Raw genomic sequence first — 827,235 nt, 5'->3', positions numbered from 1 at the left:
CATGCTGATCCATCACACCATTTATTCGGTATATGGGACCTACACCGTGGTATGAGAAGGAAGCCTATACCATAATGCTAGAGCCGCCATGTTTAACGGTTTTACGCGTATACCTAGGCACGTATTCAGCATTTGGTGGGCGTGTTTTGGTAATGTGTTTTTTTGTCAAAAGTGGAACTTTTCTGAGGCTTCTGGCGTTGAGATCATTTCTTCTTAAAATTCTTCTAAATGTTTCTACACTTGCATTCAAATTTAATTCTTTTTTTATCTCAGTAGCAGGCAAGTGGGGTAAGGCTTTCGAGCATCTTAGAGTTCTCCTTACCGATTTCGGAGATACAAAACTTTTTTCCTGCCGCGGGTTTCAGGTTTTTCTTTATAATTTTTTGCATTCGAAATCATTTTTGCCGAGATTTGAAGAGAGTTTTGGATTTCCGTATAAGTTTTTCCTTCAGAAAGAAGTTGGCGAATGATTCCGAAATGCAGTGTTTATTACGGCCCATATTGTAAGTGTATCTGAGTATAAATATGATAATATAATTAGGCATTGAAAGCTTACCTTGAAACTTGAGATAATTATAATTTAAATGTGCACAGGATAAAAAAAAAACAATATACAAATACCATAAGCTTGCTAAAACTGCTATTATTTTGACCGCTAAGATATACACTTTAAGAGCATTCGAGTAACATTTTGGAAAAAAACGTTATGTTATGGAATTTTTTTTTCCGGAAATAGAAGACAAAATGTTCTAGTACCAGCAAAGTAGTTAAGGAATGTAATTAATTGTTCATATATTGCATTGTACTAGAATATATTAATAGGCAGGTTACACTGCTATTATTTTGACTGGCACTGTATACATTTTCTTGAGAAGTCCTAGGACTAAAAAGCTAGTCTTAAATCAGATTAAAAAATGAAAGTGTGCTAGGTTAAGCGATTTTTAAAGCTTTGCATAATTTTATTTATATCAGTTTGGATCTGTTTATAAAATTGAATAAATGCGAAGAAGAAAAATATCCCAACCCGATAACAACACTTGGTCTATTTTAAATTTAAAAAACCTCAATTCCAAGTCAAACATAAATTGTATGTTTTTTGTATTACCTATTTTAGTACAAAAATAAAATCAGTATAGATCAAAGCTGTTATTTTTAAAATATTTCTTATTCTTAACCCACCCAGCTTAAATTTCAGTATTTTGTTCTATAAAATTAAATCTCATTTTAAAATTTTTAATTCTAAATCTATGCTTGTTAAACAATCTAAATGCATATCAGCTCATGTAAATAACATAAACTTACAAAAAAATAAAACTTTTCTTTAAAAGAAATAAAACTCCAATACTCAACGAAATCTTAAACTCATAACTAAAATGTATATTAAAAAAAAAACTAATATTTTAAAATTTTAAAAAATCAATCAACACATTAAGAACCTTCGTAATAATACTAAAAATATATATGAATTGTATAAATTAAAAAAAAAAAAAAAACAACACAAATATTTTCCTTAAAAATTCTATCTTCGAAAAATTCAAGTGATAAATGCTTTTTCTTTAAAAAATTTTGTCGTCAAAAAGAAAATACAAATCATGTGTAAAATATAGCAACTATATGTATGTATAAATATATTTTTTTACAAGACTTGAATAGAAATTAAAAACAAAATAAAATAATCATAAACAAAAGAAAAAAAACTTTAAATTTATTCACTCAAAAATTTTAAATAAAATAAATTCAAGAGATTTTTAGTAAAAATAAAATAAAAAAAACATTGGAATGAAGTCAATTATTAAAAAAAATAAAAACAAAAATAAAAATTAAACTTAATAAATAATTTAAAATATGTACTTTTCAACTGCAATATTAATTTTAAATTACTCTTAAAAGAAAAATTCTGAAATCACATTAAAACAAATGAAAAAAAAAGCTAAAACTGTGGTTTCATTGAGAATGCAATCACAGATTTCTTTTTAAATTTAAGTATTGGAAATTATGTATGAATTGAATTATTTGACAAGTTACATAAAAATCAATTCAAACAACGAACAAAACAATTTATTGCATATTTAAAGCCCCATAATGTGCAACAAATTGTTAAAAATGTTGTTTGAATTGATGGAATTATTCTTGCAAATTTAAATTATTTATTTTAAAAATAAATATAAAATTAATAAAAGTTTTTTTTTATAATAATATATAAAAATAAAATTGTATAGCAAATGACAATCCAATTCTCAAAGATATATTACTCGTAAATTGTAAATAAATATTTAATTCATATTAAATAACTTGATAAATAAAATGTAATAATATTATTGTTTTTTTTTTTTTTGTTTATTTATTGAAAACATCGAATAAATTGATTCGGGTAAGAGTACATTCTTTTTGATAAATTCATTAATAAAATCATTCTTACTTGAAAAATAAATAAATATTAAAATAAACTGTATCCTAATTCTTAAAGCAATTTAATATTTAAAATGACAAAAAGAAATAATTTTGAAGTAAAAAAACAAAACAAAAAACAATTAAAAAAGAATCTTAGATAGAAAAGTAATAAATAAATTCAATATTACTATTTGAAGATATGTAAACATCGGGTCCAAGGAAAACACCCAAACTAAGTATATTTTAAAATAATAAAAAAACAAACATTAATTTGAAATTACCTTAAAAATATAATAAACAAAAAAACAAGGTATTTCGGTGCGTCCCAATTTATATTAGATTTTATTATTAATTTTTATTTAAATTTGTACCCACATTTTTATTATAATTTCAATAATTAAAAATATAAGCAAATAAAATTCACTAAACAAACAAAATACACACATAAGTTTCTTTCTTCGTTTTATTTTCGTAAATAAATAAATAAAATAAAAATAAAAACAAAAAATCGAATTGAGAGTGTTTAATTTTCATTCTCATATAAAATTATAAACAAAAATTAATAAAACAACAAAAAATCTATACTGAAACGAAAGTCTTATGAATTTTAGCTATAAGTGTAAAGATCCAATGTAAATATTTATATCTTTTAATTACTTACTAATAAAATATTTATTAATAATAATAAAAGCATTATAAAAAAAAAGAAAAACTACGTATTTTTGTTTTTAAAATATAATCAAATTTTATTTCTTTATTTTTTTTCTTGTCAAATTAACTTTCTTCGTTCTTGAATTGTTTTCTTTCTTAATCAATTTAAGATTTTTTGGCCTCTTAATTTTTAAAGTTATGTTTTTTTTAGTTTGCCTATGGACTCATTTTTGACTTTAAAATTATAAAAGTAGAATTAAGTTTTTGAACAATTTTAAACAAAGTTTTAACTGATTTAGGAGACATGACAAGATTGATGTACATAATGTATGTAGGTATGAAATAGTATTTTATTTTTGGAAAGTGAAATTTCAAAACCTTTTCCAACTATTTATTTGTATGTTTGGGAAAACGAGACAATATTTTTGGAATTATTATTTTTTTTTCGTGGAAAATTTTAAATTCTCATCTCATTTTAATATTAAAGTAAGTATAAAAACCGAAATTTAAATAAGAAATATTATTTATTTCATACACCTAGTTGTCTTAATATATAGAAAACTGTAAATCAGGACAAGGCTAGTTTATTAATTTTGATTGTTCAATAAATGTCAAGAAATTGCCTCCATTTGATGACAGTTGATTAATCAAATTAGAAACTTGCCTTATTTTGAAGTCCATATTTTTAAAACGTTTTTATTTCGAAATTTCAAAGATTGAAAAATCCGCTATGTTCCTTAAAAATGATAAATTAAAAACTCATAAGCCCAAAGATTAAATTCTATTATGATACCTCTGATATCTTAATGGGCATTGGTCTACTTGTTTGGTATGTGACTGGATTCATCAAAAGTTTTACTCTTAAAAGAAGATAATCATTTTGACATTTCACAAGTTTGAATAAATGTTAAAATGGGTGCTTTACTTTTCTGTCTCTTTTTAATAATATCATTTGAAAAGAAAATACAACATCTATCTGATTCTGATCTTGATTCAAGTTCACAATTTTGAAAGAAAATTTGACAGTGGACTGAAAGCAGAACTTTTATAGGATTATGACATCTCAGAGACGGTGTGTACATTGGAATATTTAGAATCATTATAAAAATGAATGCCTCAATCTGCCATTCTGTTATAACCATGAAGTGGTAAGTGGCAAATTTTGACAGAAACCCTAAAAGTTTTAGATGACGACTAGCAAATATTATTTTTTTTAGAAGTCTGTGCCAGTCTAGTTCTTGGTACTCGAATCACCCAATCAACATGGGAACAATCATAATGTTCATCACTTGAAAACATATTTCCCGTTATTTTTTTTAATCATTTAATTTAATTCGCTTTTTATATTGTTTCTTAAAAGCTTCTTGCTTCTTCTTAATTTTTCTAAAAACTTAAAAACTATAATTCTCAACAATGAAATAAAAACTTTTAATCCTTCTATACAAAAGTAAACAATTTTTTTTTTGAAATGAAACAAAAACAATCTACTTAGTAATAAGTATACTTATAAAAGTCTGAATCTAGAAAAAAGAAAATAAAAACACTATTTTGTTAAGAAAAAACTAACTGTAAATACAAAGAAAAAAAACTAGTAATTTAAGGTTGGTAAGTTATAAAAATTAAAAAAGAATTATTTTATCAACGAAAAATGTCAAACTAAATAAAAATTTTGGAAAAATAATACATTTTTCTAACTTTCCCAAATAACCTTTAAGTGTAATTCTTTTTTAATGTTTTTTTGTTTTAATTTAATAAGATTTTAATATAAATTTATGAAAACAAAAATAATTCACCAATATTATAAAAATATAAATAAGACTATTAAATGCACTGCAAGCACTGAGGATTTGATTGAATTAAAATTAAAATTTAAAACAAAAACAAAAACAAAAACTAAAACAGAATTCACGAAAATATTACTTTTTAAACTTAAAAAAAAGGGTATTTGAAATGATTGATTTATCATTATTTCTTTTTTATCTTAAAAAACTATTTCAACTTTAACATGACCAAAAAAAACAAAATTTCAGCAAATTAAAATTCTTTGTTTTATGATTTTAAAATATTTTATTTTAGTCTTGTTTTATTAATAAAAAAATGTCTTTTGTATAGAAAAAAAAATAAATATGAAAATAAAATTTAATTTTTATAATTAAGCTTTTTGAATTGGAACTGAATAAAATTAAATATTTTATGTAAATATGAATAGAAAACATAATACTTTTTTTTGTAATAAAAATTATAATAATAGATTTAAGGTTTACTAAAAAACAATAAGATCAAGCAAACATTTTATCAACTTTCCTAAAATAATTAACAAAAAAAAAAAGAAATTAAGAGGTTAAAATAAAAGTCTTTAAATTTTAATCTACCATGAACGTGTTTTATTTAATAAAATAAATGCGTGAAAGTGGAGGACTTTTTTTCAGATAGTGATGCTGCTAACGTATTATAACTTTCAAAAGATTGCTCATCTTGATTTTTAATAATGAGAATTATCATTAACGCATGATTCAAAATTTTTTTTTTTTTTGCATAGTTAACTCTAAGGTCATCTTCACGAAATAAAAAACGTACTCTCAGTTGTCGTGATTGAGCCCATAAATTAATTCAGAACAAACGAAATGGGCACCTAATATGGTACGAAAAATATCACTCATAAACATAACTGAATACATTTTTCGTCTATTCACAAGTGATAATACCTAAAAGGTGACATCTGGTAGTACATGATGGAGTTTCGATGTTCAAACTTAATTTCCGAATTGCGAACCTACTAAATTTTTTTGAATCATTTCAATTCTGTTTAATTGAATGTTACAGAATGGATTCCAAATGACACAACAGTATTCTTATATTGATCTGACATAAATTGAATAGAGCGATTTAAGAGCAAAAGGGTAGTTGAAATCTTTACTATTGCGTTTAATAAAGCCTATCATGGAAATTGCTTTGGAAACACTGAACTCTATATGCTTAACAAAGTTTAATTTAGAGTCGAAAATTACGCCAAGATCTTTCTTTTCACAAACTTCATCAAGAACATTACTATTAATTTTATGTTTGAATAGAATTTGGGAAAAGTTGAGACAAAAAGAAAAACATTTGCACTAAGAGGCATTTAAATATAATTTACAGAGCACCATTCCGACAATTTACGAAGATCATTTTGCAAAGTCCGTAATGGACTTTATACATCTTAAAAACTTTAAGTCATCAGCAAGTAGAAGTTGAACAGATTTTTTGAAAATATCAGATAAGTTATTGATAAAAATAAGAAGAAGAAGTGGCCCAAGATGGCTACCTTGCGGAACACCTGAGGTTACCAAAGCTAGATTTGAAACCATTTTTTCAGTTCTAAGAAATTGAATACCATTCTAAAGGTACGAGTCCAACCATTTCAAAAGATTTGAATGGAAACCAAAAGAAATTAATTTTCTCAACAAAATCTGTGTAAATTAGATCAATTTGGTGAACTTTTTCGAGTTTATTTAAAATAAAATTGGAGACAATAGAAAGATTGGTGGTTGTTCTTTCACGTGGAAAGCTAACTTATATACACTCCGCTCCACTTAAATAGAAACAAACTTTTATTTACTATCAGTCCGTGCAGCGCTTTGGTAAATATATAAATTCACCTTTTTGTTTTAGTTCTTATAAGATGGATCTATTGCAAATAAAACTACATAGACTGAATAATTCAGGAAAATACCATTAGCTTATTTTAACCACTTTTCTAATTACTTTATTAAAAACACTGTTTTTTTTGCGCCACTTGAATAGAAACATTCGCTTAAATAAGGAAACAAATTGAAAAAAATGCAGTAAAGAGGGTATTTTTTATTTAAAATGATATTTTAATAATGTGTGCTGCCACCTTTATTTAAAATAACTTCAAAAACCCTGATGGGAAGTGAATCATACTTTCTATAATATTTAGGTCCGGGGAGTACGGTGGCCATTGAAGTTAAACATTTTCCTCGGCTATCTAACTTTTAATGATCCTTGCGTTGTGGCGCGTTGTCTTGTTAAAAAGTCCATGTTATTGGGCCAAATACATTGGTAACCTTAGGGAAAGCTTCTTGCAATATTTGCTTTTAGGAGTTTGCCGTCATTTTCAACGTGGGAAACTCCAGATCAACTGTTCAAAATCAGGAAATTGCCTCCCACACCATTAAACCGCTTCTCGGCTATGGTGGCGCTCCAAAAACCAAAACAGAAATTATACCCGTCCGGGCCATCTAAATTAATTTTTTTTGTCAGAAAATACCACTTTTGTACACTCTTCCTTGCAGGTCATATTCCTTTTGCAAAAATCTATTCTATTTTGTCGTCGTATTGGATTTAAAGGTGTTTTTTTCTTCAATTTAAGGTTAATGGTTTTCCGCGGCCATTTTTTTTTTTGATCGAACAATTGATGCTTTTAATCTAAATTTCTATTACTAAAATAAGATTTTTTGTCGTAACCGTAACCAATAGAAACAAAACGCACACTGTTTCTATTCAAGTAGCGCAAAAAAACAGTGTTTTTAATGAAGCAATTAGAAAAGTGGTAAAAAATAACCTAATTGTATTTTCCTGAATAGAATTCTCTTATAGGAACTAAAACAAAGAGGTGAATTTATAAATTTACCAAAGCGCTACACGTTCTGATAGTAAGAAAAAAGTTTGTTTCTATTCTAGTGGAGCGGAGTGTATATCAAACAGTTTTGGTATAAATGATAATTTACAAATTGGACGTGTTGATCAAAATCAAAACCCATTTTATCCACTTTTAGTGATTTCGAGTAAATCAAGAAAAACTTATATCTCCTAAACGAAACATTTTTTATAACTTTTTTGTTTGCAGGACTGTTCGAATTGGGATCCTCCACAGTTAATTTTTAGAAATCGTGATCTTAGGGTTTTAGTTTTCGAGTGGTACCAAAAAGAAATATGGATAAAATGGGTTTTGAAAATTACCTCTGGATTTCAATGTAAAATAAAAATTGTTGCAATTAAAAATTCAATTTTATGATGGTAAAACTTCACTTTTATTTTTTTATTTAAGTAACAATACTAAAAATACTGGTGAGAGGCAATGTGGGTTGGAATGCAAATATTAATAAAATTTTCAGACACGAATTTCGTCGAAAACTGGTTGAGGCTCACATAAAGGGTAGTAATTTTCCACTATGAGCCCTAAATCATTAACGTCTTCTATATTTTTATAGAACTTAAGCTCTTCGATGGACCTCCAGTCTTCTCCATAATGTTTAGTTAGCAAATTGAAGACATCTTTCAACTTTTCCGCTTTAATATTTACTCCCTTTTCTATAATCTGTGGCTCCATCCTTGAAATCTGTTTTTGTTTTTTTAAAACAGATCTCGGAGCTCCTATGTCGGATAAGTAGTATGGTTCACCGCGGACTAAAATGGCCCCACTATTGCTTTTAGTTAAAATGAATCTCTTAGATTCATTGAACTTGAAGTGCCAGGTACCAGTTGGGCGAATATAGTCCATCGTAGAACCTTTCCAGTCGAATACAGGACAGCTTTCATCTCCTAAATGAATAACCGTGGCGCACTCTTCATAAATTTTCTGGTATTCTTGTGGCGTAATGATTGTCTACTTATGTTTGACCTTAAAAAATTTACCAATTTCAAAAACATTAAAAAAAACACTAAAATATAAAATTACCTGCTTTTCAACAAGGGCAAAAGCCCGGTCAGGTGGAATATACGAATGTCCAGGTACAGGAAAAATTATTTCTAGGCTTTCTATATTTTGTGGAGCTTTTTTAAAAAGCCAATAAGAAGTCATACCAATCATGATAGAGTTTTTGTTTTGGCCACCGCATCCATCACAGACTAAGCGCACTGTCTTAGCGTGACTCACATAAAGGCTGCACAAACGGTTGAACACAGCGGAAGCTATCTGATTAGATCCTTTTGCAAACTCATTTTCGGTCCATGTGATGAAAAACACATTTTTTTTACTCATGGAAGCTTTGGAACTTCCGACAACAACACTAAAGTTGTAAATGTAAAATTGCCGAGAATAGTAAGCAGCTTGATCTGCTACCTTTGGCAAAACCATGTTTTTTTGGCAGTCAAATGACATGGTAACAAGGTCATCCCTTTCTTCCTTTAATAAAGTAAAGAAAGCTTTGGCTCTTCTCTTATGGATCAGCTTCTCAACCATGAGCTTTCTTTTTGTATTTTCATTCTTTTCGTGTTTGATTCGTTCTGTAAGCTCAATACATTTTGAGCATAGATCGCTTGAAGGAGCCTTAAAACCGATATTGAAGTTTTTATTAAAAGTGCTTCGAAAAAAACTGTGTTTTACTTTGAGTGAGTTCTGTGTGATCTGGGTACTGTACATTTTGTACATCTTGGCAATAGAAAGTTCAGTTGGTAAATATTGGCGCTTAGCTACAGTATTTCTGCAATAATGAAGTTCAAGTGTTTTGAATTTTTGAATGAATTCAATAACTGCGTTTTTTTTGGGTGCATACTGTTGGGAAAACCTGTCACCTCCTCTTGCTTCTAAAGGAGCACTTCCAGATTCTAAATGTCTTTTAGCAACCCCAATAACTCTATCCCGTTTTATGCCCAGGATTCCACAGAAAGCATTTTGACAAACTCGAACCATTTCTTGTTTAGTGTTTCTTACATGATATTCCACCATAATTTTTTTTATGTCAGATGCAACTCTTTTGCGTCTAGGAACAGATGCACAGTAGTTAGTAGGTACTTTATAAGAATAGAAAAAACAAAGGAAATGGAAAAATGTTTGTTGCCATTTATTTTATTTTCAATTCTAAACAAACTGGGTTATAATACAAAACAGACAACAAATTAATTCTAAGCAAAAAACTAATAAAACAAAAACAACTCCAATGTACTCAACTTTGCACCTGTGAGCTTTTCGGTAATGGGCAGCAAAAACATTAAAATTTACAGTTAGCTTTGGATTGTTTGTGACTTAAAGTTTTTGATGTGTTTAATTGCGTGAGGTAAGAACTCTTTACAAGAGAAATGCATCCTGCGATAATTTGGTTGCAGTTTTGTAAAATGCTTTTGCAAATCTCATTACATCAAAACTTCTTAATGTATTGCACTTGTACACACTGTTATGTGGTTGGTGTTTGCATGATGGTATTTTAGGTAGTTGCTTTCGTCGATAACTAGTAATAATAACGAAATATTTAAGATATTATTTAGTTTCTCTGTCAACTTGACTATTAATTAAAATATCTATAAAACTTACCGCTCAGTTTTTTCCAATTCAGATTTCCAATTGGTTTTGTTCTTTTGTCTTTTTCTGGCTTTCCCATCACCGACAAGAACTGCCGAATTTGAACTTTCCATACCACTTATTAACACTTTTCACAGAATTAAATAATAAAAACTTACTTACAAGAACAACCAACTTCTCGAATTTCTAAAATCAAATAGGTGTTTTATGACAATAAAAATGTATAAAACACGATAAAGGGGATTTCCCTCATAAAAAGCAGTTAAAAATGGGGATGGGTCACAAAGCCTGCTGTGTTAAAAGAATTTAAAAAAGCCTATTTCAGAATTTTTTTTTTCAATATTTCTTACAACTATTTGGATTTTCCATCTAACGTCTACCATGGATAAAAGGTTTTTTGAGTTGCTATCTGATAATTTAAAATATATTTTGAATGGATGTAATGGATTTTGATGCGAACAAAAAATAGGATATAATGGATTTTGAAACAAAAACTGAAGTGGATAAAATGGGTTTTGAAATTAACTACAGATTTTGTGGTCTGATTTCTATGGCAAAAAATGGGATTTGGGATTCAAACTTTGCCCCAACGTATGTGTTTGAATGATAGCAACAAAACCTCATACCTAAGTCATTTTTTTTCAAAAGTGGATATAATGGGTTTTGATTTTGATCAACACTTTGTATATTTGTTGCTTTGATCCAGATTTATGAATTGGAGTTAAAAATGATTTTTTAAGGATAATCGGTGGTATTTCATCTGGACCTAGATTTATGTCTTATTAAGCTCTATTTGGCCAATATTAACCTTACAATCTTGAAATAAGAATTTCCTATTACTTGAAGGAGCTTCGTCAGATCTGGTGTAATTTGATTGAAAATAATGAGCAAATGAATTACAAATAGATGAGAGATCTGAATGCTTTGAATCAAGTAACTTTTACTGTTTTTTTTAAGGTTTGATTCAATTGTTAAAATTTAGATCTAAACAGGAATTCGTTAAGAACATTTGTTCTCGTAGTAATCGTATATAAATACCTTTTAAATCATTATTATTTCCGTTTCTCGTTTTTAGGGCTTTTTTTTACATAAATTACAAAATCTTATATTAAACCAAGGAGGCTTCGAGTTATTTTTACTTGAACTATTGGTACATACGTATCAATTTCCGATTTCATATTATCAATAAAATAATCATAGAATTGCGATAAATTGAACAATTTAGAATGTTCGTGCCACGAAATATCGGACATTTAACTCACTATGCCTTCGAAATTACCTTTTGTATAATTCAATTTTACTTATTATAATTTGAAGAGTTTATGAGTACGTATAAACTGAGAAATGTATATCAAGAGCTATATGGTGGATTGAGTTAAGAAAAAATTGTATTTAATTATGTGTGTCATCGAGCCATAAACTCTCCAGTACTAAAAACTATTTGTTTAATTACTCTGGCAATACCGCGCCACAAGAATAGCTAAAACAAAGAAAAATGAAAAAAGGCTCGAGAATTTTCCTCGCCATGTACCTAACCTAAGTTTTAATGAGAAAAAGGTACAGTCGGATGGCGGCAGTTTAAAAATTAAGATATTCATACCTATGTAAGTTATTTTTTATAATTTCCCTTTTTCATTAATTTCAAAATTGTAACTTTTAGAAAATAAAAAAAAATTGAATTATTTTGGACAAACACGGTTTTTGTTTTGGAAGAAATTTGGTTAATTTTGCACCAGAGTCTGCGCGCCGACATATTTTTATTTTATAGGTATGAATATCTTAATTTTTAAACTGCCGCCATCCGACTGTACCTTTTTCTCATTAAAACTTAGATTAGGTACCGTCGGATTTTTATTTTATAGTTGGTGCTAATTAAAATTGCACCACGAAGACTCCAATTATGTTAACCGACATGGAACACAGCTGTGCTTCAACGAAGTGTGATTTGCCCGATGACGATGAGATGGTTTCGTGTGAAACATGCCGAAGGTGGTGGCATTACAAATGTGCGGATTTTAACCCTACTTTATTTGACACTGATACTCCTTGGTTTTGTCGTAGAGATGATTGCGATGAAATTGGAAGTCAAAGTAAGGAAGAGAATACACACACTGCAGGTGCCGCGGCAAGTAATACTCAAAATGATGTTTTAGCTGCTGTGGATGGATTGATTGAGGCGGCTAGGGTGGCCCAAACGATCGTTGACATGAGAGACCAGGAAATCGCTTCTCTGAAAGCAGAAATGGACACGCTGAAAGCGCAGTTGGTTGCAACATCATCAGTTGCAAGGCAAGAAGCGAGTTCTGTTCACTCTGCAGATTTGAAAAAGCTTGCTAGTGAGAGGCTCGAAGCGATTCGACAAATTGATTGCAGACACAAGCAAATGGTAGGTCCTGCTGCTGCACACTCAACTCCTCTGTCGGGGCAGAAAGATTGCAATGTTAAATTGCAAGATGCGTCAAAAGACAGTTCGTGCCATCAGTCAGATATGGCAAATTTATTGACGATCTTGAATCGCAGTCAAGTCCAGGAGTTGCCCTCTTTTTCGGGGCAGGATAGTAAAGAATGGCCGTATTTTGAATCGGTATTCATATCAACAACAGTTGAAGGCAACTACAGTGCCAAAGAAAATGTTGCTCGTCTAAGAAAGGCACTAAAAGGCGAAGCTTACAATCTGGTGAGCGATCGTCTAAGGTATTCTACTGATGCAAACGCCGTGATGGACTCATTACGTGCGATTTATGGGAGAGCAGATGTTTTAGTGCACAGTCTCACTACGAATCTGCTTAAGTTGCCGTCGTTGAGCTCACCGAGTGATACAAAACTGCGTCAATGGGCTGTGGTTCTGAATGGATTTGTTGCGGACATCAAGTCGATGGATTTAAGTAAGGAACTAGACAACAATTATATTCTGACAGATCTAGCAAGTAGGTTGTCTCCTGGACAATACCACGACTGGCAAAAACGAAAATCCAAGAAGACGCACTCGAATTTAGAAGATTTCGCAGTTTTTCTCACTGAGAAACTATACGACCTGCCACCAGAGTTATCCAAAGCAACAAAGCAGTTATCGTTAGACAAAGCAAGCGGCTCCAGTTCATCACGGAAGGTCCTAACTCACCAACCAGTTATACAGAGTGAAGAAAAATGTGTTAAATGTGAAAAAGCCAAACACACTTTAAGTGAATGTGAAGAATTTAAAGCTTTGTCTTTAGACGATAGGTTCACATTTGCTAAGAGCAAGGGTATTTGCTTTAGATGCTTAAAGTTATCACCACATAGATGGAAAAACTGTTCACAAAAGAAGTTGTGTGGTATCGAGGGCTGCTCGAAAAATCACCATCCGTTACTTCATCCGTCAACAACGAAGCCAACCTTGAATTCATCGGCACATCCTTTCGTTCCACCGTCGCAAATTCATTCGTCACATCTAGAACCTAAAGCTCCAGTTATGTTCAAAGTTGTTCCCGTTCGTTTATTTGGGAACAATAATAAATCTTTAGACACATTTGCCTTTTTGGACGATGGCTCATCCATTACGATGGTGGAAAAAGATGTTTTTGATCTTTTGGACTTGAGAGGTGAACCAGAGCAGCTTACACTCCAGTGGACAAAGGGCGTTTCCAGAACTGAGGACTCTTTGCGTACAAATTTACATGTTTCTGGCATAAATAAACGTAAACGACATTTGCTAAGGGACATTTATTCAGTGAAGAATCTGGAACTGCCACACCAGAGTGTTGACGTTGCCGCTTTAAAGCAAAAGTTCTTGCATCTAAGAGATTTGCCGTTACCGAATCTAAATGATGCAAGGCCGAAAATATTACTTGGGTTAGATCAAGCTAAGCTTCTTGTGGGCAGCCGTCAGCGATCTGGTAAAGATGATGAACCACATGCGATGAAGACTCTCCTAGGTTGGACCGTCTTTGGTACAACAAAGATGGAATCCAGCGTATCTTGTATTGGCCCTTCAAGAATAGCTTCGATTTCTTACTTTCATGGAATTAGCAAGCAAGATGAAGAACTTCATGATATAGTAAAACGTCATTTCTCAACCGAGGAGTTTGGGGTTCGGCCTCCTAGCGGAAATTTTGTTAGCCAACTTGACGCTCGGGCATTAGAGGTGATGAAGCGAACCCTGCGCTATGTTGACGATCACTACGAGATTGGTTTGCTATGGTCTTCCGATGACGTTAAACTTCCTGATAGCTACCCCATGGCTGAAAAAAGACTTATTAGTTTTGAGAAGTCTTTGTTGAAGAGACCTGAGCTGTTGAAGTGGATGAACCAATACATAAAAGATTTATTATCCAAAGGTTACGCTAGGATAGTTTCAGATGAAGAGCTGTGTCAAGAGCATCCAAGAGTTTGGTATACACCTACATTTGTGGTTGTGAATCAGAATAAACATCCACCGAAGCCAAGAGTTGTTGCTGACGTCGCTGCGAAGGTGAATGGAGTTTCATTGAACTCGCATTTATTGAAGGGTCCAGACAACTTGGTACCTCTCCACGCTGGGCTGTTCAAATTTCGCGAACGAAAAGTTGCTGTAAATGCGGATGTTCGAGAGATGTTCCACCGCATTAAGATTTGTGAAGCGGACCAGCATTGTCAGAGGTTTCTTTGGCGAGATGGCGATGTTTCTAGAAGGCCAGCAGTCTACATTATGCAGGTCATGATGTTTGGACCTTCCTGCTCTCCCACATCTGCACAATTTGTGAAAAATCATCATGCGAACCTCTATAAGCAGCAGTGTCCGAAGGCAGTTGATGGGCTTGTTAACCGAACGTATGTTGACGACTACTTTAATAGTCACGACACGGTTGAAGAAGCTGTTGCTGTTAGCAAAGATGCCATTGAAATCTGTAAGGCAATGAACTTCGAGCTGGTGGGATTTCAATCGAATAGTCGTGCGTTTTTGGACCAGATTCCTGAATCGAATATCAAAGCGAGCCTGGTGAGTATCGATCCTAATGAGTCCGAGAGTTACGTCACAAAGATTTTGGGAATGTTATGGCAGCCTTCCTCTGATTATCTGATTTATAAGCTCTACGATGAAGAGTTTTTAAAGAAGATGTCGGATTCAAATGCTAATATATCCAAACGAGAAATATTAAGAACGATTATGAGAATTTTCGACCCCCTTGGTCTTATTTCCTGTATCATCATCAGAGGGCGATATATTTTGCAAGAGATCTGGCGCGAAGGCTTCAATTGGGACGAGCAGATATCCTGTGTGTTGCGACAGCAGTGGCTGAATTTCATAAGAATCTTGCGACAAATAGAGGAAATCAAGATTCCTCGTGCGTATACTACATTGAAACCGGGTTACTCAAGGATCAGTTTGGTCGTTTTTGTGGATGCTTCGGAGAAGGCATTTGCTGCTGTATCATATTGGCGCTTCGAGCATAATGCAGCAGTCGAAGTGGCAATTGCCATGGCTAAGGCTAAGGTTGCTCCGGTAAAAAGACTGTCAGTACCTCGCTTAGAGTTACAGGCGGCTGTGCTTGGGGTGCGGATTGCGGAAATGTGAGAAGTTCTCACTCAATTCGAGCTGATGACATCATCTTTATCTCCGATTCTAAGACGGTGCTCTCATGGATTAGTTCTTCCACCTTCAAATTCCCAAGCTTCGTTGCTGTTCGTGTTGGAGAAATTTTAGAAACTACTAATCCGCATCAGTGGTGGTTCGTAAGATCTGCGGATAATGTTGCGGATGACGGAACCAGATGGTGCGACAATGCAGAAAGCTCTAATAACTCGAGATGGTTTGCAGGACCCGAATTTTTGAAGCTTCCCCAAGTTGATTGGCCAGTTACCCCAGGGAAAGTTATCGCTAATGCAAATAAGGTAAGCACAATTGATTTATCTAAATTCTCAGTAAATTTGCATAGACATCAACCAATATCATTTAAAATATTTGATGAGTTAAAACCAAGATTTCGAGCTAGATGGTTTTCGGCAGTCAGAGTAATGGCACTATTACTTCGTTTTAAAGACTTGTTGAGTAAAAAGGGAATTGAAACAGAGCCTTTCGCAACACCTTCAGAAATTGTAAGAGCTCAGGACTGGTTATTTCGGAAAATCCAGCAAGATGCCTTTTCGGATGAAATTACTTGTCTGCAAGCTAATCGAAGTTTAGGGACCACGAGTACCTTATTGAATCTGTGTCCGTTCATCGATGATGAGGGTACTATGCGACTAGGCTCGTGAATACAGAAAGCAAATATTTCATACGCAGCACGGAATCCTGCCATATTGCCGAAACACCATCCGCTAGTGGAGTTATTAGTTCAGCACCACCATGAAGCTAACAATCACGTTGCAACGGCCACGACGATTTCAGACATCAGGGAAAGAGCTTGGGTTATAAGCATTCGTTCGATAGTGGCACGAGTCCAATCAAAGTGTTTTATGTGCAAAAGACTCAAGGCTAAGGCAGTAACACCATTTATGGGTCAATTGCCTGAAGGTCGGTTAGCCTTTGAGTTGAGACCTTTTACCCATGTAGGGGTAGACTGTTTCGGTCCCATGCATGTTAAATATGGAAGAGGCACAGTTAAACGATTTGGGATGATTTTTACTTGTTTGAGTTTCCGTGCCGTCCACATTGAGGTGCTCAATGATCTCTCTATGGACCAGTGTTATATGGCTGTTCGTCGATTTCTCATCATTCGTGTAGTCACCAAATTCATCTATAGCGATAATGGCCTTAACTTAATCGGCACAAAGAACCGCCTAGATAAAGATGTAAAGGAGATGGAGGCTGCTCTCGGTGAGTACTGCGCCAAGTACGAGGGGATACTTTGGCGTTTCATACCTGCATATTCACCTTGGATGGGTGGAGCATGGGAGCGCCTTATTAAATCCATTAAATCCAGCATAGAATTTACCTTAAGGGGAGTGACACCTCGAGAAGATGTTCTTTTAAACGCGCTATATGAGGCACAGGGGCAGATTAATAGGAGGCCGCTAACTCATATACCCGTCGACCCGGAGGATCCTCGACCACTTACACCAAACTCTATACTTTTTGGAGATGCCGATCGGAATTTAACCGCACCTGGAGTGTTTACTGGCAAAGATCAATGGAGTAAGCTGTATAGCCGTCGAGCGCAACACCTAATGAGAGAATTAACAAGGCGTTGGTACACAGAGTATCTTCCTGAGCTGACGAGGCGTTCAAAATGGTACACAAAAACAAAGCCAGTAGAGATTGGAAGCATTGTTCTTGTTATTGAGCCGGGGGAAGTTCGATCTGCTTGGAGGCTTGGCAGAGTGACAAACGTTTTTCCTGGTCCTGATGGAGTTGTGCGGATAGCTGATGTTCGTCTGCCAAATGGAAACATTTTGGTGAAGAGGTCGGTTGGGAGGCTCGCTGTCTTGGATCTGGAGTCTTCAGATAGAGCTTTAGACGGGCCCCGGGATGTCATCGAGCCATAAACTCTCCAGTACTAAAAACTATTTGTTTAATTACTCTGGCAATACCGCGCCACAAGAATAGCTAAAACAAAGAAAAATGAAAAAAGGCTCGAGAATTTTCCTCGCCATGTACCTAACCTAAGTTTTAATGAGAAAAAGGTACAGTCGGATGGCGGCAGTTTAAAAATTAAGATATTCATACCTATGTAAGTTATTTTTTATAATTTCCCTTTTTCATTAATTTCAAAATTGTAACTTTTAGAAAATAAAAAAAAATTGAATTATTTTGGACAAACACGGTTTTTGTTTTGGAAGAAATTTGGTTAATTTTGCACCAGAGTCTGCGCGCCGACAATGTGTCTACAATTCTAGTAAATCCTTATCTACAAAAATAAGATGTAGAATACGATTTAAATCATTTTTGCAACAGTTAATTTAAAGTAAGTCATAACTTGTAAAAGAATCAATTAATTCGTTTATAAAATCAAAATTTACATTAAAAGGTAATAGATGAAGCTCTTCGGGATCAAAAACCCATTCTAACTTAGAGAGATTAAAATCGCCTAGAAATATGATATGTTCATGATTTTTAAGATGTGATCATTCAATACAAGAGTATAAAGAGTAAACCTAAGTAGGAATTAATTTCTGTTTTTTGAGCTTCTAATTAACGAATAAAGAATTTTGGGGACCCAAACGTTTTAAGTGTCACAATCAACCAGATGTCCTCCGAATTCGACAAAAATATCTGCGCTATTTACCCTCCTTAGTATTATACTGAGAACCCAGTAAGAAAAATAACTAACTGAATATCTCTCTATGAAAATCTTCAGACGCTTAATTTGAGGAAGTTGAGTAAACATTTTTTAGTTTTTTTTTCAAGGATATTTTAAAAATCTTTATGAATTGGGTGTTTACTGAAAAGTTACAGCAATAATTGGTTTCAGCATTGAAATTTTTGTGAAATCAGCTATAGCGATCATTGAAAATGTTCTCTATTAGGGATTGAATATGAAAAATTGTTGTTTTACAATTTGGAACATGTTAGAAGAGCCTTATTTTCAGCAAAGGCTTCTTTTCAAAATGTGAAATATATTTTTCAAAAAGAAAGAATTCATTTGATGCTTTATATATTTGTTTCAGAAATACATTGTTAAAATTTTAATAATGGAATTAGATTTTTTATGAACAGCTAACTTCAAAAATGGCGTTTTCCAATTTTTTACTGTTCCGATGGCATCAGAAAAAAATGATTGATAAGATCAACAGCAAAAGGAGGCGTGAAGCTATATGGTATTGAATGCCCTTAATTCAATGACGCAAATTTACTGAGCGCTAGAAACGCTCATCAGTAAAACATTTCATACAACTTTACTTTACTCACTTAAGGTGGCGCTGCAGTCTAGTGTAAACTAGGGCCTCACCCAACAAACTTCTCCATCTAGCTCGGTCCCTAGCTAGATGTCTCCAGTTTCGCTCTCCAAGTTGTGTGAAGTCACTTTCCACTTGTGCGCGCCACCTGATCCGCAGTCTTCCTCTACTGCGCTGTCTTGTGGGTGTGGATTCGAAGACTTTCCGTGACCCAGCCATCTTAGTCGTTTGACTTTTACCCTTCTGGCTAAGTCTACGTCGCTGCACAGCCCGTACAGCTCCTCGGTCCACCTTCTCCTCCACTCTCCTTCGATGCATACGGGACCGTAGATCACACGAAGAACTTTTCTTTCGAACCGACCCAAAGTGCTTTCATCCGCTTTTGTCATAGGCCATGCTTCTCCACCGTATAGCAGGACAGGGATGATAAGGATCTTATATAGCACCACCTTGGTCCCTCGAGAGAGGACTTTACCACTTAATTGCTTTCTTAGTCCAAAGGAACAGCGGTTAGCAAGAGTTATTCTGCGTTTGATCTCAGCGCTGGTGTTGTTTTCTACGTTTACAGCGGAGCTAAGGTAGACGAAGTCCTTGACTACCTTAAAGTTACATCTGTCGATGGTGACGTTTTGACCAAGCCGTTGGTGTTATAGGTCCTTTCTTGATGACAGCATGTACTTTGTTTTGGCCTGATTAACCGTTAAACCCATTTTTGGCGCCTATGCCTCAATACTCACAAAAGCCGCATTGACATCACGCTGAGTTCTTCCGATTATGTCAATGTCATCAGCATATGCTAGTAATTGAACTGACTTTTGAAAGATAGTGCCTCTAGTGTTGACGTGTGAGCTCTGCACTATTCTTTCAAGTACGATGTTAAAAAAAATCACATGACAGCGCATCACCTTGTCTAAAACCTTTTTTGACATCGAAAGGTTCTGTTAAGTTTTTTTCCAACCTTTATGGAGCAGCGTGAATTCAGCACAAACGGACAAGTATGGCAGGGATCCCAAAACTAGACATAGCTCTATAGTGCTCCTCCCTGTAGATGATGTCATATGCGGCCTTGAAATCGATGAAAAGATGGTGGGTGTCGATTTGGTGTTCTTGGTTTCTTTTTCCAGGATCTGCCGTAATGTGAATATTTGATTGACAGTTTACTTTCCTGGTCTAAAACTACACTGATAAGGACCTATCAGGTTGTTGACGATGGGCTTTAGACGTTCACATATTACGGCAGAGAAGATTTTGTAGGCGATGTTAAGTAGACTGATTCCTCTATAGTTGGTGCAGTTTAGAGGCTCTCCTTTTATCAGGATCGGGTAAACAATACTGAGGTTCCATACATCAGGCATGCTTTCTTCCGACCATATCTTACAGATAAGTTGGTGCATGCTCCTAACCAACTTATCTCCAGCTGCTTTAAAGATCTCGTCATTCAAGTCATTCGCTCAATCGGCTTTATTCGACTTCAGCATAGATATGGCAATCTTTACTCAGTGTAAGTCGGGAGGACGGGATTGTTGGCTTTCGTCGTCTATGTTGAACGGATCATCCTGCCTGACAGCGGAATTCAGTTCGTCGTCGCCGTTATACAGTCTGCAGAAGTAGTCCTTCCATATCCTCAGAATTGACTGCGGTTTCACTATGATGTTTCCACTTTCGTCCTTGCAGCCTTCGGTTCTAGGTTTATGTACCTGTGAATTTCGTTTCACCTGTTCATAAAACTTTCAAACTTCATTACTGCTTTTAAACCTCTCAACATCTTCCACCTCAAGCTTCTCATACCCTCTCTTTTTCCTTCTGGGAATTTGGCGTTCTTCTCGCCTCTTCTGCTCATAGAGCTCATTAGCAGCTCTCGTCCTTTTATGCAGCGCCGCTTTGTGTGCCTGTTGTTTGGCTGCATTTACCTGCCTACATTCCAAACCAGGGGTTCCTTGTTGGTGGCTGCTTGAAACCCAGCATTTCAGAGGTCGCTTCTCTGATTGCGTCTTGGCAATTTTGCCACTGGTTTTCGATACATTGTGCAGAGAACTTCGCGAGAGGTTACTTGTAACTCGGTGTTAAAAGGATTTGGCGATCTCTGGCTATTGTAGCCGTGCGACGTTGTACCTTTTGCCAGCACATCCCTGTTTTGCCTTGGGTCTGGAAACCCGAAGTGCTACCTTGACAACAACGAGGTAGTGGTCCGAGTCGATGTTAGCTCCTCGGAAATTTCGTACATCCTGGAAGCGTGTCTGGCGTCGATCGCAATATGGTCAATCTGGTGCATATGAACTGATAGATATAATCTACCCCATAATGGCCAAAAGTATAACGAATAGTTCCACTATTTTGTGTTTCAATTTTACACTATTCCAAGGACAGATTTTTTTCAGAAAAAAATGTACAATTGAGTTCAATCAGAAAACTTTCTACTAAGCCAAAATTGTTTTATATTAGCTATGAACGAGCTGTACAAAAGCCGATGAAAACAATTAACTGAAATTTTCTCTTATTGAACACAAAATTCCTGATTGGAATCAAGCACTTCCTAATAAGAATCAAGCATTTGACGTTAGAGTTGATCATTGAAAGAAAGGGGCCAGTTTTAGCTATCATTGAAATCGATGCGGAAAAATGTTTGAATCGATATTTGACGGTATTTTTCTTTGGTTAGTCATGACAATTATATACTGATCGTTTGGAAATCACACAAATAATTTTTTGAAGGAAAAAAAGTGTAATTGCGCATTTATTTTTGTCCAAAAATGTATTTTTCTATTTTCCGGACGGAAATTCATTTTCCTGAACAGCTGATACTTTTATGTTTAAAAGTGAAACGAATCGTTCCACTGATTTGTGTTTCAATTTCACACCATTCCAATGACAGATTTCTGTCAGTAAACATTTATCGGTGGCTTTCAATCAGGACATTTTTTTCAATGACATAAATTGTTTATGATAGCTATAAACAACCTGCCAAAAAAATGTCAATGTTTGTTTTTAATGATGAAAACCAATGATAGCTATAACTGGCGCCTAAGACTGACAGGTTGAATACAAAGAATATGAAACACTTTCAGTGAAACAGTTATGTTCCAAAATATGAGGAATTAAATGCATGTTATCACAATGAAGCTGACCATACGTTTCGTTTGACAATTGTAAGAAAAGAACGTAATGTTATTCAAAACGGAAGCTTTAATTCAAATTTCCTGAACATTTTCTTTGTCTGTAGCTCAAAAGCTTTAAAAAAGTCAACAAACGAAATACATTTGCTGGAGGGATTCCCATTGGTTATTAGAAAAAGTTAAGAAGTAAGTTATTGAAATATACATAGAATAACTGTACAGTTTTTTCTTGGAAACGTTTTATTTTTGTAGAACAGAAAATGAGTTTCGAAGAACTCCTCATAGATTGACGAACTCCGTAGATTAAGCTCCCGGACTCACCGACGTCTCTCAGTCTGCGCTCCTTCTTGCTCCATGAGCTGAACAGAACATACTCACGGTAGGCTGGATAAATTTATTTTTTTTTTGATTTCAAAATTCATATTTTTTACTGCACGAAAAATCGAAACAAACTTTAAAAAAAAGAGGCTGGGATGCAACCCACTGATAACTTCCCATCCCGTCTATCGATTTGTGTTGTTTAAAAGTTTGTTTATATGTACTCGTATCAATTTTTACCAAATTTGCGTAATATTTTTTGTAGATTCTATTTTTTTAATGAAAAATCGGATTGTTGGATTTTTATATAAAAATTACTATTTGAGTCGAAAATCAATTTTTACCAACTTTTGTTAATTTTTTTTAGGTTTTTAATTTTTTGTACAAAAACTGTCGATTCGATTTTTTTCAAAATTTTACTGAATGTTGAAAACAATATTTCTTATAAGATAAAATTAGTTTGAAGCCAATACTTACAATTTTTGAAAAGATATTTGAGTCGAAAATCAATTTTTACCAACTTTTATACATTTTTTTTTAGATTTTTATTTTTTGTAAAAAAAACTGTCAATTCGATTTTTCTCAAAATTTTATCAGGTGTCAAAAACATTATTCTTCGTTGCACAAAATTGTTCTGAAGATTAAATGATATTTTAGTCTTAAAATTTTGGAGGTGACAAATTTTTTGTTCAGTTTTTTGATTTATAAAAAAAAAAAATTAAATGGAATTTTTCCAACAAAATATACTTGTTTGGTATCACGTTACAGTTTATTATATAAAATTTAATTCAAGTCTCTAGAGTTTTTGGTTCGTAAGATATTTAGGGTTAACCAAAATGTTCACCTTTTTTCAAAGTGCCATGGTAAAAAAACCACCCACGAAATTTTCTTGAGAGCCCTTTCAGCATCTATCTGCCTTATTATCTGTACAACAAAATTTATTTGAAATCGATATCTCTTCCGGTTCTTGAGCTATGGACAACGAAAAAACGTCGCGAACGTACGGACGTACGAACGTACGTACACACGCACGCACAGAGACACCTTTCTAAAAATCTTTTATTTCAACTCTAGGGACCTTGAAACGTCGAGAAATGTCAAAATTTTCAATTTGACAAAACGGACCCATTACAATAACTTCCTATGGGAAGTTAAAAATACCGCTGCTGATGACAGAAGTGTCATTTAAGAAATGTTATATTAGAAATGTCATTCAAAAACCTCGAAGCAGGCCCATCGTAACGCAGACGAGGCCGAAGCTGAAGCGTGTTTGTGTTTCAGCCATGAAATCCACAATCGGCTTTTCATTGAAAATATTTTCATCATTGAGTAATTCAAAATTAATTAAAAGAAAATTTTTGTTTTTTTTTTTTTTGTTGAAAAAGTCTGCAACTACGACTCGCTTTTAAATCTTGAAACAAAATTTATGATGATGAAAACCAACGATAACTTCAATTGACCCCTTAAAAATTTATTATTGAAACCAAATTTCATTGTAGTAATTATGTTCTAAAATAAGGACCAATTATTATTATCATTATTTTTCATCATTGGATTTTTTATTGCGATTCTTTAAAAAATGTTTCATCATTGAAAAAAAAATGTATTCAAATCTATCTGAACATATTTTCTGACATCCATAAATATGTCATTGGAATTGTAAACATTGAAAAACAAATCATGCAATAATTTCTTTTATGTTTTACAAAATAAAATCATCATTTCAGGGAATTAAATTTCCATCAGCATAAAAGAAAAATTGATTTTTTACATAAGATAAACTGTTTTTTACCTAAAGAAAATTCTATGAATTATTTCCAATCGATTAGTTTTTATATAGGATTGTATTTATAATCAGAAAGTAAAAATCACTAATATGAAAAACTCGAAAACAAAAATCTAGAATGGAAAAAATTTCGAAAACAAAAATCTAGAAAATAAAATCTCGAAATGCCAAAATCTAGAAAAAAAAGAGGAAGGGATGCGTCCCACACTGATAACTTCCCATCCCGTCTGTCGATTTGTCTTAAAATCTTAAAAGTTTGTCTATATGTACTCGTATCAATTTTTACCAAATTTGCGTACTATTTTTTGTAGATTTTATTTTTTTATGAAAAAACGGACTGTTGGATTTTTATATAAAAATTACTGAATATCGAAAACAATATTTTCTGTGAAATAAAATAAGTTTGAAGCCAATATTTTAAATTTTTGAAAAGCTGTTTGATTCGAAAGTAAATCTTTACAAAGTTTTAGTATTGTTTTCTTTTTAGAATTTTAATTTTTTGTAAGAAAAACTGTCAATTCGATTTTTTTCAAAATTTTATAGAATGTTGAGAACAATATTTCTTATAAGATAAAAAACTGTCAATTCGATTTTTTTCAAAATGTTACTAATTGTTGACAATAATATTTGCCTCAAAAATTCAAACATGCATTCTGGATAACTTACTTCTCCTTAACAAACTTAAAGTTGATAAGTAAAGTTACCAATCATACAACTGCACATTGGTACACATCACTGTGGTTCCACCGAAGGCCAAAATTATAAAAAAAATTGCTGTAGCGATAATTGCATTAAACGGTTAAAATGAGCTGAGAACATTCCAAACTAAATAGAAATAGAAAAGGAAAAACCGTTACATTTTTATCTTCAGAGTAATTACATTGCAAATACATGACATTTGAGTTTTAATGCTCTAAGAGTAATTGCGACTGCATTTGTTTAATTAATTTTTTTTTGTATCTGTGCGTTATTTTTTTTTGTAATGGATATATTGGTGAAAAAAGAAATAAAACTAAAATAGCTTAATATTGTTTGTTTTAAACTTTTAACTGTTACGCCCCATTACGCCCCCACAAAGTTGTATATTACCAAAAAGGTAGTTTCATGTACTTTTTAATACGTTGACTTAGCTGCGATTACTTGCGAATTCACTTTTAATTAATTTTTGAGCCACCTAAAGTCTCATTTTTTGTATTTCAGGGCATTTAACTAAAGTCTCATTTACAAGAATGTTTGTGCTTCAGCATTGGTTAAATGCTAATGGAACCGAAAAAAATAAGTCCCATTCAATATTAAATATTATTTTCAAGTCCTTACATGACATTCCAAATGCAGATTATAAAGTATTGGAAACTGGAATCGTATATTTTTGTAAAAAACTTACGTATTTCTGGAAAAAAACTTGCCGAAAAGTTCTTGTTAAAATTTATTCAGGATATCTTAATACAAAAGAACTATGCATCATTTCTAAAAATAACAATTATTTGCCCTATTCAACTTCTGCGGGGCGACCTTCAACTTCTGCTGGGCAACCTTCAACTTCTGGGCGACCTTTCAAAGATTTTGCAGAGAGCAGTAAAAGATCAAAACGAAGAAGATTGGCTACCTTATCGGAAGTGGATTCCACTGCTGTTGATTATTTAATAAATAATTCAAATACACCTATAAAACGACCAGCTATCGAAGAAGTTCTTTCACTAATAACTGAAACCAAATTATCAAAAAATCAGTATGTATTTTCTATTGAGGGATTTTATTAATTTGTATGCGTCATCTGAATTTTTGCCTTCGTATCAAAAAATAATTCAAACCAAAAAATTATGTTATCTTAAAAATGAAAAAATAAGAGAAGTGTCTGCCGAAATCGAACTGCAAAGTTTACTTGACCATACAGCCAAGCGTATACTGAATATAATTGAATACTGGTACCTAGAGTTGTTTCTGCATTTAACTAACAGATTAAGGAACACTTAATGCCATTTATGTACAAAATAACTCATGCATCCTATAACAAGTACACATAATAAAGAAAAAAAATTATATTTAAATAAAACTATATTAAACCGATCTTCAACCCTTTACCGAACGTATCTCACGAAATAGTTTAAGACTGATTGCAGATTCGAAATCAGGGAGCTCAAAACATTTTAGGACCAATCGTTTTTAGATTTTATCGAGTGAGTTAGTAATTATGGCCGCCTTTGTTCGGGAGTGGAACCACTGTGCACATGCACCTTTCTTATTGTTTGCAACTATTTTTATAAATATTGGGTGAATTTATGTATTTGTGTTTTATTGAATTTTAACTGTTAAAAATACGAACAAAAAAATCTCGAAATTTTTAATTTTTTTCTAGATAGTCTTTCGAGATTTTGTGGATTCGAGATTTTTGCGTTCTAAAAATTTTTTTTTTATTTTCGGGATTTTCGGAATTCGAGATTTTTGACATTCTAGATTTCGTCATGATCTAGTGAATCTAAAATAAAATCGCCAATATTTTTTCCCGATACTATTTCGAGTACCATTTAGGTTCCTAATGCTTTATATTAAATATCAATACATTTGTCACAACATATGGACTTATGCCTTAAGTCCATACTTATAGAACTTCACATTGATAAATGGGATTATTTCCTATTTCTAAAATTCATCCATCAAAAATAAATGTTAGTGAAATTTTAGCAGTCGCAGCATCACTTTATATCAATACAATAAATTACACTAACACGATAAAAAATTGGAATCAATTTTGAATCAATCATTTCAATAAAATCTGAAACCAATTGTAAAACGACATGAGTTCCAAAACCCTTCACTTTCTTAATTACATAAGAAATTACTTGAAATTAGCTGCGATCTGCTGTTTACTCCAATAATTCTAAATTCGCTAAATTTTGAATATCTCCAAACAAAAATAAAGCTCTGAATTATCTGTTTTGGAAAACAAATGTCTTACAAGCTTTTCTTTGACACTTCAAGTTCGTTGATGGTTCTCAAATTCGATTCTTTTGGGGTGCTGTTTGGAACCTCATCTATTTCTTTATTTCTTTTTCACTTGACGATAAGACAATTTTTTAACATTTTTTTTAAATATTACTAAAAGGTAATTATAATATTTATATAAAATATCAAAAATCATATAAAATGTCTTTTTAAGTAAAATAATCCTAAAATATTTATGTACAAGTTCAAATATAGGGCGAAAAGATTGTATATAGTCAAATATGTTACCTGTTTGATTTCAGAATTATTGTTTTTATTTGCTTTTGAAGTGTTGACTAGGAAATTAAGTTTATAACGGTAACATAAAATGTCTCATAAGTGTCCCTTTATAACTTTTAAACCTTTCGAAACTAAAAAGAAAAGAAACTAAATCAGCTTTCACACGCGAATTGTTTCTTTTCGGTATATAAGACTTTACTGGTAATTTATTTAAAATTTAAGAGTAATTTACATTTAATTCTATTTTTAATAAATTTTGAAAGTTGCACTTTTTCACTAAAAAGTAAAACACATGCGATAATGGTTTACTTTGACTTCACATATCCTCCCTGTTTTCTGTTTTTTAGTGATGCCAGGCTAAACATTTTTTAGATCATTTTTGTAAAGTTTAGTTTTCTTATTAAAGCTGGATATACACGTCACAGCCAATTGGCTTAGACACAAATGGATAAGGTCTAAATTTTCCCAGCATTCACGAACGAGAAGCAGCCACTTTGACAGATTTATTAGTTGTATATTTTTTTTCAAGCACAAACAAATATGTATATAGTATGTGTATCAAATAAATAACAACTTTTCAGCCATATGTTAGACTAAAAGGGCCATATTCATATTCGTATTTAAAACCCGAGTCTATTGGAATCGGAGTTTAACACCTAGGTTAGACACAGCTGCTATTCATATAGAATTCAATAGCTTTCTTTGGTTAGAAACAGGTTTAAGGTATATTCTATTAGGCTAGGCACGCACATGCAACTTTTAGTTTCGAAACTGTTTGGTTTCTAAACTGAGCGCTATAGACTTATATATGAGCTCGCGCACATGCAGAAACCATTCAGTCACCCATTCGAGCAACTTTTTAGTTTGTGTTTGTACACAAATTAGACGATCATCTCGAACCAATTCCTTAGTTTGTGCCACAAGGAATTACAGGTAACTGCGCGGACATTCAACTAAATCGTTTAATAATTTTCTGTAAGTGCAAGAAAGAGAAAAAATTAGTCAAGGTGAATAAATGTTTCCTGTGTATTGGTTTATTTCGTTGATTACTTTTGGAGTTGCTTATGAGCACGATGTTTGGTCAACTAACTATGGAACTATTTAGTTTCGAAAAAGTTGCATGTACGCGTCTAGCCTTACAGTTCTGGTACAATTTCACTTAAACCTTTAAAAAAAACAGGGAAATAAAAAAAATTGCGTTAGTTGAAGAACCAAAATCTCTGAAATCCTTGAAATTATTCTGATTAAGTTAGTTGAGAAGTTGTATGCTAATCACCCGTTATAAAAACCATTTAAATTTATTATGGTAAAGATGCGTACTGTAGCAAACATATGTCATTTTTGGTGAATATACCGAGCGAAAAATCTTAGCGCTGACTTATTTTTGTCAAATCGATGCGTTTCATTTAATTTGTCGTCATCTATTTCAAAGGAGTCGATTCGGGTTAAGTAAAGATTTAGTTCTCCGTTGGTTGCTAGCATTACAACATCCAGCGTAATATCGAAATCTTAATCGATGCTTAATAGTGTTTTCATACCGAACATAAGACCCGGTTTTGTAAAAAAACCTACATCAGAAACTCAAGTTTTCCCATACATTTTTGGTAAACCACAAGTTTTCACAATCCTATTGACATTTTAAATTTTGTTTTTATATTTAAAAAAAAAATGTCTCGCAACGTAATTTTCTCAATTTGTTTTGATTGTTTTTGACGTTTTATACATTTAAAAACAGCTTAAATATAGGTTCTGTCTGGATTATTTTTAGACTCCAGGCTATCGTTTTCAAATTTGTTTTGAATTGTCTATGAATAAGATACTCTGGAGTTAAGTTAAGCAAACACAAAATCAGAACTATGAATACGGGCCAATATCTTTAAACTACGAAACTTAGAAGCAGAAAAACATGGCCGAAAATGGTAAGCCCACGTAGTAAAAGATAGCAATTGACACAGAAACAATAAAATGAAAAAAAAAGACATTAAGAATTTGTTACCTTGAATTTCTGTATGAGACAGGCTGAGATAGTAAGTTAGTTGTTAGTTGGAGATAAACAACACCGTTTAAATTTGCTCCGCATTAACGACCGTAGCTGCTTTGAAAGATTTATTATTTTAATCTCCAGCACAAGCAATATTAAAACTTGAAAAAATGTTTAAATAAAATAAATTTAAAAAAAATTCATTCAATTGTTCAGAAAAATATGTCAAAACTTACAAAACTTGTGAGCAAAAAACATATCCGAAAATGGAAAATAATAAAGAGACGTCATCAATTTTCTTCCTTAAATTATTGTATGAGATAGACTGCGAAAGTTAGATACCTTTTAGGTGACGTATAAGATTGTGTAAGCAGAATGAACTACTTGGCTCGTTGATTCCCCACACTTAACAGAGCAAAGCCTCGGCTCGTTGGCTCGAGCTCATTAATTTTTGCCTTGTTGAAAATCAAAAATCCACACATGGTGTATTTTGAATCGGCTCTGCTCTGGACATATTGTTGTTCAAAGAGAACGTGATTAAGTCCAGTGTACAAAAAAAATAGAGTACATTTTTAAATGTCAACTTAAACTTATGGGTTATTCTTGACAAGAAATTCAAGAAGAAGTTTTCAACTTCGCAAATTTGAAAGATACTTTCATTGTTTATTTAGAATGAAGTCTTTACTCGCAGCTATGAAAATACTTTTCTTAATCTTGTACTTCTACTGCTGCCCAATGTTCACCAACAATTTAAATTTTTCACCAAAATTCTGAAGTATTTATTTTGAACAGGAAGCTCCAATTGTTTGAATTCGCTCACTCCATTTTTTGAGCATTAAATTACAAAAGGAAACAAAATAGTTGCCTTTACATTTAAATTAAATTTTCCCTTTTTCATATTCGAATCAAAATTGCTTTTTCTCAATTAAGTTGTTGACGTTGGAGTCTCTCTGTCTATGGTGACTTTACTGCATAAACCGTTATTGGAGCAACATAGAAGCGAGCAAGCCATCCATTGCACACAAAACCCTAGTGAACCAGTTATAGCTTTCATTGAAATCAATCCAAAAACATTTTTGAAATTAAATTTTATTACGTTCTCTTTGATAAGAAATGATAATTGTATACTCATCGATCGCAAATCACACAAAAAACCTTTTTTAAGGGCTATCGAATATGAAAACCATAACAATTTTCGTACTTCAAAATTGTAACCATCTACTAATGAGACTCATACCTCAATGCCCATAAATTTCTTATAAAGCCCATAGGAGCGTAATCATAGAAGTTTGTTAAACTCTTACTAAGTTGGTATTAATTAAGTCCAGAGTTTAAGCTTTTTATAAATAAATTAAAACCTTAGTTTAGGGTTTAATCTGTGGTTTAACTATAAACATAGCAATTGCTGTGCTTAAATTGTTACTGTCAAATTTGATCTTTATTTTTGAATTGAAAAGCTGAAAAAGTAAATTACATATCAAATTAAAATGTCGGTTGATACCGCAATTGAAGAAGATATGGATTTCTTAGAAGGGTTTGGTGAACTGCAAAATATGCCACCAAGAAAAAGAAAAATATACAAAACACGGTTTAATTTATTTGAATTGAAAGTGAAAGGAATTATGAGGAATGATATTGTTTTGATAAAGAAGTTGTCACATTTTTTTGATATTGTTGTGATATTATGTGTACATCCAATTTGAGGAACGACAGCACAAAATAACAAGTTTGAAAATATAACAACATTTTTTCACTTGACCTGTCATTTGAAGTATAATTGTAGTAGAATACAACCTCAAACTGGGGTTTTACTAAACACATCATTGAAATTGACTATGAATAAGAGATGTGTTTATTTAATCAACAAGCCCTAAACTATCTATCAAGAAATCACGACGTTAGTAATTCTCTATGAATACGCCCAATAATCTTAAACACACTTCCAAAGGAATTAAGAAAAAAATCTTTTTCAATCGACAGCACTGCTTTTATATCTCCTCCAATTTTACCACTCAATACTTTTAACAGAAATTTGGTATCACTTTTTCCTGAAATAAAATAACGGATGTTTTGTCAGCGACATCTTCGTATTTCCCCATTTGCCTTCCTCTGTCTTATCTGTTATTTCTCTAACGACTTTCTTGTTTAAAATAAAATTTGTGTCTCAAAGTTAATTTGTTTCCCAGAAACATTCGTAAAATAAAATATTTATTGTGCTGTTTTCTTATTTAAAACTTCACCATGATGTACAATAATATGTTTTACTACCAAACAACCCCGCAAACTTCGTTTCAAAATCCACAAACTCCTATCCAGAACCATTTGTTGCAATTGGCTCTGCCACCACATCCAGAAGAACAACCTCCCATTCCAACCAATTCCTCTTCATTGCCAGTCACTTATCCTTATTCACCACCACCTCCGCCACCGGTTGTATATTCCCTAATTCAAACCAATGGCCGCAAGGTCTATGGTCCACCAGAAGACTGGGTTGGCCCACCTCCGAGCAGTGCCTGTGAGCTTTACATTCGGCGTATCCCAAAGACCATAAGTGAACAAAAGATCCTCGAGCCATTTCTTAAGTTCGGTAAGATCTACCAGTTCCGAGTGCCCATAGACTTTGTCCAAGGAATCCGAGGCTACGCCTATGTCAGATACACCAACGAAGAGGACGCCTGTTGTGCCATGGAAGTCCTCAATCATCACTTCATCGAACAAGGCAAAACCCTGGACATTGTTAATTCGTGTGAGAAATGCCGTCTCTTTGTTAGCAACATTCCAAAGCATTTAACTGAGGAAGAGATCGAGACGGAGCTGAGAACGATCTTCCCAGCAATGCAACGAATCCACTCGAAGGGGGCCGTAAGAGGCAAAGATAAGAACCAAGGCTACGTCTTTGTGAACTTCGCCACCCACAATGACGCTCTGGAGGCCAAGAAAAACACCTGTCCGGGAATTGTTCGTCTTTTTGGACACGACTTGAAGATCGTTTGGGCTAATTCTGAGTGTGTCGATAATACACTATCCGTAAGTGATACACAAACATTGTAAAGAGGTAAAGTTTAACTCGTTATTTTTCTTGTCCACAGAATAAAACCCTTTTCGTTCGGAATGTTGACCTCAAACTCAACAACAGAGACCTGATTGAGGTCATCGTCAATCATGTTCCAAGGACTACGGTGAGGAAAATCTCCAAAGTCCGAACAAATGCATTTGTGGACTTTACTTGCCGTCAAGCGGCCGAAACTATTATGCAGAAGTTACAAGGATCAAAAGTTGGCGAAAGCAAGTTTGTCATTGAATGGGCAAAGCCCTCAGCGCAGTAAGTAGCTTCAAATTTGACATTCTGGATATTCTGTATACTATTGGCCTAGTTCTGGCTCCATTCACATTCTTCTGCGTTGCCTACACTTGCTGCCATAAAAAGGCCTTTCTCTTTCAGACAATCCCTGCATCGCATGCGTAACTCCGACTTTGATGCTCTTCTGCGCCTCAAATGCATTGCAAATAATTGGAACATTCCAGTGATCATCTTTGGAACATATTTTGAGGAGGCTAACCTCCAATATGCTGCAGTCTTGCTTCGCAATGAGGAGTGTCCACTTCGCTTTATAATCGTCGTCTTATTCACAAAAGAGCTCGTCGACATCCATGCCCGTTTGTGTGAAGTTGTTGTCACATTAATCGATACTATCGGAGGATTTCCCGATTGTAATTATGTTTTCTGGGCTCAAAAGGACACAGCTCATTTACGTAAGTTTCTTTTTGGAATCTTTTTGGTTTGGTGTGAATTTTAGTGATGTTCTACTTTAGTTGGTGCGGTGAATCCTAATCCTCATATGACATTCATTGCTTCCCACCGAATTCCGAAAGAGTTCAAACTCGATTTGATAGAAGTCATCGATCTCAGTTGGGGCTGTGGCATGTTGGCCAAAGCCACAGAAAAACGACTCCTTCAGTTGTACAAACAAAGTTTCTTGGTCAATGAACAATTTACCTTCTTGAGTGATTTCATTTTCACCCAACGGATCTTCGGGACTATTATGCCCAAGTACAGAGGCAAACCACCATTGAAGTACAATTTGAATGACAGTCAGATCGTTTTGGCCCTGTGCTACCAAGCAACGGGGATTAATTGTTCGTTTGTTGGGCGAGAATACAAACCATGGGAGTTGACCGGCTTGGATTGTGGTCACAATGGTTTGCCATTCATGTCGATGACGCTTTTGCCACTTTCTCTGACTCAGTCGAGATTTGCATCGTCATTTGTACTGCATCAAGTTATATTTGGGGGGACGAATTATCATTCCCCGTCGCAGTGTAGTATGGTTCCACCTTTGTGGATCTCGGGTACCTCATATGCGGAGTCTCTGAAACAAGTTTCCACAATTCCACCACCGGTGCTGAGTGGTGTTTGTGATCAATGAGGAGATGGAGAAGTATTTCAAAAGTTACATATATTTATTTTGAATTGGATTGGATTTTTATTTTTGTTATGTTTTTTTATATATTTTATTTTTATTGTTTTTAATTTTATTAAGCTTATGTGGGAATTTGAAGTTTTTTTTTTAATTTTTTTTAAATGTTTGCTAATTTTATACTGAACACTTTTGTTTTATTTATTTCTTAAGCTTTTCTCTTAATTTATTGTTGCTTTCGAGATGGACTAGAAATTTGAAGTTCTTTTGTATTGCATTGCATCTGGCCATCCGTAGGTTTGAAATAACTTCTTTTTTGTATGCATCGAATATAATTTAAGCTACAAAACTTTGTCTACTCTTTTTTTTCTATTTTTTGTAATTAAAAGATGTTTAAAAAATAACCGAATTAGATTTTAAAATGCAACTTAAATTGCACGAAACTTTATTTAACACAAGAACAAAGCTAAGAAAGTGATATAATCATTTTATTTTATTTTATTACAAATCTGAATTATTAAAAAGAGATTTTCTTCCTTTTTTTTAATCACCAATTGAAGCACACAAATATATCTATACTTAAGCTACAAATCATTTGTTTAAGTTCAAAACTTCGTTATACTTATTTTGTATTAACTTATCATAATACTTAACAAATCTTATTTTATTCATATTGAAAACCAGTTACCAATAAAAATGTACTTAAACTTATGAATTTGTTCTTTATTCTTTATTTAATAATATTATATTTGACAGAATTAGTTTAAAGGATTAACATGCATGGCTTATAAGCCGTCTACAGAAAGAAATTTCACTAAACTTAAAATATAAACCTAATATCAACAAAAAAAAAAATTATATAATATTCATTAAAGCTTTGAGAATGATAAGGGCTTACTTACTTAAGGTGGCGCTACAGCCCTGGGGGGTTATTATGAAAAATGAAACTCGTTCAAAATAACGCTTATTAGTTGAATTGCGATTAGAAAAAACGATGGTAGTGGCACTAAATCGTCAAATTGCGATTAAGAAAAACTAGAGTCGTAAAAATGACGATACTCGTATTATTATTTACGAGTGCCTTCAGCTCTCGTTCAGCTTTCGTTTTGGGGGTAGATGTCAAATGTCATTTATTTTTTTGTTTGGTTGGTTTTTGTTTTGTTAAGTGCGCAAAAAAATGTGAGTAAATAATAAATAAAATTGTCAAAAACATACAAATAAGTTATTTCTAACCTTCAATTTCAATACATTTGGTATGTATGTAGATTTGATACTTGGAAGGTGAGGATCGATCTCTTCTAATACATATTTGAATGCGTCCTTGTTCAAACGATAAAGAAACTTGAATCTGGCAAATATTTAAGGAGTTTTTTTTTAATACTAGATGGAAAGGATTTCACTTTACTTATGTTGAACTTGGAAGGCTCATTGGGTTCGATGAATCTCTTTAAACTCTTCTTTTTATAGAACGCATTTCCTCTTCTTCGTTAGTTTGGGATTCATCTTCGCTTTCAAGAAAATAGTCGCAGTGAAAAAACATTTTATAGAATTTATGCAAATTACATTTATTTTTGAAACTTCCTCGACTTTATTTATATTTTGACATTTGTTAATAGGAGTGAAGTTAGTTGCTCCTTTAAAAAATTATCATTTTTCGTTTTTGCCTGGCAACTTTTTTTGCTTTCTATTTTCGTATCTTATAATCGCTCTTCACCATGACTTTCGTTTCTTCGATTTTCGTTTTTTCTGCCGTTCGTTTCGTAATTCATAATAAGGGCCCTGTGTGAACTAGGGCCTCACCCAACAATCAATAGCTCGGTCCCTAGCTAGATGTCTCTAGTTTCGCGCTCCAAGTTGGGTGAGGTCACTTTCCACTTGTGCGCGCGTGGCCTTCTTCTACTGCGCTGACTTTCCGGGCCGGAGCATTGGTTTCCATGAGCTCTACGTGACCCAGCCATCTTAGTCGTTGGACTTTTACCCTTCTGGCTAAGTCTACCCGTACAGCTCGTCGTTTCACCTTCTCCTCCACTCCTCTTCGATGCATACGGGACCGTAGATCACACGAAGAACTTTTCTCTCAAACCGTCCCAAGGCGCTTTTATCCGATTTTGTCATAGTCCATGCTTCTGTACCGTATAGCATAACGGGTATTATATAGCGACACCTTGGTCCTTCGAGAGAGGACTTTTCCACTCAGTTGCTTTTTTAGTCCATAGAAAGAGCGGTAAGCAAGAGTTATTTTTCGTTTTTTCTCTAGGTAGACGAAGCCCTTGACTACCTAAAAGTTACGTCTGTCGATGGTGACGTTTTGACCAAGACGTCGGTTTTTAAGGTCTTTTCTTGATGTACTCTGTTTTGCCCTCATTAACCGTTAAACCCATTTTTGGGTGTCTATGGTCCAAAGCGCTAACCACCATGCCACGGGTAGGACCGCTTAAACTCCGCCTTATAATTCTCTGCTCATCCCGTCGATTAATAATAAAAATAAGCACTGCACAAAATAAATAAACTTTTTTTTGTTAACTGCAAAATCAAATGTCAAAATCTTCGAAAACAATATTGGATTTTTTTTTTCATTTTCATGCTGGTAAAAGTTGTTGCATTCCTTGGGGAATAACCGATAGAAGGAATGCGTTCCCAGGAAGAACAAAACTCCGTGGGAAAAATATTTCCCCAGGAATTCCCGATAGGCCCAAATGTTCTCATACATCTATAGGTATGCGTGTGTAAATATCCATATACACATTTTTTTATTCATCTGCTCATGTTCAGTGCCTTAACCTACCTACATTTGTGTGCTCTTTTTATGGACGTCATTGTAAGTATCTTCGAGTTATTTGTAACGAGAATTTTAACTTAATTTCAGTTTTATTGTTGGAAAAAGTGATAGGTACAACATTGGTAATTCAAGCTACATATGTATGTATATTATAATAGAACTTTTTTTAATTTTAAATTGGAAGAATTAAATGCTATTCACTTCCTCGAACCAGACAAATAAAAAAGATCTAATTTTTCTGTAGATAAATCGTCATTTCATGTGCAGTAGTTAATTAAATGTCCATAGTAACTTAAAAAAAAGAGCCCACACTGCCCAGCGATGTGACGATAGCATTAGAGAAACAAACAAATTATGTGTGTGTATCCCATTTTAAGATATGAGTGGTTGTATAAGTCAACTAATGAAAAAAAAAATGGACAAAAAATGTAAAATTAATAATATTTAAGTTTGACAAATAAGTAATGAAACAAAATAAAAGCCATAAACACACAATATAGAAAATAATAAAATATATTTCAAATAAATCGGTTGACTACTTTCTGAGATCGTGCGTAACAAACTTTAAAATGGTAACGCTTTTATATAATAGTATAGATATTGTGCGCGCACTTAAGGGATTATAAATACTCTTATAATGTTTAACACAGTGCGAGCAATTAGGAAAGGAGGATACTATTAGAAAGGAGAAACGGATGCACATTGGTTTTAAATTTTGGCATAATTGTACTGAGTGGGAAATATTGAGACTGGTAAAGCATTACGCATTTGCGTAGTGCGGCTAAATAAAGGTACGTCCGAAATTGGGTAAACTGATGGGCATTCTCAGCAGTAGGGGTTTTACGGTTAAATTGTTTAAGGGGGAAAATGCAACTGGCTACTTCACTAGAACATTGTTTATAAACAAACAACGATAAAATAATGACAGGCATGGGACCTTAAAGCGGAGTTCAAGAGAAGCAAATGTCTGGTAAGAGAAAGATCTCCTATCATTTTTAGAGCTCTTTTTCAATTCTATCCAGAAGACTCAAGTACGTTATTGGGGCACCAGCAAACCTAAAAACGTATAATCGGATACTTCTTATCGCAAACCTATAGCTAGGTGGTAACCACTAATATTTCATATGTACTTTATCGAAAAGCCCAGATTTTTTTTTATAATAAGCGCACACTCAAAGGGATATATTACCCTTATTATGTAGACACAGTGTGAGCACTAGGAAAGGGAGAGAGGGGTTGAAAGGAGATGTCGGTGCACATTGGTTTTGAATTCCTGAATATTGCAATAGCTGGGAAAGACAGAGTGTGGCAAGGCATTCCACATTCGCATAGTACGACTAAAGGATGAATCTCTGTACTTGACAGTACGACCGAAGATGGGCTCGAGGTTATATTGATGAGCATTTCTAGAAGCGCGAGTATTACGGTTGAACTGTTTAAGGGGAGGAATGCAGCTGACTATTTCTCTAGATCATAAACCATTAAAATAACGATAAAAGAGGGTGAGACAAGAAACATTTCGACGATGTTCAAGTGAATTAAATGATCTTATGATCATAATATCACCAATCAATTTAAATGATCTACGTTCAATACTATCCAAGAGGCTAAAGTAAGTTGCAGGAGCACTAGTCCAGATATGGGAGTTATACTCAAGCTTTGGACGTATATAAGTCTTGTAGATAATAGCCAGATCAGAGGACGAGAAAAACTTCTTGCATCGCCTTAAAAAACCCAAACATCTTGCGGCATTTTTGGCGACATCGCGTATGTGATCGTTCCACAAAAGTTGGTTGGTGATACACATACCAAGAATATCGAGATGTTCAGTTTCCTCGATGCAAGTGCCATTAACGATACAAGACAGCATTGAGTTTTCGAAGCATTAAATTCCACTCTGTTTTTTATTCCCCATTGTACAATGCTGTTTAGGTCGGAATTTAATGAGCTTATCATATTTTGTCGTTGCAGTTCCACTTCCACATCCGAAGAAGAGGGGTGTGAATCTGAAAACGAATATGAAAAGCTAAGAGTAATGGCGTCAGCGAAACAATGTACCTATTGGACTAGATGTTGCAGACAGGAGATCATTAATAAAAATGAGAAAGAGTGTTGGAGATAAAGCATTTATTTTGTGGTTTTCAGACTTGAATCCATCCAATACAACTTGTATTGAACGATCCGAAAGGTAATTACTAATCCAAAGATTAGGGATTCATGAAAACCTAAAGCACGCATTTTCGATACGAGAGACTGATGCCAAACCCTATCAAATGCTTTTCAAATATCAAGTGCAATAATCTTACTTTCTCCAAAGCGATGTAAAGATTTGCTCCACTGTTCGGTGAGATGAACCATGAGATCACCAGTGGAAATATTGCTACGAAAGCCATACTGTCGGTTATTAAGAAGCTCCAGATCAAATAAAAAAACATATGAATTTTTACAAATCATGGCTTTAATTTCAATTAAAGTGAATTCGAAAAGTATTAGAAGTTATGAAATCGATCGAAAACAATTTCATTCCATGTTCAATTTAGATCGCGATTTTGGGAATCTATGTATATACCTGTATCTCTTTTTTAGTTTCTTTTGTCCTACAAGGAGATTGTATCGGAGAAATTCGAAAAATACTTGCGGTTATCTTTCAAACATTTAAAAAAAACTTGCAATTGCTCGCTTTTCAATGCATTTCGTCTGGGTGTTTTTTAAAAAGCCTGTGAAAAATTCTGAAATGTTTAGTTTTAGAATAAACAAAAATCCTCCAAAACATAAAATCGGAGAATCCGCAGCTCCAAACAGATACATCGCTATAGGGCCGATTATTTTATTTCTACAAATTAAAAGATATTTAACCCTAGAAAGATAATCTACGTCTGCGGGACGTATGGCGCATGAAAAAATTGTTATATCTTTTCAATTATAAGCCGTATTACATTAGTTTTTTATATTTGCTCAGGACTAGGTCAGAGCTTGCATGGTGCATCTTAAAATTCACGCTGAAGATGCATTAGGGCCAGTAATGACTATGTTATACGTCTGGGAGACGTATGATTATCTTTTATCAAACTTTTGTGCACTGAACAAAAGTATATGGGGAAAAAACTTTTTTTCTCAAAAATTACTAAAACTATTTTTTATAGTTAGCTTACCCCTCAATGAACTAATTTACCAAATATTAGGACTCAAAGTCAACTCAAAGGTTTCTTTAAAAAATAAAGAATTTTGTTCGTTCTGTTTTCAAAGGTGGTTCAGATTTTTTATAAATTTTGCTCAAATTTTACTTCTTTTGTACTTAATTATTAATTCATTTTACTTAAAACAACCCAAATAAAATGAATTAAAATACAAAATAATGATGAAAAATCAATTGTCATCTTTAAACGCGCTTAATAAGTGTTATACGTCTCTAAGACGTATGATTATCATTCACGCACTAAAAAATATGATTATCTTTCTAGGGTTAAAGATTTAAAAATGTCTGAAAATTGACATTACAAAATTTCAACTACAAATTAAAAAAAAAAGTCTGGTATGCGACCCACACTAACTACCGTGCCCGTCTATGGATTTTTAATGACATTTTGTTTGATTGAAGAACTGAAGTCAAAATATTTCTTTGTTTTATTTTGTACCCGACATTTTCAGTCGGAAAATTGTTTTTACCGATTTTGTTAGCAATGTTTAAAAAGTTTTTAATTCTTATAAAACAAAATACCGATTTAAAAAACACTTTATCTTATGTTAAGAACAAAATTTCGCATAAAATGGAATAATTTTAGAGCCAATGCCTTTAACTGTCAATTCGAACGTCCGTTTTTACCAATTTTGAGGAGTTTTTTTTTTTTTTAATATTGTTGTTAGATTTTTAAAAAATATTAAATAGATTTTAAAAGCAATATTTTTTTAAAAGATGCAATTACTTTAAATGCAATCAATATCTTGAATTGCAAAAATATTTGAGTCGAAAATAAATTCGTATTAACTTTTGTTTTTTCTTAAGTTTTTCTTTTTTTTTTTAATTTTACCAGAGATCAAAGGCGTTATTCTTCATTGCATACAATTATTTTGGAGGTAATGTCACTTTGTTTACTCGTAAAATATTTGAGGTGACAAATATTTTTTTCAGTTTTTGTTTTAATATGACACTTCTAAAACGACACTTCTGTCTTTAGCAGCTGTTATTTTTCTTAAAAGTTTGTTTTGATTTTTCATGCAGTAAAATATATGAATTTTTAAATTAAAAAAAATTGAATTTATCGCGGAAGTAGCTTACAGAGCCTATCGTGGGTACAAGCTTCAGCTTCAGTTTCGCCTGACGTTTACGAGTTCAGCCATAGGAATTCAATGCATGCTATCGCAATGAAGCTTGTACCTCACGTTTCATTTGACAGTCGTAAGGAAATAACGTAATGTGACGCTAAACGGAAGCTTTAGTTCAAATTTGCGTTGTCTGACAGCTCAACAGCTGTAAAAAAGTCAACAAACGAAATATATCTGCTTTTGGAGGGATTTCCATTTCTTTATTATAGGCTTTCTAAGCAACTTCCGCGATAAATTTAATTTTTTCGATTTCAAATCTCATATTTTTTTATTTAGAGAAAAAATAACAGCTGCTAATTACAGAAGTGCCATTTAGAAATGTCATATTGGAAGTGTAATTCAAAGCAACCTCGAAGCAGTCCCAACGTAACGCAGACGAAGCCGAAGCTGAAGCGTGTTTGTGTTTCAGCCATAACAAATGAAGCGGCCGTGCAGCCGTGGAAAAAAATAAATTTAACTAGAAATGAAAGACTTCAGATCGTTATTGAACATACAACACAAGACACGACTTCTTGGAATAAGGCGGAACTTATTTGTGCATTATTAGTTAACCATTTGACATAACACAATATTTGTTAAGATGGAGGAATGTGTGAAATATAAATTAAACATTTTCCCATAAGCACACTCGGGCCACTGTAAGGCATAACCTTAAGGAGAAATGGCAAAAAATAAGTCCTGAAGTATGTTAAAAGCTTGACTCTTCAATACATAGAAGCCTTTAGAAAGCGATTATGGAAGTACAACTAAGTACTAAATATAAAGTGTCCGAATATGTGTGTGGTGTTTAACTATAAAGTTCCGTTTGTTTTCAATATGAATTTACTGTTTAATGGCTTGAAGTGCAATTTTGGCTTATGAAAAATAAAAATGTGTTTTAATGTCGTATAAAATGGTTATAATGTTGTTGCTGTTGCTTGGAGAAAATGCATTGCGAAAATTTATATTTTATGTGTCCGATTAGACGTGGGAGCCACTGTACTTTCAATTTTGAATTTAAAAAATATTATCACCATTTGTTTAATTTTACTGATTTTATATTATATCACTTGTGAATGTTATACTTATGAGGTTCAATTGATTTTGGAAATCAAAACAATCTGATATGCGACCCACACTGATAATCATTCATGCTCCCAACATTACAAAGATGGAATATTTCAAGGGAATTGTTTTCGAGTCAAAAGTGACCATTTTCTAAAACAATATTTTTTTTTGCAGTATTGCCTCTTTCAAAAACCATCCCAAACAGTTTTCTATTTCAAAAACGTCTCCCGTTTACCAAAGTGTTCCGTTTGCTATATATTAGCACAGAACCAAAACAAACAACACAATTTAAATAATTTGTATAGTTTTCTGTTATGCTCATGCGATTCACGTTCACCGCTCTTTTTAATATTTTTGTTTTATTTCTTTTTTTGAATAACAAAAAATCAAAAAGTGTGTTTTTGTAAAACAGCTGGAAACCCAAAATACACGTTTGGTTAGGACGCTATTCTAAAATTAGCCAACAACCGATCATAGCCTCTCTCGAGAGCAAATTTTTAGCTCTCAAAAAGTCTCAGTTAACGAGAAAACGCGACCATAGGCAGAACATGTATTTTTCCGCAAATTTAAAATTTTTCTTTTCTAGTTTTTCATAAGTAGTATTTTTTCTTTTTGACCATTTGCATATAAAAATTTGACAAAAATTTCTTCCTTCTTTGGTCTCGGTGTGAGTGTTTTCGAAAAGATTTTTTTCTTTACCGTAAGAAAACGAATTTCGACAAATAGAAAAGTAGTTTTTAACTTCTAATACCGTTAAATACTGGAGTGTTTTGGTTTCTTTTATTATTTGTTCTTCTGAAGTTTGTACTGTCGCTGGCATTTCTCGAAATCAAAGATTTTGGTCGAAAATCGATGTTTACATCATCGAAAAAGTGCCTCTGTTTGGCGATTCTTGTAGTTCTGCTCGTTTGTCCACTTTTGTCGCATGGATTTGGTGCAAAAACCGACGATGACGATGACACAGATCCTAGGGAGGCGGTTAGAGCTGTTCGTGCGAAGGCTCCACGAAAATTCGAATTCCGGAAATTGGTGCGTGTAGCTCTGCCTGAAGAAGAGGACGAGGAGGAGGAAGAAGAAAATGGTGGTGGAGGAAGTGATGACGAGGAGGAAGATGACGATTCGGATGATGAGTTTAAATTCGAAAGAGCTCGTAAGCTAGATGGAACCAAAGTAAAACCCACTTCTCAGAGAGCAAGTGTAGACGAATATGGAGAGGACTATGTGAAAGAGAAGAAAACAAGTAGCAAGGATTCGGAAAAGGGATTCTTCTCTTCCCTGTTTGGTGGACTATTCGGAGGATGGTGGAATGATGCACCTGCTAAGGCTCCACCTCCACCTCCGCCACCGGCAGATAAATCAAATGGTATAATCGATTGGATTCAATCGTTTAGTAGAATGTTCAAAAAACCCGCCCCTGAACCAAAACCTGCTGATACTGGTATCGATTGGATGTCGTATTTGAATCGCTGGCCATTCAACTCACTCTTCCCCATTGGAAAACCCGAGAAGAAGATCTCGTTGCCTAGGAGTGAAGATTCTTCGCATCGTTATGCTTCTGGAGCAGAGCCAATGAGTCAGGATCACTTCGAATCGTTGCTGCACACTGTGCCAGGATTTGTTGTCAACGCGTCACATGTTAGTGATATTGAATGCAAGCAGCAGATGCAGATTTTTCATCGCCAATTACGCGGCAATAAGTTTTGGACACTACAAAGTGAGTGTTTTTCTGTTGTATGTTGCATAATGTATTTTTATATCCCATCCTCCTTCCTAGTGCTTGATTCAACGGGAAAAATCACATCGGGACTTTTACGAGGAAATATCAACCAACTTGGTGATTTCGAAATGTGCACCCATGCCAAAACTTTGGTCAAGGTCACTTCTGATATATCACTGCGGATTCGAGGAAAATATTGCTTAGCCCACATTGAAACCCAAGGGAAAGTCGACGAGCTCAAGGTTCCATTGCATTTGGCTCATGGTAGAGGTCTCTGGAGGAGTCATTTAGGAAACGTAATTTTTTCCAATCATTCAAATTAGTTAATTTATTTGAAGAATGTCATTTTTTTTCTAGCCAAGTCATTTTATTCCACGATATGCTATCGCTAATTGGGGTGTGTGTATTCCTAATGCCTGCTCGGCAAGTGTTGTCCAAGACATGATAGAAACAAATCTAAAGCCGTACAATAATACTGGCGTTGAATTTCGTGTGGAAGTTTCGGAAAACGATTGTTTTGTGAAGACCAGCAAACGTATAACCAAACTATTCAAGAAGGACGATAAGTTTGCCTTTGCTGTGTAAGTCCACATTCTTGAAGACTTCTTTCGGTGGTCATTTATATTCCTTCCTTTTCTTAGGTGCTACTTGGCTGCATTTTGGTTGATATCTGCTGCCGCTTATATTTCCGAAAATTGGCTAAAAGTCTCAACATATCTAAGTGGCCTTTTCAAATCATCAACAGACGAAACAGCAGAAGAAACCAAACCAGATGAAACAGAACCTACATCAGTGCTTGAACCAGAATCCGAAACACCTGCCGAACCCGTCACCGATGTCGAACAAGAAGCTGAACAAGACGAAACGTCCAATCCTGCGATTGCAAAGGAAATATTTCATTCCTTCTCCCCCAAACGATCACTGTGTGAGCTTTTGTCAGAAGAACGACTTGACATGCAATTTCCAATATTCCATCTCTTGAAAATCCTTTCGACTTTTATGCTCTATGTCTGCCTTAAATACATGATGATTGGTCATTTGCCAATAACAAATCGAGATAAATTGGTTCGAACAGTCGATCAGCCTTTTAGCGTGGTATTCCGATCACCAATGATCTATACCGATATACTTTTGATCATAAGTGGATTTCTGTCAGGCTATCAACTCTCCGAAGAAATGGAATGCAAAACCTACATTGGAGTTATCAAGAGAGTGCTAGCGAAGGTTTTAAGATATTTACCGACGATCTATGCTGTTCTGTTCTTTCAAACCTGGATACTTCCACATCTAGGTTCTGGTCCTTTATGGAATAAACTTATTGGACAGAATGCAAGACTATGTGAACACAATATGTGGAGGGTATTGTTTGGCACTCAAAATGCAATCGATTTTGAAGAGACTGTGAGTTGAAAAAGTCGATTAATGATTTATTAACATGATTTTCCATTTAAAACAGTGTTCTCCAATCACAATTCAATTGGCATTGGAGTTGCAACTTTATATGCTTGGACCTTTGATAGTCTGGCTATATTATACCGACGCTGATGCGGGATTCTTTGCCTATGGAGCCTTCCAAGCAATGTCAGTTGCTGCAAGATTTTCCAGAACCAATTTGGAACACCTATCGGCAATCATGTTCCATGGAATGAAGTGAGTAGGTGCTTGAATTGCCCAAGAGACTTTTCTTATATACTTTTTCTTTCACTTTTAACAGTGTCAGTAAATTCTATCGAACTGCCAATATCCTTTACTCATCACCCATTGCTCGTGCCACTCCGTATCTACTCGGAATCGGAGGTGGAATTTTACATCGTTTTACCGAAGGGAACCTTGAAATTCCACCCGGCCTAACGAACATTGGATGGCTGACTGCAGTTTTCAGCATTGGATGGTGTTTTTGGTATCCTTCATCTGGGATGCGTTCAGACTTTATTTATAATTCCTCTGAAGCTGCATCTTATGCTTCGTGGTCACCATTGATTCTGGGATTGGCGATTATATGGATAGTTTTCATGACACCCAAAGAGGGATTCGTAATTTCAACTTTTCTAACATCCAAACCGGTGCTGTTCCTGAGTCGAATCTCATTCCCTATGCAATTGGTTAGCTATACTGTAGTACTTTATACCGTTGCCGGAGTCAAAGATTCCAACAAATACCACATCAGTGATTTGGTAAAGTAAACTTCTTATGCTTCCTTAATTTAATTGTTATAACTCATCGTGTGTTCTCTTTAAGGTTAATGTCGCAGAATTGGCTACTATTGTTTTGTGTTCAACTTTTCTTGCGTTCCTAATTGACGTACCTTTTCAAAATGTACGATTGATCATTATAAAAAAATTATTCACCGAAAAACCGCTGCATGAATCAGATTCTCACGATGAAGTTGAATTAGATCAATCAGAGGAGATATCCGAGGCAGTAGTTGATATGAGCTCCGATGGTCCAAAACCAGAAGGAAATGAAACCCCTGAACCACCAGATGAAGATGATCATTGGAATACTGTTGATTCAGATGAGAAGGAGCACGAATATGTTGTTAGATTCAATTCACATTTGGTCAATGGATCTGGAGCAGTTGTCGAAACAAGCATAATGTAAGTTAAGTTTTTTTGAAATGGTATCTTTTTTTAATAACTTAGGAAGATTTTCAAAAAATAGTGCGTATACGCCACAGTTACCATTTTGAATTCTTAAGATTTCTTTATGTATTCTCTCTTTAGAAACTCCTCACCCGAACCTGAACCCGAAATAGAAGAAAAATCCGAACCAGAAGAAGAAATCGAAATTGAAGAAGAAGAAGACGAAGACGAAGAAGAAATCGCCGAAGAAGATGAAATAATTCGTAGACCCAATTCACCAGATACCGAATCAAACCCATCACCAACACCTTCTCCAACTCAATCACCACAACCACCAATTGAAACAAAAATTGAAACACCTTCCCCTACCGATGAGGGCTTTCGAAGACGACGACGTCCAACGACAAAAGATGATGAATAATTTTTTTCGCTAATCAATTAAAAATTAAAAAAAAGACATTAAAACCAATTCACTTTTAACACTTTTAATATAAAAATATTAATTCTATTATTGTATTTACAAAAGTTTAAAAAATGAGTAAAAATATAATAAAATAAAATAAAATAAAACAAGTTATGACTCACTCGCTCGTTCTTAACCTTAATCAAAAAAATAAATCTTAAATAAATATAATAATTAAGAACTTTGATTCAATTTTATAGAAAAATTACTCTTCAGACTCACACTCACAACAACAAGGCAAGGATCACAATAACTTATTAATTATGTAAACATCTTTTTTATCTTTTTGTTTTTTGAAGCAATTTCCTTATTTTTTGAATCAATCTCATAAGTTCCGTTCTTGGTTTCTCATGTTATCTTTTTTTGGGAATCTTGAATACTAGACTATTCGTAAAGTTATTATATCTATACATAGGACCAAAGAACTATCACCCGAATTTGTGTAAAAATCACCAAATTGCTTTTTCTTAATTTATAACTACTACGCTATCTGTTCTTCAGATGTGCTTGGTGATGAGGTGTTTCTCTTTGGTTGAGATGGTTTGTTGAATGTCTTCAAGAGTATCCTTTCCAAAGCATGAATAGGTGATTCGAAAAGTAAACATACAATAAGAGCCAGTAAAAAGGTATCTACAGAATGCATTGCAGCTTTGTGGAACTAAAAACGATAAGAGTTGTATTAATTGATTTTCAAAAAGTTTTTAAAAATTAAGCCTTACCATATCAATCCTGCTCAGATAATGAGGAAATCTTATATCACTTGCATGATAAAGCTCTACGATTCCATTGCACAAATAAGCGCAATATGTTAATCGACTGATTGGAGCGAAGACTCTACTACTGAGGAACTTCTGAAGATGTGCTGCATGTCCAGTTGTGACGGCAATTATCAACCATCCAATACTGAGACCCCAGCCAACTTTGTGAAATGCTGAATACAAGGAACTTTCAAGAACGGTGAAGGGGCTTGTGTAGAATCTTGTTATGGAAAACATTGAAATTGAGCCAATAACTATCGAGGACATCCAGAGTAGGCTCACATAGTGTTTGGGGATTCTTGTGCTGTAAATAATTTCAAGAAATTACAAATGGTGTCTTTTAATAACTGATTTACTGTGAATACTTCTTTTCTTGCATAAGATGGACAATAAATCCTGCGAGAATTCCCAGGACATAATCAGCTGCTCTCATATGAGTTTTGATATAGGTACCAGTATAGAATGAGTTGCTGGCGAAATCTCGTACCTCACTAAAAGTATACAAATTAATTCTTTTAATTCATGATTTCTATGATTTCATTATTTTTAGATTCTTACTCTGCGTAAACCATGAGGGTTGGATCAAGCTTGTTAATGTAAGTGATGGTAAATGGAATTGCCACTGAGATTGCCAACACAACAACAAGAAATTGGAATGCATATTTTCGAGATTTATGAAGAAAGTAAATTCCTATCGGAGCTAAGAAGAAGAGTTGGGTATCCACCGACAAGTACCAAGATTGGAACATACACTGAAAGAAAATACATATTCTTTTTTTATAAAAAATCCGAACTTAAGAAAATTTGCAGGTTCTAACCAATTTATCAGTTCCAACGTAATTATTTATGTACAAAATATTTAACCACCATGATTCCTTACATCTTTCTTGTTCCAAACCGATTTTTGATTGCCAAATTGGACCATCTCCCATGGCAGAAAACCAAGTCATATAAAAACCCAGCACAGCCATATAAGACGGTGTCAAACGAATATAACGTCCAACATAAAGAACCGCAACATTAATATTACCACGACGTCTTTCCAATTCGATGAGAAGAATTCGGCAGAAAAGAAAACCACTCAGAAATAAGAAGATATCAACGAAGAGTAAAGAATTTGTAAGAACTGCATTTTGAACTTGCAACAGATTCTGAAAAAGATAAGTGTTGTAAGTAAGTACTTGAAAAACATATTTGAAAACTTTATTTAATACTTCAGCCATGAATCCTGAATTGTACACTGGTCCACTGTATATGAAAGATAAAGCATGTCCACCTAGAATGAATATCATAGCAAGGGCTTTGATTCCGTTGATAGCATTTAAACCCATTTGCTCTTTGCCGTTTTGACCTAACTTTTTCAGATTTTCTAAAATTTCAACAAACAAAAAAACAACAATTAAATATTTAACAAAAAAGTAAATGATTTATGAGAATTACCTATAATTGAAAATGCTTTTAAGGCCACATCGATTCTTTGTCTTTTGTGTTCGTTTCTATTAGCATAGAGTTGATAGACATGATAAGTGGTACTAAAAATAGTCAGCGTTAAAAAGAACATCACCACGGATCTGTGAATGAAATGTTCAAAGAAAATAGTTTTTAATAATTTACTACAAGTTATTTAATATTTATTAGAACATTCATCAATTTAAAGTATTTAAACAGTTCTATTAAAAATGGGATAATCATATGAAGCTGTAGATCGTAATTGTTCGTCAAATTAAATGTTTCTTTAAGGTTTTAAATCTCTTGTGAATGTAATCTTTTATATCTTCAAAGGGGGGGGGGGGAGAGGTGTTTCCACTTAGACAGCTCTCCTCAGGCGGCAGCGGACGAATTCTCGAGATGGAATCAACGGTGGCGTCTACAGTTCCAGTAAGGTTGAACTACTTAGTGAACACCTTATAAGGCTTCTTCGACATATTCGGAGCCCAGGCCTGTAAGGAGCGGTTTATCTGGCTTCTCTTCCTTGGTGGTATACTAAGGATCTGGCCCTCCAGGTTGAGGGTTGTGCCGTCGGGGTGACTTCCTGGCCACGTAAAAACATCATAGTTTCGAAGCACCAACAAGCCTCGGATACGGACGGATTCACTGTTGACAACCCACGCAAACGAAATAAGGACAACGAACTTCGGATCTGTACATCGAATGTTAGATCCCTTAATAGACCACGTGCAGCCGAACAATTAGCGGAAACTCTAAACTGCTGCAAGGTAGATATTACCGCCATCCAAGAAGTGCGATGGAATGGAGCGGGCAAACGCAAACTAAAAGACTGCGATATATACTACAGCGACTGCTACCGAGAACAAAGACAGCTCTATTTGGGTGTGGATTTGTTGTTGGAACTAGACTCAGGCAAACTCAGTGTGAGCGAGCGCATCGCGACAATCCGCATCAAGGCTAAATTCGCCAACATAAGCCTAATATGCGCGCATTCCCCAACAGAGGAGAAAGATAAAGACACCAAAGGCATATTCTTCGAGCTCTTGGACAAGACATATGAGCAGTGCCCTGGCTATGACATTAAAATTGTCTTAGGAGATTTTAATGCCAAGCTAGGAAGAGAAGACATAATCGGGAGATACAGCCTGCACGACACCACCTCCGACAACGGATTCACGCTGGTGGATTTCACTGCGGGCGAGACGTTCTGGTAGCTAGTACGCAGTTCACACATCTCAATATCAATAAGGGATATGGAAATCTCCTGATAATTCAACCATCAACCAGATTGACCACATTGCAATCGACGAACGACACTTCTCCAGTATACATAATATCAGAACATTCCGAGAGGCCAAGATTGACTCGAACCATTACCTCGTTGTAGCCAAGGTACGTCTACGGATATCAAGATCCAAGCAAAAAATGCCGGCAAGCGCACGCAGCGAAACAAGAGGCATACAAAACGGCACAAAAGGACTAGAGCTGCTCGAGCTCTACGAGCAGAAGAGGAGAGAGGAACACCGGCTTCTTAGATGAAAAAAAGAGAGCATGAGAAGCGCGCGATCGAGCAGATAGAGGGATGTCACAACAGGAATGATGTTCGTAAATTTTACCAAAAGGTAAAAAAAACTCCCAAGGGTACCAGCCACGAACCGAAGCATGTAAAGACGATCAGGGGAACACCGTAGTAGAACCGCAGTCGATGCTGAGAATATAGAAAGATCACTTCTCCAAATTATATAACGGCGATGACGAACCGAATTCCGCTGTAAGGGAGATAGAACCACTCAACCTCGGCGACCCAGATCAACAATTACGCCTACCCGACCTTAACGAAGTGAAGATACCTATATCTAAACTTAAGTCAAACAAAGCTGCTGGAGCTGACGACATCGCTGCCGAACTATTCAAAGCAGCAGGCGATGACTTGGTACCGAGCATGCACCAACTCATCTGCAAAATATGGTCGGAAGAAAGCCCGATGAATGGAATCTTAGCATAGCATGCCCGATAAATATGAAAGGAGACCTTCTAAACTGCGCAAACTACAGAGGCATCAGTCTCCTTAATATTGCATATAAGATCCTCTCTGCAGTATTATGTGAACGTCTGAAGCCATTTGTTAACAACCTGATTGGTCCTTATCAGGGTGGCTTCAGACGAAGAAAGTCCACTATCGACCAAATATCCACACTACGGCAGATCTTTTAAAAAACCCAGGAGCTTCAATTCGATACCCACCATCTCTTTATCGATTTTAAAGCCGCGTATGACAGCATCTATAGGGAAGAGCTCTACCGAGCAATGTCTAGTTTTGGCATCCCTGTCAAACTTATCCGTTTGTGCAGAATGACGATGGAGAATGCACGCTGCTCTATCAAGGTCGGAAAAGATCTTACCGATGCATTTGATGTCAAAAAAGGTTTTAGATAAGGCGATGCATTGTCATGCGACTACTTCAACATCGTTCTGGAAGGTATTCGAATCCGATCCCGAGGGACGACGCTGTAGAGAAAGACCGCGACTCAGGTGGCGCACTCAGGGTGAAGACCTCAACCAACTTGGCGTGCGAAACTGGAGACAGCTAGCTAGGGACCGAGCTGGCTGGAGACGCTTGTTGATTGAGGCCCAGGTCCGCCCGGACTGTAGCACCACCTTAAGTAAGTAAGTAACTTTCCAGTCAAATTTCCAATAAAGTTGACTGGATTGGAATGCAGTTTTTCCTCAGCTGGCCAATCAGATACTAGAAACTTCTATAAACGTCTAAACCTGGCCATTGAAAGCTATTGACAGTTAACTAGAAAATTGATGAAAACTGTTATTTTCAATACGGATTTTTATATTTTAATAAAATTGATTAAAAAAATATCAATTTATTAGACAGCTGATGTAAGCAAAAAGCGTGATAGTTGATGAATTTTTAAGTTTGTAAGACAATTTTTAAGTATTTCGAAAATTCAAAAGCTCTAAATGGTTTTGTATGGCTTTGAAGTAAATACTTACGCATAAATCATCATTTCTTTGGTCACAATAATCTCGCTTTTTTCTATTTGGCACATTTTTTCATCAACAGTTACAGATTTTTGAAGATAATTTTCTAAAAATATTTGTACATCTTTGGCATTACACGAAGCTGGAATACATGTTCCCCAATGGACAATAGTTGAATTTTCAGTCTGTAAATAGAAAATTCATAAAATAGGTTCAATTAATAAAAAAAATTGTTGTTAAGTAGATTTAAGTTACCCGAATTTTTCTTGAGCCTAGTTTTTGTATCTTAAGACCATCCATTTTAACATCAGCTAAACAATATTTAGACCTGATTGGAATATTATAACCCAATTCAACTTCTACATGTTTATTGAGTTCAATGCATTGATCGTAATGTCCAAATTGATAAACCAAACCGTTTTCAACGCCTGATAATCCTTTGGCTGATGCATCATACACTGAAAAAAATGGAAACAAATGAATTGATTAAAATTAAGTCAATGTTTAAATAATGAAAATTGTTAAACCGCGATTATCACGAGTAAATACTTTAGAACCTATTTCACATTAACGGTTTGGTGCAAAGTTTAAAATCCGCGTCATTTCAAAGAACTTTGCCCATCCTTTTTATATGATTGTATGTTGATATGTTTATTCTGGCGTAAAACCCAGATTTATCAATTTGCATATTGATTAATATTTTCCGTTTGATTTGGTCGTGATAAATCAGTAGGCAATTTCAAAAAAAGGTATTAAAAATTTGCACAAAACTTTGGGCGGTAAATTCAAAATTCAAGAGTCACTCATATTATAATTCTTAATAGTCAGTATACACCAACCAACAAACCTATCACTCACTTATTCACTACCTCTACTTGTTCTAAGAAAGATTTCTGAACCTCGTCAGAATACTAATTAGGATTATGTTTAATAAAAAACTTAATATTTCGTTTGGAGATGTATGATTTGAGTTTAGTGTTTATGGTAAGTTTCAGCTGCTATTTGATATTCAAAGAAATATTTATGTATATAAATTTCTTGAGATACATAAAAGTAGTTTTTAAGAATAATAACAGCTCTTAGAAGAAAAATATAAAATATTTAGGTATGAAATAAAAATATAATAATTGGCATGCTGATAACGTTTATAAAGTTTCCAAAAAACTTCCATTGGGATAGAATTTTTGTTGCTCGTCATTTAAGTTTAATGACTTTTTTATAGTCCTACGTGATCCTAAGTGTTGATAAACAAGAACATTCTATATTTGTGTACTTAAATTGAACTTTGAATATTATCAATACGTACGATTTTAAATACGCGTCAAAGATTATACCGAAATGATATTATTTCTTTTTTAAGTCCCACGGTATGGATAAATCCTTGTTCTATTAAACTTAAATCAAAAAATTAGGCAACTTAAAATTCAATTGACAAGGTTTGCAAATACTTTCGTTAGAATCTATGTATGTGAATTCTGTACTATACATCATTCATTCTTGTGAAAAAGTATGAAGGATAGTAATTTTGTAAGTGCTTTTTTGGAATGATTCAAAAAAATTCCTTCGGAGGGTCAAAGTACATGTTTAAAAAATATTTCCTATATTTTATGATTACAAAATGTAAGCTCTTCATTTGGCTTGCGCCACACCATAATTCTTCCATTCGATCCAAAGAGGTTGTATTTACTCTCGTCAACAAATATTACATCATCCCACCAAGTTGATTCCTTATTTTTGTGTTACCTCGCAAATTTGATCCGAATTTGCCTGTTGCGCATATTGATAAATGGCTTTTTTCGCTCAACACGATTATTGTCTTTATGGTTCGGCGTACAGTTGATGCAGATATTTTCTTTTTGCATTCCATTAACACTTCTTGCACAAAATTTGGAGCACTTAAACGAGGATTTGCTTTCCTTCCTTCTTTTTTATACATCCGCACAATATCACCTACAGTATTTGGATTTATGTCTAAAATATCAGCAATTTTTTGTGTATGTTTCCCCCTTTATTATCGTAAAAATTAACAAGGTTCCTTTTTTCAAGGCTTGCGTTTTTTCCTTTCTGCCCTATGATTAACTTTTTAAATAAAACCATACGATCTTACACTAAATCGTTTTAAAAATGTAAGCAAATGTCTACTGAACATTTTATTTTAACGGTACTCGTGAAAAGACAAACTGTCAATCGGAGCAAATGTCAAACTCAGCAAAGAAAACAAAAAACTGAATATTAATGAAGCGCTTACATGTGTCCATTTTGCGTTGTTTATCGTATATCTTAATGCAGTTAAGTGATTGCAAACATTTTGTTAATGAAATATGTAGGGAATAATATACTTATTTATAAAATAACGAAATGAAAAAGCAACTAAAGTATTAATGACACTCAGAATAATTATGGTATGCAGTTATTTGGAAGTTATTAATATACGTTTTGCGTTTCAGTTTCTTAAAAAATTATGATTTTTAAAATCATAACAAAAAACAATGACATTTTTGATCATCAAAAGTCTTTAAGAAAAATTAAAAAAAAAGCCTATCGCGAATTGGCTCAAAACTTTAATTTCCAAATTTGGATTCAATCGAACCAATACTTTGGGCTGTAGAGACCAGCACATAAGAACAGACAGACGGAATCAGTTACCCACTTTTTTCGACTTCTCTACCATAGTAATGTAATGTTTGATTTAAATCTCAAGTTCGAGAATACAAAACTGGCCATATACGAGTATGTAGTTCCTAGTCGCAAGTAAGATGTGATTAAAGTTGCTACCGTTTACGAATTCATTACAAGTGTTTTTGTCCCAAAATTAACGCAAGATTTGAGTTTGCCGCCATTTGTGCAGTGAAGTGTTGGCAACCCTGAAAAAAAAGCAATTTGACAGCTAACAGTATGGGGTTATTAAAAATGGAGCGTTACACGATAGAACAACGAGTCTTCATTATTAAAGAATATTTCAAAAATAGTGAAAGCTTGGCGGCTGCAGTTCGAAAATTTCATACAAAATATGGTCGGAATAGTGTTTTAACTTCGTCAACTGTGAAGAGATTAATTGAAAAATTCATGGAGACTGGATCCGTTGGAGACGCCAAACACACTGGTCGTCCAAAAACAAGCCGTTCAAATGTGAATGTCGAAGCAGTGCGTGAGAGTGTTGCTGACAATCCAGGAACCACAATTCGACGTCGTGGACAAGAATTGGAAATTTCAAGAACCTCTCTACAGCGTATACTCACCAAAGATCTGTGTCTTCATGCTTACAAAATTCAAATAACACAACAATTGAAGCCTAATGACCATGGACAGAGAAGAGAGTTCGTTGGAGAAGAGAGTTCGTTGGATTATTGAACATCAACAAATGGACCCTGATTTTTCGAGCAAAATCATCCTAAGCGATGAAGCACATTTTCATCTTGATGGCTTTGTCAATCGCCAAAATAGTCGCATTTGGGGTTCGGAGAACCTACATGTGATTGTCGAAAAACAAATGTATCCACAACGCGTGACTGTATGGTGTGGATTTTGGGCTGGAGGCATAATTGGGCCATATTTTCAAAATGATGCTGGTCAAGCAGTGACTGTTCCTGGTGCTCGATATCGCACATGATTACACAGTTCTGCCAAAATTGGATGATATTGATATGTGGTTTCAACAAGACGGTGCCACATGTCATACAGCCCGTGAAACAATTCAATTACTGCATGAGACATTTCCAGGTCGTGTACTCTCTCGTTTCGGTGATCAAAATTGGCCTCCTAGATCGTGTGATTTAACACCATTAGACTTCTTTTTATGGGGTTATTTGAAATCACAAGTCTATGTCAATAAGCCCACAATAACCCGTGCATCAAAGGAGGAGGTTCAACGCTGCATCAATGAAATTCAGCCACATTAATGCAGAATGGTCATGGAAAATTTCAACAAAAGAGTGCGGAAAGCCGTGGAGGCCATTTGTCCGATGTGTTATTCCATACATAACCCTATCCTATGTACTTTACGAGTCAATAAAAATATAACTATCAAAAGACTAAAAACGGCGTTTTCTATTTAATTCAAATCTTGAGTTAATTTTGGGACACCCTTTTGTATAATAGAAAATTTCCAAGAAAACGCATCGGCAGTAGCCAGATTTTTATATTTAAAAATAGGTACAACTAAAAGAAGACCCGTCAGAATAATAATACAAAAAAAAAACACAAATAGAAGCATCTTTTGTGAAAATCAAAAGTTAAAATTAATTGTAGCAAAAAAAAACTAACTAAAACTAATAAAATGCACAATTTTCAAGAAGAAATGGTAAGAAAATATCTGCAAATTGAGATTCTATAAAAAAGTTAATTTAAAAATTGCTTCAAGGAAGGGGTTTGTTCGTAGACTAATACATTAACACGTGGTGTTGAAGTGAGCTTGAAGCTAGCCTCAATTTTGTATATATCAAAATTTGTGAAGAAAAACCTATGTGGAGGAGTTGGTTTTACAGAAAATGCATTAGGTCTGTTTATTTGCATGTTTGTGTACAAAAAATATAGTTTCGTTTTAAACAAATTTAAAAAAAATTGCACATGGAGAAGGTAGCATATTCTCATATGTAGCTGAACTATTTAGTTCTTCATTGTTTTACACGCATCAAACTATCTTACTTTTTTACTTGCGACATATAGGAACTATATGGCAAGTTTTGCATTCGTGCAAAATTTCGAACTCGAGATTTTAATCAAACATGATATTACGATGTTAGAGAAGTCGAAAAAAGTGGGTCCCGCGATTCCGTCCGGTCGGTTTCGTCTGTCTGTCCACGCTCCTACAGCCTAAACCATTGGGTCGATTGAGTTCAAACTTGGAAGTTAAGGTTTTGAGCAGATTCGCGTTAGGCGTTTTTTTCATTTTTTTTTAAGATCAAAACTAACAGTGGCACCCATACAATTTTTTTGGTCAAAAAACGAAATTTCGAATTTTCTCAAAAACAAACCGATAGATTTTTTTTTAATTTTCTCTAAAATTTTATTTTTTAACTTGGCTTCTTTCTATAAGAAAATCATATTTTTGTATTGCTCAGGAAAGGTACCGCTCATAGAACCGTTATTTTGTTTTTTAATTTTCTCAGCAACTTATGAACTGATTTTAATAATTTTTTTTCTGAATAAGCTCCTATATTGCCTTAATAATATTTGATTATCAAAAATGTAATTTTTAATTTTTTGAATTTTTAAAAAAATATTGAATTTTTATTTTTCAAAATTCTATATCTCAAAAACGGGTCAACAATTTTTTACGAAATTCAAATATATGACGTATATTTACAATCACTAAACAACTGCATTCCAAAAATATTTTTAGAACAAAATTGGAAAATTTTATATATAAAAAATTAATTTAAAAAAAAAAACGCTCTAACGATTATCAAAATAAAAATTTGAAAAATCAACTGTTTTTTGATTAATAAAATGACATTCAAATTTTTGAAGACAAACTTATTTTTCAGGTAAAATTTTGAATCTTAAAATATTTTTTTTTTAAATTATTAACTGTGCATGAGCCCCAAAGGGCGCATTATTTTGCCAAATTGTAAATACATTCCTATCTTTCATCCAAATTAATGCATTTGGTACACATTTATATGATATATTTAATCAACAATCTATTTTAAAGTGTCTATCAAGAAGTAATATCTTGGTCACTTTGTATATGTGATTTTAAAATATTATTCTTTACGAATAAGGTTCTTTCACACATATTTAACTTGCGTTAGTCTATATAAAAGAATAAATACTCAGTACAAGTTAAAGAAACGGGCCAGAAAGAGAATATGTATTTTCTATTAGAATCACTTTTTCAACGTAGGAACACATATTATACCTATTTTGAAAGGTATTACGTACAACTTCTACAACTGCTGCTCACGTGTCACTTCTTAACTAAAATCCAAAACGCACAAAAGCCTGACTGTAAACAACACATTAATACCAATTTCTTGTACCTGTTCGTATGCTTGTTATTTATTTAAACTTTAACAAAATAAATAAACTGAACGTAAAAACTCCATGTTTGCGCTGAACACTTGTAGTAATGAAGGAATGTAGTATCTACCTTCTAGCTACCAATAAAATTCCTTCGTTATCATAATAAACATGTCCTTATTCTATCTGCATAAAGCTAAGCTTTCCAATGAACTATTCTTTATTCGTTTTAGACATCTACCTGCTACCTAACCACACAACCAATAGGCGATCGCTTTACAATTTAAACATTCAAGGTCTGCCTCTTTCTTATCTTATTTGTTTTCCATCCTGGTTCTTTTAATATGAAATTACAATAAAGCTATCTAAACCTAAAGGAAAAAAGCTTTGAAGGAACAAGTTGAATCTATATGAATCGCATCGTAGCTTTATACATGATAGACACCATTTTTCATATACGAAGATCCTACCCGAGTAAAAGCAGACTTACGATTGTAAATAAAAACAAATATCGGTAAAAGATCCTAAACAGCTGACGTAAGCATGCAAAAGTTTGTTTCATCCCCTTATTAGATACAATATTAAGCCATTTTGTTTTTTATATAAAGCGCATTGATATAAATAAAACAAAAACAAATTCATGAACCTTCATATGGAAGCTCTTTATGTGAAAACATATACGAGGATAGACTCAAATAGGATGAAGGAAATTTTGTAGACTTTTTGGGTCGAAAATTAATTATCTCCCTTATTCTGCTGGCTGCTTATGTAAATAGAAATAATATTTTTCTCTCGCTCCCGCTGAATTTCTCCACTTTCGATACTAACGCCACCCCAACGACTCGGCATCTGGTCGCCCTAAAAGTTTCTGCTCGTGAGAGTGCTATGGTTTTCATATACAAAGATCGTGCGGTTTTTTGACAAATCAGATGGCATTAATATCTTTGAAGACAAACATATTTTAAAATTATATTTTTAAATCTTATATAAGTACTTTTTTAAACAGACTCTTAGCATACAGGAGCAAGTTCGTGCGACCCAGTCGTGCATTTTATTTTCATAAGAAACACCATTTGCACTTCAGAAAATCCTATCAAACTTAATAATTTTTAAATCTTCTTGTACGGTGGAAACACTTAAGAGATTTATTTAATCTAAACCTAGATAAATATTTGCTGGAAACATAGCAAAACTTAATTATCTTTTCTATTGTTTTCCCTAGCAAAATAAAAGCCCAGTTAGTCCATTTTCACTAACAAAACTAAATAATATCAACATTAATAGTTTGATTTTTTTTCCCCTATAGAAAACACATAATTTCAAATGCAGAACTACTCAACGAAGACAGCCATCGAGATACAAATGCAATATCAATGGTACCAACCGAAAGCTTCCCCCATGAGTGGAAGAAGGGAATTATCGTCAAGCTCCCGAAAAAAAGGAGATCTTAAAATTGCGAAAACTGGGAGGATTGTATTAGATTAACACCCTGCGGATCATTATTGAACAGTGCCTTGAATATCGATCACCAGCTTTTCATGAACTTTGAGACTTTGATAGCTTTAACAGGTAGTATATCTGGTTAGCTTTGCGGAGGAGAGGCATCCCAGAAAAACTAATTGCTATTCTTAAATCAGCATATGACGGATCCAAGTGTGACGTTCTGCACGATGGTAGGTTGTCAGATGATTTTCAAATCCGAAGCGGAGTCATACAGGGCTGTATTCTGTCCCAATATTGTTTTTGTTGCTGATAATCGATGTAATGCTCCCAGCTCTGTAAGGTAGCGGAGAGATTCAATGGGCTTTGACATCCTATTTAAAGCATTTGGATTACGAGTACGCTGTTTGCTTACTCTCTCATAGGATTATGGATCTCCATCAAATGCCAACAAGTGTGGAGAGAGAAGCAGAAGTTGTGGGGCTGAAAATTAATTCCGGCAAAAAAAAATGATCAGCCTCGGAACCCAAATAAAAATTTTCTCGCAACCGGTGGAAAAAGTGGAGAGCTTTCAATACCTTGGAAGCCTCGTTTTCATCGAAGGTGGAACCAAACAAGGCGTCATCATCGGCAAAGCAAAAGCGGCGTTCGGTATGCTGTCAAAAATTCACACAAATGTCGAATCTGTGCTTCTTTATGGGTGCAGCCCTTGGAAGGTTACTTTAGCCATAACAAGAAAGATGCCAACCTTCGTAAATTGATGTCTTCGTAACATCCTAGGGATTTTCTGCCCAAACCGTATTTCAAATAAGGTCCTTCATAGAAGGACAGGTCAGGAACCTATAGAATCTATACTACGAAGACTAAAATGGCAATGGATTGAACATATGCTTCGAAAAGGTAACGACTGCATTGCAGGCCAAGCAATGCAGTATAATCCGCTCACACAAGAAGGAATAAGAGCTGGACGACCGAGAAGCACATGGCGTCGGGCAGTCGATGCTGAATCAGCGTCACTAGGCATGAGTTGGAGGGAGGTGAAACACATCTCCGGAAACCGTACACAATGGCGCGTAGGCGTAGTAGAGGCCCTAGGCTCCTTAAGGGGTTCCCAACAGACTTAACAGGTCTGAGGACCTAAAGTAAGTATTTAACGTTTTAATATTTAAAATATTAAATAATGAAAATTGCATCTATTTTAGAATAAAAAGTTACTTAACAACTGTAAATTATATACACATTAGGTCAATTCAAGGTAACAACATTTCAAAATTTTAGTTAAACAAAACAACAACTTTAAAGTTGAACTTAAAAAGTTGAAACGGATTTTTTTTCTTTTTAACTGGAAACAAAATATTTTTCGATTCATTGAACTCTATGAAATTAACTTATTGTTAAAATCGGACTTCGAAAAGTTGTTTTGGTTCTGAAAATTGACCTAATATTTAATTTCAAGTAACCATACTGCTGGTATGAAAAAAATGCAAATGCGATTAAATATTCATTAACTTAAGGATAAGTTAATATTTTCAGTCTTTGATATACACTCAAAAAAAAAGTAAAAAAAATATTTATAGGATGTTAATTTGTTATACTTTTATTATACAATATTACACATCTGCAAAATTTATTTTAAATGTTAAGCCTGTGGTGAAAATTCTTCAAAATAACAAACTTAATTTTATAAGTCTTTCAAAAAAATATGTATTTCTTAAACTGTCTTCATTAAGATCTATCATAAACAATGTTATTTAATTGTCTAAAGAAGGATGTAAATAAGCATTAAGAATCAATTAAAATTGAAAAATGTCTGTTTTTAAAATTTTTCTCAGTGCGTTGCTCTTTTTATTTATTCAACTTTATTTTTTTTCTAATATAAATTCATTCAAATTTAAATTACTAAAGGTACATTGGTAATTTACAATTTTGATAAATTGATTTTTAATTCATTTGATTTCTTAAAAAACAACACTTATTTTTAAGCTTAGAGATTGGAAACAAAAGTTAGTACTTGTCTCAAGGCCAGACAATATCAATTTCGTACAACGATGCACCATCAGTCAATAAATTAACTTGAATCTGATTTCATCTCTAATGCATGTTAACTAATCTTTTATTAAAGTTGAAATTATTAAAGCTAAATGACAATTAACTTGTATTTATTTTAAATTTTACTTGCTGTACATACAATTTTAATTTTTAGAGCAATATGGATTTCTTAATTTTGAATTTTTACAAATGGGAGAAGTGTTAGCAAACCCTTACTCAATTTGACAACTAAAAGATTAGGAAGAGGCTGTGGTTAGTGGAAATGGAACGCATAAGGTCTGTTCGTGTATACTTTTCTGTGATAATTTGATACTGTCAAATTTAGTATTTCAACTTAATTTGAACAGAAAATTACAGAAATAAAAGCAAAAAAATTGACCGTTTCTTGAACAATATTTAAAAAATATTTAATATGGTTTTATTTAATTGTTTATTTGCTAATATAACTCATATTTTATAAAGCAAATATGTCCAACCAATTGATAATCTTAGTTATAACCAGAAATTGCAAATATTTGTTTATAAAAACAATAAACCGGTGTCGTTGTGTGACATATTATAAATTAATGCTGTATTTTTGTATAGTATCTAATTTTGTTAAATTAATGACTGTGCACAATTATTCATTCAATAGAAAACAGTTTAACAGAGTTAAAAAAGGTAAGTTTGTGTGACTCTGACTCATAACATTTAATGTTACTGAATCAAAACATAATTCTAATGCATTTATCTGTTAAGACACAATTATAAAAAAAAATCTCAAACAAAGATAAACTATCTTGGGAAATGATTGTTATGATCTTAAATAAGTAAGTAATATATACAAATTAATTATAAACAAAACCAGTTGTGATCATAAACAAATTCTTGTCCATTTTATGAAATAAATTCAAGAAATTTCTGGTAAATGATTTGAATCAAGATACACTTGCGCTAATTGCAACGTATATTTCAACTCAATTATACATGTAAACAGTTTCGGATTAGGTTTAAAGTTCGGGCCCATCAAGCACTCGGATTTTTTTTTTTGTAAAATTATGTTCTTACATCTTTTTATCGCTTAGGGTTGACGTTGCCTTATAATTATAAGTAAAAGCTTATTAACATTAAACATTTTTATAGATTGTTAAATTAAATGGCGTTTATTTCATAGAAGATGCGTATTTAACGTAGGCTAGGCCGGCATAAGAACCAGCAAACACTTCCTCTTAAATTAAGAGAATTAGTATTGGAGGTAGGTACCTACCTTAAAATTTTCTCAGCTGACGTGTTTTAGTTAATGTCAACACAAAATGAGTTCAACTATTCAAGCAACTTTTGAAATACTCTTGTAAATAAGACTGGGTAATCCACTAATTACGAAATTTTTGATTCACAAACAATTTAGGGATAACCCAGGTAATTCGCCAATTAAAAAACTTAACCAACTCAATTATGGGAACTTGTTTTCTTTCACAGAGGAAAGTTACAGCAAAAAGAATAATCATTGTTTTATAATTATAATTTATTCATTTATGTAGGTACTTCAGTATATTTTTCAAGGTCTTGAACAAAAGATAAACAATAATTTGTAGCATCTAATCAATACTTTTGGATAGGACTGACACGGCGACGTTCATCATATTATGGTTTGTATACAAATTATATTGCACTTCAAAGAATATAAATAACTTGATTCAATATAAATTTGTATGCAAATCAAATGCACATCAATCCGAGAATTGGCGCCCCATCTGCTTGTGAACGTTTTTAAAATCTCACAATACTTAATTGACGGAGGAAAAACTTCCGCTCTGCAAAAAGAGCTAATAATCTAGTACTTTTATTTTTATTTGATGCATTAAACGTCATCTTTGAATATGTACTTGAAATTTTCCCAGCCCCTGCATCAACATAATCTCTGTTCATTTCGTTGGCATTCCTCGTAATGAACTTGACATACAGAGAGACGAAGGGGATTTTTCTTTCCTAGTTGAAGTGAGAAGTTGACATTAATATACCAGATGATAAACAAAGGTGCTATTTCAATAATGTTCAATAGAGTTTATTTTTTAATTGACATTTATTTCTGATATTGGCGGCAAATATTATGTACATGGCATTCTCAGCTTCGTTGTAGCATGTCTAGAGTATGAATGCATATATTTAGTTAATTAAAACGTGATTTTATTGCAATGACGTCATTTCTAACTGTTTGGATAGGCATAAAATTGTTTGAATTAATCATTCTGACAACTAATTAATATGCCAGCCAGGCATTGAGATCGAAGGAATATGAGCATGCCAGAAACTATAAGTTCATCGATTGTTTACCATTGCTGTCAATAATGGTAAATCACATTTTTAAAATTGTTCTTATGTTAGAGTAATAGTTAATAACTGTATTCACATTGGATGATTTATTTTGACGTTTCATCAGTTTAACTGGATCCCAATCATTTTTATTTTTTAAATGTCAGTATCACTCTCATACTTTTTAACCATCTTAAATGAAGAAACGTCGGAACAAGTAGCCTAAAAAATGTGTCTAGTTTATGTGTTAAGTTTTTTAATTGTTTTATGATCTCGCCTGGAACATAACTACATACCCTTTAGATACTACTTAAGTGCATTTTAGTTTAACTTTGTCGCTATTTACACGTGGAAAGAAGTGTTTTTAAGATTTGGCGTTCTTTCACACGACGCAACACAAGTGAGAGATAAAAACAAAATCACTTAAAATCGTAGCCTAAAGCTTCTTTTCCACGTGTGAACTGACACTTACTACAAATAACTATTTAAGGTTTGTTCGATTACTATTGACTCACTTTTGTTTGAATGTGCGTTGTGTTCGATTAGTATTCCATCGATCAGCTTTTTTTATTGATTTCCCCAGTCTTGGCATGAAACTATGCTATAATTAAATAAGACACACGTCTCGTTTGTATTTTGTGTCAACAAAATGTTATTTTATCAAAATATTTTGGCAATTTTGAATATTGTAATGATTAGAATTTACATTTAGATCGAAGTGTATTCACAGCTTAATGTGAGGTCTTGTTTACAATTCGTGGACAAAATTCAGGAACGCGCGACTTAATGTTTCAAACGTTTTTTGAATTCATATTGAAAAATTATTTTAAATGTACGAGAGTTCACGTTTTGAAATTCAAAACAAACTATTTTATGATATACTAATAAAAATATCTACCAACATAGGTGGGTGTCATAATACTTGGAAATGGAAGTTCTTTTTCTTATCATTTTGAAATTTCCTATAGCGTAGAGCGGGAAAATTGACATTGACATTTTTAATTTAAATCATGTTGTCGCACCTCTTTCAAAAATGGCTTGCTATTGGAATTGTTTAAAATTGATTAAGATCATAGTCATTTTAAAACACTTCAATTTAAAGTCGTTCACATACGCAATCTAAGCAAAAAGTGGGTCGCAATGCAAAATTGAGCGATGAATGAGATGTGACTTGTTTAAATTAAGGTATTTAATAAAAATGCAAGTAATAAATTGCATATACGACATGATTGTTAATGGCAGAATTGCACCTTTTGCATGCTAATCTTTTTGAAGTTACAAACAAAAACAAAAATAAAGTGCTGGAGATGGTGATTTGTGATGCGCAGTTAACTTTGATGGCATTTTTTATTGACAAACCAGGAAATTTCCATGAAATATCTGTAGTATATTAAGCGGTAGAATATTTTATTGAAAAATAATTATGTCCATTAAATATACCATATTTGTTTGTACTGATCTAACAGAACTTTGTCTTCCGGTGGAAATATGTTTGACACATGGAAATTGTTCTTTTGAGGCAAGTTATCCAAGAAGTAAATATTATTTAAATATGTATTTGCAAATCACTTATCTTTTTAACGATAAACTGAAAGCAAGATAAAATGTTGACACATAAACATCAGTTTCCTAAAAAAGCCAATTGACAGGTTCACATAACATAAGACGCTTCATTTGCTGTCAACTGTATAATTTTCAGATTTCATTTGTTTAAGACTTGGAACTTTACTTCACTATCTTGTCGACCGTGCAGAAAGTACCAACAACATTATTATCAACAAAATACTTCCATAATAAGTTGTGTTGTGCATTGCAACGAAAAAGTCTAAGAAGTTCTTTAACACAAAACTTTACATAAAATTTTGCACATAATAAATAAATTACAGATCTATGAAGTTCGGCTTTCAGTTGAATAAAAGAATATGATCAGCTGAAATTTTGACATATGTAAGTAGACTTGACTTTAAAAAAAAAGGAAAAGGTTTATTGTCAACTTGCCAATAAAGTCCACTTAATGGTTGCGTTCAATCTCAGGCAGATAGGTTATCCGAATGCCTTTTTGTTAGTGTTTTAAGTGTAAAATAATAGATGATCAAAAACAGCTGAAATGTCAAAAAAGAAATCCAAAGGTAACCAAGAATTTTTGGGGTATGTAGATATCTCACATAGCTGATTCTACACATGGTTGAATTTCAAGAAACTTAAAAATTGATTTCAGCTTTTTGTATTTGTTGGCAAACAAAAAGATTCAAAATATTAGTTGAAGTTGTATTTGATAATGTTTTAAACATAATAGACGATGAAGAAGCTATTTGCCTCCGAATTGTAGAAGGTAATTATGATCTATTTTTTTAAACTTCAAAATTGTCTTATTTTGTTCTCGTTTTGTAGATGACCAATTTGCTAGGTCTTCCCTCCAGTCTAGTGTCCAGCATTCTGAAGTTGAAGAACGTCATTCTGTTCCAGAGGTAAAACAAAATACAGGTTAATAGATACTAATCTTGTGGAAATAAATAAATCTAACTTTTTTGTTTTTATGTATAAAAGCAGACAGAGACGGACAGCTTGTGGAACTACAAGCAAATAAAGTCGCTGAAAGGAAAGGTAAGTTATTCTTTCAGATGATTCAAAACCCCAAAAAAGAACCACTCTATTCCCTTTTTTAAGGTTCCGTCTTCTTAGGCGAGTGCAGAAAGAGAAAGGGCCAGCTCCGAGACCCAAAAAATGGCGAACAACACATTTTCAAGAAATTGCAGAAGTTCTTGAAGAACACAGGTCAATTTTTGATGAGAAGAAATTAGAAATAAAATTGGAGAATAAGCTTAAATGGTTCTCTGCCGAACAGCTGAAAGTTGTTTTTATTTTTTGACAGCTATTAAACTCGTTCAACAAGGTATCTAAAAATCCACATATCCAAGATACCCTATCCAACAGGAGATTGAACGCAGCCAATATAAGTCATTTTTTGGCGGCTGACCAAAAACCGCCTTTCCCCAAGTCTCTTATGTCACCTGAATCTGTCCAATATGAACACAATGTCACAAATGACATTAGGCATTACAAATATGTATTTATAAAAATTGTTCTATGTTGACATATTATTAAGGCACCGACACTGCAAATGTTGGATTATTAGTCTAACAACAAAAGAAATCACAATATCGTCAATTGTTTCTACAAGACAAGCCTAAAACATATCTTCAATTGCTTATCTTTGTTCCAAAACAATGCATTATTTAAAGATGGGATTATTATTTTTTTCAATCACAAAAATCACGATAAACTATAATTTTGAATTATTTTATGAGGTAAGTGACGCAGAACCAAAAAACAGTACTTTTTTGGCAACTCATGACTCCCAAACTTGAACACTGATTTTTCGTAGCCAAAATATTTGCATTTACATTCTTCTTGTTTACATTTGCATTTTCATCTGCAACTGACGTAATAAGTTAAAATTTGTCGGAGCTTTAAATTATTTATAAACTGTATGTCTTCGAAGAAATAATAAATTGAATGTACATTTGCATAAATTCGAAGTAGCTTTGCGGCCTAAAGTCCATCAAAAATTCTCACTACATGTATGTATATGTACATGTCTCTTAGACGTATGTCATAAAATTAATCAAGTTTCTTAAATTGTCAAAATAATCAATAAGTTATTTAATATTTTATTTTATTCATAATCTTTGGTACCTACCTACTTTAACATACATATACTGATAATCATTCGAAAACGATTAAGAATTTTATATTCAAAAATCTTATGCAACAATTTTAACGTTTGACGTTGTTCCTAATTCAACATATCCGGTAGATAATGATTGATTTTTTAAGTGGAAAATCTTGAACGTGCATCGTGCACAGTGCATAGTTACAATTAATAATTTTATATGAATTAACTTTAACACTCTTAACGCTGTTTTGAAATTTTAAGTTTCCAAAGCCTGAATAAATATTTTGATGTTAATAAGCACGAGTGCAGTTAGTGTGAAACCTAATTTCATATAGATGGTGGATACATTTTAGGGACCGGTGTTGAATGTGAACCACACCTAAAGGTCAAATTTTTCTTTCATTCATTTCATTTGACATATCTCAATTTCTGACTAATTCTGTTTGAACCATGGAAACATACATAATCGAGCAAAGCGTTAAAGATATTCAGGCTTATTATTGTAAAGATACTATACATTACAATAATAAGCCTGAAAAAAAACCTTTTGTCAGGGGGAACTTAAGTCCATAATTTTCTTCACTTAGGCTCTCCATTGAACATTTCCGATGACAGGACTATCGGCCTGTCATTAGATAATCCAATAGAGACCAACAATCCAACATTTAGTCCACGGTCCGGTCATCTAAGTTTGGATTTTTCGAGCGGATCAAAATCCTGTCATCAAATTTGACGTTTGTGTTGTATGTAGTGGTGAGCGTCCATTTTCCACACTCTTTTTGACATTTAAATTTCATTTCGTTTAAATTGTCGTTGTTTTAGTTTCTCCAGATTCTTTACCAGCATTAATTGTTTAAATTTAATTTTTGTTTAATGTTTACTTAAAGAAATTTTGTTTATATAATTTGTTTGAAATTTAATTATGTAAAAAAACAACAACTACCGACACAAAAGGTAAATCAACAAAAAAGTAAACAACCAGATTAACGATGTGTCAAATGTGACATTTGGGGTTGCTCATGGCAAGACATGATATGCCCAGTCAAAAAAAACACTGGATTGCGGATGAAATTGTGGAAGAAAAGTTGGATTGGATTTTACTCTTTTGGAGCCTCAGGGTCAGATTTATTGTTGATATAAAGACCTTATGTCAGAGGGACCTTAAGTACATCATCTTCCCTGAAGATGAGAAAAGGGATTATTGTAATTTTCGGCGGGTAAAAAAGACAGGCGCACGGAAAAGAAGAACTTAAGCTTCTTGACCATTTCAAGCGTCGTCAATTGTAAGAATGAAGCTAGTCAGACAGTTACTGTGAATGGTTTTCGATATAGTAAGATAAAAAATATTAAAAGAAAACAATTTGACAGCTGACAGTCAATGTGGATGCATTTAGCGCCTGAACGGAATTAATAACATTGATGTTTTTTTAGAAAAAGACAACACGAAAATGGCGAATATCGTTCTAAAGTATCAAGTTGGACTTACTGAACGATTTTGTCGCAGGCAACTTAATGTTGTTGCCAATAAGAGCGAGGAACTAAAGTTGCTTTCATCTGCCTACCAAGAAGATTGCAACTTTTGAAATTATTTTTATTTTTCAAACATACTTAAATAAATTTTTCAAATTTTGAAATATATACATGAATTAAAAGGTTTAATCTATTACTTTTTACACCCCGTACAAATTTATCTTGTGCATAATAAACTAACATACAGCTTTAAAATAATTCAGAACTTTTGAAGTAAACAAAATTCTTTGTTATGAAAGAGTAAGATCATACAATTTAACGTTTAGAATGTTGTTTATAATGAGCTATCGATGAATATCGTAAGTTGCAACTACTACTACAACTTATTTAGTTTTTAATTAGATTGTATAACTAAAACAATACATACAAACTGAATTAAGTAATCGTTAAGAATTATTCAAATGTATATACATAGTTAATTACTGTACAAAAAGGCATATCAATGCGTCCAATTAAACCGCGCACTTATTGCGCGAGACATAAATTATAGAAAGTTGAAACCAGTTTCAATCGTGAGGTGGTAATTTTATAGTTAACATCTAAATGAATGTTTATTTTTGTACACTTCCTCTGTCATTGACTTTACTAATCGAATAGAATTAGATTTATAAACAAAAAAACATTATAATTTTATAATATAGGTATTATTATAAAAACAATAAGTGTATCAAAGTTAACCAAGTTATTTTTAACAATCAAAAAATACTAGGTAATAGAATTTTATATTGATGTATGATCAATAGCTTTCAAAAGATAAAAAATACAACAGTTAAAAAGTATATCGGTTTTGGCTGAAAACCTACATCGAAAACTTAAGTTTTCCCATAAATTTTTGGTAAACCACAAGTTTTATATAAAACATCTCCAAAACTAGTAGGAATTTCAAGTTGAACTAAACAAACAAACCTTTCGAAACATTCAGCGCTCAAATTAATGTAAACAAAACAGCTGATGGCTGCTGTCAAAACAAATATTTCATTTTGAAATAAATTTGGCCGTGGTAAGTAATATTATTTATACAATTTCTTTAAAAAAAAATAAGAATTATTGCTTTTTGTTTTTTATTTACAGAATATGGACCTGTCAACGTCGAGAATAAAAGTCCCGGTGACTTTTTGTGGCACTGGCGGTTTTTTTATGATCCTCCAGAGTTTCAAACGCTCTTTGTTTAGCGAGGAACTGGGATTCACTATAGCTACGGACGAGGAAGACTTGCTCATAGTTCGTAATGACGTTTAAGAGGGATGCGTCTTCGAACTCTTCGCCACAAATATGTTCGACGCTTTCGCTTACTACCTGGAGAAAGACTTTCCGGTAACTCAATCACAAGGTTTCAAGGTTTTAGGAGAATTCAGCAAGGCGAAAATTTCATTTTTGGAGGAGAAAAAGTATGAAAGAAAATCTCTAGTGGGGGCTAATGGCCCAACTATAATAGACTTAACTGAGCTTAAGCCAGCTTAAGGGACCGAACCAATACGCAGTCTTATATGTCATTAACCATAATAGACGTTCTGCTCAGTTTCGTTAAATTTCGCTAACTTTCGCGCAATTACGCAAATATTCCTGAAAATCAACTTAATAAGTACCTCCATAAGGTAAAAGTTTGTATCTTGCATTTCCAGATCCTTTAGTTCATTGTAGAGTATAACGAAAGTTCTGCGGCTCGTTCTGAAATGTTGTTTGAAATACTCATCATCGTTCACTATCATTTCATAAATAATTTGAGAAGAACAAAACTTTTACTCACACATTTTTTCATCAATACAAAGTTTGATATTTAAATGTCAAATGAAAACGTGTAAATGTTCGGTGTGAACTATTTTCGGGTTTTCGAAAAAACTTTTTGCCGAAAACCCGGTTTTTGGTTTGGTGTGAAAAGGTAATAAAACTATTTAAGAATTATTATTAAGAACTACTCAACTTTTCAAACTTTCAACTAAACAAATCTTTCACCTATTGAACAAACCAAAGTTGAATGGTTGGAAGTTTGTGAAAAGAAAAGGGCTGTGAGTTTTAAAAGTCTAATACGCAAAATTATGAAAAATCACAAGTCAAAAAATTCGTATTGGTTAAAATGTTCAAGTCTTTTGAAATATGGTTTAGAAGTTTAAGGTTCAATAGCAAAAAATACGTAAATTTTTTTAAATCTCCAACCTTTTTAACTTAAGTTAAATTGAGCTGAAAGTTTTAAAAGTTGAATAGTCAAATGATTGATTGGTATGGCAAGTGATTATCGTTTATAATAATAGAACAACAACAACTCACAGAAGACAACAAAACTATTTGTTGTTGAACTTTTCCAACAACTTCTAAAAGTTTTTAAAATTTTCGAACCACTCTCAATCATTTGACTTTTCAACCTTTCCGAACTGTTTCAAGCTTGAAAAGTAAAAACTTTGAATGGTTAGGAGTGGTTTAAAAAATTGAATAGATAAATGTTTGGTTGCTTTCAAGTTTCCAAATTAAAACATTTTAGAAGTTTCAATAGTTGAACTTTCTTAACAAGTAAAAAGTCGAATGATTACATTGTAGGTATAATATAACAATTAAAGTCACCCATATCTGGCTGAATTAAACCTGGAATCAAGCTATAATTCGTGTTGTTACTTATCGAACAATATTGTTAAGTGATTGAAAAGTCGATTCATCGTCAAATTGATAAATTCATTTAATTCGTTGATAGTTTTAATAGATAAATGTAACTCTTTAACCTTTCGAACAATTAATTTTTCAACCATTAAACTAGTTTGAAAACCTTTCAATCGTATAATTTTTTACACTTTCGAGATTTGAGCTGATGGTTGTTGGTTGGTTAAAACTAGTTGAATACTTCTTGTCATCGATCCTTTTCAACTACTAATTGTTGTTGGAAACACAGAATAACTGATGGATGTTGATTATTTGAACTTTTCGAAATTAAAATACTCAAAAGATTCTTCTACGTTTCTAATCGTTAATGTAAAATTTAATAATTTATTGTTCGAAACTATTACAATGTTATTAATTGTTGAGATGATTTTAAAGTCCAGAATAACAATTGTTAAACAAAAACATTAATAACTGATGAACGATTATGAATCTTACAATTTTTAGAAAAAAATTATTCTAATTTAATCAATAAATTAATCAATTTATTATGAAAACGTATACAAAGTTGAACAATTAAACTGACAGTATGGTAAAAAAAAGTAAATAATTCTAAATTATGTAAGCAACATTTAACAAATGAAGTAACTTTTTTTATGAAATTGATGTTTTTAAAATGATTGATAGAAGATCATAGTACATCAAAAAAACTGTCAATAAAACAAAGTAGGCTTAAGAAATGGGTTATAAAGTTCATAAATTGTTTTTTATTAATTTTAAACATCCCATAGGAAGTTATTCTAATTGGTCCGATTAGTCGAATTAAAAATGTTGACATTTCTAGGCGTTTCAAGGTCCCTAGAGTCTTAATAAAAGATTTTTAGATAGATATTTGTGCGTGCTAGTCTTTTTCTAAATTTAACATATTGGCTTCAAGCTAAAAAATATTGTTTCTAATATTCAGTACAATTTTAAATAAGATTAAATTGACAGTTTTTTTTACAAAAAATAAAAACCTAAAAAAAAAACATTACTAGAAGTTGTTAATGTTGGTTAACCTTAAATATTTCACGAACCAATGACGCTAGAAACTTGAATTAAGTTTTATATTATATATTGTAACGTTGTACCAAACCAGTATATTTTTGGAAAAATCAGTTTTTTATTATAAATCAAATAAACTGAAAAAAAAAATTACGAATAAAAAGTGATTTCATCTCCAAAACAATTTTGTGCAACGAAAAATAAGGTTTTTAACATTTCATACAATTTTTAAAAAAATCAAATTGACAGTTTTTTTATTAAAGATAAAAGCTAAGAAAACATTACTCAAAGTTGGTAAAAATTGAATTTCGACTCAAATATCTTTTCAAAAACTTAAAATTATGCCTTCAAACTTATTTTACCTTATAAGAAATGTTGTTTTTAACATTCGGTAAAATTATGAAAAAAATCAAATTGACAGTTTTTTGTACAAAAAATAAAAACTTAAATGAAAATTTAAATAAAGTTGGTAAACATTGATTTTCGACTCAAGTATGTTATCAAAACTTTGAGACGATGGCTTCAAACTACTTTTATCTTAATCTTAAAAAAATAGTACGCAAATTTAGTAAAAATTGATGTTCGATTCTCGATATCTCTCAAATTAAATTTATTCATCCCATTTTTAAAAATTAAGGAAATGCTTATAAAATTGGTAAAAATTTGTATTCGATTAAAAATCTATTTAAAAAAACTAGATTCTCAAACTAAACTATTTCATTATATGAAAAATATTGTTGGTAATTTTAAAATTTTGAAGAATAATTCAACTAACAACTTTTTTAACAAACACGAAAACCTACAAACTTTTAAGCAAGACAAATCGACAGACGGGGTTTTAAGTTATCAGTGTGTGTCGCATCCAAGCCTCTTTTAACTTCCCATAGGAAGTTATTGTAATGGGTCCGATTGAAAATTTTGACATTTCTCGAAGTTTCAGTCGAAATAAAAGATTTTTAGGAAGATGTCTGTGCGTGTGTGTGTACGTACTTTCGTACGTACGTACGTTCACGACGTTTTTTTCGTCGTCCATAGCTCAAGAACCAGAAGAGATATCGACTTCAAATAAATTTTGTTCTACTGATAATATTGCAGAAATATGCAGAAAGGACTCTCAAGAAAATTGCGTGGGTGGTTTTTTTACTATAGCAGTTTGAAAAAATGGTGAAAATTTTGGTTAACCCTAAATATCGTACGAACCAAAAACGCTAGAGACTTGAATTAAATTTTATATAATATATTGTAACGTGGTACCAAACAGGTATATTTTTTGAAAAAAATCAATACAACGGTTTTTTTTTAAAATCAATAAAACTGGAAAAAAAAAATTTGTCACCTCCAAAATTTTACGACTGAAATATGATTTCATCTCTAAAACAATTTTGTGCAACGAAAAATAATGTTTTTGACATCTGATAAAATTTTGAGAAAAATCGAATTGACAGTTTTTTTATAAAAAATAAAAATCTAAAAAAAAACATTACTCAAAGTTGGTAAAAATTGAATATCGATTCAAATGTCTTTTCAAAAACATGAAATTTAGGGTTTAAACTTATTTTATCTTATAAGAAATATTGTTTTCGATATTCTTTTTTACAAAAAATAAAAACCTAAAAAAAAATAATAAAAGTTGGTAAAAATTGATTTTCGACTTAAATATCTTTTCAAAACTTTGAGATATTGGCTTTAATTTAATTTGATCTTTCAAAAAATATTGTTGTCAACATTCAGTAACATTTTGAAAAAAATCGAATTGACAGTTTAAAAAAAAAAAAAAAACTGAAAAAAATTAACAAAAGTTGGTAAAAAATGATTTTCGACTCAAATATCTTTTAAAAAATTTGAGATAATAGCTTCTAACTAATTTCAACTTATAAGAAATATTGTTTTAAACATAAGGACAAGTTTTGAGAAAAATCGAATTGACAGTTTTTTTTACAAACAATAAAAACCTTTAAAAAAATGTATAAAAGTTGGAAAAATTGATTTTCGACTAAATATCTAATCAAAAATTTACTAAACTAATTTTATCTTATAAGAAATATTGTTTTCAACAATCGATACAATTTTGAAAAAATCGATTGACAGTTTTTTTACAAAAAATAAAACTCTAAAAAAAACAATACTAAAACTTGGTAAAAATTTACTTTCGACTCAAATAGCTTTTCAAAAATTAAAAATATTGTCTTCAAACTTATTTATTTCACAGAAAATATTGTTTTCGATATTCACTAATTTTTATATAAAAATCCAACAGTCCGTTTTTTCATAAGAAAAATAAAATCTACAAAAAATAGTACGGAAATTTGGTAAAAATTGATACGAGTACATATAGACAAACTTTTAAGCAAGACAAATCGACAGACGGGATGGGAAGTTATCAGTGTGGGTCGCATCCAAGCCTCTTTTTATGTAATTGAAATTGAGGAGAGCATGTTAAGTCCCCAAAATAACTTTACTGTCTTTTTACCAAGAAGCAAAACAGTAGATATCTACTTTAACTTTAAAAGCTTTTGAAAAGCAATAGTGCTTATTTGAAGCTCTTATTTTGCAAGTAGCGCATCATGAGAAGATAAGTTATCTAACCATCGCCTTCCGGGCCAATACTCACCATTCATCGGTCATTAGTCTTAATAGATATTACCTGTGATATGAGTTATGGCATTAATTCATAATGACTAATTTAAATCTGATGATTGTTTATATTTTTGATACAACAACATATGGTAATAGTAATCTTGACTATACTCGTTGCTTAAAATCTTAATTGTAAGGTATTTCTTCAAAACAGTTACAAATAATTTGTTAAAAAAGAAGAATTTAATTGGCTATATTACAGGTCATACATATGTATAACGCAAGAATGGTAGTAATTACGTAGTCATAAGTTTAAACAAATATTTCGAGCATGCGTGAGTTTAAACTTCATCATAAACATGTTTATAAATTTATCACATCACAAAAGTATGACGACGAATCGTCATTATTTATTACGTGATCGTCAATTCATTTTATTTGATCACGACATGTGAATGTTTCACTCTTTTGGTAAGCTTGGTTGCGTTGAGCTGTAAACAAAAAAAAACAATCTTCGCACGCTTTTTTAGAGTCATTATTATGCTTAGTTTCAGATTTGGGTCTTAACAGTTGTTCAGCTCACTGTCAAGGTTATTAACTTTTTTATTGCAAACAATCTTAGCAAAGATAAACCAGCAAAAACACAGAAGATGACTATTACGCAGGTATCCTTATTACTTTATTTTGCAATAATTGTGTGATTCTGAAACAATAAATTGTCTTAAAAAAATATCATTAACGACTTTTTTTTAAATCTTATCTATGTATCTCAGCATTTAATTTTAATCATCCATTTCTTTATTTTTGTTGAATAAAAAAACATTTGATGAACATGCTATGTATGAAGACATAATTATTTGTTTAATGACACTGAAATTCCACATCAGATTGAAATTGAACCTTGAAATTAAACTTGTACCTGTAAGTAACTGTCGCAAACAATAATGATTTGAAGTGACAAAAAAAGCTTTCGAAAAAAATGCGGAGCAATTAATTCAACATGTTTTTATAACTTCTGCCGTTTAATTAGAACGTGTTTTTGAATAATGTTTATTTAAAATTCAACACGGACTATGGTCTTTAAAGTAAAAATTAACATATCCTTTAGAGTAACTTCTTTGTACCTGTTGTACTCAGAAGCTTAGACTTTTTTTGAAATAATTAAAAAAAAAAAAACGATTATAAGACAGAGATAAGGTTTTTTAAGCCTGAATTGAAAATTATAACAAATGTTTACAATTTAAGTGGTTTTTGAAAGTGTTCTGTTTTAAAAATTAATAATTTATTTTAATTACATCGTTTAAAACAAGTTTTTGTTAGTACTTTTTAAATTGTATGTTTTTTGGAGTTTGTGTTCATATTTACTTAATGAAGTCAGTTTTTTTTAGATATTGTGGATTGTAAGTCAAAATTACTACTGTTTTATGGTCAGTTTTAATGCTCTGAGTTGAGTTGTATGTATTGAAAAGAAACTCTATTCAGACTAACAAACAAACCATGAATACAAATTTCTTAGAGGTCTTTCGTTACTATTTTATGTACTCAATTTATTTTAATATTTTGGGTTAAACTAGCCAATTTGTAAATAACGAACAACTCAACATACAAATACGAACAAAATGAAATAGCCTCAACAAAATTATTCAAAGCATTTGTTACATAAAATAAGTCTTTCAAAAGTTCTACGCGAATATGTATTTTGAGCGTTTCTAACCGCAATTTTCATACTTGATCGAAATAAATTGATATTTTCCATCAACCATAAATATTATTCTTCCATAAGTAAGTTAAAATTAATAGAGACTTGATAACTTTATTCTTGTATGCAGTTTATGTTGTTTTTAAAATTCTTTAAGGCAATAGGATAACGGCCGTTGTAAAAAAGAGGCTTGGATACGACCCACACTTATAACTTTCCATCCCGTCTGTTGATTTGTCTTGTTTAAAAGTTTGTGGGTTTCCAGTTGGGTTAAAAAAGTTGTTAGTTGAATTATTCTTCAAAATTTTAAAATTACCGACAACATTTTTATGTTTACAAATTGGATGAATGAAACTAATTTGAGAAATATCAAGAACCGAACATCAATTTTTACCAAATTTGACTGTTGGATTAAAAAAAAACTTACTGAATATCGAAAACAATATTTTCTGTGAAATAAAAAGTTTGAAGACAATATTTTTAATTTTTGAGTCGATATAGTAAATTTTTACCAAATTTTAGTATTTTTTTTATTAGGTTTTTACTTTTTGTAAAAAAAAAACTGTAAATTAGATTATTCTCAAAATTTAACCGAATGTTGACAATTATATTTTTTAAAAGATAAAAGTAGCTTAAATCTCAAAGTTTTGAAAAAATATTTGAGCCGAAAATCGATTTTTACCAACTTTTATTAATCTTTTTTGTTCAGGTTTTTATTTTTTGTAAGAAAACTGTCAATTCGATATTTCTCAAAATTGCTCTGAATATTGACAACAATATTTCCTATAAGTTAAAATTATTTGGCAGCCATGATTTTAAATTTTTGAAAAGATATTTGAGTCGAAATTCAATTTTTACCAGCGTAATGTTTTTTTTTAGGATTTTATTTTTTATAAAAAAAACTGTCAATTCGATTTTGCTCATTATTTTACCAGATACGAAAATTGTTATTTTCGTTGCACAAAATTGTTTTGTGGAAAAAATCATTTTGTATTCGTAAAATTTACGAGGTGACAATTTTTGTTTTTGTTTTTTTTTTTTATTTATAAAAAAAACGTTAATTTGATTTTTTTCCAAAAATATATTTGTTTGGTATCACGTTACAATACATAATATAAAATTTAATTCAAGTCTCTAGCGTTTTTGGTTCGTAAGATATTTAGGGTTAACTAAAATGTTCGCCTTTTTTTAAACTGCTATGATAAAAAACCACCCACGTAATTTTCTTGAGAGACCTTTCTGCATCTTTGTGCATTATTATCTGTATAACAAAATCTATTTAAAGTCATGGTGAAGAGCGATTATAAGATACGAAAATAGAAAGCAAAAAAAGTTGCCAGGCAAAAACGAAAAATGATAATTTTTTAAAGAAGCAACTAACTTCACTCCTATTAACAAATGTCAAAATATAAATAAAGTCGAGGAAGTTTCAAAAATAAATGTAATTTGCATAAATTCTATAAAATGTTTTTTCACTGTGACTATTTCCTTGAAAGCGAAGATGAATCCCAAACTAACGAAGAAAAGGAAATGCGTATAAAAAGAAGAGTTTTAAGAGATTCATCGAACCCAATGAGCCTTCCAAGTTCAACGTAAGTAAAGTGAAATCCTTTCCATCTAGTATTAAAAAAAAACTCCTTAAATATTTGCCAGGTTCAAGCTTCTTTATCGTTTGAACAAGGACGCATTCAAATATGTATTAGAACAGATCGATCCTCACCTTCCAAGTTTCAAATCTACATACATACCAAATGTATTGAAATTAGCTGGAACACTTCGGTTTCTGGCCGAGGGTGGTTACCAAAGAGGAACCGGACAAGACTTCCTTGTTGGTATGGCACGACCAACTTTGTCGGTCACCCTCTCAAAAATATTGACAGTCATGGAAAATGTTCTTTGCCCAAAGTTTATATCCTTTTTATCGACGGAAGAAGAAAAGACTGCAAGCAAACAACATTTTTATGAAAAATTTGGTTTTCCTGGCTTCCAACTGCTTAGCATTAGTTGTAGGTCTAGAAGGTTAGAAATAACTTATTTGTATGTTTATGACAATTTTATTTATTATTTACTCCCATTTTTTTGCGCACTTAACAAAACAAAAACCAACCAAACAAAAACAAAAAAATAAATGACATTTGACATCTACCCCCAAAACGAAAGCTGAACGAGAGCTGAAGGCACTCGTAAATAAAAATACGAGTATCGTCATTTTTACGATTCTCGTTTTTCTTAATCGCAATTTGACGTTTTAGTGCCACTACAATCGTTTTTTCTAATCGCAATTTAACGAATAAGCGTTATTTTGAACGAGTTTCGTTTTTCATAATAACCCTCCTGGTTCTTGAGCTATGGACGACGAAAAAAACGTCACGATCGAACATACACGACCTTGAAACGTCGGGAAATGTCGAATTTTTAATTTGAAAAATCGGACCCATTACAATAACTTCCTATGGGAAGTTTATAAAACAGAACTGGATTAAGAATAAATTTGATACATTACATTACGTTACTACTTCAACAAAATTTAATATGGTCGGATTTGAAAGGAAATAAATGTGCATATTGGCCTAAAAGTTTTGAAAGGCTAAAAAAAGTCGGAGAAGAAAATTGGAGAAAGCGTTCCACATTCTTTAAGTGCTCCTGAAAAAAGATTCTTATACTTGAAAATACGTCTTAAACTCTTTCAAGGGTTAACTAATGGGCATTTCTGGAAGGTTGAGTATTATGACAGAATTGTTTGATTGGGGATGAATGCAACTGGATAGAACGACAGATAGATAACGAATTTGTAGATTCACTGGTCGTAACATTAAGTGTTTCTTCTGTAGCAGAAACAAAGGAATACTTTAATACACTTGGTGGAAGTGACCTTTTCCAAAGTGATGAGAATATTGATGACGGGCCTTAGGTCATTGAAAAAAAACGTCGTAACGATATAAATAATTGTTTTTTTTTTTTAATTGAGCTAAAGCCTGTCATCAATATTCTCACTACGATAAATATATCAACTGAATATTGGAAAAAGGGTTTATTGATTCAAAATACCATCACGAACTTTATTGAAAAAAGTTACTTCATGAATTTAGGTACCATCAAAAAGTATCATTTTTTTGCTTTTCGAATTTTAAAAAGTATTACCTCTAAAAGCCTCAAGTGATAGAGTAATTTTAAGTCAGATTTAAAATAAGACCATCAACCTTGTGGAATAATGCAATTTTAATGCCAGTAACAAAACCTTGTCCACCAGTGTTACAGCCATTCCAGAAGGCATGACAGATTTTTGTACATCGTCATAAAGATAAAAAAATGTATTAACTTTAAAATATTGATTTTATAGAAACCAATTCATTGGACCTTATTGAATTTCCTACAAAGATTCATTGTTTTTAGTCTTGATAATTTATATATAAACTTTGACGCAAAGTATTGATGAGAAAATAAGAAACTTGCTTAAGTATTTAAGCTAATTAATAACTACATAATAAAAGAATATCATTTACCTGAAGTAATCTACATTTTATGTATTTTTTATTTGTTTAGAAGTGAAACAACTCCTTCAAATTATTTTAACATACGTTTATTATTTAATATCTAATTATGAAATATAAAATAAAAATAGTTAGACTAGTTTGTTTATATTTGTAGTTTATTATATTCCCTTGCAAAACTTTTACTTTTAACCCTATTATAAGATTAAACAAGGTCTTTTTATTTACTGATATCCGTTTTAAAATGTGTTTTCTGCAAACAATGATGCTACTGTTGCATTAATAAAATATTAAATATTGTCACCGTCTGTCTATCTCAGTTCTGCCTTTTCCTAAAAATAGGGATAGGTCTAAGAAATTCACACGTTTTTGTTTAATCAATCAGTTTTCACTTTTCTTATAGATTTAAAATATTAGATGCAATATTAGAGAATTGACACAGAGTTTTTAGAATCTAATCTTAAAATATCGACTCAAAACAAATAATTGTCTTAGCTTGTATTCAAATAATTCTGATAAAAGTAAATAAAAATGAAGGTGACTAATTTTTTAGAATTTTCGGATGAACACCAAAATATATGCAATGAGAATATTGTAGTTTATGCATAGCTCAGTCAAATGGATACATAGATACACTGTGACAGGAGATGTTTTCCAGATCTAGTTAACTTCCCTTAGTAAGTTATTGTAATGGGTCCGATTTGTCAAATTCAAAATTTTGACATTTCTCGACGTTTTAAGGTCCCTAGAGTCGAAATAAAAGATTTTTAGAAAAATGTCTGTGCGTGCTTGTGTACGTGCGGGTTTTGGTCGTCCATAGCTCAAGAACCAGAAGAGATATCGACTTCAAATAAATGTTGTTATATAGATAATAATGCAGAAAGATGCAGAAACGACTCTGAAAAAAATTGCGTGGTTGTTTTTTTTACCATACTAAGGTGGAAATGTTGGTTAATCCTAAACACTAACTTAAGGTGGCGCTACAGTCCGGGGCGGACCTGGGCCTCAACCAACAAGCGTCTCCAGCCAGCTCGGTCCCTAGCTAGCTGTCTCCAGTTTCGCACGCCAAGTTGGTTGAGGTCCTCTCCCACCTGCGTGCGCCACCTGAGTCGCGGTCTTCCTCTACTGCGCCGTCTCTCGGGATTGGATTCGAAGACCTTCCGGGCTGGAGCGTTTACATTCTCCATCTATGCGTACGGGACCAAAAATCACCCGAAAAATTTTTCTCTCGAAGCATCCTAAGATGCTCTCATCTTTCTTTGACAGGGTCCAGGCCTCAGCACCATAAATGAGAACCGGGATGATGAGTGTCTTATAGATGGTGATTTTACATGCTCGAGAGAGGACTTTACTTCTCAATTGCCTTCTAAGTCCAAAGAAGCAGCGATTTGCAGGAGTTATTCTTCGTTTGATTTCAGCGCTGGTGTCGTTGTCTGTATTAATAGCGGTGCCTTGGTAGACAAAGTCCTTAACTACCTCAAAGTTATAGCTGTTCATGATGACGTTTTGCCCAAGACGTCGTCGTTCAGTCACCTTTTTTGATGACAGCATATACTTGGTCTTGCCCTCATTGACCACTAAACCCATATTCTTTGCTTCCGTCGCAATGCTCAAAAACGCTCCACTGACATCACGCTTTGATCTTCCAATTATGTCAATATCATCTGCGTATCCGAGTAATTGGATGGACCTTTGGAAGATTGTGCCTCTAGTCTTGACGGTTGAGTTTGCACAATTCTTTCCAGAACGATGTTGAAGAAGTCGCATGACAGTGCATCGCCTTGTCTAAAACCTTTTTTGACATCAAATGCATCTGTAAGATCTTATCCGAACTTGACAGAGCAGCATGCATTCTCCATCGTAATTCTGCACAAACGGATAAGTTTGACAGCGATGCCAAAACTAGACATTGCTCGGTAGAGCTCTTCCCTATAGATATGCTGTCATACGAGGCTTTAAAATCGATAAAGAGATGGTGGGTATCGATTTGAAGCTCCTGGGTTTTTTCCAAGATCTGCCGTAGTGTGAATATTTGGTCAATAGTGGACTTTCAGGTTGTTGACGAATGGCTTCAGACGTTCACATAATACGGCAGAGAGGATCTTATACGCAATGTTAAGGAGACTGATGCCTCTGTAGTTGATGTTCAAATGGTAGACATGTGCATTCAAGAGGACACAAGCGTCCACAGGTTTTTCTCAAAACCTTTAGTTTCGAAATATCAACAAGCCTCGGATACGGTTAATCCTAAATATCTCATTAAATTATATATATACATATAAATATAATAAATATTATGTATTGTAACGTGATACTAAACAAACATATTTTTGGAAAAAAAAACAATTAACGGTTTTTTAATAAATCAAAAAACTGGACAAAAATTTGTCACCTCAAAAATTTTACTACTAAAATATGATTTTATCTCCAAAATATTTTTTTGCAACGAAGAATAATGTTTTCGACATCTGATTAAATTTAAAAACAATCTAATTGACAGTTTTCTTATAAAAAATAAAAACTTAATAAAAACATTACTCAAAGTTGTCAAAAATTGAATTTCGACTCAAATATCTTTTCAAAACTTTAAAATTAAGGCTTCAAACTTATTTTATATTATAACAAATATTGTTTTCAACATTCTGAAAAACTTTGAGAGAAATCGAATTGACAGTTTTCTTACAAAAAATAAAAACCTAAACAAAAAAACTGATAGAAGTTGGTAAAAATTTAATTCCGAATCAAAAAGCTTTTCAAAAATTAAAAATATTGTCTTCAAACTTTTTTTATTCCCAGTAAATATTGTTTTCAATATTCAGTAGTTTTTTTTATAAAAATCAAACAGTCCGTTTTTTTTAACAAAACTAGATTTTCCAACCCTACAAACTTTTAAGCAAGACAAATTGATAGACAGGATGGGAAGTTATTAGCCTCTTTTTTTAAACAGTTTCAGACTGAAAGCTTAAATCATTTTTAGTTCGAAGTCGTTGCACACTTCAAAAGTTGTGGTTATTCTTACAAAAGAGAGCGCGCGCGAGAGAGTTAAAAATTTCTCCTTTTTTTGCCCAAAGCAATTCCTCAGGTGATTTCTGGGCTGGCTGTCAAATTTGATTTGACGTTCACACCAAGTAATGACGGAAGAAAAAAACTGTCAATGTTTATTGAAAATTGTAGTAATTTTTGGAAGAAAACATTCTTTAATTTAAGGAATAATTTTATTTGTATTTAAAATAAATATAAGTTCACTTCTGTTTAAATTTATTATATTGGATTCTTATTCATGATTAAGTTCTTAAATATGTACACATTAATGATCTTCGGTAACTCTGTTTGAGTATATTCTTTTTTGACGTTAAAAAAGTAGTCCAAATTTGTGCAAATTGGTGCTAAACCGTTTTGACAGTATGCTTTTTCTCTGAGAACATTTCATCCCCACTCCTCGAATTTGAAATTTGACCAACTTTTAGTGCGAATCTGATCTGATTTATAACTATTGTGGAAAACCAAACAAATGAAATTACTGAACAATCAGAATCAATATAAGACTAACCCCACAGTACAATTTTAAACTTCGGTTTTGGTTTAATCTTCAGTTCAACACTTCATTCGGTTTCACACTTTCGTTTAGACCTTGAACTGATTTCATTCTGTAGTTTAAGTTAAATGCCAGTATTCTGCCGTTTAACCTCAGTTCAACGTTTAGGCACTACAACAGTTGTCAGAATAGCTACCATTTTCATATTAAATATTAAATTAATTTATGATGTATTTATTTCCTGAGGACCACCACCAGTTTGGTAAAGCTTTCGCTTTTCGGAAGCAAAATTTTGTTTTGTTAATTTTTTTAAATGTTCATATCTTGTCTTCAACACATCCGATGATCGGTAATGGGAGCCACTCTTTGAATTAAATTCGTTTGCAATGGACTTCCACGTCGCTGTTTTTTCTGTCCAATGTACTTTATCAGTTTTTTTGTTTTCAATGATGTGTTTGTTTTTCATAATCAACTCCATCAGCAAATCTATATCTGCTGATGAAAAGTTGTTGCTTCTTTTTTTTTTGTTGCTATTAATTTTCACAATGTTTTTCCATTTTTATTTTTATTTTTTCGTTTAAGCTCACAGAAATCACAACTCACAACGGTACTTTAAAACAATAAAAATTTTCCTCGATTGTCAACAAAACACAAAATATTTGTTGCTGTTTCACGTGTTCCTCGCTTCAGAGAGAGAAAGATAAAACGATGAACAGCTACGTATTGCTTACATTACGTCACATGAGTTACAATGCTACCAAACTCTTTTTATAAAATTTAATTAAACTACGTTCAATTGAACTGAAATTCAGAGCACACTGTGAAACTAGAGGAGTAGAACTTCAAATTTAAACTTAAGCTCAACTTCACCTGATCTTAAGTTTAAAATTGGGCATAATAGTTACACTTTAACTTTATTAGTACAAATTAAATATTTTGTCCAATAAATTATAGAAATAGAAATAAATTTACCGAGAAATATATCAAATAGTGAAAGTGCCTATGTTAGTATGACTGCGTTAAGTGTTGTGATAGTACAATATTTTGTATTGCTTCTCATATTCCTTATATTGACATTTCTTAAACTATCTTAGCTTCTGATTCATAAATTATATTCTTAAAGAACAAAATACTTTCTCGAAATGTGAATGAAATGTTCTAAATCTTCTATGGAAAAAAATGGTATAAAATATCAATTAAAGAACAAAAATATGCTAAAAAATGTGGGTTACGATCAATTTACCCTCATAGCCAAATATAAAATCTAACTCTTGGTTTCGCAAAGTTGTTATTGTTTTATATGTAGGTCTTTTAATATAATCAATTCTAAATGGATTACAAATGTTAATTATATTGAAGCAGACTTAAAGCTTAGGTAGAAATCTACCAACAATTTTCAATTTATTTAAGAAACATACAAATACATTCAAAAGAAACAATTTGAAATTAAAGTATTTTGAGATGCAAAATCTAAAAATTAAAACTTTAATTCTAAAGTTTTTTGACCCAAATACCTATTTTGTTTGTTTTTATAATGTCTTCAGTTAAATTTAGGCTATTTTATAATCAAATCTGTTGAGTTTTTATATGATAGGAAAATAGACTATGCTTTTTAAAATGAAATGAAGCACTTACTCGTAGCATATAACCCTTTAACAATATTTATAAACATTTTCATGTATGGGAAATTCTTGTTTATTATCTTTTTTTTAAATACGCATGATATTCAATAATTTGTCGAATTTAATTTGTTGGATGGTTTATGTTATTAAAAAGTAAAATCAAGATAATTTGTGATTGCTGGATTTGGCGGTTAGGTTATCAGATAATATCTAAAAATATTTACACGTTAATTTGGAAGATACAAGAAATACATAAATATATTTCATACTTTCCCCATAGAAAGCTTCACAAATATTTATTTATTTATTTATCAAAAAATAACTTACAAAAATAAATTTATAAAATTATTTATATTGAAGACATCAGGGCGGCAAGACCATAGATGTCGTATTTAATTTGTTTTTTTTTTTTATGAAAAAATATTAGTATTTAATTTATGAAAAAAATTAACATCGAAAAGAAAAATATGATGTAATGTTATGTTATTTATTTACACAAAAAAAAATATAACTAATATTAAAGTTCAAATATCTTTAAATTTGTTGTGTAGGGTTGTTGCTGATTTTATGCGTTGATAAGTATTAAAGTCAGATGGGTTTAGTATTTCACCCATCTGTTTCTGCTTGTCTTCCAATGGGATGGTATTTTTGATTAGACGAGAAATCGGACATTCTGCAAAAATATGCCAGATTGAGAGAACTTCTTTACAACTTTCGCACTCCTCTGGGGGATCGTTTGTGAAGAAGTGGCGACTCGTAAACAAAGTTTTTCCAACTCTGATCCGAAATAGAGAAATACATTCTTCTCTGGTTAGGTTTTGGTTGTATGGAGTTCTAAGGTGTGTTGAGTGGTGTTTACGAAGAAAGTTCTCCTCTTTTAGCCAAGAGCTTTTGAGTTCTTCTTGCTCATCAGCCATGAACATTTTGCGGATAAGCTGAGATATAGGTAGCAGTTCTTTTAAATATGGATGGTTAGTGGCGTCTTTTGCTGCAGTATCTGCTAGCTCATTTCCTCTTATACCAGCGTGGCCTGGTATCCAAGCTAGGGTTATGTTGGTTTTGTCAAATAGGATGCTCCGGATGTAATTAAAAGTGGAGCAGTTGTTAGTTGCACTTTTGATTCCGGTAAGGATACTTAAGCTGTCAGTGAGTATCAATGTCCTTTCTGTCCATGTTTTTGCCACGGACAATGCTTTCAATATTGCTGTTAATTCTGCTAGATAGCTGCCAGCCGCGTCTGGAAGGAGTCCTTGAAAAGTGAGGATTTCTTCGTGGTTCGCTTTGAGCTCGATGACGGCGTATGTTGAGATTTTATTCCTATAGGATCCATCTGTGTACAAAATTCTCACTGGTTTGATGTTTTCGATCAGCTCACGGTGAAGCATAAGGAAGTGTTCATTTGGAGTGTTTTCTTTTCTGTGACTAGAGAGGCTGGTGTCGATTGGCAGTAAGTGTCTTTTCCATGGAGGGGGGGACGAATAGTTGAGCTTCAAAGACGTTTCTAAAGGCATACTTCCATGAGCTGAGACAAGGCTTAATATTTTACTAAGGGAAGATATTGAATTCTTCCTGTTTTGTTTTGGTCTGTGTTGAACTTCTTGTGAAGCAGAATAAAGAGGGTGATTTATGTCTGTAAGTGCTTTACTTATTAAATTAATTGCTCTTTTTTGTCCTAGCCTATTAATTGTTTTATAGCCAGCTTCTATTCTGAGAGCTTCAATTGGAGTTGTTTTAAGTGCTCCTGTAGCAGTTCGGTAGCACTCATTTATGGCTGTATCAATGCTTTCCAGGTTCTTTTTAGTTGTCCACATAAAAATAGTGAGTCCATGCTGGAGAGTTCCTTCAACTAAGGCTTTGGCTATTTTTAGGGCCGTTTCTAGATGTGGACCTTTCCGGCGGGAACATATCATTCTCAGAGCATTGTTTCGTTTCTTTAGTTGGTTGATGGTGTTTTTTATATGGAGATCCCATTTCAGATTACTATTGAAAGTAACTCCTAAGACTCTGAGTTCTTTTTTGATGTTGACTGTGGAGTTACGAATCGTAAGAGAAGTAATTGAACATTTTTTTTCCGACAAAGGTGAAGCGCTTCTGTTTTGCTAGGCGGAACTTTCGCACCGGTTTCTTGTGTCCAAGCATAGATTATAGAATCTGCAGATTTCAAAATTTCGTTAACCTTTGATGGATCACCAGAGGCTACTATGAAGATATTATCTACATATAGACCAACGAAATCTAGACCGTGTTTTGGTAGTGTAAGCTCTCTAATGAGTGCTTCAATATAGGCATTATATAGATACAAAGACAAGGGAGATCCTTGTGGAGTTCCGTTTTCCAATTTTAACTTTTTTGAAGTAAAGCCGTTGACATCAACACAAAAAGTTCTTCCAGATAAAAATGATATAATAACCTTTAACATTTGCTTGGGGACTCCCCATTTGTGTAATTGTTCGATGATGGGAAATGTGGTAACGCGGTCAAAAGCTTTCTCGAGGTCAGATGACATGAATACACTGTGCTTACAAGATGAGAGGTTATCTGATAGTTTATGTTCCATTAGGTGGATTAAGGATTGAACTCCTCTATTAGGTCTAAAAGCATGTTGTTCATTACTTACAGTTTCTTCCATAAACCAGCCTATTCTACGTCCAATAATTTTTTCAAAAATTTTTGAGAGAACAGGGAGAAGAGAAATCGGTCGATACCCTTCTATGTGGTGATAATTCTGGGAGCTCTTGGGAATCGGCTTGAGTATAGCTTTCTTCCAATCGTGAGGAAAGATACCAGTCCGAAGAATGTTTTAAGGTTATCGGCAGCTGATTTAACCATATTATATGTGATTTTATCATCTCCAGGAGAAGTTCCGTTAAGTGTTTGTAATGTCGTCTCAAACTCTATCCTGGAAATATCATCTGCGAGGTGTGAGTACAAGTTTTCTTGATGAGGGAGGTCATTTAAGTTAAATGTCAGTTTCTTCCTAATAACGTTGTCCGGGAAGGTTTTATTTTCACTATAGCTTGCCCATGTCTTTGAGAACGTATTGGCTATTTTTTAATTTAATATTAATTTTGTTAATTTTATGGTTTCGGTATAATTCACCTTTTTTTAGATTATTGCTATCACAAATGAGTATGGGTGAAATTCAAAAGTTTTGGCTTATGGCCCAATAGTTTAATAGTCTAAAAATTTAAAAAAAATCTTTACTACCTAAGGAAAATGGAATTTTTTACTCAAGACCATTAAACATCAACAAAATCGATGTTGAGCAAACAATAACAACAATTCATCGCTCTTCAAAATCGAGGCACTATTTTCATTCATTCATTGTGCAAGGAAATGATTTCAAATTTATCTGTTTGTAAAACTAGAATAGAACAATTTAACGTGAGCGCAATAAATTTCATGAGTTTTTGAACTTTTTGAATAGCTATAAAGTTGATCTTGTTCTAATAACAGAAACTTGGCTCGATCTTGATATAGGGCTCCCATCATCCGACTTCAAATGCTATCGTATCGATAGAATAGATCAAATGGTTGGTGGAGTTGCAATTCTTCAATTCAACATCCGCTTTTACTTGTATTTTCAACAAGACTTGTTGAAAATGTAGGTGTTATGATTAAATTAAAAAACCAAGACTGTAAGAATCTATCCTGTTTATTTCCCTGCAGGATCTTCATCGGATATAAAAATAAAGTGGTTAAAGCAAAACTTAAAAAAGTTATTCACAATGAATGGTGAATATCTATTAGGTGGCGATTTTAATTGCCGACACAGATATTGGGGGTATGTAAGAGCAAATGCTTTGGGCAATATACTGGCTGCTCTTTCATTGGTACTACTGGTTAATATTTTTTATCCACCTTGTCCAACTTATTTTCCCGCAGGTTCTCGTGACGTCCCTTCTCTCCTCGATTTGTTTGTATCAATTTTCCCAGGTCTTATATCAGAACCCGTTCCGTTTAATGCTCTAAGTTCAGACCATAATCCAGTTTTTTGCAATCTTTTTTGGTTAGGTGAATAACAAATTCAATATTTCCTAGACATACATAAAAAACAATAATTGGAAATCATTCAAATCAAAAATTAAAAGGAGCCTTTAAAATAGTACCACAAACCTTGAAAGCGTGACTTGTAAAAGTGATATAGATTTTATAATACAAAACTTTACGCAAGCTATCACTTCTTGTGTTGATGAAACTATTCCCAAAAAAAACTATTTAAAAAAACTTCCAACAGATATCTTGGAACTTATTAAAGTTAGAAATATTCATCGAAAAATTGGAAAAATTACCGTCAACCCTTCTCTCGATCAATGGTTTCCCATTTCAATAAACTCATTGCCGAACAGATACAAATCCATCGTAATAGAGAATGGAACACAAAACTGAGCGTTATGGATAAAAATGCAAAACCATTCTGGAACATAGTAAAATTAATTAAGAACAAAAACCGTAAAATACCATTTTTGAAGGATTCTTCTACAACTTTTGTTACAGGTTTTGAGATAGCAAATCTATTTTGAACAAGTTTTTCAAAAAATCACTTAGTTTCTCAGCATATGGGGGACTTTGTAACTACTGAACTTGTCAGTAAAACAATTCAAAGATTCGATACTACAAACGGAATAACTCTTTAATGCATTTGTAGAAGAAGATAATGTTAAAAATGTAATCAAAATGTTGCAAACTCGAAAAAAGGAGGTCTGGACAAAGTAAAAAAAAGTTATTTAAAACGACTGTCTTACGTTAGGAATAAGGAATTTAAAATTAATGCATGCCTTAAATTGCAATACTTCCCTCAATGTTGGAAAAAATCAATTGTTGCTTAAGGCTGGAAAAGCTCCAGGTAATCGTGAAAGCTACAGTTTACTTTGCAACATAAGTAAAGTTTTTGAAAAAATACTGAAACAACATATTTCAAAAGTTTATTCAGATAAAGACATTTTCCCCGATATACAATTTGGCTTCCGAAGTTCTCACAGCACATCTCACCAGATTAAAAGAATTTGCAATCATGTTCTAGACCATCGTTCACGTGGTCAATGTGATATTTTTAGACATCGAAAAGGCTTTTGAGTCCGTATATATAAAATGATACAATTCGACTTTCCTTTGTATTTGTGTAAAATTGTTCAGAGTTTCTTATCCGGTAGACGTTATCAAGTTCATGTCAATTGTGATGTTTCTAGGTTGTTATTTGTCGATTTCGGCGTCCCCCATGGCTCAGTACTTGGTCCGGCCTTGAACAATATTTACACTTCGGATTTTCCAAGTCTACTGCAATGTGAATTAGCCATTTTCGCTGCAGTATTTTCATCACATGAATTGTCTCTCAACATTAAGACAAATCTTAAACATGCGATCGAAGTTCTATATGGGTGTCCAGTATGGGGTAACGCTGCCAGATGTCATTTAAGAAGTTACAGGTATCACAAAACAAGGTTTTAAAAATGATGCTAAACCTTCTTTGGCATTACTCAACCTTAAGTCTCCATAGAAAAGCGAATGTTGAACTGATTTCTGACAGGTTTTGTAAGCTTACATACCATTTTAATATCAGCTGTGAAAGTTCTGAGAATTTTCTCATAACCCAACTTCTTCCATAATCAGTGACAAATTTTAAGTAAGACTAATGAGTTGTTTTTTTCTTTTCTTTTTTTGGTTTATGTTAATGGTTTTTTTTTTTTTTTGTTAATTTATTTATTTGTTTGATAATTTGTATGTTTATTTATTTATTTCTTGATTAATTTATTTGTTAATTTACTTATTTGTTAATTTATTTATGTGTTAGTTTATTTATAATTTTTTGTATGTATTTATTTATTTATTCTTAATTTATTTATGTATTAATTTCTATTATTATTATTATTATTTTTATTATTATTATTATTATTATTATTATTATTATTATTATTATTATTATTATTATTATTATTATTATTATTATTATTATTATTATTATTATTATTATTATTATTATTATTATTATTATTATTATTATTATTATTATTATTATTATTATTATTGTTATTTCCTCGGGGGTTTTGTAGTTTTTCCCCTAGAGGACGCGTCCACAGGTGGCGGATAGTGGAACGCTCAGCATTTCCTTGAAATGCAGGGTATGGGGGAATAAAATTCCACACGCGGACCAACAAAAACTACTATGTGAAGGAACACAGAACAAGAAACCAAATATGGAAAGAGAAGATAAGGAGAACAATTTCAAGGTGCAGAGAGTCGGATCCCCAGTACCGGCGTCTGTCGGGGGTGAGTACGCGGGCTCCGAGACGTCGATATACAGCGACCGCACAAAAACAAAAACAAAAACAATGAGAACTGATTCGATGGGAGTGAAAAGCTTGGCTTCTACGGATCAAAATGATACAAGCATTTTGCCCTTTTAAAAGAGCATCAAAAATACTTCGGACTCCCCCTCCGAAGAATGGTCCTCCTACAGGTCCTAAACTGCCTGAAGGGCCGAAGTCAGCAAGACGAGGGATTTTCCCGATTTCTCGAGCTGAAACGGAAAAAGCAGAAGAGGAAGCCAACACTAGTGCGCTGCCGACGGGAGTAATTAATGCTTCTGCCTCCAAAGAAACGGACGAGAGAAATTCAAATGACGTTTTTCTCATGGAGATGCAGAAATGCCTTAATACACTAAAGAAAATGAAGGCAGCGTGTCTGAGACAGAAAAATATCAGCATAGATATTAAAGACGGCATATTGTCATTGGAGGAGTCTCTTGACAAAATAAAATGGTCAAAAGGGGAAAAGGACAAGACCGATGTTTGCTGCTCAACACCGTCCACCACGAGCCAAGAACTCCCACAGCAGAGAGTGGAAGCCGGTCAAAAGAAAGTCCCTAAAAACCTTTCAGAATCGGGAACCACAAAAGACCTCCAACGAGTCCACTCCAAAAGGATTCAGAAAAGAAAACGAGAAAGATCTCACAAGTTGCGGAGACGGAGGACAGACAAGTTAACACACTAACCGACGAAGTCATCTCCGGGGTAGAGACCTAAGCCCAAGCAACCCTCAAAGGAAAGGTCACAGACGCTGCCAAGGGAACTCTACCTGCTAACACGAAAAAGAATATAGCAACCTTCCGAGAAAAGGACACAGAAGCCGCCAAGGGAACGTTACCTGATAAGACGAACAGGAATAAGAAGAGAAAGAAAAAGCCTATACGGATACAAAACCTGGGAGCTATTCTTATCAAGCCGATGGGCTAGGAAACCTACTTCGACATCTTGAGAGAAATCCGGAATAAGGCAAATCCAGACGCGACAGAAACAGTTGTCATAAAGATTCAAGAAACCAAAAAGGGAGAGGTCTTGGTAGAGCTCGGGGCGAAAACAAAAAAGAAGACAGCCTTTGGAAACTGCCTAAAAGAAATTCTGGGAGAAAAAGCCATCGTCAAAAATCTCCAACATATTATTTCACTCGAAATTAAGGACCTTGACGAACTAACCACGGTAGAAGAGGTCCAGGAAGCAATTCGCAAAAAATTTACCGACCTCATAACAGAGTTGGAAATAGGGATCACTAGATAGACTTTTTTGAAAATATTTTTTACGTAATAAGGAAACTAACTAAAAAGAACAATTCTTTTGCTCAGTATAATATTTTATTTTAAATCAAACGAGAAGTTTCAAAACATACATATTATCAAGTGATTTATACGAATTTAAACTCATCTTAAGCATAACTGACAAGCATATGTTACAAAGCAGAAAACATTTTTAAAAACATTAAATTATTGAAAATGGGAAGTGCGTTAATTTGTTGTGTTATTTCAGTTTCCCCAACATACATTTTCAAAATAAAAACTCAAACGTTTTCCTACGGAATCAAAATATCACAAATTTTGCCATACAAAAAAATCTCAAAATCTTCAATTATGATTATCAATAAACTTCACATTTTTATTGACTCAGCATTTAATTTTTATTTTATTTACAGTGTAACAAATTAAAGCTTTTTATGTTGACAAACACACTATTTGGCCAAATTAAATGAAATTTGTTCCCATGTCTTTTGCCTTGTCTATTGAATAAATATTTAAGTTGCGGAAAAAATTTAAGAGATAACCAGAAGAAATAAGGATAAAATAGCAATATTCGTGTATGAATATTTTTGATTGATCCTAAGAACAGATAGAAGTGTAAGTTTCATAGATATCGAATCATAGCTTTAAACAATCTTAGAATGAGTGGAGTATAATAGAAGTTGATGGTGGGAATGTTAAAATTTATGTCCTTTTTAGGGGAGCTCTGGGTCCTAATGAAATAACTCTCAATGAAAAAACACCTCTAACAACAAATGAATATCTTAAAAAATTAGCAAAAAGTCTAGCTGAATCTAAGAATTCAAAGACCTTTTGGAGAAATGTTCGGGAACTTGGTGGGCGTATTAAAAGTGTGTGAATACTCTCGAAGCTGAGCTTTTAACAGCTGACGAGAGTCCCCATACTTTTTCTTATGCTCTACCCAACTTTACCGTCAGTGAACTGGATAACCCAATATCTTTGTGTGAACTGGAAGCAACTCTGACAAAGATGAAAAATAACAAATCACCGGGAATTGATGGAATTCCAGTAGAATTCTACAAAAATGGTACTGATTATTTAAAAAATTATCTTGTGCTGTATTTCAATAGATTATATAATGAATCATATTTGCTAAACAACTTCAACAAAGCAGTTATTTTTGCCATACATAAGAGTGGAGACAAAACGCTGCCAGAAAATGCAGAGACATTTCTATGCTAAACACCTTAAGGAAGATTTGTACGTCTAATATTTATGGCAGGCTTACCAAATGGATCGAGGACAGAAATCTACTGAGCATGTTTCAAGCGGGATTCCGTCCGGGCTTCTTAACAATGAATCACATATTCGCTCTAACCAGTATTGCCAAGAAGTCAATTGAAAAAAAGAAGAAAATATACAGCTGTTTCGTAGACTTCAAAGCAGCTTTTAACAAGGTCAACAGACAGGCTTTGGTGTACAAGCTTTCAACGCTGGGAATTTCCCGAAAATTTGTGTTGATGTACTTTAATTTTCTTGTCTCACCTTGTGCATCGGTATGGGATGGGTCCGATCTTTCTAACTGGTTTGAAACAACGACAGGTGTTCCCCAAGGCTATATTTTAAGTCCAATTTTATTTGTTTTATATATTGATGACATTTGTGATATACTACCTGGAGGAATACTTTTTGCTGACATCCAAGTGAAAGTCCTGCTCTATGCTGACGACTTAGTCTTACTCGTTGACAACCCATTCACTCCCCCCCCCCCCCCCCGTTGCAAATCATCAAACTGAATGCCTTTTGCGAGAAGTGGGGCTTACTCTTCAATATAAGTAAAACAAAGTTATTATTTTTGAAGCAAATCAAAGAAGGAGGCGTCCCGAAGAAAGCTGGTCTCTTAATAATGTAGCCATTGCAGTTGTAAAAGAATTTAAGTACCTTGGAGTTTTAGTTACACATAACCTAAATTTTTCGAAACACGCAGAGCGAAAAAGTAGTGATGCTAAACTGGATTTGAGCGTAATGTGGCCCAAGTTCTTCGCTAACCAGGAAATCGATCTGGTGTCCAAATATCGAGTTTTAGAGACAACCGTAAACACATGTTTGTGCTACGGTGTGCAGTTGTTTGGATATTTATTCTTCGAGCCATTTGAAAAAATTCAAAGATATTTTTTTTAAGCGCTTATTCAGATTGCCACACTCAACCCCGAACTACGCCATCTATGTTGAATCTGGTATAGCTCCTCTATTCACTCAAAATCTTAAAGCCAACTATTAAAATCTTATTACAGTTATGAAAAGAAGTGGTAGAAATCTTCACAAATCTATTTTGATAAGATTATTACAAACCAATGCCTCCCCATTTAAGGATTGGAATGAGATGGCCCTATCACATGGATTTAATCTATCTATATCCAAACCAAATGTTGATGAATGGTGAGGATTGTTTGCAGAGCTCACGGCTAAAATAGTTGAAAAAACTTATAGTCAGTACCTAGGCAGAGCGGCTACAACAATAGGAATCTCGAGCACCAATTGACATCAGAAACAAACTATTTCAGCAACAAATTTTCGGTCGAAGTTATAAGCCATATATTTAAAGCCCGTGTTTAGGTCTTTAACTTAAACTCTAGGCCTCATCGAGCTGACCTGATACCTGATAGTTTATGCAATAGAAGAGAAAATGAAGATGTCTACTATTTCATCTCAATTCGTCCAATACCGCAGAAAATCCAGCGTTTATATTTCCAACAAAGTTTTCTTTCTTCAAGTCAGTTGTACGAAATTTTAAACGAAGTTCTAGGATGGAATACCTTATATAATTATTGCAAACATGCCCTAGCTTTTCCAAGCTCTTTTCTAACTTTAATTTTGATCGTTTAACCAGCTTTTACAGTTTAAAGAGTCATTATTATTTATTTATTTATTTTGGGTTTCAAGCTTTCATGTCACTTGAAAATTGATATTTATTAACTTCCCATAGGAAGTTATTGTAATGGGTCCGATTTGTCAAATTGAAAATTTTGAAATTTCTCGACGTTTCAAGGTCCCTAGAGTCAGAATAAAAGATTTTTAGAAAGATGTCTGTGCGTGCGTGTGTACGTACGTTCGTATACGTCCGTACATCCACGTCCGTACGTTCGCGACGTTTTTTTCGTCGTCCATAGCTCAAGAACCAGAAGAAATATCGATTTCAAATAAATTTTGTTGTACAGATATTAAAGCAGAAAGATGCAGAAAGGTTTTTTTACCATAGCAGTTTGAAAAAAAGGTTAACATTTTGGTTAACCCTAAATATCTTATGAGCCAAAAACGCTAGAGACTTTAAATTAAATTTTATATAATTTTATATAATAAATTGTGACGTGATACCAAACAAGTATATTTTTTGGAAAAATTCCATTTAACGGTTTTTTTTATAAATCAAAAAAAATGAAAAAAAAATAAGAATAAAATATGATTTCATCTCCAAAACAATTTTGTGCAACGAAAAATAATGTTTTTGACATCTGATAAAATTTTGAGAAAAATTGACATTTTTTTTTATAAAAAAATAAAAATCCAAATAAAAACATTACTCAAAGTTGGTAAAAATTGAATATCGATTCAAATATCTTTTCAAAAACTTGAAATTTGGGCTTCAATCTTGTTTTATCTTATAAGAAATATTGTTTTTAACATTCTGAAAAATGTTGAAAAAAAATCGAATTGACAGTTTTTTTTACAAAAAATAAAAACCTAAAAAAAACATAACTCAAAGTTGGTAAAAATTGATTTTCGACTCAAATATCTTTTCAAAACTTTGAAATATTGGCTTTAATTTACTTTTATCTTTCAAAAAATATTGTTGTCAACATTCAGTAACATTTTGAAAAAAATCGAATTGGCAGTTTTTTTACAAAAAATTAAAAACCGGAAAAAAATAACAAAATTGGTAAAAATGATTTTCGACTCAAATATCTTTTCAAACATTTGAGATAATAGCTTTAAACTTATGTATACTTATAAGAAATATTGTTTTCAATATTCTGAAAAATGTTGAGAAAAATCGAGTAGACAGTTTTTTTACAAAAAAATAAAAACCTAAAAAAAATTAATAAAAGTTGTTAAAAATTGATTTTCGACTCAAATATCTTTTCAAAACTTTGAGATATTGGCATCAGTTTACTTTTATCTTTCAAAAAATATTGTTTTCAACATTCAGTAACATTTTTAAAAAAATCAAATTGATATTTTTTTTTTTTTAAATTAAAAACCGGAAAAAAATTAACAAAATTGGTAAAAAATGATTTTCGACTCAAGCAACTTTTCATAAATTTGAGATAATAGCTTCTTACTAATTTTTACTTATAAGAAATATTGTTGTCAACATTAGGACAAATTTTGAGAAAAATCGAATTGGCAGTTTTTTTTTACAAAAAATAAAAACCTAAAAAAAAATGTATAAAAGTTGGTAAAAATTGATTTTCCACTCAAATATCTTTTTAAAAATTGTAGGTATTGGCTAATTTTGTCTTATAAGAAATATTGTTTTCAACATTCGATAAAGTTTTAAAAAAAATCGAATTGAAAGTTTTTTTTACAAAAAATAAAACTGTAAAAAAAAACAATACTACAACCTGGTAAAAATTTACTTTCGACTCAAATAGCTTATCAAAAATTAAAAATATTGGCTTCAAACTTATTTTATTTCACAGAAAATATTGTTTTCGATATTCACTAATTTTTATATAAAAATCCAACAGTCCGTTTTTTTATAAAAAATAAAATCTACAAAAAATAGTACGCAAATTTGGTAAAAATTGATACGAGTACATATAGACAAACTTTTAAGCAAGACAAATCGACAGACGGGATGGGAAGTTATCAGTGTGGGTCGCATCCCAGTCTCTTTTTTATTTATGCTTCAAATCATTTCAAAATTGCTACATTTTTATGTTTCAAATCATTTCAAAATTGCTACATTTTTGTGTTTGAAATCATTGTAAAATTGACATTCTTTTAATTGTTATGTTAAATCTCAACAAATATTGAAATTATAAACTTTTGAATTTAATTAATATATAAAAGTATTGGATTTAATATTGTACTGATAAACCAGTTACTTTTCTTTTTATTTTTTTTTTATTTGAAATAATTACTAAAATGAAATGTTGTTTCAGGCAGACGGCAGATAGACAGGTCCTTATTCTTAAGCAAATCCTTTTTTGTAAAGGATTTTTTTTTAATAAAATAGAGAATTGTAATAATTATAACAAATGTAATATTCCAATAAGTTATGTACTAAACAACTTCTACTCTAAAACTGTAATGAGTCCGAATATTTAGAAACTCCATTTATAAACTTTGATTTGCATTCTTTAATATGAGATTCTTGCATTTGCATAAGTTTCTATACAAAAATCAATACAATATCTTTATTGTAAACTAAAAAATCAATAAGCAATTAAAATACAATTACAATGCAAATGAGCATTTTTTTATATTATTATTAATATTATAAATTAAATATTAATTTTTCATGTCTTATTAAGGAAGGTATCAAAACAATTAAAAATTATAATTTTTAATAAACACTTTTTTTTTGATTTGGAATTAAGTATTTGAAAAAAAGTGCGCTTTAATATCAGCAAAAAACATGCAAGTATAATAAAACAATAATATATATTATTTTTATGCATCATTTGTAGTTATTCAAAAAATCATATTTCTTTAAATTCCAAAACTTCATTAATGAACACTGTGGCGTATACGTAATTTAAAATTATCGACAAATGTGAGTGGTTTTGTTTTATTTTATCGCGTATGCTTAGCACATTAACGGTGTTTTCTTTGTTCAAACATAATTGAATACTCACTAGAAACTGCCCATTGCTCCCCTCGAACTACTCCCCATAATGTTGCATTCAAATCCATCATACAACGTTCGTTTTGAACAAGCTTAACACTTTTAGAAAATCGTTCAAATTCATCATTGCGTAGAATTCGTCCATACAAATATGGAGAACTATCTGGAGGGCGCGAAATTTCATTATCAAGAACTTCACTTGCACTATTGTCTAATCCGGAAGATGTGCGTATGCTTGAGCTTGCTTGTGATACATTCACTGCAACGCACAATAACACACTTACCGCTAAACATATTTTCCGTATATGTTTTTGCATATTTTTATTATTATTCAATGTTAGAAACAAAGATCTTATTAATTAATTATTATTTTTATCTATAGAAAAAAATCAATCTCTAATTTATTACACAAGTATATTTATACGGTATGAGAATAATTTTTGTATCTTTTTTAAATTTTTCCTTGAACAAAATAATCAACAACTTTATTAACGAGAAAGATCTGCACTCGTTTAACTTGCCAATTTCGCGTTCAACCTATCAGTCGGGCTGTTCAAATTGAACTGATTGAAGTGATGATGCTAGTGATCTTGGCTAGAGGCCGGCTCGGCTGTTTAGAGTCAATGTTTTTGTTTGGCTTGCCACTTATAAGTCATTGTCTACAAAACCAGGTGGATGGTTGTATCTTATGGTTACCAATTCCGTAATTTCTACAAGATTTCAAGCTAAAGTTGATTTATTGTTTCTTCATTACTTTGTCGATTTTGCTTGGCTTAAACATATTTTTTGGATACAAAAATAGTCAAAGAATTATTAAATCTTTATTTCAAGGCAGGTATTTTGATTTGGAGAAGTTTCAAATGTTTTAGAATATAATTTGAATAATTTAGTTGATTTTTATATCGCCCTTTAAAAAATTTCAATAACGAAGATAAATATTGGTAACAAGAATCTAACTTACAATTGAGTTCCTGTCCACTGTTTTCTTAAGATTTCTATAGACATTGAGTTTGGCAACCATGGTTATGGCACCCACAGACTGGTGGTGACAAAAAGGCAAGTGCTTCCACGCATCCACGCTTTTCCTTATTCTACAATCTCCATATTTCAAATGGCTTAAACCAGGGTTAGTAAGAATGTAAAATTATGTTTCTGCAACATGTTGCTTAAAATCATTAATGAAATTTCATTTAAGTTTAATTTAAAGTGAAATAAAAACAAAAATTGCATATTGTTTACAAACAACAAATTTCTCAAGTATTGCAGAGTCAGCATAAAGTACCGTCTACATGTTAATTTTATTTTTTATTATAGTAGTTAGTTTTGCAAGTAAGAAACCTTGGCGTGATTTTCTTTTGCTTGAGGAAATGTTTTAAATTGTTTTTGTTATTTTTTTTTAAATTTTAGTTTAGGTTAAACGTGGAAAATAAAGTGAATTTGATGATGATGAAAGACTTCGTCTGTATAACACGTGATGAAATGTAAGCTTTTCATTTAGAATTTAATCGAAGAGTAGATTTAAGTTGCTTATTTATAGGTAAGCTCTTATTTTGTGACTCTATAGTAAGACATTGATTTAGTTCTCTAATTGTAATGACAAAAAGTATGACAATGAAATGAAAATGGCCTTGAATTTCCGAAGAAAATTGACTAACAGTAGGTACATAAGAAGGCATAAGGCATGTGGGTTTTTAATTATGATTCTTTTCTACGAATACGAGTTTATCACTTAAGATAATGTGAAATGAACTAATTGATTGAGAAATTAAATGTTCGCTTTCTGTCGGTTAGTTCTGAAAAAAAAAAAAACAGAATAGAGTATGTCACTTTTTCGAGGTGAAGATGTTTTATCGCGCAATAATTCGTCATAAAATTACAAACTAAACTATAATTTTTAACAAGTTGTTCGGAAATTATTTGGTAAAATCTGAATATAAATGCTACATCCGTTCTACGATCACTTCTAAGATATCATAGAATTTGGTTTTGCGGTTAATATCTATATGGTTTCTTAGGCACGCCATTTTGTTTTGGTGACATCTGTCAAATCTTTTGTTTATTATTCAGTTCTTTATGTCAAATCATCATGACATGTTTCACGATTGAACAGCACGTTCAAATGATAAAACTTTATTTTCAAAATGAGTGTTCGTTAAGGCAAACGTTGCACGCATTGAGCCCATTTTACGGCAGACGTGTGGTGGCCCTTCACAGTCTACTCTTCAACTTTTGGTGGCCAAATTTGAGATCAGTTCAGTAAACAATCGGCCAACATCCGTACGTATCGCCGCAGTCCGTAAAAGTGTGCAGCAAAACCCGAGGCAGTTTATTTCCACGACTTCAACTTGGCCAATTTCACGTCGGGAATTGGGCCTACATCCGTGGAAGATTCAATTGACCCAGTAGCTCAAAGTTCATGACCATTGACAACACCGTCTGTTTGCTGACTGGGCTCCGAATCGTTTGGAAGAGGACCCCGAATATGGCCGCAAAATCATCTTTAGTGACAAGGCGCATTTTTTAACGAATGGCTGTGTTAAGAAGCAAAATTACAGTATATGCGACGACACCAAGCCACGCGAGGTTCAACAGATGATTATGCATCCTCAAAAAGTTACCGTTTAGTGTGGAGTTTGGGCCGGCGCGGCGGCGGCGTAATTCGTCCGTACTTTTTTGAAAACCACGTTAGGTAGACGGTCAGCGTCAACAGCGAGTGCTAACTATTTTTTTATTGAACCATATGAACCTAGACGACATGTGGTTCCAGCGCTTCGTATCACACAGCAAACGCCACGACATGTCGACATCTACACACAATTTTTACCCGCCCTTATTGTAAAGCCCTTTAGATTCTAATTGAAAATATAAGCATTACCTCCAATGTAATTAAAACATTTTGTATTAGTTTTTCTAGAAGTTTAATAATGAACTATAAAAAATTCATACAAATAAAAGTATTTATTGTAATATTTACCTAAGAAATGTATCTATACACCTAAGAAATCGAACATGTTGATGTAGTTTTTTTTACCCCAAAATTTTCATGTGGTTCCATAGTGTAGCGGTTATCACGTCTGCTTTACACGCAGAAGGTCTCCAGTTCGATCCTGGATGGAACCAAGTCGAATATTTTTTTTATTTTCTATTTGAATTTTAAAGCCTATTGAATAAGCTCACATTCAACAAATAATCACATTCAGGTCTGTTTTTATTTACATAATTCCTGTAAATCATTATCATTTCTAAACTTTAAGGTTTTTACGACGTCATCACATCGTTCCTAAATTCATTGATGAAGTGTCAAATAGTTATGATTTATAACAATTCACAATTTTGAACGGTCAAAGGGAATGGTCGCATTCACAAAGCTAGTGGCTACGTAGTCAAAATTCAACTAGCTTTGTGAATGCAAAACTACACTACAAAGCTAGTCAATCTGAACTGTCATATTATTGATAAATGCAAATATATAAAATAAGAAACATTTTTGATTTGATAACTTTAACTCATCTTTTGTGTTTTTAAATTCAATAAAATCAAATTTAAGACACAATTTGAATGATTGATTTTTGTATTTAAATACTGGACGATTTATTTTATTTTGGATTCGTGTTTTTACCGAGCAGCTGATTGTGAAACGTCAAAATCATTCTCCACTAACTTTGTAGCCGAATTTTTTACACTACGTCGGAGGGGAAATTTCAACTACTTTTGTAGTTCGATTTAGCCAATCAGAATCCCTTGACTACGTAGCCACTAGCTTTGTGAATGCGACCAATGATTTCTGTACAAACAAGTAATTATTTAGGAGAAAACAATGAATTTAACTGGCCAATGTTTCTCAAGAAAGTGAAAAGCAGTTTCATCGTGTCTTTTGTCATTCATTTTACGATTAAAAGTTATAAAAACAAAGTTTTTTTCATTTTCGATATTTTTTGTTTGACAGTTCAACAATTTCTAACGATTTTCGTTCATTAATTATTCTAAGATATTAAAACAATTTGTAACAATACCTGCGTTTAATCTCGTATTGGATAGAATAAAATAAATAGGTGAACTTTTTGATATTTTATTGAACGAGTCTGCTACCTTAATTGAGGTAATTGGAAAAAAATAGAAACAACTTTCAGGTGCTCACAAAAAGCAGACAAACATTATAATTTCGAAGTCTAAAATTATTTGTTAACAAAGTTCGTAATGTATAAATTTTAAAAATTCATTGAATTTTTACCTAAAAAAACCTACGAATTAGTTGTTCTTCAAAAATACATATACCTTTGTATTCCATTTTTGACAAAGCAGCTGTTTTCGATCAGCTTTTCTTTAACACCTAACAAGAAGGTATCCAAAGATCTTATCTGCCTGGTTTCAAAGCAATAAGAGATTGGGCTCATTTACAAAGCTAGAGACTACGTAGTCAATATTCAACTAGTTTTGTGCATGCAAAATTGCTAGTCAATCCGAAACTGTCACATTAATGAAAAATACAAAATATAAAACAAGAAATGTTTGTGTTTTCAGAACTTTAAATAGTTTTTTTTTTCTTTTAAAATTCAATGAAGCCAAATTGAAGATATAATATGATTGATTTATATTTGTATTTAAATACTGAAAGATTCATTTCATTCCAGTGTCCATACCGATCAGCTGATTGCAAAACGTCAAAACCAGTGTGCACTACCATTGGCTGCGTTCAATCTCGTGTTGGATAGGGTATCTTGGATATATAGATTTTTAGATACCTTGTTGAACGAGTTGGATAGCTGTATTGAGATAGCTGTTAAAAAATAAAAACAACTTTCTGCTGTTCACATAAAGCAGAGAAACATTTAATCTTCAAAGTCAAAATTGTTGTAAGATAAATAAAATGCACGACTGGGTCGCACGAACTTGCTCCTGTATGCAAAGAGTCTGTTTAAAAAACTACCTATACTATAGATTAAAAAATATATTTTGTAAAATAAGTTTGTCTTCAAAGATATAAATGCCATTTGATTCGTCAAAAACCCCGCGCGATTCATGCCAAGACACAACTCATCTTAGGACAACTCATCCCAGAAATGAAAAATACTTGTAAGCATACTTAACGAAAACAATTGTTTGTGTATTCAATTAGTTCGTTCAAAGTTTTTTCCTTTGGATAGATTTATTTTAATTTCATATTGGAAGAACCAGGATGGAAAATAAATTATCTGAAGACAAGAAAGAGGCAGAACATGTATGTTTAAATTTTAAAGCTATCGCCTATTGGTTGTGGTAGGTGTCTAAAACGAATAGGGAATTGTTCTTTGGCGTCCTCAGCTTTATGCAGATAGATAGATAAAGACATGTTTATGATGATAATGAAAGAAGGTACTTACTACAATCCAATCAATCTTTCCTACAAGTTTTCAGCGCTAACATAGAGTTTTTACGTTCAGTTTATTATTTTCGTTAAAGTTTAAAAAAACAAGCATACGAACAGGTACTAGAAACTGCTGTTTATGTGTTGTTTACTCTTGTGCGTTTGGATTTGAGTTATGAAATGGAAAAACCTTTTATTCAAATTTTTTTTTTGAAAATCGTTAGAGCGGTTTTTTTTAATTTAATTTTGTATATATACAATTTCTGAATGTTGTTCTAAAAATAATTTTGGTATGCAGTTGTTTAGTGATTGTAAATATTAGCTCTACATTTGAATTTAGTAAAAAAATGTTGACCCGTTTTTGAGATATAGAATTTTGAAAAAAAGTTCAATATTTTTTTTTTAAATCCAAACAATAAGAAATTGCACTTTTAATAATTAAATATTGTTAAGGCAATAAAAGAGCTTATTCAAAAAAAATTATTAAAATCCGTTGATAAGTTGCTGAGAAAATTGAGAAACAAAATAACGGTTCTACGAGCGGTACCTTCCCTGAGCATTACAAAAATATATTTTTCTTGTTAAAAGAAACCAACTTAAAAATAAAGTTTGAGAGAAAATTAAAAAAAAAAATATATCGGTTTGTTTTTGCAAAAAAACTCGAATCTTCATTTTTTGACCAAAAAAATTGTATGGTGCCACTGTTAGGTTTGATCTTAAAAAAAAACGAAAAAATTGCCTAACGCGAATCTGCTCATAACCTACTTCCAAGTTTGAACTCTTTCGACCCAATGGTTTAGGCTAAATGCAAAAAGTACTTTGCATATACCCAAACTCGCACCTACCCCAAATCCTATAGTGATTCCTTACATACATAATTAGCTGTTAGTACGCCGCCGCCGGCCGTGCTATCAATTCAAACAAAATTGTTTTAGGCTCAAAAAATGAAATACAACAAAAATTAGGCTTAAGTCCGAAAAAGAAAATGTGACTTAAATGTGTCGTCTTAATATTTGAAATATATTCTATTGAGACCCCTACCTAACTGTAAAAACAAGATCAGAAGGAAATTTGTGCTGCGGTAATGGAAAGTCGCCCGAATATTATTTAAAAAACCAATAAAAACAAAATGATTTCTAATAAACTCTTTGTTGACAAAGATGAGGAGTAAAATGATCTTGTTTCTGTAGAACAGGCCATTCTGTTTTAGATTCATCCATACTCTGCGAATTTCGGTCTGGAACTTTGCATTAGTACAGATTTGAGTTCATATATTCACATATGGGTCAACAATATTTGTAATTGACAGTCACAACGCCATTTGATAAAATTGAATGAAAATCATCAATTTATTAGTTAAAAGTTGATCTTTGCAATATGGGTGAATAAGAAAACAAATGTTTTTTTTTGTCTGTTTCTTGAAGGAGCTTTTATGTTTTTAGATAAATTTTTGGTATTAACTTCTGTTGAAGAAAATTTAAAAATAATGGCCCTTTATTTGAAGTACGTCTAGACCTTTAGAGACAGCTTGAAATTTTCCCAAAAAGCAGGTTGGTTTAAGGAGGCACCCAAAACCAAAACCTTCACCTACCTTCTCCGTACCACCCATCTTTCGTAAGCCTGAAGAACACCATTGAAAAACAGAGATTCAAGTGTTTTTTGGTCATTAATCATTCATTACTAATCCATCACTCCTTAAACTAGTCTCAATGTTTATACGTTAATTGCAGATGAATCTTCTTTACAAGACTTTTTTAAGTATATTATGATAAGTTCATAGCGATATTTCTGCATCATTTTATCAACCAAATAATAAGTTTAAACGTAAATAACATAATTAAAAAATTAATATACAATTCGAAATAAAAGCATTTTATGTTTATTTTTCTGTTATATAATACGTTTATTGTAAATTACACAAAAAAAAAAACAACTTAATTCATTTAAATTTTATAACTATTGATTATATTTATATAATAATGTTTAAAAACTATTAACACAATTAATTTATTATTTTAAAATTATAAATGTAAAACTTAGCAGTCTATTTTGGGGGAAGAAAAAACAATATTTTTATTTTTTGTTTGTTGTTGTTGTTGTTTTTTTAGTTATCAAGTTTATTTTACACTAAAAACTTTGATGGTTTTATTTTATTTTCTTTTAACTATATTTTACTTTATTTATAATAATAATAATAATGTTGGTTGTGGCGTATTTATATTGTTTATTTTTATTTTTGTTTTTGTTTCGTTTTTTCTTTTATTTTATTTATTTACTTTTTTAATGTAGGTAATGAGTATACTTAAAGAAGAATAAATTATTATTATTTTATTTTGTATTTTTGTTTTCATTATTTTTTATTATTATTTGTTATGTATGTATGTAATTATAATTTGATAGATACAAAATTAAATTATTTATCAGATTTGTTTTGTTTTGTGTTATTCATGGTCGATGGTTTTGCATCATGAATGTAATTTATTTAAAAAATATATTATAATTAAAACAATTAGATATATTTTCTCGTATATCGTTGTCTTTTTTATTTTTTTTTATTTTCCGGAATAAATGTTTGACCGTTTTGTCGTTTTTCATGTATTTTATGGTTGTTTGTAATTTGTGATAATAAATAAATTAATAATAAAATGAGATTCGTAAAAAAAATAAAATCAAATATAAAAAAAAATTAAAAAAAAAACTTGGTATGTAATAAAAAGCGTGCTAGCATTCAGATTCTAATAAAAAACATGATTAAAATATCACACAGATTAAACATTTAAATAGAAACTCAGGGCCTTGTGATAAAAAATAGGACAAAGGCAATAACTTTTGAAAAACTTTAAAATTCATATTTTATTAATTTTGCCTACTACGATAAAGCCTGCATCTCTAGAAAATTTAAAGCAAAGAACAGATGAAAAGTTCTCGCATAAAATTATTTTGTTTAAATAAATGAAAGAAAATAATGCCGTTTTAATGATTTTGAACACAAATGGTGGTATTTCATGTGAAAATCTATTGTTTTGTTCATATTTACATGAAATAGATAAGTATTCAAATATTGTATAGAATATGTATGTTAACAGGTAATTGGTCAACGGAAACAATATTTATGTCGATAACATCAGTTGAGGACTTACTCAATCCCAAAAAGTTTATGTAAAATGTAAAAATTAGGGTACCAAGTGGTACTCCACAATAAGTCTGTTTCAGACATTTCTTGCACTAAAAGTTGGTCAAATGTCAAATTTAAAGAGTGGTGATGAAATGCTGTCAAAAAGTCTGAAACGGTTTTCGCACCAAGTGAAAGTATATTTATTTTAAATAAAAATAAAATTATTCCTTAAATTATGAAACTTAAATGATTTTTTTTCTCAAAAAATCACTACAATTTTCAATAAATATTGACAATTATTATTTTTCTTCTGTCATTACTTGCGTGAACGTCAAATCGAAATTGACAGCCAGCCCAGAAATCGCCAGAAGAAATTGGTCGCATTCAAGGGATTCTGATTGGCTAAGTCTAACTACAAAAATAGTTGAAATTACCCCTCCGACGCGACGTAGTGTTTTGTTGAATGATTTTGACGTTTCTCAATCAGCTGCTCTAAAAAGACACACGAATTCAAAATGAAAGAAATCATGCAGTATTTAAATACAAATACAAAGCATTCGACTTGTGTCTTAAATTTGATTTTACTGAATTTAAAAACACAAAAGATAAGTTAAAGTTATTAAATCAAAAATGTTTCTTATTTTATATATTTGTATTTGTCAATAATATGACAGTTCCAGATTGACTATTCTGATTCTGCATTCACAAAGCTAGTTGAATTTTGACAACGTAGCCACTAGCTTTGTGAATGCGACCATTCTTTCACTTCTGGCAAAAAGGGGAAATGTGCTCTCTTTTGTAAGAATAGGCACAACTTTTGAAGTGTCTGAGACTGTTTGAAACTAGGTCTGGAACACAGGTAATAACAGGAAATTATCGTATTTCTATGTGAAATGGAAACAAAATTCTTTCTTATCAATATTTTAAGATTGCAATTAAAAAATTGTGGTCTACGTAGTACAGACTTAACCAACCATTACTGTGTCCTTGAATTTTACAACAAATTATTTGAGATGCACTTAGGAAGGATTTGTTAATTACTCAAAGAGGCAGGTCCCATACAAAAAAAAAATATATTTATCGTAACTTCTTTTGTCCTCAAAAATTAGAAATGCTAAATCTCAATTTTTAAATACTTGAATATAATTTTAAATCTTTAAATTTAATGTTCAAGAAAAAAAAAATGAGGTGTGATACATGACATTTTTTTTTCATTTACACTCGGGACTTAACCACGCTTAAATACTCAAGTTTTCATTTTGTATAAATAAACTCAATATAACCAAAATTACATAAATTAAACAAAATATAAATATATGAAAATTATGAAAAGTAAGTGCGAGATGATGATATTTAAATTAATCAGTACTTAGAATACAACCAATGCATGAAGACAGTTAATGTTTTGAACTGTCTTATCTTTGATTTTTGTTTTTTTGTTGTATGAGAATAAAAAAAAAGCGTAACAAAATTGTGAGCTAGTAATAAATTCAAAAATATAATTCTGCTTGGCAAAAATCGTATTGCACTTTTCTTTTTAAATATATTTTTTGTTTGTAATTTAATTTAAATTTCAATTTGTATTCTTTTTTTGTTGTTGTTTTGTTTTGTGTTTTGTTATAAGCCATATTAAGGTCCTACAACAATAAAAATAATCGTTTTTCGTTTTATTTTATTTTTTTAAATAGTTTTTGTTTCTGTCATTCGCACACATTTTTTTTGTTGTTTTTTTAATTTTTAATCTTATGAAATTTAATGTCTTTGTAATTTGTTTAAATTTTAATTTAGATTCTAAATTTGACCATTGGAAATGGAAACAATTATTTTGCGCAGTAAGAAAAATTTTGTAACTTATTCTTATTTTTTTTCTTTCATTTTTTAACAAAAGGAGATCCTTTATCACAAAATAATTTTGAAAATAATAGTAAAAAAAGAAAATGAACGCGCAACTATTTTGTTTTTGTTTTTCTTTTTAAAAATACACACTTTTTTCCTTTTCTTTCTATTCTCTTTCGTTTTATTTTGCAATGTTTTTAGATATTATAATTTTTGTTTTCACTTCATGCTTCTTTTTCTTTTTTATAACATCGTGCGCTTGAATTTTGATCAAATTTTGTATTTTATTTTTTCAAATATATTCATATTTCTATTATAATATGTATATATATTGTTTATGGTGTATATATAATATTTGTTAATATTTAAGGTTGTTTTTTTTTGTTTTCTTTTTAATAAATATTATTTTTTTTCGTTTTGTTTATAATTTAAATACAATTAATTATTAACGTAATTTTTTTGTGTTTTTTTTGTTGTTTTTAATTTTATTTTTAATTTATAATTTATGTATAATATTTATAAATTTAGTTTGTTTCTTTTGTTCGCTTTATTTTAGCTTGAATTTGAATTTTGTTTTTGTTTGTTCTCATTAAAATTATTTATAACACATTTTTTTTGTTTTGTTTTATATTTTTCAAAAAGGCATGCTAAAATAAAGGCCCTCATCGGGGGCCACTCTCAAACTCTATAAATATCTGGGTGGTCCTGAATTATATGTCCCCTGCGGCGGTGCTGGCGATGGCTGACCTTGACGTAAAACATCGAATGGAGAATCTGAACGCTGCATAAAATGGTGGTAGTTGCTTGGCGGCAGCTGATGCTAAATAAATGAAAATAGTAGTTTATAAATATAAATTTTCCAAAATAATTTAACATCAAGGTCAATAATAGTTTACTAGGTATATTTTCTCTTTTAACTCACCTGCAGTCCCCGCAATCCAATTGGTCCAGCTGCGCCCATGATGTGACTTGGTCCATCACCTAAATCCAACTGCAAACTATCCGGCGGCTCTCCAGCCAAATGCAATTGCCCCAAAGAAGCCGTAGCCATGGCAACATCGGGCATCATATCCGACAAATGCCCTCCCTCACATCCGCCATTTGCTCCATCCACACCACCATCATTCATCGGTGCGAATTGCCGATAATCACCTTCGGTTATTAAGGCGGGCAAATCAACTCTGTGACCCGAGGAGTGTCTTGATCCATAGCTACTCCCACCGCCACCGAGACCAAGACCGAGACCTCCACCCCCTAAGCCTCCACCTCCTCCCATCCCTCCTCCTCCGATAGCACCTGAACCATGATGGGAGGGTCCACCAACACTCAAATGTTGTCGCGGAAATGTCATATTTCGACTGTAACATGGTAAATTGTTTTGTACTGAGTTGGCATCATTGCCGCCAGCCAACGCCGGCGATGGCGGTGGTGTCTGATCATCATCGTCGATGTCATCAGTCTGTGTCGTATTGTTGGCAGCAACATCGTCCTGTTGACCTTGACTGCTCAACGTGCTCTCAAGCAATTCAGACACAGGGTCAGGCAAATTGAACTCGCGCACCACTCGCAGTCGAATCTGGCGATTGATTTCGTGCTTGGAAGAGAGTGGAAGCAGCAGAGCCCTCTGGCACATGGGCGACTGACGTAATTTGTGCTCGCGTTTGAACATTGCGGTCATTGTCGGTCCGTCAGGTGGGGGAATGGCAGCTGCAGCTGCTAACATATCAATGTTGTCTGGCCCCGAGGGAGCACCTACACCACTACTTCCAGCGGCATTCATTCGAGACACCATGTACAAAGTGTCTGGAATATCGGGCAAGTGTCGTGAGCGTCGCATACGCAGAAGCTCGACGTGATGCGAAGCTGCCATTCGATCCTCGAGGAGGGCCTTTACCTCCTCAAAGTACGGCATGAAGAGTCGAGGTCGAACAAACAGTCCTTGATTCTTGCCACCCCGAATCCAAGCGTTCACACGTAGATTCTCGCGTTCGTCACCGATCATATGCGATGGTGGTGTGCTAACGAGACCTCTTCGTATGGCCTGGCAGAGAATATCACTATTTGGCGGGAGAACATGATCCATTCGCACCAGAGGCAGCAACTCCGACAAAATTTCCCTCAGCTCAACATCGCTTAGATCACGCTTCTTTACACCCTTCCGTGTAACGGAATGTGCGGTGTGACTTAAGAGATTCGGTTCACGGTCCTCCATGCGACGAATTAGTTCTTGTTCGCCCCACTTGAGGACAGCCTGAAGCACTTCCAGCTCCGATGCTTGCAGGAAGTTGCTCTGTAGAGCGCAGATCAACTGCGTCTTATCCAACTGATGCAACACTGGTGATGATATGACCGCCGAGAACTCTTCACGTAAATACTGACATGCTTGCCGAAATACCCATGCCGAGCCATGTGGCTGATTTCCCCATTTTAATACCGTGGGCAGTGTGTCCAGCGACAGCCATTCCAGTATCAGGTCTTCGCAACCTTGAGCTAGTATATCCAGCTCCAAGAATCGACCAATTTGATAAAGCTCCATTGCTTCTTCCAGTGGAGTGGGACGCGCCCGACCTGTGTGAGTGAGAGCGTGTACTTCTCCGAGGCTACCTGCGCTATTACCACTGCCAGCACCTCTCAGGATCAGGGACAAGTCAACAGTGTCCAAATAAATGGCATGTAACAGAACACGAGCATATCTCTTCGGAATCACAGTTTCGTCTAGCACGATGCGTGTTGGAACGTGCAGAGCCCGTTCCGTGTATTCATCGACATTTCGAGTCCGCCGTTGAATGAGATTTCGAAAGAACGGCGATCGAGCACTCAGAATGGCTTTGTGGCACGGCAGCTCCAGCTTCGGTCGAAAGCCATACTCCGAACTGCCTGAATCAGGCCGGTGATAGTCATTGCCTTCCGAGGTGAAGACCAGCGCTGCGTCAGCATAGTCTCCCGTCTCCAATAAATATCTCAGATCGTGTTCCAGGGGATTTGGAGTTCCAAAATCGTCGCCTAATTGCCGTAAAAGATTTATATCGATACTTGGGTCATGGGGACAAAGATCACCCGTATACAAGTAGCGCAGCAGTGATGAGAACATTTGTACGTCGATTGGCGAAGATGGCAGTTCAAGGCAGATACGTGCTCCGAAACCCGGACACCCTGCTAATAGATCACGAAAGTACGAACACCTTGACGAAAGAATCGATCTGTGCACGGGAAAGATAGTTCCTCGGAATACTAAATCACAATCGGTGCATGTTTTCATGTCAAATAAATTAGCCAGATCTTGCTTGAATGTGGTCGCCGGTGGTCGTGCCAACTCAGCCTGCACCGAGAGATCTTTGAGAGCAGCTAATGCTTCGTATTCCTCACACAGGGCTGCCAATTCTAGAGGACTCCAGTCCGATACAAAGTCTCGTAGTACTCTGGCATGGTCACAGGCTTTCGATGAGCGACGCCGGCGAATGAATTTTCGTTTGAGCGTTGCAAACCCAGTCACTCGTTTTCGCCTCTGTTCACGAAAATGCGGACCTCCACCGGGACCACCACTGCTGCCGCCAAGACCAGACGAAGTCGATTGCATTCCTGAGGTCGACGGCATTGCATAGTCCGAGGAGGTTGTGGCACCCATTTTGTTATAGTTTGTTTATTCGTGTTTTTATGTTCGATAAATTTGTGTGTTGAATTCAAAACAACACGTTTTTTATTAGTTTTAGGTTTGTCGTCAGCGGCGGTAAGAGATTCAGTTGCAGAATGGATTGTTGTGCTTTTGTGTGTCCAAACTTCTTCTGCAACCCCCTTCCGCCTGATTGATTAGCGAATAATGTTCATATCATCAAAAGATCACTGAAATTAGACAACAAAAAAGACGTTTATTTAAATATCTTGTTAGTGTAACAACCAATTCAAAAAAAGAAGAACTAAGTAACAAAATTTGTAAACATTTTGCAGAAAGAAAAACCATAATTTAAGCATTGCCTTGCGTTGTGGGAGTAACATGCATCTGTGGTCAAAATAGTAGCAATACAAATAGACAACGAAAATAATTGAATTTAATAAGCCTTTTTTTAAACTGATAAAACATAAACCGGAGTGGAATCGGCTGAGATGTTAATTATTGGTTTTCAATTTGTCAATAGTTGTTTTGGCTAATATCGAATTTATCGGACGATTGATTTTGTTATAAACGATACGGGTCCAAGTAGTGGCTTGGAGTAATGGAAAGTACAGGAAAATTGCAGAAAATTTAACAACTTCCTTAAGATATTTTTTTTGTAGTATTCGGTTGCAGGTCTTTTATTTCGCCTTAAAGAAGTTCAGTATGATATTTCGTCATTCCTTTCTAAAGACGCCTATTAAGATGCTTCTTTCTCTCTTATCTATTGGCAATGTGTTTTTTTTTGTTTAACTTAGAGCTTTTTCTTGGAGTTCTAGCATTTAGATCATTTATTTTCAATGTTCTTTTACAAGTTTCTACTCTTGCCTTTAAAGGAGGATGGGCACATTGGTCTACCTTTTGCCCACAATTGGGATATAATATCTCTAGAAAAATAAGTTCTAGAAAGTAACTTTTGTTATATATACACAGGGCTCTAAACCATGGGGTTTAGTCTGTGTATCGAAGCAAAGATTGGAATTAGAGTAAAAATGAATTGCAATAGTTTGGCGTTCAAATTAATTAAAAATTGTTCGTCTAGTGCTCACAATTGGGTCATGAAACGTTAACAACCCTAGTTCAAGATCATCAATTTTGTTTATGGACACAAAATTCTAATTAATGGGGCTTAAATGTCATAACATCAGATACGATAGCTTAAATTCATTCATATTCCGTAATAAATAAGATCTAGAATACTCATGCAGTATATATTTTGTATAGGACAATAAGATAGGAACAATGAGCAGGTTCAGGCAACACAATAACTTCATTTAGGGTCAACTTCATTCTATGAACGTTAATTAAGACCACAACATCTAGTAAGTTTTCTTAGTGTCATGAATTAAAAAAATCAGGACTTTACTTTGCAAACTTTAAATTCATAGTACAAAAAGTAAAAACAAAATGATTGTCTACAAAACACCCCTCAGACAACTCCATCACGATTTATATATTGTATTGTAAAGAAATATTTGTTATTTCTTTTCAAAATTGACAAGGAACCATTTTACAGAAAGCATTAAATTAAGTTGTGCAAAAAATAAATAATTCATAGAGCCATAAAGTTCAGCTATCAGTTGAATGGAAAACATGATAACCTGTCATTTTGACATGAGAAGACTTGACTTGATACTTAGGTATTTTTCTTGACTATCTTTCCAGTCGACTTTCCAAAAAAGTTGGAAGGCAACTTTTGGCAGCTGGCCAATCAGATGCTGGAAACTTGCCTTACCTTCAAGTCCCTTATGTCGCCTGAACCTGAATATATTTGCTTTCAGGAAATTCTGAGTTGTTGGGCGCTCATTTAAGCCAACTCCTATTCTTTAGGACTTACAAAATACTCTTAAGTTGCTATATTCAATGTTATCATTTTTATAGGTGTGATTTTTTTGAACAACATTTTTGCCTATTCTAATTTAATTGCTTTTTCAATGGGTGTGAGGCCATATAGCATCTCACAATCGACTTTGACAATTAACGAAAAGCTTGAATCCGGGGTTTCTCTTTAATCAGCCTTACCACTACTGCGAATGGCCGAAGACACTTTCGTAGTTTTAGTCGTAACAAAAATATTGACAATATGTATATTTTTGGTTCGGAGGAAAGCTATTAGAGTTTTGTTAAGCTTGTGAAAAAGTGAAATGTATGAAATAATTTTTGTGCTTTTAACAGACTCTTATAAGAAAAAAAGTACGTGTAGAAGACTATATATTTAAATTTTGTAGCCCGAAAGCTCATAAAGAATCAGGTCTAAGTGACTTAAAACTTAGACAAGAATTACTCTTGGAGGATCTGTCAGTTCCTCGGTACAGGCAGTACTTGTACAAAAAATTTGCAGGTGGTACACAACTCAACCCAAAATTTACACTACGGGTAATATCTTAAACATTTACAGGACGACTGTTGACGTATAGATAAGCAGGTTGTTGTGTTTGGATGATTGCATGTAGGTAACTCAGAGAGCGAAAGTTTATTAAGCTGTCTAGGCTACAATGTGGACTAGGCGTTAACCCACAAAAAACCGACCTCGTCCTCTTCACAAGGAAATACAAAGTCCCACTCACTGACCCTCCCCTCATAGACGGTGTACCACTTAAATTCTCTGAACAAGCAAAATACTTGGGTCTCATTTTGGATAAGAAATTAAGTTGGAAACCTAATATTCAAGAGAGAATAAACAAGGCCACAGTAGCCCTGTTCTCCTGTAAAAAGGCAATTGGTAATAAATGGGGCCTACAGCCCCGCATTACACACTGGCTATATATCTCGGTCATAAGGCCGATCCTTACTTATGGAGTAGCGGTATGGTGGACGGCGCTAGATATAGCGACAAATCGCGATAAACTCAGTAAAGTCCATACACAGCCTGCCTGTGTATGGGAGGAGCAATTCGCTCTACCCCCTCCACCTCACTTCATTTTTTGTTCCATCTAATACCGCTGGACAATTTCAGCAAGCAAACGGCCGCTAATACAGCCATACGGCTTCAAGCCTCCTCTCTGTGGATCAATAATGGAATTGGTCACTATTATGAACTCGTTCAGAACTATAAACAGTAATATTGACTACACCATACCCCATCCTCAGTTTAATAACTATAACTTCAAAGTGACTATACATCCCAGGTCTTCTTGGGAGAATACATCATTTTTAAACGATGATCCTAAAAACTTTTATACAGACGGATCAAAAACGGAGGATGGGGTTGGTAGAGGCGTATACTCAGATAGACTAAACTTAAGTCTCTCCTTTCGTCTACCCGATCATTGTAGCATGTTCCAAGCTGAAATCCTAGCTATAAAAGAAGTCCTATCCTGGCTTAGAGAAAACGTTATATCAACTAATGATATACGCATCTTCTCGGATAGCCAAGCTGCTTTAAAGTCCCTAGACTCTGTCTCCACTAACTCACTAACAGCCCTAAATTGTCGATCATCTCTTACGGAGATGGCTACACAGTTCAACATTCACCTTTTCTGGGTGCCGGGTCATAGAGACATTAAAGGAAATTGCAACGCTGACAAACTTGCAAAAAGCGGAACAACTTTACCACTGCTGGTTCACAATGCTAGCAAAGGTATCCCCATAGCTACATGTAAGCTCATGCTAAAGCAAGATACCATAGAGAAAACAAACTTCAGGTGGAATAACACCACCACCTGTTTATCGACAAAACGAATTTGGCCCAATCTTAGCGCCAGGCGCTCAAAACAATAAATCTCTCTGAGTAGATTGCACATTAGCTACGTTATAGGTGTCCTGACTGGGCACTGCTTAATAGAAGGCATGCTATTCGACTTGGAGCCCCTGCAAATGATTTTTGTAGGAGTTGCATGGACGAGGGACAGCAGGAGACAATCTCTCATCTTCTGTGCACATGCCCTGCCTTATCACAAAGACGTAGAATCCACCTTGGAGACTACTACTTCAACGATACCAGCGATTTAAAAAATCTGACATTATTTGTCTCCTACGCTTCAATCGGAACTCCAATTGGTTCGACGAACTGATCCATGTGGTATCACAACGGACCATACTTTGGGCTAAGTGTGTTGGACTTCCCAACCAACAGCCACTTTAACCTAACCTAACCTAGGCTACAATCAGAAATCCGTACAGCATTCAATTTCCGGGTAGTCACACAAGCTAGTTTACAAAAGATTTCACACCCATACAGCACAATTAGTAGTACAAGGGCTTTAGCAAGATGCAATTTAGTTTTGATCGGGATGAAATTTCGAGTGACTTGAAGAAGGCGAAGGCTTCCATAGACTTTACCAATGACACTAGTAAGGTGGTCATCCCAAAAGAGAGTGTTATTGAATACTACTCCTAGGTGTCTAGTAGTGCTTATATATTCAATGGGTTCGTTATCAAGTTTCAACGGGCTTAAACCCGATAGATCAAAGTTTTTGCGATAGATGGGGAGGGATGTTGATTTGACAGGATTAAGGCGGAGATCGTTCTTTTTTGACCACTGTGAAATGCGGAGCAGGTCCTCGTTTATTAAAGCTACGGCATCATTTATAGCCCGAAAAAGTCGACTTTTCAGGAGCTGCACATCATCAGCATAAAGATGAATATGTTTAGCAACTTGTGGTAACCCATTTATGTAAAGCGAAAAGAGGATTGGTCCAGGTGTAGATCCCTGTGGCACTCCACTCAAAACATTGAAAAAAGTGGACGAGTATGCATTAGCCACCATTCATTGTTGCCTTCCGCTGAGATACGAAAGAACAAGCTTACAGAACTCTAAAGAAAACCCAAAGTTAATTCGTAGCTTTTTACAAAGAATTGAGTGGTTAACAGTATCAAAAATCAAAATCAAATGGGGTGGCGCAACAGTCCGTTGTGAACCAGGGCCTAGTGACTTACAACTCTCAACCATTCCTGTGTGCGAGTACTGTTGTCAGGAATGGAAGGGACCTACAATTTTGGGCCGAATCCGAACGGCTAGTTTTGAGAAAGCACTTTTTCATGACAAGAATTACTCTTGAAGGATTTGTCAATTCCTCGCAAAAGGCAGTACCCGCGAAAATTATTACAATTAAGGTGGCACAGGCAGGGATTGAACCCAGACCCTTTGCATGACAGTCCAACGCACTAACCATCATGCTACGGGTACTACAGTATCAAAAGCCTTTAAATAATCTAACAGTGTTAGCAATGTTACATGATCACCGTCCAGTCCATTGCCATTCTTATTTCATCAGTTACAAAAAGTAAGGCAGATTTCAAGCTGCGCTTATGTCGAAAACCAGACTGACAGGTACTTACAAGGTTGTTGATTCTAAGATATTTTTGGATCTGCCCCAGAATAGTTTTATCAAACACCTTAGAAAGAAACGGAAGAATGCCAATCGGCCGAAATTCTGTAGCAGTACCTGTTTGCTTTTTTGGTATGGGAATAATCTTAGCCTTCTTCCATTCTAAAGGAAATTCGGAAGTTGTCAATATGCTGTTAAATATGTAGGTTATATAGCGCAGTATATATGGAAGCAGCAGTCTCAAGAACTTAGGGTTATCGATATTATTGGTTTAAACGCTTGGATTGCAACTGTAAGTTCATAGTTTGAAAAAAATGCAGACTAATGCCAAATCTTTCTGAATATCAGCTTTTCAAATAACGCACTAAGTTTAGTTTGAATGTTTGTTTTATAATAACATAGTTGGTAACCCCAAGCGAATAAGATCATAAGAGTTCTTTTATATGTTTTAAGTAACAAAACATCACCGCTACCTTAATGGAAATCGGACGAAGAATTATCCTTACGAACCGCTGCTACTTAGGTTCGACGAAATAAAAACCCATTTCTCGAAAAGTGCATTTTTTTACAAAACTCTAACCATACCAGTTCTACTCTAAGGCGCGAAAGCTTCGAGTGCTGTACAATAAATAAAATGGGGCAATTGATACTGGGCACATTTGCCGACTATATTTGCTCGAATACATCGAGGGAATGGACAACAACGGTCGGAGACCAGCCTCCATATTCGAGATGAGGAGGTAAGCCGTACCTCCGCTTCAGGGACCTGGCGGTTACTGATACAAGAGCGCTTGGTCTGAAACTGGAAACTGGAAGGAGCTTGCATATTTTAAGGTACTATCCTTCATGGATCGGAAACCAAACAAGTGAGTAAGTATATTCAATGTTGAGTAAATATGTTAAAAAATCAGAGAAAGGTTAAATTGGCTTGTTTTAGAAATTGACCAACATATGTAGCTGTTTTTTAACGAGCTTTTTTTCAACTGTTTTGAAAGTTTATGGACACGAAAAACGTGGATTGAATAGCTAAATTAAAAAGACCTGAAGCTTTGCTGTTACTAATCCGACTGCGGCAAATCTATAGCTACGAAACTTAATTGAATACTTGAAATTGGTCAACTTTGTTCGCCTAAGACTTGAAAAAGCTGATTTGACAGTGAACATGCAGACAACACAGTGGTACTCTTCCAGGACGAATTTAAGGTCGATTTAAAGTGGTAACAAATGATGTGGATAAGTAAAGAACGTATCATGCCGGAGACCTGATTCTTGTTGTTTTGGATGGGAATAACTTTGGCACACAAAACTGAGTTGGTATTTTGGATGCAGGATCACCAAAGAATCCTTATTAACCACAAAATCTCTGAACAAATGATAACAGAGGCTATAATGTATACAAATTTCTCTGTTATTCCATTTTTTTGTAAGCCTGAATAGTAATTGTAATGAGAACTAAAAAAATTCTAAAGGCTACTTTCTGACGATACCCTGTGTTAACTTTTAACTTTTAGACATGATCTTAAGTAGCGACTCAAACTAACTTTAAAAAGTGCTTTCATCGGCAATTAAAAGGTTATCAAATGATTTAGTCCTTTAGGTTAATTCAAAGAACCGAAACAGGAATGCAGATCTCTATAAGTTTATCTTTTCCCAATTAATTAAATCCATGGGACGATTAAAGAAAATAAAGGACACTATCTATAGTTCCCATCTATGAACTGCAAAAGCCATGCACTTTAACCTAAAATGACGTGACTATTTACTGTATAACTATTTTATAAGGTCTTGCTATAGATAAGTAAATACAGTGAGTACGTGTTTTACTTCAATAATTAAGCAATTTTTTTTGTACATATGTATTTCAAAAACCCCCAAACACCAATAACGAGATGGCAGCACCTTTTCATGTCACACAACAGCAACACACAGCGTGACCCTGAACTAAATAAAAAATTAATTCCACAGAAACAGAGAAACAGAACGAACGAATGAACGAACGCATCACACCATCACAATTTACACAACTCGCCATCGCCATCCGTTCCAAGGAAATTTAATGTAGGTAAACAATCATTTATTCCATTTATGCCGTTTCATGAGCGTAAGCTGCTGGTAAACTAGGCTAAACGTAAACTATTTGCTAATTGCTATACCTATTGCTATTTCTATTTGTCTCGAAAGCCTAGTTCTAGTTTTATAGTGTAATAGTGTGGCATCCGCGCTTCGAAAACAAAAGAAAAAAAAAAAAAAACAAATTAAAAATCCCATTCCTAAATTATTATTTATGAAATTCGTTTTCGGATTTACCACAAAACGATTACACACAAAACTGTTAGCAGCACCATCACCACCAGTAGAAACAGAAGCAGCAGGCACCAGCAGCAGCAGCAGCAGCGCATGCAAAAAACCATTAATTATGCATTTTTGCCACAAATAATGTAAAATTGACGAACTGCAGCAAGCAACAACAAAATAAAAAGAAAATTTACAAAACTACAGAAACAGAAGACGGAAACGAAAAAAAGGGGAGCTGCTTTGTGAAGGTGTTGTTGCTGTAATGAATGCTGCTGCTGTGGCTGTGGCAAGCAACCAGCAACGAGCTGATAGTTCGTCAAGGGCGGAGGGGTACAAGAAGGGCATGCACTGAAAAACTTTCTATCCAGCTTTCACATTACGACAACTGGCAACTGCTTTTGCTAAGCCAGAGCCAAAGCTAGAGCCCGAGCCAAGCGAGGAACAAGAAACGAAACTCAGACTCAGATCCAGCATCGACATCGAGATATGAGAAACGAGATGTTTTCAAAACTGGGCGACGACCACGACACAAGGCGAAGGCACAACGACAACCACGATCACCACATCAAAAGAAAGGAGCGAAGGTGGATCCACGAAACACAAAAGGAATAAAAAACCAAGACTACACGACTAGAGTTTTCGAAAGACAAGACAAATTTCTATCCGCAAAAACCAACACTCAACACTTAATTATACATTTTTTAACAACATTTTGTTTTTTTATCTATAAATTACCTCGAATGGTAAACATCTTGATAATTTTTTCAACTTTTTTATAATTGAAGACGACGACGAAGAGAAGAAATGAAAAAAAAAGGAAAATTAAAAATGAAATGGGGGAAAATTCTCACACAGGAAAATTTGTGTCTTATATTTTTATCAAATCATTTTTTCACACTCGCACTTGCACTGGGAACACTTGAAAACTATATTAAATTGTTTGGAAATTATTGGGGGTGTGATTTGTGTTAGTTTTAAATGGAAATTCACTCGTTTTTAATTAGTTTTCTTGCAAAAATTGCCAGAGAAAAAATATAAACACCCTCGAAAATTATGACAGAAACAGGTGTACATTATTTTTTCGAAATTGTAGTAGAAGCAAGGAGGGTATTTTCTTTTTATTATTTTTATAAGGGGATTTTTGTGCATTTCTCGATCTAGTACGAAAGTGAGTGTAAGTGGAAACTGGTAAATTGTGTCAAATAGGCGGTTTGCATGCGGGAGTGTCGATTAGTGTTAGACCCCTTTTACACGAAGAAAATAGAGGAAGTTTTCAACATCTGTATTTCCTTGTATTAGAAATGTAAAAGGCTATTATCTTAGATTTTTTGTATTGTTTTGAATATTTTGTGTTCGATTATGCAAATTAAATTAAGCTGTTTTAACTTTTCGTGACTAATTGTTTGCTTTAGAAACAACAAAATTGTAATTGTCAATTTGACTAATTTGTAAATTGTAAATTTTTGAAAGGAAATTTGACAGTTGCAGCAAAAGTTCTGCTAACAATTGGATATCAACACAATGATGAAAATAATGTATTACCAATTGCGTTTAGCAGGCAGAATATTTATTTAAAATATGGTTGTTTAAGGACGTGTTAACACTGTAATAGAAATATTGCATTTTTCTGCGTTTTTCTATGAAGTTAAGTCCGATGTGCTGACAATTTGTGAGTGACTGTACAGAACGCCAACTATTGGCTACGATAGCTTCTAGCTTCTACTCACTCTTTGACTTAACCTTTGCACATAAACTTCCAACGATAAATTGTACCTTCGGTAAAAGTGTAAAAATAGGCTCCATGATAATACTGTAGATTTATATACTTACTTACTTACTTAAGTTGGCGCTACTGTCCGGGGCGGACCTGTACCTCAACCAACATGCGTCTCCAGCCAGCTCAGTCCCTTGCCAGCTGTCTCCAATTTCGCACGCCAAGTTGGTTGAGGTCTTCACCACCTGAGTGCGCCACCTGAGCCGCGGTCTTCTTCTGCTGCGCCGTTCCTCGGGATTGGATTGGAAGACCTTCCGGGCTGGAGCGTTGATGTCCATTCGCTCTACATGACCCAGCCATCTAAAACAATCGACTTTAATTCTGCTCATTAGGTCAGTGTCGCTGTACAGCCCGTACAGTTCGTCCATCTTTGCCTCAGCCTCATAAATGAGAACCAGGATAATGATTGTCTTATAGATGGTGATTTTAAATGCTCGAGAGGACTTTACTTCTCTATTGCCTTCTATGTCCAAAGAAGCAGCGATTTGCAAGAGTTATTCTTCGTTTGATTTCAGTGCTGGTGTCGTTGTCTGTATTAATAGCGGTGCCTAGGTAGACAAAATCCTTATAACTACCTCAAAGTTATAGCTGTCCATGGTGACGTTTTGCCCAAGACGTCGTAGATTTTATATACAAACTTGAATTATCGAACTTTTTAAAGGATTTCTTTTAAGCTTAAGACTGTCATGCCAGAGGTTTTGGGTTCAATACCTGTCTGTGGTATCTAAAGTTTTTTTTCACGGGTATTGCTTCTTGCGAGGAATTAGAAAACCCTCTAAGATTAATTGTTGCCATTAAAATTTCATTTTAAAACCAGCCATTTGTGTTTGGCGTATAAACTGTAGGTCTCCTTTAATCCTGACATTACTCGCACACAGGAATCTCCGAGAGTTGTATGTTATTTCTCTAAGAACGTGACTATTTTATGTTTTATACTTTCATGTATTCTTTCTCTCTCACTCTTTTTTGATTGTTGAAAAGAAAAAGATATGTGTGGCAGACATTTTGATTCTTTTTTTTTAATTAACGAAGCAAGATATAAAAGGTGAAATGTCAAAATGTATCACATGAAATATTGACTTACTAGATATGGACTGCAATACCCGTGGCATGATGGTTAGTGCGTTGGACTGTCATGCAAGGGGTCTTGGGTTCAATCCATGCCTGTGCCAACTTAATTTTAAAAAAAAATTAATTTTCGCGGGTACTGCCTCTTGCGAGGAATTGACAAATCCTTCAAGAGTAATTCTTGTCATAAAAAATTGCTTTTTCAAATTAGCCGTTCGGATTCGACCTAAAATTGTAGGTCCCTTCCATTCCTGACAAGATTACTCGCACACTGGAATGGTTGAGAGTTGTAAGTCACTAGGCCCTGGTTCCCAACGGACTGTTGCGCCACTCAATTTATTTATTTATTTAGATATGGACTGCTAGTCCATACTTGTTCTCATACAAAATTTCGCTTACAAATGATTCCACCGTTTTAGCTATATTTGCCTTCTTGTAGGTTTTCAAACGCCACCTATTGTTTCTTCCCTTAAAAAAGAAATGTTTGCCAAAGAATTAGTTTCATTTTCAAATTAGAAAAATTCAAAAATTAAGTTCAAAAGTCTCTCCACATTTTTGCTGAACCTACAGAAAGGATATTAGAGTTAAGGAATCTACTAAGTCAATGATATGAATAAAGTCCAATGTAAACATTACTTAATGTCTTCGTTCCAGCACGATAAGATTGTGTGTTCACACCTCAATACTCCACACACTTTGAGTTCGAACTTTATTACCGACCAGTGTGTGTTTTTTTTTTATCCAATCTGTCACTCACCTATCAGCTGTCACTTGTGAAATTTGATCAAAATCTTTTCGAAGAATCGCTTAAAATTATATCAATCCTCTTGCCTTTCCAAGAGAAGTTTTCAAAATTGTTCTTTTCTATTACCAAACATAGTAACATTCCCAAATTGCGAATTATTCAAAATTTCTAAATCCTATTACATATTTCGGACGTTATCCATCCCCCGCAGAGCAATCGTCTAAGGTATCATCCTCAATGTTAGCATTTCAGCTGAGAAATGCGATCTATAATATTCGCTTTACCACTTCGGCAGCCCATAGACAGCAGAACTTCTCCCTAACATCGACACGATGGATATCATCTTTTCAACTGACACCCTATGATGTAAGTAATCCGCACTTCTGCGTGTCCTCTATATCTTTAATAACAATTCCTAGACCCAATGGCATTGTGCTTTGTTTTCCATGAAAATCATTCTTATTATTGTTGTGTTGCCGCTGCTGCTGACCCTCAACTAAGGTCAACATGATATTGCGCGAGAACGAATTCTCGCACATTTTCACCGATGGCGAAAATACACTCTTAGGCTACGAGTCAAATCAGTTGGCATCGAATAAACCTGTCGAGGATTCTCGGACCGAAGCTAGTTTCATTCATAAGAACGGTAAGCAGGTGCATAGATTTATAATCCTTATCTAATTCTGTTCTGTGATTAGCCTTTATTTGTGGTATCTTTGATGGCCACGCTGGTTCTGCATGCTCACAAGTTATCTCCAAAAGACTGTTGCGTTACATCGCCGCTGGTTTGGTGGATCGTAAAACGCTGCGTGAGGAGATAGCCAAAGGCTGCACTAGTCAATCATTTCTTAAGTGTCACAATGATTCGGTAAGTTCAAGAAAACGACCCTTTGGATTCCTCAGATGAACAAATAATTCTAAACTTCCAGGAAGACTTTGTGAAAGAAATTCAAAAAATATATGAGGAGAGCTTTTCACGATATGTGAACGATATCGCCAACACAGAAATGACTCCCGAAGAGGCTATGGACAAAGCGTGCCTGCAGCTGGACTCTGATATGTCCGATGAAGCCCTCAAACACAGTGACTTGCGGACAATCATGGCTGTGGCTATGTCAGGTAAGTCGATAACATCTATTTAGGCATGTAGGTAGGTAGGTACACATCGTTTTTCTTTCCATAGGTGCTGTTGCTTGTGTAGCCCACATTGAAGGACGTGACCTCAGTGTGGTCAGTACCGGAGATTGTGCTGCCGTCCTCGGCTACCAAAACGATACCGGTCAATGGATGTCAAAAAAACTCTCCTACGAACACAATACGGACAATGTGGCTGAAGTCAAACGAATCCTGTCCGAACATCCCCCCCAAGAAGCTGATACTGTGATCCGGAATGATCGTTTGCTCAGCCAATTGGCACCGCTACGTGCTTTTGGCGATTTCCGCTACAAATGGAGCAACGAAATTATGGAAAAATATGTCGTGTCCAACTATGGCGAGAACTATATGCCACCTAACTACTACACTCCACCCTATCTGACGGCAATGCCCGACATTATCCAACACCAGCTAACAGCCGATGATAAATTTCTGGTCATAGCTTCGGATGGACTTTGGGATTTCCTTTCGCCAAATGAGGTCATTACTTTGGTTGGTGAGCATTTATCGTCAAAGAAGTTCTTGGACCCACTTAAGCTGCCTGATGGTGATGTGACCTTGGGTCAAATATCAGCTATTCTTGCAAAAAGGAAGTAAGTAAAAAAGCTCAATGGAGTAATTTTTATTCCATTTTTGTTTTTATTTTCAGAGCTGGCCGTCAAAAAAAGCCACTTGATCAAAATTCTGCCACTCATCTAATACGACATGCCCTCGGAGGAACAGATTACGGCATCGAACACTCGAAGATCTCATACTACTTGACCCTGCCACAGGATGTAGTTCGCCTCTATCGAGATGACATAACAGTCACAGTCATTTACTTTAATTCAGATTACATCAAACAACTCTCGTAGATAAAGTGTTAATCATTGTAAAAATCATAACAAAAATAGATTTATACAAGTTCCCTCGACCCTCGACCCTTGACGAGATGTTGTTTTTGTTTTTTATAAAACAAATGAAATTTATGTGTTCCTGCTTGTTTTGTTTTGCCTTCAAAAGAATATATTTTTAATTTAGTATTTTTACGCATGCTTTTAACTTATTTTGAAAAAAGAATTATATTGTTATATTTAGAGATCATATAACCTAATCTTTTACATACATACGAAGTTTAATGTTTTGTGTTACCTCAACTTGAACGAAAAAAAAAATTTGTTCTATATTTTGATATTTTTATTCAAATTATTAGAATATTTTTTATGATTATTCGTCCATAAACAATGTGCAAATAATAATTATTAACAGAAAACAAGAAGAATTATAAAACGAAACAAATGATTGTGCTAAAACAAAAAAGTCAATTCAAAAAATAGTTTTTCTCACAAAAATAAAAGTTAATTTTATTACAAAAACAAAATAAATTATTTATTTCAGATGAACTTTTATTAAAATAAGACAAACAGTAAAGAAAGGAGACGATATTTTTACAAATACAATTGTTGCCATTTTCATGTGTTTTTGAAGAGTTTTTTTTTTGTTTGCTTATGAGATAAATGCAAAAACATCTAAATCTTTTTTATAGTACTGAACAGCTCCAAAAACAAGTTTGTGTGTATCAAATCATAGGGACGAATAATTTTTGTTGTGTGTTTGGTCCGCAGACTTGATTAAGATTTCATTTGCTTCAAGAAAAGCAGAAAAGTTTTTTAATGAAAGGTTTTTTTTGTATTCTTTTCGAAAAAAATCTACAGTGCCGCGAATATTGATCACAAAACTTGTGTTTTTCGTAATTCTTTGACCTTTGGCAAAAAGGACTTAAGTCAAAAATCAGCCACACAGACTCAATGAACTTTAATCGTTAATATCCAAACAAATATGCATTTGTTTGTCTTCATGCCTAAAGACTAAATTAATACTTAAATTTAAAAGTTGTTTTAGACTCACGTAAAACCAAATCAAAAACCTATAATGCACTTTTTTGACTCAAGACCTTTTAAAATACCGCCAAAGTCCTCGCAAAATCTGTTTAAACATTTTTCGATCTTCTCTGAAAACGAAAAGGAAAATTTTTAGGAACTGTCTTTCACGGACTTGCATAACAGAATTCTGTTTTTTCGTCTGAAATACGATTCGAAAACATTAAAAATAAATATTTTTTTTTCTAGATCTTATTTCAGGAGAAACTTTTGAAAGCTTTAAAATGTTCGAAGCGGATTCCGGATGAAATAATATTTGGTAGGTTGTCGACAGATCGGCCCTCTACCAAACCCACAGTAGGACAAAACAATAATTGAGCAACCAAGGCAAACAATTCAAGTGACTAAGCATTTTAAAGAAATAAATGACCGACTTACCGCAAGTTGATTACAACATTAAAATCAATTGTGAGTACCGTTAAAAAGTGTCCGAACAATTGTTCAATTGTTTGTTCAAATTTGTTTAATATATAGGACTTTTAGAATTAATAATGTTAAAAGTTTTTATTTTAGGAAAAGTGTTTAACATGTTTGCAGCTGAAAATAAAATTATATTTCGCTTAGAAGAAAAATAACTTGTTTTGCTCCTTTTATCGTCTTAATTTTAATTCAATTGAAGTAAATTAGTGTAAGGAAGGGTCTGCAAAAAAAGTGTTGGTCCTTCTTAGGCAACAAAATGTATTCTTAGCACGTAATAGTAAAATCAATTTTCCTTACAAAAAAACACCCTTTAACCTTCAATATCTGTATGGTTTCTTTAAATAAAATAAAATAAATTATATAGCGCAAAGGTCCGTAGAGTACCAAGGCTTAATGAATTACAGCTCTTAAACATTCCTGTGTGAGTTTCAGAGATGGAGGGACCTACAATTTTTATACCGAATTTTAGAAAGCACTTTTCATGACAAGAATTACTCTTGGAGGATTTGTCAATTTTTCACAAGAGGCAGTACCAAGACCACTAACATGACAGTCCAAAGCATTAACCATCTGACGGCTTAAGTTTTAGGTTGTTGTGAATAATCAAATTAAAATGTACCACTTTTTAAAGAGGATCTATGATAGATCTTGTATAGGTTCTTCTCTTTCCTATTTCACTACACGTTCCAAGTTCATTTTTTTACCTACTGTACTCGAAACAATATTTTAACTCCACAAATATGTTAAAGTTAATTTTTCTACCATTTTGATTTTGATATCATTGGACTAATTTTACGTCCCTAAAATAATGTCTCATATGCTTAAACTGCCTAACGCACTAATTGCGTTGGACTGTCATGCGAGAGGTCTTGGGTTCGATCCCTGTCTTAATATATTATAATATATTTCCTCTATGGACAAATCTTAGCTTTGGACCTATTAGAATCTCTTTAAAGGGCCTCAATCATTAAGCTCTCTGTTTGGAAAGAAAGAATCATGTGCGACTATGAACACATTTGGGGATTATTCACAATAATCTATTTTTATTTATTTGCTCCGAAAATTGTTTACGTGAAGTGTTGAAAAGTTTCGTTTGGAATCTATCAACAATTTCTCCCACGGAATTTTACTATTCACCGGTCGGGACTCTTGAGTTCCTCGCGGAATGCTTTTCCTTCTAAACAAGTTTTACCTTTGTATATGAAAACTTTTATATACAAAGGTTTTACCAACATAAAAATGTGAAAAAAATATTCAAACAACATTTAAATATTTTAAAATTTCATTTTAAAAAAATACAAAGAAGTTTATTAATTAATTAATAAAAATGTAAAGATTATCAGTGTTATTGTTATTAGAAGGAGAAGATCAAAGAAGGCGAAATGAAACGAGGGCCATTCGCCGTGGTGTAAGGGATCAATCAAAACCTTTGGAGTTACCACAAGCACTGTATGTCGAAATAGCTATTCGTTTGAATCATCACATTTTAATGAGTATATGCTTTGATCCACAGATTTCACAATTATTACAGAGTTAGGAAGCCGTTGTTTATATATTTGGTTGAAGGACATTCTAATTTCTTACCTCATGCAAAAAACCTAACGTTAATTCTTCTTTTATAAAAATAACTGCATGCTTGCGCTTCTTTGCCGAAGGAGGCTATCAGACCGGAATGGGGAAGCTTCATTTTTTTGCTTCTCTTCTACCCTTTGTATGGGCCGCCAACAGTCGCTTTTTTGTGTTTCATATTCTGGGAGGCTTTCTTCTTGATTTTCTTTTTTATCTTGGCAAACCTTAAAAAGTAACATTTTTTTATTCAATATCATCATTAAACGCTTACTTTTTTTCCACTCGACAATTTATTTGGCTTTATCGGGAATTTCTTGGGAAATATTTTTCCCACGAAATTTTGTTGTTCCCGGGAACTCATTCCTTCTATCGGGAATTCCCCACGGAATGCTTTTCACTAGGAACAACTTTTACCAACATGAAAACGAAAAAAAAATCGAATATTCAAAAAAGTTTATATATTTTGTGCAGTGCTTAAATTACAAACAAAGTGATAGAAAATACAAAGAGTATCATCTTTATTATTAATTGACGAGATAGAACAGAGAGGACGAAATGAGCAGAATTATAAGGCGGAGTTTAAGGGATCATTCAAATCCTTTAAGCGGTCCCTAGACTATCAATATTATTGTGCAATTTTTGATATTGTACAATATTATTGAGAGTCTAGGGCTCATATTGAAGGGTTGTGCAATATATTGTACGAAATCAAAATCCTTTTGATATTTATTGTGCAACCAAATTTATTGTATAGTCTGTGGATGTGTTTGCGCAATATTTTGTCATTTGTTTTGAATTTTATTAGTGAAAACATCTCCCTGAATTAAATGTCAAAATGGCAAACAATAATAATAAAAAAGAGGAACGCAAATTCATAGTGGAATTAATCGAAGTATATGAAACTTTGCCTGCTTTGTGGAATGTGAAGTGTAAAGAATATTCCAACAGAAATCTTAAAAGTGACCAATACGAAAAAAATGCTTGCAAAATACCGCGAAAGATATCCCGACGCTGATAAGGCTCAACTGATCCAAAAACTGAACTCTTTGCGAACTAATTACAGGAAAGAACTAAACAAAATTTCTGATTCGGAAAAAAGTGGTGATGGAGCCGACGAAGTTGTTGAACCAAGTTTGTGGTATTTTGATGCGCTTCATTTTTTAAGGACATTAGAGCAACCATGCTCTTCAAAGAGCAGCATGAACAACAAAGCAAATGATACAAATCCGGAAATGTCTCAGGTAAGAATTTTTTTATTTTTTATTTATTATGAAATACAAATTATATAAATTTATTTTGCCATGAAACTTGACCTTCATTATTAAAATAATGACAAAAGCTATCTCTGATAGATTTGGCGCTGGAAACTGAGTTTCTGCTGTGAGAATTTTGTAATGTAGTCAATTGACTACACGTTCTCCAATCGCCATCGATAATTTGTCCTGAGTCTAGGTTTTCAACATCTATGATGTTTCTTGTAAATTTTAAGTCTTCGAAAATATTTCCGATAGCAAGGAATCGAAATGTAATTGACAAACGCTGGGAAGGGGGAATAGCATCTCGCAATTTGGTATTTTTCTTTAGGCGTAATCATTTCAAGCAGTTCATTATAAAATCCATCGTCCATCCTCAGGAAATTTCTAAAATCATTGGGTTCGCTCAAAGCCAGCTCATTTAATAAATTTTGATGAGTAAACACGTTTCGTTTTTTTGTACCAGTCCTTCATCCATCTGCGTTTGTTTTTTTCTTTTTTTTTAATGAAATAGCAAGAGCAATTGCCACACAACAATAATCCGTATCATCGAGCATGATGTTGAAGCACAAATAAAGAACTCTCAAATGATTTATTGTGCGAAATATTGTTTAGTGTGGGGTACCAGTCAATAATGTTGTGCAATATATTGTTCAATAATATTGATAGTCTAGGGACCGCTTTAGAGTTACCAGAACCAATGTAAGTTAAAACATTTGATTGACTCATATATTTTTGATACCGTTTCTATCAACTGTTTCCAACTTTACCATAGAGCTAACAAGCCATTGTTTAAACATTTGATGGATACGCTGTCTGTTTTCTTGATAAGTACGTGTTTGCCTTTCATTGCAGAAGGTATCAGACAGGAGTGGAAAAAGACCATGAGGTTGGGTTGGCTCAATCTTCATTTTCAGAAGTACTTTCAAATGTATTAGATTTCTTTGAGAACAAGATTTGCCCGTTATGGATCAAAGTGCAAATGACTCAAGAAGAAAAAAGGAAAACAAGCTTGAAGATTTATGAAAAACATACAATTCCTGGAGTAATAGGATGCATAGACTCATGTGAAAATAATTGCTCCACCAACAAACAAACATTTGTATATTTTCCACTCGGCAACTGATTTTACTGGAGACCCAATGCAGTTGAGATCACTTTTAACATTTTTCCAAAATGTTTGAATATCTTCCTTCAGTCTATTTGTAGTAAATCCATTGGCGATATCTCGTTTTTTTTTCCATAAAATTAATTAAAACTTCTATTTGCTTCGAATTAAAAGAATTTGACCTTAAAAAAGTTTTTTTTTTAGTTTTATTAATTCTTTTTAGAGAATAACTTAAATCGGTATTTATTGTTTTGAATTCCTACGTACATAAAATGACGGAAAAATTCCGAGGGAAAAAGCCAAAGTTTTCCCATACAAAAATTTTTCACGATAGGTATTTTTTTCTCTCGGAATTTTTCCCTAGTTTCGAAAGATGTTCACGATACCTATTTTTCGAATATGGGAAAAAGTTTATGGGATACACAATTCCTTATAGCCCCAATTTAATTAAGTTAAGACCCAATTGAGTTAAGGTTTTGCTCTAGCTGTTTCCATTATTTGTGACAACACCATTTGCAATGTGCTGACTTTTTTCCATTAAGGAAATCAAATTTTCGATTTGTTTGGAATTTGAAGGATTAGACTTTAAAAAATCAATCATTTTATTTAGTTTTAATATATGTATACGTTTTTTTTTCAAGAGATATTTACATAGCTGATAACTTTTGGGATTCCTTTGCAAAATTGTAACGGAATATTCCATGAGAAAGAGAAGAAAATTTCCAAATATAAAAATAGTTCACGATAGGTAAATTGTTCCCTAATTTTAAAATTAGTTCACGATACCTATTTTTCGAAAAAGGGATCCTTTTTTTTGGGAAATTCGATTCACGATAGCCCTGAATATGTCCAAAGATTTCAGTTATATATGAGAAAAATGATGTCTATTATTAATTGGACCTTCAAATTATTAACGAATTCGCGGTGAATCGAAAAAAGTTTTTCCTATATTCCAGTGCTTTAACTTTTTCTTCCTATATTCCAGTGATTTGACAGCTTTCCAAACAAAATGTGTTTTGTTTTGTTTGAATTTGTGAAATTTGCGGTGATTTATGCTTTTTATGATTTTTATATAATTATAATCAAGAAAGAATCCACAAAATCGAACATTGAATAATAATGAACACTCTTTCGCCTGTGAATCCGACAAAAAATAGCTATCGGATTTCAGCTCGCAAACAAAAAATGATCACATTTCAAATTCGACTTCGAATTCGTTGATTGGTCGAATTTAAAACCAAGAAGGCGAAAGTAATAATTGAAAAATGACAAACTCGCTAGCAAAATGATTCGCTGCGAATCCCATAATCAGACCCGTGTTGTTTAAAAAAAAGTTTTGACCCGTATTTGTCAATGGGTTGGGAAGTGATTCCTAAAGAGGAGAGGTGCTACGATGGTGTCGACCCTGGGAAGTTGTGCCCACTCTTGTTTCCGGCAGCGTAAATAATTAAACTTTTTTTTATTTTTCTTAGATGACATCAAAAAATCTCAAGTATTTTATTGGAAAGTAAAAAAAGAATATAACGTAAACTTTTCATCTGACCTTGCGTGTACGTACATTTTATGAAATTAATATTTTGTTTTATTCAATCTTGTTTTTTTTTTTGTTGTCGATTAATAAAAATAATAATTATATATATACTCTAATTTGTAATTTTCATTCAATTCGAATAGTATTAAAAAATAAATAAAAAGCCATTTTACTTTTACGAGAAATATCAACATTAATTTTTTGTTTGTTTTATGATTAAAATGACTTAATAATTTACAAGGTTGAATTTAATGTTTGTTGTTTTTATTTATTTTAGCTTTTGTTTTTGTATTTGTTGCAGTTGTTGTTTTTGTCAGTACAATTTAAACATCAAGAATTAAGGGTATGTATCTGTATATTTTTGTTGTTTTGTTTTTTTTTTTAATTAATATTATTTTTAATTTTTTTAATTTTATATAAATTTAATATGTTTCGCTTTAGAGTAGTGCTTTGACATTAAAGGAATACTCTCCTCTTCAAATTAAATGTATTTTGAATGTTTAAAATATATATTTATTTTATTATTCTGTAGCAGCCATAGCTCTGGCTTGTGCTCGGACACGTTTCTCATATTCCAAGCGGTTTTGACTGTAAATTAAACAAAAAGAAAACAAGATTTAATTAAAAAAATATTTACAAAAAAAAATAATTAAACAAATAACTTACCAATAAATTGTATAAGCTTCAGCTTGCGCGGGATCCTTAATATTAGGCTCATTTAGTAGGTCTTGGATACCTAAAAGAATTTGTTTAATGGTAATTGCTGGACGCCAATCTTTTTCTTCGTCCAATAATGATAAGCAAACTGTACCGGATGGATACACATTTGGATGGAAAAGTGGCGGCTCAAATTTGCATTTTGGTGGACTTGTTGGGTAATCGTCTTTGAAAATCATACGAAGTTTATACAAACCTCCTTCCCACGGAGTCTAAAACAAAAATTAATAAAAGAAAAACTAAATAAGATATGTGTTATTTGAAAAAGAAAATTCGTCTATTTTTTTTTACATTAATATTTGGGAAACCTGCAACTAATTTAGTATTGAAAATGCACTGTGAAATGCACCGTTAGTTTTTATAGCAATTTTTTAATACTAGTTTCTGGTTAACTTATAAGCCTATTCTGCTATTCATCATGTTTGGAATAATATCCCCAGCCAGTACATAGAAAACCTTATGAACTCCATGGCGTATCGATGTGCTGCCGTCATAAAAAATAAAGGATATGCCACTAAATATTGAAATTTAAATAGTTTTAAAGATTGTGTTTGTGAAATGTGCTTTAGTTTTTTCCAATCGTTTTTCATAAAAATTCTAAATATTTTGTAATATTTTAAATATGTAAATAATTATAGCAAATCTTAACACTGTTAATTTAAAACAAAAATATTATTATTTAAAATAAATACAAAAAAAATAATTTTATATCTTAATTTTTAGTTTTATTTGACTTTTTCCAAAATGAAACGATTTCGTGCTTTAGTTTTGACCGACACTGTATATATAAGTCGATTCCCATCGACTAACCTTTCTCAATATCAAAAAACAAACTTCACGCAACATGTATATAAACAAATCATACAAAAGCAAAGCTTGTGACATCGACATTACTTTACAATAATTTAATCAACATGTATTTTCTTCCTTAAAGATATGCTGGGTTGTTAATTTGTTTCGCTGAATAGAACAAAATTTGTTTTCTCTCCCGTTTCCTCTTCTACTTCTCGATAGGCGCGTGCTTCTTAATTCATCCAACGCTTTCTTAAGCATAGAAATAACCCGATGTTCACCGACTTTCATGAAGTACACTGCCGGTCAAAAGTTTGAGACCACCTTCGAAGGGTTGCTTTATTTGTACCTCGCTCTTGGTGCATTGTTAACTTAGACCTTTCATAAAAGGTGCAAGTGAAAAAACCCCAGATATTAATCCTTTTCTGTAAATTATGAGGAATTTTGTGAAAAAAGTAAAAAAAAAAACCAGTATTGGGTTTTTAGCATCTATTTGGATTTCTCAAAGTTATTATTTTGTATGACTTTTTACATTCAATTTGGAATTTTTTTATGACTGGGGTAATATGAAAGGTTAAAAAAATGTAAAATTTGAATAGCTGCATATTCAGGATTTTGTATATAATGCTCGGTTTGATCCAATTTAAATTTATTTGAGACTGTGATCTTCTCCAGTAAACAAAGTTCGCATTATGGGAAAAGTTAAGGAATTAACTATTGACATTCGATCTGCGATTATGACACTTATTGAAGAAGGCTGTTCGCAAAGAGAAATCGCCACAAAACTGAAGATATCCAAAGGAGTAGTTCACAGGACCATAAAGCGTTACTCTAGTACCGGCGGTTTTAAGGATAAATCGAGGTCAGGACGACCTAGAGTTACGACGAAAACCGAAGATCTGCATATCATCACCATAAACAAGCGTTCTAGGAAGAAAACAGCACCAGAAATACGCGCCGAGATCAATGGAATCCGGGAAGAACCATTATCTGTATCAACGATACAACGAAGGCTAAGGCATGCTGGATTTTTTGGCCGCGTTGCAGTGCGGAAACCACTTCTACGATCCCAAAACAAGATCAAACGGTTGGAATGAGCCAAAACCCATAAGGATTGGACAGATGAAGACTTCAACAGAATCTTATGGACCGATGAGTCCAAGTTTGAGATATTTGGCTCAAATCGCAGAGTGTACGTCAGGCGCAGTGCTGAACAGAAGATGCTACCAGACTGTTTGGTCCCAAATGTAAAGCATGGAGGCGGTTTATTAATGGTGTAGAAAGTGTGATCGGAAGAATGGAAAGAAAGAAGTCTATAAAACTATATTGGAAGACCACGTTTTGGTATCAGGACTCCGATTAATCGGTGAAGGTTTTGTATTCCAGCAAGACAATGATCCAAAACACACTTCAAAACTTTGCCGGGGATACCTGAAACAAAAAGAAGATGAGGAAATTCTAAAAGTAATGGTATGGCCATCGCAGTCTCCAGATATTAACACCATAGAGCTCTTATGGGAAGAGCTTGACAGAAATGTCCGGAATCACCACATAACATCGGAATCTGCTCTTTGGGAAACTCTACAAAAATGCTGGAATAATATTCCACAAAAAAAAAAATACAAAACCTTGTAAGAAGATTGCCCAGAATTGTAAAAAAAATTATTGAATTTAAAGGAGGGTTTTTTGATGAAAACTCAATTTAGAGCTTTTATTGGTTTTTAAAATAAATAATTCATGTTTAAACTAACAAACAAAACTAGTTTATATTTTTCTATCATTTACAACTAGACATGCTCTTCACTTTTTTCACGTATTAACTTCAGTTTAGGGGTTAAAACTCGATATTTCTCAAATTTCAGAGGTGGTCTCAAACTTTTGACCGGTAGTGTATGTATCTGAAAATTCAGTTGCTTGTGCAAAAAACAAACAAGAGTGTTGGAAATGGAGAAATACGCATTGTGCATGTCAGGTTGAGCCTAAGCAAGGCAGTAAGTTGACGCACTACACTTGTTATTCATTTTCATAGAGCAAACAAAAATTCAACCATTCTGTATAGAAAAAAAGACAAACGTAACCCGTCTCCTATGGACTGATTGGATATTTTCCTTCATTCTCGGCGGATGAAGTTAGATTGCTGTTTGACAGATTTTCTGTTAGATGAAAATAATGACTTTGGGAAACTTAATTTCTATAAGAAAAAAAAAAGTTAAAGAAATAAGACGCTCTACCCCTCCTTTGAGCTTATCTATTACATTAGAAAGCAAAGATTTTTATTTTTTTCTCACAACTATCTCCGAAGTTTTTTCGAAAACAGGTGTTCTTTTCAATTTGATTCAAAATAAATAAACGGATGTTGAAATCGAAAAAAGAGAAATAGAATGTTTTGGGCCTTGGCTTGGCTCTGATTCATAGAGAAATTTGAAACGGTTGAACGGAGAACCGACACGAAAAAGATAATTACTTGAAACAGATTCAAAAACGCGCTATAAACGCTTTTTTATAGAAATTAAAGATAATATTATAGGTCAACTTAATATAAGATATAAATCTTTTATTTTAATTTGAGTAGATTGTTTTTAACTCTTCCGATAAGTGTTGCTTCAGTTGAGAGATCTTTTTCAGCAAGTAAATTTCTGATATTTTTTCTAGTCCCTCCACTGCTATGAGGTATTCTTCTATTCACGTGAAAGAATTCATTCTATACATTCAGATCCGCATACAAAATGCAGCGGATTTTTCATTTGATGTCTGGTTTGTTAATTTTTGTAAGCAAAATGAAAGTGAAAACTAATACATTGCTAAATTTAGAATATTTGTTTTATAAATAAAAGAATATTAACATTTTTAGGGGAAGGAAGACACTTTTTAACATTTCTCCAAAGGTCTCTGTTTGAGGATTCTCTTATTTCTCTGCTTACAATTCTAATAAAAATTGAAATACTGCTCATTTCGAAAAATTTATCTGTTTAGGTGGATTGTTTAAACTTAATTTTTCTATGAATTAAAACAATTTATCCAACATTCCCAAGATTTTTACATAAACAGCTGTTTATTTGATTGTCAAATTGGTTTGGGATAATGTAGTTCACCCGATGGATAGCAGAATGCAAAGGCAGTATGAAAGGGAATCGAATATATGATCCACGTGAATAGCAGAATAGGGCTGTTAGATTTGATCTCAAGAGTTGTCGCAGCTGTTGCGCAAGTGTTTAAAGGATTTAAGTAGCAAAATTGTAAAAATCAACAATATGCAGGAAGGAGCATAAACGTTAGGAATGTGAGATAAACTAAAAGTTAGTTACACACCGTTTAGAAGAGTATTGTCATACAAACAAATTTTGTAGTAGGATGAAAAATTGTTTCATAGTTTAGTTTTTATACAGTGAAACATTTTGATGATTCTTAGTTTTTTAAAAGTATGCTCAGCAAAAAAGCACACAGAAAAGTTCGTAAAGAAAAAAATCGTCACATTTCAGGGCTGAACAAAAAAAACATGAGTTTGTTTTTGATTTAACAATTTTTGTAGGCACCTGAAAAATTATATTAAATGTAAATTAATTGCAAAACGAAGGGAACGACACATCAAGCATCAATCAAAAAGTTATAACATTTAATTGAGAGAGTTGTTTTGAGGTGGTGATGGATGCAGTTGTGCTGTTGGCAGCGGTAGCGGAAGAGGGGCGGTGGTGTTGATGATGGCGGCGACGGTTGTGATGACGGTAAAGTTGTCACCTAGGTTTGATTTTGACGAGTTAGATGCGTTAGGAGGTGGTGTGTGCAACTGAAGAGAATTTATTTGGAGTAGTACGAGATACAGATCCCCACCTCTTTGTAGTACAACTAGGACATCTCCAGCTTGCTCTGGAATTTTAAATAAAATCAAGATCGTTTGCAGTGATTTTTGCACATTTTCCATGAGATTATTTAGAACAGTTACTACACCTGACTTTAAGGTCGTTTCTTTCTACCTTTTTTTTAATGCACACCACATTCTCGGTATTTTAGAATGTAGAAATATAAATACAACAATTAGGGAAATTTAGTCAAAAAAAAACCTTCCGATAATGAGTGTACCCCTGAAAACGTCACAAAGAGAGAGCCTTAGAGACTGATGGTTTTCCATCCCTGACAACAGTTTTCGCACACAGGAATGGTTGGAAGTTGTCAGTCACCAGGCCCAAGTTCTCAAACGGACTGTTGAGCCACCCAATTTATTTTTTTGATGGTTTTCATGAAAACCGCTAAAAACAAGTCCTCAAAACACTCATACTGATCGTTGCTCAGCTGATAACGATGTGATGCTGATTTAAGCTGGCCATAGACGATGAACATGTTGGTGTTGGGCTTAAAATTATTCGTGTATGGGCATGTTGGCCAACAAATCGACGGTTTATGAAATATTTTGTAAACCGGGAAGTTGTGGCTAAGATGAAGCCATAAAATGGAAAAATAAATAAATTATAATTTATTATATTATCGCACATCTTGACTTGACGACGTCACACGAAAAATGAAGTTTTTAAACATGTTGGGCCGTGTATGGCGAACAGCTGCCCAACAAATCACACCAACATCTTCATCGTCTGTGGCTAGGCTTTACAAAAAGTTTTACGTTTAAAACCAACTTTTGCTTTATGATGGATGTAACACTAATTAAAACTTTAATGAAGCGTTGTTCTTTTTTAAGCGTAAAGAAAAAGGTACAAAATTTAAAGTGACCGGCACAGTTAAGGCTGGAATACCATATCCTTTTCATGACAAATTCATACATTTGCGATTATATGTCCGATACAATAATTTCAAGATTTCCATCTGTAATGACTTAAATCAATGATGGATTATTGAATCAGACCTTCTTTTTTACGTGACGCAAAAGAAAGTGTAAGGTGTCAAATCACAAAACTTCGTCGACCAATTGTGTTCACCTTTTCAAGAAATAACACCCTAGTTGTTCAAAATTTTCAACATATTTGTAGCTAATTCAATTTTAAAGAGTGTATAGTTCAATTTTTAGTAATAAATTCGCTTGTCAAAAACTCGGCATATTCAAAATTAAACCTGTTATTGGAAAACTCTTTACATACCGAAATACGAGTAAAACAACTTTAGTGTAAAAAAGATGTGAAACTTATTATTTGTTATAATTAGCGCACACAGGATTTTTGTTACTTTCGTTATCTCAAAAAGTGCGAGCATGTGGAAAGGGAGAGGATGTTAAAGGCGATTTGAGTGTACTTTGTTTGTTTTGAGATCGTGAATATTGCAATGACTGGGAAAAACAATGCTCTTAGGTATTACAAATTCGCGGAGTATGGCTATAGAACGAATCTTATTACTTGAAAGTACGACAGAAGTTGGGCTCGAAGGTATATTGATGAGCAAGGTGATGAATAAAACCGGCTATCTCGCAGGTCTGTTATAAAAACGTTAAACAAGGATGAGACTAGAGAAAATAAAGGACGGTGTTCAAGCAACGCAAATTAATCACCGATGTTTTAAACCCCAATTTATTGCAATACTGTTCGACTTTCAAATTATTTGTTTTTGAATCTGAAAAAAAAAAACTTTTTTTTTTGTTGTATTTATTTTAAACTAGTTTTAAAGTTGCGAACTTTGAATGCCGAAATATTTAGCAATAATATTTATCTATGCAAATATCTGAGACTCGCAATTTTTCCATAAACTAGTTTTGCTTTATTTTGGAATGCAACGATGTGAAACGCAATTTCTTTTTTATGGATGCTGCTAGCCTTAAAATGTAAAAACACAACAAAGAATAGGTTGCAAAAAATACAAAACACTTTAGAATCTAGTTTCTACTTTTTTTTAAATTATATAGATACATAGTTAGTTTTTTTTATAAATTTTTAAAGACTGTTTCCGTTCGACCAAAATGTATCGTGATGCTTCTTTCATCGATATCGATTCGATCTTGAAGATACAAACAAAACTTCAAGTTCAAAAAATACATACATATTTACACATGCATAACTTGAATTCATGTTTATACTCGATCCCTGAGTAATTCTTTATTCAAGGTCAGGAATTTGAATCAATTAAAGGGCTTACAACAAAACAAAAAAAAAAGAAGATAAAAACACTGCACGTACCAAGCGCCACGCATCTACCCTCAGCACGCCTGCACACAATCAACCATACAAGGCTGGAAAATTGGAAAGCTTAACTCAATCAAAAATATGATGCTTTTTTATTACAAAACGTAGACTAAAAAATTAATCAAAGACAAGTTTAACAAGTAGCCTCTCGCGTCAAAAAGAAGACTGCAAAGTTTTAACATTTTTTTTTTCGTATTTTGATCTTCATTTTCTACTAAAGTTAAACGAACAAATAATTAACGGATAAAAAAAAGTATATAAAACTTACCCCCTTCTTTCCGGGAATAGCACATTCCCAGATCATTAAATTTAATGTTCCATCGGGATTTTTTGTTGGTCTAGCTACGAAGCCCTAAATATTTCACCAAAAGAAAAATTAAATGTTTTTTTTATTGTATTAGTAACAGAACAACAAATTCACAAACTAGATTTTGGAAAAAGAATAACTCACGAATGGATGATCCTTACGCCACGCTTTCCTTTCCTCACCGAGTCGAGCCACAGCAATGCCTGACATTTTTCTTTTATCTTATATTCTTTTTCTTTGTTGAATTAGTGGGGGCTTCTTTATTTTGTTTGAATTAAGTGCAATTAAAACTTCCGCAGGCAATTGAATACTTGCGGAAATATATTTAAATTTTATAGTTTAACACTAGAATGTGATTAATGATTAATAATACTTTGATTTGATGAGCTAAATTAAAAAAAATTGCGAACACGGCTTTTCACGGTTTCTGCAGTTTGCTCATAGCAGCTGTCAAAGAATATGGCGTCAGAAAAATGGCGGGTATAAAATGCATACAGTTGTCCTATTCTTTTCGCTGAGTTTGAAAAAATAGTCGGACATCTAGTGGGAAATAGGTGAAACATTGGTTGAATTAGTGTTTAAGTCAGAGCTTACAGTTTCACAGCGAAAAATAAAATGCTTAAGGGTTAACTACATTCAGAATATTTTCTTAAAGATATAACAACTATATATATAATGGACATTGGCCTACTAGACATGGACCTTAGTAGCCAATTTCGCGTCGGTGGTAATTTATTCCTTTCTCCATGATTTCACTGAACCTACATAAATGGTCAGCGGAAATATGGAGTAATTTTTGAACTGGATTTGTGTGTTTTGTTTATTTTGTCCTTAGTTTCTTAATAAAATGAGATTGTTCAGTTCAAGGAACAAAAAGTTGCGTTTTAAAGATAGTTAAAGTACAAACCTGGATCTTCACGTTGTTAATACTTTATCTTGGCTCAACTTTTCATTACCACAGCATGAATTTCGACTCGCGTTTTTTTATTCGATAGATATGTACAAATAAATAATATCCATAGCAATTTTAGAGCGAGGAAACATTTATTTCTATTTTAAATTAATTTTCACAGTTCACTTTTTACATACCAAACACGGAAAAATGGTTGATTTTGACATTTCTTCCCTGCTTTTTGCTCAGTGTTGCCATACTTGTTTTTTTTCTTAGTGATCTTTTATTTTAGTGCTTAAATGAAAAAGTACTTTGCATATACCCGAACTCGCACCCACACCAAATCCTATAGTGATCCCAAGAAGGGGTGGTCAATTCAAAAGAACTTGTTTTAGACTCAAAAAATGAAACACAAAAAGTAGGGTTAAGTCCGAAAAAGAAAATATTTTTCTCTATGACTTTAAGGTGTTTCCTCGCCTTAATATTTAAAACATGTTCTATTGAGAGCCCTACCTAACTGTAAACAAAAATCAAATCAAACAAAGGAAATTCGAGCTGCGGAAATATAAAACCGCCAAATTATCTTTGTTTCAAAAATAACATACTTGTGCTAATATGGTATATAAATTTTTTCAGACAAAAATAATTTGTCAACCTACTTTGAAAAATGTATAGCAAGTTGTAGTTTCATCATTGTACTCTGCAGAGGTTCATCCAGATTGTTTAACACCGGCTGTCAAATTTTGTATTGATGAAAAAATTTGTGAGTAAAAAGTTTTGTTCTTCTCAAATTATTTGTGAAAACGAAATGAATTTTAACCAATTCAAATTGATGTTAACGTAACACTAGCTCGTCTAGAAAAAGAGTTTCAACTGAAGTTATGCGGGCGGGTGGAATGGGCTCAGAACTCCTCTTTGTTCACTTCCGAATAATTCACTAAAATAAAAATTTATTTTATTTAAAACATTTTCTTCTTCTTTAACAACAAATTCAACCCAAAATACTGAGCTTATGACTATTGATTCTGTTGGCTAAATGTGCCTTCAGAATCGCCATATATTGTACAAGCAACTTAAATGCGGGGTTGCGAAGATTCTGAACGATTTCGTGTGGGTCCTTATAGCCGGAGCAGAAAGGGTCAATTCAAAGTTCCAGATTCGTACCAAAATCACACTCATCCAAAGCTATCACTGAAACTGTTATGATGGGCTGCAATTTCTCCATGATTATCTCTTTGGCTTCTTCCTTTGAGGACTCGCCTGGTTTGTCTAATGCAGTGAATTATCGCCTTTCTCATACCTCCCAAATCCTTGTGATTGAACAGAGTTACCGGAAAGTCTTTCTCCAGGTAGTAAGCGAAAGCGTCGAAGTTCGATGACACATCCCTTGGAAACGTCATTACGAACTAAGAGCAAGTCTTCCTCGTCCTAAAGAACCGCCAGTGCCGCAAATAGTTACCGGGGATTTTATTCTCGACGTTAGAAAATTTGCCCTCAATTTTTTCTGTTGCCACGCAGCACCCCCAAAGTTTTGTTTTTTTTTCTCTTCCATGTTCTGTAAATAAAAAACAAAGAGAAATAATTCTTATTAACTTCCCATAGGAAGTTATTGTAATGGGTCCGATTTGTCAAATTGAAAATTTTGACATTTCTCGACGTTTCAAGGTCAATAGAGTCGAAATAAAAGATTTTTAGAAAGATGTCTGTGCGTGCGTGTGTACGTACGTTCGTACGTCCGTACGTCCGTACGTTCGCGACGTTTTTTTCGTTGTCCATAGCTCAAGAACCAGAAGAGATATCGACTCCAAATAAATTTTGTTATACAGATAATAAGGCAGAAAGATGCAGAAAGGGCTCTCAAGAAAATTGCGTGGGTGGTTTTTTTACCATAGCAGTTTAAAAAAAAGGTGAAAATTTTGGTTAACCCTAAATATCTTACGAACCAAAAACGTTAGAGACTTGAATTAAATTTTATATAATAAACTTTAACGTGATCTCAGAGACGTATATTTTTTGAAAAAAAAAACTATCTAACGGTTTTTTTTATAAATCAAAAAAACTGAAAAAAAAAATGTGTCACCTCCAAAATTTAACGACTAAAATATAATTTCATCTCCAAAACAATTTTGAGCAACGGAGAACAATGTTTTTGAAATCTGAAAAAATTTTGAGAAAAATCGAATTGACAGTTTTTTTATAAAAAATAAAAATCTAAAAAAAACATTACTCAAAGTTGGTAAAAATTGAATATCGATACAAATATCTTTTCAAAAACTTGAAATTTAGGCTTCAAACTTATGTCATCTTATAACAAATATTGTTTTCAACATTCGCTAAAATTTTGAAAAAAATCGAATTGACAGTTTTTTTACAAAAAAATAAAAAACCTAAAAAAAAATTAATAAAAGTTGGTAAAAATTCATTTCCGACTCAAATATCTTTTCAAAACTTTGAGATATTGGCTTAAATTCACTTTTATCTTTCAAAAAATATTGTTGTCAACATTCAGTAAAATTTTGAATAAAATCGAATTGACAGTTTTTTTACAAAAAATTAAAAACCGAAAAAAAATTATTAAAAGTTGGTAAAAATTGATTTTCGACTTAAATATCTTTTCAAAACTTTTAAATATTGGCTTCAAACTAATTTTATCTTATAAGAAATATTGTTTTCAACATTCGGTAAAATTTTGAGAAAAATCGAATTGACAGGTTTTTTTACAAAAAAATAAAAACCTAAAAAAAAATGTATAAAAGTTGGTAAAAATTGACTTTTGACTCAAATATCTCTTCAAAAATTTTAAATATTGGCTTCAAACTAATTTTATCTTATAAGAAATATTATTTTCAACATTTGGTAAAATGTTTGAAAAATTCAAATTGACAGTTTTTTTTACAAAAAATAAAACTCTAAAAAAAAACAATACTAAAACTTGGTAAAAATTTACTTTCGGTTCAAATAGCTTTTCAAAAATTAAAAATATTGGCTTCAAACTTATTTTATTTCGTAGAAAATATTGTTTTTAATGTTCAGTAATTTTCATAAAGTTTTTTCATAAAAAAATAAAATCTACAAAAAATAGTACGCAAATTTGGTAAAATTGATACGAGTACATATAGACAAACATTTAAGCAAGACAAATCGACAGACGGGATGGGAAGTTATCAGTGTGGGTCGCATCCCAGCCTCTTTTTTTGTAAAGAAATTGTACAAATAATATTACTTACCACGATCAAATGTATGTATTTCAAAATGAAATAATTGTTTTGACATCAGCCATCAGCTGTTGTTTTTACATTAATTTGAGCGCTGAATGTTTCAAAAAGGTTTGTTTGTTTAGTTCAACTTAAATTCCTACTATTTTTAGAGAGGTTTTATATAAAACTTGTTGTTTACGAAAACTTGTAGTTTACCAAAAATGTATGGGAAAACTTAAGTTTTCGATGTAGATTTTCGGCGAAAACCGGGTTTTAGAATTGGAACTATAATAGGCATAAGCTAGCATATGCGCGCATAAGTAAACGTGCGAATGCAAAGAATCTCAATACGAGTGAACATAATGGATTCTAGCTCCGTTTCGTTCAATTTTTCTCAGGTTCGTTAACTTTAGCAAGAGCAATCCCAGTCGCATAAGTAAAATCTCACATGTAGATACGTGAGCAAAATTGCATTATGGCTATCCGCAGTAATTTCACAAACTTAAGTGAATATTCGTTTTGTTTTTGACATAAGCTTATGACTATTATAGTTGGGCCTTTATATGTCACTAACCATAATAGACGTTCTGTTCAGTTTCGTTAAATTTCGCTAACTTTCGTGCAATTACGCAAGTGCCATTTTAATGGCTCGAGCTTAAGCAAATGTCAAATTTGTTTAAGTTACTTGAATCCATCATTGTTACTTTTTGTTTAAGGATAACTTCTAATAACTTTGCGTTCAGTTTTGACATTAGCTTACTTTCGGTTAAGTCTATTATAGTTGGGCCATAAGTAAGCATCTGTCAACATTACCCCTGTTCTTTAGGATTCAATATTATATTGCAATGAGAAATTGCAAGCAAATCGTTCAAAAATTTTTCTTAGCCCTTCCAGTTGCTCGTTTGAGCCACAGTTTAATCCACGCGTTAAATCCCATGTATAAAGTTTGTTGGCTATGAAGAGTTTGTCGTCTTTCAGCTGGATTTTTACTCGGGGGAACTTTGCACGCAGAAACTTGGCAATTGGTAACAGCTTAGTTTTCCTACGACGTGTATTGTAGGGAAGGTCCTTATGCACATGGATCTGCTAGCCTTTTAAGTTTTTTGTGTTTCTCAGTATTTTCCAAGCAGCAGTACGAGAATTAAGTTTAACTATAATCATTGCAGTTCAACTTGTAGTAGCAGATACCGAATGAGCATATTCAACAACAGAGCTTGTGTCCGCAATGCCCAACAACCCAGCACAGTCCGACTTAGCTTTTTCGTTCATATCTGTGTTGGCTTCCAAAGGCATGTGAACTACAACGTTTGACTCCAGACTTTTTTGCAGCAAATGATCAATACGATCCTCCTATTCGTTGTTTCGCTGCTCCAGGCAAATGGTTTTGGCTGAAATATCGTCATATTTTGTTTTCAAGCCAGAGAGTTTAGCGTGTAAAATTTGAAAATCAGCCTTGAATGGGAGTTCGTTGATTAGCTGTTTGTTGCTTTCGTAAAGGATTTGCTTTAATGTATCGATTGTTATTGCTGTGGTACTCATTTTCGACTTTAAAGGTTCAGTTGCTGATAGAGGTGGATTTAAAATAAATAATCTACGCTTTTCCTCTCTATATTGTTCAGGTGAGATTTCAAATATACTCTTCTTATTTATTAGTTGAGGTTATAAATTTAATATGTAAACTAACCCGATTTAATTTTTCTTAATTTCTAAGACTTACGAGAAGGATTAGTTTTTTTGCAGAAATATTTGAACTTGCAACTTTTTGGTCAAATTTGTAAAATTTTGTGTGCACTTTTTCTTTAGTTTTTTTAGGAGCTTTTTCTCAAACAAATTACCACTTTGACAGATCAAATGTCAAATGTGTTTAGTTTGTTGCACACTACTCTACGATCACAGCAAACAAGTGTCAAACGTATCAACATCTAAAGGGCCCTACACACTATCATAAGTGATTCTTCTGCTGACAAAAATTAAATTGTCAAAATTGTGAAGGAATTTTAAGAGACTGGATTATTTATAAACATAAAAAGGTTTGTGCATCATCGTAAGTGAAAGTGTTGCCGAAGACCCGAATGTGGCGATTCCTGGTCGTTCTCAAGAATTAAGACTGTCTTATCGCACAATATGGCGTATTTTGCATTTGAATCTACAACTACATCCATAAGAAGTCCAGCTCACCCAACAACTGTTGCCAGCTGACCATTCACAACGTCGTAGATATGTCGAATGGTTACTTAACAACAGGCGGTGGACGGCGATTTTTCGAACAAAATTTTCTTCAGGGACGAAGCACATTTCTCACTATGTGCATATTTTAATAAACAAAATTGTAGTATTGGGGGTTCTGAGAATCCTCAAGTAATTAAAGAGAGGCCATACTCACTTAATCACTGTTTGGTGTACGTTTTAGCCCGGAGGTGTGATTGGACCTTTATGTTATGTTAGGTTAAAGTGGTTATCCAAGATGGAAATGGACACACTTAGGCCAGTTTAATGGCTCATTGTGATACCACATGAATCTTGATGCTTCCTCCTAAGCTCAATGGAACCAGTTTGAGTCCCTTACGAAACGTGTGAGAGGCTGATTATGCTGATGTGATTTAGAGCGCAGTTATTTACAAAATCAAAGAAAGAAAGAATTTCCTTTAACTGGGCAAATAGAACGCCGTAAGCTGACAGCGTTCTGTTTAACTTATAAGAATGCGGTGGGAAGTGGCTCGTTTTGGAGGTCCCTCCAGACCACGTTCTGTTTGACCAGGTTATGTACTTCAAAAGATTCCTTTTTGCTTTGAAACTGTTTGATTTATATGCATCTCTTTTTTGGCAGTTTCCTCAACTCGTAAACCCAGTAAAACAACCTAGATCCTAGTTCACGAAAACATCAAGGACCTTATTCCGGAAGCTTTAGTTGTATGTTCTAACGATTTTACAGTGTAGACAGAAAATTAAAGAACTCAAATAGACAAAGTTTGCATGCAAGAACTTTTGAGCTTTGTGAACAAACATAGTGTTTTGTCAAATCACATTAATTTGCATCCTCTTAATATCCACTAAATTGAAATTTGTTAAGCTTGAACTTTTCCTTATTGTGTTTATTTATTATTTCCGTTACTAACTCATTTTTGATTTAATTTTAAAGATACAAAATTACCATCACATTTTTCAAAAATTAGTTTGACAGCTACTTTGAAAATGACCCTTCTTTACTTTCTTTTATTTGTCTAACTGTTTTTATTTTTCAAAGAAACAAAAAAAGGCAATCTTTTTTGGCACTACAACTTTATTTTCTGTTCTTTTATTAATAATTTTTTCTTAGTTTAAGTTATTAAATTATTTTTATTTTTCAATAATTTGTTTGCATTGTTTCTCATTATTATTATTGTTTTAATAAAAGAAAACCATTTAAAAATTATATAATCCGTTACAAATTAGAAATAAAAAAATAAATTTTTGTTAAATATTTATTTAAAATTAAAAATTCTTAAATAAATGAAAGTCTATTGATATAAATTTATTTAATTAAAAAAAAAAAACATAATCATACTATCATAATTTTTGATAAATTATTATTATGTATTAAGTTTTAATAAAATTTCTACAATATTAATTAAGAGAAATGGATTACATTGAAGTTTTAGGATCGTCAGATAGTTTTAACAATTGCTTAAAATTACGACTGATTATAAGAGAGAAACGAGATTATTGTAAATACATTACTAATTGTTGATAATAATAATATTTGTTAGGAATGGTGCTGAACGTTTTCATTATTAATTAGTCTAAGGTGTTGTTTACATTTTGTATTTATAGTTAGTCAGGGGGTTTTTGTTCAAATTTAGAGTAGGATGCGATTGTTTAATTGCTACGTTACATCAAAGGAAACAAAAAATGAAAACAATGTATGGCGATCGATGGGTCAAATAAGAAAAGAATAAAACGAAAATTAGATACTCAATCATTACAACAAGTAATCATTACAAAAATACAATACAAATGGCAAATAATTATGTTTTAAGATTTTTTGTTTTCTGTCAAACCCACAGAGCAACAGTGTCAAAGAATTATGTATGACAGATCCAAGCAAGTACAAACAAACTTTACGCACAAATTCCAAAAACGAAAACATGCCAATAATAATCACGAAAGGTATTTAAAAAAAAATCTATGAGACTTTTTCTTTGAATAACGGCTTTTGATTTTCATTTGCTAACAACGTCAAATGAAACTAAAGTCAGTAAATTTTGAATTCTTCTGTTTTCGGTTTGATTTTTGAATGCTTCCTTGAATCTTTTCAAAATAATTGCTCCCGCCTGTTCTGCTCCCATAGTTTTTACTTCCGTCGAACTTCAATGATAGTGGAGCCGCCAACATTGCCAAAGCTGCGACGTTTGTGTTCGTCGATGTACTTTGGCATTGGATCACTGCGGTATTGGTGACTCTTGGTCACACTCTGTCTTTCCGAAGACTGAATTGTCTCAACACCGCGACCGTCCTTTGCGGGAATGGTCTTCTTGGAGAAAGTTTGAACGGTGTCAGTGATCGAAGGTCGATTGGGATCATCGGATCGAGTCGAATACTTGTAGGTCTCCGAATAGTCTTCAGTGCTGGAGCTTCCTCGTCTAATAATTTCAACGGCTGGAGATCTGGAAGCACCTCCTGGTGGAGAGGCATTCGGATCCCTGCCAGTTAGATGGGAATACTTGAATATATTTCTGGACGGTGAACCCCGGTCGGTTTCGTCACCATGAAGCGTTTTGTAGAGGTCAGGCGCTTGATCCCGAAGTCCCTCGAGGAAGACATTGCGTTTGCTATCGTTGATAGGTGCCGACGACAATCGCCTCTCACCCAAATTGCTCGAATAGTGCCGATCCGTTTCGTCAATCCGTGTTAGATCCTTTTGACTTCGACTTATCAGATTGACTATGGACGGACTTTTCAAGCCACTTTGCAATGGCGCATTCTCAGGAATATAGAGGTGGGGATTTGACTTGTACATGTTGCTGCTGCCGCCAATCGCACTATTATTGGAGTAATTGTTTTTCGTTAACTTTTCTATGTAAATGGGACTAGGATCATTGGTGCCGTTCAAACCGTAAACATTGAAACTTTTGCTTCGGTTAAGGGTTTTATATGTTCGAGCTGGTTTGGCAGGACCTGTATTCTGGGCTGGCTTAAGTTGATTGACAATTGAAACATTGATTTTGGAAGAATGATGTTGGGGTGGTTGATTGGTGGTGGCGTTGGTTGTTGATGGGGTCGTACGATGGTTTTCCAATTTACGGGGAAGAGTATGGGCACTACGGTAGTCATAATTTAGATCTGGTGTCGAACCAATGCGATGGTTGTTCTTTTGATATCGGCCAAGTGTGTTTGAAGTGATGTTTCTGAAATTTATAAGGTTAAAATTAGTTTTATTTATTATTTTAGGATGTTATTAAAAAAAGATCTTGAAATGAAAAGCTTATATAGGTCCCAATGTGTTCACAGTTAGGGAAAGCAGATTAAGTAAATAAATGTCAAATAAAGGCGTTCGAAAAGTTAGCTTAATAAAATGTGAAACGTCACAGTTTTATCACTCTTGTTATTTTGTTTATTTATTGCAAACACAAATAAATAGACAAAAGTGTGATATTGTTTAAGAAGAAAATTTTCGATACAAAAATGACATGACGAAATCATAAAGGAGAAAAAAAAGAAACAGGCTTTGTTGGTCGAAGCCAGTGAAGCTATTTGGAAGTTGGACCATAGGTTTCACAAAAAAATGTAAGCCTCTGGAGTAATATAGCTGCAGAAATGAAAAAAAATGTTCTATCTGCTCAACAAAATGTTAATAAATAGAATTCTTTTTCACTCTTTTGTTTACCAGCAGCTGACTGTCAGAACTTGTCAATTGTTTTTGACAGCTGACAGAACTCTCCACAAATATTTTTTCGCTGTGGTTTTCGTTTTCATTTTGCTCTGCACTTGGAGACCGCCGAAAAAAATCGTTTCACTTCAGCTGCGTACTAGGCTTAAAGCGAAACCACTGTCATTTTTAATAAAATTCCTGCTTTTTTTATTTTCCATTTGGCTTAAATGTCACACAATTAGTTAAATAGTGTACATACATACATCCATACATGCAAACGAAAGTACACTTTTGAATTATAAATATTGAATTTATATTTGTTGAATAGATATAGAAGTCTATGAAAGTCAAAGATTTCCAAGAGTGAAGAAAATAAGTGAAGTACTATTTTCAAGCTTGTATTTATGTCAAAATTTAATGAAAAAGTAAACATGGGAATAGTGCACAACCCAACTTATCTCTAGACTTCCTAAATTGGGTTTTTTTTTTCTTTAAATTGTCAACAAAAAATTAAGTATGACTGCCGAAATCGCAATTGGGCTATTAGTAGCCCAAATCACAATTTTACTATAAGTAGCCCAAATCTAATTTGGCCCACATTTTTCATATCACACATAAATGATATCAACAGAATATTTTTTTTATAAAATTATTCATTTATAGTTTTTATACAATTATTTTCTATGCACCAGACTCGTCAGACTGAGCTATTTATCAGAAACTGGGCTATTTATCGAAATTGTGGTATTTTTTTTAAATTGTCGACAGAAACTTGACTATTTGTTTCTAAATTGGCTACAGCCAATTTGGAGATACCAGTTTTTATTTAAATTGAAATTGGGCTATTATTTGGGCTACTTTTTTGGCTCGGACTTTGGGCTCCGAATATTTCAAGAAAGTAGCCCAAATTACAATTTTGCTATAAGTAGCCCAAATCTAATTTGGCTCACATTTTTCATATTACACATAAATGATATCAACAGAATATTTTTTTATAAAATTATTCATTTATAGTTTTTATAAAATTATGTTCTCTACACCAGACTTGTCAGATTGAGCTATTCGTCGGAAAATTCGCTATTTATCGAAATTGGCTATTTTCTTTTTATTTTCGACAGAAACTGGGCTATTTGCTTTTAAATTGGCTACAAACAATCTAATATGATTAGGCTATACATTCTTATCCAAATTGAAGCTACCAGTTTTTTATTTAAATTAAAAATGGGCTATTATTTGGGCTACTTTTTTGGCTCCGACTTTGGGCTCCGAATATTTCAAGAAATGAATCATCACTCTCGATTTTTCTCCGTTGATATAAATGAAGTGCCACTTTCATTTAAGTGAGATGCACATTGCACAAAAGAAAACGCGTCTTCTGAAAGTAAATGACATTTTCCACGGAGCTGTACTCTCATATTGATAACGGATAAATAAGCTGTCTTCGTTATGTAAAAAGTATTGAATTGATGTCGACTTTAACGTTGGAAAATGGAAAACTATCAACTATCGAATTTTAATTTACTTGAGTGCATCTTTTTATCTTATTTCGGCATCTCTAAAACACGACTCAATAAATAAGTGCCTACATTATGATGACTCGTATAGATTGCAATTTTGCGGCTAGTTACTAAAAAATGCATTAAATTACTTAAATAAAACAATCCATAGGTACATTTAAATTCAAAACATTACAACTTAAACTAGCTTTACTCACACAACTCTCATAAAACCATTTTAAGTCTGAATCACACTTCACAATTTAATAAGCACTACAAAAAATGTGTCATCTAAATGGTCATTCACCGACATAATGTTCAAAAAGTTGTTTATCTAACTTGAGTGCTGACAACTTAGTGACAAAAAATGAAGTAAAATCTGTTGCAATCTAACGATCTTCAACATTTTGAAAAGTCTATTTTATACTTGTTAACAATTTGTAGCTAAATAACGTAGCTTCTGCGAGCTGATGCTGACTTTCAAATCTCGCAAATCTCGTACAAATGACCAACATAAGGCACACCTATTTTTCTAAATTAACTACATTGATCGAACATTCGTACATAGGTCGATCACCGCGATCAACGACGACGATCAGTCATCGAAAATCTATGTTAGCTTTAAGCTGTAACTACTGCTGCGCATCCAAAATAGTCAATAAAATTAATGCACCTGATGACCAAGCCAAGACCATTTCTGTAGGCTGTGTTCTGTGTGTGACGAAAATGTTCAAACTCGTTTACGATTACGATTACCTACGTCGTTCAATTAAAATGTCAACAATGTCTCCAAATGGCGCACGTCTCTGTTGTCGTTGTTGTCGCTGTTGACATTCGTCCCTTAGCCCCCGTGCCTAAATTAAACCACAATCACACGCACCGCGACACTAGCGTTGGAAAAAATGTAAATAGGTTTACCTAACTACGTTTCGAGCAAACATCCTATTAGCATACTCACTGACCTTCAAAACTTTTACCACAGCGCAGCGGGCTGGCTTGTGATCACACAACTCAAGCTGGCTATAACACTATTAGTTAAATGATATTTATTTTTGTTTGTGTTGTTGTAAGAACACAAAGGAATGTAATTAATTTATGGTTAAAATGGGTGCGAGAAGCCTCACCTTTGCACGTAGATTTCCCGGTTTTCATCGGAGGAGCCAGCACGTCGTGATCGATGGTATTGACTGGTTGACGGTGGGGGTGGGATGGTAGCTACTGCTACAGTCACTGGACCACTGTTATCGCCCCGTGTATAGTTGGAGTCTATTGTGTCTCGGGACTCTCGAGCTCTTCTTGCGGCTCCTGCATCGTATTTGTTCTCCTTTCCGAATAGACTCCCGGCATAGGGGTCTTCACCCAGGTAATATCGCTGTTTGGGATTTCCCATTACGTCCAAATCCGATGAACCACGTCTATTTTCTACCGAATTAGCGTATTGATTTCCATTAACCGTTTGACTTGGCCTGCTGTCTCGGCCAACTGCTGTCGAACTACTGACGACGCTCGACTCTCGATTGATGGGCGCTGAGTTGCGCTGCTGAAGCTGGCTGTGACTGTGATGTGTGTTCGATGGCTGTGTGGAGGAAGTTGTAGTCACAGTACTACTGCCTGCCTGTCCACCACCACCACCACCATTACCGCCTCCAATATGACTATCGATAACATTGTATTGCTGATAGGTGGACATATTTCCACCATTTGGCGATGGAGTTCCACCATTAATGGGAGACTTGTCGCGGCTTTTGCTTTTTGATTTCATTCGGAATTTTCGCTCAGCACTGGCCGAACGTATTTTGCCGACTAGCTTGCGAAAAGAGTTTCCAATGGCCTGGCCGACTTTAGTCGACGATTGTTTGTTGTTGGTACCGCCGGCAGATGGCATGGATGTCTGTGTGGTTTGGGTTGACATTGAGGGACGCATTTGTTGTTGGCTCGCCGATGATGACTCAGAAGCGAATCGTGTGCGTTGGTTTGATTTCCGTGACGAAACTCCGTTGGCAGTCGGTAGATTAGCTGGGCCGTTGTAGGGCGAAAGAGCTGGTGGCGGTGGTGCATTGTAACGGGTTTGTGCAGGAGACGCGGAACGGCTTTGTGGAGGTGGTGAATAATCTGGAGGTGGTTCATCTCGGTGGTGAAATGCTGGGGCTGCAATTGGCACAGAAGGTTGCTGTCGAACTTTTTTCTCTGTGCCCCGCCTTCGCTGTGGAACAGCTGGTCGCGACAAAGTTGAATCGTGGCCAACTATTTCAGGAGAACGAGATCCTAAAACGTGTTCTGGGGTCCTTGGAAGACGATTTTCATTGTAATAAGCCGGCGATGAAACATAGGCTGAGTCATCTTGTACCATAATTCCCGAGCGGTACTTCTCGGAAACAATCTTAACATCATCGTCCCCATCACATCGCAGATGTGAAGAGGTCACATCTTCACTAGAATCCTTTACATACCCTGAGTCTTCCCGCTTAAGGTAGCTAGCGTTTTTTGCGTTCTTTAAGTTTCTTATGTTTTCATCATTCGAGTCGGGTCTATGGTAGCGCACGTCAGTTCTCGACCCACTAAGATATCCAAGGTCCTCTTTTTGCGAACGAATATTCTTCATGTCGACCAGATCTTCCCGAGAGCTACTGCGGTAGCGTAAATCACTTCGGGAATTATACTGTCTTTTCTGCTGGAGGATATCTTCTCGGGTAACATAAGTCTCATTTCTCGATGCACTTTCCTTAGGATAGTAGGAAGAGAGATCTTCCCTTGAAGCACTTTGTCTAATACGATTCCGACTGTCTAAGGTTCCCTTCAGCTCATCGCGAAATGCTTTCGTCGCAAAATGCTTTGGCGTAGACTCTTTTCGATCAGCCCAATTAGAGATTCCTTGAAAATAAGTCTTGCCCTTTTCTAATGACGGGTCATGATCTGCAATTATGACTCTGGCAGGCTGGCCGGCAGTATGTACAAGACCAGGATTAACCGGGATAACGTTTGGCGGTGTAGTCGGATTGGATTTGATTGTCACATTGAAATAAGTCTTCTTGGTTGGCTCGATTTCCTGATAGTCATCACGAGAATCATTCGATGCTGTTGATTCACTGCCAAAATGAGACTCCAGCCATTTCATGGTCTCACCTTTGCGCGTCTCTTCTTCCCGATCAAAGTCTAAAGGTCGTTTCGTAAGTGCGTCCTTCCGATCAGATAGCAGAGCCGCCTCTGTAAGATCAAAGTTACAACAGGACGAGAATATAGGTTAGACATAGTTTTCGCTTTGAAGAAATAATGTTATAAATATTTAGAATTACCTTTTTGCTGTTGCAACAAAGTCTTTGGTGCTCGTCTAGCTTTTCGAATTCTCGCCGATAAACTATCCCAGTCACCAGGTCGATCAGGAGCACCATCACGCTCCATTTGTTCGGTTTCAGCAGCGTAACGCATTTCTTTGCTTACAACTTTACCATCGACTACAAATTCAACGTTTTGTTCATCACGTTGCTTTAAGAACCTTTGGGATGATTCCTGATAGCAAATTAAAAAAAAAACTCTTTAGTGAAAAACTTGTATTGAAAAATATCAAAGAATAAAGCTTACGGTGGTAAAAATCTTCTCCTTGCTTCCCGTAGAATTATCGTCCTTTTCGGGAAGTTCTTCGTCAAATATTTCCTCGTGTTCAGTTGTATTCTTTTTTTCCGTTACCAAAGTACCATCGGCTTGAGCTAAAGATCGTTGTTGGATGTCCTCTGTATCGATTGTTTTATGGCCTTTAGTTGATTGTTGGATAATTCGTGGCCCAGTTGGGACTAACTGTTTTTGACTTTCCGGAGAATAGAGGATGGTTTCGATATTTTCGGCACCACTATTGACGGCATTTACGTAGGCCTGTTAATTGAAAAAAAAAAGAATTTGGTTACGTCTTTAGTCTCATACAGTTTCGAAATGTATGACTTAGTATATAAAATAACTAAATTTAAGCCAAAAGATGGAGTTCAACCAAGGTTTAATATCGGTTAAATGTTTCAATATTTAAAAAAGGGTTTATCACCTAACTTTAACTCATAAATTTTGGTGGTTTAACATCTGGGATTAAAACATGGTTCAATGTTCGTTGGTGTAAAACAGATGTAACAAAGTCAATTTTATTATTCAACCTCGATTGAACCTCTCTTAATCCAATGAAAACGTTGAGTTTAATTTTCCAAACTATGGTTTAAATATGTAAGTAAGATTGTGGAAGTTGAAAGTGAAACTGATTTTAACCTAAGTTATCATGAAATCAGTTCTTTGAAACAAGCTTAACTACGAGTTAAATATTAAACCACGTTTGTAAAATTGTACCCCAAGCAGTTCAACCGATCTTAAACCTTGGTTGATCCCAAAAAACTCATGAATTTAAATTTGAAGTCATTGATCTCATATTAAACAACGTTTGTCGAAAATAAATTTGACTCGAAAACTTCTGAAATCCAAATATACGTGTTGCAAAATATGATCAAACTTTAACAGCATGACATTTTTAGTCGTAATCTAACTGCGTACATTATTATTTCTTAGAAAACACTTGACTATAAAGAAAATGTATATTTCCTGGGTTAAGCGGACATTCTTACAAAACCTAATCCCAACTGTAATCCATCAAGAAACAACATTGAGGTTAATCCGATTCAGTGTCAAAAATCAACAAAGGAAAATTCCTAACATCCAACTGTGCAACAAGTACCATCACTACCAGAGACCAGAGAACATCTATGCACATTTTACAAGTAGGAACATCCGTTCAAACAATCACCTGTTCCAAGGCACGATTTAAGGAGTGTAAGCCCACTTTAGTATTCCCTTCTTACCCATAAGCCTAAGAAAAAAACCCACTCACTGTGCCAACCAGAACCAATGATTGTATATGAGGAGAATGCGATGTGCAGCGTGTAGGTACCAGGTTTTTTGATTGTTCAAAAAGACGAGTCTTCATCTTCATCATGATCCTAGAAAAAGAGTATGACTTCACCTCTCATATTCATGCGGTTTATTTTTTAACTACTTGCAACTTCATCCACACACAACATCATATTATCACTTCGATCTTAAACCGCGAAATACATTTCAAGAATCAGGTTAACCTTCACCAGGAGCACTCTCTTACCCCTGTTATACGAGTATCTTCCCCTCTCTTTACAATGGGGGACACTATAAAAACATGTTTATACGACTGTAAGGCAGTGTAAGAGATAGAGTTTCCTAGAGTTGCCCCCGGGAAGAACAACTATTTTATAGTATAGCGCTGTATGCATAATCTCGCTTGGTGATGTCTTAGGGAAAAAAGACTGCAGCTCGTTGCACGCTGATGCTGACCGACCCTCGTCGAGCTGCCGATGAAGCCTTCTTGCTTCCAATATAGAGATGGAGAAGGAGATGCCTCTCTTATATTGGACTTGAACTATATACAAAGTTGTTAACCGGTCCGCGGACGCGCACATAGCTCATGCAATTAAAAACCGCACCCGTGCTAGGTATAGAAGAATGGGTTCACCTTCTTCAAAGCTTCCATTCCAAACAGAAACAACTGATTCTCTGATTCTCTCTAGAGCTCCATAGCATTGGTCGGCGGCGTGGATCGTGGTGGTGAAGAGTTCCACAAAGATTCACTATCAACTGAGTGAGCTCTTTTGCGGCAATCAATTACTCAATGAGGAAGTCATGATGATAATATTAATAGAAGGCGCGTGATCTCAGGCTAACGGTTAAGAGTTAGGTTAACATACACATACTCGTATACAGTATAAAGTCAAGCCATAGGAATTGTTGTTTTTGCGGTGAATCGATCCTATGGCGGTTTGTTTATTTTTTTTTATTTCTATATAATAATTGTACATTCAATATCCATGCCAATGAACCGCACATTATTACAATGGTTGTTCAAGGCCTGGATAACAAGATCGAAGCTTGATTTCTGATCTAGGTCCCTCTTGTGGATGGTTTTGTTTTTTTGTTCTTTCTCTCTTTCTCTCTTTATATATTTTTCTTGTTTTTGTTTCAATTCTTATTAAGAGGTCAGATTCCAATTTTTTGATTATTTGCAGTGTTTTCCTTTGTTTAAAGTCTCTCAAAGATAGAAGTCAATAATAAATTTGATTCTTAATTATGTATGGGGCTATACGTAGCGTGCAGAGGATATTGATGTTTTTTTTAGGACTTTTGTTTTATTTATGAAAGGTCGCTAGTTTAATGAACCAAACTAGTTCAATATAGAAACGCTGAAAAAAAAACAACTAAGTAATTAAGAGCATAAGGCTCCAAGATTTTTCATCCAGACTCCATAATTCTTTAAGAAAAGGGAGTCGACTTTTAGTTTGAGGCTTAAATATTTATGTAGATGTACAGTATAATCAAGTTAGTTTTATTTATAAAAAAATGCAATGTTTTTTAAATATTAATTTTGAAGAAAATATGGACTGAAATTTTCAGCATTCGGCGTAAAGGCCTCCTTCTACTGACGTATGAGCTAATAACTAGCTTTTGCAAACCTTTTCAATTTAGTTAGCTTCCCATGAGAAGTTATTGTAATGGGTCCGATTTGTCAAATTGAAAGTTTTGACATTTCTCGACGTTTCAAGATCCCTAGAGTCGAAATAAAAGATTTTAAGAAAGATGTCTGTGCGTGCGTGCAGGAGAGATATCGACTTCAAATGAATTTTGTTCTACACATAATAAAGCAGAAAGATGCAGAAAGGGCTCTCAAGAAAATTGCGTGGCTGGTTTTTTTACCATAGCAGTTTAAAAAATAGGTGAGCATTTTGGTTAACCCTAAATATCTAATGAGCCAAAAACGCAAGAGACTTGAATCTCCAAAACAATTTTGTTCAACCAAAAATAACGTTTTGAATAATAGGATTTTTGAGAAAAATCGAATTGACGGTTTTGTTTATAAAAAATAAAAACCTAAAAAAACATTACTCAAAGTTGGTAAAAATTGATTTTCGACTCAAATATCCTTTCAAAAATTTGAGATTATGGCTTCCAGCTAATTTTACCTTATCTATATATAAACATGAATCGCTGTTCGTTAATCTCACTAAAACTCCAGAACGGCTGAACGGATTTATCTTATCTAAGTCTTCAAATGTTCGTGGTGGTCTAGGGAAAGTTTAAAAGGCAAGAAAAAATCGAATAATTTCCGGGAAAACCTTAAAAAAAGCCTTTTTCTATTTCCCATACAAACGTTTTCTAGATGCAATTTTAACTTAATTGCTATTCAATATTCAATGATGCTATTTTAATGCTATTCAATGACAGCACCCAATCGTTTTATGCACGATGCATTAAACCACGAGTTGCAAAGGGAACAACAGTACGACATTGATGTATTGGCCGAAACATTTTGTACAAATTCCACAATTAAATCAACAACAATGAATTGTGTACCACACTTTATTGTGTACGAATTTATTTCCTGAATGACCCAGAGGAACCGGAAAAACGTTCTTAATTTCATTGCTTTGGCGAGAATCAGATCGCGAGATGAAGTTGATCTAGCGTTGGCTTTATCTGTAATAGCTGCGACTCTGCTAGAAGGCGGACGAACTGCGCATATTGCCTTGAAATTACCATTGAACAGCAAATCACCGAAACACCAATTTGCAACATCGCCAAAAATAGCGCAATGGCCGAGATCCTACAGGTATGCAAGTTAATTGTTTGAGATGAATGCACAATGGCCCTTAAGAGGTCACTGGAGGCGCTGGACAGAACATTGAAAGATCTTCGTGATTCTGTTGTCAGATGATTTTCGTCATACTTTTCCAGTTATTACCCAATCAACTGTTGCTGATGAACCAAATGCATGCCTAAAATCATCGAATTTGTGGCAGTAAGTAAAGCCACTCCACTTAACAACTAACATTCAAGTATTTTTGCATAATGATGGAACTGCAAATGTGTTTGCGAAGCAGTGGTTAAATATTGGAAATAATAAAGTTGCAATGGTCAACTCGACCGGATTCGTCCCATTACCCACAGATTTCTGTCACATCACAAATTCCAAAGAGGAGCTTATTCAGCTTTTTTCCCAGATATAGCGCAAAAGTTCAATAACCATAATTGGCTGGGTAAACGATCAATATTTGCAGCGAAAAATAAAGATGTCGAGGGGCTAAATGAGACCATTCACAATTTTCTTCCAGGACAGTTGGTTTCCTTAAAATCAGTCGACACCGTTTTGAACCAGGATGACGTTGTCAACTATCACACGGAGTTTTTAAATTTACAGGAATTGCCTGGATTATCACCTTAAGTAGGATCAGTTGTCATTATGCTCCTCGACTATGCAATGAAACAAGACTGGCTGTGAAAAAGCCGATGAATAACGTCACTGAGGTAACAATCATAAGTGCTAAATACAAAGGAGAGAATGTCTTGATCCCGCCATTACCGATGATTCCAACGGATCTACCATTCGATTTTAAACGCTTACGATTTTCTGGCCTTTGCGATGACAATAAATAAATTGCAAGGGCAGTCTTTAGAAGTTTGCGGAATCAACTTGGAGTTTCCCTGTTTCGCGCATGGACAATTATACGTCGCGAGTTCGTGTGTCGGAAAACAAAACAAAAAATATAGTTTAAGAGAAAGCTTTAATTTGTTTAACAAACTGTATCATAACAGTGTGTGTCTGTTAATACAAATTTAAACCTTATAAATAGCCCGTATTTAAAAAAAAAACTATTTTGTTTTAAGCAAGCAACAGGATGTGTCGAAAACAATAATAAAACTTCATGCTTCATTAAAAAAATGCTTTTTATTCAATACGGTTGTTTTAAAATTAATTTATACAAAAGTGTAGGTCTTTTATTTATCGATTGAGGCAGTACGAAGTCTGACGGGTCAGCTAGTAAGAAATATTGTTTTCAACATTCGTAAAATTTTGGGAAAAATCGAATTGACAGCTTTTTTTACAAAAAATAGAAACTTAAGCAACAAAATTAATAAAATTTCGTAAAAATTGATTTTCGACTCAAATATCTTTTCAAAATTTTAAATTAAGCCACTTTTATCTTTTAAATAAACTTTTATCTTTTAAATAATATTGTTGTCATTATTATCGATTAATATTAGATTAATAGAAACTGGAGTTCTAAGGCTTGTGAATTACCAATTCCTTGGGAGTAACACGTATTACCATTTCTTTTCTATATTCGAATAATGTCAGGAATAGAGGGGACCTATAATTGTATGCCAAATCTCATTGGATAGTTAAAAAAAGGAAACACTTTTCATAATCATATTAATATTCTGGATCCAAAAGTAATTACTACACTTGGAGGAATTGTCAAAGTCAGCTCTACACACTGTTTTAAAATTCAATTTTATCACGTCACGGATACTTCCAACAAAAAAATTGTAAAGGTTGTGCCTTGAAAAATGTTCAACTTTTAATTGCGACTATCGAAACACTATAGCTGGTTGAGCTAGGAATTTGCAGGATTTGTGAAATTGTCAGTTGCCATAAGTCACTGATAGTTAGCGCAGTGCACGTTTGCGGTGAACCTATATTTGAAGTGCGATTAATCCTTGTCAACTGCGCGTCGAGCTTTTTTAACTCATTTTAATATTAGACAACTAAGTGATGGGCCGGTCACGCAACTCATCTGGAACAATTTTATTAAGTAGTATTGGTGGCCCAACAACTCTAGAGAATGCCACCAAAAAGGTTAACATTGTTTACAAACGACGGTTTGGTGTGCCTTTTTAGCGAGCGCGGTATTTTTTTAATCTAAGTGGCACAGTTAAGGCACTGCTCCGGTGTATTGTCGTATGATGATGATGAGACCTTGTTCCTTGCGACTTACTTTTAGGGAGATATCTCAAATCAAAGGTTTAAAATAACAATCCTCGGATAATTTAAGCCCTGCAGAATCGTTGCGTAATCGCAAATGGAAGGGTCCAACTCCAAAATTGGATAGAAAAACAAACGTTCATCTGCATCGTTTGAATGAAATGGTTTTGAAAAATGAATTTCGCATTATTGTTCTACATTTAATTACATATGTATATAGATTTTTAAAATTGAAAATATTTCGCTGAAAATACGACGAAAATTAATCCTTTATTATTAAAAACCCAGAACTTGCATCTAAAAGTCTTGGGTTCGTTACTACGTTAGAGTTTAGAGAAACCATTTACCTCAATATTTTGACATTGACAGTTTAGTTGTTTAGTTAAGGGTGCGTTCGCAGTGAAAGTAAACATTTATTCATAAGACATTATCTACTATAGTTCAAAAGGAAAGTTTGCCAAATTAATTAATAAAGGAGGTCACTTTTTCCCATTAGAAATTTTTGGTAACAATATTATGTGCAAGAATTCCAAATGGTAGTAAAACTCAAAATTTACTGGACTTCAGAACCGAAGCTCCTCGTACTCTGTCTTTATTCCAAAAAAAAATAGCACTAAAGAAAATGATTCATAAATTTCTAATTCGCCAGAGAATCATTGATAAGTTGCCAATTCTGACAGGAACATACACCTCACGTAGTTAGGTAGCTAAATATGTACATAGATGTGTATGGATATAACAAAAATGACATGCAATATAATGTAATTCTATATCCATTCGATGGACGATGACAAGAGAATGAGTTGAGTATGTCCAATATGTCCATACTTCTTTAGGCCATTCCGAACATACAGACAAGACACTCTTCTCAAGTGGACACTTACAAGATCACTTTCATGACCTTAACTGGTGCTTATAGTTTTTTTTTTTTGTATAAGAAGTATATAAAATCGATGACGGCCTTCACTTATATTATGAGACATAACAAAGAAGTACGTGTACCTTACCTTACCTAAGTCTAAGTATAGTGCGAAATTACCTTGAGCACCTAACCATGTGGAGTGCTATATAGGAGTAGCCATAGTAGTTATGCTGGTCATTATAAGATTTATTATTGTTGTTGTTGTTATTTCAGTCTACCTCTATTCTTAATGATTAATTCTCATGAGTATTTGTTGTTATTAAATTGTTCGATGGCGAAAATAGATACTCGTAGATTGCGTCCGGAAGTGGTGAGACTTCTCCAAATATGGAAAAACTTGCTTGCTGGTATATAATGCACAATATTCAATGTATCTACTCTAATCTATCAAGTGCTATAGTATATTTGACAGTTAAGGTCTTCTAACAAAAAAAAATCCGCATTCTAGACGTCAACTATGCTAACAACAACTTAAGATACATTCCTTAAAAATAAAATACAAAAAATCAATAAGTAACTGGGAAAATAACGTTGGAAATTTGACACTGAAACACAATATTCGCATGACAATCACTTCACTTGTCAATGATGGTGATGGTGATGGCGACATAGTTCATTTTTTCAGGTGATTTTTTGCGAAAGTCCCCAACGTTCGGCCCCAGACAATATTCTGCGGTGGTTGTGGAATTTCTTAATAGGATGGAGGCAATGTTAAGGTATAAACAACATGCAGGGCTTAACCGCAAGTTTATTATTTTTAACTTGCATTTTTTTTTCTTTTATTTTGATCTGACTCTTTTTGGGTTATATGAATGGGGGCGCATGTTTTAGAAGGTGATTGCGAGACCAAAGTGTTATGCAAAAGACGTTGATGTGATTTTTTGAAGGGAAATTTCATAGATTTTAAGGTCTGTTAGAATGAACTATTATTTAAGGTAATGGCAAGCCTTTTTTAAGAGCTATTTAAGTCGAAATTTAGCTGTTACATAGTGTTCAAGTTACGCCCCTGCCCTTTCTGAAAAATGTTGAATTTCTAGTCTATCATTTCACCAGTTTACAGCAATCAAAATTTATACCACTAACTGATAGTGATTGTAGAAAGGAATCAGTGAAATTAACGCCCTATTGACTTTTAATAGCAATGGTGGGCGGATTTTGTTCAACAAAACAATAATTTTTTAAAGAATTAGAATTAGAATTAGATAGAAATACTAAAAACAACAAAGGCATAATTCCAAACATCTCTTAACAATAAAATTACAAGTAACCTCTCTAGAAGTTCTCTGCCGCCAACACAATGTATCGAAAACCAGTGGCAACAGTGCCAAGATGCAATCAGAGAAGCCGCCTCTGATGTGCTGGGTTTCAAACAGCCACCAACAAGGAACCCCTGGTTTGATGAGGATTGTCGGCAGGCAAATGCAGCCAAACAACAGGCACGCAAAGCGGCGCTGCATAAAAGGACGAGAGCTGCTCATGAGCTGTATGAGCAGAAGAGTCGAGAGAGGAACGCAGACTTCTCAGAAGGAAAAAAAGAGAGCATGAGAAGCGTGCGGTGGAAGATGTTGAGAGGTTTAAAAGCAGGAATGGAGTTCGAAAGTTATATAAACAGGTGAAACGAAATTCACAGGTACATAAACCTAGCACCGAAGGCTGCAAAGACGAAAGTGTAAACATCATAGTGGAACAGCAGTTAATGCTGAGGATATGGAAGGACCACTTCTGCAGATTTTATAACGACGACGACGAACCGAATTCCGCTGTCAGGCAGGATGATGATCCATTGAACATGGACGATGAAAGCCAACAATCCCATACTCCCGACTTAGACGAAGTAAAGATTTCCATGTCTAAGCTAAAATCTAATAAATCGCTAGAGCTTGAATGCCGAGCAGCTGGAGATAAGTTGGTTAGGAGCATGCACCAACTTATCTGTAAGATATGGTCGTAAGAAAGCAAGCCCGATGAATTAAACCTCAGTATTGTTTGCCCGATCCTAAAAAAAGGACACCCTCTAAACTGCACCAACTATAGAGAAATCAGTCTACTTAACATCGCCTATAAAATCTTCTCTGCCGTAATATGTGAACGTCTAAAGCATCGTCAACAACCTGATAGGTCCTTATCAGTGTGGTTTTAGACCAGGAAAGTCCACAGTTGATCAAATATTCACATTACTGCAGATCCTGGAAAAAACCCATGAACACCAAATCGACAGCCACCATCTTTTCATCGATTTCAAGGCCACATATGACAGCATCTACAGGGACGAGCTATATAAAGCCATGTCTAGTTTTGGCATCCCTGCCAAACTCGTCTGTTTGTGCAGGATGACCATGGAGAATTCACGCTGCTCCATAAAGGTTGGAAACAACTTAACAGAACCTTTCGATGTCAAAAAAGGTTTTAGACAAGGTGATGCGCTATCATGTGATTTTTTTAACATCGTGCTTGAAAGAATAGTGCAGAGCTCACACGTCAACACTAGAGGCACTATCTTTCAAAAGTCTATCCAATTACTGGCATATGCTGATGACATTGACATAATTGGAAGAACTCAGCGTGATGTCAATGGGGCTTTTGTGAGTATTGAGGCAGAGGCGGCAAAAATGGGTTTAATTGTTAATGAGGGCAAAACAAAGTACATGCTGTCGTCTAATAAGGACATACAACACCGACGTCTTGGTCAAAACGTCACAACCGACAGACGTAACTTTGAGGTAGTCAAGGACTTTGTCTACCTATGCTCCGTTGTAAACGCAGAAAACAACACCAGCGCTGAGATCAAACTTAGAATAACTCTTGCTAACCGCTGTTTTCAGTGGTAAAGTCCTCTCTCGAGGGACCAAAGTGTTGCTATATAAGACCCTTATCATCCCTGTCCTGCTATACGGTGCAGAAGCATGGACCATGACAAAAGCGGATGAAAGCACCTTGGGTCGCTTCGAGAGTAAAGTTCTTCGTGTGATCTACGGTCCCGTATGCATCGAAGGGGAGGTTAGGAGAAGATAGAACAACGAGCTGTACGGGCTGTATAGCGACGAAGACTTAGCCAGAAGGGTAAAAGTCCAACGACTAAGATGGCTGGGTCACGTAGAGCGCTTGGAAACCAATGCTCCGGCCCGGAAAGTCTTCGAATCCGCACCCACAGGACAGCGCAGTAGAGGAAGACCGCGGATCAGGTGACGCGCTCAAGTGGAAGGTGACCTCACCCAACTTGGAGCGCGAAACTGGAGACATCTAGCTACGGACCGAGCTAGAGGGTGAGGCCCTAGTTCGCACAGGACTGCAGTGCCACCTTAAGTAAGCAAGTCTTAACAATAAACTGTATGATGATTTTGAAAAGAACCAATATTTCGCTTTTAGATACTATTTAAAGCATTTTAGTATCTTACTTAGTTTCTGGAAATTTTCATTACTTACAAGTGTCATAAATGTATGTATATGAATTTTCGAGTAAAACTCGAATTTGATACCTTAATAGTTTCGGATAGTATTGGGTCTAATTTTAACTATTTGTTCAAGATTCCAAAATCAACGTTTTCATCATTAATTTTATATTTTTTAATATATTTCAAAAACTTGATGTAATAGAATTGCTTTGACAACAGATTCGTTACAAGAACAAAACTTACTTTTAAACCGTTTTGCCTTTTTCTGTTGAAAACCATTTTAGAAAAAAAGGTTTAGCGCTTTTGTAAAACAGATGAAATTTAACAACTTTTCAAGTTTTTTTCGAAAATTGTATGAAATAATATGAATATTTTAACTGATTTGAACAACCGTCATGAATTTTATTAGTACTTCATTAGTTTAGATAGTCTCAAAAAGCCTTATAAACGTGTTTTTTCGAATTTCAAAAAATCGAAGGATAGATAGATAGATAAATTCTTTATTTTTTAGATTCAATGTTGATACGATTATAATCTTAAGAATACGGACATGGCTATCTGCCGTCTGCCGGATATGACATTTATCATGAATAATGATACAAAAAAGCGATAACCCTAAAGTTTTTGCAATTTTAATGATTTGCCACATAAAATGTAATAATTTGAAGAAATATTAAGACAATACAATTATCAAAAACTATTCCGATAATCTAAAGCGCGTTTGCAAAATTTGTATAAATTAGACCAACCACGACCACCATTTAATAAATATTTCATTGAGTTATTGAGTGATATCAAACTTTCTTGAAAATACAAGCGCCGAATTTCTTGTGGTATAGGGTAAATGGCAATGAAGTGGTAAACATCATCACATTCTCAATCACAAGTCTGCTGAAGATCAGTTCTATGAGGGATGTAATTCAGATTAAGAATTTCTAATCTTGCTCTGAAAATGGTGCTTATAGCCTCAGACGAGTACTTAATGTTGAAATAGCTATTCTTAGTTAGAATTTGATGGTTAAGGTTATTGTAGAATAACCTCGAGGTTGAGCTCTGGTTAGGTGCTGATCATATATCCTTTCATCGGTCTTAGCAATAATCGATGTAAGTATATTGTGCCATTCGAAAACGTTCGCCTATGTTAATGACAGAGAAAGGTCATTGGACAGGGCCAACTGATGCCACTCCCTATGTAGATGGGTGGTAAGCCAGATTCCACGTGTATTGCATAGGTTGGTGCTGAATTCGGTAACCGAAATATTTGTTTGAAAAAAAATCTTTGAACAGCATCAAATTCTTCGAAGGGCGTAACACCAAAGGCTTGCACCCCATAGCACATGCAAGTGTTCACTGTAGCACTAAAAACTTGATATTTTGTTGAACGGTCAATTTTTTGGTTAGCAAAGAACCTTTTCTGCAAGATATTTAGCGCCAGCTTAACTTCAGTGCTTTTATCCTTTGCATGCTTGCCAAAGTTTAAGTTCAATGTAAATAAAACTCCAAGGTACCTGAATTCACGTATTATGTCAATCTGTCAATTATTGACCCTTCACCCTTCTATGTCGGCTCTCAAAAATCATAACTTTTATTTTTTGGACATTGATGTGGAGATCCCAAGTTTTACAGTATTCATCCAGACGATTAATTTGGAGTTGAAGAGTAAAGGAGTTGTCAGCTATTTGTAGATCAGCGTAGAGAAGAACTTTGATGAGAGTTCCAGCGAACATAACACCTCAAGGAAGCATTTCAGAGATATCATCGATAAAAAGCGCGAAAAAAGGGGGCTTAGAGTACATCCCTGAGGGACACATGCTGACGTCTCAAAACACTCTGACAAATTGTAACCATCCCAAACCGCTGCACTAGATGACGACAAGAAATTGTTATAAAGCATCAGAAACTTCCGAGACACTCCAAGCCTCTCCAGCTTATAAATCAGAGCCTGTCTGTTGACGGTATCAAATGCGGCTTTAAAACCAACAAAGCATACATATAGTCTCTTATTTTTCTCAGTATATTTTCTAGCAATGCAGGTTAAGGCAAAAATGTGATCCATTGTGGAAATTCTAGAACGAAATCCCGCTTGAAATATACTTAAACTGTTTGTTCTTTCTATCCAGTTCGAAAGTCTTCTATAAAGACTTCCCGCAAATAGCTTTTTTATAGAATCGAGTATTGAGATTCCTCTATAGTTTTCGGGCTGCATAACATCACCTTTTTTAAATATCGGGAATATGAGGGCTTTTTAAAAAGTCGTAGGCAAGTAAGCATTGTTGTAGAGAAGATTTAAAAAATTAACGATATACGTTTTAAGCTGGTCATTGCTGTTTTTGAGAAATTCAACTGGGATACCATCAATACCTTCAGCTTTGTTGTTTTTCATTCGCAAAAGAGTTGCCTCCAATTCTCCTAAAGATATCGGCGCGTCCAATTCAGACTCATAAAAGTCTTTCATTGCGTAGCTGAAGGTATGAAGATGCTCATCAGCCGACAATAGATAGAAATGTGCTGCTAAAGTCTGAGCTTCTACACCAATCTTCATACCTCGGTGCAATCCACTCAGTTTACGTACGCTAGACCAAAATTCCTTAAAGTTTTTACTCTGTTGTACCTGTACGGCCAGATTTTTCTAAAGCTCTTATTTTCAATGACTTCTTCTGAAATTTGTTGCCGTATAATGACAATAACAAGGTTAATGTTGTTTACAGATTATCGGCGTAGACTAGCTACATAAAACATTTAATAAACGTCAAATCTCACGTTAGTAAAATTGTGTCTACCAAACGTTTTCTTCAATAAATCAAATGTAGAACAAGCTGTGTAAAATGTTGCGCCGTCTTTTTAAAGTCGCAGCGAAAACGTCAGTGACCAACCCATAAAGCACACCAAAAAGCCAATTTTTGTGGATATAATGGTGTCTCAAAGTACAGTTTGGGATTGTCATTACTCCAAATAACGCCGTTTTGTTTATTGCCGTCTGCATTCAACTAAAAGTGAACTTCATCGCTAAACAAAGTTGATGCGTAACGTATTACGAACAGAACCAGAATTTTTAAAATGACAAAATGAATATCCACAGTTTGGAAGCTTTGTTCAGGCTTGAGTCTATTCGTGTTGAAATGTCAAAACAAAGTAAACATAAATCACTTGACAGCTGACAAAATAGCAGCCAGTTAAAGTAGTGTTGCCAACTTTAAAAACACATTTTTAAATTATTTAAAAACTTTTCTTTAAGTTTAAAACAAAAATATTTTAGGAAGTGTTTACTACCCAAACAGAGCAGAATTCAAAAATCTTTAGTAAATTGCAAATCCTTTTGACAACCAGTGTGAGAACTCACTTTTAAGCAGCTCTTGAACCTTAACCTTTCAACAAGCAACAATGGCCTTGAAAAAATTCTTAAAAATTTAAAACCCATTATCACTCAAATCACTCGCCATATTGCTTATAAGCAAAAATAACTTAAGTATTTTGGTCATGTTTATTACCATGTCTTGGAACATCGGTACTGCTTTAACATATTTTATTTTGAATGTACCTATAAAACCTGTAAAATTTATTGTTAACATTGTTATAAAGTATTTTTAGAACTTATCACAATTTCCATCTTTATTATTAAGCATACGTATGCACAACATTTGCTTATAAAAACCTTAACGAACCTTCCATCAAAAATACAAATCGGCTACTTTGTATATTCGAATCTACCCTTTTATGGTTTTTAATAACTCAATTTTATGGTATTTAAGTTGTAAGTTAGGTATTTCTATTCTTTTTGTTATTATACCTCTCAATTAGCATAATTAATATAAATTCTTAAGACTCCATTAGCTTATTGGCTTATTATAAAAATAAAAGAAGCAAACTCAGAAAAATACCAAGAATCTTTACCAAGCGTTGCTATCCAGCGAATTGAGCAACAAAATTTGGAATTTCAAACACGCGTGCATTGCATACTAAAAGGCTTTTTAAGCCACCGATTTCACAATCGTTTATTATATTGTTTTGTTTTCAAATTGAAAATGTGCCAAAGCGGCCTGAAATGAACACTCAGAACAGAAGTCGGAGGCTATAGCTAAAAAGATGATGATGGTTCCCGCTGCTGATGTCCACAGCTCAACGCAACGCAACGATGATGATATGGCGACGTCAAGGTAGTCGCCTATAAGAACGATGATGATGTATTCTTTATGTGCATCGTATCCTTTTTACTTGGAATAAAAATCGGTTGCGCGATAATATGGCAATAAAATTCCATAAATTTGCGACGTGAGAATCTTTAGTGGCACGTTTCGGTTAAGAAAACTCCGTTGCCGTTGTCGTTATATTGGTTTGCTTTTGCTTAGTTTAAGAGTGTCTACTACATTAGAGACATAGTCGTACAAACTACTAGAAACATTTATTCAAATTTATCACTTTTTTTCTACTATTTTATTCTTCAGTGTTTTGTTTTTAGATTTTCACTCGTTTCTTCTACGGAAATTCTTCATTGGTTTTTATAATCTTTATGGTGGACACATGAGGTGCACTCTTGAGATGTTCGAGAAAATTTATGGTTAGAAAAAACCATTCATATGGAAAGTTTAAGAAACAGGGCCGCACTTTGTGAATGTATAAGTCAGCGTTGCCGCCCCCTCTAAAAATATTGAATTCATTATATATCTAATTTTGTTAAGGTTGTCAAAATTCATGTCGTCAAAACGGATTTAAAATGCATGTCAAATTTAAATGTTCGTACCATTAACAAAAAAGAATCTGGGATGCGACCCACACTGATAGCTTCCCATTGCGTCTGTCGATTTATTTGTCTTGCTTAAAAGTTTGTAGGTTTTCGTGTTGGCTTAAAAGTTGTCAGTTGAATTATTCTTAAAAATTTCATATAATGAAATAGTTTAGTTTCGAAATCTAGTTTTATTAAATAAATGTTTAGTAGAAAACAAATTTTTACCAATTTTGGTATTTTTTATAAAAAAACCGGACTGTTGGATTTTTATAAAAAAAATGTTACTGAAACAACATTTTCTGTGAAATAAAATAAGTTTGAAGCCAATATTTTTAATTTTTGAAAAGCTATTTAAGTCAAAAGTAAATTTTTACCAAGTTTAAGTATTGTTTATTTTTAATGTTTTTATTTTTTGTAAAAAAAACTGTCAATTCGATTTTTCTCAATTTTTTTCAGAATGTTAAAAACAATATTTCTTCTAAGTTAAAATTAATTGGAAGCCACAATCTCAGGTTTTTGAAAAGATATTTGAGTCAAGAATACATTTTTAAAAACTTTTGTTATTTTTTTTTAGGTTTTTAATTTTTTGTAAGAAAACTGTCAATTCGATTTTTCTCAAAAGGTTACTGAATGTTGACAATAATATTTAAAAAAAAAAATAAATTAGTTTAAAGCCAATTTCTTAAACTTTTGAAAAATTATTTGAGTCGAAAATCAATTTTTACCAACTTTTATTAATTTCATTGTTTAGGTTTTATATTTTTTGTAAAAAAACCGTCAATTCGATTTTTCTCCAAATTTTTCCAAATATTCAAAACAATATTTTTTATATGTTTAGATAAGTTAGAAGCCATTAACTTAAATTTTTGAAAAGATATTTGGGTCGAAATTCAATTTTTACCAACTTTGAATACTGTTTTTTTTTAGGATTCTATTTTTTATAGAAAAACTGTCAATTTGATTTTTCTCAAAATTTTACCAGATGTTAAAAACGTTATTTTTCGTTGCACAAAATTGTTTTGGAGATGAAATCATTTCTTAATCGTTAAATTTTTGAGGTGACACATTTTTTTAACAAGTTTTTTTTTCGATTTATAAAAAAACTTAAAATATATTTGTTTTGTATTACAATATATAATATAGAATTTAATTGAAGTCTCTAGTGTCATTGGTTCGTGATATATTTAGGTTTAACCAAAATGTTTACCTTTTTTTAAACTGAGAGCCCTTCCTGCATCTTTCCGCAATATTATCCGTATTACAACATTTATTTGAAGTCAATAGCTCTGCTGGTTCTTGAGCTATGAACGACGAACAAACCGTCGCGAACATACGGACGTACGGACGTACGAACGTACATACACACGCAGGCACATTGCACAGACATCTTTCTAAAAATCTTTTATTTCGACTCTAGGGATCTTGAAACGTCGAGAAATGTCAAAATTTCATTTTACTAAATCCATCTTTAAAGTCATTAACCTTATCTTTTACGTGGCGAAAGAATAAAACATCTTAAGGTGTTAAGTCTCAAGAGTAAAACGTCTTAAGGAGTTAGGTCTCAAGGTATCGTCGGACAATTGTGATCACCTCTTCAAGAAATATCATGGTCTAAAAACTTTCATAGAAAAACTGCAAAATGTGCTAAATTTTCATCACTTTTTACATTGAGTTTTAATAATTTCATTGAGTTTCTGAAGAGTCTAATATTCAAGTATTTTTACTTCAAAATGAATAGCTGCCCAAATAGTGGTCTATCCAAAACTTAGCTTTTTATTGGAAACATAAAACATCTTCTACCTTAAAACTAACCTATTTATATTTTCTCTTTAGTACCTATTTAGATACGGCCCTGATCAACAACTAACCATGACGGTTAAGAATAAAGATTTAATGCCCTTTAGTAGTCTTTAAGTTCTACGCAAAGGTTGGTAATTTTATTATCTTATAACACTGACTCTGGTGCTATTTATAAAAGATAATATATCTTAATTTTTATGCGAACTTTAACACGATAAATATCATTAATTGAGGAAGTCGAAACATTTTACTCGTATTTTATAACAATTGATAAACATATTTTCGCGGAAGTAGAATTTGTACTTCAGATAATAATGATTATTCACATTTTCAAAGATAAATTATGATTATTTTTTATTGTTTAAGGGAAAAGTAAGTTTTAAAATATTTCAAAGAACAAGAAACAATGGTATGCCATTGAAATTTATACTTAAGGTTTCTAGAAGAATTCATAGTTTTATAATTTATCATCAATCTTCTATAAATGTAGAAATTTTACGAGGAAAGGAAAATGAAATATCCACACATCAAGCATATAAAATACCGGGATGGACGAATAAAGTAATTAAACCCTTTATCGATTATTGCTTCTTTTTATCGATTTTGTATCGAACACGTTAAAAAAACGCCTCTATTTTAAGAAAGCAATTAATTTTTATATTGAATTATGATCTCATGGAATTCCAAAAAAAAGAAGATCGATTTGATAAAGTAACATTAATGGAAAACTTAAGATGGGTAATGCGGATGGTATAGAAGATACCTTTATATTGATTAGATTTTAAACTTGTTAAAGGTAGAGCTAATTCATGCTGATAGTCAAAAAACAGGTAATACTACCTTATAAAATTTTAATCTTTTTTAATAACGAATAAAATTTACAAAAATGATTGAAAAAGAGATTAAATGAATTTTTCTGGGATTATACAAAACGAGAAACGAATAAAAGTTTTCTAGTCTTATGCCTTGCTTATATATAATTGTTGTAGCTTTGCTTGTAGAAAATTCTCAAAATGTTTCATTGTACATATTCAAATAGAAACCAATGTTTAAAATAAGTTTTAATAAAAGAAAATATTCTAAACCAACAAAACACTCGTTATATATTCGCAATCCACAAGAACCCAACACGTTCCACATGGAGGAGAGTGAAAACTAATTCTTTATAAAATATGTGAATTCGCATTTTTTTTAAATTGTTCAAAAAATCAACACAATTTTTTATATCTACAATAATATTATAAAGAGGAATGATTTGTATTTTTATATTCTCAAAATTTACTGGACCGATTTTAATAATTTTTTGTTTCATTAGAAAGCTACATTATCACTGAGTAACATAGGCTATATTTGGTATTAGATTACTAAAGAAATTTATAGAAGTTCCTATTAAAACCAACCGAAGGTGTACAAAATTTGGCATAAAATGTCTTTCATCGCAATTATAGAATATATGTATATATACACTGCCAATCACTAGGATGAGGCCACATATTTTTCAACCGATTTTCGTTCTTTATACCTGCTGGAAATTTCGTACCAATAAAAATTTACTACATTTGAGTAGGTAGATATTTTCTTTAAAAAAAGTAATAAAATTAAGGGGTTAAATAGAAAAAACAGTTGGAATTTCCCTACATTAATTAAAGAGCTACTTAAAAACAGTATGAAAAAGTGCGTCACTTGGATGAGGCCACATGAAAAATCTTATAAAATATCAAAAAAATGAAAGAAATGTTTACAATTGTTGGTTTTCAAACATTTATTTATTAAGTTTTTCTCAATTAATAATGAGTATGCCCCCATTTTTCGATATGACCTCTATTAGACGGTTTGGAATGGAATCATAAAGTTTTTTTAAATAGTCAAGTGAAATCTCGTCCCAGGCATCACGGATAGCTTCAATTAAGGAGTCCTTGTCTTCAAATTGTCTACCGCCTTCATAAACTTTTCGAGATAGCCATGCCCATACGTTTTCGATTATGTTCAAGTCCGGTGAATAGGGTGGCCATGGCAAAAGCTCTACGTTTTCTGATAAAATCCAGCTTTTGACAACCCTGGAAGTGTGGATGGGGGCATTATCTTGTTGGAAAATCCAAGGCAGAGTTCCAAAAATATTTTTCATCTTCGGAAATGAGCGTTCCAACAAGTATTTGTAGCTGTTTCCGTTCATTGTTAGAGAAAGAAACTCCAATTCGATTTTGCCATAGTAGGTGATAGCTCCCCACACCATAACACCTGATGTACGGCTGTGATGTCTTCCCAAAATTAGTTCCTCTTTTCTTAAATCATGGAAATAAAAGTTGTAACCATCGGGGCCGTCAAGGCTAAACTTTTTTTCATCCGAAAAGACGATGCGTTTCCATTGACTGCTGCAAGAGACATGTTCTGTTCCAAAATTCATTCGCAGCTCCTTGTGTACTTGCTTTAAAACAGGTTTCTTTTTGAGTTTTCTTCTCTGGATAGTACCATCTTTTCTTATTATCCTTCGGACTGTCGAAATACTGGCTGATACTCCGCTTTTGGACCTTATTTTAGTAGCTGATTGAGTAGAATTTGAAGCAATACGTAAAATTAACCGCTTTTCTCGGGATGTTGTTGCTTGGGCTGTGCGTCCTTTTTGGTTTTTTCCATAGTTTTGAGGATCAGCAAGATAGTTGTTTACAACTGTCTTACTTCTGTTCAGCTTCCTTGCTATTTCTCGGCTTGAGAGTCCCATTTCCTTGAAAGCATCGATTTGTCCTCTTTCTGCTACTGTCAACGTCTTTCAGGAACCCATTTGTAGTTGAAATTTAATAAAAATTGTTATTTGTAAAACGTTCTTAAATATTGTAACCCAAATTTTGAAAAAAAAATTGCTGATTTGAACTTCTACAACGAAATATTCGCAATGGCCTCATCCTAGTGACTCACTTTTTTATATCCTTTTTAGGTAGCTCATTCATTAATGTAGGGAAATTCCAACGGTCTTTTCTAATTAACCCTATAATTGTATCACTTTGTTTTAAGAAAATATGTACCTACTCTCATGTAGTAAAATTTTCCGGGTTAAACAAATTCCAACAGGTATCGGACCGAAAATCGGTTGAAAAATATGTGTCCTCATCCTAGTGATTGGCAGTGTATGTATAGAAAATGTGGAAAATAACAGTGGTCAACTATTTTACTTTGGAAGCGCCCGGTGGCACAGGTAAAACCTTTCTTGCCAATTTAGTATTGTCAAAAGGACGATTACCCGGAAGAAAAGCACTGACAGTGGCATCGTCAGGAATTGCTGCAACCCTATTAAATAATGGGAAAACGGCTAACTCTACGTTTAAATTGCCGTTGGCTGTTTCTTTACATCAACAGTCTGTATGTTCAATCTGTAAAAATTTTACAGGACACGTAACTGGTTATTTGGGATCAGTGCACCATGAGCCATTTAGCTCATGCAGAAGCAGTGGACCGCACATTAAAAGATATAAGAAACTCATGCAATATGATGGGTGGGACAACTTTAGTTTTCGATGGAGACTTTCGCTATACTCTACAAAAGGTACACGTGCCGACGTTATTAAAGCGTGCCTCAAATCATCACCTTTGTCGATATTAATTAAAACTCTCAATTTGCGCATGAATATGGGAGTATATTTATGCAATAACCGCGGTAGTAATTTCACAGAACTTACTTAAGGCGGCGCTACTGTCTTGTGTGAACTAGGGCCTCACACAACAAACTTCTCCATCTAGCTCGGTCCCTAGCTAGGTGTCTCCAGTTTCGCGCTCCAAGTTGAGTGAGGTCACCTTCCACTTGTGAGCGCAACCTGATCCGTGGTCTTCCTCTACTGCGCTGTCCTGTGGGTGCGGATTCGTAGACTTTCCGGCATTGGTTTCCATGCGCTCTACGTGACCCAGCCATCTTAGTCGTTGGACTTTTACCCTTCTGGCGAAGTCTACGTCACTTTACAGCCCCTACAGCTAGTCGTTCCATCTTCTCCTCCACTTCCCTTCGATGCATACGGGACCGTAGGTCACACGAAAAACTTTTCTCTCGAAGCGACCCAAGATGTTTTAATCCGCTTTTGTCATGGTCCATGCTTCTGTACCGTATAGCAGGACGGGGATGATAAGTGTCTTGTATAGCAACACTTTGGTCCCTCGAGAGAGGACTTTACCACTCAATTGCTTTCTTAGTCCAAAGAAACAGCGGTTAGCAAGAGTTATTCTGCGTTTGATCTCAGCGTTGGTGTTGTTTACTGCGTTTACAGCGGAGCTTAGGTAGACCAAGTCCTTGACTACCTCAAAGTTACGTCTGTCGATGGTGACGTTTTGACCAAGACGTCGGTGTTGTATGTCCTTTTTTGACGACAGCATGTACTTTGTTTTGCCCTCATTAACCGTTAAACGCATCTTTGCCGCTTCTGCCTCAATACTCACAAAAGCCCTATTGACATCACGCTGAGTTTTTCCGATTATGTCAATGTCATCAGCATGTGCTAGTGCTTGGACAGACTTTTGAAAGATAGTGCCTCTAGTGTTGACGTGTGAGCTCTGCACTATTCCTTCAAGCACGATGTTAAAAAAATCACATGACAGCGCATCACCTTGTCTAAAACCTTTTTTGATATCGAAAGGTTTTGTTAAGTTGTTTCCAACCTTTATGGAACAGCGTGAATTCTCAATGGTCACCCGGCACAAACGGACGAGTTTGGCAGGGATGCCAAAACTAGACATGGCTCTATACAGCTCGTCCCTGTATATGCTGTCATATGCGGCCTTGAAATCGATGAAAATATAATATAATTAAATAAGGAGACGGAAAATTTACTACTCCAATTGCAAACAGCTCCCAAGTTCTGTTGGATATTGAATCGGCTTAAACTGTTCACAACCTAGAAATTCTTGTAGACACAATCTATCCCGAATTCAACGATCTTACAGTAAGAAATTTCTATTGGTTCTGTTCGAGAGCGATATTGTCACATAGAAACAACTCAGTAAATGAGGTAAACAAAATTGTTATTAACAAAAAAACATTTTAACGACCTTGGAAACAACTTAACATCATTAACATATATTAATTTATAATATACACTGATAGAAAAACCTCGAAAGAAAGGTGTGCTGCCAGGTGATTTTAAATGTTACAAATCTGTTGACACCGTGTGCAACATCCAAAATACAGTGCACTACCCACAGACATTTTTAAATTCCCTCAATCCTGCTGGCTTGCCACCTCATGAGCTAAAATTAAAAATAAGTACGCCTGTTATGCTTTTAAGAAATTTAAGCCCTCCCAATACGTGTAATGGTACAAGACTATTGATCAAAAAATTGAGAGATAATGTGATTGTAGCAAGTATCATTCCGGGTCCCGCGGTCGGTCAGCTCGCACATGTTGCTCAGATCCCGATGATACCAACTGATTTTCCAATATCTGTTAAAAGGTTACAGCTCCCTTTAAATCCCAGTGACAAACTTTTTCCATAGTTCGTATCAACTTAAGAAAAGAGTGTTTTTCCCACTAACAATTGTATGTGGCACTTTCTCAAGTAGGATCTCCTGAAAATCAATACGTTTTGTTACCACCTACAAATACCACATCCAACGTAGTGTACATTGAGGCTTTAAGATAAGCATACAATTTTTTTTTATAATTTAGTGATTCGTGGTCGTTTTAATTAGCATGCTTATAACTTAAATATCTGTACCAATTTATGTCTACCCGTGCGAAGCTGGGACGGGCAGCTAGTTGTGATATAATTTCGAAAAATTCAACACTAAATTCGCAATAATACAGGTCTTACGACCAAAAAATCGGGCAGTTGTCACATTTGACATTTAACAATCTAAGATTACGCCATTAAGAAAAATAGACCGAAAAAAAGCTTAAACAAGACACTGAACGCAGTTGGTCACAGAAATCTTGTGGCGTAACTCATTTAGACGAGATAAAGTCAATATCTTTCTTTGTTCTTATAATATGAGAGTCGAAAATCTTTTCTTTTCAGTTTTTTTTTTGTGTTATGTAAAAAAAGTTGCCAATTGAATTTTTCTTAAAAATGTACTGAATATTGACAACAATATTTTTTTTAAAGATAACAGTAGTTTTAAGCCAATATCTCAAAGTTTTGAAAAGTTATTTGAGTCGAAAATCAATTTGTACCAGGTTAGGGTTAGGTTATAGTGGCTGTCCAAGATGGAAACGGACACACTTAGGCAAGTTAAATGGCCCATTGTGATACCACATGAATCTTGAGGCTTCCTCTTAAGCTCAATGGAACCAGCTTGAGTCCCTTACGAAACGTGAGAGGCTGATTATGCTGATATGATTTAGATCGTTAAAGAAGAATTCTCCTAGGTAATTTTTGATTTTTCGAGCCAGAGCAGGGCATGTGCAGAAAAGATGAAGAACTGTTTCCTGCTCTTCCTCGTCCATACAGCTTCTGCAAAAGTCATTTGAGAATACGCCTAGTCTCTTGGCGTGCTTTCCTATTAGATATTGTCCGGTTATGACACCTATTATCGGGCTTATGTGCGATCTGCTTAGAGAGAGCAAGTACCTTGACCGTTTTAAATCCAGTGTTGGCCAGAAGCTTTTTGTGACTTGAAACGTGGTGATGTTGTTTCACCTGGTGCCTGCCCTCCTCACAGCGTCTTGCATTAGCAACAGTTCACAGGTAGCGATTGGTATGCCAGAACGTGCCAAACGTGGTAGGATGGGCTGTATTGTTCCTGGCGAGTTCATCTGCCTTACAGTTACCTAAAATATCTCTATGCCCCGGAACCCAGCAAAGGTGAATATTAAATGGTTGTGCCATCTCCATTAGAGATGATCGACAGTTGTGAGTTTGTAGAGACAGAGTCCAGAGATTTGATAGCGGCCTGGCTATCTGAGAAAATACGGATATCAGATGTCAATATCACGTTTTCTTTAAGCCAAGACAAGACTTCCTTAATCGCCAAAAGTTCCGCCTGGAACACGCTACAATGATTGGAAACGCGGAATGAGAGACTTAATTTCAGTCGTTCAGAGTACACACCACCACCACCCCCTTCTTTGGTTTTTGAGCCATCTGTGTAAAAATGGATTGACTCATCCTCCAAGAATGTCCTATCCTCCCAAAAAGATCTGGTAGGTATAGAAATCTGGAAATTCCTGTCGAATTGTAGTTGGGGGATGGTGTAGTCTGTGTGCTTTGGAATTGATTCAAAGTACCTATAAATTACGGAGTGGCCCATGTTATTATTAGTCCACTGCGACGAAGCTTTGAGGCGAATAGCAGAGGTTGCAGCTATTTGTTTGGTAAATATGTCAAGAGGTGTTAGGTAGAGCAAGGTGTCGAGTACCGCATACGGGGTCGTGCGAAGCGATCCGCTTATACATAGGCAAGCTGAATGTTGGACTTTATTTAGCTTATAACTGTTTATACCTTTCCCTAAAGCAGCCCACCATACTGCCACACCGTACATTAAAATCGGTCTGATTAACGATGTGTATAAACAATGCGTGATTCTGGGTTGCCCATTTATTACCAATAACGTTTTTGCAAGAAAAGAGAGCTACAGTAGCTTTTTTGACTCTTTCCTGTAGGTTGCGTTTCCAATTTAGTTTTTTTATCTAAGACAACCCCTAGGTACTTAGCCTCGTCTAAAATTTTTAATTGGATTCCTTTAATATGGGGAGGGTTGACAAATGTAATTTTGAATCTTCTCAAAAATAAGACCAGATCGGTTTTGTGTGGGTTAACACCCAGTCCACACCGATCAGCCCAAAGTATTAGTCTGTTCAAGGCATTTTGTAAGAGTTCTTTTAGGGTGTTAAGATGCTTTCCTGAAACTGCTATAGCAACGTCGTCTGCATAGGCTATCACTCTGAAACCCTCCGCATCCAGACTAGTTAGGGCTTCATTCACCACTATGTTCCAGAGGAGGGGGGATAGAACACCACCTTGTGGTGTCTTACTACTAACGAATCGTCCGCCAGAAGAGTAGCCCAGTTTTAAGTTAATTATTCTGCTAGTAAGCATTAAATGAATTAACTCCCGAAGCGAACTCTCTACATTTAGAGATGTCAGTGCAGATGTGATGTGTCCACGTTGTTAAAGGTACCTTCGATGTCAAGGAAAGCAACCATAGTGAACTCTTTGCGATGGAGGGAATATTCGAAAGTGTGTAACGCTGTTTCCACCGATTTACCTTTACAGTAGGCATGTTGAGACGAAGACAGAAGTCTTGTATCAATACTTGCCCTTAAATGGATATCAATCAATCTTTCTAAGGTCTTAAGAAGGAATGATGATAGACTCATAGGTCGTAGAACTTTAGGATTGACTTGCGAGTATTTACCTGCTTTGAGTATAAAAAGAACTTTAACTTCTTTCCATGCCGAGGGAACATGGACCAGGTAAAGACAGCTGGTAAAAATTGCCTCAACGATTGGTGCAATTATGTCAGAAGTCTTTTGTAACTCGGCTGGTATTATTCCCTTGTGATAAGAAATTGTGGATATGTTGTTTTTGAACTTGAACGTACATATATAATTGTTGCAAGTTTCGGTAAGAACACTACCAGGAAAGTGAGTGTCCAATAGTAAGTTCAGCGATTCATTACTTGAATTTGTCCAGGAGCCGTCTGCATTTTTCAAGCAGCTTGGCAAAGCTGGACTATTATAACCTAGAGACTTCAGAAGTTTCTTATATCGTGTCACAGAAGGGTCGCCAAGAAGATTGTTTCCTTAGTGCTTTTTTGTAGATTCTTAGAGATTCTTTGTAAGTGTCCCAGTGAGAGGCTAGTCTTGCAGCTTTGGCCCGGTTGAAGAGTTTCCTGCATTCCTTCCTGAGCGAGTCAAGCTCTGAGGCCCACCATTGTGGTTTCCTCTTTCCTCTTATGTGTTTAAGTGGACAAGCAATTTCTAGCGATCTGTTAATAGCTGAGGTTAGGTCATTGACTTTGTTGTCAAGTTCATTAGCGTTAGAGAAGGACTAGATAGTCCAGGTTCTAGTAAACTCTGTAATGAGTTCATGTATGAAGCCCAGTCAGTTTTCCGATAGTTTTGAAAAGTCAATGGACTTGGGTTATCATCCACACTTATATTGAACTGGATATAAGTTGAAAGCCATAATCTCAAGTTTTTAAAAAGATATTACCAACTTCGAGTAAGTAATGTTTTTTTTTTTATTTTTTATAAAAAAAACTGTTAATTTGATTTTTCTCAAAATTTTTTATTAGATGTTAAAAACGTTATTCTTTGTTGCACAAAATTGTTTTGGATATGAAATCATTTCTTATTTGTAAAATTTTCGAGGTGACAAATTTGTTTTATTAGTTTTTTTCGATTTATAAAAAAAACGTTAATTGGATTTGAATATTAAGAATGAAACAACAACAACTTGTGTGTGCTACCACCAAGTTCAAAGTTAATTGGATTTGTTTTCAAAAAATATATTGGTATGGTATTACATTACAATTTATAATATACATTTTAATTCAAGTCTCTAGCGCCATTGGTTCGTGAGATATTTAGGGTTATCCAACATTTTCACCTTTTTTTTTTAAACTCAGAGCCCTTCCTGCATCTTTCTGCAATATTATCCGTGTAACAAAATTTATTTGAAGTCGATAGCTCTTCTGGTTCTTAAGCTATAGACGACGAAAAAACCACGCACAGACATCGTTCTAAAAATCTTTATTTCGACTTTAGGGACCGTGAAACGTCGAGAAATGTCAAAATTTTCAATTTGACAAATCGGACGCATTACAATAACTTCCTATGGGAAGTTAATTAAAACCCCTTAATAGAAAACCCTATGCTTTCTATTCTACCGACTCAAAAACAATTTTCACGGTTAAAAATGTGAATAAGTTCCATTTTATAATTGCCTTGTCTTTTTTAATTAAAAATTCAGTTATAGTGATTGTGATAAAAAAAAGTAGAAGCCACATTAAAAAGTTACGATAAATAATTATTTTTCCATAGGTACTAAAAGTTAAGATAAATTGGCATAGCATGTTTTCCTAGTCTTCATTCAATTCCCGGTTAACTGCTCATTCTTAACTTCTGATAGCAATCCAAAAAATATAAAAGAATCAATTTCTTTTAAGAAACTCTACAGAGGTCAAAACTCCCAATTTAACCATTTAAGCTTAAACCATTTGAAAACCACCAAGTTAATCAAACATAAGAGACTGTATAACGGCGACGAAGAAGTGAATCCCGCTGTCAGGCAGGATGACCCATTCGATATAGACGACGAAAGCCAACAATCCCGTCCTCCCGACTTAGACGAAGTAAAGATTGCCATATCTAAGTTGAAGTCTAATAAAGCCGCTGGAGCAGATGGCTTGAATGCCGAGCTCTTTAAAGCAGCTGGAGATAAGTTGGTTAGGAGCATGCACCAACTTATCTGTAAGATATGGTCGGAAGAAAACATGCCCGATGAATGGAACCTCAGTATTGTTTGCCCGATCCTGAAAAAAGGAGACCCTCTAAACTGCACCAACTATAGAGGAATAAGTCTACTTAACATCGCCTATAAAATCTTCTCTGCCATAATATGTGAACGTCTAAAGCCCATCGTCAACAACCTGATAGGTCCTTATCAGTGTGGTTTTAGACCAGGAAAGTCCACAGTTGATCAAATATTCACATTACGGCAGATCCTGGAAAAAACTCAAGAGCACCAAATCGACACCCACCATCTTTTCATCGATTTCAAGGCCGCATATGACAGCATCTACAGGGACGAGCTGTATAGAGCCATGTCTAGTTTTGGCATCCCTGCCAAACTCGTCCGTTTGTGCAGGATGACCATGGAGAATTCACGCTGCTCCATAAAGGTTGGAAACAACTTAACAGAACCTTTTGATGTCAAAAAAGGTTTAAGACAAGGTGATGCGCTGTCATGCGATTTTTTTAACATCGTGCTTGAAAGAATAGTGCAGAGCTCACACGTCAACACTAGAGGCACTATCTTTCAAAAGTCTGTCCAATTACTGGCATATGCTGATGACATTGACATAATCGGAAGAACTCAGCGTGATGTCAATGGGGCTTTTGTGAGTATTGAGGCAGAGGCGGCAAAAATGGGTTTAACGGTTAATGAGGGCAAAACAAAGTACATGCTGTCGTCTAGAAAGGACATACAACACCGACGTTTTGGTCAAAACGTCACAATCGACAGACGTACCTTTGAGGTAGTCAAGGACTTCGTCTACCTAGGCTCCGCTGTAAACGCAGAAAACAACACCAGCGCTGAGATCAAACGCAGAATAACTCTTGCTAACCGCTGTTTCTTTGGACTAAGAAAGCAATTGAGTAGTAATGTCCTCTCTCGAGGGACCAAAGTTTTGCTATATAAGACCCTTATCATCCCCGTCCTGCTATACGGTGCAGAAGCATGGACCATGACAAAAGCGGATGAAAGCACCTTGGGTCGCTTCGAGAGAAAAGTTCTTCGTGTGATCTACGGTCCCGTATGCATCGAAGGGGAGTGGAGGAGAAGATGGAACGACGAACTGTACGGGCTGTACAGCGACGTAGACTTAGCAAGAAGAGTAAAAGTCCAACGACTAAGATGGCTGGGTCACGTAGAGCGCATGGAAACCAATGCTCCGGCCCGGAAAGTCTTCGAATCCGCACCCACAGGACAGCGCAGTAGAGGAAGACCGCGGATCAGGTGGCGCGCACAAGTGGAAGGTGACCTCACCCAACTTGGAGCGCGAAACTGGAGACATCTAGCTAGGGACCGAGCTAGATGGAGAAGTTTGTTGGGTGAGGCCCTAGTTCACACAGGACTGTAGCGCCACCTTAAGTAAGTAAGTAATCAAACATAAGACAAACAAAAGGTACAAGTACATATTCCTTCTACTTAAATAATTGGCTATCATTAACCTAGTTTCATATAGCCGCTGTGCATTAACTAACAGAAGTTCGTCCATATATATAAAACTTTCATCTTCAATTATATCTAAATTGTTGTTTAATACCCTCCATTTGTGTACTCGTACAGCCATTAAAAACCAAGTGAATGCTTTGCCTATCGCAAATTGTAAATAAAAAAAACAAAAAAAGTTCAAGAAAAAAAACCTTTAAATTCCAATCTTTCTTGTAGTTTTGGCAAAAAGGTTCAAACCGAAAAAGAATGTAAATGTTTTGTCTTCAAGTCTTGGATTGTAGATATATTCATCACTATTTGATACGATCTTTGATATCTTTTTTTTTGAGAAAGTCAATTGTTACATTGAATCAGTTTTATTTATTGTTGTTTTGGATTTGTATCCATTCATCAACATTGCAACTTCAGCATCATCATCGTCAGGTTTATAATCCATTCCATCATATTCATCTGGTTTGACATTGTAACCATAGAGCCTTGCTTTCCAGAAAGTCATATCTGTTTATGACGGTAACGAACGATGATGATGATGGGGCTATGGTGGTGCACTCCAAAACAATAGCTAACCCATGGAAACACAATCCTCACATTTCACCAACTCTGAAACTGATGTTCTACGGGTATTAACAATCGAAAGCATGTTGCACCGTCACTTGCTGTAATTACACGACTTTTGTAATGAATATAAGCTTCATATACACGAGCTGGACAAAGGGTGATAATAATGTACAAAGATCTAGAGTAGGCCTTAACTATAATAACATAGAAACTAGCCAAGTCTTCGTCAAAACTTTCTTTCACACATCAGCCAATTAAATGACAAAGCAAAACGCAACTAATGTCAATCTGACAGCACTGTAATGCAGACATAGACTTTTTGTTTGTCTTTCGTGAATGTGAAGTCATTAATAGCTGTCAGTCGGCCATTATGGTTTTTATCTTTTTAACAAATACTTCATTTCCTTTCATTGAGATTGAGACAAAGTCAGAGAGATCTATTGTTGGCATTTGTTCTGTTTACGGTGTCTATAGACCCTTACACCTTGACTTGTCTACATATAGAGACTCGTGTCTCCATCGTATACAATTAGTTTCTGTTATTTGTCAGTGTCCATTTTGATTTTCATGGTCAGATTAATAAATTATTATTATTATCGAGTGTCTCACTTGAAATCAAAAGTTTTTAATAATTTTTTTGTTATTTGTTCATTTTTATGATCTCAATTAAGCTTGTTGAATATTTTAGGTTACGCAATATACTCGTACCTACCTACCTTTTTGAAGAGGCTTGGGTTTTCGTTTTCGTTTTCGTTTTCGTTTGATTGTTTGTTTTCTTTTGTGGCGACAAGCCTTTCAGAAAGTTGTCTCGTTAACTTTGCGAGGGTCAACTAATTAATTAAATTGTGTCTTTTGCATTCAATTTTTTTGTTTTCTGTTTTCTTTTCTTTTAAAGTTGTAATAATTTTATTTGATAAAAGTCATATCTGTCATTAGAGAAAGTTTCAAAGTGTTTTTTTCGCAGAACTTCTCATATCGTATACCTGGAGACTTGCTGCGCTTTGTGATAAAGTGAATCAAGTTCAAATGACATTTAATGATCTTGTTGACATTTTGATAATTCGAGGTGGGTAAAATGTTATATGATAACGGGGATTTTAATTCATTCGAAAACTGGATTTTAATATTATTCAAAATTGACGAACAGATATATTTTATTTGCATGCAGATATAGATACTTTGCTCTTTGACAACGTTTTGACAGTAAAATTTTCTGTATTTATCTTTTAGAGGTTTTCAGATCAAATCTTTTTTTAAGGGTTCTGAATTGAAATTGAATAATTTTCTTCCGCAAACTAGTCCTAACATGTTTATAGTTCAAAAAAGAACATATGCAGTCGTCTGTCTGTAAGTACTTCAAAAACTCCAAAGTTGAAAGTTTGCCAAAAAATAGATACATAATTTTGGATAAACATTACAAAATATTTGTTGGGCCAAAATATACCAGAAAAAAAGCATTTCGTTTATAAATGCACACTAAAAATAGTAAATGATCAAGTATTTCCAAAAAAAAGTAATATAGACCCTTTTGAAAAGGGTGTTTTAGAGGTATAGAAATTTGTATAAAAACAAAGATGATTTTTTTAGAATTGGCAAGAAATTTGCTTTATTTTAAAGATAATCTTCTGTCACTGTAATTTAAATATAAGCCTAATCCAGAGATCCAATTTTGAATGATTTTTTCTAACTTTTGTGTATGTGAATACATATATCCAAAAAAGACTCCAAGTCTTTCAAGTGGTCAATTATTTCGAGCTTATCCGAACCATGGCGGTTTGGTTGATGAAAGAATAGTCGAAATTTATGGCCTAATAGCGGTCGCCATTAACTGTTACTTTCTTGTCAGCATAGTTTTTAAAACGTACAAACCAATTATTCCGCCAACAACTAAAACATATTAAACAGTCAGTTTTTGTGGATGTCACAATGCAATATACACTTGACGTTGTTTGTCATGTTGTTTAAATGTCATACTAAAAATGTTGAAATGCAAAACCAAATTAAAAATAAATGACAGATAAGATGACAATTTGATAGATGACAAACGGCCGCCATTTAAATTAGTGTTGCCAACTTCAATTTCTACTGAATTAGATTTTTTCCAACTAAGCATAGCTAATTTCCAATTTTGGAAACAATAATTGATTCTAAAAAAGCCCGAAAAGTGAAGCCTTTTGCCTTAGCTTGTAACTGTTTTTCAATGCATTATTATAATGTATATATTATAAAATATTGTCAAATTTAATTTCAAAAAATTATCGATTTCTTCAATCAAATACCATAAACGAAAATCGATTGAATTATCAAGACAATAATACGACGACGTGATTGCAAATCAAAGTTTTAACACTCTAAATCTATCGATCATGCGATCACTCCTACTTCCATAATGCATGATCTCAAAAGTCAAAAGCATATTCAATGACACTGACACGACCACCATCTTTGTTTTAATATTAAACTTCATCTTCTCCGCAACACCTCATAAAATAACAAAAATAATAATTTATTTCAACGCACTCAAATATTTTTCCACTAAATAAAATCCACACAATTCACAAAGAATCGAAAGAATTTCTTGTGGGTTCTTGACGTGACTTCGCTGTGCTCTACGTATACAAAGAGCAAAAACCCTTGCACTGTCTTTATTTCGATTGAATGACAAGTTTTGCCAGCGCTGGGCATTCACTGCAGATGTAGACTTGTTCTAGGCCGTAAGCGTGGGTCTTATTGCATATCGAAGATATATATTTGTTTGCGTTTCTCCAGTCGAATACCCCGGCATGTTTTCCCCCTTCTTCTTTTAGCATCAGACATTTTTTTTTGCATAACTGTTTGCTACCATCAGGGCCATGGATGTGGGCTTATTGGGTTCTTTAAACTTCACTGCCTACATTCCTCTTACATCAAGCACTTTTCATATGTACATATGTACGAAGATTGACAGTTGAAATCATTGCAATGAGTGTGTAACTGATTTTTCGAAGTTAATCAAATCCGTTATATTCGATATCGATATGTCAAATAATGTTTTATACGATGTCACATGATAATTCCGAATTTATAAAAGATGCTCAACCTAACTGACACCCTGTACCGGAAAGAATTAATAAAACTTTTATATATTTCGTATATTAAGCAACTGAAAGACCTTAAACATCAATTTTGTTAAGCAAAAAGGAAAACATATTAACTCTTTATGGTACGTCATTTATGACAGATAAGATGACAATCAAGTTTAGCTTATTCTCATTTCGTATTTAGCAGACGATTAGTAAACATTTTGCTGCCCCGGAACCACCACCATTTGTATGTCTTCTGTATACATATGCATATGAATACTATGCCTGCCTTCAGTTTGGTACTGTTGAAATGGAAAGTCATAAAAGCGAGACATATCAGAGCCAGAGCCTTAGCCAAAGCCAAAGCTAAAAACGACCTTGACGTGTAGTGTAAATTTATCGAGCGTGACAGATTTTTGGAGTTGAGTCCATTAATTTAACGTTTTTCTTTTTTTTTGTTTGTATTTTTTGTATTCTCCTCCTAAGCGGATTTGGTGTAAAAGGAAATTTTATTGCCATTTAGGAGCTTGCCATGGTGCTATTGTATACATTTACAGTTACACAGCTATTCTTTTTTGGAAGCAATATCTAAAAACTGATTAATGGAGGGACTTGGCGAATTCGCGTGCTGGTCGCAATATAAAACACTAAATAAATAGCTGTGAAGAAACCGGAATGTAATACAGAATGGTAAGAAAAATATATAAATGTTTGCATATAAATAATTAAATTAGTCAAACATAAATCTTTAATTTGATTTGTTTAAATAAAACCAACAAAATTATGTTAAGTGCTAAAACAGGAACACACAATAAAGAATACAAAGTTTGACTACAAAAATAAAACACGTAGAACACAATAAAGGTGAAACCTTCGTCGAAGTGTATAAATAACTCACAATACCTAGATTGCATTTGAAATTGTATGATAGGAATTCGATTAGGTTATGTGGCGTTGAAGAAAGAAGATATTCGCGAATGATTCATTTGGGACAGTAACTCCCGATTAGAATCTTTTGATTAAAGGAATCAAGTGAAGGTGAAAAAACATTGTTTTTTACTGAACCACTGTAAAGGCACAGTGTGAGCACTACTAAAGGGGTGAGGGGTTGAAATCGGGTGTCGGTGCACATTGGTTTTCGATTCCCAAATATTGCTTTGGCTGGGAAAGACAGAGTGTGGTAAGGCCTTCCACATTCGCTTAGTACGGCTAAAGTAGATAACAATCAGATCCGAGGGGGTAAAAACGTCTTGCATCGCCTTAAAAAAAAACCCAAACATCTTGCGGCATTTATGTGCTCGTTCCACAAGAGGAAGTTGAATCATACCGAGAATATCGATATGTCCAGTTTCCTCGATGCAAGTTCCATACATGGATTATGATAAGAGGAGTTATATTTCGCTTTAAGGATACAGGACAGCATTAACCTTTCTTCAAGTAATGGTGAGTTCTTAGAGGAATGGAAATACTCTATAATAACTTCCCTTCATATAACAGGTACAAAAAGTTCGATTGAAAATTACAGACCGATCGCAAAACTAAGGTTTTCGAAGCTGTAGTAAAAAAAACAAATTGTGTAATCTTATTCACAATAACATTTCAGCTAAATAACATGGTTTTTTAAAAGGTAGATCCACTACTAAAAACTTGTCAATATTTTCAAATTTTTGTCTATCACAGATGGAAATGCGTTCTTATGTTGACACTATTTACATTGATTTTTCAAAGGCTTTCGACAGCGAGATATATGGATTTTACTTTCAGCTCCTAATGTGGAGAAAGAGCTATTTAGTAGGTAGAAAACAGGAGGGAAATAATAATTTTTTTGGGTGTTCCTTAAGGTAGTCACCTTGGACCACTTTTTTTATCATTTTTACTAACGACTCAAAATTACATCTTACTTTTTCTTAATGTATTCTATTTGCTGACGATTTGAAAATATTCAGTTCCATAAATTCACTTAAAAATTAAAATTGGGTGGCGCAACAGTCTGTTGGGAACTAGGGCCTAGTGACTTACAACTCTCAACCATTCCTGTGTGCGAGTAATCTTGTCAGGAATGGAGGGGACCTACAGTTTATATGCCGAATCCGAACGGCTAATTTTGAGAAAGCACTTTTTCATGACAAGAATTACTCTTGAAGGATTTGTCAATTCCTCGCAAGAGGCAGTACCCGCGAAAATTATTTTTTTTAAATTAAGGTGGCACAGGCAGGGATTGAACCCAAGACCCCTTGCATGACAGTCCAAAATATAACGATGCAAAAAAAAAGTTCAAATTGTGCAAACAGTGCATTATATTATAATTTTAAACTTGAAAACGACATTTTACAAAGACTTAATAGCTTTGAGGATCTAGGCGTAATCTTCGATTCTAAAATGAATTTCTCAAATCATATAGACCATGCGATCACAAAAGCAAACTCTATGGTAGGGTTTGTTTTTCGAAATTCTAAAGATTTCAAAGACCCCTATACATTAAAAGCTCTTCATTCTAATCTTGTCCGACCACATTTAGAATATTTTACTGTTATATGGAGTCCCTTTACAGTGTCTAGAATTTTTCGTACAGAAAAAGTTCAAAAAAGGTTCGCAAAGTTTGCCTTACGAAAAATATTTGGTTATTCAAATGTTCCATCTTATGAGACGAGGTGTATTTTAATTGATCTAAAACCTTTTGCTTAGAGAAGAAAATTTAACTCAATACTTTTTGCTTTTGATGTCTTGAATTTCAATATTGACTGTCGAATTTTGTTATCTATGTTTTTTAGTTATGCGCCTTCTAGAAACTTTCGCCCTCGTGGTCGTGACTGTGATTTTTTAAATGTCCCTTACCACAGAACTAGCTATGCTAAGTATAATCCTATCATGAGAGCTTGAATGGATTTGGGTATGTCTTACAACACCTTTTGCCGTAGCTGTAGTGATCAAAGAAAAAGTGAAACGATAATCCATTTCCTCTGCAAATGTCCTGCTTTGGCAAACACTAGAATGAAATACTTTGGAAAAGCATTCTTTCACGAACTTGATGAGCTATCTAAGACAAAGGTCAGAGACCCAATCTTTTTTCTCAATGCGACAAAATGTCTCTAATATAATCACTATGAAGCTTCTCTATAAATCTATACCTTTCAATCAAAGGTCAAACGAGTTTTTGGTATAAAAACGGCGCACTACAGCGCTAATTGGATCTTAGGCTAGGTTGCCTTGAGATCGCCATTTATACCTACCTACCTATAATTATTAGTCTAAATAGAGTGTGTAACTTTCAAGACGAAAAAATAAATAAATATTAAAAGTACTATCATCAGCCAACTAATGTATTGGCATAGAAGTTGCAGGCAGGAGATCAATTCAAAAAATTAGAAAGAGTGTTGGAGATAGAATAGATCCCTGGGGCACACCAGCGTTTATTTTGAGGTTTTGGACCTGACCCCATCCAATACTACTTGTATTGAACGATCCGGAGGGTAATTACTATTCCAATGAAAAAGGGATTCATGGAAATCGAAAACAAGCATTTTCGCTTATAGAGCCGAATGCCAAGCCCCATCAAATGCTTTTGAAACATCAAGTGCAATAATCTAACTTTTTCCAAATCGATGTAAAGACTTGCTCCACTGTTCGGTAAGATGGACTATAAGATTACCAGTGGACCTATTGCTGTGAAAACCGTACTGTCGGTCATTAAGAAACTTTCGATCTTTGAGATATTTCTTGAGCTGATAACTAATCAGCGTTTCCATGGCCTTGAAAAGAAGAGATGTAAATGCAATCGGTCTATACTTAGAGGGTGCGGAGGAATATCTCTTTAAAGGGATGGGTTAGACAAATGCTGTTTCCCATCCGCTCGGAATGAGACCTGAAGAGTAGGATGGTTTTCCAGAAATACTTATTTTATTAATTTCAAGTGTTTTATACCCAAACCTTGTAAACGTGTTTAAAAATTTAATTTAATACTGCCGATTTTTATTATTACACACTTGTGTTATCAAAATTGCAGAGATTTCAATTAACTAGGTGTTACTGTATGAATATACCGTGTGAAAAAGATCAGAGACTAGAGAATTTTTAAATGAATACAAATTAAGTTTAGACAAGATTTTGAATATTGATGTGCTGCTGACCAAATTTTTATTATCAATAAAAAACAAAAAAAAAAAAATACGTTGCTCTAAATGCAAAAAGAATTATAAACTTCTGAAACTATGTTATTAAATAAATGTCAACATTTGCGTTTAATTTAATGTTTTTGTTGAATGTCAATGCTATTTATAAATACATTTATACGAGTGAAGTTGAAAAAAAGAACTTTAGTTGTGGATTTTAAGAAAATTTTGTATTTTTAACAAGTTTAAACTTTGAGGGTTAGGTTAGATTTTTTTGACTTAATCAAATAATTATTTATACAAATTAAAATTTAAAATGCTATCAGAAACATTACGCTTTATCTTTATTGTGCAAAAATTTAATCAAACCAGGGCTGTAGGAGATTGGACTGCAATGACTGCCCGTATTACAGAATATATTGCTTGTGTTCGTGATAGTGTAATTGAAGAGCCGTCCACCTAAACTCGTCATCGTTCCTAACAATTGCACCTCTCACGCTCTTCGTTGATTAAAATTATGCACGTACAACTGATCCAAGAACTAAAATCTCTTGGCCATTTCAAGCGTCGTCAATGGTCAGAATGGTGGCAATAGTGGATCATCAATTTTCAAAGAGAATCATGTTCAGTGATGAGGCACATTTCTATCTCAGTGGATTAGTCATTAAGCCGAATTTCCGCATTTGGGCGGATAATAATAATCCAAGAGTGTTTATCAAAAAACCAATACACCCACGAAGAATGAACGTTTGGTGAGGTTTAAGGGCTGGCAGCATCATCGGGCATCATCCGATATCATCCATCTGTGCAGAATGACGATGTAGAATGCACGCTGCTCTATCAAGGTCGGAAAAGATCTTACCGATGCATTTGATGTCAAAAAAGGTTTTAGACAAGGCGATGCACTGTCATGCAACTTCTTCAACATCGTTCTGGAAAGAATTGTGCAAAACTCAGCCGTCAACACCAAGAACCATCCAATTACTCGGATACGCAGATGATATTGACATAATTGGAAGATCAAAGCGTGATGTCAGTGGAGCGTTTTTGAGCATTGCGACGGAAGCGAAGAAGATGGGTTTAGTGGTCAATGAGGGCAAGACCAAGTATATGCTGTCATCAAAAAAGGACACTGAACGACGAACTCTTGGACAAAACGTCAACATGGACAGCTATAACTTCGAGGTAGTTAAGGACTTTGTCTACTTAGGCCCGGCAATTAACACAGACAACGACACCAGCGCTGAAATCAAACAAAGAATAACTCTTGCAAATAGCTGCTTCTTTGGACTTAGTTGTCAATTGAGTAGTAAAGTCCACCTTCGAGCAGCTAAAGTCACCCTCTATAAGACGCTCGACATCCCGGTCCTCATTTATGGCGCTGAGGACTGGACCATGTCAAGGAAAGATAAGAACGTCTTAGGATGCTTCGAGAGAAAAATTCTTCGGGTGATTTTTGGTCCCGTACGCATAGATGGAGAATGGAGGAATGGCTGTACAGCGAAACTGACCTAGTTAGCAGAATTAAAGTCCAACGGCTTAGATGGCTAGGTCATGCATGGAGAAACCTAGCTAGGGACCGAGCTAGCCGCAGACGCATATTGGTTGAGGCCCAGGTCCACCCTGGACTTCAGTGACACCTTAAGTAAGTAAGTAAGTAAGCATCATCGGTCTGTATTTTAACAAGATGCACGCTGTCAGGCAGATACTGTGAATGTTGTTTGCTATTGTGAGATGATAACGAACTTTTTATGTTCCGAGCGCTTTTACGTCTAAACTGCTGAACAGATTTAAATGAAATTTGTTGAGTAGATAGTTTTAGCCTTAAGAAAGGACATGAATTACTTTTGACCTCGGGAAAACAACGAAATTCTAATGCAAATCGAGGGAATCTGATCGCTTTCACTCCTAAATTACCAAAGATTTGAATAATATTTCGATAAAATTGGTATTACGGAAAATTGTAGAAGACCACGTTCTAAATTTTACAGGGAAAGATTTGTCTGAATTCCGGATGACCAGACCACAGAGAATTGGGGAAGTCAGTAGTGATTTAGTTCTAGAAATAAATTAAGATACTGTTGCTTTTGAGCAGACAATAACAGAGGATGTTCCACTTTTAAATTCGAACAAAAAATAAATTTTGACACAGTTATATACAAATTTCCAGCGGAGAAGGTGGTTTGCTGTTTTTAGTTGCTCCAGGAGCTGCAGGCAAAGCTTTTCTTTTGAATGTATTGATTCCAATTCGAAAAAACAATTGAGTTGCTTTAGAAGTAGCTTCCTCAGGAATACTAGCTACGCTGCTTAGTGGTGGACGGACAGCGCACCCGGTTCTGAAACTGCCGTTGAACTTAGCTCACGAGGAAGCGCCAGTATATAATATCAACAAAAAAAGTGAGCGTGGAAGTATATTGCAGCAATGTAAATTGTTGGCTTGGGATGAGTGTATAATGTCCCACAAAAAAGCAGCTGAAGCACTAGATCATACACTAAAAGACATCAAGAACAACCGGGCTATCATTGGAGGGGTGGTGGTTCTTTTAGCTGGCGACTTTAGAAAGACCCTGTCGTTTATTACTAGAGGTACACCGGCAGTTGAAATAAACGCATGTTTGAAAGAATCTGTGTTATGGGTACATGTAAAAAAGTTTTGTCTCACTACACAATGATTCTCAAGCAGGACAATATGCCGCTGCTCTTCTAAAAAAAGTACCTCTCAGTAGACAACGTTATGGACACGGAGCAAGTAACATCATACCCCATAAAGTTTCTTAATTCTAAGGAATTATCAGGGGTGCCTTTTCATAAGTTGAGATTGAAGGTTGGTGTTCCAGTCCTGTTAATGAGAAATCTTGACGCACCAAAGTTATGTATTGGTAAACGGCTAAAGATTACTCACCTAGGACGAAATATTATAAAAGCTATAATCATGACTGAAATAGCAAAAGAAAAAAATATTTTAATCCTCCGTTTAAAAGAGTGCAGTTTCTTCTGAAAACAGCATTTGCAATAACAATAAATAAAGCTCAGGGACAATCGCTGAAAGTTGCAGGTGTAAATTTGGAAAAAAACTGTCTTTCCCATGGACAATTATATGTAGTTCACACGAGTCTCAAACCCAAAAAATCTTTACGTTCTGGCCAAGGAAGGAAAAACGAAACACGTCGTCGTCTTAAAATGTATTTACCTAACCTAACCTATGACAATCACACTTAGTATAGCCTCATCCCATCTCGGCACAATTCAAACATGCGTACAAAAAAGTACAGTTCATGTTTTTCATACTACTATTAAAAAAAAAACTGTCTAATGCGGAAGAAGTCGCGGGTAAAAGCTAGTATATATTATAAAGCGATACACTGGGCGTATACGCACTTTTTAATTAAATTCTTTTTTTCAATTTCTGTTTCTCAAAGTTATCTTAGCTTATGCCATCTTATTTTAAGTTATTGAACGGTTCTAGAGCACATTTTTATTTTTTCCAACAATTAATTTAGTGCTTTGGAATAAAATTTTAAAATTTCGCAAGCCTGTTGCAAGATTCTCGAGCAACTTTAAATCTCGTATTAAAGAACAAAAATAACAGATAATATTTTGGAATTTGAAATAATTCAAATTTACCATGAAATATTATATTTAAGGAAGAATGTGACCATTTCCAAACAAATTAAGGAATTTATATTAAGTATCAACAAAACTTTAACAATTTTGTAAGATACTGCACTTTAGAATTAAACATAATTTAGCATCTATCGTGCTAATAACAAACTAACTTAAAATTATTATTTATAATTTAAAAAAAGAAAGAAATTACCTCAAAGCCATAACACATGTGTGTGACATGTGACTAATCAGCTTCGTATTAAAGGAGAAAGGAATAAACTTAAACTCCTATGAATAATAAATAAGAAACTTGATTATGACTCAAGTAAAAAGTTGAACTAAAACATGTCCACTTTTTAAACCACACATAATACGAACAACATATTTATACCTACATAAATGCGTCCTATATCACCGGTTTATACAAACATACATCAACTGGTAATAATGCCCACTAGCAGCACCTGGTCAACAACATTTTAATATATTTTGACAATAATTATTCGAAAGACAACAAAAAACAAAAGTAACCAACAAACTAAATATTAACTCTCAAGTCCTTGCGGCTAGTCTCCTACTTGTTTTTTTATTATTATGTAGTTGGCACATATCCAGTCCATATGTCCACCCAAAGTAACTACCTATAAAGATACATTTCCAATTTATATTAAAAAACAATAACAGCTGCAAAAATATTATATGTTATCCTAAAAATAAAACTATAAGATTTTAATCCCACTTGGTTTGGTTTTATTTGAACTAGTTCCAACTTTTTTATATGGAATTGTTTAGTCCTGTTTTAGCCACTTTAACTTTTTTTACCACAATATTGTTTCAACTTCAAATGGAGTAGATTTTTGTATTATTTTCCTATAGCAGTTCAATTAAATTTAAGTCAGAGATTCAAATTAAATTAAGTTCAAATTAAATCCTAGACACTACCGTCTGTATGACAGTAACATTATGACCAACTGTGCAGGGACGTAGATAATTGGGTGTAAGAGAAGGTTGAATAATTTAAGGAACATTTTTACTAAATAAAAGGTGATTTTTTAGGTATTATCTTTTTGGCAACACTGGTTTAAAGAGCTGACGTATGTTTCGTGTTTTTTTTTTTCACTGTCAAACATCTTCAGTTTGGTCTAAAATTTAACCGTGAATCGTCTTACAAACGAACAACGCTTCCAAATTATTGAAGTTTATTATCAAAATGCGTGCTCCTTTAGGAAAGTTCATCGCTCCCTTCTTTACCGAAATATTGTGTTCAGTGAAAAAGCTCTTTTTTGGCTCAATGGGTACGTAAATAAGCAGAATTGTTGATTTTGGAGTGAATATCAGCCAGAAGCATTGCAAGAGCTACAAATTCATCCAAAAAAAGTCACAGTTTGGTGTGGTTTATGGGCTCGTCGCATCATTGGACCGTAGTTTTTCGAAGATTGTGTGAATCGTAACGTAACTGTGAATGATGAGAGCTGCCGTGAGATGATATCCAACTTTTGTTTGCCCAAAATGCAAAAACTTGACTTGCATGACATGTGGTTTCAACAAGACGGTACCACGTGCCACACAGCACGCGCAACAATGGACTTATTAAGAGGCGAGTTTGGTGAACATTTTATTTCATGTTCGGGAAAGGTCAGTTGGCCGCCTAGATCGTGCGGTTTAACGCCTTTAGACGGTTTTTTGTGGGGCAATGTTAAAATTAAAGAACGTATGTAAATACAAATGTCGTAATTAAATAGTTTTCTGCAAAATTTTGACAGCTTAAATGTCAGAATAACAAGATGACGCTAAAGTTTTCAAAAGCAACGAATACTTCAGAAAAACATTGTTTAGGAGGAAGCGATAAGTTTTAATTTTTTAACTTGCCAAAGGAAGTTATTGAAATGGGTCCGATTTGTCAGATTGAAAATTTTGACAATATTCGACGTTTCAAGGTCCGTAGAGTCAAAATGAAATATTTGTAGAAAGATGTCTGTGCGTGCGGGTGTCCGTATGTCTGTACGTGCTCGACGTTTTTTTCGTCATCCATATCTCAAGAACCAGAAGAGATATCGACTTCAAATAAATTTTGTTCTACTGATAATATTGCAGAAAGATGCAGAAAGGGCTCTCAAGAAAATTGCGTTGTCTGTTTTTTTACCATAGCAGTTTAAAAAAAAAGTTAAAAATTTTGATTAACCCTAAATATCTTACGACCAAAAAACGCTAAGGACTTGAATTAAATTTTTTATAATATATGAATTGTAACTTGATACCAAGCAAATATATTTTTTGGAAAAAATCCAATCAACGGTTTTTTTTATAAATCAAAAAGAATGGAAAAAAAAATTTGTCACCTCGAAAATTTTTACGAATACAAAATAATTTTATCTCCAAAATAATTTTGTGCCACGAAAAATAGGGTTTTTAACATCTGGTGAAATTTTGAAAAAAAAATCGAATTGACAGTTTTTTATTTATAAAAAATAAAAACCTAAAAAAATATTACTCAAAGTTGGTAAAAATTGAATTTCGCCTCAAATGTCTTTTCAAAAATTTAAGATTTTGGCTTTAAACTACTTTCATCTATTAAAAAATATTATTGTCAAAATTTTGTAAAATTTCGTGAAAAATCGAATTGACAGTTTTCTTTAAAAAAAATAAAAACTTGAAAATAAATATAACAAAAGTTGTTAAAATTGATTTACGACTCAAATAACTTTTAAAAAATTGAGATTATGGCTTCCAACTAATTCTTACATATAAGAAATATTGTTTTCAACATTTGGAAAAAAGTTGAGAAAAATCGAATTGACAGTTTTTTTACAAAAAATAAAACCTAAACAAAGAAATTAATAAAAGTTGGTAAAAATTCCAATATCTTTTCAAAACTTTGAGATACATATTAGCTTTTAACTTCTTTTATATTTTACAAAATATTGTTTTCAGCATTCAGTAAAATTTTTAGAAAAATCTAATTGACTGTTTTTTTTTATAAGAAAAAAAAAACCTAACAAAACTATATAAAAACTTGGTAAAAATTTACTTCGAAATTTAAAAATATTGTGTTCGAAATTTTTTTATTTTACAGATAAGAACAATAATTCAACAAACAACTTTTTTAACCCAACACGAAAACCTACAAACTTTTAAGCAAGACAAATAGACAGACGGGATGGAAAGTTATCAATTTGGGTCGCATAATAGCCTCTTTTTTTAACTTCAAACAAAACTTCAAGCTAAATCTGCCATGTGTCAAAATTTTCAATAATCTTTCTGACTTTACACCGAATTCTTACATTTTTGTTAAATTTTGCACTTTAGAATATCACAATCAAAAGAAAATGACATATCTGATGGCTCTTCAAATTTCATATTCCAACATTTATGTTTCTTGTTTGATAATTGTCACTTTTTGTTATAAGGCCTGACACCCAATGAGCAACTTAGCTTTCGGCAGGATAAAGTTGCTAGATGTTTCTTTAAATTGCCTCCAACCGCAATCAACTTAGTTGCTTTCCACCATTGTCCAATAGGCGACTTAAGGAAACTGTTCATTGTGTTTTTTATATGTTTTAAGTCAAATTAAGTCAAGCTATTTTGACATCTGCCTGCGTTCTTGATATGTAAAACGCCAAATTCCTTAAGTTCCTTTGTTTTATCATCACTTTAATTTTCTTATTTAAAATTTGACGGTAGTAAACTGCTTCTGGGGAGGGCGGACAATTAATAGGTAAGCAAAGTTCCTTGAGCAGTACTCGTGGCATGATGGTTAGTGCGTTGGACTGTCATGTGAGTGATCTTGGGTTCGATCCCTGCATATGCCATGTGAAGTTTTTTTCACGGGTACTTGCGAGGAATTGCCAAATTCTCCAAGAGTAATTCTTGCCATGAAATTTGCTTTCTCAAATTTTCCATTCGGATTCGGCTTAGAACTGTAGGTCCCTTCAATCCCTGACAGCAGTACTCGTGTACAGGAATGGTTGAGAATTGTCAGTCACTAGGCCATAGTTCTCGAACGGACTGCTGTGCCACCCAATTTTATTTTTATAAAGTTCCTGAGCACCTTTAAGTAACTTTTAACAACATTAAATTTCATGTAACTTATGTATTAAACTCCTTACGTCCGTGTTATTCAGTTCAATAAGTCTTTCGTCAGAACTAAATTTAAAGTGGTTTTGAGCTTTAAATTTTTTAAGAAATTGATTTAGATGGCAAGCAACTGAACAAATTCTTTGAATCATAAAAATTTTATTGATAGTTACTCTAAATTTCTAAAAGTTCAAACCAATTTAAAACAGATTTGCCATTAAACTGGTTTTAAAGAAACATAAAAATACAAAAATGAAATGTTGACATTTTTTTAAGTCTCCAATTTATTTTTAATAAATCGTGAAGCGATATGAAAAATTCTTTAGCTAATAACTTAAAACTATAAAAAGACGGAGGTTTAATGAACCCCTTCGAACAATTATTCTCAAAAGTCACGTACCTGCTACAAAATAAAAAATTCTATGTCTATGCTGTTAAAGCTGTTGGACTTGTTATACCCGCATGTTTATTTTTGTAATTTTATATATTTTTAGTCCAAGTGTCATTATTAGAGCGCAATGCAGTTGCAAAATTACTATATATTGCCTTTCAATATAATGTAAGTATGTCTTAGATAAATGTGTTGACTTTAACAACCTAACAGCAACAAAAAACCAAAACAAAATAAAACCCAAAAACACCTCTCTCGCAAGACCGAAAACCCAACGACCGAAGCACCGTGAGGTGACGGACCAATATTGCAAAGATTTAATTTTACCAAAAGGTGGTCAACAACTTTTGAAGTTGAGATATTGTTATTCCATTTGTAAGAGAGTCGCGTCTTGGTTTTTTTTTAAATTTAAGTTAGTATTGCTGAAACACTACCGAAACGACTACTTTAGGGAAAAGATACAGATAGTAGTGTGCAAAAAATAAATATATACTCTATGGCAAAAGTTGAAGTCAGGAAAGCACATTAGGTATGCATTTCACAGTTCAGCGATCAATCTATGTTATAATCCGAGTTGAGGGTATAATCACACTAAGCCATACTAAAAAAGTCCATCGCATCGAATGGATAGAGGACGGATGGACAGAAGGACGGACGCTGACGGTCTTCGTCGACGTTGTCGTCATTGGTCGTTCGGTTGGTTGGTCGAATAGACACGGGCAAGGCAAAACGGGATAAAGTCGAAGTCTTTGTGATGGTGATGGTGATGATGATGATGATGATGATGATGATGATGATGATGATGATGAAAGTCAAGTCACTGGAAAATAGTGGAAAACCAAACGCCCTTTCCTGGGATTCTGCAAAAGGCAGAAGAAAAACATTAAATTTCAAGTCAAGCCATTCAATGATTCATTTCCTAGTTAAAGTGCTGGATTTATTGAATATCAAACTAAGTCCGATAGGTAAGGGCACTTGAACAGCTCAAAGTTCAAACAAATTATTGATGGGTAACCAAGTTTATTTAAGAATCTTTAAGCGAAGGGCACATTTTTTTTCATGACGGTCATTTCATCCTGGCTTAATGGTTTAATCTAAGTTGAATAATAAACTTGGAATTGACCTCGTTTCTATAAGAAACAGAATATAATTATTCGTTTCCTTAAAGCTGATCCCTGACTAAAAGATTGTTTCTGAGTTAACATTTAACAGAGAGAAAGGCCAATTGAAAAAACATTTTAACTTCTATTCTTGAGTTAAACTTACCACTTAAAACATATAAAAATATGGAGGTTCAACTATGGTTCAAAGCTTATTTAAAGGGGTAAAGATATCAGATTGATTTATCAACCCTGATTATTGAGACATAGCTGTTCCTCTAAATTCATTTGATTCAAAACAAAAGATCTTAAGATCTTATTTTGCTCCGAAAAAAATTCTAAACCAAAACCAAAGCAACCAATAAATTGAAAAAAGCAAATTCCAAGCCCTGTTTAAGGTTTTAATTGAAATCTTTCAGTAAATAAATTAAGGTTCAACAAAAGTTGGGAGTTTCAAAATAAATTGCGTTAAGCTGTTGAAATGAGTGGATTGAAATGCTAATCCGTGGTAAGTTTAAAATTGCAAATAATTACGCTACCGATACGATATAGTTCACAGAAATTTGGGGGTAAAAGTCTTGAGCAAAAGATCCAATTGATTTTACCCCTTGTAAGTTTGTTTCAAAATCCAAGTTAACTCGATAAATGTGTGTCAAAAATCTTGTCGAATAGAATATTGTAAATCCATAAAAAAGGGAGGAAAAAAATAGAATTTTAAGCAGCTATTGATTTGTGAGTTAATATTTTTGTTAACTCATTGATTTTATCGGTTCAACAAGGGTTTAGCGAATTTTTGCTCAACCACTCATAAATCTCGAAACATCGATAATATGTTGAAAATGGTAGACTTAAATCTTTGTATGCATTATGGCTGAAACACAAACACGCTTCAGCTTCGGCTTCACTTTACATTTACAAGTTCAGAAATATGAATTCAATGCATGCTATGACAATGGAGTTTTTACCTCACGTTTCGTTTGACAATCGTAAGGAAAAGAACGTAATGTTAAGTAAAGTGACTCCAAACGGAAGCTCTAGTTCAAATTTGCTAAACACTTGCTTTGCCTGACAGCTCAACAGCGCTGTAAAAAAAGTCAACAAACTAAATACATTTTCTTTTGGAGGAATTCCCATTGATTATTATAAGCTGTGTAAACTACTTCCGCGATAAATTTAATTTTTTTCGATTTTAAAATTCATATTTTTTACGAAATATACGAAAAATCAAAACAAATTTTTGAGAAAAAATAACAGCTCGTAAGACAAAAAGGCCATTTTAGAAATGTCATATTAGATATGTCATTCATACCTCGAAGGCCCCTCGTAACGCAGACGAAGCTAAAGCTAAAGCGTGTTTGTGTTTCAGCCATTAAGTGTAAAAATAGAAGTAAGTAAATGCGTATACCTGGTTGAATTTTAGAACTATTGTTAAACTACAATCTTAGAACTTCGGTAGCCTAGATGAAAAGTCAAATTTGGGGTAGTTTTCAAATGTAAAGACTTCTGAAAACACGTTTTAAGAATCAAAAACAAATTGAACTTTAATGATTAGAAAGTTTCATTCACATTTATGAAGAGTTAGTATTGAATTCTGCCGGTAGGGCCTTAGTGGTATAAAGTAACAAGAAGTCCAAACTCAATCCGGCTCTGCTTCGACACAGTTCTTTTCCTTATTTTATTATTTATTTCAATTGCATAATACATTTTATGTGTACGTATTTATTTAAAGAAAACAAAAATTTTAATATAAGGTATAGGTAAGGTATATTTTATTTGTTTACGGAGGTATCCATTTCATTTCTTCGACGTAATGCGATACATTTCTCGCAATGGTTTATTAGGGATGTTTTTGTTATTGTTGTTATTTCTTTATGTTTCATAACACTCCTTCTTGGTGTTTTTTTTACTATATATACAAAAATAAGCAACAATTTTTTGTCGTAATATGTATTATAATAAAATATTAAGTTTGCAACAGATATACGGCTACGCACTTTTTTATTGCATCATCATTTTTAATTATGATTATTATTTTATTATATGATTGATGATGAAGAATACCATTTAATAAAAGAATCACTCAAGGAAATAGTAGGTTAGGTGTATCTACGTGAAGGTAAAGAAAGCCTAAGAAGCTTGTATATCAAACATATGATATGCCATGACAACTTGCAGAAAATGTGGATCAGTAAAGTGTGACAAATATAATAATTGCAGTTATAATTATCTTTATTTTTTTTGTAATTATATTTTCTGCAAAGAAGAGAAAAAGATGAAGAAAAAGAAAAGTGTGAGAGTGATGTGGAAATCAAAACAATGTAGAGGAAAGTAGATATAAGTTTGTTTTCCTTTTTCTTTTTGTAATGGAAAGGGAAGGTGACTTATGAGATGTTTTAATATGAAATTGTGACTTAAGTTCTTAAAAACAATAAAGTGGTAGCTTCACAACCCCAAAACAGGATACAATTATTTATTGCCCACAATTAAGATACATGTCACAGGAAAGCATTGACAGTAAGCTGTAAGCCATGAGGCTTAGGGAGTATATGGCAGCAAAGATTGCAACTTAAGCAAATACCAATTGCAATAGTGTGTCATTTAAATGACATCATTGGTTACTTGCGATGAACTGAATAGACCTCCAAATAAATAAAACATCGTTATGAAAATTTAATTTTTCTTGATTTGGTTTATTGGATTGAATGAATAGAAATAATTGTGTGTGCAAACAATGTTGATACGGATATCAAAAACATTTTCAAATCCGTTTATACAAGAAAGATTTGAGAAAGCTCGGACAAGTATAAAATAGGTATAATCAAACAGGAACTGATGATGAATTTAGGACGTTTACTATAATAAAACAACTTTTCACTGACTACTCTTACATCCTATATGATGACTAAAAATAATCCTGATAGTTTTTGGAAATTCGTTAATCGTAAGAAGAAAACATTTGGGGACCCTAACTAAATGACTGATTCGACATCAAATAGTAATGAGCCAAGAATAATTGCGAACATGTTTGCAAACTACTTTAAAGATGCTTTTGTAGATTATAATACTATTAGTTTTCCTAGCACATCTGCCATTGTTATAAATGTTCCCTCACTTAAATTCTATCAATTTCGTTATAAGTGAAGATACTGTTATTAATAGTATCCTACAACTTGACGAATGTTTTAGTCCTGGTCCCGACGGTGTACCATCATCCCTTTATGTGTTCTTTTCAACACGTCTTTAAGTAACTCGCAGTTTCATTTTATATTGAGAGCTTCTTCATAATACCAGTACACAAAAAAGGTCCTAAAAACGAAATAATGAACTACCGAGCTATTGCTAAACTATCTATCATACTTAAACTGTTTAAGTCAATCGTATTTAGCGTCTTTTCTTTGTAGTGTAGTTCAATTATCTGTGATAACCAGTATGGTTTTGTTAAAAAGCGTTCAACTGTTACCAATCTTTTTCACTTTGCGTCCTTTTGTTTAGATGTTTTTGAAAAACGTGAACAAGTAGATTGCATATTTCCTGATTTCACAAAGTCTTTGACAAATTGTGTCATAAAACATTACTTTTAAAACTATTACAGCAAGGTTTAAGCTACTGTTTCATAAACTGGATCTCCTCATATTTGCAAGATAGACGTTATAGTTCAAGTTAATTTGTTGTGAATTCTGGTGTCCCCCAGGGTAGTCACCTTGGTCCTATTCTATTTGTTTTATTTATATATGACTTGGTTTTGTTCATACAAAATTCGTCTGTCAAAATATATGATGATGACATTAAAATTAAAAAAAAAAGAGGCTGAGATGCGACCCACACTGATAACTTCCCATCCCGTCTGTCGATTTGTCTTGCTTAAAAGTTTTTCTATATGTACTCGTATCGATTTTTACCAAATTTGGGCACTATTTTTTGTAGCTTCTATTTTTTATGAAAAAACGGACAGTTGGATTTTTATATAAAAATTACTGAATATCGAAAACAATATTTTCTGTGAAATAAAATAAGTTTGAAGCCAATATTTTTAATTTTTGAAAAGCTACTTGAGTCGAAAGTAAATTTTTACCAAGTATCAGTATTGTTTTTTTTTTGTTTGAGTTTTATTTTTTGTAAAAAACTGTCAATTCGATTTTTTCAAAATTGTATCGAATGTGGAAAACAATATTTTTTATAAGAATAAATTAGTTTGAAGCCAATATTTCAAATTTTTGAAAATATATGTGAGTCAAAAATCAATTTTTACCAACTTTTGTTAATTTTTTTTTAGGTTTTTAATTTTTTGTACAAAAACTGTCAATTCAATTTTTTTCAACATTTTACTGAATGTTGAAAACAATATTTTTTGAAAGACAAAAGTAGTTTAAAGCGAATATCTATAATTTTTGAAAAGATATTTGAGTCGAAAATCAATTTTTACCAACTTTTATACATTTTTGTTTAATTTTTTATATTTTGTAAACCTGTCAATTCGATTTTTCTTAAAATTTGTTCAAATGTAGAAAACAATATTTCTTATAAGTAAAAATCAGGTAGAAGCTATTATCTCAAATTTTTTGAAAAGATATTTGAGTCGAAAATCATTTTTCCAACTTTTGTCAATTTTTGTTCGGTTTTTAATTTTTTGTAAAAAAAACTGTCAATTCGATTTTTCTCAACATTTTTCAGAATGTTGAAAACAATATTTCTTATAAGATAAAATAAGTTTGAGGCCTTAATTTCAAGATTTAGAATCGATATTCAATTTTTGCCAACTTTGAGTAATGTTTTTTTAGATTTTTATTTTTAATAAAAAAAACTGTCAATTCGATTTTTCTCAAAATTTTACCAGATGTCAAAAACATTGTTCTTCGTTGCACAAAAATTTTGGAGATGAAATTATATTTTAGTCGTAAAATTTTAGAGGTGTCAAGTTTTTTTTTTCAGTTTTTTTGATTTATAAAAAAAAACCGTTAAATGGATTCTTTTCAAAAAATATACTTCTTTGATATCACTTTACAATATATTATATGAAATTTAGTTCAATTCTCTAGCGTTTTTGGTTCGTAAGATATTTATTTTCACCTTTTTTTCAAACTGCTATGGTAAAAAACCACCCACGAAATTTTGTTGAGAGCCCTTTCTGCCTTATTGTCAGTATAACAAAATTTATTTAAAGTCGATATCCCTTCTGGTTCTGAGGTATGGACGACAAAAAAAACGTCGCGAACCTACGGACGTACGAACGAAGGTATCCATTTCACAGGCACGCACAGACATCTTTCTAAAAATCTTTTATTTCGACTCTTGGGACCTTGAAACGTCAAGAAATGTCAAAATTTTCAATTTGACAAATCGGACCCATTACAATAATAAATAAACAAGCAATATTTAAATGAAATAATCATCGGCATATAAAATTTTATTTTTAAATAATTTTGAAAAATGCTTTAAAATTAAAATTTTGTAGAATGATTTCTTAATAATCACTCTAATGTTCCTTAAGTTAGGTTTAAATGTATGTCTAAGAAATGAATGAGACTTCTACGACTTCTACAACCATCAAACTACTTTGACTTATAAAAATGATCTTAAACAACAGTTTTAATTGTACATTTATAGCTACAACACATTTGTCATTTATTTATTATAAGAGAATGATATTTATTCATGTTTTGTTTAATTACATTGCACATTTAAAATATAACTCCATATAAAACACTTTATCTATCTCGAAACAAAAAACAATTAAATTAGAATTATTAAGACCATAATAATTAGTTCTTAAAATATATAATTTAAGTTTTTAAAGTTTAATTTATATATGTAATCACCTTGAAGTATATGAAAAATAGAATTTTTTTAATAAAATGGTCCATTTGAGAGACATTAATTTCGTAAAAAATGGGCGTCATATCTTTTTATTCAACTCTTAGAATTCTTCAACAAAATTTTAAAATTCGTTAAGTGCTTTGTCAAAAACTGAAGAAGGTTTAAATTTGTTTTCTCACTTTTTGACAGTGAAAATTTGACAAAATTTGTTTTTGCTTATAAAATATTTTCTACTAAAGGGGTTTCATTTTGAATAGTCCGCTATTTGGTCAAAAGTCAGCCTTGAAGCTATTACCTTTTATAATTGACAAAAAAACAACGTAATTACTAAAAGTGGAACCATTTTCACTTAAACAAAATTTTAATTGTGTAAATTCACTATAAAAATGTTGAACATGACAAATTAACACCTCGTAAAGCTAAATTACTTTTCGGCATATATGAATAATTTCCTCGCCAGGAAATGGCAAACTTAGAACTTTGTGGAATAATTTGAGATGTTGGGACAAATTAGTGACGTAAGGAAGTTAAATAAGGTGCGTAGCTCCAGAACAACTGACATCGTTGCACTTGCACTGCTTTGTTAATGAATTCTCAAATTTGTTAATTCTTCTCCGAATCAGGTATACAAAAAAACTTCGTTTAAAAATATTTTGCATGGAGACTTATGGCTGAATCATAAACACGCTTCAGCTTCGGCTTCACCTGACGTTTACGAGTTTAGCCATAGGAATACAATGCATGCAACCTCGAAGCAGGCTCATTGTAACGCAGACGAAGCCGAATCTGAAGCGTGTTTGTGATTCAGCCATTAGTTCTTTAGGCTTTTAAATATCAGTTAACATATGAATTCAAGCCTGTGCGGTGGATCATCAATATACTAATATCTTCCTTGAAATACTACAAAATAATCCGGATGTTGGCCAAAAAATCATCTTCAGACGGATTGTCACTTATTTTGATCGGAAGATCCAAGAATGATAATGGAAAACCCTTTTCATGATGTTCTGATTGTACCTTTCTTGTTCGAAAATGAGGATGGTGATACTGATACGGTTCATGGATTGTTTATTGAATTTTGTATGGAATTGGCAAGAAATTATACAATCTTAAATTTGCAGGAAATATTTCCTGACCCCGGTAATTCTCGAAGAGATGATAGTGACTCGATATCAAAATCTTCTTATTTAACATCTTTACTGTTTTTTCCATGGGGCCACGTAAAAGAAAAGGTGAAAGCTCCAAAATTGATTCAAGACCCCTAAGATTTAACTCGTGAAGTTATAGAAGAAAACAGCCGCAAAAATGCGAATTGTTATTGAACAATTTTATGGAAAGAATATGTAACCATGGACTTGGCAGCCATTTAGGTAATATCGTTTTTAATGGTAATGATAAAAAACTATAACATTTCTAATAAACATCAATTGATTTCTTCCAAAAAAATAATGTTTCATTTGTATATCAAAAAGAAACCTCTTATTGGAATATTCTCTATTAGCAGGATTTGAATTACATGAACACTTCCTCGGTTAGATTCTTTAAACTTAAACAGCTTTATAATAGTTGATGGATTGTTAAATATAATTAAGGGTTGGCATTGCTCAAATGCTCAATTTACATTTCTCTTGATAAAAGCCATAATTTAGAAGAAATCAAAGTTGATTTATGTAACTACGTCAACGAAGAATGTCTAATTGAGTTTTTGAAAATTATATTTTTATGTTAACACTTTATTTATTTATTAAAGTAACAATTCGAAAATTTCAAACCTATGTACATAATTTATCACCCTCTAGCTGACTTGAGTTTAATAAATTGAGGGAATTCCCAAATACCATATTTAAGTTAATATATTAGCTTTCTCTTAAAATTTTCCTAACTTTGATAACCGATCTTTACCGATTGCAAGATTTTTATATTTACTGTCGCTAAATTACGACATTGCTATGTCAGCTAAAAAATATAAAAATGCATATTTCATAAATTCTCATCATAAATTAAATTCTAAAAAAAGCTTTAATCCATCAATCAAGAATATAGTTTGAAATCATGAATAAATTAAAATAATTAAAAACAAAAATCAAATCAAAAACTTAGATTAGTCAATGTTCCCATCAGTAAACTTAAATATTTTTTATTTTTTTTTTTTTCAAAAAAAAAAAGGTTAAAGATCTTTTCATTGGATTTAGGTAAATATTGTTTTTCTTTTTATTGTTTTATGAAAAAATTAATTTCAACTGACAAGACCACAAGGAAATGATTAATGTAGTTATGAATATAGAATGAATAAGAAAAATATAGACAAACTTTCCAGCAAATCAACATTAGAAAGGTTTGCATTCAATCTTTGTACTTCTCGAATGTTACTTAGAAAAAATTGGATTTTTTCTTTAAAATTTTCACTTCAAAGAAAACAAATCGAAAAGAAAAAAAAAACTATTCGCAAGCATAAGCTTAAAAGATATTAACCAAAAAGTTCTCCGTCAAACTTTTTAATATTCGTTTCTTAAGAAAGAGCCCCATTAAACTTGTGGCAACAAATTAAAAATAAATGTCAGCTATTCTTTTTTTGCTGTTTTCTTGAGCAAAATAGAATAAATTTCCGATGTCGCACATAGCCAGAGAGGTCATCAAAGCACAACACCACATAACACAAGACTTATTATAAGTTAAGTCTCGAAGTAATCTCTTTGGAAATATACAAGTAAACTTTCCATATTTTTTTACAAGAGATGAGGCATAAAACTCGTTGCCTAACTTTCTTTTCAAACTACCAATTCAAATGAATTCATACTCAAAATAATAAACGAAGAAGAAGAAATACGCAATATTTTCTTTAAGAAAAAGTCTATAATAGGATGATGGTCATCTTCTGTGATAAAGATGAAGATGAAGATGGTGAATGGTGATGAAATTTTATCGTTATTAAGAGTATTATAAAGACCAAAACATAAAATCCATAAAACACGACCGACCCGACGACCATTTTGCCCCTAAAGTTCACAAACCCTAAACTATGATGAAAACATGCGCTCACGGCACAATTAGAACAAATTATAAGAAAAAAAATAACAACAAGAAACAAAAGGTACAAGAAGATTAGTTTCTTCATTTTTTTTTTAACCCGTGAAGAAGAACTATAAAGTTCCATCATCATCATCAAAAAATAATAAAAAATACAAAAAAAAAAACAGAAAACAATTACGAATCTCAGAGGACTATAAACCTCAGCTCTTTCCTTCCATCATCATCATCTCCCATCCCATGACAAGAAGCCTTAAATTTTATATTTTTTGTTTTGTTTTATTCTCCCCCCAATAATGATGAAAGATTTCCTGTTAAAAAACACCTTACAAAAGTCTGTATTTAAACTGTAGACAAAGTAAAGAAGGAAGAGGAACAAGATACAAAAAAAGCATCATCATTACAAAGAATCTTCTATGTTTCAAGTTTACCTTCACAGAGAATCGCACTATTGCACCGCATTGATATCCATTGGAGCTTAAGGAGAAGCTGAAGCTAAAGTTGGAACTGTAGAGAACTGGTCATCACTTCTGGTTGTTGAGCATGTAAAAGTGTTAATGTAATTAGATACTATAATAGTACACTTGTCGAAACAATTCCACTGACTTAATTTACTTTTTACTTTTTTTATTTTTTATTTGCACCACAAAAACCACAACACTCGAATTAAGGTTAGGTATAAAATTTTCAAAATAAATTGATATAATTTTCACTTTTTTCCTCACAGTTATCGGGAAGGTATAATATTTGATATTATTTTCAAACCACAAAAGAAACGGTAAGTTGTTACTAAATTTAGCCCAATAACCTTTTTAAGGAGGAGGATTTGATATTCTCTCGGATTAATTTTCAGTACAATTGCAAATTTTTATTGCATGAAAAAAAAACAATACGATCCACATACAATCCACTCGATGCAACTAAACGACCTTAAGATTTAAGTAGTTGTATTTTTGTGAGAAATGATCAGTTATGAATTTCTGTACTAAAGGTAAACCACTTATTTTCAATATCCACATAGGTTCCACACAATACACGGCTATATTTAAGATGATGATTTTCCTCTTCTTTATGACAAGCACCCTCTCCTTTTATTTTTGTTGTTAAGTATAGTGCGAGTGAATGTCTTTTAGTATGCTGTGCAATTATTATAAACAAGAAATTTCACTCATTTATTACAATTGAAAGTTTAATTTTTTTATGAAACAAAATAAACAAAAACAGAAGAAGGCACCGAAAGTTAACACTCTGCCGAACAAGTTATCGTCAAGTTAAACAGACACAGGCACACAAAATAAAATACATTCTCTACTGCAGACGACAAAACGATAAAACAACAAACTTCGAAAACGGTGCAAGAAAAGTTGACTTGCAAAAAAAATACCCGACAATAAACAAAAAAAAATTATGCATAAATAAATAAAACAACAATTTTTTTTTCAAGACACGATCATAAAAAAAACAGCACTAACATTAGACATTCTACGTGTACTCTATGACATCGTATCTAAAACCGAAAAACTTTATCTATAACTTAGCATATACAAATAAACAGACAGATCAGAGCAGTAGAAAAGTCGGACAAAAATCCATCCAGTCAGGTGGCACGCTTAAGCCCAACTAAAGCCAAAGAATTTGAAAATCTTAAACAACCATAGCCAACAGCAGAGACTCTTTTAGCTCTAATGCTGCACTCATAATGTTGACTTCTGTCGTGTTGGAGATGTGGTTGTTTTTTTTTTTGTTTATAACCAAACCACCATCACCATCTACACAAAAAGTCTGGCTTATAGAGCTAAAGCTGATGATGGAGAAGTATGCCTACTTGAAAAGATATTGGTAAGAAGTCCGCATCAGAGCCGGCAGTAATAGCATAGCACAGCACAGCTCATACTTGTACACTCTATGCCTTTTACTTTGAATTCTTTTTATGATAGTTTGATTTTTGTGGTGTGCTGTGGGTTGTGGAGGAAACCACACTTCTTTATAGTTTGGAACATGAAGTTGGAGCGTAAGCTTTGGTGTTAAGGATTGTTAAAGAAACTGAATTAAGTTTGGAAGATATGTGTTTTAAGTGTAACAATTCGTCCACCAGAAGGCTTTAAGCTTGTAAGATATTGCACTGATAACAATAATAACCACTTTGATCCACACACGTTCCACAAAAAATAAATGAAGCGCATTAAAACTGGGACAATTTATATATATCCCATAAATTACCAGATAAGGTAAGAAAGATGGTATGATTCCAATAATTTCCAATTATATCTTCGTTCCACATACAATCCACACGACATAACTCCAAGGTCCCTAAGCTTGTATTTACAGAAATGAGTTTTTTGGGAAGCTCTTATCTCTATTTTCCAACTCCAGATAGTTTGTATTATGAAGACCACGAAAAACATAAGATTTTATGATTGAAGATAAAAGTAAAAATTCAAAAACTAAAAAAACCTATTTCTGTCACAATGCTTGTAGCGTTGGAAAAAAAGCATACAATTTTGATACAAATACGTTCCACAAAATATTATTTAATGTCATAAAGATATGTGACAATTTATTTATCATATAAATTACCAGCTAAGCTAACACAGATGGTATATTTGAAGTAATTTGCAAAAAATCCCATTGCGATCCACATACAATCCACACGACATAACTTTAGTATTCTTAAACGTATGTTTGCAAAACAAAGTGTCCTGAAAAGATCATTTTTCTAACTTCATCAACTTTTTAGTGGGAAGACCATAAATAACTCGAGATTAAATCATTTAAGGTCGAAGAAAAAAAGTTCAACACACAAAAAGACAACGCTATCTTCAAGACTATAAAGTCAAAGTATTGTATTAAGTTTTTATTCTTTTTTTTGTATGTTTTGTTTTTGTAATCAATTGTTAATTTCTGGTTTCTGTAGGCTTTATAAAACTCGAAATGAGCGTATATAGTTTTTGTTGGATGCGATCGTAAAGTGCAACAAGGTGGTGCTCTTTAAGTTCTCTTCATACTCGTATAGTGCTGATTGTTAAATAAAGATTGGCAACGAAGAACCGGCTTTTGCCAATGAAGGATTTCAATTTAAACTCTAGCTAAGATGCTCTTCTTGGACACAGAGAGTGGGATAGAAAGAGAGAGAGAGAGCGAGTGAGTAGAGAGTGCGAGATAGAGAAGGATGTTTAAAGTTGAATAGTGCTAATGCTAGGCTGATGGGCATTTTTGCAAACCAAAAATAAAACAACAAAATCTGGTCAATTGGTAGTTTTAGTTTTTTTTTGTATTAGGTTGAAAACTGGGTGTATTTAGACGGGAAAATTTGCTTATTTTTTGTGTAGCTGCTTTGTAAACCTTGTAGACGAGGCCCACCTGAAAAAAATTATTATTATCTTCTTTTTTTGGCGTTGTTGTTGGTGATTCGGGTTGTATGTCTAATAACCTGTGAGGATTCGTGGTATGTAAATGAGATGTTATGGTATAGTGGAGAAAGATATGTGAATTGTGTTGAAAGTAACGCATTACCCACCAGCAAGTACATTATGAGGCACGATGTACAATTATTTTGCTAGATCTGATTTTATGAAAGTATAGATATGTTTGCATAGATATGAAGATATAAAGTCATACAATTTTTTTTGTAAGTTTAAAACTTACGAAACCTTCTTTACAACATTTTTAATTGACAGGTTAGCTTTTTTTTAAGTTGATATCGGAGTAAGTTACGCACATAATTGTTAACTGTTGCGTAGGCGTAAAGGAGCTGAAGCTAAATATAATAACTAAACTAGTATAGTTTATGTTACTTTATTTAGAAAAATGAAAGGTAATCTAGATTTATAAGGAACAGTTTCAGTTGTTATTTTTTAATCAGTGTTTTTAGTGAAAGGTTTAAAGGAACGCAAGCGTTAGATAAAATTTGATGCAGCTAAAAAAGTTTATTTTTGAATGAAGTTTCAAGATGTTGCCAGTATACAACAAACACTAAGTGGACACTACTTAATGATGTTAAAAACAGGAAATATATACAAGCTGATGTGGTACTTACTGGATTCACCAGGCCAGTTGTATAGCCTTGACTGCTTGGCCTAGAAATTAAACTTTGTAAAGTTTAACCAAAACACTTATCATTATTATTATTGAAGATAGTACTTATTGATAATTTTTGATTTACACTGATTTTATTTAAACGATTCACATTAAAAAGTTCAATAAAGTTCATACAACTTTTGTATGTGATTTCAATGTCGACATTTTGACCACTTCTACAGAATTTGGAGGACTATATTGGATCTAATGAACTCTTAATTGTCTGATCTTAGATATTTTGAATTTCTTCCAAATATGGTTACGAAAACCCTTAAGAAAAATAAGATTTACTTTTATTAACTTTAGTTGTTTTAAAAAGCACTAAAAGCACTTGGGATGAGTAGGCTTTTATCTTTGAATTTAAGGTTATATCGTCATTTTGATCCACAAAGTTTTTGATTTCTAGGTACAAAAAGAGGAACTCAGAGACTTTTATTACTATTTATAATTGTTTGTTGACCTTTAGTTTAAACAAATTTCTGTAGAATAAAAAGACATCAAATATAATTCGATGATCACAAATTTCATGTGGCCTGAATTGGATATTATGGACCCTGAAGACATATGGAGTCAACAGGATGGCGCTACGATCCACATAGCTCAAGACATATGGCATGGTTAACTCGTTTAGAACTGATGTGAATTGGCAGCCACGATCATGTGTTTTGACACGATTTTTCAAAATGAAAATTTTGAAATTGCTCGACGTTTCAATGTCTCTAGAGTAAAATAAAAGATTTTAAGAAAGAAAGATGTTTGTGCGTGCGTGTGTGTACGTACGTTCGTACGTTCGAGACGTTTTTTTCGTCGTCCAAAGCTCAAGAACCAGGAAAGATGCAGAAAGGGCTCTCAAAAAGTTGAACATTTTGGTTAACCCTAAATATCTCATGAACCAAAAACTCTAAAGACTTGACTTAAATTGTATGTAATAAAAAATTGTAACGTGATACCAAACAAGTATTTTTTTTTTAAATCCAACCAACGGTTTTTTTTTTATAAATCAAAAAAATGAAAAAAAAATGTTGTCACCTCGAATTTTATCTCCAAAACAATTTCATGCAACGAAAAATCTAGTAAGATTTTGAGAAAAATCGAATTGACAGTTTTTTTTACAAAAAGTAAAAACCTAACAAACATTACTCAAAGTTGGTAAAAATTGATTCGATTCGACTCAAATATCTATTCAAACTTTTGAGATTATGGCTTTTAACTACTTTTATCTTTTAAGAAATATTGGTGTCAACATTCTGTAAAATTTAGAGAAAAATCTAATTGACAGTTTTTTACAGAAAATAAAAACCTAAACGAAAAAATTAATAAAAGTTGGTAAAAATGTATTTTCGACTCAAAAGCTTTTTAAAACTTAAAAATATTGTCTTCAAACTTTTTTATTTCACAGAAAATATTGTTTTCGGTGTTCAGTAGTTTTTTTTATAAAAATCCAACAGTCCGTTTTTTCAAAAAAAAAATAAAATCTACAAGAAATAGTACGCACAATTGGTAAAAATTGATGTTCGATTCTTGATATCTCTCAAACTAATTTTATTCATCCAATTTGTAAAAATATAAGAAATGCTACTAAAATTGGTAAAAAAAAATTTCAACTAAAAATCTATTTAACAAAACTAGATTTTCAAACTAAACTATTTCTATATAAAACTATTTCGTTTTAAACCCAACCCTACAAACTTTTAAGCAAGAAAAATCGATAGACGGGATGGGAAGTTATCAGTGTGGGTCGCATCCCAGCCTCTTTTTTTTAAAATGTTACCAATCTAGGCTCCAAAGTTGATGAAAACAAGACCTTTCGAATACGCGCTACCCAGCATAACCGCGGAGGCCATTTAAATGATTCTATGTTTCACCACCATACCACATGTTGCATTCAATTTTAAAATCAATCAGCTTTGAATAGAAAACCCTTTAAACGTTTTTTCTTAAAGCAAAATTTACATTACATTTAATACATTTAGAGAATAAAACTTAACATTTGGCAACACTATTTTAACTTGCGGCCATTTTGACAGCTGTCAAGTGATTTATTTTAAGTTCATTTTTGGCCATTTTCCTTCCATAAGCGAATTTTATTTGAATAGATAAGTCAATAAAAAAACTGCAGTATCTGAAATGTTAAACTTTGTGGGTGGGTGGACAATTCGGCTAATGGGGTGGCGCAACAGTCCGTTGTGAACCAGCGCCTAGTGACTTACAACTCTCAACCATTCCTGTGTGCGAGTACTGTTGTCAGGAATGGAAGGGACCTACAATTTAAGGCCGAATCCGAACGGCTAGTTTGAGAAAGCACTTTTTCATGACAAGAATTACTCTTGAAGGATTTGTCAATTCCTCGCAAGAGGCAGTACCCGCGAAAATTAATTTTTTAAATTAAGCTGTCACAGGCAGGGATTGAACCCAAGACCCCTTGCATGACAGTCCAACGCACTAACCATCATGCCACGGGTACTACCAATTCGGCTAATACTTTCTTGAAAAAGATTGTTGCCAGAACGTTACAGTCAATGATGAATGCTATAAAGTCATAATTATTGACTTTTTGTACATCAATTTAACAAGAAGAAGGAGCAATATGTCACACAGTTTGTCCCAGAATGGATTTATTGAAGAAAAAAATTGGTAAGAGGAGAGTTTCACGTTACGGATCTGTGAATTGGTCTCCAAGATTGTAGGATTTAACGTATCTTGACTATTTTGTGGGGGGATATTTGAAGTTTTTCTTACGGGTGCTGCCTCTTGGGGGGAATTGACAAATCTTTCAAAGGCAGTTCTTGTCATGGAAAGTGCTTACTCAAATTAACAGTTCGGAATCGGCTTAAAACTGTAGGTCCCCTTCATCCCTGACAACATTACGCACACGGAAATTGTTGAAAGTTGTTGAAAGTTGTTAGTCACTAGGCCCTAGTTTTCAAAGGACTGTTGCGTTAGGTAATTTATTTATTTTATTTTATGTTGCTTGTCTACGCCGCTAAGTCCGAAAAGATTGACCACTTGAGGAGGACAACATTTGCATCATTATTGCAGACATAGCTTTGGCTTAAAATCAACCTCCAGATAAGACTCCGTCTGATCCAACTTGGGCTTTCTTTTGCCATAAATCATCAAATTACAAAACCAGATGATTATTTTTCTAAAAAAGTAAATTTAAAGCCAACCTAAAAATTCATTCTATTTCATTCCATTTCCTCTTAGAAAAAACACCTTTTTTTAATCAGGACGGCAACATACATGAATAATTAATATTTTTGCCTTAATTTTATTAAATTAGTACAATATTGTAATTTTTCCAACTATTGTGTAATTCGCATAATTTATTAATTACTTCCCAGGAAGTAGTACTCAAATATTGTACTGTCAATAAAACCCGCCATCAACTCTAAATTATGCTCATTTCTATTTAAACTGAATGACTTACAAAATAGTCTTCAATGTTTTTCCCAAAACTATTACATTTTTTTTTAGCATACATTAACTTATTTGCTCTGTCACATTTTCGCGCACATATAACAATGCAACATATTGCAAATGTTTATAACCTTCATTCAAGAACAATTAATGTAACAGCTTGCATTTTTATATTTAAGTTTACGTAAAGAGTTCAAAGTCACACGCATGCGTAATACGGCTTCATGCCGCATGTTACCCACTGTACCCACTACTTAAACCTACCTAACGTTCGTACTTAAGGGGGATAGAGCTCGTTGCTTGTCTTAACTTCGATCATCATCATTTTTGCGTTGTGTCTTTGAATTTAAAATCATCCCACGAAACCTTTTCTCATACAAAAAAAAAAACAAACTAAAATAAAATCAACTTCAATCTTGGTCTGCTAAAAGACCGAATGTATAATAAATTTCGTTTTCGTAAAAACGTACTTTTTTCTTATCGTTGTTGTTTTTATTGAAGGTTTTGACTTGCTGAGATTTTCTTTTCACATTTGAAAGCGAAAGCCGAAAAAGGAACCAGAATTTATGAAAAACCTGATGTATCCAATTACCAAAAAAAATATATATATAAACTCTTTTTTCTTTTGGTTAAAACAAGTTGCGAAAATAAGAAAAAAATAAACTATAAATAAAAAGGGCTAACGACCGGCAAGGCAAAAGAATAGACATAAATCAAGAGTGCTGAAAGTGGCGGACTTTTTTGTTAAAGATACATTTTTTGTAAAATGTATTGAAGTTGGAGATTTTTGGATTTATAGTTTGTAATGAAAGCAGAGGCTTGTTGCTTTAATTTAGGCTATAAGTTCGTTTTGACAAAAGTCATGAAAAAGACGTGACAGACAAAGGAAATAGATACTTTTGTGTGTTTGGTGTTGTTTCTTAATCTTAAACAATTACAATCAACAAGACATCACATGAGCTGTAATGTACATTTAATTGGGTGATCAGGGAAGCACATGAGGATTTGAACTTAGAAGACCTTCCAAGCTTAACAAAGTTGAACAATCCCAGTAATTGAAATTAAATTTTGGATCATTATTTTTCTTTAGCATAACGAAAGAATTTTTAAAGAAAATTACAATTAACTATTAAATATTTTGGATATATTGCAAAAAAACACCGAAGTCTAAGTCTCTTTCAAAAGAAAAGTTTTTCAGAGAAGTGTTGAACTCATTTGTGACATTTGTGAGTAAGGACTAGTCCAGAAACGAAACAATTATGAACTATACTAGGCAATACGAAGCATGTCTTATGTTTAAAAATAGCATGAAATTTCGAGTTTTGGTTTTATTTTTTTTATTTAAGGCAATAAGTCAAAGTCACAGTGTGAAAAAGTCAAGACCTAGAAAAAAGGGTACATTGGTTTTGAATTCCTAAACATTGTTATAAGAGAAAAAGAAAAAGTGTTCTAAGGTATTGCACATTCGCGTAGTACGGCTGAGGAACGAATCTCTTTATTTCACACTTGTGAAGTAGCCCAAAGTTAAGTTTTAATTAATTATTGATGTAAATCAAAATACCTACTCGAAAACCTTGAAAAGCGTTTTTTTTTTAATTCAATCTTAAACCTATCTTAAAGCTAGAAAAAAATTCATAAAACTAGACAAAATAACCATAACTTACAACTAACTTAATGGTCCCATACGGACAATCTAAGTTAAACTATAACACTTAATACTAATGACTTTAGGCCACAAGATCTATTTTACTTCAATTTATATTTAATTTTTTTTATTTATTAGAAAATTTGAAAAAAAAAAACTACTATCGATATTCTTTTTTATTTTTACTTAAAAACTGATTAAAATAAGGTCCTTAATATAAAACTTAAAGCTAACTTAAACTACCTTTTCTACCTATAAACTACTTAAAACTAGAACAACCACAGCAGCAAATCTAACTATCTAACGTTTTTTGTTTTTGATATTTTGTGGTCTTTAATTTTTTTGTATATTTTTTGTATATTTTTGTATAGTTTTTTTATTTTTTTTTGTGCCACCACGCCTATTCTACTTAAAACTAAACCCTAAAACTATAAAACAAGTATGTAAGCCGGCCAAGGCTTAAAACCCCATCCCGACTACCCACTATCAAGTGCCGATTGAAGCCACCAAAACTGGTTCTCCTGCTTCACTCTATCAGTTCGGTCCCATTCGGATACAGCCCTACTGAACCGAAGGAGCTCTGCTCCGCCTTGTGCCATGACGTATCGATTGTACAGGAGTCGCCTATCCACGGTTCTTCGTCTGGCGTGGTAGATTAACGGAATTGCCAATCTATTCTGTATCAGACCGCATTTGTCTAAAAAGAGGAATGCCTCTGGTGGAATAAAGCCGCTCGAGCGTGCACTTTTAAAATACTCGTCGTTCGGATAGAAGGCCCCGATAATTAAATTGTTGGTCGAACACATAGACAATGTGACCTCGAACGAGTTTTATCACGAATGCACGTAAGAAGATTCGGCTGTTCGATATAAGCCGGTACAGCGTCGTAAGCACTGCCGCTCGAACACCCGAAACTTCTCCTTCTGGGAAGGGGCAACGTTGAACCACCCAGGACAACCATAAACGATAATCGGCCTTATGAGGGCCATGTAGCAAATTAACTTCACTCTGGGTACAAGCTGACAGCATTTATGTGTCTGTCGAAATATAAATACTGATCTAACCATATACCGAGGCCAACGGAGTCCGGAACAGAATTGTCTCCTACTTCTGGACATTTATTTTCAGTTTCCAGTCGTCGCAAGAGAATTCTAATAGCCTCAACCTTTCGGGCCGTTCTGTACGCAATTAGATCGTCGGCGTACGCAATTGCCTTTGCTTTTCTAAGACTACCTATCAGATCGCTGGTGTAAATGCTGAAGAGAATCGGCGAATTCACCGCTCCCTGTTGAAGACCATTTTTAATTGAGAATGTTGTGGTAGAAGTTACATTGCCACTTTTGACAACCAACTGTCTACCGTTAAGCATATCATAAAGAATATACAACAATGGTTTGCTTAACCCAAACATGCTTAGTTTTAGGTAAGGACCTCCTAACCATACGGTGTCAAAGGCCTTTTCCAAATCAACCAGAACAGCACCTGTGCATTGTAGTTTTGATTTATTCCATTGGATATCAGAAACGAGTTTAGACGCAGCATGAATTGTGTCATAACCCGTTTTGAACCCGCACTGTTTATCCGGAATTATTTTGTTGCCCGCAGCCTACTTAGTCAGAGCTCTTTTAATGATTTTTTCGAAGACTTTGCTGATGCTCGGAAGAAGACTTATCGACCGAAGATTTGACGGGTACCTTGAAAAGCGTAATCGTATAAGGATGACAATAGCTCATGGTAAGGAAAATGTGTAAGCTAATAATGATAAGAATAAATACCCGTGTTTTTTGGCATTCTATAAATAGTATAGTAGAAAATTCCTTAGAAAACCCATCGGCAGTAGCCAGATTTTTGTATTTAAAAATTGGTACAACTGAAAGAAGACCTGTCAAAGTAATAATTAAAAAAAAAAACACACAAATACAAAAAAGCTTCTAAAAATTAAATGTTAAAATTAACTTAGCAAAAAAAAACTAACTAAAACTAATAAAATGGACAATTTTTAAAAAGAAATGATAAGAAAACATTTGGAAATAGATATTCCATAAAAAAAAGTTAATTTAACAATTGCTTCAAGGAAGGCGTTTGTTCACATTAACATGTGGTGTTGAAGCGAGCTTGAAACTCGCCTTAATTCTGTATATAACTGAATCGAGTTGAAATGAACTTGATTCTACTCGATTTTGTATTTTAGAAAGTGCTGTCAAACTTTATAAACCTTTATTGGAAACATAGCAAAACTTAATTATCTTTTCTATTGTTTTCCCTTGCAAAATAAGCCCACTTAGTCTATTTTCATTAACAAAACTAAATAATATCAACAGTAACAGATTGAATTTTTCCCCAATGGAAAACACATAATTCCAAATGCACAACTACTCAACGAACACAGCCGTCGAGATACAAATGCAATATCATTAGTACCAACTTTTGAGAATGAAATCATATATGTCAAAAACCCATCCGTAGTAAGATTTTACTTAAACTTTCATCGGTAGTTTTCATACTGCAGATATTGTTTTTTTTATTCGTGTAAGATCTTACTAAATTTTCCAAAAAAAAACACGGGTAATGTAAACTGGTAAATAATAACAATCCCATAGTAAAATTAGATTCAATTTTCTCACAAACTTTGATGTAGTAGTTTGATTTCAATTTTTAATATTTAGCAAATTTTGTTCTTTTCAACAGAAAGGTAATTATCAAAAACTGTCAACACATGGTTTTTGACGTTTACATTTTTGAAAAAAATACCATAATATAGTTGGATATAAAACTTCTTTATATTTACATTTTATGTAACACAAAAATTCCCTAAAATAAAGAGTGGTTTAGAGACGTTTGGTTTTTAAGAAGAAATAGAACAAGAAGTGTGGTCCTTAAGAGAAACAAACATATAATTTAATGTTATGCCCAAGAATTATGTCTTTTTATAACGATAAAAATGTCATTATGTTTTACAAATGATTATGGACACAAAACTGCTGGGGCTCGAAAACATCGACCACTTTTTGCCTAATGGGGCCACTTTAACTCCGATTGTCGGAAATAACGCGCCATGTATTCTCTTTCAAGTAGTCAAGTGACTTTTGTCAAAAAGGTCAAGTTCGGGTTACAGTTGAGTTACTACCTAAAAAGACACCCTTTAATGCCATTCAAAATGTCTAAATGATATTTAAATATGTAATAAAAAAACTTCTTAAAGTATGAAATCGAAAATTTAATTAGTTGTTATTTAGCTTTTGTTGAGATATTCGAAACATTAAGTCAATTAAGTAGAAATTAATATGTAGTTTTTTGATATTTTGTCAGAAAAAAATTTGTATTTTAATATTTTTTTAAATGTTAATACAAAATATTTAATGTAATATGAAATAATTTGATTTTATCGAAAAATCTATTCTTATAAATTTTAAGCAATACTTTCTGTAAGTTTTATTTTTTTTGCAAACAAAAAATATTAATTCCGTTCGTATAAAATCTTTTAAGATGCAAAATATAACTAAGAGTAAATCGGTGGGACCATAAACTTAAAAGACTCTTGAGACTCCAATCGCAAGATTTACATTTGTTTAAAGGTGAAATAAGGCCACTTGCACTTTGACAAAGCTAAATAAGGCCAAATTATTTAAAGAAATAAGACCAACTTATTTTTACGTTAAGGTATGTAAGGCGGCCAGCAACCCTCTGCTTGAGCACACTATAGGATTTTGGGTAGGATGCTAATAGTATTTTGTATGTGTAAGACAAAAAATGTACATAAAGTCGACATTTTTACTGGTTGTTAAGATTTGAAGAACGAAAAAAAAATGTCTTTCAGGATGTTCAGATTAACAGACGTTTGGCTAAATGAATATGTGAACTTATGTACCCGCAAATATCCCAATAAAAACTACAGATTTAAATTCTAGTGGCCATGAAAAATCAAGAAATGTCGAAATTTGCAATTTTTTAAATTTTCAAGGTTAATAGTTCGTCAAAAATAGGTGTATTTTTAAAACTAAAAACAATTTTAAAAAAGTGCTTATAAGCAGTTTTAGGTTTTATAGAGTCAAAAATTAAATGAATAAAAATGTTCATCAAAGATTGCAATAAAAGCTACATTCCAAAAACAATTTGGTCAAAAGCCTTTGAATCAATTTTGGAAACATTTACTTTGACATAAAACCACCAAAATATTAAGAAAACGTTTTGGTACGTTCGATGTTTATGTTTATAAAGGTTGATTTTTTATCTATCATCTTTTTGGCAACACTGGTTTAAACAACTGACAAACATTTCGTGCTTGGTTTCACTGTCCAACATCTTCAGTTTGGTTTATAATTTAACCATGGTTTATAATTTAACCATGAATCGTCTTACAAACGAGCTACCTACGCCTGCAAATTATTAAATTTTGTAATCAAGATTCGTGCTCTGTTAAAAAAATTCATCGGGCGCTTCTTCCATTTTATTGTATTCAGCGACGAAGCTCATTTTTGGCTCATTTGGGTACGTAAATTAGAAGAATTGTCGATTTTGGGGTTAATATCAACCAGAAGCATTGCAAGAGCTACAAATTCATCCAGAAAAACTCACAGTTTGGTGTGGTTTATGAGCTGTTGGCATCATTGGACCGTACTTCTTCAAAGAAGATGCGAATCGTAAAGTAACTGTAAATAATGAGCGCTACCGTAAGACGATATCCAACTTTTTTTGCCCAAAATGCAAGAGCCTGACTTGAATGACATTTCCTTTCAACAAGACGGTGCCACATGCCACACAGCACGCGGAACAAAGGACTTATCGAGAGGCGAGTTCGATAAACATTTTATTTCACGTTCGGGACCGGTCCGATTATTTTTTGTGAGACTATGTTAAAGCTCATGTCTATATAGATAAGTCCACTTCAAATGACGGATTGGAAAACAATATTGAAGCATATATTCGTGAGATACCGAAATGTTGGAAAGAGTATGCCAAAATTGGACAAAGCGGATTGACCATTTGAGGCGTAGTCAAGGTCGGTTTTTGCATGAAATAATCTTCAAGCCAAACTATCGATTCAAATAAACATTTCAAGTATTTTTCTGAATTGTATGTGTTTTTTTTTTAACTTTAATAAAGATTGCAAAAAATCACCCTTTTTATGTATTCATAATCTTATTTATAAGACAGTCAATATTTCTTGATCACTATATTGAATGTTAAAAAATAAGAACTTCCGTGTTTTTTTTTGTCTTGGGATAACCGTATTATTGATGTTTCTTAAGAACCTTTCAAATTACGAAAAAATATCGCGATTGCATAAGTTCTAAATTATAGACCATTCAATTCCAAAACGGAAATATCTTATCTTCACGCCTATACTGCTATGCCAGTGAACCATCATCTTACCCTTCTATTAGTTTATATATGATAAGTTCAAGTTATAAGATCTACTAACTAAAGTATCTTGGCGGTCCAATAGATCTTTATCTATATAAGACCATCATCATAATCATCATCATCGTTTGTATCTCTATATAGTTCTTCTAACAATCGTTTTGAAATCAAGTCTATACAAAATAAAATCTATATTGAAACTAACTACATACAAAGATATAGATAAAGTCAAAGTCTATTCCAGCAATGACTCAAAGTAATTTGTAATAACTACACTCTACGGAGGCAATCCCCTTTGAGACTTGAGAGTTCCTACTTCTATTTCTTTTACTGTGCATATACTCGTATTTTTTTTAAGACTTGGACACCGAATCTTTTAGCCATGAATTCCGGCACTTGAGCCATCCGGCAATGCTTTGAATCGAAGAAAAGCAACAACAAAAAATACCACAAAATATATTCTTTGAATTAATACTTGCAATCATGAAGGTTTGGTAGTCTTAAGGTTCTTTATGGATTTGAGAAAAATACTCCAAGAAAATAAAACAATATTTTCAATAAAAACAAATATTTTGTTTAAGTTTTGATACTTATATTCTCAATGGAAACATTTTTGATCTTCTAGCCTTTCTTAGTCAACAAAACTTCTATACGAGCAAGAAAGTTCGACAGAGGTTCTTAGCTTAACTCTGTCTATTGTTCACGTTTTGTTAGGTATTTGTTTTTTATTTTTCTATTATTTTGCAATTTTTTAGCATTGAACCATCGCATCGGTCGACAGCAGCAGGCGAGGCGAGGCAAGGCGATGTGGCATGGTGGGCGGTAGGCGGTGAACGGTGTGTTCAAAAACCCCAATCTTAGTGTACATTAACCGGGTTCCATCATTAAGTATCTTTATTTTTTGAGTATTTTTTATAATATTCAAACGGAAAGCGAGATATTATTGGAGTTTCGTGAAAATACACCAAGCCCATTCATCTCGGCTAAAATGTCGGATCAAGGAATGGAATATATAGGTATGCACATAGCGAAGATGGAGACCTATAAGCCAATCGTTAAACTAAATGAAAACAAAACAAAATAAAAGTCTTAAAAAGATGTTGCTCTAATAATGGCAGCATCACCGCCGCCGGCCACTGCGCTGCTGGCTGCCTAGGGCGTAATTAGAGTAGATGCCCTCATCAATTTTTCATATCTCTTGATGTATGGCGTTTACTTTGCGGGCTTTTGTAGCTTTTCCTTCTAACCTAGCTTATTACTTTTATATCTACTTTGTTTTGGATTTGTTTTAAGTTTCTTTTTTCTTTTAGTTCTGTTTAAGCCACGCGTATTGCAGGGAATAAAACAGATTTTTTTTTAATTTTGTGCTTTTGGTAGCAAGTGGAACATTATTTTACTGAGGATACGGATTACAAAGTTAATGAGAACATCTGGGCTTACGAAATTGTGGTTTTATACGCGAACTATGTACGAGTATATAATATAGGATGAATGTTACTTTTGGCCTTTCATGTTGAAGTGCCTTTCATAGTTTTGATTGAATTCTAGGGTTTTATTGGAGTACGGGTCTTTAACGATCCTTTTTAGATACCGCAGTAGTGGTCTATTTCTCAAATGGAATCTTTTAGTAAAGTGGATAGCTTCTGATAACATAATTATTGCTCGGCTAATGAAGTCAGAGAGGTAATTTGTACAAAATTCTGTTACAAAAATGTGTTAGTTTGATATCCCCTAGAGCGTTTACCTTCAAATTTTGAACATTAGTTTGAAGTTTATGTTTTAAGAGCTGCCAACACTCCTTTTTTATATATAGACAAACGAAAATTACTTAAACACTTACCTCATCGGAAAAATCTCCCAAATGTCTCACATCTTCTGTTTCCAAACGATCTTTGATTTCCTCCCGTGAAACAACTCGCTTTTCATTGATTTCACGTACTAAACCATCAGCAGGACGCGGTACAAATTTTTGTATCACAGTTCCACCAAAATTTTCAATTTGACCATCATTTGATGTTGTGACCAATTGATTTCCTGTCCCATTATCAACTTCATCTTTGCTAGCTTCAATTGGTAATGGATTCGGACTTCCTAAGTCACGTCGCTAGAAAATTTTAAAATTTGTTAAACATTAAATAAAATATTTATAAAGAATTTAAAATTTTACCTCAGTTGTTTCAGTTTCTTGCTTATCAGTATCTTCGGTTGTATTTGTTGATACAATTGGTCCTGAATCTTCAATAACTTTGCCATCTTCAAGCACCACTTGTCGTTTTACTCTAGTTTCTATTTGTCGTGTTGTTGTTAGTTCGGTTTTCTTTTTCGTAATCCATTCTTCTGTTAAATGAAAAAGGAGAAATCAATATTAGTCTAATTGTTAAAAATTGGTTAACTTATGATTTTGAAAAGTAAAACATTAGTTGATTTTGAACAAAAGTTGAATAATTTTATAATGGGAAAAATTTAAATCCATTTCAACTTTAAGTTAGTCAATCATTCTAGGAATGCTCATAAGTTTACCTCTTAACCGAATTTCGGCTGTATTTTGAAGTACAGAGGTGTGTTCTTTGGCCGTACTTTGTGTACGTGTAAAACCTAACCATGTTTCGGTTTTCCCCGACATTGCAATGTACTTTTCACCTACTTTTGAACACATCCCTTTTTTCTTAATGCTCTCACTCCATTTCAGGCATATTTTGGGGATATAAAAAATGTTTAGTGTGTGGTAAATATGAACAAAACTTAAGGGTCTATGCTCTCGTAGAATCTTGATTCAAAATTTAGGCCATGTTTCCATTAATTTTATCTCACGGACTTTCGCAGTCTAACTGAGGTTTTGCTACTCATATTAACTATAAGCACGTACCAACCCCTGTTTAAAATAACTTAAATAAATAAATTAGGTGGCGCAACAGTTAGTGACTTACAACTCCCAACCATTAATGTGTGTTAGTAATATTTAATATTCTCAGAGATAGAGGAGACCTGCAGTTTTAAGCCGAATCCGATCGGCTAAACAAACAAATTTTCATGACAAGATTTACTCTAGGAGAATTTGTCAATTCCTCGCAAGAGGCAATGCCAATACAAACAAAAACTAGCGTGACAGTCCAACGCACTCATAATGACGCCTCGGGTACTACTTTAGGAACCGAAATTAGGGGATCAACATTGCTGAGCCGAGTATTAAACATTGAACCAGAATCGTGCAACTGACCCTTAAACCTACAAATAAGACTAACAATAACCGTGTTTTGTTTTAAAATCTATCAATAGTATAGTAAGATTTTACACGAATAGCAAAAACAATATCCGCAGTAAGAATGCTACCGATAAAAGTTAAAGTAGAATCTTACTACGAATGGGGTTTTGACAATTATACGAGTCTTAAATGGATCTTATGTGATTTCGTTCTCAAATGTTGGTACTATTGATATTGCATTTGTATCTCGATGGCTGTGTTCGTTGAGTAGTTGGGCATTTGGAATTCTGTGTTTTCCATTGGGGGAAAAATTCAATCTGTTACTGTTGATAAAAATTAGTTTTGTTAATGAAAATAGACTAAGTGGGCTTGTTTTGCAAGAGAAAACAATAGAAAAGATAATTCAGTTTTGCTATGTTTCCATCAAAGGTTTATCTCAGTTTAGATTAAATAAATCTTTTTGGTGTTTCCACCGCACAAGAAGATCTAAAAACGATTAAGTTTGAAAGCACTTTCTAAAATACAAAAGGTGTTTCGATGTTTCTTATGAAGTGTAAGTGAGATAGTTTGATTCGTGTTAAATAATAAAGAACTGATTAGTTATGCACAATTTTATATTTTTGATTTGATTAAAACAAAACTATATTTTTTGTACACAAACATGCAAATACTCGTAAACAGACCATAATACATTATATGTAAAACCAACTCCTCTCCAAAGGTTTTTCTTCATAAATTTTGGTTCAATTCCGATCCCCGACCGGAATCGAGTGGAATCAAGCACATTTCAACTCGATTTAGGTATATAAAGAATTGAGGCGAGTTTCAAGCTCGCTTCAATAATACATGTTAATATAGTAGTCTACGAACAAAACCCGTTCTTGAAGCAATTGTTAAATGATTTTTTTTATAGAATATCAATTTCCAAATGTTTTCTTATGATTTCTTCTTAAAAATTGTCCATTTCATTAGTTTTAGTTAGTTTGTTTTTGCTGAAGTAAACTTTAACTTTTGATTTTCACAAAACTTTCTTGTATTTGTGTTTTTTTTTTGTTATTATTCTGACAGGTCTTCTTTCAGTTGTACCAATTTTTAAATACAAAAATCTAGCAACTGCTGATGGATTTTCTTGGGAATTTCCTACTATACTATTTATAGAATGCCGAAAAAAACACTAGTAATAACTGTAAATCTACAAACTACAGTTGTCTTAAAACTGCTGACATTGAAATGTTTCCTAGAGGATACTACTCTGTTCTCTATATACTACCGGAGCTGTAAAAAATTAAGAAGAAGGTGGTAAAATCTTCTAAGCAAACTTAGCTTTGATATTAAAAACAAAAACTAGGGTGAATTCTTAGGAAGAGCTGAGTTATTTAAACTTACAAAAACATAAATAAATAAATTGGGTGGCGCAACAGTCCGTTTGAGAACTAGGGCCTTGTGACTGACAACGCTCAGGGATGGACGAGACCTACAGTTCTAAGTCGAATCCGAACGGAACATTTGAAAAAGCACTTTTTATGACAAGAATTACTCTTGGAGAATTTGTCAATTCCTCGCAAGGGGCAGTACCCGTAAAAAAAACTTTAGGTGACATAGGCAGGGATCGAACCCAAGACCTTTAGCATGACAGTCCATCGCACTAACCATCATGCCACGGGTACTACAAAAACATACAATCTCTATAAAGAAATGTCAAGCATCTATTATTGGAATTTTTTCGACAGTAACATTCGTTGAAAATGTTTGTTATTAGACACAAATTTCCTGATTGGAATCACGGATTTCTTGATTGGGTTCAAGAATTTGAGATTTAAGTTAGGCGCCAGTTATAGCTATCATTGAAATCAATGTTTTATGGTGTTTCCCTTTGATTAGGAATGAAAATTATATACTGATCGATCGAAATTCAGACAAACATTTTTTTTTTGAAAAAAAAAGTGTAATTACCAATTTATTTTTCTCTAAAAATGTATTTTTTTGGACGGAAATTTATTTTCCTGAACAACTGATACTTTTATGATCAAAAGTGAAACAAATCGTTTCACTGACTTGTGTTCCAATTTCACACAACTACAATGACCGATTTCTGTCAGTAAACATTTTTCGGTGGATTTCAATCAGGAAATTGTGTTCAATGACAGAAATTTTTAATGACAGCTATAAACGACCTGTCAAAAATTCCAATACTTGTTTGAATGATGAAAACCAATGTTAGCTGGCTACTTAACCATTTAAAATTAAAGTGACAGGTAGAAATTCAAAGAAAATGGAACGGTTTCAGTTTCAAATTGAAAATTTTGACATTTCTCGACGTTTAAAGGTCCCTAGAGTCGATATAAAAGATTTTTAGAAAGATGACTGTGCGTGCGTGTACGTACGTTCGTACGCCCGTACGTTCGCGACGTTTTTTCGTCTTCCATAGCTCAAGAACCAGAAGTGATATCTATTTCAAATAAATTTTGTTACACAGAAAATAAGGCAGAAAGATGCAGAAAGGGCTCTCAAGAGAATTGCGTGGCTGGTTTTTTTTACCATACCAGCTTAAAAAAAAGGTGAACCAATGACGCTAGAGACTTGAATTAAATTTTATATTATATATTGTAACGTGATACCAAATCAGTATATTTTTGGAAAAAAAATCCAATTAATGTTTTTTTATAAATCAAAAAAAAACTAAAACAAAAATTTGTCACTTTGAAAATTTTACGAATATTAAATGATGTTATCTCCAAAACAGTTTTGTGCATTGACAAACAAAAAAAAACGTTTTTAACATCTTTTAACATTTGGAGAAAAATCGAATTGACAGTATTTTTTATAGAAAATAAAAACCTAAAAATAACATTATTCAAAGTTGGTAAAAATGTAATTTCAACTTAAATATCTTTTCCAAAGTTATAAGCTTCCAACTAATTTCAACTTATAAGAAATATTGTTTTCAACATTCAGAACAATTTTGAAAAGAATCAAATTGACAGTTTTTTTTACAAAAAATAAAAACCCAACAAAAAACCAATACTAAAACTTGGTAAAATTTTACTTGTGACTCAAATAGCTTTTCAAAAATTAAAAATATTGTTTTCAAACTTATTTTTTTATTTCACAGAAAATATTGTTTTCGATATTCAGTAGTTTTTTTTATAAAAATCCGACAGTCCGTTAAAATCTACAGAAAATAGTACGCAAATTTGGTAAAAATTGATGTTCGGTTCTTGACATCTAAATTTTTTTTTATAATTTAAAATTTTTAAGAATAATTCAACTGACAACTTTTTTTAACCTACACGAAAACCTACAAACTTTTAAGCAAGACAAATCGACAGACGGGATGGGATACAAAAAACTCTACAACACATCAGCATCATTTCGACACCAAACATAACAAATTTAACTCTTTTACTCGCCTTTAAGTCTTGAAACAAAATTTTCAATGATGAAAACCAATGAAAGCTATAAATGCCCTTTAACTCGGGGTTAAAAATGTATTGAAAAATATGCAAATATTAGACCTGTTCCGTATTTGTCTGAATTAAACAAGAATTTATAAATTCTGCAAATAAATGTAACCATAAATTCGTTCTGTAATTCACTTAAGCACAACTTAAATCAAAGGTATTAAAACATGTACATAGACATATGTGAAGCCTCTTTGGTTGTTAGCTCTGCAAATAAACTAAATACTTCAAAATACTTAAATACTCACTTCTTCAAATTATACTTAAACACTTTGAATGACAGATATAAACTATTGTTTAATTTCCTCTTAAAACTTTTTGACACAATTAATTTTCCAGTATTTATTTGTTTGAGTTGTTTCCCTAAATTCAATTTGAGCTCAGACTAGTTGTTTTCAAAAAATATATCTAAGCATACTTTCAGGCGATTCAAATGGTGAAGCTTTCAAGCTGTACTTAAAAAAAGCTTAGTTTGTTTTACAGTTGAGCTAAACAAACAACGAACCTAAGAAGAATTCAAAAAACCCAGTTTACGATGATTCATCTATACAAAACTGTTTTATGTTTAAAAGCTTTTTTTTCGAAATGAAAATTGTCATTTGAAATCACGATCTTATGTATTCCAAGATTATATTAAAGCCATCTGAATCCATTCTCTTAAATGAAGCTTAAAAGTTTGTTTAAAACTCTTCTTTTTTTTGGGATCTCTTAATTTTTATAAAAATGCCTATGCCACCAACGGATCTCCTACATAATTACTCATACTCACTAAAATGCACCTGAGTCCACGATCAAACTGAACGAGTTTAAGGTTTATTTACACTAGGTTGAGAAGAAGTAGATGAACATTTTAGACTAGGGGAGAAGGGCAATTAAACCAGTTGTTGAACTCTCAGATTGAGTTTAATTCACAGCACGGCGCGGCGCGGCGCGGCACACTGTTCTAGCTGTCGGAGTTTGGAGTCGTGCCTTGGCCACTATCGGTCGTGCTACTTGTAGGCATTTTTTTGTTAAAATTGTTTGTGTAGGGGGTGTGTACACAGGCGCAATAATATAGGGAGGCAGAGTATAAGTAAGGTAAGCCACACGATAAAGTCAAAAGATGGAGGAGACGTCAAAGACGGTTGATTGTTGATTGCGGTAATCGTGTGTTACGCAACATGTAAGCCGACCTGCCGTCGTCGTCGTTGTCGTTAACGTTACCGTTCGTAGTCGTTTTGGCGGTGTGGGAATGGGAATGTTCGAAGATAAAGACGCAGGTATTTAAGACTTGGTAGGTTAGTTAGGTAGGTACGAGTACTTGTAGGTGTCTTAATTTTGCAATCTAACCGTACAAAAGGCTCTAGATGCTCTGCTTCCATTAAATGAGTGTATCTTACTGGTCAGTAATAAAGCTACTGTAACAATCTCAAATTACAGTAAAACAGAGTTGATACTTAGCCAAATTGTTTAGGTAAGGTACTCGTACCTTTGATGGTGATGAAGGTACGTGTTTTTTGTTTGTTTGGTTTTTTCTTCTCACAGAATCAGTCGTGTGTGGTTCGGTGGAGTGTGGAAACTATGTATAAAGCATGCGATGCTTGATGCACTCACTGTGTAAATTAATTGGAATAATTGAGACAGGTAAACAGAGTTCGGGGTCAAATTGAATTATTTATGCACACAACACCGTGCAAGTGCATCAGTACAACACCTGATGACAGGTCGCTGACATTATTCGCATTATTCCACTTCGCTGGCACGTGCCAAATAAAACGACAACATGACATCATCAGCAAGAGAAAGAGATAGATAGAGACCCAGCCCCATAACGCCGACGACGACGCGATGCGAGTGTGAAACACAACGACCGTCGACTTTACGACGATGACGACGCACGGTGTACAAAAGGATGTTGATGTAAAGTGACATAAAATTTGTTATTTTCGTGGCTCTGGCTGCTGATGGCTGTTGTATGGAGTACAAGTACTTTCGTTTGTGGGTGTATAGCTCTGCTTCAGCTTCAGCAGCTTATTACCATAATCCACGAACGTGTTAAGCACCCAACAAAACGTATACTCGTATACAGTGAGGGGAGTAGAGAAGTGGTTTTAATAGTTTTTTGTTTGCGTTTTCGGATGGATGCCAGGAGAAGGAGGGTTCAGGACGGATATACTGAATATTATTATATTATATTGCTCTTGGCCTGATGGTAATGACAAAGTGATGTTGAAGTTCAAGGAGAAAGAGTGTTTTTATTAATACAATTTTGTCACTAAATAAAGATTTTTCCCAACGTAAATTTGTTTGTTTGTTTTTATTTATTTTGGTCGTTTAATATGTTAGAAGTTATGGTTGTTTAAAAGTGAATAAGTGACGTTGATGTGGATGAGTTAACGAGTGTTTGTAAAATATTGATGAAGCTTTTTGAGTGGCGTGCGTATAAAGTGTTTGGAACTTTGTATCTATAATTTATAGCGCTGGAGTTAAACGTTTCAATATTATAATTTTATGAACATTTTAGATCCAGCTTCCTTCTACTCGAATAGCTACTAACTGAGCAACATTAACGTTACTGATGATGGAGGTACTTTGCATATTAATTTATATCCCTGTTTTCTGATCCCTAAGATTTTGGGAAGAAACTCATAAATTTGTAAAATTTGTTTGAAAAATTACTGTATTCTGAAGTTGTTAAGAATACTGACATTTATAGCTAAACGGTGAATTCTATCAGAAGAACATCAATGACACAAGAATTTATATTCTCTAAGCTTATAATCTTTTGTGAAAAACTATAAAATTTTCGGGTTGCAGGGTTTATTAGAAATTGAACAGATGTTTATTAGAATTTGAACAATGTTTCTTGAGTTAGGGCTTACATACATAGATGTTTTATTGTAAAGAATAAACTATGCCATTAACCGATATAAACAAACGGCGTCCAAGGCTACTGATGATTTGCGATAACTTCTTGAAATGATCTTTAAGGGTTTGAATCAACACAGATTTAATCTTTCACGTAAAAAATGTAAAGGCTTTAAATTACACCATCTCGGTGGCCAATTGTGATCACTTGAACTTGTAACAAAGCGTCTAGTTTTTTGGAAAATTTAAGAGCCTCTTAGTCTTGTTAAAAAATGAAAGTCATCCACATTAACATCTCTTGATTTCGGCCACATGAAAAAATTAATCATAGCTAAGTAGAACCCATATTCACGAATAAGCTAGGTTCTTTAAAATTCTTAAGACCTAAGGCATATGCAAAATATATGTTTTTCCCAAAAAACGACCAGGGTTTTGGTGAACACTTAGTGCTTTTACAGGTTATGATTTACCAGATTAATAACATGTCCCAACTGTTTAAATTTTTCCACTAGGTAGAGGGAGGCCTGTGCTTTAATTTTGCTAACTATGGTAGCAATATTTTCACAATTTTTGGAGTGAATTTTTACTATTACAAGGCATTATTTAAGCGTTTATCTTTTTATTATTAAGAAGCTGACACCTTCGAAAGTCACAGCCGCCAAAATAGCGGGCTTTTCAAAATGGAACATCTTGTAGGAAAAATATGTTATAGGTTTTAAGGGTTTTAGTTCAAAGTCCCGTTATTAACAATCATTTTGAACCACGGTAAAGGAGGTGTTTTTAAGAGGGGTTTAGGAGGTTTTAAGACGAGATGCCGCAGGTGCAATGTCTTTAAAGTTTTGAATATCAAAATTAGAGGGGAACAGAGTTGGGTAAAGCATTCCACATTCTCTATGTGCGGTTAAAAAAAGAATCTTTATACTTGGAAGCAGTGCTCGAGTGATGTAATTATTACGGTTATAGGTCAATTGTCTATCATAATTCAAACCTCTTTTTTAATTCCTACTCAAAAGACTTCAACTTGTTCTGGGGGCACCTGTACAAATTCAAATTTTGGAGGAATGAAGGCTTTCTGAACTACAGCCATATCAGAAGGAGTATAACATTTCTTGCACTGTCGTTGGAGAAATTCTAAGCACCTACAAGCATTTTTGTCAATGAAAATCTGTCATCGTTCCATGGGAGGTGATCTGTGCCACTCAAAAAGAGTACTGAAAGTTGATTAGTTTTCTGGATTCAAGTGCATGTTAATGGATATTGTCTTCGGGGGTGGGTAATGTTCTAATGCCAGGAGATAACGTTGTGCTTTTGAAGCATTAATATGACAATGCTCTCGAAATCGGAATTTGATGAGCTAATCATGCGCTGCCGTTGTAGTTCCACATCCAATGAAGAAGGATGTGAATCTAGAAACGAATGTGAAAATCTGAAGATATTTTCGGCAGCAAACCAGTTTAATGGATTTTTTTGTATATTATTTGTTTATCTACGAGCGATTTGCTTAACAGATGCAATTACAAATATTTTTACTTATTTATTTAAAATATAAATTTATACAATAATTGAATTTTAAATTTATCTCGAGATAAATGAAAATCAAAAATAACACACTTCATTGAACGAAGAAATTGCTCCTGATATTGGTTCATTTTTTCCACCATTTGTTCTATGCAGTTTTTCAAAAGGGGAACAACTTGTTCTAAACAGTGTAGATGGTACATAAATGGAAATCTGAGAAAGCAAAAACGGACTTTTTATATGATAGCAAAGTATATCTCTCAAAAACATTACATCATGAATTTTTCTTCTAGATTCTAGTGATTTTATCCCGAGCAATTGGCACCTAGCTTTTTAGTCTGGACTAAAATTCCAACGCATTTTACGAAACACAAATTTAGTAAACCGCCTTTGGACCTATTCAATTCTATCAAAATGAATTCTATAGCATGGGTTCCAAATCACATCAGAATATTCGATTGTTGACCTAACTAGTGAGGTATAAAGGGTTAGTAAAACATAAGAATCCATAAAATCCTTGCTATTCCTTTTAATGAAACCAACTAGGGTATTCGCCTTAGCCACAATGAAATCTATATGTTTTTTTGGAGACAAAGTATTATCAAAAATAACGCTTAGATCTTTGATATTGTTAACTTTAGTCAAAAGATTCCATTCGATTTTATATGGAAAACTAAGAGCTAATGCAGATTTAGAAAATGATATAGCTTTGCATTTTCTAATATTAAGTTTCAAACTGTTCAAAGAACACCACGAAGAAATATGGTCCAAATCTTGTTGAACTCTTACACAATCATCAATGGTTTTAATTTTAAAGTACAATTTTAAATCATCAGCATATAGTAGATAATTACAATTTTGTATTCTGTCAACTATATAATTAATATATATCAGGAAAAGTAAAGGGCCAATATGACTCCCTTGCGGAACGCCGGAGGTACATTTTATACTTCTCGAAACTTTGTGGTCAATAATTACTCGTTGCGTTTCTAAATACGAAGAGATCCATTGAAGCATCTCAGAATGAAAACCAAAATATTGAAGCTTTTTCAGTAAAATACTTGACATTTATTCTCCATTGCATTTAGGACATAGAAGAGAAAACAACCAAATTAGTCACAGTAGACCGACCTGATACGAAGCCATGTTGTGACTCAGATAAGCATTCCTTTATCATTAATTCTATCGAAAAGTTTGGGGATGGCTGAGAGCTTGCAGATTCCTCTATAATTTTCTACTAGATTTTTAGAACCTGCCTTTAATATAGGAACAAGAAATGCTTCTTTCCATTCTGGTAAAAAGAACCCCATAGTGCGAACAGCAATTATTATGCCACCACCACGTTCAAGTGAAGTTTTGCACCGATCAATACGAAAAACATTGTAAAAGTGACAGTCAAATATTTCTGTGGATAAAGATTAGAAGTAAAGGGTGTCCCAAATTAACGCAAGAATTGAATTTGCCGCCATTTGTGCAGTGAAGTGTTGGCAACCCTGAAAAAAAAGCAATTTGACAGCTAACAGTATAGGAGCGTTACACGATAGAACAACGTGTCTTCATTATTAAAGAATATTTCAAAAATAGTGAAAGCTTGGCGGCTGCAGTTCGAAAGTATATGGTCGGAATAGTGTTTTAACTTCGTCAACTGTGAAGAGATTAATTGAAAAATTCATGGAGACTGGATCCGTTGGAGACGCCAAACACACTGGTCGTCCAAAAACAAGCCGTTCAAATGTGATGGTCGAAGCAGTGCGTGAGAGTGTTGCTGACAATCCAGGAACCTCAATTCGACGTCGTGGACAAGAATTGCAAATTTCAAGAACCTCTCTACCAAATATCTGTGTCTTCATGCTTACAAAATTCAATTAACACAACTATTGAAGCTTAATGACCATGGGCAGAGAAGAGAGTTCGTTGAATGGATTATTGAACATCAACAAATGGACCCTGATTTTTCGAGCAAAATCATCCTAAGCGATAAAGCACATTTTCATCTTGATGGCTTTGTCAATCGCCAAAATTGCCGCATTTGGGGTTCGGAGAACCCACATGTGCTTGTCGAAAAACAAATGCATCCACAACGCGTGACTGTATGGTGTGGATTTTGGGCTGGAGGCATAATTGGGCCATATTTTTTTGAAAATGATGCTGGTCAAGTAGTGAATGTTACTGGTGCTCGATATCGCGACATGATTACACAGTTCTTTCTGCCAAAATTGGATGATATTGATGTGTCCAATTTGTGGTTTCAACAAGACGGTGCCACATGTCATACAACCCGTGAAACAATTCAATTACTGCATGAGACATTTCCAGGTCGTGTACTCTCTCGTTTCGGTGATCATAATTGGCCTCCTAGATCGTGTGATTTAACACCATTAGACTTCTTTTTATGGGGTTATTTGAAATCACAAGTCTATGTCAACAAGCCCACAACCACCCGTGCATTAAAGGAGGAGATTTAACGCTGCATCAACGAAATTCAGCCACATTTATGCAGAATGGTCATGGAAAATTTCAACAAAAGAGTGCGCATGTGCATGCAAAGCCGTGGAGGCCATTTGTCCGATGTGTTATTCCATACAGAACCCTATCCTATGTACTTTACGAGTCAATAAAAATATAACTATCAAAAGACTAAAAACGGCGTTTTCTATTTAATTCAAATCTTGCGTTAATTTTGGGACACCCTTTAGTAGACAATATATGTATGGAAGAATATAAAGAAGAGAGTTGGAGACAAAACGGAGCCCTGCGGCACACCAGCTTGGAAAATGGTGTTTCCCATCTACTCGAAAAGAGATGTTAAGAATAGGGTAGATGAAAAGCTTTTGCAGTGGTTCTGCCAGTGCGGACGAACATTTTTCAGAACAATAGGAACGTTGCGATCCGGTTGAGCGGATTTGTGGATGTATAAGGTCTTTCAGTACTCTTGCAACTTGCAACAAGTGCGAAAGGAGATTTCTCTCATAAAATCATTTTCGTTCTCAAGTATAGAAGGACTCATGACAATTTTTCGTAGCGTCTAAATATCAGCAAAACTGTGCTACAAACTTTGATCAAGGGAAATTAAATGAGCCTTTTTTCTCTTTTCGAAACATCGAAGACTTATTGGATTTAAATTCTTTGGATTTTCAATGATCTGAAAATCAATTTGTGAGAAAACTATTTCCAAAGGCAAAAAAGTAGGTTAAGTTCAAAAACTTCACCAGTCGAATCCTAAATAGTTCTTGTGTTGAGTGAGTCAATAAAGTAAGGAACAAAAATAAATCTGATTCTCTGATTCGTTTTTTTCACACGAAAACGTGACGGGAAACTATAAAAACATGGTCCACATCCCAAATGGAACTTATCAATATTGAAAGACATGTAGTGTGTTATTTAGACACGTGTTTATAAACAGCTTTCGTATGTACTCGTACATCAACACCTATCCATGTACATTGGGTATGTTCAAATATACTGAGACTTAATTCAAAAGTCCGACCTAACTATCCGATTTCAATCAAAACCATGCTAAACAAGGTTATAGCATAAAATAAACTTAATCACAAATAAACAATCTAAATTTAATCACGTACTCGTCGTCGTCGTCGGTCGGCGCTGTAGTCGGTCGGTCGGCAAGTCGCAATTAATATGCAACAGTTATCCTAAAAGCTAAAGCTAAACTCTGTTAATACAGCAAGCTACATTTTTTCGATCGATAAAAAGGAACACACAAAATATAATCGTACAACAAACCGCCCTATGGCTACTCAACTCATATTCAGCAAGACTCAGACTCACTCATTCAACCACCACACTTGTCTTCATAAAATCGCTTCCCCCAGCCGCGCCAGCTGCTCGTTGCTGGCCCGTTGAACTAATTATTCTCTTCTACCATTTAAGCCGAAACACTGCCTCCCTAAAATGTAGATATAGAAACTCCTAATATAACTCCTAGCCTAAACTCTTATACACCCAATTTGAGTTCGAAAGCCCAACATTGTACAAAGTACCGGATAATACTGCCAAGTGTACCCGGAAACTGTTGTCTGTTGTGTGTTGTATATTGTGTTGGAGGGGGCTATTAGGGGTATTACTGTTTTTGTGTTACTGGCTTATTTACTGGTGCGTTGTTGTTGCTGTCTTGCGTTCACAGCAATTAACTTCTTACATCACAAAATGGCAAACATTATTGTAATTACAACGAACCATAATTATGAATTGAACTTTATTCGTCTGTCTGTCTGAATGCTGCCATGGTTCAGTGCTGCCAGCAATCAGTTTTTTTTTTGTTCTAGTTGATATTGTTGTTATTCTAATCACCTTGCAATCAAAACAGATTAAAACTTTTTGAACTTGAATCGGGAAGGTGAATTAAGGTGCTTTAACAATTTACATTATTGATCTGATTAAGTGAGAGAGCGTTGTTTAAAGGCTATAATAATTTTTAAATGGATTTTAATAGAAAAACAAAAACAAAGTAATGAAAACTCACCTTCTTTGGTAATTGCTTCGGTATCGCAGCTGTCGTCATCATCGTTCCCATAATCCACCTGTAAACAATCAACATCGTAAAAATTAACACGGGTCACGTGACGGACATAGTCTTTTGTGTTAGTAACGGTGTTAGAATTAAGTAATGGATGTTCCAGCAGGGATGATGTCGATGGTAGCGCAGGATTATACTGTCGTTCAGCCGAAGCCGCTGTATTGCGATGATGTTTACGACGAGGTGGCTTTGGCAGAGCATTGATTGCTGTTGCTGATGTTGACGCTGACGCTGATGCTGACGGATGAACGCAGGGCTGTATATTTGGTGGTAGACTTTTTGGCAGTGGTGGTGGTGGTGGTTGTGGTTGTGGCGATGGGAATAATGGCAGATGATGTGATGAAGGATGACGGTGGTGATTAGCCAAAAAACTTGGCCCTTGCTCCTCCTCAGAATCGTGTCTGTGTCTGTGGCAGGATTTGTCCAAATCAAAGGTGACTTTGTAGGGTTTTTTATGAGTTGTTGTTGTTTGAATTTGAGGTGAGACAACTCCATTATTGGGGAAATATCGCGTGGGGGCTCTTTGACTTTCAGCCGGATATTGATGATAATTATGAAGATGATGATGGTGGAGTTGACTAGATGATGCGGATTGCTGTTGATTGTGTTGTTGGTGCTCTTGTTGGAGTAGTTGATGATTATTATAATAATCCTGTTGTTGTTGCTGTTGTTGGTAAGCTCTATAGGCAGCCGTTGGTATTGCGGTAACACCGGTAGATGTTGTTGATGTGCTTTCATTTGATCCTCCATCACAGCCATTTGTTGTCGATCGTGTCAATAATAAAATCACCACCATTCGATCATTTGAAAAGGAATTTTAATTTTTCTTTCTTCTTTATATAATTATGATTTATTAATTAATAGATACTTAATGATGATTGCAAAATCTTTCTGTGTCGGCTTCCGTTTGAAATGCAAAACTATTTGTATGAACTTAAACGATTTTGAAAACACACATAATTACACCCACATTTTTGTATAGTTCTCAAAGTCAATCATTATAGGTACTTAGAGCTGAGAATAGTTTTTTTTATAATTTGTTTTATGTTCTTTAGCATTGTTGGTTGTAGGTATCTAATTTTTATTTATAGGTCTAAAATTCATATATATGAAAATATTTTATAAATTAAAGATTTTCTAATTGAATTTTCTCAAAAATCGCGTGTCACATGCAACATGCTGCAAATTCAACCATATATAGAAATATGACATGATATTTAATAGAATTTTCAAGGCTTTTGCAAAAAATACAGTTGCAAGTAAACATTTTGAAGCTTTTTTGTTATAATTTGTGTTTAAATATTAAAATTACATTTATTTATTATGCACCAACTGAACTATTTTTTTGTTTTTTCTTTAAATTAAAATAGAAGGGAATTATATTTGCATAGATGTCAGAAGACTTGAAACACTTGGCATAGGGCCAATTTGAACTGCAGTGTGTCGACATTAAAAGAAGAAAAACAAACCACCAAACACTTGTCTTTTAACACATTTTATTATTTGTAAACATGTAAATGTCATCAGATTTTGTGATTTTGTTTCAGAGTGATGTTTTTGTGTCATGCATGTGTCATTATTAGAAATACAATGCTGTCAATTTGTTTTGACATATTGACATGAAGATTGTGTTGGTACCACACAATTTGACACATACGCTTGCAACGCAAAATGTTGCGTATGCTGTGTTGTACTGAATACCGAGTAGTCTTCATTTTAAAAACATATTGTTGAAACACTTAATTATTGTGTGTTGTTAGACATTGACATATTTGTGTCTGACAGTTTTTGACGTATTTCCATAGCAACATGAAAAAACCTTATTCAACACTTCTTTTTTACTTTGACAGAAGATTTGTACATTTTGGAAATGAAAGGGCAAGGATGGAAGTTATAGTGAAATTTCGATTGCTCAATTCAAAAACATCCTTAATAAGGTCATAGCACCTATCAAATAAAAGATTTGCCCACTTGATGTCACGTGCTTTTCCGTGGAACTGAATATAGAGGTATTAAAGGCAATGAATTCACAGTCAAGTCAGAAATTGACTGCGATGACGGAGCGCTGTGAGTTCTAGGAATCCCAAATCGAAGTCATTTCCCGAAAAACAAACAACAATCAAAAAAGGTTGTGATGCACTTTCCTCTAGACAAAGAAACCAATGCAGTTGAAGAAGCAAAACAAACTTGCAAAGGGCTTCTCAGGTTAAAAGAAGGTGCAGATAATTACTTGAAAAAGCCACGAGAAGTTCACAACATGCACTTACACAGGGCAACTATATTCTTAGAATATGGCTCTGCAAAGGTCGTCTAAGAAAAAGTGTCCACCGCAAGCCATTTTAAAGGAACAGAGGTTGTTGTCTCGGTAAAAAAGACAAACGCTGTTCGAGTTTAAAAATTATCATCAAAGGAGATAAAATGCAAATAAATAATTTCTCAGTCGTTTATAAATTTGCGCGAAGTCTTGCAGAATTGTCATTTGTCAAAAAAATGTTTGGTGACAGTTCTCCAGAATTGTTTGACTGCATCGTTTATGTGATTCTAGCGCCAGCCGCATCATCTATCTCTCAACCGAGAACAGCGCCATATGAATTGATGCCAAACAAAGACAATAGGAAAACAGTGCCGCCTTCCAAAAAAAAGTACTAAAACTATCAATTTATCGATTTCGGTCTAAAATATTACAGTTTTACAAAATAAATTATTGAAACCTGATTTTTTCAATTATATTTCTAATTTTGATATTATTATTCTCATCGAAACTTTTTTAGAAGAAAAAAATTGAAAATGGTATAAGTCATGGCAGAGCGAGCGGAGGTATTTTGTGTGGGTTCGAAACTAAATATTAGTCTTTTGTTCCATTTGAAGTGATTGAAAATAGATTTTTTAAGAAGACCAACTAATTTTTGATGTAATGAGAAAATCTAAGGATGATACGCTTATCAGAAATGGCAGGTTGTTTGTTGACTTTTGCGCTTTTTATACTGAAAGGAGTTGCAAATGTAAGCGAGGCTAATGAGTAATCGACTATTGCCGAGCATCTGGAGAGTGGATAAATCACGTTTTGAAGTGCTCATATCCAACTTCTCAGCTCACTTATCAATCTTAGTGAAAGTACACTTTGACGAGGAGATGCAACAGAGGAACTCAAATACTCCATGAAAAGTCAAGTGGCTTGAGAACAAAACTACGCACTTAATATAACTTTAAGATTGCAACTTTAATACCCTTCCGGTTCAATTACCAACATATGATGAAGAATCAGCTCCACATGCATCATCAACTCTATAAGATGGGAGATTTTTGTACGAAAAGGTCTGTCTGTAGAGGCACTCCGCAAGGTGGTGTTCTGTCCCCACTCCTGTCGAACATAGTGGTTAACGAACTACTAATATCCTTTGAGAGGGAAGGCTACGGAGTGGTTGCATATGCCGATGATGTTGCTATCGCCGTCACAGGAGAACATCCTAATACACTGAGAGACCTCCTCCAAAACGCTCTTAATATGCTCATTCGATGGGCTGATCACTGCGGACTAAGTTTTAATCCTCAAAAAACAGGCCTCCTCCTTTTTACACGGAAATACAAGATTCCAGTAATTATACCTCCTTCAATAAAAGGTGTACCACTAATTTTTACCTTTGAAGCCAAATATCTTGGTCTGATTTTGAACAAAAAATTAAGTTGGAAATCTAATATACAGGAAAGAGTTAAAAAAGCTACAGCAGCTCTTTTCCTTTGCAACAAAGCTATAAGAAGCAAATGGGGCTTTCAACCTCGCATAACCTATTGGCTATACACATCGGTCATCCGACCAATACTTTTGTACGGGTTTGCAGTATGGTGGACTGCACTGCATGTCTCTACATAACCGGGGCATTGAGAACTACACTCTCAGCAGTGTTAGACACTCTCCTCTATCTGACACCCCTCGACACCTTAGGAAACAAGTGGCAGCGAGTACATCTATAAGACTCAACGCCTCATCTCAATGGACTAACAAAAATGTGGGTCACTCCATCATTTTGAACCTCTTTGGTTCTATACCAAAGTACACAGACTACACGATTCCTAAACCCCAATTTGGAAAAAACTTCCAGGTATCCATTCCATCCAGAGAAGAATGGGAAGACACAAATCTTCTGGATAACAAAAGCATCCATTTTTACACAGATCGATCCAAGGCAAATGAGGGAGTTGGTAGAGGTGTGTACTCACAGAAAAGTTTAATCTCATTCCGACTCCCTAATCATTGTAGCGTCTTCCAAGCGGAAATTTTAGAGATCAAAGAGGTTCTCTCCTTGCTCAGAGAAAACGTGATATCAACTTCTGATATCTGCATCTTCTCTGACAGTCAGGCTGCTATTAAATCTCTTGACGGCATCTCGACCAAATCTCAAACGGGCCACAGATACATCACGGGAAACTGTAGAACCGATGAACTCACTAAAAATGGAACCCTCATGCCTATTTCACCTGAAAGGGAGAAGATAGGTATACCAATACCTGCATGTAAACTTCTGCTAAAAGAAACAGCTTTTGAGATAGCAAACTCTAGGTGGCACAATTTACCAACATGCGCAGCCACAAAACTCATATGGCCTTCACTGTACCTAAAGCGATCTAAGGACTTGTTACTTCAAAGCAGACTTCATATTAGCTCTCTAATAGGTGTCCTTACGGAACACTGTCTTACACACGCAATACGACTTCTGCAGGAACTGTATGGACGAGGAAGAAGAGGAAACAATCTCTCACCTTCTCTGCACTTGCCCTGCTCTTTCACTAAAACGCAAACTTCATCTAGGAGACTACTCTTTTGATAATCCCAGTGAACTAGCTAAAAGGATATCAAATGTCTTCTTCGTTTAATAAAAAGCTCAAAATGGTTTGACTAGTAACAATTAATTCTCTAGATTCATTTGGTATCACAATGGGTCTATCCTTTTGGCCTAAGTGTGTGGATTCTGAACCCGCAGCCACTTTAACATAACCTTACCTAACCACATGCCAACAAAAACGCTACTCTTGCACCTAAATACCTTAGAAAACTTTCTTACAAATACGTGAAACTATTTGATTCACAAATGCGAGTTTTAAACGATAAGTTTAGGGTTATTTTTTTCACAACATTTTCAATTTTTAAATTTGCTAAATCCGCTCAAGAAACAAAAAATATAGTCTTTAACTATTGCCAGGTTTTCCGAAATGACGTTTCGTTTTGGCGAAAAGAGTTATATTGTTGCTGAAAGGAATGAATGCTTTTAAGAATGGAAAACAATAATAGCCAAATGGCCGTCACTGCTACTTAACTTTTTATGAAACTTTCCAGAACCATTTCGTACATTTCGGACTATATCTCTTCGATAATTGCACGAATACCAAATTTAAGCCTTGAATAGAATTTAGTGCATTTGCATTTGCCTTATATCTCAGATGGGTCCATTTTTAAAGTTTCAAATCATAACCTTATTCCTGTGTGATTTCTAAGTCTTTAGTGAACTCAATTTCATTACCAACCGTCAACATCTAATAAAGTTGATTGCTCTAAAGTTAGCGTCTTACTGTAGTCTTCCGAATCAGAAGACCTTTAATTTATCTTGGATATTATTTCAGAGCTCATTTGTTATTTTTCAACTGCATAAAATACATCTTCCAAGTCACATTCTTATCTTCATCTTTCTTAATTGATTTAAGGAGACATTTTCTAAAACATTACATGTTCTTTAAGTATAACAGCTGCTTCTTCCATATATTGCTTCGTTATCATTACACGGTGTACGCTGCTGTTCACACTGATGCCAAATTGACTTGGAGAGATCTTATGTAACCATCTTTGCATGCAAAATCTAGTAGTAATTTATTTGCAATGTGCTTTAATTGTTATTATTATTATCTTTCTCTTTTATTATAAATAAAAAACAAAAAACGTTCGTGTTGAATGCAGTTAGTTTCCTTGAATTTTGTTTTGTTTTTATGTTTTGTAAAAACAAAACTAACTTAATGAAAATAATCATTTCCATAAATTATCTACCATTGTGCGCCATCAACCAACCATCTGACTTTATATCTACCTTACCTATCAACTTTTAGTGGATCTGCAACAAATTCATTGTTAAACAGCAACAGCAGCAGAAACAACAACAACTATCACATCAGTGACTGTGACTATTTTTTAGTGAGTGAGAAACAATTAACACAGAAGATGAAGTTAGCATTACATCTTCTTTAAAATTACAAATAATAAGAAAGAAAGATAGCTGCAGCTATAAAGGTTTAGGCTACAGGTATAGACAAAGGCATAGGCAACCAAACAGCTGCCGCCATCTTCCAAAAGGGTGACGAAGCTAAACGCGATGACAACGATAGGTAAGGTAAGGTAAGGTAGTTTGGTATAGATATAATAAAACTCTCAGAGCGCAAAGAAAATAATGCATGCGAAAGAACCGTTACAATTGGCTTTTTGTCGCATTGTGGTAAAAAGATTTTTCTGCATCAGATTGTAATCTTTCAATTCCAACCATCCAGCACCATGTACCATGTCCCTATCTCTAACTGTGCTCGTGGAGAACTTTTTATTTAACGCTTAACAAACCTCAAGGCCATTACTGAGATTTTCTTTTACCATCAGTTTTGATAGATATCAAGTTTCTCTATATACGTATACGAGTCTAAGAACAACTCCACTCCTTTCTTGATCTCCGCACGATCACATATTTGTAGGTAAGGTAGGTAGGTAAGGTAGGTTAGGTGTGTGTTAGGCAAATGTATCGAAAACAGCTTAATTGAATTTAGTTCAACATTTACACGATCAATTTGAGTGCCAAATTGCGCGAAGGTGAAGTTTGCTTATTTTGGTTGTTTGATCTCGTATTCAATCGCACATCGAATAAAACTTCCATAAATTTTTAGTATCTTTACTCTTTATATGAGCAAGTGGGTACAATGTCTTGAGATACTTACTCTTAGGTATTTCTACAATGTATGTACATTCTCGCATAAAATAGACTTAAAGTTAGACTTCGACTTTGGTATGTTCGGAGTCAATTTATAGCGCAAAGGTGATAAGTTATGCTATTTTGTTGCGCAAATAAGATTCAAACAACATCCCATTAACATTTTATAAGACGACTCGACTATAGACGATTGTACTTTTGACTCGATGTATCTTAGACTCGTATTATAAGATCTCTAAGATCTGTAGGTTACATTACCAATTTTGTATGTTTTTTTTTTTCTTCAAAAAAATACCTACATACCTAACATGGCCGTGAGAATGATAATTGTGTGAATTAAGACTTTTTTTTCGTTAACAAGGTATAAATTATTTAATGTGGGCATACGTGTTTATTTGTTTTAATAAAAATGAGCTTGGACATTGTTAAGTGCGGTGATGGTCGATGGGTTCATGCAAATTCTTAATAGATTGTATTTTCACACCGCTGCGCTAGTTGTTCTAATGTTTAAGGTTATTGGGGGTTCCAACAATTGAACTTTTGCTTTCAAGGCAAATGGCTTATTTCAGATGAAATTTTTAATAATTATAATATGACTTTTGAATTGATCGCTGAAATCAATAGTTTGGTGTGATTTTCGTCTTATTTGTTAATTAGCAAGATACTAATAGTACTTAAGGTTGTATGGCGCCTTAAAAAAAGGTATAGTTGACAGTTCAAAATGTGTTGACGCTTTTTAACGGGGTTTAAGACCATACCTTAAATATATACGATTGCAGGATCTTTCAATATTAGAAGATTTTTCGCCAAAAAATTTAACCAACATTATCGGTCGAAAACGGCAGAATTTTAAAATAATTGGGATGATGCTTTTGGAAACAACATTTTCGAATTTTTAATTTGCAGAAAGTTTTTGAGCAGCAAAGCAAGAACAAAAATTTGAAAGATTTTGAAAGAATTCACAAACTACTAAAATGGAAGAAATATGAAGTAACCGTCTGGCAAAATAACAAAAAAGAAGTTGAAAAGAATTGGACTCATGAAGAAACTTTAAAATTTAACCAGCACATAGAGACCAAGCGATATTTGTGGGATGCAGGTTGCGGAGTATAAACCATTGAGATGGCCGTTAACAAATGTAAGGCCTTGTAGAAATGCTAGAAAAATCTGGCCAAATGACGAGCGACAATGTCTCAAACAATCATTCCTGCTTCCAACGTTGTACCCAATCTTTCGTCCAAAATTTGCGATTTCTCTCTGTGGCAACTAATTTTCCTCTTCACTTGTCTCCAATAAATAAACTGCACGACATATTTTTTTACTTTTTAAATAAACGTTAATATTCCCTGTCATCTGTCAAGAAAATAGTGATCATCCCGTGTAAATAGACAATAATTCTTAATTGGAGGACAAACATTTTTCGGCACTTGTCAGCCGATTTTTTACCAAAAAATTACCAATATTTGGAAAAATCCAAAAGACCGTATAAACGGAAAATTTTCAGTCGATAGAAAATTGGCACTTTGTCACCTAATTGGATGATATTGATATTCCGTGAATCTTAGCTTAGGACCACATTTTACGAATTAATAATTTTTCTTTAACCTTTGAGGTCGTTTTTAAGCGCAGTTCTTTAGATTTTTTGTTGATAACCGATTTAAAAGACTATACTTAGTTATTAAAAGTCTGATGACAATTTTCCAGCAATCTGCAAGCTTAATAGACATTCGGCGGAAACATAAAAATCAAAGAATATTGTAAAAGAAAAAGAGTATATAACATTAACCTTATCTTATAACGTTCAAAGTTAAAGTTGAAGTTAGATAAATGATACAATAATTACGTATTTCACATTTATTTCGTTACCCCAAAAAACCATAATGTTTCACAAAAAAAACGATTTTTCGATAGAACAAGTTGAGTACTGTGCATGACAAGTATTTTTAAAGAGGTTAAAAATTGTAACAAATTTTCTCCAGGATTGCTTGTATTTACCAATTAAAAATGATTCTAAGGAATAGAAAGAAAAATTTTTTTTGTCACAATTTATAAGTGGTTGATAGCTTACAAAATAAACAAAGCATAAATATTCAAATCTAAAACGCTGTAAGTCGTTGAATAATATATCAAATATTTTATTAATACTTTTAAATTCCAAGAACATTGATACGTTTGAAGTATTTGACTCAGAATAAGTATAAGGTAATTTCTTAAGTATTTTAATTTTTAATGTTCTAGTACAATTTTTAAAAACTTGTACTTTACTTGTACCAACTTTCCACTGCCCGAAATTCTTTTAAAGAACACACGCTGCTACCTAAGGTCGTTTGTTTTCAGCTCTTAGGTCAGTTGGATGTTGTACGGGTGCAGACCAAAATTTACAATTTTGTGGTTTGTGTCAGGCCACGTTCTTGTAATTGACTGCCTCAGATTCTGCAGCACATTTTGAACTAACAATGGCGAAGTTTCGGCCAGACACAGTGTGAGCACTAGGAAAGGGAGAGAGAGTTTGAAAGGAGGTGTCGGTGCACATTGGTTTTGAATTCCTGAATATTACAATGGCTGGGAAAGACAGAGTATGGTAAGGAATTCCACATTCGTGTAGTACAGCTAAAGAACGAATCTCTGTACTTGAAGGTACGACCGAAGTTGGGCTCGAGGGTATATTGATGAGCATTCCTAGAAGCGCGAGTATTATGGTTGAACTGTTTCAGCATAAACCGTTTAAATAACGGTAAAAGAGGGTGCCACAAGAAACTTTACGAAGATGTTCGACGTAAATGATTTTAAGATGATATTATCACCAATCAATCTAAATGCTCTACATTCAATACTACCCAAGAGGTTTAAGTAAGTTGTAGGATCACCAGACCACATATGGGAGTTATACTCAAGCTTTAGATGTATATAAGTCTTGTTAATAACAGCCAGATCAGAGGGGGAGAAAAACTTCTTGCATCGCCTTAGAAAAACCAAACATCTTGCGACATTTTTTGTCGACATCGCGTATGTGATCTTTTAACAAGGTGGTTGGTGATACACATACCGAGAATATCGAGATGTTAAGTCTCCTCGATGCAAGTGCCATCTATGGATCATGGCAGGCGGGGCATATCTCGCCTTAACGATGCAAGACAGCATTGGTTTTTCGAAGCATTAAATTCCACGCTGTTCCTTATTCCGCATTGTACAAAGCTGTTTTTATCAGAATTTAATGAACTTATCATATTTTGTCGGTGCAGTTCCACATTCGAAAGTGAGGGATGTGTTTCTGGAAACGAATATAAAAAGCTAATAGTACTATCGTCAGCGAAACAATGTATTGGATTAGAAGTTGCAGACAGGAGATCGTTAGTAAAAATAAGAAAGAGTGTTAGATAAAACGGAGCCCTGGGGCACACCAGCGTTTATTTTGTGGTTTCAGACTTGAATCCATCCAATACAACTTGTATTGAACTATTCGAAATGTAATTATTAATCCAATGAAGCAAGGATTCGTGGAAACCGAAAGCACGCATTTTAGATAAGAGAGCCTGATGCCAAACCCTATCAAATGCTTTTGAAATATCCACTGTTCGGTGAGATGAATTATGATCTATTTCTACGAAAACCGTATTGCCGGTCATTAAGAAATATTTGATCTTCTAGATATTTCTTGAGTTGATAATTAATCAGCGTTCCATGACCTTGGAAAGAAGGGATGTAAGTGCAATCGGTCGTTAATTAGACGGTGAAGAAGATTCGCCTTTTTTGGGAATAAGCTGAACAAATGCGGTTTTCCATGCGCTCGGAACGAGACCTGAGGAGTAGGACAGATGAAAAAGTTTACGCATAGGTTTTGAAAGCGTTGAAGAACACCTCTTCACAAAAATAGCGGGGATATCATCCGGAGCAGCGGATTAATGAATGTTAAGATCTTTAAGAACTCTTGCCACAGTATGAGTGCGAAAAAGATTGGTCCCATAGAATCACTAACTCCCTCTAGTACAGGCGGAGTCATAACACTCACTGACAGCGTTGAATTAGCGGTGAACTGCCTAGCAAAGAGATTAGCTTTCTTTAAAGAGCTTACAAATGGAGTGTCATTGACAAGGAACATAGGAACCGAGGAAGATGAAAAATTCCTCATAATTTTTATAAATGACCAAACATTTTGACTGCCTTTGGGACATTGCAGTGTTTTTTGCCGTAATTTTTGGTCATGTAACAATTTGGTCTGTCGATTATGGGCGTTGCAGGCCTTCCTGGCTTGCTTGAACTTATTCCGGTTTTCCTCAGTTGGATTTGCTTTAAAACAACGGAAACTCACCTTCTTAGCCCTAAAACCCTTCTTACAGCTCGCATCGAACCATGCGTTTTCCTTAGGTCTATTGCTTTTAACTAAAAGGTCTATTGCTTTTAACTAAAGGCTAAAAGTTCTCATTCTCAGGAGAATCAAACTTGTGATCATATCAGCGCTGGCGTCAACGACACTATCGAGGAAGCATAACGACCAGTTAAAGATCCTAAGATAATTGTTGAGTACTTCCCAAATGGCTTTCTCGTATTGCTAAATGGTTCTCTTAGGAGCTCTTTCTTTAACTGGTAAGTTTCTACACGAGAAATTTTGCTGATATGAAACAATGGTCAGATGTGCCTAGAGGAGAAAGAACACTAATAGTGTGCTTACCAGGGTCAGAGATAAGAAACAAGTCAAGAGTGATTTCAGCTCGAACTTCCACAACCGATATTCAAGTGGTCTCGTTGACCAGCTGAGTAAGGTGGTTCAACTCAGCGAAGATTTCTGCACACACTCCATCGGGTGTTGTCTGGCCCGAATGTTGTAGCCATGAAGAATTGTGTACATTGGAATCATCCCTAATAACGATTTCAGTGCGAGGATAGGACGAAACAATTCTTTGAATGGAGTCAGACAAAACATCAAATTCACGAGAAGTTGATACTCTGTCTAAATTTGGGCTTCGATAAAGGAAGCAATTGTGAATGATGAATGGAAAATTTAAACCAAATGAAATTAAAAACGAATTGGTGCAAGGACCATATTGAGGAATGAGCTGATAAGCAACATCATTCTTAATGTATATGGCAAGACCATAGCGGGAAAAGAATAAAGGCACCAAGCTATACCCATGAATAAAAAATTCAGCAGGATCGGACTCCTTACCTACATGGATTTCACTCAGGGCCAAAACAGCTGGCCTGTTCAAAACAGTATGGAAGTACGCAGAGAGAAAAAGCCACATAATTTGAATTTCGTTTTTTGACATATTTTCTGTTTTCAACTTAAAAAGAGGTTTTCCAATAAGAGTTTCCAATAAGAGTTTAATTGTCACTTTTGAAGCTGTTATTTTTTGAAATTTGACAGTTAAATTTCATTTAAAAAAGGTGGCAGTTTTTTCACGATAATTTTAATTTGTTATTTCGCAAACCATATTATACCGTATTTTGCGTAAAAACTTCGGTCTTATGGCTTTTATATTTCAGTTTGCCTAAGAACTTATACTGGCTAATCACTAGCAGCAATATTGATGTAAACTACATTCATTTTTAACAAAAGCACTAAGCAACACGCAAATAACGATAGAATGTCAATTTTTCAAGAAAAGTGTTTTTTTTTACCGTGTTATTTCTCAAAGAGGTGATTGTTATTTAACACTTTTATACTAATATTTATACCATTGAAAAATAAGGTCTATGCCAATGCTTCACAATTTCATAAAGATATTAATGACGTAATTGGAATTGGCCATGGAAAATTTCATAATTTCATATGGTTTTTTTATTAATTTTTAAAATGAATTGAACATCAATCGATTTCTTTTCAAATATCAAACTGAAACATCTTATTGGAAAACTCTGTATGTGAAATTATCGGTGCTAAATCTTATTCAAAAACATTGGGATAATATTTCCAAATCGATGTAACTGCTGTCCAATACCATTTATTATCTATTGGTGTACCTATTTACAAACAAAAATTCAAATCATTTCTCAAAACGCAATAATACGAAAATAAAATGATTACAAATAAACACATCAAACCATTCCCAAGCCATCTCCACCTCTCCTGTCCCCAGACAAGACAAGTTGTACGTATCTAATTACGCATTAGAAATACTAAGCATCATGAGATGCATCATCACTAAAATGACATGAATTATTGGTAAATTGATTTGCAAAGATACAAAAACGTGCTTGAATCTTTTTCTACTCTTGCCATTGTTGCTGTTGGCATACACTTAACTTCATTTTGTGTATAGAAGTGCAACATGTATAATGGCATTTAGATACTTTGAGCGTTGTCGAAAGAAGACTTAAAAACGAAAGAAGTAGAGAGAAAAAAAAGCATTTAAAGTTGATCATTGAGGCAAAAATGACCACCAGCAGATACAAAATACAATTCTTTACTTGATGTTGTCTGAAATGTCTGTCAGATGAAGTAAATGAACATCAAACGAAAATCACATTGCAAAACTGCGGTGGTCACATACAGTGGAACAAAAATCTTTAAAAATCGGTAAAAACTGACCAAAATAAAGACATTTTAACCTTAGGGTTTCATTTACTCGTATAACCAATAATTTACATGCTACCCTTTTTCGAAGTTGACAAAAATGCAAACATTCGAGGTTAAATCCAGCTCAATTTAATAAATAATAAAGGGTTTTTCAATAAGTGTTGAAATCGAATAAAACAAGCTGTTTGTGAGGTGTGGAATATGACATCACACAAATGCCCACCTCGGTTTCTTAAGGTGACACGGATCCGAGTGTTCCAATTTTCAATGACTCTTCATAGATCCGGATGAATTTGAGCTATGGCCTGTGTTATGTGCACTTAGGGCATCGTCGATTGTGGTTTATTTGCATAGACCTGCGACTTCAAGAAAATCCACAGGAAAAAGTCTAGCAGCAATTTATATCACCTCTACGAGAGATAACGTTACCTTCAAATCGTACATGCAAAATGTCAATCGTCGGGTTTGCTGTGTGGCACGAAACGCCGTCCTGCTGGAACCACTTGTCGTCTAGGCCCATATGTTTCAACTTGGGCCATGCGAAATTAGTTGACGCTGTTGAAGGTGACCGCCTAACTAACGCCGCTGGCCCTAAATCCACACTAAACCGTAACTTTTTAAGGAACTGGTGAACCTCACGTGGGGTGGTGTCGTCTCATATACGGAAATTTTGCTTGTTAACACAATTATTCATCCGAAAATGAACCTCGTCACTAAAGAGGAATATTCGGCCATAATTGAGGTCTTCTTCCAAACGATTCGAAGCATAGTCAATGAACAAACGGGGTTGTCTTGGTCATGAACTTTGCAAAATTCGCCAAGCTGAAGTCTGAACTTTACGGATCGTGGCGATATTTTCGGCCAATTCTTGCGTTAGTTGTATGTACGGATGTTGGCTGATTATTTACTGAGCCGGTTGTATCAAGTTTGGCCACCAAACGTTAAGGAGTCAACTGTGAAGGAGCATTACGTCGACCGTAAAATAGGCGCAATGCGCGTACCGTTTGCGTTAACGAACAGTCATTTTGATAATAAAGTTTTATCATTTGAACGTGCTATTCAATCGTGTTACTTGCCATGATGATTTGGCATAAGCAACTGAATAATGAACAAAAATTTGACAGATGTCACCAAAACAAAATGGCCGCTACGGGGCCCCAATATCAAATCTACCAGCGACAATTGAAAAACACTTTATATCTCAACTTGGTAAAAGGCTTTTGTAGTCACGATCAACGCTTGTGTCAGTGAAGGAATTGTTGTGCCAGAAGTAGTTTCAATGCAAACACAAGCCTTTTATATACATTTTTAAATTCTTGTTGAATTTGGTAAACATTCTGCCCCACTGTATGACTTCTATTTCTTGCAAATTTATACAAAAATTGTGAGATACGTCTAACAACAACAAAAAATAACACAACATAAAAAGCTCAAACAATGCATCATTGCATAATCACGCAATGGCCTCCGATCCGACACACAAACCGACTAACTTCGGATGGATGATTTTGCTCCCATGTCCTCTTTCTTCTTCTATGTTCAGCTGAGTATACACTTTTACCATCAGATTACTGGCGGTCAGCGGTAGCGTCCAGTCCAGTGCAGTGCAGTTCAGTCCATCAGTAAATATCTGGTCACTAGGCCGCAAATTTATTCCATTCCCATTCCCACTTTAACTCGAACTTCTTGATGAGCATGATGTATGGGTGGTGTTCCGTAAATGCATTTCGAGCTTCCGTTTTTATGCAAGCCATGCCATCAAGTCGGCCCGGCCGCAGAGCCATCCACCCCATGACGTTACAACAAACATCTTTTTTTTTCGGTTCGTGTTTTTTGAGGAGCATATTCTCTTTAGGTACGGCGACGCCACCAGTGGAGTATTTTTGTACGTGTGTTGTTTGCTTTAATCACTGCCCGCATTGAATAACAACGCTGCCACATCACTTGCGCTATAGGTGCTAATTGCCCGTCTAATTCATTCATAATCGTAAGTACGATGATGGGGAACCAGGAGGGCTATGGAATCATTGGTGTATGCAAACATTTGCCAGAAGCCAGACTTCAGACATTGTGGGAAACCACAGCTAAGGCGGGGACTACACGACCAACCTACCGAGCTAGCTACAACGACAACACCATGCTACGAGCGACGTGGAGTCTCTCCATGATGGGAAGAAGGAGGAGGAAAAACCATAATTGAACTTTTCCGAATCTTAATCCCGCAGTTGGAGAACTACATATATCTAAAGCTGACTACATTTATCTTTTGAAGCTTGGAGCTGGATTTTTTCAAATAAGTACGGCAACGGCGACAACACGATGACGCTTAGGCTATGAGGGCATACGCTCTCGATTTCGTTTTTACGATTTCACGGTGGTGATAGGAACAACAAAAAACAAAACAAAAAATATGTAAAACCACAATCGGCCTAGATCTCACGGTACTCATCAGGGCTTTCATATTATTATAATATCTACGGTCAGCCTTTGGAGAGGAGATAACTTATAGGTTGGTTAATGGTTGTTGATGTTATACCCTATGGTATACCTTGCCTATCTACAACTTGTCTTATATCTTACGGAACAGTGTGTATCGATTTTTGCATTTCATTTTTCATTCAAAGTGTTTTAAAGGTATAGGCAAGGTATGTAAGGTACCTTGATCTGGTTTTTGTGGAGGGAAGGATTGTTGGTTTTTGTTGCATCTACACTTTTGCTCAGTGACAAACAAAGTTCAACGCAAATTACGGTAATAAAAGTTTTCTCTTTTTTTTTTGTTTTTGTTTTATTTGTTGCTGATGTTAAGTTCAGTTTGAGTTTGAATTTTAGTTTTATAAAGTTGAGTCTTTTTATTATAACCAAACCATAGCCTCCGAGCCAGGAAGAGTTAAAGGTTTTATACTTGTTTATAATTACTTTTAAATGCTCTGCCATCCGATATAGTTGAGCGAATAGTTGCAGTGCAAAATAGTTCATGTGACTGATTTAAACTGATAGATATAATTGGTAGCATAGTTGGGTCTTAATTATGTCATTAGACTTTTAAATTGGTCTCTGCATTGTGCACATATGCATGAATGGATGTAGAATTAAAAGTGTTAAAATAGGTAAAAAAACATGCAAGTAGACATTATAAGATAGTTTCTTGATAATTGGTCTGAGGAATATACAAATTTGAAGGAAAGCTAAAAATACAATTATCTGCCTTTTTAGACCTGAATTTAATACACAGTTATTTGCATATGTACGTATTTTATGGGTAATTCAATTTAAAAACAAGTTTGAATTGGAGTGACAAAAGTTAGCGTAACATTTTTTGACAGCGATTATGCAGGTGCACAACTAATGTACTTTCATTTTAAATGTAACAATTCTAATGCTGGGAAGTATTTAAATACCAAATAGTTTTCGAAATAAACATTTGATATTATTCCTAAAAACGTCGACGTTTAAGTTCATAGAATTTGCCATCCGTAATGAATAAATATGTCAAATAAGGCAATAATAGAAACTATTAGATATGCCAGAAAAAGTAATTGCAGGGATTTTGGGGACCTATATATTATGTGCCGAATCCGAACGGCTAATTTGAGAAAGCACTTTTCATGAAAAGAATTTGTCAATTCCTCGCCAGAGGCAGTACCCGTGAAGAAAAATTTAGGTGCCACGGGCAGAGATCGAACCCAAGACCTCTCTAATGACAGTCCTACATCCTTTTTTTTTTATTCATTAAATCATCATTAAAGCTAGACAAAAATCCATAAGACCATAATTGACCATAACTTACAACGCACTTACTGGTCCCATACGGACACTCTTAGTTAAACAATAATACCTAATTCTAATGCCTTTCGGCCCTAAGATCTATTTAACTTGTGCCATGACGTCCCGATTGTACAGGAGTTGTCTTTCCACGGTCCGTCGTTTGACGTGGTAGATTAGCAGAACTGCAAATCTATCCTGTATCAGACCGCATCTCTCTAAAAAGAGGAATGCCTCTGGCGGAATAAAGCCCTTCAAGCGTGCACTCTAAAGATACTCGTTGTTCGGATAGAACGCTCGGAAAATTAAATTGTTGGTCGAAGACATAGCTCTTGCAATGCGACCTCGAACGAGCTTTATAACGAAATTGTCAATTCTGTTGATTCGAGCCCCGATGTATAGAAACACGTTGGAATAGTAATGCACATAAGAAGATTCGGCTGTTCGATATAAGCCGGTACAGCGTCCGTCAGAGCGAAGGCTCTTCTGGCCCTGGTCAGAGTAGCATTTTTATGTCTGTCGAAATATAAATACTGATCTAACCAGATACCGAGGTACTTCACAACACTTTTGCTTGCTAATGGCTGTCCATGAAGATCAACGATAACCATCTTGCGTCAATTGTTACACGTATCCCTCGTGAGCCCCAGCCAACGGAGACCGGAACAGAGTTGTCTCCGACTTCTGGACATTTATTTTCAGTTTCCAGTTGTCGCAATATCGCTGAATCTTGTCGAAATCACGCTCCCTTTCGGGCCGTTCTGTGCGCAATTAGATCGTCGGCGTACGTAATCGCCTTTGCAAGACTACCTATCAGATCGCTGGTGTAAATGCTGAAGATAATCGGCGAATTCACCGCTCCCTGTTCAAGACCATTTTCAATTGAGAATGTTGTGGTAGAAGTTACATTGTCTCTTTTGACAACAAACTATCTACCATTCAGTGTTTCATAAAGTATATACAACAATGGTTTGCTTATAATAAGCCTGCTTAGTTTTAGGTAAGGACCTTCTAACCATACGGTGTCAAAGGCCTTTCCCAAATCAAAACTGTGCCTTGTTGTTTTGATTTATTTTATTGGATATCAGAAACGAGTTTAGACGCAGCATGAATTGTGTCATGCTGCCTTGAACCTGAACTGTGTATCCGGAATTATTTTGTTTTCCGCATCCTACTTAGTCAGAGCCCTATTGATTATTGATGTTCGGAAGAAGACTTATCGACCGAAGTTCTGACGGGTTACAGTTTTCCTTTCCCTTTCCCAATATGCATTATTAAGTGCATTATTGAAGAGCGTGGTATAAATGTCAATTGCCTCAATCGGTAAATGTCTTAGTACAACGTTGGATGTACCATCGACACCTGCTGACTTTTTGTTTTTTATTGAATTGAAGATGATCTGAAGCTCAAACTTCGACACTAACCATCACGCCACGGTACTGTTCTCACCAATTTCAAATTAGTATTTACAGGATAATACAAAGTTAGCGACTGGGCTACGAGTTGTGGACTAGGAGTAAACCAAAGTAAAACTGAACTGTTGCTCTTTACCACCAAAACTATAGTACCGCCCTTCACGCTACCTCGACTCAACGGTCAAATCCTATCATTATCTCCAGTGCAAAATATTTGGGAGTTATACTCGACCCTAAACTAAACTGGAAACTAAATATTGAAGTACGGGTAAAGAAGGCCTGTGTTGCCTTCTACGCCTGCAGCAAAACTTTAGGCAAAAAGTGGGGACTTCAGTCGAAGATGATTTTATGGACGTACACATCCGTAATACGCCCAATCTTAACATATGGTTTGATTGTGTGGTGGCCTGCTCTTAGCAAAGCCTATAATATTAATAAGCTAAAGAAGGTTCAGAGAACAGCTTGCGTGGGCACCACAGGGGCCATGCGTACTTGCCCATCGGGCGCCTTAAACGTTATTTTGGATCTTCTACCAATCGACCTTTTTATTAAATACATAGTTTCCTGCAGCGCTATTAGGCTGAATTAATCAAATAGCTGGTTGTCAAAACCTTATGGTCACAGCAATACTACGAAATCGATTCCCTCAGATATTATCTCGGTAGACACTGACTACTGCACTCCTACTTTGAATCTAAGTAAGGGTTTTAAGGTTATTTTCCCATACAGAGAAGATTTGGAGGATGACATCGTGTCGATAGGTTTCGACACATCCATCTTTACTGACGGCTCAAAGATGGAGTGCGGAGTTGGTTCTGGGATCTTTTCTGAGTCACTAAATGTAGCTAAATCCCTTAGGCTTCCTGACTTTGCTAGCGTTTTTCAGGCTGAACTGCTGGCAATAAGGGAGGCATGTAACATACTTAAACAAAACCCAAACCAAAACCGAAATGTGGCTATCTTTACAGACAGTCAGGCAGCTGTCAAAGCCATTAATTCGGCCATATCCTCATCTAAATTGATCCAGCAATGTCGCGATGAGCTTGCGAGCCTGAATATTAACCTCAGTGTCGCCCTGATCTGGGTAACTAGCTAGCCAGGCAAGGATCGGCCCTTTATAACTCACTTGCGGAAATGATTAACATTTCTCTTAGTGCTATGAAGGGTAAAATCTTTTCTATCTACCAAACTGAATCAAACCGAAGGTGGAGCAATTTACCCAACTGAATTATATCTAGGAAGATATTTCCCACATATAACAAAACCCGTACAAACGATCTTCTATGCAGGCCAAGTCAAGACATAGCCAGGATTGTTGGGGTTTGAATTGGACATTGGCCTATAGGAGTTCAAGCAGAGAAGTTGGGTATCTCTTACAACACCTTTTGCCGTAGCTGTAGTGACCAAAGAGAAAGTGAAACGACAATCCATTTCCTCTGCAAATGTGAAATACTTTGGAAAAGCATTCTTTCAAGTACTTGATGAGCTATCAGAGACAAAGATTAAAGACCTAATCTTTTTTCTCAATGCGACAAAATGACTCTAACATAATCGCTATAAAGCTTCTCTATCTATCTATCCCTTTCAAACAAAGGTCAAACGAGTTTTTGGTATCAAAACGGCGCACTAGGTTGCCTTGAGATCGCCATTTCTACCTACCTACCTAGAAAAATACAATCTTTTCATTTCATACTATGGCAGGTTTTGTGGTTCTACAATTTTTGTATGTGTGATATTTGGACACCTTGTTATAATTTCAGGCCAATTCTAATCTGTCAAAGTTCAACTTAATTTGAGGATTTTCATTATCGACTCGTGACTTTGATTTTATTCACCAGAGTTGCCGTTTTCAAGTGGAAATTTTTAACTTAAGATTTAATCAACTTAAGATTTTTATCACTCTCAAAAGAAATGTAAGTTAAAAATCAAAGTTTTGACATTGAAATATTGATGATGTAAAAAGGAATAGCATTTTGTTTAAACATATCTGAAGTAAATTTGCAATTTTCTTTTTTTAATTGGTAAAAAATACGATCACGTAGACTTTTAAGCCTTCGGCGTAGTTGAACCGCGTATCCTTTTTATTCTTTTTTATTTTTCAATCACAAAATTAAGCCCCATTATCTTAGACACGATATTTAGCTTAATCTTCATAAAAAACGTTATATTCAACTTGTGTTCTAACTCTAGATTTATAATAAACTTTAAAGATGACCAATTTTTGCTTAATTTAAGCAATAATGAAATGAATCGCCCTTAAATAATTTTAATTGAGATTTTATTTACAAAAATAATTAAAAATAAAATTTGAAAGTTCAAACATATTTGTAGCAGAAATTTCAAAAATAATAATAAAAAAAAAACACACACAAAAAATCTTGAGTAGCTTTGGCTCAACGTTTCAAATACCCCGACAGAAAAAAACATCTAAAACTTTTATTTCTTCAGATAAGAATTGGGCGCATTATAAACAAAAATAAGGCGCATATTTCCAAAATCACCAGTTTAAGTTATCAGTGTGGGTCGCATCTAATTCTCTTTTTTTTAACAAATTATATTTCCAAAGAGCATTTTTGACCAACATAAAATATTTAACTTTATACACGTATAAAAATAGAAATAGGAAGTAAGATCACATGAATATGACTTGAACGTGACATTACTATTATGGTGATGGAAAAGTCCAAAAAAAGAGTAATTGCAAGAATGTTTTGAGTTTAGTGCAAAAGAAAACTAAAAATATCACAAATCCAGACAATCGTAAATTTCAACACGAAACTAATGCGATTGTTTTGCACGTACTTCCGTTTTTCACTCACGGAACTCTTATATTTTTTTTTGATAAAATCAGTTCATGCAGGTTATGTTTTTTAATATCAAATGATTGACACTTGTATTATGGTTTACGTTAAACACGAATGTACATCCAGGATTGCTAATTAGTAAAGGGTGGTTAAATTTTAAAGGCTGCTGTTGTGACCCACACAAATACCTAATTTTTTCTGCATTTCATTTGACATTGCTCAGTTTCGAACTAACTCAATTTCAGCCAAGGAAAGATACAAAATCAAACAAGGCTTTGAAGTTATTTAAGCTTATTATAAAAATGGCCGTAAAAATCAAAATGCACATGGTGCACCTTGTGGTTTTTCTTCAATTGTTTAACCCTCCAAATGTGAGTACAATCAGAAAAATCGTGCATGCTTGTACAGCTCTTACTGCAGAAAATATTGCTGTTGTTTCCAATGGTGTTACTGAAGAACCGGGCACATTAACTCTACATCATGCCTAACAATTGCAACTGTAACGCTTGTCGTTGTTGAACATTATGCATAAAGACTTCCATTTAAACACTAACAAGATGAAATTGACTCAAAATTGACATTTCAAGTGCTGTCAGAAGTCAGAATGGTGCCAAGAAATAGGAACAATGGATGATCAATTTTCGAAGAAAATCATCTTCAGTGATGAAGCCCATTTTTACCTCAGCGGATTTGTCCATAAGCAGAATAGCCACATTTGGGTAAATGATAATCTAAGAGTGATTGTCGGAAAACCAAGGCACCCACAAAGAGTGAATATGTTGTCCAGTTTATAGGCTGGCGGCATCATCGGGCCTCTTTTTCGCGACAAATTCAATGGCCATGTTATGTCACGTGGTGGCGATGTCCATTGGCCGCCAATATCATGTGACTTAACACCGCTGAAAATTCTGTCTTGGGGATTATTTGAAAGACAAGGCGTACGTCAATGAGCCAGCAACAATTCAAGAGCTGATAGATGAGATAATTCGGCACATTAACGGCATAGAACCTCAATTCCTTTTTTAATTATATGTGATTTAAATTCACCGTAAATAGGCAAATCATTCACCACTGCTTCCTTTATCGAAGCCCAAATTTAGACAGAGTATCAACTTCTCGTGATTTCAATGTACACAATTCTTCATGGCTTCAACATTCGGGCCAGTCAACACAAGAAGGTGAATGTACTGAAATTTTAGCTGAGTTCAACCACCTTACTCAGCTGGTCAACGAGCCCACCCGAAAATCGGACGTTGAAGGTCAAGCAAAAAACACTCTTGACTTGTTTCTTACCTCTGACCCTGACTCCTCTCGGAACATCTGACCATTGTGTCATATCAGCAAATTTCTCGTGTAAAAACTCTTAAGTTAAAGAAAGAGCTCCTAAGATAACCGTTTGGCAATACGAGAGAGCTAACTGGGACGGTCTAAATAATTACTTCAAGATCTTTAACTGGTCACTATGCTTCCTCGATGGTGACGTTGACGCCAGCGCTGATATGATCACAAGTTTGATTCTCCTGGGAATGAGTACTTTTATACCGAACAGGGTTAAAAGTCTCAGAGCCGAGGAAAACGCATGGGTTTATGCGAGCTGTAAGGAGGTTATTAGGGTCAAAGAGGTAAGTTTCCGTTGCTATAAAGCAAACCGTACTGAGGAAAACCGGAATAAGTTGAAGCAAGCCAGGAAGACCTGCAACGCCCATATTCGACGGAACAAATGTTTACATGACCAAAAATTACGGAAAAAAACACTGCAATGTCCCAAAGGCAGTTAAAATGTTTGGTCATTTTTAAAAAAATGAGGAATTCATCCTCTTCATTAGTTCCTACGCTTGTTGTCAATGACACTCCTTTCGTTAGCTCTTTAAAGAAAGCTTATCTCATTGCTAGGCATTTTGCCGCCAATTCTAAACTGCCAGTGAGTGTTATGACTCCGCCTGTACTTGAGCGAGTTAGTGAGTCTATGGGACTCGTACTGTGGCAAGAGTCCTAAGAGATCTAAACACACATAAATCCACTGGTCCGGATGGTATCCCCGCTGTTGTTCTGAAGAGGTGTTCTTCAACTCTGGCAAAGCCACTGCGTAAGCTTTTTTATCTGTCCTACTCCTCAGGTCTCGTTCCGAGAGGATGTAAAATTGCATTTGTCCAGCCCATACCCAAAAAGGACGAATCTTCTTCACCGTCTAGTTATCGACCAATTGCACTTACATCCCTTCTTTCCAAGGTCATGGAAACGCTGATTAATTATCAGCTCAAGAAATATCTCGAAGATCGAAAGCTTCTTAATGACCGACAATACGTCTTTCGTAGCAATAGGTCCACTGGTGATCTCATGGTTCATCTTACCGAACTGTTGAGCAAATCTTTACATCGCTTTGGAGAAAGTAAGATTATTGCACTTGATATTTGAAAAGCATTTGATAGGGTTTGGCATCAGGCTCTCTTATCGAAAATGCGTGCTTTCAGTTTTCACGAATCCCTGCTTCATTGGATTAGTAATTAACTTTCGAATCGTTCGATACAAGTTGTATTGGATGGATTCAAGTCTGAAAACCATACAATAAATGCTGGTGTGCCCCAGGGTTCTGTTTCTCCAACACTCTTTCTTATTTTTATTAATGATCTTCTGACTGAAACATCTAATCCAATACACTGTTTCGCTGACGATAGTACTCTTAGCTTTTCATATTCGTTTTCAGACTCACATCCCTCTTCTTCGGATGTGGAACTGCAACGACAAAATATGATGAGCTCATTAAATTCCGACCCTAACAGCATTGTTCAATGGGGATTAAAAAACTGCGTGGAACTTAATGCTTCGAAAACCCAATGCTGTCTTGTATCGTTAAAGCGAGATATACCACCATTGCCATTATACATGGATGGCAATTGCATCAATGAGACTGAACACCTTAATATTCTCGGTATGTGTATCACCAACCACCTCTTGCGGAATGATCACATACGCGATGTCGCCAAAAATGCCGCAAGGTTTCCTTAGGTGAGGCAAGAAATATTTCACCCTTTCTGATCTGGCTATTATCTACAAGACTTACATACGTCCAAAGCTTGAGTACAACTCCCATCTCTTGGCTGGTGCTCCTGCAACTTACTTAAGCCTCTTGGATAGTATTGAACGTAGAGCATTTAGATTGATAGATGATAATATCATCATAAGTTCATTTACTTCCCTTGAACATCGTCCTAAGGTCTCTTGTCTGACCGTTTTTACCGTTATTTTAACGGCCTATGCTCTAGTGAAATAGCAGGTTGCATTCCTCCCTTTAAACAGTTCAACCGTAGTACTCGCGCTTCTAGGAATGCTCATCAGTATACCCTCGAGAGATTCGTTCTTTAGCCGTACTACGCGAATGTGGAATGCCTTACCTCACTCTGTCTATCCTAGTCATTGCAAAGTTCAGGAATTCAAAACCAATGTGCACCGACATCTCCTTTTTAACCCTCTCTTCTCTTCCTAGTGCTCACACTGTGCCTCTGCATAATAAGGTTAGTAATATGCCCTTGAGTGTGTGTTTATTATAAAAAAAGAAACTACAAGAGCGTCATAGAAAATTTGGGTCATTGGATGTGCCACCGAGGTTGCGGCCATCATTTAACCGATATTTTGTTCCATACCAATATCATAACAAAAAATAGAAATGATAATAGTTCCTAAATAGTATGTGTTTTATTTAATATCAACATCGGCCCTTAAAATATAACCACCCTTTGTATTCATTAATTTCTAAGTGCAGCCATTTAAAACCAATACATCGGTATTTCCTTTTAAGTCCTAATCTAATTCCCTTATTCCTGGTATTGTGTTAAATATTATAAGGTTATTTTTAAGTTATTAACAAAAAAAGTGAAAACATTTCATTTAAAAAAAAATAGTTTTCGTAATCATATCTTACAAATCAGCTTATGGTTCCCAAAGTCAACTGTCAATTTGGAAAATGTCACTTCTTTTTTTCAAAAAACCAAATGCCTTAATTAAACAATCAAACAATGTTTGTGTGCCTTACTAAAATTTTGTAAATTTACTTCCATCATAATGCTTACATACGTCTGTTAGGGCTCTTCTGTTACGTAAGGTTATGTTGAACTTTTTTTTCCGACACTAATTATAGCATAGAAAATATTACACCGAAGGTAATTAGGAAGTGAAAAAGGTAATTAATTAAGTGTTATCTTAATGAACTTTGAAACAAAACTTTTCCATACACCGCCTATCCTGTTTTCAAAACAAAAATGAAACGCCCGTTAATTTGTCTGATACATTCATACACAGACGGACACACAAAAATGATTCAACTAAACCCCAATAGCTCCTATAAAGCTACAGACAACTCCCCCCTTTCAAACAAAAAACAAAAAAAAACTCATTAAAAAGTTCGACCGAAATTTGTCAATTAGCAGTCACGCAATATTATTGTCATCCATATACAGATAAATGCTTTCCAATTTACTGGACACAGTGAATTATTATTTTAATCATTGATTTACTCCGTCTGATACGTGATGACCGTCAAAAAAAACTTTAAATGATGACACAAACTTTAAAAAACAACAACACCGAAATCGTGGATCTTTTCATATTCAAATAAAATGCGACATCACCCACAATTTAATTTATAGGGTGGCAATTTTTAAACATACAAAAGGCCACATCAACCCTGGTTGTGATTTCGACTTGTGACTCAGTTTTTTGTTGGTTTGTTTCTGAAAATGTCCTCACACCCAAAACCCATTAACATTGCAAAATTACTTATATCAATCCCTGAGAAACACCGACATACTTGAAAAACTATATTACGTTGTCGCCTTTGTCGTATATAAGTCAAACACACAACACGAGAACTACAATACCAAATAGCACTTTATACCAACTGTCCATTGGCTGCAAGATTTAAAGCATGAACATGAACTCAATGTCGAGTCGTGACAATACAACTTTTGTGAGACTAAAAAATCAATCAGCTTAAAGAAAAAAAAGCTGAAAAATTGTAGAAACGAACAATAAAAGACGAACAAAACGAATCTTTCTTTTTTAACTACCCTAAGTCCCAACACACACCAACAAAAACCACACAATATGCACATTTTAAAATGAATTAAATAACAAAATAACTACTATTTTGTTGACATCATTGTTGTTATTCTTATCGTTCTCCCTGATGACGACCGACGACGACCGACGCTGGGCTGTGAGGGTGAAGCCGAGGACGATATTGTGGTGTTGGAAAAAATCGAAACACTAAAAGTTGAAATCGAACAAAAATATACAACAAAAACCCAAACTCCCGCCGATTATACTATACATTGAGCTATTATTTGTTTCATTTCATTTCATGATCTTCAATGCTCACGGATTCTATTATTTTATAGCTTTATCGACTTGCTTTTCGAAAACAGAGCCATCAGTGCCCGCGATGAATAGAGTGATGCACATCGCCAAACAACAAAACTTACATAACTTTCAAAGCTTCAATGGTGTTCTTTTTTTGCTTTTTTGTACAACTTTATTTTGATTTTTCGTTTTCTATTTTTTCTATTTACAGCCAGTTGCATGTGAGGAATTCAATTGGAGAATCTTCAATCAGTGTTGAAGTATTGATTTATAACGAGGAATTTCAATAAAAATTTTATACCAATAAGAAGTTCGAATTGGATTAAATGATTATTTCACCTTTAAGAATAGTTTTGATATTTTAAAACAATTTTCTACTCTTGAAACAAATTTTTTCTAGAGTTTTAACAAGCTTTTAAAGATTTATACCAATTGGATTTCAACCATAATATCTGGGATATTTTTTTCCAATTGAATTAAACTAATTTGAAATATTTTGTTATAGGGTTTTTCCAATGAAATGGTTCAATTTTCACTTTTTAACATTTTTATACCAATTACAAATACATTTTTTCAAATAAATGCAGGGCCGAATAAGTTATTTTTGACTTTAGTGGTGTATTTATATATTTCCGACGAAAATAAACGTATTTATTATAATTTGATAAGTGAAGTATTTTTTTGTATTATTTTCAAAGCGATGAACTCAGTTGTTAAATTATTTTCGACCATTTAATTTTCGAAAAATTAAAACTTATATGTTTTTGTTCTTTTTTTCCTTTTTTACGCAGTTTGTATACTTAACGGAGTAATGCATTAAATATTGACGATGATTTTTATACCAATTAAACATTTAGTATTGGTTTCTAATAATTTCACTTCACGTGTTTTGATTCATGTAAAATGTACACATTTTTTGTAATTTTAGGATATTTTTTAGAGTATCAAAAATGCTTTCGAAATAATTTAATGTTGTCAATAACAAAAAAATCGCTTAATTCAAAAGAAACCTATGTCAAACTTGGAAGTAAAAAAAACAACACTTTCAAATCATATAAAACATATTTATATTCTTTAGACGATTAAACTTATTTCAATTTATTGTAAAACTTTAAAATGAAGGTAACTTATGTATTATTTTTCTATCAGTAGCGAATATTTTTTGTCAGTCCGTTATTATTAGACCAATTATAAACAAATTTTTTGAGTTATTTTTAAAGACGCCGTAAATACAATTTTAGTCGTCGGTATTAGACCAATAAAGCTTACATTTTACTAATTATATTCACTTTGATTTAATTAAATTCAACATCACCAATTGTTGTTATTCTTTTATTATTCTTTCAATAAAAATTGAACTGCCAGTTTTGAACTTTTAAACCCCATTCAATAATTTGGTATAAATTCATATTATTTTCGACCAAATAAACTTTTGTTTTTTTAACACAAAAAAAGGAGTAAAATTAAATTGTGATTGATGAGGATTTTCAAAAAAAAATATATAGACCGAAAAGCCCGACGACGACGAAACGACTACGACTACGATAACGACGAGACGGCGTGATGCGCACGTTAACTCTTTAGAGCAGTTACACCTGAACTGGCTTTTTCAAGAAGAAAAATAATATTAAACTAACAACAAACAAAATCCCAAAAGAAAACACACATTTGTGTGCTTTTTGGCGCGGTGCGGCCGCGGCGTGGTGGTGTGACGGCAGCGCCAGCAGCAGCAGCTAAAGTCTCGGTGCGCTTTGGAATTTCTTCACTACACGAGTATATAACTACATAATATTATTATTATTTTATCAAGCTGCTGAACAGAAAACTGTTGCTGTTACTTTAGCTGCTGGTAAAAGATACAAATATAAACAAACAAAAAACTAACATACACATTAGTAAGTAAGTGGTATAAGAAAACTGCTCTTTTTCAGCTATATACCATTTTCGAGGGAAACGGAAAATGGCACGACGCATTAGATTATACCCATAGTATATCCATACCTAGCCCCTATCCAATTCACCCCAACTCCTCTTTGGTCATAGTGTATTTGAACAGTGCGAAGTGTTCACCTATTTCACTCTTTTTTAGTGTAGTATCTAAAAGCCTTGCAGAGCAGTAGCCATCGGCAATACTCAGGGAGGTAACGACGAAAGATACAAAAATATAGCAAAAAAGCAGAAGAAGACAATACCAACAACAAAAATAGTTAAATACACTAGATTGCAGTTTGGAGTGCAGTGCATTTGAAGTTTTCTATGAGAGTATCTAAAGTATCTAAATCCAGCAAGAGCCAGGCAAGGCACAGTCAGATCAGAGTGCCGTGTTGCCTCCTCTCAAAAAAAGCCTCAAAATGAAAGAATACCCAATAACAGACACACCACAAACTGACAGGGACGGATTTTATACCAATAAAATAATAAAATTTAAATTTTTCAACATTCAATACTCGCAACGAAAGAGGTTTTGGTAAAATATTGTTTTAGACCAATTAAATGACAAATTTTACTTGCAATCCACTTTTTAGTTGCCGTGATGTGTGAAACCTACATATTTTATTGAATTCAGTCTTTTGTATTTATACCAATGATTTCATAGACCGGTATAAATAATTCATTGATTGGTATAAACAACATTTAGGTTTAATTTTCCAGAGATACAGCGTGAGCATGGGGAAAAAGATCGGGGATATAACGGAAGTGTCGTTGTAGATGGGTTTTGAATTCTTGGAAAGATAGAGCGTGGTAAATAACAAATCCTTGAACTTCATAGGAGCGCGAGTATTATTATTAAACTGTTTAAGGGCACCTGCGCAATAGAGAATAGTCCCTTTAAATTAATGGTAAAAAAGGATGAGGCAAGAAACTTTACGACGATGTTCAAGGGACGTAATTGAATTAATGATGTTATTGTCAATAATAATTTTAAAGGCTTTTTGGTAAGTTCTTTTGAAGAGACTTAACTAGGTTTCTGGTGTTGTAGCCTATAGATGGGAGTTACTGTTGTAAATTGTTGCCAGATCAGTTGGAGGGTCAAAATTTTCACATCATTATTTGGCATTGCCATAATTTGTAGTCATGTTTGAATTTAAGAAATCCAACAAGGATGTTGCAACACTTCCTGATTTCTTGAATAGTTTCCGGGTTTCTTCAGTTCGGTACTTTAAAACAAAGGAAACCAAACAATCCATGCGCTTTCTAAGGTCTAATGCTATAGATCCCATGGTTTTGTGAGGAGAGCGATTGTGTTTTTCGGGAAGACAGCGATTCTCCCGATTGACATTTGAAAAGCAAAGATTATTTGACTGCATTAGCAGCAGATGATGGAGTATAGGTAGGGAACAATTGCTTCCCTACTGCACCAAAGCTCCAACTCTCAGTTCAAAGGCTATGAATCCAACTAAGCTGGAAATTATAAGGGAAATTCAAGCTAACCATCAGGCACTGTTGAGCAATACCCTGAAACAAAATGATCAACGTCCAAGTCAGTCTCCTCCTTTTCGAGAGCTTCCTGAAAAGGATTCAGAAGCTCGTATTAGTTCCATCCAAGATCCAGATATGGCAACGCTCCTTACGATTCTTAAACGTAACATCGTGCAAGAGTTACCATACTTCACAAAAGAGAATGCGCTATTTTGAGGAGGTATACAAGTCAACAACAATTGACAACCGTGTTCCGTGTCGTCAAACGATTTGTGCTGCAAGTGCAATAAAAACCAGCATACATTATTTCAATGTGAAAAGTTTTGGCGTTGACGCCGGTTCAAAGGTAAACGTGCTCAAGAGAGGTCTTTTTGTTTTACTTGTTTGGACCCGTCTCGACACCAGTAAAAAGCGTGTGCTAAAAACGTTCATGTGGTACAGGTGGTTGCATCGTCATCATCCCTTGTAGCACACGACAGAAAACACCAACAAGGTGGAATTGAATTCATCAGCAGTGCCGTTCGTGCCGCAACACATATTCACTCTTCTCACGTTGGGGCCGACGTCTCCATAATGTTTAAGATAGTTCCGATCCGGATCTATGGCAATGGAGACTTATGCCTTCTTCGATGGCGGGTCTTCGCTGTCTATGATTGATGAGGAATTGTTTAATGTACTTGGGTTGTATGGGCAATCTGAAAAACTAACATTGCAATGGACAAAAGATGTTTCTCGTGTCGGGGATTGCAAGAAAACTGCCTTTTCGGTTTCTGGAAAAAACACTTGCAACAGGTATTTCTTGCAGAACGTATACACTATCAAGAACTTATGTTTGGCTAGCCAGTCTGTCGATGTCAGGCATTTGAAAAGTTTGTACCCTCATCTCCGTGGTCTCCCACTCGTTAACTTGGTGGACGCTCGACCAAAAATCTTACTTGGTCTGGATCAGGCGAAATTTCTTTTAGGGCGTGGTCAACGGCATGGCAAGGATGAGGAACCACACGTGTTGAAGAAACTTTTAGGTTGGATAGTGTATGATAAATCAGCTCCTTCAATGAATGTGTCTTGCTTGGATCCGGCATCGAAACCCTCTGTGAAGCTAATGTACCACGAAGCCATTAAGGAAGAAATAGACCTGCACGAGCTCGTGCGACATCATTTCAACACGGAGGAATTTGGTGTTATGCCTCCAAAAGGTGAACTTGTTAGCCGAGAAGTAAGTCGTTACTTCGATATTATGGATCGGTCCCTAAAACTAGTGGGAAGACAATACGAGATGGGTGTGTTGTGGTCTTCAGATGATGTCAAACTTATCGGATTGCCAAATGATTCTATTAGGAGCTCTTTTTTAACAGATGAGTTTTGATAAAAGAAATTAGCAACTGATCTTTTTAACCATCTTAATATCTCACAGCAGCTGAATATGTAACGGTTCAATAATATTTATAGGTTATTTTTATTGGTTAAATCAAATACTGTATTGAAGTTTCAGTCATCAAATCACGTTCTAGACATTTGCAAGTTCTTTCGATCTTGCTGTTTCCAATAGAATATAAGCTTATGTTCAGAGTATGAAAACCTACAATAATTTAATTTGTTACTAGTTTAAAATTAAGATTTTATACCAATTAGGCCTTTTAAAATTTAATAAATAATTAGTCCGTAAAGAACTAGGACTAGTAACTTATAACTCTTGGAGAGGACTTACAGTTCATATTTCAAATCCGAAGGGCTTATTTGAGAAATCACTTTTCAGTACAAGAATTACTCTTGAAGTCTGTACCGCTAAAAAAAAAGAACTTTAGGTGAACTCAAGACCTGAGGGATGACAGTGCTATAAGCACTAACCATCAGACATTTAAACTGTTTTTAACTTTGATCCGCAACAAGCATAACACAAAAATATTCTTTGAAAAATGTATGCAATCCGCTCCTGGAGACAATACAAAATGGTAAAACTTTGCTAAGAGCTCTTTGAGTTTGAAACTTAGAAAACGTAGATACAAAATAGTCATCATGCTGACTGCTGAGTAATACTGACGACTTTTTTGAAGTTTTGTCTTCAGTTTCTTTTTTGTTTTTATTTTGTGTCTGTTTGACGCTTTTTCTTCTTCGTTTTCGAGTGCTGTTTAAGAGGGTTTTTCTTAACGGTAAAAAAAGGTTGAAACTCAAAGGAAAGGAAAATGCGGGAAAAATAAGCAACACACACAGTTTAAAGTAGGGAGGATGAAAATGCATTTGACGTCGTAGTTGTCGTCGTCGCGTCGTGCACAACGAGGGCACTGTAATGAGCATAAACAATTTACAATTATTGTCGTTGTTATTTTTATATTTTAAGTTGTTTATGGGCAAACCAAAAATTGCATATACATATCTAATATCTTTTAACTTGATGTTTGGCGGGAAATGTACGTTTATACGTATGTACCTATTTGGGATGCAACAAAAGAGACCCACCTATGACCCATATGCTTACTTACCTTCTTACCTACATGTTTATGTCATCATCATAGGCATACAAGTACAAGTATAGTGTAGACATCATGACGCACTCTAACTAGGTAAGCCACCCTTTTACTTTTACACCTATGGTAGGTAAGGCAGGTAAGTAAGTAACCGCTTTTTTTGCTTTTGTTGAAATAAAAAAATATAATAATAATTCTCAAGTCGGCTTGTGTTGAGAGCTTTTTTCCTCAATTTACGGTAGGGTAGAAGTGGCACGTCGCAATTGAAGGGTATCTTTTATGAAAGATATAAGACGTGGTGGTGGTTGTTTTATATACATAGTAAGTTGAGGTTCAGAAGTTGTGTCTTTTGTGTGATTTATAAGACTACAATATTACCTCCTATGATTTTAAATGACGTGAAAACGCTTGATTTGAATGAGTTAGAAGAGTTCTTGGTTCACAAAAGTTTAAATTTAAAAGAGTTAAGGCAAAAACGGTAAAAAAGACTACAAAAAATTGTCACAGATAAAAATATTTAACAAAATTTGAAGAAAGGCATAAGTATAGTTAAAGGACTACAGCACACATACAAATTGGTAAAATTTGGAATTTTAGGTGTTTTTGAAATGGCTGCCTGAAAAAACTGTTGCGCCACCCAATTTATTATTTATTTGTCTGAAAAAAATCTGATTTTTGAGAATTACTAAAGATTGTTTTGGTAAATTTAAAAAACAAACATGATGCGGTGTTTTAAGGCCTGTGATAAAACAAGACATACATTTTTAAGAGAAACCTTTTGTGACGAAAAAAAGGACAAATCTGTAACTTCTAGGTAAAATTTTAATCATTCATGTACTTTACTGAGTATTCAAAAATTGATTTTGGTGAATATTGATTTTGAAGAATATGTCTTAGAGTGGATTTTTGGTAATCATAAAACATCCGAACTCCGTTTTACACTTTTTTAACATTAGGTATTTTTATATTTTTTTAAATTAATGATTACACGTGTTTTGTTGGAAAATCTATCAAAAGTATAGTAGGATTTTATACAAATAACAAAAACAAATACCCGCCGATAAAAGTTAAAGTAGAATCTTACTACGGATGGGTTTTTGACATTTATACGAGTCTCGGATGGATCTTATGTGATCTCGTTCTCAAATGTTGGTACTATTGATATTGCAATTGTATCTCGATGGCTGTGTTCGTTGAGTAGTTGTGCATTTGGAATTATGTGTTTTCCATAGGGAAAAAAATCAATCTGTTACTGTTGACATTATTTAGTTTTGTTTATGAAAATGGACTTACTGGGCTAATTTTGCAAGGGAAAACAATAGAAAAGATACTTAAGTTTTGCTTTGTTTAAACCAAAGGCTTATCTCAGTTTAGATTAAATAAATGAAATAGTGTTTCCAACGCACAAGAAGATTTAAAAATTATTAAGTTTGACAGCACTTTCTAAAATGCAAATGGTTTTTCGATGTTTCTTATGAAGTTCAAGTGAGATAGTTTGATTCGTGTTAAACAATGAAAAACTGAATAGTTCAGCACCATATAAGATTATGCTACCTACTGCATGTGCAATTTTTTTTTGTACACAATTATGCCAATAAACAGACCATAAAACATTATCTGTAAAACCAACTCCTTCACACAGGTTTTTCTTCAAATTTTGACTCGACTCTAATCCCCGACGAGATTCGAGTCGAATCAAACTCATTTCAACACGATTCAGATAAATCAAGAATTTAGTAGTCTACGAACAAACCACCTTCTTGAGATTTTTATTTTATGTCAAATTGTTTGGTTTAAACTTTGAACTATCATACCACAAAGACGTATTTTCTTGATTTTGATAGGAAGTTATTGTAATGGGTCCGATTTGTCAAATTGAAAATTTTGACATATCTCGACGTTTCAAGGTCCCTAGAGTCGAAATAAAAGATTTTTAGAAAGATATCTGTGCGTGCGTGTGTACGTACTTTCGTAGCTCAAGAACCAGAAAAGATATCGACTTCAAATAAATTTTTTTTGTATAGATAATAAGGCAGAAAGATGCAGAAAGGGCTCTCGAGACAATTGCGTGGGGTGTTTTTTTTACCATAGCAGTTTGAAAAAAAGGTGAAAATTTTGGTTAACCCTAAATATCTTACGAACTAAAAACGCTAGAGACTTGAATTAAATTGTAAATAATTAACTGTAATCTGATACCAAACAAGTATATTTTTTGGAAAAATTCCATTTAACGATTTTTTTATAAATCGAAAAAACTGAAAAAAAAATTGTCATCGCTCCAAAATTTTACGACTAAAATATTATTTCATCTCTAAAACAATTTTGTGCAACGAAGAATAATTTTTTTGACATCTGATAAAATTTTGAGAAAAATCGAATTCACATGTTTTTTTTATAAAAAATAGAAATCTAAAAAAAACATTACTCAAAGTTGGTAAAAATTGAATATCGATTTAAATATCATTTCAAAAACTTGAAATTTAGGCTTCAAACTTATTTTATCTTATAAGAAATATTATTTTCAACATTCAGTAAAATTTTGAGAAAAATCAAATTGACAGTTTTTATACAAAAAATAAAAACCTAAAAAAATTAACAAAAGTTGGTAAAAAATGATTTTCGACTCAAATATCTTTTCAAAAATTTGAGATAATAGCTTCTAACTAATTTTTATTTATTAGAAATATTGGTTTTAACATTCGATCAAATTTAAAAAAAAAATCGAATTGAAAGTTCTTTTTACAAAAAATAAAACTCTAAAAAAATAATACTAAAACTTGGTAGAAATTTAAATTCGACTCAAATAGCTTTTAAAAAATTAAAAATATTGGCTTCAAACTTATTTGTGGGTCGCATCCCAGCCTCTTTTTTTTTAATTTTTTAATACATTTTTCTGGCAAATATTCAATTGTATATGAACTTTCAAATATTAGAACCGGACTAATGCGGATTTTTTTTTGGCAATTTCTCACTGTACTGCTTATGGGAACACCAAAAAAACACGGCTATTGTGATAAAATTTTAGCATATGAAGAAATACATTATTAGAACAAAAAGTATTTGGATACCGTTTTTCTATTTTTCTGTTAAAATGGTTGTAGCATAAAAGCGCTTCAGCGTTTCCTTAAGGTTTATGTAACACATGTGAAGACTAACAACTATGGAACATTTTTTAAAGAGTAAATAATAAACCGAAAATATTTTAACAAAGTGTCTAATATAAAGATTATTATCACCAATTGGATTGAAAAAAGATACAAAGCCTCAAAAAGACTTATATAAAGTTTTTTTCGATTTTTTTAAGGTTATATCTATAAAAACCAAAAGTGATATAATGATTTTAAAGCTGTATTCGATTTAAGTACAACCTTTGGCAAAGTAAAATTGAAAAGCTCGTTACAAGACCCCGTAATGCAAGAGCTCATTGATCAGTAAAATATATTTTATATTGAAGCCCAGTTTTCTAGTTCTATTTTAAATACTGGTATACCAAATGCAATTCTGAGGACTGGTAACTCAAGACAATTCGAGAAAACGATCGACTATCAGTTTAAAATTTTAAGATTCTGTCTTAAAAGTCGGAAAAAAATATTGTCATATGTGTCAAATCATTGATCAATAGCAACGAGCCTCACCTCAAAAGATTAAATTGATCATGTTCTCAAGAATAGTAGTCGAAAAAAGTGAGGTCCCTCAGTCAAATTTTACTTTTTCAATGAAAAACTAAAATATTTAACATTTTTCTTTAGAAATTCGATACCTCGAAAATGAGTCAATGTTTTTTCTACGAAACTAAAATGTAGACCGGATATTAATAATTTTAAAGTAACTACAAATGTTTTTAAGCTCATCTTAAAAAAATCTATATGTTAAAAATTAATTTAATAAAAATAAACCGCTCTAGTGATTTTCAAAAAAAAATATTGAAAAATTAACGTTTTTTTTTGATAATTCAAACTTTTTTTGCAGGTACGTTTTTAAATCTTAAAATACAAAATTTTTTTAAACAGACTCTTTGGATGCATAAGCAGGTTCGTGCATTGTTTTTTCCACATTTTTTGATTTGTATTTGTTGAATAGGTTTAGGTTTTTTGAGATTTTAAAGTTTTAGAATTAATAATTGATAAAATGAAGGTGTTATTTTCCCTCTAGTTTTTCTGTATTTATGATTTTTGGAACTTAATTTTCCCATTTATAGATTTCACTAGTTTTTGTAGTCAGGATTTTAGGTTTATTTGAATTAAAGTTTATTGGGTTCAGGGTCTCTGGATTTGAGATTTTTAAATTTTCAGATTTTAAGTTATTAAGATTTCGAGTTTTATTACCATATTGGATTTTCCGTTTATATTTTTGGTTTTTGAATTTCGGAAGTCAGAAAAATTTTAGTTGAAAATAATTTATAATATATATTTTTGTAAATTTTGTAAATGCTGCTCCAGGAATAGATGTTCATTTATGAAAATCCTGAGGGTGGTCAATCTTTAGCTACTGTTCAAATTGCGTTTAATAGAAAATACTTTGCGACGGTATTTCCAAAGCCTCCATTTCAAAATTATGGCAAAGATATCACGTTCTAACTTAAGTTCTATTTGTATCAAACTATTGGAAATTGTGTCACTTATTGAATTAGCTGAAATGTCGGAAATTACACGAAGATTTGCAGTGGGACTTTGTGTCCGTATAACTGCCTGGTGTAGAAGATTATGCATTTGACATGAGGTGCCCGTTCCTTTGTTCATGTCACCAAGATTGATATTTATGTTATCTGTGTGCTGACTCTTATTATAATTCGGATTTCTCTGCATCGAAATCGAACTAGAGGATACTTGTTTTCGTAAACCAACCAATTCCTTAAATTCTTTAAACGAAAATTAATCAGCCTTCTCCAGATTTCCAATTACTTTGCACTTTGATGAGAACACACCATTTTCGTCAACCGTTGTTTCTTCTGTACGTAATTCTTCCATTTCGAGTTTAATATTCGCTGAAGCCATTGTATTTGGCGTTAGCAATACATTATTGTGTAATTGCTTTTTATCATATTTAAACGATTCATCAGTCTTTAGTCTGGTCAAGTGTAGAAAAATTACTTCTTCGTTTTCTTCACAATTGATGGAAACATTTAATGTAGCCTCTGATACCAATTCGAATAGCGACTTTTCATCATTACTTGCGTTCGTATTCTGGTATTGGGGTTTAAGGGTATCCTGGTCTATAGTCTGAACTTTGTTTGCGCATTAACTTTGAGACCATCTGTGTTTGATTGTGTTGGACTGTGCGAAATTTTTAACTCTCTATTCTTCAAACCATATTTTAGTTTGGAAAGCTCTTCGAAATACTCTTCTAGCATTTCGTAGTATAAATCTCGCATTTCTATACTGTTATATTTGGAGATGATGTTATATTTTATGTTTTTTCCATCCGAAAACTAGTTGCAACAAATGTTTAAATGTAAATACTTAATAATTAAAAAAAACTGCAATTAATTAAGTTGAAAACAGAATCATTTGCTGTGATAAAAACCATCAAAATTTTTGTTCTGTTGAAATTTGTTCCTATTGAAGTAATACACTTTTAGGAAAAAAGTTCGAAGCAATAATATTTTTAAATATGCGTACACATAATAAGCGAAATGTAACTTATCATGTTAAAAAAATGTGTTTGAATCCAATTTTGTTAAATAATTGTTTCTACAGTTATAAAATAAAATCAAGTTCATGTTTTCTTATCAATTTCTTGCACAAATTATATATACAAACATGAATAAATTTTTTATAAGCAATTGAGACTTTCAAAAAAACGTGGAAATTAGTTTGGGAATTCGTGATTAAGTTGATTTATTATCGGTTGACTGAATTGCGACGCTTGTTTTGTTCGTTGCTAAAAACTCACAGCTGAAATCCGTTTAGCCAAATCCTAGATTTTATCTAATCAACATTGAATTCACGTAAACTTTGGAGGAATTTTCGTAAAATTGATAGTACTAAGGTAAGAAATATTGCTACTAACGATGTTGATGTTAACTTACTTCCAAAGTCATCTATCTCAGTCCCATCAACTTCGCCTTTGTCGAGTATATTTTGTTTAGGGAAGATTTAGATTACCCTAGTTTCAGTTTTCTGTGAATGTTTCTGATATTTTTGAAAGTTTTATTTCTGTAAAGTCAAGTGCTGTCGGTCTGGACAATATTAACCCAAAATTGTTCAGAATGATTTTTCCAATTTTGCTGCAAAAATAATACCACTTTAATAAAAAGGCTAAAGAAACTGAATATAGACCTTAGTCAATTCTACCCTACTTGTCTAAAGGCTTTAGCAGACACAAACCAACTCTTTGCTCACTACAAAACAATCTGGCTTCCGGAAAAAGTAGAGTTGTACAAAAGCACTCCTTTGCGATAAGGACGATGTAACTTTCTTAGTCTTACTTGATTTTCTAAGGTTTTTTACACTGTCAACCATGTTTAATTCTGTTTAATGTTTGATAAGCTTCGTCAAGCTTATATATTCTTATTTGACTAACGGAAAACAAGCAGTTCAAATTGGTGACTATTTGTCTAGACTTTTGCCTTCATCGTCCGGTGTTCCTCAAGGGTCGATATTTTGTCCTGTACTATTCTATATTTTTGTCAATGAACTTTCAAGTATCTTTTAGTAATATTGTTCGTTATTTTTTGGCCTACGAAGATGTGACAGTGTATCCAATTTTACTACTACCTAGATAGGTCCTTTGGTAATTACCTTAAACTTCGTAATTTGTTGCTACTCTCTTATGTACCTCTAGAAGATCTTACAGTTATTAACTATTACATTTATCAAGTATCAAGGAATAAAAAAATCAAATGAAATTATCAACCTTAATCATACTTTGAATATAAAATTAATTTTGCATGAATTATATTCCTGCTTTAAATAAAAGATTTTTGGGAAAATAAATCCGGCACATTTTTACCAGTTTACCCTAAATCAATACAAAAATCTATGAGAATTTACTTGAATGAATGTTGTTTTAGTTAATATCCGTACACATTAAGATATACAGATACAAATATCTTTTATGTACAAATGTAGATACATATGTAGATATTTTCCGATTAGTGACTCAAAACAAAACAAAAAAAAATCGTACAGGTTGATCTGAGGTAAACTGTCTACCTAAAGTATCTATCTATACCGAGTACCATTTTTATGTTGAGCAATATCCCCATATACGCCAAACGTCATACCATACGAGTTCCTATAACAAGTGCAAATATATGCAAATGCATATATTTTATAGTAAATTATACCAAGTTCTAAATTTGAATTTGAATTCAATTTTTTGATGGTGGGAATTTATATATAAAATTGTTGAAATTCTACTTAAGAAATAAAAATTAACGCACGACTTTTTTATTTGACTGACTTTTGCCTATGAAGTTAGATATGTTTATATAAAGTTTTAATATCTTGTGGATAGAATTTGTTTTGTTTTGCTTAAGTCTTAGTCGTGATTGAAAATGATATATGTATGGCAGGTGGTAGTTTAACGGTAGCTTGAGGCTACTTGAATTTATAGTCATCATCAGTGCGAGTGTGTATGACCCCAAAGATCAAAAGAGAATTGTGAAGGTGATTTAATTTAATCGAATGAAACAATCGACAAATTATCGGAGAATATGTTTTATTTTATTCATCTCATATAAGTATAGAATATCCGCCTGCGAAATTATGTGGAAGAACAAATTGATTTCTGCTTTGATTTTTCTTTTGTTTTAATGAATGAACAATAAGTAAGTTACGAATAGGGTGTTTTAAAAGATTTAACAAAGTTGTTTTAAGAAGAAAAAAGCTTTATTTTCTTTTAAGGCAACTTTGACGCACTATGAAGTACAGAGATTCATTCTTCAGCAGCACTACGCGAATGTGGAATGCTTTACCACGTTCAACCCACTCATGGAAATGTTCAAGAGTTCAAAACTAATGACATCTCTTTTCAAAAATGCTTTAAATAAGATAAAATTTAGTTTGAACATAATTGTTAGTTTGAACATAAAATGTTTTTAATAATTGTCAAGATATTCGACTCGAAAACCATTTCTAAGCAATTTCTTAAACAGGTCCTTGGGTTTTTATCTTTTTAAGAAAAAAACTGTCAATTCGATTCTTCTAAAAAGCTTAGCAAACGTCGAAAACGGTTTTAACCAAATTTTGACTACCTTTTTTAAGTAATATTTCTTTCTTTCTAAACTTTTCTTTTCAAAACCCTTGTTTAAGTTTCTAGGGTCCTTGAAACGTCGACAAATATAAATAAAATACAAAATAAGAAAATAAACTTATTTCAACAAATCAGTACCCGTTCCGTGGTGGTTAGTGTTAGAACTTAAACTGAGCTTAGAAGAAAACTATTTCATCTTTGCCGGTGATTCGAATGCAAAACATGAAGATTGGGAAATCCTAGAGGTAATCATATTTTTAATTTGATGAATCTTTACAGCCTTGAATAAGGCGTCGACCTGCTGGCCACTGAAAAGCCTTCGTATCCAAGAAGCGGCTCCTTTCTGGATCTTTTGCTGTACGACACCAGACTGACAGTTACAGACAAAGTGGGTAATAACCTTAGAAACTGCTTACAGACAGTGAAGTACGACAGTGATCACTGCGGACTGGGTGCTGTAAAGCAGATTCCGAACGAACGCGTGGAGTTGGGGGAATACGTTGCAACGTACTCTTACAATTGCAGTAAGATGCGTTGGCCTCATTTCACTAACGAACGCCCTAGCGTGAGAACTTCGTTCGAGTGACATAGCCCCACCAAACAACAGAAACCTGACAAATATAGAAATTGACCAACATTTACAACAGATGGACGAAACAATAAAACGAACAATACCAGAGTACAAAGAACGGGACCAAATGGACGCTTGCAGAAACGTGACTATTGACGCATTGCGTAGGCACAAGAGTGACCTACTGACAAAACTCAAAAACTTATAAAGATTGACATTTTTTATTGACACTGAAGTTGTCAATAAAAAATGTCAATCTGTTGATTAAGGAGAACTACAGGTTATCAATTAACAAGTACTTTGACTGCAAGATCCGGTCAGTTAATTCAAGTGACTCTAGTATGTTCCCTAAAATCAACAAGATATTCAGGTAACAAACGATAATGGCCTTCCAAGTCTGAAACTCCAAAGAAATGAAAAGAACAGAGACGTACTCAGGACAGTTCAAAAAGATCCAGAGCAGCCATCTTTGACGATAACTTTTACATAATTGAAGATCGGAAGGAAAAAGTGGAGCCGGTGGGAGCTGCTTTCCAGCAAGTGTACCACGACCTGGAAAGCAGAGCCCTACTTAATCACTTTTATCTTCGAAATGATATGACAAAATGGCGATCAGATGATCGCGGTTTGATGAGGTTCAATGACGATTCCTTACGGGACCAAGTCCCTTGTTAGTGACGAAGGCTGAGCTTCAGCTCATTTTCAATTCAATAAAAAACAAAAAGTCAGCAGGTATCGATGGTGTATCCAACGATGTACTAAGACATTTACGAATGGAGGCAATTGACATTTATGCCACTAATGCACTGAATAATGGATACTCCACGCCGCAATGCAAGGACGACTCCAACCCGTCAAATCTTCGGTCGATAAGTCTTCTTTCGAGCATCAGCAAAGTTTTCGACAAGATCATCAATAGAGCTCTGACGGGTTTAAGGCGCGTCATGACAAAATTCATGCTGCGTCTAATCTCGTTTCTGATATGGTTAGAGGGCCTTTACCTAAAACTGAGCAGGCTTGGCATAAGCAAGCCATATTGTTGTATATACTTTATGATATGCTTAACGGTAGAAAGTTTGTTGTCAAAAGTGGCAATGTAACTTTTACCTAAACGTTCTTAATTAAAAATGGTCTTCAACAGGGAGCGGTGAATTCGCCGATTCTCTTCAGCATTTACACCAGCGATCTTATAAGTAGTCTTACAAAGGTAATTGCGTACGCCGACGATCTAATTGCGTACAGAACGGCCCGAAAGGTTGAGGTTATTGAATTCTCTTGCAGCGTGATTTCGACAAGATTCAGCGATATTGCGACGACTAAAAACTGAAAATAAACGCCCAGTAGTCGGAGACATTTCTGTTTCGGACTCCGTTGGCTAGGGCCACAAGGGATATGTGCAAGAATTGGCGCAAGATGGTCATCGTTGATCTTCACGGGCAGCCATTAGCGAGCAAAAGTGTAGTGAAGTAACTCGGTATCTGGTTAGATCAGAATTTGTATTTCGACAGACATATAAATGCTGCTCTGACCAGGGCCAGAGGAGCCTTCGCTCTGACAAAATGGCTGTTTTTCAGCAGTCGGCTTGACCACAGAGTGAAGGTAATTTGCTACATGGCCCTCATATGGCCCATGATCGTTTATGGTTGTCATGTGTGGTTTAACGTTGCCCCTTCCCAGATGGAGAAGTTTCGGGTGTTCGATCTGCAGTGTTTACGACGCTGTACCGGCTTATACCGAACAGCCGAATCTTCTTATGTGCACTACTTCCAATGAGGTCCTAAACAACGGGGATTGGTTCAACAGAATTGAAAATTTCATGCATTTTAATGAATGACGAGTATCTTGAGAGTACACGCTTGAGCGGCATCATTCCACCAGAGTCATTTCTCTTTTTAGATAGATCTGATACAGGATAGATTGGCAGTTCCGCTAATCTACTACCTCAGACGGCAAACCGTGGATAGGCGGCTCCTGTACAATCGGGACATAATGGACAAGGCGGAGCAGAGTTCCTTCGGTTCAGTAGGCCTGCGTCCGAACGGGACCGAACTGATAGGGTGAAGCAGGAGAACCAGTTTTGGTGGCTCCGATCAACACTTGATAGTGGGTAGTCGGGATGGTGTTTTAAGCCTTGGCCGGCTTACATACTTGTTTTATAGTTTAAGGGTTTAGTTTTAAGTAGAATAGGCATGTTGCCACATACCTATTGCCCTTGCAAGGAATTGACAAATACTCTAACAGTAAATCTTGTCAAAACTGTAGGTCCCCTATATTCCTGACAACTTTACACGCACACAGAAATGGCACCACTCAATTTTTATTTAATTTCAACCAATCAGGCCGATTACAGTAAATCTTTGGTAAGTTACCAAAAATGAAAAGTAATTAAAAGACATAAAAACGTTTTTGTCAGCATCACAAACAAAAAGTTTTGCTTTTTAAACCAATAACGTTCACACAATTGTGTTTTATTTCGGCCAAGTTTTATTTTAATAAAATAATCAATTTTTAGAGATTCTGTGACTCAGCGATCTATTGCTTTCGTCTGTTGTTGAAATAAATAATCATATTTGTTTGCTTTATGAATCAAAAATGTTTTCATAAATTCTTTTTGATATTAATATTCAAAAAAGTGGTACATTCATACAAATTCTTGTTTTCCCACAATGAAACCTCCGATAAAATTTGTATCTAAATCTCATGCATGCTTATAGATGAACTTCTTCCAATTTAGCTGAACAACTTATAATTCAGATACATATCTACATCTCCTCTTCATACTCCTAATGTATACAAAGGAAACGATAACCATTTGTAATGAAATATTGAATCATTCCATCCGTCCACGTCCGTCCTCTCACAGATTATCTTAGTGGAAATCTGTGCTACGAGCAGTTTAGAAAATTTCAACCATGAGGCCAAGCCCATATGATTATTACATGTGCTATGCCAGTGCGATGCGAACTACACCCAAGCCCGCGATTATGGCAGATTCAATGACAGGTACCCATTCCCATAGTTTAACCCGCCCGCAATCGTATAGCCCCATGAGTCGATGTGAGTCGAGTGCAAATGCAAAGCCAAAGTGCGGCTTGTGCATGTGCTTTGGCGAGAAAACGTCAATAGCTTAGGTCACCGCGTGCAAAATTTCATTTTCCAACAACTTAAACTATAAATATTGCTCTGGCTCTCCCTCATCGATGGATATCGGCGATCGCTCAGCTCAGATTCAACAGATCACTTCAAGCTATCGGTTTATCGTACATCGACATTCAAGAAATCAATGAAAGACAACTATGTTTATAGACATGAGACTACTTTGACGCGACGCGACGCTTCCACCAACAACGACTGTGACTGCGACGTTGCAATTGTCGTCATCGTCATCCAATAATGAATGCATAAATCAGTTACAGTTAGCCTCCTTAAATGGCCGTTTTGTTTATGGTGACTCCCTTGTCATGGATGTGACTGTGAGCTGTGACTGTTGCTCAAAAAGTCGGTGAAGGTATTTTCCTCCGTCAGGCAATCTTGTTGACTCAGATCACGCCCTGAAGTTATTTTTTTTTGTCTGTTCTGTCTCACCTTTTTCGTTACGTCAGTTTGTGCGGTGCATGACCAAAAATACAAAAAAAGATAAACCAAAACATAAACGACTCTGCTTAAAGGGACGACGACCACGAACGAGACGACCGACGTATTGCAGAGTCCCGTACGTTATATTGTTTTGGTAAATGGGTAGTAATTCCGCTCCCGCATGATCAATCGAAGAGAGTGCGGTTATAAAAGTTTGATGAAACTGATGGATTTATAGCACCTTATTAACATCTTAATTTGGCTTCAAGGAATATGATTTTTGCAAAATGGTAAATTTTTGTTAACTTGTTTGGTATACTTGCTTGAAGTAAGGGTTAGGTAGATGACTAAAAACAAAAAATGAAGACCTTGTAGTAACAATTAAATCACTTTATCTTTGAACATAGCCCTTAAAATTCACCATTCGAAATTCACCTCTATAATGTCAAATATTCAAATTCAAAATAGAATTAAGGTGAATAATATTCACCTCACTTTTATACCTTTTCAAGTAAATTCTTCAAACCCGTTTGTCATCTTAACTCTTTAACTTCAAAGAAATAAAAAAAGGTAACTTAAAAATGACAGTTAAGTTGTTTTCCTTTGACAATGGCACACTATGATGTCAGCGAGGTATTAAGACATTTTTGTTGTTGTTTTTGTTTTCTTTTAAATTATACTTATACTTTATGGGCTATTGTGTTAAGGGAACATAAGTAAACTTAGACAAGAGTGAGGGCACCTACATTAAAGACAGAGGGTCATGTCGAATATAAGTGAGAAAAAAAAAGTGAAAGTGAAATATGACTGCGGGTCAACGTCAAAGAAAATGTTTGATACATAAACTTTTAGTGTAAATGTTTATAGAAGAGTAGTTCGAGGTGATTTAGGGCGATATACATTTTGTATGACGAAAAATACTTCTTCACTCTTAGTGAAATCAGTCTAGTTCATAAATTTTAATCTCGTTTCGAAGAGTTGTAATTTTGAAATACTCAATAAGAGTTTTTAGTGAATTTGGAAAATTTTAGAACACGAACTTTATCTTTTCTTTTAGGATCGTTAAATCTAGTTCTTCCCTAAAAATTTGAGAAGAATTTCATTGCTAAAATCAGATTTTTTAGAAATCGCAAAAATGGAGGACATTGTTTTAAGAGTGTTAACTTAAAAGAAAGATAATCAAACCTATAAAAACTCGAGATGGAATCAACGGTGGGGTCTACAGTTTCAGTAAGGTTGAACTACTTAGTGAATACCTTATAGGGCTTCTTCGACATATTCGGAGCCCAGGCCTGTAAGGAGCGGTTTATCCAGCTTCCCTTCCTTCGAGTTATACAAAGGATCTGGCCCTCCAGGTTGGGGGTTGTGCCGTCGGGGTGACTTTCTGGCCACGTAAACAATACCTTTAGTTGCGAAGCACCAACAAGCATCGGATACGGATGGATTCACTATTAACAACCCACGCAAACGAATTAAATACAACGAACTTCGGATATGTACGTGGAATGTTAGGTCCCTTAACAGACCACGTGTAGTCGAACAATTAGCGGAAGCCCTAAACTGCTGCAAGGCAGATATTACAGCCATCCAAGAAGTGCGATGGGATGGACCGGGCAAACGCAAACTAAAAGACTGCGACATCTACTACGGCGACGGCGACTGCTACCGAGAACAAAGATAGGGCCTATTTGGGTGTGGATTTGTTGTTGGAACTAGACTCAGGCAAACAGTCTTGAGTTTCTACTCTTTCTAGTCTGAGCGATCGTATCACAACAATCCGCATCAAACAAAATTCGCCAACATAAGCCTAATATACGCGCGTGCCCCAACAGAGGAGAAAGATGAAGACACCAAAGACATATTCTTCGAGCTCTTGGACAAGACATATGAGCAATGCCCTGGCTATGACATTAAAATTGTCTTAGGAGATTTTAATGCCAAGCTAGGAAGGGAAGACATCTTTGGTGACATAATCGGGAGATACAGCCTGCACGACACTACCTCCGACAACGGATTCAGGCTGATCGATTTCGCTGCGGGGCGAGACTTTCTGGTAGCTAGTACGCAGTTCACGCATCTTAATATCCACAAGGGGACATGGAAATCTCCTGATCAATCAACCGTCAACCAGATTGACCACATTGCGATCGACGCACGACACTTCTCCAGTATCCAAGATATCCGAACATTCCGAGAGGCCAACATTGACTTGGACCACTACCTCGTTGTAGCCAAGGTACGGTACGGATATACCGATCCAAGCCAAAACAAGGAAGTACTGTAAGAAGATTCGACGTTAGACGACTACAATCGCAAGGGACTTTCCTTTTGCGATCGAGTCTATAATAACCTTTTAAGGAGTCCTATGCTGTCTGCATTAAGCATTAAAAACCAATGGCAACATTGACCTGCAGTCATCAGAGATGCCGCCTCTGAAGTGTAAGGTTTCATACGGCCACCACAGCGAAACCCCTGGTTTGACGACCAATGGCGGCAAGCGCACGCATCGAAACAAGAGGCATACAAAACGGAACAGAGGAACACCGGCTTCTTAGATGAAAAAAAGAGAGCATGAGAAGCGCGCGATCGAGCAGATAGAGGGATGTCACAACAGGAATGAGGTTCGTAAATTTTACCAAAAGGTAAAAAAAAACTCCCAAGGGTACCAGCCACGAACCGAAGCCTGTAAAGCCCGTAACGGCGAAGACAAACCGAATTCCGCTGTAATGGAGATAGAACCACTCAACCTCGGCTACGCAGATCAACAATTCCGCCTACCTGACCTTGACGAAGTGAATATAGCTATATCTAAACTTAAGTCAAACAAAGCTGCTGGAGCAGACGGCATTGCTGCCGAACTATTCAAAGCAGCAGGCGATGACTTGGTAGGGAGCATGCACCAACTCATCAGCAAAATATCGTCGGAAGAAAGCACGCCCGATGAGTGGAATCTCATAGTGTGCCCGATACATAAGAAAGGAAACCCCTAAACTGCGCCAACTACAGAGGCATCAGTCTCCTTAACATAAGACAAGGTGATGCACTGTCATGCGACTTTTTCAACATCGTTCTGAAAAGAATTGTGCAAAACTCAACCATCAACACTAGAGGCACAGTCTTCCAAAGGTTTATCCAATTAATCGGATACGCAGATGATATTGACATATTTGGAAGATCAAAGCGTGATGTCAGTGGAGCGTTTTTGAGCATTGCGACGGAAGCGAAGAAGATGGGTTTAGTGGTCAATGAGGGCAAGACCAAGTATATGCTGTCATCAAAAAAGGATACTAAACGACGACGTCTTGGACAAAACGTCACCATTTACAGCTATATCTTTGAGGTAGTTAAGGACTTTGTCTACCTAGGCACCGCTATTAATACAGACAACGACACCAGCGCTGAAATCAAACGAAGATCAAATCACCATCTATAAGACACTCATCATCCCGATTCTCATTTATGGCACCGAGGCCTGGACCCTGTCAAAGAAAGATGAGAGCGTCTTAGGATGCTTCGAGAGAAAAATTCTTCGGGTGACCGAGCTGGCTGGAGACGCATGTTGGTAGAGGCCCAGGTCCGCCCCGGACTATAGCACCACCTCAATTCAGTAAGTTAGTATTTCTTGCTTAAAATATGTTGGATATGACAACAAAATCATATCTCTTTGTAAAATTTTGACATTTGGGATGACAAATTGACGTTTTGTCATAATAACTTCTAAGTTAGCAAAGAAACGGATACACTTCTAAAATACGTTATAAAGAATGTCACACAATCTAAACGGACTGTTGACGAATTCAAAATAATTTGTAATTGTTATACCTCTAAACACTCCATTTTTTTTATTTACGGTACATCTTCCAGTGTCAAACTTGTCAAAAATACAAACTAAGTATAAAAACAAGACAAATATACAAATTTAATGTAAAAAAAAACTTAAATGTCATTTTGCTTTCTAATGACAATCAATAATTATTGCAAAAATATAAAATGAAAAAGTCAATTAACGTCACAATTAAAAGAATGAAAAACATTTTGTAAATATCTGAACGAACCTAACAAAATTCTTTCTTATAACAAACTTCAAAGCCAATCTTGCATTTATGTACCTATGTATGTGTTTCTATACCTAAATATTATACTGCATTTGTATAATCCTCTAATTAATAGAAGAAATAATTATTTTTTATCAAAAATGGTCTGCATATCCAACTGTGCCCAACCATAAATCACTTTATCTTATACTATATAGAAACGTCAAACAACGACACACACGAACACACTGCATTTTCCTGTCATTCGGTTATGATATGTCATCGACATTTTATTCTCCATCATTTTTCAGATTAATTGGTGGTGAATTTAACGAAGCAAGGCAAAAGCATTCATTCATTCATCGTTCGTTGATTTGCTTGACCAAATCCAGATGATATGGCGACATTTGGGCGGCAAACTGTTGAAGTTGATGTTTATCAATACACAAAGCTCACATATGGTACATTATTATACGCTTCCATTTACCATTCACCAGAAAGCAGCAAATTGCTATATTGCTGCACTGACTGGTACTCGTAACTGCGGCTAAATGCATGCTGCACGTTTTGCAGCCTGCCCACATCATATGTTTTGTTGTCTGAACTCTGAAGAATGTTTCCTTTCCGAGAAGAAGCATTGTAGATATTGAATGTGTACGTGCATGTGCATACATTTGACAGCCACCCACAAAATGACATTTCGAAAGTGTGTGCCTGTGCATGTGAACACTTTCATTGACAGATCATTCGTACCTGCCTACAATAATAACTGTAAATGTGCAGCATCGAACAATATTTTCACTCATGTTTATTTACCCCCTCCCCCACACTCTGATCCCTTTTTTGTAAGTTAGGTGCAAACATACCATCAGGAGGGACTTCACCAAAGACGAGAGCCAAAACGATTCGCAGAATACGGTTATAAAGTAATACTGACCTTTGCCAACAGAGTTTTAGTTTTTCTTTTTGTTTTCTTTCTGCTTTGTTCTTTGTGTAATCGCCCCCCAAATGGGCATATTTAGTGGCTTAAATGTTAATTGGGTCAACATAGGGGGCCAACCAAAGCAACCAAATGAAACCGACGCGGGTTCATTTTGTAAGTTCGCTGGCTTTGCTACTTTTACGACTCATTGTGCTCATTGTGCTCCAACTCCTATATATTATTATATTTATTGCCTTGGGGCTTGTGTTACTCTTCGTTGTGTCGGTCTTTGGTCTTCGTCGTCGTCGGTGCTAATATCCAGTATACGTTAGGTCTATAGGTATACGGAGGTACACCTTTTATACTCTACTTAGGGAACATCTTATGGTGGATTTTTGTGTTTGGTAAATTTTTGTTGGATTTTGAAAAAGATTGTATTACGTACATTTTGTGCTTTTTGCTAATGGCGTGTTCTAATTTTCTTTTTCTTTTATCTCATTTGAACAAAGGATTTTATTATTATTATTAAATTTTAGTGATATTTGATTTTTGTGCGGTTAAGAATTTTACAATTAATTTTTGTTTGTTTGGAAAGGTGGCAGATTATTAAAGCAAAGCAATATTGTTTAAAGAAATCAGATAAACTTTAATAGAAGCTAATGTGGCAAATTCTAAAAATGGTCTTTAAAAGATGCTTAACTTCTTAAATGCGCTTAATGATAACGGAACTAAAAGTAAAACAAGTTAAAATGTCTAATTATAGAATTAACAGAAATGTTTATGACGTTTAAACTTTGATGTTTATTTGATTATTATCATTTGACCCAAACAACAATTGCAAACAAATTTAGTTTAAGTAAAATTGAAAATTGCAAACAAATTTACTTAAGTTAAAATTGAATATTAAAGGTTTAACATTAAAGATTGTTTACATTTGACATTTTATTAAGGCCATATTCTTGAAGTTACATCTGTCAAATTGGTTGTGGTTTGTTGTGTTATGCCTTGGCACAACAATCTGCTGTTCATTGATTTCTAAAAGGGCGTTATAGGCTTTTCACACCAAGTCCAAAACTAGGTTTTCGCGAAATTATAGGTTTTGACCAAAAACCTACATCGAAAACTCAAGTTTTCTTATACATTTTTGGTAAACCCCAAGTTTTATATAAAACCTCTTGAAAACTAGTAGCCATTCAAAGTTGAACTAAACAAACAAACCTTTTGAAACATTCAGCGCTCAAATTAATGTAAACAAAACAGCTGATGGCTGCTGTCAAAACAAATATTTCATTTCCTTACAATTTCAATTTCCTTACAAAATAAGAATTATTGCCTTTTGTTTTTTTTATTTACAGAATATGGAAGAGAAAAAAAGGAAACTTTTGGGAAAAAACGTCGTAAAAAAGCCCCGGTGACTATTTGCGACGCTGGCGGATCTTCCATAATTCTACAGATTTTCAAACGCTCTTTGTTAAGCGAGGAACCGGAATTCACTATGGCTACTGGCGTGACCACTCAAAGTACGAGGAAGACTTGTTCATAGTTCGTAATGACGTTTCCAAGGGAAGCATTTTCGAAGTCGTCGGCACAAATATGTTCGACGCTTTCGCTTACTGCCTGTAGAAAGACTTTGCGGTCACTCCGTTCAATCACAAGGGTTTGGGAGATAAGTTAATATGTGGAGGAGAATAAGTATGAAAGAAAATCTTTGGTGGAGGCTTCACACAATGTGGGAATCGTTGTTCCAGTGGACTATCGCCCTTGATGGCATTTCCAGATCCTTTAGATTATTGCAGTTTTGCGGCTCAATTTGAATTGGTTACAATTCATTTTATTTTCAAAATAAGTTGAGAAGAAGCAATAGTCATTACTTTTTATTACAAATTTTTTCATCAATACAAAATTTGACAGCCGCTGTTAAACAAATTTAAATGTCAAATGAAAACGTGTACATGTTCGGGGTGAACTATTTTCGGGTTTTCGAAAACTTTTTGCCTCGGTTCTGGGTTTGGTGTGAAAAGGATATTAGGCAGTGGAAAATAGAGAATTTATTTAGCTTGCTTTTACACAGAAGGGGCATTCTGGATAAATGGATTGCTATTATCATAATACTCGTATATATCTAATGGCTGAAACACAAATACGCTTCAGCTTCGGCTTCCCCTGACGTGCATGCTATCACAATGGAGCTTCGACTTCACGTTCTGTTTGACAATCGTAAGGAAAAGTACGTAATGTAACGTAATGTGATTTCAAACGGAAGCTCTAGTTCAATTATCTGAACATTTGCTTTGTTTGAAAGCTCAAAAGCTGTAAAAAATGTCAACAAGCAAAATATTTGCTCTTTGGAGGAATGAAATAAAAGAAATGTCATTCAAAGCAACCTTAAAGCAAGGCCACCGTAACGCAGACGAAGCCGAAGCTGAAGCGTGTTTGTAATTCAGCCATTAATGTCATGTATCAGAAAAGCAAAGGCTGCGTTCGGAATGCTGAATGAAAAGACATTTAAAAAATTAGTAAGTCAAGTTGTTTACACAAAAAGCACATTTTTGGTGATGACGCGGGTAGATTTTGGCGCCCCGTTGTGGCCATTTTGTTTTAGTGACGTCTGTCAAATCTTTTGTTTATTATTTAATTGTTTAATGCAAATCAACATTTCAAGTTACACGATTGAAAAGTATGTAAAACTGATAAAAGAACGTTTCGCGCATTGCGCCAATTTTACGGCAGGCGTGGTGGCCCTTACAGCGAAGCCTAGGTAGACGAAGTCCTTGACTACCTCAAAGTAATGTTTGTCGATGGTGACGTTTTGACTAAGACGTCGGTGTTGTATATCCTTTCTTGACGATAGCATGTACTTTGTTTTGCCCTCATTAACCGTTAAACCAATTTTTGCCGCCTCTGCCTCAATACTCACAAAAGCCCCATTGACATCACGCTGAGTTCTTCCGATTATGTCAATGTCATCAGCATATGCTAGTTATTGGACAGACTTTTGAAAGAAAGTGCCTCTAGTGTTGACGTGTGAGCTCTGCATTATTCTTTCAAGCACGATGTTAAGATACTGAGGTTACATTCATCGGGCTTGATTTCTTCCGACCATATCTTACAGATAAGTTGGTGCATGCTTCCAACCAACTTATCTCCAGCTGCTTTAAAGAGCTCGGCATTCAAGCCATCCACTACAGCGGCTTTATTAGACTTCAGCTTCGATATGGCAATCTTTACTTCGTCAAAGTCGAGAGGACGGGATTGTTGGCTTTCGTCGTCTATATCGAATGGGTCATCCTGCCTGACAGCGGAATTCAGTTCGTCGTCGCCGTTATACAGTCTGCAGAAGTGGTCTTTCCATATCCCCAGCATTGACTGCGGTTCCACTATGATGTTTCTACTTTCGTCTTTGCAGCCTTCGGTTCTAGGTTTATGTACCGGTGAATTTCGTTTCACCTGTGCATAAAACTTTCGAACTTCATTTCTGTTTTTAAACATCTTCGATCGCACGCTTCTCATGCCCTCTTTTTTTCCTTCTGAGAAGTCAGCGTTCCTCTCGCCTCTTCTGCTCATGAGCTGCTCTCGTCCTTTTGTGAAGCGCCGCTTTGCGTGCCTGTTGTTTGGCTGCATTTGCCTCCCGACATTCCTCATCAAACTAGGGGTTCCTGGTTGGTGGCTGTTAGCTCCTTGGAAAGTGCGGACATCCATGATGCTGGAAGCGTGTCTGGCGTCGATCGCAATATGGTCGATAGGGTTGACGGTAGATTGATCTGGAGAAGTCCAAGTTCTTTTGTGGATGTTGAGGTGTGGAAAACTCGTATTGGCTACCATGACGTTTTGCCCCGCAGCAAAATCTATGAGCCTGAATCAGTTGTCGTGCAGGCTGTTCTTCCCGATTATTCCAACAAAGATGTCTTCCCTTCCTAGCTTGGCTTTAAAATCGCCCAGAACTATTTTAATATTGTAACTAGGACACTGCTCATATGAGCTCGAAGAACATATCTTTGGTGTTGTCAATTTTCTCTTCTGTGGGGCGTCAGGCGCTCATTGATGCACCTATAGTTCAAGACTTCTTGCCTAAGTCTGGCTCCAATGATGAAGCCGCTTCCAAATAAGCACTATTGATTTTCGTGGTAGCAGTCACCATAGTAAATATTGCAGTTTTTCATCCTCTTTTTGCCCGGCTCAACCCATCGTATTTTGTGGATGACGGTGATGTCTGCTTTATAGCAATCTAGGGCCTCCGCTTATTCTTCGGCTGCATGTGGTCTGTTAAGTAACCAAAAATTCCACGTGCATATCCGAAATTCTTTGTCGTTAATTCGTAGGTTGTCAACAGTAAATTGGTCCGTATTCGAGACTTGTTGGTGCTTCGCAACTATGAAGCTTTTACGTGGCCAGGAAGTCACCCCGACGGCACAACCCCCAATCTGGTGGGCCAGATCCTAAGTATAACTCCAAGGATAGGGAGCCGGATAAAACCGCTCCTTATACACCTGGGCTCCGAATAAGTCGAAGAAGCCCTAGGAGGTGTTCATTAAGTAGTTCAACCTAACTGGAACTGTAGACACCACCGTTGATTCCATCTCGGGAATTCCTCCGCTGCCGACTAATGAGAGTGTTTTTGTACGATATAAAAACCAATAAAAGTGTCAAGACGATACATTGAGGGAGAAAATGTTGCAAAAAAAAATATTTCTTATAGAAATCTTAATTTAGGAAATATTACTGAAAAATTATTATAACTAAAGCTCTAACATAATACCTTCATAGCTATTATTCCTAACAACAAATAAAATGGAACGTCAATGTTGACCTTAAAAAAAATTCTTAACTAAACAAGAAGAATGCTTTAAGTCTAAAAATTCGCATATAAGCAAACGAACTTTCATAAGTATAAACAATAACTTAGATAACATAAATTAACTGTTTGTATGTCATAGAAACCCAAATTACCATGAACTCTAAGAACTTCTATTTTTAACCCAGAATACCAAAGAACCATGAAAATACCTATTTCCAACCACAGATCGCTCCTCCCACATTTCCCTAATGCATTTCACTATTTATATGTGATATGATCAAACTAATTTTCTTCTTTACCTGCCTAAGCATAGTTCACAAAAGTTCATAAAACTGATTCACCTCGTTTTCATGCACTTATTTCGAATCAGCGATTACACCGACTTTTATAATGCTTTGCAAACAAAACAAACTCCTAATCGGTGGTGGAACATCTCTCTCGCGCTCTTCGCTCGATGGCTTGATGAAATATTAAGCTGCAAAAAGAGTGATTCATTTCCGACCTTGTGGTGATGGTACATTCATTCCATACAACCGCATCAGTAAACCAAACGTAAAAGCAAAGCTAAGCCAAGTTAAAACCAACCAACACGTTTTATCGCAACATTGCATCATTCATAAATTGTATAGGCTATATAGACTCAGGCTCCGAATCTTACTAAGGCTCAGGCTCAGTGGATGTTGTTACACATTTTCCATCATCTCGTCTTAAAATAACGTCGACTGAACCTCCTCCTTGAAGTCTATTAACATCATCAGCAGCATAGCACCAGCACAAGTAACTCCCAGTCTCAATCCCAGTTCCAGTCATCAAGTCTTATAATCCCAACATATCACGGTTACGGTGCTGTGGTGGTGGTGGTCGTCGTCTATTGCTATTACCAACTCCAAAATAGACAAGTCTTCAAGTCTTGAACCATGTTTCTACACAATCGTACACCGGTGAAACAAAATCAGCGTTTAGATTTGCACGCAAGCGCTCTATAGTATACCATAGACGCGAGCGGCAAAAAATCGTGGGAACTCATAACCAGGTTTTCATTTCCAGAGCCTCAGCGCTCCAACAGGTATTGAAAGTATCTTTTATCTTTTATTTATATTTCTTGCAGTCGTCGTTCGTCTCCATCGTCAACGACGACGACGTTATTATTTCTACCTACATATCTGATATGGTGCGTGTTGAACGAGATCTTCTCAAAATGATACCCACCACCGCCGCCGCCGCCAATGCAACGGAGTCCTCGTAGTTCGTTCGCGCTGAACTCCAAGACCACGCGTGGCTCCATATAAAAAATCGGTCCACTGTGCGCCATACGGATAATGGAAAATGGCCATTTCGGCGCCGTCTACAGGCTTTATTTGGACGATACAATGCCCATAGGTTGTCTTTTTTTTTAATGCGGCCAGCGCGATTGTAAACTGGGATAAGCTTTAGATGGATGGGTTTTTCTTTCAGCACAGCACATCGCAGCGCCCAACAGCCAAAGTCGCATAAAATGTTTTAATTTTCAATTGAAAGTGAAGTGAATTTTCAATTCCAACTCGAAATCCACATCCACATAAGGCATCGAACACACCATCAATATTTATTTTCATTTTTACTTTTTCTTTATTTATTGTTTAAAAATTTGTTTTGCAAAATTTATTTGTTAGTTGGACAAGCTTTAATCCCTGATAATGGCCGCGTAAATGTTTACTTTTATTTGTTAGTGAAAAAATTAAAATAAATATTTATTTATATTGTATTTGTGTATGAATATACTCACCACATCCTTTGTTGGTGGCTCGAGTGGTAATCCTTGGAATTTTTGCACCGTCAATGGACTGATGTTGATGATGGGCGTTATGGCACGTTTTGTTGAATTTTTGGTGGTAGGAAGAGGCTGCACTGTGTCGGTCATGTTTATTGCGGCATATACAAATATAATGTGGGGTATATTCAGTATAATATCATTATCCAGTAAGGATTTTGTTTAATCTCTGCAAATGAAATGGTGGATTTATGTTGGCGTAATAAATTAACAACAAAATACAAAAAAAAAGATTAAATTAAAATTAATTGTAAATAAAATACAAATAACAAATTAACTAAAAGATAAAGATATCACCAGTGGATTTAATATGTGGCATTTGGTTGTTGGAACATTTTGTAAAAGGTTTTACATAAAAATTTTCGAAGTCAAACCGTAAAAACAGTGCAATCGAAGACTTCGTGCAACTTTTACCTGCACGTGTACTTGTCAAGTTTAAATATACATTGTTCCCCGTTTTTAAAATTTCACAACTCTGTAAATTAAGACAAATCAAATTTTATACTTAAAAAGTAAGTATACGCCATAGTGAACGTGTTACAATTCATCTGACTATAGAGTTTTCGGACCAAAAACTGTGTGTCATAAGAAACAAAAACCCTTCCTCAGAATTAAGGTGCCTGATGCATTTAATTCTTTTTTCTTATTTTCAAAATAGAGGATGTGGATACGGTATAAGTAATATTTGACCTGAATGAGATTTTTGAATATAACTTTGTGTAACCCTAAAAATATGTTTTAATTCCCAGTAGAGCTTAATGAGCTTTTTCTTGTTTGTCGAGCATAATTATTAAAATTGCATACTCTAAGGAATTTTCAGATACATTTACTCACTCTGCAACATTTCACGATCAAAATGTTGCTATACGATCTGAAATTTAAATGCACAACTTTTATTTACGATCTAATTAACTGACTGAGTAAAGCACTGTTCACATGAGCACGACCAACGAATGAACGAATATTCGCCGATTTTGACATTTCTTTCACATGAGAGTTTTTAACTCGTCGCGAATGAAGTTTGACTTTGGCCACCGAAACCAAACCAAGAATGATTTTTTGGTTAAGTACGCGCTATTATTAGCTTCCCGTAGGAAGTTATTGCAATGGGTCCGATTTGTCAAATTGAAAATTTTGACAATTCTCGACGTTTCAAAGTAACTAGAGTCGAAATAAAAGATTTTTAGAAAGATGTCTGTGCGTGCGTGTGTACGTACATTCGCGACGTTTTTTTCGTCGTCCATAGCTCAAGAACCAGAAGAGATATCTATTTCAAATAAATTTTGTTATACAGATAATAAGGCAGAAATATCCAGAAAGGGCTCTGGAAAAAATTGCGTGGGTGGTTTTTAAACCATAGCAGTTTGAAAAAAAAGGTGAAATTTTGGTTAACCCTAAATATCTTACGAACCAAAAACGCTAGAGACTTGAATTAAATTTTATATAATATATTGTAACGTGATATCAAAGAAATATATTAAAATCCATTTAACGATTTTTTTTATAAATCAAAAAAACTGAAAACAAAAGTTTGTCACCTCCAAAATTTTACGACTAAAATATGATTTCATCTCCAAAACAAAAAACAATTTTGTGCAACGAAAAATAATGTTTTTGACATCTGATAAAAAAACAAAAGTTTGTCACCTCCAAAATTTTACGACTAAAATATGATTTCATCTCCAAAACAATTTTGTGCAACGAAAAATAATGTTTTTGACATCTGATAAAATTTTGAGAAAAAATCAAATTGACAGTTTTTTTTTATAAAAAATAAACATCTAAAAAAACAAAAATTGAATATCGACTCAAATATCTTTTCAAAAACTTGAAATTTAGGCTTCGAACTTATTTTATATTATGAAAAATATTGTTTTCAACATTCTGAAAAACGTTAAGAAAAATCAAATGGACAGTTTTTTACAAAAAATAAAAACCTACAAAAAATTAATAAAAGTTGGTAAAAATTGATTTTCGACTCAAATATCTTTTCAAAACTTTGAGATATTGGCTTTAATTTACTTTTATCTTTCAAAAAATATTGTTGTCAACATTCAGTAAAATTTTGAAAAAAATCGAATGGACAGTTAAAAAAAAAATAAAAACCGAAAAAAAAATTAACAAAAGTTGGTAAGAAATAATTTTCGGCTCAAATATCTTTTCAAAAATTTGAGATAATAACTTTTTACTAATTTTTCTTCTAAAAAATATTGTTTTCAACATTAGGACAAATTTTGAGAAAAATCGAATTGACAGTTACTTTTTACAAAAAATAAAAACCTAAAAAAATTAACAAAAGTTGGTAAAAATTAATTTTCGACTTAAATATCTTTTTAAAACTTTGAGATATTGGCTTTGAACTACTTTTATATTATAAGAAATATTGTTGTTAACATTGATAAAATTTTGACAAAAATTCAATTGACAGTTTTCTTACAAAAAAAAAAACCAAAACCGAAAAAAATTAACAAAAGTTGGTAAAAATTTACTTTCGACTCAAATAGTTTTTCAAAAATTAAAACTATTGCCTTCAAACGTATTTCATTTCACAGAAAATATTGTTTTCGATATTCAGTAATTTTTATATAAAAATGCAACGAGATGGGAAGTAATCCGTGTGGGTCGCATCCCAGCCTCTTTTTTAATTCGTTGCTTGTGTGGCTAATGTGGAACACGAATACAGTTTGACAGTTCGTATCAACTTCAATTTTTTTCGCGGGAAATAAATTTGTTTTCTTTATATTTTCCAGTTTTCAACAAATTCTGTTGTTTTGTGCGTTCAGTGTGAAATAAGTAACATAAACGCTCTAAATTTTATTGATAAGTACCATCTATGAACCAGTTATGAGAGAGATACCAGCCTCGGATAACGAACTCCCTCTTATGGTAATCAGACCCGGAACGACAACGGACTACGCATTGATAGTTTGTACCTGGAATTTAAGAACCCTCTACACTCCAGGTGCAACTCAGAAACTTGAATCTGTCCTCTCGCAGTATAAGGCAGATATTACTGCGATCCAGGAAAGACGATGGATAGGATCAGGGACAATGAAGAGAAAGAATGGCGACATTTATTATAGCTGTCATCAAAGATTGCATGTATTTGGATGCGGATTCGTCGAAATCGGGAAATCGGCTTAGATCGAAAGTCGTGGATTTCAAACAAATAAGTGAACAGAATATCAGTATAATATGTGCCCACGCCCCTATCGATGATGCTAAGGAGTCTAGGAAGGAGGATTTCTACGACCTCCTGGATAGAGCCTACGAATCCTGTCCAGACGACGACGTCAAAATCGTACTCGGAGACTTCAATGCAAATATCGGAAAGGAAGACATCTTTGGCGGATTAGTTGGAAAACACAGCCTACACGAAGAAACAACAGATAACGGCTTCCGACTAATCGACTTTGCTGCAGCTCGTGATACGGTGATAATTAGCACTAGATTTCCAAGACGGAAGATCTACACAGCAACCTGGCGATCTCCGGATGGTCAAACCACCAACCAAATCGACAATGTGCTAATCGGCACAAGGCACGCATCCAACATCCTGAACGTGAGCATTTTCCGAGGAGCAAATATTGACTCTGACCACTTTCTGGTAGTGGCTAAGTTTAGAGCTCGAATATTAAACGACAAAAAAACACGTGCGGCCCAAAGAAAGAAGTTCAACATCGGTTGCCTTAGCACATTTGAGAATGCCAGAGAAAACAGCGAGCGCCTGAGCGAGCGACTCTCCGCCGCCGTCCTCCCAAATACTACAGACGTCAACACATTGTGGAACCAATATCGCGAAATAATAAAAAATGTAGCCCAAACCACCATAGGTTACCAGCGAACCCTTGGTATGATGATGAATGTTTGATATTGAAAAGAGAGACGGAAAATGCACGTGTGCAGATGATGCAACGGAAAACAAGAGCAGCAAGGGAAAAGTACCGCGCGGAAAGGAGAAATGAGAAAAAGACCCTCCGAAGGAAGAAAAGAGCATCCGCAATTTCTCAGCTCAAAGATCTATAGAAGTCTCGAGCCAAGAACCCGACGTTTCTTTAAAAGGTCGAAGCAATTAGCTTCTGGTTTCAGAACAGGGACACAAGTTCTTCGAAACAGTGAAGGAAACCTAGTCACCGAAGCACAGGGAATTGTAGATGTTTTCAAGCAGCACTTCCAACAGCTGCTGAATGCGCAAAATGTCGAGCAAGATAATGACGAAAGAGAAACAAGACCAGTCAATTAAGACCCAATCCCAGCCTCCGAGCAGAGAAGAGGTAGAGAGAGCCATCCGATGTTATGCAAAAACTACCGTGGCATATCCCTGCTTAATGTTGTATACAAAATCCTATCCAACGTACTGTGTGAGCGTCTTAAACCTTTCTGCAACACAAACATCAGCACGTACCAGTGTGGCTTTAGGCCATACAGAACAACGATAGACCAAATGTTCACACTAAGGCAGATCCTGGAAAAGACCAACGAATTTCAAGTCGAAACCCACCATCTTTTCATCGACTTTAAAGCTGCTTATGATAGCATCCACCGCCAAGAGCTTATGATGGCGATGTCTGAGTCCGGCATCCCGAACAAACTGATCCAGCTACGCCACATGACGCTAAACAACACGCAGTGCAGTGTGCAAATGGGTAAAGCTCATTCGAGTTATTCCAAACATGCGCAGGGTTTAGACAAGGATATGCGTTGTCATGTGACTTCTTCAACATAGTCCTGGAGTAGAAAGTGCGTAAGGCAGGTGTGAGCACGGAGGGCACTATCTTCAACAAATCCACCCAGCTCCACGGCTATGCGGACGACATAGACATATTCGGTCGATCCAAGAGAGATGTCCTTGAGGCCTTCACAGCGATTGAAGAACAGGCGAAACTAGTTGGTCTTGAAGTGAATGAGGACAAAACAAGTATATGTTATCAACAAACAAAGCAACATCTGTCCACCGCCAAGGACAGCACGTCAATGTTGGTAGCATCAATTTCGAGGTAGTTAAGGAGTTCCTTGGAACAAACATCAATCCCACGAACGACACGTTAGTAGAGATCCGAAGAAGAATTACTCTAGGGAACCTCTGCTGCTTCGATTTGGCCAAACAACTGGGCTCAAAACTCCTCACTCGAAAGACCGGTCCTACTCTACGTCGGCGCCGAGTGCTGGACGATAAGTACAAAGTGGAATTGATACTGGGCACTTTCGAAAGAAAAATTCTTCGACGGATTTTTGGTCCCGTATGCGAAGATGGCGAAAGGAGAAAAAGATACAACCGAGAACTGTACGAGCTGTACCAAGATGTGGATGTAGTCCAGAAGGCCAAGAAAAGACGACTACATTGACTCGGCCACATCAAGCGAATGGACGACAACGCTCCACCCAAGAAAGTCTTTTCAGCCCAGCCACAACACCGACGCGACGTCTTGGTCAAAACGTCATTATCGACAGACGTAACTTTGAGGTAGTCAAGGACTTCGTCTCCCTAGGCTCCGCCGTAAACGCAGAAAACAACACCAGCGCTGAGATCAAACTTAGAATAATTCTTGATAACCGCTGTTTCTTTTGACTAAGAAAGCAATTGAGTGGTAAGGTCCTCTCTCGAGGGACGAAAATGTTGCTATATAAGAATATGGAACGATTTAGCCCGAAGGGTAGAAGTCCAGCAACTAAGATGGCTGGGTCACGCAAAGTCTTCGAATCCACACCCACAGGACAGCGCAGTAGAGGAAGACCGCGGATCAGGTGGCGCGCACAAGTGAAAAGTGACCTCACCCAACTTATAGCGTGAAACTGGAGACACGCTATTCACAGGTGATACGACATTACCTGAAGAAATAAGGAGCTTGGATTCGACAGTACAATACATCTACAAGTAGTTGCTTACAGACAAAATGTTCAAATATATAGAACACGAAACAATCAGATACTCCTGTAAAAAATACTCCTCTCATAACAGCAATGGAACTTGATCAGTTTTTTGAAATATGCCTTTACGTGTCCATCGTACAGTTACCATCAACTAAGTTTTGTTGGAATGAAAGCCTAGGTTACCCTAAAAATAACTCTGTAATGGCATGTAACCTGTTCAAAGCAAGAAAAAGGTTCATACATTTCAACCCCAACTCGAGGAAAGTACCCAAAAGACAACCAGGAAATGATCCCCTTCATAAAATAAGACCATTCTTGGACTAAACAAGGCAGAGACTCCTTACTGTCCCTAGATAAGAATATATGGCAGTAGACAAACAAATTATAGCTGGGTTCAGCTACGATTTTGAACTTTATACTATAGCCCAAGGATGTGTACAGTTGTTAACCGATTTGACAAAGATTGGTACATCCCGTGATGTTGTTGTAGACTGGTGAGAACTATTTCCGACGAATTCAACTACAAATTATTCTTTGACAACTGGTACACGTCCTTACAGCTGTTGACTTATCTGGCAAAAAAAGCGATTTTACCGCTAGAAACGATATAGGCAAATCGGATTCCGGGTTATAAAGTTCCTACCGAAAAGGAATTGAAAAAAAGGAAATAGTTGCAACTGTGGAAAAACTGGCGACATTTGATAACCTGGATATTTCTGTGGTAACATGGTTTGACAACATAATTTTAAACTCTGCTTCCACATATTCTGTCAGCAAACCGTCTTCTGAAGTCCAACGCTTCACCAAAAAAGAAAAGAGCTACCAAACTGTATCATGTCCAAAGGCAGTCATGACACATAATCGGAATATGGGTGGAGTTGATCTGTTGGATTCTCAAACAAATTAAACCCCAGAATATTCTTCGATATGACAGCCGTGAATGCGTGATTATTGTACAGAAGAACGCTTGATGGTTCTGAGCCGTGGCTGCCACTAGCAGATTTCAAGTGCACGGTAGCCTAAGAAATACGGGATACGTTTATATGCAGATAAACCTTTAACTATTGAGCCCTTATAAATCAACATTGGTTTAAGTTATGGAATAATGATAATACGGTTTCTGACATCTGCTTCAAATTACCCATCTGACAGACACGAATGATTCCAATTTGATTGGAATTTTTTATTACGTAGATTTAGAAGAAGGTGAAAGCAAACATTTGTTTTCAAACTGATGTCAATCTGATATGCCTCAATTTAAAACGGATAAAGAACATAAGACGAAGTTAAATCAAACGGATCAATTTGATCAAAAAAAGAAGCCACAAAATAAATTTGACTATAAAATGAAGTTTCATGCTTAAAAATGTTTTGGCTGAATCACATACACGCTTCAGCTTCGGCTTCGCCTGACGTTTACGAGTTCAGCCATAGGAATTCAATGCATGCTATCACAATGTAGCTTCGACCTCACGTTTTGTTTGACAATCGTAAGGAAAAGAATGTAATGTAACGTAATGTGACTCCAAACGGAAGCTCTAGTTCAATTTTCTGAACATTTGCTTTGTCTGACAGCTCATCAGCAGTAAAAAAATGTCAACAAACAAAATATTTGCTCTTTGGAGGGATGAAATAATAGAAATGTCATTCAAAGCAACCTCGAAGCGGGCCTAACGTAACGGAGACGAAGTCGAAGCTGAAGCGTGTATGTGTTTCAGCCATTTAAGTTCCATTGATCATACCATTTTTATAAGCTTAAATGATTGATTACTGCCACAAGACTAACTTAGGACAGACAATACAGAAACAAAGAAAAGTCTACATTATTTCAACTTAATTCAACCTAGTCCCCATAACGACAAACCAAGCAAACAAACAGCTGTTTAAACAACTAAAAATCAAACAAAACTTCTCAAGATCATCAACCGAAAGTTTTTATCTGTCATTAGTACATAGGAAAAACTCTTAAGGCCACACCTCATTAGTGCATCAACCTATTAATAACTTCCTAAGTTCCGACGCGCAGCGGCAATATAAGTAATCTTAAACGTCAAGTCAATGTCATTGACTAAAAAGCTGCAAACGCAATTCCAGATTTTAAGAAAACTAATTTAAATGTCGGCTCACTCATAAACGTTTCTCGTTACATTGGATTTCCCTGCTTTTTTTATGTCTTGTATATAACACACATAACATATATGCAGAACTTAGGATAACACAAATAAACAAAACGCATACGCTTAGTTGTCTGTCAAAGTTATGAATGACAACTATCCCGTGCTAGTGGGTGATGACCTAATCGTCGGAAGGAACACCACAAAAAGAAAGAAAAAAAACTTGAATAGACGAGTACAAGCTTTGAAAATATAGTCTCTTATTGTCACTTTGGACCTTACCAACTAACATTCTTCATTTTGACTCATGCTTTTCAATATGCGAAGTGGGCATTGTGGTTTATATTTGTGTGTCTTTCTTGCTGTGTGGAAAATAACAAGGTCAAGTGAAGACAACCTGTCAGAAAGGTCAACAAAATGGAAATTCATTTCATTTTCTTTCCAAACGAGCTTTAAATTATGAGGCTTTTGACACCTACATAACCTACATATAACTCATATTTAATCATCAAATGGTCGTTTAGTAGTCTTCTTTTTTTTGACGTTTAATGAATCATCCATGATTAACAAAAGCAATTTGAATGCTCCACCCAGATGTTTATACATAATTGATTTTTATGTGACTTTTGAATTTGTTATTTCGAGATTATAATCAGTGCAAGGTGTTAAATAGTGTTAATGAGATTGAAACCAGTTTTGATAGCAGTTCCAGTTTGACGTTTAAATCCTCTTGCATACCAAATCAACGAGCGAAATCAGTGTTTGTGTGGTATCAATAATTTTGTGTAGCTGTCAAATTTGAATATATTAACAAAATTCATAAGTTCCTCACGCATAAAATATTGACCCACGCTCATATACAAACGTAGACCATAAATAATGTTTTTAAACACCCGCACCCCTGTTTTTTTTTTTAAATTATTAAATAAAGAAATTCAAGCATAAAGAGGGGACTGTTTGTGTAAGAAGTTAATCGACTCTCAAAAGACATTCGGAATGCTTCTTTCAATATACGAACAGTCCTACACATATTCAAGAGGAGGTCGTTAATTGATGACGATAATAATGGGTTTATGACTTTATAAGGCAAAGACAAGAAGTTTAAGAATAATAATAAAAAACTAAGCAAATAAACGTCGCCAAGTCTACTTCAACTTGTGGCTGCTGAAAGACATGAAGAGAACGACAACGACTCACTTACCTCTTCCCACACAAAATCTATACATTTATCTTCGATGCCAACTTTGCCTTTTGGTTTCTAAAAGCTCGATATGAAGTGGCCTTTAATATATGTATGGCTGGAAACGCAATGAGTTTTATTTCTTTTTTTATTCATATTTGTTTTTATACTATTGGAAAAAGCAAGCAAAGCTAATGTGTTTGAAATGGCTTCTAATGGTCGGTTGATTGGAAATCCATTTTTGGCACAGTACATAAGTGGTATGCAAAGATAACTTAAGGGGGAATATAGTATAATTTTATTTGACAATCGATTTAGTGGACGGATATATGCATAATGAAGTTGATTGGCATGATTTTAATCTGGTATTTTTTTTTTTTTAACTGTTGAAATGCAACTGTAAACGCATCGTCTGGAATGTAGGTCATTTAAAAGCAATATCCGTTTGATAAAATTAGTATCAATATAGAAAGACAGCTCGAAATCATATTGACTACCAAATCTCAAATTTGGTGGGGACCGATAATTGTATCCCAAATGTCAAAGCAATTTTTTAATAATATCAAATAACTTTTATAATTTCATATTGATATAAAAAAAAGTATTACTTATAAAAACAAATTGTTGGATAGTTATCTTATTGTAAAAATGAAGAAATGACATTTACAATGTGAAAATATGTCTTTTTAATAAACGCCTAAGTATTAAACTTTTGTTTCATAAAAAAGGTTTAAATATGTTTAATCACAAGATCACCCTTTAGATAAATAAATAACAAGGTCACAATGTTTCTCTCCAAAACTGGAAACTGTAAAATATAACAGTGCAAATTTTATTACCTCTGCAGTTGATTTTATCAATATAATTGTGTTGTTGAAGTGTATCGTTCAGTTTTTGGTAATTTTCTGCAGTCAAATCTGACAGCTCTCCAAATAAGAGGCTATTCACAATAATATGTCTTTTTGGAAAATATTGTACTAGGTGTTTTTTTAGATGTATACAACATTAAGTTGGCAATATCATTTTAACTGGCAGACATTTTGTCAGCTGTCAAGTAATTTTTTTAAGTTTGGTTTTGACATTTCAAAATGAACCGACTGATGTCTATCTAACTATCGCTGCCAAACTGTAAACATATGTTTTGAAAATTAAGATTCTTTTTAAAATGCGTTTCGCATCTATAATTTTATTAAGATTACTTCCTTTTTAACCGTAGTGGTCACATGCCAAAAATCATATTTTAGTTTTAACGCTTTCAAATAAGGTAAATTGTATGTAATTTTAAGTTTTAAAAAACCTCTAAATTTGGTAAAATTAAGAATATTAAATTTTCTACTTGACTTATAAAATTGGCAATTTATTAAAATTTGACAATTTGCATCTATCTCATCATCTCATCTCATGAAAATAAAATGTCATAACTCAAGAAAAATGGCAATTCACAATTAAGTGCATTGCACATGTGACGCGAACAGAGAAAGCGATTTAAATTCATAAAGCTGGATTAACTCACTGAACACAATATTGAAACTGAAGCTGAAGCTTGTGGTACTGTCAAAGTCGAAAACTACGAAAACAACACTCAAAACTAAAGGGTGTCCCAAAATTAACGCAAGATTTGAATTAAATAGAAAACGCCGTTTTTAGTCTTTTGATAGTTATATTTTTATTGACTCGTAAAGTACATAGGATAGGGTTATGTATGGAATAACACATCGGACAAATGGCCTCCACGGCTTTGCATGCACATGCGCACTCTTTTGTTGAAATTTTCCATGACCATTCTGAATAAATGTGGCTGAATTTTGTTGATGCAGCGTTGAATCTCCTCCTTTAATGCACGGGTGGTTGTGGGCTTGTTGACATAGACTTGTGATTTCAAATAACCCCATAAAAAGAAGTCTAATGATGTTAAATCACACGATATAGGAGGCCAATTTTGATCACCGAAACAAGAGAGTGCACGACCTGGAAATGTCTCATGCCGTAATTAAATTGTTTCACGGGCTGTATGACATGTGGCACCGTCTTGTTGAAACCACATATTGGACACATCAATATCATCCAATTTTGGCAGAAAGAACTGTGTAATCATGTCGCGATATCGAGCACCAGTAACAGTCACTGCTTGACCAGCATCATTTTCAAAAAAATATGGCCCAATTATGCCTCCAGCCCAAAATCAGCCGCCAAGCTTTCACTATTTTTGAAATATTCTTTAACAATGAATTGCTTTTTTTTTAGGGTTGCCAACACTTCACTGCGCAAATGGCGGCAAATTCAAATCTTGCGTTAGTTTTGGGACACCCTTTACAATGCAAGTTGAAGCTGAAGCTGAAGCGTAAGTTGTGTGAACTTTTAAGCATTATTCACATGAGCACGACCAACGAATGAACGAATATTCGTCGATTTTGACTTTTCTTTCACATGAGAGTTTTTAATTCGTCGCTAATAAAGTTTGACTTTGACCACCGCAACCAAAACAAGAATGGTTTTTTTAGGTTAAGTACGCGCGATTATTTTATTCGTTGGGAGTGTGGATAATGTGGAACGCCAATAAAGTTTGACAGTTCGTATCAACTACAATTTTTTTCGCGTCGAATAAATTTGTTTTATTAAATTTATAAATATATGATATTGAAAAGTAAAAGCATGCATTATAAATCAAATAGAATCTATATTGCTATCGTTTTGTTAAGAACTTGTGTGGAAATATGTCTTCAAACGTATATAAACTCACATTTTGTAAGTCATACGTCGTTCGTTGGTCGCGCTCATGTGAATGCTGCTTTACTTTTGACTTCATTCCGCAGAGCTTTTTGACATTTATATGGTTTATATGGATAGTTGAGGGATTAAGTTGAACATTTATGACTTGACGCTGCACAGATTCGATTCTTGTCTTGTTTTAATATTCTGGACGCCCTTTGATTCAAAATGAGTGCTTTTAATGGGAGCTTCTGCTTCAATCATTTTTTAAAATTCAAGCTTTACCCATTGTGTTCAGGCGGTAAATGTCAGTTTAATTGTGAATAAACTAAAAAAAATGTAAATATAGTATCAATCTGCCATTATGCACCTACAACGCTTGCAAATTTATTTCATTTAGCACATTTTACAGTACAATATTTTTAAAACACTAACTTATACCTTGCCAGCTGTCAAAAGTTAGTTCAAAATACATAACGGAAGAATGTATTTTGCAAATTATTTGATTATCAAAGTTGTAATAGGGACAATTCGTAGCTACCACCGAGCCTCTATTTTATTGAAGTGTCAAAATTCATGATTATTCGCAATGAACAGTTCACAATAACAATATCTATAACCGATGTGCAAGGCACTTTAATGTGGCATGTGTTATCGATAACAAAGACATTTTGTTCATCTATTTTAAGTAGTATTCACATGACCCCGACCAACGAACGACGAATGAATTACAAAATATGAGTTTATATATGTTTGAAGACATATTTCCACACAAATTCTTAACAAAACGATAGTAATATAGTTTCTATTTGATTTATGATGCATACTTTTACTTTTCAATATTATATATTAATAAATTTAAGAAAACAAATTTATTCGTCTTGAATGAAATTGTAGTTGATACGAACTGTCAAACTTTATTCCCGTTCCACATTATCCACACTAGCAACGAATAAAATAATCGCACGTACTGTGTGTTTGGCTGTGGCTCTTTGTCAAACTTTATTCGCGACGAATTTAAAACTCTCATGTGGAAGAAATGTCAAAATCGACGAATATTCGTTCATTTGTTGGTCGTGCTCATGTGAATAGTGCTTTAGTCTTGTGAACAAGCCGTATTGTTATGAATTTGTGTTTAATATCGACACAGTAAGGGAATTAAGCGTGAATTAAACTTAAACAATAAATAAACGTTATTAAAAATGTTCAATCACATTCAATTGAAATTTACCAATTAACCTAAATATTCGATTGAACTCAGCAAATACCTATCCATTCATATATCGTGATCTATTTCGTCTAATTTGATATTTTCTTTTCTTAAACCCATGCCATCAGCATTTTATCCACAATCTGTTACATTGTCATTTAAAACCATGGTAACACAACAAAGAAACAGAAGTATTTTCCATTTTATAGCTATACAACAAAAAAAAAAAAAAACCAGGTCTAAACCAACTGCCCTTAGGCATTTCACCTAAATCGCAGTGATTATTGTACCCACTAAGAAAAAAAATAACAAAACTAAAACAAAGGAAGACAATTTTCGGATACGTTAGTTGTCAGTATAAACAAATATAATTGTCATTTGGGTTAATAATCTTTAAATTTACGACAATTCGTGCTTCAAGTCTAAAAATTCAGTTAACGCGACAATAATGTGTATTATTTGCCTCAAAGTTTCACTTTATACCAGACAAAACAAAAGACGGGCCACCATGGTTGTTGAGAGCCTAAAGCCAGTATATGTATATGTATGCTTCTGTAGGACTTTTTGGACGACACTTAGTGCATACTGCGCCAGATGATATAGCCAAAGGGTTGATGGTATGGTATGCCATGAATATTTCCGTCATCTGCAACCACAAGATTCAAAACCGAAAAGCTCTATATTCAAACCGATTGAAACTTGAGGCCAGTTAAGTATAAAACAGCAGGTTCCATAATCTAACAATGGTATAACCACTTTCACAGTAGAAACACGATTATGTACAATGGGAACAAAATCAAGATATTCAAACATTGAATTGAATATTTTAAAACCCCCTAAAGCTCTCTTAACTTTGAAGAATCGATCCTCCATTAAACTTCATACTATGTTTTTAAAAATTGCAAATTCTTAAATATTTATTTTAATGGTAAAGTTTAATTTAATGGCAAGCAAATAAATTGGGATTGTATGATTCTCATGATAGCAAAAAAACCTTTTAATTCTATTCTTGATCTGGAATCAATTTTGACAGTTCTTTTTCTTTTTCGATGACATTACTAGGCATTTAAATAAATAATGTTTTCCATTGGTAAATTTTGATTTCACCAAGAATTTTTGTTTTCATTTTGAATGGAACACTATTTACAGCTAAATTACAAAATGATAAACTGTCACTTTGAAAAATTTCCAATAAAAATTTGATCATAGATTTATTTTTCCACTGGAATATAAGAATCTGCTCTGCAAAAACGAAAACCCCATACAAATATTGACAATTCGTTTTTATCTAAAAGATTCCTTCTATTAAAAATAATAATTTTTCATGACTTTTGACATTACTAACTATTGGGATTGGTGAACGCTACTGTCAGCTGATTGAAAAAATAAACATTTTGCAGCAGCTGAATGTGAGGAATTATTTTATGCTTTTAAATTTTGACATAACGAAGATTTTGACATAATGAAATTTTGATATATTTGAGGTTAAATTCGCTTAATTTTGGAAACCATTTTATATATTGGGGAAATTTAGCACCAACATTTCGGATTTTTGAAATGTTGTATTAATTCAATGGGTTTGTTTTGAATTGTCCATAGAATCTCTCCTACTGTGCTGTCAAACATTGTAGTTTGACTATTTGTAGATCGTGTATAAGATCTTCTGTGTACAAGTTTTTTTATTCATTGCTTTAACTATTTGGCTGCTATTAAGGAAGTCTTAAAGAAATAGAATAATTGTAGTGATTATACATTGTTAACTTAATGATTGTGACATATTTTGTTTTATCTAAAGCTATATGTACGACTATAGTAGCTTTAATTTTCATTTAGACTTTGATCTTTGAAATTTTCACTATCTCTTTGAAACTAAAGCAAAATTGTCTGTGGCGTTTGACGTTTAAAGTTAATTTACGTTAAGGTAGTTTTTTGTTAGTTTTTTTTTGTTTTCTTTATTTTCTTGCTGTGTCGAAACAAATGGGGTCAAAAGTATTTTTCAATTCGACCTTGCCACTTCTACGAGTAACCACAACGTTAACACAAAGCGTGGGTTATGAATTAACACTTCTCTATTGATGGTGTTATAACGAATGAAGAAAGGTTTTTTTTTATTTTAATTAAGTCTTACAACAGTGATAATCAGTAAAGAGAAGTGAAATTTGAAAATCTTTGATAACCATCTCTTTTGTATGGTTTTATTTATTTCGTAGTTATTTAATGTTATTGTTGATATTTGACACCTGTCAAACTCAGCTGTCATTTGAATTGTCATAATATTAGTTGAATTTTCGTAATTTACGGTAATTAATCGCTTATCAATCGAACAAAGCGTTAAAATTAATTATGTCTTACTGATTTGAACACAAAAAAAAAAATCACATGCTGAGAGTCCCAATGAAGTTTGAGTGATATTATTTTTCACACTTGATAAGGATTTGTCTTGCTTAAAAGGTTTGTAGGTTATTGAGCTTTCTTAAAAAGTCGTCAGTTAAATTGTTATACAAATATTTAAAATTACCAAAATATTTTGCATATGGTAAAAGAGTTTGATTTCAAAATCTATTTGGGTTAAGGAGATTTTTATTCGAAAACAAGTTCTCTATACAGCTCGTCCCTGTAGATGCTGTCATATGCGGCCTTGAAATTGATGAAAAGGTTGTGGGTGTCGATTTGGTGTTCTTGGGTTTTTTCCAGGATCTGCCCTAATGTGAATATTTGATCAACTGTGGACTTTCCTGGTCTAAAACCACCCTGATAAGGACCTATCAGGTTGTTGACGATGTGCTTTAGACGTTCACATATTACGGCAGAGAAGATTTTATAGGCGATGTTAAGTAGGCTTATTCCTCTATAGTTGGGCAGTTTAGAGGGTCTCCTTTTTTCAGGATCGTATCTTACAGATAAGTTGGTGCATGCTCCTAACCAACTTATCTCCAGCTGCTTTAAAGAGCTCGGCATTCAAGCCATCCGCTCCAGCGACTTTATTAGAATTCAGCTTCGATATGGCAATCTTTACTTCGTCTAAGTCGGGAGGACGGGTTTGTTGGCTTTCGTCGTCTATGTTCAAGGGATCATCATGCTGCCTGACAGCGGAATTCGGTTCGTCGTCGCCGTTATACAGTCTGCAGAAGTGGTCCTTCCATATCCTCAGCATTGACTGCGGTTCCACTATGATGTTTCTACTTTCGTCTTTGCAGCTTTCGGTAATAGGTTTATGTACCTGTGAATTTCGTTTCACCTATTCATAAAATTTTCGAACTTCATTCCTGATTTTAAACCTCTCAACATCTTCGACCGCACGTTTCTCATACCCTCTCTTTTTCCTTCTGAGAAGTTGGCGTTCTTCTCGCCAATTCTGCTCATAGAGCTCATGAGCAGCTCTCGTCCTTTTATGCAGCGCCGCTTTGCGTGCCTGTTGTTTGGCTGCATTTGGCTGCATTTGCCTGCCGACATTCCTCAAACCAGGGGTTTCTTGTTGGTGGCTGTTTGAAACCCAGCAGATCAGAGGCAGCTTCTCTGATTGCATCTTGCCAATGTTGGCACTGGTTTTCGATACATTGTGTTGGCGGCAGACAACTTCGAGATAGGTTACTTGTAACTCGGTTGGAAAAGGATTTGGGAATTTCTGGCGATTGTAGCCGTTGGACGTTGTATCTTCTCTCAGCACCTCCCTGTTTTGCTTTGGGTCTGGAAATCCGAAGTGCTATCTTGGCTACAACGAGGTAGTGGTCCGAGTCGATGTTAGCTTCTCGGTAAGTTCGTACATCCATGATGCTGGAAGCGTGTCTGGCGTCGATCGCAATATGGTTGACGGTAGATTGATTTGGAGAAGTCCAAGTTCCTTTGTGGATGTTGAGTTGTGGATAACGCGTACTGGCTACCATGTAGTTTCGCTCCGCAGCAAAATCTATGAGCCTGAATCCTTTGTCGGAAGTGTTGACGTGCAGGCTGTTCTTCCCGATTATTCCACCAAAGATGTCTTCCCTTCCTAGCTTGGCATTAAAATCGCCCAGGACAATTTTAATATCGTAGTGCTCATATGTTTTGTCTAGGAGCTCAAAGAACATAATCTTTGGTGTTGTCGTCTTTCTCTTCTGTGGGGCGTGCACGCATATCAAGCTAATGTCTCCGAATTTAGCCTTGATACGTATAGTCTTGAGGCGCTCATTGATGCACCTATAACTCAAGACTTCTTGCCTAAGTCTGGCTCCAATGACGAAGCCGCATCCAAATAAGCGCTGTTGGTTTTCGCACTTTTTCTACCGCTATTTCTTCAGCCGCACGTGGTCTGTTAAGGGACCTAACATTCCACGTGCATATTCGAAGTTCGTTGTCCTTAATTCAAGTAAATCCGTAAATCAGGAAGTCACCCTGACGGCACAACCCCCAACTTGGAGGGCCAGATCCTAAGTATAACACCAAGGATGGGGAGCCATATAAAACCGCTCTTTATAGGCCTCAGATCCGAATAAGTCGAAGAAGCCCTATAAGGTGTTCACTAAGTAGTTCAACCTAACTGGAACTGTAGACGCCACCGTTGATTCCATCTCGGGAATTCCTCCGCTGCCGTCTGGATAAGGAGAGGTGCCTTAGTGAAAACACCTCTCCCCCTCTCTCGTTTGCTGAACCCAACAACTTTCCACTGGGGTTGGAACCCAAACTCTAGTTGAGTAAGCACATTTGACCATACAATTTTTTCTTTATGCACTTTCACCTAGACAAACGCTTATCTTTTGACATTTGAACACTACTTATTTTGTTAAAGAGGATACAATTTAGCAGAAAGAAACAACAAAGAGCTCATCAATCTGACTAAAGCTTATGTAAGATCTTTTTCCACTCGATCATCTTATTCTTCTGCCGTACTTTCCAAAATTTAAATAATAAGGAGCTGAATTAGAAAATCAGAAAATTCTAATGCTTTAGTCGGTTGGGGGAATAATGGCTGAAACACAAACACGCTTCAGCTTCGGCTTCGCCTGACGTTTACGAGTTCAGCCATATGAATTCAATGCATATTATCACAATGAAGCTCGACCTCACGTTTCATTTGACAATCATAAGGAAATAACGTAATGTTACGTTATGTGCTTTGTCTGACAGCTAAACAGCTGTAAAAAGTCAACAAACAAAATACATTTGTTTTAGGAGGCTTTTCCGCGATAAATTTATTTTTTTTCGATTTCAAAACTTATATTTTTTTTTATTTTGAGAAAAAATAACAACTGCTAGTGACAGTAGTGCCATTTTAGAAATGTCATATTTAAAGGGTAATTCAAACGCGTAGCAGGCCCAACGTAACGCAGACGAAGCCGTGTGTTTCAGCCATAGAGAATTTGGTATTGAATGAATAAAAAAGAATCGTGGTAAGAACGGACCCTTGAGGAATGTCAGCAATTATTTTGTAAGAATAATACTTTTATAGCAACTTGTATCACCTATAATTGAAGTCATACAAACATTTCAAGCAAATGCTACAAAATTCGTATTGCCCTCGAATAATCGGACCGCTTTCTTAAAAGTTCAAACTGATTAAATAGGGAAATTACCCACATAAAGCAAAACTATTACTCAACCCTTAATATATGACTCAATATAATAAAAAGTATCGTTATAAAAAACTTAAAACTTTTATTGCAATTATTATCCTCGTTTGAATGCACAACAATAATTTTATCACCACTCCCATCCTCATTTCAACCTCTTACCCTAACCCTCAAAATTTCTCCCCACTCCCACTGGCACCCTATTTTATTATCACCCTGTTAAGCAAACAACTACTTATTTTCATCATAAATTCCCCAAAAAAAAACATTCCTGTGCTGCCCACACAAACACACATAACCTCAACAAACCTCCCTTTTTCGGTTTCAATAGCTGCAAAAGCTCAACCACACATTTATTGAATTTCATTTTCCCTACTTTTGCATTATTAAAAAAAAAAATACCAAATTAAAAAATTATAATGGCTTGCTGATGGTAGCACTAGAGACCCACAAGCCTTTTGCACATCAGGGGCCGACTCCGGGTCCGGGTGCATGTACTGAGTGCAAAGAGGGTTTTAATCGACTTATGGAAGTCATTTCATCAACCACCACTCATTCGCCATTCATAAGCAAAACCTCAATCAAAACCACTACAACGGAGAGCTTCGACGTCGGTCGTCGCTCGTCGTGTCGTCCACCACAGTGTTCCACTTGCCAAGCTAGTTCCCCTTTCCAGCCATCCAGCCAAGCCACCCGGAGCCACCTAACCAACCCACTTTACCCTCAACAAGTGCGAGAACATTGCACAACACTGCAATACCACTGCGCTAACGACAACGGCTCTGCGGAAAGCAAGCTACAAGTCAACAGGATGAGAAGGCGAAAGGGGGATGCTTCATATGCCAACGGAATAGTATACAACAGAGTCAGCAATTCAGCATGTCCGACTCGACTAGCCACCACACCGACACCACACGACTTCCTCCAGCTCGGTTGGTCGCCCGGCAATAAATAAAAACAAATAAATAAGCGATTAAGCCGCCATGGAAATCGCATCACGTCCACGTCCTTTTGTGAGATCGCGTCCCAGACCATGTATGGTCAAAGTGACGCATCTAGCCAGCTTCGCCGAGTTGTCACTTCGTTCGGTTGTACTAGATGTGGCACGACTGACGACTATAACGACTATGATGACGACAAACGGCTTCGTTGACTTGAAGCAGCCAGCATAAGCTATCGTCATGTCGGTCGTCTCTCGTCTCGTGTGTAGGTGATTTGTAAATTATGTACACCGAGAGGAAGATGGATGGTAGATGGAGCCACCGAGCTCGAGCGACGGACGGACGTTCGACTGAATGATTGCATTTATGGATTATTCTGACGTCTCTTGGGTTGGCAATGTCAATTGATTCAGAGGGGAATATATAGCAAAAGAACGACTACTGTGGGCATTGTGGCTGTGGGGAGAGATTATTATTATTTGTGTCGTCGCCAGCGGTCGTCGTCGACGGTAGACCGGATGATGGCAAGTAAAAAGAACGTAGGTAGGTGGAGAGAAACACAGCCCAACCAACGAACAAACGAACGGAGGCAATTACTATGGCACGAGTCTTGTGTTGTTCAACTTCTTCTTCAACACTATGACGGACTGTCAGATGGATGGCCTTAAGGTCGTCAGACTAGAGAAGTTGACAGGCTGGCATGCGACAACGAAGACGATACGATGACTTTGTCGACGACAACGACAGTGATGACGACCGTGACTTCTGGCAACTTTCAACTGACACACAGAAAGAATAAACTAGGTAGAGTTAAGGTAAGGTATGTAGGGACGTAGGTAGGTATAAGGTACTAGGAATGACTGGAGGAAATGTGGGGTGACAAAATGAGATACAGATCGTTATGTGATTAAAGATGACGAGTAATTGAGTGATGAGTTGATTTTAATATTAAAAAGACGCCTATAGAATGCGAAGGCTTAAAATTCGAAGACTATGACAAATTGGATTGGTGTCAAGACTAAATATATGTATTGTATGTGTCATCTTTGACTTTAGGTAATTCTTTTCATAAGATTTTGGTGGATAAAACTTTTATTAATGGGAAATGACGGGAAAATATTTACGTTTAGCTAGGGAAAGAATTTTTTTTTATATTTCCTGTAATCAAGACAGTCTGCGTCATAATTTGGACATGCATAAATAAATTATTAAGGGATTCAAAGTTTGAGTTCAGATTCGATTTATTTACTTCACTATGTATGAAGGGGATGTTTGGAGACCTTTTGTAATTAATCATTTAATTGATTGGAAGTAGTATCATTCATTCAAATGGAGATAAATTGTTAGATAAGTTTCCATAGCTGTCAAAGTCCCAAATGACGAGTGACCCACTTACAGTTTACATTTCTAAGATATTAGATATATGGTTAATAAAATGTCCCATATATACACATTTCTCACTTTTGCTGTCAGAAATTTGAGAACTTTGTCAATCTATCTAAGAAAATTTTAGAAACCTAAAGTGGCTAAATAACGCTCACCTCAGACAGTAACATAAACGAGCCAAGTAACCTATACTGGAACTTAAGCCACCAACCGAAAAATAATCGGTGAGAAGAAGACTGAAAAATTTCAATTAGCAGTTGTGTAAACCCAGCTAAATTCTTAATAGATTATTCTGACACAAGAACTAAAGCTGGACAAACATAAGGATTTCGGCAAGAAAATCTGCTTTCGGGATGACAAGCATAACTTTCACTGCTTGAAAAAATATAATCCACATTAATCTAATAAGCACCAACGCTTGAATACAAATTGACTTTATTATGCAGTTTACGTCATGGTGACATTATGAGAAATCAATCAGTTCAAGAAAATTGACATCTTTGACTTCTCATGAAAAGTGTCCATCTTTATTAAGCTCCTTTCACATTACATGTGGTCAGTGAATATAATTTCATATTTGAATTAGATTTTGGAAGGAATAAAAATGAATTATTTTATTCCTACTAAAGGCCCTTGCACATGTGAGCGAACAACGAATGAACGAATGGACAAACAAACGTGATTTTACACATTTCAAAAAGTCAATGTCAAACAAAAACACATTTAAATTATAAGAAACTAATTGACACTTATATTAGGATAATAAAATTTGCATTTTGTTCTCTAAAACAAGACAATTTTGTAAAAACAATTTGATAGTAACGAATTGCAATGTGGTTGCTACGAACTGTCAAACTTTATTCGCGTTCTACATACCATCCACACTGGAATGAATAAATTGTTGGCGCTCAACTTAACCTCAAAATTATACCACTCTTGTTTGGTTTGTTCAAAAGGGTAATTATAAATTGACAATTCGTTGCTGTCTGCGAATAGAAATAAATCTCATGTGAAAGAAAAGTCAAAATATGCAAACATCCACAGTTCGCAGTTCGTAGCTCATGTGCAAGATGCTTAACAACGTCAAATCTGTGAACTGTCAAATTTATTTTCGCAATTCAAACCAAAAAGGATGCGTTCCACAGTCTAGGAAATAAACAATTTAAAAAATTTAAACTATAGTTGTTGTTCTTTGTAAACTCGAAAGGAAAGCAGCAGAGCCTGGACAAGTTGAGTTCGTTTTGAGCAGTGTTTTGCGGTGTTTTCCGATTTATTTATGATAGAAACTGTAGAAGTAAACTGTAGAAAGTTTTAAAGTTTGACATCTGTCTCTATCGTAAAAATAGAAGTTAACAGATAAGTCATTTTATTCAGAGTTTATAAAGCGTGCTTCGATCTAACTCTGATTAAACTAGAAACACAATCTGAATGCTCTCCAAAATGTCTCCGGAAAAACATATCTTTTATGACAGCTGCTTTGAGTGTAATAAAAAAAAGCGATTGGATTTTTTTTATTGTATCAGTGTAACTTTGGTTTTGAGGTAACAAGTCTGATAGAGCTCTCAAGTTCTGAGCTAAACTTTTTAAAAAATTGTATTAGTATTGGTGCAAATCCAGATCTGATCTTAAATCAACAATATAGTATCATTTTTTTTTTGCCAATTCAAAAACAGGTTGAAATTTGTGTTTTGAGAGATCTAGATCAAGAATAAATTGGTTTGTTTTACCGATGGAAAACCCCATGTGCACTGCACTTAAAGTATGTTGTTTTTAGGTTTCACACAAACATATTTATGACGCTTTGATTGCTACTTCCAAAAAAAAAGAGCTGTCATTTTATGTGACTTAAAAAGCAATAAATAATGAAAATTTCACAGTAAATACCAACATTCCGTTAGTATATTTGTAAAAGTACTCCCAGCCTGGGAAAGTACAGGAATAAAACGTTTGGTAAACATATTTGTTTTTCAATTCCTGTCCACACAGCCAGCTCGTATGTTCACCAAAATTGAGACCAGCTTTTCTGTAAAATGTGTTTTAATTTTGTTTTAGGTCCAAGTCTTTATTTGTTGTTGATTTAATATTCACTTTAAACGTAGTACACCTAACCTACAAAATCAAAAATAAATCAATTTTTGAATAAATAAACTCTGAAATGCAAAACAAAATAAAATAAATATTATGAATGTAGGTTTGTATTGTTTTTAAATTCATTCACTAGATGGAGCGATGATGTTGTAAAGTTGAATATGCCAAAAATATACAAAACAAAGAGAAACAAACGAACGAACTTGATTTCAATATTACTTAAATGGTTATAAAGGGGGAAACAACAAACAAGAAACAAGTCAACAAGTATTTCCCTAAACCCCCACACACACTATTTATGAATGTTGTATATTCAATGATGACGCCAACAACGACCACAATTTTTATAAAGTCGTAATGGACAACGAATGGAACGAAGACGACGACAACGACAACGACAACGACGATGGACGACAAAAAGCAAATGGGTGATGACCATCAATGAGTTAAGTTTATAGAATAAGAGAGAAAAAAAATTCAAACGTGAGTGGGTCGCGTGAGTTTGGAATGAAATTATGTCCGCATTTAGATTAAAAATTATTCTAAACAATTTCATTATTTGTGTCTGCAACAGGCCCATTTAAAGAAGTTTTTCTTGCTATGATTTGAAAATGGTTTGTGTAGCACATAGACGGATTTTATTCAACTTAACAAAGACGAACTCAAAAGATGGGGCCCAAGGAACCTTCTGGCTAAAATGTTGGGAGGGCACCATAGGGTGTACGTTATACCTTTAGGGGAAGATCACATCTCACTCCAAACCAACTGAGAACTGATAAAACACGAAAAAAGAATAGATGTGTTTTTGACATTAGCAATATGACATTTAGCTTTCTGACACTCATGGAGTTTTACCGAACTGTCAACAAGACATAATTTTTTAAATTTTCGGTAATTGTTGTTTTTCACATATTTGATTTTTGTATACAAACTCAGACAAAATATTAATCTGAAGTTATTCAAAATTGACAGTTTTGGGATACTAACAAAAAAAGAAGAGAGATAGCACAGATTTAGAAGAGTAGAGAAAAATAAGAAGATGTTAAACGTAGAGTTGACAATGTAACTTAGAGTTAAAACATAAAACGCCGTTACTTTTAAATATTCTAAAGAAATAAAAGCCAAAGTAGGATTGGCTTCATAGCTTCAATAAAATAAATGTCTGTTATTTTGATTAACACGATCAGCTAAAAGTTCATTCAAATATATTGATGAAAATTCAATAATTTAAAAGATATATTATATTTTTTTGAATCAATCTTTACATAAAAATTGTATCTTGACTATTTAAGTCCGACATTTCAATTTATGTGTGCATGTGATAGATTATTAAACGAGCCTTAATTTAATTTTAAATCCGGGTCTGAAGTTTGGCAGTTTTATGTTTTTATATATTATTGTTAACTTATGTAGCTCAGAATTGTCTGTAAGAGATTATGTTATTATAAAAGTCTCTATGTCTATTTTTTAATGAATGGATATTACAAGGACGATTAGGTTATTTTTATGGAACGATTTGAAGAGGCGATGATAAAAATTAATTATTAAATTATGGACATGTAAAATATACTATATCGCATGAATACATAACGTAACAGATACTACTGTTATTTAGTTTGAAGTTTTATTTCTTTTAAGATACTTAATTTCATGTTCTTTACTGCGAAAAAGAGTTTAAAAATATTAACGGAATTTTTATATATTTAAAATGCTATCATAGAATATATTTATATAGCTATTCACATCTTTTATCCATTTGTTTGATAGGTTTGTATTAAATTTAATACCGTTTTTATTATTAAATTTGCAATAAGCATTGAAAAAAATTAAAATTTGTTTTTTTTTTTTGTCAATGATTTTCTGACAACCACACAAAACAAGTTCGTTCATTTAGGTGTATACGCACTTTTTTATTTCATTGATTTAGTTAGTGATTTTTAACTTCCACAGGAAGTTTTTGTAATGGGTCCGATTTGTCAAATTGAAAATTTTGAAATTTATGGACGTTTCAAGGTCGAAATAAAAAGAGATCTCAAAAAAATTGAGTGGGTGGTTTTTTTTACCATAGCAGTTTGAAAAAAAGGTGAAAATTTTGGTTAACCCTAAATATCTTACGAACCAAAAATGCTAGAGACTTGAATTAAATTGTATATAATATATTATAATATGATATTAAAGAAATATATTTTTTAGAAAAAAAACCATTTAACGATTTGTTTTTATAAATCAAAAAAAAACTGAAAAAAAGAAATTGTCACCTCCAAAATTTTACGACTTGAATATGATCTCCAAAACAATTTTGTGTAACGAAGAATAATGTTTTTGACCTCTGACAAAAAATTGAGAAAAATCGAATAGACAGTTTTTTTTATAAAAAATAAAAATCTAAAAAAAAGTGTATAAAAGTTGGTAAAAATTGAATATTTATTCAAATATCTTTTCAAAAACTTCAAATTTAGGCTTCAAACTTATTTTATCTTATAAGAAATACTGTTTTCAACATTCTGAAAAATGTTGATAAAATTCGAATTGACAATTTTCTTACAAAAAAAAAGAACCTTAAAAAAATTAATAAAAGTTAGTAAAAAATGGTTTTCGACTCAAATATCTTTTCAAAAATTTGAGATATTGGCTTCAAACTAATTTTTACTTATAAGAAATTTTGTTTTCAACATTAAGACAAATTTTGAGAAAAATCGAATTAACAGTTTTCTTACAAAAAATAAAAACCTAAAAAAAATGTATAAAAGTTGGTAAAAATTGATTTTCGACTCAAATATCTTTTCAAAAATTGTAGATATTAGCTTTAAACTACTTTTATCTTTAAAGAAATATTGTTGTTAACATTCAGTAAAATTTAAAAAAAAAAATTTGACGTTTTTGTACAAAAAATTGAAAACCTACAAAAATTAACAAAAGTTGGTAAAAAGTGAATGTCGAATCAAATATCCTTTCAAAAATTTCAAATATTGGCTTCAAAATAATTTTATCTGATAAGAAATATTGTTTGCAACATTCGATAAAGTTTTGAAAAAAATCGAACTGATAGTTTTCTTACAATAAATAAAACACTAAAAAAAAAAAAATACTAAAACTTGGTAAAAGTTTACTTTCGACTCAAATATCTTATTAAAAATTAAAAATTTTATCTGATAAGAAATATTTTTTTCAACATTCGATAAAATTTTGCAAAAAATCGAATTGACAGTTTTTTTACAAAAAATAAAACTCTAAAAAAGAACAATACTAAAACTTGGTAAAAATTTCCAATTGACTCAAATAGCTTTTCAGAATATTGGCTTCAAACTTATTTTATTTCACAGAAAATATTGTTTTCAATAATCAGTAATTTGTATATAAAAATCCAACAGTCCGTTTTTTCATAAAAAATAAAATCTACAAAAAATGGTACTCAAATTTGGTAAAAATTGATACGAGTACATATAGACAAACTTTTAAGCAAGACAACCGACAGACGGGATGGGAAGTTATCAGTGTGGGTCGCATCCAGCCTCTTTTTTTGTATCTACATTCATCATAAATAGGAAATCCTCTAAACTGCACCAACTATAGAGGAATCAGTCTACTTCACATCGCCTATAAAATCTTCTCTGCCGTAATATGTGAACGTCTAAAGCCCATCGTCAACAACCTGATAGGTCCTTATCAGTGTGGTCTTAGAGCAGGAAAGTCGATCAAATATTCACATTACGGCAGATCCTGGAAAAAACCCAAGAACACCAAAACGACACCCACCATCTTTTCATCGATTTCAAGGCCGCATATGACAGCATCTACAGGAACGAGTTGTATGGATCCATGTCTATTTTTGGCATCCCCCCCAAACTCGTCTGTTTGTGGTTGGAAACAACTTAACCAAACTTTTCGATGTCAAAAAAGGTTTTAAAGAAGGTGATGCGCTGTCATGTGATTTTTTTAATATCGTGCTTGAAGGAATAGTGCAGAGCTCACACGTCAACACTAGAGGCACTATCTTTCAAAAGTCTGTCCAATTACTAGCATATGCTGATGACATTGACATAATCGGAAGAACTCAGCGTGATGTCAAAACCTCACCATCGACAGACGTAACTTTTAGGTAGTCAAGGACTTCGTCTACCTAGGCTCCGCTTAAAACGCACAAAACAACACCAGCGCTGATATCAAACGCAGAATAACTCTTGCTAACCGCTGTTTTGAGTTTTAAAGCCCTCTATCGAGTGACCAAAGTGTTGCTATATAAGACCCTTATCATCCCCGTCCCGCTATACAGTGCAGAAGCATGGACTATGACAAAATCAGATGAAAGCACCTTGGGTCGGTTCGAGAGAAAAGTTCTTCGTGTGATCTACGGTCCCGTATGCATCGAAGGGGAGTGGACAAGAAGATGGAACGACGAGCTGTACGGACTGTACAGCGACGTAGTCTTAGCCAGAAGGGTAAAAAAGTCCAACGACTTAGATGGCTGGGTCACGTAGAGCGCATGGAAACGAATGCTCCGGCCCGGAAAGTCTACGAATCCACACCCAGAGGACAGCGCAGTAGAGGAAGGCCGCGGATCAGGTGGCGCGCACAAGGGGAAAATGAGACATCTAGCTAGGGACCGAGCTAGATGGAGAAGTTTGTTGGGTGATTGTATTGTAACTTTCGGATAGTTAGCTAAATTTGTACCATAAGTACTTATACCAATTACTAAATAAGTGTTTCTCTCTTTAGTCGTTGAAGATTCTTAGAAGACGAATCAATCCTTAAATTATTTTTAATAGATGGATGGATGTATACATGGGATTTTTTAATAAGGGCGGGTAGATGTTGAGTGTAGCGTTTGCTGTGTGGTACTTAACGCCGCACCGTCCTGCTGGAACCACATGTCTTCTAGGTCCATATGGTTCAACTAAGGCCATAACAAATTAGTTATCATCGGAATGTAGCGCCAGCTGTTGACGGTTACCGCCTAACTAATGTCGTTTTCAAAAAAGTACGAACCAATTACGGTAACTTTTTGAAGATGCAATATCACCAATTGGCAATTTTATTTGTTAACACCGCCATTCATTCAATAATGAACCTCGTCACTAAAGACATTTTTCGCCCAAAATTGGGGTCCTCTTCCAAACGGTTCAAAGCCCAGTCCGCAAACAAACAGCGTTGTCTATGGTCACCAAATTGAAGTCAACAAAAGGCCAAGTTTTTGTGCACGGCGAGGAATGAACAGCCCCGGGTTCTGATGTACACTTTAATGGACCGGGGTGATGTTCTCGGACGATCTTGCGTTCCTTGAACGTACGGGTGTTGGCAGATTGTTTACTGAAATTGTTGTCTCAAATTTGGCCACCAAACGTTGAAGAGTTAACGAACACTCTATTTGATAACAAAGTTTTATCATTTCAACGTGCCTTTCAATCGTATAACTTGCCATAAAGATTTGGTATACCTAAACAACTGAATAATAAACAAAAAATTTGACAGATGTCACCAAAACAAAATGGCTACCACGGTGAGCCAAAATCTACCCACGCCAAAAAAAACAACACTATAGATGTCAAATCTAAGATTTGTGTACAACTGATCTGGTTACGTTTGATAACATACAAAAGCACTGGTTCTGAAATTTAAGACAACAAATGTACTTTTAAAAACTAATATTTTTTGAAGTGAAACCCGATTAACTTTTTGGACGTTAGGTTTTCTTCGGAAACTACTAATACAGCCTGGGTCATTTTAATACAGGCACTGGTCTGGGTCTCGAGCAAGAACAACCTAAAATGTTGGCATACAAAAGACTTTCTTTCAAACCAGAAAGAGAAATTGTTCGTTTAACTTCTTTGCTAAGCAAATAATATGTGGATGAATTATCATTTGATTTATAAAGCATCACTTTTTCGATGTATTGAGCATCACTAGACAGAATATCACTTGGTTACATAAAATGTTGGTAGGACTGACTTCAAAACCATGATTTAAAAATAAACGTCTATATAAATACCACAGTCCTCTTTGTTAGATGAAACGCTTTGCTTTAACTGCTAGCGATAACAAGCTTCAATAGTTAACCTATTAATAAGTTTGTTAATATAAACAAATTTCAAGTAAGAACAATAACTCTGAACATGAACATGAATTAATTTTAAACATTTGTATGGCTATAAAAAAAAACTTTTTATTGGTGATAAGTTAAAACTTTTGTATACTCTTTTGTAATGTATTCCAAAAAAGCTGTTGTAAAATACACTTCACTGATATCTTCTATTAAACAAAGTAATGTTAGATACTGAAAAAATTAATTCAATACAAGTGTGCTAAATGTACTTACTATAGCTCAAAACCAATAAATTTGCATAACACGAACCTATCTCTTTCATATCGAATATATCGATTAGTTGCAAATTATGACTATTAATTGAATTCCCCCGCAATAAACTATCATTTCAACTTAATCTGTAGCTCAAATACCTTCGACTATTAATCATCTATCTAAATCACTTAATGCATCATCATGATTTCCTAGAAATTTCACTTTTTACAAATGGCCCTGGTTAATAACTTCCTCTGGAAAAAAATACACATTTACACACTTTTACTCTTTAGGAAAGCAATTTATGGTTTTGACTTAAGTTATCCAATTTCTCAGGAACAATCAAAAATATTTTAGATTGTGGAAAAAGTCTTCTCACTCAAAATTTTGTATTTATGTTTTTGTTTGAGTAATCCCGGATGTTTATTCCTCAGAAACTCAAAATAACCATTAAGCTAAGTGTTGTTTAATCCTCGTTTTAGCCGATTATTTTATTAAATATTTAAACAAACACCATATCATTTTAAATATAACTTACCATAAATATACACCCAACAAAACCAGTTAGCAAATTCGATGAGCTCAAACCATGTGGTCAAGAGGTCGGTCGTTTGGTTTGAATTCGAGTTATAATCCAAAAAACAAACAAGAAAAAATCAGTTGAGAATAAAAAACGCAGAAAAATACGAATTTTTTGACACTTCAACACATAAATCCGCACAATAAAAAAAATTAACTGGCGCCCAACAATTGAATTATTTTTTTTAATATAAAATAATTTCGTTGTTTTAAAATGCACGTCACACCACCGCGCAGGTCGTACCGCACAATGCAAACAAATAAATGACTGCTTAAAATTGGTTTGACATCAATACTTGGATTGGACTCCCCGATTAGGATGAATCCACTTGACCACTTTTATCGCATCTCCTCAGTACATGCAGCAGCAGCAGATGATGATGATGATGCACATTAATCAAATACGAAACCTCGTTTTCTGACTATACAAAAAAACGCTGACGCATAAGGCACTAGCGCGTAACACGCAAAAATGTAGAAATAAACTTAAAAACAAACTCAAAAACAACAAACAAAACAGTAGCACGAGTACAGACGAGATACACGATCAAATAGAAGTATCTTACAGATAGATCCAACAATTTGTAACAATTACACAGTTGATTGCGAAACAGCTGGTGTCGGTTTTGAGATATTTCCGATTAGCAGGTGAAGAATCTAAGGTAAGACCTTCACGGATTACAACGCAACCGTAACAAGCGACAACAAAGCTAAGTTCGATAATTCATAAAATTCGCATTTATCCCTCAATTCAATGTCATCTGAATCACAAATCGCACAATCAAATCAAAAAATCGAATTCAAAATATTTTGTATTTTTGCTGTTTTGTTCTGTTCGGAGAGCTGACGAATAACTCAAATCGTGTATAGACCGGGCAAAAATCGCGTCATGACTGATCTACCTGTGCTGATACAAACACTGAATATGGTCCACAAAACAGAGAAACAGCTCAGCGCGGTACGGTGGCGGTGTGGTGTGGCGCGGTGTGCGATCTCTAAATCCAATCCAGAGTCAAGTGCGAGCTCCCCGAATGGAACTTACATACAAAATATACAAACTATAGATACGGATTGTTGTATCTTTTGTTTATTTCCCGCGTCTCTTGCCTGATGTACCCGTTGCCCGCCTGATTGTCTGTCTGTTTGTACGACTTTGCAAAGACAAAAACATCGATCTTAAGCCAAGCGGGGTCGCGAATATTGAGACCCATAAAAATAACAAAATAAAATTAAAATTCTTACAACCCACAAAAATATCTTTAAAAAAAAAAACCAAAACAACAACAGATACATTCCACACACCAAATAACAAAATAATCAAAATCTCATCTTACAGATACATATTTTTTATTTCGGGGGAGCAGTAGCTGAGCTGGTGTAGTTGGACTTGGACTTGTGGACAACCAAGAGGCAAAACAAAGCTCAGCTTAACTCAATTTGCGTCTGATTTTTGTTTCTCTGTGAAGTTGTTGTTGTTGGAGTTGGAGTAACTCTCTGTTTTGGCGGCAGATCTGTTTAAATCGATTTTGCCAAACAAAAGTGAACTTATAGATGGGTATGGCAGCATCAGGGTTACCACTTTTTTTTTCAATATTATTTTAAATTTGTTCATATATATATTCTATGTTATTTGTAAGCTTTTTGTAATAGAAGAAATATCTTTCATTGATTAGTTAGTTTTTCAATAATTTATTCTTAACTAGTCCTAATGAACTTAGAAGGAGAATTCTAAATTTTGACATGCGATGTTTTCTATGTTATTTTTTGATAACTGTGTCTTTAAGTTGTTAACTAATACTTCTAAACTAAAAAGGACAATTCTATGGAGTCTGTTCAAAACGGCAAAGTCCATTTTACTTACTTAAGGTGGCGCTACAGTCCGGGTGGACCTGGGCCTCAACCAACATGCGTCTCCAGTCCCTCAGGATTGGATTCGAAGAGCTTCCGGGCTGGAGCGTTGATGTCCATCCGCTCTACATGACCTAGCCATCTAAGCCGTTGGACTTTAATTCTGCTAACTAGGTCAGTGTCGCCGTACAGCCCGTACAGTTCGTCGTTATATCTTCTCCTCCATTTTCCATCTATGCGTACGGGACCAAAAATCACCCGAAGAATTTTTCTCTCGAAGTATCCTAAGACGTTCTCATCTTTCTTTGACAGGGTCTAGGCTTCAGCGCCATAAATGAGAACCGGGATGATGTCTTATAGATAGTGATTTTAGATGCTCGAGGGAGGACTTCAAGAGTTATTCTTCGTTTGATTTCAGCGCTGGTGTCGTTGTCTGCATTAATAGCGGTGCCTAGGTAGACAAAGCCCTTACCTCAAAGTTATAGCTGTCCATGGTGACGTTTTGTCCAAGACGTTGTTATTCAGTGTCCTTTTTTGATGACAACATATACTTGGTCTTGCCCTCATTCACCACTAAACCCACCTTCTTCGCTTCCGTCGCAATGCTCAAAAACGCTCCACTGACATCACGATTTGATCTTCCAATTAAGTGAACATCATCTGTATCCGCGTAGTTGAATGGACCTTTGGAAGATTGTGCCTCTAGTGTTAACGGTTGAGTTTTGCACAATTCTTTCTAGAACGATGTTAAAGAAGTCGCATGACAGTGCATCGCCTTGTCTAAAACCTTTTCTGACATCAAATGCATCGGTGAGATTTTTCCGACCTTGATAGAGCAGCGTGCATTCTCCATCGTCATTCTGCACAAACGGATAAGTTTGACAGGGATGCCAAAACTAGACATTGCTCGGTAGAGCTCTTCCCTATAGATGCTGTCATACGCGGCTTTAAAATCGATAAAGAGATGGTGGGTATCGATTTGAAGTTGCTGTGTTTTTTCCAAGATCTGCTGTAGTGTGAATATTTGGTCGATAGTGGAGTTTCCTGGTCTGAAGCCACACTGAGAGATTCCACTCATCGGGCATGCTTTCTTCCGACCATATTTTGCAGATGCGTTGGTGCATGCTCCCTACCAAGCCATCGCCTGCTGCTTTGAATAGTTCGGCAGCGATGCCGTCAGCTCCAGCTGCTTTGTTTGATTTTAGTTTGGATATAGCTATATTCACTTCGTCAAGGTCGGGTAGGCGGAATTGTTGATCTGCGTCGCCTAGGTTGAATGGTTCTATCTCCCTTTAAGCAGAATTCGTTTCGTCATCGCTGTTATATAATTAGAAAAGTGGTCTTTCCATGTTCTCAGCATTGACTGCGGTTCTACTACGATGTTCCCCTGATCGTCTTAACAGGCTTCGGTTCGTGGCCGGTACCCTTGAGAGGTTTTTTTACCTTTTGGTAAAATTTACGAACCTCACTCCTGTTGTGACATCCCTCTATCTGCTTCTCATGCTCTCTTTTTTTCTATCGAAGAAGCCAGTGTTCCTCTCTCCTCTTCTGCTCGTAGGGCTCGCGAGCAGCTCTAGTCCTTTTGTGCAGCGCCGTTCTGTATGCCTCTTGTTTCGCTGCGTGCGCTTGCCGGCATTCGTCGTCAAACCAGGGGTTTTGCTGTGATGGCCGTGTGAAACATTGCTTTTTAGAGGCGGTATCTCTGATGGCTGCAAGGCAATGTTGCTGCTGGCTTTCAATGCTTAATGCAGGCAGCACAATACTCCTTAAAAGGTTATTAGAGACTTGAAAAGGGCATGGCAGTCTCTTGCGATTGTAGCTGTCTAACATCGAATCTTCTCACAGTACTTCCTTGTTTTGGCTTGGATCGGGGTATCCGTAGCCGTACCTTGGCTACAACGAGGAAGTGGTCCGAGTCTCTTAGCGAAATCGATCAGCCTGAATCCGTTGTCGGAGGTGGTGTCGTGCAGGCTGTTCTTCCCGATTATTCCACCAAAGATGTCTTCTCTTCCTAGCTTGGCATTAAAATCTCCTAAGAAAATTTTAATGTCATAGCCAGGGCACTGCTCATATGTCTTGTCCAAGAGCTCGAAGAATATGTCTTTGGTGTCTTCATCTTTCTCCTCTGTTGGGGCATGCGCGCATATTAGGCTTATGTTGGCGAATTTTGCCTTGACGCGGATGTCGTGATGCGCTCGCTCACACTGTTGAAACTCAAGACTTTTTGCCTGAGTCTAGTTCCAACAACAGATCCACACCCAAATAGACGCTGTCTTTGTTCTCGGTAGCAGTCGCCGTAGAATATATCGCAGTCTTTAAGTTTGCGTTTGCCCGGTCCATCCCATCACACTTCTTGTATGGCGGTAATATCTGCTTTGCAGCAGTTTAGGGCTTCCGCTAATTGTTCGGCTGCACGTGGTCTGTTAAGGGACCTAACATTCCACGTACATATCCGAAGTTCGTTGTCCTTATTTCGTTATCGTGGGTTGTCAACAGTGAATCCGTCCGTATCCGAGGTTTGTTGGTGCTTCGCAACTAAAGGTATTTTTTACGTTCCCAGAAAGTAACCCCAACAGCACAACCCCCAATCTGGAAGAACAGATCCTTAGTATAACTTCAAGGACGGGGATAAACCGCTCCTTACAGGCCTGGGCTCCGAATATGTCGAAGAAGCCTTATAAGGTGTTCACTAAGAAGTTCAACCTTACTGGAACTGTAGACGCCACCGTTGGTTCCATCTCGAGAATTCGTCCGCTGCCGTCTGGATAAGGAGAGGTGCCTTTGCTGCCCCCAACAACTTTCCACTGGGGTTGAAACCCAAACTCCAGTTGAGGTACTAGGCACCCGATGTTCACCGCGGGGAGGTGAGAGTAGGAGTTGATAGACAGAGGTGGGTTTTGAGAAAAACCTGTGGACGCTTGTGTCCTCTTGAATGCATATGTCTACCATTTCTAATTTACCTAAGAATTCCTATTTTATATTTGTTTAAACTATATTCAAGCTCTCTAACTACTTTGCTATTGTTTTTGCCATTATTTGTATTGCTGTGAAATAAATTTGTTTTTGCTTTAGAAAAAAAGTTTGAAATTTTAAATGCGTTTTTCTCAAAACTAAGATTTCGGACTTATGTTGTTTTGACGAGACTCCATAGAATTTGATATTTGACATGCAACGTTTTTTGATTACTGGGTCATATTTGTCAAATAAAAATATTGAGGAGTGTAAATATCCTTGAACTAGATTTGAATCTTAAAAGTCTTTAATTCAATATTCAACAGTTTGTTTAATCATTTAATAGTACATTTTCATTTGAAGTTATTGCTGAATTCTTTTAAAATCGGTAATAAAGTTTTGTATACTGTTTAATTGGTAACAAATTAGTCTGTTATTAGCTTTTGCAACTTCAATGTTTTTAATACATAACATTTTATCGTTCTATGTTTTCTATGTTTCTTTCTAAATTGTTTTTGATAGCTTTTGCTCAACATTGGGAAGCAGTCTCCTCAAAATGTAGAGAAAATGTTTATAATAATAATATCGCATTAATTCCTCCTGATCTTCGAATAATTTAATATTCGATGTTTTCTATGTTTTTGTTCTAGCTTTGTATCATCTTATCCCAGTAACATCTATAAAATCAGGGGAGACTGTATTGAATGGTCTTAAATCACTTTTGACAGGTTTATGGTTGATAATTCGTTGTTAACTACCTTCTAACAGCTAATTAATTGTGAAACATTTATATTTTGGTGTGCTATGTTTTCCATGTTTTTATTGGATTTCTTTCAGCGTTGAAAACATAGCACAACGAAATTAAATTGGTTATAACTAAGTATTGGCATATTATTCACAAAATAACAATTCAGTTTATTTGGTAAAGTGGGTTGTATCGATGTGTTGCTACCGATTCAAATACAAAACATAGAAACCATTTATCGATAAAATTCAACATGTCACACCTAATTATCCACTGCTTGTTGATCGGTGAGTCTAGTTTCATTAATTTATACACAAAGGTAATAATTTTTGTTGTAAATAATTAAAGTTCTGATCTTCGGATAATTCGACATGCGATGTTTTCTATGTATTTTTTCCCTAACTTTGTATTATTTTATCCCAGTAACATCTATAAAACGATTGGCAACACTGTTACTTTAGGCTTACCCGGCGATTTTTACTTTTATCATTTTATGATGTCACATCAGGTGAATTAACATAGTAGTGAGCTTTTCTTTTCTGATTGTAAGAAAAGCTTCAAATTACTTACAATCCACAAAACTTGGGCGGCAAATTAACATTCCATTTATACAACTTCAAGTTAATATATTATATTTCATGCGATATTTAAACATTTTATAAACAAATGTGACGTCCGACTTTGTCGCCTTCTCAATTGTCAATTCATAAGTTAATAAATATGAGAGAAGGATGGGAAGAGAGGGAGAGAGATAGAGAGTTAAAAATAAAATCAGGTAGGTAGGTTAGGTTAGACATCTTATATGGTACCCTTATATTATATTTTCCTAGTTGGGTATATTATAGAGCTGTGTGTGGTTGCTTCGGTATGGTGGCGGCGCGCGGCCGGTGGTAAGTCGGTGTTGAGATTGAGATCGTTAGATAGACAACTTTGGTAGAATTTCATCTACTATGTGTATTTCCTCTGATATGGCCGCAGGCGTGCTTTATTCAACTTCAAGCAGTTGGTTAGATGTTTTGAAATGGGATTTCTTATAACAATGGGTTTTTTTTCGATTTTAATCTTAATGCTAAATGAGTATTTTGTGTAATGAAGCATAGTCCAAAATTTTAATACTCGTATATTATGTATTATGCAGAAAATCAATATTGCAACTATGTGGGATCAATTTTCACATCGATTCTTCGTGGTTGGTCAACTTGAGGTGGTTTTTGATTTGAAGCAAGAAAATTAAAGGGTTAGTGACTTAAAGGTATTTCAAAACCGTTTTTTTTTTCAGAAAAATTAAGAGATGATAATTTCATTGTGAAAACTTAGGTTTTTCATTAACATATGCAAAACTTTATCCGCCTAATGGTCATCATGGCTAAGGTTGCAACACCGTATCCTATTCAAGAATTTTTCCAAGACAATTTGCACATTTGCGGCTGTAGGTTTTTGTTAACTTCACGAATACTATCATTTAAGTTTTGAATCGATTTTGGAGCATTGGCATAAACCTTATCTGTCACCACGTTGCATCAAAGGAAAATTATAAGTGTTTTAAATCAGAAGAACTCAGTGGGCCAAATGTGACAAGTTCTCCCAGCAATAAAATGGTCAGGTATTACTTTTCTTTTCTGTGACTATGTTTGTAGTGAATTTTAGCTATCCCAATGCGATGTTGAACCATATGTCGTTCCATTTTCAGTAATTCCATAGTTTTTAATTGGCAAATGTTAAAAAAGACAGCTTTTAAATTAATATGTGTCCCATTAGCTTGGTCATAAAAAGAAATCCTCTTTTTGGAAAACTTTTGAAATGCCTTTCTTCCCTACTTGTACTGGCATAAGTAATCTAAGGTTGTTAATGTTTGATGTTAGGTTAAGAACCTTTTTGGTGAAGTATGAAGCCTTTCTGTGCAGCTTAAGGAATTTGGGGTCTAAGGCTCATGGTCAATTCTGCTTATACTGTTAAGAACGGTATCGGTTTCGTAGAGCATGATCTTCACCTAATGCTTACAAATGTTTAACCCTAAACCATTTTTATATTTTGCACTAGCTCAAGGGGTTATAAATTCCATTTAAATGATTATGAAATAGTTGAATTGAATACCGATACATACTGCTTTGCATATGTCTGTTAGAAACATTAAGATTGGTAAAGCATTCCACATTCGTCTAGTGTGGCTAGGGAACATCTCAGTAAGTCTAAAATTGGGTCCAAGTATAATTTGATTAGCATTTTTAGAAGTACAGTCGAATTTTTTAAGGAGAGTTGTTTACTTTCACTAAAACATTTTTTTATTGGTGTTCAATCTTGACAGGACGAGGAGGAATTAGATGGACACTTACAACATACCTGAAACAACTAGACTACGCGAACTATGAATGCTTGCAAGCTTTCTTAGAGCTCTTGAACGATCAAAAGACTTGACCGTCAACACGGTGATCTCTATTAAATCCTTTATCGAAAGGATAGGTGGATCCTGGTTGATGCATTGATCCATTATCAACGGTAGCGAAAAAAACAACTTTCTTAAAATTGACCTTACTGACTTTGTCTTAATACAACGAGGACTTTGAATGGCTTTAGAATAAAGACCAGCAAAACGAGTGAAATACAACGACAAGATTTGTTAAAAGTAAAAAGACAGCGATTTCTCCTTAGGGCTGTACAATAAGAGTCCAAAAGATTTTATTTCGTTAACAGGTACAAAAATTCATGTAATTTCGAAAGAGAGATTACGTTACAATTTCAGTTAAAGTTTTAAGGCGAATTCATAAATATAAAAAGATGGTGATTGGTATAATGTGAGTGCCAGATTTGAATTTAAAAGTAAATTTTGACACTTACAAAATTTCAATTTAAATCCAAGATATTTAAGAATTATTTACAACATTTGAAAATAAAAGTCAATGGTAGTAATATTTTCTCCTTTAACAGCTCTTTATAGTAAGCTTATCTTTTTCCTAGGCAGTTCACCGCCTATTTAACGCCACTGAGTATTATGACTCCAACTGTCATCGAGCGCGTTAGTAATTCTATGGGGCCAATCTTTTTTCGCACTCGTACTCGTGAGGTGTTCTTCAACGCTGGCAAAACCACTGCGTAAGCTTTTTCGTCTGTACTACTCCTCAAGTCTAGTTCCGAGTAGATGGAAAACCTCATTTGTCCAGCCTATCCCCAAAAAAGGCGAATCTTCCTAACCCCCTTATTACCGACCGATTGCACTTACGTCCCTTCTTTCCAAGGTCATGGAAACGCTGATTAATAATCAACTCGGAAGAAATATCTAGAATATTGAAAGCTTTACGGCTTTCACAGCAATAGGTGGTGATCTTATTGTACATCGTATCGAACAGTGGAGCAAATCCTTACATCGTTTTGTAGAAATTAAGATTATTGCACTTGATATTTCAAAAGCATTTGATAGGGTTTTGCATCTTATCGAAAATGCGTGTTTTCGGTTTTCAAGAATCCTTCCTCTATTGTATTTATAATTACCTTTCGAATCATAATATTGGATGGGTTCAGATCTGAAAACAAAAAAGGAGGCTGGGATGCGACCCACACTGATAACTTCCCATCCCGTCTGTCGATTTTTCTTGCTTAAAAGTTTGTCTCTATGTACTCGTATCACTTTTTACCAAATTTGCGTACTATTTTTTGTAGATTTTATTTTCTATCAAAAAACGGACTGTTGGATTTTTATATAAAAATTACTGAATATCGAAAACAATATTTTCTGTGAAATAAAATAAGTTTGAAGCCAATATTTTTAATTTTTGAAAAGCCATTTGAGTCGAAAGTAAATTTTTACCAAGTTTTAGTATTGTTTTTTTTTTCGAGTTTTATTTTTTGTAAAAAAGCTGTCAATTCGATTTTTTTCTCAAAATTTTATAGAATATTGAAAACAATATTTCTTATAAGATAAAATTGGTTTGAAGCCAATATCTACAGTTTTTTAAAAGATATTTGAGTCGAAAATAAATGTTTACCAACATTTGTTAATTTTTTTTTTGGTTTTTAATTTTTTTTAAGAAAAACTGTCAATTCGATTTTTCTCAACATTTTTCAGAATGTTGAAAACAATATTTCTTATAAGATAAAATAAGTTTGAAGCCTAAGTTTTTGAAAAGATATTTCAATCGATATTCAATTTTTACCAACTTTGAGTTATGTTTTTTTTAGCTTTTTATTTTTTATTAAAAAAAAACTGTCAATCCGATTTTTCTCAAAATTAGATATTAGATGTCAAAAACATTATTTTTCGTTGCACAAAATTGTTTTCGAGATGAAATCATATTTTAGTTGTAAAATTTTAAAGGTGACAAATTTATTTTCCAGTTTTTTTGATTTATAAAAAATACCGTTATATGGATTTTTTTTCAAAAATATAGCTCTTTGATATCACGTTACAATATATTATATACAATTTAATTCAAATCTCTAGCGTTTTTGGTTCGTAAAATATTTAGGATTAACCAAGACGTCACGAAAAAAACGTCGCTAACGTACGGACGTACAGACATACGGACACACGGACGTACGGACGTAAGAACGTACGTACACACGCACGCAAAGACATCTTTCTAAAAATCTTTTATTTGGACTCTAGGGACCTTGAAAAGTCGAGAAATGTCAAAATTTTCAATTTGACAAATCGGACCCATTACAATAACTTCCTATGGGAAGTTAAAACTAAATGCTGGTGTGCCCCAGGGCTCTGTTCTATCTCCAACACTCTTTCTCATTTTTATTAATGATCTCCTGTCTTCAACTTTGTACCCGTGGCATGATGGTTAGTGCTTTGGACTATCATGCCAGAGGTCTTCAGTTCGATCCTTGCCTGTGCCATCTAGAGTTTTTATTCACCGGTACTGCCCCTTGCGAGGATTTGATAAATTCTCCAAGAATGATTCTTGTCATGAAAAAGTGCTTTCTCAAAAAAGCCGTTCGGATTCGGCATATAAACTGTAGGTCCCCTCCATCCCTGCAATTAATCGCATATAGGAATGGTTGAGATTTGTAAGTCACTTGGACCTGGTTTTCTACGACTGTTGAGGCACCTAATTTATTTATTTATTTAGTCTGCAACTTTTAATACATTTTTTCACTGACGATAGTATTTTTCATATTCGTTTTCAGAATAGTATTCCTCTTCTTGGGACGTAGAGTTGCAATGACAAAATATGATTAGCTCATGCCGGAAGATGTTTGGGTTTTCTAAGACGATGCAAGAAGTTTTTCTCCCCCTCTGATATGACTGTTATCTACAAGACTTAAGACCTATATACGTCTAAGGCTTGAGTATAACTCCCATATCTTGGCTGGTACTCCTGGAACTTATTACCGCCTCATGGACAGTATTGAACGTAGAGCATTTCGATTTATTGGTGAGAATACCATCATAGGATCAGGTACGTCGCTTGAACATCGTCGTAAAGTTTCTTGCCTCCCCGTCTTTGAACTGTTTATACTCTACAGCTACATTCCTCCCCTTAAAAAATTCAACCGTAATACTCGCGCTTCTAGGAATTCTCATCACTCATCAGTATATCCCCGAGCCCAACATCGGTCGTACTATCAAGTACAGAGATTCGTTCTTTAGCCGTACTAAGCGAATGTGGAATGCCTTATCACACTCTGTTTTTCCCAGCCATTGCAGTATTTAGGAATTCAAAACCAATGTGCACCGACTCCTCCTTTCAACCCCTCCTATCCTTTCTTAGTTCTCAAATTGCGTCTTTTCATAATAAGGGTAGTAATATCCCCTTGAGTGTGCGCTTATTACAACAAGGGTGGAAAGAAAAGCTAAAATTGTGGTTGTGACAATAAACGCGCAATGAACTAAGATTCTCACCCTTAAAATCTTCCAGATAAACATTTATGAATAACCAGCAGAAAAAGTTGAGGGTTTTCGGTATCTTCAAAGAATTGTCTCTACAGCGAAACCGATCAAATTATCACTAGCTGGATTCGGGATTGTGTCCAACGTTTGGATGAACAACAGTCTTAGCTTGAAGACCAAGCTACTACTGTTCCTCTGCAACGTCGAATCAGTATTATCATACGGTTGCAGCACCTAAAAATAAACAGCAGCGATTATAAGAAGACTTTAAACCTTATTTTATAGGCGTGTCTGAATCATCTTACAGATTGTGAAACTATATAGGATAATGGTTTTGGAAAAAGTTGGTAATGAATGCATTGCAGGGCAGCCAATACAGTAGACTCCACTGATTCAAGAAAGCAAAAGAGGAAAAGAAGAGAGGAGACAAAGTATTAGTCACAGAGGTAGGTAGGTATGAGCTGAAACATATCGTCTGAAACTGCATTGGATGGAGCAAAGAAGATTCGTTCAGGCCCTCTATATCCCGTTCGAAAAATAATCACAGACTTAATAAGACCTAGGACCTAAGTATAAGTGCATAAGTATTGTTAATAAAAATCACTATGTTGTTAGAGAAATATAATTTGTTCGTTACCTTGACCAAGCTGACTTCCACATTCTTCATCGGAAGTGGACCTGATGATTGTAGTCTATTTCTAAAACAAAGAGACGAAAAGTAAAAAAAATGGTAATATTAAAATTGTCACAGAATAATGTGAAATAATGTCCAAAAAATGTGGAATTATCCCAAAAATAATCCCATTTTATTGAAATCCTTTCCCATGAATTTCCAAATAAAGCTACCCTATTTGTCTTTATACCAATATCCACACCTTCCTTGACTTTAACGATATATAGAATTGAGCTTAATCTTGATCGTGATAATTAATTAATGGATCTCCCTCTGAAATTCCAAGAACTAATCTCTTTTCCAATCATCGTATACCTTATAATATTTTTTAACCTTATTCATATACTCAATGTTTCCACACCAAAAACGTGCTTAGAATTTAAGCCACCACCGCAAAATTATAACCAGCTTTACAACTCTATATACATAGGTTTGATCCAGTAGGTTTACCGTGTATACATATATATTTTTATATTCTGCAGTCAACAAAAATAAATTAGAAAATTCTTAGCCTCAATAAATTATGCTCTTATAGAAGCTTAAAAAACAGGCAAAGCACGGTTTCAAAATGAAAAAAAAAAAACAAAATCAGTCTTTGAACGACGACGACGACGAACGCCTACGCTTGTTTTTTAAACAAACTCCAACATCATCAGGATCATGATATTCATTTAGAATATCAAACAAATTGTAGGTCTTTTTGTAACTCGTAAAAGACCCAAAGTTGATTCGAAATCATGAATCAACAACATCAACCTGCCAATTTGTTTTATTATCTGTCAAAGATCGTTATTAGTTTTGGTATAGGTTTCATTTTTTTCATTTTTTATTGGCACATGTAATTATTCTTTTAGACCAAAGTTATCTCCTCAGGGTATTTGGGTTCCAAGAGTTTCTAGGTTTTATTTTTTGCTTTGACTTCGTGCATAGTGAAAGTGTACTTATTTGACCTATTTTTTTGAAGGAATTACAATTTTGTGAAGTCACACGAAACTTTTCGGAGTCGTGTCGACCTATTACTCATATTTTTTTGGCATTTCGTGACATCATGGTTAGTTCTTTGAAGTAACCATCGTCAGACTTACCTTATTTTTGGTATCTCTGCCTATGATCACAAGTGTTTATCTAGTTTGCAAGTTTTTTGACGCATTTTTTCGCAAGAGAAAAAAGTGCGTCATACTAAAAACGTTTGATAAACTGGAATATCTACTTCAAGATGGAGGAAACGAGATCGTAAATTAAGTTTTTTTTCTGCAGTCCAGACAGTCAATGATTTTATGGGTTTTCAGGTGACATCTATGTTGGCAGCAAAAATATATACTCATTCATATTTAATGTTATCCAATTAATTAACATGCTGTTTGACTAACAGGAACATGGTTTTGATAACAAGTACAGGGTATTTCAAATTTAAGGTAATATTTTAATTTTTGACTATTTATGAGGTGTTTGAATTTTTAAACTCCAACTGTCGTATTTAAATATTTTAGAAAACATTGACGTACAAATCATTTCATCAGGAACTCAAACAAAAACCTAGTTAACTTCCCATACGCCGTCCAACTTCACCAGTTTATCAATTAGTTAAACCAGGTCAGCATGTGACGCAACGCTTGATACAAATGGAAGAAAACTTATAGAAATGTGTTAGGAAGAAGAGATGAAACTGGTAGCTTTACCTTTTTCAGAGGAACTGCCAACTCCACAATAGACTATTGCCTTTTACGTGGAAAGAGGCTGGAGTACACACGAGACTTTACGGTGGAACAACTGGTATACTCAGACCATCTTCCCGTGGTAATTTCTTGTGAATTCACCAAAGACTCAGAACAACCCACCGAAAGTCTAAAACGGTTTATGCTATCATACCAAACAAACCTTGACACAAGTCATAGCCTTGTAAACAACGATCAAATTCAATAGATAAGTGATGTTGAGTTATTGGTTGCATGTGTCGAACAAGCCAACCAACCTTTCCAAGCAAAAGAACTGGAGGGACCCACCAGATGGAATATCAATATCAAAAAAGGCGACATAAACGAACCAACAAACTATCGTGGAACATCTTTTATGAACTTTGTCACGAAAATCTTTACACGCTTACGCTATGGGTTCAAAATATCCTAGATCATTCCTAACGTAAGGAAAGAAGTTCTACACTTTCTTTATTGACTTCAAGTCAGCTTTCAGCTACAAGCTAAAACGTCAACTTTCACGCACCATTATGTCTAATATCAATTCCCCACAACTAATGTCAATTCACCACCCTCTTAAGTCAATTCACCACGAAAATAAGGAAGAGTGATGAGAAATTATTTAGGGGAGGCACCTAGTGGTTACGGCAATATTAATTAATGCATTGTTTGGGAAGAGTACGATAACTCAGGTGACAAAGTTGGATGATGGAATTGTATAGAACAGTTAAAAACAAGTAGTACCCGTAGCATGATGGTTAGTGCGTTGGACTGTCATGCAAGAGGTCTTGGGTTCAATCCCTGCCTGTGCCACCTTAATTAAAAAAAATAATTATCGCGGGTACTGCCTCTTGCGAGGAATTGACAAATCCTTCAAGAGTAATTCTTGTCATGAAAAAGTACTTTCTCAAACTAGCCGTTCGGATTCGGCTTGAAACTGTAGGTCCCTTCCATTCCTGACAACAGTACTCGCATACAGGAATGGTTGAGAGTTGTAAGTCACTAGGCCCTGGTTCACAACGGACTGTTGCGCCACCCCATTTGATTTGAGTTAAAAACAAGCATTTTTTACTATGGGATGGGGTCTATTTCCCCCCTTTAGGAGGTAGGGGCAATTAAAAAAAAAAATGTTCGTTAAATGGAAAAATATAATGGTATTGCCAACACTTTTGTCTATTAGCTTGTTTTAAATCAATTCAAAACTATGCAAATTAAAATAGTCTGTTGAGATATTATATTTTTAAAAACTATTTATTAATCAGATCATCTCAGATGCCAACTAGCTAACATTGAAAAACATTTTTGCTGTAAACTGTCATCATACAGGTAAAATTATGCGTTCCAAAAATTATCTATTTTGAATCTTATAATAATTCTTTTTTTCTCGCATTTAAAAACGATGACTATTTCCTAAAGGTATTTTCATAATTACAAAACAGTGACTAAGTTTTAACAATTTAACTATAAGTTAAGTTTTTTTTAAATAAAACAAATGATAAAAGTGTGACATCACCTCAACATCACACATTTCACATCGAGGTGAGATTGAAAACGTCAACAAAAATTTTGATTATTTGAATTGTTTATTTCATCGAGGTAAGTTTGAAAACGTCAACAAAAATCAATTTGTCACACAACATCGTTGGATACTTTCACTATTTTGGATGCATAACAGCGGCATTAACCAATACTGAGGGATTCGTAAGGGGTTTGTTATTCACAACACTTTGTCGCAAGTTCATTTGGGTAAAAGATATTTTATCGTTTCAGGAACAACACCATCGTCATTCTCAATCCAGAAAATCACCTTCATGCAGTAAATTTGCTGCTTCATCTTCCTCTTCAGCTGGTCACAGCAATACAAGTCCAACATGATTTAAGTCAATCTGCGTAAGGATGCCGCTGGCAAAACAATCACCGACAATCACCTCATGCCACAAGGTGGATTCTTTGAGTTCGTTTCGTAGCTCATACGTTCTTTGAAGTTGCTATGTACATACGTGGCTATCTCTGGAGTAATTCCAGGCAGTATAGCACTTGAGCTTTGCCCACCAGGTTAAGTTGCAGGGAAATCATCGCTTGAGTATCTCTTTTTAACTTTGTTTGTATCGTTTGGAAACGCTTGGCTTACGCACAAATGGTACAGAGAGAATTTAAAGAACTATCCAAAGAGACGTAATTCCATATATCCATACATTCCTTAGACGTTACAAATTGGATATGGAACTTTTAAAACGGATAGTACATTCAATAATCTAATAATAATAATTAAGTGCAATAGTTTTTTTTTGAAAATGTTTAAAAATGCAAATATTGGAATTAATTTTGTCATTTGACAGCTAAAATCAAATCTAAAGTTCTCACCACAGCAATTGAATAAAAAAAACATCTGTCAAAACAAATAAATACACAGCATCAAATTGTTGTTGGATTTCACATTTCAAAATGGACGTAATGTCAAATAACAAATACAATAATGTAAACAAATGGGTGTTGGAGGGTAAAACATACGAAAGATTCCGGGGTTATCATTTGCGTAAACATAAATTAAAAAAAAAAAACTTATACGTCACAGTGTACAATTGATGAGTAAACATTCAATTAAGAGAATTTGAGACGTTTTTTTTTAAAAATTAATTTAATAAGTATTATTGTAGCCATTAAAAAACTGATTTCAAAAAAAAAGTTAGTTAAAAATGTAAGTCAGTAAAATAAAATCTTATAGTTTAAAATATTTGTATAACCTTTTATTAACGTTTAAAGTAAAAATAAAAGTTCACAATCACAAAATTTAATCATAAAAACTACGAAAATGAAATTGTATTATTACACACATTTCTCACTTCTTTAATGCACCAATTTCTTTTCACTCAAACGTGCTCCTTACCGTTAAAAGACGGCCTATCGGTGACAGACAAATTCAAGATTTTAAGTTTAATGGCTTTTTGAAATATTCACGTCCACATTTGCAATTGCATCTACTTCGATTTTTAAATTATTAGAAACAATTACACCTGCAGCCTTATATTTTTCCTAAGCACATTTAAACTGATGCTTCAAATCAAATATAAACAAACTTTTTTTTGAGAGTATTCACTGCTTTTCGACTTGAATGTTTTCATTCTTCTCGACATTCATCAGATATATTACCATATTCATTAGAATATGAATTTTCATTGCCTTTAGATAAATCCAGAGCGACAAGATCAGAATCTTCAAAAAATTTGCGTCAGTACGGATGCTGGGTTTAGTAGCTTTGATGTATCAGTTTCTGTTTCAGAAACTGCCTTCCTTTTTCATCTGGAAATTCCCAGTATTCCAATAGTTCGCTTCCCCTTTTTATATCCTTCTTTATTAAAAAATCTTTTCAAAATACCATGTCTGTAATTTTTAAATAATTTTATTTTATGAAAACGCCCATAACTTGTTGAAAAGGGCGGTTAAATTTTAAGGGCTGATGCTGATTTGAAGAAAACACAAGTTATTTAGAAATTTACTGTCATTTCTTTTTATTACGATAATATTGGTGAAGTTCAATTGTGTATGGAACAAAATATCGGCCAAATGACCGACACGTCCTCGGTGGTCTAAATCCGATGGTCTAAATGTTCGATGACGCTGAGGGATAATTGAGGTTCAATGCCATTAATGTACCCAATTACCTCAGCTTTCGAATTTTTCTGGCTTGCTGACATGATCTTGACGGCCAATTGACAACGTCACCTCGTGAGATAATACATCCACTGAATTTCTTGAGCAAAAGAGACATTGTTTCGTTGGCTGTCTGCTAAGTGGAATCGTCCTGTTGAAACCACATATCGTCCAATTCGGGCCATACCAAGTTCGTTATCATCCCATAATATAGCAAACACCACTTACATCAACCGGCTTCATTTTGGAAGAAATATGGCCCGATGATGCCGCAAACCCATAAACCGCACCAAACAGTCACTCTTTGTGGGTGCATTGGTTTCCCGACAATCACTCTTGGATTCTCATTTGCCTACATACCGCAATTCTGCTTATTGACGAATCCACTGATGAGAAAATGTGCCTCATCACTGAAGAAGATTCTTCATTGTACTGGTGTTTTTACATCTTCTACAAACCCGGTTTGCTTAAATGTTTGCCCGATTTAATTTTAACGCCCAATTTTATAATAAGGCGTTGCTCGATTATATATTTTTTAAAAGTTCAAATTGATTTGGTCTAAAATTGAAAAATGTCAAATGAAATGCAAAAAAAAATTGACGTTTAGGTGTGGTTCACATTCAACAATGGCCCCTAAAATCTAACCACCCTTTATATTGAATCGAAGTATGAATGAAAAATATATGTTAAATAAATATGTTTCAAAGTTAAAGTATATACAAACTTGATACTCGAACATGACTACATAAACATGAAATGTATCATATCAAAGTCTTAAATTCCAACTTGTTTAGATTTTAAGGGCATTGCCATTATGATCTTTCTTATTAACAATAAAATAAATTGGGTAACGCAACAGTCCTTTGAGAACTAGGGCCAAGTGACTTACAACTCTCAACTATTCTTTTGTGCGAGTACAGTTGTCAGTGATGGGGGGACCTACAGTTTTAAACCGAATCCGAACGGTTAATTTGAGAAAACACATTTCATGACAAGAATTACTCTTGGAGAATTTATCAATTTCTCGCCTTAAATGTCTTTCACTCGTGTAAATGACAACCTTATGTGACGTCATTGTCGGCAACAGCTAGATTATAATGTCTGAAACACAAACACGCTTCAGTTTTGGCTTCGTTTGCGTTACGTTGAGCTTGCTTTAAATGACACTTCTAATATGATATTTTTAAAATGGCACTACTGTCTTAGCAGCTGTTATTTTTTCTCAAAATAAATAAATATAATAATAAGTTTTGAAATCGAAAAATTAAATTTATCGCGGAAGTAGCTTACACAATGGGAATCTCTCCAAAAGCAAATGTATTTTGTTTGTTGACTTTTTTACAGCTGTTGAGCTATCAGACAAAGCAAATGTTCAGCAAATTTGAAGTAGAGCTTCCGTTTGGAGTCACATTACGTAACATTACGTTATTTCCTTACGATTGTCAAATGAAACGTCAGGTCGAAGTTTCATTGTGATAGCATGCATTGAATTCCTATGGCTGAACTCGTAACTGTCAGGCGAAGCTGGAGCTGAAGCTTGTTTGTGTTTCAGCCATAAGACTTTAGCACAAAATCTTCCAAAAGTGTGAACAGGTTATTTTGTATTCAAAGATCAATACAATATTGTATGGTTTAAAAATCGTCTATTAGCTTAATTAATATTCTTAAACAACAAGCTTAAGTGTACTTGTAGTTAAGAAAACTTCCGGAAGTTTTTTAAAACTCTCAAATTTTCAAATTATTTTGTTATCAAACATAGATTTCATATGTTTTCTTTGATCTATGCTGATTGTTATTTATGATTTCTTCCTTATTGTGACTTATTTTTTAATCATTAGTTCTTAACGACAAGTTACACTTAACACAAGCTTAACTACGCTAAATTAAAGCTTTCAATTTTTTTCAACAATTCGTATAATACCTTAACAACCTAAAACAACTTCCCATATAATAACAACTGGGTCCAAGGTCTTCATCATGTCATTAGCACATTTTTGATTTGATACTTCTTAACTGGTTACCCATACTTGATGGCGCGACGAAAACGCGGCGGCGTTAAGAATACAAGTTTCCAAATTGGTCTTAAATCATCAAGATTCCTTTCTCGAAAACACCCCAACAACTGTCATTAAAATAATACATATCTTCATAAGTATATCTCCCCATTGACAAAAATTTACGAGATTACAGTAGGTTGGTAGAATTACCAATAAAACAACATTGATGATGACATCACAAAATTATTCTTATGAACATTTCTTTGTCTCGCATTTAAACAAAAGCATTTTTCTTCTTGCCATTTTAATAATTCGTAATAATTGTTGTTATTGATCTTAAATTGATTTCCCACCATTGATGTGTGTAGATCGATTCCAAATCGAACTGCGACAGTAAAAAAAACGGAATGAAAATGCTGCGAAAAACGCCATTAAACCGCGGAGCATCTGGTTATGTCATTGCGTCAAGGTAAACCGCATTCGCAACATCATTGACTTGGTGAACATCAAATTTAATTATATGTACATACATAAAATGAGGATTGTAATCATATATGTATTTGTAAGAACACATGCATTAAGTAGGAAGGTAGCTTTACACTTTACAAAACCTATACAAACAAAATTGCTGTAAGCTGTCAATCAGTCCAATATGTGGGAGAAACGTGAATACAATTTACAATTAATTTATTTTAAACACATAAATTTGTTGTTTTATTCATATTTATTTATTTATATTTATATTGTTATTGTTATTTTTATTTTTATTTGTATTTCTTTTCATTTAATTTATATTCACAAGGTGAAAAATGAAGTTGAATATAGTTGGCGACGAGTAAGAAGACGACGAACGGCAAAAACTCCCGACGACAACGACGATCGACAATTATTGTATTATAACATTGACAAACGGACGCGCGGACGTGACTTTTAGTCTAGTTTTGCAGCATCAACGTGTGCAGCAATAAACATATGAGCATTTGAATGCTTAAATCGCTGCCATGTTAGAAATAATAGAATTAAATTCGCGACATAAGTTCCCACGCAAACAATGCAAAAACTATCGAGGACGAAGTAAAGCAAGTACGCCAAATAGATTGACATGCAATTAGATAAAATGGCCAGGAAGAGTTGGATTTTTGATGATAATGGTCCTTCAATGAAACCTGAAAAGAAAAATGTATTGAAAATTTTGTTTAAGAGTTTGGGTGCTTATAAGATAAAGTATAAAAAGAGGTGAATTTCTTCCTTCAAAGGTTAAAGTTACTAAAGCGTTTTCTAAGAAAAGGCTTAATTCTCAAATCCCACTATTTTGCAGATGTCAGTTTTTGACGTTTGACAAGTGAAATCTACAATATAACTATAAATCGCATGGAAATTGTTGAAATACATGCAGTCTATCATCGTAGTTTGGAAAACGAAAGTATTTTTGGAACGTCATTGATCACCTACTGATCTGTCAAAAGTGATGTCAGCTGTTGTGACAAATACCGTATGCGTCGTTCAAGGACAAGATAGTATTGATAGTATTGAAAACCTATGTTTAAATTAAAAAAAATTGGGTGGCACAACAGACAACTCTCAACCATTCCTGTGTGCGAGTACTGTTGTCAGCGATGGAATTGACCTACAGTTTTAAGCCGAATCCGAACGGCTAATTTGAGAAAGCACTTTTTCATGACAAGAGTACTCTTGGAGAATTTGTCAATTCCTCGCAAGGCAGTACCCGTGAAAAAAACTTTAAATGGCATAGGCACTAGGCAGGAATCGAACTTAAGACCTCTAGCATGACATAATGGTCCTTCAAAAAAACCATCATGTCACGGGTACTAGGAAAACCTATGTTTGCTCGTCGATAATTGAAATTAGAATTTTCACAAACAACACCGAGCCGGGATGATTAAGGTGTTGTAGAATGTCACCTTGGTACTTGGGATAGGGGTCTATTCCTCAATTGCTTACTTAGGAAAAGAAACAGCGATTAGCGATTACATTTGATTTCAGCGCTAATGTCATTTGCCGAGTTGACATCAGTTACCAGATAGATACATTCATTTACCACCTCGAAGATATACCTATCAATGGTCCCGTCCTGCCCGAGTGTACCATGGGAATCGACTCTATTGGATGACAGTAAATAATTCGTCTTATCCTCTTTACACAAGAACCATTCTGTTCGGTTCTGACTCGGTACCGGAAAAGACACCCATGACAGCTCGTTTGGTTCTTCCCATAATGTCGAATCCATCTGCATATCCAAGATATGTGTGGATTTTTAAAAGATGGTGACATTTGTGTTGACGTTGGTATTTTGCACCACTCTCTTAAGAAAAAGAACAGCTGCATGACAGCGCATCGCCTTGTCAAAGTCCGCTGGTGGTTCGAAGGTTTCGGTTGAGTCTTTACCAATTTTGAAGCAGAAACGAGAATTTTCCTACATTATCCTGATAAGTCGTATCAGTTTGGCAGGGATACTAAAACTCAACATGGCACGGTATAGCTCGTTTATGTTTACAATGTCATAGGCTGATTTGAAATTGTATAACAAATATCCCTTCAGTGATAAGGTCCTTGCTACGAAAGCTAAGATAATAAGTAAAATTGATGCATTTGAGACTCGGAAAATCTAAGTCCTAGAATGTTTGGTACAGTTTTTAAACAGCAGTGGTGTGATTTCAAACTTACTCATTCTTAAACGAAGCTTATGTAACTGTTACTGATGCTGTTATTTCTCCAGCAATTGGCCTTCAAAATGTTGTGATTTAAAACAACACCTTCAGACATTTTTTTCTTAAAGGTGGAATTCGTCAAGTTATCAAAGACATACAGACGCTAAAGTTTGAATTGTTAATGACATTTTTTGAAAAGGATACGGCGCTGTACTCTTAACAGTGGCGTCGATTCGGCTGATATTATACATCTTTAATTGCTACCTTCTTCTTTATAATAATATTACCCGTGTTTTTTTGGCATTCTATAAATAGTATAGTTGAAAATTCCCAAGAAACTGTCAAACTTAATCATTTTTCAATCTTCTTGTGTGGTGAAAACACCAAAAAGATTAATTTAATCTAAACTGAGATTAACCTTTAGAGGAAACATAGCAAAATTTAATTATCTTTTCTATTCTTGCAAAATAAGCCCAGTTAGTCTATTTTCATTAACAATCCTAAATAATAGCAACAGTAACAGATTGATTTATTTTCGCCAATGGAAAACAACGTGTTTAAAAATTCAAAACACTGCCATCGAGATACGAATGCAATATCAATCGTACCAACATTTGAGAACGAAATCACATAAGATCCATTCGAGACTCGTATAAATGTCAAAAACCCATCCGTTGTAAGATTCAACTTTAACTTTTATCGGTAGTATTCACACTGCGGATATTGTTTTTGTTATTAGTAAAAAATCCTACAATGGTTAGGTTAGGTTATAGTGGCTGTTCAAGATGGAAACGGACACACTTAGGCCAGTTTAATGGCCCATTGTGATACCATATGAATCTTGAGGCTTCCTCCTAAGCTCAATGGAACAAGCTTGAGTCCCTTGCGAAACGTGACAAGCTGATTATACAGATATGATTTAGAACGTTTAGATCGTTAAAGAAGAAATGTCCTAGGTAATTCTTGCGTTTCCGAGACAGAGCAGGTCATGTGCAGAGAAGATGAAGAACCGTTTCTTCCTCTTCCTCGTCCATTCAGCTTCTGCAAAAGTCATTTAAGAATACGCTTAGTCTCGTGGCGTGCTTTCCTATTAGACATGTCCGGTTATGACAAATATGACACCTATTATCGAGCTTATATGCGATCTGCTTAGAGAGAGCAAGCACCTTGAACATTTTAAATCCAGTGTTGGCCAGATGTTTTTTGTGACTTGACATGTGGTGATGTTGTTCCACCTGGTGCCTGCCCTTCTCACAGCGTCTTGCATTAGCAGTAGTTTACAAGTAGCGATTGATATGCCAGAACTTGCCAAACGTGGTATAATGGGTTGTACTGTTCCTGGCGAGCTCATATGCCTTACAGTTACCTGGAATGTCTCTATGGCCCGGCACCCAGCAAATGTGAATATTAAACGACAGTTATGGACTGTTATAGAGTTTTTAGAGACAGAGTCCAGAGATTTGATAGCGGCCTTGCTATCAAAGAAAATACGGATATCAGATGTTGATATCACGTTTTCCTTAAGACAGGACAAGACTTCCTTTATCGCTAAAAGTTCCGCCTGGAACACGCTACAATGATTGGGAAGGCGGAATGAGAGACTTGATTTCAGTCGTTCAGAGTACCTACACACCTTCACCAACCCCTTCTTTTGTTTTTGACCCATCTGTGTAAAAATGGATTGACTCATCCTCCAAGAATGTCCTATTCTCCCAAAAAGATCATGGAGGTAATCAGGAAATTTCTGTCGAATTGCAGTTGGGGGATGGTGTAGTCTGTGTGCTTTGGAATTGATTCCAAGTACCTTACAATTACGGAGTTGTCAATGTTGTTGTTAGTCCACTGCGACGAAGCTTTGATTCGAATAGCAGAGCTTGTAGCTATTTGTTTGCTAAATATTATGTCAAGAGGTGAGAGTAGTCCAGTGCCGCAGACGGTTCGTGAGAAGCGATCCGCTTATACAAAGGCAAGCTGAACGTTGGACTTTATTTAGCTTATCCCTGTTTATACCTTTCTCTTAAGCAGTCCACCATACTGCCACACCGTACATTAAAATCGGTCTGATGTGTTTATGTGTAGCCAATGTGTGATTCTGGGTTGTAAGCCCCATTTACTACCAATAGCTTTTTTGCAAGAAAAGAGAGTTACAGCAGCTTTTTTGACTCTTTCCTGTACTTTGCGTTTCCAATTTAGTTTTTAATTTAAGACAAGACCCAGGTATTTAGCCTCGTCTGAGAATTTTAATTGAATTCCTTTCATATAGGGAGGGTTAACAATTGTATTTCCTCGAAAATAAGACCAGATCGGTTTTGTGTGGGTTAACACCCAGTCCACACCGATCGGCCCAAAGTATTAGTCTGTCTAAGGCATTTTGTAAGAGTTCATTTAGGGTGCTAAGATACTTTCCTGAGACTGCTATAGCAACGTCGTCCGCATAGGCTATTACTCTGAAACCGTCCGCATCCAGACTAGTTAGGATTTCTGTCACCACTAGGTTCCAGAGGAGAGGGAATAAAACACCACCTTGCAGTGTCCCTCTACTAACGAATCGTCTACCAGAGTGTAGCCCAGTTTTGAGTAAATTATTGTGCTAGTAAGCATTAAATAAATTAACTCCCGAAGCGAACTCTCTACATTTAGAGATGTTAGATGATTGCAGATGTGTATACGTTGTTTAAGGTACCTTCGATGCCAAGGAAAGCAACCATAGTGAAGTATTTATGATGGAGGGTATATTCGACGGTGCGTACTTAAGTGTGTAACGCTGTTTTCACCGATTTACCTTTACAGTAGGCACGTTGAGACGAAGACAGAAGTCTTGTCAATCAATCTTTCCAAGGTCTTAAGAAGGAATGATAGACTTATAGGTCGTAGATCTTTAGGATTGACTTGAGAGCATTTACCTGCTTTGGGTATAAAAACAACTTTAACTTCTCTCCATGCCGAGGAAACATGGACCAGGTAAAGCCAGCTGGTAAAAATTGCCTTAAGGATTGGTGCAATTATGTCTGAAGTCTTTTGTAACTCGGCTGGTATTATTCCATCTGGTCCTGCAGATTTAAATGCTTTGAAACTGCTGAGATCCTATTGAGGCTTATCCCTTGTAATCAGACCTTGTGGATATGTTGTGTTTAAACTTGAACGTATATAATTGTTCCAAGTTTTGGTAAGAGAACTACCAGGAGAGTGTGTTTTCAATAGTAAGCTCAGCGATTCATTACTTGAATTTGTCCAGGAGCCGTCTGCATTTTTCAAGCAGCTTGGCATCGCTGGAATAGTTGAAAGAATTTTCCGTAGCCTAGAAGCTTCAGGAGTTTCTTCTATCGTGCCACAGAAGGATAGCGCTGTAGTGCGCCGTTTTGATACCAAAAACTCGTTAGATTTATAGAGAAGCTTCATAGCGATTATGTTAGAGCCTTGGCCTGCATAGAAGATCGTTTGTATGGGTTTTGTTATAGGTGGGCCATATCTTCCTAGATATAATGCAGTTGGGTAAATTGCTTCACCTTGGGTTTAATTCACTTTGGTAGATAGAAAAGATTTTACCCTTCATAGCACCAAGAGGAATGTTAGCCATTTCCTTAAGCTCGTCCTGGCTAACTCGTCAGCCCGTTCATTTCCCACGATAGCACTTTGGCCCGGAACCCAGATCAGGGTGACACCGAGGTTAGTATTCAGGTTCGCAAGCTCATCGCGACATTGCTGGACCAATTTAGATGAGGATATGGGCGAGTTATTGGCTTTGACAGCTGCCTGACTGTCTGTAAAGATAGCCGCATTTCGGTTTTGGTTTGGGCTTTGTTTAAGTATCTTACATGCCTCCCTTATTGCCAGCAGTTCAGCCTGAAAATGCTAGGAAAGTCAGGAAGCCTAAAGGATCAAGCTACATTTAGGGACTCAGAAAAAATCCCAGAACCAACTCGGCACTTCATCTTTGAGCCGTCAGTAAAGATGGTTGTGTCCAAACCTATCGACACGATGTCATCCTCCCAATTTTTTCTGGATGGGAAAATAACCTCAAAACCCTTACTAAGGCTCAAAGTAGGAGTGCAGTAGTCAGTGTCTACCGAGATAATATTTGGGGGAATCAATTTCGTTGTGTTGCTGTGACCATAAGGTTTTGACAACCAGCTGTTTGATTCCTTCAGCCTAATAGCGCTGCAGGAAACTATGTATTTAATAAAAAAGTCAATTGGTAGAAGATCCAAAATAACGTTTAAGGAGTCCGTTGGGCAAGTATCTACGCATAACCCCTGCGGTGCCCACGCAAGCTGTTCTCTGAACCTTCTTTAGCTTATCAATATTATAGGCTTTGCTAAGAGCAGTCCACCACACAATCGACCAATATGTTAAGATTGTATACGTCCATAAAATTTTCCTCGACTGAAGTCCCCACTTTTTGCCGAAATGTTTGCTACAGGCTTAGAAGGCAACACAGGCCTCCTTAACCCGTACTTCAATATTTAGTTTCCAGTTTAGTTTAGGGTCGAGTATAACTCCCAAATATTTTGCACTGCAAGACAATGATAGGATTTGACAGAAAGTGACCACCCTGGGGGGTGTTCCCCTACTCACGTGTTTTGTTGCGATTGTATTGCCTAGAGTGGCTCGAATCTTCGTACTACTGAGCATGGAAATAATCCATTCTCGAATGAAGTCTTCTACACCGAATTAAACAAGCGATTCTTCTATGGATTCGGTAAGGACGTTGTTAAAAGCACCTTCTAAGTCCAGGATGGTGGCAAGAGTAAATTCTTCATAATGGATTGTTTGTTCTACAGTACGCACTAAATCATGGAGGGCAGTCTCCGTAGATTTGCCCTTAAGATAAGCATGCTGAGAGCTTTCGAGAGGTCGTCCAACTAGGATTTCTCTAATATGGTAATCAAGAATGCGCTCCAAGGTTTAAGCACAAAAGATGTTAAGCTTATTGGTCTAAAATCCTTCGCGGATTCGTGACCTCCCCTACCCACTCTCGCAACCCGGAAAGTTCGTCTTCATCAGTAGCTCCAGAGATTCGGCTGGAGAGGATGTCCAGGTTCCATCAGGCTTTTTTAGAAATGAAGGATTACAATGTTTCTTCGATAAAACTTTGCTGAGCCTTGCGGAGTCCTTTATGTCTTCGATTAATTGATAATATTCTCTCCAGCCTTGTCTTTTGGCTGATGACTTGTAAATTTTAAGAGAGTCTTTATACGGTTGGTAAAACTTATGTTTGTGGCAGATATTGAAAATTGTCCTTGTCATTTTCCTAAGACTGGACAGTTCTTCATTCCACCAAGAAGGAAGGGTTTTATGTGTATAAGTGACAAAGCAATTTCTAGCGATCTGTTCATAGCTGAGGTAAGGTCATTGACTTTGTTGTCAAGTTCATTAGCTTTACTATACTTTTGATAGATTTTCCAAGAAAACACGGGTTGTTGTTGTTTCTTTTTTAATATCAAAACAATAGGAGGTCTATTAAAAAAAAAACGGTTCTACGTTGGTGTGGACATTATATTTCATTCCAAGAGCATTCCAAACATATCACCAACTGCTTAGAGCTTTTTTCATAAACATCTCAATTAGAGTAAATCTGAATTCTTTACAGAAAAGGAAATCAGGAATTTATTGAAGTATGGCCTATGGGCGACACATACAATTTAAATACCTAGACATTGTTCAATTAAAGTAATAACATTAAGTACCAACCACCATAAAAGGCAAATAGGTTCAAGGATGCATAACTTGTGGGTTCGTTCACAATGTAATTTCTTTTTAATTAAACAATAAAAGTATTTTTTTTTTTAAAGTAGTAGATGTTCGGGCATGAAAATTAAACCTATAATTATTTACAACATTCAACAAAATAACTCATAACTAATTTACTCACCACTCTGACTGTTGAATTGTGACAGATAGAAAACAAAGTAATTCCAATTTCAGCATTAAATTATTTAAAAGCTTTAATAAAAGACTTTGACAGCAGACTATACAACAACTAAGTATGCATTTTCTAACTCTATGTCATTAGAACGTTTAAAGGACGAAATGAATACTTGTTATTTTGTGAAAGACAATATTAGTCGTCTTTAGGGGGCAAACCTGGTGAGCAAACAATGTACTAGGGTATCCCTCCCTAACTTACAGTGAAAGACAAAAACGAATACTTTGTGATGTGTGGATAATAGAATGAAAGACAGAGAGCTGTAGTGTCAGAGTCACCAGCCCCCAACTGCCACATCCTTTTTGGAAGGATAATTTAGTTGTCTTTATTGATAGAGAGAATGTCTGTGGCTGGTGGCACTGCGACGAGTATAGACGCGACGACCGAGCGACGGCGACGCTGCAGGGGGTAGTGTGTAAGGTCGTATTTTTTTAAAAGCATGTTCACGTTCAGTACACATATATTCTATGTGTGTATGTATGCAACAACACATACACACTTTGTTGTCTCCTCTCAAGTCGAGTTATTTTAAGTTTGTTTTTCTGCTGTCAACAGCAACATGTGAAAATAGTCCTTGCCTTTTGAAGTTAAAGTGGGTGTGGAAATAGAAAAAACAAAGTGTATGGATGGATACATAGTTAAACAAAAGGATTTAATAACAAGGTAAGGTATATAATAGATACTCTCAACTTGAATTTTAGATATATAGGTAGGTATTGAGCTATAAGAATATATACACTTTTACACTTTGGGGACCATTAAATTAAGTTCTTTGTGAGAATTTAACAGCTGTCACGTTTAAGTACCTAAACTTATAAAGGATTTATTTTTACTTTTTGAACTTAAGGCTTTTCTTAGACAGTAAATTGTCATTTTGTTTTCAGTAACACATAGTAGGTAGGTTGGTAAAGGGTTTGACAAGGAATTTTATTAGTTTTAAACATGAAATTTTGAAATGAAAACTTATACCTTCTTTAAGAGTGGGAAGGTCTAAAAGAAAGTTTAGACTACTTCACAGTTGAGTTGTTTGATTAAGACACTAATTTTACAAAAATCCATACATACATACATACAAAGGTAGATATTATGTGAAGGTGAAATGTTTTTATTTTTGTAAGGCTCTGATTAATGATTCCAAACGAAAACGGAAACTATGTTTACAAAAGTATGCAGTATCATTGTTATATGGAAGTTTTTTTATGGAGCCGAACTTTTTCACTATCTACTTTTAGGCACATGTAAACATTTCAAGAAAAACAATAATAAATATTCGTTTTGTTGAGGAAGAGAACTTCTGCTACTTTTAACTAATTTTATTTTGAAAGTAAGTTTGATGTGTGGGGAAGAATGATTTACATAATGTTTTTTATTTGTTTGTTTTTAATATAAATGGTACACAATCTAGTGGTTCATTGTTGGAAAGTCATTTAAACACTTCAGGACCGTTTTCCTAATTATCGACTCCTAGTTTGGCCCTTGATTGCAAGGACTATTTTCATTTTTCATTTTCGCTGTAACGTTAAAAAACAAATTTGTCAAATCTGGATTTCGGACAACTCGCTTTTTTGTCGAAATGAAAGACGTAGATTTAGTCTACGGAATGACAGAATGCTGCGCTATTACTGTGTGACATGTCATGCCACAATCTATATTTTATTTTTTCACTGAAATCGCAAATTGTGTTATCAGCAGCGTTCTTGATGTTCATTATGCAAGCCTTGGAACAGCGATTTGAACACCGTGAATGATATTGTGCCAACAACCTTGAAATGATTTTTAGAAACAATTGTAACGAAGCGCTGCACTTGTCCCCTTTCCTCTGTCTTAACGACTTTTTCTTGGTGTAGGATGGACAAGGCTTATGCTAACCGATTATTCTCTAGTTTGATGCTAGGGACAGGGAACACAACCGATTATTCAGGAGTCAAACAAAAACTCGGACTAGCCTAGCACCGTAGCTAGTTCTCGTTAGGTTGAACTACTTCGTGAACACCTTATAGGGTTTCTTCGACTTATTCGCCCAGGCCTATAAGGAACGCTTTTATCCGGCTCCCTATCCTTGGAGTTATGCTTAGGATCTGGCCCTCCAGGTTGAGGGTTGTGCCGTCGCGTCGGGGTGACTTCCTGGCCACGTAAAAGTTTCATAGTTGCGAAGCACCAACAAGCCTCTGATACGGACGCATTTACTGTTGACAACCTAAGCAAACGAATTAAGGACAACGAACTTCGGATACGCACGTGGAATGTTAGGTCCCTTAACAGACCACGTGTGGCCGAAGAATTAGCGGAGGCCCTAGACCGCTATAAAGCATACATCACTGCCATCCAGGAAATACGATGGGATGGGCCGGGCAAAAAGAGGATTAAAAACTTTATTAACTTTATTATGGTGACTGCTACCACGAAAACCAACAGCGCTTATTTGGATGCGGCTTCGTCATTGGAGCCAGACTAAGGTAGACAACATTAGCCTGATATGCGCGCTAGCCCCCTCAGAAGAGGAAGTCGACAACACCAAAGATATGTTCTTAGAGCTCTCAGACAAACATATGAGCAGTCTTAGCTACGATATTAAAATAGTCCTGGGCGATTTTAATGCCAAGCTAGGAATGGAAGACATTTTTGGTGGAATAATCGGAAAAAACAGCCTACACGACAACACACCGACAGTGGATTCAGGCTCATAGAATTTGCTGCGGGGCGAAACGTCATGGTAGCCAGTACGCGTTTTTCACACCTCAACATCCACAAAGGATCTTGGACTTCTCCAGATCAATCTACAGTGAACCAGATTGACCATATTGCGATCGCCGCTAAAATCGACTCGGACCACTACCTCGTTGTAGCCAAGGTAGGATTTCTAGACCCAAGGCATAACAGGGAGGTGCTGGGAGAAGGTACAAAGTCGAACGGCTACAATCGCCAGAGATCGCCAAATCCTTTTCCGACCGAGTGACAAGTAACCTCTCTCAAATTACTCTGCCGCCAACACAATGTATCGAAAACCAGTGGCAACATTGCCAAGTTGCAATCATAGAAGCCGCCTCTGATGTGCTGCATTTCAAGCAGAAAACAAGGAACCCCTGGTTTGATGGGGAATGTCGGCAGGCAAGGCAGCCAAACAACAGGCACGCAAAGCGGCGCTGCATGAAAGGACAAGAGCTGCTCATGAGCTCTATGAGCAGAAGAGGCGAGAGAAACGCCGACTTCTCAGAAGAAGCAGGAACGAAGTTCGAAAGTTTTATGAACAGATGAAACGGAATTCACAGGTACAAAAACCTAGAACCGAAGGCTGCAAAGCCGAAAGTGGAAACATCATAGTGGAACCGCAGTCAATGCTGAGGATATGGAAGGACCACTTCTGCAGACTGTATAACGGCGATGACGAACTGAATTCCGCTGTCAGGCAGGATGAACTATTCAACATAGACGACGAAAGCCAACAATCCCGTCCTCCCGACTTAGACGAGTTAAAGATTGCCATATCTAAGCTGAAGTCTAGTAAGGCCGCTGGAGCGGATGGCTTGAATACCGAGCTCTTTAAAGCACCTGGAGATTAGTTGGTTAGGAGCATGCACCAACTTATCTGTAAGATATGGTCCGAAGAAAGCATGCCCAATGAATGGAACCCCAGTATTGTTTGCCCGATCCTTAAAAAAGGAGACCCTCTAAACTGCACAAACTATAGAGGAATCAGTCTACTTAACATTACCTATAAAATCTTCTCTGCCATAATATTTGAGCGTCTAAAGACCATCGTCAACAACCTGGTAGGTCCTTATCAGTGTGGTTTTAGACTAGCAAAGTCTACAGTTAATCAAATATTCACATTACGGCAGATCCTGGAAAAAATCCAAGAACACCAAATCGACACCCACCATCTTTTCATCGATTTTAAGACTGCATATGACAGCTTACACAGGGACGAGCTGTATAGAGCTATGTCTAGTTTTGGCATCCCTGCCAAACTCGTCCGTTTGTGCAGGATGACCATGGAGAATTCACGTTGCACCATAAAGATTGGAAACACAGAACCTTCGATGTCGAAAACGTTTTAGACAAGGTTATGCGCTGCCATGTGATTTTTTAACATCGTGCTTGAAAGAATAGTGCAGAGCTCAAACGTCAACACTAGAGGCACTATCTTTCAAAAGGTTGTCCAATTACTGGCATATGCTGAAATATGTTTAACGGTTAATGAGGGAAAAACAAAGTACATGCTGTCGTCAAGAAAGGACATACAACATCGACGCGACGTCTTGGTCAAAACGTCACCATCGATAGACGTAACTTTGAGGTAGTCAAACTTCGTCTACCTAGGCTCCGCTGTAAGCGCAGAAAACAACACCAGCGCTGAGATCAAACGCAGAATAACTCTTGCTAACCGATGAAAGATGGAACGACGAGATGTACGGGCTGTACAGCGACATAGACTTAGCCAGAAGGGTAAAAGTCCGACGACTAAGATGGCTGGGTCAAGTAGAGCGCATGGAAAACAAATCCTCCGTCCCGGAAAGGCTTCGAATCTACACCCACTGGACAATGCAGTAGAGGAAGACCGCGGATCAGGTGGCGCGCACAAGTGGAAGGTGACCTCACCCAACTTGGAGCGCGAAACTGGAGACATCTAGCTAGGGACCGAGCTAGATGGAAAAGTTTGATGGGTGAGGCCCTAGTTCACACAGGACTGTAGCGCCACCTTAAGTAAGTAAGTAAGTAAGAAGATGTTTGACAGTAAAACAAACAACCAGTGTTGCCAAATAGATAATGGCTAAAAAATCACCCTTAACGACAATAGCAGATTTTCACGCCATTTTAAACTCACGACAACTCATCAGTGCGAATACTCTGCAAAACCGCAAATAACTTTGCATCCTACACAAGTACCTACCTACCTTTACCTATCTAAAATACTCGAACCAGATAATTATTACTATCCCGTATAAGCAAATACCTCGTCATGAAGCCCTTAACAAAACCTTCTCTTTATAATATACCTCCCCATACCTACAGCTATATGTTGTAGGTATGTGTGTTTTATTTAGAAAAACCACATAATTACCATCATAGATAGACTATTAAATACTCACTCAAAATGCCAATTGCAATATAGAATACGATTCCAAGTTCACCATTAGGCGTGTTAAGCAGCGATTCTTCACCCAAAATCCAACCGATAATTCCGAAACCCTTGCCGTATCTACAAATAAACACACAAAACAAAAACAAACAATAAAGATAAACACATACATATAAATATATGTTGTCTATAGATAGATACAGCTATAACGGAAGTTAGAAGGGATGTATAAGGTTTCACATTGCTTGTTTATATTATTTAAGGGTACACCATCACGCACACACATCACAATCACAATCACAATCAAAATCCCAATGACATTACCGAAACACTTCCCAATAAATATCAATTAACTTTGGGGTTGCCTATTTATACGCTCTGGTTCGGTTTCTGTTCTCTATCTATTCTATAACCGACCTGACTGGCCTGGCCCTGACCCACTCTTCTGCTTTATATGGGCTCTCATTCCTAAGGCTAGCGTAGATAGGTATACGGTATACGGTATTCGTTCGCTGATGTGTGTTTTGTTCATATGGAGGTATATATCCTGTCAAACACAATAACTCCGAGGGTTGTTTTAGTGTCAGTGGAATTCAAACCGTTTCGATTTCACAGGATTAAAAACGCAAGGACAACCGAGTATAGAGTACAGAGTGCTGACACTGACAAACACACAAACCCTCACCCAAAGTCAACATCAGAACTCACAAAACGGACAAACACAAAAAAAATAGATAATAATCCATACACAAAAATCCTTTCAAAGGACATTCATACACACTACACACTAGACACTGCTGCTGTTTATGTTATGCGGGAAGACTGAATAGGTAGGTAGGTAGGTTTATAGGTACACCTGGATGCGAAAACGAATATGCAAACTCACCTGGATGCAAAGACTTTTGTACAGCTAATTTTTTCACTGATATCACACATAGCCTGATATTCATCATCCTTTTCCACTTGGATTTCAACATACGTCGCATATCCTGCCAGAGCTAATCCAATTAAGCAGGTTAATATCATTCCGATGGTGTTCGTTCTCGCTGGACTGATTGCCTTGATGCTGAAGCTCAATCTGAAGCTGGAGCTGATGCTGGAGTAGTTGTCTCTGCGTGTTGTTGGGGGTGGTTTTGAAAAGGACGAAAAAGATGGCGACACATGTCGATCGACGTTATCATCGTCACTGCATGTCATGGCTTTCGGTGTCGATGTTGATGTTGATGTCGGTGTCTCACTCTGCACAGCTCTTTTACTGCCCCCTACTTTCTCCGGATTTCCTGTCCCTTAGTTGGAACTATGTCTGTCTGTTTTGATGATGGCTGCCGTATGACCAATGCAGAGAGCTTAATCCAGAGATTGAACGCTGCCGACTGACGATGATGACGCTTCTACCCAGTTTTTAAGATAGATAGGTAAGGTAGTGTGAAGCTCTGCACAGTGCACAGTGAGACTTAGCCAAAACGTCAGCTAGTGACTGCGACGCACCAGGAGAACGGCAAACAACGGTAAGAGGATACAATCAGGTCTCACCTTTTGTTTATGGATACGATATGAGGAATATCCAATTTGTGTGAATCCTGCAAGAGGAATGAAAGATAACTGAACATACACCAAAATACATATACCAACTATAAAAGGACACCTTATGATAGTGTGTGTGTGTAGGATTTTGTATGCGAATGTATGCATATAGTGTAGTGCTTATAGTGCCTTTGCCTGTGCTGTGACATCGTCGTCGTAGTCGTTGTCGTTGTCCTTGTCATCGTGGGGACTCCGACTCGGGAATATTATCGATTGCCAACGAAGCACTTTGTAGGTAGATAAACAACTGGAGCACAGAGTTGTGGCATTTGCCCCCCAGGGGTCACAACAGGCTTACAGGTTTGAGGATGAAGAATGTGAATAGAGGAAGTGAGTAGGTGTATAAACTTGTGTATAGGAATATGAGAGTGAGGCGTTTTGTAGACATTTGACGCCCACGCCAGCGAACAAGAATAAATATAAATTGTGTATCTGTGTCTTTCTAAATGGCCGGGGTGATTGTTATGCAATGTGACTGCTTTCAAAGCTTTAGCTATTGGGTGTAATTGCTTTGACATTTCACGTCAATAGGTCGTCCTATAGTCATCGACAATCGTCATAATATCCTTTCCCTCAATAACTTATAGGTAGAAAGTTTAGATATATATATAAGCTTGATGCGGATTCATATGGATTCATATCGGATTATTATGATTATTAAGTGAATGTTATGTCACGCGTTATCGTTTTATGTCATCGCGCTCGCTGGGTGAATATAATTTGAATGCATGTACATTCATCTACATAGGTAAGGAAAGGTGCGATAAAATGTTTTGGTGTTTTTTGTATTTACGTGTAAAGAAGGGTCTCTTACTATAGGCAGCTAGCTAATATATTCATTCAATTTATTAAATTGTTGCATGCAATATGAAACACGGCAAAACACACTCACCTTTATACCTTTAGGTAGTTGTTATGAAAATTTAATTGAATAAATCATTTAATATGCAAAAGCTTATGACTACCTATGATCTGCATGCCTATACCTATAGCTACCTAAGTAGTTAGTAGTTCAGACATTTTGAATTTTAGAGAGTAATTTTAAAATTGACAGTTAATGAATAACGCCCAGGGGTATGCAATGTATAAATTATTATTCAATGAAACTCGTTGCTTATGAATTTTTTAATGAGTCGAGAAAGCGACAGGGAACAAACAAATTTAAAAAAACGTTTGTTTTTAAGAACATTTCGATTATTGATTCACACGAAAACATTTAAGCAAATAGAATGTATTTTTATAACGGTAAATATTTACACGACAATAATTGATTTTTTTCAATTATGCAGACTGGAAGTTTTCCTTTTTAAAGCTTAGGTGAAGTTCACATGTGTTCACATTATTTTGACATATCACCATTTCATCTAACTTTTTTTTTGCTTGAGGATTAAAAAGTGATAGAAAGTGGGGAAAGATATTTTTAGGTGTTTTTAATGATATGAGTGGAAGCTCATAATAGAATAACTACTTAGAGTTATATATATGTAAGCTACAAAGTTATATTATTTTTAAGTGATTTATCTAGCTTCAACACTTCCTCCATGAACACAAAACAAAATTGTATTGTATAAAATTATAATTAGTCGATACCTATTTTCTTTCGTAGTTTTTCAATAAATCTGCTAACTGGTCAACTCCTGCAATATGCTCCAATCTTAAATCACCTTCCAGGAAACGTTCACGAACATAAAAATGGCGAACCTCAATATGCTTCGTTCTTTTGTGAAACTCGAGATTCTTTTCTAGTTTTACACCACTTTCACTGTCGACACATAATATTGGTACCAGTTCTTTTTGTCCTGTTAAGTCGTGTAATAATACACGAATTTGTTCATAAACAGAATAGTCAAGGAATACCCCAGAACCCTTTTCGTCAAATTCGGACAAAGTGGAATCAACATCTGAGCAGCTTAAACAAATATTAGTCTACTACCAAAATGTAAATGGACTTCGGACATAAACTAATTTGGTCTATAAAAATGTAAACAACCTTCCCCACGATGTCATTATACTAACAGAAACTTGGCTCAACTTTTCTATTCTTGACTCGGAGCTTTTTGATGCATCTTATCAAATTTTCAGACGTGATCGACATGATGAAGAAGACTCTAATGTTGTCGGAGGAGGAATTCTTTTTGCGATCAAGACCTCACTTACGTGTTACCTGATAGATGACTTTCGAGCCACAGGTGTCGAAGCTCTATGTATCAAAATCAAGTTGAAATCTGGCCATTTATTTACTATCTCTGCGTATATTCCTCCAAGTTCAAACAATGAGGCTTATGAAAAGATTAATGACTGCATAGAAAATATTTATGTACTTATGGAACCCGAAGATGAAATTTTGATCGTAGGTGACTTTAATCTACCAAACCTTAACTGGACAAAAATTGATGACGACAACTTCCATGTTCCAATAAATGCGGCCAGCCTTAATGAACTAACATGTATAGATGGTATGTCATCGTGTGGTTTAAGTCAATTCAATGGAATGAGAAATCGTTTTGGAAAAATTCTTGACTTAGTGTTTTTCGTCGATACAATTAACAACGAAATTGCTGTTTTACCTGCTACTGTAAAACTAATAGACGAAGATCGACATCATCCTGCATTAGATACATATTTCACTAGGTTTAAACATGTCTTCTCCTTACAATAATAATAATAACAACAAACTTGAATTTGACTTTTCTAAATGTAATTTTGTAGATCTTTTTGATATGTTAATAACTGTAAATTGGAATCAATTATTTTGTAATAGTAATATTGAGGATATGTGTAATAATTTTTATAGAACTCTTTTTAACTGCTTTTACGAAACTATTCCTTTAAAAAGATCACGTTTTGCTTCAAATGCACCACCATGGTTTGATACGCGTATTAAAAACTTAAAAAATAAAAGGAACAAAGCTTGGGTAAAATATAACATAACTAGAACTGACGATGATTACAGAACTTTCTTAATTCTAAAACAACTCTTTTCTGATTATTCTAACATTCTATATGACGATTACATTTGTAAAATAGAACATGGTATTAAATCTAATCCAGATAGTTTCTGGAATTTCGTTAATAATAAAAGGAAAACATGTGGCTATCCGAATTCGATGTCAAATAATTCGTCAACTAGTCATGATCCAAAGATTATTGCAAACATGTTTGCTAATTAATTCAAAGTAGCATTTGAAGAATCAGACTTTAATAATTCCTCTTCTTTTTCTTCTTCTTCTGACAGCTTTACTCATTTAAACGCAATTAATTTTGAAATAAGTGAAGACACAGTTGCTCAACACATTTTAAAACTCGATGAGTGCTTTACTCCAGGCCCCGATGGTGTTCCATCTTATATATTAAAAAAATGTGCTTCTTATTTGTCATATGTGTTCTCTTCAATGCATCCTTAAAAAGTTCAATTTTTCCTGTTATCTGGAAAAGTTCATTTATTATTCCCATACACAAAAAAGGCCCAAAGAATGAAATAATGAACTATAGACCCATTGCGAAACTATCTGTGATACCTAAACTGTTTGAGTCAATTGTGAGTAATGTTCTTTCTTTTCATTGTAGTTCTCTTATTTGTGATAGCCAGCATGGCTTTGTCAAAAAGAGATCCACTGTAACTAATTTATTTAACTTCGTGTCCTTTTGTCTAGATGTATTTGAAAAACGCGGGCAAGTTGATTGCGTATTTACTGACTTTAGTAAAGCCTTTGACAAGTTATGTCACAATACACTAATTCTAAAATTATACCATCTAGGATTTAACAACAATTTTATAAATTGGATTTCTTCATACTTAAAAAATCGTCGTTATTCTGTCTTGTTTCGTAATGAAAGTTCAATTCAATTTGTTGTCAATTCTGGCGTCCCTCAGGGCAGCCACCTAGGTCCTATTTTATTTGTTTTATTTATTAACGACTTGGTTTCAAACTTAAAAAACTCGTCTGTCCTTATTTATGCTGATGACATTAAGCTTTTCAAAGGTATAAAATCCTCCTCAAAACTGTTTATTATTACAAGAAGACTTAACAATATTTAGGGAATGGTGCAATAAAAACCGACTTGTTTTAAATGTTGACAAATGTAAAACTATGAGTTTTACACGTAAAAAAATTCCGTTTTTGTACGACTATATGTTTGATCCTGTCCGTTATGTAAAGTTTCTATGTTTTCTGACTTAGGTATTATTCTAGATCCCAAATTATCATTTAATGATCATTTAAGTTATATAATTAAAAAAGCCAATAGGGTTCTTGGATTCATTAAAAGATTCGGTCGTGATTTTCGGGATCCTTATGTTCTTAAACTTCTATTTATTTCGTTTGTTAGACCAATTTTAGAATACGGCTGTGTGGTATGGTCACCTTATTACTCAATACATGTTTCAAGAATTGAAGCGATCCAAAAAAGGTTTATGCGTTTCTGTCTTCGGTCTCTTCCATGGGCAAGGGAAAATCTATTTCCTCCTTATTCTCAAAGACTAGCTTTGATCAGCCTCCCTTCTTTGACTAACCACAGAAAGTATTTACAATTTTGTTTTATTGTTGGGATTATTAATGGTTCGATATCATTACCATCAGTTCTAAGAAAATTAAATTTCAGTTTGAGTCGTGCAAGTTTAAGGCGACAGCAACCTATTATTCAAATATTTAGCAGATCAAACTATGGTGTATGTAGCCCTCTCAATCAGTTAATAACAATTTATAACGAATTTCATTTTTGTTTAGAATCTGTAAATGATAATATAAAATGTAAACAATTTAAACTTATGTTTTTCAACAATATTGTATAATAAATATAAATTATGATATTAGATATTATTAGATTATAAGAATTTTTTTAAATATTGTTAACGTTAGATTTTAACGAATTCAAATTAAATAAATAAATAAATAAAAGACGTTTAAGCCACATAGCTTAGTTCTTAGATCGCCGGCATAATCAGCATCACTGTAAATTACCAAATTATCTTTGCTTTTTCCTTGGTTTCTTAAAGAGAAGCCGGTAGTACCACGGAGATAACGAAGTTCATCTTCTTTATTTCCAAAAACTAGTCCATCGTCAACATAAATCGCTACATAGAGAACATTTTCACTATTACTTCGATCAAACAGACACGGATCAGCTGTGCTATTTTTCAGTCCTGCTTTCTTCATAAAGGCCAAAAATCGTTTTTGCCAAAATCGTGGAGCTTGTTTAAGACCATACAAACTACCTTTCAACCGGCATACTCACCCAGTTCCATCTTCAAATGCCTCAGGCTGCTCTAAGTACACTTCTTCATCAAGGGTACCAACTAAAAATGCTGTTTGATGTCAAAATATTGAATTTTCAGTGTTTTGGTAGGGTTAACAGCATGCGAACTGTGTCGTAACAAGCTACAGGACTAAGGCCCGTTTGCTGATACTCTTCTTAAATCTGTGCCATAACTAAGTACATCTTAAATTCTAATGTAACATAATTTATTTTTGGTTGTCAGAAAATTTGTATGTTCCACTTTACTAAGTTACACATAAAATGAAACGTAGCTAACTTCGCTTAGGTGTAAAATGTCAAAAAATTCGAATTTTACAAACGTATGTGTAATATTTCAAAAACGGTAAATTTATTAATAGATTGTAAGACGCTTTGTGTTTGTTCAAAAGTTATCAATAATGGTTGACAAAAAAAGGACAAGAAATCCCAATTTTTCTCTAAAAGAAAAGCGAACACTTTTAGAATGTGCTTATGAAGAAAAAGCAATAATTGAAAATAAAAAAACAGATGGAGTTACGTGGAAGGAAAGAAACAGCTTGGGAGAGAATAGCATCGAATTTTAATTCCCATTCGGATTCAGCATACTACAGGACCGTCGAAGCACTCAAAAGATTTTACCAAGGCTATAAAAAAGAAATTAGGAAGGTGGCTGCAGACGAAAAAATGTCCAGAATTTAGACTGGAGGTGGCAATTCCATAAATGTACGCGATGAAAACTTTGATCTTGCCATATCCATTATGAATCCAAAAACAATAACTGGTTATGAAAACTTTTTTGATGGTGATGGTGCAGATGAGTTGTTCGAAAATGAACCCGGAACCAGTACAAACATTGTAAAAGAATATTTTGTTGGTTTTTATTAACTTTATTATGTATGAATTTTTTTGAATTTACAGATTGAAGAAAGGCAGGATGATGAACCAATTAAGGATGGAAAATACAAACCTAGTCAATTGAGAAACCCGATACATCCAAAATTAAAGAGAAGTCATGAGAATATATCTGATGAGCAGGAAGTTATTTATGAAAATATTGATGACAATAGCCCAAAAATTAGCATTCTTATGTCCAAAGGATTTAAAAAGCAGTTTGACAATTCAACCACAAAAACAGAAAATAAAAGTAACTGGTGTGGAAGGCGCAGACCAGTTGCTTCAACATTACCTAGCAGCAAAATAACCAAGCAATATTCACAGCTATCGGACATACAAATTGAGCTTGCTAAGCTTCAATATGATACCCAAAAAGAGGAAGCGATTTAAAAAAAATATACAACCTCTATTGAACAAGAGTTAAGAAAACGTTCTTTGGATTTGGATATATGTAGAAATAAAGACAGAATTTCTTAAAAAAAATCAGAAGTGATTCGTTCAGAATGTGTGAGACATGTAGTATCCTTAAGGACTTGGGAAACCTTAATCCCAAATAATAAACATTTTAATACTACATTCTCAAAAAAAAAATCTTATACCTATGGATATGTAATTCCAAGGGTACATAATTCATATTTCTTTAATTTTTATTTTGTTTTAAAATGAAATTTATGTTTTTGTTTTTTGCAAGAATTGCATGTATTTTATTTTGTTTGTTATGCTTAAGTTACGTGTTAATAAAAATGAAGTTTGAATTAAATTATGTTCTTTCAAATTATCTCTACGATTTTACAACCTTCTGAAATAGTTGTTTATCAGGTCTTTGCGTTTTTGCATCCCGCCGTTCGATGAAGTTTGGTTATCGTTTCCATTCTGCGAAATATTAGTGCATGAGATCTCTCCTGAATTAATTGCGTTTTGAATGTCTTCTGGGTCAAAATCTATGCTTTCAGGAGGTTCTAATGACACACCATTATATCGAAGTATGTTGTATAAGGTCGTTCTAGATCCTTCTCGATTTGTTCTAATACATGGATAGCCATCTTTTTAGTCAAACGAAATCTTTTGTAGAAGGCCAATTCATCGAAACTAAAAAAGTACTCATTCCTATCGTAAACCTGACGGAGGACACCAACTTCAATCAATTAAAGGACCTCCACATCATCTTCCAGCAAATAGGCCAATTCAAAATTCATTGTTATTATTTTATTTTAGTTTGAACAAAGAACTGCTTTTTTGGCACTACAATTTACTGAAATGTTTCCTGCATTCTTCACTCGAAATACCCCATCGATTTTGGACTACTTTGACGTTTTTAGGTCGTTCAATAAGTTTCCATGCTCGATTTTCTTTAAGAAGCCATTGTGCTTTATCTGGTGACTTCAAGGCTTCGAAGTATGAACTCGGTTCTTGAATAAACCCACTTTCAACATAAGATACTCCCCACCTGTCATCCAACTTGGCTTTTTTCGTTCTCTTGTATTGATGTTCAATTCGTTTTCCATTAAATCTTCAGCATCGAAAAATGAAGCATTCTGAAAACTTGAACTTGATTCATTTATTTCTTAAGAACTTAAAGTTTCTTCGGTACATTTTTCACTATCTTCATTCTGAGAGCTAAACTCAACACATGTTTCTGCATTTTCTTGAGTATTTGCTTCCCCATTTACATTCTGAAAAACAAACTCAACACTGTTTCTAATAGGTACTTTCTTCAGCACCAGGAATGTCTTCATTAGATTTGATCTTCAGGTTTGGAAACCCCCCGCGAAATCCATCTGGTTGCTTCTGATTATTCTTAAAATTTCCTCTTGCAACAAAAGCAGCGCCATCACTTTGATATTTTGTTTCGTTTCTCTGGTTTCGATGGTGCATAACTTCTGGATCAATAAGTTAACGGTTTGTTTTTCGGCAGGAATCGTATCCCACAAGTCTCTAAAATTGTAAAATTCCTTACCAAGGGTTGACATGATCCTGCCATTTAGAATTCGTTCAGAGAGTGTATTTTCCTTACGCTTGGCTCTTATTATCATTGAGATCTACAAATAGCTTTTGCAATTTCGCAAAGTGTGCACTGATGTTCTCTTGTTCATCTTCTCTTGCTTGGAAGAAACTGTCTATGCCTTTGGATGCTGCTTCTTTCGAAACGAGTACTTAATTTATCCCGAATGTCCTTGGAATATTCACATGTTAAGACAAGGTTTGCGATCGGTGAGCTAAGCGATGCAGCAATCAAGCCAGCAGCTTTTTGTCAACCAATTAATTTACAGAAAATGTATGTTTTTCTTTTTTCAACCTTTTACCAATAGGGTTCCTTACAAATCTGTACTCGTTAAGATTGACAGACACCACTATGGAGAAGACAGATGTAGCCAAAAAAATTAATTGGCCAGTTTATAATTCTAAGATCTAGAGATCCCTGAATTCTCAGAAATATAAACATAGTATCTCACACAAGTTTATCATTTTTGCTGACAAAACCCTGAGAATATAGAAAGAACAAAAATGCAAAGCTAATTTGATAGCGAAAGGTAACAATCAAAGGTGACTTTCTTGTTATATTTCATTATAATTTCCTGTCATCAATAAGGCTGAGAAAATTCTCAGAAATCTTAGAAATCAATTACCGAAGTCGAGTCTTTTGCTTAAAATGAATGAAAGCATTATTTGATTTTTGTTTACAAAAAAATCTTCAAATAACTATTAACGGCCTTGCACATGAGATCGAACAACGAATGGACGAACAAACGTCATTTTACACATTTCAAAAAGTCAATTTCAAACAAAACCACATTTAAATTATAAGAGACTAATTGACACTTATGTTAGGATAATAAAATTTGCATTTTGTTCTCTAAAACAAGAAAATATTGTAAAAACTAATTGGAAGTAACGAATTGCATTGTGGTTGCTACGAAATGTCAAACTCTATTCGTGTTCCACATACCATCCAAACTGCAACAAATAAATTGTTCGCGCTCAACTTAACCACTCTTGTTTTTGTTGACAAGGGTAATTATAAATTGACAATTCTTCTCAGTTTGCGAATACAAATAAAAACTCATGTGAAAGAAAAGTCAAAATATGCGAACATCCACAGTTCGCAGTTCGTAGCTCATGTGTAAGATGCTTTAAGGACTATTTACTTTTGAGCAACCAACGAATGAACGAATATTCTTCATTTATGGCATTTCTTCCACATGCATTGTTTTTATTCGTCATTCTAAATGCGCACAAAAGACTAGAATTACATTTTATTTGTTGAAGTGTGGATTGCATCTGGAACGCGAATTGAGTTTGACAGTTCGTTGCAATCAGATTACGATTCGCAATAGTTTGCCTTAAAAGTCTATTATTTTCGCAATGAAAAAAAAAACGTATTGTATAACCTTAAAATGAACTTAAGCCAATATCGATTAAATTTGATGAAAATTCACAAAGGAATACAAATATATTTTTAACTGTCTTTAAAGTGAAGTAAACAAAAATTAGACGGCAACAAAAGTCCAAATTGAAAATTTTAGCGGAACACGTATAGATGACGTTATTATTGTCAGTTTATGGTAAAACTGTCATTTTCAAATATAAACTAACTTCTTTTGAAATATTGAATCAGAGTTCATGTAAACCAAGTATTACTCTCAGGCAAAATTGATAGGTTTGTTCGTGTACCCCTGACAGTTGGGTGTTTTTTTTTTACTGTCAAATCAAAAATTGAAAACAAATCGTTTCATTGATTTTTTTTTATGCTAAAGTTGCGTATTTTCACACTTTAAATAATAAAACCTACAATAAGTAGCTACCTTTGAAAAACTTTAGTGACGCGTTTACTTTTCTTGCTGTAATCATACCCTTAATTAGTTTTAGAATCGATTATTATGGCTCAAATTTGCCTAAACCCATGCGAATTTTATCCATCCAATCCCTTATGAATTACCTTCATGTCACTGAGGTACGTGGAAATATCCCTTTTTGGTTTTCCTTTTTATTGAAACGGTTTTACGCGTTATAAAAGGTTTTATCTAAGTGGCATTATAGTAATCTATTAGGAAGGTTGATTTTATTGATAAATTCACGAATATTCACATTTCATTTGTTGATTGATAAGGCTTTAATTCTTACATTTTCGAAATGAGAATTTATGGTGTAGTTCTCCCATGTTTAAGCTATCTTATAGTTTTTCTAATGACACATGTCATTATAAAGTCTGTGTTTGCGTTTTCCCATTAAGATTTTCCAGGAATAAGGAATATAATTTAATAGTACTGTTGGAAGAAATATTCCTTTCCCAGATGTTTTCCCTCACATCCTGTATCTAAAAGTTCTTGTTTGACATCTGTTTGAGTTTCCCCCTCCATCTTATCTGCTACCTAAGTTCGATTAAAAGACTTGAAGCCTGCTTGAACAGCTTTTTTCACCTTTAACAAGCTTAAAATCTTAAACTAGAAGTATAGATTATGTAAATTATTCAACAGTTATTTCTTGTAATATAATCTGATTTTCATTATTTGAATTGATAATGATAATAAGTTTTCATAAAAAGACGACCTAATGATTTCCTTTATTCCTTTTTATGCTTTTATGCAAAAAGAATAATGCTAAAAACGAATGTATCTCAATTAAATTCCATTTGCCGCTTAAATGAATTTCAAAATCCCATCTTTATAAAATCATCGCAGAGATTTTCTTTAAGATCATGAGCCATAGAGCCAATGCCAGAGCCTGTGAGCTCGTGTCAGACATGCGAGTTTCAAGCGCCTCCTGTTGTACAGCACCTACCAATATCTTCTTCTATGTTACCCCTCATCGTCTATAACATTTGTGTCCATGTCCATCTGCCTTAAAGGTATATACACACTGTAATACGTTACCTACCCTCTGTTCGAATTACTGCTGTTTGGATTCCTTGTTAAATAATATTTTTTTTTAATCCCCTATGCAAAATTTATGATAATTTATTCACTCAACGGTAATTTCATTTTTTTCTTCTTCTTATTCTGTTATTTTCTGTTTTTTTTTGCGTTATGAACCTTCTTTTGTTTTTTTTTGTTTTCCCTTTCGTTTGTATTTTGTCTCCCTGTTTAACATTTTATTGTACGGAGTCCCCTATATCCGCTAGTTACATTCAAGATATTCAAGATTGCCAGATGTTTCGAGTTGAAAAATGACATTTGAAGTGACGTTAGTAAATTATAATATAATACATCAATAACGGTGCTCAACTACTTAATTAGTAGTCTCTTTACTGTGGGAGTGAGATAGAATGACGAAACGTCAAAATGAGATGTCTGAAGTGACAAACGTCAACACTGTCAATAAACCAATTGTATTTCAACGACTGAATCTGGAAAGAACGCACTTCTGACACATTAAATTCTGATGAAGACGATGGCGGATGTGGTCTAACCGTTGCCTTATGTCAAATTCATATTTAAAAATGACATTTAAAACCATTAACAATTGAATGAACTTCTATTGGGTTTTTCAATTAGAGCGCTATAAAAGTTTTTTTTTTTAAATAAAACAAAAACGGTTTTGGATATCCTTTCTTTATTCGTATGAAAGAACTTTCGATGCCATTTTGTATGAAACTCGATTTTTTTGCATGGCCACTACGGGCACGCTAGCAGAAGTCCAGACGCTGAACCCAATTTTCGACGGTTTTCAAGCATAAATCGGGAGATACTGCTCCAATTTCACGTTCGATATTCGTACGAAGTTCATCAATCGTTGCTAAGCCCATAGACTTGATGTAGCCCCACAGGAAATAGTCTAACGGCGTCAAATCGCACCATCGAGCTGGCCAAGCGACTGGACCATTTCGTGAGATAACAAGTTCTTGATTGTGACATTCGTTATGTAGGTTGTGGCCGCCGTCCTGTTGGAACCACGTTTCCGCCGTCCTGTTGGAACCACGTTTCCTCCAAGTCTATATCATCGAAAAATATTTGCCTATCAAAGAACGGTAGCGATCCCCATTCACAGTAGCGTGCCGGTCTTGATCATCACGGAAGAAGTACTGCCCTGTATATCTTTCCATCATTGAATGGCAAATCTTACTGAAGAGACATGTCAAAAGAGCGGCAAGAAATATGGCGTCGTTCGGTGTCCCTGTCGCGTCCCTTTTAAAAATCCTGTAAATATGATTCATAATTTGGAATTCTGAAGTTCTAACGATTCTAAAAATAATCCTTGGTAACCCTTCCTTATGATGGCGACAGCAACGAACAAGACAAAACAACATCTCTTTCGAATCGTCGAAGCGACGGCAGGCAACTACGGAACGGAGGTCATCCCTAATGAAAGGTGCAATGAAAGAAAAATTGCGCAATGAATTATTAATGAAAACCGGAGAGATCTGAAGGAGGCATTTTGTCGGAGTCTGTTTTTAGACGGTGGTAGAGTAATGCTACTGCTGCCGGGGCAGTGCGGCACGGTGTGAAACGGCGCATTGAAAGTGGCAAGTACTCATGATACAGTGGCCGCTTCGGCTAAGGCTACGACTACATGGCTATCCCCCTTTAAGACTCTTCTTATGGTTTTATAGGAAGAGCCGAAAAATGTCCTTTGCACATACCTATTAAACTGAACTGAAAGCCGAACAAGTGGAAAGCGGTTCACCTCTCGTTTTTGATTGATTTATGTCCTTTTGATGATATACACCTCAAGTCCTTAAGTTATATAGAAGATTGTCAACGATGAAAAAGGGATGAGGCTTCAAGAGTACGCCAGGGAAGTTTAGAATGGGAAAATCCAATTTTATCGATTTTAGCCTGCTTACCTCTGCTTAACCATCATGGGTACACATTTACATACCTGCTTCTATAACATAACTTAGGATGGAGTGAGCCTGCCCATGAACTCCTGCGAACACCACCGTAGTCCCGTCGTCGTCGTCTTCGTTCTTCGTCGCCGCCACCAACAACATTTTTCGTGTGCGCTCGTTTGCTTTCGTGTTGAAGCTTAAGTAAAATTTTCTTTTTTATTTGTTTTTCCTTTTCCCCCGACCGACACCCGAAGAAATGGAATGGAATTTTTGTTTTCTTTTTTTTTTTAACAAACTGATTTATCTTCTTTGAGTGGAAATTAACTATTTTATGGGTATTTTGATATCAAAGATTGAACGGATGAATGCCTTATTAATGTGCACACGTTTTATGATGAAGAATTAAGCTATGGTATTCGATATGAATGCAGAAGGGAATTTATGATTGAGCTAAGGGATAATGATAGAATCTGTTTTCCTTTTTATTTTGATATTGTGGTGAAAATCTGAAATAAATAGGTAGGTATGTACATTTACTTAACCTACCAACATATTATGGGTTCTTTTCAGGGAATTCTTTTTTTAATGATTGAGAAATTAAGATGGGCGTAAAAGATAATTTATTAAGATAGTATTTTTATAATTTTATAAAAACATTTGCAAGACTTTTTTAATATTTCTTTCCTATGTGTAAAATAATCTGGAGTGCGTTAAATAAACTGTCAACGGAAACGTCAAAAATGACAGCCAAGGCTTTAGAGTGATGACAGATGTTGTAAATTTAAAGATTTAATTTTTAAGTTGCCTGTTGCATTAAATAAATCTTCTAAATGACTTTCTGATGTTCAAATAGTAGACATGTGCATTCAAGAGGACATAAGCGTCCACAGGTTTTTCTCAAAACCCACTTCTCTCTATCAACTCCTACTCTCACCTCCCCGTGGTGAACATCGGGTGCCTAGCACCTCAACTGGAGATTGGGTTCCAACCCCAGTGGAAAGTTGTTGGGGGCAACAAACGAGAAAGGGGGAAGAGAAGAGTTTCCACTAAGGCACCTCTCCTTATCCAGACGGCAGCGAAGGAATTCCCGAGATGGAATCAACGGTGGCGTCTACAGTTTCAGTAAGGTTGAACTAATACACCTTATAGGGCTTCTTCGACTTATTCGGAGCCCAAGCCTATAAGAAGCTGTTTTATCCGGCTCCCCATCCTTGAAGTTATACCTAGGATCTGGCCCTCAAGGTTGGAGGTTGTGCCGTCGGGGTGACTTCCTGACCACGTAAAAGCTTCATAGTTGCGAAGCACCAACAAGCCGCGGATACGGACGGATTTACTGTTGAAAACCAACGCAAACGAATTAAGGACAACGAACTTCGTATATGCACGTGGAATTTTAGGTCCCTTGACAGACCACGTGCGGGCGAAGAATTAGCGGAGGCCCTAGACCGCTATAAAGTATACATCACTGCCATCCAGAAAATACGATGTGATGGGCCAAGCAAAAAGAGGATGAAAAACTGCAATATTTACTATGTTGACTGCTACCACAAAAACCAACAGCGCTTATTTGGATGCGACTTCGTCATTGGAGCCAGACTTAGACAGACTTGAGCTATAGGTGCATCAATGAGCGTGTCATGACCATACGTATCAAGGCTAAATTCGGCAACATTAGCCTGATATGCGCGCACTCCCCCACAGAAGAGAAAGACGACAACACCAAAGATATGTCCTTCGAGTTCTTAGACAAAACATATGAGCAGTGTCCTAGCTACGATATTAAAATTGTCCTGGGCGATTTTAATGCCAAGATAGGAAGGGAAGACATCATTGGTGGAATAATCTTGAAGAACAGCCTGCACGACAACACTTCCGACAACGGATTCAGGCTCATAGATTTTGCTGCGGGGCGAAACGTAATGGTAGCCAGTACGCGTTTTCCACACCTCAACATCCACAAAGTAATTTGGACTTCTCCAGATCAATCTACCGTCAACCAGATTGACCATATTGCGATCGACGCTAGACACGCTTCCAGCATCATGGATGTCCGAACTTACCGTAGAGCTAACATCGACTCGGAGCACTACCTACCCAAGGCAAAACAAGGAGGTGCTGGGAGAAGGTACAACATAGAACGGCTACAATCGCCAAATCCTTTTCCGACCCAGTTACAAGTAACGTCTTTCAAAGTTCTCTGCCGCCAACACAATCGAAAATCAGTGGCAACATTGCCAAGATGCAATCAGAGAAGCCGCCTCTGATGTGCTGGGTTTCAAACGGCCACCAACAAGAACCCCTGATTTGATGAGTAACGTCGGCAGGCAAATGCAACCAAACAATAGGCATGCAAAGCGGTGCTGCATAAAAGGGAGAGAGTTGCTTATAAGCTTTATGAGCAGAAGAGGCGAGAAGAACGCCGATTTCTCAGAAGGAAAAAAAGAGGGCATGAGAAGCGTGCGGTCGAAGATGTTGAGAGGTTTAAAAGCAGGAATGAAGTTCGAAAGTTTTATCAACATGTGAAACGAAATTCACAGGTACATAAACCTAGAACCGAAGTCTGCAAAGACGAACGGTTCCACTACATCATAGTGGAACCGCAGTCAATGCTGAGGATATGGAAGGACCACTTCTGCAGACTGTATTACGGCGACGACGAACTGAATTTCGCTGTCAGGCAGGATGATCCATTCAATATAGACGACGAAAGCCAACAATCCCGTCCTCCTGACTTAGACGAAGTAAAGATTTCCATATCTAAGCTGAAGTCTTATAAAGCCGCTGGAGCGGATGGCTTGAATGCCGAGCTCTTTAAAGCAGCTGGAGATATGTTGGTTAGGAGCATGCACCAACTTATCTGTAAGGCATGGTCGGAAGGAAACATGCCCGATGAATGGAACCTCAGTATTGTTTGCCCGATCCTGAAAAAGGGAGACCCTCTAAACTGCACCAACTATAGAGGAATCAGTCTACTTAACATTACCTATAAAATCTTCTCTGCCATAATATTTGAGCGTCTAAAGACCATCGTCAACAACCTGGTAGGTCCTTATCAGTGTGGTTTTAGACTAGCAAAGTCTACAGTTAATCAAATGTTCACATTACGGCAGATCCTGGAAAAAACCCAAGAACACCAAATCGACACACACCATCTTTTCATGGATTTCAAGGCCGCATATGACAGCATCTACAGGGACGAGCTGTATAGAGCCATGTCTAGTTTTGGCATCCCTTTCAAACTCGTCCGTTTGTGCAGGATGACCATGGAGAATTCACACTGCTCCATAAAGGTTGGAAACAACTTAACAGAACCTTTCGATGTCAAAAAAGGTTTTAGACAAGGTGATGCGCTGTCATGTGATTTTTTTAACATCGTGCTTGAAAGAATAGTGCAGAGCTCAAACGTCAACACTAGAGGCACTATCTTTCAAAAGGCTGTCCGATTACTAGCATAAGCTGATGACATTGACATAATCGGAAGAACTTAGCGTGATGTCAATGGAGCTTTTGTAAGTATTGAGGCAGAGGCGGCAAAAATTATTTAAACGGTTAATGAGGGCAAAACAAAGTACATGCTGTCGTTTAGAAAGGACATACAACACCGACGTTTTGGTCAAAACGTCACCATCGACAGACGTAACTTTGAGGTAGTCAAGGACTTCGTCTACCTAGGCTCCACTGTAAACGCAGAAAACAACACCAGCGCCGAGATCAAACTTAGAATAACTCTTGCTAACCGCTGTTTCTTTGGACTAAGAAAGCAATTGAGTGGTAAAATCCTCTCTCGAGGGATCAAAGTGTTGCTATATAAGACCCTTATCATCCCAGCAGGACGGTGCAGAAGCATGGACTACGACAAAAGCAGATGAAAGCACCTTGGGTCGGTTCGAGAGAAAAGTTCTTCGTGTGATCTACGGTCCCGTATGCATCGAAGGGGAGTGGAGGAGAAGATGGAACGAGCTGTACGGGCTGTACAGCGACGTAGACTTAGCCAGAAGATGGCTGAGTCACGTAGAGCGCATGGAAACCAATGCTCCGGCCCCGAAAAGTCTTCGAATCCACACCCACAGGACCGCGGTTCAGTTGGCGCGCACTTCTTCAAAAACAAGCCATGATTACACACTTTTTCGTTCGCTCGTGCCACAAATGATTAATTGAAGGAAACGCTTAGTCTGCTATTACACGATGAATCTAGATGCATGCGACACTTCGAACAACATAAGTGCAAAAGAGAAAAAAAATTCGAAAACATGAGACGCAAGAAAATCGACCTGTGTCGCACGGGTAAAATTTTCCTTGCGACAATTTGACGTTTCTCTGTTCTCTTATTCGTATTTTTGCTATTCTCTTTCATATGGTTTCGTTGTTCGAGAAGCAAACTCCGACGGACAGTTCATTTTGTTTACATTTTATTTACTACGCATAATTGTTGTCAATATAAATCCTTTCTATATATAATAAAACTCATAAATTTTACAAAACAAAATGTTTTTATTGATTTTAAAGAATAACAAAATTTTCTTGATTAATTAAAGTAAATAGGCCAACAAACAAGTCGATGACGAAATAAAAATGAAAGAGAACTGTCAAAATAGATTCATGAATCTAGTTTCAACGTGTAATAGCACTTGAGAAACAGGATAGGATCACAAAGAAGAATTCGAAGATGTCGCATGCATCTAGATTCATCGTGTAATAGCAGACTTAGTAAACTCCTGGTTTGACGTTCCTGATCCGTGATTTGGCTTTGAATAAACCCGAAACTATAATACGTTCACAAATTTCGGAATATAAACGAAAATCTGATCTACAGATTAGACCACGTCTGAGCCAGCCTTGTCTTTGTTTTGTTTCATTTTAAAGTTATATGCCTACAAAAACCACCCTTTACAATAACATTTACCATTTGTTTCGAAAAATATATAACAAATACTTAAACTTTAACTCCTCCAAGTGTCAGTTCTATGACATTTGTGTGAAAAAGAAATGTCACTTGTCATTGCTGAAGTTATCAAGAGTGTATAAGCTGTTGATTGTTGCTAAAGTAATTCCAGAAAACTAAATTTTATAGTAAGACCGTAAGACGAGTTAGCAGTAGCAGAAAGTCATCTGTATTTTAAGTATGGTTGATTTCATTCATGCATATTCATCAATTCACCATACCTGTGTCAACACAATGAAGTATTTGTTGCTTCAGCCTGTAACACAGTCAAAGTTGAAGGATAGAATATGTATAGTGGCACATTGAAAAGCTGTTGTTGCAACAAAACCAAAATTATAGAAGCTTCAGTTGAATTAACGTCTAGTTTTTCACCATAAGCCCCAGCTATACATTTTGATATTTATGTCGGGCAATTTAACAATTAAATACGATACTTAATTAATAGAAACTAATTTTTTAAGGTTTTGCAGCAGCGAAGACTCCAAAACCTTCGTGGGTTTCACCCACCAATACGCATTTTGTTGAAATTGTCGCATTTTTAATGTAGAAAAAAGGGTCTTGAAGCCCACAAGAATTATTGGCATAGGACACAATCCTAGACAAGGTTTGATATACATATTCATAAACACTATTTTTAGTTTAAGAGCTTAAAATTCTCATTAAAAATTTGAAAGTTTGTCTAAATTATCGCTGTCAAACTGTATATATTTTTGGACATAGTTTACAGACGCTGCCGACACAGGACAGTAAATATTAATATGTACAGGACGGGAATTGCGCGGGCTTATGGAATGCGTTTTGTTATGTTATGACAGTTCATAGAAGTGTCACATTGACATTCGAAAATTCACGAATTGAAACGTTTTGGTCCCCAGTGACACCGGCTATCAAACAAATGAAATTTTGTATAATTTCCGTAACTTTAAGATGTCACAAAATGTCTGTCAAACATTGAACGAACAATTGTGTGACGTCATGTGATGAATCATGCCAGTGATCTGATTAAGGTAAGCCCACACTGCGAAACTGGGATTTTAGTCTGTGATCACTCATTTAATCTTTTAATGTCATGATATTTCAAAAAAATGTAAACAGTTTCTTAATTAATTTAAAAATCCTTTGTTATGTCACAATTTTTATCGAGTCATGAACGCTACACAATTGGCGTCCTGTTTTGTTTAAATGTTCTCAACTATATGGACCGTTATACCGTGGCTGGTGTTCTTGGAGAACTTCAAGAGGAATTTAAAATCGGCGATGATTACAGCGGATTGTTGCAAACGGCCTTCATTTTATCGTATACAATATTTGCTCCAATGTTTGGATATCTTGGCGATCGTTATTCTAGAAGAAACATCATGATAGTGAGTGTTCTTTTTTGGACTGCAGCAACTCTTGGAGGGTCATTCACAAAAACCTATGGACGGTTTTTTATCACGAGAGTATTTGTTGGAATAGGAGAAGCTTCATTTTGTGCACTTGCTCCGACAATAATTTACGATGTGACTTACAAAAAAATTCGCAAAGATGCCTTGGCATTGTTCTATATTGCGATCCCTATAGGTTCGGGACTTGGATTTGTTGTGGCAGCTAAGGCCGCCAGAATTGGCGGACATTGGTGCTGGGCCTTAAGAGTGACGCCGATTTTTGGTGTCATTGGAAGTTTGTTTTTGTGCCTGATTAAAGATCCAGTGAGGGGGGAACGAGAACGTTTGGAAATGGGAAAAACATTATTTGTACCCAGGAAAAGTTTTACGAACGCTATTCGAGGATTGTCACGAAACCCTTCGTATCTCCTGTCAACTTTTGGATTTACATCTGTGACATTTGTCACTGGAGCTATGGCATGGTGGGGACCGATATATTTACACTCTGGATTTCGATTGATTTCCGGTGAAGAAAGCATAAAACTAGAAGACGTAGCTCTTAATTTTGGCGCCGTTGCCGTTTGCACAGGTCTTATTGGAGTTCCACTGGGTGCGTTCATTTCTCGAAAACTCATACGAAAATACCCAGCTATCGATCCGATCATCTGTGGTGTTGGGCTAATTCTCAGCGACCCGCTCATTGTTCAAGCACTTTTCGCAGCAAACAAATCTATCATGGTCTCTTATATCTGTGTGTTCATGGGCGAGGTATTTATGAACGTCACATGGACAGTTGTCGCGGACATTTTACTTTCGGTGGTAGTTCCTGAAGCCCGGTCTACGGCCGAGGCTTTTCAAATTGCAATCAGTCATGCCTTCGGTGATGCTGGAAGTCCATATTTAGTTGGCCTGTTATCTGAAAAACTGAAAGCAAAATGGACGGAAAACCAGTCGTCGTCATCGCCTGTCAACATGGATGTAAAACACGTTCAACAATTTGAAGCCATGAGGTATGCTCTCCTGTCTATAGTTTTCGTGCAACTTATCGGGGGTATGCTATTTATTGTGAATGCATTTTATATTGTGGCCGACAGAGAGCTGGTTATTCAGACAATTGCGAACACCAGTAGTGCTGGACCTGGACAACAAACACCACCACCGGTACGGGCTGCTACGGAACGTAATCTGGTTATATGAATTTAAATTGTTTTCTGAAACCGAAATAAACCGAATATCTGAGGTGCACAAACTTAGATTTTGTATTTTTTATGTCCCCTGATTTCATTACTAAACGAACGCAAAAACTTGGTATGTTGGGATTGGAATATAGGGGTTGAAAGTATAACTTCAAAGCCTAACGGGGACAACATTGGCATCAGGCTGATGTGCCATAGATATGGTTTCGGTTTGGTTTGGTTACACAGGGATTAAGTCGCCTAGCAAACTTCATAGTATTCGTTTCGTACGCAGCAAAATGCCTCTGCTCTGCAAATGCTGCCTCATTGTTATGTAAATTTTATGGAATTTCCAATGAGGACCAATTTACTGCCTGCAGATATTGTTCCGTTTATACCATCAGTTTGGTTGGGATTGGGAGTTGGGACTTTGACGAAACTACACTCTGTCGGCTATGGGGTGTTGTTGGTAAATACTCGTAAAAAAAAAGAAAATGAAGAACAAAAAAGAAACAGATTGAATCTGAAAATGAAATTTACTCATAATGATGACAGCCATATCCTTGGCAACAAGTCTTGGTGTGGTGGTGTTTATATGCTCGTTTTCTTTTTATTCTTGTGCCTAATTTCATCATGAATATTGGATCGTAGTTATGTAATATGTATGTATGTAGGCAGCTAGGTTTACTTTGGGGTTATTTAGGACTTTTCTATTTTGTGTGCTGTAAAACTTACTTCATTGCAGATTGATTTTTGTAGGGCTTCATTGTTCTTTTGAAATCCTTGAGATTACTTTTTCTATTATAATTCTCAAAAAAAAAAACAGAGAAACAAAGACAAAATATCCTGGGAGGCTTTTAATTAATTTTTGTCTTCTTGTCGTGTTGCGTCTGTTAGGACTTTATTAGGGCTTAGTCACGTAATTTTAAAGTCGATGAAAAAAATGTGTGGTGTAGATGTTTCTGATGGGGGAAATTTTTTTTATTGAAAGAAGGAAATTTTTGTTGCAGAAAAATACCTCGCACATTCTTTTACTATTATAAAGTGCTTTTGACAGAAAATTGTTGGTCCTCTCTTCTTCTTGCTCACTTTTATGCAGATAACAAATACGTTTAGAAGCAGGAAGTTTCAATTTTTAATTGAGTTGCTTTCATAATGTGAACCGGAAATTAAGGTGTCAAGAAGTTAAGAAACTTAAAATTCATGAATCTTTAAGACATTTAGTATCTAGTACCCGTGTCACGATGGTTAGTGCGTTGGACTGTCATGCCAGAAGTCTTGTTTTCACGGTATTGCCTCTTGCGACACATTCTCCAAGAGTAATTCTTGTCATGAAAAATGATTTCTCAAATTAGCCGTTCAGATTCGGCTTAAAATTGTAGGTCCCCTCCATCCCTTAAAACAGCACTCGCACACAGGAATGGTTGAGAGTAAATCACTAGACCTTAGTTCTCAACGGACTGTTGCGCAACTCAATTTATTTTCGTATTAATTTATCTATCAGAAAAGCTTAAGGGAATAATTTATGATAAGTCAGAAAAATGTGTCAATTATTTGTTCATGGTTCATAACAGTTATAAAAGAGAGTAATAAAATTTGTTTGTACTTATATTGACAGTTCATAACCGATCTTAGAGCAGATGTCATAACAGAATTGTCACGTCAAATATCAAACAATTCAGAAAAGAATTTTTGACAGCTAATATGTTTAGGTGGTAATTTATAACAATGTCAGAATAACAAATATTGTCAAATGAACAATACGTTTCCTATTTTATAGATAAAATTATTTATACAATACAATAATTTTCGCAAACAACGTTGGAAGTCCATACGTTTGTAATGCTAAGAGCCTTGCACATGAAAGCGAACAACGAATGAACGAATGGACAAACAAACGTGATTTTAAACATTTCAAAACGTCAATTTCAAACAAAAACACATTTAAATTATAAGAAACCAATTGACAATTATGTTTGGATAATAAAATTTGCATTTTGTTCTCTATAATAAGAGAATTTTGTAAAAACAATTTGGTAGTAACGAATTGCAGTGTGTTTGCTACGAACTGTCAAACTTTATTCGCGTTCCACATACCATCCACACTGCAACGAATAAATTATTCGTGCTCAACTTAACCTCAAAATTATACCCCACTTGTTTTGTTTGTTGGAAAGGGAAATTATAAATGGACAGTTCGTTGCTGTCTGCGAATAGAAATAAAACTCATGTGAAAGAAAAGTCAGAATAAGCGAACATCCACAGTTCGCAGTTCGCAGTTCATAGCTCATGTGCAAGATGCTTAAGTATACACGATTGGAAGATCTTCCAATATTACCCGAACTGTCAAACATCCAATTAGGTGACAAGTGCCAAATTACTATGAATTGAAAATTGTCGTTGGTTAATGGTAGCCAATTTTGGAAGAAAATTGTATTACAGTTATCTTCCAATTCAAAATTGTTTGATTACACAGTTAGAAGACAACAAAAAATTGGAAGATAATTTTCTTGACAGATGACAGAAAGTATGAAAGTTTATTTTAGAAGGGAAAACAACAGGTTGTGCATAATTATTTATAAAAATGTAAGACATAAGAAAAGTGAAACGATAATGAAGCTGGCAATAACGACTTTCTTGACATTTTATTTGTTGGACACCAGTCAGTGAAGACGAAGATGATGCCGTCGACTTCTTTTTCGTTATTTTGTCACAAGGTGCGACTTCTTATTTCTTTTAATTTTCATAGTTCTTAACATCTTTCAAAATCCTGACAATTTTTTTTTTCTGTCACCTTTGACAGATAAAATTGGGGGCTTACAGGGTTGGATAAGATTTTTTTACGAAAAATCTGCTAAGTAACTTTTTCAAGCAATAATATTTTGATTTGACATTTTGATAGATTTGTTTGAGTTAACGATAATTTGATTGGATAGGTTTTGGTATAATCATAAGCAATTCATTTTTGTAAGCTTTTATATCATTGTCGTTCATTGAAAATCTGCTACGTGTAAGAAAATATGTAGTACATGTCAAATTTTACTAAGTTCTACGTTCCGTTGTTATTAAATTTTAATGAACAAACTCCCAAAGTTGAAATTTTAAATGGAAATACGTCACAAAAAATAAACGGACAAAATTATGGAACCGGGTCTTTAAATAGTTTTCAAACTGTTTTTAAATTGTCAAATTTTGTATATGCATACGTTAATCGATATAATTAACAAACTATTCGTTTGTTGTCTTAAATGATTTCGGCTCAACTTTCCATTACCGCAGCACGAATTTCGACTCGCGATTTTTTTTATTTGATAGATATGTGCTAATAAATAATAACTACAGCAATTTTAGAGCGAGAAAACAATTATTTCTATTTTTAATTAATTTTCAAAATTCCCTTTTTTACATACAAAACACACAAAAATGGTTGATTTTGACATTTCTTCCATGTTTTTTGTCAGTGTTGCCATACTTGTTTTATTTTTGTTGGGAATTTCTTTGATTTTAGTGCTCAAGTGCAAAAAGTAGTTTGCATATACCCTATAGTGATCCCAAGCAGGGGGTTGCAGGGGGCAACATGCCCCCCTTATATACCAAGCTGTTAGTACGCCGTGCTATCAATTAAAAAAACTTATTTTAGGCTCAAAAAAAGTAGGGTTAAGTCCGAAAAAGAAAATATTTTTTTCTATGACTTAAAGTTGTTTCCTCGCCCTAATATTTAAAACATGTTCTATTGAGACCCCTACCTAACTGTAAAAAAAATCAGAAGGAAATTCGTGCTGCGGTAATGGAAAGTCGCCCTATGATTTCGGGGAAAAAACGAACTTTAACCATTAAACATTTAATATAAAAAGAATATGTTTAAACAATTACCTACTTAAACATGATTTTATAAATATAGAAAAGGCATTCATGCGATTATATATTATATCAAAATCAAATAAAGAAGATACATTAAAAATTAAGTCCTTTACCTTGAATCTAGATCAAAATATAATAACCACAATAGCTCCATGCACATACACTTCACAATAGCAATGCCTTCCACATGCACTTCACATTTCACAATAAGAATAGCAAAAGGTAGCAAAAATAAAAAAAAAAAAAAAAACAATCAAACCCCAACAAAACCAATCCAACGAATAACAATCACAAAACAAACGAAAATGCAAAAAGCATGAATAAATATACCTACAACACAAAAAAAAATAAAAACAAATAAAAGAATGATGAACTCACACGAGAAGTCGAGAAGTGCACTCACCATCACCACACCACCCCACTTACGTTTCCAATTTTCATCATCAACATCATAGAAATTCTTCTTCGTTTCTTCTCCTTCTTCTTCTTATTCTATGTGGTGATGGTGACGCCCGTCATCCAAAATAAAAAAAAAATACAAAATTTCCTCAATTTACACACTGACTTCCATATCCATATCCATCCACATCCATTGTCATTTTTAATTCATTTTTATTTTGTGGCTATTGGCAGCACTTGCACGTTATACATCCAAGAAATGAAAAATTTTTCATCCCTCAAGGTTGTCAACTCTGCAATTGCGATGCAAATAATACACATATGAAAATTCCAAACGATAAAAAGAGATAGAATGATATATGACCAGCTGCTGCTTTGCCAACATTCACACACAAACTCATAATAAATTTGTTAGAACGAGACAATAGCCCACCAAGTGTAAGGAGCTAAACTCTATTCAATGCAGAAGGGAGGAAAATCATGAATTGAAAAAAAATCTTCTCTAGAGGAGAGAATTTACCACTGGAGTGTGATGTGTGTTCGTTAAATTCGCTCGTCGATTTTTCAATGTTTTCATCGGTAAAACACTCAAAAATTTACAAAAAACATAAAAAAGTGAATAAATTAATTAATAACGAATGCATTTGTGTTAAAACTAATTCAATTATAATTGAATTACTATAAAAGAATTGTGATTGAAAAAATTAAAAATTTTGTTCGTGTACAATTTTCAAGGAAAGGAAAAAAAACTCATTTTCGTTCGCCTTCGCCCGTTTCATTTTGGGTTTTGCTTTCTTCTTGTCTTGCTCTGCCTCTGCCTTTGCATCAGTGTGTTTCTGTTTCTCTTTTAATTTTCTCATTTGTCGTCGACTCGTCCGTCGTTTTGCGTTCTCGTACCGTAGCCTGTCGCGCTGAAGCTGCTAAAGTAGTAGAAGTTGAATGTGGTGATTTTTCCCTGTCTCATCCACCATCCACACACCATACCACACGGACACGGACAAACCAAAAACCGAAACCACCACCATTTTCATTGTCGCTGTTGTCGTCGTCTTCTTCTTCGTCGCCGTTGTCGCTGTCGTCGTCGTCGTTGTGTCGTGTGTTTCGTGTACATTCAACATTGCCGTCGCCGCCGCCGTATTCGTATTTCTGTTTCGCTTGTTCTGCATTTTCTCTATATGTTTTGTGTTTAAGTGAATGGGAGAGATATACATAGAGAAAAAGAGATCCCAAAAACCGTATATAACAAAAATATTACAAAAAATTGTTAAGTGAATTTCAATATTATTTCCATTCAAAATAATATAAAATTTTGTGGTGAATAAGAAAATTTGGTGTTTATTAATGTTTAATTAAAACAAGCTACGTCTAAAATCTTGACATAAGATTCACATTAGAGAAAAACTCAAGTGGTTCCAAAAAAAAAAAAAGTATATTCCCTATGCATTGGGGAGAGTAATCTATGTATCCACGAGATTGCAAAATACTACAAAATACACCAAACACTCACACATCCAAACACACTCGCTCATGTGTGTAGATTCAAATTCAACATACAAAAATTCAATTTCGGAAGCTTATAGAGAACTTATCTCCTTTGTGGATAAAAAAATAAAGCAGTTTTTAACGAAATTCGAGAATAAAAACATTTCGAACTCGAAATTCACATCAAAAATGTCAAAATCAATTTCGACTTTTTTTTAGACGTGATTGATGGACGATGGCAAAAAATTGATTTACCAAATAAAAAATCTAAAAAAAAACGAAAAGAAGTCTCTCTGGAAGTGTCTACCAACTAGAATATAAAGTGTGCAGCTAGAAAAGTGGTGATCATCATTATCATCCAGGAAAGAAATCATTATTATTCGTCTTCGACGTCTCTTCAGTAGTCACCATCTCTACCAGTCTGTGCGAAATCGAAAAATTAAATCTTTGCTAAATTCGATAAAATTGCAATTTGCATAATTTGACATTTCCACTTGACATTTTATTGTTCGTGAGGTGAAATACACATCCTTGAGAAGGATAGTCCCAATAAAAGAACAGAAGAAGGAAAAAAAAAACATTGTAACTAATAAATAAACAAAAAAAGTGAGAAAAAAAAACATACATATTTCCGTGAGTTTTTTTTTGTGTGTGCTTTTTCGTCATTCGTGTGGTGAGATTGTGTGTGTTAATTCGCGGTTAATAAACTCACGTCTTCTTCATCGTCCCTGTCGGTTTCTCCGTCGTCTTCGTCGTCGTTCTCGTTGTCGACGACGTTCTCGTTGTCGTTGCCGTTCTCCCCACACACACCGGTTCGGTGTTTCTCTTTGCCTAGCAAGTGTGTTGAATATATTATGATTTCCATGATAAAGATGATAAGTGTGTGGTAAAAAGTGCGTGAAATTAAAATTGAGTTGAAAATTAACAGAGTTTTGGCTAAAAATTATTACCAACAAATTTGTTGTTTTTAACTCTGGAATATTTTTATATTGTGATAGAAAAAATATAAAATATAAAAATTCAACACGAAAAGTTGAATTTCTTATAAAAGAAAATTTCATAAAAATTCAATTCAATTCAACTCCTGGCAATGTGCAGTGTGTGCGTGTTTGTTTAGGAAGAGCGAGAAAGATATATATATTCGTAAATTGTGTGAAATCTTCTGTGTCGTTTTGTCTACCTACATTCCCATCATCATACAACAACAAAAACAACAACAACAAAAAATCTTCATTGGAAAAAAAGGATAAAAATTCTCCAACACACACTGTGTTCATTCTCATCATCATCATCAATTAAACAAAAATAATAAGAAATAAAAAGAAAATAAATAAATATATAGATGTGTTATTCTAAAATTGAATTAAAGGAAATAGAAGTTTAATTAATTTACCACAGTGTGTGGTAAATATATAAAATTTTATCGAAACAAATTTGTACCCCACACAAGTGTGATTTTATTCGTTTATTATCTTAAAAAAATTCTTGGTGTCTTTTTAACATCTATCTATATATATTATATATATGTGGTTTATCGTTATCCTCGGAATGTGTCGTCGTAGTGAATAGAAAGAGCGAGTCCGTCGGGAAAAAAGGAAACGAGAATTCACAAAATAAAAGAAAAAAGAAAAAAAAAACATGTCGGTTCGTCTTCGTTTTCGGTGTCATCCTCATCGTTGTTGCGTTCTTGTCTATAGTTCGTAGTTTCTTCATCAGAAGAATTAAATTAAAGTGGATATAAAATTTTGTCCGTCTCGTCTCGATCTCGACGTCTTGACGTCTCTAAGAAGGAGCCAAAGCCAAACATCGCCCAGGATTAACACTTACTTGTTAATTGTAGTTTATTAGTTGGGAAATTATAACAAAAAATATTTAAACAAAAAAAAAACAGGGAAACAAAATTAAAATTTTCCCCGAGGAATATTGGAATAAAAGAACGAAAAGGAAGGAAGGAACGGCAGAAAAAAACTCCATCAAAAGGTGTGTGTATAAATATTGTAGCACATGCGCAATGTTGTGTTCAATTTCTATTTAATATTTTCTTTTTGTCTTTTGAGTTTTTGTGTGCGGAATCCAGAAGAATGGCATTCTAGAGAGTTTATAAATGGAGAAGAAAAATAAAAATTCAATCTAAAAATTCATGTAAAAATAAAACAGACTGTTGTAGTTAAGACTTTGCTAATCACTTTGTAAAAATTGCGCTGTCTTGTTAATGAATTTTTGGTTTTTGCCTTTACACAAATGGATTAGGTACCCTCTGTGTGTGTTGACCTCTTAAAATGGCTAATTATTATGATTTAAGTTAAAGTATTATTTGATTTGACATGATTTAAAGTGGGGGTGAAAGCAATATCAGAAATGACTACGATGTATACGAGGAACGATAGGATAGAGTCAATATTGTGTGCAGTTTTTCTATTTTATTTTCTTTTTCTACAAATTGTCCTTGAATTTCCCAACTGCGTCAAAAAATAATAAATTATTCATTAAAATTGCTTCTTTTTCTTTTTTGTGTTGTACCTATATTTCTTGTTTGTTTAAATTGACAAGCAACATACAATCATACATACGTACCTAAATATTATGAAAAAAAAGGGTTCAGACTTTGATGTCCTTAGTTTAACATGTAAAACACGTAGGTATGTTATTGAGCCAGTTGGAATTATGTATTTTACATTTTTTTATTCAAGTTTTTTCTTTCTGTATTATTTTTTATTCCTCTCTATGGATTGGATTGGCTGCTATTCTATTCTATTCCGCCATGTTGTTCGAATCCTTGCAATATATACCTACCTACCCACATGAGAAGATGGTTGGGGAGTGAGGGGGGGGGGTTCAAAGTTGGGTTGGTTGGTTGAGGATAACTTGTGGGGGTGATGATTGACTTTTTTTTCTTATTATTTTTCTGTTCTTTTGAAAATACAAATAACCCAAGAGGAGACAGCTGATTATGGATTAGAATAGAACTTTATTTATTAGTGGGTGCTTTAAAATTGACGCAGTTGAAATATATTTAACCTTTTAATGTCTGGTTTCTATACCTACCTATACCTAAGGAAATACCTTTATGATTTTCCTTAAGTTTTAAAGGTAAATAAACAGATGATACACAGATAGTTATACATGTTGTGACCTTCAAGAATGTTTTTACTTAAAAGGTATTTAAATAGGCTTTGATCTAAATGTAGGAAGCTGTGATATAAACCTACCAACTCAATTATATACCTATTTAGAAATAAATTTAATTGTTTCGTAATTTGTAAGACCTTGGCTCATAAAAAGCCCAATTAAATACCTCCCAATTTAACACTCTTAGCTTTTTCGCTCAAGAAGGTTTTATTTAATCAGCAAATACCTTATGTAGCCAAAACTTATTAGGTATGTAAACAACAAGATTTTTAAATGAATTTAGAACAGTGTAGTACTACCATGACTTACCTAACATTCTTATTTTCTAAGTATTGTTGTAAGTTTGCTAAAAACAACTTATCAATTCGTCCGAATGGCAAATAAAGGACATGCAAATTTTTAAATGAATTTCAAATACAAAACTAGTCTATTTCAAGATCCAACATCAGGCGACCATGTTGACAGCCCACAGCTATCTCCTTCACAAACCGATACCAGTGGTAAATTTATGTCAAGGTTTGGAATTCCCAAAGGATAGAAGTCTAGGATATTAGCAAGAGGAATTCGATGATTTTTTTTGAACGTGGATCCTCTAGACAAATAAAATATATGTCAATTAACTTTTTACGAGTTTAATAATAAATAAAAATAAAAATTCTTACCCTATAAAATTCTTTAACTTATAAAGCTGTTTGAATTCCGTGAAGAAATTCTACGAAAACTTATTTTCTTTTTTGATTTACCGAGAGAAGAAACAAAATTCTAAGAAATTATTTGCAGCACAAGATTTAAAGTTGCTAATAAGTATACAAAAAGTTCACCAAATCATAAATACCTGTAGTTGTATTTAGAATTTACTTAATTGTGGTACATATTTAGTTTTCATATACGTAGCTTATGATAGAGTATGTGGTAGGTAGTTAGGTTTTGTATGTTCAAGTGGTTATGAAATTCATAATGTCACAATGTTGTATAGGTATATAGCGGGAGCTGCAAATTGTGGACCAGCTGTGAAATTTAAGAAGTTTTTAAATTGTGTAGAGTATGATTTCAATCTGTAGCTATAACAAGAAATGTTGGTTATCTGTTCACATATTTATTTCTATCTACAAAAATGTTAAAGCGCTTTCACCGTATAGCAAACTTTGCTTAATTTTTCTAGAGTTCCTAGTAAATGTTATTCACATCTATAATAATTAATCAAAATCATGACCCTCCAATATTGTTTCATATTTGAAACAACAAAGGGCTTGGTTGTCACTTTTTCTTGAATGGTTTTATTACCAGGAGTCTTAACTTGGTTTTCTTCAAGGACTTCTGACAATATTCAAAGCAAAACGGAAGCTTGTCAGGTTTATATCTCTTTCTTTTTTAAGAACTGTTAAAATTAGCGTTCAGTAATAGTAAGCTTTCTACCTTTAAACATAGCTCGGTTATCAGTCATACTTGCTGCTCTTTGGATGAAGCTTGAAGCCGTAGATGAACAAGCAAAGCCGTTCGTTGCCAGCCATATCGGTACTTTAATCAAGTGACGTGTACTAAGTCCATTGTTATCCCTCCAGCTCTTCATGTCAGTCTTTCTCTGATGCACACTTAAAGACTTATTCTCCTTTTATTGCGTTGTCCAACTTGCCTTATTTATCGCAGTTATATTTTGAGTAGATTTAGATTGATGTATAAACCCTCTAGGTATAAAACACCCGAAGAATCTTCCTTTTAATAATTGTTAGCAAATTTGAACCTTAAGGCCTTCAGACCGATGCAATCTTTATGTAGGACGACTCTGATCTTTAGAATAAACCAGAATTGAGTTTTCTCGAGGATCAGAAGAATCCAAAATTCAAAAATAACTTACAGTTGTGTTCATAAAAATAGCATAAAAAATGCTTTTGATTTTATAATTAAGAAGGTTAAAAATTCCATTTTTTTTTTTGATTTTCGATAAGTAAATATTTTACTATTTAAAGTTTTAAGTATTTTTATAAAAAGTTAATAAATATTGGCTCGAAAATAAACAATGAGACGGTCAAGACACTGCACCGAAGAAATTCGAAAACTTATTCAAAAACTGCTTTGGAGGGAAAAACCTACCAAAATATTCCAGACATCTTAGGCTGCTCAGCAAAAATGGTCAGTAACGCCTTAGAATGGCAAAATAAACCGAAAACGCGAGTCCCAAAAAGGATGACTACTGAAAGAACTGACATAAAAATTGTTCAGTTAGCAAAACAGAACCCTTCCATAGGCTCTAGGAAAAAAATAAATAGACGTCAACTGTCTGTTAGCGCTGTCACAATACGAAGACGTCTTTTATAAGCGAAGCTACCAGCCCACGCAAGGTATCATTCTTGACGAAAAGGCATGTGGCAAAGATAATGGAGTTTGTTAAATCGCATAGAGATTGGGCAAAAGAGAAATATAAGAATGTTCTATGGAGTCGTCCTTTTTGGGTCCAAGGGTCGTCGAGGATATGTGAGAAGACCCTAAAATGCGGCATACTACCCACTATACACTATAAAAACAGTGAAGCATGGTGAAGGAAAAATTATGATATGGGCTTGCTCTTCATATTACGGGGTCGGGCCTATTTATCCCATGGGGTATAAAGCATCTTGCACATGAGCTACGAACTGCGAACTGTGGATGTTCGCATATTTTGACTTTCCTTTCATATTAGCTTGATATCTATTCGCAGACAGCGACGAATTGTCAATTTATAATTACCCTTTTCAACAAACAAAACAAGAGTGGTATAATTTTGAGGTTAAGTTGAACAATTTATTTGTTGTAGTGTGGATGGTATGTGGAACGCGAATAGAGTTTGACAGTTCGTAGCAAACACACTGCAATTCGTTACTACCAAATTGTTTTTACAAAATTCTCTTATTATAGAGAACAAAATGCAAATTTTATTATCCTAACAAAAGTTTGAATTGGTTTTCTATAAATAAAATGTGTTTTTGTTTGGAATTGACTTTTTGAAATGTATAAAATCACGTTTGTTCGTTGTTCGCTCTCATGTGCAAGGCTCTTAAGGGATGCAACCGAGCATGTGAAAATTCTCAAAGAAAAATGCTGAAGAAAGGTATACCAACAAGACTATGACCCAAAGCGTACGCCAAAAAAGGCAAAACCATGGTTTGCGCAGAAGAAGTTATCCGTTATGGAGTGGCCCGCTGAATCCCCCGACCTTAACCTAACCGAAAATTTGTGGGGGGATGTTAAGAACGCAGTTCATAAAGCGAAACCCAAGAATTCGAAAAAAAAATTGTGGACAGCAGTGCGTGATTCGTGGAACGCAATACCACTCGAGAGGTGTCATGTTTTAGTGGACTTGATGGAACGTAGATGCGAAGCATTATAAAAAACAATGTTTATGCAACAAAGTACTAATTGCAAGCTAACATTATTTGTAAACTTTCATATAACTTATTACAGTTATTCTTACGTAAAAGATCTTGTACTTTGTCATGCACTGCTATTTTCTGTGACAAAGCTAACGGTAAAAAATAGATAGTACTTATTTTCTGTTATTATGAATAAAATATTTTAGTTTATTGTTAGAAGTTTAATGAAATATATTATAACGTTGATATTGAAGGCCTTTTTGTTTTATTTGGAGAGCACTGCTATTTTTATGAACACAACTGTATAACATTTATAAACGTTGTAGTTATGTAATTTGTCATCCCAGAGGTCTTGGATGCAATCCACTGATGTCTGTACTGCCTCTTATAAGAAATTAACAAATCTTCCAAGAGTAATGCTTCTCTAATATAACCCCTTCGGATTCGGCATGTAGGACCCTGTACAGATGAATGGTTGAGATTTGTAAGTCTCTAGGCCCTGGTTCTCTTCCAGCTATAGCTGATTTTTTATAGTTGTGTAATTTTCTTTAGATTGTTTTGATTCCAATTGCATTTACATAAATTTAATCCATCCTTTTTTTGTTTGCTTTCAGATTCTAAATGCATTGGAATGTAGTCGATTCGTTGTTAAAAATCGCTTATCGTCAGCTGATTACAGTAACTTCATTCCATCGCATCGCCTAAGAAGCGGTGTGTAAGAAAATCTGCTGCTAATAACAGAAGACACAACAAACAAAAACAAAAAAAAAACAATCAGCCATGAGCTTCAATGGGATGATGATAATGTTCATTGATAAATAATCCCTCAGCGATGAAACCATCACCGAATCATACACAAACGCTGCAAATGCACCAGCAGCAACAACAACAACAACAGCAGCAGCAACAACAATTACAACAACAACTGCATCAACAACAGCAATCGCATGATCAATTAACTTTACCACCACCTGCCCCACATAATTCATCAGGCAGCATAGCAAACACTACAACCACAACATTCCCCTATCACTTACAATTGCCACCTCCATCGCCAACATCAACTATCACCGCCATCTCAAATAGTGTTGCCAATAACAATAATAACATCAACAATGCCAGCAATGATTTTGTTGATTCAGATCCTGAATTAACAAGCAGCACAGCTGATGGCAGCATACCGCCACATCATGCCGGCGGAGGTGCAACAAATGGCAATAGTTTAAACGCCAAACAGCAACGTCAACAAAAACGTCGACGTGAGCGAGCCCAACGAATGCAAGCGGAACGCGACAATCGCGTTTGCAGTGGCGGCGGAGGTGGTGGGGCGGGTAGTGTGGGCGAAGATAGCAACAATTCCAGTGGTAATCTCACAACAAGCAACAGTAATGGCAGCAGTGGTAGTAATTTAATTCCACCAACGGATAGTATTGCTTCGTTATTATTAAATCCACCAAATTCGCCTGAAGGGCATACGGGCCTAATGGCAGCACCTAGTGATTCAGAGGGTGAGAGTTTGGATGAGGATTTATTGTCGACGTCATCGTCGTCGACGTTATTATTGCCAAGAGATAAACCGCCGCCACGTCCACCACCGCCGGTGCGAAGGAAATTACCAAAATCACCGGTGCTCGAAGAGGAGATTATTGATGGATTTGCTATTCTTGAATTCAAGACTTATGAGGATTTAGAGGTGAGTTTTTCTTTCATATTTGTCTAAACAATCTTCTTTGAGAAGTGCATGAGTATTAAAAAAGGATCAAAAGAAGAAAGAAGTTATCAAGTTAAAATATCAGTTCTTCCAGCGTTAACGAATAGGATATCATAACAAATTCTTGGTATCAAAAAGTTGAGATACTTGATTGTGTATCACATTAGCTTATACCATTTCTGCTTATCACCCTATTTATTGGGGTTTCTTTGACGTAAAATGAATGTCCGGAAATACTTATCCAAATTACTGATAATTGATAATCTAGATCAATTAATTATTAACAAATTGTTTGAAATCATATCTTATCTTAATATATCTCGTTAGGTATAAAGTTTGATGTCATTCAAAACTATACAGATGTTTTTAGAGATTAGACTAGAATCATAAACTTAATGAATTAGTGAATCAAAAATATCATTGAGTCACGATTCCAAAAATTTCAAATATTTAAGGACTTTAAAAGAACAACAATTTAAAAGCCTACTTCAATACAATTTGACTTCAATGACACTAATTAATTAGTTTTGACAACGATGTTCTGATTCCTATGAACTTTCAGAGTCGAGATTGTTTTTTTGTGCATATTTTCTACTATCGTTATTCAAAATAATACAAAAACAAAACATCTGGCCCTTCTTCTATAAAAAGTTATTCCAAATAAGAACATCAAACAAAAACCAAGACTCAAACTTAAATAACTAAATACCAACCTTCCACCCAAGATAGCCTCACCGACCTACTTATCTCTATCCTCTAGTCGAACAAGAAACAAAGTATGTATATTATGTAGATTGTAGGTATATAATCACTTATTTTTGTGCAAAACCACATACTAGTAGGTTAGGTGGGTAGAGTAAGATGAGAAATCATCACTAATGGAAGTCCTACTACAATCAATTTTGTTTAATAATTCTTTTGAATAAAATGTATTCATATTTTAAGGTCAGGGTCGAGTCGAGTTTTTTCGTTCGTTCCACTTTGTTTGATTTGAAATTAAACTTTTAATCTTAATTGCAAACTGCGTTTATAGTTAAATTGCCTTATAATATGTACCTACGTCATATCTATAGACTTTTATACACCTAATTAAGTGGTTAAATTTGATAGTTTCGTGAAGAATAATTTATTTTGGGAATAATGGGAATTCATAAATTTATTTGTCGTATTCATGGGAAATTTATTTATATAATTTATGGATTTGAATTTACAAACAGAACCGTAATTATGTGGTTTTAACCTAAATTATTTAATTGCGTAACTTAAATTTTGTGCAATAGCTTGTTTACAGTTAAATACTTGAATCTATTTAGAGAAGATTTTTAAAAGCATTGTTTTTTCGCACTTTTATTATGAACTTTTAAAGTGTTTAAATGTTACAACAGCAATTTGTTCTAAGTTGAATATCAGAACTTTCTTTGTTGTGCTTGATTTTTACATTATTTACCTTACGTCTAAGATTGTAGACATTGTTGCATTGGAATCTTGAGGCCGATCAGTTTGACGTTTCATCTTTATGTTTTGTTTACACTCAATTTTTTGAAATTGAAGAATTCTTCTTCCAATTTTCTTCTCTTTATAAAGATTGAAAAGGTTAAATGGACGAGCCGTCAGATTGAGTTGTCTGAAATATCGTCACGAGTTTTCAAAATTGAATCTGTCATAATCTTAGTATAGTTCATCAAGTGACATCAAGTTGACAGCTAAAAAACTGCATGCAAAGGGCACCATTTCTGGCATTTTGTTGTCAAAATTGAATTTAGCAGAAACTTAGTATAGCTGTTCAAGTGACATCGAGTTGACAGCTAAAAAACTATATATCCAAAACTTCCTTTGACATTTTTCAAAATTGAAATCCGTTTTATGGCACTAACTTTAATTATATAGATCCGATGTCAATGATAAGTTTCTGAATATACGATTTTAATTTTTGACATCTTGTTTTTATCTTTACCTGCCCTCAAAAAGTGTGAATATGCAGTGAATGTGAACAAACCCAATGCGTTTATTATTAAATTTTTAGTAATGGCGTAGTTTTAACTTGTCAAATGTGAAATTATCTAAGAAGTGTGGTTTTCAATCTGGCAATACCTATTTTGAAGTTGGTCTTTTTGACAGATGTCACTTTATTTATATCCAGTTTGGTTTGCCTTTTTATGATGAATAGACTTACTCCTGAACAACGTAAATTTATTACCAAAATATTCTGTCGACCTGTAGCGTGGAATCCAAGGCCGCTTGTCTATGCTAAGATGCCGGAGACGGTTGACAACTTGAAAGGGAATGTTCAGCGCTGACATACGGCCCTAATTAATGCAAAAAGTGGTTGCAAATTGGGCCACCTGGCTGGAATTCATTCAAACCAGTCAGTCCCGAGAAAGCCACTTGTCCGAAATTATTTTTAATATATAATGGCATACCTCAATTTTTATAATGAAGCTTAATTTTTGTACATAACGTTTAATTATATGATTTTTATTTCTTCTTTTAAACCAAACAAATAAAAAACACCCTTTCTATCAGAAACACAAACACGCTTCAGCTTCGGCTTCACCTGACGTTTACGAGTTCAGCCATAGGAATTCAATGAAGCTTCGACTTTACGTTACGTTTGACAATCGTAAGGAAAAGAACGTAATGTGACTCCAGAATTTGCTTTGTCTGACAGCTCAACACATGTAAAAAAATGTCAATAAAATGTCTTTAGAGGGATGAAATAATAGAAATGTCATTCAAACCAACCTCGAAGCAAGGTCACCGTAACGCGGACGACGCCAAATATGAAGCGTGTTTGTGATTCAGCCATTACCCATTTTTGCATTTTGGCATCACTTGCATTTCTATGGAACTTTATTGACAACTCTTCGTTTATATATAAACAAAATTGAAACCAAATTCAACTCTTATAAACATGAATCTTTTGATCAGAGTAGTCTAAATTGGTTTGGTTTGAAATTATGGACTGTTTGTTGGCAATTTCTGTAAAAATACTTTACTTTTTTATTGTTCTCGATAATCATAATCACAACTCTTCGTTTATATAAACCATTGAAACCAAATTCAACTCTTATAAACATGACTCTTTTGATCGGAGTTGTCTAAATTAGTTTGGTTTGACAGTGCATGAATTATGGACTGTTTGTTGGAAATTTCTGTAAAAATACTTTACTTTTTTATTGTTGTCAATAATCATAATAATCATAATCACAACTCTTCGTTTATATAAACAATTGAAACCAAATTCAACTCTTATAAACATGAATCTTTTGATCGGAGTAGTCTAAATTGGTTTGGTTTGACAGTGCATGAATTATGGACTGTTTGTTGGCAATTTCTTCACACTTCACTTTTTTTATTGTTCTCAATAATCTCTGCTTCATTTCTAAACTTAACCTGCCAATAAAATACTTTATTCATGTTACGAAAAATCTGCTTCGAATCGCTATCAACCGTTAAAATCTATTTTCGAATTTATTTACTTAAAATGAAACACCTGACAAAAATTCAAACAAACAAAATTATGTTTACCTATCTCACTTATTGAATTGAATTTTTCAAATAATGTATGCTAAAGACTTGTTCAACTTATTCAAATATTAAGCCAATTTTCTTATCTATTTACATATGAACATTTAAGTAAAACCTTTACAAAATGTTAACACTTTTTCTTCAGAGGAGATTTTTATCAACCTATAGCAATTATAGAAAAAAAGAAATAGATAGTATTTCTGTTTATCAAAACTGACAGCTCAAACAGAAGTACATGTCAAAGGAGAAAGAACAACTATTCCAGTTGAAATGAGATGATGATGCACATTGCGAAAATAAGCAAATACGCAAAAACACGTAAATGCGATCGAAAATATTTATCTTTCTTCATCTTTCTTGCCTTCTGTTGCATACTGAAAAATTAACAAACAAATAAAACCAAAGTAAAAACAAAATGTTTTCTTTCTACCGGCAAAATGAAGGCACATCTCTCTCTCCTCTAGGTGTGTTTATTTTCATTGCACAAATCAAACACACCACACTAACACTCGCATACGTATGAATAAATGACAGATAAACTAAACAAATTCCACCTGTCAGTAGTTTTTAATATAATGTTAATTGTAGATATATAGATTTGGCAGCACTGTAAATAGTCAAAACTAAGTTAAAACAAAATCAAATAAAACTTTGACAGTAAACTAATTTCACCACACAAACACACAAACTATGTACTTAATTTTTGTTTAAGGGCCTACCACAATATCAAGAATTGTGTGCTTTACAGTAGAAATGTTGTTATTGTTTATTTTAAACGTTTTGCGTGTGATTTATAAGGTGTCATGATTTTTTTTAATGTTACTTTCTAGAAAACTGAAAAAACTCGTGACAAGGCTATAAAATGCCAAATAGCACCAACAAAACCCTCGCTTGTTCTCACATTTTAGCACTAATTTAGCAATTAGAACCTATTAGGGGCAGATTACACTCTCCTCTTAGGCGATAAATTTTGTCGACCTAGCAGCTTAGTTGTTCCGTCTCTTTCTTTTTCTCTCTCTCTATCTCTCTCTAGCTTCTAAAGCACATGTTTTAAATTTAAAAAAAAACATTTTTTTTTGTGTTAATTTTTGCCCTCGTGTAGCAATAAAACAATCGACTAACAACTGACTGACTTGATTATCTGCCGCGGTTAGTCATTAATGTATTCGATATGAATAAAAACAAATGAATACCTACCAGATAGACAGAGATAATAACAGACCCTTATCACTAATCCGAAAGAGAGGTAATTTCTAAACAGAATAATAATTGTACACATTAACGTTGAAAGGTTTGTTTTATATAAATCAATGCAATGTTTTTTTAAGTGCTATGTTAAGAGTTGATTTTATAAATTAAATAATTATATTTATTATTGTTATCTAGGAATGTATGGATGTATATTCATATCATTATGTGACAGTTTAGTAAGCAATCAGTGGTTGGGAATTACAGATGTGTTTTGATAGATTAGAATTATGTACATATGTGCGCGTGTAAATATGGGAAATAAAATTTACATATATAAATATACAGACATTAGAATTTTTTATTGATAAAACAATTATAATTATACGCCGTTTTTGATTGTTTTTTTTTTTAAATACATTTTGTCTGTCTGGTAATTTATATCGTCAAAAAATACCTTTTAAAGTTTTTGAGTGGTTTTTAAAGGGGAACAACACGATTGTTAAGAGATTGTAGAACATTTTACTTTTATGAAGGTTTAGTAAATATGTCTAGAAGATAAAAAATCTTTGTCTTTCAATCTTTGGAGTTCTAATAATTTATGTCAAGTTCGAATTTCGAATTCAAAGAATTTTCAAATAAAGAAAAGATCGATTTGGCAGCACTCATGAATTATGACAGATGAAATGACCGATACAAACTATTATCTTTCTGGAATATTTATATCGTCAACTTTAAATCACTTACGACACTAATTATCTTTTAAAATACGAATGGTAAAGTTGTTTTTTCAAATGAAACCAAATAGATCCGATTTGCCAATGGATGCGTTCAGAGCGGCATGGGTTAGTTCGATTTGTTAATGCAAATCTAACACGAATTGTATTTAGTTGAATGTAAATTGAAGTGTAAATCCTGTTTGAATCAGGTTTTATTGACCCTTAAAACGTGTTCTCAAGTAAACTGTCAAAAAACTTCTTCATGTGAATGGTTTCTTTAAATCTTGCTTTCTTGAATAGTTCTTAGTTTCAGTTTATTTATTATGATGAAACGGTATTTATGGAGAAAAGATGTCTGATTTTCTACAATTTGCACGACTTTTCCTCCCTTAAACACAACTTTAAATGTGACATTGACATTTTAAAAGCAAATTTCAAATGTCAATTTGAATAAGGAACTTTACATTTAAAATTTAAACGTCATTCACGTTGATATATCTTTATAAATAATAAATTTTTAAAACCAATACATTTTATAAAATGCGTGTGTACATAAAGTATTTAAATATGTAATTTTTTAGTGAAAACCTTGCAAATACAGAATTCATCAAAAATTCACCCCTTTGGGAGGATATAGACTCACATCAGTACAGGTATTTATGTGTGAGTATTTTACGAATGCCAAAATCAAATATTCACTCAACTGCATTTGTACAACATATTTCCCTTCTTATTGTATTTACGTAATGTAAATAAAAGTAAAATGGAGGGTAGTTACATAGAATGTAATAAAAAAAATGTTCTTTTTTTTTTTCTTATTTAAACATGAATAGGACTCTTTAGACGACTTGTTTTATTTTATTTTATTTTATTTTTTGTTTTTCTATCGAGATTATATCGCGCACACACAGCAGCCCAAGTAACATATGTATCGTGAATGTATAATTCACGAACAAAATATTGTGTCTGTTTTTGTTCTTGTTTTCGAATGTACAATATGGAATTGAAGTGAAATATAAAAACCAACATACAAATAAAAGAATACAATATTTTTTTTCTTTTTTTGTTTGACGATGTAGGTTTATTGTATCGATGTTCTATAAAAAATTTAAAATTTAAAATAAAAAACTATGAAAAAAGTAATTAGAGATAAGTATTCATATCACTGCTGTCACTTTGGTTAGAGGTATGTTTGTTTATTTAATCAAGCTGTCAGTTGGATCAAATTATATGGATAATAAAACGTTGCCAATATTTATTGGGAATTTTCGTTGGTAGAGGAAATGGAATGTTTGTTTGTGTTAGGTATTGGTGTGTATTTAAGCGGTTTTGTTAAATTATCTTTTTTGTATTGACAGCTGTCAATTGTTATTAAATGAGACGAATACAAATGTGCAAATGGATACTTTTCGTTAATACCTACATCTTGAATAAACAGGGTCCACCTATGAGCAAACTACAGGACATATCCCTCAACCATATGGCATGTTAGCAATCCAAATGACAAATCTACGATCCACATGACGTTGCATACAATCCACAGTTCACGTTAACCGTCCACTTTAATATGCCTTCTTTTTGACATTTCTGTCAATCAAATGAAATGCGTAGGCTTATATTCCATATGACATGTTTACTATTCACATAACTTGTTTACCATCCACATGTCATACATATGGCAGGTTAGCAATCCAAATGGCATGTCTACGATCCACATGACGTTGCATACAATCCACAGTTTATGCTTACCGTCTACTTTAATATAACGTCTTTTTGACATTTCTGTCAATCAAATGACATGCGTTGGCTTACATTCCATATGACATGTTTACTATCCACATGACTTGTTTACCATCCACATGACATACCTATCTTCTACTCGACTTAATGAATGCTAATTTGGAATTAACTGACACGATTGAAAAACAAAAACAAAATCAGTAATAAAAGTAAATGGTGTGTATTTAGAAGATTTATTTTACTTTTTTTTTTGACAGCTGTCATGTCTTATTAATTGGGACGAACACAGATATACAAAATTGAAACTTCGCGTTGCCTACATTTTGAATAAAAAGCGTCCTTTTGACAAGCCTACCAATCACATGGCATATCCGTCAACCATATGGCAGGTTGACAATCCAAATGGCATGTCTACGATCCACATGACGTTGCATACAATGCACAGTTAATGTTTACCGTCCACTTTAATATACTGTCTATTTGACATTTCTGTCAATCAAATGACATGCGTAGGCTCACATTCCATATGACATGTTTATCATCCACATGACTTGTTTACCATCCACATGTCATACATATCCTGTACTCGATTTAATGAATGTTTAATTGTTATTTATATCACATTAAAAAACAAAATAAAGTTTATGACTTGAACAATTAAAACTGTAAACATATTTTTTTTCTGTCGTCTGTCGTGTAAACTTGCCATAAGTCAGAGGAGAAATAGTATTTCTTCGATGTAAATCTTTTTACAGTCCTCATAAAACAATCAAGTACCCGCAATAAAATTAAGTGTAACTTCACTTAGCTGAGTTCATCCTTTTGCATGAAAATGGCTATCTTGCGATTCGTTTGTAAACAATTAGCACCTCTCGAAGCTTAAGTGCGCCAAAATAAAAATACCCAAAAGTAAAACGAAAAAAAAATGAAAAGAACTCCCTGTGGTGTTTCTTTCATTCATTTCGTTCAGATGTATACAATCATCTCCTTGGGATGTCCTCCTACAGCACTTCTTTTTTTATATATGAAGCTATGTAGGATACAGTTAATAATAACCATTCTCTTTTTTTATTTTTAACTTGAAAACTTTCCGGTTTTAACACGCTATAGTCATTTAATTGGCCACAAACATGAGATTCAACTCCTTAACTTAAGACCAACCACACACTACACAAAAAAACATACAACAATAAAAACCAAAAAAGAAAAACAATAATAACAAAAAAACGAGACAAAGAGATGAAATTACCCAATCACTTGAGTGACGTATGGCTAAAATTGTTTTCCTACAACAATATTTTTTTTTGACAATTGCGTGTTGTACTGTGTTGCAATTTACCACTCGAATCAGACTCAGCTCAAAGCAACTGTTCCATTACTTAATCAAATCTGACCAAACACTTAAGGTTTGTTAAAATATTCTTTGACAGATTGCAAGAAAGCAATTTAGTGAGGGCAATTCTTTTATTTCTTTTCTTATCTGTTAGTGTTTTTCTTCCTTTTTTATTGGCCTCTTATGCGCTCTGCCAAGCCAATATGTTTTCCATTTGTCCATCGTCGGTCGTCGTTGTCGTTGTCTCTTTACCTTTTCCTGACAGCTAGAGCCAGAGCTTCAAAAGGCATGAACAACGTCTTTTTTCGTTTTGGTTTCCTTTTTTTTTTCGTACATAAATGTAATTTCTTCTCGCTCTTTCTTTCATTCTAAATGTCAGTTTGGTCGCTGAATGACATTCAATGGCAGGTGGTACTGGCAGTGATGCATGTAATACAACCATCAAGTCGTATGTTTTATTCATCTTTTGACTAAGGAAGCTGTGCACACACATAATATAGTAGGCATACATACTCGTATGTCGTCTTCTTCGAGCGACGACGCTCGTACTCTGACGGCCTGGTGTAAGTACGTAGACAGATTGTAGAGCAAAGGACAAACTCTTAAGGGTACATCACATGCATGGATAGAACGCACAAACGATTGGATTATGTATTAGCTTACGTTACGTATCCAGAGATATTATGATGCTTAATGGTCGTCGCCGTTGTCGGCAGAGGCATTCTGTTAAAGTTGCTCTGAATGAATAATAAATTGATTTAAGAGTTTCTCTTCGAATGACAGAAAAATCAAAAAACAAATAAAAAAGAGGGGTTGAAATTACTTAATTTTGATCTATCATTTGCTTAAACATACATAAATACAAACGTCAAACACGTAACGGTGTTTAGAATTGTTTTTTTCTTTCTTTACAACAACGTAAACCCTTCTGCTTCCGCCCATAAATTAAGCTCCAAACACACTCTGATTTATTACACAAACTAGAAGGCAATCATAAGTCAAAATAGCCCATTATAATGACGTGCCTATTTGGTATTTACTTTTTGACGTATATTATTACGCCTATCAATACACATTATGATGTCCCTCTTTTTCACCTCTCTTGGGGAATTTTTCAACTTCACACGCAATAAAATCCGACAAAAATCTTTGGAAATATACCTTCCTAAAAAAAAAAAAAAAAAACAAGTAAAACCCTTTGCCACAAGCTACATCAGTAAGTTATGGTGATACCAAAAGGGTCATCGTGTATACAGCAATGAAATATTAAACGTGCTCGCATCTAAACAAGTTTATAACAAGCAACACACAAAAAAAAGCATGAAAACACAGAGCCTCCGGGTGGTCGATTTAGGAAACAATGCTGTAAAAGCTGTTTAACTACATTAAAGAAAAATAAAATAAAAGTTGAGCGAATTAACATGAATAACAAAATGATGATTCATTTTATTTAAATACAACAAAAAAAAAACAACATAAATAAATTCATTTTGGTTTGGTTGGGTGGCGTTGTGAAGGAAGAATTTGTCTAATCCACTTGACATTTGACATATTTGCGAGGTCGTTAATATAGCAAGCTTTTTACCATCACTAAAACGTCTTGTTGTTTCCCCTTATTTATTCAAATCAACAAAAAAAAATATATTATTTTCTTTTCTTCATTGACCTACTTATTTTTTGAAAGTAGATCAACAAGGGGGATGTTTATTTTTTTTAAATTTCTTTTTTTCTTATCTTGAATAATCAATTAAACAAGGCAGGGTGTAAGTACTGCCTAAAAAAAGCAAACGAAACGTACATGAATAATTTTAATTGGAGGCTTAACAGGCTAAGATGGACAAATTTGTATGGCTTGAATATTTTTAATTTGGCAATTAGCATAGTTGTCACACTGGAACTACTGTCAACATACATATAATCGTGGTCTTAACTTTTAAGACATGTCAAAATCGATTTGAGTAGTGAATATTTTAATTTGTCACTGAAATGTCAAACAATTCGGTGAAATATGATAATTTTGTTTGACATTTATGACAAAAATATAAACATTTGTAGGCGAAGTGTGGAATGTATAATTTTTGGTGACATAAATGTCAATTCAATAATATTTTATGACATTTTCAGAATCTGACAGTGAATATTACATTTCAGAGAACAGGCAGAGAATTTCCGGTTAAGTATGATTGACAATGTACCATCATTGTGGCCCCAGCTTAAACGAAATGTTATTCAACATAAACAATAAACATGACATTACAATTCGCGAAATAAATTTTTTTTTTAATTTAATGACAGGGAAATGTCAAAATAAATAAATTAAAATAGCAAAAAATGTCATAGTTTTCCTAATGTCAACGATATCGCATGACTTCTTTTCAAAATCTGGCACTGGATTTAAAATTACTAAAATATTTATTTATTTTTTAAATTAATGCTATAGGTATGACAGACAACGTACGACAAATGTCATCGCTTTTAAAATATTTCAAAATCTATTTAAGTGGTTAAAGGAATACTTTTGCAATGAAATTAATATCAGTTGATAACAAAACTTGACGAAAGATATTGAAAAATCAATATTGAATATTGTTTTATCAGTCATAGCTATTTCTGATGACACTTAGTTTGATAGCTGTCAACTGGTCGTCACAAAAATGTATGTAAAAATAAAGTTTTCACTAATTATAATAATAAAACAGAAATAAATTAGGTGGCACCTTTTCACAATCTGGCATTGGATTTAAAATTACTAAAATATTAATTTACTTTTTAAAATTATGGTAATGACAGACAACATACAACAAATGTCATCGCTTTTAAAATATGTCAAAATCTATTTAAGTGGTTAAAGGAATACTTTTGCAATGAAATTAATATCAGTTGATGACAAAACTTAATATTCAATATTGTTTTATCAGTCATAGCTATTTCTGATGACACTTAGTTTGACAGCTGTCAACTGATCATCACAAAAATGTGTGTAAAAATAAAGCTTTCACTAATTCAAATAACAAATAAATAAATTAGGTGGCGCCTTTTCAAAATCTAGCACTGGATTTAAAATTACTTAAATATTAATTTACTTTTTAAATTAATGGTATAAATATGACAGAAAACATACAACAAATGTCATCGCTTTTAAAATATGTCAAAATCTATTTAAGTGGTTAAAGGAATACTTTTGCAATGAAATTTATATCAGTTGATGACAAAACTTGTTGAAAAATCAATATTTAATATTGTTTTATCAGTCATAGCTATTTCTGATGACACTTAGTTTGACAGCTGTCAACTGATCATCACAAAAATGTGTGTAAAAATAAAGTTTTCACTAATTAAAATAACAAATAAAATAGGTGGCGCAACATTCCTTTGAGAACTAAGCCGATTACGAACGGCTAATTTGAGAAATTGGATTTGTCAATTTCTCGTATAGTACCCGTGAAAAAAACTAGATGGCATAACCTCTGACATGACAGTCCAACGCAACCTCTTCTTTAATTCGACTTCTAAATGATTTTTAAACAAGTTGTACCTATCACTAGTCAATAAAGCACACTTCCTTAAAATATCCCACAATCTGTCAAAAATTCCTTTCAAATACTTTTTTGACGTAAATTCCCACACACTTATGCATCATCATCTATAATCTTTTCTGAAGAAAATCCAAAATATCATAGGTAGTTGCTAAACCTACATTGCACATTGACACGACATTCATCTTCATTTTACACCATTTACCCATCATTATTTCACATTTTGACATCTTGTTTATGCGCATATGTCAAATTTGACAGGTGATATCTGTGTATTTTTGCAGGTACATACATATGTGTTGTGTTTTGTTTATCCAGTGCAGATTTAAACTATAAGGTTTGTGTAAAATCCTTTAACCAAAACTATTTGTCATGTGTGTGCTTTATGTTGTATATTGTTACATTAAGCCAAGATGATCCCCCAACCTAATCCATTCCAGTTCAAGTGCAAAATGTCGCTCCTCCATTATCCTATCAGCACTTTTGCATTCATGCACAACTTGCTACATCATCGTTGTGTCGTCCTTGTTGTTGTTGTTGTTGTTACTTTCGCTGTGTTATAGTCTTCCGTCGTCCGTCGTCGTCTCCGTATCTGTTTGATGGTTGTTGGCATGCAAGCGAGAAATATTTGAACTACCTTACCGTGTTTGGGTACACAAAACTTCCATCATGGAATAACACAAAAACAGTAACAAATAACAATAACCCCAGAGTTCTGCAGGTACATATACGGTAAGACCGACCGACGACGGCGGCGGGTATATCATGTGTGTATAGTCTTCGTCGTCGACCACCTCTGTCCTCGTGTAATCCACTTTTCCTTAAGCCATAGGTACCGCCCTCCGTCGTCGCCTCTTCCACCACTTCCACCGCTACTGACACCATCATCGCACCGGCACGGAAAAATCCCAGAAACACACAAAATAAAGTTAAAAAAATAAAAAGCAAACAAAATAAAAACGAAAGAAGGAAAGCGCCAGGAAAACATTATTATTTCATACACCACCATCCAGATTCTCGGATCCTATGAAGAACTCTCTCAGTTTGGAATGAAGATCCGGCACGGGGATGGCTGGTTGCTTGCGGAGCTTGGTGTTGTTCCGGGTCTTGGTTGGTGCGGAGGAGTGAAGCTACAAAAAAAAAGAAGAGCCAGATGATTTCGTCGACAAAATGCGATGTGCCAGAGATACATATCTATCTTGGTTTTGCAGTTGTTTGTTGGTTCTAAAGCCTCGATCGTCAGCGTGGAGATGACGACGACCGACGGTATAACGGTTCGTCGTCGTCGATATGGTGTGGTATGTGGTGTACAGGCAAATGGGTGCTATCTATTTGCTTGTGCTATGCCATGCCATAGGAAAGGTAAAAAGGACGAAAAGGATTTTCCAAATTTCTGTGTGTGTCTGCAGTAAATATTGTAGAACGCGCCACATACAAAGTACTCCACGTACCTACATTCATATGAATGTTGTATATGGATGGATGGCTGGCTGGCATTTTATGTGTCCTGTGTGGTTGTTGAGGGCAAACTTTTCTCATTTCTTGATTTTCCGTTTGTTCCGTGTGTCCTTCCTTCCGGTTTCCTTCCGTTTTCATATCCCCTTTAATATATATTCATTTTTTTTTCTTTTTTCTTCATTTTGTTTTCTCTCACCCTTCAAGTCGTCGTTGTTGGTTTCTTTTTGTTTTTGTTGTTTTTTTTTTTATTATTTTTATTTTGGTTTTTGTACGAAAATAAGTTTTGTTTTGGAATTTCATTTAATATCATCGATGGGGAGTGGTTTTGTTTTTTGTTGTTGTTTGAGTGGTTGCGTCTTTATTTCCTTAGTCTCCACTCGATTGTCTTGTTCAAATACCTATCTAATCCTCCTACCAACCAACCTTGCCAACTCCCTTTCACCCCCTTCATTCCCTCGCCCTTCATTCCCTCGTCCTTCATTCCCTCGTCCTTCTTAGGTATTTTCTTTTTATCCGGAAATTATTTTGACACAAAATTAAGGAGATTTTAAAGAATTTCAAAAAGTTTTACTTGTCATTTTCGGTTTATGTCTCTCGATATCCTTTTGATAAACGCACTCGTGTGCAAAGTTGCTTGAAAAAGTTTACTACAAACAAACACTTTCGATGAATGAGATGTAAGATGGCAGAGGTTGTGCCTATAGAAGAGGAGAGGAATATGTTTTAAGTATAAAGAGGTAAGAAATACTTGAAGAGTTTTTCTTTATTTTTATTTTTTTTTTCGTATATTCTAAAAATTTGCGGATTGCTAAATTCCTGTCACATTGTTCTTCAATTTTGTCTTTTCTTTTCTCTAACATTAAATTGGTCGGAGTGAGTGTTGTGTTGTGTCAAGAGGAAAAGTTTTCTATTTTTTTTGTTCTTCTTTTAGTTAAATGGATTTCCTTGACGACACGATGAAGACACCAAAACTTTTTATGTAGTTTTAAAATCTTGTTTAATGTACATACATATTTTTTTAACCGGTTGTATAGGCTTGAATTTTCTTCTTCTTTTTTTTTAAGCACATAGAAGTTTTTTTTTGAGTAGTGTCATTTATATTAATGGTATATCACATCATTTTGACATTCCAACGTCATTTTGATAGCAAAAACTACAGAACTCACTTCCATGGGATTTCATCTCCAAAACAATTTTGTGCAACGAAAAATAATGTTTTTGACATCTGATAAAATTTTGAGAAAAATCGAATTGACAGTTTTTTTTATAAAAAATAAAAATCTAAAACAAAAAATATTACTCAAAGTTGGCAAAAATTGAATATCGATTCAAATATCTTTTCAAAAACTGGAAATTTAGGCTTTAAACTTATTTTATCTTATAAGAAATCTTGTTTTCAACATTCTGAAAAATGTTGAGAAAAATTTAATTGACAGTTTTTGTACAAAAAATAAAAACCTAAAAAAAAATAATAAAAGTTGGTAAAAACTGATTTCGACTCAAATATCTTTTCAAAACTTTGAGATATTGACTTTAATTTACTTTTATCTTTCAAAAAATATCGTTGTCAACATTCAGTAAAATTTTGAAAAAAATCGAATTGACAGTTTTTGTACAAAAAATTTAAAACCAAAAACAAAATAACAAAAGTTGTTAAAAATTGATTTTCCACTCAAATATTTAAATAGTAGCTTCTAACTAATTTTTACTTATAAGAAATATTGTTTTCAGCATAAGGACAAATTTTGAGGAAAAAACGAATTGACAGTTTTTTTACAAAAACTAAAAACCTAAAAAAAAATCTATAAAAGTTGGTAAAAATTTATTTTCGACTCAAATATCTTTTCAAAAATTGTAGGTATTGGCTTTAAACTACTTTTATCTTTCAAAAAATATTGTTGTCAACAATCAGTAAAATTTTGCAAAAAATCAAATTGACAGTTTTTGTACAAAAAATTAAAAACCAAAAAAAATTAACAAAAGTTGGTAAAAATTGATTTTCGACTAAAATACCTTTTCAAAAATTTGAAATATTGGCTTCAAAATTATTTTATTTCACAGAAAATATTGTTTTCGATATTCAGTAATTTTTATATAAAAATCCAACAGTCCTTTTTTTTATAAAAAATAAAATCCACAAAAAATAGTACATAAATTTGGTAAAAACTGATACGAGTGCATATAGACAAACTTTTAAGCAAGACAAACTGACAGACGGGATGGGATGGAAAGTTATCAGTGTGGGTCGCATCCCAGCCTCTTTTTTAAAGATTGAGATTATAGATGTCACTTTAAGTCAGCCTTAGATAAGAAATTTCACGAAATAACATTATATTCCAAGATTCCAAAAAAAAAAACAATTAAATTGCCAAATTCTGAGCTAATAAATGTCAATAATTTTCTTTTTATATTCACAGTCTGATATATTCGTTGTCAATAAATCACAATCAGAACAAATAGTGTGATGTCACTTTTTTATAACGGGTGGTATGTTTAAGAGGCATAGAACTTTATGTTGGCATCACTGTTTTAACTGGCGGTCGGCCATTTTGCCAGCTGTCAAGTGATTTATTTAAAGTTTAATTTCTCATTTCAGCATGAATAGACTTACGCCTAAAAAAGGCTGTCAAATTGTGTAAATTTGTTTTGAAAATCATGGTTTTGTTCGAAATATTTATCCCCGGGAACTTTGTTTAGCGATAAAGGCCAATTTTGGTTGAATGGATATGTCAATAAACAAAAGTGATAAATTTGGAGTGATGATCATCCTTAAGTGTAAGTTACGACACTGTTATATCCACAGAAACTGGTTAGAAAGTTACAGTTAATAGTGCCCGCCGCTATTGAGCACCATGTCAAACAGCTCAAACGTTTGGTAACCACATAGTTTCAAGTTAAAGACCCGTGAATTGGCCGCCAAGGTCGTGCGATTTAACGCCGCTTCACTATTTTCTGCTGGGTTGTGTGAAGTTGCTGAGGTTCCAGCACGTAACTTGATACAACCGAGTTTAGTCGATACAATCGAGCATTGGCAGCACACATTTTGGTTCAATCGAGTGTCCTCGATTGTTTCACCAGATTTGGCAGCACACAAACTTTAAACTGACGTTTGAAACATAATTTACTCGACAGAAATAAGTTATAGTCGGCAGTGATTTTTGTATGAGAAAAATGGAAACACAAAACAATATGTCAATAAATAAAAAAAAAAAGACTGAGATTTTGACCAATTTTATGAGTTCTGACGTTTATTTTCCAAGAGACTCAACGTTCGGCGAAAGAAGTTGGAAATTGTTGTCTGTGCCATACTTAGCAACACATTCGCTTGGTAACTCCCACTGGCTAGGAGATTTAATGTTGCACAAAGCTGTAGAACTTGTGGAACTGATGTTCTTCTTCTGTCTTCTAGAAGATCTAACGAGTTGACTATCGTGTGAAAACATTCCTTGTTGACTCTAAACTCTGAATTTTCTTTTCTTTTTGAATATCTACTTATTTTCACTCAATTCGAATGGTTTGCTATTATCTCTCAAATATCTTCTTTTGATTGAAGCACAGGACATATCTTCGCCTTCACTTTCACTCTCCGAATCAAAGAAAAACTTTTCGAAAATAACTTAAAATTGATACTAGAATGAAATAATTTCAAAGAAAACTCCTATGGCATTTTTTTTTTTTAGTTCACAATGACTTTTTTAAGTAAAAGTCACAATGGTTCATGCACATGACAGTGTTGAATGCACCCACAAACATGATTGCACTTGAATGCAATATAAACGAAACAACATGCGATATGTGAACTATCACCGAGTCTCTCTCTCTCTCTCGTTTTTCGGCATATTCCCCTTTTCTTAAACTTAAAAACAATTAGTCATATTATTCTTTTTTCAACGCCATTGGCTGGAGGTCGCGACTGCATTTTCGTATTGAATAATTTATATTGTAAAAACTTATATTTTAAAGTAAAGTAATTAATAAAATTAAGAGTTTATAATTAAATAAATTTCCGTTTCTTCATTTATTAAAAGAGGCATCAAGAACGGAAAAAACTAGTCTCAAATTACGTGAAAGATGTTAAAAATCATAGACGTCAAAAAAAGAACTAGGAACAGTTACTAAATCAATCATGGATAGAAGAACCCCTTAAATAACTATAAAACGTTAGTAAATCACTTTGTCAGTTAGTAGACGCGACCAAATGTCAAAAACCAAGTTATAAGACTTCATTTAATCAATTTTCGGATATCAGACATGTGCGTCATTCACAATATGAAGTAGATGATGATTAAACATTAAACCACTTTCCTGCGACTGAAATTCCTGACAATAAAAATAAACAAAAAATAATGCATAACAAAGTAAACCTTGTGGCATACCGTATTCTCTCTTGCACCAAAGAAGTCAATATCAATTTCCATCGTGTTCCTTTTTTTTCTTATTGAAATAATCTTCTGTCAGATGTGACACTTCAAATTAAAATGCACTAGATTAGGAGAAAAAAACTCAAATTTTCTGTCATCCTCCTTCCTGTCATTAGATAAACTAAATATAAGAACTAACAACTTTCATCACAGCAAAACGGTACCTTCCAAAGAGACGCCTACATATGTATGTATGTATGTACGTATACTTTGATGTCGATTTCTCTATAAAGTAAAGCTATTTACTTCTAACCTATATTGCAATTCATATCTTCTTATAGAATAGAACATCAGCTGATATCAATATGTTAGATCTTATACTTACATGTCACCCTTTTGCTATGTATAATGTATACATATACATCAAACTGACATCGCAATAACATGGCAAACATGATATATCAATAAATGGCTGCTGTTTGGATTTACAGGCCAAATTAATTCAGGTTGCCACCACCCACCGCCCTTACGTCCGTCGTCGTCGTTCCTACTATACGTAATACCTCTCTATCTTCATACTTCCGTCGTCTTCACCATCTTCCTCGTCATGTCACACTATATACATATATTTGGATTCTATTCATTCGCTCGTCATGATGAAGTGAGTAAGATGAATTTTTTCTTGCCTTGTAGTTCACTGAACCTTCACCCACTCACTGATTTTTGTTGGCTTATTTTTATGCAATGGAATAGTTTTTTTCTGGGCTTTCTTTTTGGCTTTTGTTCCACTCCGTCCTTCTCCTCGATGCTGCTCAATAGAGGGAGTGCACTATCAATAGTTGACAAAACTGCTCTATGAAAATCAAGTATACCTCGTCCCTATTTCGTCGACACCCCTTCGCTCCGCTCCACCTTCCGAACATCCTCATCGTTTGTTTGTATTTTTTTTTTTTATAATTTTTTCTTCTTCTTTTCTGATCTCTTAAATATAAAAATCCTCTTTACAACCCTATGAATATGTGCCAGAAGAAGGATATAGAAAAGTATAGGACGAGGACGTGTATATATGGATGTGTATACATGTGCCTATGTATGAAAGTACGATGAGGCTTTCATAAAAACAGAAACAGGCACAAAAAAGGAACAGCAACAACAACAAACAAAAAACAAAACACATACAAAAATCAAGGGAAAGTCCTTCTATACAAAACTGAAATCTGGCACTAGAAAAAGCTTACCTAAGCACAAAATGAAAAAAAAAATATACATATGTATAAATATTGTATACCTATGATGTGTAGTATAGTCTCCTATCGAATGAACAGGGTGTTTTGTGCTCTTCAAAAGAAAACAATCATTGGTTAATATCCTTTTAATCAGGAGTTAACAATTCATCACTTTTACATGCAAGTGTTCTTATTTGACATAAGTCAGAACTCAGAAAATCAATCAAAAACACAGTTTCAAAATCACTTAATGAATTCTGGAGTGCCGCAGGGATCCTTTTTTTCTCCAATGCTCTTTCTAATATAGGGTTTTGCAAAAAGACTAAAGATCTTTCCCAATCAGAGAACGTACGATGCCTCAAATGGTCCATCGGCTTTAATTTTTGAGACAGCTTGATCTTATATACTTTATGAATTCTGGAGTGCCCCAGGGTTCGCTTTTCTCTCCAATGCTCTTTCTAATATAGTGTTTTGCAATGAAGACTTAACAACTTTCCCAATTGGAGAACGAACGATGCTTCAAATGGTCCTTCGACTTTAATTTTTGAGCCATCTTTATCTTATATGGCTGTAAACCAAGATTTTTGTAGGTGGCGCAACAATCCGTAGAGAACCAAGGCCTAGTGACTTGCAACTCTCAACCATTCCTGTGTGCGAGTAATTGCAGGGATGGAGGGGACCTACAGTTTATATGCCGAATCCGAACGGCTAATTTGATGAGAATTTTTACTTACTTACTTACGTAAGGTGGCGCTACAGTCCTGAGTGAACAAGGGCCTCACAACGAACTTCTCCATCTAGATGTCTCCAGTTTCGCGCTCCAACCTGATCCGCGGTCTTCCTCTACTGCGCTGTCCCTGGGTGTGGATTCAAAGACTTTCCGGGCCGGAGCATTGGTTTCCATGCGCTCTACGTGACCCAGCCATCTCAGTTGTTGGACTTTTACCCTTCTGGCTAAGTCTACGTCGCTGTACAGCCCGTACAGCTCGTCGTTCCATCTTCTCCTCCACTTCCCTTCGATGCATACCGGACCGTAGATCACACGAAGAACTTTTCTCTCGAAGCGACCAAAGGTGCTTTTATCCAATTTTGTCATATTCCATGCTTCTGCACCGTATAGCAGGACTGGGATGATAAGGGTCTTATATAGCAACACTTTGGTCCCTCGAGAGAGGATTTTACCACTCAATTGCTTTCTTAGTCCAAAGAAACAGCGGTTAGCAAGAGTTGGTATTGTTTTCTGCGTTTAAAGCGGAGCCTAGGTAGACGTAGTCCTTGACTACCTCAAAGTTACGTCTGCCGATGGTGGCGTTTTTGACCAAGACGTCGGTGTTGTGTGTCCTTTCTTGACGACAGCATATATTTTGTATTGCCCTCATTAACCGTTAAACCCATTTTTGCCGCCTCTGCCTCAATACTCACAAAAGCCCCATTGACATCACGCTGAGTTCTTCCGATTATATCAATGTCATCAGCATATGCAAGGAATTGGACAGACTTTTAAAAGATAGTGCCTCTAGTGTTGACGTGAGAGCTCTGCACTATTCGTTCAAGCACGATGTTAAAAAAATCGCATGACAGCGCATCACCTTGTCTAAAACCTTTTTTGACATCGAAAGGTTCTGTTAAGTTGTTTCCAACCTTTATGGAGCAACGTGAATTCTCCATGGTCATCCTGCACAAACGGACGAGTTTGGCAGGGATGCCAAAACTAGACATGGCTCTATACAGCTCGTCTCTGTAGATGCTGTCATATGCGGCCTTGAAATCGATGAAAAGATGGTGGGTGTCGATTTGGTGTTCTTGAGTTTTTTCCAGTATCTGCCGTAATGTGAATATTTGATCAACTGTGGTCTTTCCTGGTCTAAAAACACACTGTTAAGGACCTATCAGGTTGTTGACGATGGGCTTTAGACGTTCACATATTACAGCAGAGAAGATTTTTTAGGCGATGTTAAGTAGACTGATTCCTCTATAGTTGGTGTAGTTTAGAGGGTCTCCTTTTTTCAGGATAGGAATTTTTAGTTTATTTAATAAATTGACAATTTGATTTGATAAGGGAAATGGTGCGTTCGCAAATAGTCCCTAATGAAAACGCCCGATATTTATCATCTTCTGGAAATCTTTCATAAAATTAATTGTAATTTTTTTTGATTTACATCACTGATCATAAAATACTGACTCTTTGTATCTTTGCCCCGTTGACAGTTCTTAAATGTCAAAAACTTTCGAAAAGACATTCCAACTTGCCACCTAAAATTGACTTTAGTGAGCTAATGGGAAAACCTTAGCCAACATTAATTAAATTTAATAAATGTTTATATACACTACACATTTGTTGTTTAACTTGACATAAATCCTAAACGTCAAAATGACAGCGTTCATCGTAATCTGTATTTTCTATTTAGTACAATATAGTCGAAGTAAATAAAATTTACTAATTGTTATGGATGAGCAAATAAATTTCCCCGTGAAGTTTGATCGATATCACTGACAGTTCGTAAACGTCAAAATGACAGCCAATATCCCCGTGAAGTTGGATCGATATCACTGACAGTTCGTAAACGTCAAAATGGCAGCCAATGTCCCCGTGAAGTTGGATCTTTATCACTGACAGTTCGTAAACGTCAAAATGACAGCCATAATCACTCTGTATTCCATAAGACCTTCAAAACACACCCTATATCATGCCTTTGGTGAAAATGGGAATCTGCCTGACTGATTGTATGTTGTTGCTATTCTAGTGCTTCTGTTTTCTGCATCCCTGCTTACCTTCTTTTTTTTCTCTGTTGTGTTGTATTCTTGCCTAGTTTTTCTTCAATAGATTCTTTTTCAGCTTTTAGCCTGTTCTCAAATTGGATGTTCTATACTGTAGATAGGCTGGAGAGGAGGAATGGGTATATTCTGGAAAGGCGATGTGATGAATGTTGTAGGTACATATGTTTGTTTGTGGGGCACAACTCCTTAAGGATATAATCTCCCATTCTCTTTCTTTCGTTCGCTGACTCTTCTTCCTCCTTCCTTCATCACCTCAACCTCCACCTTCCCCTTACCGCATATCTATACATATATATTCATCTCACTAAATGACAATGATTTCATTATTATTTCGGATTGTCCTCGTTCTCATTTTTTAACGTTTTTGTGTGTGTTTTTTTTATTCGTCTTGTTTTGTCTTTTCATCTCCATTTACGTCTGCCCACCGCTGCTTCTGCTGTTCCTCGGTTCATTTTTATTTTTCTTCATAGTTTTTCTTTTTTTTTTTCTTTATTTTTATTTATGATTATGGCTTTCGTTTGGTATTTTTATGATTTTTGTTTTTGTGTTGCTTGTCCATTGTTCCTGCTTTTCATTCATTTCTTCAGTCTTTCCCTTGGTTGGGCTTGGGTCTCTCGTGTGGTATAGCGGAGGCAGTTTCCCACTTTCAAACTCTCTAACAACTACAATACATCAGCAGCAATATACCAACAACAATAACTACAACTACAACTATAACAACTATTCATGGGCTATTTAGAATGTGTTGTTTAGGGTCGGTTATTTGCGGTCTTTTTTAGTAAACCATTTTTGGGGCTTCGAGGCTAATTTGACAAGAGGTCTCTAAATATCTTTTTTTTTTCATTTCATTTTGGGTGTAAATGGCAACAATCTGGTGAGTGGAAGCAGAAGGATAATGTAGTTTAATGTTTTGTTAGAAATACGATACCTATCTAAAACTCTCTTTTTAACTCTCACTCGTCTTCGTCTTTGCCTTTGCGCCTTCGCCTGAAGATGGGTAAAAGGGTTTTTTTCATTTGCCAGTTAAATGTGTTAGACGATGGTGATGGTGATGATGATGATGATGGTGATGACGACGAACGACGATGATGGTGTGGCAGTGATGGTAATGGTGATGTTGCCTTTAGGGTGTTTTTGTATATAGATGAAAGTCTAGGTAGGAGGTATCTATTACTTTTTGATATTCATTTTAGCTTCTTAGACTTTGAAAAAGCCCCAAGGCAACATATATCGTTTACCGGGGGAGAAAATTAAATGTTCTCTCAACTTTCAGACAGACACTAATTGTTTAATGTTTTGCCAGGATTTAGCAATCAGTGTTTGGACTGGATTGAAAATGAAAACTACCTCTACCTAACAACAGTAACTGTAAGACCACACGCTGTTTTTGGCATTAACAGTTTAGCTTTTGGAAGAGTTTATACTTTTGCTTTGTTTTATGGTCTTATACGGCTTACGTCAATGACTCACGGTGAGATTATTGTAGTTATTAGTTAGAAAGTTAATTTATTTAATCCTTCAGCTTATGATAAATCAAAGGCTTTGAGTTTGGAAGAAAAAGTTCAACAGATCAGAGTTTCCCGCAGTGCATTACAGTTTTGGAGAAATGATTCTTAGATTTTTGGAGAGTTTCCAATTCTTTTTTTTTTCTCTTTTTTGTACAAGACAGATATAAGTAAGGCAGACATCTTTAAAAAGTTATTACCTGTCAAAGTAATTTGTTGACAAGCTATTAACTCTTAAAGTTATTGACTGTCAAAAGTTATGAGTTCCAAAGTTATAAACAGTAGGAGTTATTGTTTGTCAAAATTATTAGTTAGCTAAGTTATGTCAATTATATGAAATGTCAAAGTTATTCAGTGTCATTGCTATTCACTATCAAAGTTGTTAACTTTCTTTGATGTCTGCTGTCAAACTTTTGACTTATAAAGTTATAAAGTTCAAAAGTTATTGACTGTGTTTATATTCCTAAGACTTCTGGGAATTGTCTACGACAGATGGATAGAGCAGGAAAGCTTCCAATTGTGCGAAAGAGAATTCTTGATTCATACAAATTCTGTTTCCAGATTTTTGACAGCAAAAGTCAGAAATTGGTATGAGAAAATATGTTAATAATATTTCTGAAAAACGGAAACGGAAATTTCTGAGATTTTAGAATCATAAACTGGGCTATTGATTAATTGTCTAGGTAATTGATGAAAATGTATGAAATGTCAAATTATGAAATGTCAAAATTATTCAGTGTCATTACTACTGCCTATCAAAGTTGTTAACTTACTTTGTTGTCTGCTGTCAAACTTTTGACTTATAAAGCTCAAAAATTATTGACTGTCAAAATTGGAATATTTATATTCATAACATTTTTGAGAATTGTCTACGATATATTGATAGAGCAGGAAAGCTTTCAATTGTGCGAAAGGGAATTCTTCATTTATACAAATTCTGTTTTCAGATTTTTGACAGCAAAAGTCAGAAATTGGTATGAGAAATTGTGTTTATATTTCTGAAAAACGAAAATGGAAATTTCTGAGATTTTGGAATCATAAACTGGACAATTGATTAACTGTCTAGGTAATTGATAAAAATGTATGAAATGTCAAATTATTTAGTGTCATTACTACTGACTGAATTCTTGATTCATACAAATTCTGTTTCCACATTTTTGACAGCAAAAGTAAGAAATTGGTATGAGAAAATATGTTAATAAAATTTCTGAAAAACGGAAATGGAAATTTCTGAGATATTGGAATCATAAACTGGACAATTGATTAACTGTCTAGGTAATTGATAAAAATGTATGAAATGTCAAATTTATTCAATGTCATTACTACTGACTATCAAAGTTGTTAACTAACTTTGTTGTCTACTGTCAAACTTCAAATGTTTATATTCATAAGATTTCTGAGAATTGTCTACGAGAGATGGATAGAGCAGGAAAGCTTTGTACTTCTTTCTTTCCTTTTCCAATTGTGCGATAGAGAATTCTTGATTCATACAAATTCTGTTTCCATATTTTTGACAGCAAAAGTCAGAAATTGGTATGAGAAATTGGTTTTATAATATTTCTGAAAAACGGAAAAGGAAATTTCTGAGATTTTATAAACATAAACTGGAAAGTTGATTAACTGTCTAGATAATTGATAAAAATGTATGAAATGTCAAAGTTATTCAGTGTCATTACTACTGACTATCAAAGTTGTTAACTAACTTTGTTGTGTGCTGTCAAACTTCAAAAGTTATTCACTGTCAAAATTGGAATGTTTTTTTGAGAATTGACTACGACAGATTGAAAGAGCAGGAAAGCTTTGTACTTCTTTCTTACCTTTTCCGATTGTGCGAAAGGGAGTTCTTGATTCATACAAATTCTGTTTCCATATTTTTGACAGCAAAAGTCAGAAATTGGTATGAGAAATTGTATTTATATTTCTGAAAAACGGAAACAGAAATTTCTGAGATTTTAGAATCATAAACTGATTAATTGTCTAGGTAATTGATGAAAATGTATGAAATGTCAAAATTATTCAGTGTCATTACTACTGACTATCAAAGTTGATAACTTACTTTGTTGTCTGCTGTCAAACTTTTGACTTATAAAGCTCAAAAATTATTGACTGTCAAAATTGGAATATTTATATTCATAAGATTTCTGAGAATTGTCTACGACAGATGGATAAAGCAGGAAAGCTTCCAATTATGCGAAAGGGAATTCTTGATTCATAAAATTTTTGTTTACAGATTTTTGACAGCAAAAGTCAGAAATTGGTATGAGAGAAATTGTGTTTATATTTCTGAAAAACGGAAAAGGAAATTTCTGAGATTTTATAAACATAAACTGGCCAGTTGATTAACTGTATAGATAATTGATAAAAATGTATGAAATGTCAAATTTATTCAATGTCATTACTACTGACTATCAAAGTTGTTAACTAACTTTGTTGTCTACTGTCAAACTTCAAATGTTGTTAACTAACTTTGTTGTCTGCTGTCAAACTTCAAATTTTTACATTCATAAGATTTCTGAGAATTGTCTAAGAGAGATGGATAGAGCAGGAAAGCTTTGTACTTCTTTCTATCCTTTTCCAATTGTGCGATAGACAATTCTTGATTCATACAAATTCTAATTTGAAATTTTTGACAGCAAAAGTCAGAAATTGGTATGAGAAATTATGTTAATAATATTTCTGAAAAACGGAAATGTAAATTTCTGAGATTTTAAAATCATAAACTGGACAATTGATTAACTGTCTAGGTAATTGATAAAAATGTATGAAATGTCAAAGTTATTAGCTGACAAAATTGAATACAAAATAATTAAGGTGGCGCAACTGTCACATTAACTTATCTAAACATATAACATCTAAAAATAATACTTTAAAACAAATGTTGTGAGGAATGGAGGGTTCCTACAGTTTTAAGCCGAATCCGAACGGCTTATTTGAGAAAGCACTTTTCATGGCAAGAATTACTCTTGGAGAATTTGTCAATTCCTCGCAAGAGGCAGTACCCGTGAATAAAACTTTTGATGGCATAGGCAGGGATCGAACCCAAGACTTCTAACATGACAGTCCCACGCACTGAGCAAGATGCCACGGGTATAACATTGAACTAATTTCAATAATATTGACTCGCCTGTTTTGACCCGTCAAATTTATTGACTCTCAAAGTAATTTACGGTTACAGTTGTTTGGCTGTCAAAGCAATTTTACTCCCGACAGTTGTTTAATATCAGCTGTCAAAGTCATTGTCAAAATGATTGGCTATCAAAGTTACTGACTCAGAGTTATGCATTATAAAAGTCGTTGGCTCAAAATGACGGACTACAAATTGACTATTAACTCAAAGTTAGTGTCAGTGCACTGTTTTAACATCCCTGATCTGTCAAAGATTCTTGAAAAGTGTTTACTTCCATTTATTATCTGTCAAAAGTTATTGACTGCGGAAGTTATTGCATGTCAACGCCATCACTGTAGATAGTTGTGAAAATTATGTGATGTCACATTTATGAACTGTCACAATTGTTGATTGTTAAATTTTTAAAACTGTCAAATGTATTAATTGTCATGGTTACTAGCTGTCACTTTACTTATACTTTATTTTCGCATATTTTTATAAATTTTAAATATATTATCAAACGTTTTCCCTTTTTTGGTGATATTTTTTTTTTAAATAGAAAACTCACGATAAAATCTTTGGAATTCCAACAAAAAAGAATCTAACATTCCTTTAAATTGAATTTAAAAGAAACATTTTGTTTCACACTTAACCTTATTTTTTTATCGTTAATCAGCTTCTACAGAAGTACGAGTAGGTATATATTAAACATGAATAATTCTTCGTCACATTTCGATACACCGCAGATCTTATCGTTTGCCTAGCAGTTGTAATAATTAGAAGTGTGACATAGTTGATTATTATGTTTTATATTCTTCTTGCACCCCTATAACACTATGGTCTGTCATTATAATTGACAAACTATGTTTCATGTTAAAAGTTAAAGTGATACAGTTTTTAACGAGCAAGCAGTGGCGGGTGATTTTGATGTAGAACAATACTTGTACACTTACACACATGCCCTCCTGACTTTATGACGACTCACGATAAAACATAAGAAAAGAGTGAGAAGAGTTTGTTGTACCAATCTTGTATTTTTGTAAGTTAAAACTGTCAAAGGCATTAAAACGTTATATTATATAGGACACATTTGAAATCACCCTTGCTTTGCCATTCCCATTTCCATTTCCATTATTTACCCGCAATTAAGTAAATAGTTCGCGTCAAACGAAATGAAACCAAACGAGTCGAAGCGAGGCGTAATGAGACGACCGACTCTTGACACCCCAACAAACGCACGTTACCGGTCGGTATTGCGCTGCTCCGCTCCGCTCCGTTTCGCGACAGGCGGCGTTGGTGGCGCTAAGTGTTTTCGTTGTTGTTTGCCATCCAGAGTAAAGTGCTAATATCCACTCGGATTAAATTGAGATTAGGGACACAAAATGTGGTCTGTGTGTGCCCGTGCCCTCTGCTGTGTGTGTCATGTCAAAACATAATTCTCTACTTTTCCGCACTTGTTTTTTTTTTTATTATTCTGTTTCCTAGTGTAACAGAGACCTAGGAGTGAAGTAGAAGTAGAAATGAAGAAGTGTGGTGAATTTCTTTATTTCCCTAGTGTTATTATATTTTTTCGCACCCTTCACCACCACCTCCGCCATTAAAGCCACCGAGAACGACAACGACAACGATGACGATGAGAATGACACCTACAAGTTGTGGGCGCGTTAAAGACGAATGTGGTAAATGGTAATGGAGCAGCAACCGACACACGGACGGACATGCCGACAAGAATAAAAACAAATATACACAAAACCAGCAAAAATAAAAAGAAGAAGAAGAAGAAAGAAACACAACAACAACGAGAACAGAAATGAGATTTTTATCGGAGCACGATGAATGTGTCCAAGTCTCCACGTCTCTCGATTGTTGATTCTGTGCGCCATGGATTCTCGTAGTAGTTCGGTTGGACTCAGCAATGTTATGGTGGTGGTAGTAGAATACAGCCACAGCATAGAAATACACCATAGAGAAATGGAGATAGAGACTTCGGTTGGGTTTTGCTTGTGCTTGGATTACATTTGTGAGAGGGGGGGGGGGGGGGGGGGTGTTGCTTCTTCTCCCTTTGTACACTTTTTAGAGAGGTATGTTTGTTATTGTTTGTGTACTTTGTATGTTTTGAACATTGGTTTTGTTCATTGAGTTCATCTTTAATTTAATTTGGGGTAATTGTTTTGGGACCGACCAGACCATCAGACTGTGTCGCGCATTTTGTTTGTGCGTGGGAGTTGACACAAAGTTAATGATATTCAACTGGAGACTTAACTCTCTGACTGAGTGTCAAAGGAATTTAATTCAAGTTTTTGTTTTTTTTTCTTTTATTTATTGTTAAATGTGTACATAATTTTTTGGTCCCGGGGTGTTGATGGCATTTAAGGTATAGTTTATTTTACTTTTTAGGTTTTTTTGTTGTTGTTGTTAAGCTTTTCTGTCTTTATTTTCTTTTGATTCGATTATGGGGGAAAAAGTGTTAAATAGTGATTAAGTGGGTTGTTTGGGTTTTTTGACATCGCTGACTGAAAGTGGAAGTTCAGTGTTCATTGAAATGATATACTACTCAGAATTGTCACAAATCAAATTTCCAACCAGACTTGGCTTTGATGTTAGGTATTTATTTAAGTTTTCTTTGTTTTTTTTTTTGGTTTAAGGGGGATTTTGTTTAAAAGAATTATGTGTTGTTGGTTAAATAAGACTTTAACAAAAGAGGTGTTATTGAACTTCCGATAAATGTCACTAGAATGAATGACACATTTTCTTTTTTTTTTTTGACAGTACTTAAGTGACGCACATCCGAGTGAGTAAGAGAGGTCAACTTGAAGTTGGTTCTGGTTAGGGTATCTTTGAGTGATGGTCTGTAAATTTACCTTCAAGTTCTTTCTGATTAATAAATCAGCTAGTTTGTGATTCAGGGTTGAAGTCCTGTATAAGAACCAACTTCAGATAGATTTGTATGGATTAATTTGGTGGTTTAAAGTTGGTAGCACTGGCATATGACACCTATCAAATTTAGCTGTCATTTAAAGTGTCAAAATTAATTTGGAATGTTTGCTATTTGCCATAGTTTCAAAATTGACTAACTCGCAATTAATTTTGAAGAAATTCGAAGATTTACACTCTTTTTGTTACTGATTTCATAAGGCTTTCGGTCTTGAGTCGAAGTTCGAATTTATTGCTACCCAAAGAACAAATGTTGTTGATGACTGGAATTTATAGATTTTCCGGTGTTTGCAGCAATTGAAGGTGTCGATTATATACTTTATCGTCGACGATTGAAGATCATAGCTTCAACAATGTATGATTCCAACTAAACAAGAATGTACAACACACAACATGACATGAGATAGTTTTGTTGCGCGAGAAGTTTCCTGTTCGTCTAACTACACCTTTTTTGCGAGTTCAATTGGCAACCAAGGTCATGGAATTTGAAAACGTCAGATTTTTGTCAGATTTTGATTTTGTCTTTTGGGGTTTTAAAAAGGCGGTGTTTGCGCGAATAGTTAAAGAACTCTAAATGCTTTCAAAACCAACAATGCTCAAGCTATGGCCGACGGTCACGGTCACACAATCAGTTTCGATTGTGTGACCGCCTTAGACATAGTTGAAAGTTGCATAAGTAGAAAGTCCAATGCCATGATTTTAATCCAATTTTCATTAAAGCTATTCTTCCACTGCTTCTACCTTACTTTACACATGTAATAAAAACAAGCACTTTAACATCAAGTACCTTAAAATTAAGCTGTGATATAAATGTCTTTCTATTCTAGTTTAATAAGTTATTTTTTTTGCTTGTTTTATTTTATATTGTATTTGTTATTTATTTTAAATTTGTGTCAGTGCTGTCGGGAGGATGCAATACGGAGTTTTTAACAATTATAATGTGATTTAATACAAGTATTGAATAAAGAACAAAAAAATCCCCTGAAGAAGTAAGGAATTCTTACGAAACGTTGGGTAAAAGAATGGAATAGTTTTTTATTTATTCGCATTCCAAAAAACAAAAAGACCAAAAGAGCCTAATAAAACATAATAAAAAAAAACAATCCTTACCAATGGCATTGTCCCGCATCATTGGAAAAAAGCCAAAATAATTCCGATCCCCAAAAACTCGCTTTGTAAAGAATTTAGACTGATTTCAATACTTCCGAAAGTATGTGAAAGGATAATTCAAAAACAATTAAGCAGCTTCATCAGTCGCAATAACCTTTTAGTCGATGTTCAATCGGGTTTTCGTTCACAAAATAGCTGTATTACGGCACTAACTAAAAATAATCGAAGACATAAGAACTGAACTCGATATTGACAAAGTAACTTTCTTAGTCCTACTTGACTTTTCAAAAGCATTCGACATGGTGAATCACTCGATACTTCTGAATAAACTGCGCCACAAATTCGACAAATCTTTAGAAGCTATTAAACTGCTTTCTTCCTTTTTGAATGATAGAAAGCAAGTCGTTTTCTTAAATGAAAATCTCTTCGATTTTGTTCCGATTCAACAAGGAGTTCCCCAAGGATCAATTTTATCCCCTCTTGATGACATTCAAATTTACAAAAGCTGTCCTTTGGGTTTAATTGAAGACTGCGTTTTCATCCTGATTCAAGAACTAGAAAAGATATTTTACTTGCAACGGGTTGATTCTCAACGCAAGCAAATGCAAATGCCTGGTTATATCAAGAAAAGAATTAGATACTTTCTTTCCATAATTTTAAACGAGAACTCATTAGAATTCGTAAATTCCTGGACCTGGAATGATCACATCAACCAGTTGATAGGTTGGAACGCTTAGAACGCTGTAGACCGCCCAAAACATCACTCCATTTAAAACCAGACTAATGCTAGCAAGGACCCTAGTTATACCTGTTTTTACTCATAAATGCCAAATTTTTTACAACTGCGATTCCATCAGCAAAAATAAGGTACGACCATGTTTCACATTTGCAAAAAAATCTACTTAAATTCTACTGAAAACCTTTAAATGACTTCATGAAGCTTCGAACATTGATACTGTTTTTTAAAATCTTAAAAACACGTCAACCAGCCTATCTCTTTACAAAAATCAGAATTTCAACATCGAACAGATCGGCTTCGGTAATTTTGCCGCGCTTTTCGTGTTTGACCTCAGAAAGGCAATTTTTCATCGCTGCATATCGCCTCTGGAACTCACTTTCCAAAAAAGTATTAAAATCTTCTCTTCTAACCAAAGCAACTAACTTAACGTAGCATATCCTCTCTTCCTTACTCTTACTATCTTTTTCTCCTTTTTTCCTCTTCTAATTCTATTACTTCTTTGTTTTCAAGTAAAATAATATTTGATCGATAAGTTTTGTTTTTCCTTTTTCTTTCATTTTATTTTAATTTTATTTTATTTTATATAATTTGCTTTTGTATTTTGTATATAAGTTAAGAAGTATTGTTAAGTTAAGTCATAGACTCTCACAAATTTATAAGATATCTGTTATCATACTGTGTAAGCTTTAGAAATGAACTGAAACTGAAATGTCAAAAATTTAAATGACATTTACAAAAATTTTACCATTTTTTGTTAAAGTAATGACTTGCACCATTTCGTATGTGAAGTTTCAAGACCTTATAAAATGAAAAACAGGTAGGTTGTTATCATACAATTCAAGTTCTACGGTTTATCTATGCATGTAAATTCAAACTATCAATTTTCTTTTTTTTTAAACTAAATAAATATGATGAGCCCAACCATTACATCGGGACGAAACGCATATTTGAAAACCATGCTGGTTTATTTTTATATTTATTTTTCATGATTTTAAATCATATTTATTAAATTAAACGGTGTTCAGGAAAAAGCAAATCCACTGTTAACAGTCAAACATTTCATCTTCAAATGTCCCATAGCAAGGAAATAAAAATAGCTACAATTTATCTTCTCTGAAGACTTGTAGCAACCATATAATTCACAATAGCTCTATGTAGCTCATATTATATGGATTCTCGATTTATTAGAGAAAATATGCGTCAAGACAAGGTGTAATGGTCATCTTCTGATGAGCCCAACCATTACATCAAGGCGAAACGCATATTTCAACACTATGCTGGTTTATGTATTTCTATATTAATTTTTCATGATTTTAAATCATATTTATTAAATTAAACGGTGTTCATGCAATTCAAGTTCTACGGTTTATCTATGTATGTAAATTCAAACTATCAATTTTCTTTTTTTTAAATAAATAAATATGATGAGCCCAACCATTACATCGGGGCAAACGCGTACTTGAACACCATGCTGGTTTATTTTTATATTCATTTTTCATGATTTTAAATCATATTTATTAAATTAAACGGTGTTCAGGAAAAAACAAGTAGACTGTTAACAATCAAACATTTGATTATCAATTTTCCATTCAAAAATATCTTATTTTTATTCAGTTCCGTTCAGGTAACTTTTGTATGCTAATATTTAAATATTTTATGGTATAAACAAGTGTCACGCAGTCAAATACCTAAACCAATTTGCATAACCCATTTGGGTAAGACATTAAAATCCTACCTTGTGGTTTTATCGGTGTTTTTTTTTTTCTAATTTTGAAATTGTGTGCTAAACCTTATCCTCATCCATAAGAAAACTTATTTCCAATCTACTTTGAAGATAAATAGCTATGACCTTCAGCCAATTCTTCATTCACTTCGTCTTTACCTATTTAAGATAAAACCTGCCATCTTTTCAAATACCAACCAAAAAAGATTCAACGTAAATTAAAGTTACTATCTATAATGAGTTACTTACCTACCTGTACAAAATTATTCATACACAAGTAAATATTCTTATCAAATTTTTGCAATCATAACACTGAGTGCTATATAAGCCTTTCTCAAGAATATGCTTATAGGTGTATCTACATACCTACATTCTTATCTACACTTGAATATTATTTAACTCTATACTTACCTACTTGTCTCTCAAAGCAAAGTCCTTATCTTGATTATGATTAATTGGTAATTTATTAAAAGTCAATAAAAGAAATGAAAGAAAAAAAAAATAAACAATCCTCACACAAAATTTTAAGTGGCTACTGCTGTAGATAACAGCTCGCAACATTATTAACATTCCCCCTTTCTTGGGGGCAAACGACAAAATGTGTGTGACGTCACACACTTGCTACAGAAAAATGTACTTAAAGCAACACAAAAAAAAAGGAAACATGAAGAAATCGGAGCAAATAAAAAAAATATACATATACCTACCTATCTACCGTCTACCTTACCTTCCTATCTATCTAACAAGTGAAAAGAAAGATAAGATACAAAACATTCTGAAGATGTTCTTCTAACAAATTGAAGAAGAACAAAACTTCACAAGTAGCAGCAAATAAAAGAAATACAAAAAACAACATAAAATATAAAATAAAACGAAGCAAAAATACCTTCGACAAACATATTTTATTTTTATTTTTATTAAAATGAGAAAAGAAGATACATTTTGGTACCACCAACAAAACAAACAGACCCAACGGAGAACCAACGAACGAGAGATGTGCTATCTTGAAACTTCAAACTCCACTTCCACTCGCCATTTCACCACTTCACAATACTCCACTCTTCTACCACCACCAACATCACCATCATCGACACAAAATCAAATATTCTCGTCTCTGCTTTGGCTCCCCCTCTGAATTTCAATTTTCAATTCCACTTTTTTTTTCCTCTGTGTTTTTCTTACTTCTTCATAATGCAGTGATACCAACTTCGAGGATAGAAAATAAAATTGGACTACCAACTGCTACGAAACAAAAGCAAATAACGAGCAAGCGCACCACTGTACCAACATAATACGAATGTTATTGCCATCTCTTTCCATTATAAAATTTAATTCATGTTGTGTGGTAAAAAGAAAGAATATTTTCCATACATTTTTATCAATTTTCCTTAAACATTCATTTTCGTTGTAAAGGCAACCAGCAAGACAACCACTACCACCAGCTGAGCGATTTGGATGGAATGAAGGAAAAAGAGTAAAGAATCAAAGGAACTAAGGAACTAAGAAGAAGAGGAAAAAGGAAGGAAAAAGAAAAGGAACAAAAATGACGACAGTATGACTGTGTGTGAATTTATCCTTGTTTTATTTTTTTTTTTACTTTCTTCTCTAAAAGGAAACGGGATATCATAGAAAAAAAAGGATAAAAAACAAAAATCTAATCATGGGGGGATTTTCTAACAAAAAGGAACTTTGAAATAGAGAAAAAAAAAACGAGAAGAAAACAGTAACAATCACGTAAGACCGGTCATAGTCGAGACCGTTCATCGTTCGTAGTTCCTGGTCCGAGAGGAAACTGATATTGATACAGGAAATGTCAGATGAAAAGTTCTTTGTTGTTTAGTTCTTCTTTTTGTTGTTGCTTCTTTTTTGGGTTACCTTTTATTTAGATATCAAGAAAATAAAAGTAATGACCCCTTATGGTCATTGTTCTCCCTTTTTCTCCCTCCCCTTTACTATCTAATTTAAGAATGTGCCCCTAGGGAGAAATAAATAATTTCCCTCTTTATATATTAAGAAAGAAGAAAAAAAAAGAACTGTCAACATAACAAAACAGTTAAAATAACAAAAGCAATCTAAATACCTATGTATGTTTATAGCTATAGATTGGTAGGTACTTGTAGGCACTCTTATAATCAGGGGGAAATTAAATCAACATTTCGATGCTTACAATTTTTTTTATAGCAAAACAAATGTCAGTTGTATGGATTATGGCAGCAAGTACTCGTATGTTATTCTTTGCTATAATACCTGTCTCGTTTTTTATTTCTTTTCTTTTTATTTTGTTGGTCTAGAAAGAAGCCCACTCTAATTAGGCTAAATCACTTAATGTATTATTACTAACTTATATGGGTAGGTACCTATGGATAGAATAAGTTTGAAATAGAAAATTGATTGACCACTTAAAAGTGCTGTCTTAAGTGATTTAAGCGCACTTAAGTACCTATAAAGATTTAATGAATGACTGCACTTTGGTTACTATAAAATTAAAAAGTTTTTATTATTATTATTATTATTATTAAGTGAGGAACTTTACAATGGGATTAAGTTTTTCTTTTTTTGCTTTTTAATGGGCTGTTCGTACATGCATATGTATATCTGACAGGTAAACCTCTGATTCTGAAGGGCAAACGTCAGTCTACAATAAGAATATACCAAAATGACCGGTAGATGGAGTATAAAGATGATGTATAGATGGACATCAGCAGTGGTGCTTAAATCTTGTCTAAATAAAGACACAAGGAACAAAAATTGAAATCGGTTTGAAACGTCAATTTATTTGATTAATAAATCAAAGGACATCCAATTGTTTTGAACTTAGCTATAAATGGAGTTTGAATCAATTCCAAACCTGGCTTGGATTGACAGGTCACTACATAACCGGTTTAACTATGCGAGATAAATTGATGACAGCTGTTATGAAGAGAAGTAGAACTAGAAATTTGAAGTACAATTTGACAGATAACATTTTGACATATGATTAATTTAAATTTTAAAACGTCAATTTATTTGATTAATAAATCAAATGACATCCAATTGTTTCAACCTAAACTATAGAGGGAGTTTGAATCGAAGATAATCTATTAAATTCGTTTATATGAGTCCGGGTTGAATTCCAAACCTGGCTTGGATTGACAGGTCACTACATAACCGGTGATAAACTGTTTAAAATTATCCAACGCTGATATAGATAGAATGTAACGATTTACGATGACAGCTGTGATGAAGTGAAATAGAACTAGAAATTTGTAGTAAAATTTGACATTTAACATTTTGACATATGATTAATTTAAATTTTAAAACGTCAATTTATTTGATTAATAAATCAAAGGACATACAATTGTTTCAACCTAAACTATAGAGGGAGTTTGAATCGGAGAGAAAATATTAAATTCATTTATATGAGTCCGGATTGAATTCCAAACCTAGCTTGGATTGACAGGTGACTACCGGTTTAGCCATGCGAGATAAATTGATTCAAATTATCCAACATTCATCTAGATAAAATGTAATGATTCACGATGACAGCTTGATGAACGAAATAGAACTAGAAATTCGAAGTAAAATTTGACAGATAACATTTTGACATATGATTAATTTAAATGTTAAAACGTCAATTTATTTGATTAATAAATCAAAGGACTTACAATTGTTTTAACCTTAGCTATAAATGGAAATTGAATCGAAGAGAATCTATTAAATTCGTTTATATGAGTCCGGGTTAAATTCCAAACCTGGTTTGGATTGACAGGTCACTACATAACCGGTTTAACTATGTGGGATAAATTGTTCAAATTATCCAACATTCATCTAGATAGAATATTACGATTTACGATGACAGCTGTGATGAAGCGAAATAGAACTAGAAATTTGTAGTAAAATTTGACAGTTAACATTTTGACATATGCTTAATTTAAGTTTTAAAACGATTATTTCATTAATAAATCAAAGGACATCAAATTATTTAAACCTAAACTAGGGAGTTTGAATCGGAAAGAATCTTTTAAATTCGTTTATATGAGTCCGGATTCAATTCGAAACCTGGCTTGGATTGACAGGGGACTACATAACCGGTTTAACTATGCGAGATAAATTGATTAAAATGATCAATCATTGATCTAGATAGAATGTAATGATTTACGATGACAGCTGTGATGGAGCGAAATAGAACTAAAATTTTGAAGTAAAATTTGACAGCTAACATTTTGAAATATGATTAATTTAAATATTACTGTCACCAACTTGCCAAACTCTTATGATATTAAAACTAAGAAAAAAATATAAAACTTTTTAAAATGCATGCAAATGGCGTTAAATCCACGTCTGCTGTCAAATGCACGCCTGCTGTCAAAATATGGCTTTTAAAACGATGAGGAGTGATTTAAAAATATATATATTTTTTACTTATTTGTGAAACTCTTATAACATTTAAGTTTTCGAAAAAAAGTTTGAATCGCAAGCTTTTCAAAATGTGTTCAAATAGAACTAAATCCAAATCAGCTGTCAAAATATGTCCTGCATATAAAGTTGCACGAGCAAGCTCAACTTGTAATTTTTTAATCATTTGGCGTTTATAAACGTCAAATTTTTCTTTTGTTGTTCTAAGTTCTAGAAATGCTCAATTATGTTATGACAGTTGTGTATCAGATAAGTGACATGTATTTTTGTATCCAATCGTTTTCTCTCAATCGAACAAAATGGCGTCCAACTTAAATTCTATCATCATATTTGCCCAATATTTTAAGTTTGTTTCTTGTTTCTTCTCAATTTGTATGATTTTCTTTGTCCAAAGTTCTTTCAAGTCTTAAAAATTTAAAAATAAATTAACATACTTTTTGTTCTGACACATGTAAATATATTTTGGAGATAAGGATTTACAAAATCGGTTTAACACCTGTCAAATGTCAATGTCTTGTGCCAAATTTATATTTTAAGATAGTTATGATATTCACGCAATGATTTAAGAGACTGAATAAGTTTATCATTTGGTCTGTCAACTGTCAATTTTTTTTATGAAAAACGGTTTACACAATTTCGTTCAAACTTTCCCAGGATTTTGGTGGATAAACTTAAATAAGTCATTGTCACTTTTTTTTAAATACACAAGAAAATCATTATTTCCGAATATTTATAAAATTTTTATTTTTTTCATCTTTAAATATTAACATCATAAAATTTTGTTTGTGAACAAAAAATAGAATTTTTGATTTTAAATATTTGACGTTTAACGAACAGCTGACTAATTAAATAATTAAACGTCACAAGCATTAAACCAAATTAATTAAAATGGCGTTCACGGACATTTTTACACAATTTGTAAACCTACCTCGTTGGGTCAATACCATCAATGTCACATCCGTTATAAATGACACTGACATTTCAATTTTTCCTTTTATTTTTTAACCAATGCTAAATGTTCATATGAAATAATCCCATAAAAAGGAATATTAATAAGAAATTACCAATAATCTTTATAATTTATTTTTATATTCTATTAATAATGTGAAGTCCTCATAATTTGTCACACCTCGTAACAAGAACTTGTCACATGCGTAATAATTTTGTTTGATGGTTTTCAGTTTTGTATTTTAATTTATAAACTAACCCAAAGCAAAATAATATATGTCATTGTTAAATGTCAACAGTCATCACTCATCACCATAACACATTCAAAATGGATCCCATGGGCAAACAATTTAAGGCCTTGGGCAAACTAAAGCGATCTACGGTCGGTACGCATCGCGGTCGATTTGATTAATGTAAAAGAATAACACCATTCGTTTTGACGACTCGCTAAAAACTTGCCCAAGGCTTTAGGCAAATTAATTAAACGATTCGATGATAAATTAAAAAGTGTTGTGAAACTGTTTGACAGTTAAAGTTTTTCTGAATGAAGAAATTTTCCGCTAGGAAAAAATCGTTACTATCTGAAAGCAAGATCCTAAACGTATGCAAAGAGGCGTTAAATCCAAAAATTATTCAGGGATTATCGAACATGTGTTTGAATAGGTCCGATGAGAATATTCAAAATGACAATTTTTCAAATGGGAAGCAAAGTAAACCCAGCCGGACACTTCCTTTGAATTTCACACGATTTTTCATTTAGCATCGGCCATACTCGTTTTCCTCCGCAAAATATTTGGAAAACGCTCATAATCCTCTCCTTCCTCGCGTGTAGTTCGCCCTGGGAAGCGTTCCTAAAGTCAATAAATTATAAATTTTACTTTAGCTTAGGCTAGAAAATCTACTTACTTGTCAAATGACCAACCGGTATGACCTGTTAGATTAAATTGCTTTCAACGTCACAATGGGGTGCTATATTATAGAGAACCTCCCTTCTACATGGAGGCAGGCAGGCAAGCCGAGAAGATTGCTATCTTCTTGTATATAATATATGTATTTTCTTTTTTCGTTTTAATTGTACACTTAAATGCTTAAACAGTCATATGAATGGGTAGGCGCAGGCACATGGGCACATAACATTGTTATTAAGCTGTTCTTACACTCGAAGAAACATTAAAACAACTTAGGTATTTAAGGGGGTCTCACAATGTCATGCATGCGATGACGACGAAGACGGCTACGACGAAGACGATGATGATAATGATGATGATGGAAGAACCACGCGACACGCTTAACTTAAAAAATTAAAAATAAATGTTAAATTGTTGTTTTCTTTTTGCAAATTCGATTACTTCTTACTTACCTTCTGAAAAAAAGACAACAAATAAATCCCAGTGAAAAAGATGAGTTGAAAAATAAGTGAGGTGTATAGTGTAAGTCTGGAAGGCAAACATAAGTCTTAAAGAAGCCAAACTAAATCTTCTTGTGTCATTTTTTTCGTCTTTGGCTTCATGTTTTTTTTGGTAGCTCTTGGTCTGTTTGACGTTTTGAATGGTGGATGTTGGCTTCACGTTCGAAACATTGCCGCTCGCTGTCAGAAGTGTGTTGACTTTTGTTTTGCATTTTCGCACATACTTAAACGAAAGGGTTTAAGTTTCCACACAATTGACTGAGATGTGGCTTTGTGCTTAGCTTGTTGTGCTGCGGCTCGGCGCGGTGGCGATGGTGAAGCTTAAGGCTCAAAACTTGTTACATTTAAATAATATATCGCTGATGCAGACTTTTGGCATTACTTTCTCTGTCTTGTATTCTCCCCTTGGAGATTTAATTTTATTGACCGAAGATAATGGTTTTATGTGTTTTTATTTTAAACTTCATCTTTTCTGAATTTTTGAGATGAAGATTTTTCCTTCCTTCAAAAGAGATAAGGTAGGTATACAATCTTTCAATATGTAAGTATTATGGACGCGTGTGTGTCTTTTCGGTAGAGGTTGGGGTTTTATCTTCTTTTTGTTTGTGTTATATTTCTTTGTTTTGTGTTTTTGTGTCTTGGATGGATTAGATTTGCATAAAAATTGAAGAAGCACAAAATGCCAAATTTTAGGGAGCTAAAAAGGCAATTTATGTTGCTGCTTGTCATTGTTGTAGAGTAGATAGAATATTCTTTTGTTAGACGTTTATTTTTATGCATATTCTACTTATACGGTGGATGGATGGACCCTTTTTCTTTTTACGGATAACAACTTTTTGAATGACTTGTGATTTGCATTTCTATTGTTTTTTCTTTAAGTAACCGGAGAATCTTAAAATTCTTTAATGTTTATATGAGAATATACTTTGGTAGGTAGGTATACATTTTTTATTACAGATATTGTTGTGAGTGAGACTCATTATGACAAGTGTCAGATTTCATAGACCTACCTAAGGTTGGGATTACATTACAATACATAGTTAATGAATATGAAAAGATTTGTTTTTTATTAAAATTTCTTTTTTTAAATGAAATTAAATGAATGTAGGTAGATGAAAAGTAGCTTAGTTTTTGAGTCGTAAAATTTTGACATTTATTTTGGACATAAAATTAATCTTCAAGGTTTACATCAATAAATTTATATTTATTTTTATTTCCATCTAATATTTTTAATCGTCAACTTAAGACTTGAAACTTATTGCCTGTAGAAAATGTAAATGGTATTTTTGTAAAACGTGTGGCTTTCAAAAAAAAAAACACAACACAAAAAAAAAATAGTCCACGGCAAGAGACCAAGAGTCTTTTTATTAAATTTGCTTTTTCCTGTTTTGGTGAACAATTTGAAATGTTATTTGAAAGTAAGTTTTTTACAAAATGGCAAACAAAACATGAGTGACAGCTGTCAAAAATACCAGCTCTGAAAAAAGTATTACCATATTGAAAACCCTGCGTTCCTTGAGAACTACGATTTAGTGACTTACAACTCACAACCGTCATGTCAGAGATGAAGGGGACCTATAGTTTTATGCCCGTTAATTTGAGAAAGCACTTCTTATGACAAGATCATCTCGGGCTTATCTGCGTAGACAAGCGACTATGCATGTATATCACAACAAAAATAGTCCACGACGAGGGACCAAGAGTTTTTTTTACTTATATATTAATTTGGTGACCAATTAGCACGATTTAAAATGTTCTTTAAAAGTAAGTCTTGAAATAATGACAAACAAAACATGAGTGACAGCTGTCAAAAATACCAACTCCGAGAAAAGTATTACTAGATTGAAAACCATCCGGCCGATAAGAGCTAGTATAAGGCCTAGTGACTTAGTACTCACAACCATTCCTGTGTGTGAGTCATGTCAGGAATGAGGGGACCTAGAGTTTTATGCCGGTAAATTTGAGAAAGCACTTTTTTCACAAAATCATTTCGGGCTTATCTGCGTAGACAAGCGACTATGCATGCCTAACACAACAAAAATAGTCCACGACGAGAGACCAAGTGTCTTTTTATTTGTAAATTAATTTGGTGAACAATTTGCACTATTTGAAATGTTCTTTGAAAGTAAGTCTTTACAAAATAGCGAACAAACTATGAGTGACAGCTGTCAAAAATACCAGCTCTGAAAAAAGTATTACCATATTGAAAACCCTCCGTTCCTTGAGAACTAGGACCTAGTGACTTACAACTCACAACCGTCATGTCAGAGATGAAGGGGACCTAGAGTTTTATGCCGGTTAATTTGAGAAATCACTTCTTATGACAAGATCTTCTCGGGCTTATCTGCGTATACAAGCGACTAGGCATGTATAGCACAACAAAAATAGTCCACGACGAGGGACCAACAGTTTTTTTTCGACAAACAAAACATGAGTGACAGCTGTCAAAAATACCAACTCCGAGAAAAGTATAACTAAGATAAGAGCTAGTATAAGGCCTAGTGACTTAGAACTCACAACCATTCCTGTGTGTGAGTCATGTCAGGAATGAAGGGGACCTAGAGTTTTATGCCGGTAAATTTGAGGAAGTACTTTTTACGACACAAATTACTATTGGATAATTTGTCAATAGTAATACCAGTAAAAAAAACTTGTAAGTGGCATAGGAAGGGATTAAACTCAAGACCTCTAGCATGACAGTGCTAAGCTCTAGCCATCACATACATATACTACCATTCATCTAATAAAACACTACTTTCATACATAATGAAAACTGCACAGAGATTTCCAATAAGAAGTTTCATTTTGATATTAGAAGAAAACGAGTATTTTGTGAGAGAAATCAAAGGATTTTTATTTCACTGTTAAGAGAATTGTTTCCCAACAATGTTTTAAAAATGATATTTGTCGATCAGACGCCAAGATAAAGAATGTAGCCTTTTCTCGAAGAACTTACTGAATTCTAATTTTAAGGCCTTAATTGGATTGGGGCACATGAAGAAAAAAATCCAAAAGTGTTAAACAGCAAGATCTTTGTGAACACTTTTTTGAGAAATAACAGGAAAATTGAGAAATTAAGTTTGTAGCACCAATCTTTTTAAAAATATAAATCATTCAAATCAATATTTTCCAATTCCGACCATAGAAATCATTAATCATGTGTCGGTAACAAAATCCTTTCGCCAGTTATTTTGAGTAAATAAATTCCAATCCAGTGTGCCAGTCCAAAAACAACACAGAACAGGGACACGTTGAGGATTGAAAGGTTTTTCAACAACTATTTTCAGATTTTCCTAGCCTTCAATGCGACAATTCTGCTTGTTAACGTAGCTTTCGAAATTAAAATTCACCGTAGAACTTCTACGAGTCTTATTTTAAGTAAATCACACTGCCAGTCTAAAAACAACACAGAACATGGACACGTTGAGGATTGATAAGTTTTTTAACTACTAAATATTAAATAATTCAAATTCGCGTTATTACTGAAAATGATTTTTGGATAAACGAACTGAATTTTTTTAAAGCTTTAAGTCTCAAATCATTATACAAAATACAGTGTTTTTTTTTTCGTGGAATGCCTGATTTTAAAGATCGACAAACCTAGCACACGGTTTCTATTATTCTTTAAATTTGTTCATCAGTTCCACCATTGCTTCCCGAAATGATGATTCACGATGAATTTTTAAGTTTTGGAAACTGAATGCAAAATGTTCACTATTCTTTAGAAAATTTTAACAATTTCAGTGCGTTTTTGAAGCGCGTATCGTTTCAATTTTAGTAATGACGTAGTTCTTGCTTGATAAATGTCAAAAAGTGACAGCTTCAAAAGTAAAAGCTGATCAAAAGTTGTCCCATCAATCATATGGGAAAAGGTAGGAAAAAACCACCCTGGTGGACGTCTCCAAAAGAACTATTAAAGAAGCTGATTGGGGACATTATAAAACCAGTCAACATATTTTTAAGGTCGAAACACAACGAGCAAAACGTAGATGGCCTTCTGAGACGAAATAGACATTACAAATTTATCAGCAAGGTTCAGGAAAATTTTGACCAAGGATTCAGTCACTCTAGGATCTCTCAAAAACCTACAGGCAGCTGGACTGAATCCGGTGGCGAAACGCTTGAGCTCCTTGGAAAATATTACTCATTTTCCTGGCTGCGTAGCTGATATCCGTAGTCCAGAAACAGAGTTTCATACAGAAACCTCAGTACCATCGGATATTATAACGGAAGATCCCTGGTCTAGACGGAATCTTCCCTATGATGCTTCAGAAGAGCATAAACCTTATCATCCTACACCTAGCTAGCATCTTCAATAATAGCCTTAAATGAGGGTATGTTCCCTTATCGTGGCGTGAGGTAAACCTAGCCATACGGAGGCCAAAGACTATAGACCCATTAAACTTTTGAAAGGCTAATTGATATACACATCCGAAGCACCCTGGAACCGGACTGTATATCGGAATTTCAACATGCCTACATTAAAGGAAAAAGCGTTGAAACAGCTTTCCACAGTGTTGTCAGCTTCATAGAAAAATCACTGAATGACAAGGAATACAACCTTGCAACGTTCTTGGATATTTAGGGAGCCTTCAATAACGTGAAGAACTAAACAGGGAAGGAAGCCTTGGACGACCACAAAGTCGAAAAGGCAATAACACAGTGGATAATGTGTATGCTCAGAAAGAGACGAATTAACTCTGAGCTAGTGGAAGAAAGGGTGAGAGTAACCACATCCAGGGGCACTCCTTAGGGTGGAGTTCTCTCACCGCTACTTTGGGTTCTTGCCATGAACGGCATATTCTCTAAATTAAAATGAAGTGGAGTACGGATAATAGCCTTCGCTGATGATCTTGCATTACTAGCGACTGGCAAGTCCTTGCCCACTATCAGTGAACAAACCGAATACGCCCTCCCGTTGGTAAGCAAATGGACTAGGAACTGGGGGCTGACAGTCAATCCAGCTAAAACAGAATTGGTGCTATTTACTAACAGTCGCATTAACTTGATTTTCACAAACCATTCCAGGCTGCCATCCCAAGCAGAGAGGAATGGATAGATAATATACCATCTTCCAGTGAGTCGTCAATAGCTATCTATACCGCTGGCTCTAAAATGGACACTGGTGTAGTGGTAAGCTTCTATTCTGAAGCTCTCAAGTTAACCGCATAGCTTAGGCTTCCAAACTACATTAGCGTTTTCCAAGCGGAGGTCCTGTCAGTGACAACAGCTGCTATAAAGGTATCAATGATGGCGACACCACGAGCTGATATCACCTTTTACATTGATAGCCAAGCGGCAATAAAAGCGATTAATGCAACTGAGGTCAAATCAAAGCTTGTTTCATGCTGCCGCGAAGAGCTTAAGGTTCTTGGCGCACAGCACAACATTAGGCTCTGCTGGGTCCCAGGCCACAGCGAAATACTAGGCAACGAGAAAGCTGATGAATTAGTAAGATTAGGGTTAATGCTTGACGTAAGCCAAGCTCAGCTAATTAGCATCACTACCTGTTATTTAAAACAGGAAACCTCAAAAAGAATAACTATCAAGGCCGATGAAAGGTGGAACCTACATCTGCGGCACTACAAGAAAGATCTGGCCCTGTTTTAACAAAAGGATCACTTCGATCTCTTGTGAGCATAATCACCGGTCTTAACCTGTTAAGTTATCATATGAAAAAGATGAGAATAAGCTCAAATGATCTATGCAGAGGAACGGTGACGAGGAGGTGCATGAAGACACTCTGCACTTTCTGTGTCACTGTCCCGCACTCTCCCATCAAAGGAAAAAACTGCTTGGCAACTATTTCTTCGGGGACCTAGAAAACCTCTCTAGTACGTCAGGTACGAACATTCTGAACTTCGTCAAAGCCTCTAAATGGCTTGACTAACTGAAGACATAGGTTTTTCTTATTAGCTTGAGTAGCAATACTCCCGGGTATCACAATGGATCTGTATTGATCTAAGTGTGACGGTAAAAACATCAACTGTCAGCCCCTCAACCTCAAGGCAACCTAGCCTGAGATCCAATTAGCGCTGTAGCGCGCTGTTTTGATACCAAAAACTCGTTTGATCTGTGATTTATAGAGAAGCTTTATATCGATTATGTTAAAGCCATTTTGTCGCATTGGGAAAAAAAGATTAGGTCTCTAATCTTGGAGCTGCCACATCATGCAACTTTTGAAGCATAACTGGCAGTATGCCTGGGGATTTATATGGAGAAAAAGTATTGATGGCCCACAAAATATTTTCTCTGGTTATAACGGAATTGACTTGCTCCACATGAGCTACGTTTAGCTCTGTGGTTTGAAGCGGTTCGGGGTTATCACTCTCGCAACCCGGAAAGTTCGTCTTCATCAGTAGCTCAAGAGATTCGGCTGTTTAGGCTGTCCAGGTTCCATCATGCTTTTTTAGAAATGAAGGATTACAATGTTCCTTCGATAAAACTTTGCTGAGCCTTGCGGAGTCCTTTATGTCTTCGATTGATTGACAGTATTTTTTCCAGCCTTGTCTTTTGGCTGATGACAGGGCTTGCTTGTAAATTTTAAGAGAGTCTTTATCCTCGAGAGTCTTTGTCCTCGTCATTTTCCTAACACTGGACAGTTCTTCATTCCACCAAGAAGGAATGGTTTTACGGCTATATTTAACTGGGCAAGAGACTCTAAAAGTTTTACTTATAGAAGTTTCAAAGGTATTCACCTTTGATTCAAGGTCTCCTATCGATTCAGTGAGATTTGGTAAGTTCCTTAGTTTGGAATTAGCAATTTGACTGAATTACGTCCAGTCAGTTCTTTTGGGATTTCTATAAGGTGGAGGGTTTTCGGCTCGAAATTAATTTGAAAAAGAATCCACTTGTGATCCGAAAACGAATTCAAAGGGGAAACTCTCCAATTCTCCACTAATAAATTACACCCGACCTATCACAGTTATTGATCAATTTCTGACGTCAAACTATCCAAACACCTGGCATCTTAAACGTCATTCACTATGCTTATTCTTATCTACCACATGTGTTTCGGCATAGTTAGGCTACCTAACCACCAACTAATCACACAATTTTATTTCAACTGACATTAATTATTGACAAACCAAAAAAATAAATAAATATAAACAGTAATAAATTCATTTTCACGCTAATTGGAAGAATTTATTACTCTCTTATTGCGCACACTGTGCAACTGCTTGTCAAACAAATTCCTCAGACAAAATGCAGACAGCAAACCACAAATTTACGACGGAGTATGGATAAATCGAAAATTCACATGACATGAATGTGGATAAAAAATTCCTCAGAAAAAAAAAACACAAACAGAAAACATCTCAAGTTTCTAAAGGTAGATACGATACAATACGATACGATACGATAGGAATAAGTATCTATGAATGTATCTTAGCGTATGTTTACATGGTAGGTGACTACATTATATTTACACACTAACAACTATAACATCTCTGAGAATTCAACATAATATTTCGAGCAAAAAGATTACCCTTCATCATTCTTCCCGTTGTCGACGTTGTCGTAGTCGACTTCGTCGATGTTGTTGTTGTTTTAGCTACTCGTAGTTGTAGTTATAGTTATAGTTGTTGTTGTCCCCCCGAACTTCATCATAAGTGCCAGCATAGTGTAAACCACTTGATACCAAAATGTAACACCATCCAAATAATATACAAACTCCGAGTATACTCTACTTCGCCTTCTTGGTATTTCTCTTGCGATACCATAGCATCCGCCACCTCTTTCAGCATCTCTCCCCCACAATTTCCTTCTCCTTCGTCGTCATCATCATCGTCGTCGTCGTAGTCCGTCGTCTCTTTATATACCTTCCACCTTCCTTGGATCGACATCATCTTATAACGATGGCGACAACATAATGTGTACCTGGCTTCTCGCCACACAGTTGGAGCTTACACACTCTTGAACTATGCGCAGTCATATAATATTAACCCATTCCTTTCCCTTCTGTTGTTGATGTTTTTATACTTCGCCTTCTACTTCTCGTCCCCTTCACCCTGCATGCCCCCCTCCCCAAAAAAAAACAAGAGTCAAACTAAACTAAACCAAACCATACTGAATCGGAGGAACTGATTCCCCTTCTTTCGGGTTCAACAAGATAAAATTAATCGCTGTTGGATTACCTGTCAAACATAATACCGCACCGTAATTGTTTAAGTTGAGACTATGAGTATAAGATACGTCTAAATACATCAATGTATGATGAACGGAACGTATTGTACATTCTTATCGTATCTACCTATACTCCTTCATATGTATCTACACCTGAAGATATAAAGACATCAGCAAAGAGATATTATGCTCTAAAGCGAAATCCGACCATATAATAACGGTAATAATAATAATAATAATGTATCTTGTATCTCAAAAGAGTATAACAGAGATAAAGAAGATACTACACTACCAACAACAACAAAATCACAACATCATCAGAGAGTGGTAACATACGGTGGGACGAGAAGTGTGGATGTGGAATGGAAATGAAATTAAATTCGACAACGACAAATAAATCGAGAGGGTATTTAGATATGGTGCTGAGCTGAGATGGTGTACTTGACACATTTGTTTATTTGTTTTACACTTTGTTTTGCTTGTTTTTTGTTTTCTTTTCTTGATTTGTGATACTGTTTAAGATGCAGATTTGTATTGGGCTCTTTATAGACCCTCGGAGGCAAAAAGAGATGATCTTAAGAGGTTTTGTAAAAAAAAAAAAACAATTAATTTTGATAAGAATTCAGAAGTGGGATTACAGCTGTCAACAATCAGAGATCGCTTATTCCTAGAAATCTAGCTCTATTACAATTTCTTTAAGTCAACATGTCTTATCAACTGTTCGCAATTAATATGAAAACTTCGGTTCTTTGACAAATTTAGAAGGAATATCTCAAAATTTCGGAATATTTTTTTTACGAACTTACAAATAAACTGATAATACCAAGAAGTAGTTATTTTAGGTTGTAATTTTGTGAAAAAGTCATTCCAACACTTTTTGATTTATCAAACTTGTAAACTTTGCTGAGTTTAAACATCTTACTCAGCTTATCAATGAGCCTACTCGTATATCAGACGTTAAGGGCCGAGCAGAAAATACACTTGACTTGTTTCTTACTTCTGATCCTGATAAGTACACAATCAGTGTATTGACCACAGTGTCATATCTGCTAATTTCTCGTGTCAAATCCAGTTAAAGAAAGAATACCAAAGAGAACCGCCAACTGGGACGGTCTCAATAGTTTCTTCAGACTCCAGTACAAATATGATTTCTAGTATAATTCATCTAGGAATGGAAACGTTTATCCCGAAGAGTGTTAAAAGTATTAAACCCAAGGTTAAATCATGGTTCGGTATAAGGGGAAAGATTTGAGCTTCCGTTTAAGCAAGCCAGGAAGGCCTGCAACGCCTGTATGCGAAGGACCAAATTTTTACATGACCAAAAATTACGGCGAAAAATACTGCAATGTCCCAAAGGCAGTAAGAATTTTTGGTCTTTTGTAAAAAAAACATGAGGAATTCTTCCTCTTCCTCGGTTCCTACACTTGTTGTCAATGAAACTCCTTTAATAAGCCCTATTGATAAAGCCAACTTATTTGCAAGGCAGTTCGCTAAAAATTCCACCTTACCAGATAGTGTCATGATTCCCCCAGTTCCAAATCTCTTTTCGTACTTGAACTGTGGAGAGAGTTCTTCAAGATCTCAACATTCATAAATCCGCCGTCCCAGATGGTACCCCCGCTATTATTCTGAAGAGGTGTTCTTCCACGCTAGCAAAACCACTGCGTAAGCTTTTCCATCTATCCTATTCTTCTGGGCTCATTCCGAGTAGTTGGAAAACTGCATTTGTTTAGCCAATCCCAAAAAAGGCGAATCTTCTTCTCCCACAAATAACCGACCGATAGCACTAACTTCCCTTCTTTCTAGGGTCATGGAAACGCTGATTAATTATCAGCTTAAGAAATATCTTGAGGAACGGAAGCTTCTTAATGACCGACAGTATGGCTTTCGTAGCAATAAGTCCACTGGTGATCTCATGGTTCATCTCACCGAACAGTGGAGCAAATCTTTACATCGTTTTGAGAAAGTAAGATTATTGCACTTGATATTTCCAAGGCATTTGGCTTTCTTATCGAAAATGCGTGCTTTCGGTATCGACCAATCTTTTCTTCATTGGATTAGTAATTACCTTTCGAATCGTTCAATACAAGTTGTATTTGATGGATTCAAGTCTGAAAACCACTAAATAAATGCTGGAGTGCCCCAGGGCTCTGTTTTATCTCCAACACTCTTTCCCATTTTTATTAATGATCTTCTGTCTGCAACATCTAATCCAATATATTGTTTCGCTGACGATAGTACTCTTAGCTTTTCATATTCGTTTTCAGATTCACACTTTTCTTCTTCGGATGTGGAACTTCAACGGCAAAATATGATAAGCTCATTAAATTCCGACCTACACAGCATTGTACAATGGAGAATAGAAAATCGTGTGGAATTTAATGCTTTACAAGCTGTCTTCCATCGTTAAAGCGAGATAAACCCTATCTATGAGTGGCACTTGCATCAACGAAACGGAAAATCTTGACATCTTGAATGTGCATCAGCAACCACCTTTTGTGGAGCAATGTTGCCAAAAATGCCGCAAGATGTCTAGGTTTTTTGAGACGTTGCAAGAAATTTGTCTCTCCGTCTGATCTGGCTACAATCTACAAAACCTATATACGTCCGAAACTTTAATATAACTCTCATTTCTAAGGTGGTGCTCCAGTAACTTATTTAAGCCTCTTGGACAGTATTCAAAAAAGAGCTTTAAAAATGATTGGTGATATTAACATCATCACTTCGTTTTTATCACTCGAACATCGACGCAAGGTTTCTTGCCTCACCCTTTTTTACCGTTATTTTAACGGACTATGCTCTAGTGAAATAGCCAGTTGCATTCCTCCCCTTTAACAATTTAACCGTATACCCGCACTTCTAGGAATGTCCATCAGTTTACCCTTGAGCGCAACTTCGGCCGTACTATGAAGTACAGAGATTCTTTTTTTAGCCGTACTACGCGAATGTGGAACGCCTTGCCACGTTCTTTCTTTCAAAAATCATCAATTGTGGATTGTGATGATATATCGGCATTGCCAAAAATGCTGCTAAGTATTTAGAATTTCTACAACTTATCACTTTTGATCTGACTGTAATTTAAGAAGACTTCATTCGTCAAAAACTTGCGTTTTATTTGCACAAGTGCCCTTATGTTTTATCCAAACAAGAGGTGATAGATGATAGAAGATTGTACGCTTGAACAGCACTGCAATGTGTCTGGTCTTTCGTTTGTTTAAATACTCGTAGACAGTTTCCGTAAAACTCGAACGTCCAGGAATGGCCAACAGTTATGGCTGAAACACAAACACGTTTCAGATTCGACATCGCCTGACGTTTACGAGTTTAATGCATGCTATCACAATGAAGCTTCGACCTCACGTTTCATTTGACAAGCGTAAGTAAAAGAACGTAATGTTACGTAATTTGACTCCAAACTGAAGCTCTAGTTCAAATTTGCTGAACATTTACTTTTTCTGACAGCTCAACAGCTGTAAAAAAGTCAACAAACAAAATATAATCGTTACTATAGGCTATTTAAGCTACTTCCGCGATAAATTTAATTTTGTCTCATATTTTTTTTTATTTTGAGAAGAAATAACAGCTGCTTATGACAGAAGTGCCATTTTAAAAATGTCATATTGGAAGTGTCAATCAAAGCAACCTCGAAGCAGGCCCGACGTAACGCAGACGAAGCCGAAACTAGAGCGTGTTTGTGTTTCAGCTATTAACCCTTGAACTCGCTTTTGGATCTACTGTCGAGCATAGAGGTTTCTTTTTCAGCCGCACATTAAGAATGTTAAGTGCTATTATTATATAATATATAAAAAAACAGCAAACAATTTTCTATATGAACTGAAAAATTGTAATAACTCTCTTCCAAAATGTGTCAATATCGATATAAGACGTCAATATATCGCAGTTTAAAAAAAATACTATAGCGAAACATTTCTAAGATTATAAGGGACATTCCTGAAAACCTGAAGTAACAACAATAAATGAACTACCTAAATCGATATCAATAAAAAATGACAATTTTAAAGCAGTCTTATATTTTTTTTAAGTTAGGAGATATTAAAAAAACTTAGAATTACTTCTCGTACCAACTATTAAAAATTTGATGTACTACAATTTTTGATAAACTACAATAATTTCAACAATTTGAACTAATCAGTATTTATTTTTCTTTCTTTCTAGTTTGCTATTAAATTGGGCCAAAAACGAAAAGAAAAACGTTTATCAGCACTCGAAGAACTCACAAGCACATATTGTTTAGAAGATGTTAAACTACCGAAAATTATTGATACAGGTCAACCACATCCTGTACGAGGTATTACAAATTTAGTTGGAGCAGTTGCATTAAATTTACCTGGTATTGAAAAAGACTTGGTAGTGGCAAATAGTCGTGAACAACAACATTGGAACAACAACTATCAAAATAGTAATTTAGTACATAATAATAAAGTAAATCAAAATCAAAATCTAAACCTAAATCTAAATAATAATAACAATAGTAATAATAATAATAATAACAATAACAATAGTAATAGTAGCGAGAACAACAATAGTGCAAGTAATAATGTAAATTTAAATAATTTAAACAGTATAAACAATACTTTAAATATAAATAATAATAACAACAACAACAGCAGCAGTAACATCAGCAACAACAATAGTAGTAGTAATAGTAACAACATCAACAATACCAACAGTACTAATAGTACCAACACCACCACCAACATCAAAAACAACAATGGCAATAGTAATAGTAGTAGCAGTATTGGAAATGGCAGCAGTGGTGTTGCTATTGAAGAAACAATGACAACAGCAACACCAACAACAATTTCAACATCAATAACTCCCAGCACACCAATGGATACTTCAACGCCATCAGACTTGTTGGATAACATCAGTGACATTACTGCCGGTGGTAATGGTAATGATAACATCGTCAACAACACCAACACAAACAACAACAGCAACAATAACAACAATAGCAATATCAATAATGGTATTGTCGCTGCTAATGTTATTAGCAATGGCAACAGTGATGTTGTTGTTAACAATAGTAATAGTAGTAGTATTAGTAATAGTAGTGTGAACACAAACGTAACTGCAATGTCAGTGGATAGTTTAAGCAATAATATTGTGGCAATAGCTGAAGAAACATCAGTGAATTGCACAAATAATGTCACAGTGACAGCTAGTGGAACAGTAGCTGTCACAGTGGCAAGCTGCATCAACAACAGCAACACCAATAACAACAACATTAATACAATAAGTCAAATAAGTCATGCTGAAAGTGCTGCAAACACAAATATCGAAATGATAACCAGTCATGCAACACATGTGAGTATACATTTTCTTTTTCTAATTTATTTATGTATTTTAAGTGTAACGTGGGCATAATTTGATTGTGAGATCATTTCTTTATCTTTTATTGATTAAATTTTTTAAAATTAAGACAGATTTGACATAACCGTAGAGTCGTGGACCAAGAAATAATGTAAACAAGCTTAAGGTTGTTTTAATACAGTAAGAGAATTGACATGTAACATTTTTGACAGTTAACATAATATAAATTTAAAGAATGGGTGACAGATTAAACTGATTTAGTATTTTATTGAAAGTGAGAACAAATCTACGAGTTATTCTTGTTCTAGGTCAAAAAAGTGACAGATAATCTACATTATTATGACATTTCTGACAATACTCATGATTTTGTTGGGAAATCGCAATTTATGACATTTAACTTTACCTCAAGAACTTAGCTTTATACAACTTAATCAATAATCGTTCTCTGGCACAATTAATGTTAAAGACTTTAGTTTCATAAAAAAGACATCAAAAAGAAAATCACTTGTCAAATTTCAAATATTACTTCTGGCGCCTTAACGTCAAAATCACAAAATTTTTAGAGTTGATCATAATATGTTATTTCCCAGGCAATTAAGTATCATTATACATTTGGAGAGATTCTGATGATGCCGCATCAGCCAGCATATTTGAAATTACTTCTGTATAATATTTTAGTACTAACAGTTGACATAAAAAAAAAACGACACCCAAAGCTCTAGAAACTTACCTACTCCATCAGCACTTTATGCTGGTGCACTATATTTATGATGAGTTCTATGCGTTCTTTACCATCATCCACTTGAACCTCGTGCTCGTATTATATGTACTTATCAAATAAAGCAGCCGTTAAAAAGACCCTATACAAGAGAATACAGGCACACACAACAACAAATCCCACCACTTACAACTTGACGAACGACGACGCACAAATGTATAAGTGAGGTAAAAGGGTGGTAGGTTATAGTTAAGTACTTTTGTGGTGGTACTAGTTGAACCTACCGAATAGAGGACTTAATACAGAAGAACCGATCAAAAGATCCACACAAAAAAAACTTACCCAGAACAGTGGGGCTCTGTTGGGTACAAAAAAAATTAACACCTGTCAACTGACATTTTGAGGTGTTTTAAAACTTCAGAACTTTGTTTTTTTTTGACATTATGTGTGAAATAATTCAAACGAGAAACTTCACTAGGTGGCGCTTCAAACCAATTTGAGTTAAGAACTCAACAAATAAATGTACTCAATTGCGCATATTGTAGTAAAACATTACGTACTGACGTTTCAGTAGCTCAATTGTCCCAATAATCTAAGTCACCTCATTTCCAATGTCAAAATTTCGAAAAAAAACAGCTTTTGTGAACTTAAAAGACTAAATGTACTAAATGTCGCTTACGTCTCGGTGTCAAAAACCTTTCAATAGCACCTTTAGAAATAGAGTACTCATTGTTTTTTTTTCAGATATTTATCTGACATATGAAACCAGACGTCATTCTATACTTTCGTCAAAAAAGTTAATTTATTGTTGGTTGGTGATTGCGATGTCAGTCCACAACCTGTTTGTGGAACGCATTCTATTCTTTTCTATTAAATATATGTACATTCACGTTTGACATTTGACAGTTGGCTGTATAGATAACGTCGAAATATGATTTTTTCCCCTTTTCAAAGGAGGCTCATGCGTTTCACAAACCAATTCATAACATTCATTTTCCACTTTGCAGATTTTCGAACGCATCCTGTTGTGGATTGAAACAAACATTTTGGCAGTTGGCTGTATAGATAACGTCCTAATATGATTTTGTCCCCTTTTCAAAGAGCCACATGCGCTCCACAAACCAATTCATAAAATTCATTTTCCATTTTGCAGATTTTTGAACGCAACCTGTTGTGGATTTGAACAAACATTTTGATAATTGGAAGTATAGATAACGTCCAAATATGATTTTATGTCCCCTTTTCAAAGGAGGCACATGCGTTCCACCAACTAGTTCATAAAATTCATTTTCCACTTTGCAGATTTTCTAACGCATCCTGTTGTGGAATTAAACAAACATTTTGACAGTTGGAAGTGTAGATAACGTCCAAATATGATTTTCCCCCTTTTCAAAGGAGGCACATGCGTTCCACAAACCAATTCATAAAATTCATTTTCGACTTTGCAGATTTTTGAACGCATCCTGTTGTGGATTTAAACAAACATTTTGACAGTTGAAAGTACAGATAACGTCCAAATATGATTTCATGTCCCCTTTTCAAAGGAGGCACATGCGTTCCACCAACTAATTCATACAATTCAATTTCCACTTTACAAATTTTCGAACGCATCCTGTTGTGGATTTAAACATTTTGACAGTTGGCTGTATAGATAACGTCGAAATATGATTTTTTCCCCTTTTCAAAGGAGGCTCATGCGTTTCACAAACCAATTCATAAAACTCATTTTCCACTTTGCAGATTTTCGAACGCATCCTGTTGTGGATTTAAACAAAAATTTTGACAATTGGAAGCATAGATAACGTCCAAATATGATTTTTTTCCTTTTTTTAAAGAAGGCACATGCGTTCCACAAACCAATTCATAACATTTATTTTCCACTTTGCAGATTTTCGAACGCATCCTGTTGTGGATTGAAACAAATATTTTGACAGGTGGCAGTATAGATAACGTTCAAAATGATTGTTTCCCCTTTTCAAAGGAGGCACATGCGTTCCACAAACCAATGCATAAAATTCATTTTCCACTTTGCAGATTTTCGAACGCATCCTGTTGTGGATTTAAACAAACATTTTGACAGTTGGCTGTATAGATAACCTCCTAATATGATTCCTCCTAATATGATTTTGTCCCCTTTTCAAAAGAGCCACATGCGTTCCACAAACCAATTCCTAAAATTTGTATTCAAGTAAAATATTTTATTATGTATTTCGAACGATGATTAATTTCAAAGTTTGAAGAAAAGGGTGACGGATGTCAAGTGGTTTTCTGCTTCAACTGTCATTTTGAATTGTAAACAATTGTTTCTCAAGAACCACTCATCGTGCACACAAAAATTGTTCAAACCCTTTCATTTATTTACATAAAATTTCCTTATTAACATAATCTAAACTCTATAAGAGAAGGCAAAGTTTCAAAAGTTCACTCCTTCAAACATTTCATTCTTTATCTGAAAAGAAATTTGTTTTTTTTTCCCAAAATGGAAAATCAAAAGTACAATCAACTAATTTTACATATTTTGTGTTTTGAATTTCTGCCAACACTGCTGATAGGGGTGTCCCGCTGTGCGTTTGTCGTCATCGTCGTCATCGTCGTCGACAAAGTCGTTGTGCGGTATGTCGATGTTGAGGTGCAAACAAAAAAAAATAAAAATTCAAACTCATTCTCGAGTAATTGCAGGATATTTCTGCTAATGGGCGCTCTAATACACTCAGTGTTGATTTCGCACGACTCCTGTCATTTCGCAGAAGAATTCAGAGAGGCAGCATACTGCCAAGTTCTGCTGGCTCTAGCTGTGGCTGTGGCTGCTAACACTTTTGATTCTATGGATGGTTGTTTGGGGGTTTGGGGTATATACCAATTCCAAGTCTTGTGTACTTATTCACCGTTATACCCAACGACAACTACACCATCCATTGCTGCTCATGCAATAAAGTACTCGTAAAATTCCTCGTATTTTTCATTATGGCTCGGTGTTTAAAAATGTACAGCTTGGGAATTGGTGTAACGTCGTTGTCGAAGGGCGGCGGGCGGTAGGGCATGTGTAAAGGTTGCTGTCAAAGGCTTAATCGTCGGTGTGTTTGTGCTGCGGTACCATAAACAGCCCATAAGTATAGAAAGTTACAAAAATAGATGAACTTCAACCCCACACCTCCTAAAATTCACAGGGGTAGTTGTTAGTGGGGTGGCGGTACATTATTTGGGGGCATGACGCAAAAAAGTTCAAAAGAATGAGCAAGAACTACGAGTACTTATGTTTACTCAATGTCACATTCTGTGTCACATTATGACGTCTAAATGTCGTAAAAATGATTGAAAAAATAAGTAACAAAAAAGGAAGACAACAATTTTCCTGTACTTCTTGCTTCTCTTTCTTTCACACCAACCGAAAACAAAACACATGGTAATGCTAAACTCACTGCGAATATTGCTGTTGTAAGAAGATTTGTAAGATTCACACCTTAAAATTGTTTAAATGGAGTAAACTTACAAATCCTTTGGCAGTTACTTTAACCTTTTTTTTACTTTGCTATTACCGACTCTTTGGGGAATGAAAGATGGCAGAAAAATAATAAAAAAAAATGAAGAACAATGACAATAAGGTTGACGATGTTGGAGAAGCAGCACACTGTCATATCAAGGAAAGAAAATAAAAAGAAAAGAGGAAACCCTTTTTTTTTCTTTTTTTTGGTTGTGAAAAGATGGATGAAGTGATAAGTGTTTTGTAAGTGAGTGTGTGTGTGTTGTGTATATGATTATGATGTGTAAGTGGAATTGTATACGAGTTTGGATGACAGATGTTCAAGAGGCATTTATTACTCTCTTTAAGTACCTACAGGGGTTGATGTAATCGGGTTGAGAGATGAATTTATCCGTGTTCCAAAATGTATCTCGATTAAATCGATTAAAATATATTCATACTTTTCTTTTAAATTAATGGAAAACTCGGTGATGTTGGAGGGTTTGGATCTGTTAATTGGTGCAGGAAAATGAGTAATTGGTATATAAGTCCATATTGCATTTAGTTTCCTTCTTTTTTTTAATTTTAAACCAAAGTTTTTTTGTATAATGCAGTCTTTGAAAAAAAAAGAATACAATCTTTTGCGAATGCAATCTTCTGCGAATGCAATCTTTTGCGAATGCGATCTCTCGCGAATGCAATCTTTTGCGAATGCGATCTCTCGCCAATGCAATTTTTATGACTTTATTTTCAAGATAACATTTATTGAATTCATCCTAAGACTGGGAATTTAAATCCTCCAATCACCAATCTTTTGACCTATTATCGAGCTTATATGCGATCTGCTTAGAGATAGCAAGCACCTTGAACTTTTTAAATCCAGTGTTGGTCAGATGTTTTTTGTGACTTGACACGTGGTTATGTTGTTCCATCTGGTGCCTGCCCTCCTCACAGCGTCTTGCATTAGAAGCAGTTTACAAGTAGCGATTGATATGCCATGTGTGTATGAGTTCATCTGCCTTACAGTTGCCTAGAATGTCTCTATATACCGGCACCCAGCAACCTCAGCGACGACTTTCTCCAGGGTTTTTCCAGGGAGAGGGCCAAGGCGGTCATGCCCAAGATACGCCGACACCAGCCAGAAACTTCATTTGGTTGTTTCCAGCCTAGCTGCGGTGGTATCTTTTTGTCACTAAAACGATGGAGTAAAAATACATTAATGCTATGTTCGACTAGTATGCAAGATCTAGGTTCCCCTTTATCTGTCACACACAGTGTGTAGTACCCAGGAGTCCTGAGTCCTCGAACAACGGATCCCACAATCCATGGCTCTTGGATCAAGACAATGTCTTCCCCGTTTCTTGCCAGACGGAGAAGAAGTGAGGCCGAGGCCTTTATGGAGTGTTGGAGATTATCCTTACTAACTCCAGCATTTTGACCACAATTAGGCAAATCAACCTTCACCACGGTTTTGTTCTGATCCTCTGAGTCTGAGGATGAACCCAAGAGTTCGTCCTCACTCAGAAGGATCATGTTAAGGTCGTCCTCAGTCTCCATTAAGGATGGACTGTCTACGACTTTTGTAGAGGGTGGAATCGCGATTTGAGAGGACATGGGTGCATCGTCACCCTCTGTTAGGAGAGAAGACGACATCCCAGGCCCACCAACCCTTAGTTCTCCTTCGGTTGTTTTGGAGGCCCGCTTTCCGCGTTAACCTCATCTTTTTTATAGATTCGAATTTTAATGGATTCAAATTAATAGTTTATGGATCCCTCGTTTAGGGCTAGAGGAGCCAAGGATTCATTATTGAGTACCACAATGGCACTCCTATAAATACCCTTACTTCCCTTAGCTTGGCTATCTTCCAGTTATGCGTCGGAAGGGACGGGTTGCAAAGTCTGATCATCTCGAGAATGTCCTCGATACCAGCAGGTTCGATTGGTATCCAAATGCAGGCTCTAGGTCTGCTAGGAATGTCTTCCATAGCGACAACCTCGAGCTTCGCGCCTGGCCAAACTTCACCTAACCGGCTGACAGCAAGCTTGTATGGGTCACAAGACCTCTGGTTGCCACAAACCATGAGTTTGACGTGGCCTTGATGCCAACCCCATCGCTTATGGAAGGAAGTGGTCCTGAAGCTCCCTCAAAATGCTCAAAAAGCCAACCGAGAGCTTAACCTTGACCAACTGCCAACGATCAGCCGATATTGTGCCATCATCATCGCTCCTGTCAATGACCGCAACCACGACTTTGCCCTTCGAGACGTCACTGAAACTGGATTGTTTTTGATGGGATTGAGGGGAGGCTGGTGTTGTGCACCCGAAGCCGTTTTGATGTCGGTACGGCCCCCTCAAGAGACCTTTCTCTTATGGACGTAGAGTCCTTATTGGTCCTTGTTGTAGCAAGTATGCTTTTAGCCCATACGAAGCTAGCGGTTTGCTGCGTTGTCCTTTTAGCCTCCGATGATGCACCAGAGGCCTTTAAGCTTTTCGCCGCTTGCAGCCTTTGTCTATAAAGGCTTTTTGAGAGTTTTCCATTTCTGGAAGTACTCACATTAGTAGTAATAGGGCCATTTTTCACAACCCTGCCACTACTGAAATTAGGTATCGCTACCTTTATATTCTCGTTGCTACCAACAGCAGAGGAGGGTCCATGGTTAGCCACTACTCCCTTCTCTGTGTTGGCCGCAGGAGATACGGCAGCAGGATTTGACCATCGGCACTGGTCGTTTATCACCTTAGATCCAGCCGAATAAAGCTGAGAGGTGGTTGGGGAGGAAGAGAAAGGGTGAGGAGTCAGTTAATGTTAATTAATCATTCTGATGTGTAAGGAAATGATTGGGATTCGGTAACAGCAATTCAGCTAGGTTACCTAGAGTGAGAAGGAGCATAGGGGATAGGAGCGCTAGTAGCTTTTTCGCCATTACAACGTGGGAGGTGGGATGGGAGTTGGTGACATAAACGTAGGCTGGTATGCCTTGTTTATGTGGGAATGGATGATGATTCTGTGAAGGTAGAGGGAAAATAACGTCCTTTAGTTCCAGGACTCATCTGGAGAAAATTCTCAAGAATCATTAACCTTACTCAACTTTTACATATCGACAAGCTCGACGTTCAGACGTTGCACACTTAAATGCCACTAATTTTAAGCGTCAAAATAGAAATAATGTAATTATTTCCCGCCATCCTGCGCCATCTTTTGAGATTCGATTCGAAGACCTTCCGCTCTAAAACGTTGATGTCCATTTGCTCTACATGAACCATCCACCTAAGTCTTTAGAGTTTTATTTTTGACTAGATGAGTGTCGCTGCAGAGCCCGTACAGTTCATCGTTGTATCTTCTCCTCCACTCCCCATCTATGAAGACGGGACCAAAAATCACCAGAATTATTTTTCACTCTCGAACCATCTTAAGAAGCTCTCATCACTCTTTGACAGGGCTCAAGTCTCCGAGCCATAAATGAGAAACGGAATGATGAACGTCTTAAGGATGGTTACTTTCGATGCTCGAGAGATGACTTTACTAATCAATTGCATTATAAGCTTTAAAAAGCAGCGATTTGCGAAGAGTTATTCTAGCTAGTGTCGTTGTCAGAATTTATAACGCTGCCTAGGAAGACAAAGTCCTTAACTATCTTAACGTTATACCTGTCCATGTCCAAGACGTAGTTATTCAGTGTTCTTTCTTGATCACAGCATAAACTTGGTATTGCCCTAACTGACTACTAAACCCATCTTTACCCGCTTTTGCAATGTTCGAAAAGGCGCCACTTTATCATCGGCGTATCCAAGTAATTGGACAGAGCTTTGAAAGATTGCATCACGTCTAGTGTTGACGATTGAAATTTGCACAATTCTTTCCAGAAATATGTTAAAGAAGTCGCATGGCAGTGCATCGCCTTGTCATCATCATTCTGCACAAGCAGATAAGTTTAACAGGGATGCCAAAACTAGACATAGCTCTGCAAAGCTTGTCACTATAGAAACTGTTATGCGGGGATTTAAAACCAATGAATAGATTTTGGGTATCTATTTGAAGTTCTTAAGTTTTTTGACAACAGGTGTGTCTACTTCCCTTACATTGACTTGATGCCCCTAAGATAAAAGTTCAATAATAATCGCTTGAAGAAATACGCACCCCTTAGTGCCGATTGGAAACCTATTAATTTACCAATTAATTTGACACTGCCAATCAACCATCATCGACCAAAACAAAGAGAAAGAAAATAAATTGTCCACATTATCAACTTACACTTCTCGTAAATATAGCCACCATCCCTTTGACTCACTGTTTCTCTCTCCCTCTTTTTGCTTACCATTTTACACGGTGCAACGTGCATTGTGCATCATCATTATTTAAATTGATATTCTCGCATTCACGAACAAATTTAGGAACATTAACTCGTACTCTATCACATCGTGCCCAGAGTAAAGGTAATTTGGCGAAAACCGCTTAACTCCCTGATGGTTGTTGCAGTTGCACCGTTATATGCATGCATACATATGTATTATCACAATGCATATTTTCACCCATCATCAGATATCCGAGTATATAATGTATGCAAAAGCAAAAAGCCAAGTTCCTGAAACAAATAAATTCAATACGGCAACAAAAGTAAAGAGAAACAACAACAACAACAAAACAAAAACAACAACACCAAATAAAATGATTACTTTAACCTTTCGTATTTAATTTTTCATCAGTCATTGTTAAGCCCTTGGGGGTGCCTCCTATATTTATAGGTCCATAATATGTTGCACATACACAATACGTACACTACCGGTCAAAAGTTTGAGACCACCTCTGAAATTTGAGAAATATCGAGTTTTAACCCCTAAATTGAAGTTTTAGGAAAACAGTTAATACGTGAAAAAAGTGAAGAGCATGTCTAGTTAATGATAGAAAAATATAAACTAGTTTTGTAAACATAAATTATTTATTTAAAAAACCAATAAAAGCTCTAAATTCAGTTTTCATCAAAAAACCCTACTTTAAATTCAATAATTTTTTTTTCAATTTTGGGCAATCTTCTTACAAGGGTTTTGTATTTTTTGTTGTGGAATATTATTTCAGCAATTTTGTAGTTTCTCAAAGAGCATATTACGATGTTATGTGTTGATTCCGGACATTTCTGCCAAGCTCTTCCCATAAGAACTCAATGGGATTAATGTCTGGAGACTGCGGTGGCCATACCATTACTTTTAGAATTTCCTCATCTTCTTTTTGTTTCAGGTATCCCCGGAAAAGTTTTGAAGTCTGTTTCGGGTCATTGTCTTGGTGGAATACAAAACCTTCACCGATTAATCGGAGTCCAGATACCAAAACGTGGTCTTCCAATATCGTTTTATAGACTTCTTTATCCATTCTTCTGATCACCCGTTTTAGATCTAATACTCCATCGAAGGAAAAACATCCACACACCATTACTGAACCGCTTCCATGATTTACAGTTGGGACCAAACAGTCTGGTAGCATCTTCTGTTCAGCACTTCGCCTGACGTACACTCTGGGATTTGAGCCAAATATCTCAACCTTGGACTCATCGCTCCATAAGACAATGATGAAGTCTTCATCTGTCCAATCCTTATGGGTTTTGGCCCATTCCTACCGTTTGATCTTGTTTTGGGGTCGTAGAAGTGGTTTTCGCACTGAAACGCGCCCAAAAAGTCCAGCATGCCTTAGCCTTCGTTGTATCGTTGATACAGATAATGGTTCTTCCCGGATTTCATAAATCTCGGCGCGTATTTCTGGTGCTATTTTGTTCCTAGAACGCTTGCTTATGGTGATGATGTGCAGATCTTCGGTTTTCGTCGTAACTCTAGGTCGTCTTGACCTCGGTTTATCCTTAAAACCGCCGGTACTAGAGTAACGCTGTATGGCCCTGTGAACTGCTCCTTTGGATATCTTTAGTTTTGTGGTGATTTCTCTTTGCGAATAGCCGCAGATCGAGTTTCAATATTTAATTCCTTAACTTTTCCCATGTTGCGAACTTTGTTTACTGGAGAAGATCACGGTCTCAAATAAATTTAAATTGGATCAAACCGAGCATTATATACCAAATCCTGAATATGCAGGTATTCAAATTTTACATTTTTATACCCTTTAATATTACCGCAGTCATAAAATAATTCCAAGTTGAATGTAAAAAGTTATAAAAAATAAAAAACTATGGGAAATCCAAATAAAAGCCAAAAAACCAATACTGGTTTTTTTTTCCTCATAATTTACAGAAAAGGATTAATATCTCTTTTTTTTACTTGCTTATGAATTGTCTAAGTTAACAATGCAGATAAGAAAAACCTATATTCGTTCATAAACCCAAGCGCCAGGTACAAATAAAGCAACCCTTTGAAGGTGGTCACAAACTTTTGACCGATAGTGTACTTACCCTACATATGTATGTTTATACATTTTATATTGATCATGAGTGTGCACAGTGTTAGGAGCAAAATAAATGGCGTAATTTAAATGAACCATTTCATCAAAAAGCAGATGCATCATCATGCTTTAGGGTGACCGAATTAGTACAACAGAATACCGTTATGATGTTGGAATACAGCATTTTAAATCTCATAATACAAATTATTTGTCAAATAACCCCTTAAACATATGAATTCGTTCTTTCCAACTGTCAAACTAAGATAATTACAAACTGTTGTGACAGTTATGACATTTCTTTGTCACTTAAACGATACAAGCGCCACTTAACAGTTGCATTCATTTTCTTCCTTTCATTCTGCTTGAAAATCACTCGGGGAATTTTCAGAAATATAGATTTTCAATGTCTCAAAAAATGTATTTGATGATATGTTCAATTTAGTATCGTAACCGTGTTTCCCATAATTAGCAAAAGAATGACATTAAAACTAATTTTGTGCAACGTTTACACTATGAATTTTTATAGGTTTTTTAGTAGATGCATGCACACCACAATAAAACTTCTCAATGTCTTTCACAGTGTTGGTTGAAATAGTTAAATGTGTCTGAAATATGGGCATCATTTTGTTAAATTCATTCTTTTACTAGCGAAAGTCATATGTCTGGGCTTACACGACGATGTTAATTTTGTCCTTCATTTAATCACATTCACGTTTAAAATAAGAATCTGGCAACAATTTATGGATTTTAATGCGTTTCCAACCAAATTCCAAAATAATATAACTTTAATATTCTTGGTTTACACTAATGACAGTTCGTTTTCCAAGGAAAATGATGTTTGTTTGAAAATGAGGTTATTAATTCTGGGTTAACACAACTTATCAAATCCCTAGCTTTGTCATTTTTAAGACATTTACTAACGTAGAAAAGAATACAAATTGGAGAAATCAAATACGTACCTTAAGCTTTTTGCAGAAGGATTTTATGTGTTGTAACCCTGCGTTTACATAACAGGTAACGTTTTTTTTTGTTTTTATAAAATATTTGTCATCGATCGAAAATTATTGAAATGTGGTACAAAATTAAATTTTGCAATATACTTATGTAATATTATATCAATTTAATGTGGGTTTACACTACTGTCAATGAATCTTATAGTTGAGAAATAATAAATAATGATGCAGTTGGTCACCTAATTCCAAGCATCATTGCCATCGCCGCTGAATCGAAAATATATAGGTGATGGGTAACCTAACAGTAGACTTTAACCCCCGTATGCATACACCTCGTTTACACGTGCATCATCACCAAATAGCAGCCGATAAATAGGTTGTACGTACAGCACCCACAAAAACAAAAATATGTTCCTAGTGGTGTGTGTGTTGAGTGTGTGTGGGGGGAGGGAGAAGAAGGGGGATGGGAACGAGTTATTGAAGAATATATATATATATACGGAAACATTATTTTCGTGTAACCCTCTCGGTCGATAACAGGGTGGTACGACACAACATGACACACTTCACCCATAGGTACGACTCACCATTCACCATATTCACCAAACAAGGATGATGACGATGACGACGACAACGAATCCCAAAAACTCATGCTGGCATGTTAAATGTATTAGCCGTGCAGAAGCGCACAATAATATGCTAAAATGTGCATCCGAGAGAGATTCAGATGGATGATGGATGCATTCAGTGATGTGATGTGATGTGATATGGATACGGTCGGTATAGGAAGCTTAAAAACATCAGGGGTGAGTTTTAAAATGGCCCGAAACAGATTTTCCACATTTATATGAGAAAACGTGTTTCACGTAGCCTAACAGAAGCCGAAGCAGAAGCTGATGCAAAAGCTGAAGAAAAAGCAGAAGCACGTTCCATGTGTGATATATGGTGTGAAATGATGCCTAGAAGCGGTAAAGGCAGAAGCGGAGCGGCTATGACGACAGACAACGGATGAACGAGTGACTCCCAACGTTGACGACGACGATTTGTATGATGAAAAATGTGAGAAGTGATACAAAAGTATACCCTACGTCTATAGATATCACTCTGATTCTATTTGTATTTAGTGAATAAGCGGGATGTACACGACTTGAAGGGAAAATATGTCAACAGAAATGCCTACAAAATGGTTAGGCATCAGCATCATCATCCTCATGTTGTTAGAATGATTTTGTATCTTTTTACTCTTTATATCATCTCTACGTTGTTGTATCGTTGTTTTTTTTTTCTTTTTGAGGGGGGGATTTTCATCAGATGAATGAAAAAAGGTACATAATGCTTGTAGATGGAAGGTTTTAAATTTGATTTCTGTCTGTAGGTTCTCTGAGCAGGTTTAAGGATCAAAACACCTAGAGGCTTTACATTTATACCTACATATTTCACATCTTTATTTTATTTGTATTTTTTTTTTTCGTTTTCCTTTGTTGTTGTGTTGGAAGGGATTTAAAAAACTGAAACTTTTAAGCTTTGTGGAAAAAAAAGAGGAAAAGAGGAAAATCCATATCAAAAGTAGGTAGTAGAGAGGGATTTAAGATTTTGCTTCTTTTATTTTCTAAATGCCGGATAATATCGGGGGTGAACTGTTTTAAAAAGCTAAGAAGCAATTGAAATGGTTTTTTTTAAGAGATTAGATATTACTCATCGTATACCATAAATTCTTACTTTTGAGGTTAATCTGATTGTTACTTTAAAGACGTGTGTATGTTTAGGGTGATTTATTAAAAGCTATAGGAAAGTTTAAAAAAAAAACAACACATAAAGTTCAGAAAAATGCATGAAATCTTTATTTGAATCGCTCACCATTCACAGTTAAGTTACGATTCGCATCATCTTTGAAGAAGTACGGTCCAATGGTGCAACCACCCCATAAACCGCAAGAAACTGTGACCTTTTCTGGATGCATTGGTAGCTTCAAACAGCTGTTTAAACCAGAGTTGCCAAAAAGATAATAGCTGGAAAATCCCCCTATATTTAAGACTTAATTGAAATGGAGCAGAGAACTTCTTTAATCGAAAAGTAAGCACTTGCTGGGCTTATTTGGAGCATTTGCATTGAGTTCTTACTTTGTTTACGTCTTACTTTTTTTCACTTTTAAGCTTGTTCAATTTTGCCAAAAAGTGAGAAAAAAACAATATTTAATTCTAATCATTTTTTTTCAAAAAATTGCTAACTTTTATTTGAAAAAAAAAAAATTCTTTAGCAAGTGCTCATTTTTTTGGAGCACTTGCTCGGAGTTAAAGAAACAATGGAATCAGCCCAATTTTAAAGTCAAAACTACTTTTATTAGGGAATTTTTTTTTGACAGGAGGAAATCTTCAAAAGACACTTAGCAGTTTTCGACACCAAGTAGTGTGGGACTCTAAACCACTAAAACCACCTCTTCATCAGGACCAGTCTTGAAGGATCGACTTCCAATTTTTAACTTCCCATAGGAAGTTATTGTAATGGGTCCGATTTGTTAAATTAAAAATTTTGACATTTCTCGACGTTCCAAGGTCCCTAGAGTCAAAATAAAAGATTTTTAGAAAGATGTCTGTGCTTGCGTGTGTACGTACGTTCGCGACGTTTTTTTCGTCGTCCTTAGCTCAAGAACCAGAAGAGATATCGATTTTAAATAAATTTTGTTATACAGATAATAAGGCAGAAAGATGCAGAAAGGGCTCTCAAGAAAATTGCGTTGGTGGTTTTTTTTTACCATAGCAGTTTGAAAAAAATGTGAAAATTTTGGTTAACCCTAAATATCTTACGAACCAAAAACGCTAGAGACTTGAATTCAATTTTATGTAATATATTGTAACGTGATATCAAAGAAGTATATTTTTTGAAAAAAATCCATTTAACGGTTTTTTTTTAAAATCAAAAAAACTTTCAACCTCCAAAATTTTACGACTAAAATATGATTTCATCTCCAAAACAATTTTGTACAACGAAGAATAATGTTTTAGACATCTGATAAAATTTTGAGAAGAATCGAATTGAAAATTTTTTTTATAAAAAATAAAAATCTAAAAAAAAACATTACTCAAAGTTGGTAAAAATTGAATATCGATTCAAATATATTTTCAAAAACTTGAAATTTAGGCTTCAAACTTATTTTATCTTTTAAAAAATATTGTTTTCAACATAAGGACACATTTTGGGAAATATCGAATTGATATTTTTTTTACAAAAAATTAAAAACCTAAACAAAATTTGGTAAACATTAATTTTCGACTGAAATATCTTTTCAAAAATTTGAAACATTGGCTTCAACCTAATTTTATCTTATAAGAAATATTGTTTTCCACATTCCATAAAATTTTGAAAAAAATCGAATCGAAAAATAAAACTAAAAAAAATAAACAATACTAAAACTTAGTAAAAATTTATTTTCGACTCAAATAGCTTTTCAAAAATTAAAAATATTTGCTTTAAACTCATTTTATTTCAATGAAAATATTTTTTTCGATATTCAGTAATTTTTTTATAAAAATCCAACAGTCCGCTTTTTCATAAAAAATAAAATATACAAAAAATAGTACACAAATTTGGTAAAAATTGATACGAGTTCATATAGACAAACTTAAAAGCGAGACAAATCGACCAACGGGATGGGAAGTTATCAGCGTATGTCGCATTCCAGCCTCTTTTTCTTTCTTAACTTTGTACAATCACTTTGGGGGAAGTTAAAACTTTTAATACTTTCCCATGTTTTTTTAGACCATAAGCTCTGAGGCTTGGTTCTTCCTAATCTTCGTACATGGTTTCTTATATTCAAGACGGACTCCATTTCAGAATTAGTATGACTTTGCAGTCTCTGGTTGTGCGATACAGCGTATTTTTTTAACAACTTCTGTAACCATTTCTATTTGGAAGTCACGATGTAAATCGGTGTTTCTTATGTACCAAGATGCATTAACTATTCCACGAAGGACTTTGTTTTGGAATTTTTGGATGATTTCGGTATTTGTTTTCTTTGTACAGCCCCATAATTGGATTCCATAGGTTAAAACAGGCTTTAGTACTTGATTATACAGCATTATTCTGTTTTGGATTGATAAATCAGAGTTGTTACCAAGTAACCAGTACTCTTTCCACTTAAGCTTTGCATCCAAAGTCATTCCAAGGTATTTGGCCGTATTGGCGTACAGCTTGATTATAAAAGAATATTGTTTATCTTTTTATGTGTAAAGTTAATATGTGAAGATTTTGTTTCATTGAGTTTGATACGCCATTTTTCGGTCCAAGCACTCACTGTGTCGACAGCATTTTGTAGTTTTACTGCTGCCTTAGAGACACATTTGTCGGGTACCAAAATTGCGGTATCATCTGCAAAAGTATCCGTTATGGTGTGATTACCAACTGGAACATCCCTTGTGTATAGTTAATACAAGGTGGGACCTAGGACACTTCCTTGTGGTACACCGGCTTCTATTTTCTTCAATTACGAGTACTTTTGATCGTACCTTACTCTAAACAATCGATCAAAGATGTACGATTTAAATATTTCAAAGTACTGCCTGGGAAGATCCCTTTGCAGTTTGTATTCAAGTCCCTCGCCAAACCTTGTCATAAGCTTGAGCAACATCTAAGAAAATAGCTGAACATACTTGTTTTTCTTCTAATGCTTTTTCTATTACATCCGATATTCTATGAACTTGGTCTATCGTGGAATGTTTATTTCTAAAGCCAACCTGATTGTTTGGGATTAACCTTCTTTCTTCTATGATTTTTAAGTCTCTTCAGAAGCAGTTTTCAAAAACTTTTGCCATAATTGGTATAAGCGATATTGGTCTGTAAGCTGTCACTTCCTGCTTTGGTATGATAATTACTTCAGCAATTTTCCAATGGTGTGGGACATACCGGTGCTCGAGGCATGCATTTATTATGTATTGGAGTTTTATGAAGGCATTCAATGGCATTTCTTTCATAACCTGAGCAGTAATAAGTCTTACAATTGGTATTTCCCTTTCATCTATCTTATCAACAAACTGTAAGACGCGTTTGAGGAGCATGGCTTAAAAACATTCTTTCGGGTTACCGATCCATTTCCCATCTTGAGATTTCAAGGGCGAGTTTTGTAACTGCGGTCTTTTCAGGCGCTTGACTGCTTTCAATAGCGAAAAATCGGTTGAAGCATCAGTCGTTAAATTCCTTAGGAATGTACTGAGTGAATCATTTTTGATTTTGGAAATTTGTTTTTTAAGATTGTTGCTTATACGGTTAAACGTTGTTTTATCATCTAGAAGTCTAGTATTTTGGCATTTTCTCTTTCTCGAGCTCTTTTTTTCTCTATTATCAACTCTCTTATCTCGAAAGGATATTTTTTTATTTCGTATTGTCTTCTATTAGAAAATGTTGAAGTACTTTCTTCAGCGGCCTGTCGTGGTCAATTTGCTCGATTGTATCTACGGGAGATCTTAAATTTATAAAACTTAAAAGCCTTTCTCTAAAATCATTCCAGTTTGTTTTCTTATTTACAAGCTTTGGATTACTTTTTTCTAGTACTTTCGATTCACTTAGTGATAGAATCACTGGAGTATGATGATGACAGGTCATATTTACCTTCGACACTAATGTGAATTCGTTTGATTCGTTTCGCTACGAAAAAGTCAATAACGTCTGGTATTTTGTTAGTATCGGAAGTCCAGTAAGTTTCCGTCCTGGAAGAATAGAATTCGCAATTGTATTTACGGCCTGCTTGTAAAAGTCTTTGCCTTTTGTTGATATAAGTCTTGAACCCCAATGGGTGTGTTTCCCATTGAAGTCTTCACCAACAAGAAAGTTATGCCCAAGAAGATTAGGGAAGTGCGAGATTTTTTCTTAAAAATAAATGTTGTATTCATTTTTTTCAGTTGATTATTTTGTTTTAAGGATAGAATTTTTCTACCGTTAAGTTACTACCAATTTTAAATGCTTATTTTCATTTGGAAAAAATGATTGAGCACATGGTAAGCTTATTTGAAGAGCATGCTCACTGATTTGGAGTACTTGCTCTGAGCTCTTATTTGTTTTCTAATTTTGTATAGATCAACAAAGTGGAGAAGGTTCTAATGTCCTACAAACAATAGAATGAGCTTAATATTAAACTCAAACCCACTTTTTTGGAGGAAATGCCTGGTTTTATTTGGATACAATTTTTGAGCAAATGCTTAGCCTATATGGATCACTTAATAAGTTTCATATTTGCAGAATTTGCATTTGGTTCTTGTATGAATCAACAATGTGCGGAAGTTACTTATGATCCTTAATTGTTATTCAAACAGCCTAATCAGTCCAGTATTGAACTTAAAACTAATTTTTTGAAGCAAATGCTTGATTTTGTTTGAGAACAATTTTTGAGCACATGCTCAACTTATATGGAGCACTTGCTTACCTTTAATTCTAGCACAGCCTAAGCTTATCTGGAGCACTTGCTCTGAGCTTCTTCTTGGTTTATTTTTTCTTGCATTTCACTTTTTAAAATATAAAATTTGTCAATTGTATTAAAATTTTTGAATGAGACAAAAATGTGAAGCATTTACTCAAGTTCCAAAAATGCTATCTAAGTAAATGTAACAACGCAATAACAAATTTAAAACTACATTTTTTGGAAAGATGCTTCGTTTGAGATGAATTTCACTTTTGAGCACATGCTCAACTTTTATGAAGCACTTGCTCTGAGTACTTGCTTCAATTTTTTCCGTTTTTTTCACTTGGTTGCTAAATCAAAAGGAAAATTATTTGCGGTATAAAATTTCTTAGACTCAAAAAAGTGGAAGAACTTACTCATGCTTGATAATTACATATAACCCAAGCAACAGAACTAAGGCAATAAAAATAGTAAAACCAAAAACCACAAGCAACAGAGCACAATATGGAAGAAGAAAGAAGCTATATAACATACTTTATGTAGGTATGTATGCATAAGTTGTTAAATAATAATTTTCGACAAAACTTTTAATGATATAATCTTCTCATTTGGAAACTTTCTTGTAATCCACCCTTTTGCCAAAAAATAAGAACCATGAAGAAATATGCCAAAGTCAAAGCCAACAACGACAACAACTTCTGGGAATAAGGGAGTATATGTTCTATGTAGTTTACGTGTATAAAGTATTTCCTCTTAAAGGGTGTAGAATAGAAGTCACACAACCATACATACATAATATAAACTTCTTGGAAATGAAAAGGAAAATATTATGAAAATCATCTAACTATAACTTTAGGTGTACTTGTATATAATATAGTTATAAATATAGAGAACTCCGTTAAGCTTGAAAAACTTTTTTTTATTGTAGATTGTAGAGAAATCTGAGCAAAAAGGTTTTCTTCTTCTTTGGATGATGTTTAAAAAGCCCCAAAGGTATGAGAAATTAGGAAAACCTTTTTTTGATTGGAAATAAATTAATTAAAATAGTTTAATTTACTCTCTAGGGTTTTTGTTGTGCAGAGTTCAGTGGCAATGAAGCATTTGAAATTAGAAAAGATGATAGTTGTTAAGAAAGTTTATACGGCTTTGGAGAAGAATAAGAATATAAGGATGAGGAAGTGGATTGCGCTATTAATTTCATTAATTTTACAATTTGTGTGAAACTTAATGTAAATAAAATATCTTTTTATGTGTATCTGTGTGTGTTTAAAGTTTTGAAGTGTTAATAAAATATGGACAGTTTTTATGTTAGAAACTTTTTATTTTTGTGAAAAGGGAAAAAAAAGTCAAAGTTGGTTTCGAATTCTTTTCAAATTCCATCAAAAACTTGAAATATTTTGGAATGGGAAACTAACATTTTTGTTGTGACGGTTTGAATCGAATGCATTCTTTTGGGAATGCAAAACGAATGCCATCAAATGAATACATTCTTTTTATTCGTCTGAATTCTAAGCATTTAAAATAGAAGGTTTGATAAATATTTTCGTAAACGAAAGGAATATAAATAAATAATAAAATAATGCAGACAAATCAACGAATACTCAAAAGAATGCATTCGATTTTAAGGCAATCAATTGAATGCATTCTTTTGAGCAATCCTTTATTCGTCTTTGAATTTAAAAAATAAATGAAAACAGAACTGATTTCTTCAGCTTTAGGTATGCTTTGTTTTTGACAATCATATAAAAGGTTTTTTTTTTTGTAATTGACATGGAATTTACTTTATTCGAAAGATGGTCTCCTGGCATTATAATTTAAATTTGAAAGGAAGTCTATTTTGGTGGTCCATTTTTCAATGCCATTTGTGTTCGTACATCTGCACTAACGAAGCGAATGTTGTCCTTCAAATTGTCAATCGACTTTGCTCAGACATGATTATTCCACCATTGGAAATCATTCTGACAAGCTGTGTAAGGTTGAGATATATTCCCAAAGCCTGGAGAATGGCAAAAGTCTTTTTCATTCCCAAACTCCCCAAGGTGGAGTCCTTTCGCCTCTTTTATGGAACATGGTAGTAAACGACTTACTTACAGCATTGGAAGCAGAGGGTTTCAAGGTGATTGCCTATGCTGACGACGTTGCGATATCCGTATCTGGGAAGCACCCCCAAGTTCTCTCGGAACTCCTACAAAATGACCTAAACAGGCTAACTAAATAGGCTAAGCAATGTGGATTGGACGTCAACCCACACAAAACAGAATTAATGCTCTTTTCGAGAAGATATAAAATTCCTCAGATTAGCCCACCCAAGATTAGAGGAATACCATTAAGCTTTTCCGATCAAGCTAAATATTTGGGCCTCATTTTAGACAAAAAACTAAATTGGAAGGCAAATATTGATGAAAGAGTCAAAAAGGCTACTGTGGCGCTTTTTACTTGTAAAAAGGCCATAGGATCAAAATGGGGCTTCTCCACAAAAATAACCCACTGGCTATACACTTCGGTAATCAGGCCGATACTCATTTATGGAGCCGTCGTATGGTGGACCGCACCGGACAAGATCATAAATCTAAATAAGCTCATTAAAGTCCAACGGTCAGCAGGTATGTGCATCACAGGAGCACTTCGCATAACACCAACCGCAGCACTGGAAGTGCTTTTAAACCTAACACCACTTGACATCTTCTCTAAAAAGGTGGCTGCCAACTCATGTGTAAGGCTTAGAGCCACCTCTCAATGGACCAGTAACAATACTGGACATACTACTATTCTAGACAATTTCAGATCTATCCCAGATCGCTTAGACTATACCACCTCATAAATGGTATTTGGTAAAAGATTCCATGTGTCCATCCCTTCAAGATCCTCTTGGAAAGAAGAGGGACCCCTGGAAGACGATGCGGTACACTTCTATACTGACGGTTCAAAGACCGATCACGGAGTTGGAAGTGGTATCTTTTCAGAACAACTGAATCTCAGTCTATCCTATAGACTTCCCAATTAATGTAGTGTATTCCAGGCAGAAGTAATGGCAATTAAAGAAGCACTATCCTGGCTCAAAGAAAACGTTATATCTTGTAAGGATATACGAATCTTCTCAGACAGCCAAGCCGCTCTTAAATCTCTCGCGTCCGTCTCCACAAACTCTCGAACAGTCCACGATTGTCAATCATCTCTGAATGAGATGACGGAACAGTTTAACATTCACCTCATTTGGGTGCCGGGCCACAGAGACATTCCGGGAAATTGCAAAGCCGATGAGCTCGCCAAAAACGGAACACTTCTGCTTCTGCCTTATGTTAGACAAAAACATAACATAGGAACACCACTTTCTACATGCAAATATCTTCTCAAGCAATATGCTCTAGAAACAACAAATGCTAGATGGTCACAAAGTACCAGCTGCCTAGCAACCAAGCAAATATGGCCAAGTATTGACTTAAAACGGTCAAAAGGCTTGATATCACTGAGTAGACAAAGTATAAGCTCTATAATTGGAGTAATAACGGGACACTGCCTCATAGGAAGACATGCTCTAAGGCTAGGGGTCTACACAAATGACTTCTGTAGAAGCTGCATGGACGAGGAGGAAGAGGAAACAGTCCAACACCTTCTATGTACATGTCCAGCACTCTCCATTAGAAGAATTACTTTCTCGGTAATCCCTTCTTCGATAATACCAGTGAACTGGCAACGATTGACACAAAACGTCTCTCTAACTTTATTAAAAGTACAAAATGGTTTGTTTAAATTCATTACTCTCCCATGAGTAACCTCATTAGTGGTATAACAATGGACCCTTTAGGTCTACGTGTGTCAATGACATCTGGACAGCCACTCCAACCTAACCTAACCTCTAGAATATCGGCTTAGACTAGTGACTTCATATTTCAACACGAAAAATAGTAAAGCCGTGTTAATTCACACGATTTTTTTGGCCAGTTACAGGTCTGTAACGTGAGCAATTGAGCATATACGGGATAACAAACGTTTCCATCAATAAATCAGCTGTAACGCAACTGTTGAATTGATGAAGGGAGAATTCAGTTATCATGGTTCTGTCGCGTTCACCATTGCCTCTAATTTTCCGGGAAAAATTATTTTTAAAGAAATACTGACCAATTAAAACACCAATCCACAAATCACACTTCACACAGGAGTTTCGAATCGAAGATGGGAGTCAAGCAAGGATGCAATTTAAGCCCAAATCTTTTTGCTTTGTTCATAGAGGACCTGATTGATTTTCTTTCTGGTGGAATTGAAATATCGAGGACACTCATCAAAGATTTCATAACCGACGAAATGTGTATTGTCGGTTATGAAATCTGAAAGTCAGTTTGAGCAAATCAAAGGTGATGATATTCCGAAATGGTTCTGTTAGAACAGCTAGGAATGAGAAATGGCACTATGACAGAGAACCAATCGAGATTGTTAAAGCCTACAAATATCTAGAAGTTACCATAACCAGCAATCTTAATATGGAAACACACTTTAAAGAAAAGCTGATTAAATCTAATAGTGCATTATCAGCAACATGGAAGAAATGCTTCTCAAACCAGTCAATCTCACATAGTGTTAAATATAAGGTCTTTGTTGCAGTGCCGGAATCTATTATGATGTATGATGGGCATATATGGGGAGGGGAGAAGTTTGAAACGTTCGAAAAACTTCAGAGGTTCTTGATTATAAGAAACTTTCGTTTACCGAAAAGCACCCAAAACTATATGATCTCAATTGAGACAAGACTATCACCGCTCTTCATCAAAACTACTAAATGTCATGTTGATTATACCCAAAAGGTTTTTAATAGGTATGCCAGATGAAAGACTCCCAAAAATTCTGGCATTAAAAACAATTGAGAAGAAAAATCTGTTTAAGAATCTAGAAGACCATGCTGCCTACTGTAGAACGGACTTTCTAATAGTTGATGAAAATGGTAGAAACTGCGATGGCGACCTCCGGAATCTTATTGCAAATTTAGATGAAAGCCGACGCTATTAATGAAGCTACATCCTCGGTGCATAGATCTAAATCCTAATTCATGCGAACGTAACTACTTCGAATCCAGAACAAACAGAAGCTCATATCGGCATTTTTCAAAATGAGAGGAGAAATGATAAGTCTTAATTATATACCACATCGGGAGGAACTGGCTATCTACTGAGCCTTTGTACCTTAAGAGTAAGGGAAGATTTAATCCATTTGATAGGAAAGTTTCCGATTTTATGTGAAATGCGCAGGAATTTGGTCGACAGCAATGTGCAATAACATCGCCACGTGTCAGGTCACAGAAAACATCGGGCCTTCACTAGATTTAAAGTACCCAAGATGCTTGCTATTTCTAAGCAGGTCGCATATAAGCTCGATAGTCGGTGTCATAACAAATGACTTCTCCAAAAGCTGTATGGATGAGGGAAAGGAGGAGACAGTTCTTCTTCACCTCCTCTGTGTATGACCTGCTCAAGTTCAAGAATTACCTAGGAGAATTCTTCTACACGATCTCAATTATATTAACATCATCAGTCTTTTAAGTTTTGTAGAGAACTCAAATCGGATTCATTAAGCTTAGAAGAAAACCTCAAGATTCCATTAAACTGGCCTAAGTGTGTGCTACTCCATTACGGACAGCCACTTTAACCTAACCAAGGCTGTCTTGTGGCTTCAGTTCTTGAAATGTTAAACCAAATTACAAATAAATAATTTGAAAGTTGAATTCAAAAATTCCTCCAAAAAGTTTGGAGTCTGTTTATAACGATCTCTTCTTGGCATTAGACTATCTTATAAATTTGTCCAGCTCTGACACCAATATTTTACTCCTAGGTGATTTTAATTTACCACACATTAACTGGGATTCCATCCGAAGACGAATCCTGCCTTGAAGCCTCTCCTTCTTCTTCACAAATGGGACTCTCTCTTCTCGATAAAGTCCTTCTTACTGACTTACAGCAAACAAGCTGTATTAAAAACTCAAAAAATCCAATTCTCGATTTAGTCTTTTCTTCTGACGCTATTAGTACTCTTGTTCTAGAATCTAGTTCAGGAATTACTAATATTGATAAATATCACCCTCCCTTGGACATTTTTCTTAACTCAAGTAATCAACTTACGGATCACATTTGGACATTTTTCTTGACTCAAGTAATCAACTTACGGATCACAGTAATTCCTTTGATTGCTTATATAATTTTGATTTCAGAAGAGCCAATTTCTTGCAGTTGTCTGAAGATTTAACTATTTCTGGAATTGCTGATACACTAGCATTTTCTAACATTGACGAAGAAGTTTCAACTTTTTATAACATCTTAAAGTATTGTTTTGAAGAAGAAATACAAACTTTAGCCATCCTTGGTACACGAAAGAATTTCGTTTACTGCGTAACAAAAGAAATAAGGCATGGAAAACGTATCTCAAAACTTTGTCTCCAATCAACTTCTCTTTTAATGTTATACTCTTTAACTAATTTAAGGCTCTTTATAATTTTTTATATGCTTGTTATGTTACTGATATGGGCACCTCTTTGAACGAGAATCCTAAAAAAATTTGGAATTTTGTAAACTTAAAGAAAAAATCAGATGGCTTTCCGAGTAACTTCACTTACAAGAACCTTTCGTTAGATAAAACTGTTAAGATCTGTAACGCCTTCGCAACAAATGTCCGGGAGTCTTTTGTTAATAGCCCTGAAGAAGTTGATGAAGTATATTTTCATATCTTCACACCTTTTCGCAAACTAGCTGTAGTCACATACCTGTGCTACAAAGTACGGTCCTTAATCTTTTATCAGCGTTGAATGATGGCTGCTCAGCCGGTCCCGATGGTATTCCCCCGATAGTACTAAAAAAGTGTAGTAATGCTTTAGTTGAACCCCTTACGTTCTTATTTAAACTTTCCCTTAAAACAGACAAATTTCCCAGAATATGGAAGAAGGCATTTCTAACACCAATTTTCAAGAAAGGTAACAAGTCGGATATAAGCAACTAAAGCCCCATTGCAAAGCTTTCTTGCATTCCTAAAGTATTTGAACAGGTTTTGTGAATAAAAGATCAACCGTTTCTAATCTCCTCACATTCTCAAACATAGGTTCCAACGCTTTAGAACAAGGTTATGAAGTTGACTGTGTATACACTGACTTTTCTAAAGCTTTTGACCAACTTAGCCACGGAGTTATTTTATTTAAACTTAAGGCTCTTGGTTTTCCACCATTTTTCTTAGCTTGGAGTAAGTCATACCTTGAAAACAGATCCTACGAGGTAAATTTTTGAAATTGTCATTCTGAACCTTTTGTTGCTCAATCTGCTTACTACTTTCTGAAATTCTAATTTAATATAACTTTAAGGACTATAAAGTCAAAAGTCCCACCTTTGAGACAAATATCGAAATGAGTCCCAAAACAAACCCATAACATCAATCTTTATCCTTCCAAGGTTGCGCAAAAAAAAAAATGGAGAAAAACTCACCCATTTCGTCCAATACTTCTTTAATAACTTCATAAATAAAAATCGATTCCCTTATCATCACAGGTGATTCGGTGGATTAGGAATAGGAAAGAAGAGGGTGAGGGGAAGAAGGGTCGATAGATTGAAAACTATGTACATATTTATAACAACATCATCACATTGGCTTTAGATCGAAGTAATGTTTCCCGCGAGGAGGAAAGACACAAGCAACTACCAGCCTCCTCCCTTCGTTTCCCCACCCCTCTCTTTGCCATCATATCGTCCGCCATCGTAGTCATCATCATCATCATCATAAAAAACCGCACCAAAGTAGCTCTCCGAAGAGGAAAACATTTTTCCACTCCATTTAGCCATCTTTGGCATCAATCAATGATGACAGCCAAGGAAAATAGCCAGACAAATGGCGATAGACAGACCAAGACCAACATGAATTTTGTCCGCTCGTATACTTCGGCCCTCTCTCGCCGCAAAGATTTCAACGCTAGCGTCGTCGTTAGCTGAATGGCTAGCTGGTTGACTGGCTGTTGAGCTTAGAGCTAACCCTATGGATGGCGGCGAGAAAAATCTCGACAAAACTGCAAAGAAAAGCAGAGAAACATCATGAAAAATCACCACATTTAACGCTTCAAATCGCAGAGCTCCACAGAAAAGCCAAGTCCATCAGAAGAGGAGGGATATAAGGCAGCGGTGATGGTGGCGATGGTGGTGGCGGTGACAGTGTCCGTTGGACGATAGATGGCGGGTAAGTAGACGAATAGGAGTGTATAGTATGAATAAATCGCCGTATGTAGTTGGAGGTGGTGTGGGCGGGAAATTGCCATTAATATGCTTGTTTCTGTTTTGAACTGAATAATAAACAAACAACCGCAGCAAGCAACATAACCCCAGCTCCGCCGCCGCCGAGCCACAGCTACAACAACCACACAGCCCCCAGCCCTCAGCCACACAAGTCTATGAACCAAAAAATAATAAAAATAACAAACAAAGATACAAAAAAAAGTGTATCTTTGTGTTTTTTTATGACTCTGTTGGGGAAATCAAATTAAATGGGATTTTGTGTGGTGGATATATCGTGCGATACTTTATGGCGGGAAAATATTAGCCAATAACTTGCGCTACTTCTGATCTGCTGAATTCGAAGTCGAAGCCGACGAACGACTCGACGACGCGACGCGACGCTGAAGCTCTAAAGTGATGCTCATTCTGCTCTCCTACTGCTCCTAAAATCGAAGATGCTGAGGCTGAGGATGTTGTTATATTGATGTTGATGCTTCACAAAATGCTGCAATGCAATAACGTGCCCCACATCATCGAGAGGTTTATTTGACTTTCGTTTGAAGGAATTTTATTTGTTTAATACATTTTCTTTTGCTCTAAGTGTGTGTTTGTGTGGATGTGAATGTGGAATTGTGAATTAAGTTAATTTATTGATAGTTTTGTTTTATCCCGGAAAAGTAAATCGATTTAAGATTTACGACTTTCAAATAAATTTATCTTCACATACAGAAGATTTGAGAGATTGTTATTTTACATTTTATATTTTTGAGTGTACTATAAAAAACAGGATGATAGAAAAGGTGTGGATAGATTTGGATATTATTATTTCTTGTTTGATGTTTTACTAGATGTTATGAGGTTAAGTTGAGTTATGGGTTTTTGAGGGAGGAGGTAATAATTTAAATGATGTTTATGAAGTGCATAGTTTCCAACATATAAAATATCGTAAAATAAATAGTAGTACAATCTTTTTTTGATTTTATAGAAAAGAAAGACTCTTAAAATATTCGCTGACTGTGAAAATGTGTTCTACATCTTCTGGGATTAAAATTACAAAATTTGGGATATTTGGTATTTTCATTAATAAATCAATAATATACCATAAAAGTTTCTAAGAAATTGTTAAGTTTTTTCATGTAAACGTCTTACAAAATTATATTTCATTAGTGGGATATTCGAGAAAAAAGGGTTTATATAGTTTCAGATATCAAACATTCGTTATACAAATATCACTTAGTTTCATTTTTTGTGCAATTTATGGTAATACCAAATTTTTAGCGGCTTGTTAGTGGGATATTCACAAAAATGTTGTACCATTTGACAGATTTTGAAAAAAGACCAACTTTAAAATGATGAGTGAGTTCTAAATTTAGTTCTAATAAGTTTTGGTGTATTTTTGTACAGATCTATTATTTCTTTTGTGGGATATAAGAACCAGAACAAGTGTAAAGAGTTATTAAATCCATATAGAAGAGGTTAGTGGGATATTCACACAAATGTTGTACCATATGTCAGATTATGAGAACATATCAACTTTTAAATGATGAATGATTTCTAAACTTATATCTAATAAGTTGTGATATATTTTTGTACAGATCTATTATTTTTAAATCATGTCTTTTGTGGTATATTAAGAGTTATTTAATCCTTATAGAAGATTTTAGTGGGTTATTCACAAAAACGTTGTTGCATGTGACAGATTATGAAAAAATGTCAACTTTAAAATGATGAGTGAGTTCTACATTTAGTTTTAATAAGTTTTGGTGTATTTTTGTATAGATCAGTAATTTTAAAATCATATCTTTCGTGGGATATTCGAACTAGAACCATTGTTAAGCGTTATTTAATCCTTATAGAAGAGGTTAGTGGGATATTCACAAAAACGGTGTACTAAATGACAGATTATGAGAAAATGTCAACTTTAAAATGTTGAGTGAGTTCTACATTTAGTTCTTTATTTAATCTTTATAGAAGAGGTTGTTGGGATATTCACAAAAATGTTGTACCATATGACAGATTATGAGAAAAAAGAAGTTCTATTATTTTTAAATCATTTCCTTTGTGGGATATTCGAACCAGAACAATTGTAAAGAGTTTTTTTATTCCTTATAGAAGAGGGTTACAAGCATTATTGTCTTATTTGTCTAAAATATATTGTTTGTTGATCAATATCCCAAACAATTTAAAGTTATTAAAATTGTATTAAAACTTACGTACGTACACATAGTCCATAAAGTCTCCGTACAGCAGCTTTCTTTTTGTTGACAAAATATTTACTATAACAATATATTAAAAACAGGTTTTTGAAAATCTGAATCAAATTTATTTTTTAAATTTGATAAAAAGGTTAAAGTGGAAATCAACTTTTTTTCAATGTTACCACTTGGTTCTTACATTTATTCCTATTATTTTTTCTTTTTCAAAAAAGAAAACAAAAAAAACTGAGATTAGGCTGCTGTACGGAGACTTTTTGGCTTAAGTGTATGTACTAATGGAGGAAGTAAGAAGGAATTACCGAAATTTATTAAAATTCTATAATTATCAACTCAAAATATAACAAAATTAACCTATTATTTTCGAATATCCCCTCACTAAGCCTTTGAAATCGTACAATTTAGCGAATAACCCGGATAATGATGTAGACAAACGTTTTTTATAATCCAATTTTGTTGTGCCTGATAAGAATAAGAAACTAATTAACGATATATAACACATACCTAATGATTTTTTTGATATTATTTTGCGAATATCCCATTGAAAAAAAACATCACATTTGATTAAAAAACCATTGCGCGATAATGATTTTGTTTATTATTGTTGAATAGGGTATTAAAATAATATGAAATTATTGAATATCCCACCCATCAAATTAATATGAAGTATATGTATATCCCACCTTGTTAAACTTTGAAAAAAGTATTTTTTAAAAAATATTATATGCTTGTTTTGCGAATATCCCACAAATGAGATGCTTATGTATTTGGAAAACGTTTGTCAAAAAATATATTTTCATGATTAATGAAAAGAGGGAACTTTTTTAGAATTCAAATTTTTCGAATGTCCCACTTTAAGAGTTCTAAGTGTTAGTATGTAATATCCTTAATATATTTTATTACAAACCTATTTTGCGATAAAGATTTGTTAAGATTATTGAATGAGGTATCAAATTAATATTAATTCAATGTCCCACCTTTTAAATCTTTTTAAAGTCTTCTGACAATTTGTTGAACTTGAAATCAAGATATTATGTACCTTTTTGCGAATATCCCACAAATGAGATGTTCTGATTTTCAGAAACTTTTACTATTAAATAATTTGTTCTATAGATGGCATGAAAATAACGAATTTTTGTTGGAATTTGAATTTTTTACGAATATCCCACTTGTGGGGTTTTGAGTATTGTAGCCATATTTTGGAGCTTTTTTAATTACCATTGTATTTTTGGAGGAAGATCAACCAAATTGCGCCTACAGGCCTCGTTATTAAATTCGAAATTTCCACATAAATGCTGTTAATCCCTTTCTTGAGACAACTTTTGCTTATTCACCACTGCGAAAAAAAGTGGTGGATAGAACCATGAACCATTAAAATCTCTGATTCTAAATTTGTGGTGAATTTTCTATTTAGGTTTAAAAATTGGACCAAAATACTTTGACGATTTTTTTGGTTTCTTTTCATCAATTAAGTACTATTCCCACCCTGATATTTTACTCCCCAAAAAAAAAGGAAAAGAATACACAATTTTCATCAATCACTTCATTCTCATTTTATGTATGTATAGAATATGACGTGTACTTGATATTCCTTTGCTGACGATGGCAGCCAACATCTCAATTTATTTCAAATGATTTTCCATAAACAAAAATCAAAAACAAAAAAATAATCTAGAGGGTTAAACTTCCAAACAAGGTTATGTTCGATTTTTCTGTATTTTGTTTGTGTTTTTTAAATACAAAAATTTATATTTCTCGAGACTTGATTTTACCCAAATTGACTTATCACAATTCACAATGTGTCGCCTCGTCAAAAGCAATACTTCAATATGCCTGCCACTCAAGTGTGATATATTCACCATTGGCATACTAATGTTTTTTTTTTTGTATCGTTCGCGTCATTTAAAATGAGACAACCGACAATAATTACGATTACGTCGTCGCGTCGTCGTCAACGCTTTCTCATAAACAATTACAAACCAAAACGCGCCTGAATTAATAAACTTGTGACAAAAAAAAAATGTTTCAATTAATTCATGATATAACATCAAAGGAATTCTATTTGATTTAACTTATTAGAAAATTTGCAACAAGTCGATGACAGCTCGCTTATAGACCCCTTGCTTTTAATTGGGTGAGTTTTTGTTTTGTTTTTCAATCGCTATTTTGCATATTTTGAATTTTCAAATTCTCACCACACCAAGAATACTCGTATTTCAAAGCCAAAAAGATAGAAAAAAGAAAGATAAATAAAGTATTTCGGCGGCGGCAGCGGCGGCGGCGGATGTGTGTTATGCTGCCAAAAAAGAAGACTAATTTTATTACCTAGCATTTAGTGGTTGTAAATTTTAACGACTTAAAAAGTTTTACGAGTGTCTTGTGTTTTGAAATTTTTGTTTCTTCTGAGAACGACGATAGAGAGAGAACGTTATGTGGGCGAGGCAAAGCGTGAGTTAACTTTTAAACACAAAAACGTGTGTATCACTGTACCCGTTCAAATCCTCTGCAAAAATGGGAATGAATTAGTGGGTGATTTTTATAGAAGTCTCAAACATGCACTAAATGGATTTATTTAATTTAATGCGAGATAAGCAGTGATGGGATCATAAAAATATATATATATAAATGTACATAACTGTAGCTAGTTTCAGCCTCTCTTCTCTGCTACCCACCAACGCCATCATTATGCCAATTATGTTTCTGTGATAAGTTAGCGATTATTTATGTCTTGAATTTGCATTTTTCGTTTCTTGAATATGAAAATAAATCATCATCATTTGTATGGAGACTTCTTACAACGTGTCATTTAAACACTTTAGGACAATTGTTTATTTTTAGCAAATAAGTTATTATGAAAATATATGTCTCAAGTTATTTAAAAATGTATAGAAGGCGTGGTGAGTTACTGAATTTGTGACTTGAATATGAAATTGTTGCTTATTTGCGAAGGTTCTGAAATTTATGAAGGGAGTGGTGTTTGTTTGGTGTGTTTTGTTAACTGACAGGAAATAAAGTTGCCTTTAGTACTTTACTAGGCGTGGTGAATTTATATATCTAAAAATTGAAAACTTAGTAATTTTTTGTATTAAATTTCAAATGGTGGCTTTAAAAAGTTGTTCCCTAAAAAATCAAGCACATACTCAAGAGTTTTTCGTAATACTTTAAAGCAAGAGAAGGTTTGACAGGATATGTCACATTGGTTTTAATTTCCTGAGTATTTCAATTTTGCAATGACAATGACAGATGAATTATGGTAACATTAGCAAAGTACGGCAAAAGAACAAATCTCTGCTCAATAAAACTGAAATTTTACTCGAGGGCATTTTGATGAGCATTCTGAGAGACGCTAGTCATTGTAATTTTGGAATGACAAGGAAAGATAAATTGTGATAACATTTGCAAAGTACGGCAAAAGAACAAATCTCTTCTCAGTACAACCGAAATAGGACTCGAGGGTATGCTGACGAGCATTCTGAGAGACGCTAGTATGATGATTTAATTGTGCAAATAAAAAAAAAAGCAACTGGCTATCGTACCCTTGGCCTGATGGTGAGTGCGTTGGACTGTCATTCCAGTGCATTCTAAAATTAGCCGTTCGGATTCGGCATTAAAATTGTAGGTTCCCTTAATCCCTTACATTACTTCCACACAGGAATGGTTGATAGTTGTAAGGCACTAGGCTCGGTTCTCTAGGGACTTTTGCGCCAGCTAATTTATTTATTTCGCTAGGGCATACTTTCTTTGTAATAATGGTGGGTTCTTATGTTTTGCCCTAAAAACTCGAAGACTTGTCTTATATTTCCATCAGATAAGGTAATTTTTAGTTTGATACGTACAATTTTTAGAATCTGTATGTTTAGATAGGTTGATATGACAGTTTTTTTAACTTTAACTTTGTTTAATAATTAACGGATACTCAAGGTATAATACGAGTTACCGGCGCACTTTGGGCTAAAAGCTTTCAAAATGAGAGGGAAAAACAGAGTAAGTGTAAGTCATTCACATTCTCGATGTGCGGTTAAAAAAGGAATCTCTATGCTAGACAGTATTACGGTTGAATTGTTTGAAGGGGAGAATGCCCCTGGTTAATTTGGAAGAACCCCTTAATGACTTTTATAGAAAAATAATATAATAATGAAAATATTGGTGGAAAATAAGAAATTTGTAGAAATTAAGGGGCAATCATTTCTTTAGTTTGAATTGTTTGAGGGGGGGGGATGCAACAAGTTGTATCGACAGAAGCCCTTAATAATTTTTATAGGAAAATTATATAGTAAAGAACATTTTGGTGGAAAATAAGAAATTTGGAGAAAATTTAGAATCAATCATTTCTTTACTTTGATGGGGGGGGGGGATGTACTGGTTGAATCAACAGAAGCCCTTAATGACTTTTATAGAAAAATAATATAATACTGAACATTTTGGTGGAAAATAAGAAATTTGGAGAAAATTAAGGGTCAATAATTACTTTAGTTTGAATTGTTTGATGGGGGGGGGGGTGTACTGGTTGTATCGACAGAAGCCCTTAATGATTTTTATTTGAAAATTATATAATAAAGAACATTTTGGTGGAAAATAAGAAATTTGGAGAACATTTTAAATCAATCATATCTTTAGTTTGAATTGTTTGATGGGGGGGGGAATGTACTGGTTGAATCGACAGAAGCCCTTAATGACTTTTATAGAAAAATAATATAATAATGAACATTTTGGTGGAAAATAAGAAATTTGGAGAAAATTTAGGGCCAATCATTTATTTAGTTTGAATTGTTTGAGGGGGGGCGTATTGGTCGTATCAACAGAAGTATTTAATGATTTTTATTTGAAAATTATATAATGAAGAACATTTTGGTGGAAAATAAGAAATTTTGAGAACATTTTAAATCAATCATATCTTTAGTTTGAATTGTTTGATGGGGGGGGGGGGGGAATCTACTGGTTGAATCGACAGAAGCCCTTAATGACTTTTATAGAAAAATAATGTAATAACAAACATTTTGGTGGAAAATAAAAAAATTGGAGAAAATTTAGAATCAATAATTTCTTTAGTTTGAATTGTTTGGGGTTGGGGGGGGGGGGGTGAATAAATGTACTGCTTGTATTTATTTGGTTTGAAATAAGAAATTTTGAGAAAATTTAGGGTCAAGCATTTCTTTATTTAAAAATGTTTTATATTTTAATTGTTTCCGTGTTCAAAAATTCAAACTAAAAAATAAAAAAGTTATACCTTATGCCCCAAGCACTCATAAAATCGATAAACGACAGTTACTAACTCCTCGTAGTTTTAACTTATATTGAAAAAGAATATAAATATGCACGTATAATAATGTTTTGTTGTGGAATTATAACTAACGTCCTGTTTTTCTCAAAGTAACTAAAAAACTATTAATGTGCACTGAGGCGTATACGCACTTTTTTTTTAAATAAGTTTTCTTCATTGATTTTTGCCACAGTCAACGGATATTAATTCGTTAATATGAACACAGGCAGGGTAGAACTTTTGTTTAGAATGGTTTTAATTTTATTCAAGCCTTAGATAACAATCAACGGTAACGACATAGAAGAATTGTTGACGGGACGTCAATATTAACTTTTTGATTTCGAATTCACTGTAGCTTTGTGACCCAAGTGACACATAACAGAATATAATCAAGAAACCTTCTCCCTTAAACTTTTATATCTCCCCTATAATGAAGACTATTCCTGTAACGTAATTAGGTACTATTAGTTAATAGAAACAAACAAAGTGCAGAATTTCTTTTGAAACAGACTGTCATGACGAGCACTTTATGTATCTCAATCTTAAACATTTTATCTGAAGCATCTCAGAAGTTGCTTCTCAAAAATGAATTATTTTCTCACACAAGCTGCTAACGCACATTAAATTAAAGAAGAAGGTTTAAGTGAAGTTTGAAAAGAATATTTTTCAAATCGAATGTCATGTTAATCTTCGTGGATAAAACTTTAGTCCCAAATGTGATTCGAATCAACTGAACCGTTTAAAAAAAAAAAAAAAAACAACTTTTTAAACTTCAAAACATTTCTAAAAAACACAAACTTATTCCCATCTGAGCTTCAAGAAAAATCACCCATTCAATCCAACGACTATCTCAGAACTGAAAATGAAAACATAATCATGGTAAGAATAACAAGTTTCCACGATGCAAAAGGCTTTTTCTCTCTCCCAACAAAAACCCACCATAACCTAACCCAACTTTTTGAATACCTCATATAAAGTCTATATAAAAGTACATGAAAAACTTTCTGTCAAATAAAAAAGCTTTTAGTTGACGCGCCGCACCGTGTGAAGTTTAGCACAAAGATTGTGTTTTGTGTGCAACAAATCAGAGATGGCAGCAGTGTATCAGTAATATCAACAGCTCTCTTCTTTGTTTTTGTTGTTGTTGTTTTAAATGTCAACGGAGTCTGCGTCAGTTCGGTTTTGTTTTTCTTCTTGTGTCACTTATCTCCCGTCATCCTACGTTCTCTCTTTTTACTCTCTTGTTGAGCAAGCCAGACCAGACTATATTGATGATGGACCGGAGGGTGGGAGCAGAGCGAGAGAGAGAGGATTACCCATCATCTCTTGCTATGGGTCAATTCGGCCATTAAGATTTTGCAGTTCAGGCGTGCGCACTCCGAACACTCAAGCGATTCCCAAGTGGCATGACTTACAAAGTGATGGTGGAACTCTGCTCCTAGCAGGATGGTGGATGCCACGGGATGTTTCTTCTTCTTTTTATTTTTTTCTTCTGCCGCTGTCATCATCAACATCGTTTTGGAGGAAAGCTGTTCCTTTGCATGCCTCCAACTACATACTTGGAGCCTGCAGGAAGATATGCTATCTGGTTACATGGCATCGTCATCTTCAACTTCGACGACGACGAACGACAAGAACGACGCACGATATGATGGTGGCAACAGCATGCATGGCGACGACGCGACGACTACCAGGACGGTGTCGATGTCGGCACACGAAAAGTGCAGATGCTTTGATGCCGCCATTGATGCCGCTTTCGATCTTCTCTAATCAATTGGATTTGGTGTTCAACATGCTCCTTGGGAGCATGAACTTTCACAGTATGCTCCTTTTTTCGTCTTCTTCTGTATAGGGTTTAATGGGGTTGGAAGGAAGGGTGGAGCAGCAGAAGCAATAAGTAAGGAGCCAATAATTTGTCCTCCTGGTTGTTGTTATTATAAAAAATGCAGACAACGTGATTTCGAAGAAAGGACTTAAAAGTTTGCTGTGACGTTTATATTTTCCCTTTTACCACATTTAACCGTATTAAAGGTCATTCCCATGGTATAACATAGTAGGTACATTGAAGCAAAAGTAGCATCAACATCATCAACAGACGACCCTACCAGACCAGACCAGACGGTATACATTTATAGGCAGGCCATCATTTCCATTCCACTCCACTCCATTCTACTTAAGTTGATTCCATCCAAACAAGGCAAAGTCGAGCCGATCCGATCCGAACCAAGTCGAGCCGGCTCTCCCACACACATGACTTGATAAAGTTATGATTAAGCTCAGACGGATTAATGTGACGCGCACTTAGCCTTTTGATAAGTACATTATGTCAAGCTATTAAATTCCAGTGGTTGGCAGAAAGATACTTTTCCAGAAGAGCAGATTATGTGGCATTAAAACAAGTTTCCACCTGGTCAGATACGGATTATGGTACATACAACAACAAATATATGTACGAATAGGATGCTTCTTCGTTTTCGTCTTCGTCTTCGTTTACGTCTTCTTCTTGTTGTTGTAGTTCATTTTCAACGTCTCGTTGGGTCATAATGTTTATTGAATAAGGTTTCTTGCAACATCCTATCGTTTACCTACTCAATTCAATCCAATCCTTGCTTCATGTTTCCTCCTTGCTTCTCAGTCCTCTTCTCTGCTATCCTGGTCGTTGGTTTTGGGTTAATATGTTGTGTTTCTCGGATTGGATTTGTTACAAGCAGAGCAGGGATGCTGGTATTGGAACTGGCACTGATACTCACACTGGTGGTGCTGCTGCTAATGCTGCTTCTGGAGAGTTCGTGCAGCCGGATGTGCACGATTGGTTCAATTGTGGAATTCGTATTATTATTATTATTACCCATGTCGGAGTCAGAGTCACAGTCGTCGTCGTTGTTGGTCTTGGTCTCTTGTGTGATTGTTATTCTATTCACCCAAAGCACAAGGATATTTATTATTATTGTTCGTGTGTTCGTGTGTTGTGTACAGTACCAGTAGAGGTAGGTAAGATACATATGTACGTTCCTAGATACTTGGGAAAATTATTTCAATATGCGGAACTATGAGAGATTCTCTTGTGGCAATTTCTGTGTTGCGGCAAATGCATTATATTGTTAACAATTTCATTAAAGGAATTATTTGCCGATACAAATCTTCCCAAAAAAGGGGAGAGATACAAAATAGCGATAGAGTGTATATTATACTTATAACTATCTTCTTGCTACAATAATAACAACAACAACAACAATAACTATTTTATAGAACAATACCACGTAGAATACATTCATTAGTTAATGTGGAATTTCGGATCTGGTTTTTGTTTGATTAAAGGTTCACTTTATTTATTTAGGTAATGAAATAATGTAATTGGAAAATGGTTATCTTGTATATTATTTTATGAACAGTTGGTTAGATAGGATGATCTCTTCTTTAAATATAAGTATCTACATACCTATAGAAAGCAGGTCTTATTAGTTTGTGGTGTATTTTGTAATTGGGATTAAAATTTCAACATATTTGGAGTGTTTGAAACATGTGCTAGAACCGGTAGGGAATATAGAGTGAGGAAGGGGGCTTCTTACAGTCTATTAGATTTTAAATTAGACATAATGTAAAAAGTGTTCACTGGCATAGGTTCTGAAGGGTGCAATGAAGTTTTTCAGACCTTAAACATTTATTTCACACATGCTTACTATTGTTTTATTCAATCTTTTAAAACTGAACTGATTTGTTTGAGGTATTTTATTCTATTCAAACGTATGATAACATTATTTATTACATTCTTACGTTCCTCGATCCAATATTACGTAACTTATTCAGAAATTCCGGATGTAATTCCAATGATATGTTATACATATTGTTTTACAGCTCAAACGTAAATTGAACATTACGTGTCTTATATTAATGTTACGTAGTATTATTTTAAAGTTATGTAACTTCTTTCAATACTACTTAACTCATTGTAGTGTTAAGTAACTTATTTAAGTCTTACGTAATTTCTTTCAATGTAACGTTACTCAATTAAATGGTACGTAATTTAATTTCAATGTAACTCAACTAATTTTAATATACTACGTAACTTAATTTAATATTACGTTACTTATTTTAATATTACGTATCTTACTTTAATGTTGTGTAACTTATTTTACTTAATTCATTTCAACGTTATGTAACACTTTTTTACCTTGTTCAACATTACGTAACGTTACTCAATGTAACGTAACCAATATTAATATTACGTAACTTATTTTAATGTTGCGTAACTTATTTTAATGTAGCGTAACTTATTTTACTTTATTCATTTCAACGTTATGCAACATTTTTCTAAATAATTCAACATTACGTATTGTTATTAAATGTAACTTAAGCAATATTAATATTACGTAACTTATTTTAATATTACGTTACTTATTTTAATTTTGCGTAACTTATTGTAATGTAGAGTAACTTATTTTACTTTATTCATTTAAACGTTATGTAACATATTTCAACGTTAGTTAACATATTTCAACGTTACAAAAGTTCAACTTAACGTAACTGACTTAAACGTTACTAAAATTATTTTAATGTGATGTGATGTTGTCAATATGATGTCACCAATTTCAACGCAATATAACTTATTTAAATGTTAAGTAACTTATTTAAGTGTTACGTAATTTCTTTCAATGTAACGTTACTCAATTAAATGGTAGTTAATTTATTTCAATGTATCGTAACTAATTTTAATATTACGTACATTTTTTTAATATAAATAAATTTGGTGGCGCAACAGCCCGTTGTGAACCAGGGCCTAGTGACTTACAACTCTCAACCATTCCTGTGTGCGAGTACTGTTGTCAGGAATAGAACGGCTAATTTGAGAAAGCACTTTTTCATGACAAGAATTACTCTTGAAGGATTTGTTAATTACTCGCATGAGGCAGTACCCGCAAACATTATTTTTTTTTTAAATTAAGGTGACACAAGCAGGGATTGAACCCAAGACCCCTTGCATGACAGTCCAACACACTAACCATCATGGCACGGGTACTGCATTTTTTAATATAACGTAACTTATTTTAATGTTGCGTAACTTATTTTACTCTAGCGTTACTTATTTTACTTTATTCATTTCAACGTTACGTAACATATTTCTAGCTAGTTCAACATTACGTACGTTACTTATTCTAATGTTGCGTAACTTATTTTACTCTAGCGTAACTTATTTTACTCTATTTATTTCAAAGTTACGTAACATATTTCTAGCTAATTGAACTTTACGTAACGTTAATGAATGTAACTTAACTTATTTTGATATTACGTAACTTGTTTTAATGTTGCGTAACTCATTTAACTTTTTTCAACGTAATGTTACATATTTTTCTCCGTTACGTAACATATTTCAACGTTACGAAAGTTCAACTTTACGTAACTGACTAACACGTTCCTTAAATTATTTTAATGTGTATGATGTTGTCAATATGATGTCGCCAATTTCAACGCAATATAACTTATTTAAATGTTAAGTAACTTCATTCACATTTTCATTACGTATTTCATCGTTTCTTAGTTACGTATTTTGTTCTGATCCAACATCTCTTTCTGTCGGTTGTTGTTATTATGTAACTTTAGTTAATATTGCTTAACATAAGTTATTACATATTGCGTGACATATTAAAGTTTAAGTACTGGTAAGTTATTTAACCTTACGTATTACCGAACCTTCTGTAACGTAACACAACTTACTTCAACTATATCATTGTAATGTACATGGTCTTCTCTAGTAATGAGCTTTCAGCAGAAAATTAATTCTATATTATTTAAGTGACATAAATCTGTATCGGCTAATTGAAGCATCTATTGCATAGTTCCTTAGTTTTAGTCCTATTGACGTTAAGCTTAAATAATGACATCTAAAAACTGTCTTGTATCTTGTTTACAATTAAAACATAATTTGAGTCAATGCAAAAATTAAAAACCATGAAATGATCTCCCGCATTAAAAAGATTGAAAAAAAAATGTCCTTTATTAAATTTTATTGAAATCCTTTTTAATTTAATTTTAGAATTCAATTACACTCGCTCAAGATGCTGGTACGTCTGATGATAGTGGTAGAGCTTCGGAAAGATTAACAACATCTTCAGTTGCACCAAGGGATGCGGATAGCTCCAGAGATCGACTTAGTGATGTAAGTGAATTTCTTAACTTCCATTTTCTAGCTTTGCATTCAAAAATATCCTTGATTGATTTTTATTCCCTTTTTCTTTTTTTTATTTTCGACAGGCAAGCAGTAGATGCAGTTCCGGCAAAGGATATATCGTAAGTATCTTTATTTTCATTTTTCTTCTTTTATTTTTCCTTCTGTCGTTTGTTTAATTTTTTGTTTTTATTAAAACTCTCACAATCATTAAAAACAATAAAAAAAAAAACCAACAACAAAAGTGAAATGAAATGAAACTCATCAAAATGGCAGTCTCTTGTGAAAATGAAACTTTTCCCTTCTTTGAATATAAACCATTCACATTTGAATAAATGACCAATTGAATTTTTCCGGTCATTTTATTTGTGGCCCAAACCATAAGGTCGGTCTTTTATACTCGTACTACTGTCCTACTACTTCTATTGAGTTCTTTTCATGTTTCAGTCAACTATTAGTCGTTTTTTTGTTTTTTGGTTTCTTTCTTTATAACGACGTTTTATGCCCACTTTCGACCGACAACGGGTAACGATTGACGGCGATGTCAAAACTTATCCACTGAAAATGTATGGTTACCATATTGCTTTCTGTTCCTCGAAACATTTTTAATGATATTTTGAGAGAAAAAGAAATTTCTGACATTTCAAATTTCATTGAATTGACACTTCTTATGAAAATTTGTTTTGCTGAACGAGTTCATTCATCATCAATTTTTTTTTATCATTTTTAATGATATTTTGAGAGAAAAAGAAATTTCTTTGACATTTCAAGTTCATTGAATTGACACTTCATATGAAAATTTGTTTTGCTGAACGAGTTCATTCGTTAAACAAAAATGAACGAAACTGCTGCCTCCTGGTAGCTTGTTTTAAGATTTGTTTCTTTTATAAGATGTATTTAGACAGTTTTATGTTGTGTCAAATTGACTTCAAGTTTGAGTAAAATGTGTGTTCAAAGTAAGAGACACTGGTCACTCTGTCTTGCTGTCATACTCTATGCCTCCAGCTAAAGAGTCATGGATTTGGTATGTCTCTGATATAACGATTTGCCTCAGTTCGGTACTTAAATCAATCGTTTGCATTGTGAATGAGATTATCTGATGATGACGGCAATGGTCTCCCTGTCGTCCGTCGTCCATCGTCGTCGTCGGTGTTGTTGTCGAATAATATCGATATCGATGTTAAAATATCTATAGATATCGATATATCTATGTATAGAGACATAATACCATTTGCTATGATGCCATTATTTGTCCTCTCTCAGGCGTATCCTTTTAGTTTTTACGGTTACGGTTATGATTATGGTTATTACAATTGATTTTGCTTCATTTCTTACTTTCTGTTTTTTTTTTTTTTTTTTTTGTATTCTTTGTTTTTCTGTTTCTATGTTTTTGTTGTAACATTTGTTTTCTCTTATTTTGGTTTGTTCTTATTTTTTATTGAGAATGTGTCAACACTTATTCGAGTATTGGGCAAACTTATAAGATATTTCCGAGAGATCATAATCATCTGAACATAAAGAGGTTAAATCGAAATGTTTTTATGTGTGTATATAGTTTCCCTTCGTATTCTATGTCCTTACATATACATTTATAAAAAGGAAGAAAAAAGAATATAGATAAAGGCAATGAATATGTAGGTACTAGAAATAAATGTAGCAACTTATAACCTGAATATGACAGAGATGTCCTTGATGAAATCACATATAAACAACATTATTATGAGATTATGTCCTTTTTTGGAAATATGTGTTTCTGTTATTTTATATTATTATTATATCATTTTCATAAATATTATTACTTTATATAAATTGATTTTTTAAACATTTAATTAAAAACAAATCTTTTTGTTTTATATTTACAGTGTGATAGTGAAGGAGACGATGATAAGGTGAGTTTTATTTGTTTAAATAAAGACAAATTTTGAATTAATTTTATTGATGTGAAGTGCAAGTTATGGAAGGTCAAGATAACAAAAAAAAAGATAAATGGTAATCCTTAGAGCTACAATAAATAAACATATTTAATTAAAACAGGCAACATTAGGACTCTTTACTTTCTGTTAAGTGCAATTTTATTAAAATACTATTGTTTAGTCTTGTTCTCTACCTTTTTCAGTATACACTGTTCTTAAGAATAAATTATGAAGTTATATTATAGATGGCTTACGAAGCTGCAGCCTTGACAGAAATCGCTCATAAAATGAAACTACCAATTTCTTTCAAATCCTTAGACCAATCATCTAGTTATTTTAAAACGAATCAGAATATAAAATTCACGGTTTGATTCGAAAACTACCAAAACAATAATCAAATTTAAATTTTTCGACTGAGAATCAATTTAGTCTCTAGCTCAATATCTTTCAGCTTAGTTTGAGTTTATTTAGACCTTGCAAAGTTTTTTAGCTTTGACATCTTAGTGGAACTTATTTATTTCAAAAAATAGTAAAATGCAGGCTTAGAATTGAGTTCAAAGAAAAAAAATATTTGTCAAAGATCGACACCTCTTGGAACTCTGTCATTCGATGAGTAGAGATTTGATTTTTTTTTTGACAGGAGGAAATCTTCAAAAGACACTTGGCAGTATTCGACACCAAGTAGTGTGGGACTCTTAACCACTAAAACCACCTCTTTATCAGGACCAATCTTGAAGGATCGACTTCCGATTTTTCCGAATTTTGTACAGTCACTTTGGGGGAAGTTTAAACTTTTAATACTTTCCCATGTTTTTTTAGACCATAAGCTCATGAGGCTTGGTGCTTCTCAAACTCCGAACATGGTTTCTTATATTCAAGACGGACTCCATTTCAAAATTCGTATGAATTTGCAGCCTCTGGTTGTGCTATACAGCGTATTTTTTTTAACAACTTCTGTAACCATTTCTATTTGTAAGTCACGATGTACATCGGTATTTCTTATGTACCAAGGTGCATTAACTATTCCACGAAGGACTTTGTTTTGGAATTTTTGGATGATTTCGGTATTTGTTTTTTTTTTGTACAGCCCCATTATTGGATTCCATAGGTCCAAACAGGCTTTAGTACTTGATTATACAGCATTATTTTGTTTTGGATTGATAAATCAGAGTTGTTACCAAGTAACCAATACTCTTTCCACTTTAGCTTTGCATCCAAAGTCATTCCAAGGTAATTGGCCGTATTGGCGTAAGGTACAGCTTGATTTGTAATGATTATTGGAATATTGTTTATCTTTTTATTTGTAAAGTTTATATGTGAAGATTTTGTTTCATTGAGTTTGATACGCCTTTTTTCGGTCCAAGCGTCGACAGCATTTTGAATTTTAACGGCTGCCTTAGAGACACATTTGTCGGGTGCCAAAATTGCGGCATCATCTGCAAAAGTAGCCATTAGGGTGTGATTGCCAACTGGAATATCCCTTGTGTAAAGTAAATACAAGGTGGGACCTAGAACATTTCCTTGTGGTACACCGGCTTCTATTTTCTTCAATTCCGATTATTCTTAATCGTACCTTACTCTAAACAATCGGTCTGATATGTACGATTTTAATATTTCAAAGTACTGCCTGGGAAGATCCCTTTGCAGTTTGTACTCAAGTCCCTCATGCCAAACCTTGTCAAAATCTTGAGGAACATCTAAGAAAATAGCTGAACATAATTGTTTTTCTTCTAATACTTTTTCTATTACATCCGATATTCTATAAACTTGGTCTATCGTGGTATGTTTATTTCTAAAGCCAAACTCGTGGTACTCCATTTGTCACTATTGTAAAATAAGTTTAAGTTTGATTTCAAAACAAACATTATTTGTTGATGTTGTCCCAGAACACATTCTTATTGCTAAAATAATGCTAAACCATGTTTTCCAAGGACAATCCATACATGTCTCTGACGATAAATAAGTTGAAGCAAAAATAATTCTTAACAATAGTGGTCCAAGAATACTACCTTGAAGAATTTCATACATTTCTGTCCTTGAGTGACTTCAAATTTGATTTAAAAGCAGAAATGCAAAAAGATGTTGCTCCCAGAATACCACCCTGTGGAACTCTGCGAGCTTAATTGAACCAAAATCAATTCAAATAGATGTTGGTCCCAGAATACCACCCTGTGGAACTCTGCGAGCTTAATTAAACCAAAATCAATTCAAAAAGATGTTGTTCTAAAAGTATTACCTTCTATCTCTCCATATGTACATTTCGTTCAAGGAGTTGACGTTTAATTTGAAAGCAAAATTAAGGCAACTTCTTTGTAGAACTTCATAAATAATCATTCATAACTCTGTTTTGAAAGAAAAGCTTAATAAAACACGCACAACAAAACATTTTTGATGAAATTCAACTAGACGTTTTGGCAAGATTTGCAGCACGTGGTTTTTTGCGGAAATTTTAAACCACTTTTTCAGACAATTGCAGCTTTTAATGCATTTTTAGTATGGGGGTTCTTAGTATGAACCCTGTATTTTTCGTAGTAACGTTTTCCTTTCTCGTAACCCTAGAACCCTACCCATATTTGAAAGGGACATTTCCTACCCTGGGTGCCACGGCACACTGTTTTTTATTTCAACGTATTTTATTAAATAATAGTCCCTTTACATTTTTATTATTTATTTTATTTACTTTTATTAATATTTAAATAGAATATCAAAAAACTTTTATTAAGACTTCTATTTATCACATTTGGGGGCCTCGACAAATATTATCAATCAAATAAGGTACAGGGTTTAGGATTTAAGGGTCAAAATTTGTTCACAATTTAATCGCTATGTTTCAATGACTTATATCAGTAAGTTTTAATAATGAAAACTCGTTGTTTGACTGTTAAATAATCCACTATCTTATATGAAACTCATTAAACAAAAATCACACTCTTAAGTCTAAATACACGTAAAAATAGAGTTTGACAAATGAATGACCCTATATTAATATTGTAAAATGAGAGATGTGCTTAGCTTGAAAGCAAAAATAATGAAAACTGCTTTGTAGCACGCAATATAAATACACATGACTGTAATTGAGCAAATGTGTTTTTGAAACAAAAATAAAATGCACGACTGGGTCGCACGAACTTGCTCCTGTATGCAAAGAGTCTGTTTAAAAAAGTACCTGTATGAGATTTAAAAATATACCTGCAAAATAAGTTTGGCTTCAAAGATATAAATGCCATTTAAATTGTCAAAAAAACCGCACCATCTTTGTATATGAAAACCATAGTACTCTCATGAGCAGAAACTTTTAGGGCGACCAGATGCCGAGTCGTTGGCGTGGCGTTAGTATCGAAAGTAGTGAAATTCAGCGGGAGCGAGAGAAAAATATTATTTCCATTCCAGCCAGCAGAATAAGGGAGATAGTTAATTTTCGACCTAAAAGTCTACACAATTTCCTTCATTCTATTTGAGTCTATAATTGCATATGTTTTCACATAAAGAGCTTCCATATGAAAGTTGATGGAATTTGTTTTTGTTTTTGGAAAACAAGTAAAACAAAATGGCTTAATATTGTATCTAATAAGGGGATGAAAGATGCTTACGTCAGCTGTTTAGGATCTTTTACCGATATTTGTTTTTATTTACATTCATAAGTCTGCTTTTAATTGGGTACGATCTTTGTATATGAAAAATGGTTTCTATTATCTATAAAGCTACAATGCGATTCATATAGATTCAACTTGTTCCTTAAAAGCTTTTTTCCTTTAGATAGCTTTATTGTAATTTCATATTAGAAGAACTAGGATGGAAAATAAATAAGATAAGAAAGAGGCAGACCATGAATGTTTAAATTGTAAGGCGATCGCCTATTGGTTGTGTAGTTATAGGTAGCAGGTAGATGTCTAAAACGACCCTAGAATAGTTCACTTGGCGTGCTTAGCTTTATGCAGATAGATAGATAAGGACATGTTTATGATGATAATGAAGGAATGTTATTGGTAGCTAAAAGGTTCATACTACATTACTTCTTTACTATAAGTTTTCAGCGCTAACATGGAGTTTTTACGTTCAGTTTATTTATTTTGTTAAAGTTTAAAAAAATAACAAGCATACGAACAGGTACAAGAAATTGCTATTCATTTGTTGTTTACAGTCAGGCTTTTGTGCGCTTTGGATTTTAGTTTTGAAGTCACACGTAAGCAGTAGTTGTAGAAGTTGTACGTAATACCTTTATAAGTAGGTATAATGTGTATACGTTGAAAAAGTGATTCTAATAGAAAATACATATACTCTTTCTGGCCCGTTTCTTTAACTTGTACTAAGTATTTATTCTTTTATATAGGCGAAGCAAGTAAATCATGTGTGAAACAACCTTATTCGTAAAGAATAATATTTTAAAATCACATAAACAAAGTTACCAAGATATTACTTCTTGATAGACACTTTAAAATAGCTTGTTGATTAAATATAACATATCCGATACAGTTGCGCTACATGGGCGGCCATATCGTTTGTATTTACAATAATTTTAGTTATAAAAATACATAAATATGTGCCAAATGCACTAATTTAGATAAAAGCTAGGAATGTAATTACAATTTTGTTAAAGTAATGCGCTCTTTCGGGCTCATACACAGTTAAAATATTTAAAAAAAAAAACTATTTTAAGATTCAAAATTCCGCCCGAAAAATAAGTTTGTCTTCAAAAATTTAAATGCCATTTTATAAATAAAAAAAACGTTGATTTTTTAAATTATTTTTTTGAAAATCGTTAGAGCGGTTTTTTTTTAAATTAATTTTTTATATATAAAATTTTTCAATTTTGTTCTAAAAAAATGTTTGGTACGCAGTTGTATAGAGATTGTTAATATACGCTATACGTTTGAATTTCGTAAAAAAATTTGGCCCCGTTTTTGAGATATCGAATTTTGAAAAAATTAAATTCAATATTTTTTTAAAAATCCAAACAATAAAAAATTGCTTTTTTGATAATCAAATATTGTTAAAACAATGTAAGAGCTTATTCAGAAAAAAAAAATATTGAAATCGGTTCATAAGTTGCTGAGAAAATTAAAAAACAAAATAACGGTTCTATGAGCGGTACCTTTCCTGAGCAAAACAAAAATTTGTTTTTCTTATAAAAAGAAGCCAAGTTAAAAAATAAAATTTTAGAGAAAATTTAAAGAAAATCTATCGGTTTGTTTTTGAGAAAATTCGAATTTTCGTTTTTTGACCAAAAAAATTGTATGGTGGCCACTGTTAGTTTTGATCTTAAAAAAAAAAATGAAAAAAACGCCTAACGCGAATCTGCTCAAAACCTTAACTTCCAAGTTTGAACTCAATCGACCCAATGGTTTAGGCTGTAGGAGCGTGGACAGACAGACAAAACCGACCGGACGGAATCGCGGGACCCACTTTTTTCGACTTCTCTACCATCGTAATATCATGTTTGATTAAAATCTCGAGTTCGAAATTTTGCACGAATGCAAAACTTGCCATATAGTTCCTATATGTCGCAAGTAAAAATATCGAAAAGATATAGGTCCAACGATGCAATCTTCTGGCACTTCAAACATCTCTCTAGTTCTGTGAGATTAGATTTGATTTCAAAACAAAAGTAATACTAAAGATATTGGTCCAAAAATACCAGCTTCCGATTCTTCAGAATTTCTAATTTTTCAGTATTTTCTCACACTTTTCATACATTTTAAGATCTATTTCAATAAGATCAAATAAAATATTGAGTTTCTGATGGTTTTATTATTCTTTGGTTATACTCGCAAAAGCAGAGTTTGATAGATACAAAAATGCCACCACTACCAATTTGATAGCCCCAAATGAATTACCCTATATTTATATTGTGAAATGACATTGTTTTGACTTGAAAGGCAAAAATAATAAACACTACACTGTAAAATTCCATATATCGCTGTTGTTAAGTGAGCAAAGTGTTTTTTTGAAAGAAAAATGTATCGAAAACATAAAGGACAAAAAATACAACCTTCTGGCACTTCATACATCTCTGTAGTTAAGTGAGATTACATTTGATTTAAAAGGAAAAATGATGTAAAAGATGATGATTTCTAACTTTTTAGTATCTCCTGACACTATTCAAGCATTACGGCAGAGTTCTCTTATCAGAGATGCCTCTGCAGCTGAAAGTTCAACTTCTAATCTAGCCTATTCTATCTTTTTAACGTATTTATTTGTCAATATTGTTTTTTTACCATGTATTTAAAAATTTCCTTGTACTCCAATAAATTTAATACAGACTTTCGCATTCATTGTGTTCAAATTCTAAGGGAGTTGAAGTCTTTTAAATTCATAGCTTAAAAATTTTCAAAATTCACAAATTTTCAAATTACCCTACAGCAGTAATTCTTCCATACAAAAACCATTAGTCGCTCATGGGTTTTTGTCCTTTTTTGTCATGTTGTAACAAAAGAGGCTATACCTATAAACCGTAATGTCGTCTTATAAATCCTCCCTTTTCTCTATCCCTAGAACCCGTATATCGTTTCATTACCATTAAAAATGTTCATGAATGCACAAAAGGACATTTTATTTGCAGATATACCTATTCTCACTTTCATCGTCAATCCCCCTCTTTAATCAATGCAAATTGCTTCCCTTAAAAAAGTGATATATGTATGTATGCATATGCAAAGCTATACATTCCATTGACCAGACCTATAAGACCATACTATAGAAAATTACTTCTCGTCCTTCTAGAAAAAGTTGCAAGTGAGTAATAGACCAATGGCATACAATTGGACACATTGTTTTCTAATGCACTACCTATTTCTATTTCTATGAGCCAAAAAAAAAAAACAGTCATATGGGTATTTAAATAAGTCTCTGGCTTATGACCACTTCTGCAGTCATTCCACCCTCCTACCATCACCACAATCGTACCCTTATCCAATTCCGTCGTTATGTGTATTTTTTTTTTGTCAGAACTTTGTCATTTGTTTTCTATTTTTTATGTGTCTCAATACAAAACAGATTTCTTTTTAGACCTTGTAAAGTTTGTTATTTTTAAAGTTACCATGCCCTATTGCCTGTTGTCGTCCAGTTTGCCAACAGACTAAGATATACGATAGCCAAAGAAATTTATAGAGAGAGAGACTTTGTATATATCTCTCCAAGGAGTATTCAATATGAAAGAGTCCTTCTTCACTCACTATACAACATATTCTGCAAAAAAGATCGAAAAACATAAAAAGTTCATAGAATTGGGCATCAGCAGAAGTAGCATCGTGTAGCGTTGTCAATTTGTTACAATTTATTTTTATTTTCATATTTCCCCTTTTCGCAACCCCTCGGTCTTTCCACGTATAGAGCCACTCTAGTTGTTTTTTTTTGTCAGTGTCTTCGAAACACTAAAAACTCTCTTGTTGGTCCTCGTCGACAAAAGGACGAGGACAAGGATAAGGACGAGAACGTCGTTGTCTACAAAACCCCACAAATTTTGGACGGTCCTTGGTCCTTTGTGTCGAATTAGGAGTATGATAGCCGAAACAGCTTGCAAAAGCAATCGAAGTTTTTATATTATTTTTTTGTTGTATCCTGTGTATAACACATACATATAGACACATTCACGTATCCTGAAAATTGAGGGAGAGTATGGGAAAAAGAGAAGTCTAGAAAAACCCCATGATGGTCATTTCTGGAATACCCCAAAGGGGTCCAAGGGACAGTTTAACTTATTTTTTTTTCTTTTTTGAAGTTTCTCAATATTGGAAATGTCCTTTATGTATAGATGGCTCCTTGCTGGGCATATACGAGTCGACCAGAAAATATCTCGATAATCGCAAAATCGTTTGGCAAAGGATATTTTCATTTTTTTTATAACTTCCATTTATCCGTGTATATTCTGTATTGATATAGCCAACGCGATATTGGTGTAATAAAATCGTGGTGTTGTATCGATATTTGAGGGATATTTTATGGAGTTTTGTAATATGTTGTACGAGTTGAGAGATATTAAGAGAGAGGGGAAGAAATAGGGAACTCTCATAGCCAATTCAAGATTTATGACGAGTCTTATGGTTTGTTTTTTAGTGTGTGTTATTATGATGATGACATTGAGATGAGGGGATGGAACATCATTTTTTAGATTCTCAAGATACAAGTACATGGATAGAAAGATGGGGTGGAAAGAAAGATATGACATTCCTTGGACATAGTTTAAGGTTTTTTTTTTGTTCTTTCAATATTAAGGGTCAAGAATAAATTAAGTCGGGATTTGCCATAGAATTTTGTGGTTTTTAATGCCACTAAAAGTTGATGAGGTAAGTAACTGATATTTTGAATTGCTCAATTTTTATGTTCACTATGTTGAAATAATGGGGTTGACAGCTCATAAAGAACAAGAGGTCTAATCATTTAAGGGATTATTCGCATTCCATTGCTTTGATGGCTGACGTATGTGAAAAACAAATGGAATGGTATCAGAAGAGACTGATTGACAACAAACATATATGAACAAAAATTCTTAAACGTCAATTGAAATATTTCGTCTCGTGATGAAGTAAATTCACCATTTACTTTAAAGCTTCCATTGTATCAGTAAAGTCTTTGACGTATTCTGTGCTTCTCAAACCTTACACTCTGAGGCATCCTAATCATGATAGACGAGACATACAAATATTGTCAAAACCTGTGTTTATTTTTTACACCAATAACAAAAACAATATCCACAGTATGAATACTACCGATAAAAGCTGAAGTAGAATCTTACTACGGATAAGTTTTTGACATTCATACCAGTCTCAAATTGATCTTATGTGATTTTGTTCTCAAATGTTGGTACGATTGATATTGCATTTGTATCTCGATGGCTGTGTTCGTTGAGTAGTTGAGCATTTGAAATCATGTGTGTTTTCCATTGGGAAAAAAATCAATCTGTTACTGTTGATATTATTTAGTTTTGTTAATAGAAATGGATTAACTGGGCTTATTTTGCTATGTTTCCACCAAAGGTTTATCTCAGTTTAGATTAAATAAATCTTTTTGGTGTTTCCACCGCACAAGATTTAAAAATGATTAAGATTGACAGCACTTTCTAAAATACAAATGTTGTTGCGATGTTCCTTATGAAGTCCAAGTGAGATAGTTTGATTCGTGTTAAACAATGAAGAACTGAATGGTTCAGCACCATAGAATCAAATCAAGCTCATTTCAACTAGAATCAGGTATATAAAGCATTGAGGGGAGCTTGAAGCCCGCTTCAACACCACATGTTAATTTGGTAGTTTACGAACCAACCCCTTTCTTGAAGTTTTTATTTTATGTCAAATTGTTGGGTTAAAATTTGGAAATCGATCGCCAAATGTAAAGATGTTTTCTTACCATAAATTCTTCAGACTCATTTCCGCTGGCATCTTACTCGATCAATTCACGCAAAAGCTGCAATTTTTAAATTAACTTTTTTTAATAGGATCTCAATTTCCAAATAATTTCTTATAATAACAATTACTTCGTCAAAGTTAATTGGCTAAAGTTAACTTTAACTTTTGATTTTCACAAACACTTCTTCTATTTGTGTTTTTCTTTTGTTATTATTTTGACAGGTCTTCTTTTAGTTTTACCAATTTTTAAATACAAAAATCTGGCTACTGCCGATGGGTTTTCTTGGGATTTATTTACTATACTATTTATAGAATGCCAAATAATTCGTCAAACCAATGTAATTACTTCTGCACATGTTTTTGGGATGTATCAAGATTAAATTTAAAAGATTGTTTGAATATAAGGCAGCCTATGCGCTTTATCCGTCAGTCTTATGGGATTCGATTCAACAACGTATTTGGCGAAATCTATGGATCCCAGCTTTCACATACATTCAGAAGCTATCAAGGATAAGTTGAAGTGATTTAATGGATGTCAGATATTACATATGGAGAAGTCTAGAAGTCTACAATTTCCTATAGACTTTAGGCCTTTTTAAAACCAAATACGCCTTGAAGTTTTTAGACGTCAATTTATGATATAGAAAACATATACATTTCTTTTCGTCTATCTGCCTTATCTGTCAAGGTCAAGGAACCCGATACAAAAACTTTTTTTAACGGATTCAATGAATCCAATATTTTACATACTTTCAAGGGTATGATATAAAAAATGCGCACATTTCTTGCCACCTATTTGCTCATACGTCAAAGTTAATGAACCCGTTTAAAAGGCACGTTTGACCAAATGAATAAATAGAGGCGGTACCCCATTTTTGTTAAGGTTTTAAAGAAACCTGATGTGATCTGAAATGAAGGGAACTTTAAAGTTAAATGATGATAAATATGTAAGACAAACAAATATATTTCGTCAAATTTGTCCATTTTATCCGTCAACATCAGATTCTATGTCTTAGGGTAGTTACGCCAAAGCAGTCGCTCATTTGTTAGAGAAGCGGATGGAAAATGTGATTTGTCCAGCCTGTCCCTAAAAAAGACGAATCCTCCTCTCCCTCTAACTATCGTCCAATAGCACTCACGTCCCTTCTTTCCAAAGTCATGTAAACGCTGATTAATTATCAGCTCAAGAAATATCTCGAAGAACGGAAGCTTCTTAATGACCGACAGTATGGCTTTCGTAGCAATAGGTCCACTGGTCATCTCATGGTTCATCTCACCGAACAGTGGAACAAATCTTTACATCGTTTTGGAGAAAGTAAGATTATCGCAATTGATATTTCAAAAGCATTTGATAGAGTTTGGCACCAAGTTCTCTTATCGAAAATGCGTCCTTTTAGTGTTGATGAATCCCTTCTTCGTTGGATTAGAAATTAGCTTTCTAACCGTTTAATCCAAGTTGTATTGGATGGTTGCAAGTCTGAAAATCATAAAATAAATGGTGGTGTGCCCCAGGGCTCCGTTTTGTCTCCGACTCTCTTTCTTAAATTCATAAATGATCTCATGTCTGCCACTTTTAATCCATTGAACTGTTTCGCCGACGACAGTGCTCTCAGCTTTTCATACTCGTTTCTAGATTCACATCCTTGTCCTTCGGATGTGGAACTTAAACGGCAGCGTATGATAAGCTCATTATATTCTGATCTTGACAGTATTAAGCAAATGGGAATCAAAAACCGTGTAGAATTTAATGCTCGAAAACTCAATGCTGTCTCCTGTCGTTAAAGCGTAACACACCCCCGATGCCACTATCTATGAGTGGAACTTGCATCCAAGAAGCTCATGAACTGTCAATACTTGGTATGTGTATCACCTTTTATATTTGATATTGCCAAAAATGTTGCCAGGTGCTTAGGATTTCTTCGACGGTGCAAGAAATTTCTGAAGGGAAAAAATTAATTTTGTAATTCAATTAGATTCACAAAAAGAAGTATTTTACTATTTTACTTCGTCTATTTTCAATTGTTACTTATTCTTCTGCCTTAAGTACAAACGTTTCCTGAGTTAACTCTAAATTAAATTGCGGTTCCTGATCTGTCTCGAACCAAATCATCCCATAACTTGGAATCATCTTAGTATCACTTCCTCAGTACCTCCACCCGGTCCCTAAACCATTCATCAATTTTCGTCCTTTCTATTCTCACTTTGTCTCCATCGCATATTGTCGTGCCCATAGCACTTTCCGTTCTGCCCGAAATAAACGATGTATGAAAAATTGCTCTCGGATAAGTAAGAGATTTAATTTAACATTTATTGTATTAGGTTTTTTATGTGCCAAAGCTTAAACCCAAGCCAAACCACATCCATATACCCAAAGCCACTACTGGTTACATATTTCTGCTCCCGCAACTATTTGTCCTTGCACACTTCTATGTATCCTTGACGTGTCTATAAAATGTACGTTCGATGTACGGTAGGTACGTGCAAAAATCTACTATTTCTATATCCCGGATATAAATCTTATTTCGACGACAATGTCCACGACTATAGGGTATATCCAGAGAGCTAGATCTACATTGAGAAGTGTCGCACAACATAGCAAAGTAAAGCAAGGCAAGGCAAAGCTAAGCAAAAAAAGAATGAAGAAGTCTGTGTACTTTGGTTAAAGATGCGGTAGTAAATTCCTTTCTCGTCGTCGTCGAAGTCGTAGTCGTAGTCGTTGTCCTCGTCGTCGTCGTTTTCATCGTCTTGTGTACATAAACATGTCGCTCCTTGAAGTATTAGTTTTGTTACTTATATACTTCTTTATTTTTTCTTGTCTATCCACTTTGTTCGACAATTTATTTATGTTTTTTTTTTTTTTTTTGTTTTGTTCCACCAACTTTAACTATGCACATATTGTTCACTTTATTTCTTTTTCTTGGTGTGGACTTGGTATGTGTACTCTTTGTTTCCGGAAGGATACACATGTCTTATCTAAGCTTTTCATGCTTCGTAACTTCTTTCCAAAAAACTTGTGTACAAGAAGTTGCAAATAACAGTGTCATTTTCATGCCACACTGAAGAAAAAAATAAACAAATAAAATAACGTTAAAGCATCGCATTTCGTGATATGTTTTGTTTGTGTGTTTAATGTAAATTACCCAGAATAATGGGTAATTTGATTTTTTTTAATAGTACAATAATGGGTAATTATTTTGAGAGTTAGAAGTGAGAAATTAATAACTTAGATAATTTATTGTATATAAAACCTACACGAAGGAAAAATTTAACAGAAATATTAGAAACAAAATAAATAATGGGATGTTTTAATTCAAAATTAAATTCTCTAATATCTTATAACACATGCATAAGTGTGTATGTAATGAACATAAGATGTATGCTATATTATCTGAGAAGAAATTTATAATATAAACACAAAGTTTTGAATGAAGGAAGTTTTTCATTCCAAAAAATTCCCAAAATAATGGGAAATATTTTTTTTTGTAAATTATCTATGAAGTCCAAATTGCTAGGACAGCGAGTTTATTATGTTGAATAGTCAGTTTAATCACAATAATAATGAAAATAAACTCTAACGACAGATATTTCCCTAATAAAGGGAAATATTACTTACGAGCTTCAAATCTGTATTTCTAATGAGTTTCAATTTAAAACTTAGGGATGTAAGAGACTCTTCTTTTTGTGTTCTAAGGGTCCTTATGACTTATTTTAAAGTTGATATTTTGTACAAACTTTTAATATCAACCGAAGATTTGCTCAAGTGTAGCCATAGTCCCTGAATATGGAAGGTCTTCCTCAATCTTAAAGTCATTTTTGTGTTTCTCTAGATAGCGTTTCTATTGTCCTAACTTTGAACATTTTCGTTAGTTGTAAAAATTTGTCAAGAATATAAAATCGATAAATTCTCCTATCTTCGCTCCCCTCTCCTCCCACAGCACCACCCCTCATTTCCTCTTCGCATCACCTACCACGCATTAACCTTAAACTCTATGTAGCATTTAATTTTATTACTTTGTTAATTACAAGTTGAATTGTTTGTTGTAGATTGTTGTATAAATGTATTTATATATAATTTACCACACGCGGCGTTTAGAACCAAATTGTCGGCAGCCTTGTGGTCGACATCGACATCGGTGGCGGTGGTGGTCGCTATATCACTACCGCTGCCATCACCACCACACCGTGTGTCGGTCGTGAGTCGTCGTCATCTTCTACTGCCGCCAAAACACCATGCTGCCAGCCCAGCCACATCTCTGCATGCCTCGCACATTCAATAGATTTCCTACATACATACATAGTGAGGTATGAGTAGAGTATGTATCAAGTCTACTTAACTATGCAAGCTGTAAATTCTTGTTTAATCGTTCATTAAAATAAATTATCTATAGCATAGAAATAGTGATGGGCATTACAGTTTTTTTTGTGTATCTTCTTTATTATTCTTTTGAATTATTTAAGAATCTGTGCAGTGAGCAGAGTAATTTGTGGAAATTAATTGTATATAAAAGTTGCTTTTTGATTAGGGTTAGTTGAATATTGAAGAATCATATGGTTGCCATCCATGTGACTTATAGAAACATTGACTTAAAATTTCTAAGATAGCTTAAGTCTAGTACTTAGTTGAAAAATTCCCTTCTTGCCAAATACCTTTCATCTTTAATTCTGTACATAAATCCTAAAAAAAATATTTTAAGACTGCCTTAATTTTACCTTTTTACAAATTTGAGATATTTTCTTCAAAATTTACCAATTTACTTTATTTTCTACACTATTCAACACTATCTACAGAATTCCTTGTATTATCTTCGAATATTTGAGCAAACGTTTGAAATACCACAAGTTTGGAATACTCTCTCCATAATTTGGAATAATCTGCTCAAGACTCTGCATAATCTGTAACCTTTGATGTATTCGAAACATTTTAACAGTTATATTTTTGGAATATTTTGTCCAAAGTTGAAATGTTATGTAAAAAATTCAAAATATTTTGTTGTTTATTCGAAATATCATAATCAACATTTTTTCTTAATAATCATACAATTTTCACAATAAAATTTGATTACATAGAATATTTTGTCAGAAATTTGAATTATTCTATATACTTATTATTTGAAATATTCTGTCCAAATTTGGTATATCTTGCCTGAAATGTTATAATTGGTGTTAAGTATTCGTATACATGTTCAGTAAAAAATAGCAAATGTTCTGTGCTTAATTTTAAATATTTAAATTACAACTGGGAATGAGTTCAAAATTTGTTATATCAAACATTTGGACAATTTTATTTTGAATAGTAGTAAGTTTAAAATTTTGAATATTCTGTCAAAGAATTTGAGTAATGAAAAAATAGAGTCTACTGTTGAAGAAATGTTATATTCTGTACAAAATATAAATTATTTTGTTCTAAATTTGAAATATTCTTTTAGGTTAGGTTATAGTGGCTGTCCAAGATGGAAACGGACACACTTAGGCCAGTTTAATGGCCCATTGTGATACTTCCTAAGCTCAATAGAACCAGCTTGAGTCCCTTACGAAACGTGAGAGGCTGATTATACCGATATGATTTAGATCGTTTAGATCGTTAAAGAAAAATTCTCCTAGGTAATTCTTGCGTTTTTGAGCTAGAGAAGGGCATGTGCAGAGAAGATGAAGAACCGTTTCTTCCTCTTCCTCTTCCATACAGCTTCTGCAAAAGTCATTTGAGAATACGCCTAGTCTCGTGGAGTGCTTTCCTATTAGACAGTGTCCGGTTATGACACCTATTGTCGAGCTTATATGCGATCTGCTTAGAGAGAGCAAGCACCTTGAACGTTTTAAATCCAGTGTTGGCCAGATGTTTTTTGTGACTTGACACGTGGTGATGTTGTTCCACCTGGTGCCTGCCCACCTCACACCATCTTGCATTAGCAGCAGTTTACAAGTAGCGATTGGTATGCCAGTACTTGCCAAACGTGGTAGGATGGGCTGTACTGTACCGTTCCTGGCTAGTTCATCTTCCTTACAGTTACCTGGAATGTCTGTATGGCCCGGCACCCAGCAAAGGTGAATATTAAACTGTTGCGCCATATCCATTAGAGATGATCGACAGTTATGGACTGTTAAAGAGTTTGTAGAGACAGAGTCCAGAGATTTGATAGCGGCCTGGCTATCAGAGAAAATGCGGGTATCAGATGTTGATGTCACGTTTTCTTTAAGCCAGGACAAGACTTCCATTATCGCCAAAAGTTCCGCCTGGAACACGCTACAATGATTGGGAAGTCGGAATGAGGGACTTTATTTCAGTCGTTCAGAGTACACACCTCCACCAACCCCTTCTTTTGTTTTTGACCCATCTGTGTAAAAATGGATTGAATCATCCTCCAAGAATGTCCTATCCTCACAAAAAGATCTGGGAGGTATAAAAATCTGGAAGTTTCTGTCGAATTGCAGTTGGGGGATGGTGTAGTGATTCTAAATACCTTTAACCACATCGACGAAGCTTTGAGGCGAACAGCAGAGCTTGTAGCTATTTGTTTGCTAAATATGTGAAGAGGTGTAAAATATTCTTTTAACAATTGAAAATAATAGTTTTATGTACAGAATTTGAGGGTTGCTTGGGATTCGAATTATATTATAAAATTTGAAAAATCTATTCAGATTTTTAAATCATTTTGTAGAAAATTAAACATTGAAATTTTAGTATTTGGTATGTCATATTTTGAAATGTGTGAACATACTTTTGTATACATAAAATTTTTAGTTGTTGCAACAGAATTTGGAACAATACAATTTTATATTCAATTTTATTGTTGTTTGGATTTTGTTGAACTACAAAGCGTTATTTCTTAAATTGTAAACAGAAATTTTGCCTTCCCTAAGTTAGAAAATCTGCTTCCATATTCTTGAAGTTGAATATTTAGGAACAGAAAAACTTTTTATTAGAAAAAATAATAACAGAAAAGTTGAAACATTTTTAGCACAAAACTTAGGGCTTTTAATAATTTTAGATTAATACATTTTAGGTTGAACTTCAAAGTAGATACATCTTAAATTTACAATTCAAAAAAAAAATATCAATAAATTATAACTCTTATTTAAAACAAAGTTGGCAACCATGTTCGCAAAAAAAAAAACTAAAAGATGTGATAAATTTGTAAGCGAGCAACCACATAACCACAACAAGCCATATAGTTAATGTATCTTTTCGATAAAGTTTGTATTTAGATTCTATATCTATACCTACAGGTGTGTAGTTTATTGTTGTTGTTGTTAAGGTATATTGCAAGAAAGTGACACTCTAGGTGAATTTATGTTCCAAATACCTAAGCTAGTTGAATTCTTGGAATTAGTTTGCTAATTTATTATTTTGTCTCAATTTTTTGTTGTTGTTGTTTTTGTTGTTTGTCCCATAAGGAGACACAAGATATAATTTGCTAAGGTGAGGCTAGGCGAGAGGGTAGAGTGTTATTATAGAGCAATTTAAGGAGGTCTTATATTACGATTGGTGTCTGCTCTGCTCTCTAAGAAATCTGGTTAAGGTGACAATTAACTATATATTCAATGTGTTCTTTGGAAGTTTATTAAGAAGAGTTAATTGAGTTAATAACTAAAGATTATAATGTATGTAATTTATATAGGTTAGAATATTATTGTAAGAATGTTGACTTATTTAGAATTGGTTGATTGGATATAGACCTAAGGTTATAAGATTTATGGTGATGATAGTTGAGGAAGCGAATAAATTTTAGAACCATCATGTCTGGTGAACAGGTTTTTCAGATTAAAATGAATTAAAAAAAAATTTGAATGAGATATGTGAATTAATTTAGCTCACATGTTAATCAACTGTTGATTAAATCACTCCAGAAGAATTATGTCTTAAAGGCTTAAGAACCAGTGGCTTCGATAGGAATTAAGTGTTAAAATTCCAGAGTTTCTTTATTAAAAATAAAGACAAATATCATAGGTTTTCTAAACTGGTAACTAATTTTCTCATTCTTTGTCACTTTTAATAAAATTTTATCTTAGTTGTCATTTTACTTAAACGGATTCATCTAAATTTGACAAACATAGCCTTTTTTATAATAAGCGCACACTCAAAGGGATATATTACCCTTATTATGTAGACACAGTGTGAGCACTAGGAAAGGGAGAGAGGGGCTGAAAGGTGATGTCGGTTCACATTGGTTTTGAATTCCTGAATATTGCAATAGCTGTGGAAAGACAGAGTGTTTTAGGCATTCCACATTCGCATAGTACGGCTAAAGAACGAATCTCTGTACTTGACAGTACGACCGAAGTTGGGCTCGAGGGTATACTGATGAGCATTCCTAGAAGCGCGAGTATTACGGTTGAACTGTTTAAGGAGAGCAATGCAGCTGGCTATTTATCTAGAGCATAGGTAAACAATTAAAATACGGTAAAAGACGGTGAGAGAAGAAACATTTTGACGATGTTCAAGTGATGTAAATGACCTTAAGATGGTAACATCACCAATCAATCTAAATGCTCTACGTTAAATACTATCCAAGAGGCTTAAGTAAGTTGCAGGAGCACCAGCCCAGATATGAGAGTTATACTCAAGCTTTCTACGTATATAAGTCTTGTAAATAACAGTATCGCCTTAGAAAACCCAAACATCTTGCGGCATTTTTGGCGACATCGCGTATGTGATCGTTCCGCTAAAGGTGGTTGGTGAAACACATACCGAGAATATCGAGATGTTCAGTTTCCTCGATGCAAGTGCCATTTATCGATAATGGCAAGGAGGGTTTATTTCACTTTAACGATACAAGACAGCATTGCGTTTTCAAAGCATTAAATTCCACGCGGTTTCTTATTCCCCATTGTACAATGCTGTTATGAAAAGCTAAGAGTACTATCGTCAGCGAAACAATGTATTGGATTAGATGTTGCTGACAGGAGATCATTAATAAAAATGAGAAAAAGTGTTGGAGATAAAACATAGCCCTGGGGAACTCCAGCATTTATTTTGTGGTTTTCAGACTTGAATCCATCCAATACAACTTGTATTGAACGATTCGAAAGGTAATTACTAATCAAATGAAGCAGGAATTCATGAAAACCGAAAGCACTCATTTTCGATAAGAGAGCCTGATGCCAAACCCTATCAAATGTTTTTGAAATATCTAGTGCAATAATCTTACTTTCTCCAAAACGATGTAAAGATTTGTTCCACTGTTCGGTGAGATGAACAATGAGATCACCAGTGGACCTATTGCTACGGAAGCCGTATTGTCGGTTATTAAGCAGCTTTCGGTCGTCTAGATATTTCTTGAGCTGTTAATCAGCGTTTCCATGACCTTGGAAAGAAGGGATGTAAGTGCAATCGGTCGGTAATTAGACGGTGCAGAAGTTTCACCTTTTTTGGGAATAGGCTGCCGTTTTCTTCTGCTCGGAACGAGACCTGAGGAGTAGGACAGATGAAAAAGCTTACGCAGTGGTTTTGCCAGCGATGAAGAACACCTCTTCAGAACAATAGCGGGGATACAATCCGGACCATCGGGATTATGTGTGTTTAGATCTTTTAGGACTCTCGCTACAGTACGAGTGCGAAAAAAGATTGGTCCCATAGACTCATTAACTCGCTCAAGTACAGGCGGAGTCAGAACACTCACTGGCAGCGTTGAATTGGCGGCGAACTGCCTAGCAAAGAGATTTGCTTTCTCTAAAGAGCTAACAAATGGAGTGTCATTCACAACGAGCGTAGGAACCAAGGAAGAAGAAGAATTCCTCATATTTTTTACAAAAGACCAAAAATTTGTACTGCCTTTGGGACATTGCAGTATTTTTTGCCGTAATTTTTGGTCATGTAAAAATTTGGTCCTCATAGAATAAAGTACTCTTTAAAACTGCAACATTTTTTCTAATATGCATTGTTGTATAATGAAAGGGGGGAGAGGTTTGGTTTTAGGCTCAAACTTTGGCATATAATTTTTCGTGCTACCCTTGTACCCCCCCCCCTCTTCTTTATTTAATTTCAATCTTTAAAGTAAATCGGAAATCTTATTTTACTTCAAAATTCAAAGCATTAAGTTTATATGATTGATTGATTGTGATAAATTCCCATTAACAATCTCCCATCCCTTTATGTCCTATTTTTCAAAAGTCTAATGGTTAAAAGAGAAACTCTTTCACACTATATTTGTTCATTAGCCTTTTTGACCAATTTATTCCCCAAAAATATGCAGAATTAATAATATTAATAGTCCAATTGAAAAGTCTCCACTTTTTTCTCTGGCATGACCAGAGTTCTTGGGTTCAAACCCTGCCTGTTCCGTCGGCTTAAAATTGTAGGTCTCCTCTATCCCTCACAATATGACTCACACACAGGAATGGTGGAGGAGAGTTGTAAGTCACTAGGTCCTAGTTTTTAACGGACTTTTTTTTAACGTTAAGTTAAACTTTTTACGAGCTCTCCAAGCTCTCGTAAAAAAATCTCTTTCTTTTTTGGAGACCACACACAAAATTTAAACTAGAAATTGCGCAATTATTGAAATTCTGCTAGATCAAGGACTATTTCAATTTCTAATTGCAGCCCAACAAAGTTATTTAAAAATTGTGTAATCAGCTTGTCGTAAGTTTTAATAAGTATGACTTAAAATCATGAAAATGAAAATAAATATAAACTAGCATAAGTGTTCCAGTTCATATGTGCGTTTCGCCCCGATGTAATGGTTGGGCTCATCAAATATTTTTTCTTCAAAAGTCCCATAGCAAGGCAGTAAAAATAACTACAATTTATCTTCTTTGAAGACTTGTAGCAACTATATAATTCACAGAAGCTCTATATAGCTCGGATTATATGGAATGTCGATTTATTCGAGAAAATATGTGTCAAGACAAGGTGTAATGGTCATCTTCTGATGAGCCCAACCATTACATCGAGCGAAACGCATATATGAACACTTATGCTGGTTTATATTTATTTTCATTTTCATGATTTTAAATCATATTTATTAAAATAAACGGTGTTCAGAAAAAAACAATTCGACTGTTAACGGTCAAATATTTCTTGTTGTAAGTATTCTGTTGCCTTATTGGAAACTAGAAAAAAATAACGAATAGTTCCATAATTGAAAGTCTCCATCGATTTTACAAGTTCTCGTTATTATTGTATCGTCTTGTTAAATGTCATGAACAAAATAACGAATTTTACGATTAGCATTACTCTCCGTCAACTCTCCAAATCCTTGCTAATATTTTGTTTTCTTATTAAAGACCACCAGAAAAAAATTCAAATTGTGCAATAAGTGAATCTCTCCCAAAGTTCTCGCAACTATTTTTTCTGTCTCTTTGGAGACTGCTTAAAACTCCATGAAAGTTATAAATTCTTGAACTATTTCAATGTCTTTTGATGACCACAATCAAAATTTTATTTCTCTCCACTAACAGAATAAAAACTTTATTCCCTCCAAAAGAGCTTCATCCATCCAAAAAGTAAAATCCGTATCTGCCGTAAGGATGCAAGAAATTAAAATTTCAAAGTTTTTATAATTTTCCTCTTTTTTCATTTTAACCAGTTCGTTAGATTAAAACATTTCTAATTTCCATACTTTAATTTTAAATGCTTTCAAAGTACTTCTAACCGAATCACCTTCTCTATTTTTTTACTGGTATACCTTCCTAACCCTAAATGGCTTCATTAGCAAATTTTCAGGAATTCACTTGAAACAAACGAAAAAAAAAGCACAGAACAAGGTTTTTCTGTAGAGGGTTTTTATTTTCTACTACAGCCTTCTCCATCTACTCCATCTACCACCTATCCTTGAGGTATTTTTCGTTCTATCGTTTTTTGAACTTCAACCTACAAGTTTTTCGAATGAAACGAAATAATATACAATAAAAAAACAACCAACCAAAAACCTCAGCAACAGACTGTAATAATTAAGAAAAATTTACAGCTTTATGCATATTGGTTTGAGATATTTTTTTGTCGAAAGAACGTACACTTTTTGAACACATCCCTCCCCTTTGTTTAACAAAAAAGAAAAACGTTGTCAAAACCAATATAAAATCCAACAAATGAGGTGTCAAAACACAAACCTCGACCTTAAATCCGTTACAGTACCTTCGTCCTATACAAACTAACAGAATCAACCAACTACGTATACCTAGGTACCTTAAAAAAAAGATTGAACTAAACTTTTAAATATTCAAAGTGAAAACTTTCAACCTCAAAAGTGAAGGCCAGAAAGTTATTTTCTGTTTTTTTTTCTCTGTGTTGTCTGTTAAAGACTAAACCACCCTGTAAAGGTTGTATAAACAAATAAAAACTTTTTTATTGTTTTCTCTTTTTTGTTGCTGCTTTTGTAGAAATTTACTATCAAACTTTTTTGCCTCATTCCAACAACCGCAGATATTTGAAAACTTTTCAAAAATTGAAACAAAAAAAAAAGAAAACATAAAACCTACGATTATGTGTACAGCAAAACAATAGAAGCGCAGCGGCAGGAAAATGAGTCAAAAAAAAAAGAAGAATGTTGGTATAGAATTGAAAAAAAAACTCAAGCCACGACGACGACGGCGAAAAAGTATCTCAAATTACTTGAAGTTTACTTCCGTCTGTCGCGCGCGTATATACTCTTAGTATAGGTACGTCCTTAACTTTTCAAGCAACTGTCGCAAAGCAAATTTTCTTTTTTAAGACTCCCAAGGAGTCCTATCTTTCCACCACGACCAAGTTACGTACCCTACCTAGTTTACTGAAGAAATGTAAAAGATGAGACAAGTTATAGCAGCAAGGCTAAGAGTAAAAAAAGAATGTCCTATACCGTACCAAGAACCCTAAAGCATACTCTTGGAAAATGAACCGTTACGCTGTCATCTTCATCGTTGTTGTCGTTGTCCCCCGTTTTCCTCGCCATCACTGTGGAGAACGAACACAAAAAAAAACAAACTCAAAACCTCCAGGAAAAGAGCTTCTAGCTAGTAAAAACTTTTCAATTGCTTCAAAATACATGACGAGAAAAGTTTTTCAGTTTTCGCCAAGTTAAATATTTTTTTGTTCGTCCTTTTCATTTCGTCTCGTTCATCCTTTTAGCCAGGATAAAGACTATAGAGAAACCCCCACCCCTTAAGTTTTTCTGCACCATAAACTAACGGCAAGTAGCTGATGGTGGGATGAAAGCTGCAAAATGCAGTGATAACACAAAAACTACTGGCACGTTGACGATGACGACGACTATGAAGACGAAGTCGACGACAACACAAACACGAAGGTAAGGTGGTAGGAAAGGAACAGGAAGTTTACTCTTTCGCAGGACCAGCATAACGAAAAGACGCAACGCAAAAAAACAGCTTATCGGTCGGTGATGAAGGTATAGGAGTAGAAGTAGTGTAGTGAGTGCTGGCGGTGGTGGAGCTGCTTGAAAAGAGGAGACCTAGACATGTAAATCAGTTTATGGTCTCTGAAGGACTTGTGACAGTGCCAGAGCGCATTTCGCCAAAAGGAAGCAAGCAGAAGGATAATCCTCTTTTAGAGCGTTTGTTTTTAGTTTGCTGTTTATTCATGAATAAAATGCAAACTTAATACCGCTACCGCCCGCCATATAGTTAGAAAAAAAAAACAAAAGACAGAAAGAGAGAGATATAGAGACAACGAGCGAAGTCGTCGGGCAGCTTATAAAGAGATTTGTGCGATTTGCGATGGCGACTTGGACTTGGTTGGCTTTTTTGTTGTTTTTCGTTTTCGGTTTCTGTGTGTCTTTCCTTTTTGTTGGACGGTTGGTTCCATGGCTTACTAACTGGCTAGGATATAGAAAATTGCCCAACACTTATTGCCGACTTTCCTTATTGCCTGTTCCTGCTTTCCGCAACTTGGTTTTGGATTCTCATTAACTTCGATTTGAATTTCATTAAAGGTTCTTCAAGAGTGTGAGAGTAAGTAGTTTCGTTTGGGTTTGGTTTGAATGTGGATCCTAAAGGACTGGTCTGAAAGTTAGTTTTTTTTTTCATAGACGATGATGGCAATAAATCAGGACACATTACAAGGAAGTGAAAGGAGCGGATTTCGCTATTTATGGGAATATAAAAATAAAAAGAAGCCTGAAGAAACGAACAGGGTGGATAAAATAAATTGACACACGACAATGTGGAAATGAGTCCCAGAATCGAGGACGAGAATAAGTGTGAGAGAGAGAGAGGGAGAGTGAGAAAAGAAGGGTGCCCAGAAGGTCTTAAGATACATATGTATATGTATATGTGATTGTGTCGCGTGTTTAGAAGGCATAAATATCTAAAACGCGTTGTTGGGTGATTATTTCATATAAATATCTGTAACTTAATAAATATATCTACAAAGTTGTGCCTATCTTATAACCACTAGAAGGGAAGTCAAGGCTGTTGGTGCTGGCAGCAGATTGAAACGTATTTAGATATGTAGATAGATAGACATGAAAATGTATTTATGGTTATTTATTTTATTTTCATTTTATTTGTATTTTTCCTCGTTTCGGAAAAGTATGGATGAAATATGAAAAAAAAAAACAAGAATTGAAGACGTGCCATCAAAGATGGTTGTCTGGAATTTTAATGGGTAATTTGTAACTTCATTTGGAATTAAATTTGTGTGTCTTTCAATATCGTGTGCTGATTCCTCTTTATGATTATATTTGGTAGGTAGGTTTATATATTATATTAATCCTTGTACGATGACAAGTTCATATCGCCCAAAGCTAACCGCAAAAGAAAGGCACCACAACAAGAATGTTTTTTGAATAAATTTCGGTTTAAATTGAATTTGTCATGTGTTTATTTGTTTTATATTGTTTTTTTTTAGATTTTGTTTGGTGTGATTTATGGAGATATTTATTTATAACAGTGAAAATGATGAGATCGATTGTTTTGGAGTGGATATGAGAATTTTTTATTTAGGGGACCTGGAAACAGCAGTTAAGTTTCCTATTTTTACTTTACTTTCTTCTGAGTTTTAAGGTCTTAATGAATTGGACCTAAAACTCCTATTTGTTGGACTTAAGTGGAAATGATTTAGATAAGTCTTCAGAAAGTTTTTAGGACCAAATTTACACTTAAAAGTGATACTTATAATTCAGCTATTGTTGACTTAACTGTTATCAACCTACGGTAAGCTTTTATGAGCTTTTAGTGAGTTGTAAAGTCATTCCAATGACATTTTACTGCTTTGTAAAGACAAATTAAATGCCACTTATTTTGATCGTAATCAAGTTCTGTCTTATTTAAAGTGGCACTACAATTTTGTGTAAAATAGGGCTGCACCCAACAAAATCCTCCATATAGATCGGTCCCAAGCTAAATGTCCCCAGTTTTGACAGTACTTAATTGTACAATATTAGAAATATTGGAGACTTTAGTCTTAGCGATCAGAACGTCTCGCTCGATCATTCTGCATTCGTTGTTGGTGGTGGTGTCGTGCAGGCTGTTTCTCCCAATTGTGCTACCAAACATGTCTTCTCTTCCTAGCTTGGCGTTAAAATCTCCTAAGATAATTTTAATATCATATAGACAGAGCACTGCTCATAAGCCTTGTCCAAGAGCTCGAAGAATATGTCTTTGGTGTCTGCTTCTTTCTCCTCTGTTGGGCCATGCGCGCATATTAGTCTTATGTTAGTGAATTTAGCCTTGATGCGGATTGTAGTGATGCGCTCGTTTACACTGTCGAAACTCAAGACTTTTTGCCTGAGTTCTGTTTCAATAACGAATCCACATTGAAATAGACGCCTTAGTCCATCCCATCGCACTTCTTGGATTGCAGTAATATTTGCCTTGAAGCTGGTTAGGGTTTCCGCTAATAGTTCGGCTGCACGTAGTCTGTTAAGGGACCTCACATTCCACGTACAGAACCGAAGTTCGTTGTCCTTATTTCGTTTGCTTGGGTTACTTACTTACTTAAGGTGGCGCTACAGTCCTGTATGAACTAGTTTCTCACCCAACAAACTTCTCCATCTAGCTCGGTCCCTAGCTATATGTCTCCAGTTTCGCGCTCCAAGTTGGGTGAGGTCACCTTCCACTTGTTGGCGCCACCTGATCCGCGGTCTTCCCATACTGCGCTGTCCGGTGGGTGTGGATTCGAAGACTTTTCGGGCCGGAGCTTTGGTTTCCATGCGCTCTACGTGACCCAGCCATCTTAATCGTTGGACTTTTACCCTTCTGGCTAAGTCTACGTCGCTGTACAGCCCGTACAGCTCGTCGTTCCATCTTCTCCTCCACTCCCCTTCGATGCATACGGGACCGTAGATCACACGAAGAACTTTTCTCTCGAAGCGACCCAAGGTGCTTCATCCGCTTTTGACATAGTCCATGCTTCTGCACCGTATAGCAGGACGGGGATGATAAAGGTCTTTTATAGCAACACTTTGGTTCCTCGAGAGAGAACTTTACCACCCAATTGCTTGCTTAGTCCAAAGAAACAGCGGTTAGCAAGAGTTATTCTGCGTTTGATCTCAGCGCTGGTGTTAATTCCTGCGTTTACAGCGGGGCCTAGGTAGACGAAGTTCTTGACTACCTCAAAGTTACGTCTGTGGATGGTGACGTTTTGACCAAAACGTCGGTGTTGTATGTCCTTTCTAGACGACAGCATTTTTGCCGCCTCTGCCTCATTACTCACAAAAGCCCCATTGACATCACACTGAGTTCTTCCGATTATGTCAATGTCATCAGCATATGCCAGTAATTGGACAGACTTTTGAAAAATAGTGCCTCTAGTGTTGACGTGTGAGCTCTGCACTATTCTTTCAAGCACGATGTTAAAAAAATCGCATGACAGCGCATCACCTTGTCTAAAACCTTTTTTGACATCAAAAGGTTCTGTTAAGTTGTTTCGAAGCTTTATGGATCAGCGTGAATTCTCCAAGGTCATCCTGCACAAACGGACGAGTTTGGCAGGGATGCCAAAACTAGACATGGCTATATACAGCTTGTCCCTGTATATGGTGTCATATGCGTCCTTGAAATCGATGAAAAGATGGTGGGTGTCGATTTGGTGTTGTTGGGGTTTTTGCAGGAATATTTGATCAACTGTGGACTTTCCTGATCTAAAACTACACTAATAAGGACCTATCAGGTTGTTGACGATGGGCTTTAGACGATCAGATATTACGGCAGAGAAGATTTTATAGGCGATGTTAAGTAGACTGATTACTCTATAGTGGGTGCAGTTTAGAGGGTCTCCTTTTTTCAGGATCGGGCAAACAATACTGAGGTTCCATTCTTCGGGCATGCTTTCTTCCGACCATATCTTACAGATAAGTTGGTGCATGCTCCTAACCAACTTATCTCCAGCTGCTTTAAAGAGCTTGGCATTCAAGCCATCCGCTCCATCGGCTTTATTAGACTTCAGCTTAGATATGGCAATCTTTACTTCGTCTAAGTCGGGAGGAAGGGATTGTTGGTTTTCTTCGTCTATTTTGAATGGATTATCCTGCCTGAGAGCGGAATTCGTCGCCGTTATACAGTCTGCAGAAGTGGTCATTCCATATCCTCAGCATTGACTGCGGTTCGGTTCTAGGTTTATGTACCTGTGAATTTCGTTTCACCTCTTCCTAAAACTTTCGAACTTCATTCCTGCTTTTAAACCTCTCTTTTTCCTCTGAGAAGTCAGCGTTCCTCTCGCCTCTTCTGCTCATAGAGCTCATGAGCAGCTCTTGTCCTTTTGTGCAGTGCCGCTTTGCGTGCCTGTTGTTTGGCTGTATTTGACTGCCGACATTCCTCATCAAACCAGGGGTTCCTTGTTGGTGGCTGTTTGAAACCCAGCACATCAGAGGCGTCTTTTCTGATTGCATCTTGGCAAGGTTGCCACTGGTTTTCGATGCATTGTGTTGGTGGCAGAGAACTTCCAGAGAGGTTACTTGTAACTCGGTCGGAAAAGTATTTAGTAATCTCTAGCGATTGTAGCCGTTCGACGTTGTACCTTCTCCCAGCACCCCACTGTTTTGCCTTGGGTCTGAAAATCCGAAGTGCTACCTTGGCTACAACGAGGTAGTGGTCCGAGTCGATGTTAGCTCCTTGGAAATTTCACATCCATGATGCTGGAAGCGTGTTTGGCGTCGATCGCAATATGGTCGGTTGACGGTAGATTGATCTGGGGAAGTCTGAGTACCTTGGCTACCATGACGTTTCGCCCCGCAGCAAAATCTATGAGCCTGAATCCGTTGTCAGAAGTGTTGTCGTGCAGGCTGTTCTTCCCGATTATTCCACCAAAGATGTCTTCCCTTCCTAGCTTGTCATTAAAATCGCCCAGGACTATTTTAATAACTGCTCATATGTTTTGTCTAGGAGCTCGAAGAACATATCTTTGTTGTTGTCGTCTTTCTCGTCTGTGGGGGCGTTCGTGCATATCAGGCTAATGTTGCCGAATTTAGCCTTGATGCGTATGGTTATGAGGCACTCATTGATGCACCTATAGCTCAATACTTCTTGCCTAAGAAGTTTTCGTCGTAGCAGTCACCATGCCGGGCTTATCCCATCGTATTTCCTGGATGACGGTGATATTTGCTTTATAGCAGTTAAGGGCCTTCGCTAATTCTTCGGCCGCACGTGGTCTGTTAAGGGACCTAACATTCCACGTGCACATCGGAAGTTCGTTGTCCTTAATTCGTTTGCGTTGGTTGTCAACAGTTAATCCGTCCGTATCTGAAGCTTGTTGGTGCTTCGCAACTATGAAAGCTTTTACGTGGCCATTAAGTCACCCCGACGGCACAACCCCAACCTGGATGGCCAGATCCTAAGTATAACTCCAAGGATGGGAACCGGATAAAACCGCTCCTTCTAGGCCTGGGCTCCGAATAAGTCGAAGAAGCCCTATAAGTTGTTCACTAAATAGTTCAACCTTATGGCACGTTTACGTCTACTATTTTCTCCCTATTATTCGTGATCTGCAATAGTGTAAGTGCACTTTGGACACCACTTCGACTCAAACAAAAAAGCGAAACAGCTCATTAAGGCAGTCTAATGGTTGCAAATATCTGATAGTTTTGAGGTCTTGGATAAGATTTCGCATTGACATCTGCCTTCTGTCAACTAAATAACGAGAACCAGAACAGAATATGACGCTAGAATCTCAACTTTAGAGCAAATAAATAAAAGGAGACTCTAGTATTTCTTGAACTGTTCTGTGCTTTTGCAATTATTGAACATTTCTAATATTTCGAGTAAGAAATTATTTCGCTATTATCTATTGATCAATCAACAAAAAAAGTAATATTTCAAAAGTCACCAAATGGTTAGCTGACAAATAAGTCACTTTAGCTAGTTAAAGGCACTGTTTTTTATTATAATAAGCACATATTAAAGGGGATATTACTCCCCTTATTATGCATTGGCACAGTGTGAGCACTAGGAAGAGGAGAGAGGGTTTAAAAGGTGATGTCGGTGCACATTGGCTTTGAATTCCTGAATATTGAAATGAATAGGAAAGACTAGAGTGTGGTAAAGCATTCCACATTCTCGTTGTACGGCTAAAGAACGAATCTCTGTCTTTGACAGTACGGCCAAAGTTGGGCTCGAGGGTATACTGGCTATTTCACTAGTCTCTTATGCGTTAAAATAAGATGGAACTTGAGTTTTTTTAAGATGTCTAAATATTTGAGTACAGAAAATCAAATACAAGAAAAACCAATTGCTCATACAAATGGCTATAGAACTTCTGCTTCGGACCAATAAAAATCAGAAAGTTTGAAGTGAAGTTAACCAAAAGCCAATTATTTTAACCGGACTTACAAAATTCCAATTGTTTGTGATTATCTTTATAATTGAATCATTGTAACAATATCTACGAACGTTCTCCTAAACAATTTAAATTTTCAAAATCTCTTATCTCTTCTTGACTTATCCGCCAGTCTTCTTCTTGATCCTATTAACCATATTACTTTAAATACTTTTCCTTTAAAACTTATGGGATTATAAACAGAAAATGATATCCCACAGGGGACACCCGCTGCTCCTATATTGTTTACTTATACACAAATACATAGCTAAATCCAACGAATCCACTTAAAAGATTTCATCTCATTCCAATATTGTGAGCTAATCCAATTTACAATTTCGATTCTTCTTCCTTTTAGCCAAGTTAGTACTTTGCAGAGCCTCTCTCTTCATGTCTGCGCGTTTCCTCTGCCTCTGTTCAGTTTCACTCTCTTAATTAATAAAGTTCACTAATTAATGCAATCAATTCAATCCTCCCCCATTGGAATTTGCTAATAGAAAATTCATTTGTATCCTTTTTATTTTTCAAAAAGGATATCTGAAGAAGGGGGTGAATTGTATAAGTGTATAGTATACCTACCGAACGACCAAAACGATGACTGACTGACTTCTGTGTGTGGGTGTTTGTTGCTGTTGGTATGTATATTTTCTAGAGCTGCTTTGACATCCATATCCTGGATGGCTTCCGTGTACATACCGTTGTTGGTCGTTGCTGCCGCTGCATCAATCGTCCAGCATTTTCATTTTTAATTCAATCTGTGGGTTCTTTTGCCATCGAATTGAGTTTTTCTCAATTTTTTTTTTTTGTCGTCCGGCGCTGAATAAAATTTTTCATGTACACATTTTCGCGCGCCTGTTATTTTTTAAAAGCGGTCCTGTTGATTTTTTTTGTATTTTCATTTATATTTCTTTTCTTTTTTTGTCGTTTTTGTATTTCACGTTCGTCATCATTCTGCTACTCTGAGGTTCCATAGTCAGAACCACTCTCTGTCGCGTTTCTGTCAAAGGGTTTCACATTTTTGTTTTTGTGTGTTAATATTTCCCGACAATATTCATCTCGTGAATACCATTTTCCACTACGTTAGCTACGAATAAAAACAGGACGATAGGAAGGGGTTCGAAATGAAAGAATAATACAAAAAAAAAACATTCCCTCTCCGATACAAATTAATATTTGCTTTTTGAAAAATACAACAACAAAAAAGGAAACAATTTTTGTTCGTATTATTATTCCCGAATTGTTCGTTACGTAAAATATCAATGCTGCCGCCGCCGCTCCGCGCCTTGGGATGGACACAATAAAAAATTGAAAAAAAAAATGTAAACCTCGTCATATCGCCTCTATAATGAAAGTTTAAGCCAACAACAGCAGCAGAGGCAGAACCATAAGCACCATCAACAGAAGCAGCATCAAAAAAAGAGTAACAGTAGGGCAAGAGTATTGAAAAAGGAGGACAAAAAAAAACGATTAAAAAAATAAAAATCAACACAAGGACCTCCCCCCATTCCAGATGATTGAAAATTTTTAAGAGCGATGAAGGAACCTGAAAAGTCCTTCGCTTTTGCTTTTATACACTCTGAAAACATTTTGATTGTGATGTGTATAGTATAGGGGTTTTTTTTTTACTCTCCTGTAGCCAAAGTATATGCATGATTGATCCAGGAACGAAACGTAGTTTTTGTAGGTTTCGTTGTCGGTGCACTCTATGTCCCATTCCTGTTGCTCGTTTTTATGTTTTTTTATTGTTATTTTTGATAATTTCTTTCATATTTGGTTTTTGCATAAAAGCAAAGGACGAATGTCCATTCGTGTTATGAAATATGGACCTTCGTTATTTTTCACTATATGTGATTGTACGACTCCTGGCAACGACAACGGACGAATAGAATGAGACATGAGTTCCTCTAGCTACAGTCTTCCTTGTCCAATATTCATGTCCATGGGGTGGTGCATCAAGCTGGTGCTCTGCGCAAGTTGAAAGGCATATGCGAATTCCTTAGGAAAGTTCAAGAGTTCAAAGCCAAAAGGGGCTTATAGAGAGGTTTATGAAATACAAAGACCTCGACAAAAATTTAATTTCTGTACGAAATATTTTAAATGAAACGATGATTAAGGTTTTGAAAATAAAACAAACATATTGTTTCTATATCATTCATGTCTGTTAAAGTCGAGCTTGTACAAGGTTCTTACCACGCCCACTTTTCATACTGAATACACTACCGGTCAAAAGTTTGAGACCACCTTCAAAGGGTTGCTTTATTTGTACCTTCGCCACAAAACTGAAGATATCCAAAGGAGCAGTTCACAGGACCATACAGCGTTACTCTAGTACCGGCGGTTTTAAAAATAAACCGAGCACCAGAAATACTCTCCGAGATCAATGAAATCCGAAAAGAACCATTATCTGTATCAACGATACAACGAAAGCTAAGGCATGCTGGACTTTTTGGGCGCGTTGCAGTGCGAAAACCACTTCAAACGGTTGGAATGGGCCAAAACCAATAAGGATTGAACAGATGAAGACTTCAACAGAGCCTTATGGAGCGATGAGTCCAAGTTTGAGATATTTGGCTCAAATCGCAGAGTGTACTTCAGACCCAGTGCTGAACAGAAGATTCTACCAGACTGTTTGGTCCCAACTGTAAAGCATGGAAGCGGTTCAGTAATGGTGTGGGGATGTTTTCCCTTCAATGGAGAAGGAGATCCAACACGGGTGATCGGAAGAATGGATAAAGAAGTCTATAAAACGATATTGGAAGACCACGTTTTGGTATCTGGACTCGGATTAATCGGTGAAGGTTTTGTATTCCACCAAGCAATGACCCGAAACAGACTTCAAAACCTTGCCGGGGATACCTGAAACAAAAAGAAGATGAGGAAATTCTAAAAGTAATGGTATCGCCACCGCAGTCTCCAGATATTAACCCCATTGAGCTCTTATGGGAAGAGCTTGAGAGAAATGTCCGGAATCACCACATAACATCGTAATCTGCTCTTTGGAAAATTCTACAAAATTGCTGAAATAATATTCCACAAGAAAAAATACAAAACCTTGTAAGAAGATTGCCCAGAATTGTAAAAAAAATTATTGAATTTAAAGGAGGGTTTTTTGATGAAAACTCAATTTAGAAATTTTATTGGTTTTTTAAATAAATAATTTATGTTTAGTACAAAACTAATTTATATTTTTCTATCATTTACAACTAGACATGCTCTTCACTTTTTTCACGTATTAACTTGTTTCGTAAAACTTATGTTTAGGGGTTAAAACTCGATATTTCTCAAATTTCAGAGGTGGTATCAAACTTTTGACCGGTAGTGTATATTTATTATTATTATTTCCTCAAAGGGTTTTCCAATAAGAAGTTTCATTTTGATATTAAAGAAAACGAGTATTTGTTTTAATAAAAAATCGTTGCATTTTTATATCATTGAAAGGAGAAAGATGTGTCATTAAAATTGAAAAACTTTTTAAGTGAAATTTTCTCCAGCATCACATAATTTTTATGAAATGTTTGCACATTCGTGTCTTTGTTCTACATAACTTCACACAAATTATATCTTTTACCCTTTGTTCTTGAAAGTATCAATTACATTTTGCACAAACGGATTTAATTTTTGTCATTAAATCTATTCGGAACTTATCAGAAAAGTATCAATTTTGTGGCATAAAAGCGAAATCACTAGGAAACAAAGGTTTACAGCCTTGAATTGGATGCGAAGCATTGAAATAAACCTTATCTTTCACGTGACTCTATAGAAAAAGATTCTTATTCCGAAGATCTCGATGACAAATGGGAATAACATTTTTGAAAGTACCACAGCTACGCACTGTAAACGCCAAAAATTTCTTAAATTTTGCAGTGAATTTTAAAAATTTCAATTCATTGTTGTAGCGTGCATTGCTCCTATTTTAGTAATGACTTTGTTTTTCCACGCAAAATGTCAACAGATGACAGCTGTTCAAATTAAAATCTCTTATTGGAATACCCTTTACTAAGCATTCGTATCAAATTTAACCTCTGCAGCTTTTTTGTAGCTACTTTTAAGGGTGGAGTTCCCCAAGGCAGCCACTTAGGTCCTCTTCTTTTAAATTACATACAATTCTTTTAAAAAACATACAATTGAATCATTTGTGACGACGAAGTTACCAAGTTTTTTAAGATCAATTTGATGATTTATGCTTATGCATGGTTTACAGCCTTAGTTACATTTCTTAGTTAACCATTGGGAACGACTAACTTCCCAATTTGATCAGATTAGTGCCAAATCATCTAAGTTCAATGGTATCGATGGTAAAATAAAAATCTGTAGCGGTTACATGTAAATATTCAAAGGGTGTTCAACTTAACCAAGAGCACCATGGGCTTATGAGTTGCATGTCCTTAAAGTCCACGAAAACAACTCCTAAAAATCAAGTCTAATTTGCCTAATTTGAGGATCAACAATCATTATTAAAATTTGATGTAAATTCTATCCCATCATTTCCATATAAATAAGAAAAACGAAATAAAACAAAACTAATTATCCTCTAACCTTTATAGAAAAGATCCTTTTACCGCACTGATTCCTCCATATAAAGATTTCTTTTAATCTCTCGAAAATAAATCCCCAATCTTCCGGTCCGCTCCAGTCCAGTTTGGTTAAGGCAAACTTTAATTACTAAAAATCTAATCCTCGTTATAAACCAAAAAGTCAACCCTTTTCGCTTGCTACGGTTTCATGTGTGTTTCTACAATAAAAAATATTCACCACACACTCAACTTCATTCAACCTTTACTAATCTAAATCCTACCTAAAGGGTGAAAATATTTTTGGATAATTTTCATGTGAGAAGATTTGAAAAAAATATTGTTTAAATTTTCATATATTAGAGACCAAAAGTTAGCGGTGTGGTGAGGTGGACGATAAAAAAGTTTCATCTCATCTATTTCAACATCCCTCATGCGGATGTTGTCGAATGGGCTTGGCGCAACAATTCATTTTACACAAAACTACTTTTTTTACGACCATATAAACACATCCATCCCAATCCCAACCCCATTCCAAACCATCATCAACCCTAAAAACGTATGAAAATGATTGTGTTGTAATGAAGGGAGGCAACCCTACTTTAACTAACTAACCATCTAACCAACCAACCTAAAACTACGACCATGGGATATGTTGCTTGTATAGTGCTTCGGTGGTTTTGACGATAGTTTAGTTTAGACTTTAAGGAAAGAGGAGAGAGAGATTTTGGCCGTGAGGCTTAGGGTAAAAGGAAAACACTGTTTTAGGCGGCCACCCGTATTTTTGATTTACGTGCTAGATTCTCTTGTTCATACTCGACGTTGCGACGACGACTCGTTCAACAATACTCGTAGAGCACATGAAACGAATAAATCTCCAGCTAGCGTAATGCACAGAGCACAGCACAGCACATTCATATAATACACAGCCCGACAAACACACGTGTCGACAATAACGATGACAGCATCCAGAGAGATAAAAGTATATATATATATATATAAATCTGTATATTCTTTTTGTATATATATTTTCCAGATGAGAAAAGGAGGAGTTGGTGTCTTTTTTCCTTATTCCTTATTCTCTGTCATAAGGATGTGTGATTTAATGAAGAATTCTCGTGTATAAAGTGTGTGAGAAATGGGAAACGAATTTGTGTTGATGGCTTTAAAAACTTCTTTTGGGTTGATGTGACGTGTACTTTATATGACACTTGTTAAAAAGACGAGAAAAGATTTAACAACTTTTTTGTTGAAAGAGAATGAATATAAGGAAAGCATATGTCCTGGGCTTATGTAGATAGTATAGTTTTATGGAATGGATGATTTATAGTTTAAGTCTGGGTCGGTATCTTATGACAACGGAAGTTTTTGATGATGATACGGTTGACTTTGCAAAAGTTTGTTGTGTGAGAGATGCGGACAGGATTTTGTGTGTTTCCGTAGAAAAATTGTCAAAAGGACTTGAAATAGAAGGCGGTAATAGAATTATACACATACTTCAAAACAAAGTTACGGGTGATTAAGTGTGTCAAAAAGATTTAGAGAAGAGTCATTATTCTGAGACACTACGTCAAAGATATACTCGAATTCCATGAAAAAGAAAACAAAAGATTTACTATTGTCTCAATGTGTTAAATTTACGAATTTAAAAGTCTCCAATAACTCAAATTTATAATTAAAAAGAGAAGTATGTTTAACGCCTTCTTTGGTGCCGATATATCAACTCAAGTTTTAAGCCTTAGCATGTTTCATATTGACAAAAATGCACTTCTTTTTACCTCTGGAAGAGCAATGCTACAATATTCGTTTTCGATTTATTCAGTACAGCCCATTTCTAGCTACTTCCAACGGGGTTCCTTAAGGCTACCACTTAGGTCCTTCTCTTTTTATTCTTACCATAAGTGGTATTACAAAATAGTTATGCTATAAAGAAAGAAAAAGTGTAGGTATCGTCTCATTTTCTTAAGATAAATATTTATTCATTTCAATGTAAGACAAGCTTAAACCCGATTATGTAAAGGGTTTTTCAATAAGAGCGGGTAAATGTTGAAATGGAATAAAACAAGCTGTGTGTGAGGTATTAACAAAATTATTTTTCTATTTTAGAGGCGTCTGCTGCCATTCAAATGCCCTTTCAATGACTCTTTCGCATATATCCGGCTGAATTTGAGCGATGGCTGGTGTTATGTTCACCTTTAGGGCATCGGTCGATTGTGGTTTATTTTCATAGACCTGCGACTTTGAGAAACCCCAAAGGAAAAAATCTAGCGGGGTGAAATCGCATGACTTTGGTGGCCAATTCACATCATCCCTGTGAGATATAACCTTACCCTCGGATCGATCATACAAAATGCCAATCGTGGCGTTTGCTGTGTGGCACGTATCTCCGCCGTCCTGCTTTAACCACATGTCGTCTATGTCCACACGGTTCAATTTGGTCCATAAGAAATTAGTTATCATTGTTATGTAGAGGTCGCTGTTGACTGTGACGGCTTACTAACGTCGTTTTCGAAAGAGTACGGACCAATTACGCCGTAAGCCTAAAATCCACACCAAGCTGTAACTTTTTGAGGAGGTAAGTTAGTGTCGTGACATTCAATCACCTCGTTAATAAATATAATTTTTCGGCCAAAATTGGGGTCCTCTTCCAAACGCTTCGAACCCCAGTCAGCGAAAAAATGGTGTTGTGCATAGTCATTAACTTGTACGGGTGTACGCCCAAGTCCCGACACAAAATTCGCCAAGTTGAAGTCTACGAAAAGCAGAGTTCTTGTACACGGCGAGGAAAATACTGCCTCGGATATGGCTGTAGACTTTCACGGACCGCGGCAATGTTCTCGTTCGATCTTGAACGTAAGGGTGTTGGCCGACTGTCTCAAATTTGCCCACCAAACGTTGAAGAGTCGGCTGTGAAGAGAAACCACGCCTACCGTTTAATGGGCGCAATTCTCGCATCGTTTGCATTAACGAACACTTATGTTGATAATAAAGTTTCATCATTTCAACGTGCTGTTGTTCAATCGTGTAACTTGCCATGATGATTTGGCATTAACAACTAACAAATAAACACTAGATTTGACAGATGTCACCAAAACAAAATGGTCGCCAAGGGGGCCAAAATCTACACGCGACAAATGAAAAACCATTTATATCTAACCTTCTTATTAACCAATTTGTAAACCTTGCTTGAACTTGTCTTACATAAACTATATACTCGATTCAGTACCCGTGGCATGATGGTTAGTGTGTGGGACTTTCATGCGAGAGGTCTTGGGTTCGATCCATGCCTGTGCCACCTAAAGTTTTATTCACGGTTACTGACTCTTGCTAAAAATTGACAACTTCTTGCTATGAAAAACTGATTTCTCAAATTAGCCGTTCGGAATCAGATTATAAACTGTAGGTCCCCTCCATCCCTGCAATTACTCGCACACAGGAATGCTTGAGAGTTGTAAGTCACTAGGCCATGGTTCTCTGCGGACTGTTGCGCTACCTTATTTATTTATTTTGACATACTTGTTTCAAATTTAACTATTTTCGATGGTTTTCACAAGGCAGATATTAAGCCCCTCTTCTTTTTTACTTTTATCATTGAAAATATTGAATATAGAAGAAAATAGTTATGCTAGAAAGAAAAACATACAAGTACAAGAAATCGTCTTATTTTCGAAAGGTATAAGCACATTTTTGATCAGTTTATTCATCGGCCTTAACCTTATTTATATTTTAAATCTACCCTCTACACTCATTTCTACTTTTTTCTGATGGTGTTCCGCAAGACGGTCATTTAGGCCCTCTTCTTTTCATTCTTATAATAACTATATTGATTCTTTAATCAGATCTGCTGGTTTTTTAGTCTGGAGTCTTAACATTTCTACCTAGTTCTGATGGTGTTCCGCAAGACAGTCATTTAGGCCCTCTTCTTTTCATTCTTATTATAACGATATTGATTCTTTAACCAGATCTGTTGGTTTCTTAGTCTGGAGTCTTAACATTTCTACCTAGTTCTGATGGTGTTCCGCAAGGCAGTCATTTAGGCCCTCTTCTTTTCATTCTTATTATAACGATATTGATTCTTTAACCAGATCTGTTGGTTTCTTAGTCTGGAGTCTTAACATTTCTACCTAGTTCTGATGGTGTTCCGCAAGACAGTCATTTAGGCCCTCTTCTTTTCATTCTTATTATAACGATATTGATTCTTTAACCAGATCTGTTGGTTTCTTAGTCTGGAGTCTTAAAAAAAAGTACTTGAGTCTATTCTCGAGCTTGGCTTATTATGGGATCAAGAGTAAGACCAACTTCTAGCCTGAATTTAAAATCAAAGCTTTACTCGGTCTTCTCTTTCAAAGAAAACTGCTTACCTTTTTCCAACTGTCAAACGATTGATCCTAAATGTAATGATTTTTCTCTTCAATAAAAACTTAAGGTCTAAGCGTCTTCAGCTTATTATACTTAAGTTTAGTAGCTTCATGTTAGTCACATTAACATCCTAAATGGTTGTAAAACCATTCTATGAATAACATTTAATTTAGCAGAAATATGAAAAGCTTTTCTTGATTTCAGAAATATTCATCCCTAAGGTATTTTAAGAAAGTAGTATTATTTTAAAACCCGTGATTTCTGGTTTACCTTCTTCTTCTAATTACATATTCTGCCAACAAATTATGTTGGTACCAGTTTCTTCACTTTTTTTCGAAAATTTCAATTCCACTCTTACACTGTATAAGAATTGTTTTAGGAGAAGACGTGGTAACAGAATAGGACAGAACGGAAATAATCCGATTAGTGTAACATCTAAAAATATCTTCACTATTTTGAAGAAACACATTTTTCCAAAACTTCGAAAATGTTGCTTCCCAAAAAAGCTATCAATACTTTTTTGATATCTACTATTGTTAAAGATTTATTTTTACAGGAGTAAAATTCAAAATCCGTTCTTCAATTAGAAAGAAACATTGAAGAATTAAGAATTGGAGTTTCTGAGTTTCTTCCAAAAGTTTTCTTGGTGTTAGAAATATCATTAGATTGTTCTTCTTAAACTTTGAAACCTTTATAATTTGAGCTGTCTAATAAATGTTATTCATTGAAGATTCGCAGGAAATAAAGCCTTTCAAATATTTATTTTGGTCTATAAGCATTTAACGTATTTCATGGGCTTATATTTGCTTTTTTTCGAATTTTCCGAAAACTTTTGCAACCAACTATGATTCCGGCCAAATCCTATTATTCGAAAGCTAAAACATTCAAAACTAATGCGCACCTACGAGTATTTGTTTGTTTATTCAAATATCGGATTGGAATTACGAGTAATTCCTAGTAATTCCGAAAAACATATCCCTTGTTGTTTAGAACCTATCCTGCCTCCATCTATATGCAAACATTCATATATCATATTAGTATGATGATTTGCGCCTTTAGCTATACACCAGATAAATGCGCTCTTCTGAATCGATGATAATCTTCGAAAACATCATTCAAGCGGTGGTGGTCTCTTTTACGATGCGAATAACTCTCTCGTCCTCTGTCTCGATTATTATATCCCCATCACGTAATAGCTGATTTTGAAAATTCCCACAGGCATTCAAAGCATCAGCAGATACCTATGTACATAGCTAGGTAAAGTGCATCCTATCCTCGTGATCATTTATTGATAGGAAAGGAAGGGGAAGCTAAGGGAAGCCTAATCAATGTTTGGATTATATATAGAGAGAAAGAGAAGCCTTATAATGTTGCGTTGCTGCTGAATGCTTATGCTGCTTATGATCCTTAGGCATTATGTCCAACAGATTTGATAAATTCGAAGCATCCTACGCACAACCACATCATACCTTGCCTATGTATGTTCCTATGCCTCATAAGCATAACACGATGATACAACGTAATCACGAAAAGGTCGAAACTCCTGCTGGTAATGGTGGTATAATATATAAAACCTACATATAGATATATGAAGATGCTACCTTTTAGTGATAACCATAACTTAAAATTGCCGCATTCCCATAGTCAGAGAGTTTCCCTAAAGCTTATACTAATAAACTGTCGGGCGGAAAGGTATAGACCCCCTCTTGCTCTAAGTAGACTGATGCTGATGGGAGGTTGTGGAAAGGCACATCAGAGTATAGAAGACCTAAAATTCCTATCATCCGCAAATTGAGGTTTAACTTCTTGTTGTGTGTTCAGTTCAGTTCATCTTTCCCAAAACGTACTCGTATCTTTATGCTTCACTCAAGTATGCGAGACTATGGGTGAGCCTCGATTTCAATTTACCTCCTCCGATAAAGTCACGACTTCCTGAGGAGTCCCCTAAAATGCTTCATCCAGCAAATTATCATGGGTTGAAGAACAACGCCAAAAGCAACAACAACGAGAAGGAAGAAGTTTCCAACAGTGAAGAGAAGCCTTACTACAGAAGAAGATGAAGAAGACGAAGAAGAACAACAACAGAGCAACAGACATTGGTAATGGTAATCGATATTACATTGCGCACAATTACTCCCTAAACACAGTTCTTCCGAACTCGATTCACCTTCCCATCATCGAGACCGAGACCGGGACGGGGACCGGGACCGGGACCGTTTGTTGTATTGTGTTGGATGCTGGATTTTGGATTTCATCATCATTGGGGAATAGCTGGTGGCTTCATATCCGAATATCTAAACGTAATGGTTTGCGTTTGGTAACATGGTCCTTCTTCCTTTGTAATTTATTACCATACCTTTGGACTAATATAAAATTCCTGAAGGCCCATTTCGTCTGATGATGTTCCCTGGCGCTGCTGACGCTGCTGGTATACGGATGTACTCGTACTACTACGACTGCTGCTGGTTCTGCTGTTGCTGCTGTGTTTTACCTGTCTAAATGAAACGGGACTGGGCGGATGGAGGCTTAGGCAAAGAGCAAAGGCAGAATCTGATTCAGAGATGGAGACGGAGGAAGGAAAAGACTACACTGAGTTTTCGGTTTTCGTTTTGGGTTCGGGAATATTATCGCCTTTAGCATTCATTCCCATCGGTAGTAATCAAGTTTACTTTTAGATCTTTCTTGGGTTTGCTTCATTGTGGAACACTAACATCGTCCTCGGCAACGCTATCGCTATCGCCATCACCATCGTCGTCGTCGTCGTTGTTCGTCGTCATCATTGTTGTAGTCAGGTCCAGCCTTCTTTTGGCCAATTTAAAAGCAATGTGTGGTGTAATGAGGCTATGCTGGTTGGGTGGACGGTTGGGGGCATTTAGATTCAACCTTTTCGGCTTTTTTTTTTTTGTTGTATGCTTGTTTGCAAGAAAAGGCGTATCCAGTAGCTCAATCAGTGTCGGCAAACTAAATGGGAGGAAGTACTCTATTATTGTTAGGTATACTCGTAATATGAGGAGTAATTTGTTGAATGGAGGCTTCTCCTCAATTTTATCCGATTCGTTGGTTATTGCTCTTCCTTTGGTTTTTTCTTTTTGATTTTAAGACAAGTGAAAAAAGTTCGGAACATCTTAAAATATCAATTTTTATAGTTGTTATCTGTGGTCAAATTGAGAATTAAGACAAAGGAGGAGGGTAGAAGTGACCCTATTAAGAGATATTGACGCATTGAGACAGCTTGCAGATATTTGCTTATAAGGAACAGTTTCAGAATCTGCATTTATAAAAACCTTATCCCATTAGCAAATGTCTTCAATGCTTACAAAAAGAGTTTTCTGCTAATAACTTGTTGTACTATTTCACACCAATACGCGCTGAATGATACAAAATGGTTGCTGAATAACGCTGCGGTGCATAGTTTTTCTGACATAAGTGTACAGAAATGTAAATTTATACATTTAATACATGCTGAATGATACGTTTTATGTAAAGCACTTTGTTAAACAATTAATTTAACTTTATTTAACTTTGCTGAATAAAGTGAATACAACTTGGTTAAGTTAAATTCCCAAATAAATATTTTACTGTATTCAAACTTGTTTATTGAGCAAACAGTAGCTGAATGTATTGTTTTTATTCGCTGAATGACAAATTTTGTACCTAATTATCGTTGCTGAATTGTTTATTATCTAGAAAACAGGTGCTGATTTTTAAAAGTCAAATTTAATGATTTTTGAAGAATTTCATTACTTTTACATGCTAAATGACAAGTTTCAGGCATTCAACATTTAACTTTGCTGAATTGTTTACAAAACATTTGTGCTGAATTTATATTTAGGAATTAAATATTTAGTCTAATTATTTACCATTATCATTTGCCTTGTACATTAAACTTAATATATTTTTGTTTGCTGAATTGTTAAATACATGAACAATGTGTGCTAAATATTTTAAGGAAATAAGAAGAATATTTTAATGAAACATATAATTAAATTTTGCTGAATGGCTTGCAATGTTAAAGTCAGTTTTATGAGTTTAAAGAATAATTCGTAAATTATACTGTATTCAAACTTGTTTATTGAGCAAACAGCAGCTGAATGTATTGTTCTTATTCGCTGAATGACACATTTTGTACCTAATTATCTTTGCTGAATTGCTTATCATCTAGAAAACAGGTGCTGAATATAGTTTTATAATTCAAATTCAATGATTTTTGAAGAATTTAATTACTTTTACAAGCTAAATGACAAGTTTCATGCATTCAACATTTAACTTTGCTGAATTGTTTAATAAAGAAATTGTGCTGAATATATATTTAGGAGTAAAATATTTAGTCTAATTATTTACCATTATTATTTGCCTTGTACATTAAACTTTATTTATTTATATTTGCTGAATTGTTTAATACATGAACGATGTGTGCTTAATATTTTAAAGAAATAAGCAGAATATTTTAACGAAACTTATAATTAAATTTTGCTGAATGGCTTGCAATGTTAAAGTCAGTTTTATGAGTTTATAGAATATTTGATATAATAAGTTTTCTAAATAATATATAATATATTTTTGGAGTACACATTTTTAGAGTTGAGAAAGCTGATTGACAAATATCTTACATAATACTTAACATTGCTGAATTGTTAATTTTGTTACAATACAGTGGCTGAATGTACTTTATCGTTTCTAAAATTCTTCAAGAATCATTTTCTGAATCAACTTTGTTGGTTTACTTTGCTGAATGCTGAACTTTGCTGAATGGCTTGCAATGTTAAAATGGCTGCTGAATAATTTTGTTCTTAGTCAGTTCTAGGAGTTTATAGAAAATTTGATATTCTTATTATTTTGATATAACAAGTTTTTTAAATAATACATTATATATTTTTTTGAAGTACATATGTTAAGAGTTGAGAATGTTGATTGACAAATATCCAACATAATACTTAACATTGCTGAATTGTTTATTTTGTTACAATACAGAAGCTGAATGTACTTTATCGTTTCTAAAACTCTTCAAGAATCATTTTCTCAATAAACTTTGTTGGTTTACTTTGCTGAATGCCTTGCTGAATAAGCCTTGAACATTTCACAGGAAAAAGATGATGTTTTTCTTTTACTCCCTACTGTTAAATAACTTGTTCAAAACTAAATAGATGATAACTCAACTTAAAAAAGACATCCACAAAAAAAAAAAACTAAAAAAGAAACCTCACACTTATAATCCTCTTTCATGCATCCAGAAGCACATAAAACGCTCTGTTGGCCACAGATAAAGAAGCTCCACCATATTATACATCGCATTTAGCCATAGCAACAAAATGGCATTCAATTAGAATCGGGTAATTGCTGGATTTAACGCAGTGCTTATATACGTAGTTACGTATACGTACGAACCATACTTACAGAAGAAAAGACTCTTTGGATATTCGCCAGTAAGATGAAGTTCAAAAGAATCGTAAAATGAAGGTTGTTTTGATGTTAAGTGCAAGGCGAAGTGAGGGCGCGAGGTTAAAAAGAGGGAAGAAATTTAAGAGAAAGGTTAAGAAGAATATAAAATGCTTATAAAATCTACCCAAGCTCCTAACAAACAACTATGGTTCTGGGTCTATAGGTGGGACTTGTATATTTTTGAACCTCTGTATAGAAGGAAAAAAAACCATCAAAAACACCATAGCTCCTGTCCTGATGGTCATAAGATTAATCGTAAATGCAATGGAAGACGATATATCTCAGGGAAGTAGGGGTTCTGGTAGATTAAAAGGTGGGTACATAACTTACTAAAAGACTTACACTTTACCTTCTAATAGAGTTGTTCTTTGTTGTATATGTTCGTGTCGTTGTATATGTTTTCGAAGTTGTTGTGGATATACATACATAAATAGGGTTCCAGAGGGCAAATTAAAATGAATAACTTTTCTTCGTTATAGGAAGAGTTTTCTTGATTGCAACACACACCGCATGCAACGCACTATCGACTAATCGAAATAATTGACTTTTTGAGTTATGGTGACCATGCTTACTTCGTTTTTTAACTATAAAAGAGCTGTCAAAAAAATGTTAAGTTTTTCAAAAACGTCACTTTGGATTTGACTTGAAATGTCAAAGTTTGACAGAACTATTGTTTTTTCCTTCTATTGAAGATTTCAACAGAAATGTAAAGTTTTTGAGATCTGGAACTTCTGCCTTATCTTGAAATGTCAAAGTTTAACAGAACTGTCACGATGACTTCCATTGGGGTTATTTGACAGTCAACCTTTTCTATATTTTATTTTGTTTAAATTTTAAACTGTCAAATCCATAAATATACTTTTCATACAAACATTCTTTTACTGAGGGTAGGTAAACATTTACGCTTTTGTTTTACTGATTAGTTGAAATGTCAAAGTTTGACAAAACTGTCGTTTTTTCTTATAATAAAGTTGTCATAAGAAATGGTAAGTTTTTTAGGTTTGTCACTTCTACCTTGTCTTGAAATGTCAAAGTTTAACAGAACTGTCACGTGACTTCCATTGTGGTAATTTTCTATATTTTTTTGGTCAATGTTAAACTGTTAAATCCATAAATTATACTTTTCATACAACTCTCTTTTAATGAGGGTAGAGAAACACTTACGCTTTTGCTTTACTGATTGATTGAAATGTCAAAGTTTGTAAGAACTGTCTTTTATTATAATGTTTAAGTTGTCTCAAAAAAATATTAAGTTTTTTTAGATCTGTCACTTCTGCTTTGTCTTGAAATGTGAAAATTTGACAGAACTGTCATGTTTTCCCTTTGACACAGAAATGTTTTAATTAAGGGTAGGGACACATTAGCGGTTTTACATTCTAAACTTTGAACTCACTAGAAACAAATAGAAATCAGTGAATATTTTTGATTTTAAAATTTATGAGATGTCAAACTTCGAAAATGTTGTTTTGGTCAGCAAACAAAATCGAGAATATGATAAAAAATTGTAGCCTCGTAGATCTTAAACTAGTTTTATAAGTCCTAAAACATAAACACTAAATGTCAAATTAACTGTCAAACTTGTTTAACTCCTCTGAATTCTTTCCTTCCTAAATGACACAAAACTAAATTTATTTCAAAAGAAACAAAATAATATTAAAAACCACAAAACTGGCACTGGTGATAAATTAATTTCTTCACACCATAAAGTCAAATTATGTGTCAAACTTTTTGGAATTTAATTTTCTTGTTTTTTTTTTGTGTTGTTCTTTTTGTCTCTATTGCAACAAATACCGTGGTCACCGCAAATAATTCCCAAAACACTCACACACCCGGCTGCGCCATAACGCAACGAGTTTGTGTAAAAATTTTTAAAATGGTCATCGATCGAGATCGACAATCTGCGCGTGTTCCAAATATGGAAACCAACAACAACTGAAACAGCAGCAGTTACTCTCCAAAGGCAGTTACAGATTGTCACAATCCAATACCACAAGGAGTTGTTGGGTTAGTTTGTGGAGAAAGATAAATGGAGGCTGGGCCAGGCTGGTCAGGCCCAACCAAAGCAAGGCAAGGTATGGCAAGGCAGAAACCAGGCCAGCACAACTGGTGCCCGCTGGTCATTAAATTAATTAGTTTGCACAAGCGTGCTGGAAATTGACTTGCTGTGCAAGCAAGTAGTTGCAAGTAGTCCAATTCAGACCGACAGCGATGTTAGTATGTGCTGGCTAACAAATCGAGAAAGCCCCCAAGGGGTTTATTGTGTGGTTAAGTGGCTCCTATAAATGGGTTTGAGCTACAACGACGAAGACTCCAACAACGACGATGATCTCTTCTGCGCGCTCCACATGGATAGATATCTTTCCCGAAGTAAAGACATTCTGCTTACCAATATATCGAATACAACATTACGTACGTATCTAACTATCTGCAAGAGCTCTCTTTTCCGATGGTGTAAATTGAAATGTTAAACGGATTCCAAATGGCTTTAGAAACAGTAACGGTGAGCGGTGGAGGCGGCCGGCGGCGAGGGCGACGGCAACGACAACGACAACGGCGTTGGTGCTGGCAAAGATGTGTCTCTTGGTCTATGTTGATTGCCGAAGCAATGTTGCATAATACCACGTAAATTTCAAATTGCTTGCTCGCTTAGAAATGTGGTATTGGTCGGTATATGGCTTGACCTAAAATATTTTACACACTCAACTTGTCGTACCTTACCTATCGATACCTTACCTTCTATTGCCCTCGATGCAGAGCTCATTTACTTGAAATTCAGTTGTCCAAAGACAGAGTTCTCTTTCTCTCTATATTATTTGCTTGGTGTATGCCTTTCCCCTGCGCTGCGTGACTTATCTATAAACCCATATACACCTTTTAGCATAACTTAGCCATACTCTAGGTTTTAAATCTTATGCAGCACAATAATTATGTAAATTATTTGATGTTTATTATAAATGGATTATTATATTCATTGCATGCAAGTTCGATAATTGATTAGGGGGATATTTTAATGATGTTTATACTTTGGGTAAATATTTATTTTAAATCGTGTATAGATTGTAGCATAAACTCCGTGTCATTTGATTAGTATCACTTGGTTTTAACGTTGTTTTTTAAAAGAAATATCGTATTTGGTTTCATGAGAATTGATTGTTGGGCGCCACTATTTGTTTTTTTTTTTTATTCATGAGTTAAGTTTTAAAACAGTATTAAAGCTTTGATACAAATAAATGTGTTGAAACAACATACAATTTGGCGAACTCTTTGCCAAGCTTCGTAAATTGAATGTGTTAATTTTTCATTATATATTCTTGGAGTCAGTAAAATCTTCATACTACGACCTTTCAATTTTGTACACTTACCATAGATAGAGAGATAGATCGATAAATTCTTTATTTTAAAAGAAGATTTTACAATTTAATTTCCTAAGAATAAGGACATGACATTGACTGCCGTCTGCCTGAATTGACTTTTCATAAGTGATAAAGAAATATATAAATTAAAAGCGGTTAGCAAGAGTTATTCTGCGTTTGATCTCAGCGCTTGTGTTGTTTTCTGCGTTTACAGCGGAGCCTAGGTCGACGAAGTCCTTGACTACCTCAAAGTTTCGTCTGTCGATGGTGAGGTTTTGACCAAGACGTCGGTGTTGTATGTTCTTTCTTGACGACAGCATGTACTTTGTTTTGTCCTCATTAACAGTTTTACCCATTTTTGCCGCATCTGTCTCAATACTCACAAAAGCCCCATTGACATCACGCTGAGTTCTTCCGATTATGTCAATGTCATCAGCATATGCCAGTAATTGGACAGACTTTTGAAAGGTAGTGCCTCTTGTCTTGACGTGTGAGCTCTGCACTATTCTTTCAAGTACGATGTTAAAAAAATCACATGACAGTCTAAAGCCTTTTTTGACCTAGAAAGGTTCTGTTAATTTGTTTCCAGCCTTCATGGTCATCCTGCACAAACTAGACAGCTCGTCCCTGTAGACGCTGTCATATGCGGCCTTGAAGTTGATGAAAAGTTGGAATATTTGATCAACTGTGGACTTTCCTGGTCTGAAACCGCACTGATAAGGACCTCTCAGGTTGTTGACGATGGGCTTTAGACGTTCACATATTACGGCAGAGAAGATTTTATAGGCGATGTTAAGTAAACTGATTCGTCTATAGTTGATGCAGTTTAGAGGGTCTCCTTTTTTCAGGATCGGGCAAACAATACTGAGGTTCCATTCATAGGGCATGGTTTCTTCCGACCATATCTTACAGATAAGTTGGTGCATGCTCCTGACCAACTTATCTCCAGCTGCCTTAAAGAGCTCGGCATTCAAGCCATCCGCTCCAGCGGCTTTATTAGACTTCAGCTTAGATGTGGCAATCTTTACTTCGTCTAAGTCGGGAGGACGGGATTGTTGGCTTTCGTCGTCTATGTTGAATATATCATCATCCTCACAGCGAAATTCGGTTCGTCATTGCCTTTATTCAGTTTGCAGAAGTGGTCCTTTCATATCCTCAGCATTGACTGCGGTTCCACTATGATGTTTCGACTTTCGTCTTTGCAGCCTTCGGTTCTAGGTTTATGTACCTCTGAATTTCGTTTCACCTGTTGATAAAACTTTCGAACTTCATTCCTGCTTTTAAACCTTTCAACATCTTCGACCGCACGCTTCTCATGCCCTCTCTTTTTCCTTCTGAGAAGTCGGCGTTTCTCTCGCCTCTTCTGCTCATAGAGCTCATGAGCAGCTCTCTTCCTTTTATGCAGCGCCGCTTTGCGTGCCTGTTGTTTGGCTGCTTTGCCTGCCGACATTCCCCATCAAACCAGGGGTTCCTTGTTGGCTGCTTGAAATGCAGCACATCAGAAGCGGCTTCTCTGATTGCATCTTGCCACTGGTTTTAGATACATTGTGTTGGCGGCAGAGAACTTCGAGAGAGGTTACTTGTAACTCGGTCGGAAAAGGATTTGGCGACGTTGTACCTTCTCCCAGCACCTCCCTGTTTTGCCTTGAGTCTGGAAATCCGAAGTGCTCCCTTGGCTACAAGGAGGTAGTGGTCCGAGTCGATGTTAGCTCCTCCGAAAAATCGTACATCGATAATGCTGGAAGCGTGTCTGGCGTCGATCGCAATATGGTCAATCAGGTTGACGGTAGATTGATCTGAAGAACTCCAAGTTTCTTTGTGGATGTTGAGGTGTGGAAAACGCGTACTGGCTACCATGACGTTTCGCCCCGCAGCAAAATATATGAGCCTGAATCCGTTGTCGGAAGTGTTGTCGTGCAGGCTGTTCTTCCCGATTATTCCACCAAAGATGTCTTCCCTTCCTAGCTTGGCATTAAAATCGCCCAGGACTATTTTAATAATGTAGCTAGGACTGGTCATATGTTTTGTCTAGGAGCTCGAAGAACATATCTTTAGTGTTGTCGTCTTTCTTTTCTGTGGGGTCGTGCGCGAATATCAGTCTAATGTTGCCGAATTAAGCCTTGATGCGTTTGGTCTTGAGGCGCTCATTGATGCACCTATAGCTCAAGAGTTTGACAAAGCTGTTAACAAAAGAGACTCCACCAGGAAAATGATCACAAATATCATCAATAAAGAGAGAAAACAGTAAAGGGCTCAAAATACAACCTTGCGGCACACCGGATGTTGTTTCGAAACTATTCGAGAAATCATAACCATCCCATACCCTTCCATTTGACGCGAAAATTTAATTTTCGTACGGGACATTTTATAAATTAAAGCCTTTTTGTTGACTTTGTCAAAAAGCAGCTTTAAAATCAACAAAGCAAGTGTATAGTTTCTTCTTCCGTTCAATAAACTTTTTAGCCTGGCCGGAAACTGGCTTGAAAAATACTCTTAACGATTACTACTTTCAACCCATTTAATAAGTCTTCCATTCAGAATGGCTGAAAGAATTTTTCGATTTCTATTTAAAACCGAAATACCTCTATAATTTTCAGGCGTATTTGAATCACCTTTCTTAAAAATTGCAAAAATTAAGGGTTTCGGAGAGATAGTCGGAGCGATTGCGTTTTTGTACAATCTATTAAAGAATGTTACAAGGAAATGTTTAAATTCAAAAGTGGTGTTTTTGTAGAATTCCAGTGGTATACCGTCCGTACCTGGTGTTTTATTGTTTTTCATTTTTGAGAACGTAGCTTCCAATTCCACAAGCGAGATCTCAGAATCCAGCTCATTTACTACAGACTTATGTAGCGCGTAATCGAAGGTAAGAAGGTCTTCGTCAGCTGAAAGCAGAGTACACTTACGATATTTTGATTTTGTACAATTTATTTTGCAGTTTCAACGCTTTCAATTATTGAATTCCTACTCAATTCATCCGGATTGTAGAGGTCTTTTTTTTTTCTTTTTCGTTAAGATTAACCACACTTAAGATGAAAGGAACATAAAATGTTAAATTTACTCAAACACAAAAAAAAAATAAAGTTTATAATACCAACCAACAAGAAGAAAAAATAAACATTAAATGTCAATATAAATGAGTTCCATTCAATTAGACTTAAAGCGCGAAGTGCTAATAAAATTTTAGCACTTTAGTGTATATTTTATGAACAAATAAAATACTTTGGTGTAGATTTTTTATTATTTTCCTTTTCTTTTATTTATTTTTTTTTTATTATATTAATGGTGTGGTATTTTAAGTATCATTGGGTTATTTAAATTTTTATATACGATTTAGCTTTCTTCTTTTTTTTTGTTCTTCGTATTCACACTTTTGGTTGGTTGAATAATTTTTCTACTAATTAAATGGTTAATGTGTAGAATAAAACATGAAGGATGAAAAGAAGCATAAAAAGAGGAATTATAATTTACGACGAATTTAATGACCATAACAAGGACTTCTGTGCAGTGCCCAATGGTCTTTGAGTATATTCTATGAAAACATTTCTAATTTAAACAATTATTTGAACTCTTTGTTAATAGGAGGGTCAAGCACCCTTCAAAAGATACAATCAGTCTAGTGACGTTATTAGATACTAATTTGTTAAACGCGTTGTTGTTTCTTAAAAATTGTTGATGCTAACTAACCTTGACAACAATAAGACACTATTTCGGCAGATTGACAAGTTACGACATTTGGCCTGTTTTCTTGAATCCGTCTTGGGGTCGGGGTGTTATCAACTCCCTTCGAATAAACGACCGAAATAGCATTAGAGTTGCATAATTAATTTGTTTTAATCAATCCTTTCAACACCTCATGTTTTTGAAGGGGGGTCAAGCACCCCTTAGGGGATAAAATCAACAGATTAAAGTCATTTGCTAATTTTATTCTAGGTAAGGTTAGGTTAGGTTAAAGTGGCTGTTGGTTGGGAAGTCCAACACACATAGACCAAAGTATGGTCCGTTGTGGACCAGTTGATTAGCTTAACTCGTCGAACCAATTGGAGGTCAGAATGAAGCGTAGGAGACAAATAATGTCAGAATTTTTTAGATCACTGGTATTGTTGAAGTAGTAGTCTCCAAGGTGGATTCTACGTCTTTGTGATAAGGCTGGGCAAGTGCACAGAAGATGAGAGATTGTCTCCTCCTGCTCCTTGTCCACGCAACTCCTACACTAATCGTTTGCAGGGGTTCCAAGTCGAATAGAAATCCTTCCTATTAAGCAGTGCCAAGTCAAGACACCTATAACGTAGCTAATGTGAAATTTACTCAGAGAGATTAATTGTTTTGAGCGCCTGGCGCTAAGATTAGGCCAAATTAGTTTTGTCGCTGAACAGGTGGTGGTGTTTTTCCACCTGAAGTTTGTTTTCTCTATGGTATCTTGCTTTAGCATGAGTTTACATGTAGCTAAGGTAAAGTTGTTCCGCTTTTTGCAAGTTCATCAGCTTTGCAATTTCCTGGAATGTCTCTATGGCCCGGCACCCAGAAAAGGTGAATGTTGAACTGTGTAGCCATCTCGACATGATCGACAATTTAGGGCTGTTAGTGAGTTAGTGGAGACAGAGTCTAGGGACTTTAACGCAGCTTGGCTATTCGAGAAGATGCGTATATCATTAGTTGATATAACGTTTTCTCTAAGCCATGATAGGACTTCTTTTATAGCCAGGACTTCAGCTTGGAACACGCTACAATGATCGGGTAGACTAAAGGAGAGACTTACCATCTTCCGTTTTTGATCCGTCTGTATAAAAGTTTATAGGATCATCGTTCAAAAATGATGTAGGTATTATCCCAAGAAGACCTTGGAGGTACAGTCACTTTGAAGTTATAGTTATTAAACTGAGGATGGGGTATGGTGTAGTCAATATTACTGTTTATAGTTCTGGACGAGTTCAAAATGGTGGTGTGGCCAATTCCATTATTGATCCACAGAGAGGAGGCTTGAACGGTCGGTTTTTTGTGCGTTAACTCTTAGTCCACACTGATTTGCCCATTCTTTTAGTTTATTGGGATATTTACCCGTTACTGCAATAGCAACATCGTCTGCATAAGCAAACACTCTGTACCGCTCTTTCAAGAGTAATTAAAAAAATAAAAATAAATTGGGTGGCGCAACAGTCCATGAAGAACCAGGGCCTAGTGACTTACAACTCTCAACCATTCCTGTGTGCGAGTAATGTTGTCAGGAATGGAGGGGACCTACAGTTTAAATGCCGATTCCGAACGGCTAATTTGAGAAAGCACTTTTTCATGACAAGAGTTACTCTTGGAGAATTTGTCAATTCCTCGCAAGAGGCAGTACCCGTGAAGAGACTTTAGATGGCATAGGCAGGGATCGAACCCAAGACCATCTCTGGCATGACAGTCCAACGCAATAACCATCATGTCACGGGTTAGCCAAGAGTTCAAGAGTAATTAGTCATTCATTTATTACTAAGTTCCAGAGGAGAGGGGATAGGACACCACCTTGTGGCGTACCTCTGCTTACACCCCTTTGTGCAGTAAAAGGATGGACTTATCAATACTTGCCCTTAAGTGGATGTCGATCAAACGTTCACAAGTTTTGAGAAGGAATGATGATAAGCTGATAGGTCTTAGGTTTTTAGGGTTAGCGTGGCTGGATTTTCTAGCTTTTGAAATAAAAACGAAGACAAGCTCCAAGATATCGGGATGTATGCCAATTTGAAGCATCCCTTGAAGATGATTTCTAGGATGGGTATTAGAAAACTTGCATTTTCTTGCAGTTCCGCTGGAATCTGCCGATTTATATGGCTTAAAGCTGTTAATAGCCCATTTGAGTTTTTCCCTAGTGACTAGACTTTGTGGGGGATATAATGTATTGTCACAACTATTTGGTACAATGTTATCAATAATATTAGAGTTACCAGGAAAGTGAAGGTCTAGCAGCAGGTTGAGCGATTGTTCGCTTGAATTGGTCCAGATGCCAGAGGCGTTTTTCAAGCAGCTTGGCTTGATGGGATTTTTTGGAGAGGATTTTGCGCAACCTGGATGCTTCAGAGCAATCTTCCACGTTGCTACATAAGTTTCTCCAGGACGATCGTTTGGTTTTCCTCAGTTCTTTTTTATATATCTTCAGTGATTTTTTATATGAATCCCAGTCAGTCTTTCGCTCTGTTAAAGAGTTTTCTGCATTCTTCTCGAAGTGGAATTTCGTTCTAGCATTTCTTAGTCTTGTAATATTGTTGAAAATTGGTTTAGAAACTTTCATAAAGATTCGGCAAGTTACGACTTTTTTCCATATGCTTATTTCCTTTCTGTCAAATGTGATCTGATAGTTTCAAGAATCATGAAAGAGAAGAATGTTACAAACGATTTAGTTAAACGATTTGATAACTTTTATTAAGTTGTTTCTTTGGAATTCAGGGTCTTGAACTTATCAAGGAAAAGTTGCATAAAGTCATTATGTGGTTGATACTTGGAGACCAAAGAGATAGAATTTACATTTTAGGACTTTTGTTACTGCATTATTTCAAGGGTCATTGTTCTCAATTTATTTTAACATCAAGGGGTTTGAACTCGATGTATTTTGTGTAAAAAAAACGTACAAGAGTGTCTTGCTTGAAGTAATTTTAGAAAAGTGCACTGGGGCGTATGAGTGATTTTTTTCCCTTAAAATTGAGTATTCGACTTATAGATTAATTTCAACCTTTATTTCAAAGTTGCAAACCTCTTTCGTATAAAAAGAAAATTTTTTTGTCACCCTCAACTTGTTTCAAGACTTCATCGTTTTTCAAACAATATTCTCTTAAACAAAACAACAACAAAATTCCCACCAACTAATGAGAATTCCTTGATCTATTGAAATTCATCTAACTTAGTGTGGAAACATAACCTTTTTCTGATCTCGCGACCCGGAAGACACACGAATTAGGTGCAAAACTGATTAAGACGTTCACAATGTCGACGAGCTACACACAAGCGACAAACCAAAAAGTCTTTTGTTAAAAAGAAAAAAAAAAACAATTTTTGTTAAGTATTTTTTTTTTTGTTGTTGTTGAATAAAATAAAAAAAAATCTACATTTCCTGGCCATGGAATAAAAATCTCCACAGGAAGACCATTATTATACAAAAAGATCGTTTTGCTTTGGTTTTTTCTTATTTTTGTGGGGTACTTGGGGCATCGTGCATCTGCTGCTGAAGTAATACAAAATATTCCGCCATGTTACATCTATCGAGTGCAAAAGTTCAATACCGTGTCTTCGCGCGCGCTCATAGAGTTTCTATTGCTGGTTTGGCTGCTCCTACTGCAGCTCCTACAACTGCCTTTCGTCGTCGTCGTCATTGTTGGCTAAGTCGTCGATGCTGTCTGTGACTTGCTTTTGCTGTACATAAAAGCGCACATGGCTTCCATATGAAATTCAGACAAGAGACATGATTTTCGTGATTCTCTAACAAATTGGACTCGATTTGCATCTTTCTGGCTTTAGCTACAACGACGACGATGGAAAAATTCTCGTATAAAGACAACCAGGGACCGACCCATGGACCATTCCTTACTGTCGATAGCAAAAATACCAACAACAACAAAAACGACGACGACGATGATGTAGACCAAGTATGCATACGAAAAGCACCAATTCAAAAACCCGTCATCAATACAAGTGTGTAAAGCGTGTTCAAGCTTTGTATTTCTCTCTGTGTGTTTGTTTTTGTGGATGTTGCGTGTTGTTTTTCAAATTTGACAAATCAATAATCAATCAACACGCTTTCCTGTTTTTCTCTAATCAATTCCCATCTTTCCATTTTGATTTAAAGGTGCCACAATTTAAACATTCACAGCTTTTTAAAATATCGTCATTCTACGTTAAAGTTATAGCTTCGTTAAAAAAGCGAAATTAACGAAAGCAACTTGACAGATGTCATTTTTGACGTTTAATTTAACTTAACTACTAAATGTCAGTGTTGTATCGCTTTTGCAGAAGGTGGTTAATTTGTGTTAAGAAAGTGTGTTTAATAGGAGTTAAATTTTAATGGATAAGGAAAACGAAATTAAAAAAATCACATTATGCGCATGACGCAAAAACAGTTTGACAGATGTCATGTGCACCGAGTTCCAGCAACTTTTCTATATTTCATTCTTTTTGCGTTTTAATACAAAAAGGCGTGGTATTAGGAAGAACAAGGTGGACATTTTTTCTTGCATTAAGTTAAAAAAAAAGGAGGGCGTGTCAGTAGGTGGATTGTACTAAAACTCCCGTCACTGGTACCAACAAATATATATATTCAAATTTGCTATTCTAGTGGATTTTCTCCAATCAATTCCCATCTTACACCATCTTTCCATTTTTTTAAGTATTCACAGCTTTTCAAAATATCGTCATTCTACGTTCAACTTATAGCTTTGTTAAAAAAGCGAAATTAACGAAAGAATTTGACAGATGTCATGTTTGACGTTTATTTTAACTTAAGTACTAAATGTCAGTGTTGTATCGCTTTTGCAGAAGGTGGTTAATTTGTGTTAAGAAGGTGTGTTTAATAGCAGTTAAATTTTAATGGATAAGGAAAACGAAATTAAAAAAATCACATTATGCGCATGACGCAAAAACAGTTTGACAGATGTCATGTGCACCGAGTTCCAGCAACTTTTCTATATTTCATTCTTTTTGCGTTTTAATACAAAAAGGCGTGGTATTAGGAAGAACAAGGTGGACATTTTTTCTTGCATTAAGTTAAAAAAAAAGGAGGGCGTGTCAGTAGGTGGATTGTACTAAAACTCCCGTCACTGGTACCAACAAATATATATATTCAAATTTGCTATTCTAGTGGATTTTCTCCAATCAATTCCCATCTTACACCATCTTTTTATTTTTTTAAGTATTCACAGCTTTTCAAAATATCGTCATTCTACGTTCAACTTATAGCTTTGTTAAAAAAGCGAAATTAACGAAAGAATTTGACAGATGTCATGTTTGACGTTTATTTTAACTTAAGTACTAAATGTCAGTGTTGTATCGCTTTTGCAGAAGGTGGTTAATTTGTGTTAAGAAGGTGTGTTTAATAGCAGTTAAATTTTAATGGATAAGGAAAACGAAATTTAAAAAATCACATTATGGGCATGACGCAAAAACAGTTTGACAGATGTCATGTGCACCGAGTTCCAGCTAATTTTCTACATTTCATTCTTTTTGCGTACTAATACAAAAAGGCGTGGTATTAGGAAGAACAAGGTGGACATTTTTTCTTGCATTATGTTAAAAAAAAGGAGGGCGTGTCAGTAGGTGGATTACACTAAAACTCCCGTCACTGGTACCAACAAATATATATATTCAAATTTGCTATTCTAGTGGATTTTCTCCAATCAATTCCCATCTTTCCATTTTTATTTAAAGGTGACACACTTAAGCATTCACAGCTTTTGTTAAATATCGTCATTCTACGTTAAAGTTATAGTTTCGTTAAAAAAGCGAAATTAACGAAAGCAATTTGACAGATGTCATGTTTGACGTTTATTTTAACTTAACTACTAAATGTCAGTGTTGTATCGCTTTTCCAGAAGGGGGTTAATATGGTTTTAGAAGGTGTGTTTAATATCAGTTAAATTTTAATAGATAGAGAAAACGAAATTCAAAAAATAGAATGACGAGAAAACAGTTTGACAGATGTCATGTGCACCGAGTTTGAGTTAATTTTCTACATTTCAGTCTTCTAGCATTTTTTAAAAAATAGGCATTTTTGTAAAAATAGGCGTGGTATTAAGAAGCACAAGTTTGACAGATTTCTTGCATTGTGTAAAAATAAAGGGAAAAAAGGGCGTGTCAGTAGGTGGATTGTACTGAAACTTCTATCTTGATCTTCCCGTCACTGGTACCAACAAATATATATTCAAATTCGCTATTCTAGTGGAATCAAAAAGCAGGATTAGAAGACGAACAAATACCAATCCTTAAAGTCTTAATTAATTTAATTTGTACTTAAAGCCCAATCAAATAAATACGACCAGGTCGGTCTTAACTCACTTTTTGTTAATTTTTCCTCTGCTTATACAAAACCTACAAAACATTCAACATTCATGTCTTGTATTGCCTTGTCTTCATTTCTGTCCACTTACTTTGGCCATAAAAAATAAGTCAAAACTTAAATCGTATATCTGTTCTCATTTCAAGCCCCCTGTGTTTTTCTGTCTCTAGCCAAAATGCAATTAGCTAACAAAATATCATCCAGTGAAAATTCCTCAACGTTTCAATATTTTTTTTTTTTTGTCTTTATTTTATTGTTGGTGTTGTTTGGTTTGTGTTGTACATACAGAAAAGTTGTGGTATCGTTAACTTAGGGCCGATGTACAACATGGACGTGAATTGAATTTCAATTGGACGCGCGTATCCGTCGTCCATGTTGTTGTCCGTCCATCGTATGATTTTGTTTTTTTTTGTGCTGTGCTGAATGCATACGAAAAAATTGAATGAGAAACTGAGTTGAGTCTGAGCTGCGTTTGCAAAAGTTTTAATTCAACGCGTTACTTGTAAAGTAAAATCGCGTGCGTGTGCCTGAGCATGGTAATGGCAATTTATTGCGCAAAGCAGCACATTCATTGGAAATTGCAAAGTTATAGTTTGTATGGTTTTTATTTTTTCAGTAATTTAATTTTTGTTTGGTTAAAGAAAAATTTATAAGTTGATACTTGTTACACACACACACAATTTTATTTACAAATCAGTATTTTTTTTGTCTTACTATATCACGTCCCATACTAATGGAGTTTAAAAAATTGAAATGGACAATTATTTTAATTCGTGGCCATGTTATTTGCTTTTTTTTGATTTTTCAGACTCTGAAGTATTTGGTATCCTAAAAGCCGTTTTTCAGTGTGCGTGGGATTAAGTTTAACCTAAGATTGAAACTCCCAACTTTCCTAACTATGAATCTTAAGTTTTAACAGCCACCAGTTGAGTTAAATTAACATGTTCCAACCTTTAAAAAGTTGCTTAGTGATTTTTCTCTGCTACATGCTTTTCAAAATTATCAACAATCAATGGAATAGATATTTAACATACCAAAAAAGAGGCTGGGATGCGACCCACACTGATAACTTTCCATCCCGTCTGTCGCTTTGTCTTCCTTAAAAGTTTGTCTATATGTACTCGTGTCAATTTTTACCAAATTTGCGTACTATTTTTTGTAGATTTTTATATAAAAATTACTGAATATCGAAAACAATATTTTCCGTGAAATAAAATAAGTGTGAAGCCAATATTTTTAATTTTTGAAAAGATATTTGAGTCGAAAGTAAATTTTTACCAACTTTTGTTAATTTTTGTTCGGTTTTTAATTTTTTGTAAAACAACTGTCAATTCGATTTTTTTTTTTGATATACGAGTATAAAAAAACCCGTTAAATAGATTTTTTTTTAAAAAATATACTTCTTTGATATCAAGATACAATATATTATATAAAATTTAATTCAAGTCTATAGCGTTTTTGGTTCGTAGAATATTTAGGGTTAACCAAAATTTTCACCTTTTTTTTAAACTGCTATGGTAAAAAAAACCATCCACGCAATTGTCTTGAGAGCCCTTTCCGCATTATTATCTGTATAACAAAATTTATTTGAAATCGATATCTCTTCTGGTTCTTGAGCTATGGACGTAGAAAAAGACGTCGCGAACGTACTAACGTACGTACAAACGCGAGCACAGACATCTTTCTAAAAATCTTTATTTCGACTCTAGGGACCTTGAAACGTCGAGAAAAGTCAAAATTTTCAATTTGACAAATAGGACTTATTACAATAACTTCCTATTGGAAGTTGAAAATATGAATTTTAGGCAAAACCGTACATTTTTAGCAGTACCAGTACCAGTACCAGTACCAGTACCAGTACCAGTACCAGTACCAGTACCAGTACCAGTACCAGTACCAGTACCAGTACCAGTACCAGTACCAGTACCAGTACCAGTACCAGTACCAGTACCAGTACCAGTACCAGTACCAGTACCAGTACCAGTACCAGTACCAGTACCAGTACCAGTACCAGTACCAGTACCAGTACCAGTATCAGTACCAGTACCAGTATCAAACAAATTTTTGTAGATGATTGAAGACTTTTTTCGAAACCTGCTTGTCTACCATTAAGTTTAGCCTCTGTTCTATTTTGATTTACTGCTTCTTCGCTTTGAGTTAATAAATCAAGTTTGAAGTAGACTCTAGACGAATTAATATTGTTTATGATCTTAATTAGCATTAAAATTCATAAATAACTTCCAATTGGACAAAAGAGTCTCACTCAAGCACACACCTTGAGTGCTGATTCGACATAAATTTTATGTCGGCCTTTTGTGTATATGGATGTAGTATGTATGTAGGTACCCTTATTTGTTTCAACTGCAACAAATCTGTCCAATCTAATCCCACGCTTGAATGCTATTTTGTACCTTTAAAAAATTGTATTCTACCTCCAGTTGTTCCTTGTTGAATTTATTTATATCGTTCTCTGATGTTTTTATTTATTTTTTTTCGTTTTTGTGTAAAATCACATTTTATCCACCAACACACAATTTGTCTCGGAACAAATTTTCTCTCTCACTCATTTCTAAAACCCAACCAAACCAAACCAAAATCGAAATCCCGATTTGTATTCCTTTTACGTCTCCTAAAACAACCACAATCCTCCCACAATAAAAATAAAATTAAAAAAAAAAGAATCTTTAAAAAAAATTGAATGCCCACCAAGGAGTGGTGGTGCTGTTGTTATATGTTAGCTTTGATGTTAAACAAGAAAAATTTATATTTCTGCGGCTTTGGTTTTTTATTTTCGTATTATTTTTACTATCATGTCCCACAAAAGTTAACATGGGCATGAACAACACCAAAACACAACAACATAAAACGATGGAGGAGCAAAATACGTATGGAAAAACAAAACACGATCCTTTTTTTCCAAAAAACATAAACATGCCTTAAACCTGTACAAAACAAAAACGGAACCGAGATGGAGAGTAAGCGACGACGACGTGAACGCGACGACCGACGCTATGATGTTGTGTGGTTCACATGGACTTAGCATGTTAAATCGGTCTTTTGTTGTAGAGCTGAGTTTTTTTTTGTTAGCGAATTAACTTTTCGAGGGCTGGGATATGGGATTATGAAAGGGCAGAGTTGAGTCTCATTAAAAGCCGCCTGAAGATTAAAGGTTTTCTGATTTTTTTTTGTTCAATTCAATTCGTTCACACGCAACACTCATTATGTCCATCGAAGAGTCAAAGTCTCCAATTCGTTTGATATCAATGATTTCACTTATAAGAAGATTGTCAATTGATTTTTTGTATGGTAACTTGCTTCTGTCAAACTTCCTTCTGTCATCGAAAATTCCATCACTTCAAAATGATCCTTTTTAGTATTCCGATCGAGCTACCGCCTCATTGAATTTCATGGCACTAACTCTCGCAAACAATATTCTTTGGAATCACATAATTGCTTAAGAGTGGAATTGGCTCCCATTCCATCATCATCATCATCATCATCATCATCTGATTTGATCAACCTTCCATTTAGGGTCTCATTGTAAAGTGTTTGCTGTTGTTGTTCATTCATACTGCAACGCAATCCACAACCATAATTCTTGCATTGGTGACATTCTCAGCACATTATTTTAGAGATATAAACTTTTTTTTTGTTGATTACACATATAGAAGTCAAACATACCTCAAGGCAGGTATTTGTATATCTTAAGGTTGTATACTGCCTGTGCGCATTGCTGAAGTAGTTTAATGGAATTTGACGAATTGCAAGACCTCCACACAGATTAATGAGAAAATGTTGATGATTTCGACGCGTATTCAGTTTTCTGTCGGTCCTGTAATTTCTATTTCTTTTCCTTGGAATTTTATTACCATAAAAGCGGCACTTGTAAGTCAGAAATGGGATAAACAGGGACGGATTAGCGAGTATTGTATGAATTGATAACAAGTTCTCCTCTATATATTCACTTGTATTTTGACTCTGATATTTTCAATTCAGCCATTCAGCTTTATCGATTGCTTTTCATTCTTTAAAATTTGTGCCTGAAAGATGGAGAAATTGGGTGCTTTCATGTTTTGTGTTGTGTATTAATGACGTTTTGTCAATTCAGCAGCAGTAAAATACAATTCAGCACCTGTTAAAATCAATTCAGCAACAATTTAGTAATTTTGTAATGTATTCAGCTATTGATAAAATCAATTTAATCAATTCAGCTTAAATTTAAATTTATTCAGCTTTTAATAAATTCAAACCAATAATAAAATTCATTAAATTAATGCTTTGTATATAATTAAAATCAGTTGAGTTTGAAATATGATCTCAAAGTTAACTGAGATATTGTTACAACTAATTTATGTATCGCAAATTCACAAATTCACTCAAGCCCTAATTAGTTAAGATTAATGCAAATTGTAAATAATGCTAATTTAGAAACACACTGGAAATTTTATAATCTTTTCAGCTAGATATAAAAATGAATCATTATTTTAACAAACTTTAAGCAAGTCTTGTAACAATTCAGCGCAGAATTTAATCTATTCAGCTGTGTTTAAGTCAATTCATCTTTTGCTGAAACAAATTCAGCTGCAACAATCCAACATATTTTTAGTTCTTTTTAGCTTTGTTTTAGTCAATTAAGTTTTTTCTGAAACAAACTGTTAAAATTAATTCATCCTTCGTTGGTTCGTATTTTGACAATTTTTATTATCAATTCAGTTATTCAACTAAGTTTAAGCGAGTCTTGCAACAATTTAGCATAAGATTAAATCTATTCAGCATTGTTTCAGTCAATTCAGTTTTTTTCTGAAACAAATTCAGCAGTATATGAAAAGATTCGTGATCGGTATATTATGCAAATTTTAAAACGAAGTTTTAGAATTCAGCACATAATTTAATCTATTCAGCTGTGTTTAAGTCAATTCATGTTTTGCTGCAACAAATTCAGCTGCAAAAATTCAATCTATGATTAAATCTATTCAACTTTAGTCAATTAAGTGTTTGCTGAAACAAACTGTTAAAATTAATTTATCCTTCGTTATTAAACTAAAAGATTACTTCAACAAAGTTTAAGCGAGTCTTGCAACAATTTAGCATACGATTAAATCTATTCAGCTTTGTTTCAGCCAATTCAGCTTTTTTTCAGCCAATTCAGCTTTTTCTGATACAAATTCTGCAGCATATAAAAGGACGGTGTTAACATTATTTCATCCTACGTTGTTCTGTATGGTTACAAAAATTAACCATGACAGAAACAGAATTGAAAAATGTCTTTCATTAATTCAGCATAGATCAAATCTATTCAGCTTTGTTTAAACCAATTCAGCATTTGCTGAAATAAATTCAGCTACATTATAAAAGGAACTGCGATACATTTACAGGGCCTAGGTCCTATTCAAAAACTTCGAGCCTTGACTGTCAAATAAATTAACTCTTACAATATTGGCAAATCTATTCAGCTTTGTTTAAGCCAATTCAGCATTTGCTGAAATAAATTCAGCTACATTATAAAAGGAACTGCGATACATTTATAGGGCCTAGGCCCTATTCAAAAACTTCGAGTCTTGACTGGCAAATAAATTAGCCTTTATAATATTAGCAAATCTATTCAGCCTTGTTTAAGCCAATTCAGCAATTGCTGAAATAAATTCAGCTACATTATAAAAGGAACTGCGATACATTTTACTTCGTTTTAACTGGTAATTTATTAGCTGAATGTCAATATTGTAAGAAATAATACATTTGACAGTCAAGGCTCAAAGTTTTTGGATAGGCCTAGGCCCCTTAAATGTATAGACCACGGCCGTTTTCTCATTTGGCTGGTTTTGCAAATTATCTTGTTGCATATATGCCTTGTTGAACCTTCACTCTGTCTGTCGTTGTTTCTTTTTTCTTGTTGTCCTTTGTCGTCATATCGTCTTGTGTTGTTTTTTGTTTTTGGGAATCCGAAGAACAACCTCAAGGAAACCCGCAACGAACGAGGATAGCTTTTGCCTTATAGATGCATCCCAAGTAGTCCCTATCATGGTGCAAGATCACACAGCAGCAGCATCCGAAGCAACAGGCAAAGCCAAACCACCACTTGTCTTTTGGTGCAGAGCAACCACAGATATTCAGCAGCAACAACAACAACTAACAAACCAAAACCAAAAAAAAGAAGATAGGTACCACAAGAAGAAAAAGATAAAAACCTGCAAATTACTTAGGTGGCTGTACGATTACCAAATGCTATCATCATCAGACCTGCCGACCAACTAACAAACAACCATCATCTTGGAGCTATCCGTAAAGAGGAACTACTCGACTACGACTTCTTCAACTAACCTAACCACCGACCATGTTGAATGTGCCAAACTACCTTGTTCCCGTAAAAACCGACACAAAATGACAACCAAAAAAACCCAAAGACGGCCACGACAACGAAGACGACGACCAAGGAGTGAAAGATGTAGCCCTGCGTTAATATTATATACGCTGAAGCTTGAAAAAATGAAAATGAAAAAAAAAAATCTTCCAAGCACACAATTTTTCAGAAGACAGTCGGAGATCTTGATAAAATGATAAGGCAGGCCCGCACAAGGCACAAGTAATATATTCCATGCTTTGGTTAGGTCTCTAGTTTGAGATAGGTAAAGGAAGGCAAAACCTTTCCTACTACTGAGAAGCTGGCCTTTGTGGGCGCAAAAGTTGTGAGGGCTGCTGGCTGCTGCCTGCTGTGGCTGACGTTATTTGGCTTGCCTTAAAACCACACGAAGCTGCCAATAGGAACTGCTGGTGTTGCTTGGGCTGGAGTTTGGAACTTAGAGCTGGTGCACTGGGTTTGATGCAGTGTGAGAAGAAGTTCATTCGGTCCGGCCAGCCTGCACTGCTGACAATCGACGATGACGTTGGACGTTGGAAGTTCGAAAGTTGGCGATGGACGACGACGATGGACGCCGAAGGACGGACGAGAAAGGAGGCATAATATAGAGGAGTGTGGAGTAATCTTGTGGCAGCAAAGCGATTAATTGAGATTCCACAGAGCGATTATCACCACTAAACTTGATTACTGTAATTTTGCCTGCAATTTATTTGTTATTTTTATTTTATTCTTTTTTTTTTTGTGTGTGTTTTTTTTTTATCTATACCGCCGCCACTGCTGCTGACTTTGTCCTCCCATACCCCCTTCCTTTTTTTGTGCTTAATTCAATGGAGTCTTTGGTTCCTCGGTCCGTCGGCGTCGTCGTCGTTGCTTCGTTGTGTGCCATTCGAAGGGAGGTGTCGGACAAAACGGTGAAAGTTTAATTGATTATTGCCTTAAGAAGTAGTGGCAGTTGTTGTAAATTGGGTGCGGCAGAAGGGTTGGGTGTTAAAGGAGGTTAGGAGGAAGTAGTAGTATGGTAGGCATCATGTGCTGATTAATGATGGCGTATATTTGATAGTTGTTTAGAAGGAGATATCCATTCAAGCTAAAGGGGACAGTTGTTGTTTGTTACTTATGTACATATACATATGTAGTGTAGGAACCTTGTATAATGTTACTTTGTACATGTCTAGTGAGAGGATTTTTTTATTTTTTGTTATATTTATTTTGCCTAAGGAAACTTGTATAAGTAGTTCATTTATTATCACTTCGTTATTTAATCGTGATATTGTTAATTTATGGATTCAATTATAAAAAAAAAACAAAAACGAATTGAAATTTGATACAATGTGGTATTGAAAAGGTTATTTTGATTAACGGTTTTCGTTATGAAATCCATGGCTAAGTGGAAGCTTTAATGCTTTATTCCAAATCAGAGTAAGGAAGACATCCATGAATATGCTTTTAATCTGTTTTTTTGTATTTTAAAATCCAATTCAGCTATTGTTTCAATCAATTCAGCAACATCTTAACTCAATAAAATTATTGTTAAAAAGTGTAAAGTTATTGGTAATAATAATCATGTGCTCCAAAAGTTAATTCATATAACGTTGCGATGAATTCAGCACAAGTTTAATTCAGCAGTTAAAGTTTAAATCGCTTTATCTAACAAATACATTAATTTTGCTGTGAAGGTAATTAATCTTCGTAACTTTTTGTTAAAATCAATTCAGGAAATATTATCAGCAATATTTAAAATGAATTCAGCTATATCTAAATTAAATAAAAACATATTCAAACCTAATTCAGCGTGCTGAATCTGCTAAAAATTCCTTAAGGTTCATAACTAACATTAATTAAAATAATTTATTTTGGAACTGGATTTAGCAACAGCACAAGTTTAATCATTTCAGATTGTTAAATTCAGCAGTTAAAGTTGAAATCACCTTACCCAATAGTTAAATTGGCCTATTAAGTTGTATAATTAGCAATATAGTAGCATTTTTTTTAAATCAATTCAGCAAATGTCATAAGCAATATTTAAAATGAATTCACCATTCCGAATCTGCTCAAGTTAAGTTATTTTTTAACATCAGTTTTATTTATGGACAACAAATGGTTAAAAGTTCTACTCCATTCGGCTTAAAGGGTTCTAATTTCGGTATTAAATCTATTCAATTATCGTTTGAAACAATTTAGCTGTCAAAAATTCTTAAAAACTGTGGTTGTTAAATATTGTTTTAGATGCCAAAAATTTAGCTAGATGTTATTTAAATCAATTCAGCTTATGTTGTACTTCAGCTTGTTTTGTAAGCGATATACGAAATGAATTCAGCTATTGTCAACATGAATTAAAACGTAATTAAAACAAATTCAAGTCTAACGTGATTAAATAAATTTGGTAAATTAGTTTTATGAGCTATTAAACCTTAAATGTATTAGTGTTGATTTTGCTAAAAGCAATTCAGCTATTTGAAAATGTGCTGAAAACTGGTCAACAGACTTTGCAATTCTTATGTATTTGTTGCTTAAGCTCACCAACAAATTATTGTTTTGTTAAAATCACTTAATATGTTTTAATACATTTGGTTACTTATTGCTTAAATCAATTCAGCAATGTTTTGAAGTTCAGTTTATGTTGTTAGCAATAATTTAAATTAATTCAGCTATACTTAAAAAAAGAAATTTAACGTAGTTGCCACAAATTCAGCTTCAATGTTTTAATGTTAATAAGGATAATTAATGTTGTAATCACAAATTAGCCTGTGTCAAAACTTATTCAGCAAGCTATATTTTGTTCAATTAAGTTCTAACCTTGCATTGTGTCTAACTTACTAAGCTATTCAGCTTCGTCTTATAATAAATAAATATTTGAGAAATTCAGACTGCCACGGAAGAAATTCCAATGATGTGAAATTTTTTTCAAACTAATTGCCTTCTGTAAAGAAATTGGTATCTCGTGTCATGATGAAATGATTTGTATTCAATATAAAATTGTAGGTCGACTCCATTCTCGACTCCCCCCATCAAGTCTACAGTAAAATGATTGAGAGCACCGATTAACCACAAGCTGTCGTGCTATTAATTTAAAATTCTTACCGTAATTGCACTCACAAAAATGAATAATCACAATTTATAATCTTATGATAAATTAATTTAATAAACTTCATTCGTTCGATCTAATTCATTTTTATTTTCTCTTCCTCTATTTCCAGGTATGTTTAACATTGCATTTTATTCAATTAAAGGTAATTAATAATTTATAAAAAAAAAAAAACAAATACAAAATAGTTTGCAATTATTATTGTACATATTAAATGACTGATGATGAATATAACAGATTGAGAAAACAAAAACGGGTGCAGTAATGTGGTAAATTGTTTATGCATTTTATTTAATACTTAATTTATTTAACAACGAGTTATTAGATGTTTTTTGTTGCCTTCTTTTTTTTTAATTGTTCTTTTGAAGGAAACCAATTTAAAATTAAAGAAACAAACAATAAATTGGCGCACGTTAACACGATATTATATTGTTGAATTAATTAAAATGAGTTTTGTACGTGCTGTGCGGTACGGTGCGGTGTTCAGACCCCATAACGATTTTTTATTGGACTTAATTATATGCATGCAGGCATATTTAATATACTTTGTATAAAAAAAGACTTGTATTATCTTTTTTTTTTATATTTTGGAGAAACTAAGAGGTTGATTTTGTAAGGCCTCAAAAAGGAATAAAATTAAATAACATGCTTTCCGTTAAGAGGTTTCATTTTAATATTATCAACAAACTAATAAAATTTCACAAGAATTAATAGTTTTTTGTTGCATTCCAAAGAAGAAGTTATGCCATTAACATCGGAAAATGATATCAACCAAATGGCTTCTAAAGGTACAGTTGAAGCTAAATACCTCGGGTATTCATTTTTTGTATGACCACTTTACGCATTTGCTATTTTATGCACTCCATAACTTTACGAATTTCATCCTTAAGATCTGGAATCGAATATGGGACATTACTTACTTAGGTCCTCAGACCTGTTAAGTCCGTTAGGAACCCCTTAAGAGGCATAGGGACTCTACTACGCCTATGTTTCATCGTGTACGGTTTCCGGAGAATTGTTTCAGCATTCTCCAACTCTTGCCTAGTGACGCTGATTCCTCCTCGACTGTCCTGCGCCAAGTGCTTCTCGGTTGTCCAGCTTTTTTACCTGCTTGTGTGAGCGGATTCCACTGCATTGCTTGGCCAGCAATGCAGTTGTTACCTTTTCGAAGCGTATGTCCAATCCATTTCCACTTACGTCTTCGTATTATAGATTCTATAGGTTCCTGACCTGTCCTTTTATGAAGGACCTCATTTTTTATACGGTTTGGGCCAGAAAATCCTTAAGATGTTACGAAGACATCTATTCACGAAGGTGGAACATGAACTAAGACTTTATCTTTCAAGTGGCCCCTACGAAAAAAATCACAAGATTTCGGTGCCAATTGCAATCGACTCTTCAAGAAATATCATGGTCAAAATTTTGTTTTGTTTCTTTAATGACGCCGCCATCTTGTTGAAAATAAGAGCTTTCTATATCAATTTCTTCGAATTCCGGTTAAAAACATCAATTATCATAGTTCGGTAAAGCAATCTATTAACCGTATCAGTCGAATGAGTTAGACCTAATAACACCTCCAACTCAAAAACGGCACCAATCAGTGACACGTTGATGATTGAAAGGCTTCAACAATCTTTCATGGATATTTCAAGACAATTCAGCTTATTAACGTAGCTTCAGAGATGAAAATGTGTCCCATCACTGAAAGTAATGAGCAGATTCTTGGTGATCGACCGGCTTAAAATTTAGGTCTTCATCCTAAATACGCCCTAGAGACGTTTTTACAAGCAATAATTCCAAATATCAACGAGTAAATGACAAACCGACAAATTTATAGCAGTGATAATCTTTGTTCTATTTCAATCATCACTTAGATGTCAGAAAAGCTCCAATTTGTCGACTAGTGTCAATTTTTGCCAACGACCCTACCGGAAAGTGTCATGAGTCCTCCTGTTCTTGAGAGCGTAAATGATTCTATGGGACGAATCTTCTTTCGCACTCGTGCAGTTGCAAGAGTACTGAAAGACCTTGACATACACAAATCCGCTGGCCCGGATAGTATCTCCCCAATTGTTCTGAAGAGGTGTTCTTCATCGCTAGCAAAACCACTGCGTAAACTTTTCCATCTTTCCTACTCTACAGGTCTCTTTCCAAGTGGATGGAAAATAGCATCCTCATATCCTCATCCTCTCCCTCTAACTATCATCCAATAGGACCGAAGTCCTTTCTTTCAAAGGTCATGGAAACGCTGATTAATTATCAGCTCAAGAAATATCTCGAAGAACGGAAGCTTTTTAATGACCGACAGTATGGTTTTCGTAGCAATAGGTCCACTGGTGATCTCATGGTCCATCTCACCGAACAGTGGAACAAATCTTTACATAGTTTTGGAGAAAGTAAGATTATTGCACTTGATATTTCAAAAGCATTTGAAAGAGTTTGGCAACAAGTTCTCTTATAGAAAATGCGTGCTTTTGGTATTGATGAATCTCTTCTTCGTTGGATTAGAAATTACCTTTCTAAACGTTCAATAAAAGTTGTATTGAATGGTGTTCCCCAGGGCTCCGTTTTGTCTCCGACTCTTTTTCTTGTGTTCATAAATGATCCTATGTCTGCATTGAACTGTTTCGCCGACGACAGTACCCTCAGCTTCTCATACCCGTCCCAGATTTACATCCTTGTCCTTCAGATGTGGAACTTAAACTGCAGCTTATGATAAGCTCATAAAATTCTGATCTGGACAGCATTGTACAATGGAGAATCAAAAACCGTGTAGAATTTAATGCTTCGAAAACTCAATGCTGTCTCCTGTCGTTAAAGCCTAACACACCCCCGATGCCTCTATCCATGAGTGGCACTTGCATCCAAGAAGCAATCAACTGTCAGTACTTGGTATGTGTATCACAGATCAACTTTTATGGAACGATCATATATTTGATATTGCCAAAAATGCTTTTAGGTGCTTAGGATTTCTCCGATGGTGCAAGAAATTTTTCACCCCTTCTGATCTGGCTGTAATTTACAAAGCCTTCATCCGTCCAAAGTTTGAATATAATTCGCATATCTGGACACGTTCCTCTAAAACAAGTTTAAATCTCTTGGATAGAATACAGAAAAGGCCTTAAAAAATGATAGGCGATAGAACTATAATCGCTAGAACACCGCCGCAATGTTTCATGCCTTTCGTTGTTTTATCGATATTTTTACAAACAATGTTCTCTTGAACTAGCCAGTTGCATTCCACCCCTTAAACAATTCAGCCGTAATACTCGCACTTCCATGAATGCTCATCAGTTTACCCTTGAGCTCAACTTCGGGCGTACTGTCAAGTATAGAGATTCTTTCTTAAATCGCACATCGAGAATGTGGAGTGCTTTAGCCAACTCTGTTTTTCCCTCCCATTTTGATGTTCAGAACTTTAAGATCAATGTGCACCGGTATCTCCTTTTAAATCCTTCCCTATTTTTCTAATGCTGACACTGTGCTTAAATATAAACATATAGAGGGTACTAATAACCCCTTGACTGCCTGTAAATTGTAAACTTTCGATAACTGCAAAATTTTAACCATTTTACAAGTGAAATTTTTATAATTTCAAAACTTTCATTCTAAATAATTAGGTGGTTTACTTGTCAAATGTCAAAATATATCATTTTCAAAAGTCAAAACTTATTTAAGAAGCCTCTAAAACTGGTACCTGTGGCGTGATGGTTACTTCGTAGGACTGTCAAGCCAGAAGTCTGGGTTTCATTTCGCACCACCTTAGAGTTTTTTTTTTCACAGCTACTGCCGCTTGCTAAAAATTAAAGAGTCCTCTAAGAGGTATTCTCATCATAAAAAGTGCTGTCTTGAATTCGCCGTTCTAATTCGACATAAAAAACTCACAATTCTCGAACTCAGGAATGATTGCGACTTATAAGTCACTAAACCCTGATTCTTCACTAGCTGTTGCGTCATCAAATTTATGTTTATAATTTAACCTAGGTTTTTGACAGTTCCTCTCTATATGCATGTCAAAGTTTCGTTAAAATTCTGTCAGTAATTTACCTTGAGAAATTATTACTCTATTGACATCGTAACTTGAGATTGTTATACCTAAATCAAATATTAATACTTTGTTTTTTTTTCGCTATGGTATGATGAAAATCTAAAACACGTGCCAATTACCCTTAATATCCCTCATAATTCATTTTTTATATTATTATTATTGTAAAACAAAAAAGAACCTTGCGTTACAAATTTCGATTAATATCGCTAAAGTATTTGAACTCATGTCATCATTATACTAGAGTTAAGTTTTTTTTTTTTTTTTTGCTCAACACCATAAGCTCGGTTTCAATCTATCCGTATATACCTACCTACCTTCATCAAAAACGCCCAAGTTTATCAAAACAATCAGTTTTGTTATAACCCCTAATCATCTCATTCCATATATACGTATATACATATATACATTTATATACATTTCGACAAATTACCCTGCTGATGTGATAATTACACGCGATTATTCACGTCCCTCGTGATGTTGATGGCAATGATGTTGAACGGTATGGCTGCGCTATTTGCTATTTGCTATTTTGGCAACAAAAACATCCTTAACAACAAACTGGGAATGGATATCATCTTCCAAATAGGATTGCTCCTTAAAACCAAGAAAGCCACTTATGTGCTCAGCAGGGATAATAAAAATACTTCACCCAAACCATCCAACCACCCACTATAATATTTGTATTCAACACCATTACCTCAAACCTTTGTAGTCCTTTCTCATTGTCATTGTCGTTCATAGTCGTCGTCGTCGTCATCATAAGCAAATGGTCAGCGAGAATTGTCCATTGTACAATTGCCGTCGACGACGACTTTGTGGTCACCCCAAGCCCTTACAAAATGCCAAAGCAATTTGCATTTCAATTTGCAATGTTAAGTGTGCTTTTGTGCGATGATCAAATCTGGAGTGAAGCCCTTTGCACATCCAAAATCAAGTGGTCTTCCTTTTGAATTAAGTGTATATCTCTAGTTAAAAACCCTCCTTATACCCCGAACTTTCCTCATATTAATGTATATGTATGTATGTGGTGTAAATATAACTTTTCTTTATACTTCTCTCTGGGATTGCATGATTGCAGGAACCCGAAAGTCGAATAACCCACACTCGATTTGTTGTAGCATGTAAAGTGCCCCCTGTAGGGTTGTTTAATGGAGTATAGCGTCAGTGGCGTCATCATCATCATCATCATTATTGTCGTCGTCGTCGTTGTCATCTTTCGCAGCAGCAGCGCCCTCACTCATCCCACATTCACATACCCACTACTCCTGAGGTACACATATAATCATCAACATTTAATTTAATTTAATGCATTCCCCTGAGGGTCTTTTATAGAGTCTGTGTCATGCCAGGGAGGTGGAGGGCAAAAAGACCAAGAAGGACTTTTGTAAAACTCAGATAGGGTGTTTAAGAAGTTTCAAAATCAATATACCAATTTTTACAATTTGTTCATATCCCAAATCGATTCTGGGTAAAATTTCACAAACGTCAAAATTTAAATGACAGTTAGTCTGCTTTATCTTCGGAAATGTTATTCGGTCTTCTCTATTTCACCTGATCCAATCGAGAAAATTACTTCCATGAGTCAAATTATACTAAAATTTAATAAATGTATCATATACAAGTGTCAAAATGCATGAACTGATCAATCCAAAAATGTGCACTACTCTTAAAATCAGATAACATTCCAAATGTCAAATGCATCGCAACTGTCAAAATGCACTCATTGATCAATCAAATCATTTACACTACTCTTAAATTCACATTACACCCCAAATGTCAAATTTATCAAACTGTCAAAATCATAAATAGTCTTCCTGTTATATGTTATAATGATTTCCACTATGCTACACGTGTCAAATTATTTATCTTTCAAAAGATCAAATATCTTTGCATAGTATTATGGGTATCATGATTTTATACATATGTATGTACGTCGTCGTCGCATGTATTTGTATATGTATATCATGTCACATGACATTTAATACTAATAACATGAAGTGAAATTGTAAATTATTTAATAATCTAACCAAAAGAGTAGTTTCCTAATGAAATAAAAATAAATTAAGACCGATGCGATGTGTGTTAAGGGGTAAACAGGGTGCTCCTAAGTAGTTTTTTTTTTAAAGAACTGACATAAGTATATGACATTTGTGAGTGACAAGTGAAAATTGAACTGCATGTTCAAAAAACTTGTTTGCATCGTTCATTTACATAACTATTGTTTGATACAAACAACTGGAACTCAATTCAACTATCATTATATTGGTTTTCTTGCATTTAATTCCCATAGTTGAAATTGACAGATATTTAGTCGGGATCGAAGGCCTTTTATTAGTATTTTTTAACCTTTTTGACAACTAAAACACAGTTGAATTCTGTTATTTGTCTTTAAAATGGCTTAAAGTTGAATGCAGTTAATTCCCAAAGTTGAAACTGACAGATATTTAGGCGGGATCGAAAGCTGATTATTAGTATTTTTTTTGACAACTAAAACACAGTTGAATTCTGTTATTTGTCTTTAAAATGGCTTAAAGTTGAATGCAGTTAATTCCCAAAGTTGAAATTGACAGATATTTAGTTGGGATCGAAATCTTCTGATAAGTATTTTTTTTAACCTCTTTGACAACTAAAACACAGTTGAATTCTGTTATTTGTCTTTAAAATGTCTAAAAGTTGAATCCAGTTAACTCCCAAAGTTGAAATTGACAGATATTTAGTCGGGATCGAAAGCTTTTCCTTATTATTTTTTTGACAACTAAAACACAGATGAATTCTGTTATTTGTCTTTAAAATGACTAAAAGTTGAATGCAGTTAATTCCCAAAGTTGAAATTGACAGATATTTAGTCGGGATCGAAAGCTTTTGATAAGTATTTTTTTTAACCTTTTTGACAACTAAAACACAGTTGAATTCTGTTATTTGTCCTTAAAATGACTTAAAGTTGAATGCAGTTAATTTCCATAGTTGAAATTGACAGATATTTAGTCAGGATCGAAAGTTGATGATTAGTATTTTTTTTGACAACTGAAACACAGTTGAATTCTGTTATTTCTCTTAAAAATGACTAAAAGTTGGATGCAGTTGATTCCCAAAGTTGAAGTTGACAGATATTTAGTCGGGATCGAAAGCTTCTGATTAGTAATTTTTTTGACAACTAAACCACAGTTGAATTCTGTTATTTGTCTTTAAAATGACTAAAAGTTGAATGCAGTTAATTCCTAAAGTTGAAATTGACAGATATTTAGTCGGGATCGAAAGCTGATGATTAGTATTTTTTTGACAACTAAAACACAGTTGAATTCTGTTATTTATCTTTGAAATGACTAAAAGTTGAATGCAGTTAATTCCCAAAGTTGAAATTGACAGATATTTAGTCGGGATCGAAAGCTTCTGATAAGTTTTTTTTTTTTAACCTTTTTGTCAACTAAAACACAGTTGAATTCTGTTATTTGTCTTTAAAATGACTAAAAGTTGAATGCAGTTAATTCCCAAAGTTGAAATTGACAGATATTTAGTCGGAATCGAAAACTTCTCATCAGTATTTTTTTGACAACTAAAACACAGCTGAATTCTGTTATTTTTCTTCAAAATGACTAAAAGTTGAATGGAATATTATGTATTGACCCAATTAAAGGGTTACAAGTTGACTGACAAATAGAACTTGTCAATTTTGACAACTGCAACAAACTCAACTCAAATTATATTAATTTACGAACTGTGCTTAATTTTCAATATAGAACTCAACTCATATTCTAACTCTTACAACTAAAACTCAACTCAACTAGCTTCAATTTGTTGGTTAAGACAACGAAGTTTTTAATTCAGCGATAATTTATTTCTAGATAACAAGTAAATCGACAAATAAAGGTTATCTAATATGACAGCTGGCTGATTTAAATACTTTTGACAGTTGGAATTAACTCAACTTAACTAAATTTAGTTCTAGTTAGTCAATAGTTGACAGTGCTGATTTGTTTTCTCCAGGTTGATCGGTAATTGAGATTAGTTATTGTCATTAAAACTTCCAAAGTAAAACTTTTCTTTATAAATGTCAACTTGAACTTGAACTGAACTCAACTATGTGTAGATTCCAAAAAAAAAATGGCAAATGTCATTTTTTAGTTGGGTTCTGATTGACAACCTGTTAAAAACGCCATGAGCTATTGATGAATTTCAACTCAACTTCAAACCTTGTGGTTTCTAAGGCAATGGAAACATTTTCATGAACACCCTTTTTATTATCATATGTGTATAATAGATATATGAGAGAAGAAATGGGTGAAAGGGAAGTTTATAATTAATTCTATGGCTGATTTTGTCATCGCTCATAAAGCACAAACTATGAGAGAATGGATGATGATGATGATGATGTGTCGTCGTAGTCATCGTCGTCGGTCGTCGTGTATCCTCTTTCCACAATTCTGACACAAAGTTGTCCCCTTTAAGCACATTTGAGTATGTCATGAGCTCCGTGAAATTTAATTCTATTCACTCATACATACATATATACTTTGTATGACTATATATGTATGTGTATTTGTTTATTAAAGGTAATGACTGGCGGAAGGCCAGAGTTAAGCTTATTGTTTGTCAATTTGTTAGGACAACATAATAATTACGTGTGTGACAATATATCGCACTTAATAGTTGTTTTAGTTTGTTGTTCTGGGGAGGGAATGGAGGTTAGGTGGACAAAAGATGTACTACATATACCATCTATCTTTGTATCTGTAGGTGTTCAAATGTCTGTCTGATATCTTGTATCTTATAATATGCGTGTGCTAATGACAAAATGCTTTCGTCCTTATTATTAGTCGTAAAACAATCAGTATATGTACATATAGTCATCAAAGTCAATGATGTACAGTTGTCCTGTTGTGATGATAATAATGAATGGTATGGTTTTGACAGCTTAGGGAACGAAGGTCTAGTAATGTAGTTCTAGGCGAAAAGAAACAGTGACAAGCATAAAGGAAACTATCAAACCTATTTAACCAAGTTAAAGAAGTGACATTTAATGTCAACAAATTGGTCGAAATTAATGATAGTTTGGTTGGTTAAATGATAATTATTTGGCAGCATTGACCATAAATTTGACAGCTGATAGATATGTCACGCCGTTGACAGTAAGTTTGACAGCTACTCACTTATGACAGATATGCCACGCCGTTGACAGTAAATTTAACACCTAACACATGCGTCACATAATATCTCTGTCAATATTCATCACGAATTTTTTCTTTGATATTGAATCCCTCTTAAAACAAAACACCATTTTGTTTTTATTAATACTTCTTCCATTCATGAAATCCTAAATATCTGCAGTCATTAAATTTTTAAAAAGAAAAAACTCAGTCAATCGTATATTTTTCCAAATTCATTGTAAAATTGTCGAATTTAATTTTCCAAATAATTTCTTTCAAAAACATCCCCCGCATTTATACACGTGTCCTATTTTCATTTCCACAAAAAAGCACGAGAATAAAAAGTAAAAAATAAAATTTATATATTTGTTTATTATATTGATTTACATTGAAATGCCAATACATAAATTCCCATAACATTCTCCTGTCATCGCGATGAATCCCATTGCGCGCCCATCCTGCTGCTAGTGCTCCCGAACGAACACAGAAATTGTTCCACTATATATTTATACACAATATTGAAGCACCGCCAAACCAACTGAAAGTTAATCAAATAATATTTCAAGAATAAAACAACAAGCAACAATCCGGAACAACAGCTCTATCAAAACAATCGTAAATTTTCCTATTTACGATTTATCACTGAATAAACATTTATTCGAACACCACATCATTTCTATATAGAGAGGATATAGGGGGGGGGGGGGGGTGAGGTGCTGGGGGAAGGCAGCTGCCACCATTACCGCCATATGGACACTCAGTGTTACAATTTTTGCAGATAAATTGTTTTCGCCACAAAAATAATTCAAATATGTAAATCTGATGAATAAATAGAAGAAGAAATATCTTCAAAAAGGCAATCGACGAAGAAGAAAAGCGGAAAAATGAAGAATGCCACGCCAAGTCGGTTGAAGCATTTTACACGCCTGCCTGCTAGCCTGCCAGTAAGACAGCTAAATATTCAGGCCCGTTCCGTCGACGACGCACGGTGTCCGTCTTCTTCGTAAACGCTCTGCTCTGCTGCAGCTTTATACGTTTTGGCATTCAAATGATTTGTTGTGCAGCATTTTAATTATTCGAGATCTGCTCTCCCCCGGTCCCGTCCGTTCCGTGTGTGATTGTGAATACATTGCGTACTATGATCGCACGCATAGTTTTTGATGTTGTTCTTTTTAATGATTATTATTTCATTGAATTTCCCGCTCTGTGTTTGACTTCGAACCGCTCCTGTTGTTCTAGCAGGAGCGTTCATAGAGAGTAGGGTAGTTTCTTCACAAATAATTTCAAATCACTCGAATTGACTTCAACTTCAAATATGTTTTAACGCCTTCCAATAGCCTTTATAAATCCCGTCAATATTAATTTCAGTGACTTCGAATTATTTCAATAACTCTTAAAGATTCTTGAAAGCTTGAAGAATTCATATTGTTTCTAGTGACTTAAATTACTGACTTCTATTTACTCCCATAAATGTTTTTAAGTGAATGACAACAAATATTTTTAAGTGACTTCAATAATCCAAAAATTGATTTCAAATGGTTTTAAATTACTGAAAATCGATTGAAATTACTGTAAACTACTTCGAATAACTTTTAAAAACTTTCGGAGGGTCAGAAAATGTTCAAATGACTTCGACTCACTTTTTCAAAAAACTCTGAATGATTAAAAATTCTGTTAAATTCAACGCCAATTTTCTGAATTTCGATCGAAAGTGAATTGATTTCACTTCTCAGTTTCACTTGAAATGAAATTACACGTTCTTTAATTCGATCGATTTCGAAAACTTCGAACTGTCAGAATTGAACGATCATCCATTTTTATTTCGTTTCTGAAGTAAAATTTTTGCTGTTTTGAAGATGGATGCAATATTAGTATCAATTTCAAGTGAAAAAACGAAGCAGAATTCAAGAGAAAAAATAAGAAGACGATTCACAATAACGAATTGTGGAAGACCCAAGTTCACTTTCGCAAAGTGTGTTCCCAATAAGTGAAATGCAAAACATGGACAATGAAGTCAATTCTTGATTTTCTCTTTTAAGCATTCATTGTAATAATTTAAGATTAAGCGAAGACGTTTTTTATATATTCTAAGGGAAATAGAACCGTTTTTAATACCTTCATCGATTCCTTCAATTCAAAAACTTGCTGGAACCCTCCGATTCCTAGCAGAAGGAAGCTATTAAAGATAAATTCACAGAAATAAAAAATGTGATTTGAATGCGTTCAAAAAATGGAACAAAACGAATAACAGAACATCCATTTGCATGTTCGAAAATCCAATTCACAATGACGAATCGTGGAACACCCAAATAGACTTTTGCAAAGTGTGTTCACAATAAGTGAAATGCAAAACATGGGCATTAGTTTTAAGGTGAGTTCACATGCTATCAAATTGCTGCAATGAGATTCAAATGAATTTTTTCTAAAGAGTAAAATTTAAAAAAATTCAAAAATCAAGAAGTCAAAAATCTTTAACTTAATATAAATATTTTTAAAACTGCTTAAAATATTTCGAAAATGACTTCAGATGGCTTAAAATGACTTAAAGTGGCTTAGTATTTCTAAATCACCTATAAAACATCTTCAAATGAGCTGACTTAATTTTTTTTTAAATCCTTAAATAATCTTAAACGGTTCCAGATGACTTTTAAGTTATTTAATCGCCTCAAGTGACTTCCAATTGACTTCTTCAGATAACTTAAAATTACTTAAAACCGTTTTGACAAGCTCATTCAGTAGGTAAGGTTAGGTTATAGTGGCTGTCTAAGATGGAAACGGGCACACTTAGGCCAGTTTAATGGCCCATTGTGATACCACATGAATCTTGAGGCTTCCTCTTAAGTTCAATGGAACAGCTTGAGTCCCTTACGAAACGTGAGAGGCTGATTATAGTGATATGATTAATATCGTTTAGATCGTTAAAGAAGGATTCTCCTAGGTAATTCTTGCGTTTTCGGCCAGAGCAGGGCATGTGCAGAGAAGATGAAGAACCGTTTCTTCCTCTTCCTCGTCCATACAGCTTCTGCAAAAGTCATTTGAGAACACGTCTAGTCTCGTGGCGTGCTTTCCTATTAGACAGTGTCCGGTTATGACACCTATTATTGAGCTTATCTGCTTAGAGAGAGCAATCACCTTGAACGTTTTAAATCCAGTGTTGGCCAGAGGTTTTTCGTGACTTGACACGTGGTGATGTTGTTCCACCTGGTGCCTGCCCTCCTCACAGCGTCTTGCATTAGCAGCAGTTTACAAGTAGCGATTGGTATGCCAGTACTTGCAAAACGTGGTAAGATGGGCTCTATTGTACCGTTCCTGACGAGTTCATCTGCCTTACAGTTACCTGGAATGTCGCTATGGCCCGGCACCCAGCATAGGTGAATATTAAACTGTTGCGTCATCTCTATTAGAGGATCGACAGTTATGGATTGTTATAGAGTTTGTAGAGACAGAGTCAAGAGATTTGATAGCGGCCTGGCTATCAGAGAAAATACGGATATCAGATGTTATCAGATGATATCACGTTTTTTTAAGCCAGGACAAGACTTCCTTTATCGCCAAAAGTTCCAACTAGAACACACTACAATTATTGGGAAGGCGGAATGAGAGATTTAATTTTAGTCTTAGGATTTAATTCACCACTTAGTTGCAGAGGATAGGGGATACAACACCACCTTGCGGTGTCCCTCTACTAACGAATCGTCTGCTAGAAGGGTTGCCCAGTTTTGAGATAATTATTCTGCTAGTCAGCATTAAATTAATTAACTCCCGAAGCGAACTCTCTACATTTACAGATGTTAGTTCAGATGTAATTGCAGATGTGTCCACGTTGTTAAAGGCACCTTCGATGTCAAGGAAAGCAACCAGGGTGAATATTCGATGGTGCGTACTAAATTGTGTAACGCTGTTTTCACCGCTTTACCTTTACAGTAGGCATGTTGAGACGAAGACAGAAATCTTGTATTGATACTTGCCCTTAAATGGTTATCAATCAATCTTTCCAAGGTCTTAAGAAGGAATGATGATAGACTTATAGGTCGTAGATCTTTAGGATTGACTTGTGAACCAGGTAGGTTTGGGTATAAAAACAACTTTAACTTCTCTTCATGCCAAGGAAACATGGACCAGGTAAAGACAGCTGGTAAAAATTACCTCAAGGATTGGTGCAATTATGTCAGAAGTCTTTTGGAACTCGGCTGGTATTATTCCATCTGGTCCTGCAGATTTAAATGGTTTGAAGCTGTTGAGAGCCTATTGTAACTTATCCCTTGTGAGCAGACCTTGTGGATAGTTTTGGTAAGAGAACTACCAGGAAAGTGAGTGTCCAATAGTAAGTTCAGCGATTCATTACTTGAATTTGTCCAGGAGCCGTCTGCATTTTTGAAGCAGCTTCGCATCGCTGGACTAGTTGAAAGAATTTTTCGTACCTAGAGGCTTTAGAAGTTTCTTCTATCGTGCCACAGAAGGATCTCCAAGAAGATCGCTTAGATTTCCTTAGTGCCTTCTTGTAGATTCTTAGGGATTCTTTGTAAGAGTCGTTGAAAAGTTTCTCTTTCAGTAACTTCAAAAAGTTTAAAAAGTATTTAAATTACTTCTACAAAATGACTTCATGACTTGAAATGATTTGAAACACATTTCAAATAGTGTCAAATGGCTTCAAAATACTTAAATATTAAAAAAAAAAAAAACTAAATTGAAGTCTACTAGATTCAAGGGACTTCAAACAACTTCATACATTTTGTAATACTTCGGAGGTCTTCAAATTACCAAATATTTAAGCTACCTTAAATAATTTAAATAACTTTAATTTTTTTCAAATGAAAAACTTCAAATAATTTCAAAAACTTCTTAAATGAATACTGTCACTATATAACTTGACAACCTATCGTAAAAGATGTCTAATGAACTTATTTAAAATCTCTCCAATACCAGCCTCCTCGCTGTATCCGTTCCTGTGTCCTGAGATCGTGTCTATTGAAAACACTTAATAGCCTCACGCTGTTTTTATAAATGTACGTGCAATGCATTGCCTTAGTCACAGAACAGTTCGTTTTGATCGTAAAGGCTGATCAATGGCGATTAATCGGGCGGGTGGCTAACCGGCCGACAGTTTATTGCCTTAGCGTTTTGAATTGTTTTTTAAATAAACTTTTTCTCCTCGATTTCTTCCTCTCTTTTTATATTTGCCCGATGAAAGTGTTATTTTTATTACTTCACGAGCACCCTACATTTTCGACAGAGAGAAGCTATACCTCAATGTTTCTTTTTAAAAGGCCGACGACGAGCGACGGACGACGATAGGCAATTCGATTGAGAAAGATTTGAAGACGATCAGAATCTTGTTGAGTTTTTCTTCTTTTTTTAAAGTATAAAGAAGAAACACTCTGAATGAAGGTGCATAAATATTAGCTCAGATCAAAAGATCGTGTTTATATTGGGTTAATCAATCGCTGTCGAAAAAAAATATATATGTTAGGAAAATACGCTACAATTTCTGTTGTGTACGTACCTTTAAATGTATCTGATGATTTGAGGGAAGATGATGAGTTTTATTATTATTTTTATTTGAAATCGTATTTTGAACTTTTTTTCTTTATTTTATGGATGATGTGGGAAAAGATATAGTATTGATTTAGAACACTACACAAAATCAAATAAAATAAAAATTCCTTGAATTTAGAGAGGAGTCCAAAAATCTTTTAAAATAAAATGTGTTAAGGCAAATTTTAAAGAATATACTTTAATGTTTCGGAATTTGGCAATTATTGATCGGATTTTTGTATGTTTAACTAAATTTAGAAGCAAATAATCATTTTACATCATGTTAATTCAAACAGGATAAAAATAAAAACGTTTGATAATTGAATGAAAACTTTGCTTAGCATCGTCTGATATTTAAATACACTTATTCTCTTCTAAGCTTAAAATTTCATATTCTTTTTCGGTCTAGTTGTTTTTAAGCAGTTTCAATTTAATTAAAAGGCTTTCATGTTGATTTTACATGATCATAATGTTAATTTCAAAATCCTTGTTTTCAAAGTCGAAAAGAATACTTTCCGGGCCGGAGCATTGGTTTCCATGCGCTCTACGTGACCCAGCCCTCTTAGTCGTTGGACTTTTACCCTTCTGGGTAAGTCTACGTGGCTGTACAGCCCATACAGCTCGTCGATCCATCTTCTTCTCCACTCCCCTTCGATGCATACGGGACTGTAGATCACACGAAGAACTTTTCTCTCGAAGCGACCCAAGGTGCTTTCATCCGCTTTTGTCATAGTTCACGCTTCTGCACCGTATAGTAGGAATGGGATGATAAGGGTCTTATATAGCAACACTTTGTTCGCTCGAGAGTGCTTTCTAAGTCCAAAGAAACAGCGGTTAGCAAGAGTTATTCTGCGTTTGATCTCAGCGCTGGTGTTGTTTTCTGCGTTTGCAGCGGAGCCTAGGTTGACGAAGTGCTTGACTACCTCAAGGTTACGTCTGAAGATGGTGACGTTTTGACCAAGACGTCGTTGTTGTATGTCCTCTCTTGTAGACAGCATGTACTTTGTTTTGCCCTCATTAACCGTTAAACCCATTTTCGCCGCCTCTGCCTCAATACTCACAAAAGACCCATTGACATCACGCTGAGTTCTGCCGATTATGTCAATGTCTTGACTATTGAAAGATAGTGCCTCTAGTGTTGACGTGTGAGCTCTGCACTATTCTTTCAAGAACGATGTTAAAAAATCACATGACAGCGAATCAACTTGTCTAAAACCTTTTTTGATATCGAAAGGTTCTGTTAAGTTATTTCCAACCTTAATGGAGCAGCGTGAATTGTCCATGGTCATTCTGCACAAAGGGACGAGTTTGGCAGGGATGCTAAAACTAGACATGGCTCGATACAGCTCGTCCCTGTAGATGCTGTCATATGCGGCCTTGAAATCGATGAAAAGGTGCTGGGTGTCAATTTGGTGTTCTTCGGTTTTTTCCAGGGTCTGCCGTAATGTGAATATTTGATCAACTGTGGACTTACCTGGTCTGAAAGCACACTGATAAGGACCTATCAGGTTGTTGACGATGTTCTTTAGACGTTCACATATTACGGCAGATAAGATTTTATAGGCAATGTTAAGTAGACTGATTCCTCTATAAATGCTGCAGTTTAGAGGGTCTCCATTTTTCAGGATCGGGCAAACAATACTGAGGTTCCATTCATCTGGCATGCTTTCTTCCGACCATATCTTACAGATAAGTTGGTGCATGCTCTCCTAACCAACTTATCTCCAGCTGCTTTAAAGAACTCGGCATTCAAGCCATCCGCTCCATCAGCTTTATTAGACTTCAACTTAGATATGGCAATCTTTACTTCCTCTAAGTCAGGAGGACGGGATTGTTGGCTTTCGTCGACTTTGTTCAATGGATCATCCTGCCTGACACCGGAATTCAGTTCGTCGTCGCCGTTATACAATCTGCAGAAGTGGTCCTTCCATATCCTCAGCATTGACTGTGGTTCCACTATGATGTTTCCACTTTCGTCTTTGCAGCCTTCGGTTCTGGGTTTATGTACCTGTGAATTTCGTTTCACCTGTTCATAAAACTTTCGAACTTCATTCCTGCTTTTAAACCTCTCAACATCTTCGACCGCACGCTTCTCATGCCGTTTCTTTTTCCTTCTGAGAAGTTGGCGTTCCCCTCGCCTCTTCTGCTCATAGAGCTCACGAGCAGCTCTCGTCCTTTTATACAGCGCCGCTTTGCGTGCCTGTTGTTTGGCTGCATTTGCCTGCCGACATGCCTCATCAAACCAGGGATTCCTTGTTGGTGGCTGTTTGAAACCCAGCACCATTGTTTATTAGAAAAAGTTAAAAAAGAAAGTTGTAGCACAGAAAAAGAGAGTTTCAAAAAACTCCTCATAGATTAAAGAAAGATTGAGCTCCCGGACCCACCAAAATCAATTTTGTCCATTTCAAACTCTGATATCTTTTACTGCCCCAAAATCAAAACAAAATTTTGAGAATAAAAACAACTGCTAATGACAGAAGTGTCATTTAAGAAATGTAATATTAGAAGTGTCATTCAAAGCAACCACGAAGCACGCCCATCGTAACGCAAACGAAGCGGAAGCTGAAACGTATTTGTGTTTCAGCCATTAAGCTGCTCAATTTCATCCGCGACCAATACTTCTTAACTTACTGTTTGATATTTTGCAACACAAACGTTACTTTAAGAATATAAGTTGTCAGTATTTCCCATCTTTGTTTAAGAGCAATGCTGTTTCTTTCGTCTCGAGAAAGTATGAAACAAATGTCTGTCAAAATTTCGAGCGGTAAACAGCTGTCAGTTTCCATCCAAGAGCTGTCAGGATGGCCCATCCTGTGTTTTGGAAAATAAATTCACTATCAAAATAGCATGTCGCCTTTTTAACCTTAGTATTATAAGAGACCATAAAACTCCAAAAAAAAATGTATAGTTCCGATATTCTCGTTTCAAAACTAATATCATTCATTGAATGTGAAATTTTTAAGTGAAAGTGTCGTCTTCGATTGAAATGTATTGCAATTTTTTTTAAATAAACCCACCCCTTGGGTAAAATGTTTGTCTGTACCGCCTTCAAACACTTTCTCTCCCTATTCCTATAGACCCACCAACTATAAGTATGATGAGAAAAAAAAACCTCATTCAGCCTTAAAATAAACATAACTTTCTCATCTCGATTGTTTTTACCCTTCAGGGACTTTAAATAAATAAAATATTTATATTAAAAGTTAAAGCAAAAAATAAAGTTGAAAAAATAATAACACGGTTTGCAATCCAAACACATCACACACACCCAAAAAAAAGGGGGTGTATCTGCAGTTTGTTTATTTTTTCCTTTAACCATTTCGATGTGAATCTTTCCCTATCCCATGAGACCTGAAAACCATCACTCTCATTCTCATGGAGAACCCTCTTTTCCACCAGCATCATCATCATCATCATCATATGATCCATCCACATCGCATTGTTGAATCCGGTTTGCCTATGGTAAACATTCTCCAACAAAAAAAAAGATATAAAAGCAAATGCTAATAGTAGATACTAGTAGTTTATAGGTTTTGCTTTTAGTATCTGTTTATATTCCCATCACCATATATTTTCCTATAATAGCTATCACTATCAATTCAATATACAAAAATGGTCGAACAGAAGAATTACGCTAAACTCTACAACTTCTCTCTTATGGACTTTTTAAAGTCTAAACTCTAAATACCTAAGTAGGAACTTTAGATGCAGCTTCCAAAACGAAAAGTAGTAAAATAAGATTATCGTTGTCTATGGAAGCAAAAGAGACTTCGGAAATATGAGCTCTCTCTTTGAACTGTATCAGCATAAGTCTGGCAAAAAATATCTATCTATGTACTCATAGATACTTACAACAACAGCAATGAAAGCAACCAAAATCCAAGATGGATTCCGTGAAAATATAAAACTCTCAAGTTTGTTGACTTTCTTCTTTGGAGTTGTGTTTTTGTCTATTTTTCTTCTTCTTCTACTTCTTCTTATTTCTTTTTGGTGAGTACGAGTATTTTACTAGACTCGTGTTAGCCCTCTTCTCGTTGTGCGTCTCGTGCGTCGTCATGATGCTTTTGTTGCTTTGTTTGATATTCAAATTGCTTTGAAAACACTTACTTACGTGTGAGTCATGAGTACGAAATTAGCACTTGAAAAACATATCCAATAGATACTCGAAAACATCGTGTAGATACCTACTCCAAAAAAAGCGCATTTAAATAGGTACTCTGTAGATACATTATATTTAGTAGGTAGGTCTAGTATCTATAGGTATAAGTTCATACTTCAACACCGCTCAGCTCAGAAGAGACTAAAAGGGTGACGAATTGGCAACGTTGCGCAAAAATATCTGACTTTAAGTGTAGACTGTAGACCTATCTCTACAGATAAATAGATATGTACACAAATTAGTGTCCCACTCTATGCTGAAGAAGTTCGGGTGTTGTGTTGGCGCTCGAAATGGCACTGCATCAGCAAAAGTGTCAGTCCTCAAGCCTCGCACTCACATTATATATAAAAAGCCAATAAAGCAGTTCCATCAAAAGGCTCACGTTTAGCCTGTAGTGGATGTGTAGAGTATACCTATCTATCCTATTTTATACACTCTGTGGTAGTTATAAGTTATTTGGTGTGAGGACAGGGATGATAATTTAATTCATAGGGAGTAGATTTAACAAATTGAATACACTTGATTCTAAATGAAATGTGTCTGCTTAAACGTAATTTTAAAGCTGTCTTCACACGTGACAATGTTTATAATCAATTTATTTGATAACATTTTAAGCGCCAGAAGTTGACAATAAGTTCAAAGAATTTGTATGGGTGTGTTCAATAACCTTGAAACCTTCAAAGAGATTTTTCACGATGATAAAAATCGACCGTTTTGTCTGGCTAACTTTTTATATTCTGTTGCGAGGCAATCTTGCCTCGCAACAATTCGTAATATAAACATTATCAACAAAGGCAATGCAGCGGGATTGAAAGTGAAAGTCGCTAATTTTATACATTTTTAAAGTAATTTTTGAAAAAAAGGAACAAAATTGAAAGGGGTTTGAAATTTAAGATTTCATTTCACAGAACGCTTTATCGAAGTCAATTGACATTTGTTTATTAGACAAAATTCGATTTCTTGAATGTAGTTTGGATAAGTTCTACAACTTTCACCTTCCATTATAACTTATAATTTCACTTTTTTTCTTTTATAGCAGCACATTAAAACTCACGAACTAAGCTTTGAGTTAAGTGAAAGGAATGCTTCTGAAGCTCCACAAGAAATGTATTTTATTCTTATCAAATTCAAATGACATTAAATGTGAAAATTATTCGCTTCTACAACAAAGGCTAGATTAAATTTCACTCAGACATTAGTTCCGTATTTATTTTCACCAGAAGTTTTGGTAAAATGAAGTGAATAGTGCGTGGAAAAATAATTTGTCTGTGATACAAATGAAAAGATCACATTAGTTTTAGTGGGTTAAGTTTGTGGATCTTGAGTTTTTCTCTCACGAAGTCATATTGTATTTATAAGCATTTCACACCAGTTTAAGTGAAAAATGAGTTCCACAAAAAAAATAGCTTAAAAAACAAGTCTTTATGGAACAAATACTGAATATGAAACTTTGTTTCTAAAGATAAACAACCCAACCATGAATCCACGTACAGAATGAAGTGAAATTTAGTTAAATTCTCATTTTTAGAATGTAAGTATCACAATAAACTCACTTTGCCAGTTTTGAGTATGAATGAGTATTCATAAGAAGAGTAAAGTGACATCTAACTAAATATCATGTGAAAATATATGTTCCACAATACGTTAACCTTGCTGTTTTTTAAATACGAGCAACGTGAAGTGAAATTATATGCATTTCCCTTTTTTTATTGTAATTTCTGCAATGGATTCACTTTTATGCTCTTGAGTGAAATCTATTTTAATTTCCATTTGTGAAATTTTAGTTCCACTCTAAAAATTTATTTGCTGAATCTGAGTTTGAAAGTGCTCATAAGCAGAGTGAAGTGAAATCTATTTCATAGTTCCCATACATTTGTTGCTGATCTAAACTCTTAATGGTTTTAAAAAGTGAAAACTTATTCACAGTTGTATTATATTAATTCCATACGGGTGTCCGTAAAGAAAGTGAAGTGAAACCTTTTTCATTTCACAGTTGTATTACATTATTTCCATAACAATTTCATATAGCTTCTTTTAGGTATATGTCCGCAAGCAAAGTGAAGTGAACAATAAATTCACTTAGATCAAATTCCTAACATAATTGACAAGCTGACATTTGTTGGTGTAAAAAGATTGTAGAATAAATGTTTTCTTTTTGTAAACGTTCACCATATTTTGTGATTGTAGGTCTGTTCCACATCTAGTTTCAAACAGTTTTAGATTGAAAGCTGTAGTCATTTTAAGTCCCCAGTCCTTCCACACTTCAAAAGTTGTGCTAATTCTTACAAAAGAGAGTGCGTTTCCCCTTTTTGCCAGATTTAGTCCGAGAAATTTCTTCTGGCGATTTCTGGGCTGGCTGTCAAATTCGATTTGACGTTCACGTTCAATATTTATTGTAAATAAGTGTAAGCTTACTTATGTTGATATTTATTTTATTGGTTTCATATTCATAATTAAGCTCATTAAAATTTATCAATAATCTTCGGTAACTCTGCCCGAGTGTAATTTTTTGACGTTAAGAAAGTAGTGCAAACTCATGCAAATTGGTGCGAAAACCAGTCCAGACATTTTGACAGTTTCCCCACTCCTCAAATTTGACATTTGCCCAACTTTTAGTGCGAGAAATGTCTAGAACAGACCTTATATGAAGGTTACACAGCAAGTATCAAGCCATTGTTGCTGTCAAAAGTAAAATTAAAATTTCACAGTGAAATGTCAATTTTTCACCAAGATATTAATATTCATTTGTTGTGTATTTCTGAGCATTTTCAACCCTGTTTTCGAGTGTCTCCATGTTAAGCCATGTTCCTACTCCGGATTCCTAGAGATTATACTCTTTTGTCGGATAAATTTGCTTTCTGCCAATAATATAGGTACCTATGTGCTTGCACAAGAAGCTATCGTCCTCCTTTATAAGTTGATATATTCTCGGTGTCTCGATAGAACGCCGCTGCCGATACTAAACGAACTTTGTGTGATGGTGTGGCTCTTCTGTGTGCGCGCGGTGCAACTTTTGTGCCATGTCAGCGCGGGGTAAACGACACTTAGTCAAATGAAAATAAACAACAACAAAAATGTACCTATAGCAAAATAAAAACAGCAAACATGTGAAAAACTTGTTCACACAAAGAAGAGAGCCAACCGTCCCGTCCAACGTCACTTCGGTTCGCTGCCGCGCCGCCCGTTCATCGACGTCGGTCGTCTCTGTCATCCGTTTCCACTTGGTCTGTACTATCGTCGTGGTATTCGCCATCGTCCTTCGTTATAGGAGGTAGTCGAGTCGTCAGCCATAATGCCAGTTCGAGTTTCACACAAGAGGCTTTAGCGAGAAAAAATACTAAAGAGAAGTTGTTAAAAAAAAGAAGTAAAAACAAAATTATACAAAAACCAAGCAGTCATCAAAAAAGAAAAAAAAAACGACAACGACTTCTCTCCACTAAACGAACTAACCAACCAAACGACAACGTCGACTTCATCGTCGTCATCTACAAACGACGACGACGGACGCCTCTGGGGAATTAATTGAATTTTTACTACACCTGCTAATTTCATTATGTTAACAGCTTACTGTTTAATTGCTGCATAATTACTGTTTATTGCCGTAATTCCACGATATCATTGTGTGTTAGCTAGAATCGGTTTTCATCGTCATCATATTATTATCATTGCTTGGTCGTATAGTGTAGACTGTGGGGTATGTTCGTATGGTATGGCATTTGTATTCGTTTGTCGACTTGTTCCACCGTGTGGAATTCAAGTAAGCGTTAAAAAAATGCTTTGGAAAGTTTGTTGCATTAAAAGAGGAGTGAAGGGTTTTGTGTGTTGATTTTCTTTCACTACAATGAAGTTGGTATACAAGGTTTAGAAAAAAGATGGTTGAGTATTTTGCAATAGTAAAGAGACTTCTAAGAGAAATTTCGAGTTTGCTTATTACTCTGTAAACTTTTCAAGATACATTTGAAATTTATTTACGAATTTAACCTGTACTAACTGAACAGGGATGTCCGTGAGAGTTGCTAAATATTAACTTTAGTTAGTCTTAAAAGGAATATGTGTTGAATCTTCTGTTACTACTGAGACACTAAAACTCTCAGGGAATACTAAAGATCTGCGAAAAACTTAACATTTCTAATAACAATTTGTATTTTATAATAACAAATGGGATCATATGTTAGGATAAATCAATAGTTTCTTACATCAATGTAAATAGTTTAACGTTAAAAGCGCACTACTGGTGGCATGATGGTTGGTGTGTGGACTATCAGTATTCATATTTCGACAGACATATAAATGCTGCTCTGATCAGGGCCAGAGGAGCCTTCGCTCTGACGAAATAGTTGTTTTTTAAGCAGTCGGATTGACCCAGAGTGAAGCCCTCATACGGCTGATGATCGTTTATGGTTGTCCTGTTTGGTTCAACGTTGCCCCTTCCATGATGGAGAAGTTTCGGGTGTTCAAACGGCAGTGTTTACGACGCTGTACCGGCTTATATCGAACAACCGAATCTTCTTACGTGCAATACTTTTTCAACGAGGTCCTATACAACGGGGCTCGAATCAATAGAATTGACAATTTTATGATAAAACTCGTTCGAGGTCACATTGCAAGAGCTATGTCTTCGACCAGCAATTTAATTTTCGGCGCGTTCTATCCGAACGACGAGTATTTTGAAAGTGCACGCTTGAGCGGGTTTATTCCACCAGATGCATTCCTCTTTTTAGATAGATGCGGTCTGATACAGGATAGATTGGCAGTGCCGCTAATCTACCACGTCAGACGACGAACCGTGGATAGGCGACTCCTGTACAATTAGGGCGTCATGGCACAAGGCGGAGCAGAGCTCCTTCTGTTCAGTAGGGCTGTGTCCGAACGGGACCGAACTGATAAGGTGAAGCAGGAGAACCAGTTTTGGTGGCTTCAATCGGCACTTGATAGCGGGTAGCCGGGATGGGGTTTTAAGCCTTGGCTGGCTTACATACTTGTTTTATAGTTTTAGGGTTTAGTTATAAGTAGAATAGGCGCGGTGGCACAACAAAAAATACACAAAAAAAATACAAGAAAAATAACATGGAATAAAAAAATAAAAAGACAACAAAATCTGAAAAACAAAAAACGTTAGATAGTTAGATTTGCTGCTATGATTGTTCTAAGTAGTAGTTTTAAGTAGTTTATATGTAGAATAGGTAGTTTTAGTTAGGTTTAAGTTTTATATTATGAACCTTATTTTAAGTTGTTTTTAAGTTATAATAAAAAAAGATATTGATATTAGTTTTTTTTCTAAATTTTCTAATGAATAAAAAAATAAATATAATGAAATTGAAGTTCGATAGATTTTAGGGCCGAAGGCATTAGCATTAAGTATTATTGTTTAACTTAGAGTGTCCGTATGGGACCAGTAAGTAAGTTGTAAGTTATGGTTAATTAGGCTAGTTTTATGAATTTTCGTCTAGCTTTAAGATAGGTTTAAGATTGAAGTAATAAAAATGAAGTTGAAAAAAATAAAAAAACAAAAAAAAGTGTGTTGGACTGTCATGCAAGAGGTCTTGTGTTCAATCCCTACCTGCGCCATCAAAAGTTTTTTTTTCACAAATACTGCCTCTTGCGAGGAATTAAAAAATCCGCCACGAGTAATTCTTGTCATGAAAAGTGCTTTCTGAAATCAGCCGTTCGGATTCGGCTAAAACTGTAGGTCCCCTTCATCCCTAACAACATTACTGGCACAAAGGAATGGTTGAGAGTTGTAAGTCACTAGGCTCTAGTTCTTAACTGACTGTTGCGCTACCTATTTTATTTTTATTTTTAACGTTATAAATCAAATGGCCACTTAGGCTATGGTTCCAGTACTCTTAAATTGTCTCTTATTTCTTAAATTGTATAAGAAGCATCGGAATATACCTTTATCTTTTATGTGGTTCAAAGAAAAAAGTATTGAGGTGTTTAGTCACAAGCTCTCTGTGACGTGATCACTGGATCATCTCTTCGAAAAATAACATGGTCAGTTTATTTGCAAAACTGCGAACTATAACTGCAGATTTTTAACCAATTTTGTTGCATGCATCGTACCATTCTTAGTAATTGTATAAATATTTCTTGTCAAATGTGAAAAGATATCCGCTTTTAAAGTAATTTTTGTCTAAAAAGCGAACTATTCAAAATTAAACCTCTTCTTATACCCTTCAGAATTATGCATAAAATACATTTCTTTTCATATTATATTTTCAAAAAGTAACTGAATTTACCAACAAAATGTTTTTAAGGAAAAAATTTCCAATTATTTTTTAAATATTTACTTAGAATAATTTGTCTTTCAAGAGTAAAATGCAAAACTCTGTTTTTTTTTTTAATTTTAATTTAATTATTTATTAAAACATATCTTTTGAACTCTTAATTTAGAAAAAAAAGTTCAATTAACATAGAAAAATGTTTACACTTTCTTTCGTTAAAAACTTAAAGTTCCAGCATTTTGCGCTTGTTTGTAGATTCCTAATAAGGAAAAACATTTTTTGTTGAGAATTACATGGTATTTTGGGCTTTCAAAGATCATTTTTAATAGTTTAAAACCTATTATAGTTATATTTTAAAAACTAATACTTTTTTTATTAATATTGGACATCATTTGCTTCTTTGAAAGGTCCTATTTTTCTCTTTTATTCCTGTGCAATGAGAGAAATGTTCTATAAAGGTTATCAAACCAGATCAGAAATAATATTGAAATTACTGTACTAATTACTATGTAAATATTTCGTGTTTCAATAAAAATGAACATTAAACAAGAAATTCATAAAAGAAGACTACAACTTAAACAAAAGTCACACCCCAAAAATCGCTCAAGTCACACAAACAATGAAATGAACCCAACAAAAAAGAAAAATTATCTAACTTCAAATGACGATTAACCATAAGAATAACAAAATTCAACTTTTGAAACAAAAAAAATCTATGGTCAATGAATATAACTTCTTAACATGCTAATGATTTGAAACCAACAATTTCTTATATGAAAACTTTTTTATTGTTTTATAGTTCCCATTATACGCTTCGTAAATGCTTAATTAAAAATGTCATAAAATTTGTTTCGCTTTTTTTCCTCTTTCAATTCAATTCAAACCGAATAAAATGATAATTTTTTGTCAACGTGAATATACAGAACACAACTTTTGTATAATAAATCAATAATACAATTTTTTTCTTAAATCAACAAATAAAATTAACAGCAGCCTCATTATCATCAATCATTCATTTATAAAACAAAAATAAAAGACAAAAAAAATATAATTCTGTGTGTGAATCAAAAAAATATAAATATAAATTTTCAAAAAAAAGTCAAAAATCACTTCACGCATCATTATTCAATTCACATATATTTGAAGAACCAACACTCGACGAATTTAAAATTATATACATAAATACAAATTCAAGCGAATCAAATTAAATTTATTCAAATCTTTTAACATCCCTGTGATGATGTAACAAACAACAAAAAAGAAGAGAATAATTTTTGTTTCATTTGAAACTACCATGCGCGTCAAAGAGAAACGATAAACATCAACAGAGCCAACAACAACAAAAATGTAATTCCAACATTCCAAGTCCAACCAGACAAATGCTTAAGAGACAAAATTTTCTCTCTCCACTATGACAACACACCAACAACAACAAACATACTCATTCACTTCTCTACTCTACAACGAATGGCCGCCATTGAAATTTTATTCCCCTTCTCTTGATTTTATATTTTTATTCGACATTCGTTTTTCCCGTCATTCACTCACGTATGGTGAAGAATACGAATAATCCAACTGCATTCGAGTTCGAATTTGAGGTTCGAGTTCGAAATTCGAGTTTGTTTCGTCGTCTCGCCGTGTCGTCGTTGTTTTCGGTCGAAGAGAATTCCAAGAGCGCACAACAAACCAGACCGAGTAGAGCTATTGTTAACGTAGGGTCGTGTTTCGCGTCGTATTTCTGTGTATAAAAATATTCTCGGAAATTTAACAAAATATTTTCGGATTTACACGAGCAGGATAAAAATTACTCGTTTAAATACGCGTGAAGGTAAATGTCAAATCAACTCGCAAAATACAAAAGAGATTCTCTATTCAAAAATACAAACTGGCTAAATCATCGTCCGTACACCTACAGTTCCGAGTGTAGAGAAATTCATTATTTCCTTCCTTTTTCCGGTACTTAAAGGGGGAAACAAAATAATCAACGCCGCCCGTCCGGCCCTGGCCTCCCCCCCACACCAACAAAAAAAAATAATAAAAAAAAAACGCCTCTTACCACCTTTACACCATAATATAATCGTATTGGATTAATTAATCATCAAAAGGATTTAAGTGCTAATTACACCCGTTCTGTGTGTGCGGCGCTGTGTCTGTTTCTGTTTCATGTGTCAGCCATTTGTATATTTATAATTTCCGTGGCTAGTGCAATCACAGTGTTAATTTGAATACAAAACAACTAAGTGGTTAATTGTATTAAGAAATTATTAAGAGAGAAAAAAAGAAAAATAATGTCGTGTTCATAATTATTTTATCGTAATTAATTTACTTCCTGTGGCCATTTTTATAAAATAGTGGATATATACCTTTAAATCCAGTGCTGTCAGATGACCAATGCAATATTATTTATCTGTGTCCCCTCGATCTTATATGACATAAGCTTTCACTTATCGCGTGTCATAAGTTGTATGTTTTGTGTTTCTTAGTGCAAGAAGAAAAAAAATTAAGTTAAAAATACAAATAATTATTATTATGTATTCATAGTGCAACAAAAAGAATACAACACGTAATAAAAAATAAATAAGAAGAAAAGTGCAAACAAGTTTAAAAATTATTGTACAAATATGGTGACAGCTGCATTACCGCTGTTTACCAATTGAAGGATTAACACCCCGATTACACTTTGGAAAACATTGGAATATCAGTTACCCAAGGAGCACACACGTTGCGCCAAGCAAAAACGTCAATTGGATTATTTTTGTTTGTTTCATCGTCGCTCTATACACTTACATACGCCTGACTTGACTTGAAAAATTTATTTTGTTTTTCTGGTTCTCTTGTTTTGGAATAAAAATAATTGTAAGAGGATTAAAAAATTTGTTTGTAGGGCTGCAAAAAAAAACACACAAAACAAATCACAATGGTTTTTTTGACGCAATAAAGAAAATGCACGTAGCCGTCCGTTTCGCGTCGTTTTCGTACCTATGGTCTTTTAGGTGTCTTTGGTTTATTTTTCTTTTTCTTGTTAAGGTTTATTTTTTCTGGTGCCGAAAGAAAACAAAAAAGAAGAAAATTTGGTATTTAAATGAGGTCCATCTGGTTAGGGAAAATCGATAAAACCGTGTTGGCTGGTTTTATTTCGCTAGAGACACAACGGTTTCTTGTTCAGTCCACGTTCGCTAACGGGTGGTTTTGTAGTACATGATTCCCTTGAAATTATACTGCAATTTCGTTTACCATAAAAGGTGGTTAATACATATATACGCCGCACGGCTGAGCCGTTCCACGCCGGCACGTCATGTCAGCCCGGCGAGTATATTTAAGAAAGTCAGTAGACCGGAACACCCAATCTCAGCGGGGAGTTGTGTGTTTTGAGCTGGTTGATTTTAATTTGGGGACATTTTTGTGAGGTTTTATTTTGTATTTGGCGTTGTCGCATAGATTTTGCCGTCGGTTTTTCTACTTTGTTATATCCCGACGGCAGCAGTGGTGGCGGCGCCGGCGAGGCCGCTAGGCTTTGAGGGTTGGTTAATGGAGATTGTGTGTATAGAATGCCCACACACTCTAATTTTGACTTTTTTTAAGATACTGCTGAATAATGTGCCACTGTCACTTTTATGTAAATATTGTTTTTTTTTTTAAATCCCATATGTGTCAGAAACTTGTCTATTTGACATTATTTGTCGTTATAGGATATTTTTAAATCGATGGGAGACAACAAAAATCCTTTCACTTTCAAATTTTTGTATATTTCACATGTTTTTATCAAGAATTTGTCAAACAAGATTCTTTAGGGAATTCAATTAGGTATACATTTTTTTTCAACATCAAAAGTGACAGTTATTAGTTTGTTGAGTTTGACAGATGACAAATTTTTGTGTTTATATTTTGCCATTTAAAATATTTAAGATGCCTACACGATGATTTATTTTTAAAATGTCAGTATTTGCTTTCAAGGAAATGTCAGTTTCAACAAAGTATAAATATTTTGAGTGTTTTTTATTAATAGATTAGTCAGGGGACTAGTTATGAATGTGTTTGCGTCAAAAGTGATAAAAGTTAGTTTAATTTTGTTGACAGATAAAGAATTATAATAAAATAAAGCTGTTTTTAGTTAAAGAAGGAGCTTGCTAACTTACAAATAATGTCAGTTTCAACAAAGTGAGGATAGGTATTGAGTTTTTGTTGATAAAATAAAGGCTTAAACTTCAAATGTAACTGTATTTAGTTTGATAAAGTTAATATTTTGTATTTTTGTGATATTATAGAGTTTAAGAGTTATTAAAATTATATTTTGAATTGTTTGGAACGTACATAAAGTAACAAATAGATTTATTTAAATTCAAGAAGAATAACCTATGTCATTTTGACAAATTAAGCAGTTTCGGATTTCTTTTGTTAATGCATTAGCCAAAGAAGATTCTGTCAAATACACTAAAGAATGTGTCAGTTTCAAATGTGACGTTGATTTTAAGTTCCTTAGTTTTGACAGATAAAAACTTTTGCTTAAATGCAAGGTTTTTTGTTGTTTTCGAAGTTATTTATTTGTATATATTTAATGATTTTAAAAAAAAATTCTGTCAAATTCAATAAAGAATGTGTGTGTCAGTTTCAAATGTGACATTGATTTTAAGTTCCTTAGTTTTGACAGATAAAAACTTTTGCTTAAATGCAAGGTATTTTGTTGTTTTCGAAGTTGTTTGTTTGTATATATTTAACGATTTCGAAGAAAATTCTGTCAGATTCAATAAACAATGTGTCAGTTTCAAATGTGTCATTGATTTTAAGTTCCTTAGTTTTGACAAATGAAAACTTTTGCTTAAATGCAAGGTTTTCTTGTTGTTTTCGAAGGAGTTTGTTTGTGTATATTTAACGATTTCAAAGAAGATGCTGTCAAATTCAATGAAGAATGTGTCAATTTCAAATGTGACATTGATTTTAAGTTCCTTAGTTTTGACAGATAACAACTTTTGCTTAAATGCAAGGTTTTTTTTTTGTTTTCCAAGGAGTTTGTATGTATTTAACGGTTTTAGTGCATTCTATGTACCAAAATGAACATCTTCCTTTTCTACCAAATGTCAGTTCCACCAAAGTGAAGATTTTGAAGTTTTCTGTCACTTGATAAAGCGGTTTTTTTTGTGTTATCGATAAATCGCAATCAATTTAAGAATGAATTTATTATTTATTATAAATTTAAAGACTATTAAATGGCACGACTTCGAAAGATTATTACATTTCAAATGCTGCATATTTTTTAAAAGTTATTAAACTCAGGAAAAATCTGTGACTCCTTCCCACTGTTTATCACATAGTTTCAATCTCTAAGTCCACTTCCACCTATAAATCGGTACACTAATCCAAGATCCAATTTCTCTTATGTAAAACATTCAAAAACATGTACTTTTTAACATATATTGAATTTCAAGACTCATCCTGTGATGTTGTGTGAGGGGGGAGGGAGAGTATGAAACCTCCATTATATTATTATAACTACAAACAAACTTATCTGTTGATTTGTGCACTCAATTTAAAAATCATAGAAAGATATAATCCTATCGGAAAATCCACATCTTTTCGATTATTTCCACTTGCACGAAGCCAGCAGCATATTCTCCATATTACAGTTATCTCTCGAACTCTCTCCAAACCGAACCGTTTATTAATCCAGAGCACATCATAGCAGCATATAACCTTTGAACCGAACCGTATAGAGTTTTCTTTTTTTTTCAAAAAAAAAATAAGGAAAAAAACGGTCTAGCTAACAGACAACCTTCTTCCCACACTTTGTATACCTTTTTGTAGCATCCGTATCCTGGTTATACATTCAAACATATGTCTATAGAAAAGTGCAGATAGGAGTATGTTCATATAGTCTCATCGTTATCCAACATATCCCGGACTTTTCGAAACATACTCAGCAAAAATACAAAAAATAAAAGAAGAAGAAAATACTCGTAGCAAATTCGCCATCGAACAAATTTTGAGATTTTTTTTTATTTTTTTTCGTACCCTGTTCTTGTTGTCCATGTCCATTTAACTTTTTTCCATTTCAGTGGGTTGAGATGACGTTTCAGAGAGCTCAATCTCATCCTGCTCCTGCTCCTACTCCTTTAAGCTCGAATCACGAACGAACTATACCAGCATCACACCCACCCACGAATATTTTCGTTTATCATACAAAAAGAAAATAGAAGAATAAAAAACAAAACGAGTGATCAACGGTTTTTTCTCGCTGCCAAGGATATGCCAGGCATATACCTCGTATATCTTTATGTATATGGACATGTCCGTCCGTCTGTCCATTTTGTTCCGCTTTTTTAAATGATTTCCTTCTTTTTTACCGCTCCTTTTTTTTCAATTCAAACCTTCACCAGCAGGACCAGTAAAAGCAGCAGCAGCATATGTAGAGACAAAAGAAGGAATAAAGCTTCGTCGAACAAAACAACAAAAAACAAGAGGTCTTCATGTCCTTCTCCATGGAGGTTTTTCATCTTCTTCTTCTCCACCTCCAAGTTGAACAATATAAGGTACACACAAAAAGAAAAAAGGATGCGACTTGGACGGCAGCAGTACCTATAGTAGTGGTCTTCATGAACGCACTGAATTTCATTCATCCTGCGCCCATCTTGTTTCCTGATGGTTGGCGGATGGAATAGCATGGCATGGGTTGGGATTGAGATGGGATGAGAAGTTCCAGCAAACGAGTAAGGGTTTTTTTTTGTCCATTTCGTAAGCACTTCGTTGATTTTTTCAGACTCAATTGTGGGAGTAGTTTCAGGTTTTATTTTCCTTTTCTTTTGAAGTCTTTTTTTCCTTTTTGTTAATTTGAATTTTTATATATCTCAGCGCGGAAAGATCTGATTACAATGCCCTGCTGCTATATCCTTGCGTCCTTCTTTCTTTCTTCTTTTATTTTTTTTTTTTGTATTCGTTTTACTTCTTGTATTTATATCGATCTCCTGCTGTTGGAAATAAACTACATATCTCCAACTCTTGGGTCGGATTAATCTTATTTCGCTGAACCATTCATTGCAATTGAGAGAGAGGGGAGTCTAATGTGAATGGGGTATTGGATTTCCATTTACGAATATGTATGCTGCAAAATTGAACTTTAAAAAAATAAAAATTGGGATTATAGCCACAGAACTTGACTGCTGCATTGCAGAGAGACGACACACCAGAGGCTGGACGCTGGTATCACTGTGTATAATTTGCTTATTGCTCCTTGCTTCTGTTTGAAGGATAAATTTCCTTCTTTATTTTGAAATTTTTTATCCGGGCAACATTTTGGCAGTTCACACGGTCTCTTTTTTTTATATGTAATTGGATTCAAATAAGAAAAAGTAAATATCAAAAGTGAAGAAGGGTTTGACCATAATTGCTTTGCTTTCATTTGGGATTCTGAAATTAAAGTCCACTAAATTAAGTTAACGCAGATTTGTATAACAAGTCATCATTAAAAAATGTATCTAAAATCCATTGAGTTGTTTCTGAGATCATTAAGAAAGACTTTCCAGAAAACGAGTTCTTCAGTATTTTTTGGTCAACTGCATTTTCTTCCTTGCGTCAAACTCAAACCATCATAAAAGTATCAACCAAAAATAACCAAAATATCCCTTTTCAGTGCTAGAAATATGATAAAAACCTTCAAAAGCAAAAAATGTGTAACAAAACAAACCAATGAAATTACAAAAAAACTTACATCTCAAATGACACATTTGGATTACTAAAGCTGTCATTAAATAAAAAAAAAAAACAACAATATAAAAAAATTATTCAAAAAGTATATAATCTAAAATACAAAATTCAACAATTCAACACCTGGATCGTCAAAATACCACCTCCCTTCCTCCATTTTTTTTTTTAAATTAAATTTAATTAATTTTTTCGAGTTTTTGAGAGTAGTGTCCCTAATTTAGGGGACACATCTCAAATCAATAACCATAGCGATCATAGTACGTGTAGAGCCCTCCGGTAACCCGCAGGAAACTGCGGGACCACAGAGCCCAAAAAAACTGGTTACACCAACAACACAGCAACAGCAGCAGCAACAACAACAAAATAATAATACAGCTGCTGTTGGTGGTGTACAACAACAGTCACCGCTGTCAGTTAATAAGGTGAGTTTTTTTTATTTCTCAATTAAAATATTCATTTTCACACGAACAAAAATGAGGGTTTTTTTAACTGTCATAAATTCAGAAATACACGTGTTTTATGACAGATGAAAAGAAAAATTAACTGATCGTCAATTGCCACTAACTTCACTCTTTACGCAGAAAAACACATTTTTTTAAACTGTCAAATTTTTGGTGACGCGCGTTTTATGTAAAACATATGATTTGTAGGCTGAAAAGATAAACTAAATAATTTTCAATTGTCACTAACTTCACTTCTTGTACACAAAAAGCTGAGGCCGTTTTTAACTGTCATTGTTTTGGTGAGAATATCTGTAAATTCACAAACACGCGTGTTTCATATAAAACAACACTTTTGACGATTGAAAAATAAAATTAACTGATCGTCAGTTGCCACTAACTTCACCCTTTACAGAACAAAACAATTTTTTTTTAACTGTCACATTTTTGGTGAGAATATCTATAAATTCAGAAACACGCGCGTTTTATGTAAAACAACGGATTTGTACGCTGAAAAGGAAAATTAAGTAATCGTCAATTGTCACTAACTTCACTTCTTGTACACACAAATCTGGAGTCGTTTTTAACTGTCATTGTTTTGGTGAGAATATCTATAAATTCAGAAAAACGCGTATTTTATGACGGATAAGAAGGAAAGTGAACTAAACACATAAAACACTACATGTATTTTTAACTGTCACTTCTTTTGGGATAATATGTCTCTAAATTCAGAAACACGCGTGTTTTATGTAAAACAACTCATTTGACGGATGAAAATGATAATGAACTGATCGTCAATTGTCACCAATTTCACTTATTGTACACACAAAACTCTGAGGGTGTTTTTAGTTGTCATTTTGTTGATAAGAATATTCATAACTTCAGAAACATGCGCGTTTTATGTAAAATAAGTCATTTGACGGATGAAAATGATAAAGAACTGAACGTCAATTGTCACTAACTTCATTTCTTTCACACAAAAGTGTGAGGGTGTATTTAACTGTCATTTTGTGGATAAGAATGTCGATAAGAAACATGCGCGTTTTATTTAAAACAACACATTTGACGGATGAAAATGATAATGAACTGATCGTCAATTGTCACCAATTTCACTTCTTATACAAAAAAACACTGAGGTTGTTTTTAACTTTCATTTTTTTTAAGAATATCTGTAAATTCAGAAAAACGCAGATAAGAAGAAAAATTAACTTATCGTCAACTGGCACTAACTTTACTTCTTACACATACAACACTAAATGTATTTTTAACTGTCACTTCTTTTTTGAGAATATATCTCTAAATTCAGAAACACGCGCATTTTATGTGAAACAACTAATTTGACGGCTGAAACGAAAAATTAAATGATCATCAATTGTCACTTACTTCAATTTTTACACACACAAAATCTGAGGGTATTTTTAAGTGTCATTTTTGTAGAGAGAATATTTTTAGATTCAGAAACACGATTGTTTTATAAAAAACAAAACGTTTGACGGATAAAAAGAAAAATGGACTGATATTCAACTGTCACTAACTTCTCTTTTAATTTTAACGCAAAAAAACTGTAGTTATTTTTAACTGTATTTTTTTTGGTAATATTATTTATAGATTCAAAAACACGCGCGTTTTATGAAAAACAAAGCATTAGTCAATTGCCTGACTTCACATTTAACTTACACAAATCTTAGGGTAATTTTAAGTGTTTTATGAAAAACAACTCTTTTGACAGATGGAAAGGAAAATAAACTGATAGTCAATTGTTACTAACTTCACTTTTTACAAAAATAAATCTTGGCGTAGTGTTAACTGTCATTTTTGTAGTGAGATTATTTATAAATTCAGAAACATGAATGTTTTATTAAAAACAAAGCGTTTGACGGATAAAAAGAAAAATTAACTGTTATTCAACTGTCACTAGCTTCACTTCGGTAAAACTTCGTTTTATGAAAAACAAAGCATTAGTCAATTGCCTGACTTCACATTTAACTGTTTTATGAAAAACAACTCTTTTGACAGATGGAAAGAAAAATAAACTGTTAGTCAATTGTCACTAACTTCACTTTTAACACAAATAAATCTGGGCTTAATTTTAACTGTCATTATTTTGGTGAGTATGTCTATAGATTCAAAAACCCGTGCGTCGTATGAAAAACAACGCATTCGATGGGTGAAAAGGAAAATAAACTGTCAAATATCACTTACATACTTCACTTTTTGCACAAAAAAAAGCTGAGAGTATTTTTAACTGTCACTTCTTTCGGTAAGCTTTTTCATGAAAAACAAAGCTTTCAGCGGATGAAAACCAAAGTGAACTGAACCGTCATTCAATTGTCACTAAATCCACAGCGTCTTCAGTCAAGTACTTCTCTTACAACAAAATCCTACCTTAACAAGCTTCGAACAAACTATGACAACTCAACCGTTTTAAGAACCGTAAAGTTTGCCCATCAATAGGTCAAACAAATCTAAAGTTGTTTTGAGTTAAAGTAACCGGTTAATGTTTAAATAACAATACCCTTACAAAAAAAAACCCTTAAAAAACAATCAGCTAAGTCCAATTGAATTTGTTATAAGACCTCAAAACATTATACTACAAAAATAAGTATACAAGTTCCTTTTAGTGTTAAGTATTTTTGTGAGAGTTTACAATAGGGTACCTATGCATATGTATGTACTCTCATCCAACCAAACCACTATATGATAAATAATGTCCTCAAATCTCAATCTCAGTGACCCCTTTTTTTCGTTTTTATCAACAGATGCCATCCAATATATTTTTCTATTGTTAACCCTTCGTTTAGCCTTCAACATTACCAAATAACCTCCATCATATAGAAGGTATAACAATGACTTGACTATAATATACACAAAACATCGACTTGGACCAAAACTACTAAAAAATAAAAAATAAAGAAAAAAACAAAACAATAAAGCAAAAAAGTGCAATCCAAACAGGCACTTCGTTTCGCCTGATTTCACTCTCGGGCGACAAAACAAAAGCCCTGAATCCAATTTGCACCCTAGTTCTATTCTTCCCCCTTCGAACATCGTCGTTGTTCGGTTTTTAGCCCTGGCCTATTCATTTCGTTAACTACTTTTCTGCACCGAATTGGGTACATACGAGACGACGATGACGATGACGCGGACGCCGCCGATGAGTATACTATGCATCAATGGGACCCCACTTCACAGAAAATGATTCCCTAAAGAATTCAATGGAATACACCAAGTGCATCGGTGCTGTGGTTCAAAACCCAAACTACACCATGGTGCAATTTTATTTTAAAAAGGGGGAATTATTCAAAACACTATACGACACACCGCACCGAAACAATAGGTGAGAAGAACACACTGTTTTGTATTATGTCGATGCTGCGGTTTTTATAAATATGCCCAAGCCCTCATAGCTGCTTGCCCTAGGTATAAATTTATACCCTATTCAGTGCTAAGAGTCGTCGTTTTTGTATACCCTTATTCCCCTAGCGCGCTAATTTTACGTGTTTATCTGACATTTGCTGCTCCTGCTGCTTTAGCTGTTTCTGTTGCTTTTGCTCTTGAACGTGTACCCTACTCTATATGAGTATACCCATTCAATCCAATCCTATCCAGCAGCAATTCCATTCAACAAATTGATGTCTAATTTCTCTGTCAAACAATGTGTGTGCACGTTTCCGTGGAACAATTGAACATATAAATCCACACGCAATCCATCCATCCAGGTAGTTAGGGCGCCGGCCGGAACGCTGCTGCCTTTATCCCTGTCACTTTGGGTAGAGTAAGTTCCTAAATTATTCTACTGCTGCTGCATCCGTACAGTAAAAATAAGATATTCATTGAAATGTACGTTACGAGGGTTAAGAAACAAATAAAACGAAGGGACACAAGCAACAACAACAACAGCAAAAAAACGCTAGGGTATTAGATCCCAAAATGAACTAGAAGGGAAGTCAGTCAACGAGCAAAAGCAGGTTCTTCATCTAAAGTCAGCTCTACTGGGGTTGTTTAAAAACATTGCAGGGATTATAATTCTCTCTCTCTCACTCTCTTTCTATTTTACGTCAGATTGCATTAGGGGCGTGCAGTCATCTACAAATTTATCGGCAAGCCCCTTGGGATTTAATCAGCAAGATGTGTGCACAAATAAAATTGCTAAACTGATGAGGGCTAGCTAGCTACTGCGGAAATGGCAGCATATCAGCGTTGCCACCCTACGAGAATACATTTGACACTCGATCTGTCAAAAAAGTAAGGAAATGGGAATGTGTGACTGTGAATTTAATTCAAGTCATTAGAGTTTGTGTCAATAAGGGCCCCATCCTTCATACAGAGTGACATAAATTATTTTATTTTTCAATATAATAACCTAGCCATAATTGCGGTAAGGTGGCAACGCAAATATGAATTTATCTCTCTTCTTAGAGTGAGAGCCAGAGGAATTGCATCAGTTCAACATCAACCCCTCTTTGAGTGGTGTAATATGTCGTTTTTTGGTCACACGCGAGCTTCATCTACCCAAAAAACAATCTTCTATCTTTTACCTCACATCAACAGCAATATAGGGTCGGGTCGTATCTCTATATCTATTGCAAATCCTCTGATGAATTAAATTGAGATTTTCAAGTTATAAAAGAGCTCAAGGGAGTGTGTCCAATCTATCTTCTCTCTATAGGTATATGACAAATAAATAAATTAAACATGGATATTCGCAGGGGTCGCCTTTAAGACCCTTATTCTTAACTTTTCATTTTTCAAAACCCCGCGTAGCTAATAAATTATTCACAGACTCTTTAAACAAAAAAAAAACGAAAAAGATTTTTACCTTCTTCTCATGTTACAAAAAGTAAAAATGAAAACCTTTTTATAAAGGGGCGAATATTTTATTATTTATTTTTTTGTTTGGTTGGTGGTGGTGTTGTTGTTGTTGTTAAACATTTTCATGTCGTCGAGACTCATTGAAAATTCAATAATGCGTGCGTAATCGACTCCCATTTGTTGAATTATCGTTAAGATATTTAGATACAGTATCTCTGTAAAAAAAGAAATATGAACGTAGAGTAATATTTTTGTGTGAATATACGCATCAGGAAACAATAATTTAATGAATTTACAACCCAGAAGCTATTTTCAACTACTCTTTGGTTTTTTTTTTCTTCTTGGTTTTATTTTATTAGGTGTGAGAATTGAAATTTTGAAATCATTTATCTGACAAGGCGAAACGAATAAGCTAACATTTTATTTGGGTATTATTATGTTTTCTTTTGTTAATGTGAGAAATTTCGAGTTATAAGGGTAATGTCTTGAAAAAATTAAGAATATTTGGATTTGTATTGAGGACAATAACCAATTTGAATATTTTGGTTGTAAAGTCTTCAGGTTAGGGAAGGTTTAGTGATTTTTGGATTAGTAATTCAACTTTTTTCTGGAATTTTTACAGATCATCGGATGCAATAAATACATATTAAGTCCCAACTTTTTTGCAACTTCTTTTATTCTAAACTTATCATAAAATTAGAGAATTTCAAATAATTTCATATAAATATTAAACATTTTTCGAAAAACGAACTTTAATCTTTTTTAACTTATCTCAAGCTTCTTAGCTGAGCAATTCTTAAGTTTTTATCAAACTTAAACTTAAAAACCAAGTTGAGGATTGTGTTTCTTTGCTTGCATACTTCTCAATTCATGTTTTTTTTAATTAGAAAGTTGATCCACTTGAAGTTTTTAAAATATCTCTTGAATAATTTAAACTATACATTAGGATAATGTTGGTCCTAAGCACTTGAATCGTTCCCGGATTATTGGGCTTACACCGGTCCTTCACGTTTATTCACACAAAAAAGTCATAAATGGTCAAATCGCAACCCCAAGCCAATTGACATCGCCAAAGCAGCTAATAACACTATTTCAGAATTATTAGAAATCTTTGTGCAGAACATTTTTCATATAACAGCTAAATACTTCATTTTTTCCAAGACTTTCTTTTAAAAGTGTTTGGGCTGCACTACACTCACATTTGAAATAAGTTTACAATACTCTCCTAACAATACTCTCCTAACACAACGCAGATACTTTGGCCCCTGTCTTTTTTTAGTTTGCTATAATTCCATGATTATCGGAGTGTGTTTAATCTGTTATCATTAGTATCAACATGAGAAAAAGTGCTGGTGATAGAATACAGCCTTGTGTCGCTCCATATACCATATCTACTTAGAACGATTCGTTTTCAAGATAATCGTATTTCAAACAATAAAACATAATCTATCGGGGTTTCCAACAAGGACTTCACACATTTTTTTTTAAAATAATGCGTTCACCATTTGCGATATTTCAAAAACTTTTTCACTGGCTTAAAATGCAATCAAAACATTAATGAATGTGACTTGACTTTGTTTATATTGCAACTCGTTTGCAGCGGTAGATTAGTTGGATACTATTTTCGATAGCTCGGCCATACATATCGACCGAAATGTATGATAATTACGTTGAAAGTTGGTTGCTGACCTGAGGTCTTCCAACGTCTCTTATTTGTCTTGAATAACGTATCCCCAAACAATATATCTTAGAGGACGCGATTATCAAACTTGCTCTTGTAAGTTGTGGCATATTGAGACCACATTTCGATCAAGTCCATATCTTCTAATTTTGACCAAAAATAATCGGTTATCATGACGCGATAACGCTGGCCACTCGCAGTAACGTGACGATCGTTATCGTTACCAAAAACAAATATGGCCCAATATCCCCGCCGAAATGCAAATCGTACCAAAAATTTTATTTGTGTATGAAGTGGTGATCCATAAAGCAAGTTTGAATTACCCGACCAATATCATTTATCGACGAAACTAATAAACCATTGACACACGACGAGAATTACAACCAAAAATTGGAGTAAAAGCTCTTACAGATGCAGTCACCCACTCCTGATTTCGATAGAATTTTTTTTACAATTTGCAGACGTTGCTATGCTATTCTATTGGAATCAAAAACACTCTATTGAAGATATAAATTTGTTTTGGTTTGCAAATACAGTCAAACTTCTCTTGCACGGGCCCAGGAAATTATTTTGTTATAGAAAATTCGTTATACAGATTTTTTTTGTTTTTACTTTTATTTAAATAAGTCAGTGATGTTTTGTTTGGATAACATTCTTCCATTTACTTACTTACTTAAGGTGGCGCTACAGACCTGTGTGAACTAGGGCCTCACCCAACAAACTTCTCCATCTAGCTCGGTCCCTAGTTAGATGTCTCCAGTTTCGCGCTCCAAGTTGGGTCTTCCTCTTCCGCGGTCTTCCTGATCCGCGGTCTTCCTCTACTGCGCTGTCCTGCGGGTGTAGATTCGAAGATGATAAGGGTCTTATATAGCAACACTTTGGTCCCTCGAGAGAGGACTTTACCACTCAATTGCTTTCTTAGTCCAAAGTAACAGCGGTTAGCAAGAGTTATTCTGCGTTTGATCTCTGCGCTGGTGTTGTTGTTGTTGTTTAAAGCAGAGCCTAGGTAGACGAAGTCCTTGACTACCTCAAAGTTACGTCTGTCGATGGTGACGTTTTGACCAAGACGTCGATGCTGTATGTCCTTTCTTGACGACAGCATGTACATTATTTGGCCCTCATTAACCTTTAAACCCATTTTTGCCGCCGCTGTTTCAATACTCAGAAAAGCCCCATTGACATCACGCTGAGTTCTTCCGATTTTGTCAATGTCATCAGCATATGCTAGTAATTGGACAGACTTTTAAAAGATAGTGCCTCTAGTGTTGACGTGTGAGCTCTGCACTATTCTTTCAAGCACGATGTTAAAAAAATCACATGACAGCGCATCACCTTGTCTAAAACTTTTTTTGACATCGAAAGGTTCTGTTAAGTTGTTTTCAACCTTTATAGAGCAGCGTGAATTCTCCATGGTCATCCTGCTCAAACGGACGAGTTTGGCAGGGATGCCAAAACTAGACATGGCTCTATACAGCTCGTCCCTGTAGATGCTGTCATATGCGGCCTTGAAATCGATGAAAAGATGGTTTGGTGTTCTTGGGTTTTTTCCTCATTTCAATTTTTCTTTTTCAACAAAATCGTCTTATAAATTGATTCAAATAAATTAGTCGGTACGTCAATCTTCATCTCCAAAAAGTTTCGAAACACGCCAATAGCAACATCTGTAGTTTTAGTCAATCGTTCTTCAACTTTATATTAACACCTTTTTATCATTTTTCTTGAGAAAAAAGATGTATACTCAAAGTCAATTCGTAATAGAGAGCTTCGATATGTAGAAGTTCGTTATAGGGAAGTTTGACTGTTGCTGATGCATAAAGTGATTGAATGTGTGCGTGACAATTGCACACAAAACTCTAGTTAATTTTACATATTTGTGCGTGAAAACAAGCCATCTAATGGGTTTTAAAGGGTGACACGTACGAAGGATATATAGTGTATTTTATTGGAAAACTTTCTTTTATGTTCCTAGTTTTTAATATACCGCAAACATACTTCTCAAGTACCTATATTAGTCTTTAGTTCGAAAAGTATATGAATAGGCGATAAGTTTTTTTTTTAAGTAAGGCCGCAAAGAAGATGTTTTCTTTCCTTATCTCAAGAATCACAACCTTAATTACCCTCAAAAACCCATAAAACAGTCAAAACCAAAGGCGTGTGTTTCATAAACAAACAAAAATATAAAAACATAAAAAACATAATCGTGCCAAAAAGTTCCTATTGGAAAATTACCCCATAATAACATTCTCATAAACAACCCAAAATAAAAAAGATAGTTTTTTTTTCATTTTTATTCTTCCAGTAAAAGTTAAATATTTGTATATTTTTTTTATTGTGTTTATTATTAAATCTAATAACACTATAACCACATACGGATTAGGAGAATAAAACAACAGCAAAATAAAAGCAAGTCATTATTTTAATATTTGTTTGCCACCAAACAAACACAACATACACTATAACATAGAGCATAGATAAATATACAAATATTACAAATCACTATAAGAGTCGTAAAAAACAATCAAAAAAATAAAAACAAAAATGGAAGACATAAATAAAAATAAATTCTGTTAAGAGAGAGAGGGAGGAGGAGTGACAGGAGGAAGATGATATCCTTTTTTTCATACTCTCGTATACCACAAATCCCATTTCTTTGTGGCACTTGCCAAGGGAGAGTTCAGAATGGAAGTCCTATAGGACTACTATAGTCATAGTGGTAGTTTGTAGAGTTTTTTTTTGTTGAAGAACGAAGAAGGATAAGGCGCTGAAGGAGAAGCAGTTTCTTTTATGATCTCGCAAATAAAAATAAACATTTCTTTATTTTTATATTTTTACTCTTACCCTCGCTCGTTGCGCGATTTCTTTTTATCGTGATTTTCTTTCCTTTTTTTTGGCTTTTTATGGGTTTTTCGCGAGAGATATCATAAAAATCCCAGCTTTTTATAAGAACAACAATATCCCTTGAATACCAACAACAACAAAAAGAAAGAACGAACAAAAACTAAATAAAATGAGGAGGGTGGTAAAGTTAGGGTGAAAAAGAAGAACAAGAGAAGGAGTAGGAGGAGGAGGAAGAGGACATAACGACCGTGCTAAGATGGTGGATAATTTGTTTCTCATCTCAAGGCACTGCCAAAGGGGGATTTTATACTGTATATAGTCCCATAACGGCAGAAGCAGAGGTAGAGGAAGAGAAGTAGTAGGAATGAATATAGAAAGCAGCACGAACAAAAAAGCTGAGGGATTACGCAGCAAATCTGTTTTATCCACCCGAATAAGGGTGCCATAATCTTTCTGGCACTCCCATGTCGTGCCTTGAAGAGAAAACAAAAAGAAAAAAAAACAGACTATGGTTAGGTGTGGTGTGGAGTCGGTGCGGTAGATGGCGCATACAAAGTTAATGTAGTCCTTCTGGGGATTCTTTGTGTCGGCAGCGGCGATGGTGGTGGAATGGATTTGTTAAGAATTGGAGTTGGGGCACATTCGGGGGCACACGGACGCACAGCATAAATAAAATGTTTAACGTTCTTCGACACAATTCAATTACTGCGTTTTTTTTTTCTTGTATCTTTCTTAATTTTTTTTCTTTTTTTTTTCATTTCTGTCTCCCCTTCCCCCAAAGAAGATGAAAGAACCTACGTTATATATAATTTCGTGAAGATAGATACAAAGAGATACTTTTCCATGTTTAGCTGTTGGCTTGTGTATAGTATATGCCCTCTTCGTGACAGAAACAGAAGAAAAACGTATGCTCTGAATAGGGGGGGTGGGGGTGTGTTCGTATTCAATGGATGGGTAGAACGTTTATAAAAAAAGGAAAAGATGAAAAAACATTATCTAATCGCCTGCCAAGTATAAATCGCATTAGAAGTGAAGAATCGCTCGTAAAACAACAGATTTTTATTTTATTCTTTCATTTTCCCCCTTCCCTAAATTTCCTAGTACATAATTGTATGTTTCCGTGACGGGAAGAGCAGCAGGAGGATAAACTAGAGTATCTAAAAAAAAAAAAAACAGAAACAGAAACAAACCAAAGCTAAAACCATCATCAACCCACTTGAAAATGAAATGAATTGAATTGGCTTGTTATGGTTATTCAATAAGTTCTCTAAGTGGATATATAAATGTTGGTTCTTTAACACACAAATCTATCGATTACTTTATTTATATGTATACATAGATACTTTGGTATTATACAATCGATGATGATTGACAGTGATGATTGTTATAACCGTTTATACTTCTTACCATACCATACCACCCACATGTTGATAAGTATCATACAAAAATACATATATAAGTATATTTGACATTGATTTGAAGCTTATAGGTAATTATACACTTGTCAACATTGTTTTCGATTATTCTTATTATATCGATAGCTTTATAAATGAGCTTTAATGGAATGTTTTGTTTGTTGTTTGACATTAATATAAGTGCCTCCATCATCTCACGCCAACACTGTTTACCCCACATCTAAACAAGTTACATTATGACAAGATGAAAACATGTGGTGGAGGTGAATTTCTTACACAACTGTCAAATTGTTGTGTTTTACTTGGTAACACTTCCATAAGAATAAATTCTTTTCTGGAGTTGTATTAGAATTGTCAAATTTTGACAAATGAGACTTCAGAAAATTGAATTGCACAAGAATTTTTAGGCAACAAAATTTCCCACAAAAAATTTTGAGTGGTTGGTTTTCTATCATTAAATCACCAGATGTCAAGATAATAATACAAAAGGTTCACTATTATCTTAAATTGTTCCAATTAAAATATAGTTTTATAATGTATTAATTTTTAATTTCCTCTGATAATTTTGAAATAAGCTCTTTCTTTCCTTTTTCCCCATACTTTTTGATTTGCAATGATTTTTGACGTTCATCTGTCAGAAATAATTTATTCACCAAATTCAGTTGTGTTAGATCATTAAATAGCGATAAGTAAACTCACCAAATAGAGATTTTAATTTACTTACCAAAGTGTGTTTATTTTATTTATTGATTGACTTTGATTTTTGTGGAGTTTTGACATACATCTGTCAGAAAATATTTATTCACCAGATTGAGTTGGTTAAAATAACAAATTGAGGTGAAATTTCTCACCTAATTTGTGAATTTATATTTTTGCTTCCCATCTTACAGTTATTTTAATTATAAGTTCAAACTTAGCTTAACCAGAGGAATCGCCTTTTCCAATTTTTTTGGTGGATTGCGTCTGTCAGAAAGCATTTATTCACCAAATTTAGGTCACCATATCATCAAATCGAACCATCAAATTGAGTGTTAAACTAACTCAACAAATTGTATTTATTTATTAATCGGTATGTAAATTCGCTTAAAATTGTGTAAAAATTTAAATTTCGTTTAAATTTTAAAACTATTATTGTTTCAAACTGAAAACTAAACCTGAACATTGGATTTCCTCTTGATTTCTTCACTGCAAAAATGTAAAATAGCTGGGAAATTTACCTAATCTTCTATTGAGAGAAGTTAAATAGTGTAAAATCATGTGTCAAATTTGAGGTAACGAAAGAAGATATAAAGTATCGCAAATGATAAAAATATAAAAAGAAAAGGTCCCATGTGGCTACCTTGAGGGACCCCAGATATATCCAAAATTAACTTAAAAGTTTCCTAAGTAAGTTTGCATATTTGTTTGTAGAAAAAAAAAGAAAAGGACTCACGTGGAAGCCTTGAGGGACCCCAATTATTTCTAAGAAAAAGCGATATTTTTGTCTAGCAAATTTGTATAAAATTAAAATTTCATCTTACTTCAAAATTCCCTTTTTGATCCTAATATAATTTAAGGTTTCTTAATTCAATTATAATATTAAGTCATCAAACTCCACACTTCGTTTTGCATAACCTTAAAGTTAGACATACTGTTTATAAATTAAAAACACGGAAGAAGAAAAAAAGCTATTTTCCCCCTTAATTTTTCTTTTTGTTTTGAAACAGTTTTCCACTTTGAAAAGAATTACTGAATTGAAAAACTTTCTTTATTTTTTTGTTGTTTCTGGAAAATAAAGCACTTATTTTACAGGACATTAGATACCCACACGAAGAAATCTTTATATAAAAGTTTTCTACTTCAAAAAATAAAAAGAAAAAACTTTAAAACATTCGCTTTAAAAAAGTTTACCCTTAAAAAAGAAGAAGAAAAAGAAAAAATCTTTTGGTTTTCAGTTTTTTTTTGTCACCCCTAATGGTCTTGTCTCGTGTTAATCCTATCAAAAGTGACTTTTGAATTGATTGCTAAATCTGTGTGTCCTTCTTGTTTTGATTGAGAAAAGGGTTTAAAAAAAAAGTGTTCTATACCAAAAATACCCAAAAGATATTTAAACCTAATGGAGAAACCGAAAAAGAAGAGAAGAGGAGAGAGGAAGAAAAAGAATATTAAAATTAAATAAAAGTGTTGTAAAACTTAATCAATCAATCAATCAATAAAAATAAATTGCTAAGTAATTGATTTTGATGCACCCTGATGGCGGCATAAACTCATTGTTTGTAGCTACTTTTTGTTTGTTTTCAAAATGCCATTAAACATTGTGAAGGGGATACAAATGTTCGTCCTTACAAACTCCTATATAAGGGTAAATTCCCTTCCCACCGTTAAACTCGTATAAACTTCGCACTCGTGAGTCGATCGTCTCGTATCAAAAACCGAAATAAGAGATTTATTTTAAGTGCGCACGTGTTTATGCATAAGGAATATACAACTAATCCGATGTAATGATGCATTGCTGTTAAATGACGTATAACATTCATCCGTATTGTACATGTACAACGACTTCGAAGGACGACGCCGATAAAGTACATCCTTTTTTCCATATGAAGCATAATATCAACTTCCTGCTGCCATTTTTACACTCTGCATCATTTGATTTGATTTTTGTGTGTTCAATCTTCGGACCTACAACAAGGGTTATTTTTTCGTGTACGCCTGATGGTGTGTGTGTTCTCAAGCACATCACAAGGAGCAAACGGAAGGATGTGAAAAGTTAAGTTGAGTCCATCGTGTGTATAGGTCGATTGGTCGGGTCGTCCTTGTCAAATATATCGAGTTAAAAGAAGATGTATTTTATTAAATCGAACATAAAACTTCTTCTTCTCTTCCTTTTACTTGAAAAGTTGGACATTTTAAATAGTTTTTGTATTCCTGTTTTGTAGAGAATTTATAGATGGGATATTTGAAGTTTTAAAAGATAGGGGACATTGCCAAGTCGCATGTTTTCGCTATAGATCTAGGAATAATAGTTGAAAAATGTTAAAACTTCGTTCTTTTTGATTCTCACTTTCTGAACATCATCAAACTTCAAATAAATTGTGTTACTTGTCTTTAGGACTCCAATAGCAACTCTCAATTAAACAATTCCTTTTTTCTGCGACTTTTCCTTTTCATTGCTTATTCAAATTAAACTAAAAACCCTTTTATACTTACTTTGTATTTCAATACCTATGAAAGTTCCCTTAAAATCAAAAACAAAACACACAAGTTGGCAAAAAGGATTTCTACAAAATGATCTAATGATACATGAGTCGTTTTAGTAGTTTTATGAGGGTGATAAATTTATTTATTTTCTGTTGATGTCTGGTGCTCTGTTTGTAAAATACCCGTACTATACATATTCATAAAAAGGGTTGGTGTTCAATTGATTGTAATAGATCCAAAGTTGTAACTCTTGTAGCTATATCTATTATATGGGATGATGATGTAAGTTTTATAGAGTGCTGAAAACTTGAGATATATAACATTTTATCCCTTTCTTCTTTTCTTTCTTTTTTGTCTTTTTGTAAAGGAACATTTATCTGTTGTAGAAGAGATATAGATGAAAAAAAGGGTATTTTTTTTTTGCTGAAAACTTTTATTACATTCCATTGTTCGATGTTCAATCAAGTACAATATGTATCTTTATGGTTGAGATGTAGGACAGAGAGATTATCAGATTGTATTTTTTGATGGAGAGAAGGGAAAAGGGGGTCAAAGTAGTGGTTGTTTCGAAGCTAGAATCATATTGTTGATGTTTTTGGCAATTTATTTGAAATGAAATGACTCTTGAAAGAAGAAATTTATAGCAAAATAATTATCCATTTTAAATTTATCTCCTTTTGTTCGTAGGAATTACTTTTGTTATAAAATTTTAAGTACATTTTGCTTTAGCAGTGATTTTGTAATTCCTCGGACGGTTAATTCGATAAAGTTGTTATAACTCTTGTAATGATGATTTACTTTACATAGAAAGAATATTTGAATTTATGTATTGTTTTGAATTTTCAGAATTAATTATAGATAAAATGAATATTGATTTATTTTAATGCTAAATGTTGTATAACTTCAAGAATGTGATTTGGAATACGTTTTCAAGTTACATAACTTCCATAGAAAAAAAAATGAATCAATTAAAAATGACGTTCCTCTGTCTTTCTTCAGTGAAAGCATGCAATCATAAAATATATTGAAAATTACTAAGAAAATGTCAAAATAATACGAACATTAAATTCATATTAATCCAAAACCAAAAACTCTGGCATAAAATCCTAAAATGAAGCTCCAAAATGAAATTGCAAATACCAAAATTCCAAATCTCTGTTCTCGTTAAACTGAATTTTTTTTTTTTTAAATCAATTTTATCATAGAAATCTCGGAAAAAATATACAAAATCCCATCACAACTACCAGAAATTTCCATGGTTGAACCCCCAAATTGAATTTCGAAACATAAAATCCCAGGAAAAAAGTATACAAAATCCCATCACAACTACCAGAACATCCCATAGTTGAACATAGAGTCCCATAGAGTCAACAATGCAGCAGTAAGTTGGAAGGATTTTCAATGCATTTTAGTTATTTTAAAAGCTAAAGTTAAAGCATTGTATAATAGAAATTTCGGAATAAAATGCAAAACTCCCAAAGCAAAACCCATAACAATATTTCAAAACTAAAAACCAATTCACAAAATCATAAAATGCCTTCAAATCCCTTTTCTCCTTAAACTACAAATTTAAAAAAATTGATATTGTATAAGAAAGTTCGGGATAAAATATACAAAATCCCATCACAACTACCAGAACATCCCATAGTTGAACCCCCAAATTTAATTTCGAATACAAAAAAAAATCCAGTCAAAAATCCAGCCGTAAATTGGCAGAATTTTAATGCCTTTTAGTTTTTTTTTGTAAATTAATTTAAAAATCAAATAAACTTTATAATAGAAATTTCAGAATAAAATGTTAAACACCCAACAAAAAATCTAAAACCCAAACCTAAAAATCCATAAATAAAATAATAAAATGTTTTTAAAACAAAAATCCCAGCACCTCAATGTTAAATCCCTTTTCTCTTAAAATTAAAAAAATAATCGTTTTATAATAGAAATTTCAAAATAAAATACAAAAATCCCATCACAACTAACTAAAACCCGAATATCCCATTGCCCAGAAAACATTAAAACTCAGCAACGAAAATCCCATTGTTAAAAATCTTTAAACCTAGCCGTGAGTTGGGAAAAATATTAACTGCCTTTTAATGGGGTATATTTTATTTTTCCGCTGCTTTTGGGTTTTAGATTTTTTTAGTTTTGAATCAGTTGATTTTTTGGGGATTTTGTACTTGTATATTTTAAATTTCATTTATTATTAAATAATATGCAAAAGTTCTTATGATTTTTTGTTTTCGATTCTCAAAATCCTCACTTTTAGCCTTAAATCCCATTAAAAAAAGATAACTCAACATAACATAACATAATCTTCCATAATAGCAGTGTCTAGCTCGGAAAGACTTATAACAAAAGATTTGAAGAGGGGTTAAATACCCTAAGAAAAAATCCATTTAAGCCTACAGAATCAAAAATCCCATTACAAAATCAACGAAATTCTCATTTAATTTAAAATAAAATAGAAAATGTTCAATGAGCCTGAAAAACCCCTTGGGGATTTTTGAATGACACCTTGGGATATTTAATTAAATGAAGCGAGTGACAACAACGTAGTCAGCTATCTTTCATTTCTTTTATAGAAAATAAGAAATAAGTAATTATTTTCACTGAACTCCAAACATGAAAACGAAATCTTCAAATAAAAACGGATTAGACTTTAATCATCACTGATTGAAAAAACAATATTTCCTTTTTTTGATTCATAAAAGAATGTAATTATTTTGCAAACTCTTTTCGTCAAAGAAAATTTCGCTAAATTTATAAAAATGTTATTGGAAAAAAATAATATAACAATATTAACCCTAAAGTTTTGCGGTTTCTTTGTGACTTAAATTTTAAAAACCAAACAAAATCAAGTACCATCCATCAAAATATTTTTGAATAACCCACATCATATCTTTTTTGGGGGGCTTCAATTTGTGTTTGAAAACTTAGAAAATAATTTACGTTCCCATAGACACCGGAAAAAGAGGACAGGGAAGCAAAGGAGAGGTGGTATACTACACCTGTACATAACTTTTTTAGCCCGTGGAAAATTTAAAATTTTATTATCCGACAAAATTCTAAAACTATGTTTCACATACTCGTGTGTAGGTAGATGCAAAAAGCAACAAACAGAAACGAGGGTGCCATTGAAGCATTTTTCAACAAATTCACAATAAGCCATGTATTTTCACGTGAAAACAACAAGACTAAAAAAATGGAAAATAGATGATATCGTGCTCTCTTCGTTTATTTATGATTTTCGTTTTTTATTTTTGAGTGAGTGATTTTATTTTGTTGCAGATTTTAGTTATTCCTAACAACATCATGCAACCATGGAAAATTCATAATATGTACATTTTTCCCATGTACCTCTCTAGTTCTACACAATTTTCCCCTTTTTTCCATCTAAAAACTGTAAAGTGCAGATACGAGAGTATAGATGAAAATGGATCATAAAGTAAATTCCGAGTTGAAAAACCCAAAAATATTTTCAAATTCTATGAAACACCATCAAGGGCTAGAGAAACACGGGCTATACGAACAAAATGGAGAACAGAAACAGAATAGTTCAAAAAAAAAAAAGAAGAAAGAAATCAGAATAATAAAACGACTAAAACGAATGAAAAGCGAAAAGTTTATCTGTAATTTTTGGAAAAATTTCTTCGTACTCGTAGTTTTTCCCTTTTTGCTGTTTTTTAGTTTTAGTTTTGTGTTCGTAACGAAATTAAGTGAAGCTGAAAATAGTCTGTTTGGGAGTTTTTAGATGATGACGATGATGGAATGAATGAATTCGTGCAGAGGAATATGCTCCTCTAAAATATATATGGGGAGGTGTATAAAAATACTATCCCCTCTCTGTTTTCGGGAAATCGTGAATGCATGCATAGGGTTATGTTTTTTGTATAGGGGACAATGGAAGAAGGGGTTTAGGAAAAGTTATTTTTTTTTTGGTAGAAAATAAAGTGAAAAACTTTATCCATGACAGCGATTCGTTATGATGGGTTCTTTAGTTTTGTATGTTTTTTAGTTAAATTGGAATGAGTACACATCATGAAACTATAAGGAAAAACTAAATAAAAAGTTGTTTGATTGTTTTCGAGCAGCACAAAACAACAAATTTATATTGAGGATGAGCATAAAGTTTTGGTTGTATTTATTTTTGTATAAAGCAAAGTCTTCATAGGTTGAGAATGTTTCGTGTTTTTATATAATTTATAGAGTTTCTACGAAGGATATTTATATGGGTTTTGAATGAAGGTATTTTAAGGTTGGAAAATGTTTTAATTCTTAAATTGAGTTTGTTTCAATTTGTATACAGTTTGGTCAAATTCAGTTTTTGATATAGTACATATGATGTGGGTGGATAAGTTCTAAGTCGCAGAAATTAATCCTCAAGCTTTTTGTTACTTTATTCGTAACTTATATTTTTAGTGTAATTTCAAAAGTACTTGTTTTAATGAACTTAAAATTGTTCTTTGTTCATTTGACTTATTTTTGTACATTTTTTGTCAAAAAAATTGATAAAAATCCGACTAAGGGATCCTAATCCCAAATGTGGGATATTCGCTCAACAAAAAAAAAAACTAAATATCTTCTTAAAATGTAGTTATATTCTTAAAGAAAACATATTACAATAAAAGAAGATCAATAATTCAAGGTTTTTGAAGTTTAAGAATATTTTCAATACTTGATTTGTGGTATATTCAAAAAATGTTGAAATTTATGGCAAAGTATGTAATATCATAGATTTTCTCTATACATGTAATTATTGGATTTTGATATTGAAACGGATCGATCATGTCTAAAAAGGCTACGTCTTCCTAAAATTTTACTGCATGGTTTAAGATTTAATCTAGAAAACAAAATTAATCAGCCAAATCTCTCAGACATACAAAAAAACTGGTATATCCAAGTGGGATATTCGCTTTAATTCCATCGTATTTACATTTTTTAAAACGGAAATTGGATTGTATATTCTTAAAACTTCAAATACACGTATAGTTTTTTTGATGATATTCAGGAATATCACGAATTTCATCGTAATATGAAACTTTTACGAACCCCGAAAAAAAAAAACTATTACTAAAAACGTTCGTAGTAGAAAATCACATATAATTTTGGATTAGGAACGGATTTCCTGATAAGGTTTTTTTTAAAAATCAAAAATGGAATTCGTGATGATAATTACTCCTGTATTAGAATTCTCTACCTCATATATGGGATATTCGAAAAAACAATAAAGGGAATATTTTTTTTTTAATTTCTCAAGATCAAATACATTTCTGGCTATCATTGGGGATATTTGCTTTATTTCCATAGTATTTATTAAAATTTTATTAGACAGAAGCTATCTAAAAAATGTTTAAGACTTTCAATTTACATATAGTGTTTTTATCAATATTAATCTTTCTTGGAATCATTCTGCTTCATAGGTGGGACATTTAAAAAAAGGCAAGCTATTGGTTAAAAAATCTTAAAACCTTTAAATAAAGTTTCAAAGCTCATCATTTTTTCTTGCATATAATTAATGGGATATTAGGTCAAGTTTCATTGTTTTTGCATTGCTTTTGACAGAATTTGTCCTTAAAATAAAAAGAACATTTTCCTTAACTTATACGTATTCTTGAGTATTCTTGAATGTACTATTCCATTTTTTTATTCTATTGCCTAAAAAGTGGGATATTCCAAAAAATCATATCCTTAGAAAAATAAAGTTTCTTCAAGAATGTTGATCGATTCTAATTGTTAAAAATCAGTCAGATAATCACAATTAAAATCCCTAAAGATTAACAACTTGGCTTAAAAAAATTTACGGCTCCAATCAATCTTCAAGTTTGTAATTGGTCAAAGTTCTTCAAGATTAATGGGATATTCGCTCTTGTTTTTTTTTTTTTGCATTGTTTTGGACAGAATTTGCCCTTCAAATAACAAGAACACCTATCCCTAAGGTGCTTACGAGTATTCTTGAATGTATTATTCCATCTTTGCTATTTTATTAATTAAAAAGTGGGATATTCCAAAAAAATCATGTCCTTAGAAAAATAAAGTTTCTTCAAGAATGTAAATAGAGTCTAATTGTTGAAAATCAGTCAGATAATCGCAATTAACATCCCTAAAGATTATCTTCTTGGCTTAAAAATTTTACGGCTTCAATCAATCTTCAAATTTGTAATTGGTCAAAGTTCTTCAAGATTAATGGAATATTCGCTCTAGTTTCATTGCTTTTACATTGCTTTTGACAAAATTTGTCCTTAAAACAATAAAAACATCAATACTTAAGGTGCTTATGAGTATTCTTGAATGTATAATTCCATCTTTCCTATTCTATTACTTAAAAAGTGGGACATTCCAAAAAATCATGTCCTTAAAAAAATTATGTTTCTTAAAGAATGTAAATCGAGTCTAATTGTTGAAAATCAGTCAGGTGTTCGCAAATTAAATCCCTAAAGTTATCTTCTTGGCTTACAAAATTTTACGGCTTAAATCAATCTTCAAATTTGTAATTCGTCAAAGTTCTTCAAGATTAATGGGATATTCGCTCTAGTTTCATTGCTTTTGCATAACTTTGGACAGAATTTGTCCTTCAAATAATAAGAACACTTTTACCTAAGGTGCTTATGAGTATTCTTGAATGTATTATTCCATCTTTGCTATTCTATTGCCTAAAAAGTGGGACATTCCAAAAAATCGTGTCCTTAGAAAAATTAAGTTTCTTAAAGAATGTAGATCGATTCTAATTGTTAAAAAATCAGTCAGATAATCGCAATTAAAATCCCTAAAGATTATCTTCTTGGCTTAAAAAAAAATGTACGGCTTCAATCAATCTTCAAATTTGTAATTGGCCAAAGTTCTTCAAGATTAATGGGATATTCGCTCTAGTTTCATTGCTTTTGCATTGCTTTTGACAAAATTTGTCCTTAAAACATTAAGAACATCAATACTAAAGGTGCTTATGAGTATTCTTAAATGTATTATTCCATCTTTGCTATTCTATTACTTAAAAAGTGGGACATTCGAAAAAATCATGTCCTTAGAAAAATTAAGTTTCTTTAAGAACGTAAATCGATTCTAATTGTTGCAAATCATTCAGATATTCGCAATTAAAATCCCTAAAGTTATCTTCTTGGCTTAAAAAAATTGTACGGCTTCAATCAATTTTCAAGTTTGTAATTGGTCAAATTTCTTCAAGATTAATGGGATATTCGCTCTAGTTTCATTGCTTTTGACAAAATTTGTCCTTAAAACAATAAAAACATCAATACTTAAGGTGCTTATGAGTATTCTTGAATGTATAATTCCATCTTTGCTATTCTATTACTTAAAAAGTGGGACATTCCAAAAAATCATGTCCTTAAAAAAATTATGTTTCTTAAAGAATGTAAATCGAGTCTAATTGTTGAAAATCAGTCAGGTGTTCGCAATTAATATCCCTAAAGATTATCTTCTTGGCTTAAAAAATTGGACGGCTTCAATCAATCTTCAAATTTGTAATTGGTCAAAGTTCTTCAAGTTTAATAGGATATTCGCTCTAGTTTCATTGCTTTTGCATTGAATTGGACCGAATTCGCCCTTCAAATAATAAGAACACATATAATTAAGGTGCTTATGAGTATTCTTGAATATTTTTCCTTCTTTACTTCTATTACCCAAAAAGTGGGATATTCCAAAAAATCATGTCCTTAGAAAAATTAAGTTTCCTAAAGAATGTAAATCGATTCTAATTGTTAAAAATTAGTCCTATAATCGCAATTAAAATCCCTAAAATTATCTTCTTGGCTTAAAAAATTTTACGGCTGCAATCAATCTTCAAATTTGTAATTGGTCAAAGTTCTTCAAGATCAATTGAATTTCGTTTTTACCACTCGCTCTATAGCATTTTTTTTTAACAGAACTTGTCTTTTGAATATAAGATTTTATATCAACCAATTTTATTTCTAAATAGTAATCCTGCCTTTAAAACCCACTCTTTATAGGTGGGATATTCGAAAAATCTTTTAAGCATATAATAGTTCAATGAAAAATCGATTTTTGGTTTTGATAATCGGAAAAAAAAAATATAAACTTTACAAATAAGTTGTTTAAGTTCGAAAAAAAACCGAACTCTCATATATGTGGGATATTCGAAGAAAAACATGGGAAATTACATTAAGAGCTATACCAAATCCTTTTAAAATCAAATTGTTTGTTTTATGAATAACTAGTTGATCAAAAATCATCTCATCTAGATCATCTTAATCTTAAATATTGGTTGTACGGAGATATTAAATTTGGTTGACGAGATATTTCAGCTTCGTCATGATTTTAAAAGACTTTATCCAAAATTTCTTAACATAAAAAGCTTCTCTTTTGTCATAACGGTATCATGAGAATATAAACAATTTGAAATAAATAAATGTCTTCTATAATCTGGGAAGTATTAGTAGGTTAGGTTATTCCCACGATTAATTTTTATTTTATGTGTTTCAGCAACACTTTCTCTTTTTTTTTTGTTTTTTCCTCACATCACACGTGTTAACTTTTTTCCCAAAATAAATAAACAATAATATAAATCTTTACTACATCCAAAACAACATCTCCCGAGTGATTAAATTTAACCCAATAAACATTATTTAACTTAATTTTTGATGAAAATATTTGAACAACAAAAATAACGATAAAAACAAATTAACTCAACCGCCAACAAAAAAATAAAAAACAAATATCAAATTTATTTCCACATAAATAAACTCGTGCTTTGGGCTTTGTAAACAGATCTCTTTATTTTTCTTGCCTTTTTTATTTATATTTTTAGTTTTAATTTAATGTTTATATAATTACAAATCTATGTATATTTTTGAAACAAAAAAAATCAACTAAACAAACAAATATGCTAATTTGTCTTAATAAATTCTTTAATTTTATTTTTATTATCTCTCTTTTCAGGTATGTGTCGCATTGTTTTATTCTATTCTAAGACGGATTTGAATAAATTTGTTAAATTTATTTTTATATTTATAAATTCATGTAAGTTGTTTCTTAATATATTCTCTTTTGATTTTGTTTATTGTTATTTTAAATTCAATATTAATAAAAATAATTGTCTACTTTGATATTCTTTTGTTATGATAATAAGATGAAGCTCATAAGATTTTAGGATTTAATTGTTTAAAATTAAGATGATAATTTATATGATTGCCAAATAAATTGTGTGCGGGATGAGATTGTGATGATAATGTTAATGATAATGATAAATAAATATATAAAAATAGCATATTACGATCTTAAACAAAACAAAAATTTAAAGAAGATGAATATTTTAAGAGGCGGAATTGAATTGAGTGTTTTTGTTTTGTTACCGGATTAAAATATGTAAATATTATTTTTTTTTATTTGGCGATAAATAATTGGGTCGATTAAAAATTTATATTTATTGAGTTAAATTATTTCGTATCAAAAAAAACAGTCAATTCGAAATATTTATTGTCCATCCATTTATAATTATTGTATGCCTACATTCTCACCGATAAATTAAAACATACAAACAAAAAAATAAATAAATAAAACTATCAATGATATCCGATTTTTAAAATAACGAATAATTTGCATTAATACGATGAATTTTAATTAATATTGGTTTATCCATTTCGGAGTTTTTTTTATTTGGATTCTTCTGTTCTCGTTGTTATTTAATTTTTAATTAATTGTTGAGGTTTTTTTTTGTGTTTATTGTTGTGCTGTATTGTTTGTGTGTTTTTACATATTTTTTTTGGTATATTTTAATTTATTAATATACCCTACAATCTGCTAATGATGATAGTGCAATAAACGAGCCACATAACAATTCCAATAAAATCAGCAACAGAAAAAAAAAATTGTAAAATAATTATGAGTGTAAAAATGCAAATTCATAAAATATCACAGATACAAATAAAAGTAGAGAAAAAAATTGAAATTAAAAAAATATTATTAACATATATTTGTATCTATGTAAATTGAACATTGAACCGTTTTTTGAGTCAATAAAAAAAAAATATTGAAATTATGTTTTACATATATTGACACACAAGAGCAGAGAAATAAATACCAAATAAAAAACTTCATTCATTGATTTTTATTGTAATTATTTAATTTTTTTTCTCTTATTTGAGGTTATTGTTTATTTTTATTATTAAACAAAAAAAATGGTAGTGGTCATCGTGATATATTTACTTTTCGATAATAATTGTTTTTATTTGTTTTTTTTTTTTTGTATGTTTTATTTATTTGTTGATGTATTTTAATACTTCTGTAAATTCTTTTGCATATTCGTGTCTGCGATTTATTTATTAAATGTTTGATTTTTTTTTTATTTTAAGTAGAAAATTGATTGAGGGGTTGTAAGAGATTTGTTTGTTTCCTTTTTTATTGTTAAATTCAATATTTAACGAAGTTCTAGAGTTTTTTGAAGTGTGTTTTTGTATTCTTATTTATTACGAACCAGGAGTTGTTTTTTCTCGAAACCACACAAAATGTGTGCATATTTATTTTCATGAAATCCCATTCAGCTTAAAAATGCCAAAAAGTGTGTGTAACATTTTAAATTAAAAATACATTTGAAATTAAGATTTTGTGACGTAGGTGACACTAACTAATTTGAGATAACTGCACAACATCTCTTAATTGTTATGAAAATTAGGACTTCAGTAATTTAAACAAAAAAAAAGTTAATAATAATCTACGAGTACATGTATGAATCTCTTGTATAGTTTTGGTTGTGACACATTCTTTTTACGAAGGTTGTTTTATTAACTTCCATAGGAAGTTATTGTAATGTGTCCGATTTGTCAAACTGAAAATTTTGACATTTCTCGACGTTTCAAGGACCCTAGAGTCGAAATAAAAGATTTTTAGAAAGATGTTCGTACGTCCGTACGTTCGGGACGTTTTTTTCATCGTCCATAGCTCAAGAACCAGAAGAGATATCGATTTCAAATAAATTTTGTTATGCAGATAATAAGGCCGAAAGATGCACAAAGGGCTCTCAAGAAAATTGAGTGGTTGGTTTTTTTACCATAGCAGTTTGAGAAAAGGTTAACACTTGAATTAAATTTTATATAATATATTGTAACGTGATATCAAAGAAGTATATTTTTTGAAAAAAATCCATTTCACGGTTTTTTTTTTATTAATAAAAAAAAAAACTGGAAAAAAAATGTGTCACCTCCAAAATTTTACGACTAAAATTTGATTATGAATTTTGTGCAACGAAAAATAATGTTACTGACATCTGATAAAAATTTGAGAAAAAACAATTTTTTTGACAATTTTCTTATAAAAAATAAAAAATCTAAAAAAAACAATCAATGTTGGTAAAAATTGAATATCGATTCAAATATCTTTTCAAAACCTTGGAATTTAGGCTTCAAATTTATTTTATCTTATAAGAAATATTGTTTTCAACGTTCTGCAAAATGTTGAGAAAAATCGAATTGATAGTTTTTTTACAAAAAATAAAAACCTACAAAAAAAAATTAATAAAAGTTGGTAAAAATTGATTTTTGACTCAAATATCTTTTCAAAAATTTGACATATTGGGTTTAATTTACTGTTATCTTTTAAAAAATATTGTTGTCAACATTCAGTAAAATTTTGTAAAAAATCGAATTGACAGTTTTTTTTACAAAAAAATAAAAACCGAAAAAAAATTAACAAAACTTGGTAAAAATTGTTTTTCGATTCAAATATCTTTTCAAAACTTTGACATAATAGTTTCCTACTGATTTTTACTCATAAGAAATATTGTTTTCAACATTAGGATAAATTTTGAGAAAAATCGAATTGACAGTTTTTTTTTACAAAAAATAAAAACCTAACAAAAAATGTATGAAAGTTGGTAAAAATTGATTTCCGAATCAAATATCTTTTCGAAAATTGTAGATATTGGATTTAAACTACTTTTATCTTTCCAAAAATATTGCTGTTAACATTCAGTAAAATTTTGAAAAAAATCGAATTGACAGTTTTTGTAAAAAAAAAAAAATAAAAACCTAAAAAACTTTAACACAAGTTTGTAAAAATTGAATTTCGACTCAAATATCTTTTCAAAAATTTAAACTATTGACTTCAAACTAATTTTATCTTATAAGAAATATTGTTTTCAAAATTCGATTAAATTTTGAAAAAAATCGAATTGACAGTTTTTTTTACAAAAAATTAAAAACCGAAAAAAAAATTAACAAAAGTTGGTAAAAAATGATTTTCGACTCAAATATCTTTTCAAAAATTTGAAATATTGGCTGTAAACTTATTTTATTTCACAGAAAATATTGTTTTCGATATTCAGTAATTTTTATATAAACATCCAACAGTACGTTAAAGAGATGAGATTGTAAAAGTAAATCGATGATTTCAAGTCATTTAAGACTATTTCACCCAATTCACTAAATTTATAAACTTAAAAAAAACCTTGTTACAGGAGTGACATACAATTAAAGGTAACGATTCTGGTTCAGGTCAGGTTTTATTAAAGTTTTGTTCTGATAATTTATTACAATATTTTTTTTCGAATAATATAAAGTTGCAATTTTTAATATTATTTAAATTTGATTGACACTTTTTTGTTACGTATGTGACACAAATGACAAAAAAAGGTTATTTATTGATAGTAAATCTTTATCAAGTTAAATTACGTCTCATTTTCTTCGAATGAGTGGACAAATTAAATATTTATAAAATTTCTCTCCACGATCTTTTATTTCAAACAATTATGTGATCATGTTAAAATTTCTATCCTAATTCGTAACATTAAAAAATCACACGTTAACTTCATGACGAAATAATTGAAGACTCAAATCTAGTGTGTGCCGGAAGAACATTAAAAATCTCGCTTTTAAATAATATACACATCATATACAAACATTATGTTGGTAGCAGGTAATAAGCCTTCAATCTTCCTTCTACCTAACCTCACTTAATCTTAAAACTCTCACTAAGCCTTCTTAATCCAATTTTAATAACCCTTTCACATGAATGTATATGGATGGATATACACGAGTATTTATACCTATCTTCATGTGGCTTGATTACTCTTTGTTTAAAAATGTTTTTTAATGCTGTTTTATTTTTGGATTTTAATAACAAACAAGCAGTTTTATGAACCACAACAAACTACATTATACGTGTACCTCTATCTATATGTGTATGAGCTTGTTGATGGCTTGGTTTGAAGAAATGTGGCTCCCTCGGGGTACACTTTCAGTACCACCCATTTATTATAATATCGATGTTTACCGCCCATTTTTTTGTTACATTATTTTTAATCCTCATTTCTTATAACAGCGATACCGTCACAGACACAACCTCACTTACACAGGGTGGATCAAAAGTGACTCTTAAATTTATAGTGAAAATTGCTGAGCTAAATGTGGATCATAATATCTCTTAAATGAGCACAAACTTCAAGTTGAAAGAAACGGTCTCTTTCCAAAACGTTTTTCATAGCACTTCGTAGGACATCTGGGTTATACTCTCTGAAGCCCTTTGGCTTATGTTAAGCGGCCCATAGACACCACACTTGTGCGCACACCGGTGTACTGAAAATGCTGTGGCATTCCGCCACACTACACATCAAACATACACACATTAGTTGTGAAGGAGATTTCAATGAGAAAAGATCAGAATGAGTGACGTTGAAGCTTTCACGCTAATTGTAATAGCTTCTTGTTTAAATGAAAATAAAAAGAATTTGGTCGAATAATTGTTTTTTTATTTTTGCCAACTCCCCACATCTATTGTTCCCTGGCTTTCAAAGTCTTTATATTTTTTTAGCAAAATTTCCCAAGCTTTTTTTTCTGACAGATTTCTGGAAGTTCTCTATACAAATCTATAAAAGATCTCCAGAACTCACAATCATTTTATTAAAATAACTTGCGACGCACCACACTCAACAACGATTCACATGCAACTGAAAGGAAATGTGCGCGTGCATCCCCATACACATCACACTGATTGAGACACTGACTTACACTGAAAATCGGTGTCAACACCAGCCCACACACAGCACACATTTCCGCACACCGACACAAGTGTGCGCACAAGTGTGGTGTCTATGGGCCGCTTTAGTAAATTTCCTAAGTTTGTTTCATAAGAACCTTAAAACAAATTAAAAACATTAGAGTTATGATTTTTTTCTTTAGAAACTTTTGACACACCCTGTACCATATGGAAGAGTTATAAAATGTTATGCATAATCGGTTCGTACACATGCAATGCACATTTATTAACAACCCAGTCATCATAATAATAATCGTCCTCGTCTTTATCGTCTTTATCGTCTTCTACGTCGCCGTCGTCAACGTGTCGTCCTGGTTATGGTAGTCCTCCTTGAATGGTGGTCGTATATAGTTGTTGGTCGTTTTGTTAGGGACTGGGACTTAATGAAAACCAAGTGTGAGTTGTTAAGATATGACATGCGATTTTAACATTTCAATTAAAGTTTACTCCTTCTTTCTTCCTGCTCCTGCTCCTGCTTTGCTGCATCTGCTTCTGCATATATAGGTACGTCTTGTTTTAATATGGATTCTATCATCTCTCGCTTTTATGGAACTAGGAGGTGTACGAACACTGTACAGAGCTTAACTACACCTCCTATATGTACTTGAATGCCTCCACGCTCGTCCTAATCTTCATATTCTTCTTCTTGACTGTGGCTTTTTATGTTATTTCTGTGTAGTTAGAGTTTAATGAGGGTAATGTGTTTTCAAGTGATTAACACCGGAGGCAAAATTAGCATTTAACATGCCAGTGAGTGGAGTTGTATAGTTTTGTTGTTGTTTTTGTTTGCTGTGTTGCATGTGGATCATCCATTAGAAGACGAGAAAAGTTTTTGTTTGTTTTTAATTTTTTTTTTTTGTTTTTGCTTTCTTCAAACTCAACTCCCGGCATCAACGTCGTCGTCGTTGCCGTTGTCGTCGTCATCATCATCACCAGCACCACAATCATCACCATCACCACCATGATTACCACAACTCGAGTTGAGTCGACTCAACTCGTACTCGACTCAACTCTACACTACTTAGCTGTCAATTTTATTTAGCAACAGTTTTTGCTTAACGTCATTTTGGCATCCTCGCCACAATTTCAGACTGAAACTTATACAAACTGTATTTATACACAACATGTTCCATTGGGAAAGTTGAATGTTTTGTGAAGCTTAAGGGGGTATACCCATGAGGAGTGTGTGTGTTCTGTTTTCTTCTGATGTGATATGGGTTTACACGACGCGACGCGACGACACGAAGTATGTTATGTTAGGTTTTCCAGTTTTAGGTAGCTATATAAATTTGGATTTGTATATAGAGTGAAATTTGTTGCAGCAACATGCAAATTAGTATTAAGAAGGTGTTGAATTTGGCAGAAATCAATTTCGTGATTTTCTTTTTTTAGTTTGACACTTAGATATTTATTTTATGATGTTTGAATGAGTGAAATTTATTTGTTGTGAAAGTATCGTCATCGCACTTAAAAAAAAACTGTAAAAACTACTGATTTATTTATTTAAGATAAAATCTTCACTGCTTTTGATGACAAATCGTGGAGAGACTGCCTGTGATTTCCATTGGTACACTTTTACTCATGGTTGCTTTGAGACAAATGCATATTGGTTGTGCTAAATAAAAAGTAAAGTTTTCGATCAACGTTAACTCTAAGAGAAACGAAATAGTACATTTTTGTTTGCTGATTATATGTCACCACAGTGCGTTGACAGTTGTTCAAAAGAAAGTTAAAAATTTTGTACATGTAGCAGCTAAAAAAGATTGATTTTTTGTCGCAATGTTTTATGAATTTTCCTTCGAAAAATCATAGATTTTGTTTAATTGTTTCAGTGCGTTTTATTAGAACTTCTTCTTTTAGTAGTTTATGACAAAAATTGGTCAGATACCTTTTTTGACAATTAATGTTATTTGTGCAATTTATATGTTATTTCTTTCTAGAATTTATATTCAGAAACTTCAGAATTGAACTTAAAACTTAGCGAATTCGCTAATTTCGTATTAGGAATAGCGATTCGCTTTAAATGTCAACATTTTAACGAATTTAGTTATCGACGAATTACAAATAGCGAGAGTTCTCTAATTTAACCGCTCAAACTGTCAAATCCTATCGAATCAAAATATTTAGTGATAACGTTAATGAATTACAAATTGGCGTGTGTTTAAAAATTTCTATCGATAATTTGTTATTATTTGTTTTGCTTGTTTTAATTAAAAATGTGTTATACAAGAAAAAGGTAGTTTGTGAATTAATATGAAATGCTTTGGAAATATCAAAGCTTACAAGCATTGCGTTTAAGCTGTAAAAACCCTTTCGATTTAAGAAGTGATGTTGCAACTGATTTATACAAATAATTCCGATATGTGTTCCGTCCACACATCCAACCATACCAGGCAGCCTGGACCTTCTATAAAAGTAGATTCTCGCATCTTGTTTTTCCCTTTGTGACATTTCTATCTGTATCCAAGCTGGACAAAGTTTGGTTTCTAGCACTTGAAGAACTTCGTTCAAAACGATTGACACCGTTTGGTGTCATTACCAACACAGTTTTGGTAGCTTTCACTTCCAAGAAATCGCAGCATACAAGCTAGTTTTAAATAAGAGGTGGAATGGAACGTGTACTGGTTGATGTGAATGTATCACTTATTTCGTTAAGCACATATTTAAATGCATCCTTATTTAGGCGAAAATATAAAACAAACCTAACAAAACAAAGAACATTAATCTTTTTGTAGAAATAGATATTTTTTGAAAACTTACAAATGATCTGGGAGTTCTAAGGGATTGGATTTATCTCGAATGTTTCTCTTAATTCTAACCATCGTAATATTATCTTTCCTCGTACTTTCAGAATCAGTTTCTTCAAAAAACAAATCGACGTTGTTTAACATCATAATTAATTTTTAATAAACAAGTGGCAATTTATTGAAGAACGCTAATCACAATATGAGAAAACAAATTTAACAATAATTAAAGCAATTGACATTATTTGGCATTTAACATATGTTCTTTCAATGCAATTATTTTTGGAAGCTCGCTTACGATAATACCGATATTACCGAAGTTCGCTAAAACATTCGCTTTTAGTCGAACGTTTGGCCTATATTTGACATGGAGTGTTTATTGTTGATCGATATTTTTAAATTAATAATCGGTACCTACTTTGACGTATTGTGAATCGATTTTAAAGGACATTAAACATTTTTAATCCACTTCCGCTTATCGTCGAGAATTCCAAAAATTTTATCAGAATATTTATTTAACTTTTGCAGTTGTAAAGAGAATATATGACAAAATTGAGAAAAACTATATTAATTTTGATAATGGCAAATTGACAGCTGTCAAAGATGGAAACACCATTTTATTTAAAGCTTGATAGTTTTGTTTGGGTACTGTCAAAAAAAGGTTAGGCGGTAGAACTCTAACCGAAAATTTTCCATCACTTGAACACCGACAATTAGTGTTTCTTGTCTTTCGGTATTTAATCGATATTTCTATCGAAATAACTATAAAACTGGAACTTCTGGAAGCGTCACTTTGTTTATCCTTGAATTTAATTTCGATCATCAAGTACTGAGATATTTCTTACTACGGCACATGAAGAATGTGGAATGCTTGTTTATACCTAACATTCACCAAATTTTCAACATTGTTTATTTAAAGGTATCCGATTGGCTTCGGAAGGGGATACAGTATTTATTATAACTATAAGGCAACCCTGTTCTTGACTATAATGTTTGTTTGTTTTTTTTTTTCTTCAGAAACAAAACTCAAGGGCCACTCAGAAACAAACTTGAGAATTACTTATATCTTTTCTCTTTTTGGAATTGGAATTTCCAGAGTTATTAACACACAATAAAATAAAAAAAAAACAAACAACTAAATTGATATCAATCAAAGCACTCGAAAAAAAGCAATCGTATACCTATTATTATTTATTAACCCTGTTATAAGTGTCTATATTATATTCAATACACATCTGTGTATATATTCATTATATTTGTGGATATAAATCAACAAGTTGTGCTATTATAATAATTAAACACTTTTGCTGACATTAATTCCACTGATTAACAATGCTTTTTCATCAATTTTAACGAACTACAATTTTAATGACAAATTACTGAGTTGTTAGCAACAAACAAGTCAAGCCAAGCCAACCCATAAGCCAAGCCAACTCAAGCCAACAAGTCAAGTAACACAACAACCATACAATACATATACAACACACAACGAAACACCACCAGTTAATGACTTACACAGAAATCCATTAAAACGAGAGCTCGCTCTCTTGTTGCAATTATTCAATTGCTTGGCTGCTAATTGGCGTGGAATTGTATACAATTACCACCCTCTCCTTTTTGTGTTAAAAGCCATAAACACTATATTCTATCTTTCTGTATATACCTACTTCACATTGAAATAGAGAGAGAGATATATATTTAAACATTTACATAGTATAATATTACGGTATCTATGAAGTATACATTTATATTTTATATGCAACTCGTTATAACAATAATGTCAAACGTCACATTACACTTATAGGAGTTGATGTATCGTTTTTTCATATACATATGCATACATGCGACTTTACGACCTATACATAAAAGATCACCATCGTCAGTTTACATGTACAGTATAAAGTTGAAGTTTAAATGACATTGCGTGCACTATTTGTTTCATGCAAGATTTCAATTGACAGATATGAAGGTTTGAACAAACAACAGCGAAAAATAAAAACAAGAGATTAATGTCATAATAATGATTAACTTGCTGCTAGTTTTATTAATGATGGTTGTTTTGTTTTTTTTTTTTCTCCTTTTTCTTAATCAATGATGTGTTTTTATTCGTGTAATGTCATTTTATATATACAAAGTTTCATTAAATTATGAGTGCAATATGTTATTATTTCTTGTCCTAGATAACAACGAAAATGTAAAGAAAAATCGCGTGACCAATGTTAATAGAAAATGAAGTTGTATACCTAATAAAATTTGTTAAGGCTTTTCATGTGCACACGTGTACAGTACCTTGTAGGTAAGTATTTACACTTAGAGTCAACAAACTTCTACCTCTGAGAAAATTCTACAATTTGATGTTATGAAATGTCATAATTTGTTAAACACTAAAATGCAAACTGAGCCGCCTAAAAACTTAATTCCAAAAAAGATGGATAACAGTGCAGGAAACCAGCTTCAAAAAGTTGACGGTAGAAAAAGTTACTCAAGCTAAGTACAGACCTGTCACTAAAAAAATATCTGTCAGAAGATGGTTTTTTTATGTGACAACATTGGCAGAAACGTCACTTTCCGCCATTAAGAAACGACAACATAAGTGACGTTTAAAACTGACAGGACTCGTTATATCGGGGTTTCTTACAGGTAGTTGACAACTTTGAATTTAAAGTGTGAACACACCCTTTCACTAACAATTTAAATGTCACTGTCTATTTATTCAGTAAACTCAATATTTTCATCATATTTTGTAATGTTGTTGTGAGAAAACGGGTCAGTCTAACGGTCGAAAATATCACTGCCGTTCAGGCGTACTATCCAAATCAGTAATTTCTACGGCGCCGTTCTTAAAAATCGCTTAGGCGACATTATGACGTATTTCAAGTAAAAATCTTGGTTTACATCCATTCTCAATAATTTAAACCGATGGACCATATGAAGCGAGTGACTTACGTTATCCGTTTAGGCAAATTGTCAAGTCATTTTAAAAAACATGTAATATGTCTGTAGGCACTGAACAAAACGGTTAATAAGTGTTGCCCACTAGTATAACGATGTAATGAACTTTTTACACTGTCTTTTTCGCCCAAACATTTTTTTTCAAAAAACGTACTGTTTAGGCTACACAGCAATAGCATTAAATTTAAAAAAAGAGGCTAACTTCCCATCCCGTCTGTCGATTTGTCTTGCTTAAAAGTTTGGTACTCGTATCAATTTTTACCAAATTTGCGTACTATTTTTTTTAGATTTAATTTTTTATGAAAAAGCGGACTGTTGGATTTTTGTATAAAAATTACTGAATATCAAAAACAATATTTTCTGTTTAATAAAATAAGTTTGAAGCCAATATTTTTTATTTTTGAAAAGATATTTGAGTCGAAAGTAAATTTTTACCAACTTTTGTTAAATTAATTTAGCTTTTTAATTTTTTGTACAAAAACTGTCAATTCGATTTTTTCAAAATTTTATCGAATGTTGAAAACAATATTTCTTATAAGATAAAATTAGTTTGAAGCCAATATTTTTAATTTTTGAAAAGATATTTGAGTCGAAAATCAATTTTTACCAAGTTTTAGTATTTTTTTTTTAGTTTTATTTTTTGTAAAAAAAACTGTCAATTCGATTTTTCTCAAAATATGTCCTAATGTTGAAAACAACATTTCTTAGAAGATAAAATTAGTTTGGAGCCAATATTTCAAATTTTTGAAAAGATATTTGAGTCGAAAATCAATTTTTACCAACTTTTATAAAATTTTTTTTAGGTTTTTTATTTTTTGTAAAAAAAACTGTCAATTCGATTTTTCTCAAAATTTGTTCTAATGTTGAAAACAATATTTCTTATAAGTAAAATTAGTTAGTAGCTATCTGAAATTTTTGAAAAGATATTTGAGTCGAAAATCAATTTTTACCAACTTTTTTTTAAATATTTTTTCGGTTTTTAATTTTTGGTTAAAAGAAAAAACTGTCAATTCGATTTTTCTCAAAATTTTATCAGATGTTCAAAACATTATTCTTTGGAATTTTGGAGTTGACAATTTTTTTAAGTTTTTTTGATTTATAAAAAAACCCTTAAATGGATTTTTTTCAAAAAATATACTTCTTTGATATCACGATACAATATATTATGTACAATATAATTCAAGTCTCTAGCGTTTTTGGTTCGTAAGTTATTTAGGGTTAACCAAAATGTTCACCTTTTTTCAAACTACCCACGCAATTTTCTTGAGAGCCTGCATCTTTCTGCCTTATTATTTGTATAACAAAATTTATTTGAAATCGATATCTCTTCTGGTTCTTGAGCTATGGACGCCGAAAAAAACGTGGCGGACGTACGGAAATCTTTTATTTCGACTCCAGGTACCTTGAAACGTCGAGAAATGTCAAAATTTTCAATTTGACAAATCGGACCCATTACAATAACTTCCTATGGGAAGTTAAAAAGCTTTTAAAATTTCCCAAAATTTTTCAAGCGTAAAGCGACTCGTTACATTTCGCTGCTGTATAATTATCATTTTCTGTCAAAATTTCGAGTTTGAAACAACTGTCACTGTCAAAATAACAAATGATATAAAAAGAAATCAATAGATGGCTCTGTTTATATTAATTTTCTGCATAGGCGAAAAATTGAAGTATTTGACAATGAAATTGTAAAACAAGCTGTGAACAGACAATAATTCATTGAAAGGTTTTTCATTGTCGACTCATTGACAGCGAATGTCAAAAAATTATCAAAATCCTGACAAAAAACACTGCTGATCACTTATTCAAGAGTTCCCTCTTCAAACCTTTAAAATTCAGAGTGAAAACCACCTAGGAAATCAATAAAACAACTCACAAAATTATTACATCATCCACGTGATGTCTTTTTTCCTCAAAAGAGTTTTATTATACCACCACCGTGCCTCATAAGCCTTTTATAAACTCTTCTAATACCACAATCAATCAAAACTTCCATCAAGGATGCAATAAAATATACAATCTTATGTGTGTTTTACAATGTACAACAATATTCTATAAATTATCACTTAATCAGTCCTCGAAATCTAACTAAAGCTTTTCAAAAAAAAGACTTAAATTAAAATGTGTGATGTGATTTAATATTTTCATTCTGTTTTTTTTTGTTGTTAATTTATTAAATAACAACACAATATAAATTTTCAAGAAGTCCAATAAAATGTTTATATTATGGGAAAACCTCTAACAAATACTCCGCATAATAATGTACTTATCATCATAATCATATTATCTAAAATAAAATAAGAGCTTAAATTTGTTTATAGGGCAAAATAAATTACCCTGAAAACGCGCCCATTCCTATAATAAAACAAAAAAAAAATTATATATTAAATCAAAATACACAAAGTAAAACATTATTCATTATACCTAGAAATTAATTTACCACAAAACAAATTACAATTTATTAAATTGTTATTTGTGTTATCAGATCGGAAAGACAAGAATTAATAAAACAAAAAAAAATAATAGAAAAACAAATTAAAATAGAAATAAACTAATAATCAAATAATCACGGCAATCGCTGTTGTAATAAATTAATCAGAATCGCTTAACCTATGTTTGTAAATTGTATATTTATATATACAAAAGCTGTCTGGTCGTCGTCGGTCGTCCGTCGCGTCAATTTTGCTTGTTAGGTTAGCTAGTTTGACATTTGCCGCGTGAGTTATAATTTGTTTAATTCTCTCGCTCTGTTTAATGTTTAACCGCCTCCATTTCCATTTTTGTTGAACTTGATGAAGGCGACTCACTACACTAATGATAAATGGGAGGCCTTAAAAAAATCGACTGCCTGAAGGCGGCAAAACAACAATCACACCACTTCACATCAACCGCCATTATTATACTATATAAATTATATACATTACTCGTATAACAAAACTATAAGTTAAAATTTCCATGTTAATAAATTAACCAGCGCGCTTTAAACTTAATAAATAAATGTATTGTGGTCACTACTGTTTTATTAATGTCTGATTCGATTATATAAATGCACATTTATAAATCTATGACAGATAGACAACTTGGTTTACCAAACCACTACCGACACACTGTTGAAACAATGGGACAAAGTAACACAGAATTTGGAAAATTTATTTTATAGAAGAAAAAATAGGGTAAAATCATCAAACTTTCCTCTGAACTATAAATTTGAATTTTTCCATTCTTTTGTTTTTAAATAAAAACCGTCAATATTGTTGTCAAACTATTTAATCGATGGATTAAGAAGTAAATAATATTGTCAAACTATTTAATCGGTGGATTAAGAACTCAACTCGACTGAGTTTCAACCCAAGTTCACGATTCAATTTTTAAGTAGAAGCCTCCTATTAAATACCAGAATCTTGGCCTTACTTTATAGTATACCAAAATCCCAGTTCACATCATACAGAATCTCAAACGGGCTTCAATGTGAAAAGAAACTCTAAAGACGGTACAATTAACTCCAATGGCAGAACTCTGATAGATTTCTTCGAAAACTTTGGTTTCTTTGTTTTAAATGGGTTTCTTTGTTTTAAATGGAGTTTCCAAAGGAGATGATAAAGGCGAACTCACTCTCAGCGCTTATGTGCTGTGTCTGGTCTATGGATAGAAACCGCATTTGACTTCGAAGTGTTTGCAGCTCCATTTTCTGCTCATCTACCAATTGCAGTGAAATAATCAGTTTTGAAAATATAATACTTCAAAAACCCTCACTTAAGTTACGCAAATCAAAATGGATGTAGAACAGACGTGTACTTTATCAACATCGTCTTAATAGAAATATTAATATGCTCCCTTTAATACAATCATCAAGATCAATTGATAAAATCTCGGAAAGTATAATAGACGCAAAAAAACTTCAGCTTCATATTCACTCACCAAAACCCAAAAAGCTGCAATAGATTTGATAAATCCTTGTTGTTTTTAAAGCTTTTCAGATCAACCAACGTTGATTTCTTCAAAACTCAGTATCTGCCCTGTAACTCGCAACACAAAGAACTATGTACAACGAAAAAGATCGATTATCTGAAACTTGTTGCTCATAAACTTATCTTTTGTAAGGACTTGAAAGAATTTTGGAGCAATATAAGGGAACTAGGAGGACGCTCTCAAAAAATTGCAAACAATAACTTTATATGAGAAGACAGTCTTGCAAATCATTTTAGAAAGCTGTTAGCAACTAAAGATACTAGCCTAGAAACTAGACTGACCAATTTCACTGAACGAACTGCAAACAGTTTTGGATAAAATGAAAAATAACAAGGCACCTGGTGTCGACGGAATCCCTTCTGAATTTTATAAATTCGCCACTTTACAGTTCAAAAACTACCTGGTACCTCAGTTCCGACCTGTTTTAATAAAGCGATTATCTCCCTCTATGAAGAGGGAGACGATCGTTGCTGAGAGTTATCGGAGCGAAATTTTTTTAGCTCAATTCTCTATGAGAGGCTTATCAGATGAATTGAGTCAACAAACCGCTTAAGTATTTTTCAAGCAGGGTTTCGGTCAGGATTCTCTACTGTGGATCATATCTTCGCGCTGTCTAGTATTGCATCAAAGAATTTGGAGAATTCTAAAAGGCTCTACGTTTGCTTCGTAGATTTTAAAGCGGCCTTTGACACGGTAAATAGGCAAGGATTGATTTACAAGCTATCGTCTATATAGGTGCATCTAGAAAATGTCTCCTATTATACTCCAAATTCCTGGATTCAACAACATCGGCAGTTTAGAATGGAAGCAACTTATCGGAATGGTTTGAGACGTCTACCGGTGTTCCCCAAGGATGCATTCTCAGCCCAATTTTGTTTGCCCTTTATATCGATGCTATTACTGACATTCTTCCGGGAAGTGTATTTTTTGCGGGCTCCTTAGTCAAAGTCTTACTGTATGCTGATGACCTAGTGCTATTAGCTGATACACCATGTGCTCTGCAACTGCAAATCAACAGACTTTAAGACTATTGTTCAACTTGGAGCCTAAAACTCAATACAAGTAAAACTAAAAAGCTATGATTTTTGAATCTAGACACCGAAGAAGGCTACCGGAGGAGTCATGGACCATCAACAATGAGCGCATCGATGTAGTAAAGGAGTTAAAGTACCTGGGAGTGTTGATAACATCTAACCTTTACTGGATTAAACATACAAAGGAGAAAGGTTTTTCAGCAACAGCAACATTGATGTAGCATCGAAGTACCGAGTGTTCAAAGCAAAATCTTAAATCGCATGCCAAATATCTGACTACAGTAGTGAAAAGAGAAAACGGACAACATAAGTCAATTCTGCTTAGGCAACTTCGAAGAAAAGCAACACCTTTAAAAGAAGGAACCATAACGTTATTGAATGGCAGAATTTACTTGATGACCTGATTGCTAAAACTGATATTTCTATATATTTACGACATCTAGAAAGGGCATCCTCTTCAGAAAGTAGAAACATTTACAGGAACCTGAACCACCAATAGTCATCTGATATGAGTTATTTTTTTTGTAATACCAGTGGCATGATGGTTAGTGCGTTGGACTGTCATGCCAGAGGTCTTGGGTTCGATCCCTACCTATGCCATCTAAAGTGTTTTCACGGGTACTGCCTCTTGCGAGGAATTGACAAATTCTCTAAGAGTAACTCTTGTCATGAAAAAGTGCTTTCTCAAATTAGCCGTTCGGATTCGGCATATAAACTGTAGGTCCCCTGCATTCCTGACAACATTACTCGCACACAGGAATGGTTGAGACTTGTAAGTCACTAGGCCCTAGTTCTCAAACGGACTGTTGCGCCACCCAATTTATTTATTTATATGAGTTTTTTTTGCAAGGAACTGACTGCAGAAGATATCGGTATCATCTTTAGAGCTAGAGTCGAGATATTTAATCTAAACTTTGTGCCTTATACATAGATCCGATTTATCAAAAATCTCAGCTAGACTGCTGGAATATGTGCGTTATTTAAAATTTTAATCTCTGGATTAATTCAATTCTTTTAAGAAATAGAATCCACAGATTGAGTAACCCAACAACTTATCGATGGATCAACTGGATTTCAACCACAGTAAGCGTTGTTTAACTTCGGGCTAAATTTCTAAAATAATTCAAACTAAATTAAATCACTGGAAAAAATTAGTCTTAACACAATAAAAATGATTTTGTATCAACAAGAAAGCACATCTTTTCCCACTGTACTTTAGCTCTGACAGTCAGTCAGAGGAATTATGGCGGCGGCGGCAACAGCTCTGGCCGGTGAAAAACTGACAGGGTGGCGGCTATTAACACAGAAAAATAAAATTAACAAATAAAAATAAAAGAATAACACTATTGTATGTTAATTGTGTGATTTAATCGCGGGGCGAACAAATTTATTCTGTTTTTATTTTTTTTATTCTGTTGTTTTGTTGTATTTTATTATTGCGAGAAAAGGCAGAAAACTAATAACGCAATTAATTAGCTAGAATGTTTTTGATGGCAATGTTTATAAATATGTACATAAAATACAAATATATATATTTTTGTAGAGAGGTAGGTTTTTAGGTATAGAAATAAAAATTTATGATTACGAATGGATTTGAGAAGCTACAAAATTAAAAAAAAAAAAAACGAATAAATTCAAAGAGTCATTAAGGCTAAGCGAGTGGTAATCAAGCTGGGACAAGGTTAGCATGTTAAACTGTCCGACTTAATTAAGTTAACTGACTTAATGCGAAAAGATGTATATACATAATAATAATATACTTAATTATTCAAATGTGATAATATTATACTGTAGAGGTTTGTTGGTTGAATACCAAAAGAGCTTAAGTTTTTTTGTTTGTCAATGAAATTTATGATTGTCATAAAGTTTCATGGAGTTAGACTGAAATATTTTTAAAATACAAAATTAAGCCAATAAATTGAGATCAAGTAAATTTTTCCATAACATAAAAAAGTGGTAGGTATAAAATAGGTAAAAGTTTTGTTTGAACTTTGTCATCATCTCTTACCTTGACGCGACGTGAAGATAAATATAAACTATACCTTTACCTACCTGAGTGCTTTTTTAAGCCACATATTTAAAAGGGTAAATATAGTTTACCCGCCACTGATGTTTAACCGAAAATGTTTATCTTTACAGAATAAATACAAATTTATATCTTGGGTAAATTAAGTTTTAATGGAATTTTTTTTTTAGAAATTTAGTTGTCTTTCCACTTAATCCTATTTTAAAATGGGTTAACAAAGGCATTAAAAGTTTTCATTTTTGAATACCTCTTTCTTTGGTCAGTTGTCACTTTTGCAGCTGTCATCTTGTAACATTTGACATGTGAAAACAGCACCATTACTAATTGCATTGAACAATTCACCACACTTTCAAATCTTAAAATTCACCACAAAAATGGTGAGAATTTATTTTTATTGATTTTGTATGGCAGGAATTAAAAGTTATTAATGTTAACGGCTAAGCGTCACATAAGCAACGAATCAGTTGCAATTTTGTAGCTGTCATCTGGTAACATTTGACATGTAAAAACAATACACCACATTGAAATTGTTAAAATTCACCACAAAAATGGTGAGAATTTATTTGTAATGATTTTGTATGGCAGAAATTAAAAGATATTAATGTTAACGGCAAAGTGTCACTTAAGCAACGAATCAGTTGCAATTTTGTAGCTGTCATCTTCTAACATTTAACATGTAAAAACAATACACCACACTTTAAAAACTCATTGAAATTGTTAAAATTCACCACAAAAATGGTAAGAATTTATTTTTAATGATTTTGTAAAGCAGGAATAAAAAGTTATTAATGTTAACGCAATTTTGACGGAAAACTTCTTGAAAGTGGTTGCTTCTCGAAAATTTGATCACAATTGAACACCGAGATGTTCTGATTTAACACCTTTAGACTTTTTTCTTTTAGGCAACTTCTAAGATTAAAGTCTCTTAAAATCTCAAATTGTTATGTTATTGAAGGGAAGGGAGATAAAATTTAGCACATTTTTGTTTTACTTTTCACGTCAACATCGAAAAGTTTATTAATGCGTTCGAAAAAATATGATTTGCCAAGTCCTTCAAAATAAGCAAAATTGCCGACTTCGCCTGTTTATCTTCGGTTAATCTTTTTTAACAAAGTTCTTTCATCAGATTTTGAAATAAAATATAATCATAAGGGTTGTAGGTGAAACTCCAACAATTTCTGCAAGTTTTTTCTTCTTTAGTCGGGAATCTTCCAAAACAAAGCGGGGGTCTTCTTCTATGGGCTCTTTCAGCATCAGGTCCTCTAACCCCGTACGGGGCATAGGGCGTCAACAAAACGTCTCCATCCTTCTCGATCTGCAGCTAGATACCTTAAGAGTGGCCACGTCTTTCCCTGGGAGTTAGCTTCCGATAGCACTGTAGATTTCCATGTTGTTCTTGGTCTTCCAACCCGTCGAGACCCGTGAGGATTCATATCATCGTTTGGTTTCCTCAATGTGTGACCAATCCATTGCTATTTGCGCTTTCTGATGTCGATCTTCAAGCTCCTCTGACCTGTCCCACGCCACAATTATTGGTTATATATTGCTTTCTGGCCAGCGAATTTTAAGGATGTGACGCAGACAGCGGTTCACAAAAGCCTGCGATTTTCTCGACATGGTGGCCGAGACTTTCCATGTTTCACAAGCATATGATAGCACGGATTTCACATTGGATTCGAAGAATCTCAGTTGAGTGCGTAAGGAGACTTGACTGGAATTCCAAATTTGGGACAGAGCACCAAAGGCAACGTGAGCTTTATTTATTCTGCTTTTTATGTCCTGAGCCGTACCATCATTTGCTGATACAATACTTCCGAGGTAAATAAATTTTTCTACCTCTTCAACAGGAGTGTCATGCAGAGTAATACGATGTTGTGTTGGGGGGCCTGTTAGCATTATTTTTGTCTTTTTGCTATTTACTTTAAGACCGCACGATTCTCCTTGCACCCGTAAAGTTGGACACATTTCGTTCTGCCCACTGACGTTATTTGCCATGAGACATATATCGTCGGCATAGTCTAAATGGCTAAGCCTTTTAAACTTTATCCATTGAATACCTTGCCTCTCAGTTGTACCGAAGCTGGCCGTCAGAACATCATCTATCGCCAGCAGATCGGCATTTCTTATATTTCGGACATTACACATAGACTTCCTCCATCGCTGATGAATCATGATGTGACCAATTTGATTTTCGGTATGACCATCTGGATGCACCCAAGTGACTTTGTTGCACGTCTTATGTTTAAATACGGTCCCACCAATTACAAGACGATTTGCGTTACAAAAGTCGACCAACATGTGACCATTTTCATTACGTGACCCCAAGTCATTTTTTCCCATAACTGGTTCAAGACCGTAATTGTCTGCACCGACTTGAGCGTTGAGGTATCCCATGACGATTATAATATCGGCTCTCGGAACACTGCTGTAAACCGAGGTAAGATGAGTGTAGAACGCGGTTTTGTCTTCTTCGGTCGCTTCATTTGTGGGGGCATAACACTGAACGATTGTGATGTTGCGAATTTTTGAGCGAAACCTTGCAGTCATTATTCTTTTAGATATTGGCGCCCAGAAAATAAGACTGCGCCTAGCTACTTCGTTCAACATATTTTCAACATCATGCAGCCTTTGGCCACGCTCTCTTTCATCCTCTCCAGAATACAGCATTATCGTTTGTCCAGTGTCAGATCGGTATTCAACTCTTCCTCTCCATTTTGTTTCACTAATGCCCAGGATACTGATCTTAAGACGAAGCATTTCGCGCTCTAGCTGTTCGTATCTTCCTTCTCCATACAAGGATCGAACGTTCCAAGCTCCTATTTTTGTACGTATACCACAGCCAAAAGTATCCATTGCATTTCTTGAAAGACTTCTACTAATTTTTGACGATTCATTTATTATTATGGCGTCTTGATTGACGCTGTTGGCCTTCTTCAAAAGCTCATCCACCACCAGACTTCCATGCCGTTGACCGCAAACTGCAGTTCCTCCTCCTTAATGGAGATTTTCTTCAACCCAGGGACAAGTCAGTGCCCCGTACAGCAAAGCTGGGTTGGCTGCTTATTCCGGCAGTTGTTCAGTCCCCTTGTGCGTAAGTGTTACCTGCTCTCTACCGTGAGGAGGTGCACATAGGTATTTTCCTTTCATTGAGCCTAGGGCCACCGAAGTAGCGTTCCTTAGAGCTCTCCAGTACTTTAAAGAACAAATAATAGTTTTTTCAAGGTAAGAGTCCCCGTAAACAGCTGACATCTCTTTCAAAATGATTTGAGTCGGTTTACCCTCAAGGCTGCTGCAACTACTCCATTCCGCGAATTTTTTGACCCACCTTCGTAAATTATAACAACCAAAATTAATGCACAAAATAAAAATACCATCCCCGCTTTCACATGAACACAAATACACTCTTTAAGCAATGGCATGCCATCAGGTTCACGTTTAAGTCCCTTTTTCTTTTCTACACAATTTGATTATGAAAATTAGAGGGAAAAAACTCAGAAGCTTGTAAGTTCAAGTAATTAATTCTGTTCTCAAGCAATTCTACCAACTAGAATAAACTCACTCGTGAAAATTTTAGCGTCATTCAAAATCATAAGTGTGACAGCTGTCAAATATGCATTTTTGGATTTTGAAGTACAATCATTCTTCCTGTTGTTCACCATAATGCTGGGTATTTGTTCATTATTTATTAAAACTCAGTGAAATATGGACAAATGTTCAAAGCATTTTGTAATATATTTCTCAAGAAAACCATATTTACAGTGTAAACATTTAAGTTTTTACCTATAGAAAAAAATATACCAATTCATGTTCATTGAGCTATAAAAAAAGGACAGAGACGTGATACAATGACGTATACAAATCTTTCACGTTTTGTCGGTAGTTAGGTAAGGTAGTTTTACCTACTTACGATCAAGAACCACATAGAGCTTATATTAAACAAAACTTAACGCTATATATTATGTAGGTACTCAAATTTTCCTGTTGCAATTCAAAAGTCGTAAAAAAAATCAAAATCACCAGAGTCGTAAACCTTCATATGCTCCGATTTGGTAAAACTTCTTTGTTGTTCATTTTTTTACGACATACCTTAAAAAAAACAGTGGTCTTGAATAAAAAAAAAAAAACGTCGTAAAATTTTAATTTATTTATTCTACCTTCATAAATATCTATAGGTATTTACTACCCAACAAAAAAACAACAACTCTACAAGAGATTACATAACTCATAAAATAACAGAAAAAAAGATACAAACAGTTAACGACTTAATAAACTCCGAAAATGCAACAAAAAAAAATAATAATATTGCGATGAAGCAGAAGACGCCGAAGGTTTTGGTTGGATGATGATGATGGAACATGAGACCTCCAAAAAAAATATGCCAGGACACAGGATAAAAACCATACAGTAGCACTTTTATATATTTTATTCTTCATACATATATATGAAGCTTGAGGGTTTCTTTTCTTAAACTTTTTTTTTTCCTGACTTGTTTCAACAAAATACCAATAAAATTACATTCATTGCTCATGAATATTTGATAGACTACTCACTTGTATATCCATCGGCAGGAACAGCGGGGGCGCAACACAGTGGGGGTATGTTAACTTTCTTTTGTGTTCTTAGCTTCTTTTGTTAATACACTCCCAATTTCCTCTATTGCCAAATCGATTGAGCGTCTTTTAGTCTCTCTTAAACAGTAGTAACATACTCCATAAGAGGCACCAGTAGCAACGCACACAGCACACATCAATCAAAATTCAGAACACAGAAAAATTGTTTTTATATTTATTATTAATGGCAGCCAGTTAACGAAAAGACTTTTAGTATATATGAAATCAGGTCTGGAGGCTTATAAAAGGTTTGTTCTAAGGCTCTTGGTGCAAAAAGAACGACGCAAGTGGGGCTATAACACTCATGGAAGTAAATTCCTTTAATTTTTGAAATCTGTCTGAAATCATTTTTTCCCAACTTTTGTTAAATTTTGTTTAGGTTTTCAATTTTTTTTACAAAAACTGTCAATTCGATTTTTTCAAAATTTTACTGAATGTTACCAACAATATTTTTTCAAAAATAAAAGTAGTTTAAAGCCAATATCTCAAATTTTTGAAAAGATATTTGAGTCGAAAATCAATTTTTACCAACTTTTGTCAATTTATTTTTAGGTTTTTATTTTTTGTAAAAAAACTGACAATTCGATTTTTTTTCAAAATTTTACTGAATGTTGAAAACAATATTTTTTGAAAGCTAAAAGTAGTTTAAAGCCAATACCTCAAATTTTTGAAAAGATATTTGAGTCGAAAATCAATTTTTACCAACTTTTGTTAATTTTTTTTTTCGGTTTTTTAATTTTTGTGTAAAAAACTGTCAATTCGATTTTTTTCAAAACTCAACTGAATGTAAACAACAATATTTTTTGAAAGATAAAAGTAGTTTAAAGCCAATATCTACTATTTTTGAAAAGATATTTGAGTCGAAAATCAATTTTTACCAACTTTTGTTAATTTTTTTTTTCGGTTTTCAATTTTTTTTACAAAAATTGTCAATTCGATTTTTTTCAAAATTTTACTGAATGTTACCAACAATATTTTTTTCAAAAACAAAAGTAGTTTAAAGCCAATATCTACTATTTTTGAAAAGATATTTGAGTCGAAAATCAATTTTTACCAACTTTTGTTAATTTTTTTTTTCGGTTTTCAATTTTTTTTTACAAAAACTGTCAATTCGATATTTTTCAAAATTTTATCGAATGTTGAAAACAATATTTTTTGAAAGATAAAAGTAGTTTAAAGCCAATATCTACAATTTTTGAAAAGATATTTGAGTAGAAAATCAATTTTTACCAACTTTTATACATTTTTTTTAGGTTTTTAATTTTTTAGAAAACGTGTCAATTCGATTTTTCTCAAAATTTGTCCTAATATTGAAAACAATATTTCTTATAAGTTAAAAGTAGTTTAAAGCCAATATCTCAAATGTTTGAAAAGATATTTGAGTCGAAAATCAATTTTTACCAACTTTTGTTAATTTTTTTTTCGGTTTTTAATTTTTTGTAAAAAAACAGTCAATTCGATTTTTTTCAAAATTTTACTGCATGTTGACAACAATATTTTTTGAAAGATAAAAGTAAATTAAAGCCAATATCTACAATTTTTGAAAAGATATTTGAGTCGAAAATCATTTTTTACCAACTTTTGTTAATTTTTTTTTTAGGTTTTTAATTTTTTGTAAAAAAATAGTCAATTCGATTTTTTTTAAAATTTTACTGCATGTTGACAACAATATTTTTTGAAAGATAAAAGGTGTTTAAAGCCAATATCTCAAAGTTTTGAAAAAATATTTGAGTCGATATTCAATTTTTACCATTTTTGAGTGATGTTTTTTTTAGATTTTTATTTTTTATAAAAAAAACTGTCATTTCGATTTTTCTCAAAATTTTATCAGATGTCAAAAACATTATTCTTCGTAGCACAAAATTGTTTTGGAGATGAAATCAAAATTTAGTCGTAAAATTTTGGAGGTGACAAATTTTTTTTTTCAGTTTTTTTGATTTATAGAATTGCTTCTTTGATATCACGTTACAATATATTATATAAAATTTAATTCAAGTCTCTAGCGTTTTTGGTTCGAAATATATTTAGGGTTAACCAAAATTTTCACCTTTTTTCAAACTCCTATTGTAAAAAAAACCACCCACTCAATTTTCTTGAGAGCCCCTTTCTCCATCTTTCAAAATTTATTTCAAATCGATATCTCTTCTGGTTCTTGAGCTATAGACGACGAAAAAAACGTCGCAATTGTACGGACGTACCAACGTACGTACACACTCACGCACAGACATCTTTCTAAAAACTTTTATTTCGACTCTAGGGAGCTTGAAACGTCGAGAAATGTTAAAATTTTTAATTGGACAAATCGGATCCATTACAATAACATCTTATGGGAAGTTAAAAATGGGAAATAAAACCACCTTCAAAGTTTTTTACGGTCAAATGTAATAACTCCCACAGAAATAACTCTCTTAGTATTATGGTCAAAATATAGCGAAAACCCATACGTTGTTAATAAATCCCTCAACAAAAACCTGACGACCCCAAGTGAAATCCCACAACAAAATTTATTTAGAACAACAGTCCCTTTTAAAATTGGTATTAAAACCGCAGATTACTTACAAAATACTGATTTTGGGAAATAACATCCACTGGTCTTATTTTCTCCAAATTAAAAGGAATACTTGAGCAATTTGTTCCTTTTTAAGGTAGAAATAACACTCCATTAAGATTGATATTAATTTTATCCGTTTTTTTCTTTGGTCAATAGCATTTTCGGTCTTCCATCCCCGTGTATCGGGATTCCCCCTAAGTGAAAAAAATGTATTGAACTGTTGAGAGACCACTTTGGACATTTTTTCTTACAACATTCAATAATACAACATTAATATCATAAACTCTGTACATACAAAACGTCGCCAACGAAAAGTTTACAAAAATTGGCGCCCAATGCAAAACCCTTCTTTTCTTCAAATAACTCCTCAGAATGATTTTTAGTTAAGTGAATGTTTTTCAATCGCTCTCAACTTCTTAAAACTCACTTCCTTTAAACTAAATGCGCCCCTGTGTTGAAAGAACAATATAATCCTCCTTCCCAAATAAAAAAAAAAGAACTTAACGTAAGGAAAACGTTGATTTTCAATGACGAAAAAAGGAAATCTTTCTATTACAGCAACGCGCAAATAAAAAAGGAAGTTGCGGAGTGAGGTATAAAGCATGTAGAAGCAACGCGAATCAGAAACCGCCTAAGGCCCTACGAACGAAGACGCACGATAAGTATCTATATATCACGTCCCCGTCACCGTTTTTTTTGCTTTGCGTTGTGTCTTCTTTGCGTCGTCATTTCATAAAAATAAAAACAGACATGGAAGAAGCGGAAGGAAGTTCTAAAACGCAGCATACTATAATAATAAAAGCAGCATTTTATTTTCTATTCTTGATTCTCCCTCATTTTGTATGAAAAAGAAAACAGGAACAATCAATTGGCTTTAAGCCAGAGGGTAAAACAACCACGATCTTTTCCCCCTCCTCCCTGTCGGCAACAACTAACTCACAATAATAATAATTATTTAAAGCAGATTTCCTCATTTAAATTCAATCATCACATTTATTTAAACAAACAGCAAAAACAAAAATATTCAAAGAAAAAAGAAGACAAACAAGATTGACGGTTTTAGTGAGGCTTAAAATGGGGCGCTACATACAAAAACTTTAAATGAATTTTCATCATTTAAAAAAAATATAATTTTCTGTTTTTTGAAAATTTAACGACGATTTGCATAATTCATGTCTCGTGGTTTTGTGTAATTAGTTGCGTTAATTAGCTACAAAACTAATTTGTTTTTGGTTATTTATCATTTGACAAATTTACCCCATTCCCGTATTCTTAACCCCTTGGGGTATTTGCATATATCCGAATCTATATTAGTTTTTATGAGTTTTAATGAATTTAATAATTAATTTCAATACTTCCTGCCGAAAAAAAAAAAAACACATATAATACAAAACAGCAACACACAAAACACGCGTACTAAAAATAATATAAATAAATCAAACGAAGCGGAATGCTTCAATTTGTTTATATATTTATCTTCTTTTTTTTTGTTTGTTAATTTTAATTTTTATTTGATTTGATTTTCGTGTGTGTGTTTTTTTTTTCGTGTCCATTTTGTTTTAACAGTGAAATAATTAAATTTGAATTATGACCTCGTTGTATAAATTTTTGTGTGATGTGTGTTTTTTAAATATATTCTACAAATTATATTATAACTATAACACAAAATTGAAAGCAAAACAATCTGGATGGTAAACAAATAGGTTTAATAAAAAAAATGAATAAAAATTCGTTTTTTGATCATTTGATTAACAATTCAAAACAAATTGCCATTTAAATTACATTTGATTGCAGCTTGAAGGCAAAGTATGCCATGATGATGGTTATTTGAATTTATATTATTATAATTAAAACATATAAATATTATAGGAAAATGTTTTTTTTTTATTATTATTATTTGTTAAATGTTTATCGTATAATATATTATATTTTTGTTGGCTCACCCGGAGGTGGTTGAATAAACGAGATATTTTTTTGCTTTGGTTTTGGGTAATTGGATGAATGAGCATTAGTGTAGGTTGAATTAATTATACCTTCTCGATTGATATATGTTTGGATTAAGGGTATAAATTTTATGGGATGTATTTATTATGGAATATTCATAATGGGAGAAAGTTTATTGTATGATTAGTGGTTTGATTTGATTTTGAGAAGACAAAAGACATTCTTCAAAATACAAATGTAAAAGACGTGTTAAGCACCAATTAAAATTTGGAAAATAAAATTGGTTAAGAAGAAAGTGGAACCGCAGTCAATGCTGAGGATGATCCATTCAACATAGACGACGAAAGCCAACAATCCCGTCCTCCCAACTTAGACGAAGTAAAGATTGCCATATCTTAGCTGAAGTCTAATAAAGCCGCTGGAGCGGATGGCTTGAATGCCGAGCTCTTTAAAGCAGCTGGAGATAAGTTGGTTAGGAGCATGCATCAACTTATCTGTAAGATATGGTCGGAAGAAAGCATGCCCGATGAATGGAACCTCAGTATTGTTTGCCCGATCCTGAAAAATGGAGACCCTCTAAACTGCACCAACTATAGAGGAATCAGTCTACTTAACATCGCCTATAAAATCTTCTCTGCCGTAATATGTGAACGTCTACAGCCCATCGTCAACAACCTGATAGGTCCTTATCAGTGTGGTTTTAGACCAGGAAAGTCCACAGTTGATCAAATATTCACATTACCGCAGATCCTGGAAAAAACCCAAGAACACCAAATCGACACCCACCATCTTTTTTTCGACTTCAAGGCCGCGTATGACAGCGTCTACAGGGACGAGCTGTATACAGCCATGTCTAGTTGTGGCATCCCTGCCGAACTAGTCCATTTGTGCAGGATGACCATGGAGAATTCACGCTGCTCCATAAAGGTTGGAAACAACTTAACAGAACCTTTCGATGTCAAAAAAGGTTTTCGACAAGGTGACGCGCTGTCATGTGATTTTTTTAACATCGTGCTTGAAAGAATAGTGCACGGCTCACACGTCAACACTAGAGGCACTATCTTTCAGAAGTCTGTCCAATTACTAGCATATGCTGATGACATTGACATAATCGGAAGAACTCAGCGTGATGTCAATGGGGCTTTTGTGAGTATTGAGGCAGAGGCGGCAAAAATGGGTTTAACTGTTAATGAGGGCAAAACAAAGTACATGCTGTCGTCAAGAAAGGACATACAACACCGACGTCTTGGTCAAAACGTCACCATCGACAGACGTAACTTTGAGGTAGTCAAGGACTTCGTCTATCTAGGCTCCACTTTAAACCCAGAAAACAACACCTGCAGCGCTGAGATCAAACGCAGAATAATTCTTGCTAACCGCTGTTTCTATGCACTAAGAAATCAATTGAGTGGTAAAGTTTTCTTTCGAGGGACCAAAGTGTTGCTATATAAGACCCTTATCATCCCCGTCCTGCTATACGGTGCCGAAGCATGTACTATGACAAAAGCGGACGAAAGCACCTTGGGTCGGTTCGAGAGAAAAGTTCTTCGTGTGATTTCCGATCCCGTTTGCATCGAAGGGGAGTGGAGGAGAAGATGGAACGACGAGCTGTACGGGCTGTACATCGACGTAGACTTAGCCAGAAGGGTAAAAGTCCAACGACTAAGATGGCGGGGTCACGTAGAGCGCATGGAAACCAATGCTCCGGCCTGGAAAGTCTTCGAATCCACACTCCAGGGACAGCGCAGTAGAGGAAGACCGTGGCTCAGGTGGCGCGCACAAGTGGAAGGTGAGCTCACCCAACTTGGAGCGCGAAACTGGAGACATCTAGCTAGGGACCAAGCTAGATGGAGAAGTTTGTTGGGTGAAGCCCTAGTTCACACAGAACTGTAGCGCCTCCTTAAGTAAGTAAGTAAGAAGAAATTATTAAGCTGTCGAAATTGTTGATACATATTTTTGCTGGTAAAAATGTTTTTATAAAATGTTAAACAATTATAATTCAATTTTTAAGATTTTACTATTAAGCAGCTTTATAAGTGTTTAGAAAATTACTAAAAGGGTTTTCCATAGGTTAGGTTAGGTAAAGGTGGCTGCTGATTCAGAATCCAAACACTTAGGCCAAAAGAAAGGGCCCCTTGTGATACCGCATGAATCTAGAGAATTACCTTTAAATAGTCAAACCATTTTGAGCTTTTTATAAAGCGAAGAAGATATTTGATATGCTTTTTAGCTAGTTCACTGGGATTATCAAAAGAGTAGTCTCCCAGTTGAAGTTTGCGTCTTAGTGAAAGATCAGGGCAAGTGCAGAGAAGGTGAGAGATTGTTTTCTCTTCTTCTTCGTCCATACAGCTCTTGCAGAAGTCATTTGAGGCTACACCAAGTCGTATTGCATGTCTGCCTATAAGCAAGTGTCCTGTAAGGACACCTATTAGGGAGCTAATATGAAGTCTGCTAATGAGATAACAAGTCTTTAGAACGCTTTAGGACCATGTTGGTAAATTATTCCATTACGTAAGCATAAGTTTACATGGAGCTATCGGTATGTCTATCTCCTCCCTTTCAGGTGAAATAGGCATGACGGTTCCATTTTTAGCGAGTTCGTCAGCTCTACAATTTCCCATGATGTCTCTGTGGCCCGGCACCCAACATACAGGTGAATGTTAAATTGCTGCGCCATCTCCATAAGAGACGATCGACAATCGAGGGCCGTTTGAGATTCGGTTGAGAAACCGCCAAGAGATTTAATAGCAGCCTGACTGTCAGAGAAGATGCGGATATCAGAAGTTGATATCACGTTTTCTCTAAGCCAGGAGAGAACTTCTTTGATCGCTAAAATTTCCCCTTGAAAGACACTAGATTAGCTTAGATTAAGCTTTTCTGAGTACACACCACTACCAACTCCCTTCGTCTTGGATCCATCTGTATAAAGATGAATACTTTTGTTATCAAGGAGTTTTGTGTCTTCCCATTCATCTCTGGATGGAATGGATACCTTCAAGTTTTTTCCAAACTAGGGCTTAGGAATCGTGTAGTCTGTGTACTTTGGTATAGAACCAAAGAGGTTGTGTTGTTGGTCCATTGAGATGAGGCGTTGAGATTTTTTCTTTAGCCGCACTACGCGAATGTGGAATACTTTACCTGACTCAATATTTCCCACTTATTACAATGTGCAGATATTCAAAACCTACATATGTGCATCGGTTTCTCCTTTCTAATCCATCCTCCTGTCCTAATTGCTCGCACAGTGTTTAATCATTAAAAGGGTATTCATAACCCCTTCATTAAAAAAAAATGGTGTTATTTCCACGAAGAAATGATCACAACTCTACGAGATCTTTTTCATTTACCAAACTCATACCTTATACCGTTGCTCCACATACAATTACAGTCAAGATGGACTTCGTGAAGTTATCGAAGGCATAAATGTGAGAATTGGTAATGGCAAATTTCACAATTATTTAGTTGACATCTTTTTTCATTATTAAATGAAAACCTTACCCCTTGACAATTTCTTTATTTGACGTAGTTTGTCATTGTTGATTGCATACCTCACCCCTTTGCAATGAAAGGAAAGCTCTAATATCAAACTTAAACCTTTTATTGGATTGAAATTCAGCCACGTTTTTCATGCTTCACAAATCAACTTCTCAAGCTGTAGTAGATGACTTAGATTACTTAAGCGCATTTACCTCTATCCCTTTTTAATGTGGAAATTGAAACCATTGATAAACATATCTTTCCAAAAGTTTCAAAAGTAGACGGGCTTCGTGGCCTCTGCTCTTCAGATTCTTCGGTTAATGAGTTAAATTCCCTATTGCAACAACGAAACTTCTGTTACTAATTTTTCAGATTCAAGTGCACTTTACTCCAGTCAGTGTGCTTAACCGAACAGAAGTTTCTCTACACTGATACTGTGCATTCCACAAGCATTTCGTCTAAAAAACACTTGAGTAACTTTAATCATCATGTTTCTAGCTTAATTCTCATACATTTTTTTGTAACTTTGTAATTTTTCTCATATCAAACAAAAAAAACAAGAAACAATCAAAAAATACCTTCGTTACTCTCTCATGAACACAAATAAATTCTTTTCTACATTCCACAATGGCATACCACCAGGTTCCCATATTAGTCCCTTTATCTTTTCTACTTAATATATATAAGAAAATTAGCGTGCAACCACTTAGAATCTTTAAACTCTAAGCAATTAATTCTGTTCTTAAGCAGTTCCCTATGTACCACAACATATTCGAGGTGCATATATGTACCATACATATATCTGAGATTCCTTTCAGCTTCTGCAATTCTTTTTATAAAAATAAAATTCAAAAGTAAAAAAAAAAACCTAAAAACGAAAGAAACATAACATAACCTAACCAAAACAAAAAGAATCCACCAAAACCATTGGTATGCATTACTCCAACTCTTTTCGTTTCGTCGTGGAACTCTTCTACGTCGTTTGGTCTGTTGAAGCGACGACGGACATTGCGCTGCTACTTCTGCTCCTGCTTCTGGTTCCTGATGCAGGTTCCTGGTGCTGCTGCTCACCGATGCAATCAGTAAGCATACATATTTAAACAGCATATTTTACATCAACCGATTTGGGATTCCGGCGATTTGCAAATGGAAATGTTCACAACATGGCTCCAGAGGGAAACCGGTGGTGAGGGCGGTGCAGTGCGGTGTCGACTGTGTAGGGTGATGCATGCGATGCTATGTGATGATCCCGCAGAGGAAAGAAGCGAAAAGATGCCACAAAAAAATTGCCTTTCCCGCTGGCAATATAACAACTCCTTAGTATGCGCCAAGTAGAATCGACCGCACCAAGCCGGGAAGAGCTCCACAAGTTAATGCAGCACTGGAGTTGGAGTAGAAGTGAAATATAGGTACGAACAAAAAAAAGGAACCAACAAACGAACACAGAACTGAAATTGAGTGCCAGGCTTGGGGAGAAGGATGCATCGTCGTCGTCGTCGTTGTTGGCCTTTTTTTCGTACCAATTTTTTTCTTTTCATTTCGCAAACTTGTTCAAAAAGCTGAAGTTGACAAATTTAAATTCAAACCTGGTTCCTTTGTCATTGTCTGTCGGGTTTGTATTTTTTGTTTTGCCTGTTGGGTTTGTTCTTCCTTATTTTGATTATATATCCTTTTTTGCATGCACACACGCCTTGACAATGTGTTGAAAGAATGTGCTGCTTCTGCCTTTGGAATGAATGTTGAAGATATATGACACAACGACGACGATGACTCCAGACTCCACAAACCATCAGCAATTTCAAAAAGATCGAAATCGTATTCATGAAGAGCGAGAGATTGCAGAAAGAAGGACCATTAAGTTGAAACAAACCAGCACGAAAAAAAGGAATCCGAATTCGTTTCATATGGATTTCCATTTCTTTTTGGTTTATTTCTCGAGACATATCAACCGAACTGAACTGATTCTGCAGTCCACGACAAGGACTCTGATGTTCACACAGGGAACACAAAAAAAAAAGAAGATTGCTCCGAGCACATGTATGATGATGATGATGATGAGGAATTGTATCTCGATATAGCGCCAAATTAAAAAAGAAAAAAAAACACACATCCCAGATCCGACAACGAGAACATAACGACGACGAAGACGAGCGACGCAGACGACAGAGACAACGACGCCAAACGACGAGCGACGCAACGATGACGTCGTCGGACAGCAAAAAGGATGCCAAGGAGTGAATAAATATATTCCATAGTGAGAAGCCGAGACTTCTCACTATGGAATTTGCACCAAGCAAGGAGTTAGCATTTATAAAGGAAGCTATACCCAAGCATCTCTGGAGGAGAGTGTATCTTTGGTGACAACATAAATAAGGCACACATTCTGAATCTAGATGTGTGAGGTTGGTCGGATGGATGCAAAGAGGGCAGGGTGTTTGATGTGATGTGATATTGCTCTTGGTGCATCAGCACCTCGTTTCGTTTATTATGGCTTTCAACCTGCGAGGAGTTGTGTTGTTGTCGTCCCCGTCATGATGTGTGTTTTCTGGAGTGAGGCAGTTGATGGGAGCGACGACAACTTCCTTAAGGCAGAACCGCCACCGCGTATGCCATTGCCACTCTGTGCATATACCACGTCGTCGTCGGTAGTCGGTCGCTGTGCCTCGCTGCCGTGCCGCTGGCAGTCTCTGCCGCCTGTGAAGACAAAGGAATGACAAGCACTTGGATTGGGATTGGGCCATAGTTGATGGCTGTTGCTGCTTCCAAGCTTGACAAACAGCGAAACAGCGGAAGAATGTTATTTGTGAATTATTTTACTCACGTCCTATTGCCCTTTTTGTGTTTCTTTTTTTCCTGCTGCTTCACAAACATATCCAACGACAAACCATTCAGCGACAATCTCACACAAATGTTCAGAAGAAGACGACACAAGACTATCTGATGGCTTCTGGGACTAAAATTGGACTACACCAGGATTGGTTTGGAAGAAAAGATATAAAACAGAATTGGATAGTATCAGCTCAGCACACTCATGTTCACAAGAAAAGTGTCCAAACTTGAATTTAGTCTCCTTTTTTTTTCTTTGTATATTCCGATGCAGTTGATTATTCCAGTTTTTGTATTCATTTTTTTTCGAACTGGTATTTTCGGAATTTGCGATGACAAGTGATATGCTTTTAGTAAGAGAATTGTTCCCATATCCGAAGAGAGAATATATCACTGATATGGAATAGTTGCTGGTTGTTCTTTTTTGATTGTTTTTATCGATGCTGAATTAGTTTTGTCATATCGTTTTATTTGTTCTTTGGGTGGTATGTATGTCCATCACTCGTTGGACATTGTTCTGGCAAAAAGTTTGTCGTAATGGTTGACAAAATGTTGATCTTCTACTTAGCTTTAAATTCAGCTTCTTCCATTTCTGTTTCTTTTATTCTGCTTCATTTTTTTTCTTCTTCTTCTTGCCTACTTATTTCTCTTCTATTTCAGTAACTTATTTCGTCTTGTTTTTTGCTGCATTCTTGGTTTAATCTTCTATTCTAGCTTATGATCTAGTTTCTTCGGCTTCCTAGGGTGTTTTCTATCCCATCTCTAAATTTCCAACCTTTTATTTTTGTGCTTAAGAACAGCTTTAAATCTCCCTGCTTCTAAATTTTACTTGCATTCACTGTTGAACATAATAGAAAACAGCTTTCACAAAATATTAAAAGTAGAGGTGCTAACATTCAACCTTGTGGTACACCACCAACCAACGATAATTCCTGTATCTCCCCTTAATTTTGTTTAAGTGCTTAAGTCGTTTTAATGAAAAGGAAACTTGTATAAAATAAATCATATATGTAGAGGTAATATAATATAGGATCACTTTTGGTTTACAATAATTACACGCGTCACATTATCCTAACCACTTTTAATTGTTAACTACACTCTGCATAGAAATAGATACATATACTCATAGTTCTTCTTGTTTATTTAACAGAGCAACAGTCAAGTCTCGTATAAATAATACAGGAACTTCTATAAAACTTAAGAGGATTATTATTTTCAAATTGAATTTCCTTTTTCCGCTAGGATTTTTTTTTTTGTTGTTATAGTTTTTTGTTTTTCATTTTCTACAAAACCAAGAAGCTCATGGTTGTCTTTGCTCCTTGCATGCCAAAAGCATTTAAGTCCTTTTCCGTCTTCATTATTTTACTTTGTCTGTATAAGTCTATATTTTTTGTTTTGTTTTTCAAGCATAAATATACTCCTGCTGTGGCTAAATTATATACACTCTATATCTCCCTTGCTGCTACTTGTTATTCGATAGAGAAATGGTAGAGAATGTAGGTGTTGGGGGAGGGAGGGGGTTGGCGGATGAAAAGGACTTTAAAATGCTCACCAGAACTATTTGTTATGTATACACTTCAGCAGGAAGATATCCATTGCGACAGGCAAGGACTATGTTGTGTAGTACGTGAAACTCGACGACCAAGAAGAAGAAAAACCAACAGCACCAACGACTACAACCGACGACGTTAAGATACATCCTGGATATATACCAAAACAATAGAAGGGATGAGTGCGCCCGGCCCAATAGAAAGAAAGAGTAATACAGTCTTGAGCAAAAATATTTGTCTTATTTTTCCCTTTAAACAAATAAAAACGAACTTTCACTTAGAAACAGTGCTGCCAACTAAAAGTAAACAAAACTTCAGCTGTCAAAAAGCTGTTTTGTTTGTATGACATACGAAACTGTAAGTAAACAATCTATTCGTTTAACTGCCTTTGGTCAGTCTTTGACAGATACAAAAATTCATGACAGAGCTGTCGTCAAAAACAAAAATGTTTTGGTTGTTGTACTTAAAATACTTTTGTACAACACTGTGGAATACGATTTTATACTGTAAGAGTTTAGCTGTGTATTGTTACAAACCATGAAGAAGAAGTTTATTCCTTTTCTCTGTGATATCAATTTATATTCCAAACGGGAACTCAAGTTAAAGTACCATCAGGATAAATTATTTAATAACACGGAGCGCGGATCTTGGTTGTTCGTTTATTTTTTTTTTTGTTGCTGTCTTCTTCCTGCTTCTTTTGCCTCTGAATAAAATCTATAGACGTACAATTGTGATGTCTGCTGCTATTTTATGGTGCTGATCCTAATACCAGAGTTCTGATGGTGTTGCAGCATATCCTTGTGAATCCTTTTGTCTCTATATATGTACATTATACAAGTATAGGGAGGGATTTTGCTATTTTCATTTCTATATCTCTTCACTGAGTTTAGTTTTCCATAGAGTATGTGCTTCGCATCATTAACACGGACAACATTTCCGGTGGAGTTTCCTTCCGTCTGGGTTTTGTATAAAAAATATATGTATATCTATGTGTTGTGTATATATTTATGCATGTACATAGATACATATAGTATCTTTGCAAATGGCGGCGGCGGTAGCGATGATGACGACAACAAAAATGACTATATACCGACCGAAGAACGACCGTCACGGCTTTTGAGCTTTGTGTTTGTTTTCGCCTTAAAATGTGCTAAAATGTTGTGATGTATGAGGATAAAAGAACAAACGTATCTATAAGATAATATGCGGGTTTATAAGAGTAAAATACATATACTGGAAATGGAAACAGGGTTGAATTTTCTGACATCTCTTAGAGTAACGATTGTATGTCAGTTTGCTGTCACCGGAATTATAAATGCACTTATGTGTTGTGTATACGAGTATCCTACGACACCGTGACGGACGGAACGCGGAAATTCAACAGAGCGTGCTAAACGGTTAAATGGCCGGATAAAGATGTTCACTTTGTTGTTTTTTTTTAGTTTCTTGTTTTATTTTTCGTTTAGGAATAGGGCAAAAAGTGACAGTCAAAGAGGATATGTCTGTTTTGGAAAAGAAAACTCAAGATGGTTAAGTTTTCAAGAATTAAATCTATACAAAATGGCCAAAGAAAGAAACACAAAATGTCATATTTATATTGTACTAGATTGTTTTTCAAATATGTGACATTTAAGGAATTTTTTTGACAGCTAGCTTATTACAGATTTTGGTTTCTTATTTTTTGTACATTTTTCAAAAAACCAACGCGTTATTTTGTGTGGTGTTTTAGGCATTAGCCTTTTTGTATATCTTAACATTTATTGAATAATTGACTAATAGGTTTTTTTTTTCTTTCTTTTCAGGTATGTTTCTTCAAATATTTAAATTCAAAACTAATACAGTGGGTAAGTCGTTAATATAAATCTTCTATTTGGATACTTCCACAATCTTAGTTTGAAGTTCTGTAAAATTCATACAAAAGCAGGATTTTAAAGATGACATTTTTGAAATAAACAAACAGGCCTAAAATGTTCTTGGAAGAAGTGTAGTGGTATAATATATAAAGGAACCCCAGTCGCCTGTATGAATAGTTTTTTAAACATCAAAAATTCTTATTTGATTTAAATTATTTCCTTGGAGGAAATGTTATATATTTGAATGACAGCTCGTCAACTTTCATTTAAATATTAACAATCATAACACAAAGTTCAAACCATTACCATACAATACTTTTTTTTATTCATACAACATCCCTGTTCATAGACAAACAAACTTAATTTTCAAACTGAGAATTCCAACAGGGATGTCAGCGAGTTCGAACTCCAATTGAAACCCGTTGAAACGTGCGCATGTAAACCTTAACCCATTAAACTACGAATGAATGTTATTACCTAATTGAAATAAAAATATTTAAGATCAAATAATTTTCTTTCCTATACTAAAGATATCAAAGACAAAAATTTAATTATATTTATATACTCACTGACAGTTATTGTGACACTAGCACATACCAATAAAAATACCAAAGAGAAAGAAATTTCTCTAAATAAAATAAAAATACAAATCTTTTGAACTTCTCTCATTAACTCGTGATTTTACGTGCTATAATAATTTTTCCTGTGACAGCATTCCGCAAATATCATCATACATTAAATAAAAATAATATTTATTGTCAAACACTGTGGGTTCATTTAGTTTTTCTAACGACGCGTTTGGTAAATGTCACTTCAACGCTGTCATACTTCTTCCTCGCTTCTCATTTATATTTTCCCTTGTGTTGTGTTGTTGTGTTTTTTGCTTGCTGGCATTCTGATTGCCCCGCGCCGCCTTGCTTAGTCGTGTCGTCGCACAATTTGAATTTTCGTTGACATGTTTATTAAATAGAAAATCATGTTGAATGGAAATTAGCCAACAGCTGTGTGTTCTTGTGTTTTGTTGTATAGGTATGACTATTTAGCGTGACAAGCACACTCGTCGCTTTCGTCGTCGTGTGACTTTTTGGCGTTGGTATTTTTCTTTTCTATATTATTCTACACACCCCTTAACCAATCGCATTTTAACGCCCCACTTCTGTCATAAAATATAGCATTTAGTTTGAATTGTCATTTTCATTAATTGTTTGTCAAAAGTATTTTATTTTTTTTTTATTTTCGTTTGAAAAATGTCGTTGCCGTCACTGGCAAATGTGTGGATTTTTTTCCTTTATTGGTTATTTATTGCCTGTCATTAAAACACGCACAATTAATTGACTTAAAACAGAAACAAAATGTCAAAAAATTGGGGATAAATATAAAGAAAATTGTTTATGAACCAAAATGAAATACTTACAACTAATTTATTAACAAACTTAATCGAAACAAGCAGGAGGCTTGCGGAAGAAGAAAATTCAATTTGACACATGACAGATGACAGCTGTGAAGTAAGAGGGAGACAAATTAGAACATTGAATAATGTTATATCATGCATACTTCATGTTGCACGAAACGAGTATATGTGTTAGTACGTAAGTTTACTATTTCGATTGTTATAATGAAGAAATTAAAAATTAGGGGAAGGAAAATAGAGTAATGGGTGTTTTGTTTCTAGCTTGGGATTTCTTGAACTTTAAATTAGAATCAAAATTCAAAAATTTCAAATTCAAAACATTCGAAGTAAATACATTTGAATGTTATGTGGAACTTAAATTGCATAACAATCACTTGCAAAATCAAAAATGACAGCTGTCAAATCTAAACTCCATAAAATAGTGTTGCCAACTTCGAATTAAAACACGCTTTTAAAGCTCATATTCTTTTTTAGCAAGTTAAGTAAAAAAATGCAAAATATAAAAATATGAATAAGAAAGCATAAAGAAAATACGACGCTATAAATTAGAATCAAAATATCTTGAAAAGTCAAACATTCGAAGTATATACATTTGAATGTTATGTGGAACTTAAATTGCATAATCACTTCCAAAATCATAAATGACAGCTGTCAAATCTGAACTCCATAAAAGAGTGTTGCCAACTTCGATTTAAAACACGCTTTTAAAGCTCATATTCTTTTTTAGCAAGTAAAGTAAAAAAATGCAAAATATAAAAATATGAATAAGAAAGCATAAAGAAAATACAACGCTATAAGGCAAAAAGTCAAAATGATTGCGTACACTTAAGTGGATAAAAAGATCCTTGTTATGCCACTGAGAGGGTGAGGATAAAAAGTACACTATACGTTCGTAGCTATAACAACAAGATATGTACCTACATATATGTATCTTCAATATATGACTGAAAACCTCCATGAAGAACTAGAGAGGACATTATTGTGTACCCAGTAAGTTCCAGAGGGATTTTTACTTCGCGTATAGCAGCGTCGTTTCAACTTTTGTGTCCCTTGTGTTGTTGAGGTTGTGTTTTTTTTTATATTGTATTTTTGTAAATGCTTTTGACTGCGTGACAGAGGATTAGAGTATGGAAAAGCAAAAGTAAAGTCAGCAAAAGACTCTCCTTTCTTGTCAAATTTCCTCCCTGGTTTAAGCCCTTTTCTTTGAGGACGACTATGTGAAGTTGTGTGAATAGTACATAGGTATGTTGTATGTTAAAATCCTTAGAGTATGAAAAAGCATACCAAAGGCTTTATAATCTCTTTGGAAGGCTTGTTTTTTTTTTATTTTATTTTGTTGTCAAGTGGTAGGCTATAAGTGGGATACAAAGTCACTTAGTGTGTACTCAATAGTACGTGCTCGTTCAATGCTTTTTTATATGAACCAACATATATTCGTAAAGGTTTGTTTTGCAGTCTTCAAATATACTCTTTTTGGTTGTGATTATTAAGTGGTATGAAGCTTCTCTATAGCATCGTTCCCGTTTCTCGTTGTCCTTTGTTCCTCATCCCTTTTATGTACGTTTTTATTTAACATCTTTTTAGGCATATTACACACACTTAAATTCAAAAGCCTGTTGAAATGGAAAATTTATTTGTTTTGTGTACGTTACGCGCGCCTTTCATACATAAAACGAAAACTTGATTTGTAAATCCTTTTTACTCAAAAGGACACACGGGAGCAAATTAAAAATTTAATAAAAGAGCATATAATAGAGGTGTGTGTAACTACCGTAATAAATGTGTTACAAAATGAAACACTTCAAAAAGAGGTATCAAGAGCTTTAGGGCAGGAATGCTAAATAAAATATTCAAAGAAAAAAGGAACAAAAAGGATACAAATAATTGAAGGGATTAAGATACAAATTTGTCTAATTTTGACGGAACTTAACAATAAAAAAAAGAATCCTTAAATCAGGTTTGAAAGTACGTTCAACTAAATTTCAACCAGTTTTCATTTTAATGTCAAGTTTTGTATGACAGTTAAATGACTTACACTGAATTTCAGTTTGCGATTTGTGTAACTTCAAATCTAAACATGAAATAAAAAGTTGAAGGACTTTTAAACCAATTTAAAAAAAATCCCTTAAATCTTATTTTTCAGCTGTCGAAAAATGAAATGTCAAACCTAAACGTGCATTAAAATACAATTCCTACCTAGTTGACAGCTTAATTTTCTAACAGCTGGCGAGTAGGTTCAACCAAATTTCAGACTTTTTTGATAATATTGTTTGGTTTGGAAGTTCAAATTTATCCACAGTGAATTACACTCTGTTCAGTTAAATTGCGTAACAAAAGAACTTGAAGTTCGTTAAAGCATATACAACTATTTTAATTTTATTAAGCTCGATTCCCAGCTGTCAAATCAGAGAAATGTCAAATTTGAACTTGAATTCAAACCCACAAGTTCAATAAATTCTTAAAGTTCGAAAAATGACAATCCTTTCTAATCTTAATTACCAGCTGTCAAATAAATGAAATGTCAAACCCAAACGTGCATTGAAATACAATACCTTAACTAGTAGTTTCAACCAAATTTCAATTTTTTTTTTGATAATCGAGTTTGATGTGACAGTTCAAATTTGTGGAAAATGAATTATTAAAATCTGTTCAGTTAAATTGCATTTAAAGACTTCAAAGTCCGTTAAAAAATGTTTTAATTAACTCGATTTTCAGCTGCCAAATCAAAGAAATGTCAAATCTGAACTTGAATTCAACCCACAAGTTCAATAAATGTTTAAAGTTTGAAAAGGTACAAATCTTTTTAATCTTAATTTTCAGCTGTCAATCATAATGAAATATCAAACCCAAACGTGCATTGAAATACCAAACCTCAACTAGTAGTATCAACCAAATTTCAAACTTTTTTTGATAATCGAGTTTGATGTGACAGTTCAATCTGTTGCATTTAAAGACTCTTGGGTCCGTTAAAACATATTTTAATTATATTAAACTCAATTTTCAGCTGCCAAATCAGAGAAATGTCAAATCTGAACTTGAATTCAAACCCACAAGTTCAATAAATGTTTAAAGTTAGAAAAGGTAAAAATCTTTTTAATCTTAATTTTCAGCTGTCAATAAATGAAATGTCAAACCCAAACGTGCATTGAAATACAATACCTTAACTTGTAGTTTCAACCAAATGTCAAACTTTTTTTGATAATCGAGTTTGATGTGACAGTTCAATCTGTTGCATTTAAAGACTCTTGGGTCCGTTAAAACATATTTTAATTATATTAAACTCAATTTTCAGGTGCCAAATCAAAGAAATGTCAAATCTGAACTTGAATTCAAACCCACAAGTTCAATAAATGTTTAAAGTAAGAAAAGGTAATCTTAATTTTCAGCTGTCAATCAATGAAATATCAAACCCAAACGTGCATTGAAATACCAAAGCTTAACTAGTAGTTTCAACCAAATTTCAAACTTTTTTTGATAATCGAGTTTGATGTGACAGTTCAAATTTGTGGACAATGAATTACTACAATCTGTTGCATTTAAAGACTTTTCAGCTGCCAAATCAAAGAAATGTCAAATCTGAACTTGAATTCAAACCAACAAGTTCAATAAATGTTTAAGGCTAGAAAAGGTAAAAATTTGTCAAATAAATGAAATGTCATACCCCAAAATTTGGATTCAAATACAATTCCTAACCAATTGACAGTTGAAGTTGCTGATAGTTGTCAAAATTTTGTCAAAAAGATGCCTGAGACGTCAGTGAAATGTAGGACCTGTTTTAAGATCTCTGAACTTCTTAGCCATTAGCCAAAAAATGCAAAGCACCAATGCCCAAATGGACAATTTTTAAATTGCTTTAAGTTACAACATTTAAATTCTTTCAACATTCTTTTGCGCCAACATAAAATTCCCACTTTTACCTCATGTGATTAAAAGATCAAATCAGATGCTCAATTAACAAACCAAAGAAAAACTATTATACACATTCTTGACGTCTATTTTTGGCAAAAAAACCATTCGTCTTTAATTAGAAATCAAATGCTAACGAGGTTAAAATGTTTTTGTTGATTTGTCCTTTTATCAACTTGATTTTGTAATAAAAAAAAATAAACTAATAGAAAATAATTGATTGTCGATTTGATGTCTAGAAACAAAAACTCGCTAAATATGCAGTTAAGTCATTCGTTTGGGTCATGCGGAAGATATCCTCCCTGGCTGCTTTAAGTCTGTGCTTCAATTTAAAAATTCAGTTTCGTTGAAATACGAAATTAGCAATTTGTTGGCAAAAGATACAAGATTTTTTTTTCGAATTCGAAGTTTTGGCATTCAAGAAATTCTAAATTTAAATAGAAACTTCTTATAGGTACTACTCATAGGCTGAAACAACGGATCGATTCAAAATAGAACTCAGCAGGAGAGCTTAAGAATTTATCACCGCGCTACCACATTCAGCGTGTCGTTTGGCCAGCAGCGCTTAATAATATAATAGAATATGTCATCATCATCACACACAACCATAAAGACTGGCGACTCTATCGATTGCTGCTGCCTTAAGACAAACGTGATTCGAAAATCAAAGATGTTAAATAAATAAACTCGAACGTACCTATAAGACTTGAAAGAAGTAAAAAATAAATAGAAACCTAAGATAATTGAATGACAAATGGACAACATAGCTGTGCATATTTATTTGACCATAATCAGTGTTGACACATTATAACAAATGCACAGCACGATTGACAGTTAATTTCGAATTCGATGAGAGTTGTCAGTGTCAGCCACCATATACATCATTTGACAGTCAGCGTTTGTGTGTTGTTTGTGAAGCGGTTAACACACAACGTTGTGTTGTCGTCGTTTGACGTTGCCTTCGTTGCCTCGTCGGTACTCATATCGCACGTTGGATCTTTAAATTCCAAATCGAGACATCCATCGTTGTCAATTCGAAGAAGGCAAAACATGTATTGCAAAGAACATTCATTCGAATCATGCCTAATTGCTACGTGAGTGAGTTATGTGAGTATGTGCGATACAACTCTATTGCGCGTTCCGTCCGCAGGCGTATAGATATATTTTCACCTTCGAATGCGCGTTTAGAGGTAGGCTCGGTTCGAATAAGCAAGAGTGTGGCAAAATAAAAAAAAACGCATCACAAATATATCTAAATAACCTTTGCTTGAGCATTTAACCAATTTCGAAATTAATAAATGTGTGAAACGCGTTAATTATTATTAACAACAACGCTCAAGATATGAATCTTCGTTATTTTAGACTTTTTTGTGTGCGATGTGCGATAATCCAGCAGCACAAAGTTGGTTGGCCGGGCTGCGTGTAAATGTGACCGCCTTTGATGTGTCTTTGATTTATTACTTTTCGGAGTCTAGATTGAAGGGGATATAATTAATTGATACCGCACACAAAAAATAATACAACCAATACATTAATATTAAGCTTCGGATTGTTCTTTTTTTTCTTACCGAAACTTGACAGTTGCTGTCATTTAATCAATCTTAATGGATTGTTTCTCAATTTTTAAAGTTTTAATCGGCTTTCTCTTGTAAACTTATTATATACTAACAACATCAATATCTGTCATTTTTTCATAGGACAAAGCGTCATCGATCATTTAAAAGTTGATAAAATGTTGTGCAACTATGACAGCTGGCGCCTGTCAAAATAGTTTACATTACGTTTTTTTTTTAAAAAATGTAAGCTTGTTCATAGTTTCAGTGCTGAATCTTTGCTAAATAGCAGAATAAGAAGATTAAGATTTGTGTTTTTCTTTTTTAACTTATCCTATTTTGACATCTAAAAAGCTGTCATTGTTTTGCGAATGACATTTGGCAAAGAACGAGTAATTACAGGTGCTGAAAGTTTAAATGACACCTGGCTACTAAAATCTCGATAAAATCTTAATTGTCTAGTTTAAACATTTCATGTACTGAACACAGCCAACATAAAATGAACGCATTTGGTGAATCAAGGGTAGATATAAGTTCGATTTGACGTAACCCTCACTGGTAATCAGTGTCATTTAAATTTCTATGACAACTGATATTAAATGTTGAAATGAAGTGCTATTTAATGTGCTGCACACGGCCAATATTATCGTGTTCTCCGAATGAATTCATTCAGCCCTTGAAGACTAAAGATAAGTTCGATTTACTACCTAATTGTAATAATGACTGAAGCTCACGAGTAAATTCTTAAGACACCATTCACATGCTGCATTTATTATTGCGCTTAAAAATGGTTGCATTTGTGCGTCCCTGTCACTTTAGGATTTTAATAGAACGGTACTAAAAAAAATCGTGTACTGAACACGGCCAACATAAAATGAACGTATTTGGTGAATGAAGGGTAGAGTTAAGTTCGATTTGACTTAAGCCTTACTGGTAATTAGTGTCATTTAAATTTTTTTGACAACTGATATTAAATGTTGAAATGAAGTGCTATTTGATGTGCTGCACACGGCCGATATTATCGTGTTCTCCAAATGAATTCATTCAGCTATTCAAGACTAAAGATAAGTTCGATTAACTACCTAATTGTAATAATGAGTGAAGCTCACGAGTAAATTCTTAAGACACCATTCACATTCTGCATTTATTATTGCGCATAAAAGTAGTTGCATTTGTGCGTCCCTGTCACTTTAGGATTTTAATGGACCGGTACTTAAAAAAATTCATGCACTGAACACAGCCAACACAAAATGAACGCATCTATTGAATGAAGGGTAAAGATAAGTTCGATTTGACTTAAATTTCTATGACAACTAATATTAAATGTTGAAATGAAGTGCTATTTGATGTGCTGCACACGGCCAATATTATCGTGTTGTCCGAATGAAATCATTCAGCCATTCAAGACTAAAGATAAGTTCGATTTACTACCTAATTGTAATAATGACTGAAGCTCACGAGTAAATTCTTAAGACACCATTCACATGCTGCATTTATTATTGCGCTTAAAAGTGGTTGCATTTGTGCGTCCCTGTTACTTTAGGATTTTAATGGAACGGCACTTAAAAAGATTCATGTACTGAACATAGCCAACACAAAATGAACGCATTTAGTGAATGAAGGGTAAAGATAAGTTCGATTTGACTTAAATTTCTATGACAACTGATATTAAATGTTGAAATGAAGTGCTATTTAATGTGCTGCACACGGCCAATATTATCGTGTTCTCCGAATGAATTCATTCAGCCATTCAAGACAAAAGATAAGTTCGATTTACTACCTAATTGTAATAATGAGTGAAACTCACGAGTAAATTCTTAAGACACCATTCACATGCTGCATTTATTATTGCGCTTAAAAGTGGTTGCATTTGTGCGTCCCTGTCACTTTAGGATTTTAATGGAACGGTACTTAAAAAAATTCATGCACTGAACACAGCCAACACAAAATGAACGCATCTGGTGAATGAAGGGTAGAGATAAGTTGATAAGTTCGATTTGACGTAAGCCGAACTGGTTATCAGTGTCATTTAAATTTGTATGACAACTGATATTAAATGTTGAAATGAAGTGCTATTTAATGTGCTACACACGGCCAATATTATCGTGTTCTCCGAATGAATTCATTCAGCCCTTGAAGACTAAAGATAAGTTCGATTTACTACCTAATTTTAATAATGAGTGAAGCTCACGAGTAAATTCTTAAGAAACCATTCACATGCTGCATTTATTATTGCGCTTAAAAGTGGTTGCATTTGTGCGTCCCTGTCACTTTAGGATTTTAATGGAACGGTAATTTTTAAATAAATGGGATCTCACGTTGCTGACGTGCTTGACTCAAATTGCTGTAGTTAAGTCTTTTTTTTCTTATTCTTATTTGCTCGTTTTATCCATCATCATATTTTTTTATATAAAATGAAATATCTTCGGTGAGACCTTTGTTCGTTGTTTCTTTGTGTGTCCCGCTTTTTCTTCTCTTTCCATGTCCATAAAAGTGTATTCCTGCGGTCGAGGAGAATCAATTTGATTCTGTTTTTTTTTTGCAACAATTTGTGCTCCGTTTGTTGTTAATAAACTTTTTATTTGTTTTAAATTGCCACTCAATGTGATTAGTGTGTGGTTTGGATGTTTACTGCGATTTTTTGTTTCCTTTACAATCTCTTTTTCTGCTTCATTATTATTATTATTTTTTTTTTTCTTACTCGTAAATCCACTCAGTGGATGATGCTTTTGTTCGATATTTTATACTTTTTTTTGTTAAGGACTTCTCCGAGTTTATATAAATGGATAAACTCGTTTTCTTTTTTTATTACTTTTTTTTCCTTCTTGTGTCGTTATTTGATCCACTGTGTATTAATCTTTACATCGTAAGTTACTTGGGTAATTTTATTTATTTCTTTTTGTCAACTTTTTTTGTTGAGATATGAATCTTTACAGAGCGAGTATTTTATGTCCTCTCAAGGGGATTATCTTGAAATGTTCAAAAAAGAAAATTAAATTATTCAATGGTGACAATTACATCGTATCAACAGGGATTAAAAAAATATCTTCCTTTCTTTTGTCACGATGAGGAAAATTGACACTTAGGTGGTTTTGACACTTCCGAAAGCCTTTTAAAAACTATAACAACTTCATGATAATGTTTTGATCCTTACAAGAGGTAGAATGTGTTTCAAAGAGTTCCTTCAACATAATATTCCTGAAATATTAATGTGTTTTTAACTTAGTTTTTCTCACAAATACAATCCACAACGATCCAAAACATTTATTCAAGCAGTTTTTGAGGTAAATGTTATCATCACCATTAAGATGTCAAAACAATATACTTTTTTGACTACAATCCACATCTATCCAACACTCTAAAAAGTCAAAATTGGCAGAAGATGAACCTTAAAACCAATGCACCACATTCACAAAGTAGTGTCGTTATACTATTTGGTTTTAAATACATTCCACAACTCCAAAAACTGACTTGGCTTCAGAAATATTTCAACACCCAACTACAACATTCACCAAAGGATTTTTTGGGTGAAAAGATATTATCCACATAAAGCTGTCTATAAAACATTAGTTTTTGAATACAATCCACATCTGTCCTAAATTTCACTATTTTATAGTTGAAAAGGAACCATGATTAAACTTCATATCGACCTTGAAAATTCACCAAAGTAGTCTTTAAGTGAAAACCTGGTCGACAGTCTGTTGTCTAAAAAATTTGTTTTCCAATAAAATCCACATCTATCCACAATTTCAAGAACTCATAGTTGAAGGCAAAAAGGATAAACTTCTCAAGAATTTACTACAATCCAGATGACTTACAACTGATTCACATATAACCTACTTTACTTTGCTGAATCAATGTCTTTAACATACAATCCACACTGTTCCACAACAGTTAAAATTTTCATTGTGAAATACCTTACATCTGCAAATTTAAATGTGTGTTTCATAATATATGCAAATTTTAGTACATTTTTAATCCACATGCAATCCACAATCTATCAAAAAATTCCTTCTTGACAGCCAAAACAACGATAGTACTTTATGGCTGAAACACAAACACACTTGAACTTCGTCTGCGTTACGTTGGGCCTGCTTCGAAGTTGCTTTGAATGACACTTTCAATATGACATTTCTAAAATGGCATAAAATGTTATTTTTTCTCAAAATAAAAAAAAATATGAGTTTATTTTAAACGCGGAAGTAGCTTACACATTTTGATTGTTGACATTTTTTACAGGTGTTGAGCTGTCAGACAAAGCAAATGTTCAGCAAATTTGAACTAGAGCTTCCGTTTAGAGTCACATTACGTAACGTTACGTTATTTCCTTACGATTGTCAAATGAAACGTGAGGTAGAAGCTTCTTTGTGATAGCATGCATTGAATTCCTATGGCTGAACTCGTAAACGTCAGGCGAAGCCGAAGTTGAAGCGTGTTTGTGTTTCAGCCATTATGAATTTGCAGCGAATGATAACAATTTGTGGGAACAAACACGATCCACATGCTGCAGTTTTGATACAATCCACATACATTATAATCCATTGCTGAAACAATGTGTTTAACATACAATCCACAATGTTCCAAAATTTTCCAACTTTAATTCTTAAATACCTTACTTTATTCTTTAAATTTATTGCAAAAATTTGCGTTTTATAATATATGCAAATTTGAGTACATTTTAAATCCACATGCAATCCACAATCTGTCAAAAAATTCCTTCTTGACAGCGAAACAACGATAGCACTTTATGAATTTTGTAGCGAATGATAATACTTTGTAGGAGTAGAAACACGATCCACATGCTGCAATTTTGATACAATCCACATACATTCCAACTGTCAAATTCTCAGATCTTACGTCAGTTAATATACTTTACATAATTTCATTCCCACGATTATTTCAATCGCACTCTTAAAATTATGCCATTGAAGTGCCATTGTCCATACTGAAAGTTAATTAAATTAACTTCTACCGTCAACCGCATTTCAATTAAGATGCACACTGTCACTTGGTTTTTATTTTTTGTTAAATTCAAAAACTATTCGAATTCTGTTTTGCATACGAAATAGTTTTTGGAACTATTTCCATACCATACCACATACAACCTATCCTAGACTTGTATTTCTGCCGTCAACCGCTTTGTACTCCTGTCTGATGCGCTCCACTCTGGCTCTGTTCCATGTTCCTTTATTCGAAAGGAACAATATTTTCAATGAAAATCCTCTTCTGTTGTTAGCTAGAGAGGTGCATATATGTATTTATCCCGTTTCCATTGAATGCATTGCCTGCGAGCCTGATTCAGGACAGTAGTATAGTTGGTTGATGTATCCTAGCAATATATAGGTTTACAGAAGAGGAAAAGATTATAATGCCTCACAACCTGGGTTGATTGAATGGCAGTTGGAAAACCCGTTTCAATCAAAAAACCTCCTCATATTGTCATCGAATTATCATCATAACAGTACCTCTCGTCTCTATGCATCAGGAATAAGAGTAGCTGTATATATTGGTATATCCTACATCGATGGTATGTACATAATATCCTTGCCAAAGTTGCATTAAGTCAGCTCTAAGTATATTCGTCGGTCGGTTTGTTGGTCGGTCGTACGGTCGGTCTTATGTAGAAGAGTCTTTGAACATTTGTCAGAATCATTGCCTTCTATATTACATTCCACATACGGGTACCTAGAGCAAAGCAGTTGGAAACTATTGGTCCTGCGAATATTAATTTCGAAATACCAGGACTATGTTGTCTGTCAGGGATACAAAAGGATGGTCCTTACAATGAAAATACACACTCCCTCTATCTCTCTCTTTCTCTCTGTTCTCCACAAAACAGCATTATAGGAAAATGAAGAAGAAAAAAGACATTGCACACAGAGATCCAATTTACTTTGACTTCAAATCAGATTGCGTTTTGCCATGACTCTGACGATTGACGATGAGGATGACATAGCCCTTGATGTACCTACCTGCCTAGGTTACGGATGCATTTCACGGTGCTTCTGCAGTTCTAAGCACAACCTTGTATATATCCATGGTGAAGCTCTATACGCTCTGACATTGTTCTCATCCGAATGGAAATTGGATCGTTCGTTGCTGGGATTCAAACATCCGCGAGCGTTTTCTTTTTTTTTTTTGTTGAGTGCTGCTGCTCTATAAGTTTGAAATTTTGAAATTTAGTGCTAGAACGGTACACATCATATACTCGTACCAGGACGAAGGTTCCTACCTCTATGTTGGATCGAGAATTCCATCATCATTTGTAGGAGGTATACTCGTATAGTAGGTAAGGTATCCATCCATCCAGCATCGTCCTGTTGTATATGCGTTTTTGCATGAACAATGTTTTTGAATGCATTCATGCGTATTTACATCCCCAATGCACATCACACAGGTAAGGTACGAGTATCTATCTATCTATCTTTCGTAACTTTATGAAAGTATAGATACTGATAGGTTATCCTATGTTCCTGATTCTGCCATCATATTTTAGTTTTCCATGAATTGCACATATACATACATATTTATATAAAATCTAGATGTTAGAAACTTTTTGCTATCCCTATATTGAGCTAGACATTTGCCACGAATGCCAGAGATGAATTTTTGAGGAAGACGATTATTTGGAATCTAATTTGTACATGACATTCTATTGAGGCGAATATAGTTTTATGAAATTTTGATGAAACCACTAACTCTGTATACGATATTTCTGCTATAAAATAGTTTGGACGAGTAATTTTAAGCTTATTCGTACGTATTCTGTCGAATTAAGGTTTGGTTATTTTATTTTTCTATCTACATACATCACTGCCATAAAGATGGACTTATAGACCGAACCATAATACAGTTTGTTCCTATTTGTTCTGGTTTTTCAATGAACTCTGTTTTGTTCTTTCTATATGATGTTACAGAATTTTCTTTTTGTGTGTTTTGGAAGAATATTTCAAAATCATCCTTTCATAAAATTTTCTAAAAAATGGTTATTGCAACTTGCTGTTATTTTATAAGATTCCTTTTACGAAGGTATGAATATGTATCATTATTATGACATTTCTATAGATCATTAAGTTTTTTTTGTTATCTGTCAAATTTAAAATAACTTAAGCAATTGTGAACTAGTCTGTATTTTGTATATTTCCTTTAAACTCTCATTGTGAACGTATCTTCCCAATTGAGTTACCCAACAATTCCAGCTGAATTCAGTGTCAGTATTTCTGTCAAATTTTTCCAGAAAGCTACAATAATTTTTTTATTGTGAACGGGCCCTTTTTGATGAATGTAGTTTGCAAATGTTAAATAAAAATAAATAAATTAGGTGGCGCCACAGACCGTTGAGAACTAGGGGCCTACTGACTTCAACTCTCAACCATTCCTGTGTGCAAGTAATGTTGATAGGGATGGAGGGGACCTACAGTTTTAGCTGAATCTGAGAAGGTAATTTGAGAAAGCAATTTTCATAACAATAATAAAGATTGAAGAATTTGTCAATTCCTCGCAAGAAAACTTTAGATGGCACAGAAGGGATCGAACCTTCTTAATCAATCTTAATTCAATCTTAAACTAGCCTAAATAACTATAACTTACAACTAACTTAATGGTCTCATACGGACACTCTAAGTTAAACTTTAGCACTGAATACAAATGCCTTTCGGCCCTAAGATCTATTTTACTTCCCGACTACCCACTATCAAGTGCCGATTGAAGCAACCAAAACTGATTCTCCTGCTTCACCCTTTCGGTTCGGTACCGTTCGTACACAGCCCTACTGAACCGAAGGAGCTCTGCTCCGCCTTGTGTCATGACGTCCCGATTATATGAGATTCGCCTATCCACGGTTCGTCGTCTGACGTGGTGGATTAGCGGAACTGCCAATCTATCCTGTATCAGACCACATCTGTATAAAAAGAGGAATGCCTCTGGTTGAATGAAGCCGCTCAAGCCTGCACTTTCAAAATACTCATCGTTCGGATAGAACGGCCCGAAAATTAAATTGTTGGTCGAAGACATAGCTCTTGCAATGTGACTTCGAACGAGTTTTATCACTAAATTGTCAATTCTGTTGATTCGAGCCCCGTTGTATAGGACCTCTTTGGAATAGTAATGCACATAAGAAGATTCGGCTGTTCAATATAAGCCGGTACAGCGTCGTAAACACTGCCGCTCGAACACCCGAAACTTCTCCATCTGGAAAGGGGCAACGTTGAACCACACAGGACAACCATAAACGATCATTGGGCGTATGAGGGCCATGTAGCAAATTACCTTCACTCTAGGGTCAAGCCGACTGCTTTAAAACAGCCGTTTCGTTAGAGCGAAGGCTCCTCTGGCCCTGGTATAAATACTGATCTGACCAGATACCGAGGTACTTCACTACACTTTTGCTCGCTAATGGCTGCCAGTGAAGATCAACGATAGCCATCTTGCGCCAATTCTTGCACGTATCCCTCGTAGCCCTAGCCAATTGAGTCCGGAACAGAATTGTCTCCGATTTCTGGACATTTATATTCAGTTTCCAGTCGTCGCAAAATATACGCAATTAGATCGTCGGCGTACGAAATTGCCTTTGTAAGACTACCTATCAGATCGCTGGTGTAAATGCTGAAGAGAATCGGCGAATTCACCGCTCCCTGTTGAAGACCATTTACAGTCCAACGCACTAACCATCATGCCACAGATACTACTTATGCAAATGTTAAATACTCTAGTTAAAAATAAAATTTATTTAAAATATAACACATGTCCTTATTGTGATCTAGTCACAATATGGAACTGTTAAAACTTTTCACATATTAATCATTTTTTGTCATGCATAAGATTTCTAGTAAATAGTTTTATCTACGAGTATAGAATTTGACAATCCTTTGAGAAGATGTTTAAGTTAAAATCATCATTGTGATCTAGTCACAGAAATGTCAAAACTATTCTTGTACTAAGTACTATTGTAACCTAACTTTTGCATTTAGATGATTCAATTCACATGAAGTGAGTTGTGTATCGATTTATTTTAAAATCTTCTCAAGTGTGATTGCAACTGCGAAAAAATAGTAACATTAGCCAGCAATTTAAGTTCATATATTTGCAAACGTCATTTTTTTAAAGGTTTTGTATTGGTTCAATTCAATTTTGAATAGCTTTTTCTTTATCTGTCACTTTTGAAGCTGTCAGTGTAAAAATTCACTCCAAAAAAGTGAAGATTTTGCATTCACAGACTTTTTTTTAGTTTTTTTTTGTTTCGCTAAGGCCACTTGAAACAAAGATTTTTGCCAATGCCGCAAACGTGCGAATGTGTTTTGGAAAATTTCAGGATCGGAACTATAGAAATTCAAACTAAAATCAACTGGAGTCCAAAATTTGTCGTTAATACCCGTGGTTTTTTGGCATTCTAAAAATAGTATAGTAGAAAATTCCCAAAAAAACCCATCGGCAGTAGCCAATTTTTTGCATTTAAAAATTGGTACAACTGAAAGAAGACCTGTTAGAATAATATTAAAAAAAAACTTACTAAAACTAATGAAATACACACTTTTAAAGAAGAAATATTAAGAAAACATCTGGAAATTGAGATTCTATAAAAGAAAAGTTAATTTAACAATTGCAGCTTTGACATAAAATAGAAACTTCAACGAGGGAGCTTGTTCGTAGAGTACTACATTAACATATGGTGTTGAAGAGAGCTTGAAGCTGGCCTCAATTGTTTATATACCTGAATCGAGTTGAAATCATTTGACTCGATTTCAGTCTAGGATCAGAGTCGAGACAAAGCCCATTTAGTCAATTTTTATTAACAGATTGATTTTTTTCCCCAATGGAAAACACATGATCCCAATTGCACAACTACTCAACGAACACAGCCATCCATATACAAATGCAATATCAATCTTCCGTACCAACATTTAAGAACGAAATCACATAAGATCCATTCGAGACTCGTATAAATGTCAAAAAAACCATCCGTAGTAAGATGCATACTGCGGATATTGTTTTTGTTATTCTTGTCAAATCCTACTATACTATTGATAGATTTTCCAACAAAACACAGGTAATGTCTTCATTTTTCGTCGATGTCTTCTAAATAAAAATTAACGTTTTTAACGCCTAAAATCAATCATTTTACATGTAAGCTGTTTTTCCGCCGCCCCTTTTTTCGACTTTTTTATTACTCGACAATGACTTAACATTTAAACCAACCTAAAACCTGACCATCCATCATCACCCACAGCCATCACAGCTAATCAAAAACTCGCTCCTGAATGTTGGGTAATTAAGAAATTCATTCTTTTTTATGATGATTACTCGCCCTGTCTCGCTATGCGATCCCCCCTTTCCTCCTTCCTTTTGTGTTAAACTAACCTAAGTGCTTCATTAAGAATAAATAATTTCTTTAAAAAAAAAAAATTTAAAAAAATCTCAATGCCATAACTGGATGAATTCATCCCATCTAGAGAGCTTAAATATATTCCTCGCTCGCATATCTCCTGCATCTTTTTAACTCCCCCTAGAAGACCCTTATCTTCGCATAGTAATCATTTGGTGTTTATTTTTTTTTTTGCTTTTTGAATCTCTGTCTCTGTATCTGAAAAATAAAATCTCCCTTTTTTCTTCTCAATAAATTAAAAAAAAATAAAAATAACTTCCATCATCATCAGAGATATATACAAGACTAGCAACAGTAACAACAACAAGAAAATATCGCGATAAATAACAACCATAAAATAAATGAGCACCAAGAGGAGTTCCACAACTCTTGGCCTGGACTTAACTCTGCATCAGATATTTATACGGAGGTACGACCGACAGCAAAGGCAGGCCTAAAGACAGCCCATAAAATAAAAATAAAATCAAAAACAACGAAAACGAAAAAGAACAGATACGAAACCGAACTCAACCACAAACATGGCAGTAGGCAGGCAGTCGCACTAGTGTTATAATTAATGTTTATTGCATTAATTTTCTCCCCTGTCATGTAGAACTCTACAAAAATAAAATAACAACAAAAAAGCAAAGACACGAACCGATATCAATTTTCGAAATCAGTGTTTTATGCCTGGGTAGGTTTCCATTTAAAATTCACTTTGTTGCTCTGTGGCTGTGCTCCTGTTTTATAGAAATCAGAAGCGTGATGGCGGAGCGGCGGCGCGGCGGCGGTACGAAGCGATCGGTCGACCGACAGACGAACGAACTAACTTGGATGCCGTCCGTCAAGAGTCAACAACTCTCAATTCAACATCACACACGCTTGGCATAGTGAACGGACGACGCGACGACGCGACGGAGGAGGGGTGTAAGTTAAATTGGTGTAACCACAGGGTGCAGTAGAAGCCCCCGTAATTTGCCTGATTTAATTGAGGCACTCTAGCGAGACCGCTGTGCTGGAGTCCGCAAAAGTGCAACTACCGTGTGCTAATCGCTGTCTTTATCATCTGTCCACCTCCTCGTTGAGCTGAGCATACCATATAGTTTAAAAGAGTAGTTCGTTCGAATAGCGTATAGCTTAACGTAGAACTGATGATGGTGAGTTTCGATTTGGAGCCTTGCGCGCTTGGCGGGCCGATATGATGTTGAAAAATACCAAAGCCAAGCTCTATGGAGCATATTTCAAAAATAAAAAGTTATCGACGACGAGCGACGGACGGTGGCGTTTGACTCTTTTGGTTAAGTGCACTCTCACACAGGGGGCGTTGTGTTGCGCGGTTAATTAAGTGCGCCCAGTTAACAAAATGGATTTTATATCTCTTTGTTTTTTTTTTCTTTTTTTTAGAGTGTATTTATGTACATTTCGATGGAAAGCCAGAAATCAATTTAATTTATGCAATTCCACGATTTGTTTAACAGCTGCGGTCGCAGTAAAGTGGGATTGTAGCCGACTATGTACAGTGGGGTAGTTTAGGATCACTAAAAAACGAAATCTTATTTAACAAAACAATTTGAATCAACAATTTTTCAATGCCACTTTGTTAAATGTAAAATGTGCTAAGGTGGATTGCCCTAAATGAAAAAAGTAGACGGCTCGAAAATATCGCCATTTCACTTATTTTGGTATTTGGCATCTGTCAGATTCAACGAAGTAAGACTGTCACTCTGGTTGTTGACATATTCGAACAATTTAACATTACCCTTACCCGTTTTTAATAAGTTTTTGAGTAATTTAAACAAAAATTCTAACACTTCCCTTTAGTGTGAAAGAGATAGAATTGTGAGACGTCAAAATGAGTCGTCTTACAAACATAACTTTAGGATATCAGTTTTTACTATAATTTCCATGTTTTGACACTTTCGATACCATTGTGCTACAAAGAGATAGAATTTTGAGTCGTCAAACTGAGTCGTCTCTTAAAAAAACAGTATAATGTGAACACACCCAATAAAATTGAACTGCAACTGTCAGTGCTTTAAAATTAAAACAAACTTTTTTGACGTAAGTTAAAAAGTACAAACGTAACTTTAGGATATCAGTTTTTACTATAATTTCCATGTTTTGACACTTTCGATACCATTGTGCTACAAAGAGATAGAATTTTGAGACGTCAAACTGAGTCGTCTCTTAAAAAAAACAGTATAATGTGAACACACCCAATAAAATTGAACTGCAACTTTCAGTCAGTACTTTGACAGTAAAATAAACTTTTTTGACGTAAGTTAAAAAGTACAAACATAACTTTAGGATATCAGTTTTTACTATAATTTTCATGTTTTGACACTTTCGATACCATTGTGCTACAAAGAGATAGAATTGTGAGACGTCAAAATGAGTCGTCTCTTAAAAAAACAGTATAATGTGAACACACCCAATAAAATTGAACTACAACTGTCAGTGCTTTGACAGTAAAATAAACATTTTTGACGTAAGTTAAAAAGCACAAACATAACTTTAGCATATCAGTTTTTACTATAATTTTCATGTTTTGACACTTTCGATACCATTGTGCTACAAAGAGATAGAATTGTGAGACGTCAAACTGAGTCGTCTCTTAAAAAAACAGTATAATGTGAACACACCCAATAAAATTGAACTGCAACTGTCAGTGCTTTGACAGTAAAATAAACTTTTTTGACGTAAGTTAAAAAGTACAAACATAACTTTAGCATATCAGTTTTTACTATAATTTTCATGTTTTGACACTTTCGATACCATTGTGCTACATACAATGAAGTTAACGCCGTCAACTTTTTCATACGAACACCAAAACTACAGGAGGCGTTTTTGTCACAAAAATGTCTCATTTTTTATCATTTCCTAGTTAACTGTTTTGTACAGCTTCCCTTTGGCAATCGCCAACGTTGTCTGCTCTGCTGGCCGCTGCTTATACTCCATTCCACACTCATCCACCATTGAAGCGACAATTTATCGTTACCGCCTGTGGTGTAGGTACATTGGTTTTCGCTTAAACGTCAAATCGCATATTGTTTTCTTTTTTTTTTTGTTGTTGGTCATTGTTGCTGTTGTCATTGGTTTGTGTAAATTCTCATGCCCAATATTAATTTTTGCAATATTTTATGGTCAAGACACGACATCTCCATGATGCATTAACTCCAAAAGCGGTCTTTTTGGAAGACTTTATTTTATTCGCATTATTTTTTTGTATTTGTTCGATTTCTTTTTTTTTATGGCAAATTATGTGATTTCGATTAACACCGCTCTGCGCCGCCACAGTCTCACTCTATCTGACTTTATATGGATATATAATTCCAACTGTCAAAGTTGGAAGCGAGCGAGTGTAATTAAAAGCGATTATTATATTATTATTGGTCTGTTAAGTGAATTGCAATATGACTGTCCTCAGCAATGTGTGTGTGTGTGTGTATATATGAAAGCTATATAAAGTGAAAATATGTTTGTGCGATTAAATTGTCATTAATTATTTATGACAAGAGAGCTATAATTGAGTTTTATGGGAAAATAACTTATGAAATTATTATTACATTGCGCGGGTTTTGAGTAAGATACGTCGTTTTTGGCATAAACGTTGTCGTGGGGTAGAGGGGCAAACTGCAATGTACATTAATGATAGATATTTATTTATTTATTTGATTGTTGGTTTACTATATGGTTGGAGATTTTATGAGTTTTCTTTTTTAAATTTGTGATTTAAAATTTTAACCGGATGTTATGGGATTTTATTGTGTGTGCACTTTGAGGTGTTGAATTTTTCATTTTGCTAATTTATTATTATTTAAACTAAAGATAGTAGGATTAAATATTTTAAATTTATAGTTAAGCAACATTTTTGACAGCATGGAAGAGAAACCGGAAAGTAATGCCATTATTTAATTTGTCAAATGAATCTATCAACAATTAGCTAGAAATGTCAGTGGTTTTTTGTTGCTCTCGCACATGGGAATTTTTTAGGATTGAGGATGCAGTTTATTGCAGCATTTTATTGTGTTTAGAGAGTAAATATTTTAATTTGAAGAGAACTAAACTAATGTCGGTGGCCATTTTGTATTAGATGACAGCTAGAGAGAAAAATAAAAATATACTCAATGATGTTGTTTGAAATTATCGAAATTATTATTCATAAAAAAGTGATGCCAAATATACATATGTAATTGAGTTACGTAAATTTCTTTGACTTTTATGATTTATACGTCAAATTTGGTGATCATGACTTTCTTTATTTAACCAGCTAACAGCTGCAATTTTTACAACAAAACAATTAACCTGAATGAATTTAAACTGCTGATGCAATTTATCTTTTCACAATTAAGCAAAATATGAACATAAATCTTCACTTCATTTTTATATTCTTCAGCTGCAAAAATAAAATATAATTATATATGTAGGTACTCACGAGAACATACATCAATTCATATTTATTGCCCCTAGCACCTTACGACACTGGCAACTTCTGCTTCAACCAGACTTTGGCCTTCCATCAAATGATAGGTCCCGGTTCATTCAGTATATTAAGCAACAACTGTCTCATTCAGCAATAATACAAATAAAAAATAAAGCCCAAAAATGAAATTAATTTATGAACGTTATGTGCATATTCATTGGACGTCAAGTCGACAAAGGCAAAACAACTGAACCGTAGCCAAAGAGCAATTTAACAGACCTACCTTATGCCTACCTACTTGTTCTTCAAGCTCATTTGTCCGCTCATTAAAATCATTTCAATTTTTCAAACAACTCGAAGATCCATTAATCAACTTGTATCTTTACACTTGTTTAAAGAAGACTGAAGCCAAAGCCCAGCCCCCTGATATGCCTCACAATGGGGGGTAGTCGCAGTCTTCTATATAGACAAAGAGGTACGACGACGGACGACCAAACGACCAGAGTATAGTCGTCATCTCTTGAATGCTATAAATTACATCAAACGAGGGAGCAAAAACTCAAAAACGTCGTTACTCAGGCATCAGGAGCAGCTGCTGCCTGCTGCTTGCTGCTGTTTCTGTGATGTTCTGTGCTGTGCTTTTCAACTCTCTGTCCCCCATAAGCCATAACATTAGCTACAAAGCCGCGCGCACAAAAACATCAATTGTTGCCACTGGGTAATAGCGCTTGAAATTTCAATGAGACAGATAATTAGAAGAACTGGCCACCGTTTGTTGTCATTTAACAATTAATTAACCAGCTCACCAGCTAAATGGTTCACAATTCAACACAACACTCTGTGACAACAAGCTTAACAGCGCCCCCCTCTGGCAATGTGAACATTACACAAAACGACGTTGTCGGCAGCGACACAATACGATGGATCTTTCTTCTCTATATAAATCCCCTTTTGTTCATGTTTGCCTCTAAAGCAGCAACAGCAGCAATCCGGAGCGTCGCGTCGCGGCACATCTGAAAAAGCTGAACAAAACTACACGACAACAACAACGACGACAATAACGACACACAGTCGTCATAGTCAATATAACAAAAGTGATACATGTGTTCTGAGAAACGCTCTACCAACAATCCAACGAGCCAACCAACCGCCCGACAACTGTCAGAGTACTCATGTCGGACGCTAACACACACCACACATAGAGAATAAGACCTTTGGCAGCACCGACCAACAATTCCGTCAGTCACGGAGTAGAGTGTAAACATTGTCAAGTCATGCGCGCGATGACAGATTAGTTCCCCATCGGGTACGTGTTTTCTGTGCTGAATGCTGTGCTGCTGTACGGTGGTGTGGTGCGATGCGGTACGATACGGTAGTGATGCTCCTCGTTGTAAATGATGATGTATACCTACCACACTATACTTACCCACCACCATTGATTTTGCTCTGCTCCTTGTTTGTTTGTTCAACAAATTAATCCCTTTTAGTTGTAAAAATATTCCATTTATCACGGATTAGGTGTTGATTTTGTTCATATTGTGTGCTTGCTGTTTGCTTTTTGCTCTGTGCTCTGTGAGCTCTATGCGATTATACACTTCTGCACTGTGTTGTAATTATGCATTGCGAAATAGATCAATAAGTGTGGATCATTATTTGGCAGACGATGTTTGTATTGTGCAACTTCCAATGAAACACTCTAAATTTGTAAAACGTCAAAAAGTGGATTTCATGAAATGTAGTCCAACAAGTTTGTCCAACTTTTGTAAAATATTATATGACATTGTTTTTTTTTATGGCTATGAGTCTTGGAGGATTTGACAGATCAAAAAAAATAAGTGTCAAATAAAATCAGAACGAATCGTTTTAGTTGAATAAAATAAATAACTAATCGACATAAAAGAAACATGGCTGTCATTTCAGAAACGTCAAAATTGCAACTATTTGACATTTATTTTTTACAGTTTTGAAGGTATTTTAAATTTAGAGCAAGATTGTAAAACTCTATAGTAAAAAAATAGTAATTCACAATAACAGGACAAATTCCGTAATCTGACAATTTGAAAGGAACGTCAAAATTCCTTCATATTACTGTCATATTTTTAAAATGTCGTCACACTTTCCGTAGTTCAAATATTTAAAACAAAAACAATTCAATCCTTGTGTCAGATATGTCTTACGAATTTTGACAGAAAAAGGCAGAAATCTACTTCACACACCTCTGTGCTTACATTTTTCATAAATTTAACATTCGCTCTGAATTTTCCAATAATTCAAATCAAATTCAAAATAGAAATAAAATAAGAGAACACAACCTTGCCGACACATGAAGTTACTTCGACTTGAACTGCCATGCATCATTTCTTCATCATTTAGTTATGCATCATTGTGTTTCTCCCCAAAACGTGATTTTATTTCCAAATAACATTTCTCATAAATCCCTCGCAACAACCCATAATAATAATAACTCACTTATGTTTCACGTAGAGATACCAACTTCGCCTTGTGATGCACCACCACACTTCATTGAACACCCTGTTTCTTTGAGATTCTTTTATTTCGGTCCGCCCGCTCTCCAAAACATCAATCATAATCAAATAAAAATAATGCAGCAACTGTGTAAAGTACAGTGGACGTCCAGTATAACGAATGATATAATGTTCGAGGTCATTCTCTATATCGAGAGCGTTCGTTATATCGATCGACTTTCCCATTCAAAAAAATTTAAGTAAGTGGTTGATTTATTAATTTTATTAATAATTTTGGCACACGGAATTTTATTGAAATTTCCTTAAGTGAAACGCCTTTGTTGCACTCATCAATAATTTTGTCTTTGTCCTTTAATGAAAGCCGAGTACGTTGAGATATTGTATTCATTTTAATATTTTGTACACAAAACTAAATCTACAAAATTATTACGGAGCGTTTCAACCAGACGAGACTTTAAACAACAAAAACACTATTTAACTGCTTACATTATCTTTCCGTCGTGTCATTGAATATGTGTAAGACCGTACATAAAATTCAAAATTGCATAGCGATAGACAAACCAAAAAATAAGAATTCTAACAAAAATGTTTTAGTAGGCGATGCGAAGACTAAACGAAAAACAGAAAGCTTGTTATAGTTTTGAACCTTTGGCGCACACAAATACATATGTACGAGAATAAACTTATGTGTTAACATAAAAATATATGCACAAATCACAATGGCAAGAAAAAAAATCATTTTAAGGCAATATATATACGCGTTCGTTATATCGGATAGCAAATTTTTATCATCGTTCGTTATTTAGAGATGTTAATGTAAATTTCAAAAGCGTTCGTTATATCGCAAATTCGCTATATCGGGCATTCGTTGTATTGGACGTCCACTGTATTTCAAATAAAAATGTTTTCACAAATTTCCATCTTCAAAAATAAACACACATTCACTTCTTCATCAGCCATTCTTTTTCACTCATAAAAATTGGATTTTCATTTTTGTTCTCGTTGTTTTTGTTACTTTTTATGATATCAACTTCAATGTGATTCTTTTTATGTTTTGCTGTTTTTTTTTCCTTATTTTTTATGACAGAATATATGACGGTAAGTGTCAGACGAAAAACAAAAACAAAAACAAGAACAGAAATAATATTAATGTTCCTTCCTTAAAAATGAAACGTCAAAATGATGTAGAACGCGTGAAAACGTATTGGGTTGGTCTTTTGTTTTTTTTAATCTGTTTCCCTTTTCTTTATTTTTTTACTACTGTCATCAACCATGGGGAATATAAAAAAAGAACAAAAAAAAACTTAAATATAATAAAACTCCAGGCTAATTAATAATAAAAATCTCAGCAAGAGATCATCATTTTCATTATGGTAATTTATATCTAGGTATGTTTGTATTAACGATACAGAGAAGCAGAACTGGAAACTGACACAAAACTCCATCACACGTAGAATAATGGCGTTGTTGGCGACATTTTGTCAGCACATTCAGTTTCATAGTCTCTGAATCTTCATCTCCAAGAGAGAGGGAGAGTGAGAGAGATAAAGACGAAGATAGAGATATATTTACTTAATGAGATTATCTCTGACACGACAGATAGACAACACACAGTGTTAAATGATGTTGGCAATGCTTAAACAAGTGACAGATTTGACGAATTCAACTACATAATTGGTTGACTTAATGGGGGAGAATTTGTTTTTAAGAAGAAGAAGAATTTTGATGACATATGAAAATCTACTAGATGACAGGAAAGAATTATAATAATTATATTGTTGTAATAAGGCTTTTGGGAATTATGGTTTTAAATATTATTTAATTAACTCAATTGAACCATGTTTTCTCTGAGCATAATTAGATAAATATAGAAGTCAGACTTTTTAAAATAAAATCATAACTACCACAATGTAAACAAGCCCTTCAACTTCCCACTGACATTTTAAAAAAAATTGTTTTTATGGAGTGTTCACAATGAAGTGACTAATCTAGATTACAAAACATTTTTGATTTCAAATTTTTAAAAGTTTTCAAGCTAATTGTCTGTATTGATTTGAATACTGATTTGGTTTGAATACTGATTTTTTTAAAATGATAAATTACCAAAATTTAATATTTTTAAATCATTTTATTCAAGTTTTAACCTTTTGTTTTCTTCTTTTTCAGGTATGTAATATCGCTTTTTCAACATTGACGTAAGTTTTTTAAAGATTCAACTCTCTTTTTCATACTCAAAAATTAAAAGATTTATATAACTGTTTGAAAAACGAATGACAGATGTACTGACAATAAGTGTCAAACTTTTTCTTGTCACGAACTTTAATGCAACCAAAATAATATTAGGAATTCTCTTAAAATAAACTGTCAGTTCAGAATACGAACGCCCATGTTCCGAATTTCGATCGAACGTGAATTGAAATCACTTTTCAAATTCACGTGAAATGAAATTGAAATTGAAAACTTCAAAATTTCTTCGAACTGTCAGAACTGAAAGATCATCCATTTTTATTTTTTTCTGAAGTAAAATGTTTGCTTTTTTGAAGATGGATGCAATATTATTGGCAATTTTAAGTGAAAAAGGAAGCAGATTTCAAGAGAAAAAATAAGAAGACGAATTTTCGAAGACAAATCAAATATATTGGATTTACCTGACACAACGTAAGTGTGTGAAAATTATGTAGAATTGTTCTCATAAATAAAGTTAATTCTTAATTTCCTCTTTTAAATTTTCATTGTTATTTTAGATTAAGCAAAGACGCTTTTTTTATATGTTCTAAGGGAAATAAAACCTTTTATAATACCTTCAACGGTTCCTATAATTCAACAACTTGCTGGAACCCTCCGATTCCTAGCAGAAGGAAGCTATCAAACATCAATTCACAGAAATACAAAATGTGATTTGAATCCGTTCAAAAAATGGAAGAAACCGAAATACAGAACATCCATTTGCATGTTCGAAAATCCAATTCACGATAACGAATGTGAAACACCCAAATTCACTTTCGCAAAGTGTATTCACAATAAGTGAACAAGCAGAACATGTGCAATAAAGTCAATTCTTGATTTCCTCTTTTAAGCTTTCATTATACAATTTTAGATTAAGCATAGACGGTTTTCTATATGTTTTAAGGAAAATAGAGCCGTTTGTAATACCTTCATCGAATCCTTCAGTTCAAAAACTTGCTGGAACCCTCCGATTCCTAGCAGAAGGAAGCTATTAAAGATAAATTCACAGAAATCACAAAATGTGATTTGAATGCGTTCAAAAAATGGAACAAAACGAATAACAGAACATCCATTTGCATGTTCGAAAATCCAATTCACAATAACAAATTGTGGAACACCCAAATTCACTTTCGCAAAGTGTATTCACAATAAGTGAAATGCAGAACCTATTCAATAGTATTGGATTCTCCCTTTATTTTTGGATGCAGAAAAAAATGATCTTTTCTATTATGGAAGCATTTCAAATTCTGTAAGAGCTTAAGTTGACAATTTTTCACTTTTAATTTTAATCATGCAAGATATTAATTTACAACTATTCTTTACACTTTAAACAATATACGTCAGAAAATTTGACAGCTGTCAAGTTAAAATGAATATATCAATAAAAATAACTCCATAAATGAAAATTTCAATTTCACGTGAAATGAAACTGCATGTTCTTCAATTCGATCGATTTCGAAATTGCTTCGAACTGTCTGAACTGAAGTAAAATTTTTGTTGTTTTGAAAATAGATGCAATTTTATTGAAAATTTTAAGTGAAAAAAGGAAGCAGAATTCAAGAGAAAAAATAATAGGACGAATTTTGCGAGACAACGATTGGATCTACCTGATACTATGTAATTGTGTGAAAATTATGTAGAATTGTTCTGATAAATTGTAATTTTAGATTAAGCAAAGACGCTTTTTTATAATATGTTCTAAGTCAAATAAGGACCTTTTATATTACCTTCATCGATTCCTTTAATTCAAAAACTTGCTGCAACCATCCGATTTCTAACATAAGTAAGGTATCAAAGATTTGAATCCATTCAAAAAATGGAAGAAACGGAAATACAGAACATCCATTTGCATGTTCGAAAATCCAATTCACGATAACGAATTGTGAAACACCCAAATTCACTTTCGCAAAGTGTATTCACAATAAGTGAAATCCAGAACATGGGCATATAAGTGTCAGTATTTATGCCGGCTGTCAAAGGGATACAAATCTATTTGAAATTTGACGTTTCTACCACAATCATTGTTAGGAGTGAAGTTGGATCTGTTTGTCAATTAGAATGACACCGAAGAGTTTTTTTTAGCATATCTTCAAATTTTCTGTTTATTCTTACTCTCTGTTTATTTATGTCACCTTAATAACAATAAAATCCGTACAAATAAAAATGTTCTAATTTCTTTCGTGTATTGAAAGCAAAACTCATTTTGTTGACAGCAAATTCAAATTCTAATTAAAAATGGCTAACAATTAACTAACCTCTATCAATCCAAAGGTAAATGTTGTTATTTCTGTGTTGAAAATTTTTACATCCAATTTATACTTGTTTCCGAAACAAGAACCAAGTTGCAAATATAAATATACACAATTGTACAGTCATATATGTACCTGCCACATGTAGGCAAGTTTTAGTTGAAACTTAAAACATTCGCAGGGATCACCATTTCTTTGTAGGTTCCTATATCTATGGCCATGTCCGAATCCGTGCCTCCTAACAATCGTTTTTAAACGAAATACAACGTGTTAGGCCACATGCCAACAACTAGTGTATGCTCTCGCGCACGGCACTGGCTCTGGCACCATCATTGTGGTGTGTAGGGAGATTCTTGTCCAAAGTAAGTTGTATATACAAAAAAAAAAAAAAAGGCAAACAAAAGCCTCATGGAACACAACACGCTGTTGCCTCCACCAAAAACCTCTTCCTTCTTCTTATAGCGACAACCGAGAACCGACGACGACGATGAAAAGGTGAAGCATTACAACTCCGAGTGTGGAAATATGCATACGAGATCATGTACATATCTATCTGATGCACAGGAATGGGCAGAATTCCAGAGCTCCTCTCTAGTTCCAAAGATACAACAGCAACAACGAGAAACCAAAAACAAAAAGTATAAAACTAAACCTTTCATGTTTCCAAAGAAGAAACAACAACTTCAGAGCAGCAGAAGCAGGAGCAGAGAGCATGAAGAAAACACAACAAGAGTGCATGCAATCATGAACTATCCCCAACAATCTGACATATCTCCAGATAACCACACAGAGACACAGTCTTTGGTGCACATACATCATTATCCCGAGACCTAGGGAGATGACTCTGACTATGACTATGACTATGACGACGACGACGAAGACTACGATGGTTATAACATGGCGGCATCATGATACAGAAGTAGAAGCAGAGGTTGAAGGAGCAGCAGCAGCCAGAATATATCTCCATGCAGTCGTATAGTCAGTTGAAGTCGTAGTCATAGTCGTTGCCTTTTCTATGTGGGGGGAAAATATGCATTTAATGGACTTCCATTTGCCCTGAGCGTCAAAGAGGAAGCCAATCCCTTTTGGCATCCACCACACGTTCAAACACACATGACAGCAAACCAAAAGCTATATAGGAAGCACCATCAGCAGCACTAGGATAGGAATAGCACAACATCAGCAGCAGCAGCAGAAGCAAGCGCAGGAGGAATGAAAGCAATGAAAAAATTTTCATTTGCTGAATATCTGGTTCTGGATACTGAGTTCTTCTTGTTCCTCTGTTGCTGATGCTGCTTGGACTTGCGACTATAAGAGAGGGAATCTAGTTACGACTTGCCTGCCTTTCTGCATGATATGGACAAAGAATGTTCCGCTCATACCCTCGCATTCGATTGCTGGTTTTAGATCCACACCACTCCAGGGTCATACGACTTCGAAGTCGACTTCGTCGTCATCCACGTCGACGACGACGTTTAGTCGACTCGACAACTACCAAAGAATCTATATATACTGCATCAATTGAAGCAGCTATAGAAGAAGCAGCTAGCAGCTCACATTGAGGAGGGCTGGTTCTGCTGGTTTAACAAGAAATATCCGAGACACAATTTATAATCACAATTTCTCCTGGTGCACCAACTTTTAAGAGGAGATGATACACACATGGTACTCGTATCTTTTCTCTCCATAATAGACCATTAAGCTATTTATATACATATCTTTTCATGTATATATTTGTAGGTTTCGTACTACAGTTGGTAAGTTGGTTAGAGACTTGGATCGAAATCAACCCCCACTCAAAGTTATATCTTCTGCATCTGAAGCAGATTGCCCTGGCTACATGAATTTCACCACAGAGTATTGCAATTTCACTCACTTTGGGTGTATTACTAGTGTTTATTGTTTGGAAAAGAAGTGCATAATTCCCTTCTCCCCCCTGGTTTTCCCATTTCTCTAGGGTTACACAAAGAGGGAGATGGGTGAGGAAGTACAATCCAAGCATCTAATAGATGAAATTCACTGATCCGCTCGTTCGGCAACGTCGTTCTTGTTGTCGTCGTTGTCGTGGTAGTCTACTGAGACACATACCCTCCTCCTCCTCCTCCTCCCCTTACTCCTTTGAATTCGATATCAAGTCTTCCTTAATATTTATTTATTTGGCAAAAACACAAGGGAAATAACACGTTGCATAAAGTGCAACCATCACAGAAAGTCTGGGAGAAAGTTAAAACCTCCTCGTCCTGGTCCTGCTCCTTCACCATGTGATCCTATCTTTCCTCTTTTGAAAATGGGAATATTGGGAAAGAGCAAATTATAAACGTGTTATGAGCATCATTTAATTTTATTGCCACTGGATTTATACATCCATGAAGGAAAGGGGCAGAGCAGGGAGCTTTTTCGAGATCCAAGAAGCACAATTTTGCGCAGAGTCATGTTTTGTAATATTGTTATGTGTGATGATTTATTTTCGAAATTTCTGAGAAAATTAGACGAACATTTCTCCCATTCCCAAAAGTCGCAGAGTATTAATATTGCATTTGAAGGGTCTGTCTTCTGGTCTGGACTGAAATATGATTCATGCGATGCTTGAGTTTTGATAACAATGCAGAAAAGCATTTTATGGAGTTCTCAAAATAAACTATTTAAGGAGGTGTCAGTGTTGTTAAGATAAAATACCATTCAGCTGATCATAGAAATGATTTAACGCAGCTTAAGCACAGAGCAGCAATAAATTTCTTATGTCAGTTTAAGTCCTCGGCATAGATTAGACATACAACTTGTGTGTTCCACATTACGAAGTTTTAATATGATAACAGATCTAGAGATAAATCCACAATGAACCAAATCAAAGGTTTTGATAAACTCCATCAAAGTTACTTAAAAAGTGATTGATTCTGGGTCTAAAGACAAAGAATGATTCAGAGATTGTTGCTGTGCTCGATGGAAGATCGGTGATTGTTATAGTCATTTCTGCGTGTGATTCACTTGACATTCTAATAGTCGCAGAAGATTTTAAAGACCTCGTGATCCTCCTGAACCAGTTCTTCCAGGTTAGAAAAAATCAGTTCTTTCATGATCGCCGTTTTATCCTAACGAACTCTGGCTTCTTCAGCTTCTCTAGCTGCATTTATAAGATAAATTGTTGTCTTCTGTGTTAAATACATGCCTAAGAACCTGTCAACTTGTGCCAAACGGTATCCAGCTTTTTCTAGGAATCAAGCTGTTCAAAAAGACTTGCTGGTTAAAGTTCTGGTCTTTTCGTCACTCCATCATCTGTTCACAATATCGATGGGAGGGTTTTAGTGAAGATCGATGATTGTTATAGTCATTTCTGCGTGCGATTCACTTGACATTCTAATAATCGCAGAAGATTTTTAAGACCTCGTGATTCTCCTGAACCAGTTCTTCTAGGTTAGAAAAAATCAGTTCTTTCATGATCGCCGTTTTATCCTAACGAACTTTGTGCAGCTTCTGTTCACAACAAGATTACTTGTTGGCTTCTGTGTTACATCGCAGCCTCCTGCCAACTTGTGCCAAACGGTATTCAGCTTTTTCTAGGAATCAAGCTGTTCAAAAAGACTGGCTGGTTAAAGTTATAGTCTTGCTGTGCTCGATGAATGATCGATGATTGTTATAGTCATCTCTGCGTGCGATTCACTTGTCATTCTAATAATCACAGAAGATTTTTAAGACCTCGTGATCCTCCTGAATCAATTCTTCCAGTTTAGAAAAAATCAGTTCTCTCATGATCGCCGTTTTATCCTAACGAACTCTGGCTTCTTCAGCTTCTCTAGCTGCATTTATAAGATAAATTGTTGTCTTCTGTGTTAAATACATGCCTAAGAACCTGTCAACTTGTGCCAAACGGTATGCAGCTTTTTCTAGGAATCAAGCTGTTCAAAAAGACTTGCTGGTTAAAGTTCTGGTCTTTCCGACACTCCATCATCAATTCACAATATCGATTTGAGGGTTTAAGTGAAGATCGATGATTGTTATAGTCATTTCTGCGTGCGATTCACTTGACATTCTAATAATCGCAGAAGATTTTTAAGACCTCGTGATCCTCCTGAATCAATTCTTCCAGTTTAGAAAAAAATCAGTTCTCTCATGATCGCCGTTTTATCCTAACGAACTCTGGCTTCTTCAGCTTCTCTAGTTGCATTTATAAGATATGTAAATCACAAGAAGATAAATAGTTGGCTTCAGTGTTAAATGCGAGCCTAAGAACCTGTCAACTTGTGCCAAACGTTATGCAGCTTTTCTAGGAATCAAGCTGTTCAAAACGACTTTTGCTGGTTAAAGTTCTGGTCTTTTCGTCACTCCATCATCTGTTCACAATATCGAGGGTTTTAGTGAAGATCGATGATTGTTATAGTCATCTCTGCGTGCAGTTCACTTGACATTCTAATAATCACAAAAGATTTTTAAGACCTCGTGATCCTCCTGAACCAATTCTTCCAGGTTAGAAAAAATCTGTTATTTCATTATCCTAACGAACTCTTCTTCATCTTCTATAGCTGCATTTCTAAGATAAAGCAGAAGAAGATAAATTGTTGGCTACCGTGTTAAATACGAGCCTAAGAACCTGTTAACTTGTGCCAAACGGTATTCAGCTTTTTCTAGGAATTAGGCTGTTTAAAACGACTTTTGCTGGTTGAAGTTCTGGTCTTTCCGTCACAGCTTTTTGGTATGTTGTAAGTCGATAGTTCTGACAAGGAAATAATTTCAATAATAGTTCTAGCTCATTGTCTTCTGTTTCTGGTGAGGGCCCTCCCTTGTCAGGAACATTAAAGTTCTTTGCTTTGCTATCACTGAGAGCTATTGTTTGAATCCTATTAATTAACTGGTGCCCAATTAGGGATACCTTTGCTTTCATAAACCAAATCATTGTATTATGCAATTCAAATCAGCATGAATGTGAGTTCTTAGCTGTGACAAGTAAATGTGTGTAAATTAGTCCATTTTATCTTAAAGAACTTCCTATTTCGATCCAATGCTTGAAAGCTTCTAAATCTTTCTTCCCGACCTGACAAATTCATTTGCAATGCTAAGTCATTCTTTTGCTGATTCCCATCTTATCTTAAAATCATTTTAAAATTCCATCACACTTTATTGGTTCATTGTCCATAACTTTAATCTTGACAGGAATCTTGCATACCTATAAAATTTCTGTTATCCTTTGTCTCCTGTTATATGTCAACCTCATTTGTCATTCTCGATTGAAACCACGCGTCTGACAGATATCATATGAATAAGTTGAAAAGAAGCAGAATTCCTTTAAAATATGTGTATTTCAATAATTGACCCACAACATGAACATACAATCCGAATCCACCACGGTCCTCTGAATGTATTCCAAGCCAACACAAAAAAATTTGATGATGAAGAAGAAGAATCAAATCAGAAACTTCACTCAATTCAGTTGGGAATTTCATGTCGTAATTGGTATACGTGTGCGCGCACTGATCACCAATGACATTTTTCTTCAAAACGCCCAAACCCAACCCAACCCATCTCTGCCCAATGCCCAATGCCCAGTGCTTAGTGAATCTTCCTGCATTATAAACTTCAATAGCCAAAGCCATCATATCCAAAAGAACTTTGGTATATTGCAATGCATAACACATTGGCCGGACTTGGGGACTGTTCCATTCCGTGATGTGCTTATTAATAAAGCAATTGTTCCCATCCCCAGCAATGCCTATTATGAGAAGCCATAGCCACACTATATGGAGGTCCGCACTACCATAACCAGCACATACGACAAGCTACGAGAATAAAAAATGTAAAAGTCGTCCTGCCTCGAATATTGTTCGGTTCGTACGTTTGCTTTGCTCTGTGCTAGAACACGCACCACATAAATACTTCCAAGATTGTCACCAAAGCAGCAATTTTCAAACCAGAAAGCAACTGAGACTTGTCGTCGTCGTCGTTGTCGGTCGTCGAATCCTCGTTTCGCTGTTGGGCTGCTTCTGCTGATTCCACCCTCGGAACGCAATCGTTGGAATAGTTGACATTTGTGCGTGTGTGATGCTATGCCATAGCCATCTAGCAGTCTCTATGCCGCATGTGTACCTAAATTAGGCGCACAGAATGGGGAATTGAGTCGAATAATAAGTAAGGAAGGCGAGTATTTAATTTGTGAAATTCACTCCGCCATACCAACCGAGCTTCTCCATCTCCAACGTTGCCATGCATCGTCGTCGTCTTCTTCGATCCGGTCGTCCAACCACAACGACGACGACGAGGACGATCCTATAACCATTCCTATAGTTAAACCCAGCAAAAACAACTCCACAAGGAATTCGATTTCAAGCGAACATCGACGGACCACGACGACGACCGACGACGTATAGCATCTTACTATGCTGCACATACCGTGGCCCGTTCAGTTCTTCGTTTTAACATGGTGTGATGGTTTGTCTTGGTCTTCTATATGTACAGTAAAGAAGCAACAACGATAGCCATTTTTATGCGTATACGGATGCCAATTGTATCTACAAGTGGATTGTAGATTGATAGTGATGAGCAGCGCACTTAATTCTATCTCAAGTGCTTGCAAAGTGCCCCAACAACATTCTCTTCATCGTTGTGCTGACTTCGACAACCATCGGCATCGTCAGTCGTTATTGTTTAACAGTGGGGCAGTCCATACAAAAAATCATTTCAAACCAAGACTGATACTTATTTTAAACCATAAAGCACCAGCGAACTTATAGTTTTTGATCTCTTGGTTTTCTATCATCTTTAAACCGATTGCATTAAAATCGTAGTGTTATGTTCTCAATATCGATGGGAAGGTTTTAGTGAAGTCCGCCCACAGCCACGCCTATTTTCATTCATTATTTGGTAAGTGACACTTTGGAGGTTTGTGTTTGTTCCCTTAGTTTTCAAACACCTTCGATCCCATTGATTTGAAACCTTCATAGTTTGTTCTAATTTTCAGTGGGAAGATTTCTTAAACAGTTCGAATTACTTCCGCCCACTGCCACGCCCATTTCTGTAATTTACAATACTCCTCCCTGAATTTCCTGAAACTTAAACTGAAACGCACTTAATTTCTTGAAACATTGTAGGGAACTCTGTGTTGTTGCTGAATAGATCTTCCAATTTCTTGGTTAAACAAATAAACTTTCATTCCAATGCTCAATACAATATCTCCCACTGTACGTTGTCATTTTGGTCCAAGGCGAAACATTTTTCTTTTATTCTTTAAGTGTTTTTTTTTTCTTTGTTTGTTGGGACTGGCCTGCTTTGGAACGTTCCAAGTGAGAAATTTTATGCCATATTCGTCGCGCATTTATGTCTTTCTGTCTATCTCTGGAAACCGAAGAAGGCAACGAGCTTAAGAGAAATCCAGAAGAACAAAAACGAGAGGAAGAACCATCACGGCCGTAGAACTTAAGTGTGGTGATGGCAATGATTATCTTTAAATCACGTACCCAATATCATGTCGAGTATGTGATTGTAATTTTAATCAGTTGTGCGCTGTCGTCAATTTTTCGAGAAATGTCAAGAAAATTGTGTCTTGAAGTCCCCATCACATCATCTCTTACAGTAGATAGATATATTTAGGTATTGGATTCTGCACTTCTTCTGTGGCAAAATAAATATACCTATAGAAGATGTGCTTGTGACACAATTGGAAGATTGTTATTTCATTTGAAATGGAGAGATCTTCGATATTTGCCGCGCACAAGTCTTCTCATATAAGTTGCAGATACCTTTATCTATGTATAGTCTTTTTGTTTTAGATTAGCACACACGACATTGTGTAAATTGAGTACGTGAACGAATTTAATGTTGCCATCTTTTAGATGGATATATGGAGTCATCGATGTCTGTCGACGTGCAGAAGGGATATAATATTCTTGCTGCAAGAGTAGAATAATATAATCATAATAACATTGAGTCTTATCGAGGAAATGAACACATTAGTTAAGAACACTAAGTATCGTATGATTTTGGATTGAACAAGTATAGAATACAATTAGATTTAGATTTTTTCTTTCCATACTACAATTTGTTACAATCTCCGTAAACTTCATTTAAAGTCAGTCAAACTATTATCTGTCAAATTCCATATAAAAATAGTCAAAAAACGCAAAATTTTGAAGTTTCTAATGATAATTTGATTTAAGAACTCAATAAACGTCAAAAAAAGACGTTATCCGTTATCTGTCAAATCAATTCAAATGAAAAATGTATGTCAAAAAACAGTATTGTATTACTTTTTCGTTATGGTTTAAGTAAAAGACCCAAAAACGTCAAAATTAGAGTTCGTATCCTATCTGTCATACTTTTGAACGTCAACCTCCAATAAAATTAGTTGTTCCGATGTTATGATGTGATAAAACTTATATCTCTAATAAAAACAAAAAAATAAAATGGAGTACCACAAGAGACCCAAGTGAGGCCTTTCTTATTAAATGCAAACAATACAAAGTTAGCATTTGTGTTAAACAAAATGCGCTTGTTGTTAAATCTTTTTCCATAAACTAAAAGATAACATACCTGACACAAAGTTATTTCTTGCACCATTAAAAAATAATACACATCAAAGTCAATGTAATAGAATTTTATATCAATCACAAAAATATCGTATACTCGTATTTATCCAAACAATTGCCTTCAAATGGTTATGTTGCTCCTTTTATAAATTGTATCTTATACTCGTATTTTGGAACAGCATCCATAGCAAATTAACAATCACATCAATTCACATTTTTCACTCAGTCCTATTGTCGATATATCATTGACAAGGTAAGGGTATAGACATACTTTTACAATATCTCCCCAAAACATTGTACTCTCTGCTACTGCTTTATCATTACATTTGTCATCTGACAAATGAGCATTACCTTCTACGAAAGATGACAAACCTAAGAGAACCATATTTGAGTGAATTAAATTCCCTTATTTATAACGAATTCATGAATGATAACTATGCATATAAAGATACGACTGAAGACTGACTATAACAAGGCCACCCATATACGGGTGGGGAGATATTCAATATTCGATTGAAGATAATCCATTTTATTTCAATCTGGAATTATTTCAGTATTGATTTCTTGTGAAGATAATGCCAGCCAAGGAGCCAGGCAGCTTGTCAAGGCTGCTGGCTCTGTTTGCGGAGTACTTCATGCAGAAGCATCCCATGTACGTATGTATAGTCTGATGTGTGTACTTACATAAACGATAAAATGTATTCCTTGTTGAAATTGTCTTTGGCTGAATAGCTATAGGATTAACGTCTTCCCATGAATTATTAAAGAGTCATAACCATATTCTTGATAATGTTCATATAAACATTTATAGAAGTAGGGTTTGAGTAAGGGTATTTGTATATTTATTTTATTTTTATTGATATTGTGTTGAACGTGTGCCGTGGTTAGGTTTGACATGACTTTGATTATTTCATTTTTATACTGTCAAAGTTTGATTTTATGTTAGTAGGAATATTTTGTATATGATAGGGGATGTATGGAACGAACGACATTCATTTTAAGAGGAGTACCACAGGCGAGTCACTTGGGACCTCTTCTTTTTAAAAATTCCAATCATTCTTCTTTTAAGCACTGACATCGTTCTCTGTGGATATAACATATATGCAATTCATAAAACAAACATGTAACAACATTCAAGATCTACAAACCTCTTAAGAATCGAAAATCAATTAATAATTTCAATTTAATTATAAACAAGTTCCTTGTATATTCTCAAGAGGATCCTTATTATCAAAATCAACTTGTAAACAAAACTCTAACTACGAACGTATCATTAAACTTCAAGGTAAAAATAATCTTCAGTTAACATGTTTTTTTATATCATTATCTCTTCAAAAAACAAACAACTACACAAGAAAACATCATTATTATGACATTATAAGTAGTTCAAAACGATATCATCAACAATTCTTTGTACAAGCTAAAATCAATTTTAAAGAGATAACTTATTAACAAATTTATTTGTTTAAGATTTTTGTTTTGACTTGATAAGAGTGTCATTAAATATCAATTAATTGCTTAGTTTTTAATCAATACATCGAACAGTAAAACAGAACATCATGTAAACAGTCCAAAATCTTGATAAACTTACAATTGTTCTTGTTTACTACGCTGAACGCATTCATTCTTTCGATTTTTACTTGGTTGACATCACATGCTCCCCTTATATGAAAAATCGAAATGTCGAGTTGAATTAGGATTCAATTACTCAAAGTGCAATAAGAACTCACCAAATGTGGTGAATTTAGTTTTTACCTCATCGTGCATGGAAAAACTGTACTGGATTAAGTAATCGATTGAAGTGCAGTTTAAAAAATAAAAATAGCTTGTAAAAACGGTAGCAAAGATTTTCTGCGGTCCAAACTTAAAAGAAAACATCAAAACAATGATAAATGTCAAAAACTGCTGATTGTTTTCTTTGTGGTATCTTATCCTTTGTTAAATCATGACAACCGAAACGGTAAATCCTAACACTCCTCCAAAGCTGTCAGTTTTTTTTTTATTTTCTGCTAATGATTTCTTTTGATTCCAATCTCCACCCGTCCGACTTATGCTAAAGACTTTTCACGATGGTATTGTATTTCTATATACAACTAAACTCACCACTAAAAATGATGGACATTGAATGTCACACTAAAGAGTTAATTTAACGCTGATGAGCCAATGTGCCAACACAATAACAAGATACAAACAGAAAAAAATAACACAAAAACAACAACAAGAACTATTAAATTGTTAAAACCTTAAAGGAAAGACGTCCCCATGCTGTGCCATGGCGCGGCTCGGCGCGGCCATTATATGTGACATCAAAGCAACACAAATAACCATCAGGACTCTATACTGTCATTCGTGTCGCCCAGGGAGCTATAAAAACAAAATACGTACATATATAATTGTGTTTTGTACGGAATTGAAAACCCCAGACACCATATAGTCGGTCGGAATCGGAACAACGGCAAATGGCGTCAAAGAAACATACATAGGTATATCGAATCCACGAAATTGTATATTATCTTCATCGGGTGTATCGGGTGTGTGGTGAACATTTTAAGATTATTTGTGGCACGAGCGATTGACTTTTGAATGTGCACTGCCGCACCTTTCGTCCTTCTTTATAGCATCAACATTCAACAGTATTAATTACATGTTACCTTTCTCGGGAAGGGCTCTGTTGAAGAACGGATTGAACAATGTCTATATAGGTACACCGTGAGCCTTGCGCCTTATGCCACCACCATCTTGTTCCCCCCTCATCACCTTCACCATGCTAACCATATCGGTTGGTTTTTCGAGTTGCCGCTGCAGTCGATCGAGCCGATAAAGATAAATTTATTATTGAGCAAGATCCTACTTTTGGCATGGGCTTGGCTTGACTTGACTTGAATTGGCTTGGCATGGCTTGGCTTCTCTGTGCGCCTTTCATGATTCAAGTCCAGGTAGTTTTAGTAGTATAGTGATAGTACACACAGCATTTATGATTATTATGTTATGCACAGGTGCAAAAAGGTGCACACCTTGAGCATGTTTTCTCCACACACAAAAAAATATACAAAAATTCACCTCTTGTCATGGTATATACTTCAAAACGTGAATTTTAATTTTTTTTTGTATTATTTTATTTCATGAAATTAATATAAGTATAATGCAGTTATACAAGACTGTTATTTTTATTTTTGTGCTTTTTGCTCTTTTATGAAGGTCTTGTTTTACGATCAATAACAAGGCGGCTTTATAATGGACATGACAGTTGCCTCCTTTTATTTTGGTGGATGTTATACTTTTAGTCGAGGGTCAATGGTGTTGATAATTGGTATCATTAAATATGAATTGGACCATGTAATTTGTTTTGACAGATGCGAAAATAGATTATACTTTATAATTTTATCAAAGTTAGTTATTTTTGCTTTTTATTCACCACAGCAGCGGTGAATAACTTAAAAAGAGATGTTTGACACTCATGAAATAGTTGCACCAGCGTTCAATTATTCTAGTTTAAGTTGAAAAGAGCTATTTAATATTTCAATGTGTTAAACATGTTGTATTTGACAGTTTAGAGACATAAAGTGACAGAAAGTGAAATTTGTGTCAAACGTTGGAATACAAAATTCTTTTTTGGAAATTAAAGTTTGGTAAAAGGTTGGTTTTATAGAAAATCTTATTTTTTCGACTACTTCTGCATTTAGGGCTCCATTTTCGCTAAAAAGAAATTAAGCAGAATTAACTCACCACATTTGGTAAGTTTGCGGTGGATAATGCTATTGTTTACGTTTATTGTTTTTGTGTTGAGTTTTATTTAGGTGAATTATGTGTCACTTTGGTTAAACCGCTGATAAAAGTGGATTTACACCTTATTTTGTGATCAAATCGTTTAAATGACTGACACTTGGTCTTAGCGGACTTGACAAATACAGTAATTTATTGATCATTTTGGTGAAATAGACTGGATTCTAACATACATATCGAAAACAGTCCAAAAAAAATCTCTAAGGATTTTATGAGTTATTTAAACAAATGAACTCTAAAGAAGGTCTTATTTAACACTTGATTATCCTTTCAATCAACTTGCTTAGATTGATACTCAAACAACGATGCTCAAAAAATTGACACAGCAAAACTTACGTTTTCAATCTTCCCAAAAGGTTCAAAAGTGACTCAACTTCAATATTCTAGTCTATTTCCTTACCCTAGCACTTAACCCAATCAAAGATGATACAAAAGAATTGCCTAACTTTCAAAAAAAAAAGTGAAGCCAAAAAAGTTCAAATAAGAAACCTATCCGGGTATAGGTAAATCAAATAAGTTCTCATCCTTTCTACTTTATCTCAACGAACAACAAAAAAAAATAAAATTTACCCTCATCTATGTGTCAATTGTCAATGATATTAGTTCCTTAATGTCGACCACTTTGTTGTCTTTTGTGTAAACCTAAAACCTTCCGAGACCAAATATCAATCTTATCTAAATCGATTTCTATCCGCCTTCCAATACCATTTAGTCTGCTGCTTATATACGGCAAACAAAGGCTAGAGAAAAAAAAAGGTCTCATAAATTTGTCAAACTGTCTCTACTGTCGTCCTTCGGTGTTCGGTGTTCGGTGCTCTGGCCCGTTTTTGTCCTCCTTCTTATCCTACCCAAGAAATCAAAAAGCAAAAGAAGCAAAAAAAGAAAAAAGGTCAGCGCACAAGACACCAATCCAAATACCTTCTACTTCAATTCCCTCCTCACCAGCAGAGCAAGGCACATAGCCCCCATCATCGTAAATAAACCTCTTAAGAAAGAAAAGCACTCGGAAAGCATGTTTGCCTGTTGTGTGTATGGTAATATTTACTTGTCACGTATGTCAACCTATTTGATCGGATTAAGTTGGAATTACATGGCATTGCTTGCCGCTCTACAATGCGTTCATTGTTCACGCTATATAGCACTCAATGGTAATGCCGCTATATGCTGCCGACTGCCATGCCGTCTCGTCTCGTTCGTCTGTCCTTCGTCGTCGTCACTCGTTGTCATCTTTGGGCACTTCGGAAAGTGTGGGCAATTTTTGTGTTCATGATGTGGCCTTTTTCTGTGATATTAGGGTAAATGAACCTACTAATTTCTATATAGACAGTTCAAAGCTTGCAGAAAAATATATGCAATGCAGCTTGCAAAAAGTTTAGAATTTTCATCTGTTATGAGATCATTCATACTCTAGTTGTTTAGAAGCGTTTTTTTGAAGTTTGTTTTGTATGTGTTTACTTCACAAGTGCCAAAATAGGATTGACATTTGCTGCCATTTGCAAAAAATGTAGAACTTTCATTTGTTATAAGATCATTCATACTCTAGTTGTTTAGAATCGTCTTTTTGAAGTTTTTTTTGTATGTGTTTACTTCACAAGTGTCAAAATAGGATTGAAATTTTGTTATTTTTCACCTGTTATGAGATTAATTATACTCTAGTTGTTTAGAAGCGTGTTTTTGAAGTTATTTTGCAAAGTGTCAAAATAGAATTGACATTTGCTGCGATTTGCAAATAATTTAGAACTTTCATCTGTTATGAGATCACTCAGCGTCTTTTTAAAGTTTTTTTTGTATGTGTTTACTTCATAAGTGTCAAAATAAAAGTGGCACTTGCAGCCATTTTTAAATAATTTAGAACTTTCACCTGATATGAGATCATTCATACTCTAGTTGTTTAGAAGCGTCTTTTTGAAGTTTGTCTTGTATGTGTTTTCTTCGCAAGTGTCAAAATGGGATTGACATTTGCTGCCATTTGCAAAAAAATGTAGAACTTTTACCTGATATGAGATCATTCATACTCTAGTTGTTTAGAAGCGTCTTTTTGAAGTTTGTCTTGTATGTGTTTACTTCGCAAGTGTCAAAATGGGATTGACATTTGCTGCCATTTGCAAAAAAATGTAGAACTTTCACCTGATATGAGATCATTCGTACTCTAGTTGTTTAGACGCGTTTTTTTGAAATTTTTTGTATGTGTTTACTTCACAAGTGTCAAAATGGAAGTGACACTTGCCGCCATTTGCAAAAAAATTATAACTTTCACCTGTTCTGAGATCATTCATACTCTAGTTGTTTAGAAGCGTCTTTTTAAAGTTTTTTTTTATGTGTTTACTTAACAAGTGTCAAAATAGAATTGACATTTGCTGCCATTTGCAAATAATTTAGAACTTTCACCTGTTATGAGATCATTCGTACTCTAGTTGTTTAGACGCGTTTTTTTGAAATTTTTTGTATGTGTTTACTTCACAAGTGTCAAAATGGAAGTGACACTTGCCGCCATTTGCAAAAAAAATATAACTTTCACCTGTTCTGAGATCATTTATACTCAAGTTGTTTAGAAGCGTTTTTTTCTGACAAGAATAATAGAATAGAAAATTATTATTTTCACCATCAACCCGTGACTCTAATCCCCCATAGGGTAAGTGTTAAACTTTTCCTAGACATCTTGTAGCATTCCGTATACTATATTCGTTCCTTTGATACTTTTGTTGCCCGAATGTCGGTGCTCACTTTGAGGTTTTTTTTCCTTGTTTTTGTCTGATATTGTTATATGCTCTGCTCTGAATGTGAACTAAGCTGCTCCTGCTGGGCTGGGTCTGGTCTTCATGAACCGAAGTCAATAAGTCGCTCGTATTCATAAACCAAGCTGGCGAGAGGTGTGTACACCCAAAGATACTTTTACTCCTTTGGTCTTATACCAGCCAGCGTAGCGCAGCGCAGCGTGTATATATTTCCTCCTGCTGTGAACGATATTATACTCCATGTGTGTGGTTCCACATCATCGTCATCAGCATCATCATCATCAACAACCAACAGCCCCCATTATAATGTATCTTTGGAGGACATATTGCATACCGTATAACTCTTGTGGCGCAGTATGTGACCAGATCAATATGGCAAATGCCCCCAAGGTGTATTTTATATATGCGAAGGCAGTAAAGGTGAGTTGAGTTGTAGTTCCTCGTTTCGCCGCCGTCGTCGCCTTCTTATGGAACTCAATCTCTCTCTCTGTTCAACCTTTGTCCATGTGCCATGTCCATTGTTGTTATAACAGTGCCTGTCCCTATAGATACCACACCATATAACATATCGGGTGGGAGATATGGTTTTATGAATATTTTATGAGGTTTCACCATTCACTCAAGAAATCACATGAATAGCTAAGTGGTCATAGCTAGCTAGCTAGCTTGCTTGCTTATAGAAAGACACCACTCAGGGGAACTCTTTAAGAGTCCATATAGCTAGCTAAGGTATACTTGTAGTCGCAGACTGTATGGGGTCTTTTCCAAGTGCTGCAGCAGTTTGCACAGACCACTTTACCATATCTACTCTACTCTGCTTTATAATGTATGTACGTGGGCTGGGAAGGCTGAAGCTGGTTGGGTTGAGTTGAGTATAGTGTTGTTGTGGATGAATGCCTGACTGGTTTTGTGCTTATAGTTTATGGAATTTCGCAAATTGCTTGGTATTTACATGGTTTCTGACATATGTTCAGGCTAATAGTATAGCATTCATCTCGCCTTTCACTTGCGGTATATCTACAACACTCCACAACGACAACTATGACGACTACGTTTTGCCTTACCATCAAGTCTGCACCTTTCCATCTCTTACCTCTTTGTTATCTATCGACCATATATTTTGCGCAAGAAGACACGGCTCGGCTGTGGTGGGTTATAGCCTGGACCTGTGGACCTGGTCGGACTTCAGTAAAGGTATAGGTAGTATACCTACCTACTCAACATACAACACCATTAAGTTAGTGCTGAATTTCTTATTAGTTTAATGTCAGACTAACAAATTTATATAAGTACACGTTTTCAGTTGTGTAAATAACTTCAACGTCACAATCAATTAGTTGGGGTAAATTGTTCATGCATGAAACGTGCGGCGGCGATGATAGCCGGTGCTGGTTGCTTTTGCTGGTTCTGGTTCTGGTGGTGGCAGGCGTTAGCTGGTTGTGGTGCTGTTACTGATGTTTTCAAGACTGCAAGCTTTGGATGCAATGGGAGGGGTCAATTTTGTTGGACTTCACATTAACATATATTTTACCTACTGCCTACTTACTTATACGTATCTATAGACAGTTGGTGTTGTTGTTATTGTTGAAGACATGTTAATCCAATTTTATTTGCTTAAATTTGTGTCAACAGCTTGTTTTGTTGATTAACCGAGTGATAAATATTAACAAGTTTGTTGACGAGATGTAATTCTATAAAATGTGTATTTAGAAAGGCCTTAAACTAAGAGTGAGAGAGGGGAACGAGGAGTAAAATTTGTAATGATGATAGATTAACATAAAGAGTTTACATTTGTTCGTAGGAACTGATTTATTGATTTTTGTTTAGGTAAATGTTTTTTTTTTGTTCGTAATATCTAAGCAAATATTTGCTCTAAGAAAACTCTTTAAGTGGTCAATATATGACTTATTCAAAGATGTTTGTTTAAGGTTTAGATGCATGTGTATAGAGTATTCGTATAAACTTTCTAATGATGTAAAATGTTGCACTTGGGGGAAGATTTCTTGATATCCAAGTATCAGCAGTTTTCTACAAACAACAGAGTGTCAGATATTTCCTAAAATACACACGACCATATCAGGGATAACATTGAGGTCCAGTAAATGTCAATACAAAGAATTATCGATAATAAAAAAAAAATTTTAAAATTAAGTTTTGTAAATTCACTTTTAACTGTCAAAGAGGTTTTATTTTAAAAAAACACGCTACTCGTTCAGCTCTCACTTTTGAAGCTGTCATTTTGACAGTTGGCAAATAATAACTACTCCATTACTAAAAATGGAAATGGAAGCATTCAAGCATAAACAAGAACAACATTTTGTAGTAATAGTTTGAAGTTAACAGTTTTGAGCGAAAAGTTTCCTGATTGTGTTATTTCTCTAAGGCTACGTTGAGACCGGTGGATTGATAATAGTAATTTATCGGTATTTGGTAGACTCAGTAAAAAAAAATTGGTAAAGTTCCTGGACACTTTCGAAACTTTCTGCACGGAGTTTACACGGGACATAATTGATTATTATTTTCTATTTCTAACAGTAAAATTACTTTTTGTAAATTCACTTTTGACTGTGAAAGAGGTTTTATTTTCAATAGCACTCTACTTGTTCAACTCTCGCTTTTAAAGCTTTTGACAGTTAACTACTCCATTACTTAAAATGCAAATGGAAGCATTCAAGCTTCAACAAGAACAACATTTTGTAGTAATAGTGGTAAGTTATAAGTTTTGAGTTGTGTTATTTCTCTAAGGCTACGTTAAGACCGGTTGACTGATAATAGTAATTTGTCGATAATTTTCTATTTAAAAAATAACAGTAAAATTACTTTTTGTAAGCTAATTTTTACTGAAAATGTCAAAGAGGTTTTATTTTGAATAGCACGCTACTCGTTTAACTCTACATTTGAGGCTGTCATCTTTTGGCAGCTGGAAAAATAATAACTACTCCATTACTAAAAATGGAAATGGAAGCATTCAAGCTTCAACAAGAAAAACATTTTGTAGCTATAGTTTGAAGTTAACAGTTTTGAGTGAAAAGTTTCCTATAATTGTGTTATTTCTCTAAGCTACGTTGAGACTGGTTGACTGATAATAGTAATTTATCGATCATTTTCTATTTCAAAAACAGTAAAATTACTTTTTGTAAATTCACTTTTGACTGTCCAAGAGGTTTTATTTTGAATAACACGCTACTCGTTCAATTCTCACTTTTGAAGATGTCACGTTTTGACAGTTGGCAAATAATAACTACTCCATTACAAAAAAATGAAATGGAAGCATTCAAGCTCCAACAAGAACAACATTTTGTAGTGTTAAGTAAACAGTTTTGAGTGAAAAGTTTCCTGATTGTGTTATTTCTCTAAGGGTACGTTGAGACCGGTTGACTGATAATAGTAATTTATCGTTCATTTTCTATTTCAAAATAACAGTAAAATTCCTTTTTGTAAATTCACTTGCTGCTCGTTCAACTCTCACTTTTGAAGCTGTCATCTTTTGACAGTTGGCAAATAATAACTACTCCATTACTAAAAATGGAAATGGAAGCATTCAAGCTCCAACAAGAACAACATTTTGTAGTGTTAAGTAAACAGTTTTAAATAAAAAGTTTCCTGATTGTGTTATTTCTCTAAGGCTACGTTGAGACTGGTTGACTGTTAATAGTAATTTATCGATAATTGGTAGCCTCAGTAAAGAAAATTTATAAAGTCATTGGAAGTGTTCGAAAGTTTTTATACGGAGTTTACACGGGACATAATTGATTATAACATGCTATTAGACGAATGGAATGGAAATGCTTCACTACTCGTTGATGGTGTGATAAGTAGCACTGCGTCAACGCGTTGACACTCACTTTTACACAAATTTTGGAGTAATTTTCAATTATTTTTAGAGCATTTCGAATATTTTTTCACAGATGCTTGCCAAAAGCCCTGAAATCGCAAGATACCTTTCGATTTTTAAGTGAAAATAAAAACAGGGGTGGAATCGGCTAAGGTGATTGTTGATAAATGACAATCAAAATGATCGAATTTGAACTACGTAAGGTGATAGTCAAATTGATACCTAAAAAGCTATCACAAAAAAATGTGATAGTCGTTTTCAAACAAATTTGTTTATTCCGAATAGAGCTACCAGACGCTTACACAAACGACTGGAAAATTTTCTTAGTTTACTTTGTTTCTTTTAAAAAACACATTCCTGTGACCGACAAAGCTTACAACATTCGAAAAAAAGCAAGAAAAGTTAGAATTTTATTCAAAATCAGCCAATTTGAATTATTTATTTAGATATTTTATAAGAATCAATTTAAAATTTCACCAAGGCAACAACGAATTTTGACAATTTGAATCTGAAATTGTTCAATCGAATTGAAATGAGTTGAATCATCTTACACAGACGGAATGAAAATGGTAGTCAATTTGACTATCAAAAAATTGATAGTCAACAATCACCTTAGCCGATTCCTCCCCAGATTTCTTAAATGATTTTCAATCCATGGAGATCTCAGGTATTCTCCAATGGAATTTGATATTTATTGCCTTACAGATAGAAAATAAACTATATTTTGACTTATTAATAATATAAGAAGAATTAGGATTTTATGAAGCCTTATTTTCAAGTGCCGTGACATCATTTAAAAAAATCTAAGAATAAAGTGCACTCCAGAACACTTTTTACTACCAAGTTTTCTGAAGGAAATATTTGTCTGCTATCGAATTAAGCGCCCTCTGCATCTTAACATACCAAGCATTTTTATTCATTTTGATGGATGAACAAATTGTATGCAATCTTATTGTGAATAAAGATAAATCAACATGACACATTGTTATTTTGACAGTCTCTACACGTTTCTTTTACATGATCCCTTGTCAAAGTAACTATATGTCAGTTTGGTGGAGAAAAAAAGTGAATCGGAAACTAACAATGAGAAAATTCCTTTAACTTTCGTTTGTATGCACTCAATGTTTCTTGGTCGAGTGGGAAATTGTAGTTCAGTGAAATAAAGGCCTCTCAACTCCACTCTTTTGATTCCAGTTGATTATTTCTTTTCTTTGTCTTTGTCGGAACCACCACAGAACTCATACACATGATCAAAGCCTCAACTTTTATGCCATTGCATCATTTTCAATTCAATAGTATTCAAAAGGATTTTTCAAAAAGAAGAAACGAACGAACAGAAATTACAATACATTTTTATTCACCTTTTGCTGCCTGTGGCGGGTGCACAAATCGTATATAGTTACATCTCAAAGCTTTCTACCATTTATATAAGAGCCCTTAAGCCACTCAACTTGCAACTTACACCACATGTACTTTACACTGTGGATGCATATGATGGCAGGCGACCGGGCGTGTACATATCATCATCGCATCCAGTAAAGGAAAGGTATAAGGTAGCACATATTATGGGTACATACTATGGGTTTGAAAAATGTGCTTAACAAAGCCTTGAAATGAAAAGAAACTTCCATTCGTACTGAAGTGGTTTACAGCGGTTTTAACAACATAAGTACGAACTATATGTGCAGTTGCACTGCAGTGCCGACTATAGGTAACCTACAATGTGTTGGGGGAGAAATAAGGTTTTTATAACAATCCCCAATGTACCTTTAGTGTAGTATTTTATAGTAAACCCTCGAATAGTGTTGAGAGGTGGTTTTGCATTTATATAAAAGGATTGCTTCTCTGTGGATACACATAGTTGATTGAGTAGTAACTTATATGAATGAATACCTTAGTTCAATGAGAGGTGTTTTAAAAACTTGGTTATTGGATATGTGTAAGCATTAAGAACATAAAATGAAAGAGAGAGAGAAAGAGAGAAAAAAAAGCTTACTTTCTTCTTTCTTTGATATTGGCCTACGACTACTGGAATTTAACAAATGAGTCCGTTACTTTTTCCAATATTGTCCGTCTTCATATGTAATTTCACAGATTTTGTTCATATTTACTAAATTTGCTGTGGTTCTGCAGATTTTGCAGTGATTTGACAGCTTCTTCTGCGATTTGACAGCTTCTTCTGCAATTTGACACATTCGTCTGTGATTTGACTGATTCTTCTGTAATTTGAAAGAGTCTACTGTTATTTGACAGATTCTTCTATAATTTTAAAGATTCTACTGATATTTTACAGATTCTTTTGTGATTTGACAGATTCTTCTGTGATTTAATAGATTCTTCTGTTATTTGGCAAATTCTTGTGTGATTTGACAGATTCCTCTGTCATTTGAAATATTCTTATGTTATTTGTTACTTGGATTCGAAAGATTCTTCTGTGATTTGACAGATTCTTCGGTAATTTGAAAGATTCAACTGTTATTTGACATATTCTTCTGTGACTTTAAAGATTCTATTGTGATTTAACAGATTCTTCTATGATTTGACAGATTCTTCTGTGATTTGACAAATTTTTCTATGATTTGAAAGATTCTACTGTTATTTGACAGATTCTTCTGCGATTTGACAGATTCTTCTTTGATTTGACAGATTGTTCTGTGATTTTAAAAGTTCTACTGTGATTGGACAGATTCCTCTGTGATTTGACAGATTCTTCTGTGATTTTAAAGATTCTTCTGTGATTAAACAGATTCTTCTGTGATTTGACAGATTTTTCTGTGATTTTAAAGATTCTACTGTGATTGGACAGATTTCTCAGTGATTTGACAGATTCTTCTGTGATTTTAAAGATTCTTCTGTGATTTAACAGATTCTTCTGTGAATTGACAGATTTGTCTGTGATTTTAAAGATTCTACTGTGATTTGGCAGATTCCTCTGTGATTCGACAGATTTTTCTGTGATTTTATAGACTCTACTGTTATTTGACAGATTCTTTTGTGATTTGACAGATTCTTCTGCGATTTAAAAGATTATTCTATGATTTGCGAGATTCTTTTGTGATTTGACAGATTCTTCTGTGATTTGAAAGATTCCTCTGTGATTTAACAGATTCTTCTGTGATTTGACAGATTTGTCTGTGATTTGACTGATTTTCTGTGATTTTAAAGGTTCTCTTGTGATTTGACAGATTCCTCTATGGTTCGACAGATTCTTTTGTGATTTGACCGCTTCTTCTGTGATTTTATAGATTCTACTGTGATTGGACAGATTCATCAGTGATTTGAAAGATTTTTCTGTGATTTTACAGATTCTTCTGTAATTCGAAAGATTCTACTGTTATTTGACGTATTTTAAAGATTCCATTGTGATTTAACAGATTCTTCTATGATTTGAAAGATTCTTCTGTGATTTGACTAACTTTTCTATAATTTGAAAGATTTTACTGTTATTTGACAGATTCTACTGTGAAAGATTTTACGATTCACCAGATTTTTTGTGGTTCATCAGTTTCATCCGTAAATGTCAATATACATCAAACTCGTGAGGGACTTACCATATTTATCTGAAATATGTCATAATCATGTGATATATGTCAAATTCCTCAATGATTTGTGAGTGATTCCCTGAAATCGACTTTGATTTACTAGAATCGATAATTTAAACCGCTAAAAATCTACCTTATCTCAAAATTGCAACATATAATTTTATTCAAAACTTTGACAAGAAAATTAATTGGTTTATAAAATAAAAATGTGACTTAAATACACGTTTGTAACGCAAACACTCACTTAACAACATTCGTTTTGCAAAAACAAAAAAAGGCATGTCCCAGTACCAATGCCAATTTAAATGGGCGTTGAATCGTCATGTAAAACATTATTGTTAACTACATAAATGTAAGCTTGTTATTCATGCCAAAAGTCTGTTTTGTGAACACGATATAGTAAGTTGTTAGTTGACTCAAGTTTAAAAAAAAAGAACTATTAAATGACTGAACGCTCCATGAGTTGTTTAACATGATGCCAAACATGAGAAAAATAAAATAAAATGCAAGTTAAGAACATAAATCTTATGAAACGGTTCAGTTATTTTCAAAGTAGGTAGGTACATAGCTTAAGAAGTTCATTTTTCTTACTATGTACAAACTTATAAATAGAAACATAATCAAGTGAATGTAAAATACAAATATAAAAGGTGGAACCTTGCAACTTGTGACACTCTGTTGAATTTAAGAAAATAAGGAAAATAATTCGAAGAAAATTAATCTTCTATTTGATTTTTTAACAACATAAAAAAGTGTGATATTCATCAAAATGGAGGAAAAACTAACTGATTGCGATTCAAAATGGCGGCCATGTTGTACTACTTAACGAAATGCACTAACTACCTTCGTCCAAGTCGTCCGTCGGCACCATAACCTCAAAACGTTTTTCACCACAACAAAAAGAACACTTTTCCCCTCCTCCGTTCGTTCGTGTTCTTCCTTCTTGTGTCTAGTATAGAATTTTGTTTGTGTGTTAATTTATTTTACAGAACATTTTATATTCTCCTCTTGGCATGGAAAATAAAATCATGCCACACATATTCCCTTTTTTCTAGTTAAAATAACGACGAAACATTTATACGAGCATTAAGCTCCGTTTACACTCCGACGAACAGTTCTTTCTGCTGTTCCTGTTTTTCTCTCCCTGGTACAAGGAACCATCACTACCACATCACAAAAATTCTATGCACAGAGTTTGTATAGATAGAGAGAGTAAGAGTACAGATCCTTCCTAATGCCGCGATGCCTTTGAGTTCTTTTCTATATCTGTACATTTTTGTGTGTTTTCTTTTTTTCTCCAACGTATAATGTCATCTCTTCTCTCGTTTTCTCTTGTGGAAAGTGTGCTGTTTCTTTCTTTTTTTTTTGAACATTCAACAAGAGGATAAAACCTAAGGAAGAACTTTCATTTGAATTTTTTTTTCTCTCTTACTTCTTCCATTCACAAGTACGATTACTTAAGGGATTTGCCAGCCAGAAATGATGAAAAGGACATAAAGCAGTAAATCGACCAAAGACACGTTACATGGTGGTTGGTTAAGGGTTTTTCTTCTATTTTTGTATTTTCTTTTTTGTTGGTTAAAATTCTACGAAAGTCTTCATAGAGTAGAGATACTCATGTATAGAAGTACATGTACTTTATATTGGTTTGGTACGATTTGGATTGAGCTGGAAAACTCGAGAGAGATTTTCCTTTTTTCTGCGGTTTACCGTGTAACATCAGTTTGCTGCACTACTCTATTCTGACAAGTCATTTAATCAAAGTCGTTTTTTTTTTGGTTTGTTGATGATGACTTTCTATTCCCAGTGTGGTATTTCAGTTCGAATTTTTAGGGTATGTTTACACTTTTAGTAGAGTACTCTTGGATAAAATCAATTTCGGGTTTTGCTACAAGTTCAATGATAATTTTTATTGGTAACACCACAATTTTAAGACTTTGCAATTTAAGTATTTGACAAGTACTTTTGAAGTTTGAAATTTATCATAAAATTGAAATATTATCCAAGTACTTAGAGAACTTAAACAACTGTTCAAAGTATTGCTCAAGTTTTTGAAGTTCGGGCAAAAAGCTTAAGTTTTTACAGTACTTGCTCTGTTACCTAAGGCCTAATTCTTGAACCCACAGACAAAACATTAAAGTGGTACTTTTCATTACTTACATTTATATTAAAACATTGAAGTACTGCTGAAGTACTTGAAGTACTTCTTAAATACTTGAAGTGTTGCCCTTATACCTAAAGTACTTTTCTTCAATTTACAGGCCCGGGTTTTGAACTTCAGAGACTATATAAATTTTGATAATTTCAAGTACTTTAAGCTTTGGCAAAAAGTTCTTGAAGTTTTTTTTTAAATACTAGAATTATTGTCAAAAACTCAAAGTATTGGTCATATGCTAGAAGTACTTCTCTATAACCTTAAGATCTTGAACCCCAGAAATAAGAAAACCAGGGGTTCTTTCAATTATTAAAGTTTTTGTTAAACTCTTTAAGTACTGATAAAGTAATCTAAGTACTGCTTAATTATTTCATAAATATTTAAAGTGTTGTTTGAATACTTGAAGTATCAATTGCTTAAATACTTTACGTACTATTTTATAACTGAAGTTTTTAAACACAAAGACTGTAAAAATTGTGGTATTTTCCTTGTTTTAAGTACAAGTACTTAAGTCCAAGAATGTACGAAAATTAAGTACTCACACTTAGGAGAACTAAAATCTTTCTATTTTTAAGTATGTACTTTAAAAGTGAGCTGGAATCTAAGTCTTGAGTTAAGTTACAAATACTTTGAATTACAAGAAAGTCCTTACGACTCAGGCTTGTTCCTTATATTCTTTCGTTGTTTCCAGATTTAGTTTATAAGAACTTTTTTTTTTATCTTAAGTCTAATAATTTTTGTTTGCTTTTTTTCATTTCAGGTACGTTCAAGGATTTGTCTACACACATACATATTTATATGGTATATATAAAAATAGAGAAAACCAAGAAGTGTCAATAGATGTTGAACGACTATACTTAGTCCTATCGCGACGACGACGACGTTACCAACAAAAAAGGTTTCCTTCAAGTGTTGTTATAACGTTTGGTTAGGATGAAAAGTTTTATATATTTTCTTTCTCTCTTTCACACTCACTTACTCACTCACTCACTTGTGTGACATAGATCAGCGTCGGTCGTAAGTTTTATACTTCTGCACGCTTTGCATGTTGTTAATGCCGCACAGCACCGCACCGCAACGGTATAGGGTTATAAAACGGTGTCTTATTACCAACGCGCCACTAACTTGAATGTGTGAACACACTTAAAGCGATTTGCAAAAGTGCTAATCCACATCTCAGCACCTTTTCTTCGCTTCGACGACAACGTCAACGTCAACGACGACGACGTTAACGTCGACTTTTATACGGTAGCGCGAGTATAACGACTCGCAACAAGAAGGAACCCAACACTTAGTTTTTTTTTTTTTTGTATTTTGCCATCAAGTTCTAAATTCTGAAGGGCGGGCCGTAGTAGCAGGGCAACCTATACACTATATAGGTACAAGCTATTTTATGTCGAGTCAGTTGGAGTGTTAAAACGGTAGGAACACGGAGTTAAATGTCAAACTTGGAGTGTGCTTTGTATATGCCAAACAAACAGTCATTATGATTACACCAACTTCGCTTCGGGGTTTATGTGTGTGTAGCTTCGTTTTTTTTTTAATGTTGCCTCTGAGCTCCTCGCGGCTTGTTGAACACCCACTCGAGGATTTTATTGTTTGATTGTGTCAACACCGCGCCCTGGAACCTCTGCATGTTTTGTTGGCGTATAAAATTACGTACATACATGTGTAGGTATAATGTATATCCCTTGGGCTACGACGACAGCGACGACGACTACACAGTGCTGCCAACAAAAATAAAACTTTGTAGGAGGTACTATAAACGATGATTAATTAGACAAAGTGTTGACCTTTTTATTTAATATATTTTTTTTCTTTTGTTTGTTGTGTGCTCTTTGCGGAATTAATTAAGTTAATTCCTTTTATTCCTGTTTTAACAAAAAATTAATTATGTTTCTTTTTTTATATAAAAGCAAGCAAACAAAAAAAAAGAAATATCCTTAATCTGGTGTTGTCCTGAATGTTCTTATGAAACATGAACAGAACACTCCCTACCACCGACACGATGATGTTGCCATCGTCGCTCGTCGTCGACAACGTCACAAATTGCAAAAGAATAGAAAATTCCATGTAAGAGGATTAGCTAGGTCTTGAAATTCTCGTAAAAATTGAATTATGAAAATCAACGTATCCTGACAATTTTATTGGTTAGAGGGGGGGTGGAATAAAAACATCTAAGAGGGATTTATTATAATGGGCAACTATATAATAGAAGTAAAAAAAGTAAAAAAAAATTCGTAAAAATGTTAAAACTTTCAAATATAAGACCTTTTAATTTGGGTTATAAAACAGTTGATAGGTTCCAACATGTGTTACCTCTCATTTGTTTACAACTTAAGCTAAGGGTACGATTACTTAATCGACACTCATTTGCTTTGACATCAGTTTTTTAGTTGTCAGATTTTGTTTTATCTTGTGCACTGAATTCTACCACCGAACTGACAACTGTTTTGACAAAAAACAAAATATAGACAGTTTCCCATACGTCGCTTAGGTCAAATGTCCAATTGCGTATCGTATTCTTTAAGGCAAACTGCAAATGTCAAAAATCTGTTTGCATGCAAACGTCATTGCTTGTGATTAAGCTGCTAGCTTAGGACATTTGGAGTGCAACTCCCCAAAAATAAAAGAAACAATTTTACCATAAATGCTTAAACGTCAAATGCATCGTGTAATTAAATAGATGGGCTTTGAACAACTATATTTTGCATTAAGTTGGTTTTGTCTTTGAATACTGTCATATTTTGAAATTAATATTGTCTACATGGAATATTTTACTTGAAAAGCTATCAAATTGCTCTTTTTCATGAGCGAAAAGTCTAAAAAAACATAATTTATTTGAATGTTGCTAAGTTCTTATTAACTTTTGGTTCTTACAACAAAATTTGACATTTTCTGACTTGACAGATAATATCGTTACGGATACATACTTTTTTGTAACTTTCATTTGTTGACTTATGTGTTTGATGCCTTAAGCAGCCCATAGACACCACACTTGTATGCACACTTGTGTCGATGTTTAGAAATGCGTGCTGTGTGTGGGCTGGAGCAGGCACATAAAAAGTTTTTGATTTTTGTGTGTCGGTGTCCCGATCGGTGGGATGTGTATGTAAATTTTCGCGCACTTACTCGTGCTCGTGTGGTGCGTCGTAAATTACTACTTACTTACTTACTTAAGGTGGCCCTACATTCCGGGCGGACCTGGGCAAAAACCAACATTCGTCTCCAGCCAGCTCGGTCCCTCGGTGGGTGCGCCACCTGAGTCGCGGTCTTCCTCTACTGCGCCGTCCCTGGGGATTGGATTCGAAGACCTTCCGGGCTGGAGCGTTGATGTCCATTCGCTATCCTAGACCTAGCCATCTTCGCCGTTGGACTTTAATTCTGCTAACTAGATCAGTTTCGCTATTCAGGCCGTACAGTTCGTCGTTATATCTTCCCCTCCATTCTCCATCTATGCGTACGGGACCTTTTTTCTCTAAAAGGTACCTAAGACGCTCTCATCTTTCTTTGACAGGGTCCATGCCTCAGCGCCATAAATGAGAACCGGGATTACGAGTGTCTTATAGATGGTGATTTTAGATGCTCGAGAGAGGACTTTACTTCTCAATTGCCTTCTAAGTCCAAAGAAGCAGCGATTTGTAAGAGTTATTCTTCGTTTGATTTCAGCGCTAGTGTCGTTGTCTATGTTAATAGCGGTGCCTAGGTATACAAAGTCCCTAACTACCTCAAAGTTATAGCTGTCCATGGTGACGTTCTGTCCAAGACGTCGTTGTTCAGTGTCCTTTTTTGATGACAGCATATAATTGGTCTTGCCCTCATTGACCACTAAACCCATCTTCTTCGCTTCCTTCGCAATGCTCAAAAACGCTCCACTGACATCACGCTTTGATCTTCCAATTATGTCAATATCATCTACTTTTCCGATTAATTGAATGGATCTTTGGAAGGTTGTGCCTCTAGTGTTGATGGTTGAGTTTTGCACAATTCTTTCCAGAACGATGTTCAAAAAGTCGCATGACAGTGCATCGCCTTGTCTAAAACCTTTTTTGACATCAAATGCATCGGTAAAATCTTTTCCGAACTTGATAGAGCAGCATGTATTCTCCATCGTCATTCTGCACAAACGGATAAGTTTGACAGGGATGCCAAAACTAGACATTGCTCGGTAGAGCTCTTCCCTATAGATGCTGTCATACCCGGCTTTAAAAAAATTTGAAGCTCCTGGGTTTTTTCCAAGATCTGCCGTAGTGTGAATATTTGGTCGATAGTGGACTTTCCTGGTCTGAAGCCACACTGATAAGGACCAATTAGGTTGTTGACGAATGGCTTCAGACGTTCACATAATACGGCAGAGAGTATCTTATACGCAATGTTAAGGAGACTGATGCCTCTGTAGTTGGAGCAATTTAAAGAATCTCCTTTCTTAAGTATCGGGCATGCTGAGATTCCACTCATCGGGCATGCTTTCTTCCGACCATATTTTTCAGATGAGTTGGTGCATGCTCCGTACCAAATCATCGCCTGCTGCTTTAAATAGTTCGGCAGCTATGCCGTCAGCTTCCGCAGCTTTATTCGACTTAAGTTTAGATATAGCTATCTTCACTTCGTCAAGGTCGGGTAGGCGGATTGTTGATCTGCTTTGCCGAGGTTGAGTGGTTGTATCTCCCTTAAAGCGGAATTCGGTTCGTCATCGCCGTTATATAATTTGGAGAAGTGATCTTTCCATATTCTCAGCATCGACTGCGGTTCTACTACGATGTTCCGCTGATCCTCTTTACAGGCTTCGGTTCGTGGCTGGTATACCCTTGGGAAGTGAATTAACGAACCTCATTCCTGTTGTGACATCCCTCTATCTCCTCGACCGCGCGCTTCTCATGCTCTCTTTTTTTCATCTAAGTAGACGGTGTTCCTCTCTCTTCTTCTGCTCGTAGAGCTCGCGAGCAGCTCCAGTCCTTTTGTGCAGCGCCGTTTTGTATGCCTGTTGTTTCGCTGCGTGAGCTTGCCGGCATTCTTCTTCAAACCAGGGGTTTCGCTGTGGTGTCCCTGTGAAACCTGATGGCTGCAAGGCAATTTTGCTAATGGTTTTCAATGCTTAATGCAGGCAGCATAGGACTACTTAAGAGGTTATTAGAGACTCGATCGGAAAAGGACCTGGCAGTTAAAATCTCCTAAGAGAATTTTAATGTCATAGCCAGGGCACTGCTCATATGTCTTGTCCAAGAGCTCGAAGAATATGTCTTTGGTGTCTTCATCTTTCTCCTCTGTTGGGGCATGCGCGCATATTAGGCTTATGTTGACGAATTTAGCCTTGATGCGGATTGTCGTGATGTGCTCGCTCACACTGTTGAAACTCAAGACTTTTTGCCTGAGTCTAGTTCCAACAACAAATCCACACCCAAGTAGACGCTGTCTTTGTTCTCGATAGCAGTCGCCGTAGTATATATCGCAGTCTTTTAGTTTGCGTTTGATCGGTCCATCCCATAGCACTTCTTGGATGGCGGGAATATCTGCCTTGCAGCAGTTTAGGGCTTCCGCTAATTGTTCGGCTGCACGTGGTCTGTTAAGGGACCTAACATTCTGCGTACAGATCCGATTTCGTTTGCGCGGGTTGTCAACAGTGAATCCGTCCGTATCCGAGGCTTGTTGGTGCTTCGCAACTAAAGGTATTTTTTACGTGGCCAGGAAGTCACCACCGTCGTAAATTATTTCCATCAAATGGCGATTCGATATTTGCGAATTCTGGCGATATTTCATAGATTTATACAAGGAGCTTCCAGAAATCTAGTAAACAAATTCGAAGTACGAAGAAGTGCAACTGCAAAGTAATAAATAACTCGTGAAATATGAAGTGCCTCAAGGTGGCCCTTTGGGTCCTGTATTGTTCATTGTAATTACAAACCAGAATTGCTATGTGAAGCCAAGCTGCATTAATCTGGAACTTATTTCAAAGCTAACATTTATTTACCCAATTAAAAAATATATTTCCTCTATTCAAAACCTTAGTTAACCCACAAAAAGTTGCATCAAATTCCTCAAATTCCTCAAATAACCCCCAAGGGCTAACCAAATACAAATCCTTAATTTAACTTGTTCAAAATGAACCACTACCGTTTTCAAGATTCTCTATGATTAACCCTTTAAGCAATCAGGATTTATTTCCATCATTATAGTAGCCCTTAATATAAACTACTATAAAACCTCCTTGTTCGTTGTTTTCCATTATGAAATTAAAAATAATCACTGAAAATAGTTGTGTGTTAAACTTAAGTAAATTAAAAGTTAAAATCCTTTTTATCCTTAAAATGGTTTTATTATATTTTTTTTGTATAATAATCGCTGTTCTGGATTTTATTTTACTTTTTTTAAAAGCGAAGAGCTAAATACACCCACGCAAATCATAACACAAGCTTGTGCCCATCAATTCAGTATGATTATTGAATAAGTCCGTAAATACTAAATTAATCCGATTTAATTATAAAACAGTCTGCTGATCAGGCAACTGCAGCAGCAGCAGCGGCGGCAGTTCTCCAATGGAGCAAGCTTTGCCTTCTCTGTCTCCCCAGCCCAGTCCATTAAGTAATCACCCACCATTATCATGGTCGGAGTCTTTGCTCGCCCATAAGCTAAAAACTGACAAGGCATCATCTTCCATTTTGTTTTCGGTGTTTGAGTGTGTTTAATACGGTAGAGAAATGTGCTGAGTAAACTGAAAATGCCGGCAATAATAATTCACATCAATTACGCTTAAAGCGGATTACGAATTAAATATGAAAACGACGACTACGACGAGGATGACGACGGGACGTGAAGCGATAATAATCCCTTAGTTTCGCTGGTGGTGGCTTCATCGCTTCATTTCAGTCCTTAAAGGCCCATGGAAAAAAAATAGAGATACCTACGTTCGTTCCTATATTAAGCATAAAAAAATAAAGAAGAAAAGTTGCTCAAAAAAGTTTCAAGTTTTAAGATGCACAAGAAGAGCTCTAAAACGAACGTCACGGTCGTCGGTCCTCATCGTTCGTGAAGCCACGAAAACTCAACAAAAAAAAAGATAAAATAGGTTTTAAATCTTCTCATGTTGAAAGTTTCAAACCTCAAACGCTAAGACTTGGACTGTGAAGCATCATTAAATTAAGAAAAAGTATTATAGGAAAATGGTAAAGAAAAGCTGCGACTTACCATAATACCTCTCTATCAAGGGTAAGCTTTGAAATCCATCTTAATCCAACTGCAAGTTTTTCACGTTAAAACATATTTAAGATGTGTCAACTTGACAGTTGCCTAATATGAACAAACCTGTCAAATGTTAGATTATGGCAAACAACTGTCAAAATATCTTTTTGATTACAAAATATATCCAGAAGCCCCTTTAAAGCAAACTCTTACGACTTGGTCGTGTGTCTCAAGTTTCTATAATCAAAGGAATGATGTAAAATTCAGAGTGAGGAACATTTTCAATTTAACTTTTGAAAGCTGGAAAACGCGTGGGTTTAATATAAAAAGAGATTTTAGTTAATTAATTCAGTAACGCCGAGTTTTTTTTCTTATGTCAAAAAGGTTTTTTGTTTTATTAATCTTTAGAAAAAATAATATTGGGTTGATTCTTTATTAGAAGATATCTTTTTTGAAATTAAAAAAAATTAAAATAATGAAATGATGGCTAACACAAAAAAGTAGTAGGCAGACTTATATAATTTTATAGGAAGTCTATCGTTCTTTTTTATGTCCGTGATGATGTTAGGTTTTGTATCTTTTGTTCGTTTTATGAAATATGTTAACATTTATTGCCTCAGCAACTTGATGTTGGTTGTAATGGATATTTAGGGTTCTGTTTTTTTTTTTTTTTAATATTTTATTTGCTAGTTAATGTTGAGTCATGCGCTAAATTAAACACACAAAGGTTCTTTGAAATTATTTTTTTCTTTTATTTTTATTTGTGTTGCTTTGAAAACTACCGACTTAATTTGGCTTTGAGTTAAAGAAGACTGTAAACGAAATTTCCTAGAATTTTGAATAGAAGTTTGTATTCATAGTTCAAAGGAAGCAATTAGATTTTTCTTTTTGACAAAAAAAAGCCTTTGGTAAAGTTCAAAAACCTACGAAAGTCTGATGGGTTCATAAAATTATCATGAATCAACTGCAATTTTTTTTGAAACGATCATAAAAATGAACTACTAATTTGAACTTTATGGCTGAATCACAAACACGCTTCAGCTTTGGCTTCGTCTGCGTTACGGCGGGCCTGCTTCGGGCTTGCTTTGAATGACATTTCTATTATTTCGTTACTTCAAAGAGCCAATATTTTGTTTGTTGATATTTTTTTACAGCTGTTGAGCTGTCAGACAAAGTAAATGTTCAGATAATTGAACTAGAGCTTCCGTTTGGTGTCACATTATGTTACATTACGTTCTTTTCCTTACGATTGTCAAACGAAACATGAGGTCGAAGCACCATTGTGATAGCATGCATTGAATTCCTATGGCTGAACTCGTAAACGTCAGGTGAAGGTGAAGCGTCTTTGTGATTCAACCTTTAAGTTTTCCTGCCATCTTTAAAAATAAGTGACACAATTTTTTCCCTCTGGCAATATTACACGTTGCGTTGACATTTGCAACTGACAACTCGGTTAAGTTTTTTCGTTTTCATGAGAATCGACTTTTTAGCAACGAATGCTCGGAAGTATTTAAATTGCTTATCAAATGTTTTCCGTTGACATTTGAAGTTGATAATTCGATCAATAAAATACGTGATACCCGTAACGTAACGAATTCAATTGGTCTTAAAGCTAAGTTTACACTTATTGGTTATTGGTGTTTTTAAATAAGAAAACAAAAACTGGTCCACCAAAGAAAGTCTACATCTCAGCTTTCTGTGAGCTCAATGCCGACCGACAAAAGTCACGTATGTGTGTTTCAAGGGTGCCTCTTAGGACCTATTCTATTTTGCAACAAAAAAAAACTATTGCTGCTTGTTAAATTCTTTTGAGAGTTTCATCTCTGCTCTGAGTTCAAAGTGACTCAATTAACTTTTTTAAATGATCAATACACACCGAAAAAGGAAGGTAAGCTCTCACTTTGGCGGAGCCCCTTGATTTTTCCTTTTCAAAATGATTGCTTCTGTAAAAAGCACTCTTCTCCTCTCCTCTCTGATTTTACCCCCATTCAAAAGACAACAAGTTGATTTAATTAAATTCATCCTGCAGTTTAGTTCTTGTTTTTGTTGCAAAAAGCACTTGGAAATAGCTTTTAAGGATCCCCACTTGAAAGGTCTCCAATCCTTTCATTTTTCAATTGACTACCTGGCAAATGGTATAGTAGGTAAGGTATACTTTATTATGTACGTAATAGGTTTAAGCCTAAGGGAGAAAAGTGAGACTGACAAAGATTACAACGTCGACGACGATGATGATGACGACGACTACGAGGCGCTCTCTGTTCAGTGCTTACACACAAAATTCAAATAACTATACAGATTGCACTCTTGGCTCTTGTACACATAGTCAGGAGGATTCAGGGCCACCAGGAGCATCCGTGACGAGTTGATTCCTTTGATCTTTGTAAGTGTGTATGGTGTGTGTGGTGTCTTATATTTCACTGGACTAACGAAGGGAAATGTATTTCGCGCTCCATCACTGCAACATGGCGATAAATTACATGTTCAGCCTTTTAAGTTCTCCTTTGAATATACAAAAAGATTCGAAAAGGAACGAATTAAAAACACAACAACAAAAATTGAAATAAAGAAGCCCGAAGTTTGTTACTTCTTGACATTAGCGTTGGTCTTTGTAGCAGTCGTATAGGGAGAGAAGATTATTAAATCGTCTTTTCTGCATATTCCTAGGAGGATACTCCTGTTCGACGTAGTCGTTTTTCATCGCTGTTTCCGTAGAGGACGTAGTCCTCCTCGTTGTCGTCGTCTTTATAAAGCTACCTCGTTTACGTGTAAAACAAGGGGCTCTGCCTCAATTAATGCCACTGCACTGCTACAACCATTCATTCAGTCAGAGAAGCAGAAACAAAAAAAAGACGATTTAGTGCTTAAGTTTGTTCATAAGAAGTGAAGGACGATGATGACTACGACGACGACGGCAACGACGTAAGAAGGTTGGCTGCGAACTATGTAGAAACATACCAATTTACCGCGTGTAATTAAATCACAAAATCCACAAAAGGGTGTGTAGCACAGACAGTCAATGTGTTTTTTCTTTCTTAGCCCTTGGAAGCAGAGACGGAGCTAAAGGTTCGAAGCGCCCTCTTGATAAAAAAGTTGTGAAACGTTAAGTGGGATGAACACTTTTGTAACAAAAATGGGCACCTAACTTCAGCATTTAAGATTTGACAATCCAACAATCAAACGTCAATTGATTGAATGCTGAAAATTTAAAATTAAAAGTGGTAGAAATTATAATATTTGTGTAAACGTCAAAATTGCAAATGCTCGGAAACTGTCAAAGTTAAATCTTCTTTTTGTTTTCACTGTCAAGTAAACGTCAAACTGACAGCTGAGCTTAAAACGTTTTAACTTTCTCTGCTTTTCGGGCCCTAATTATGTTAATTTTTAGCTACGGTGCTGATTTGCATTCTATGTGACTATACGCAAAGTCAAATTCCATCAAAAAACCTAACTATAAGAAAAGTACCTCAAAGTATGAAAGAAAAAAATACTAAGGAATTGAGCCACACGTTTCATGATACCTCTACACACAAACAAGGAGGCAGCTGTGTTTTTGCCTTGGCTTCTTAGTTACGTTATCGTCATCGTCGTGGTCTTGGTCGTGGTCTTCGTCATCGTCATCTTCGTCGTTCACATGCCTTGCAATTTGATATTTAAGTAATCTTGCCGTGGCAGTGCCTATAAGTTGTACGTTACGTAGCGCAAGGTAGTAGTAATGTAGCACATCCTCAACCACAGGATATAAACATCCCTTCTATATCCGTAAATGTATAGAAAATAAAGGCAACGTCGAAGTACGTGTGGCGTGTTTTAATACCCTGTTCACTGTTCAAGTCTTTTGCTTGGCGTTCTTGTAATTAAACTCATTACTGGGATTGACGTTGGCATGATAGGAGGCACTATACACTATTTATATAATATAGTACTCCGCCTGTGAATGGTTTACCTTCTGAAATGAATGACAGAGGAAGGATGAGGAGAACGTTAGGAAAGGCAGGCAAGTAAAAGTGTAGAGAAAACGCTAAGGGCATTTAGAATGCATTTCACTTCTCATTACAAATTTAATTTACGAGCATATGCCTCAATTGATGCGCGATGGTGGCGATGATTGGTGATGCGGGCTTTGCATATAAACAAGATGGTTAAAATAATCTGACTTGAAAGAATGTTACTTAAAAATATTGAAGCACTTTTAAAGTTTATTGAGATGTGAACAATTTTTATGCAGCAACTTTTGTTTTGTTTAGAAGTTTCTTAGAAATCAGCTGAATACGGGTTATTGAGATCGATTATCCCAAAACGTTAGGTGAATGAGCTGAAAAATGTGTTTCTCTTCATGGTTAATAAATGCTTACAAAATTGAATTTGTTTTAAATCTTTGAACCATTATTTTGTTCTGTCTGTGAAGTTTTAAAGTATTGATACCTTTATTTTTGTGGGTTTCCTTCTAAATTTGTATTCAGCAACTTTTGTTTTGTTAAGAAGTTTCTAAAAATCAGCTGAATACGGGTTATTGAGATCGAATTTCCCAAAACGTTAGGTGAATGAGCTGGAAAATGTTTTCTCTTCATGATGAATGGGTGCTTACAAAAGTGAATTTGTTTTGAATCTTTGGACCATTATTTTGTTCTGTCTGTGAAGTTTTAAAGTATTGATACCTTTATTTTTGTGGGTTTCCTTCTAAATTTGTATTCAGCAACTATTTTTTTTTTGTTAAGAACTCCTTAAAATCAGCTGAATATGGGCTGAATATTTCTGTTTGAAATCTATTATCGCAAGACCTTAGATTAATGAATAGAACAATGTGTTTCACTTCATGATGAATAGGTGCTTACAAAAGTAAATTTGTTTAAAATCTTACACCATTATTTTGGTTTGTCTGTAAAGTTTTAAAGTATTGATACCTTTATTTTTGTGGGTTTCCTTCTAAATTTGTATTCAGCACCTTTTGTTTTGTTAAGAAGTTCCTAAAAATCAGCTGAATATGGGTTATTGAGATCGATTACCCCAAAACGTTAGGTGAATGAGCAGAAAAATGTGTTTCACTTCATGATGAATAGGTGCTTACAAAAGTGAATTTGTTTTAAATCTTTGAACCATTATTTTGTTCTGTCTGTGTAGTTTTAAAGTATTGATAACTTTATTTTTGTGAGTCTCCTTCTAAATTTGTATTCAGCGACTATTTTTTGTTAAGAACTTCTTGAAATATGCTGAATATGGGCTGAATATTTGTGATTGAAACCTATTATCCCAAAACCTTAGATGAATGAACAGAAAAATGTGTTTCACTTCATGATGAAGAGGTGCTTACAAAAGTGAATTTGTTTTAAATCTTTGAACCATCATTTTGTTCTGTCTGTGAAGTTTTAAAGTATTGATACCTTTATTTATGGGGGTTTCCTTCTAAATTTGTATTCAGTAACTATTTTTTTGTTAAGAACTCCTTAAAATCTGCTGAATATTTGTAATTTAAATCTATTATCCTAAAACGTAAGGTGAATGAACAGAAAAATGTATTTCACTTCATAATGAATAGGTGCTTACAAAAGTGAATTTGTTAAAAAACCATTATTTTGGTCTGTCTGTGAAGTTTTAAAGTATTGATTCCTTTATTTTTGTGGGTTTCCTTTTAAATTTGTATTCAGAAACTTTTTTTGTTTGTTAAGAACTCCTTAAAATCAGCTGAATATGGGCTGAATATCTATTATCCCAAAACCTTAGATGAACGAACAGAAAAATGTGTTTCACTTCAGTATGAATTTGTGCTTACAAAAAAGACTATCCTCCAAGTCTTTAAAATATTATTTTTTCTTGCTGCCTAGAATCTACATATTGATGTCTTTATTTTTCTGGCAGATGTTGTTCTAGTTTCCCTTCTAAATCGGTATTCAGCAACTTTTTGTCTTAAAAATCATCTGAAACGGTCAGTGTGCATATACAAAGTTATTAAAAAAATGTTTTTCAATGGTGCTGAATTGGTGCTTACAAAAACCAATTAACTAATTTTACTTTCTTGTTGCCTTAACTTCGAAATGATTGTAAAACGCCATTAAAAATGCCAAAATGTACTCATAAATTAATTTTCATCACAGCTTAAGAGTTAATTTAACCAATTTGCTGACAATTTCAACTGGAAAGCTAGCTGAATATGTGCATTCCTAATCTACAAGCTGAATTTATGCTCAAAAACATGGAAAATGTTCATATAAAGCTATTCAGCTAAGTGCTTACAAAATTAATTTCACACCTGTCTTCTTACTTTTCTAACACGCTGTATTTTTATTTCAAACAAAAACACTGCCACTTGCAACTCTTCATTGCCACTTCGCGCAGTTAATTGTTGAAGTTTACCCAACCCTATCATCAACTTTATTATAATTATTATAATCATCAGTTGGTTTTAGAGAAAAGGATGGTGAGTGGTAGTGTATGTTGCACAAAGCGGTTGCAAGCAGCAGAATATAATAGTAATAGAAACTCCCCTTTCTCACAGTGCACACATTGTGTAATTCCCAGCACCACCGATGGAACCAGCCGCCCAACAAATGGTATGTTTGGTCACAGCTCCCTATTGTCCATTTCACTCGCTCTTATAGGGCAACAGATGTATAGTTAGGTATATGGATGTATACTACTGTGCAATTGAGGTTATGTCGTTTGATGCTACGACGAGAAAGCAAAAGCTTTACTTGGCGTTATGTGGTTTTAGGCTATCAATTCCTTACGAGCGTCGTCGTTGTCGCTGTCGTCGGTCGTTTGTCCACACATATTCATACTCTCAATGCAAAACCACCCAAGCAGGATGACTCCATTGAAATCGTATTACAGCGAACTTAATACATTTAATTGTGGTCTTGGAATCATTTCGCATGGCCTGGTCTTTGGTACTGCGGTGCTGGTCATGGGTGATGATGATGATGATGGCGATGCATGTGGATGATGAGAATGAGAATAGTGTCCTCGTTGTCGTCTCGTAATCGCGCAGTCAAGTTAGCCGACCGTCGTCGTCGTTGTCGCGTCGTCGAGTCGCGGCGGGCGTGGTGACGATGATGGCGGTGTCACATTGATCAGAAGAATTAATGCTACTTAGTTTGGGGGCAAAGACAAACCACAAGTTGCAAAGGGTCGTGGTGGTTTTGCACTGGAGTAGTATGGTGTGGATGTTAGTGGCGGGTTTATTCCGTGGCACCGCATGATGGGTTATTTGTTGGCCAAAGCCATGAATTTAACCGACATCGCCACCACCATTATGCAAAATAAAAAATAACATATTTGTGGCTACTTTAACAAGGCTCACATGTGTGTCACATCAGAGATTTGTTTGATATCTACTTTGGGTGATGTGGTGAATATTATGTGTAGCCCTTGTAATTAAGCAGGTAGATTTGTGTTAACCAACATCGAAGGTGGCCGCTTTGATTTGATAGCGACTAGGACGACGACGACGTTGAATCTTGTGGTCATGGTGTTATAGTGAAATGAAATAAGTAAATACACGTATGAAATCAACCCACTGTGGGTATAGTTTAATGTGACAAGCGTAAGAGTAGAAGTTACGATCTGTCACTTTGTGGCTTAAAGTTTGTGGTTTCGACTTGTAATAAATGCGATATTGATTTACTACATTAAATATTGTTGACAATTCGAAGTTAAGTAACATTTTGGTTTGGTTTTATGAAACTCATAGTAGAGACAGAACCTTAAAACTTGACGCAATTTGAAAACAAAATCTAACATATTTTGACAGGATTGCTGAAAATAGAACAAAACTACTTGTGTCACAAATTTGAGTTAAACTGCGTTTACACTTTTGATAAAGTTTAATTTGACAGTACGTAATTCATATTCACAAAACAAAATGTCCGTAAATTTATTCTTAAATAAATGTTTTAAAACATGAACATGATTAAACTAGATTTATACTCCATAAATTTGCCACTGTCACTTTGACAGTCCCCTAAAGTATACTTCAAATTGTTTTTCGTTTTCTTTTTATAGTTTCTTTAGTTTGACGTATCAATAAAACTCTTTTGACAATCGCACAGTGTAAATATCATTTTAAAAAATAATTTAAAACCCAAAAGATCAAAGGTAATAATAATATTAATAATAATAAAAAGTGTTAATAACAAAGAAAAAAGATTAAGTATCAAAGCACATCTTTAAAAAAAATTATCTCCTCATAAAAATAATAAAATATTTAATGTTATTATTATCACTCTCGTCACGAATTAATGTATTTTTTTTAATAACTTATTCTATACTAAGAGAAATAAATGAATTGACATCAATATTATTCTTAGCATGCGGTTAAGCGATAAAATTTAGAATTGTGACATTTTATTACACATATGTACATTAAATGTTCCTTTTTTGTTTTCCATTGTGTCGTTAAAATTTTATTTTTATTTTATTTAACGATTATTACTTCTTACCATAAATTAACAGTCAAAGTATCAAACATTTTTGAATATCCAAACATAAACATTTTAAATAATTATTTTTGTATATATATTTAAGAGGAATACATAAAATAGGATGTTATTGAAATAAATCTCACGTCTCAAAACGTGATAAACTAGTTTTTTTTTTATTTTGAACTTTCATTTCGTAAAAATAGCTCCGACAAAAAGAAAAAAACAGTTTGACAGATCGTTGTTTATGCAAAGCAAAGCCGGTTGTCATCGTTAAAAGAGAGGTAATTAAAATTAAAATAGAAGAAGAAATTGTAAACCCAACACGCCCCTCACAAAGCACAGAATAACTTTATTTATTTTTTAATGATAGAAGGAAATAAAGGATAATTATTACCTACTTAAATGACAGTTCTTCTTGTGTGAGTTTATAATTTTGTCGTTCTTTTTTTGAGCTCAAATTCACTAAGAAATTTTATAAAGATATTTTTGTGTTGTGCTTTTCTAAAGAAGGTTAATGTAATCAATTGCATAATAATCTTAATTTGAAATGGGAAAACAGTTCATTGACATTTCTTAACTACAAACAAGACAACTAAATGAAGCGATTGAACTCATATTTTTCCATCGGTGAAAAAGAACGGAACCAATTTTCCTCTGACATCTCTATAAACTTTAACTATAATCAAACGAGTCACTACCTACATGTTAAATGACATCTTTTCACATATGTCATGTTGACAGATGACAACAAACACTTCCTGTTGAAAACTAAGGTTGTTGTTCATAGTCCGTATGTCAAAATTGTAAATTGAAATTTAAGTAAGGAAAGTTAATTTAGGTACCTTCCATACTTTCAATGTTCAAATGTTTACTTATTCCCATCTTCTGTTTGCTTGAACCTTAACTTACCTCCGTAACCTAAGTCACAAATGCATACAAGTGGTGAATAAAAACAAAACAAGATTGTCTGTCAAAGTTCAGTGTTTTTCATTTTCATTTTCTCATAAAATATAAAACAAACAAATTGAAGTATAAAATAAAAACAAACTTAGAAAACAAAATCCTAACGCAAAAACCACAAGCACTTCATCTCACCTAAAGTGATATGCATCTCTCTTACTGTCTTTTACTTTCTATCGTTCTTTCTCTCTCTATTTTTACTGTTTAAACCCGCTATGCACATCCATTGTCCAAAAGACCAAGACTTCCATTATTCCATCTGATGTCAACAGTTTGTCCACATTTTGCATATTTAAATGTAACACTCGAGCAAAGTTGTAAAGGTCTGCACATACTACATACTGGTGCGGCACATCAGCAAAGTCTCAAACTACCAACAGATATATTCACCAACGATATACTGCCTCTAGTCCTGTCAGTCGCCTGAACCGCAAACTCGACAAGATTGGACGTTTCATATGGATAAGAGAACACAGGGCAGGACAAAGTATTATAAAACTGCCATCAGAGTTGTTGGTCTTACATTCTCATAGATACGAGAGTATAGCTAGGCCGATATATTGTGTGCTGTGGACGGATGCTTTAACTCACTTGGTTTGGTTGCTTGATTTTCTGTCCATATATAAAGCATACAATTTTAGTTTTGTGGTGTTTTATTTTTTGCTTAAATTCCAACCCTCTCGTCGTAGTTGTTGTCCGTTCCATTGGTCCGTTGAATGTTGACCAAAACCAACAAAGTCAAAAAGTCACACATGCCCGGCCCGTGTGGAAAGCCTGATGAAAAAGTCTTCCCTCCTGCCTCTCTTTGTACATAAACACGCCGAGCTGGCCAAGCCGCCATCACCATAGCATCGCATCGTCATAGTCGTCGTCGTTGACGCTGCCGCTGCCGCCAAAGTTTGTATGCAGAGGTTGCTGCAACAGCAGCAACAGCCACTCTGAATGATTTATAATGCAAGCATTGCGATGTCAAGAGACGATAAAACTATTTAAATTGCAAGCATTTGCATGAGGTGGAGGGTTTCATGTTGTTTCACTCCTGTGTGTCGGAGATTTCTTTATTTATTTGTTGTTTTATTTTTATTTAGTTTGATTCGTGTGGTTTTGTTTTGTGTAGTACTCTGTTTGGTAATAGGGTATCAACAAATTGTTGCTCAAATGGAAACACATAAAAGAATTGGACTTTACTTCCAATTCTGTCAAAATTCTTACCAGGGTTTCTAAATATCTTTTTAATTTTTTGACGTTTAAAGATAAAAACACTTAGAAAGACTTTAAACTGTTTAAAGAGTGACTTTCATAATTGGGAACACTGATTCTTTTGACGTTGTTGATTTGACAGCTGAATGTTTACACATGTATTCACAATTCCACATAAATGTTTTATAAACATATGTACGTGAAGTGAAAACACAGCTTAAAGTGACAGTTGATTTGACAGCAGAAATAAATGCTACACTCTTAAAATTCAAGGTGAAAATTTTTTTTTTAGATTAACGTCAAAATCGGGTCTAAGTGTTATAATTTTTGAAACTTTCTATTCGCAAATTATTTGACAGCAAACATTTTGTAAAGACCGATTAATGTTACGCTAAAACCTTAAGGCCCAACTATAATAGGCATAAGCTAGCATATGCGCGCATAAGTAAACGTGCGAATACAAAGAATCTCAATACGAGTGAACATAATGGAGTCTAGCTCCGTTTCGTTCAATTTTTCTCAGTTTCGTTAACTTAAGCACACTTAAGCAAGAGCGATCCCAGTCGCTCGCCGCATAAGTAAAATCTGACATTTAGATACGTGAGCAAAATTGCATTATGGCTGTGCAGTAATTTCGCTAACTTAAGTGAATTATCGTTGGGTTTTTGACATAAGCTTATGTTTGCTTATGCCTATTATAGTTGGGCCTTAAGTGTCATAATTTTCAAAACTTTCTAATAGCAGTTTATTTGACAACTGATAGTCTTAGCAAACATTTTGTAAAGACTGATTAATTTTACGCTAAAACTTTAAGGCCCAACTATAATAGGCATAGGCAAACATCCGCTTATGTCAAAAACCCAACGAAAATTCACTTAAGTTTGTGAAATTACTGCGGATAACCATAATGCAATTTTGCTCAGGTATCTAAACGTCAGATTTTACTTATGCGGCGAGTGACTGGGATCGCTCTTTGTTAAGTTTGCTTAAGTTAACGAAACTGAGAAAAACTGAACAAAACGGAGCTAGACTCCATTATGTTCACTTGTATTGAGGTTCTTTGTATTCGCACGTTTACTTATGCGCGCATATGCTAGCTTATGCTTATTATAGTTGGGCCTTTAATCTGTGAAGGAGTTACTAGAATCTGACAAATGGAAGATTTACCGTTATTTCTTAAAATCAAGTACGACGTATTTTTCGTTATCAGACTAGAATAAGGTAAATTAAGTTTGTCTTGTTGACTTTGTTTGCGCTTCTATGCAAGTTAATGTCATGCCTTTGGTTAGGAGCTATGTCAAGCCCGACCTACCTCAAACGTTAACTCTGATGCATGCAGTATGCAACCAAGCATCCATGCAGCCATGCATTCATCTATCTTTCTGGGTATCTATCTATCTATGATGGCATACCGCATAGGCAAGCAAATAATACAATCGCCGTCGACCGACGCACGAACGGACTGGCCTGCTAGGTAGCCGGTTGGTGCGGTGGCTATTTTGAATGTGATGGAGATGGTCATGGTTGCCAAAAGTGTAGTTTTTTTTTGTCATTTTTAAATTTTTATTTCCAGTTCTCTGTTTTTTTTTTATTTATTCTTTCTTTTAGTCTTTCTTTGGTTGAGCACTTTGGAATTAATGGGATGATTAAATATAATAGCGGGTTGGACTATTGAATGTTAGTTTGGTTGCATGATTATTATTGTTGCTGGCTTGAAATTGTGCGAATTGCCTTGAGGCAGTGATGTTGGATGATGACCAACCATGGTGATGTGGTTTTGCTTGCATAAAACAACAACACAAAAAGAGTTATGCCTATTTTTACTCTGTCTGAATATATGTATATGGCTATAGATATCTGTGTAGATATGTTTAAGGTAGCATTTTATTTGAAGAAGAAAACGCTGCAGTGAAAACACAATCTACACTATGCATAGTGCAACCACTTTTGTCGACGGTAATTTACTTACCATTTTCTTTTTAGTGAGATGAGGTAAAGTGAGGTGTTTATTTTTTCTTATATTGCTGAATGCTGATGTACCTATACAATAAAATGAGTGTATTAGTTGGACGGTTAAACGAAATGGATAATAAAATGAGGCAATTTGCAACTTCATGCCAGATGGATTCGACGACGGAGTATATGTACGTTAAGATCATTAGTAAAATTGTCAAGTTTTATGCGATAAATTTTGAAAGACTTGGATGGCTAACTTATGTCTATAAGAGGTTTTAGTTTTTTTTTGTGGTAAAGTTGATTTTATCGAGGTGTACTTACAATGATTTTCAATTACTAACATAAGTATTGTTGGAATTATAAAATTAAGTGCTATAAGTGCTGATAAATTATTACGGTAGTGAGTTTCAATAATTTAATTGCATTATTTGTTATAGGAACATTAGTGCAGCTTTAAGTGAGGAACGCATTTTTGTGAGTTATTGGCTTCACTTGGTTTCTTCTTTCTTTATTTTAAACTGTACAAGATTAAAACTTAATCTGATCGTATCAAAGTAGCTGAACGTATTCGAATGAAAGTAGCTGAATGCGTTCGAATCAACGAAGCTGAACGCGTTCACTTTGTAAAATTAATTTGTTGTTACTTTTTCTGATTCGAATTTCATTTACTTCGAATACATTAGAAACAAATTTAACGTTTTTCTATGTTTTACAAGTGTTTTACAAAGTTCACAGCAGTCACTGTGAAGAACAAAAATAAACAATGTGACAGTTTGCCTTATGGCTACACATGTTGATGCAGAAGCTAGTAATTTGACAAGCAACATATGTATTTCTCGCACATGTAGCTTTCTAGTAATGCCTACATAGAGTGACAACAAATTTATGGCACAATTGCACTTAGCACTTGGTATATTTGATGGTTTCTTGTTTTGCATAAACTGTCAAATTTACTATAAAACTAAAGTTGTGACATTATTGATGTCAATTTATTTCACAATTGCACTGACCACTTGGTATATTTGATGGTTTCTTGTTTTTTTATAAACTGTCAAATTTACTATAAAACTAAAGTTGTGACATTATTGATCTCAATTTATGGCACAATTGCACTGAGCACTTGGTATATTTGATGGTTTCTTGTTTTTCATAAACTGTCAAATTTACTATAAAACTAAAGTTATGCCATTATTGATGTCTATTTATGGCACAATTTCACTGAGCACTTGGTTTATTTGATAGTTTCTTGTTTTTCATAAACTGTCAAATTCACTATAAGCCTAAAGTTATGACATTATTGATGTCAACTTATGGCACAATTGCACTGAGCACTTGGTATATTTGATGGTTTCTTGTTTTTCATAAACTGTCAAATTTACTATAAAACTAAAGTTATGCCATTATTGATGTCTATTTATGGCACAATTTCACTGAGCACTTGGTTTATTTGATAGTTTATTGTTTTTCATAAACTGTCAAATTCACTATAAGCCTAAAGTTATGACATTATTGATGTCAACTTATGGCACAATTGCACTGAGCACTTGGTATATTTGATGATTTCTTGTTTTCATAAACTGTCAAATTTTCTATAAAACTAGTGTTTTGACATTATTGATGTCAATTTATGACACAATTGCACTGAGCTCTTGGTATATTTGATGGTTTCTTGTTTTTCATAAACTGTCAAATTTACTATAAGACTTAAGTTGTGACATTATTGATGTCAATTTATGACACAATTGCACTGAGCACTTGGAATATGTGATGGTTTCTTGTTTTCTATAAACTGTCAAATTTACTATAAAACTAAAGTTATGCCATTATTGATGTCAATTTATGGCACAATTCCACTGAGCACTTGGTAAATTTGATGGGTTCTTGTTTTTCATAAACTGTCAAATTTACTAAAAGACTAAAGTTATGACATTATTGATGTCAATTTATGACACAATTGCACTGAGCACTTGGTAAATTTGATGGGTTCTTGTTTTTCATAAACTGTCAAATTTACTAAAAGACTAAAGTTATGACATTATTGATGTCAATTTATGACACAATTGCACTGAGCACTTGGTATATTTGATGGTTTCTTGTTTTTCATAAACTGTCAAATTTACTATAAAACTAAAGTTGCGACATTATTGATCTCAATTTATGGCACAATTGCACTAAGCACTTGGTATCTTTGATGGTTTCTTGTTTTTCATAAACTGTCAAATTTACTATAAAACTAAAGTTATGACAGCATTGATGTCAATTTATGGCACAATTGCACTGAGCACTTGGTATATTTGATGGTTTCTTGTTATTCACAAACTGTCAAATTTAATAAAAGACTAAAGTTATGACATTTTTGATGTCAATTTATGGCACAATTGCACTGTGCACTTGGTATATTTGATGGTTTCTTGTTTTCTATAAACTGTCAAATTTACTATAAAACTAAAGTTATGACATTATTGATGTCAATTTATGGCACAATTCCACTGAGCACTTGGTAAATTTGATGGGTTCTTGTTTTTCATAAACTGTCAAATTTTCTATAAGACTAAAGTTATGACATTATTGATGTCAATTTATGGCACAATTGCGCTGAGCACTTGGTATATTTGATGGTTTCTTGTTTTTCATAAACTATAAAATTTACTGTAAAACTAAAGTTGTGACATTACTGATGTCAATTTAAGGGCACAATTGCACTTGGTATATTTGATGGTTTCTGGTTTTTCATAAACTGTCAAATTTACTATAAAACTAAAGTTATGACAGCATTGATGTCAATTACGAGATTAAACCGAAATTCTTATTCAATGGTACAGTTATAAATTAAAGAATGAAAAGATCCATCTGCTGTCAAAATATTAATCACAGGATTTGTGACGTTTCAATTGTCCAAATACATTCGTGTCGAAAAGGTGTCAATTTCTTTAATCCAATCAAAGCATCAGATAATTAATCAAAAGTTCAATAAACAAAAGTGATATCTCGGTATAAACCCAAGTTAAACTGTAATATCGACCTGTCAAAAATGAGCTTAAGTAAATTGACAATCAAATTCACTTTATTGTTCTAAATTAATTATTCAAATAACATTATCATCACACAAAGTATATACATATCTTAACCACTTATTCTAATTGTAATTGAACCTCTTGACTCAATCAATTTGTATATATGTATGTATGTATATGTTTGTATGTACTCTTACAAATATGTATACATAGATTTAATGAAGATATAAATATCGATAAAATAGAACAATTAACGTTTTGTTTGATACACTTAATTTTCTTTCTACATCAACAAACAATATCAAATCGACTTTGTACATACATATATGTATATCAACATGATTTGGTCATATAAAATTGATTTGTAATGAAATGATAAATAAGTAGGCAAGGTATGTTGTTATAAGTACATAATTGTTGTTAGACAGTTTGTCACAAAAGCACTTAATAACAATTACATGTTACAGTTATGCGTACGGCAGCCCTGATATTGTGTTTACATTATGAGTTACGACCCATAAGTGCGAGAGTAAATAAAACATTCAATTCAATTAAATAAATTAATCCACTATCTCGAATTCGAAATGTTTAAAATAAGTACGAGTATACAAAAATATCTATATCTCCATCTCCATCAGCAATATAAATATTATACAAAACCAAATGAAGTGAGCACATACCACAAACACTAGAGGCTTATGGTAGGTTTACACTTTAAAAGTGTTTTTATAAATGTTTGCTTTCTCGATTCTGAACTGGCCTCTGCTCCGGTTTGTGTTGCTACCACTGCACCGCCCGCCATTGATATCGCCACCGCCGCCAATCAACCGGAATCAACAACATTTTGTGTGGTGAGGTGCGGCGGCTTTGTAATCAAAGGGATGGTTACACTGTAATAATGTCATTATCTATCCGTTATATTATATCACATACATATATACTACAAACATTGTTTGATGATTACCAAAACACCACGCACTTGGCTTAGTAAACCACACAAAGGCCTGGATATCTCGACACACCGCCACCGTCCGCCACAAAACCTCCATCATGCGTTACGTACGTTCAAACGACGACGTCGTGAATCGTGAGTTGTTGGTCGGTCATCACCGCCTACACTTGGATCATTTTGTATAATGGCGGTTGACTTTTCATGCTAACGCTGCCGTTGCCCGTTACATGAGGGACACAGACCAAGGGGCATAATTGAATAATTATAGGTAATTATATTCGATTGGAAATTAGAATATGCTTGGGCACGGTGTTTTTTTATTTATTATACAAATATCGATGTTGGGGTTGTTTGGCGCTGCTGAGGCTGAATGACTTAACGCACGAGTCCTGTTTATAATGAATTGCCATGCCTTGCCACCGTGCAGCGCAGCAAAAAAAGCAACGTTAGCGCGAACAAAATAATAAATTTTTGATTAATATCTATCTATAGTCTATACACGCCATAAGTATCTATATCTATGCAGCACGGAATACAGAAGTAGAAGAGGGCTTTTATATTTGAAAAGTGGTAAGCTTTATTTGAACTATGATTTTCTGTCCATGTGCAGGTTCGTTGGAAGAGGGAAAAATAGGAGTTTTCTATATGAAAAAGCCATCATCATAGAAAATTTTGTTAAAATAAATATTTAAATGAACAACAAATAAACGCGGGAAAATCCAAAATAACATCGCATGAACTTAAAATACTTAGGTACACAAAAAGTTGAATGCATAATGGAGTCGTATATAGTGCTGGATGGATGGCGTGAGGTTTTAAATTAATAGAATCCTATAATACATAGGTATAGAAAAGTTTATACAGTAGAGTATGGGGTGTGGGGGGTAAAATTTTGTGAAGGTAGGTTGTTAGGTAGATTTAAATAATGACAGTACAAATTGAAATAATTACCGCTAATAGTTTTCCTATATCACTTTCAAGTAATTTAGGGTTCATTATAATCCAACAACAGTTTTAGAGATGTGTGGTGAAATTTTTCATTCCATTCAACAATTAGCAAGTTAATTAGATATTTATTGTTAGTTTTTAAAGGAAATATACTTTTTAACAGTGGTATAATAATAATTTTTAAAATGTTGTGAAAAACGTTTTTTAGTGGCTTAATTGATGCAAAGTATTTAGAAAATAAGTTTGTGCTAATTGAAATATCTATAAACACATAATTAGCACATATTTGTGATTTTGAATTTGTTAAGAACTCTTATTCGAACAGATAAACATATCTCGTTTATTCATACACGTCAAAATCTTTCAATGCTTATTCAATACACATATTTTTGAAATGTCAGATTTAAAGAACCCCTCTTAAAAAATGGCTGCAACAGCTGGACTGATAAACATTTTAATTAGTAAAATAAAAACACATTCAGAAGAAATGTCATTCTATTTAAGAAAAGGAACTGTCACTCCTTGACAAATGCCACAAAAGTATTTAATGACAAAATATATTTTTTTGTTGCAATTATCGAAGTGACAAATCGGTAAGCCGAAATTGTATCAAGTACGAAGTAAGTGATATTCAGAAGAAATGTCATTCTATTTAAGAAAAAGAACTTTCACTCATTGACAAATGTCATAAAAGTATTTAGTGACAAAATACATTTTTTTGTTGCAATTATCAAAGTGCCAAATCGGTAAGCCGAAATTGTATCAAGCACGAAGAAAGTGATATTTAGAAGAAATGTCATTTTATTTAAGAAAAAGAACTGTCACTCATTGGCAAATGTCATAAAAGTGTTAAATTATAAAATACAGTTTTTTTTGCAATTATCAAAGTGTAAATCGGTTAGCAGAAATTGTATTACGCACGAAGTAAGTAATATTCAGAAGAACTGTCATTCTATTTAAGAAAAAGAACTGTCACTCATTGACAAATGTCATAAAAGTGTTTAATTACAAAATACATTTTTTTGTTGCAATTATCGAAGTGACAAATCGATAACCCGAAATTGTATTAAGCACGAAGTAAGTGATATTCAGAAGAAATGTCATTCTATTTGAGAAAAAGAACTGTCACTCATTGGCAAATGTCATAAAAGTGTTTAATTATTAAATACATTTATTTTTGCAATTATCAAAGTAACAAATCGGTGATCTGAAATTGTATTAAGCACGAAGTAAGTGATATTCAGAAGAAATGTCATTTTATTTAAGAAAAAGAACTGTCACTCATTGGCAAATATCATAAAAGTGTTTAATGACAAAATACATTTTTTTGTTGCAATTATCAAAGTGACAAGTCGGTAAGCCAAAATGGTATTACGCACGAAGTAAGTAATATTCAGAAGAACTGTCATTCTATTTAAGAAAAAGAACTGTCACTCATTGACAAATGTCATGAAAGTGTTTAATGACAAAATGCATACATTTTTTTTGTTGCAAGTATCAAAGTGACAAATCGATAACCCGAAATTGTATTAAGCACGAAGTAAGTGATATTCAGAAGAAATGTCATTCTATTTGAGAAAAAGAACTGTCACTCATTGGCAAATGTCATAAAAGTGTTTAATGACAAAATACATTTTTTTGTTGCAATTATCAAAGTGACAAATCGGTAAGCCAAAATGGTATTACGCACGAAGTAAGTAATATTCAGAAGAACTGTCATTCTATTTAAGAAAAAGAACTGTCACTCATTGACAAATGTCATAAAATTATAAATTTATAAAATACATTTTTTTGTTGCAATTATCAAAATGACAAATCAGTAAGCCGAAATTTCATTAAGCTAGAAGTAAGTGATATTTAGAAGAACTGTCATTCTATTTAAGAAAAAGAACTGTCACTCATTGACAAATGTCATAAAAGTGTTTAATGACAAAATACATTTTTTTGTTGCAATTACCAAAGTGACAAATCGGTAAGCCGAAATTGTATTAAGCACGAAGTAAGTGATATTCAGAAGAAATGTCATTCTATTTAAGAAAAAGAACTGTCACTCATTGACAAATGTCATAAAAGTATTTAATGACAAAATACATTTTTTTTTTGTTGCAAGTATCGAAGTGACAAATCGGTAAGCGGAAATTGTATTAAGCACGGAGTAAGTGGTATTCAGAAGAAATGTCATTTTATTTAAGAAAAAGAACTGTCACTCATTGACAAATGTCATAAAAGTGTTTAATGACGAATACATTTTTTTTGTTGCAAATATCAAAGAGACAAATAGGTAAGCCGAAATTGTATTAATCACGAAGTAAGTGATATTCATACGAAATGTCAAAAAAAAAAACGTTCACTCTGACATATATCAAAATTTTATGATAAATTAATGTTTTCTGACGCAATTATCTAAGTGACAAATGCGTTAAAGCCAAATATATAGCAATAAATAAAAATATTGTCAAAATGTCAATTTGCTGATGAAATAATTTAAAAATGACAGATGACGCTGCGTAATGACAGTTCTTTATTTTTGACGTTGTTTATTTGGTCGCCCTTAAGATATGCAGTTAACTTTTTTTTGATTTCCATTTAACCATAAAGTTAAAGCCGAATATAGTAATGAATAAGAAGATTGTCAAAATGTCAATTTCCCGATGAAATAATTTAAAAATGACACATGACGCTGCGTATTGACATGACAGTTCTTTATTTGGTCGCCCTTAAGGTATGCAATTAACTTTTGATTGATTTCTATTTAACTGCCCTTTTTTATTTTTTATTAAAATCTTTAAGCCTAGAAAAATTAGAATTTGGTACTGCCTACTGCGTTGCACCTTTTTGGTTCTTGAAATCTAGAATTAGGTTTAACAATATAAAATCCTCCCACTTTTACGCCTTCATGCTTCAAAGTCACTCATTCTGATCTTTTCTCTTTGACATCTCTTTCACAAGCAGTGTGGTTCGATTTGGTGTGTCGTGTGTGCGGAATGCCACACTTTGTGTCAGTACCATGATGTGCACATAAGTGTAGTTTGTATGGGCCGCATAAGAAGATTGTCAAAATTACGCTTTCCATTTTTGATTAAGTTCTTTACACCTAGAAAAAATAGAATTTGGTTTTGCCGCTAGCGCTGCCCTTTTTGGTTAAGTTGAAACCTAGAAATAGGTTCAACAGTATAAAAACCTCCCACTTTTACGCCCCAAAAAAGTTTTGAATAAGAATCTTAAGCCTCCGACTTTCTCACCCAAGCAAATTACTTCCTAAGTTAAAACACCTTGTTGTCTCTTTATTCTTCCAAAAACCCGCCACCATATTGCAAATTTAAAATATTAATAGCCAAGGCTTTATCTTCATCTCCAAAAGGCGACACACTCAGCTTAACCCACCGTATTGACCGTCCCATCAAACGTCCGTCTCTACGTCGAACTCGTCGTCGTCGTCGTTGGTCGTGATGGTTCCAAAAAAAAAAAATCACCACCACTGGATACCAGTAAAGAGCTAATTAAAGTTTAACACATCTCTCACTCATCAGGAGATAAACATCTTACCGTAAGCATTAAAACACCAAAGACCAACGACGTCGAAGACTACGACGACGACAACGATGAATGCACAGGCACACTCGCTTAGCCCGACATCTTTAAATATGAACCATTATATATCCCGATGTCCAATGGAGCCAAAGCGCCGATAAGCCATCTTTTGCCTTGCTTCTCCATTTATTATAATCTTTATACCTACCTTTCTTCCTGTACTATATTACATATACATAACTATTGGATGTGTGTATAAAAATACTTGTGGAATGGACAAACGACATGTGTTGGGGTCCGTCCGGTCCGCTTTGGAGTTAATTTATTCCCGCTTGTGGCTGCGCGATGGGAGTTGGTAAAGTGGTGATGGCGAGGCGATGATAGTTCCTACGGACCGATCGACGACAATGGATACGCGACGAAAGGACGGAGCGGTGTGGTGGGTAACGTTGGGTACCGTTTTCTTTTCAAACTAAACCATTCGTCTCCTCGTGGAGTCGAGTGTGAATTTATAACTTAACCTGGGGGCAGTTGTTCTAAAATTAAATATATGTACTCTGAATTTTGTTTACAGTTGATGTTGAAAATATGTCAACAGTTGAGTGTTTTATATTGTCACGTGTAAACCTACGAGATATCTCAGGAACAACTTGATCGATTTCGATAAAATTTTAACTTCTGGTCGTATGTTTCGTTTCATTAGTTGATTCAAATCTGTAGTGAAGTCCTTACATTTTCTCTTGGTCATTTATTTCTTTCAACCGACTGTACCGAAGCTTAGGAAGCCTTCTCTCTTGTATACCTTGGTGGAAAAAATGCAGCTTTGAACATGAACACACAGAAAAAAAAAACAAAATCCAAGTCCCGTATTGTGACCAACCGAACGTCTCGTCCGTCCGTCCTGTCCTGGCTTGACTTGGCTTTGACTTGACTGTGGCTGTGGCTCTTTCTCTCTAAATGATATGCTAACGCAAAGATAACGATGGCTGTTTAACAACATTCAATTATTTTTAATAGTCACTTCGAAGTCAAGTCGCCGCACAGCTTGTAAATGCACTCCTTGGACACTTTAATTATTGAGCTTGCCAAGAGCGGTGAGCGACACAGGCCAGGCACTGGCACTTCACTGCATGTGAGATGTGTGATGTTTGTGTGCCTGTGCCTGCTGCCAGTCTTCCAAGCCTGCCAGCTTGCCGTGCTTGTTGTGTTGGGGCATGCTTATGTGCTTCGCACGTTGGTGCGACTCGATGTCGGTTTGGTGTGGCACTATATACCTACCTACGACGAACGAGGTAACCATGTTTGCATATCTTTAGAGTATAGAACTTCAGCCTACATAGCTGCGCCTTGCCGCTTTGCGTTCTGCGCCTCACTTTTCACCGCCGCTAGTTCGGTTGTGTTCGATTAAATTGATTTTCAATTTGCATTTTACATGCAAACTTCTCACAATCATTTGTAATCGAATCGGAGTAATGTGTCTGGGCTGATGATGGCGTGTGTGCTTTTCCTTTTTGCTATGCTAAGACTTAACCGCTATCCACTAGCCGCCGCGCAGGCCGAAGCGACTGCAACGTCTTTTGGATGCGAAATCACACAACATCAAACAAGACATGGTAATTGGGCCCGTAGTTGTATGCTCAAGAATATCATATCTTGTCGGGTTATCTAACATGACAGAGTTGTCGCGCCGCGGCTACGCTTTCTTAATGCACCTATCTATGCCTACGCTGCTGGCGCTGCTTACCCCTTCAGGTGTTTTGGATACCATTTTGAAGAGAAATACAAAAAAAAACTACAAAATAATTGACTAATTTAGGATGGATGACTTATACCGCTTGTGTATGAATCTTAATACATCGCGTCGTTCGTCGTCGTCAGCGTCAGCTTCGTCGTCGTGCGTTGACAATGTCGGTCGTCATCATGTGGAATTCCATTTGATTTATTATTCGAGTTAATTGACACTTTGTTACTCGCAATTTGCATACAGATTAAGGTAATTATCTGTAATTCAAATGGAAATTACCGCGTAATTACGGGGATTAATGCAACATGTAGTACACAACGCTGCCGTCGTCGTCGTCGCTACCACCTCCGCCGCTGCCTTCGTCGCATCAATCAACATACGAAAGGCACACCAACTATGTACACAACTGTCAGAAAGCAAGCAAAATATTTAATTTTTTTTTTCATTCAGTCTTGATGTTTTGAAGCTCTCCGCTCGAGTGCCTCCTCCGTTGCAGTAGAGGAGGGGAAGAAATGACATGACAATGACAAGCCTTCTCCACACGTAGGTTCCTTACATTCATATACCTAGAGTTGAGATCCTCTTTTTTATGATTATCATGCATTAGCTGCTGGAATTAGGCCTTACATACATAATAGTATAATTTTTTGAACCACCGAAGTGTGAACTAGAGACTTTTGGACACAGATGAGATTAAAATCTTCTGAATTAGTTTATTATAATAATTACCTTCATATAATTGTACAGGAACACTTGACATGTTTTATTCTTTTGGAAGCGTTTAGGTGTGAAATGCACAGAAGAAGCTAGAAATAATTAGTAGATTAGGTCGTTAAGGGTTACCTTTTACTTCCAGAGTTTACTCCCGAATTCTGTGATTCCCACTAGCCTTAAATTTGCTTCAGATGTGGCATTGGTATTATGCAACAAAATTCAGCGAAATGATCGAAAGCACAGTCGTTTAGCAACGAAAAGTTGCATTTACTCATTTTGACAGATGATTGCAACTTTTTGCTGCGATTGTTTGTTTAGGTGAAACTTTGACAACACCTATGTTCCAGCAACAAAAAGTTGGTTGCATACCAGCTACTAAGATTTTTGTACACTTTTTGTAAAAGATGAGTCAAATGTTCGCAATAACATTCTCATCAAACCAACGACGCACGCACGTGAAAATCGCAACAAAAAGTTGCTCGTTATTGATGTTCGCATTTAGACTGACTTTTGAGCATTGTTTTTTTGTGAAATATAATTAATAATGTTTCATCACTTGGCAACTGAAAGAAAATTTTTGTCTTTGAATGTTTTGAGTGCGTTCCGCTACATCCTTTTCGTTGTAAAGATACAACAAACTGCAACAAAAAGTTGCTGCGCATTGATTGCAAAGTTTTATGTGCAAGTTTTGCATGCAAAGACTGTGTCACTGAGCCTTTTTAACTCTTTCTTAAAGCATTCCATTTAATAAAAACATCGAATAACTCATTTTGACACCTGATTGCAACTTTTTGCTGCGAATGTTTGTTTAGGTGAAACTTTGACAGCATCACTGTTCCAGTAACAAAAAGTTGGTTGCATACCAGCTGCTAAGAGTTTTGTACACTTTTTGTAAAAGATGAGTCAAATGTTCGCAATAATATTCTCATCAAACCAACGACGCACGCACGTGAAAATCGCAACAAAAAGTTGCTCGTTATTGATGTTCGCATTTAGGTTGACTTTTTTGCATTGTTTCTTGTGAAAAATAATGAATAATGTTTCATCACTTGGCAACTGAAAGAAAATCTTTGTCTTTGAATGTTTTGAGTGCGTTCCGTTATATCCTTTTCATTGTAAAGATACAACAAACTGCAACAAAAAGTTGCTTCGCATTGATTGCAAAGTTGTATGTGCAAGTTTTGCAAGCAAAGACTGGGTCACTGAGCCTTTTTAACTCTTAAAGCATTCCATTTAATAAAAACATTGAATAAATATACCTTAAGCTAAATTCTAGAATATTTACCGTGTTAAAGAAAATAAAAAAGTTTGACTCAGTTTATAAAAGCACTTAATTTTTTGTTTGCTTAATTATTTATCCAATTAATTTATTATGAAGCGTAAACTATCTTAATGAGCAATTAAATCAAAATTGTTGTTCTTTTATACTTTTTTTCTTTTTCAACTTTTATGCAATTATAATCGCATTTTAACTTAATTCCCTTAGCGAGAAAAAAAAAAAAACAAAATTAAACTAAGACAAGAAAAAAGATCCAAAAATAAACAAGCTAAACTAAATCCAAGAAATAAAATACAAAAAAGAAAAACTTAATCTAAGAAAAACAAGAGACAACAAAAATATACAGAGAATTTATTTTTCTTTTCCTTGGTTTTATTTTTTTTTGGAAAACGCAGCATCCAAGAGTTGTTTGCCTAATGAAACTTTCATTAAAATCCCAGCCACCCAAGTATCTTTCTCTTATTTCCCGTGTTTCAAGGATAAAAGCAAAGTGCAAGTTAAAAGAAAAAATGTTATTATACTTGCCAAGAGTATAGACAATTGCATGAGATGAGAAGGAAGTTTATACCATAAAAAGTCCTTTGTGGGGGCGGCAATGGTGAATAGGAAAATCAGGACCGAAATAAGTTCGAGGCAATTTAAGAAATTATCTATGAATCTTTTTGTTTTTCTTAAAATAGTCTGTAATTTCAATTAATAAAATAAACACACCATTTTTTCTACAACCTGGCAACACTATCTGCATTCACACCATATTTAAAATTTGACAGTTGGATTCAGCTCAGTTTATTCGGCCCTTTGCATTTTCTATAAAACAGGCCTGATAATGTTGTATAGAAATTCCGACACTGTTCAAAATTGAAGGAATGAAGAATCCTTGAGAAAAACGCCAAGAAGAACAAAAAGATTCGTGAAGAAGTAGTTAAATAAAATGTTTCAAAAAGCAACACAAAAAAAAAGGAACTGTTCAATGTATATTTTATCTTCTTTCACTATTTGGAAATAGAACGGGAGGGGTGCAAACGAGTATATACCTTAAGCTTCAGGGAAAGATGTTTATCATAATGAAAACGGAAAACTTTCACATTGTAAAATTGGCAGAGGACTGCGACGACGAACAAAAACAACAACAACGATGGCGTCTCCAACGTCGTCGTCGTCGTCCACCGTGGAATTATTTTTGAATGGTGGAAAAAGGGGAGCTTCCATTTCTTTGATAGAAATAATATTCCTTTTTATTTTTAACTGTTGTTTTTTCCTCTTAGAAACAAAAACTAAATCAAGAAGAAGAAAAAAAATAAAGAGGAAACTCTAAGTTAAAGTAGAAGAAAGAACTCTCAAAAGACTATGAAACTTTTTAGCTTAGTTGTCTTGCAATAGAAGATAAAATGTGTTCGAGTGTGTCTGATGCAGTATTTTCTTTTCACTTTATAAACCTACAGTGACATGTGAAAAATGTCTTCTTTAACTGTTTTTTTTTTATCGAATGATTGGGATTTGGTTTGCTGATCGTTTTATCAATAGATCACTTTTGCACCGTTTAAAAATGTTAATTGGAAGTTTTAATTAGTCAAAATGCAATTAGAAGTGAGATTGTGCACTGAAACCGTTGACAGTTGGTTTGACAGCTGACGTTTGTTATTTGATTAATTCGTTTTTACAGTCTATCTACAAATAAGTTCGGCTTAAATTGTTTCAAAGCAAGTCGGAGCAAACTTTATTTGACTTTTAGCGATGAGTTCCATTCACTTATTGTCAAATTTGAAAAACGTCAGACAATGTTACTTTATGTCAAAAAAGGTATCGCCATCTTATCAACCACAGTACTGTATCTGTTCTTTACAAAGGAATCCTTGCTCTTTCTGCATTAAGGTGCATCTTCATAGAACAACAACAAAATTTCACTTATTGAGCTCCAGTGAAGTGAAGTAAAGTGAACACAATCGCCAAAAGCGTAGGATTGAAAGAAGCTGTTATATCTTTAGGGTTAATTAACAGCCATTGCCATTGTCAGATATATATAGTTTGTTCTTTTTCTAGGTGTAAGCATTTGGTGGATAGTCTATATAAGAAGACAACCCTTAACCTTACTTTTGTGTAAAAATATTCTACAGCGTAAAGTGAACGTAGATATTATTGTGTATCCAAAGTTGAAAAGTTTTCTTGCTGAGAAGAAAATCGAATCAAATATTAATTACTTTGTCTTTTTAGTTTTCTTCTTTTATTTTTTGTTGTTTTTAAAAGTTCAAATAAAAACTTTGAGAGATATTTTATGAAAGCATTTCAAAATTCAGAAAATAAAAGTTTCGATTAAGTTTTAATTAATTGAATTCGTGGAAAGTACCAATGACTTTTGACACAAAAACAGAAAAAAAAGATGACAACTGAGTAGAAAAGATACTGTTTTGACAAAAAGCTAAGCATATGACAGACATTTTTTTAAGGTACATTCATACTAGAAAGTTTCAAATCGTGATATGCTTATGCTATTTAGAAATATGACATGAAATATGGAAAACAATTGAGCTTGTTTACTTTTATACTCCAATCGTGATTTCAATTTTTAAATAATGATCGAGAAGGATCTAACAATAAAATTTAATCGTGATCGTTTTCTTCAGTCGAGACGTTCACACGATATAAAAAAAGATTTATTTATCTTGATGTGCTTAAAGATTTGCTAACAGCTTTCCCTCTTCCTATTTTACTATTAAATCACAAGCACACAAAAACCACCAAAAATATACAAAATAATAACAAAGTAATTTCTTGTGTTTTATTCAATTTTCAACAAACTGTCTAAATTCTGGTAAATTTGATGTTGGTGCATCAAGTTACAAAAGTGAACGCATCACAAGAAAAAATGGTTGTTGTTTGACGTTTGACAAAAGCGATTGTATCTGCTGTATTCGTGCATTGAATGCGTTCAGTGCAATATAAATGTTTAACACTTAAGGCACCATTCTACTATTTCGATTTGAAGATCGAATTATTTATGTTGATTTTATTTTTTGTTTTATTAATTTATTTCTTATTATTTATTTATTATAATAAAACCAAATAATTTTCAACCCGTTCGCTGATTCGTTCTACACTATTAATTTAAAATGACAATTAGTGACCATAAATGTCAGTGTTTTTATCTCTTGACTATCATCAATAATAATAATAATGAAAAAGTGATTGTTCAAAAACAAAGTTAATTTAAATTTAATTTTATAATAACCACAATTATTGATGTATAAACTATATATGTAAATATGTAGGTACCTACACGCAGGTATAATTATTGCAATAGGTAATTAATTTAAATTGAGTCGTTAACGTTTATTTTTTTTTTAACAAACCTCAACTCGATTTCGATTTGAAATGAAAAAAATGAAACAAAAAAAATTAAATAATAAAATTAAAAAAACAAGCTACAGCTGCCGGTTGTCTGATGGCTGGATGGTTGGCCAGCAAGCCTTACCACAGTGTGTGGTCGATTGCAGACTTTTAAATTAAACTGACATTACCAATAATGAATGCAATTTATAATTGTTTGTTGTTCAGCTATCTCATTGCGTTGCATTTGAAAAAAATGAAATAAGAACGAAAAAAAACATATGTTTGTATATAAATGAACCCGTGGTTCTGCCTGTCTATTCGATTATATCTTTTTAACATATCCTATAGGTTTATGAACGCTCCAATCTCACCATGGGGTATGATGAAGTACGTTAAGTTCTTCACTCTGTGTTCTGTCAAGCAATGGCGGCGGCTGCGATGGCGGCTAAATCGCCTTTGCTTTAACTTCCATGTTGTTTGTTTTCTTTTTACGGTATTAAACAACAAGTCTTGCTCGCGGAAATATGGCAACAGATTAACTAAGCAGTAGAAGTCGAGTGGGGCTGCTTAGGCTTCTGGCAGACAGCGGATAATTGCTAATGGGGGGCGAATTAATTGTAAGAATCAGTTCGTTTAAGTAATGGCACTGCACCAAGCCTCCTACCGGCTTTTAAACAAACTAGACTGTGATAGATGCATGAAGTTTCTTTTTCAACTTCAACTCATTCTCTTTCGGTCTTTTATATAATAAAATTCATTCATTAATTCTTTTAATCAACCATTAATTGGCAATTAATTAAAATGCAAATTGAACATATTTTATGCTGACACGCTGACATGGCCGTAGGCTCGGTTCTATAGTCACCATATCGCTATACCTACCATACCAACTATAGATACCACGCCGCGCGCCTGATGGATGCATTTATCTCCTGTGGGTTTTATTTTCTTCTATATAAAGCAGCTATCGGTTCTGTATCTATATGCTTTGGTTAGGGTGCTTCTCGTTAGTTGAATGATACTTAATTTTCCTGTCGCTGTTGATCAATTTAAATTAGTTCCGCCTGTTGGGCATTTTTAGGCGGTTCGATGAACACTCTCATGTTCGCCGCACCCATAGGATCGACCAATCTACATGACACAAGCTTTACCGAAAAAAAAAAAGAACTCAGCAGCGAAGCGGCGACAATCTATCGTGGTAATCAGGTTTTTATAATAGCTAGTAGCTGTAGCCTGTCAAGGGGTTAAATCATACGACTAGTAAAATAGATGCATAATTTGTAGCCAATAACATGGTCAGATACATTTTGGTGTTAAAAATGTGACCTCCGCTCTGATTGGCATTGCTGATGGAGCAACGAGAAACGAGGTGCGGAGCGACAACCGAAGCGGCGACAGCGATTAGAGAAGCAAGCAAGCGGCAAACTGTAAATTTAAATTGTGTGGTAGATTATAGAAACAAAAGCTGTCATTCGTATAGGTATGTGGGGATTAATATGGCATTCAAGTTGGCTTTAAACGTCATTATCAAATGTCATCAAGTTGTCATAGTCTTTTGGTTAATGGAGAGCAGTTTTTTTTCGTTTTTGTATTATTTTTTTTTTAGATAATCAAGGTTTCCGACCCTGTCTATGGATACGACGACGAAGGATCGGTAACGAAGGGGGTTAATGAAATATTATGCTAAGCGGATTTATCAATTAAATGTGTCTGAAAAGGTATTTAGGTTGGGGCTTTATGTAATTATTTTAATTAGATGGAATTTTAAGGAATTAATTCCCTACTCTTGATAGGATTTGTCTTTTTTTTTGTTATTTCTTTGGTTCAAAGCTGTCCCTTAACACATTAAGAAGCATATTGGTTGAATTGGAATTTAAAAACAAAGATCAACAGATAAGTATTCTGTAGACAAAGTCGTAAAAATGTATAGGAATGGTGCATAAATTAACTGTCATGGTGGCTTTTTCATATAGAAGTGAAAAAGTATGAGAATGGAACCTAGTTCATTTAATTTTCATTTTAAATAATTCTTTTTTAGTTAGGCACGATGACATTGACATATTATTATCGATTTAAATGATTTGGAAAAACACCGTTTGGATTATAATGTGAGATTAAGAAAGATTTTATAGAATTTGGAATTAAGCGCGATATGGGTGGTAAAAATTTGAATTGATTTAAATGACACAATTTGACAATTAACTCATCATTAGTGTTTTTCTTTTTTCTTTATCTGTCAAAATTAATGAATAGCTTTGACATTTAAATGAATATCTATAAAATGTGACATTTTGTAATAAATATTTGTTTTTTTTTTTATATTTTCAGGGTTCTGATGGAGGGTCAGTGGTTTTTCCATCCACACCAACACAAGTTACAAATACAACACCCAGCCCAACAACACCAAGAAAATCATCGGATTTTCCAAATCAAACTGGTCTGCCTCTCAGCAACGGGCCATTGGGGCTGGGAGGCAGTGCTAGTCCAGTTCCTGTTCAATCGCCAACAGCATCAGCAGCTGCGGGTGGCGTTAAAGGCAGTGTTGTTGGTGGTGGTGGCATTGGTATGGCCGTTAGTGTTGGTCCTGGTCAAACACAACAACCAGCACCGTCACCGGCACCAGCCGCGTTACCACCACCAAACCTGCCACCGCCTTACACAACAACACCAATGCAGGTAAGAAAAAAAATAATAGTTTTTTTTTATTACTAAATCAAAAAAAGAAGTGTAAACTTCACCTAATTTGTGAAAAGAATTCTGATTGGCTGGCTGTCAAAATGATATTTTAGTTTAGTTCCATCTGATATTCAGCGAAGTTTATTAATTTTCTTTAAAAAAAAAAAGGTTTTGAAATACCTCCTAAACACATATTCCGAACTTCTTCTTCTTATTTTGAACTTGTTTGTGGCTTTGCACATCTACCAAGCACAAGTACCATATAAGTAATATATTTTTACCAAAGCAAAGAAAGTCATACTTCTGCCAAGTTCCAATATAGAGTGGTTCCATGAAGATAAGAGTCACGAGAGTGTAATGAATGTTTACATTTGATTTACCCAAAGACATCAAGCTTCCAAGTGTGTTTACATATAACACCATGAATCACCACATCTGTCGTTTGCGCCGGCGCTGATTATATTAAAGAAAATAAATATTTTTTATTAGTATTAAAGCAATTAGAAGAGTTTTTCTGTTTAAATGTCCGTATTATACATAAGAACGCAATTGAACTTCTTAACCTAAAAGATGAAGATGGCATAAAGAAGCTTACTTCAACGCTCAGATACTTGAGAAGCTCGACTTCTGAAGAGTTCACATATTGAATTCCTTAAAAAATGATAGGGTAATATTGTTATTATTTGTAGTCTTTCAATAGATATCATCAAACAATAATGGTAACTCAAGTTTAGCTTTGATAGATGTCAGAAGAAGGTGATAAACTTGAACTTAGCTTGAACCTTTTTAACCTATACAAAACTGTTTTTTTTTTTGCGTTTAGTATCTGATAGAAATGTCACATAATGCGGTCTATCCATAAAACGTTTACCGTTACCGAAAATTTACATTGAAGTCATAAAGTCTGAGCTTTCTTAACTTTTTGATTGATGTCATGGGGCGACTTTCCATTACCGCTGCACGGATTTCCTTCTGATTTTTTTTACAGTTAAGTAGGGGTCTCAATAGAACATGTTTTAAATATTAGGGCGAGGTAACAACTTTAAGTCATAGAAAAAATATTTTCTTTTTCGGACTTAACCCTACTTTTTTTGTATTGCATTTTTTGAGCCTAAAACAAGTTTTTTTTTAATTGATAGCAAGGCGTATTAACAGCTAGGCATGGAATACGCCCTGCTTCGGATCACTATAGGATTTGGGGTGGGTGCGAGTTTGGGTATATGCAAAGTACTTTTTGCATTTGAGCACTAATATCAAAGAAATACGCAACACAAATAAAACAAGTATGGTAACACTGAACAAAAAACATGGAAGAAATGTCAAAATCAACCATTTTTGTGTATTTTGTAAAAAAGTGAACTTTAAAAATTAATTAAAAATAGAAATAAATGTTTCCTCGCTCTAAAATTGCTGTAGTTATTATTTATTTGCACATATCTATCAAATAAAAAAAAAACCGCGAGTCGAAATTCGTGCTGCGGTAATGGAAAAATGAGCCGTCTATTCTCTTCACATCCCGTATTCCAAAAATAAATGCAAACTTTAAGTCTGTTTAAAAAATAAATTTTTTTAATTTCTCGAAAATTGGAGGTATAGCATATTTACACCAGTGTAAACGAGGTATTAGATGTCAATTTTCATTGCGCATATGAAATTGACAAGTTTAAGTTTATATGTCATTTGACAACTAATGTCAAACATTTCTACCCATACAAATTTTGAAATTATCTTCCAACATTTGTATCATATTCTGCTGTTTAGCCCCCATGAAAAATTGTGTTCCACTTGAACAAGGCATTTGATGTCACGGTCAAGCTACTTCTTTTTGTGTTTAACACACAGAATTATTCATTCATACTTCAAGTGGATAGAATACAAAATTCAATGAATGAATATCATGAGTAGTGTTATGTCCTTATACATATTCTTCTTACTTTATTGTAATTTGAGAAACTCAGATGTAATTTGATATACAAGAGGTTACTAATATGACATCGCCCTTGTGCGGTTAATTGTTTGTTCTTTTATTCATTTCATAACAATAAATACAAATCTTTTAAATTCATCTCAAGTGTCATTTTAGTAGGTAAGAGATTTTTTGTCAAAATTTACTTAAGTGTGACTTTGCTGCTTCTTTTGTTTACTTTAACCCACGACCATATTTATTTTTTTAGAGATAAACCAATAGTATTCAAGTGGGGACGTTGTAAATTATAAAGTTATGTTGGCAATGCTATAAGCAGGAAAACTGTCACTTTTTGACATTTGCAGGTTTGATGAAAATGTCGTTGAATGTTCACTTTCTTATTTTGACAGTTCTTTAAAAAATTCTAGAACTGTCAATGTTGTCAGATAAACAAAAGAGTTTCACCTACAAATTATACAAAGGGATAATCTCTTTTCTCCAAAGTCATGAATTCTGATTTGACGTCTTAAAACCATTGTTTTCTTCCATGGATGAAGAAACTGCCATCAACAGCATCTACATAAGCTTTATTCTTTATTATTCCTAACAGCTCTTTATCTTTGAAACCTTTTACAACATCTTACAAAATAATTATGTAGGTATTATGCATACAAACATCTCCATTTCAAATGAATCTATTTTATAGTTTGTATTCTCAATTTTCTCGCCTCTTACCCATATGCAAACAGATAATTAAAACATTTTGATACAAAACCACTTATAAACGACGATAATTATTTTGATGATACTAATACTCATTAGCATGCACTCCTCCAGGCTCTTTATTTGTATGTATGTATATACAACCTACCTATACGATTATGACTTGAAAATATTCTAAGTTCTACCTGAAAATTCCCTGAAAAATCCACCCACCGCCACCGCCGCCTTTGGGAATGATGTGATTCTATGCTGGTTTGGCTTTACCTAGAATCGAAAACTTAGTAACGAGTTAATTAGCAAAATCAGTAATTGGTTTCCCTGCAGAAGATTGGAATTGTATATAAAAGCATAGGTAAAATATACAACCACGCATAAACAGCAACAGCAGCAAAGTAGAAGCTGAAAAGCAGAAAAGTTTAAACATGGATTTTACACAGAATTATCAAATTAAAATTATATGAGCGCAGCAGTGGAAGCAGCAGCTTCGACTTAATTCCAAATCCCTATACCATCCAAATCTCGCACCATCGCATCGCAGCATTAATATTCCAAAAAACAACAAATTTCAACCCGAACCCCCCAACATTTAATGTTTGAATGTTGCTTATGCAAAAAATGTTATACACAGCGTACTTCCTCAGGCTCGTCTCATCACACCCACACTTTAACCTAGCCCACATTCTATCCTCCTATCGACCACATTTACCGTCATCACCAGTTCCTGCCTGTGGAAAAATAAAAAGTTAAATAAATCCCTTAACTTTACCGAGAAGAAAGTCAAAATGAACCCAGGGCTGACATTCTAGAATTGTATGACGTTTCAACTTTCAAAATCATTGGTGTAGATTGGTTGAAAGTTTTCGGAGTAGAATGTTATAAAAAGGCGTGTTCTTTTACCCCAAATTTTCCAACGAATTTTAAGAGGCTCAACAAACAGTCTTAAAAATAAATAAAATGTCAATTTGTCATGTGTCAAATTCATCAAAGTCGTAGACTTTAATTGTTATTAAATGTATGTATCGGTGCATCTAATATAATCTCTACAAAACCAAAGCGAAATATTTAACAACTTCAACATTATCATTTTCTGTCAAATTAATTTACATGTCAAAATTATATCAATGTTATCATTATCATCATCATCATAAACCTCAGATTACATATTATAAAGTTAAAATAGAAATTAACATCGTTTTGACACAATCCTCTCATTTTACAGCAATTGTCAAAATGTATTGCTTTAAAATGGTTGCGTTCAACTCTAATTCATTATTGACTGTTATGATAAAGTAGATCAGAAAAGTGATCTGTGGTCTGTTCTTTTTCTATTAACTTTTATCTTTCCTAAAAATCAAGAGTTTTACGATATGAAAAAATAGGGCATCGACACATCGTTCATAAACTCTTCGTTAAAATGTCAAATGGTTACGATTCACAACTAGTCTCAGGAGATTAGTTTAAATTGTTGAACTGTCAAAGTAAATGATTTTTTTACAAAAATATTATAGCTTGAGTGAAAGCACTGAAAATAAATAGATATTTGTCGTCTTAATCGAACCACAAATTTTTGGTTTACAATAAATAAATGTTTTTTCCTTAAATCATCCATTTTCCTTAAATCATCTATTTTCCCTATGTCAAAAATAAAGAAAAAGAACGCACAACTGACTTTTAAAGACATCTGACCAATTTTGAGGTGAGATCTTAAAATTCAGACCTGAATTTTGGTATAAAGCTAACTTCAAAATTTTGACTGCTTTTAGAAAAACTTGTATTACCAAAGATTTACACAAAGTGTCAGCATGGTTATGGCGCTGCTATCGAATACCAAAACCACCACAAATTTAACTCTTCATTCTCGTCCTATATCTATATTCCATTTTCCATATGTATAAAACATTTGCAATACGTAGGATGTTACTCGTTCAACTCCTCCATGCTCCGGGCTCCGACTCCGGCTCCAGCATCATCATCATCATGATTGCCGCTACCGTTGTGCATGGATCTAAGTAAAATTCCCAAATGGGAATCTGTTTGTAGTTCAAATAATTGCTTTGAATTACAAATGGCGCAACGACGACTACGGCAACGACTACGACTACGACAACGTCGACGACGACGATGGCAATGGCGATGGCGATGGTGATGATGTCGTCATCGAGATTCGGATTCGGGGAGTATAGAATGAAAATTTCCCTGCTTTTACTTCCACCACAAGCGCTGAAAAACAGTTCTATACTGGCGGCAAAAACAAGGGTCGTTTCAAATGTTCCATCTGTGTGTATATTGCATGATGGGAGGACGAGGTTTATACGATTGAGCAAAGGGGATTGTAGATAGCGGCAGAATTGTGGAGAGGTATTAAAACAAAATGGTTCCTGTCTCGGTAGTTCCTGTTCCGGTTTGTTCTCTTCCTCTCTTTGTCTGTAAACGGCAACGTCGACGTCGACGACAACGAAGTCGTCGTTGGTTTAACTGCTGGGGTATATATTGGTTTCGTTGCTTCTGACGATGACAACGTATTTTAATCCTCCCGGGGGAAGGGAGAAATGAGCAGAGGAATGTCGGTTTAACCCGCGGTCTTACTCTTATATTATACTCCCACCTATACCACCACCTACTCAACTCTACACCCACCCATCCCCCACAAAGCAGCGTGAAAATCAGTCGAGGTAAATTGGAAAATCCCAAGTTAGCTGCTGCATATCCACTTAATCGGATAGCGGAATTGTTTTTACAGTAAGTGGTGGTTAGAGGAAAAACCAAAGGCATGATGGAGATTCAACGTTATACGAAAACGACGAATACGACGGGTACCGTACAGCGTACACCGTATAACCGTTCACTATACAAAGATAATCAAATGATATTGGTAATGCGATTACAGTCCGAAAAGGGCGGATTATATTGCCGGCAGATTGATGAAAAGCGATTTAATCAGGGAAATGTCGTCTGTTAAGTTAGCACTAATTGAAATTATTAACTCGATGGTCTGTATGATATAAATTTGGATGGGGCTTTTGTTTATCAGATATCAGATGAACAGCATGACAGGGTTGTTTTGTTTATGGAATTAAAATGAAATTTGCGGAATTGGTCTCAGAGATCCTTTGCGCCGTTAAAAATTAATTACATTGCATTTGAAAATCATCAAAATCAAAGTTAGTCTGGGTCTTTCGAAATTCACTTTTAAATCCAGCTAATTTTATAGACTTTTAAAGAATATTTAAATTATTTTTAAAGTTTAAAATATCATATAACTTTACAAGCTAAAACCCTTTTGATTTTTAATTTAATTTCAGGTCTCTAATGGTCCAATAAGCACACATTTGTTGCCGATCTCAACACAACCGCAAATGGTGACGGGTCATATAAAGCCAATTTCTGCAACATCAAAAATTCCTCCGACTAGCACAACAACGTCGTCGCCCATTAATAAGCTGCAACAGCAACAACAACAACAGCAACAGACGCAACAGCAACTGCCTCATTCTCCACAAACGGCGACATCAGCATCTCCTAAGCCTCCCGGCTCTATTCATTCACCAGTTGGCATTAGTCCTTTAATTGGCTCTCCACTAACAACATTGGCAAACGGCTTTGCCTCGTCAATACCACCATCGATTACCACATCGCATCCCATTAGCAGCTCGAGAGTTTCACCAACATCTCCATCAATACAACCTCAGCAGCAACATCCGCAATTGCAACAGCTGACGCAGGCGCCACCACAAATGCAAGTTACGACCAATAACAGCGGCAATAATGGCAACAGCATCAATAGCAACATCAGCATCAATAGTAACATCAGCACCAGTAGTAGCCTAAGTTTAAATAGTAATAACAGTAGCAGTTTAGTACAACCAATTCCTGGATCGCTGGCAGTTCCGATGCCACAGCCTCCGCCTGCAACAGCGCCCGCCGCACCGCCACCAATTGCTCCTAGTGTTCATCATCCAGGATTGGATAGTGCGGCAGCGGCAAGTGGAAGGACAAACAGTCCGGCGGTCGCCACCGGAGCAGTGCACACAGCTACAGCGCCTTCAGTGAATGGTGCCAGTATAGCTGCCAATGGCGGTACAAGTAGTATTCCGCCGTCGGTACCGTACCGGACGCCATACCCAAACTATCCGCTCTATGCTCCGTACAACAACTTGCACCACAGCCCGTATCTGCCTCCAGCAGTGCCATCGCCGACAGCTTCACCACGCACCATTGATGCCCGAACTGGCAATCGGGAGTCACCGCTGATAGTCTCGAAGTCTGTGCGGCCGCACACGCCGTCGAGTGGGGGTGCTGGCATGATGACCGGTGCCAATAATGGTCTACCGATTTCTTCTCCAGGACAAACTGGTCCGCACGGAACAATACCCTCATCACCACATCCCCAGCAGTCACAATCGCCATACGGACCACCACCCCATATGATGGGAGTCCCGTCGGCGAATAGCGGCAATGTGCAGCAGCAAAATCTTCCACCAGGCAGCATTCTCAGGGATCAGCAGTCATCGTTAAGCGCCCAACTACAACATCAGCACCAACAGCAGCAACAGCATATGCAACGACAGCAACAATTGGCGTTATCGCACCATCATCAACAACAACAGCAGCACCAGCACCAGCAAGCTGCTGCTGCACAGCATCAACTGGCGATGCAATCGCATCAACATGCTCAGCATATGCAGCAGCAACAGCAGCAACAACAGCAACAGCAGGGACCGGGACAACCGCACCAGATGCATCAGCACCCCTCTGTTGCCGGCCTTGGTGTGAACAGTTCATCATCTGTGATTCCACGAACTCATTCGCCGAGAGGACATAGTCCGAATCGGGAACGGGAAAGTTATAGGTAAGTTTTTTTTTCTTCTGTCTTTCAAAATAAATAACAGTTTAACAAATTTTAAATTTATTTTTACAGTAGTAATGTAAGTAGTTTGTCGAGATCCTCGGCAACGACGCCGGGTGGCAGCGTTGGATTGCCCTACAATACTGCTCCACAAACTGGACCATCGCCATCAGCTCTGCAACAGCATTACAATAGTAACAGCAGTAGCAGTAGTAGCTCACATGGTGCGACCTCCTCGCCACTGTCACTGCCCCCGACATCAATTGGTGCCCCAACCACTCCTTCTAGTCTACCATATCCTCCGAAGAACTCCTGGCCACCAAGGTATTATTAAATTAAACCAATTCCTATATTCAACAAGCTTAATTATTTTGTTGGTTTCTTATTTTTAGCTCAACTAATGCGACGCAACTATCCCCGGCCACAACGAGTACAGTGACGCGACCTACACCTCCTCCAAATCAACCGCAGCAACAGCAACAGCATCAGCAACAACAGCAGCAGCAACAACAACAGCAGCAGCATCAGCAACAACAGCAGCAACAACAACAGCAACAACAGCAGCAGCAACAACAACAACAGCAGCAACAACAGCAGCAACAACAGACTTCTTCGAGTAGTGCTAACTCAGCTTCGCCACACCATTCGTCGGCGTCAACGACGCATTCCACATTTCAACCGCCATTGTTTGCTGCGCCGCATCCGCCACCAGTCGCTGTTAGCTCAGCATCCACTACAGCTCCCCATCCATTTTCCGCAGAATCTCTCTTCCAGTCGAGCAAAAGTAAACAACAAAAATAACAATTTTTGTGACTAAGGATCTTTCATTAATAACTTTTCTCTTTTTGTAACTTTTAGCCGATCAAGCAGATCTCCTTCGTCGTGAGTTAGACAGTCGATTCCTGGATCGTTCCGGTTTGGCTGTTCCACCTCCAACATACTTGCGGCAAGAACTCCACCATCATCAGCATCAGCATACGCACCTGCATCAGCACCAGCACCAACAGCTGATGCCATCTGCGCCGCCACCGGCTGCAACGTCAATGTTTCCCCCGCCTCTCTTCAAGGACATACCCAAAATGGGTGCCGTTGATTCGCCTTTCTATAGGACCAGTCTGGGTATTCCTGGTTATCCAGGCTATTCGCCCAGTCTGCTGCACCCCGGACTTGGCGGTCCGACACCGTTTGTGCCTCCTAGCCATCTGCCATCTTTTGCTCCAAAGGTAATTAAATTTAAAAAAAAAAAACAACAACTGAAATAACGTTATTTCATAATTTATACAAAAGAAAAGTGAATGGGTTTGTTTTTTTGTGAATTTGAAATTTTTTAAAAATTCAAATTTGCCAAAAAAAAAGTGTGTTGGATGCGGCGCGCGGCGGCGCCATGTTGCGGGAGCTTTTATTTGTATATTCTTTTATTTTTCTGATTTACTTGCTTTGATTTTATCATTAAAATAACAGAATTATCTATCATACTGTATACTCGTATCGTTCATCAATAATTCGCTTAATTTTTCATACACACGCCAATTTCATACGCTTTTGTATTTCATCATCAAACAACAACAACAACTATACCTACGACAAATTCTTTACTTTTGTTTTATTTCTTTTTAAAAAAATTCATCTCGCTAACACTCATTCATTCTTTCATTTCGTTTCGCAGCAACCAACCCCGATCGTTGATCCCACTAAGCCTAAGCAAATGGTAGGTTTAAGTTTGTTTTCTCATTTAATTTCATATTTCAAAATTTATATAATTTCTTCTTCTTTTTATGTTTGGTCTCTTTCTCTTCAAAAACAATGTGTTACGATTTTAGAATTGAATTAATAAAATAATATTTTGATAGGAAACAATTAGAATGGTAAGCTTTTATATATTTAAGGGGAAAGGGAAAGTTTAAAAAAACACCAATCTCTAGCATGTCTGAAACTTATGAAGTCAAAATAAAAACTACTTTTTATTGGAAAAAATCAAATAAACTTGGCCAAAGAAAAGTTGAAATAGCTTTAAAATGTCATTGGATATTACCACACCAGTTAAATCCTATGATATCGTAGGACTCCACAATGAAGTGATCGGGACATAAAGTCCAGGCCGCAATTGCTCAAAATTGCGCTCATATTTTACCAAGTAGTTACTTAATCGTCAAAACAGACATTTTTTCAAAAGCTTTAAGGGTTCATTGTGCATAGAAAACCAAACATTTAATTCCAAGCGAAAATCTTATTTCGTGACTATTACTCTATGTTAGTTTTTGAAAGGCAAAAATCTGTTAACGGAATTGTTGCTCTTATTGAACGTCGAAGTCCACCTTCTCATCGTGAATTTCCCTTTTAAATTTTATTTTCTTATTTCAATTTCCATCGGATCGAAATTCGATGCAATGAAAGTGGTCGTGAATACAAATTTCACTCGTAAATACAAATTTCACCCGGAATTTTCGTCTCAGTTGTGAATCTGCTGGACACCTAGAATTAAATTGCCCTCGAACAAAAATTCGATGACTAGACAGTAGACTGTCGTGGACGAAAAATTCCCTCGGAATGTTTACCGCTGTAGAACATTGGAAACTTAAATGATACTGAAAAGTTTCCCTTAAAATTACCTGGAATTGTTGAATTGAATTTTTGTTCCGGAGAGATTCACGCTTAGGAAAAAAAATCAAGGAAGATTTACGACATGCATGCTCTACATCAAGGGTTGCAAAACAACCGGGCCTAAAATGGAGCTGCGTTTGCTCAGGGGCCTGATTATGAGGTTCGTGGTGGATCGTTTTCAATTCGACCTTTCAAATTCGACTCGCGTCGTATTTCCTTATTAACGAATTCGCGGCGAATCGAAAAAAGTTCTTCCTATATTCCAGTGATTTGAAACTTTTGGTTTGACTTTTTCTTCCTATATTCCAGTAATTTGACAGCTTTCCACAAATTTAGTTTTGTTTTGATGCAATTTGTGAAATTTGCGGGGATTTTTTCAAAATTTTATATTTCATTGATAATCGTGGAAAAATTATAAGAAAATTAAAATAAAACTAACTTCCCTTTTTTTATAATTACAATCAAGAAAGAATCCAAAAACAGTGAATATTTCAAATTTGTCTTCGAATTCGATAATTGGTCGAATTCAAAATCAAAAAGGAGGAGAAATTAAAAGCAATAATTGAAAAATTCCAAATTCGCTAGCAAAACGATCCGCCGCGAAGCTCATAATCAGGCTCCAGCTTAGCCAACACTGTTACATTCCGTTTGTTTCCAAAAACGGATCAATGCTTCATTCGATTAATGTTCGCCAAAGTTTTCTTGCAAACAACAAGTTTTGTTGCTGTTTTTGGTTCTTAAAACTTGCTTGGTTTCAAGGAATCTATCGCCTTATATTTCCAAAGGAAAAACAAAGTGGTGCAAATTTTAAATAGCCTATTGTTAAGGGTTTAAAAGTTTACTGGTTGACAATTTGTTAAATATTTAGCAATTTACTTTTTGAGTCATACATTTTAAACCTTTCTTCTTAACTACGTTTTTCTAACTGGTAAATTACCTTTTTTTTAAAAATAACATCGAAACATGTTTAAAAAGTGACAGTTCGTGAAAATAAACTAAGCAAAAAACCAGAGGTCTTGGGTTCGATCCCTGCCTATGCCATCTAAAGTCTTTTCACGGGTACTGCCTCTTTCGAGGAATTGATAAATTCTCCAAGTATAACTCTTGTCATGAAAAAGTGCTTTCTCAAATTAGCCGTTCGGATTCGGCATATAAACTCGCACACAGGAATGGTTGAGATTTGTAAGTCACTAGGCCCTAGTTCTCAACGGACTGTTGCCCAATTTATTTATTTAAATACGCTTAAACGGATCTATTGATTGGAATTCCCAACTGTTGACTAGACCATTCCATGCACTGTTCTAATAAAAATAACTATACCGATGTCATAAGGATCTAGGAAATTACTAAAAGTTAAAGTAAATCGTTTAAAACTTTGCACCAACGTCTTTTTCTCAGGCCTATTATTCTTATCGATATTTATAGTAATGGTTTATGTATAGGGTGTGAAAGCGATTAGACGGAAGAGGATACACTTTCCTTGCTAAAAGAAAAATGACAATACTTTTTCCACGTCTAGCTAACATTCTAAAATTCTAAAAAATATTCTCCAATCTTCCCACACCTTACGCAATTCCTATTATTTCACGGTGATATCACAATAGATCCACAGAGATCTGAGTGCGTTGTTTTTCGGCCATTAAACCATTTAAGAATCCTCTAGGAACTTAAGATTACCACCAACAACTTATTGTAATCTTATTATGAACAATCGTAACACATTGCAAATTTTGTTCTTTATAAAAACTCATTTTGCTTCACGAATTTCGTAGTAGTTTACTTTTTGCTCACCATTTTCATAATTCTTTTTTGTTAAACATTTTTGTAAATAAAAACTTTCAGGTATGTGAGTAATATCTCCTGTTTCTCAATTTTGTATCTATTTATCTGAATTTGCCTCTCTTTTTCTTTTGTCGGTTGATTACTTTAGTGTAGTTTTATTTCCAATTATTAACCAAAGTAAAACTTGTACTAACATCCAACAATGGCTTACTTTTATTTTTAGAAAACTGGTCGATGGAATGCAATGCATGTGCGAATAGCGTGGGAGATCTACTACCACCAGAATAAACAAAATCCAGATAAAGCAGCAGCTGCAGCAGCAGCCGCAGCGGCTTCATCTGGCAATTCAAATAGTTCATCTGGATCAGGTGCACCTCCTCCATTGGGCTTGAAACCTTCACCAGCTACAATGAATGATATATTGCGTTCCTCATCGCATATGTTTAATTCATCAGCAGCGGCAGCTGCAGCAGCTGCATCTGGTTTGCATAGACCTAGTGAAATGCCACCCTCAAGTGGGTATCCGCAAGGTCTTCCCGGACGATCGCCATTCGAAACGTCGCCACTTTCGGCGAGTTTCCTTGGAGCACCTCCTAGTCATATGGGTAAGTCATAAATTTGAGTGAAATTTAAACGAATGTGTATATTAAATGTGTCATTTTGGATAGGTACAGCAGTCTCACCATTCGGACGGTATCCTGGGCCATTTGTTGGCTTTGCTGGTTTGACGCACTTCGGTCGGGATATTCCAATGGGAGCAGCCATTCATGATCCATGGAGAACGTAAGTTATTTCTTTATGAAATTGCGAATATGTGTATTGATTTTAATATTTATTTTGATTTTAGGAGCCTTCAAAGAACGGTTGGCTATCCTCCTGGTCCTGCGCAAGGCGCCTGGCCTCTGAAACCTGATCCTGGACTGGATGCAGCTCGTCGAGAAGCTGAGGAACGTGAACGGGAGCGTGAGCGTGAGATACGCGAACGTGAACACCGTGAACGTGAACGACAGCGCCGTGAACGCGAAGAACGTGAACGCAAGGAAAAAGAGGAAAAACTAAAACGCGAACAGCAAGAACGAGAACGCGAAAGGGAAAGAGAGCGTGAGCGCAAAGAACGCGAGCGACGTGAAATGGAGCGTCGGGAAATGGAACGCGAGCGATTGATTCAGCAACAGAGAATCAATGAGAGCTCGAAAATGGCAGCGGCAGCTGCTGCTGCAGCCAATTCAGCTGCTCGTGATAGATCTCCGCTGAGGAACGGTACGACCGATGGCCCAGATATTCGAATAAAAGAGGAACATCCTCGCATCGATACCCGCAAAGAGGAGGAGATGATGATGAGATCAGACCAGCGGTACCACCAAAGCCTAGCTGCTGCGCAAGCAGCAAGTGCCGCCCATCATCCCTTCATGACAGCTCGACACGGGGGACATGTTCTTCCTCCACCACCTCACCTCTCCCGCTCAATGATGCCACCCACAATGGGAGGCCCCCCACTAACCCACTTTGCCCCGCCTGGTGCTGCTGGCTGGACAATGGACCCCTATCGTGATCCATACGGCCCCATGCTGCGCTATAACCCACTAGTTGAAGCGGCCTTCCGACATGAAGAAGAACGCCAAAAAGCCATGGGAATTTATGCCATGCAATCTGCGGCCCATCTCCGAGGCAAAGAACCTAGTCCTATTCCGCCAGCAGTTGGCCCACCTCCACCTCATCACCGAATGCAACAAGTCAACCACAAGCCACAACAACCCCCGCCCCATATGCAGGGTATGCAAGTCTCTGTAGACATGCATAAAAAAGAAGACAATGCTCCAGCCCGATGATAGGCTGTCGATCAGCAACAAAAACAACACTTTGGAAATGTATAAAGCAAACAATTTATTTTAAATTATATCTATTTGAGGATAGTTGTACATAATAGTTCTTAATATCTCCACCCCTCCTCCTCTTATTCCTTACCTACCCTCAGCCCCAGTCCCAGCATCTGCCTGCGTCTCCTCCCCCAGTGTTGTAAGACCAAAAAATATAAAACAAAAGAATGACTCTCCCCTTTTGGGACCGTTAAGGACGCGGTCTTCCAATTACTTTGTATTATAGAGAGATGCAATAGGAACTTTTCATTATATTTTATATTTGTTTGTTATTAAACTTTATAAATTCTCATTGTGTAGATATTTTTATAGGACATAAGTGACATAAGAAAAAACAAAAATACCACAAAAAGCTTTTTTTTTCTATGAATTAATTTCTTTGTTATTTTTGGTCTTTCTATTTGTAAAAAAAAAACAAATAAGAAACGTTTTTGTAAGATATTCCTGTTGTAAATAAGTATATATATATATTATATTTAAAATAAAAAAGTTTTGTTTGTAACCAAAAATTATGTAAACCAGTTAAACAAAAATCACAAGGGAAATGATTCATTTTCTATTTATATAAATAGATATTATATATGTATTTTTTTGTAAAAATAAAAAAGCAAAAAGCAAAAAGAAAACTGAAAAGCACACACTCTACACACAAAAGAAAACCGTTAAATATTTAATTTTATACATACTAGAATATAATATGTAAAGTTTTTTATTTAAAAATTAATAAAAATAGATTTAAGATTTAGGACCTTAAGGAGTCGAGTGTGTCCCTTATCGTTATCGATATCGTTATCGTGCGGAACGAGCTATCGAGCAAACGAGCAAGCGAATGAGCGAGAGAGAGAGAAAGACCTATTAGATTTGTAAGACAAAATTTAACTGTATAAAGGAACGTAAGTGTATATTTTTTAAGGATAACAAAGGGATATATCACTCTCTCGCTCTATGGCAGTATATACATATGTATAAAGAATACGACACATTGTAGCGAGTTAGAACATAATAATTTAAAAAATATATATTAAATAAAAACATTAGGATTATATACAACATTATATGCATAGAAACAAACTGAAAATTTGCTAAAACAAAAAAAAAAACAAAATGATCAAGATGAAAAAATATTATTTATTGTTATTCACAAAACAACAAAACAGAATGAAAATATTATTGAGGAAAATTTCAACTAACAGCAAACACACACACTGTCTCTTTCTATTTCCTTTCCCCACACTATCTCTCCTCTTTGTCTCTTACAGAGCATTTTTAAACTAACTAAAACAAGAGACGAGAAAACTATTTATAACTGAGGGATTAAACTGACACACAACAAACAAATTTAACTAAACAACAAAATATAAAAAAGTGAAAACATTAACAAAATAAGAAAACAAATATTTACCTATTAAAGAAGAATAAAACAAAAACAAAAAATATAATCATCATTGAAATAAAAACAAAAACACACATTTGAATTATATATGAATAAATATATATATATATTTAATTGTAACCATTTTATTATTATTATTATTTAATGCAATGCAGTATATAAACTTATATATAAATATATCTAAAGTAATTATATATATAAAACAGAAACATAAAATAATAAAAAAAAAAAACTTTTAATGTTTAAGGTAATTTAAATTAAAAGAAATTATTATTATTACAATGAAATAAAAAATTAAAAAAAGAAAACAAAACATTTTTGTAGATAAATGTGAAAGCGAAAGTCAGAAAAAAAAAACAAAACACAAGAAAATAAAATAAATATGAGAAAAAAATATTTAAATAAAATTTTGGAGTTTTTTTAATGCTAATTTGGATTTTAAAATGCAAAATGGAGACAAGTTTGAAAGGTCTTTTTTTTAAAAGATTAAAAATATCGGGGTCTATTATGTAAGACAACTAAGAAAAAAGTTGAGTTGTAATCCGGCAGTCGGTATTACCGATCACAACTAGTTGACTGTCACAAGTCAACCAGTAGTCAACTAAAAAATGGTTGACTTTTTAAATGAGTTCGGGGTATTATGTAAGCCAGTTGAGTTGTCTCTCAGTTGTGATTGTTGTCAAAATTCAGCAACTGATATTTACTAGTTGTGTAGTGCATTTGTGTGTACAAAAAAATAACGGTAGGCATCAACAGTTCATTGAAAACCAATTTTGTTTAAGAAAATAGAGAAAAAAATTTAAGTTTTACAAATAATAATATAAACATTTGTAAGAAAATAATTTTTTTAGATTAAAAATAACTAAAATTGCCCAATTCGAGAGGTTGATTGAGGTTCTGCAGCAGAGCCTTACGAGCATTGTGGACAGATACGTTCTTTTACTACGTCTAGCACTTCTTTTAACACTACCGAAACTGTTGGCTGAGCAAGGCCTAAATTAAAATCATTACCACTGCACTTTTGGTAACTTCCTTCTGCCATGAAACGTAGGGCAGTGCAGTTTGAGAATTGGTGGGATTGCGGAGGAACGCTGTGGTTGTTTCAAATGATCTTTGATTTCATTTAGCACTTAAACAAATGCGTCTTTGTTGAGTCTAAAATAACTTATAAATCTGAAACAAAACGAAGTTAAAATCAACACTCATCAAAGAATTTGTTTATAAATATTACTTTTTGTTTGGAAGTTCCAATGGATTGGAGTGATCTCGAATATTTTTTCTCATCAGCGCAACATTCAGGGGATTTTCTTCTTCCGAATTTCCAAGAAACAAATCAATAGAACTCTCCATTTCCTATTATTTTGTCTTTTTTATAAAATTTTGCACTGAATTCAAAATTTTGAAATTCCTACGTATTTTACTTTACACAGCTGATTTTGACACAAAACTAGCACATAAAAGTAGGCAACGTATTTGGTCTACTCAATAACTCAACTGAAAAAAGTTGTCTCCTATAATACGATTTTTTTTGCAGTTGTCTTCAAATTGAGTTGTCTTGATTACAACTCAACTCAACTAAGTTAAGTTGTGATCCATAATAGGCCCTTAAATAAATAAATTAGGTGGTGCAACAGTCCGTTTAAAACTAGGGCCTAGCGACTACTGTGTTCAGGGATGGAGGAGACCTACAGTTTTAAGCCGAATCCGAACGGCTAATTTGAGAAAGCACTTTTCATGACAAGAATTACTTTTGGAGGATTTGTCTATCAGCCTTATTGTGACTTTCACACGGAAAACCATTCACATTGAAAACTTTCGTTCCCACGGACTTTCAAAAGCTATTGGGAGTTTCGCTCGAATAAAATTTCACATCAAATCGGAAATGACAGTTCGAAAAATAGACATGTTCAAAAAACTGAGACCTAAATAAATTTCCCTTCTCTATGATGGAAACAGAGACTGAAATCTAAATCATTTCTTCTTATTAATGGAAAAAATTCAAGAAATTAATGTGGCGCTCCAATTACTTTCTAAAGCTGTGCCCACTGAGTGCAAAAACACTATTTAAATTCAACCCCCATCCACTTATATGCAAAAAAAAAGTAACTGAGCGACCACGTATACAAAATTTCCCTCTCCGTTTTAAAACATATGTGCACTGATGTTTTTAAAATGAACCGATCTTATTGCATGTTTATTTATATATTTTTTTTGAAGACAAGTGCGAAACAAAATAAATTTAAGTTGTATTTTGATAAAAAAGAAAGTGAAATAATTGAGCATTGAAATTCGAATTTTATTGGATGAAGAAGGAAAACGCGAAGAACGAGCTGTTCGAAGATCTTTAAGGTATCATTCCAATCCCTTGGAGTTGAGCGATTCCTTGTACAGAAGTATTAATTCTTATCTACATTTTTGTTTATTAAAACAAAGTTTTCAGATTTCAGCAATACTAAAGAATCAACAAACCAACATTTAAATTCCTCCTCCGCAAACGAAACAAAAGTTTGTGATATCACCCAACGTCAAACTGTGTCCGCTTGTTTGCGATGTTTTGAAGAGGGTGCGTATCAAAAAGTGGTAGGTAAAGACTATGAAATTGGTTTGGCGCAAAGCTCTTTCAGTATTGTTCTTTCGGAGGTTTTAAATATTTTTGAAAGGTTGCTTTGTCCTCTTTGGATTACTTGGCCAACAACAGATGAGAATCGAAAAATTGCTCAGCAATTTTATATGAAATATAAGCTGCCAGGTGTTGTAGGATTCATAGACGGAACAAAACATAATTTTAAACAAAAATGAATTATAACTACAAAACTAACTTATTTTTTGCTAAACTCGTATTCATTTTTAACGTACGGGCGTGCGCTGTTAAGCTCTTATGTGAGCTGCTTTGAACATTTTAGCTGTTGAGAACGTAGCATTGCACACGGAAATAATGCTTACAATAAGCGGATATTTTCGAACATGGGGATTTTTTTTGTCCGAAACTCACAATAAGGGAAATGGGAATTTGTCCATGTGGAATCTTGTTCCCACGGAACCTTTGTATATAGAGCTGTATTTGTCGCAAAAAGCAGTGCTTTCTTTTTATGGCACAGCCAGGGATTGAAGCAAAGACTTCTGGCATGACAGTCCAACGCACTAGCTATCATAAAGTCAAATGTGTTTTTCCAAATTACGACTGTTGGACTCATTGATTCTTAAGTCGATCGCTATCGATACAATTGATATATTAACTCTTATGTCTAGTAAATTATCTAATTTAATAGATGAATATGTTTCTTTTCAGTTTTATACAAAACTGACATTTTGTGTGAATTTTATTATAGATCAAATTTTCGAAATATACTTCTTTAAAAATGCATAAAACATAATTATTTAGGCTAAGGTAAAACAAAACATGGAGGAACAAATTATTATTTCAACAGAATTTTGCTGCCGGAAATTATTCGGAAAAATGTTGTGAACACAAACCTCCATGCTTCGCAAGAAAAGTAAAGCTTTGCAGACCTTAATTACTATAACATTTAACGAGTTTGATCATTTCGAAGCAGATGCAAATTTAAGCAATATAGGGAGCGTATATTTGATTCCTTTGAATCCTGCTTTCCAGCGGGTAATATTCACGTAAACAGCTGTTTGTGTGCAAATCTTGGATAAATTATTTTGAATTCATACAGAATGTAAGTTCTATCATTTTGTGTTAATTTTTTAAATTTGGATATGGACAGTATTGAGCATTTTTTTTCAATTGCAAGGAGAAGAAGAGGTAATCATCGAACAGAAAGCTTCCCAGAAAATGTTGAAAATCAAAAAGAACATTTATTTTCATTTTAAAATAAATAAGAAACCATTTTTTTTCAAAATGATAGACTTAAAAAAATATTAAGTTCAATTTAAAAGCATTTCATTATGTATTGAATATTGTTGAATTGAATACTCCCTTTCCACAAGGGAATGATTTAATTTCCAGAAAAGACCAATATAATAACTTCATCTTCTGCTGAATATTTATGCATTTTATTTGGACGTGTTGTTTCTGTTTATTATGGGATTGTTTATTCTTTTAATGGGATTTGTAGTAGCTCTGAACCCGGAAAACTTTGTTATTAGGAAAACATATTTTTATCAACCACCTCTTTCATTGCTGGGGCCTGATTATGAGGTTCGCGGCAAATCGTTTTGCTAGCGAGTTTGCATTTTTCAATTATTGCTTTCGCTTTCGCCTTATTCGTTTTGAATTCGACCAATTAACGAATTCGAAGTTTGAAATGTCATAATGGTTGTTGGCGAGTTGAATCCGATAGCTTTTTTGGCAGATTCACAGGCGTGTTTATTATTTTTCAGTGTTCGATTTCGTGGATTATGTATTTCTTTATTTTAATTTAAAAATGTGAGTTAGCTTTATTTTAATTTTCTTATAGTTTATCCACAATAAAATATAAAATTTTAAAATTCATTCAAGGAACGATAAAAACAAACAAACAAATCGACATCAATTTTTGGCTCTCGTCGAGTTTATGAAAAAAAATAAGGGCATTGCAACGTGAGCACTCTTTCGAAAGTCGAAATAGTTTGATAAATCTATTAAGACTAAGTGTGTAAATTAATTGATTAATTTGATTTCAACTAAAAGGAAACAATACTTACTCAGTTGAAGGGAGATCCAGAGGAGATGATTTGTTCCTTAGTAGTCTTCTGGACACCCGTAATCTTGAGGATTCCTGGGATTCCTCAAATTCCTCACTTTCAGAATAAATATACACCATAATTGATTCCATTCCAAATTTCACAAATTCAATCAAAACAAAACAAAATTTGTGTAAAGCTGTCAAGCCAAAAGTGTCAAATCACTGGAATATAGAGAGAAAAAGTCAAACCAAAATAGGAAGAACTACTTTCGCTTCGCCGCGTTCGTTAATAAGGAAATACGAAGCGAGTCGAATTCGAAAGGTCGAATTGAAAACGATCCATCGCGATCCTCATAGTCAGGCCCCTGGTCTCAAGCAATATTTTTGACAATATCTGTATTTATAAGGTCGTCAGAATAAATATTTGTAATAAAGCATTTAAAATAAGTTTTAAATTACATATATTTTATTACGAACCACTCAGACAGACAATCCATTGAAACAAACCTTAAATCTTATAGTTTCATAGTTTTAAAAAAATACAGTTTCGGGTTGATTTTTGTCACTGAACTTTGATTTTGTCATTCTGTAAATAGTTGAAAAATACCAGTTTTTAACGTTACTTTCATATTTTTTTATATATGTACATTGCCAACAAGTACTATAAATAAGGGTACACATTTTATAATCGATTTTCGCTTTTTTCAGCTGGTAGAAGTTTTGTAGCCGGAAACGTTTACCACCTGGGGCCTGAGTATGAGGTTCGCGTCCAAAGCTACATGTCCAAAGCTACAAAAAAAATTCGATTTGTTGTTTTTTTTTTAATGCCAATTTGTTTACAAATAACATGAGCTTTGAACCTCATTAATCATGCGAGTGCAGTAGCAAGTTTGGTTTCTTATAAGCAGTAGTTTGCTTTGTTTTTTATTTAGGTTTTTTTTGTCGATTTTCAAAATGATTTAACATGGATTCTGTTGCTAGTGGTACGTTAAAAAAAAAAGACAATGACACTTTTTTGCAATATTTTAAGTCCAAAGTAAATTTTCAAGCTTTTTTAGATAATGTGTTTGAGCAGTAAAAATAAACATTTTTTTTCTTTAATAATGGAAAAGTTAAGTTGATTTACATTTTTCTGTAATAAGAATAGTGTTAAAAAATAGTTAAATGTATCCTTTATGGGAAACAATCCTAAAACATTGCGAGTTTTTGCGACTTTTTAAAATATTGGCTTTAAAAGATGTGGGGATTTTTTTTTAATTAGATTTTTTCTTTTTTGACACAGGATCGCAATCAAGTTTAAATTTTCTTTCAAGAAATAAGCTTTCTGAATTTTTAAGAAGCTGTACGTCTCGTGATATTACAGAAAAAAATAATTTTTTGGGAGCAAACGAGACCAATATTGAAATTTCAGAGGAAATAAAGAAAAATTTAACGAATTTTGCATATGAACATAGAAGAAGATGGCTGAGTGCCTCAAGAAATAACAACACCTTCTTAAAATAAAATATAAATTAGTTGCATTATGAAATTTCGTTTCCATTCAGAGCTCATGGCCTTGTTGGACGGCCTCAAATGGATTTTTCAGACCTAATTTTTTACGTTCTAACTATAGTGCCGAAGAATTAAGCTATGCTGCGCAGATGCAACTTTGAGAAAGAGGGAAACTTGATTCCTCATATGTAATGAAAAATATAATATTTTCAACTCCTTCACGAGCTTGAAAATATCAAAAAGCTTTAAAGAAAATGGATCAGGAAATTATTCCATATACAGCAAAAGAAGCACTTTCAATAGTTGTTGAAGGAAAATTAACTAAGTTCCAATACAATCTTATAAGAGATTCTGCAATAAAACATATGTATCCAAACTATGCAACTGTTTTAAAATTGCGCTCATATTTTACCAAGTAGTTACTTAATCATAAAAACAGAAACTTGTTTAAAAGCTTCAAAGGTCCATTGTGCATAGAAAACCAACAATTCAATTCAAAGCAAAAATCTTATTTTGTATTACTTTATGTTAGTTTTTGAAAGGCAAAAGTCTGTCAACAGAATTGTTGCTCTAATTGAACGTCGAAGTCCACCTTCTCATCGTGAATTTTCATGTAAATTTTATTTTCTTATTTCAATTTTCCTCGAATCGAAATTTTAAGCAATGAAAGTGATCGTGAATACAAATTTCACTCGTAAATACAAATTTCACCCGGAATTTTCGTCTCAGTTGTGAATCTGCTGGACACCTAGAATTAAATTGCCCTCGAATAAAAATTCGATGACTAGAAAGTAGACTGTCGTGGACGAAAAATTCCCTTGGAATGTTTTCCGCTGTAGAACATTGTAAGCTTAAATTATACTGAAAAGTTTCCCTCAAAATTACCTGGAATTGTTGAATTGAATTTTTGTTCCGGAGAGATTCATGCTTAAGAAAAAAAATCAAGGAAGATTTACGACATGCATGCACCACATTAAGGGTTGCAAAACAACCGAGCCTAAAATGGAGCTGCGTTTGCTCAGGGGCCTGATTATGAGGTTCGCGGCTGATCGTTTTCAATTCGACCTTTCAAATTCGGTTCGCGTCGTATTTTCTTATTAACGAATCCACGATTGTTTGAAAACACTACGATTGCTGTGCTTCTAAAAATGCTTGTGTTTGATTTTCCAAGTATTCATTGTGGTGCAGTTGTAGTTGTACCAAAGGTTTTTGTCGAAGGCACGAATCTTTCACAATTCCGCGATTGCAGAGGTTCTGAGAATTCTGGTTGTTCATCACCTTTGACATTTTGACTAGAAGTGTTTCGATTAGGACTTGAATCCTCATTGGAGTGATATGCACTCGTGTCCATTTGTTCGGGACGATTTTCCTCCTGGCACCCATATGAAGACACGTTAATCCCAGTCTCACATACCTTCGATTCAAGAAGCTTTATTATGTCTTCTTCAAGGGGAGAAACGGGTATTAAGTATTTTTCCCACCACCTGTTCCACGGATGCATTTGGTGTTGTGACCAAGTTTTTTCTTATGTTGTATTTGAAATCCTTCCAAATCTTAAAAAAATCATAGCATGATAGAGTTAAAAGAACAAAATGTATGCATACTTTCTTCCAGCTTTCAACATTTTTACGAGGGGGTCCTAGACTATTTAAAACTTTTGAAACATTGTCCAACAGTTCACTTGTTTTAACCCGATATTCAGGACCGACGAGTGCTCCCGTTGCAAGGCCCTTATTTTTTTTCATAAACTCGACGAGATCCAAAAATTGATGTCGATTTGTTTGTTTGTTTTTATCGTTCCTTGAATGAATTTCAAAATTGTATATTTTATTGTGGATAAATTATAAGAAAATTAAAATAAAGCCAACTTGAATTTTTTAAATTAAAATAAAGAAAGAATCCACGAAATCGAACAATGAATAGTAATGAACACTCATTAACCAGTGAATCCGCCAAAAAAAAGCTATCGTATTCAACTCGCCAACAAACATTATGACTTTTCAAGTCGCCTTCGAATTCGTTAATTGGTTGAATTCAAAACGAAGAAGGCGAAAGCGAAAGCAATAATTGAAAAATGGCAAACTTGCTAGCAAAACGATTCGCCGCGAACCTTATAATCAGGACCCTGTAAATTCTTCCGACTGAATTTAACTTCTAACAACCCTTTATGTGTAAATGGAGGCATTGTCTTGTTGGATTGTCATTTGTGCCATACAAGGTTAAAGCTCCTCACACCATTAAACGGCTATGATGTCTTTCCTTTCTCAGATCATGGAAATATAAGTTGTAGCCAATGGGGCCGCCAAGGTTAAACTTCTGAAGTTCACTTCTACAAGCAACAAGCTCTCTTGAAAATTTCATCTGATTCTGCTTGTGTTCTTGCCTCAGAACAGGTTAATGTTTTAGATTTCCTCCCTGAATAGGTTCAATTTTTTGTGTTATCCTGTTATGTTACGGTTGTTATGCTAGCTGATACATAGCCTGGACCCTTATTTTAGTCACTGGTAGAGTTAAATTTGAGACAAATAGTAAAATTAACTGCTTTTCTCACAATAATTATGTTGTTTTGTTGGACTTGTACCAGTTTTGATTTTTTTTCCATATTTTTGTGGATCAGCAAGATAATTGCTATTGCACATCTCGAAAGTCCTAAATCTTTTAAAGCATCTATTTTCTGTAGCTGTAAGAGTCCTTTCCGAGCACATGTTTGTTTCAAATTGAATCAAAACAGTTGTTTTTCAACGTTCTTTTGGACATTATATGCAAATGTTTTTAATTGATCGCACTTGTAAACTCCTACACAAAAATATTCGCAATGACCATAGCTTACCTTCGACTTAGGACATTCAAAATTTTTGGAAAATATAATTTGACTGCCAGTTACAAAACCTTGTTAATATGTTAATAATTATTCATGAGCTTGCTTTGTTCGAATATATTGAAGACATACATTTTCTATCAAACATTTTTGAATATAAACAATTTGATATGATGCTGATATTTCAACAAGACATTTGAAAACTCTATTTTTATCAATCTCAACTATAAAAAAAAGCAAGCAAAACTTTTTTCTCCTCAATAATTTAATTTAAAATAATGTCAAAAGGACTGCCAATTAAAGATGCTCTCAAAATGTGGGAAGAAAAAACCAATAAGGTGGCAACCGAAGCAGAGGATATTGGGCTACAATTTCAATGGCCACCAATTGACAAAATGGATAGTACCCTTTCAACTTTAACCGAATGCAAGTATGTATTAATTGTTTTGTTTAAATAAGTTCATGCATAGAATTGATTTTTTGGATGTTCTAAGGTGCAATTCATACTCTAAACCATTAAGTCCACGATAATAATATGTACCTACCTACGGGACTATCTTTTAAAGACTGATAACTTTTCTGGCTTGTTTGCCTTTGAGTAAACTTTTTTATTATGGTTGTTAATCGAAGAAGGTGTACATTCGACATGAAAATGCGTCGATCAGTTTTTTACCAATTTTTTTTGATTTTTGAAAAATAGTCCTATTTTCATGTGTTACTTATTTTTTAAAACTTTAGAAAACTCAGCCTCTCAACAAACATGATAGAGAAAATTTCTGGTATCAGTGGAATGAAGAACTTGCGTATTCTTTCGTTAGCTAGAAACTACATCAAAAGTCTTCAAGGAATTGTAAATATTTTTGCTTTGGTCTTTCATGAATAAAATATTAACATTGCTTTTGAATTTCTGATTATCAGGAAGTTCTAACTGATACACTTGAAGAGCTTTGGGTGAGCTATAATTTAATTGAGAAACTTAAACCAATTGATCAAATGAAAGCTCTAAAAGTATTTTACGTATCGAACAATGCAATTAAGGACTGGAATGAATTTAGTCGTATTGCACATGCACCGAACATAGTGGAGGTAAGTTTTATCGGGAATCCTCTGTGCGATACCATGGATGAGGGTACTTTTCGAAGCGAAGTTGTGAGGAAGCTACAGAATTTAAAGAAGTTCGATGGAGAGCCAGTAATAAGGGGAGTTTAAGCCATTTAAATAGTTTTGCTTTACTTTTTAATTTGTTTGTTAAATTTATTGAATAAATTGAATATTTTTTGAGGTCCAATTTTTTGTTAAATTTGAGTCTTAATTTAATTTATTCAATTATCGGCGTCTTTGTTCATTTTTCTTAAATCGAAATCAAGTCTCAATAAAACCAAAAGGAAAAATAGTAGTTATAGGATTTAATACAAAACAGTTTTTATTTATTATAAAACTTTTATATTTATTCTTTAATAAGCATCACAAACTTTGATTTATTTAAACAAATTTTAAATTAAATACAATGTCTTTATCCTTTTTGTTTACAAAGCTGAAATCATAACTTGCAAAGCCATGTATCCAGTAGCCAAATAAGGTATGAACCAAGCTAGACCACGAGCTGGTTGAGGTACAGCCATTACATAGACAACAGTATGGACAATTCGACCAATTCCTACAGCGCGGAATAAATTGTTGGCCAAGAAACTTGAAGGATTTGTTAAAACGTATAACAGTCCAACAAGGAAGAAAACGAATATATTTTCCATATCATTGCGATGTGCTCTGTTCAAAAGTTAAAAAGAAGTTAGAAGTTAATAATACGTTATTAAAATAAGAAATGATGATAGTCTGTAGTTACCTACGAACTCGTTCAACATCTGGGTCATCAAATTTAACTTTGACTTTGTTCAAAACAGCATCTTCGGGATTCGGAAAGGTCTGAAATGAAAAAAAAAATAAGAAGTTTAAATGTTATGTCTTTTATATTAAATCACATGGCTTTGAATTTAATTAATAGTTATTACTAAAAGTTTAATGCAATTACTAAGGATTTGTTGCGTTTTTCGATTTTCTCAAAACTAATACAATTTTTTTTATGAAGGTGTATGTACTGTTAAGTAAGAGTAACACTCATTGGTTAAGTAAAGCTATGAGCTTTAATAATGATGAAATAATAAATAATTATAATAAATTTAAGGGTTTTTCCACTGGTAAATTATTTATAAATACTGAACGGAAACGGTTTTTTAAGGTGTGTTCACACCAAAGAAACATTTCAAAACTTTTTCTGAAATATTTCGGGAAACTTTTTCTGAAATGTTTCCCATTTGTTTTAAAAACACTCCAAAAACTTTGTACAAACATTTCAGAAATGATCCTGAAGGGAACACGGTTTCCTAAGGTGTGTCCGCACCAAAGAAACGTCTCGAAACTATTTCTGAAATGTTTCCCATGTGTTTAAAAAACATTTCGGAAACTTTGCAGAAATACTCTGATTTGTTTTTCCTGGTGTGGAAATTTTTGGAATGCTTGTTTGTTTTCCATTTTTTTGTTTTTGGAAATTCGTAATGGGAAACAGAACAAAACAAACAAACATTTTAGAAATATTTCTCTGTTTTGAAATTTGTCTGCTTTATTCACTTGAAGGTGCTTTCAGACTAAAACAAAAAAACATTTTTAAAACATTTCGGAAACATTTAAAAAAAAACGTTTCTGAAACAGAATGTTTTTTGTTTGGACGCTCGCTCAACATTTCTGAAATGTTTATGAATTGCTTCCCTGTTTTCCATTCAGAATTGGATGCACTTGATAAAAATTGCAAAAATAAAATAAAAAAGCCAATAATATTTAGAAAAAAATGCATTATGATTAAACACCACAATATCAGCGATATTTCTTTAAAAGTCGATTTTCACTCACAAATCTCTGTACATATTTAAATAGGGAACAAAAATAGTTTAAACATTTTTTTTAAGGCGTCCACACAAAAAAAACATCTACATATATCAAAAACGTTTCTAAAATGCTTCTGCAATGTTGTTTTATTAAACGAAAAATATTCCATTAACGTTTCTTAAACAATGTTTAATAAAATGTTTCTTTGGTGCCTTTAGAAAAGCTGTAATTTTTTGACATTTGACTGTTTGGCGAGTAAACGATGCGCCATTACTAATGGGGTTTTCCATAGGCAAAATAAATCAATTTTTTCTCGATCTTGATCTGTCAAAACACAAATTCTCTTTGAAGCAATACTAATAAAATATTTTAAAAATTTTTAGCTGGGAAGTTGTCAGCTTACCACACTTCACAAAAATACAATGAGGAACGAAAAAACAAATAATTAAATCAATTATTTCTTGATCTTGATCTGTCAAAATACAAATTCTCTTTGAAGCAATAGGTACTACTAAAAATGCTTTAAATTTTTTAGCTGGGAAGTTAAAAGCTTTAACCACTCTTAACAAAATTACAAAAATACAACGAGAAACAAAAAAAAAATAAAATTGTGTTCCATGCGCCATTAAAAAAAATCAATTTTTGAGGGAAATCTGAATTTACCCATGGTCATGGATAACCCCATAAAATTGGGAACGATAAACGATTTAATAAATAGAAATGAGGCAGTTGGTGTGAATTTGTGATTATAGTGATAAAATGACTTGAAGGGTGGGATTCGACTACACTATAATTAGGAACTAGAATAGGTTTGACAAGTTACGATGAAATGTCCGCTACCGAGGCGATGGCATGCTCGTGGTGATCAGATATCTCGCGGGATATTAGGGTGGATCTTACCTCCTCACCTTATTCAAAAACAAACAAAAAATCATGCCAAAATCGAGCTTAAAACTTTATCACCACACACATATTAACATTATACCATATTTTACTTATAAAGGCATAGGTTTAAAGACTTGGAATTTTAACGTAACACAAACTTAGACCGGTCGATAACCCATAACATTGGAAGAGGTTGGGATGGGACCCACAAAGACGCACACTCATAACCCATCCCATTCCGTTTGTCAATTTGTCTTGCTAAAAAGGTTTGTATGGTTTCGTGTTTTGTTTAAAATTAAAATTATTCTTAAAAAATAAAAACTACCAACAATATTTTGTTTTTATTTCGTAGATCTTATTTTTGTATGAAAAAATGGACTGTTTGGATTTTTATAAAAAAATTTACTAAATGTCGATGAGATAAAATTAATTTCAAGCCAATATTTTTTTATTTTTGAAAAGATATTTGAGTCGAAAGTAAATTTTTAGCAAGTTTTAGTATTTTTGTTTTAGGTTTTTATTTTTTGTACAAAAAACTGTCAATTCAATTTTTCTCGAAACTTTACCGAGTGTTGAAAACAATATTTCTAATAAAATTAAATTAAATTTTGAGACTCAATTTTTACAAACCGTTAGTAATGTTTTGTTTAAGTTCTTTTTTTGTAAAAAAAACTTTCAATTTAATTTCTTGCAAAATTTAATGGATTGTTGAAAACAATATCTATAATTAGTCGGGTTTTCCTTCCTGACGCTATAACTCCAGAACGCACGGACCCATTTCCATAGTTTTGTATTCGTTGGAAAGGTTTCAGGCTCCGTGAGGTTTATAATAGACAAAATTCAGAAAAAAATTAACAGAAAAGCGGTGAAGTCCGTTAAGCTTTCCATTGAAAGCTATTGTAAAAGTTCCGATTTGTGAAATTGAGAATTTTTAAATTTTTTGACGTTTCAAGGGCCCTATATTCTAAAGCAAGGCTTACTTTTGGGAAAGATAAAATGCCCGATTAAGAGGACGCGTAAGCATACGAAGATCATTGTCATATACAACCGCTTTTCTTTCCAACATGATCCCACTGTGAACTACAGTGATGATGACAATTTAGATATTGGACCAATGACGACTGTATGCCGATATTGCAATGCATTAAAGTTCAAAAGAGAAACAGTTGGATTGTGCTGCACAAGTGGAAAAGACAAACTGATGGATCCGTTACTTACGCCACCACAGCAACTGAAACCATTGTTCGATGGAAGTGATCCCGATTTAAACCATTTTCTTCAACACATCCTTGAATAAAATAACTGCTTTCGCATGACGTCCTTTGAAGCGAATATAATTCGAGAAGGTGTTGTTTACACACACAAACAATCAATCACTCCAACACAATTAACAGCAACACGTAACAACTACACATACACCACACACTACACCATCACACGATCAGAAGTCACATATCGTATTCTTCAACAAATGATTGTTTGCAATTACAGATACAGTACGTTCTCGATTAACGCAACTCTCGATTCGCGCAACTCCTCGATTTTCGCAACAGCTCAATTTTTATCATTATTGACGCAGTAATTGCAACTCTTCAAAAAAAATTGACTCGATAAGCGCAACTTTTGTTTTTATATGCATATCCCACAGGTTCTTTACTATTTTTGTTTTTGTCTGTTGCGTTACATTTTGTCTCGGCCGTTATTTTACCGCTACTTTTGAGAGATAGTTACGATGAAGTTGTATGAAGGTACCTACATTTATGTATCTGTACAATGCAAAATGTTCTCATTAGTTTTATTGAATTTTGTTCAGTGAGTCGCTTGTGTTTGGAAAAAATGGACCAGGAAGGAGGATCACATTAAAAGGTGGCGAATACGATGGAAAAGGCTTTGTACAAGTGGTTCCTGAATCAAAGAAAGCAAAATGTGCCAATTTCCACAGAGGTCCTGAAAACAAAAGCGTGCTCATTGCATGAAAAAATTAAAGAGAGGCCAGGATCTTTTAATGCGAGCAATGGTTGAATGACAAATTTTAAGAAAAGACACGGAATCCGCCTGTTGAAAATTTGTCTAGAAAAACTTTCAAACAAACCGCAGCTTGTAGATCCATTCTTGATTAAATTTAAGGAAAAAGTCAGAGAGCTCGATTTGACTCCGAATCAAATTTATATCGCCGATGAGTCTGGGTTATTCTATCGACTTATGCCCAACAAAACCCTTGTAACTTTTAAGGAATCGACAGATCCTGGCCGAAAGACAAGCAAAGAAAGAATCACGTTTCTCGCCTGTACGAACGCACACAAAGTTAAGCTATTCGTCATCGGTAAATCTGTAAATCCAAGATTATTTACAAATTTTGACCACATATACAAGGCATCTCGAATCGAGCCTAACAAAATATTTACTCGGTTATCGCAACAACCTCGGTCATAGCAACCACCCTTGTTTTAATTAGTTGCGATAATCGAGAACGTACTGTATAAGGACAAATATATCATTTTCATCGTTCATTTCGTTGATGGTGGATCAGCTGAATGTGCGCTGAAATATACATGGAACACAATACTTAAAGAGACGAATTATTAAACATTTGCAAGCATTTTTTACGCTAATAACGCTGTGGTTAATATGTTTAAAACAGCATTGGAACGAATGCTATCGGATACGCACAAAATTGTCATAAGAGCGGATCAGTTGTTGTTCAGCACAGAAGCAATATCATGCAACGTGTAAACGAGGCACATCAATTGTACGATGCATTACAATATCCAATCATTGTTTACTTCACTGAAGCTAATGCTGGACAACGAGCTAAGATGCCACCATCGACAGCATAGACTAGCTTCTTTGCAATGTGTGAAGCAGATCCATTCGCAGCGACGCTGATGTATGTTGAAATGCCCAAGTATTACACTTGGAATCAATCAACAAAGAAATTCCGACGGCGCGGCGCAACAAATATACAATGAAGGAATCATTCTGATTGGGATCAATCCTTGACTATTGCAATCAAGCTTCTGATTGAAGTAGGAATGATTGCGCTAAATCGATCGATGCACGATGAACGATACATTGAACCAAGAAATAAATCGAGAGCTGCAATACAATGTTGATACATTTCAGGAATTCGTTCGAAATAATGTGCCGTTTCTGAATGAACAGCAAAACCAATTATACGAAACATTAATACATGTGGTAGACAATAATATTGGTGGTCTTTTCTTCCTGGAAGTACCTGGAGGAACAGCGAAAACATTTGTCATTTCATTGATTATCGCCACTATTTCATCAAGATTTAACATAGCTTTTGCGTTAGCATCATCAAAATACGAAGCCATCTGGTGTCGAAACGGAATTCGCCGGGTTTGCTAATTTATTATAAAATAAAATTAATTTGAAGCCAATATTTCAAATTTTTGAAAAGATGATTGAGTCGAAAATCAATTTTTACCAACTTTGAGTAATATTTTGTTTAGGTTTTTGTTTTTTTATTAAAAAAAACTGCCAATTCGATTTTTCTCAAAATTTTACAAAATGTTAAAAACGTTATTCTTCAAAGTTATTTTGGATCATTTCTTGTTCGTAAAATTTTCGAGGTGACAAATTTTTTTTAAATTCAATTCAAGCCTCTAGCGTTATTGGTTCGTGAGATATTTAGAGCCCGTTTACACGATTCGATATTTTCACCGTATCGGATGTCTTCTCGATTCGGTGTCTTTTGGTTGTTGTGTTCAGACGGTACGGTAATTTTACCGTACAACGTACTTAACCCTACACCGACGACCCACTGCGACTATATACTAGAAATAAATTATTCGACAGTAGTCCAGACGAAAAATGAAGCACTATTGGTCAAAACATCGAATCGTCTGAACGCACTGTCTATAAATACATTGCCACGATGAGCCGAATCGGTTTTTTTTACCGTACGACCGAAAACGATTTGCAGAGACAAAACCGAATGACAAAATCGACCTAATCGGTAATTGTACTGTACCTATATAGTTAAAAGCCGTATCGTTTGAATATATTAATTTAAATTATTCTGGCACTGGCTTATACGTTAAAATCGACGATACGGCAAAACCGCCGATTGGGAATCGTGTGAACGTACTCTGGTAAAAAAAACACCCACGTAGTTTTTAGAGAGTCCTTCTTGCATCTTTCTGCATTATTATCTGTATAGAAAAAAGATGCTGGGATGCGACCCACACTGATAACTTCCCATCCCGTCTGTCGATTTGTCTAGTCTATATGTACTCGTATCAATTTTTACCAAATTTGCGTACTATTTTTTGTAGATTTTTTTTTTATGAAAAAACGGACTGTTGGATTTTTATATAAAAATTACTGAATATCGAAAACAATATTTTCTGTGAAATAAAATAAGTTTGAAGCCAATATTTTTAATTTTTGAAAATCTATTTGAGTCGAAAGTAAATTTTTACCAAGTTTTAGTATTGTTTTTTTTTTAGTTTTATTTTTTGTTTTTTTATTTTTTTATTTTTTCGATTTTTTTTAAAATTGTATCGGATGTTGAAAACAATATTTCTTATAAGATAAAACTAGTTTGAAGCCAATATTTCAAATTATTGAAAAGATATTTGATTCGAAAATCAATTTTTACCAACTTTTATACATTTTTGTTTAGGTTTTTATTTTTTGTAAAGAAACTGTCAATTCGATTTTTCTCAAAATTTGTCCTAATGTTGGAAACAATATTTTTTATAAGTAAAAATTAGTAAGAAGCTTTTATCTCAAAGTTTTGAAAAGAAGTTATAGTTTTTTTTGTATGTTTTTATTTTTTGTAAAAAAAACTCTCAATTCGATTTTTCTCAACATTTTTCAGAATGTTGAAAACAATATTTCTTATAAGATAAAATAAGTTTGAAGCCTAAATTTTTGAGTTTTTGAAAAGATATTTGAATCGATATTCAATTTTTACCAACTTTGAGTAATGTTTTTTTTAGATTTTTATTTTTTATAAACAAAACTGTCAATTCGATTTTTCTCAAAATTTTATCAGATGTCAAAAATGTTATTCTTCGTTGCACAAAATCGTTTTGGAGATGAAATCATATTTTAGTCGTAAAATTTTGGAGGTGACAAATTTTTTTTTCAGTTTTTTTGATTTATAAAAAATACCGTTAAATGGATTTTTTTCAAAAATATACTTCTTTGCTATCACGTTACAATATATTATATAGATACAATTTAATTCAAGTCGATAGCGTTTTTGGTTCGTAAGATATTTAAGCATCTGCATCTTTCTGCCTTATTATCTGTATAACAAAATTTATTTGAAATCGATATCTCTTCTGGTTCTTGAGCTATGGACGACGAAAAAAACTTCGCGAACGTACAGACGTATGGACATACGGACGTACGGACATACGGACGTACGGAGGTACGAACCTACGTACACACGCACGCGCAGACATCTTTCTAAAAATATTTTTTTTTGACTCTAGGGACCTTGAAACGTTATTTGATGTCGATATCTCTATACTGGTTCTTGAACTGTGGACGACGAAAAAAGCTTCGCGGACGCACATACACACGCACGCACAGATATTAGTCTAAAAATCTTTTATTTTGACTCTAAAAATCCTTTATTTTGACTCTGGGGACTTTGAAACGTCGAGAAATGTCATAATTTTTAATGCGACAAATCGTACAATAATGCCTTAGGGAACTTAAAAATCGTCCTTTGGGATGAGGTCCATTTTCACTTTAAAAGTTGCAACCGTAACCGTTTGGTGGTTGATATTGTGTTCCATTAATGGGATAACTATGTTCTTTTTTAGAATGGCGCTGCAAAATTTAGTTCTTTTGACAGATTTAAAGTAAAAATAAATTGATTTATTTTAACAATGGAAAACCCCACAACATCTTAATCAATAAATAAAAATTGTATTTACAAATGCTTAACTTGATGCACAAAGTATATTAATAAATGCTTTATCGCAAGTACTAATCAGACCTGATACCATATTTTTTATGAATGTTTCTTATCGCCATTTTTTGAGCCAATACATCTTTTTTATAAAAATGATGATTATATTGTTTGGTTATAAAATTTGAGGTAAATTCTTGAGCATATTAATTTTTCTTACAAATATGAACATAATTCATAAATTCATGACTCATGAGATATGTTGAAAAGCAATTTAAAATTACTTTTTTGGACTTTTGCCTCTTTTAACTCAATTATTCTTATTTGCTTTTTTATTACGTTTGTAAAAGATTTAACCGGCAAATACTGCTGTGTCACTGTTGTTTATTATCTAAGTAGCTTTTTTAATTTGTTTTGACCTTCGCATCATAAACTTATTTATTTAGACTTCGCAAATATTAATTACCACTTTACTTACCTTAGTTTTTAATCGTTGCATTGCTGTCAAAATTGACATTGCTAGCATTTTTAGTGCTAATGCTCCTCCCCAAAAGGCAAAGGTTTGGAACACAGGATTTCCAAAAGAAATTAATTCGGATGCCGACATTATGAATATTTGTAATTTAAATAATAGTTATCGACTACAGCAAAAATGAATGACCAAAATGTTTAGAGTCTGTTGAGGCACTAAAAGACAAGCTTATTGAAACGAACGTCATACATTTTGTATAACAGCTTTCTATAAAAGCCCTTTGAAAGCTTTTTTCGGCTTTCAGAATTCAGAAGCGTCGTAAAATCGTAATCAAAATGTGTCATACTTGCTTTGCTCTCCTGTTTAAAATTCCAAAGCAGTGCTGTAAATAAATAATCTATAAAATTTGATAAGCACATTCAAATTGAAATGTACCTTAGGTATGTTCAAGCTTATTTCTAGCAGGAGCTATACTTTACTTTTGCACTTAGTACTTACCAAATAAACCGAATCAGAAAAACACAGAATTTTTACAAGTTTTGTAATCTTAATTTTTTAATCATAAAATAAGTTTAGAAAAATAGTTTCCAATATTTTTTTTTTATAAAATAATCATAATACTCATGCAGCATATAAAATAACTTGCAATGTAATAAACCCAGTTGCTAAATATGGAAAAATCCACGCCAATAAACGGGATGGTTGTGGTGTTACAAAAATAGCGTAAACAACTGTGTGTATAATTCTTCCAATACCAATAATTCGAAATAGACTGATAGCCAAAAATGCTGATGGATTTATCAAAACGTACAAAAATCCAATTGGGAAAAATACAAATATGTTTTCCATGTCATTTCGATGTGCCCTGTAAAAAAAAAACAATAATAAAATATTCATTAACAAAAGATATATTTTGTGTAATGCCAAAACAAACCTGCGGAAACGTTCAATTCGTTGATCATCATATTTAACCTTGGCCTTGCTGAAAATTGCATCTTCTGGATTGGCAAAAGTCTAGAATAGAATGACATCAAATGACAGATTAAAATGTTAGATAAGTTCGTTTTGGTACAAAGACTAGACTACAATAATTATGTTAATGTGGCTTTGAATTAATTTATATTGTTTTAAACTGTCAACTTTTTAAATTTGTTGGGCTACAGCCTGCAAAGAACCAAGGGCTAGTAATATATCATGGATGTAGGGGACCAACAATTTGTATTACGATTGTCTAATTTGAGAAAGCACTTTGTAGGTCAAGAATTACCCTGACCATTTCTACATTTTATTGTTGGCTATTACTTAATGTTCTCATAAGATATTTACAGTAGGAAAATTCACTTAGGTAGTCGGTACATAGTCAAGGCTAAATTGGCTAAAATAGATTACAAAATTAGTTGAAATGTACACTCCGAAGTAGTGTCAAAAATTTCGACTGACGTTTTACAATTAGCAGATCAAAATCAAATTTATCGTTCAGTATTTAAATATATGTATGTTAATATAAATCACTCAAATTATGTCTTACATTTGATTTTATCAAATTTAAAAAAACAAAATAGATTATTTAAAGTAATCAAATTAAAAATATTTTTATTTTATATACAGTTTTGTTCTTAAAAAAAGCAGTGCAAATAAAACAAAAAGGCCTTCAATATCAACGTTATAATACATTTTAAAACTTCTAATAACAAACTAAAATATTTTATTCATAATATCAGAAAATAAGTATTATCGATTTTTTACCGTTAGCTTTGTCACACTAAAAACCGTTTTTTTTTTAAATATATGGCTGTTCATAAAAATAGCAGTGCATGACAAAGTGCTAGATCTATTACGTAAGAAGTAAAAAAAATTGTAATTGTAATTGTAATTATATGAAAGTATACAAATAATGTTAGCGTACAATTAGTACTTTGTTGCATAACCATTGATTTTTATGATGCTTCGCATCTAAGTGGTATCGGGTCCACTAAAACCTGACACCTTTCGAATTCAGTTTACTCGATAACGGATAACTTCTTCTGCAAAAACCATGGTTTTGCCTTTTTTAACGTATGCTTTGGGTCATATTCTTGTTGGTATACCCAAACCATAGGCATTTCCTCCTCAGCATAGGGTAACATAACCTCCTCGAGAATGTTCACATACTCGGTTGCATCTCTTATGGCTGAATCACAAACACGCTTCAGCTTCGGCTTCAGCTTCGGCTTCACCTGACGTTTACGAGTTCAGCCATAGGAATTCAATGCATGCTATCACAATGGACCTTCGACCTCACGTTTCGTTTGACAATCGTAAGGAAAAGAACGTACTCCAAACGGAAGCTCTAGATTAATTATCTGTACATTTGCTTTGTCTGACAGCTCAACGGCTGTAAAAAAAATTGTCAACTAACAAAATATTTGCTCTTTGGAGGGATGAAATGATAGAAATGTCATTCAAAGCAACCTCGAAACAGGCCCACCGTAAGGCAGATGAAGCCGAAGCTGAAGCGTGTTTGTGATTCAGCCATTATACCCCCATGAGAATAAATAGGCCCGACCCCGTAATATGAAAAGCCAATTCATATCATAATTTTTCCTCCAACATGCTTCATTGTTTTTATAGTGTACCCTGAATAGTATTTCGCATTTTAGAGTCTTCTCACATGTTCTCGACGACCCTTGGACCCGAATTTGCTTTCATCGCTTCACAGAACATTCCTCCATTTCTCTTTTGCCCAATCTTTGCGCTTTAACAAACTCTATTGTTAGGCCGGTAGCTTCGCTTATAATGACGTCTTCGTATTGTGACAGTTGAAGTCCATTTCTTATTTTCCTTGAGCCTATGAAAGGGTTCTGTTTTGCAAGCTGAACAATTTTTCTGTCAGTTCTTTCAGTAGTCATCCTTTTTGGGCCTCGCGTTTTCGGTTTATTTTGCCATTTAAAGGCGTTACTGACATTTTTGCTGAGGAGCCTAGGATGTCTTAAATATTTTGGTAGGTCTTTCCCTCCAAACGCCGTTTTGGAATAAGTTTTCGAATTTCTTCGGTGCAGTGTCTTGACCGTCCGATTGTTTATTTTTGAGCTAATATTTATTAATTTTGTATATGCTAGTACTAGTATGATACAAATACTTTAATACTTAGTATTTAATAGTATAGTATTTATTGACTGGAAAATAAAAAAAATGAATTTTAAACATTTTTTAATTATTAAATCAAAAGCACTGCTATTTCATAAAACTCTATATCCAGAGAGCGTTCACCGGGAAAAGTAGAGTATAACTTCAAGCTTAAAATCTCTAATATGAAAACGAAACACCGTTAGATGCAAGTAATATGTCAATTTTTTGTAAGAATTTCCGTTCTTAAAAAAGGTGACAATCTAATAAAATGTGACCAGCACTGCTATTTTTATGAACACAACTGTATGTATGTATTTGCAGTTGTCAGCACATAATATGACAGTTCCGGATTGACTTGCTTTGTAGTTCAATTTTTCATTCACAAAGCTAGCTGAATTTAGACTACGTTATCACTAGCTTTATGAATGCGCCCAGTTTCGACCCTACGTTATAGTGTTTACATAAAAACTGCTTCAAAAACATGAATGTTTACAACTTTAACAGACGCAAAAATGAAATTGCTTTCCATAGAAACCTGAATTTAACAATGGAAAATCCCTATAATTATTAATTACACACTTTCATCAGCAAAATTAGAAAGTGAAAAGAAATGATTACATTGTATTTTTTTTTTAAATGTAGAGCTTTGAAAGCTCATTAACAATATATTAATAATAATATAACATCTCTAAAATATAAGCGAGCGTTGCCGTGTTTACTGTTTAAACAGTTTTTAGAGCACCTATAAAACATAAAATACAGGTCTTATAACGATCACCATTGACTGTTACGGCCACTGTACGTTTTGGGCTTTTCAATGCATGCGTGCGGGTTTTTTGTGCCCCAAATGCGACAATTTTGGTTGTTTACATACCCGCCAAGATCAAAATAAGCTCATCTGAAAAAATGTTTTTTTTGGCAAAATCGGCATCTTCTCTAAAGCATTATTCACATGAGCACAACCAACGAATGAACGAATATTCGTCGATTTTGACATTTCATTCACATGAGAGTTTTTAATTGGTCGCGAATAAAGTTTGACTTTGACCACCGAACCCAAAACAAGAATGACTTTTGTAGGTTAAGTACGCGCGATTATTTTATTCGTTGCCAGTGTGGATAATGTGGAAGTTTGACAGTTCGTATCAACTCCAATTTTTTTCGCGACGAATAAATTTCTTTTCTTAAATTTATTAATATATAGTAAAAGTATTCATCATAAATGAAATGGAAACTATATTGCTATCGTTTTGTTAAGAATTGGTGTGGAAATATGTTTTCAAACGTATGTAAACTTACATTTTGTAAGTCATTCGTCGTCCGTTTGTCGCGCTCATGTGAATGCTGCTTAAGCGTTGTTCTCAGCGTTGTTCAAGCGTATACAGATACACAACCTCAGCGGAAGGATATAACTAATTATCTGTCAAATCAGACATGAGCTTAGTGTTACCATTCACGAAATAAGCACTAGTTGAAAAAAACGATAGATGGCGGACCCTGTATAAATGTAAGTATCAAAACTTAAAAGCAAGAAGAACTTATATTGTTTGTAAGTAAGGATTTTTAAAACGATGTTTTGTTTTTCTTTACTGAACTCATTCAAAATTATTTTATTTTTTCGTTTCTAAGAAGTTTAATTTTTGATTTACGGCAACACTTCTTTATTTACATTATATTCAGAAATTAGAGATAAACTTTGTTTTCATTATAAAAATCACTGACATTTGCATAAAAATTAACAAAACTTCAGTTCAATAAATCAACGGTCAGTGGTCAGCGCTTCATTGACCGACATCAATGATCAATGCAATGTTTGATTACGGTTATTATGTTATGAAAACATGTTATGAGACAAAAATATTTTTCATTATGCCCCTAACACATTATGTATGTAACTTATTTTGAGTTAAAAAAAGGTTATAATTTATTACTAAATTTAAAGTTTATGTAATTTGAAATGCGATTTTAATAATTCATTGCATTTATTAATAACATATTTTTTTAATCTAATATAAAAATATACTGTTAATCAGAAGTTATTATTATCTAAGGTAAGTTGACAATAGTTGTACATCGTAAATTATCGTTCTAGTATTGATTGCTGGTAATTGTTAGAATATTGTAACCTGTTATATGAAATAAATATAGAAAGAAAAACGATGGCCTTGAGAATTGTCATGTAAGTTTTTATTTTCAACCTACGATTTATTTTTCTAAAGGTCTATAATTATTGTATACGCATAATATTAAAATTTTATAATTTACGATATGGCAAATCATTGAGGCTTCCATAATTTGAGGTGTATTAAGTTCTAGACATGATACAAAACTTATTGGTACTTTTGACACCATTTAATAGAACTGTACTTGAGATAACTATAGTAGATCCCTTTCTTACAAAAATATTTGTCATACAATTTGAAATTCGTAAAAAGGCGGTGTTTTTAATCTCAGTGACTTTAAGGAACTATAATGCTCTAAATTTTCTATTTCTATCGAATAGAATATCTTTTTGAATCTCGACATGGATCAAAGAAATGTTTTTTAATATAAAACTTTACGAAATGTCATTTCATACCATATTTAATTCGAAACCTAATAGGTTAAGAAAGACCAGGGTCACTCTATTGATACACATAAGTGATTATACTTATTAAATATTTGAATATTAGCCAAAAGTATCTAAGAAAAAAAATATTAAAATGATCGATGTAACTTTACAAAAGACTAACACTTTATTTACTGCAACCCATCTAAAAAGTTTGATTATGTTTTGATCAATAAAATGAATTTCTTACCATTCTTGCGAATCGTGTAAGTCCTGTAAGGGCTGACATTGCAAGCATTTTCAAGCACAATATTCCTGTCCAATAGACATACGATCGAAAAATAGGATTATCCCATTTTGCAAGTTCTATCGCCAATGCCATGATACACAATGTAAATACACTTTATTTTATAAATAATATTTTTTATTAATAATAAAAGATTTTTCCGCTAGCTTTTTGTTTAAGTCAACACCACTTCAATGACAACTTTCATTCAACTAAAAACAACAGAAGCTCTTCGGATTGAGTTAAGCTTTGTTAAATTCAATTTTTTAATGATATTCATTCAATGTTGGTTTTATGCGGTTGATGTTATGTTATTTTGATTAAAAGTTGTTTTACCTGCAGCTACAAAGCTTATAACAAAAACATACTAATGTTTTATGTATGGATTTTGTTTGTTTCTTTTTTACTATAAAAGTTTTCCTATAATTTACTTTTAGATATTACTTTTTTTTTTGTATTAAGTTGTATGGAGGCAAAGTTCAGTATTATTATGACAGTAATTGAAAATGAGAGTAATAAACAATTAATTTAATTAAAAGTCCAAACTCTGATAAAAATATGAAGAAAATATGGTATAATTTTACTTTCAAGTCTTCTTACAATTAACTGACTTCACTTTTAGTTGAACATATTCATTTGTAAGGTTTTCGTACAGTTGTATTGTGTAAAAAACAAATAAAGCTAAAACTTACATTAAAAAGATTCAGAAATTGTTAAAATAGGGCTTTTAAAATGATGCTTTAACCGTGATACCTGCGCTTCTAGGAATGCTCATCAATTTCCCCTTGAGCTCAACTTCGGCCGTACAGTGATTAGTTTTTTAGCTGTACTACGTGAATGTGGAATGCCTTGCCACGCTCTATCTTTCCCTGTCATTGCAATGTTCAGGAATTCAAAATCAATGTTCACCGACACCTCCTATCCAACCCTTAACTCTTTTCCTAATGCTCACACTGTGTCTTTGGCATATTAAAGGTATACAAAAACCTTTTAGTGTTCGCTAATTATACAAAAAATGATGCTTAATTTTTTTTTGGTATCAACTCATTTCGATCTTCATGTAAGAGCGAATGTCGAATTTATTTACTTTCTTCTAGTCATCATATTTAAGATTTCCTTATTTTTAATGAATAAACTTTTATCTAATTGGTTTCTTAAATTTTAAAATTTAACTATTACCGAGGTATCCGTTTTTGTAATTGATTCAATTTAATTCAATTTAATTCAACCATTTTCAATAAGAATTATAAAATTAATGGTCACCATTGTAAAATTGTCAAATGGTGGTTCATATAATAATACATCGTCTTGTGTACATTTGTTCGTTCACAAATATTCTTTTTTTGTCAAAAATAAAAATAAAAGACTGCAGTCGTTTTTGTTAGTTACTCATGATTATTTTGAAATTCGAACGAATACGATAGAATAGATCTATTCATTTGAATGAATTTTGTGTATTTTGACATTCGAACGAATAATATTCATTTTCAAATGATTGCACACAATAAACTCGAGTGAATCTTATTTGCGAAATCAGCTGTTTAATGTATTGACATTTCTATTTGATTTAGTATGACCAAGCTGACTATTTTTCGCACATTTTTTTTTATTAAAAAGTTGAACAGAAACTAAATCCTTTTTATTCCCGAAACATAAAGTTAAGTTATGTCTTATGCCTGGTTAATCTAAGAATTTAAATAAAATATCAGTACAAATTTAATGTTTTTAATTTGAAACATTTAGCAAATAATGATCATTTTATTGATAGGAAAAAAGAGCTAAATATACAAAAAAAAAACAACTGTTAAACTTTTGCGTAAACTTTTGTTATGTGTCACTTAAGTTATGTTTAAAAAGTTTCAATAAAAAACCCAGTTGTTCAACATGCAACTTCAAAGTCTCTATTTCCTTACACACACCTGGTCACACATTTTAATATTAAAAGGGTTACAAAAAGTAAAATCGCTTGCCAATAATTAATTGTTTGAAAATATATTTAAAGAAATTAAGAAAACAGATGGCAATAGTTTTGTTTATGAGAAAATAGGACATTGAGGAGCAGATATATTATATAATCCATTAGAGATTGAAAATTAAAGGTTAGTATATTTGTAAAAATTGAATCTTTTCCAGCTCCTAACTTTTTGCTTTGAAGATTTATAAGAAATTTTCGATTAAACAAAAGTGCTTTCAAGTACGTGTTGATTGAGCTGAACACCGAAGTTGAAACGGGAACATCTGGATCTGTGTCTATATCTCCAATCATAATGTTGGCAACCACGTTGCAATTTGTCGCAGAAGGTGGATACCAATTAGGTGTAGGCAAGGACGGTGGTATTAAACTTTCTCAATCATCGGTGTCAAAGTGCATACAAAAAGTTGTATCTGCATTAGAAGCTAAACTATGCCCCAAATGGATAAATTTTAAAGCAATGACGAAGAAAAGGAAGCAATTAGGGGACATTTTTACAAGACAGCTTCTCTTGGGCTTCAATTATTGCGCCTGGTTTCAAATTTTCTTCAGAGCCGCCACCGTTTTAGACTCCTCTACTTGGATTATGCCAAAAACTCTGGCACTTATGCCTTCAACAGACTGCTTAAGTGAAGTGATCCTGACAATAGCTTCCTCGAACTCGGTTGGGGCTATAAGATTTTTGTCATTGAAGCCCAACTATTTCCTTTTTACTTCATTTTCCACCAGTTTCTTTTTTGTTTTGGATTTAAAATCAGCCCAAACCGTGAAATCAAACATATGTTACTATACACTTTTTTTGTTAAAATTTATTTTATAGACCTTTTTTCAAGTCGCACTGTCTTTAGAAGGAGGTCCGTTGCTATATTCAGCTTCTTCGCAGCATCTCTATTCGCCAGAATAAATTTAACGCTAATGAAATGAAATTTGTGACATGATTAAAAAGTCAAAGTTTACTTGGTTTTCTGAAAATAAATGAACTTTCGATTGGTAAAGTGAACTTTCTAATCGTTCGAAATTCAAAATGCAGATTATTCGAAATCGACTTTCTTTCGCATGAAAGAGAATTTCAAAATAAGGCTGACTGTTACATAGATCAATTTATATTATGACAGAAAAGATCACATTTTAGTTGTGACTGATATTAAGTGATGAGATAATAGCCGTGTTTTATTAGCAACGGATCTGGATCGGTAGCTCGTAATACGACAACAACTTCGAATGGTGCTTGTATCTGGATCTATTTTAAAGATCCGAAAATATGTATAGATTCTGGCGGTAGGGAGTAAAAACTGTAGTGTTAATAAAAAAGACAGTATATAACATAACAACCATAAGAAAAAAAGAAAAGAGCGCACAATACTGTTGTCATTACGATCCGTATCAAAAAAAAAAACTTTTCCGGATCGATTTCAATGAATCAGCTGCTTACAAAAATTATTAAACTCTTTCAAAATTTTGAAAAGTTTATTTTCAAAGATGCCTTTAAATAAGCAACACAGAATATATATTTAATTATAATTACTCAATTTAGAACTATTTGGGAAAAATGATGGTTAGCGTATTATCTATTTTTTAAGTCATAATGGCGTTTTTCTACCAAATTCTTTGCAGAATATTTAACCAAATTTTGTAAATCATTTCTCATACAAATTTTCCCATGCAAGATTTCCCAGTTTATTCACTTAAGCAGTATTCACATGAGCGCCACCAACGAACGATGAATGAATTACAAAATGTGAGTTTATATACGTTTGAAGACATATTTCAACAAATTTATTTGTCGCGAAAAAAATTGTAGTTGATACGAACTGTCAAACTTTATTCGCGTTCCACATTATCCACACTCGCAACAAATAAAATAAACGCGCTTGTTTTGGTTTCGGTCATAGAGAAAATATATTATCTCTATAGTTTAATATAATATGGTTTCGGTGGTGAATGGTGTTCGGCTATGGCTCCTTGAAAAAATATTTTTAAAAAGGTAAAGAAAATTTGATTGATAATAAAATTCAAATGAGTATCATACATATGCATATAAAATAATTCCAGGAGATTGATGACCGATTTGCATTAAATGGATGCACATGAAATCTTTTCTTGTTTTATTTATTTACAAGGACACCAATAATTTTTTTTTAAACATATATAGCTTCAACGGCATTTTCTCAATCATTTGTTTCAAAACAGAACACAATAATAACCGCGTTATATTATCACCATGATCTGATACGGATCTTGGATTTACATGCATTACAACAACAACACAAGATCGTGCTTTGTGTTTGGATCTCAATTTGAGATCCAAAATTTAATTCTTTTTTTCACAGCAAGGAGCGCTCATCATTGTGATTTAACATGTAAATGTTGGTATCATTGCAGACAAATTAAATAAAACCTGTATTGCCATATAAACATTTCCATTTGACTGAAATAAAATATTTTTTTAAATAGAAAGCGAGAAGCTTTATATTTATTTTAGATATTAATTGGTGAAATTCAAATAATTAAGTCCAAAAAAATTTATATTTGACATAATTTATGGGTATTATTTTCCCCAAAAAAAAGGAACAAAAAAATCATTGAGCAAAATGTTCTATGGGCAACCCTGCTTTAAATTTATTTTATTTAAACAAATGTCACTATCACCCGGCTTGTCATCAGCCACACCGTCGCCTACTTCATCTAGATTACGTGATCGTCCAAGTGCTCAAGAGACCGCTACCAGTCGTGGTCGACCTCTTTCTAAAAAGTCGACAACTCCAGCTCGTGCAAAAGGTAAACAACGCGCATCCTCGTCAACTTCACGCGTTGAGCAGTCATTTGGTGGCAAAGCTCCACGGCGAAATCGTCAGACTTCGAAATCTCCTGAACAAGACACACCTGCAACTTCAGTTGACCCAATTGTACCACCACCAGAAGATCCTGTCCCGCACCCGATAGTTTCATTGTCTGTTCCAGTCATGGCTGTCGTCCCTCATTATGATGGTTGGGATGACTTCAAGGATCTGTTCTGTGAATCCGAGTGGATTAAACATTCGCTACTGGGTTAACTCCGCTAGGTCCATGCGCTTTTACCTGAAGAACGACCGAGATAATTTCAGAACGAATTTCGACCGCATCTTTAGGGTACACAACCTTTTTCGAGCAACCACACGTTTCCCTGCAACGGGATTCTACGCCAATATTAGTGGCACTGAACTTGGGTCTGCTGTTACTCAGATATTAGCCGCATGTGATATACCGGACAGGCAGATCAATAAGGACGGTCAGCAAATAGATCTCAACGACGCCAAGAGATCTTTCGACGCTACGGTGATCAAATGCACCACTCTTGTTGGTGCGCGCGAACCTGACAAAATGCTCAAAGTGGGTATTTACAACAGATCAATTTTGGAGTCTGCTGAGAAGATAACCTGGGTGGAATAGTTGAATGATATGTTTCTGTAATTAATATAACATGTAAAATAAAATAAAAATAAATAAATGTCAAAAAATATAAATAAAATCGAGAAACCTGCAGCAGAAATGGGAGAAATTTGTTTCAACTTTTTTGTTGAGAATTAAAAAATGTTGAAAATACTTTTACATGGGAATTTTTTGAAATCATTCTTTAAATTGAAAATGGTTGTAAGAAACACTTAGGTGACATAAATTATAATTCAGAACCGTGTGAACCATCTCAATGAAGAGAGTAGTTTTGAAATGACGGTGGGTTGTATGTAACACTTCCAAGAATTTCGAGAGAAAATCATACAAAATTCTTAAAAGTGTTATATACAACCCACCGTCATTTCAAAACTACTACAATTATTTCCAAAAAGATTTTAATTCTTTGGTGATTTGCAGGAACATTTTCAGAACTTAAGGAGCTACAACTGGAACTTGAATCATCATCGATAAGATTCAATAGGGATAAAATTAAATTGTTTGATTCTTCGCTTTCATCACTTTCAAATAAAAACTGCAAATTATAAAAGTTTTTAATAGAGAAAAGAAATACAAATTAAAATGAATACTTACATCAAAAACAGCAGCTTAAATTTTGGGTATTTATTTATATTTTTTTGCTTGGAAATGTCACTTTTGAAAGAACGAATTTGACCCTGCTACCAAACTTTAAATACTAAAAAATATGATGATCCAATGCTGTTTTATTATCATGATCTGATCCGGATCAGATCACGGTGATAATAAAAATTTTATTCGCGACGAATTAAAAACTCATGTGAAAGAAATGTCAAAATCGATGAATATTCGTTCTTTCGTTGGTCGTTATCATGTGAATAGTGCTTTGAAGATAAACTTAACCAATTGTTAAACTTATCTTATACATAATAATTATCAGTTTGGCCGATGGGCACGATGGGGTTGTTTTTGATACCTATGTTCGATTGTGGAAATTGACTTAAAAGATATGTAAGAAATTATGTGTTTTCGAATATGAAAGAACTTTTAAAGACTATAATAAAACAAAACAACTAGAAATCCTTCATACATATTTAAATATTGTTTTTAATAATTAAAAAGAAATAAATAAAAAAAAAACAAAGCACGTGTGTAACCAAAGTTTGAATCAATTTATTCATCAAATTTAACAAGACAAATTCCAAAAATGGGGATACATTTCATCTCGATTCTGCATATATTTACAAAAGGTCCAACTGTTGTTCAAACCAAGTCCAATAATCTCGAAAGTCTCACGTATTTGGTGTTGAATTCGTCCATTTTACACCATAATTAATTTGACGTTTGCCTCCTTCCTATCATAACACAAAATGACAAAATAAAAATATCAACAAATAAAAGTAAATTTGAAATTATAAAATAAAAACTGTTAAAAAAAAACTATGGAATCAACTATTATTTGTCGTGCATGTCTAAATGAAATCTCTCGTCAGTACATTTCTCTCGATACACCTCTCAACGATACCACAGTGCTAGAGGTTTTCAATTATTGCACTAAACTTAGAGCAAACTTGAACGATGACTTCCCAACAAACATCTGCATTCCCTGTGGAAGATCATTACAAGCTGCTTACGATTTCATTAAAACTGCCTATGAAACAGATCAAATACTTCGTGGTTGTGCTGGCCACACAACAGAAAAGGAGGATTTGCCTCCTCAACAAGAGAACATCTCACAAAATGAGGAAGATGACAACATACACCAAGATTTAAAAGAGGTGAGTAGATTAGGTACATCATCTTTGGTGGTTGTTTAATTCATTAATTTAAAACTCAAATTCCAGATCCAATATGAATCCGATAGAGACTATACAGAAGAATATATCGAAGAGATTGACAATATAAAATTGGAGAATGAAGAACCCCAATACGTGGTTTTATCAGCGAAAGAAGAAGTCAATGTCGAACTAATCGAAGAGGATGGACAACAAAGTTATATTGAGTCGTTTACTGAAGCAGAAGTACCTGAAGAAAGCTTTGATTTGCAAAAAGATGAATCTACAAACGAGGCTAATGATTCAAGTAGTACAAACGAAAAACTATGTTAGTTCTCTTAAATAAAAGAATTCCTAAGCTCTTGAACTTAAAATTTACATTTTGTTGCAGACATTCATGGAGAATTTGTAGAAGATTTTGAAGATGTCCATTACGAAGATGAAAACGATGAAAGAAACCTTAAACTGAATGAACCAAAAGAAGGTAATATCTATACTTTTTCAAATCATTCAACTTAAAATGAAAAATTATTTTCTATACATCGCACAACAGAAAACTCCTCACAAGAAATTTACGATGCTGATGAATCCTCAAATAAAAAACATGCAAAACAAACTCCTCTAAAAACTTGGTGTTGTGAGGTATGTGGAAAGTTTTTCTCATCAAAACAAAAACTAGCTGCACACAATCTTGTTCACACCAAAGAAAAGAACTTCCCTTGTAGTTTGTGTCGTAAGTATAATCATTCTTAAAATAATAGTCAATAGAAATTGAACTCGAAACTTCTCTAAAGCAAAACGTCATGCGACAATATTCCGACATCGAGATCATATGAAAACACACGAAAACATCCGCAATCATGAATGTGAATATTGTCACGAAAGATTCTTTTCCAAAAGTACCTTGATATGCCATCTGAGACGGCACACCGGCGAACGTCCGTATAAATGTGAAATCTGCGGAAAATCATTCACTCAAGCTTCCATCATGAAAACACATGCTGCACTCCATACTGGCAAGACTGTTGAATGCAATTTGTGTTCTAAGAAATTCACACGGCCTTCACATTTGATTCTGCATCGACGTAGTCATACGGGGGAGCGTCCTTATTTGTGTACACATTGTCCAAATCGTTATAGACAAAAAAGCCATTTGGATCGGCATCTGGATACGCATATGGGAGTGAAGCATACCTGTGAGATTTGTGGCAAGAATTATACGAAAAAGTCATCGCTGAATACGCATAGGTTTGTTCATATGTCGACAAAGCAATTTAAGTGCGGAGAATGTGGGCTGGAGTTTTCGACGAAAGATAGGTAAGTTTTTGAAGTGATATAGATTAAAATAAAAAATCCCTTCTTTACCACCACAATCCTATGACATACAAGGTAACTTACTTACTTACTTAAGGTGGCCCTACATTCCTGTGAGAACTAGGGCCTCACCCAACAAACTTCTCCATCTAGCTCGGTATCCAGCTAGATGTCCCCAGTTCCGCGCTCCAAGTAGGGTGAGGTCACTTTCCATTTGTCCGCGCCACCTTCCTCTACTGCGCTCTCCTATGGGTGTGGATTTGAAGACTTTCCGGGCCGGAGCATTGGTTTCCATGCGCTCTACGTGACCCAGCCATTTTAGTCGATGGACTTTTACCTTTCTGGCTAAGTCTACGTCGCTGTACAGCCCGTACAGCTCGTCGTTCCATCTTCTCCTCCACTCCCCTTCAATGCATACGGGACCGCAGATCACACGAAGAACTTTTCTCTCGAAACGACTGACCCAAGGTTAAGTTTTTTTAAAATGAAAGGGTAACATGTACTGTCAACATGTACTGAGAACGAAAAACACACAGAGTTGCAATCCAAAAACACTCTAGTATATAGAGTGTTTTTGTTGCAATCGTTAAACGGCCGCAAATTTTTGTTTTTTAATTTTTACTTTGTTCAAGTTTACGTGGTTTTTCTTGCTTTACATCAACAGATTCCTTTAAGGCTTTAAGGAAATACGTCCATTTAAAGGCTGCAAACCTATGTGGCTAAAAATGTTATTCGCGAAGTAAACAAATTTCAAGTAATACTGTTGAAAACTATAATTTACGTTCTCAAATTTGAAGGAAATTTCGTTCCCTTTTTTAAGTCTTTTAAGAGAGTAGAAAGTTTTAGCTTCTCTAAAAATGTTGTTTTATTTATAACTTTGTCCTAAATTCCTTGAAATTATACCAAATGCTACTCATCGTAACGAGTATCAAGTCGTCTCAACGGATCCAACATGTTTAATTTCGAAAATACATAATTTTGAGGTTAAATCAGGTTATTTGAATATTTTTGTTAAAAATTTTTTAATTTTATAGCAAGTTTCACAATTGAAAATCTCACATATCGAGGTATTTTCCTTCGGTTTGTTTAATTCACGAATCGAATGACGGACACTTTAATTTGCTGCCTTTCAATTTCTTCCCCAACACTATGTGCTTTTTTATTCGGTGCCTTACATTATACTTCATTTTCATAGTCAATTTAATCATTTATTTATTTTTAATTCAAATAATCTAGAATTGAATTATTTAATTAAATTTGAAAAAAAGAACTAAAAAAAGCTCGATTTCAACTTGCCCCCTGTGAGGTTTGAACTCACGACCCCTGGTTTACGAGACCAGTGCTCTACCACTGAGCTAAAGGGGCTAGTTTGGCGAGATGCTACCAAAAGCCTAACACAATCTTAGCCTATATTTTACCAGGGTTGTTGTTTAGGAATCTCAATGGAACAATAAATTGATAAAATGAAAAAAGCGAAAAAACACATTGTTGAGAGTCCGGGATTGAAACATTTTTATCTTGAATTCTAAAAGGATTAATTTTTCATCTCGACTTCAAATATTTACCAAAAAGAATCATGTTTAAGATAAGGGTTGATTTAATTAAATTATTATTTTTTTTGTTATTATCTGTGTTCTAAGTAAAATGTTTTTATTTAGAATAAATACTTTAGATACCTTAATAATCGCTATGAATCCACATTTATATTAAATGGAAAACCCATTAAATGGAATACAATAGAATCTATTACAATCTATGGCAGTCCCCAGATGCTTATTGATATAAGATTAAGATAATAATGATACTTATTCACTCAACGTCATAAGTTTGCAAATTGTGCAAAATGATAAGTTAGTCTGCTATTACCACGATGCCTCACGACTCACATGATGTGCGAAAAAGAAAGCAGATGTGAGAAAACGTAATGCAAAAAAAATGTCGTGGGCAAATTTTTAGTGACTCACTATGAAATTTCTTTTTTCTCATAATCGTTTCATGCTTTTCTTTCTCATTCGATTTTCTTGTTGCTGGTATAAACAACATCGAATTTGTTTGAAAACCAGAAAAGTGTGTAGGTTAGGTTAGGTTATAGTGGCTGTCCAAGATGGAAACGGACACACTTAGGCCAGTTTAATGGCCCATTGTGATACCACATGAATCTTGAGGCTTCCTCCTAAGCTCAATGGAACCAGCTTGAGTCCCTTACGAAACGTGAGAGGCTGATTATACCGATATGATTTAGATCGTTTAGATCGTTAAAGAAGAATTATCCTAGGTAATTCTTGCGTTTTCGAGCTAGAGCAGGGCATGTGCAGAGAAGATGAAGAACCGTTTCTTCCTGTCTCTATGGCCCAGCACCCAGCAAAGGTGAATATTAAACTGTTGCGCCATCTCCATTAGAGATGATCGACAGTTATGGACTGTTATAGAGTTTGTAGAGACAGAGTCCAGAGATTTGATAGTGGCCTGGCTGATAGAGAAAATATATCAGATGTTGATATCACGTTTTCTTTGAGCCAAGACAAGACTTCCTTAATCGCTAAAAGTTCCGCCTGGAACACGCTACAATGATTAGGAAGGCGGAATGAGAGACTTAATTTCAGTCGTTCAGAGTACACACCTTCACCAACCCCTTCTTTGGTTTTTGAGCCATCTGTGTAAAAATGGATTGACTCATCCTCCAAGAATGTCCTATCCTCCCAAAAAGATCTGGTACGTATTGAAATCTGGAAGTTTCTGTCGAATTGTAGTTGGGGGATAGTGTAGTCTGTGTGCTTTGGAATTGATTCTAAGTACCTTAGAATTACGGAGTGGCCAATGCTGTTGTTAGTCCACTGCGACGAAGCATTGAGGCGAATAGCAAAGCTTGCATCTATTTGTTTGCTAAATATGTCAAGAGGTGTAAAATAGAGCAAGGTGTCCAGTGCTGTAGACGGGGTCGTGCGAAGCGATCTGCTTATACATAGGCAGGCTGAACGTTGGACTTTATTTAACTTATTCCTGTTTATATACCTTTCTCTAAAGCAGTCCACCATACTGCCATACCGTACGTTAAAATCGGTCTGATAAGCGATGTGTATAGCCAATGCGTGCTTCTGGGCTGTAAACTCCATTTATTACCAACAGCTTTTTTGCAAGAAAAGAGAGCTACAGTAGCTTTTTTGACTCTTTCCTGTACGTTGCGTTTCCAATTTAGTTTTTTGTCTAAGACAAGACCTAGGTATTTAGCCTCGTCTGAGAATTTTAATTGGATTCCTTTAATATAAGGAGGGTTAACAAATGGAATTTTGTATCTCCTCGAAAATAAGACCAGATCGGTTTTGTGTGGGTTAACACCCAGTCCACACCGATCAGCCCAATGTAATAGTCTAGTAGAAAAGTGTGTAACTTCAACAGCTTTAATAAATTTTTAGAATCCATTTCCAAAATCCTATTAATTTAGTTTTATAAATTTTAATAACTTCAAAAACTATAGACAAATGAATGCCAACAAGAAGGAGCATTCATAACAAAACAAACAATAATTCTCAAATTTGACGGGTACGAAACGAGTAATAGCGCTCTCCTCACCGAATACAAATTTATAAGGAGTCGTGAGTCAAGGTGTAATAAGGGACTTGAGGCCCAACTATAATAGGCATAAGCTAGCATATGCGCGCATAAGTAAACGTGCGAATACAAAGAATCTCAATACGAGTGAACATAATGGAGTCTAGCTCCGTTTCGTTAAATTTTTCTCAGTTTCGTTACCTTAAGCACACTTAAGCAAGAGCGATTCCAGTCGCTTGCCGCATAAGTAAAATCTGACATTTAGATACGTGAGCAAAATTGCATTATGGTTATGCAGTAATTTCGCAAACTTAAGTGAATTATCGTTGGGTTTTTGACATAAGCTTATGTTTGCTTATGCCTATTATAGTTGGGCCTTAATAGGCATAAGCTATGTCAAAAACCCAACGAAAATTCACTTAAGTTTGTGAAATTACTGCAGATAGCCATAATGCAATTTTGCCCACGTATCTACAGTTGTGTTCATAAAAATAGCAGTGCTGGTCACGTTCTATTAGATTGTCCATTATTTAAATAACGGAAATTCTTACAATCTTCGTTATCATATTAGAGACTTTAAGCTTGAAGTTATACCCTACTTTTCCCGGTGAACACCAATTATTTCAAACTCTCTGGATATAGAGTGTTCATAAAAATAGCAGTGCTTTTGATTTTATAATTAAAAAGTGTTAACAATTCATTTTATTTTTATTTTTTGTTAAGTGAATATTTTACTATTTTAAAGTTTTAAGTATTTGTAACATACTAGCGTATAAAAAATAATAAATATTAGCTCAACAATAAACAATGGGACGGTCAAGACACTGCACCGAAAAAATCGAAAACTTATTAGAAAACTGCGTTTGAAAGGAAAAACCTACCAAAATATTCAAGACATCCAAGCCTACTCACCAAAAATGGCCAGTAACGCCTTAAAATGGCACAATAAAACGAAAACGCTAGGCTCAAAAAGGATGACTACTGAAAGAACTGACAAAAAATATTCAGTTAGCAAAACAGAACCCTTTCATAGGCTCTAGATTATAAAATTCTCTGAATTTTGTAAGAAATGGACTTGAACTGTCTGTTAACGCTGTTACAATACGAAGACGTCTTTTATAAGCGAAGTTACCACCCCAAAGTCCACGCAAGGTACCATTTTTGACGAAACGGCATGTGGCCAGGAGAATGGAGTTTGTTAAAGCGCATAGAGATTAGGCAAAAGAGAAATGGAGGAATGTTCTGTGAAGCAATGAAATCAAAGTCGTTCTTTTTGGGTCCAAGGGTCGTAGGGAGTATGTGACACGACCCTAAAATGCAGAAATCGATCCACGGTGCACTATAAAAACAGTGAAGCATGGTGGAGGAAATATTATGATATGGGCTTGCTTTTAATACGACGGGGTCGGGCATATTTATCTAATCGGCGGTATAAGATATTCTTTGTATTCGCACGTTTACTTTTGCGCGCATATGCGCATGACGTTTGTTAAACGTCAAATATTAAACTTCAAAAATAAATTTAAGCGCTTACAAAAATATTGTTTCAATTTTTTATAAACTTTTCGGTTTTAAAAGTTGAAATTTGAAAAGTAAATATTCAAAGATGCGTAAAATAAGTAATAAAAATAAATTTATTCAATCATATAATAAATAGCTTTCTACTTATTTTAGATTTATTCAGAATCATTAATAAGTCGCTTTCTACTAATTTTAGAATTATCCGGAATATTGTGTATTTTTTTTAACAAAAGTGAAATTTTTGTAATTAAAAGTCACAATGACGTTTTGTTTAATTCAGACGAAAAATTTTAGTCACCAAAATGTTTGACAGTTTATTTACTAAATGATAAACTTCGTGTACATGAAAACGATTGTGGTTGAGCTGTCAAATTTGCAGCTAAATATGTACATACATTTTTTTTAATTGTGTACATTTTGTTTGTTGTTCTTTCTGTTCTGTCCTTCTGTCTTGTGTTGTTATGACCTTATATAGTCTAGTCGCTCAAGGTGTTGTGTTCTCTACTTTGTAAATTTATGTGCTGAGTAGTATGTAATGCAATTAAATAATTTTTGAGATATGGGCCACTGGTTCTTGAGATATGGTCGACGAAACAAAACGGGCGAAAGTACGTACACCCTCTACACCGACATTTTTCTAAAAACTTTTTTATTTAAATTCTTGGGACCTTTAAAAGTTGAAAATTGACAAAATTTTTAATTCGATAAATCGTTACCAATTGCAGTAACTTGCTATAGGTAGAGAATAATATGTAACACTGGATCGTTCTAACTTCATCCTGTATCCAAAGAGTGTATTTAAAAATAGCATCTATATTTTAAGATTTGCAAATATTCTTCAAACATTTAAATTTCCATTGATCTCTCGAAAAATACTCAATTTTTGTTCGCAGACTGTTAGAACTTTTTATTTTTAAATATTTATGGTATGCATTCGCATTTGAGTTCCCTTAAAATATGTTAACCCCTTTTCGTATCGAATTGAAAAAACAAAATATTCTTTTAAAAATCCAAAAGAAATCGATAATCAAATGTTATTAAAGAGGTTTTCCATCGGTAAAATAAATCAAAAATATTCCATGGTGCAAAATAGGCAAATTGATTAATTTTAATTTAATATCAAATATGCAAAACGCGATTCTTCGGCAGGTTTACCACTCTGTGCACTAAAACTATGTAATACAATTTTTAAAAAATTTCTCAACCGCAATAGTTCACACGTACACAAAGTTGCTCTATCAATTTTTTTGGCATTCTATAAATAATATTGTAGAAAATTCCCAAGAAAACGCATTGAACAGTAGCCAGATTTTTTTTACTTAAAAATTGGTACCACTGAAAGAATATCTGTCAGAATAAAAATAAAAAAACAAACAAATAGAAGAAAGTTTTGTGAAAATCAAAAGTTAAAAAAAAAACTAACTAAAACTAATAAAATGATAAAATAAGATTCAATAAAAAAAATTAAATTAACAATTGCTTCAAGGAGGGGGTTTGTTCGTAGACCACTACATTAACATGTGGTGTTGAAGCAAGCTTGAAGCTCGCCTCAATTCTTTATATGTATATGTTAAGTAATACAACAACACCCGACAATATATCGCACACACATTTTAAATAAATGCTGACACGATGGGAAATAATGCCGTTATCCAAATTTGTACCTTTCCCACAACTCATATTCCACCCAAATCCCTCAGCAGCGTAAGACTAGACGAAATATAAGCTTTAATAAAAGTTCAATGTTTTGCCTCAAGCACTGATATTTAATATTTATTTAGACTGACCAATTTTTAGTTTGCCTTTTGCAAACATTTGGTCAGTCAGCTGGTGCAAGAATTGCAGCCGAACGACCTACTGCAACGTACAATTTTTGGTGAATGGGCTCTTGGAAAGTTGACCGAAAATCCACTTTTTTACTATTTAAAATTGTGTTTAGCAACGAAGCTTATTTTTTGCTCAATGGGTACGTAAATAAGCAGAATTTTCGATTTGGAGTGAATATCAGCCAGAAGCATTGCAAGAGCTACCAATGCATCCAGAAAAAGTCACAGTTTGGTGCGGTTTATGGCTGGCGGCATCATTGCACCGTACTTCTTCAAAGATGATGCAAATCGTAACGTAACTGTGAATAGTGAGCACTACCGTGACCCGTGAGATAATATCCAACTTTGTTTGCCCAAAATGCAAGAGCTTGGCTTGCATGATATGTGGTTTTAACAAGACGTTGCAACATGATGTCACACAGCACCCCGGGACCACATGCCTTCAAGGAAATCAACCGCCTCATCGGTAGGAGCAAACCACTGCCGGAAGTCATGATGAGCAACAACATCGAGCTAACTTCAACGAATGACAAAGTGGAAGCTTTTGCCAAACACATTGAACAGAGTTTCACTTCAAAACCATCAACGGAGCAAGCCTTTCTGAAGTAAATAGAAACCTCCACCCAGTTGACTCAACAGCCAAACATTCATTTTCACGACAACTGCAAGGCCGATAAACCAGTTAATACCCATAAATTCTGCAATCCTGAGGAAATAGCTGAGATCATTTACAACTTAAAGCCGAAGAAGTCAACTGGAATGGACAGGATTTCCAACTATGTCCTGAAAAGACTTCCGCAAGTTTTTATGATAATCTTGACTATTATCATAAATAACTGCATCAACAAGGGTTACTTTCCAAAAAAGTGGAAGACAGCCAAAGTAGTGGCAATTCCGAAAAAAGGCAGTACCAATATGATCTCCAACTACATGCCTGTTTCACTTCTCAACAACATCAGCAAAATTCTGGAAAAAGTCATTTTAAGGAAACTCAAGAAATTCTGCAACGAGCATAGCATCATTCCTGACATGCAGTTTGGATTCCGACAAGCTCACTCAACGATCCATCTAGTTCTAAAATTTCAGTCCGACGTCACCGCTGCTCTCAATAGCCTCCGAGCCACAGTTGGATGCATTCTGGATGTCGAGAAAGCTTTCGACAGCATATAGATTGAGGCCCTCATCCATAGGCTCCAATTTTTTAATATCCCACAGCCAATAATACAAATTTTGTTTTCTTTCTTTCAGAAACTTCTTCGTAGAAATAAATAGTTGCAAGTCACAATTAGAGACGTAAAGGCTGAAGTCGCCCAAGGATCGAAACTTGGACCGTTCGTCTACAGCCTGATGACATCTGACCAGTCAGTGCCAACGGATTGTGAGAACCTGCTGTTTGCGGATGACTCACTCACCTATTCGTCCTACATGTTTTCTACAATCGCAGCCCGAAGAGTAGAAGCACACATAAGCAGACTTTACGAGTACTACCAGAAGTGGGGAATAAGGATAAATACCTCCAAATCTGAACTGGTATGCTTCCGGAGACCCGTCACCAACAACGGCCGCTGTAGATCGGTGGCAGTGGTCCGAAACCTTGTTCTGACGTTCCCGGATGAATCAAGGATTAAAGCCAAGAAGAACGCCAAATACCTGGGAATAAACTTCAATGAGCTACTGCGCGAAACTGTTGATATACAAACAACTGCTAAGACAGGTTATCACCTAAAGTTTTCCGATATAGTTCACCATGTCAAAAACTGCAATGGAAAAAAAAGATACCAAGGATATGCACTGATCTACAATTCGACCGTCAACGACTGAAGCATTATAGTAATCGTAGAGTCTACGAAGAAGTTGAAATCAAGCCACTTGACCAGTTCCTTGCACAGGCAGCAAGGAAAATAATCACCAAAGTCGACAGCCACCCTAACCAATTAATGAGAAGGATGACCAATTAGGAACGACACCCGGACCCGCACAATGGGTAAAATCCAAAAAAGCTGGCATTTAATCAAATTATGAAGTTGAGCTTTATTTTAAATAACCGTTATTTCTCTCCGAGATATAACAGAGAATTAGAAATGAGACATAAAAAGTTTTTTTTGCATCACGTGATCAGTGGAGATCGTCACAATTGAAGAGTAAGTTCACGTTTTGTGGAATCCCAATATGATCTATACGTCATTTTGTTCTGTGGTTTGTCTTCTTTCAGAATATGTTAAATTTTTTTGCTACATTTTGTTCCCCTGTGTGTAGCGTTCGTTTTTGTTGGTGACGTCATGTTCTGAAAATACATGTTTCTGGCCAGAGTTATAATATTTTTGAAACATCTTAGGCCGAACAACATCCAAAACGTTATCGGTAACGAGGCAAGACCTTAACAATATAATGAGGATGTCAGTTTGCCAAGGATTGGATAGCCAAATAAAGTTTTTAAAGGAAGAAGTTGTTAGGCGGACTCAATGCTCTGGTACCTTTGAAAACGGTATAAACGTAAAAATTTACAAATTCAAATGTCAATGTCAATGTCGTGTAGAGCCCAGCAGACTTATTTCGCTTCCAATATGAAATAATCAGATCAAAAGCTTTTAAAGTATTTCCTTTGTACAAAATAGTTAAAAAGTGCAAAAAAAACTGCTATCCCAATCCCGAATGTATGAGTGTTTCGGAGACTTGTGTGAGTACAGATTTGCAAAGTTTGCTAAACCTAACAGTTAAGCGTTTGGTAACTGTCCAAAAAGACGTGATTAAAACACTAAATACCGAAGAGTTGCAAAATGTGTGCTTTTTCTCTAAATGGGGCTTTGATGGAAGCTCTGGGCACAGCTCATATAAGCAAGCCTTTCATGGATTGAACGCAGATGATTCCGTTGTTTTTTTTACTTGCCTAGTTCCACTTTGCTTAGTATCTGGTGCAAAAATAATATGGCAAAATCCTCGTCCAAGCTCAACCAGGTATTGCAGGCCTTTAAAGATTTAATTTTTAAGAAAAAACTCATCAGTATCTGTAGCTGAAAAGGTAAGAGTAGACACAGAAATTACCGGGAAAGTGGCAATACAATTTCAATTCAACACAATTTGATCTTCACTATGACGGAAAAGTTTGTAATGCCATTTCGGGAAACACATCTTCCCAAAAATGTTATAAAGGGTGTCCCAAAATTAACGCAAGATTTGAATTTGCCGCCATTTGTGCAGTGAAGTGTTGGCAACCCTGAAAAAATAGCAATTTGACAGCTAACAGTATAGGGTTATGACAAATGGAGCGTTACATGATAGAACAACGTGTCTTCATTATTAAAGAATATTTCAAAAATAGTGAAAGCTTGGCGTCTGCAGTTCGAAAATTTCATACAAAATATGGTCGGAATAGTGTTTTAACTTCGTCAACTGTAAAGAGATTAATTAAAAAATTCATGGATACTGGATCCGTTGGAGACGCCAAACACACTGGTCGTCCAAAAACAAGCCGTTCAAATGTGAATGTCGAAGCAGTGCGTGAGAGTATTGCTGACAATCCAGGAACCTCAATTCGACGTCGTGGATAAGAATTGCAAATTTCAAGAACCTCTCTACAGCGTATACTCACTAAAGATCTGTGTCTTCATGCTTACAAAATTCAATTAACACAACAATTGAAGCCTAATGACCATGGACAAAGAAGAGAGTTCGTTGAATGGATTATTGAACATCAACAAATGGACCCTGATTTTTCGAGCAAAATCATCCTAAGCGATGAAGCACATTTTCATCTTGATGGCTTTGTCAATCGCCAAAATTGCTGCATTTGGGGTTCGGAGAACCCACATGTGATTGTCGAAAAACAAATGCATCCACAACGCGTGACTGATTGGGTTGTTTTTTTGACCTGGAGGCATAATTCGCCCATATTTTTTTTTTTAAAAATGATGCTGGTCAAGCAGTGACTGTTACTGGTGCTCGATATTGCGACATGATTACACAGTTCTTTCTGCCAAAATTGGATGATATTGATGTGTCCAATATGTGGTTTCAACAAGACGGTGCCACATGTCATACAGCCCGTGAAACAATTCAATTACTGCATGAGGCATTTCCAGGTCGTGTACTCTCTCGTTTCGGTGATCAAAATTGGCCTCCTAGGTCGTGTGATTTAACACCATTAGACTTCTTTTTATGGGGTTATTTGAAATCACAAGTCTATGTCAACAAGCCCACAATCACCCTTGCATTAAAGGAGGAGATTCAACGCTGCATCAACGAAATTCAGCCACATTTATGCAGAATGGTCATGGAAAATTTCAACAAAAGAGTGCGCATGTGCATCAATGGCGGATCCACGGGGGGGGTCATGACCCCCCCCTGGGAGATAATTTGTATGCTTTTTCGTAAGAATTTCCTTCAATTCAAAACTAATCGTATTGCGTTAATGGATATGACCCGCATTTTATTTTGAATTATTTTTTTTTTTGTACACGAAAACAACATTTGTATTTTACTTCCTTAAACTTTGTTGCTAACCAAACATACATAATTAGAATAGGATATTCAGCCCTATTTCAAAAACACAGCACAAATTTATCAACTTTTGACCTATTGACGATCCAGGGGGGGGTCATATGAGCCAAAAAGCTTATACAGTTAAGTTGTATAAGTAAAGATTTCATTTAAAGATGTATTAGTAATTTAACGACATTCACCAAAAAGTGGTTTGCTGTCAAAAACAACTCAAATTTTTATTTTCGCTCAATTTGCTTTAAATTATTTTCATAAGAAATGTTTCTAAGAAAAAGAGCTGTTATTTAAGTTCTTAAGAAGAAACCTTGAATAAGAGATTATAAATTTTATATTAAGTTGCCTTTAAATTCCTTAAACTAGCCTTCAACTTTATTATTACTTTTATTTACACACGTAAATAGTGATTATTGAAGTGATTTTTACTGCGACATATAGGAACTATATAGCAAGTTTTGCATTAGTAAACAATTTCAAACTAGAGTTTTTAATCAAATATGACATTACGACGAAGTCGAAAAAAGTGGGTACCTAGATTCCTTCCGTCTGTCTGTCTTGCCTGGCCCCAACAGTTCAAACAAATTCTGATTGAAATTAAGATTAATTAAGAAGTAGGGAGTTTTTATCATTTCATTAACACAAAAAATAACAGCAGTCCCCACACAAATTTTTTGGTTCAAACATGTGAATTTTCTAAAACTTTCTCAAAATTGTATGTTCTTAATTTGGCTTCTTTCTACAACAAAAACATATTTTCGTATTGCTCCAGAAGGGTACCCCTCAAAAAAATCTTTATTTTGTTTTTAAGATTTCTCAAGAACTAATGAAACGATTTCAAAAATTATTCTCTTTCTGTGCAAGCTCTTGTCAACGATCAAATTGATGATGATTTTTTATGATAAAAAATTTATTTTTTTTTAATTTTAAATAAAATACTAATTTTTTTTACAAAACTTGATATCTCAGAAAGGGGATAATATATTTATAAGCTCTTTATTTAGTGCTTATACCAGAAATATTTTTAAGACAAAATTTAAAATGATTTTCGAAAAAATAGGTTAATCTAGATTTTTTGACAAATAAAATGGCATTTAAATTATATAGAAGAGGTATGTACATTTTTAAATCTTAAAATATAGACAATATTTTTAAACAGACTTTTTGGAAGAAATTATCAAGTTCTTGCGACCTAGTCGTGCATTTCATTTCTTTCAAGACTGGTTTTCTATTGAATACAAAAGATCTTAAAAAATTAAATAAATCTACTTTTTGAAGTGAATTTGTTTTGGATGCTCTAGAACTGAGATTCAAACATGAATTTCAGTAATACAAATGTCCCAAAAAATCAAGTGACACTTTTGTTAAATTAATGGCTAACTGAAAAACATAATAAACGTTTCATATCTATTGATATAAAAGCTTTGAAACGTGTTATTTGTGAGTGCTACAAAACTTTTCTTCCCAACTTATTTGTTTACTTACCTTACTTTGTTTTAATTTAATTATTTCTTGATAAATTATGTTCATAAATACAACTATTACCTTGAATCTAAGAACCTTTTTGTCTCTACAATGTTTAAGTTTTGTAAGCCCCTTTATAAGATCCAAATAAGCAGATTGATAACGAAAGTAATAAGAGATTCCGCGGAAATTAAGTTCGAAAAAACTACGTCAAAAAAAGCCCGATATTTTTTACATTCAGATCTTCGCTCATTTTCTGGATTTTTAAATTTTTGCAGCGTGCTTGGAATTAATAGAAATTAAAACAAGAAAAGTGTGTATTGTTGTTGGAATACAGCAACGTTTCAAAACAATTTCCTACATTTCGGAGCGAAATGCACCAAAAACCTTCTAAGCTATTGTATTTTAGCTCTTAAATATGGCATATTTAGACAACTGTTCGAATCTTGAAATGCTTTCTAAATAATTTGATAGCTAAAGTTGTCATTTTAGCAATTATTAAATTTTGTTAGCATCCTTTACAAAACATTATAGAACATTTTTCAGGGGTGAGTAAAAACTCATCTAAGTGTGTGACCCCCCCCTGATGAAAAGTCTGGATCCGCCCTTGATGTGCATGCAAAGCCGTGGAGGCCATTTGTCCGATGTGTTATTCCATACATAACCCTATCCTATGTACTTTACGAGTCAATACAAATGTAACTATCAAAAGACTAAAACCGCGTTTTCTATTTAATTCAAATCTTGCGTTAATTTTGGGACACCCTTTATTTGTCATGCCACACAAAAAGAATTTAATCTTGTAGAAGAAATGATACAAAGGCCAGTAAAAACGGAGCATTTACAATTTGGTTTATTCGTGTTGCATGAATGGATCCGGTCTTTTGAATGTCTTCTTCATCTCTCATACAAATTTAAGATACAAAAAAGGCAAATTAGAGGAGAAGAACATAAGAAAATAGTTAATGAAACAAAAAAAGAAATTCAAAAAAGGTTTCGAGAGCGTTTAGGTTTAATCGTGGACAAATCAAAGCCTGGATTTGGAAATTCCAATGATGGAAATACGGCCAGAAGATTTTTCGAAAACGCTGAAATTACTCAAATTGATTTAGTTTTAATTAAAAAAATACATACCATAATGATAGTTGTTTCATGTAACCATGAAGTTAATTCTTTGAAATTTAGACATTTTTCCCATGAAACAGCAAAATATTTTGTTTCAAAATATCCCTTGTACTGTATGCCGCCTACCGACCATAAATATTTAATTCGTGGGAACGAGATAATTTCATATGCTTCATTACCTATTGGGCAACTCAGTGAAGAAGCGCAAGAAGCCCGGAATAAAGATTTTAAAAAATATAGGGAGCATCATTCAAGGAAAAATAGCAGAGAAAACACTAATGCCGATATATTTAATTTTTTTTACTATCATCAGATCCAGTTTTGACAAGTATGCAAAAGCTCCCTAAAATAAAACTACAACATCTGCCTCGGGAAGCCGTTGAATTATAAATATCTCCCTTACCAAATGAAGATGAAATGTTGGAAAGTGATGAAGAAATCTAAGTTCAATCTATAATAATTGTATATTTGTAAGTAATTATAAATGTGTTTAAAAATTAAGAAGTTAGTAACAATAATAACACAAACCAAAAATAAAAAATCTCAAAAGTGGCAAACATTTTTTTTTATTTTATTAGAAAAATTTGCATTGCAATTAATTAGAAAACACTTAGAATAACAATAATTTATAGTATAATAAGTGTTATTAACATTTTGGAGCCGTTTATGTAACTTTCGAAATCTGAAAAAAATTTTGTATGGGTGGTAACCCTAAAAATGGGAATGGCCATTAAAAACTTTGACTATGCATTAACATTGGCATAATTAGAATTGGTGCCAAATTTCAGCTTCCTAGCTTCGTGGTTCTGCCCTACTGTGCGACGTCTCCTTATATGCTGGCCTGGAGTCAGCATACTACCGCGGCTGAACGCCGCCAAACCCATCCAACCTCCATCAGGACAACCGGGACTGAACAACCCGAGATGAACCTCGGCATCGACTCCCTTTTTTTAGCCATCGACTTCATGTTAAACACATGTTAATTTTTGTAATTCATCAATGTATAAAATTAGGCCTCCTTTGTGCCAACAAATGTTTTAATTTAAGTTATTGTTAAATATTATTTATGTTGGAAATAAGCCAAATGTATATAAATTTTGTGTGGTTCAATAAATTAAAATGAAAAAAAAATTCAAATAAAGATTTTATGTATTTTTCTAAATTGTATGTGTTTTTTTTTTTTTGAAAAATGTTCCTGTAGCTTGTAGAATATTTGCAATATTCTTAATGAAAAATATATACTTTTGTTTTAGTTTTATTAAGAGCTATCGTCATTCTAAAGACCGATTTATGTCCTTATTTAAAACCATATCATCCGATAATCATTAGGTTATCTGCAACATTGAATATTTTGGCAACAGGAGGTTACCAAAACCAAATCGGTGGTGACAAGAACGCTGGAATTGCACAGCAAACCTTGCCAATAAAACTTGCCGAAGTTTTGACTTCGATCGAAAGAGTCATGTGCCCGCTGATGATGCATTTTAAAATGAATGAGGAAGAGAAACGAAAGTCCAAACGCTATTTTTGGCAAAAATCATGAATTCCCTGTGTAATTGGGGCGCTAGATGGAATTCATATTTTTCATTTTACTTACACCTTGAAAAAAACTTCGCTCGCAAACACATGATGTAGAATGATTATTTTCGATTTTGCCATGTTTTGAATTCTACTTTCGTTTATTTGAAAGTTCATAAGAATATAGTTGGCACTCCTAGAACTATTCGATTCTCGTTGGTTCATAGTACCAATTTTTTGAATTCGAGCAATTTCATTGTAGAATTGAGTTACTTAGTAGGGCCCCAGCCACCTGCTGGATATCAAACAATTGGTATCTGTAATAAATTAGGAAGACAACTTGACCTCGCTAATTCTCTGATTCATTTTGAACTTTTTCTTTTATTACTTAATGTTTTACATATATTTTTTGTTTTTTTTTTCAGATATAACCGTCATATGAAAAACATGCACAAGTCTACAAAGATGAAAGAAAATTCTCGAAACGAAAACGAAGTCCTATGAACGGAAACTGAAACAACACAATTGTGTGATTTAGACACTCAAATCTTAAATATTCAAAGCAAACATCAATAAATGTTAATTATTTTACAAAATTTCATCTTTTATTTAAAAATAAAAAATAAAAAAAAAAATGTAAATCTAACAATTTAAGTAAACATTTTCAAAATGAATAAAAAGGAAGAGCATTCAAATTCCTCTTCGTACAGGTTTGGGAGCGAATAATATCTTAGCTGGTTTGCATAGTTCCAATTCCGTACCCGGTCGCACAGCTAAACAGATGCTTATCTCCACCGAAGAAGCTTCAGTCCAGACACTGTGCGACAAGAGTATAGTCGTCCTTAATCTGCAGTTGGTTTCGTGTTCTCCAGTTTCAGTCATAATCTTCTTAAAGTCCGTTTGTTTTGGAACCACAGTATGGACATTCTGGTCTGGATATTTGATTTTGATTCGCATCTCTTGTTTTTGGGTTTCTTGAAGATTTCCAAATTCGGCCACAAATGGCAAAGCAGCGATGAGTCCAGCTGTGACTTTGATAGCATTGTCCTGGGTCTGGTCCGGACAGGGATCGACAATACGGGCTGTGCACATTTTGATGTTTACATTCGCGGGTGGAGTTACTACGGGTGAGGCCATTTGAACAATTGGTAGAATTTCCCGGAATACTCTTCCTGGCTTGGGATCTGATATTGTCGACAATTGACTCAACAGAGAAGTAGTAAATGGATCTGGAGCGACGCCATCGGTTAGAAAGTTACTTATATCCGCAGCTGTATGCAGGAGCAATTGACATGGACCCAGGGCACTTTGGGAACGATCTTTGACAATCAGCACGAGATGCAGAGCACTTGCTCTGAGACAAATTTGTTTCACCAACAACATGTCACTGTAGGTCAGGCCCGAGAAGAAATTCTGTAGTTTCAAGCAATTCCGAATGAGTTGTGATAGAGACTCTTTCAATGGTGTCCGACTTCTTTGTGACGTTGTGAAGGTTTGAAGTTGTTCGATGAGAATCTGGGCAGCCAGGAAAGTTCCTAAAAAGTTGGCCGTTCCAAACATCTCTGGATCAATCTCACCCAAACGATTGAGGTTTTCCTGTGCGGTCTTTAGAAGAGGCACACGATTTCTTGTGATTGCAAAGGACGACTGAATATTTTCAAGAATTGTGTCCAGAAACTGACGGGAAGTCGTCGATCCGGTCATCTTAAGAGGCTTCTTAATGGAGGCACCTTCAATCGGTAGATGAGGCACCAAATCTGGCATGGTGTCTCGCAGATATGCATAGTGCTTAAGTGTCACATCTGGAAAGAGACTTATGATGGGCATCAGATGCTCTGCGGCGTTGAATAACATAATTAGGATGCAAATGTACTCGGGATCCTCGACATCGCGTTCGGAACTATCGAAGAATGGATGATCCTGCAACAAGTCTGTGGTGACTGCCAAACACAAGTCGGCATGCTTCTGGCCAACCTTCCTCATACACCCAAAAGCAGAGAGTTTGTCTTGAGGATACTTCGAGAGCACATCCAAAAGCTTCTTCACGACCATAAGCAAACAAGATTGTGTGGAAACTTTGCAAGCGCCCAACATCAGGTGGAGGCCTTCACGAACATCGACCGAGTAGTCCTCTAGAGAACTCAGCATAATTTCCAGTTGGTCTTCGCGCAGAATGATATGCCTCGAAATTGCAGTCAGACTGTAGATGGCCTTCAAGCGGACATCTTCGATTTCGTCATTGAACATATCGACCAGGAAATCCAAGCAGGTCACTGCGAAATCAGTGTTGGTGACAGCAAGCTTACACATAGAACCTACGGCTGCTGTCCGAACCTCGAGGAATTCATCTTCAAGACCGTGAACTAGTGCTCCACATGCACCCGAAGCAATCAGGGATATAGAGGCAGCTTCAAGTTGTTCCTTGGGAGCGTCATCACCCCAACGCTTGCCCGAGGACCATTCCCCACTGGCAAAGAGGTCGTTAGAGCGTTCGTGCAAGCTCTTTTTGCGACGCAAATTACTCATGAGCTTCTTGTCAAGGGTCTGATGGAGAAATTCCGAGCTGACCTGCGTCATGTTGCCCAGCAACTCGGCTGCCTGAGTACGAATCTGCATCGAGAGGTCGCAAAGTGCTCCGCAAACCTTTCCAAAAGCAGCATCGATGAGACGCAATTCCTCGTCGTTAAAGTTGATCACATAGTCCGGATGTCGAATGCCCAGCTCGAAGACCAGCTGTAGGGCTTCCTTCCTCACACATTCATAGTCGTCCTGCATTGCTGCGACAGCCCGACTGAACAGCGTATGCGGAAGCACAGCTCCCCGTTCGCCGAGCGTCAATATCGATCTGAATGCCTGGGCTCTGACTCCGGCGTCCTGCGAGTCCGCATAATGAGCGATATTATCGAGAACACCTTTCTTGGCTTCTGCAAGGCTAATGAATGCTCCCAGCACCAGCAAAGCATTCTTTTGCGTGTTCAGATTACCCGATGTGATATGGCTTTGAGCAAAGAATCCCATCTTAGTGACATGAGTCGATGGAAGGTGCGAAGAAGCTGTTGTGCCAATCCTAAACAAACTATACAAACCCTGAGCGATGACTTTCGCCGACTTCTCACTCTTCAGCACACTGACGATTTCATCAATGAGAACATTCAAGATTTCACTGACCTTCACTTCGGCGAAATCCGCGAATAGTCCCAAGATCTTAGTGCGGATTGTTGACTCCGGTTCTTGGCGGAAGATTTCAATTAGTTTACGTATGCAATCGTAGAGCTCTGGTAGAGCTTCGTCCAGATTAAGTTCATCGCAAATTTTCACCAGAACTTCCAGGAGATCCTTGCTATTGTTGGCTGAAGCGGCTAATTCCAAGGAGGCAAGGATAGATGGTGTTCGGCTTCCTGTCGTTTTCGCGTGAATTCGAATCTTTTTTGGGACTTTGATGGCGTTTTCTACGGTTTCTGAAACCGAAAGCTGTCGCTTTACGGCCACTGACATTTTACTGGGTTATTTGTTTACAGTGCTTATCTTGATTAAATGAAAACTTTTAAAGAAATGAAGATAAAATGGTTTCGTTCGATCTTATAAACGTTTTGTGGGTGGTTTTTTCTGTTTTCTTTTCTGCCAAAACAAAATGTTTGCTTTGTGGTGAAATTATCAGTTGTCAATTAACAAATGACAGTTTGGTGAAAAGTGCATTCAGTTAAGCAAATGTTACAGGGTGCCTTGTAAGTAAAATTGTTTTTTTTCGGGATTGATCTGTTTTTTTTTTTTTTGTAATTATAAATAAAATATGCCGAAAAGTAAAAGGAGTAACGAGTAATTTTTTTAAAAATAGTTTGACCCATAGTGAAAACAATTAAATAATACAAGAATTTTTGTGAAATCCCAATTATTTCAAATAATGAAAATGTTATCAAACATGTTTGACAATTAACTAATTTATATATTAAAAGCTTTGTTCACTGATAAGGTGGAAAAAACATAATACAAAATAGTAATATAAAATATACAATTTTCTTTCGTATTGAAACAAAAAATTTTTTAAATGAAATCATTAAAGTATTGAATCAATTATGGATCAATGCAATTTATCTTATATTTTAAGTTAAATGTTTCATTTTTATTACTGGCATAGTTTTTACTTGTCAAATGTCAATATATTTCAAGTTTAAAATTGATATATGTCAATGTAACGGGCTATTTAAAATGAAACATTAATAACTCTTTACATAATGGTGAAAAAATTTGAACTTTAAGTTTTTGTTAAAAGTTTAACAATTATTCACTAGTTAGTAATTTGCTAAATATTTAACAATTCACCAATGGAGTCCACCGTTTTAAACCTTTCTCTTCCTAACATGTCGAAAAAGTGACAGCGTGTGAAAATAAACTAAGCAAATACTCTTAAACGGACCCATTAATTGGAATTCCCAAATGTTGACAGGACCATTCCATGCACTGCTCTTATAAGAACAATTATACAGTTGTTATATGAATTCAGAAGATTACTTAAAGTTAAAATGGCCATTAATTTTATGTCACTGACTTTCAGAGTTGTTATATTGCTTGTCAAAATTGAATTACGTATTTGAATCTCTTAAAATAAGTGGGTTGAAATTATTAAGCTGGCTGTACACGATCGAGCATAGTGGCAACGAGCCGAACTTCAATCTACCATGTTTGCATCTCTCATAATAATTTAAGGTGTGTTTTTCCCTCTTTTTATTTATTCGTGATTAGTTGCCAACTTTGAAATATGCGCGGTAACCATTTGTAGCCATGTTTTTCTACTTACAAGTTTCCTAATTTTAATATATTTTTCTGAGCAAATGGATGGAAATTTTTGATTTTTTTTATATACACATACTCAAAATGAAAAATAATTAATCTGTCAAAGTCGCTATAGCTTGGATGTACATGTACTTTAAGTCATAATCTAATAGCACGTTTCCACCAAAAAATAATCCGAGATTTAAGGCAAATGATTTAAAATAAATCATGAGGTGTTTCCACCAAAGAAAAGGAGATTAATTTGACTTTGTCATAACAACCAATCGTAATTAGTTTTATTTTATTTATACTCTCCGAAACAAAAGTTTGTTTGATTTGGCAAACTAATGTTTCTAAGTAGATTTCAAAGAGTTTCATTTGAAATCTTCATTTGAGGAGATTAAAATTTCTATTGTAAATCTGTGAGATTTCAAGGAGATTTGTGACAAATCTAGCTAAATCTCGGTTTAGTGCACGGTGGAGACGTAGTATTATTATAATATACAAAATAGATCTTTTATAGTTCTTAGAAAAGAGTGGATCTTAATTGAGTACATAAAATCTCGATTACACATTCAATTTTACGATTGGTATTTTGTTAAATTTTTTAATGATAGATATCCTTAGTTTCTTTGAAAGAAAGATTATTAAGTCAAAGAAACTAGAGATAGCATTTAAGAAATATTTATAATTATGTCCACTAAAGCTACAAAAGGGAAAGCATTCCCAAAGAATGTGTAGAGGTTTTTTGTATGAGAATAAACTGTCCATATCCAGTATGGTATCAATGGTCTTCCAAAAGTAAAATTATTCAGCGTTAAATATATTTTCAATTTAAAAGACAGCTTGGCATCACTAAGTTGCAAAAATAACGCCCTCTACCAGCTCTCACAGACAACTCAAGTTTCAACCACCATATTTGCATTTTTCCGAACTCAGACGATTGCCCATCAATAGCTCCGAAAATAATCCGATTCCGCCATTTCTTTACGCGAAAGTGTGGTCGCGTTTCACTGTACTTTTATGAAACTTTTATTTTATCTTATTTTAAATATAATTTCCACATACAATTCCAACTAAAGTTGATCCATAAACATAAATTAAGTGATTAATTAAATAAAACTCATTCTAATTCAGCATAAATTTTCGATTTGAACAAAAAGAAAAAAAATTGTTTCAAGTTAAAAAGGAGTAGAAAAAAAAAGAACAAAAATGCAAAGTAAAATGGGTTCGTTCTTCATCATCTTCATCTCGATCTCCGCCGTGTCGTTCGTACTCCGTCGGCAGTGAATGATGAGAATGAGAAAGAAATAGCAAATAGGAAAACTTTATATAGCTATAGCGCGTAGTGTGTGTGTGAGTGAAGGAATAAACAAATATATCTTATCAATTGAAAAGAAAGAAACAGCTTTCTTTTAAAAAACCGGAGAGGTTCTCATACAAATAAAAGCTAGAGCGAGGCCAACACATTCTTTTTTATTTTTTGACAGAAGTAATATTTTTTGTGTGGTTTCGCGTGGATTTTTGAAAAATTCGGAATAAAATTTAAAATAATTAACAAAAAGTTGTAAATTCAAATAAAATTGTAATTCAATCGACAATTGGGAACGCGGAACACCCACAGAGCGTTTGGGAGTAGGATTCTTTTTTGTTTTTAGTTGAAAAGCAAGCTTTGTCGCCGCTATTCGCCCATAGAAAAATGTCGGAGCCTGATAGCCCCACACGTCGGGGCGACCTGCATCATCACCACCACCACCAGCAGCAGCAGCAGCTCCATCAATCAGGCGACGAACGTGATGAAGCGAATAACGTAAGCATAGGAATTGAAATAATAAAAATTACAATAACAAAATCAATTAAAACATTCTCAACTCTAAAAAATGTCATTCTCCATCACATTTCAGTCGATTATCGGAAAAGTTAGGTCACGCGTCTCGAGCATCTTGCCACAGCAGCTCACCAAATGGTTCTCACCATCGGCCTCAGCTGCAAACTTATCTCAAAGCAACGGTGGGGTCGGAGCGAGTCGTAGACGACGCCGCAATGAAGAAGACGATCATGAACCCCGCGCGGATAATTCGGACAACGATGAAGACGACGATGGCAGTGACAACAGTGGCGGAGAGGACGCCGACGAATATTCATCTCCAATATCGGCTCAGCCGCCAACTAAAAGATCCCGACTAAATGTTGAGGTATGAATTTATGTGCAAACTTTCTATACAATTCTTATGCAAATGATATTTGCCTCTTGTAAGGAGGCGCATCGATCTCAAGTGGGGTCAATAGCATTGTGCATCATCTTCATAATGTACCTGAACCCTTAAAAACGCATTGCATCATTTTTGTTACGCGCCACTTTGTCTGCAACAACTGGCAGAGGCGAAGGCAACTGCAAGTAAAGTGATGAAACAGAAACTTGATTGAATGTGATGCCTTTGAATGTAGGTATCCTTTGTAAGGATGCCTTTTATGGAAGTAGGAATTAAAATCGATAAAATGTTTGTGATGTCCTAGTTTTGGGGTTTTCAGATGATTTTTAAATTAAATTAAAACTTCATTCCATTTAAATGGTTGAGAACAAATTTCAAAAGAACTGTACTTTTACCTGCATAGTTTTTTTTTTCGGGGCAAACAATAATTTTAAATTCACTTTGTACGTCTTTGGTTGTGAATTACATGTAATTAACATTAAGTTGCATAGTCTTTCGCAAACTGAACTTAAGGGTAAATGTATGCAACTTCGCATTGTCCTAAGAAGTTACCTAGTAGGACTCTGATCACTGCGGGCTGCGCGCCAGAATTGTGTCTTGTATAAAAGTCAAGATCAAAGAGACGAGTGTTAATACACTGCTAGTCAGTTGTGTAGGGTCTTGTTCTTTTGCGGGTTAGTAGAATATTAAAAAAAAAAAAAACGTAAAAAAATATAATTTAAATAAAATAATGCAAAAATATTTACATTGATTTTCTTGTTTGCCTTGAAATATATAAACAGTAATTCAATAGGTTTTTTGATATAATTTTCTACATTTTAAGACCATAACAAAGGTTCTCAGTGCGACCGTCAGGAAAGGAAAAGACAATTAACATTCCACATTCACGTAGTACGGCAAAGGAACTAATCTCTATACTTAACAGTACGATTGATTTTAAAAAGGGGTTCGTTCTACAAATGTATGCAACAAGGAAAGTGAGGAAATCTTCGGTTAAGTTTTAAATATTCCTTACAGCAAAAAGGAACATTAATTATTATCACTTTAACCGCATCTCGAAGGCGAAGGGTAAGGACTTTTATATACAACTTTAATATACATAGACATCAAGTCTTTTCTCCTGTCTGCGCTTGACAGTGTCTTAAATCAGAATGCAAAAAAAGAAGCAGGTTTATTTCCAAAAAAAGTTTAATGCTATTATTCGACTACATCATCCTCTAAACAGCTCCTAAGAAAATATGAAGACGAACTTGTAAACGGTATGACTAACCTTCAGGTCACTTGTTTTGAATATAGGTCAGGAAGGTATTGATGCCCGTGGCATGATGGTTAGTGCCTGTGCCACCTTAAGTTTTATTCACGGGTACTGCCTCTTGCGAGGAATTGACAAATTCTCCAGGAGTAATTTTTGTCATGAAAAAGTGATTTATCAAAATTTGCCTATGATGCTCATGATTCTAGCGTCTCACATGAGCTAACAATTCTCCTTAAGGCTCTCCTCTCGAACAAGCGACAAGAGGATGGAGTGCCTTTTGCTTAACAACCAGTTCTTGGATCCATATATGAGTACTGGTGGTGTAGCACCAGGTTTAAAGTTATAGGAATATTTCTGGACCTAAAAACCTTTCACAGACAATAGTAGGCTCTATTGGATTTAAGCAGCCGGCCACGTATTTTTTCTTCTACATTGTTATCGGCTGCTGGTATTGTTTCAGGAGTTTCAAGGATTGAATTGCTTCAATACTCCGATAGTTTGGTTGTTTGTCCAACAGTACAGTACAGTATCTTATCTTTTGCAATAAATTTGTATGTTTCGAATTTGAAAGCTCTCTCTGTGATAATCTTTTATCTCTCCAATCATTGCAAGAGGCCTTCAGTTCTAGGAAGAGGAAAAGTCCCATTCGGATGAGGCAAATTTGGGCTGGTACACGCTTAAACACAATAGGTATACTAACTTTTCAAATGAAATGATTCAGCAATTCCTTACTGCTTCAATGTTTTCACTTGGTGTCGTGCCAGAGAATTCCAGGGCGATTTCTGACCGTAGGCGTACATGCAATTACAAATTTTACATTTTCCAATAAAGTTTAATTGGCCAGAATATTTGTAAGATCTCAGAGATGGTTGTATTCTCAGAAATAAAAATCTGAGAATAGAATTTTTATGATGCAATTAATAATTCCCTATCGCACAACTAAAAAGGGAAGAAAGTTTTACTGAATCCTCAGAAATCTTAGAAACATAAACGGACGAAATTATCAGAGATTTTCTAAGTTTAAGAAATTTAATTTAAGGACAAAGTTTATAATATTTTTAATAATATTAAAAGAATGGAAGACATTTTCACATCTCATTAATTTTTCTTATCCTTTTTTCGTTTCAATATTATTTAGAATTCTTCAATTGAATTTAAAAAAAAAATGTATCATATTTTATTTGCAGGAAACTAGAACCAATTTTAAGGATAATCAAAAATTAGTGTCGTCCACCCCAACATTGAGGGGACGCCAAAGGACGACATTTATAAGTTTACATGGAAATCGAAAAGAACCAGCTTACAATTTCGGTCCTCAACCGAAATTCACAACAACAAATACCCTGAGGAGTGTTGTAACCGAGCAATCTTCAACAGTTGATTCAGCTGATATAATTGAAGTTGTTCCAGAAAGAAATCTACTAAACACAAGCATGAGGTAAGTTTCAAACAAAGCACCAAAAGAAAAATTATACCCATTAAAATTCGCTATACTAAAAAATAAAAATGTTTGTTTTATGTTTCTTTTTTTTTTATACAATAAAAAAAGTTCCCGAAGAAGCCTTAACATACCTTCCAGCACATCAACCGAATCACATCGTAATCTAAATGACTTCAAACGTCGCTCAATGATGAGCATGAGGACAGCTGGAGCGGGTGTTGGTGTTGGTGTTGGTTCGGGTGCCTCTTATGTACCCCAATCGTGTACGGGAACAATAATTGAAGGAAATGATGACGAAGATGACAACGAGGACGAAGAACGTAGAGCAGTTACTCAAAATATTAACAGAGGTGACGAAGACCTAGAGGTCGATGATGACGATGACAATGAGGAGAGTGAAGAGATCGCCAAGGTCACATCAAAGAAGCCCAAATTCACGAATGGCAATCGAATGGGTCGTTCTTCTTCGGTCGCTACCGAAAGTGGAGAAAGTAGAAGCTCAAGTGTTGCCCAGGTAGCTGCCCCAAAATCTGGATTATTCAATCAGGGAAATCGTAGCCTGCGCACAATGTCGGGCAATGGATTGAATTTCTACAGCCACTTGGAGGGACGAAAATCGTTATTCTCAGAGAAGAATATGCCGGGTATGCTTAACAACTCGACACTCTCACTAACGAGCCTCAATCGTCGTCAATTCAATTCATCCATATACGGAAGCACTTCGGCCTTAAGTGACAGTCGTCTCTTGCACACGTCGTCTCCATTCTATAAAGGTCAAACAACGTATGGCGGAGCTGCTGCATACAGCAAATTCAACCGCAGTTTGAATCAATCGGTCCGCATTGCCCCCACTTTGATTCGGCCAACTTCAAGCCTGTCGACATTGTCGTCATCTACGAACTCACTGGCCCAAGGTAACGACCAATCTAATTCCACCGCCATTTCCAACACAGCAAAGAGAATCTTGGAGTTGATAAACGACTTCTCCACTCCACTTAACGATGCAAAGAAGATGGCAAGCAATATAAAGACTCCATCAATGCTAGCAAATCGCAATGCTGCTGGCAAGCGCTTTAGTGAAGCTGATTTGGCTTCGGCAAGAAGTGTCCGGCTCTCCACAGTGCGCAAACCCTACACACGTCCAGCCGTGACTCTAAATCCTACCAACAATGACTCCAAGAAACTCTTGCCGCCACTAAAGGAATTGCAGGTTCCATCGATGTCGCAGCTGCTGCAAATGAAGAAGATGCAAAATTGCACCGAGCGTTCTCGACAAATCGCCAATACATCAAAATCGGCTCTGAACAGAGAATGTGAGTACAAGTTGCCAGGGCAGGATGAAGAACAGACCACGGACAAAAACGCAAATAAACATGTCAGCAAGATCAAGAATAAGGTCACTGCAAGCTCAAGGGTGAGCTCGAAGAACAACCACGCCGAAGATGAGGAGCCACCAGCTCCAGCTAATCTTCCAAACATCGCATTTCCATTTATGCGGTCTGTGCCGAAAATCGATATTGCTGTTAATAATACTGCTGCTTCCCCGCAGCAACCCAAAGTCGATTTCAAGTTCGCCTCTGCTCCCGAAGCTAAGCCTACAAATAACTTTAACTTTGGCCTTGCCAAGGAACCAGAAAAATCAACAGAAAAGCCAAAACCCTCTGTAAACTTTAACTTCGGATCTGGCTCTTCATCCTCGACCACAACTCCTTCGAATTCTGAATTTAAGTTCTCATCCCCCGTCAGTGTGAGTTGCACTCCATCAAAAGGTGATATTGCTCCTATAAATAATTTCAAGTTTAGCTCGCCCCTCATTGTGGGACGGAAAGAAGCTGAAAAGGAAAAGACAGCGCCTCCCACAGCGGCTGCCTCACCTCAGCCTCAGCTGAAGACTGGTAGCGTTCTCGATGCCCTGAAGAAGCCAACTGAAAAGGCCGCACCCTTGGCTGTGGCCAAGCCACCTATAACACAATTTGGGGATCAATTCAAGAAGCCTTCCAACGAATGGGAGTGCTCGGCATGTATGATAAGAAACAAGGACACTGCTGATAAGTGTGTTGCTTGCACAACTCCTCGGGTTAAACCCGCAGCAGCAGCAGCAGCTCCAACTCTGTCATTCACAAACACCAACTCGTTGGCAGTGAAAAACACCTTCGGGGAAGCCTTCAAACCCAAGTCTGACACCTGGGAGTGCGAAGCGTGCATGGTGCGCAACAAGAGTGACGCCGCGGAATGTGTGGCTTGCTGCACCAAGAAGCCAGGAGCAGCTGCCGCATCGACTACTGCCAGTGCTCCTAAACTACAAACAACAGATGTTGGTTTCAAATCGCTTGTGGCACAACAAAAAGCCTCCAAGTGGGAGTGTGATGCCTGTATGACCCGTAACGATGCTGAACGCAATAAATGTGTTTGCTGTGAACAAGCAAAGCCAGGCACGCAGGTGGTCAGCGACAGTGTGCCTCAGTTCAATTTTGGCACGAGTAGTGCCTCCAAGTTCACCTTTGGATTCGGTGGAGCCGCTGGCGCCAAAAAGGAAGACGAACTCAAGGCAGAGGCAGTGGCGTCCAGTAAGACTGAGAACAAGTCTGGCTTTACTTTCGGCATGCCAGCGAAAGCAAACGATGCTTCCGTTTCCAGCAGCGGCTTCTCCTTCGGCATTAAGCCTCAATCAGACACACCAGCAATTACCTCCAAGGACGTTCCAGATGTTGTTAAAACAAATGCAACGACAGGTTTCAAATTTGGCGTTCAATCAGCAGACAGTAGTAAGTCGGATTCTTCTACTACCGCTACTACTACTCCCGCCACGGGTTTCAGCTTTGGCCTAAAACCTGCGGCAGCACCAGACACCAAGTCGGCTAATGTCACATTCAAGCTACCCTCGGCTACAGCTGAAATTAAAAACCCCACCAACACGAACTCCACAGTTACTTCCACATCTTCCACTCCGGCTTCGTCGTCAATGTTTAATACAATTACTTCATCGGCATTTGGCGGGGTGAAGAAACCCGAAGAAGTGAAGCCAGCCGCCGAAACTAAAGGCTTGGTTTTCGGAGCGTTAAATACAAATACAAACACAAATACTCCAGCCCCGGCTGCAGCTATCAAACCAATCACATTCAACGCTACAACGGATGAAAACAAAATGCCACCTAAGGCGACTTTTGGCAGCCCTGGATTCGTATTTGGCAAACCAGCTACAACGACATCGTCTGCATTTTCGCCCAAAGCTCCAACCACCATGTCTCCGGGCTTTGCTTTCGGAAAGGATATGACGAGTGGTTCAAGTACTGCACCTTCTCTGTTCGGTTCACCTTCGGCAGCAACGAGCTCTACAAGTGGCGCGCCCTCAAAGAGTGCAACACCTGTGTTTGGAGCCGCCGCCGGCGCTAACGCAGCTGCACCTGCCACAGCAACAGTCAGCAGTTCCACAACTGGTTTCATTTTTGGAAAACCTGCTACGACTTCATTATTTGGAGCAGCAGCTGCTTCCTCGTCAACCACAACTGCTACGTCTTCAGTTTTTGGTTCAAAACCTGCAGCGCCCAATTTTTCGGCTCCAGCAGCAGCAGTAGGAGCAACCACAACTTCCACTATTTCCTCAACAGGTTTATCGATCGCAAATACTTCCTCATCTACGAATCCCTCACCGGCGCCATTTGTATTTGGAAGTAGTGGAGGCTCATCTTCAGCTGCGAATACAAACAATAAACCGGTTTTCGGAGCAAGCACCTTCGAAGCTTCGTCGGGAACGGCTGCTGCCCCAGCAACAACCGCATCAAGTTGGCCAACAAACACATTTACATTTGGTTCGACAAAACCACCCGAAGAGCCCAAAAGTAACGCCTTGCCAGCTTTTGGATCACCCGCATCGATTTTCGGTCAAACGACGCCAATGTTTGGTTCTAGCCAACAGCAACAGCAACAAGTAGGTGAGGTGAAACCTATGGTTGCAGCAGCTCCTCCATCAGCAGTACCCTCATTCGGAACACCCTCAGCAACCTCCACAATATTTGGTTCGAATACAACAGCCCCCTCAGGTGGTGCGTCTTCGTCCAGCAATATGTTTGGTTCCTCAAGTTCCACCCCTGTGTTTGGCTCCTCGATGGGTTTTGAGGGTTTCGGAGCGCCAGCCGCGACTGCAACGGCCCCTGCTGCGCCATCAAACAGCAGCACTAATCCAGCTGCGATGCCAACATTCGGTTCCTCCGCGTTTTCAAGTGGATTTGGCTCACTAGCAGCTGCCTCATCGTCAGGCAGTGGAGATGGAGCACCAGCGCCCAAGAAAGCCGATATGGCGTTTAACTTTGGCAGCGCACAGACTTCAACAAATGTAAGTTTCTATTGTAAAAATCGATTTCTTCTAAACAGTTTTTTCTTTAATTGATTACTCTTGTCTTCTTTTTGCAGAGTGGCTTTTCTTTTGGAGGAACCGCCAATAAACCCGCTGCGGATGCTGTATTCAAGTTTTCAACGTCGAGTACACCTAGTTTTAATTTTACAGGGGCAACAGAGGTAAGATTAGACTCAAAAACAATTCTCTCTCGGTCTCGTTTTTGTAGAAATTATTTCTTTTCTCAAAAAAAAAAGAAGAAATATTGTATTTTTATTTATATCTTCTTTTTCAAGTTCTTGTAGTTCTAATTTAGTTCTTATCTATTTTATTTTGTTTATTCCTTCTTTCCCCTTTTCAAAAATTCTTTGTAAAAAAATTCAAATAAAATCAAAAAAATATGCGAATCTAACAATGATGATGAAAAATATGTAAAGTCAACCAACATAGCACAACCGTTTCAATTTGGAGCTCCGACCAGTACACCGGCTGTTTTTAATTTTGGTGGTGTTGAGGTAAAGACATAAATATTGATGTTTTTGTTTTTCATTTCCTTTTAAATCATTTTTTTTATTGTGCTTACTTCATTTTTTGTTTTCTGTTTTTGCAAACTCAACACATACAAAAAAGAACAGTCATTAAAAAACATTACTACACATTTTAATCAATTCAAAAATCTGAATTTTTAAGAATGCTTAAAGAAGAGTGTTCATGTTATTCCAGGCTAACCATACACATTTTTGAATGTTTTATATTGTTCGCTGCTATATGCTTGTCTAATGATAAATAATATAACAATATGATAACATATTTTTAATTTGGCTTTTTTGTGCGCCCCCATTTCTGTATTTGCATATTTTTTAACAATTTATACAATTTGTTTTTTACTTTTTCTATTTTATGTTACTAACTTCATTTTATTTACTAACAGAACAAAATATTTTCTAATTGCTTTTGAAAGTTTTGTGTTGTGTGTTTAATTTAGGAATAAATAACCGAATATTGATGTTTTCTGAAAATCAAAAAGAATTGAAAATTAACCTAAAAATATTAGTTTTATGGTTATACTGCACTCCAGTCCTTCGATTCCAATACACTCTTGATGTAACTCCTAACACTTTCCTTGAAAATGGTTCAGATTAAAAAAAGGATTTTTCCGTTGAAAGTTACAGGTTTTTTAATTTGTCTTTATTCAAATTTTGTATGGTTCGAATGAAAATATTGCTGAACAAAAATAAGAGTTAAAACAAAGTATTTCAACTGAAAAGTGAGATTTAGAAAATGTTCTTCAAATTTTAATATTTCGGTCTAATTTACTTTATTTTTATTTGATTTTATTGTTTTTCAAAATAAACCCCTCCAAGACAATCAAAGCGTTTTCACTAATTTAGCAGACATTTTTACAAATTGCGTAAAAGATCTTACTCACTTTACTTTTGATGGATCTTACAATCGAGGATGAAATACGAACTCAACAGCCGGCTCTGTCCATAGCAACCTACATCCAACTCAGCGTGTCAAATTGGTTAAGGCCAATAGTTGCGTTGACTTTCTCTATTGCGTACGCCACCTGTGTTTGATTCAAATACCGTCTGTCTGTCTAATCACTTCTCATGCCGCAGCCATCTCATCCACTTTATTTTCAGCTTTTTGAATATAGTAAAGTCACTCTCGTTGTTGAATCTTCACCCGAGCTTATTTTCATGAGAGATTTTCGAAGCATCATTTTTGAAAGGGTCAACATCTGATTATAATCTCAAAGGACCCTCGATTGTCGATCGTCTCTTATGGAGATGGCATAGCAATTTAACATTCACCTCTGTTGGGTGCCGAGCCACAGAGACATCACTGTAGAGCCGATGAACTCGCTAAAAATGAAACCGTCATACCTATTTCACCTGAAAGGCAGCACAGCTTTTGCGGTAATAAACTCAGGTGGCACAATTTACCAACATTCGCAGCCGCAAAACTCATATGGCCTTCACTGCACCTAAAGCGCTCTAAAGACTTGCTATCGCAAAGCAGACTTCATATTAGCTCCCTAATAGGTGTCCTTACGGGACACTGTCTTATAGGCAAACACGCAATACGACTTAATGTAGCCTCAAATGACTCCCGCAGGAGCTGTATGAACGAGGAAGAAGAGGAAACAAACTGCATTTGCCCTGCTCTATCATTAAGACGCAAACTTCATCTGGGAGACTACTCTTTTGATAATCCCATTGAACAAGCTAAAAAGGATATCAAATATCTTCTTCGCTTTATAAAAAGCTCGAAATGGTTCGACTAGTAACAAGTAATTCTCTAGATTCATGTGGTATCACAATGGGCCTTTACTTTTGGCCTAAGTGTGTGGATTCTGAATTCGCAGCCACTTTAACCTTACCTAACCTAATATTTGATTCTGGCGTTGGAACCCGTTGTTCCAAGAAATGTTTGTTTGGTCTATAAGAGCAAGAAAAGGACTTTTTTGTGGCAAATCAGCCAAATGTTTTATTTTTCAAAAATGTAGTTGTTTTCATGAAGAACGATTTCATATCTTGTTTATTTTCCACGTTTCAGCTAAGAATTGGCTATTCTGGGGTTTTTCAACTAATATAGTAGCCACTAATGCAGGCATGTTTCAGACTTAGAAAAAAGCATCTTTTGTTTGAATTTGCACCTAGGAAGAAACACATTTGGATGGATTTAGTTAAGTTAGTTAGTTGTAATGACTTTTAGTTATCTTAGCCTATTTATTGTGGGTCAAAGCCCTCTACCAGGTTGACAATAAATAAAAATCGTAAGTTATTTACAAAAAAAATTTTAATCTCCCTCTAAAATTCGTTTTTTGTATCGAAGTGCAGCTACTGTATAGTTGTTTAAAACATTCCATCCTTTTTGCTGTTTAAGATGCTTATTGTCTCTCCTTCTTCAAGTTTTTTTTTTACAAAATACCATAACACGAAGTTCTTTAAAAATGGTACAAACTGCAAGAAAATGGAAAACGTTCTCCTTGGTGTTCATGTTGCAAAGTTCGGAAATAATTGGTAGATCCGTTCGGTGGGGTATACAATTTAAACTTATTATTTCACCTCTTATTTTCAAGAAATTACTGATTTTTTCAACAGAGTAGCAATCTAGAAAGTATGTGTTTTCACTAAAATAATGGTTTAATTTTCTATTTTAATTCCTATACAGTGAAGCTCCAGCATCTTCAATGTATCTATTATATTAGATTCTACCGAATTTATCTAACAACAAGTTGAATTTCTCTCTTAGATATGAAGGTTATTCTTTTGTCTGGATATCTAACTCTACTCCACACTCTGATGCGATTTCTATCCACACGCCCGTTTGAATAATATTTCGCATTACTATGTTTGGTATTCTAGTTTCTTCCATCTCTAAAACTTTGATAACATAATTAAAATGCAATTCTAGGGTATTCAAAAACATAAGGGGAGTACCAGTTTCAATATACAACATATAATTTGGAGTTTTTTTCGGTAAACGGAACATCCTCTTTAAAAAATAGCGAATAAGTTTCGACAGATTCATATGTTCTGTATCCCTAAAACTGTGCTTCGTAAAGGACTGAAGCTGCGGTTGAATGAAATATTGTTTGTTTTGCACTGTGCGACACGTAATTGTTACTAATGCAACGTCCCCAAATCGATGAAATTGCTCGTTTAGCATCTGATAGTTTTTCATCGAGCTGTATATTTACATTTAAGTTCGCCGATATCATCATACCAAGATATTTGTATTTGCATCTTCTCCATTGAACTTCCACTTTTTCAAGCAAGCATATCGACCGCCGCCGTCTCTGAACACCATAATTGTGGATTTCTCCAGGTTGACTGTTAAATTCCAAGTCTAACAATATATGTTGAGTCTGTTAATCATTCTCTGAAGCCCATCCACAGAATCAGACAGAAATACGATGTCGTCCGCATGCATTAAAGCTGGAATTATTACCCCGTTTGGATTTAGTTTATCTCGAAACAACCTCAACATATCGAATGCTATTTAATTTAAGGGTTATAGACATAGGTCATCATCTCTAGCAATAATGTATCATCAAAATATATTTTACTCGTATATCGAGCCATTGCCGATATTGTAAATCGTAAGCGCCAAAAAAACGTTTATCGTAAACGAAAAATCAAAAGTTTACTGCTAGATACTTAAACCATTTTTGCTTAAGAAATTATTTCAAATTATTAACTACACTTTAGATAGAATTTGGCAATAGGTTTATGAATTCATGTATTACAAACAAATTTTAATAATGAGCGTTCTTGTTTTATTTATAATGTTCCTTATGATAAAATTGTGGAAAGGGTTTGATATAAAAATAACAGATTTTGGACGAACTTCACGATCCTGCGGCGTTGAAAACAAAAAAGTAGGCGAATTTTTTTGACAAGTATACATTATATTTTTATTTGGAAGCTTTAAAAATAAAGTCATTCAGATGACGATTTCTGATTTTGACGCAAAAGGAATACAAATGTAATGGAAATGTTGGCAGAGCCTTCATATATTGAATCCAATTACCGCGGTTGAGTTGAGCTCTTCCAATTACCGCGGTTGAGTTTCTTACACTTTGGACTATAACCTTCGACGAATGAAGAGACTTCTCTGGAATCACGTAGAGGTTCTCCTTCCACCAGCTACGAAGATTTTGTTTATTTACCTCCTTTTTAACGATCCACATTAAAACGTTTAAGAACTGTAACCTTGTAAGAATAGAAAGAAACGAGTACTCTATTACAAATGCGCTCTGTTTGTTGGACCTTTCTCCCAAGGGAGTTGGTTATAGTACTGAACAAATTGTATATTCATCTTCTTTCCCAACTCAAATAAAGATGGCGCTATAATTTTTTTTTAATCATTTTAACTACATATTCATCTTGATCGTGTAGATAACCTTCAACTCTGGGTCCTTCTATATTCAATCATCTAATCGATTATTTTGTACATACATTTTTTATTTTTTTAAACTTTGTGACGAAGTCATCCTTTGTGAAGAAGTAATTTTTCGAATAATTAAATCATCCTCTACACCCCTTGAAAAATGTATAAATCTTCATTTGAATAGTGTTTTCAAAGACAAACAACAGTTGTTTCTGCAAAAAAATATTTTGATACTCAACATTAACACCAAAATATGTCAAACATGATGAAATGATTCCCATTTTCCGGCAGTTGGATGTAAAGATCTTAGTTTTCTAAGTTTCAAATACATTTTAATCACACGTTTTTGAAAAAAAAAACTTAATGCTTAAGTATTAATATTACATCAACATGTTTTGATTTGACCTTGAAATTCAATTTCTATAAATTTCGTTGTTTGTTTTACTCCTTATTTGCTTAAAATTGACAAGTCAAATATTTGAACAAAGCTACTAATGTGTCTTTTATCCAACAACGGTTATAAACACGCTGTTAGAAAAGCTGTTTTATTAAAAAAACTAAAGTATCGTTTTTATCAGAAATGCAGCTTTTTATAAATTTGATATCGTTCGATGGCAACTTTAATTAATTAAGATAAATTTTCTACATTTTTCGTTAAGTGCAAATTCTACAAATGTAATCTTAACTTGTCGCATATTCTGACACTACAATAAAATATGTATGCATATTTTGTATTGCAACATCAAATTTCTAAAACATCAAACTCGTACAAACTCCTGTTTAATGTATTTTTAATATTTCATGTTTTTTTTATAGTCTCATAGAGCATGAAGAATTAGTTGTTGGATTTCTCTGGTTGTGGGTAAAGACGACATGGTTTTCACTCGTTCCTTTTATTCTTTCAAAGAACACCTTGCAAACAATTATTTCAAAACTTTTATTTTTAATTCATTTTACACACGACCATAATTTTTTCCATTCTATCAACTTTTTTTTATTCTTTTTGTGTATTTTTAAATCTTGCTTTCCATTTTCTTCGATCATAATTTGTTAAAACAAAAAATTCAAAATAAAGCCAAAACAAAACAAAAACACTATTTTCTTCTATTTATTTTTACAGGGTGCAAATTCCGGAGGGCCTTTCCAATTTAACGCAGCTGCTCCGACAGCAGCAACAAATAATATTTTTGCGTAAGTACCCGACATTGTCGAGTCGTTAAAATTCACACACACAAAAGAATCACCAATCTTCTTCTTGTTTACAATTGTTTTGATTTGAATATTGTTCTTTTTTATATCATTTATTTATGTAAATTTTTTTCGAGGAGGGGGCTGCTCTTCTCATCCACCGCAATTATAAAATGTGTTTTTATATTTATTATTTAAGTATCACAGATTTCGCTACCACCGCCAAAGTCCTCATAACAACATTTTGTCCCACAAGCATTATATTCATTGTTTTTATTATATTATTATTATTATTATATTTTTAACTCAGCATCTAACAAAATAAAAACAAAACTACAACATTTGTTTCGCATGAGTTTTGGTTTGTAAATTATACAAATTTGTATTTCATGAGATCCCACAGTAATGATTGTGTGGAATAAATGTCCGTGTTAAATTATGAAATTTTTAAATTTATTTTTCGCACTATGTGGGTTTTTAAAATGTATTTCTTGAAATTTTTGCAGACCGATGCCAACGCCAGGAATAGTAGGGAGTCAACAAGCAGCTCGTCGAAAAATGCGGCCAGTAACACGCCGGACGCAACCACGGTAGACCATAATGTTTTTGTTAGCAGTAGACAATGGTTGAGACCGATTAGGGACGACAAAAATAATAACAAACACACGTACATCAACGCCAATGCCATTAGCAGCAGCAGCAGCAGCTTAAAAAGCAGTACAGACTCACAACGAGCTTCTACAACCGCTGCATTAAATAATTTAAACAATAAAGAGCTTTTATCAACATCTTCTCCTTCAACTGTAATAGTACCAGCAGATTTATCAACAACAACAACAACAACACCAACAACAATTCAATCAGATCAAAAACCATACCATTATAAAAAATCTTTTTTAATGCAGAAATACAAATTTTATCGAACATCAACAGCAACAACAACAAATGAAGCAGAATCAATAAACAGAAGTAGCAACAGCGGCAGCAGCAGCAGCAGCATTAATCGAAGTAACAAAGTCAGCGATGGCAATGGCGGTGACGGTGACCACCACGACCCAAAGGACGACATGAAAAACAACGACAAAGCATCGGCTGCCCCTGATTTTAAGGATCATCGGCATCAGCATCAGAATAAGGATGACCTATATAATCTATCAAAGACAGACAACGTTAAGACTGGCGACGAATCGACAAACCCAACTAAAACAATTAAACACACATCAACATTAACATCATCATTTCATTCAGTTAAGGATTTTATTAATAGTGGCCACAAACAGCAGCCAGGCCAAGATGAGATCAATAGGATCAACAGAACTGTGCGGCAAACACCACGTATTCGTCTGCCCTACAAAAAGTTTACTATCACTTCTTCCACCAGTAATAGTAGCAGTGCAAGTAGTAGCAAATATAAATTAATCCGAAAGCGATCTATATCCAGAGAGGACAAACCATTATCCTCAAAATCAACGAAAGCAGCTGCAACAGCAACAGAAACAGAAACAGCAACATTACCTGTCAGAAGGACTCTTCGGACTTCACTTCCGCCAAAACGAGGTAAATTAACTTCATTTTTAGCCAACAATAGTATCACCACCACTACCACCACAGCAACCACAACCACAAACACAAAACCCTATCAAGATCCAGCAAAGTACAAGTACGTTAAAAAATCGCAAGGAAATTGAAATAAAGGAACAGTGTGACTAAATGAATAAAATCATAAACCCAATTTATTGTATGACAAGATAAATAAATAAATAATAAAGAAAAACAACAACAAATAAAAAAACTAACAGCGATTTGTTCCTAGGCAGTAAGACAAAAACAAAATTTTGTTTTGAAATTAATTGAAAATATTTTTTTGTACTATTTTATTATAATTATTAATTATTATTCTTCTATAAATATTATATTATATTATATAAAAAAAATATTTTCTATTTTAATTGTTATTTTGTAATTTATATTAGTAAAACGAAAACAAAACAAAAATAATAGTTATAATGCTGAACAAGAAAAGAAAACACAATGAAAACTAAAAAAAGTTATATAAACAAAAAATATTGCTTATACGATGTTATTATATATTTTTTTTTTT

The 827,235-nt window shown here is 34.3% G+C and overlaps 18 protein-coding genes, 1 long non-coding RNA gene and 2 other non-coding genes across 37 annotated transcripts; 12 read left to right on the top strand and 9 right to left on the bottom strand.

Annotated features, from left to right (window-relative positions):
• Nucleotides 1-11,692: 11,692 nt before the first annotated feature.
• Nucleotides 11,693-17,725, top strand: LOC129944807 (uncharacterized). Its single transcript, XM_056054471.1, has 4 exons — nucleotides 11,693-12,050; nucleotides 12,145-15,811; nucleotides 15,889-16,472; nucleotides 16,524-17,725. The coding sequence occupies exons 2-4, from the start codon at nucleotides 12,183-12,185 to the stop codon at nucleotides 17,723-17,725; spliced, it is 5,415 nt and encodes a 1,804-aa protein (XP_055910446.1). The 5' UTR covers nucleotides 11,693-12,050; nucleotides 12,145-12,182.
• A 13,884-nt stretch (nucleotides 17,726-31,609) lies between these two features.
• Nucleotides 31,610-34,472, top strand: LOC129946692 (uncharacterized). The gene is made up of 4 exons (XM_056056964.1): nucleotides 31,610-32,522; nucleotides 32,585-32,817; nucleotides 32,938-33,248; nucleotides 33,309-34,472. The coding sequence occupies exons 1-4, from the start codon at nucleotides 31,737-31,739 to the stop codon at nucleotides 33,920-33,922; spliced, it is 1,944 nt and encodes a 647-aa protein (XP_055912939.1). The 5' UTR covers nucleotides 31,610-31,736; the 3' UTR covers nucleotides 33,923-34,472.
• Nucleotides 34,473-42,578: 8,106 nt separating this feature from the next.
• Nucleotides 42,579-46,934, top strand: LOC129947740 (uncharacterized). Its single transcript, XM_056058413.1, has 8 exons — nucleotides 42,579-43,776; nucleotides 43,837-44,075; nucleotides 44,137-44,360; nucleotides 44,421-45,180; nucleotides 45,236-45,429; nucleotides 45,494-45,953; nucleotides 46,018-46,376; nucleotides 46,503-46,934. The coding sequence occupies exons 1-8, from the start codon at nucleotides 42,915-42,917 to the stop codon at nucleotides 46,780-46,782; spliced, it is 3,378 nt and encodes a 1,125-aa protein (XP_055914388.1). The 5' UTR covers nucleotides 42,579-42,914; the 3' UTR covers nucleotides 46,783-46,934.
• Nucleotides 46,831-99,469, bottom strand: LOC129947742 (nose resistant to fluoxetine protein 6-like). Its single transcript, XM_056058415.1, has 10 exons — nucleotides 98,917-99,469; nucleotides 52,281-52,483; nucleotides 52,038-52,210; nucleotides 49,023-49,153; nucleotides 48,797-48,951; nucleotides 48,401-48,733; nucleotides 48,141-48,334; nucleotides 47,948-48,073; nucleotides 47,544-47,886; nucleotides 46,831-47,482 (listed from the first exon to the last, which is right to left on the bottom strand). Exons 1-10 carry the CDS (start codon nucleotides 99,221-99,223, stop codon nucleotides 47,306-47,308), a joined length of 2,142 nt encoding a protein of 713 aa, XP_055914390.1. The 5' UTR covers nucleotides 99,224-99,469; the 3' UTR covers nucleotides 46,831-47,305.
• Nucleotides 99,470-101,953: 2,484 nt separating this feature from the next.
• Nucleotides 101,954-102,026, top strand: Trnav-uac (transfer RNA valine (anticodon UAC)). Its single transcript has one exon. It is a non-coding gene; the product is annotated as a tRNA-Val (tRNA).
• A 4,649-nt stretch (nucleotides 102,027-106,675) lies between these two features.
• LOC129947741 (BTB/POZ domain-containing protein 7) lies at nucleotides 106,676-121,621 on the bottom strand. Its single transcript, XM_056058414.1, has 3 exons — nucleotides 121,151-121,621; nucleotides 110,124-113,041; nucleotides 106,676-110,021 (listed from the first exon to the last, which is right to left on the bottom strand). The coding sequence occupies exons 2-3, from the start codon at nucleotides 112,824-112,826 to the stop codon at nucleotides 109,887-109,889; spliced, it is 2,838 nt and encodes a 945-aa protein (XP_055914389.1). The 5' UTR covers nucleotides 112,827-113,041; nucleotides 121,151-121,621; the 3' UTR covers nucleotides 106,676-109,886.
• Nucleotides 121,622-124,012: 2,391 nt separating this feature from the next.
• On the top strand, nucleotides 124,013-126,617 carry LOC129947532 (pyruvate dehydrogenase [acetyl-transferring]-phosphatase 1, mitochondrial). Of its 4 annotated transcripts, none has more exons than XM_056058124.1 (7): nucleotides 124,013-124,227; nucleotides 124,298-124,368; nucleotides 124,504-124,648; nucleotides 124,701-124,870; nucleotides 124,932-125,121; nucleotides 125,186-125,750; nucleotides 125,807-126,617. In XM_056058124.1, the coding sequence occupies exons 3-7, from the start codon at nucleotides 124,510-124,512 to the stop codon at nucleotides 126,009-126,011; spliced, it is 1,269 nt and encodes a 422-aa protein (XP_055914099.1). In that variant the 5' UTR covers nucleotides 124,013-124,227; nucleotides 124,298-124,368; nucleotides 124,504-124,509; the 3' UTR covers nucleotides 126,012-126,617. The 4 variants fall into 4 exon arrangements, with proteins under 4 accessions (XP_055914099.1, XP_055914101.1, XP_055914098.1 ...); XM_056058126.1 differs by having other exon boundaries at nucleotides 124,422-124,648; XM_056058123.1 differs by having other exon boundaries at nucleotides 124,013-124,368.
• A 6,582-nt stretch (nucleotides 126,618-133,199) lies between these two features.
• LOC129947400 (SUMO-conjugating enzyme UBC9-B) lies at nucleotides 133,200-141,354 on the bottom strand. The gene is made up of 4 exons (XM_056057940.1): nucleotides 141,037-141,354; nucleotides 140,854-140,937; nucleotides 133,624-133,886; nucleotides 133,200-133,545 (listed from the first exon to the last, which is right to left on the bottom strand). The coding sequence occupies exons 1-4, from the start codon at nucleotides 141,100-141,102 to the stop codon at nucleotides 133,479-133,481; spliced, it is 480 nt and encodes a 159-aa protein (XP_055913915.1). The 5' UTR covers nucleotides 141,103-141,354; the 3' UTR covers nucleotides 133,200-133,478.
• A 6,887-nt stretch (nucleotides 141,355-148,241) lies between these two features.
• Nucleotides 148,242-328,069, bottom strand: LOC129947460 (uncharacterized). Of its 4 annotated transcripts, XM_056058023.1 has the most exons (9): nucleotides 327,138-328,069; nucleotides 297,215-297,428; nucleotides 240,608-240,665; nucleotides 227,267-227,436; nucleotides 226,940-227,203; nucleotides 155,905-156,192; nucleotides 155,619-155,832; nucleotides 153,450-155,529; nucleotides 148,242-150,365 (listed from the first exon to the last, which is right to left on the bottom strand). In XM_056058023.1, exons 2-9 carry the CDS (start codon nucleotides 297,347-297,349, stop codon nucleotides 149,312-149,314), a joined length of 4,263 nt encoding a protein of 1,420 aa, XP_055913998.1. In that variant the 5' UTR covers nucleotides 297,350-297,428; nucleotides 327,138-328,069; the 3' UTR covers nucleotides 148,242-149,311. The 4 variants fall into 4 exon arrangements, with proteins under 4 accessions (XP_055913998.1, XP_055913995.1, XP_055913997.1 ...); XM_056058020.1 differs by lacking the exons at nucleotides 297,215-297,428; nucleotides 327,138-328,069 and adding an exon at nucleotides 268,740-269,067 and having other exon boundaries at nucleotides 240,608-241,754; XM_056058022.1 differs by lacking the exons at nucleotides 297,215-297,428; nucleotides 327,138-328,069 and adding an exon at nucleotides 268,740-269,067 and having other exon boundaries at nucleotides 240,608-241,735.
• LOC129944806 (polyprenol reductase-like) lies at nucleotides 320,662-343,127 on the top strand. Its single transcript, XM_056054470.1, has 3 exons — nucleotides 320,662-320,732; nucleotides 342,525-342,787; nucleotides 342,991-343,127. Exons 1-3 carry the CDS (start codon nucleotides 320,662-320,664, stop codon nucleotides 343,125-343,127), a joined length of 471 nt encoding a protein of 156 aa, XP_055910445.1.
• A 4,137-nt stretch (nucleotides 343,128-347,264) lies between these two features.
• Nucleotides 347,265-386,601, bottom strand: LOC129947933 (vitamin K epoxide reductase complex subunit 1-like protein 1). Of its 3 annotated transcripts, none has more exons than XM_056058704.1 (4): nucleotides 386,449-386,601; nucleotides 361,133-361,826; nucleotides 360,257-360,366; nucleotides 347,265-347,737 (listed from the first exon to the last, which is right to left on the bottom strand). In XM_056058704.1, exons 2-4 carry the CDS (start codon nucleotides 361,441-361,443, stop codon nucleotides 347,502-347,504), a joined length of 657 nt encoding a protein of 218 aa, XP_055914679.1. In that variant the 5' UTR covers nucleotides 361,444-361,826; nucleotides 386,449-386,601; the 3' UTR covers nucleotides 347,265-347,501. The 3 variants fall into 3 exon arrangements, with proteins under 3 accessions (XP_055914679.1, XP_055914678.1, XP_055914680.1); XM_056058703.1 differs by lacking the exon at nucleotides 386,449-386,601 and adding an exon at nucleotides 386,184-386,380; XM_056058705.1 differs by lacking the exon at nucleotides 386,449-386,601 and adding an exon at nucleotides 361,879-362,437.
• On the top strand, nucleotides 380,864-382,231 carry LOC129944805 (protein spinster-like). Its single transcript, XM_056054468.1, has one exon. It carries the CDS (start codon nucleotides 380,864-380,866, stop codon nucleotides 382,229-382,231), a length of 1,368 nt encoding a protein of 455 aa, XP_055910443.1.
• A 386-nt stretch (nucleotides 386,602-386,987) lies between the features above and the next one.
• Nucleotides 386,988-754,704, top strand: LOC129945348 (probable serine/threonine-protein kinase DDB_G0267686). Of its 6 annotated transcripts, none has more exons than XM_056055027.1 (15): nucleotides 386,988-389,931; nucleotides 395,042-396,120; nucleotides 448,177-449,328; nucleotides 488,967-489,089; nucleotides 489,185-489,220; nucleotides 490,961-490,987; nucleotides 740,579-740,926; nucleotides 746,858-748,404; nucleotides 748,477-748,725; nucleotides 748,794-749,185; nucleotides 749,260-749,624; nucleotides 750,068-750,109; nucleotides 753,008-753,389; nucleotides 753,453-753,567; nucleotides 753,632-754,704. In XM_056055027.1, exons 2-15 carry the CDS (start codon nucleotides 395,260-395,262, stop codon nucleotides 754,611-754,613), a joined length of 6,621 nt encoding a protein of 2,206 aa, XP_055911002.1. In that variant the 5' UTR covers nucleotides 386,988-389,931; nucleotides 395,042-395,259; the 3' UTR covers nucleotides 754,614-754,704. The 6 variants fall into 6 exon arrangements, with proteins under 6 accessions (XP_055911002.1, XP_055911003.1, XP_055911001.1 ...); XM_056055028.1 differs by having other exon boundaries at nucleotides 748,474-748,725; nucleotides 753,459-753,567; XM_056055026.1 differs by having other exon boundaries at nucleotides 748,474-748,725.
• On the top strand, nucleotides 583,628-705,425 carry LOC129945349 (uncharacterized). Of its 2 annotated transcripts, none has more exons than XR_008781492.1 (3): nucleotides 583,628-585,119; nucleotides 589,885-590,380; nucleotides 703,793-705,425. It is a non-coding gene; the product is annotated as an uncharacterized LOC129945349 (long non-coding RNA). The 2 variants fall into 2 exon arrangements; XR_008781493.1 differs by lacking the exon at nucleotides 703,793-705,425 and adding an exon at nucleotides 613,235-613,806.
• Nucleotides 754,705-765,136: 10,432 nt separating the features above from the next.
• Nucleotides 765,137-766,294, top strand: LOC129944448 (dynein axonemal light chain 1-like). The gene is made up of 3 exons (XM_056053878.1): nucleotides 765,137-765,424; nucleotides 765,733-765,844; nucleotides 765,913-766,294. Exons 1-3 carry the CDS (start codon nucleotides 765,273-765,275, stop codon nucleotides 766,201-766,203), a joined length of 555 nt encoding a protein of 184 aa, XP_055909853.1. The 5' UTR covers nucleotides 765,137-765,272; the 3' UTR covers nucleotides 766,204-766,294.
• A 120-nt stretch (nucleotides 766,295-766,414) lies between these two features.
• LOC129944450 (microsomal glutathione S-transferase 1-like) lies at nucleotides 766,415-775,353 on the bottom strand. The gene is made up of 3 exons (XM_056053880.1): nucleotides 775,134-775,353; nucleotides 766,838-766,917; nucleotides 766,415-766,761 (listed from the first exon to the last, which is right to left on the bottom strand). The coding sequence occupies exons 1-3, from the start codon at nucleotides 775,260-775,262 to the stop codon at nucleotides 766,521-766,523; spliced, it is 450 nt and encodes a 149-aa protein (XP_055909855.1). The 5' UTR covers nucleotides 775,263-775,353; the 3' UTR covers nucleotides 766,415-766,520.
• A 301-nt stretch (nucleotides 775,354-775,654) lies between these two features.
• LOC129944449 (microsomal glutathione S-transferase 1-like) lies at nucleotides 775,655-781,361 on the bottom strand. Its single transcript, XM_056053879.1, has 3 exons — nucleotides 781,034-781,361; nucleotides 776,062-776,141; nucleotides 775,655-775,992 (listed from the first exon to the last, which is right to left on the bottom strand). The coding sequence occupies exons 1-3, from the start codon at nucleotides 781,163-781,165 to the stop codon at nucleotides 775,749-775,751; spliced, it is 456 nt and encodes a 151-aa protein (XP_055909854.1). The 5' UTR covers nucleotides 781,166-781,361; the 3' UTR covers nucleotides 775,655-775,748.
• Nucleotides 781,362-787,630: 6,269 nt separating this feature from the next.
• LOC129944445 (zinc finger and SCAN domain-containing protein 2-like) lies at nucleotides 787,631-805,628 on the top strand. Its single transcript, XM_056053875.1, has 6 exons — nucleotides 787,631-788,227; nucleotides 788,294-788,552; nucleotides 788,616-788,708; nucleotides 788,778-788,957; nucleotides 789,019-789,541; nucleotides 805,458-805,628. The coding sequence occupies exons 1-6, from the start codon at nucleotides 787,892-787,894 to the stop codon at nucleotides 805,534-805,536; spliced, it is 1,470 nt and encodes a 489-aa protein (XP_055909850.1). The 5' UTR covers nucleotides 787,631-787,891; the 3' UTR covers nucleotides 805,537-805,628.
• Trnat-cgu (transfer RNA threonine (anticodon CGU)) lies at nucleotides 790,832-790,903 on the bottom strand. Its single transcript has one exon. It is a non-coding gene; the product is annotated as a tRNA-Thr (tRNA).
• On the bottom strand, nucleotides 805,612-808,653 carry LOC129944444 (integrator complex subunit 4). The gene has a single exon (XM_056053874.1). It carries the CDS (start codon nucleotides 808,525-808,527, stop codon nucleotides 805,723-805,725), a length of 2,805 nt encoding a protein of 934 aa, XP_055909849.1. The 5' UTR covers nucleotides 808,528-808,653; the 3' UTR covers nucleotides 805,612-805,722.
• A 2,143-nt stretch (nucleotides 808,654-810,796) lies between these two features.
• LOC129944443 (nuclear pore complex protein Nup153) lies at nucleotides 810,797-826,966 on the top strand. 3 transcript variants are annotated; one of them, XM_056053872.1, is made up of 8 exons: nucleotides 810,798-811,612; nucleotides 811,707-811,997; nucleotides 814,458-814,708; nucleotides 814,820-819,044; nucleotides 819,122-819,226; nucleotides 819,482-819,559; nucleotides 825,067-825,137; nucleotides 825,641-825,878. In XM_056053872.1, the coding sequence occupies exons 1-8, from the start codon at nucleotides 811,502-811,504 to the stop codon at nucleotides 825,726-825,728; spliced, it is 5,220 nt and encodes a 1,739-aa protein (XP_055909847.1). In that variant the 5' UTR covers nucleotides 810,798-811,501; the 3' UTR covers nucleotides 825,729-825,878. The 3 variants fall into 3 exon arrangements, with proteins under 3 accessions (XP_055909848.1, XP_055909847.1, XP_055909846.1); XM_056053873.1 differs by lacking the exon at nucleotides 819,482-819,559 and having other exon boundaries at nucleotides 810,797-811,612; XM_056053871.1 differs by lacking the exon at nucleotides 825,067-825,137 and having other exon boundaries at nucleotides 810,804-811,612; nucleotides 825,641-826,966.
• The last annotated feature ends 269 nt before the right edge of the window (nucleotides 826,967-827,235 follow it).

The sequence above is a fragment of the Eupeodes corollae genome, chromosome 2 (genome assembly GCF_945859685.1).
Source record: "Eupeodes corollae chromosome 2, idEupCoro1.1, whole genome shotgun sequence".
NCBI classification, from domain to species: Eukaryota; Metazoa; Arthropoda; class Insecta; order Diptera; family Syrphidae; genus Eupeodes; species Eupeodes corollae.
This window is presented reverse-complemented; position numbering and strand designations above follow the sequence as displayed.

What these genes read in the sequence shown, in the direction of transcription:
- LOC129944807 (XM_056054471.1), top strand. Translation starts at nt 12,183, where the DNA reads ATGTTAACCGACATGGAACACAGCTGTGCTTCAACGAAGTGTGATTTG. An exon ending in GGGGTGCGGATTGCGGAAAT is followed by an intron (nt 15,812 to 15,888) that starts GTGAGAAGTTCT and finishes CTCATGGATTAG; the next exon opens with TTCTTCCACCTTCAAATTCC. An exon ending in TCCGTTCATCGATGATGAGG is followed by an intron (nt 16,473 to 16,523) that starts GTACTATGCGAC and finishes TTTCATACGCAG; the next exon opens with CACGGAATCCTGCCATATTG.
- LOC129946692 (XM_056056964.1), top strand. Translation starts at nt 31,737, where the DNA reads ATGATGTACAATAATATGTTTTACTACCAAACAACCCCGCAAACTTCG. An exon ending in TGGGCAAAGCCCTCAGCGCA is followed by an intron (nt 32,818 to 32,937) that starts GTAAGTAGCTTC and finishes TTTCTCTTTCAG; the next exon opens with ACAATCCCTGCATCGCATGC. An exon ending in AAAGGACACAGCTCATTTAC is followed by an intron (nt 33,249 to 33,308) that starts GTAAGTTTCTTT and finishes GTTCTACTTTAG; the next exon opens with TTGGTGCGGTGAATCCTAAT.
- LOC129947740 (XM_056058413.1), top strand. Translation starts at nt 42,915, where the DNA reads ATGTTTACATCATCGAAAAAGTGCCTCTGTTTGGCGATTCTTGTAGTT. An exon ending in GATAAGTTTGCCTTTGCTGT is followed by an intron (nt 44,361 to 44,420) that starts GTAAGTCCACAT and finishes TCCTTTTCTTAG; the next exon opens with GTGCTACTTGGCTGCATTTT. An exon ending in ATCATGTTCCATGGAATGAA is followed by an intron (nt 45,430 to 45,493) that starts GTGAGTAGGTGC and finishes CACTTTTAACAG; the next exon opens with TGTCAGTAAATTCTATCGAA.
- LOC129947742 (XM_056058415.1), bottom strand. Translation starts at nt 99,223, where the DNA reads ATGCAAAAACATATACGGAAAATATGTTTAGCGGTAAGTGTGTTATTG. An exon ending in TAGGCTCAAGAAAAATTCGG is followed by an intron (nt 52,211 to 52,280) that starts GTAACTTAAATC and finishes TTCTATTTACAG; the next exon opens with ACTGAAAATTCAACTATTGT. An exon ending in AAAGAAATGATGATTTATGC is followed by an intron (nt 49,154 to 52,037) that starts GTAAGTATTTAC and finishes TTTCATTCACAG; the next exon opens with ATCCGTGGTGATGTTCTTTT.
- LOC129947741 (XM_056058414.1), bottom strand. Translation starts at nt 112,826, where the DNA reads ATGGGTGCCACAACCTCCTCGGACTATGCAATGCCGTCGACCTCAGGA. An exon ending in TTGGATTGCGGGGACTGCAG is followed by an intron (nt 110,022 to 110,123) that starts GTGAGTTAAAAG and finishes TCATTTATTTAG; the next exon opens with CATCAGCTGCCGCCAAGCAA.
- LOC129947532 (XM_056058123.1), top strand. Translation starts at nt 124,240, where the DNA reads ATGTTAGCATTTCAGCTGAGAAATGCGATCTATAATATTCGCTTTACC. An exon ending in TAGTTTCATTCATAAGAACG is followed by an intron (nt 124,649 to 124,700) that starts GTAAGCAGGTGC and finishes TTCTGTGATTAG; the next exon opens with CCTTTATTTGTGGTATCTTT. An exon ending in GCTATTCTTGCAAAAAGGAA is followed by an intron (nt 125,751 to 125,806) that starts GTAAGTAAAAAA and finishes TTTTATTTTCAG; the next exon opens with AGCTGGCCGTCAAAAAAAGC.
- LOC129947400 (XM_056057940.1), bottom strand. Translation starts at nt 141,102, where the DNA reads ATGTCAGGCATTGCTGTGGCTCGACTCGGTGAGGAAAGGAAAGCGTGG. An exon ending in CTATTCCCGGAAAGAAGGGG is followed by an intron (nt 133,887 to 140,853) that starts GTAAGTTTTATA and finishes TTTTTGTTTTAG; the next exon opens with ACTCCGTGGGAAGGAGGTTT. An exon ending in GAAGCTTATACAATTTATTG is followed by an intron (nt 133,546 to 133,623) that starts GTAAGTTATTTG and finishes TTTAATTTACAG; the next exon opens with TCAAAACCGCTTGGAATATG.
- LOC129947460 (XM_056058020.1), bottom strand. Translation starts at nt 241,457, where the DNA reads ATGGTGGTGATTTTATTATTGACACGATCGACAACAAATGGCTGTGAT. An exon ending in AGGAGAAGATTTTTACCACC is followed by an intron (nt 155,833 to 155,904) that starts GTAAGCTTTATT and finishes ATTTGCTATCAG; the next exon opens with GAATCATCCCAAAGGTTCTT. An exon ending in CGGGAAATCTACGTGCAAAG is followed by an intron (nt 150,366 to 153,449) that starts GTGAGGCTTCTC and finishes TATAAATTTCAG; the next exon opens with AAACATCACTTCAAACACAC.
- LOC129944806 (XM_056054470.1), top strand. Translation starts at nt 320,662, where the DNA reads ATGGACAACGAATGGAACGAAGACGACGACAACGACAACGACAACGAC. An exon ending in GGACGACAAAAAGCAAATGG is followed by an intron (nt 320,733 to 342,524) that starts GTGATGACCATC and finishes CATCGAGGTAAG; the next exon opens with TTTGAAAACGTCAACAAAAA. An exon ending in AGCTGGTCACAGCAATACAA is followed by an intron (nt 342,788 to 342,990) that starts GTCCAACATGAT and finishes GTTAAGTTGCAG; the next exon opens with GGAAATCATCGCTTGAGTAT.
- LOC129947933 (XM_056058704.1), bottom strand. Translation starts at nt 361,443, where the DNA reads ATGACATGCAGTGACGATGATAACGTCGATCGACATGTGTCGCCATCT. An exon ending in ACAAAAGTCTTTGCATCCAG is followed by an intron (nt 360,367 to 361,132) that starts GTGAGTTTGCAT and finishes GTTTATTTGTAG; the next exon opens with ATACGGCAAGGGTTTCGGAA. An exon ending in TATTGCAATTGGCATTTTGA is followed by an intron (nt 347,738 to 360,256) that starts GTGAGTATTTAA and finishes TTTTCTTTTCAG; the next exon opens with GTTTCATTGAAGGACCATTA.
- LOC129944805 (XM_056054468.1), top strand. Translation starts at nt 380,864, where the DNA reads ATGGACCGTTATACCGTGGCTGGTGTTCTTGGAGAACTTCAAGAGGAA.
- LOC129945348 (XM_056055026.1), top strand. Translation starts at nt 395,260, where the DNA reads ATGAAACCATCACCGAATCATACACAAACGCTGCAAATGCACCAGCAG. An exon ending in AGACTTATGAGGATTTAGAG is followed by an intron (nt 396,121 to 448,176) that starts GTGAGTTTTTCT and finishes CTTTCTTTCTAG; the next exon opens with TTTGCTATTAAATTGGGCCA. An exon ending in GTGAAGGAGACGATGATAAG is followed by an intron (nt 490,988 to 740,578) that starts GTGAGTTTTATT and finishes TTATATTTTCAG; the next exon opens with GGTTCTGATGGAGGGTCAGT.
- LOC129944448 (XM_056053878.1), top strand. Translation starts at nt 765,273, where the DNA reads ATGTCAAAAGGACTGCCAATTAAAGATGCTCTCAAAATGTGGGAAGAA. An exon ending in TCAACTTTAACCGAATGCAA is followed by an intron (nt 765,425 to 765,732) that starts GTATGTATTAAT and finishes TTAAAACTTTAG; the next exon opens with AAAACTCAGCCTCTCAACAA. An exon ending in TCAAAAGTCTTCAAGGAATT is followed by an intron (nt 765,845 to 765,912) that starts GTAAATATTTTT and finishes TCTGATTATCAG; the next exon opens with GAAGTTCTAACTGATACACT.
- LOC129944450 (XM_056053880.1), bottom strand. Translation starts at nt 775,262, where the DNA reads ATGTCGGCATCCGAATTAATTTCTTTTGGAAATCCTGTGTTCCAAACC. An exon ending in TGCAACGATTAAAAACTAAG is followed by an intron (nt 766,918 to 775,133) that starts GTAAGTAAAGTG and finishes TTTTCATTTCAG; the next exon opens with ACCTTTCCGAATCCCGAAGA. An exon ending in GATGTTGAACGAGTTCGTAG is followed by an intron (nt 766,762 to 766,837) that starts GTAACTACAGAC and finishes ACTTTTGAACAG; the next exon opens with AGCACATCGCAATGATATGG.
- LOC129944449 (XM_056053879.1), bottom strand. Translation starts at nt 781,165, where the DNA reads ATGGCATTGGCGATAGAACTTGCAAAATGGGATAATCCTATTTTTCGA. An exon ending in TTACACGATTCGCAAGAATG is followed by an intron (nt 776,142 to 781,033) that starts GTAAGAAATTCA and finishes ATTCTATTCTAG; the next exon opens with ACTTTTGCCAATCCAGAAGA. An exon ending in CGAATTGAACGTTTCCGCAG is followed by an intron (nt 775,993 to 776,061) that starts GTTTGTTTTGGC and finishes TTTTTTTTACAG; the next exon opens with GGCACATCGAAATGACATGG.
- LOC129944445 (XM_056053875.1), top strand. Translation starts at nt 787,892, where the DNA reads ATGGAATCAACTATTATTTGTCGTGCATGTCTAAATGAAATCTCTCGT. An exon ending in TACACCAAGATTTAAAAGAG is followed by an intron (nt 788,228 to 788,293) that starts GTGAGTAGATTA and finishes CTCAAATTCCAG; the next exon opens with ATCCAATATGAATCCGATAG. An exon ending in TAGTACAAACGAAAAACTAT is followed by an intron (nt 788,553 to 788,615) that starts GTTAGTTCTCTT and finishes ATTTTGTTGCAG; the next exon opens with ACATTCATGGAGAATTTGTA.
- LOC129944444 (XM_056053874.1), bottom strand. Translation starts at nt 808,527, where the DNA reads ATGTCAGTGGCCGTAAAGCGACAGCTTTCGGTTTCAGAAACCGTAGAA.
- LOC129944443 (XM_056053871.1), top strand. Translation starts at nt 811,502, where the DNA reads ATGTCGGAGCCTGATAGCCCCACACGTCGGGGCGACCTGCATCATCAC. An exon ending in GCGCACAGACTTCAACAAAT is followed by an intron (nt 819,045 to 819,121) that starts GTAAGTTTCTAT and finishes TTCTTTTTGCAG; the next exon opens with AGTGGCTTTTCTTTTGGAGG. An exon ending in TTAATTTTGGTGGTGTTGAG is followed by an intron (nt 819,560 to 825,640) that starts GTAAAGACATAA and finishes AAATTTTTGCAG; the next exon opens with ACCGATGCCAACGCCAGGAA.